Genomic DNA, 1,090,536 nt, shown 5'->3' on the forward strand with positions numbered 1-1,090,536 from the left:
TTTTTGGTGAGGAAGATTTGCCCTAAGCTAACATTTGCCAGTCTTCCTCTTTTTATTTTGCTTGAGGAAGATTAGCCCTGAGCTAACGTCTGTGCCAATCTTCCTCTATTTCACATGTGGGATGCCACCACAGCAGGTCTGATGAGCAGGATGTAGGTCTGCAACCAGATCCGAACCCTGGGCCACCAAAGCAGAGCGGGCAAACTTAACCACTACCCCACCAGACTGGGCACTAATTTGGAATTATTTTTACAGAATAAGGAAGTTACGTTTTTCAGTTCTTCTCCAGTTTAACCTCTAAAGATCGTAACTTGGTTCGGCTTGGCAACAGACAGATTAAGGAATAATTATAAAGACCGTATTAAGTGCTGGGCTAGAGAAGCTCCAGGTTTTTTGGAGGCTGCGGCAGGAGAGCCCCTTGGCCCACTGCAGCTCCCCAAGGGCAGGAGCCAAGCCTCGTTTTTCCTAGCTGTCCTTGTAGCTGAACCAAGCTAAGACGCCCGCTCCTTCAGTGCAGGCCACAGGCGGGCGCGGGGCGTGCAGGTGCGGGGCTCCTACCCGGTCCTCCTGCAGCCCGAGGGTGGGACGAATCTATTTTCTGTTTTGTATGAGGAAATAGAGCCCCACATGGTGTAAGTGACTTGCCCAAGACCGCGCAAGCGGAGAATGGCAAAAGTTTTAATTAACATTCATTCACTCATTATACGTAAAACGTTGGCTGGAAGGCTTTGCATGCTTTTTCTCATTTAATCCTCCTGACAATTCTGTGAAGCAGGTACCCTTATTTCCTCCATTTCACATATGAGGAAACTGAGGTAAAGTAAGAGATTTTGCAAGCTCATCTAGCTATGAAGTAGCCAAGTCTGGACATGCTCTCAGTGGATGGTGGGTGACCTTGGGATAACAGCCTGATCCTGGGCTGCCCGAAGCAGGAAGGACGGGTGCACACCCACCTGGGCGAGCTGCGCGCACAGTCGACCTGGGGCTGGAAGCGCCCTGGGGGGCGGAGCCTTTGGCTCGCGGTTCCCTCTAGCCATCCCCGAACGAGAAGGTCCCGCCCCCAGCCAAGGAGAGGGCAGGGATTGGCTCTCCCGAGGCCGATTGACGGCGCAGGGCGCGAGTGGGGGCCGCGGCGGAGGCGGGGCCGCGAGCAGGAAGTGGGAGTGGAGGCGCTCGAGGCGGGCTGGCGCCGGGCTGTGGCCGCCACTTTGCCGAGTCGCCGTTGCCACCGGGGAGATGGAGGGGCCGGGGCTGGGCTCGCAGGTGAGTGCGGCCGGGAGCGCGCAAGCGGCCGTGGGGAGAGCGAGAGCGTGGGGGTGAGGCAGCTCCCGGAGGGGCCTCCGCGGGCAGAGGGGCCTGGGCCGGGGAGGGGAATCCTGGAAACATCGAGAATGATCCCGGGATTCTCTCCGAGGCGACCGGGATGGAAAGGCGAGGACAGCACCACGGGCCCTGCAGCCTCCACCCGCGGGCGGGGCGCCCCGTGCCTGGCAGGGACGCGTGGGGTCCGGGGGAGGAGGGCGGCCCTTCCTGGGAGAGGTGTCAGGTGACACACCTGAGTAGGACCAGCCCGTCTTGACCTTGGCCTGCAATCTGGGAGGTTCTGTTGATTTCTTTTCAGCTCAGGCGCCTGGGCTCTGGCCTCCGCCCCGCCGAGCCCTGTTTTAGTCTTGTTCCCACATCCTTGCTTACTCCTTGAAAGGGTTGAGGCTGTTTAGGCTGGAGAAAGCGGGTGGAAAGGGAGGTACGCCTTAGCGATCTGCAAAATCCCGAAGGAGTCTATTGTGTGGAGGGTCTTAGCAGAAGCCAGGTGTAGTTCCAGAGAACAAAACGGGCCAGTGCGAGAAGTTACAGGGGTACACGTTAGCTCCAAGAGAAAAGGAATTTTGTCCTTTTTGCTTATGGCCTTTTCCCAATGCCTAGAGTACTGACTGGCTTATTGTAGCTGTTCCCCTTATGTTTGTTGAATAAATGAAGAATATCCAGGTTCAGCCAACATTTATTGGGTGCTTAGCGTATGCCAGATGCTTTTGTCTGCATTATTTTATTCCAGAATTGAAGCATCCTTGGGAAAGTGATGTTATCCTCATTTACAGATGAGAAAACGGAAGCTGTCTCCAGATGGAGCCAGTTAGGTAGATTTTCTCTTCCTAGTGGGACTCAGGCAGGTTGAGATGATTGGATTAGCTGGCCTCTAAAACAAGCCTTTCCGATCTTGAGAGTGTTTCTCACACTCCCCCTTTCCCTTCCTTCTTTCAGCAGTCACCCGTGTGGGCAAGTTGTCAGGTGTTCTCTTTAGGTGCTCCTGCATTTTGACAGGAAAAAAATGTTTTGCAAGCAGACTGGATTTTATGAAAGGGTGTAGAATCTTCACACGGAAACTATGTCTCATTTTCTTTCTCAGAGAGTCTCAAGGAAAAGTTGGTGGGAGTGATTATCTTAATTACTGCTACTCATTTACAAAAGCCTTCAAGAGTTTAAAGTGCACTTCCTCCTGCTGTAAGGAAGACAGCTCTGCCCCAGTTCCAAGACAGGAGGGAGAGGATGATTCAGCGGTTGGAATTAACAGGGCAAAGTAGAGAGATCACTGTTGTTGTTAATAATAATTGCTGTTAAATTTTTCAGTAATAATGTAAAGATCTTACCTGTATATGGTCCTCTGCAGTTTGCAAAATACTTCCACATTCTTGATCCTCACTGTGACCGTGTAAGGTGGGGAAGGATTATTATTCCAGTTTAGAGATTAGAACTGAGGCTCAAAAATTGGAGTCATTTGTTAAAGGTCAAAATAGCTACTAAGTGACAGAGCCAAGACTTCATTCGTTATTGTTCTAGGCGCTGGAGATACATCAGTGAACAGAACAGACAAAAACATTCCTGTGCTGGGTGAGCTTGGTTCTCATTCCAGCTTCAGTGTTGATGGATTCTTGCCGGAAATTGCCCTTACCATCTGTCCCCCAGTTTCCTCTCTGACTGCATTTTTTACTACTTTCTTGCTTGCTCAATCAGCCCCAGCCATGCTGGCCTCGAGGCTGTGTAACTTACCATTTGCTCCGTCTGGAATCCTCTTTTCTTACAGACCCACAGGGCTTATTCCCCTTTAAGGTCTTGACAGATGTCACCGCAGTGTGGCAGGCCACTAGCAGCCACATTCCCTACCTCACCTTCTTCCTTGCTTTATATTTCTCCTCAGCGTTAAATACCATTTAACAAACTTCTTTGTCTTGTTGGTTGTCTCCTTCCCTCCATTGAGCATGGGTGCTATGAGGGCGGCGGTTTTATCTGTAGTGTGCCCTACTGTGTGCCTAGTATCTAGGACCGTGCCCAGCACTGGTGGGTACTCTGTAAATAATTGTCCAATGAATGAACTTGGAAACTTAACTCTGGTACTTCTGTTAATGTCATGAAAAATCTTAATGACTGCCTGTCAGATCTGCCTGTTGCTTTTTGTTTTATTTACTAACCTGACAGGGTAGTGATCCTCATCAGAGTTTGAGTACGGTTTTCTAGATCTTGGTTTTCTCTTAAATTAATGTCCACTGTCACTTCAATAGTACCTACTTACTATTTAGAAAAATAATTTGATTTTTGATGTCTCCATGTGAGAAATATCCTAGTTATCCGTTAACTATGTTCCAGTTATCGCTGTGTAACAGACCACCGCCAGTCATAGTGGTATCAGCCAGCCATCGTCACGCTCGTGGACTGCGCATCGGGAATTTGGATAGGGCACAGCAGGATGGTTTGTTTCTCTCCGCTGTGTCCGGAGCCTCTGCTAGAAAGACTCGTAAGCTGGGGTGACTCGATGGCTGGGCCTGGTATCATCTGGCGGTGTCTTCACTCACGTATCTGGCAGTTGATACTGACTTTCAGCAGGAACACCTATGTGTGGCCTGGGCCTCTGCACAGCATGGTGGCTGGGTTCCACGAGTGAGCATCTCAAGAGACAGAAAGAGGAAGCTTTCTAAGGCCTGGGTCTGCAAACTGGTGGAGCATCACTTCTGCGGTCTTATGTTAGTGAATCAGTCACAGAGCTCAGCTTGGAGAGGAAGGGGCATAGACTCTCTCCTCTTGCTGGAGAAGTAACAAAGAATTTGGGGGCTTTGTTGTAAAAATCACCACAGATATATCCATATCTCTCTTATAATTTTCATAATATCTTATTCTGCTCTTTTTCCCCCAGTGGAGGAGAGTGTTCAGCTAGCAACATGTCTCTTTCTTAGTATCCCTTTTCCCCCCCTTTTTGGGATTTTGTCTATTGTGTTCACTGCCACATCCCTGTGTCTAGAACAGTGCCTGGCACATAGTATACATTCAGTAAATATCTGATGAGTGAATGAATGGAGTATAGCAGGAATCAGGTCATATGCATCTTTTATCCCTAATTACCTGGTGATTGGTACACAGTAGGTGTTCTTTACATTTCCCTGAATGAATTATCAATGAAGACTCTTATGAGTTTGCTGGTTCATGAGGATTTGCGTAGTCTATTCTCTTACCTTCACAGTGTAGGCAGCTGTGTAGCAGTTAAGCTTGCACTGCCATAAAGGATGTTTATGTGGTGAAGTCTCTGCCAGTGCACATGTCAGTAATGACCGTGGTGACAGCCCCTCTTAGAACCGAACAACGTGGACTTGGAGGGAATTTTATAGCTCTGTTGACCTGCTCCTTTCATCTTACAAATGTGGGAACTGAAGCCAAAAGTAGGGTGGATGAGTAGCCACCATCGTGCCAGTGCCATGAAACCTGAGACTTTGGCCTTGTTCTCAAGGAGTTTACATTCCAGCATGGTAAAAATGAAACAACTAGAGAACACTTAAAGAAATTTTTTTGATAGCTAGAAAGTAGTTTCTAAGAAGGAATTGGTATCATGACATAAACTTTGCTTTAATCTTTGTGGTGGGAATAGGTTATTTTCCTTAACCGTTTTTATGTGACTCTCTCCAAAGTTGACCTCCCCCCGCAGGTCCTCCTCTCCCCTGTGGCTCTTCTGGTAGGATGTGGGGAGGCAGCGGCGTCTGGAGTGAAGGAGGTCACTTGCGGCTGTGGTCTGTGAGCGTTTTGATCACTCACTGCTCCGTAAATCAGTTTTGAGCTTGCACCTCTTGAATAAAACCCCACTACAATGTGAACAGTAGGATCCAAAATTTTCGTTTTTGTAACCTGTTGTGTATTGTGAGATGAGTAGAATGACGAGTGGAGCCTGACCAGGAACTCTTGGCTCCGGCTGCCCCATCAGGTCATCCCGGGCTGCCCCACTTGTCGCAGTTGATCCCTCTAACTTAATGTGTTAATGTGTTGTGTGGTTGGCTGGGTCTTAAGAAGTTCAGCTCCCCTCTATTTGATGTACGTGAGGGCCGGGGACAGAGCCAATCAGCATATTCATATTGTTGTGGGGCGTGTTATTGTAAGATTTGACAGTATGTTTCTAAATCATATTCCTTCATTAATAGCTCAATGTATACTCGTGGTAAGGCTTTGAATTAAAGATAGTAGAGATAAATCTGCCTCAAATCAGCATTTTTGAAGATTTTGAATTTTTTTTGCGGGAGGCTGGGTTTTTGTTGGGTCAGATTAGATTGTCTTTGTTTTCACTTGGTGTGACTAATGAAGAGCGCCTGCTGTGAATGAGGTGTCAGCTCTGCCATTTTCTTGTTTGCTGGTACTTATGCTCTTATTATCATCTCCATTCAGGCTTCTGTGTAGGAATCAGTTTAAGCTACTTGCTCATTTTGGAAGGGGTAACTTGGCTAAAATTTGATACTGTAACTTGAAAATTACGTAACCTGATGTCTACCGTAATATGCCGAAGGTCGCACCGTCAGCCCCTCTGGGTTGTGGCACTTTTCCTCCCCCTCCAGGCTGCCTTGTAAACAGACTGTAAGGAGTGACCTGCTTGACTTACAGATCAAGTGAGGCCGCCACTGCTAAAAATTAGTAACATGTAAAGAGCCAAATTTGTAAATTTTTGTGGTTTTCCCTTTTTTTTTAAAAAAAGATAAAAGTCATTATAATAGAAGCTTTAACATTTTTTCCCATTATCTAATGGGTCACTGCATGTGTGGCCTTGAGTGCACTTGCCGCACTTTGGAGACCATTGACTTTGAAAACAGGCTTTGAGTTTACATAATCATATTTAGGTTTTACTCTGATCTGGAATTAGGCAAAAAACGAGGATGTGAACAGAAGGTACCTCCTGTTCTCTAGTCTTTACTGCCCATTTTTGACATTTAAGCACATACTGCCTTCCATTATCCCTTTAGTCTATCTCTGACTTATCTGCCCTGTTAGACTTCACCTCCTGGAGGATAGACACCCATGTCTTCTGTGACCGTAACATAATGCTTTGTACATCATAAATACACAGTAATTAATTGCTGAATAAATAAATGCTCCTAATTGTGGATGTTCTTTACACTGAATCGTGTGATCCTCCTCAACTTTGTACATGAAAAATAAGGCTGATGTCCTTAGGGCATTACGAGAAGCAGCAAATTTATGTCTGTAGAATGACTCAATTTTCTGTGATGAAAAATCCGTATATAAATAAAGAGTTGATCTCCCTAACATACAAATGGAGACAGATACACATCAACTAGAAAAACAGTAGACTATGAAAAGGTACTCCACAAAAGAGAAAATATGAGAGCCAATAAACATGAAACAAAAAAACTCTCAGATTCCTTACAACTAGGGGCATGCAAATGAAAAACAAGATGCCACTTTTTAGCCATCAGATTGGCAAGATTGTAAAAAGATTGATAACATTCAGTTCTGAGGAGGTTTGTAGGGAAAAAGAATGCTTACATACTTGCCGTTGGGGGTGTGAATCGGGGAACAGTAATTGGTCAGTATCTATTTATGTTTAAAATGTATTTTTTTTTTGACCCAGCAGTCCTACTTTGGGGAATCAATGCTATAGAACATACAGAATGTTAATTATAGGGTTATTTATAGAAGCAAAGGTTGAAATCAACCTGCATCTCTGACGAGAGGGAAATGGTTGAATACATTATGCTAGATCTGTACAGTAGAAGGATAGCCCGCTATTGCTGACCTGCAGGGCTCTACGTGATGTGTTGTTAGGTGAGACAAGCAAGTTGACAAATAATTACATAATGTGTGTTTTGTCAAATACAGAAGAAGAAAATGATAAAAACTTATATGTGTATACTGTATGCGTGTGTATACATAATGAGGAAGAATACACCAAACTGTTAATAGCATCTCAGGTGGTGCAGGATTAGAGGGGAAAGAGTCCAGATTGTTAACCCTTTATTCACTTCTGTATGACTAGATCTTTAAAATGAATATGAATCATTTTATAATTTTAAAATTCCAGTAAAAAATTAAGTTTAATTAAAAAGTAGACTAATTTCTATCCATCTTAGCTGTACTTTTTGTTACCTCTGCTATTTTTTGACACTCCAGAAATTCTGAGTATAGTTCAACTCTTTCCTTAAACTCTTGTCTTCCTCTAATTGGATATGATTATAATTATTGTGACGTGATGAAAACAATCCTAATGTTCTTATTTATGTTTTAATCTGCCTGTCTTTCTTTTTAGCTCTGTGAGAGTGTAAGTGTGTGTAAAATAAGTGTCAAGTAGTGAGGTTGATTTACCAGGTAAATCAGAACTTACCTGTTCAGAAGAGCGTCTGCAGTTCTGGGTAAGATGGAGTAAGCACACTCCACCCTGTGTGTTCCACTGCGTATGCTGGGCAGAATGCAAGTGGGAGTTCTTTAAGGATTCTGGAAAGTAAATAGTAGTGGGTGGATTGGGGAGGAAGACCAGAATTCAAAAAACCACTGAACCAGGAGCAGAATTCCCCTGTAATGCATCTGGGTTGTTCCCTGCCCTCTCCCCAGGCCTGGAGGAGAGCGTCAGTGCAGACAGAGAACACTCCAGGAGTGCTGCTTCAGGCTCAGGGAGCAGGATGGAGGTGCCAGCACAGGCACCTGGACTGTGAGAGAGAGCTTCCTGTCTTGACAGAGGACTTCTGGTCCCAAGAGAGTAGTTCTTAGAAGTGACACCAAAAGGATGATTCATGAAAGAAAATAACTGATAAATTGCATTTCCTCCAAATTAAAAACTTTTGCTTTGTGAAAGAGGCTTTTAAGAAATGGGAAGGTAAGCTACAGATTGGGAGCAAATATTTGCAAACCACATATCTGACAAAGGATTTGTATCTAGAATATATAATATAAAAAACTCTTAAAACTTAGTAAGAAAACAACCCAGTTAAAAAATGGGTAAAAGACTTGGACACCACAGAAGATACACAGATGGCACATAAGCACATGAGAAGATGATCAGTCTCTGTAGCCATTAGGAATATACAAATTAAGACATGGTGCGATCATACTATGCATTTACTATACTGACAATACCAAGAGCTGGTGAGGATGCAGAGCATTGGAACTCTCATAAGTTGCATGTCTCAACGCAAAGTAGTACAGCCCCTCTGGAAAATAGTTTGGCAATTTCTTATAAATTTAACATATACTTACCTTATGGTCAAGTAGCAATTCTGATTCCAATTACAGTGTGGGGAGGAGTTTTTCCCACATCACCAAGCTATTCTCCAACACCAGCTACCTGGAGATAGCGTCAGATTCCACAGGGTAAAGGCTCAGTCCCACGAGACTGCCCTCCGCTTCAGACACCAGTCTCGAGTCCCCGTTGTCACCTGTACTTCCGACCTTTTTGTTGTTAATGCTCTCAAGTCGATTCCGACTCCTAGCGACCATATGTACAGCAGAGCGAAACCCTCCTGGTCTTTTTGTGCCATCCTCTCCCTCCCAGCACTGTATCAGACAATGCTCCGCTGCTATTCATGGCCAGTTTTCATGGCCAGTTTTTTTGGAAGTGGTTGGCCGGGTCCTTCTTCCTAGTCTGTCATGGTCTGGAAGCTCTGCTGGAACCTGTCCACCGTGGGTGACCCTGCTGGTATGTGAAATACCCGGGGCATAGCTTTCAGCATCACAGCGACATGCAGCCCCCACAGCGTGGCAATGGACAGACAGGTGATGAGATTCTCTGGGAAATGAACCCAGCCCGTGAGCGCTGAATCTTAACCCGTAGATCACCATGCCTCTGACCTACTAGCTATAAATCAGAGGTTCCCATGACCCTCTCGTTGGGTTCCATTAATTTACTAGAGCAGTTCATGGAACTCAGGAAACCAGTTTACTCACTAATATTACCAGTCTGTTTAAAAGGTTCTAACTCAGGAACAGCCAGATGAAGAGATGCCTAGGGCAAAGTATGGGGGAAGGGCGCGGAGCTTTCATGGTCTCCCCGAGCATACTTCCCTTCCCAAATCTCCACGTATTCACCAGTCTGGAAGCTCTTTGAACGCTGTCTTTTGGGTTTGTGTGGAGGCTCCATTACATGGGCATGATTGATGAAATCATTGGCCATTGATGACTGATTCAACCTCCAGCCCTCTCCGCTCCCCGGAGGTCAGGGGGCTGGGACTGAAAGTTCCAATCCTCTAGTCAAGTGGTCGGTTCTCCTGGCAACCAGCCCCTATCCTTATGTGCTTTCCAAGTCTCGTCATTAACATAACGAGACACTTTTATGACTCTCATCTCTTGGGAAATTCCAACCGTTTTAGGAGCTGTGTGTATGAAACAGTCAAGACTAAATATGTATTTCTTGTAAATCACAATGACACATCACGCAGTCTCACTCTTAAAGAAGCGAAAATGTGTTCACACGAAAGCTTGTACATGAATGTTTATGGCAGCTCTATTTGTAATTGCCAAAAGCTGGAAACAGCCCACATGGATTGTTTGAATGGATAAACTGAAACGTTCATATAATGGAATACTATACAGCAGGGAAGGAACTGTTAATAACCTGCAACAACTTGGATGAATCTCAGAAGCTTATGATGAGTGAAAGAAGCCAGTCTTAGAAGATTATATGCTGTATAATTCCATTATATGACTTTATGGGAAAGATAAAACTAGAGAGGAAGAACATGTCAGTGGTTGCCTGGTGATGGGGTGGAGGTAGGGTGTGACTGCACAGGAATATCCCAAGGGAGCGTTTTGAGGTGGTGTAGCTGTTCTGTATCCTGATCGTGGTGGTGGTGGTGTGACTCTACGAATGTGTTAAAATTCATGCAACTATAAACCAAAAAAGCAATTTTCCTGTATGTTAACTTTTTTGAAAAAGGCGTTTGCCCCTTCACAGTAACCCATTGAGGGGATATGAACTTATTTCAGTAAAACTATAATTTCTTAAACCTTTTTTGGAACTCCTGGAGAGTTGACTTAGGCACATGATTTCAAATATCTTCAATTTCCTATTCTTAATGTTTTCATCCTTTGAGGATGATTTTTCTTCCCAACAGTGAAAAGTTGTTCAGAGAGACAGGTCTGGTGAATGAGGTGTATGAATGCTACTCGTTTATTTTTAAATCCATTTTAATAGCTTGTGTCTTTAGAGGTATTTGTGCGCTTCATCTAGGTTGTTGAATTTGGACGTGAAGATGTTCACAATATTCCCGTATTATCCTTTTCATGTTTGTAGAATCTTGTAGTGATGTCACCTTTTAAAAATCTATTTGTCATTGACATCTTTTTTCTTATCAGTCTGACTAGAGGTTTATCGACTTTATTTGTTTATTTATTTATTTTTATTTTTTTATTTTTTTTAAAGATTTTATTTTTTTCCTTTTTCTCCCCAAAGCCCCCCGGTACATAGTTGTATATTCTTCATTGTGGGTCCTTCCAGTTGTGGCATGTGGGACGCTGCCTCAGCGTGGTTTGATGAGCAGTGCCATGTCCGCACCCAGGATCCGAACCAACGAAACACTGGGCCGCCTGCAGCAGAGTGCGCAGACTTAACCACTTGGCCACGGGGCCAGCCCCTTATTTATTTTTTTAAAGATTTTATTTTTTCCTTTTTCTCCCCAAAGCCCCCCGGTACATAGTTGTATATTCTTCGTTGTGGGTCCTTCTAGCTGTGGCATGTGGGACGCCGCCTCAGCGTGGTTCGATGAGCAGTGCCATGTCCACGCCCAGGACTCGAACCAATGAAACACTGGGCTGCCTGCAGCAGAGCGCGTGAACTTAACCATTCGGCCACGGGGCCAGCCCCTGATTTATTCTTTCCGAATAACCAGCTTTTGGTTTCAGTGATTTTCTGCATTGTTTTCCTTTTTATATTTCATGGATTTCTTCTGTCTTTATTGTTTCCTTCATTCTATGTACTGTGGGTTTAATTTTCTTTCTCTAGATTCTTAGGGTGAAAGCTTAGATCATTTGTTTTAAACTCTTCTTTTTTCCTATTATAAGCATTTAAAGCTAAAACTTGACTCTCAACACTGCTTGGGCTGCGTCCTACACATTTTGTTACATGATGTTTTCATTTTCATTCAGTTCAAAGTATTTTCTAACTTTTCTTTGTTTTCTTCTGTGACCTGTGGGTTATTTAGAAATGTGTTGTTTAGTTTCCAAATATTTCAGAATTTTCCATGTATCCTTTGGTTATTGATTTCTAATTTAATTCCATTGTGGTCAGAGAACATGCTTTGTGTGAGTTCAGTCAACTTAAACTTGTTGAGACTTGTTTTATGGCTCAACATGTCGTCTGTCTTGGTGAGTATTCCATATACACATGAAAAGAGTATTCTCCTATTGTTGGGTAGAGTTTTATGAAAATGTCAGTTGGATCAAGTTGGTGAATAGTGTTCTTGAAGTCTTCCCTATCCTTTTCTGATTCCTCTCCTTTTCCCTATTCAGTATGGTTTTCTGTTTACTCATTTTATCAGTTACTGAAAGAAAGTTGAAATAGCCAACTATAAATGTGAATCTTTCTATTTTTTTCTCAGTTCCATCAGTTCTTGCTTCATGAATTTTAAAGTTCCTTTTGGGCGCAAACACATTTAAGATCAGTATGTCTTCTTGATGAATTGCCTCTTTAATATTATGAAATGTTCCTCTTCTTCTCTGCAAGTATTTCTTGTGCTGATGGCTACTTTTATATTCACATAGCCACTACGTTCCTTATGCTTATTGCTTTTGCATAGCATACGCTTTTCTGTCCTTTTACTTTTAACCCATGTATGTTTTTATATTTAAAGTGGATTTCTTGTGGACAGCATATAGTTGTAGTTTTTGAAAATCCAATCTAACAATCTCTGTCTTTCATTTGTTTTTTATGTTATTTTTTGAATATTTGCATTTAGCATAATAATCAGTTTGGTTAGGTGTAAATATATCATCTTGGATATTTTCCTTTTTCTTCTCTGTTCATTTTTTTTTCTACTTTTCCTGTCTTTTAAAAAAATATTGAGTATCTTTTAAGTATTTTATTTTATCTCTGCTATTGGCTTATCACTTACACGTACCTCTTTACCTTATTTATTTAGAAGTTGCTCTGGGGATAACGTTATCCACTTTTTATTTTATCTCTGCTATTGGCTTATCACTTACACGTACCTCTTTACCTTATTTATTTAGAAGTTGCTCTGGGGATAACGTTATCCACTTTAACTTATCACTGGCTACCTGCAAATACTGTTATAGCGTCTCTTAAACAGTGTAGCTCCAAGAAATTAATAAATGAGGAAAAGTCTGTTATGTTTACCCATGTAGTTCTGGCCTCTTTATTCCTTTGTACTGATTCAGATTTCCATCTGTTATTATTTTCCTTTAGCCTGAAGAAATTCTTTTCTCATTTCTTGTAGTATAAGTCTGCTGGCAATTTTCCCAGCTTTTGTTTGTCTGAAAAAGTTTATATTTCACCCCCTTTTTTCAAGAACATTTTTGCTGGTGTTTCCATATTTACAGTTTTTTTCTTTCGGCTCCTTAAAACTGTTGTGCTTTTGGCTTCCGGCTTGTGCTCACTGATGAGAAGTCTGAGTTCATTTGTGTCTTTGTTGTTTTGAATAATGTTTCTTTTTCCTTATGCTGCTTTTAAGATTATCTCTTTTTTTTGTTTTTTAGTGATTTGGTTATGATATGCCTTGGTGTAAGATTTTGAGGTTTATCCTGCTTGGGTTTGTTGAGCTGTAATTTTCACCAAATTTGGAAGATTTGGGGCTATTGTTTATTCAGATATTAAAAAATATTTCCTCCTCTCCTGGGACTCCAGTTATACATATTTAACAACTTGATTCATTAGAGGGTATCCTTAGGGTGTGTCTGCCACAACCCCCCAAAGCAGAGGCCTGCTGACCTTCCTACTGTGTCAGTAGCCATGACCTTCCACCTACTGCAAGTAACAAGTCCATTTGTGCCTTCGCAGATGACCTTTGTTTTATGACAAAATATGTAATTTGGAATTTTCTAATATTAAGCAGCTAATTCTAGTGACAGAATTAAGATGAAAATCTTCCCTAGGATACACACCTCTAATACTCAAAAAAAATTCTAATTAATAATATAGATATTGTTGATAGTAGCAGATGCTTCATTGTGTAATTGAATGAGACATTAATTCTCTTACTATGCCTGGTCAAATTCTCTTGCTCTTCAGTGCAGGAATCACAGCCATGGCCCCCACCTGCCAGGATTCGGTCGACATGGAGTCTGTGCACATGAAAACAAAGATCTTGCCAAGGCGAGAGAAGCTCTTCCTCTTCTAGAGGACTCTAGTAACTGTGACATTGTAAAGGCTACTCAGTAAGTCTTCCCATGCACTGTTTTATGCTCGTGTTCTGCTGAATTGTGATAAAGTGCGTGCAGTGCACCTGAGCTGTTTGTTACCAGGCTCTCCCACTAGGTTGGGAGCAGCTTCTTTGCAAAAGCCTGTCTTTTTCGTCTTTGTAGCCCCAGTGCTTTTGCACAGTTCATGTCTTGTGTTAGGTGCCCAATAAATGTTGAGTGAATGAATGATTTAAAATAACATTAAAACTGGACTCTGAGTTTGAAACACAAATCTGAGTCTTTTAAAATGTACTACAACCTAAATATGTAGATGGGGTGGAAAAATATCACCTCACACATTTATGGATCATCTAAACATTTATGTACTTATTGAGTACTTTCTATCTACCTGTTGTACTGGGTGCATTAGAAACAAGGCAGTGAAGTAGAAATAGGTTTTCTGACCACTTGAAACTTATGGTGGTTTGTTTTGCTTGCACTAAAAATGGAAGTATGTTTTGAAAGTTTTTCCTAAAGATCTCCATATGTGAGTATTTGCATTAAGTTATTTCTAACCTTTTCATCCTCATGGATCTGGTTGATTATCAACATCCACCCCACTTTTTGCCATTGAACATATTTTAAAATATATTGCCTATCGGATTACATTAATTAGTAATCCATTTTCTTAGTAAGCAAGTATAAATCTGCCCATCACATCTTCTAATCAGAATGAAAGGAACTAATGGTACCACACTAACTCGATGTAATTTCTGTCAAAAGCAAAGATGTTTACTGATTAATTAGCCTGTTTGGCCTTAATGTAGACTAATGTGTTATTAGGTTAGTTAAAAAATAATTGACAATTATTTGAGTATTCTAATTAGTAGTTTATCTGAACTCCAGAGGTCCTGGGAACCGCTGCTTTGGCTGATGTTATTTGACATTGTTTGTATTATTATATGTATGTGAAGAGGAGAGTGTTCTTAAGGTAAATTTTGCTTTAATTAGAATGGAAACATTTAAATGTTTCTCTGCTACCCGTAAAGCTCTCTTACGATAAATGTGAGAAATTAGGCTGCATTTGCAGGGAGTCTCAGTAAAAACTCACATTTTTATATCTTTGCTAACATTTCCTTTAGGTCTTTGACTGACTCAAGTGGTTGTGGAAATATGTTTACATAGTATTTGGGAAGGGCAAAAGAGAGCTAGGATGTGTGTGTATGTTTCCTAAACCACCAAAAATTCTAATTAGTGTCTACTCTTATTATATTTCTCAAATAAAGGCAATTTCTTTTCCAGTAAAATGTTGAAGTTGACATTTAAAAGATGGAGGATATACATATATGTATCATAATCAACAATTCGTTCTTTTTAATATTTTCACTTAGGGTTGTCAAACAGATAGCTCTAACTTTTAAAAATGCCATAAGTGGGGCTGGCCCGGTGATATAGTGGTTAAGTTCACATGCTCTGCTTTGGTGTCCTGGGGTTTGTGGGTTCAGATCCCAGGTGCAGACCTGCACACTGCTCGTCAAGCCATGCTGTGGCAGCGTCCCACATACAAAATAGAGGAAGACTGGCACAGATGTTAGCTCAGGGCTAATCTTCCTCACCAAAAAAATAAAAAATAAATTAAAAATGCCGTCAAGACGGACAGACACACAGGCACATGCACATTTTGGTGAGGCAGAGATTATTTAATTTACCAGTGTGGGAAACAGAGGCAGCTCTGCCATTTGGTTTGATTTTGACCCTTGAGGGCCTATTGAAACTTGCACGTCCCTCTAAATAGAAATAACTTTCAAAGAAAGTGCTAAGTGGTCTGTTGGACTTGAGTTTCTATTGAAAAGGAACGTTGCTAATAAATGATTTTAAAAAGTATTGTAGCATTAAAAAGAGGTATTTCTCTCCTGTTTTTCACTCTGATAGTCAGTCAGTAAATCACTCCCTTAAAGAACTCTCGTGTCCGTCCTTCCTTGTCCATTCCTGTTGCCGCTCTTGAGACTCGTCTGTGTTTCTTGCAGGAGCCTCTAAACTGGTCTGTCAGTCTCTGCCTCACTCTCTTCTCATTAGCTTCCGTTCTGCCGCTAAATATGATCTTTCTTAGAACTCAAAGTCTGAGTATTTTTGTCTTTAAAACCCTCAGTGGTTTCCCTTGAACCATAGATAAAGTCTAAACTTGGCAGCACGGCGTGGAAGGCCCGTGGGTCTGCCTGCGGCTTCTGCCTCATCTCTTGCCGTACCTCTCTTCTGCTTTATGCCCCTGCCGTGTTAAGTTGCTCATGTTTCCCTGAACATCCATGCCGTTTCACATCTCTTGATTTTTACGCATGCTGTTCCCTCTGCCTAAAATGCTCTCCCTTCAGCCTGGAAAACATAGCTCGTATGTTATACTTCATCTCCTTTAGGAAGGGCTCGTCACTCCTTCCCTTGCAGTACCTGTACCTCGTCCATATTTTAGTGTGGAATTTATCCCATTCCAAGTTTGCTTTCAGTTATCGTGAGGTCATTGCATGGGCTTAGTTTGCTTCGGGGATAAGACTGTAAGTTAGGAACTGACACCGTGTATTCCTGGCACGTAGTGGAAAATCAACTGAAATTTATTGAAGGAGGGCAGATGTGACTGTTAAATTTTATTTGAGAAAGTCATGTTCCACTCCAGTTGGCTCTGACCAGTTGGTAAACCAGGTGTACTGTTGTTGTTTGGCTTTACGATAGGTCCTGTTTGTCTATATCTTTGTTAATTATTGTATTCCTGTGTTGGTTGAAAGACAGTTTGGATAAAGACATGGTAAAGCAGGAAATTTTGATATTTGAAATTATTTTAATGGTATCAATTATGCCTCTTTTTCCCCCCTTATTCAAGATACGGGATTTTTGAACGATGTAAAGAGTTGGTAGAAGCGGGATATGATGTCAGGCAACCAGACAAAGAAAATGTGTCACTTCTTCATTGGGCTGCTATTAACAACAGGCTGGATCTCGTAAAGTAAGATGGGATATATGTGGTTATTTAAGTGTGTATTTATAGTTCTAAACCTCTCCTTCATTTGTCTTTTTCTTCAAGTGCAAGTATGAATGTTGAACCATCTGTAATCCTTTATTGTTAATGTACACCTGAAACCGTGCCACACACATCGGTTGTCATAGCGTTGAAAATGACCTTGGAAACTCATTGGCCCAAAAAGGAAAATTAAAGATAAAGCCACAGGGGCCCATTATAAAGATAAAGTTTAGGAAATGAAAGTGAACATTTTTTGGAAAGGAAAAGCATGACGTAAACTTTCACAGGATGGAAGAGAAAGTTTCATGTAGTTTGGAAAGAAACATTGAAATATTTTACATTGTGATAATGCCAGGAGGACTAGATGAGTAGGGAAATAATTCAGCCTTTTTGTTTTAAAACTAACTATGGAATACATTTCTAAGTAGGCATGTACTAGATTGTACAGAATATTTCCCCATCGTAAAGCACTACTGCCTACCCATTGTTTTTGTTTGTTTCTTTGTTTTATACCTTAGCATATAATATATATGTGTGTATCTGAATGTGTATATATTTTGTATTATACATATTTAAAATCCTCGGTTTAAGAAAATAAAAATATACTAAAGTTTAAAATATCCTAACACATTTTACTCACAGGCAAAACTCCTTTTCTGTGGAAATAAACTGGCATATTGTTTAAACAGAATATGATATATGAAGCACAACTTGGAAATAATGAGACTAATTCCTGTAAACCACAGAAGAAAATAAATCTCTTTACCTCATAGATTCATTTTATACGGTGCATCACATCTGTGCTCCCAAAATAGAGAGCAAAACACGAAATGTCTAACTTTTCTGAAAGGATTTTGAATTAATTTTTTACTACTTACTTTTAGAATTCATTCCCACATGGTAATTCTAATTTTAAACTGTTAACAGTGGCATGATTTGACCTTTCTTCTTGCAAGTTAAATAGAATATTTGTGTGTTATCTACACCTGTTGAACACAAACCGTTTCGAGAACGCTGTGGTTAGAACATGGGCAGTGGTTGTCGTGAGTGTGGTATCTGAGTTACCGAATACCCCTGACAGCAGGTCTAATTACTTACACGCTAAGAATTGTTTCATATGTTTGACACTGTGGTGTGAATCTTTCTGTAGATTTGAAGGTTATTGTTATCATTTCTGTTTTCCAACACATTTGTTCCTAAGAAAAATTAATGTCTTTCTCAGTATGGATTTCGAGTTTTAGGTCTTATTCTTGTCTATGTCTGCTTTTAACAGGTTTTATATTTCAAAAGGCGCCGTGGTGGATCAGCTGGGTGGAGACTTAAATTCAACTCCTCTTCACTGGGCTGTCAGGTAAAGGTTTCTTTAGAACTGAAATTGCTGTTCACAATCAGAAGTGACTTGAGTTCGTTTTCTGAACATTATCGACCAACACTTTCCAACAGAATTTTCTGCAATTATGGAAATATTCCCTTCTGTGCTGTCCAATATGGTAGCCACTAGTCACATGTGAAATGTGCATTCTGAAGTGCGGCTGGTCCAACTAAGGAATTGAATTTTTAATTTTACTTCATTTTAACCAGTTTAAATTTAAATAGCCATGTGTGTCTAGCGGCCACCACATTGGAAATTGCAGTTGTAGATAATTTGAAAGGCTTTCTTTTCCTTTTTTCCCTTAATTCAAAAAAAATGACAGTTTGAAGAGTTTCCAGAGTTGTTTTTTGTGTTCAGTTTAGGGCTCCACTATAACGCTCAAACTCACATATGTGTGTTATACTTTCTTTTTTATAATCAGATAAATATCGTTTATATTTGGCCCCATGGATAAAAGTGATAGTTCGGTGAACTGTAAACTCAGCCAGTTCTTTTCTCTGGTGGGTACTAACCATCTGCAGCTGAGGTTAATGAGTACTTTTTCGTCTTCTATTTTATCTCTACTCTCTGTGGTTAGTGGGGTTGACAGGAACCTGAAACTGAAGTGAAGGATTGTTCATTTAAGGCAAGGAATTGAATCTTTTCTCCGTAGCCAAGAGTTTTGAAGAATCTAGGGCAAATTCATCCCCTTTGAGCTACTGAGGTAACAGTGCTTTACATGGAAAATGAACCATATTCAGTATAAAAATAGGTAGTTCCTAGGAATAATCTTCTCACGGCATACCTGCAGTCTATAAATATGCTACTTTCGCATATCTGACTCATGATTATTTTTTGTTTTTAAAATAGCAGCAGTGAAGTCTGAGTGGTTTCAGAGTTTTCAGTTTTAGCATTAGTCATGCTGGGGGTGCACCATAAGGTTTCAGCGAGATTGGGAGGTTGACTGTATCACCTGCACTCAGGGACTGCCCAGAGAGTTCTAAGTTTGGAGCATCTCAGTAAAAGTTGTGTAGACAATCTTCTAGTGGTTTACAAATTTCACTGTTAGGAAATATTCCTTATATCTAATCAAAATCCCTCATGTGTTAGGGATATCAGTTTCTCCTGGACGTTTTTCTTTTTCTGCATGCTACAGAATACAGTATAATGTTTATCCTCTGTTTACAGACAAGGGCATTTACCTATGGTCATATTATTACTACAGTATGGCGCAGACCCCACTCTCATTGATGGAGAGGGATTCAGCTGCATCCACCTGGCAGTATTATTTCAGCACATGCCCATCATAGCATATCTCATCTCTAAAGGACAGGTATGTTTTGAAATCCATCTTCAACTCCAGCTATGGTAAATCTGAGGAGATTGGGAAGGGTGTTAGTCGTAGTCTGTCCTCATTTTTAAAGTATATCCAGATATTCAAGTGTTAGCCTCAGTAAGTCTAGCTATTGAATACTGCTTTTCCAACTTCCTTGGAGCAAAAAAGACAGGTCGTTTAGCTCAGTAACATATAATAGATGTTTCTGAAACTTGTAAGCCTGTAATAGTTTTCCTTATGATCCTAGTAATTTGCAGGGTTTTTTAAAAATGTGACTTCACAGCCCGTATTTTTCTTCTGGTTGGAGGTAGAAAGAGTAGTCAGATTGCTAAATTAACCCATCACTTGCTTTCATTATTTGAGTCCAAATGGGGAACCAATTTGAATGTATGCTTCTTATTGTTCTCTAAAGTAATTCCATGAAAAATGACTTGCCTTAAGAGGCATCCATTTATGACACAGGTTAAATTACGGGTTATTGGCAGTGGGAGTTTCACTGCCTGGGATGTGCTTTCTGATAGCAGAGTAGTTTATGTATCAGCAGACTCGCCTGTAACACGTGTGGACACATGTTTGCACAAATGCTGTTGGAATGATTGTACTCTCTTTAAATAAGCACTTTCTCTCACACTTAGCCAACTGAGGTAGAATAATTATAACCTCCTGGGTCTCCTTTTGGAAAGATTTATGGGGCGGAGTCCTTTCTGCTGTTCTTTGGGCTCCTTCCCAAGGCCATAGGAGTCTTTAGTAATTGAAGCTCGCTCTTTGGGTTGTACACCTTAGTGTACACCTCAAACCTGGACCCATTTTATTAAAAGGAGCATATCCTCGTGGAGATATGATTTCCTTTCTTTTTCTATATTCTAGAAAATAGAATTTTTCATGTTATAATATTTGAAAGATGATATGATAAGTCCAAAAATACAATGAGTTGTCTCAAAAGATAAAGAGTTTACCATTATGGAAGAGTTTAAGTAGAGACCGAGTGACTGTAAGATATCAATATGAATTAATGTGTCAGTTAGGGTCTGAGCTAGATGACTGCTAAGGTCTCTACAGTTTTAGTTAATGGTCATTATCAGTGTTTTTCTCTTTCCCTTAGCTCTCTTCCATTCACATCATCAACGCTTTAAATCATATATTCAGATTTTCCCTTTAAAAATATTTTGTAGAAATCAGTGAATTTTTACCCTATGGATGCGAAGCAGAACATTTTGTTATTCAAATGATCTTTGAACACTTCTTGTGGTCACAATGGTTCTGTTGAATGTATTAAAGAGATACTTCTGTTAAGAGAGGATAGAGAATTTTAACTGTGTTCACAGTTGTGCTGGTATATTCTTTTTGAACAGAGTGTGAATATGACAGATTTAAATGGGCAGACACCTCTAATGTTAGCGGCTCACAAAGTACTTGGGTGAGTTTAATTGAATTGCCTCATTCTGATTCTTGTTTCTGACGGTTTCTTTTCCATGGATATAATTTTAAGTATCTCAGTCTATGTGAGATGACACTGCATTCTAAAGAAGAAAATAGGATTTTCCACCCTGTGACTGTGATATGAACTTTTAATGTACTTGTAGTTATAAAAGCACCATTGAAGTAAATTTTCTGTTTTCTGATAGCTTTAGGGGAAAGTTTGAAAGCTACTAATAAGAAAAAATTTCCTTAGAGGACAGATAGAGATTCCATAGCATGTACTTGTTAACATGACTTACATTTCTTAGTTTACATTTTAAAAAATGGCTACATGTTTAAATGTCCTCATAATTTGAAATCTAGCTGATAAATCTGGTTTCTGGAAAACAGTAAATTTTGGTTCTCTGACGTTATTGACTGGTCTGAAAATATTAATGTAACTGATCTATAAAAAGAGGCTGTTTATATGTTCACATCAGGTACTTACATATTTAAGTTTTTCTGTGTATTTATTTTATAAACACGTGATTAATGACGCCATATGGTCCACCATCTAGTCTTCTGTTCAAACGCGTGCTCCAGGTTTCCCTTTACAGGTTGTCTCCAGGGCTGTACTTAATTTCTGATTCCGCTTTCGCTTAGGACTCTTCTCCAGCGAACTGAGTTAATTCTAATGCCATTTCCTCTTTGTTCGTGGAGTGGTGGGGCTGGGGTAGAATTTTGTTAAACATTTATCATCTTCACTGATAACTCTGAAGTCAGATCCAGTGTTTAAAGATCTTGATAGAATAAGTAAAGTAGGATATTGTTTTGTTAAAAGAGTCTCTTGAGTAGTCATGAAGGTAGGGAAAGTGTTGGTGGTAAAGTAAAAGTATTTGATTGAATTCTGTCTTCCAGTCCAATTCTAGGATGCACAAATATTTTAGGATGTTATTAACACCTGACTTATTTAATAATTGGTTAGAAGGAGGAAATGAAGTTAGTTTTTAGTTTATCTCCTCACATATAATGTTGTACATTTAGTCTTTAAATAGATAAATAACATGTCATTTAATATTGGCCAAAGTTAAACTTACATTTTAAAAAAATGTTAGCCAATAGAAGAACAAGATGAAAGTAAAAAGTTTGGAAAACAAAAACTACTATTCCACCATTATGTTGATGTTAAAATAATCATCTATAGAACAGACTGTCACTTTTCTTTTTTTTTTTTTTTGGTTTCTCCTCTTAGCACAAGGAATAAAAGTCTACGCAAAGAAGTTTCTTGGTTGTTCAGAATACGTAATGATTGGTTAACTGATACATTAGCTTAAAAGAGTCATCATTTGCATTTATCCTTCAAATCATCGTCTCTGTTAATGCCCCTTGGTATTTTGTTGTTTTGAGACAGGCCAGAACCAACTGGATTTCTTTTAAAGTTTAATCCTTCTCTCAGCGTGGTCGATAAAATACACCAAAACACTCCGCTCCACTGGGCCGTTGCAGCAGGCAACGTGAATGCAGTCGATAAACTTTTGGAAGCTGGTTCTAGCCTGGATGTCCGAAATGTTAAGGTATGACCGGGTATTGATCTCCTTTGTTATGTCTTCAGTTAGAAGATGGGGGAATTAACAGAAAGATAAGCAATACATGTCTTCGGTTACCACAGGGTGGATATGAACAATAATAGCTGGCTACCCTCGGAATAAATGTGTTGAGTCTATGATTTTGGTGAGTTTGTATCAAATGTTTAACACTGACAATAGAATGGAAATATAATTGAACTTTTTCTTCTTTCTTTTTTTTTTAAAGGGAGAAACACCTCTTGATATGGCTTTACAAAACAAAAATCGGCTCATTATCCACATGCTAAAAACGGAAGCCAAAATGAGAGCCAACAAAAATTTCAGACTTTGGAGGTGGCTGCAGAAATGCGAGGTATTTTCATATGGGGCCTGTTCTTTGGGCTATAGGAGCTTTTTGTTTGTTTATTTTGTCCTTTAAGGCATCGGGGAAACCAAGAGGTTGGCTTCGTACTGCATTACGTCTGCTGATTGTGTCTTTTCCATGCATCCCACGACCTACAGTTGGACATTTCGCACTTTCATTGGCAATTTATTGTTGGTCCTCAGCCACACGGCTCTAAAACTACATGTTGCTTTGTGAATATCATGGCATACCTCCTCGTTTGTTTAGTGAATGAATTGAAACACAAATGGTTTAGATTCTTGGAGAAGCAAAAAGAAAAATACTTTGTTGCAAGGAATTTGATGAAAGCTTTTCTTAAAGAGCTTGTTCCTTACTGATTTTTTTTTCAATAAGAAAATACATTCAGAATGTTTTGTTAGAATCAGGAGGAGTTAGACTTTCAAGGCGACAGTGTTGCAAACTTCAGGCATATGATGTCACTTCATAAAATAAAAAACATTTGGAATTTGAGAGATGAAACCCACATTTTACTCAGTTTTTAACTTGGTCTTCTGAGTGGTATTCTTCTATACTTAAAAGTGAACTGAGCGATAGAAAAAGTTAGGAAGTTTAGCCTGTTCTCATGAATGGCTAACAAAATCTAAGTCGTAATAGTGAATATAATTCAAATTGTTAAAATGGGCTATTGAATTGATTCCACTATTTTTAGTGTTTTCAGATATGATGGATAGTATCATCTTATCTAAAAATAGTTAGTAATTGTACTTTCAGAATGATTCTGAATTAACAGGCGCCAGATTTCCATGCAGAGGGTCATCATGGGTACTCCACCTGTTTTAAATTTAGGTATGTGGAGGGAGAGAGGAGGAGGCAACAGTTTCTTGGCAGAGTGCCCCAGGGTTTTGTCCTTGGACCTCTTTTCTGTCTATTCATTCCCTTGGTGATTTCATGCACTTCCATGGCTTTAAATGCCATCTTTATGTTGACAACTCCCAAATTTATCTCTAATTCAGACCTTTCCACACTTGGATATCCAATTACCTACTTGACTTACGGTCAGTGTCCTATAGGCATCTCCAACATAACAGATCCAAATCTGCCCTCCTGCTCTTCTCCGCCCCCTCCCCAACTATTCTATCCACAGCCTTCTCCATCTCAGTGGATGGCAGCTCCAGCTTTCCTGTCATCTTTGCCTTTTCTTTGTCGTGCCATGTATCTAGTCCATCAGAAAAACGTATTGGTTAGTTCTGCCCTCAGTTTATATCCAGAGTCCGCCTCCTGCTCACCACACCCCCAACGGCATTTTGGTCCAGCCACAATGTCTTTCATGTGGATTGCTGCGGTTGTCTGACTTCTCCCTGCCCTGACTCACCTCTAGTCGGCTGTCAACACAGCAGCCACATGAATCTTTTAAAATGTAAGTCAGAGCCTGTCTGTCATCTGCTCAAAACCGACAGCGTCTCCCCCTTTCTCTCGGAATAAAAGCCAAAGTCCTTACAATGGCTTACAAGGTCCTGTGTGATCCAGCTTTTTATATACCATAAAATTCACTTAGTAGGTCTGTCTGTCTGTCTTCCCCTGTGAGAATTGAAGCTCCATGGGAGAAGACCTTCAATTCGCTGATGTTGTCCAAGTGCCTGAACAGTGCCTAGCATGTAGCATGCACTGGAGTGTTTGTTGAATGAGTAGTGTGACTCATCTGTAAGAGTGTTGTATCTGGGATTAAAATTTTGAGATCCATATTCTTATTTCTGTTCTGAGATTATGTTGCTTATAGATTCTAAATTTACTTTTTTAAAAAAAATCTAAACTTTCTTAGTTTATGTTATGCAATTAAAATTGGAAGCATTTTAAAAGTTTGATATCATTTGAAATTATCCATCCTCAGAGTATGGCTTAGGGAAGTAAAAATTTTCTCCCTTTGCTGTTGCAAAAGCCCTGCTTTACTTCCAATGTCATGTGCATTCCGGTTAAGAGACCGCACAAATGTGGGGCCTGGCTTCAGTGCAGACACTTCACGCTTTTGGTTAACTTTTCCAGAAAAAGCCTGAATTAGTAGCATCCTGAGGACCTGTTTCCATCTTTGGCCTCCATGTGACATTTGACACCAAGTACTACCCCCTTCCTGAAACTCGTCCCAGGCTTCACTGGAAACCTTTTCCTGGTTCTCATCCTACCTCTCTGGTCACACTGGTCACTCTTTCTTAGTTACCTTTGGGGACTTAGCTTTTTTGCCCGTAAGTGTTTGTGTTACCCAAGGTTCTGCCCCTTTCTCCCTGCACACAGTCCTTGGGATGTTGTTCGTTCGTGGCTTTACCACCTATATATGGACTAATACTAAGTTTTCTCATGAGTGGTAGAGCTGGTTTTCTGACTGCCTCCTGGGTCTCTCCTAGATGTCCATAGGCATCGAAAATTCCACATGCCCTAAACCAGACTCATCTGAATTTCTGCAAACGTGTTCCTCCTAACTTTCTTTATTAGACCCTGGCACCAGCTGGTGCCCAGGCTGAAACTCTTGTGCTTTTCTCATTAAGTCTTGGGTGTATTGATTTTTGTGTGGTCCCTTTGTCTTGCTTTTATGCTTTCTGACATATAGTACTGTTTGAAAGAAATTATTTTTTAAAATGTTATCTATCGTTAGCACTTTTCTAAAAGACCACCGTTTCTTGGAGGGCAGGAAAGCAAAACAAATATGTTTAAGCAACATTTTATAAAATGTAAGGCTTTTAAGAGATTGTTTCTAAGATTTGTTAATTTCTCAAGCTTCAAATGTATCAGCAATTTTGAAGAAAAACTCTTGTGTTGTGCTTTTGTATTAATTGTTTTTCTATAGTTAGAGGTAGTTCTTGTATTACACTAATTATTATTAGGTACTTAAGAGGTAAAATCCATACAGTTCTAACCTCTGACTCTCTCGATAGCTCTTCCTGCTGCTGCTGGTCTGTGTGATGACCATGTGGGCTGTTGGATACATACTGGACTTCAATTCAGACTCTTGGCTTTTGAAAGGATGTCTTCTGGTAGCATTGTTTTTTCTGACATCTTTGTTTCCAAGGTGTGTATATTAGACTTTGCAAGGCTGGTTATTGTATTTCCAATTTGATTGCTTATTTTTACTGTTGATTAGCTGGAATCACAGATTTTTATTGAGCTATGAATGTTACTTACCACATGGAAACGTGCTCAGCGTTGGTGGGAGAGGGCCTTTGGTGGCGTATGACTTGGCTTAAAGCAAATTGGTCAACCCAGTAATTTGACTGAATTGACAATTGGTGGAAAATAAATATTTAGCTCACTTTTTGAATTGTTACTTATGGTGGATAATGGGAAGATTTTTGTAACTGTTTTGCATCCTGAAGCATTTTTACCCATTTTTCAGAAATTTTGCTTTTTCCTTTACTAAATCTAAATGCATTTTTAGCTAGTTATTTTTGATCAATGATTTTTAGATGAAACAACCTAATTAAATCATAGGAAGTTATGAAATAGTAATTTTGGTATAGTTCTCTTTTTAGGAAAACATTTATCCGTGATTATATGTAGTCACAGGCTAAGAGTTAGATTGCCTGTTCAAGTCAAAGCTTTACCACGTCACAGTGTAACCTTGAACAAGTTGCTTTACCTGTCTGTGCCTCAATGTCTTCATCTATAAAGTAATTTATAATTGTGACAGTGTCTGCCTCATCGTTCATACATATCCAGTGGTTAGAACCATGGCTGACACACAGTGCTCAGTAATCATGTCACACCCCAGTCTCTTCTTCTCATTTCCCTTTCTCAGTAAAATGGCATCCAGTTCCTCATGTGAGTAATGAGTGTCATCCTTGGATTACTGTCATCCATGCTTCTTCCCTTCTGTTCACTTCCCACGTCTAGCCCTTCCTGCTTTCCCTCCAGGTGGTCTGCTCTCTCCATCTCCTTACCTGGCCCCTAGACCCCAGACCCTGGCCCAGCCTCCTCCCTGGCGTCCTGGCTTCAGCACTTGTCCCGCTGTAATTCATCCCCAATTGTACCAGGGTGGTCTCTTAAAAGGCAGATCAGTCTCTGTCGTTTCTGCCTGCTTAAAGGCCCCCTCCATGGGCTTTTCCTTATACTCAGAATAAAATCCCAGCTCCCTGCTTATGAGGTGGATGTAATTCATTCTCTCCCCTCCGGCTTCGTGGTTTTCCTCTCTTTCCCTCACCGCTCTCCAGCCTTCTTTCTGTTTCTGGAACACACTACCCTCACTCACTCCGCCGGGGCTCGGCTCTTGCCTGTGTCCCCGTGTGCAGGGTCTGATACACATCCTTGTGGTCTGGTGGCAGCGCTCAGGCCTCAGTCCCAGTGCCGCCTCCTTAGTGAGGCCGTTCCGGTGAACTCAGTGGCATCACCCCGCTCTGCTTTCTTCGTGGCACAGTGCCGCTGCGTCCTGGAGTGCGAGGCCCGGACGAGCAGGACGCTGTCCCTCCCGGTGAACATTTTCATCCACTGAATGGAAGAAGAAGGTGGTGGTGATGATCCAGAGAACAGGATCTCGAAGGAAATGCAGCGTTGCTCCTTCAGGCTGTGATCATGTGTGTTTCTGTGCTCTTCTTTCGCCTGCCAGCGATTTCTGGAATGCACTGCTTTTGTCATAAGAAAAAACAGAGTATTAGAGGAATCTTACCACTTGGTCACTCAAAGCAGGACAGTTGGCTGGAAATGATTTAGAATTTAAGACTAGAGTAAAAGCTCAAATTTCTGAAAAATAGCAAAATGCCTGAAGTTGTCACTATGCAGAAAACTTGTAACTTAGAGATATTCATTCATTTTCCACTAATTGGATTGACTCAGTCTCCAAATAAATTTCAGGCCAAATCACCAGGAATCATAATCATCACTTTTTTGGAGTTTTTTCCTAGAGAGAAAGCAAAGGCTGGCAATATCTACCCACCTAGGGTAGGGGCATTTGAGATTTTTTTGATTTAGTAGAAACCCACGTTATAAAAAATTGATATGAAATTGTTTCTGATGACTGAGTCGAGGGCTTCCTCCTGCTAGGCTTGGTGCACGGTCACATTCAGACGGGAGACAAATGCATATGGCAGTTTCGTTCACACTGCTTTTGAGTCTCCCACACTCCTCGAGAGTCCCAGTTTCATGGGGGTAAGCAGCTGCAAACTTCTACAGTTGTTAGGCTCCAGGGCGATTGCTTATTGACCCAGGCGCTATGTGACGCCCATCAGAAGGAGACGGGTCTGGGTAGCAGGCTCTTAGAAATAGGTGGTTCGCTGCTGCCTTCCGTCAGACCCATTTCCACTGCAGCGTCTCAGCCAGGTCGTGCCCTGGAGAAGGCGTGGGCTTCTTTTGGCCTCTTCTGGCAGCATATTGGGTGCCTGAAGTTTGGGATCTTTAGTTCTTCTCAGATATTACTTGAGCTTAATTATCCTTATGATCTTGATAGCTTTTTTAAACCCTTTTCATATCCATCATCAACCATTGTTTTTCCCTGGTATAAATTTTAAAATAGATCCAAATAAACTATATTCATGTGTAGATTTACTATATTGTTTAATGTAAAAGACAGGTTTTTTTCTTTTGAAGGTACAATGTTAAGCATTTGAATAAGTTATATGTGGACTTCCAAGTTGCTTGTTACCCAAGCGAGGTGGTTACTGTTCTGATGACAGTGCCACCTGTAGCCTTAATGCATCTCTTTAGGTAGAGTGTCTGCTTCTCAAGCTGGTGGGAGAGCAAGGTGCATCTGTGTGTTTCAGAAACAGATGGCCCGCCTCTGCAGGAGAGCTTGTTAAATGTGCAGGTGAATCTCTAAGGATTAGAGTCTCTGCATTTTGGAGTTTTGGAGATATGATGTGCCAGAAAAAGAAATACAAATAGGATATATCTCAACAGAAATAAAAATGGTTCATCAAAAATGTAAACTTATATAAAGGAATGAAGTGATGTGGAAGTTAGTTATAAGAACTAGAACCTTCACTTCTTGAGAATCTGTGCTTTAGTTTTCTGTGTGTGAAGTGGGCACGTAACTGTTACCACGTGGAAAGTGCACGCTGTTGTAGTTATTTAAGGGAATTTAGAACTAAAGTTCTAAATATGAATCATGTTTGTTTTTTACTAATATCTTACATTTATCCTTTTTTCTTTCAGGTTCTTGGTTGGATATAAGAGCCTTGTTTACTTTCCAACAGTCTTTCTGCTAAGTTCCATTTTTTGGATATTTGTGACTTGGTTCATCTTCTTCCTTCCTGATATCCTTCAAGCTTAAATTTAGGTGCATATCGTATCTCATTTTGCCTTAAAAACTACTAATGCGGGGCTGGCCCCGTGGCTGAGTGGTTAAGTTCGCGCGCTCCGCTGCAGGTGGCCCAGTGTTTCATTGGTTCGAATCCTGGGCGCGGACATGGCGCTACTCATCAAACCACGCTGAGGCACCATCCCACATGCCACAACTAGAAGGACCCACAACGAAGAATATACAACTATGTACCGGGGGGGTTTGGGGAGAAAAAGGAAAAAATTAAATCTTTAAAAAAAAGAAAAAAAAACATCTACTAATGCCATTGTTAGAAATTTAGATATGAGAAGAGATCCAGGCAATGCAACTCATGTTTGAGTTTAATGATTCTGGTTCATTTAATGATTCTGGTTGAAGATATTTAGTGTTAAAAATCTTCTTGATTCTAGAGATAATCTCGGAGCTCACTATGGAAACAGTCCGTGTCAAGTATTTATCGCTCATAGGAAGGAAACAGCAGGATGAGTTATTGTCTTACTTGGACTTGTGGAAGTTTGTTGTATCGCCTTGAGATTCCCTTCAAGGTCGGATAGTCCTTTTCACATGGTCAGCAGTTATAGATGGTTCATAAATCTTCTGGGTACCAGATGGGCTGTGTGACGGGGATGTTGGGGAAATGTGTCCTCCTCAGCAATGGTCAATGCAGTGTTACTAACCACGGCAGTGGTTCTCAATCCACAGTAAAGAGAAATTTACATTGCCACCCAAAACATATGTGAAAAAGGTTTCATAAAACAATACTCCTGCTATGTGCTTTACTCTGGTGTTTTGTTATTTACCCTATTCTAGTTCCTTGTTTAAAGATGCTGGTCACAGCCCATTTAATTCTTCGTGGCCTGCTAATGGATGCAGCCCATGGTTTTTATTTTTTTAAAAACAGCTCATCTAAGGCATGGGTTTATCACTTGAGGAGCAGGGCCCAGGCCAAGTCCAGCTTAGGGGTGTGTTTTGCTCTTAGGGTTGGTCAAGTCCAGGCACCCGGAAGTGGGGAGAGGAGGTACATCTTGGTTTATCCTATTTATAGCTCCCATTAGGAGGGAGGCATTGTCTCTGATTTTCCATCTTCCCTCCTCTTCCCAGGCTCCCTTCACCCCTTGCAAGCACCCTCGGAAGCCATCATAGCCTTGCCTTCCTTACTGAGTAGGAGAAGAAGGAATGTGGTGGAGAGAAGGGGACCTTTAAGCACATTCCTTTAACTTCTATATTATTTCTCTTTCTGATAATGGCTTTTTTGAAAAGAAAGAATAGTGTTTATGGGAGAGAGAACACACTCAATTCAAGCATATTTTTTCATAAGAATAAATGTAAAGTGAGAGAGGCATGTGAGTTATGAGAGTACATACATCTACCTTCATTATAGCACGTTTTTACTTTAATGATCCTTTTTAATTCTGAGCATTATCTTGCATATTTTTCTGATTTCTTTATCTAAATGAGGTCATTTGATTTTTTTAAAGAGTTTACTACATTTAACCTTTGTCTCCTAATTACTGATTTGGGAGCAGATTTTTAAGCACTAGTCTTATTACCACCAGTTAATGAAGGCTTAGATGATATCATTATGTGATATAAAAATATTTTAATTTATAAGTGACCATGAGTGCATAAAATAACAGTACAGTAAAAACCAAAATCCCTTGTAAGAGTCCGAAGGCTGGTGAATTCTAGGGTAATGACATGATGCTGAGAAGGGGTGGCTGCTGTTTTTGTTTACCAACCCACGTGGCTGTGGAGTAAATGCAGATTTTATTTATTTATTTATTTATTTATTTTTCATGAGGAGGTTTGGCCCTGAGCTAACATCTGTTGCCAGTCTTCCTCTGTTTTATGGGGGATGCTGCCACAGTGTGGCTTGACAAGCGGTGCTAGCTCCACGCCCAGGATCTGAACCAGCAAACCCCACACCACCAAAGTGGAGCGTGTAAACTTAACCACTATGTGACTGGGCTGGCCCCAACTGTTTTTATTTTTTATTTTTTTACTGAGGAAGATTTGCTCTGAGCTAACTTCTGCTGCCAGTCTTCTCTTTTTATCTGTGAGCCACTGCCACAGCCTCCACTGACAGATGAGAGGTATAGATCTGTGCCTGGGAACCAGACCTGGGCTGCTGAAGTGGAGCATGCCGAACTTAACCACTAGGCTGCTGGGGCTGTCCCAGTCCAGTTTTTAGATGGTGTTCCTTGGTGAATTTTTAAAATTTGAACAACTCACAGTATTTCCAATTTTGCGCAAAAGGTGAGATCGTTTTTATATTGAATTATTTCAAATTTGCAGAATCAATACTAACTAAAGTGTAACTCCACTGTAGTTTGAAAACCTCAGTTACAGAACTTAGTATTCAGTTGAATTTAACTATAAACTGTTCGATATTTGTGAAGATGCCATTATATTAGAAGAACTGATTTCTGTAGCTAGACAGAATCTTGAGATGCTGGAGTTGACAGGTGAGATAGTTAACTCACATAAAGCCATTTGGCCCAGGCACCCGTGGGTCTGCTGCTGGCAAGGACATTGTCGGTCAGTAGATGGCACACTTTGCCGTCAGATCAGTGTTTTCCACAGCGAATGTGAATGCTGTTTGAAGTGCGCTGGCTGTGGACTGAGGTGCTGCCCTGTAAAGACCCATCCTGAGTATTTAGACTAGTCTTGTCTCGGTGCCAAGGTCTGGTTCCCAGGTGTCTGGGTGGCATGGGACCCCGCAGCCACCTTGTCCGTCACGGGAAGAGGTTCTGGGGCCCTGTGGAAAGAGTATGGTCTTTGGAGTTAGAATGAGTTCGAGTTTTGGCTCTTTTTCTTACTGGTTATGGACCGTTGGGAGTTATTTAATTTCACCATCTCAGTTTTCCTGCAAATTGGGGGTAAAAGTACCAAGCTCATGCGGTGGCTGCAAGGCTTACTACGCTGTGATGTCTCTAAGGTGCTGACCACTGTTCTCAACTGCATAATCGGCATTCTGTAAATAATACGTATTGTTATTACTAATTACTCTTGTGCCTGAATCTGTGTGGAAGGCTGCATGTTGAAGTTCACGTTAAGGACAACTGGGGTTTAGCTTCTCAATCAGTTTCTTTTGCTGCATTGTTTATATTCAGCAGGTAATGTGTTTGGCATTCGTGAGGTGGGATTGAGTGAAAGAGACAGGACTTTACTGATGATTTTGGAGGTAAGATTAAGACTCAGGGAAGAAATGGTGAGCCTCTGAATGTGTCATCTGTGATTCTGACTAGCGAACCCAGTTAAATTTAAGAGGGATGAATACATGCAAAGTCCTGTTTCAGAGAATCCACGTGTACACGTACATGTTGTGGTGAGAATGACGGAGCTTCAGGTCAAGTGAAAAAGAACAGGAACTTTGAAGGCTCGGTCTGGGTAGTGACGCAGCTGTCAAGGAAGCCAGTGTGCTCTCCAGTAGCAGGATGAGGATCTGAGTGTCCAAGCAGAGGACGTCACTGTCGTCTGCACTGTGAGAACACGCCTGAAGTGTGTTTGCTCTCTTTTCAATGCTGTTCTTTTAAAAGAGAGTGACAAATGGGAGCACGAACCGAGGGCCATGACCAGGCAACTGTGGAATAAGCAACAGTGTTGTCGCTTACCCTGGAGATGGGAGCACTGCCTTTTAATTTCAAGTGTTTGGAAGTCTATCATTTGGAAGCCAATGCATTGATGGAACGGGCCCTCCGTGAAAGTTGATTGCACAGGTGAGGAATAAGCTTCTGTCGGGTGGACATGAAGGACAGCTGCAGTGCAGATCCACGGGGGAGAGCCCAAGGCTCTGCAGAACCCAAACCAGTTAGTCCAGATTACAGAAAGGCAAATTCTAGCTCCCTGTGGAGACTTTTCAACTGCCAAAGGGTCACAAGCCAGCTGGGGAGGTTGATGTGTCTGTAAATAGCCATCGTCTCAGGTCTGAGTGCCATAGAGTAAGCTTTCTTAGGTCCAGAGAAGGGAGGGAGTCCTCTGTAGGGATCAGGAAAGACCTGCCAGGGGAGGGGGAATCCAAGTGAGTTCTGGGAGGTGGGTAGGACTTGGGCCTCCTGAAAGTGTCATTGTGAAGTAGATGGTGAAGTGGGGAGCGTTTGGGGTCAGTGAACCACACGAGGCAAGGCATGTTTGCTTTTACGCGAGGGGACGTAGTGGAATTCCCTTCCCTTGGAGGGAGAGTCCAGCGATCCTCCTGGGACTGGTTTTGAAGGTTATTCAGAGCAGGAGCCCAACGTCCAGTCAGCGCAGTGCGCGGCATCATCACGTGATTCAGCCTGACATTAGTGTGAGAATGTGTCGTGTGTGCGGATCAGGATTTTATGGGGGAAAATATGATACAGTTCTTTAACAAAAGGTCTTGACCTATGTACTCCTTAATAGTGTTCTTCCTAATTCATTCTAACTAAGCTTTATTCATCAAAATTCAGTTTCACACAGCTTTTCTGGACCCCGTCTGTTTCTTAAAGCCAGGCCCATCTGCAGATAAACTGAGTAACTAAACCAACAAGATTTGTTGCCGTCTACCTGAACCAGATGGGGTTGTGCTGGTTTTCGTGAGATGGAGCAGTGCTCCTCAAACTGTAATGTGCGTGTGGATCCCCTAGGGATCTTGTTAAATTCCAGAGTCTGGTTCTGCAGGTCTGGAGTGAGGTCTTTCTGACAGGGTCCCAGGGAAAGCCATTGCTGTGGGTCCATGGACCACACTTTGGAGAGCAAGGGTTTAGCATCTAATTCATGGCCACCTTTTCCACTCTTAAGTTTGGCAGAAGACATCTTGGCAACACCTTGCAAATTAACATGTCAATGATGACTTGAGCTGGGCGGGGAGAACGGGTTTACTCCTGGTGGTTGGTTTGTTCCTGCACGTTCATTTCTCTTTCTCTGGAGCATATTTTTACTTTTCATACAAAGAATTTGTAGCACTTCAAAAGCATTTCAAAGTGGGTAATGTTTATCCTTGAAACACTTATCTTCATTTATCCATAATGTCTGCTTTCCCAATTAGCGTTTGATTTATAATCACTTTGCAGGGAGAACCGTTTCTTTTGTTTGTTTCTAAATTGACTCTTCCTAATACAGTTACAAGGATTAGTTACTAAACTTTCCGGTAGGAAATTTTTGCAAGCATTTATCTAATATTAGGGAAATATTTTTAGTTGGAATCTCTGAACTGAGTGGCTTGTGTCTTTAAATGATTTTGTTAAAATGACCAGAAATAATTTTTTTAGAAGGTCACAGGAGAGCCACGGTTACACCATTAGAGATTAATTTATTTGGATCTTAAATGTTTTTCAGTCTTCGGGATGTTTGTTCTTCATATATTGCAACTATTGCTATCAATATTTCATATGACTTTCAACTAGTGAGGAGGAATTAATTATTGGTCAACTATGAGCAAGTTGCGGTAGGGTTAGAACGTAGGATAGGGCCAGGGATGTGAGTACGTAAGGGAAGGTGAGGCTAGGACGCAGAGGAGGGAGAGTCTTAGGCGCCAGTGATGAAACTTGCTTACATGAAATTATGCTGTAATTATGTAATTATTATGTATGTAATTATTATGTATAGTGTATTATGTATGTATTATGTATGTAATTACTCTTAGTGGGAGTCGGATCCGTTCCTTAACTTGGCTTTGACATCTAGCAGGCACCCCTTTCTATTTCGCTTTCATCCTCAGTATAGGAGCCTTCCTCTACTTTTTCTACAAGACTTGGGCAACCGATCCAGGCTTCACTAAGGCTTCTGAAGAAGAGAGGAAAACGGTGAGCCTTCTTTGTGATGTGACTGGTGGTGTTTGTGGGAGGGTATGTGAGCTTCAGCGTTCAGAGGGTCCTAGCAACGCTGGTTTCTGTCATGGCTGCATCTCTAGTGCCTGGCGCCTAATAGATGCCGCGTAAACGTGGAATGATTACGTCAGCAAAGGAGAGTTCTCCACTCATATTTTTCCGTTTATTTTATGAAAGTTTTAAGAAATATTTTTATTTTCTTTTAAAGTAATACCCCACCAAGACTTGGTCAGATGTAATTTCTGCTAGCAGACCGGACCTCCTGCTTCTTTATAGTAACTCTCAGATGATTGTTTAGCTTAAAACCGCCCGCCCCCCATTGAACACAGGGAGGGTGACTGAGGATCAGATGCCCCTTGTCCTCCTCAGATGTGGGTTGTCAGATATGTGGCGTGTCTTCCATTGCTCATGAATATTTAGCAGCTGGGGGGAGTCGTTGTCTTTGTTACCTAACGCCAGTGTTCCTGAAAGAGCCCTTGTGCTTACAACTGTCAGTTCTGATGTGTACTGGTGGTTTTTGTTTCTTTCTTATGAGTGTATGTGTGTGTATGTATTTTTCTCCAGATTATAACTGGGAAATGATTGCCATTCATGGAGACAAGAGGGGGTGTAACTTTTATGCATTCTCATTTATTGGCTATGGTTGAAAGTGCAGCCTTGAAAAGTCACATTATTTGTAGTGCAGAATGATTTGGTGGCAAGTCTTCCAAATTGCTTTTCTAGCTGCCTCAGTTGGAGAGACAGCTGTGAGCATGGTCCCTAACCGGGCAGCATGCGCTCCCCAGGAAAGCATAAATGCGAGGTCAAACTTCCTGTCTTTCAGAACATCATCACCCTCGCGGAGACGGGCTGTCTGGACTTCAGAACATTTTGTACATCATGTCTTGTGAGTGAGTCTTTTCTTTATGATTTTTTTCCCATAGTTCAAGCAAATTCTTGGTTACATTGCTCGTGTAAGCACTTGTCAAACCTTCCTGGTATATTTATACACCTTTGTTTTCACCAGCTTCTCATTTTGCATTACTGCCAGAGCAATTTTCTGCCTTGGACATATGGGAGGCATGATGTTTGTAATCTGTTGCAGTAGCCTGTGGTTCAATCTGTGTGTTTTGTTTGCTTTTTCCGGCCACGAGGGGCGTGTTAACACTAACTGGGAGTCAGAGGCTTGTGATGACCATAGAAGCCACTGAGTGAAACCTCGCATTTTGTAATTGAGGAATCATGGCCTAAAGGGAAGAAGTGACTTTCTCCAAGTTATTGGCAGACCAGAAATGTGACTCGGGTTTCCTTTCTCTTATTCCAGTGCTCATTCTGCTGTCTGGTACTCTCATTTCCCCTTAGTCAGTGTCAGGAGGCTCTGAATTCAAATCCCCTTTAGTGATGGCCTAATTAAAATAGACGTATGGAAGGAAGTGTTCCTAAGGCATTCCAGAACCTCCGTGTGAATTGATGATCTATTTAGGATTATTTGTGCTGTTGTCTTTACGATTTGGGAATAAAATTTTGCTTGTGATTTGTTACCACTTTGAAACCCTGATTTTTGCTTAGGCATCTCTTAATTGCCCACTTAGGTAAGGAAGCCGTTGAGGTCACTCCATTGCCATGTGTGCAACTCCTGTGTGGCTCGATATGATCAACACTGCCTGTGGACGGGACGGTGCGTAGGTGAGAGACTGACTTTTTCAGTTACCACTGTGAAGTAACACTTATTTCATTATGTGTGAGACTCATGAGAAAAGTGGAAGAGTATCTGAGGGGTCCATTTTTTAGCTCTTCCTTGTCAGAGAATCATCTCTGTGGTCTAACACTTTTGGCAAACTGTCGATGTTGATGATAAATGTCGTTTGTATGATATATTGTATAGCATTGTCAGACACTTTCGTATGTAGTATCCTGTTTGATCATCAGAGCACACCTATGAGGCTGCTATTATTATCTCCATTTTAGAGTTAAAAAAAATATGCAAGGTAAGATTACTTGCTTGAGGTCACTTTAGTGGTATTAGTCTTCTACTCCAAATACCGTGCTCTGACCACGTTTTGTGGCTTGTTCTGTTGTTCTCCTTCTCCGCTTGCCTCCTTCCAAGCTCACGTAGGAGCTGGAACCAGAGGCAGCGGAGGTCTGGGAATTGCCTTCCACCTGGGGCATGTTCCTTCTCCCGATCCCTCTGAGCTGTCACGGTAAACGGCAGGGATTTGTTAGGAGGGACTTTGGAGGAACCATGGTCACTGGAGAGGCTGTGCTTTCCTAATCTTGATGAGCAGAAGGCTGCCTCAGCGCAGGCAGGTTTCCTGGGTGCCTTTTGATGTTCTCTACTCTTCTTAGAGAACAGGCAAAGAGAGAATTGCTGGGCTCCCAAGCTTTGTGGATGCCATCCCACCGTAAAGATGAGATGATTGGCATCGTTACAGGCAGCTTTGAATGGCAGTGGAAAAACAATAGCGATGAGTCCAAATATTTTCCTCACACTGCATTTAACGTAGAGTTTTCACGTGCATCACCCTGTTTGGTGGCCACAGGCCCATGAAGTAGACAAAAGGGATATTACCCCCCTATTACAAGTGGGAGCACTGGATCAGAGAAGTTAAACAAAGTACTTGTATTCACACGAATGTCGTTCATGCACCTCGGGCTCCTGACTCTAGGAGGTGCTCCTCTCTCTGCTGGGCTTTGTGGCCTCAGGAGAAGGTGGGAGCGTGGCGGTACCTGAGGAGCTTTTGTGTCATTAACATCGAAACGCTCTGACTCCAGCATCCAGAGGGCAGCGCACACAGCAGTGGGGCTTGGTTGCTGGGTGCTTCACCCCTTCCTCGCTGGTGTAGACCTTTCTCGGGCTGCAGTGTGCCCCTCTTTGGCTGTGTCCAATCTCCTGCAATGTAGCTATTTAGTGCTGGCCCTCGGATTTGTTGTCTCTGTTCCCCTGATCAGGGCAAGACTTGCTGTCCAGAAGTGGTACTTACATAAACTCATTACAGGAAGGAAGGATGAGACAGGTGTGATTTGCCCAAAATCCTGCCCGCTTCCCTCCCTCCCACACAATAAGGGCCAACCTAGAGCTGTGTGTGCTTATTAAGCTTTGTGCTATTCAAAAAAGTGTCTTTTAGGTAAGTAATGAATTAAGGTTAGTTCGGTTAACGTGGACAGTTGACCACGACATATCAGAGCTCTTTGGTTTTGCTTTAATGGTATTTAAAAGCAAAGCAACAGGTTCTCTCTTTTTCACTTTGCTGAAGGCTTTTGACAGGAAAGTGATTAATAAGGTCTTGAGCTGGCAGATCGTTGGAAGAAAGTTTTAAATATGTTGTTCTTCTTTTTGATGTAGGTTTTGGCAACCATCACTATTACGTATTCTTCTTACTTTTCCTTTCCGTCGTGTGTGACTGGATGATGTATGAGTCTTTCATCTGTAAGTATACATTTTTCCTACAGCAAGCTCATGCCCCCACCTACAGTTTACCCTGTAAACTCTCGTATATCACATTCTGGCTGGGTGCCTGTAAGCCCTACCCTTACTACACACGAAGCAGATGCCTCTAAAACTCTCCCAGCGTTGGGAAGCTGCCGGAAATGCTAGAAGAGGGTAATCGTCAGTACTTTGGAAGAGACTGTACTCTAAGGTGACCTCGATAAATTTGAGAAGTGGTCAAAAAGACAAATTCAGTTAAGGCAAGTGCAGATTGACCCCCCCAGTGAAGTGAGGAAAAAATCAACTGTTCGAGTACAAAGCAAGGGAATTGGTAAGTAAATAAAACGGGAAAAGAAAGGTTGAGTGGAGAGGTTGGGGGAGAGGGGAGGTCATCACAGTAGTTGAGGAACAAAACCCTGAAAGCACATGCCATTTGATAAATATCAAATCACAACTTAGAACTGCTGGGAAAACTGTCCCAGTCATTGAAAGGGTGGAAAGAATAACTTGGAAGAAAACATTAGGTTACTTATTCTGCATCCCTGAGAGAGGAAAATCGCTCTTCAGTAGCAGTGTAAAGGGCGTCTGGAGGCCTCCCGTGTCACATCCAGCTGTTCCAAGGGGATTGACTAAGAAGAACAGAGTTTAAATTGAAGCGAGAAGGATTTAGGTTAGCTCTTGGGGCCGGCCCAGTGGTGTAGTGGTTAAGTTCACGTGTTCCACTTTGGCGGCCCGGGGTTCACCGGTTTGGATACTGGGTGCAAACCTATGCACCACTTATCAAACCGTGCTGTGGCGGCATGCCACATACAAAATAGAGGAAGATGGGCACAGATGTTAGCTCAGGGCCAATCTTCCTCAAAAAAAAAAGAAGGATTTTGGTTAGCTCTTTTTTTTTTTGAGGAAGCTAACACCTGCCACCAACCCTCCTCTTTTTGCTGAGCAAGACTGGCCCTGAGCTAACATCCGTGCCCATCTTCCTCTACTTTCTACATGGGACGCCTGCCACAGCATGGCTTGCCAAGTGGTTCGAAGCTCCGCACCCAGGATCTGAACTAGCAAACCGCAGGCCGCCGGAGCAGAATGTGTGCACTTAACCGCTGCGCCACCGGCCCACCCGTTGGTTAGTGCTTAGGAATTGCATGACTTTGCTTTTCAAACCTTGGAATAGGTTACCTAATTGGAAAAACTTAGAGTGCTTGTAGTTTGTTTATTTTGACTTTAATTGTTTCTGTTTGTTACTTACTTATGTGAAGGCTTTAGGAGAATTTGGCTCCGGAGGCGGAGGCTTCACTGCTGATCTGTTTCCATCCACCCTCCTGTTATGTTGGTGCTCAAGTCTTGGATTTTGCCAGTAGAGTACTAAATATTAGTTTGTTCTTGAGCTAAAATCTGGAATGGTTCAGGAAGATGTTGGAAAGTTGTTTTCCTACGTTTCTTTCTTTTTCCCTTAGTGTCCCAAGCCACCTCTGCACCCCCCATCCCCACTCCCTCCCACCGCCCTCTCTCTGGCTTTCTTTAGTTTAAATTTTTAGTTTTTGAAAGATAATTCCTGGGCTGGCCCGGTGGTGCAGTGGTTAGGTGCACATGTTCCACTTCAGCGGCCTGGGGTTCGCCGGTTCAGATCCCAGGTGTGGACATGGCACTGCTTGGCAAGCCATGCTGTGGTAGGCATCCCACGTATAAAGTGGAGGAAGATGGGCATGGATGTTAGCTCAGGGCCAGTCTTGCTCACCAAAAAGAGGAGGATTGGCAGCAGATGTTAACTCAGGGCTAATCTTCCTCAAAAAATAAAAAAAGAAAGATAATTCCTCCTACGCTGTTCCCCAGCCTCTCAGTCCCCCTCCCTAGAATCCAGTATTCTAAGTGTTTTTTGTTTGGGGTTTCATTTTTAGAGATTGTCAGTTAATCTCTGTGTGAGATGGTCTGTTTTTGCCCTGCCGTAGGTGTGGAGAGGGCCTGGTTACCTTGTCAGGCCTTTCCCACTTGACGCCTTGGTCGTCGGGTCACTAGGGAATGCTTTTGTAGCTCCACGTGACGGTCACCATCTCAAATGGATCTCATAGTCAGAACGTTGTGATGCCTGATCCCAGTTCTTGTCAAAGGTCATCAGTAATCCTGAGCACTGGGACTTAAAAACCTCTTAGATTATGTCCTGTGGTGTAAGAAATAAAAGATTTTTGACAGTGCTTCCTTCTGTTGAAAGAGCTGCCCTTTTAAGGTCTGACAGTAAAGTATATTCCTGGAAAACCTCTTTAAGCTGGCTCATGGTCCAACTTGTCCCTTGGACTGGATCCTAAGGGAAAAGAGCCAGATTCTACACCACTCTTGTCTCTCCCTCACTAAAAATAGTCCCCTTTGTTTGGTGTCTATGTCCAGCATAAGACTGTACTGATAAGGACAGAAGGAATTTTCCGTCACGTTCCGTCTTTCCAGGTTGCTGTCTTAGTGCAGGCTTTGGTTCTTCCCTCCTCTCTGTCTTTATTCTCCGGCTCTGATCCAATTTTCATGTTATGTTTTGTTTCTTAGGAGCAGTCCCACCTTACATTCACTTACAACTCTGTAGGCTAGCTGAACATATTTTGTTACTTTTATCCTGTTTATATTCTGACAGCATTTCTCTGCACTGAATGAAGACATCTTGTCATTTATCATTTCACAGAACAAATGAACTTGTGCTCCATTTTTCTAATGAGACCTCGCTGTCATCCCGCTTCTTTGTTTACCATTGACGCTGCCATTACTAGAGCCCTGCTCTCTGCCCTCTCCTGTGTGTGATCCAGTGGCAGCTGCTTCTGGCTCTGCGCGGCCTCCATGCGTTTCCTCTTTTGGGGGTCTGTTTGCAGAGTGGTCAGTAGGTAACTAAGAAAGTGTCAGCATCCTACAGATTACCAGGAGAAGGATTTTGGATCACTGAGGAAGAACTTTGTAACTGTCAGAGCTCTCTAAAGATGAAAATGATTGACTTGGAGCCATACAAGTTCCCGGCCGTTAGCCAATGACTACTTGATAAGAAAGTAATATTAGTACATATTAAAGTGTTATATTGCATAAGATAATGTACATGGCCATTTGCAGCCATATTTGGATATTAAATCTGAAATCAGTCCTATGAAAACTTCAGTTTGAGGTCCTGCTGTGTTATTAGGAACCTGACCAGAAGAGAGCAGTAGAAATCCGTAAGCTGAGACGAAGGAGCCATCCTTTCCCTCTCAGCGCTGTCTTCTCTGCCTGCTGCTGGAAATTATGTTCTTTTTTTGTTGTGTCAGGTACATGGGATGCATCTTTCTTTGCTGTCCTAATGAGGAGCTCTAAAGAGAGAGTAATTCGCCTTAGCTTGTTACCTTGATTGTTACTCTGTGATGATTGCTCTTAGAATGCTTCTGGCATATAGTCATGAAAGATGGTTGGGGATCAAATGAGACTCAAAGAGGGAAGAAAAGAATAGATTTCAGCACTGAAATGGACAGACGGTCGGATAGTAAAGTCATGGACTCATTTCCTGTCTCAGGAACTCTAAAGTGCTGCTTTGGGAAAATGTGTAAAACTACTCGTCAAGTTGTCAGAGGCATTTATGAAACCTCAAGGTGCAAATCTACAGAGTTCTCATTTCAAAAATAATTAGCCCTTTGTGAACGGTCAGGATGCCTATAGAAGTCATTGGCTTTACACAGGCTTGAAGATCTCTTCTCTGTTTTGGCTGCTTCCTGCCTGTATTCTCCTTGCTGCTGCTCTCAGCTGCATGGGGTAGGGGTCAGTATCGTGAAGGCCATAGAGAAGTTCTCTCTTTTAATTGGCGTATAAATAGAGGTTCCTGGGGAGAAACTGAGCTGTGACTATATGGATCTTGCTCTCCTTTTCTTGGAGGTGTCCATCTCATGTTCTCTCACCTGGCCTTTCTCCCTCCACCGGGTGGAGTATGGTGCCAGTGCAGAAGCACCCCCAGTGACTGCATGCTGTTAGGTTCCATTGGTATCTGGGTGTGTGTAGGATTTCCTGTGCCCACAGCGATGGCCTGTTGATCTGAACCTTTAATAAGAGTTTATATTCAGTTCTGTAATAATAGACCTGTATCTTGCTATAACGTGGACAATATAGAGATTTTTCTAGGACAAATATTTATTAAATATAATCATTCTCAGTTGTCGAGTCTTTGAACAGTTCTGGCCAGTGCATTTTATGCTGAAAATGCTAATTTTAGTGATGGTTTTATGGACCTTTTTTGCTTTTATTCCTTCACTGCTGACTGCAGATGCAGTGTTATCCTAGTCTTAACTAACAGTGAGGTGCCATTTTTCATCTTTGTTAGTTGAGCTGGCATTTGGAAGATAAAATCTTAAAGTTGAGTTCTGATCTGTGCCATCAGGTCTTGCTTCCTCTTTTCCCTAAATAGAACTGCCGTGGTTTTATCTTCTTGAAGAGTGATCACTAGCTTGTTGCCTTTTTAAATAATGGGTTCCTTTTTTGTGAATTCACAGATTGGTCAGATCATTGTGCCACGACCTTCAGAGAAGATGGACTGTGGACCTACCTCAATCAGATTGTGGCCTGTTCCCCTTGGGTTTTATCTGTCTTCATGCTAGCGACTTTCCATTTCTCATGGTCAACATTTTTATTATTAAATCAACTCTTTCAGGTATTTATTTCACTTATAGTGCCTTTGAATAAAATTTCCAATAACCTGTAGTGAGATAGAAAGGCTTGAATTTCAATTCAGAAGACTTAGATTCTAGTTCTGCCTCTGTCACTTACTCTTCGGGTCCAGGCATGTCATTTGACTCTTGAATTTCAGTTTCCTTGTCTGTAAAGTGGGGATAATAATGCCTGTCTACTGTCACAGGGTGGCTTAAAGGTTAGAATAATAAATTGTTAGTGTTGGCCCTAGAAGTTACATAATCTGGCCTCTTTCTTTTACAGAGGTACAGAGAGGTGAATTGGAATTGCTCAAGGTCACCCACTGAGTGGCAAAGTCAGGACTGGAAACTTAGATCTTCTGATAGTCCCATTCAAGAACTTTTTCCATGATACAGTTAAATTATATGGTGTGTGAACATGTGGTATAAACTGTAAAGCTTTGTGCAAATGTGAAGTGATGGTTTTCCCTCACTTTTTCCAGCCGTGTTTGTTATCCTTGTTATTATGCAGTTCTTAAGTAGATGGAAGTGAGGAAAAATGAAAGACACATCGCTAATGAATGGACATGGTAATTTCACTTCCAGAGAAGGTCATGGCCATTAGAAAGTTGAAGCTCCAGGGTAGTAGTCACCTTCAGCTTTCTGTGAAGCTCCAGTCCCTTCATGCCTGCCTGCCTTCCCCTGTGAGTGGAACCTGATTCTCACTGTGGCCATGGCCTGCCCTCATGGAGTGGACACAGCCATGAGCAGTCTGAGCCACTTATTGCAAGACCTCAGATAATTAGAGCATTATTCAACAAAAGCAAGATGTAGTCCCCTTTTATGGAGAAGTAACCAATTCTACAATGATAATAATAAAGAGAACAAAATACTAAGGAAGGGAAGTAAGCTAATAGTACTGACTGAACTGAGGTTTCTGAACATTTATCCTAATTCCCTTCCCTCTGGTATCTACAGACTCAGGCAGTAAGAGTGGATATTAGCATCGGTCATTATTGATGTTAATTACCGTCATGTGTAATACTTAACATTTATATATGCTTTACATATTCCAGAGCACTTTCCCATCTATTTCCTCACAAACATTTGAGGTGTAGACAGTGCTAAAGTGGTGTCTCCATTTTATGGGTGAGAAAGCTAACCCTAAGAGCTGTGAGTGCCTTGCTTATGGCCATGGGGCTGGTAAGAGGGGCAGTCAGGGGTAGAACCTAAGGTTCGAGACATCAGTGCTAAAGCTCTTTCTTGTTTTCTGGACTCTTAGAACAAATACAAGTATATGAGACTATAATACCCTTAATTTTTAAAAGAAGGGTTAATATGTTTGTCTATACTTTCTAAGGCAGGAAAGTGGACTCAAAGTTTTGGATAGTGTTCAATTCAAGAATTCAGAGCAAAGTTGTTTTCTTAATAAACAGAACAACCCAGTTACTTGAAGCCTTTCATTTCCTGAGGGCTGTGGCGAGTCATGGTTTGACTGCAGCGCGCCAGCCTGAGCGGGTGACTGCTGGTTGGGACCCTGGGCTCCATGGTCACGCTGAGCGAGCTGTCAGGCCCCGTTCTGCCACTTTCTGAGCCGTGTGGCCTTGGACAGTTAGTTCCCCTCTGTGAGCCTCTGCGCTGGGTACTTTAGATGTATTCTCGGATCCTTAAACGATCTGATGAAGATGTGGTCGTCTCTGTTTGCAGATAAGGAACTTGAGGTTTGAGTTGTTTTGAGGATTAAATGAGATAACTCAGCGAATAGTAGTGGTTTCAATAATTTGGGAGTTTTTAAGTAACCTTCCCAAAATTTATGGATTTAAATGTTTTTCACTTTAGAGTAACTTTTTTGTCAGAGATACTAAGAAGCGTATACGAGTTGAGATAATTGCACTAATACTGACCTTACGTTGTTTTATTTATCTAAAAATTGCATGCTGAATGTGTTGGGAACCTAAATATGGCTGTAAGCCGTGGCTTGAATTACTAAAGCGATTATTTCACGACTGTCAGTGCACGGTGTTTTCTTGAAGGTTAATATAAAAATCAGACAATCAAAAACAAATAAAATAGCCTAGCTACCAGATTTACATAGGAGAGTCTGGTTCATCGCTGCTGAGTCTTTGCGCTCACCGGCGATCCGTGGCTGGAAGGCGTGGTGGACTGTCTGGGGGGAGGACCGAGTGTTTGCCCACGTCCTGAGATGCAGTGCTAAGAGTGGTGGAGCCTCCGTGTAGTGGTAGTTTTCACATACCTTCCAACCTTTTCCAGATTGCTTTTCTGGGCCTGACCTCGCATGAGAGAACCAGCCTGCTGAAGCAGAGCAGGCATATGAAGCAGACGTTGTCGCTCAGGAGGACCCCATACAAGTGAGTGAGATCCATCCTGGCCGCTGAGTCCTGTGGAAGGTGCTAGCCTGGCCATTGGTTTCCCTACCTAGTGCCACTGCCCACGGCCCTTCTTTTGTCCTCTAACTTGTTATCTGCTGGAGTTGAGTCTCTTCTTTCTTGGAAGCCTCAGTGACAGGAGGTAAGTGGTAAGGTCATGAGCCCCAAGGTAGTGAGAATTTGGGATTTAGTCTCCTGGACTCAGCACAAAAAATAAGTGACTTTGAAGTTTTGCCAAGATGGGGAATCTCTCCACTCAAGCCACATGGTCACAAGATTGCATGTTGCTGGCAGGAAGCCACTGAGAGATAATTAAGCATGTGGCTGAGAAAGCCAGCCACAAGGCTCTCTGTAGAAAGCGTTAGATTGTGAGCTTTGCCAAGATTTTCAACCTGGCTTTCTATTATCAGAATTCTTTGGGTTTAATTTGCCACCTGTGTCAGGGAGAAGCTGGTTTTTCAGGTTTGGGGTATGTTCTCCCCAGAGCATTGGTTATATAAAACCTGTCCCCAGTTGAAGATGAGAGTGTTTATAGGAAGGCCTTCATCTTGGGATGTGAATGATCAGGCTTTGAAGCCTGTCTCCCTGTCACCTGCATCGGGGTCTTGGAGGCCGGCAGGGCTGCAGAGGTGACCCGGAGCCTGCCGGGGACTGGAATGCTCACCGCGTATCTCGTGAGCAGTCTATTTTAGAGCACACTCGTGGTACAAGATGAAACTGTTAGGCTGTTAGACAAGGAAATCAGAGCCTGGGATGTGACTACTGTGTGTGTTTAGAGAGGAGAGAAACTGGCTTAATTGGGAAGAGATGGCTAAAGTGCTGGAGAGTGGAGTCGTGTTAAGCTTGTGATGATCGTTTCAGACAGGCAGTGATAATAAAGTCCCTTTCTCAGTGGTTTAAGCAGAGGAATAATATCTCCTCCACTGAAGTCTGGGAGCTTTTGTGATAGAGGTGGAATTTTAAGCTGAGCCTTGAAAGTCGTGGTGAGGCATGATGGAGATGGAAGGAAGGGCACTCCAGGCCCTGGAGAAGAGTCTGGAGGAACTACTGGGAAAGCCTGAGAGCCACTGTGAATCTAAAAATCCAAAATCCTGCCCAAACCAAAGATTTGGCTTGTTTGTCCTCCCCTCAGTACCTTGTACTCACTCGCTAGTGCGGGAGCTGGGCCCCCTGAACCCCAGCACGTCTCTGCACTTCCACCCGTCCATCCCGTGTGGTCAGCCCGCGTCCTAGGGGCTGCCTTCTGAGTAGCCAGGTCCTCTCCTGACCACTCTCAGTAAACAGCAGCAGCGCACGAGCATCCTCACCCACAGACATGTTTATGTGGGGGGTTGGGTTAGGTGCTGGAAAGACAGTGCATATGCGTAAAAATAAACCTTCCTCGTAACTGGACTTGATTCTAGTATTTGGGCATTTAATGGAGAAGAAATAATGCTGATGACTATTGTAGTCAGAATTCTCCAAGAGGAAGTAGATGTTGACCTGGGCCTTAGAACTGCTAGGACTTAAAAGGATAAGGGGGTTAGCTGAGGTTAGTGTAGGTTCCAGGGTGGAGGAACGGCCTGTGCAGTTGTGACCCTGGGAAAAGAAAAGCCAGAGTAGCTGTAGCAGGAAGTTTGTAAAGAAGAGTTTGGGGAGCCAGCACCTGGAGAGTGTAGGGCCTTTAATACAAAGATGAGGAGTTTGGATTTGAGCCTCTGGGCGGAGAAGTGTCTGTAAAGGGTTTCGCTTGGGAGGTGAGGGGCTCTGAACGTATCAGGGCTTTTGGAGGACCAGATTGTCTCCAAAATGTAAGATGAAGTAGAAGGAATTGAGACGGGGACATCCTCTGGAGAGCTCCTTAGCAGGTTTAGAAAAACCCCGTCTTGTTGATTGTAGTTTTTCTGGCTTGTCTGGCCTTTGAGAGAATCAAAGTCAGAATTAGAGCAGTGGGAACGGAAGGAAAGAAACTTAGTGGTGGCAGTGACCACTGCAGTGAGCGAGTGACCCAGAATGAGCTTAGTAAGTTGCTGGGTGGAAGCCAGGGAATCTCTAAATAGGGATTCAGGTCCAGAAATGGGACTCAGCTTCAGTTTTAGGTCCCATAAACCCAAGGAACTGTCTGATTCACCTCTGCATTCCTGCGGGATCTCCGAATGAAGCTGTGCATTGTAAGTTCTCAGTGAATGTGGTTGGGTGAGTGACTGTCGAGAGCCCACAGGAAGTGTTGTAAGACGTGTCCTCTTCCCTTCTTGGCAGCCTTGGGTTCACACAGAACCTCGCAGATTTCTTCCAGTGTGGCTGCTTCGGCCTGGTCAAGCCCTGCGCGGTAGATTGGACGTCTCAGTACACCATGGTCTTGCACCCAGCGAAGGAGAAGGTTCTTCGCTCAGTGTGAAGAAAAGAAGCCCAAAGTCTCACTCGGATTTGTTTCTGTTTCTGTTGCTGCCCTGGAGTCTGCAAGCGAGATGAAGCCGGAGATTCTCCGGAGACCCGTGGGGTACGGTGGTCTGTAAGCCGTTGGTGAGAGCAGTTCTCAGTAAGGGCATTACGCTTGTTTAGGTTTAGCAAGACGGACCGTTCCTGAACAATCTCCAGACATCTGAAACAGCTTTTATATTTTTCACAAGAAAATGCAAGTTACTTTTTTTGCAGATAATATTCACCAATTATGGGTAAAATGTGGTATTTTCAGATATTTTATTGGCTGTTTCAAGAGTGCTATTCTATAAACTTGTAATTTTTGATAAATTATTTGTCTTTGTTTTATCTATAAATATGTAAAAAAATATTTAAATAGATGTACCTGTTTTGCTTTCACACTTAATAAATTTTTTTTTTTGTTTTTTGTAGTTGAGGCTTAATTTCTGACACTTAACGCTTCTAGAATCTTAAATTGAGAAAAGGTATGTATAGGACATAAAGAAACTGATTCACAATTCCAGGAATGAGTTGAGATCACTGTTGACACCAATAAGCAAGATTTAATTTAGTTTTCCATCTTACTTAGAAAATGGAACATGGGAAGATGTAAAAGATGCATTACTATTTTTACTCAGTACCTTCACAATACTAGACTGCTGTGATTGTGATTGCTAATTTCCCTTGTTCTGAAGGAAGTGCTGAGTCAACTTGAACTCTTGGTATTGTGTATATCTGCTCTTGGGCTTGGCTCCTTCCTGCTGGTAAACCCTTCCTTCGCTTCCACTGCTCTTGGGGTAAAAGCTGAAGTTCTCGTCAGGACCTGCAAGGTGCTGAGTGCTATAAGCTGACTCTCTTTACCGTTCTTACCACGAACCACACTTTGTACTCTGCCCACAAGGACCTTTCTGTTCCTCGAGGATCCCTGCTCCCTTCTTCCGCAGAGCCTTTGCGCGTTAGGAAACTAAAGCCTAAAGAAGGTTGTATCTTCTCCAAGGTCACGTAGATACTAAGTGGGAGCCACCCTAGAGTCCCAGGCTCCTAGAATACTGCCTGACACGGAGTCAATAAATATTTGAATTGAGTGATGGGTTTTTAAGCAGGACATGATGTGATCAGAATTGTGGTTGAAGACTGATTCTCATTTGGGGACAGAAGGACTTTTTCAAGCTGTGTCCTCTCTCCTTTCCTTTCTCACCAACCAAGTAAATATCCTCAAATTGTGATCATAGACCATTTACATGAGAACCACGAGGGGGCAGGGAGGGGCCTCACTTGTTTAAAATTCAACTTCCCCCCTCCTCGCACCCTCAGAACCACGGTATTCCAGCACTTCTGGTTAATATGTACCATGGAAAGCATGTTTCTTTTGTTTTTAAATTATTCCACAAATGTTTATTGAGCACCATGCTAGGTCTTGCAGGTCATAAAACATTTAATTGGGTATATTGATCATGGAGCTTGTAATCTAGAGGGGAAGCTAAGATAAAAGAAACTACAGTGTAATGTGCAAAATATTAAAAGCCATAAGAGGGGTACAAATAAAATACTGTTAGAGTTTGGTGGGTGGGGAGAGCCTCAGTGAATGTGATCAGGCAGGTGTCTGTGGACGATAGGGCTTTAGAAAGGGTCCTTCGGGGTGCTCAGCTTGGAAATACGGAGTTGGAAGTGAAAGGCATTCTCCAGGAGAGAACTTGGCAAGAAAAGACAGTGGGACAGTAAAGTATGGTCAGAAGGGTGACCACCTGGGTGTCTGGGATGTTCGAAGTGGGGAGCTTGGTCAGTAAGTTGGAGAGGTGGATCAGGGCTGGCTCACCAGGCGCCCTGAATGTCAGCTCAGGAGCTCCTTCCGTGCTCTCCTGACAGGAGAAGTCCTGGGAAAGGTGGGTGCGGTCAGTACTTCCAAGCCCGCTCCCCTCCCCCGTTCACCCACTGTGTCAGCGCTCACCCCATGCTCCCTGACCCTGCTCTTGGTGAGCGCACCATCGTCCTTGTTGCTGAGTTCAGGGGTCAGCTCCGAGCCTCTCTTACAGAACCCACCAGGCCAGCAGCATGGGGAACTGGTCACTCCCGTGGCCTCCAGGGGGCAGCACTCCAGAGCTCCCTCCTCGTCTCCCTGGCCGCTCCTGGTCACCTCCAGTCTCCTTGCTGCTTTTCCTCCCCTGTCATTTAATGTCAGGATACGCCTAGTCCTTGGGTCTCCTCGCTGTTTATCTAAACTCACTTCCTCTGCCTTGGTAATCGCATCCAGTCCCACGGTGGCTTAGACCATCATTCACCGAACGCCCCAGATTTTAACCCCAGCTCAGACTTCTTCCTCAAACTCCAGACGGGGTACTTGACACCCACTCAAACATCTAATGGAGTTTTAAACTTACCGCGTCCAAAATTGAAACTGAACTTCTGATTTCCACCCTACCCCACTCACACAGATAAATAAGCTATATAGTACATCAGAAGGTGGTAAGGCCACGGGAAAAAATGTAGAGTAGGGTAAAGAGGAGGCACGTAGGGCTGGCCCAGTGGCACAGTGGTTAAGTGCGTACATTCCGCTTCGGCAGCCCAGGGTTCACCTGTTCGGATCCCAGGTGTGGACGTGGCACCGCTTGTCAAGCCATGCTGTGGCAGGCGTCCCACATGTAAAATAGAGGAAGATGGGCATGGATGTTAGCTCAGGGCCAGTCTCCCTCAGCAAAAACAGGAGGATTGGCAGAAATGTTAGCTCAGGGCTAATCTTCCTCAAAAAAAAAGTCTTGTGCAAGAGCAGGATGTTACAACCTTCACAACGTCGCTGAGGGTAGGCCTCATGGAGGAGCTGACACGGGAAAGCAGGCTTGAAGGAGAGGCACTTGACCCTGTGTGTTTCTGGGGTTAGAGTGCACTGGCAGAAAGCAGGCAGGGCAAGGCCTGAGGCAGAAGCACGCCAGGCAGGCGTGTGGGAGCACGGGGACGCAGGGGCGGCAGATCCTGTAGGCCCTGCCCCTGGTGACAGGAGGAGCCATCGGAGGGTTGAGGATCACTCGGGCTGCTTACCGCCGGGAGAGGGTGGACCAAGCAAGGCTGTAGTAATCCAGCCGGAGGTGATGGCTCACTGGGGACTATAGCAGGGATGGTGGCTAGAAAGATTCAATTCTGCATATATTTTGAATTAACAGCCAGTGGTAGAGAAATGTGCCAGATCTGCCCTTCCCTCCTGTGTGTGTGTTCTGGGGCTGGGATTCTGAAACTACCGTCTCCTTGACAGCCGACTTGCCATGAGTCCTGCCAGTAGACTGGAAGGAGGAGGGGAGGAGGGACCCGCTCCATCCTCCTGGCCGGCTGTTGCTCTCACTGGTGTTTAAACGATGGCCTGCCACCCTGACACTGACAGTGCAGTCAATGTCTAGATTTCTCCCAAAGCAGCTCCATCGTGTCCCCTTAGAAGCACCAGGAGTAACCAGGCAGGACTCTCTCCTCCGAGGTCTGGCTCCTGGGCGACCCCTCCTCGAGGCGTCTACGTTAGGATGCCGGGTGTCTTCTCTCGGCTTCCGCGGCCCCAGGGGTGATGGCTGCCTCCTGCAGTTATTTCTATAAGTCAGTGTGTTCCTCTTTACTTTTTCAAAAATATTAGCACTGGTTTAGTCAATTCCCTCTATTATTTTCTATTTAAAAAATTCGTGTGGTTTCTGTTTTTTGACTGGACCCCGACAGATACAGAATGTTAGAGATAAGCTTTTAGTAGTGGTCTAGGCAAGAAGTAATGAAGGCACGGAGAGATCCAGCAGGCCCGGATCACTGACCGGATGGAGCGGGGTCAGGGGGAGTCAGGGATGACTTTGAAGTGCTGAGCTTCAAATACTTCAGTTTTTTTTCCAGTGGTTGAGTGGGTGGTGACGCTCTTATGAGAAGTAAGGAAAACGGCGTGGAGAGACTAGGCGATGAGTTTGCTGGTTGGGCCCTACTGTTTGAGGAACTTGCAGGTGATCCAGTGGAAAAGTCTAGAAGACAGGTGGAAAGAGGCCGGGGTGTGGATGAAAGTCATCTGCACAGATGGATGAGATTGTCACAGGGGAGAGTTGGAAAATGAAAAAGGCAGTTGCCTTCCTCAAATGGGAAGATTGCTTCTAAAAAGAGACCAAATGACAACCGACGCAAAACGAAAAAAAAGCGTGAGAGAGAGAAGGGCGGGAACACGACCTTATGGAATGTGGATTTAGGGGGCTGGAGAAGGAGGAGGGGCCCCGGAGGAGGCTGGAGGAGAGGATGCTCAGGACAGGACAGTGTCGTAGAATTCAAGGAGAAGAGATCATTTCAAAGGGGAGGGAGGCCGTGGTCAGGAGCTAAGCAGAGGCTGAGCAGAACAACTGAGGAAAGACCAGAGAGTTTGATTAGGAACTGGGGTGGGTGTGGGCAGGAGGGGACGCTTAAGCCAGATGCTGAGACACTAAGGACTCTGGAATCCAGTCTTACAGTCTGGCTTGGAAAGGAGGGGGAGGAAGCAGTGGCTTGGGGTGAATACAAGGTGTTCTGGTCTTGTTTCCTCTTAAAGCCAAGGCGAACACAATTGTGTTCGTGGGGCCATGAGGATGTGGCTGTTACGCCATCTCTCCAGGACTTCATTCCTTTCCCCAAATGCCTCTATAATCACATTAGAGACAGAACATTTGAATCACTCACAGCTATTGGGCAAAATCCTGACGGTACTCCCTGTGACTTCAGCGGGCTGGATGGACACTGAACATTGAATATCTTGGATGTGGCACATCCAGTATCTCAGGTGTGCATTAGTCAAGGGAGTTAATGCAATAATAAACGTCCCCCCAAATCCCAGCGGCTTCAGCACAGCATAAGACTTATTTCTCCCTCTTGTCACCGTCCATTTAGATGTCAGCAGGTGTTCTTCTATGCAGGGACCCAAGCTCCTTCCCAACCTGTGGCTCCATCATTTCCTAGGGCCTCAGTGTCCGCTGGACCTTCTACATCCACAGATGTGGATAGAGAGAATAGAGACTCTGCTGGAGGTCTTGGAGGCCAGGCCTCCATTAGCCAACTCGGTCACGTGTCTCAGTCACTGGTAGGGAAGCGTGGGACGTGTAGGAACAGTGTGCCCGGGAAGCAGAGGAGAAACCACAGTAATGGTCTGTCTTTGTTTTGTTTTGTTTTTTCATTTCCAAGCCCCTTCACTCCAGTGCATAATAATCTCTTCTTTTGAATTCTAGCAGAGCTTGCATGCAGTCCGGCCTTCACTCTCTCCCCTTCACTCACTCGATGAATGTTCACTAACTGCCTGCTGTTTGCAGAGCGCTGTGTCTACAAATGTGTCCCATTCTAACAAGAGGGCAGATTGGAATTCACAATTTCATTGCGATGAGGCAAGTGCCAGGTTAGTCCTACACGGGCTGTGGGAACACAGAGGTGGATGGATTCTGCCCAGGTAGTTCAGGAAAGGTTTTGCAGAGGAGATGGCATTTGACCAGTGACTTGATTAGTAGGGGCTTACCAGGCTAAGGAGTCGGGTTAGGGGTTGAAGATGGAGGCGGTTCCATCATCCAGACATTCCAAGTGAAAAGAATAGCACTAGCAAAGGCATGATGGGGGAGGGCTCTCGGCGTATTTGGAAAGCTTCCAGTCCACGTATAGCTGGAGCTCATGTGGAAGAGATTGTCCAAAGCCAAGTTGAAGGGGTAAGTCCAAGGCCAATTCGTGAAAGTCCTTAGATGACATAGTGTTATGGGCTGAATCGTGTCCTCTCTCTCCCAAAATCCATATGTTGAAGTCCTGACCCCCAGGGCTCAGAATGAGACTGCGACTGGAGGTAGGGTCTTCACAGAGATAACTAAATTAAAATGAGGTCGTTCTGGTGGGCCCTAATCCAACATGACTGATGACCTTGTAAGAAGAGGACATTAGGACACAGACACACATGTGGGGAAGGCCACGTGAAGACACAGGGAGAAGGCGCCCACCTACAAGCTGCGGAGGGAGGTCTCGGGAGAAACCAACCCTTCCAACGCCTTAATCTCAGACGTCTAGCCTCCGGCATTGCGAAAACATCATTTCTGTGGATTAAGCCACCTGCTCCTCGGTGCTCTGTTATGGAAGCCCTCACTGACTGATACAGATACGCTAGCACGGGAACGGAGGGGATGCCTTCCAGGGCATTTTGGAGTCAGAAGCAGGGAGGTTTGGGGAGTGAGGCACGGAGGGGTGAGGGAGAGGGCAAGGCCAAGGACACGGAGGTTTTTAGCTTCAGTCTCCTGGGTGGATGGATGGTGGGGCGAGTCACTGTGAGATGCAGTAGGGGAGAAGTTGCCCTGTCTGTAGTCATGTCACATGTGTGTCCTACCCTTCGTCAAGCCTGGAAGTCCTAGTGGAGGGACTTCCTAGCAAAGGGCCGAGGTGGTACATTGCCTTCAAAGTCAGTGCAGTTAAAGGGGTCTTGCTTTAGTTAATTCCCTTGATGACTGGTGGTATTCCTTGTTCAATGGCTGATGACGGGATCTCATATTGTTCTAGTAAGAAGTTTACAAACTAAAAACACATTGTCCTCTGCTTCCTTCCCCAGAGAATGTACAATGTACAATATTTCCATCCTCAGGCTGTTTTGCTGGAACTGAGTGGCTGAACTACCCCAGCGATTGTCTCTGGACAAGCAAACCTACTCCTACATTCTCTCCTTGAAAGTGGAGTGGGACACAACCTCTGCCAGCGATTTTATTTTCTGAACCATTCTATTAATGCCAATAAAATAGAAGAAATGATCAAATATAATTGCATTTTGAACATCAAAAAATTAATAAGTAGATAAATAAGAAATAAAGTCAGTACAGGGCCTTGTCTGAGATGGCACATGAGCAGCCCTGAGTAATGCTCATTTTCAAGAAAGCCTTCTTGGTGCGTGGAGCATAGAAAAACCCATGGTTTTGTCTAGTTTCATAACTTTTATGAATAGATTTTCATTTGCTTCCATACCCCGAACAACTCAGAATTGCATGGCAGTGGGAGAAATGCTGTGGTTGTTACAAGCAGAAGCCCAAGAAAGCACGAGCTCCAGCCGCCGGGAACTGCTGAGGAGGCAGAGCAGACATTTTTAATTGGCTGCATTTCACTCGTGAGCCCGGCAATTTGATGGAGGAGAAGTTTTAAGAAAATTGCTAAACCCTAGGGAATTGTCCCAGAATAAAAGAAAATCATCCTCACGTCGTTTATAACGCAGAAGCAAACTCCACATTTTGTTGCCATTTCTGAGTTTTCACGAAATGGGTAATATTGCAAAGCTTGTGATGGGACAAAAAGATCGACTCCTCAGCAGTTTTATTGGTTCTGATTTTCCTTTTAGGATTTGCGATCGTCTTGTCTGCCTGCTCCGGGCCGCTGCGTTCTCCGTTAGCAGTAATAACCCGAGAAGCACGGCTGACGGATTCTGAAGGCTGCTCTCCTTGGCTCTGCCTTCCCTCCACCTCCTCCCGTGGTGGACACCAAAATTCTCACAGCCTTTGCAGCTGGTGGTTCAGACTACCTCTCAATTTTTGGAAAACTTCCCTCTATTTGAAATAAAAGACCCAGAGACGGACAAGGTGTGGCTAAAACATTTATTGAGGGCCACTCCTACCCCAGGGATTGTAAATAATCAAGCGTTTGTTACAGATTCGACGTCTAATAATTTTCTTCCAAGGTCTCTTCTAACTTTGGGTCAAGAGTGGTCACTTCTGAAGAGAGATGCTGTCCGCCTACTGGGGAGAGGACGTCTGGGGGAGCGTCTCCGTCGGGCAGGGGTAGGGCGAAGGCTTAGGCTGATGAGAGCTGAGAGGTGGTGCCCATTCACTCTTTCTTCTCCACCTGGTGTGTAAGGCCTCCAAACCCAATCCCTGTAGGGCCAAAGTTTTTGGCGTAGCAAACTGTGAATGAGAAGGGGATGGGGGAGAGGCAAGCTGGTTAGCACCGTTGTTTCAGTCCCTTCTGTCTGGGCACGGGCCTCCCCTGTGAGAGGCAGCCTTGGATAAACGCATTCATAAGTTAACTTTTAAGTAAATGGAACTAGGTTTGTTTTCGATCTGCTAGTAAAAAGCGTCGATGCTTCCTTGCACTGCACTGTGTTCAGAGGTGTTTTCTCATTTGAGTCGATGTGATCCGGCCCCCGACTGCCTGCCAGCCTCGTCCCCTCCTTCCTGGGCCTCCCCACCCCACTCCCGGAATGAACCAGGATGCCCGCGTCGGTGCCTTCACGCTCACTGCTGCCTGTTCCTGGAATGGCCCCTCCCAAACTCACAGTCTCCTTCAAGACGCCCAGGAGGCTTGTCTCCTGAGGAGCCGTCCCTCACACCCCAAGCTGATCCCTTGCCTCTCTGTACGCTGCTGCGTTGTGTATGGTCCTCTTCTAGAGCTTTCCTCACTTGGAAATGCTATTATTTATCTGGGTGTTGATCTCCCTGCTGGCTGCAGCAACACTTTAGAGCTTTATGGCCTATGAATGCTGAGGACCCTCTCCTGCCAGGAGAAGGCAACCCCTGTCAGATCGTGCGTCAGTTCCCATCCTGTCTCATAGGGCGGAAGCTTGGCAACCTTCAGTGTTGCTCAGCGATGTCCTCTCTCTTGCTCCTCTCCCACCATTCCCCTCCCCCCACTCCCACACACACACCTGCAGATGTTGAGACACCCCACTGAGAACAGACCAGGCCTAGGAGAGAACAGGCCCACTGCCATGGCCCTAATGCGTCCCTTCCTTGTGAGGCGTCAGGAAGGAGCTAAGCTCTGCTGTGTCTCCACGAGACAAAGGGATCATGGAGGCAGCTGCGGGCAGAGCTGTGAGGACCAGAAGGAATACCCACCTGTCAGTTCTGTCCCTGTGACCACTAAGCGATGTGCGACACCAGAAACAGAAAGGTCAGGAAGGAAGGAGGGAAAGAGGAAGGAAGGAGGGAAGGAGGGAGGGAGGGAGGGAGGAAGATAGACAGTCTTGATAAACGCAAGAGAGGCCAAGCCAATCCCTCCTCCCCAGTCACCCTCTCTGCCACTCAGGTGGACAGAAGGTGTTTGGGTTTCGGAAGAGCATGTGAGGCTGTTTGTCCAGGCCTGAGGCCTTTTCCATGGCCAGAGTCAGGACACTGCTTCCCCCTCGTCCTCTCTGCCCCCCGGCACCCAGCTGCCCTGAACCACTGGGCATCCGCAAGCATCGGGTGCCCACAGATGGACAGGCCCCGAGTGGGGTCAGGCAGGGGGTTTCTTTCCCTTGTAGGGTTTTGTGCTCCATCCTGAGAGCCCAAAACCCGCTCGGGCTCAGCAGTCAGGCCTCCCGGTAGACAAGGCTCTCGGCATGGACACGACGTCCCCTCCCAGGGACCCTCCGCGGGAAGACCTCTCAGGAGAGTCTCCAGAACCGCTCACCTTTGCAATAAAGTTCCCCATCTTTGTCAGTGACGTTGGTGGACTCTAGACTCTTCCCACAGATGGCGCAGCGAAAGCAGGTCTTGTGCCAAGGCTGAGGGGCAGGGGAGGGCAGGAGAGTTACATGTTTAACGGAGTGGGCAGCATTTTCTATTTCCACGTGAAGTCCCCCGACCAGCAGCACCTAAGGGAGTGCCAGTGTCCTAACCAGTCACGTATCTCATCGGGCCTGGATTAGGCTTAGAGAAAATGAGACGCTATGGACTTGACCGTCAATTCTCAGAACCCCTAAAAACAAATTGATCAAGGTGACTTCCATATGTATTCCCTCAAAACAGACTAAATAGAAAAGGACTTCCCCTTTCTAGAAGATGGAGGAACAAACTGGAGAGAGGAGGGCTTGCAGTGGAGCCAGTGGGTAAGGTTTACATTGAATATAAAGTGAAAGAAGAAAAAAGTGAAGAAAGGGGCCATCATGCAGGTAACTCCACCTCCTTCCCACCCTGTGCATTTCCGGCGGAAGACAGCTGCACGGCCTGGACCACCTGCCAGGCACAGCCCAGGGCTTCTCATGACCAGACTTTGAATGGCCAGGCTTGGGGTGGACGCCGCCCTCATATTTGAAGTCAGACACTCTGGGTGGCCTCCTCCCCATTTAGGATAAACAGGATCGTCTTCCTTCGTCAGGCCCACGTCCCGTGGGGACTGCCCTGGCTTCAGGCCTGAAACTGGAGCTTGCAGAGCGAGTGTGCGTCTCTCTCAGACATCTGATGACTCTCTGGTTGCCAGCACATTCGGGAGCGAGGATGCTTCCCGCTGCTGGGAGATGTGTGCTCTGTCCCTCACGGGTGGTGCCAGCAGCAGACTGAGTTATGCAGGGGTGACAGGTCCCAGGCTGACACCTTTCTGGAAGGATCGTGGACGCTGAGGGCAGGGGGCCTGTGTACCTTTGTGTCTCAGAGCCTCTTAGCTGGTGCCTTCCATCCAGTGGGCTAATGCCTGCGGCATCGAATCGCACCAGTTCCTTTCCAAGGGAACTGCAGGGGGAGTCACAGCCCAGGAATGTGGGTGAGGGACCTAAAGTGTTTCCTGGGAGCTAAGGAGGATGAAGGGTCTGGCCCCACCCATCCACAGTTCCTCCTTTCTTCTCCTCTTCTTCCTAACTGATCGGGGAGACGAGCAAATCCCGTTGGCTTGTGTGGAAGTCCTTACCTTGCCACCGCCCATCACCTTCTCAGCAGCATAGACTGACTTTCCGCATCGAGGGCACTTCTCCGACTCTCCAAACTTCGCAGTGAACTTGGAAGGGTTGCTGGTGGTGGCTGAGCGTGCCGGTTTGGGGGACCTGGTGGAGAAAGAGAAATGAATGAAACCTAGAGACCTCTGTTGGCAAACAGTACTAGCTGTGTGCCCTTAGTGAGTTACTGAACTTCTCTGTGCTTCAGACTCCTCATCTGGAAAGTGGGGACAATCATGGTGCCTTCCTCACTGTTGAGAGGGTTCAGTGAGGTGAGGTGACTGAAGCCCTTAGAACAGTGCCTGCCTGGCGTGTGGCAAGGACAGATAAACGTTAGCGGTAATTGCTGTAAGTCTGTCCTTTCTGTTGTAAGGCACCGAGCAGGTGTTCCAGGTACATTAGCCTATACTACTGTCATTGTTGTTGCCAGCTTGTTATTGCTGCTGTGACTGTTTAGGTTTCTACCATCTTGAAGCCCACTGGTCTACTTTCCGAAGTGAGTGGTGAAAATATTATAGGGCAAGATGGGGTCTTGACAGTTGATACTAAGTAAACCATTGTCCAATGAGCTGATGTATTTCTTGTCAAAATTCATGTTGTCATCCTGCATCCAAAGGTCACCTGTCCCCATGTGAGCAATGACCAAGACAGAGGCACAGTAATAACCAGTGTTCCCATATCTTTTGGTGTTTCCTTGTACACTTATCGCTCTAGTCTCACCATAACCCCTAAAGTAGGCAGAGCTAGCTGGAGGAGAGCAAGGATCAGGGGGTAGCTGCCCAGGGTCGGGCAGCTCATAACTGGTGGAGCTGGGATGGAACCCGGGTCTCCAGGCTTCTTCCTCTGGGTGCGGCATCACCAGACAGCCCTCGCGGAGAGGCGTGAGCTTTGAGTGAGGAGAAGCAGAGAACGCAGCTGGCAGCATCTTTCTTCTTGAAGCAGAGTATCTCGTTGGGATTGAGTAATGAGAAAAAGTAAAACAAGCCATCACACATCCCTGTGCTTTTCCAGGCTCTGCCATGGTTACTCGCTCTGGAAGGGACCAGATGACTCTTTGGATGGTCTAATGCTCTCTGGGGAGGCCATCCGTGGGACCCTGCCTCAATTGGGCTGTGCCTCCCTGCCCAGTCCCACCGCAGAGCTGGGCCCAGGTACCAGCTGGCCAGACAGCAGCTGTAGGCTAGTGGCTGGCGGCCTATACTCAGTTCAGGGCTGGAGGTCAGTATGATCGTCAAGACTGGTAGACCAGACTGGTAGACAGAGATGGCACAGCATGGTACCCCAGCTTTTCTGGGATGTTGTTGGGGCGACCCTCAGCACTGTACTAGCAACAAGCAGCCCGGGAGACCCAGAGAGCAGTCACAACTGATTGCTTACCCCTGAGGTCCAGCGCATCCCCGCAGACACACTCCCCCTGCCATGCAGACATTAGTCATCTTACAACCCAAGGGAAGAAATCTTTTAGTGACAAGCGCACAGAGAATGGCCATTCTTCCCTGCCATATTTAGGTGATTTACACAGAAGCGCTCAAAGGGGAAGAAAAGAGACCCATGTAGTTTTGCAAAGGTCAAACAATGGAACATCTGTACTTTCTGGGTCTTCTCTTGACATGCAAACCAAGAGCCATGGTGTAAAAGTAATTGCCCTTTAGAAAGGCAGATAATTTAAAGAGAGTCTTCAGAGAGATGACACATTGTTAAAACTTGGTCAGACTGGGTATTCCTATTGTTGGCAAGTCAACAATAGAGTTCATTCTCCCACTTCCAGAACACGTTGCTATGGGAACAGAATGAACTGTCCTGACAACGGGCTGGCAGAAGCGGGCAGTAACTCACTGTTGGAACTGGAGGCCCAGGTGTTCGCCTGTGTCGGTGCTGAGGCAGCCGGCGCCTTGTCCATAGCCGATCCCCTTGGGGCCGTACCTGCGCCCATAGCAGACCTTACAGTAGATCTCCGACTCGTGGGCTGCCACCGTGGTGCTGTCGAGAGCCTTTCTGCAGGCCACTGCCGAGGAAGGAGGGTCAGGAGGGTGGGGTTGAGGTTCCTCCCCCAATCCCTGTACCCCTAATGCCATGCAGGGGCCAGGAGACCCAGCACGAGGGCCCCTCCGGCCAAGAACACAGCTTTGATTCCTGAGCAGAGCAGTTCTGATTTCACAGGTGAGGATGTTGGGGCACAGAGAAGGGAAGTAATGTGCTCGGTGGTACCCAGCTAGAAAGAGGTAGACGGCCAGCATTGGAACGAGTGTGTGGTCTCACACCAGCTAGGAATATCATCCCTGAATGGGAACATCCTGAATTCCTGAGCATCTCACCCCAAATGGCATGGGGGAAGTGTACGTGAGTGAGAGGAACTTACTTTCTTAATCGTATTAGAATCAAGATTGAGCAGTTTCTCTCCTTGGTATGGCATTTGAAGAGCCCTGTGATTTCAAGGAGGCCATTACCACTCAGGCTAATTTTGATCCAGTTCTGGAAGCAGGGGACAGGCTGAGGGAGGCAGACCTGCCTCATCAATCCTTATCTTGTACCTGCTCGAGCCCCCTGGTGACTGTGTATTACCTCATGTAAACTGTCTCGCATGATGGAAAGTCCCGCATGAAGGCAAGCCCCTATTGTTCCAAAGAGAAGATTCATAGAAAGATTTTTTTTTTGCCAATTTAAAAAAAATAAACTTTTAAAGACATAAATGAAAGTGTTAAATACCTACTTATACTATTTAATTTAATAATATGTCAATAATATATTGATTTGGAGATGTTACTTTTTCTAATCTCACGCAAATTCAGGAAACAATTGTTTTCAAATTCCTTCTCTTCCTCCTCGGCATCAGCCTCTCCCTCATCACTGAGGGTCTTTCTCAGGCAGCCGACCCAGCTCTCCGGAGCAGCTCATCTCTGCTCTGTCTTTCTCGCTAGAGAGGAAGCCGTTTGTACCTGAGCAGGAAGATGAGCAGGAGGCTGTCACCTGGAGACCATATCTCAACAAGAAGCTCCTATCAGCATAACCTTAGGGCAGCTTCAAAAAATACATAGGATTTCCACCACTTAATAACTTGTTGTACTGCTTTGTAACAATGATCCTTAAAGGTTGTTTATGGTGATACTCAGCACTTATAATAGTGAGGTCATCCCCTGGGACAATAACATAATAATACATATGCATTCCATTTATTTGCCTCCTTTTTTTTTTGACCGGTTCAATCAAGTGACCTCCATAAGCAATCCAGCCCTGAATGAGGTGTTTCAGGCTAATACGCCTTCTTCAAATGGTATCTTGTTAAAAACTGATTGAGTATGGGAGTGGGAGAAGAAGATAAGGTTGTAGATGAGGTCGACCTGGCCGGGGGTTGGGGATTGGCGGTTGTGTAGCTGGGGAGATGGGCTCACAGGAGTTTATTAAACTCTGTATTGTGTCAACGTTGTGTGTGTTAAACATTCTCTCTTAAAAAAATGTTAAATAAAGTAATTGAGAGAAGGTTCTGTAGCAGGAGAGACTTTATAAGGCTTTGAATGCAGGGTAAACCCTTTTTATGAAGAAATATTTTGGGGGAAAAATGCTTATATTTGAGCATATAAGGTATATATCCATTTCTGCCCTTCTCGTTGCTGTCAGCTGCCAATCTCCAGAACAACTTCTCGAATCTTCATTGGTATTCTAGATTCTGAGTTCCTTGAGGGCAAAACTGTTTTATCTTAATATCCCCAGAACAGAGCACAGGGCCTGGCCAAGAGTTAGTTTTCTGACAACACCTGTTGAATGAATGAATGAGTGAACAAATGCACACATGCGTGCGTGAATGAAGATCAGTGACTTGGCCACGACTGTACAACAGTAAGTTGCAGAGCCAGGACTGGCCTCAGATCCTTGACTCCTACTCCAGTGCTCATTCCCATCGCTCCAGGACTGCCTATGTCCTGTCTTGTCCTGGCCAATTCTACAGCCGCTCCCTGGCTTCTGACCAACTTTCACACTCGGGCACAGAAGGCTGTGCTGTCTGATACCACAGCCGCTCGCCCTCCACATGATGTGCTCCGAGTGCGAAACGCGCACCAGACTTCAAACACTTAGTACAAACAAAAGAGGATGTAAAACATCCCATTAATAATTCGTATATTGATTACACTTTGAAATTATAATTTTTGGATATATTGGGTTAAATAAAATCTTTGAAAATTAACAACCTATTTCCTTGTACCTTTTTAAAACTACGGTTACTAGAAAATTGATTACATTCGTGGCTTGTGTTACATTTCTTTTGGATAGTGTTGATAGCGAGGATGAAGATTTGTCTAGAAGTCGGGAGAACACTGGGCAGGAGACGAGCTAAGGTAGTGCCTCTCTGAACCCTGTTCCAGCACAGGGTGGCCTGTGGACAGGCAAGTCTTGTGATAATAACCCAGAAAAGTGAGCTCTTCTCCAAGATCCTTCTGTCCACCACTATAGGAACTCACCCTGTTCAGATTCCCCTCCCACTTGTGAGTTCTAAGGAAAATGTCAAAGGGTGAACCACCAAATGCTTGAATCCCTTCCAGCAAGGCTCCACCGAACAGGGCATCTTCCCGCTACCTGGGAAAGACAAGACCCCGCTTGCCATTGAAAGCTGCCCTTCCATTTCCCGTTCCCGCACAGATCTCAGAGTTGATCAAAGGAGAATAGAGGCCCAGAAGGCTGATTCCAGATCAAGAACCCCAGTTTTCTTCTTGTAACAACCTGTGTGGTAGGTATAACCATCTCCATTTTATAGATGGGGAAATTGAGGCTTGATGGCAAAATGACTTGCCCAAGGTCATGCAGTTGGTACATGGCAGAGCCCAGACTCAAACCCCAGTCAATTTTACTCCAATTCCACTGTTCTTTCCAATATTTGTCACCCTCACTCTTTTTGAAAGAACACTGGCTGTTTTTGGACAAAAGCCAGAAGGTTATGGAAACAACTGTCTTGGGCAGTCACTTCTGGATAATTGTAATAACAATGAATCTGATGGATATGTACGATGACTTGAAAATAACTATCCATCATTAAAACCCAAAGTAAATCAGCCAACCCAACCACTCAGAGCAGTATTTCCCCGTTTGAAGCGAAGTACGTTTGCTGTGGGAGGTAAGAGATCACGGAAACTCCTGTAGCAGGTAAAACATTACTATTTCTGGCAGCTTGAGGATGGAGTGTCTTCCTTCCCTGACAGGTGGAGCCCAACCCTTGAGGTTCTGTTTGAAACAGTTTGGGGCCATGTGACGCCTTGCAGCCACTGGGCTGCGGCACGGGCGTGGGGTGAGGGCCTACGTGGGGAGGGATCTGCCAAATGCCCAGTAAAGCAAGCCCTGAAGCCAGACCCCCTGGAGGGAAGCAAAGAATGTAGGTGGCAGAAAAGGACTGTTCCCCCAAAACAGAACTCGCTGCTAGGAAACTCCAGAAGGCAGTTGTGCCCAGGAGACTGGCCTGGGAGCCTGAAGGTACGGGTTCTCCTCCCAGCTCTGCTGCAGATGCTTGCGACCCGGGCGTAGAGGTGGGGAACGGCTGTGCAAAGTCCCGTGACTCAGACAAAGCCTGACTCCCAGGCGGACCACGGGGTCTTGAAGTTCCCCCAGTGTTAACATTTGTGAATCTGTGTCTGGTGGGTGATGGTAAAGATTCTCTTTCTTAAGTCACTGGTGCCCAGGCCCCTAAACCCTTCCCTTTCCAACTATTACAAAATTGGCACGTGTTGCCCCCTGCCTGACACAAGTTCTTTCTTGGGAAAGACCAGTTGCAGCTGGTTCACTGTCAGCTGGCCAATGGGAACAACACAAAGAGCCAGATCCATCCTGGCTGCAGATAAGTGATGGCTTCCTTTCTCTGCCAAGTCACACTTTGTAAATGTCGCCACTGGGTCAAGGTTTTCACCACTGAGAGCCGTGGCAGGCCAGATGGTTCTGACTTCAACCTGCAGGGACATGGCCTATGAGCTGGGCAAGTGGTTGGAGACAGAGTGTTCAGGGGGCGCCATCTCTCCCTTAGGTGGGGACCCAAAGCAATATTTCTAACACGTAGCTGAGGCTACTGGTCCCTGGATCATACTTTGAGAACCACTGATGCCCAGTCTCTGTGGCTAAATGTGAACTTGGAAACGCCCTCTGGAGGCCGAGGGGCCCTCATGCTGTTCACCCAACTCACTGCAGTGGAAACACGTCTTGTGGAAGCTCCTTCCATTGCACTGGATTTCTTCTGCGTGGTAGACGGTCTTCTCACACGCTCCGCATTTCGCTCCTCCGCCCCAGTTTGGCATCTTGAAGACTCTCTGACCGAGGTCAAGTCTAACAGGATATAAAGCAAATACCCTAAATTTAGGGGGCCTCAGGAGTAACCAATCCCCAAGAACAGTGGTCTGAAGACCATGATCCAGCCCCGGTGTTTTTGGTGGGTCATTCATTCATTCAGCAAATAATTACTGTGTGCCTGTCACTGAATCAGCTCAGATACTCAGAAGGCTCAGAGGAAGTCACTTTGCTACTTTGAGACTCAATTTCCTCTTCTGTTAAATTTCAACAGCATCTGCTCCTGTGTACCTCACAGGGTTCTTGAAAGGAATGGATGAGCTAATTTTGTGTATACAAAATTATACACAAATATTAAGTATTATTATTTTTTCCATCTAAGGTTTTAAAAATTATTCCACCAGAAGTGGGACTAGCCTCTGAAAATGGTACTATCTTCTTATCTAGCTCAGTGCTTCTTGCATCACCTCGGGTCTAACTACACATACAGATTCTGCTTTGGTAGATGTGGGGAGAAGACAGGCTCCAGGCCGTGCTGATGCTGCTCGCCATGGACCACCCTTCAGGTAGCAAAGCCTTAGCTAACCGTGCTGCGAAAAATACGTGATATGTGACTAGGCCCAGGCAGTGAGCCATATTGGCACCACACTAGATCGGTGGTCTAGAAACCTGCCTTCTGCATTCAGGGCTCCCCACAACCTGCTGTGTGCATCGAGGGGAGCTGCATGGCTTCTCTTCACGTCTGTTCCCCACCTGTCCTATGAAGAGAGTCACTCTCTTCCTTGCTGCTTCACAGTTTGTTCAGAGAACCAAAGGACACAGTGTGCAGGAAGGTACGTGACAGAGCTCACAGTGTCAGGTGTGACCACAGGAGCCAGGTGACAATGCAAGGTGTCCTCCTACATCTTCCAGCACATTCTGCTGCAAGGAGCTGCTGATCCTGGGGCCATCATTGTCTCCTTGTTAGAGAATTATGTTTAAGAGATACTAGACAGGGAGGGGCATCAGAAAAAATAATTTTCTCTTTCTTTCTGTGTCTGCGTATGTAAGCATGACTCCAGTTTTCGGCTTCCCCAGAGCAGAACTGACATAAGCCATCAATAATCAGTGAAATTTCTGAAATCCTGCCAGCCCCAGGGGGGTCTGAATTTTCACTGGGATCCTTCGGTTTCTAAGAAGCCTGGTGTGTCATCTTGTCATTGACGCCAAGCACTATCGGGCCATTCCAAGTGGCTGCTCCTGACCTTCTCTTTCCCTTCTGGGAAGACAGTCACCTTCTTATAATAGTTAGCGATTAACACTAAGCCCTCCTGGGTCAACTGGTCCGGATTGTGTCTCCCAGCCTCAAAACAAAGACAGCTTTTGCTAAGAAACAGAAGGTAAATAGCAAACAGACGGCAGAATCTGATACTAGGACCAAAGGGAACGTCTCTATCTAAACGTCCCTGCAGAGAACTTTCCCACCACCAGAAACAGTGTGAGTTTAACCAGGAACATCCTATCCTTCCTCTCATAGAAGCAGGCTCTTCTCTTTGTGCAGTAAAATTTTAGAAAATAAACTTTTAACTTTTTTTGAAAAAAGAAACATTTAGTGCCTCTATTTCTGTAGTTCAGGTTGTTTAATACAGAGGAAAGAGTAAGGGATTTTGAATTAAGAAGCTTGCGATCAAGCCTGCATTCATTTATTCATTCATTCATTCACTCACCATGCATTTACCACCTACCTATCTTGTGTCAAGCCCTACACTAGGCACTTGGTGAGGGATAAAAGGAAGGAACACCTATAAAAATGGGTACTTGGTATCCCTGTGGTTTGAGAAGCCCACATTCTAATGAGTAAGATAGGCAGGAAGCAGAACCCTCTGCCCCAGAGGAGAGCCGTGTGAGACGTGCCATGCGTGCCGTGCGTGCAAACTCCAAGGAGGAAATGGCCGCCCGAGCTTAGATTGCGGACGAAAGCAGTGAGCTGTGGGAGCTTCACAGCAGACGTCACATCAACATGGGGTTTTGAAGGGTTAGTAAGAGTTCACCAGCTAGAGAAAAGGGGGAAGGGCATTTCAGGAAGAGAAAAGAGCACACAGAAAGGCATGGAGGCCTTACTATCCCCAAAAGAGCCCAAATTGTTCATATTTTACTCCACTTCCATTTTTAGTACTTTTAGAGTTGGAACAGATTTTTAAGATTGACCAACCCCCTCATTTACAAATAAGATGAGGCATAAAAAGTAAATATTCGGTGTATTTCCCTAGCCAACTTCTTTTTCTAAGCTCCATCCTGCTCTGATTAAAGATGATACATTCTCTAGAAAAGAGTAGAATCATATCATTTTACTCATGTTCATTTTGATCCTGAGCTTCAACACAATATAATATCGAGGAGAAATGTTCTTCGAATCCGGGAATGTGACAGTGACACTTGCGAAATTAATGATGTAGAAATTTTCAATGAAAACAACCTTAGGTCAAATTTCTCATTTCAAATTTTCAGCAGAGACTTCGTTGGCATGTCCTGCAAATTAAAGAGAGAGAGATGTGCCTCTTGGGGGGGGGTGTGTGTGTGTGTGTGTGTGTTTTCAGTAATTACCTACATATGATACCTTTCAAAGTGAGGATATGATTACAGATAATACCTTCTTCACACGGTAATGGATCCCAGCACAGGTTGTTTTTAAGTGATCATAAATATCTGACATACATTTATCAGGACTTAAAACCCAAAATAGAAATCCGTAGGCATTCTATCAAACAGGTGCTCAGTCCCGTTTCTAAAGATGGAAATGTAGCTATGGAGGCTAAGCACAGAAGACATCTCTGATTTCTTCTTCCATTGCTCAAAGGCCCGAAAGGCAGAGGGCGTTGTAAGGCATCCTGAATTGGAAGACACAGGTTCTAATCTTGACCTCGTGAACTTGAACTTGGGTGGAAAATGGTGATAATATTATCTCCTGCACGTTCCTCACAGGACTATTGTGAGGATCACGGAAATATGATGGGATTTAAAGCAGCATTGAGAAGATATTCAAAGACAAGGCATTGTTCCCTACTTTATTTCAGGTTATCCCAATAGCACCAATCTGCTCATTAAGCTTTCAATCGCTGTGATTTGAAAGCACAGTGAGGTCCTGGCTTGCGTGCATAACCTTTTCAGCCTCCTGCATTGCTTTGGAATTCCTCTGTCTCAACACTCCCCTGGCCAGGCCCAGACTGTGAGCTTATGCTGGCAAGATACCAAGGGATGGGCCAGTTGTTTATCAGTGTTGCCTGGCACAGGCAAGGGTCACCGAAGGTAGGACACCAAATATAGGCTTGCCCGTCACTCGGCCCCAGTTGTCACCTGGGTCACAATCTCCATCTGGCCACCTGGCACTACTCCCTGGGCCGGTCCTGGAGGTGGCTGTGTTGTTGCAGATGAAGTTGTGGGTCAGAACAGAAATGGGGGACAGTGTGGGATCTATGAGGATGAGACAAAATGCAGGGCCCTGCCACGTCAGCTAGGGAGAGGGTGGACTCCAGACTTTTGGATCCAGTGATCCCAGATCCCAGTGAGAGACTACCCATGTGGATTTCTTAACAAATAATGCTGTGGAAGGATCATGCTGTGAATGTGCTATAGTCGGGGCTGGGAAGAGCACTGGCTCAGACCCGGGACCCAGAGTTCTAGTTCCATCTTACCTCTTCAAAGCTGTGAGATCTGGGGAAAGCACTCAAGCTCTCTGAACTTCAGTATCCTCTCTCTAAAATGGGCATAACAGCCCCATTTCTTTCACTATTGCTGGGAAACTGCGGCAGTTTAAGCACGTTGAGTCACCTTGTAAACCGTAGCGTGTTAGGCAATGTAAGAGCTAATTAGTTCTGCAATAACTCTAAGTTGACAATCTCAATCTGGAGTTTCAAAGCATAACCGTATGTGTATCTTGGGCACATTCTTCTTAATCTAACACCCATTCTGACTTTCTTTCTTATTAAACTACCATCTGTGGAGCTGAAGGTGCTATCTTAGGAGAAGAGTGCATGGGGTAGGTGAAAAGGGCACTCAGTGACCCAGTTGCTTCCTTGTGGGGTCGGTTAAAGAACCTCGGTGGGAACCTTAGGCCATGAGTTTGAGCAGAGAGTTCAAGCGACAATGCCCTTTTTAGCTTAGTGTTGGTTCATTTGGTCATCCTAGCAGATGCCTGATTCCACATAATGAGTTAAATTGTCTACACTGGCTGAGGCAAAGGTTTTGGATCATAGGAACACATATCTGGAATCTAAGTGATCATCATAATCATTACTAACATCATAATGTTATTATGGAAGCTCAAGCGTCTGGAGCCCAGCTCCTGGGCCAGCACTGTGGCGTGTCATTTAATCTTCACCACGACCCTTCACATAGGTTACAAAATTTACTGGAGAGATGGCGAAATGGAGTCTTAGGGAATTTACAGTGCCCAAGGATAGGTGGCTAGCATATGCCACAGGCTCGATTGAAACTTACATCTCTCTGACTCTGAAGCCGAGTTCTTATATTAACGTTAGCTATTGATCCTGCCCTGCGCTTCAGTTGCTTTAGGTACACTATCTGTAATGTGCACAACAGCCCTGAAGAGTAAATTTTGTTACCCCCATTTTGCAGATGAGAAATCTGAGGCTCAGAGAACTTAAGTGACTTGTCTGAGGTCACATGGCTGGTAAGAGGCAGAGCTGCAATTCAAACCCCAGATAAGCTGGCTCTATATCCCACGTCCCTGCTTACGGCACACTGGAGAGGGGACAAGGGTCAGCACCCCCACTCAGCAAATGTCCTAGTTGGTGGGAATAGAGATCATTGATCTCCTGTCTCTCCACGGGACAGAGAGGGTACTCGTGGGTGAGAGAAACAGGGAGACCGAACTCAGTTCAGCAAAATAAAGGGCTCCTCAGGCAGGGCAAGGGCTCCCCGAGGGCTGGAGGGTTCTCTCTCACTGTTGGTTTCAGCTCTGCCAAGGAGGGATGTCCAAGTGGCTGCAATGGAGTGAAGCCCCTTCAAGGGTCCTTCAAGCCCTGAGACGGATTCCCGGATCTGAACGCTGACTGGAGCCTCGCCTTGCAGAAACGCTGCCGAGTGGCACCCCTTCTCAAACATGTCTCTGCTCTATTCTCTTAATCCAGGTTAAAGAGAGGATGGAGCAGAGTGAGGGGCACAGGCTTTGGAGAGAACCAGGCCAGGGTTCAGAAAACACAATCTGTGGGACTCTTGGTGAATTGCTCAAAATCTTGGAGCCCAGTGTCCTCGCGCTTGCAAAGACAGGGTGAGAAGGCTTGTCTCAGAAAGTTGTTTTCAGGTTAAATGAGATAATAATAGCTATTATTAGACAATTATTACTAGATGATACACAGCAGGTGTGTAACGATTTTAGTTGCTTTTATCACAACTTTTATTGCTAACTTTTTTTTTTAGGAAGATTAGCCCTGAGCTAACTACTGCCAATCCTCCTCTTTTTGCCAAGGAAGACTGGCCCTGAGCTAACATCCATGCCCATCTTCCTCTAGCCCATATTCCTCTATTTTTTTATACATGGGACGCCTGCCACAGCATGGCGTGCCAAGTGGTGCCATGTCCGCACCCAGGATCCGAACCAGCGAACCCAGGGCCGCTGAGAAGCAGAACGTGCGCACTTAACCGCTGCGCCACCGGGCTGGCCCCTGCTATTGTTATTTTATCTCTGGTTTTTAAATCCATTTTCTTAAAACAAGCAAATCTCTCCGTTTCTTCTCTGCAGCCCTTCTGATTCAGATTGTGAACCAGCTCTGTTCCTCAGCCTTTCAGAGCATGCTGCACCCAGAACAAACACAGCCAGGCCAGGGGGAGTTGGCCCCTTCTGGGGATCAGGGTGCCCCGTGGCAGGGACGGCAGGCCAGGCAAGGTCCTAAGCCTGTGCCCTGGGACAGCCACTTCCTGGCTTTGGCAGTGCTGATGCCTAACACCAGCTGATCTCCCTGGTGATCTGGGCTTTGAAGGGAATCAGCGAGCCCAAGCAGTCTCTGTGGCCCAGGGAGACCACACCCTTCAGCCCCCGTGTAGGACACTCAAGGTCAGTGGCTTCCTCCTACGCTTCTGGACAGTGAGACGAAGTCCCCCACACAAAGTTCTTTCCACGACGCCTGGGAAGCATCCGGTGCTTATTCCCAGCACAGAAACAAACCCAAGTGTTAGCTCTCATCCCTTTCAAATAGAGACACGGTAGACACACCTGCCTGTTAAGCTAAGGCTCTCACACGTGGGTCATGTTACATCTTTTCTGAAATTATCTCCAAGTGTGTCTGCCTTTTACTCCTAGAAACTCACTTTGTTCTCTTTTGCCCTTTATAATTTCTTTTTAAAGACCGTGTTGCACCCCAGTTTACATCCGGGCTCTCCACTTTCTAGCCACGTTGACTCTGAGTAATTGCTTTGTTGCCTTGAACTTTCATTTCTTCCTCTGAGAATGACTTCTCGCAGGACCTTTCGTGATGGTTAAATAAGCTAATATTATTCTGTGACTGCACAGATCACAGACCGTGATCAACCCTTTCCCACCATGAGGTCCACTCGGAGGCTCAGAAAAGGCTTCCATCCTCCACGGCCCAGGAGACAGTCCCGTCTCCCTTCCTGCTTTTCTTCACTGCGATGAAGAACTGTAGTTTTTCACATTTGAAGGCATCACATGTCTCTTTGGTTGTGACGCCCAACCCTGGATACAGTATTTTGAGAAACCTGAGCAGCACGCTTATAACTGGACGTCCGCCTGCCTCGGGAGTTGGAGTTTATGTATTATATTCCTAGTCTGTGTCCTTCCTCCTGTGAAACAAATTCATCACCTTCTAACTCCTGGCCAGCTTGTGGCCCACTCTGACCTCTGGATTTCCATCACCACACTAGAGCCGAGCAGGGAAGTCTCCTGTGGCTCATAATGTTGGGCTCTGTGCCGTCGCTCAAATGCCTTGTGCATTTGTGTTTTCCTACTATGGTTCTTTCCTATACTTTAGCTCATTCATGTGATTCTAACACATCCCTTTGGCTGAGTGGCTTTACTTTAATTTTACTATTCAGAAAATGGAAACTCAGAGAAGTTGTGTGATGTTCAGAGCTGCAATTTGAACTGCTTCTATGACCGAAGCTCTTTGTTTTTTTCTATTTCCTCCTTCAGGTTGCCAGGATTTCTGAATTTGTATTCTACCAAGATTCTTTCTCCACTTCTTCCAAGAGGGTCGTGGCAATTTGCCTGTTGAATGATCCTGCTCACTCTTGCCTTCTCCCTCTCTCCCTCCCTCCCCTCCTCCTCTTGTGGGCTGCAGAGCACCTGTCTGCCAGGCCAGAGAGGGCACCAGGCCCTAGGGGTCAGCTGCACTCCCTGCCGACAGCCGAGGCTTATGTTAACGATGGAGTTGTTTAGAAAGGAACCAAAGCCAAGTCAGAAGCATCCGTCGCTTTTTCTGGGTCATATAGCAATTTTACATACATTGGGGTGAATTGGAAGTACCCAGTATTGAGATTCAGTCCCCAAAGTAAACTGAGGGCACAGGCTCTCCCACACTCCCTCCCTTCTTGCTGTTCATGCCCACCCTTCCGCGTCAGTTCTGCCTCTGCCTCCCCTGGCCCCACCAGAAGACGGCCCATACAAGCTCATTAAATTGCGTTGAACTGTGCTGCAGAGAGACAGGCTTCCTCAGACCTGTCACTGCCTGCTTCCTGGGGGAATTCCAGCCCCAGCTCAGGGACGCGAACAGAGACTAGCGGCGGCGCTGGCGTTCGTCTCCAGGCAGCATCTCTGCTCAGACCACTGCTTAAAACCACTTCTCGTTCTCAGTCACACCCCTGCCTGTCATTCACCGGGATGTTAAAAAAAAAATCCTTGCCTGAAATTGAGAGGACACACTGGGAATCACCCCTCACCCCGGGCCCCAAATCATCTTCCCATTCAATAGAGCCTTAAATGGGTTGTCAAGGTAGCAATGTCTTTTCTGGGTCCTATGTTGATTAATTTTAAATTACTAAAAGCAAGCCTGTTGCTGAACATCCTTGGGATGTAAAATCTATTTTAAACCAACAAATTTCGTTGAGTATTTGCTATGTGCAAGACAGGATGTGGTGAATTATAGAAATCTCAAGTCATTCACCCATACCTTTTGAATAGCACAATTCTTTCAATTCTGAGCATTGGAAAGCTGGCTTCTGCTGCATTCTGTCTATTACAACCACTTTAGAACCCTGCGGTACTTTACAGTTTAGAAAAATGTGCCTACATCCATTCTGATCTTTGCAGAGGAGATCAAGACCCCGAGGGCATGAACTTTGTGAAAGTCATACATCCGTTCATCATGCGATTCTAACACTAGAATGCTGGTCTTCTAACTGAGACGATAGGAAACGTTATTCCACCATGAAAATAGTTTTAGACCAAAAATCATCCCTTATTCATTTCTCTGTCTGTGAGGTTCCCTTGAGCCCCCAAACCTTTTAGCGATTTTCTGAACAACTGCTAGGTCCATATCAGAATGGAGCATAACTTGAGCCTCTTCACAGAACCAGACTGGATGCTGGTGTTTGGGACGTGAAACACACCCTCACTCTCTGGGACCTTTCCTGGTCCCAACCAGCCAGCAAGCCAGCCCACCCCCAGCCGAGTGCCTACTTCACTCCACTTACCTGCTTGTGTGGTCTCTGTCCGCTCAACTGAGTAAGGGGGGCTCTCGTGCTCTTTAAATATATGGAGGCTGTCACCAGCCTTGGCCTGGAGGGAAGGGCGGGAGGGAGGCGAGGGGAGAGGGTGAATGAGACATGAGTAACACAACTGCTATCAGAGGCTGAAAATAGCCCGTGACCACAGCCCTCAGTTTTGTTCCCCCCACACCAGCTGTGAGGCCCTTGGAGAACAATATTGTTTGGGTTCTGTTTTAATTGCCAATCGCCTATGGCACCAGGGGATCAATGGGTGGAATGTAAATTTCCAATCAAGTGGTTGTAATGGAAACACGAGCAAAGACGGATTTTTATCTAAAATCATTTTTCCAGGCTCCTACTCCCCTGACCTTCCTGGAAATCAATGCAAGGTACCTGCAAATGAATCATGAACCATATCTGGCAGCCCTCTGGAACTCCGAGACACAGGTCACTATGCTTGTGAAGAGAACTCAGAGCTAAAAATAAGAACGATGGATGTCTGAAATGATACTTACATAATCTCTTCAAAGAAGCTCAGGGGTAGAAAAGGTCAGCTGATCATCAAGCTCCTGTCACTTCATGGCCCACCATCCCGTGAAGAAAAGTTCTCTCTCAATAGTTTTGAGTTACTTTGTTCACCATCTTTTCCTACTTAAGAATTTAACATGGCGGTGTGTCATATTTATGAGAGGTTTTGATAAGTCTCAGTGGACCCACATTTTCTTAGGAGGTCTGATTTCTCTTCGCCTGGTATGCACATATTTTGGCTTTGATCAAGCATCAGGACTCATCCGAATCATAGAATTTGATCGCTGACGAGAAGCTCAGAGATTTAATAGACTAATTCTTCATGTTAGAGCTGAGGGCACTGAGACATCTAACTTGCTCAAGGCCAGAAACGAGTCATTGGCAGGTTCCAGATTGAAATGCAGGTCATTTGTCTCTCAGGTGATGGCACTTTTCACTAGTGTTGAGCTGAATGTTAAGGTGTATAAGATCCAGCCCTTCAAATCAGCCATATTAACCCTTGAGTTACATGCCCACAAAGCAACTGGTTGAGTGATGCAATACTTCATTGGAAAGAAGGTTGTGGTAATTTCACAAATATGAACACACCGCAACCTCATATGAGATATTCTTGGTCTCTGTTTTCATGCCAAAGGGTGTTCATCGTAGAAATGGGGAAATGGTGAGTCCTCTGGAATGTTAAAGATAGAAGAGACTTTAGAAGTCTTCCAGGAGAACAACTTTTAAAATTTTGTGGGTTTTTTTAGAATGATAATACTTTTTTCTACAGATAATCTCAAATGGAGCATGAATATGTAAAGCAGATAAACGAGGGAGTCACTGCTTGAGGTAAATAGGTGGTTTACAGTCCCACTCTCATAGCCTTTCTCTGAATCCCCAAAGAGCTTCTAAAATACTTCTTCGGGACAAAATTTAAAAGCCACAAATGCAGCCCACCCCTTTCATTTTGTAGGTTCAGATATTAAGGTCCAAAGAAGGGATTTGACTTGCTCACGGGAAATGCAATGTTTGTAGTAGAATTATTTTGAGTCAGAAAATCTGGGTTTGACTCTAACGTTTCTGACCCTTAAAAACATGTTTTCTAATTACACAGGCAAGGCAGGAATGCATTTTCATTGTGAAAGACTAAACAATAAGGATGCATTTAGGGTAAAACGTGAAAGTTCCCTCCACAATCCTACTCTGCTTCCCAGGGTTAATAATGGACAGTATTTTGTGTTTTACCTAACTTTGGTAATCTTTTAAAAGGGGATTTTAGCCCATTCACATTTATGGTGATTTTGGATACATATGGACTTGTGCCTTTCATCTTGTTTTATTTTTATAATGTTTCTTTTTTCTTTTCTGGCCTTTTATTGGATTTAACAGTTTTATTTGTGCCATGTTTTTCTCTTAAGACACAATAGATACGCATTTTTGTTGACGTCTAGATTTAATTGGTAGCCATATTCTGTTTCTTCCATGAGATGAGAAACTTATAAGAACCTCAGCATACTTTCACCGTCACCACCTCGCTCTCTTCCTTCACCTTGACCTTGCAGTTACACACCTGCCTACCGTCTCTGATGTGGAGATCATCTGGGGTTTCAGTTCCAGGTTGTAATTAGTTTTGTTCATTATGCGTCAGTAGTTATTTAAACCTAATTATAAATTTTACTCCTTTCTTCATTTGACTACTGTTTCTTGCATATTTTTTGTATCTTACGTTTTAAATTCTGTGTGTGTATGTGTGTGCGGTAGAATGTGTTCTTGATGAATTCATTGAGAGAGTCTATTATAAATGAACTAAATTCTCACATAATTGAATAGTTCTTTGTATTATTTTGCTAGACCAGCAGTAACAAATGCCACACATTGGGTGGTTTAAACAACAGAAATTTATTTTCTCACAATTCTGGAGGCTAGAAGTCCAAGATCACGATGTCAGCAGGGTTGGTTTCTTCTGAGGCCTCTCTCCGTGTCTCGTGGATGGCCATCTTCTCCACGTGTTTCCATATGGTCTTCCCCTCTGTGTGCCTGTGTCCTAATGTCCTCTTCTTGTAGGGACACCAGTCACGTTGGATTAGGGCCCATTCAGATGACCTCATTTTACTTTCAAAGGTCCTATATTCAAATACAGTCGCATTCTGAGGTCCTGGGGGTTAGGACTTCAAAACATAAACAGGGAGAGACACAATTCGCCCCGTATCAGTCTTAATGTTGCCTTACACTTGAATGTTAGTTCAGCAATCTCTAAAGTTGTGCTGTCCATACAGCAGCCAATAGTCATATGTAGGTATTTAAATTGAAACAATTTAAAATTAAATGAAATTAAAAATTCAGTTCCTCGGTCACAGGAGCTACATTCCAAGTGTTTAATACGCACGTGTGGCTAGTGCCTGTGTATTGAACAACACAGATACAGCATGTGTCCGTCAGAGCAGAAGTTCTATTGGTCAACACTGTTCTAGAGCTTCTCCACCTGAAAAATGAAGCAGATCTCTTTTGGATTCTGTGAAGAATACACAATATGAAGCATGTGTTGGGCACACAGCAGGCTGCTCAATCAATCCTAGCTGAAGAGTGAGTCAACAGTAAGTGAACGGTGGTATTAGGACTGGAACCCCCTGTTCCTGCTCCTTTCTTCCACCAGAATGACCATAAGTGAGTAAGACATTGCGAAAAGATAGGACACGAAGAAGACGAGGCAAGGGAGTGAGGTGGGACAATGAAGGCAATCTGAAATACATATCTTAAAACTACCTTTATACCCCAAAACTGAGTAAATATTATTCTATTTAATCCTCTCAATAACTTTGTAAAGACGGCATTATTATACTCATTGACTGAATGAGCACTGAAATAAATGCTGCTCATGAAAGCTAAGCAGGCCCCCCGAGGCCACACAGTTGAGTCAGCGGTGTGTCAGTGGCAATGTTAGGACTACACTGTACTGCGTCCTCTTCTTGGTTCCCCTGGAATGACTAAAAACTAGAAAGTCATTGGGAAACACAGATCCCCAAGGGGACAGGAAATTCAAACCCAGATCGAACTCTGAAACCCTTCTACGACAGTGGTTCCCAAATTTGTTTGATCATGGTCCCCTCAGTAAAAGCAATGCGTACACACACGTATGTATATAAACTATAAACATATTCTTGTAACATTACATGCATTATGAAACGTAGTCAAAACTAGGCACTAAAAAAGATAAAAATAAATATAATAAAAGTTCTAATTCTTTTTCTCATTCCCCAGTATTGTTTCACATGTTGCCTAGGGTGCTGCCCACCTTCCACTTTGAAAACCATCGCTCTAAACCACACCATGCGAAGAGGGAATGCACTGCAGAAGAACTTACAGCCCTGGGAATCTCAGCTTCCATCTGCGCATCCTAGCCACTCTGAAAAGAACATAATTGGACCATAATGTATTCAATGTCAGCCACATTCTTGGAGTAACGAGGCCTTTTCACTATTTCTATGCACCACTGGTCTGACATTTGTCATTGGCTCTTATTTCAAAGAGAGAATTAATTTAAAACTACCATTCCGAGCTTGCTCCTGGCCATGTATTCCGTCCATGAAAGACAGAGAAATGGGCAAAGCAACACTTAAATGCATCAAGATGGTTCTTTTTTCCCAGGAGATAAAAAGCGAATACTGTCATCGTCACTGAAATGAAGTGAGATTTGGTGAAACAAATAGTTGATTTACTTGCATCATCCAGATTTTTTATTGGTCTCCTTGTTTTTATGGCCATTCATCACTGGCTGATTATAGTGATGAAGTGTTCCTTACATAGTGGTCTTCCGGTTAAAAGCACTGCCATGTGTGTGAGCCTCCCTGGGATGTGATCTCTCTCCTCTCTGTCTCTCTCTCAAGCAGTGGGAGGGTATAGGTGTTTAGTCCCCTTTTTCCAAATGAAGAACCTGGCTGAGGAGGTTAGATCACACAGCTAGTAAATGGTCAAGTCAGGACTTGAACCAGGTTCTCTGCTCCAGAGTCAACGCTCTGAGGGAAATTTTAACTGATCTGGTCAGCATTATGTAGTCGGGAGAGAGGACACTGCAGGTCTGAGAGCCACTGCAGGTCTGAGCACCTCCACAGCCAAAGCACCAACTCAATCTCATCTTGTACTGAGAGGCTGGCAGGGCTTTACATCAGTGGTCCCTCGGGTTGCACAGAGGCTGTTCCTACATCTGCTATTCAGCCGATACGAAGCCTCTAGGAGAAGCCCGAAGCAGCACAAGCGCCTGACGTGGGAATCACAGGGCCGGCAAATTGACAAACGGGAATCAACTCACAGAGGGTCAGAAGTGGACCAGTGACTTGTATTCTCAGGAGATATTTCCATGGGTTGAATAGAGTCCACGACTGCTCACCTGTGTCGACAACAGACACTTAAAGAATTCTCTGGAATCCATCCCTTCTTCTTAACCCTGCTCCTCTTATTGCCCTCGCTCAGATGTCCTGCCTAGCCGTTTTCAGAGGCCTCCCTCTCAGTTTTCCCCACCTCTCCTCCACATCTCACACTGCGACCAGAGTTGTCTTTCCAAATACAGATTCGAGGACGGCGCCCTTCAGCTGGAAGACCGCTGTTAGCGCCCCGTTACTAGGAGATTATGTTAAAGGTTTTTGACGTGGCATTCAAGTTTCTTCATCTTGCCCCAAATCAACTTTCCAACTTTTTCTCCCACCACCCACTTTCCATTATCCTATCTGTCAGCCTCTCCAGTCTAATCGCTGGTCTCCAAAAATAGCCAGCCGTCTCATGCCTCCCTGCTTTGCTCATGCTCCATCCTCTGCCTGGAATGTTCCCCGCCTCCTTAACCTGCCCTCTCTGGCGGAATCTTCCTCATCCTTCCCTCAGCCGGTCAAACGCTGCCTCTTCAGCACCGGCCTCCACACTCACCCCATTCCAGGTGGGATGCGCCACTCTCTGCAGCCAGCCCCCAAAACACTCCCTTCACACTTCTCAGCACAGGGTACTTCAGCTGGGTGTTCACACGTCGTTTGGGCTCCTTCGATGATGAACTCCTTAGGGGAATAGAGAGCATCTTATTCATCTTTGTGTCCTCAGTGGTGGCACCTAGCAGGCATTTGAAAATTTTGGGTTACATTTATTCATAAAACTGAGTGGGTTTGAGAGGTCTTGGAAGAGCTCAGTTCCTACCAGATCTGAGATAAGCAGTAAGAGAGAAAGAACAAAATTACTTATTTAAGTGTATAGGCACTCCATGTGAAATGTTGACATAAGGATTGGGCACATTTTTAGAACAGTTGGAAGACTTTTATTGGCTTTTCCAAAAAGTTCACACTGTGCCTAAAGTGGAAATAGCACCAGGTTGGAATGGACAGATATGGGTTTCCGGTCTTAGCTTTCCTATTAACCTAGCTGTGTGCCCTTTTGTGTTATTTTTTAAGGTGTGCTTTTTGGTAAGGAAGATTGGCCCTGAGCTAACATCTGCTGCTGATCTCTCTTTGTTTTCTCTCTCCAAAGCCCCAGTGCATAGTTGTATACCCTAGTTCTAAGTGATTCTAGCTCTTCTATGTGGGACGCCACCACAACATGGCCTGACGAGTGGTGTGTATGTCCACATCCAGGATCTGAACCTACAAACGCCAGGCCACTGAAGCAGAGGGTGTCAACTTAACCTTTACCCAGCTGGCCAGCCCCAAGCTGTGTGCCCTTTGATAAATCAGTTCCCCACTCTGATTTTTTTGTTTACAAATATTCATGCTGGACAAAATGACTTTTAAGGTGTCTTCTAATTCTATGATTTGATGATTCTTATTTTCTAGTTAGGAAGACTATGTATTTTCCTTTGAGTGTGATGGCCCTTTGGTCACAATAGAAGATATTCTACATTGTCATAAGAACGCCTTTGTCCTACTGTGGCCCCATTACATAAAATTTGGGTGTGAGAAAGGCTACAAGATATTTTATGAAGTAAAAGTTCCTGATATAGGGAAAAAACGAAAGAAAAACTAACAAAAAACTCCTTACTGCCTGGACATCAGAGCTCCACCCCCTTAAAGTTGAAAGGCCACATGTGAGGCTAAGGAAGAGACCTCAGGAAGATGAGTTGATCTGCTGGGTTCATAAAGACGGAAGAGAGAATGAGCGGTCAGTTCACACCTGAAGATAGTTTGGAGAGGACGGAGAAGATGCTCGGCTGTTGAGTTTCAACCTCAGGCCTGTAGGGAATTCTACATTCCCTGCATTCTACAGATTAACACAGGTACAAAGAGAGTGAAACTCCTCCAGGTGGTGAGTGCAGCTGTGTTGCTGGCTCCTACTAGATACCGCAACAATTTCCCTTTGCATAAGAAGAAACCTGAAAACCCCACAGTGTGCTGAAATGCTATTCTACCTGTTTTTTTTTTTTTTTTAACAATAGACTTTATTTTTTAGAGCCGTGTTAGGTTCACAGCAAAATTAAGCAGAAGGTACAGAGTTCCCGTATACCCCTTCTAAGCCCCTCCGCCCATATCCCTCGACAGCCCCCCCAGTATTAACATCCGGTACATTTGTTACAATCAATGAACCTACACTGACACATCATTATCACCCAAAGTCCATGGGATTCACTCTGGTGTTTTACCTTCTATAGGTTTTGACATGTCTGTAATGACGTGTATCCACCAACATAGTATCATACAGAATAGTTTCACTGCCCTAAAAAATCCTCTGTGCTTGCCATGTTCATCCCTCCTCTCCTGAATCTCTGGAAACCACTGATCTTTTTAGGGTCTCCATAGTCTTGCCTTTTCCAGAATGTCATAGAGTTGGAATCATACAGTGTGCAGCCTTTTTAGACTGGCTTCTTTCACTTAGTAATATGCATTGAAGGTTCCTCCATGTCTTTTCGTGGCTTAATAGCTCATTTCTTTTTAGTGCTGGAATGGAATAATAATATTCCATTGTCTGGATGGACCACAGTTTATTTATCCACTCACCTACTGAAGGACGTCTTGGTTGCGTCCAAGTGTTGGCAATCAGGAATAAAGCTGCTGTAAACATCTGGGTGCAGGTCTTTGTGTGGACGTAACTCTTCAACTCCTTTGGGTAGACATCAAGGAGTGTGATTACTGGATTGTATGGATTAGTTTTGTAAGAAACTGCCAAACTGTCTTCTGAAGTGGCTGTGCCATTTTGTTTTCCCACCAGCAGCGAAGGAGAGTGGGGTCACTGTTCTGGATTTTGGCCATTCTAATAGGTATGTAACGGTATCTCCTTTAAATTTGCACTTCCTAATTACATATGATGTTGAGCATCTTTTCATTTGTTTATTTGCCATCTGTATATCTTCTTTGGTGAGGTGTCTGTTCAGGTCTTCTGCTCATTTTTTAATCAGGTTGCTCACTTCTTTATTGTTGAGTTTTAAGAGTTCTTTGTATATTTTATATAACAGTCCTTTATCAGATATGTCTTTTGCAAATATTTTCTCCCAGTCTATGGCTCGTCTTCTCACTGTCTTTTCAGTATCTTTTGCAGAGCTGTTCTCACTTTTAATAGACCTATTCAAGCAAAATTCTACTTTTAAATTGCTTTAGCAGAAATCCTACTTATCCAGAAATTTCTTCCTAGCCTATAGAAATAAATGTTATTTTATCTGTATTTCCTCCACTTACCAATTAATAGAAATGAAAGTTAGAAAAATGATCTGTGGTCAATTTGTGTGTGTGAGGAAGATTGGCTCTGAGCTAACATCTGTGCCAATCTTTCTCTATTTTGTATGTGGGACACCTCCACAGCATGGCTTGATGAGCAGTGTGTAGGTCTGCACCCGGGATCCGAACCTACGAACCCTGGGCCCCTGAACTGGAGTGAGTGAACTTAACCACCATACCACTGGGCTGGCCCCTGTGGTCAATTTAAGTTGTTACTTGCAATGTGTGTTTCAAATATCCATTGAGGGGATGTCTTGGGGTTGGCAGACTTCAACCCAATTTCTTAAACCTACTTTTACTGCATCTGAAGTCGTAGGCCAAGGGGTTTCAACTAACATTCCATAAACCCACAGGAGATAAAATTTATTTCTCCTTGAGTACATATAGTGTTATAGCAATGTCTGTCCACCGGAATGTGAACTAAGTAGATAGTGAGATGCTTCGTGAGTGAGGAACAGTTTCCTGAGAAGATTAGCTGAAACCTAAGAATGGTTTCCTGTTTCCTGGAAGATGAGAGGAATTTCCCTCATGAGCATTCGAGAAAAAGTGGTCAGGGCAACAAGGAGCTCTAGTCACAGGATGACATAGTGCTGGAGGAAGTCCAAGTATACGGTGTGACAACTGCAGATCTTTTTATAGATGTGGATCCTTTTATAGATGCTGAGAGATGGTGCTGGTGATTGTGTTATAGTTATTGTTGACTTTGGTGATATTTCAAGTCTATGAATTCCTTCTAGTGAGTCGTCCCCAAATGCTAGAATTTGAAAGTGCTCCAAGAACTCTTAGAGACTATAGAACCAGTACAATTAGACCACAAAACTCGATGATCATGAGACCCTGTAATATTTTCAGTCTGCAAAGAAAGATTTCATTATGCGTTCTCTGCTGGATGTATGAAGGCAGAAATCACGGGACCAATTTCAATTAAACATTTTTTTCCCTTATAGATCTGATGCTAATTAAAAATTAAATATCATGTTCTATTCTGGAGATTGGGAAGAAACGTTCACAATAAAGATCATGTTCTGGGGAGTGATGAATCTTAAAAACATGCCCTGTGAGGAACAGCCCAAGGAACCAGACACGTTTTACTCAGAGAAGAATTGATAATGGTGGGAATATGAAAACGTATAGCCAATCTCCAATTATCTGAGGAACTTTCATATATATAACGAGGGAGAAAATTGGTTCCAAGCAAGGGGAAAATCTAGGACCACTGAGGGTGGACAGTGCAGCTAGGCTGATATTGTTTCAGTGTATAAGACAATCTTTGAGCTATCCAATAACTTAGTGCATCCTTTTTCACTTTGTGACAATGAAAGAAAATTAAAGAATTTTTACAGCCCACTATGGAAAAGTATAGTTCAATGACGCCTATGTGCTTGAGGGCTGAGACGTTTAGTATCCTGGCAACGTGTAACCCATTCACAGCACAGTGATTGGGAAGCTGTACAATAATAGGATCAGTGGTCTCTGAAAAGAGTAAATTCTTCATCACAGGAAACCTTCAAGTAGAGCCTGGAAACAACCTGGATGGAGGTGTTGTCATGGTAATTTTTAAAAATTACTTTTAAGTTTATGTACTTTTTATTGTATAGTTTTTTGAGTTCTAACAAATGCATAGATTCACATAATGACTACGACCAAGATACTGACCAATTCCACCACCCTCCAAAAATTCTTTTCTATTGCCGCTTTATAGTCAGACCCACTCCCATCTCTAACCTCTGGCAACCACTGATCTGTTCTCTATCCACATGGTTTTGCCTTTTCCAGAATGTCACGTAAATGGAAGAACACAGCATACAGCCTTTGAATCAGATTCCTTTCACTTAGCATAGTGCATTTGTGATTCATCCCTGTTGTTGACTCTACCGTGGTTTGTTTCTCTTTATTGCTGAGTAGTAAGTATTCCATTGTTTGGCTCTACCACGGTGTCCCATCCGTTCACCAGTTGGAGAATATTTGGGGGACTTCTGGTCTCCAGTCCAGTATGTAAGGAGCTTGAAGTTGTCACTCCGTCCAGCTGGACAAACTGCTGCCCCCCAAATTGGAGAGACAGACAGGTGGATACAAAGAATCACAATTTATGGGAGCAGAAACCCACAAGTAGAAATCTCCATGGGAACCAATACCAGGGTTCTTTTACCCTGTACATTATGTCTGGTTTTCAACAGAAAATTACAAGGCATTCTAATAGACAGAAAAACAGAGTTTGAAGAGATGGAGCAAGGATCTGAATCACAGTTAGATATAGCAAAAATGTTGGAATTGCCAGTCCAGGAATTTGAAACAACTATGATTAATATACTAAAAGATTTAATGGAGAAAGTAGACATTATGCAGGAACAGATGGGTAATGTAAGGAGAGAGATGGAAATTCTAAGAAAGAATCCAGAAGAAATGCTAGAAATCAAAGATGCTGTAGTAGAAATGAAGAATGCTTTTGATGGGCTCATTAGTAGGCTGGACACAGCTGAGGAAAGAATCAGTGAGCTTGAGGATATGTCAACAGAGATTTCCAAAACTGAAAAGTGAAGAGAAAAAACACTGAAAAAAAAATGGAACATAATATCCAAGAACTGTGGGTCAACTACAAAAGGTGTTACATATGTGTAATGAGAACACCAGAAAGAGAGAAAAGAATAGAGGAAATATTTGAAGTGATAATGATGGAGAATTTTCCACAATTAATGTCAGACAGCAAATCACAGATCCAGGAAGCTCAGAGAACACCAAGCAGGGTAAACGCCAGGAACATGTGGGGTATTTCCAGTATGGGCTGAATACGAATAAATATGCGGCAAGCATTACTATACAGGTTTTTGGATATAACTCTTCATTTTTTGAGGGTAAATACCTCAGAGTGGAATTTCTGGATCATATGGTAAGTTCTTGTTTAACTTTATAAGAAACTGCCACCTTGTTTTCCCAAATGTCTGTACCACTTTGCATTTCTGTCAGCAATGAATGAAATTTCCAGTTGCTCTGTGTCCTCATCAGCATTTGGTATGGTCGATTTTTTGTTTTAAAAATTTTAGTTGTTCTAATAGGTATATAGTGGTATTCTAATGTGGTTTAAATTTGCATTTCCTTAACTAATAATGGTGTTGAGAATCTTTTCATGTGTTGTCATATATCTTCTTTAGTTAACTGACTGTTCAAATATTTTGCCCATTTAAAAAATTGGATTTTTTTTAATTGTTGAGTTTTGAAAGTTTTTTTATATATTCTGAACATAAGTGCTTCATCAGATATGCGATTTGCAAATATTTTTGCCCAGACTGGTTTTTAAATTTTTTAAAACATATTTCAGCCTTTTGTGAGTATAACTTTTTCATTTTGATGGAATCCAGTATAATAGTTTATCGTTCATGGATCACACTTTCGAGGTTGTACCCGAGAACTTTTTGCTTAACTCAACGTAACAAAGATTTTCTCCTTTATGATTGACTGGTTTACATTTTCTATTTAGGCATATAATCTATGTTTTTATTTCTGTATAAGGTGTGAGGTGCATGTTGAGGTTCACTTTTTTATGTGTTTTGGTGTTCAATTGTTCTAGCACTACTTGCTGAAACGACCATCCTTTCTCCACTGAAGTTCCTTTATATTCATGTCAAAAAACGCAATTGCACATGTTTTGCGTGGGTCTGTTCCCAGACTCTCTATTCTGTTCTATTGACTCAGGGTCCTACTAAAATCTCTGGAGAATGCTAACTTTTGTTTGTGCTATTGAGCGCATCCTATGAATCTCTTTTTATTTCTGGAACTGTATTTTTTTTATTAAGGTTATAAAAGTTAACATCCTTGTGAAATTACAGTTGTACATCATTATTAGTCATGTTGTAGGTACACCACTTCACCCCTAGTGCCCTCCCCCCACCCCCCTTTCCCCTGGCAACCACCGATCAGTTCTCTTTGTCCATATGTTAACTACCACCTGTGAGTGGAGTCATACAGAGTTCGTCTTTCTCTGTCCGGCTTATTTCACTCAACATAATAGCCTCAAGGTCTATCCATGTTGTTGTGAATGGGACGACTGGAACTGTATTTTTAAGGTCTAAAATTTCGACTTTGCTCCCTTTCATAGTTTCTATTTTTCTAGTGAGAACATTTACATTTCTGTTCACTTCAGGCGTGTTCACTTTTACTTCATGGAGCCTGGTTATAGTAGTCACTTGAAACTCTTTATAATTCCAACGTCTGGGTCCTCTTGGGTTTGGCATGTGTTGATTGTCTTTTCCTTTGAGAATTGGGCAGATTTTTCTCTTTTCTTTCTTTTCTTTTTTGTGAGTCAAATAATTTTGAATTGTATTCTGGAATTTTGAATATTATGATGTGAGACCCTGGGTCCTCTTAAAATCCTCAAGAGAATGTTAATTTTTATTTGTTTGCTTGTTTATTTTAGCAGGTAGCCTAGCTGGTTAGGTCCATACCTCGAGTTGTGTCTTACCTTCTGAGAGTGGTGGTTCCCACGTCAGTTCAGTTTTCAAATGCTTTGCTGTCCTGTGCGTGTCCTTTCAACACATCACGGTTCAGGTGTTAACCTGTTACTCGGGCAGCGATTTATAGAATAGTTTGGTACTCAAAGCCTTTTCTATGCTTCTTTGGGTCTGTTTTGTGCATGCATAACCTAGAGGCAAGCCTGAGACTAGTAGTAGTTCATACACAGAATTGAGGGATTTTCTGCTCCAGGTTTCTCATCCTCAGCATTTCACAGGCACTCTCTGGCTCCTAGTGGTCCCTTTTCCCAGCTCTCTGGCTAGAAAGCCATTGTTTCACTCAGAGTTTTAGCCCACGCACTTTCACACCATTCTGAGCACCTGCGGTGATTTCAGGGCAATGTGAAGAGAAAGAGAGAGAGGAAAATAGTAGGAATGCTTCCCACACGATTTGGACCACTGAGACTCCTTCTGCCAATTCTTGTAAACCAAGAGGTGCTTGTCTCAGAGTTTTTGGTGCTCATGCCGCTGATGCTGCCACAGTGACGGTGAAGCTTCAGGACTAGGGCTGGCATGGAGGACTGGGAGAAAAAAAAGAACAAAAATAGAAAAATGAAAGGGATTCCCCTCATGCTCTTCAGCTTCAGCGGCTGCGTTTTGTCATCCTCTGGCTAGAATGGGGGTTTCTTTCATATTTTTTGCTGTTTATACCTGTAACACAGTTCGAGGACTCAGTCCACCCTTGGATCAAAGCCAAGAGATAAAGAAGGAGAGGAAAGCCCTGTAAACTCGCTGCCATACCAGTCATTCTTCAGGTTCTGACTTCCGCTCTCAATCTGCTTGCTGTCATGTACTTTTCAGAGTCCTCAGGGATTTGCTTTTGTATTCTGTCTGGAGGTTTTAGTTATAATCCATGGGAGAGATAGGCTACCTTCATTGCACCAGGAGTTCTGTAATGACAATTTAAATACTGGATGACTGCGATGATTCTCCCACACTGTGATCCTTCAAACCCAGCAACAAATCTGAATTACCTGGGAAACTTTAAAAAACATAGATGCCAGAGCCCTGCTCTAGCCCCATCTCTGAGGATGGAGACCCGAGAATCTGTAGCAGATGCATCTGCCTTTCTGATATAGCCAACCTGGCACTGGTTTGGGGGCACAAAGTTGGAGCCCAAGCTGGAGGTTTGGGAACACCTGGATGAGATGATCTCCAAGGTCCTTTCCAGCCCTGACAACTTCGGGCTCTATAGAATCCAGAATATCCCATTAGTAAAGCCCCTTTTTAAGTGAGATGCCAGTTTACTCACTTCCCTCAAATTATCACCCGGAGCTCTAGATCACATGGATCATCTCAAATAATGTCACAGAGCAGACAAACAATATAGAACTGATAGGCAAAGTCAAGATGTTAAAACCAACAGTAGAACGAATGGACCCCCAACCTGTAAGATTAGTTTCTCGGAAATTACAACTTTTTGCAATAATAGCAGCTATAAATTGTAAATCTGCTCTGTGTGGTGATAGCCAGGAGGAATACCACGTATGCTCAAGTCGGAGGATTAGTGGTTTCATTAAGAGCCTCCTTTCCTCCGTTCTCACGTATTTGATGAAATTCTTTTGGCTGAGCACGGTTTCTGCTTATGTGCTAGGAATCGGCAGTGAGTTTAAGTATGCATTTCATAAAAAGTTATTTCTAAGGGACCTCAGAAATCACTTCCTCGAGCTCACTTCTATAATGAAAGAAGAGGAAACCAGCCCCGAGAGGTTAAGTACCTTTTTTAGGGGGTTAGAGCTGGGACCAGAAGCCAGACTTTGGCTCCTAGGTCAAGCATTTTCTATCTGACTGAGCTGAGTCAAGTGAGATCTTGGATGCAGTCTCCTGGCATCGAAACCGAGCTGGGTCAGACAGCTGCAGTGGGCGTGGCTGAGTTCCATGCAATGCATTTGTAAAGGACACTTTGACCTAAAATGTTTCAGCTCCTGGATTTGTGGTTATGAAAACAGTGGCAACCAAAATGACCCACAGCTGGTAAAGCGCCAACTTGCTGGCACATCCTATTCTCTGGGCCCTGGGAAGTAGACAGCCCCTGGCCGCCACTAGAACTTCTCTCACCCCATTTCCTCTTAAAATTGTCACAGTGTACCATAGAATCAGGGTCTAATCAGGGAAACAGAACCACGATGAGTTATGAAGTAAAGGTTTTAGACCTTGCACAGTTGTGGGAGGAGCTGGGGAAGCGAGGGGGAGTCGGAGGGTCAGGGCAGTTGCCCACCAGTCCACCTGAGGAGCAGGCAGTCCTCTTTTGGCCAACTCAAAAGCACAATCATAACATGGAAGAGTCTTGAGAAATGTTCTGGCTTAGGCAACGTGATCCAGTACAAATCATTACAGGTAGAGAGCCTGAAATAGAAACAGCTGTCACGCCTTGGGAGCAAAGCTCCTGAAGCTCTGTTCTCATTTGTCAGGAACAATCTGGAATCAGCCTATTTCCCCACAGTCTGAGCACGTGTGACGGCTGTAGTGTCATGATGGAGCTCTGGAGCGTGGTGGTCTGGAATTAGTGCAGGCTTTGTCGCCGGGCAGATCTGCATGCAGGTGCTGGGAGTGCACACTTGCTGTGTGGTTGGGACGTGATTCTTATGCTTCCTGAAATTAGCTTCCTCATTCGTAAAATGGGGCCAATAGTAAGCAACCAACAGTATGGTTTGGAAGTAGGTGTAACAGTAGATGCTCAATAAAAATTATTCTTTTTTTCCTCTAGTTCCACCCTTTCCCTAGTACGTCTAGGACATGTCCTGTTTCTCAGAATATCTCCGTGTAGAAATGCCGTTATTGTCTCAGAGTGGATTTCGATAATGAGTATAGGTATACAATTTATACTCGGCATTCCTGGCATTCCACCATGATGGAATTCAGCATTCTATACAGATTCCTGCGTCAACAAGTTTGGATTTGTGTGGGCAGTGAGAAAGACCAGTGACTGGCAAGGGAAACGCCTGCGGTGAAGCTCATGGCTTTTACCCCACAGGAGAGAATTCAGGAGTTAGAAGTCTATTGACTTGGAATGGTTTATAAAAGGAGTGCGGTGGACGTCAGTTCCCCTGGAAGCCTTCAGTTTTCCTGTTAGAGGAGATTAATCACGAGGGTAGAAAGAAGAGGCAAGTCAAAGCTGATATCAAAGTTGGAGACAGAGAACCACAGAAACAGAACTTGGAAAGCATAGTATTCTGGAACCACTCATTTTAGGAAAATATAGACCTACACATTCAATGGCCTCTGAGGGCATCACTGTATCATAAGTGGCCTAAACTCTTTGGTTGTTGAATTTGAATTTCACAAAACAATAGTGCTTATGAGTTTCTAAAACATGAAGAAAGAGTTAATTATAGTCAAAATATTCTATTTATGAATCTTGGGAGTGGTACTACCATTTTAGAAATGTTTTAATCAATAGTAACTGAAATAAAATTGTTTTCGCTAAGGATAAACTTCTAGAAGATTCGCACACACGGGATCTTTTCTTGTCCAAAGCAGGATAATAAGCATTGTTTTAAACAACCCGTGCTAAGCATATGGTAAAAACTGAATAAATTCTTTTAAAATAGAATTCAGTATACATGGGGCAAATCAGACTCGGTGCCTAACTCATGGGTTATGGAAAATTCTCTTGAAGCCTTTCAAAAGTGCAGTTAACTACTTGACTGTTGGAGGACGCTGATAACATATTCCCCACCTATATTTTTCTACAAAATGTTGACAATCATGAGAAGTCCTCATTTATTTACTGATTTGATCGAGCAAGTAATTGACCTGAAGGCACTCAAATAGGACATTGAGATGTAAGCCACTTCTTTAAAAGTTGATTCAAAGTTTGATACTTTTTTTTCAACCTAGAATAATAACACTTTTCCTTCCAGCTTATCTTATATTTGAGGCCCTCAAGATTTGAAAACTACCAGTCAGTGATAAATACTGTAAATAATCTGCAGTCAACCCGCACTCTTCTCTATAATTAAGAGGATTGCTCAGACGGCTTATCTGCTTAAGTTCTGAAAATCTCTTTATCCTTTATCTGCAAGAACCCTAATCACTTGAAAAGGACAAAGCTGAGGGAACTTGTTTCAAAGCCAGGTTTAAAAATTTTTTTTTGCGTCAAATTCTGTTGCTCTAATTTCCTGGGTTCCTTTCATCTCTTCCTTCAATTATTTCGTTTTCAGGTATTTTGAATGGCAGTTTGCAGTCACTTGAATATAGGTGAGTTGCTTGCATTTTCTGGTGAGATAAGCATTCCTTAAGGCCTTTTCTAGTCACTCTTTGGCTGGATTTCACCGGCGCAGGGAACAGAGAAATAGCTGGTCTGGGAGTTGGGAAACCTCGCCTCTGGTTTCCCTCTGTGACTTGGTAAGAGCCCTTTGGTTACCAGGCACAGAGTGATTGACAACTTTAAGCAAAGGAAACTTACTGGAAGGATAGCAAAGGCCCACAGAATCAGCGGATGGCTAAAACTCAGGCTTGCACAAGGGCGGGGGCCATTGCCTTTCCAAAGGTTGGGAAACAGGAACCCCAGCTACAGTCTTGCATCGGGAACAGAATAGTGAGAAGGCCACCGCGAGGATGAAACGGGACATCACATTCCAGGGCGGTTGGCCTAGTCTGGATGACAAGCCCACTCTTGCTAGGTATGGGTGGGGCCCCCAGTTACAGTCCGCTGGGCTCCATGCAGTAATTCCTTAGGAAATCAGCAGGCAGTTCGGGAAAAGAAATTGCACGCTGTGCAGACAGCTTTGTCTATGACTGAGCTACTGCTTGCATCTTTAAAGCTGCTTCCAGCTTTAAAACTGAGTGGACAGTGCTTCTCATGAAAGCCTTTGGGGTTACTGCAGCCCTGTGATGATTGCTTCTATGAATGCCTATAAAACCAATGAACAATAAGACAAACTGGGAGAAGACGTTTATGAGTGCTAGTGGGTCATTAGCTATCTATTGCTGTATGGCAATGGTTGTATTAGTTATCTATCATCGCATAACAGTATTTCCACATACCAGCACCTTACAACAAAACAAATTTATTATCTCACAGTTGCTATGGGTCAGGAGTCCAGAAATGGCTTAGCTGGGTTCTCTGCTTAGGGTCTCATAAGGCTGCAATCAAGGTGTCAGTTAGGGCTGTGGTCTCTCATCTGAGGCCTGAATGGGGAAAGATCCGCTTGCCAGCTCCCTCAGGTTGTTGGCAGAATTCAGTTCCTCGTAGCTATAGGTAGGACTGAGGATCTCAGTTTCTTGTTGGTTGTTGGCTGCGGGCCGCCTTCAGCTCCAAGCGGCTGCCCACAGTTCCTTGCTGTGTTGGGTTCCTCAATATAGCCACTTGGATTCAAAGCCAGCAAGGAAGAGAGACCCCAGCAAGATGAGTACTATCATTTTATGTAACGTAAGCACATAATCATGTATACATGATCACCCCTGCTGCCCATCACCTGTACTGTATCCTATTGGTTAGAAGGAAGTCATAGGTCCCACCCACACTCAAGTGGAGGGGATCACACAAGGGCGCGAACACCAGGAGGTGGGGGTTAGGGGACAACCTTACGAATCTGTCAGAGGGGCAGAAATGAGTGGGACAGTCCCCAGAGCTGTCTCGAAATCTAACAGACCTCACTCTTTCTGTGCATCTGGCTTCCCCAAACCTCAGCCCTGGAGAGCGGCTTCATGTGGAGAACTGACAAGGGAGCCAGAACAAAACCTTGGCCTCCAGTCTCTCGAGCTCAGCTACAGGGGCGGGGAAGGGATATAGAGCTTCATCTCCTCAGAGCTACTGTGACTCTGTCTGGGTTGGTGTTTCTCACAGTTGTCAGAGTCCACTTCAATCTACTGGTCTATATCTTCTGTCTACACTTACCATTTGGCAACTTACCTTCTCTTTATTGAATGGAAATGCTTTCTTCATTTATTCATGTGCACATACTGCCTTCCTCAACTGTACTATTATAAGCACTTTAAAGGCAGGAGCCTTTTCCTACATCAGGAACCACTCATGCGTCCTCCAAGTGGGATAAGAGCAAAGGCAGAGGTACGTGGGAAGCAATAGCTTATACTGGTTCTCCAGTGGTGTGGAGGAAGAGGGGGTCTCCAGGTCAATGTGAAAATCTGCCCTCTCTTAGCTGTACTTGGTTGTGCAAAGAAAACACAAAAGCGACGACCTTACAAATGCTCAGATTACCCTGAAACAATGTGCTTGGTTCCTACTAGGGCTGCCAGGCCTGCATCTGGAGGCACATGGGTAATGGATAAAGAGGGCCAGTAGACGTGGGTTGAGGCCCTGCACACCGGAGCAGTTGACTCTGGATTTATCACTCTAATCTCTGTGAGCCTCAGTGACCTCCTAGTTCTGGCTCGCAGAGAGAATGCCTTTAACAGGCACAGCACAGTGCCTGGCGCATAGCAGACATGTAGGAAATAGACATTATGAGGATCCCATACGACCCTGACCAGTGAGGGCACATGTCAATTCTCAAGTTGCAATTCATCCCACAACAAGGGGGCCAGGAGACGCACACTTAACACATTGTAGCTCGTTCCTACTCTTGGAGCTCAGGGGGGTTGTGTGGCAGTTCCGAGTGTGGAGGAAACTGGAATGCCCCCTGCTGCTGTCCCATCCCCGGAGCCTGGCCACTCAGAAGTGTGGGAAGAGGACTGTGGCTGCAGGCCCTCCTCTGTGGACAGCAGGAGGCCTGGGGTCGATGCTGGCCGTGCTGGGGAGGGGAGGGAGCACCCACCTCCCGCCTTCCACTCCTAATCACCCAGGGGCACCCAGGGAGAGCACATGAGACTCAGTTGTGTGTCCTTGGCCCAGCAGCAGCCTCTCCAAAGCCATTTTGCTTCTGAAAGTGGAGCCATACAGAGGATGAAAAGGGGAAAAGAATGTGGGAACAGCTTATAAACTTTGCATATCTGAGGGAACTCAGGACTTCTTACCAAGAATTTGCCCCTGAGGTTAGATAAATTTTCATTTTCTCCCAACAGTGCCTTGACTGGCCAAATGAAAATGCGAAATACATTTTAGAAAAGTTTTAATTTGAACAACTTATGATTAAAAATACATTTTATAAATAATTTTTCCATAGACCTGATTGAGGATCGCTGCTAACTTTACAAAAAGACATATTGTAACAACAACAGATTAAAGAAATTACAAAAAATATAGCTATTGCCTTCTCACTTAAAAATATAACATTGTATGTCACAGCATCTTCTTTGTGCAAAGTTTAAGACAATGCTGCGTTAGGCATGTCACATATTCACTCAAGGAGATGTAAACTTTAACACAGTTACTTTGCATAATAGCATAGGCACAGTTGAAATAATGAACCCTTTCCTCCCAGAAGTTACTACACCTTAGTCCAACATTTTACTTTCATTTTGCAGGACTGATGGCTGAACTTAGCTTAATACAAATATATATATATATATATGCGTGTATATATATATAAGTACGAAAATAAGTGTTTGGTTTGAAATTAAGTAAACTCCCAACGTATCTACAGTATTTTCAGAGAACGTGTTCTCCAAATCTGTCTGAGTACATCTTCTCCATTAAACAACGTTTTAGAAAAGTGAACGAAGCCCAGTCTGTCCATTAATGGGCATCCTCCGTTGAGACTTCCAGTTTTCGCTGAGGGACAAAGAGTGTTCCAACAGAGGTTTTACTAGCACCATCGGAATCCGTGCAGGCTGAGCCTGTTGGCTTTGTTGGTCCACCTGGGGTTCGGAAGAAACTTTCCACCACTAATTGTGACCCTTTGGGTGTCACAGGAACAGGCTGAGTGGAAAGAAAAGAACGGAAGAAAGAAGTCAAACCCACATAGATAGGCTTGCCCCGGCAGTCTTAGAAGATTGGACCAGGCACACGGCGGGAGCCTCGCTCGCCTTGAAATCGGCTAGGCAAGCCTGGGTGAGTTTTACATTCTCAATTATTTTTGTTAAGGCGAGAAAAAAACCCCACGATGACCCGACAATAAGGACTCCTTGGGCCCTCTTCCTGGGTTTGGGAAGACGGCAAGCCTTCAACCTCCTCACTCTTCCATCCCTTCCCAAGTAGAAAAGCGGAAGTAAGCTCCCCTGAGAGTGATACTTGGACTTGATGACCTAAGGAAAAACATGAATTGAACGGAAACACTCTCACCTGTTGTGCCCCTGTCACAGCAACTGATTGTCCATTCGGTTGGTTGTGGCCTGGCACTGGCGAGTCGTACCGGGTGGCCCGTCCTTGCTGAGTGCCCGTGCTGTCTGGGGCGACACTAACAGCCTCTATTCTTGGAGACACGGGAACGGTCCCAGGCCCGGGGCTGGCGGACACCTGCACACCGGGGGGGATGAGTCCCAAGTGCTGCAGGGTTAAGTTGACAATGGCTGAGCTTGGGTTCTGGACGGGAATGGCGTGGCTCGAAGTGAGAGCCGTGCTGCTCCCGACAGGGACAGCTGCCACGGGAGTTGGCGAGACCATTAGCTTGAAAGACGTCACAGGGAAAGAGGGAAAATTAACACCAGTGAGTTCGGATGATGTCACTGGAATAACACCTGGAAAGAAAAGCGGCAAAATATCTTAAAAGCACAGGCATTTGTCCGAGAAGCTCGAAAGGCTAAAGTGAACTCGAGAGTGACCCACGTTGGAAGGGTTGTTTTCCACGCACTCACCTGCGATTGGGGAGCTGTAGATCCTGTGGTTTGGGGAAACTGTACCTGAGTTTTCCGTACTAGACAAAATGGACTCTGCCCCGAGGGATGGGCACTGGGCGAGAGGGATTAGGTATCCTGATGGGAACAAGGTCTAGAAAGCAAGGAGGAAGGGCTTATTTTACACACAAATACAGAAAGAAAGATGATCGTGCGCCTCGGCCGGGACTAATATCCCCTGGTGGTGGTTTGTCCCATTAGACCAAAGCCCCCAACGGGATGGGCCATGGGTGGGCCTTACCCCTCCCTCCCATTCCAACACTTCTCCTGAATAACACCAACCATGTGTGTCTGAAATGCCATGCATGGTCTTAGGAAGCGTCCTAAAGCTGGCACTGATCTGCTTAGGGGTAGGACTCACCAGCACGCCCCCCCCCCTCGACACCCCGACACTGCCATCCTATCTCCTACTCTCAGACTTCTCGCTATGACGGGGTGCTGTCAGGACCAGGTTCAATGCAGCTGGACACCACAATGGCACTGCCCTGTCTTTATCTGACTGTTCTTGAATTATGTAGAACGGTGTTTCCCAAAAAAGTATCCTGAGGGACCCTAGTTCCATGGATGCAAAGAGGCTCTACTTGAATCACGGTCAAACGTGTGTGGGAAATGCAGAATTAAACCAAGGAAAATGGTGTCTTTACTGGGGAATTTCTGAGGGACTTTCACGAGGGTATGCATTGTAAATCGCCAGGGGGGCATCAGCATGTCGCATTTCCCAAGCTACTTGGTAACTAAATTTTTAGTCGTGTTGGTATTCAAGGAAAACATTTTAACAAATGTTGATTTAGAGAAGGGGGTTGCCAAACCATGGGCCAAAATCCACCTCCGGGCTGTTTCTGTAAACAAAATTGTACCGGAACACAGCCACGCCCGTTCACTTATGTAGCGTCTAGCTGCTTTTTAATCTTTGTACAATGGCAGAGTTGAAGAGAGCCCATATGGCCCGCAAAGGCAAAAATAATCCAGTTCTTCACAGAAAATGTTTGCTGACCCTCGATTTAGAACAAAGGAATTAGACAACTAAAGATTTTTTTCTAGTACTTTAGGTTCTAATGATACCAAAGAGAACACTCTTATAATATACAAATGAAAGGGCAGGGCACCAGAGTTCAAAAACTGCAGATAAAAAAGAGAATTAATTAACTCACGTTAGAGACCCAACCGTCACAGAGAACAGTTTTAGGCAATAAAGTTATATTCCAAACAGAAATGGCCAGAACGTTCGGTAGTGTGTGTCCCCCGTGGCTGCGGGATCGCTGTACTTCACCAAACAGAGACAGCCTGCAGGGGTGGCTGTGCTGCCTGGGAAGTCGGCCTCAGCCTTACACGGGCAGGACTGAAAAAAGCTAAAAGCAACTCTTGTAAAGCAGGGGCCCCTCCTCTTATCTTCCTCCAGATCTTTCTTCTCGTCATTGTCAAAACAACCGTCTACACTTCGATCTAGCTGTTAACAGGCACCATCTTTTCCTTGGGAACCAGTGAATTCAGAATCCACAATGTACCACAAACTTTTAATTTTGTTTTTTAGACGCTTGGTACTGTTCAATGCCTTTACCAGTAGGTTCCTTGAAAGCTGCAGGAATAGAGAATTTTTAAGGGGTGAATTCAGGCATTTTACAAACAGCTGCTCTTTGCTGTTTTTAATCATACTCTTGTGGTAAAAGCTTTTCTGGCTGCTGGTTAAACTCTTTAAAATCTTCAGTAAAATCTGTAGTACTCATAATTATTTTTCAATTTCCTACAAACTACATTCATCACAAAGTCTTTCAACCTATAATGCCAATTCCTTTTATCTAAAAATTAGAACTATTAAATTAGCAAGATGAAGGAATCTGACATATTTTGACTCGCATGTCATCTCATCTGGCCGACAGTGGCCTCTTCCTCCCTCTGCCTATCACAGCATCCTGTTTTGTTTTCACTATAGGTCTTATCATTCAGTACCTGATACCTTTGTGTTTATTTGTGTACTGTCTTCTCTCCACCCCCAGAAGTGTAGATTCTTAGTAAATGTTTGTTGAATGAGTTAACACATGCTCTCTTACTTTCTTGGTTCTGCTCGGTCAGTGCTAAAAAGAAATCGTCAAAATGAAGTTGTAGAGATGAAAAAAGAAGCAAGGGGACGTGGAAAACCTATCCGCTGGAAACCCTAACCCTGAACAGCTGAGCGAGCAACAGGAGACCATTATCAAATCATACCCATTCGCCCAGAGATTAAGGACCTCCCAGAATATCGAATCAAGCTCGAGCCTTGTGATTTTCCCCCAGCATGTATATTAAATGCCAAATGATACTATGCTTAGATAATAGATGTTTTGAACGGTTACCATGAGGCCATCCTCAGGGAATATTTGACAAACTCTAAAGCCTCCTTAATAATAGTTACAGATAATATCCTTCAGCTTATTCGGTGCCTTAAAAGGATCAAAAACCCCTTTATGTAGATGGTCATGTAATAACCTCACAAAAGCTGTAACATGGCCCTGGGGCAGGTCCTCAAAAGCAACTGGCACCAAGGGCAGGTGCCAGGTTTGATTTGATCCAGAGCATGGTGCTTTATACCCAGTGGAGGATATGGAAAAACTGTGGAACAAATTCTCTATGGATGTGGAAAACAAGATGTAGAGAAGTAACATAACTGCACAGCGGGGACAAAATGAGAGATTAACTTCTGCTTCCACAGTTAGTGGTATTTATTTGGTAATAACGCCGTTCCTACGTTAACTGTCCTAAGGGAGGAAAATGAGATCATGTATGTAAACATGCCTAATGCTTCTGATGTCCAGTAGGTGGGTGGCATCCGGTAGATGCTAATTTCTTCCTGAACTAAACTCCACCCAGGAAACAAATTATCTAGAACATCAAAATCCTTAGAAACCAATGCATCAAATATACCTACAATTTGCCAAGGTCAGTTCGATTTTTCTATTTACACAAAATAGAAAGTTTGGTTTAAATCTTAGGTTAGAAAGTAAAAACATGGGAAGCAATTTATCTTGGAGGCAACAGATGCCAGTTACATGACATCAAACAAACATTAGGTAATGACTCAGAAAGCAGGAGTTACAGGAACCCTATGCATCCATCCGTTCGTTTGGGGTTACGTCTACTTGTAAATTATTTAAGACTTTCACGACAGGTGTTTGCATTCCAGCATGTGACAGAGAAATGGACTTACGGACAACCACCCACAGTGCTTTTAAAGAAGCAAATAATCCCTTCCTCCAAAGGTTAAAAATGTCCCCGCCACCATCGCAGCCAGGGGATTAGTTGTCTGGGGCCTTGTTTGGACTGTGGATACTAAGGAACAGTTCCTCATTTCCTGAGAGGCTGCTCTTTGCTCTGCTAAATGTCACAAGCCACCAAATTCTCCTCTAATCAATTGGGGACTTTCCAAAGCTGTGCACAGTTTAAGGCTGTACTTACCGCAGAGACGTTTTCAAGTCCTTTTAGGTCTTCTTTAAATTTCTTTTTGGAAGCACTGTCCTCGAACACGCTTGCCCTCTTGGAGCCTCTTTCTCTAGCAGGCTCCCTGTCTCGGTTCTTTGTACCTTGTCTCTCTGGCACTGGCAGCAAGCTTCCAGGTCTGGTGGAGGCACTGGGCTTTGCGGTATCCTTGGCTGCCTTCTCGGTGGTGGCATCTGCAGGGTCTTTTGATCTTGTAGCTTTAGAGGAGGGAGTGGAGCAGACTGTCGGGCTTAGACCCTGGGGTGGCGTCATGCTTTGGGCATGGGCAGGCTGCAAGTAGATGGCATAGGGTGGGCCCGAAGGGGCCTGAGGTAGGATCACGGGCACCGCCGATGACAGTGGGCTGGGGAGCAGGGGGACCACCCCCAGGGACTGGGTGAGGGATGATGCCATCAGTTCCAGCTCAGCATTCACTGGGGTGTCCAGAGGGGCCACTGGTTTGCAAGGCCCAGATCTTGCCAGTTGTACTTTCACTTTGTTTCTAGGTTCACTAAAAGACAAGATTTAAAACATGATACCACGGAAACACATTTTCTCTAAAATTGTTCTAGCACTTGAGATTTCCCCAAATTGAAGCCACGCTTTTATGAAACTAGCAGGTAGTTTCTGTAATGATTGCATATGAGTTATAGAAAGATTATCTCACTGGTTTCCAAGGCTAGTGCCTCTTCTTACATAAAGTCAGCAAGCCTAATGAGGCAAGGTCAGAGGAATGCGTCCTGCCACTAAGGAGCATTGCAACCTACCTTGATTGCTCTTCTAACTGCATTTTGCAAATAGCTGTGGGGTCAGCCATTTTACTTTGGAAGGGTGCAGAATTCTGAGAACTCTCAGCTGGTAAAAAAGAAGGGGGGGGGTGGTTAAAGCAAAAATGAATCATACAGATGAAACATCACTAAGTCAAAAGAACAGAAACCATGCACCACCCCTCAAAATCACACAGCTATTAAATGACAAACCCCACAAATTACTTCTTATCCTTTAATTCATGTGTAAGTTAGGCTTCAAGAGGTTTGGGGATATGGATATTGAAACAATTCTCTAACAAGTCCCGTAGGGATCAAGTAAGTGGAAAAAGTCGGATAAAAAGGAATTCTTGGGGCCGGCTCAGTGGCACAGCGGTTAAGTTCGCACATTCTGCTTCTCGGTGGCCCGGGGTTCACCGGTTCGGATCCCGGGTGTGGACATGGCACCGCTTGGCAAAGCCATGCTGTGGTAGGCGTCCCACATATGAAAAAAAAAAAAGTAGAGGAAGATGGGTGTGGATGTTAGCTCAGGGCCAGTCTTCCTCAGCAAAAAGAGGATTGGTGGCAGTTAGCTCAGGGCTAACCTTCCTCAAAAAAAGAGGAATTCTTCTGAGTAGACCCCTGATATGATTGAAAACATACCTTTGTTGGTCTTGACAGGGCTGCTGGGAGCAGAGTTTATCTTTCTCCGATCACTTTCTATGCTCTTTACCAGTTTGATAAGAGATTGGTGTCGAGTAAAGTTTGGTTTCCCACAGGTGGAAAAGAGGTTTTTGGCACAGTTCTCTTTTGAGGACCGCCTCACTTCCAGATCAGAGGAGGTGAAAGTAATGACTGGGCTGCAGCCTGCAGTAGAAAGGGGCAGTGTGTTAAGTGCAGTTCTAAGATGGTTTTAGGAATGGAAGTGGTCACAGTTACAGAGGACCGACTAAGTGCCTGACACTGTTTTAAGGGCTTTACATACAAAATCTTGTTTATCATATTGAATGAATTGTGAGGTAGTATTTCACACCTTAACATCTCTGAAACTACTGTCTCTGATAACCAGTGGTGTGCCATAGTGTAATTCTAAGTGGTTTTTCTTTCTGATATATAAAAAATCATGCATCTTAAAATCAGTGGAGCCTTAATCTGATGAAATATGGTGACTCTCACTGCTACGGACTGAATGTTTGTGTCTCCCCCAAAATTCATATGTTGCAACCTAATGCCCAAAGTGATATCTCAGGAGGTGGGGTCTTACAGAAGTGCTTAGGTCATAAGGGCCGAGCCCTTATGAACGGGATTAGTGTTCGTATAAAAGAGACCCCACGGAGCTCCTAGTCCCCTTCCACCATGTGAGGTTACAACAAAAAGATGGCTGTCTAGAAAATGGGCCCTCACCAGACACGGAATCTGCTGGCACCTTGATCATGGACTTCTCCACCTCCAGATCTGTGAGAAAGAAATGTCTGATGTTTATAAGCTGCCCAGTCTATGGTGTTCTGTTACAGCACTTTGAACGGACTAAGACACTCTCAAGTCCACCAGGTAGGCACTTCTTAAGAAATGCACCCCCATCTCAGAGACATTAACCAATTGACTCAAGGTCTCTCAGCTGGTAGACTGTGGGCCTGGGACAGGAACCCAGCCAGTCGGGCCCTAGAGTCTGCACTGTGAATCCCTGTGCCAAAGGACCTCCCTCTGAGGTCATATCCCAAATCACAACCACCTCACAAAGGCGCCATGGTGGGAGGGTGGGCAGGAAAGGGAATGGAGAGTATCGCCAAATGTGCATTAATTCCAAATAGTGAAGCAAAGAACGAAAGGCAACAAGTACATACCACTGGGATTGGGGCTGATTTCTGGGCCTATCCACTTAAAAGCTGGTTTTCGGCCTCTTTCCTCCGTCACGTGAACTTTCTTAATAAGGTCCAGGCTTCTCAGAACATTAGCTATATCATACAACCTCCTAATTTTCGCTGGGGAGAAAGAAAGCATATACACCGCTTAATGGAATAATGAAAGATCAGAGGACTTCGCTTCAAAAGGACTTCATGTATATTGAAGAAGCTATCCTAACCATCAATGTCAGACAGAGAAACGTGGCTCTTCTTCAGCTATTCCAGTGATACTGCTTTAATTAAGACAAAAAATAGTTTTAAATATTGAAAAGACTCAGTTACTGCTGGTCCTGAATTTTGAAAGGACAAAAGCACATGTTGAAAAAAGAAAAATGACTTAATGAGATCACCCAGTAGAGAACTACGTCACAGATTTTTAAATAAAAAGTCACCGTTGCTGGGCATCTTCTAATGGGGATTCAGAAGAATTGTATGAATGAAAGAAATAAAGCATCGCTTCCCTGCTTGTGATAGTTTATAACAATAAGGTTACTTAATATCATAAGCATGGAAAATTCCAGGATCCATCAAAATTTATAAATTTTTATATTGTTCTTGTGTAATATGCAATGCATCAATTTGTTAATTCTTCAAATCTTACATATCTTAAAAAGTTTTGTTACAAAAAGTCTGCCTTTACTTCCAGCTTGATAGTACAAAATAACACATCAAGCCCCTTCTTCACAGAAACCTCATGCCAGAAGTTTCTGAATTACCTGGGGATGTAGCAAATTACACATATGCAGTTCCTGGAATAGCTTCTAAGGCTCTGAGCAACCAGCGAAACAGAGAGCTGAACCCTGGTGACTCTGAAAAAGCAGGCAGCCCACCAGTAGCATCAGGACGTGTGGATTCTGAAGTTGCACATCTCCGGATCCAATTACAGCATTATTGCCCCTACTGTCTCCTTAATTTTGTCTTTATAGAGACACTTTCAACGTGGGGATGTCTGAATATACCTTCATGGGACTCGTACAGCTTCACAGGCATGGGGAGGAGTCTGTGTGGCAGCTCCCAGACGTTCCTCACAGCCTCTGCTGTTGCTGGGGGGTGGTTCTTCCTCACCACACAGCCAGGTCCCTCAAGTGACCCGTGTTCAGGCTGGCCTCTGGCCCTACTGGGAGGTTTGTTAACGCTCTCAGGAGAGATGGGCGTGCAGCAGGCCCCTCCCCATCTGCTGAGCACTTCCGTCCACACCCTTTCTCTATTCCTCTTTGTGGGGGTTCCTGCAGAGTCTGTTACGGAGGCGGGGGCAGAGTCTGCATTAGGAACCCAGTCAATGGTCCCTTCCAACTTAGAGCAGGCAGTCTGGCTAAAACCGCTCTTTCAGAATGGCAAACCAACTGTGCTGCAGGTCGCTTCTGGGCATAATTTTAGAAGTTGTTTATACCATTACATCTGAGAGTCAGTGGAAAGAGCGGAGACCTGGGTTCCAGGCCCACTTTCCAATTACTGCTCATTTAGCATTCAGGCACCCGGGTCGATCCGCGTAAAATGTGGGCAATGTTACAGCATCAAATGAGGTAACTTTTGAGGAACTGTTTCTAAGCCAAAGTGTCAGACAAATAGGAGAAGTTATATACATATCTTTGAGTTCTATAAGTCAGCAAAAGCAGTACTATCATGGCTTCTGGGGGAGCAGTGAAGACAAAAGCATAATTACAGATGATCTGTTTATATAGTGAATGGACTTGGAAATCAGTTTGTAACTGATTTTCTTCTTTGCGCATAGGTCCAAAAGTCCATGGCAGTCATGACACTTACTTTTAAACTTGCTTTTATTCAAATCTTCCACGTGGTCCTCCCCATTTAAAATCTTGGCAGCAATTTCTAGGCTTACTATCTGAGGCGTTGACACCAAAAACAGCATCACGAATTTCTGGCTCATCACTCTTAAAGACTTCTCTTTGCGGCTGTTTACAGAAGCTTTGGAGAAGGATGAGGATTAGAGAATTAAAATTCATGAAGGGACATGCGACTTCTAAAGTAACAAGGCTAAAAATACCACAAAGTGATCATACGGTTGACAACTGCAGCGTTTTAACGTGACAGGCAGCTGTAGCTTTAGAGCAGCGTTCCCTGAGGACCCTTTTCTTTAGACCCACGAGGAGGGCCAGGCAGCCTGTGCTTTTCAAGGCCATCTCTCACCTGCCCGAAATTCCATTCCGGGGAGTTCGACAAAACACACGTCTGGTTGTCCATTTTGGTCGGTGTCGTCTTTGACGATATGATCCTCTATACTGCAACCCTTAGTAAAGTCAAACTCTTGTTCGTATTCTTTCTTTTTGATCATCATAATCTGCTTGGCGTACCTGTTCTTCTCCGCGGTGCTCTTCAAAGCCTGCAGGGTTTGGTTGAGATTATGTCGCCCGTGCCAAGTGTACCTGTTTTTGGCGAGGCGGCTCACCATGTGTAAACTCTCTAGGACGTTCACGATGTCGTAAATGCGTCGACGCTCCACCTCTACAAAGAACGAGCGATTGTACGTTACGACAGGATCAGGTTTTGTCATACGTGCAGAACAGAATGTTTTATTATGCTATATATGCTGGGTGCTATAGCTTTCTTTACGTTCGACAAAAGAGTGTGAAGATGAGAAGGACAAGTCCCTGCTCTCAAAGGGGACAAACAAGGTTAATATGAATCAGAAAGGGGACATTTATGGAGGGCCTACTACGTGTCATACAGCTTTTGGAAATTTTTACCCTTAACTTGTGAAGTAGGTATTATTATCCACACTTTAATGATGGGGAAATAGAGACTCAGGCTGGCTGAGGAGCTCATCCTGAGGCACAGAGCCAGTAAGTGGCAAGGCCAAGTCTTTAATACTTTAAATCCCACACTTTACAACTGTTTCTTATATTAGTCCCCAACACACACACACACACACACACACACACACACACACACACACACACAGCTGTCATATGATAGGGACAAGGTGCTGAGATTTCTTGCTGTTCCTGGACCCTGCCAGATATGCCCTTGCCTGAAGGCCTTTGTCCTGGGCTGTCCCTTCTGTCTGGAATCCCTCTCCCGCGTGCTCACAGCCTTCTGCCTCGATTCTTTCAAGTCCTTGTCACCGAGTCACTGAGGCCGGACCTGACCACTTAATTTAAAATTGGAAAGCACGCCCCCAGCACTCCTGACCCCCTTGCGCCCTGGTCTACATCTTTTTCCACAGCACTTGTTACCTTCTAACATACATTATCATCACCGTCTGCATATTATCGATTGCCCCCATTAGAATGCAGGTTCCCTGAGAGCAGCGATTTGGTTCTTTTTGTTCAGGATGCTATCCCAAGCTGTTACATTTCCTGGCACCCAGTAGGTGATCAATAGATACCTGCTCAACTAAAGGGTACATCCCACATGGCTACAATGCAGTGTATGTGAATAGATGAATCTAAATGGCATGTTCTTAAAATGTAAAACAAAGTTGATGTTTATATACAAGTATTAGAAAGGCAAAACTTTCTTCATGCCTGGTGGTTATATATTAAAACAGCCTGCATATCTCATCATCGTTTCAGATTATGATATTTTCATGACCCCGAAGGTACCCCCAATTTGCTACAGATCCTTTTTTTTAGCTATAACTAGATTTGAGTCTATGATGTTAGGAGTAAAAGGGGGCAAGGGGACGTAGTAACTTTTGCCAAACAAAACACTCAGCAAACACTGGTCCTCAGAATAGCGCTGAGCTGCAGGGAGCGTCTGTGCCCTGCTCCCACGCACAGAAGGCGATTTTCACCATAAACGGGTCGAAACTATTCTGCAGCCTGGCTCTTCAATGAGAAACAAGATGAGCTGCAGAGTTGTAGCTGTTTATGAAACAAGTCATCAAACAATGTTGCCTTGCTTTAAAGCTTCAGAGCTTTTGAAACGCAGTCAGAAACAATCTCCATGGTGACGTTTTGCTTCTAAGACTCACTGGAATTGGAAACTATATGCCTTTATTCTTAAATTAACGGGGCTTTAGAGAGTTATAACTTCCCTGTGGCCTTATCTGTCTCATTACAAACACTGGCCAGACGAGCGTGGGTCTGAAGGAGTGTCTATAAAGTTCCTTTAATTAGCAACGGTTTTGGGGAGCTCTGTGCATACTTACTAAGGTCCCCGGCCACTTCGTCGAGACAAATGTCATTATTCAGAGCAAGGTTGGGATACTCCGGATAGCGCTCTAAGAACTTAACACACAACAATCCTAAACTTTTCTCCTTTCGACTCGGTTGGGATTTCTCATATTCGTCTCCAGATAAGTGTTCCTACAAAGGAAGCGGTGAATAACGGCTTATTCTGAAATAAAGTTTGACAGATTTATTCAGGGCACCTGCAGTCGATAAGTGATACATATACACGTACTTTGCATTAATAGCTGCAAAATTTGGGGGCTGGGGGGAAGGTGGGGAGCCAGTATAAACTGTTTGGAAGATCTGAAAGGGAAGCCTGAACTGAAAACAAGCCAAAGGTTCAGAGTTCTCAGGGCTATGTTTGATGGGGTCCAAACCTTTCCGGCGCTCTGAAGGAGGCTGGTAAGTCTGTGGGTGGCGATGATTTATATTGCCGGCACTTCCCCAAAAGCTTCCAGCCGCCCCACAACCCCAATCTCCACCGGCTCCTCTGCGAACCTACGTGTAAAGAATCTTTGGCCTCAGGTAATTCATTTCTGTTGTCAAACAACCCCCTTTTCTCGTCTCTGCTGCGGATCTCAGGGCTCGCGGCACTGATGAGCATTTTCAGGTTGGCTGTTGGCGTCCAGGGTTCTCCATGGGCGATTTCCTTGGGCTTGGTGGGCGTGGTTAAAGGGCCGAAGTCCGGCTGGCTCTCCGGCAACGGTAAATTCACTGCCGTGGATGCTTTCAGAGGTGTTTTCATCAGTCCCCTTTTATGTGGCTCAAAAAAGAGATTTTCCTGGTTTAAAACAAGTAAATCATTAAATCCATTGTAAAACAGGATTTCTCAGATAGCTTTCGACTCTAGAAATTGGACAATAAATAGAATATTGCTAAGGAAAAAAATGCCTCATCAGGTTGTGGAGTTGTTTAAATTAGTAACTGTATTCTCGTGAGCACTTGGCACTTATTGTCCATTCGAATAGCTAAACTGCCCATTTTTAATTTTGCAGCAAAGCACAGACATAAATTTTTTCATGCTCTGTTCCAAGAATTTAAAAAAAAAATCTTTAAGAGATAATTTTTAACATTTTATTTTGAAATAATTTTAGATTGGAGAAGAGTTGCAAAGAGAGTATAGAGAGTCCCCAAATGCTGTCACTCAGCTTCCCCTAACAGGTCTGACAATTTTAAGTGATCCCTATCTCCTAGGAGCGACTTTTATTCATGACGCTATAATAAGTAACTCCATAGCAGAAACCATGTCCCATCCATCTGTGTATCCAGCTAGCACAATGGGTGCATGCAGTGGTGCTCAATAAACCAGCACTGACATGGGAGAGTCAGAGAGCCAAGGAGACAAGGGTGAGGGCTAACATAAGGTCAGACTTGTTGGCAAAGTCCAGCAGGGAGAAAATCCAGAGTGCCTAAGAGCAGGATTTCTGACCAGAAAAGTCTATGCCTTGACTATCTAAGCCCTTCGCTTTACAGATGGAGAAAACGGAGCCCAGAGAAGCAAAATTTGTTACCCAAGATGACGAAGCTAGTTCCCGAAAGAGGCGGGGCTGCCACCGAGACAGAAGAGGGTAAATGAGCAATTCGTAAATAAGACTCACGCGGATTATGTTTCTTCTACTTTTAGACACTGGGGACTTCCTTCTTCCTATCTGTATCTATTTTAAAGAAAATGCTTGGAATGGCAATAAGTGAAAGAATAGAGAGACTCACTAATTCCTCAATGATTTTAGGAACAAAGATTAATGGGACTATTTTATATGTCTATGACTCCTTAGGATTTATCAAGTGCTTTTCCATTTGTATTTTCACCAAATCCTGTAGCCCCATCTGCAGAAGAGGATACCCAGGCTAAGATGAGGTCGCACAGGACTTGAACCCAAACTTCCTCAGTCCAGCTACGGTGCCCTTACATGGAAGTCAGTGTGATGGAGCCAATGGGGACCCTCCTGGGCATGTGCATCTGAGAGTACTGAGCCAAAAATGGGACTATTCTAAAAGCTGCTGTCCTTTGCCTCAGACTATCAGAAACAACAGCAATTTTCCTATTTGACTAATATCTAAAACTTATAGGAAATTTGCATGTATCATTTTTTTTAACCTATCAGTAGTTGGACACTAATCAAGATACTCCTACTGACAATTCTTCTGTAATTTTACAAAATATTTATCTCGCAAACAGCGTTTGTGCCCCCCATAGTTAAAGAAGCTGGTGCTTTTGTAGAAAATTATCTTAAAAAGAAATCCAATCTCAAATCACATCAAACGCTCTTTCTGAATTCCTGCTGTTCAAGAATTCTCAGAAATATTGTAATGCAACTAATTAGTAGTATTCTTAAAAGCACCTTTTCTCTCTGCTTATCTCTTTGAGACTTCCACCAAATCATTAAAAACTAGAAAGGTTACTTTAACTCTGGGCAACTCTGCCCCTCTTCAAAAATTAAATTTCCCTTCCTTCTGGGTTTTTACAGAGGCTCCCTAAAAACAGAAGCAGCATTAAAAAGATAACAGATGTTGAAACTTATGGGGTTAAATCAGGATGATATTGCATTTATCACTGCAAGGATGAATACTGAAGTTAAAAAGGTACCTTTTCGTCCTCCATTCTGTAAATTTCTCATACATTTAGAGTTTCTTTAAAAATGAAAAATCTGGAGTTCTTCCCAATATTCGGATGGTTCAAGTAGTCCAATCAATTCTATTAAAAAGTTTAATATCTTTAAAGAAAAAAGGAAATGGAAAAAGTTAAAGAAAAATAAAAGCAGGAGAGCTATTGAAAATTCCTAGAGGGACACCACAGGCTACTGAAACAAAGACTAACAAATACTGACAAACTAAACGTACGTTTTATTCCCTGACCAGAGATAGCCCCGCTGGGCAGAGGACTCTATCAAAGGCCAGTAAATTCCTCCAGGAAACCGATCCGCCGTCATGAGACTTCAAGCAAACCACAGAATTTCCAGTGACAGCCCTCTTCCACCTTGAGAGAGGGCAGGCCATTCTGCGGACCCCACCAAAGGGACTGTAGCAAGGCACGAGCACCCACCTGTTCACAGATCAGGGCTCGGGACTATGCGCCTGAGCCCAGGTTCCGGCCGGGCAGACACCACCCCAAGTATCTGGATAAAAGTCTGCATCTGGATGCCTGAATTTCTCCCCTGACACACGTGCATAGGCTCAGCAGTAAAGTTTTGGGAAATAGCTTGATAGGAAACTTCCAACTTCAGTCCTTAAGCTTCAAAGGTAATCTGGACATTTAAAGAGCGCCTTATGATTAAGTTTTCTTTTTTTGAAGACTTCCTTAAAGATGCAAAGCGCTATGTATTGGCTGTTCGGGTGGTCAGTTCATGCCACGATGTCGGACCCCTCCAGGAAGGCTGCATTTCCCTTGTAAGGCAAACAGGTACCGCCGCCCTGCCGCCGCCAGCTCCGCGCCGGGCGCTCTTCCCCCTTAGCCCGGCCAACTGCCCCTCCCCCCGGGCCGAGTGCGCGCGCCGCCTGCCAGGCAGTTCCGGACAGCATCCTCGCGGTTTCCAGGGCAACGAGCCTCGACCAATCAGAGAGCAGGCCGCCGGCCTGCGATTGGTTGGCGGCGCCAGGGGCGGGTCCGGACCGTCCGCCTTCGATTTAAAAATTTGGCGCGGAAAGCCGGACCGTGGCCGGCGCCGCCCCTTAGCTGCGCGGGGCTTGAGCGCGGGCAAAGCCGCGCCCGGAACCACGACATCCCCGCCCCACCCCCTCGCTCGCCCCCTCCCTTCTGCGCGGGAGCTCAGCTCCTCCCTCCACGGCCCCCGGCGGAGCGAGAGGCGGGAAACGGCCGCCGCCGCCGCCGCCCTCCCGAGCCCTCTCCCGGTGCCGAGCCGGCCAGGCACCGCATCCCCTTGCGTCCCGCTGACCTGTCAGTCCACCTCACGGTTGGAGCCTGCGGGAGCTGAGCGGGGACTCCTCGGCACCCCTTCCCCGCTCAGGCCCGGGAGCCCGCGTGTCGGGCCGTCAGTCGGTCCCTATGCCGCGCCGAGGTGGGTGCCGGAGGGGAACGCCTGGACCGGGACTGGCGGGCCGGCGGGCGGGCAGAGGGAGCGTGGCCGTCCAGGAGCAGTCAAGCCCCCGATTTGAAATTAACCCGCTCCCGGCGCGAGCCGATCCCGCGGGCTGGGAGGGCCGCTCCCCTCCCCCACGCCCGCTCTTCCCGGCCCCGGAACCCGCGCACCAATCCGAGCCACCGGACCGGAGCCGTCGGCGAATCAGGGTTCAGGCGCCGCCCTCCGGTCCCGCCCCCAAGGCAGAGTTGGGGGAAAGTTCAGCAATTTTCTTTTCCTTTTTTTTTTTTTGCAAACACCCCCTCCCCTCCTCAAAGTTGGGGAATGAAGTTTGGTTCGCCCGGGACGCGCAGGCTGGACGCCGGCGCCCTGCGATCCCCAACCTGGGGCCGTCTTTTCCCTTGGCCGGCCCCAGATCCACTCACCTGCCCTTCGAACCCCAGCCGGGACACTTTCCCCTTCCATCCGTGGCCTGCATTACTGTGCCGCCCACCGTCTGCTCCAGGGCTTCTAGAAATCGGTGTGTGGAGGGAGAATCTTGGCCAACTGGTGCCCAAACTCGATGGGCGCGGGGTCTTGGCCGAGACGTGAGAACTCAGGTGTGGGAGCAGCAGGCGTAAGGTTGAAAACTCGCCAAGCCTGTTTCGGGCGTCCGCCCGTCTTCTCTCTCCTGGTCTCCCACCCGCTCCTCCCTATCCCCTCCCTGTGGTCTTCCCTCGCTTTCCCCTCTTTTTCCGGTTTCCGAGCCTCGGCAGCTTCAGCATGGAATATTGTAGAGTTCTAATTTAATAGTAGGATTGGGAGGCGCTCTAGCCCAGCGCCCTCGTTTTGCAGACGGGGAAACCGAGGCCGGGGCTGATCGTTGGTGCCCGCGTTGGCTTGCTCCGCGGTTCTCTGCCTTAGAGCATTTCTCCTTTTCTGAGGACCTGTGCTGGGCTTGCGGGACCGCATGTATTGCCCAACCGCGCCTAGACCGGGGCGCCCATCTCTCGACTGTTTGGTCTGAGCTGTTCCCCCTGTTTTGTAATCTCGCGTCTCTAAACCTCCAGCAGGGCCCAGGGCCGCGATCCCCCGGTCCCGTCTGGTACTTATGTGTCAGTGAATCACGCAGTGCTGACTTGCAGCGCGGGACATTCTTAGACTCCCGCATGCGATGTCAGGGCGGGGATGCTGAGATACTGAAGCCAGAACCTCCGTGCGGCTGCGACAGGCTGTAGCGCCCGGGGGTCCGGGTGGCGAGCAGTGGCTCTTCCCACCCCCCCCTCCCCCCGCCCCCCGCCCCCAGCAGAACGCACGTAGAGTAGTGGCCCCGAACGGTTAGCGCCATGGTGTCCCAGTATACCCCTCGCTGCCAGCCGGGACGCGGGCCCTGCCCCTCTTCGGGCAAGTGTTGCCCAAGAAAGCGCTTCGACCTGAAAGCCGGCCTTCTGCGCGGCGCCGCCACCCGTAGCTCTCAGAGATAAAATATAAAGCGAGGGTCACCGGGGAGGGCCCCACCTCCCGCCCCCGACAGCACTGAGCAGCTGGTTCTTACTGAGCCCTGGGACACCTTTTCTGGAGCAAGGTGTGGTTATAAATGCATCAACATAAGGGTGGGCAGTTGGTGCTCTGCTTTAGCCACTATCTGTTTCATAGTTTGTTGCCACCACCGGCCCCCGTCCCCGCCCCCGCCCCGCGTTTGTAGGAGTGCTGCCTATTCAGCTCTGCCCAACCTACCTTGAGTTTTTGCAGCTCAGGAGTCCTCTTTAAAGGGACTCTTTCCAGAAGCAGCCAGTCCGATGCCACCGTGTTCACTCTGCGGTGACATGCGTTCACATCTGTGTTCTACAAAGCCATTCATGCCCCAGGTAGTGCCAGGTACCTGTAAGGCAAATAATGCAAGGAGCAGCCACCTCGGGTGACACTGCACAGATGGCATCTCGTTTAATACTCAGCGCAGGTGTTAACCAGAAGGTGGAGCAGAGCATTTTTAAGTAACAAACCCCAGGTCTCAGGGTGGGCGGTGGGGCTGGGACTTGAAGCTGAGTCTGTTTCCTCGTGAGGGCTTTCCGCTGAAAGCATGTTCTGCACTGTGCTGGTGCCCATCTTTACTCCCTTCATAGGATAGTTGTGCCCCACTTTACAGAGAAGAAAACTGAGGCACAGAAAGGTTTAAGTGATGGCCAAGTTAGCGATAGAGTCGGGATTATAATCTAGGTGTACCCGCTCCCAGTTCATACATCCCATCCCACTGCCTTTGAAAGTTCCTGTGAAACGGAGTTGGTGACACCTTAGACCAGCCCTTAACCGTCTAACCCCTCCCCCACCAGAACAAAACCTAGAAAAAGTGGGATGTGTAATTCTTATTTTAATGCCAATTGTCCTATTTTATTGAAGCATGTGAAATTATAATCCGACTCACTGACTCTGATGGAAAGTGGCGCTATTAGCAGTGAAATGGTGTAGTTTTGAAGTCTTAACAACCCTTTCGTGTAAAGTAATGAAAAAAGGAAGCCAGCTGAAGTGATCCTACTCAACACAGCCTAGTGTCCATTTGAAATTCAGCAGAAGTGTAAAGGGAAGGTATGAGAGTATGGAAAACTCGTGTTTACTGCACAGCCAAGAAGGAAGGATGAGGGGACTCGTTTGAAATCTTTTTCTATTTTCCCATCAAACATGGTTTCTAGTGATTGGTTACATAATCCAAGGGAATATTCGTGTGTTCGTTTCTGGTCTTTTGCTCATTGTGCTGTGTGATCTCTGTCTCTGGAGTTAGACCAGTTTTTCGGCTCTATGCTGCCCCCCTTATGACTTACACAACTTGGAGGGCGAGATGTTGGCGAACAGGTTCAGCACTAAGCCACGAAAAAAGATATGGGAGGCAGGGGAAAGACGGGCACCGTCTGAGGTATACATCAAAGGTAACATTCAGGATTTCCGAATCTCGTCCTTTTCATCATCCCCAGAGCCTCCCACAGCGGGCGTGGAAAGCGCAGGCCCTTCCCCCACTGACGGGGGCAGGCCCAGGGGCTAAGGAAGGCGTTGCTGTGGCTGGTGGGCTCCTAGACCTTTTCCTCTTGCTCTCTCACCACCCCCATCTCCCGCGTGTGTCTCTCACCAGCTCTACTTCCTGACCCGGTGGGGCAATGCGGGATTGTACTATTTCTGCAGCACGTGTAGGCACAGCCACCACAAAACAGCTGTCTAGAGCTTTAAATGGCACAAATCTCCCTGTGCTGGGTTGGAGGGCAGCTGTTCGTTCACAATCAGCTCTCAGCTCTCCCCGGTCCTTTAAAGTTGGCTACTCTGCCTGAAAATGAATCGTGCTCGCTCCAATGTGGGCAGGGTTTAAAGAGGGCGGATATGACAAGGGACACAGGAGGTGGGAGAGCCCGGAGCTGGCTTGTGCTGATGTGGAGCTCGACTGGGTCAGAGACTGCGACAGTGGTAGCCGGGCTGTGTGAAGTCCCCAACAACTCTCCTGTGACTTCCTGTATGAAACTCTGCTCAGCTGATGAGCCTGGATGCATATTTGCAGCCCCGGACTCAGCTGCAGCAGCAAGATTTGCTGCTATTTATCGAGCCATTACTGCATCTAAATTTTCAAAATGCTTGGCAATGATAGAACACAAAATACTGAGGACCTTTCGTAGAATTAGTCTGAGTTCTGTCCTCATTGTATTACTGTGTCATCTGATCTTAAAATTGCCATAGAGCTGAGGATCATGTAGTCTTAGGGCTTATCTGTGGATTGGAAGAACCCATCTTTCCAGGTTCCAGAACTTTAGAAAAGTATATATAGAGATTCCTGGGCATGGGGGCAGGAATTTATTACGTGGAAAAGTCCCAGTCAATGCAAGAATCCCCAACCTCCCCTTTGCTAGAAGCTAGAAGTCTGGTGACGGCTATCTGTGCCGACCCACTTCAGGCAGATTCCTCATGTCCATCCTGGTCGTAACCGTGTGTGTGCATCTCTGTTACAGACACCCCACCCCCACCACTGTGAGCTCCTGGAGAGCCGGAGAGGGCCTTCCTTCTCTTTCTCCCCAGTGCCCAGCTGGGTACCTGGCCCAGAATGGGGGCTTGATAAATGATTGAATAAGGTCCTAGTGTTGTGTGTCATCTCGTCAAGCCCAGAAGATAGCTTATCTTTTAATCTTTTTATCTTCAGGGCCAAGTTCAATGCCTGGCACATACTTGGTGCTCAATAATGTTAGAAAAAAAATGAGCTTGTAATTACCAGCTCTTTAAAAGCTTCTTTACTGTAGCTGAGTACTGTTTCCACATCCTGCCCATGGCTTCTGCTTCCCGTATTCATTCACTCTAACGTAGATTCCTGAATGTCTACTGCCCTGAATGAGGTGCTTCGTGCACACAGGTGAGTGAAAGAGGAAAGTCGTTGCCCTTTGGGAAGTCGGTCAAGCAGCAGAACAGTGTCTGGCACAAAGTGGTAACTGCTGGGAGTATTATTACTGTTGTCGAATTATTTTTTTCCTACAAATGTGACCTTTCTCTGCAGCTCTTTGATTTAGCAAACATGTCTTTTTTCTGTGTCCTACCTCTATAGTACTTTTCTTTTAGTTTTCTGTAGGTATTTTTCTTCCCTGGAACCCAAGTTCTGTGCATTCCTTTCAGCCTACATGCGTGGGTCACTTGCCCTGAGCCTGGGAACTGTGCTGGGCACCAGCTACAGGACACAGTGGCTGCCCTTGGATCACGGCGACAAAGCCCGCCTTTCGCTCACCACCCTTCCTTCTCCCCCTCTCTTTTTCTTTCCCAGGGACATGGCCTTCATTTGGTCTGATTTTCTGAGTCTCTCAAACTGCTGCTGCAGGGTCCCTGGAGACAGCTCGTTTCTCCTGGAAGAATCGCCAAAGTCAGCTTCAGCAGGTTGGTTAAACCTCTCCAGCTCTCTGTTGTCTTAGATTCAGGAGCTGGGGAGACAGAACAGGCCTCTGACCGGTTAAGTTGGGCTGGGGCCTCTCCCCCATAGGGTTACAGGTGGGCGGTCACCAGAGGCGCTTCTGCCTCTCACAGGTTTCTGTGAACTCCTTTGCACTTGTGAATTCCCCTTAAAGCCCCGGTTTTCAGGGTCTGATTTGAGCTAATATTCCCCACGAGACGCAGATACGTTATGGTGGCGTTTAGCTGCCCACTGCACTGCTTCATCTCACAGTAAGAGATGAATAGGATGTACAGAATTAATTTTGTTGACAAAATACTTAGGATCTTCCAAAAGCAGTAGATAGCTCTCCTCTCAGCTTTAATTGGAAATGCTCAGTAAAAGCTCCCAGGATTTTTCAGTATGGCAGTTGGTTGGAGTAATTGTATTTGAATCTGCCCACAAAACAGAGAGTTCTACATATGCTGTTTATAGAGCTAAACTTTCTTACAAATTCAATCTTTGCAATTAAAATTTATAATTGTTTTAAAATTAGTTTGAATAATATGAAAGGACATTACTTTTTTATTAAAGAAAGGAAAGATGTTTGTTAACCAAACTTTTTGGATGCTGGTCATCTCGGCATCATTGTGATGATAATGTCCTATCTGTGTCATATCATAGATGGTTGCTTCTTAGCGAAACTCAGGGTCGGGAGAATGGAGAGGCAGCTTCTAGTCAGTCATCTTCTTTGAGAGAGGATGGAATGTGGATAAAAGTTAGGACTTTGGAGTGGAATAGACCTTGGTTCAAAGCCCACCTCATCGTTACAGCTGTGTGACCTTAGGCAAATTACTTAACTTCTCTGAGCCTCACTTTCCCCTCCTCACTAAAATGGGGATCAAAATTCCCACCTTGAGGTGTCGTTGTGAGGATTAGATGAAAAAAATGGATGTAAAGTGCTTAGCACAACGTTAAGCGTATGATGGAAAGTACTCAGTAATAGTTATTATTATATATTATTATAACCCAAACAAATGTAGACAAATCAATATTCATTTTGCTTTTATTTTTTTCTGGTTTTAATCACTCTGGGGAAAGAGAGTCCCAGTAACCAGGTTGTTTGGACAGGAAATGGTTCCTCCTGACCACCTGAGTCTGTGTCGTCTGCCCCTTGCACCTCTGCCGGCCCCTGCTGCAGGTGCCCCCGTGGCCACGCTCAGCTGTCGGGGGATGTCCAATGTCTTTGGAAAACTTACAACTAGAGGCGTGTTTTATTTTTTTTCTTTTAGGACTTAATTTATAGAAATGCTTGAGAAAGATCCATTAAGAGGAAAAATACTCTAAGATAACATACTCTTATCTCTTAGTAGAATTAGTAAGTGCATCGTAATTTAAGGCTTCCCGTCTGGTTTATCGGCTTTATTAGTACATTTCGACCTTCCGGCTCTTTGCTCTCCTGTCTCTCTGCTCGCAGCTCACAAACGTCTTCATTGCTCTGAGCACAGCGCTAGGCATAGAATTGGATTCAGCTGATACTTGCCACCTGGCTTAGAGAACAAGGACTCCAGCTCCAGCCCCAGCTGCGGCACCTGCTAGTTCTGTGACCTAGGGTAAGCCACTTACCTCTTTGAGCCTCAATTTTCTCCTCTGTGAAAGGGGCTGGTAACATCTGTGATAAAAATACTTCATTGATGGTGTGGGACCGACCGAGGCAACATAGGCAAAAAAACAATGTTTGAAAACATTAATTGCTATTGGGTTATAAGGAAATAGTCTTATTAATATGATCAAATCTCTTGCTAGCTTGTTGATTTCCTCAGTAGGAGCTGTCATGTGCTGTGTGATCTTAGACAAGTCGCTCAACTGCTCTGAGCTGCAGTTGTTTCCTCAGTGATATGGGGAGAGCAGACTTAATTACTAAATCTCTCAACATCGTATGATTCTGTGCTGACACTGAGCTTCCCTTGGAAATTGGAAAAAGCACAGGCTTTGAAGTCTGACAGAGTGGGGTCAATACCTCGCTTCACAGCTTGCTGCCTTTTTGTCTTTCTGGACCCTTAAAAGTTTGTCTCGCAGGGTTCCAGGTATTTTTGAAAACTAACCACAGTCCTGCTGAAGGGCAATTTTGCCTGCAATGAGACGCCAGCTGTGAGCAGAGCTCTGCAGGACAGAAAATGGGTCAGGCCAAGGTTCGGGTCTATAATTTTCAAACTCCAGTGGCCCATGTGATAGAACCAGTTTGCTTTTGCGTGTTGAATTTTCATTGACTGAATAACAGTGCTCCAAGAGCTGGGATGGCCTTTTGGTCCCCTTGCTGTGGGTTGTGCGCTCTCCAGGTGCAGCTCAAGCACTGCAGACAGGCCCCTCGGCCCCCGGCCCAGGGTATGCCACTGGGTCAACAGGGCTTTGAAGTCCACACACTGGCTGACGGATCAGCAGCCCCTGGGGTCATCTCCACAAGCTTTGTCACTGAAAATTAGGAAAGGCACACAGAAGCTGGCATTGCCCGAGAGGTGAGAGGAGGAAAATGATGGCGTCTTTGATGAAAACAGTGGAGAAATTCACCCAAATTCACAGTCTGACTCCATCAGCAGGATGTGGGATTGTTGCTCCCTACTCTCCCTCCTTGTGGCTCAAAATCCATGCAGTGAGCTGGTTTATCTTTCACCTGAGCCGATGTGTGCCAACCAGTGCTTCTGTGGGGATCGAGCCGGTGAGAGGATGCTGGTGATGCTGGTGCTCTGCAAGGTCCAGAAGGAGCTTCTGATTCACCAAACATGCGTAGGCCACGTTCAAGAGCATTTTAGTGCTGAGTGTTACTTATTTCTTTTTCCGTATTCTCTCTTTGGGGCACTGGTTTTCCTGTCTTCAGCATTTACGGAGAGCGCCCTCTGGGACAGGCGCTTAACGTGATTGTCACATTGTCTCACTTAATCTCCACGGCATCCCTGAGGAGGATGGTGTATTGTCCCTGTGCTGCACATGAGGAAAGCTCTGGGAGGTTAGACCTGGCTGAGGGGAACACAGCTGGAGGCAGCGGAGTGGGGGCCCCTCGCTGTCTGACCCTCCAGCTCGTGTTCAGAACTCCTGCTGGTAGAGCTTTGTTCGGATAAGGTGCTGGGTAAGTAGGAATCAGGATATTTGGTGGACTAGCAGGCCTCCTTTCCTGTCCTTGCTCCTCAAGTTCAAAGCCTTACAGTCACCTCCTCTTCCCCTTTATCCTTGTTCTGCACATCCTCTTGGGTACAGAGTCCTGTCAATTTGTCCTTCCCAGTGTCCCTTGCATTTCTTTTTCTTCTTACCCTCATGACTGCACACTTGGGTTCTTGCAGTAGCCTCCCAGTCTTTCCCTTTTCCATCCTCTCTGCTCACCCTGCCAGATTCATCTTCCTATAACACTGCTTTGTCCTATAATGTTGCTTTTAAAACATCCCAGGGGCTCTCTGTGGCTCACAGGATAAAGTCAGTACCCAGGGCCTAACATCGAGACCCTCCCCTTGCAGCCAGGATTGACCTCAATGCTGCCTAGAATGCCACACGTCTTTCCAGCCAGCCTCCCCTCTGTTAAGATCTCATCCCGGCCCAGCTGATGCGGCCTGTCTTCCGTGAAGCTTCCTCTCCCTGGCTGGCAGGGCTGACGCCCCCCTGAGCATTTTGTAACATTTAAACAGCCCAGCTCACTTACTGCTTCACTGCACTGATGGAGGTGCCGTGTCCTCTCTAATCCCAGCGTGAGGATGGAGCCCATGGGTGTGTCACGGTCCTTAGCTGTGCCTCGCACATGGGACCCTTGCCTGGTTGAAACAGGGAAAACCAGATAGTGAGAAATCAGTCACTTATTTTTACTATGTGCCAGACAGTGTCTTAATCCTTTTATAGGTAATAATTCCCTTAATCCTTGCAACTGTCTGAAGAGGTAGGAGATGTTATGGTCCCCGTGACAGAGATGAGGAAACCAGCGCACAGCTGGCTGAACTAACTTGTCAGAGAATGAGTGATGGACCCAGGGTTCAGATCCAAGCAGTCTGCCTCCAGGACCAGGCTCTCACTGTGGCTGCCTCTCCGGGACTCCTGCCTCTTCTCCGTGGAAGGTCCCGCAAGCTGACAGGTGTACTCTCATAAGAGCTATCCCGTGGGCTTAGAGACTTATCATCTGTGGCACGTTCAGGAGGGTCTGGGAATAAATAGGATGCAGCAATTCTTTAAGCCATTACAAGAAGCCTTGCCCACCTCGGCAATGTGCGTTGGGCTAATTGGTGAGCTAATGTAACTGGCTCCAAGTGCTGGGGTTCCCGGGTGACAGGTGCTATGTAAAAACAAAGCACATTTTCTGTGTCCTGTGTGACAGGGTGACTTCATTCCCCAGTAGTCAGACTCTGGGCGTGGGACTCCTGAACACTCCGCTTTTGGCGTGAGATGATTACGCAGTTAATAATCCTAATTGGCCTAGTGCACGTGCCCTATGTTTATCACCCCCATCTCATAATTAATTTTTTAATTTTCCCTAACTTTGCAACTCAATCTGTGCACCAGAGCGACTGCAAACCCATATTTATCTAATTTAGCAAACATTTGCATGTGCTGCAATTAGGCTCACTTGTTGTGTGAGCAGCGTCCTTTGCTAATTGCGTAATTCCTTTTGCATTTAATTGTCAGACAGCGTCCTTCACTTTTTTGTGTCTATGTGGTTTGCTGCTTGTGGAATCTCAGGCTGAGGCGCCTGCAATCAGAGAACTAAAGACATTCTGGAGCTGGGAGGAGCAGCCTTCCTTGCCTGCAGAGGTGAAGAAACAGAGGCCCAAGAAAGCAGAGGGCCTCGCCTATCCAGACAGCTCATTACTGAGTTCCTGCAAAAGTGGAGGGGTGAATACATGTGCAAAGAATATGTCCCGAACCACCCCAGTGTAGACATTCCATGAGTAATTCAAACCGGTCTTGACAATTAGCGTGGAGCTTGAGTCTGGACAAGATTAGGCTGGGCCTGAGAAAAATCAGGTTAGGGGCAAGGAAGACTTGGGATGTTCTGAAGTTATAACCCTTAGCAATTGTTTTCCAGCTGTGGGCCGCCTGTTGCCAGCAGATGCTTCATTATAAGGAAGGCTGGCAAAACTCTTTTCCCTTCCTTTTGTCTCTTTTTGTAAAATTTTTTATTCCTCTATAAAGCTAGGTTAGAAGAGGGTGGAGGGTTCATCCAGGATTTGGGGATTAGCATGGAAAGAATCAGAATATTAGAGCTGAGTGAGAACTCAAAGATCTTCTGGTCTATCAGCTGATTTGACAACGAAGCCCCCAGGGCCATATCTAGAGTCACAGAGTCAGTTGGTCGCAGCTCTGCGACTCGAGTCTGTGTCTCCTTGCCCTCATTCCAGGTCTCTCACTACAGTGCTCTGCTAACGGGGAGACCAAGAGGACAGGTGGCCCTGACTCCTCGCCCGTTCCCTCCCTTGGTACTGTTACGTAGTGCCTGGGAGAAATAAGCCGGGGCTGCAGGGATGCAGAGGCTCAGACCTTGATCTTGGCCTGGAGGAAAGGGCTGGGGAAGGGATCCACCACGTGGGGAAGGCACCTGCACCCCATGGTGGAGACTGTGAGCTCAGAAAGGATTTAAGAGAAGGCAGCGGAGCCTATTACAGTCCTGGCCCAGAGGAGGGGCTCTACGACATTTGCAGAGTGAACGTGTGTGCTGGCAAGGGGATGGGGGTGAGGCGATGAGGACAGAGGGCTAAGAGCTGGCTGGCCTTTGCCCCCTGCAGTTTCTTTGCTGGGAAGGCAGAGGAAGCCAGGAGAGGCCCATCAGAATGGACTTCACCACTTCATCGGCCCAGGTCGCGATGCGGAAGCACCGAGAATCATCGGAGCTGGAAAGTATAGTCCAGTGGTGTGCTAGGAAAGAAGGGGAGAAGGCCTTTTGGCCTCTGCCACGTCTCTTGACTTGGACACCTTCCCACTGCTGCTGACAGCAATCAGACACCTGCTCCCTGAGCCCATGGCAGCCAGCATGCCTCTTCTACAGCACTCGCCACCCTCTCTCAGGTATGCCCTCTGTCTCCTGGCTCCTAACATAGTCCCTAGGGAATAGTAGGTACTCAGTAACTGCATAGTGAATGAATGGATGCATGAATTGCACACTGTTGAAATGTGTGCCTGTCATCCGGTCAGCGCAGGGAGAACATACGCAATGACCAAGGTAGGGCTGGAAGCTTTTTTTTTTTAAGGAAGATCAGTCCTGAGCTAACATCTGCCAATCCTCCTTTTTTGCTGAGGAAGACTAGCCCTGAGCTAACATCTGTGCCCATCTTCCCCTGCTTTATATGTGGGACACCTGCCACAGCATGGCTTGATGAGCTGTGCCATGTCCGCGCCCGGGATCCAAACCGGCGGATCCCGGGCCGCCAAAGGGGAATGTGCGCACTTAACCGCTGCGCCACCAGGCCGGCCCCTGGGAACATTTTAACAGCCTATGTAGATGGGCCAGAGCAATGAGATTGAATTTACCTAGTGCAAAATAACACAAAGTCTACCTCTAGTTTCAAAAAACCGGTTGCCCAAACAAACAGTGGATGATACTTGAAAGGGTACAGTCCATATTCAAAAAAGCCAGTAGGGGATGGGTCTTAGTGGGCCACAAGCTAATGTGAAATAAGATTGTGACAGAGATGCTAAGATGGGACCGCATTTCCTAAGTAGAAGCTGGGTCGAGATCGATGCATTGGAGCCTCCCTGTAGGTTTTGGGCTCGCTCAGGTCACATCTGGGGCGTGATGTTCATTTGGTCTAGGACTTCAGTTTACAAAGCGTTTTCCCAGGCACCATCTTGTTGCACTGTCCCAACGAGATGGTTTACGTACCGGCAAGGGCAAGCCGACTTGCTCAAGGTCCCCTAGCTGGCGGGTGGCAGAGCCCAGCTTTCTGCCCCCTTGTCCATACTCTTTCCGCTTCATCGTGCCGCGTTATGCAGACCAGAGCTCCTGCTGTGCAGCATCTAAAAGCAAGACCGGCACGATGCTTGTCAAGCGCTGTCAACAGGGGACACGCTCAGATGGGCACCTCGCCATCAGGCAGCCCGACAGTGATGGCTCAGAAACCATGTTTCCTAACGCAGGAGGGCTGTGACGGGCCAAGTCACACCCGCAGCACAGTGACACTGCCTGTTTCAAAACTGACAGCGAGCGTGGAACGTCACCTCACCTCTGAGTGAGCCCAGGAAGCGACAACTCTCCGTGGCCAGGAATCTCAGCTCCTCAGATTCCGTGGAAAGGAGTAGCGAGCTGGTCCTAAAGGAGGAAGAGGAAATGGAAACGAGCTAAACTGTCAGCTGCCTAGTGAGTGTCTGGCTCAAGACTCCTCACGTTTGCTTGATCTCCTGTTTTTAACGCAGTACCTTTCTCTGCAGCCTCTCTGCTCACCCTGGTCACCATTTGACTCCTCCGCCCCCTGGCGTTGGGTTGTTATCATAATCCTTCACATCCATCTGGCTTCCCTCAACGGTTATCTTATTCACTCTCCTAAAAAAAAAAAAATCCTGTGAGGAAAGAAGAAAACTGCACAACTCACTTTTGTGTGGAGTCTAAAAAAGTCGAATACAGAGAAGCAGAGAGCAGGCTGGTGGTTGCCAGGGCAGGGAGGTGGGGGAGTGGAGAGATGAGGTCAAAGGGGGCGGAAGTGTGGTTATGTAGGGTGACTTAAGTCTAGAGAGCTAGTGTCCAGCCCGATGGCTGTGGTTAATAATACTGTATAGTTACTGGAAATATGCGAAGAGTAGAATTCAAGAGCTTTCATCACAAAAAATGACTATATGAGGAGATAGCATGTTAGCTCAAATAATAATCATTTCACTATGTTTATGTGTATCAAATCATCATTTTTATCAAAAGCGAGAGAAGAGAAAACAAAAAAAATGCAAAAAAAGCCTGTGAGATGGGAAGGGCAGAGATTATTCTCTCATTTCACAATGACGCACAAGACTGCCCTTCCGTCCTTTTGTCCATCCATCCGTCCATCATCCATCATCCATCCATCTATCCATCCTTTCATTCATTCATTCATTCAAAAAATATTTATTAAACTACTCCTGTGTGCTAGCAACTTTGTAATGCTCTAGGGGAGCAAAGATGTCTGGGAAGCTCTTGAGAGAGATATCAACGCATGGAAGAAAAAGAGGGAGCCTATTTTGGGTTTACAAGCGGGAAGTCCATGCTGTCAGAGGAAGGGGTGGTGGATGTCATTGCAGACCACGGCCAGCAGGTGGCACTCCGGGTCCCACGAAGCCCAAGAGCCCTTCCAGCCTTCCAGGCCCAGCTTTCATTTCGTATTCATTACGGTACTTAAAATCAAATTCTAAGTCATATCATTGAAAGGCTGCATTCAATTTGATTTTAATTCAATTTATTTGCCGTTAATTGTTCCGTGCACTTCTAAAAATGGTCAAATTAAATCTGGTCGTATCAGGGCTTTCTGGGTAAGAGAAAGACGTCCAGGGAACTCAGACTCCTGCATAAACTAGCACCTCCAGTGAGTGGTTCTAGGTCCCGGTTCCGTTCTTAGGAAATGCTCGTGAAAAGGTAATGCTATTGGGAAAAGATCCGGAAGGACATCCTCTAAGATGTTAATTGTGGTATCTCCCAGTGGTGGGACTACCAATTTTTTTTTCTTTTAAATACTGTGTGTACTTTATTTATTTTTTAGAATGAACAGGTATTAATTTTCATGCTTGTCTTCCGTTTTTCATTGAATAAAACCTACAAATGGAAAAATACAAATCTTAAATGAACAGCTTGGATTCATATATTTATACACATGCAGAATCTTCACTCAGATCAAGATCCACATTACCAAGACCCCAAAATCTCCCTCGAGTCCCTTCCCAGGATCCTCCACCCCCCCGCAGGAGCCACTCCATCACCATGGCTTAGTTTTGCCTGCTTTTGAACTTCATATAAATGGAATCATACAGGATGTCCTCTTTTGTGTCTGGACTCTTGTTCAATAATATTCTTTAAGTTGATGTGTATAAATACACAAAAACTCACCAATCTGTTCTGTTGCTGTGTTTACGTAAGTGGAAGTCTATTCTTTTTCATTGGTGTGTAGTATTCCATTGTGTGACTATATATTGCAGGTATGTATTTTTATGATCAGAAAAAAATTTACTAAAAATGATTAAATATAGATATGGAAACTGCTTCCTTGCTGGAGGCCAAGGAGACATTTCAACTGCAAGGTAATCCTCAGAGTACATGGGCATGACAGCCAGGTAGGAATCTGCTTAGGCACAGGAGCCCAGGGTCTGTAAGAGAATGAGGATTAGCTAATTGTCGGTCAGCAGGTTAGGCTAGTTCTGGCTCTCCAACTGGCAGGTCACTTACATCGCTTGTTCTCACTGAGCCTCAATTTCCTCATCTGCAAAATGCGTAGCAGTACCAGAGTTAGAGGAAAAAAAGAAAAGAGAGAAAAAAAATAGAACATCTAGTTAAATTTGAATTTCAGATAACAATGAATAATTTCTTAGTAGAAGTATGTCCTGAGTATTGCCTGGGACCTACTTATCCTCAAGAGTTACTCATTGTTTATTAGCAATTCAGATGTAGCTGTATTTTACCTGGCAAACCCCAAAACAGGTATAGTGATCATCCCTGCTTACGAGATAACAATTGTTTGTGAGGAAGTGTTCATAGGCAGAAAAGCACGTGCAGATGAAAGAATCTGGAGAGGGCCAGAAAGGCAGAGGAGGACCCCTGGGTTCAGAATTGAGCCCTGTGAGCCCCAGCAGGATGGGGACCTTGCCTCCCTCGCCCGTCACTGCAACCCCAGTGCCCAGTGTGATGAGTGACTCTGAGAAGGAGACACGTAAATATCACCTGTTGAACGACTGAATGGATTAGATTTCCAGCTCCTGCACTTACTAGATTTTGGCTTTAAGTAAGCTGTTTGATTAATCTGGGTTTCTGTTTTCTTCGGCATTCATTCAACAAATCCTTCAGGGAGCCTAACTCTGTGCTGGGGAGAGACGCATGAACTGGGGAGGTTTCTGCCCTCCTGGAGTTTGTCACAAAGAGGGGGGAGAGAAAGTAAACAAGTAAACAAATGGATGAAAAGACAGCTTCTGACAGTGATGAGTGCTGTGATGGAAAGACTTAGGGTGTGGTACTGGAGAGGGTCAGAGGTGCTGTTTGCATAGGGGTTGGGGAGGCCACTCTCAGGAAGTGATGTTGAGTAGAGACCCCAAGGCTGACAAGGAGCTGACCCGGTGAAGAGCCCAGGGGAAGGGCATTCCGGGCAGAGGGAAAAGCAGGTTTTCTTATCCAAAAATTAGGGGCGAGAAAACCCACCTCTCACCTCCCAGAGCTGTAGAGGGTAAAAGGAAGGAAAGCTGATTTGTGACATTTTCTAGTTCCCTGCAGGTAGAAGGGCTTACGAGCTCTCCTCCTGGAGCCTCACCACCGGGCCCCAGACCACCTGGGGCTCTGGAACGTTCCGTTCTTTTGGTGCAGAGCTGCGCAGGGTGCATCTGGACTGAACTGTTTCCACCAGCTGTGGCGAGAGAAGGACAAACACTGACAGTGTTTAAAAACTGATGTTGCTGTGACATCCAAGCACATATGGTGTTTTATCATTTTTTTCCCATTTCACTTTTCTATTGTCAGTCTGTGATGGACCAAGAAAAAATAAAAACCAACCAGTCCTTCATCACAGATGGTTCGAGAAGCATCAGTATGGTAGCTATGGAGTCAGAAAAGCTGGGCTTTATGGCAGCTCCATCTCTTGCTAGCTGGTTGACCGTAATTAAATTGCATCATCTCTCTGTGCCTTGGTGCCTTCACCTATGAAATGGGCATAACAGTGCCCACCTGTGACGGCTGTGGGATGTCAGTGAGGGAACATGGATAAAGCACCCAGGGCGGTGAGTGTTGCAAAAGCGTTGATTCTCATTATTACTACTGCTGGTATCCGACATGACTCATTCATTCGATCGACAAATATTTACTGAGAGCCTGGTATGTGCTAGCTCTTCTAGGAATGGGGGATTAAAAAAAGTGATAAAAATCCCCTCCTCTTAGTTTGTGTGGGGAGAGATGATGAATGAACAAGTAAAACAAGTGGTAAGTCCGATGGTGATTTCTGTGGTGGAGAAAAATAAAGCAGTGATTCTGTGGCTCAGATGCATCTTTTTCTCCTGAAACAGGACCAGTTCCAAAGGCGCTTGTGAAATCGGTTCTAGATTGTGTCACCTGTCCCTTTCAACGGGGGTGAGCTTTTTAGGGTCTTCATATAGACACAGTTGGTCCGCATTTTTCTTGGATCCTGTATTTGCAAATTCACCGACTTGCTGACACTTACTTGTGGCCTCCAGATCACGGCTTCTGCGATCAGCCGCTGACCTGCGCAGAGCGGGGACACGTGAGGTGCCCGTCACGCTTGTTCCCAGCTGAATCGGAACAAGGCCAGCTCTGCCTTCTTGTTTCAGCTACTCTGTGAACAAGTGTCCTCTTCGAAGTCGACTCAGGGCCATGCTTTTTGCATTTTGGTCCTTTTTGTTGGTGATTTTGCTGCTTAAAACAGCCCCCAAGCATTGTGCTGAAGCGCTGTCCAGTGTTTCTAAGCACAAGGAGGCTGCGATGTGCCTTACAGAGGAAATATGTTTGATAAACTTCTTTCAGGCCTGGATTATAGTCCCGTTGACTATGGGTTCAATGTTAATGAACCAACAATATACAGTATATTAAATAAAGTGTCTTTAAATAGAAACGCATGCAAAACAAGGTATGTATTGATCAGCTGACAACAATGTTGTGAGCAGAGGCTCCCAGTGTGTGCTTCTCCCAGGATCAGTGGTTCAGAATTCGTAATTCAGTGTTCACGGTGACTTCATGAAACTTAACTACTCGGGATAACAAGAATCGATCGTAGTCAGCCACAGTGTTTTCCAGAGAAGTACGGTCAGTGTGCACGGTTACTAGCAGGGTGTAAGAATGCCTGTTTTCGTTCCATTTCTGCCAACATTAGATATTATCATTTAAGAAAATTTTTTTTAATTTGATAGGTGAAGAGAGTATCTAATCTAACTTGTGTTTTTTGACTCGTGGCAAGGTTGAAGGTTTCTCCTAGTTTGTTAATGTCCTTTGTGACTGTCCATCACATTTCAGGACAAATTTCCTTGAGTCCTTTGTGAGAGGAAGAAAGGATGGAAGTGCTTCCGGGTTGTCCCGATTGCAGGAAGACAGCACCAGGCTGCATGTGGCGAATTATTTTATCACAGCATTTTCTTCAGGTCCCCGGCAACCACAATTAGACTGAGTCGCAGGCGTGTACAAGCATGGTGCCAGGCTGCCCTGGGGGACACAGCCAGCTCTGTCTGACACCAGTGCTTCTGCTCGTAGTGGTCAGAGAAGAGCCTTCTGGTCGGATGGCCTCGGTTCAGAAAGAAATACCATCAGCTGGGAGATCACTGGCTGGGAGATCTTGGGTCAGTTTCTTAACCCGTGCCTCAGTTTCCTCATCTGTAATGATGGAGACGATACTAGTAATACTTTACCTCATAGAATTGATAAACAGATTAAATGAGTTAGTGCAGGAAAATTGCTTAGAACAAAGCCCAACACGCTGTAAGAGCTGCACACGTGGCTGTTGTTGTTAAGCACCACGAGCCGTGGGGAGCACACAGTCCTCGTCCTGGAGAATGTTGCTGAGGAGACAAGACGTGCCCCTGTGGGGTGATGCTGGTGGGCGTGGGTGAGTAGAAAGCGCTGGAAGAGGCGTCGGGATTCAGGTCCTGCTCTCCACTGGCTGATTTCTTGGTCTGAAATCACCTCACCTCTCGGGACCTCAGGGCCTTTGCTGTAAAAAATACAGACAAACGACTCACGTTTCCAGTGCGTTCTCACAGCTCCTATTCAATCTGCACAGCAGTCGTGTGACACCAGCCTCAAGGTTCCCCTTTTACCCACGAGGACCTTGCAGCTGAGAGGCCCAGGTGACTGGCCTCTAGTGAGAGGAAGACCTTTCAGCTGCCCACGGTGCCCTTCCCGCCACAGCACCGCTGTCTCCGGTGTAAGATGTGGGGTTTGGAGGGCTGTTGGGTCCTGCCAGCCAGGGGCCAGTGACCGTCTAAAGAACGAGGTGGGGTGAGGGGACCTCATTTGCTTAGCAGGCTGGTTCTCGCTTGGTGAAATCTGCAAGTTCATCGATGCTTCCCCTCCTCTCAGCGTCCCACCTCTCTCGGTGTCCGCTGAACAAGTGACTTTTGGCCACTCTCTCTGCACCGACTTGTTTTCTGCCTGCCTCCGTGAGCAGAACCATCGCCTGCTATCCTCGTCCCTCCTTTTTGCTCCTCTCTGCATCTTTCTCGAAGCTGCAGTAAATGAGTCTTCTCAGGAGTCGTTCTGTGCTTTGAATGGTTAGGCAAGTCCTGACTTTTTGTCTGCAGCCATCTGGGCGACAACATCTGTGCCGGCTGCCCCCCCAACCCAGCCTTGCTCCCTCCTTCACCTCCTGCTCTCACCCTGTGCAAATTGAGCTCACAGTGGCTCACACGTCCTCATGGTGCAATCCATACCCCTTGGCAAGGTCAGACACTACTTTGCTATTTGACACTTGCGAACCAAATGCCCTGATTATCTTTCTGGCTCAGTCCTAGGTGGTAAGTGTGGTATTAAGGTTTAGTCTTTTTGTTTCCCCTCCAAGTCACGGCCGCTGCATTGTCACAGGCTTCCTATCCTAATCCCATAGAGTCAGAAATGAACTTGATTTGCTCATGTCGCTACTGTTCCAAGTGGCAGTTGTACACAAATGGCCTTCTCAGCTCTGAGGCTGTCACCTGAGCCTGTCCCAGGGCCTTGGCTTGTCACGGGAGGAAGGATTATGTGCGGTGTCAACAGTCCTTTTTTTGCTCCATTTTTCTCATTGATTAACGCTCTTGCCCCACAGCTGGTGGCAGCCTCCTCTGCCGCCAATTTCCAGGCAAATTTAGTGCACAAACTGAGTATGTGTGGGAGTGGGGTGGAGGGGGTACCTGGACCCTTCTAAAAAATGCAGCCACTTGGAAAGCCTCAGCTGCGTCCCTCTGTTTCTTGTCAGGTAACTTCCTTCTTTGCAAACACTCTGTCCACTGCCTGCTCCGAGCTGGCCACAGGACTGCCCTACCTCCATCAGTGGAAGCTCTCTCCTCCATCCTTTCTAACTTGCTTGCTCTTCATGATCACTTAGAACGTGCCGTGGCTCTTTGACTGGAACTCCTCCTTCCTGTCCCTCGTTTAATGAACATGTGCCGTTTATTGTTCTAGGTCCTGGGGACGTAGCAGTGAGCAAGACGAGTTCCTGCCCCATGGGGCTGATGTTCTCGTGGCCTGTGTGTGTGTGTGTGTGTGCACACTTGTATAGAAAGTGACAGTCTGCTAGTAAATAAGTAAAAATCAGAATGCTGCTAAGTGTCATTTAGCTAATGAACTGCTACTCATCTTCTGAGGTCCAGACCAGGGGCCACCTCCTCCATGAAGACTTCCCTGGCCTGCACTGCTGCCTCAAGTCTTTGTCCTTGTCCCGTTCTGTGTATAGGCCTTGACAATAGCTGTTGACCTGCTACACTGTAATTTCCTTCTCTATAGGCTCATTTCTCACCTGACCATGAGCTTCTTGAGATCAGAGGCTAAGTCTTATCTTCATTTTCCCAGCGTTAGGGAGGGGGCCTGGCACAGTAGATGTTTAATAAATGTTGGTTGAATGAATGAATGAGTGAATGAATGAAGCAGTGGGTGGATGCTCCCTGTGTGTTTGGGTAAGTGGTTCTGCCAGCTCATTCTCTTAGTGGTTACAGCCAGATGTGAGTGCCATCCGTCAAGTGGACACTGACTTACAACATCTGAAAATCACAGTGTGATGATTGTCACTTGCTCAGCCACACCCAGTTACAAAAGGCCAGGGAACCCCAAATGGAACAGACCCTAAGCCCAAACTAGGGCCAACCATCCTGCTTAGAACCTAAACTTAACCCCAGCATCTGCCGTCTATTGGAATTTCCCACCAAATTACAGTTGTCTCCCTGTGCCCCGCCCTACAAGCCACATCTCACTTGGTAAACGAGTTACAATGGAATCACACCTATGTTTCATTCCAGAACAAAGTGAAGAGTTTGAAAATATTTTCAACCCTGCTTAAGCCAAGGCTTCATTTCCTTGGCATGCTGCCCTCCTGAGAGTCTGGTTCTAAATGGTTATATAAACAACGCCTCGTTTGACAAATCATTACAGCCACAGAGGTGGGCAGGACCATGACCTTGTTTTGAGAGGGAAACCTGACGCCAACCACCCTTGCCCCAAGGCCGAGGGTGGGGTCACCAGTGATGCTGCTTAGCTCCTCGTCCTGTTGCTTCCAGGACACACTGGAGCCACTATCTCCCTCAGTCCCCACCATGGCCTTGAGCTGGGCACACTAAGGATATTATCCCCATTTTAGCGATGAAGAAATGGAGGCCAAAAGAGGTTAAATGGCTTGCCCAAGTTCACATACACACTTATCCAGGTGGTAGAGACAGGGCTCAGACTTGATTTTGGGGGGTTCCAAGTCAACTTCTCTTATCTCTGTGACTCAGCTACACCCTCTGAGCGATGGCCAGCTGGGCACCACGAGCAGTGCTGATCACTGGCATTCACAGAATCTGGTTCCCCAAACAATTCCATCTTCCCCAAGTGAATTTGTACTCTGAGCTAAAGAAAACCGTTCACCTGGTCCAGTGGGGGACCATTGCTTCCTGTGCCATCAGTTCCCTGCTTTTCCTCCCTTCCACCGTCAACACAAGAAAACCCCGGGTTTTATGCACAGAGCCTGACACCGGGGCAGGGGGCGAGGGGTGGGAGAAACGCCGTCTATGAGATGCTGCGGCTGCAGAGGTGTGGTTAACGCCGTCATCCTGGAATCCCTCTCTGGCAGGGGCCCACGCAGCCATGCTGGCACCCAGCCCTGCACCTGTAGTCGCTGCTGGCGTTCCCTCAAGGGCCCCCGGGGACCAGGGACAGGGGAGAGTTGTCCACTGCTCCAGCGGGAGATTGGACATGCCTCCAGAGGGTTGTCTTTTGAGAAAGCAGAGAGCAAAGAAAGCCGTGAACTGGGGTGTTGCCAGCCCGAGTGGATGCGTCCGTCACCCACAGGGGAGGAGGCAAGGGAGCCATCGAAGTCCCAGGCTGCTGGCAGCTGAATTGCCTGGAAGCCCTCACAGTGTGTGTGGCTGAGGGGCACTCCCATGGGCTGTAAGGAGGGTCAGAGAGGGGGAAAGGCTGTCTGCCCCCAAGCTCCTCCCCGGGAAGCCTGTAGATCCCTGGAAACGACAGACAATCACAGTGCCATGGGGCGGGAAAGGCCATTAGCACGTCCCCTCCAGATGTCCCTGCGTGTCCCCTGGTGCGAGATGATCCTAGCAGTCACATGGAGAAATACTGAGTGTTAAATTTATGCATTTTAATGTGTCTCTTCTATTTATGGCAAGTCATATAGGTTTTCAATTGATAGCCATGATATGAAGCTTTTTTAAGAAAAGAAATTGACATAAAAAAGTGAATTGGCTTAAAGAAAAATATTAAGAGAAGTAGCATCCTGTAACAGTTGAGAGAATGAAGTCTGAAGCCAGATGGCCTGCACTGGTTCCCAGTTCGGCCCCTGATGGCTGTGGGCCGAGAGGCGAGTACCTCCGTGCTGCAGTTTCCTTAGTGTAAATCGAGCCACTTCGTAAGGCTGCGTAGACGGTGAAGTGGGCCAATGCCTATAACACACTTAGACCATTTCCCAGCTCACACTAGGCGCTGTGTGAGTAACTGTGAAGTAGAATCAAGTGGATTGAAGATGGAAGGGGTGGACAGGGCAAGTCACAAGGATGTGCCAGGACAACTGAAGGTCGCAAGAAAGGTTGGCTTCTGCAGCCTTTCCTGTGAGCACGGGGAGCCCCGAGCCCCAGAGAGCAGAAGGCTGTGTCGGAAGTGCTACAGTGGCCCGGCCCGGTGGAGCCAGGATGGGACCCCTGCTCACCTGGCTTGCTGTCTGCTGCCCGCCGCAGGGGTGGCCACTTCTATGGGGAAAGGCCGTTTGTCCCATAGGCCGCTCCACAAACTGGCAAACAGAGTCCTCAAGGGAGGTGATGCAGACGTTTCCTCAGAGGAGTCCTAGCCACCTTGAGCCCTCAGATGGATGCAGCCCCGGCACCCCCCCACCGTAACTCCCTGAGTGATGGTAAACTGACTGCAGCTGGAAAGCCATACTATTTGAGGAAGCTCCCCATAGGCTGGGGCTGGGGCGGGCTCATTCGCTAATGGAGCCTTCTGGCCTAGCACACAGGCTGGCACAGAGAAGCCTCTAGAGGAATGTTTGATGACTGACTGACTGACTGACTGACTGACCGAATGAATGAATGAATGAATAAAGAAATGACTCTCCACCATCCCCCCGCATGGATCAGCTGATCAGCTGAGCAGAGGGCAGGGGCGTGATCAAGGGCCCGCTTGACTGTGTGTGTGTGTGCGTCTGTGGGTGAAGCTGTTGGGATACGAGTCTCAGGGGGTCCCAGCACAGTGCCGGCTGTGTCAGACACGGAGCTGTGCCCTACGCGTCATACGTGTTCCCCGGGACCTTTGAAATCTCAAAGGTCAGCATTTCCCGGAGTGCTGAGACACAGTGAGGGCAGGGGAGTCTGAAGGAGGGAGCGGGGATGAGACAGCCCCGGGGCCAGGACAGGAACGGCAGGAAGGATGGTGTTTACTGAGGCATTTAGCTGCCAGGGCCAGAGCCTACAGGCATGCTCAGCGTTGGTGATTACAATCAGCTTGGCATGAGCAGTTGGCAGGGCACAGTACTCTACAGTTTACCTGAGGCAGGCACAATGGGGGATCCTCACCACCACATGAGGTCAGCAGAGCAGTTATTATAGTTGTCACTGAAAGACAAAGACAGCCCAGAGAGGTTAAATAACTTATGTGAGGCCACACAGCTATTAAATGGCAAAGCTGGACTAGGTTCCTCTGATCCCACGTCTGGTACTGCCTCTACCAAACCAGGCTGCCTTCTGGTTGTCTTCATCTGAGGAACGGCATGTGACGGCAGTCGCCCGTGCTCAGGATTGTTTTTTGATGGGTCAGTGACCAAATAAGTAGTGGGAATGAGAGACCTTGGTGGGGGGGGCGGGATGTAGGAAGGGTGTTGGGGGGGCCAGAGGGTCCAGGAGGAAGAAGAGGCTGGAAGGAATTCTCTGAAGACAGGCTACCTATTTCATGACTATGCAGTTGGCCAGGCCAGGCCTCGGCTTGAGCCTCCCCTTGCTTTTGATTTATCAGAAAATTTCTTATTTAGTTCTTTAAATACTCAGAATAGATCCAGAGTCCTCACAATTCTCTTCTAGATGCCACGTGAGCCAGCTGCCCCTTATCCTCTCTCCCGCCACTCTCCAGCCCCTCCAGGACTTGCTACATTGGCATTTTTGCCATGTCTAAAACATTGCAGCTAGTGTGGGCCTCAGGGCCTTTGCACTTGCTGTTCCTGTGGCATGAAATACCTTTCTCTCAGGCGTTGAGCCATGCTCTTCAAATGTCACCTCCTCAGAGAGGCCCTCTCTGCCACCTTACCCCTTGTCCTGTTTTGTTTTTCTTCATCACACTGGTCACTCCCTGGCATTATATTGTAGATGTATTTGTTTCTGTCTACTAGAAATTAAGCATCCTGGGGCAGGGAGTTCCGCCTGCTTTTCATTGCTGTCCACTCAGTGCTCTGCCTGTTGGATGAATTCCTGCATTTTGAAGCTTTCCCTCTGCGGCTTCTAGGTGTGCCCTGTTCTCAGGAGAGGGGGTCCTGGCCGAGCTCGCTGGCGCCCACGACGCGTCAGGACTGGCACTTTATTAGGTTCACTGGGTCCTTGGAGAGACGAGGCACGTTTGGCAAGAAGCAGCCCCAGCCCCAGAAACCTCTGTGCAAGCTGCTGTGTCCCGGTGTGGAGGCAGAGCCCAGCTGGGCGGGGGCTGGGGGGAGCAGCTTGAGGCTGGTGTGGACCCACTGGCCAGAGCAGGTGGGGTGGGCGGGCCAGGAGAGGTCAGGGCTGAGACAGGCTGGTGTCTGGATCCGGACAGCAGGGCTCGGAGAGCAGGTTGGGGCTTGGGGGTGGCCCGAGGGGAAGTAGGCCACGAGGAGACAATGGGAAGGGGTCCTTGCTGTGCGTTTGGGGGAGCTGAGTGGCCAGCATGTCTGGGACGATAATGGGGCACTGGTGCACATATCTCCCTGTTGGCATCAATAACTTAGGGCTTCCCGGCTGGCCCTGGCTGAGCCTGAAAGGTCCATTTCCTGGCAGGAACAATGACAACAACACTATTGAAATATGTGAAGAAACTTCTTGTCTGTTATAACAACCATGTGCAGTACATTCATTCACTCAGTCAACACACGCTATCTGATCCCTTGCTAAGAACTAGGCATTGTAGTTGTTGCCTTAGTCACATACAGCAAACGTCTACATCTATAGGGGTAATACTTTTCGCCTAAATGGGTTAATTATTTACTAAAATACATCAATTGTTTTATCATCAGTGCTAAGAATAGAGCTCGCATAGTTAGATGCTCAATATTTTTGAGTTGCTGCATTAATACATAGGTTAATCAGTTTCACCATTTAATAAACAAGGAAGCAGCCCAGAAAACTCAGATGTGGAGGTCTGACCCCAGGATGGCCTCGCCCTGGAGGCCAAAGGGCCCTGGTCCAAAGCACAGGTTCTAAGACTTTGGGGTTTCACACTGGTACATTTCTTAGCTAAAAATGCCAAAAAACATTAGAGGGAAGAGATCAAAAGTTGGCAGCCTTTCATATTTCCAAGAAAGGAGATGGAGAAAGATGTCCTTATTTCACAAAGGCACATTTTTAACCCTTCAACTGGATGAAAGAAAATCCCAAAATTTTGAAAAAATTTGGGTACATTTTGACTCTGGAAAAGCCACTACATTGTTCTTTATTTTTCTCATTTCACTGAGGATTGGTGAAAACGCCGCCGTCATCACTGGAGGGGCAGGCTGGGGCTCAGATGGGAATCTGGGCGTCCCAGCCTGGAAGAACCAGCCGCCCAAGTTCTTGCGTCTCTTTTTCTCTCCAGGTCTTCTCTCGATGTCTCCCTCACTTCCCTCTTTCCTGCAGGTACACAGAGGCGCATTTCAAAGAGACGCGTGCCACGCACCAGAATGGGATCTCAGACTGAGAAGAAAGGCATTTCTCCTGTTTCAAGCACGGAGTCCCTAACTCTGCGAGGACAGGGGGAGCATCTTCCCACCTCCCCACCGACCCTCTTTATTACGCTCTCAGTATTCATTTATGAGTCCTATTAATCACATGCAATAACCGTCCCCATTATTAAGTGATAGAGACGCACATTCCCTCAGCCAAACAGAATAATTATTTACTAAAGTGAATTAACATATAGAAAAGCCTCAGTTCTATGAAACTTGGCATAATGAGTTTATCAGGCTTACAAGAAGCCCAGACAGGCTTTTTTTCGGTGAAATAAATACACTGATTACGGCAAAGCTCATCCACGCTGGCATCGTGCCATTTGCTATTTCTTTAATAAACACAGCTCGAACTGTGTATCTGTTTTTGATATAATTTATGGAAGCTCCGCTTCGCAATTAACAGTCCTGGTGGGTGGGGGCGGGGAGAACATGTCCTCACCAGCCTCCTCCAGCAGGTCCCCAAAGTTGCTCATTTGGGGCCATATTTGTGATTTAATAGGCCTGCCAATCAGTGGGCCTGGCGCTTGGATCTGATCTGTGTTGACAATATACTTGTCATTCGGAAAAGCATCTCTGAGGCCTCAGCCTCGGCAGGGAGGGCAGCCAGTAGAGGGGAGACAATTATGCAAATTTAAACTCTCTGGAGCCCCTGCCTCGGCCTGGCGAGAGGATAGAGGTCTGCCTTCCATCCCTTTCTCTAGCAGCAATAGGTTCTCTTGCCACTGTCTTCCAGAGGGATTCCTAAGTTATTTAAGCATCTTGAAAACGGCTTCATGAGCACATGGTTGGAAAACTGGATTTATGGGTAATTTGGCCTGGAAACTCAAGTTTTCGTGGCACCCACGAAATCACTCAATCTACTAAATTTATCTTTAAGAGTGACAATGTCAGATGTTCGCCAAGGGGCCTTCAGATCGTTGATTCATTCATCTGACAAGCAGGTATTCTCCCGCGCGGTACTGGGAGCTCATAGAGCTTATGGTTTACCTCGTTCATCCATCTAAAAACATATACTGAACATCCGCCATGTGTCAGGCACCGGGGTGGGGAGGAGGACAAGGCAGGTGAGGTTCCTGCTGTCCTGGAGCTTGCCCTTGGGAGGGTGGGTGAAGGTGTGTGACAGCCATGACTCCTGTAGCCACAGCCTTGTGTGGTTCCCAACTCTTGAGTGTGGGCTGGACCTAATGACTCACTTCCGAGAAATAGAATACAGCCAAAGTGTTGGAACGCCGCTTCTGATTAGGTCACAAAAGACAGTGCCTTCCCTGCTTGCTCTCCCCCTTGCCCTCTGGCTCTCTCTGATGAAGCAAGCCTCCGTGCTGTGAGATGCGCCATGGAGAGACCTCCTGGACAGGGAACTGAGGGCAGCCTCTGACTCACGGCTCCTGAGCAGCCGAGGCCTCAGTCCCAGCCCGGAGGGACTGAATCCTGTCAACGACCACATGAGCAGGCCAGGAAGCCGGTCCTCCCAGTCTGGGCTTGAGGGGACTGCAGCCCTGGCCCATGCCTTGATGGCAGCCTCTGAGACGAAGCCAGAGGACCCAGCGAGCTGCCCTGGGATCGCTGACCCACGGAAACCAGGAGATAGTAAATGATGCTTTAAGTCACTAAGTTTGGGGACAATTTGTTATGCAGTCATAGGTGATAATATGGGAAGGAGGTTATAAACTGATAAATGAAGAAGGAAATAGCTGGTGATAAGGCAGGGCTGAGCATTCACAAAGGGTGACCCCCTGAAGAGCGGCAGGGTGGGTGGGGTCGCGGGGTGGGACGGGCCCTGAAGGTCCAGGGCCCCAGGTGAGGCTTCTGTGTGCTCTGCATGTCCTTTCCAAGGGGCATCCAGCCTTGGTCAAATCCCCCCAGTGACGGGGCATTCACGTCTTCCCAGTTACTCTGTCCCATCTTTGGGTGGGAAAAGTATTTGCTGCTGGCTGAAATCTGCATGCCTGTCCTGGTTCTTCTCTTCGAAGCTCCGTGCCTGCTCTGGCCCTTAGAACCCCTCTCTCCTGCACAACTGTGCAGCCGTTCCCTGACGCCCTCTGGTTCTCTGAGCTGGCTCTCCTGTCCTTCCCCGACTCCCGGCTTCGTCTGTTCTGATATTGCTTCAGCCTTTATGATTTGACTGCCTTTCAGACTACCCTTCCTCTACCCCTTGGGTCTCTCTTCACAGTCTCTGCTTGCTCCTGTGGTCTTGGTGTCCCTGTAGCTTGAGTTAGAAATTCTGCAGCCCTGGGGTTGGTTGACGGCCCCCAGATGCATCTTGGCAGGCCTCTCACTCACACAGCAAGCCTTTCTGTTAGCTGAAAGCAGCTCATCTCCTGGCTGAACGTGCCTGGCTCCTTGGCACTCCCCTCTCCCCGGGGATGTCCTTCCCTCCTCCACCAGCCTCAATTATCACCCTGCAGACAGCTCCCTAGAGGACGGCTCCTGTCTAGCCAGCTACCGGCTGGACATTTTCCTGTGACAATCCTTCCAGCCTCTCGAGCTCAGCAGGCCTCCCTTCCTGTCCTCCAGCCACGTCATCCGCTGTGCACTCTCACAGGCTCCGGCCCCTTCCCGGCACCATCCCCTCTCCTCCGCTGCCTGATGGGCCAGAGTCTCCTGCGTTTTCTGGTGTCTCAGGCTCTAAACTCAGGGACATCCTGGGCTCATTCTCTTTCCTCCTCCTTCCATACCAGATCTGTTCTCTAGTCTGCTGATTTTTTCTTCCCAGCAGCTCTTTCCTCTGCCCCTTCCTTCTGCCACCCTTGTGGCCCAGGCCGCGTCAGCTCACCCCTGGACTATGACAATCCCTGTCCCCCGAGAATGTATTACATGGGACAGTGCTGGGCACTGGGAGGGCAGTAATGGGCAAAGCAGACCTGGCATCAGTCCTTACGGAACTTACAGGTTAGCTTGTTCATCCATCATCCATTCGAATATTTACTGAGCACCTACCATGTAGACTTTTTCTGGTTGACCCGGATTCCTAATAGTTGGGGGTAAGTTCTTTTCGGTTTAGTTGTACCAAGGGGAGCAGTTTCCAATAAGTAGCTTGACAATTGCTTTGATAATCGGTAGCAGTAAACGAGAAAGACTGTCAGAAAAGTCAGGCACGCTTTCATCCTCCACCCCAAAAACCATGGTTCTGAGTGTTTCGGGGCTGGAGCCTTATCTACGACTGACTGACTACCAGAAGCCGCTTGGTGACATCCCAGGAACAGCCAGGACTGGGGAAGCCCCCGTAGGGCCTGCCTCTACTTTCTTCAGATAGTACGAGTTCTCTTATCCCAGCCTGTCTTCTTCCCGTCACCTGTAGCTGATCCGCCCGCATCATCCCAGGGAGCCTGGCCACTGGGGATGGGGGTGTCCTGGCTGCTGAGTGGCAGCTGAGACACGCAGGCAGCATCAGAGAGGTCTGTGTCTAGACAGCTACCTGCGGGCTCTCAGGGGAGGACTCCAGGCCGGAAGGAGGCAGGGAGGCAGTGGGGAATGACCTAGTGCAGCTGCAGCCTGCAGCTGGGTGTATGCTGGCCACGTAGGCCAAGGAAGGTAACAGCGTATCAGGGTTAAGAATCTGCAGATTTTAGGGATCCCAGAGCCTTTCCCACTACTTAGTGGTGTCCTTGGGTTCGGGATGAATTTCTTGGAGTAGCTTGTATTCCCTCATCTTAAACAGGACCAGTGGTACCTACCTCAGAGGACTGGTGGAGGTTTATGTGAGATAACGTGATGAAGCGCCTGGCACGGAAGGCCAAGACATGGTAGCTACTCTTTACTATTATGGTTGGGCTACTGTTGAGGTTGGGGTCGGGCAGAAAGAACCAGAAGATGGGAAGGATCCAGAGTCCGCAGAGAGAGTTTAAGTTCAAGCTGGGGAATCCAAGATCCTTCTGCAAATACAAAGAGCAGGGCGCAGCGATGAAAGTGGGAGAAGGCTCAGGTCAGGAGTGAGTGGGAGGTCAGAGATGTGGGGAGGCCCTCGGCAGTTGCCAGGAATTTTTCTGGATTCTCAGCAGCTGCCTTTATTGGCTATTTGCTGAGGAGGTCAGACGGAGGGGACAGAAAGTGGGGCATCTAAATTGGAGCATCTGAATGGCTCGTCCCCTGGCTCGGGCCAGAATTGTTTCCAGAGCAAAGCAGAAGCTCCAGATGACGGTCAAGCAGTCCTTAGACGAGAGACTGCAGAGCCATGGGGGCAGGGAGCCAGGTAGGCCTGTCCAGACCTGGTCCGCAGAGTGAGTGCCTCCAGAAAGATAGCTTCTGGGCCCACCTGGAAGCCCTGCACCCCCTCTCCTCCTGTGCAGACTGTTCAAGACTGTGCTCATCTCACCTCTTTCAAGGATGTTTGTCTGACGACTCCAGCCCTAGGCAGGACACCTCTGCCCAGACTGCTCACGGCCCTTTCTCTCCATTCCTGCAGTCCTTGCCTAGCTGCCTTAAATGCACAGCGGCATTCATTCCTCAAAGCATCCATGGGAGGTAGATGTTATCCCCATTTTATAGAGAGGAAAAGCGAGGCTCAGACAGCTTAAGGAACTTTGCCAGCATCCCTCAACTAGGAAATGGCAGGGCTGGGATTTAGAAATCTAGCTAGGTCTGCCTGGCTCTAAAAACCCAAGAGACTAAGACGTTCCTGTTACCATAACTGAGTAACAAATTTCTCCAAAATGTAGTGGCATAAGCCAGCCATTTATTTGGTTCACATAGAAATTCAGAGAAGGCCGGCTGGAAGGGCTGTTTCCGCTCCACGGTGTTCAGCGCCTCAGCTGGCAGACTCGAAGCCTGGAGGCTGCAGTGCCTGGAGGCTCGTTCAGCCCGTGGCTGCTGGCTGAGGCCGACTGGGGGTTGGGTCCTCAGCTCTTCTCCATGTGGGCCTCTCTGTGAGCTCTCTCTGTGTGGACGAGTTTGGGCTTCCTCACAGCATAGTGGCACTGCCTCCTGCAAGCCACAAGTGACTATCCAGAAAACACAGAAGCAAGCAGAAGTCATCTGTTGGTTTTTGTGACCTAGCCTGGGAAGATGGGCAGCGTCAGCTCTGTTGTGTCCTGCTTATCAAGGCCGTCACAAACGCCCATCGGGACCTTAAGACAGGGGACACAGACGGCACACTTTGGTGGAGCGGCAAGGTTTGAAAGGAAACCTATGACCAGAAATGTTGCTGTGGCTGGCTACTTTTGTAAAATACAGTCTGTCCCATGAAGGAACCTGGAGGAACACATCTGTGAGCGGCTGAGCTCATGAGAGCCAACCTTGTCCTAATCTCTGTAACACTTGGGGACCCAGCACGTGGACACACAGTCAGTCGTTGAATTAAATGAATAAGTATAGAAAATACAAGTCAAGCTGTTCTGAGCATTTTATGATTATCCTTCCAATTTCCATTTACTGCTTTCTCTTTTGCCTTTGCAGGCGAAATGTGTCATTTCGTGGTCGTTTTGCTTGAGGGTTTGTTGCTTTCATCAGAGATTCAACAGGACGCATTTCATTGTGGGCACCTGCTTCACGCCTTGCCTGAGCGTCTGGGGGAAAGCGTTGGAAAGCCCCCAGTGCGCGTCCTCAAACTTCCATCAGAGCCTGCGGCTCTTAGGACAACATTGCCCTTTGGCTTTGCCCAGCCATGCCTCAAGCCTGGTTTTTTTGGGTTTTTTTTCTCCTTGGGTTTTCCGTGGACCGTGCATGGAGGTGACAGGGGCCTCTGAAATTGTAGTCTTTAAGCTTGTCATCGGACTAGTTTATGGCTGGAATCACACAGGGAGAGTAGGGGTGAGACCCTGGGGGGTGAGACCCCGGGTGGTGATCTTTTGCTGGTATGTGTGTCTTTTGCTTGCTTGCCTTTCTTCCTCCCTTCCTCCTTCCTTCCTTCCCTATTCCCTCCCGCCTTTCCTTCTTTCCTTCCTTCCTTCCTTCCTTCCTTCCTTCTTTCCTTCCTTCCTTCCTCCTTCACAGCAGCTATGGCCTATTAACCCAGTAGGCACAGCCCTGGCGGCTTCTGAGGAAACGATTGGGGAACCAGGCTGACGACTGGGGCCCAGACCACGGTGCCTTTTCCGTGTTCACAGAGCGTCCAGGATGGCTCTAAATCATTCAAGGGCCACATCTAGACAGCCGTGAGGTTCAGCAGAGCTGGGAAATCTATGGTTCTCTAGAAAAAGTAAACTAGAATTTAAAAATTTTAAAATCATCAGAAAGAGTAGGCTCATTATAAAGAAATTAAAAAATACAGATAATCAAAAGAAGAAAACAAATACTCAAAAAACGCCACAAACCAACCTTGGTCATACTTCCAGCAACTTTTCTCTGTACGTATATATACACACAGGTACCAAATATTTTGAAGAAAATAAACACGTTTTATATCTTTCAAACTGGTAAAACACCCCCACCCCCATATTTCCACCTATAAACATTCCCCCTTGACGCCCACTTTGATGAGTGATTATTTGTTTTATGGGTGTACCATGATTTATTTGACCATTTCCTATTTTAGGACATTTAGATTTCTTTCTCCCGTTGTAACTGACAGTGTGATGAACATCTCCTATTGTTTCTTCAGTATATATTTCCGAAAATATATTTAATTGAAGATATTTCAAAACAGCTTTTGAAAAAGCTGAAGAAACTGTCTTCTGAAAGTTTATACCGTCCTGTGTCGCTTAATGACCGGGATTCGTTCTGAGCAATGATCGTCAGGTGATTTTGCCGTTGTGTGAACATCACAGAGTGTCCCTCCCAAACCTGGATGGCAGCCTACTGCACATCCAGTTTATATGGTACTGTCGTATACAGGGTCCATCGTCGACTGAAGCATCGTTATGCTTAATGTAACTTGAATGTGATTTATATAATCGCAGCAGTGTTTGGGGATGCTAAGAAATCATCATCAACACCCAGTGATTTCAATGCGACAAGCATGATAAAGCTGTTACAGACGTCATCGCAATTAATCTCTCCACTGACCTGATGAGAGCGTATTACTATCCCCATTTTATAGATGGGAAAAATGAGGACCAAAGGGACTAAGTAACTTGCTCAAGGGGTATACAGCCAGGAAATGGCAGAGCTGGGATTCACGCTCAGCTCAGACGGATCCCAAAGCCCATGCTCCCGTCCTCACGCTGCCCCGCCTCCCACTTGCATATTCATAAAACCTCTCTTCTCAGAAGCACCTGAGTTTTTCCGACTCCCGAGCTAAGTGTTCTTGCTCCCTTTGGCTGCTGTTTTCGTGGGCTGAAGAGGCTCTGAATGACTAACAACAGTTTTTGATTAATTAGATTTTTGTTGCCAAGGAATTAATTTGGTCCTCCCCGCGCCCCCGCCCCTCCCTTCTTGCTCCAAGAGCACACAAGAAAATGATTTTAGCAGCGGGAATAATTACAGAAAGTGTGGTGTTAACTCGAACGGAATGCAAATATTTTCGCTTTTGTATTGTTCTCCGGGACCGCCAGAGAGGAAAGAAGAGGGTGAAGTTAGCCTCAATCCGCAGGAGGAGAGGGCAGCCCTGGAGCTGGGGACCTCACGTCCCTCGCTTCTGTGCGTGCCCCTCTGAGGACCTGAAAGAGGAGCAGTCTCGGGATTGAGCCCGGATTATAGCGGGAGGGCCGGGACCCACCGGAACCATTGGGCAGCGTCACGCAGAAGAGAAAGGCCCAGCAAAGGCACAGGTGAAGTCAAGGCCGTCCTTATTCTGGCGCTTGCCTTGCCTCCTTGTAGTAATTTCTCTCTGACGTGCACACGTACACCTCAGCCCCATCGCAGGTTCACACCGGTGGGTTTAAACTCGGAAGGCTGGGGGAGATGCTGGTGAAAAGGCTGGAGAGGGAGTGGCTGTGCAGGGGGCCTCTCTCACCCCGGTGGTCCAGGTTGGCAGGGAGAGGACTCCAGCATTCGTCCCCGTTACCGGCCTTGTCTTATGCTTTCTTGATTTACTCCATTGTGCTTGGACACCTCTGAGTTGCTTCCTAGGAAAGGATTCAAGAAGACAAATTGTTTTCATTTTTGCGAGTCTCAACATTGCATTATTCTGCTCTCATCACAATTGATAGCTTGGACGTAAGATTCTGGGCTGAGAACTAGTATCTTGAAGGCATTTCTGCTACCACACTGCTGCTCAAAGTGTGGTCCAGGGACCGCTGCCAGTCTGCAAACTATGTCATCCATCTGTGATGAGAGAAGTACAGAAATTGAGAGAAAGCATTTAAACACTTTTATACTAATTTGACTGTGTCATTTTTTCTATTGAAATTGATAATAAAATTTGAGGGGCTTTTAATTTGTATGTCTTTTTTGAATTTTATTTTTCGAAGTAATTCCTTTTTAGTCTATTTTATGAAGGCAGCAGTCAGTAACAGGTTGAAAACAAAGTAAAGCCCTTCACTGCATATTTGAGAAGTGCTGCTCTAGGATACAGTGTTGTCCTAGAGAAGTCCTTTGTCAGTCCGATCTTGCTATGTTGTAAGTAACCTATTTTTCTTTTTAAAGCTTTTTGGATTTTTCTTTTTATCCTTAGGATTCAGAATTTTGCTATGAGATGTCTTAGTGAGGGCCTTTTGTTATTCATTGTGCTGGGCCCACAATGGGTCCTTCAACCTTAAGACTCATTAATTCATTCATTCATCCATTCATCCATCTTAATTTCTTCCCTTGCTTTTTCCTCTGTTTTCTTTTTCTGGAATTCTCATTAGTTGGATATTGGACCTTCTGCTTCGTGTGTTGAATCTTTTATTTTGTTCCCATATTTTCAGTCTCTTTTTCTTTTTCTTTTCTTCTAAGATTCTTCTACTTTCCCTTCCAACTCTTTCATTTATTTACACATGCTATCCTTTGTTATTTGTGTCTGCTATCATATTTTTAATTTCAAAAGCTCTTATTATTTGATTACATCTCTTTCGTAATACTCTCTTCTTGTTTTTTCTATGCAATATCAGATTTTTTGGGGGAAACTAACTAGATACAGGTACTTTTTCTTTTTTTTCCTTTCGCTCCTTGCTTCCTGCCTTGTCTCTCTTTCCTTCAGCTTCCTTTTTTCTGTTGATTGAGTTTAGCGTCTCTTCAAGTTGATGACTCATCAAAGATCTCGGTTGTCCATGCCTATCCAATGATGAGGCATTGAGAAGCTGATGGACAGCTCTGTGTATGAGCATTGTTGTAGGAGTTTGTCAATTGGCAGACTTCACTCTTGGGTGATTAGGGGGAGGCTGGTACTGGGAGGAAACCCAAATTATCAGCGTGTGAAAGTCTTTCCTTTGGGACTGTTCAGATTCTCCAGAGAGGAGTTTCCTGATCTTCTCCGTGGGGAGGGTAGGGATGGGGAGGGCGGTGTGCATATCTAGATGTTGGGATTCTGCATAGCTGCTGGGAGACAAGGCCTAGGGGTGCCAGGGTTCAGACACATGGTCTGCAGCTCTTCTTGCCCCTGACCTTCTCCAGGGACGTTTCAGTCAGCTCTTGGGTTTCTCCAAGGTTCTGTGGGGCAAACTGGCAATCTTTTCCCCTAAGCCTCCTCTGCACACATTTTAGTTTGTGCCTCTCTCTTCCCTGCTACATCATTCATCACTCTTCCAACAACTTTTCCTCTTCCAAGAATTTATTGAAATTTCTTATCCACTGATGTCCCCTTTCCCACTCTTTTTGCCTAGGAGGGAAAGGAGATAAATGTATGTGATCAATTGATTGTTTTTAACTAGAAGTCTATATCCTGTTCTTTTTGAGTTAACTTGTGCATGACTGAATATGTATTCACACTCAGTTTCTTTTCATTGGCTTCAACCCATTTTGCACTCTGTCATGTGATACATAGATTGATAGTCATACCTTCCATGTCTTCCTCCAACTGGTTGGTAAGAATGTTGAACAAGATGGGATCAAGGAGAGAGCCTAGGGGCATATTCGTAAAGACCTCCACTGATGGAGACAGATACTGTGTCTGTCTTGTTCACTGTTCTAGCCCCTATAGGCACAAGAACTTAGTTGTTGTATGATAAACGTTTGTTGAATATAACCGTCAGATCAAAGAGAGAAATGAGGGTGATCCTGTGAGATTTGCTCCTAGAAACCCATGCTGGTTGTAGTGCTCACTGCTTCCCTTTTGCTCAGGAAATGTTATTATTTAATTATCCCTTTACTGGAGTTTTCTAGGGACTGATATTCAATTCGTGGGTTGTGGCTTTTGGAATATGCCTCTTCACCCCTTCTGAAAAGAAGAACATTGCCTTTATCTGGCTCCTCTCCTGATCTCACAGTTCCCAGGACGTTATAACACTGGTGCCGGAGATGCCTCTCTAGCCTGGGTTCATTGGTGTGGTTGTGGTCCATCCATCTCATTTAAAATAGGTTAAGACTGTCTTATTCGTTCTCTTTACCTTGTGTTTCAACATCTTCCTAAACATGTATATTCTACGCTTTCTAGTTTGAAGATTATTGTTGTTGATGGAGCTAAAGGGGTTAAGTAGATTTTGCTTGCTTGCTTTTTTTTTTTTCATTTGTGAACACGGTCCTGAAGCACTCAGCCAGTTGCTTCCTTATTCTTCTTCATCTGAACATTGATTTTAAGAAAGGAGGATGCCGAGAAGCCACTTGATCAGGTGCCTAAAATCTTACTACTGCATGAATTTATTTTACTTGAATCTGTCTTCTATTGGCTCCAGTGAAAACAGGTGTGTTTTCCTTGGTAGGGGAGCCTGTTGCATCGCAGCGTTTTCAGAGCACCTCCAGGACTGGCCGCACCTGATGGACGCAGGCGACCTGAGGAAGGTCCAGAGCCCGGGAGTGTCCAAGTGAGTAAATGAATGAGAACAACTTTGCTAACTTTATAGTTCTCCTGTGGGTAATCCTTGCCTACTACAGATACACCCTGAGGATCTTCAGTCTGTACTCTAGACACACGGGTCTAATCTGGCCCACCACCTGTTTTTATAAATAAAGTTTTATTGGAACACAGCCACGCTCATTCCTTTCCATATTATCCATGACTGCTTTCACCCTACAACAGCAGAGTTGAGTAGTTGAGACAGAGACTATATGGCCCTTTACAGAAAAGTTTGTCAGCTGCTGCTCTAAAAGGAAGATTCTCTGGATTATGTCAGACCTTCCTTTCACGTGAGTTGATGCCATGACGGCAAGCGGCTTTGTTGTTTCCCAGCTCAGAGCCCTCTTTCATGCGAGTGTCTTCAGATGTGGAACTAAATCTTCCTGTTCATGAAATTGTTGGCCTTAGCAATCTGCTTAATTCAGGTGGAAAACTACTTTGACCTGAATTATTCAGAGAACAGAGATCAATGTATTTTGTCTAATTGTTAATTATCAGGATGCCACGTGGTATGAGCCACTCTGTTCATCTGTCTTTTTATCAAGAGGAAGGTTTTAGCATGTGCCTTGGTGGCATGAAAGATAGACTTTGACTGTAAGATTTTATTATTTTTATTATTTCCCTTTGCTTAGATCTCTATAAGAATCATGATGTTTCCTAGGCAACACATGGCTGGGGGAAATTGGAGAGAATACTCTCGATGCAAAAGGATAACATCACAGCTACCACAACAATGCTATCCAGCACACAGATGTCGGGTGTTCAGAGGGACCGAGTCATCTCGATTAGAATCTAAGCGGCCTGAGTTTCACAGTGGAATAGCCATGCTCATGTCCAGTAAATTTGCAAACCCTCCTATCGTGCAGTGGAGAAGGGAAAATGCTTGAAACAACGCATGGGACTTGGCTCCTGGGCTCAGCCGGGTGTGGGGATGATTGTCAGGGAGCATTTCGTTACCTTGCCAGGATGCAGTAGATGCTTTTGAATCTCTTTTCTATTGTACACATCTATTGGGAACACAAGTTTCTTTTTCTTTTCCACCCATAGTTTTAGGAAGCTTTTCAAATTGCCAGACCGTTTCTCCTGAAATGTCACTCATTTCTTTAAAAAAATCTTAAAATATTTATTACAAAAAGAACATGTTTATTGTAGAAGAACCAGAACATACAGTTATGTAAAAATAAAGAAGCAAAAAAATCAAACTACCGCTCTGAGATAACCATTGTTAATATTTTATTATGAACCCTTCCAGACGACCCCTTATGGACTAATATAAAAAATACACATATATTTTATAAATATATAAAACAAACGTGGCAAAATGCTATGCACACTAGTCTGTAACCTGCTTTCTTTTTAACTGAATAGTATGTCATGAAAATTTTTACTCTCTGCTGGAGTCAGAATAGTGCGGTGTCGACATCATGTGCTCTGAAGGCTGTTTACTTTGTTTCACATATTGACTCTATCAATTACCAGCTGTATCACCTTGGGCAAGTTGTATAACCTCTCTGGTGCCTCAATTTCCTCATCTGTAAAATGGACATGAAAATGATGGGATCTACTTCATTAGGTTGTTGTTAGGATTAAATAGTTAATTCAAAAAAGCCCATAACACAGTGCCCAACACACGGGAACCTCTCATTAAGTGTTGGCTACGATTATCTTCCCATGTCAATACATGTATTTCTACACCATAATTTTGTCTGCACATTATACTGTTGTGCTGCTATGTGAGCGCTGTCTTCTGCTTGCCCTTTGGTTTTGCGGTTGTGTGTGTGCTTCGGTGCTGTGCGTGCTTTAGTGCCGTGTTTTTATACCCCGTGGAGCTGGAGTTGTACCACGCTTCTGAGCAGAGAGCGCTGAGGAACCTGTGAGCCCCTTGCTGGTGGAGCTCCTGACAGTGCCAGTGGAAGGGAGAGAAGGAGGGGGAAGGAGAAGGTTGTGGCGCCCAGCAGATAAGAGGTGATGCAGGACTACACGTGAGCTTTGAGGTGTCAGAACATCGCAAGCAAGCTCCTTAACCTCTGTAAACCTTCATTTCCACATCTGTAGATTTCAAATTCTCTTGGTTCTACCTTCCGGGGTTCTTGTGAGTGCTGAATTAGGTCATTGATGAAGAGTTTAGCACTTGCCTGGTACCTGCCACCCTCTCAGTAAATATTAGACGCTGTTGTTAGAAATGGGGAGCTCCTATCAAACATGATGCATTCATCTTCAGAGGTCCTGCTTACATCCACATACTCCCACATACCTGTACATTCACACAGTCTATCTATGGACTAGTCATTCGAGAAATTACAAATTTATGTCTTTTCTTCCTTCTGTTTCTGTTGTTTGCTAGTATGTCTCAATTTCATACCTACTTTTTATAGTTGGCTTTGTGGTGCTAAGGCTGGGGCTCTGCAAACCCTTGTCTCCTTTGCCAGCTGGATCCACCTTAGGCTCTGCCAGTAGGGGTGCCAACTGGAGACTGGAGGCAGGAGGAGGGAAGAGGGCTGCTGCTTCCAGTTTCTTCCAGTTCCTGCCAGCATCACCCCAGCTTACAGTGGCAGTGGCATTTGATTTCAACACAGCAGCCGACGCTGGTTTCCGGTTTTTTCTCACACTCTCAAAACCAGTCTCATTGTCCCTCCTCGGAGATCCCAGCCCGGCCAGTTGGCATGCCTTCCTTGGAGGTCTGGGTTCTGTCTCTGCGGGCCTTCTTTATGCTTCTAGGTCCACGCAGCAGTGTCCTCCAGCCACAGTGGCTTCCTGTGGTCCTCTCCGTGAAACGTCAGTCTTCCGTTTCTGCTTTCTCAGTTCTCTGATTCCTGGTGAACAATTCTCCACCCCCCACCGCAGTTTTATTGAGATATAATTGACATATCACATTGCATGAGTCTAAGGTGGACAACGTAATGATCTGACATACGTATGCATTACAAAATGATGACCACAATGTTGTGCACAATTCTTTATATCACGGTTCTCTGTTAAAATTACTCACATGGTTTCTGTTTCCCGATTGGACCCTGTCCAAACCCACACGTAAACTTCACTTTCCCTAAACGATCAGTTGACAAGGACACATGATTTTCCGAGCGAATGTGTCAACGTTGCTCTGGACGGAGGATGCTGGGAGTCTGGCCTTTCTCCTGATGCCCTGTGCAGACTCCGCAGAAGCACCTGGGCCAGCAGACCACCTGGCCCGGGTGCTCTGGGCCGTGGCAGGCGTGACTGTGCTTTGTGGTCCACGGCTGCCCCCAGGGGGTTGGGGGCAGGCGGGGCTAGGGCTTCAGTGTGAGTGCCCACATTCAGGAAGCACAATAATCCTATAAGACAGGCCGAGAGGAGAAGGGAGAGGAGAGGAGGAGAGTCTGGTAGAGAAAGGAGAGCTGGGGTGACTATTAGAGTCGAAAAGAAAGCTTCTGTGGAGGAGGAATCGATGGCGGAAGGAAACTGGTCACCAGGGGCTGACAGAGGCTGGGGTGGGGAGAGGCAGGGAACCAGGAAGACTATTAGTCCTGTGGAGGACAGTGTCAGCCCTGCATTTATTTACACACAATAGAAAGGCCTGCACAATAGGCTGGTCAACACCACTTTCCTGCTTCATTGGTTTCCAAAAGGACTCGCTGCTCTCCTGCTGAGAGATTATTTCCAGGAGCCTGTTTCAGGTCACTCACCATCGCCTCCTCCTCAGGGCTCCGTATAGTCTGTCTTCCTGTCTGTCTGTCTCTGTCTCTGTCTCTGTCTCTCTCTCTCTCTCACACACACACACACACACACACACACACACACACTTCTTTCTTCACAGGGAGCACTGGAAATCCCCTGGCCTCAGATGGGACACCCCTCCCCCGTCCCCAGCCCCCAGCAGTGGTCCTGCCCAGAGTAGATCCCACCAGTGGGCTTCAAGAGAGCAGCGGATGAGGCAGCCATTGCCCTCTGACCCTTGGCTGCCTGGATCCATACGTGACCGTGATGCCTTTATCGAGTTCAAACTGCTGGCGGTGCTGCTGATGGGGGAAGGCAGAAGGGCTCTGGAGGGGGGAGCTGGGCGGCCGCCAGGCCTGGTGCTCTGTGGAGGGTTTTATGAGTCAAAGCAGAGAAGCTCCTGCCCTTGGCTTGGAAATTAACTCTTGGCTAAAAAATAAAATATACTCTTTACTTCTTGGGAGAAGATTCAACAGGAAGCACAAAGCATCCAGTGCCTCCAGGAAGATTTTTTTAAATAAACTTTTTATTTTGGAATAGTTTCCATTTTACAGAACAGTTGCAAAGATAGCACGGAGCTCTCCCTTCCTCTCTCCCGGTTTGCCCTGTGAACATTGCTCATCCCCACGGTACAGTCATCAAAACCAAGGCACCAACATCGGCAGGTCACTGTTGTCAACCAAACTTCAGTCTGTATTCAGAGTTCATGAGTTTTGCACTCGCGTCCTTTTTCTGTCCCAGAATCCCATCCAGGATGCCATACTGTGTTCAGTCATTGTGTCTCTTTAGTCTCCTCTGGTCTGTGACCATTCTCAGTCTTTCCTGGTATTTGGGGACCTTGACAGTGTTGAGGAGTACTGGTATTTAAAAGAACGTCCCTCAGTTTGGGCTTGTCTGATGTTTTTCTCACGCTTAGCCTGGGGCTGTGGGTTTTGAGGAGGAAGACCACCGAGGTGAAGCGTCCCTCTCATCACCTCCTTTAACCCTTCCTCCTCCAAATCCCCTTGCGCTCTTGTTCTCAATTCTTTGCCCATCTCCTGTCATTGGCAGCAACTGGTCTGCTTTTCTTTGCCTGTGCTTTGCCTTCTCCGGTATGTCGTATATATTGAATCATACAGTATGTAGCTTTTACCTTTTAGTTTTAAAAGCAGAACTAGTGAGGTATAATTGACATACACGGCACATAATTAAAGTACACAATTTGATCAGTTTTGACATATGTATACATTTGTGATATCATCACCACACTCAAGATAGAGCACATAGCCATCACCATAACAGCATCCTCATGCCCCTCACGATCCTTCCCTTTCGTCACTTGGCCCCAACCTCCTCTCCCACTGCTCTGGGCACACCCTGGGGTCTCCTCACTTGTACCTGGTGCTCATTCCCACTCTTGAGTTCTCCTCCCCAAAAGCTACCCTGAAAGCTTTTGGTCTATCCAAATCCTGCCCATCTTTCTGGTGTCTCCTTTAACCCCCCAAATGCTTCACGGGACCTTTAAAATAATCCTTTGAGAATAATTCAGCCCCCACTTGCCACTTCCTTCTCTGATCCTAACATACTTACATACAGCCTCTCAATGTATTCTTTATTCACTTGGTCAACGATGTTTGCATGTGTCTGTCCTAGGTGAGGTGGCCCAGTGGTTGGCAGCATGGTCTCTGGGGATGGATACTTGGGTTCATATATGTAACCTTAGGCGTCTATTTAACCTCTCTATGCCTCATCTTCCTTATCTGTAAGATAAGACAGTACCTACCACAAAGGGTTGTTGTGGGGAGTAATTGGGATTTTCCACATAAAGCACTTGGGAAAGAATCTTGTCATACAGTAAGCACTTAATAAATGTCAATCCTCATCATCAGCATCACTATTGTTGAAACCTCTTTAAAGGCAAAAGCTACAGCTCTTATTACACTTATACGACCTTGGTGCCCAGCACAGTGGTAGGCATGTGGAAGGAGCTCGGAGAGTTGCTGGATTTTTGACCCAGGGACCACTTTGGTGAGTCGAAAGTTCCTGTAACCGCTTACCTTACTACCTGCTTGCTTGTGTTCTGCTGTTAGATAAAACAAAAACAAAACATACCAGACTCCTAAACCAAAAAGCTACAATGCTTTTGTCTGGGTGAATACAGCCGTGACATGTCTATTTCCATGGTTTAGAATATCACCGGTGGAAATCTACAGTGGAAAATTGAGTACAACACTTTCATTGCAGGATTCGTTTTGGTCGTATTTGGATCTGCCACTGGCTTAGGGGCCAGCAGCTGAACCCCACACGGTGAAGAGCCCGCAGTTGGCACAGAAGGCAGGAGAGGATTCAGACATTTAGTGAGCGTCTACTTCAGTGGTGTGCTAGAGCGGGTTTGATTGTTCGATTTTTGGGAATTTTGCAAGCTATTTATTAAACGCAGCCATTATAAAAACTTAAATTATATAGGCTAACAACTAAATAAATTATATTAAAAATGAAGATAATACTCAGTTGTACTCATGTTGAGTATGAATACTCAACTAATTATTTTACCACAATCTATGCTCCTGAGGGTATTTGCATTTATGGCTCCTGTGTGGTGAAAATACCATATAATGGTGTGCAATTTCCCATCTCTTTCCATCCGTGTTCAGTGATGTCACACTAGTAGCTTCAAATTGGCCATGGTAGGAGTATTTACACCACAGATATTGGCAAGCGCTTCAAATTAGGGCTTTTCATCCCCAGAGAGTTGGTTGTTACACATTTACCAGCACACCACTAATACTGCATACCAGGTGTGACGGTTGACCGTTTTCCTCTCCCGCTGCCCTATGTTGTCTGTGTAGTAGCTTCTGCGTTCTTCCTTACTCCTATCTTTGGCTTGTATTGATTAATCATAGCCATTCCAGCTTTTCATTATGTGCTCCTGTTAAAGACTATGTCATGCTCTTTGTTTTGTGTCTGTAATTTTGGAGAGAGGGGATCTAATTGGTCCAGCTCATTTTTTATGCAAGGCAGTATAAGTTAGTAGCTGGCCTATGGTTCACCTGGCTTTTGGCCAAATGCTTGTATCTGGCCACTATTGGCCAGGAAGGAAGGCAGGGTCACAGAGTACAGATTTTGTCCTAGCACATAAGGGATATAGAGATGAATTAGCTAAAGTGAAATAAAACAGATAGAGAAATACAAATACTGCATGGTATCATTTGTATGTGAAATCTAAAAAAAAAGTCCAACTCATAGAAGCAGAGAGTAGAAAAGTGGGTGCCAGGGGTTAGGGGGTGCTGGAAATAGGGAGAAGTCGGTAAAGGGTACACACTTTCAGTTATAAGATGAATAAGGGCTGAGGATCTAACGTAAACCATATAGAGTTGATAACACTGTATTATGCAACTGAAATTTGCTAAGAGAGTAGAACTTAAATGTTTTCACCAAAAAAAAAAAAAAAAGCGAGGTGATGGATGTGTTAGTTAACTAGATGGTGGGAATGCTTTCACAATGTATGCGAGTATCAAATCACCATGATGTACACTTCAAATAGCTTACAATTTTATATATCATTTATACTTCAATAAAGGTGAAAAAAAAGATGAATTATCTATTACCAGAATGACTAAAACCAAAACAACCGACAAAGTTTGGTGAGGATTTGGTGCATTGTTCCAAACTTCACACATTGCAGGAATACAGAAAAATTTGTGCAACTACTTAGAAAACTATTCAGCTGGTCATATATATGCCGTGTGACCCAGAAGTTCTACTCCTGTAAATATCCCACAGAAATGAGTGATTTGTCTCTGTGGCAGGCCCTGTACCAGGATCTTCCTAGCAGCACTCATTCTAATAGTTCCATGCACTCTCCCTGGGGTCTATCCCCGATAAAATGGACACACAAGTTGTGGTAATTTTGTACAACAGAAAAGAAAGAGTTAGTGCTACACGCAATAGCGTGGATACATCTCAAAAACATGCTGTGTGAGAGGCTACAGTCAATGGAGTATTTACTATATGATTTCATTTATACGATATTCAAGAACAGGGAAAACTTATCTACAGTAAAAGAAGTTGGAATAGTAGCTGCTCTTATGGGCAAGTATTGACTGGGAAGTGACAGGGAGAGCCTTCTGAGGTGCTGGAAATGCTTTATCTCTTGATTGGGTGGTGGCTACCCAGATGTAAATGTTAGTAAACTGTCTTTGAAATATATGCTTAAGATATGGGCACTTTACTGTATGTAAGTTAAAACTCAAAAGTGAATAAAAAGAGAAAAAAGAAGAATGAGGTATGATCATTGCCCCCAAGAAGTTCATAGCTCACCAGTAGTGGTTAGGGAGTGACTGACATTGAAAACACAGAAGCACAGTTGAGAAAGGTAAGTGCTAATTAAATCATGTATAAAGTGCCATGGGACCTCAAAGGAAGGGGCAACTGATTCTGCTGGGAGAAAAGAAAGGAAGGAATTCACATATAGTATCTAGTATGTGCCAGGTGCTTTAAGTGTTGCCTCGTTTAATCCTGCATGCTCTTCCCCTACTATAATTTTCAAGAGAGGAAAGTTTCAAATGGGCTTTTGAGTGATACATGGGTATTCAACACAAAGTAATGAAAATAATTACGTCAGGATGGTGGGACCACTTATGATAAAACCCTTTTGTAATGGCATACGAGTTTCCAGAGGCTATTGTAACAAATTAACACAAACTTGGTAACTTAATGCAACAGAAGTTTATTCCCTAACAATTTTGGAGGCCAGAAGTCTGAAATCTGGCAGGTTCTTGAGAGAATCCGTTCCTTGCCTCTTCCAACTTCTGGTAGCTGGCCTGGTGTTCCTGGGCTTGTGGCCTCATCATTCCGATCTCTGCCTTCGTTGTCACATTGCCTTCTCCTCTGTGCGTCTCTTTTGTAAGGACACCTGTGATGGCATTTAGGGCACCCCCAGATAATCTAGGACTGTCTCCTCATCTCAAGATCCTTAATTTAGTCTCACCTGCAAAGACTCTTTTTCCAAACAAGGCAACACTCACAGGTCCCAGGGATATGATGTAGAAGTTGGCCTACCACAAATAGTTTAACTGAATTCATAATATACACAGTTTATTAAAAATGAATAAGTGAGTGTTTGCCACACCCAGGGGAAGGGAAGGCAGTGTATAGAGGAGAACCCTGGAATGTGCTCCATGAGGATTATATTTACCGTATACTGTCCCCTGACTCCAAACCGCTTGGTTGGAGGAGTGTGTGCATTCATGCACATGTACACACGTGCACACACACGTGCAACTTTTGTTTCAGCTACACTTTGGTCTAGCCCGGGCTCTTGTGGAGATCTGGAGCCACCTAGAGCTCATCATTCACAGATCACGACGTGCTTCTCCCAGAGGAAAACATTTTGAACTTTCTTGTGTACCCTGAGCCTTTTTTAGCTGCAATCGCTTTTCTTTAAACAAAAGCACGTTGTGTATAACTGATGAAGAGCTAAAGCCTGGAGCCCCACTTCTCCTTGATGTCCTTGGTCTGTTCTTCAAAGGGCCCACTTGAAAATTATTAGTGTCTCAGATCAGGATTGGCGAACTTTTCCAGTAATGAGCCAGATAGTAAATATTTAGGGCTTTCCAGTTCATATGGTCTCTGTTGCAACTAATCAGCCCTGCCATTATAACCCAAAAGCAGCTGTAAACAATACGAAAACAAATGGTGTGGCTGAGAGCCAATCAAACTTTATTTATGGACACTGAACTTTGAGTTTCATGTAATTTTCACATCATGGCATGTTATTTGTCTTTTGATTTTTTTCCAAGTATTTAAAGACGTAAAAACTATTCTTAGTGCCCAGGCTGTTCAAAAACAGGCAATGGGCTGGACTTAGCCTGCAGGCTGTGGTTTGCCAGTCCCTGTCTTGGATAATAGCATTTGACTTGTGGAAGTTTTCTTAAGATTTAAAAATCCCACAACACCAGCATTAGAAAGGGCTGCAGAGGCTGCTAGTCCTTAATTCCCACCATAATATCCAATTGCCATCCCGTGTCTCCCTGAGTTGTCATCCTGTGTCTTCCTGAACTCCTGCAGCTGCAGAGAGCACCACCTCCTGGGCCAGCTCATTCTGCCCCCAAGACAGCGCTGATTGCTAGAGTTCTTCTCTATGCGGAGCGGCACCTGACTCCAGTGAAAGCATCCACAGGATACAGTTGGAACTGTGGAGCACGATATTAACACATCAGGTTAATTTCATGCTCTGCTTGTCTTGGGCTGATATTAACGAGAATTAAATTTTGTGCTAATCAGCCTCAGTGTTCAGCATGCACGACACAAATTTGTGATTTCTGGCAAGTGTGGCTAAATCATATTTATGCAATGTGTGCGGTGCCTGAATAACAGGGAAATACCGTTACCAACAATTAAACTCCCAGGTTGACAGATGTCACCATAAGAAGATGTAGCTGAATGCAAGTGGAGACTCTTCTTAGTAAGTTGCACGTGGAAAGGAAACAAACCAGGGAGCCACAGTTAATTTTCAATTTCCTCCTTTCCTTTGGATGGTTAGTATTGACGTCTGACCAATGCAAATGGTTTTACTCCGTGCCCTGTTCTCTCCCCCCACCACCCTTTTCTGGGCATTGAAAAGTAAAGTTTTTAGAGACCAGCAAGAAGGAAGGTTTTCTTCTTTCCTGGATGTCATGGAAAGGGGTCTTTTGAACACCTGAAAAGCATTCTTGTCAGTTGCAGCTGGCTTATTGGGGGAGCGCTATTGGGAACTTAAGGGGGCGGACTCCTATCCCCCTGCTGAGCTGGAAAAAGGAGCGGATGAGTGAAACTAGTCTGCTCCAAGAGTGTCTTCCCTCTGTGGGGGAGAGATGCTTGCCTGAGCCTGTGGCCAGGGCATCTGGCCTTTTATCTGTGCTTTCTCTGTGATGAGTTGGTCACTAGCAGAGGTGCTGTGTGGATCCTGTCTCATAGGTCTTATTTCCTGGAGAAGGTAAGAGGCGCTAAGCCCACTGGCTCCTGGTGGATATCTCTCCACAGTCCCTGTCCTTCATCTTCATCCTCGAGGAAGCATCAGGGGAATCGAAAGTCCTTAGGGTCTTGGGTAAACGTTTCCTAGAAGAGCCACAGAGTATGCTCAGAGGCAGGCTCTTCAGGAGCAGCCGGCACAACTTTCCATCTAAAGAGGAGTATGTACTCCGGGTTACTAAGCTGCAGGATCAGCGCTGGGCCAGTCGGGGGGCGGGCAGGGTTAGGGAGGTGCAGGTGAGGCTTACATATCTCCTGTCGGAAGGCTCACCGGGACGACAGGCAGGGCTTTCAGAACAGCACGTCACGTGATACTGGAAGGTGCTGCTCTTCCAAATCAGACCCCACAGAGTAGTCCTGGAGGCTGCCTCTGTGCCAGGCGTGATCGCTTGAGCTGCTGGATGGTGAGGAGGACCAGGAGGTCCTGGGGTGACAGGGCCAGTGGCCAAGGCAGTAGGAGGGGGAGGAGAAGTGGGGACCTCCAGGACCTCAGGACACAGGCTCTTTAACCAACCAGTATTGAGTATAATTCACTCTTTGCACAGCCAGGATGGCCTCACCTGTGTGAGCTGGCTGGCTCCTGCCCTGGCCCTGGGCCCGCCCACAGGAAGAGGTAGTGAGGACCCCCAAGTGGTAAAGCAAAGCCTGGTTTCCCCTTATGTCAAAGCCTCAGATCCCAGGGGCACCTGAGCCATCAGCACCCAAAGCAGCCGAGGATGGCACGGCAGGACTGGCTTTGGGACTGATGTCTAAATATTGCCAGATTTTGTTTGTTTGTTAATTTTGTTTTTTAACTGCTTGGAGTTGTCCTTCTATCATCATCATCTCCACAGAAGGTGTAACCCTGCGGGCGAGGTGGGCAACTGACTCTTCAGGCTCTGAGCCAACAGGGGGCAGCAGAGAGCAGGGAAGAGCCGGTCTGGCTTGGGCAGCTGTAGACCCAGGGAAACGCTTCCAATCTTCCCCCTGGAAAGTGAATCTTTGTGGACTCCCAGTGTTGAGTCCACAATTGTCGTCCACACAGTGGTGTCGTCCACACAGTGGTGTTGTCCAAGGGTACAGCAAGAACGGCCAGAGGTAAGAGACTTTCTGTGGGGTTCAGGTGAAGAAAAGCCTTTGTTGGATGCCAAGCTGCTCTGAGAATAGGAAGGAGGAGAAAGAATAAGAGTGAGAGTTCCCATTGCCCCAGCCCCTGTAAGGTGCCAGGCCCCCTGTGAAAGCTCTTTCTTTTCATTCTCTCAAACACTACTCGAGGTAGGTGAACCTCTAGTTTACAGATGAGAAAACAGGGGCCCAGAGTGGTTAACTAACTTGCCCAAGATCACAGGACTAAGGAGGGGCTGAGCTAAAATTGAGGCTCTCGTCTGCTCACACGTCCATGTTATGAAGCCCTTCCAGGAAGGAGGCAGGAACTTGTACTCGGTGTTAGGATGTCCTGGGGGAGTTCTGTGGGCCTAAGAGAAGGCAAACGGGCCTCCTGGCACAGCTCCTTCTCTCCTGATGGTTGCGGATGACACACCATATTTAGCCAACTCATTGGCTCATGGTTCTGTGGACCATCCCAGGCAGGGCCAGGGTCCCAGCTGGACTACTTTGAGGGTGCCCCTGAATGAGGGTGATGGATGTAAAATCTCTCAGTGAGGTGGTGTTCCCATGGAGCCGGTGGGTGGGCATGTCTACCCAGGGAAGCCCTCCAGCTGGGTGAGGGGGCAGAGTGCCAGCTCGCAGACAGGCCCAAGGAAGTACTTGGCCTGGGCCAGCCATCTCTTTGAACCCTTTTTATACCTGTGCCCCATTTGAGGTTCTTATTTGCTCTCTTGTGCCCTTCATCTTGGACATCCATTTATTCTATACTCAGTGGCCTAAATAATTCATCTGCTAGGTATAGACCAGAGCCATGGCAAAGGGCAGCCCCAGAAAAGGACAGGAAGGGAGAGTGCAGAAACTTGTATGGACCTTTCCAGTGCTTGTCATGGAAGTCATCATTTAACTGCCACCCTGGGAGGTGGTTAGTCATACTGGATGCCAGGGGCAGAGCAAGGGTCAGAATCCCCCTCACCCATATGCTCCCCTGGACCCAAAGATCAAGCCTGGCCTCACTTAGGGGAGCATATTCAAGCATATTTGAAACTTTCAGGAGGGGCTTGGGGGCATTGGAACCAGGGGCATCTTGCCGTCGGTACTGCCCCCAGTTTAAGAAGCCGCACCGACTAATGTCTGACACCTCGTGTTTTTCCTTACTTCTGTGATTACTGTCTGCCTCTCCCTCCAGAATAGGAGCCTGACGAGAGCAGGGACTTTCATGTTTTGGTCACTGCTAGTTATTTAGTGCCTGGAACAGCACCTGGCACATTTGTAGAATGAGTCAATTAATTCATAATGCCAGGAACTCAGATCTAATTTTATTTAACATTATAGAGGGAACATTTTTCAATGTTAATAAATATTCCTTAAAAGCACCATTTTAAATGGCTGGATAATAATCTCCATTGTGGACATCTAAGCACGTGTTGACTGTTCCTGTGGTTTTGGACACTGAAGGATTCCACAGGATGCGATTCTGCATTTAACCGGCCACGACGGGGCCAGGCTCTGCTCTGTTGTGTGGCTTCGTGGCTCCTTCTTCCCGGCTGGATGCACAGAGGGGAATGTCTAGGGGCCCATGGAGGGTTCCTGTCACTGCCCTCTCAGCCTGGGCAGAGCACTGTGGCACCTCTTGTCACATTTCTGGGTGAGCAGCTGGTCTGGGCTCTGTGTCCCAAGGAGAAGGTACCCCAGGGTAAGCAGAATGGAGACTGGCCTCTGTTCTCATGGTGTCCACCTGTGTGGCCTTCGGCAGGGGATCTTCCCTTTGTCCATGTCCTCCTCTGTGAGATGCTGGGTAGGTTTCTCTTGTCCACCTCCCAAGGCTTTCCTGGGAGCAAATGAGAAAGCTGTATGTGAAAACGCTTTAAAAAGTGCTCGGAAATCTGTCACCCCATCCTCTTTCACCTCCAGTTCCTATTCCAGAACAGTCCTTTACAACACAGAGAATTAAGTGCTGAAGTCGGAAACATTTTAGATCAGCCTCAAAGGATGCAGGAACTGTGGGGCCAGCTTCTATGTAAAAGGCATTTTTGAGTTTGTTTGGTGAGGTATGACCCAAAAAGAGCACGGGGACCGACCCCCAGCAGGGACTCCTGCCCGTGGATCTCTGCTCAAGCTGTTCCCTCAGTCTGGAGGGCCCTTCCCTCCATATCTGCCTGTGGAAGACTAGCTGCCTTCAGGACCCACCTTCCAAGAAGCTTTTCTGGGACCCTCCTCCAGTGGGAATTAACCTTGTTCTCCGGCGCTGCACATGGCTTGTGCCATTCACCACTGACAGCTTTGCTTTGGGGCTCTTGTCGTCTTAGAGCCGTGCAGCTGCTTTCTTCAATATTTGGATTGCCTAGACAGTGGTTGTCAGCCCTGACTGCACATGAGACTCACGTGGGGAGCTCTAGACTCATCTGGCCCCGTGGAAACCAGCATCAGTGTTGTTTACAAGCTCCCCAGGTGATGCTAATGTGCAGCCTGGAGTGAGAGCCATGGACCGAGACCTCTTCCCACTTCCTCCATGGAATTTTTCTTGCAGTCTGTTCTTGCAACCCACAGGCCCCCTTCCCTCACAACCCCAAAGGAAAGATGAGTTTCCATTAAGACAAGACCTTAGCTTTAACTTGATGTCTTAAGCAGATGGTGGCAGACCTAATTCACAGTGTCAGCGGGGTCCTGAATTTCTATTCCAGCCCTTACGGCCAACTGGCAGCCTGGACCTGAGTGAGTGACAGATGTCTCCTGAGCAGGACAGACAGGTAAGCATATGTCCACAAGCTGCCCAGAGAACCAAGATGGATCTTGCATCTAAAGGGTGTGTGGCCCCTCTTTGCTGTTGAGCCCTGTAAGATGGAGCTATTTAGTTGCTGCTGCTCTAGGGTCAGCGAGAAGCTTCTCTCTGGAATTTAGGGCCATTGGGTCACTTCAGATCAACAGCAAAGAAATCTTCCAGCTTCCACAACAAATAAGCATCTGTGTGTCTGCTGCGGGTTATAGATTAAGCTGGCTCCGTCCTGGGTCCTTAGCAAAGAAGACACAGAACTTGGATGGGTAGTTCTTCGAGAACATTATTCCCTGGTTATGACCTTCCATGACTTCCTACCACTTGGGCCTAAACCCTGCTTGAGCCTGGCACTCAAGGCCTCCTACCAGTAGAACCTCAGCTTCCCTTGTCTAGACCTAAAATAATCGAGATCTCCTAGTCTAACTCCTCAGTCATTTAGAGCTGGTCAACAGCTCCAGGTACCCAGGGGCCCCACCTGGCACTAATGGACCTGCCTCTGAAGTTCTCAGCTTCCTCCGAAATGTCCCCAAGCTGACTGGAGCAGTGTGCCTTTCTTAGCTGATCTTCCCGGCAGTTCCGGGTTGGGGCTGGCAGAAGCGTCCTCAGGCCTCTGGCCCCTGTGGTCCAGGCTGGCTGAGGCCGGTTGTTCCAGCGCTGGCTCTCCCTACATCCTCCTTAGGCCTCTGAGCAAGCAGTGGTCCATGTGGGTAGCATGGTTTTCCTCCTGTGAGGGCCTTCTCACCCAGCCGTGATGGGGTCTTATGCATGCATTTTCTTACTAACATGCTGCTTGCCTTCTCTGTCCCTTGGCCTCGAATTCACCTTAATTTACAAGGTTAAATAGGGCTTTCAGGGGTTTTAATTTTAATTTTTTAGTGTTTTGGCCTTTTCCAGATTATCATCTCTTGATTACTAGGGCACTTAGCAACTTGACACTTCATTCAATTTGCAACTCTACTATCGGTTGAACAGGTATTGTAGTCCCATTACAGACAGGGACACTGAGGCAAGAAGTCCCTTTTCTGTGTCATCCTGATGGTTAAATGATATGATGTGTACTAACGTGTGATAGATGGGCGCTAACTGGATGGTAACTTTTTATCGTTGTTGTGGTTTTTATTCTTGCAAAGACTTCGCAGATTCCTTGAGGATAGGAATTATGTCTTGTACTCATTGCCCAACTGCAAGCCACCCACTCCTGGCATTTTGGAACCGATCCGTAAATCACTGGGGGCTCATCCTAAATGTGCTTTACACCAGGCAAAGCCTGCCGGAGGGGATGCTGGAGAAAATGGTCATGTGGAACCTTCCAGCTGGTCCGACTGGTCATTGTGTCTGCTCCAAGAAAGTGTGAAAGCGTCACTTCCTGGTAAGTGGCCTTCCTTTGTGAGGAGCATAACTCATCTTTTCTCAGTCCCAGGGGCACAAGCAGACCTGGTGAGAGACTGCGTTGCTGCACTGTGACTGTGGTCCCAGGAGGGGAGGAGCCAAAGTCCCAGCCAGGGTGCCCCCCCCCCCACCCCACCGCCTCCCACGCAGTATCCTGCTGTGGCCTTTGCACAGACCCTGGGTTATGTGGCATATACTCTGGCCAGGCTAGAAGCTGGGACATCTTGGCCAACTTCTGAGCTTGAGCCCAAACCTGGGAGGCCCTTCCTCCATGGAGCACAAAGGTGAGACCTGTGGCCAGTGGCACTGACTCCTCACCGGCACCAGGACCAGACTTCCTATCTGTGCACTCTAGACTCCAAAACAGGGCTCTCTTGGGTCCCATCTCCCTTGTCCACTTCTCTCAAGCAGACGGCCCTGGGAAGACTCTATATGTACCTACTCCCCGTGAACCCTACGCCCCTGCATGGGATGTCCTTCCTGCTCCTCTCTGAGCCAAACCCAACCCCCTTCCCAGTTCTTTCCATCAACTCTCTCTCAGGCTTGGCAGCTGTGGACCAGTCTGTAGGGAAATGTCTGTAGGGCAAGGGTGAATTTGGGGCCAAACTTCCTGCTCAGGATCATGGACTTTGGCGACAGACACACCTGGGATCAAGAGCCAGTTCTTCCATTCACTGACCAAGTGACCTTAGGCAGGAATTCCTCTTTTCTAGCCCAAGTTTTATCTGTAAAATGGGGGTAATAGCAGTCTCACAGGATTGTGGAGAGAATTAAGAGATGCCAAATGTAAATAAAGTCTTGGGCCCGTAGCCAGCCCTTAGTAAGTGGAAAGCATTTTAATGCCAAGTCATTGGCTCATTGGTACTTCTGAGTGTCTGTGTGCCCAGGCCTCCGGCTGCTCAGGACTCCCCAGGATGCAGGGGTGTCACTGGCACCCTGGCTCTCCTGGCACCACTCCATGGAAGTACGTGGGGATTGTGGTGTGATGCTCAGCCAGGAGGCTGCACTCTGCACGCCCATTTCAGGGAGGCTGGGAAGGGAGGCAGTGTGGGTTTAGAAGTCAGGCAGACCTGGCTTCCCATGCCGTGCCAGTGTCTAACCTCAGTCCCCTGTAAACGCCGGTTGGATGTTGCGTGAGCCTCGGTCCCCTGATCTATGAAATGGGTGCTGGTGTGGACACCGAATGAGTGAGCTGGTAGAACACCTAGTGATTAGGAGCCCAGCCAGGTTCTAGAGCCAGGCTGCCTGGGTTCAGATCCCCCCTCTGCCACTTTCTAGCTCTGCAGTTTTGAACAAGCTGCATCATCTCTTGGTTTGAGTTACTCTAATGAAAAGTAGGGATAATAATATCTATCTCCTAATGCTGCCAAATATGTTTTCATACGTAAAATACAACATTGTTTGGCAATAGTTTAACACTCAACAAATCCTGGCTCCTCTCCTGCGATGGTGGAGCACCCAGTACTGTGCCTGGCGTGTATGAGGTTACTCAGTAATGAAGTGATGGTGCCTGAGATTCCACCATTAGGAATTTTTGATCTCCTGGAGTCTGACAATAATGTGGAACTACCCTAATTTGGAGATAATAATACCCTGGTGTTATTCAATTCAGTTGCACACTAGTTGGCTATTCTGTGCCAGGTGCCCTGCTTGAGCATTCTCACCAGTGACATGAACTTGACTGAGTGTAGCCCCTGCCTTGGGCTCACAGTTTAGTGGGGACTCATTTGTGGGTGCATTTGTTCACTTCCACATTGGAGCCTACCACGAGCTTGAGAGAATGAAGCCATGGAGGCACGGGGGAACCGGCAGAGAGGTTTTCCTTTGGGATGATGTTTGACCTGAGCCTTGAAGTCTGGACCAGAGATGATCGAGTCTGGGCAGGAGGTGAGTCACAGTGGGTGTGGAACACAGCGTCAACACTGGAACAAAAGCCTGCAGGCTTAGACGTGCGTGTCTTTCATGCAGTTGTCATTTACCAAGTCATCGCCACGTGCCACCACCGTGCTGGGTACTAGACCCTGAAGGGCCATAGGGCCCGTGTCTGCTCTCCAGAGGCTCACAGTCTGGTGGGGGTGCACCCAGCTGTCCAGGCTGGAAGGCTGTGCATCTCTCAACAGTCTTCCTGCTCCCTCCCAAGCCCGTCAATCGCCAAATGAGTCAGATGGGTTGTTCAGTGTTGACTGGCCCACGATCACCAAGGGTGAGGATGGGGCTGCCAGTGAAATTCAGGGTAAGCATGAGGTGTGGGAGGTGGGGAGTAAGGGTGTCATCGTGCAGAAAGAGGGATCAAATCAGAGGATTTAAGGGTTTGTGCCGGCCTCACACGTTGCAGCTGACCACAGCCCTCATCTCCTGGCTGCACAAGGTGTGACCACTATTGTTGTGGGGGGAGTTGGTAGGGGTCGCTGATGCCATCATAGGCCCGGAGGGAGTCATCTGCCCGCTAGTCTGCACTCAGCCTGTGGACCCAACAGACAGGCCCACCTCCCAACCCACCCCTTCAAACAACACGCCTGGCTTTGGAGAGCAATATGAGCAGTGATCTCTACGGTAGCTAACAAAATCCACGTTGGCCACCAGTCCCAACCATCCTGGGTCTTCATTTAGAATGAGGAAAAGACAAAGAGTGAGTCAGAACTACAGGGAGGACCAGCAGCTCAACGGAGGGCCATCAGGCAGGGCATTCAGAGCAAATATTTCCGACCCCAATAGAATTAATGTAGGAAACAGAAAAAAAAATTAAATGTCTAATATTCTCAGAGGTACTTTAAAAGTTGCTGAATCAATAAAGTAAGAGGAGGCTGACCAAAAAAATAGAGGAAATCGGACAGCAGAAAAGAATTCTAAGAAAAAAATAAAAGAAAGAAAATCAACAGTAACTAGTAGAAGGGGCTATAGCTGAGAAAGAGATTAGTGAATTAAAAGACAATCGAGAGGAATTTTCCAGAATGCAGAGCACAAAGATAAAGAGATGGAATTTATAGGGATAAATGATAGGAAACATAGAAAATAGAGCTGGCAGGTCCAAGGTCCGCAAGATGAAAGTCCTGAGGTAGAGAACAGAGCAAATAAAGAAGAAACAATAATCAGGGAAACAGAAAAAATAAGTCCTCCTAATAGAAGAAACACATGAATCCGAATTAAAAAGATCAATTTTATCAAGGCATAAACCCATATACATCTGAAATTTTGGAATTCTAACCAAGATAAAGACCATACGATCTTTTAAACAGGAAAAGTAAACCAGCTACAAGGGAGGGAGGGTCAGACCAGTCTTGGATTTCTCCTCTGCAACACTTGATGCTTGAACATGAATGAGTGGAAAAGATGGAGACCCTCTCTATAACCACTCCAGTGATCATTGTCATGTGAAGACATAAGAAAGAAAGGTACAAGACAGGCTCAGAAAGCATCCGACCCACATAACCTTTAAAAAACAACTTCTTAAGGAAGCTCTTCAGCCAACTAGAAAAAGAATTAGCACAAGACACTCAACAGAGAGGAGGACAAGTGTAGTGAACCAGTGATGAGCACTGGCACCCAGAGAGCACAGCTAAGGTCTCACGCAGCCGCTGAGAGCTGGCTGTGGGGGAGACAGGCCGGGCCTCAGATGATGGCTCTTGTCTGTTTGTGGTTGGAGATGTTTGGTCCCTGTGATGATGATTGGAGAGTCAGACAGCAGCTAGACCCTGACCTCTTCTTGAGGTACCCAGAAATGGGAATGAGTATCAAAGCACAACCTTATCAATATTTGTGCAAGTGCTCAGCACAGACAGGCAGGCAGGGCCTTCTGGCAAAAGCTGAATTGTGTGTGTGTGTGTGTGTGTGTGTGTGTGTGTGTGTATTGAGAGGGAGAGAGATCTGTGGATTAGATTCCATGCGAATTGTTTTGCAAGTGCAGAAATGATAGAGGAAAGCCGTGCTCAGATTTTCCTGAGGTCAGGAAACCCCAGTTGGAGGTGGGAAACAGCAGAGAGAGCTCTGTAAATAGCTATTGACCTTTAAAGAAGAGTAACTGCATCAAAAAATTGCCCACTGAGGATTCTGGGCTCCAGCCCCTCAGTTCGCCAGTTTAGTCCGTCTGGTGGTAACAGAGCTGACGAGGCAGTGGGCAGAGCTGGGATTCATGGGCACAGGGGGCCGAGGCGTCCCGTTGCTCTGCATTCCCCTCCTTTCACTCTGCCCTAATGTGCTGGCCTTAGCAGCCACGCCCAGGGGCAGCCAGGGCTGTCCTCACCAGGAGGACCCTGGACTCGCCTTTGTGAGGCTGCTCGCCTGAAATCTACTCCTGCTCCTTTCTGTCCTCTGGGACCGGGGGGCAGTGCAGCCTCTGAAATGAGTCATAGCTGAGGGTTCTTCTTTTGTCACTTTGGCCTCTGTTATCTTTTACTGGAATGATTTGACATCTCTTCAGCACCTCCAAAATAGAGTCACCAAACCTCAAATTTCCCGTTTTCTTTTCCAGTCCCAGAGGTTCTGCAGGACAGGGTAACACCTCTAAAGCGAGGAAGTAGACTGGGTTGGCAGAGAGCTTAATGACCTGTCTCAGATATGCCTACAAATTCTGTTACTTTCTGCCATGTATCTTTTTAATAAGCCACCAAATTCCTGAGAATCCGTAATTTTCCATATCGTGTTTTTCTGACATTCAAGAGAACTGGCCCCAAATGGCTACATGTGATTGTGAACGGAGACACATCAATTCTATACAGGATGTCAGCAAGTCAAATGCAGAAAAGCATGAAAAGCACAACACACCGTGACAGAGGAAGGTTTTGTTCCAGGAAAGGTGAGATGGCTCAGCATTAGCAAAGCTGCTAATGAATTCATTTTACTAACAGGTTAAAGGAGAAAAACCACATGACTTTCTCCACGAGTGCTGAAATGCAGTTCAGAAAGTGTAACATCTTTTTCTAATGAAAACTTTTAGTAAGTTCTGAAGAGGAGGAAAGTTTTAAAGCAGAAAGAGTATAAGAAGCGAGCCGCAAACGTCACATTTAATGGTACAATGATGGAAGCCTCTTCAGTGAAGACAAGGGCAGCGTAAGCATCCTGCCTCTCCTGGGCTTAGTCACGATGCACTGGAGTCCTAGCCAAAGCAGTGCGATAGGAGAAAGAAAGGAGAGGAACAAATATTGGAGGAAAAGAGACAAAAGTGTAATTATTTGAACATGGTAAGATTGTACGGTTAGACTAAGAAGATTGCGTAAAGAAGTTTTAGTCGAGGTGCTTGATACAAGAGAAATACACAAAACAACAGTAACCTTCGTATCTATTTCTAGTATTTAGTTGGGCAACGCAATGGGGAAAAGGTTCTCATACATAACAACATCTATGAAATACGTAGGAATGATCATGGCTGGAAAATTTCAAGACCAGTGTGAAGAAAATCATAAACCTTATGTATCCAAGAGAAGAGTTGAATAAATGGCAAAACACACCATTTTTCTGTACAGAAAGTCTCAACATTATAAAGATAATAATTCTCAAATTTGTGCGTAACTTTAACCTAATGCAAAGAACCCAGTGGGATATTTTTGGTGAAATCAGATAATTTTATTCTAGAACGTATCTGGAAGAATAAATATGAAAGAACAGCTGAGAAACTTTGAGAAAAAAAGCACAATGTGGGAGCGCTTATATTACCAAATACTAATGCAAACTGTGAAGCTCCAGTGGTTCCAACAGCAGGATACTGGTGTAGGAGGAGCTACACCAGTGGAGCGGAATAGTGCATACACAGGAATTTAGCGCATAATAGTAGCGGCATTCTAAATCAGTGGGGACAACAAGAGGTAATTTAAATATTATTATGATAATGAACTCTTCACTTAGGAAAAAAAATCAAAACAGAACCTGAAGGAAGTATTAGATAATATTTTTTATAATCTTGGTATAGAGGAAGCTTTTCTTAAAATATTTCAAAGCCCCTTAAATGATACAAAAGGCTGACAGATTTGACTAGATAAAAATTTTGAATGTCTGTGTATCAAAAGACACCACAAACAAAGGTAGAAGATGAGTGACAGATCGCAAGAAAAATATTTGCAACTTGTGTAACAGATAGGATTTCTATCCAGGATGTAAAAGATGCTACCCACCAATTAGAAAAGTGCTAACAGCCTGAGAGAAAATGGCCAAAAGGCATTGGATCAGGTAAGGACATCCTTGCCGATGTAACAGATAAACCCCCAAATCTCACGTGAAACCCAAAACGCTTCTTCACGGTTCCCTGGCAGCTCTCCTCCGAGCGGTGATTCAGGGATGCAGCGGGTTATACACGTACAGCTCAAGGTCACAGGCTCCACTCGTGATAAGTCAAGGTCTTTGCTCTCAATGGTGCTTTTATTTCAGTAGGGGGAGATAGATTAAAGAAAAAACAAGTACATAAACTTAAAAAGCAAGATACTTTCAAAGAGTGGCAGGTGCTGAAGGGAGAGAACCCCAAGGTGATCAGTGAAGGGCTCTGTGAGGAGGTGAGATTAAGTGGTGACATTTATGAAGACTAGGAGCCACCCATGTGAGACTCTGGGGGAAAGCGCTTCAGGCACAGGAACTCCAAGAACAAGGGCTCTGAGGTGGGACCGAGCCTGGTTTGCCTGAGTTGCACAAAGGACGGTTTGGAGCCGTGAGCGAGGAGAAAGGGGTATTATCACAAATGGGGACGGCCACATTATGTAGGGCCTTACAGACAAAGTAAAGAAGCTGGGTCTTTATCCCACATGCAACGAGAAACTGAGATGTCCTGGTTTCTGTAGTATCTGCACGATGATGCCACTTGACTCTTTCCATAGAAAAATAGAGAAAAAACCAGAAGCAATGCAGACAGACTTTGAAAATACTCTCTGAAGGCCTTTTTGAACCCATCCGTCTTCTCCACTTCCTCTTTAGGCTGAGCTTTGCTGACTAAAGTCATTTTACAAGATTTCAGGGGAGTGGAGTGTGTAAATGTTATGCGGAATGAATTACAGGTCTGTAGATGTTCATTTCAATAGGAATAGATTCTGTTAGCGAAGTTCACTTTATGGAGCAGCCAAAAATGATTTATCCTATGCTGGCTTCTTAAGAAACATTTCAAATCCCGTGAACTGTAAGGGACCGTTGAGTTAGGAGATGTCCATTTTGGTGACTAGGGGGTCTAGCTGTGGTTTTGGAACGTGCCTTTGATCTGTCATTAAACTGTAAACCAGACCATTCAATAGAGCTCCCAACACGGGGCCTGGCCACAGCCCGCACTCAGTGCCGATGAGGGGCTGCCAGTGTCACTTGTCAGAGTTGTCTCCCTGGCGTGGCTTGCACGTGCTCCAGGAGGGTGGGGCTGCATCCCGACACCTACAGCAAAGCTTGGCCATGGTGGCGCTCAGTCAGTGTCTCTGAATGACAGAGTGCGTGGATGATGAGATTTGCTAGACTTTAGCCACATTTTCGCACAAAGTGGACCATCCATCCACCTGGGACCCTTGGTTTGACATTTCTTTGGAAAAGTGGACCAAGGATAAGGACTGTTGACATGGCGCACAGGTGCCAGATCTGCACTGCCCACACCTCCAACCTCATCTCCGGCCTCTAGCCACACCCTTCTCCACTCCCCACCCCCAGGGCTGGGGTTACTGGTGGCTTCTGCTGGGCCTCCTCCTCAAGGCTTTTGCAAGTGCTGGTCCTCTGCGTGGAAAGGCCTCGCCTGTACCCCACTCTTGCCTCACTGATTGGTCTTCTTAACTCCTGCTTATCCTTCAGGCCCCAGCTCAGACGTCGCTTCTTCTAGGAAGTTGCTCTAACTGTCCTCTCTCCCCTCACTGCTGCATCAGTATTTCCTGCATTTTCGTGCATTCTTGTGTACTGTTTTTCATGGCACTTATCAAAGATTGTGACATTATTTTGTAATTATTTTGAGACAGTATTGTGTTGTGATTAAGAGCAGGGTTGAATCCCGGCTGGGCTCAAATATCAGCTCTGCTGTCTACTCCACCTTTCTACATCCACTTCCTCACCTGTAGAAAGAGGCTGGTAATGGTGTCCACTTCTAGGGTAGAAGTTTAATTGTGAGAATTAAACAACCCAGTAAATGTCGATGGCAGTTAGAGTCAGCTGCAGCTATTTATGAATGTGCGTCTCCTCCACTGCGTCTTAACCTCCACGAGGAGAGGGGCAGAGTCTGCAGTTTACCTGCCATGTGTCCCCGATGCTTTGCTGTATCTGGTGGGCTCTCAATGAGAGGCCTGGTGCAAAGGGTGCAGGAAGCCCACATGACTGAGACGCCTCCACCTTGGTCTGTCCAAGTGTCTGTCACTGCTAACGTCACTAAGCCGTGAGGTTGGCCAGAGACTGCTGGGAAAGGAGACTTTCAAAGTCACCAGGGCATCCACTGTGGGACAAGCTCTGAACACTATCCAGCAGGTCCTCACAGCCTGGTAATGTTCTCAAAGAACTACAAGTGGCTCTAATGAAACGTGTTAAAATAGGGCTGTGGTTTTCAAACTCGAGTGTGCTTCAGACTGAGCTGTAGGATTGATGGGAACACCGACTGCCAGGCCAGCCCCAGCTTCTGATTCAGTAGCATGTCTAGAGTTGGCATTTCTTACAAGTCCCAGGTACAGCTGGCCCTGCTGGTCTCGGGACGACAGTCTGAGCATGGCTGAAACGGAGGCATGCTTTCTACGTGGCGGGATGGAGGGGTGATTGAATTCACCACTGAGAGAGTTGTCACCCTGGCAGTGACATTTGAACCGGGCCTTGAAGGATGAGCAGGCTGTTGCCGGATGGGGAAGGGGGTTCCGTGAGCAAAGATGAGGAGACATGAGAGAGCGTGTCTGGTCAATGACCCGTGGGGAAAGGGCTGGAGGCTATGGGGGTGGCTACATTGCAGGGTTCCTGCTCAGTCATCCCTTGTTCTTGGTCAGCATAGGCAGAGGCAGCCTGGGGCGAAGATGGACCCAGGAGAGGACAGGATAGGCAGGAAGGGCTTAAGCTCTCCAGCTGTGGAGTTAGGCAGACCTGGACTTGAATTTGACCTCACCACTTACCACCTGTGGACCTGTCAACAGGTAGTTGACAGACTTTCTCAGCCTCAGTCTCCTCATCTGTAAAATGGGACCACTGGTAGTAGTAACTGCTTCATAGAGCTTTTGTGGATGAAATGAGCGGATGGATGTGAGGTGCCTGGCTTCATGTTGGGCCCTGGAGGATACTCAGGAGTGGGAGCTGTCAGCAGGTCAGTTGAATGCAGAAGAGGCAGTTCTGGAGACCACACTGCAGCTGTCTATGCAGCTGCCTCCCTCACCAGGCTGGGTCCCTCTGGGCACAGTCTGTGACACTTCGTCTGGGTCCTCCCAGCCGGAGCAGAGCCAGAGCTGGAGGGAGCCCAGATGCTCAGGAAGTATGACTCGGGCAGGGACCTCTGCTTCTGTGCAGAAGTCTGGTGGTCTGCGGGCCAGCAGACATGAGGAGGAGGAGCAGGATGGGGCAGGCAGACAAGCTGGAGGTGGCCTCTGCCCGTGCCCCAGCACGACCTCAGCAGACGGCCCAGCCCCAGGTGGCTGGAGGCCCAAGCTCAGCTTCAGGCCGCAGGGACCCCTCTTTCACTGGACTCTGAAATGAAGAGGGCTTGCCTGGGTGCCGTCATCAGAGCCTCTCCAGACCGAAAACGCTGTGGGCTGGATGCTCGTGACCCATGGTCCTCAGAAAGCATCTGTCACACGACAAGCACGGTCCTTGGAGTCAGAGGTTTGGGTCCTAGTCTCTCCCTCCTTCACACCCTGTGACCTTGGGCAGGTGGCTTAACTTCTCTGGGCCTCCAGCCTCATCTGTTACATAAAGATGATGATGTCTTCTCTCTTTGAAGGGAGAGGGCTGGGTCACATGCTCCCTTTAGGTGAGAGGACCAGCCCTGGAGAAGTGGGCTTAAGAAGAAAGGAGATCCACTTTCCACCTTTCCTTCCTTCCTCTCTTTTTCCCTCCTGCTGCCGCTATTTATTGGCTAGAGAGTGTGCTTGGTGCAGAGGACACAGCGGTGAGCAGGTCAGACGGTGTCCTGCACTCATAGAGCTTAACCGGGTGGGACTAGAGGTCGGGAGAGCTGGACCAGGTCAAAAAGCCATTCGATATTCAAGGAGATCATAGGCAATTATACCAGGAATTTCAAATGGAAGATCTCTGGTCCTTCAGCAGTGGCTCCAAAAACCAGTCCATGAGTCTACAGGATTATAGGCAGCCTCGGCCCAGGCGCACTGCCGCCTCAGGACACAGCGTTCCCTCGAAGATGCGAGTAGAGACTCCCTCACTCATTTATTTATTCCACAGCTATTTACTGAGTGCCCGCCGTGTGCCAGGCACGGTTCCAGGCCCTGGTGATGCAGGATGCTCCAGTAGACAAAGCAAAGGCCTGCCTTCCTTAAGTTTGCATCCTGTGTGGGAACACAGCACATAAATACGATACAGTTCTTCAGGTGGTGATAGGAAGAGAATAAAGCGGGTGGGGGATGGGACCGCATCTTCCCTTCCTCCCGCCCCTCCCACGGCGGGCAGTCCGCCTCAAGGAACACTTCTCCACGGCGAGGGGCTGATTGCTCTCGGTGATTTGGGGATGAAGAAGGGGGAAAATGAGGCCCTGCTCTTCCTCCTTTCCCTTCTGCTGGGCAGAGCCTGCTCACAGCAAGTACCAGCCCGCTCTACGCCTCCAGCCTTATCTCTGTGGTGCTCCCACTGCCTGGTCCAGCAGAGCAGGGCTGGGTGGGTCCGTCTGCCTGGTCTGTAGGTTGGTACCCAGAAGCTCACTTGCCCATGGATATAAGTCTCATTTTCTAATGTCAGTTCTTTTGGAAATAAAGGTGACATTTTGCTCTCCCATCTCCCTTGTCTTTGTTTCTTATTTCGCTATTGGATCACGACTGGTGTGGGGTGAAGGGTACTGTTTAGTGGCCCCTCAAACTCCCCAGAGAAGAGTTAAAGAGTGATAGGAGATGCTATTTTAAATAAGAGAGGTGAGGAAGACCTCTCTGATGAAGCGACATTTTAGTAGGAAGAAGTGAGAGAAAAAGCCACGTTGAAGAGCATTCCAGGGAGAGAGAATGGCTTCTGCAAAGGTCCTGAGGCAGGCGTTTGCTTGGAGTGTGTGTGTGTGTGTGGAACAGCAAGGAAGCCAGTGTGGCTGCAGCATAGTGAAATAGAAGAGACATTTCTTAAGGATTCCTGGCTTTGTGCCTCAAACAGGTATTTGTCTGGATTGGATAAAACCAGCAGCTAAAGGACCTAGGACAGCTCAAATAACAAATAAACACTTTACCCTGGAACCCACAGGCTATTGTTCTGAGCAACCTGTAAATCTCTTCCCTCCTTGCTCAGTGCCAGGACTTCCCTCTGAGAGCCAAGAGCTGGAGCGATGTGCCAGGGACCAGCCTGGATGATGCGCGGTCTCTTGGGAGAGATGGCTGGAAGGCAAGATTCACAAGACAGAAAACAGAGGTGACCCTGAAGTTGAAAGGCTTGAACCTAGCTGGGTGATGGATTACCCCGAGACTGCCCTGATTTTGTTCTCTAATTACGGTGTTTATTTGGTGCGTCATATTGGGCCTGAAACCCTTAATACCAGCCGGTGCTGTTCATTGTTACAATGTCCTAATTAAGCTTTGATTTATATGCTAATTTTATTCCAAGTGTGTTCGAAAGGGGGAAAGTTATTAGACTTTATTTTGAGATTACATTTTAATCCTGGGGTCTGCCAGGCGAGCACCGTGTTTATTCTGTTGGCTTTTGTTTCCAGGATGTTGGTGGCAATTGCGCTGATTTCCTCGGAGGGGAAAGATGATGAAGTGGGGAGGCGCTGTTTAGAGTCGGTGGGGCTTCTGCTAATTGGAATTACGGACCCTCTTGCCTTTGGCTTGACAGCTTTGCGATGAGGCTTGCTTGGACAGCCCAGCCGGTTAGGATGGGCAGCGAGGCCGTGCTGTGGGGATGGCACAGGATGGCAAACATTTGAAAGGAAGTCCAATACATGAGGAAGCGATTGGATTTTGGAATGTGAGTGGAAATTGGGCTCTACCACATGAGTCCATGAAATCTGCAAGGATCATGCAAAGACTCTGGTAAGGGGAGCGGCTGGTCTTTGCTACAGAAAGAAAGTGGGGTATGTGTGTGTGTGTGTGTGTGTGTGTGTGTGTGTGTGTGTGTGTGTGTGTCTGTATTTTCATTACCATTTATCCTAAGTAGACATCACTTGAATTTTTGTTCAAGGATTAAGAAGTCTTGCCGTGAACCAAAGGCCTATTTCTCTCTAGACCTTAGGGGATTCACGCGGCCTCATAAACATCCTGAAATAATGTGTCAAATTGTGTACGTATCTGGACGCGTGAGTTTTTCTGGGGAAGGGTCCAAAGTTTTCACTGAATTTTCAGAAGGGGTCCTGACACTCCAAAATGTTAAGAATCACAGGATTGGGAAGCATTAGGCTTGGATCTGGCATTTAATTTCCTAAGAATGGCTGTGTGGCTGGAGAAAACCAGTTACCCAGTGGCTCCTTTCTCCTGCCCATCCAAATTCTATCTGCCTGGTCCAGGGGGTGCCTGGCGGGGAGAGCCACAGGGGCACGTTGAACTGGGGGAGATGTGTCCCCAAGCTTGTCTCTGCCTGAGTGGTGTGGGCAAGGACCAGACTTTTTGTCTGAGTGACCGGAAAGTCCTTTTTGTCTCAACCCCTGGGGAAAGAGTTGCTTATAAAAGAGATGAGCACCTCTGAGGGAACGCCCTGTTATTCAAAACCCACTGTAACCTGGAGCTTGTGTGCTTCCCAGGTCACTTCAGTAAACGGTCCTCCACTGGGTCCTCAGGTTTTCTGATCGGGTTGTATGATTTTTCATCCCCTTCTCTGCGCCCCCACCCCTCCAGCCAACAGTGAGTGTAGGAAAGGTTTAACAGGAGCATATTCGTTTCACATTCTTCCATTGTGACTAGTGCAGTGTCTTCAGCTCAGTAGCTATTGCATTTGACATCTATAGTTTATTCTAAAAAATTTAACTTAGGGATTCTGATTGCAAAATAATTGTAACAGCTGACATTGATCGAGCACTTATGTGCTGAGCATTCTACCAGCCCTATCTCACTTGCTACTCCTAACAGCCCGCTCCGGTAGGTCCTGTTACCATCCCCGTTCTGTGGATGGTGGGACTGAGGCTCACAGAGGTTGAAGGCTATTTTGAGGTCACATGTCTAGTACGTAGTTAGCTGGGATCAAACCTGGGGCTGCCAGGCTCCCAGTCTATGTCAGGACCACTAGGCTGAACTGTCTCCTACTGGGCTGCGTTACTTAAGTGTTTCCTTTTCAAGATCTCCTGCAGAGACCATCCACCCACCCCTCTGGGATGAGGACTTAGAGTATGGCTCAGCCCCTCCCACCCAGGATTCTATCTTTCAAGGGCGTGCCGAGCACTGGTTTGCAGGAGAGCAGGGCCCTGCCTCTAACCTTGGCAAGGAGGTGACCCCCAAATGGGAAAAACTGCCCTCATTTTCTTGGGGTGCCTTGGCTCTGCACCCCTGCTCAGCCTGTGAAATCTAAGCCTTCCATCTGACCTAGTTAATTATGACGGGGCCTCAGGAAGCTCCTAACACTTGCTTCTGATGCTTGTATCTTAGCACCTCTGCTGTTCTGTGCAGCTTCCCTATATTTTGAACTTTACGCCTCGGGTTCTGTCAGCTTTTCCACTTAGCTCAAATACCCCTGTGCACTTGTCGCTGCTCCAGAGGAAGAATATTTACCATTTTCCAAAGATGTTGACCCTGGGACAGAGGAGACGTCTGCTTTATTAAGGCTCCCAGGTGACCCTTAACAGTTTTCTTTGAAAACATATCCTTTTGAAACGGATAACATGGATGCTAAAAAGGTCACGTATCATCCTCTTCCCACTTCATCATATGGAACTGTTTTTCCTATTCCTTTCCCTGCCTTTGTCCACATTAATATGAATTTTACTCTGTCATGTGACGGCTTACACCCATTTTATGCTGATATCTAATGTAGTGTGCAGGAATTCCACAAGCTACGTATTCAGGTGTGCAAAGATGGTCATTTTATTTTTTCTGTCACCTAATCTCTATTTTGAGCTCCATTTACACCTGATGGCAAAAACAAAGAAGCAAACCAAAAAATCCCACCTAATTTAATCAATTCCACAGTAATCATCATAAGGTTTCCTAGGTCTCTTTCGGGTAAATGCAGTTGATTTGGGATGTGCTGCCTCTCTCCTTCCCTGTGGGCTGGTGATTAATCCCCAGGGGCCACACACACACAGCATCAGGACCTCATTTGGGGGTCGAGGGGCATCTAATCCTGATTGGCTAAAGTCCAGTTAGGAAGCAGAAACCAACGTCACACAGGAAATTGGATACAGTGATTAAGGAGGAGATGAGAAGCCAAACAGAGGAAGCCACTATCACCATTAGGGTTGGGGGGACACAGTGAGATGGTGGTGTTACAGAGCCCAGAAGCCAGGACCCTCTGGCCAGAGCCATGGCAGAGGCTGCCTGGCTGGAGCTATGGGACTGCATAGGAGGAGCCATTGGGCAGGAGCTGGAATCAAAGCAGACGACAACCAGAGGAGGTGGAGCTTCTCAGGGGGCCGGCAGAGAGAGAGGGAGAAATACCCTGCCCTCTCTCCTGCTCCTACACCTCAGCCCTCCCTCAGAGCCTCTCATTGGTCAAACCCGTTGGCAAAGGAGCCTGGGAGATGTAGTTCCCTGTGATGGAGAGCAGAGATGGGGTACTCTGAGCCTGGGGGAGTGCATCTGAGAATAAACAGGTGAATGGCCCAGCCTGACACCATCTGGCCAACGTTGGCATCTGCTGAGGAAGAGCCAAGCCCTCACTGATCTTTGATGGCTGACATCCATTCATGCTGGCCTCCACCGAGATGTCCCTGGGCCAGCTGAGGCCTCTGCTCATTGCTTTACAGACTCTTTACTTCCTTGCTCCCCCCGAGACCCTGTCAGATCCATCGGACCCCCTCTCAACCCTGGTGCACCCCTCTTGGAGGTAATGGCAAATTTTGGATAATTCATCATGCCCTGGGTATGGGTGGGGGAGGGGTCACAGGAGACTCAAGGGATCACCCCAGGCTTCCTCTGTCTACCACTGTCCTGCCACCATCCCTACTCCACTGCCACCATGCTGGGGCAGGGGGGTGGGGACAGTTTCCCTGAGTTTCCCTAAGAAAGCGAGGCATGGGTCTCCTTGCCTCTCAGTCCTGTTTGTAAAAATTACTGCCTCTCCTTCCAGGGCTCAGCCTTGGGGGTGGAAGGAGGAGAGGGAGGTGTGGCTGAGGGCACAGGACTTCCCGCTCAGAGTACCCACCCACACCCAGCACGCTCACGTCCCTGTCAAGTCTCCAAGGAATTGTAAGGAAAAAAATAAGACTTTCGCTAACACCTCAAAATTTTACTTGGCCGCCTTTGTATGGATACATATTAAAAGCACCTTCACTCGCCATTCCCTTTTCGGGCATTTAGATGATTTTCAGTATTTTGCCACTGATCAGATGATGGGTGTGTTTAAGAAGGTGGCAGAAGACACCCACCTGACCCTGTGCCTTTACCCGCTGCTGACGCCCTCTGCCCCTGAGAGCCAGCACAAAGAGGGACTTGGGGCACCGGAGCCCTGTTCACGGCAAAAAGGTGAGCCTTTGCTCCTCGGCTTCCATCTTGTGCTCGCTCTCCCTCCCCCTGGGCTGGCTTTGTGTCGCCTTCACCCTAGATCCTGGCTGGAGGTGTGGCATCTTCTTTCCACGCTGGGCCTTGCACCACACTCTCTTGGGTTCTCGCCCTCTGCTCGCACCACCCTTGCCGTCCTGGGTTACTTCCTCAGAGAGAGGAAGGACAGATGAGGTGGGCCTTAAATCCTAAGGCTCATGTTCCAACACCAAGCTACAAATGATATCTCCAAAGTTCATTTTTAAAATTATGTTTGCTTGCAAAGTCATTTAAAAAGGAATATCTGATCACTTTAGAAGACACGGAAAATGCGGAAAAACCAAAGGAAAAAATTAGTTACCCCAGATTCTACCACTCAAAGATAACCACCACAAATCCCATCAGGGAAAGGACATTGCCGATCTTGTTCCTTCCTGTAACCCCAGGACCCAGGCATGTAGTAAGTTCTCAGAAAATATTGCTAAATTAAGTGATACCCTTTCTCTTAACCTTTTCCATCCATTTTGTACAAATGGAATCATACTCCGCTAATTGGTTTGTGAGCTACTTTTTTGGCATTGCAATATATCATTAACATTTTCGTAAATAAATAAATATCCTTCTACGTTATTTTAATAGTAGTATGATATTTAGTTGTAAAAGCAGACCATAACTAATTAACCAGTTCCTTAATGTTGTATATTTAGGGAATTTTTAAAAAAACTTTTTACTCTTCCAAACAACTTTTCAGGCTTGTACAGATATGGTTGCACGTTTGTCCACCCAAAGCGCATGTGCACACATTTTTTAGGTTTTTGACGCATCCTGCCTTCTAGGAGTTGTGCACGTTTCTAGCACGATGAATTGCACTAGAATGCACATTCCATGAAGCAGGGATTTGCCCATTTACCTACCACCCCACACTTACTCTAGCCTGGATCAATGCCCAGCACCAAGCAGATTCTTAATAAAGATTTGTTGAATTTGTTTCCCTATGCCCTCAATAATAGAGTTCACTACTACTTAAAAAATCTGTTTTTCAGTCTAATGGCAAAAAAAATCCACCCCAGTTCCCACATTTAAAAATCATAAACTCATCCCGCCTTCTATGCCCAAATGCTTAGTGAGCCCACCGGAGTAGCACCTAAATATTTGAAAACTCTTCTCAGACCTGAAGCTAATCAGACGTAAGCTCTCAGGGAGCCAGAGTCTCTGCACTGAGAGGTTCTCCGAGCTCAGGCTGCTATGCCGGCGCCTGCCTGCACGGCACACACAGCCGAGCGCCCTGTTCCAGGGGATTTCTGCAGGTGAAGGCGGCGACGGGATTCATGGCAGCAGCCCTCACACTGATGGACTTCTCTGTGAAGGGTACATCTTTGGGTTTTTCACACAAAGCTGACTGACCGACCCAGAGAGAAGAATTTTTGATTTTCTTTGAGGATCTGGAACATGCAGGCCTCCATCACGCCACCCCAGGGGAGAAGACAAAGGCACAGAGTGGTGGTGACATCACCAGACTTCAAAGACGCCTGGAAGGAGGACTGGTGTGGGGCTGGGCCCTGGGGGTGCAGGGGTACAGCGCTGTGTGTGTGTGTGTGTGTGTGCATGTGTGTGCACGTGTTGCACGCGTGTGTGTGTGAGCACTAGTCAGGAGGCAGCCAGGAACCCATCCAAAGAATCCAAGTGGGGCTTTTCTTCCGTGTGTCCTTGCTCAGCCCGCTGGCGTTGAGTAGTTAGACCCCTGGACACACTGTGAGATGAAAGGAATTTGCATGCATTTCCAGGCCACTTTCATCTGATGCCACAGGACAAAAAAACCCTAATGGGGTCCCCTTTCCATGGAGAAACAGGACTCTGGAAATGCAAATCCTCCCAACATGCTATGCAAAGTGGCCGAGCCAGGGGCCCCACACCTGCCTTCCCGGGGAAGGTCGTGGTCCACACACAGGAAGCTGGGATGGGCGGGCCTCGTCGTCAAAGCACAAAGCCTTCCCTTTGAAGAATAAGAGAAACAAAATGTCACTGGAGAGTTACACCCAAGAACAAACACTATCAGATAGGGAGTAACTGTGAAACTTTCACTCGAAATCCGGGAGGACACGCCATTCTCTTTTAGATGGTAGAGTTGATCTAGATTTGGATGTAGTGGGAATCTCCCCACGTTCTCTTGCTGACGTGCCTGCACATTTCTGCCGCGGCTGGAGTCCGCATCCTCACCCTCTCTCGCGGGCATTGCTGCAGCCGCCTCTGTCTCCTGTCCGCAGTCTTCCCTGCTCTGGGCCACTCTTCACGCTGGTCATCAGAAACAGCTTTCTTAACAGCCTGTTGAACCGCATGACTCCTCCTTCTGCCTAGAGTCCTCAGCGGCTCCTGTGGTTTTGAGCATAGCGCTTGAGCCTGCCTGTGTCCACACCACTGGCTGGTCCCTGCTCCTCATGTCCAGGCCTTTGGAAGTGGGGTTTTCTGTCTGGGCCCCCCAGATCTCTTCTTCCTCTAACTGGTTCTTGCTCTTTGCTCCCAAAGAATCTCACTCAATTTATCAGCCCACCTTTCCCACGGCTTCATAATGATTGTTTTACAAACGACACCCGTGAAACAGATAGGAGAGATGTTCATAACTGTGTTTTAGATGAGAAACTGGAGGCTCAAAGAAGTTACAGTTCTTTGCCCAGATCTCAGAACTAGTAAATGGAGGATCTGGAGCTTAAACCAGGCAGGGCAACGTTTCCTCTTGGCTTCACTAGATAGAGTATTATCACGGGCCGCAGCAGTGACAGCAGCAGCAGCTTCAGCAATATCTCCAATTTTTTTCAACATCCATGTTCAAGATCCCTTCTCAGCAACGTCTGATCTAGAGCTTAGAAAATATTTCAACAGCGGTTAAGATCGGGCTTTCTATGGCTAGATGATTTGCGTTTGAACCCCAACTCCACTCCTTACCAGCTGTGTGACCTTGGAAAAGTTACTTAACCTCTCCGTGCCTGTTTTCTTTTCTGCAAAGTGGGGATAATAATTGTACCTAATGTTTCATGGGACAGTTGTGAGGATGGAATGAGTTATTATACAGAAATTAGAACAGTGCCTAGGACAATAGGGGATATGGAGGCGCTCGCTAACATCACCCCTGGGCCTGCTAATTGTTGCCTGCAGTACACACCGCCTTCCAAGAGAGACTGACCCAGCACAGGCCCTGCTGCTTCGGCGGCCCACTCTCCCCAACCTGCCCCAGGGGTTGCACCTGATCAAGAGCGAGGAGACCCCCCACAGGCTGGCCTGCATGAGGACACGAGCTGGAACAAGCAGAGCCTCCTTCTGGCACTGGAACCAGGCCCACCCTCTTAGCAGTGGAAACTGAGGCTGCAGGGAGCCCCGGGCCTGGGTGAGAGAGCAGGCGAACTGAAGTCCGAGGGAACTCACTGTGTAGACAGACGAATCTCGCTGGGGAGAGACGGGGTGGAGCAGATGTTCCAAGAAAAGCTTAAATTGCAGGAGAGATGCGGAGAGATGCAGAGATAGTGGGTGGCTCCCAAAGCTGCTGAGGCTCCTGCTGCTTTCCTGCCCCCTGGATGCCTCCTTTCCAAATATATTCTAAATCTGTCCTCCTCTCTCCATCTCCACTCTAAGCCACCATCATGTCTTGCCTGATGACTTCAGTGGCCTTCTAATTGGTCTTCCTGCTTCCTCTCTTACTCCCTTCAATCCAGTCTCGATGATGCAGCCAAGCAAACTTCTGGAAACTTACTCTCTTAAAACCTTCCCAGGGCTTCCCGTTGCATTTAGAGCAAAATTCTCTGGCATAGTCTCCTATCACTCTCCTCGTCATTCGCACTCTCTAGCCACACTGGTTTCTTGAATGCATCAAACTCATCGTGGCCTCAGGGCCTTTGCACTTGCTGTTTGCTCTGTCTGTGAGGTTCTTCCCCCAGACGTTCACTTGGCTGGTTCCTTCAGGTCTAATCTGATTTGTCACCTCCTCAGAGAGGCCTTCCCTGGTCATCCTATGAAATGCTGCTCTCCCCAGCCTCAGTCACTGTTTATCACATCATCCTGTTTTACTTCCTTTGTGGCAGTCAACCCAATTTAAAATTATCCAGATTATTTATTTGTTTTTCTGTTTAATGACTGGCTCCACTGCTGGAATATCAATTCCTCCAGGGAAGGAAAGCTATCTGTCATGTTCACTGTGGTATTTCCAGTAGGGAAGACAGGACGTGCATGGCACGTAGGAGGCACTCAATGAATATTCGTTGGATTTGCTTTAAAATTTTAGTTTCAACTCCATTTCCGGTACAGATATGCCCCCTCTTTCTCAAGATAGCTTGGAAACCAAAAGAGCCTACTAAAATGAACTTCTAGTTTGTATCTTGTTGCAGCTTTCCTAGAATGTTCCACTCTCTACATTTGACTCCTCCGCAGCCCAACCGATGTGTTTGTGCCGCCCGCGGGCGTTGCTCAGCAGCTCTGTTTTTATAGCATCCTCCCATGCTTGCAGAAGTGCCAGCCACTCGGGAACCAGAGCCGGTCCACGCCCTGCCTCCCGCCCTCACCCACTGACAACACCTCCCTCCCCACCTCTGTCTATTTCAGACAATGTGGCATTGTCTCCACTCATTACCAGGCGGGTAGACAGGCTCCTTCCATCTACTCCAGCCACTCAGGCGTGGTGGTGCCGAGTGAAGGATGATGAGGGGAGAGTTTGAGGAGAGCCTGCAGGGGGGCAGGAGGGAGAGAGAACCAGAACATCACAGTCCATCCACCTCTCCCTCCCCGCTGCCCTCACCACAACCACTCTGCAGATGAGGACGCTGGAGTGACTTCCATGAAACCACTCTGCAGGGAAGTCGCAGAAGGGTGGCAGCACAAGACGAGACTGCAGGCTGCCCAGAAATGGGAGCAGGGTGGGCGGGGGCGATGACTTTTCTCTCCATGCGAACCTCTAACTTTACTGTTGTCCGGCACTTATTTTCTTCAGGAGTAAAACTTCAGCTGCTTCCAAAAGATCCAGAATGAGAGTCATATTTAATAGGATCACATCAAATTGATTGTTTTCAAAAGTATGCAATAGATTCATCAATTCTTCATGCTGTACCACCCTGAGCATAGGGTCTGCGTCTAGCTTACTCTCCACGGTATCTCCAGATGCTGGCAAAATTCTTGGAATGAATTTCTTGAATGAATGAACCCTGAGTCCCTACTTTGAGAACTTAATATATGCCCAGATCTATGCAAAGTGTTAAGAGGAATAAAAACCCAAGAAATAGATATTGCCTATTCTCTCCTCATCTTTTGATTTGGTTGTAAAAGATCTGCCAGTAACAAGCTTTGTGATCCAAGGCAAGTTACTCAACCCCTCTGAGCCTGTTTCCTCCTTCAGGAAGCAAGGATGATACCTACTTCACAGAGCTATGGTGGGGCTTGAAGGAAGTCAACTGTTTAAAGCAACTGGCACCACTTAGAGTTGCTCGATAAATTGTAATTAATAGTTCTGTCGGCGTAAAATATTGGCTGTCCAGAATCCGAGTCCTTTTTGACAACCGAACTTTCTTAGTATCCCTGGGTTTGTCCATCAGATTCCATTTCGCCAATTTCTATGAAAAGCTTTCTAGGCACTAAACTCTTACCAGACCTTTGCTGAAGTCAGAGTCAGCGTGATGAGGGGTCCACGCGGTTTAATGAATGGATGCCATGTGTAAGATTGATTGCCCATTCGCTAAATGGTCCCAGATTGCCCAGGCCGCTTGCTTTGTTCTCCGTCGGTTTATCAGCCTCCTCTCGGGCTCACAGATTGTCCTCTCTTCCTTCTTACACTGGTCAGTTTGCCAGCTGTAGGAGTCAGTGCCTTCCTCTGGTTTGCTGCGGGCCCCATTAAAAGTGTGGGTAAACCAAGGGCATACAGGCTGTGAATGAGGACTGGAGAGGTGACATCCCCTATTACAAACCTTCTTGTCATTTCTTTGGACTGCTCAGAGATCTCCTGATTCTTCGTGTGTTCTCATTGATGAGATCATCCTGCACGGACATGAAAGTTCTTGGCACACGTAGGCACTCCATAAAATTTATCAACTAAGTGAATGAAGGAGCAGAAAACATAATCATATGGATATAATATACCATAAGCTTGAGGGGTCTGTGTGGAGGGGAAGGATGAGATGAGGGAGTATAGAGAGAGGTTAGGTTTGCATGTTGGAAGAGACCATTGAGCTAAGTCTTAAAAGAAAGGAAATATGGTGGCTGAGGGTAAGCTGGTACCATGCAGGGGTACAGAAAAGAGCAGGAGTGGCACTCACCTGTCCCTGCTGTCTCCAGAGGCTCGATTCCTCAGAGGGATGTGAACGCTCTGCTTCAAGTGCACTGACCTCCTTTTTGCTCCATTAGCACACTAAGCTTGTGGTTTCACCATCTGCCTCAGGGCCTTTGCACTAGCAGCTGCCTCTGCCTGGAATGTTCTTCCTCTTGATCCTTACATGGATTATCCTTCTTATCTTTCAGATCTCAATTTAAGTTTCTTCTCCTCAAAGAAGTCACCTACAACTACCCAGTTGAAGGTAGCCACCTAGCCATTCTCAATAACACCATCGTATTTGTATTCTCTGCTAAGTTCTCATTATTCTTTCAAATTATCTTGACTGAATGTTTGTTTACATTCCATCTTTATCCACCATCACCATGAGAGCGGGACCTTTCCTACCTTGTTCATTGCTATACCTCAGCATGTTTATTAGCAATAAAATTTGTTGCAGGATTGAGTGAGCTATCTGGGAATGAATGACTGATCAGGAGACAAACGTGAAAAGAGATGCTTATGGTTTGGTGTGGCAAATGCTATGAGAAAGTGGAATACAAAATGTTATGGATTCCAGAGAAGGGAGCAACCAGTTTTGACAAGGACTTTCGGGGAAAATTCTGCGACTTGGGTCCCTAAAGACAATGAAAGGTCACCAATCCAAAGGATGAGGAGGAAGGGGCATTCTCCATCTTCTTTCCCGTGCTGCTGGCCAGCTGGATCTGTGTTCAACTCAGAGACAGCTAACGACACGAGAGAAGAACATTTTCGTGCATAAGATGCCACCTCTTTGCTGTCTGGCACCTGTAAGACAGTGTCTGGGCTGAATCCACCAGGCCTGGCCTGCTCGCCAGAGGCCCAAGACCAGAGACTTTTTCCTCAAGTCTCCTTGAGTTTGGATGAAAGATTTCCCTTAATTTATAGACAAAAAGAACATGCTTTAATTTCCTAAAGTGCTTCACAGCACACTTCCTTCAGGGATTCTGCATCTCTGAAAGAGGCGACAGGGACACTCTGGGTCTGAAGAGAGAAAGCGGAGGTGCAGCGCACTGGTCTCAGGAGTCAGACGCTAAATTAGGTCAGGGCCTTTGCATGTCTCCCTTTTGCCATGTACTGCAAGTGTCTGCCGTTGCCTTCAAAGGTCCCTTCCTATCTGCCACTGCTGACTGACCCCTGACCTGACCCAAAGGGTGATGACCAGCCAGGTTCTTGCCTGAGAATTTGAACTAAGTTCCAGAGGCTGCCAGTAACTGTGTTGGGTATTTGCGCTGAGAGATGCTGAGACAGACACTTGGACTGGCAGTCATGTTGGGCCACCAGGAAGGGGAGTAAGCAGCAAAGGAGACAGGAGGAGGTGCAGTCCCTTCCAGAAGGCATGGAGGGAGGAGCTATTGTTCTGGTACCCGGGAGCCCTGGTTATACTCTCATTCCTGGTTTTCTAGGGCCGGTGAAAGGCCAATAACCCTTTCTTTGCGTGATAGGACAGATTTAGGGATAAGACCCTAAATGGGTGATTGGATATGATTTTTAAAAATTTGTGCATCCTTAATTGAGGGAAAATTCTTCTTGCAGAGGCAGTACGTGGTAAGGCCTTTGTTCCTGCAACTCTCAATTGGGATGCCAGTGTGCGTGTGTATGTGTGTGTGTGTGTGTGTGTGTATGAGAGTGAGAGAGAGAGAGAGAGAGGGAGGGATCAGAATCTCCACAGAGCAGACACTGTCCTTTTGGATCCTAGTGCAGAGGTGGGGATTGGGGCAGAGGGCACAGTGGCAGGAGAGAAAGGGAGCTGTTTTAGAAAAATGTTCCCCAGGATGCCCATGTCTATTAGGTGAAAGGTGGTTGTATAGAGGGGTGCATCAAAACCACCTGTGAAAATAAGCCAACACTCACCTGGACGAGACTTGGGGAAACACACACACACACACACACACCAACAACTTGTAGGCTCATGGTCAGTCTAAAATCCAGCCCCCTGGTTGTTTCCTCTCTTTGGATTTGCCTGGCAAATCCTCATGGTTCTGGAAAGAGGCTGTCTTAGAGTTCTGCAGAGAAACAGAACAAATAGGATATGTATCTATCTATTCATATCTATCTATCTATCTATCATCTATCAACTATGTAGAGAGAGTGAGAGATTTATTTGAAGAAATTGGCTCATGTGACTGTGAGGGCAGGCCGGCAGGCTGGAGGCCCAGGGAAGAGCTGATGTTGCAGCTCGGGTCCAAAAGTAGTGTGGAGGCCGAATTCCTTCCTTCTCAGGGGACCTCAGTCTTTTCTCCTGAGGCCTTTGAGTAACTGGAGGAGGCCCACCTACATCTACTTTACTCCAAGTCTACTGATTTAAATGTTAATCACCTCTAAAAAAAACCACTTTCACAGCAACATCTAGAGTGGTATTTGATCAAAAACTGGGTAGCATAGGCTAGCCCAGTTGACACATAAAGTTAAATTGGGTCTGATGTAAAAGCCGTTCTCCTCCGCAAGGTACACGATCACTTACAAAGCCTGCGCTCACCCATGATTACGTCTGATCCTCAGGACAGCTCTGCCAGGAGGACCATCAGCTTCCCTCCTTTACAGCTGAGGAAGCGTAGGTTCGGAGATAAGATCAGATAGCGATAAATGGCAGAGAAGGGACTCCAGCCCCGCTGTCCGACTCTGGTCTGCGTTCCTCTAACTGCATCACACTCCCACAGCTGGAGAATGAGTTACCCCCATCATCCCTCTGCTCCTCCTCCTTGCCCAGCCTGAGAGACTTGCAGGAGTTGGCTAAGGAAGTGGCGTGGTTTCATTTTTCAGTTCTGTCTTGTGACCAGCCTCAGTGGGCCCCTCTGGGGCAGCCCCAGGAGTGTAACGTAGGTGTGCGTGTTTGAGTGAGCTCGGCCGGCACAGGTGCCCTTTGCCCCCAGCCGCACTTCCCTCACAGCTGCCTTCTTGCAGCTGGGCCCTGTGCTCTCAGTCAGAGGAGGCTCCGGCCCACTTCCTACCGCCAGACCTGGGGAGCGGTGGCTGGAGCTGCCACAGATCCGGCTGGGTACTGTGTGGGCCTCACCCATCCCTTCTGCTCTGATGGAACGCCATCAGATGAGCGCACCCCCCTTCCTGAGCTGGAATCTCCTCCCACCCCTCATACAGGGCCCCAGCAGCAGGACCGGCCTTCTGTTCCAGCCTATGTCCTGAGCTCCTGTTCTGATGAGTGGCTGGGCCCACATGGTCCTCTCGGGGTGGTGTAGCAAGACCTGCCCGTGGCTGTGGACAGACCCTGCAGCCTGGTGGCATCTGTGGCCTTTGGAAAGGCCAGGCCACCTTCTTTCCAGGACCAATAGGACTCCTTGCCTTCTCACCTTGGACCCTCAGCGATGGATCAAGTTTTGATTGGAGGATGAAATAAGAGGGAAAGAAGAGGTCTTCAGATCCAGGAGTGTCCACCCTGGTGCTTTTCCAGACATGTCTGTCTCCCCTTTTGCTCCATGTTTTGGGACCAGACTTCAGCTTAGGAGGTGAGAGGATTTTCGTTTTCACAAGTTCAGGTCCTATTTGCAGATAGCACAGGCATCCTAGGATTCATCTCCCCTGGGCCCTTATGTACTAGCCTACCACATGAAAGAGGGGCGGAGGGACAGAGCTGAGCACAAGTTCTCCAGTTTCAAAATGGCCCTGGGGGGAGAGGGAAGATGAAGGAAGAATTTTCCGAAGAAGGGTCACCCGGAGGATAAGACGTGTTTCCTTCTAGTTTCTGAAGGCCTGACTGTCAGGTGGCCGAGGAGGCCTTGTTCTGCATGTCCAGGAGAGCAGAAACGGGTCTCGGCCTGGAGGCAGGTCAGTTTCTCGCTGGGAGGAACTTGCTTCCAGTGCGGGCTGTACAAGAGGGAAGGCGCTAAGCACTGCCTTGGGAGACTGCGAGCCCGCAGCGAGAGCGGTGCTCCCCGGCTGGACAGCTCCACGATGGGAACCTGTCCAAAGGATTGCCGGCTTTGGGGAAGGCTGAGCTAGGTGCTCTGAGTTCTTCCGACTCAGGTTCTCCAGCCATGTGGATCTTCCTTGAAGCGTCAGATACGCCTGCCCTGCAAAAGAAGGGCGCCGGCGGGAGGGACCAGATGCCTCTCTCTGCCCCCCGGAGGCCCACCTTCGACTAGCAGCGGCTCCGGAGAGACCCCTATCTCCCTCTCCAGTCCTCCAGCCTGGGAAAGGGCTCCGGACCCTGGAAGCGGACCGGGATGACGCGGTAGCCCATTGGCTGCGAGGCGCCATGTGAACGGTGCTGGTTGGTTGGCGGGAGGGAGGAGGAGGCGGTTTCCCGGGTAACGGGAGGGCAAGGAGCGGCGGCGGCGGCGGCTGAGGAGCGCGGGCCGGAGCGCCGTGCGAGACCGGCTGGAGGCGGCGGCCCGGCGAAGCCGCGTGCGCGCAGGTAGGAGCCCTCCGCGCCACCGCCCCGGGGTCGGCCTGGGCTGGGCTGCACGGCGCCGGGCCCGGCCGGGGGAAAGTTTGCCGCGCAATGGGACGAGCAGGGAGGAGAGGACTTGGGGATGCTCTGGGCCGGGCTCGGGGGCCGGGCAGGGTGGGGACTGCCGGCGGGGAGAGGGCTGGTCCCGCACGGAGCGGCGCGCGGGCCACACCTCGCCTCCGGGACCCTGGCGGAAGGCCGGGGCCTCGTTAGCCCCGCGTCCGCAGCGCAGAGACCCGCGCACGCCGAGGCCGGCGGGCCCTTGTTCAGAGATGCGCTGGGAAAGTCTTCCCCAGCAGATGCGGCTGGGGCGCGCGGCGCGGGGCTCCGAGGCGGTTCTGCGAGCTGTGGGGCGCACTTTCCCGGGCCTCCGGCTACGCTGCACACGCCCCCATCCAGAGCGGGTGTGTGCCCCTCCGGGTGTGCGTGCCCGAGGCTGGGTGTATCTCCTTGTGTGTGTTCTTGTGTTTCTGGATGTCTTCTGTTTGTGTGTGTCTGTGCATCCCCCCTCTGCGTGGTTGTGTCTCTGGGTGTATCCTCACGTCCGGGTCCCTCTGTTTGCTGTTGGCGTGGGTGTCTGTGAACGCCCTCTCCGGGTGCTTGTGTTTGAGTATTGCTGTTTGTGGATCCTTCTGTCGGCGACTCTGTGTATTTTGGGGTTTTGTGGGTGTCTCTCTATGTGCTTCTCTGTGTATCTATGAGCGTATGTGTGTGTGTGTTTTGTTTGTGCCTCTGTTTTCTAGCCACCTCTGTCTCTGAATGTAGGTCTCGTACCTGTCTGCGTGTGTCCCTCTTGGGGTGGATGTGCATCCTCGTGGGATCTGAGCTTCTGTAGGTATCTGGGTGTGTGTGTGTGTGTGTGTGCCTCTAAGTCTGCGTGTGTGTATGTCTGGATCTCTACTACGTAGTGTCTACTACGCCTGTGTCAGTCTGCGTCTGAGTCTCTTCACTGTGTCCATATCCGTGTGTGTGTGTGTGTGTGTGTAGGTGGCTCCCAGCCGGGGCCACCAGGCCGGGCCTCGCGTCTCCCGGGCGTTCTCTCTCCCACGCTCCGTAGCCACGGGCGGGCGGGGCGGGGAGGGGCGCCCGAGCGCCGGGGGCCGCGGCGCTTCCCGGGTGTGCGCTCCGCTGAGCCGGCTCCTTTCTTGCCAGCAAAGGGACCCCGGCGGCGGCAGCGGCAGCCCGCGCCGCCCAGCTGGGGCCCTAGTGACTTATTTTTGTGTGTGATCCTTTCTTTTCTTCAGAGCAGAGGCGGGAGCAGGCTCCGCTCGTTCGCCGTGCGCAAATAAAGGCGCCGGGGTTGGCGGCTGGGTCAGCCCTCCCCCGGCGGCTCAGCAGAAGTGGCCAGCTCGGCGGGCTCCCTTTGGCAGCAAAAAGAACCCCCAAATAAAAACCCAGCCCGGAAGTCACGATGCCTCTTGGCTCTCTTTCTTACATCTTACGTAACTTATTTATTGATTGATTAATGAAAGGCTAGGTTTCCAAGAAGCTCCGGCGTTTCCCCTATAGGCACCAAAGACTAATTAAAGATGCTGTGTTGGCGATGAGTGTTAATTAGTCCATTCGAAAGGGGGATGCACCCGTGTAGCAGAAGCTTAACTCCAGTTATAAGATGAAACAGGTCAGGCTTCCCTTTCCCCCGTCCCCACCATCCAGTTTAAAACCAGTTTCCCCAGTCTTGGAGTCACCTGGGGGCAGGAGCAGCTAGAGAGAGGGAGGGAAGTGAGGAGAACACCAAAGGGGCTTTGCCCAATTTTGAAAACTTTGGATAATTTAAGAAGGATGTTTCTCCGAAGCATATAAAGTGGGCTCATGATTCCAACACCCAGGCCGGAGGAAGGAGGACATCCCACCTTGGAAGGCCTGGCCTGTGCCTTTTCTGGCACCTGCAATCCCACATTGGCGTTTGCCAGGCAATGGGGTTTTATTGCAGGAAGGGACCTCAGTGGGCCTCTGGGAAGGATGTGCCTACATCTGAGACTGGACCCTTTCCTGGTTCCCCATGTCCTGGGCTGTGCCCCCAAATTGGTCTTTAAATTTGTTTTCCCTGGGAATTGTCCAGAAGGCAGGAAGGATTTGGGCAGATGTAGGGTGAGAAGGGAAGCCTTTTGGAGACTGTGTTTGGACCAGGCAGGAGGAAGCCCTGGCGGTGGGTTTGGGATATCTACGCTTCTGGAGTTGACCGAGAAGCTGGAGCTTGCCCACATGCCCCCCCCTCCCCGCCATCCTATGGTGCAGTCTGGCCCGGCCCTCTCCTCGCTCCCCTTCCCTCGAAGCTGCTGCTGGCCTGCTTATTGCACCCAGAGGAAAGCTGCTGACATGTTGCTGCATTTAAGGACCAGTCCAGCAAACGTGTTGACTTCTCAACAACCCAGTTCAATGTTCTCTTAGTCCTGCCTTTCAGCTCTTCTTTATTCAAGTTTGTTTAAACTTGCTGAGATTCCTCTGGGCCGTGAGAAACCAGCACTCTTACTTCAGGGCTTGCTCTCATCAAGTCCGCCCTGCCCTCTCAGGAAGCGGATTGGATGTGGCAGCTAGCTGGTAGCATCATCCTTGTTTCGTCCCTTTCCCAGGTACCTCCCACCCCCACCCCCCCACCCCCGCCCTGGCTCTAGCAGGAGGACAGCAACAGCCCCAAAACTGGTGGAGACTGACTCACAGGAAGAAACAAAAGGCTCGCAGGAGGTGTTGGACATCCTCCCACTCCCCACGGGTGGGGAAGTATTTCTGTGGTGGGAGCGTCTGTCTCCATGTGCACTTGGGGTGTGTGCACCGGCTGGCGTGATGGGATGTGACAGAGTGTCGCCGGGGAGGAAGCTGGGCCTGGTGCAGAGTGCAGGGCTGTTCTTAGAGACAGAGAGATCCCAGAGCTGCAAAGGAAGCGGCCCGTCTGGAGAAGGCCCTTCCAAGTGGGAGACCCTTTTGGCACCTGGCTTTTTCCTTTTATTATTATTCATGAGGGGAGCCAGGAGCTGTAAAAACTGTGGACTCTGGACTCCAGCTGCTTGTGAAAAGCCAAATAACAGGGATCCTGCCAGAGAGGCACGGTTATGAGCAAGGACCCTGAAGTCAGACCTGGGTTCCAATTCTAGCCCAACCACTGCATAGCTGTGTGACTTGATCTCTTTGTCTTCAGTTGTCTCATCTCTAAGTAAGAATCCCTAACTGAAGCAAGACAACTGGCACAGTGCAAGTTCTTGATAGAGACTAGTTGAACAAATGAATGTGCAAAGCAGCAGACAGCACCTGGCGAATAGCAAGCATTCAGTGAGTGTTAGCCGTTGTTATCTTTTGGTCACCTGCTCTGTGTCACTAGGTGATCTTGATCTTGCCACTCTTATGTGCTATCATTATTTCCCCTTTATACATGAGAACACTGAGGCTCAGAGAGGTTAAGTTATTGGCTCAAGGTCACACAGTAAGTTTAGTTGCAGTGTTGAGGTTCGCACTGCTCTGTCTGATCCTCTAGTTTGAAGTCTCAGTTTAGATTCAGAAAAGGGTAATTCTTGGAGCCAGTTGGCCAGAGTTTATTTGCATGGAGATATGGAGCTAGAAAGAATGGATCTGAGAGGTTTCCCTTTTGCCAGAGATCCCTTTAAGGGGCTGTGGAGATGGGGCTGGTGGGCAACCAGAGGGCTCAGCTACTTCCTGGGCCAGCAGAGGGCTTCACTGATGCCCCCTCTTGTGCCAGCCACCCTGGGGTGTACTAGATGCGCCTCTTCTGCTCTCATCCATTCTTGGCAAATTCAGAACATTGGTGAGTTGGCAGCTCACTTGCAGGAGTAAGTCTGCCCTGGTGCAGCGTCTCATGTGGTGCGGGACAAGCCTCCAGCCTTTCTGCAGCTTCTCTCCCGGGGGAAGCCCTTCTCCCCTTCCCCCTCACAAGCCCTTTGTGCCTGAGTCTCTCGTCCGCCTTTTAACCTGCTTTGGCTCCGAGCCTTGCGGAAGCCTTTTGTGATAGGGGATGGCTTCGGCCTCGTTCCGGAGTAGCCACCGGTCAGGACAGCTGCAAGGGAGGGTCTGAGGGCTTCTGTCTACTGCCCGCTGTGGCCGGATCTGGCCACAGCCCTCCCGGAGGCTGGCGCGGCCTGAATTGTGGGATGGCTAGTGCGTTGATTAGAAACGCTGGCACGAAACTAGTGCCTTTTAGTAAAGGGCTGTTTTCCGCTTTTCCTTTCTTTCCTGGTGGTGCTGGTGCTATGTATGGGACGAGGCATTCCTAATTATTTATTGGGACATCTTCATGGGGATTCTCAAATCTGTCCCCAGCTCTCGGAGGCATTCATGGAAGGGTACACTCATGGGAAATGTTTTCCTTGGTATCAAGGTCCCTCCTCACTCCTCCCTCTCTGTCCCTCCAAGCGTCTGTGACGTCAGCCGGGAGGTGACTGGGTGCCTGCAGGTTCCAAGGCAGGGAAGGCAGCTCCGTGGCACAGTCGCGTCTCCGCCCTCAGAGGATCTAGGCAGCGCTTTTTCACCTCCCCGGCGGACCCTGGTGTCTCCCCTGCCACACGCTGCCTCCGCAGCTGTAACTGGGGGGAAAATGTGGATGCCTTTCTGCTTCACAGACCGTGGCTTCCCTATCTCATCACACCTGGGGGCCTTATTGCCATGATGCTGATGACGCCCCCCACATAGGTTTGAACGAGAGCTCGTTCCCGGCTCTCGTGTGCTTACTGCAAGAACGGGGGCCTCTGTGTGTCTCATGGGGGAACCCCTGAGGCCCCCCGGTTGCTTGCCCATGGATGTGCTCAGGGTACTGAGAGGCTTGGAGGAAGGTTGCTGGCTGCTGCCTGGTCTGGGCTGCAGATGCTGGGCAAGACCGCTCAAACCTGTACTTCTCCACAGAAGACAAATCTGACCGTGAACGTTTTCTCCTCAGGTATGGGTCTTACCCCGTGAAGGAAGACGACAGCCTGGGAGGGGAGCAGGCTCTGCGATGAACAGTTGCGAGAACTGTGAGGGGCGGCCTCGCGAGCAGCGTTTACGGTGATTTATGGGAGTCAGGGGCTGGCGGAGAGGGATGTGGATGCTATCAGCTTGGTGGATTAAATGCCCATTTACATTGTTATTGACACATAAATTATCTGTGCCAAGGAGACAGCGAGGGGAAGGATTTCTGGGGCAGTAATGTGGCATGTGCCCCAGGATATGGACTCGTCTTTGCCCAGATCTGTCCTCTGGGCTCTCAGGAAGCCAGCCTTGGAACTGAAGTAAAGCCCCGAGTCCCGCTCTCAGGATGCCGGCAGCAGCTGCCCTCACGGCCAAGGCAGCGATGGAGAGTGGAATTCCCGAGCGGATTTTAAGAAGTCAGGAAGACCTCTGAAGAGGTAGCGTGCATTTCCTCAGTGGGCGGGAGCTGTGTTCGGCGGCGTGCATGCATCCCTTTGGCCTGGGTTATTTTCTTCCTCTGTGGATTTGGAAGCATCACTGAAGGAGAGAGGGGATTTTCTTCCTGGGAAATGGAATCGGCTTCTGAGTCCAGCCAACAGCAGAAGAGAAAGGTGGTTAGCCACGGACTGGAAGATCAAAAGCGGGTGAGTGCAGAACTTGGTCGCTTGGCTGATGGTGCTGGAATTGCTGAGCATGACTCAGAGAACCCAGGTGGTCGTCAGAATGTTGTTGTCATCGATTGTACTCACTCGCTGTCCTTCTGGTTAAGAAGGCAAGGTGTTGGCTTGTGATTTGCTGGGTCCTGGGGCTGGGCTTGAAGCCTTGACTTGTTGGTGCGCCACGGGAGAGGGAAAGAAGGGAAAAAATTCAATCCTGGAGCCAGAAAGGCAAGGATTTATAAGCTCAGGGAGTTAACAAAAAGCGCTGGTGTTCTCTGAGTCAAATACGAGCTGATTTTTTGCGAAGCCGGTTTGGGATTCACAAGCTCTTAGCACCTTTTGGAGACGGCGCTCCTGACAGTGGTGGTTTTGTTTGAGTTATTTTCTGTGTGGTCTGCTGGCTCTTGTGTTTATGGATCAAAAACATATCCCACTCCACTCTTTGGCCCTGTCTGTGAGAATGTCACAGCCATTTAAAAAGGCCCGTTGAGTGTAGGTCATTGGCTGTCATCGGTCTGAGAGTTGCCGTCACCCAGGATCTGTACTTACCAGTTAAAGTTCAGCTTGTCTTTAAAAGCTAGACACATTTGGGAGTAGCATCGAGTGGCTGCTCATCTGGGAAGAAAGTTGAAGCAGTGTCTCCTCGCTGCCCTCCCCGGCCCGGGGGAATTGCTAGCACCAGGAGGTGGTAAGGGGTAAATATAGCTCGAGCAGAGCCAGAGTCTGTGTTAATCTGAAATGATTTCTGATAATTCCTTTGAAATGTTGTGGATGGTAGAAAAACTTCTGTCCTCTCAGTGTGGGGTGGAGGGTCCCCTCTCCTCCTGAGTCTCAAATATCCTCTCTCCCCGGTGTGAAATACACGTGGAGGTGGAAACTAGCCTTATAACTCTTCCCTATAATTTTCGATGGCTTTTGTGTGTGTGAAAAAAGGATTTTGTATGGGGTTTGCTCTGACTTTCAAAGGATAAAAATAAATGGAAACAAACTGCATTTTACAAATGTAGATACTGGCTCCATTTCTTAAAAAAAATTTCCACTCCCGCAGCTGCATGCCCTATAATGCAGAGAGAATGCTGCTCTCTTAGGTGCCTGCATAAGGGGCACTTGTCCTGTGTTGTTTGATTTTTTCGGTGTATAACCTACGAGACCTGTCTGCTCTCATTTCTACAGGAGCTTTCTGAGAGGTAGAGGAAAATTGGTAATTGTTTTGAGCAGAACCCAGGATTGACTCTGCATTTTACTAAACGTTAGCCACGTTTGGTATCCAGACACTTAGTGGAGGAACATTTGGGACCTCTGACACTGTAGGCGATTTTAATTGGGCTGGTACTCGGAGATGATATGCGATGATGACGGCCTCTCTCTCTGGCTAGGAGTAGATGTCTGTATTTCCCATCTGTTCCTGGCTCTGGCTGTGTTGGGTCCACATGGACTACGGAGCCTCTGGAAGTAGAATATAACCCCAGCAAGGCTCTGCGGCAGCTGGGGTAGCATCAATTGGTCATGCTCAGCTGACATTCATTTTAACTTGAACTCTAGCCGTCATGGCAATTATTAAATTTATAATGATATATGTAAGATCCATTTTAATGACTCTCCATGCTTGAGTGAGCCCTCACTCGTGCTGGCAAAGTAAGGCGTCGTTGAGTATTACATTTCATCTCCTACTGAATTTTCCAGGCACTGGTTGAAACTTTGCTTGGGAGCGATTGGGTTGCTTTTCCTGATCTGCGTCGTGATCGAGTTCCATATTGCTTGAGCACAGTTTCTGGGCTTCTAGAAATACCGCTACTGCTGTGGCTTCTGTTGGCGGCGGCAGCTTCTGTTGGTGTGTCCGTGTGTGTGTTTGTGCGTAAACACGCACCCCATTTGCGTCAAGTGTGAAGATAAACATGCCTGCCAGCACGCAGCCTGGAATGCCTTGTCCGTGGAGCTGAAAGGCGACTCGACAGTGTTTTGGCTCAGATATCGCGGGTGAGCTGAAAACTCCTCTTCAGGGGGGGATTGGCTGGAAATCCAACAAAGGCGCAGTCGAGGCATCTGCTGGGGAGCTAGGGAGGCTCCCAGCATGCCTACGTTACCAAGCGTTCCCTGGCACGGATCCTATGGCACTGCTGTCAGTGTGTGTGTGTGTGTTATTCAATTGACAATTGTGGGATAAGCTGGGGAGACAAGGCAGAGGGAGAGTGGCTGCCTTCAATTTTGCTCCATTTCCTACTGTCCTGAGCAGCAGAGGCCACTTTGTCTAGGGGCAAATGGGTTTCATGCGCCTTGTCGTGACTTGGTCCCTGTGTGGGGTTTCGTGGAGATGAAGGCTCTAGTTCAGGGCGCCTCTGGGATTCGGATCTTTGGAGGTATTTGCCTGTGCTTTCTGCAGTGAAGAGTGCCATGAGCTGGGTTCAAAGGCCAACGGTGCTGTGTGATAGCTGTGCAACCCTGAGAAATCTACTTAACCTCTCTGATCTTTAGATTCTACAGTTTTAACAGAGGACAATAGCATTTAATTACAGGGCAGTTGTTGAAAATAAATGAAATAAAGCTGGTAAGGAATTTGGCACTTGGTGATTGTTTAGGAAATGTTCTGTATGTGCTCTGGGCAGTTTCAATGTGAGATTCCTTTTTTTTCTTTTGTTCTTAGAGGGCTGATGTGATTTTGTTTTCGATCATTAAAAAAAGTGCTCAAGTAATATCTACTCATTGCACATTCAAACATTACAGAAGGATGCAGAGTGTAATTCCTCTTTTCTCTGATTCTAGCCAGCAGTGACTGCTGATAACAGTTTGGCATATATCTTTCCTGACTATTTTTGGTTTGCATTTCTTAATAAAGTAAAATCACACTCTATATTTTTAAGAAACTTGCTTTTTCACTTAATATAGTGTGGATATCTGTCTGAGTCATTACGTACGCACCTATTCACGCCTTTTAACGACTGAATAGAGTTCTTTTACAGAATGGGCCAAATTTTTTAAAACTAATTCCTTATAGATGTACATTTAGCATGTTTCCAGGTTTTTGTTTTTGCTTTGTGATTTTTTTTTTTTTTTGTATTACAAAATTCTTTTATTCATCTACTCAACAAGTATTTAGGAAGTGTCTTCCACGTGCCGAGCACCATTCTGGAATCTAGGTATAAACCAGACAGACAAGGGCTCTTCTTTCCTGAAGCTTACATTTTAGACCAGCACTGTCCCACAAAGCTTTCTGCAGTGACGGAAATGTCCTATTCGTGTCCTGTACACATTGGTAGCCGCTAGCTTCACAGAGCCACAGAGCACTTGAAATGTGGCTAGTGTGACCGAGGACCTTAATTTTAGATCTTATTTCGTTTTAATGAATTTAAACTTAAATAGACACATGTGCCTAGTGGCTACCGCATTGGAGAGTGCCTCTCTGAACAGCAAATGACAGGAATTAACGACATCATCTATTTGCAAACAATGGCCTGTGCTCTAAAGAAAATAAATAGGGCATAGTGGTGTAATGCACGAGGGAGGGGTGCATTTCATATTTATAATTGTTTTTAATTAATTTCCTTTTTAATTGAGGCATAACTTACATCCAGTGAAGTGCATGCTTCTTAGGTTCACAGCTGGAAGAATTTTTATACCTCTGATACACCTGTGCAGCCGCCACACAGATTGAGATGTAGACCATTTCTTGCCCCCAAAGGGTGAGTTTTCACTGGTGAAGGGGATGCCTCCCTGAGGAAGTGTCTTTTCCGCGGAGACCTCAGTGATGAGCAGTGGCCGGTCATGGGAAGATGGGTTGGCTGGCTTCAGGCATGGACGTGCCCACTCTCTCCCTGCAGCAGGGGTGGGTGCCATTCAGAGCTCCTCCTGTGGTGACTTATCTTGGTGCCACTTACAGACAGCGGCTCCCTGTGCCTCCCTATGGCTTGTCAACTTCAAATTCTGTGCTGAAGTCAGGAAAAATCCAGAGAGGCAGGGGCTGCAAACTGCCACGGAGAGAAATTCAGCGAGGTAAGTTCTGCTCAGTGCCTTAAGAACCTACTTAACTAGTAGGGATGGGAGAAGTAAAATCTCCCTGACAGACGCCTATTGATCAGTCAAGGGAATGACTTTCTGATTGATTTTTCTCTACTCCTCCTTAGAAGTTTGTCCTTCACAGATGGGCTTTCCCGCAGAGGATGAACACTGTAAAATAAGAATTGTTCAGGGTCTTTTAAGATATCTGATGACTGAGTGGTGACAGAGATGGTTTAGTCTGAATATTCTCCTGCCTGTCAGCTTCTCGGCATGAAAGCCTCCTGGAGACCGTTTTTAAAATGACTGTGGAGACGGTGAACACGGGTTAGTATAACTAAGCTCCCCCGGGTTGGCTGGACTGCTCTGGATTGCCAAATCCTGCCCTGCAGGGGGGACTGTGTTATCATACTTGCCCCAGCAGCCTCTCCTCTTCGTTTTTATTAAAGGCATCCCCACTACCCTGTCACCTGTGGTTGCAGCTCAGAATCACTTGACCTTCTCCCCCGCCCCTCCAGTCCACTAGCTTTTCATCCACTCGTCAGCCCACCTGCTCCTGCAGCACGGTGGATCTGGCAGCTGTCTCTTCCTTCTACTCTCACTGCCACTACCCTGGTTTCAGGTCCAGGAATTCTTGCCTGGCTGATGGCACAGCCTCCGGGCTGGCTGTCTTGTTTCTGCTTCTCCTGTAGTCCATCCTCCACTCCTGGCCAAATTACCCTTCCTGGAGTCCAGCTGTCATCGTCCTATTCCGTGATTTCCCACTGTGTCCTCAGAAGACGCCCTCCCCAGCCCCGGCACTTGACGCCATGTCCAACTTCTAGGGTGTAATGGGTGAGAGGTTGACTCTCGCTGGAGTCTTGTAGGCCTCAGCTTCAAACCTGGGAGAGTTCTGTTACTCCCTGAGCTGCTCCCCTGGGGCGTTTATGCCTGGGTGGTAAGGTGCTCAGCGCTGTGACTGCACATGGTAGATACTCAGTAAGTGGGAATTGCCGTGACTATCACAGCCTCCCAGTCTCTCTTACCCAGATCTTCTCTTCTCACCAAACTCTGCTGTTCCGTGAACAACCCTCACCTCGGCCCCGCCTCTGAGCTTTGCTTATGCATCGTGTCCACCTGGAAGGCCCCTCCTCGAGCCCCCCATCCCTCCTCCATGAAGAATGAACCCTCCTCGTGTCTCTGTAGGACAGCTGGGGTAGCACTTCACCACGTTCTCCTGTGGCCAGATGTTCTCCCACGGGTCACACCCCTGAACCAGATTGTTGGCTCACTGAGGAAGGAACAGGTCTCGTCCGTCTCTTCCTCCCCTGGCACACAGCAGGTCCCAATAAGTATTGGTTGAATGAATGAATGTGACTTGTTGCTTTGAGACTGCTTTTTCCCTGTGCTCCTGAAGCTGAGCTTCCAAAATGAGTGGTTTAGTAGATTATTCACTCTCATATAAGAAGAGGAAGAAATAGGATTCAAGGAGATGGCTAGGAGCTCTCTGCACTGATGGAAACGTTTGAGTAAGGGAGGCTGGAGTGGGTCTGGTGCGTGGAATAGAAAGAAGGGGCGTAGTGAAGCAATGTTTTGAAGGAAGAGGCAGGAGGACGTGGGTTAGTGAATGGACCCAGATGACACAGAGGGATGAACCTAAGATGCAGCTGATCTTCGGCACAGTGGTGGCTGGAGGGGACTGGCAGCCCTTTGGACAGAGTGACGAGCAACAGCGACACCACACCTTCTCGTGGTGGAAGTCATCTCTCACGGGTCTGCAGCAGTGGGAGCAGGGCACTTGTCATTTCTTTCCAGACAAAGAGGAAAAACAAGGCACGTATATTTTAAGGTAGTTTTTCCAAACATGTGGCTAGATTTAGTGAATTTTTCAGAAAGGACTAAGAAATTAGGTTAATAGGCTGAGGATGGGAAATGTAACTAACATATTGAACAACTGCTATGTGCTAGAGAGTGCATAAGCACCGCTTCGATTTCGTCTCATTGAGATCTCCCCCACGCCCTTGATGTAGATATTACTAACCCATTTTACAGGTGCAAAAGCTGTGGTTAGGGACTTCAAGCTTCCACAACTTACTTTGTCTGCTAGACTCCAGCACCTCATTGGTTTTCACTTCGCCATTGGGATCATATCTCTAAGTTTTTAAAACTAGATTTTATTTTTAAAATTGTCTTTTCCAACTTCCTATCAGTTGTGTATGTGTGTATGCTTGGACACATGTGCACGTACATGCTCCGTAGCGGGATTGGGCCATATAACATTTTACAGGTGTCGTTCATCCGGGAACTATGGCCGTATCATTCTTCAAATCAGAGCCACAGGCCACCACCCTCCCTGAGGCCGGTCACAGGCCCTGGTGAGGTGAGGCTGCTGTGGAGGCGTTCTCCTCCACCCTGTGGTGGAGCTCTGAAGTGCTGCCGCTGTGGGTAGGGCCCTGGACGGATGGATGCTCACATGACAGGTGAGCCTGCAGCTCCAGCCCCCGCTCCCCAAGCTCTTTCCAGATGAGCTGAAATGCCTGCTCTCCAGCCTGAATCGTGCTGCTGCTGCTGCGCCTTTGGAGCCGGAGGTAGTTGCTGTTACAAGTTGATCTGCCTCCTGACAGCTCTCTGCCTGGATGGCCCACCTGTCTTCCTGGCGTGAGTGGAGGGGGTGTTAACCAAACGCTCAGGGGATGGACACTGAGGACCTACCACAGCACATTTCACGTGTCACTGAAGGAGGATGGAAAGAGACTGCAGCCAGATGCAACTCAATTCAGTACGTTTGGAGCCCCTGCTCAGGTGTAGGGGGAGAGAGGATAGCAAAGGGGTCTGGCCAATGCCCTGCCTTCATTTCAATGCAGAGAATGTGAGACAGTGCAAGGTGAGTCTTGTTCATTCATTCATCCCACGTTTATTTATTGAGTACCTACTGTATGCCAGCCAGCCACAGCATGAGGCACTGGGGTCATAATGATGAACTTAGATACTGTCCCCGATCTCTTGGCACTTTCAGTGTCTTGGAGGAGTCTGTGACGGTGACGGTAGGGAGGTGTGTGTCTGGTTTGGAGAGGTCGGGGGCTGAGGGGCTTCCATGGAGGAGGAGGAACTTCAGCTCTACCTGTAAGGACGGAGTGAGAAGCACCCTGCGGGGAGGACTAAATGAGCAGCTCACAGGGGGACTGACTGTGTCTCCCTGCCCCAAATTCATATGTGAAGCCCTGACCCGAGTGTGACTGTGTTTTGGGATAGGGCCTTCAAGGACATAATTAAGGTCAAACGAGGTCATAAAGGTGGGGCCCAATCCAATGTGGCTGGTGTCCTTATAAGGAGAGGAAGAAACACCAGGGATGCGTGTGCACAGAGGAAGTGCCGTGTGAGGGCACAGCAAGAAGGTGGAGGAGAGAGGCCTCAGGAGAAACCAGTGCTGCAGGCATCTTGGTCCTGGACGTCCAGCCTTCCATGCTGTCTTGAAGCCACCCAGTCCGTGATATTTTGTTATGGTGGCCCTAGCAGACTGATACAGTGGTGGACAGTGAGAGAGAGAGTTGGCGTAAGGCATTTCACCTGCCATGCCCAGACTGTAAACTCCCAGAGAGCGGACGCGAGGTCAGTTCCCCAGCATCCGATGCACTGCCTGGTGCTGGTCGGTGTTTGTAAATATTTGTTGAGTGAGCAAATGCATGAATGAAAAGGATGAGGAAGGAGAATGGAGAGACTGGACCACCCACGTGAACAGTGGGATTTTATCCTGTAGGCAGTGACACCACTGCAGGTTCGGAATTAGGGGATGCCCTGAAAGTGGAGCTTGGGAAGATTTTAGAATAAACTGAGGTGGCTAGGAAGGGGTGAGGGTAGCAGTGTAGGAGACCACAGCAGTGATGTGGGCATTTGGTAACAAGCTTCTACTCCAGGGCCAGGACAAAGGGAAGGCAAAAATGAGCAGAGATACAAGGGAATAGAATTTGGCCAGCAAGTGGATGTGGTTGCCTCGGGTCCCAGGTGGCATGAGTCCCAGGAGTCCCCACAGTTTGGAGCCCCCCTTTGTGTGTCTGGTAGAATGGTGACTGATAGCCCGGGGGCGCTTTGGGTCATGACCGTCTACTGTACCCTGACTCACCATGGTCTCCTGCACAGTCATAACAGAGCAGGTGACGCCCTCTCCATTTGGTGGATCAGGTCCATGAGGCATGGACAGGTGAAGTGACCCGCCCAAGGTCACACAACTTGTTAATGTCAGTTAACAGGGGTGAAGATCTCTAGCCCTCTTCTCCTCCTGTTTGGGGTCACTTTCCAGAACATCTGCCTTCCTCAGTCAACAGAAGTGAATGCTGATGTTTTGTTATTTTAGCTTAATTTCCAATGGGAAAGAAGACTTGGCATGTTTTGGGCCCCACTTTAAAGATACTGGAGAAGTTAGGTTATTTTTGGTCCTAAAGGTGCTAGAAGTTGAATTCAGGTACCCCTTGGGGGCCTCTCCCATTTATTTGAAAGATATGTATAAATGCCATGAGGACAGCTTGGAACAGAAGTAAAATGAGTTTTCTTTGGCCTTCCAGTTCTATCCAAGACTGGCTTCCAGGTGCCATATTGCCAAGTCCTCGGCACAGAGGAGGGCTGAGATTGAATCATAAGAAGTAGTCAACAGCGCCAGCTGTCCGGCTGACGTCCTGTGTAGGCATCCGGGGTTGGCCTGTTTGTTAGAGCCTTTTTACTTACCTGATCTCTTTAGACTTCACTTTTTCCTGTTGGTCTGTACCGTTTCATCATTCATTCCTTTCTTAAACACTCTAAAGTATGGTCTTAAACTGGAGAGAAAAAGAGTGACAATGTCACTTAGGTTGTTTGGTATTTGCTAATAACACAACTTGGGAACTTTATTACATTGGATAACTTATTTGTCTTTTCTGGCCTCTGCTTCTTCATCTTGAACTTGGATGATCATAGTCAAACGTTTGGTGAGGACCGTGAGATATAAGGCACTTGGAGCATTTAACACAGTACTTAGCACACAATTAACGATTAAAATGGTATCTACCATAATTCTTATCATTTGTTTCCCGTTCCTCATTTGGCAAAATCCTTTGAGTGGAATATTTGGGGAATAAACTATGGGCGGGGGAGATGGGTGACTACCGCCAGTTCATCTGAGTTTACCTTTCTGGGAAAGTGAAGGCTTGATAAAATTACTTCTAACATAAACTTTCATTACTGCACATCTTCCTGAAAGAAAGTCTGCTTTTCTGCTTTAGAAGAACAGAAGCTGAAAAAAACCCAAATCTTCCTTGGTGAGGCGATCCTGTGGGAACCACCTTGACCTCATCATCCCACACATGGAATTACAGTTTACAGGGCTCTGGCGAGCAGGGATGGGGCTAAACCTTTTGTGTGATTTTAAAACATCCCCCTGCAAGTTGCATTTTTGCTTGAATATGTTTTATGAATTTTGTTCGTTACACTTTGTGGCACCCCCTAACACCTCAGCACCAGGAAAACCGAATCTGGTTACCTAGAGGTGAGCTCCAATTAACCAAGGTTTTCCAAATCCACCCCAGGTGACTTTGCTCCTGAAGCTTAGATCAGATTCTTCCATGCCTGTGGTTTGGATCAAAATAATGACATCTCTGTCTCCCATCATTAGAGCATTAATTTTTCATCCTCCTTCTCTTTGGGATAATTAGAAAGAGAAGGACTTGGGGGATGGGAAGAGAAACGGGAGGAGATGCGGATGGCAGAGCAGGAGTGAATGATTTTACAGCCCAGCCTCTTCTGAGGAGAGGGAGCCTTGGAAGACTTGCATCTGCATTCGCAGTTCACGTGGGAGGAGGCGGAGGCAAGGATTGGGATCGGGGCAGGTGGCCGATGGAGCCAGATCAGGGTGGTTCCTGATGTGGGAACTGGGGGTCGTTTGGGGAATAAGCCAGAGCTGTGTAACTGTGTGTTTGAGAGGAAGGCAGAGAAATACGCTTGGGTCACATGGGGATGTCTCCCTTGGCTAAGCTCAGTAAGCAGAGACAAGGTCACTCAAAGCCTCGTCCGTTTCCATGCTCCCTTGAGCCTCTGGGCCACAGTGGGACTTCAGGGACAGGAGTCAACATCTTGATGATAACCAGCAGGATCCCACGTCTCTCATCTCTTGTGACACTGTCACAGAGGTGGCAGTCTAGACCCCTGGGAGCAACGTGGTGCCTTTATGTTCAAAATCCAGGTTTCTGCTAACTTCTTAGGTAGGTGAGTGAGGTTCTCTCAGTCCCGCCCCCTCAAAGGGTGGATTGTAGATGAAAGGCTCCCTCGAGTGTGTGATTCGAAGTTTAAGTTAAAATATTTCTCTTTTTTCACTGATATAATTAAAAAATACAATAAGCAAAAAATCCTTAAGGACATGGGAAATCTTCATGAAAGCTAAAATGTAGAACAAAGAATTGTAGTTCTTACCTCTTGGCGTCTCGCTTGTGTAAGTCTGCATTTAATCAATTCAAGTCTCTTCTTCGCTAGCTGTTCCGTTTCTTGTTTATTTCTATATTCCTAACACATATTACATTGTTTGGCACGTAGTAGATGGCCAGTACATATTTGTTGAATGAATGAATGAGAGTCAACATTTTGAATTAGCAGGGGTGAACGGGAGAGATAGGCCCGTCCTCTGACTCCGACTCAGTGACATAGAACAGTAACATCTTAGAAAGGAGCGGGTTTTAGTTGTCTTCTATTTTGTGATGGGAAAAAGGCTGTGTGGGAGGACTGCTTAGAGGTGAATGTCCTGCATTTGTGCATCTTTATACGTGTGGGGTTTCTTAACTGCAAAGACTCAGTTTTATTATTATGAATCTATTATTTCCCAACCCCCTGGCAGAGATGTGCCTTTTTCCTTTGGGTTTCCACGGGTCCATGGTGACGGATGACCTGGAAGGTCACTTCATTATGTCTGCATGAGCTGATTATTTAGAGGTGAGATTAGAGGCGAAAACAGTGGCTCAGATGTACCCAAACGGAGATGTACTGAATAAATCAGCACAAAATATGCCCTTACACGTTGCAGCATAATGGGACAAATTATGAGAGCAAATAACGAGGAGTCAAGAGGGAGAAATGTCCTATCGCAGCCCATGGAATGTTCTGAAATGCAGACGAATGATCTAGCCATTGATTAGAAATGCCTGGGCTCACCTGGGCCCTTCTTACCCAGAAGAGGAGGTGCCTGGGGTTAGGTTTATGGTGTTATTCTTCCAGGTGATTCTTGCGGGGAAATGGGTTGACATTCAAGAGAAACAGCTTTGTGCAAAGAAGTGCTGATTAAGGTTGGTCCCTTGAGTGTCAGCCAAGGTGGTTTGCTATCAAACCATCCAGTACAACCAAATGACCTCCTTGACAGAAAGTGCCACCATTGCACCCATGCCCCTTGTTGTGGTTTAGATTATTTGACAAATAGTCCTTCCACCTCTGCCCACACCCCCGTGAGAGGAGGGCACTTTCCCGCTCCACTGATGTCAGACGTGGCCCGTGACCTGCTTGACCGGTGGAATGTGGGTAAAAGTTCAGTGTGCCAGTTCCAACCCCAGGCCTTAAGAAGCATAATTTGTCTTTCCTTGCTCTTGGGGGGCTGCTCATTTCCACCATGAGGAGAACGTGTCCTAGCCAGCTGCCACCATTCCATCCTGGGCCTCAGAAACACATGGGACAGACCCAAAGCAGAGCTGCCCTAGCAAACGTGCAGACTGTGAGGGAGAAATAAAAACTTATTTTTGTATGCCCCTGATTTTTTGGGGGTTGTTTGTTATGCAGCAAAAGCTGACTAACACACCCTGGAAGCATGTGGGCCTTCACTGGGCAAAGCGTGTTTGTCACGCGTGCTGGTTAACATTTACCTTGTAATACGATCGACACAAAGTAATTTGAGGCAGGGTTTCTCAAAGTTTGGTTCTGGAGCATTTGCCTCAGAATTACCTGAAAAAGCAGCCCTGATCCAGACCCAGTGAGTTAGAATATTTGGGTGCAGGTCCAGGAAGCTGCATTTGAAATATGCATTCCAGCGATTCTAATGTACGCTGAGGTCTGAGAATTACTGTCACAATGGACTAAAACCTGTGACCACCTCCACTGACACCAAAATCAGGGGCTGCAGGAGTGGGTGGAGGAGAAGGGTTGTGTTAATTGCAAAGAGTTTCGCTTAAGTTCCCCTAGGGAAAAAAGGAGGTTATTTACTGTTGTTGTTGTTGTTAATAGAAAGGACACGTGTGCATAGGAACCTCAAGAAATTTCGAGAATCAGACTCCAGGAAGGGCAGGAAATAAGGCGACTCCAGGGCCTGGCCGCTCGTTCCTCCTTGGCTGTCCTGTCGTTGCCCTGCCTCTCCCAGTGCACCAGTTCCTTTCTCTTCTTCTTGACACCTTTCCTCCGCTGCTGTTCATAGTTTCTTTCTCTTCCCTTTTAACTTCAAGGCTGACCCTCATCACCTCCATCCACCATCACCACCTGCCTCTTTCAATATCACTCCCACTGAGAACTTCCCTCCGTGTTTCTTAGCTCAGAATCACGAGGCAGTCTGGTTGGCGTGTCTCACCTTGTGGAGCTTAGAGCAAGTCAGGAGGTAGACCAGCCTCTGGACTGACCACTCTGGGGTTAGGGGTCAGTTCTTGGGCTAATCAGTTATGGCTAGGGTAGGGCAGGGTCACATGGTATAACCTAGCTTTGGAGGGTAGGTTACTCCAGGGGGAGGCAGGGAGGCATTCGTGGGCAGGCAGTGATTGATGTCTCTACCCTCTTGGGTAGAATTTGATGGAAAGAGGAGACTGGAGAGGAGGAGCCCCTCTCTGGGGTGGACGGCAGGGGACTGATGGAACCAGCTGTTGAATGTTTGTCTTTCTCACTGGACAGTCCCTGCCTTTGCAAAACTCACAGCCCAGTGGAGCAACCAAGCATTAAATGAATAATGAAACAAATATCTATTTAGGTTCCACAAATTGACAAATGGAATATACCGGGAACGACGGAGCTTTCAGCGGTGGGAAACAGGAAGCCAAATGGTAAGGTAGAAAGAGCTTGGCAATTAGAATGATTGGGGTTTCAACCCTCCCTCAGAATGTACTGGCTTTTTGATCTTGGGAAAGTTTCTCATCATCTCTGAGCCTTGTCTGTAAAAGGTGGATGCTAACAGTTTCTACCTCGCAGGGTTATATTAAATGACGTAATGTGTAAAGTTCTTAGCACGGCTCCTGGTGTATTGCATAGCTGCTGACCAGAAGTGGATTCTCCTTTATCTGTTTCTGAGCTCAGGCTAAGCCATGAGAGGTTGCACTTTGTTACTGAAGTCTGAGTGGGTCTACTCTGGGACCGCCATCCCTGTCTATGGAAGTCTGAGGAAAAGTCACACTTTGGAGAAGACTTGGCTTCCAATCCCCGTTCATCACCTGGAGTGATGGCTACCACTGGGAGGGTCTTGTCTTGCCTTGGGCCCCAGTTCCTGCTGGGCTGGTGTGAGATCCTTTGACTCCTTGGTCTATCCTCTTGCTGGTATATTTGGTATGTGGGTCACTTTAGGGGGGAACCCTCTGCTTAGAAGGCAGGGCAAAGTTCCCAGCTGTAAAGTGTCTGCCCCTTGGCTGCCGTCCATGATCCTGAGGCATTAAGCCAAGCCCAGGGAGCCAGCTCACTGGGATGGAGAGCAGGGGCGCTTGAAAACATGAGTGCCGGATGTGTGCGCTCTCTTCTCTTGTGGCCGTCAATCACTGGCAGGGCCTGGATGGGACTGCAAAGAGGGAAACGGCAAATAAGAGTTTGCATTACTAGAACAACATGAAGCCCTTTGCCTACGCTAATTGAAAAAATTCTAATTTCTGCCCACATCCCTGGAGTATTTTCCCATTTGGATTCCTTTGGAGTCTCCAAATCTTACTGTCAACGCAGTGAGAAGGCAGAAAGGATTCGCCCGCTGGAGCTGAGTTGTGAGGAGAACCCCTGGGCCCCCAGAACGGCGCCCAAAGAGATCCCGGATCTCAACCGGATTAAGGAGGATGCGTTCGAGGTGCCGGGGAAGGGCGTGAGTGAGGGCAGTGCAGGTGGGATGGTGGGAGCGGGCTGGAGAGGTGGAGATGGACTGGCAACTGCTGAGGCCCTGTGGTGCCCTCGGTTCATGATCACCTTTAATCCTTTCTTCAACAACATGTGGGAGGTAGGGCTCTTGTTCCCACTTTACAGACAGGGAGGTAAGGGCTCAGAGCGGCTGGGTAACTTTCCCATGGTTCCAACAGCTGGAGGCAGGAGACCTGGGCCTTGACGCCGGCTCTGTGTGGTTCCAGTGCCTGTGCCCCTTTCCGTCACATACCGCCATCAGACGTTAATACGCCACTGACCCGATTTCTGCCCTGTTATGATTACTCCATATCTGTCTTTAAATTGACTCACTTAAAAAAATTTCACCTTGTCGCAAGGATAATATCAGTGACATCCTGGATTTGATGTGCTGCTCATTCCTCTTTTTAATACCCACTAAAATAAGATCATAGGTATGAAATTTTTGAAAAGTTCATCAATGTACTGCCTAAAATATGTTGTCCACCACCAGGCGTACACAGACCTCAATTTGGGAAGCACTGCCCTGTACATCAGCAGCAGGATAGCAACGACAATAATAACATCTGCCAATTATTGAACACTCACCACATGCCCAGCACTGCCCGAAGCATCATAGAGGGTAGAACAGACCTGGGTTTGAGACTCAGATCTGCCACTTCTTTGACGTGTGACCTCCAGCAACTTACCTTCTTCGGGCTTCAGTGTCCTCTTCTGTAAAATGGGGATAATAGTAGTCTCTACCTCTAGAGTTGTTTTGAGACTTTGACAAGTTAATAACACTTAAAAAAGTGCCTTGCACATATTAAGTGCTATGCAAATATTAGCTATCATTCATTCATTCAATCATCCAATCATTTGACAATTAATTAATGTTCGAGCATGTTCTGTATACAAGACGCTAATCTATGGTCTTCTCAACAATCTGATGACGTGGCTATTATTATTATCAACCACGTTTTAGAGATGAGAAAACTGAGGTTGAGCCATTTCCTCCAAGGTTCCCCAGCTCATACATGATGAAACTGAAATTCAAACCCAGGGGTGTCTGAAGCTCTACCACTCTGAGCTGTTTCTACCCGCAGCACACTTCTGACACCAAATGTGTGGGGTTTTTTCCCCATACCAACCAATTCTCTGATATCAGCTGGGTGTCCTACATTCAATTCAATTCTGACATGATCTACCTGAAGTTAGTGTCAGATCCCACAAGTTAAGGGCTCAGTCCCACAAGACTGCTTCCTTTTCAGGTGCCAGTCGCAAGTGCAGACCACTCGTACTTCTGACCAACTGGCTGTAAATCAGGGGTTCCCACAACCCCCTCCTTGGGTTCCATAATTTGCTACAATGGCTCACAGAATCTCAGGAAAACAGTTTACTTACTATTCCTGGTTTATTATAAAGGACGCAATAGTCAAATGGAAGAGATGCGTAGGGCAAGTTGTGTGGAAAGGGGTGTGGGCCTTCCACGCCCTCTCTGTGTGTGCCAGACTCCCAGCGCCTCAGTGTCTTCACCCAGAGCTCCCTGGACTTCATCATTTAGGGTTTTTTATGGAGGTTCTGTTACACAGGCATGCTTGATTAAATCGTGGCCGTTGGAGACTAACTCAGTCTCCAGCCCCTCTTCTCCCTGGAGCTTAGATGGGAGTGGACTGAGGGTTCCAACTCTGTAATCACAGGGCTGGTTCCTCTGGCAACCGGCCCCCAGCCAGGACTTATCTGGGAGCCCACCAAGAGTCAGCTCATTAGCACCAACTCGGGTATACCCAAACACTCCTCTCACCCCTGCACTCAGGAAATTCCAAGGGTTCTAGAAGCTCTGTGCCAGGAACCTGGATGAAGATCAATTATATATTGCTTGTTATGTTGAAATGTCAGAGAAGCCGTAGCTGGTTCTCTTATCCACTCTGCCATTACTGCCTTCCAGGGAAGGAAGCCCCACTTCCTGAGGGAGGGGTGCCTCCCTACTTCTTTCTCAGACACGTGGCCAGACTTCATCCTCCTTGCCTGGTTTTCGGAAAGCAGCCAGTGTCACCCTGTCTGTCCCTGTCTTCCAACTTTGCTTCTAGTTATGCGTGAGTGGGTCTTCAGCTCCTGTTAGCCTGTTGTGGCATCATTATTGTATCTCCTGCAGTGTTCACCCAGAGCCCCGGAGATCCTGCACACAGTGGGAAGTCCATGTGTGTTAGAATGCAGGACTATAAGGGGGCACAGTGGTCTGGAACGGGGAGAAGCCACCAGGGCAGTGACAACAGCAGTATTCATACACAGATGTCTTGTTTTGCAAAGTGCAGGAGTTAAGGACCTGTTTTCCATCATATAAAATACTGGTTTGCTTTACTGAAGATGTCATCGTGGGGTTCCTTTACATAGAGAACTTTAGAAAATTGTGATCTCTTGTTACTTTTCATGACTTTGTTCACTATGCAAAGCTAGGTTTACCCACACAGCACTTTGACTTTTGTTTTTTCTACCTTCCATAGGAAGATCTCTGGGCAAAATTTTATCATTACAAGCAACTGAGGTTCCTTTCGAGGGAGAAAAATTCACATCTCTCTTTTGGGAAGAATGAACTAGAAACGATCCCACATGAGGTACTTTTCCAGATGTGTTTAGAGCCAAGTTCCATGGGTCTGGGTGACAGAGTGTGTGGAGACAGGAGCCTGCGTTTGGACCGCCACGGACAGGACTGGCGCTCCTCGTGGAAACACCTGGCGTCTGTCCACCTTCACCCTTTTCCCCACCCCCAGCCACTCTTCAAGATCCAGCTCGCATTTCTATCCACTTGAAACCTTCCCTACCTCGTCTCTCTTGTTCTTTCTTCTCTGACTGTTTTCAACCCTATTTTTCCTACCTGACGCATTATTTCATCAAATCACGTGTGGGTTAAGGCATGAGCTGTGGAGTCAAACAATGAAAACCTGGCTTTGTGACCTTCAGAAAGTCACTTCACCTCTCTGTGCCTCAGCTTCCTTCTTTGTTCAATGGGAAAACAAACAGTAGCTGCTGTATCCTGGGCTTCTTATGAGGATCAAATGAGATAATACAAGCACCTAGCAAGTACCCTGTGGACAGTAACTCTCCCGTAAATGCCGACCAGAGCAGTGACGGTGGTAATAAGGGGAGGTGGTCTTTCCAATTAGAGTGTGGGATGCTAGAGGGCAGAGGCTGAGTCTGGATGGGTGTCCATCCTGCAGACTCCATCACAGCGCTAAATTGTGGCAGCTCCATGAATACCCACTGCATTTAAAGAGGTGTCAAATCCGGTGCTTTCTCTTCTGTCTGCCTTATTAGAATGGCATTTAAATAAGTGTAGTGTTTGGCTGGTACTTAGACCCATTTTAGAGAGCGCATGGGTCAGTGATTAACTGAAGGGTTTATTCTTCAGTGTTTGTCTTCCTAGAGTTAAGAGCACCCCCCCAAAACCTTATGCTTTTAAGATCCAGCTCTTGGCCAGCTAATGAGCACAAGTCCAAAGGGAGAGTCACCCTTGCTCTTTTAGTGTGACGTGAAAGCAGGTCTGATTCTAGAAGCAGCCAGAGAGGAAGCATTAGGAACAGCTCTGAGGATGGGGAAGTCCTGTGGGAGATGTCAATAACCAAAATTATCTCTCATTTCAGCAGCCACTAAAAAGAGCCCCACCTGGCCCCTTCCCCTGGGGGGTGACCTCTCTCCTGTGAGGCATGATGGGCCCAGCAGGGGTGATGAGGGAGCAGTCATTAGGGGTCGGGTTACCAGTGAGCATGACGTCAGGGCCGCTCCCTAAGAGGCCCAGGGTGGGCTGCTGGAGAGGCAGCAGCTGCACCGATGACCGGGCGGCCTCCATGGAGCCCTTCTGGGTCTGAAGCTCTGAGTGGGTGGAGGAAGGGCTGTACACGGCCCTCCCTCGCTTGGAGCGGGGCCAGGGCCGCTCTTGCTGCTCTGTCCTCCCAACAGGCTTGCATTTCTTCGGCTTTCCCCTGGAGGCTGGTCTGCAGAGGAAGGGGGCCAAGAGCCTCTAGGTGGGCAAGGATAGGGTGGCGTAAAGGCTCAGGTCCTGGGATGGGCCTGCCAGAGCTCCCAGCGGGGGATGAGAGGCAGAGGAGTATCCTGGGAAGAGCTGGATCTGGAATCAAACAGACCCTGGATGAAGTCCTGGGTCCAGCCCTTACAGTGGGACCATATGCAAACTGCTTCTCCTCTCCGAGCCTGTTTCCTTGTCTGTCAGATGAGGAACACTTTCGCGGATTTTTTTTTGGAGAAGAGAGCACTGAGACCGTCTGGTGCATAGTGAGAGCTCAATGCCTGGCTGCTCCTTGCTACCTCCTGTCCCCCGTCCTCTCCTCCCCAAGTATGGAACAGACAACTAGCTAGAGTCCAGTAGCCGTGGTTTAGTAGCTGCTAGACTGTTCCAACAAAGTCGTGTCAGCTCTTCACCTTTTGCTTGGGGCACTGCTACAGCGGGGTTCTTAGGTCTGGGGGCATTCTCCCTTTGACATTTGGGTCTTTAATCCATAGTTATCATTGTGTGGACAAGGACACTGAGGCCCAGAGTTGTCACACCCAGAGTGGTAGACCCAGGATTAGACCCTCAGTGCAGGTGGCACAGCACCGTTTGTAGTTTCCTGACTCCTCAGGATCTTCTCACAGCCTATGAGCATTTGCACGTGCTGTTCCCTCTGCCAAGAACAACCACGCCACTGTTTTTGTGACCGTGCTGAGCAGGTTGTCCTCCTTGAAGATTCAGATCTAGGGTCACCTCCTCCGAGATGCCTTCCTTGACCACTACCCCCTGGCTGGTTGGGGACCCCTCCTATGTGCTTCCAGGGCCCCTGGAGCTGATCTCTGTGGTGGACGTCCCACACTGTATTCTGGACAGCTGTTCCCCTGTCTGGCTCCCCTGCCTGACAACGAGCTTTTCAAGGATTTAGGCTAAGTTTTACTCAGTTTTGTATTTCTGGTCTCATGTTTGGCACATTGTAGGTGCTCCACGAACTGTTCATCCAATGAATGAATGAATGAATGAATGAAGAATGAATGAATGAACAAATAGCACAGCTATCAGGTGATGCTCATGGTAGTAGCTTGTCTAGAAAGGTTCCCACCGGCTTGGTTAAACAAGGTGGCAGAGCCCCAGCCCATCTGTTCTCGGAGACTTGTCTGCCCACCTCTGTGACAGTCTCGTTCCCAGTGGCCCAGAGTGCAGCTTCCCGCTGCCTGAGCTGTGTGTCCATCCCACAGGCCCTGAGGACTCGGAACACTCCCACAGTGAGCCCCGAGAAGCCGATGCTGGGGTCTTTATTTAAGACAGCCCCTGCAGCTTTCTTCTGGCCCTGTCCTTGGCGGACGTCCTTATAGGGACTGAGTTCCCAGCAGACGCACTAATGGAGACATCATTGTACTGTGCTCCAGAGCTTAGTGTAAATAACCCCAGTGTGCATTCGTTCATTCACTCACTCATGCATTCGTTCAACGTGTTCCTCCTTCCATTAGGGCACATAATCACCAAGTGACTGTATATGACCTTATCACCCACACAGCTCCGGTGTCACTCACAGCAGGCAATTAGATTTCTCCCAAAGGCCAGATTTGGGGGTCAGGAGGGCAGGCTGATGGATCGTTGACAAGTACTCTGATGTCAGCTTTAAAATACGCAGTAGAATCCTGAAGTCCCACCCCGCATCCCCCAGTATGCTCGCATCCCCAGCGTCCAGCAACAGGTTTGAAGACACACCTGCTCTCGTTCTTTCCCCAAGGCAGGGAACAGCCGGCTGGACCCTCAGTCGCTGCGGGCTTGGAAGCCCTGAGAGTGGCGGCTGAGCTGGTTTTGTTCCCCTCAAGACCCTCACGAGCAGGCTCCCTCCTGACCGCCCTGTCCATCTCTGGGCAAAGTCGAGAAGACCGGCGGGACGCTGAATGGGGCCACGCTCCCCGTAACCACCTCAGCAGGAGTGTGAGAAACGACCTGGGCTGTGCGAGGCCTGGCAGAGTCAGTCCCTTCCTGTGAACTGCAAGAAGGTGTTCTGGTTTCTCACCTGCATGACGAGGCTGGGAATCCCAGTCCTCTCTCCCTCCTGACGTTGTTGTGAGGATTAAATGAGGCTGTGTTTGTGAAAATGAAAAGGATACTAACAGCTAGTGTTCCTTGGGTACTTATTACAACCAGACACTGTTACAGTTTCCGTTTTATAAATGAAGGACCCGAGGTTCAGAGAAGTTAAGTGCGTCACTCAAAGTCACACAGCAAATAAGTGATAGAGCATGGATTTGTTGTCTGTGTGACCCCCAAGCCTAAGCTTTTAATTGCTCTACCATACACTGTTTCAGGTTTTAGCTGTGTGACATTGGATGAGCCATTTCCCTCTCTGGTCTTCAGTGATACCATCTGAAAATGTGAGAGTTGGCCTGGATTAATGCGTAGGTCCCTTTCAGCTCCAAATTGCTGACTGTACCCTAACAAAGGACGCATACACGCACCACCCTTCAACTCTTGCTTCCTCCAGTGTGTCTGCTTTGAGCGTGGAAGGACTCGAGCGTTTGCAGAGTCTAGCTGAGTAAGTGTGCGAGAGGAGCAGGCAGATCGTAAGGCACATCTAAATAGCAGAGACGAGCCTTCCTAAGTGGGAAATGGATGTTGTAATACAAAGGCAGTTAGCAGGGTCCTTGGAGGTTTCAGCAGGATGTAATTATGGTTCTTTAAAAAAGGCTCACATATGTTTTTGAGCAAACTTAACAGATGCCCGGATGTCGTGTCTGTATTCTTTAGGGAGTCTGGGATGACTAATTTTCTACAGCAAGTTTGCGTAGCACATTGGAACGACCCATTGCAAATCAATTCCTAGGGTGCACCTCAATGAAAACTTTCATTGATGATTCAGATTAATAATCTAAAAACCCTTATAAAATGACCACAGCTTCGTTTCTGCCTGGTCTACTCTGTGTTTGACAAACTGGGTGGATGCTCCTCTTTGTAGTCATAAATGTGATTCCCTTTACAAAGAAGTCCGCGGCCACGCCTGTTTACCGGGATTGAGGGTTTTAATGCTGTGTGGTTCGTTTCTGGTGCAACCTCCTTTGCAAACTTCTGTGACTTGCTCAGAGGTTTTCTTTGAGCTGTGTGCCCTAGGGAGATCTTCTGGATGGTTCACTACCATTTTATTGTAGAATTAAATGCACATTGATTCCAAAGAATCAATGCCCAGTTAAGGCAGTGTGGGGGCTATTTCTGTACCCCAGCACACTTTATCTGGAAAAGTCTCCTGGAAACCTGTGTCCTCCTGAGGCTGTTGAGAATATCGAGCGGCCACGTCAGGAGATCGAAAGATAGCAAGCCTAGTTTCCTTGGTGGGCACCTTGACATCTCTTTTCTTGCTGGAAAACCAGTCTGATGTATCTCCTATCAAATATTCTGCACTGCGTGACACTTGTTCCCACGGCCTGGTTGCAGGCTTCAAGGTCCACTTCTCTGTCCTGGCTGCCTTGGAGCCAAGCAGTATTCCTAATAATAATAAACAGTTGAAGACAGTTAAAGATGGAAGCCTTGCACATGTCTGGTTTGGCCAGAATGTCAGCCTTTCAGTTGCCTCCAACTATCATAGCCCTCCATAATTTCATAGCCATCGATCCCTCTCCTCCCCAACACGCTCCCTTATTGGCCTGTTGCCCACGTCCCGTAATTGTTCCAGTCACCCCGTGACCTTGCCTTTGCTGAGCCTGATTGATAATGTGCTCGCCACATTTCCCTGTTGCATCAAATACCAATTTGGCCCGACTGGGTAAAAGAATGGCTAATGGAAATGGTTAAGGCTTCTTATTAGACCGGCCTTTTCATTGAGCCGGCCTTGGGAGATGGGGGAAGAGAGGAAGCTGCACTGTAAGATTTTGCTCAACAGGTTTTCTCCAACTCCTCAGCAGAGTCTGACTCTAAGTACCCGGATGCAGCTCTTGTGCAGGAGAGGGCGTGTCATCTGATAGCAGGTGACCGAGCAGTCAAGGCTGCCTATGACACAGCTTTGCGGCAGGTGTTTGCCCACTCTCAAATGTTGCTGTGAAATATTTTTGACCAAGAGGAGAGTAATTCCAACATGGAGGAGAATGTTTATTTAGGAAGGGAGTAAGAAGGAGAATAGTCCTCTTTGCTCTGAAACTTTCTTTTTTTTTTTTTTTTTTGAGGAAGATTAGCCCTGAGTTAACTACTGCCAGTCCTCGTCTTTTTGCTGAGGAAGCCTGGCCCTGAGCTAACATCCGTGCCCATCTTCCTCTACTTTATATGTGGGATGCCTACCACAGCATGGCATGCCAAGTGGTGCCACGTCCACACCTGGGATCCGAACCGGCTAACCCTGGGCCGCTGAGAAGCGGAGCATGTGAACTTAACCGCTGCACCACCGTGCTGGCCCCTGAAACTTTCTTTGTGTCCTGAAGTGGCCTGGGAATGCGCTAAGTCAGAGATGGAGCTGGGGAGCCACAGGGCAGAACATGGCGCCCGTGCTGGCTGGCTCCCCAACTGTGTACAGATACCTCATTTGCAGTTGCTTCAAAGGCCAGGCTTGCTGACAGTTAATGTTAAGGGGACATGAGCCAGGAGATGTGGCTTCCAAGCTGTGTAACAGCAGGCAGCTGGGCTCTCCAACTCCAAGTTTTGGGAAGATTCCACGACTTCCTGGGAAGAAGCATTTCCTTAAGATGCCTGTAGCCTCACAGAACGTCAGAGGTGGCCGTCCCTTGAGAACATCTAGTCCAAGCCCCCATTTTACAGATGGGGAAACTGGGGGTCTCAGATAGCAAGTTGTCCTCTATAATTTTGGCCATCAATCGAAAAGAATTGCAGAAAAGTGGGGGCAACCACCTTAACCAAGTTTTATTGAGCACTTATTATGTACTATTCTGTATTATACTGTACTTATTAAGAATTCTACATGCATTATTTCATGCGATCTTCAGAGAAAGCCCATCAGGTGGGTACCGTTTATCTCCATTTTACCAATGGGGCAATGCAGTTTCCAGAGGATGCGCAACTTTCAGAAGAACCAGCATGCGAATCCTTCCCATCTGCGGCCAGTCCGCATCCGAATCACGGTGCTTTTCCACCTGCCCACTGAGGCTACTTTAACTTCCCTCATTTTACAGGTGAGGGCACCTGTAACGCAAAAAGAGGAGCAGCTGGCCTAAGGCCACTCAAATAATTAGTGGAAAATATTGCTATTGCTACTGAAAGTAGCTAACATTTATTGAGCTCTTACTGTATACCAGAGATTGCTCTGTGTGCTTTTCATTCTCGTATTTAATTTTTACCACAATCCTAGAAGAACGTTGGTACCATTAGGTGAGGTAACCAAGGGCTGGGGAGGTTGAGAGTAACTTATTCAGTGATTCATAATTAGTAAGTCAGGATTTAAGTGGAAGCTCCAAAATTGACTGTCCTAATTCGACTTAGTGAGGCCCAATGTCTCGCAATTCCGTATACACATCCGTTTTCATATCTCATTTAATCCTCCTGGTGACCCCTAAGGCAAGGAATTGGGAAACCTGGAGATAATTCTAGCTCTGCTACTAAATGCATCTTATGCTCTCAGGTGAGCCATTCTCCCTCTGAGTGCCTCAGTTTCCTTATTTGTAAAAGAGTTGTAGCATCCTTATTTATGCCACAGGATCTTGTGAGACAGTAAATGTGCCTGTGCTTCCCTAGCTGAAAAGGGCCGAATAGGGGATTATTCTGGTTCTTTCCATCAGCTCCCTTTATTCTTTGAGGTCTGGAGGCTTTCTCTGTTGCTCCATCCCTTCAGATCGCCACCAGAGGGTCCACGTTTGTTGTGAGTTAGATGACAGCTGGGTTTGTATTTGGTTCGGATGGAGCGTGGCCTGGGTATTAAATGGCTGTCAGCGAGGCCTCCTTTCTAGCTGGCTCAGACGGACGATGGGGCTGGGCTCCTTCCAGATGTCTGGGGACACCTGCAGAGCGGAGCCGTGGGGCCTCCAACACTCAGTCCCCGTTCCTTTGTGCTTGAAGGATAGCACTTAGAAGATACTGGCTCCAACCTGAGGCAGGCTGAACTCTGCTTCAAAATCCTGCCCCGCTTCTGTGAGGCGGGAGAAAGGCCAGGGCCCAGAGGTTTTGGTAACAAATAACGCTGAGAAATGGTGCGGAATCCAGGTGTCAGGACCTCCTGGCCTCATCAGCAGTGTGTTCTAATCATTTCACAGCATTTGGCCATTTGGGCTGTTGGCGTTTCTAGGAAAATTCATTTTAATCTTAACCAGTCTTATTGTGTTCTTTTTTATCCAGATAGGGAATACTGTTTCTTTCTCCGGTCTACACTCATTTCTTCCTTATTTTAAATCCCGCAGTACTTAACCCTCTCTGAAACCCAGGGGAGGAAAATGACCTTTGAGAGCTGCCTCTTTGCGGGTCCCTGTGCTAAAGCTTGTACACATGTTACCCCATATCATTCCTGCAAAGACAGGCCGCTCTCTCCTTGTGGGGCTCACTCTCTCATAATGATGGTCTCGCTTTTTCAGTCTCCTTTGCTGGCTCCCCTGAAGGTCAAGTGCCTGGGCTCTGTCATAGTCCCTTTCTCTCTTCTCTAGGGCTTTGTAGGTGATTTTATCCAGACCTTGGGCTTTACCGTCTGTCTCTGTGCTGATAACCCAAGTGTATGTCTCCAGATCCAGCTGTGCACCTGTGCCCCCCTGGAAGTCTAACAGGACGTCTGGCCTCTGCTGGCCTTCCCGCCCTCTCCTTCCAATCCCCCCTTTAGGCACAATGACCTCCCTGCTGTTCACCGAACCTGTCAGTGTATTCCCATCTCAGGGTCTTCACACCCACTGTTCCCTGTGCCTAGGGAACGGTTCCCCCCGCTAATTTCAGGGCTGCCTCACTCTTCATCCAGGGCACCTCCTCTGAACGGTCTGCTCGGACCACATCATCTGAGCCAAGCCCTCCGCAGGGCCCACCTTGCGCACTCTCTGCCCTTGTCCTGCCTTTTTTTCCTTGGTCATAGCACTTACCATACCCGAAATGACACTGCATGCTTATTTATATTCTTGTATGTGGACGTCCCTCCCCCTTGATGTAAACTCCACAAAGGCAAACCCACTGTCATGGTCACGGCTGGAGCTCCAGCACCGGGAACATGGTGGCACATGGCCTCGGCCCAATGAGGGCTTATAAATTGTTGGATTAAAGAATAACAGGAGAGAAAGGTACCGTTCCCCCAGTTTTATCCGTGGGGAAATGGAGGCTGAAAGCTGCTGTATGCCCCGCACCACCAGCCATTTTTCCACTCAGAAAAGGTGTAGTAGTTTTAACCAAGATCACTGCATGAAAACAATGCATTCAGTTATTTTGATAATAATTTATAACAAGGCTAGATCTTCCTTGGCTGTCCAGATAGCAAAACTCAGTATGTGCCTGTCATAGCAATCCTGATGATGCATATTATGACCATAATTTACACGTGTGACTAGGCTGGGTTTTTTCCTTCAAAAACACTTGCTTTTCTGACTTCACACTGTTGTCATCCTGTGGTCTTGTTATTATTGTGTGTGCGGGAACTCGGCACCTATAACTCTGTCAGCTCCAGGAGATGACTGTCTGTCTAGGAATCTAAATACCTGATGCATCTGAAGAAAGTTTTAGAAGGTTTGCAGAGAATGCTCTCTTTTAGAAGTTGCTCCTCGCTGTCCTCCCTGGAGGATGGTTTGTGGTGCTGGTGTGGGTGGAGGGGTGAGCTGCCATTGGCTGGGGGTCCCGGGGCCCGGCAGTGCCCTCTCTGGTGACACGCAGTTGGGAGACCCTCAGTCACTCGAGTGCTTTGGCAAAAGCCAGTTGTTTGAACATTTATGTCCAGTTATGCGAGTATACTTTCCATTTCCATTTCTTCAGCTGTGTGATAGGAAGAAACCCCAGGAGAATCCAGCCAGAAGCTGTTGACCTGGATCAACGCCTTTTTTTAAAAAAAAAAAATCCTTTCTCCTCTTGATTTAAGAAGCCTAAACTCTGGAAATATCATGAATCTGGGACAGTTCAGGACCTGGACATTCAGGGTACAAAACCCTCCCCCCATGGTGTTGCCCAGCTGTTTGGCCCACCTGGCGGTTTGGCGCCCAACACGTGGCTCAGTTGCCCTGCAAGCCTTTTTCTTCTCTTTGGATTGGCGACTGCCTCTGTCTCTTTATAAGGACCTTGTCCCGCCCCCCTCTGATTGGCAGCCCTGTAGGCACACGAAGACCGACCTTGATTGCATCTGTGCCTTCTGGTTGGATGCTGCGTCCCACAAAGAGGCGTTCCCATCTGGCTCGCCCAGCCTCCAGGTCAGGATTAGGACCCCGGTGTCCTCCATTCTGGCCCCATTGAAAGCTCCTCCTGGACAACGACAGTTTCTTATACTCATATGTTCCTTCTAGATTTCAGCTCAGGACTGGCCACCTATAGCCACTCAGTAGAGACTCATTTGCCCAACTTCTTGGTTTATGGCAGCCAGCTGCTCTCTCTGAGATCCCCTCAGACTTTGCAGAGTCATGGTTCCATACCTCCGGGTAGACCGCTCCTTCCATAGGCATGGCGGGAGACCTCTGCAGGGACACTGTGCCCCACTGCAGTCGCTCCTAATCAGACGTGTCTCAGTTCATCCCGGAGGAGGGCGGGGCACAGACTGGGAGACAAGTGACCGCTCTTGGAGAAGCAGGGTGATGCGTTCGTGCTCCTTTCCTTCCATTCCAGCAAAATTCTTCTGGGGTGTTCTTTTCCTGGTGATTGAATTTCACTGTCTCCCTCCTCCCCGCAAGCTCAGCTCTTGCTCCACGTTGCTCTGAATTTACTACTCTCCAGGCCTCTCTGTCCTATTAAATTAGATATTACAAATATCCATCAGCCGATGCTGTTCAGGGGGTACAGTTTCCAGTCTGTGCATGAACTGCTGGATGCCGTGGCTTGGATGGACCTGAATTTGTCTACAGAGCTACACGAAAGCCTTGTGTTTTCATCAGTCCGGGTGTCCAGGTCCTGTCACTCTACCTAGTAAAACACTCAACTCCCCGGGAAGGGCTCCGGGAAAGTATCCGTGTTATGATCTCTTGGCGGGCCTGTAGCTCTTTATGTTTTATCTTCTCGTGGTGATGGTGGGGGGCGGGGGGTGTGTGTGTGTGCATTTATGATCATTTTATTAGCCTTTCCTCAAAGATTCATTTTTATTAAAAACACAAATATCACTATAAATATCTTGGGAGGGAGGTTGAAAGGGATTTGGGGAGACACTAGGCAAAAGGATTGGCTGCCCAAAGGTTTACCCTCTTGCTTAAATGAGTGACTACAATATGCTCGAGGGCTTTTTCTCACAGGTAGCCTTGCTCAGTTCCCTTTCAGGTAGGGAGTGACAGCTGAGCGCACTGGCTTAAAGCCAAACGTGTCACAGGGGAAAAGGCAAGTTTATGGGGGTTGTTTTAAGAAAAATCTTGTGTTTAGAAAAATCATGTTCTACTTTGGCAGTTATTTCCTACTCAAATTTTTTTCTGTTTGTGCATGTCTGGTTATGTGGGCCAATAATTCCCGTGTTGTTTAAGCTGAGTTAAAGTGGATTTCCTTTTCCTTGCTGCCCGAAGTATCCTAATTGGTAAATAGAGGTAACATGTGCAGGAGACTTGGCAGTTTGCAAAGCTCCCGCACATCAGTGGTCACATTTAAATCTCACGACAGCCTTGAGGTGAGTACGCTTAGATTCCTCCCCTCGGGAGAGAGGACCGAGGCCATGAGGGGGTGGGAGACGCATCCAAGCTCCTAGTTCTAATAGGTGGTGGAGCAGGACTCGAACCCAAGTCCTTTCTTCTATTTCAGGCTCCTCCTACAATCTCACACTGTCTCTCAAAGAAATAGGTTTGTTCATTTATCCATCTATCTATCTGTCCAAAACTATTCACTGAGAACCTGCTGGATATCAGATACTGTCTGGAACGCCCAGTTTGGCAGAGAAGACAGTGAGTGCGTGGGGAGTTACAGTAAAGAGCGACAAGGGCTCAGGCATCAGCACTGGGGCTCTGGAAAAACAAAGGAGGGACACCTGGCCTGGGGCAGTAGTCAGGGAAAGCTTCCTGGAGGAAGTGATGCTAAAGGTGAGTTTTTTCCCTGGGTGGCACCACTTTTCTACCCACCCCTTAGAGAACTCTTAGTTGAGCTCTTTTGTCAAGAAAGTAGTGAGGTGGAGCTAGTTCAAGAAGGAAGGGCATTCCTAGCGATCAGGAGGCCTGGAGAAGGCTGTGAGCGGGTAGTGTGGGGAAAGCGCCCCAGACAGGAGTCAGAAGATCTGGGTCTGGCCCTGGGCAAACGCTGTCTTTCTTCCAGGACTTGCTTTCTCATCAATGATACAAAGGGATTGGATCTTAGAAGTTCTGATCACACTGTCCCAAGCAGGCAACAAGAACAGGGCAGATAGGAATGTCATCGGGGAGCTTGGGAGGGTGCTGCCCCGTCCCTTCTCATAGCCTCCTGCCTTTGCTCCAGCTCTTCCTGCTGCCTGGAAGGCTTTTGCCCATCTTGTCCATCCATTAACATGTAACTCACTGCTTGCTCTGTTCTTCCTGTGTCCAGGCAGATGTAGGGCTCTTCTCGGCTCCCACAGAGCCCTGGGCCGTAACATGCTTGTCCCACTCAGCATGTTTGGATATTCGCATGCCTGACTGTCCCTTGGCTGTGCACTCCTTGAGGGGGGGCTGCAACCTTGCATCTCCACGTTCCTAGCACACAGCATCGTGCCTGGTGTATGCGTGTGTCAAAGAACGATGGCGGACTGCGGACTTGGTTTGATCATAGGTCTTCAAATTGGAAGAAGTGCCAAAAATGACTTGGGTATCAGAATAAGTGCTTCCATGCCCATTATGCAGACAAGACTCTCAAGGCTCCGGGAGCTTAAAAGGATTATGGGAAGGACACGCCAGGTCTCCTGCTTTCCAGGACGACGGTTCTGCCCTTCCACCAAGACTCCAGCTTTCACTTTCATTTCATCCCTTCGGGAAAACGGAAGAGGGATTTTCGCTGGTGTGAGCTGAAGGAGACGGGAGTCGAGGTAGAACAGCTTGAGGAGAGGAGAGACGTGAGGCGTGTGAAGCTTCATTTGGGTAACAGCCTTTGGAATAGATTAAGACGGTGAGGCTGGGAGGAGGCAGGTGGAAGATCGGAGGAGGCAGCATTTGACAAGGCGGAGCTGTCTGCGGCCTGAACAAACAGTTCATCTCTGGGGAGAGAGGAGAAGGGCTGCGCAGAGCGGGTGTGCGAGACAAGCTCCATGTGCAGTGAAGTGACTCGTGCCGCAAACACATCTCTGCCCTCCGCCTGGGCTGTCACAGCCCGGCCCCCCTCACGTGTCATTTATCTTTCGGCTTCCAAGCTGCAACCGACTCTTCCAGGCCATCTGAAGACAGAGGCTGGGCTTCTTAGGGGGGCGGGGCGGTGCCTGCTTCATTTTCGGGTCCCGTCTTCATCGCTTTGGGATGTAGTTTTGGTCTTCTTTGTTCTTCTACCCTGAGTTTCTTCCTTGGCGACGTGCCTCTGGCTCGTTGGGCCCCGATGCATCCTGCCGTGCTGCTGCCTGTCAGAACCTGACGAGAGGCACCTTATCAGTTCCTTGGCAGGCGCGGGTGGCGGCCGCGTACACGCACTGAGTCTCAGATAGACGCTGCTCCGCTGGCTCCCGCTCGTGGAGGCGCGCACCTTTGATGGAGGGCCCCGCCTCACTACTTGCTATGATAGGGCTGCTGGTGATAAAAGTGTCTCATGCCCATTGGCTTTGGAAACGGCAGACGGAGAGCTGGGTGGGGGTGGGGCAGGGAGTCACTCGGGGAGGGCACACTCCCTTTTGTACAAGCCGACTTTGTCTCTGCCAGAGCCTTTAGTTGTCCAGCCCAGGACAGGTTTGAGCCACCTTTGACTGTATTTTTACTCTAAAGGACACATGATCAAACACATCCCCGGTGCTGCTGGGGGCGTTGTGGCAGGCTGTCGGCCAGACCAGCCTCTGAGCTCCTTGAGGGCAGGGCTGTCATTGCATTTTTCTGGTTCCCCAGCCCAGGCTGCATGCCAGGCATGTGTACCTGGAGGCCTGCGGGCCTGAGTTGCAGCCCTGGCGTCAGCCCTTGTTAGTTGTGTGGTCTTGGGAAAATTACTCCAGCTCTCCTGAGCCCCTTCCCCAGCATGTGGGGGGCTTGGAGCAGAGGTGTCTTCTGGAGATGCTGATGCCAGAGCTGAATCTGGAAGGAGAAGGGGGCAGGGCTGTCTGGGGGACTGTTGGTGGGCACGTGAGGTTGGCTTCACAGACCCATGTAGCTGGTGGTGAGAGTGGCTGGGAACTTGCAGTGTGGGTCAGGCTCAGGCAGGCTAGATGGAGCGGGGAGGGAGGACACTGAGGTCCTGGTGACTGGGGGGAGAAGCTGAGGGGGTCGGAGAGAGACTTGTTTGGAGAGTAAAAGGAAGCCCTATTACCTGCGAGGAAGAGGGAGCAGTGGGCTGCGATGCTATGAAGCCATGACCGTGGGAGGGAAAATTCCAAGTGAGATGTGGGAGAAATTCACGCCCAGACTTCACACTTGATTCTCTAGAAAAAGTCCACCTCCTCTCCAGTTCCCTGTTGCCTCCTGAAGCAGACTCCCAAGGGGAAAGGGCAGAGGTGGGAGGACAAGAGAGGATGCCGACCACCTTAGACCCCATCACCTGCTGGGCTCGGCCACCTCCACTGCCCCGACTCTCTCCCCCAGCATCGCTCTGAGCCTGCCATGCCTCTGGGGAGCTGAGCGGAGCCCCAGGCATGCTTCTCAGAGGCTTTTTCTCTGTCTCGCTGCAGACTGCCTGCTTTGCCCGGCATTCCTCCAGACGCCCCCATCCTTCTTCTCGCTGCTGTGCCGTCTGCATGCACATCTGGTCACAGCCGCTCTGCTCACCTGCCCGCAGTGCCTTCCCAGGAAGCACTTCCTACGTCCACCAGCACCAGAGATCTAACAAAGCTCTTCCAAATCACCAGCAGACCATTTCGAAAAACAGATGTAATTAATATCTTGGATAGCTATAGTGTCTATAATTGTAGACTTATATAATAAAGTTACATAATTAATATCTTGTACCACAGTTTCTGGAGGGACCAATCCTGCCAGGATGGTGTTTATCTTCCAAGCTCTCCCACAAAGCATCTCTTTTGTCTAACCTTCCTCATCCCCTGGCTGTTGTCTTACTTGCCATTAACCATGGAAGTGGAATCTTTTTCTGCAGACAAACAAAACTAATAAATAATAGAGTACATCTTCTCTCTACCCTGGCACCGATCTGGTTGGCCTTAATGAGATTTGAACACAGCACAGCGATGTTGATATCTGTCAAGCTTGCGACAGTGGAGTTCTCTCCATATTGGATTTCCTTGGGCTGTGATGCTCCCTTGCATTAGATATGTCATCCCTGTCGCTCTGAAGTCTGGAAGGCACTGGCTGGAAACTGTGCTGGTCTGGGAAAATCATGGCGTGCTTGAACACTCTCTGGAATTTCCATGTTCTCTGATCTGACGGCCCCTCAGGAAGTGGAGTGCTTCTGGGTACGTTACCATGAGGCATGTGGGTGTGGAGGAAGGAAGGGCTCCCGTCTCCAGGGATCCTCCGTGACGTCCTCCGTGACAGCAGGCTGACAGGAAGTGTCAGAGCCTTCAATTTCATGGCAAAGCGTTGGTGGTCAATGCACTCGGAGCATTATAAATGGCTGATGTGCCAGGGGATGCTCAGGGAGGAGGGTGTACCCACTGTCTGCATGGTGGAAGCACTTGTAGTGGGTTTTCTGCGTAATATTATAAATACAAATCCAATCATGTCACTTGCCTGCTTATGATCCTCCATAGACTCCTTGTCACCTTTGCAAAATAGTCAAGCTCCTTAGCTTGGAAAGAGCTCCTTGACCAGGGTGACCAACTATGTCACTTTGCCCGGGACTGGGGGTGGATTCCTGGGGTGTGGGACTTTCAGTGCCAGAACTGCAAGATCAGGGTGAACTGGGCTGCTGAATTGGTTACCCTATAACCATGATCCAGGCCCGCCCCCTCCGCGGCCCCAGCTCCGCCCCTCTCGGCCTGGAGTAATAAGCTCTAGTGCTTCTCCACGGATTGTAATGGTTTCCTGCTGTTTCTTGCCTCTGCTGGTACCCGACCCTGGCTCCCTGTCTTTGCCTGATTCCCTGCATCCTTTCAGGCTCAGCGAGGTATCACCTCACCTCGGAAGCCTTTGTTGACCCCCCAAGGTGGGGGAGTTCCTCTCCTCCGTGCTTACCCACATCATCACAGTCATCCCCGTGCCCTTTCATTGTCTATGTCCGCGTCTCTCCTCCACTGACTGGGAGCTTTGTGAAGGCAGGAATATGACCTACTGGACTTTGTATTCCTGGCACCTAGCACAGTGACATATTCAATTTAAAGATTTATTTAATTATTTGAATGTTGATATGAATGAATGAATGAAAGGTCGATGATAAAATATGGTCCAGGGGCTGGCCCGGTGGCACAGCGCTTAAGTTCACACGTTCTGCTCCGGCGGCACAGGGTTCGCCAGTTCGGATCCCGGGTGCAGACATGGCACCGCTTGGCATGCCATGCTGTGGTAGGCGTCCCACATATAAAGTAGAGGAAGATGGGCACAGATGTTAGCTCAGGGCCAGGCTTCATCAGCAAAAAGAGGAGGACTGGCAGTAGTAGCTCAGGGCTAATCTTCCTCAAAAAAAAAAAAAATATATATATATATATATATATATATATATATATATATATGGTCCAGGTGCTGGTGGCCTTTGAAAGCTTGTGTGTCTGTGTTCTGTTAACAAGCACATGGAGCAGCTCATGAAAGACAAGGAGACCCTAGGGGTGAGCACGGGGAGTATGGTGATAGCTTAAGGCCACCAAACTTCCTGCCCGGGGAAAAGGAGGCTGGAGATGAGGAGGGTGTATGGGATGAGGGCGGTGGCAGGCTGGGGTTCTGAAGCAAGCCTGTGTCCTGGGAGCTGGGATGGGGAGAGGGACAGGACCACTTGGGTATAAGCAAACCAAATATAGTGTCAGGGCAAATGCAGTGTCATTGGTCGTTTGGCTCTTTGGTGCCAAAGAGATATTCTTGACTAAGATACCTACACAGATAAGGGCTGCGGTCCAGGGAGAGAGAGATAGGAGATCCAGGAAGGTGACCAGGACACAGGACTCACGAAGTTCCTTGTAGAGAGGCCCTGCCTGGGCTTCTGAGGGCAGAGAGGAGCTGTGGTGGCACCAAGCAGGATCTGCTGGAATCAGGGCTGGTATGGGCACTGTGTCCTATGCCAGCCTGCTGAGTGGGGGCTGGGACTCGTCGGCAGGCTGCTCAGCGAGCCCATCGCCCCCTGGCCCCTGGTGGGCACTCCGCTTGAAAGAGAAGTCCCCTGGGCTTCCAAGGAGGCTGCCTTGTGCCCTGGAATCTCTGTCTGCGGGATGAATGTTTCAGAAAGCCAGCTGGGAGAGGCAGCGCCTTTTCAATCCAAGCAGAATAGAGCCTGAGGGGGAAGGGCATGGTGTCCCCGGGAGTGGAATAATGTGTTTGCGACACCATGTTCCCGTGTACAATGGGACGGGAGGTGAGTGAAGGACGGCTTTGGTTACAGAATTCTGTTCCTCTTGACCCGTACTGAATGAGAGTCTGGAATTGTCCCCAGTGACCTTCGACAGCAGCACAGGGTGAGGCGACGGTGCCGACCTTGATGAACTGGGACATGTGGGGGGGTCTGGCAGTGCCTGCTGTTCATGGAGCAGCTCACTCTGGCCAGAGGCTGGGCTGTACTTTCCGTAAATGACTTTGCGTTCTGGCAACGGCAAGGAATTATCTCTCCCGCTTGACAGAGGAGGAAACTGTGGCCCAAAAAAGTCTGATAACTTCCTAGCACTCTGCCTGATGCCTGGCACACCATCCTCCCAGTAGTGGCTGTAATTTAGGTAAGGTTTGCCCTGTGCCAGGCGTTGCCCTAGGGCTTTTATAGGTGCAGCACATTTAATCCTTCCAACCACCTCTGATACAGGTTCCGTTATTAGCCCCATTTTACAAATGAGGAAACGGAAGCACAGAGAGATTAAGGAGCTTGCCCAAGGTCACACAGCTGGTAGGTGACAGAGCCAGAATTTGAAGCTAGGTAGTCTGACTCCACAGTTTGAGCACTTAACTGTATACAATACACCTCGTATACAGACAGCACTCAAAACTGTAAGCTGCTGATGCTCTGATTGCCCCCAAAGGCACACAGCTTGTGAGGGCAGAGCTGGGATTGAGCACAGGATGCCCGGCGCTAAGATTTCTGCACTGGATGTCTGTACCAGGCGGAGTGAGGGGTTCGTGGAGTTTCCTAGTTAACCGAGGGTTAGTAGGAAAACCCAGCTGCCTTCAACCCCTTGACAGACCCGCCAGAGCTCTCTAGGGGGTGTGTTTCCTCCTCCTGGGCTCACAGCCCCACTGCGTTTCTCTGCTTTCTTTGCGGTTGAGTGCGGCCGCGTCAATTCTAGCCACAGAATACTACCAGAAGGGGTGTGCACCACTTCCAGGCTCACCCCCACCCCCAAAATAATCCTCCTATCCACGATCCTGGAGGACATAAAAGAGGGTGCAGGTGGAAGGAGCCTCGGTACCTGATGATTATATGGAGCAAGGCCATCCCTGCCCCCGTGGGCTGTGATGTGAGCAAGAGACTGTCCCTACTGGGTTAAGTCACTGAGATATTGATATTGTTGTATTTGTCAGCTCCCTCCGCCCCAGTAACACAGAGCCTTTTTAAAAAGCCCTTGCAAAGTGCCTCAGTCCACTTCTCCCCGGCAGTAAACAGAGGCTGAGAGAGGAGTTTGGGAACAGCGCAGGCTTTAGGGTCAGTGACATCTGAGTTCCGGTCCAGCTTCCACTTAGCAGCCTTGTGCCTCAGCCTCACGGGGCCGCAGGGGCCTCCTCTGTGAAATCGAGGCAGTACCCCCTGTGCTGGGTCGTTTCCTGGAGTGAGAGGTGATGCGCCTACTGCCCCAGCACTGCATCGCCTGCATGCCTGCTCAGTAGATGCTGAAGGTTTCCCTTTTCATGAGAGAGCCGTTGTCCAATATGTGTCAAAACTTAAAGCGTTTGCATGGCTGTCAACTCAGCAATTCCACTTCCAGGAATTTATTCTAAGAAAATAATCTTGGATGCTCAAAGATTTAGCTATTAAAATGTTTATTCTAGTGTTGTATTTAAGTGAAAAATTGGAAACAAGCTAAATTTTCAGCAGTAGGAAATTGGCTAAATAAACCGTGGTGCATCTCTTCAATTGAGAACCATCCAGCCAGTAAACGTTGTGTAATAGAAGACCATGAAATGATGTGAAAAGTATTCACAGTAAAAAAATGGGAAAAGGAGATTATGAAACAGTATGCATCCCATGAACCTATTAAAAATAAAAGTAAAACCATATATGTATATGTGTGTGTGTACACACACACAGAAGAAAAAGACTAAAAGGATATACCCTAAAATATTCAAATGTTTATCTCTGGGGAGTGGGGTTTGTGAATTTTTTCTCTTCTTTGCTTATCTGCATTTTCTAGATTTTCCATCGTAAATAGGCATTATTTAGATAAAGAGCAAAAGCTAAGTTATAAAAACTCTTTATTGCCTGCATTAGCCGTGACACTGAACATCCCTTATCAGCTTATGTGGATGTTGACTCACACAGTGTGAGAGACAAAGGCAGATGTGAACTGACACAGGGTATCTCTGGAAATATCTGGTATAGAGTTGCGTTGCTGTCCTTTGTGGTTTAGTCGGGGGCTGGTCGTTGGGTGTTTAACATGGTGGGGATTATTTGCACGGAGACATGTGCACGTGGCCCTCTCCGCTCCTCCCTTGCCCGCAGAAGTGCTGCTGCTGCGAATCCTGTCCTCGGCAGGACGTGTGTCCCATGACACTGTCCGGGTGCCCAGTGATGTGAGCTTCTCCGGACAGACTGAGGACCAGAAGACGACAGCTGAAGACTTCCAGCCTTCATAGAGCAAGGCGTCCAGCAGGGGAGCATTTGGGGGAGCAGCCGTCTCCGGGCTGGTCTGCTCACCATGGGGCTTTCTCAGCCCTGGGCTGGGGACCTAATGGATGTGCGTGAGTTTGTTCCAAGCTTGTCAAAAACATGCTTTTGCAAGAATAAGTGAGCCACAGACTGGGAGAGAATATTCACAATGCACACGTCTGACAAAGGACTCCCATCCAGAATCTATAAAGATGTCCTATAAATTGACAATAAAAAGACAATTCAATAAAAAACAGGCAAAAGACTTGAACAAGCGCTTTACAAAAGAAGGTATAGGAATAGCTAATAAGCCGATACAAAGGAGTTCCACTTCATTAGTAATCAGGAAAATGCAATCTAAAGCCACAATGAAATAGCATTTCCTATCCGTTAGAATGGCTAAAATTTAAAAAAGTCTGATAATTCTCAAAGTTGGTAAGGATGCGGTGCAACTGGGGATCTCAGTTCATCGCTGTTATGGAATGAGTTTAAATTTCTGTTCATGTTAAATTCTGTTCAAAATGGCTTGATTTATGTGGTAAAATAGTTTCTGGACAAATATGTTTATTCATTTGTGTGCTTATCCAACAATTATGAATTTAGAGTTCATGATGGATAAAATAAAGTTCATGCCTTCAAGGAGTATGTGGACGGTTTGCAAAACGAAGCTTTGTCAAGTCAGCCACTGTATAGCTAGCGTTATTTACTATGTTTTCTTGATTCTCAGACACATGCATTATTTTACAGCCAATTTCAAAATAAATCTGACAACTGAAAAAAAATGTGTTTTTGCACCAAAAATAAGAGTCTCGAGGTGCCTTTGTCTGCATGTCATTTTTCACACTTGGGCCTGGATCCAACAGGAAAGAGAGAATTTTCATCCTCTTTGCTTTTGCCTCTGCGTTTAAGTTCTTTGAAAAGAAACACATGGGAAAGCATAGTATTAATAATAATCTCGTTCCATTTATTGAAACTCTTTTTACTCAATCTCTTGAAACATAGCTGCATTTTGGTCTCTCAATATAAGAAAATTATCTAAATTAACATAGTCTTAAGCCATAAGTTGGCATGGCTTTGTTTACTTGCCAAAAGGCATGAATGTAAGGCAAAGGTTACATTCATTCCACAAATACTTTTGGTGCCCGGCACTGAACTGGGCACTGTGGGGTGGCACAGAAGGATCAGCTCTGATGTGAGAAACTGGTTTCATTTTATGATGAGAAGAGTTCTGGGTTTAAAGTTAGGGGACTGGATTGGACTATGACCCTGTGATGTCTTATCTATGTGATCTGGGGCAAGTCACTTTAATTTTCTGAGCCTTTGTTTTCTCCTGGGTAGAATGGGTACGATAATACCTATCTCATATGGTTGGTTTCATGGATTATGTACAAAAACATCCTGGCATGTAGGGGCTGGCCCCGTGGCCGAGTGGTTAAGTTCGCGCGCTCCGCTGCAGGCGTCCCAGTGTTTCATTGGTTCGAATCCTGGGCGCGGACATGGCACTGCTCGTCAGACCACGCTGAGGCAGCGTCCCACATACCACAACTAGAAGAACCCACAACGAGAAATATACAACTATGTACTGGGGGGCTTTGGGGAGAAAAAGGAAAAAATAAAAAAATCTTTAAAAAAAAAAAAAAAAAACATCCTGGCATGTGATGGGTGCTCAATGAATGCCTATTGACCCTGAGTCTCAATGGAGACACAAGGTGTGCTTGAACAGGTTCTCAGAGACAACATGACGACAGTAGGGAGCGTGTGTTATCAAGTTATCAAGATTGGGATGGCACAGCTTTTAGAATAACTTCCATCCAAGGATTTTTCTGCAGTTTTCAGTGAGCCATTGTATAACATCGGGAATGTGTCTGTGACTTTGACCTTGGTTTGGTAGTGAGAAAATGTGACTTGGCCAAACGAAAGTGAGTGAGTATTATAGTTTGGGGCTTCTTGGAGATATTGTTGGAGATATTATCTCCATGACTCCAAAGGGCAGCAGGTGAAGGGTAAGAAAAGTGATGGCAGGGGCATCATGTTTCGAAATAATTTCCTGGAAAAGAATCAGGAATGAGAAGGGCTGGGGGTAAAAATAGAGAAAGAAAAATCGAGAAAGGAAGGTGAGTGGAGGCCACTCATCCAGTGGGACAGTAAGGTTTCCTTTTGGATGAAGTGTGGGCAAAGGTGTGTGAAGGGTGGTGGGAGAAGGGTCCCAAGGCCACACACATGGTTAGTGCCTGATCCAGGATGAGAAACTCACACTTCGTCACCCAAATATCCTTTACTGTCCCATTGCAAACTTTCTCAATGATACCACTTTGTCAGTCTCTTATTTACTGAGTGCGCGCACACACACACACAGGCACGTGTACTTGCACACACAAGTTGGCAAGCCCTGTCTGGGGGGAAAAATGGCTGGTTCATCAGTTCATGTTTCTAATTTGAAATCTTTATTTGGTTTGATGTGTTTTAAACGTTTGTGATCTGGGTCAGCCAGGTGCTCTGGGACGTGGTGGCTAAAGGAGGAGTAGCAATGGGAAGGTGCTGGCTGGGTGCCCGAGAGCTTTTGTGAGCTGAGATTTACGGCTGAGCGAGAGCTCTAGACTGCGTGAGGAAAGGGAGGTGGTCAGGGTGGAAAGGCAGGTCCAGAAGGAGCTGCCTGTGGAAAGGCCTGGGTGCTGAGCAGCGTGGCGTGTTTAAGAAGTTACCTATGGCTGAGGCTGGCCTGTGGACTGGGAGGCAGATGTGGAGGAGAGGAGCTGCCGAGCCTCACGCATCTTTTCCTCACGGGCCCTTTTCCTTCTCTTCCCAGTTTTGCCAACTAAGTGGAGCAGAAGAGTCCTTTCTTGCCCTGGTGAAGTGGCAGGGAGGGGTTGAGTGGTTGATGGAGGCTGTGAGGTGGCAGGAAGCTCTGGGTCCTTGGCAGCCCAGGGAAGGCCTGACCTTCGGGCAACTTGGCCCAGAGAGCCCGGGACGCTGAGACTAGAGGACAGAAGCCTTTCTAATGTTAGGAGATGGTTGAAACCGGTTCAGAGGAACGACTGTGGAGAAGTCATTTATTTTCTTTAAATCTTGCTCTTTGCCGTCATTTGATTTAAATAGAATTCTTTAATATTCAAGCCTAATTTAAGAAATTCTTAGAAAAAAAGCTTAGTGGAGAGGAAAATCCTGCTGACGTGGCTCGCTTTGATGACACCCGGCCTCAGGCGTCCACTGGGTTCCTCAGCCTCTTCACCACAAGTGCGTGCCCAGCCGCAGGGGCAGCGGCTGGGAGCTTGTCAGAAATGCAGAATGCCAGGGCCCTCCCCAGACCTACTGAATCGAAAGCTGCATTTTCACAGGAGCCTCAGGTGACCCCAATGCACACGATAGATGTGTAAAAAATAAAGAAATGACGATGATAGAAGGCATAACCAGCTCCCTAGCAGGTGAAAACTTGAACACTCAGAACCAGACACTTCGGACTTCGAGATGGAGGGGAACAGGGCTAAGTAATTTTAGAAACAATGTGTAAATCTCTGCGCTGCTTAGAATACTCCAAAAAGCAGCAGATTATAAATTGCATGGTGGAGTTTGTCAGGATGAAGGGACGTTGCGCCTTGCAACGCACGTTGCTCGTCTCTGACAGGCCTTGCCGGAGCCTCGCTTTCTCCAGCTCTTGCGAATCCCACCAGATCAGCTCTCCGTCCCGTGTCCCGAGTCTGGCTTCCCCGAGGTCGAGCCTCGTTGGAGATGTTGAAAGTTGGCCTGCCCATTCTCTTTCTCTCTCTGAAGATTTTAATTGCTAGGTATTAAAAACACCCATGTAATGTATATTCCATCTGAGAGTCCGGTTTTCTAAACTTCCTGTAATGCAATCTGCACGGAAAGATTGGACTATGGATGAGTGGGGGTTGCGCTGCTGGGAGGAAGGCTGAGGGGGCGTGGCTGGTGGGGGTAGATTTGGATTGATTTTGGTGGATTTGGAGAATAGCTGCCTTCCTAGTGACTTATCACGAAACAAATGTTAGTAGTGTGGGCACACTGGGCCAAAAAAATCTATGAAATCTTATGATTCTCTCCTTGGTATCACCCCTAAAATTCACAGTCACCATAGTTTACTGACTATGTGCCCCAGACTTTACATACATTATGTTGCCTGCAACAACCCCAGAAGGCAGGTGGCGTTGTGCCCATTTACAGGTAAGGAAGCTGAGGTTCAGAAAGGTTAAATGCTTGTCTAAGGCCACAACACCAGCTGTGAAGCTGGGGTTCGAATCCAGGTCCCTTTAACTCCAGAGCTGTACTCTCTTGATGGCGCCCTCAGCTGTCCGCTAGGAGCCAGGCTCTTTTTGGGCATGACCTTCTGGTTTGTAGCCATGGAACCCACCAGCCTCTTTCTTCAGTTGCTGGAAGCAAATCTCATAAACGTGGTCATCTGTGAGAAGAAGAGGGTGAGGAGTGACCTGGCCTGCTGTCTGGTGGCAGTCAATTCCACCAACATCAGATAAACAGCTACATGCACAGGCAGGGCTCTCGGCCCTTACTCTTACGGCGCTGGCCATAAACACATTCACTGCTCGCCTGCACCTGCTAGGTGGGATGTTGACAGCACAGTGTGCTTTTACAAAGTGTCTTGTGTTCGAGGCTGCGCAACATATCAGAAAGGGCACAGAATTTGAACTCAAAATGCCTGGATTGGAATCTTGTTCTCCCACCCACCAGATTTGTGATGCTAAGCAGATCCTTTTTCCCCTCTGAGTCTTGGGTTCCTCATCTGGGCCTTGAAGATCAAGGACAGCCATCTCATAGAGCTGTTGCAAGGGTTAAATGCTATAATGTATGTGAACGGGCCAGTGCAGTGCCTGGCACACAGTCGTTGCTTTAAAGATGCTTATGGAACTCTGAGTCTTTGGTGCTTTACTATTTTCAAAGCTTGCTCTGTCCAACATCTCACCCATGCTTCTGTGGCATAGACAGGTTGGCCTAGGCCTCTTGAACTCCCCTGTAGGCCACCTTCCAAGCCCACAGGGCTGAGCTCCAAGCAGTGAGGGACTGGGTGTGTTCCTATGTCACCTCTCAACTGTGAGCTCGTCAGACCAGGAGGACTGCGGCCTAGGGTGAGAGATGGAACCGCCATCCTTTATTCAGTGGCCCAGGCTGCTCTGTGACCCTGGCTGGCCACATGTGAAACTTTTATCCTTTGGCCAGCATTTCGTAATCGGCACCATTTGTACAAACATTCCAAGAAACAATTGTTTGTACAGGCTCATAAATTTGTGGGACAGTTTACATATGGAGCCCAATTAAATGATGACCTTCTGGCGCTCAGGACCCATTCCAGGCCCTTCCCTGTGGTCATGATTTTCTGGGCCTGAGGCTGTGATGGTCCTGCTTTGGCCCTCTTGACTCTTTCCCCAACCCCTCTCTGGGGCCTTTCATGATAGATAGTCCTCAACCCACAGTTTTCTCTCTTGAGTCTTCCCAAGCAAGAGCTCCTCAGGCCCCTGCCTCAGCCTTCTGTCTTTGGTGGATAACTCCCAGATCTGCCCCAATGCCTAACCCTGCTTCCTGCTTGCAGAATAATAATCAGTATGAATTCTGTCCTTCTGCACACATTCCCTGAGCTCCCACTATGGCTATCGCTGGGGATTCAGGGTGAACAAGATAGATGAAGCCCTGGACAGGAGGAACAAACAAGTAAAACAAAGAAATAACTCATAAAATTCCAGGTAGACAGAGAATGAATCGTCAAACCAAATGGTCAGGAAGTGGAGAAACTGGGCTGTTGGTTTGTCGCATAACTGAGAGCTAGTGAGCACCATCTCTGGTGGGCCGGCTCTGAGGAGAGGTAAGTAGGCTAAGAGGTCAGTGGGGAGGGCTGGGAAATGGTGAGGGAAGGCTCCTCTGGGGACGGGACCACCGAACAGACCCTGCATACTGAGAAAGAGCTGGAAGATCCTGGCAAAAGGAAGCAAGACATACAAGAGGCTCTGAGGTGGGAGCAAGCGAGCATGGTGTTTTAGGAAGGGCCACTATTTATTGTGTGTTAATATATGCCAGGCAGTCTGCGTGGTTCTTACAGGCAGTGTCTTCACGGATGCTCTGAGGAGAGTGATGACAGTGTTCCTCCCAACTACTCAAGATCAAAGAGCAACTCTGGGCTCGTTCCCCTTTTTAAGGATGAGGAAGCTGAGACGTGGGAGGCTGAGTAACTTGTCCAGGGCGTCTGGACCATGGAGGTGGTGGATCGGGCACTTCACCAGGCTCGCCGGACCCCAGGACCTCTGTCCTCTAGTGCTCATGGCACCACACCGCCTCCTTTCCACCCCACTCTGTCATTCTGATTAAACCTCACCTCTTGCCTTTCCTACACTCGCTTCCAAGGAGGCACCCTCCCGTGCCTTAGGCGTCAGAGCCCCTCCAAGCCTGCTCTGGCTTGTCCCCACCTTGCCCCCAGCACCTGGCCAGGTCTTTCTCAGTATTTCCCCTCTGTCCCTTCCCAGCTGCCGTTTCATCTGTCCCCAGAGCCTCAGGCTGGTTTCTACCTGTTTTGTCTGCTCACCTCTCGCAGAATTGTCCTCATCTGTGACTTCCTCACCACCCTGGAGTGAAGCCGTCAGTGAATTTTGATGCTCTGAATTTCAAAAGAGATCAGGTATTTTAAACCTTATCAGTGATATTAAGAATGACCCCTTGAATTTGAGGAGGACACTGCAGTGAACAAGACATTCACTGTTGATGTGCGGCCTGAAGAGAGTCCTGTGCCTGTAAATAGCAGAAGCAGTGGGGGATGATTTTGAATTTGGGTGTTGCTGATGGCATTGCAGTAAGAGAGGAATGGGGATTTTAATGCCTATGGGTGGGGTGTGGGGCAGAGGGGGAGGAGCAAGCTCTGGCGAGGACGCGGGTTTGACACTGTGCGGGGGAACAAATACTGGAGTTCAGTCTCAGCTAACTGTAACTTTTCTGTTGTATCTATTCTATGCATCTACTAATAATGAGGGACAAATACTCAGCACAGTGCTGTGCACCTGGAAGATGCTAATACAGCGTTACTTCCCTCCCCACGTCCTGGTCCCACCCCCAGCAGCTCCATGCCCAGCAGGTTGACCAGGTCTCCTGAATATGGGTTTACTTTCAAGTTGCTCTGCCGGAGAAAATGATATTTAAGTGAAGCTAAAAAAATAAATAATGATGACAAGTGATAGTAGAGGAGGGAATACAGTAAACTCTTGACCAGAATGCCTGGGGAATGAAGAGTCTGGATTAGTGTTTTCCAGACTCTCTCTGTTTAAGCCTTTGAGTTGATGGTGGAGAATCAGGCTAGGAAGGTAGTGTAGGGTATGGCTGAGGGCATAAGCTTTGCCAGCTGGGTTCCAAGTCCTGGCTGTGCCAATTCCTAGCCGTGTGGAGCAGGTAATTTAATCTCTCCAAGCCTCAATTTTCTCATCTGTAAAATGGATGTAATAATAATTTCTTCCAGGAATCTCCTGCTATATAACAAACCATCTCAACACAAGGACTTAAAGCAATGACAACATTTGTCTTGCTCACAAATCTATAATTTGGGCAGGGGTCAGTGGGCGTGGTTTCCTTTGCTCTGTTCAGGATCGACGCGGGTGGCTGGAAGCTGGGATCAGCTGAAGTTTCACCCACCCACTCACTTATCGGGCAGTTGATGCTGGTAGCCAGCGGGGGTCTAGCTGGGCTGCATGTGGCCTCTCCATGTAGCTTGGGCTTCATCATCGCCTGGTGGCTGGATCCAAGGGGCAGAATCCTGAGAGATGGTGCGCGCGCCGGGTGGAAGATGTATTGCCTTGTCTCAGAGTTCACTCAGTACCGCTTGCTCCCTTTCGTTCAGTAGAAGTGAGTCTAGAAGGCTGGCCGTAGAAAGGGGAGGGAGATTAGACTCCACCTTTTGCTGGGAGGAGTGGAAAATAATTTGCAGCCCTACGTAAAACCACCACCTAGTTCCTCCCCCGTCAGGGCCGTGGTGAGGACTGAATGTGATCTGGCAGTAACCAGGTGCTTGCCTGGCACAAAGGTAGAACCACGACAGCCTGGTGAAGTGTATCATCTTTCTAGTTTGCAGTTGAAGACCTGAGGCCCTGAGAGGTTCAGTGACTTGCCCGGATTCCCAGCGAGCGCCAGAGCAGGGATTGTACTGTTGCGTGCGGGACTCCACGTGGCTCCTCCAGAGATGAGCGATGGCACTGGCCTCACCGGGCATTGTTTGCACGTGGTGCCTTTGTGACATATGCTGGGCCAGTAGTTACAGGAGAATGGTCTGTGAATTGGGTACTCTAACCTCAGCAGTGTGAGGTCATCCTTCCCCATCTCCCAGAATGTCCATCCTTCTTTCCTCTTTGAAAAGGTAGCTGGGGGTTGATTAGGTGGGACGGTAATATTTGCTGTGCCCTGTGCATCCTGCTGTGGGATTGATGCAGCGAAACAGTCAGTTCCATCTTTCCCAGGTTGTCGTCCAGAAGGCCTTGGATATCATATTCAGACAGGCCTGTATGTCATATTCCCCCACCGCGCCCGGTCCCCAGGTACCTTGGGAGGCATCTGAAATCTGCTGGCTCGCCCTGGAAGCTTCTGTTCCCCACATCAACCCTTAACTAGACTGGGCTGATCTGTGGCTTTAAAACACTTCCATCCTGCTCCACTCGCTGCGCTCCGTTGGTGTAGAGAGGGAGGTGTGGATCCCTTTGTCTGTTTACAGGGCTTGTAAAATAGGAGCTATATCTGTAGCATGAAATTATATGTGTCAATAAGGTAGAATGTTTTTTGGAAAAAGAAAACCTGACAAAACGTGTTTTAATTTTGCAGTGGGGATCATATCAGCTGTCAAATTAAAATCTGTTCCTCCTCCTCGAAATGAAAAGTCCCTTTTGTAGATAAAAACCTGAGGAAGCAGCCGATGTAATTGGACCGCCACCTCCAGGCTTTTTAATTTGAGTTTCCCTTCTTATTCTCCTTCCTGTGTGTCAGGTTATTTGTCTTTCCCAGGACCAATTTGCTGGCTTAAAATTTGAAATGTTCTGAATTCAGAGCTATTTTGCTCCATATTATTATTTCTGTTTTAAAGAGAATTGATAACCTAAAGGGTTTTTCTTTTTAAAGTCAAATCCCACTTGTGAAGTGTGAAACTCCCGGAGACCATTGTGTCGGCAACGCCTCCTTCCGCTCGGACTGAGCGGCCCCGAGCTTTTCTGGAGGCAGCCGTGTTGCGGATCTGCTTTATGGGGGGGTGGGGGGCAGGGGGCCCGGCAGAGTGAAGCAGGAGGTCGAAGGTCACATCTGAGGTCTCCTGGAGGCTGAACTCCAGACCAGCCAGTGACTGTGTCACAGCCAGGGAAGTAGCAGGGTCCTCTTAGCATTCTGCGGGCTTTGCACAATGGCACCTCAGGATTTTACTGCTTGGGGATAACTTTGGGTGCTGGGAAAGAAGCTATTTTCCATTTTCTTTCTATTTTCCTTTAAGCTGTAGATATTGCTTTTCTAATGGGAAAGAAAACCTCTGATTTAAACACAGAACCGCAACCCCCAAAGAATTCCTGTTTAGAGTGACTGTTTCCAGGCTCGTTGGGCGCTCACTCATCCGTTCCTTTAGCCAGTATTTTCTGAGGCACCTACTATGTTCCAGGCACATGCTAAGTAGCCATGGCCCTTGTCCACACGGAGCTTAGAACCTGTGGGATGACAGCAGGAGTCACAGGGGCTCAGAGAAATGGAACATCCAGACAGCACGTGGTGCCACTGGACGGTAGGAAGGAGAGTCCACCCAGGAGGAAGGTATGACAAGGCTTCCCGAGCTGAAGTCTGCAGACGGAGTAGGAGTTAGCTGATGAAAGAGGAGGGAAGAGTGTTCCAGGCAGAGGGAACAGCATGGGCAAAAGCCCAGCGTCAAGGGGAAGTGAAGGCATGAGGGCCTGAAAGAGGCTCGGGGAGGCTGGGATGGAGCCGTTGAACTAGGCAGTAGGAGAGGCAGCAGGGCCTGCTCCGCCCAGGGCTGCAGACCCCATGCAGGAAGGTCGTCTTTGTCTGAGAACAGTAGTAGGGGGCCTGAGGCCACCTGCACTGCATGTGGATGGAGCAGCATGTAAGCCTGTAAGGGCAAAAATGCAGGAAGCTGCTAAGTCCTGCTCGTCGGAGGCCGACCTTTGCCAGCCTGTAAAACAGGAAAAGAAGCTGGTTCTGTTGACATGGGGGTGTGAACAGCTGTCCTGTCTTTGGGTTCACACAGGATCTTGAAGTCTGCAGCTGCTGCGCTTTGGGATCAGCGGGGAGGAGCGAGGCTGTGTTTCCATGCACACACCTGTGCGTGAGTGTGTGCCCGTGTGTATGTCTGTGTAGACGTGAGGCCATGTCTGCACCCGAGTGGGCGTGTTCCTGGTCGTCGGCATGCAGACATTCCTGGGAGAGGAGAGGAAGCCCCCGCCAGATAGACCGACCCTCTGCTCCCTTGGACAGCCGCCCGTCATTTGTTTGGTGCACATTCATTCAGTGAGGGCCCCCTCTGTGCCAGGACCCTGGGACGGGAAGAGGATTCTTACTTCTGACAAAGCCACCGCAGGCAGGGTCCAGTCTGTGGAGGATGTCCAGACAGGGTTCAGGCCGCCTCTTGGCAGGGATGGCTGCCTCCAGCTCCCCTTTGCTCGGCAGCAGGTGCATCTGCCCAGGACCTGCCCCGGGAGGCCCCATCTTTGCAGGAGTGGAGGAGCCCCTGACTGGCTGCACAGGGGCTGGACCCTGAAGCTCTGCTGACAGACCCCTGTGCTGGGGTCGGAGAGGGGGCGCTGAGGCCCCTGCAGATCTCATTTAGAGGAAAACCCAGCACACCCACCGCTTTGGTTTTTATTTCAGCCTCTGTCCTGATGCTGTCTCCCTTCCCACCTCTCTCTTTTTGGTTCCTGTTCCTGTTTGCACCCCTCCTCCACCCCTTCACCCCCAAAGTGCTCCTGTAACAGAACTCAGTCTCGTTTCCCACCCTGTCGCAGCCCCGCCACACTGACCCAGATTCACGGTTCCCCACAGTGCTGTAAGTTGGGAGAGTTTTGAGTTGACCTCAGGCAGGAATTGAGAGTGTCCTCATCTGTGTGATGGGTAAAAATACTCACGTCCTGGAGTTCTGCGAGGATTATCTGGGATAATGCCCTGCCTGGCATGTTCCTAATAAATCCCTAACACAGTCATGCGTCTCTTAATGACGGGGATACGTTCTAAGAAATGCGTCACTGGGTGATTTTTCGTTGTGTGACCCCCATAGCATGCACCTGCACAAACCCAGGTGGTACAGCCTACTAAACACTGAGGCCATAAGGTACTAATCTTATGGGACCACCATTGTATATGTGGTCTGTCGTTGACTGAAACGTCGTTGTACAGCGCATGACTGTAAACAATGTGGTTATTATGAAGGACCAATCTCGGCAGCCTAGTACAGGAGAAAGAGAGTGCTTTCCAGTCAGTAGAACAACTGGTATTTATTAAGCACCTTCTTCTACTTCTAGCTAACATTCAAGCACTTTCTATGAGCTGGGCACTGGATGGAGCAGCCCTGGGACACAACAGAAGTGCGATAACATAGAGGCAGGACTCAAACCCATGCCATAGCCCAACAGTGGGGCCTGTGGCACACATGAGACCAGGACTCAGCCCCAGAGGCGTCTGTGTTAGGTTGGTGTGTCATGTATCACCACCAAGGTGCAACCTCTGAGGTTGCGTTTTCACTGCGTCTTCTGTGAAGACACACGCATTATTCAGAACACTTGGTCGGTGTTGCTCTGCTCCCGTCCAGGGCTCACCCACGGGGAGAGCTGTGAGGCCTGCAGGGTCTCCAGAGGAGGCTGGTGTTCCTTTCTTCCCAGGGCAACTCACCTGCGGGGGCTGCACTGCGCTTTCCGCCAGCACACCCCTTCTGCTGTTCACCGAGGAGAAGAATTGGGCTAATGTTAGGTTGAGGGTGGCCTGTGGGGCCTGCATTTCGTGTTTGGAGTGGGATCCAAACTCTCATGTGGCAATGAATGCTGTGTGATGCTACGCTCATTTCGACTCCAGCGGAGCTCTCCGTGAGAGCAGAATCTTCTCTTTGGAAAAGAATTCAAATCGTCCGAGCAGATCGTCCTCCGCTGATGGTTGGGCTGCTGCACCTGGACATGGGGACACTGGAGTCTCTTAAAGCGGGGCTCCTGTGTCTTCACTGGAAGCTGCCTCCTGTTTCTGTGGGGAACATGGAGGGGTGAGGGAGTGAGGAGTGTGTTTGTCCCCTGTGCTTCTCTGTGGCTCGGGCCCCTGGTGAAGTGTGTGAGGGATGGGTGGCCCTGACTACGTCCTTCAGATACCGCTGATGGAACCAGTGATGGTTGGCATGGCAACGAGAAGTTTCAGAGGACTGTGGGCACTATTCCTAGATACTTAAAAGTCCCCATAAAAAGGAAAGCAGACGTGTTTGGGTTGCCCAAAGGGCTGAACTAGGGCTATGGGTGGGCAGGTGTCTGTTCAATTGAAGGAGGAACTCTGACCACCAGAGCTATTGAAAAGGGGACAGAAGCTTCCGGACGTAATGATCTGTCTTGGTCCTGGAGGTACACGAGTCAAGACTGGGTGACCAGCTGGCAAGGCTCTTGTAGAGACAGTTGACTTCTCTGAGGGGGGTGTGTGTGTGTGTGTCTGTGTCTGTGTGTGTAGGGGTACTGCACTCCTGTCTGCCTCCTGAGAGGGGGCTGTGGACTACTGACCCCTCACGTGCCAAACTGTCACAGTGGTTACCTCTCATGTGTGTTTGGGGGTGGGTGGGGGAACACACTGTCTCACATTTTATTGTTACTTATGCGTGTTTAGTTTGAATTCGTTGCAACAAGCATGTATTGATTTTATAATAAAAATAGATTAAAATTGCACCTTGAATCAAAATTGCCTCTGAATTCTATGTCACTGAAGAAGGATCAGTGGACTGTAGGTCAGGAGGTCTGGGGTCCAGCCTCAACCCAGCTGGTCCCTCTCCATGTCACTGGGGAAGATACGTTTCCCCTCTGGGCCTCAGTTCTCTCATCTGTAAAATGGGGGGACTGGACTGTGTATGCTAAGCATGAGCTTGTACAGCTCTGATGGTCAGGCTGGGCTGCAGTATGGGGGGCGGGGAGGAAGAAAAGGAGGAAGGGCAATATCAGCGTCTCTCTGTGGTGGGGCAGGGCTAGTGATGGCAAAGGGAAGCATGTCCTTGGACAGCATCCACTTTGTCGATGCTGTTCTATTCCTGACTCTTCTTGGCAGCCTCCGTCTGAGGGGTGTGTGGGAGGTGCTGACTGCATTCTTGGTGTCCCAGCAGCTCTGTGATGCCTAGAGGGCTGGCTTTTGGAGAAGCAAGCCTGGGAGATGGCACTGCTGGCGTCCCCTTCTGTTGGCCTGTCTCTGTCTCTTTAATCACAGCTGGCTTTCCCGTCACCATGCTTCTGCCACCATGTGATGCTGGCCTTACTTACGCTTTGGCTAGTCGTTCCTCTGAGCCCCGTCTGTGCTCCACTCACCCCTCTGCTCTCCCATCCCTGAACCTCCAACCTGAGCCTCCATTCTCCAACCTTCTGGGGGTCCTTCCCTAGCTTGCCGAAACCCAGGCTTCCTCCTGACTCTCAGTTCTGCCCAGCCCCTTAATTTCAGCTAGACCCACAGTTCGGGATTAAGAGGCACCCTGCTGGTGTCAGCACATGAAACTCCCGCTCCTAGGCAGAAGCCGCCTTGGCCCTGTGGCCCCGCCTGCCGGGGAGGAGATGGACCTTCTCCTTTGGCCGCAGCCGTGCTCATAGTTGGTGGGTGAGAGGCGCTTTTGGACACAGCCTCAGCCCCTGGCAAACACCTTTCCTGAACCCCGGGTCACCGTTGCTTAAGTCACAGCTGGATGCTGGCTTCAGAGCAGTTGATTTCTCCCAGGGCTTTCATAATCCTGTGCTTCGGTTTGCCTGTTGGCCCTTTTGTAATGTATCAGCCTCATAAAATGGTCACTTTCGGTTAAAAGATCTTATGACTGCAAAAAGAGATGTTGAATCACACTTTCAAGGTCGCTGGTGAAATGTGATCTTTGAGACTCCTTGGCCCTGGTCCAGGGCATGGGGAAGTGGATATTAAGAAGATAAATTAGAAGTCAAAACACAGTTCTGTTTTCCCCTGTGTCTTAGGCTGAGTGTCTGTGATGAATTTTGCAAGAAAAAAAATGAGAGCTCCCTCTCCCTCCACCACACTCCCGCTACCTTCAGAAGTCGGATTCCGACCTGGAGAGGCGGTCAGCGGCTCTTTACTTCAGCCCTGACGTCCCCAGAATGGTAATTTCTCTGGGTGCTAACACAGGCGGCTTCCTTCTCTCCTACAAGTCTTGGAGGTTGGATTACCCCTCGGCCCAGGTATTTTTCAGTTCCGTGCGGTTCAGCAGATCCTTGTTGATGGGCTTTCTCTGTGCCAGGCACAGTATGTGTGGACGGGGTCACAGAGGAATGTGACAAGGCTCCTGCCCTCGGAGCCTCCAAGCCTCCAGGGGGAGATGGACAGATGTGGTCGAGCCCCCTTCTGCTCTCAGTGTGCTGCTGGATTAAGATGGCAGACCCTGTGCTCAGCACTTTGTGTGCATTCTCTCATCCACCCTAAGCTGCAGGTGCTTTGATCAACTCCATTTATGGTGGAGAAACTGAGGCGTAGAGAGGTTAAAATGTCCAGGGCCAGTGGTGGAGCTGAGCCTGGAACCAGGTCCATCTGACTCGAAAGTCGGCTAGCTCCTTTCCCCATACATGGTACCGCCCCTCTCGGCACAGAGAAGCCCCAGGTCCAGTGGTCAGGATTTAGAGAAGCGTCTATCAAATTTGCACAGCCAACCCCCTTGAATGCCATTTCCATTTTAATAGAACATGCCATGAATGGTTCTCAGTAGCAGGTTAACGTTCTCGAATGACAGATTCCTGCGACCAGATCTGGAAGATCAGTCTGCATTGAGACAGCGTTCTGAGATTGGGGCGAGAAGGCACCGTGCTGTTATCCAACTGGTGCGTTTAGAGAAAATCGGGGTGGGTGCTGGGGTGAGTCCAGTGGCAGCTGTGAATTCAGATAAAGTCAGCCATCTGGAGGATGGGGAGGTATCCCAAAGAGCTGCCTTTCCCATATCCCTACCCTAGCCTCCCATTCCTTTGTTTTTCTTCCCATTATCCCTGCACTAAACACAGATGCCCACATCTGGCAGTTGGTACCCAGGCTGACTTGCTCTTTGTTGGACTGGGGTGATTGAGTTTTCCCTCAGGGAGAGTGGCAGAGCAGTGGGGAGAAGAGGTCATTTCTTCCCCCATTAGCCACCAACTAAATCTTTAGCCCTCTAGGGCTGTGTCTCATGGGGCATATGTGCCCAAAAGACCCACCATGGCAGCATTTCACCTCTTTGCAAAGATAGCTCTGTGGATGAGAGCTCTGTCATGAAACTGGAGATTCCTCAGGGCACATATCTGACTATTTAAAGACAGCTCCAGGGAAGATGCCTGACCCTTTTCGCTCATCGCTGGAGGAACATACAGGATGGACGGGGTACTCTGGGCCAGACTGGTGGACAAAACCAGACTAGTCCTGTCCTGATGGAGCTTACACTCTAGTGAGGAGAGGGGATAATCAAAATAATGAAAATAAAGTGAGTAAAACATATAACATGTCAGATGGTTATCAGCACAGTGAACAAAAATTCAGTCAGATACAAAGAATAGAAATATGGCGATGGGCTCCTGGTGGTGTTACTCAGGCCAGTCAGGGAGGGCCTCATGGATGTGGTCTCATTTCCGCAGAGTCCCGACTTGACGGCAAGAGGCAAGAAGGTGTCTGGAGATGAGAGAACAGCAAACGTAAAGGCCTTCCGATGAGGATGTGTTTGGCCTTTTTTGAGGATGAACAGGGAGCCGGGGTGGCTGGAGTTGACTACGAGCCAGGGGAGTGGAGTGGGTGCTTGGGGCCTTGTGGGCGACCAGGACGACTTTGGTTTTTACACTGAGGGAAATGAAAACCCAGTAGAGGGTTCTGAGCAGATGAAAGGCAACATACAGCTTACTTTGTAAAGGATTCACTCGGGCTGCTGTGTGCACAGTGGCTGGAAGGGGCGTGAGGACCGAAGGAGGAGGGCAATTTGAGGTGATGGCAGGAATCCCCGGGCGACATAAGGGCGACTTGAACTGTGGCTGTAGCTGTGGAGGCAGAGAGAAGTGGATATATTTTGAGTGTACAACGAACAATATTTGCTGACCATTAGTTCTGGATTATGAGAGAAGGTGAAGAGTTAAGGAAGACTCCACAGTTTTCGGCCTGAGCCAGTGGAAACTTGCAGTTGCTATTTAACGAATCCAAGAAGGCGGTGGAAGAACCAGGTGTGGGGAGAAGAAGATACGGAGATTGGGCTTTGGCATCTAAGGGTGAGATGCCTATTAGACCCCTGAGTGGAGGTCTGAGGTAGGCGTTGGGTAGGAGCGTGAGGTTCAGAGAAGTCTGGTCCTGATATATACATTTGGAAGCCATCAGAGTGTAAATGGCATTTAAAACTGTGACACTGGGAATAAATATCGATGGAAGGAGATCCGAGGAGTGATCTCTGGGGCACTCACTCCAACATTAAGCTGTCCTGAAGATGAAGAGCATCAGCGAAGGAGAAAGAACGAATAGCCAGTGACGTAGGAAGAAGATCAAGAGATGTGTCCCAGTGTGATTGACTTTAGAAAAATACAGTTCCTTGCCATTCTCTGCTCCTTCTATCCTTTTCCAGCCTTGACTTTGAGCTTCGCCTGCAGAGGTAACAGCGTCTAGGGCTCGGCTTAAGACCACACCACAGCAGATTCAGACATGCAGGGTTCTGGTCCCATCCAGTGTTCTGAGTGGGTTTCTAGGGGCACCCGTCGGCCTTTTGGCCGGGAGGAACCAGGACTATGCTCCAGTTGGCAAGCAGCCTTAGACCAGTCCGGTTGTTAAGATGGACAGAGTTTGCTCATGAACGGAAGGAAGGGCTGAGATTGGTTAACTTTTGAATTGCAAAGCAAGAACGTGTGGACATCTTTCAGTTTTAAATCTGAATTGGAGGTCTGATCTTGGCATAAAGAGAGAACCTGGTGATGTTTCTGGGGAGTAATTATGGAACCACTTCTTCAGCGGCTGCTGGCTACTAGAAACGGAACTGCTGTGGCTTCAACAGAAAATATCAGAAGGAGGAGACCATTGTTTTGCCTTAGATCAGGATGCAGCCCGGTGTCTTGGAAAGAACGAGAGACGTGATCTTGATTCAAATTCCAGATCTGCCCCTAGTTAGTTGTCTGTCTGACTGTAGGCCAGTTGCTTAAGAAATCTGGGTGTCAGTTTTTTTATCGGTAAAATGGGCACAATTTCTCCTTACCTGCAGAGACAGTGTGGAGATTTAATGTGCAACAATATCTCGGCCATTGTAGGGCTTAGTTAGGTGTGGTTGGTTTTATTTGCTTTTCTCTTGTGGGGAACAGGTGGGACTTCTTAGGAAGGTAGAACAGTTGCCTCCAGCTCTCTGAGAAGGGTCCTCTCCCACAGGGAACTTTTAATGTATTTGGAGACATGAGGCTGCTTAGGTGAGAGCGTGTTTAAGAGCCCTGTGGAGTGAGAGGGCAGAGGGAAGGCCTCGAGATGACCTGTGGTCGGGGCTGAGCCCAGAGGGATGGAAGAGTGTGGATGGGTGACTTGGAGAAGGGCGGGGTCTCTGTGTAGAGTTCTGACTTGTCAAGAGGTGAGAGAGTTAAGTGAAAATCTGGTTAACTTTGAACTTGTTCATTCATTCAACAGAAAATCGGCAGCACCTATGCTAGAGAAACAAGAGAAGAAGCTCTTGTCTTCAAGCACTGCCATCCTGCGGGGGGTTTGAGCTGTAATAGACATTCACCATATGGCGTGCTGAGTTCCCTGGTGGGCTGGGCAAGAGAGGCCTCTTACAGTGAAGACAAACCTTACAAGCCAGGGTTTAACTCAGGAAGAGCTTCGGAGACTCTGATAGACTGAGTCAGAAAGAGTCACAAGGAAGAGGGAGATGAGTTATCTTCATGAAGGGCATGGAGATCTCCTTGTCATGTTCCAGATGGAGCCTCTGGTGAAGGGCTTGGCTGGCTCCTAGGTTCTATCTGGGTGATAAGGAAACAATGCCTTGGCTTTCCCATCTGTTCCAGTGGGTATCTTCCTTCAATCTCCTGGAGTCACAGTGGTCTCTCTTACCAGTCAGCTTGCATGTTGTCCAGGGTCGTGCAAGGGAAACAACAGCATTTGAGGCCAGGTGGACGGGGTTTGAATCTCAGCAATAGCCCTGGCTAACTGTGGCTTTAGGGAAGTCAGTAACCTGCGTAAGTCCATTTCCCCAAATGCAGAATGGGAGAATGGTCCCTAACCCACAGGTCACTGGAGGATGAGGCTGTCACTGGCTTATAGAGTGCCTTTCTGAGAGTTAGAATTAGAAAAGGTACCCCTTCCTCAAGACGCTTTACCGTTATCTTCTGGCCTATGATGTGAATGGTGCCCCTATGGTTACGTAGGATACACATTATCCATTCCATAAATGATAGCTGCCTCTCTTATAATAATGATTATCACCTTGATGGGAAATAGCTCCAAGCAGACCTTTTGGTGGGTTAGTCGGATCAGCCTGATGCTTGGTTAATCAGATTTCATCACAGAAGGACTATTCTCCTCTGACCAGCTAATGTATAATTGTGACAACAGGCAGGGTGGCCAGGAGCTGTGTCTTCTTATTAGAGCTTCTTTAGCACTCAGTGTCAAAAGCTGAAGGTCATCAAAATGTTGGCCATCCCTAAATTATTGTGCTGCCAAAATAACTCCTTCCACAGAGCAGACTGTCTCCAGCCATTGGAGATCAAAATAGAGCCTAATGGATTTAGGAAGCAATCAATGCTTCTAAAGACATTTGTGGGTTGTAGCCCATAAAATATTAATTCTCTCTGTTTGTCTTTAAGAATATATTTTATATGTTAATGCATTATTGAAAGGTGCTTGTAATGTTAAGTGACTTAAGACCCAAGCATTGAATGGCCGAATTTATTTTTCTTTGGGATATAAATGTAAAATATAAAGACAAAACCAAATCCCATTGACCATGCTGGCAGCCAGGGGTTGACAGCCATGGAATCAAATGGTGCCCCTGTATGATGAAGTTGTTTTATTCCCGTTTTGATGGGCAAATAAATAACTTATGTATGGCATTTCCCACCTAATAAAATGTTGCACTGTCAGATTTACTGGGCACTTTGATGAAATCACAACTGTGCAGCTCAGCTGTATTTGGCCTCCATGACATTAGGGACGGGGAGGGTTGTGTCTGGATTTTCAACGTACAGGACGACGCAGGTGAAGGAGGAGTGATCGCAAATCAAAGGAAGCAAGAGCGATCCGGAGGGTGCCAGCAAAACTGGTTACGACCGACTCAGAATTCACCTTCCAGACAGAAAGGATTGTAGACGTTTGGGTTCCTCTGAGAGTGGGCATGATATACTTGCTATGGAAGTACACAAGGTATGTTTCTTGGTATATTTCATGGAACACTATATTCTAGAAGGAATGACTTAGTGCACTTTTTAGGGGGCCACAGATCACTCTGAAAATTTAAACTACGGTGCCACACTTAAGAGTCGTGGTCACATTCACATGCACACAAAATTCTCGTGATTCCCGAGGGTCCTTCACCTGCTACATGAGACTGTCGGGCTCTGATCTGGTCCAGCAGTCTTGTTTTTCACTCCAGAATGCCAAAGCCCAAAGAGGTGGCAGCCCCACCCCCGGGTCACACAGTCCCCATACCTCATCCCAATACCGCTCCTCTAGAGGGCAGGAGAAGATGGTAACTAGGCTCGGAGGGGTGCAGACTCTGGAGCAAGACTGCCTCGGTTCATATCCCAGGTTTACTACTTATTAGTGGTTTGACCTTGAGCAGATTATTTATCTTTCTGTGCTTAAAATTTCCCCGTGTCAAATGAAGATGACAACAGACCCACCGCACAGACTTATTGTGAGTGTTAAATGGACAGACACACTCACAGCTTGGCACTTGAAACACGGTAAGGACTTTATCAGTATTGGTTTCTGTCGTTGTGTGTTAGGATCAAGGTCCCTGCAATATGCTTTCATAGCTCTTCATGTGTTTCCTTTTCAGTCTGGTTTTCCCCCCTTAGTTATGTCTGTAACGTAATTTATATAACTTTGAAGTTATCTTTTTGTTTGCTTGTTTAGTTTTGGTCTGTTTGAGTGTAAATAGATACTGGTTCATCTCCAATACCTAGTGTGTGCTCATGTGATTAAGTAGTACGTGTCTTCCTCCTCGACAGAAGCTCCGCGAGAGCATCGCTGGCTGTGGTCATCTCCATCCTCAGCCTGCACCTGGTGTGTTGCAGCTTCTCAGTGAGTGTGTGGACTGCATGACGGATGCTTATATGGAGACAGGAGAGAGTGAGAATGACAGAGGGAGCATCGGGCGAAGAGAGAAAAGCATGTTATTTAAGGTCCCACATTTATGCCACTCCCCCATTCTCTCGTTATTAAGGCAGTGGTGGGGGTGGTGGTTCAGAGCCCAGACTCCAGGGCTGGCTTCAGACCCCACTTCAGCCACTTACATTCTGTGAATTTAGGGCAACTTATCTAACCTCTCTGTGCCTCTGTTTACCTATCTGAAATATGGGGTTATGTTAGCACCTACCTTATAGGATTGTTGAAAGGATGGTGAGTTAATCTCCGCAAAGTGCTTAGAACAGTGACAGGCAAATAGTAAACGCTCAATAGGTGTCAGTTATAATTATCATATATTTGCTAATTCAGCAAACGTTTGTGGAGTATTTACTGTCTGCCAGGCCCTTGCTGGGAGCTCCCTGGGGAGCTCAGCACGTCCTGGGGGAGAGAGAAGCACATTGGCAATTATGTTCTGGTGCAGGAGAAGAAGCTGGCCTGGGGTCCAGTGCTGGGACCCTCACCAGGCCTGGGTCCAAGGCACAGGGCCATGGAAGTTCCCAAAGAAGGGGGTGTTCAAGAAAAGCTGGGGTTAGCCTGGTAACAGCAATGGCAGGAAGGGCATTGTAAGAGGAGCAGCATGGTCGAAGGTAGGGAGGCACGCAGCAGCATGCTCTGTTTTGGGAGCAGCAAGCAGATGTGGATGCCATTCATCCATCTAGTTCCTGCTATCGCTGTTCCCTGAGCACCAGCAGTGTGCATGGTAGGCCTTTTCTGGGCACTGAGGATAGTGCAGAGAACAAAATGCACGAAGTCCTGGTGTCATGAAGCTTCTATCCTAGCGTGAGGCGCTCAGGGGTCCCCTAGGTGAGGGCGAGAGTGGCCCGAACTTGGCAGGGGGAACAGAGCTGACTGCACCATGTCTGTCTCCTTCACTGCTAGCACGTCGCCCCCCCCACCTCCCACCCACACTATGGGCCTCGCTGGGAATAAGCATTGCCTCCCGAATTGAATTGTGGGTGGGAAAGACCAGAATTCAGTTTCCTAAGCCCATGAGGCCAAGTGTGAGAAAGCAACTCCCAGCTTCCTGGGGATGCTTTCGTAGATGCAGTTTCTGTGGCTGCAAGCCTTGGTTTAGAACAGTGAGACGTTTTTATATTATATACTGCATTGCAAATCAGATTATTTCTTAAAAAATTAATGGCATCTGTCATTTAAAAAAATTTGAATGCATCTTCAGCTTTGCTCTTGGAAAACACTAACTCTTAATTTTTATGCTAAATCGAGTGATCACAACCCAAGAGCTCAGCAAGCTTGCACTTCAAACATTTACTCCGTGATTTATTTCCTTCCAGTGAATTCATGATTAAATTTTAAATCCACACTCCTATTCATCAGGGAATCACTGAACAGAGGGTAAAACGACTTTTTTCTTCTTTTGTTAAGTTTTAATTTGGAAGTGCTGTCTGTCTGGTCTTCAAAATCGCATCGCTGAGCGTCTGCCTACCCTCCTCCCTCCGCCCTGCCCACTGGGAGCTCCAGCGACACTGGACGGTGGACAGGAGCGTGGACCAAGGACAGAGGCAGAAGGCAGCTGACTTGGCCATCCTAGATGTTTTGTCCCTTGTCTCTGGAAGATAGGAGTCGGTATGAACTGTTCTAGAAGAACCCAGAATCCTGATGCCTCTGAGCGTTCGTGAATAAGAGAAGTACTCATTGACATGTAGCTGAAGTTGCTGGTTTTAGATCACCGGGTCCCCCCAAACAAATAGGGAAGCAGATGTTTGGGAGGTGCCTGCCAGGATATTGATAGTTTTTCACCCAAATTCTGACATTCGACTGACTCCCTCCCCTTTCCCTTTCCCACCTGGGTCTCCGGCCCCCTCTCCGTGATAAATGATCCCTTCCTTTCTGTAGTGTTTGCGTCTGTTCTCCACTGATTTCTTCCTGCAGGCGGGGCTGCATTTCCCCATCTGCGAGGGAGTGATGTGAGGGCTATCAAAAGGTTTGTTTGTCCTGAAAACCCTTCCCTTTGCATACAGCCAGCAAGTCACCGCTGACCGCCCCACATGCACATGGGTGCTTGAAAACACTACCCTGTTGAGAGACAGCTTGACACGGTGGAGGAAGCCACAATGGAGATTCAGACAGGCCTGGGTTCCTCTAGGAGCTAGGAACTCTGCCACTTCCTAGCTGTGACATCAGATGAGTTATTAAATCCTTCCAGGCCTCAGTTTTCTCATCTGTAAAATGGGCTTGAGAGAACTTGCTTTGTAATGTCTGTGTACATGCCCAGCACAGAGTAGGGGCATCAGAGAACAGTGACTATTCTCATTTTCTCTATTTTTGTTAGGTCTTTGAGTGAAAGTATTGGGTCTCCAAAAAGAGCCCTGTAAGAATGCAAAAAGTTGAGGCTGGCTCCATGACATAGTAAAGTTTGGTATGATCCACTTTGGTGGCCCTAGTTTGTGGGTTTGGATCCCAGGTGTAGATATACTCCATTCGTCAGCCCTGCTGTGGCAGTGACCCACATACAAAATAGAGGGAGATTGGCATAGATGTTAGCTTAGGGTGAATCTTCCTCACCAAAAAAAAAAAAAAAAAGTTATCTAGGAGAGATGCTATATGACATTGTCCTCACCTGTAATTACCCTGGTATGGATTGCTTATTAGATAAACAAGACAGGACCACTGGGACAGAGTGGGAGAAGGATGGCATTAGGGGGTGGGGTGGGTGTGGAAATTAATTCTGGGTACAAAGAAACAAATACCAGGAAAGAGCTGCTCGGTGCCTGGTGAGGAAGGCACAGGTGGGACACGTTTTGCCAGCTTCTGGCGGTGCCCAAGCTGGCTTGGCTTCTGTGTTCTCCCTTCGCAGCTGGGGGAAGCTTGGGCCACCTGGCCACCCTCTGGGCTTGGCGGAGCACACGATTTGCACTCATCAGATTTGGATCTGAGTTTGGGCACCCACTGGCTAGGTGAGCTTGGATAGTGACTCTATTTGTTGGTTTCCTCATCTGCTCAGTGAGAGGCCTATCTTCTAGGGTGGGGGAAGATTAAATGGTATAAATGGGGAAGCACTCCAAAGAATGACAAGGTGCTGAGCAAGCCATGGTGGCGATTGTTTTCTAGAAGAGGAAAAGGGAAGACAGAGACACAGGTCAGTGCCCTAAAGGCACAGAATGGACAGAACCAAGGCCACAGTTCTCTCTCCTCCAGGCTGGCTTGCTCAGATTCTTCCGGATATTTCTCCGGGGTCCCCCTGGAACTATCCATTCCCTTGGGATGGGCTCATTTCACCGGAGTCCCCACGCAGCCTTCTTTTTTTGCAATTAGCTGAGCTTATTTTTCTCTTGATCTCTACTGTCACCGCTGCTTTGTAGAGGATTTGGGCCTCACTGCCTGATCACACTATGGCCAAGAGGCTCTGATTTGTTCCTGGCCTTTAAAACACACCTGTAAGAGCAGCAGCATGTGCTCATGACTGTTTAGGAAATTCCTTGGAATCTTCTCTTTCCCCGTCTGCTCCTGATTCTTGGGCACCCTCTCTCATCTCTCTGGCCCCAAACTTCTGCTTCACACACCAGATTCCATATCCACCTCTGCTCCCCTGTTTTCGGGTAACTTCCAAGCTCCCTCCTAGGGATTTTGTTGCTGGCGTCCTGTATGGTTTTCAACTTTGTTACCTCATTTGGTCTCTGTCTCCCTGTGCCAGATGGAGGCTCGTCTGGATGGGATGGGGAGCAGATGGGAGTTCTGACCTTCCCTTGGCAGGGCTTGTGGCCCACTTAGGACTGCTGCCTCCTGCTGGTGTGAAGGGTCTTCCTCTGCATATTTATTCATTCATTTTATAGACATTTTTGAGCATCTACTTTGCACCAGGCATGGTGCAGGGCACTGGAAATACCACAAACAAGGCAGACTCTACCCCAGTGGAGCTTAGTCTAGAGACAAGTAATGAGGCCTCAACAGTACAGCTGCACAAGGCTGTGCTGTGCGAGACCGACGAGGGCACTGAATCTCAATTTAGTGGTGGTCAGGAAAGACTTCCTGGAAGAAGCCAAGCTCAGCTGAGACATAAAGGATGACTAGGAGTTAGCCAGATGAAGGAGTGGAGAAAAGAGGGAGGCGGGTTGGAGGACGGCGTGTGCAGAGGCCTGCAGGCGTGTGAATGAATGAAGTGTGGCAGGAGTGTGGAATAGGACGGGGGAGTGTGGGAGACGAGTTAAGTGACGTAAGCAGGGTCCAGGACAAGGAAGTTTTGTAAGCGTGCGAAGGAGTTTGGGCTCTCTCCTGTGGACAATGGGGAGCCATGGGATGGCAGTAAACATCGGATTTGCATTCTGGAGAGATCCCTGTGCCTTCTGTGTGGAGGATGGAGCCAGCGCCGAGGCTGTGGTGGTGACAGATGACTTCTGCCCTTGAAGCTTGTGCTCTTCAGAGAACACCCCAGACACCCATGGCCCCCATGCGCTCCGCCTTCCAACTTGCCACTTGAAAACGAAATCGCAGCCTTCCTTCCCTTCCGCACTGGTGTTCAGTGTGCCCCGAGCTTTGTCTGATCCTCACTGCTGGCTTCGTGCCACTCCCTTTCCCCGGCTGGGGCCTGATAATGCGTGTCCTCCTTTGTTTCATTGTTCAAATATGTGTCTGCGATGTGGTTGGGACTGATAAGTAAAGAAAATTGTGTAGCTTAACAGCAGACATTTCATGACCTCAGGAGTCCCCCAAGATGTGCGCTCCCAGCAAATTGTCGGCAAGCCCATTTATCACCGTGCTGACCTGGGACTTGGTGCACATTTCCCTATGAAAACAGCCCAGCGCCGTCAGTTCCCATCTGCCCGATGCCACTGTAATGAAGCGAGCTTTAACTAACCCTGGTACCCACTGAGCGGCCCCATCACAAATGGCTTTCGGGATGCAGACACCTGCATGCAGAATGCATCATCTTCCTAATGGTGGATTCATGTGGAAATCCAATACACCCTTGAAGCTTTATTTATTTTTGGTTTAGGTAATTGGATAGCGTTAATTATTTATATTTCATGTTGCAAGCGGGCAAGGAAAGGGCAGGAAGGGGGGAGGGTGGGAGAGGGACAGCTGACTAATTGAGACCATGGCAAGCGGCTAAAATACTGTGAACCTTGATTAAGTATGGGTCATTGTGTGCAATAACTCCAAATAATTTCTGCTACTAATATTTTAGGTGGTTTCCCAGAAACTCTTTGGTGACTCCATCAGGCAAAATGACAATTCGTCACTGTTTGGGAAGTCTCTTGGCCATCCAGTTCCTGCTACCCCAAAACTCATTACACTCCATCCTTGTGACCTTAGTGATCAGAGCAAACTGCAAACTTTTATTGGACTGAGCGCTACCCATGTCACACTCATCTGAACCTCATGACAACCCTGTGAATTATCTGTTTAATTGTTATCCCCCTTTTACAGGTGAGGAAACCGAGGCTCAAAGAGATGGAGTATCTTGCACAAGGTCACAGCTAGTGAATGACAGAGCTGCGGTTTGAACCTGGGCCGGGCTGACTCAGACTCTGCAGCCTCTTTTTTCCTGAGGATGTGAATGCTCCACATTGAAGACAGGCACCCCCGGGACCCGGAGTCCCACTGGGGTTTCAGTTGCCTGGTAGGATCAGGACAGGGAAGCTCAGAGAGCTCCGTCCTTTATACTTGGCTTTCTTTATGAGTTGTGAAGCTAAAGGTTACTCTGTTAATTAAATGGGGGAAGATAGGGGCTGTTGGAGGATCGGTGGCAAAAAGACTCCAATTAAACCTTTAATGAGTGTATTAAGCCATGTAAATCACACGCCTTTTTTTCCCCTTTGGGAACCTCCAGTTCCCTCGGCGAGCAAATTGTCGGCGCACCCCACATCGGCTGGGGCCTCCGGGAAGCGAGGAAGATGGTGGGTTGATTCTGCGAGTGCAAAAAGCTGAATGATGCCTGCGGGGTTTAAAAAGAGAAAGTAAGGAAGAGTCCCCTCTTCAAGTGCTAGTGTTTTACCAAACGTGACTTCCGGATTCAACAAGGAGACTAACGGAGGCCTTGCCTTTCCTGATCTTTCACTAACAGGCTTTGGTTTTCTCTGAAACTTTGAAGGGCTCCCATCACCCCTAAGCTCTCAGCTGTGTTCTGGGTGGTCTGGAAGCTCTCCCTGTTTCCCCAACACCTGGGTTTAAATAGCCCTGGGCTGCCTAGAGGGTCTTGGCAGGTTGAAAGGGGAAGAAGTGATGGTGTTCAGGGCTCCTCATCTGTAAATGGGATGGTGGAGGCCAGGAGCCCTGTGGGTCCGAGACTCTGATCTATGTGACCATTCATTCGTTCATTCAGCAAGTCTTCACAGAGCTCCTATCATGCTCCCGGCTCCACGCCCCACAATTTACCTTTGCTGTTTAGTTTGCTCAAACGCCCTTGGAGGTGGATGTCATTACCCCACCCCCATTCTAAAGACGAAGAAACTGAGACTCAGAGAGGGTAGTTACTTACTCAAAGTCACACACATAATCTGTTGCAGAGCTGGAATTTGAACCCAAGTCTAGTTGACTCTGAAGCTTGGGATCTTCTTCGACCTGGAGTTCGAGAGAAACGACTGAACATTCTAGGCTGGGCCGGGGCTCAGGATTCAGTGGGGAGGGGTGTGAGCCCTGGGGCCGGGCTGGGGGCAGAAGCTTCTCTGGCAGACTCTCCAGAGCTGCTGGGCACAGGAGACCGGCCCCACAAAGAGTGCCCAGGAGGTCCACAGCACCTCTGTGCCCCAGCATCCTCTGTGGGGCTGCTTCTCTACCTCCCCACCCATCTCCTGCCCGGTCAGGGGGTGCAGACAGAAGGGGCACCGTCCTGAGTGCAGGGACCTTCCCAGAGCTACGGAACAGTCAGGGGCGGCCTTGGCTACATCGTAAAGGTGGCAAATGTTGTCTCAGACAATTCCTGCACCCCCTCATCTGGGCCCTTTCCTCCCTTTCATCTGCTCATATGCAACCTCATCCTAACTCTCTGCTGGTCGCTGTCGGATCTCTGCCTGATTTATGCATTCAAGGCATGCTTAAATAAGGCTAAGTGTGCTGGGCACTGTTCTCTAAGCACTTTACCAACGCTAATTGGTTTAATCTCTGTAACAACTCCGCTAGGTAGATATTCTTATCCCTGCTTTATGAATAAGGAAGCTGAGGCCTGGAGAGGCTCACTCACTTCTCCACGGCCACCCAGTGAGGACGCGGCTAAGCTGGGATTTGAACCCGGAGGATCCGGCTCCAGCCTCTGTACTCCTGACCACCACCTTGTGCTGACGTTTCTGGTAACTCCCTGGTGGGGTATTTTCATTTCAAAGAAAATTTAAAAAAAAAACCCACTTTCAGACATAAATAGTGAAGGTTTGATGGGGGTACTGCCATGCAGTAGGGTTGACGTTTCGGGGCGCAGGCTCCATGTGCCATTCTTCACAGCATACTTCGGACAGGGTGGGGAGAGCAGACCTCACTTAGGGCCAGGCTTCCTTGACACAAGAAGAGCTCTTTCCTTTAATTCATCATAAAACAGACATTTCCTGAGCACCTAGTGTATACTAGGCACTGTGCTGGGGGGTGAGGACTTAAGCGGAGAGAACTCTTCACTTAGGAGTGAGTTAAGAGAGTGTGGGGGACAGAGAATGGGACACGGTGTGATGAGGGTTGGGGTGGGGGGTCAGCAGAGCTTGTGGATAAGAGAACAAGCTTTGGCACCTTTCTTACCTGGGTTCAATCTAGCTCTACCATGGACCAACTGAGCCTGAGTTTCCTCATCTGTATAGTTGAGAATGGCATTATTTTGTTATTTAGCTCTCAGTTTTCTTTTAAACCTGGCCCAGCTCTCAGTAAATGAGAGTTGAAATGGTGCTGCTGCTGCTGAAAGGCATGGATGCTGATGGAACGTTATGATTTTCCAAAGAGAGGAGAGAGTGGAAGGCCAGATTTCTAGACAGGAGTGGGTATTCTTAAGTGCCATGGCAAAGGGTGAGACGAGGTGCCTTAGCACTGGCAAACTCCATTTAGTAGTTGTCCCAGGAGGCCATAAATGTCCAGTTGGCTAGTCCTAAATTCCCCCTACATAACTGAGGTGAATTCCACCTGTCCAAAGAGGACCTGGCTGTCCTCCTTGTCACCTGCCATAGTCAGAGTCATAGCTCACTCTTTTGTTGAGGGCTGTTGGTCTTTTGCACCAAATTGCTCTTTAGAAACACAAGTCCTCTGTCATTTGACCAGTTGCCCTTCATTACCAGACCGACCTCTCTCCATTCTTCCAGACCCAGGGCGATGTCTCCTTTCTGGAGAAGCTGTCCCTGCCTGGCTTGAGCAGAGTGAGTCTAGCACAGCATGTCATCCCTGCAGCTCTGCAGTAGCGCTATGATTGTCAGAGTATACGTGTAACCCTAATAAGACTAGGGAAGCACATGGTCCAGTTTTGGAGCATTGTTGTATCCAAAGATTAACAATCAAAATTAAAATTTAAAAGCAACTAAATTCAAATGAAGAAGTAACCAAAATCCACTATTTACACATCCTAGAGACACTAAAGATGCTCATCACGATCTATCACTATCCTTGGCAAAAGTCCCTTTTCTCTCCTCTCCAATGTCTTTACGTCCCACAGCTCCTCTGAACCCCTCTCCGTGCCCCAAATCCCAACTCTCACTACACATAACGTGCAAGGGTTTTCTATCTATTTCCTCCCTCTGTATTTTCTCTATTCCTTTCATATGTCTATGGACTTGGCCCCTCTCCTAGCAAGTAAGAATCTTTTCTGTTTAAGAGAGGGAAGGGGGAAGACCAAGATGGCAGTGAGGAGTTTCCTCAGCAGGTGGAGGTAAATATAAACGCCAGAACAGTTAAAAGTCAACAAATTCTGGTCCTGGCACTCACCGTCTCCCCTCCTCCTGATTGTGAGACCCTCACAGGCCCTGGAGATTCATCCCTGTATCCAGGGTTTCCAGAGGTAATGGGGGAGGCGAAGGGCAGGCAGGCGTAAACGTTTGTCTGCTTTTGAGCCCCTATTCTCAAGGCTCTGTTTGAGTTCCGGGATCAATGGTTTTGGCAATGAAGGGAATCAAGGACACGTGCACAGAGCAACGATGTCAAATCTTCCTTCAGCTAGTCTGAGGCACCAGGGAGCCGTGTTGGTGGCGCCAGAGGGAACATTCCCACACCTACTGAAGTCTCCATCCCGCACCTGGTTCTCTTTCATTTTCCCCTGGTCAATTAGCACAGCAGGTCTCAACCTGGGTGTGTAGCAGAGTCACCTGGAGGGCTTGTTCAGGCGCCACCCCCAGAGTTTCTGATTCATTAGGGCTGAGTGAGGCCTGGGAATCTGAATTTTCCCAAGTTCCCAGATGCTGCTGCTGTTGCTCTGGGGCACCCTTTGAAAACCACTGCATTCACAGCAGAAAGTCCTCTGTTCTGGACCCCGCTGTCTACTAATTTGAACTCCTGAAGCAATTGAAAGCCACTGGGCTATAGGACGTCTAAAGGCCCTTCTAGTAACCGGAGTACATTTTCTACCACATGCCATCAATAATATTTCCTCCCCTTTCCCACAAGTCTTTAGGGTCTTTCTCCTTCATTATAAGACCCCAGAGACGTGGAGGACCAGGAGCTATTTTGTATGTGTGTGGCTGGGGTGTTTTTCTTCTGTCTCCTGTAAATCTCTTCTGGCTTTCCTCCTTCCCGTTGTGTCCTATTTATTATTTATCAAGAGGCTCTTAGCTCAATCCCAAGGTGCCCTGAGAGTGGACTAAGGGGTGGGGAGTGGGGAGACTGTTCCTTTCCATCTGGCTAAGAAGAGGACCAGAGATGGGACCTATTCTAGAGCACAGCTATGCTGCTGGGTCTGCCCTGCTTGGCACGTCCTCATTTTGTGAAGCATCTTCACAACTGGGATCTCATTTTTTGGTACAGCATGAGACAGGAAGGGCAGGTATTACTATCAGGAATGTAAAGATGAAGAAATTGAGACTCAGAGAGGTGAAATCATCTCCTCAAGGTCGTGTAGCTTGTGACTGTAGACTAGAGTTTGGAAATGAACCAAAGTATCTGTTCCAAAACCTTCTTCTGACTTTCTGACACTGAGCTCCATGCTTGCAATCAATCAGTCTATCAATCAATCAATCAGTCTGTCACTCAATCAACCTCTCAATCAACCAATGTTTATTGAGAACATCCTATCTGGGAGCTGCATGTTAGGAGATGAGGTTCAGCGATGGAGAAACCCTATACAGTGCCTGCTTTCAGGGAGGCTACAGTCTAGGAGGGAGGCTAGGCATGAGAGAAGAATTACCAATGAGACAAGCATTCCCAAAGAGGGATGGGCAGGTGCTGTGAGGCTTACACTACAGGATTACCCCGCACTCTGGGCTCAGATAAGGGTTCACTGAGGAAGTGTTCACCAGGCTGAAGCTCTTATTCAAGGATGAACAGGGTTGATTTAGGAGATGAGGGAAGGGAAAAGGCATTCCAAGTAGATGTTACTATGTAACATCTGCTGGTAGGGAAGAATAGGGACATCCTTAGGGAACTGAAAGACCTGTGGGTCTGGAGTGAAATCAGCCTAGTGTGGAAGCGACTGAGATGAGGCTGGACAGGGAGGCAGCAGCCAGTCATGGAGGGTCTTGCAGACCATCCAAAGGACTCAGAGCATTTTCCTAAGGGCTGTTCAAAGCCAGTGGAGGGTTTGTGGCAGCGGGGTGATGTGATCAGTTTTCCATCTGTTATGCGGCTACAGGTCAGAGCAGAGGCAGGGAGACCAGTAAGGAGGCTGTTGTGGGAGTCCAGATGGGAGGAGGATGGTGGGCTGGCCTCAGGCGGTGGCAGTAAGGAGGGTGGGCGGCGGATGGATTCCAGAGGTAGATGGTTGGTATGACTTGGTCTTAATGGTGTTTGGGAGGTAAGGAGGAGGAGGAGGTAAGGTAACACCCAGGCACTGGGTGCACCTAATAGGAACTCAGAGAGTGTTTATGGACCAGAATGCGTCTAATGGCACACAATCCTTGAATGCTGGGAGCCAAGCCCTGGAGGTGTGGTGTCAATGTTCTGGGGGGCTGGCGCTGTCTTGGAGTTTGCAGTAACTTCCCCCTTCTTCCATGGTCCCTGCCTGAACTCTATTCTGTTCATCTTTGTTGTTGAAATGCTGTCTGTCTATTATTTGCTTTTTATAAAACCTGTAGTTTTCCTGCCATCTCTAGAGAAAAAGCACTGCAGGTGAGCCTCATCAAAACCACTGCGCAGAAATCTATCATGAGATAATTAGAAAACTCAGGACACATGTCTGAGATGGAAGGCGCTCATGAATAAGGTTCTCCGGGGAATGTGGGCAGAACTTGTTTCCCAGCTCTTTGCACCCATCAGGACAGCTGAGAAAGGAGGCTGGTGCAATAGTCGCCTGCTCCTCGCTTTCTGCACTTTGGTTGGTATGAGGAAGGGACCATGGCAGGCGAAGCTCCAAGACCTGGTTCTTAGACTAATGAGAAGAAATGATAGAAATGAACATTCCAAATTCTTTTTCAGAACTCTCGGGGATTAATAGTTCATTCATCAAGTATATCTTAGCAATGCCTTGTACCAGGCTTCGTAATAGATGATTTGGGAATGACAGAGGTGAGGTATGGCCCTTGCCTTCTAGTCACTGAGAGTCTGGACAGATGTGTGTAGGATGCGACACCTGCCTGGATTGAGAGTTTCTGCAGAGCAGGGATCATTTCTGGTTCATTCTGTAGCCCCAGAAGCTAGTATGGGGACTGAGAGTAGGTGTTCAATAAATGCCTGTTGAATGAAAGGATGGAAGGATGGTCGAATGGATGGATAGATAGATAGATGGCGTATTGGTTCGATGCATGGATGAATGGATGCTTGGATGCTCTTTGGGTGCAAGAAATCCTGAATGATAAAATGTGTCTGTAGAGCACATTTTGTCATTCCAGTGACCAAGCTGTAACCCTTATTTACTCTTAGTCTTGCTGAGTCTCTGTCATCTCCAACCACTCAGTATTCACAAAGATTCTGCTTCATTTGGCATTTGAGTCACCAGATGAGCTTGGCTCAGTTTCCTCTTAGGATTGAGAAGGATCTTCCACTTGTTTATACACTTAATGAATAAACCGCCTATACATTTAGGAACAAATAAGTCCACTGTGTTTAAACTGGGAGGAACATCAGAGGTCATGCAGTTCAACACCTTCTTCTTAGAAATGGGGAATAAGTGAGTTGAGTCAGTGTAAGCTCAGTGGAAGACCATTGGACTGGAATCAGAAGAAGATGGGCCTGAATTTTGTCTCTGCTACTCACCTGGCAAGTTATGTAAGCTCTTGAGAATAATTCCTTCCTCGTCCACCTTCATCGGTTTGTTGTGGGGGTCAGATGAATGAGTGAGGGCTTGAGTAGAGACTTTGCACAGCCCAGTGGCAGTTCTTTCCTAAAATCATCGAGTTAGTGGCTGGACAGCAAACACTGAGGCTCATCTTCCATCAGGGTCTAGGATCATCCGCTACAGCACCTGCTTCTTAGAAATGACATCAGCCTGCAGGCTTGTTCTACAGTTTGGACAAAACCAAAATATGGGTGATTTGTAAACCCACCCAAATGACTGAAATTAAAAATATAAAAAAATGCCAGGTCTTGGCAAGCATGTAGAGCAACCAAAATGCTCACAGACTGCTGGGGGGAGTAGAAATTGGTGCAATCCCTTTTGAAAACTGTCAGTGTCACTAAACCTGAATGTGTACATATAGCATGACTGAGCTATTCTGCTCCTATACATGCACCCGAGAGAAATGAAGGCAAAGTCATGGGCTAGAATGTTCATGGCAAGGTTATTCATAATGTCCCAAAACTAAGCATTATGCAGATACCAATTAAGAGTAGAATGAATAAATTGTAGAATATTTATCTATTGGACTATTATGCACCAATGAGAATGAACAAACTGAAGCTACACACAATAATATGGACGAATCTTGCACACATAGTGTTGAACAAAAGAAGCCAGACACAAGACTACCTAGGTGTGATTCCATTTATATAAAGTTCAAAATAGGCAAAACCAATCCCTGATATTGGGAATTAGGGCAGTGTTCACCCTTGGGGCAAGGTAGTGGCTAGAAAGGAGCACAAGAGGGCTTCTAGGAGGAGGCCGATATCTTATCTCTTTATCTGGGTGCTGATTACATAGGTGTGTTTGGATATTGAAAATTCATCGAGCTGTTCACTTGTGTTTGTGCGTTTTTCTGTATTATGTTGTGTTTCAATGAAAAGCTAAGCTAACAAGCACCACAAAACAAAATTTGAGTGATCTTCATGGTGTGTGGTAGGGTGCTTGTGGAGCCTGCCCCCTATCCCCTCTGCCATAATTAGACCCCTGAGGATGCTCTGCCCCTGAAGGCATGGCCAGCTGCTCTCCCTGTCCTCAGCCGTGGGAAGCCAGGCCTTGGCTTGGATGCACGGCTGCTGGTGGAAGGGCTCGTCACCCGCTGGGACTCTGCCCGTTTCCTGCTCTCTACCTCTTCCCGCTCACCCGTCTCCTGCCCCAGGCCCTCCAGCCCTGTCTGGCTGTATCCCAGCTGGAAACCATGCTCTGGGTTCTCAGAGATCAACTTCTGCCTCCTTTGTTCGCCTTATGCCGTCCAGCTTCCCATCACACACACAGCTGCTTCCATGCCAGCCCGGCATCCATCATGGAGGACCAGACCACTTGGATGAGAGATGATGTAAGTCCAAGTTACACACCCACACACACACATCCACGCAGGGGGACGGGCAGAGACTCCCAGAGCGAGAACTGAAGGGAAGCTCAGAGGTCGTGGAGCTGCGCATATCTCCCAAGCAAACCTCGCTTGCCTCCGATGGGGTGCTCCTAGGTGTTGCCTGGATGACAGTTTATAATTTAATTATCAATCTATTTTGTTGTGTATTAGGACAGAATATAGTCAGTGCATTAAATCCTTGACTTCATGTATGTTATTGCTTAGGATCATGTTAAATTTTTAAAATCTACTTGATTTAAAGACAAACATTAAGTATTAGTATATGTGATATCAGGATATGGCAGAAAATCATGAGGTGGAAGTTTGGGAGACACTAATCCAGCTCCCTCAGTTCACAATGGGGAAACTGAGGCCTGAGATGGGGGGAGGAACAGCATAATGATCCTGACTCCAAACGTTGATACCACATGAAGTGCCTTAGGAGAGAGTTTTTCTTAAGAGAGAGATTTGGCCCAGCATGGGAGGTTGACATTATGGCCATCATCCCGTACCACAAATGAGGGAGCGGAGTCCCTGAGGGGGCAATGGCGAGAACATAGGCTTCAAAGCCAGAGCCACCTGGAGTCACATCCCAGCTCCCCATTTTCTTCCTGTGTGATGCCATACAGGCCACATAACCTCTCTGAGCTGCAGGTTTCTTATCTGTAATGAAAGACCTTATACCCACATCACAGGATTGTTATAAGGACTGAAAGAGATGATCAAGCCCCAGGCCCATGGTTGGACAGTCTCTGTCCCCAGAGAGAGGAGGGGACTTGCATAAGGTAGTGGACAGGGTTAGGGCCAGACCTGGAACACAGGGCTCTTCACTCCCAATCCGTTCTCTTTCCTCTGAGGAGTCATCTCCCCTCATCCTGGTTCTGCAATCCTTGCTCCAGGGGCACAGTGCCAGGTGGGAGAAGAGCAGCGACATGCTTTACCCTGACCTCTGCTGGGCTGGCCTGACTTTTGATGGCGAGGGCACCAGTGATTTTAAGAGGCCTTCGTGAGTGAGCCTGTGGAACAGTGGGCTGGGTCTGGCCAGCCACATGGGCTGCCAGCCAGAGAGGGAGGCCCCCACTGCCCTGGAGAGCAATTAGGGGCCACTGCAACAGGAAGAAATGCCCCTGTGATGCCAACCCCAACAGAGGGTGGCCATCCGTGCGGGGTTCTGGGATGGATGGGCGCTGGAGAGCCCCATTCCCATCCAACAGGAAACCATTCACATGGCCTTTCTGGGACTAAGTGCAAAGGAGGGGCCTGCCTGGCATTTCATACATGCCCGGGAACTGCAGGTGCGGAGACCAGCAGGGTCCCCACGGCAGCAATTATGCAGAAGATTAAATAGGAAAGATCTGGCCTCGTAGGAATTACCCAGATAGTCACAGTGTTTGCGAGCATCTTCCCTTCTCACTCCCCTCTCTCTCTCTCTTCTTCTGCCTGTTCTTTTTCTCCTTCCCTCCCCTCTCCTGTCCTTCACTGATTCATTTCTTCAATAGGCAGAGCAGCACACCAGGGGCTTGGAGGCAGGGGACCTGTGTTTGAATCCTGGTCTCCCCTTTTAATATCAGGTTGACCCGTTTGAAAGGGCTATTGTTGTAAGTGGAAAATGGTTGGAACCAGGGCAAGTTACTTGACCCTTCCGAGCCTCAGTTTCCCCATCTGTAATTTCCATTATTTCCAAAGGTTGTAATGTTTACATTATAATTTACGCAGGGTATTTGGCTCAGTGCCTGACACAGAGTGAATCCTCTTTTGTATGTTTTTAAGGGGGGAACGTAGGCAATTTCATATGGTTTATTATTTGTGCAGCCTCAGCGAAGTCGCCACCCCAAATCTCTCTGAGCTTTTGTATCCTTCACTGTAAAACAGAGACGGTGTCTGCCTCAAGAGGGTCAGGTCGTTTAGAGTAGATGGTCTGATGTGTGTAAAGTCCTGGTGGTCAGCACCCAACCACTGGGGCCTATTCTTTTCCATCCTTCCGTTCATTTGTTCTACAGCCATTTCTCGGCTAACGACTGTGTGCCGTGCTCTGTGCGAGGTCCCAGGAACACAGAGGTGAATGAGATGTGACTCTTACCTTCGCGAATTTACTGTCCAGTAGACTTGACAGGCAAGAAGCTTGTGGATATTTGATGTGGTGGGGAAATAAATGAAGCTACTGAATTGCTGGACTGAATCTTTGGGTTTTGTCTTAAGAGGGAAGAGCATTTATTCAGCATCTACTCTGTGCCAGGTGCAACGTGCACGTTGCCTTATTTGGCTCTTGACACAATCCCATAAGGTAGGTGTTACATGGGGATTACGTCAGAGGTGGACGTTGCTTGCTAATGACTGTCTAACTCCAGTGTTCATTATCTTTTTACTTTGCCTGACTACCCCCAGGGAGCAGAGGTTGGGGGGCAGAAGTGACGGGGACCCGAGAGGTAGGTGTCAGCTTGACCTGACTTGCCATGGGTTTCCTTCCTCTGAGTTACTCCTGTGTCTGCCGAGCTGTCTGGGACCAGGGGAGACTTCTGACAGCTTTCTCCGTCTTGCTGGAGATGGGCCATTTGTGGTTCGGAAATAACTGGGCACTTCCCTAGGGGCCGAAGCTTGAGCTGAGAATCGTAAAATAGCATCAAGTCCATTTATATCTACCTCCCCTCCCCAAAGATGACATGTTAATGGAGGACCCATAAAGCCACGGAGCCCCCATTTCCTGTGAAAAGGGGATGATCCAAAATGGAGTTGTATGCTGCACGGTGACAAACTAATGCTCTTAGAATTTTAGCTGTTCATTGTATGAGCTGCTTTGGCAGGGACATTAGACATGCAGAATTTTGAGCTCTGGCCTTATTCAATTTTTAATTAATTTTTGTGTAATAAGCTATAAGCACATTAATATAAATGAGATACTTTCTGCAGTGTGCTAATACACAGCTTTAAGGAGCCATGGGTATTGTTTTCCCCTTTATTTGTGTTGAACAAAGACTACTGGTTCTCTAAGTATTATTTTCTGATTCTTGGGAGGTGGGGCTGTAGGAGAGGAATTAAATTTTCCCAGCAGGCTTGGGCTGAAATGTTGCCACAGACATTTATTTGAGAGTGATGAGAAGAGCACTGTGTGTGGCACTCGTCAAAGATTTGACTTCAGAAATTAAAGATTCTTCTGCACTCTAAGAAGTGGTCAAAGGTGGAGGGGGTCCATAACTAAATAAGCTTAGAATTTGGGATGGGATTATTCCAGTGCTTTTATAAGAAGATCTAATCAAGAATTTCAAAATAAAAATATTTAAAGTATTTAGGTTAAACTGGAGTAATTTTGCTGTGTCCAGATATTATGGGATTTCATTCTTTCATCCATCTGTTCAGTCCTTCAGTCATCCTGCAGTGATTTGAGCACCTACTATGCACAAGGCATTCTGCTAGGCATTGTCAGGTACGCAAATATGGAATTCAGCCTGTGTCTAGGAGACTACAGTTCGGTATGGAATATTCCGACGTAACGCAAAATGATAAGCATCATCATAGAGGTGCAAATTCATGTTAGAATAGTTCAGTGAAGAGATTATTCATAGAAGAGAGATTAAGGAGATGACTTTTGAACTGGACCTTTAAGGATACACAGAATTTAGGCACATGCAGAAGAAAGAAAAAACTGTTCTTGGAGAAGGGAACAGCCAATCCATATCCGAGAAGACTGGGGCTAGATCACCAGATCCAAGGAAAATAACAACATGCCTTAGAACGGACATGCCTATAATGATGCTCTTCCCTTCCTCAAGAATGCCTTTTCCTTCTTCCAGCTGGATAGGTCCTCTGAGCCCAGCTAGTCTCTCTTTCCTTCCATCCAAGGTCAGCCTGTGCTAATTCAACCGGCTTGTCTTACAAGTAAGGAAGTGGAGAGCCAAAGGATTGGAAGGACTTGTAGCCAGTTGGTTACAGTCTTGACTAGAACTGGATATCCTGTGGTTTAGTCTTCTGTGCATTTTGTGTGGTTCTGACCCATTATGTTACAGAGTAGTGGCCACGAAACAGGCCTCCAGCAATGGGAAGTTTCAGTGCCACTTCCATTAACTGCTAAACTTGGGAACAGGGATGGTTCTGGAGAATGGAGGCTCATCCAGAAAACCCTTTTGGTTTCAACCCTTGTTAGTTCTGAGTTCTTTTTCATATTCTGGTAGATAGAGTATAAGACTTATATCAAATCCTTTTCCTGGTGATTGAGGATATTAAAGGACCCCAGGCCTGTAATGCTGAATATCAGTTCTAATGGCTCTTCATTGTTGAGTCAAGCCCAAGATACCTGCTAAAATTTACTGTCCAAAGCCCCAAGGCAAGACGGTTTTCTTATCTTTTGTCTTTTTGTTTGGATGACAGAGGGAAAGAGGGACCGAGATAGCTTTTGAGTTACTGAGGGCTCTGATATGGCAAGGTTTGAAAAACTGAAGTTGCTGTATTTCAGAGAAATGCGCTATTTTGACAACTCCAGCTCAGCGATTCTGAGCAACGGTGAAAGGAAACATGAGTTTGGGGAGACTCTGGGAATGTGGTTTTCTGCAAAATCTGACAGCTTCCTGCCCACCCTCTCCGTTTCTCAGTGGTTTTAATCAGTGTTCAGAGCATCCCACAAAAGCAATTTGCATCACAGCTCTAGAAATAGAGTTGTTTCTTCCCCAAAGAAGGACTCAGATGGGTCGCAAGGGAGCTTTCTGGAATGAAGAGGTGCGGCTGGCGGTCTCCAAAGGAGCTGAGCTTTCCCAGCCCGTTGAATGGCTTTCTTCCCCATCACTCTTCTCTGGGAATTTTTGCCATCACAACCCGATACTCCATGAAGGACCCATGAAGAAATAAATCAGGGATGCTCCTTGGTTACAGAAAAAATATTGGCCTTTCACTCTAATCCCTGGTTTCCAAAGATATCCTCTTGCCAAGGATAACAACGTCTACCCAGAAGTGGTTCCATTAACGAGGAGGGACAGGTCAGCAAGAATCCTACTGTCTCTCATGGCGAACTTGCCAAGAGAGGACTCTGATTTGGGGAACGGGGAGGGGGAAACCAAATAGGTCGTAACCAGTGAGAACCTCTTCTCAGTCTCAGCACAAAGTCTTAGTGTTTTCTATTCTCTAATGAATTGATTGACTCTTCCCCCAACTGCTCTATCAGCAGGAAATTCGTGTTGCTCTCGAGGTCCTGTCTGACTCCCCACCTCCATCACATTGTCCGGGAACCTGATGGTTTATGCAGTTCAGAGTCTGTCGTGCTTTCTCTTCTCATCAGAGGAAGCAATGGCATTCGAGGGGCTCACCACTGCTATTTCCCTTACTCAGAGCAGCCACCTAAGACTGGTCTTGGCACATCTTCCCTGGAGAAGAGGATTAAAGAAAAGCACAGATTATACCCCTCACATGGCACGCTGCGACAGTGTGACTGAGACATCTCAGCAGCTCACCAGGACACCGTTAGCTTCCAGTTTCCTTTCACTCGTTCAACCAAAATGACCCATAGCAAAATAAGCTGCTCCACCACCCAGACACAAGCCATGGCTCCTTTGTTCCGCCCCTGCACATAACTGTCAAAGAAGGTCAAGTCACACGGCTGCTCTGAGTCTGTTTCCTCCCCTACTGAAAGAGGACGGCAATGCTGTGGGGAAGAAATGCCATAATGCTCCTGGAGCTCTACGGGGCTCCTGGCGTGAAGCTGCATGTGGCTCCTGGTGTGCGAGGAGCTTGCGATGGGGCTAGACTTTCTCCTTCTCTCTGCTGCTCCTGCCCTTCTTTCTTTTAGGAAGAAATAGAAGAGCACGTGCAGCTGGGATACTGAGGAATCCCTTTTAGTTTTAGTCAGAGCCTCTGCCTAATTATAGGAGAGCAGCATGTTAGATGTCAAATGGGATCCAGACAAAGTTCTTGTTTCCATCTTTGGAATCCAGGTACGAAAATCCCAACGGAGTCTAGTCATTCGGACGCATGATTAAAAGTCGATGGTTTCTGGACTGTGGCACAAAACGGTTGTTGTTGCTGTTGAATTTTCTGGAGGAGGATTGCAATGTCCTACAGCCCTGCCAACAGTGTGTATGATCAAGGTTTCGGATATCTGCTGTTCCCACGCATGAAAAATGGCATCTCAATCTAATTTAACGTGCTTTTTTTTTTTTTAAACTATGAGTGGTGCTGAACATTTTTTCTATATTTAAAAGCCACTTGTATTGTGTTATCTGTGAACTGTCAGTTTATATCATTCGCATATTTCTTATTGGGTTGTTGATCTTTTACTTATTGATTTCTGAAAGTCTTTATATATTAGAGAGGTTATAGCTGTGTAATATGAGTTGCAATTTTTCCCTGTTTGTTGTTTGTCTTTTTGACTTTGTTTACGGTGTTTTTAATTTTTATGTAGTCAAATTTATCAATCTTTCCTTTACAACTTCTGGATCCTAGGTCCAAATTAGAAAAGCCTTTTATTATCTAGAGGTTATAAAAGAATTCGCCAATGATTTCTTCTTCTACTATAATAGTTTCCTTTTTTTATATTTAAATTTTTGAGATCTTCCAAGATTTTAATAAAACCCAGAGGTCAGATTTTTTGTTAAATATTCCAATTTTTAAGTTTGGCAACTAATTCAAATAACATTCACACACATTTTATTGGCCTAACAAAACACACACATGGACTAGATTTGGTCCATGGGCCTCTGATTTACAATCTCTGGTTTGAGACTAGACCATTGTCCTGCTTGGAAATGTCAAATAATTGGGCAACCATAAGTGTGTTATTTGTAAAACGCATCTTCCTTCCCACAGTCTCTTTCCCAGCATTTCCCAGTTTGTCTTGAAGCCTCTGTCCTCTTTCTACCAGTGCCTTTGGCCTAGAAGGGGTTGTGTAGTGGCCAGGCCTTCGGTGCTGAGCTCAGATATACTGAAAGTTTTTCCAGCTGCAAATAGGGGCTGATCCGATTAGCCATCCCTGGAAATTGTCTCTGACACGTTCAAGCCCCTTACTGCCTTGGCTACGTTTAATTGGTTTTACACCCAAAGAGGTGAGTGCTTGTCCCTGATCTTACCTACATGGACACTGAGTTCACATCTGGATTACCTGATTTTAAAAAAACACGGCTCGCATCCTTCTCTAAGTGCTTTGAGGTCACTGGGGGAGGGGTGATGCTCCGTGTGAAGTTTCACACCCCAGCTGGCAGCTGAGCCTTGAGCTCTATTCGCTTTGCTGTGCTCAGGGAAGTCCTGTGTCTTACAGGCATCTTTCCTCTCTGCCTCTGACAGTCATCTTCCTGTTGTAAAAATTTATAAGCAGACGATTAGGGTGGAAAAGCAATGCTGATGGGCATGACTGTCAGATTACGAAACGAGCAGAGATGTGCAAACTAATTGTTGGCAAACTCTTCTCCGTGTGACTCTTTCTTCATCTGTATCAAGGAAGCTCTTGCCTGAGAACCTTGACTTGTGTGCAGTGTAGTAGGTACTTGGAGGCAAAGTAAGCTGAGAGAGGACTCTCTGCCAGTCTGCTTACAGAGCTGGGGAACTCAGAATTGGATGCCCATAAAAGAGAAAGGTCTTTTGGGAGATGGGCGCAGGGGAAAATCCTGAGTGGATCTCCATCCTTCTCCATCCGTTGCACAAGCCCATGAGCCCCTCTGTGAAGCCTTTCTAGAATCCCCCAGGCACACTCAGAATCTTCTGCCTCCCTCGTGGGGTTGGAGTTCAACGAGTACAGAGACGGTGGTTTCCAGGTCCATATCCAGCTCCATCTACAGTTCCTGGCACAGGATTGGTACTTGGTGAAGGTTTGCTGAATGAATGAAAATTTGTGCCAATGCATCCATTTATCTGGCGGCTCCTGGCGCTGCCAAGAGGGCCAGGCCTCTGGTCACTTCTCAATCAAGCAGTCACCAGACCTTCACTGTTGATTACGGGCGTGCCCCAGGGCTTATAGATAAAAGGCTGGGGTGGGGGTCAGAAGATTTGGGTCCCAATTTTAACTCTGCCATTAAGCCACTGGGTGACCTCAGGCAGCTGGACCCCAGCCTCCCTGAACCTCAACTTCGTCGTATGTAATGTGAGTAGGCTGGACTGTGGCTGTCCACAGGCTCTTCAGCTCTGCTGTTCTAGAAGTCTGCTGGTTCCGAGTTTCTAGGGAGAGACCCCTACTCAGCGATGCAGACATTGGCTGGCACCCCCAAGAGCCAGACACTATATGTTGGCATATAAAGTGCTTTCATTCTAATTGTTGGCACACGTGCTTTCATTTTAATTCTCATAATACCTCTAGGAGGTGAGTATTGTTGTCTCCATTTAACAGACAAGCAGCCTAAGGCTCAGGAAGATCAAGTTCTGTGACTACGCAACCCGTTTCTCCAGCGGCCTGACCTCAGGAGGGTTCCATCAGAAAAGCACATTGCCTCTCTCTCGCCAGTGCTGTCAATCTCACTTCCCTGTCGCTTAGTGACACTCATAGTCTCTAGTCCCTTCCAGCCACTAAAAAGATGAAGCCTCATCTTGAGTTATTAGAACATCTGGTCCAATCGAACTCGAAAACTTTAATTGGACTTTCAATTGAAAACTTCATCCCTTCCTTTATCAGCTCCAACCTGGTCTGGAACTCAGGAAGCAACCGTGGGGAAGGAGGGGCACCCTCTGTCCTTTCGTTGTCCTTGCTCCACCTCTCACTCGCCTCCCTCCCTCTCTCTTCCAGTTCTGGCTCCTCAGGGTTTTTCAGGGGAGGAGGGATGGGGCAGAGGCCTCTCCCTGTAGCCGATGCTCTTGGCACTTCTGGCCTGCCTATCTGGTTACCTTTGTCAGGGCAGGTTCTCAAAGTGGGCTCTCTCACAGAGTGGCCTGTGTGTCCTCGGAGCCCATCTGCACTGCCCCATCCTGGACTGTGCCAACAGGTGACCCACCCCCCCCAGCTGACCCCTCTCCCCTTGCCCTGCCATCACGGCAGCTTCAGCCCATGGGCATTTGACATACTCTTTCAAACTCCTGGAGGCCCATCAAGTTCCCGAGAACTTCCTCACTTCTGTCTGCCCCGTTAACGCCAGGGAATTGTTTTTACAAATTTCTGGAACTCAGCGCACATCAGTTAGGGAGGTGAGAAGCTGGTCCCCCCTCCTGCATGGATCCCCAGTCTCTGCATGGTTCTTCTGGGGCCCCTCAGTTGGCCAAGGAGGAAGAGGGTGGAAACCACCACTGCCCTTCTCCCCCGTCCCGTTCCTCCACGTGTGTCCTCAGGGAGCTCTGTTCAGAGAGCTCCGGCCTCTTACACAGCCTGAACGGGAGGGGGTTGCAGAACCAAATTTGCCGTCTTTCAGTAGATGCTGCTGGGATGCTGTGTCAGGAAGATCATGGGCCACTTGTCACCCATTATCTTTAGCTTGAAGCTTTAGCCAAGAGTCGGACACAACAGAAAAGCCCCTCTGTAGCCTGTTAAATCTTTACAGTGCATGGCTGCCTTATTTTAGCTTTATTGAAGGCAACATAGAAATGCAGGTTGAGGGGCATCTCATCTCCTGCCTGGAAACTGCCAACAGCCAGTCTCACCCGCTGTCCCTCGGCTCTGGTGGTCTGATGGTGCCAGGAATAAGCAGCTCATCCCTTCAAGGCGTGCTGGACTGGGCCTGTTAAAGCCCAAAGAGGGACATGGCACAGCGGGCTGTTGCTTCCGGGAGCAAGGAGGCCAGCAGTCATGTTTCCAGTGCTTTGCCGAGTTTAATGACTGCTGGAGCAGCAACAGCATCCCCACCGGCTTCTATTTGCCCCGGGAGGAGGCTCGGAGGATTGTGCGAGCCCTGCATCCTGATGCACTGAAAAATGAGACCAACCACTGAGCACGGAAGCCCGAGAGAGGTCTGCCCTCCACGGTTTGCAAATTTCATTTTTTGTTTCAGGAACCATTGTTCCAATAAACCCTTACCTGGAATTCAGTTGTGTTAAACAATTTTTCTGCCCAAAGTGGTGCTGGGGGTGGGTGCTGACTCCAACCTGCTTGTTCTGCTTCCTTTCTTCACGGTTCTCACAGGGCTCTGAGGAACCTGTGGCACTTACAGGCCGGAGACAAAAAGCTCGGCGTCAGAAGACAGAATTCGGATTAAGAGAACTTCCAGGGCTGGGACCTTGAGCAGAATCTACCAAGAGGAAGCGTAAGAGGCAAAGATTTACACACCTGGGGCAGGGTGGAGAGTGGCAGCGGCTTAGCAGCAGCTGGAGAAGCACAACTCTGGGATTCTGCCACAACTGGAGGCTTAGGGTGGAACGTGGCTGTCAAAAGTGCTGATGAGCTGGATTCGTGAATGTGGTTCAGGACAGGGCAAGCCAGAATGGGCCATCTTGCTAAAGACGCTTCCGGAGTTCCTTCCGTGCAAATCGTCACTCCCGAACCCCATGGCCCACCCTCTCATCTTTGTCGATGGGTCAGAGGAGGGTATTTGAGCTAGTCTCTAGGTGGCCAACACTGATAGGGCCACCTTCTGCTAGATCTTTGCACGACTGGGTTGATGGTGATTAAGTGAAAATATCAAGTTCTCTCCCTGTGGAAGTTCTGAATTTAAGTCATTGAGAATATTATGGGAAAAGACCATGAACTGCGCCCTCACAGAGGGTGCAGGACAGAGAGGCCAAGAGGCCTCGTGGACTGAAGAGGTGTTAGCGGGGAGTAAGCAGATGCTGAGAGACGTGGAAGGCACGGCAAGGCAGTTGGCGGGCGGAATCAGGACCCAGCAAGCGAGCCAGCGAGGTGTCGCTGCAGGGAGAGCTGCCTTCGTTCCTGAGGACCCCACAGTTTTCACAGTAGGTTCTGGGTGTAGTCCATCCCAGGGTTTCTGTGAGGCCCAAGTTCCTGCTTCCTTGTCTTTGTTTTTGCCTTCCCCGTGAGGAGAACCGCTGCTCTCCTCTGAGATGACTGTATTTCATCAGACGGGCCCAGCTCTCCCGGAACCGTAACGTCCTGAACACACTGGATGTTGACCCCATTCCTCCCCATGTTGCTCACACTTGTGGCCAGCTCCTGGCACTTCAGTTTCCACAGGCCACTGATGTTCTGAGGAAGGGTCCTAGAGAGTATGCTGTAAGGAGAGGAGAGGACGTGGGACAGAGATAGAAAAAGATGAGAGTTCGGCCTTCGATTCTGTCTTCTGCTGCCTGAAGGGTCAATCTGTGGTGATGGGATTGCATCTGGAGGGAGGGACTCTCGAGGGCAGATATGGGACTGAAGAATGGAAGTTTCGTGGTGGCTTTCTCAGCTTTCCAAGTGCAGCACCTTTCAACACTAGAGTGTGCTACTTCATCAAGTGGTGAGCTCCCCATCGAAAAGGGTGAGCAAACACAGGTTGGATGCTCCATCTGGAATGCTCCAGGGGAAATTTTTGCATTTGATTGGGTAACAACAAGGCAGAGTCCAAGAGTCCCCATAAGCCTGAGCTACCTGGATTCTTTATTCCTGTGCTTTTTCACAGAAAATGGAGGTCTGGCCCTGCTGACCTGCCTAAAGGGAGGGAATGGAACTTGTTGACTGTTGCTTTTAAAAACTGCATTTGGAAGCAGGCAAAACCAAATCTATTTTCAGAGCAGCAAATGCCAGCACAATTTATATCAAAACTCCCATCTGCTCAACTGAAAGGCCGTGGTGTGGACCAAGCCTTCTGTGAGCTGGCAATATGCTTGTTTGTTGAAGGATGTTAGCTCCACAGGGACGGCCCGATTAGACCCCTGAATCTAGTTGGGGCCTGTATATGAACTCCCTGAGGTTGTGACTGCCATTGGCACATTGTATTTCCCCCTGACTCAAAGGCAGATCACCGCTTTCCAAAATATCTCCAATCCAGCTGAAATATTTAAGCTAGCACATGCACAAATAAAATCTGCATTAGAAAAGAGCTCTCAAAAAATATGAATAGGTTAAAGTAAGTAGTGCTACCTGCTATAACAGATAAACCTTAAAATCTCAGTGACTTATCACAGTAAAGGTTTGTTTCTCACTCGTGCCGTGGTTTCCAATGGAGCAGCAGGGAGCTCTGCTCCATGTGAACATTCAAGGACCCAGGCTTCTTCCATCTCAGGGCTCTCCCATCACGTACATCACCCAGGGCCTGCTAGAAGCTTCCATGCATGTAGCTACTGTTGACCTCATTGACCCCTCTCCTCAGAGTAATTCACTAGATCTTTAGCATCTTGCCAATAGGCAAAAGAAAAGAAAGCATAAAATATTATGTGGGATGTTTAGGTTTTGGTCAATTTGCCCACACTCCATTGGTGCCAACTAATCACATGGCCTCCCTTGGATGCAAGGGGACTGATAAATATGCCAAAGAAGATAGGATAGCATGGATATTGGTGAACAGCAGTCTGTCTCATAAGAAACAGAAGATATGACTTTCCACATGTGTCAAGAGATGGATACTACAAAATTATTGGTGAAATTGGAGCCAGGCATCTGATTTTATGCATAGTAGGTGATCAGTAGCTGTTGATGATATGGACGTTAAAGACAGTAAGGCTTCTTGGTCCCTGAAGGGGGAAGTGGCATTGGGGGTCATTTCTGTGCAATTTGGTTATGGAGAAATGAAGCATTTTTCAGAGAAGAATTAATATGTCAGAATGGCCAATGCTTTATTGTTGATAATGAGTAAAAGAAGAATTAGGAACTTGGAGGGGGCGAAGGGAAGTGAGGAGTTTTGCAGTGCAGCCTTGAGAAGAAGAAAGGAGCGAGTTCCCACCAGGAGCATGGAATCCAGAACCGAGGGGGCAGCTCTTCCTGGGCTCTACGCAAAGTTACATGGTTGGATCCATTGTGGTTTGCCCCCATGGTTGCAGCATATTTCTTCTGTGGCTCCTTTAGAAGGCAAGTGCTGTTCTAACAGGTCCTGGGGTATTTTCCTATCTTGTACAATCAAATTATTCTAGACTGGAAGGTGGGAGCCAATCCCTTGGCTTGTTATGAATGAGCCTTCAAATATCAAAAAGATGTTCATCGACCTTATACATGGAAATATCAATCATCATTTGAATCTCATACTTTATGGCCAAAAGAAGCACAGGAAAGAAGCAAAAGGCTTGGGGGATTTTTGCCAGGGTTCTTTACGGAAAAGTCAAAAGGGTTCTTCATGTTCCCCAAATCTGTCTCGACTTGTCACGTTGGTCGCCAGTTCTCCTAAATCTCGATGGCACCAGTCTGTCGGTGGTGGAAGAGGTAGGTGAGAGTACAGAAGGAGCAGCAGGGTGTTCTAGGTCATGTGATCTGCCCTGAAGGAGACAGCGACCACTCATGAGATGAGGCTACCACCATCATCAACTCCCATTGAACTGGAACGTCCAAGGTTTATAAGTTTCCGGTTACTTGAGGCTAACCAGAAAAATCTTTTGTTTCCAATTCTTGCAAACTCGTCAATAACCCAAACTCTACTTTTTGCCCCAAACACATGTGGTAAATACAATAGAATCTTTGCTTGATGACTGAGGATTTCACAGTGCCCAGGGGTTATACTTCTAAATATGTGTCCTGTCGGGATCGGCCCTGGACACAAACGATGCTCGTGCAGAATTGGCGTTAGACCATTCCACACTCTGCCTCTCCCCTCTCTTTTCCATCCCTTCCCTCTCTCCTCTCGTCTCTCTCTGCACTCTCATTTTCCAGCCAAATTAACTCTTGGAAATAGTGGGGCCATATAGGAGCACAGTCCTTTATACTTTGGAGTGAATCCCTTCTGAAGGCAGGTAATCTCACAAATGGGTCATACACCGAATGTCTGTGAGCTGTTGTGTTTCATCAAATCTCAAATGCCGTTGATGGTAAAATTCTCTGTGATTTTATGTACCACTGAGAAAAAAGTGACTGCCAATTAAACTGGGACATGATGCATTCTCATCACTGAGAATTTGTCTGCCTATTTAGAGTTCTCTTACACTTAATTAGACATAGCTTCCTGTCCTGTCACTCTTGTGCATGTGTAAAACAGACGTGGGCAAAGTAAATTAAGTAAGGTATTCCTAAAATGTCTCCACTTAGGGCCTGAGATTTCTGAATCACTTTCGAGTCATCCGTATGTGTTTTCCCACATATCACTTCCTGTCAATGCCAACATAAGCGTGGTGATTTCGTGTTTCTGAAATGAATTCTTTTTTTTTTGAGGAAGATTAGCCCTGAGCTAAGATCTGCCACCAATCCTCCTCCTTTTGCTGAGGAAGACTGACCCTGAGCTAACATGTGTGCCCATCTTCCTCTATTTTATTTTATTTTATTTTTGAGGAAGATTAGCCCTGAGCTAACATCTACTGCCAATCCTCCTCTTTTTTGCTGAGGAAGACTGGCCCTGAGCTAACATCCGTGCCCATCTTCCTCTATTTTATATGTGGGACGCCTACCACAGCATGGCTTGACAGGCAGTGAGTAGGTCCACACCAGAGATCTGAACGTGTGAACTTAATCGCTGTACCACCAAGCCAGCCACTGAAATGAATTCTTAAGAGAATGAAATCCATTGGTGCTCAACCCTTCAGCAGCCTTGCCCATTACATAGAGTGAGCCTACTTTTGACTCCTATTTCACGTGGCTTCTGATTCACCACCGCCCCATCTGTTGTCCTGTAACCATTTGATTCTTGGGGTTAAAAGAGTACTTTGCTGCAGCATTGTGCCCTAATATGCACCACGTGCCCTTCATGGGTTATCTCGTGGACCCCTAGGAGCTGGGTACTATCGTTACCCCATTTTACAGATGAGGAACCTGAGGCTTCCAAAGGTTAAGTAAAGCATCTGGGACACGTAAGTGGTGGGTCAGGTTTGAGCCTTGTTTGCCGGCCTGATTGTATGCTCCACGCTGTGTTGGTATTGTTGACATTATTGCCCACTCTCCCCATGGTCATCCCAGCCATGATGTGGAGGAAGCCAGGGGTTACGTCTCGATTCGTACAGACCTGAACTCAAATCCTGTCTCCAGCCCTTACCAGCGATGTGATCCTGGGGAAATTATTCCATTTTTCTGAGTCTGTTTTCCCGACTATAAAAGTGCTAGTGATGATACTGACCTCCCAGAGAGGTTGTGAGGTTAGGATGGGGTAATCTGTGTAACGGGCCCAACATGGTGCTGTGTTTACCTCCTGCCCCGCACATGTGCTCATTCACGTCTTTGACCCTTAATCATTCACACAATACATGATCAAGAAATATATTCTTATGAATGAACACTGTGATGGATGTAATTTCCTAGGTAACTGAGGGTTAATTAGAAATCCTCTTTTGCTCCAACCCTTGTTAAAAATCTTTATAAAATGTCAGAATCCATTTTCTTACACGCGGTGAGCGTGATTTAAGATTTGATTCATTCTGAACATCAGTCCCCATTACCCAGGCCTGCAGGTATAGCTAAGAATGATGTAGGATATTGAGAATAATATGGAAATTGGTTACAAAAATTAATTCCAAATGAGAACTTTTTAAAGAAGTAATTTACCTTTTTGCTCAGACCTTAAGCAAAATGCCTATGTGTTTGAAGTTATGCAATTGAAGGCACAATATTAGACACATCCTGCCTTTATGTGCAATTGCCACTCAAGTATTTGTACAATCAGTCATTCAAAAAAATTCCATTCAGAGCCTACTATGTGCCAGACAAGAGGCTGGTGTACAAGACAGATAGACGTGGCTGCTGTCTGCATGAAGCTGCTGTCTGGTGGGGAAGATAGACGGTTGATCGGGAAGTCCTGTGAGCCCTGGGAAGCCATGGTGGGAATTCCTGCCTAGTCTGGGCTTGATGACTGGTGAGGGTGAAGGTAGGTGGTGACGGTCAGGACATGGAAGGAATTCTGGAAGAAGTGATGCTTAAGCCAAGAGCTGCAGGATGAGTTGGAGTTGGACAAAGGGAAAGGTTTTCCATGTAAGAGACACAGCCTGTGCAAAAGCACACCTAGTGTTGTCCAAGGTCCTGGGGTCACTATGGTTGGAACAGAGAGTGGGGATCCCAGGGGAATTGGGGGAGGGTGAAAGGGGAAGGGCCAGGTCATGCCCTGACTGATTGTCTAAGGGAGATTCATGCAGCTCCAGTCATTCTTTCTTTCATTGGCCATTTATTTGGTACCAGGCATGCTGGAAGCGTCGTGTGTGTTAAGCACTGGGTGTGCACGATAAACAGGTAATGGCCATGGGCCTCAGGGTTCACACAGTCAGTGGAGAAGATAGCTCTGTTGGTGTAGTCAGCATGGTAGTGAGTGAGAGACGGGCACAGATCACAAAAGTGGGAGCAGTAGCTCAGCTGGGGAGGTTAAAGGATCAGGAATGGCTCTGCAGAGGATGGGACACATGCACTGTGCCTTGTGCCTGGTCCATGCCTGTCTTGTTGACAGCTGGACCCTGAGTGCCCAGTGCACACATCTCCTGGCGTCAAGTGGGCATTCCGTGAGTATTTGGTAATTGACTGAATGACTGGATGAATGGGGAAATGGTTTAACCCTTCCCACTCAACAGCAATTCAAGTTATTTTCTTTAGTCTGTTTGCATACACATCTGGAAAACACCTCTGCCCCATTGCAGCTCAGGCCACACAGTGTTCTGGAAAGCAGTACAAAGAGAATGCAACTTGACCTTGCTGCCACCAAGCTTGCAGTGGAATGAAGAAGGCAGGCATTCAATAACTAACCACACAAATAATTATGTAGTTAAAGTGGTGACACGCGATACAAAGAAGATGTCTGGGGTGATGTAAGAGCACATAAAGGGAGCCCAGGAAGGCTTAGAAATGGCTGTGTGCACAGGTTCGGAAGGGGCAAAGGAGGGGGAATAATGTCACAGGCAGAGGCAGGAGCAGATGCAAAGGCCACGAGACAAGGAGGAGCAGGGTGGGTTCAAGGACACGACAGGAGGCCAGCGTGGCTGGACTCCGGGGAGAGTGGCTGCAGATGGGGCTGGAGCTCTGGCAGCGGGCAGGGGGCAGGGCTCTCATGTGAGGTCTCCCAGCCACGTTAGAGAGCTTGATCTTTGGGCCAGGAGAACTGGGAGCCATTGAAAGGTTTCAAACGAGAGAGACGTAATCAGTCACACTGGCTGCTGTGTGGCCAGCGGATTAGAGGGCAGCAGGAAGGGACGCTGAAACACACACACACAGCCTCCAACAGGCTGACAATGCCTTGTCTACAGACAGCTGTAGGTGCACAAAACTGAGCTGTGATCAAGAGAGGACTCCATCTCCACATCATTTCTTCCTGGTCTTTCTGAAATGACCCAGCCCTCAGCCTGTATTAAAGGGACACCGGAAAGAGGGCTGCTATTTATTTATTTTTTTAACCAATTTTGTGAAAAAACAGACACGGTGCTTCTCCGGCGGGTGTCATTCTCAGGGAGAGGCTGTGGGTCACGGCAGATGACGTGTTTTTATCAGAGCTCGTTTTCTCCCTTGGTTTCTGGGGGACGCCGGGGCGGGGGTGCTGAAGTCTGGCAGCAGAGGAATCCACCGTGTCAGCCGCTGGCTTGAAAGCCAGCATGAGCACGTGTCAGCTTGGTCTGGGGGCTCCCCTCGGACACTGAACCTGGTCCTTATCTCATTTTTCCCATTAATAATGAGCTGTCAAATCACATCGCTCATGCCATTTGCAGAGATAGCGCTGTGCTGCCTAATTGTGGCCGCCCTGGTGCGCCATCATCTTAATTCTCCTCCTAATGGCTTGGCAGGGGGAGCGGGTGGCTGGGAACTACTGGCTTAGACCTGCCTCTTCTCGCAAGAAATCGCCAGTTTCAGACACAGGGACCATCACTGCTGAAAGTGAGTGAGCTCTGAGGGCGAGGGCACCGGGGAGGGGAAGAGGGCAGACGTCCCCATCTGTGCTGGCCCTCCTCCCCAGGTCCCCAGAGAGCCTCTCAGGAATGCTAATGGGTTGAGAAAAGGGGGCTGGCGTGGGCGGCTGGGCCTCGTCGCACTCGCGTCCTGAGCATTTCCAGCCAGCCCCCTAGCTCCTCTCTGGGTTTTGCGGGCCGCACGGGCGAGCTGCTGACTTCTTGGGCTTAGGCCAACTGATAAGCAAGGATAATGATGTCTGTGGGTTTGGAATCCCTCAAAACCAAAGGTGAAATGATTCACCCCAGAGGAGGGCTTTTTCCAAAGCCATGACTCTCATGCCAGTGCCAGGCGTGGCTAGAAAGGAGGTGCATTTCTCAAACATGGGGAGAGACACGACTGTTCCCTGCTCTTGCTGGGGGAGTCCAGGCATTGAAGGCCTGGCCAGAATTAGGGTTGGGGCAGGGGTGGCCTGCAGAGATGTTGGGAGATGATGGCATCATAGCAAGGGCCCAGAGCCCTGTTCCCTCCCAGCCACCAACTGGCTGTGTGAACTTAGACAAGATGCCCTTTCGTTGCGTTGGGCCTAGAGTCTCGTCTTTAAAATGAGTGTGACAATGGGTCATATCAAGGGGATCACCCTGTCAGCCACCACCTTCAGGTGTGAGGCTCGTTCCCTCGAGCGGAGAAGCTGCCCAGGAGGATGGCCCTGTGTTCCTGATGTTTTGGTGTTGGCTGCCCCTTCCATTGTGGGGAAAAGGTGGTCCCTTATGGGGTGAGATCTGAGATGCATTCCTGCCCAGAGAGGTCTCCCTGTCTCCCCCTCAAAGTGCCTAAAATGCCCGTATTTGCATCTAATTTGAGAGGGAAGTCAGGCAATGTGGCTGAAAGAGCATGAGCTTTGGTGGCGAGACACGAGCCCTGGGCAGTTTCCAGAATGCTCACACCACCTCCCTCTTTCTGAAGGCACTGCCGCCGCCTAGTCCTGTGGCTACCTACAGCAGCGCCCTTGCTGGACAGTTCGAGCTGAAGTGCTGGGCCAGCACAGCCTCTGGTGGCCTCTGCATGGTGGCCCCGATCCTCGTTGCATTGCTCTTGACTTTGAGAAGTGGATGGAAGGCCATGTGGAGGGCTATGGTTTCTGGCTCCTTAGTGCCCACTGGGGCTGAATGATACAGGGTAGAAGTACAGGGAGTCAACTCTCTGCAGACTGAGATGAATGGGAAGGAAGAAACGTGGGTGGGGATGGGCAAATGCTTCCCCCTCTTTCTCCCTACCAGGGACCACTCTGAGGCACCTTTCTGTTGGAGAAAGCCCCATGCACTGAGCAAACGCACCTGCCACGTGAGCTGCTGTGTGTTGCAGCAGCTGGTGGTGAGGCAGTGGCCCCCCAGCACGGTGAGCCCTCTCATCGCTTCCTCCGCCCCCCCCCCCTTTGCCTCACTCTCACTGCCCTGCGATTGCACTTCCCGAAGAGTGTCTGCACTGGAGTTCCCGCTGAAGCTCTGCTTTAGGACCCAGACTAAGACAAGTGGTTTGGCGTTTGGATATGCCACTCATGAGCTGTGGGACCGTGTGAAAATTCTTCACATCTCCTAAAATGTTAGTTTTCTTCACTTTAAAATGGGGATAATAAGATCTGTCTTTTAGAGTGTGAAAAGTAGACGTAACATAGATAAGGTACTTAGCATAGAGCCAGGTGTATATGCATGGTGAGCGCTCAGTCAAGGATAACTCCTTTTATTGCCATCTTTATTATTGCTGCTGTTATTGTTTGTGGCAGAAATGGCTAGATGTCCACCCAAGATTAGTGCGTCCCCTCCACAGCGAAGAGTTATTGCTCAGAAGGCCTGCCCGGCCACGGACTTCCTTCCTCAGCCTTCCTCACATCTAGGGAAAGCCATGAGCCTGAGTTCCGGCCGATGGAGTGTGGGTTGAAGTGATGGAATGCCCTCATCCAGGCCTGGCTCATAAAATGTTCTTGCTGCAGTTTAACCATGTGCTGAAGACAGCAGGGTATCCATCAGCCAGGAGCCCTGGATGGCTGCAGAGAGGAGACCCCCGCTCACCAGCCCCTCCTCTCATACCACCCTCAGACTGTTTATGAACTAGACATGAATTCCTTTTGTGTTGAGCCACGAAGATTGGGGATTTTATCTGTTATAACAGCTAGTGTTGCCTTACTAATTACATTGGTATTGCTGCTGTTGCTATAATTTATTATTATTCAGAGTAAGACCTTCTCTAGAAGGCCCTTTTAAGGCTTTTCTAGTGGTTAAGCATGCTTGGATTAGAATGAATTCGTTAGAACGCTTGGATGTGGATTCCAGCTCCATCACTTTACTAGCTGTGTGACTTCTGTGCTAAATTATTTTAACCATAAAATGGGTCATATGGCTATTATGAGAACTGGGCAGGGAAACCTAAATAAAGAAAAGGACAATGTCTGGCACACAATGAGTTCAATAAAAGTTAACTACCACCACCACCATCTCTACTATCACCACCATCATCTTCATCATTATCACCATCACCACTACTTGTCAGTGGAGGATGGGGCACTGACTGAATGGGAGGCGGAACTGTGGTCTGGGATGAAAAAGATTCAGAACATGGTGCACAGGTTTGAGAAAAGGCAGTCGAGTAGCAAGAAGACGAGGTGATGTGGTTCTGAAGACAGATTGGGCCCACCTCACAACTTGGTGCAGGGCAGGCTAAAGTCTTCTGGAAGATGGTGTCAGTCCTCCTGGCTAACAGGCATCTTCTGAGAGCCTGCTGTGGACAGCGCACTGCCCTGGGCGCTGTGGGAGATGCAGCAAAGAAGAGAAAGAGGATGAGAGAGGACCCGAGCTCTGAGGATGCACCAGGCCTGGGACTGGGCATCATAACTTGTTAAACCTTCCCCACAAACCTCATGAAGATGCTACGATGCCCATTTTACAGATGAGGAAGCTGATACACGGGACTCGATGGAACTTGCCCAGAATCACACAGTAAATTGTGGAGCTGAGAGTTGAATCCTCACTGGGTAGAGACTCTGTTGTCTCTTGAGCCACATCCATTCACCGAGGCTAATTCAGCAGAATTTCAAGCTGTAGCTGGGAAAAGGCAAGGAGCACCAGTAGATGGGTACTTGTCCTGTCTTTACCACTAGCTGACCTTCTGGCTTTTGCTAGGCACTTTATTGTCTCTGATGCTTTTTTTTTTTTTAATGAAAGGGAAAGGGGAATGGAGGGAAGCTGCATGTGCCAGTACCATACTGGATTCTTTCAATAGAACAACCAACTCATATAATCTTTCCAACAGTTTACAAGATGGGTGATGTTAAAGAGAGATTGTCACTTGTCCCAAATCTCTGGCATATCCAACTTCCTGGGTGTGTGTCAACAATGTTTTTGTGGCATAAAATTCCAAGTCATTGTGCCCCACCATGCTGGGCATCTTCAAGGCTTCTCCCAGCTCTTAATTTACTCAGTCTCATTTCTGTAAAATTTCTTCAGGAAGTAATGCAAGGAAAATGGCAACTTGAATATCTAGCTCTGTATCCATCTACCCTCTTTCCCAGCCTAAGATGATGGAAGTGGAGCCAAGTAGCCCCATTTGAAGCAGAGGATCAGGATCTCACTTCTCCTGGCTTGGAGCCCCTCTCTTCCTCCTGTCCTCTCACCCCCCAATCATAGATGTTGGCTCCTAGCTTCCTCTATTTTTTAAAGATGGGGAGGATCAATTTAAATGCTAATTTTGCATCCTTTCCTCCCAGTTCTTCTACTGTGTCTTCTGTGTCATTAACCAAGGCCCACCCAGCACAGAGAGCAGGGCCAGAGGTTTGTTTGGGTTTAACTGAAAGTTGACACAACTCAGGGTATATCGACTTCCATGGGCAGCTCTCTGGAGAATGGAGTTTTGGGACAAGTGGAGGGAGTCTTCTGCCTTGTAATGAGCTGCTTGCAGCCTGCCGGGTAAGAATCGGGAGTTAGGGATTGCTTTAGGGGATTTGATAACAAGCTTGAGGACCGCATCTCAGACAGAGCCATCATTCATGCAATCTGCTGAACTGCTCAAGGCTCTTCGGTGCAGGGGAGTCAGAGAGAGCGCCAAGTTATTGGAAGGGTGGGTGCCCCTTGGACTATGTCCACACACATCTGCACTCTGCAGGTCCCACGACTCCCAGACCTAGATATGTGAGGACGACTGTGTAGAACAGATGTTGGTGTATCCTGGACCTGGTGAAGAGGGAGAGCCCGCGTAAGCCTGGCCCCTCCAGTGCCGTAACAGTCCTTCAGGTGTGTGTCATTCAATTTCTCTCCAAGGAGAAGGAATCAACAAGGAGAAGGAAGAACACGGCATGAGCCAGTGAGGTTATGGTGCTGCCAGTTGGGCCAGAAGGGAGTCCTGTGTATTCCCTTCCCAGAACCTGGATGATTTTGCACCCTCTCATATGATTTGGATACTGAGACCCACCATTCCCCAGAAGGCCTGTGGTAAAAGAGGGTTATCTCCCTTCTAGTCCTGACCTGAAGGCCTATCCCAAGGGGCGAAATAGTCAGAAGCAAGGCACCGGCAGTCTCTCTCTAGCTTGCCTCTGGCTTCCCTGAAACTGAGTGGGATGGCTCTTTTTAAGGCTTGACTGACCGATTCTCCATCAGACTGTCCCATGGACCCAAACAACCACTGACCATTGACCTTGCTTCGTGGTTTTCAAAACAGTTCCACTCACCCTCATTCGAGCAGCCTTTGTGGGGTGGAGCTTCAGAGCCCGGCCTCTGGGGTCTAAGAGCGAAGGTTCCAGTCCAAGCTCTGCCCCTTCCTGGCTGAGACACTGGCACAAAAGTGCTTAACTTCAGTGTCCTGGCCTGTAAAGTAGAGCCAGTAATTCCTACCTCTCGGAGGGTAGGGGAGGATGGAATGAGAGGAAGCATTTCCTGCACTAAGCTCAGGGTCTAGCATTTGGTTAGCTGCTATTATTATCATTATTAATAATTCTTACAATGCTATGAGCTATGTGGTAATAATCTATGAATTAATAGATGAAATATTAAGCATCCTTGACTTAGAATATATGTTTGCCTCATGGACAGATACCATATTTCCTTTCATTTATTAGAGTAAGTCACAGAAGGTCGATTTCTGGACCAACTGGCAACTTGGGTCAATTTGCAAAATGTCCCAGAAAGAGTGCTTTTTCTGTCTTCCTCATCCTTGATGTCCCATGAGCTGGTCTTCCTTATCCTTGATGTCCCGTGAACTCGTCCTTCTGCTGGATTCTTACAGTGAGACATGGGAGGTGAGGCACAGTTCAGAACACATGAACCATCCCACCCTCCTTCTTTCTCCTCTGACCAAACATCCCTGCATCCTGGTTCAGCCTGAGCTGCTGCCCATCGCAAATGGTGAAAAATGGTTAAAGGCAGTGAGTATGGCCTGGTGCTACTTCAGCGCCCTCAGCAGGCCTGGCTGTCTCATTGCATGGTTTGGGGTATAAGCAGTACCCTTGGAGGTGGCAGCCATCTCCCTCCCCCATCCCAAATCCATTTTATACTGGGATCTTGGTGCGTGCTTATCCTGGAGGAGGCCATTTGCTATTTAGTTAGGCATTTTGTTTCGTGGGACATTCTGTTGGGGAATTTGTTTTGTTTTGTACTCTGGACTATGAGTATTATGTGAACTTGAGTAAGTTGCCTAACCTCTGTGATCCTCAGTTTCCTCATCTGTAAAATGAGACAACAATCCTTACTTCACATTGTAAGTGTTAAATGCAATAATGAGGGTAGGGTGTGCTGCATATGCCCTAGCATGTAGTAAGCACTCAGTAGACACCATCTGTTTTCTGTTTTGTTCACATAGTGATTAGTTGTATAAATAAAGCCTCTTTGGCAGTGAAATTACGGTCTGTGGAGGAGGGAGAGAGGGGAGCCAGAGAGTCAATCTGTTCTTTGAGAGTGATGACTAAGGAAATAGAGCTGTTTAGAGTGTGGTTATTTATTTGTAAAATAAACCACCCAGGATTGTACATGGTGTGGGATTATTTTTTTTCAAACTGTGAAATGCAATTTGTATAACATGATCTATGGATTACTAAATTTACTTAGCCTCGAGCAAGCCTGAAATTGAGTGATTATTTTCAGTTCTCCTCACCCCCTCCTTCCCAGCTCCAGACCCTGGGTCTGATCAGTCATCCTGGATTTGCACCCCCACCGTGTGGGGAGCTGGACCCCACCAGGTGGGCGCTGCGCTGATCAAGGACATGGGACCAGTGTTGTGGTGTAAGTGGAGTGGGGGCTCTTGAAACACTCCCCAATAGAGCCTTCCAAGGAATGTGGGGGCCTGATTTAAAATGCGGGAGTTGAGTAGTTAACAGCCACAGGCAGCATGCATTGGTACCAATCCCACAGGGAGGGCTGTGAGCTCAAGGAAGGCATCACACTGACGCTGCCTCCATCTTCCCACGCAGGGCCTGTCAGCTCCCAGGGCCCATCTCCCTGCTCTTGACGGAGGGCAGAGGGGCAATGGAGGTGGAGTGTGTGGGGGTGGGTGGGGACACCGGGTGGGTGCTTTTGTAGATCCCTTATTATTACAGGCTGTGTCCACATCTGCCTCCCCGCCAGGCTCTGCTCCTTGGGCCATGGCAGTGCCTTCTCTGCCCCAGTGCCTGGCCTAGGGTCCTGGCCCAGCGAGTCAGTGGTCATGCTAAGAAAAACAGTTGTGGGCTGCTGTGACCCCTCTTGCTTCTGCAGTCTTCTCTGGAGGCCTGCCCTCAGCCCTGAAGATTCGTGGCTTCACTGTTATGGTGAGAAGTAACCAGGCCTCCGGAGCAGAGGGCAGCAAGGAGCCTTACTTGCTTTTCTGGGGAAAGGCAGGACAGGAAGCGGAGCTGACCTGAGAATCATGTCATTTTCAATTTACCACTGGGACCTCACAAAAAGGGTAGCTGCCTGAGCGTTTGGAATCAGGGAGAAAAGGCCTTGATAACGACAGGGAGGGTCTGGCCAGGGGATTTAGAAGTCTGTTTACTGCCCTATGGGAGCTGGAGGGGTGGATGGCTGCGTGCTGTGTAGAATTCCCCTTCTGAGGCACATCGGGAGTCACCCGGCAGCTAATTTCCCTGCACAGCTTATGAAGACTTGACTCCCTGATGGCAAAGGGTCACTTGTAATCAGCAGCATTCAGAGCTGCAATGTCACCTAATTTCCTTCCCATTTCACTGCCCTCTTTATCAGTGTCTGGAGATCGGCTCCTCTGAGTCGTGGAGCATGGGAGGAAAACCATTTGGTAGCAAGAAAATGGCTTGGTCCATCAGCGTCTGGCCAGAGCCGGCCCAGGCAAATCGCTGGTTCTGAGCCCTGAAGTAATTTGTTCTGTCTTGTAGCATAAACGACAAAAAACTTTCCTAATCCATTAATGGCTTATTCAAAGCAGCACATAATTCAGAACCTTTGCTATTTCCCAGCTGACAAAAATGCCCTATTAATAAAAATATCAGAAACTGGCACATTCGTAGTCTCGTTTTGACTTCGGAATTAAAGTCTGTCTCTTGAGTTCTGCGTTAACCAGCTTTGCCTGCATAAGCCGGGCAGCTTTGTCCTTCACAGTGAAACCGCGTGCTCCCTTGGCTTGCTCAGTGTGAGGTGAGGCGGGGCTGGGCATGTACAGTTTCCACCAAGTGGCATCGATTCTCTTCTCTCAAGAATATGGTCATGGGTGTGATGGGCCTGTGCTTCATGCACCCAACGCTTCCCAGTCTAGGCTGGCTGAGCACCAACTGGGGTACCAACTGGTGGATGATTATCTGGGCCTGCCTGGGGCAGGGGGCAGGGGTGGAGGTCCATAGCAATTTCTGAATAAGGTAGGGACTTATGATCAGAGAGGGTGGAATAACTTGGAGGCTTCTGATATGAGAGGCCCTTGTGAGTAACCACACGGTAGGGTCTTCTCCAATTACCTCCCAGAAGAGAGAGGGAGAGGGAGCTGTAGCTGCCCCTGGTGGACTCCAGCCTGAGCCTGGACGAAGGTGACAGGGCAGAAGGACCTGGCTCTGTCCACCCCTTGTTCATGTGTGCAGCCCTCCCTCTCCCTCTTGTTCCGGAACTGAGCCCCAAGGCTGCTGTGTGTTGTCTCTGCCTCCTCTCCTTTCCCTGCCCCTCCCCCGTTCTTTTCTTTTATGCCTCACAGATATTCCTAGAGACCTCCTTGCACCCCCCAAGCAGCACAGAACCTGTGACACCACAGAAAGGGAAGATATCCCCTCTGATGGAGTCATTGACCACCTGCACCTCTCCCCAAATGATACACATTCTCTCCTTTTCCCTCCCCCTCCCTTCATCCCTTCCTTCCTCCCAAGAGGTATTTATTGAGCACCTGCTATTGGCCGGCTCTGGGCTCAGCTCTGAGCACACAGTGTGAAGCTCAGGGTCTGGAGGGGGAGAGAGATAAGACAGCCAGTGTGCAAAGACTAAACTACTTCCAGGTGACTTGAGGGCTGCGCAGGAGAAGCTGGGATGCTGGAAGAGCAGTTCACGGTGAGACTGGGCTGGGCATCCGAGAGGCTTCCCTGCCCCGAGGATGTCTGCGCTGAGACTGAGGATAGGCTGCAGTTTCCTAGCAGGAAGGAAGGGGAGAGGGAGAGAGTTCTAGAGGAGGGAACAGCCTCACAGCTTGTTCAGAGTCCCTGAGGCAGGAAGGAGTTAAGTAAATTCAGGGACCTGGAGGTGGAAGAGGCTGGCTGGAGCCTGGAGGTTGAGAAAGGAGCAGCAGCTGCTGAAGTGGGCAAGGAGCGGAGCAGCAGGACCCTGCAGGCCAGACCGAGGGCGGGGCGAGGGCGCCATCGAGGAGGTTGAGTAAGGGAGCACCTTGCCAATGTACCCCCATAACTGGGGCAGCAGCTGTCCCCGCCTCACTGCACGGTTCGCATCACCCTCCATGTGCAATGTCTGTTTGGTCTGTTCCCTTAGGTTAAAAAGAGAAAGTGTGTGTGTGTGAGTGTCTGTGTGTGGAGCCAAAGATTCCCTTCTCTTCATTTCCTTTCTATCATTTTCCTCTAAGTGGACAGCCCTCCAAAAATCAGTCCTAAACTAGAGGCAAATTTAAGGAAATCCTTTTTGGAAACTCATCTAAGACTCTAACTAGTTACTGAGCACCTGCCCTGCTCCAGGTGCTGAGCTGGTCCCTGAGATATGAAGAAACAGCTCATGGGTTGGGGAAGTGGCCACAAACGAATGGCCATAATGAAAGGCCCGTGCCCTCCCTGTCTTCCTAAAATGCTCTCCTCTCCCCTTGGTCAGGTTCCTTCCTTGGCCACCCCTCCACCGTCTGGATGAGAAATCCTCCACTTTCTTCCAACATCCTGTATTTCCACTTTCACCACAACAGTAAGATAGCAAACAATAAGAAAGCAAAAAGATAAGTCGTGGTTACACATGTAAGATCCTTTCATGTGGGTTATTAACTCAATGGTTAGTACAACCTGATAATAAAGACACTTCTTATCCCCATTTTACACACGTCGAAACTGAGGCACAGAGAAGTTAAGTAGTTTGATCAGTATCACATAAGCCCAAATCTCCTGGCTGATAAGTGCCAGAGCTGGGGTTTGATCTCAGGCAGCCTGACTCTGGAGGCTGGGGTCATAACTGTGACAGTGCACTCCCCGTTTCCAACTGTGTACGGCTGTGAATTCCCCTCTATGTTTTAACAGCAGACACTGTGTCTCTTTTGTTCCCTCCAGATCCCAGGTGCTCAGCACTGTGCCGACACATCATGGGTGTTCCAGATAAACACGTGGAGACTGGCCGATTGCAGATATAGACAGAGTAAAATCCAGGGCAACAGATGTGGGGCCCGAGGATGGAGAGGCCTCTTGGGATTGGAGGCTGCTCGGAAGCAGCGCATGTCCTTAAGGAGGGCTGTGGTCCAGAGACAACAAAAAGTTCTGTTGGCCAGTGAGGGTTAGATCAGCTCTAGAAATGTGTTTGGAGGCTCCCTGGCCGTGCTAACACGTGGAGTGGAGATCTCCCCAGTGGAGATCTCTCCTCTGCAGACTCCCGTGGGCTGCCTGGATCAGCCTGGAATGGGTGTCATCTCTGAGAAAACCTGTGGCTCATCCAAGTGGCCGGGGAACTCCTCACGCTGATCCCACCAGCCAGGCCCAGCAGTGAGCAGGGCTGGCCTCTCTGCTGACCAGCATGGCTCAGTCCAGAAGGCACCTCCCTCTCCAGTCTGGCCCCACGTGCCCTCCCCAGAGCACCATGAGGGCCCCAGCTCCCCGTGGGACTTGTCACAGCCCGGGCTGCTCTGAAGAACTCAGCGATGCTTCCTCCCCTTCCTGCCATGCTGATTTGTGCTAAAACACCCTGCCGTCATTTGACACCTCTCTTAACTGTGCAGATTGATTTGAGGGGCTCCCAGATTGATTGTCGTGTCTTTGGCTGAGACACCCCTGGGCCACCAGCCCCTTCTGGTTTCTGCTGCTCCTGTACCCGCAGGGGCTCTGAGGGCATCAGACGTGGCCGGGAGCAGAGGCTAGGCCTCTCTGCCCAGTCCTCAGGGCCCCGCAGCTCTCTCCTCTCCTGAAATCCTTCCACACCTCAATCTAAACCCTTCACTGATAAACCTTTATCCTTTTAAATGACTCCTTTAAGGTTTTGTCTCCTGCTCAAGGCCAGAGTCAACCCTTTAGAAACCCGAGGAGAGAGCCCATGCGGAGCCATCCATCCGCCTTCCTGTCACTATTGTGCCTTAATTGAACCCCTTTATGCAGAGAGAGGCTATTACGATCATTTTTCGTTATTAATTGCCCATCCATTTATGTCTCTGAGCAGCCTTCTTCGGCAATTTTGGACACCGTTCTCTGCCAACACCTAAGATGCAGATTCTTCTCCTGGAGAGATGCTGGCTCCAGCGAAACAGGGGGCGCTGGACTGGGGTTCCGCGGCTTCAAGTCAGCACTCCCGGCCTCGGAGGCAGCACCACTCTGAGCTCTGAGAGGGCGAGGGCTGGGGTCAGACGCAGGGCCAGGAGGGGGGTGCCTGGAGAAGCTGGAGGAGGGGCCGTGACTCCCGAAGGTTCAGCTTCAGCTCCATGGGGATTGACTTGGGATGACACTGGGGCCAGGGGGTGTCTGCAGAGGGAAAGTGGTCCACCTGGCCTCCCAGGGTGGGGGCCAATGCCAGCTGCAAACAGCTGCCCAAGGCTGGCCGAGAAAGTAGTCTCAGGGAGCTTCGAGGACACAGCCTCTGGGTGGCTCCTATTTAAGGAGGACGGACAGCTCCTTCAGGCCCGTCGCCCTCCGGTGGAGGTTGTCAAGGATAGCTGTCATTCACTGTGTGCTAGGCCTTGTGTCTAGGGCTTTCCGTGGACTATCCTAGACTGGGGCATCCCTGAGGGCAGGGGTCCTGTTCTTTGTTCATTCCTCGTATGCTTATTGACTGCTCACCATCGGCCAGCGCAGTGCTGAGCTGGTGGGCCAAACAGAGCCAGCCCTTCTCTGGTGGAGCCTACAGGAGAAGGGGCGGTGACAGTGATGGGAACAGACCAGGACTGTGATCACGAATTAACAGGCCAGTGTAACGGAAAACAATAAAGGAGGCAGAGGGCCAAGGATAACATTTCTGAGGAAGTGGCAATTAACACGGGAAGGAGCCAGCCAGGGGAGAGTTGGGATATTCCAGACAGAGGGTACAGCATATGCAAAGGTCCTGAAATGGGACAAACCTTGGTGTCTTCAAGGAACAAAATAAAGGGCCGATGGCTAAAGCAGCAGTTCTCAAAGTGGGTCTCTAGACCAGTAGTGTCAGCATCACCTGAGAACAGGGCAAGTTCTCAGGCCCTCCCCACACCTGCTGAATCACAGGCCCTGGGGTGGGGGCCCAGCAAGCCCTCCCAGTGGTTCTGGTGCGTGTTAGTCAGAGAACCCCTGGGCTCGAGCACAGTGAGCAGTGTGTGGGATTACCTGACATCAGCTGTAGAGCCAGGGAGGGCCTGGGAAGGTGGGAAGAGGGTTCAGATTTTAAGTGCCATTGGAAGGCACTGAAGGATGCTCAGCACTTGGGTGACATGATCTGATGTGTAATTTTAGAATACTTCTGGCTGCTATGTGGAGAAGTGATGGATGGGGGCCGACAATGGAAGATGGAAGCCCAGTCAGGAGGCTGTTTCCGGTATCCCCAGTACCTAGAACCGCAAGTGGTGCCTAGTAGATGTTCAGTAAAGATTTATTGAAGGAATGATCACATTTTAGCATCCTGTAAATTTCATTCATAGCATTTGGCACATATGAATTTAAGTGAATTGTGCATAATCATTGGTATGTCCCTCTTACTCTGCTATGATTTCTACAAGGCAGGAACCAGTGCCAGGCAAATGCCTGCCGCTTAGGTCCTCAAGGAGTATTTGTTGAATGAATAATTGAATGTAATCATAGCATCTCTATGAATGGGTAGTTTTTTTTGATGAGGAAGATTGGCCCTGAGCTAATATCCATTGCCAATCTTCCTCTTTTTGCTTGAGGAAGATTGTCCCTGAGCTAACATCTGTGCCACTCTTCCTCTATTTTATACGTGGGACACCACCACAGCATGGCTTGATGAGTGGTGTGTGGGTCTGCATGCAGGATCTGAACCCATGAACCCCAGGCCACCAAAGTAGAGCCCATGAACCTAACCACTGCGCCACTGGGCTGGCCCTGAATGGGCACTATTATTATTCCTCTTTTAGGGGGGATGAAACGTGACAGAGGTAAGTCGTCTTCCTCCCAGAGCTAGCAAGTGTAGGACCCAGAATCAGAACCAGAGCTCTTCAGGACAATGTTAATGCCTCCCTTCTTTGTCCTTTTACCTTTGTGCTATTTAAGGAAAGTCACCAGTAGAAGTCAGGGTAATGTCTGTGCTGGCGAAACGGTCCTCCCAGATTGGTTCCCAGCCGGGAACAATGCGCCAGAACCCAGGACATCAAAAGGCCGGGGTACTTGGGGGCCTGCTGGGTTGCCATGGAGTTTGGCCTATAGAAGGCAGAGGCACCCTCCCCGGCTGGGCTGGGGCCTGAGCGCATATTCATGGTGGGCCAGCCCTGTGGAGGTGGAGGGAGGAGGCGGAGCCAGGCTTTGGGGACCTGGAGGTGAGGTGGTGTTATCCAAGCAACCCAGACTGCTCCCATCAGTGCCTCCCAACCAGGGGAGGACCCAGCTCTGGAAAACATACACAGGGGGCCAGCCCGGTGGCGCAGTGGTTAAGTGCGCATGCTCCACTTTGGCAGCTCTGGGTTCACCGGTTTGGATCCCAGGTGTAGACATGGACCTCTTGGCAAGCCACTCTGTGGCAGGCGTCCCACGTATAAAGTGGAGGAAGATGGGCACAGATGTTAGCTCAGGGCCAGTCTTCCTCAGCAAAAAGAGGAGGATTGGCAGCAGATGTCAGCTCAGGGCTAATCTTCCTCAAAAAAAAAAAAAAAATACTCAGAAGGCTCTGCTTTTATAGTTAGAAAGAGGAGAGTAAAAGAAGGTGCATTTAAAGGACACCTGTGTATCCCAGGTGTTGCTGGGATTGTCCCTAACGTGATCCGCAGGTCATAACAGCCATTTAAGGGCACCTACCACGTGCCAGGTGCCAAGAGAGATCCACAGGCACTATCTCACTGAATCCTCAAACACCTTTATAATAATAACAGTGATTATTAATAAGTCACATCTGTCATGTGGACCATCCCTATATAAAGTGGCTGTTATGCAGATGGAATAGCTGAGGCTTGCAGAGCCAATAGAAAGCATGCCCACCCTCCCCGGTAGAAGTGTCAGAGATGGGACTTGAACCCCGGTCTGTCTGACTGCAGAGCTCATGGCCCACCCCACCCCCGTCTCCCCTGGGAGCAGTCTCCCGGGGACGGCGTGATTGTCCCTCCCCGGGACTGGACTCTGCTTCACAGGTGCCCTCTCCTGTTATGCAAGGGACGGGGCTGTGGGGGCGGCGGGTCAGAGAGGAGCTCAAAGCCCTTGGAGCAGAAGTCCCTACCCTCCCGTCCTCTGGCACGCCCCTTCTCTTGCTGCGATGGAGGCAGGGGAGGGGTCAGATGACTTACCAGTTCCTTTCATTTATTCGAAAATATTTACCGAGCTTCTGCTCTGAACTAGGCCCTGTTCAAGGCCATGGGGACGGAGAGGTGCATGAAACAGACAACACTTCTACCCTCATAGAGTTTATATTCTAATGCAGGAAGAAAAACTGTAAAGAAAATTTAAATAAGACGGAGGAGAAGAAAACAAGGCGACCACCAACGTCACTGCACGGGGAACCGATAAACGCTGTCAAGAAACCAAAATAAAGTGATGTGATAGGAAAAGCAGGGTGGGGTGGGTAGCCTGGTTCAGATTGGGTGGTCCGGAGATGCATCTCTAGGAAGCTTTCTTGGAGGCGAGAAGGAGCCAGTCTTGTGAGGCCCTGGGGCCTGGCGTGCCAGGCAGAGGGAAGAGCGGGTGCGGATGCTCTGAGGCAGGATGGGCTTGGCACGCAGGAGGGAGAGAACGGCGGGCAGTGCCACTGGAAGGGTGAGGCGGGAGGCGGGCAGAGCCAGCTCCCCACCGACCCTGTTGGCTGTGGTTAGGAGTTTAGGTTTCATTTTAATTAGGATGGGAGGCCTTGTGGGAGATTTAAGCAGGAAATGACACCCTCTGATTTGCATTTTTAAAAGGTCACTTGGGCTGCCACATGAAGGATGAATTGCAGGGGGTGGGAGAGAGGGGGAGCAGAAAGCCGGTCATCCATGCAGGAGATGCTGGAGATGTTGGCCTGGGGTGCACCAGGCGATGCAGAGGAAAGCAGACAGACTTCATAAGAGTTCGAGGGCAGGACTGTCCTAGGCACAGGGGAGAATAAGGATGTGTGAGGTGAAGTCCCTGCCCTGAAGGATCTTACAGCCTGGCTGCAAGAAATAATTAGAGAGATCCCACAAGAAGTAATTAGAGAGAATTGGAGAGAATGAAACACAGGAGTGCGGTGCGGGGGCACGGAATGGTCTGCGGGGGCACGAGGAGGCAGGCAAGGGAAGGAGGTGGGTCTTCCCTTGCAGGCCCACTTGCCCCGTCTCTGCCTCTTTCCTGGCGCCGCAGCCTCCATCTGGTTCCTCGTCCCTCTGATGGTTTGGTGGCAGGCTTGCCCACGTGTGCCAGGCGTCGGGCTCTTGCCCAGTCTGCAAGCCCAGCCAGATGAGAGCAGCTGGGAGGCGGCAGCTTTGTGGGCAGAGGAGGCCCTAAAGTGCCCCTTGGGTCTGGTGCCCATCGCTGCTCTCCAAGGAGTGGCTCATGCCCTGTCCTGAAACGTGTGGACCAGAGGTCACCCAGTGACAGCCACACTGCAGCTGGGAGCAGGCAGTGCCTGTGCTGGGGGCAGGGCAGATGCAAAGATGGCCAGCCCCCGTGGCTGCTCCCGAGCCCCTTCTCACAGGAGTCTAGTCTGAATGGAGAGGAGGAAGTATCAGACGAGGGACCCTCCACTTGTGCACAGAAGTCACCAAAGCCCTCGGGTATCTAAAGCCACACATCTGTGTGAAATACATAAAGCCCAGCCCTGCACGAGCCCCTGAAACCTGCTGAGGAACATCCCACGGCTCCCTGTTCCTGCAGATGAACACTGATAACAGCCACTACTTAGACTGCACCTCCTATGGACCAGGCACTAAGGGCTTTATCTTCGTTAACTTATTTAATCCTTGCAGTGATCCTTCAGGTAGAATCTATGATCACCACCGTGTTAAAGATCAGGAAACCAGGCAGGAGAGGTTAAGATGTCCCAGGTCCCCAGCTGGTAAGAGGAGCAGCTAGGAAGAGGCGGAGTCAGGGCTTGAACCCGGGAAGTCTGGCTCCTGAGCCCGTGTGTTTAAGCAGCTCTACACACAGTCAGTGAAGAGTGGAGCCCAGACTCCTCTGCTGGCGTGTGGCGCTCCCGGTCCATCACGCACCTTTCCCGTCACACATCCCGTCTCTGAGAGGCAGTCTTCCACAGCAGTTAGGAGTTCAAACGTTGAGGCGGGTGAGTGTGGATTCAAATCCCGATCTGCCGTCCGCTAGCTTTGTGGTGGGGGCTCACTCAGGCAGAGTGGTGTGAGCAACAGCAGGAAGGCTCCAGTGTCTGTGTACAGGTGATGCCACACGGCGCTGGGGTGGGGGAGGGGAGGTGATGGGAGATGAGCCTGGAAAGGTAGGCTGGGTCCTCTTGCTCAGGTCTTCAAGGTCCCTCAGGAGACTGAATTTCACCCGACAGGCGGGGAAGAGCTGCATCACTTGTAGCTGCCAGTTGTAAGTTGTAAGAAAGTCCAACCCAAACTAGCTTAGGCACAAAGGGAATGTATTGGCTTGTGTCATTGGGCTGTCCAGGGATGATGAAGGAGTTTCAGGCCAGGCTAGATCCGGGGCTGACACACCGTGTCATTAAGAGCTTGTGTTTGCATCTCTCCTCTCCAGGAGCTGCATTCTCAGCGACAGTCTCCCGTGTGGTGGCAAGGAGGCCGTCCACAGCCCTGCACTTAAAATCCCCAAGAACAAGGAGTGTTTTTGCCCGAGCCCAGTCCTGGGGTTGATCCTGAGTGGATGGCATTGGCTTGGCTCAGGTTACTTGCCCATACCTGACCCAGTCACTGTGGCCAGAGAGGTGCGGTGCTCTGACTGGCCAGGCCTGGACACAGGCTCACCCCAGGTAGACTGAGTGGAGGACAGCCAACTCTGTTACCAGGGCAAGGGCAGATGACGGCAGCAAATGTGGCAGATGTCTCCTTAGAGCCGTGTTCAAGCAAAGGAGTGGTGTAATGCAGTAATATTTTAGAAAGAATGCTTTGGTGGTGGTGTGGCGGATGGAGCGGGCCAGGGAGACGAGCGGAGGGTCTGCTTGTGCTGGAAAAGCAGCGTTGGGTGCAAACACTAGACTGTTCAGGTCAAGACTGAGGCAAGCCTGAAGCCAGGCTGAGGGATTTAGGCTTTATTTTCTAGGCACTTGGGAGCCATAGAATGTTTTTGAGCAAGAGAGTGGTATAGCCTGAGTTTTGCTTTAGGACAGTTAATACCACAGTAACCTGTAGAGTGGATTGGAAGTGGGGAAAAGCCCTTCCAAGATTCTGATCAGCATGGTGTAGTGGAGAAAGCAAGAGGTTAGACTCGGAGAAAGCAGAGTTACAGTCTGGCTCTTCCACGTTTAAATTGTGTGACCCTGGGCAAGATGCCTAACCTTTGTTTATGTCAGTTTGCTCATCTGGAAAGTGGGATAATAATCTTGATCTGAAGGGGACATTATGATTTAGAAAATCTCTATAAAGCACCTAGCATGGTGTCTTGGACATCGTCAGTGCACAACAATTACTAGTTTCTTTTCTTTTTCCTGCCTTGTCCTGTGATCCAGGGACCAACTCAGCTGAAGAGTCTGAGAGAGCCGGTGCTGGCCTGTAAAGAACGCGGGCTCGGGCTTTGAAGCCAGAGATCTGGGTTAAACCTAACTTCCCTGGTTAACAGCTCTGTGACCTCGGACAACCTCTCTGAGCCTCCTTCCTCATCTGAACAATCTCATTTACAATCCTACTTTACCCAACAAATAAAGCTCTGGATGTTTCTTGGCTGGCACACAGTGGGCAACCCCCAAATAGTCATTATTACAAATCATTAAAAAAAATTTCTGGGAGGGGTGTATCAAAGAGGACCTTTGTAGATAGGTGAATATCTCACCTGGCAGTCCTGGAGGAGAGGTTCCACCTCGCTTGATGGCGGGGTCCCTTACGCCCCTCGTTTCCTTCCACTGCCGTAGAGGGAGTTGAGACTGAGGGCATGCTTCTGCTGGGATCCGTCATTTCAGGTCCTCAGAATTAAACGCAGGTTGCTCTTCCAGGAGGGGACGATCAGCACAGCAGCGGCTTCCGTCTGCAGAGTTCAGGGGCTGCAGCTATAATTTGTAACCAGCGCCTTCCCATTTGGCTCCTTCGCAGCCATCTGGTCCCCTTAGTGGAGATCTGTTTTGTTGGCAACTACAGTGCTGCGTAAATGCCACCGGAAAGTTGAAATTTACCCGTCAGAGCTCTGGGTACCACGGAGATTCCCTTCTCAGTCCCCACAGAACGATTGTCTCCAACCCCCCTCCCCTCTCGCTGGTCCTGTGCCAACACTCCTCTGTGAGGGTTTTATAGCGCTCTGATTATTTTATTGCCAAGAATCAGAGTAATTATAACTTTCAGAGAGATTTCCTAGGAAATGATGAACTTGGGTTTATGCATAAGCACATTCGAAAGCAGAGGTTTGGGACTTGTGCATTTTATGTGGCTTCAGACATTAACATGAGTTTCATTTCACTTAAAATACTTAAGTTTCTACCTGCCACATAATTTGCTAATAATCACGATGACGATGGGAGCTCCCACTCGCTGAGGACTGCTGCGCTGCAGGCGGCGTGCTAGGTATTTATAAACGTCTCTTCCCATAAGCCCAGCTCGGAAGGGACAGCTTAGATCACTGTTTCTTTGCAAACCATAGTTTGTGATCCATTCATCGGTCATGTAATCAATCGAATGGGTTGACTCTAGCATTTAAAAAATGAAATAGGATGATATGATATGGAATGGAATATCAAGTATCAGAGAGCATTGCGGGAGGCCAGGCGAAGGTTTCATGAAACTTGTGTCTCCGTTATGGACATAGTGTGTGCGAGTACTAGGTAATGAAAAATAAATTCTTACTGTGGAACTTGGTGACAAAGTTTGAAGGTCGTTGGCCTAATTCAGTGGTTCCCAAGCTTTTGTGAGCATCCGAGTCACCTGGAGGGCGTGTTGAAGCTGGGCATGCCAGACCCTATCCCCCGAGCTTCTGATTCAGTAGGGCTGCGTGGGGCCTAAAACTTTACTAGCAAGCTTCCAGTGCTGCTGATGCTGCTGGTCCCAAAGCACGTCTGAAACCCACTGGCCTAATTATCCCCATCTCACAGGTGAGGAACCTGAGATTCGGAGAAAGTACACCCACAGGCCACAGCTGGTACAGTGAAGAGCTAGGATTCAGACCCAACCTGTCTGACCCCAAAACTGTAAACTGTGCTATCTGCTATCCTTGTTTTGGTTTTGGAAATAATCTGTCTTCCATGAGTGGGTCTGGCAAGAATTCCCCTCCATATATTTTGTGTGTGTTTTGGTAGTTTTCTCTCCAAGTCCCCTATAAATTGCATGAGAGAGAAGAAACATTGGCACTTGCAAGCCCGACCCCGTTACTGTTTAGATGAAGACCCAACCTCCAGATCGGGGGGGGGGGGTGACCTGAAGATCGCATCACTCTGGAGTAGCCCAGGCTGGACAAGGGGCAGGCGGTGTCCTTAGCCTCCCTCAGCCTTTGTGAGCCCGCCCGCCTCCTGTCGACGCCTTCGTGCCTGGATCTTAGCTGGAGTCTTGACACTGCGTGGCTTGGTTTCATGAAGACCCAAGGCCAGGAGAAAGCCCCACTGTCCAGGAATGTTCCCTCTATCAACTGTTTCCGGAAGAGTGCTAGTAGAGGCCAAACTTTGGCACTTCCTAGGCTGGGACATTGCATATAGTGTTCAGAGGATACTTGTTTTCCTCTTTGTGTGGCTCAGTTGAAAGGGCCATAGCAATGGGATTAGAGAGAACTGAGTCAAATCCTGGGTCGGTTGCTATGTGATCCTGGGCCTTCTACCTAACTTTCTCCAGGTCTTGATTTGTCATCTTTTGTGTGGGACTAGAAATACCCATAACCTCATAGGAATTTGTTGAAGATTAAATAACGTGTAAACACTGAGTATGGCACTTGGGACTTACCGAGCCTCCATAAATAGTAGAGAGTACCGTCTTCGTTCTTCCGCTCACAAATCTTGGTTGAGCACCTGCTTTGTTTTGGGCATTGCGTTATGTATTCCAAAGCTGCAGAGCCGTCTCTGGCCCTGCCCCTGCCTCTGTGAGCTCACAGTCTATGCTACACTGGCACGCCAGCCTCCGCTCTCTGATCCCGTGCCCGGGGCAGACACGGTTGATTGATCGTTGTATCGTTTCACACGGAGCTCAATGTTCAGTGTTAGCATCCTCCTCCATGCGGCAGTTCAGGCAGTGCTGCCCAGCAGATGCGGTGGGCATAAACCACGCACTTCTCTGCTTTTCCTGGATTAGTGAGTGAGGCCCAGAAATGGACAGTTCCTGTGATGTGTGTAAATGCCACGGAGGGGAAAACAGAGGTTCCCCCCCAGGAGCTGGATGAGGGTCGCTTGATTCCCTGGGGAGAACATGATATGTAAGGCTTCCAGAAAGAGCTGAGTCTGGAAGGACAAATAGGAGTTAATTAGGTTGAAAGGAGGGGTGGTGATCAGGGAGAAGGGAGAAGAGCAGACATGCACAGTACGTACATACATACAAGGCAGACAGACAGACAGATAGCTCTCTGTCTCTATCTCTATGTTCTGGAAGCAAGAGGGAGCAAGGAGCATTTGGGGAGCTGTAAGGAGGACAGAGAGTGGGAAGGGGTGCTGTTGGGATTGCAGCACTAAGGAGAAGGCTCCCGGCCATCTGAAGTCAGGGGACTATCAGTGTGGCCCTGGGAGCGGGCGGGTGAGTGTCCCCAACTCCCCGTGCAGGAGCTGAGAGGCCGCTGCCATGCTGCACCCGGAGAGAAAGCTGAACTGCTGCGGATTAACCTGGAGAAAGGAAGCCAACAGGCGAGAAATGTTCCTCCTCTGTGAAAACCCTTGAATCCGGCGAAAAGATTTAAGGGATGGTGGAGGCATTTCTCCATTTTATTCCGTAGTAATCCGGGTCCCTCAGGATCAGGTGCAGAACCTGATTAGTGCTGGGCCAGAGCAGCCCAGAGCACCCGTTTCCATCACGAGCTGACTGCAGGCTACACTCTAATGGGATTGTTTGTTAAAAACAGCCGTCACTGCTTTAGAAGAATGTGCTTGCTGAGCCCAGCTCTGTGGCTACTGTGAGGGATGGGGGCCCAGAAAAAGTATTTAAGGCCCCACTCTTGGGGGTGATCGGCTTTGAATTTCAGCTGCAGAAACTTCTGGTTAATAAGCTTTTGAGTTGAGGGAATAGAAAGGAAGTGGAAGTGGCTACAGGGAAATATCCCGCTGGTTAGAGCAGAATGATGCTCAGAGGCAGCCGGCCCCTGTGAGAGGGTCTGGCATTCAGATGCTCCCCGCTGGGCAACCTTGAGCACACCCTCCCCGTCTCTGGGCCTCTGTTTTCTCATCTGCAGAATGGAGGAGTTGGAATCACGCTACTGAACTTCTTCCACTTGGGATGCTCCTTGTTTAGACGGCAATCCCCTGGGAAATTTGGTTCATGGGGAGTTTGATCGGCACAGTTGCCAGGCTCTGTCTGTTCTCATGTGTCAGAGGGCTGCGTCTTGCTAACACGCCTTACCTGGGTAAACTGTTGGATGCAAAAAAGTTAGGCATTGCTGGCAGGTCCCCACTTGGATGAGGGCTGTGTTCCCACAGTTGGCTTTTAGGTCTCTTGTGTCAAACTCAGAATGCACTTTCCAGGGAATATTTCATTTGGAGGGAAATTCCTCAGCCAATTCATGAAAACCCTGTTTAGTCCTTAATGGAACTAAAGTACTATCAGTTTTGTGGGACTCAGCTGATAATGGTACTATGTTTATAGAGTGGCCCCGAGTTGGGCTCTCTCACGAGCTGGCCTGGAATAGTATGGTTTGATGGGGCTCCTATGGAATCATCCTATTTCTTTGGCTTGGGTTGGGATAGCATTGATTTTGATGGACTGTGTCGGAATGAAACTATTTTGCAGGGAAACCTGGGAAGCCATCCGTGGAATGGCATTTTCCACTTTCCTTAGGGTCAGAGGACACTGAGAGTGTCTTTTCTCCTGCAGTTTTATCAGCCGTCGATGGGAAGGGTTAGTGCTCCTGGTTGCCCAACAAAGGGGAGCCCCCTGCCAGAGGGAGGACTGCCCTGCCGTGGGAGCCACAGGCAAGCCAACATTTCGACATCAAGATTAGTCTCTATCTACAAGTAGGGTAGAATCAAAGATTTTAATTTTTCCTTAATTAAAGAGCTTTTTTCTATTAAATAACCATTCTCTCTCCAAAAAAATTTCACTATTTTAATTGTTATTAAATAAATCAAATATAATTAACCACCTCAAAAAAAGCCTCTAAAAGATTAGGTTCATAACGAAAGACCAAGACGGAAACGCTGGGCTTTTTGAGTGTTGGAAAGATGTAGAAAGGGGAACTGGAGAGAAAGTCCCCTGATTAGGGCTTTTGGAAAAGTAACTGAGCCAAGTTTGTAGCTGACCGTAAGAGGGTAAGATGATACGGCATAAGACATATTCCTTTTTGGCTGGACCGTGGGCCAGCCACAGTGTAGACTTACCATCTCATTGACCCTCTAACCCCCCTGCACAGCAGGGACATTACAGCCGGGAAGACTGAGATTTAGTTCACCAGTGATGGAGCTGCCGCTCGCACCCAGGAGTCCATTCCTTTGCTCTTTCTAATACCTTAGGAGTAGACGTGGTCTTTGTTCTGAGGGGTGAACCCAGAGGTAATCAGCAGCAATGAAATTAAACAGTTAAAGCTCTAGGTGGGAGAGCCCCAACTGGTCCCTATAACGTGTGTTGCTCTCTGGAGAGACACAGGGGTCCAGAAATACATGCGCATGCGAGGTTCCTTTCATAGCAGTTCCCAGGAGAGCTCCTGTAGTTGCATTTCTTGTTTCCATGAGAGAGTGATGATGATGATACTATTGGTGCTGTGTGTGTTTGGTATTTTATTTCAATTTTTATGGCGACATGCCAGATGGGAAGACAGGCAGTGTTTATGAAAGCCCTGTGGCTGTGGGGAGATGGGCCACAGTAATGGGTTAGATGTTGCATTTTGTCTGTATTGGTGGGATCTCTCCTCTTGTGACCTCACCATGGAAAATGCATTTGCACCTGTCCACAATCCGTTGTTTCTTCCACAAAATGCCCGTACTTGGCTGCCCTGAGAGGTGGCTGGCGGTGGCCCTCTTGGAAGGAATCATCTCCAGTTCAAGGGATGAATGGGCTTGCCCACAGTTCCTCCTAGCTTTTGTTTCAGAGAGTCTGGGAACAAGGTGAGAGGTGTGCAGGTGCCGAGCCAGCTGCTGCTCAGAGCAGACGAACCTTTCTTGGAAATAGTCCCAGACGATGAATTGCTCGTGTGGTGCAGAGAGATGCACCAGAAAATTGTCCATCTACTGTGCCCGCTCTTTGACTCTTGAATGTACTGACACTGGCTGCTTCTACTGCTCCAGGAATGAGCGCAGGAAGGATCTGAATGAGCCATGGGCGGAGCCCAGCGGAGTCAGTTGGGGGCGGGGAAGTGAGGTGTCCGGACATTTCACTGGGCAGACAGGGCACCCCCCCTGCAGCTTCCCCTCCAGTTATAAAACTGCTATCCCTAATTCTTACAGAAAGCTTGGAGAATACAGAAAGTTACAAAGAAGAAGAGAAATTCACTTCTAGTCTTACTACTCAAAAGAAAAGGATATTTTTATGTATCTCCTGTAAATCTGAAAATGTCCTTCTCTCTCACCTTCCTAGTCCTAATCTTTCTTTTCTTCTTTCTCTCTTTTCCTTTTTCTTTCTTTCTTTTTCTTTTTCCCTTCCTTCCTTCCCTCCTTCCTTCATTGGGATCATATTGCATCTACAATTTTGTAGCTTGATTTTTTTCATTTCACGTTATAGCATTCACATTTTCCCAGAATATTGCATTTTCTTCAGACTTAACATTTTTAATATGCCAGGTATAATACTTAATTTTTTAGAAGAACCCTAATTTATCTAGTCAATAAGATGTAATATTCTATGAGTATACCATAATTTAACTAATCCATCACCTATTGTCAGACATTTAGGCTGTTTTCAGTTTTTTCAAAATAATAAATGCTATTTTAATAAACATCTTTGAACATAAATCTCGGTTGGAATTTCTGATCATTTCCTTAGGGAAGATTTCTAAAAGCGGGCAAACACTGTGAAGTTAATCAAAACAAAAAACAGCTAGTGCTGTCTGGGGCTGACGCTTTCCAGGAGGTTTATACCGATTTCCATTTCCATTGGTGGCAAAAGAGCTTGTTTCATCGCATGCTGGATGGACAGATTTTCCTTGAGAAGCAGCATAGAATTTGGAGTAGGTTAAGGGGAGAGACCTGATGTCCAAAAACATCCGGGAAACAGCTTGCTTCTCATGAGGATCTGTGGATCTCTCGGATCTGCGGGGAGTCAGAATGGCCGCTTGCCGCCACGGTCAGCGTGCTGTCAGTGGGTGGGGCAGTCTCAGGGTGGATGAACGTGCACTGGGTGAGCTGGGGCTCCCTGCCCTTGGCTCTGGGCAGAGCAGGACACCACCTGACCTGGTCCTGGCCTGACAGAACTTTCAGTCTAATGATGGAGGCCAGGCTCGGCGTGAACTGAGGCGGGGCCACAGAGGAGGGCATGGAGAAAGCGCCACGTGACCGTGCACTGTGTGCGCAAGCCTGGGAACTGAGAGAAGGGAGAGGCTGCGTGGGCCAGAGCCGATGGGGAAGCCTTCCGAGGGGAGGAGGGCCGTGAAGTGAAGGAGACTGGGGGTGGGCTGAGGGGTGAATGGGAGGGGCTTAGCAGGTTCTCAGTCTCTTCCACAGACAGGCCGTAGGCTCCGTGGTTGACCACAGAGATGCTGGAGCCAGACATTCCATTCCCAGCTCTGCTGCTCACTCTGTGTGATCTTGGGTGAGTTAGTTAACTCCTCTGAGCCTGCTGAGTTTTCTTATCTGTAAAAATACAAAAAAAAAAAAAATGCCTAGGGTTGTATATTAGTGTCCTAGGACTGCTGCAACAGAGTGTCCCTAACTGCATGACTTAAAACAATAGGAATTTCTTGTCTCACACTTCTGGAGACTCGAAGTTCAAAATCAAGGTGTTGGCAGGGCCACACTCCCTCCGAATCCTCTGAAGAAGGACCCTTTCTTGCCTCCTCCAGTTTCTCGGAGTCCCAGGCCTTCCTTGGCTGTGACAGCGTAACTCCGATTTCTGCCTCCGCCTTCTCCCTGTGCGTCTCTGTCTTCACATGGCCTTCTCCTCTCTTCGTCTCCCTCTTTTTCTCATAAGGATCCGGCTCTGTTCTAATATGACCTCATCCTAACTGATACATCTGCAGTGACCCTGTTGTCAAAGAAGGTCGCATTCTGAGATACTAGGGCTTAGGACTTCAACATATCTTTTTTGGGGGACACAACTCAACCCATAACAGGTTAGTTAGGAGGATTAAATTAAAGGAAAACTCGTAGTCCAGTGCCAGGCTGTAGAAATCTCAACAACTGAAAGCTGTTATTGTTATTGCTATGTGGCTAGGCCCTTCTCTGCTGTCATTCATTTTGAGGTAGCTATTTGTCCCCCGTTTTTTTGAAGAGGAGATTGAGGTACAAAGAGGTTATGTGAAATACAGATTGCATAATGGTTAAGCGCAGAGATTTTGGAGACAAAGAGCTGAGATTTGAGTTCCCACATTCTATGTCTGTGACCTTGGATCTGTATAACAGAGATACCCAAACTTCACTCATGGGGCTCTCACACATCCTCATGAGGACTGAATGAGATAATCTGTGTAACGCTCCCAGCACGGTACCTGGCATATGGAAAGTACGCAAAAACTTGTAGTCATTTTGCTCAAGTGTCAGAGCTGGGAGCAAAACCCAGACAAGTACAAGATCCAGTCCCCACTCTCTCCAGGGAAGCCACAGCCTCCCAAGATTGGGGCTGCTCCCCTGCCTTCAGTTATGGCCCCTAGAACGCCCATGTGTGAATGTGAGTCAAGAATGAGCTGAGGCAGGTCCTGGAGTGAGGCAGGAGTGGTGGGGAAGCCATCTCTTCAGGCTATGATCCACAGCCTTTGACTTTGACTCCATAGAGTGGAGTGGAGAATAGCGGGGGGCTTAGAAGACTGGCTCCTGGCTTCCAGAGGATCGAGTGTTCCCTCCCCTGCTGGACTGGGCAGCAAAGACCCACCTCTTCTCGGGCCCAGCTCCACCGACCCTGCTAATAAAGCCATCTGGTCAACCAGAGCCATTTCCCCAGTGCTCAGTGGCACTGGTTCTTGTGTCCTCTCATCCCAGCATCTCACCATGGCCTCGCCTCATCTCACCAGCTGCACTGTCACCTGCTTGCAGGATCCTGGCAGGCTTTTCCCCAGCAAATTTGGCAGGAGTTGGAAAGGGCAGGAGAAAAGAAGGAAGAAAACCATTGAAGTCCAAGTTCCTTTCCTGATCTGGCTCCATTTGTCCTGGCTGTCCTGCATTTTCTACCTGCTCTGTATTTTCTCACTGAACTCCTTTCAGTTATATTTTTTTCCTGCTGTATTGAATTTTTCCAAGTAGGCGGCTCTGGCCAGCTGTGCTAAAGCCCTGTGAGAGGCTCTCGCTTTGATTCTCTGTCTTCTTAGAAGGAGGCAAGAATGCAAAACAGGCAGCCCCTGTGCCGTGTCTGCCACTTCTGCCTCTTTATGAACACTAAGGAAGTGGGGTTGCCACATGACCTGGATATAGCTTGACACTGAGCTGCCGCTGGCCAGAGGGTCAGCCCAGGCCATGCGAGGCAGCCCTTATGTGGCTCATGCGAGTTTGTTTCTGCAAAGCTCCCGGATCCCTTGGGCCTGCAGTAGGGGTGCAAGACCCAGAAGAGCCAGTGAGTCAGTGCGGGCTGAGCCGTGGGGCTTCAGAGAGCTGTTGGCTGCCCTGACAACTCACTGGAGGTGTCTGGACCTCCCCTAGATAGCCTCCAGGAGCTTTGGAAGGACTTCAGGAACGTTCCTGTGCTGTGAACTCCCTGGAACCTCATAGGCCTAGATGAGGGTCCTGGTGGGAAGCAGGCGGCACGCTGGGAAGGAGTGACTGGAGAGGGCTTCATCAAGGCACTGTTTACAAAGGCCTGGCGGGGCTGGGGCACCAACCGGAACTAGCAGAACCTGGAGCCGCTCCAACCCCTCGCCTGAGAGTTGAGGGGAGAGAGCTGTCGCCTTGGCCTAGCAGGAGAAGAATGAGAAAGCCTGGCAGCGGGGAAGCTGGGGAATAATTCCTCATCTCTCCTCCCTCCCTCCTCCTGTCAGTCACTGCCTCTCATTGCCCTGAAGGGCAAGGGAGCCTGGCCGAAGCAGTCTGCACTCAGCCTCCTGGGCCACAGGGCCAGGTGGGGAAGTGTGGAGGATGGATCTGGGCGGGGCAAAAGGAGGAACTCAGCCCCCATCCCCCAATTCTCTGCTTTTCATGAAGGTCCTCTGCACCGGTGGGCGTTGAAGTTTGCCTTCTGTGTCCCTCCCCATCTCCCTTTCCTGGGTGACTTTCCTAGCACCATGCCTACATCCCCATCTTACCAGTGCCCTTTCGAACACTGCACTAAGGGAGAGTTGGGCTCCATGGAAAGTGCTCACACCGAGGAGTCAGCTGCTTCCCTTGGACAAGTTACCTAACCTTTCCAAGTCTCCATGTACTCATCTGTGGCCTGGAGATCGTAATACCCACCACTGCAGGTGGCTGGGACGAGAAAACGTTTATAATGCCCTTAGTCAGTGCCTGGCACGTGGCCAACGCCCAACAAGTAGCAGTAATAATAATAAACAATAGTGGGTCTGGCCCAGAGGTGTAGTGGTTAAGTTTGTGCACTCTGCTTTGGCGGCCTGGGGTTCACGGGTTTGGATCCTGATCCTGGGTGTGGACCTACATACTGCCCATCAAGCCATGCTGTGGCAGCATCCCACATACAAAATAGAGGAAGACCGGCACAGATGTCAGCTTAGTGACAATCTTCCTCACACACACACACACACACACAAAATAATAATAATAATAATAATGATAATAATAATGATAATAATGATAAACAGCAACAACCATTTCTTGAGCACTTACTCTGTGTCGGGCTTATGTTATTCACTTTAGGACCGTCTGTGGGTTTAGTTCTCCCTGGTGGAGGAGGCACCACACATTTTCCCGCCACAATTTTACCTACGTGAGCCCTGAAGGATAGAGAGATGAGCAGCTGTCCATAGTCACGCTGAGAATTTTGTTTTTTTGAGGAAGATTAGCCCTGAGCTAACTGCTGCCCGTCCTCCTCTTTTTGCTGAGGAAGACTGGCCCTGTGCCCATCTGTGCCCATCTTCCTCTACTTTATATGTGGGACGCCTACCACAGCATGGCTTGCCAAGCAGTGCCATGTCCACACCCGGGATCCGAACCAGCGAACCCCGGGCCGCCAAAGCGGAACGTGCGCACTTAACCACTGCGCCACCGGGCCGGCCCCGACCCAGGACTGTTCTTATAACTACCATCCTCCGCTACTTCTCAACAGTGGTCACATCACCATCCTCACCCTCACTGGATAGTCACCCGCGGTTTTCAACCAGCAAAGAGTAAGCTTGAAGAGGGCACTGCTTAGCCCGGTAGATGAATCTGGCAGGATTGCAGCCCCTGCTGCGCCTGGCTGGGGCTGCCCTGGCACCCCGCTGGCTTCCAGAGCCACTAGAACCTTCTCTGCCACTGCCAGCCTCACTCTGCTCCTCTTCCCATAGACGCTGCCCTCACATCCTCCCTCCCACAGGTGCCTTCTCCGACCACCGGTTGGACCTGCCAGATTCCGGAGGATGCCAGATCTGTTGAAATAAGAAACGGAGGTCGGGGTGAAGAGTGCTCTGTTTTTCAATTAGTTATGGATTTCTCCCCTCTTCCTAGATCTTGGTCCTGTCCCTGGCATCTGTGTGGTATTGAGCAAGTCTCTTTTCATCTCTGGGACTCAGTTTGTCCGTCTGTAGAATGGGGAGATCAGACTACGTTCCCTGCATCCCTTTCAGCTCCAACATCCTATAGCTGGCTGAGAGTATAGAGAGGAACTGGGGTGGGGAGGCCAGAGGGGCAACGGATAAGCACGTAGATGCCAAAGCCAGGCGGCTGGTTCACATCCCAGCTCCAACTTTGACCTGCTGTGTGACCTTTATTAATTGTTTAACTACTCAGTGCCTCAGTTTCCTCCTCTGTAAAGTGGGGAAAATTAGAGTATGTACCTTCTAGAGTTGTCCTGAGAATTCAATAGTTGATATACGTAAAGTGCTTAGAATAATAGCTAACGGAGATGTGACATGTAAAATGAGCCATTAGTATCTTCAGGAGTAACACTGCTGTTATTATTGAGCCTGGAGCCACACGGGGCTGGTGTGGAGCCTCAGTCCGTCAGCCCAAGCAAATTCACTAATCGCTTTGGGTCCAGATTTCCTCATCTGGAGTCAGACTCGGGTCTCACAGGTTGTCAGGAAGATTAAACAGGATGTTGTCTGTAAGTGCCTATCCCATAATAGGCCCTCAGAAAGCGTGGCTGCCTTCCTGCCTTGATGCTCTTTCTCCAAGGCCCGTGCTTCCTGGCGGTTTCAGGCAGTGCTGTTAAGAGACCCGGTGATGCCTGCTGGGAAGATGAAGCGCTGCCTGATGTTTCAGTGGGAAAACCATCATTTATTCAGCAGAGGTGGCCGGGCCTGGTGCTGCCCGCCCTCTGCTTTGGGAGCCCAGCAGCCCAGCTGGGCGGCTCATGACTAAGTGGAGGCTTCGGGGTCTGGGTGAAGAACCCACCCTTGGTGCTGCAGGCCAGTGGGCCCCATTTTCCAGATGAGAAGGCAGAGGACCCATGGGAATGTTCCCAGGACCCCCGACAGAGCAGCCAAGCTGGGACTGGAGCCAAGGTCTCCGAGTTTACAGTGCTGGCTCAGACCCAGATCTGCTCCTTTGCTCCTGACTTTCCCAGCTGTGTTTTTTGAGGTCAGAGCCAGCTGAAGCCAGGAGCTAATGTAGCTTAGTGGGGTCTATTTGGGTTTCTTTCCTGCCAAGTTAGGCTTGCTTTGTTCCGTGAATCTGACAGAATCCTTAACCGCTGCTAGAATCCTTGCAAATAGGTCAGAAATGGGCTCAGTGCAGTCATTTCCATGAAACAGACGTGCGCATCCTCTGCAGGGCGACGGGGGCGGGGGGGGGGGGCGGTGCGGGAGGGCAGCAGCTGGCGCGGGCCTGGGCGAAGCCGGGAGGCCAGCTGGGACCATAGCTATCAAACTTATTTAGAAGTGCGTGCCCGATGCCTGGTGCAGGAGTCAATATATACTTTCCGCTGTTTTTCAGAGAAACTTTGAATAAAATTGATGTAAAGAGCCCTCAAGTTAACTTTCCTCCCCTGCCAAGTCGGAAGTGATCCCTTCATGGCTGGACCTGCAAGTCGCTCAGGTTTCTGCCGGGTCCTGTGGTCAGAACCTCGGCACGTGCACTCAGCTGTGCGGGACCCGGGAGCCGGAGCTGCTCTTCTGGAAAGGGGTGCAGTGGGTGTGGAGCTGCATGGCCCGGGTCCCCAGTTCAGGGCTGACATACCCGTCCCCAGCTGCTGGGAATGTTGGCTACACAGTTGTGTCTGTCTCTGCTCATTGCCCAGAGCTACAGGGGACCCTTTTGCCCAAGATTACAGCCCCTTCCAGAAGGAGGCCATTTTTGCCAATAATAGGATTAAAAGTCCTGGTCCCCTTGCCTCAATTTGGGACAACTCTGGAGGGCCATTCCAGCTCCAGAGGTCCTGTGGGGTCCACTGGGGCCTGGTTGCAAGGGCCCCGCAGGCCTGTCGTGCCCTCAGTTCCTCACGGTGGCCCTCCCAGGTGAACCTTCTGCCTGTGACCCTCTACGCCAGAGGTGGTTCCTGGGCCCAGACTGAGAAATCTGGACTCCAGCACAGGAGAGGTGGAGGGACGCCGGGAACAAGCAGCCCTGTCACCTGTGCACTCCCATCTCTCACACGGGCTCTGGAAAAGCACTTGCAAGTGTGCCCCGGGGGCAGCGCAGGGCCAGCTCTACAGTGAGCGCGGTATGTGAGAGCGAAAGCCGTGAACATGTGAAAGAGCCGTGGTGTGACTCTACATGGAGCATGCTAAGAAGACAGAAAGTTCTAGATTTGCTGCTTTCCGTATTTTCCAAGAGTTCATTGAGTGTAAAAAGTAAGTTGTGGGAAGATACATACAATATGATTACCATTTGATTAAAAAGTGACAAATACTACATAAATGTGTAGGCGTAAAAATATATAGTCTAGAAATACTTAGACAAACAGTGGCAGGCGACTGTGGAGGCTGCTGGCAGCATTGCCCTTGGAGAAGGGAGGAGAGACTGGGGATGTGTGAGTGGAGGGAGCCGTGAGGAGGCGAGAAGGGTCATCTTGGGAGCTTTAAGCCTTAGCTGCAATGTTTTGTAAAAGGAATATATTAGAATACATTGTGGATTCTTTGTTCAGTTAGAAATTTATATTAAAAAAGAAAAACAGAAATCCAGTCCCGTTCACAGGAATCACAATCAAAGTCGTCTCCTGAGGACAGATGAGAAAAGCTGGCTTCGCTTTCCAGAGAGAACCCTTTATTGTCATTTCAAGAGGGTTGCAGGCCTCAGGCAATCACTCTACCTCGCTAAGCCTCAGTTTCCCCATCTGTGAAAGAACAGTCATAAAACCCATCTCATATGTTGCAAAGCTGAATAAGGTCAGACTTAAGGACCTGTTAGCCCAGTGCCTGGTGGGCTGTGAAAAAGTGGTGGGTGGACTTCAAGAAAGGAGACAACGGTGCTTCTGGAGAAAACAGCCTGGCAGTCCTTGACCCGGGTCAAGCTGGTCAAATGAGCAACCGTCTGGCTTAGCTGGACTGGCCAGTGGCCAGCAGCTTAGAAAATCTTCAGCTGGGCCCGGGGTCAGCAGCCACAGGGCAAGGGAGGGCTCCACTCCTGGTCACAGCCTGCATCTGTGGGAGCCGAGACGGACCGTTCCAGAATGTTCCAGGTGTTCTGGGACTGGGTCTCTGTTTGTGGGATATGAGCAGCAGCTTGTGTAGCTGCCGAGGATGTTTTGTGTTGTGTCAAAGGGTTTGGGTGGTTTTTCTGTCCTCTTCTTTCTCAGGACGAGGTGGACAAAGGCTCCCTTTCAGTGAGGCCCAGCAGAGCAGAAAGGCTCTGAGATCATGAAATGCAAATTCCGGCTGCTTTTGAACTGCGATGAAGGCGGAGCTGCTGAATTAAATTAACATGGCCCATAAATACAGAGGTTACGAAATGGGAAACTCAGCGTTCAGAGGCTTTGTCCAGAGGGAAAAGAATCACAGACAACAGTCTACTTTGTTTGGATCATAGGCGGGCTGATATCCCATCAGCCCAAACCTGACAATATTTATGTTGAAAACTGCTGTTTGCCCAGCACTGTTGTCCCAATTTCTCTCTCTGTGGGGAATCTCACAGAGCAAAGCCAGCCGGGCAAGGGAGCCCCCTGCCTCCTGCTGACCCGCCTGGTTCTGCCCACGACTGTCAGAAGGTGCCTGGCCATCGGTGGAGAGGAATGGGCAGGGGGGAAGGAAGGATCCAGCACAGACAAATTAGGGACCCACAGACAAAATTCAGCCTGCAGAAAAAATAGCTTTTCAGGAGCTGTACCAAACAAATGTATCTATCCTGCTTCTCTTGAGAAATCAAAATAGCAATGACATTGACCTGCACATTCACATGGCAGTAATCACAGGAGCCCCTTTAGCCAGAGCACTCCTGTTAGCCCCAGTCCCCACCACTCCCTTTTGCTCCTCAACCCTGAGGCTGAATGTCAGGTGCCATTAAAAGCATATCACTCTTGTGCTATTGATTATCTTATAGTCAAAAAATATTTCTTATTTCTCCAAACCCATGACATATGAAACTGTAGGGTAATGTGAGCTACATCATCCAGAGGCTTTTTTCTTAGAGCCAGCCTGCTTTCCTACTGTGTCACAACACTGGGCTATGGCTGAAACCTCCAGGCCTAGGCATTGGTCTCAGCTCTGCACCAGCCGATAATAGGCAACCAACCCCTCTACCCCCACTGTGGTCCCAGTGTCCTCATATGTAAAAAGAAAGAGCTTGATCTCCCAAACTGTGTTCCAGGTGACATTAGCTCTGTGGGACATGAATAGGGTTCCATGACCAATATACCGGGAAGCACTACGTTAGTCAAAGTTAAGTCAGTCCCCAGATGCAGCCTCTCCAGAGCCCTCGATACATGGACATGCATCTGCTTCCCAAATGGATTTACCAGGAAAGACTATTTCATGGAGCGTCTTGGGTGCTAGAGTTCTCTGGCTTAGATTGTGGGAAGTGAATGATGATGGCCAGGTTCCCGCCCTAGGGTGAAGGCTCAGCACCCAGGTTCGGCACCCCCCGTCCTCAGCCTGGATCAGGGCATCTTCCCAGCCTCAGCAGGCCCAGTTGCCACCTTGCTGTGTAGCTTCCTTCTGTCCTTCCCTCTCCAGGCCCCCCTTGAGTGTCAGGGGAGGCCTGAAGGCAAAGAATTATTATACCTTCCAACATATGGCATTCCCAGTTTGGGGGTCCTTTGCCCCCAAACTGGGTCACAGGAGAGTGAATGTGGCCAGTCTTGGGTCAAGCAAAGTGATCTTTTTGGATAAGGATATCAAAACCCTTATCATGGTGAGTCAGGCCATCAGACAGCCCTCAATCCGTGTTGGTAGATCAACACCAATGAGGGTATTGCTAAGAAAAAGCTGCAGACCCTGTCACACCTGTCATGATTAGGGCCCTTCGGTGTCAGACTCTTCTGTTTTCTGTCTCCTGTGATGTTCATCACTTGCATTACACCAAAAATTCCTAGACAGCAGGGAGCTGTACCAAAATAATCATTTTATTTGCCTTATTTATTATATCTTACGCCTTCAACCAGTTAATCAAGAAGGATTTATTGAGTGGAGTTGCTGCCCCCTGAGGTCTGGGCTCCTACCTTAGAGCCCTAAGTCACAAATGCCCAGTGTGGGCAGAGGAAAGCTGCAGACTTTGCAGTCAGATGGAGCTGGAACTAGACCGTCTACATGGCCTTGGTCACGTCTCTTCTCTCTCAGCCTCAGTTTTCTCATCTGTAAATTGGGGACCATCCTGGGAAACTCACAGCTTTCATGAGGATTCCCAGCACAGAGCCTGGCACCTAGCCGGCTACAGGAAGTCACTGTCATTGAGAGGCCTGAAGGCTTCCTAGGGACTGCCTTCCACGTGCATCACCTCCTGTGGTTCTCATGGCCACTCCCTGAGCTGGGGAAGGCTGGGATCGAGGCCATCTGCATTTTACAAATGAGGAAACAGAAGCTCAGAGAGGTTGAGGGCCTTGCCTGAGGTTTCTCAGCCAAGAGGAGGGGAGCGAGGATTTAAAGTTTGGGCCTTGGGTGCTACACCCTGGGTGGCATCCAGCACAGCTCCAGATCCCACGTGACAGTGCTTTGCCGAATGCGAACACCATTCAGTACAAAGGCTAATGTGTTGCTATCATGACAAATTCAGCAGTTATTGCTACAAGCAAGGAGCTTTCCTAGAAAGAAGACGTCCTAGGGCCCTCAAAGAGCCCTCATGAGGATAATAAATTCTGTCCGCTAAAAACAGTCTATCAGGTAGAACTTGGTCAAGATCAAGTAGAGGAAGTGTGTGACTGTCGGGGGAGAGACGGTGGGCACAGGAGCAAGAGCTTGCTCTGGAAGGTGCGATGAAGGTGGGGTGCACCCCACGGGAGGGGAGGGCGGAGAATCTGCAGGAGCAAAGCTCCACATCCACCAAGCACCGGGGTGTCTGGCTCGTTCGGGGTGAGCGGCCAGGCAGGCCCGGAGCCAGGCACCTGCAAGAATTGCTGATGGAGGGCGTCCAATGGGAGAGAAGGGAGAGCAGGGGCTGGAGGTGTGCGGGAGACGACGGCAGAGTGACAGACAGAGCGGCCAGTGCGGAGTTCACTGCAGAGGAGACGGCGAGGACCGAGCAGACCAAAGAGGAAGAAAAAGGACGGGGCTTATTAGCTAATTAATTCATCAAATACTCCAATCAGTCAACAAAAGTTTATTGAGAGCCTACTGTGTGCCGGGCTTAGTACTTGCTTCTGCAAGTTCATTGTACAACCAGAAGAGAGGGCTCAATCTAAGCCCAGACCAACCAAGATGAGAGCAGTGGTCTTTCCTGCCACCGGCGCCCCTGTGCTGTGCACACATGGATGCACACACCCGAGCATGCACACATTCATGCATGCGCGTGCACACACACATGCACACACATACGCTTCTCATCCCCATCTCCTGTTCCTGCTGGGCTCCCGTAAACTGACCAGGCATCCCTCCTCTGTCCCGTGGCAAGGCCCCTTTGCTCGTCAGGTCCGAAATTCTGATGCAAACACATGGCTGCTTTGGAAACAAGGCTTTCCCCATAATGAGATCATTACAGAGGAGGCTTTGCCAGGCGTCTGAGGAACTGTTTCTCATTCTATGGACAGGTGCACATCTTTAGCACCGTTCCCAGCTTCCGGAGGTCTCTCCTGATGCTGATGGTCTGGACTGAGCCTACAGAGGTGGGTAGATATTCCCACCAGGTGGCCCCAGCCGGCTGGATGGGGCTGAGAATGGAGGGCAGCTGTGAGTTGAGCCGCAGTTCATTTGGTGGCCCGGTCACTGTGTCGGGTATAATTAACTGAGCTGAAAGGAAGCTAAAGAAACTTCTCTGACAGGGAGGTCAGAGAGGATGAACTCTGATGGGAAATTAATGATGAGAGTCTGAGAACTCCACAAGGGCACTTTGCCACCACTGCTCTGGCGGCTGACTGCGGCCAGTCTCCTGCTCTCCTCACCTCCTGACGGAATGCAGCACCCAAAGGACCTTTTTGGAGATTGTTTCTTCTGGGTATTTCAAAGAACACTCCATTGCTGGACAACAATATTAATAATAATAACTAGACTGTCATCAACAACGTAAACAGTTATTGAGTTCTTATGTGACAGTTGCTGTGTCAGGTGCTTTATGTATATTCTTTCAATAAACTGTCCCGTTGACCACCCCCCTGGCCCTCTTATGTGCCAGGAGCTGTAACAGAGCTGAAGTCATTTACTGAAAGATTCCGAATCACTACCTGGCAGAACCGGGATTCAGACCTAACCTCTTCCCTGCTCCCTGCTTTGTTATCTGACCTTTTAGTACGTCTTGAATAGAAAAGAAGCCTGGGGCTGGGCTGGTTCATGGTCTAAGGCAAAGACTGGCAAACTACGGCCCACCAGCTGTATGTTTAAATAAAGTTTTATTGGAACACAGCCGTGCCTTTTTGTTTGCATATTGTCTGTGGCTGCTTTCACACTGTAACAGCAGAGTTGAGTAGTTGCAGCAGACTGTATGGTCCCCTGAGCCTAAAATGTCTACTCTCTGACCCTGGACAGAAAAAGTTTGCCAACTCTGATCTAAGGAAACCCAGGGTGAAACGAAACTAGAGGTTTCTTTGCTGCATGACTTCTCAGAGCCTTTAACCTGCGAATGTGCATTGTGAAGATCCAAAAGAAGGTTGCACTATGCAGCATATCTTTACATATTGCACTGGAGCACGCCCTTTTTGAGGCATCCCTGAGGTGAGCTTTGGGGAACGCTGCTGGGGTCTCACGCCACTCATTGGTCAAGGAGAAGACAGGCTCAGAGAGGAAAAGTGATTGGTCCAAGGGCACGCGGCTCTCATACGGCTGTGCTGGGCCTTGATTCTGATTCCAGGAGCTTCCCAAGGCAGGACTGTACCCTTCACCCTCTGCCAGCTTCAGTGTGAGTGATCGGTGTGGTTCCAGGAGCTCCTTCTCCTGAGGGGGCCATCAGTAGCAGTGGCCAGAGCAGCCTTTTCTCCGTTCCATTGCCCATTTATGATGGTGTCCTACAACCCTGTCTTTATGGGGCCTGTTTGTTCTTTAAGCCCAAGAAGAGAAGGAAAAATCGTCATCCTAATAATGAATGTCAGTTTTAATCAGCATCATCTGACATTATGAGAATTGAATTTCTACCTTTCCCTGCATACATTACATGTGGGGCTTTATCTCCTCGTGCAGAATTGATTTGCCATAATTCTCTCCTTTGGCCCTTGTCATGTAAATCATGGCATTTCTCCCCCATTGACTGCTGGAAGCATAATCTGCAGAAGCAGATTAGAGGTGAGAATCCAGCCTCCCGACCAGCTGCCGCTGCTTTATCTGTCTGTCTTCCTTTTCGTGCTCACACTTTCCCTCCCTAGCTTCCCTCTTTGGGGCCGCTTGCTGGCGGATAGTGCCTTCTGCAGCTGGAGCCCGGGCAAGAGGGATAGGGGATGATAGTGTGGGGGCCAAGCAGGTGGCCTTCCTGCAAATCTAGAGACCTCAGCCACATGATCTCCAGCTCCTGCAGTGCAGACTGGTGACTGCTGGGGGGTTTGTAGCGATAGACCTTAGGGCCGTTTGCAGTTCTGGGTCTTGTACTGAATCAAGTCATCAATATCCTCAAGAGTGCTACACTCCAAATACTCCCCAAGGGGCCCTGGGGAATCTCCAGCTCCTGGCATCTGTTCTGGATGGATAAGGATGGAGGTGGCTTCTGGCTGGTAGAAGAGCCAAGAGCTGGATGGGGACCTGCCCCAGGGCTGGGCCCGTGAACTGTGGCTTGAACATCGACCCCAGGGCTCCATGGGAAGAAGGAAGGTCTTGGGAGAGCTGCCTCTGACACATAGGCTGAGTCAGTCCGTGAGACCCCCAGAGTGGACATTTACATCACTGCTCTGTAAAGCCCTTAAGCCTCACTTCTGTCTTGGAACTATTTCATGCTAAATATCTGAGCAGTGGTTAAGAGATGGGGTTCTGGAGGCAGAAAGACCTAGGTTCAAGTTCTGGCTTTTCCACTTATTAATTGGGTGATCTTGGGCAAATTACTTAACCCCTCTAAACCTCTGCTTTACCATCTATAAAATGGGGGTAGTAGTAATAGCAATAGCTATGTCCACGAGGTTGTTTGGAAGATCAAGTGAAACAATCCTTGTGACACATCTTGAACAGCACCCGGCGTGCAGTAAATGGTCAATGCATAGAGGCTGCTCTTCTTATTGTTAAATTCTCATTCTACACCAGCTGTGTCTGGAGACGTCCCTTGTGATAAAGTGTGTTGGTCCAGCAGGTGTACCAACGTGCTCAAAGGCCATCGAATGTCTACTCTGTGTCTCAAGAGTGGCCCACAAAGGTGGGGAGGAGCAAGAAGGAATCTACCCCTTACTGAACACTTCCTGGACACCAGGCACTTAAACAGTAAATGGTCAATGACAGGTGGCTTTCCTGATATCACTCATAGCGTGCCTTAGTGTTACTGACAAAGACAGAATCCTGGGCAGATAAACAGGACGTCTGGCTCAGGTGGGAAATTCTTAATGCTCTTCATAGAGAAAGAGAAAAAGAAAGAAAAGTACAAATTACACTTGTAATTTTAAATTTATTGTACATTTCTTGAAAGTCTGCTATGTGCAAGCACTGTGCCCAGAACTTTACAGTTATTGCAATCTAGTTATATTTCACAATAGCCCAAAAAGGCAGGTGCCATTAGTATTCCCATTCTACAGATAGTGAAGCTAAAGGCCATCCACGTAGTCACTGGGAAGAGGAGGATGTCAGCTCCAGAATCAGGTCTGAGATGAATTTCCCCCGCGGGCCCTCTGCTGCTCCTGTGGCTGGCCTCCAACTCCTGTCTTGAGCCTCTAAGAGTGAGAATGTTTGCTGAACTAGTCCCCTGTCACCTGGGCTCTCTCCATCAAAACTCAACTGTCCTGGACCAAAGGGAGCTTTCCTCAGGACCCCAGGGTTCTCATTGCCTGTGGAGTGAGAAGGCAGTTTTCCAGGAGCCAGGCCACGGCTCAAGCAATGCTTGAGGATACGTGTGAACTCACTGTCGGTGGAGGTAGTGTGTGGACGGTGATGCCTGGGAAGGTCAGGCCTTAGAGAAGTTGGTGTGAGCCACTCTGATCGCTCAGCACTGCCCTCCCCAGCAGCTTTTGCAAGTCAGGGCCATTGGCATGGGCCAAGCAAGGTCCCAAGAAGCTAAGAAGTCAGCCTGCGCTGGCCAGGTGGGCAGTGACACGCAGGAGAATCCATGTCAGGACCACTGAGCAATGCCCAGAATACCTTAGTGCTGTTCGTCACGGGGGTAAATGGGTGTGCTCTTTAAGGCAGGGGTGATAAACTTGAGCCTTTCCCTAAGTGTGCTGGGAGACTCTGCAGTCACATGTGCACACGTGTGTGCATGTGGGTGTGGGCCTTGGGGAGGGCGGTGCAGGGGCAGCAGCAAACGTTCGCCCCCCTGCCCCGCCTTGCTGTGGTGCACCATTGCCTGGCCCCACACCCCGTCCTCCTATAAAAGCCAGCTTCCATTTATTGAGTCCAGCTCACTAAGTGCCAGGCGTCCTGCAAGCTCGCTAGCCTGCCCTCTGTGCAATCAGATCCTCAACCCCCTGTTGTAGGTAAGCGAGTGCTCTGATCCTACTTCATTTTCAGAAGACAAGACGGAGGCAGAGAGAGGCCAAGGAGCTGCTCCAGGAAGTGGCAGAGCCAGAATTCAAACCAGTCTGTTGATTCTGAAGTCCCACCCAACTGTTTACTCAGCAAGTCTTATCCACCGGGTCCCACCCCTGTGGGGTGTCACAGACCATTGTGAAGTGGGCTGCAAGCAGCTTGTTGCCCTGCCTCCTCTGTCTCGTGTGTCTGGCTATGCTGGGCTCCCTCTCCTCCATGCCCTGCATGACCTTGACCTTGGATCTGTGACTGGTCTTACACACACACACTCACGCTCAGAGAATGAGTATATTAATGAAAGCCTGGCTCTTCCTTTTGCACTGTGCTGCCTCCTGCTTCGAGAGGTTGGCGGTACTTTGGGGTCAGTTACCTCTGCAGCATCCTCAGATGCTGGTTCCACCACTTCTTCAACCCCTCTGATGACGGGGAGGTCACTGCCGGTTCCACGATTACAAAGCCCTGGCTGCTGGAAAGCATCTCTCTAGGGAGCCTCACAGTCCCCTGGAAACTCCTGCCCTTGGAGAACAGCTCGGCCAACTGGGGTTTTCTGCCTAGAGGAAGGAACACTTTAGCCCTTGACCCTGAGAGGCCTTTGCCTGGACCCTGAGGTCTGTCCTCCTAGACCTTGGGCTGTGATTGCTCCCCGTTCCCAGGGCTGGACCCCTTTGGGGAAAGTTCCAGCTTCAGGTGTTCTTTCTTTCCCAGAGGGAGGCGGCAATAGGCTTTGTCCACCCTGACGCCAGCCCCTCCCTTGTCAGCCTGCCAGCCCCTGAGCCATCAGCCCTCCAGCCCACACCCTCTCCAGCCCCACAGCTGCCAGGCATGGAAAGGGCTGATGGCTGGGCCAGCAGGTGTGAGGGAAACCTCCCCATGTGCAGTCTCGGCAGCTGGCATGGGCCCGGCTTTCATCTGCCTGCCCTCCTGCCCACACTCCGGCCCCAGCCAGCACCCACCCGGACAGGGCTGGGAGAGGACTTCCATGTGGGCTGATGGGAGAGCTGTGCCCCCAAGGCCAGGAAAAGTCGTGTTTCTTGCGATGCCTTCAGTTCTCCCTGTGCACTAGAGGCTCAGGCTGTGGACTCAGTTGCTCAGGTCCCCACTTTGGCCTTGCCCTAGAGCTTATCACCAGCAACTCCCCTGGACCCCCTCTGGAACTTAGCAAGGTGCAAAGGACAAGCCCAGGCCTGGGAGTCCAGAGACCCAGGCTCCTCACTTTGCTGTAAACTTGCTGTGTGACCTTAGGCAAGTCACTTCCCCTCCCTGAGTGCCGGTCTCCACATCCACAAACGACATGTACGGGTTTCTGGAGGGGTCTTGAGGTCAGGCGATAAACAAGACTCTTTCTGCCCTGACTTTTCATCCCCAGAACCCTCTGACTCGAGATTTCTCCTGGGTTTCAAGTCCAAGTGGGAGGTGAGAAGATGAGAGAGCTGTCTCGACCCTCCCTCCTAGCCTGGGACCAGACTCCCAGGAAGTTACCAGTGGACACGGCTTGATTTGAGAGACGTTGAAAGGCCCATCTACCCCAAAGACCTTCTCTGCCCCTGTTAATTCAATAACTTCCGTCACTCCTTTGGGGACACTTGGTCTCCAGAAGTCACCTTTGAATACTTAATATGGCCCCTGGGAAGTGAATCGAGCAAACTCATTCTCACTCATTAACTCCCATTAGGTTGAATTTGCTTCCCATGGAGCAGATTGCAGGAGCACACAAATAGAATCTATCAAGGATTTTGAAAAAAGAAAGAGGGGAAGAAATAGCGTGGGCAGGCCAGGGATGGCTGCAAATGTTAGGGCACAGGGTGTCCAGGGGTGGGGCGCCATGGCGTGGGGATGCCCTGGCACAGACATAGCCTGTTTCCCGTCTATGCAATGGCACGCTCGGTGATGCTGCACTGTGTAGGGCAGGCCTGAGCCAGGCTGCAGGGCCGGGGAAAGGAGGCTACACAGGAGCGACTGACCACGAGAGCCCCTCCACCACATGCCTGCAGCCTGACCCAGCTGGGGAAGCTTGGCACTGCCTTTACAGCCCAGCTCTCTGAGACGGGTGAGCTTTGCAGCCCTCCAGGAGTGCGGTACAGCAGAAGCATCTCCCCACAGTAGCTCTGCCCAACAGGCACAAAGTACCCTTCCTGAGGTTTGCCCAGTGTCTCCTCCAGGGTCCAGGCCAAGCCAGGCAAGCGTGGGTGGCGTCACAGCAACTGTGGGTGGAGTTGAGGGTGGCTGCCAAGGAGCAGGGAGGGTTTAGATGCATCCTCGTCTCTCCCCCTGGGAGCCTGTGCCTCAGAAGCCACTGGCTATTAGCCTCCCCCATCAGTCTCCCCATCTTTCTAATTCTTCTGTCTCAGGCGCCCTCTCCACCTTTCATCCTTCAAGAGTCAGCTTGGGCATCATCTTCTCTCTGAAGCTCCCTCTGAGTGAGTGAATGAAGGAATAAATGTGCATAGTCCCTCAGACTTAGAATCATCCTCAGTCTATCTGAGTACTTTCTAGGATCTTTGAGTCAATGTCCTGCAGCCCTAAAGAGCTCCCCAAAGCCCCAGAGGATGCCCAGGGAAAGTTGCAACCAATTAGGTGTTATCTCCCAGACTTGAGAGGATGATCAGGATCAGGGTGGACCCATCCACCCTAGCCAGGGGACGCTGGGCTTCCAGAGCAAAGGATAGGACTCAGGCACACTCCCTGGCAAGTCCTTTCCCTCTGTAAGCCTTTTTATCTGGAAGATGCCTCGAGGGCATGAAGACCCCTTTGAGCTGGTCTGCTCCCTGAGCCTGGATCTGGAAGCAGAGAGAGGCTGACTCAGTGGTTTTAGAATGCAAAGATGTGTCACTTGCTAGGTCACCGGGAGAGATGCTGTTGATTCAGTACTGAAAGGCATTCCTGTTTAAAATCTTCCTCCCAAGGCTTCACAAAAGGGAAGTGGAGCTGGTGCTCCGTGATAGGCAGCTTCTGACCGGTTCCCAATGATCCCTGCTTCCTGCTGTGATCCCCGCCCCTAGTGACTTGCTTCCAGCAAATAGAATATGGGATGTCACTTCCACATTAGGTTACAAAAGACTGACTTCCGTCTTGCTGGACTCTTTCTCCACTGCCTTCTCAGCTTGCTTGCTTTGACAAAGCAAACTGCTGTGTTGGAGAGACCCATGTGGCAAGAACTGAGGGTGGCCTGTGGCCAGTGACCAGTGGGAAACTAAGACCGTTGGTCCGACAGGCTGCAAGGAACTGAATCCTGCCAGCAACCGTGTGGGTGAGCTTGGAAGCAGATCCTTCCTGCTTCTGCCTCGACGTGTCTCAGCCCAGCCAGCACCTTGAGGGGAGCCTGTGAGAGACCCCAAAGCTGAGGATTCAGATAAACTGTGCCTGGATTACTGACCCATGGAAATTGCTGTTTTAAGCCACTGATTTTTGGGATAATTTGTTACACAGCAATAGATAGCTAATGCACGCTTCCAGGGTGTTGGGGAGCCATGGATGGAAGCCCTAAAAACCAGAGATACCCTAAAAATTAGGAAGCACCTCTTCCAACATCAGAGAAGCAGGGGAGCGTCGTATGGCATCCCTGAGTGCTCTCAGACGTGGCACAGCCCCTCTCCCTGCCTCAGTTTCTCTCTAAGGGGGTTGGGTTAGCACAACAACTTCGGCGAATCACAACTTCAAGACTTCAGGGACCACTGCCTTCCTCCACCTTAGTAATCTTTCTTTCTGTGTCTACTGATGGAAGATACAAAATAACAAAAAGCTACTGTAAGTACAGCAACGCTGTAACCAACTTTCTTAACCACAGTAGCATTTCCGTACATTTGAGAATTTGTCATCCCTTTTACTGACTCAATCTGTATGTGTTGCTGGCAGAGAATATCTGCGGATCGAGAGTGTTCTCAGTGAGAACAACTCAGGCAGGCCATTTTGGATCCTGCAAATACACAGGGGACAAAGTAAAGGCTAGGGCGGGGAGGCTGGGGTCAGACGGCCTTGGGTTCACATCCCAGGTCTGTTCCTTCCCAGCTGGGTACCTTCAGAGGTTTGTTTCACAAATTCTCAGCTTCTTCACCTCTGAAGTGGGGATCGTAACACCCCACAGTGTTGTTATAAGAATTAAATTAGATAATACACAGACGGCACTTAGCAGCTGGTTAGTGTGCGATAGTGGTACCTAATAATAACTCTAATAAACATTCATCTGTGCATCATTGTTGACATACTAATGTACAAAGCTGCCATTTATTGAGTGTTTCTATGTGCAGGACAGGGGGCCCAACTCTTGGTGCAGTATTTCAGATGCCAACCGACAGAACTTCCAGTCTGGAGGGTGGCCCTGCCTGTCCTCACCTCTCTGGGGTAAAGCAGGCAGTCTGCTCCCCCAGGATGCTTTGGTCACCTGGATAGGTCACCCTTTCAGAGGACGTTGGGCTGTCTGCTCTCAGGAGTCTGTCATGCAGTCAGTGAGTCCTGGGCCCAGACTCCAGCATCTCTTCTGCTCTCCAAGGGTCTGGTTCTCCCTGGGCAGGGCAGGTGGGGTCCAGAAGGCTCCCCTGCCCCAGCAGGAGAGGTGGTGAGACTGTCTCAGCTGAGGGAGGGTCCCTGGGACTGTGAAAACCCACAGCCCCCATCCCTTCCCCAGAGACCACACCTGAGTTGAAGGCCCCACTGTGAATACTCCAAACCCTGAGATTCAGCAGTGGAGTCTCAAGCCCTTATGGGGGGTGAGGGGCAGGGAAGGAGGAGAGTGTCCTGTAGTCTGAGAATCGTGGTGCCTTTCTCCCTCTGCGGTCAGTTCTAACAGCACGTTCCTATAAAAGGAAAGGAACCCTCTACGTATGACATGGAAAAGGCAGAGGTTCTGGTTCCAGACAGAGTCCTCACTCACAGGCTGACGTGAGCAACTTGCATCACCTCCCTACATTCAGTCTTCATCCGTGAAGTGGGGGTCACAGGCCCTCCTTGCAGGCACAGCAGCGGGCTGGCCGTCAGGAGTTAAAATGAGACGCAGAGACTGAGGTGTTCAGCACCTGACAGAGTCACCTGGGCTTGATTCTGAGCTCACTCCTGTGACATCCGAGATGACAGACGTATGAGAACTGTCGGGTGGAGCGTTGCGGTGTACTATGTATTGAATAAATGTGAACTCTCATGATTGTAATGTTTCCTATGAAGACAGCTTTTCTTCCCCCAAATCGTGCCTGACTTCCAGGCCCAAGATTTTCCCACTACCTCATAAGAGGGACACGGCCACGGGATCCACAGGGAGGCTGGAACATATCTTCTTTTTTCTTCCACAGTCCCAGCACGCCAATATTAAGCTGGGCATGTATTTCCACCCTGCTAAACACCATACTTCCCAGTTTCCCTTATAGCTGAATGTGGACATGTTACTAAGTTTACTAAGTTATGTAGCAGCAGATGTTTAAAGAGAGGAGCCACACTTTTCATTATTACTTCCTTCATCCTCTGCCTGGAATTTGGATGTGATGATTGTAGCTCTTGCAGCCATCTTGGACTATGAGGATAAAAACTGTACTCTAGGGAAGGAAGAGGATAAACTGGAAGGAGCCTGACTACCTTATGTGTCGATATATAAAGTCCGTCTACCTCCAGACTTCCTCCTGTAACGATCAAACTCTGTCTCATTCAAACCACTGCTATTTTGACTTTGTTATATTTAGCAAAACCTCGTCCCAGTGAATACAGATAGAAAGGCTCACCTTTCCAATGTATTGTCTTCTAGGAATTTATCCAAAGGGTATAATCAGACAATGCTGACAGTCATGTGGACAAATATATTCAATATAATTTTTAAATTATTCTTGCAAACTCGTGGATTGCACCTACATTTCCACTCACAGAGGAGAGGTTAGGTGTGCCATGGAACATAATGGAACAGTGGTTGGAGGTTCAGGCTGGAGAGTGATCCAGGGTGACAGCCAGCAACCTGCTCTCCACCCCTCCCCGTCTGTTCGCCCCTCCCCCATTCTCCTTCTCCTCCAATGGGGACTGTCCTGGAGTCAAAGGTATCTGTACCAGCATCACTCCTACTAACACAATAAAGGTGATCAAAGGGTATGTTAGTGGAAGTTAAAAAGTACCTTACACACGCATTTGTGCAGCATGATCCCGTAAGTGTGTATGGATCTGCAGAATAGTAGGAGGGAAACACGCCAGCAGCGTTTACCTCCAAGACATGGATTTTAGTGATCTTTCTTCTTTAAGCCTCTCTATAATGTCTACATTACAGCCGTGGACATGAAATATTGTCATAATTTACAATTATGCATGACTTGTTATTTCCCTGTTCTGAAAAAGCTGGGCATCCCTGAGCTATCGCAAGCCCTGGAGGGGCTGGTTCCCTAGGGAGCTTGTGAGCAGGAAGCCCCCCGCTGCTGACTCATCTGCCTTGGGCCAGATGGAGCCTTCGGGGTGGGGCCGGTGGCAGGGGGGCTTGGAGCTACCAGGGAGAACTGCTCCCTTCACCATCGTCCCTCCTGCGCATTCCCTTCCCGCATCTCTGACCTGGAGGGAGGGCCCCGGGACCTGAGGAATGCCAGGCCGAGACTGAAGTTCAATTCTCTATTCTCTGTGAGGAAGAAAAATTATTGTGCCTCCAAAAAAGAAAGAAAGAAAGAAAGACATCAGCCCCGTAGCTGCATATGCTTAGTTAATGTGCTATGTATTTTGCAAATCCTCTTAGCAGGGAATCGTTTCATCTCCCCTCTGGCTGGGTCTGCAGCTGGGGTGCTGACAGACACTGGCCCGGCCCCTGCACACCAGGCTGGGCTCCACAGAGCAGGGCTCTCTGGGACACAGGCCCTGGCAGATGCAGCTGACCCGGGTGCTGTGGTGTGTAAGCCCTGGCTTTGTCCTAAGGACAGAAGATACAGCAGCTGACGGAGGAGAGAGGAGCGCAGCGGAGGGGCCGAGCTAGGTGACCGGGGCAGGAGCACCCACCACCTTCCTGTTACAAACAGTTGTTCGTTTAACTGTCCAGGGACTTGGTCAGGACCTCTTGGCTTCTCTGTGGTCTTGGCCCCCAGGTGACCACAGTTTGGCCCATAGATTCTTATTCTTCCTAGGCCCCAAACCTTTCTTCTTTGAGCTGAATATGTGCTCTTTGCTAAGCGATGTTGATGTGTCATTTAATGCTCATGCCTCCCTGTAAAGCCGTCCCCACTTTACAGATGAGGAGAGTAAGGCTCAGAGAGTTCATAGCACCCAGATCCTTAGCAGCTGAGCCGGGTTCGAACCTAGGTGTGCCTGGTTGCAAAGCTAGTGCTCTCAATGTAGAAGTTCTGGACTCAGCTCACACATCAGAGGTGCTCGTGGAGCTTGCCAGAGGAGATGTTTTGCAGGTGATTCTGAGGTCCACCCCGGTTGAAAACCATTGGATGCCCCAGAATCCTGAGCATCTGCCCTGCCCTGCCCGGCCTGGCCTACTCCTTGCTCGGGAGCAGGGTCCTGGGCAGAGCGTGAGAGCCCGTGTGGCTGTGTCTGTGGGGGACGTGACTCAGCTGGTCTTTGGGGCCCCACCACCCTCTTTCCCATCCTCCTCTGCCCACTGCTGGGTGACCTCCTGCAGACCCCAGCTGACCCCTGGGCTGTTGTGGTGCCAAGGGTCCTCACCAGGACCACTCACCCCATTCTTCCCTCTGCCCCTGCTGGGCCTCATCCTGTCCGTCAGAGGAGAGTCACGGGAACAGGTCAGGGGCCACCTGTCAGGAAAACTTGTGCCTACTCGGGACAGGTAGGTCTCCAGGGCACCTGTGCCTAACTCTGCGGCTGGACAGGTGGGAGGGGGTGCTTGTCAGCCCCGGAGGTCACAGCACGAACTCGCTGTCTGCTCAGCCTGTGGCAGCAGAGTCCCCTTGGGAAAGCTGCTTTCTCTGCATCTGTTCTTAGCTCACCTTGGCTGTTTCCCTGTTTCCATTCAGCAAGTGAGCAGCAGGCACGTCATTAGGGCCGCTGGGAGTGAAGCAGCGTCCAGAGGCAGGGGCTCCGATGGAACGACAGGCTATCTATCGACAGAGCACCGTGCTGTGCTGTGTTTCCTGCTGCGAGAGCCCGGAGGGCCCAGGATCAAGACTGGCACAGGGAAAGCTCCCTGGAGGAGGGGACACTGGCTGGTGACATACAGCTGGTTAAATATATTGAATAACACCTCTAGGCTGCAGCACATACTGGAGTACTTAAACACGAACAAGCTGTCATTCATTTATTCATTCAGCAAGCATTTACTGAGGAAGGAGCCATCTTCCAGGAACTGTTCTGGGCACAGCTGTACCTCTGTCCTCATGAAGCCTTAAATGCATGGATGGGAGACAATGAACAAACACACAATGTATGTTTGTATATGTATGTATGTATATAGTGTGTGTGTGTGTGTGTGTGTGTGTGTGTGTGTGTGATGGGTGATAAGACTTACAGAGAAAAAAATAAACCTGGGAAGGGAACAGGCAGTGCTGGGGGAGGGGAAGCGGCAGCTGTGGCCATCAGGGCTTCTCTGATAAGGTGATGCTTCAGCAGAGGTGAGGGAAGGCCAGTGAGACGCAGAGGGGAGGAGAGAGGACAGAGCGTGGAGGGGGCAGGTGTACTGTTGGATTTAGAGATTACGTTGTCCCTCCTCTCATCTAACACAGTGGATACAGCTGAGACCCAAAGAGAGTGGAATACAATATTTAGGAATAGAAAAGCTGAAAAGAGGGAATTTCTCTACAAACTAGGGGTAGAGAGAGACTAAGGGCTATGGCACTGGGTAAAAAGTAGAGTCCCTATGTGGTGGTTTTTTCCAAATAAAATATTGACACATTCCTGGGATTTTTCTGATTTTAAAAAAAGCCTTCAAAAGGTTGAAAAATTCTTGTTATGTGGTTAGTTATCTGTTGCTGTGTAATAAATTACCCCAAATTTAGTGGCTTCAAACTATAAACATTTATTATCTCACAGCTTCCGAGGGTCGGGAATCGGGGAGTGGCTTAGCCGGGTGGCTCTGGCTCAGGGCCTCTCAAGAGGTTGCAGTGAAGATGTCAGCCAGGGCTGCATGTGTCTGAAGGCTGGACCGGGGCTGGAGGATCCTCTCTGAGATGCTTCACTCTCCTGGCCGGCGTGTTGGTGCCAATAGTTGGAGACGTCCTCAGTTCCTTGTCAGGAGCTCCAGAGGGCTGCTTGAGTGTCCTGATCACGTAGCAGTTGACTTCCCCCAAAGCAAGTGACTCAAGAAAGAGCAAGCCAGAAGCCCCAATGTATTTTATGATCTAGCCCGAGAAGCCACACAATGTCAGGTCTGGGCATCCTGCTTGTTACGCAGGTCAGCCCTGGTCCGTGTGGGAGAAGGCTACGTGAGGGCTTGAATACCCTAAGGCAAGGATCACTGGGTGCCATCTTGGAGACTGGCTACCAGAATAGGCAACTAATGAAAATCTATTTTTAAATGACATGAAATTAGCATTATGCCAGGAAACTTGCGATAGGTGATCACTAAGAAAACCAGTCTTCTTGATTATTTTTGCTTAAGGCCAGGTCGGCTCCCAATAACAAAGGAAGGGGCCCAGGCTTTGAGTTCATGCAGACCTGGGGCTGACTCAGAATTTCACTGGTTGTGCTTGGATGCATTAGTTAATCCCCCTGTGCCTCAGATCCCTTGTCTGTAATGTAGAGAGTGATAATAGCCATCTCCCTGGTTGCTCTTAGCACTGGCGGTGAACGGTACCCATCCCAGTGAGTCACGGAGCTGAATCCTGGTATTCCCAGATATTGGCTATTTGAGAAAGTTTCTTCGCTTCTCTGTGCCTCTCTTTCTGCTTCTATAAAATGTCAGTAATAATAGTCTCTGCCTCATGGGGTTAAATGAGGATTGAATGAGTTAATTTTTTTTTTTAAGAGATTTTTTTTTTTTAAAGATTTTATTTTTTCCTTTTTCTCCCCAACGCCCCCCGGTACATAGTTGTGTATTCTTCGTTGTGGGTTCTTCTAGCTGTGGCATGTGGGACACTGCCTCAGCGTGGTCCGATGAGCAGTACCATTTCTGCGCCCAGGATTCCAACCAACGAACCACTGGGCCGCCTGCAGCGGAGCGCGCGAACTTAACCACTCGGCCACGGGGCCAGCCCCTGAATGAGTTAATTTTTATAAAGAGCTTAGCACTGTGTCTGGCACATTCTAAGTGCTAAATAAGCATCTGTGAATTGAAACATAGTCTTGGGATATAGTAGGTGTTTAATAATGGGTAGCTGTCTCCCCTCCATCCAGGCTTTTGCCCCATGACAGAGACTGAAGGCTCCAGAACACGCAGGAAGCAATGCTTCATTCCCTGGTGATTGGGACCCTCCCTGGAGGGTCTCATGTGTTGGCCCTTCCTTGGCTTTTCACAGCCTCAGATTACCAGGCTCCCTTCCTATTTTTAAATTCTGCCCTTACTTTGCCACAGTTGGTTGAACAGCTGCAGCCCCTGGCCCCAGGGTCCGCGTGGCTCTGAGCATTTGGGAGTCATTAATCACGGGTGGGAGTGAATGAATTTCCCTAACCAAACGGTGAGCCAGCCACCTGAACTTGTGACCCGAAAGCCACAGAGAGAAGATGAGGCTCCCTTTCACAATGTGTCCGTTAGCCCAGTTCTGAGCTCCAAACATCGGTTAGCAGAAAGTGCTCCACATGGCCCCTTCTGCTCACGGGCCGTGTTGAGTTGGGGGTTGCCGGGTTTGGAGCAGTGAGCAACCAGAAGGGCTTAGAGCGGCCGAGTCTAAGAACAGGCGCCAGCGTCCATGGCTTGCTTATTCTGAGACAGATACTATCAGAGCTCATTTAGTGCCCACAATTGTCCTAAGGTCATTTTATCATTGTCCTGATCTTACAGGTAAGGAAACTGAGGCACTGAGAGGTTAAGACATTTGTGCGAGAACACGCAGTTGGGAAGCCATAGAGCGCAGGCTCTGAGCATGCTGTCTGCTGCCCTGAAGGCTCCAGGCTCTCCGGGCTGTCCCCAGGCACCGTGTGGCCCCTCCAGAGAGAGGACCACAGGTCCAGGCAGTGCCCAGTTCTTGTTAGACGCCAGCCCTCTCTTGGCTGGGGTCGAATCGCCGTGCTTCTCCTGCCTCAGCGTCCTCATCGACAAAACCAGGTCCCTGGAAGTCCTCCCAGCTCCCAGTGGGGAGGGCACAGGCTTTGGGAAATGGGCAGACTCAGGTCTGAACCCTGGCTTCTTTGGCCAGGTCTCCTAAGTAACCTCTCTGAGCCTCAGTGTCCCTTTCTGTGAAGAGAGGACGATTAAGCCAACTCCAGAGACTGCAATTAGAACTAAGTGAGAAAATACGCACATTGTGTTGACATACAGAAGGTACTCAATAAATGCTGTCTCCTGTTCCCACCCACCCCCACAAACATCCTGGAACTTTACTTAATTTAGAAAAATCACAAATCCTTTCATTTATTACACATTTATTCCTACCTCTTTATTTCCATGTTTATCCTGTTACATTCATTCCTTGATCCATCCGCCTGCCCAGCCATCCTCCTATCCATCCATACGTTCATTCACTCAAATATTTGTTGAGCTGCTACTGTGTGCTGTGTTCCAAAGATGGAAGGCTAAGGTCCCTGTTCTCGCATAGCTCATAATCTGAGTTCCGCATATACGGTTGAGTGTCACGTCACAGTCGGATGTACAAAGCTTCGCTCAGCCAAGTTTAATTCACTAGGTTGACAGCTCTGTTATTAAAGTGGCTTTTCCCCAAGGTTTTTCCTCACTTAGTAGCAAAGTACTATGGTTAAACCATTAGTTTAACCTCTCATCATGTTCAAATCTGTTTTGTTGAAATAAATCCACAGTCAACGTTCGTCTGTAGCCCATTCATTTCATGTGAGCCATGCAGCTCAGCCAGCCTGCTCAGCCCACCTCTGGGCTGTGTCAGTTCTCAGAGGGCAGAGCCAGCACCCCAGGCAGGCACAGCTGCCTTCGCCACCTGCGTAGGGCGATTTCTCCAGGAGTGGTCCCCTCATCTAATTGGCCTAAACGGTGAGCAATTAATGACGCGGAACCTCTTCGAAGGCACTATAAATAAAAGGCCGGGAACCCAAGATTGAAGTGAACCAGAGGTTACAGTAATGATGATGAATTGTTCCTCCTAGAGGGTTTTTGTTGTTGCAGTTTTTTTAAAGGAGCTGGTTAGCATCTTTCAACCGTGAGGACCCCACACCGGGGTAAAGGTGGAAGAGGGCAGGGGTTCTGTTTGCAGTTGGTGATGTGTGATAGATGCTGGGAGAGAAGGGTTAGGAGTCATTTCTGAGGAGATGTGGGCTGGTGCTTCAGTATCTGTGGACCCCTGAAGGCATGCTTTCCCCAGTGGAGCAGCATGAATCTAGGCTTTTGGAATGAGATGTAGCTCGGTGTCTTGAACTTGGGCCTGTAGACAGCTTGACGTTGCTCGGCCTTCGTTTCCCTGTCCGTTCAATAGCGCTGAGCACAGTGCGCGCCTCTCAGGGCTATTGTGTGGAGTAAATGAGAGAACGCAATGTTCACGCTGTGTCTCCAGTGGTGGCCTGGGCCTGGCACGTCGTAGGAGTGCATCAAAGGCTGTTCTTTTGCCCTGTAAACGTGCATCTTCGACATTCTATTAGAATGCAAGTTCCCAGCATTACGTAGGTTATGTTTATCTCTGTGTCCTCCAGATGAGTTTCTGGCTTACAATAGGTGCTTAATAAATCTCAGATAAAGATGACCCTGTTTTCTTTGCTCTTCTTCTGTGTGGTAGATCAACTGTATCAATTCTTCATACACACACACACACACACACACACACACGCTGTATCCATGCCCTTTGCTATGTGTCTTTGTATTTCCTTTCACTAAAGAACCAGTTACTTGGTCCTAAGGCTGGACACACGACATGCATTGGCCAACGGGATGTTAGAGGTGACACATGCAGAGGCGTGAAAAGGCCTTGGCACATCTCCACTCTTGCTCTTGCTTCTCTTCCATTGCCATGAGAAGATGCTCACACTAGCCTGGTGGAGGGTGAGAAGCATGAAGAGAAGAGCTGGGTCATTCAACAGCCATCTGAGCACGAGTCGTGAGCATGAGCTGAGTCAGCACTGCCCAGCTGAGCCGAGCCTAAATCACAGACCCACAGACTCGTGAATGAAAGAAATGCTTATTGTTTTCAGCAACAGACTATTGGAGTGCTTTGTCACGTAGCATTATTGTGGGACTGAACAGCTGATACGCCCCTCCCTGATTCTTATCTGGGATGGATCTTAAAAAGTGGCCAGGAGAAAAGATGAAGCACTTCTTGTCATTTTTTCTGCCTTTTATCACCTCTGGAAAATACTTGGTCAGGTGGAAGCTGGCATTAATTGCTTAAATGATTTTAAACATTGTGAATTGGAGAGTTCCAGACATCCCTGTTGCACAGTATAGTCAGCTGGAATAATAATATTAATGATATTAAAATCTTACCTCCGTAATGCATCCTAAGACTTACAAAACTTTCAGATGCTTTGTCTAAATTGCTCTGATTCCCTCGGGAACATGATTTCTGATGGACGAGGTGACTCAGGCAGGGTCACACAGCTAGTGAGTGGTAGCGAGAGCTTTTGATACAAGGTGTGTTTGTTTCTATGACTGTGACAACAAATTAACACAAACTGAGTGGCTAAAACAGCACACATTTATTATTTCACCATTCTGTATGGTAGAAGTCAGACAGGATCTCAAAATCAAGGTTTTGGGAGGGCTGTGTTTTTTTCTGGAGGCTGGAGGAACAAATCTGTTTTCTTGACATTTCTGGCCTCTGGAGGCTGCCCATGTTCCTTGGGTCATGGCCCCTTCCTCCATCTTCAAAGCTGGCCATGTTGCATCTCCCTGACCGTTCATTTGTAGTCCTATCTCCCTGACTGACTGCAGTCAGGAAAGTTCTCCAGTCTTACGGATTCGCGCGATTAGGTTGGGCTCGCCTCAATAATCCAGGATCCTCTCCCCATGTCAAGGTCTTTCACCTTAATCACAGTTGCAAAGTCCCTTTTGCATGTGAAGCAATGTATTTACAGGTTCCAGTGACTAGGACGCGGGCATCTTTGCAGGTCCACTATTTTGCCTGCCATACAAAGGGTTGTCTACATTTCCAGTAATTTAGCTCATCAGGATTAGGCAGGCTACTGAGCCCCCTCCCTTCCTTCTTTCTTTTTTCTGGACCGTGGTGCAGTAGCTATAGTCCCACAACTCCACTGGTTGTAAACTCTCAGTATTTGGCCAAGCAGAGAGAAATGCTAAATGTCCTCTCCAAAACAGATCTCGAGGCAGAGTTGCGTTTGAGTACTTTGAGTCCAAGATATTTTATATTCCGGTAAAATCCTTTATTGTTAGCTACAGACGTGTTTCTGATTAAAATAGTCCAAAGGGCGTGTTCCTTTAGCATACGTTGCTTACTCATCTCTCTTGGTGTAGAGACCAGATCTTGTAGGAGAAATGGATTTATTTTATGGCGAGGCAGCAGCAGCAGAAATTGCTTCATGCAGATGAAGCTTGGCAGTGTGACTTCATGAATAAGAGATGAACTGGCGCCTCCTCTCCCCACAGGCGATACTGCGCACGGGGAAATTAATTGTGGCATTCGTTGGGTGGCCTCCACTTCTCTGTCAGAGTTTCAGGCAGACACAAAGATGCTTCCCTTCACCCAACTGGATATAAAGCATTTATGTTCTTTATAGCTTGGCTCCACGTTGTAAGTGAACAATTGGTGGGTCTCAAGTCTCCTGGAAGCTTCTGGAGACCTTTCAGGACTTAAGAACTCATGGTGGAAGCCAGTATAGCACTGAGCCAGCGGCCATGGGTTCAAATCATCTCTGAGTTGCCCTAAGACGCCCTGGCTCTTTTGAATGACAGTGAGCCTCGGTGGTTAAGTGCGTGCTCTGGAGCCAAAATATCTGATTCAAATCCTTGCTCTGCTCCTCTCCAGCTACATGACCTTTGGCAAGTGGCCCAGTCATTCTGTGCCTCAGTCTCCCTACCTATAGATTAAAGATTATGATAGCACTTACCTCCTAGGGTTGTTGTGAGGATTAAGTAAGTAAATTGGCGTAAAGCACTTTGAATAGAGCCAAAGAACTCTATCGACACCAGGCTATGGAAGTCCCAGTTAATGTCACTTTAGCTAAAATTAAAATGAATGGTGAGAGCTCTTTGCTGCTGGTAGTTATAGGTTTTCACAGTGACATCAAGATGAGGAGGAAAAATAGGACTAAGAATGAGAAGTGTTGAGTTCCAGCCCCACTTGGTGGTGCCCAGCTGTCTAGATAATTCCTTTACCTCGCTCTCCCTCTGTTTCCTCGTTGTTGGATGGGGTAATGATTGTTCCAGTTATACCTTACTGCACAACAAATCACCCAAAAATTTCGTAGCTTCAAATAACAACCATTTTATTATAACTTACAATTTTATAGGTCAGGAATTGGGGCAGGGCTCAGCTGAGCAGTTCTCCTGTTCCACATGGCATTGTGTGAACTAAGGTCACTCATGGAATTCAACCAGTGATGAGCTGGTCTGGAGGGTACAAGATGGTGTCACTCACAGGTGTGGTGCCTTGGCGGGAGGGCTGACCTGAAGGCCGGGCTCAGCCGGGACTGTTGGCTGGAGCATCTACATGTGGCTGCATCAGCATGATGGCTTCCGGGTTTGAAGTCCAATGCTCCCAGAGACAGTGTTCCAAATGACAGGGAATGGGAGCAGTCAGCTTCCTAAGGCCTGGCCCTGAAACTGGCACTGTGTCGCTTCTGCCATAGTTTGTTGGTCAAAGTAGATATAGAGCCTCCCCGGATTCAAGGGGATGGGGCATAGACTTCCCCGCTGGACGGGAGGAGTGTCAAGGAACCTTCAGTCCTATTACTCTGCCATGACCCTGGTCTTGTGATCATGATGTGTGGACACAAAGTACTGTGTAAATATGGCACTTGCTAAAGTGAGTTATGTGTTGTCTTTTTCAACAATCTCTTCTAGGCTCATGATGGTGATATACATATAGGAGCCTTCAAGGCTTCGATCCTGCTACGTTATAGAAATCTGGAGCTCCCAGCCTGCCAAAGGTTCAAGCCTGATGGAGGAAGCAAATTAAATATTTTGTTCCTGTCAGAGCTATATGAAAAGGAATGTGCTGCCTTTGGGAGGGAGGGAGTTTCCTGTCACTAGAGATATTCAGGTCCAAGTTGAATGAGCACTCCTTAAAGATTTTCAGAGCAGCCCAGTGTGAAAGCTGGAGCTGTGCTCTCTGTGAGGGATGCTTTCGTGATGAGAATTTAGGAGTCTTTGATTTCTGGGGGAGGCCTCGAGGTTTTGTTTCCTCAGTCTAAGATGCTGGGGCTGAGGACAGTTTGGAGTGACTAACAGAGCTTTATGAGCAAACCCGGTGGGACCTGGGGCTGAAGCAAAACCTGCCCCTACAGGTAGTCCCACCGCGAACACAGAAGATGGGGAAAGGGAGTCAGCCTCGTGAGCAGACACCGCGGAGGGGTCTGTGCTGAGCATGTAGTAACACGATCTCCTTAGATCCTCCCACTGCCTTGAAAGATGGTATTATTTTTCTGATTTCTCAGGTGAGGAAACTGAGGTACAGAGAGGTTAAACTACTTCCCATGGTCCAAAGACAGAAAGTGATGGAGTTCAAAGGTCAAACCCAGGTGTATTGGGCTCCAAAACTCAGCCTCTCCCCACTTCTGCATTCTGGCTCCCCCTCTGTGGGAAGACACTGTGCTAGCGGGGCTTTGGCTGCAAATGACAGAAACTCAATGAGACCAGGATTAGGTAACGGGGCGCCTTTAATGGAAGGTACTGGATGAGTACAGAGCACTAACCCCAGGAGGAGCAGAAGAGCAGCTGAGCTTCAGGAGACAGAAGGCTCCCCGTGGGGACGCCAGGAGGGCTAGCTCTTAGCTCCTGCCACGGCCTCTCTCTGCGTGTTGGTAGAATTCCTCTCTCATGCTACAGATTGACTTTGTCCAGATGGCAGGAAGCACGGCCACTGAGCACTCCCAAGATTTCTTACTTAGAGCTGTAGACACCGCGGGTGTGGGTTTGGGGCAGTGTGTGTAAAGAGAAGCAGAGACTGAGTCACTTAGGCCCAAGTTTAAAACCCCAAGGAAGGAGGAATTCATTGGTTTAACTCGGATAAGGTGTCCCCACGGGCCCAATTAACCATGGCTCTGGGTGGGATGGGAGGGTCCCTGTAAGACTAGGATGGGGTGGGCAGAGGGAGGAGGAGGACTGGTGCTGGTCAGAAGGCTGTAAATGACCACCAGGTCTTGCCAGTGGGGGCCGTCCCTGCAGCTGTGGGAGACGGAAGAACCACACGTCACATCTCATTCCCAAGTTCGGCTCATGGAAGCTCCGCCATACTCTGGGCTGAGTGGGAAGGCAGTTTTCCTAGATGTGTCTTAGACCAGCTTCTCTAGAAAACAGAGCCTGAGGCAAAAGTTGGGTTTGGATGTTTCATTTGGGGAGTGCAAACCCAGGGCAGCAAAGGCAAGATGAAAGGGAAATCAGGCAAAGAATGGTGTGAAGTGGTGCCAAATGGGGTGTTACCTTGATGCCATTATTTCACGAAGAGCCGTGGAGAAGCACAGCCGGTCCTTCGCAGGGTCTCCTGGCCTGCTGCACGGGCCTTCTCCGGGTGGGCAGCACGGGGAGATGGTCGTGGAGCTGCGGTAGAGAGAGGAAGCAGAGGGGATGATGTACTCGGCTCCCTCGCAACCCCTGTTCCCATTGGTCAGTTTGCCCAGTGGGGAGTTAGCTCTTCTTCACTGATGTGTCCCCCCTCCCGTCTGCAGCCTCCCACGATGTCAGTTCCCTCCCCAGCCTGGCCAGAGTCTCATCCGAGTGCGGATGACGTCACGGGAGCCAGACACTCTGAGCATGAGACTGGGAATGGTCGTTGCTCCCACAGATGGCAGAGCCACCTGGGCCCAGGCCAGACATGGCAGCAACCTTTGAGAGAGGCCTTTGGGAAAGGTCAGAAGATTTGTGATCCACGTACTGTGTGACCTTGGGAAAGTCACTGAATCTCTGAGCCTCAGTGTCCTCAACTGTGAAACGGGGCTGGTAATACATACACACCTTTTGGATCAGAAATAATGTCAGTCTCGGCTGAGTATGGTGGCTGGCACCTAACAGGCACCGCATCCCAAGCAACCGTGATTTGTAGGGTTATGAGTGACTCAGTTCTGGTGGCATTGTCCTGGCTGCATTCCCTGGGGGAAGACTATTGAGTTTTTTTAAAAAACTCTGGAGCTAGAGTGTTGGGTGGGTTGGCATATCTGAGAAGGAGGCGAAAAGAGGGAGAAAATGCCATCCCAGAAAGAAATGCACTATGTGCCTGTCCATCGCTCGCTCCTCACACAGGACCTGCTGTGTAGTTTGTGGGGCTCGCGGCAGAATGGACGTGTGGGGCCCCTTGTTCAAAGACTGTTAGGGACTTCAAGATGGTGTCAGCAGACTACTAAACCAAGCGCAGGGCCCTGTGAGGGCAGGGCCCCTGCTGCTCTACAGGTCACGCACCCACAACACCAGCCCTGTCCCCATGCATCCAGGCTGCCTGCGTGAAGCCTGTGCTGCTGTGGCCAGAGCTTGGCAATGTTCCCTTTTCCCTAGCAACCTCTCTCCCTGCCTGTGCCTGGCTCGGTGGGGTCTTAGAAACAGCCAGGAGTGGGAGGGATTCAGGAGCTGATCAAAAACACCTCCACCTGAGCCCCGACAGTGTCATCAGCCCTCAGTGTGTAACATAGTGACTAAGGGCAAATACAGAATATATAAGTATATATAAATTTTTTCTGTTGACACCATCCTGTGTACTTATAGGAGTGTTGCCATGGTGATTGGCAGGGCCAGCTGTTGTTTCATTTCCCCCAAAGAATTGTATGGTAATCATCGTCCCCTGGAGAGCTCTCCTGGGGCAAGGAATGATATTAAAAATCTGCAAATCGATGAACAGGTAGTGTATAGCACCCCACGCTCATTAGTCGTAATTAACAGGATATTACAGAGCTTTGTGGAGAAGTGGCTAACTTGGGAAAGAAATGTGGAGAGTGAACTGCTTTGGGGGCCTGGCTTTGGATCCTCACTGTCCCTTAATAGCTGTGTCACTTAATTCCTCTGAGCCTCAGTTTCCTCATTTAGAAAATGGGGATCATTATACCAAGCTTGTGGGAGCATTCAAAATAAAGGATATGAAATACTTAGCTGGGTTTCTGGAACATTGTAGACGTGTACCATGTGGTTGCTGTGATGATGATATTAATGAAATAATCATAATCATAATCATAATCATCCTGCTACTTATTGCGGTCTTCCACCTATGTGTCCCGATGTTTACGTGCGTTATCTCATTTAATTTCTATAACAACTCTATCAAGTGAATTAGTCGTTCTCCTCATTTTGTAGACGAGGACACAGAGAGGTTAAGAGATCTGCCTGAGGTCACACAGCTGGTAAAGGACAACCTCAGGATTCAAACCCGGGCAGTCTGACTCCAGAGCCCGTTCTTAACCATCATACACAGTGCCCCTGGGGTGAGGATAGATAATGACATGAGGTCTAAATAACTGCTGAGAGACGTGCAGTCTTCTAGATTTCGGGCTGGTTCTGGAAGATTGGCCCTTGATGAAATAAGGAGCACGTTTCCTTCCTCAGCAAAGGCAGTGGTGGGGCAGGAGTGGGGGTGGGGAGATTTACCAGGCACCTGCTGAGGGGGCTGCTCTGTGGACCAGCCTTGCTCAGCCCCAGGGGTCACAGGGCTCTTCCTGGGACTATCCCACTGCTTCCTCTCGAGCTGCAGTTCCACCTCGCCTGGGCTGATCCAGGGGTCAGCATCAGAGTCAGGATCAATAGACTGACTCCATGACTCCCCCTCCAATGGTCCTTCCTCCCCAGGGCTCTAGGGCTGCTGACCTTTGTCCTCCCCCAAACTAAACAAAAACAAACAAGCGTACAAGCACAGAAGCAGCCCCTTGGACTTCTCCCTAATCCTATCTGGTTCCTCAAATATGGCAGGTAGCTTCTCTCCCCAGGGCCTTTGCACATGTTGCTCTCCCTGCCAGGGCTGCTTTTCCCACCCCTCATTCCCAGCGCTACTCACTGCTGGACGAATTCCTAATCATCCTTCCTATGTGAGAGCAGATGTTCCTCAAGGGGAGCCTTCCTTCAGGTCTTCGGGGAAAACTACCCCCTCCCCAGGCTCCAGAAAGTCCCCCTGTGACACACTCCTCCGCCACCTGTCTGCCTTTTGTATCACTTATCAGAATTTTAATGAAATAATTAGGAGTGTAATGATATGTTTAAGATCTCTCTCTCAATAACTGTTTTATTCACTACTGTATCCCTGAGTGCTCATAACAGCGGCTGACTCGGAAGTGGCTGCATCAACGGATGAATGAATAAAACCCCCCGACGGCCCACCCGCAGTCTGCACTGGAGGGAAAGCTTGCCCCGGGGAGGTGGAGCTTCATGGCTTTCCCAGCTCCCTGGGGATTTGGGAGGGTGACTGCAGTCCTGCTAAGTGTTCAGGAGACAGCAAACAAAACAAAATCCGGACACAACAGGGCTGTGTGGGGAGGAAGGGACCACAGTAAACCTACTAAGCTTGTCCTGAAAGTCAGGGCCTGTGTCTCTCATTTAGTCCTGGAAACCCCTGCGATGGAGGGGAAGTGATTCGCATTTGACAAACAGGGAAACAAAAGAGAGAAAGAACCAAGCTTTAATTAAGGCAAGTTCATCCTTGCTCTGGACCCAGTGCCCTCTTCTGCAAAATGAGGGTGGGATGGGGGCAGGGACAGCCCTTCAGATCCTTTTAAGCTTGGTCCTTCTCTGACTGAGGTGTGGCCCACCGTTCTTCAGCCGTGTGTGTGCAAAGACACAAAATCATCTGGGACAGGAACACTGTCGCTAGCGTGAGTGCAGGGACTTCAGGCTCTCAAAGGAGCACCCAGCCTTGGATCCCAGAGTTTGGACAGGAGTGTCCATGTGCTCTGTACCCTGGACAGGCTGGAATGTCTTGTCAGCTTTTACACCATGCCATCAGAAGGGCTTTCCTTCAAGTGGGCTGGGAAAAGCAGCCCTGACAGGGAGAGCAACATGTGCAAAGGCCCTGGGGAGAGAAGCTACCTGCCGTATTTGAGGAACCAGATAGGATTAGGGAGAAGTCCAAGGGGCTGCTTCTGTGCTTGTACGCTTGTTTGTTTTTGTTTAGTTTGGGGAGGACAAAGGTCAGCAGCCCCAGAGCCCTGGGGAGGAAGGACCATTGGAGGGGGAGTCAAGGAGTCAGTCTATTGATCCTGACTCTGATGCTGACCCCTGGATCAGCCCAGGCTAGGGATGAGATGCAAAGGCATTTAAGAGTCGGCTAAATTGAGCTTGTCTTCCCAGCACTGACAGTTGGGGTATTTATTCAACCCAGGATCACAGGATGCTTTTCCCAGCTTTTTCCAGCTGAGGCGTGGTAAATGAGAATAAATAAATCAGCGGAGGAAAGATGGGAAGATAATCAGTTGCCCCACCTTCTCTTGCTGGTTCTTTGGATTTCATCAATGTTTACCCCCTTAAGACACACATTTGCTGCCCTTAGAACTCTAAGAAAGAAAGGGAATTTTGTCCTGATGGGCTGGGCAGTTGAGCCCCTGACATTGCTGAAATTGCTTTAATCTTGCCCAAAACATCCAGCCGGAAAGAAATGCTATGAGCTGAACATTGCAGGCTGGGCCCCAGCCCTGAGCATGGGTCTGGGGCTGCTTCTCCTTCTGGGTGTCCTTGCTCTGGGCGTCAGCATTTTCCAGGAGGGACTAGCGAATGGTTCCAGGTCTCTGATTTTCGCGGGAGCAAACAGACCGTTAGATGGGATTGGAAAGCCAGCGGCTACCTTACAAGTTGGAGAAATACCAGTAGGACTTTTAAAATGGAAAACAGAGACAGAGAGGGTATACAGGGGACCATGTGAGAGGAAGATGCCCACAGCCGTTGTGGATCTGTGAGGGGGTGAGGATGACCTTTTGAGGAAGTGATCATAGCAAATTCTTCTGTGGCTCCACGTGAACTCATTGACCCTCACAGTTACACTCAATTTGGTGCTATTTTTGTGTCTATTTTAAACATGAGGAAACCGAGGCACAGAGGGGTGGTGGCACCTGGCCTTAAACCTAGGTGGGATCCAGTGCCCTCCATGGATATGCTCTGCCCCGTCTCTGATAACAGCAATAATAATTACGGCTGTGATAATACTCAAGCGGTGGCTACGATAGTTGTTGACCAGTAACGCGGCTCGGCTAAGACCTCATCGCAGGTAATCTGGCACATGCCTCACGAGGTCATGACTGTTCTTATCCCGAGTTGTACAGGTGAGCAAACAGGTAGGAGGAGGTTACGTGGGCTGCCAGAGGTGACAGGACAGAGCCAGCCCTTGAGGCCAGTGCCATCCCAGTCCAAAGATCCAAGTCCAGGCTCATGGTCCTCGCTTTGTGTGGCAGCCTGCCCAGTGAGGACCCATCATGCTGTTGTTGCCTTACTGGGAGCCCTGGGAAGTGGTCAGCTCTTCTTTTCCTGGCTTCTCAGGGCAGCATCTCTTGAGTTATCCTTGGCAGCTACATAATAGAGAATATTGTTGGGGCGGGAAGACCAGCTCCTTGCCTTGGTGCATAAACTCAAAGAGAGCTGGGACCGTGCTCTCTTTATTTGCGTGTGGCTCTATGATGTACAATGTATGTGTTCACACGCCCATCTTGTTTGACCCACACCGCAAGGCTGTGAGGGAGACATTTATTAAGCTCGGTTTGTGGCTGAGGAACGGGTCCGGGAGGTTGAAGTGACTTGTCGGGTTTGCACAGCCAGCAAATGGCAGAGCCTCTCGCTGCTCCTGAATTTCCTGACTCCAAGTCTGTGGGTCTTGTCGGGCTACTGTTGTCCTCGGGGGGAACAGCCAGGGCACCTGGCAACTAACAGAGAAGAAGCTCGGATGGCGGAGCCCTTGAGGGTTTGGACCAGGTTTTGGCTCCTCACCCTCGGCACAGGCAGTCCCGCCCCGCGCCACGGCCGCCGCTGGCAGACCAGCCCAGGATGCTTAGACTGGGCCCGCAGGGCGCTTAAAGGTGAGGAAGGTATGATCCCACTTAAATGAAATGTCCAGAATAGGCAAGTATAGAGACAGAAAGAAGATTCATGGTTGCCTAGGATGAGCGGAAAGGGAGAGAGTGCTAATGGGGATATTTTTTGTGTATAAACAATTTTTACCGAGATATTTCAGCTCCTTTTTTATCAGGTTAGTCAGTTTATAAAGAGGTTAACAATTCCTGTTCCTCACAGGCCTCATTGACGAAAGTCTCGCTATTCATTCTCTTCTTATTGGTCATTTTCTGTAAAGCAGGCCAAATTTCTTATGACACCGTACTGTTTTCTCTCATTTTTAATTCATGTTCTCTTCTGAAATACACAAATGCCCCCAGAGTTACTGGAACACCCGAGAAGGCGACAGCGAAGCTGAGGGCCGGGCGGCCAAGAGGGGTGCCACGCTCAGCCTCTTCACAGAAATGGATTCGGGATTTGGGAGGGGGAGGGGGGGTGAAATTGATTGTGGCGATGGTTGCGCCACTCTGTGAATACGCTAAAAACCGTTGAGTTGTATACGTTAAATAGGTGAATTGTATGAGAATGTTCAATCAATAGAGCTGCTTTATCTGCTTTATAAAACAAACAGTGCGGAAGGCATGTGGGGGCATGGACGGTGGCTGGCGGGGTGGGGTGGGGGGCAGGTGGTGTGTGCGTGAGAAGCTCCAGGCTGGGAGTGCGAGATTCTCATGCAGGCTTTCTGGGCCATAAAGCCTCTGGAAGCAGATGCTGTCGACTTCTCACCGAGCAACACTGGCTGTTTCTCTGCCGGTGTCCACCACCCTTCTGTTCAGTTCTGGGAGGGATGCTGGAGGGAAGGGCCAGGATGAGAACAGCTGCCCCGTCAGCCAGGTCCCAGTGCCCTGGTGACAACTCCGCTGGGCCTGTGCCACCGTGGGGGCCCCGGAGAGCTCTGCAGCCCCCTCGCACCCTCTGCAGCAGGCCCTGCCATCTGGCGTGGACACCAGCCTCTCTCTTCTGACCGAGGGCACTTTCCACATCAAGCCCAGACTGAAAAACAAAGCTCTATCCGAAAGATGCATTTGCCAAATTGGAATGGACGTGGCCAGTAACAACACATGCTGGGGTCTGATGGCCAGAATTCCACACTCTGTTCTCCGGGGCCCCCCCTAATGCCTTTGGTACCCCAGCCCAGTCTTCGATGTTGCTGTGCCTGGACAGATTCCGAGGGAAATAGACAGACTCTGTTTCCCTTCCCATCAGGAAACCACCCTGTTCCCTGGGGAGCTCTCCACCCAGGAGGTCCCGTTGGGACCCTGAGGTGCCTTTCCCGAGGGAAGGAGGTGGGGTTGTCTGGTCAATGCTGAGAGCTGGGGGCCTCAGGGAGGGGGTGGGTGGCAGTTGCCGACTCCTCTGACTGTCTCCAAGGAAAGCAGACTCTTTCATTCGCTGTAACTGAGACCTCCAGCTGGCAGCTTCCTTTCTTGGGCAGCCGCTGAGCCCAGAGGCTGGGCCTTAATCACAGATGAGGCTGGAACCTGTTCTCTGGGAGAGCAGCCTGAGGAGGGTGGGGAGGATGGGGAGAGGTATGGAGGTGCCAACTGCCAAGAGTCTGCGTGGAGGGAGGGGGAGAGAAGGAGAAAGACAGACTTCAGCCCTGATGGGAGGCTAAAATCACAAGCACGTGCGGTGCATTCACATTGTGTTTTAAGTTCTTAGCATGAAAGCTCGTGCATGAGAATGGGGCGAAATGGCTAATTTGAATTTCTGGATAACTCAGAGTTAGGCAGGCACTATTTTACTGTTTCCAGCTTTGCAGGAAAAAAGTTTGGAAATTCCCTGGTCTCCTTCTCCTTGTCAGTCCTGGAGATGCTTTCCAGCAGCGTGCCTCTGCACCGATGTCCCACATGTCCCTTCACAGGTGTGCCACCAAATTTTGGTCAGACCCACAAGTGAAGCTGATTTTTGCAATGACAGAATATGCGTGCTGTTTACACTGGTTTGGGTGATGCTGCGAAGCGGGGCATGCAACCTGCAGTGGATAAGAAAGAAGTAAAAAGTTAATTCTTATGATTGACCTGAAAGATTGAGAACTTTGCTTCAAAAATACTTAGGAGAGCTCAGAAAGGGTAAGAAATAGCTCTAGTCACGCGGCGACCCAGGCTGGGGTCAGGGGCGGGGTGGGGGGCTGCCAGCCCCGCGTGACTTCCGTGGATGCTCTTATAGACCCTGCGTGCTAGTGCGAGAAGCTGGCACTTTCATAGAAAGGGTGAGACTTGGTCCTGCTGCTGTGTTGGTGACGTGATTATCGCTGAGTTGTTTCATGGTGTTTCACGTCTTTTTATCCCTTCGAGCGTGTCATCCACAGTTTTTGTATTTGAAGGGGTGTTATTCTCAACCAGAAAAAGTTGAAACCCACTGGTGTCGAAGAGCATGTGAATATGTAATGACCTAGTCATCGCCGTGGCTGTTTGCATGGAAAACTGTACAGCGTGGGCCGCGTCCCCGATCAAGGGCTGCTGGCTGCAGAGCGGTGGCACCCTGGGGTGGCTGCCATGCTCCTGTCACTGGGCAGCAGCCACAGGGCGTCTCCATGGAGGGGCTGGATGGGTCACAGGCCAGTGCACAGTGATGCTTGACACGTGCTATACATCCTGGCCCTCTCTGACGCTCTCACTATTTTTCTTTCGTGGTCAACTGTTGTGAGTTGAATTGCATCCCCCAAAAAGATATGTTGAAGTCCTAACTCCCAAGACCCCAGAATGCAACTCAGCTTGAAACTAGGGCCACTGCAGGTGTAATTAGTTAAGACAAAGACATATGGGAATAGGATGGGCCCTTAGTCCAGTAGGACTGGTGTCTTTGTAGGAAGACGAGAGACACGCAGGAAGGAGAACGAACGCCATGTGACAATGGAGGCAGAGATGGGAGGGATGTGCCTGCAAGTCAGGGAGTGCCAAGGCTTGCTGGCCACCACCAGGAGCTGGAGGAGGCAAGGAAGGATTCCACGCAGGGTCCCAGAGGGAGCATGGCCCAGAGGGCACCTTGATTTTGGATTTCTAGCCTCCAGAACCGTGAGACAATAAATGTTACAATTTTCAAGTCACTCAGTTTATGGTACTCTGTTACAGCGGCCCTGGAATATGAGTACACCAGCTTCCACTGCGCCCCCACCATTCCAGCCTGACCTATATTTTTTCTTTAAAAATGCTAAGACCTGCACCACAGTTAGCATGCAGGCTGCAGGCCTGGGGGCCATTCTGTCTCCTCAAGATGCTTTTGCCTCTCTGCGCTCCAGTTTATACTGTGTCCTGTTGGGTGCCTACAGCAGGAAAGTCTTAATTTGCCCATTTTCGAGCTCAGGGCTGGGACCGTTGTCCTTAGAACTAGAACAGCAATTCAGTTCACTCGGAGTCTAACTTACACTCTCTCGTCAGATCCTCTCGACAATGCTTCAGCACTGCTGGTCTTCTGCCCTTCTTTTCACACGTTAGGTGAAAACATTTGTCAACTCCCAGCCCGGTTCGCCCCCTCAGGCCACAGGAGGCCCTCAGTACGTCCCCCCACAGCCCGGAAGAGCCCACCTGCTCCTCATCTCAGAGACCAGCACACTACGCTGTTTGTCCCTGATATTTGATTTGGAGGCATGTTTGATGTTTAACCCTAGGAGATGCTCTCTAAATCAATTCCACATCTACTGCCGGGAGGGAATCACAGGAGAGGGTTCTGGGCGGGAGGTCAGGCTGCCAGGCGAGCTCCCACCTCCCGGGCCGTCCCCGGGCTCCAAGCTCTCGGAAAGCCTGTCCCGGGGCAGCTGCTCCTTTTAGGAGGCGATGCTTTGGACTCCTGAGTCCCCCAGAGGAGGGCCCGCGGCCCAGGCTGGTGCTGGGCTGAGCCGAGGCTGGGAGGAGAAGTGCTGGGGCCTGCGTGCCGTTTCACTCTGCTCGTCCACCGTCCGGTTTAGATGGTGCGTGCTGACCGGGGCGATGGGAAACCCGGGTTCTCCACTCCCAGCTAAACTCAGGACTTTGTAAAAGAAGAAAAGAGTAGCCGTGAAGAGCATGGACTTTGGGGTTTGAACACCAGCTCTGAATGTGACCAGCCATATGATTCTGGGCAGGTCCGACAGCTTCTGTAGGATGGTATGGAGTGGGAGAGGGGGCATGCCTGACCTGGGACAGCTGGTCTGAAGACAAATATTATCGTTTTTATTTCTTATAGATTGACCCTGAGCTAACATCTGTTGCCAATCTTCCTCCTTTTTTTCCCCTCTTCTCCCCAAAGCCCCCAAGTACACAGTTGTGTATTCTAGTTGTAGGTCCTTCTGGTTGTGGCATGTGGGACGCCACCTCAGCATGGCCTGATGAGCGGTGCCATGTCTGCGCCCAGGATCCAAACTGGTAAAACCCTGGGCCACCGAAGTGGAGCGCCTGAACTTAACCACTCGGCCACGGGGCTGGCCCCTGTTACTGTTTTTATAAAGCACGTTGTGTGGTATCTGGCACACAGGAGTACATGGAAGCAGGCAGGATTGTTCTGGGCAACTCCCCATACATCCCTGGGCCTCTCTTTCTTTATCTGTGAAATGGGAGCTCACAGGACTTGGAGCTCACACGTTCTCTGTCACAGAGGGAACTTGCGGCCTCTCCCTCCGTCTTCATCAACCACGCATTGTCTCTGCTTCTGTCTTTTTTCCCCATCATTTTATTTTTTTAAGTAGCAATTTTTTCTATTTTGAAATTTCTTTTTTAATTTTAGAAAATATAAACAAACATAGAAAAAGAAACTTTAAATCCCCATAATTTTGGAACCCAGACAGCATTTTCGAATATAACTTTTCAGTTTCCATGTATGCTTATTTTTTTACCTTTCAATTTCATGTGCAATTTCCAAGGCAATTATTGATTATTCTTCAGCATCATGTTAAATAGCTGTTCAACAATCTAGAGTATGGAATTCTTGAAAATTATTCTATAAAAGGTATATGGTTGTACACTAAATTAATTTCCAGTTCCCCCTTGGTACAAATGACAGCGTGTGTTAGGAGCTCATCGCAGTAATTCAGGGAGCAGTGCTGGAGACTCAGGCCAGTGGCAGCAAGCGAGTGGCAGAGGTGGTGGGACCGGGATATGCTGTGAAGGTGGAGCCAGCAGGATTGGCTAACTGATGGACGAGGCATGTGAGGAAAAAAGAATCAGGAATGATTCCAAGGGTTTCAGCCTAAGCAACTAGAGGGATTGGCTTGCCATTGACTGAGAGAGAGGGCTATACATGGAGCAGGTTTGGAAAAGAATAGTAGGCATTTGGTTTTAAAACATTAAGTTGGCGATTTCTTTTAGGCATCCAAGTGGAGATGTCAAATAGGCAGCAGGATATGTGTGTATGGAATTCTGGGAAGATGTCCTGGCTGGAGATACAAGGTAGGATGTTATCAGTGTGTGTCCATGGATGTAAAGACTTGAGATCCTATGACATCTCTAAGGGACCCCAGCTCTGTAAAGGGGCTGCGGAACTCAGAATAGCTGCCGCCATATCAGTGGGCTACTTTTGTCTTTTTGTCACAGGGAAAAGGTGACACATGCCCTTCTTTCTCCTAAGCCATAGGTGCGGTATCACAGTTTGAGCCTCACAACTCCAAATGAACTTCAGCCTTCACCAACAACTCCCCCCAAATCCAGAATTGCTACCCTTGCGAACAGCACCTTGGGCAGAAAACCACACAAGCCTTCCCCAGCTGTGGATGAAAGAGGCCAAGTTGGGAACTCTTTTGAGGCTGATTCTTTTCAGTCTACAGGTGTGTGCTAATTTGCACACCTGGGTTACTCTTTCTCCACCACAGCTCATCCCTATGTTGAAAGTAAAATGAGCTACGTCTACTTTCACCATTTTGTTTTCCTTTAGCTGATATCGTGGGGCAGGGGGCAGAAGGAGGGGGGAAGACCGTGGAATCCACTTGCAATTCTGGCTGGCTCCATTCTGGTCCCTCTGACATCCGGTCACAACCTCTGCAGGGAGAGAGCAGGAGAAATGGGGAGTGAAATAAAGCCAAATGGCTCCCTGCTGGCCTGGTGTTTTCATCCAGATGAGGATCTGAGGCTCAGAGAGGGTTGGCAACAGACCAAGGTCACCGCCTACAGTGCCCCAAGCATACCTGTTAACCCGGGGTTTAGTGGATAAATGCTGGGAGTTTCAGTGGACAAAGAAGAAAGCTACGATGACAGATGCAGTTGTCACCAAAGTTTAAACGGTGAAATTTCAAGTGGGTTTTTGCAGAAGAGAATGGGTTTGGGTTGGTGAGAAAATGGCACAAACAATCATGCTAATTCCCTCCCTCCGCCCCCACAGTCCACTCTCTCTGGCGCCCCTGGCTGTTACGTGGCCATTTCAGAGCTGCATCTTGCAGAAACTCACAGCCACCCTGGAGCCTGGAGGGGTTCCACGTGAGAGCGTGCCCTGGCCCCGGGGCTCCTCTGTGAGGTCTCTTCCCTAATTCAAGGCTTTCTGGTTCTGATCCTGAGCACTCACATGTGCTTGGGCAAATCACCAAATGTTTTGAAGTCTCAGTGTCTTCATCTTTTCAATGGGGATAATGACACCTCGTTGCAGAATTGTTGAGAGGATGAAGTGCCCACAAATTGCCCGTCAGTGTCAGTATCACGCATTCCAGACTCACATCTGTCTTGCCTGCCAACAAGTGGCTGAGTTATTTTTAGCCCTGCAAGGCGGAGGTGGTTGAGCACCAAAGGCCTGGGAATCATTCCAGAATTCCAGGTCAAGCCCACAGAGGTGGGTGAGGCTCTTGACCAGGCTTATCCAGATGTTGCACCAGGAACCAGTGACACACCAAACAGCCAGAGGAGGTGGCTAAAAGAGTGGTTCTCAACCCGGGTTCTGTGGCCCCACCCTGGTTCACTGAGGATCAGACCTGGAGGAGAATGTCCTTCAGCAAATAGTTCCTCGGAGGAAATGAGGCGAACTGCGGGAACACCAAGGGGCAGGTGATTCCACAAACCCCCGCAGGGCCTCTCCAGGAGATGCCGGGCCTTCCCTGGGGATGCTGAGGCTGGATGTGCTTTTGATAATTCAGCTGCAGCACAAACCTGCTAATTAGGGTTGTGTTTATTTTTTGCTCCATAAAGCAGATTTGATGAACTGAGCAGGATGGAAGCATTTTGAAGGAATAGCTCTTTCTCCCCGGCTAGGACTTTCTTTAGCTCTTCTCTTTGGGCCTGAGGGCCCTGACGTCCTTTCTTGGCTGGACCAAGGGAGGCAGAGGTGTCTGCCAGGGCACTCGGAGCTGGGCCCTCCCCCACGCTCAGGCAGCCTCCGGCCTCAGACCGCGGGAAGTATGTGGCAGCTTCTAATCCTCTTGCGTGTGATGCCCCCGTAAACCAGCGTGCGTGGGCGCCTCACCAGTCTGTGGCCCAGAAGCCGACGCTGGCCCATTTTCAGGCAAGTATGGCCATCTACAGATGAATCAGAAAATGCTGCTGACATCTAGAAAAGCATTGAAGGACTTTCCAGTGTAGACGGGAGGAAGTCATGGGATGCTGCTCCATGGCAAAACCCTCCCTATGGCCCACGGGGCCCCCAGTCGTCCCTGCCCCACCTGTCTGGACCCTTCCTGATCCTCACACCTCACTGTGCTCCAGCCCCGTGGCCTGCTCTCCATTCCCATGACAGCTCATTCCTGCCCCAGGGTCTTTGCAGATGTTGTTCCCTCCTCTTCTCTCCTTCCTCCTTTCTGCTCCTTTGGGGCCCCTCCCCTACTCCACCCTGTCTTTGGAGACTCTAAGCACAGGCCTCTTTCTGAGAACATGAGCTTCCCAATAACATCAAAGACAGTCTGGATTTCGGGGAGGAAGAGCAGGGGAACCCAGCCGTGTGTCTCCAGGAGTCTCTGGGTACCAGGCACTCTGCTGGCTTCTGTCCTGATCTGGCACGTACAGGAGGCACAGGTGTGGGCCTTGGGAGAGCAGAGGCCTCTGCCGGCTGCCACTGACATTTCATGACTCATCTGCTAATTGTGGCAAATGGGCATTTCACAGCTCCCCGGGCCCTCATTGTGAGCTGTGGCTGTGCTTTGATGGAGGCGGGAGGGAGGCCAGCCTGGGAATCCCTTCAAGGGGCCCATGTGCCTGCCCAGCTGGTTCACTGGCCCTTGGAAGCCTGAGTCTGGGTCCTCCAACCATTTGGTGATGAGGCAGGAGGGGTGTGGGCCTGGGGACCCACAGACTCCAAGCTGAACCCTGCTTCTCCCCACATCCTAGCAAAGTCCTCAGCTTGGATCATTCACATTGGGTGGTCAGTGGTGACCGCTGGGCTCAGAAGAGTGGCTGAATCACATGCTACTGCTGGCTGACCCTCTGAGAGGAGCGTGTGAGGGCCAAGAGCAGAGACAGGACTTCCTTCTGGAGAACCATGGGCCCAGAGGGCAGTCCACAGCTCCTGAGTGGCCGTGGGGAGGCAGCAGTGAGCCAGAGCAGCAGGGACTAGGGCCCTGAAAAGCACGGGCTCTGGAGACTGACAGGCTGGAGCTGGCTGACTTTAGGTGAGAGCTCGTTTAGTCTCTGAGTCTCGGTTTCCTTTCCTGTAACATGGGAGAGTAACACTCGTCTCTCTGGGTTGTGGGGGAGAGGAAGTTAGGTAATGTGTGTAACTGCTTAGCAATAAAGGATGGCTTCCAAGAGCCTCGCATCAGGGAGGGAGAAGATGCTCATGCCCTGCCCAGCTCACAGTTCTGTTCTTGGCTTCTCTTACACGTTAGTGGGTCTATTTGAGGAGCCCCATCCTCTCTGCAGCTCTGTGACAATACCCATTAATCAGAGCTGTCATCAGCGAGCACTTTTTGAAGGCCAGAGGCTTAAACATCATATCTCTGATCTTTACAACCACCATGCAAGTAGGTCCTTCAAGATCCATTTTCCAGATGAGCATGCAAGAATCAGGGCAGATAAGTAACTGCCTGAGGTCACTCGGGGAATGCAAACCCAGGAGTGTCCCCTGGCCTGGCTTGGGACCAGAGATCAGCTGGTTCCTTCCTTTCTCTTTGGCCACTACCATTTGGTCCCTTTTCTGAAGAGCTCTGGCCAACCATCATCTCTCCCACCCCTGCTCTGAGAGCTCGAATGCGGCAGGGGTTAAAACCGGGGTTTTGGAGTTTAGACAGACGGGAGTCCAGGTGCAGCCAGCCGCCTACTAGCTGCGTGGCTGGGACATATCATTTGCCCCTTTGGGCCACATTTCTCTATTTGTAAAGGGAAGATGAGGTCTCCTTCACAGCCAGGTCACGAGGGAGTAGAAGGGCTCAAGGATGTGCAGTGCCAGAGAGATCCAGTTCCCTCTCACCTTCCTCAGGGGCAGCTACGCAGCTCAGAACCCCCACAGAACTTCCTTCTGCAGACCAGCGAGAGGATGAGGAAGGCTGGACCGGAAGCCACAGCAGGCCCCTCGCAAAGGCCTCCTGTCCCTCAGCCATCTCCACTCCCATCACTGGAGGAGGGGACCCACAGCCTCATCCTTTTTAATAAAGAGAGGAGTGGTCCAGAGAGTGCCTGTTTCTATGGTTACGGGAGCGTGGCCTCCAGAGCCTTCTGATTTGGTGATAAATGGCTGCGCGATGCTGCCTCACACCTTCAAGAGGCTCACAGAGTCAGCAGTAAGGGGCCAGCCGTGGAGACCCCAGCCTGCTCCCCTTCCTCACTAGCGGGGGGTATCCAGGCCCCCCAACCCCAGCAGGAGCCCACGAGGCCCTTCTCAGCCTCCTTGTGGCAGATGCCCAGCGTTTAGACAGTCACTCTGACCCCCCACTGGCACCACGTGGCCAGCATTTGCAGGCCTTGAAAGGGCCTCTCTTCATTGTGACACAATTTTCCTGTGCGGGAGGAAACTCATGAAACTTCTGAAGGGAGTTGCTGTGTTGTTCTGGAGGAGAGGAGAAAATGATCTAAGCTGTCATTTCATGTCTGTGCTTAAAACCTTTCACTGCGGTTCCCTGTGTTGACAAGACCACATGCCTGAGCTGGCGCTCAGAGTTCTCCAGGTGCTGGCCCCAACCTACCCCCGGGGTTTTACTAAGAGTTATTCTTGTTATTGGGAATAACGATGACTGTTGCTTAAAATCATCATCCATGTCTGAGGACTCACAAGGCGCGAGGCCATGTCCTAAGCACTCTACTTGCATTGTCTCACTGAATTCTAGTGACACCCACAAGAAGGAGGTGTGAGGTCCCCAAGTTCCAGGGAGGAAACTGAGGCCCAGAGAGGGTGAGTCACTGGTCCATGAGCTGTTGGACTCCACAGCTGCAGCCTGGGTCTCTCTGGAGGCCATCCCCCTACACGCAAGGCTCCAGTCTCCTCCCCCACACGCTCTCTTCTGCTCTCTTATGGCCTCCTATGTGTCCTCCACACGTCCCCCCACGCTTGCGCACACTGTCCCCTCTACCAGGAAGGCCTTGGGAAGCAGCCTGCTGTAATGGGTAGGGCACAGGCTTCGGAGTCAGGCACACCAGGGATCAGAATTCTGGCTCTGCCACTTCCCAGCCGCCAAACTACTTAAGCTCCCTGGGCCTCACCTGGAAAATGGGAGGATGGCGTGGCCTCATTGATTTGATGAGTTGACACATGCGAAGCATCTGGCTGGTGACACTGCTCCCCTGTCCAGGTTCTGCCTGCAGTGGGAGGCCCAGCTCTGGCTTCCTCGCCATCGAGACCTTCTCTGACTAACTCAGCTGCTGACATTTCTCCTTCTGAACCACTTTGTGCCACCACCTGCATCCCTTGCTCGTGTCCCTTGAGGGCAGGGCCCACATTGACCTAGTGCCCTCCCTTGCACAGTGCAGGAGCTTGGGCAAGGTTTGTGGAGTAATTGCTCTTCACCATCTGCACCCTATCTGCCTCCCCAGCTCCTCACTCTGCACCCCCAGCGTCTCCACTTTCACTCCCCCATCACACACCCGGGCCCTACCCCACTCCCTGTGCTTCCTCAGACGTTGGTGATCTCTTTGACTTCCTAGACCCTCTGTAACGCCCTCCTCTGTTCTTTCCCTGGGTAACTTCTGCTCCTCCTTTAAGATTTGGCTCAGGCATTCTCTCCTCCGGGAAGTCTTCCCTGATACCCCAGCCTGGTCAGATAAGCTCTCCTCTATGTTCCCGAGCCCCTAGGGTGACCTCTCTCCTAGCACTTGTCACAGTGTATGTGCTGTATTTGCTAAGCTGTGATCCCCTGGGGACAGGGACCGTGTCACTGTCATCTCTGGAGCCCTGGCATTGGACAGAGTGTCACCATAAAGCCAGTAGTTGCTGAGTGGGTAGATGGATAGATGGAAGAATGAGCACCTGGCTGAAAAATTCTCAACACTTGCTATGTGGACTATCTGCCGAGTGGGTTATGCATGGTCTGTGCCTGCGATGTGACTGGGCCACCCTTACCTTTGCATCCTGGAGCCCGCGCCAGGCTGTAAAGGGACAGGACCCAGTGCTTCAGAGCTGCGTCTCAATCTGCATGTGCATTTCGTGCCTCCAATTCAAACCTCGCTCGTTAGCACGGCAATTAACAGCAGTGCCTTATGACAGATGGCCGGCTGCGTTCTGAACCCCTGGGTCCACAGCCGGCTTGGCGTGGGGCGGACACGTCTGGCGAGGTTGATGTTTTCATTGCCCTATTAAGTTGGAGCTCCTGAGGCTGCTGGCTGTGGAGATGGTGCACTGACATAGCACTGGGGTGGTGGGTGCTGGGCATAAAAGGGCTGGCCCTTGCAAAGGGAGGGAGGGTGTCCTGCCTCCATTCTCACCTGGGATTTTCGGGTTTTTTTAAAGATCTGAATTTCATGTTGGGAAACCCAGGGCACCACTCCCAAATTTTCTTAAGCCACTTAAACTCCAGGGACTTCTCCAGGACACGGTGTCCTTTTCCTATGAATTCCTTAGAAGTTCTGGGGTTTCTACAATGATTATTTGGAATTGCAATGTCCAGGTCCCTGAACCTCAGCAAAGAGACACTCAAGTTCAGGTTCAGTGCTGTGTGAGACCAGTGTTGTAGAAACACAATTAGATTTAAGCCAATTTGCAGAGACTTTTTTTATTCCTGTTAATCTCTGGTTTGAACTGGCTCCCAGGTTATTACCCCGTGAATGATATCCATATTTCACCATAAAAGAAATGTCAACCTGCATTCAAATGGCTGTCTGGGTCATCACTTCAAGCCAGAGGACAGCATCCTAAGCCAGAGAGGATTTCACAGAACTGGAGTCCATCAGAGCCAGAAAGGACCTTCTTGTCCAACCCCCACCATTGACAGATGGGGAAGCTGGAGCCCAGAGTGGTGCATGATTTTCCCGAGGACACACAGCAAGCCGGTGGCCCAGCTAGAGCCTCTTCCGACACCATGTTTCAGATCATCGGAAACGTTCAGCCTTTGCCGTGTGCCCACCCCAAACTCTCCGGCAGAAATTCTGTAAGTGGTATGGGATAGTTTCCTTCACGGCCTAACCCCAGTTCCACCTGAGTGAAATGGAGGAAGCTGAGGTCAGGCTGGGGAAGCCTGTGGTCTGTTGTCAGTCACGTGGAAACCACACGTCTTGTTCTGAGAGGTGTTGACAAGGAGCCTCGCTGGAGAAGGACTTTAACTGAGGTTGTGAAGCCCCCGTGATAGGAGACCTCTGCGACGTGGGCACTTCTCTTGGATGGGGGGCTGCGGGCAGAACTGGGGGCACAGCCTCTTCCCGCTAAGTGCTGGCAGGAGAAACACACATGGCGTCCTGTAATGGCCTGTCCCCATCCTGCATTTCTTACCCCGTGGACAAGGCCTCCTTCCTGCCCTCTCTTTGTTTTGGGGGGTCTCACCATTGTCCCTCACTGATATGTAATCCCAGCTGTCTATCTGATGATGGCTGAGGGTGCTGTGAGGAGGAGCCTTGGTCCAGAAAAGCCAGTCTTCCCGCTTATGGGCAGCTGGTCAGCAGGGAGACAGGAGAGGACACCCTGGGACAAATGTCCAAGAGCTAAAGTCCAGGTCTTGGTGACCTGAGTGCTGGTCCACCTCCCTGTCAGGAGAGGCCAAGGTTTAGGTGGCCATTGTAAACCGTTGGCCCAGAAGAAAGGTTCATTCTCTCAGCGTCACCCTGGGCATGTCCATAGCCCTATTCCCATGTTGTCACCAGGGCAGCCTGTCCTTTCTGTCTTTTTATTTTTACTCATCCCAGGCCCCTACAGTGGAAGGCGGGTTCAGGCATCCATTCCCCTCTGATGATACAAACACACGATCAAAACTTATCCAGTCTCAGGGATATTTTCTTCTTGCGAGACAGTTTTCCTGAAACAAAGATAATACGAGGAAATTCTAATGGGAAAAATGTTCCTCCTAGATCCCATAACCTTATCGTGCTGGTTTTCCCCTCCTGTCTTTGCATGGGCATAGATTTTACACATGATTCTAAGCTTAGTCTAAATTTTGAGGTATTTTTAAAATTCAGAATGTTCATTTAACATGCTCTATTAGGGCTCAGAATAAGCCTTTGTGGAGCAAAGAGACCCTGAAACCAGTATTTTAAACAAACATTCTTCCTTTTTCATGCGAGAGTCCAGAGACCATTTCTACCTCTGCAGCTGTTCCTATTAGCGTTGTTACTGTCACCGTGCCGTCTGATCCCACCACTGCTGCCACGGTTACTAGCTGACGGGCCCTGAGTATGACTATGCACCAGGTAATGTGCTCTGTGCCTCAGATGGCATCATTCCTTCTAATTGGACATTATCCTTAGGACAATTACTGCACCCACTTTACAGAGGAGGAAAAGTCATTCTCCCAAGGTCCCTGGGCCCACAGAGCCAGGGTTTGACTTCAGATGCTCTGCCGCACGGTCACGGAGACTGTACGGCCGGAGGTGGGATCCAGGTTGGGGTAACCTGGCCAAATGTTCCACGCTGGGTAGGATAAAATGAGATCTGGAGTCTCCAGCTGGAAACAAGCAAGGAAGATGCCTGGGATGCTGGGGGAGGACTTGAGGCTGGCTCTGCCCACCGGTTTAAGGGACCAGGGGAAGATGGGGATATTAGTCAGGGCTCCCGATTACGAGAAACAGGAAGCGCGCCTGCGGCAGTGGGAAATGAGCTCGCCGACAGGACTAGGGGAGCTCTCGGACTTGCCGAGAAGACGGGAGGTCGAGGCTTCAGAACAGCAGGCAGGAGGGGAGCTGGGGCGACCAGGACCCAGCTGGGTGCCCACCAAAACTGAGCCTTAGAACTGGTTTGCCAAGGATGCCATGGCGGCCCCTACCACATCGGCTTGCACGGCTGCCTCCCACCGGCAGCCTGGCCACATGCCCCTGGACACAGGACATGGCTTCTGCTGCCTCTGCGACCCCAGCCGGAGGCTCCTCCTGGTTCCTGATTCCTGTGTAATCAAGCACAACTCTGGGGAGCACAGAACAACTGCATCTTTGTCTCTCAATGAAGTTTTTCTCCTGTCCCCAAATGAAAACTCAGAGGCCCTGTGACTTTGCCACTCACTGTTAGCAATATTTTATGTCACCTGAAGTCACAAAACACAGTCTCCGTTCTAGGACTGGAGCACCCAGTCCTGTGTATCAGCTCCCCCTCTGTGTCTGATTTAAACATCCATCTGCTCCAGGACCCAGGCCGGCTTCAGGGCCAGCCTTGTCTCGGGAGCAGGAAGGGTCGGGCTGGTCTCTCTTTCCGTTCCTCCTCGCCCTGGTTCACTGACCATAAGCTCCAGGACGGGCAAGGAGGAGGAGAAGGTAGGAGAGGAGAGTGCTTACTCAGCTGCTGAGCTGTAAATCGGCTCTGTGCTCCTTGGTGGGGCAGGCACTGAAGCCAGCGCTTAGCGGAGCTCTTGCACACTTTCTCAGAGACGCCCATATTGCTGGGGGCTCTCCCCTGCAGGTCCCCTGACCCAGCTGATTGCACTTGATCCTAAGGTCACCACGGGGTTGGCAGCCCCATAGGAAGCCTGAAGCTTTCTTTCTGCTGAGTCCTATCTCTTCCCTGGGCCAGCTCTCTCTTCATAGGGAACCCACATCTGGAAAATGCTAATTTGTACCCACACAGCCTAGGAATAAGGCAGCAGCAGCTCTTCTTTGTGCCAAATGGTCCCCTATGGCCAACATTCCTATGGAGTCCCAGGTCCCTGAGCTTCCTGCTGGGGAGGGAGGGTGCAGTTTTTCTCCAGGGAACAGCCTCTCCCTGTCTCTCTCTCTCCCAACAGCCATGCTCCCTGCTTTTAACCTGCTCAGGCTGTAGCAGCACCAGCCCAAGACGCCTCCAGTCTCCAGTGCACATGCTTCAGGCTCTCCAGCTCATTGAAACCACTTTCTCTAGGCTTGGGGTGGTAGCCCCACGGCCACACACTCCGCCCCCCCCCCGCCGTGCATCTCTCTCCCAATCCAGCACGCTCTTGAATTTATCAGACACTGACCATGAACTTCTGCCTTTTGGTCTCTCATTGCACTTTGCAAAGTATATGACATCTTCTTGTCTGTCTTAGTGTCTTAGCTGAAATGTGCTCTTACCCCGGCTCCTGAGTCGCGGTCTGGGGTGGTCCCTTCTGAGTCGGGGAGCCCTTCTCCCACCAGAACTCCCACCGTGGGGAAGTCAACAGGCTCCCCTGAGTCTCCCCTGAGGGGAGAGGGGGCTGCGGATGCCAAGCAGTCCTGTCCCCAGAGACAACCCCCTTTCTCCCTCCAATCCTGGGAGTCAGGCTGCACTTGTTTCTCCTAACGAACAGTGGGGGCGCGGGGAGGGCGTTCTCCAGGAGCCTCGTTAAAGCACATGCGTGCCTGCTCTGTGGTCCGGCAGCAGGCAGGCAGGCATGCGGGACTAATAACTTCTGCATCAGGGAAACATCCGCACACTCTTCCTGCCTCTCCCCCTGCCAGCTGCACCTTTCTAACCTCTACAGGGCCAGGGAGGGGCAGAGGGGAACAAAAAAGCAATCGCAGCAAAAGAAAAGAGGTGGTTTGGAGGAAGACCTTTGCATAAGCCCCTGGAAATGAGTCCTGGTGGGCTCTGGGCAGTTGTTGTCTTCTCACGACCTCCTGGTCTCTGCATGTCCCCCTCCCGGACAAATTTGTAACAATAATGAGTATTTTGCTGGTTGGGGGGGGACACTGCTGTGTGGGCTGTGTACAGGATGAATCTTTTTTCTCCTCCTCTTCTGAGACTGCAGATGACTGTATTTTTCATCTGCACTGTCTAACTTCCAGACACCTGGAGCTCCATCACCCACCCCCAAGCCGGGGATCAATCTGGCAGGTGTGCAGAGGCACTGGGGAGGAGCCTGCCATCTCCCCTCCAGAAGGAAGCCTGCTGCCTTAACCTTTAGGCTGCCAAGTGGAGAGGCTGTGAAACAGTGGTCCTCAGGGGTTTGGATTTCACAGAGCAACAAATTGTTTAAGAATGGGCAGAAACATACTTGCCAAGTGAGGACACTGAAGAAAAAAGGAGCCTAAAAAAGGAACGTCTCCTAGCCCCATCATTTTGTTAAAGAAAGGACATTTTAGCACACACACACTAAGTAGGAAGGAAGCTGATCTCAAAATAAAATGACAGCCCTGTAAATTAAATGCATTTAGATTTTTGTGCGAAAACTCCCAGCATTGTTCTTCCTTTTCTCATTTTGTTGGCAACTCATAGAAACTCCACTGCAGCCTCTCCCTTGGATGAGAGCTTGGAAAGTACAAGCTGAAGTCACTGAATTGGTCGCAAGGTTAAGAAGCGGTCGCAGATACAAACAGCTACAGCTCCCCGCGTGTATGGATGTCAACATTTAACACACGGGTGTGGATTGGGCACTGGGTTTGTGTGGGATACACACTGCTCCCTGACCTCAAGGGAGTGTGTACTTGAGTGAAAGATATGGAAATGTCACCTCCTCAGAGAGGCCCTCCTGGACCACCCCATCCAAAGCGGCAGCTGAGACCCCTCATCCCCAGTAATTCTCTAACACATCACTTTTTTCTTTTTCTTCAGAGCCCTTACCTTGACAGAAATTACCTTATTTCTGTCTTCGAGTCTCTCTTTGTGCCCATCTCCCCTCTCTAGAACGTAAGCCCCAGGGGCTCAGGAACCTTTTCTGTCTCAGTCACCACCGGGGCTTGGCAGAGGCACAGGGTCTCCCCGGGGCGGGTGGGGTGGGGTGGGATCCTGGGGCTGGGGAGCGAGTAGGATGCAGCACCCAGGGGTCCTGGCCTCCTCACACAGTACACAGCCTCTTGACATCACTCAGTGTCTGGTAAGGAGATCAGAGGACACCCTGCTGTGCACGGGGTTCTGCCTTCCGAATTACTGGAGCTCCAGTTAGGAAAATAAGTTAGAGTGGAACAACAGTGTTTCTTTAGAGAAGGAAAAAAAAAAAAATCTGCTTTCCGCCATTTACCTCCTTCACTGAGAGCGTAGAGGTTGCTGGAAGCACATGCAGAGTATTTAGAAGGGAAAACTCAAAGGCTCCCCATCGCCCCGCCCTCCGTGGAAATCAGTGGGCCCAGCAGGGCCCGCTGGTGGCAGCAGGAGATCACCGTTCCCTCCCCAGGTCACCCTGGAAAGGGCGGGGAGGTTGCAGGCAGGATCAGAGCCAGGTATTAGCATCTGGTCCCCTCGGCAAGGAGGCGGGAGTGGAGACGGGCCGGGCACGGGGTCGCTGTTCCCCAGGACATCGCTGTGGTCACAGAGAAGCAGCTGCCGGCTCCTTCCCCGGCGTGTAGCTGCAGGAAGGCAGCGCCCCGGGCTCAGGACCAGGGGGAGGGCGCTCTGCGTCGGTGGGGAAGCCGGTTAGGCGGTAATCAGTTGTAAAGTTGCATTTAATGTCAGTTAAGAATTACTTAGAATTTACCGTGCGCTGTGTGCGTGCGGCAGAAATGCTCGTACCGATCGCACGCACTAGAGCTGGTCATTACCTCCTCTTCATGCGTGAGAACACTGCACCTCAGGGGGCTTCGATGATTTGCCCAGGGTCACGCTGCCGGTGTCTGACATGGCGAGGACCCCACTCAGTCCGCCCGCCCCCGGTGCACGCGCACCGCTGCGCTGGTGCTCTGAGCTCCCCGCCCGCCGAAATGTGCCGCGGTGTGATCAGCCCCGGAGCTCGGTGGCTCCCTCTAGAGGTGGGAGTGTCAGCGGTAATAATCGTGATGAAGTACAACGACAGAGCCGCTGCTCAGCGCTGCCATCCTGCAGATACTTTACTCCCATTAACTCATTTAATCCTCACGTCAGCCCTGAGAGGTGCCTATCGTTGTTCCCATTACGCAGATGAGAGACAGACTCCGAGAGTTTAAACGAACCTCACACAGCCTCGGAGCGGTAGATCAGAAATTGAAACCAGGTTTGTCTGACTTCCCTGCTCCCTCGAAAGCATCATCCTGTGGGAAATAATTCATTCAACAAACATTTATGGAGCACCTAGTGTCTGCCAGGCGCTGTTCTAGAAGGTGGGGATCAGGCACTTGACAAGGGAGACAAAACCCCTGCCTTCATGGGGCTCATTCTGGTGGAGGAAACAGATGGTGAATGTGGAAAGAAATAAATGCATATCATTTCAGCTAATTATAAGTTACTTAAAAAATCAGACAGAGTAATGAGGCAGGGAGTGACTGTGGCGGGGAGCTGGGAGACCAGGAGGCCTGTGGTGAAGACAGTAATGGTCCAGGAGAGACAAGGAGGCTTGGGATGAGGATGGAGGTGGTGGGTTAGGGGGAGGTGGTCGGAGTCAGGATTTATTTCCGAGTGGATCAGCATGATTTGTGGGTAGCTTGGATGTAGATTGGGAGAGAAAGGGAGGGGTCAAGGATGACTCCAAGATTTTGGCTGAATGACTGGAAGGTGCAATTTCAGTTGCTGACATGGGGGAGCTGTGGGGAGTTCAATTTTGTTATTTGCGTTTGAGGTGTTTATTCCCCATCTGAAGGGAGAGGTTGAAAAGCCATTGCGATTGATGAGTCTGGGATTTAAGCGGTCTCCTGTGGTAAATAGGCACCATGTTTCATCAAATCTAAGATGCCCATTATTTTATGTACTATAAGAAAAAACCCTGCCAGGTAAACTAGGACACGGCCCCACTTCCGAGACAGTAAACTGTGTGTCTTAGAATCAATGGGATATAGTCAGTTTGGGAGTTTCCGGTGTATAGATGGTGATAACGGTGGGGAGAGTTGGTGAATTCACCAAGAGAGTGATAGAGGAGAGAGAGGAAAAAATGCAAGTGTGAAGCCTGAGCTGGAGGACTGCAGAGTTTCCAGCGTGGACACTCACGGGCCAGCTCCAGCCCAGATGCAAACTCAGGCACTTAAGCTCTTCTTCAGAGGCAGATGCCATCATGGTGCCTCTTTCTGGGGCTTCGGTCTGAGGATGCAGAGCTTGGTGTCATCTGGCCAATGTTGTGACACGCGACATCACCTGGCAATGGCTACGTGGTGTTGTCCAGAAGGACCGAATCTTTGAGCTCACCTGGGTTCCAACCTGGCCTCCGTTTCCTCATCAGTAGCATGTGCATAGATTGTCTGCTCCCCCTTCCTCAAACCCAGAAAACAAGCCAGTCTCCTCTTTTCCTGAGCGTCAGTTTCTCCCTCTATAAAATGAGGATGTTGGGCAGAGTGATGCTGAGCTCTCTTCCAGTTCAGGCATTATGTTGACAATAGTACTAGCTGCAGCACTTGGAGCATCTACTAGGAGATTTATATAATCATTAATCATCAGAAAGAACCATTCAAGGTAAGTATTATTAGTCCCATTTCACAGATGAGGCAACTGAGATCAGGAAGGGGGCAGGCCACCCACAGTGGTGGAGGCAGGCTGCACCTGGCTCCTTAAGGAGATTCCCCCGTGCTTCCCTGCTGGGATTGACGTGTGGTTCTCAAACCAAACTTCGTAGCCTCGTGGCCAGAGCCCAAGGGCAGCCCCTTCTCGTAATACGACAAGGGAACATCAGAGGGTATTGCCCCACATAAACGGGGAATGCAACTTGTCTCAGGGACTCCCATGCTCTCATGGAAATGGAGTGAGTCCTGGAGAGGGAGGCAACTGATGTTGGGTATAGAGGTGACTCAGACCCAATCCTGTGGACTCAGAGTCCAGTGCTCTCTTAGACCACATTTTTGCAAGTCAAGGGCTGGTGTCCACACAGAATGGTGCTGAATGGGATTCCCTTGGTCAGGGAGGGGCTGGCGAAAGCTACTCAGTCTTCTCTGTTGTCCTGAGGTTTCCTGAGCAGGAGGTGGGAGGGGAAACATGGATATGAATGATAGGGCAAAGCTGGCTATTGGCCTAGGCCCAGTCCTGGAGCTGACCAGAGTCAGTTGCTGTCAGCGTTTCAACCAGGATTTTAGTGTAAATCTCGGTGCTAGGGGACTGTCTCATGCATTTTAGGATGTTTACCAGCATCCTCGGTCTCTACCAACTAGATGCCAGTAGCATCCCCCACCCCCAGTTGAGACAACCAAAAATATCTCCAGGCATCGTCCAGTGTTCCCTAAGGGGCAAAATTGCACCTGCCCCCTCCCCAGGGCTGAGAACCATTGGTGTAAACAATTTCCTCCCCCTCCTAAGGAGGTCAGCAGCTGGCTGCTTCCCCACATGTCCTGAGAACTGCCTTGCTGAGAACTCTCCCTGTGGTGTCTGCCTGCAGGGCTGGGTGAGAGCTGGACCCCACTGTAACCAGGTTCTCCCCACCTCCTGGAACCATCTCCTCCTGAAAACTTCTCTAGGACACACACTTTCTCTCAATCCTCTCTGTCCCGCCTGGGCACCTTCTTATGCTCAGGCATGCCAAATGTGTTCCCACCTCAGGACATTTGCACTTGCCATCCCCCCTGCTGATGTGTCTCCTTCTCGTCATTCAGGTCTCTGTTCATGTGGCACAGTCTCATGGGCCTTCCCTGATTATCATTCCAGTTACTCCTTATTGCATCTCTCTGCTTGAGTTCCTGCAGAACATTTCCCACTAGCGGATGTCATCTTGTTCATTTATTGTTTGCTTCTTGCTTTCCTCCTCCACTAGGTTGCCAGCTCCCCAGAGGAGGGACCTAATCTAGTCTGCACCCTCCTGTATGCACAGAGTCGGCTGCAGGGCAGGGCTAAAGGGTGGGGGGATGATTTTGGCGAACACTTGTTGGGCATCTGCTCTGTGCAGGCCCTGTGCTGGGGGCTGTGAATGCCAAGGTGACTAGCTCAGTCCCTGCCTCCTGGGGGCTCGGTGCCTCGTGGAGGGAGAGCGATGAAGGAGGTGAGAACAGGGAAGATGAAGCACGGAGAGGGAGCAGGCAGCCTGCCCGGCCAGTGAGGAGAGATTTCTAGGAGATGGTTAAAGAAGGGCAGTGAAGAGATCTACAGAGTCCCATGGAGATGCCCAGGGGACAGGAAGGAGCTTGGCACTGCAGGGGACCCCGGCAGTGTCTGAAGCAGTGGGGATGAGGGTGTGGAGGTGATGAGGCCAACTCTGAGAGGCCTGCAGTCCCTCAGGGGACCTCCCACAGCATCCTGCAAAGTGGCCATGGGGGGCGTGCGGGCTCACGGTTAAGAACAAGGCTTTGCAGTGCATTTCAGATCTTGGTTCAAATCCTCACTCTGACTCTTCTGAAGTGTGTGCCTGGCCCCGAAATTTCATGTCCCTTGAGCTCAGTGTTGTCACTTTTGCAGTGGGGTTGACAGTTGTCATTTTGGGTTGTCGTGAATGTAAAAGGAATGCTTAGCACAGTGCCTGGCACATGGTAAGGACGCCGTAAACCATTGCTACTCTGTTGGTGTGGTGACCACTGAGCCACTGGAGGGTCTCCAGACAAATGAGGCATGTGACAGGTTAGCATCAAGCGGGAGCACCCAGGCACTCATGTGGAGGGTGGCTTGGGTGGCCCCGGGAAAGCAGGTGAGACAGGAACCGGGACAATGGTGGAGGCTGCTGGATGGGAAAGGAGGCAGAGGAGGGGGCGGGGTCCTAGGATCGGAGCTTTGACTGTGGCAAACTGCAGTGCAGGAGATGTGGCCATGCTCTGCCCCTTGAAGGAAGGGTGCGGAGGGTAGCCGGGGAGCCCCCACGCCTGACAGGCAATGGAGAGCTCGATGAGGGCCAGGCGGGACTCCGGCTCAGCCCGCCCTGGGTTCACTCATTGCTCCCAGCCCCTGGAAGATGCAGCTGCTTGCGCATTTCACACAGCCACGTGGTGGAGGGGGGGGTGGCTTGCCATTTGTATGGTGATATACTTTTAATTAAAATGGTAGTCATTTGAGCATTCCTTAAAGTTTTACTTTGGGAATTTGCCTTCTTGCTGGCTCTGCCCTAATTAGCATTCTCTTTATCCCTTATTAATAAATTATACCTCCGCAGTTTCATCTTCCTCCTTTGATCACAGAGTCCTGTCATTCCTGAGCTGAACGCCATTCCCTATTGGCATTTAGGGTGCAGCAGTCCCAAACCAGGAGTTTGAGAGTTAGGGTTCTCAACTCCCAACGACACGGGGATCCATCTTCCTGCTGTCTGGCTGAGCCCCAGGCGAGCACATGACAGACATGCCTCCTGAGTACCTTGGGGCACACCTTTTGTGGAAGTACCTAGAATCAGGCAGACGGGCCCCAGGCAGAGGCCACAGAAATATTAGGACCCAGGACCATAATAGGAAAACAGATGCAGAAATCCAATGGGCTGGCTCACAGGCTTCAAGTGCAGGCTCAGAAAGGTTAAGGGAGTTGATTAGGGTCAAAATCTAAGTAGTTGAAGGTTAGGGAATTAATAGGGACTAACATTACTAATACCTACTATGTGCCCAGTCCTGCATTGGGTGCTTTATGTTCATGATCCCTGTTAATATTCCAAGCCACCTAATGAGATGTAGGCACTTTTGTCTCCCGTCTCCAAAAGAGAAAACCAAGTCTTAGCGAAATTAGCCAACTTCTCTAAAGCTACCCAACCAGCAAGGGGCTGGCTGGCCTCTAGGTCAAGGTCTGTCCAGCTTCAAAGAACTCTGTCTGGGACCGCACTGTGCTGGCTGGATTAGAACCAAGGTCTCCTGGCTTGAACCCTACTGACTTTATTTTGAGGCCCCATCTGGAGGGTGCATTAGACCCTTGCTACTCAAAGTGTGGTCCAGGGGCCAGAAGCATCAGCTCACTTGGGTCCATGTGACAAAGGCGGAATCTCAGACCCTAGCACATACATATGAATCAGAATCTGCATTTTTTTTTTTTTCTCTGAAGCTTGGCTCTGAACTAACATCTTTTGCCAATCTTTTTTCTTCTTCTTTTTCTACCTAACTCCCCCAGTACATACTTGCATATTCTAGCTGTAGGTCTTTATGGTTGTGCTATGTGGGATGCCGCCTCAGCATGGCTTGATGAGCAGTGCTAGGTCCACGCCCAGGATCCAAACCTGCAAAACCCTGGGCCACTGAAGTGGAGTGCGCAAACTTAACCACTTGGCCACGGGGCTGGCCCCAGAATCTGCATTTTGACAAGATCCCCAGGATGTGTCAGTACCCATTGAAGTTTGGGAAACAGTACAGATTCAGTATTTGTTCAGTGCCTACTATTCACCTTCACAAGCTTTCCAAGGTCAATGTTATTCCTACTGAACCACTCTGGAAAAGTTTAGTGACTGGTCCCAGGTCTTATACCCAACTAGTGTCAGAATCCAGATGTAGTCCCTAGCCTTGGCCCTGACCTGAAGTTCTAGGAGCTGAGGTATAAGGTTATCCCATATTCCCAGGTTGGTGTCCTTGGACTTCAGGAAAATGATAATGGGGATTGGCAGCCATTTTTCGCATTCCCAGAAGCCCGTCTGATGTCTTCTACTTCATCCTAGTCAGGCTATAAGAGACATGAACTTGGGCACAAACACCTTTGCTTTTGGCAAGAGTTATAGTAGGCCCGCACAGCTACTGGTTATTTCCTGGAGTTTGGATTGGCAATCATATACACCCTTGATTAATAAAAAATGGAGACATTAATTAATTATCTTTCAAAAATTCAGCTTGTTTAGGAGACAATGCTTTTCAAATTGTGAGGTCCGTAGTGGGAAGGAGATTATAAAAGGGTCCCTGTGAGTTTAGGAACAACTCCTTAATACTGTTGCCAGAGGGAGGGTTGGGGGTGGGCGAAATGGGTCAAAAGGTACACACTTCCAGTTACAAAATAAATCAGTCCTGGGGATGGAATGCAGAGCATGGTGACTACAGTTAACAATGCTGTATTGTATATTTGAAAGTTGCTAAGAGAGTAGATCTTAAAAGTTCTCATTGTAAGAAAAAAGATTGTAACTATGTATGATGATGGATATTAACTAACCTTATTGTGGTAATCATTTTGCAATATATACATATATCACTTTATTATGTTGTACACCTTAAATTTACACAATGTTATATGTCAATTATATCTCAATAAAGCTGGAAAACAATAAAAATAAATTAAATTAAAAATTTCCCAAGTAGAAAAAAAGGGAAGCCAGTGAAACTGCCAATGAATGCTGATGGAGGTACTGCCATGTGCAGTATTGTGTTCAATGTTTATCAACCCTATAATAATAGCAACAATAACAATAACCAGTAATAATGATGGTGATAGCAGCTGGCCCCTCGGTGCTAGGGTGTGTTTTCAGCCAACTTTGTGATCTCATGAGGAGGGTCTGTTGACATCTCTCCTGTTTTACAGCGGAGGGAAGCAGGACTCAGGGAGGTGGAGTAACTTGCCCAAGGCATCCCGCCTGATAAGTGATGGGGCCTGGATTCAAACCCACGTCTCCCAAGACCCTTTCGGTCCCCAGTGCCTGTCCCTCCTGCTGTTGCGTTCTCTCTGCCATACCATTGCGGCTGGCAGTCGGCTTCACTGCTTCAGTGATGGGGCTTTAGAAGTGGCCATCCGTCAGCAGCCACCAAGTGGACTTTGTCTTTCCCTCCTGCTCTTAAGTGAATTCTGGGTGTGGTCACCTTTGCTATCTATTTCCAGACTGACTTTCCCTAGTTCTGGACACAAGCTCACAGGTACATCCAATCTAGTCCAAATGCCTTTGATAAGTCAAACAGATCTGGGTTCAGGTCCTGACTCTGCCACTTTCTGTGTAAGCTCATATCTATGAAATGGAAATAATGATGTCCCCTGCTCCTTAGGGTGTCGGGAGGATTGAGAGCTGAAATACATGTGAAGGGATTGGCCTGGAGGTCACATTTGGCAGGGAAAGCACCTGAGTCCCAGAGGAACAAACAACTTGCCCAGGTTACAAAGCTGCTGAGAGAAGGAGGAGGGGCCGGAACCCAGGCCTGGTCCCCACCTCACTGCTCTTTCTGCAACACCTGTGCTCTTCAGTAGGTTTGTTGAGAAAGCGCCACACAGAAAGTGACTGGGACCAGTAGAGTCTCCAGTTTTCTCTTTGTTCCCACCCCTTTAAATATCATTGACATCAGAAGGGCCATGGCGAGGTCTCATAACCCAGCCAAGATGTGACATGTCTAGAGTGGACTGGCCCAGATGGCTATCATCCATCCTTCAGCTTAACTGTGACGTCTGCTGAGAGGCCTCCTCTGACCAAGCAATCTGTGGAAGCTCGCTGCTCACATCCTAGTACCTCCTCTGTTTTATTTTCGAAATTATAGTTCTTATTTTTTAATGTTTTCATGTCATAGTCTATGTAAGTTTGTGTTTTATTTGTGTGTCTTTTTTTTAATCGAACTTTTTATTTTGAAATAATTGTAGATTCACATGCTGCCGTAAGAAATAATACACCAAGATCCTATGTACCCTTTATCCAGTTCCCCCCACTGGTAACATCTTGCAAAACTATCGCGTAATATCACAGCCAAGATATTGACATTGTGTCTCTTAAAAAAAAAGAATTCTTTCCACTAGAAATTAGGGGTTGCTAAATCAGTGACTGTCTTGTTCAACACAGTATTCCCAACATCTGGAACAGTGGCTGGCACATAGTAGGTGCTTAATAAACATTTGCTAAATATATGAATACAAAATATAATGCAAGAGTCTTGTGTCATTTTTTACCCCTTTCCTTTCCCCTCAATCTCTGAGTGGCTCTGTGATGCCCAGGCAGCCCTTTACTGTGCAAAGTCGTAAGTTTCTCCAAGTTCTGTGTACTCAGTCTCATTAAGATCAGGTAGAGCAATGGTCTTCAAACTGGGGGTACGTGAAGACTTTCCTGGGGGCACATATGCATGAATAGTTTGAAGGGAATCAACTTCCAAATCCATACCCTGTTTTCTACTCTTTTCCAAAATCGATCTGTCTGAGAAGGAGGTCTCCCCGAGAAAACTTCGTAGGTGCTCTTCTCCCACTTAATAACAAGCAGACCTCTCCCTTATCCCAAATCTTACTAGGATGTTTTCCCCTGGGTTTCAAATCCTCTGATGTGTCAAACAAAGGGATAAACTGAAACATTAGTGTGGAGTGAGCCACCTGTAATGATTTGACTAAGAAACCTGAAGCGCACAGAGCTTCCGGCCTTTCGCTGGTTGTATGTGTTCCTGGTACAGGTGAAGCTGGCACTGGAAATACAGTCTTTGGGCTGTGTCGGGGTGCTCTGAGTCCAGAACAGACAATGCAGTGTAGGGTTGGTGATGCTAACCTTCTCGAGGTACTTAGAGTGTTCTTCAGGACTACTGTTTTTTTCAAACTATATTGGTAAAACCCAGGGATAAAATTTGTATGTGATCTCTTTCTGATTTGATGTGCTTTATTCTGTTAAGGTAGTTCAAACGTTTTTTTTTTTTAAATCACATCATGAAGTATTTATTCCAATTATACCTAATCCTAATTTAATTTCGTCTTATAAAACGTCTACTATTTCCTACTTCCTATTAACACAGAGCAAACTCATGTACACGCACGGGGACAACTTTTAGATAATTAGTTTAACAACGTGCACATGTTTTCTCAAGATTGTTTTGGGGGGATGAGAGCAAGAAGATTGAAGACTACTGAGACAGCATAGCCATCGGAAAGCCATGATCAGCTGCCATTTTGACTCAAGATCTAACGTCCCGGGCATGTTGAAGCCTTTTCTTTGCATCCCGAATTTGATGCAATCAGTCTACTCCCCGAAAAGTTATCACGAAGCAGCCAGGCTCCAAAGGCGCAGGGTTGAATAGTTCTCCTGAAAGAGGCCTCACTGTGTTCAGCTGATACGGAACGAATGGTTGCACCGAGATAGGTCGCCGAGGGGGACCCTCTGCTCCCCCATCCCTTATCCAAGCCTGGGATCTGTTTCTCTCCCGATAGGAGCTCATAATCCCATCAGCGCCAATGGGAGTTATGTGCCTCCTTTGCTGGAGACAATAGGCCAGTTGAGAGGGACGATTGTTCCCAGCAACTGAGGGGGTAAACACGATTGGCTATTCCCAGCCACCATCCATGAAGGGCCCAGCTGAGCCCCCAAAGCCTCTTCTTTGTTAGGCTGCAGTGCTGGAGGACTCAGCCTGCCTTCTTCTCCTTCAGTGGCTGCCATCCCCCACCCCCAGTGCAGCTGGTCCCTGGGGATTCTCCCCACATCCCCACCAAGGCTGGAGGCTGCCTCAGCGTCTCCCCTCCTTGCTCCTCACTCTTTCTAAAGACAAGCCCAAGAACCCTTCTCTATTTCATTCTTCAATAGAATCATAACAGTATCAAGAATAAGAATTGTAACCATTTACTGAGCACTTACTATTTCCCCAGGCTCGAAGCCTTTATATGCAGTTGTGCATTTAGCTACAAGTCCTCATGGCAACTCTGCAGGGTAAATGTAATCATCCCCATTAAGTAAGGCAAAACAGAGCCTCAAGGAAGTCCCAATCTGGTAAATTGCAGAACCCACATTCAAACCCCCAGGGCTGTTAACAGTCTCCAAACCCCATGCTCCCAGTTATGCTAGCGTTTCCCAAAGTGTGTTTCCCTCAAGACACTCTGAGACAAAGCTTGGAAAATGCTGTACAATATACCTGCTCCCCAGCCCCAATCCCTTTCTTGAAGATTCCCAATGCACTTAGTTTATTAAAAGCTCTGGCAAGTCCTGCAGGAAAGAAACTTAACTTGCTTAACTCAGTATTTCCCAAGTATTTGTCCTTTTTTTTGCACAGAACAGATTATACTTGTTAAATGCTAGTTTATGTTATAACGATGGACGGGGAGGCTAGTTAGAGGAAGGTATTGATGTGACTGGCTCTTGTACTCACGGCCCCTCAAGCCAATAGTGGAGGCAGAGCCGGAGACCATTGCTTTGGCTTTGGGGTGGCTGACAAGGGTGACATAGCCAAGTTTTCTTTTAGGACCCTGGCAGCAACACAAAGCTGCATCTTCCAGCAGCTACTATCCCACTTTTTATACCAAAAATGTCACCTGCTTTTCCACAGTGGGGGAAAAAGACAAATTGTTCCAGAATGCAGGGAAAGAGAGGTAGGAGCTGAAATTCAGGGGGCAAGAGTTTTAATATAGATGCAAGCTTGGGGTCCTGTGGTCCCTCTTTGGGACTGGCAGCCCGTGGCGGAGTCCCCCTGTGAATCGGGCTGTCCCTGGGGCTCTCTACAGCAGCGAGCTGAGGCCAGGACTCCTCTGCTGTGCCTGTGGGCTCCACCCCCACATGGGCGATGTACTCACAGCTGAGACCTCTCATCTCTTTGTCCCACTGAAGGAAAGGGACACAGCCTCGGGCATCAGGCAGAGCATGAGACCCAGGCTGATGTGGGACATGCCAAAATGACATGTCATGGGGATTTGTGGGCCTCACTGGAGCCATTTCCTCCAGGGGGCCATTTTATTTAGTTCCAATTGGACCCCGTGATTGGTCTCAGCCCTGGGCCACCTGGTGTCTTGGCTCCATATGGCAACAGCTAGGAAGATGCCATTTTTCAATTGAAATATGCTTCTGCCTTACTGTGGATCAGTCTGTAACTGCCTTTGGCTGGAAAGGAGCTTTGATTTTTAAAACTAAGCCAGGAAGTAATTTCTCCACTTCTGTTTTGTTGGACTGAGGGGTCAGTGTCTGCTCTCTTAATTCCAACTGAGAGTCACAGCATGGGAGTGATGGGGGGTCTTGGAGGTCAGCAAGGCCCGCCATTGACCTGGGATGCGAATCCCTCCCACCCACCCCTGACAGACAGTCTTTTAGCCTCTGGCTGAGCACCACTACAGACAGGGAGCTCACTCCCTCACTGTGCAGACCTGTCCTCTGTCGGCCAACTCTTGCTAAGTTTGACCCCATATGGAGCTAATAATAGGCACCCCTTAAGGAGCACACCAGCTGCCAGCCTCTCTGCTAGGCATTTTATATGCATGTCTTGCTCAGTCTTCATAATAACCCTCTAAGATAGATGCTCTTGCTATCCCCATTTTGCAGAATGAGTAAAACAAGTCACGGAGGGTTAAGGAACTTGTTCAGGTCCCACAGGCAGGAAGTGATGGAGCTGGAAGGACCGCTCCCGAGCACGGCTCTCGAGCACTTTGCTCTCTCGCCTTGGGTAGGAATAGCTAACATCCAAGGAGCGTTTACCAGGTGTTCCTTATACACCAGCTCACTTCCTTGTGACCAGCTGTGAAGGAGTTCGTAGAATGCCCATTTTAGAGATGAGGACCCAAGTGCCCAGAGGCTGCGTGGTTCAGCAGAGCTGTGACTCTAATCAAGGTCTTTTTGACCCAAAGCGCACGCTTCGTCAAAGCTGCGGTGCTGCTGTTCTGTAGGGGAAGAAACTGAGACTAGGGAAGTTCAGGGGTTTGTCCAAGGTCTCACACTAGGAGTGGCCGAGTGGAGGTCGGCCTGCCTCGGACTCCAAGCTCGTCCGCTGTCTGCTGCTTACCACCAGCCCTGCCCCTTCCTGGTGCCTCTCCTGCCACCTGGGTCCCAGAGCACAAGGCAGGCCGCCCACTGGGGCGGACCCTCCTCCCTGCCTCCCTAGTAGCTTCAATAAGCTTTCCACGTGGTGGTCAGGCCTGAGTCTAAGCACTGAAGGCTGAGAACCACCCAACGAGAGAGCTTGTGGTCTCTTCCAAATGCTGAGCGTCTAAGAATTCCTTCGTCCATCCTTGGTCACCTTCAGAAGAGGGTCGTGGAAAGCAATGTAAGATAGAAAGTCAGAAGGACCTGGGTTCAAATCCCAGCTCTGCCATTTCCTCCCCATGTGAGTTAAAGCCAATTGACTGGCGTCCCGGAGGCTCAGTGTCCTGGTCTGCAGAATGGAGATAAAAATGACTGCCTTGTGTGCGAGTCAATCCACTTTTGGAAGTGTGGGCTTCCTCCTGGAAGTGCTTCCTAATGTGTCTCTGAAGTTCCAGGAACCGTGACTTGAGCTATTGATGACGTGTGATGCCGGCCACCGTGACAGCAGTCACTGCTATGGTGATAACACGTCATTGTGCCTCTCATGTTTACTTGCACACTCCCACATCGATTACTTTTCCTTTATCCTCACGACAAACCCCACCTAATCCCATGGATGTGGTCTCTCCAACTTGTCCTCCTCTCTTGAGAAAGGTTCAGCATGGTGGAGGAGTTAAAACCCACGGGCTCTGGGGTCAGGTGGTTTGCCATTTGGGGCTGTGCCATCTTATATGGGTTAGTTAATCTCTCTGAGCCTGGCTTCCTCATCTATAAGGAGGGAGGGCAAATCCCCACCTCCCCACCATGGGGCCATTCCGGTTCAAGGAGATGCTCACGGCAGGTGTGCAAATGTTGTTCCTCTGTCTCGTCCTCGCCCTCTCTGTGCTCACTTTGGCCAACTGAGGCTGACCTCCTAGCTGCCCCAGATGCTATTTGTCACCTCCTCTTCGTCTCGCATTTCCAGGCCCGTGCTCCCAGTTGGAGCTGGAGGATAGTCTATCAGGTATTATACTGGACACAAGTGTACCTCATAGCCTTATGAAAAGCATTGTTCCCGTGTAAACCACTCCCTCTGCCCTTCCAGGCCAAAGCTCATGAAGGTATTTAGCACCGTGATATGGTTTGCACTGTATTCGTTCATTCAAATCATAGTTATGGAACATCCTGAGGGTGTGTAATTGTGCCTGGCACATAGTAAGTACTCAATAAATGTTTGATTGATGAATAAGTGATGGAATGAATGAATGAGTGGAGCCGTGATCCTTCAAGGTATCAGGGACGTGCACAGAGCTGGCGGCCACCTAACCTGAGTGATTGAAGGGGCGTGAGAAGTCAGGTGAACCCTCAGACTCTAACTCGAGTTCTTTCCACCGTGCATCTCTCCAGCACAAGCAGAATGGGATCTGTGAGATAAGCCAGCCACAGGTTTCAGAGGTGACAATATAGACAGAGGCCACCCTAAAGGCCAGATTCAGATATCTCATCCCCAAGGTGCCCTGGTTCCTGTGCCCTGGTCAGGCAGAGTCTGAAACCCAGCATGCTGAGTGGCAGTCAAGGCCCGAGCTGGGTTCTGCCTCCCTGGCGTCCCCGTCCTCCACCTGGGAGCTTGACGGAGGCAGGGTGGGGGGCCATGTCTCACTCTGGGGCGTTGGTCTATGTTGATGGCTCGGCCTTGGGGAGAAAATCCACTCTTGAAAAGACGCAGGGTTTACTGTGCAGCCTCTTCCCAGTTCCTCGAACCCTGGCGGCTTCCCTGGCACCTCGTCCTCCTGGAGACAGTGAGCGGAAAGCATGGCAGTTCGAGGGGGAGGTGGGGATGCAGTGGAATGAGCCCCGCCTTTGGAGCCAGGCAGAGTGGAGCGAGCCTGGCTCTGCCTCTCACCAGCTCTAAGACCACAGGCCAATCTTCCACACTCTCCCTCAGCCTAAACCCTTGCAAGTGACATAAAGCAAGGGGCTGGGAATGGGGATCCTAACACTGGCCTTGTGGACAGTTGTAGGACGGCTCAGGTCCACATGTGTAGAGCTAGAGCCTCCAGCACATGCTCAGACTGCAGTAAATGGTAGACTCGCCCCCTCTCTACCCGCTTGCAGCCCAGGAGGCAGTAAAACCAATCTGGGGTTGAGTGATCGCCCTGTTCCAAGACCCTTTCCCTCCCAGGAAGCTGCTCTGAGCCTGTGGCTCTCATCCCTCTACTCTTTCGTTTCTTGTGAGCCTACAACGTGTCAAAGCCCTCCATGCCATGTGCGCACTGATCACTGGGAGCTCACAGGAGGGGCAAGCCACTGCCTGGATCCTGCTGGCAGCTGCTCCCAGGTTTCCCACGGTGGGCGGTGTGTGTCTCCGCCTGGCCTCCAGGGAGCTGGGCTTGGGCACGGCGGCCAACGGAACTGTTCCCTCCGCATGGGCTCCATCCTCGTCTCTTTCCCTCGGTGCCTCTTCTTTGTATAAAGACTGACATTTGGGTGTGGCCTCCAGGGACAGATTCCCTTCCGGTGGGACATGTGTACCACCAGCATGAGGATGGTCAGAAGAAGAAGGGCCTGGCTGGTGGGGTCGCCTTCGAAGTGGAGGGTCTGCCCTGAGGCCTCACTCACCTGCGGGGCTGGCACTGAGCCCCGGGGGTCTGTTCCTCGGCAGATAATTCCTCGTGCAATGAACAGACCAGAGAAGTATAGCAGAGGTACCCCCCTTTTTTTTTCCTGAGGAAACTAAGCATTTAGGGGGAAAAAGATCTAATAGTTTTGACCTCTTTTAGGCAGAAAGACCTCTTTTGTTGTTTGTCTTCAAATAAAATTTTACGCAGTAGATAAATCTTGATTGTCACTGAAAACAGAGCTGCTCCAAGTGGTTGGCGGGACGCTGAGGAAGTTTCCATCAGGTTTCCAGGGAACCCTAGAATTCCATGGATCTCCGCTTTAAAACCAAGGAAACATTCTCCAGGAAACCACACCAAACTGCGTTCAAGCAGGCAGGGGAAACACATAGAAGTTTTCTTGCAAAGAACTCTCATCCCCATTTGGTCTTGATTTGGAGTCTCTAACCAGGCCTGATTGGTTTCTGATGAGCAGATGACGGGAGAGGCCGGACCCCCAGCTCACAGACTGCCTCCCCTTTCAAGCCTGGCTGTTTTGTAACTGAGGCCATGCTGGGGGCACCACTGACCGGTGGGGGTCCAGCTGCTGTGACTAATGGAGGCCCTGTGGTGGGCTCTGCGGGGGGCCCTGGGCGTGGGGCCTGGATGGCAACAGCGGAGCTGCTGGGGGCAGGTAGGAAGACAGCCTGGCAGCTGGGCCATGGAGCCGGCTGGACTGCCTCTTCTCAGAATCCCCAGTGCTCCCAAGCCACCTGCAGCGTGGGGGACTTCATGGAGAATGGGGGGCTGTGTACAGAAGGAGGGGCTGGTTCCCATGGTTACCACTCTCTGTTGTCCCAACTCCAGTGCTAGTCACCCTGGGCTTTTGGGAGGTGTTTTCTATTATTTAAATTGCCTTGGGGAATGTAGAAAAGATGGTATTTCCCAGGTTTCGAGTTCTCGCTCTCTTGTTAAAGTTTCCCTAACGTAAATGAAAACATTTTAGACTCTTTCTTCTCCACTTCCCTCCTTGAGATGGGAATATACATCCCCAGTCCATGTCACTTTCTATACATTTCCCCATCTATACAATGAGGGGCCTCTAGGAAACTTCCAGCCATACAACTTCCGGCTCATGCTTAGATCGGGGTCTGAGAGAAGACCCGTTGAAGCTTAGGTCACAGATAACACCTGGATTCTAGAAGCTCAGCTGTAGACTTTGTACCTCCCTTCTGAATAGCAGGCAAAAAACCAGGGGTGGGTGCAGAGGGACTGTTTCGCATGTGCTGTCACAGGGGTCCCGGACATTGACATGGGGGGGTCCCTGTGCACCCACCCCCGACAGGGGCCTCCCCAGCCCTGCATGTGGGCACTGCTTCTGCCCGGAGGTTAATGATGCTACCGGGACTTTGGGGGCCAACTCTGCGGGTTGGAGAGCAGTCGTTAATTAAGGAAGTGGGGCTGCGGAGCCATCTACAGAGCCGAGCGGAGGCCAGGAGCAGGCCCAGCAGATGGAGAGCTTGAAAAATGCTGGAAACACTTGAGCTCCTCTCACCTCCCCCCAAAGGCAACGCCAAACAAAGCGGTACTTCACCATGAAACACGAAACCACTGGCACTGACAGAGCTTCTTTCTGGTTTCTCTAATTGCAAACTCTGGATACGTCATTGAAACTGGTTTTTTTCCCCTTTTTCCCTTCTCCCATCACTGCTTTTTCCAGCCCCCTTGGTTGCAGGTGCCTGAAGCGTGTTCTTGCTCTCACACTAGGCGGTCAGAGGAGGCCGCTGGCTTCGGGCTGTGGTTTCCGAATCCTCTCTCTCTTCTTTCGGCCTCCCTAGTTTTTCTTTTGCCTTCCCTTTCCTTGGGGCCTTTACTAAGGATGCAGTGGGGGCTGAGAGGCTGGGGGAGAAGGAGGACCTCACCCTGCACATCCTCCTTAGCTCCAAGGCTTGCCCTCCTTCCTTTTGGAGTAGTCAAAATAATAATAATTTAACAGTAATAATAATAAAGAGCCTGAGAGCTCACCTTCACCACAGGGAATGCACTGGCCTTTTGAGACATTTCTGGAGTCCAATCCCCTGATGATTAAAACGAAGCAATTGAGTCTGCTAGTAAGATTCCAGTGTCTGCAACTTGGTGGGCCTACAAGAAATGCTCAAAGGAGGGATAAAGCTGAAGTCAATATGAGCATCGCCTGTGATTTACAAGTGGAGAAGCCCAGCCTCTGGGAGGTGGGGAAACTGCTGCAAATCACCCAGATGCCGAGGCCGGGGTCGAGTTCACGCCCAGGGAGCCTCGCTCTGGGCCGCCTTCCTCCTCCCTGAGTGTCCGTTCGTGGGGTGAGGTTAGTCATGATGGATGCTGTGGACAATTTCACGGCTGTTGTTGATGGCTATCCCCAGAGAGCAGCTCACACATGAACCAAAAGGAAAGAAACTTCTAGAAGGGGCATAACGACAGAGTGAAATCCTGCAGCAGCGAAGATATGTGTAATCACATGGGAATGAGATGACAGACGAGGGATCGCAGGCACGACCATCCGCCCCCCACAGCAGGCGGGCCTTGTCTCAGTGACACAGCCTCCCACATCCTAGGAGGCAGGCCTGTTCTGGTCTCCATCTTGTGGATGCAGGAGCCGAGGCAGAGAGATGTCAGGTCCCTTGCCCACGCTGACAGCGGGAGAAGAGGGCTTCAGGAGCCCCTATGTCTAGGTCTGCAATCTACCCTAAAGAGTGTGCCCTTCACAATATCCTGCCAACCACGTGCAGTAGGAAATCTCAGAACATTCTAAAGGTGAGTGTTTCCGTACGTAGGCTCCTCGAGGAGAAGATCATCTGTAGTAAGTGGAGGTGCTGAGCCCTGTGGAGCCTCTTTTCTAGCTGAGCCGGTCACAGACTGAAAGACAGCCTGCGTCTCACTCCAGTGGCTGTTCCCCGGCGCAAGGAGGGCCACGGAGACCAGCTGCACCCCCAAGCAGGGGAGCATCTCAGCCTTTGGGACCCCGTCATTCTCTTCCTTCTGAATGTGACAGGGTTTTAAAAGGGACATTTCTTATTGTCTTGGGGTTTTGGCTGAGGCTCCCGAGCTGAGGCCGAGTGTCCACACTTTCTCAAGCCAGGGGCTGGGCCGTCCTCCTCGGACTGGCCAAGAGTGAGCAAGACCAGTCCCAGGGCCCCTGCTCGCAGGCTGAATAAAGGAAGCCTGGGGGTGGGTAAGAAGGGAGAGCCTTCTGGAACCACCAGAGAGAACGAGGCTGCCTTCATGAAGGTGTCTTATTCCCAGCTGGCTGTCTGCTGGTCCTCGTGGACTCCTCGTGCCCCCTCCTTCACCTCGTGTTATCTCTTAGGATTAAAGGACAAGTGTCCCCAAGAGTTTGGGGGTTCACCTGATGAAGAGAGACACTGCTGGAAGGAGACGTCCCTGACCACAGAGCAAGGACGGCACGTACCTTGAGAGAGTGACCTTCTAGGAATGGTGTGGCAAGTGGACAGCGAATGGTGACCAGGCTGAGCCGTGTTGAAAGGACCCCACCCAAGGGCTGCCTGATGGGGAGAGGGGACTCTAGCTGCAGAATTCCGTGGGAGGGCCTGGCTGGAGGGCAGGCTCTGAGGAGGAGGAGTGAGGGTCACCCCACAGGGCCTCCCCGAGCCATGAGGGATACAATGTGGAGGCCCCAGTGGGCAGAACCCAAACTGCCCTCCTGAGCATCAGGTCATCTGTCCACCAAGGGCACCATGGCCTATCAGGTCAGATCTGCCCTTTCCCCAGACCCTCCCACCCCCGGCCCACAGCTCTAGAGAGCCAGAAACTGGGGAGCCGGTGGAGGGGAGACAGAGCGAGAAAGCAGACAGCGCCCCCCTCCTCCCCCTCTGCTGTCTGCGGCCCATAGCTCGCTTCTGGGCTGGGGAGAGGACAGCAAAGGGCTGGGAGGGAGAGCCACGTTTCTGTTTAGATTGCACTGGGCTTTGAATTACCTGAACCCCAGATTGTTCTCCGGGCCGAAGGCAACCAGGAAGCCCCAGGCCCTGCTGGAGACGCCATGTGGGGACGAGGAAGGGAAACTCGGCAGGTCACCAGCTGACGGAAGAGGAGAACAAAGCTGGTCCTGGTGCTCGTTAATAAACTGGCCACACAAAGGAAACAAGGGCTGAGAAACTCCACATTTCCTTCCAGAGCCCCTTGATGCCCCTCTCTTCTCATAAGGAAAGAAAAGGGAAAGAGGATGCACACTTATTAAGCACTTAGTGTATGCCAGCACTGTGCTAGAACCCTCGTACCTAAAATGTCCCTAACCCTCCCAATAATCTCACGAGTTTGGGATTAACAATGTCTATTTCATAGATGAGGAAACTGAGTCCCACAGAGGTCAAGGGACATGGCCAAGGGCAGGTGTGCGTGGGATCTGAGCCGAGGTTAGAGCCCCCTCAACTGTGAGCTGCACAGGCAGGGCTGGGGGTGCTCCCTCCTCCGTCCTCAGGGCCTCGCACCTACCAGGCACTCAGTAAATCTTTGCTTCAGGAAGGACCATGGGGCTCGTCCCTCCCCACTCGGCCCTCCAGCTCCCTCGGGAGCTGATACCAACCCACTCCGGTCACTGTCTGTCCGCAGCTTCTGCAAGACCGTGTGTAGTTAGCAGGCTGATTTGTAATTATGATCAAGCTCCAGACAGTACGCTCCGCAAGGGTATGGACCACGTGTTGTCTTCCACAGGGACTTCTTTAAGTCACCCCATGAGGAGGGGGTGGGAGGCCAGGCTGAGCCTCAGAGAGGTCACCCTCCTTCTAAGTGACATATCCTGATGCTGAATCGTGAGCCCAGGTGGCAGCTCCTGGCATGACCCCGCGGGGCACCCCTCCCTCCCGGCTCCCAGCCCGCCAGGTGTGCGCGTCTCCGCTTCCCCCGCTTTATGCTGCAGAACATTGGAACCGGCAACCGACCACGTGGTTCAGAATAGTAGCTGAAGCAGATGTCTTGTCAAAACAGAATAAGAAACTGTGAAGAAATAGTCTGTGAAGCCCAGCCACGTCCTGCTTCCTCTCATTTCTGGGGTAAAATAGCAGTGGGGGAAAAAAATGTTTTTTAGTTCTGTCAGAATAGTGCATTTCACTTGTGAAGCAGGCTTGACTTCTAGAATTGTCAGATTCGTTCTCCTTCCCTTTCCTCAACCTTTCCTTCCTCTTTTCTCTGCCTCCCCACCACCCTGCTCTCCTCCCTCCCTCCCTCCCTCCTCTCTCTCTCTCCTCCTTCCCTCTCCTCTGCTTTGGAGAGGACGTTAGCTGCCTGACTCTGCAGCCCTGGGTGCGGGGGCTTCTGAGGCCTGCACATTCCCCTTCCCTTTGTCTGAGGAGCAGAGGGGAGGCTGGTGAATTATTGATGAGGGCCTGCACTCCAAGAGGCCCTGCGCTGAGCCTGGGGTGCCTGAGCCCCTGGAGAAAGGAGAGTGTCAGTGTGGGAGCCTGTGGGGTGCCCAGGGCAGGGATGTGGGGGAGCCCTCACGGCCTGTGTTTCCCTCTTTGCCACGCCCGGGGCCGGGGTGGCTGGGATCCACACACACAGATGGAGCCAGGAGAGGGGAGGTGGGTGTGAGGCATCTGTGGGCACTCACAGTTTACAGCTCAGAGGCTCAGCCTCCTCACTAGGCCCCACTTCTGCTTCTCTGAATCAATTCCCGGAAACCCAGGGGCAGCCATCACAGGTCCCAGCCGGGCTGCAGCGCTCAGGAGCATGCCCTCACCGCTCCCTCCTTCCCCGCCAGAGCAGGGAGAATCTCCCCAGCCCAATCCCGTTTGGGTCCAAGAACACAGGCCATGCAACGACATTAAGTGGAACCGCTTTGTGGCATGGAGGATGGGCAGAACCATAAATTATTCAGGCTCACGGATATTATAGGCATTTTGGAGAGAAAGTGAAAAAAAAGATCCTTTCTGAGCTGCATGTGACAGACCTGAGCCTCGTTCAGTGGCCAACACGCTGCGAGGGCGTCGGCTCAGCTTTCTCTGAGGGCTGTTTCCTGGGCAGCAGGTCCCTCCGTGGAAGAATTCGCCTACTCCTTTCACACTGACCTTGCATTGTGAAGGTGTGCACAAGTGTGTGTGTGTCTGTGTGTGAGAGAGATCCACTCAAGACAGTGAAATCAGCGTGTAAGCAGAAATTCCTCTCCTTGTCCACTGCGTCCCTGGAGGGAGACAGTGGGCCGCTTTGGGCAGGAAAATGTCATCTGATGAGGGGAGGCTGTCCCCATCCCTCAAGAGAGCCCTGTCAGAGGGACTCTGAGGGGCGGCATTTCACTGCGTGGTCCTGGCTCCAGCCCAGGAGGCCCCGCAGCCAAAGCCTTTTTCTAGAAAAGCCCGAAAACCTTTGCTGTGTCCTAGAATCTGAGATACAGGAATTCCCCACTGGACTCTGGGACCCTCACTCGTTGATCTCACTGTCTTGAGCAGGACTGTCAGCTGGGGGGATGGGCGGGACGCGAGGGTTCTGCTCCAGGCTTTGCCAAAATTCCGTGTGGAAGGAGGAAGAGAGATGTAGGGGCCCCACCCGCTTCCCTCCATCCTCCCTCCTGGTGCCTTCCACCCAGGGCTCAGGGCCTTCAGTACACACAAATGCAGACACAGCATGCACGTGCGCACACACACACACACACACACACGCATGCGCAGTCTGTCTGTCTCTTCCCCCTCCAAGCCCCCCAGAGTGAATGAGGGAAGACATTGGCCACCAGACGGTCAAATGCCCAGGAAACGGTGAGCTGGGCTGCAGGTGGCCTCAGTCTGGTTTGAATTTCCACCTCCGGGCTGGCTTGTTTGTAACAAACGGATGTGTTTAGCAGAGGAGCGCATTCAAATATGCTTTGGCATTGCAAATTGAATCCAGCCCTGGCTGCTGCGGAGCCGCGAGTCTGCCTGGTCCATTTCGGGAGAGACATGCCACAGCTGCTGGGCTCCGGGGAAGGAGAGGTTCGGGGCAGGACCTGGCTCTCTGTGCGAGCAGGGGAGGTCATGAGACAGGGGAGGCCTGCATGGGTGGCAAACCCTCCTGGGTGTTGAGCGGAGCGGGGCTGCCCTCTGCTGGCGAGTCTGGGCTAAGTCACGGCCTGGACGGCGCGATGCTCAGGCGAGGCTGGCAGGCTGAAAGGGCTTGCCCCCAGCAGGAAGGGAGGTGACTTCTGTCCCCCTGGCCATGAGAGAAGGGGGCAGAGCATTTGATCTAATTTCATACTGAAAAGCTGTGAGAATTCTCTTTGTTTGGAAATACAGTGCTCTACGCCCAGGGGGAAATGTGGGAGAAGGGTGCCCGGAGGGAAGTGTGGCAGGGTTCGGGCCTTCTAAGGGCCTGGCAGGGCTACAAAATCTACATATGGGCTTTTAGTTTAGTCAGAAAACAACTCTGACAAGTTATATTTTAGAATTTTAATTTTAAAGATGGAGAAAGTATGGCTCAGAGAAGTAAATAAACTGTCCTGAAGCCACACAGCTAGCCAGCAGCAGACCCAGGATTGACTTTGGGCTGTCTGAGGCCAATGCCCACACTAGGATCGCCTTCCCGGGTAGGTTTCTCTCTGGATGTCAGAGTGAGGGCAGTGGGGATGCCTAACCCTTTGGGGGAGACACCAGGCCTCGGGGCCCCGCTTCTCCCACTAATGGAATAAACCTCTGTCTCGCTAAAGGGTTACCTTGAACCCAAAGCCGGTGGGCGGCAGCCTTGGCTGGATACACTCCTCGTCCTGGGTCGTCAGCCTGGTTTGAATTCTGGCTCTAATGTTCGTAGGCCGTGTGACTTCCAAGTTTCTCGTCCTCTGGGATTGTTTCCTCATCTGCAAAATGAGGGCGTCGGTGAGGATTAGGGTTGGGCGTTGATGTTTTAACCAGCAAGGATCCTTTTTTAAAAATGGTTTTCTACCTCATGGACGCCAGGTTTTGAAAAGAACCTTATCTACGAACGTACATGGTAATAATTAATTCTTTCTCCATTTTCGATTGGACAATGAGATGTAACCATCTTAAGTTGGGTTCCCTGAGAGACAGATTCTGAAATGCTTCTGCAGGAAGTTGGGTTGCGCTCTGGCAAGCCAGCCATAAGGAAGTGACGGGGAAAACAGGGCGGGCGGAGCGGCAGAGGGAGAGGTTGGGCTGCACGCATTCACAGCACACGCCTCAGCCCGTCCCCGGGCAGCGCTGAGCAGAGTGGCTGCAGGTTTGTCTCCACTGGGTGAGGGGCCGGGCCTGTGCACCCCTACATCCACGAGGCAGGGCCACCACCTTGGGCGAGGTGAGTCCCTGAAGCTCATGCACTTCCAGGGGAGGGGCTGAGCTGTGAACAGCAGCCCACACTCTGGAGCTGGGGGTGTGAGGGCCTCTGTGCTGAAAGGGGACGTGGGCAGTGCCCCACAGCATCCTCTATGATAACTGTGTGGCCCTAGAGAGCAATAGACGCAACGACCTTCAACCTGCAGAAGATGTACGTGGAAGGCCTTATTGAGGGTACGTGTTAATTTTTATCAGATGATTTCGAAGTAGAACTTGCTCATGAGCCCACTTTTGCCTTCCTAGCTCCGAGAGGCCCAGGGACTCCAGGCTGAAGATGCAATCCCTCCTTTCTAGCATTCTCTGAGGGCATGACTCTTATATCCTAGAAGCCCCGAGGAGATGCCACCACCAGGGAGCCATGATGGATTCCTCTGGTGAGCCCACTTCTGTTCCAATGGCACCTTCGGGAGAACGCACCTTCCTCTGGGCTGCCAGCCCCAGTTGGAGCTCAGGGCGTGGGAGGAGAGGCTGACCAGATGCAGCCCTGCTTATCTCCTGGGTGGGGCGCCCCCGAGCAAGGCACAGTCCGCACAGCCGTCCATGGTGGCCCTGTCCTCCCGTTTGTCTTTTCCTCCTCAGCCTCCCTTTTCCTCCTTTTTGAAGACTTCTCTCCTCTCCCTCCCTCCTAATTGCCAGTGCATTCACCTCCCAGGAGCCAGAGAGGGTGTCCTAGCTTTGAGAAGGTTCACTCTGCCACTGCTAGGAATCTCACCTAAGAAAATCATCTAAGATATGGACCATCCTTTATGCAAGAAGATGCTCACCCCAACGTCGTTTATAAAAGTGACAGCTTCAAACCATTCTAAATGGCAAAGCATACGGGAATGGTGAATCATGGTGCATCAACAAAAATGGACTATTACACCACCATTAAAAATTATGTGTGCAAGAAATATCATGAAAACATGTTTATGGTTAATTAACAACGCAGACTACAAAATTATATTCCACAACCCGATCGCAACAGTATGAAATAAGTAAACGATTAAAGACCAGGAGGGGATAGCAGGCAGGGGCTCAACCCTTTTTGTGAAATAAAACCCCGTCAGGCTGCTTGGTGAGCCTGTGGACCCCTTCTCAGTATGTTTTTAAATGCCTAAAATATAAAACATAGAATTTCAAAGGAAACCACTGATATTGAAATATGGATATCAAAATATTAAAGCAAATTTGCAAGAGAGTAGTGTGTGGGCTTCTTTTGAACGCCTTGACTGAGAAGATCCAGCGGGAGGTTGAATAACCGTGACACCTGGAGGAGTGATAAAGGCAAGTAGTTTTTCAGAACACCTGCAAAAACCTAAGCGTGGTATGAAAATGTCTGAGATTCTGGCAGTGACAGAGTCGCTCGTACAGCTAAGACCGCTGAGATCTGCTGTCTGTTCACAGTGGATACAAATGCTGCATTTTCGCTGGAGCCTGACAAAAGGGGGATGTCTTGTTCCCGTCAAGTTCATGTGCTGTCTGAGTGGGTCCTCCAGGGTGTTCATGGACCCTGATTTTAAAGTCCCTGCATGGGAGGCTTGCTTCTTTCCTTCCTTCCTTAATTTTCTTTCTTTCGATTTCCGAGTTTTATATAATAGACATGCATTACTTCTATAAGGTCAAATAATCCAGAACCTTAAAATTAAGTAAGCAAATGGACAAAGAAAATTTGATTCAGGCTTCCGTGATCACTTGAGTTCTCAGGTGCCATATCATCTACTCCTCATGTCATTCTGTGAGGGAGATGCTATTAGCATAGCGATTTTGCACATGACGACATTGAGGCCAAGAGAGGTGAAGAGACTTGTCCAAGGTCACCCAGCCAGTAAATGATGGAGTCAGAATTTGAGCCCGGATCTGTCTTTGCAAGAACACAGTCTAACCTGTTAGACCCCATTGATCCTCACAGCCTACGGCTGATGACGACAGTGTTGAATGTTGTGCTTGTATGTTTGATTGATCGTGGGCGCTGTGCAGTAATCTCAGCGTGAATGTTTCGCTTGCTGGAGTACAGCTGCCTTTGATTAATGCTGTCTGTGCAATTGTTGGCCAACTGACGGTACCCTGGCCCCGAATGGGAGAACCGAGGGTTCCTGGGAGCTGCAGGTGTGCTGATGGCCTGAGCAGGGACCTTCTCTTTTTCCCGATTTTAAGGTTCTGGATTATTTGACCTTACAGAAGTAATGCATGTCTATTATATAAAACTCGGAAATCGAAAGAAAGAAAATTAAGGAAGGAAGGAAAGAAGCAAGCCTCCCACGCAGGGACTTTAAAATCAGGGTCCATGAACACCCTGGAGGACCCACTCAGAGGGCACATGAACTTGACAGGAACAAGAGCCCTATCTGTTCTCCTGTGGGAGCCTTGAGGCACCTGAACGTGAACTTCCAGGAGAACACTCTTCTCTGGGCCTTGACATGGCATGCCCTGGCTAAAGTGGGGCCCAAACAGAGCAGAAGGGCTGCAGGTCCAGTCGGGAAGCATGGGGTGGTGGTCAAGAGGGTTCCTGAAGGTGTGACAGATTTCCAAAGTGCCCTGGTGCTGCCTAGGGGTGTGTCCTGGCCCATAGGAGAGGGCTTGGACAGTCAATGGCCACTGGAGGGCAGCATCGAGTCAGGAGCGCCCGGGAGCTTCTGGGTCCGGTCGCTCTAGGGGGAGGCTGTGTGGTGCCTCCTCTCAAAGGAGAGGATGCCCCTGCACGACCCTGATGAGGAGGGGCAATCTCTGTAATAACTATGAGAGGTACATCCTTTTACAAAGGGGCACTGTAACTCGGTGCTTACAAACGTGGACCCTGGTGTCAACCTTCAATGTATCTAAATCCAGCTCTGCCGTCTATTGGGGGTGTGACTTTGGGCCAGTTATTTAAGCTTTCCATGCCTCAGTTTCTCCGCGGGCTTGATATGAAGATTAAATGAATTAAGTCATATTAGGCACTGTTTCAGTTGCTGCAAACAGACCACCCCAAACAACGACTATCGATTTGCTCCCGGTTCTGCAGCGCAGGGAGGGCTCCGTGGTGCAGCTCTCCTCCTGTGATGTGGGCGGGGCAGTTGAGACAGTGCTGCACGACCCCCGAGGGCTTCCTCAGATGTCTGGCCCTCGGCTGGGGGCTGGCCGAATGCTTTCACGAGGCGGCTCGAGACTCCAAGAGAACAGCGCGAGAGCTCCCAGCCTCGTAAGGCCTGGGCTGGAGCTGGCGCAGGGCTACCTCCACGGCATCCTAGGAGGCCAACCCCAGATTCAAGCGGAAGAGAAAGACACTCCACTTCTTGATGGGAGTGGTGACTCGCACTACAGCGCTGGGAGGAACTATTGGTGGTCCTCTTTGCAAACATCCCACCACAGGTGTCTGGCACAGAGGAAACTCACTATAAAGGGTAGCTACCATCCCGGCTGGGCAGACTAGGGCTGAGAGACACGACAGAGACTTTCCCGAGATCACGCAGCTGGGGAGGGCAGAGCTGGAATTTCAACCCAGGTCTTTCAGAATCCAAAGCACATTCACTTATGACATCATCATAAGCTGTGTGCCCTTCGCCACGTCATTTAACCCCTCTGAGCCCTGTTTCCTCCTACGATGTCAATGGAGATAGTAAAGGCAATCACCTCTTAGAATTACTGTGCAGACTAAATAAGGAAATGCCCAAGAAAGCGTCTTTAACCTATGAAGCATTATGGGAGCATGAATTATTTTGAGATATTAATTTGAACATCATTCATTCAGAATTTGTCTCCTGCTGGCAGGATCTGGATTCGTGTCTCCCTTCTTTGACACTAGCCGTGAAAGAAGGGTGGCTGAGGGTAGATGACAGGAGGGGGGCGTATCGTGCCTAACGCACAAGCAGCAGCCGTTTTTGAGTCTTTGGGAAGCAGCCATTGATGTGAATGTTAACGACGAGACCCTCTTCTCTGCTCAGTAAGGAAACTCCAGGAACCTCTTTATGCGAGAGGTGAATCTGGAGACAGGGAGCCTCTTTCTTTCGAAGCCTCTGGCCCGCTCCCCTCCCCAGGGCCATCTGGGTTTGTGCTGTCTCCTCTGGTGTGTCTCCGGAGCCCCCTTTGCAGTAAAGCCTGCTGTGCCCTGAGTCCTTCCGCCCTCTGGAGAGCAGACAGACAGACAGCCTCCAGCCCTGCCCGTTGTACCTGGGGGCTCCACTTCCAGACCAGCCTCTCCATAGCCATTCCCCTCACGTGCCTGCTCTGCTCTAGCTGCAGGGACCAGAAGCTGTGCTTTTATTAAATTTGATCCCCATCAAAATTGCATTTGGTGGTTTTCCAAGTTATGACTTCCTAATTAGCTCTTTGTTGAAGCCGTTTTTCATTGCTTCGCTTAGAATCACTAGTAACATACCCCTCATTTTCTCCCTGATTTGGCCTCCTTTGCTTAGTTCCCCACTTCACAACAACAACAAAAAGAGCGACAATGTGCTTCCTGAGACATCTGAGAACTAATCATGAGCTTTAGAATAACCCTGAGACCCCCAGGTTGTCAGCTCTGCAGACGCCTCCTGCAGCAAACCCACCTCTCCTCGGGCTGGGGGGAGCTAGGAGTGTGGGCTTTGGAGTCGAACTTTCTGGATTCAAACCTTGGCCCTGCTCTTTGCCAGCTGTGTGATCTCGGGCAAGCTCCTTGGGTTCTCTGAGCCTTGGCATCTTCATCTTTGCAATGAGAAAGATGAGTACGTGCTTCTCAACTCTGCTGTGAAGGTCCATGTGGCCATGCCTGTGAGGTCCTGCCGTGGGGGGTGCCTCAGCAACACCAACAGCTGCAGTTAGGTTCTGAGGATAAAGAGAGATGCTGAGAAAGAAAGAAAGTGTATGGAAATCTCTACGGGGCCATGCACATATTTGTTTTCATTACTATGGAGAATGCTTAGCTGTGCAGTCTTGGGTTAGCCACTGTCTTTCTGGACATCTGAGTTAGATAATGATCGCAAACCCAGGCGCCTTCAGGAGCCAGGGATGTACCAGAAATGAGTAAAGTGGACCCAACAGAAGAAATGTTATGTTAATAGGTATTGCAGTTTAAAAAAAAAGTGCTTTGCGGGAAAGGGTTCAAAGTTGAATCAGTTTGAGAAACTCTGGCTTGAACAAAGTTGAGCCGGTCTCATCATGCAGGACTCCTCAGAGCCTTTGAAATGTCCACCCACACCATGAATTTCTAAGAGAAGGAGAGCAGAGGTGTGTAGAGTTTTCCGAACTTCTCTGACCACAGACCCCTTTTTCCACTAAGACTAGCGCTCACTGAATGCGCCTGGCAAATTCTCAGATCGGTGATCTTAACCATCGCTTCCAAGGCTGAAAGTCTGCCTTCAGTTCTGCTTGGATCTCTTCAATTAGAAAGAGGAATTTCTGATAGATGCTAAAAGAAAGAAAGTGTGGGTTTTTTCCCTTTAGTTGTTGATTTTCACCCAAATTACAACTAATTCTACTCATATGACAGTTCAGCTCGGCGTGGTCCACTGTGGGTGGAACAGGTCTGCATGTGGACACCCTTTCCCAGGCTGCATGTTCATGGAGACGGTAGTAGGGGAGACAAGTGGGCCCAGGGAAGAGGCAGTGCTGGAGCCCATCTGTTCGTTAGTGAAAACCAGGAAATGGTGTGGACCAAGTTTGCTGGGACCCCGTTGGCCTGACATGCACGAGGTTCAGAAGGTTACCGGAGGCTGGCCCTGCTTTCATCAGCTCTGATGACTTGAATGACTCTCTCCCCTTCAGGGAAGGGAAGGTCACCATCAGGGAGCATTCTGCGGGCACCTCCTATCACCAGGCATCCACAGTTACTGAATCATCTTCATCAACCAGTTTAATTTAGATCTATGTTGGGGAGTCCCTGAGATGTCAGTTGAATTGCCATCAACCCCAAATTCCACAGTCTATGGAGAGCGAAAGCCCTTCCTGAGGTTTCTGCTTCTAACAACTCTTGGGCTCTGTGTTCCTTGAAGGGGACCTCTGCCCTGCACCCGCTTTGAGCCCCCTCGAGTCTCAGAGAGGTTAAGCTACTTGGCCTGTATCCCACAGCCATGGGTCTGGCTGAGGCAGGTTTGGCACTAAGACCTGCCTGACCAGAGATCCCGCTCCACTGCCCCAGGCTCCACCACTGGGTGGAATGGGGGGCTCCTGGGGATGTCAGCTGAGACCTCTGACATGTCCACTCCAGTCTTCCTTGCCCTTCTGTCCTCACCCTGGTCGGGGACCACCCTATGCAGAGATGTGGGCATGCAGCCTCCAAAGGAGATGCTTTCATCTTCATTTCATTTCATTTTCCAACCATCTCCCTGACAGTGGTAATATGATACCCATTTTACAGATATCCTTATAGAGGTTAAAAATAACAAAAACCACCACCACAGCTGACATTATGGAGATTTGACTGTGTGCCAAGTATTATCTATATTATTTCATGTAACTTCACAAATGCCTTTATAGGAAATACAGCGCCTCCTTGTGGGGAGACCTATCATGACAGCCACCAAGTTATAATACCCAACCCCCAACCCTTTGGAGCCAAAGCCCCTCTTCGATGGTGGCAAGCCCTGTTGACAATCAGAGTGGCCCCTGGGGCCTCCCCACAGCTTTCAGGACATCTCTGGGGCCCCAACTGTCCTTTAGAACAAGACAAAACCACCCTCTTTGAGACATGGGCTGGGTCTTCACTTAGCCTCTTTGATCCTTGCTGAGTTATTTTTTTTCTTTTTCAATTCTAAGTTTTGGGGGTCCTGGAGCTTGGGTGGGGCTTGGGCACTACATCAGCAACAGGAGAGAATTCTAAGATGTTTGACTCAGGATTAAGTAACCAGCAGGCCAGGGCTGCTGCTTAATCAAGTTGCCACTGGGAGCCCACCCTATGCTTCGGTGGTGGGAGGGTGGGGTGTCAAGGAATCTCTGGCCATGTGCGTAATCCTATGAGTTTGCTCTGGATCCTGAAATAACAGCATCCTCAAACCCGCAGGAGGCCCTGCTAAGATGCCTTACCTACCTGGGGAAGGTATTAACAGCATTAAGAGCAAAGCCTAATTAACTTAACATCCGGACCCGGCAGAAAGCAGAAACGGAGACACTGGACAGTGGGGTTTGAGTGCTGTGAGAACTGGCCAGGAGCCAAAAGAGATACAAAGGATTGGAGTATGGGCACATAGAGTTTTCAAAATGTAGAGAAGATCGCAAATTTTCTCATTGCTTAGATGGATAACCCAAGACCAGGAGAAGAAGTGACTTTTCTAAGACCACTCAATTGTCAGGACAGTGTCCCACCAGCTCTCTGTCACTCCCCAGTCTGTCCCCTTATGTGCAGCTCTGGTGGGTGCCCAGCTCGGGGCCAGGACTGTGGGGTCAGAGCCCCATCACGGTCTGGGCAGATTTGACGGATAAACCTGAGGCTGATGGTGGAATTCAGTCATTATCCCCTCTTGACACACGGGGACCTTTACAGACCAGAGTCCGTCTTCCTGCCTGTAACAACCGAAAATTAAAATGGCCACCTTGGTTGGAATTTGAGCCCTGGGCTGGGGATGCAGCCTGTGTCCTGCAGGGTATCCTGAAGTAGGATGCATGTTCCAGCTCCTCAGAATGTGCGTGTTGAAATCAGATTCCTGGGCCTTACCCAAGACCCACTGAATCCAGATCTGCGGGGATGAGGCCCTGGAACTTGCATTTCAACATGCACACCAGGTGAGACCCACGTACCCTAAAGTCACAGGCCCTGCAGTCCGGCTGCCCTGGGTTCAAACCCGGCTCTGCCAGTTACCAAATGATTCTCCTCAGCACACCTGCGCTTTGGGTTCCTCAGGTAACAGGGGGAGAACGATAACAGGAAGGACCTTGCAGGGAGAGTGTGAAGGGAGTAAGGTTGGTAAACGGCTCGGCACCTTGCAAGCGCTTCTTAAATATTAGCAGTCCCTGTTGTCAGCTGTCCGCAACCTGCATGGCAGCCCTGGGGCCCCAGGAGCCAGTCCTGCCCACTGCCTCACCCTTCCCTCAGGGTGGTGTGGGTGTAAGAAATCTGGCTCCCAGCTCGGGGCAGGGGTCTTGGTGGGTGCAGAGACAATGGCCACCTGCAGGGGGAGGCATCCGCACACCTTTCGGAGCACATCCCCGCTGTGATCCTTGAGGGAGGGGGGCTCTCTGCTGCGAATGGGTTGAGGCTAGGATCAGCGTCTGTTCTGGAATCTTCCTCCCACCCTGGAGAGGAATATCTGGGATGTTCACAAGACAGGGTGCTGCTTTTCCTCTTCGTTGCTCGAAAAGTGAGAACCTGAGCTGGCTTGCTGCTGCTCTCTCCCCTGGGGCCTCAGAAAGGGCCTCATTAGCGTTGCTTTGATTCTCGCCACCCATCTGGCCTTGGCAGGCCTTCTGCGCTGTGCTGGCGGCTGCACCGCTCTCAGGAGACTGGGCAGAGCTGAGATCCAGGCCTTGTGCTCTTTTTCTATCTGAAGGAGCAGACCTGGGGGTGGGGTGCTCACCAGACTTAGCACACGTTCTTCACCTCGGATGGGGGCTGAGGGGTGGGGTGAGGGGCATGCACAGACCTGCCCTCTGATCCCGAGCGGAGGCAATGCCCTGGCTGTCATTCCCTATGAATCAAGAGATGGGAAAGCCAACCCCATTGCTTGAGCACCTGCTGTGTGCTATTCTGCACCTCATGAGCATTCTACAGAGATGGAACCTGAGGCTCAGAGAGGTCAGGTGATCTGCCCAGAGCTACACAGCTAGTGAGCAAAGATAATAATGCCACGTACCACCAACTGAGAGCCTAGTACATTGCGGGCTTGATGGCGGTCCCCTCACGTGTGCTCAATCCTACAACAACCAAATCTGTAAACCCCAGTGTCTGGCCCTAAAGCCCATGCCTTTCCCTTGACTCCACAATGACTCAAAATCCTTCAATAGATTCTCTCCTATTTCCCCCATCTTTCAAATTATTAAAATTCCGATTTGTCCCACAATTAAAGTCCCCTCTTCCCCCTTCATCCAAGAGGCTCTGGTGAGAGCTGCAATAGTGGCTTAAACATATTCCACTTTTAGATTTGCTTGTGATTCCCAGGCTTAAAAGCACCGGTTCCTTGCTCAGCTCTGCTCCTGGAAGACCCGAATCAGAACAGCGTGCAGAGGGGCAGCCCTCGTCCCCAGCAAGGTCTGCTCCCTTGTCCTCCCTCACGTGGCTCTCTGGCAGAGGCTCAAACCAGATTTATTTTCCTACGGTGATAAATTGACAACCCTCCTTTTTCGCACAGTAGTTAATGCCAGTAAAATCACTGCCTCTGACTACTCTCTCCTCTGAACACACCATTCAAATAAACCGTGTCTGTGTGCAAACCCGGACGCCCTCATGTGTACCCAGCGAGATGGGCTTTTCAAAGCTGCTGTCGTGCAGTATACACAACACCGTGAAGACATTTTGGTTTTCCTCCCGGCTGTCTCTCCGTCTACTGACAAAACACCAGGTGCGGCCTGATGTCTAATGGCAGCTGGAGGAAGAGAACTTGTGACTTCGTGTTTCTCCTCCTGGAGCGCTGGGCTTGCTCCGGTTGACACTGGTGAATTCTGATGGAGGTGGTCCGTGGATGCTACTTCGAGATATCCTGCAGGTCACGAGGCTGCATCCCCACCTAAAGGCCAATCAAGGGGATCCTTTTAATTGACAGTTGTTACAGGCAGGAAAATGGGCCGTAAAGCTCGCTCTGAATCAAAAGGGGGTCAGTCTGAATTCCACCGTCAGCCTCAAGTTTACTCATAAACTCGAGGAGTTCTGTGAACTCAGTGATGAGATTCTTCCTGTCATTTGGGCAGCTGCTCGTGTGCCTGAGACACAGGGAGCCCAGGCAGCTTGTGACAAGTGGTACTGCTTGGGGACTCAGGTATTTCAGAGCTGCTGGCCAAGTGGGAAGTTCCTATGGTTGAGAGGACAAGGAGCAGGAGGAAGAGAACCACATTTATTGAGCACCAGACGTTATCCCGGGCTCACTGCATCCTCACATCCATCGTGAAGATATTGTATAGGCTCCGTCTACAGCTAGGATCCAGGGAAACGGAGCCTGGAGAGGTGTAGGAACTGGTCCATGGTCACCCAAATAGCACAGGAAGGTTCTGGGAGCAACTCCAGGTGGCTCTAACTCAAATCCATGCATTTGCACCCTTGTCTGTGAGAATTTCCAGGATCACGGGCCATCTTTACGTGTTTTACAGAAAGGGGTCTACACTGCCTGTGGCTGTCATTGTTGCAGGCAGTGAGAACACCATCCTGGCGAGGGACATCTACATCAGACCAGAGACTGGACGACGGAAGGTCATTTCCGTAATATTTATCCCTGCAGAGTAAATATTTCTGTCTCCGTCATGGTCCAGAGTTTCCCTGCTGACAGCTTCGTAGATGCTTCTTTCTCTCCTCTCTTGAACTTCTGGCCATCGCTGCAGACAGGACGGCCAGGCACCACTGGTTCTTTTCACTTTTAACTCTGAACTTCTTTCAGCCAAAGGAAGAAAGGCCTGTGAGTGAGGACCAGGGCGAGGCCTGGAGGCCGGGGCTGAGGAGGGGAGGCATCGGGGGTCCTAGATGGTGATGATCGTGGGGATGCCTCACCCACCAGAGACCAAAGCAGGGGCTTTCCGCGTGGTTTTGGACCAAGGGATCAGGTTCCCTGAAGTCACCTTCCAGACTTATTTCTAGAATGTTCTCACATCCCTTCCTTCCTCTCTTTTCTCACCAGCACCTCTCTGAGAGGTTGAATAACTTGCCCAAGGTCAGGCAGCTAGCAAGTTCTGGCTTTCTGCCTGCCCCCTTCATGGGCTTCCTCACTGCTCTGTGGTTGTGTGGCCCCCTGTGAGCTGGGGGGACCCACTCACAGTCATGCTCAGCTTAAAGGCCTCCTCTTTGAGGAGTCTCCCATGACTGATGCCCCCTCGCCCACACACACAGCCAGCCTGCCCCCCGCCTCCTGCCTGGTTAGGGGCTCCCTGCACCCCCATCCTGACCCTGACCACACTGCAGTGTGACTTCTTATTTCATCTTCTGATGAAATTCCCCGGCAGCTGATGCAGCCCGACTTGTAGCAGGTACTCAGCAAACACTGGGTGGATGAAGGTGTGGGTGAGCCAGTGAGGGAATAAATGAGTGCCTGTGCCCACGGGCCTCTGTATTCCCTGGGCCTGGCATGCCCTCCTTCACGCTTCAGCACACATCACAGCCACGTTCTTCCTTTGAGCATCACTTCTCTGAAGCCCAGGATGCCACTAGGTCTGCCTTTGGGGCTCAGAGGTCTCTGGGCTCAGCCAAGGAGCGTGTTGGTAGAAATGTGCTCCAGTGAACCCCAAGAGAAGCTCAGGACATGGGCCATGGGGCCGTGGAGTGGGCGGGAAGGCAGAGAGGGGACTGGAGGAGAATCCGGAGCAGGCCGAGTGGGATGGAGGCGTGGGTGCGTCCAGGGCCGAGTTCTAGACTGTGTTTGTGGCTCCTGGGCGCCCGGGTTGCAGAGTGGATCTTCAAAGTTGCGATAGCCCACTGACTCGGGAGTCCGGAGCATAACAGGAACTTTTACTGAACACTGTATGTCAGATCCTGCTAAGCACTTCTCATCCTTGATCTCATTTGCTCCCCGCTGGGCCTGGCCCCTGTTCCTGTGTCACCTGATGAGGGAACAGAGGAGCAGAGAAGGTCAGGGGTACCTGGGGCAGAGCCATGTCTCAGAACCCCAGTCTGTGCCGTGGCAATCAGCCTCCCCCTGTGACATGGCCTCCCCACCCCAGCCACACCCCGGGAATGCACAGGAGAGGTCCCTCTTCAATTCCTGTCTAAGTGCATCTGATTAGGAGAATTGCAGTGGAGCAAGTCATTAACTTTCATTTCAGACGCTCTGCCTGGGGTCCCCTGTGTGTCTTCTATTCGACAGGCTGTGCTGGGGGACAGCAAGGCCCCGGTGCACCTGACACACGCTATGCGCATGCTGAGTCAGGCGGCCCTGGGCTCTGCCACTCAGAGAAGTCCCAGGGTTTCAACTTCTACATGGTCGTGAAAGTAATGGTTCTCCCTGGGTAATGGAATTCTGGGTGACTTTTCTTCTTTTTTGGGTGCTTTTAAAATTTATAAGAGTGAAGTATTCATAATCAAAGAAAAACCTCTTGACTAATAAATGAAAATAAGCAAATACACCTGCAAGATGCCCAGGAGCTGTGGTACCTCCCTGCCCTGCTCAGGCATTTCTCTTAGCCTGGAATGCTCTCCCCTTCTGTGGGATAAGAAGAAAGAGATTTGCTCCTGCTCCCTGCTTCCTGGCACAAAGCTCCTAAAACCCTTGGAATTTCCTGAGTGACTGAAGTGTCTTTTGTTATTCGTAGAGACCCTTTTGACCACACCTGAGTTTATGGTAGTGAGGTGACTTATAGCGGGGTCCCTAGATGGCCTCAGAATGGGGCTGGTCAGCAGAAAGACCTTGTCGTTACCGGGTTGGGACTTTCAGCTCCTCTCCCTGATCTCTGACGAGGGGAAGTGGGGGCTGCAGACTGAGCTCCATGAAAACTCGTGAACGACAAGATTTGATGAGCTTCTGGGTTGCTGAATGTGTCCACGTGCCTGGAAGGTGGTGCACCCCAGTCCCATGGGGACAGAAGCTCCTGTGCTCGGGCCCCTTCCGGACCTTGCCCTAAATGCCTCTTCATCTGGCTGTTCATGTGTCTCCTGTATAATATCCCTTATAATAAACTGGCAAACACAAGTCAATGTTTCTTGGAGTTCTGTGAGCTGCTCTAGCAAATTAATCAAACCTGAAGAGGGGGTTGTGGGAGCCTCCAATTTACGGGCAGGAGGGCAGAAGCACAGGTGACAACCTGGACTTGCGATTGCCATCTGCAGCGGGGGCTGTCTTGTGGGATGGAGCCCTTACCCTGTGGGATCCGATGCTCTCTGATGTGATCTCTGCTGCTGCCTCCAGGTAGCTAGTGTCAGAAGTGAGTTAAAGTTGTAGGACAGGCAGTGTCCTCTGAGAATTGGACGATTCCTTCTCCACGCGTTCACATCTTGCCCGTTTTGCAGGGCCCCGCTCAGGTGCTCCCGCTTCAGATCCCTTCCCACGCCAAATAAACCTCTCCTTTGACTCCTTGTCTGTCGTCTGTCTTGCCCACTAGTATGGAAGCTCCATGACGGCTTATCCCCAGGATCTAAAGGAGTGTTGGGCACATAGGAAAAGCCCATAAACATTTTTTAGGTGAATCAGTGGATATTGTCACATCCAATTCCGACTATCCATCTGCATCTCTCCTGGGGCCCCTCTGCATCACACGGAGGCAGCTGTTTCTCCGTCTCCTCCACCGGCCTGTAGCCAGGGACGCACTTATTTCGGGGGCCCCACAGCACAGAGCTTGGCACAGGATAGGCCTCAGTGAACAACCGTTTGTTGCGAACTTGAAGCAAGGAGCCAGGCTTGCCTTACCCTAGGATGCACACGGCCTCATCTCCTCCCTTCTCTGGGGAACGAGCTAGGTCATCAGGAACCAATTGCAATGCCATGCTTCCTAGGGAGAGAGAATCGCCCCTCACCGGCCCCAGGAAAGGGAGTTATCAAATGAAATGGCTCAAAGAAGTTGACCCGCTATGCCAGATGTGCTGCTTTATAGGGAAGGAAAATTCAAAACACAGCAACAAGATCTACTCAGAGCCAAACTGTGAGACGTCAAGATGCCTTTCCCTTTGGATTCAGCCTGGCGGCTGCTCTCACCTAAGCCTTCCTCCCAGGCTGTGGAATGACTCCTGGTGGATAGCACGTAGATATCTGCATCCCTTTGTTGCTTCCCTTTCAGCTTGTGGGCCGGCATTTTGTTTGTGAAACATCTGTATTGTTGAAGATGGGGGATAATGGGCAACAGGATTCTGGATCTGTAGAGGCTGAATGAGATGGATCCTGGGCTCCATGGTTGAAGACACGGGTTCAAACCTTACCTCTGCTCTGCCCTGGCTGTGTGTCCTTGGGCAGGTGACCTAACATCCTATCCCAATTTCCTCATTTCTAAGATGGGGATGAGGATGGTGACGATGGTGTCTACCTCAGAGGGGTCAGGGAGATTAAATGTAAAACATTTAGCACAAAGCTCTTAGGATAAAACCCAGGGGTAAATTTCCACCACGTTGGATTTGGCAATGGATCGTTAGACATGAGGCCAAAAGCATAAGCAATAAAGAAAAAATAGATAAATTGGTCTTTATCAAAGTTGAAGACTTTTGTACATCAAAGGATAACCTACCGAATGGGAGGAAATGTTTGCAAATCTTATATCTGACAAAGGTCTAATATGCAAGAATATATAAAGAGCTTCAGCAGAATACATCAAGAGCTCAACAGTCGGAAGATAAATAACCCAATTAAAAAGTGGGCAAAGGACTTGAATAGACATTTCTCCAAAGAAGATATAGAAACCATCAAGAAGCACATGAAAAGATACTCAGCATCATTAGTCATTAGGGAAATGCAAATCAAAACCACAATAAGATACCGTTCACACACACTGGCATGGCTGTATTTTAAAAATGGAAGATAGCAAGTGTTATTGAGGATGTGAAGAAATTGGAACCCTCATATATTTCTGGGGGAGGGGGAACATAAAATTGTGCACTGCCATCGAAAACAGTTTGACAGTTTCTCAAAAAGCTGATCATAGAATTACCATACCATCCAGCAATTTCATGCCCAAAAGAGCTGAAAACAAGTGTTTGAAAGAACACTTGTACATAGATGTTCATAGCATCGCTATTTACAATAGTCAAAAGGTACCAACAACCCCATATCCAACAACCAGTGAGTAAGCAAGATGTGTTATATCCATATGATGGAATATTATTCAGCCATAAAAAAGAATGGAGTACTGGTATATGCTACAACACGGATGAACCTTGAAATCATGCTAAATGAAAGAAGCCAGACACAAGGGGTCACATATTGTATGATTCCATTTATATGAAATATCCAGAATAGACGAATCCGTGGGAGACAGGAAGTGGATTAATGGTTGCTAGAAGTTGGAGGAGGGGAGAATGGGGAGTGACTCCTTAATGGGTATGAGGTTTCCTTTTGGGATGACAAAACTGTCTCGGAACTGGATAGAAGAGACGGTTGCACAATATTGTGAATGTACTAATGTCACTGAATTGCACACTTTAAAATGGTTAGTTTTATGTTATGTGAAGTTTACCTTCATTTAACAAAACATACAGTGCAGAGAAGGCTGTCAGTAAATGGTGCCTTTGTTATCACTGATTATTAATGTGTCCTCTTCCCACTTTCCCCAAATCGGCTTTCCCCAAAGATGAGGAAACTGAGGCACAGAGAGATTAAGCGTTTTAACCAAACTGGCAGAGCTCGTAAGTGGAAGAGCTGGGTCCAAATGCAGAGGCCCTGGCTCTGGCACTGACGCGCTGACCCCCACGCTAACGACCCCCAAACCTGGAGGTGATTGTTGTTATTCTCAAGAAGGGATTGCCCTGGGCTGTCCGAGCTGTCCTGCTCTCCCCCCTCCCAGGCCACGCTGCTGTCCCTAAGTGAACACTGCAGAGCTGCTGTTTAATCTTTTGTCTCTGCAAAGATCCCAATTTTGGGTCATCCCTTTGATGTAGTCGTTCATCTGCAACCTTTTTTTTTTTTTTAAGATTTTATATCTTTGACAAAAGATATGACAAAGTGGGAATAGTAATGGTGTACATCAAAGCTTCCAGAACTGTGTCTGGCACATGGTAGGGGCTTAATAAATGACAGTGATTATATTATAATTCCTATTGCTGATATTAATTAGTATAATCACCTGGGGGAACCTAGCTTAACATGCTGAAGCTTGCCAAGGAGAACTTCCCAGAAACAGCAAACCACCAAACCAACGGTGGACAACAGCGTTCCTTTGAAACACTGGCCACAAATTGCATTTTTACAAAATCTAATTTCCTTGTTGACTTCTTGTTTGGGAAAAGTTTGGTCTTTGAAATCTAGTGAGGTCTCTGCCTCAGCGTGTGAGCTCGGGAGGCACTGCCCTGCTTTCTGGGCAAGTGTTTGCTGTTTGCTCCGCCTGAGGTCATCCGGGCTCCAGACATCCACAGGGCTGCCTCCATCACTTCCTTCCCTTCCCTTCTCAGAAGTCACCTTCTCAGGGAGCCCGACCCTGGGCCCCTCTCCCACAGTCCAGCGCCCCCTGCTCCCTCCCCTTCCTATCCCCCCTCTCCTCTTTACTTCTCCCTTCTTAGCACATGACCAGATACACCTAGTCATTTATTCCCTCACGTTGTTGACTGTCCCCTCCTGGAAGGGAAGGGCTTTGGGGTTGGGGATTTTGACCATTTTGTTCATTGCTTTTTCTCCGATGCCCAGAGCACGCCAGGCACAGAGCGCGAGCCCCAAGAATATTTGTTGTACATGTGAGTATACAGGTGGGAAGCGGGTTCTGAATTTAGAACTCACCTGATACAGGTGTGCTCAGCAGAGAAAACCGGTCTTTTCTGGGCCCGCCTTGGGCACTGCTTGACGTTTATCATTTTATCTTCACGATGCCCTTGCGGATAAGAACGTTGGGGCTCAGAGAGATTAAAACACTTACCTGCCACACAGTTTATGGGTGACAGAGCCTGAGACCATGCCCTCCCTGCTGAACAGAAAGCGACGGCTTTGCCCTCCCCTGCCCCCAGCTTGTGGAGCAGGCCCCCTGGGTGGTTTCTGAGCTGGATGCTCCACAGGGCCAGAAGGCCCGTCCCCCCTCACCTGCCTGTGTGTGTAGGCGGCTCTTGGCATGAGCACTGAGTCAGGCGGCCCAGCAGCTTTCAGCGCTCGGAGGTGGCAGGCTAATTAACAGCTCCAGGAGCAGCCTGTGGATGCACTGGGGGTTGTTGGAACAGTCTGCTGAGAGCCACGGCCTGGAACAGAGCTCCCCACCCCCCTCCCGGGGAGAGCGGGTACAGGGTGGGGCCAAGACAGCCAGCATCAGAGGGTGAAGGGGGTTTTCTGTCAAAGGAAGATACTAGACAAGAGTTACAAAGACTGGAGTTCTGCTCCTGGCTCTGCCACGAACTAGTTGTGTGAAACTGAGTAAGTTTACTGAGGCCCCTGCTTGCAGAACCTCAGCATTGATCGGTGCGTGCCTTCCAAACTTGTTGGGTATGGTCCATGAGACCAGAGAGGCAACATGCTCACCCAGGTGCAAAATAAATGTGAGCTATTTCACGTTTATTCATTCTGAGCTACGGTCTCCTCATCTGTCAAATGAGAAGTTTCATTCCGTCGACACAGGCCTGGCACACAGTAGGGGCTGAATAAGCTTAGTCCCCTCCGTCTTCCCCTTCCCTCCTGTCAGCATCAAGTTCCAGGCCCCTGTGGTCCCTGGGGATGCAGCGCTCCCGGCCCTGCCCTGGAGGGTGTCTGTGGACTCATAGTTAATGAGCCTTCCTCCCAGGGCAGGAGGGCTGGGGCTGGGGCGGGCGTTTGGGAACTATTGTGTTAGAAGTCCCTCCCTCCCTTCCATCCTTATCTCCCTTTCATCCTCCTCTCCCTTGATCCCCTTCCCTCCTTCCTTCCTTCTTCCTATCCAATTCATTTTCAGTGAGTACCTACTAAGAGTCAGGCACTGTGAATACAGCTGTGAGCAAGACAAGATCCCTGCTATCACAGAGCTTAAGTCTAGTTGGAGTCGAGTGGGGAGAAAGAAAAAAGCAAGTACACAAGAATATAAAATAAGCACAATGAAAAGAGAAAACAGATTCATATAATGGGAGGTGATGGAGGGAGGTTGTAAAGCTACTTTAAATGGGGAGCCAAGAAGACCATCACTAAGAAAGCAATATTTGAACTAAGATGTGAAAGATCAGGATAGGTCAACCATGCTCAGCATCGGGAGAAGGGGTTTCAGGCTGCAGGAAATCACGTGCAAAGGCCCTGAGGTGGGATGAAGCTTAAGTAGAGCCCCTGCACTTTTTAGTGTGAACAGTGGATCTCCAAATGCAGCCAGAGCTCTGCTCCTCCAGCCCAGGCAAGGCAAGCTGGCTTCATCTTCAAGGGTTGGCTGCACTTAAGATCCTGGGTGCTCGCAGGATGTCCTTTCTGCTGTTAATTTGCTGCAAGTGGCAGAGGTTAATCGTGTCCACGTTCCTCAGGGTGCATGCCAAAGCCGGCCCTTCTCACAGATGCTGGTTTAAATTAGAGGGCTTGTTTGCTGAAGACTAGATTTGGCAGTGGTTCATTCCAAACTGGTCCTATTTCTGAGCACTCCTGATTGGCCGGCAAAAGCACGCTAGGCTAGGCTGGCATCGAGCACAGGTGGGAGATGCCTGGTCCTGCCAGTCCAGTGAGAGGCGAGTCAGAGCCCACCAGCCTTGCGCCCAGACCTGTCTGGTCTCCCTGCTGTAGCCAGAATGCCAAGCAGACCCGCCGGTCTCCCATCTCAGGTGCTCCACGCTGGGCCCTGCCTTGCTCTCGACTCCTCTCTCCTGCATTCGCTCCTGCCTAACCCCGTGTCTTTGCCTGCCTTGCCCTCTGTCCCCACGGGGGAGGTTCCATTCCTCCTTACGGGCTCTGCTCAAATTCTGCCTCCTCGACAAGGCCTCCTCAGACACCCCCTGGGGGAATTCTCCTCTCCTTCCTCCTCCTCCTGGTTTCTCTTAAGCTTTTTCAGGCACTGGTCATAGTGTACGTGGTGCTGAGGAGACTGGCTTCCAAGCACAGCGTGAGCTTCTTGAGGATGGGGTCCAGGTCGTGCATCTTTGCAGCCCCAGGGCCCAGCACAGGCTTGCATATCCTTCATTCAGTCGTCCACTAAGCAAATGTTTGCAGAGGGTCCACTCTCTTCCAGCTCTGCGGGAGGCTAAGGGGAAACAGCTGTGGGCAAGACCTGTTCCTGCTCTTAAGTTGCTCCTGGCCTCGTCCAGGGGACAGGCCATGAGGAGACCAGTGTAACACAGAGGACTGAGCCCAGTGGGGTGCACACTCTAATGAGGGGTGCCCCATTGAGGCTGGGGTGGTCCAGAAAGGCTTCTCAGAGGAAGAGACAACTAAGACACATAGACTGAGGACACTGAGGCTCGGCGGAGTGAAACAACTGGCCAAGACCTCACATCCAGCACGCGGCAGAGCGAGCGCTCAAGTCTGGGTCTGCGTCTGTGCCCTGTGCACACGGTCGTTTGTGGAGTGGATTCCCCTCCATCTACACACCCCCAAGTCGACACACTCCTTTCCGCTCCTGCCTCACAGAGCCAAGAGGAAAAGGATCAGACCCACCTGGCCAGAGCCTGGGCGGCCTTCCCACATTCTACGGAATCCTCTCTTTTGAAGCTACGTCAGGCTTTTGCAGACTCACCAAGTCTGTGGAGTCACGGAGACCGCCAGCTGAAGCCGAGGCCAGTGAGCAGACTGGGTATCAGAGCGCAGCTTTCTTCTTACTCGTGGTGGCTTTTTTCCCTATTTCAAAAATAATGCATACTAATTGTAGAAAATTGGGGGAGAAAATACAAATCATCCGTAATTCTACTACCCAGAATTAACCATTCTTAACATGTTGGTTTATTGAGGTAGCTATTTTGGGATATTATTTAGAAATTGCTGCAATGCATAATTACTGCTTATTAATTTATACAAATACGTGAATAGGATTAACTTGCATATATTTAGCTTGTTGTAAAGACTTGCGCACTCTAGTGCCTGGAAATCTCAAAGAAAGAGAGGAGGGGGGAAGGACTAGCTTTTATTGAGAACCTACTACATGCCTGGCTGTAATTGACACTCCTCATATTGATAATGCAAGAACCAAACTTATGTGATAAAACAAATATTGTCTCATTTATCCTAATGATGACCCATCAGATGAGCATCAGATTGTTCTTATTTCCATTTTACAGGTAAAACAACAACAAAAAACGAGGCAGGAACAGTATATCCTACAGCCAAGAGCACAGAGCTGGGATGCAGTGGGCCTGGGGGTGAACTCCTGATCTGTGTTGTGGTTCCCACGGCCCTATCAGAGGCCTCAGGGGGGCACACCTGTTGCTCTTGGAGACGGCCAAGTGTAGACGGCTCATGGCTCGTCCGCTGGGCGCTCCTATCATTTCTTTATCAAGTCCTCCAATGGGCCCAACCTGGACCAGACACTGAGGGGACTCATAGGAGCAGGTCTGTCCCTGTTCTCAGGAGGCTCCTCTGGTCACTGCAAGACCTCAACCCTCAGAGGAGGGAAAAGATTGCAGAGGATCAGCTAAGAGCTGTGGCAGTTGCTGCATTTGAAGGAAAGAAATAGGGTCTGAGATTCCGGAGTCCCCAGGAGATGCCCGCCTGGCTGCCTGCCGTAAGGCCCCCCAGAGCAGACCCCGTGTCATGATTACAGCAGCCCAAGGCCAGCCCCTCGGTTTGTGGGGCTCAGAAGCTGACTCACACCAACCGCCTCCTGGAGACCAGTTGATCCTCCGGTCACAAAGGCATTGATTTGCAGCGTGCTGCAGGCTGGATCCTCCAGGTCGAGATGAGACTAGAGGGTCAGTGGATTCCCAGGGAGTAACACCTTGCAAAGAAAAGGGCAGAAAGTGAGTTTGTGCAGAGGGAGCCATCAGATTGTGATGCAGAATGGATAAAGCCTCTGCCAGCCCAGGAAAGAGCAAGGGCCCGAGCAGGGACTGCCATCAGAGGGTCCTGTGTGGGACAAAGATGTCTGGGTCCTTGTTCCACTGCCTTGCTCAGGCATTGGCTGGGGCGCCCTGAGAAAAGCCTTCCTGAAGGCCTACCACGCTCCTTGCAGCTGGGCGCCAGGTCCTTTTCTGAAGGAGCAGGTGAGCCTTGCATCCCTGTGTCTGTCACACAGGGGAAATATAACTGCTGCAGGGTCTGCAAAGCTCACGTGGTTTCCTTGTTGAATTCATGTCCCATAGAACAGCCATGTGGAGAGCCAAATATGACCGTAAGTCTACTGGCTTAGCATGCAGTCGAGCACAGAGGCTGTAAAATGCAAATTCTTAGTGGCATCAGGCCAAAGCAGCCTGACAAAGGGACCAGCTGACTGCTCTTACTGTCGGCTTCTCCTGTCACCTGTATGAGTCTGCTGGGGCTGCCATAACAAACCCCAGAGACTGGGAGGCTGAAACAACAGAAATGGATTCTCTCACAGTTCTGGAGGCTGGAGTGCAGGATGAAGGTGCCGGCAGTGTTGGTTTCCTCTGAGGCCTTGGTCCTTGGCTTGCAGATGGCCGCCATCTTGCTGCCTCTTCACCTGGTGCCCCTGGGGTCTGTCCGTGTGTCCTAATTTCCTCTTCTTATAGGGACATCCATCAGATTGGCGTAGGGCCCAACCGAAAGTCCTCATTTTAACTTAATTATCTCTGTAAAGACTCTATCTCCAAATACAGTCACATGCCGAGAGTTAGGAGTTCAGTGTATGAATTTTGAGGGGACATAATTCAGCCCATAAGAACACCCAGCCCCTCTTCAGATTGACTCGGACACAAGTCTTGCCTTGATGGGTCTGTCCTGCCTCTATGGGGCAGGCACAGTTCACGTGGGGTAGACTTTACAGAGACAGCTGGTCACAAAGGACCTTGGATGTCACACTAAGAAAGTTGCATTTTCTCCTGAAAACCAGGGGGAACTCTTGGCGGGCAGTGGCATGATCAGATGTGAATTTTTGAAAGATCACTCTGCCTGTCACTTGGCGAATGGACTGAAGGAGGCAGGACGGGAAGGAGGAAGGCTCATTGTGAGGAGATAACTGTGCTCGTCCGGAGAAGAGATGGTGAGGCCTCAGCTGGGATGGTCACCATGGGAAGAAAGGATGGCTTTCAGAACCTTTGAACACACACCTTCCACAGTTTGGGGGCAAATGCGAAGGCCAAGGAGGGCAGAATTCAGGTGTCCAACACGCTCAGCAAAGAACAGAGCCTAGGTTGCAGGAATCACCCTTTTAACATCAGAATACTTCCTCCAGATGAAATCTTGAATGGGAGATCCATGTATAAATGGATTACAAATGGAGGTGTTTTGGCAAATGTCACGATAGTGGTCCGCGATCTCTGCCCACTGGGATGCCCCATTATCTCCCATGCCCAGGGTTCCTCTCCCTCCACTCCTACCTCTATTTGGGGCAGACATTAGCTGGTACACACTGGTATAACCATACCTCTAACCCAGTTGGTGAATACCCACCGCACTGAGCTCTCTCTGTGGCCCCCACCTAAGAACCTCCAACCATCCAGCCTTGTCATGACTCCCTAGACCTCCCAACAGTCCAGCAACCAACAGGGAAGGTCCTGCCACAGGGAGGGGCTCTAGGACCCTGTTATCCAGAGCTGTGGCCAACATCTGTTGAGTGTCTGGTCCCTTACCAGACCAATTACTAAATGTGTTGAATATCACCAGTCCGTGTGTGTAGCACACCAGCCATTCCCAACTATGGACATTTTCCTCACAAACACCCTGCTGTTTATTCCTTCTTGTGGCAATGCCTTCCTCTCTTCACTGCTTGGCTAGCTCCTGCACATCCTTCAAGACTCAGCTCATGTCACCTCCTCCTTGAGGCCTTCCCTGCTGCTCCCACGGCAGCGTTCATGGTTCCCTCTTAAACCTAACTCTGCTGTGGTCCTTTTTGTGCTGGATGACGTGTATCTGTTTACTGGCCTGTCTTCTCCACCAGGCTGTGTGTTTCAAAAGGGCAGACTGAAGCTTTCTACCATTCCCTCTTCGGTGTGCAGCACAGGGTAGGCACACAGAGTTGGAGGAATGTCTCTGTGGCCCAGGAAAAGTGTCTGGGGCCACTCAATTCAGCTGTTTCAGGGCGAGCAGTGCTGGCTCTGTATTTTTAAGAGGGGCTCTCCCATCTCTGCTGCGTTCCCCAGGGAGGTAAAGCGTCTTAGAGCAGGGCTTCATCTTCCTCATCCGGGTATCTGGGTTCCCAGGACAGTGCCCGACACAGAGAGTGCCCTCAGCCACTGTTTGTAAAAGCCCTAGTGACCTGCATGATGCCGCCTTCGGGACTAGCAGGCAGGGGTTGTCACCCACAGCCCTGTGACGTGGGGCTCACACTATCTTCAGTTATCACATAAAGAAATGGATGCTCGCAGAGGTTAAGTCGCTTGTTCAAGGTCACTGTGTTCCAAGTGTCAGAGCTGGAACTTGACCTCCAAAAGCCAGCTCTTGGTTAGCCTCTGCCCGCCCTCCCCTTGTTTCCCTCATGGGGCTGCTTTCAGACGCCCGACCTCGGATCCCTCCTACGTGGAGGAGCTTGCCGGCTCGCGCTCCCGCACTGCCTTGAGGCCACATGAGATAGCACAGGACTGGGGCTGCAGACCCACAGGGGAGATTGGCCATTTGGAGCCAGCCATCCTTGTGGCCATCTTGGCCTCTGGGCTCTGTCCCAGCTACTGCTGGAAGCCCTGGACTGTCACAGTCGGCCCCCTGCTCCCTCTGTGCCCTTCGCCACCTATCTTTTTCACAGCTCTATTTCCCCTCTTGTCAACAGATGTCTCAACAAAATGTTTTCCGTCATTGCTGGCTATTTTTATCCCCTTATCAGAGTTATTTCCTTTGGTAAATAGCTTCCTGGCACGGGGTGGGCAGCCTAGCACAGGCGCCAGCAAGCACCGCGGGGCAGGACTCGTGGGGGGGGTGGGCATCCGGGGAGAGGGAAGAAGCTAGCGGCTCGGGCCCGGCTCTGCCTTTGGGGACCGCTTTCTGCTCTGATGGCAGCGGTCGTGGCAGCAGCGGCAAGATCTTCATTCATTCCCCACTTCAATCTGTTAAAACCGTTCTTTGAGAAGGTAGCGTGTGCCGAGGGCCTTGAGAGCAGACAATCAGCAACAGCCGCCCAAAATAGCCTCGAAATCAGCAGCATTTTGTTCTGCTCAGGCTTTTCATGCCTGCGAGGGGAGGAAAAAAAGGATCCAGAGCGTTTTCCGCGTCCAAACACACATCTATTTTACAATAAGACAAACGACTCGTATTCCTGCTATTAAATCCAGCAGCGTCCCCTCCCCACCAACCACCCCTTCTCCCAAGGCCTCGCCAACATTTCCTTTTGTGGCTGCAAGAGAAGAAAAGAGCAGCTCCTGCCGTCTCCTGCGCCGCGCGCCTCTGCCTCTGCCTGCGAGCTTGGCTTTTACAAGCTGGGGTTTGAGTCAATTAACGCGGCACGTGCTGCTGCAGCTGCTGGAGGGGCTTTCCAAAAGGTGTCGTGAGAGCCGGGCCCCACTGGAGAGGCAGGAGCCAGCACTCTGCTCCAGGAAGCCTCTGGCCCAGTCAGAGGTTAAGCCAGGCCTTTGCAGAGACCCTGGGCTCTCTGAGTGCCTCCCGTTGTCACTGCGCCTCCAGTAGGGTTGCACAGGACCTGCCTCAACTTCCGGAGAAGATTCCCAGATGGCCAGGGAGACAGCGTGTGCTGGGGGAGGGCAGGAGGCCTGACCTCCGGTCCTAGCTCTGCCCTGACTCATGGGAGTACCTTGTCCAATCTGCCATCTTTGCTGAGACCAGTTCCTGGGGGAATAAACTCTCAGAGCCCCGTGACACCTCTCCTTTATAGCCCTTACACAATGGGAATTGAACACTTCCTGGTGGAAGATCTCAACCCTCTGGATCACAGGGCTGCATACTTAGGCCCAGGGATCAAACCTGGCCCTCTCCGTTCATGTGCGTATCATCTGTGGCTGCTTTCACACTGCAATGGCAGAGTTGAGTAGTTTCAGAGATTGGATGGACCCCAAAGCCTAAAATATTCATGCTCTGGCTCTTTACAGGAAGAGTTTGCCAACCCCTGGTCCAGATGCAAAGTCCCATGAGAGCAGAAACGTTGTCCCCTCTGAGAGGCTTAGGGACACTCTCTAGATCACTCAGCTGGTAAGTGGCCTAAAAGTAAGTGTGGGTGTGGAAGCCACAACATCCTCAGTGTGTCAGGACTGTCAGGGACGCTATCAATTAACTGTGCACAACTAGAGTTGGAATTTGACACAAAAGGACTCCCTCCCAAGAATCAAAGCCAAACAACACGTAGGTGGGTGAGCTCAGCGTCTAGCAGAGTGTTTCTGAGCGAGGACTCTGTTCAGGCAGGCTCTCCACGGCTTCCCGGCCACGTGGCCTCAGGAAAGCTCTTCACCTCTCTGAGCCTCAGTTCTAAATTGGGTAGAATAATACTGATTTTGCAGGACTGTTATAAGGATGTAGCATGATGATCTAAGTAAAACACTAGCACAGTGCCTGGAAAATATTGGGGCTCTCTGCAGGCCTGCCTCCCCTCACTGGTCAATCTAGCCCCCACTGGGAAATGACATGCCCTCCCTTAGGTTCCATCTGAATGTCTTTCCCAACAGAGCTGACATGGCTGGGCAGGGAGAGAGTGAGAGCCCCTGGGCCCAGGAGTGGCAACAGAATGTAGAAGTTGAAGTATTGAGTTCAAATCTTGACCCTGCTACTCACTGAGCCATATAACCTTGAGCATGTTGGTTGACTTCTGCCAGCCTCACTTTCCTATCTGGAAAATGGAAGGAAATAGACCCTTTCCTGTAGGGCAGCAATAAAGATTAAATGCAATTATGTGTGCTCTGTATTTAGCACAGGATCTGGCATTCAGGAATAGTAAATAGTAAGCACTCAGTAAATGTCAGTTGCGACTCCCCTCCAAGATGAGCTGGTTAAGTACATTCTAGCTTTTCCTGAGTTCTCACAGTAACGGTTGGCCTTGCGTGTCTCTACGGCCCTCATGAACTGCACCTTGGGGGGTGAGAGGCTCTGAGAAGTCCTCTGTCCTGTCCCACTGAAGTGGAAAGTTCTAGAAAAGCCAGAGGCCCGGCACACCAAGCTAGCCCAACTACACTCCTGGCATGGGGACTAAACAGTGACTTTGAAAATGTGTGTTTTCCTGGATAAAACCTCTAATTGGACAATTGCAGGTCTTCTGGCTTTATATAGACTTTATGACTTTGAAAGCTCTTAAGCTGGGGCGAGGGAAAATTTATGAATGGGATTTCTTTATTTCTGTAGCACTCTGACTCATGCTGTTAACCCAGCCTGGGGGCTGGGCTCCCGTTACTTGCTAATTTCTCTTTGCCAGGTGGTCCTTACTCCCTCACTGAGCCACAGCTAGCGGGTACTGAAACCCAGACAAAGGGATTCTGGCTGCTTAAAACGTTGTCCTGGACCCAGACTGATTTCCCAGGCAAACAAATATAGTGCCTGGGAATTTCTCAGAGAAGCTTTACAGTTTTCTCCCAAATTTTGAAAGCTTATTTCACCGAGTTTTTATGTACCCCTCATAACCTGAGTTAAAAGCATCTGGCTTAGAGGTATGGCTAATTCCTGGCTGATGAACATTTCCTTTGGGTACCCACATCCAAGAGCAGTTTGAAGTCAGCAATGGAGCTACAAAGACGGGTCTGGACCAGTGTAGCAATGCAACTGACTTCACTTAAATGTTGTGTTAGTTAGGGTAACGTAAGCTTCGCTGACAAAAAGATCCCCAAATGGATAAAGGCTCAAACACAATAAAAATTTATGTCTGGTCCCCATAATAGTCCAAGGCTGACATTTCTGGTCCATGGGTGGCCCTCTTCCACCCAGTGAGTTAGGAACCCAGGCTCCTTCCATCCTATGGCTTCACCTTCCTCTCTAGAGCCTCGAAGTAACCTGCATCTAGCCAATGGAAGGTGAAAAAGAATGTAGAGAAGCCCCACCTGCTTCTTAAAAGCCTCGGCCCAGAAGTGACTCTCACCTCTTCTCACACTCGGCCAGTGGGGTCACATGGCCACACCTAGATGTGGGCAGGGCTGGGAATTGTAGCCATTGCTGGAAAACCCCTTCACATGGACAGCCACATACTATGGAAGGGAGAACATGAATTTTAGTGGACAATTAGTAATGTTTCCTACAGAAAGGGAAATGTACCAAAACTGAGGCCATAATGGATTAAATACAGAAAGGATGCCATTGGGTCTAGCACCTGGGCCACCACGAGGGCTATCATTATCTTTGCGTGTGAATCCCCTTCCCTTAGAGCAGTGCCAAGCAGCAACGAGACGCTCAGAAAAGGTTTGTGAAAGGAATGAATGAATGAGTATCCTACCAGTGCTATTGCTTTGTTCCTCTCTTGGGCCACCTAATAGATAAGCCAGATTCCTGGTCATCTGCTCCAGGCCATATTGAGGGTGCGCCTGTTGGGCCCAGATTCCAAGGGTTTGTCAAATGTTCCCCACGAAAGAGTCCAGACACTTTTAGTTACTTATGCAATTTATAAATTACTTCTATTAAAGAAAGTAAAAATTATATAAATTTGGGACTACCCAAAACAACCTAGTGTATGGATGTTGTACCCAAAGATCCACAGGATTTCAGATCAGAAGGTCCCTTCGAGGACGTGTAGGCCTACAACTGCGAATATGACCCAGCTCACAAGCCCGCCCACTTGACAAAGGCTTCCTGGCATTGGATTCTGCAGGAAAGCGTGCTGTGATGGATTAGGGACGTGTGCCTTAGGCGAGGGAAGGACAACGGTAAGCCAAGTCCCATGTTCTTGAGGGATCGTGTCAAGTCTGAGATCCCCGTATGTTATACAAGAGGGTGAGGCTCTGAGAGGAGAAGTGGTGGGCAACTGCCACTGGAGATTTTGGTTGGAAGGTCTAGAAAGGAGGCAATTGGAGCCAGGAGCTAAATAGATGGGGACAGCGAAGGGTAGACCAATCAGAAGAGGGTATGCTGGAAAATTCTCTTGGAAATTCAAGAGAGCTAAGGCCTAGGGACTGGTCAGCTATTGTGGCTACTTCTGTGAGAGAAAGGAGGAGGCAGGGCATGGAGTGTGGCGTGGTTTGGAATTGCTTCCTGCTGAGCTTGGCCAAGCTTAGAGCTTGGGCGAAATTTTGTCCCCCCCCAAATTTGTATGTTCAAGTCCTAACTCCCAATACCTCAGAATGTGACTGTATTTGGAGAAAGGGTCTTTAAAGAGGTGATTAAGTTAAAATGAGGTCATTGGAGTGGGCCCTAATCCTATATGCCAGGTGTCCTTATAAGAGATGCGGACACAGACATGCGCAGAGGGAAGACCATGTGAAGACACAGAGAGAAGACGACCATCGACAAGCCAAGCAAAGAGGCCACGGAAGAAACTAACCCTACTGACACCTCCATCTCGGACTTCCAGCCTCCAGAGCTGTGAGAAAATAAATTTCTGTTGTTTATGCCACCCAGTCAGTTGTTCTTTGTTATGGCAGCACTAGAAAGCCAGCACCAGGGAAATGAAGTCTGCGTTCTTGCCCATGTTTCTCTGCAGGGCATGTGCCGTGAAGCGGTTGCATGAACTCACTGGGCAGTGGGGAAATGGCTTGAGGCTTGATACCCTGGCCTGTCGGATGCCCTGGAGCCCAGAGCCCCACAGGCCTCTCGTGGCGACTGGGGCGCCAAGGGCAACCATGAGCACCGTGACTTGCCACCATCTGGCCTCTCCTCTGTGCCACCCTGTGCTGGCCCACGGGGGTTCTAGAGACATACAGGTCATGGCCCCCAGCCCAGGTGAGCTCAGCCTGGAGGGAGACAGAGAAGTCTTGTGTTTCCTGGATCCTAAGACAACATCGATTACAAAACAGTTTATTGATTTGATAACAGCAATTCAGGAGCAAGAAATACTCTTACATTAATCAGAAGCATGGATTGTAAGAACCATCCTGGTTTCAGTGAAGTAAAAATGGGACCATCTGCTTGTCCTTGAGTCAAGCAAGTGGAGCGGATCACTGGTCAGAGCACCGGCGGTGTGTGCTGGGACAGGGAGCGTGCTGGCGAGAGTGTGGTTGGTTCTGCCTCGGGAGGGAGGTCAGAGCCCTAGAGAGGGGACATCTGAGGAAGAGTATGCCACACTAGCAAGGCAAGAAGGGCATTCTCAGCAGAGGGAGCAGCATGGCAAAGGAACAGGGTGGATACATATCTGCAATAGCAAGAGACAATGGAGGGGAAAAAATGGAAGTGAGGCTGCACAGACAGACAAGTGCAGACCGTGAAGGGTCTGGAATGCCATGCCGGAAGTCCTCCCCTTCCTCTGGAGCAGAGGGTGGGAAATGAGGCTACAGGCCAAGAGAGAGCCCCAGCCCCACTCAGGACAGGGCCCCCCCAGCAGATCGGCCGTCACAGTTCCATCTCCTTCAGCCGCTCTGGGCTGGGGAGCACAGATGCTTGGTAACCAAGGGACGGTCTACATAAAGCCACTTGTGAGTTGTCCTGGAAGGTACACTGAAGGATGGAGAGGGAGGGAGGGAAGGGGCAAGTCTTTGCCTCTCTCTGGGCCTTACCTTCCTCAGAATCTGTAGTAGACAGCTGTGCGGGCTCACGTGCTGGCTGCGTGAGTCCTCAGCCGGGCTCCATCACTTACGCTTTGTGTGCTTTGGTCCAATGACCTATCCTCTGGGCCTGTTTTCTCCTATGTAGTGGAATAATAATAATACCCACCTTTTAAAGTTGCCATGAGGATTAAATGAGATAATGCCTGTAACACGCTTTTAACAGTGTCTCACACGTGTGAAACACTCAAAATCAGCTATTGTAAAGATGATGATGATGACGATGATGATGGTGGTGTTGGAGTAGCTTAGTGGATTTTAAACCTTAAATTATGGAACCTTTCTTCCACTGTATTTGGAGCTTCGATGTGTAAGAAAGGTCACAGTGAGCTCTTCTGGTTGAAGCGGGAAGAGACCCTGAGCCCTGGGCCTCAGCATCCGCCTTCCCCAGGGCAGTCTCCACCCACCTGGGCACGTCTGTGGAACCCTCTGGCTCCAGCCAGCCCAGGTGGAAAGCAATTGTCCCAGGGCATCTCTGAATTCCCTCTCAGCTGCTCCCTTCAGTCCAATTCTTCCTTCCGAAGCCTGAGTGTACATCTGGAAAAGGTGCCCTGGACAGCTCAAAATCCATTTTCCAAAGCATCTACTGAGCCCGGCCCGGGGGACAGCCTGGTAAAGGCAAATCAAAGTGGACGTGGAGAGGTGAGGGGGTTATTTGAGCCACAATCCTGACTGCAAAGACCCACAGATAATCAAATGCCACCTCCACGTTTTTTTAAGTCAGTAAACGTTTAGTTAAGGAATTGTACATGTTGTGATTCATTCCACTGCCCATCAGAGTCACCTTCGTTCCTCCAAAGCTTGAGTCAAGACTGCTCATCAAGAGAGGCCTTTTGGAAGACCCCGTGCTTAATCCACAGTTGTCCTGTCAGTCAGCCTTGTCACAATTTTCTCAGTTGAGCCTCTTTTATGTCCACTTGAATAAGGACATACTGATGACGTACTACAAGATGTCTCCCCCCTAGAGTCTTTTCAGATAATTCACTTTAGGGCTGTAGAAGTTGAATTGCAGAAAATACATTGCTTTTTTGGCTTATGACCTAAAACGTATTATTCCTTAATACATTTCTATATTGTGCTTGTCTTACATCCAATTTTCGCTCATGACCTTGGCAAAAAGTGTTACAGAGCTCACCGTCACCACTGCCATGCATTTACTGTGGTGGGAGCATCACCTGTGTCTCTGTTTAGCGCCATTAGCAATTTCTGGACACCGCGATCAATGGCGCCCATTCTCATGGAGAAGGAGGCTTCACCTCTACATTTCTTAAGACAAGTTGCACAGAAGTGACCATCTCCACCAGTCACAGTCCAGGGTAGTTTCTCATCCCTTTGCCTCTGCACAGTCGGCACCGCCATCGCCCGGTGGGCGCACTGTGGCTGTCTCTTCCCATGAAGGGCCTCTGGTCCCTAGCACAGGGACTGCGTTTAGCAGGTGCCCGATGAATTGGTATTGGATCAGTCAAGTGGAATTGAATATGGACAGCTCTATGTGCCCACTCCAAGCTGGGGTCAACGACGAGCCAGAGACTCCTAGCTCCTGGCCACACAGAGGCTATCGTCGGGGAGGGAAGATAACGAGAACCGAGGTGATACAGCTCGTGACTGACGGTTGGAAGATAAACTTCCAAAGCCCACAAAGGGCAGGGGTTTGCCTTCAGGATCTGCTGGGGCTGGGCATCGGGAGGACCCTGGACAACTCTGTCTTGAGTCCTGAGATGGAAGGGCTCCTTGCTTCCTGGGACCCCAGAACCCGCGGGCTCTGCCTGGCTTTTGCAGCATAAACAGAAGGCTGGCCCTTCTTGTGCGGTTTTAACTGCACAAACAGTTTAGACACTGGTCTTCCGGCTCCCACGGCAGACTCCAATTTGGAGGCCACAGTGAGCAAAGGCTGGGGGAACAAGCCCGGTCCCCAGCCTCTCCTCAGGGGCTGCCTCTGCTTTTCCTTGTGTCTGCATCTGCCTCTGGTCACTATAGCACTCTGGCAGCTGCTTTGGCCTCCCTGGGTTTGTCATTGCTCTCCAAGCTCTGCTACCCCTTGACAATCAGGTTCCCTCTGCCTGGAATGCCCTTTCCTGCACCACTACCCCATGCATACCTATGGACCTCCTACTTGTTCTTCAAAGAATCCCAAATGTCGCCTCTTCCAGGAAGCCTTCCTAAATCTCTTCAGTTGGAATTTTTTACTCCTCCTTCTCCTGCCCTCCCATAGAACTTATACAGCATTTATGGTATTCTGCTTGGGTTTGAGTTATAGCTCTTACTTACCTTATTGCCCTTCCCTCTTACTTACCCTCAATGACGCAAAGATTTTTATCTTACTGGTCTTCGTACTTGCATGTATGTGAGAAGACCGTGGATTTGAGCTTCAGTTCCTAGGTCTTTCTGGATATGTGAACTTAGACAAGTTATCTGCTATGTCAGAGTCTTAGTATTTCAGTCTGTAAAATGGGGGTAAAAAAAACTTTTCTCGCAAGCTTATCGTGAGCATTGAATAAGATGATTTGTATGAAGTAATAATGGAAATGAGATAATAATAATGAGAGCTAATGTTGATTAAGTGGCCACTTAGGCACGGATCTAAACTCTTAACAAGCTCATTTAAAATATTTTTTTAATTTTTAAATAATTATAGATTTGCAGGAAGTTGCAAAACACTACAGAGAGATCCCTTGTGCCTTTCACCCAGTTCTCTCCAATGGTTCCATCTTCCGTAATTACACAACAGTATCAAAACCAGGAAACTGACATTGGAATGAGGATGCGTGAGGATAGTTCTGTGTCCACTTGTGTAGATTTGTGTAACGACCACAATCAAGACACAGACCTAGTGTCTCTCCGCAAAGATCTTCCTTATGCCACGCCTTACGGTAACACCCACCCTTCTCCTTCTACCATCCTTAACTCTTGGCAACCATTAGTATATCTTCCATTTGCATCATTTCATCATTTCAACAATGTTGTCTAAATAGAATGACACAGCATATGACCTTTCAGGATTGGCTCTTTCTCACTCAGCATGATCTATCCACGTTGTGCATATCAATAGTTCATTCCTTTGATGTTGCTGAGTAATAGACCGTGGCGTGGATGTATCACAGTTTAACCATCGAAGGACATCTGGGCTGTTTCCAGTTCTGGGCTATTACAAATAAAGCTGCTAAAACATTCACATATGATTGTGTGGGAACATAAGTCTTCATTTCTCTGGGATAAATGCTCCAGAGTGCAATTGTTTGGCTGATGTGGTAAGTGTATGTTTGGGTTTTTAAGAAAGAGTCAGCTGTTTCCCAGAGTGGCTGTGCCATTTACAGTCCCACCAGCGATGTGTGAGTGATTCGGTTGCTCCACATCTTCACCAGCATTTGGTGTTATTTCAGCCGTTCTAATAGGTGTGTGGTGACATCTCATCATGGTCTTCTTCTGTATTTCCCTAATAGCCAGTATTGTGGGATATCTTTTCACGTGCTTGCTTGCCATCTGTATAGCCTCTTTGGTAAAGTGGCTCTTCATATCATTTGTGCATTTTCTCATTGGATTGTTTGGCTTTTGAATGTGGAGTTTTGAGAGTATATGAGTCCTTTGTCAGATATGTGGTTTGCACAATTAGCTCATTTAATCCTCAGAACAACCCATGAAGCAGATACTGAGATTATTCCATTTACTAATGAGGAAGTGGAGGCACTGAGAGGTTAGCGCTGTGCCTGGCACACGGCAGATGGGCAGTGAATAACCACGGTGAACTTTCTACAGATGGAGCTCGGACCACAGGCACGTACAGCTCATGGTGCTTTGGTGGGAATGGCGGGGCTGCTGGAGACAAGGATGGGCAGGTGAACGTTGAAGCCAGCAGTGAGTGGAGGGACTCAGTATCCGGTCAGCGGCCCCATTTAACAGGCTGAGAAGCTGAGGCACGAGCGCTAGAACAGACTTCTCTCCGTCTGGAAGTCCCAGTAAGCCTGCTAAAATTGCCTTCTTTTCACCCGCATCTGACCTCTCTCCCATACCGCAGGTTTGCTGAACAGCCGGCCAGGCTCCTCTGCGCGGATTTTTCTTTGAGGGAAGGGGTTTCGCCCATGCCTGCCCTTCGCAGGGTGCTGGGAGGCAGCCTGGGAAGCACGGAGCCAAGAGTCGGAATGCTGGATGCTGGTCCCAGCCTGGCAGCGAATAGCATGGGAATTGAGTGCTTTAGTTTCCTGAATGGTCCATCTCCGCCTCTGTCAAATGGGAGTAACGGTGGTAGCTAACTGGCAGGATGCTTGTGTGGATTCGGCGGAGTGCAGAGGGTGACCACAGGGCTTGGGTACCACACATAGGTTCAGAATGGGGTCCCCTCCTTCTACTTACGTAACTGTGAGCAGGGTGCTTAGCTCTCCTAGGCCTGTTTCCTTATCTGGAAAATGGGGACCATCACAGTTCCTCTTATAGGGTTGGAGTGAAGATTAAATGAGATGATGCGTATAAAGCATTTGCACAGATCCCATCTCAAGATGAACATGACTCACAAACTAACACTTGTGGAGCACTTCCTTCGTGCCAGAATCTGCTTAAGTTGAGTTCATCCACAATAAGATTAGGCATCAAGACAAGGATATAGGTACAAGAGGTTTATTGGTGGGGGGGATCCCAGGAAGCGGAGAGAGAAAGGGGTAGGGAGATGGGGAAGGTCGTGGCTTCTGTGGGCGAGTGGGGCTCAGTCCCGCTGGGCGCCCTCTGAGAGAGGGTGGGGACGTGCCTCGGAATCCTTGCCTGTGGGGTGAGGAGGCTGTGGGGTTTATCCAGCATCTTCTCCCAGTCCTCAGAGGCTGAAGGTCACTCCGGAGGCATAAATTCTACCAGACTTTTACCTGCCCCGCGCTTAGACTAAGCTTATTCCCATGGCTTGAGATCACCTTTGAGACAGACAGACTCAGGATGCCGTTGGTGGATATAGGGAACCTGAACTGTCTCCAAGGGAACAGAGGTGAGAGCTGGCAGCCTTTGCCACGCTGCTGTAAGCACTGAAATTACTAACTCACTCAATCCCCACAGCAACTCTATGAAATGGGCACGGTTTCTATCCCCCTTACAGCCCCACTCTCAAACTCTCACATACGCACATTAAAGAAATGAAACTTCCGCAAGACGATGCTTATCCTTGCTCTGTGCAGTGCGCTCCGAAATTTTCTTTCTTTTTTATCATGTTATTTTTAAAATGCTATTCGTCACCCACTAAACTGTTTTCGTAACCCAGCAATGGGCTGCAATCCACAGCTTTGGAAAAGATGGTGCCCTAATATTCTGTTTAATAGGACAATGTTGAGGACGGTGATGATGTCATAGGCCTGGCATTGGGCCTGGTACCCAGAAGGTACCCAGAGAACATTGGTTTCCTTGCTTGCCCTTCTTGGCAAACAAGAGCCCATGAGCAGCTGCCTCCCAGGTTGCAGACAGAGCCCTGGGCTGGCCCCAACACGTCTCCTACTCTGACCCAGACCTGCTCCGGTGGGCTCTGCTCAGCCTCCTCCTTAGGGATGGGCACCATCTTGGATTGTGACCTTCAAGTCACCAGCTCCCCAGAAGCCAGCCCCTCCTTGGGAGGCAAGGTTATGCCCTGTCCTCACGACGCTGTCACTTCCTTCCCCCGAGTCTTTCTGAGTGAGGATTGTTCCCCTAATCAGGATGGAGACGCAGCTCATTACAAGCTGGTGAGGCAACGGCGCTGTGCTGCAGGCCCGAGACAGGCTGTCTGGGAGCTTGGCCAGCCTCCCGCTGCCCCGGACACCAGGGCAGTAGCTTCAGAATGGAGCCAGCCTGCTGGGTTTGTTTGCCCCCTTCCCAAGGGGACACAGGCAGACAGACACTCTGCTGAGACTCCCGCTGTTGCACAAACTCTGCCATGCTCAGACGATGAGTTCCATCCAACGCTCAGTACTGCTTCCGAGGGCATCTAAACAGCATCTCTAATAATAACTGGCCTTTACTGAGTGTTTACTGTGCACCCGGCCCTGTGCTGAAGGCTTGACATGCAAACGTGCTGTGTAGTCTTTATAGCAGACCTGCTACACAGGCCTGATTGTCCCCACTCTAGATGCAGAAACTGAGGCATCGAAGGTTTGGGTAACTTGACAAGCTCACCTGGCAGCTAGAAAGTGGCCGTAGCCAGCTGTCCCCACGGATCCCACACCTGTCTCACTTTGTCATGTTGACTGCAAGAACGTGACCCAGGCGCCCCCTTCCTTCTGGGTTCCGACCCCGGCTTCACTCTGTGCAGCGGCCAGGTGAGTGCCCACAAGTGACTTCACCTCTCTGAGCCAAGCGGCCTCATCTATAACGGGGTTCCTCATGGCACCTCCTTCCTAAGGCTGTTAGGAGGAGTAAACGAAATAATGTTTATAAATGCGTCTCCCAGAGTTCCTGATGCCTTAGAGGTGCTCAATAAATCTACTTATAAAAGAGTCGATTCAGCTTTTCCCCCACCGACTTGACAGTACCCTGCAGCCATTTCCCACGGGCTTGATGTCCCCATCCTGAGGGGGACGGCCGTCGATCTAGAAACCTCCACAGGCTCCTGGGCTTCTCCCTGGTGCCTTGTCTCGCCCCCTGCCCGGCCACACCGGCTTCCCCCAGCGGGAATCTCTGGGGACTAACGTCTCTCGGAGGGCTGTGCAGAAGCCGTTTACGTCCTCCAACAGCAGACCCCCTGCTAGGACGAGGGTGGCGGGCGGCGGTGGCCGCGGAGCCCCGTGTGGACAGCCTCGTTAGCTGTGGTTTAATTACTGCCTGCAGTTTAGGTTTTTAATAATGCTGAGTCCCAATTAGCTGCTTGTTACTTCAGAAATAATTACTGATAGCAGCCCTTTGTCTTTGTTTTAATTCCAGCTTCGTTCCCAAGCTCCAGGAGTCTAGATGAAAAGTTGGGGTTCTGGGGTGCATGAGGAAGGTTGGCACAGAACCGTGGGTCTAGCTGGGGTGCGTGTGTCTGTCTGAGATGAGTGGAGGCGTGACAACGGCCATTTCTCACCCCTGAAGACACCTCTGCAGAGACAAGCCCGGGGCCCTTATCTCTAGTGAAGGATGGAGACGGGCGGGGTTCTGCCATCAGGGGCAAGTGGGTGTGAGACCTGCCACCCGCGCACAGACCGACCACAGAGCAGCTGGCTCCCCGTTGTGAACTGTGCCTGGGACACGCCCCTCTGCTGCCCCAGGGGGCCAGGCCTCTGTCACTGACCACGGCACTGACCACGGCAGCGACAGGCACAACCAGATGGCAGAGCTGCTATGCGGTGTGAGGAGGGGGTGCCGTCTCCCCTGTGAGGACAGAGCCCCCCTCTCCACCACACTTCTGATCTGCAGTCTAACAGGGTCTTTCTACCACACCCAAGAGAGCTTGGGGACGTCAGACGGACCTCAGAGTTCTCCCTGCGCTGTGGCCCACAAAGCGAGTGGCGTCTGCGCTCTGACGGAGCTGCGCACAGGTAAGGTCATCCACGACTTTGTTCCGGGCACCGCAGTCTCCTCCTTCAGGGGATTCTTTGGCCTGACTTGCTTTCAGGCTGCTTTGCCTTTTTAACTTTTATTCTATTGCACCTGGGAGAGTATCGTAGTGGCGAGGAGCTGTTGTCTGTTGAAGCCACGTTGTGATTACAGCTGACAGGTGTTGGGGACTTATTCTAGGCCAGACGCTTTTCCAGGGGCTTCAGGTGTATTTGCTCATTCACTTATCACAGACAACTCTCTGGAGTAAGTACGATTATTATCATCAGGCCTGATTTGCAGATGAGGAAACTGAGGGACATAGAAAGATTCAGTGATAGGTCCAAGGTCACCTAGCTTCTAAGGGGCAGAGCTGGGGGGTTCCTTCCCAGGCAGCTTGGCCCCACAGCCAAGCTTTGACTCTTCGGTAATCCTGCCTCTTATTGGAGGAACTTGAACCATTGGCAACTGGGTCAGCTCTGAATAACATATTCTTTCATGGCCAGGTTTTTTGTTTTCTTTTTTTCAAATCTTGTGTGATTTTTTTCATTCCGACTGTGTTCTCACCCTCCAGGGTGGCTCCAGCCAGATGCCCTCTGTTCTCAGTCTTTCTGCAGCTTCAGTGATGAATGAAATGTGCAGGGAAACTTTGGGACCCGGCCCAGGGGCTGTGACCCAGCCCACCCTCGTTCGGAGGTGACAAAGCCCTCTTCCCCATCATGCTGGCCAGCTCTCAGCCCTATTCAAGAGCCAGTCCGTCTTCTCCCCTGACCAACTCATCAAGGGAAGATGAGCCAGTAATTTGCTTTTTTCCACCATGTTCTTTGGTCTCTTTCCCCCTGAGAATGCTTTCCAATGAAATTGCAAAGTGTTTGGCTGGAGGAACCTGCTGAAAATTCATGGTTCTTTGTGTTTTCTGTCTTGCCTCCTGTTCATTTATTCTGTCGGCCCAAACCACGATGCTGGCGGATTGTTGATAATCTGGGCTCTTCTGTGTTTGGAAGTTCATTTGGAAAATCGTGTCCACAAGGCAGAAATGCTCCGCTTCATCCCGGACACAAAGGGGCCCTTTGAAGGTGCAAAAGGTTTGGGATTAAGTAACCAAACAAGCGTGGCCTTTGAAGAGAGGCGTGCGGGAGGCTGGGGAGAAAAAGAAAACTGCCTCGTAAAGCTGGACCTCGGTGTACTTGGACAAGGGAGCTTCTTCGAGTTTGTTCTATGCTCAGGTCCCAGAGTTTGAAGGGATGCCCCTGTCGTCTACTCCAGAGGTGTGGGGGCTCTTGCCAAAACCCTTTGATGGCCAATCTTTTTGAAGCGTCAGGTGAAACGTGGGCTCGGGGGCTATCCTAGCTGAGAACCAGCATGAGGGAGACCTGGCCCATGTTCCCTGTTCTTGGGACCTTCCCTTCTGTTGGAGGGCTTGTGGAGGTCCCCCTCTCTCCAGCTCTTCCTCTGGCAGTATCTGTGCAGAACAGTCTCAAGCCTTGACCGGCAAGATCTCTTCTTTTCCTCTCTCTCCAAACTGACTTGCATCCCTGCCTTAGTGTGGGTCGTCCAAAGCAGACCCCGAGGGAGGACCGTGATGACACTCAATTATGTGGGAAGCAATTCCAGGAAGCATTAGGAGGGAGTGGGGAGTGAGACAGAGAAAGGAGAGAGCTGTTGTGGGAAGCTGGGGCTCGGTCCTGTTGGGGACCCTCTGAAGGGCTGTGTGGGGCACGCCTCAGAACTGTTCCACTGATGGGGTGTTTATCCACCAACCCCCATCCTCCTTGGCTGAGGGGTGCTCCTGGGATGTGAGCAGCCCAGCACTTCTGGACCTGCCCTGTTTGCTGGTCAAATGTCTCTCTCAGAGAGAGAATGCCCCCAGGCAGAGGGCCACTGTCACTGTGTTGGGTGACCTCTAGGCCAGGCCAATGGCAATGCCTGGTATCTGTCAACAGCATCTGCTAAAGCAAACAAATGCTCTAACGTTGTGAGCATCAGACAGTAGAATAACAATGGCCAGTTTACCTCTAACCTCTAACCAGTCATGTACATGTGCGTTAATCTTATTGGTTCCCCAAAACCTTGGCGCCGGGGCTGCTGTCATTATCTACCAGTTTAGCGTTACAGCTGAGAACGAGCTTCTGGAGCCAGAATAACTGGGTTCCCATCCCGTCTCTTCTCCTGAGCAGTTGTGTGACTCAGCCAGGTTACTTAGCCTCTTTGAGCCTCGGTTTCTGTACCTGCAAAATGGGAGTAACAATAGTACCTATTTGATAGCTCGTTTTGAGAGTCAAATAGTCGCTCCATATAAACGCGCTTACGACAGTGCCTGGAGTACATGGGGGTTCCATAAACACGGCCGCCGTTGTCATTCTGCAGACGAGAAAGCCGAAGCTCAGGGAGGCTGTCACGAGCCGAAGGTCGTGTAGCCCCCCAGCGGTGGATGCAAGATCTCAGCTCGGGCTTTCCGCAGCAATAGTCACCATTTTTCCACTATACCACGTGACTGTGTAATCACTAATACGTGAGGAAGCACTTTACAAACTGTAAAGTGCTCCTCAAATGCTTTGGTCATGTATAGCACATAACCTGTCCTGGTCCTTGTAATGGCAGACGCAAGTCTTGTTCTCTTAAGAGCTCCAGTCTGGTTTCTGAATTCTGCTCTCTGTCGTTGCTGTATAGCTGGCACTGGGCACCGTACCTTGTCGGACGTCAGCTCGGTGGATGAGTTACCAAAGGCCCAGGACGGGCCCCACTGACACCTCCCACCTGGAACTTCCGCTCAGGTCAGGCCCTGTCTCTACCATGGGCCCAAGTGCTGCCTGTCTGTCCTCTGCACTCAGAAGTCCTCCCTGCCCCCACTGCCCTCTGCCAACTCCAGTGAGCACTGTCACCTGCACCACGGCCTCTACAGTTTCTCCTTTCCCTCCCACCTCAGCCCTCCCTGGCCGCCCCGGGCTCAGAGCTGCCCTCTACTTGCTCCCACCCCCGTCCCGGCGAGTGCTGCACGCATCACATGCTTCTTGTATGTTGCTGCCATGGTGTGGTGAGAGCGGGCTCCCACCCTGGCAGGAAGGTCCTCGCGGGCAGAGCTGAGTGGTGTTCCTTCCTTTATTCATCTGTTTATCCACTACACCAGACACTGCACGCCATTGGGTAGTTAACTGGGAAATCAGGACACACAGAACAAGATGGGTCCATGTCTGGAGAGACTGGCATGCAAACATGGCTGACAGTGATGATGACTCTGGTGGGGACATGCAGCCAAGGGCACCTGGAAACTGGAGCCCTGTCTCCCCACGTGGTGGAGTCAGGGAAGGCTTTCATAGAAGTGACACTGGAGCTCAGCTGCCAGCTTAGTGTTGATTGGGTTGCAAGGAAAAGCAGGCTTCTCAAGGAAAAGTCCAGTCAAGGAAAAATGGGAGGGGCTGGAGATTGGAGGAATGCAAGGGGATCTTGGGAGCAAAGAGCAGGACCTTCCCCGTGGGAGCAGGAGAGCAGGAGAGTCCTCAGGCCCTGGTCTCCTTTGTTGTCAGTGTTGCCCACCTCCTCTCCCTACGCTTCCTTCCCCACAATACCCCATGGCCCAGCTCTGAGACTAGATGACCTCCCCCACCAATGCCCGTGACCTCTGGTACAGCTCCAATACCTGTGACCCCGCCAATGCCCCATGACCTCTGGTACAGCTCCACTACCTGTGACCCCACCAATGCCCCTGACCTCTGGTACAGCTCCAATACCTGTGACGCTCTGAGGGCCCAGCCTGGGCCAGGTGTTCCTCCTGGTCCAGCCAGCTTTGGCCAGGGAAGCAGGGCCACCTGCTACACAAAGGCCCCCTCTACCGGCAGCAGGGCTGGGAAGGGAGGGCTGCATGTCTACAACAGTTTGGGAGGGGAGTCTGTTAGTTTCCTGTGGCTCCCATGACAAATTACCACAACCTTGGTGGCTTAAATCAACAGAAATATATTCTCTCATAGTTCTGGTGCCCCTCCAAGGCTTGGGGGAGTGGGGGGGCAGGGGGCGTCTGTTCCTCGCCTCTTCCCGCTTCTGGAGGCTCAGGCATTCCTTGGCTTGTGGCTGCACCACTCGGTCTTCACAGGCCTTCTCCTCTGTGTCTTCTTCCTTCTCTTATGAGGACCCTTGTCATGGGATTTAGGACTCACCCTAATCCACGATGATATTATCTTGAGATCTGTAACTTAATTACATCTGCAAAGACCCTTCTTCCAAATAAAGTCCACGTTCACAGGTTCTGGATGGACGTGCCATCCTGGAGGCACCACTCAACCCCCTACAAGGAGCATCTGACAGGTGGAGAAGGGAAGGGAGGGCGCACTGAGCTGAAGGAAGAGCATGAGCAGAAGAGCGTTGCTCAGGAACAATGACAGAGTACCACTCCATGAGCACAGGGTTTGCTGATGGCAGCAGAGGGCCTGAGGGTAGGTGGGCCCAGACTACAAGGGCCTTCTCTGCTGAACAGTAGCTTTGTCCTGTGGGCAGCGAGGGGGCTGCTGGTGGTTCTTGACAAGCGAGGGGACGTCATAAAATGTGCGTTGTAGGCAGATCGTCCTGCTACAGCGCGGAGCAGTAGGAAAGGGAGATGGGAACGGAGGGAGGGAGACAGTCATCAAATAAATAGTTATAAAGCACCTACTACATGCCGGGCATGTTTCTAGAGACTAGGAGTACAGCAATGGAGTAAAGGGACTAAGACGCTACATGTTAGGGCTCACATCTAAAGGGAGGAGAGAAAAAAGAGTAAAGAAACAAAGATTGATCATATTAACTGGCAATAAGGGCTAAAAAGGAAAATAAAGCAGCAAAAGGTGCATAGCAAGTGATGGAAGGTTTGTATACAGGTGGTTCATGAAAGGCCTCTCTAACGAGGTGACATCTGAGCAAAGTCTGAAGAAGTGAAGGAGGGAGCCACGAGATTTCTGAGGGAACGGTGTTCCAGGTGGAGGGAATGGCAAGTCCAAAGGCCCTGAGGCAGGAGCCTTCTTGGCACGTTCAAGGAACAGCAAAGAAGAGAGCGTGGCTGGGGGCCAGTGAGCAAGGGAAGAGAAGTAGATGAGATAGCATCAGAGAGGAATTGGGGCCAGACCACATAGGACCCTGTAGGCCCGGGCAAACCTTGGTGCTTACCTTGAGTGAGATGAGGAGTCTTTGAAGGGTTTCAAGCAGAGAAACATAATCCGACGTAAGTGTTTTAAAAGGACTCCTCTGGAGGCTGTGTGAGGGAGAGTAAAAGACGGCTACTGGCACAGTCGGGATGCAGGAAGCCACGGGAGTGAGGTGTCAGTGGTGGGGTGGGGAGAAGTGACTGGATTCTGAATATATTTTAAATGTAGAGTTGATGAAATGTGCAAATGGATTGCCTGCGGAGTTTAACAGAGAAAGAGGAGTCACAAACGTCTCCAGGTTTGGGGCCTGAGCCGCTGGAAGAATGGGGTTGGCATGCACTGAGTTGGGTCAGCGTGCAGGAGCTGGTGTGGGGTGGGTGGGGTCTGAACACCTCACACGCACGCATTGAAGGTCGAGGCAGGCAGCCGGTGAGGTGGGCCCTGGGATGGCCTATTCCCAGGCGAGGAGCCCCAGGTCCTGAGAGGTCCGTGAACTTACCCGAGGCCTCCAGGTGGCAAGCTGCAAAGCTGGGACTGAGCACAGACACGTTGCTGCCGGCTGCATGGAGCTGCCGCTGGATTTTGAGAGTTCCAGGGGAGGGGCGGGACACGGGCTATGTATTTAGGGAAAAAGCCCCAGAGTAGATGCTGGCATGGCCCCACGCGGCCTTCCCCAGCCCTCAAACCCATCTAGATCTTCCCGCCTTCGGGAGGAACCCGTAGCCTCTGGCCCAGCCCCTCACAGGCCTTCTCCAGGGAAGGGAAGGAGCACTTCTCCACGCTGATGGGGAGTGTATTTACCATTTCCTCTCGCTCTGTTTGTGAAATGCCGGCCTTGTTTTTATCTACTTAAAAAAATACACCACGGGAAAAAAATGACTCGGTGGAAATGTTTAAGTTTCCGGGCCCCAAACCATTTCTAAATATTATTTTTAAAAAAGAAAAAATCATGAAGAGCAGCCTCGGCTCTGTAGCTGAGCAGGCTCGTGACAGACGGAGCATGAGGACGGGAGGGGGCGCCCCGCCCAGGGAGCCTGCCTGGCAGCGTCCGCTGCCACCACCGCCTCCTCTGCGGCATTTGTTTGCCTGGAAAGGATTCATCTTGGGGGCTGCTTTTTACTAAGGGCTCCTAGCGAGGACCCTGCAAAATGGGTCCTCTCTTTTCTTAGCTTCATCGGATTTCAGATTTGGAAGGCCGTGGGATGCAAGGCCCCAGGCCCAGGCTGGGTGTTCTCCCCCAGGGCCCTGGTCATGTGCAGCCCCATGCCACCTGCTGCTCATCTTGGCGTCTGCTAGGAGAGAGACCTGGCCAACTATCCCAGAACATCCTGGGGCTGCGGAATCACACCAGTGCAGGTTAATGGGACTAGCGAGAGGGCTGCACTCAGGGCTGGTTCTGAATTGTCTAATTTTATCTGTCTGAGTTCCGTGTAAGCACTTGGAATTATTCAGAGCCGGTTCAGCAGATCTCTCGGAGGGGCTAGCTTATGGCAGAGCTGGGAATAATTCGTGTCTGGATTCTGGGCAGCACGAGCCAAGCTCCTTTGTTTGGCTGTGAAGATCCTGCACGGGCTAAGCCTGCTGCTTCACTTCTTATTTCAAAACGTATCGGACATCAGATGCTATGACGAGCCAGGTAATCCGCTGGATGCTTTCCCCGTTGTTGCTTTATTTAATCCTCACTCTGACCCTGAAGTCTAAATGTTATAATCCCCACTTAGAGATGAGGAAACTGAGGCTCAGAGAGGTCAGCTTGCCCACGTGTCAGAGCTGATGAGGGTCAGAGCCTGGACTCGGTGTCCAGTGCTCCTCTCTGCCTCTCTCCCTTATCTGCCCTCCCCGCCCCCCACCACTCCCAGCTGCTCCAGCTGAGCTCTGCTCCTCCCGACTCCGGTCTTTCTCCCAGGGCTGCTCCAGGCAGGCACTTGGTGTCACTCAGGTCCAAATCTCCAAGCCCTGCCCTAGACCCCATTCATTCGCCAGGAGAGCATGCAGGAGAAACCTGAAAGGCCACGAGGAATCGAGAAGGCTCTAAATGACCTCTGGCAAGAGATACAGCACCAGACATCATGGAAGTCGAGAGAAAGTTGCCCTGCAAGTCCCTGCTCTTGTTTCTGTATTGTCCTTTATTCTCTGCTCTCTCGGCCTACTGCAGTCGGAAAGGTGGGCCAGCAGCACGGCCTTCCTGAGCTCTTGATGGAAATGCAGAGTCTCAGGCCCCACTCCAGATCCGCTCAACCCGAATCTGCATTTTCGCAAGCTCTCCTAGCCTCAGAGCATGCGCACTGAAGTGTGAGGTGTGCTGCTCTAGCTGGGGGTCCCAGGCCGGGAAGGGAGCAAGGAGCTTGCCCACAGCTGTGCTCCCTCCTGCCCCCACCCACCCCCCCACCCCCCAGGGTTTGTGTCCCTCTGGTCTGGTGAGGACCTAGTGGAGAATAGTCCCCACCATTTGGTAGGTGACCCCAGCCTCACAGTTGGCCCCTCAGCTTCTGCTCAGACATGCCCCTGGGGGTGAGTGTGCTCTCCAATGCAGACTTCTTTCCCAGCTCCCCCCTTGTCTGCCCTTAGAACAGGGAGCCCTCTTGGCCCCAAGCAGAGACAGGTTGACTCATCCTTACTCTCCCGTCCCAGCCCAGCTAGGCGTGGGGACCAGCTCTGCTCCCTGTGCCAGCAGGAGCGCTGGGCAAGGCAGGCCCACCTGGTGAGCAGGAGAGGTGCTGCCTTTCTGAGCAGAGCTAGGGCGGCTGTCCTTTGAGGTTGCAGCCGAAAGATGGCTGGTTCTGCATTTAAAAGTATCAGGCTACTACTTGAGCAGATACCGCCAGCCTTCTGCCCCTGCAGCAGGATTGTACTTGCCCCAGAAGAAGGCGTGAACAGGTCCTTCTCCCTGCAGGCTGACCTCCCCACCCACAGCGCCGCTCTTTTCCTTATCAGCCTCGGAGCCTCTAATGAATGGGTACGGCCCGGCTGAGAGCTGCGCGGTGCGAGGAGAGAGGAAACAGGTCTGCTGAGCAGGATTCAAGATGGAACTCAGATTACAGGCTTCTTAGTCACAGTGTGGAAGAGAAGCTTGTGCATAAAGGGAACCAAGGAGAAAGATAGTTCATGCCTTTTAGAAGCCTGTCAGCAGAGATTTCTCTAACAAGAAAACTGACTGCAGAACCCTAGTCTTATTTCTTTATTATCCTTTATGTTTATGCTTGATCAGGAAGCTAAATACAAGAGCTACCATGTATTGAGGGCTCACTTCTCTCCAGGGACTGTGCTGTGCACACAAGAGCATTCTTTCATGGTCTCCCCAGAACCACCCCGTTCTCCCATTTTACAGATGAGGAAAAGAACAGTGACAAACCCAGAGACCGCAGTCAGTGGGAGCCAGGATTCCAGCCCAGCTTTCTGCACCTTGCTTCACTGCCCTGACCTGCTACACACCAGCAGAGCGAATGGGCCATTTCAGGTCTTTGCAGAGCTCCATTTATCAAATAAAAGATTTGGGGTCCTCCTAGTAGAACTCATTTTAGCTAAAAATATGGTTGCTTTTGTACACGGAAGAATGCTATTGGGACCACGGCCTCTTTCCCTGGGCCCCCGCTCTCCTCCTCTCGTCGGCCCTGGTGTCCTCTCTTGCACAGAACCCAGGATGCCAGCTGAAGACCAGCAGATGTCACTGTGAAAGAAAGCACAAGAGAAGCAAAGCCAACCACCTTGTAGTGCTGGCTAGCGCGTGAACACAGTCATGACCTTGATGCTTGTCAGAGGCAGGGGTGTGCTGGCCGAGTCCACAGGGGCAGGCGGGCCTGTCTCCACACAAGGGTCCAATTGAGAGGAGGGTGTCCGCTTATTTTGAAGAAACCTGTCCCACGTGAACCATGATCTGGGGAGAAAAGACATCCGTATGCCATATGGGCAAGTCCCATCTCACACACACACACTCTCACACACTTACTCCGGCAAAATCTGGTTGTACTGACACTAGGAAATATAAACTCTCCTGTGAGAAAGAGGCTTTCCTTCTCTTGCTTCTGAAGCTGGCTCTGTTCACTTCCTATTCCCGTAGTAACAAATTACCATTAACTGTGTGGCTTAAAACAACACAAATTTATTATTCTCTAGAGGTCAGAGTCTAAATCAAGATGTCAGCAGGTCTTCTGCAGGCCGTAGGGGAGACTCCGTTTTGTCGTCTTTTCCACTTTCTGGAGGCCTCCCGCATTCCACGTCTTATGGCCCCCAGCCAGCCATCAGCCCTGTCATTTGACCTCTGTTTTCATTGTCACATTTTCTTCTCCTTTCTGCCTCCCTCTTCCATCTTTAAGGGCCCTGGTGATTTCATGGGGTCCACCTGGATAATCCAGGATCCTCTCCCTGTTGTAAGATCCTTAACTGAACCACATCTGCAAAATTCCTTTCGTCGTGCAAGCTACACATCCACAGGTTCCCGGAGTTAGGTCGTGGGCGTATCTAGAGGGCCGTTATTCTGCCGACCACGCCAGCATAGGCCCCTGTAAAGGCAGATTACGCATGTGATTTATTAATTAATTAATAAGATTTAGGCATATTTTAATCATTTACATTACTACCCAAAAAACAGTAATTAATTCCAAATACAAAAATTGGAACAGAAGTTGAAGTTGAAAGTTGACAAAAGGGAAGGGAGGGGAGGGAGAAAAAGAGAAGGCAGAATAGATCAAGGACAAGGGTATAGACACCCAAGTTAAGGAGAACTTGCAGAGCAGAGGAAGCTGGTGGGTGGAATACGAAGGGAGGATGGAGGGAAGGAAAGGTGTTGCAAATGGAGGGAACAGCATGGGTGAAGGTCTAAGGCAAGAAAGGAGCCAGGAACAGCTCATTCCTCCTGGTGCTGTAGGGTGGTCTCCCTCAGGAGACCTGAGCTCTTGGAGGCAGAGACCGGGTCTTCGTTTCTTTGCACCCCCGAGGGCTGAGCAGAGGACCTGATCCCTGGAAGCCTCACCCAGCCATCACGGGCGGCAGGGTGGGCTGGGGGGTGGGGGTGGGGGGGTTGTTACCATTCAATGTCTAGGCTTGGTTGAACAATTGAGTCTTGGCTGTGTGAGCCTCTATGTTCTCGAAGGTTCTATTCCCGTTGTACCCTCAAAGCCTGAGAGGCCTGGAGAAGGCGCCACTCAGGCTGTCCACCGGCGCTCCAACGCAAAGGTTTAAACTTGGTCTAAGTCATGGGTAACTTAAACCCACCAGCAGTGGCAGCTCCCCCTTGCTGAGCTCTTAGCCTGCATCCCCCCAGCGGTCTTGCAGGCCAGGAACTGATATGATCCCCGTTTTACAGGGAGAACGCTGAAGCTGGGGCTGCCCCCGATCAGGTCTGAGAGTTGCTTCTTGCAGGTCTGCAATCCCTTGGCCTAAGAAAGGCAGTCCTTCATTTGACAGCAGTCACATCCCCAGGGACGTGAGTGGGGTAACAGGGAACGTCGAACTCTCAGTTTGGGGGTTTTGCCAGGGGGCTCATTTCAATTCCTGAAGTAAATCCACTCTTGATTCCGTCTGCATTAGTTCAATTCAATCGTTGTTTAACTTCGTGAGTCAACTTTATTCCAACAAGGATTTGTGGAAGCTTAAAATATATAAGCTAATACAAGGTAATAACCTCTACGTAGACAAGGAAGTCAGAATAAAGAGGAAAATAAAGAGAGGGGAAATCAGATATATCCAAGGCAATCGGCTCATGCGTGCCACATTTTTGTATTTGGAATTAATTACTGTTTTTTGGGTAGTAATGTAAATGATTAAAATATGCCTATGGATGGATGTGGCCTACGGTTGTGCCTCTGAGCTTTCTATGAAATGAACTTCCTTCAAAGTCTCAGAAATCTCTTATCGATTTATACTATGTACATAACATAAACAACCTCTCACAGGTGAAACGCCTGATAGCTTGGAGAGCTTTGTCACAGCCTGCCCACATCCAGTTCTCACACTGCCTTCAGTCTTAGGGGGAAAGCCCAAAGGTCAAACAGAATATGAGCATTTATTCTTTGTAGTTCCAGCAGATGGATGGATGGATACATGGATGGATGGATGGATTTTGGATGGATGGACAGATGTATGATGAATGAATGGATTTTGGATGGATGGATGACAGATGGATAGATAGGCAGATGGATTTGGATGGATGGATGGATTTGAATGGATGGATGGATGATGGATGGATGGGTGGATGGATGGCTGGATTTTCAATGGATGAATGGCTGCAGTGGCAAGAGCCTGGGCCGACCTGCCTACATGCCTGGACACTGGGCGCCTCCTTGTCTCCCTCTGGACTCAGGCCAGCCCCTTCCCAGATCAGAGGGACCCTGCTGGCAAAGTTCCACAACTGGCTGGGATCCACCCACTGTCTGAGCTGAGGATATGGATGGAATGGGAGGCTTTAGGAAAAGAGATTGTGTTTTTAATCTTGCTATTTTATTATTGTTCTGATATGCGTTTCTGTTTCCTTTCTCCGCCCCCACTCCTGCATCAGACAGGCCTTAGGTGTGGGTGGATCTCCCGGGAAGTGCTGCCCTTGACCTTCCAGGCTGGGAGGGTCCTGTTGTTTGTAGGTGGTGGGGAGCCAGCATCCCTGCCCTACCCAGGATGTAGTAAGGATGTCTGGATGAGGTGGAGGGGATCTGAGCCTGGCCCCACAGCTCATGCTCCCCAGGACTTGGAGGGGCGCTCTCCCAGCCCAGGTTTCGCTGGGTCTAAAACAACTTGTCGTGGTGGATAAGAGTCAAGTTGCCCGTTGGAATCTCTGCTGTTGACTAGCTGTGTGACCTTCGGCAAGTTAGTGAGCTTCCTCATGCCTCAGTTTCATCAATAATGTTGCTTACCTCAAAGGTTTGTAATGAGGATTAAATGAGTTAATTCGTGTGAAGTGGTTAACACGGTGCCTGGCCCACTGCAAGCAACTCAGTAAACATAACATCAGACGGGTCAACCCACGATTGCCTCGCCCACCTCTTAGATTTGCCGTAAAGCTCAAATGAGTCATTCATTCATTCATTCATTCATGCAATAATTATGGAGCGCACTTTCTATAGGCCCAGCCTGGTACGAAGCGAGCCTGAAGGGGGCCCTGCCTTCAGAGGCCCTTTGGTGAGAGGGCTTTGCAAACTGCAGCGTTGCACAGACGGGACGGAGGGTTGTGGTCTCACCTGTGTTTGAGCCTTCGTAACAGAGATGCTTAAAACGTGACCAGCAGCACAACCTTCTTTAAAAGGCGTTTGCGCAGAACCCCAGGTGATAAAGCAAATAAAGTTGGGGTAGCTGTGGCTGGGTGGGTGGGACGTGTAGCAGGGGCTGGGCCCTGCTGGGCTGTTGTCTCCACTGCAGCCTCAGCCCCCTGAAGCCTGTAAGGCACCTCCCAGAAACCCCTTGGCTGCTCAGAACATGGATGAAACCCTCAGTCTTGGAGGGCGCTTGTGTCTTTCTTTTGGCTTCCCACCTCTCTCTCTCTCTTTTTAATTAATAAACTTTATTTTTTAGAGCAACTTTATGTTCACAGCCAAAGGAGGGGAAAGTACAGAGTTCCCATGTACCCCTGTGTCCTCACACACACACAGCCTTCCCTGTCATCCACATCCTACACACAGTGGGACATTTGTGACCATCAGTGCATCCACGTGGACACAACATTATCACCCAGAGTCCATCGTTTACCTTAGGGTTCACTCTTGGCACCCACTCTCTTAAATGCACATCCCATCGGCGTGGTGGGTGCATGTCTGGATGCTGTTGGCACAGGCCCCCCGCTCTGGGGCCACATGGCAGGGCTCATGCTGGGCAGAGGTGCCTGCTCCAGCTGCGGCTCCCCGTTCTCCTCGGAGCCTCCGTCTAGAATTTCCCCAGCACCTTCTACGCGAGGGACGGTCAAGGTCTCCAGGCCACAATGAGGACCATAATCAGGACTTCCCCCGATCTCTGTGTGCCCTCTGCTTTCTGGAACTTTTCCTGAAAGACCCCTCTGGCCACCATAAAATTTTTATTTTTAACATTCAGCATGGTCCTCTCCTTTATGACCTTTGGCCCACCTCCTGAACCGTTCCTTTGCGCTCAAAATAATGTCCAAGAGAGAAACTTGATGGAGTGACCAGATGGCTGCACGCCCCGAACTGAGGAAAGCTCAGAATGGGTAACTTACATCCATCGCCTCAGAGGCTGGGATCACTGGTGCCCATCTGACTGTTCTGGCTGAGTTCCCTCAACAATAAATATATACTACACACACACACACAGACACACGCAGTTTTTCAGCACTTAAATGGATTTACGTGCATATTCAAACTCCACTGGGGGAAGCTTGCTTAACTCCTCTCTGCCTCTGCTTCCTCATCTGTAAAATGGGCATCATAGTCGTACCTTCTCCTATTGCGTTGTGAAAGTCAAATAAGATAATATACGTAAAGTGCTTAGGACCACGTCTGGCACTGAGGGAACAGTCAATAAATGTCCATTGCTGTTTCTGCACTTCTTGTTATTAAAAATGCATTCCGTACATCTATTATAGAAAACAGTTCTGAGACAAACAGTGGATCAGCTATAAAAGGGGCCGTGTGGAAGGATCCATGTCTCTGTGACCTGTGGTCTGTGAGCTAAATCCTAACAGCGTCTGGGGCCTGAGTGCTATGACGTGCCAGGCTCTGCGTGTCAAGTATTATTTCCCTGAATCTTAGCAAGGCAGCCTTTAGGGTAGGCTGCGTTTTGTTTTTCCTTTCAGGAAACTGAAGCCATCAGCCCATCAGCTGGAGGCTCCAGCTGCCTCTGGATCAGCTGTTGGGGGCCCTGCCCCCTGCGCAGCCCCCACCCCAAGCCTGTCAGCGCAGCGCCCGCCTCTCCGCCCCGTCTCCTCCAAGCTGTCTGTTTCCATGAACCCGCTTTATCTGACAGCCCACACACAGCTACTCGGCTCAGGGGCATCTCTCCAGCCTGCAAAATTTTTACAAGCAGCACACATTGGAAACATTGGCAGGGTTTTTTCCCTGTATTTTCCAAAATACAGCTCTGCACACCATGTATGTGTCCGCATTTAGGCCTACGTGTGCCTGTCCATGTCCAGAAGTCCAAGGCACGTGGCATCGGGGTACATGTGTGTGTCTATTGCAGTGTGGGCCCACCTGCTTTATCAGTATTCGAAGAGAACCTTTTCTGCCTTTGGCCTGTGTGTGTGCATGTGCGTGTGTGTGTGCGTGTGCGTGTGCATGTGTGTGTGGTATTGTACACCTCTGAGCTGGTGGGCCTCCTGCAGGCAGTGTCCTCCCCGTGCATGTGTGTTTGTAATCCTGGGAGCGTGCCCACCTCTCTCCCAAGGGTGTCCACAGACGAGTGTAGACGAGCCTTCACTTCTGGTGTTGAGACTCTCTCAGGACACTGGCGGGAGGAGTGGGGGGAGCCGGCAGAGGCAATGTTTAGTCTGGGAGGCAGGCAGGCAGCCGGAGCCTCCCTGCGGAACCCCGGGGGGGCAAGCTGGACCCAGGCTGCTCCTAGTGCCCCAGAGGGTGGGGAGGCCGGGGCTGTCCCAGCACGCCTGGCCCCGGGGCGCAGGATGCCCCTGCCCGGGCAGCACGGGCCTCTGGACGGCGCCTCTGGCCCGAGCGCTGAGCCGGCTGGCGGCCAGCCTCAGCCCCACGGAGACAGCTTCCTTATTTTTCTTGCTTTCCTCTTCTTTGTTTCTTTTTTGCGCTGAACTGAAGCTGGGTGAGCAGAGAGGCCTGTAGAAAGCGCAGGCAGCTCTGGGGTCAGGCAGACCTCAGACTGAATCCTGGCTCTGTCATATGCTGATCATCACATATTGAGACAGGGCCAGTCACTAACCCTCTGAGCCTCAGGCTCCTCATCTGTAAGATGGGTGCCACACATTACACGACAGGCCTGTTCGGGAGCCTAAGCGACAAAGTCTGTGTAAAGCACCTGATAGGTTATCAGTCCCCTTTTTGTTGCCCTTGGCTCTGAGGAATTCTCTGGGTAACAGCTTTATGGCTGGACCAGCAGGGAGATGCCATGAATTTCCAGGAAAAGAGCTATTTGTTTTTGGTGAGCTGGCTGAGGGGAAGAGAGAAGGGCTTAGCTTTGCCAATGCCTTCTTTTAGCTTGTTGTAACTGGAGTTTAAACGCTCATGTTCAGTTTCGTGGGTGCCAGGGGGGCATGTGGGGAGGATGGTGGCAGTGAGGAGGGGCAGCCGGGAGTTACGCAGAGAGCGTACTCCCGCCTCCCCAGCAGGAGCGAGGTTTGCGAGCGGCCGCCAGCCCCGCGTGCATCAAGATAGTGACAGGCTGGTGATGGGGGCAGCCGTCCACCTGCTGCTCTGCTGGACGACGCTGACACTGTCAGGTGCTGTGCTAGGCAGTGTGGATTCCACACTACACTAGACATACATAGGCCTTACCCTCAAGGAACTTCCACTCTGGTGGGTGGAGATACAAAATAAATATAGGAACCAAGAAAATCCGTATTAGCTAATTTCCAGAACAGCAGGTGCTATGAGAAAGGTTAAATATGGTAGCTGTGATCAAGAGTGAGTGGTGAGATGTGGGGTGCCACTTAGATAAGGTGGACCTGGGAAAGCTGCTAGGGGAAGACAGCTTTGATCCAGACCTGAATGATAAAAAGATGGCAAAACAAAGATCTGGGTCAGTGGGCAGAGGGGGGTTGGGGAGGACCTTCTAAAGCCCTCCTCTTCTTCAGAGTCCAAGTCCCTCCACGATCACACTTGCTCCTCTATTACTCTCCCGGGCCCCTCTGCTCTGGCCATGCTGGCACACATCCACTGCAGGGCCTTTGCACATGCTGTTTGTTCTACCTGGAGCACTCTTCCTGTGGGTATCCACATGGCTAACTCCCTCCCTCCTTCAAGTCTTGCCTAAAGATCACCTTCTTAATGGGCTCCAGAGTCTTCCTTACCCCATGGTATTTCTCCTCTGAGTCATCATCTTCTAATATACTCTGTAATTTACTTGTTTACTGTTTATTGTCTTCCTCTCCCTCCTAGATGATAAGACCGAAAGGGGCAGGTATTTGTGTCTGGTTTTCTTCTTTGATGTAAACAAGTACCTAGAGTGGTGCCTGGAACGTAGTAGATATTTAATAAATATTTGTTGGATTGATGGATATATGGATGGATGGGTGGATGGATGAGTGGATGGGTGGATGAGTGGGTGGGTGGGCCTCTGCTGACTCAAGTTTCATCGTCACCATCAAAAGCAATGGGTACAGTCTCTACCGTGGGCCTGGCCCTAGCTAAGCTGTGGTGATGGGGAGCCCCAGATTCGACATGGAGATGGGGACAGACAAAGAAAAATCAGCTAAAAAATCCACCATCAGGTTGGGGAGAACGGGACTCCAAAGGGAGTTACAGGGTTGCCCTCTGAGGACCATGAAGGGAGAGAGTCAGGGGTGGGACAGGGACCGAGATGAGTGGGGTGAGAAGGGGGATGGCCTCTCTGGAGCTGGAGGAGAGAGACCTGTCTTGGCTGGAGCTGAAGGGTTGGGGTGGCAGGAGGAGGGCAGAGAGATCCACGCACACATGTGCGGACACATTCTCCTAACGTGGCCTCAGGTGTCTGTCTACAGAAGCAAGTGACAGTCCCACAGACCGGAGTTCATTTCCTGCCTCTGCTCCTTAATCCGGATGTATTCTTGGGTGAGTTACTTAACAGTTCTGTGCCCAGGCTAAATAGGCCCTACCTCCCAGGAGAATTGTGGGGCTGAAATGAGATAATTTAACTATTAAAAACATTAGGATTTGGAGTCAGGCCTAATTTCAAATTCTGGTTCCAACTTTCATGAGCTATGTGTCCTTGGGAAAGTGACTTAACCTCTCTGATCCTCAGTTTTCCTGATTGTAAAATGGGAATAATATCAACCTTATAGTATCGTTATGGAGATGAAATGAAACAATAAATGGAAAGCTTAATATGTGCCACATGTGACATGAAAGGGCTCAGCATGTGGCCTGGCACATAGTAGGCCCTCAGGTGCTAAGGGGGTGTTTGGAGAAGATGAGGCTGGCTGAGGTGTGTGGGATCAGTTCGGGTCCTGCTGTGCTGGGCCAGCATTCAGTCAGCTTGGGGACCATGCCGGCCGTGGGAGTGGACAGTTTTCCGTGGTGAAGGTCCCTGACCACAGGCCACAAGCACTGCAATTCTGACCTCACGGGGACCAGCAAAGGGGAGCGTGCCGAGGCCAGTGTGCCCTGGACCCGTACACGAGGCCTTCTCCCAAAGGGGGCTTGATCACAGTTGTGTCCAAGGTGCCCCCTGTCTCCAGGGCTTCCTAGAGGATAGCCCAGAGCAGAAGGAAGCCTGGGAAGAGAGCGGGTCCCTCCTGGCCTCAGTCTCCCTGTCTGTGCACTGGGGGTGACGGCCAGATGGGAGGTGCGAGTCCTGTCTTCAGGGTGAGAATTGGGCTCCAGAGTCGGGGAACCTGGGTCCTGCTCCACCACTGCCTGTGCCACCCCGGACCAGTCCTTGACGTGAGCCTCAGTTTCCTCGTCTGCCAACACAAGACAATGGTAATCTGAGCAACGGAGGCCCCAGGGAGGCTCGAAAGAGTTCCCGCGTGTGCCGTGCAGGGCGGACGCCCCATGACTGATGTTGCTGGAGTCGGCCCGGGGAGGATCTCCTGGTGCTGACACTCTTGGAGCCGGAGTGTCTCCCTCCCACTCTGCCCCTGGGGTTTGGCTCCCGGGATGCTCTCTGTCCTGGTCAGGAAGCGCCTCACAGCCCGCGGGGGCCGAGTTGGCCCGTCAGGCGGGAGGGCAGCCAGTGGACGTTATGTTCCTTCCCAGGAATGGGAAAGGGGGAATGTTCCTGGGCGAGAAGCAGGGCTCTGGGGCGAGCGCACCCGGCAACGTCTGCTCCCCCGGCCTGGCCTGCCCGGAGCCTCCTGTCCTGCGCTGGGCCCCGCTGGGAGGAGGATGTGTTCCACAGGTGGCCAGGCCTGCCCCGGACACAGGGTGTATAGGCTCACACGTTCATAAATACCCCACAGCCTGACCACACACCGTGACACACACTCGCTCACTCACGAGCATTCTCAGAAGCTCATTCACACATCCGCACCCACATGGCCACATGCTCATCTCTATTCACTGGCACACGAGTAACCCACAGGTCCTGAAGTCCACGCCCCATATACATGCACTCACCCCCACACACAGGATGTTCGATCTTTCCCGTACACTTACCCACACTCACAACACACGCAGATTACCTGCACAATCTCACAGGTGTTGACACTCATGGACACACTTATGTAAATATGCATACCATAAACAAGCACACATGTATAATTATACTCACATACCCGGGTCCACCAATGTCCTCTAGCCTCCAGCCTCTGGCAGCATCCGCTCCTCTACTCTGCAAATCAGACAGCGCGTGCCCGGTCCCCCCTCGTCAGAGAAGCACCCTGTCCCCAGTACTCCCAAGGTGTTCTCCTGCTCCGCCCCAGGGCGTCCATCTGCCTGACCTTGCTCTGAGCACCTGAGACGACAGCCCTCTCTCCTGCACCCATCTTCGTTCCAAAATGCCACTGACACAAGGTTCTTGTGGCCACCAGGCTTTTGCTGAAAATGTAGGAGTGGGCAGAAAACAGCTCTGTGTTCCCAGAAACGGAGTGGCCATCCCATCTCCATACAGTTCACCTCCCACTCTGTTTCGGGGTCCGTCTTCGTTTCCTCGTCACACCCCCCTTTCCACCATTTCAGAGCCCTTCCCCCAGCTCTCCTACAGCCCTCACCGTCGCGCCGCCAGGGCGCCCAGGGAACAGAGCCCACAAGCCATTTTAGGCAGAGCAATGTAGCCCTCTCTCTTGTTTCTCCGTCCCCTTCCAGACCAGGGGCCAAAGAGGCCCAGCAAGGCGTGTTCCTAGACTAAAGATCATAATAATGCTAATAATACAGCTGTGTCAGAAAAACTCCCCAGGTTAACTGTGCCTTCTCCTAAAAGGCAGAAGTAGCTCAAACAGTGTTTGATGTTGATGGTATTTTCGTCTTACCTACACTCACACACACACACACTCACACACACACACTCTCACACTCACACTCACACACACAGAGCCTTGGAGAGTTAATTTCCTGTTACCTGCTCTCCTCCTCTTCCCCCTTCCATCTTCAGGACAGTTGCTGGAAAGGAAGAGGCTGAGCCCCAGAGAAATCCCAGGATGGCAGGGTGGGGACCAACCCTGATAGGAACGGGGCAGGGAAGAGACTGAAGCGGGCTCAGTTGAGGAGGCCAGGTGTGCTCACCAGCTCCTGCCCTGCCCCTCCCACCTCTTGGCCTGGCTCTCCACGCCCCCCAGGTGTGGTCCCATCAACTCTCCTGACGCCGCTGCTCCAGATGCACCCTCCCAAGGCCTTTGCCCGTCCGTGCACAATGACCCCTTCCTACCCTGTGCTCCTCTCGGGCTGTCGTTGTCACTTTCACTAAAGTTTTCTCCACCCTCTGGTTTGTGGGGCAGCCCTGGGGGCCCCTGTGTCTCCCAAACTCTATTGTGAGCTTCTGAGGAATGAGGCCCGTGTTCCCCAAACTTGGTCCCCAACATACCTGCACAGCTGGGCACAGAGAGCGCTCAATAAATTCCATGTCTTTGTCTTCATCCCTCTGTGTCTCTATAGAATCACTGTCTATGTCGTCCGTATCTATATCTAGCCACATGGCAGTTTAGAGCAGGGCAGGCTGCCGGCCCAGGCAAGAATCCCGGACCCAAACGGCAGGAAGCCTGATTTCTGGTTCTGCCTCTATCACTTACCGGCTTTTTGACACTGGACAGATCATTGAGCTTCTCCAGATCTGGTTATTCATGTGCAAGATGAAGGAGCTGAACACAGACAGTGGTTTTCAAACTGGATTCCAAGGAACCCTAGGGTTCCAGGAAGATGTAATGGCAAGAGCAAGAAAAGAAGGCGGCTGATGGGCGGGCCCCCGGTTGGGCTAGGGCAGCTCCTCCTTGCTCTGTCTTATCTACCATCGCTCGACACAAGGTTGCATTTAAACAAAGGGTCCTGTTGCTAAAAAAAGAGAGTTTGTGAAACACTGGCCTAGATGCTGCCTGAAGGCCTTTCCAGCTTTGACAAGCCAGGATTTGTCATCTATTTCACCCCATAAAATGCCCATGTAAGGCAGAAAGCAAAAACAATTCTTTCTCTAGGGATTTAGGGCTATCTTTCCTTCTGTTCCTAGAGTCGCTGACCACCTCTCACCTCCCACCAAGACTGGGGTACTCACGTAAGCTCCTTCCCCTCCACTTCCTCATCCAGCAAATGAGGACTCTCAGCACTTTGCTCTTGGGGTTTTAAGGAGAGCCTTGCATTCAAGGAGTGGTGGATGCAACACCCCAGCACAGAGCATGGCACCTGGGAGGTGCCCTCTGAGTATGGCTTTGGTCCCGGGCGTCCCAGGAGACAGCTGCCTCCCCGGCGTCATGCCTGGCTCGTGGCTGGGGTTTGCAAGCCGAGGGTGAAGATTGCCCCGTGATTAGAAGCCAGTGTGCTGTGAGACATCTAATTAGCTATCGTCTTCCCAGGAGACAGCTCAGTTGTGTAATTTTTATTTCCATATTTTACACTCCCTCTGTCAGCAGGAGCGAGCTGGGCCAATCTTTTACCAGCTTCTCTGTTTGTTTGCATTCCAGCTGTGCCGACGGCCCTCTTCTCATCTTTCCACCGTTCCCACCCACCAGGGAACATGCCTGCTGGCGGGCAGCGTAGGGGTGCAGGGAATGGCTTTTACATCTTGCTTCAAAGACCTGTCTCCAAGACCAGCACTCTGGGAGCAGCTGCGTTGTCTGGCTTGGGGGGTCAGTGACTGCATACCCCAGCTAACCATCTGTTTGCAGAGAAGATGTGGCGTGGTGCAAAGGACACTAGGTTTAGCATCAAACAGGACCCACCTTTTTCCAGCCATTTCATACACGTCTCTGAGCCTCACCTTCCTTATCAGTTAAATCTGGACCCTAATACGTTGCATCACGAGGCTGTTGCAGGGCTCCGTCCTTCAACACCTATTGACTGAGCTCCCCCAGATGAAATAATGTTCGTGGTAGAGCTTTGCAAACTGAAAGTTCTGTCTAGATAGGAGTTATTCTCACAGTTGCAGTCTGTCCCTGATTATTCAAGGAGCTTTTATCGAGTCTAGATGATCCAGACTCATTATTATGAGACTATTAGACTGGCCTGGCCTCTTCCCACCTGCTGGTGCCTGGTTTGTGGTTTTCACCATGGCTGTTCAAAGAGGCCGGTTCCTGGGGGCAAGCCCAGGAAGGAGAGATTCCGTCTGAAGCTATTAGTGATGGCAGTCGCTTCTCTCCCATCGGGATATGCATTCAACCTCTCTCTCACTTAGAAAACCAAGTGCTCAGCACTGGGCTAGAAACCATGGATGCTACAAAAGCAGCCTAAGCCCAGGTCCCTGACTTGCACACTCTCCATCTAATCAGAAGGGTGAGGATCCACACAGCATCTGGCAAGCACGATTTTTATGAGCAAGGTCCTTTGCTAAGTGTATGCTTCTCATCCAAACCCTTTCAGTGGATATTATTAGTCCCACTTCACAGCTGAGGAAACTGAGACCCAGAGAGTTGGTCACTTGTCCAAGGCCATGCAGCTAGTAAGCGGTGCAGCCGGATGTAGCAGCCTCCCTTTGACATTGTCCTAAGATCGTCTGCCCTGTGTCCGCCTCCTCCTCCAGACCCTGAGCTCCTGGGGGGCAGGAGCTACATCTGTTCATCACAGGGCCTGGCAGAGGCGTCTCTTAAGATGCTGGCCACTAGATAGCTCATTCTGGGCCCCAAACTCCTCCCAGCTCTTCCCACCAACCTCCCTCCTAGTCACATCCCAGAAGGACTTCTGTCTTCCGGATCTCCCTGCCAGCAGTTCAGAGGCCTCTGCTCAACTGCCAGGTTGTTGAGGCAAGCGAAGACTTGACCAGGGCCTGGGGCTCCTGGCTGAGCTCCTGAATCTGTCTGCCCAGACAGAGGGGGAGGTCCCTGGCGTCAGGACCCTGGGCCCTTACCTGCCAGCAGGGCTGGGGGCTGCTCAGGCCGCCAAGAGGCCGTGCCGCTGGCAGCTGCCCATGGAGACGGAGCCCAGGAGGCCTGGTCAGTGGCTGCCTGGGGTTGAGAAATGTGCTGGCTCCAGTCTGGCTCCTCCATCTGAGGAATCAGGGGAACCTGACCCAGCAGCCAGGGTTTGTTTCCCCAGCGTCTGGGGCAGCCGTGCAAATCAGGCCGCCTGACAGAGTCGGCCGGAGTAAAGCAGCCTGATCCTGCACTCTCCGCCCTGGCTCTGTTCACAGACCACTACCAGGGGAAGCATCTGGGTGTTCTGCTCGCACCAGGACTGATGTATGGGCCTCCTATCTGTGCGAGGTCTAGGCCTTGGGGGTCACAGACAAACCAGGCATGTCTGGCTTCAGCTTCATCCCCTGAGATGCATTGGGAGGAGCCCACACTCAGAAGACAGACAGGCCCCTTTTGGATTCCGGCTCTGCCACTTAACAGCTGTGTGGCCTTGGGCAAGTCATTTAACTTCTCTGAGCCTGCTTCTTTATTTGTCCACTGGGAATAATAGGGATACCTTACAGGGTTGTTGTAAGGATAGACTCACTGAAATAATATATTTCAATTGCCTGGCACATAGTAGATGCTTCATAAATGAACGTTCCTTTCTCCTTTCTCTCCACGCCAAGGTCTAACGTGATTTTGGCCTCTCACCCGCGTCCACAGCACAGAAAACGCAGGGCTCTGGCTTCTACACTGACCACTGGCCAGCAAGACAGCTGCGTGGGTTTCCCTACAGCCTGGGCCACTCCACCTGGTTGTCCCCACATTGTCCTCAGCACACACATGGGAGGGAGGTGGCGTTGTGTCGATGCATAGGTTACTATCAAGGAGCAGCTCATTTGCAAATTGTGTATGAACGTACTCTATTTATTCATTCAATCAAAAAATATTTACTCAACTTCTACTCTGGGAAAGGCCCTACTCTGGACCCCAGGAGTGCAGTCCCTGCCCAGAGTCTAGATAGAGAAGATGGAGAGTGAAGAGAAAATTAAAATTCCATGCGCTGGGTACATTCATAGAAGAAAAGTACAGAATTCTGGACACTTCAGAGATGAGGCTCCTAACTTGGTCTGGAGAACCAAGGTGGGCTTCCCAGAAGAGGTGATGCCAGAGTACTGAAAGATGATAAGGTATTTTCTAGGCAGAAAATAAAGAGAAAGATGTTGTAGGGAGGGAGCGCACACACACCAAGGCCTACTGGCTAAGAGAACATGCTCATGTATTAGTTAGAATTCACTAACTGCCATCACAGATGTTCCCAAAGTGTCAGGGGTTTCACACAACAAAAGGATGTTTCTTGCTCATGCAATGGTCCAGCACTGGTGTTCCCAGTTGGATGTTCTAGGTGGCTCTCTTCCATGTGGTGATTCAGGGACCCAGGTGCCTTCCATCTATGACTCTGCCATCCTTTAGAGTCTCAGAATCTGTCCTTTCCAGCCATGTCCCTGGAGGAAAATGCGATGGCTTTTGGTGAGTACATAGCAGCATCTCCATCAATCTGTGTGAAGAATTTCTAAGAGTTGGGGAAAGTTGAAACAAAGCTATGTGACGAAGTAGCCCGGGAGGTGGTTGTCCTGGTGGGCAAGACCAGGGTGTGCGGGTAACATAAGGCAAGCTAAGGATTTTGGACTTTATCCTGAAAGTAGTGCAGAATTCTGATTCCATCAGAAATTTTTACGCAAGAAAGTGACATAATCAGATTTGCATTTTAGACCAATTCCTCCAGCTGCAGTGTGGAGGGTAGACTGGAGGCAGAGAGACTGAGTGCAGTGGAACCAGTTGGAGGAATGTTCTAGTAATCCAGTCCGGGTTACCTTAAGGATAGGGGCGGGGGGGTTGGAAGGAGGAGGGATGGAAAATTGTCCTAAGAGGCAGGCTGGGTCGTTGACTGCGTTCTGCATTGCAGTGAAGCCTCAGATAGCTTTTGGATCCATGTCTAGTTCAATGGCTAATTGAACCTCAAGCTGATGAAATTATAGTCAATACGGAGCAGCTTATTTGAATGCTCTGTTTCCACAAGGCTGAATCTCATCTCTCAGGGACCTGGTCAATAGATTTGGTCAGCACTGTTGCTAGCTTTTGGAGAAATCAGAGACGTTTGTGCTGCTCTATGAACATCTGTGTCCTTCTCTCTGAATTATATTCTGTTCTCCATGTCTGTTTCTCAATACCTCTGTCTCCCCTTGGAGAAGCACGGACTTGCCCCTGAGCATCAGAGGGAAGATGGAAATTTCCTTGCCCTTGGAAAGGGGCTCTGAGTGTGTGCCTCTCTATGCTCACCATCTTCCAGAACGCCCAACCTGTAACTCAGGGCAGATCACCCAGGAAGGGGACCTGCTGGCCATGGATCTTGAGCCCAGGAGGCTGCTGGCTTGCTTCACGCTGGGAGAGAAAAGAGATTCAAGTGCCCATAGCAGTTCTTTTCTTGGAGTCTTAGGTAGTGAGTTCTGCAATCTTTCAGTCTTCTTTGACTTACTCTGAAGATGGTGGAACTTCAGGCTACCTCACACCTGCCAGGTTAATGTATCAGACGTGGTCAGTCCAGATCCACTTGGTACAGACCCACACCTCATGAAACATGGTCATGAGTTTCCTCTTAGAAGAAGAGTACTGGAAGTTGAAAATATTCAACTGGGCCAGACGTGGTCCAATTCTAATGCTTCTGTGAAGCAACTGGTAAAATTATCTCTGGGTTTTTTTTTTCTACTCCATCCAAGAGTTGGGGTTTGGCCTCCTGGTGACATAAACGGCCATGAGCTTCTACCCGACCTGATTTATGGTCTCTGTGCCCCCTGGCTACTGGCCTTGCCTCCACCTTCATTGTCTGCATGGCTCTCTTCAGTCCAGTTTACCTCTGTGCTCGTGAACCCCTGACCCCTTCCCCCTCCCAGCCCATCCCGCCAGTGGTGACACACTCAGAGTGATCTGGGATCCTTCATAACTAGTGGGGGTTTTATCTCTTAGTTACCAGGTGCCTTCTTAGAATAGACTAGTAAATTGGCTTTTATTTCAAATACAGATTTCTGACTAAGTAAGCAAAGCTATCGTTTATTGAAAACTTACTATGTGCTAAAGATTTTACACACATTATCTTCTTAAATCTGCACAATAATCCTGAGAGGTACCTGTTGTTACCCCAATTGTAATGGACATTTGTAGGACTGTCTGCCTCAAACCCCCTTTGCTAGGAATCCCTTCCCCAAATCCTCTAGGTTTCAGCAGAAGCTACTAGATTTCCATGTGACTCCATGCCATGGGCCATGTGAGTGGTCCCGGGGTGAGACCTGACCAAGGCCGGGCCAGTCATGCCTTTCCCTGGGGGGTTTGCTACTGGGACTGAGAGAACGAGATCAGTTTCTCTCTTAGTGTCTGAACAGAAGCATGTAAAACCCAGAGACTTTCACAGCCGTGCTTTCCACCACATGAACCACAAAAGCAAGTTTCAGGCTTGAGAAAGCAGACCTTTCTGGAAGCAATAACGTGGGGGAATAAGATGGCTGTGAGGGAGTAAGATCAGAGTTGGAAGCCTCCCTTTGCCCACGAGTAGCAGTGTGGTTTAGACCAATGATACAATACACATCATCTAGCTCTTATTGAGTCCTTACTGTGTCCCAGGCCCTGTGCCCGGTGCTTTATGTTAGGCTGATACACTTTACGCGTTTGTCCTCACAAACGTAAGGCAGTTTCCATTATCATCCCTGCTTCTTACCTGTGAGGACACTAAGGCCCAAACATCCACAGTGGCTGGGTGCATCTCTGAGCTTATTAACTTGCTCATCTGGAAGTCGATAGCATATCAGCCATTGTGCAGAAAAGAGCCAGCACAGCAAGCCAAGACTGCTGTCCTTAGAAAGGCCTGCTGGCAAGGTTAGCCCTCGTCTGGTGAATTTCTGGAGGATTCCCACCATTCCCCGATAGGGATGGCTAACCGTGCCTAAAATGTTTGTGCAGACAATGTGGCTTTAGCTTGAGGACCGCTGACACAGCTCTACTTTCAGTTTGTTGTAGGAAGTGGAGGATGGAGCAGGTTCACTGCTTGGAAGAGGGTTTGGTCACTGGGAGCACCTGTGACGTGGTGAGACCAGCTGTGAGTGGCCCCACAGCCTGCACAGCCCCGTGGGGAGGCCCGGGGAGCCCCTCCACCACCACCACCCTTACTATTTTTAACCCTCCAACAATTGCACTAGGGCTGGCATCCTATGCAAAATGGCAAAATATTTCTAGATATTTTATCAACAAAGGAAGTATTTATTTCGAGAGGTTTTCCAGTTTTTAATAAGCTTGTGCGTGGGGAGGACACTTTCCATGGCTGTATTTTTAGGATGGTTCTCTGGGAAACTGACTGCCCCAGGCCCGCTGACGTGGAGGTGGCAAAATGAAACCCAGCGCCGATGGAGGCCTTAGTCTGTCTCTTCGTTCCTTCAACGGCAGGGGAAATGGTGGCTCAGAGGAAAGCGATTTCCTGGGTGTCTCACAGGAGTCCGGTGCAGAGTGAGGGCTGGCTCCAGGCCTGGGCACAGGGCTCTCCCACTGCCACCTGTCCCAGTGGAACCAGATGACCCCACACTGACTGGCCTCGCGTGTGATCAGGGAGGCAATGTGGGAAGTGGGAAGAACGTGCAGAAAGGGCCCAATCGTTGGCATCTCCATCTAGGAGCTGGCAACAAGGTGTGAGCGTTCAGTTCCATCTAAGGCCTGGTTGGCAGCCAAGCAATGGCTTATTTGAATTCATTAGGGCCATGCAGCAGAGTGAAGGCAATGAACAGCCTCCTGCTCACTCGTCCAGATCAGTGTGTACGTCAATGAAGCCAGTCTGCAAGTGCCGATAAAGAAAGACAGAACCCATTAAATGGGGAACTGAACTCAAAAACACCATTTGGGCTTTAAAACATTTGTATGGTTCGGGGCAAAGTGGGACTTGGGACTTAAGTTACCCCGTAACAAATCCCATCTCATAACTCAGTCATCTGGAATGGCATTTCCTAAAGCAGAGCTATAAATAGTAGATGTTCGTGGAAGAAAGCTTGCTTTGGTCAAGAAGTCTGAGCAATGTCCTAGTCAACCAAGATGAATGGGTATCTTTATTGCAGGACCTCTCAGAGCCTGCCCATGCGCATTGTGAAACTCTGAGAAGACTGTAGTGTAGTGTGTACCCACGTACACGTATATATCATAGGAGTATCTGTAATGGATGTGTGTATATATATATAAATGCATATACTATGTATAATACTATGTATTCTAGTACAGAGCGCTGACCAGACTTATTCACTTGAGGGTCCCTTTTCCCATGAAGTACCTTGTGGGGCCACCATTTCAGGGCCTACTTTGGGAAACACAGCTCTGGATGGTGCTGTCCATCCCCAAGGCCTCAGAGAACATTATAGGACAAAAAGCTAGCTCTACGAGGAGAGGAATAAGGCTGAAGGGACAGGACTTGCCAGCCCAGTTTTCTCGGCCAAGTGGTTGGGTTGTGAGCTAAGAGATGTAAGTGTTGGGCTCAAGAAAGATGACATCTTGGCTTCTGGGCCTCTGGGGATTCTCCAGACCTGGAGGTGTTGAAGTCCGAGACGCACATCCAGGTGCTGCGCTTGTGAAGGACATTGTTGCACTGATGTCAAGCCAGGGGTGGCCCTAAGCAACTGTAGACAGCAGGGATATTTGGCCTGGAGAAAAGATGACCCAGGACGCCATTAGCACTGTCCACACGTCTCCAAAGTCCCCCGTGTGGAAGGGGCTTGCCATTTCCTCATGAATCCAAGGGAGGAACGCAACCAGGACCGGGGGTGGGGGTTTTGGAGAGGCAAGTTCAGCACCACCCGAGGGAGAGCCATCGCTGTGTCCATCGGGCCATAGGCAGGCTGGCCCTGTAGCTGGTCAGCTCACCATCCCGTGGAAGCAGGGGCTGATGACCTCCTGGTGGTGGCAGGGGGTAAACTTAAACTCTGGATGAGAAGTGGTTTCGAAGGTCCCTCCTAGCTCTGGGATTGTTGACTCTAGGTAGTTTGACTTGGTAATATGGACCGACGACCACGTTCTCCAATTCCCTTCCTTTTATGTCTAATCTGTCAGCAAGCCCGTCACTTCTACCTACAAATGAATTGCAAGTCCACCCACTTGTCTCTGCCTGCACTGCACGAGCCTAGTCCTCATGACCGTCACACCTGCCCGGAGTAGCTGGTCTTTCTGCTTCCGCTCTTGCCCTCTTTCAACCCTTCTCCACAGCAGTCAGTGAGTTAAGACTCTTGCGAGAAGGGCTGACTCCTCACCGTGACCCACAAGGCGCCCCCTGAGCCGGCCCCAGCTCGCTGGCCAGTCTCACCTCCTCCCCCCGCTCTTTTACTCACGATGCTGTTGGGCCTCCCTCAGACACCTTCCAGCCTTGGCACTTGCTGTTCCTCCTGTCTGAAACACGGCTCCCCCTGCTCTGCACGTGGCTGGCTCCCTCTCATCCTTCAGGTTCTGGCCCAGATGTCACCTTCTCTAAGGGACTCCTGTGGTCCCCCTAGCTAGGTTGACACAGCCTTCCGTCCCCATGGCCTCTGCTTACTCTCTCTGTCTTTCACGGCACTTCGTCTATTTCCTTCCTAGCACTCATAACAACTTGAAGTATGGTTTTTATTTACTTAAACCTCATCCGTCTCCCCATCCCTCACCCATCCCTCCCATTTCCGTCTAAATGTGAGCTCCTAGGAGCAGTGACTTTGTCCTCTTCATGCTGTATTCCCAGCTAGACGGTACTTGGCAAATGGTAGGTACTACAAAATGTTAGTTGAAGAAATGAAGTAACCAGTGAGCACTTTTTATGTCTGTTGGGAACAAAAGGGGTGGCAGGGCCAGGGGTTCTCTCGTTAGAACACCCCTGGTGAACGATGTAAGCCGAGAGGAGCCGTGCTGGAGCTCCCTCTGTCTCCACTTGCCCACAGTGGGCTGTGCCCACGGTGACTTCCCCGTCTCCACCCGCCCTTCGAGTCTCAGCCAGCCCCGCCCAGGAACGCTCCCGGGAGTGGCCGAGGTCTGAGGGAGCTCTGCAGCGTTTCATCAGCCCTGCACAGAGACGAAGCCCTTCGCTAAGTGTGAGAATTGCGCAGCGCCGTGTTAGGCAATCCTCTTCCCGCAGGACTTCTTTAGCAGAGATTCTTGTCTTTCCGGGGCTGCTGGGAGCAGACTTCCGTCTGGAGATGGGGACTGAGACAAGCTAGGGACCGAGGTGACCTCAGGAGTTCCTCGCTGATCCTGATGGCTGATTCCTGTCAGACCTGGAGTCCCACTGCCGGGTCCTGCCCGTCTCCCCATCATGCACTTCCACTTCCTCCTCTCCACCTGGGCTCCGGATGCGCCCGGGCGCTGCGCACTGAGTCGACGGCTTTGATTAAGCAGCTTTGATCTCTGTTGAGCATCTCCGAATAATATCTTTGCTCTCAGCATCTGTGCCAATTCCCGAAATAGTTTAGCCCAGCCGAGCAGGAGGGGGGCTGGATTGCAAAGTGTATTATATGAGAGATTTAAAAAGAAAAGGCAGCTGCGAACAGTCAGGGGTGTATGTGTGTGTGTGCGCGTGCGTGTGTGAATGCCGCCACCCAAGGCCCCTGGGAAATGATTACCCTGCTATCATTGTGCACCAACCCTGTGGTCACCGCGGCTGCCTGCTGTGAGAGAGGGGCCATCAGCCCCTTGAATCAGGTGGCAGTGCTGTAGCAGAAAGAAGAACATCAAAGGCCTTTGCTTATATTTACTTGTCTTTTGTTTGTTTTCAGTAAGACATTTGGAGGCTGTGGGCCAGGGTGCGTTCTGCATGGCTGTCCACCTGGCGTGGGCCTCGGGTGTGTACGCGGATGGGGCGTCACTGTGTTTCTGAGGTACTGATCCTATGTGCTTGGCACGTGTGCCACAGGACGGAGGGGTCAGTGCCTCTAAGGAGGCGTGTTATATTCGGGCACAGGCTTACCGTAAAGTTGGTATTTAACCACCTCCACGTAGTTACACATGTAAGTGTCCAGGTGTCTTGGGTTGGAAAGTAGGTCCCCTGTGCTGTGCCCTGTGTTGGCTCCACATGTGCTCTCCCATTGCAAGGACAAGCATGCTGATGCCTAGGGGGGTGTGCACACATATCCATGCATTGGTGTGTCGGGGTGGGGCACATACACACGTACATGTGCATGGCTGTCTTTCTGTGGGCTGGGTTCTCTTGGAGGGGATGGTGCCTGCACACAGCAGAGGGATGCATGTGTGGATACATTTGGATGGGGTGACCTCCAGCAATGGACGCTGGGGAAAGTGTTTGATGTCAGGACACTTTGAACTGTAAGTCATTATTTTCTCCCCTTTGGTGCCCGTGCCCTGGGAGCCTTGTCCTTGTCTGAGGCCTCTCTGCATTCACAAGGGGAAGAAGAACATCTTTCTTTGGGAGCCTTTGGTGCTCCACAGGAAGCCTTCCTTGGGGTTGGGCGTTGCTGCAAGAAGCCTGAGTGCCCAGGGTGGCCACAGGCTGGTGGCTGTGAATTTCCGCATCTCATATGGTCCCTTGTGGTGCAGGCCTTTGCAATGAAGCTGAGGGAAGTGGGGGCTGGGAGGCAGGATGGGCTCTAAGATTCTTCTGAAGTAGCCACTCATGTGGGCTCCTTTGCTCAGAGGATCCCGCAGCTGCGGGTCATGGGGAAGCTGTGGAAGCCAGGCCCTTGCTGGAACCAGCAGAATAAAGGCCTGGGGAGAAGCAATCTGTAGCTAGGACCATTAAGTGCTCTGAGCCTAGAGGAAGAGGTCCAGAGCTGGCTGGGGCGTGGACCTTAGCTTGGCGGGTTTGAAGCTAAGGGGAAAGTAGGAAGCAGAGGTGGGATCTAAAAAGATCCCAAATCAGGACAGATGGCCATCAGGCCAGGGCAGACTATGATCAGAGCATTGCGAGATAAACCGGTTTCTGGCATTACGTTGGCCCAGGGGAGCCCTGGACTGGCGGTCGCCTCTGCTGTTTCTCTGTCGTGGCTGCCTGGAGCACAGTATTGAGAAGAACCCTCAGGCCAAGTACTTGCTTACAAGGCAAGATGATGGATGTATTAGTTCTTCTGTTGCTGCTGTAACAAATTACAGAAACTTGGTGGCTTAGAACGTCGCGAATTTATTCTCTTCCAAGGCTGGAGGTCAGAAGTTCCACAGGGGTCTCACGTACGGGGCTGAAATCGAGGTGTCGGCAGGGCCGCGTGCTCCTGGAGGCTCCAGGGGAGAATCCGCTCCTTGCCCTTTTCAGATTCAGATTCCAGAGGCTGATGGAACTCCCGGGTGTGTGGCGCCTTCCTCCGTCTTCAAAGCCGTCTCACGCTGCACCGACTCTCCTGCTCCCTCTTACACTCGTAAGGACCTTTGCCATTATGTCGGACCCACCCAGATCATCCAGCGTCATCTCCCTATCTCAAGATCCTTAAACTAATCACCTCTGCAAAGTCCCCTTTGCCGTGACACAGAGCATCTTTAGATTTCAGAGATGAAGCTGTGGACACCTTTGGGGGGCATAATTCTGCCCCCCACAGTAGACGTAGAGTATGTCTGCCATGGGCCTGGTAGGAAGGGCAGGTATTTAGCATCCCTAGTCTGGTGCTCACTACAGGAAGAGTTAGATAAGGGACAGGAGCAGGCTGGGGAAGGATGAGAAGAGAAGGGGACTAAAATTTATTGAGCCTTCTGTGGGCCAGGCACTTGTTATATGATTCAGTGCATGTCTGATTTCATTATCACCACATCTCTTTGACTGGCTGAAAAGATAACTAGTCGTTTACAGTGGAGAAAACTGAAGCCCAGAGAGGTTAGGGGACTCCTCCAAAGTCACCCAGCTTGTAAATGACAAGGTGGACATTCAAAACCAAGTCCGCCTCTGAAGCGACACTACAGCCGAGGCAGAGAAAGGGGCAGCTTTTGCCGTGGCTGTGATGTCCTTTAAAGCTGAATTGGCTGCCAGGGGCTGTGGTGCTGTGCTGGGTCGATGACGGTGCCTGACACAGAGCTTTCCTCTGGAGCAGTGCCCGCCTTGCACATCATCCCCCGGCTTTGTCACTGGGGTTGAGTGAGAGGCCAGGCCTGGGGCTTCGGCCTCATCAGCAGAAATGCTAATGGCCTCCCTGGCGAATGTCAGAAAGTGCACACCCAGCGTCTCTGAGGGTGACTCCACGAGAACGTGGTTTGCGTTCCAATTGTCTTCGTCACCGACCTTGAGGGGCTGCAGAGTGACGCCGGCGGAGGGGAAATGAAGGTGTGGGGTGGGAGCTGTTTCTCTGAATACAAATATTCAGATCGACACATCGGCACCATTTGAAATGGGGCAGAGGGCCTGGCAGGCCGGCTCCTTCCTGCTTTTTGTCTTTTGTGCAGATGATGTTGGGCAGCCACACGTGGCAGGCAACCCTGTGGATTTATGGCCACATCTGAGTGGAGGCCCTGAGGTGGTGGGTGCCACATGCCCCAGACTGCTGGAGGGCAAAAGGCAGAAGGGGAGTGGGCTCAGAAGAGCCAGAATGAAGGGTCTGGGGAGCTTCCTAGGGTGGGGTCATGTTGGAGTATATTTTAAGGTGAACGTGTTGGCCAGAAACAACTGCTAAAAGACACGTACTTGGAAGGAATCATACAAAATTTTCAAATAGCAGCTATGCTCTGGGCACTATGCTGGGTGCTTTATATATAAAATCCTTTGTCCTATTAACAACCTATGAGGTGTGTGTTAGCGATTTCCCCAACTTATAGATCTGGAACGTGAGGCCCAGAGAGATTAAGGGACTTGCACAAACTCACACAGCTTGAATGTGGCAGAACCAGGACTTGAACTCAAGTCTAACTTATTCTAGAGCCCGTGTCTCCTCAAGCACTGCAGGAGGACACTAGCCCTCTCGGCCCCCAGCCTCCAGAATTCCTGTAGGATCTGCTGCAGGCAGGGGACAGGGGGGTCAGGAAATTCTAGCCCCTCCTACACCAAGCAGAGGTAGGGTAAGAGATGGCACTTTCCCTCTGGGTCTCTGGCTTGAGCTGCTATGGCTTGCCATCCTCGGGTCTGTGGTCAGAATTGCCCAGATACATTTCCCTAGGCAAGCTGCCCTCAGCACATGGAAAACCACAGCCCTGGTGAGGACGAGGCTGAGCACACACACACCTGCACACGTGTGTGTCTGTCCACTGTTGTGGATCTCACGGGCTGATGGGCTCCCAGCAGACAGGGAGAGCTGGCACCATACCTCAGTGGATGCCACCGTGGAAGAGTGCCCATCAGCCTTCAGGTCAGACCTGGGGCCAAAGCTGCCCTTTGCTCCCTGGAATGTCCTTGCAGCCCTGATCCCCCCAGGCCCGGAAATTCGGAAACCTAATTGCGATACAAAATGAGCATCTGCTGGACGGTTGGTATGTGCCCCTGTACCACCAGCAGCACCAGCACCATCCTCCAACACTGTCATCCTTACAACTGGGTGGGCAGCACCACCTTCTTCTACAGACGAGGAAACCGAGGCTCAGGGAGGTAAAGTGACTGGTGAAGCTTCTGCAGCAAGCAAGTGGCCGCGCCAGCAGTTGCATCCCGACGTCCCAGTTCTCGAGCCTGGCCACCTGCCCGCTCCTTGCTGTCTCTGTGGCCCGTCACTCGTAGGTGGTGAGCCCTGGTCACTGATGGACGTGGGGTGGGAGCAGAGTCAGGCCTTCTGACTCGCCCTTTCCTGGGACTGAAGTGGGGAGGAGGTGGGCCCTGGGCGGCTGTGGCTCATTCCTCTGACTGCGCCTGCTTCAGGGAAGGCTCGCAAGCTGCCAGTCACTGAGCATCTGTTATGTGCCCAGCTCATGCTAGGACGTTTGCATCAATCCTCCCCTCCAACTGCCACGAGTTGGACGGTGTTGGTCTCATTTTACAGACAGATGAGAACCCTGAGGGGCTCAGCCGTGTAAGAGCTTCCTTGCGCACATGTGGGGCAGGGTCCCTCCGTGAGGGGCAGTGGTGTCCTGGAGCTGGCTAGGACCTGTGCACAGGAGCCAGTTGTTAATTTTTCAGGAATTTTGTGAGCTGCTTGTTAAAGGCAGTCATTATTAAAAATTAAATTATATAACCTGACAATGAAATGCATCGTATTAAAAAATGAAAGTAATAAATACTCAGAACTCATCACTTCTTAATTACTTTCCTACTCCCTACGCTCTTGAAGTCGTTGAGGTCTGTTGCTTCTGTACGATGGAAATACTATTTAAAATACCGCATACTGGTTTGCTGTGCACCTGTCTTCCCGATGCCACATTCAATGATGCCATAGCGGTGGCTTGAAATCCATGAGAGGACTATTTACACCACGGAAATTGGCCAACACGCTGAATCAGGGCTCGTTTTTTTTTCGTGGGGAGCCAGCTGTTCAACATTTACCTGCACACCCCTGCCTGATAGGCCTCAGCTGTGTCATGTTGCAGGCTGGGCCCAACATTCCAGAGGAAGTGGCCCGGTCCCCATGAGGATGGCTCTTTGCTCGGCTGGGTGCTAGCTTTGGTCCCACTGTCGCTGCTGTTGGAGCCAAGCTGTGCCAGGTGGGCTGACTCCTGGAGAGTGGTTGATGACGGGGACCCCTAAGAGATTACAGGGTGTGCTCTTTCCATCCTGCCCTGGCCAGCCTTCAGAAGGACAAAGGTATGTCAACCGTCCTTCGAAAATCATGCCCTGGTGCGTACAACTCAACACTTGTACGATTATTAACTAAGTGTAGAGAAATCAGAGAATATAGGTAAGTCAAAAGGAAATAAAAATCACCCAAATTTCCACCACCTAGATATAATCACTCTTAACAATTTGGTGCATTTCCTATCTGATATCTTTTTATGCATTTTGTGAGCACTTTTAAAGGCTACTATTACACATAATGTTTTACTAACTGGCTTTTTTTTTCATTCAACGTTATATTGTAAAGCATCTCTCCATGTTAATTTTTGCGGCATCTGTTTTAGTGGCTGTGTAGTATTCTATTGTACAGACTTATGATATCTACTGTTTTAGGGCATTTAGATTAATTCCATTTTTCTCTAGTATAAACTGTTCTGGGAGGAACATTCTTGTTGCTAAATCCTTGTATATCTCCTCGGGATAAATTCTCTAGGGTAAGATTGCTGTGTTAAAGAATGTCATTTAATTTGAGATTGAACCAAGAGGTCGAAGGGCCTTTAGAAATGAGACTGTCACTCCTGTTTTTAAAATGGTCTGGACAGAATATCTTATAAAGAACACTTACAACTTGATAAGAAGATAAACAATCTAATTAAAAACTGGACAAAATATTTGAACAGACACTTGACTAAATGAGATGTATAAATGGCAAATAAGCATAGAAAAAGACACTGAACGTCACTGATAATCAGGAAAACGCAAAATAGGAGCACAGTGAAATACCGCTACACACCCATTTGATGCTAAAACACAAGTGTGACGACCGCCAAGTGTTGGCAAGCATGTGAAGCAAGTGGAACTTTCTTCTATTGCTGGTGAGAATGGGAAATGATGCCACTGCTTTAGAAAATAGTTTCGCAGTTCTTATAAAGTTGAACATACATTTACCATATGCTATGGGTTGAATTGTGTCTCCCCAAAAGGATACGTTGAAGTGCTAGCCCCCGATAGCTGTGAATGTGGCCTTATTTGGAAATGGGGTCCTTGCAAATGCAATCAAGTTAAGATGAGGTCGTTAGGCTGGGCCCCAAGGCAATATGACTGATGTCCTTAGAAGAGGAGAGAAATGGAGACACAGACACAGAGGAGAGAAGGCTGTGTGATGACAGAGGCAGAGGGAAGACAGCCAGGTGAAAGTAGACGCAGGACTGGAGTGATGCTGCCACAAGCCAGGGCCCCGGGGCTGGGGCTCCAGAAGCTGGAAGAGGCAGGAAAGAATCCTGCACTGGAGCCTCCAGAGGGAGCACGGCCCCGCCCACACCTGGACTTGGCATTTCCAACCCACCCGTTGTGAGGCAATAAGCCTCTATTGATTTAAGCCACCCAGCTGGTGGCACTTTGTGTGGCTAGGAAACTAATACACCCATGGGACCCAGAACTTCCCTGCCTAGGTGTTTAACCAAGAGAAATGAAAGCGTGGAGTTACACAAAAGACTTGTTTACATAGGCTGCTGGCAGTTCTGTTCATAATAGCCCTAAATTAGAACAACCCAAATGTCCCACAACAAGTCACTGAATAGCTGTGTTTGGCACCGTCACACAATAGAGCGCTACCCAGTAACGAGGAGGAAGGAACTGCTCATACAAGCACTAACGTGAATGAGTCTCAAAAACATGATGCTGAGTGATAGAAGCCAAACAAAAGACCACAAACAGAATAGTTCTAGCCACATGAAATGCTAGAAAAGACAAATTTAATCTTTAGTGACCAAAAGCAGAAAGTGGAGGCTTTGGGCTCATGGAAGTGTCTAATCTTGAATTGGGCTGGTGGCTGCAGAGTGTCACGTTTATAAAAACTCCTTGAACTGCGTACTTAAAATGGGAGCGTTTTATTCTACGTAAATTATTTCTCGATAAAGTTGGCCCAAAGAGGGAGAGCTGTTTGCCCAGGGTCACGTGGTTCTGACGGCCAAGATGGAACCGGACTCCCATCATCTGAGTCTTAGCTCAAGACAGCTCTTGGGAGAAAAAAAACCATCCCTCCAGGTTTGCTGTGCAAAGCCATTAGGTTTGCTGTACAGACCCTCTTGACACACTTGAAGAGCCTTTCCCTGGAAGGCATTTTTCACAGCTCATCTCCAGGGAGGATGTCTTTTCTCAAGGGTCCTGTAAGAGCACAGAGATTAAGCAAGAGCTTGACTAAAGCGTTTTCAACCTGCCAGACCTCATCGGGGAGGAGAAGCCCAGGGGCACTTCCTTCTGCGACAGAGGGCTCTGTGATGCATAGTGGGACACACCGTGTGGCATATCCACAGGCCTTGCTCAGTGGACTGACCTTCACCGCACACCCTGACAGGCCACTGTGACTGCAGAGGTGACCACACACCCTTGAGCTCCCACTCATGAGAGTGCCTTTGCGAGGCGGTGCTGCCTAGAGGGCAAGAACCCTCGAAAGAGGGTGTCACCCATGCCTGCTGGGCCTCAGTTTCCTCATCTGTAAAGGGAGCACATGATCCTCACTTTGAAATTTCACTGTGAGAAATAAGTGAGATAACGTGTGTGAATCACTTAGCACTGTGTGGCACGACATAAAAGCTCAGTGCATGGGAACGGGTGTTATCATTTGAATTATTATTTCCAATCCTGCTTCATTTAAGAGGCTGCGGATGATCCAAGTGAAAAATTGAGGTGGGTGGACCAGCTGGTCATCTGCTTTAGCCTTCACAGCAAAGACAAGGCAGACGGCAGCCTTGACAGACGGCATCTGTTTCTAAAAACCATTTCTGGCAAGATGAGTCACAAAGCGTAATAGGATATTCTCTCCTTCTGACCTGGAAGAATGCTTGTCAGTTAGGCCAGGGCCCTGAGGACCCTGAGCGCCAGGGTCAGGAGTCTGCACTGTGTTCTGTGTATTGTATTGTAATGGAGGACCACAGAATGTCCTGGAGCAAGGAGGGACAAGCTGAAGATGAATCTAGAATATTCACCAATAAAATGAAGCCTATTAGAAAAAAATGCCACAAGTGCCCCTTTGACCCCAGCTAACAGAAGGCTTCATCCAGTGTCTGCACCAGCTGGGGGCTCTGGGAGGGCAAGCTAGGAGGGATCTTGGCTTACCACCAGCACCCTTGGGACCAGCTTCCTCCCGGGCTGCTCTGGCCTGAGGCGGGCATGGCTGAGCCGCAGGGTGGATTCTGGCGGCACCCCGGGTCGAGGCAGCTCAGTCCAGTGCCTCCGCAGAGGTGCTGATGAAGCAGGCCGAGGATTAGCAGTGAGGGACATGTGTCTGGACGTTTCTCTGAATCAACCGTGATAGGCAGTGAGAAAACAAGGCTTCCCCCAGCCCCGGAGCATCCTTGATTGGATGGGCTTGGGTTTGTGGACAGAGTATTATTGGGTTTTCCCTCCTTTCTATTTTTTTCTTTTTCTCCTTTAACTTCCCAAGTCGTACATGTATAGAGGATCGATAGCATAGTACTATACGTGGTAGAAAGCAATAGCGTGCCTTCGACCTCCAGGCTGCCCTGAATGCCCTTCCCCCTCCCCGGAGGAGTCGCAGTTAACAGCTTGGTGCACAGCACGTGCATTCACATGCATACATCTCCATATACGACTACAGAGCTTTTTCAGCATAAATGGAACCATCCCATACATAGCATTCTCCGCTTTGCTTTTTCACTTGGCAGCTTTCCATGGCAGCACATACAAATTCACTTCTTTCTTTCTAATGGATGCAAATTATTCCATACTTTGCATGGACTATAATTTCTTTAGCTCCCTCTTGATGGGTATTGAGGTCGTTCCCACCTTTTTTGAGACTACAGTGCATTGGTTTTTATTTGCAAACCTCCAGGGAAGGCAGAAGGTGGCCCAGCATTGAACCCTGGCTCTGGACGGGCAGCTTCTCAGTCACCGTGCTTTCTCTGAGCTCCGCTTAGGGGCCCCCTTGTCTCAGCCTCTCCTGCCCTCGGCCTTAATAACATGTGACACTTGGCACAAGAACCACAGGGCCATGGAGGAGCTCCACTCTATCTCTGATGCGCTGTGTTTCTTTAAGTGCTCTTGTTAATGTTTCATGATGGATGGCGGTGAAACCTGGGAAATGTACCAGCCTGGATTCTTAAAGTATCTGCTCACACTAACTTAATGTATTCATTTATTCAGTGTGACAGTTAAGGGAAAAAATAAAGTACTGTGAATGCAGAGACAAGCTCCAGAGGGAGGTAAAGGAGGACAAGAGGAAGGGAACTAACATTTCTTAGGCCCCTACTAAGCACTAGGCATTTTACATTTGTGTACTACCGAATGCTCCCCGCGTACCCGGGATGTTGCTGTTAATATCCTCATTTTGCAGATGAGAAAACTGAGGGGAAGCCATTTGCCCAAAGACATGCAGACAGGCAGAGCTGGGATTCAAACCCAGACGTGCCTGGCATCAAAACCTCGCGCTTTTTACATTCAATTCGGCCGCCCGGGTTGGAAGACATTAGAGATGATGAGGCATGATAATAATAGGTAACATTTATTAGGCGCTTACTGTGTACAGGCACCCTTCTAGGCTCATCATGCAATGAACACGTTTATAATCATGTGACATAGCCAACCACTGTTACCCCCCCTTTTACAGACAAGGAACTCAAGCCTTAGAGAGCTTACGAAACTGGCCCTAGCTGGCAGAGCTGGGCCTGGACCCGGAGCAGGCTGATGCCAGATCCCCAGGAGCAGGGAGCCACTCTGCTTTCCTGCTTTTCGCCTGGATGGCCTGATAGGATAGAACTCAGGGGTGCTGCTAAGATCAGACAGCAGCCACGCACTCCTCTGGGCCCCTGGTTGGAGAAGGAAGATTGCCCAGCTGCTCCCCTGGTTTCCAGGGAGTCAGGTGTCTAATGGGGGAGCAGGGGATCATCGCCGGGGCATTTGCCTTAGGAAGACTTTTCCATGCAGGAGCTCAGCAGTGTCAGCTGGCCTTGCTGCCCTGTGGTTATCTAACATCACAGCTTCGAGCCAAGTTTCCCTCTAGATAGCAAACAGAAATGACAAAATGCAGAGCGCTGAGTGACAGTGCGTGGGGACCTCCATTTGCAGGGACAACGGCTGCCAGAAGCTCTCCAGGGTCAATTCTCAGCAGCGAAGGCCCATCCCCAGTCTTGCAAGGGACTCCGTCTCACTTGCTCTCGTGGCACGTCATGCTGTCCTGGACGCCTCAGCTCAGCATTCATCTGGCGGAGGGACCAGCAAATGCAGAGCCCCTGAGCCTGGAAGCAGGCGGCTTGGTGTGTTTGAGGAACAGAAAGAGGCCCAAGGTCACACAGCCAATAATTGGCAGAAGCAGGAATGGAACCCAGGCTGTCTGACTCCAGAGTTTAGGCTTTTAGCCACTCCTCTATCGTGAGCACTTCACATGCAGAAACTCATCCAATTGTCGTGACAACCGTATCAGCTCCACTTTACGGATGAGGAAAGTGAGTCTTAGGAGGCGATGTGACTTATTCAAGGTCACAAGGCTGGAAGCAGAGGAGCTGGATTACAGACATCAAAGTCCAAACTTTGAACCACCAGCCATGGCACCAGATCCATGCACCTGGTCAAAAGTGGAGCCGGCAAGGAGGGTGTTTCATGCCGAGGCCTTTGAGAGTAGAAGTGAAACTCCTTGAATCCTCTTACTCAGGATGAGACAGGCTCCAGACCTGGAGGAGCCCAGCGCTGTGCGGGAACAGGCTCTTGCTGGCTCACAAGAGCTAACTGCACACATTTCTTCCCAACTCTGCACTCACTGATGCCACATTGCTTGCTCACAATTAGCTACAATGGGAGCGTTTGCACCATGGAAATCAGCAAGTGCTACAAATCCGGATTCTTTTTCTCCCAGGCAGCCGATGGACCAGTACACCACTGATTAGACTTGAGCTCACATTTAGAATCCGGTGTGCTCCGCTGGGGCCAGAGGAAGGTTGTGGAGTCAGGAAACCGGGGACATCTCTCCACGGGTCCTGGGGGAGACTGAAATCAGCAGAAATATTCTACAGACACATACTTAGCAGCTCAAGTGTGCTCTGTGATCATAACATTGGGCCCTGGAAATACACCGGGGATTTCAGTAGACATGTCCCTGACTCTGTGAAGCTTATGGTCTAGTGGGGAAGATGGATAATAAAAAGAAACATAGCTGTACCATTTCAAGTTGTGATGTTATACAGGAAACAGAGGAGAATCTAGTTGTTTGAGGAGTCAAGGAAGGCAACTGTGAAGAGCGGACATTGAAACGAGAACCCTCTGGGACGAAAAGGAGGCAGCGAGACCCAGGAAGATGGAAGAATGTGTGTGAAGGCCAAGGGCTGGGAAGAAGCTTGGCGAATGTCGGAGTCCAGGTCTGGTGGAGTGGATGGTGGGCAAGGGAGGAAGGAAGTGTAAGATACAGCCAGAAGGTGTCAGGCCCGCTGGGCCATGGGAAGGGGTTGGTGCAAGGCGAGCTATTGGAGGAGGGTTTTAAGTGGGAGTTGGCCGGGGTTGGGGCGGGGCACGCGGTGACCTGCTCCCATTTCTGGATATTGAAAGATGACTTTGGCTCATGTATGGAAAGTGGCCTGGGAGGAGAGTGCTCATAGCAGAAGCAGGGACACCTCTTAAGAGGAAATTTCAGGAAGGCAGGCAAGTGATGAGGTAGCTGTACTGCACGGGGACACATCTGAGATATATCTAGGAGTCAGAATCAACAGGATGAGCTGATGGGTTGATATGGGCTTTAAGGCAAGAGAGAGGGTGGAATCCAGGATGATGCCCTAGTGAGAGCTCAGTGTCCTGGAGACATTGAAGACGAGCGGCCGAAACAGACTTCCTGAGTTCAAATCCTGACCCTACTACTTCGTGGCAGTGTAGCCCTGGGCAAGTGACTCCATCTCTGAGGGCCTCAGTTTCCCCATCAATAAGAGGGAGTGTCCTTGCTTCACAGGGCTGCTGTGAGGTTTCAATGAGTTATTCTGTATAAAGTGCCTAGTATAATACCTGAACGTCATGAGCACTATACAAAAAAAGAACTATTTTATTATCATTGTTATTAATCTATTGATCATTTCTCTGCCTCCCTTTGAGAGATTGAGGCTTTCAAGGGGAACAACTCTTGTTTTGAAAGAAAATGATCTGCAGAGGAATACCGCAGACGTCCCTCTTTTCTCTGTGCCCATGTTCACTCCCCCACAGGAGTTTGGCAGGCGAAGCTGTTCAAAGTAAACACCGGCTCAGGGCCCCAGAAAATATCAGGTTAGGCAGCATGGCCAAGGACAGACGAACGCCGCTGCTGGATAGGAGGAAGCGGGCTGGCTTTACACTGACCTCACCAGGCCACTGTGTCCCAGGGACTGCCCGAGCAGGGCGGGACCTCCCCGGCAGGTGGGGCCTCGCTCTGTGAGCCCATCACCTGTGCTGTCTGGTCCCTTTTCTGGTGTGGCTTGGGATGAGTTACCACTGTCACTCCCCACTTCTGGGTCTGGACATTATGATTCATAGGCTCCTGAGCTTGACATCCAGGCAGCAACAAGAGGTGGGGTCAGGAGGAAAGCAAGGGGGCTGTGGGAGACAGTAGTGGGAGGGATGTCAGGAGCCACTGGAGGTCTGCAGGGCCCTGGGGAGGAGGGGACGCAAGTGCATGGTGGGGAGGCGGCAGATCCTGACCGGAAGCAGAGAAAACCCACCACCTCCAGCCCAGGACACTCTGACTCAGGGTTTTTCAACCCTTCTGACCCCATGTGCCACCAGCGTGGGAGAGTTGCACAAGGTATATTATAAAAGTAATAAGTAACTCTGTTGGCTTTCTAAATATAAAACTTCAATATTGAACATAATTTCTAAACCACATATGTCTGTCCCTCTAAGATTCTGCTCTGAGTATCAGGGTGGCATAACCCCAGGAGAGAATGGAGGCTTGCCCTTCTAATTATAGGAGTAGTAATAATAACAGCCTTTTTCTGTGCGAACGCTCCAACAATTGAGGGAAATGGAGTTTTTGTGCAGCGTCACTCTTTTTGATTTAAGTGGTAAAGCGTGCATACATACCATGGAATTTGCCATTTCAACCATTTTTAAGTGTACAGTTCAGTGGCGTTTAGTACATTCATATTGTTGTGCAACCATCGCCACCATCCATCTCCAGGACTTTTTCATTTTCCCAAACGGACACTCCTAATAAACTTTCTACCCCCATCCCCCACCCCCAGCCCCTGGCAACCACCATTCTACTTTCTGTCTCTGAATTTGAGTACCCTGGGTATCTCACGTAAATGCACTCAAACAGTGTTTGTCCAGTTGTGCCTGGCTTATTTCACTTAGCACAATATCTTCAAAGTTCATCCAATGCTGTAGCATGTGTCAGAATTTCATTCCTTTTTAAGGCTGAATAATATTCCCTTGTGTGGCTAGACCACATTTTGTTTATCCACTCATCCATCGATGAACACTTGGGTCGCTTCCATGGTCTGGTTGTTGTTACAGTGTCACTCTTGCTGCTGGCCTTGATGAGGTGACTCAAAATCAAAAATAGCATAATAATAAGAGACTTGGGTATCTTCTAGTTGTATGGTGTTTTTAACCTGTTAGAGGGCTTTTGAAACTAAGGTGTGAAGGTAAGAACAGGAGTTTGAAAGCCAGATAGGCCTGGATTGTAATCCTAGCTTTGTCCCTTCACTAATTGTGTGATTTGGGGCACGTCCCTTAAACATGCTGTGTCTCAGTATGTGTCTTGTGTATGAAGGAGTGAGGACATTATGCCCAGTGTGGACAGTTATGATGACCGTAAATAAGAAAACAAGCGTGAAAATCTTGAGCAGAGTCCTACACTTGTACTTAATGGATTTCATTGTTAATTTCATGTTACTTCATTTTATCTGTCCAACTCAAAGGAGAATCTTGGGTTAGGTAGGACATGTGACATTTGTCTCATTTAATGGATAAGGAGACTAAGGCACTCAATTAATTAATGGTAAAGGTCAGATTGGAACCCAGGTCTCCTGTCTTTCAGGTGAGGCATGATCAGGGAGCAAATCACATTTAATTGACGTGCCAACCCAGTCAATTGCCAGTGGCTGCCTGGAGTGCAGTAGAAGAGTGCTGACTTGATTAGTGATGTCTGCCATGGGTGTGGGAATGGGAAGTAGGGGCACAGCAGCCACATGTCTGCTCCCTCTGGCCTAGATTATAGTTTATAGCATCTTTTAAATTATTGTTTTTAAAAAACTTTTATTGAGAAGACCTCTGCTGTGTGTGTTTTTCAAATGTTTGTTGCAAAGATAATAGAAAAATATGACTGAATAATCTTAGATTTCTAGTTTGCCTACCATCCAAGACCAGAAGTTTGTTGTTCAAAGTGGTTGAGAACAATATTATGATTGGCAGCTCATCCCAGACCAGAAGGTGGCTTGCTGTGGTCAGAGTCACTCTGGATTTCCGAGTAAAGCAGCAGCCTTCCCAAGAAGGCCTCACTGTCTGCCAGCAGTTGGACTGCTTCAAGGATGGCCTGAAGAGCCAGGCAGTGGGATCACCTGATAGGAAACTGTTTGGCAAGCTCCACAACATGCAAGATTGGATCCCTGTGTCCTTGAAGAGAGAATGGCGATTGTTACTTCTACCTGCCTTTCAACCTTTCAGACTCCAAGGGGGGCCTCACGCCCCTGTCTGTCTTCCCATTCCTGCTCACCACCATGTGCCAGGCCACTGGAGGAATGGCTGTGTGGCCCTGCACGGCTGGTGCCCCAAAGGTACCAGCAGACCTGCCCTCCAGCCTTCTTTCCATGTAACCACCTCCTTATGGTGAAGCTCTGCCCACGGCTCAGGGATTCCTGTAGCAGCATATGGCTTCCTCCAGCCGCACCCACCTACGTCACCCGTGCCTGACACACTCAGAGCCAAGGTCCAGTGGTAAGTGGACTGCACCTTTTACCTGCCTTCCCTGGCCTGGGGTGCCCTCCTCTTACTGTGCTACCGCCTGACTTCCAGTACATGGGACCTGATGCCAGCTAGGGCCTCTTGATGCAGAGCATTGCTTAACAACTAGCACGAGCCCCCCATCCCAGGCCCTGTGGAGGTCCAAAGCTCTCCCCAGTTTCAGTGAATTCTTGGTTGGGGTTGTGGTAAGAGAGCCATTTGTACAGTCCCCTTGGGTCCCACACTCTTGCCTCCTTAATTTAATGGTAATTTTCCCATTCCGCCCACCTTGACTCTGCATAGTATTGTCTGGGTTGGAAACCCAATCTCTTTCACGCAGGCAATGTGTGTGGGTATAGAGTACACTAAAGGTTTGCTGGTGAGACAAAGAGGGGTATTTCAGAAATGCGTGTAATTTCATATTGAATATTAGATACTGTGTGTGTGATAAATAAAGATAACAAGAGCTGGTGTTTCTGGCTTACTTATTAGATGGTAGCTATTAGGCTAACAACTGCATACACGTTATCTGATTTGATTGTCCCCATGGCCCTATGAATTAGACACTATTGTTATGTCCAATTTATAAACAGAACTGAGGCTTAGAGAGGGTAAGATACTTATTGGAAGCTACACAGCTGGAAAGTAGTAGAGCTGACTTGAGCTCAGGCAGTCTGGCTCCAGAGCCCGCCGTCCACACCGCTCCTGTAACCCTACCTCCCACCCTGACTGGTTTGGGCTTTTCAACATCTGCTTCACCACATAGCTCCCCAGCCCCACACCATCCTAGTAACGTATTCTCTTTTCTTCCCTCTCTCATTTCTTATCCTCATCTCCTTCCTTCCAGATAAGCACGGAAACTCCAATATTTTCTCCCTCTATTATTAAGAATGATTCAAGTCTCCCCAGCCCTTTGCTCCTAACCTCCTCTTGCATCTCAGATTCCATCGAAGTTCTCAGCAGAACAAAAGGCCCTGCGTATAATAACATCCACACACCTTTGATCGTAGGCGTATGGACTCATCTTATAATATGCATGTTTTCTCCTATAGGGCAGGAATGACAGGTGTGTGGCATGTGGCTGCCACTCCCCGCTCCCATACCTATGGCAGACACCACTAATTAATGACAGGACTCCTTCCTGCAGGGCCCAGACACGGCTTCAGCATCCACAGCAGAGCTCCAGAAAGCCACTGCCAACTGGTCTGGTCTGTTGGATGAAATGAAACCTCCTTCCTTCCCTCCCACGGGTAGGGCTATGACTGTACAGGAAGGGGACCAGACCGTCCTTCAAGGGGGAGGGCGAACCCGATCCCAGTCACTGGAGGGGACCAGAGTTGGAAGCTGGGCCTTCACCCAGCCCTTGACTCCTTCTCCGGGCCCCACTCTTGTAGCCTAGACTCTTGGTTGAAGGCTCTTTTGAGTGAAAGGAGAAAGTTGACCCTTTGTCACATGGATGCAGATCCCACAGCTGGCATGGAGGCAGCTACTGGGGACCCCAAACTGAAGACAAATCAGATTTTCCAGGTTCTTGGCACTGTGTGTGCTTCCCCGCTGCTACCCTGAGCCTGCAGTAGCCACATTGCATTCCCCAACCTGGTTATGACTGGTCTGAAGATGTTCATGGAGAGGTTGTGAGTCCAAGCTTAATTTAGAGCCATTTCGAGAATGGCTCCCCCAAGCCAATAGGATGGTTACAAGGTTGACCAGAGGAAACGAGTCTCCCAGAACAGGAGGAATGAGTGCCATCCTTAGAGCTTCGGGCAAACTATGAAAAGGAGTCAGTTATAGAACTCTGAATCTCAGTAGAAACTGGGAGCCAGATACCACCCAAATCTCGAGCCTCAGCCTGCTTGAGTGTGAGCCAGTAGCTACCTCTCAAGGAGAATGTTGAGCTGCACCTGCCCAAAGAAGGAGGGGGAATGGGTGCACATTTATTGAGCATCTACTACATGTGTACAATGTGCAAGAAGTATTTATATCCATTCTCACGTTCAAGCCTCAGAGCAGTTGTATGAAGGATTGTTTATCTCCACCTCAAAGAAGAAAAACCTAGAACACAGAGAAATTAAGAAACTTGATCAAGCCACCCAGCTGATGAGTATCCAAACTGGAATTGAGACTTAAGTGTTATGAAATTTGAACGGCAAGGAGCTCGTCACCTGAGAGGCTGAGCTAAAGGGCTGAGCACAGAGAAAGCCATCACGGGGACCAGCACCAAGTTAGGATAACAGAAACGACCACCTGCGAGAGGCACACCTGCGCCCGCTCCAGAGACAGCAGCTCGCACCCGGTGGCTCCTGGAGCTCTCAGGGCTGCAGATGACCAGCGGGGGGCCTCTTTTCCTCCCCAGCTCACTGTTACCCAGCACTCCTTCCGGGTCTCTGGAGCGGATGCTGGTTCTGAGCTGAGAAGCAGATGGGGTGTGGTCCGGGGGGCGGGGGCTGCCTGCCATCCCTCCTCTCGGCTTCCTCACCATGACGGCTCCAGGCAGGAAGATCAACCCAGGAAGCGCCTGTGGCTTGTTCTGTCTGAGGAACTGGCTCTTCTGTAAAATGGAGATGTTGATACTTCGCTGGAAAGGTTGTTGCTCGTATCAAAATCAATACATATGAAAACCTTAAGAGATTACAGACACTGGATCACCATTACTATTACTATCCCTCGATTTCTGATTTATAAGATGTAGCTTTAAGGACAAACATATCTCAAACTTCTCACCATCCAAAGTATTTATGATCTTCTCTTGGAAGAGCAGAAAAACATGATAGAATCGACTTAATAAGGAAACATTTGACAGTGTTCTTATCACTCTTCTTATAAAGAACTTTTTAAATCAACCAGAGCATAAGCTGTGAATATGATATTTATGATCAATTACAACCATAATTGAAGATGCTTTCGTTCCAGGATTATGAACCACAACGTAGCTTCAAAGAATGAACTATCATCATCGTCACCATCATTACCCCATCGCCATCGTCATCGCAACCTTCTAGCTCAGGCAATTGGACCCTTCACATTGCTGTTCTCAAATCTACCACATGCCTACCAGGGAGGCATTGTAAGTCCCCTTCTGCAAATAAAATGAAACTGAGCTTCCGGGAGGTTAAAGAACTGTACAAGTTCAAATGGCAAAGTTTCAGGGCCAGAATTTGAACCCGGCTCTCTCTGATTTTAAAGTCACATGCTTTGTCCACTACATCAGCTGGCTTCCAATATTTCACATGATTTTTTTCACTGATTCCACCAGCAGGGACTCTGATTCACTCGGTCTGGGGTGCGGCCCAACACATAGAATGGAAGCCAGATTCCCGTCCATCAGTATCTGGGTTGGTGTGGAAAGGCCACATTAAGCCTTTGCAGAAACCAGCTGTCACTCCTGGTGTCGGCAGGGTCCCCACCTGGCTAAGAGTTCTTTGCGGTGCCTCCTCCATCAGCCTGGATGCAGCAGAGAATAACCACCACTCAGCGTCACTACTGTCAGGGGAGACTTGGGGTGGTGGCCTCCCACGTGCGTGGCCTGCACCCTGAATGTTTGCTTTTCCCCTGTAGGCATCTTGTAGAGCTTGTGGCCTCCTGATACGGATTCGGTGGGCACTGACGGCCAGGTCTGAGATGGCGCGTCTCTCCCAGCCTTCGCCTCCACCTCCCTGTCCTGCTCTTTGTTTCTAGGCTATGCCATGCTCCTTTCCACCTCTAGACCTCCCCACATACTGACCTGGAATGCTGAGCTCGCTCACCCCACCCCTCTACCTCCATCTCCACCCAGCATAATGGGACTCCACCCTGGCGTCTCACGTTAGAATCATTTGAGGAGGTTAAAAAAAAAAAGAATGATGTTGAGACCTCACCCTGGACCAATGGAATCAGAATTTCTGGGGGTGAGGCCCTTCACTAGTATTTTTATATCATTCTCCAGGTCATTTTTACATGCAATCAGCATTGAAAACTGCTGCTTTTAGCTATTCTTCACTTGATTAAAGGGTCACTTACTCTAGAAAGCCTTCCCCAGCCTACCTCCCACCTCACCTCAACTCTCCCGCCCCCAGACTAGACTCAGCCGCCTGCTGTCTGTTCCCATTGTCAGTCCCCCAAGAAACTGTTAGCTCGTGGGCATACCGACTGGCTGCTGTGCTCACTGGCCCGGCCTCAGAGCCGGCGCCTTGCACATAGGACCCACCCATTCTGATTTGATGGCTGATAGAATGAGACCAAACAGATATTCCGAAGTTCCACAATTACTCATGGATGGCTGCTCTGTGCCAGGCCCTGTGCTGGGCTCTGGGGATTCAGAGCTCACTAAGATGTGGCCCTTGACCTTGAGATGCTCACAGTGAGGGAGGGAAGACAGACGTGTGAACAAATACTTACAAGGTGGCATCTGACTAGGGGCACAGGTGGAAGGTTGACAACTTCTTCAGGCCTGAGGACACCGGGCCAATACCTGCAAGTGTGCTGTGGGGGCACCAGGAGGTGGGGAAAGACAGAAAAGATAAGGAGGCAGCTCTGTTGGTGGGTTGGAGGGCCCAGGGCTGGGATTAGGGGGCAGGGAGCGGCCCCATCCTGGATCCCCTGTGCCCAGCATGGGTCCTAGGACATGCTAGCTGCTTGTTAGGAGCTTGCTGAGTTAATCGATGAATAAATGACTGATTGGGGAGGATCAATGCCTGGTCTCTGTGGAACGGAAGCACTCACAGGGCAAGTACCAATGTGTGTTTTATAGATTTCTTTGCCATGAGATTAACCAAAAGCACACAGTTTGTAAAGCAGTGACTGATGGGCTTCAGGCCCAAAGCAGTGTCACAGTTAAGAGAACACAGTTCAGAAGCCAAAAGGAATTTCAACATAACTCAGGTCCTTTATGTGTATTTCTCAAACACCGTGAAAGGGACTTAAAATCCACTGTCACGCATCTCAGGGTGTCTGTTTCTTGGCGCTCCATCCACTGTCCTTAGACCTCTCGGCTCCCTTGGAGCCTGTCCTAGCCAAAGCCTCCCAAATCCCCCAGCCCAGGCCCTCAGGCCCACTGAACGTCTGTCCTCCCATCCTCCCTGGTCCAAGGGGACACCTCCAGGGAGGAGAGAGGACAGAGGACGGGGGGAATCTGAGCAGGCAGAGTAGGAAGGAAATGTTCTAGAATGTATAAAAGAGAACGTTTTTTATCATATGTAAATAAGATCTGCCCGTCCCATAGGAAATGTTATTTCCATCAACTGCCATAAAAGTAACCTCGGGTTCTACAGCCCGGTGACAATCTCATCATCTCTGTGCAGGGTGGGACCCCTCTCTTTGTCCCTCCTCACTCAGGCCCTTTGCTGACCCCTGTTTCGAGGCTGGGTTGAGGAGGGGTCACTGAGCCACCCTGCTCTGCTGCCCAAGCGGTGGCTACCCAGAATCCACGCTCTTTCCCATCAACTCATCTGCTCATGGAGTCAGAGGCGAGACGGCTGGCTCCTGGCTCTCTCCCCAGGGGCATTAAATGGGCTTGAGTTGAGGCAGAACGCTTGTAACTGGAAAGAATGTCTGTTTCATTCTTATCAGGTGACTCCCTCTACACTGCAGGCCTATGGGAAACTGTTCAGAAACCTTGGGTTTTTAATCTATTGTCCATCCTTTTGGGGTACCAGTAAAATGAAGGGCGACCAGATGAAGAAGTGGAGGGATGGACAAGTGACCACTGCACATGGCAGTTAGAGAGGTGGATGGCTCTAGCAGGTGCATCAGCTGCAAAGAGATGGTGCAGCCAGCGGCTAAGATTTACTGACCTATTCCTTAATGTCAGAAGCTGTACTGGGCCTTTCTGTATAAAAGGTCATTTAATTGCACAAGACATCTGCAAGGTAGGCTCCATTGCCCATTCCCCACAGGCTCCAGAAGTATCAGACGCCTGCATTCACCGTCATCAATTTGATCTCATCAGCTCCATTTCATCTCACTTTCCTTTTCCTAAGCCCCAGATGACCTTTCTCATTCCTTTCTTCCTCCCTTCACTCATTCATTTAAAAGGTCTCCACCACTTACTTGCTGCACAGCCTTAGGCAAGACACTTACCCTCTCTGGACCTCAAGGTTAACATCTATAAAATGTGGATGACAATAGCACTTCTCTCATCGTCTTGGTAGAATGAATTAGTATATGGACAGCACAGTGCCTGGTGCTCTGTATACATGCTAACAATCTAGAGCACCTACTAAGTGCCAGGCATTGGGCGCATTGCAGCTCACAGCTTTCCTCTTCTTCCTCCACTGGTGACATCCTGCCTGTGATGTGGCTCAGTGCTGTGAGCAGGGACTTTGAGCCAGAGGCACCTACTGAGTGGTTGGAGCTTGGTTAGAAGGGCCTACCCTATCCTCTTCCCTTTTCTCTTGGTACATTCCAGCCCATCCAACTCCCTCTTATGGCTGGGAGCCCACGACTGAACCCTGCTTGCCCGTGATGGCCCACAGTGGGTGGGACTCCTCCTCTCCATCCTCGGTGATGCCCAGTGGGTCAGATGTGGAATCCCACTTGGCATCCGGATTTCCAGTTTCTCTAAAATGCGAATCTAATCATACCATATCCTGTATATGGCCACCGATGCACTCAGGAAAAGCCCTAATGCTTTCAGCTCGCCACAGAGTCCCCGGGGATCCAGCTCCTGGCCACACAAGTCAGGGCTCCAGGCCCTCCTCATTGTGCCCACCTTGCTCTCTCTGGCCCAGCCTCTCTGAGGCTCAGTCCCTCGAAGATGCACGCACACTGTGCCTGGCCTCTGCTCGCACGTGTGTTCCCTCTGCCTGGGACGCTCCCCCCCACACCTCCATACTCACCTCCAGGAACTTCCCCTGACCATTACATCTGTTCTTAGGCCTCAGCTCCTCAGCAAACCTCAATCCCTGAGGTCTGGGTGCACTGCCTCCTCACCTAACCCTGAGCCCCCAGGGCAGTCCCAGCCTTGCTGGATTCCCTGTGAGCTCCAGAAGGAAGGGCATGGGCCTGTCGTCCTCAGTGTGGTGTCCCCAGAGTCTCTGCTGGGTCTCTATACAGTGTGAGCTCAGAAAGTGCCCGAGGACTGAGGCGCCTGCCTGTGCCACGCGCAGGGAGCTCTCAGGGAGGTGACAATGTGCTCTCCAGGAGGTGACAGTGTGCTCTCAGGGAGGGGACAGTGTGCTCTCTCCTGTCACACCCCAGGGAGGAGGCTGAGCCGCCCGAGCCTCACACCAAGGGCACCCGCCATCCTCAGGGGCCGACCTGCAGAACGGGGCTGCTGACCAAGCATCTCTCTGACGCAGCGGCAGAGGAGGAGAGGAGGCGGCCCTAATTGCCTGGTCCCTCTGCACCCAACGAGAGGTTCAGCCTTTGAAGCTGCAGCTGGGCCACGCAGGGGGCAGGCACAGCCAGTGAGGTGATGCCTTAGCTGTGGGCACCTCCGAGTTCACAGGAAATTATTAATACAGAAATAACAACCACGGAGCACTTTATGTGGATAAATAATGACACCCTGTCTTCCCCGACAGGCTGGCCTAAGCACTTTGCAGCCTCAGTCCGGTTCATCCGGCCCCCTAGGAATGCCAGCGCAGCTGATGGAGGAGCCCTGCTTCCTCCCACCCCCACCCCACCCCACCTGGCGGGGCCAGCCCCATCGGCCCCTCTCCGAAAGCCCCTGCTGTGCTGCATCTGGGTTCTCCATCTAGTTACACCTGCTCCTTAGCTCCAAATGGGCAGAGGGGGGCCGGGGCTTGGGTTGCGAGGCATTTTGAAGCTGCATCCATGTCCATATAAAGGAGGGTGGTGACTGATTAGTGCTGTTTGCTCTGCATCTCTGGGCTAGATCTCGTGATTTGCCTCATTTTGGACAATTTGCTCTTGTCCTTGTCTCACCAACAACTTGCACGTGCTTTAAAAACTCCTTACGCGTAACGAACACTTGCCAGCACACAGGTGTGTGCGCACACATTCACGTGTCTAGCCCTCCACTATTGATGGCATGATTCGGTATGGCCTTCTTTATACAAGGCCTCTTATCTCATTTCGTTTTTATGTGCTATCCTTCAGCTGGGAATATCTCTTATTTCTGGTGGCTTTGAAAGTCCTACTCACCCTTTGAAATTAGCTCCCACAGCAAAATCTCCTCTCTCTAACCAGCCCCTGCTCCCACCACATGCTGGCATTATTCACTCTCTCTCTGCTCCTTAGGGCTCCCGTCTTCTCCTGCAGCCAGATGCGCTCCTGGGGGTCACAGTGGACCCCACTCATCCCAGTAGTTCTACTGGCCCCCAAGACTTAGTTTCCGCTGTTTAGAGCAGGGGTTGGCAAACTTTCTCTTTAAAGGGCCGCATGGTAAATATTTTAGGCTTTGCAGGGCCACATATGGTCTCTGTCACATCTTCTCATTTTTTGGTTTGTTTGTTTACAACCCTTTAAAAATGTAAAAATCATTCTTAGCTCAGCGGCCGTACAAAAAGAGGCCAAAGGCTGGACTTGGCCTGCAGGCCACAGTTTGCCAACTCCTGATCTAGGTAAACAACCCTTCAGAGGCTCCTGCTGTGCACTTAGTTTGAATCTACGTGTGGGAAATACGAAGATGTACGAAGCACAGTCCGTGCTCATAGGGACGCCCTGTCTGGAGGGACGGAGGGTCATAAATAAGCCATTTCAATAGAGCAACGGGTGTCACATGAGGACTGTGGGAAGGCACACTTCCTGGGGATGATTTTTGACCTGAGCTTGAACATCTAGGCATGAGATGCAAAAGAGGAGGAATGAGACCAAGGCAGAGGGAACAGCAGGGCGAGGGCATGGAGGGGTGAACCAGCATTGCATGTCCCGGGAACAAGTGGAGGGTACTTAGTGAGGGACCTGGCACACAGTAAGCACTCAGCTTCTGTCGCAGTCCCCAGCCCAATGCAAGTGCTGAGTCAGCGCTCACGAGATATTCGGGATTTGTTTGTTGTTTAACTTCCTCTCAGCGTTTTTCATTCTCATAAAGGCACAGAGCCTGAGTCTACACCCCACCCTTAGTGGTGAGGCAGGTCCACTCGGGTACCAGTGCTGGTCCAAGTGGCACTGCTGTTGGCACTTATTTCCTTGACCTGGGTTTCCATTCCTGGCTCTGACACTAAGTGATCTTAGTAAGTTATTCCAAGTCTCCAAATGTTAACTTTCTACCCATAAAGTGGCCATAATGATGAGACCTGCCTCGTGGAGGTGTTTTCGGGAGTCAGTGACCCCCTGGCAAGTGTCCCACAAATGGTGACCAGCAAGATTTCTTTCCCGTCTGCTGGGCCCGAGGGATGGAAGGCAGGAAGGACACACTGAGGGGTATTGGCACAGATACAGTGGCCGAGGGAGGGCATGGGGAAGGAACCTAAGAGAAGTGGAGAGCTGGCACATCCCCCACCGTCCAGCTGGGGCTCGGGATAGGCCTTTGGGCCTGCAGGGTGCCCTCCATCTAAGAGCCAGTGTGTCAGGGGCCAGGGGACCATGCAGCTCCCGGCCAGCAGCTTATGGCACCTGCCAAGCAAGAGGATTGATATCTTAGACAGGCAGACAGAGGGACCGCAGAGAGTTCCCGTGGTCCAGAACATAGATTTGTCAGTGTTTGTATATCAGTTTATTTGCTCCTGGCCTTTCTCCAGAAGGAATTTGAGACAGGTGGCAACAAATAACATGCATACAATATAGTTGGTGGAAAGAGAAAGTCAGAAACAACCATAGCCCAAGAGCTGGCTTAAGCACTGAACTTGGCTCTGAACCTTCTAGCAGCCTAGGCATAAGCAGAGGGAGAGAAAGAGAAAGAAAAAGAGCGCCCTTATCCTGGGAGGCGTTTCCACACAGCAACCCTCTGAAGACAAATGTTGTTACCTCCGTTTACAGGACCAGGAAGTTAGAGAGGCTACATTGTGTCTTATAGATATATTCCCATAGGCCTGTGTTTACTGCGTTGATACTATGTGGCTGGCACTGTGCTAGATGCCTTCCTTGCAGAATTTCAATTCTTCTAACAATTCCCAGAAATAGATCCTATCATTATCCTCTTTTAACAGAGGAGGAAACCAACAAAGATCAGAGAGGTGAGGTTGTTTCCCCAAGGTTGTACAGCTAGGAAGTTCCCAAGTCAAGATTCAACCCAGAGGAGCTTGATTTCAAACCTCTTCTCTGCCCACCCTGGTGACCCCACTTCTCTGAGAACAGGTGCCTTGGCACTAAATTCTATAACAAATTTCTCACATAGTCTTTTTTTAAAAAAAACAATTTATTTACATAGAGTCTTAAGTGGGGAGAGAAGGGGATGTTGAGTGACACAATAGTCAGTTTTACAGGAATCCCAGAAACAGGATGGAGGGGTGAAAGTTTTGTGCATTGTCTTTTGGTTTTGATTAAACAGCACGTGCCCCGAAGCCCTTGGCCTGCATCTTTCTCCTCCTGGGATTGTTACCTTCCTCCCGTGATGGGCTAAGCCTGAGCACAGCAGTGAGTGGCGGCTGCCAGGGCTCAGGGGCAGGGCCGGCATCCTTTGACGCCAGGGTGAGCAACGGCTGTTAGAGGCAGCGTACTGGGATGATCTGGGTTCACCAGCCCCCCTTCTCTTCCCCTTCTTGGGGCTGTGCTTTTATGACACTTCAGTTTGCTGCTTTTTGGGCCCAGGCACCTCCTCCGAGCTGAGCCGGCCTTTTATGGCCATGCAGCTAATTAAGCAACAGCAGCGCAGGGCACTTGGAGAGCAGCTCTGGTCGTCGTCAGGTCTGGGCTGCGCAGCCAAGCGCCTCCGGCCAGGATGCAGAAGGCGCTCTTGGCTGAGCATCAAGTTGGTCCTTAGCAGCCCTCTCTCCTGCTGGTCCCCGGCTCACTTTCTCTGTTCCCTCTCATCAGGAACACCGGAAGCCATTTCTTCCCTGAGCTACCTAGGAACCTTCCAACACTGACCTGAGGATGCCCGTGCTCTAAACGTATTTCCATTTCTGCCCCAGGGGATTTTTGTACAAGAGGGATGTGAGGACAAGCTCTCAGAAGGAGCATGTGCATAGTCTTCCTTCCCCAGGAGACAGCTCTTCTGGGCGCCAGGCTTTGGCCCCGAGGGCCACTTTCGACAGGCAGGAGTGGCTGCAGCTCCAAGCCAGCAATTTTTCTCAATGGGAGCTTGCAAGCCAGCAACCCTCAAGGCTGAATTCTCCAGGAGAGAGACGGTGCATTCCTCTGCTCCCTCCTCCCAGCCTTGGAATGGGGAGTTTGTTCTCCAGAAGGCCAGGCTTACCTTCTCTAAGGACAAGGTCGGGGCAGGCCTGAAAAGGCATCTCCCCGGACACGGGGTGTCAGCGGGAGTTTCTGTGAATGAGGTCACCCGGAGAGCAGGTTTTCCAGAGCCTTGGCTTTCCGGGTATTTCTTCACTTCACCTGGAACATCAGGCTTTTCCCGCCTCGGCCTCCACCCCCAGCCCCACTGCCCTCCTTCAGACATCCCGGCTTCCTTCCTGGCTTCTTGTTCAGCCTGTAAAATGTGCTCCCTGCCCACAGTAAGATGCAGCAGCTGCCATGAGGGGAGAGAGCCAGCCTGCGTAGGTTCAAATCTGGTGTAGAATCGTGCCGAGCCTCAGTTTCCTCATCTGTGAAATGGGGGAATAGCTGGGCCGCCTTGTGGAGTTTGGGTGGAGATAGAAGTAGGGCATCCACACAAAGAGCTCAGCAGAGTGCCCGGCTGGCAGGAAGAGCCCCAGTCAAGAGGCAGCTCTTCCTCTATTCGTGGCTTCTAATCTGTCCCTCACGGGCCTCCGGAGACCCCTGTCACATCCCATACACGCACGGCAGCAGGAGACCTCCAGGATGCTTAGTGTAGCATAAAAGGCCCACACCACTGGGCCCCAGCCCTCCTTTCCATTTCATCTCTCTTCCTGCCCCCTCCTCTGCCCCCAACTCTATGCCACGCATACACACTTGAAAGTCTAATCATGTCTTCCCAAATGCCCCGATATCTTTGGAGGTGTCATTCCTTCCCCCTAGTCTGCCCTCTCCCACTTCTTGCTTGATGAACTCCTGCTTGTCTTCTGAGGCTTAATTTAAATGCCCTCTTCTCAGAGAAGTCTTCCCTGCCCACCGTTACATCATGCAGGCATGCGCACACTCATACACACTGCCTGTGGGGAGTGGCTCCCCCTCTCTGGACACCCCCTGCACACCCCCCCTTTGGAGTCATCAGTTTATAGGTGAACCACAGGGTGTATCTTTTCTGTCTCCTTCACAGCGGGGAGCTCCCGGAGAGCAGGGGCCATGTCGTCTTCCTGTCTTCCTCCTGGCACAGAGCAGGAATTTGGTAAAGATCTGTGGGACTAATGCGTGCAGCGCCGGCCCCACTGAGGCATGCGTGCAGGAAGTTGCCACCCCCCAGTCAATCAGGTCCGCTGTGCACAGTCCTGTGGGTTGTGGAATGTACCACCTGCATGGCCATTGCCAGGGTCCCTCCGCTAAGTTAGCCCTAAAGTTGCCCAAGTGCTCCTTGAGTTAACTGATGTTTGCACAGCCATTCATAATTTACAAGTTCATTTCACAAACAGTACTGTTAATAATGGCAACAATAGCAAGAATGCCAACACTGACTGAGTGCTTTCTCTGTGCCATGCATTTGACATGTACGATTTCACTTAATCCACACCACAACCTGCGAGGCAGATCTGATTGTTACACCCATTGTACAGACATGGGAACTGAGGCTCAGACTGAGAGTGGGGAGAGTGGACCTTGTCCTCAGACCTTTGGATACCAAATCCTCTGCTCCTTCCATCCACCCTGAGAACCTGGTGCTGGCGCATCAGAAGAATGAGGGTCCTTGTTCCTCACCTCGCTAATGTCTGATTGAGCTCCTTCCCTGAATCTTCCCTCCTCTGTCCCACTCCCTGCTCTAGGGCCTGGCCTCATAAGAATAATCTGAATTGCAGGATATCCTTGAATCCCACTGCGTATATTAAAAAAGAAGTAGACACTGAAGTATGACAATCTTGGGTTCAAAATTGGCTCTGCCGCCTTCCAGCTGTGTGTCTGTGAGCAGGTGTCCTAGCCTCTCTGTGCTTCCATATTTTCATTTGCAAAATGGAGGTAATACTGCCAAGCCTAGTGGTTTGCTGTGAGGATTTAGAACCTGTCTCAATGCCTGGCTTATAATAAATATTGACATAAATGTTTTCCCTCTTACCTCTCCCTGAAAAGAACAACAGAAATCTTTAAAAAAAAAAAAATTTTCTTTTAGAAAGCAATTTCTACGGCATTATGCTCAAGGAAACCATAGCAACCAGTTTCCTGCAGCTTGGTTTCCGGCCTTCCCCGGCTGTACAATAGTGCTGGGACGCAGCCTTTGTTATCCCGGTACCCCAGGGAAGATGTGGAAATCACGGGCTCTGGGGGCGGAGGCATCTGCAGGGTGGAATGGCCTGGGCTGAGGGTGATGTCAGTGCATTGGCACCTCAGCTCCCAGTCAACTGAGGCTGTCCCGGTCCTGCACCTCCGTGGTCAGGCCACAAGGATGCCGGGGTTTCCCACTGGCGAGTCAATTCATCTTCTAAGGCTGCCTCGTTGTGGGTCAAGCCAGAGCAGCTGGCTCCCTTTTTTATGGGGATAAAAGCAACATTTGGTTGGGTCTGGAGAGCTTCCTGACTCTCTTTAGATCTTTAAGACGTTTCCTAGGACATAAAGGCCACAGGCGTCCCCTGTGATCCTGTGAGTGTGTGTCTGCGCATTAACCACGCCAGGGGGGAGGGCAATGCCTCTGCAGGGCAGAATAAAGGCTGCCAGCCACAAGAAGGTCTGAAGTTGGCCCCATAGAGCAGGAAGCTCCACGTCCGTACTGGCTCCCAAGGCACGCTGCAGTCTGGTCCGGTCCCCGGTGACACCGTGCCCAACCTGCCCCACCACCTTGCACCCTGCAGAGGAGTTGCCCCTGGCTGCCTGGTGGAATCACAAGTGAATCATGGTGTCTGGTGGTGGAGTGATTTCCAGGCAAGCCATGAGGGCAGGAGCAACCTGGCTGCATCACAGTGTGTGGCTGAGCACTGGCCCAGGCCACGCACACAGGTTGCAGGGCTCCCAGGTGGAGTGGAGAAGGGTGGCGGGTGCAGGGCAACATCTGGGGCTGCCCGGGGTGCCTGGGCGCCTCCCCAGCAAACCCAGCGCCTCCCCAGCCCCGAGGCTCCCACTGCGCACGCGGTCAGGCCTCAGCAGCTGATGCTTCCCCTTCAGTTTACCAAGAAGGAGACACGGCCAGGGATGAACAGAGCCGGCCCAGTGTCACACAGCCCACCCAGTATAGAATTATGGCATTTTAGAGACAGAATGGCTCTTAAAAATCATCCGTGCTAATCTTCACAGTTGAGAGATGAGGACTGAGCTTCAGGGCAGGAAAGGAGCTCCTCAGCGTCACAGCACAGAGAAGACCCACAGGTGCTGACTGCATGCATGTGATGGGTCTCCGCATGGGCAGCAAATCTGGCCTGCCACCTGTTTTTGTAAATAAAGTTTTATTGAAACACAGCCATGGCCATTCATTTACATATTGTCCCAGTTGTGTCCCTGCTGCGGTGGGTTGAGTAGTCGCAGCAGAGGCCATGTGGCCTGCAAAACCTCAACTTTCCTCTCTGGTCCCTTACAGAAAAAGTGTGCTCACCCCTGGTCTAACTCACTGAGGTTTTTCCAAAGGCCTGGAACCTGCGGGCCACACTCCCAGTATCCTCCTCTGAGGAGGAGAAAAGAATCCATCCCCATTGTCAGGTTGGGGGCCTGCCAGAGACCCTGCTCCACAGGCAGAGCCTGTGCCCCAGGAATAGAGGGAGGGTACGCTGACCAAAAGAAAGCCTCCTTCACAGGGGAGTTGAGAGGCACAACTCACGCTTAAGAATGTGCAAAACAATAAAGGTAAGATAACAATAGCTAATGTGGGTGATTGTGTGCTGGTTCTGGTTCTGTTAGAAGGTCTTTTCCTTGTAGGGTTAAACCCTCAGGCAACCTGCTGAGACAGGTACAACTAGCATTCCACTTTGCACTGGGCGCTTGAAGCCTGGAGAGTTTCAGTAACTTGCAAACCTAGCAAGTGGGGGAACCAGGGTATCAACCCAGGCCGACTTGCTCTGGAGCCCGCACCTTCCTCTGCGTCAGGATCTGGATGAAGGGAGGCAAAGGGGATGAAGGGGCGTTTCTGGCCTGGATTAGGAGAGGTCAAGCCCTGACCCTGTCACTTCCCTCTTCATCCTTTTGTCAAAAATTTGGTGACCACCTGTTGAGCAAGAGTCACGATGGAGCTGTGCTAGGTTCTGTGAATCAGAAGGAGAGAGGAGGAGGAGAGAGCGAAAGGTCAGGCGTGGAGCATCTGAGGAGCCAGGGATGCGGAGAGAAGAGATTAACTGGTACCCACGGTAGAGATCGGCAGTGTCGAAAGAGAAGCGCTGGCAGGATGCCAGGGAATGCAAGCTGCATCGTCTTCCGGGATATCACATAGCCCTTCAAGGGTTCAGGAGCAGGGCTCAGGTGCCACCGCCCGCACCGGCCAGGCAGGTGACATAAACAGAGCAGATCTCACTGGTGTAAGACAGCAAGGAGGAGAGGCGGGGCCTGCGGACACCCGGCTCATACGTTCCCCAGCACTGGGGGTTCAGACGCAGCATTTTCCAGCACCTCCACGAGCCAGACAAAACTCTCTCAGGACGATAAGTTGTGACCTCTGTGTTATGCCAACTAACACTTATTGACGTGGAAAGATTCCACGATATACCGTTAAATGTAAAAGGCAGGTTACAAAACAGATGAACGTTTTTTAATGTATATGTCTGTACACATAGAAATACGCAGAGGAAGAGCTGGAAGGAATTACTCCAAAATTTCAACAGGATTTGGGGGCGGGGGGCTATTATTTTGCTTCTCTGGTTTTTTCTTCATTTTTTCCCCTTTTTTGTATAATAAACTTAGGTTACTTGCCTAAGTTTTTGTTTTTGAGAGTTTAGAAGAGTGATTATTCTATAATCTTCCCCAATCCAACATCTCCTGACAATCCTTACTCTTTAGGATTCAACTCAAACATCACCTCCTCCAGGGGCCTCCCCTGGTTCCTAGAGTGGGTCTGCCCCCACCCTACCCCATCAGAGCCCCTCTTTGGTGGGGATTATGGTCCAGTTACCTGTGCACACCTGGTTCCCTGCTGAAATGGGCACTAGCTAGGAGCTTCTGGAGGCGGGGGCGGGGGACCACATCTAATCCATGTTTGTATTTCTAGCACCTGCCATGGAACTTACCACATAGTACGTGCTCCATAAATATGTGAGGAATGAGGGACTGAGTTTAGAGCTGAAGGTGGAAGGAAAGGCCCCATGGAGGAGAGGCAGGCACGGTGGGCCCAAGGCGGGGGGCTGAGCACCTGGAGCAAGGGACAAGGACATTCCAGGAAGTAGAGAGCACGAGGGGTGCCTGGGTGTGGTGGATCACTCCATTTGGCCGGAGTGTGGGGTGTTGTAATGAGCACAGAGAGAAATCAGGTTGGAGAAGATGGGGGGGCTCTCAATAGGAGCTGGAATGTCAGATGGGAGTTTGGATGTTGTTCCAGGGAGCGGGGCAGGCCTGGACCCTCACTTACAGAAGCCCCTCTGTCCTGGTGAGTCATGCCTTTCCTCTCCCAGCCCCCTCGCCGGAGCTTTCTCCTGCCCTTTTGGCACTGAAAGCAGTGCTGGCTTCTGTCCTGAGCAGCGTGACCTGCTGCCCATGAGTCAGGGGCTCGGCCATTCCCAAGTGACTAAGCTGTCGTTTCCCGCCAGCTTCCCGTAACTGCCTAAGTAAAGACTCAGTCTGAATCACCGTTTATTGTTTTTAGGGTTTTTTTCCCTACCCTCCAGTTTTTAAATATCTACCACCGCAGCCAGGCCGTGGAGCTGAATGAATACTCAGGAACCGGTGGGCACACCCACACACACGAGAGGACACAGAGCCCCATTCTGTTTAGGAAAGCCAGGCGGCTGTGGCTGTGGAGCCAGACAAGCATGTCTTCCGATCCTGCTTCTGTCCCTGCCTGCTGTGCTCCCTTGGGCAAGTCACTTCACCTCTCTGAGCCTCGGTTTTCTAATCTGTAAAATGGGGATAATAATGCCCATTTCAGAGGGTTGTTGTGAGGATCAGAGGTGAATCTGTACAGAACTGGCCCATGGCGGGCATTCTAGGAAGGGTGATTATTATTGTAAAGTGTGGCTCCTCTGCTCGGGCGTGAGCTCAGGCAGGAGAAAGGTGTGGGTCTCACGCCTTCTGCCTACCTGTCATTTCAGAAAGGCAGAATAATGGGCTTCCAGAAAATCACACTTTTAGGAGTTTATTTCAGGCTGCTGCTGAATCATTTAGTTCTATTATTAATAGCCAACATTTACTGAGCACTTACTACCTAAGCCTTGTGCACTAAGAAATTAATTTAATCATCATAAGCCCATTTGGGGTGGGTCTCATCCTTATCCCCATTTACAGATAGAGAAACTGAGGCACTTTCTAGAAACGTTAAGTAACTGGCTAGAAAAGGTGGAGCCAGGGTTCGACGACAATGTCAGGCACGGCAGCGAGGGTCTCCCAGGGACACTGCTGGCCTGGCTGTCCTTCCCTTTATGCTTTGCCCTGACTGCGTCATCGTGAACCAATGACAGCGTGGCAGGCACTGAAGTCAGCGTCTTCGACTTCCAGTTGCGTTTTCACTCCACTGATAAACGATAGGTTGGACCATCCTCGTTTTACAGATGAGCGAAGTGAGGTTTTGGGTGGTGAGGAGACATCTGAAGGCGGCCGGCAGCAGAGGCAGCGTTGGAGCCCAAGCGCCTGCTCTCCGAGTCTGGGGTGCTTCCACCCCTCCATGTGCGGTGACTGACTGAGCTGGGAGCAGGTCGGCTTGGTGGTCTGGAGGTTCATTGACTGATTATTTGGCACTATGGCCCCCTGGTCTGTCTCACTCCTCCCGAGCAGCAGACCAGTCAGACGGGCTCTGGCACCAGACCCCCCCTGGGAAGAGCCCCTTGGTCCTTCAGGCCAACCGCCTGTGGCTCGGAGAGGACCTGGCCAGCCCATGGCAAGTGAAGGCTTGGGACCCAGGAAGTCCCTTTGCACAGCACGTGTCCACAGTGTCCACAGCCTTCACCAATGCCTGGTGGCCGTTTCCTCCGGACCAGATCACCAGGAAGCCGCCTCGGGATCTTCCCGAGACCACTGGCTCCTCTGAGCAGGATTCCTGTGGGGATGGAATGTGTCGGGTGGCTGACCGCCTCAGGAGGCTGCCTGGTGGCTTCACAGGGGATTTAGGACGCCTCCCCCTGACGGAATAAACCAAGGAGGGAGTTAGATGTCCAGATGGTGGAGAGAGCTTGTGTGGACCATGGGACCCTGATCGAGCTCCTCAGGGACGGGCAAGCCGTGGAGCGGACTTCACCCTGCAGGGCCCTGGGGCTGCTGACCCAGCGTACGGTGTACTCACCATGGTACACCCTACACATGACACTTGTCACTTATCTACATGGCGCAGTGGGAGACTTGCGAGGGAAGAAAGGAAGGTGGAGAGAGGGGCTAATGGTAATATGCTCATTGTAATTGCTTCCGTGTGCTAAGCACCGGGCGAACCCTTTTACATACGTGCATCACCTCCTACCATCCAGTTGTCACCCCCACTGCTCAGATAGGAATCCTGAGCCTTGGAGAGGTTAGGAAAGTGCCCAGAAGGAAATATGTACCGAGCACTGAAAACACGCCCAGCACGGTGTGAAGTGCTTTCTATTAATCCCTGTGGGAACCCTGCCCATTTTTCAGATGAAAACCCTGAGGTTCAGAGAAATGAAGTTTTGCACAAGGTCGCACATCTAGGAGGAGGGAAGACTACACTCAAACCTAAATTTGTCCTTGGATCGTCAACTATGCCACGCTCGCTTCGCCTGGAAGTCAGAAGACCTATGTTTTAGTCCCTGCTTCGCCTCTGTATCTAAAATGAGGTGTTGGATTAAAGGCTCCTTTAAGCTCCTTGTAGTGCTAATATTCTGTGATTCTCTGCAGGAGCGAAAGTGCCCTGGAGTCTGGGAAACCATCAGCGGCCTTGCTCTGGGGCCTTCCAAGCCTGTCGAGTGGGGAAGGCTCGGGAGGAAGGACGGGTTTGCGTTTCCTCCATGCAGAGTGTCCTGGGGCGGACAGCGTCATGGCAGCAGCGTGGGAATGCAGGTCCAGTGATGTTTTCCTAAAAGAAAAAAGGGCGAGTGGGGTCGCCTCCCTCTCTAGCCGCTTGCCTCCCAGCAAGGGCTAAACTTTTCTGGGCTGCAGTTTGGTGCAGAGAGAAACATGTGATGCTGAGCTCAGCCGAGTCCTCTGTGCTGCCGTTCCTCATTGATTTCTCAGCCGGATGGCTGAGCCCATAGAACAGGCCTGAGGGCAGGAACATCAGACGGGGTGCAGACGTGCCCTGGAGAGCATCTGGGTGGAGGTGGCTCGGTGGGTCTCCTCTGCCCCGGCCACCGTGGAGCACAGCTGTTTGGGGACCCTGGGAAGGCCGGGCTTTGAGGCAGGCGTGGGGTGAGCTGGCTGTGCCCCTTCCTGGCTGGGTAAGTCACTCAGCCCCTGGGGTCGCAATCTCTACTCCACAAACCAGCACAAGTGCAGGGCCTCATCGCACAGGTCCCCAGGGAGGTGAGAAAAATAAGGATATTCGATTGGGCCTTTAACCATATAAGTTTAGCAAGTTTAAAAGACTGACATTTATTCTGATTGATTGTCTGCTACATTTTTGACATTAAAATACCCTTTCTTTTACCAAAAAGCAATAGTGAATGTGGATGTAGAAATTTTGAGGGGTTCTGTGTGTGTGTATGTGTGTGAGGAAGATTGTCACTGAGATAACATCTGTGCCAATCTTCCTTATTTTACGTGGGACGCCCCCACAGCGTGGCGTGATGAGCAGTGCTAGGTCCATGTCCGGGGTCTGAACCTGTAAAACCCAGGCTGCTAAAGTGCAGCAGGTGAACTTAACCACTACGCCACTGGGCCAGCCCCGATTTTGAGTTTTTTAAATTTCTTTACTTAGGAAAATTAAAGTTAGCAACCTATGTATACTCCCTCACTTTTCTTTTAACTTGCTCATTTGTGAACTTTAAAAATTGGAAATCACTGACATATCTTCTCCAAATATTAGTTTCTTCATCTCCAAAGTGGGGATAATAATTAGTTCTATTTCCCTTGAAGGGTAATTGTGGTCGAGAAGTAACGTAATATATAATCTGTATGTCACTGAACTCGGTTTAAATGGAATTACACTTCCTTTTCATGCCAAGTATTACAGCCCTGCCACTACATCCCCCCTTCATTTCTGAGGGCTTTCCCCAGGCATTGGCTCCAGAGAGAGCCCTGGGTGTTCTTCTGTGCTGTATCCCTCTTGTCCCCCCACCACAGTCTGGGTTATCAATGCCCCGAGGTCACCACCACTGGCTCTGAGACCCCAGAGGCCATGGGGAAGTGCTCTCCTGAATCCAGGGTCAGTCTTGCTCTCACCTCTCACCAGAGGGGCCGGTGCTCAGATATGCCCTGGAGCATTGCCTAGATGTTGATTATCACCCAAACTTGCAGCTTCTTTGAGCTGCTGCTGCTTCCGCATGGGGAACTGCGGCAGTGAGGTGCCGCCCGGCTCCTGGACGGCTTCCGTGTAGCCAAGGGCAGCTCACCGAGACCAGGGCTACTCAGGGCCTCTCCACACCGTGGGTCCAGAGCAACTCCCAAGGGCACCAGAGTGAGGAGGACATGTCTCCCTCCTTCAGCCCAGAGGGACCTCCAGTTTCCAGCACCCTCCAGGATGATCAAATATGGCAGCATCCACTCCCTTTGAGGGAAGAGCCTCTCCTATGTAGCAGGGCTGGTCTTGTCCCGATGGCCTAAAGAGCCACTGGTGAGGTCATTGTAACCCCTGACACATGGCAGGTGTTAGCGAGTCTGAATTCCCTACCCCAAGTCCTTCACCCATAAGAGCCCAGCCTCAGGCAGGCCTGGGACCTGGAAACCTCCCTCTCAGGAAAAGCCAAGATTCCACCTGTGGTTGATGTGGGGTTGGGGAGGGATGGGCACAAAGCCCAAATGCTGACCCCAGTCCTGACCTCAGAAGAGGCCCCAGCTATGATGCTCTCCTGGCCCCTCCCTCCACAGCAGCCCCAGCACCTTCCTTCCAGAAGGCCCAGTGGCCTCTCAGCTTGGCACATTGAGATGACCCGTCCTGCCCTCTCTGTTCAGAAGCTCTGCCATGTGGCTGCAAATCACCTTAGTTTCCAGCCTAGTGGGAGTTTTCCTCTCATTTCAAAGGTTCATGACATCCTCTGTCGGTGGGGACCAGTTGAGGAAGAAGACTCAGAGCTCCCAGACCCCAGCAGTGAGGGTGGAGGGAAGCAGGCTTCGACCGCCTGCTGGAGTTGGGCTGTGGTCACACGCCTTCCAGGCCGTCCTGGAGCAGGTCTGCAGCTGTGGCCAGGCTAGGGGGCCAGCTCTGCAGGCTCTGAGATCCTGGGAAGGAAGAGGAGACAGGAAGGATGGAGGGAAGGGGAGCAGATCCAGGGGCCCCATAAGAGGCCATGCACTTAAATTCCTTCATTCTGCAAAGATGGACTTAGGGCCTCTAGACATGAGACATGTTCTTGCCCGTTAAGAACCTACCGGTCTATTGGGAGTTGACAGGCTTTCCCACAGACTAGTGAGATGGTCGTGCAAGGCAGGGGGCCTCGGCCTGGAGACTCGGGAACCACACTGAGCTCTGCCTCTAAGTTGCTGAGTGACCTTGGGTAAGTCCCTGACCCTCTCCCGTCCTCAGTTGCCCCATTTGTCAAATGAAGATGTGTCAGTCCCTGAGGGCCCCTGCTGCTCTGGCCAGAACTATGGGTGGCTTCAGGAGCCCCGCCCCTCGCTGCACCGTTGGTGCCTTGGACCTGGCCTAACTCTCAGGGCTCTGGGGTTTTCTAAAAGGCAAATCGCATCATGTCATTTCCCAACTTAAAACCCTTCTCACGACCCGTAGGATGAAGTCCAGAACTCCCAGCACAACTCAAGACGTCTTGCAGGCTCACCCTGGCTCTCTGCACTCCAGCAACACCAGCCCCTTTATTCTCTAATTCTTCATGCACCTCCCCTCCCCAATGCCGGGCCCCAGTGCCTTCCCGCAGGTTCTTCTCTGCCCTCCTCACTTCTCTTAGGTGACCCTGTGACATGTTCCCCTCGCTTCTCCTTTGAATAACCCATCTCTTGTCAACACCGTCCTTCAACACCTCCCTGCCCGCTCCCTCCCAGATGGTGCGCTCAGGAAGGCAGGCTCCCTCCTGTTCCCCATGCTGTCCCAGCACCTGGCCTGGCCAGGAGGCAGGCACTCGTGTTTACTGGACCAGAGTAAACGCGTGCAGCTTCCACTTCGCTTCGTCTGGAGGGTGGCTCACAGCAGAGCACTCCCATCATGGGGCTCGCCCTCCGGCTCTCCCCGACCAGACCTGGGGACTCTGAGAACTCACCTGTCAGCAAAACTGCACCATCACGGGCCCCCTGTCTTAAAGCTGCATGCCAGGCAATGGAAACCACACTACCTACACCAGTTGCATGTGCAGCATGGTCCTGCCCAGGGCCCCAGTGTGGGCAAAAGGCAGCATGCTGGTCTGTGTCATTGTCACATCCTGGCTCGGTGACCTTCAACAAGGTGCTCCCTTCTCTGGTCTTGGTTCCTCATGTAAAGTGAGGGGTTGCACTGATTATAACGTCTACTCTCTGATGGGTACTTACGTCTTTGCCAGGCCGTGGGCTAAACCCTTTGTATGTGGTCCAGGCAATGCCCACAGCAACCCTATGGGGCGGGCACTGTTATTAGCCACATTTTACAGATGGGGAACCCGAAGATTAGAAAGTTTATGTAATTTTCCCAAGGTCACACGGCTAGAAAGGGGCAGAGCTAGGGTTTGAACACAGGTTTGTCTGACTCAAGATGCTCAGCTCTTAACCACTTCGCCCCTCCTCTAAGGACCTCGTGCCTCCTTATTGCAGGAGTGTGAGTCTGCACGGAGCCTGAGAAGGGGCAGCACGAGATTTAAGACCAACCTGCTCTCCCTGGAAGCAGGGGGACGGGGCGGGCCTTCAGCCCCGCGTCTTTGAAACATCGGCAGCCCCAGTAGCCCCACGGCAGCTCTCAGCCGCAGGAACACTGAGAACCAGAAAAGAGCTAAAAGATTTCTTATCCAGATAGCAGGTCTCCAGGTACAGCCTTCCCTCTCAGCTGTGACCAGGTCCTGTGCTTGTTTCAAATTTGAATTTTCATTGAAGTATTACATGCATTCGGAGAAGAGCGCGTTACACATATTCAGCTGTAAGAATCAACTCAAAGTGAACACACTCATGTAACCCCAACCCGGGGCGAGCCAGGCTCCCCAGCACGCCCCCTTCCAATCAGTGTCTGCCAGGCCCTGTGTGTTTTGATCTGAGAATGTTCCCCAGAGCTTTGGAGAAAGGCTGGAATAAGAAGTTAATTTCCACATTATCTTTTCATCTCCAGGGAAATTGGAAGTCTGCAGGAAGGAGGGGGAGGATGGGGGGGAATTCAACACAAGATCTACTGAACCCTCAGATGTGGCAAATGGCTGCAGGCTCCAGGGGAAAAGGAAGAGTGACTTGGTGTTCTTGACCCAGATGGTGTGCATGCATGGGTTTTGTCTGAGTGGAGCAGGACCCTGTTGGTGGGGCAGAAGCGCCGGGACACTGTGGGATCACAGAGGATGCGTGCCATGCCCCACCTGCAGGGTTAGGTCAGGCCAGGGGAGGTGACCTGGAGCCTCTGTCCCTGGCCTGCCTCCCATCCTCCACAGATGACGGTGCTGCAGGCTCAGCGCTCCAGGTGTGCCTGCTGGGGGACCTGCCCTCCGGTTTCTTCGTGGATGGGATGAAATGGCGGATGGGGACCCCACAGCCTCCTCCCATTTGGGGAGGGTCTCCCCCAGAGTTGGCCTGTTGTCAAGCTCAAGATTCTCTGCACGAGGGGCAAAGAATCGCTTCTAGGGCCTTGAGGTGCATGATCGTGAAGCCCCCTATGGCTCTTGCATGGGGGTTATTGGCCTTATATTTGCTGTGCATGGAGGAACAGAAGCCTCAGTGGAGGGGGTAGACCAACGCTTCTGCCAGCCCAAACCCTGAGCCAGACCTGATCTGTGGATTCTTCGCTCCAGAAAACACCTTGGAAACAGTGGGTGTGAGCAATTTTCTGTCCGCCCTCCCACTGTCACCGCGCGAGAGGCTGTTGTAACGTCATGTTTCTCAGATGACACTGGAGAGCCAGGAGGTACCGAAAACCGCAGGGTGAACGTGTGGCGAGCATCTTCCTGCACATCAATTTTACTTTAAATTTTGAGAAAAAAATATATAAGCAGTTTTTCTCTTTAAAAGGATATATTATTAAGTAGAATGACAAAATTCCTCTGCCCTTTTGAGACTTCAAAGGAAAGTTTGCTGTCAAGAAGCTTTGGGTGGTCCCTTTACACTGTGAACCTGTCACCCGGGTCCAGGCATCAGCTCCCCTCTGCTGTGGGGGTACTTCTGTGGACAAGTCTGAGTGATAGCGCCCAGAGAAGGGATCGCTACATATTATACAAGAAAGGGATGTAGTTATTACCAGGGTTTATCGCTGAGAAGACAGGTGGGCTATGAGTAAGGGTACTTCACCCCCTACTTAGCCTGGGCCGATCGCAGTGTGTGCCTGTTGTCTAGGCATCATTATTCACAGGATCCCCTTCCACTGCCAAAACAGCCCAAGGCAGGTGAGAAATCGTATGGTCATTCTAGCTGTGAAAGCCCACGAGATGAGGGAAGCAGATTCCCTGGCTGGAAGTAACTCAGCCAAGGGAGAGCCTTGTGTGACCCCACAAGGAGCTCCTGGCGACTTTGGGAATCTATGAGGAGGGAGCATCCTGATGTGGCCACTCTCAGTGGTCCATTCTTGGCCCCCGTTGTCAAGGCAAACTTGCTGTGGACAAAGGTCATGTGACAATGCCAGGACAGAGTAGAGGAGGTCAGGCTGAGCCAGCCTTGGCCGGTCCCTGGAGCAGCCAGACAGGGATAGTCTATGGGAAGAATGCAAATTATAGCCAGGGAGGTTGGCATGCCAAAGCTGAAATAATGTGTCAGTTCCAAGGGATAAGTACAAAGACATCATCAGGAGATGAGGCAAGAAGCCTTGGAACCAGGAATGAGAGGAAAAGTTTGGGAAGAGGAGTGCAAGGTGGTGGAGGTGAGGGACGTTGGGAATAGAGCTCAGGGCAGAGGCTGTGACAACATTGGTGGCTGAGGGCTGGCACAAGAGTGGATACAGCCTGGCTGGGGAGGAGCCCTCGGCCGGGCAGGACGAGCCCTCCCCAAATTGCCTTCACATCCAGCCAACCAAACTGCCTTTTGACTTCTGGCTTTGGTGGCCTTGCTATGATTACCTTCCAAGCAGTTATTTTTACAGAAAAATGTATTCATGAGAGAAGAGAGGGATCTTAAAAAAGAAAAGGGCTTATTTTAGCATTCACCCTTTTCAGATTATTTCCTTGGGGACAAATTAATCAGCCCACCCCGTCCATTGAAACCAGCCTCGCCAGAGTGTGCATGTCCTGGGTATTGATGTCAGTGCAACAAATGGACAGACCATCTTTCCCACGAGACTTCGGTCATGTGGATGCTGAGCTGAAACAGAGACATAGTTATGGCCGCCAGATGCATGATATTGACCATCATGTGAGACTCAAACCAGTGCTACAGAAAGAAGCCTGGGGTTGGCCTTGTGCGTTGACTTGATTCACTTGTATCTACTTTAATACTTTCCTCTCCTATTTCTGCCACCTCACAGTCTCAGGCTGGTCCTCTAGGCTGCTCCTCTCCTCACCTGTCATGACCACATGGCCCAAGTCTGGGGTCTTGAGTCAGCAGTCAACACACTCGTATTAAGTGCTTCCTCCCTGGATGGAGTGAGAATCTGGCACCCTGGCTGCTGTGTGCAGGGCCCCTTATCCACAGTTACGGCTGGGAGGCTCAGGAGACAAGTCACAAGGGAGATGTCCTCTGGGGTTTTCATGTCAGCAGCATCAGGGAAAATTTTGGAGCTTGGAAACCAAGAGCAAACAGGCCTCCCTGGCAGATGGAAGGCTGAACGCATGTGTGAGAAGTTTGCGAGCAGCCTGGAGGGAGCTGATTGTTCTGGTTAAGAATGAAGCGTTGGGCTGACCTGGAATAAAATCCACACTCGACCACTTACCAGCTGTATGATCTTGGGCAACTTAATTAGCCTCTCTCTTCTTTAATTGCCTCGTATGTAAAAAAAGTTACAGTGAGCCCTACCCCTTAGGGTTACTGTAAGTGTTAAAAAAAAGAACATGCGTGAAGCATTTAGAATCTGTCCCAGCACTGTAGCAAAAATATTAATTCATTAAAATACAGTAGTCCCCCTTTGTCTGCAGGGGATACATTCCAAGGCCCCCAGTTGACGCCTGAACCCGTGGATAGTACTCAACCCTATACATACTATGGTTTTTTCCTATACATACATACCTATGATGAGGTTTAGTTTATAAATAGGCACAGTGAGAGATGAACAACAGTAACTAATAGTAAAATAGAACAATCATAACAATACACTGTAATAAAAGTTACGCTAGATCTTAGCAACCTCAGCTCATGATTTCTTGTCTTTCCGTGGAGCACACGTCTGTTTGGACTTGCCGCGTTTCGAGTGCAAGGTGGCCGCATGTGACTGACTAGCACCCACAGGGCAGTGCTAGGCGCCCACTCTGTGGATGCCAGCCCCACCCCGACGCTCCACACCAGCCCGATGTGACCATCTTCTTGGGTCTTCCTCCGGCTTTTCCCACCTTGGCAGGCCTACCTAGCCCACTCGTGCACCCTCGTCATGGGTGAGTACCGTCTGCTCCAGCCTTAAGCCCTGAGGAACAGCAGCCCTGACTCCCACTCAGCCCCCGCTCCTTGTGGATACAGTAACCTAGGTAGGGACAAAGATAAAGAAGGCCAAAGGCCACCTTCCCCATTTCTAGGTAACACTGGGTTTATATGGGCTGAAAGACCTCTGTCTGGCCCTATGGTGTCGGAATAGACAATTAAATGCCTTGTGACAGCCTGTGTGTTCTGTTCTCGATTAGAGTGGGGCTGAGAAGACTCCCCCCATGGCTCAGGCCCTGCCACCGTCTGGCCTGGTGGTTTGAAGGGTTTTGTGTGGGGCCAACCAGGACGGCGAGAGACACAGGCCATGATTCCATGGCGGAGTGCCAGTGTGACATCTGTAGGCCCTCTGTGACTTCAGGTGTGGCTCTTCTCCTGCCAAAGAGACGTCAATGGGATCATCCCACAGCTCTGGCTGTGCTCTCAGCCTCCCTGGGAGAAATCCCCACACCGGCCCAGGGCCTCACTGTGGGGATTTCAGGTCTTGTTGGAACCAGAATGAAAGCTACAAGCTCGTTCCCCAATCTGTGCCTTGCAGGTGACTCACCAGGCACTTCTGTTCACATCGACGCCGTGGAAACCCAGGTCTGAGAAGTTGGTCATTTGGCTCCTCAACCAAATATTTGCTTTTGTCTGAGAAAGCTCATAGCTTGGTGCTACCTAATGCTAAACACATAATTATCTGGAAACATCTAAATACGCTGTGTTCTATAGCCAAAACATCCACAAAGCGAGGTTCTTGGCAATGGTATTTTCTGGTAAAGCAGAAACTGCTTCTTGTTTCACTCCTTATTTTTGCAAATCCTTCTAAACTAGGAATGAGCTTTTCCTGCCTTAGTAAGTTGAATATAATGAGTGAAATCAAATTTTATGTGATCCGCAGGCATCTTTGCGTATTGACAGTATAGGCAATTCTATTTCATTCATTCAATCAACAAATAGGTATTGAGCACCTGTCGTGTGCTAGGCGTTGTTCTAGGCTATTGAGACGCATCAGAAAAAATCTCTGCTCTGAGGGAGCTTATATTCAGGTGTGTGTTTGTGTGTTGTGGTGAGGGGAGTGACAGGAATGGACAATAAATGAGCAAATAACGTGTAAATTATACCAGGTAGGAAGTATTCTCTATGCCGTGTACACTTGATGGGCTCCATACCCAGGTCACAGGGCAGCCAGGGCTTCCAGACAGTGGGCTGCCCCCATCCCCATCCCCACCCCGGCCAGGACAGGTTTTGCTACCTGCGCAAGACCTTCTCTCCCAGCTCAGGAGCTCCAGTTTACCTATGGCTGGGACTTGCCAATTAAGCAGGTCATCGGTGCCTGCCTGCCCATATTTTCCAAGTCATTTTCTCTTTTTCACTTCTCTGCCACCAGCCCATCTCTGTCTGAGCCCTCGGTTTCCTGCGTGTTTGGGACCATGACTGTGCGTGACTTTCACCCTCCACGGGGTCCCCTTGTGATGGGAGGGGAGGGGATGCTGTGTTTGCTGTGAGATAGTAGACAGATTGTTTGTACTGCAAACTTTTCCCATTGTCAGGAGGCTGGGGCAGTGATAGCTGGAGGAAATATAAACAACAATTTTCCAAGCACTTTTTATGTCTCTGTCAGCCGGGAGTGCCACGCTGACATGAACACAGGATTCATTTGTTCAGTGTTTGAAGCTGAGAGGTGCTGTCAATACGCCATGGCCCTTCAAAGGGTTGGTTCACAACACAGCCTGCTTGAAGAGGCCACCAAAGTCATCTTTTCAGGAAAATTAAACAAAAATATATTTACAAAACATCGCCCCTGGGGGAAGTTGAAAACGTTTTTCCTATTTACGAGCTGGTCCTTTCCCACCTGACAAATGTTGATTGCTTTCCCCCACCCTCACCTCTGCCCTTCCTCCTGTTTTAGGTGGGGCCCCAGTTCACGTGGCCTTCTAGGGAAATAACAAGGGCTTCTGTGTCCAGCCCCAACCCAGTAAAGCCCAAACACCAGCAACCAGGGGGACGTCTGAGGCCAGCGCTATTCTAGGATGGATGCTGAGCTGGGAACCCACCAGGACAGCTAGGGTCTTCATCAGAAAAATGTTCCCCCCGTAGCTGGTGGGGGCAAGTTAGGAGAGTGGACTATAAAATATCAATATGATCCATACGAAATGACCATTTTTTAGCTAAAAATGGTCATTACTGGCAATTTCATCCGATTCCATCTAAAAATCAACAACAGCTATCATTTACTGATGACTACCTGTGTGTCAGGCATTGACTCAGCACTTTCCATGAATCATGTTGCTTAATCCTCACAGTAACCCAGCAGAGTGTTGTCTTAGGTTGGGTTCCCCAGAAGTGGAATCTAAGGATTGGTGATTTATTAACAAAGTCCTCCTGGGACAAACCAGTGTGGCAGACGGGAAGCAGGTCTGGGCCAGGGATGAAGCCAAGCAAGGATGTGTGATTTGGGGCAAAGTCTCAGCCTCAGCCTGTGGGGAGTTCTGGAGCTTCAGTTACACCTCAGGGTTTGTGCCACCTCAAGACGAGCAAGCTGGGCTTTCACATGCACACAGTCCCTCCCTGGCCGGGCTGCTACCCCTGGAGTGAGCTCCGCACGTGCAGCTCTCTGCATGCCTGGTGAGAGGCTCCAAGAGTCCAGAGGCAGGCCTCTGAGCAAGGTGACAGGTGCCGGCCCTTAGAAGCAAAGCACCTGATGGTACCTAATGGAAATGGTAACAGGGTCTATGGGCCTTGGCAGAGCATCATCTGAGTCCTGGAGGTAGGTGCTACTTTGATCACTATTTTGCGCATAAAGCAACTGAGATTCAGAAAAGTAACTCAGCTCTGGTCACAAACGAGTAGGGCCAGAACTTTTATCCTGGTCTGGCCACTAAGTTATCCTCTCAGTGTCACTCCCAATGTCCTTGGTCACTGGGGTCAAGCTGGCAGTGCCTGGCTCCCCTTTTCCTTAGAATGTGGTTTTAGACCCTCTTTGGCTCACGCAGATGGATTGGGGGGCCCACCCCAGTGACCCCAGCCACAGTTTGTCTAAGTCCATTCAGCAGGAAGCTGGACTCTGCCACAGCAGCTCTCCTTTGTTCCTTTATAGGTTGGAAAAGGGGCCTTTCCTGCCCCCTGCTCTGTGAGATCTGCTCACAAGTTCCTCCACGGCCCCTGGAGCCTGTCCTCCCACTCAAGAGTCCCCAGGCACAGGCAGGTATGACCTGCTGCTCTCCATGGCCATGGCCAACAGCAAAGCACCACCCAGTGACACTGCCTGAGAAGGCTGTCGTTGCTTTGATCATGAGCTCACTCCCAGCTGGGCCGGGCCAAGGGACACATGGACCCCAGGACAGCTGGTGAGGGGATCCCCTCCAGCTTCTGCCTCCTCGCTCCCTCCTCTGGGACAGGTGCAGTCACTTGCCCTTATTTGGCAGCCAAGGTGGCCTTCCTGAGGGAGCTGGTTCAGAGCTCTCCAGCCCAGGACGAGCCACAGTGGGAAGGATACAGACTCCGGAGACAGGATCGCAGTTCACAGCTCAGTTCAGCCACGTGCTAACTGAAATGGCTATTTAACTTCTTTGTACTCTAATTCTGTCATCTATAAACAGGAAATGACAATTCTGTACGCTGCAAAGTTTACAAGAGATGTTATCTGTGAGTGCCTAGCACAGAGTGGGCATTTGAGAAATGTTTGGTCCCCGCCTTTTTTCCAGGCTTTGCTGGCATTGCTTCCTGTCACGTTGCCTGTCTTAACTTTGGGTCACTGTGTGCATTTTAATACAGCCTGGCTGTGCAGGTTGACTGGGTACAAGGTGCAAACTAGAGAAACGTGTCCTTTATTGTCATGTGTTTCGAAAGGTTTTAGCCCTTCTGGGTTACCATCTGAGTTCTGTCAAAGCCCACAGGATGGCCTGCTTTCTTTTCCATCGATCTTTAATGCAAAGCCAGCATCTGGCCGTCCTCATTGAATTCTATTATACTCCATATGCTAATAGCTCCTCAGATGAGGCCCTCTTGGATGGCATACCACAAGAGAAAAAGCAAAATGCTACATGACACTGAGATGCTGGGTCACGCCCCCTCCAACCTTATCCCCCATACATAGAAATGCTGTCCTAGTTTTCAGCAGCCTAATTGAACATCAACCACATCAGAAAAAAACCCGGCTTGCCACCCACTCCATTGTGCTAAGAATAACTTCCATCCCAGCAGCAGAGCTGGTCAGGATCACTTCCCAGCGTCTCCATCTGGAATTACGTGTGAGGATTCAGACAGTGCATTTGTTCATTTCGAGTGTGAAGCTGGCATGGGCCCTGAAACTCGGAAGCTGCACAAAAACACCGAGAAACCCAGAGTAAACATGCCAACCCTGAACTACCCCGAAACCTGTCTCCCGTTGAAAATCTCCTTCCCCTTTGTGGATTGCATGGATCTCGTTTGCTCTGCTCTTCCCAGCATATCCAGGAGTCGGTTTTAAACGCTGACTCTTTGCTCAGTTTGGCGCAGCATCTCATAGTGGAGTCCTCAGCCAGCAGGACCCCCTGATGACCGGGATCACGGTTTACTGATTTCAGGCTGAAATCCGGATTTCATCGTGATTGGAGGTTTGGCTTGGGGGAAAGGATTGTTTAATCTACCAAATAAATACAATCATCCATTCATTCAAAATCCACGTCCAGAATGCCACCTGTGTGCCAGGCCCTGTGCCACCTAGCCCCCGAGGCCTCGAGGCACCCCCTCTGGGAGAAGACAGTCTGATATCAGAGATTCCCAACCCTGCTGCACAGCAGAATCATCCAGAAGCTTTTCAAAGTGCTCTGTACATGTATTTTCTTCTTTAATCTTCACAGTAATCCTACAAAATAGATACTGCTATTGTACTCACTTTAAAGATGGGGAAACTGAGGCATGGGTTGATTGAGTCACTTGCCCAAGGTTACACAGCACCGCAAAAATAGAATACCACCGCAGGCGGTCCACCTTCAGAGAGCTGCGCTTACCTCTGAACTGTCCTGCCTCTTGGCCCGTGGAAGCATGGGAGGGGGTGGCATCTGGAAATGGCTGGAGCCTGTGGCAAAAAGCCAGGGAGAGGAAGCTGGAGAGGTGGGCAAGGGCAGGGCAGGGGAGGGAGGGCCCTGGGTGCCCGGACTGGAAGACTGGATTTTGTCCAGTAGATGATGGGACTAGCTCCCACCTGTGCCAACTAGAGGACGACGGCAGCTGCTGGGGGGCTGGGGATACATTTCCACATGACAAAAAGTAGGCCAGTGTCTCTGGAAGAGAGGGCTGAGGTGCAGTCACTCTGTGATGGCGATCGGCTCTGACAGGAGCTCTGTGCTGAGCGGGGAGGAATGTGAGAAGGGCCCCCTGGTCCTTTTCCCTACTGAACTCTTGCTTCGACATGTTATCAGGACCTCCGGGGTCATCCCCAGAGCAGCTGGCTCTGTGCCTGCCTTCTCTGGAAGCCACACTGCCTACCCAGAGCCGGTGCCCGCTCCGGTCATAAGGCCCCAGAACCTTCTCATCACAGAGCTCAGGGCTGAGCTGATGGGGCGGCCATGGAAGAGCAGGAAACCAGGTCCCTGCCCATTAGCTAAGCCAGGAGAGAGGCTCTGCCCTCAGGGACAGCAGGCTGTAATAGTTACACACGGGAGCCTGGGTTCAAATCCCAGCCCCACCACTTACTATGTGGTTTTGGGCAAGTCCTTCAACCTCTATAAAGATCGGTTTTCTCATCTGTAAAATGGGGGTGGGCGTTCCTTCCTTGCAGGTTTGTTTTCAGAATTGGAGATTTTATTCATAAGATGCCTGGTAAATGTGTCTACAGCCTTCAACAGATAGCAGCTTGGATTGTACCTAATTACCTGCTGTTACTGTATCAGAAGACTCTATGGGCCCAGTGAGCCCAGGTCGAGAGCCACTGAACCCCCTTATTTTGCCCCTGAGAAAACCGAGTTCTGAAAGGGATCAGGGTCCCTTGGAATTTGAACCACAGAACCAGGAGTAGGGGGTACCTGTGAGAGGCCCCATGGCTCCCACCATGGAGCAGGGGTGAGAAGTTCAACTCCACTTGGCCATGAACACCCACAGCCTCTGCTCCGACTTCCTCCCTCCATGATGGCATGGAAACAAACCTTTTTGGAAGGGTTGTGCGGACGAATAAGCTGTCATTCCAAAGTGCTGAAAAGTACTCCACAGGTGCCAAATCATGACTCTCCATGGATTTCAACACCTCGGTTGGCATGCCATCCTGCCAGATGCAAGCTGCATGAGGACAGTGCATGTGTGTGTGTGCGCATGCGTGCATGCATGCATGCGTGTGTGCATGTATGTGTGTGTGTGTAGGGGGTAAGGAAAGGGAGGAGGAGAGAGAAGAACACAAGGAAGATTCCAGGTTTTCTGGAGACTATTTCCACACCTGAAGTCCAGTACAGTGTGGCTAACCCCCCTGCCCTGTGATGAAGACAGAGCGCTCTCTTCCTCCCCAGGTCCTCGGCATCCTACTTTCAGCCACCTGCTGGGGGAAGGTGTGAGCAAGGCAGCTGCCCAGGCCCCCGCTCTGTGGCCCACAGTGAGTTGGTGCCATGTTGCTGAGGGGCAATGATTTGCCCGACCTTCAGCAAACAAGAAGCAGAGTCAGGGATTCAGTCCCAGGGTGCTGATGTCAAACAGCGTGTTGTGGTGTGGAAAAAGTGTGTAATCTGGAATCAGACAATTTGGGATTTGAATTCCAGTTCTATTGCTTTCCAGCTGTGTGACCTTGGGAAAATTACTACTTTATCTAACTGTGCCTCAGTTTCTTCATCTGTAAAAGGGACAAAATATGACTTCCAAGCATTATTTAGAGACATTAAATGAGATTAAGACTCTGGCGCATAACTGGTTCATTCCTACCCCAAACCCTGCTACCCTCCCAGTGCTTTCTGACCTGGATTACCATGGCGCCTGGGCTGATCCCGATGTGTTGGCTTTAATTGTGGAGCTGGAAGAGTCAGAAAGACACAAATATGGAGAGGCCGTCTCTGAGAGCAAAGCCTGTCTCCCAAGAAGAGCCATTTCCCTGGAGATGATGGCCTCAGACGTCTCAGGAGTTTGGGTTGAAAGCAGCCAGTGGTGGTGGTGGGGAAGCCTGCACTCCATACCCGTGCAGAAGATGGTGCAGGGCCCTCAGTAGATGTCTTGGAGGAAACAGACATGCTCACAGCCTGCTCTTTCCCTCTCTACAAACGAGTTAGGCAGGAGGCCAGGTGAGGAGTGGGCAGATGTGGGCTGGGCTGCAATGAGAGATGCTGGACCTCTCTGGGCCTCTCTTCGCCTGCCGAGTGCAAGGAAAGTGCTGCAGAGAGGTTACCGCTCTCTAGCTTCTTCTCCCTGCCTGGTCCATTCTGGATGCCCCAGTTTTGGGGATACAGATTCCTTGCCCAGGATGCTGGATGGTGCCCAGGAGCCCCTCTCAGAGAGACAGGGGTCCCTTGGGCTCATAGCCTCAGGTTCTGGGCTTTCACTCAATGTCTTAGCGATGGAGATTTCTACTCACTCAGATATGTCCACAACAAGGGGCCACATGGTGACTCCAGGGTAGGCGGGAAAGGAACTGTGGCTTGAACACTTCCTGTGTGCCAGGAAAAGTGATAATCCTCATGGTGGAGCAGTGACCATGGATCAATCACTTCTTAGTGCTTTACACATACTAATTCGTTTAACCCTTCCAGCAACCCTGTGAGGGAGGGACTTTATGAGCTCCATTTTACGGATGAGAAACCTGAGGCACAGAGAGGTTAAGTAACCTGTCCAAGGTCACACCGCTAGTAAGTGGCAGAACTCAAACCCACACAAACTCATGTAGTCAAACTCCGAAGTCTTCCTCCTTTTTGCCACCATATCCTCCTTTACTGCCTCTCATTTAATTTCCCCCCAAAGTCCCAGGAGGTAGGTCTTACTAATGACATAGGTGAGGAAATTGAGGCCCAGAGAGGTTAAGTGACTAGGACGAGACCACACAACCAGTTAAGCGTCTATACACATCTATGGGACTCTTTCCACTTCACTAAGGGGCTTCCAGAGGAGCAACTGAGACCTTGGCATTGTCTCTGACCCCATGGGTAAGAGGGAGGAGAATGCAGGGGGATGCAGCTCTTTGCTCGCTGCCCAGACCTCCCTAAACACGCGGGCAGGCAGGCACCAAAGACCCGCCTAGCCTGGTTACCCTGTTTGCCTCTCAGCCCTCACCCCAACATCCCCCAAACATCGCCCCTACTTCACCCCAAACATCGTTTCTCCAGAGAAGCCTTGGCCTCAGCCGTCAAAGGGATCCAGGCTCTTTATCTGCTAACATAGCACTCGCCTCACTTCGTAATTATGCATTCACTGATGTGATTATGTAATTATTGTTCATTTCCCTGATTACCTTGAAAGCTCCATGAGAAAAGAACTTTAGTTCTTACTAACATTATTATATCACCAGCGATTAGCATGTTGTCTGGCATTTGATAGCAGTAAAATATTACGTAAATGAATGAATGAATGAGCATAGCACCTACAAGGTTGTAGGCTCACCACAGGCCCTCTGCCTCCATTGTCTCGAATCCTCTCAACAACCCTGTGAAGTAGTTACCATCGTGCCCAATTTACTAATGAACAAAAGAGGGGTCAGGGGAGGGAAGGGACCATTGCTCGGCCAGTCAATCCGAGGTGAAGTCAGGATTCACACCCAGGTCCGCCTGGCTCCAGCCCCGGTGTTCTCTCTTCTCTCCCCTCAGGAAGGAACCTGGAAACCATGGGGAGCGATGGGGGCTCTGCCCAAGTTCATCCTCTGGGGAAAACAGAAGAAAACAGGGTTGTGGGGACCAGACAGGATTGAAAGTCAAGACTAAAGCATCAGAGGCAAAGAAAGAACTGAAATGGTCATGGAGGAGATTGCAGAAAACTGTCTTTGATAACTCAGCAGGAAGTCAGCCTTGCAGGCCAGCTGCTTTCCAAGACTGGATCCTCCTCCAGCTCAACCCTTCATGGTCCCTCCTTGGGAAGGAGAAAACCCGAACAAGCAGATGATTCTGAATGGGAGTTCATTCAACATCTCAAAGCTCGAAAAGATGGTCTTCGTGGAAACGAGGAAGCCAGGATGAGGACGATGATGGTCTTCACGCCGCCTTAGGGAGACTACCTTTATTAGATTCCTATTTGATGCATGTCCAGTCTGCCCTGAGGAGAGAATTCTGATAAATTTATCAGTGAGTATCTAAAATTCTTGCTCAATCTGGAGCTTCAAGAAAGTCGCCAGACAATTTTTTAAAAAAAAATGCTTTAGCGGTGTCTTGCCCTGTTTGTAAGAACAATAGCTTTCTAAGCCAAAAAATAAAAGAAAACCCCTGTATATTTTGTTCAAGCTCTGAGGTTTTATTTGCCTTGGGTTTGCAGAGCGAGGGGAAATCAACACAGCTGTTTATGTTTAGTGACTTCGAATGATCTCAGGGCACGAAGGATCCTCATGGGTGTCTGTTTTGTTGACAGTTTTTAGACCAGCTTTGAGCTCAGCCAAGGAGCAGTGTGAACCAGAATTCCCTCTGACACACGGCCAGCAGGGTTCACGTCAGGCATTCTGGGGCCCGCTTTCTTCTCCATCTTCTCTCCTTCTGCAGGATGAGGACTCTGTCTTCAGGCCAGCACCACTGGCTCAAGAGGCAGCTCGGCAGATCAGTCAGGAAAGAACTGACTTCCTCGTCCCCCTGCTCAGGGGTGGTCTTGGCACTTCTGCAGAGAGCGACTCCGTTTAGGAGCTGCTTCCCTGGAAGGAAGGGAAAATAGGCCAGGTCTCTGGAGTGTCGTTCCTGGTTGTCTTAGGAGAGAAGCCTGCTTGTCAGTGACTTTGTTATATATACACATACCTCCCTTTAACTAAAACTGGATTTTAACCTTTGATAGGTAACAACGCTTTGGTTGGTTGTTTGGGGGAGGGGCTCATCTCTCCTGCCTGAAAAGGCAGAGGACAGCACTGGATACAAGCTAACTTCCATGTCACCAACATTTGGCACACGGCTTGGTTCATTATAGGGCTTAATAAGTGTTTCCAGAATAAATAAAAGGTTAAAACAAGTAAAGATATTTATTTGAAAAATACAGAAAATTCCATGGAAAAGTAAAACCACCCACAATTCCAACCCTTTAAAAGAATGATGTAAAATAAGAAGAAATGACCAGTCCCCTAGCTTGCCTCTCAGAAATAACTGCTGTTAACAACTGGAGGTGATTCTTTCCCTCCTTTTCCTTCCCCTTATAAACATATTTATTTATACGTATGTAAACACACGTAAATATATTAGCAAATTTTAATAGTAGCCAAACATATATGTAAATAACAAGATAAATACGTCCACTAAGGATACATTTTAAATAAAGAAAAAAGAATCACAAAATGCATACCAAAGGGCTAAGTGATTTTCTTTGTTACCCGCTGTTGAGATTTTTCACACCAGCACACCCTTTTATGGGCACAGAGCTTCGAGAGTTAACTCTGCTCCAGGCAGAGAGCCTGCGCCTCTGGGAGCCCTGAACCCTGAGCATCACCCGCCTTTCCCCTGGATCAGACGTTGGCCAGGAGCGCCTGTCCCAGCGGATGCTCACCAGGCTCCGTGCCTGGGGCAGAGTCAGAGGGTAGGCATGAAGGCTCGCAGGATGATAGCGGTAACCAAAAGAGGAAATGCAGGGGCGGGCGCGGCAGGAGCATCGCAGGCAGTGCCTGGAGGCCGGCGCTGAGCAGGGCCAGGCTGCTCGGTGCAATGGCAGCGCTGACTCGGAGGCAGCATTGGGGCAATTACCTGGCTGTGTCTGGGCTGCAGGGGCAGCTAGACTGGCTCAGCGTGTCTCTCAAGAAAGAAAATCCTGCTCAGAAAGTAATAGAAGGCCTGGGTTTTTCCAGATTGGCTTTTCACTTGATTGAAATGATCCAGGTTTTTGCCTCAGTAATCTCACTCTAAGTGTTGAGAGAGCAAAGCTTTAGTAGCATTTCTTGAAGCGGTGCTTTTCCATGTGCTTGCCTTGCCGGGAGAGCTTTACTAACATACAAATGCCTGGGCCCCACCCCCGGAGAGTCTGATCTGATTGGCCCAGGGTGGGGCCTGGCAGCCTCAGTGTATTAATTCAGCAGGTGACCTTAAGGGACAGCCATGGCTTCGAAGCCCAGTGTGAGGACCAGCGGGTTCAGAGTCACTCGAGTGCTTGTTTAAAATGCAGCCTCACAGATCCAGAATCTAGGTCTGTTGGGGAGGTGCTCAGGGATCTGTTCCTTTAACAAGCACCCCTGGTGATTCTTAGGCTTCTTGTTTAAGGACCACCGGTCCAGTCGTCTTGGCCTCCCAGTGGACACCAGCCAGCAGCTCTGTCTCAGAGCCTGAGCATCATGCAGACAGGCCCCATAACTGCTTGGCGCTCATTCCTCGCCTCATTGTTAAGACCACTATCATTCACAACCTGGGTGGTCACCCACCTTTCCACCTGCCTCCTCGACTGTAAAATGGAGCAATTGTGCCACCAGGCAGGAGTGCCCTGGGGAGTCACTGCAATGGTGTGGAGAAGGCAAATCTTGACAGGATGTTAGTATTATCGTTTCTACCGTTATTGTCACGATGACCATTCCTTTGATAGTATACTGGCTCACGTGCAGGGTCCAGGCTCTGGAGTTCAGTGCCTGAGTTCAAATCCTGCTTTTCCACTTCATTACCTGTGGTCTTAGGCAAGATACTGAACTGTCTCTGGTCCTCAGTTTTCTCATCTGTAAAATGAAAATGACAGTACCCATCCACCTCATGAGATTGTCGTGAGAATTAAAGATAAGGTATGTACAATGGTTACCATAGTCCCTGGCACATACTAAGAATAACTTCATAAATTATAATTTTTATCAGCATCATCATTGTTATGGGTCAACTCTGGTTGTCTGGGAAGAACGCAAAATACAAAACAAGGAATATAATTTTTTAAAAAGATCAGTTTGAAACTCAACTAGACCTCTCCATTGACAATATTTGTTCCTTCATCTGTAATAGTGAAACAGTGGGCAGAGAATTAAAAATAACAAGCAAACAGAAAGGCTTGCAGGCAGGATCCAGCCTCAAATCTGGACGTGTTCAGCTCCATCCCCTTCCCCTTTACTTCCTGCAGGCATGGTTCTACATGGTCCTCACCCCAAAATACAGGAAGAGCTTCAGGAAGCCCCAAGTACTGACTCGATTGTAGCCAATGGGATGGACTGGAGAATCCAGAAGTTTTTATTTTCCTCCCATCCTAATTCGCCTCTTTGCCCACACATACAATCTTGATATTCACCTTTCATTTACATTTTTCCTGGTCCTATCTCTTGATCAAGAGACCTTATTATTATTTGACAGTCCTATTGCACATCAAATGGGAAGGCCACAATCTCCCAGAGATCACCATTGCGCATATCAATCTGCATACAGACCCACTGGAAGAAGCGAGGGGGGGTCAGGGTGAGCAGACTTTCTAAAGAGCTGTCTGTCCTAAGGGTCTTACCTTGACTTCTCTGCAGTCTGAGATGGGTAGGCTCTCAATTCAGCTGCTACCAATATGTGGGCATTTGTGCCATCTCTGAGATATGTATCATCAGTTGCCAACCCATGTCATAGAAAATTAAGGTAAAGTGTGTTTTTGAAAATAAGCCAGTGTGATTCTTTTTCACTCCCACATAAACTCATAAATGTTTTGCTTTTTAAGAGTCTCATGCCCCACCAACTCAGCTAGCCGGGCGACCACTGTTTGGCTTTTTCTATTTTCCAGAGATTTGCAACATGCCCTTTCATTGTTTATAATCTCGGGTCTCCAAGAGGCTGTTGACTTTACCCCCAGATCCCTCCATTTTTGGTGATGGACTGGGCTTTGGATGTGTCAGCCTCCTCACAGGACCGTCTTCTTGGGAGGCCAGACGCAGCCGGGGGTCTTTAACTCAGATGAAGGATGGGTTGATGGGGCTGGTCACTTGCAGGTCAGCTCTGAAGCCTAACTCACACTCAGCTAATCACCGGTGGCTGATGTTGAGGATCCAAACGAGATGCAGCTGGTGCACCCTGATCCGAGGAGGATGGCTCTTATAGCCGGGGAATGGTCTGAATTCTCAGGATGATTCAGGGGTCCTGAGAGCTGTGGTGACAAGTTTCAAACTGGCCCATCACTGATGTGGGGGATCTTGAAAGTTAGAGGCAGACAGAAGAAAAAGAGAGAAGGGTTGTCAAAGTTGGGATTCAAAATGGTGGGCTGCCCATAGTGCATGGAATAAAAAGAATAACACTTTTTTAAAAACCTGGATAGAGTGTTCTTTCCAAAGCAGTTTGCCATTCTCTGAACTAGTGACTTCTTTAGCCACCAATGCTTGCCAAAATATTAATTCAAAATGACTTCTCTCAGGTTAACATAGCATTCATATGGAACAAGTAACTTTATAGGACATTTTATAATTTGAGAGGATCTTATTTAAGGAAGAATCTTGCAATTATTTCTTTTGCCCCAGGGAAAAAAATAGCTTTTTCCCACCTTGTCTGGTTATGAAGATAAATTATTTTGCTTTAAATAAGGAAAATAAGGGTGTATAGGAAAGATATAAAGGGAGATGAAAAATGTTCCAGGAAAGAGCAAATAAAATTATTAAAGGGATGAGACGGCAGGGGAAGAAATTTGAAAATAGATTGAAAGATTCACTTGTCTTCCATCAAAAAAGATGAGAAATTATCAGACTTGAGTTTTATAAATCACACAGGGTTAAGGTGAATGCTCATATGTTTACCAAATCCTTGAGTATTAGGAAGAGGTACTTTAAAAAAAAAAAAAAGGAATGCACTGTTTTTATATTAGTACACATTTGAGGGTCTCAGAACCCAAAAAATGGCCTTGGCCACAAATGTGATTTAAATGGGAGACCAAAGATGGCAAATACATAGCATGTATGTGACTATTTCTATTTCTGCACCCATGACAGACATTATTAGTTGATCAGGCTGCTGTTTCCAACTAACCTTGACAGACGCACCCTCAGAATTCTTTTCAGCATAGTGAAAGAAAGTCACTTAACTACAGCTCGCCCTTGACATGACACCCTTTTGCTACCAGTGGTTAAACCTTACTACTCAAAGTATGACCTCCAGACCACCAGCATGGGCATCACGTGGGAGCTTATTCCAAAAGCATAATCTCAGCCCCATTCTAGACCTACTGAAATCACAACCTGTGTTTAGCAAGATCTCCAGTAATTCTTATGTATATTAAGGTTTAAGAAGCCCCGCAGGAGCACTGAATGCCTGATTTATTCATTAGAGGGGAAGTTCTCAAATTTTAGTATGCATCAGAATCACTGGGTTAAATACTTGTAAAACCTAGATTGCGCCCATTCAGGGCTTTTGATTTAGTAGGTCTGGGGTGGGGGTTTTCAAACAAGTTTCCAGGTGCTGCAGCTGCTGCTGGTCCGGGGACCATACTTTGAGAACCACTGCATTAGGGCCATGGAATTACCTTGGAATATCTCCCTGACCCCTAAAATCGAAGACTGCAATATCTTTCCATAACTCTTGGTACCTCTGTCAGAACCAGAATTCTGGGTAGGAGAGTCCTAAGGTTTAACATAGTGTAACATCTCTTACTACCTTACGTTCCTGAATCTGAAAGCCTCTCCTCCTTGAGAACTGCTGCTAGCATCATTCACTCATTTGTTCAGTAACAATTTCTGCAGCTATCTGTCCACAACATTATACTCAAAGCTGAGAGAATCTAATGAAAAGTTAAGGTGCAGTTCCTAACTTCAAAAGGCTTACTCCCTAAGAAGAAAATGAACATGAAACGATAATAACAAGGTGGCATCAGATGGCAAAGGGCTGGTGCCAAGTAAGGGCCATAAACTACATGTGATCTAATTTCAGCCAGAGGGAGCATACCTGAAATTACCTACAAGTCTGTATTCCAGCCCAGCTAGAGTAGAAAGTCGCTACATAGAAAGGGTGGAAGATAAGGTGGGAGAGGGAGCAGGCCAGGGTAAGACAACACCTTCTTATTTCTCAGTGCTGCTTTGAGAGGTTGTTTTAAAACTTTGAAGTTGCCTTTGGTCTGGATAATGATAAATCAATGCTATCAGCATTGTACATCAGGCTATAGGGTGGACGTACAGTGAAAACCTGAGTCTCAGAGACAGAGAGACAAATAGCTTATGAACAGAGATGGCTAGGGAGAAAAGTAGCAGTAATTTAATAATAGGGATAATAATACACAGCTTCTCTTGGACTCTTACACTGCCAGGTACTTGTGCTAAATGACTGTCAGAACTATCTCATTTAATCCAAACAGCACAGTATATATATGCAGTCAAATCTCCTCCTTACTCCAAGTGAAAACCCAAGCTTTGTAAGGATGCATGTAAGGTTAAAGAATTTGCCTAATTTAAATCCAGGCAGTTCTGGATAGGGTGCTCCTCATCCATGAATCCGAGGACCCTGGCCTGCCTGGATCATCCCTTCCAATTCTCGAATACTTTGAGTCAGCGAGGAACCCAAAAAGCAGCTGAGACGAGGGGAGAAATCCTTGGGTGAATTAAAGTCGAGGAACCGGTGGGTCCAGCGTGCCCGAGGCGCGGCCAGCGAGGGGCTCCCACGTGAAACGCGGCCAGGTTTGGCCTGAGCCTGTGGGGTCAGGGGGCCTCTCCAGCTTCCTCCGACCATTGGAATCAAGAGTCTGGTAGGTTCCAAGGAGGAGCCTTCTAGGGCGGGAGTCTTCCCTGGGTATTGTATTGGCCTATAAATACTTCAAATAGTTAAGTGAAACGTGCCGCCTTTGAAAGCTGGAGAGGAAGCTACTGAGGGGCCCCCGGCCCCCCGGAAGGGCAGGCAGGAAAGAGGAGAAATGGCTGGCGCGCCCTCCGCCAGGGAGACAGGACCGGCCCTGCCCTGCCCAGGCCAGATGGGGGGCCGCGGGCGCGGCTCCGGAAGACTCGAACCGTTAAGGTGACCAAGCAATTTAAAAAAAGGAAACAAACTTCCCCCGAGCCGGGCCCGCGAGGCCCCAGGGCGGGCGTTTGCGTTCGAAAGAGCATTTTTCAAAAGCAGATTTGGGGGCCGGGGCGCGGGCCGCCGGGAGCGCGCGGCCGGAGCAGCGCCGCAGAGCGGCCGCCAGCCCGCTTTGTACTCGCGCCCGAGCGCGGCCCCAGAGTTTCGGCCGCGGCCCGGGAGTTGAGGCCACGCCCCCTTTGCAGTGCGAGCCGCGGCCGCTGATTGGCGCGCCGCGGACCAATGGGCGCGCCGGGGCGGCCCGGGCTGTCAGCGCGCGCCGCAGCCGCGCCGGCCGCAGCCTGTCCTCCCCCGCGCCGAGCCCCGCAGCCAGCGCAGCCTTCCCGGGAAGCGCGGCGGCCGCTAGCGAGCGCAGCCCTGCCCAGCCCGCCCGCGGCGCGGCCCAGCGCCCGCGCCCCGCGGCCACAGCCTTGCGGCGCTGTAGCGCACGGAGCATGTGCACATCCGCAGGCGCTAAGGTGCTATCTGTCCGGGGGGCTTCTGGGCGGCGGTGACCGACTGTCACGCCTAGAGAGACCTTTCGGGGGCTCTCGCCGCGCCTCTGCGTCGCGAGTGACACTGCGGTGCTGGTGATCGGGGCGGCAGCTGCCTCTCGGTAGAGGCGTCTTGGGCTCTGTGCGCCCTCTCTCTCCTTCCTCCGTCGCTCGCTCCTTCGCTCCCCTCGCTGCTCGCTCCTTCCCTCGCCGGCTCACACCCACAGCCTCCCGCAGCGGGAGGCGTGCGTCCCTGCCGCTCCTCTTCCAAAGGGGCCTCCTCACTTCGGAGATGCAGTGACAAGTTAATATGGGCTTCCAAACCTCGGGTTCCCAGGAGGAGAATCTCAAGAGGCAAAAGCTCCTGAGCGCCCGGAGGCCTTGAACAGGCCGCCCAGGAGGGGCGTGAGACCCGATTGCAGCATCTGTCCAGGTGGGACCAGCTGAGCGCCGCGACCAGTCTTCCGCCCCATCCCGACGCCCCAAAGGCGCGCTCGCCGGATTGCTCCGAGCTCCCCGACTCGGGGATTTCTTCTTTTTTTTCCTCCGCTGGTGGTGGGCGCCTCGCGGGCCAAGGCCCGGCGCCTGCTCTGCTGCCCGCGCTGCCTTTAGCGGTCGCCTCCGCCGCCGCTGCCAGGGACGTGCTGGGAAAGCCGAAGCCCCGGGAGAAGATGCCGGCCATCCTGGTCGCCTCCAAAATGAAGTCGGGACTGCCCAAACCCGTGCACAGCGCCGCGCCCATCCTGCACGTGCCCCCAGCCCGGGCCGGCCCCCAGCCCTGCTACCTCAAGTTGGGAAGCAAGGTGGAGGTGAGCAAGACCGCCTACCCTAGCCAGATCCCGCTGAAATCGCAGGGGCTGCAGGAGCCGGCGGGGGAGGGGCTCCCGCTGCGGAAGAGCGGCTCAGTGGAAAACGGGTTGGATACCCAGGTGAGAGGCGCTGGGTGCCGGGGCACTGTTCTGGGGGGATGGGTGCATACTTTTTTTGGGGAAGGGTGGCATGGCTGGATGAGGGAAAGGGATACCTTGTGGCTGGAGGAGGGAAACGTTCTACTTAGGTCGGCGGACTGGGGGATGCGCGAGGAGAGTGGGCTGGCCGGTGGGTGTGGCCCGGGTGCCTGAGGTTTGCCTTAAGGAGCTCTTGGAGAACCCGGATGCCCTCACGCCTGCGGCTTCCTTCTGGGGGACACACACAAAAAAACGTGTGCAGCACTGGAAATGTCAGGTCCTCCGTGTTGAGGGGTTGGCCCGAAGAAGGCAGTGTCTAATGCAGCGGCTGACTGTCTGTCAGTTCTGCAGAGATTCTGTCCCTGCCAAGGAATGGTCCGAGGCCTCGTTGGGCTCAAGGCCCCCTGGCCTGACTGCAAGATCCAGGAAAAGGGGGCTGGAGGTGGCAGCGAACCTGCTCCCCTGGCTGGGAGATGCCTGCCCCTGCCCCATTGCTGGGGCTGACAGGATTCCGGGCACGGCGCTCGGACTGCGGTAGGAGTGCCCGGTGCACCAGCTGAGACGGGCAGCTGGAGACGCCTAGCGTCTTGGCTGGCTGTTGCGGTGGGGTTGGGGTGGCTGCCTCAGAATGGCGGCCCGAAGCTAAGCCCCTCCTTCCTGGGTAGTAGATCCTGGTGCTGGTAGCCTGGGTGACTAGGGGTGAGGGGTGGCTTGAAAAGAAGTGGTGACCCTACCTTTCCAGAGAGAGCCTGCATCCCGCAATTGGCTGGGTGACAGACCCTGGCCCTGCAATCTCTTTTAAGGAAACCAGCAAAGGCCAATCAGGTTCTCTTGGCCCCTTGCCCTCCCTGCTGCTTTTTTTTCCCCTCTTCTGGTAGGAGGGAGCAGGGGCATGCTGGATTTTCTTGGCAGTCAGTTGGCAGGGACTTTTGGGGACAGGCGGACCTGGCGGATGTGACTGTCCTGGTCAGGAGAGGCGGGAAGCAGAGGGGGCGGTGGTTTGGGGCTGGTGTCAGAGAAGTGGCAACAGACCAGCTGACCTTTTTGGCAATTGATTCTCGGCTGACACTGTCTCCACCTTCTCCTGGAGCTTTCGCTGATCAGAGGCTAGAACTCAACACATTCCTAGCCTTTCTGATGGAGGAACTGGAGCTGGAAGCTAATTGTAAGCAGACTTTTGGAACTCTGGGCTGGAGAAGGCCCTTCAAGCAGATTAAGCTGCCACACCAGGCTGATAAGCTTGCCCCTTGCTGCTGCACTTGCTAAACATTTTGGGAAGCTGACAGGTTTGAGTGATGGCGTGTGGGAGGAAGGCAAGATTTCCCCAGTGCTCCCTGGCCTGTCTCTGCTAGGGTTTGTGCTCTGCTCTCTTTTTCTGCTGTTAGCCAAAAGGTTTGTCCGGTGGGCTCTGACGTGGGAATGAGCTCGGGGTACACTCCTCTGAGAGTCTTCCCTTTATCCTTGGAGGTGGGGCTCCTGAGGAGTGGTGGGTGGTGTGTGGGAGGCCAGAGCAGTGACACGGGATGTGACACACACCCTCGGGGCTGATGAGGAGGACTGGAGGAATGAGAGGGAAGGTGGACACTGGGATTGTTCCTCTCCAGGCAGCTGTTCTGCCTTTGCTCATATGACCCTTCATTTAACAAACATTGTCGGAGGACTTGCAGTGGGCAGGCGCTGGAAAGGTGATTCATCACCCTCCTTGCTGGAAAAATATCCTCCAGCTGCGGGGGGTGGGGGGGAGGTCTCATTCCCTCAAGCTTCTCCTCCCTCGCCTTTGGCCCACAGTTCCCAGAATACCCCCATTCCACCTGCCCCACCCCCATGAGGATGCTTTGGATGGACAGCTCAGGAAATGGGCCCCTTCCCGGTGGCTATCCTGCTTCTCACCAGCCTGCCCTTTCCTATCTATGTCCAGGCTTCCTGGGGGCTCTTCTCTGTGGCAGGTGGCACATCCTTGTTCTCACTGCCCCACCCTGGCAGCAAAGTGACCTTGGCAAAGGGGGTTTCCCTTCTTTGGACAGAGCTCCCTCCCACTCCGCCTCACGCGGTGCCCATTCTTCCAGGAAAGTCTCTCCATAACGGCTTGATGACTGTGTCTGGCTCGACATCTGGTAGTCCCCAATCCAAAACCTGGTATTTATCACTAGAAGATACTCAGGAAATGATGAATTAAATGGCAAATGATATCCTGGGACCTCTGACTGCCCTTTTATTCCTGGGGTTTTGGCAGAAGGCTGGGTTGTACCACTGCCAGTAGCACAGGTTTTAAAGTCAGGTGGATATCCATGGTGTCCTGTCTCTGCCACGGGCTAGCTGGGTGACCCAGTCCATTAACTTCTCTGGGCTTTTGTTCCCATCTGTAAAAATGGGCATAAACAACCACACAAATTGTGAGGATTAAGAAAAATAACATATGTGAAGTGTTTTAGCCAAGTTTTTGGCCAATAAGGAACACTTAATAAAATTAACGATTTATATTGCTAACCTGAGAGATAGGGTGTGTTGAGCCTAGATCTAATAGTCGCTAAGTGAGAAAAGACATAACTTACATTCTTGAGCCCTGGAGAGGATATCATCTGGTTCTCAAGGATTTACAGAGCATCTATCATGTGCCTAGTGCTGTACCAGGCACGGTGGGACGATGAGGGAAGGGCATGAGTACCTGATGTGCTAGTCTCTTTACGTATGATCTGATTTCACGCTCACAGTAACACTTAAAGCAGATATGACATTTTCTATAACATAATATAATAATGGCAAACCATTACATAGTACTTCCCATGTGCCAGAAATTGTTCTAAAGACATTACATAAAATACCTGGTTTGATTCTTACAACAGTCCAATGAGATAAGTGTTATTTTCGTTTTACGCATGAGGAAACTGAGGCAAAGACCAGGTTAGTAGCCTTGTGAGTAGCAGAAGTAGAATGAGAACTTAGACAGCCTGGCTGTGGCCTCCATGTCCTTAAGTACGATGCCGTACGGAGATAACCACAGGCTTCCTGATCACTGGCAGGCCCTGATTTAGAAGACCACTTGCTCTAACCAATGGGCTAAAAGAGTAAGTGAGACTCAGCAAGGTAGCGGAACTTGCTCCAGGTTGTCCTGCTCCACTGTGGCAGAGCAGGGAGTCTGGCTCACGTGGGTCTGGTTCAAGGCTGCTGGTCTTCCCACTCTTCTGCCCCTCTCTATCATGCTCTGGCAGATGCACAGGGTGAAGAAGACATGGCCTGGGCCTTGGGGATTTTATAGTCTAGCTAGGAGGCATAACTGATGTACCGAGGGCAACAGGGCACAACACAGAGAAGGCTGAGAGGTGTGCTTGGGGCTCAAAGGAAGGGAAGGGCCACGATGCCTAGACAAGTCCAGAGGGCCTCGTGAAGGAGGCAGGAGGTAGCTGGGCTTCAGATATGGGCAGGAATGGCTGGGTGGGGAGGGGAGGAGGTGAGATGGGCATGATGGGGAAGGATGAGGAGAATGGCTGCGCAGTGGTGCAGAGCTGGGGGAAGCTGCACCTTCGTGCAACAGGTAATCACTCTGTGTCTGGCATCTTCCTTTTAAGAGGCAATGATGAGAAAAGAACAAAGGCTTCTCACAGGTGAAGGATCGGATTTGCATGTGGCTTCCTGGTGGATAGTAATTCTGAGCGTGCGGGCTGATTATGAGAAGCTGGGGAGATAGTGTGCATAAGAGACCGGGTTCATAACAGACCCTTGGGAGATGATGGTGATTATTATCATTAGCTTGGGGTTCAGAATTTTCACCGTGGTACTTACACGGGAAAGGAGGCTATTCTCAGGGCTGCTTTTATTATGTAGCAGCTCTCTTCTGCCAGTGACTCCCCGGTCTCCCCAAACCTGCTCTCCATCTCCATCACGTGTGAAAAGACCTAACGTAACCAGCAGATAGCTCTTAGGTGCGGCCCCACCGTCTCCTCCCCAAGCCCTTCACCTTGAATCTCTCCCAGAAACCTACAGCTGGGGCTCGACCCCCGGTGCGGGGAACTGCGCTCTGCTGCAGAACATCCTCCCGAATTCCCTTCCTGGTCCTAGGTGCCTGGGCCTTCCCCCAAGAACGAACATTTATAGCATCTGCTCTGTTAACATGGTGTATAAATTATGACCATGTGCAAAGAATTGTTTTAGAGACGTGCTCTGTGTTGGTTCAGAAACCCTCTGCGGCCGACCTTCAGATAAGGAATGCTCGTGAGCTCTTTGAGGAGAGATTAGCCTATTTTTAAGAAGCAGTTGCAGGAAAAAAAATTATATATCTAGTACTTTGATATTTCCTGGTTGTAGGAGCCTGGTGTTCAACTTGCAACTCGTTTCTTTAAAGGAGTAATTAGAAGTGATTGAAATCCTCCATGGGTGTTTTAGATGTTTAAAAAGAAAGCGCAGGCGAGGCTCCTGGGAAGAGAGCGCAGCTCCAAGCTGACAACCTGTTGCAACTTTGCCCCATGGTGTTTTGATTAGAATCCTTGCTCCATCATCAAAGTTGATTATGGATTTGATTAGTGCATTTTTCTGCTATTGTGTTATTCCCTTTCTTCTCTTGCTCAGTTCTTGGAGGGGAATGTGTAGCATGGTTATCTGCCAACATGCAAGAATGTTTATAGTTCACATGTCATTGCTCATTCCATGGGTTCATCTTCTGAAGACACTTTAAGGGTGGACTGGTGGCTTATTTAGGGTATCATTACGTGTGTCTACATGTATATGAATACATATACTGCTGGATGTGCGTATATACACACAGACACACACACATACAAGTGTATACACATGGAACAGCTTAAAGTAATGAGCACATGTAAGCAGACACACATCAGAGGCCAGGCTGGAGGAATTACAGCCAACTTCCCGCTTTCAGAATAGCTGGATCTGCTTCCCACCTCTCACACTCTCTTCCTCTGTGACCAAGATTGAAGCACCCAGTCTTGGTGTCCCATTTTATTTACTTGTAGGACATAAGAGATGTAACTTTGAGAGAGGTGTTTTAATTAGGCCTTCGTGAAGCTTCTGAAGCCAGTCTGAAAAAGCCAAACCACCCAGTGAGATTTTGGCTTAAGGTCAGAGATCTTATTTCTTGGAACCAGCCTCAGTAGCCAGAAGGGAGCATTTGTGGAGCATGTGCTATGTGCCAGGTAGTCTGAGGTGCTCTTTATGTGTGTGTGTATGTATATGTGTAATTTAATTCGAGACACAAGAAACTAGGTAAAATGTAAGATGATCTTTTGGAAGCAGTTTTACACGGCTCATTGAGAGACAGAACTGGGTTCGAATCTAGGCTTTGGGCAGGTGACTTAAGATCTCTAAGTGTCAGTGTCTTCATCAATGAAGCAGAGATGGTGATGCGTATAGGTTGGCTGTGAGGATTTGGTGAGATAACACAGGTGGGTTGCTGAGCACAGTGCCTGGCACGTAATAAGCAAGGAATACGTGGTCTTCCCTATTTTTTATTACCCAAGGTCTGAGCCAAGTTTGGAAACCAGATCTGCCTCATTCCAAGCTCACATTCTTTCCACCCTACCTCTCTGCCTCCCAGGTGCACAGTTGGTTACATGGAAGGACAGACGGTTTGCACTGCGAAAGCAGAGAGGAGAGCAGGGCTTTGCTTAGATGAACGGGGAGCAAGAGTAAATTAAGAACAATATCCCCTCAATGAGTCATATCCAGACTTGTGAAATGAAACCTCCACATTTTGGTCCCAGGCACGCCGTCTCTGCAGCACTAACCAAGTCAGGGATCTGCCGCAAACCAAGCTTATGGGAAGCCTCCTTTGTACACGCAGTCTGAGCCAGCACTGCAGAGGTGGCTGAGTGGAGCTGCCAGTCTGATGGCTCTGCCCAGGACCAAGAATGGAACGGTCCCATTGATCGAGCTTCTGAATGGCTCTTCATTGTTCTGAGGGCAGAAGGAAAGCCCTCTTTCCTCGCGGCTGGCATCGTTGTGGTGGGAGCTGGACCTTGTGATCAGTTTTGGTCATTAAGGTGCCCCAAGCCATGGCCAGCTGCCCAATGGTGTTTTACTAATGGCCACAGGGCCGATTTCAATGGTGACTCTGTCTCTTGGTCACATTGTTGAAGGAGGTGGACAGTGCGTTCCTAGAATGTCTTGGGCAGAACGGGCCATGTGATTTGGGGAACAAAACGGGGTCAGGCTTTTGTGCTTGAGTCCACACAAGACAATGGTGAGTGACACAAAAGTTTTCACAGGAACCCCAAGTCGCCCACACACAACCCAAAGAATGACTCATGACTTGGTGTTCCCTTTCCCAAGGAAAACAGGCCCTCCCTTGTGTTTTACAAACAATGGCCGCACAGCCTCAGAATATTTTGTCTCTCTTTTCAAGTGAAACCGTAATACCTTCAGTGAATTTGGGGCTGCTCCAACACCTGCCCCTCCCCCTCGCCTGGTAGGAGAGAAGATAGGGTAGAAATGGGGGCATGGTCAAGATAATTATGAGCCTACCTCCCAGGGTTCTTTCAGGGCCTTTGAACAAAATCAGTTACTCATGGCAGTGTGACACAATAAAAATAATTATAACAATGTTTGCTGACACTGATTGCACATAGCCTCTGTAGCAGCAAAATGCATAGCACCAGACATGCATCGTTCCATTTAATCCTGCCAACATCCCGTGAGGTGGATGCTGCTTCCTGAAGAGAAATGGAAATGACAGCTCTGGGAGTCAGCAACTTTGCTTCTAGTTCTGTCTCTTTTGACACTTTGCGGCATGACCTTCCACAAGTCACATTGTCTTTCGAGCTTCACTTCATCTGTCAAAGGGAGAGAATAACACTTGCTCTACCTTTTTTGAAGAGTTATTGTGGAGCTTAATAGAGGCAATTGTTATGAATGAGACACTGGTTTAAGCATTTTACATCCTAAATACTTTTTAATGAAACCAAGGCAGAGAGAGGTTAAGCTACTTTTCCAAGTAGCCCAGCTGGTGAGTGGCAGACCCAGAATTTGAACCCCAGAGTCAAGGTTCTTAAATAGCAAGTGTGAAAGCACTTTGAAAAAAATATCTGAAAAGGTGTGGTTAATACTGAATCAAAGTAAATTGCTTTAAAGTTTCCTTTGGCTTGGTACATATGTCATTTGGTTACTCCCCTCTGCCCCAGAGTTTGGAAATATTGGAAAGAGCCTTTCAATATTAAATAAATATTAGTTGCTTCATAAGACCAAGTACCCCTCTCTGGGACATGTAAAATTCCAAGTGCCCTGAGGGCTCAAGGTCCACTAAGTGCCATCACCGAGTGTAACAGGCAGGGCTGGGTCTGGACAGAGGAAATGGAGAATTTGATCAGAATCATTTGTTGGCGTGAGGAAGCAATCAGATAAATTCAGACTACGGATCATTCTTTAAGACAACAGGTCTGGGATCTTCAAAACTGACAATGTCATGAAAGACAAAAAATTTAAAAAGGCAGACGGAGGACTGTTCTAGAAAAGGAGACCGAAGAGCTATGACAACCAAATCTGATGAGAGGCCCTCGCCTGGATCCTGGATGAGCAAAACTGTAAATGCTGGAAAGGTCGTTCTGGAGGCAACTGGAGATATTTGAATGCAGATGGTATATTAGATATTATGAGTCTATCGATGTTAATGGTATTAGAGTTATGTAAGAAAATGTCCTTTTCCTTGGAGATACATGCTGAAATATTTAGGGGTGAAGTATGCTGATGTTAGCATCTGACTCACATGATTCAGGGAAAAGAAGAAAACAAATGTCATAAAATGTTAACAACTGGTGAATCTAGGTGAGGATACATGTGCAATTCTTCCCACTTTTCTGTGTTTGAACGTTGTCCTAATAAGATTTTGGGAAACAAAACCAAGCCCTGGCTGAAGGATACAGTTAGCAGTCGCCTTGACGTCTGTGGTGTGCCCAGGAGAACATGAATGAAATAGGAGTGTGTGTGTGTGCGCTCACGTACTGTAAATTGCCTGGCTGAGTTTGTTTCACTAGGTTTAGGATCTGGACTCCTTATCTCCTTTCAGATGTAGTGTGAGAATCTTGTTTAACTCTTATTCTTTCTTAAGACTGGTTGCTGACGTTTTATGGAAATCATAAGATCCGGTTTGATTTGATAATCTCTTGTAAAAATCTAAGATATTTCCAAGGTTGAAAATATAAAAGAAATTTTTAAAATGAAGACATTTTCTAAAAATATTAAAACTCTTGGTTGGGTCCTACTTGTCCTGCATTGAGAAGGTAAGGAATATGAGTGGAGGAAAGCTCCTTTCTCTGCTTCAACCCTCTTTCTCTCCCCACTACTCAGGCCTCCTTTGCCTGGCTAAAGCTTCCCCACCCTTTACCCATTCAAGTTCAGACTTGCATCACCTCCTCCAAGAAGCCTTCCGCCACCACCATGTCTGGGTGCAATGTCTCTCCTATGTGCTCCATAACCTGCTCTGGAGGCCCCACAACTTGGACTGTGATAGCTTATTGAGCCAGAGCATGGCTTCCGTGAGGTCAGGGATGTGTCTCTTGATCTCTGATGGTGCAGGGTCAACGCATAGTAGGTTCTTCGTTAACATTTACAGAAGAGAAAAAGGAAGGGAGAGGGAAGATAAAAGAAAGAATTGAAAAACAGGGGTCAGTGGAGATTGAGCGCCAGCTGTGTTCAGGAAGCTGGGGCTAAGCCATGTGGATCCTGCGGCACTCCCTCTTGGTCTGTGACCTGGGAAGATCACGTGATGGTGGGTGGCCAAGTGCAGGAGGCACAGAGTGGGCAGCCTGAACGCTGGCTGAGGTCAGGGTCAAAGCTCTCCAACCCCAGGTCTTAGGAAATGTTTACAATGTCCAAACTGGCTGCTCCAGTGGAAGAAGATCTGTCAGGATGTGATAATGGCGGCTCAGTAGACTGGAAGGGTTGAGGGGAGAGAACACCATGGGCTTTCGAGGGCTTTGGCAGATTCCCCATCAGCAGCGCCGCCGCTGGCGGCGGCGGCGGCGGCACTAGCTTTGGAAGGGGATCGTGGGAAGGGTTCTGAAGGGTGTTAATTGGTTAAGAACAGGGCAGGGTTGAGAGTCCTAGAATGGGACAAGCCTTCCAGGAATATTGATTACAGCAACCGTTTCTATGCCGTTTCTATTCAACATCTCATTTAATCCTCACCTTAACTTTCTGAGCCGATGTTGTTGATCCTCTTTTACCCATAAGGAGAACATCGAGGAGTCAGGGAGGAGACTGGCCAGTGGCAGGACTCGAACCTGGGTGTTTCTGGTTCCCAAATCTGTGCTCTTAACCGTTGCCTTCTGCAGTAATTGGAGGCGGCCTGTGTCCCATCCTGAGATGCTGCTTAGACCACCAAACCTTCAGACCCCTTCTTCTTGGAGCCTGCTCCCCGTTTCCCTGGCCGTGGTCTCCTCCCTCTCCTTTTTGTGGGGCCTCCTGTATCCGTCCCAGCCCGTCACCGGAAGCTCCACTTGGGTAGAATGAGGAGCCCGTTGCTTTTGCCCCCATCCTGCTGTAATCTGGGCATGATCTTCTCCCACTGCTGTGGCTGCTGTCCCCAGGTCACCCTGTGGTGCCTGGCCTGGCGGGGCCCATGTGCCTAACAGCTGGCAGGACCTCTTTCCCGTCCTCCTGCCACAGGCTGCTCGGCTGCGGCTCTGCAGACAGCCCTCATTTCATGCTGATTTGCTTTGATTCTTTTCAGACCTGGGAGTGACGCATGTTTACGTCAAGATGTGTGGGTCACAAGTGTCCCAGAGCTGTCAGACCTTCCGGTGTGCAGACTTTGGCTGTTAACTGTCTCTGGATCGTTGAAGGCAAGCCCTGGAGCGAAAAGCACCATTCGGGTGACAAAACCAGATTTAGAATAACCAGGCTCACTTGGGATGTCTGCTGAGCGATCTGTGCCTCTAAGGACTCGAGACTCGAGCCAGTGTAGACTGTGTGGGCCATCGAGTCCGACAGCTCCATAATCCAGGTGGGGAGACCATGACACAGAGCGGGTGCAACTTGCCCATGGTCACCCAGCTCCGAGGACAGAGCAAAAACTGGAACCCAGGCCCCCCGACTCCTGGCCCAGTGTTCTTTCCGCCTCACTCATGGTGATCAGATGTTGGGCCTCATGGTTTAAAAGATTAGAACCAGCCCTAAGCTCCCTTCTTTTCCCCTCCTTCTAGCAAGTAGTTACGATAAGTATTCTTAATTCCTTCATTTAGAAAGCTTTTGCATTTGGCTCAATGAATCAGAAAACCAGGACCTCTTTGTGGGTGGTACAATTGTGGCAAGAGACCACCATTGAACACTTCCCGTGGGCCAGACACTTTACACAGATCATCTCATTTAAGCCTCAGAACGATGTGATAAGACTGGTGGCATCTCATCCATTTCATGTGAGGCTCCGAGGCGGTCAGTAATTTGACCAACACCACGTGGAGTCGGTACTAGAACTCTCTCACTTCACATCTGTGCTCTATCTACCAGCCTCTTAGACGCCCCGAGTTACAAGTCAGAGAGACCCGCGTTAAGATCCTACCTCTCCATTTATTTTCCAGGTGTCTAACTTCCCCAGTGCTGGGGGGGCCAGGGACACGGGAGGCACTCCATAAATAGTGGTTGAATTGCAGCTTGGACAAGTCGTTCCCACCAAGCCTCCGTTTCCCCAGGGACAGTGTAGCAGTTCAGTGGGTCATGTGGATTAAAGCAATTAGTGAGTGTAGAATGCCTGGTGTGGGCTGGTTCCCATCACTCTGTTTCCTGAGCCCTTACTCTGTGCTGGGTGCTCTTTTTTTTTTTTTTTAACTTTTTATTAAGATTATGATAGTTGACAGCCTGTGAAATTTCAGTTGTACATTATTGCTAGTCATGTTGTAGGTGCACCACTTCCCCCTTTGTGCCCTCCCCCCACCCCCCCTTTCACCTGGTAACCACCAATCAGTTCTCTTTGTCTATATGTTTAACTTCCACCTATGAGTAGAGTCATACAGAGTTCGTCTTTCTCTGTCTGGCTTATTTCACTTAACATAATACCCTCAAGGTCCATCCATGTTGTTGTAACTGGGACGATTTTATCCTTTTTTATGGCTGAGTAGTATTCCATTGTATATATATACCACATATTCTTTATCCAATCATCAGTTGCTGGGCACTTAGGTTGCTTCCACATCTTGGCTGTTGCAAATAATGCTGCGATGAACATAGGGGTGCATGGGACTTTTGGAGTTGCTGACTTCAAACTCTTTGGATAGATACCCAGTAGTGGGATGGCTGGGTCATATAGTATTTCTGTTTTTAGTTTTTTGAGAAATCTCCATACTGTTTTCCATAGTGGCTGCACCAGGTTGCATTCCCACCAACACTGTATGAGGGTTCCTTTTTCTCCACAACCTCTCCAACATTTGTCACTTTTTGTTTTGGTTATTTTTGCCATTCTAACAAGTATAAGGTGATGTCTTAGTGTAGTTTTGATTTGCACTTCCCTGATGATTAGTGGTGAGGAGCATCTTTTCATGTGTCTATTGGCCATCCGTATATCTTCTTTGGAGAAATGTCTGTTCATGTCCCCTGCCCATTTTTTGATCAGGTTGTTTGATTTTTTGTTGTTGAGCTGTGTGAGTTCTTTATATATTATGGAGATTAACACTTTGTCGGATATATAACTTGTAAATATTTTTTCCCAACTAGTGGGTTGTTTTTTTGTTTCAATCCTGTTTGCCCTTGCCTTGAAGAAGCTCTTTAGTCTGATGAAGTCCCATTTGTTTACTCTTTCTGTTGTTTCCCTCATCTGAGGAGATATGGTGTCTGAAAAGATCCTTTTGATACTGATGTCAAAGAGTGTACTCCCTATATTTTCTTCTAGAAGACTTATTGTTTCAGGTCTAATCTTTAGGTCTTTGATCCATTTTGAGTTTATTTTTGTGAATGGTGAAAAAGAATGGTCAATTTTCATTCTTTTACATGTGGCTGTCCAGTTTTCCCTGTGCTGGGCACTCTTTTAAGCATTTGCTATGGATTTTCCCACTTAATCCTCACAAAAGCAGTAACCTCTGAGGAGGGCACTTTGGTTATCATCTCCATTTGACAGGTGAAACAAGGCACGGAAGGCATAAGCAGTTGCCCAAGGTCACCTCCTGTAGCCCAAGGTCACCGCCTGGAAGTGGAGGAGCCAGGCTGGAAACTCAGCCGGCAGAGCCTGCCTCCTGACCCACTGGTGGTCCTCACTCGGTGCCCATTCTAACTCCACCCAAATCTAGTTGAGGGTGGGAGGAGGGGCAGTTACACCCGAGGACACAGAGAAAACGACTTGTTTCAGCTTCTCCAGAGTGAGAGATAGTCCAGCCCCACTGAGACTTGCCGTCTCCAGCAGCCTGGGGCTCTGGTCTTTAAAGGGGGCCGCCTCTCTAGTGGGAAAAGGCTGGCTGCTTAGTCCTGGGCAGCACTCCCACGCTGGAGATGGTCACCAAGAATCTGTGACGCGCAACTGCCTGGGGGCCTGTGTGCCTTTCCCCTCTAATCCTTGCTTCTCTCTCAGTTGGAATCATTCTTTCTCTGGGTCGCAGAGTAGAAACCAAGACAAATTTGACTTCGTCTCTAGAAATGTTTACCTGGCTAAAAATATGCCGGCTTTGTTATATTTTTAGCCACATTTAGATTTGAAGTATATGAATTGCCCACACCCATGTATTAGGCATGAACTGTTGGTACATTTTGTAACAGGAAGCTGCTGGTTTTCCATTCCAAAGAACTGGAATTCGGTCAGAAATTTGTCATTTGCAAATGCCAACTCTTGCCACATTCCCTTGCTGTTTTTAAGAGCGTCTCGTCACCTGGATTCAGATGGAGCACGCCGTGGGTGCGGCCAGGCTGGCCAGGCTGCCTTGGAGTCTCCAGGCCTAGTGCCTCCCGAGCGACCTCAGCCTGGCTCTCCCCGGGCCCACGCCATCTGCAGGGTGTTGCCTTTGGATTCGGGTATGGGCAGACAGGGCGCTTATTTTAGAACTGGAAGGAGAGGAGATGTATCAATAAAAAAGAGCAGGGAAGGAAAAATCCATTCAGTGGTTTTAAAATATCTCTCCCTTAACAGGACGGATTATTTTTGTTTCTTAAAAACAACTGGTAATTTGCTCCTCGAAACAGAGTTGGAAAGAGAGATGTCTGTGATTGTAAAAAAAGGGGGACTGTAAAGGTAGGTTTCACCACCCTGGCCCATTCACACAGGACAGGTCATTTCCCCCAACCTCCAAAGGCTTTCCTGCTCCTGACTGGCAGATCTGACCTTAGATCTCTATCACAAAGACCCTGTTTTCTTACCCTTTATTTTATAGATGAGGAAGCCGAGCCTCAGGACCTTTGCACTTCCTGTTCCTTCTGCCTGGAATGTCTTCCTCACATATTGACACGGCTCACTCTCTTACCTGCAGTCTCTGCTCAGGTGTCCCTTCTTTATCAAAGACACCTATTCTGACCACCCTATATAAAATAGCAATTCACCCTTAATATCTCCTTACCTTTATTTATTTTTCTCCAGAATCAGAGCTGTCTTCTCCTGACATGTTATATGCAGTTTATTACGTCTTCTGTTAGACTTTCAGCTCCAGGAGACCACTGGCTTTACCAGTCTTGTTCACAGCTGTACCGCTGGCACTTGGGACAGTGTCCAGCATGTAGTAGGTGCTTACTCAGTATCTAGTGAGTAAACGACAGGAATTGTGCAAGGGTTTAGGCAGAACTGGGCCCAGCACCCAGGCCCAACTCCTGGTCCAGGGCTCTTAGCTACACTGTTTCTCCAGATCCTAAGAAGTCTACAGTGTGTCCTTTAAGAGGCTAATGGGTCAAAGTGTCGTCCCATTGCCAGTTTTGCTTCTTTGGTGGGGCTCTTAGTGCAAAGGGTGGGTGAGTGTCTTAGCGCAGAGGCCAGTGTCTTAACGCAAAGATGCGCTGGGAAAAGGTAACATTTTTGCTGGGGTTGTGGAATTCTTGCTCTCTGAGCAGACTCTTAGTTTGTGTGACTTTAGGGCTGGCTCTGAGATGCCCACAGTGGACTGTGAGGTGAGAATTGGGCTTGCCAACAGTCGCTGGTTCCATTTTGTCTCCAGTCTCTCTTTTCCTCCCTCCCTCCTTTTCCGTCCTCTTCCTCTTCCTTTCTTTCTCCTGGTCGCTTTTTGTGCTTTAAGCCCTTGTGAATAAAAGAATGGTCCGCGGACCATCAGAAATGGCATCACATCGAAACTCATTAGAAGTGCAGAACCTGGGGCCTGGCCCCCACCTTCTGCATCAGGGTTTGCAGTTTAACAAGACCCCCAGGTAATTCATAGGCCAATTAAAACTTGAGAAGCAGAGGAGCGTCTACGCCGTCACCCCCTCAGAAGCGGTGCTTAAGAGAAACCCCCTTCCTGTGAAGTGCTCAGTCGCCACCTCTGTCTGGAGGCCTCCGCCCCCAGCCTCTGAGATGCCTAGGCTGTGACTGGGATGATGGGATGGACAGGGCACCCCTAGAAGAGAGTGTCATAAAAGAGACTTCTAGCCTCTGTGGCCACTCTGTTTCTTGCATCTTTCTGTCTTTATGCCCCTGTGCACTGGGGCTTGTAACTGATGTTTGGTCAGCATGAGGGGGAGGCTGCCATCCATGTGGTCACTGCAGAAGGAAGGGGGATCTAGTCCTTAACCTGGGAGCTCAGGATCAGAGGACCTCAGCTCTCCACTCTGCTGGGCGTGCTCCGGGCTGGTCCAGAGGGCATCTTGCAGGAGCTGGAGGCAGTTCCATGCCAGCCCTTGATTTCACAGATGGCTGGGAAATCCTCTCTAGCCCCTTCAGCAAAGGCAGGACAGCCATTCCCACAGTCCAAACAGAGCCCCACTCCCATGGTCCTTTGCCGTCTGGAAGTCTCCTTCCAATTCTCCTTGAATTGCAATTGGAAATTGCATTGCATGATTCCAGCACGTGGTTGTGAAGGAAGGAGCATGTATCCCGGAGCACAAAGGGGAGGGGCTGGCTAGAGCAGCGGTGCTGGGCTCCCCATCCCGCCTAGCGAAGCCGCCTCAATGGACAGGTGCTGTGCAAATGTACTCCGTCTGCCTGCTGAGGCAGTGCTTTCAATCCCGCTGCCGTTGTGTATTGATTTGGGGAAAGCCCATTGATAAGAGCAGAGCAGATTAAGTGAGCCCCTGAATCAGGCTGTTTGTGAAATTATTGTCTAAGGCTGCTGTTGGAGCTTTTTCGCCTTGTTCTGTGTAAGTCAGGGCTATTTAAAAGCTGCTCACGTGGTCACTGCTGCCATAGAAACCGCCTGTCCTGTGCACACCCCTGTCTCGGTTAGGCGTGGGCCACCGCAGGTGGAGGAAGAGGACTTGGTGGCCTCACTTGGGAGTCTGCAGGAGGAAGGCAGATGGTGGAGGGAGTCAGGGGAGCTCTCTGCCCCCTCCTTTGGCTCCCCTGGACTTGGCTCATTTAACTCCATCCAAGTCACCTGGAGGAAGGACCTCCTCAGCCACCCCAAGTCCAGACCTGGCCCTGAGTGGGGACACGGAAGCTGCCTTGTGACGGAAAGTTGATCAGTCTGATACTACAAGGTTGTTTGTGTGTGTGCATGGATGTGTGTGTGCATGGACGTGTGTGTGCGCATGGATGTGCATGTGCATGTGTGTCCAGATGCTCCTTGAGAGGCTGTGCAAATCCGTTTGACTGCTGGCAGCACCATACCATGTGAAGCGGTGTGGGAGGCTGAGGGAGCACTGTTCCTGGGGTTGAGAAGCCTGCGTCATCTTTCTAGATCCTACTTTAACAGGCTGCATGACCTGGGCACATGTCCATGCTTCCTTGCCAGGAGCCTATGGAGCTGTCAGAACAGTGCATGTGCCCAGACGTCTCCCTCACAGATGCAGGCCTGGGGCGAGGCTTCAGCGTCTGCGTCCTCAGGGCTCTGAGGGGACGACTGCTCTGGGGGAGATCTCCTGGATCGGAGACCAGCCCCCTCCGAGAAGTCAGGCTGGTGGGTGAGAGCAAGGGTCACAGCCACGAGACCAGGGCTTGCATTCTGGCCCTGAGGCCTTCCAGGAGCAGCCAAACTTGCCCTGCTTCCTCATCAGCTCCAGGGGCGTGACAGTGACGCCCCACAGGGCTGCTCTGAGCATTAAATGCCAAAAAGTGTCAGAAGCATGTGGCAAGTGCCTGGCACATGATGAGTTCCCCACAAATGTTAGGTCTTGGGCATGTGTGTGTGTTCTCTGCTGTACCCTAATACGGGGATGGAAGCCTCTCAAGTAAGTCCAAGGCAGAATGCAATCAAGATGTGAGATGGCAGTGCTCAATTATATTAGGGTAATTTGGCAATAAGGAAACCAATTAATTCATTCTTTCAGACAGTTATTCACAGGAAAGGGAGTGTGCAAAGAAAGGTCCTATGGGGGCAGAGAGAGACGCCCAGCATGCATCTCTTCCTCCACAACAGTGGGTCTTAAACTTCAGTGTGTGTCAGAATTACCTGAGGGGGCTTGTTAAATATGCAGAATCCTGGGCCCCAGCCTCCCAGACTTTGATTTTGCAGATCTGGGTCAGGCCCAAGAATGTGTATTTTTGACAAGTAGGACCAAGCGAATGTGCAGAAGATAGTCTGCAGCCCTTACTCTGACAAAGCCTGGGCTAGAGTGAAGGATCAAATTGGAGGATTGAGAGAGGGAGGGAGCGGGGTGAGTTGGGGCAGACGAGAATGGGGGCCGAGAGGAGGTGAGAGGCGCTGAGGTTTGGGTGAATGCAGCTGCGGAGAAGACAGCGCAGCGTGTCTGGGATCTGGGCTGATGAGCAGATGGTGGAGGGCTCTGCTGGACCGGAAGCCGTGGTTCTTGTCCCTGCTGCCAGGAGGTGGGATTGCCATGTGGGGTGGGCATCACACCAGGATGTCAGCCACTGGGAAGGGTGAATGGGGACTCCTGGTGACAGGTAAAGAACCCAGAGTACGTGTCCCTTCCTCCTCTGTTTAGGGCCCAAGCTGGCTGCCTTTGAGTTGCCTGACAGTGTCTGTGGAGTTCAGCATCTGTCTCTCAGTTTGCTCATTCAGAAATCAGGGCTTAGGAGCAACCTGGGGCAGGAGATCTGAAGTGTAAAGTAGATGTGGGCACTAGGGACCCCAGAGTGGAGGGCAGACGGATCCCCAGAGATGAGATGAGGAGTTGAGTATTGACTGCCTGCGCTTCTTATTATGGCTGTGTGAGCAGAGTGGAGGCTCAGCCTGAGTCCCAGGTCTGCAGGGGCCCGCTGTCCTCGATACAGCCGGAACCAAGGTAGCCCATGGCGGTGGCCTTTGGATCTCCTGGTCACAGGAGAGCACATTTTCTGGAGTCTTAAGTGGATCAGGAAGAGCTACAAATAAGAAGGGATAGGAGAGGTGGACATTTATTCAGTCCCTACTATGTGCCAGGCTACATGCCACAGACTTCCATGCTTTATCTCATTTGGCCTCCACCTTGCGAGGTAGAGATCATTGGTCTCGTTTTCCAGATGAAGAAAGAGAGGCACAGAGAAGTGAAGCAACTTGCCTAATCTCACACAGCTAGGACTCGGCAAAGCCTGGGGTTCAACACGTCTGTGTCGGACAGATCACCCCCAGTTCCTCAGTGAATGTGGGGGGCATTGCTGCTAAGTCCTCAGGTGCAGGCCCCTCGAAGGCCAGCTGGCCCGGGCAGGGCGGGGGCACAGTGTGGGCAGAGGGCCCTGAGTCCCGTGACGTGTGGGGCATTTCCGTGCCCTCTGTCAACAATCCAGCCTTCAGTGTTGCTGCCCTGGCTGCCGGCTGCTTTCCCCGCAGCCAGACCCCCACCCACACAGGCCAGGGCTGCGGCTGAGGGCACCCTGGAGGGGAGGAGGAAGTGCCCTCCAGAGGGGCCTGTCGCAGAGCCCCTGAATGGCCCCATTGAGGAGCTGGGTAGGATGACAATGGGCCTGTTGGGGCCCTCGTCGTCCGGCCACTGAGGTGAGAGGCCGGGGCTGGGCAGGCTGTGCTGGCTCTGAGGCCAGACGCTGACTTCCAGGGCTGGGAGCCAGCGCCTCTGACGTGCGCTGAAATGCCAGCTCTGCTTAATGGGGAGCAGCTGGGACGGGCTCCACATTCCTCCCCTGCCAGGAAGCCAGCGTGAACCCATTTCCCCAGGCCAGCCGGGCCCTCGCTCACCCCTTCCCGGCCAGGACCTACTTCTTGGACACTGGGGCCTATGGTTGGCTCTTTCTAGGGTCTCCCTGGTCCCCAGGGGCATTCCTTTTACTCCGTTTGGGGAAATAACACCTCCCTATCGATTTAGGGCACCCAAGGGTGGGGTTGCCAGATAGAATGCAGGGCGCCCAGTTAAATTTGCATTTCAGATAAAGGATAATTTTTTATTATGTTTAAGTATGCAACAAATGTTAATAAATGATAAAGCCTGAACCAAGGGATGGCTTCATTTGGTGTGTCAGGGACATACTTAGACTAAAGAATTATTGTCCATCTATCAGAAATTTAAATTTAACTGAGTGTCATCTGTTTCCAGTTGCTAAAACTGACAGCCCTAGCTAAAGGAGCCAGGGTGGGTGCATGTGTGGGGTCCCTAGGATTCAGCTGGGTTTCCCTTAAGGCCACCCAGGTGGGGCTGGGGAGGGGGCCTCTCCTGGGCCCGCTCTCCACCTCCTCCCTTCTTTGCGTGGAGTGTTGGATGCTACATCTCAGGTCTTACTCAAAGGCAGCCTCGTCCCATTGTGGTTACTCAGCCCCCCTCTTCCAGGAGCCACATCTCTCCCCCAGCTCCTCGATGGGAAGGGCAGCTCCGAGGTGTGTCCAGTTGGTGACTATCTACTGGACACCTGCATATCCTGCTGGGCTGAGCCCTGGCGATTTAGTGGTGAATGAGACGCATGTGGTCTCTGCCCCCCTGAGGAGCTTTCAGGTGGTAGGGGACACGTGCAGCTGAACAAAAGAGCAACCGTGATGCAGCAAACCATAAACACTGGGTTGGGGGGGAGTCCCAGAGGGGCCCTTTGAAATCCCAGGAGGGCATCTTGTGCGCACCTGCAGGGCCAGGCTGACACAAGAATAGGGGTTGTGGAGTCAGAGGATCCGAGTGGAAATCCTGGGCCACCTCGCAGGGCTGACTAGCTGTGTGGCCCTGGGCAGGTCATTGAACCTCTCTGAGCCTCAGTTTTCCTCATCTATAAAGTGGGGACAATATTCCTCACCTCTTGGGACCAGTGCAAGATTCCAAGTAAAATGATGACTGTGAACATGTCCTGCCAGCGTAGGGTTTAGCTGGAGCATGTGCACCCGTGTTGGGGAGTGGGGGTAGGAATTGAAGGAGAGGGGAAATACAGGGGGCCAGGAATGCTTGGGCCCCGTGCCTGCTCCATCCCCTCCACACTAACCCCCTCGGCACGCTGGGTCTCTGCCTCTAGTTACATCTCTGGGCGTCACTGTCAGTCTTCTATAGAATTCTTCTGTCTCGGATGAATAACAGTGACACCAGATGTTCATATAGTGTTTTGCTGTTTGCGAAGCATAATGATTCAGAGCACAGGCTGGGGATTCAGACAGGCCTGGGTTCAAGCTCCATCTCTACTGTGTGACCTCAGATAAGTACTTAACCTCTCTGTACCTGTGTTTCCTCCTCTGTAAAATGGATCCTCAGAGGCACGGCTGAGAGGATAAAGAGAGACCATTCACGTAAAGTGCTTAGCATGGAGCCTGGCATGTAGCAAGTGCCCAGAAAGTGGGCAGCTGTTAAGGGGGTCTTATTTGAATATCGTAGCAGCCTTGTGAGGTAGTAATTATCAGGTGGAGAATCAAGTTCAGAGAGGTTAGGTAACCAGCACAAAGAGGCACAGTGAAAACGGGTGGCTGTGGGAGAATATACCCCTGGCTCCTCAGGAGGCCTTTGGTCACCTTGTCTTCAGGGGATTCTACTTCTAGCTTTCAGCTGGACGCCTCCCTCGGGACAAGCTGATCTCAGGCCCCCTTGCCCGGTTGTGGTCTGGTCCAGATACCTGAGCGTCTCCCGGAGATCTTGGTGTGCCTGTCTGTGCCAAGCCCTGCCCTGCCTCCTGGGAGGCGGGGAGAAAGAGCATCCTTTAGGGACCTGAGGATGTATGGTCTCACAACATCCATTCTTCCTTTGCTGGGCTTGAAGTCTGACATGCAGGCGTTTTTCTGACCCTCTTACAGCTTTGTGTTAACGGGTGCCCACACAATTATGCTGTTGGCATGGATGCTGGTTTTATTGTCATGAGCACAAGGGCAGCTTTGAAAAGGGGGGCATTTCTGGGGAGAGGCTGGGGGTGGGCCTCTCCTAGGAGAAGGCAGACTTCTGCCAACCACGTCCCCCTCCTGTGGGAGCAGGTGGATTATAAATTGCTCCTTTAGGCGGTGCTCTGGTTTCTAATAGAATAATAGCCACTGACCCGTGATTGTTGCAGGGAGCTCACCTGTGCTGATCACTTGCTGTGTGCACAGCACTGTGACGGGGCTTCTTTCACAGCATCGTGTTAGGTCCCCCAGCTCCCCTCTGGGCTTGGGCCTGAGACCCATTTAGCAGATGAGTAAAATGAGCTGGAGAGGCTGGCTGATTCCATCTGGGTCTTGTGACTGGTAAATGGTGCTCCAGGTTTTGAGCTCAGGAGTGCTTGGCTCCGGAGCCCAGGCCTTGCTGTCACCCAGGTGCCCAGGTCTGCGTGTTTTAGGGCCTGTGCTCACCTTCACGGTTGCAGCTGAAGACATAAGACCCTCCACCGACCGCACAGTGGACACTGAGCCACCTAGCGCCATTAGTGCCCAATTTCAGAACAGAGGACTGAGGCTTGGTGGGGAGACGGGACAAGAGCTGGTTCCTGATCTCACCTTTTTCCTTAAAGGGGATGAGGGGTTTGGATACATGGAGGGAGGAAAGAGGGCTTTTCAAGGAAGAGCCACAAGGCGCAGAGGCGGGAATGAACGTGGCCATCGTGCAGTGAGGGGTGACAAGGAGGAGACCTGCTTTGATGGAGTGCATTCGGGAGGTGATGTTGCAAGGCAGGCTTGAGGCTCGAGAATGAGGGCCTTGGAGACCAGTCAGGAACGTTGGTCTTGATCCCAGAAAGTGGGGAGCCATGTTGGGATTCTGAGTGGGAGAAATCTGAAAATAGTGTGTCTGAAAATAGTGTGCAAGGGATTCATCTCAGGACGCCGAAAAGGGTGGAGACTGAGGCCTGAGCAGGGCCTGTTGGTGATCTTGGTACTATTATTGATGCTGGTGACGGTGACGATGGCCAGCATTTACTGAGTGCTTACTATGTGCTAGGTGCTATTCTAAGAATTGTACACATATTAACTTGTTTAACGATTGCAACAGTCTTCTAAGGCATGTATTTTATTAGTCCCATTTTACGGATGAGCAAACTGTGGCACAGAGAGGCAATCAGGGCCTGGAATAGGCGTGGGCATTGAGGCTGGAGAGGATCAAGTAGATCTAAGAGCCATTGAAGGAAGAGTGAACACAGGACTTGGTGCCCATGTTGAGGAAGGGGTGATGGAGGGGAGGCTCTGCGGTGACTCCAAGGTGTGCCATTGCTCTTTTAGAGGAGCCCATGTGCCGGTGGTAGTTATTGGCGAAGTTACCACCTGCCTGGCAAAGGCAAGGTAGCAATTTCCTAAATGCCTGTGTTAAAATGTAAATGAGATATTTGAAAGGAAGAATCTAATAACCCAGTGCCAGATGCAGACTCCTCGACACGAGTGAGATCGTCAGCTAAAGTTCGGGGAGGCTGGCTTAAGAGAAAGGTCCCTGATGGGTCCGTTTGGAGAAGGCTTGTGCCAGCATGTCCCTTCCGTTAGGGCACGTTCACTCAGAACGTGACCGCCCCTGTCTCCTTCTCTGGAACTCCGTGCCCTCCCACCCCTCTCACTCAGTCTGACCCAAAGCAGTTCATGCTCAAGGATTTATGGCCAACGCTGGGTTAGGTCCCTCCTTCTAGGTCACACGCTGGCATTTTAACAGACTTGCACAAGTTTGGCTAATGGAGGTAGGGGTGTGAGTAATCCCTGTGGGCTTGGCAGGGGCAGGAGAGGGTCACGCATCCACCCCCCAAAAAAATGTGCAATGAGAGAGCTGAAGCCTCTACCTGAGCCTGACACCAGCAGCCCTGAGAATGCAGAGGCCTTGGCCCTGGATCCTCGGGAAAGTCGTGCACCACACTCTCTCGTCCAGGCCTGCCCTGGAGGGCGGGGTCAGGCCGGCAGGTCTCCTCCAGGCTGGGAGTGTGGAAGGCAGCCCTCCGGCCTGACCTTGGTGGTATGTAGTCATCACAAGGATGGGCTCTCCCGTTGGCCAGGCCAGAGTTGGGTCCCGGCCTCAGGCTTACTTGCTGTGTGACCGCGGTTTTCTTGTTTGCAAAGTGGGGTTAACGATAGTAGCTTCCTCATAGCATTGAGAACAGGCCTGTGACATGCTTGCCTGGGACCTGGCACATGGTACGTGCTCACTAAATGGAAGCTGCAGCTGTTGTCCCAGGCCCACTCGGAACCCCTCCTGGAGGCCCAAGATTTCTCCATGGGCTTTGGGATGAAGCCCAGTACCTGGCCACTCAATGCCACTGGTTGCAGAGGGGTAGTGAGTCCAGCCCGGGCCCCTGCCCGCTCTCCCTGGCTCTCTGAGCCGACTGCATGTGTGGTACCAGCCTCACTGTTGCTCTGGGAGCAGCCCTCTCCCCTGGCATCCTAGGCAGGGCCTTGGAGAATTCCTTCCTAACCCCGCAGAAGTTTCCATCAGAGGTAATAATAGTTCTAGCCAATACTTACCCGCCGTCTACTATGTGCCAGGCACTGGGTTAATTAATTTCATCCTCATGACATTCCATAAACACTGTTATTGTCCTCTTTTTGCATGGGGGAAACAGGCACAGCAAGGCCAGGTCACTTGCTTTGCTTGGCCTTGTACAGCCATAATCAGAGACAGGACTCAAACCCCTAACCTCTAAGCCATTCTGAACAAAGGAGTTTGAAGCCATTCCTTCTGCATGATGCATGAAATTTTAATAACCTGCTGACAGCCCAGGAGGTTTGCTGTTTCTCTGAGCATAAGCTACCAGAGCCATCTGTTGGGTGCTTTTTTGAGGGAGCTGGTGTGACTTGTTTCAGGGTAAAATGCAGAGAAATAGCATCACTTTTTTCCCCATGGTAAAAATAACCTGCAGGGATGGGAAGAGCATAGAGAGATTGAAGGCTGACATTGTGGGAAGGAAGGAACTTGAGTGCTAGGGGCTGCCCACCTGGGTGCCATCTGCCCAATTCGGGGGCAGCCTCAGCCTAGCCCGCCAGCATCTGCCCAGCCACCAGCATCAGCCTTCAAAAACAGAGGATCTGCCCCAACAGCCTTTGACCCAAGGCAGCTCAAGAAGCAGAGAGAGGTCCGTGAGGGGTGGTGACCGTTCAAGACATACTGTCCATTCATGAGATGCAGCAGTGACCATATATCTCCCCTCCTCTATGTCAACCAACTCCAGACACCAGCTGGGCATGGCTTTTGATCATGCAACATGTTTGAAAAACTGAAAGTCTTTGGTGAGGTAGAGATTATGTTAATGTATGCAGTTTCCACTGCTGCTAGGATTAAAAATAGCTTCCTTTTTGGAAAACTGGAGCTACTCGCTGTCAGTCTGCCTTCTCAGCCACTTCTTTCTGGGTTCCAGGGCTGCTGGGGCTGGGCACAGGGCACAATGACGAGGACCTCCGTGGCTGTCCCAGGCTCGGGAGGTTTGCTGAAGCAGAGGGTAGAAAGACAAGAGCAGAGTCTTCATCGTCACATTTAATAGAACTTGATTGGCTGAGCTTCAGTGAGAACTCTTGTCCGCGTGAAACACTCTGGGAAACATTCTGGCTCTTTTTAGGGAGTCTCTGTGCTTTAGGCTTGGGTCTCCTGGGGCGCCTGGCATCTGTGCTAGGTATGTGCTGAGCATATATTCTGATTGATTTGGAAGTCAGCTTCAAATTCAATAACCATCATTTGTTGAATGCCTACCATGGGCTAAGAGGTTTTTCTTTTTTGGTAAGATTTCTCCTGTCTTCCTCATAATAAGATTACAAGGAAATTTCAATTATTATCCATTTCACAGAAAGGAAAACTGAGGGTTACTCTGTATCTCTGACTTGCTAAGGACCAGAGAGCTAATTGGTGGCAGAGCTGGGATCTGGACCAGGTGTCTAACTCGAAATCGCTTTGCCAGCCTGCCTTCTCCAGCCATCTGGAGTCGGACTGCAAAATGCAAGTAATTTGGAAAGATTTGGGGACCTTTAAACAACTATCGCAAAGCTCCTACACCAAAGTGCTGGCACTTTACTCCACCAGAGGGAGCAAGGAACTTGCCCGGTGTCACCCAGCCAGCAAGCAGCGGAGTCGGGATTCGAATTCAGATCTGCCGCCTCCAAAGCCCAGAGTCACAGAACGTGTTCTCCCTGCCTCTGCTGTTCCGGGTGTTGATTATGGCCGCCCTCCATCAGAGCTCATCAATATAACCATGCTGGTAGAGTCTTCCTTTAGAGACGGCACAGGCACAGCCTCTCCTGGGATATTTAGGTTCCCTGACAAATAAATATTCTTGAGGGACTCCTATCATCTAAAAAAGGTTTCACGATCCCATGAAAGAACTGGAACCCAGCCAGGAGGAGCCACTCTCTTGCTCTCCCGGAATTGAGGTCCAGCCGTGAAACCCAAGACACCACCACTCGGGTAATTTCTGGAGCTCCTTGGGGCATCTGGTTGACACCATGAGCAGGAGGAAGTTCAGAGGGGGCTCTGAAGGGACAACTGGGGACAGGAACCCCCGTGATTCCAGGTCAGGGCTAGGGGCTCCCTGGCTGGTGCCAGCCACTGGAGGGAGACTTAGAAAATTTCAAGGAAGCTACTCCAAAGCCCGATTTTAAGAGTGGTAGTGAGCACAGGGACAAGAAAATAGGAAGGAAAGAAAGGAAGAAGGGAAGGAGTCTATTAAACCCCTCCTGTGTGCCAGGATGGAGAGCGAGAGGGCAGTGCAGGGGGAACAGGACAGAATTCGTGCCTTCGTGGATCTTAGAGCCTGGGGGGGAAAACAGGCATGAATCACATCATTACAAGGAGAAGGGAAGGGGAAAGGAGGGAGGGAAGGGGCCCGTCTGTCAAAAGATAATTCCAGGGCCGGGTAACATGGTGGAAGGTGGTGTAACCTGGCAGTCATGACGACAGACTTTGGGGTCAAAGAGACTAGATTCAAGGACCATCCTTGCTCCTTCCTAGCTCTGTGCCTCTGTGCCAGGTACTGAAACTTCGAGCTCTTTCCTCCTCTGAAAAACGGGGATGAGAGCTCTTCCCTCCCGGGGTGCAATGAAATAGCACGGAAAGCACTCAGCGGGAAGTCTGACACGGGTGGTGCCCAGTGGGTGGTGGCTATTGCTAGTTAGATTCTGATTTCTCAGACCTAGGCAGACCCAAAGCAACTGCTGGGGAGGGCTGGGGCAAGTCGGCGCTCTGACAGCCGGTCAACAGCCGACACCTGACAGCGAAGGAACACGGGACTGAAAACCCACTGTCTTCGCAGCCCTTAGAGCAGTTACTGATGCTCATGATGCCTCTTGGGCCGTGAAGAACAGGTGAATTTGTTAGATGTACTCTGATTTTTGAGAAAGTGAGTGTGTATAATATAGAACTTCGTGGTGGGATTAAAGGGCTAAAATAAAAGTGTGGGTGCTTTGAACATCTAGCTTCAGTGATCTGCAAGGCCCATTTCTTGGGGAGGCCACGTTCCCCAGCTTGCTTGTGGGGAGACGGAGTCCTGCAGTCCTGTCTGCCTCTCTGAGGAGATTCTGCTGGAGGGGCCGCTGACACGTCTCTGGATGGGGGTCCCTCTGCCACCTCAGTGCTGGATGCTTTCCACGCCGTGTGGCCTGGGCCCAGGCGGAGCAGGGGCCTGTAGACATATGTCTGCTGAGGATCTGTCCGGAGCCTGCCAACCTTGCCGGGGCTGGATTTGCAGTTTTAGAGATGGAGATCTTGAGTGTGGGTGACAGATAAGCGAGAGGCACATCCAGGAGATGAGAAGACAACTCCATCTGCTTGGTTCCGGGGAAAGTATGAAGGCCAAGATAAGTGGATGGTGGCTTTGCCTAGTGGGGAGCTTGTGGGTGAGTGTCAAGGGTAGAGGCCATGGCTCCCGACCCCAGGCACAGTGGGGGAGGTTGGGAGACTGGGTTGTTTGTTAGGGGGCACCAGGGGACCAGTTCCTGTCTCCCCCTGTAGAGGAGGTCACAGCTTGCAGTGCGTGAGCTTGGCCACAGCTCTCTGAAGGTGTTGTAACTAATGCAACTGCAAGTCTTCTGCTGGGTGGCGTTTGGCCGCCTGCAGCAGGACAGAGCTGGAGGCTGGAGCCTAGGACATCCTGGGAGCTTGGCAAGTTGGGTTCTGTCCCCTGGGCCACACATGGGACCTGTTGGGAGAAGACACAGCAAATACCAGAAGGTGCAATGTAATTAGAAACACAGATCTTACCCTCTTCCCTTATAATCTGCCCATTTGGTCAGTAAAACTTAAAATCACTTATGGAACATGGATATATATTAGATGCTATGTTAGCTGCCTCTTCACGTATGTTTTCTAATTTAACCCTCCTTGCAACCCTGTGAGATAGATTCTCATTTTATTCCCATCTTAATGATGAGAAAATGGGTAAAGAGAGGGTGAGGTGTCACTTTCCAGCTATGTCACCCAGCCGGGAAATGACACAGCAGGAGTTCAAACTCAGGTCTGTCCCCCTTAGTTAGTACTTCAGAGGTCATACTGAGGACCCTGAATCCCTCTGTTTTGAGGGTCAGTGGCAAATTTTTAAGGTAAGAGTTGCAAGCTGATGGCCCTAGGGCTGAATTTTGTCCGTGGGTACATTTCTTTGTCTGGCACAGTGTTTTAAAAATTTTTTTTAGTGACTTTAGGTAGTCTTCTCTGTTTACCACAGTCCCCACCACTCCCAATTGTCTTACACCCAGCCAGCTGCTTGACTCCTTTAGGAAGCTGAGTTTATAATTCTTGGCTAAACCTTTCTTTTGCTTGAGTCAGTGATTGAGCCAGAGGGATTGACAGTGTCCTCAAGGGAAAGAAAGTCCTCTTTTTCCTCTTGAGAGAGAAGAAGAGCTGGCAGCTCCAGACTTGGCCAAGTGGGGCCAAGGAGCTTCTGAGGGCCTTGGGTTTTGCTTTTGTGCTCAGAATTCAGCTTTCGTGAATTGGAGTTTCATAGTGTATCTGAAAAGGACAATGGAGAGGGCAATGCATTCTCCAAAAGGAGCGTTCTCCCAGTTTACAGGGCTCCAAGCAGCAGACCCTGGAGGGCAGGTGTTCGGCCCTTGGGGAGAGGTCGTGTGCACTGTGCTCTTTTGGGGGTGCCTGCTGTGAGCAGAGTACGGTGTGCAGTGCTGGGGGATGACTGCCTGCAAGCATCCAGGGCAGTAACACACTTTCATGAAGAACGAATTCAAGGCGAACAGTGCTATTTGGTGGTGGGCCTTGAAGTTTGGAGGAGCTTGTTCAAAAGAAGTGGGGTAAGTGGCATTCCAGGTAGCAAAGACACGGGGGACACAGTCAGGGAAGGAGGTTGACTGATGTTCTGGAAGATGCAGAGGGAAGGAGCATGACGGGAGAGCCAAACCACAGACTGTGCGCACTGTGGTAGCCCAGTCAGTAATGGTAGGGTGCATTTATTGAGCACTGACTGTATATCCAGGTCATGTTATAAGCATGTCACATAGATTGTCCTCTGATCCTCCCCAAAAGCCCACAAGGTTTACACTATTATTATCATCACATTTGCAGGTGAGGAAACTGATGCAAAGAGCTGAGGGTCCCACTCAGGGTCACCAGGCAGTAACCAGGCTGTGTGCCCCAGAGCCGTTGCCCCTAACCTTTGTCCTGGGCTGCTTCCAGCTGCAGCAGCAGCCCCGGCATGGTGTACGTGAGACTGTGATGAGGGAGCAAGAGAGAGAGCGGTTGAGACCCTGTGGTGGCCCCACTGTCAAAGACTGGAATGGAGCCTTTCGTGGCATCATGGCCCTGTCCTCGGTGGCCTCAGCCTCTCTTTACAGGCTGCCTTCCCCCAGTCTCCCCCCCAAACCCCTATGTTCCTCACTTTTTTGGAAGAGTGTGAGCTTGGGAGTTGTATGGACTTAGGGTCAAATTCTGGTTTACCACTTCTACATCTGGTCACTTTGGCAAAGTTCCTTAACCTCTTTTAGCCTCAGTTTCCTCGTCTGTAAAATGGGGGTGATAATTGTACCTGCCTCCTAGGCTTCTTGTGAGAATCGAAGGAGGTAGGTGCAAGGCTCTTAACACAGGGTCTGGCACGGAGTCAGATCCCAGCAAACAGCTGCTGTGAGCACAGTATTCACTCCGCATGTGGTTACCACACAGGTCTGGGATGGGTGAGGGGTGGGGCGGTTCACCGTGAGGGCTCAGGGACCGCCTGCTACCCTCCACGTGAGGAGCTCCTGGCAGGACCTGGCGGCTGGCACTGGGTGCGTCCTTGCTCTCCAGGTGCCTGTGCAGACGGATGGGGCACTGGTGCCAGGGAGGTTACAGGAGCTGGTTCCCTCCCCTGGGGCCTGGCCTGGTGTCAGCCCTGCCTGTTTCCACAGTGGGAGCAGCCATCCTTCGGTCCTGGTGCTCCACAGTGGGAGCAGCCATCCTTCGGTCCTGGTGCCCCAGAAAGGCAGGGAGTCAAGAAGCCACGCCTGTCCTTGTCCAGACAAATCCCCATGTGGATTAGAAGCTCCAGCTCTGGAGCGTGGAACCCAGTGGGCGGCAGACAGGCTGGCCTGTCCACCTTGGCCGCGGCCCTGGGAAGCCGTGGCTGCTATTGCCACCTGCTGGCGTTTTGCAGCAACGCATGCCTGGGGACTTGTGCAACATCATGAAAGGCGACAGAGCTCGTAGCACCCTGGGATTTGAAGGTCCAATTCAACATGCTCACAGTACCCGAGCAAACTGAGGTCCAGAGCGGGGACACAGCAAGGTTTAGCAGAGAGAGCACGATGAGAGGAGTCGTGTGGCCTCAGTTCAAATTCCATTCCCCTAATTGGGATTTCGGACAAACGACTGAACTCCTGTGAGCCTGTTTCTTATCTAATGTGATGAAAATCCTCCACACCTACTCGTAAGGCCATGTGAGGCTCCCATGAAGGGCTTGATATACTGCAAAGGACTCTACATGAGTGAGAGCGGGTGGTTATGAGGTTGCCGCAGCAAGGCAAGGTCAGAGCTTTGAGCCTGTGAGTCAGGGGTCTGGCCCAGCATCCCCCCGCCTTCTTGGGAGGGGCCAGCGACCACCCAAGCCCAGCATGGAGACAGGAGTAGGAACAGATGTAGGTCCTCCCTCTTGGCTGGCCCAGGATATTTTCAGGGCGGGTGAAGTGCGCAGGTCTTTGACCCCGCCTGTGGGTCCCAGGCCCTTTCTCCCTCTGGGGTCTCGCCGTGACCTGCTCACCTGATGGTGGCTTCAGGTGGAAATTGCCTAGTGCCTGCAATTCTGGGCATGGGAGCTGGTGTCCAGGTTTCCCCCAAGAACAAAATTCTGGGTCGGAATGAGAGAGAAGACACAGCGCTCTAAGGTGAGGCCACAGAGAAGGGCTGGCCTCAGCCCTGAGCTGCCTCTCCAGCCCCAGGAATGTGATGGTTCTGAACCTGGACTCGAGGCATGAGCTTCTCCCCTCCTGCTGATGGACAAAGGGCCGGGTGTGCAGTGTTGGTCTGTCATCCTGACAGCTTCCTGCCTTCCTTCTAGAGCAACTGTCCAGACTGGTCCAGCCCAAGGAGCCTGGTATCTGCTTGCTCTGCCAGCAGGCCCGGGCCAGCCCCATCCTCAGGCCCTTCAGGTCTTCAGTTTGTGATGTGCTCCCTTGCCTGGAGCATTCCCTTCTCCCCCACTCACTTCAGAAACTCTTGACTTTATTGAGCACCTGATATGTGCTAGACATTGTGCTGGATGTTTTCAGAGACTGTCTCATTTCTTCCTCAGAGCAGTGCTTTCAGGGTGAGGTAAGTGCAAGACCTGTGGAAAGAGACTTGAAATGAAGGCCCATCCTAGGGGTGAGTCCCAGGCTTCACTGAGCAGAGGGGTGATCCCAATGATACACTTTGCCGGAGACCCACGCAAACGCTCCCCTGCCTGCCTCGCCCTGGGCCAGCCTTTGGCTCTCACTTCGTCCATCTCCCTGTACTAGACGCTTCTGGAATGTTCAATTCTGACACCACTCGTGTTGGGGCCCACATGGAGACAGTGAGCGAGAGCACAGGGTCGGGGTGCACGGGGCTTCTTCTGAGGCCACAATCTTCTTTTTTATGGTTTCAATTAGTACTTCTAATTTAAAAAGGAATATATGCAAAAAGTTAAAGAAAAGATTTAACAACATGGGTATAAAATGAATAGAAAATGTTCGTTTTTACCCCCCAGCCAACCTCGCTCCCACTCTCTCAGCCGTCGCCTCTATGAGCAGTTGCTTGTGGATCGTTTCAGAAATTTTTGTAGAAAAACAAGCGTATTCAAACATTCTCCTCCCCCGTTGGAATCTCCCCATACTCACCACCCTACAGAGGTCTTTGCCTCTGTGCCATCTCCTGACCCGGAGGTCAAATGCGCTCCCTGTAACTGCTTTATGACAATCTATTGTGTGCCCGTCGGCTCTGCACGGTTTATTGGCTGTTACCCTCCTGGAGGACATTTTGGCTGTTCTGGTGTTTTGCTGTCATGAACAACGTGTTCATTATACCTTTATCTTTGCACAGTTATACACAAAGGATGGTAAGGTGGATTCCTGAAAGCAGAATTGTGGGGTCAAAGTTCATACTTCTTAGATCTTGCTAAATATGGCCAAATGGCTCTCCGGAGAGTTTGTGTCAGGTGTTCTCCCACCCAGAGTGGGAGTGGAGAGTATCTCCACGTGGAAGGCGAGTCCAGTCGTCAGCTTGGACAATGGCTTAGAAGACACGATTCCAGAGGCCCCCAGGGACCGCTCCCTACCTGCCCGCTGCAGGAATCTCTCCTTCCAGCCTTCCCTGGTGTCTGGAATTCTCCCTCATTCCTGGAGCTGGGCATTATCTCTGGAAGACTCAGATGTCTAGGAACAGACATCAGTCCCAGAGTAACAAGTCTGGGCTCTGGGAAGAGTAACAAAGGAAGCCATTTGCATGCGTTAGCAGGGCGTATAGACTTGTCATGGCCGTGTCATGACTTTCATGGGCCCTTGGCACTTTTGCCTTTGTGGACCCCTTCTTCCATTTAAAAAAAAAGCGTATTAAAAAAATACATTTTATGACTCCATTGGTATAGGGCAAATATAATTCAGGCTAGATTTTATTTATTTTTCTCTTCTGATTAAAAAAAAAAATTAAAACGTTTCCATGGGCCCCTATAAGTATCCTGGGCCCTAAGCACTGTGCCTAGTGGGTGAGTTGACCCTGGACATAGTCCCCAGGTTAGCCCTCCACATGCCTGCCTCCCCACCTGTTTCCCTCACCCGGGCTTTTGACACTGGAAGAGTGTGAGATTCAGGCCATGCTGGGTCTAGCCGGTCATTACATAAAGCACGGGGCGACGTTTGGACCACGTCATGGCTGATGATCACTGACAGCAGCAGACACCTGCAGTTGCCAGTGTTTTCACCAACATGGCTATCTTAGAATATCCCACCCCTTTTACAGATTAGGAAGTGGAGACACTGGGACAGAGAAAAGAGAAACGACTTGTCCAAGACATACTACAGCTAGTAGGAAATAGAATCTTAGGCCCAAATGTAGGCTTGGCCCCCGTCATGGCCTCCCACGCGGCCAGCGCTGCCGGCCTGGTTCAACCCAGATATCAGGATCCATCTTTGTTCTTTGAACATCCTGGCGTGTGCGACTTTACCCGAGACAAGGCAGTGACAGTGCCACATCCCGACAGGCACACAGTGGAACGCCACATATTTGGGTAACATATGGGAGCCAATTGCAGCCCTGCTTCCCGAATCTCTCCCTAAGTAACTGACTTCAGTTCCTTTCAGTTTTTTTAAACTAGAGTAAAATTGATTGTCACACAGGCCTGGAATCTTATTTTAATGTAGAGCATGATTGGAAATTCAGATTTAGATTGCTCAGCATTAATTACCTCTCTGCTTCACAGTTTATTTATGGAGTGGATTTACTGTCATTAACTGGGAGGATGCTGGAAGGGCAGAGAAGAAGGGTTAATCAAAAGAAGGTGGATTTAATAAGTAGCCGTGGATAGCGAAATTAAAAATGGATTTATTTCTTTTTTATTTAAATTTTATCTGATTTCCACTTTCTTCTGATTCATCTAACGCCTTTGCCACATGCCCCCTTTTGTTTCCCTTTTAGCAATCCTGCTTCCAGTCCTTCCTGTTGCCCTATCCACAGTATCACCTTCTAGGATGCTTCCCACAAGCCGTGCTCCTGACTGAGAGGGACCACAAAATTAAGCTTCATAAAGCTAAGCACTCATCATGTCCCTCCTCTTTGAAAAAAGCCATCATGGTTATTATAATTATTGTCTACCTTTTATTGAACACTTATTATGTCATCACTCATATTATTTTACCTCCCAATAGTACTTTGGGGTGGGAATAATTATACCTAGTTTATAGATGTGAAACCTGAGGCTCAGAGAGGTTGAGTCAGTGGTTTGAGGTCACACGGCACAGACAGGACTCAAATGAATCACCTTCCATCGCACTGACTCTGCCATCCTCACATTGGACGACAGTCAGAAAGGGCTGAATAAAGTGCGCTCACTCATTAGCCGGGAGTGGGTGGTACCCCAGGGCAAGAGCTGAACCTCTGTACTCCGACCTTCTGGTGTCCAGGCTGCCCTTGGGGAGAGGCGCGTTGACTTTGTCCTCTTCCCGGCCTCCTCTGCTTCTCCCTGACTGTCTCCAGGCAGTGGTATTGATCTGGTTTCAAGTTATTTTGGTTTTTTAAAACTGAAAATCAAGCCGCGGTGGGGAGAGTGTTCACTTAAGGCTTTCCCTCAGCGCTTGCTTCCCTTCCAGGAAAGAGCCAGTGTTGCTTTGCCCCCCAACGGCGATTCCATCTGCAAACCGAGAACTCTCTGCCCAGGTGGAGAGCTGGGGAGGCCTGGAGGACTTGGCCAGGCCCCCTGCCCGCTGCCCCCAGGGCCCCACTGCCCGGGTGGTAGGGAGATTGTGCCCAGCCCAGGAAACCTGAGCGCACGGGCCGTTGAGCGTGCCATTGGTGGAGTACGCCGGCTTGTAATGAGGCCTTCTGCAGGCTTTGTGGGGAAGGCTCTGCTGTGGGAAGCGGGGAGCACTGGGCCTCAGGCAGGGCTGACCAGTGGAGTGGCAAAGCCAGGGAGATTGAATTTCCCGCAGAACTCAATCGCCTCCAAGTTGCGCTTGGTTCTCCCAACAGCTGACTGCGTGTGCCTTGGGGTCTTCACATCAGTCCAGGAGACAGCGAGGCGGACCTGTTTATCCACATTCTACAGATTAGGTACCCAAGGGTTGTAGAGTTCAGGTGAGGCAGCCTTAGCTATTGAGCATCCGTGAGAAAGATGCATCCGTGAGAAAGATGGTAAAGCACCAGAGACCTGGCCCACCACCTCCTGGGAGTCAGGGAGAGGGAGAAGTAAAGGTACCCAGACAGCTGGGAGAAACAGCTTCGGTGGGGTGTGAATCCCACCTCTGCTGCTTCCTACTCTGTAGCCTTTTCGGAGTCTGTTTCCTCACCTGGAAACTGGGTTTGATAACGCTTATGCCACGAGTCTCGGGGACCAGGACCACACCTGCCTTGTTGTCCACCTTATTCCAGGCACGCAGCATGGCGCCTGGCGCAGAGTAAGTGCAATACCTGTTAAATGAATGAAGGTTGTTGTGAGTATGGAATGTGAGGGTGTGGGTAAGATGCTCGGTTCGGGGTTCATGGGAAGCACTCGTGAATGGTGGCTGTCCTGTTCCCTGGAGGGCCGGGCACCTCTTCTGTGGAGAGGTGCAGGCTAAGGAGCAGTTGGCTCGAAGGAGAGCGAGGGCATCTCTCAGCCTGTTTCCAAGGCGGATCATGATGCTGAATGACAGGGATGTGAGGGGACACGATCAAGGATGTTGACAGGCAGAGCTGGGGTAGAATCTGACCAAACTCCAAGGCTGGTAACTGGCACAAGACAGGATTGACACCCAGAGATTCTAATGCTCAGCCAGTGTCATTTCTGCACCATTACGAGGTCTTCTGATACTCTTAAGTTTCCAAGGCGTTGTTTAAGCATTCGCCTTAAGATGCTCTTTGAATTTCAAATGGACTCTTATTTTTAGAAGCATCACACTGAGCATTTGACAATGATTGATTCATTTCTCAGTTTATTTTTAATAAGCTTAAAGGCTGTGGTTGATGATCTTTTATAGACAGTGTTAATGCAGCATTTATGGTTCCTGACTCCACAGGCCTGGAGCTCATTGTGCCGTCATTAGCATGATGAAACCGAGATGTGAGAGTAGGTGGGGGCGTCCCTGTCCAGGCTGGTCCTCACTCTGTAAGCGTCCACTTCCCCACTCCAGTCCCTGGCTGCTGTGACTCGGTTCCCAGTTTGACTAAAATGTCATTACCTTTTATTACGACTTTATCCTTTCCGTCATAAGCTGGTCGATTAGGAGCCGGAGGCAGCTCGTAATGAGGCTCACCTGTCAGAGTTCAGCTCGAGTCAGAATGAAGCGCCCTCCCGACTTCCCCTTTCATTTCCCTGGATGTCAAGACGTCCGAATTAAGCTCCTTACGGGAACAATATCTGACCCAAAAACGTTAGGACAGGGATTACTGAGATGGAAATTCAGTTAAGTTACCTACTTGTCATGACTTAGAAGAGCTGTGAGTTCTCGGGCTGCTTGTGGAGACGACTCATTGTGAGGAAAATTGAGTTCCAAACCATAATAGCCAGTGGAGGCAATTTCTGGGATCACGGTTTTCAGACTCGATATTCATTTGTGTCCCAGAGAAGAAGTCCAGGCTAGTCCAGAGAATTCACAGAGAAAAGTGCAAAGTCCACAAAATCGCCCATTGCTGCCTGTCGTCAGCCGGGAGGTCTGCCCGCCGTCTGTGGCTTTGAGGGAGCTGTGTCAGGCACTCTGTTCCTACTGAGGGGCCATGCGGGCCAGAGCCGGATGACACTTTGTTCTTGACTCCTGAAAATTACAGTCTGAGGTGCTTCAAAGGGATTCTAATGAGGAACTGGAGGCACAGAGAACGCGGCAGTGTGGATTCGGTTGTCAATTCCATGATGTTCGCGTCCTTGATTTCTCCAGCTAACGTCTCTCTCTCCTTGGCCGCTCCTGGGGAGGTTCATCTCCTAGGCGCTGATCAGTCCTGCCTTTGTTTTTTCCTGTGTGCCTCTGGTAAGCTCATCTTGCCCAAAGTGTTATCAGCACCTCCTTTCTGAATTCTTTCCTCTCTTTACGTTCAAGGTTTGGCAGAAACAGCCTCCCTGCTAAAATGTTTATTGAGGACATTTTCTGAAAACCTGTCCATCCTGAGCCTTCTCGTTTATACGAATCTTCTTTTTCTCTCACCCCTGCCATATGTCTCATTTCTTTTTTTCCAGATGTTTCTCTCTTGCTCCCCTTGGCCTTTCGAACAATCCTTTGGCCTTCGCCAGGAAAGAACTCACTCAGGCTTGCTGACCCAGACTCTGCACACTTTTGCCCCCTCTATCCAAGGGGCTTTAATGTCGGTGAGAATCTGGTGAATTCCTTCCCACCGTTATGGTGCCTTGGTAGCTGCAACCACTTACTCCCTCAGTGGTGCTTCCAGAACAATCCCCAAAGGAGGAAGCTGCAGAATGTCCAATCTGAAAGGGACTTTATAAATAGTTATAACGCTCACTTCAGACAGAGTTACTGAAGCCCAGAGAGGGAAAGCAACTCTCTCAAAGTCACACAGGAGGCAGAGACAGAGTCAGAACAGGGCCCCAGCCCTCCTGTTGGCCCTTTGCCGTCTCTCCTGTGAGAACTCATTTCTACGTACAAGGGCCGGATGGAATTCAACATCCATACTGAGTAGAATTGGAGCTCTCACTTATGGAGCCTTAACTATACGTCATGCATTATGCTAAGAGCGTTTTTTTTTTTTAATCAGGAGACTAAGATCAATTTGTCCACACTAGAGAGTGAAGAAATCATTTGGTCTAACAACCTTGTATTGCAGATGCGAAAACTGGGAGATTCAGTGAGTTATACAAAATACATCTTAGAAAGCCACAGAGCAGCAATCTCCTAGGCTTCGTCTGGAAAACTTTCCATCAAATCATAAACAGAAGAGGATATTCATGAATACCATCCTTCACACTCTTCTCTGGATCATTCCACATGGACCATCCTTCACAACGACTGCCTGGGGATGGTACCAATATTAAAAGTGGTCTACTTCTATAGAATTTTAGATCCCTTTCTATTTTTTGAGACCTTCACCTGATTTATTTTCAATAATTTAAAAAAGGATTTATGATTTCCGTTAATGATTTCAAGGACTCGTATGAGGATCTTATTCTTAGGAAAGTTTCGTGTGGTCAAAGCCAGGGTTGGAACGACAGTTCTTAGAGCCAGACCGCCCTGAGCCCAAATTCCTACCGTGCTATTTATCCCTGTGTGACCTTGGATGACTTATGTAACTTCTCAGAGAACCTCACCCAAATGTGAAGACAGTATTGGTCCCTAAGTGCTCTCTATGTATACCTCATCTCATTCTCACCAAGCACTCTAGAAGTGAAGTCCATTGCACAGATGAAGGAACTGAGGCAATGGTATGCAAGAGCTGGGGTACTGGCTCTCAAAGCCAGTTGTATGTGTCTCTTCCTAATTCTATGTTCAATGACGTCATGTTGCTAGCTGAAATTGGCCATGGTGGCAGTATTTACACCAGAAATGGCAAATGCTACAAATCAGGGCTTTTCTCCATCCCCTGCCCACCTCCCCTGGGAGATCCAGTTTACCAGCACTCCCCTGGGCTTCTTATGAGCTAAGCGGCTTGCCCAAGGGCACACAGCAGCGATGTGGCAGAGCTGGGACTTTTCCCCGGGGGTCTCTGACTTCAAAGCCTGAGCTCTCAACCATTACCCTCTACTGCTCATCAGCAAAGCCAAGTTTTCAATGTCTCATTCCCTCTTGGGCTGGAGGTGGTGGTAGGAGAGAGCAGCTTCATTGGGTCTGATCCATAGGGTAGTGGCACGGTGTGAGGGACCCATATCCAGAGGGACCACACCTGAGTGGACGGAGAGAGCCTCTCCAGGAGCATTTCCCAGATCTCACTCTGCTCTAACACCTTGCTGTTTTTAAAGTTTTCCAAGCACGCTTCCAACTCAGGGCCTTTGCTTTTGCTGTTCCTCCTCTCTTAAATGCTTTTCTACAGGTAAACGCAGAGCTTGCTCCTTCGCTTCCTTCTTCTCTGTGCTCTTCCTTGACCAACCCGTCTAAACTAGCACCTGTGCAGTCTCTATTCTTTAGTCTTTATTTATTTGCATACTGCTTACCACTGCCTGTCTTCAGAGCACATGTGCATTTGCTTTTTGTCTTTTTCTCCCAGTGAATGTAAGCTCCATGCAGTCTGAACCCGTGTCTTATTTGCCATCCTAGCTCCTGAGTACAGAATAGGGAGGGATGCTGTGGATAAATTAATGAGACTGTGCTGCTATCCTACTCCGCGTGCCACCTTTCTTAGACTTGCCTTAGGCGGTCAACTCTTGGCTCCGATACTCGCTTGTCAAGACAGAGGCTCTTCTGCTTGGCTCTCTCATCTCACGGGATCTTCGAAGTCTAAAACTGTCTTCTCTCCACCCTGGAGCTGCTTCTTTCATGTCCCTACCTTTCCCCCCAAATAGGCCAACAGTCACATCTGTCAATGCTGATTTGCTGACAAATAATTAATCAAACATTTTAAAAGGGAACCTTTGACTCCAAGAACTAATTACATTCCCATCTTGGAAGGTGGATGTGGCTGCGTCGTTTAAGAGGCTGGTTGGGGGTGACCTTTAGAGAAGTACACAGCGGGGATTCAGGTCCCAGGCAGCCAGGGGAGTGGCCACAGGGATCCCGGCTGGGCACCTGCTTGCCTATTCTGACCTGCAGGGTCATACTGAGGCTGGGTCCCTCATTTCCTGGGTAAAGCCTGGCAGTAAATACACAATTACTCACACACGTACACACACACACGCATATACACAGACGTTCCTTTCTTATTTCAAAAATCTCACGTGTTGATTGTAGAAAATTCAGAATATATGGACAGGGTGAAAGGGTAATTAAAAATTACTTGTACTCTCACCCTTGAGATAACAGTTGTGAATATTTTGGTCAATTTAATTTTAGTCTTTTTTCCTACTAATTAACATCTATGTATTTTCTGGCCTACTTTTTAAAAAACATAATACATCATGGACTTCTCCCCGTGTGATTAAATATGTTTATACACAGTTACTTTTATTAGCTGGAGAGTAGTTGTATGCAGGTAGCATAATTTATTTAACCCATTCCCATCTGCTGGACAGTTATGTTGTTTCCAACTCTATATTTTCACAGAGAAAACTGATGGAATTTCTCATTGATACATCTTGGGCAAATGTTGGTTATTCTCGTAGTCATTGACTTTAATTACTATAAATTCAAAGCTATGGACTGAATGTTTGTTTCTTTCCCCAAAGAATGTTCATGAAACCCTAATTCCCATTGTGATGGTATTAGGAGGTGGGGCCTTAGGGAGGTAATTAGGTTTAGATGAGGTCATGAGGTAGAGCCTCCATGATGGTGTTAGGGTCCTTATGAGGGGATGAAAGGACCAGAGCACTCTGTCTGCACCATGGGAGGGTACAGTGAACAGACGGGCATCAGTGAACCAGGCGGAGGGCCTCACCACCATGCTGGCACCCAGCCTCCAGAGCTGCAAGAAATAAATGTCTGTTATTTAAGCTATGAGTCTATGGTGTTCTGTTGTAGCAGCCACATCACTGAATCTTCCATATACACTTACTAGAATGGTGCCTATACGGCGACCATGATTTTACCTCTGGGCCTTTGCATATTCTGTTCCCTCTGCTTGGACAGCCCTTTCCACCTCTCCCTCAAGCTTCTTCACTTGATTATCATAGGTCCTTCCCCCCTCCAAGTCAGACATCTCCTTCCATTTTTAATATTTCTGAAATGACAATGAATCTAACAGCCAGTGCATGTATTTGTGGTGGTGGTGAGTCGTGGATTTGAAGAAAAATCATAATTCCTCTTCATCCTTTCAGGCTCAGTCCAGGCAGGAGTCCTGGGTTTAAGTTCCGCATCTGGGCTATCATAACCCTGTGGGCTCCTCTCGCATCGCACTACTCACCCTGCACTGCACTTGCCTGCTCGCTCGTCTCTGCCTGTGCGAGCACCTCCTTGAGAATAGCAAAAATGTATTTTTTTGTTCCTCCATCTCTAGCTCCCAGCAGCCCAGTAGCCTGTGCTCCAGGACAGGTGCCAAGGGCGGGGGTAGGAGGAGCTGGTCCTTGGTTGTCTCCTGTCCCCGCCACTGAGGAGGTAGATGGAGTTATTTCCTCGTTCCAGCCCCGTGGAGAGCTCCTTTGCAGTTGCAAGCGCTTCATGGTGGCACAGAGCACTTCCCCTGTCCCGCCCTGGCAGTTGATGCCCGTTGCGGCCGAGCTGGATATATGTATTTGCTCTGAGGGAGGGCGGGGAGAAAGCCTGGCAGGCCGAGGGTTTGGTAATTCCTGCCCACATGGCTATAGAGAGCCTCCAAGAAGCCACGTTACCAGCACAGCAATTGTTTTCACTGTGCACTCAAGAGGCAGGGGAGATGCTTGAATTTCAACCTTACAAAAGGGCTGCTGGAAGGATCACCTTTCCCTCTGTCCCTCTTGCCCAGCCCAGACACAATGACCGTGAAAACAGTGGGCCATTTGAGCCGCCCCCTCACCCCAACTTCTCCCCCTCCCCCACTCCCTTCTGGGTTTTCCTCTTTGTTCTGAGTTCAGCTTGTCTGCCTCAGCATGACTTTTTGTCTTGTTTTTTATTGATTAATTCTCACTCCAGAAAGAATACAGTACCTGTTACATGGGAGCACATCCTGCAGAAAGTTGGCAGTAGGGAAGATGTCCCTTTCTGGCTAGAAAGGTGGGTGAAGGCTTCCTGCAGGAGGCAGCTGGTTCTTGAATGATTTAAATAGATGAAGAAGTGGTAGAGGAAGGGAAGAAGTCATTCCAAGCTCAGCAAGAGTAAGGCGTGGTTAGGAAAGACTGAGGCTGAAGCAAACACTTGTTTATAACATTTATAAAGCACCTGCCATATGCCGGCCACTTGCATGTGTGGGTGAACCCGATGTTCCCCAAGTCCCTGGTTCTCCTGCTCATGTGTCTGTGTGGCTCTCCCCATTTTTACCCGTGTGACAGCCCTGGCTTCAAACTTGGTACCTCTTAAGGTTCAAACGACAAGAATCGATGGTCATAAAAATGTTGGTACCCAATTTTGACTTTACTGGGTATTTATCAGGGGGAGGGAGAATGAGCTTATCTTGTATACTTCCTTATCTTGTACACTGGTCTTGTACACTTGTGCACTGCCACAAACAACTGGAGATATCCATGAGACATTTCTATTTTCCCCCAAAGCTCTCCTTAGCCAGCCATGGTGTGGGGGGGCATTGCTCTCTACTTCCCTCACTCTCTGTTGGTGATGCTTTTTATCTTCTGGATTCTTCCCCTGAACTTTACATTCCTCGTCCTTTATCGGCCAACTCTTACCACCCACCTTACACTTTACAATCCATCATGTTAGCCAGCAGGGCCCCTCCATTTCTTGATCCTAGCCTTTGGGATCCACCCAGCTGGGAGTGGTTTATTTAGCTATATTTTCCAATCAAGTGCATGCCTTCCCCAGGAGAAACTAGTGGCTGATCGAGTCTCCCTCTTGTTACATGTATATTTTCTCATTCAACCACCTGCCACAGCTCTTATCTGCATTTTATTATAGATTAGACAACTGAAAATAAGAGAAGTGAATTGGTTTGCCCAAAGTTATATAGCAGCCAAAATGGCAGAGGTGAGACCTGAACTCTCACTTTTGTTTTTCGTGTCTAACGGCCACCTCCCATCCATGGAGCATGAGGAGGCTGATGTTAATGAGAGACAGGCTGGACATGTAGACTGGGACCTATATTGCTTTCCTACAGCTGCCGTAAGAAAATACATTTCAACTGGGTGGCTTAAAACCATAAAAATGTATTCTTTCCGAGTTCTGGAGGCCAGGAGGCTGGAATCAAGGTGTCAACAGAGCTGGTTCCTTCTGGGGCTCCGAGGGAGACTTCGCTTCATGCCTCTCTCCCAGCTTCTAGTGGTTGCTGGTAATTCTTGGCCTTCCTGGCCCGTAGACACATCCCTCCAATCTTCGCCCTCATTTTCACATGGTGTTCTCTCTGTGTGTCTCTGTGTCTTCAGTGGCCTTGTTATAAGGACACTAGTCATTGAATTTAGGGCCCATCCTAATCCGGTATGAGCTCATCTTAACTAAGTACAGCTGCAAAGACCCTATTTCCAGATAAGGTCACGTTCCCAGGTTGCAGGAGCACAGGAATTTTTGGTGAGATACCATTCAACCCGGAACAGGACGAGTTCATGAAGATCCTAGAAGGGAATGCCGAGAAATTGGACTGTGGGCAAGAGACCATCAGGAAGGGTTTTGAGGAGGAGGAGGATGACAGGAGCAACATAAAGCCCGCCACCACCCAGGCCTGACTGGGTCAGTGGGATTTCTTTCTCCCACGGGTCTTGCGCCTCCTTGCTTTATTAGGGAGCTAAGCAGGGTGGGCTTCCGCCGGCAGGGGAGAGCTTTCTGAGGGTGGCAGCCTTGTCTTCCTTTGGGAAACTGCGCTGGTCTCCGCTGTGCCTTGGGCTGATCAGTATGCCGCGTGAAACTATTTAAAGCCTGATGCATTAGTCACAACAAATCTGCTCCCGCTGGGAGTTGAAAAGACGGAACAGAGCGCCAGTTTCTTTCGGGTGAGCGCAGTTTTTTTCTGCCTCACATCGTTTGCTCCTGCCCCTTGGGTTCCTAGGACTTCGTGCACAGAGTTCCTTTCCTGAATTGCCCCTGGTGCAGGAAGAGCTGCCAGGGCTGGCCTGGCCACCTCTGAAAACCTTTCAGTCTGGGAGGGGCCGCCAGGTCGGGCTGATCCACGGGAAAGACCCCGACGTCCCGTGAACACACTGTGCCACTGGAAATGCTTGACAAAGGCCCGGGTGACCGCCTCAGCGCCCCGCTCTGCCCTACCCCAGCGAACGCCAGGCTATTTTGATGTTGCTTTGAAGCTAGGAAAGCACTAGGACTTGGGGCCTGCACTAGTGGCGGAAGCCACAGGCTCCATCTGCCTTTGTGGCTTTGCCAAACCCGTGACTGGCCGAGAAGGGAGCGGGCTTGGGAGAGACACAGTTGGCCTTGGTGAGCGTGCAGAGGCTTCTGCTTATTTGGAACAGAAACAGGCCAGTAGCACAGCAGGCTTTCTCCATCCTGGGCCTAGCATGAAGTCTTCAGATTCTGGGCCTGTCGCTTGGGCCAGGAAGCAGGCGTAGTGTGATGACAAGAAGAGTTTGAATTCCTGAGTCAATGGCTTTTCCTCCTCTGCTTCTGGTAGCTGTGGGATCTCTGGCAAGCTGCTTGACCTCTCTGAGCCTCTGTTTTTTCAGCTACAAAATAGAGTAATTCCTGGCACTCAAAGGGTTTCAGAGGCATGGACTGAGAGGATTTATGTCAAGTGCCTTGTGGCTGGATGGTGTGCAACAGGGGATACGATGGAAAGTTTGCAGCCCCGTGTCTGGTACACAGCGACGGCTTACATCTGTCGAGGGTCCAGTATATTCTAGACGTTGTTCTGAGTGCTTTTCATGGATTGTCATTTTAATCTGCACAAATGCCCCAAGAGTTCGTCCTTTCATTGCCTCAGTTTTCCAGCTGAGGCAACTGTGGCTCAGAGGAGTTCAGCGGTTTGCTGAAGGTCAAACAGCTAATTGGTTGGGAAGGCCAGAGTCAGACCCTGGAGCCTGTGGGCTGAACGCCCCCAGTCTGCCTACCTCCATCAAGGCAATAGCAATAATTTAAAAACTTCCAGTTCTCAGAACCTAGTCTTTGACAAACCCTGAAAATACGTTGTCTCTAGTCCTCATAGTAGTTTGTGATGTCAATATTATCACCCCCGCTTTATAAATGAGGGCATTTGAGATCACAGGCTTTTGTTCACGCGGTTTATCCGGCACCCACCCGTCTATTCGAGGACTGGGGACGCGCAGTGAGTGAGATGGGGGTTCCTGCCCTCATTGAACTTGTATTTAGTGCCGGGAGACAGGCGATGGGATACAGCAGCAAAATGCTTTCAAAGCGTGGTGAGGGCAATGAGGAAGATAAACCCAGGGGGTGGCAGAGGGACCGTCCTCCTCTCTGGGGGCGCTGCTGGGGCTGAGACTCAAATGGTGGCAGAGAGGCTGCTGTGTGTGTGCACGGAGGGGGCACCGCCGAGGTCTGTGAGGAGTGGAGAGGGGCCTGGGGTGCTGGAGCGGAGAGCTCGGGGAGCGAGAGGAAGCAGGTGCGGGTCAGGGGAGCAGGAGGCCGTGGTACAAAGTGGGGTGACTGTTGTAAGAGGCAGGGCAGGGACACGTTCCCACTGACCCCGATTCCTGGTGTGAGTGGGCTGCTGTGTCATCGGCTGTGTGTCCAGTGAGGGATGATGGCCACGGAAGGACCCAGGCCGGGTAGGGCAGGCTGGTGGGCAACCTCCTTGGTGGGTGGGCTCTGGCTCGGGCTTGGAGTCTGGGGAACCCTCTCCCCTTCTGCTGCAGGGCACACAGTCAGCAGAGCTGGGGGCCTGGAGGTTCTTTCCATACCCACACGGGCTGGTTATCACACTCTGATGCTTCCAGGGGTTGGCCCAGCTGGTAATCGCCCCGTGAATGGACCCAGCCAGCTGCCAAAGTGAGAGCCAAGGTCTCCCCAGAGAGGGAGAGCAGCTTCTCCTGCCCACCGTCCCACGGGCCCCAGGAGACTGTTGATCGCGATTAATGACTCCCTCTGGGGATTTTGTAGGAAACCCACTGTCTCCAGGGAATTGCTGATGGATGTCCTAAGAGCCGAATAAGATGTTTTTCCCTCCTGGGGGAAGAAGATGCTTTTGTGCAGCTGATCAGAATGAAACCATAGAACTTGGGGCCTGGAAGACACTTGAGAGACAATCTTGTCCAACGCTAGCTCACAGGAAGAGACTAAGGCTCGGGCGTCATGTTAAGTCAGGGTTATGAGAAATGGTCGGTGGAGGTCTTTCTGGGGAAGAAGACAAAAGCCAAACCAATACGCTTTTCCTGAGTTGGTAAACAGAGTAACTGATGGAAGAGGGGCGGCTGCAGAGTGGGCTTCTGGTGTCGGAGAAGCGGTTGGTCCCCACATCTGGTACTTACTAGTCATGTGATCTTGGGCAAGTTCCTTAATGTCTCTGATTCCTCAGCTTCCTGATTTATAAAATACGGATACCCACCTAATCGGAGTTTTATGTGAACTGAATAAAATAACACATGTGAAGTGCTCGCCACATAGTGAGTATTCAGTAAGCGATTGCTGCTCTTTCCATTTGGGGGTGAGATGCAGAAGACACGGATGAGCAGTGATATAGAGCAGATGAAAATGCTCAGTGACGGCAAGGCAGTCCACAAAGGGCGCTGCTGTTGTCTTGAGCGCAGGCCTCCATCACATCCCTCAAAGCTGATTTTTATTAATCCCCCCCAAAGTTATTTGCCTCTATTTCCTGAAAGGTAATTTTTTTTTTTTTTTAAGATTTTATTTTTTCCTTTTTCTCCCCAAAGCCCCCCGGTACATAGTTGTGTATTCTTCGTTGTGGGTTCCTCTAGTTGTGGCATGTGGGACGCTGCCTCAGCGTGGTCTGACGAGCAGTGCCATGTCCGCGCCCAGGATTCGAACCGACGAAACACTGGGCCGCCTGCAGCGGAGCGCGCAAACTTAACCACTCGGCCACGGGGCCAGCCCCCTGAAAGGTAATTTTTAAGAAAAAAAAAATAGTCCCCATTAAATGAATTCCAGCATATGAATTAGAGTTTTAGAACAGAGTTTTGTCTATATTTCATTTCCTGAGCTCCCCCAGCACATCTGCCAATGTGTGAGGCTGGGCATTGCTTCTCTGGGAGGCAGGCTGGAGAAAGAGGCATCCAGCCTAACCCAGCTGTTCCAGGGCCCCGTCCTTGGTCCATCTCAACTCAACCCCAGGGCCGTACAGTAGATTTGGAAGATGGTAGTTCATCTAATCCCACCAGCAGCATATATGGTTTCAGTCGAAACCATCATTGGATGGTGCTGTCTGTAATTAGTCACTCCCTTCCTGGCTTCGGGGGGAGACTGCAGGCCCGTGGAAGGATCTGAAGACCCATGCACAGCAGCCACTGACTCACAGCTTTGAGAGTGACCATCCACTGGTGACTCAGCATTGACACATGCTTTCCGTGGGCTCTGCAGGGGCCTGGCTGGGCCTCACCACCTCCTGTTTCTTTCCCCTCTGCAGAACGCAGCTCCCATCTTCATGTTATGAAAACAGCATCTTTTCACAAAATAAAATTAGAAGAGTAAGAGGGAAGAATCTAGAGCCCTTTCCAAGAAGGAATTTAGCTGAGAGAACCAAATCCTGTCCAATATCCTGGATTAAAAAGAACCAGTCATGAACTACAAATGCAGTTGACTTTGGCCCTGAGATCTATGGGGGAAACTAGAAAAAAAAAAAACAGTAATGAATCAGCAGCACAAGCAGGGTTTGCTCGTGAGCTCTTCCAGCCCTGGGCATGAATAAGGAGTTCTGTCTCGAGATCCTATCGAGTTTGCTTTGTGCCCCAAGGTGTGGAGTTTGGAAAAAATACCCGTGCTGATGGTTCTTCTGCTTTGGGGAATAAAGAAAAGGAAACCCTCGTGGGAATGCTGTTTCTTGGAAAACCGTTCCTCACCGGAGCGCTGTGTTCAGATGGAGGCCCGGAGTGAGTCTGAACGGCTGGTGGAGGGTCTGAGCACCGCGGCTGCTCAGTCTGTGCCGAGGCCCGGAGCCCAGGCTGCTGAGGATGTCCAGACTGCTGGAGGCGAGGGCAGTCGGGGCAGCCCTGGGTCTGTCATTTATCCATTCCTCTTTTTATTGATCAGCTGCTGTGTACCAGGCACTGAGAAACAAGAATAGCGAGGATTTTGTTGTCCTGGAATTGACCTTCTTGTGGGGAGATGCAGACGAAGCACGAGTCAGCAGTTGCATTCATAAGTGTGTTTCAGAGCGGCAAGTGCTGTGAAGAAAGTAAAGTGGGGAGAGGTGTACAAGGATGGGTGGGGGCGACGTTAGACGAGGGGTCCTGGGAAGGATGCTCCCAGGAAGCAGCTTTAGAATGAAGCACCAACCACGTGAAGAACAGGGGCAGCCTGATCCAGGCAGGGGGACCGCGTGGGGACAGCCGCAGCTCCCACAGTGAGCGCCACAAGGACCAGTGTCCCTGGAGCCTCGTGAATTGGTGGCTGTTTCCAGCTTTACACCGGGTGTGCTATAACCTCAACTGGAGGCCACTCAAACAGCCGTCTCCTGGGGACGGGGCAGGAAGGGGTATCCAGAACTCTGGGGACAAGCAGAAATGATCGATGAGAGGACTAAGCCTCCTGTCCTCCTCGCCTCCACATCTAAGCCCTCATCAAGCTCTGTTGGTTCAGGCTCCCTGTTTTCTTTAGGTGAGTCCACTTTTCTTCATGTCCCTCACCTCCACCGTGGTCCAAACTCCAGCGTCTCTCCCCATGTCTACTGAAGAAGCCTCTGAACCAGATTCCCCACGTACAATCCTGCCCTTCTCCAGTCCACTCTCCACACTGTGGTCAGAATTATGTTTTAAAACCTCAGATCTGATCACGTCACACACATACCTCCTCAGTACTTTTCCATGACTCCTCGTAGCAAGCTAAGGACCCCAATCCCTACAGTGACGTACAACCCCTATCTGCAGATCCCTAGCCTCATTTCTAGGCATTTGTGGCTTCACTTTCCATGCTCTGGCTACACAGGCTTTGGTCCAGTTCCTCTAATATACCGTACAAGTTCTGGCCTCAGGGCCTTTGCACAAGCCCCAATGGTTCCTGATCTGCTTTCCTTGGCCTCAGCAACTTCTACTCAGGTCCCAGGATAGTTATTACTTCTGCAGGGTCGTCTTCCTCATTCTTTGACACTACAGGACTGCGTAGGGTCTTTTAGTTCCATGTTCCTAATAGCACTTTGTATTTTTTTCCATACCTCTCAGCACCCTTGTTTTACTTGTGCTATCTCCATCCTGCACTAGTCCCTAAACTCCAGGAGGGCAGGAGCCATGACTGTCTTGTTCATTACCATGTCCTCAGCACTTGGAAAGCATCTGGAGCACAGTGGACACTCGATATGTATTTGTTGAAGCGGTGAAGGAATGAATGCTCACAGAGAGCTTGATTCTGAAATGTTCCACTTGAATGTGCTGCTTGCTTTCAGCAAAATGAAATAACAGGAGACTGTCTGTATTTTCTGTTCCATTTCTCTACCCTATAGAGATGGTGATTGATATCTGGAGTTCAAGAATAAGCATAGCGAGCAGGAATTCTGGCAGATGAACAACCTGCTTAGGAAGTCTGTTCTTGCCTTCGACTATCAGAACAGTGTTATTTTCTTTGGCTCAAAGGAATCGAAGACTGTGTGTACTCAGGGAAACGGTGTAGACCCACGGTGTGGAGTCGGGGCCAGGGGTGAGACTCAAATAATAATCAAGTGAAAGAGGGTTGTGTGAAACCTGGTGGGGGACATCGGCTTTCTCAGCAGCTGAGGAATTGGAACATTCCCCCTTGTGTCAATGTGGAAGTGAATGAATTAAGCTCCGTTTTATGCCTTGCCTGGAAAAATACCAATGCTGCACTCGCATCGTTTCTGAAAGCTAACCCCAGATGCCACTCAGTCTCAGCTCTATGAGAGGCCGCTACAGGGAGAAGGCGTCAACAGTCACAGACTATGGGAAATAGCACTGAAGTGCAAAAAGGTTAGAGCTGTGGATTTTTACCTTTTTGACGTTACATACCCCTTTGAAAATCTAACAGAAGCAGTGGCCCTTCCTCCCCTCCATGCCTTCCCCGTCTGCAATTTATCCATATAACATCCTCCCATCCACGGGGACCCCTCGAGGGCCACAGCCTCAGGTTAAAAATTCCAGTTAGCAGGTCTGATTGGAAATTGAGCACAAATAAGCTAATAAGAGATGACAAGGAAGCACAAATTAGACAATGTTCGCACTGAAGAATAAACTAGAAGTGCGCTGTAAGTAGATTTTTCTCTTCCCAAAGTTCTTCAATTTTTAGAACAAGTCAGTTGGCACAGGGCGACCATGCGCATCTGAGTGGAATAAGGCAGACGTCCAGTCTCCCAGGGGAAGCCACTCGGAGCATCTCCTGGATCTGGCCACCCACCGTGATCTAGCCTCTAAAATGTCAGCGCCAGGACTGTGGTCCATCATGGTCACCACTGGTCCCCAGCATCTAGCTCAGGGCTTGCCACTCCAGGTGCTCCATTAATATTTGTTGAGTGAATGAATGAATCAATTAGTCCATCCTGGGTGGCCCCCAGTTCACTCTGTCTTCTTCTCTTTAATTTTGTTCTGAATTTATCAGATTTGTCAGTTTTGATTTATTTGTTCAAGAAATATTCATTGAGCGCCTCCTCGCCTTCAGATGGACCATCATTGTTCTCCAGGCGCAGAGCGACATGAGATTGAAGAGCTCCTGCTTGGGGTCATCGCCCCTGGCTCACAGTGTCAGCTCTGCTGCTTGGGGGTGAGCAAAGCCTCAGTTTCCTTAACTGTAAAGTGGGGTGTGAGAATTCAGTAAGGTCAGGCAGCTAAAGCACTGAGCACACTTCTGGACGCTCAGCTGCGTGTTCTTTGAAGAACTATCAGCCGTGTTAGGGTTACTTAGCTCCTCTGCCATACAGTTCATTGGTTCCTTTGGGGCCCTCTTCACTTGCTGAGCCCACAATTCTGAACCCCAGAAACTAATTGTTGCTGTCCACACAGCAGGTAAAGTGTAGCCTTTAAAAAAATTCTAGAATGTTTCACCATGGCTATATTCAAGGGTTGGGAGCATTATTAATTTCTCCCCTTTCTATTTTTCTGTATTTCTAATTTTAATTAATAAGCAGGTATTTAATAATTTAAAAAGTACTGAATAAGAAGAAGTATTGTAATAAAAATGTGTTTATTCTGGGCTAGCCCGGTGGTGTAGTGGTTAATTTCGCATGCTCTGCTTTGGCGGCCCAGGGTTCACAGGTTTGGATCCCGGGTGCAGACCTACACACCACTTATCAAGCCATGCTGTGGCGGTGTCCCATGTATAGAGTGGAGGAAGATGGGCACCAATGTTAGCTCAGGGCCAATCTTCCTCACCCAAAAAAAATAAAAGTGTTTATTCAATTTTACTAAATTCAGAGGTGGAAAACCAGGACATTTTATTGTCTCTGATCTGTAGAATAAATTCCAGACAGTGGGAAAACTCAATTTGTCCACTATATTGCCCAAATAAAAATACCCAACAGAAGCACCAAGAAAGGACGGTGCCTTTTTGAGTAAACATGGATGTGGTGTTGAGTTTAGGAGATGTAGGGTTCAGAACTTGACTCCTGGTTGGCCGCTCGGCTCTACTTCCATCCGACTCCATATGGAACTTTGCGAAAACTGCTCAGCCTCCTTAAGCTTCAATTTTCTCATCAGTAAAATGGGAGAGACAAATGGAGAAACGTTTCCTTATAGATCGTTGTGAGAATGAATATCCAATACTTCACACGTAAGAGTAAGTCTTCAAAAGGTTCTTTTCTTCGAATAGCATCAGCAACATCATTCTGTACATTGTGTGTGTACATTTTGCATGTATGTGGATGTAAATGTGTATGTGTATGTGTATATGTATGTGAATGTATGTGTACGCATGTACATGAATGTGTACATGTATGTGCATGTGAATGTGTTTATACGTGTCTCCACTTTGATGTCCACTCATCATCTCAAACTGATCATGGCCAAACCAGAACTTCTGGTTTCTCACAACCCCGTCACCAACCGCTTCTTGAGATGTCTTCTGCATGTCAGTAAATGACACCAACGTTCACTTGGTCGTTGAAGCTAAAATCCTGAGTTGTCCTTTACTCCTCTCTTTCCCGCACATCCCATATTCAGTTTGACAACTCAACCCATATGTCTCAAAATCAGTCCTTCTCACACAGCCACTGCCGCCATCCCAGACAGAGCTGGTGTTCATCCATCCTTTAACTCCTGTGTGAGTGTGACAGCTCCACCACCACGTGGTGCCACTCTGGACCCTACAGCCACTTTCCCACAGTGGAGCCAGAGTGACCCCGACGAGTATATCCCTCGCATGCTGCTTCCTCGCTCAGAACCCCCCTCTGCCATGGCTCCCTATAAGACTGGAAATAAAACTCAGACGGGTTCCTGTCCTCAGATCTCTATGTTAGGGATAAGCAAACTTCTGTAAAGGGCCAGATAGTGACGACTTTCGGTTTTGTGGGGCATGTAGGAGTCTGTCACATCGTCATCATCTTCCCTTCATCGTCTTCATCTCTGTCTTCATCTCCATCTCCTCCTCCTTCCAATCCTTTACAAATGTCATAACTCTTCTTAGCCTGTGGGCCAGAGTTTGCCGACCCTTGTGCCACACCAGCTGGCCTTGACCCTTTTCTCCCGCCCATCCCCCCTCACCCTCGGTCCTGCTCACTCTGCTCTAGCCTCAGTGGTGATCTTACTGTCCTTGAGCACACTGACCACGTTCTGCTCGGGGCCTGTGCACGCCTGACCCCTCGACCCCTAACACTGTCCCCTCAGGTCTGCTGCGTGGCTCACTTCCTTCCTTTGTTCAAGTCTCTGCGTGCAGGTGCCTCCTTGGAGAAGCCTCTCGGAGCAGCCCCTCTGGGGCGCTCCCCCCCTCCCGCCCAGGCACACTGTCCCTCAGCAGCCCTACTTCCTTTGTGGTACTTGGTGTACATTTCCTTGTTGGTCGGTTCTGCCACTGTAGAATGTAAGCATCTTGACCCGCAGCGTCTGTGTTGTTTGGCATGGTCCTCCCCAACACCCAGAATAGAACTTGACACTCAGTGGTCCTTCAGAAACTATTTGTTAGATAAATTAATAAATGTTAGAACACTTCTGCCTTGTAGCTAGCTTCCGATCCCTGGGCCTATACTATTCGTTTGCGCCAGGCGGCCCTCTTTGAAATCCTCAGCCCTGTTGGCTATGTCTAGCAAAGAGGATCGTGAAGGCGCCAGGCTGTGTTCTGGTGACAGCGAGGCCTGTGAGAACCCAGTTCCTTGTGCTGTCAGGGTCTGAAGGATGATCCAAGTGTGAACGTGGGGGAGGAGAGCAGCGGGGGGAGGAGGGCGAGCCGAGCCAGGCTTTGAAGGAGAGGAACTGTCCAGCTCTCAGGAAGCTGATGTCATTGGAGCATCTCTGGACGATAAGTGCTGAACGGAGCCAATGCCTGCCGTCCCTGGAGGAGAGAGAGAAGCATCTCTTGGAGCCAGAGGAAGAGCACTAAGATAAAGTGTCCTTCCCAGGAACATACTGCCAGGGCAGCCTGCAAACCAGTTAGTGCAGATGTGGAAGGGCTGGCGCTTATCAGGCCTAGGAGGGGCATGGTGGGAAAATCTGATAGGTCTGGAGCCACTGAATAGAACATGGCAACTCCTAGCCTCAGGCACAAATCTCCTGGAATCCCCTTTTAGGGGCTCCTCTGGATTGGCAAGCTAGAGGGGTGCACTGGGAGCAGCCAGGTATACGCTCCTCCCATCCTGTCTTGCTCCAGTCCGGGAACCTCAGGAGAAATGGGCTTGGCTCTGGTCACTGTGAAAGGGAGGCTGGGTCCTTCCTGGGGTCACTGTGGAGGACTCCAGGAGGACTTGGTACCATGTACCCTGGGGTTCTGGCTCAGGATCAGATGACGAGCCTTAGATTGGGCAGTGAGCCTGGCTGTAAACTGACTCGTACACCAGGCAGGGACTGGACCAACCCTGGCCCAGGAGCCAGGTCAGGGAGTGAAAAGATACGGGAATCTCTTCCTTGGATGCTCTTTGGGATAGAAACTGGAGGATGCAGGACAGGGGAGCCTGTACACTGTCCAGATTGGGGAATTTCGTGTGTAAGATCATGAGTCTAGCTCTTGACTTTAGAAAATAAGACAGCTGGATAACATGAGGGAAAATGCATTGATAGTACAAATCAAACTGTCTATCACAGCCAGGCCTCAGGAGCCCAGGTCAGGGTGTTGGATGGTCTGGGATCTGATGACGGGTGTGCCCTGTGACCTTTGACCACTCACTTGACCTTTCTGGGCTTCAGTGTTTTCACCTCTATAACGCTAATGGTAAATCTTGACATTGTGATCTCTTGAGTTATTAGGATCAAGCAAGAGAATAAATAAAGTCTTTGTAAAGTTAAAAAGGCTCTACTCATGTACAGCTTGATCCCTTATCAAGTTGAATAAAACAGTAATACCAATAGTAGCAATAAACATCTGGTGAGCACTGACCCTGTTCCAGGCACCGGCCCAGAGTTCATGTGTGTGTCTCACGTGGTCCTCATGGCAACCTCGAGAGAGGCACTGTGATAATCCCATGAGCAGATGAGCTCGGAGAGCACAAAGAAGTGCAGTCACTTGCTCCAGGTCACACAGCTAGCCAGGGTGGCCCGGAATCTGAATTCAAGTAGTTTGTATCTGGAGGATGCTCTGGGACTCGAGGGCCTGTGGCCCAGATCTCCAGGCTCCCAGCCCAGCCTCCCCGGGCTTCCTCGGGGAAGGTAACCAGCAGTGTGTCCAGTGAAAACAAACCCATCACTATCTCTTCCCTGCAGACGGTTCCATCCCTGCCAGCTGCAGAGAGGCTGTGGGGCCTTGACACGGCCTCATGTTTACCAACTCCAAGAGCCAAGGGTTCCAACAGGGATGGCGGCTCCCGCCGACCCTGGGAAACAGGGAGAGGTGCCAGGGAGCAGGGGCTCCTCCAGGTGATGGGGAACAGGCGTGTGTGGTGGGACTTCCCCGTCCAGGATGGGCCTCCCTCATTGCACGTTGAGTGGGTCTTGGAAAAACATTTCCTTGAGAAAGCAGAGGCAGGGAGGCAATCTCTGAAGGGCAGGCGGTTGTTTCCCACGTCCTCATCAGGAAGAAGAGGAGGAAAAGCCGTCAGCGCTCCCTGCCTGCAGCCCCTCCTTCATCAGGACAGCACGGCCGGCCGCCCAGGGCTGTCTGCCTGGCTTGCCCTAATATCGTTCCCTCAAGTGGAGTTTGATGAGCTTGGCCAACAGAAAGAGGCAGGTCAGGGCTTCTGGGCACCCCTCTCTGAGACTACCCCAGAAGCCTTTTCAGAGGGACCAGGATGATGAAAGGACATGAGAGCACAGAGAAGAGGAGTTACTGAAGGAACCATGGCCTTCATCCTGGGCAGGAGGAGACCCAGGAAGCCTGAAGGGCTGCTCTGAGGTGGGCTGGTTCAGCGAGGCCTCCATCGGGTGGAGGAAGGACTGGCAGGGATAGTGAAAGGAAACACGCAGAAATCTCACAGTGTAACAGGCAGAGGCTTCCAGAAGGAAAAAGGACTGCCCTGGGGGCAGTGAGCTCTCCATCACTGCAGGGGTTCAAGCAGAGGCAGGAGGCCCCCTTGGCTGGGGCCTTGCTGAGGGGAGGCATACGCCCTGGAGGATCGCTAAGGCCAGCACAGCCCTGAGAGCCTGTGGGCGTGTGAAGAAGGAGGGTGGGAAATGAGGTGGAATGGAGTGGAATCAGCATGTTCAGTGCAGGCCAGGGCTGTGCTGGCCTTTGCCCGCCCCCACGCTGGGCCTTGGGTCTCTGTCCCTGTTCAGTCTTGGCCCTAGTGCCCTGGAACCACCACACCTTGCTATTACTTCCTTCCCAGGATGACTACTAGCCCCCACCCTGCCCTTCCGTGCTCTGCTTGTTGCTGGGTCACGCTGCTGGATAATGGGCCAGATGAGCTATCTGGGGCTGGCTGTGTTACCTTTCTCAGGTAACACGATGCCACAACCTGAGTACGAAGCCCTTGCTCCTAGAGCAGGGGTCCTCAGCCTTTAGTGGGCATCGGAATGAGCTGCAGAGACACAGACTGCTGGGTCCCGCCAGAGTTTCTCATTGGGTAAGTCTGGGGTGGTGTCCGAGAGTTTGAATATCTAACAAGTTCCCAGGTATTGGCAATGCTGTTGGTCTGCGGATCACACTTTGAAAAACACTGCTCTAAAAGACCTATAAGGCTTATAACCTTAGGTCCAAGGCTATGGATTCAGACAAACCTGTGTAGGAATCCTTGCTACATCATTATGAGCTGTGTGATGATTCGCAATTTACCTGATGCCTCTGTGCTTCCATTATCTGTTCTGCTAAATGGTAATAGTACCAGTTTCAAAGTGTTATTGTGAGGATTAAAGATGGTGATTTATACAAACAGCTTGGACAGCGTCTGGGACTGCTAAGTATGCAAATAATAAATGTTAGCAGTTTTTATTATCAGAATAAAATGATGGGTATTTCAGACATCCCGTGTCCACCTCCATAGGAGAGTGGTTTCAGAGCAGACTAGGGTGCACATTCTCTTCCACTTGTGCCCCATGCGTAGGGCCAGTCCCATTGGTAATCCTTACCCATCTGCTCTGTGCTGGAAAGATGGGGATTCGTAATTAGTAGGGCCATCCTTCAATTCTTGGTTTTGTGTTGGGCCAGCCGCACGTTGTGAGTGACTGGCTGTGGGGGTGACTGCAGGAGCCTGCCTGATGGGAACCAGACTGTGTGTAGGTCACAAGGAGCGGGGTCATCTAAGGTCTCATCGCATTTCTGTTGGAGCCCCAGGGCCCCTCTGTCTTGTCTCTCATCTCCTGTGGTCCCTGGACTGATAGTTATAATGACTTAACCTGAAGGATGGGTTAAGTCTTCTGCAGCAGAGTCTCCAAATTAAGTGAGAAACTCTAGGGGTGACTTCAGATGGCCTCAGACTCTCTGAACGTTGCTGAGGATGGGGACCCTCTGGGAAAACACGTGCCGGGTTCTGCCTCGTAGGAGACGTATCCTGAGGTGAGCTCCTTGGAGTAGTAGCTTGAGAAATGCTCCACCCAAAGGGTTCTGTGGTCAAATAAATTTGGGAAGTGCCCCACTTCCGATTTCCTGCTGGGAGCTCCGGGACGCTCCCTTGTACGTTTAAGCTTCCCGGAAGTCCTGCAGTTAAGACACATACGTAAGGTTGTTGAAGATGCTGAACTTTGTTTCCCATCCCTTCATTTTGGGAAACTAGCTCTAGGAATTCACAGTTTTCCAGGCGCCTTCATATGTAGTGTCCCACCTGAGTTTCAAAACAACCCTGAGAGGTAAGTGATCGTACCCATTGTACAGAAGAGGCGCTGAGGCGTGGAGAGGTTTATAACTTGCCCCTGGTGACAAAGCTATTTAAACACTGTCTATGATTGCGTGACCCGAGAAACAATTTAGTTATAGTAGCAGCGATCATTAAAACCAAAACAAACAAAAAAACTAGCAAAAAAAAAAAAAGCCCTACTAAATGGGAATGGCACCTGTTTGTCAAACCCTTTCCGTGGAGCACATCTACATTATTTATTGATCTCAGGCTCACATTAGGGGTATGATGTCACCACACAGAGAGGTGGAACGGCACAGGTTCAGAATGTGGATTCTGTAGCTAAACGGAGTTCAAATCCAGGTGATGTCTGTGACTGTGGGCAGGGGATTTAAGCTTTCTGTACCTCTTTTCCCTTCTGTAAAATGTCACTTTCAAGCCTATATCCTAAGGTTACTACGATGATCCCATGAGATATTACATGCAACTTCTCAGAATGGTACTTAGCACGTAGAGGATTTATTTATGAAAGTATTAGTTATTGTTGCTGCAGTGGTTTTTGTTAATAGTATTATGTAAACTCTACTTGTCTTGAGAACCCATGGAGAGGTATTTAGATAGGAGCCAATAGGTCTAAGACCTAGCTTGGCCCTCTCATTAAGCAGCTGTGCAACTTTGGACAGCTCACTTAACCTCTCTGCGCTTCAGTGTCCTCCTCAGAAAATATGCCATCCAGCTTACAGTTCACAGAATGGTTCTAAGAATAACCACCTGGGTCACTGATGGGAAAGTGCTTTGATAAACATAAAACCAGGTCATCGTGAATTCTTGAGGTCCTCGACTACAGCATTTCCAGGGAGGAAGCTGTGGAAAGGGGCTGGCTCCGGAGAACCTGTCTACGAGGTCTGCTCTAGGAGCTGAGAATGCACAGCAGGGCCGAGGCCGTCTGCTCAATGGCAGCAGTAATTATGACCAGAGTAATTTCAGGGGCCTGCATGGAAGCCAAAGGCGAGTCATTAGCAGTACGGGGAGTTTTCCTTTGCTAAACAATGGCATCCTCGTTCTGGGATTTCCCAGGTTGTCCTCTGTTGACTCAGCATCTCAGACATCTGTTTCCCCTCATCTTGTGCCCCGTGTCCCCAACCCTCCCCACAGTGGCACTCATCACAGGCACCCTCTCCTGGGCTGGGGGAAGGAGGAGCCCTCCGAGTGGAGTGTGTACACTGCTGGGTGTGTGCATGTGTGCGTGCACGTGCGTGCGTGTACAAGCAATCTTCCGTGACATCAGGATGTCCAACAAAAGTGGAATCTGTTTACCTACCGCTTTTGTTCTAAAGGAAAAGTCTCCCTCAGGGAATAATTTTTAGCCCACTTCGAGGGTATTTGTGTTCCTTTAATCACTCAATCGTGTAACTTTTCGGTGAAAAGCGACAGCAGCCTCCACAGCACAAGTTTCTTAGGGAGGCGCTCCGTTCCTCAACGGTTCCTGGGAAGCGTAGCCCACAGCCCCTTGGGAAAGCGGCTGCCTCTGAAATGGCTAACCTTAACCCCGGCATGACGAAAGCCAAACCACACCCCCTCTCCCCAACTGAACCACAACCGCCCGAAACAAAACAAACCAGCGCAACCCAGGGAGGGCTGGAGGGCAGCTCCCTCCCAAGCTCTTCTCTGAATCATTCAGACACAAAACCAGAACAGAGGACAAAAATTAGAAACCACTGAACTTTTCTAAGTGCTTCGACAATAGCTAGCTATATTCCTGCGCCCACAGTTCTGTGGCAGAATTTTTTTTAACTTTTTTTTTTTTTTTGCCTTAACCAGTGTGATTTCACCTTACGTGAACCCCTAGCCTAAGCCACTTCCAAAAAACGTCTGCAGGTCCCCACATCCTGACCCCTCCCTGGGTCAGAGCCCACGGTGCAGCTCCTGGAAGGGCCGGAGTTGGAGGGGGGGAGGGCGGGATGGCAGCATGGAGGCCCTTCAAAGCAGGGTCAGAGGTCGCCCAAAGATTGCACAATTTCAACCCTTATCTGCCTCATTGAGGGGGTGGGAGGTTGAGGAGGCTGGAGGTGGAGCCCTTAGGCCTGGGATGTTGAATAGAGCAAATAAATACCAGGGGCACCTGGCAACCCCGGGACTCGAGGGAAGCGTGGCGGCCTCCGGGATGTGTCCTGGATTGCTTGGGGCCTGTCTGGCTGCTTTGTCTAAGTCAAAAACCTCTCACCCCGGAGCTGTAGTTATTCTTTAATTCTTCATGCATTCATCCTGAAACTTCTTTCTTAGCCTAAACTCCTGTTTGGCAGTGTTTGGGGGCTATAGAGAGAAATAAGACGCAATCCTCCCTGGCCAAAAGCTCTTCCGTCTAGTGATATTTAAAAGGAAATGTCAACTCTCCAGACTGCCAACAAACAAGTGAATCTGTAGCCCATGGAGGTCACCGCGGACTCGATTTCTTCCTGAGGCTGCCCAAGGTGCCATCTTGCCCAGCGTTGCCAGCCTCCCGATTTGGCTGGGTTTGTTTTCAACACATTTTACACACTACAGTGGAAGAAGCTCTATACAGGGGACCCCGGTTCTTCTGGAAAAGTGTGGGGGGTAGAGGGGGCCTGGATGACCTTTAAGCCCCCTACAGTCTTGACATTCTTAATATATTAATTCTGTTTAATAATGCCAGTGATAAGCCCAGCACTATTTTGGGTGTACAAAGGTGGATAAGATGGAGCACTTGTTCCTAAGCATTTTATTATCCAGTGGTAATAATATTAATATCAGTAACACCCATAACAGCAAATGAGATGTGCCCACCCCAACTACAAGAGGAGATGGGCTATTAGAAAGGCAGTCTGGAAGAGAGAAACGAAGTCCTGGGGGCCACAGTGGAGGGTATAAGTAGCTCCAACCGGTGGAGGGATCTCAGAGAAGTTCACCAACAAAGTTAATTTTGCTCTGGGTCCGGAAAGATCAACATGATATCATTTGGCAGAGAACGGGAGGAAAAGCACTTCCATGCTGAGGGCACAGCCTAGGCAAAGGCATGGAGGGTGACTGTGCACGGCCTAGTCCAGGATAGTGAGCCACCCACAGGGACACTGGGAGGGGCCATGGGAGACAGTGCTCCACCCAGAATTCTCTGCCACCACCTGACCCTCCTCACTGGAAGGAAGAAAGTGAATTGCCTGGAGACCCAGAAAGTGACAAATTAAACCCTATTCAGGGAACACATGAAAGGCAGTGGCATTTAGTATATGCACTGAGGAGATGCCTTTACATAATTCTTTATCTCTAGAGAAAAAAAGGGGGTGGAGGGTGGGAGAGAAATTCTTGGCTAGCCCAGCCCAGCCCAGCCCAACCCTTTCCGGGGGCATATTCATTCATTTGTGGGCTTGTCAGTGTGACATTGCATCTGCCCTCCTGAAAGTCATACATCTTACTTTCAAACCCTCCGGTCGCCTTGGACCCCCTGCAGACCCTGGTGTTCCTGGGCTGACCTTTTGGCAGGGGGCTCACTCTGCTCCGAGGCTGGGGGAGGGAAGATGGCACCTCCTGTGCTCAGGCCCCGGTGTTGCTGGCTTTTGACAAGACTCCTCCAGGAAGTCTTCTCCAGGAAGGATTTTAGCGCTTTTCTTACATTTGACTCTCAAGTCCTGAAAAGCCTGCCAACCGTGTCCTTCCACGAGCCTTTTATTTCAACTTTGATGCATCTTCCTCCAGATCCAAGATCTGGGTGGGAAGGAGACTTCGAGTCAGTCTTAACGCCACCTGCAAAACTGTCTGCTCACAGGTTGTCTTCATTATCCCAGGGACAGCATTTCTGGGATTTCGTTTCCTGTATGGAGCACGACAGTAACATGGACACTGCAGACAGGGCAGGCGGAGCGGCCTGAGCCATGCCCCAGTTTGGCAGCTGCTGAGCTGGTTAAACAGAGCCGATCGCTCTCCCCCTCTGAGCCTTTATCTGCAAAATGGGGAAAATGACCTATCTTAGCATTGCTGTAAGTGATGAGCAAATGAAAGGTGCCCTGTTCCATGCTTAATAAATAGCTGCTAATATGGCTAGGATTTTCATTTGACAGATGATGCTAAACACTTCTATGGAATTTTACTATTCCAGCCAAGGTATCTGGGGAAAAAATAATGTCAAGCTCTCCAGCTTGTTCCCTCCCTCTGGGTGGCACACTGCTTCTGGTCTTCCCTCTGCCATCCTCGTACCATGTAGAGGCTGACATCCCCCACCATCAGCCTCCCGCGTGGGTGGAAAGGCTTCAGCCCACATTTGGCGCAGTCTAGAAGAGCCCATTTTGTCCGACGTTCCCCTGGCCGGCCCCCACAGTGTCTGCACTTTTCCCCATTAGTCACTGCTTTGGCTGAAAGAGTGGAAGACCCCTGTTAAACTGAAATACGTTATCTGGGAAACACATTAAGCCATTAACATCTGGACACAAATTAGTTTGTCAGACGGGCCGGGCTGCAGAATTTAGGAGTGAGGAGGAACTTTTCAGATCGTCAGTCCACGGCCGAGGGGAGAGGTCCGTGGATGAGCAGGTCTTTGGGGTGTCAGGCCTCAGACCCTGCTTTCTGGCCCAAGTCTCCCCCCTCTTCATTCAGGAGATATTTATCACGTGCCTCCTGTAGCTGAGCAAGTGCTGAAAATTCAGAGGAGTAGAGGAGCAGAGCAGACAGACATGGGAATAAGCAAGTGCTGAGTGATGTGGGACAGACCTCTCGGATGCTGGGGATGGAAAGGTCTGGAAGAGAGGACACTGCCAGCAAAGGGCAGATCCAACCTCTGGGGGTCAGCATCACCAGGGGTTGCTCAGTACTAGGACCTAGGACCCTCCCTTGTGGCTACCATGAGAGTACAAGAGAGGTCACACTCCTGGAGCCGGGCTAAGCCAGGGCTGGGGAGTGTCACTGCCTGCAAGGCTCAGGCTGAATTGTCATGCCGAGGGGATGGATCAGGAGGCCATGAGCTGAAAAAGAGGCCAACAGCTGGAAGGAGCCAGACCACACTTCAGGGCAGAGCTTCACAAGCATTGTTCCCACCAGCCTTGGCCCATGTGCTCAACACAGGCTGATCTCTTTCCCTTAATTCACATCAAAGGCCTTGGTGGAAGATGACAGAAATGGGAGGAAGGAGGAGAAAGGCGCCAGAAGAGGCAGTGTGGCGGAGGGGAAATCGCTCTGCAAGGTGTGGGAGGTTGGAAGGAGCCACTTCTGTCTCTGCAAACCTGCAGGGTCCTGACACCTGCCTGGGGAAACTCACACCCTTACCCCTCGGGGCCGCCCACTGCATCAGTGGACCACTGGGGACATCAGTCCTCTTCCATACACCTCCCCTTATTCAGGTTGTCCTTCTCCACCCCCTGCACGAGTCCAGCAGCCTCTAAACTGGTGTGCCTCCCTCCTCCAGCCTCCACCTTTTCAAAGCCGTCTTCTTGCTGTTACTAAGACGTCCACCTAAAACAGGAACTCGGTCAAATCACTCCCCTGGTTCATAAGAATTAAAGGTAGAATCCCCTTTGCAGGGACCCAGCTTGCCCCAGCCTAGCAAGTCACCCATTTCCTGCCCCTTGATCTCCACCCTCTGACCACACGGAACCGGCTCTGCCTTGTCACACCTCTCCGCCCTTGCACGCGCTCTTCCACCTGCCTGGGATGCGTCCCTTTTGTCCAGCCTACCTTTATCCTTCCAGATGCAGGTCAGTGTCTCCTCTGTGGAGCTCTTCCAAGTTTCCCAGTCTTGTTCACAGCTTTTTTCTTTATGGCCCAGCTGTACACGGCACAGCCCTCTTTTGTAGCACCTGTCACATTACCTTGCACCTGTTAGGGTACGTGTCCATCTTCTACTAGACTGTGTGTGTACATGGTAGGGGCACACACGCACACATCAGAGAGGGACTCCTCTCTGACCTCAATACCCAGCACAGAGCCGGGTAAAGGCATTGCTGTAGATGCTCAAGGAGCGTTTGCTAAATGAGCTAGCACACCTGTGGCTAGCACACCTGCGTGAGGTTTTTTTTTTTTTTTTTGAGGAAGATCAGCCCTGAGCTAACTGCTGCCAATCCTCCCCTTTTTGCTGAGGAAGACCGGCCCTCAGCTAACATCCATGCCCATCTTCCTCTACTTTTTTATATGTGGGACGCCTACCACAGCATGGCATGCCAAGTGGTGCCATGTCTGCATCCGGGATCCATACCGGGGAACCCTGGGCCGCCAAGAAGCAGAACGTGCGAACTTAACTGCTGTGCCACCAGGCCAGCCCCCTGTGTGAGGTTTGAAAGGCAAGGCCGCAGGATTTCTTCCCTCTCTAGCCCTCCCCCTCCCCCATTCCTCTTGGCACCATGAATGGTATTTTCCATCTTTGACCTGCAAAGATTTTGATGGGGAACTAATTGCTCATCCAGTGACTTCCTGGAGATGTGCAGTTTTTAATGTTTTGGGTATCCTAGAGAATGTGATAAGCTGGTAGATCTTTCCCCCCAAAATGCACAAACACCCTGTCTCAGCATTTTCACACAGCCGGGAGGCTTCTGGCCTCCACATCCTCCCACCCAGCTCCAAGGACTCCTGGCTTAAAGCAGCTGCTGCAGAGAGCTCGTGTTTTCTTCTCCTGGCCAATAAGATTCTGTCAGTTTTATTTTCAGGAAAAAAAAGTTATTTTAGAATCTGTTTTCCAAATACATAAGATAACTTAATATGGAATATGGTTTTTCAAATGACATATGCTGTTCCCTCTCTGTTCCCCTAGGATGTTCCCTTCCCTCGAGGCAGCAAATATTGGTGCCTGTGTTTCATTCTCCAGAAGTAAGTGTGGAGGTGTACGTAAAAGGGTCACTCAGTCTAGGGCAGGGCCCCAGGCAGGATGTAGGATGTGCTGCCTGGGTCTGGCTCAGTCCCAGATAGAGAAGAAGCTGTGAGAACTTAGAGTAGGACATTGTCAACAGACTTGCATTCTTTCATTTGGGAAACATTTTCTGAGTTCCCACTGTGTGCCACACACTGTTCCAGGCACTTGGGGACACCGTGGAGGGACAAAACAGACAAGGTTCCTGCTTTCGTGGAGTTTATAGCCTAATGGGATGAGGCAAAAAAATAAACAAGAATACAAGTTAGCTAAGGTCACACAGTGAGCAGAAAAAGGGAGGAATGGGATAGAAGAGTGTGGGAAGAAGGTCACTAGGTTAAAAGTCAAAAGTCCTTCTGAGGAGGTCACATTAAAATGAGACCATGGGCTGGTCTGGGTGGAACGGTGATCCAGGGAAAGGGACTGTCAGGTGCAAAGGTCCTGGGGTGGGAAGGATTTCCATGTGCCTGAGGATAAGAAAGAAGCTAGAGTGCTGGAGCACAGTAGGCAGGGGAGACGGTAGGAGATGAAGTTGTAGGCCAGAGAAAAGAGTTGGGATTTTTCAACCATGAAGACAAACCAAATCCTGAAAGGTTTAGGTAGGGCAACATTTTGATCTAATTGACATGTTTTAAAGATTTTTTAAAAATTAGGACTCATTTTATCACCTCTCCTCATTTTGAACAGTTTTGACTACTGAAGTGAATGTGTAATAAGGCAGTTCTGTGAGTTGTCATCGTCCTAGCTCTCTATCAGCAGTGGGGAGCCAGAATTTCCATCCCAAGATGTCAGTGCAGCCCAAATATGATGCAAGCCCCGAGGTCTGGGTGGCCAGTGCCATCTTGCCTTGGGGAGCCGAAGGAATCCTGAGACTTTTCAGGATTCTGAAGGTCCCCTGGAGGGTCACTGCTAGATTAAGGGGATGCTGGACCCAGGCCAAGGGTTGGGCAGGAAGGTGATCAGGTGCCCAGCCCCCAAACTCTCAGAGGAAGGCACAGGATGAAGGGGGCAGGCCCCAAGAGAGAGCCTGTGGCAGGCGGGGGAGGCAGAAAAGGAAACAAAGCGCACACAGCCTCTTGCCCTATCTGCCTGCTCCTCCCTTGAGGGTCACGGGTGTCCTTTCTGTGTTGGCAGCAGCCAGGTGTGTTTGAAAACACTTGAGCCCGGTCCTTCACGTAGCAGGAAATAAATGTTGCTAGGGGAGCGGCGTGTGGGGTGGGGTGGGGTGCAGGTGGAGGTGGAGGCGATGTGCATCCATCCCACAGTCACTAATCCCAGCTGTTGGGGGCGGGGGCCCCAGTGGCTACCGCCAGACAACTTGGGTGAGTTCGTGCAGAAAGAAAAGACATGCAAAAAGACGGAGCTGAGCACGCGTGGGGAGAGGCGCGGGCTGTGTCTGGGCTAAGGACCGAGAGGACCCGGGGAGCCACAGACTGCGCTCCGGCAGCCCCCCCATCACACCCCTCCATCACTATCTAAGGCTGCCCTGCCTCCCCGAAAGAGTTAAGTACCTCCCCCTCCGGCCATCGCTGCCCCTTCCCTCCCCCCTGCCCACCCCGCGATGGCGAACCGGCCCATTGAAGCGCCGGGGGCCCCGCGGGGCGGCCCGCGGGCCGGCGAGGGGCGGGGAGCCTGCCGCCCGGACCCCCCCGCCGCGGCCCCAGCGGCCTGCGCGCTGCGAGGCGCGGGCGCTCGGACGCAGGGGGAGTTGTTTGATTTGGCGGAGGCGGGGACGCCGGCGGGGAGCGAGCGAGCGAGCGGGGCACGAGAGCCGGACTCCTGGTCGGGTCCCCGCGCGCGCACCGGCGGCCCGGGCCGGGGGCGGAGGAGAGGCGGCCGCGGGCGCCCGGGATGCCCGAGGGGCCGGGCCGAGACGACGACTCGGGACGGGACGGCCGGACCTGCCGGGCGCGCGGGCAGGTGCTTCGGCCCCCTCCCCTTTTCTCTCCCCGCTCCCTCCTCGCCCTGAAGTAAGATGAGCGTGATGCTGTGGCGCTGGGAACAGAATAACACCACCATGAAGCTGGTAAGAGGGCACTGCACACCTCAGTCTCCCGGCGCTGCTCTACTTTTTACCCCCCACCCCACCCCCATCCTCATCAGGAATTGTCTCCGGTGATGGAAAGCCCCTGAAATGCATTCCGTACTTGGTATTTCCCTTATTGTTTGGAAGATAGATTTCAGGGTTTTTTTTTAAGCAGGAAAGTCAATGTGTGTATGTGTGTGTGAGCGATTGAAGGGGGGTGGGAATACGCTGCGTTATCCCCCGGCCCCTTCCACCTCCGAATTCCCGGGGCTCTCTTGGGGCGCCCTCGCTGGGGATCGTCTCGAGCGAGCAGGTCTGCGCTCTCCCGGCGGGTCCGGTCGGCGTGGTCCGCACCCCCCCTGCCCCCCCCATTGTGTTTTGATAGGGTGGGATGAACGCTGCTGTTAATCTCTGTTGCGGTTTGGCTTGTTTGCGGAAAAAAGCGTCAGCCCAGCTTGAGTACGCACCGAGTCTTGCTCTCCCGCCTCTCACAATGGCTTAGTTTTCTTTCAAGCTCGCAAGAACCATCTAGGCTGCAGGTACTTTTTCCCTCCTCCGTTTTCAAAAATAACCGCCCATCACTCCTGGGAGGGCTGAGGAGAGCGCCGTTTTCCTCTCTGCCGCAGGAAGCCTGAGTTGCTTCCACATCCCAGGAAAATGTGGTCGCAAGGCTCCTCCCCGGGTTTTGCTTTTCTGATTTGTCTTTTATCTGATGGTTTCAGCTGGCGAGGACCCTAATTCCCCATCGAAGTCAGCCAGCTGTGGCCAAGTCGCTTACCCCTTTGGGTGTCAGTTTCCTCCTCGGTAAAATGGGGCAAGTTCTCACCTTGTAGTGCTGGTGGGAGAATAAGAAACCATATATATAGATTTCCTGGCACATAATAAGGACTCAATAAGGAATAGTTATTATTAATAAACTGGAATTCTTACTGGGATGAGTTCTTGAAAGATGCTACCAAAAAAAAAAAAATCGCAGCAGCTGCATGGGATACTAAGATGCTAAATCAACCTAAGCTGGTTCTTTATATAATGAACTTATTTGTTGGAAAAATGGCACCTTGCTTTTCATACTTCTTGTGTTATGTTTGGCCTGTCTAACTTTAAGCTACTTTTTTACAACGTCGTTTAATGTGCTGTAACATTAGCAGACGTTATGCACCTTTGCTGCACTATGTCAGGACTCCAGTTCCCTAATCCTTTCCTGGAATCTTTCTCCAGCCAGACTTGTGGGAGAGCCCAGAGTTTCACGCATTTTCTCTCTAAGCTACACCTGAGATGCCACTCCAAGATGCAGCAGAGGAAAGTTGGGCCTTGGTCTGGACTGGATAGTGTCCGGCTGCCAGACCTAAATGCTTTTAAGAAAGAAAGAACAATTATTTGCCAGGCAGGGAAAACATGGAGCATCCCTGGGGATGGTGTCCAGAGCTTGGTGGCAGGTGGCCATGGCAAAAGCTGGGATGGCTTCCCTGCTCCAGGATACTGCCCTTTTGGCTTCTGGAGGGAGCATTCCCCAACGTGGGTCAAAGGTCAGCTTTTATTGGGTCTGTCTGGATCTTTAGACCCAGTCGCACTTTTCAAGTTAACTGTGAGGACCACCCAAGGTAGTTGAGGTCCACTGGAGTATCCCCCACCAGGTGGGGGAGGGGCTGGAGGCGCTCAGACAACCTGGAAGCGCTGGGGGAGGCAGCACTTTCTGTCCTCGTGCACCCAATCCTCCCAGACCCCAGGCAGGAAAGGGTGATGGCTGCCTTGACATTCAGAGAGCCTCTGCTATCCTCAAGGATGGGCCTCAGCTTCTCTGCCGAATCCTACAAACCACCGAGACATCGTTAGTTGACACATTGTTAGTTTGCTTGTTGTTTCACCTTTTCCTGATTGACTGATTGATGGTTGGTGGTGGTGCACTTTCTCTGTGCAGAACCCAGTTGTGGTGGGAGGCTGCACTTGTAGTGAAAGGCTTTGCTCTCAGGTGATTCTTGGTTTCAAGTCCAGCCTTGGTGCTTACTAATCTCCAAATCAATTTTCCTCCTTCCCCAGGTTGTGAAAGAATGAAATGAGAACATAGGAACAGGACCCAGCACAGAGTCTGAAACATGGTGTCTATTAAATGGGAACAACTCTTGTTATTTTTCTTTTCTTTAAAGGTGGATAAGACACAGTCTCTGCCCCCACTCTCCCTTGTGCTGCTGGATGAGTGGTTTATTCTCCTAATAAGCTGGGGGAAAGCAAACCTTTCTTACCTTTGAATCATTCGCGGCCCTCAGTAGGAAGGAGCTCTCTGGGAACATCTTGGAGGTCAATTGTGTGTGAATAACCATCCCAGAATGGGCCTGGGGCCAGAGGTGGGCGCCTGAACTTTTATCACTGATGCAGTTCAATAAACATGAAGTCACTTAACCCACAGCTTGAAAATTCACTGTTCTGATTGAAGACTGGAACCAAAGGTTTTGCTTCGTGTTCTATTTTAAGGCTAATTGAATCAAAATAAGGCCAAGAGTAATTAGAGGCAAAACTTGCATCTTTACGTGTTATCTCTGCAGGGGAATGTCAGAAATGCACCTGCCCACCTAGGGTAGAAGGCAGGAGCTGGTAAATCCTGCTTCTATCCAAATCCCATCCGGCAGGGTCATGGGGCCTTTGATGAAAGTGACAGAAAGCAGCTGCTCAGGCCAAATGCCCACTGGAGAGGGCTAAGCTTGGGGCACAGCCCAGAGTGTGATGTGGGTGGTTCTCACATCCTCATCACCCCCCAGTTCCCTTTTTTTAGATTCTTTCATCCTGGGCAGGGTAAGGAGAAGCAATGAGGCCACTTCTGGAGCGCTTTTGTCCCCTGAAGAGTGGCAGAGCCAAAGAATAGGGGGCGAAAAGGCACGGAGAGAGGCCACCCTTGCAGCCCGTCCTTGGGCACAGAGCCAGGCGCTCCAGCCAGAGGGACCTGCAGTCAGAGCTCTGTTCAGGAGCTACCGGCCCCGTGACCTGGGGCCAGGTGCACAGCCTCTTCCAGCCTTGGTTTCCCCATCTGTAAACGGGTACCACAGCGCCTCACAGAGTTACTGTGAGAATTAGGGAAAAGTGTACATCAAGCTCTGAGCTCAGGGTCCAGCGATTAGTTGACAGGCATCGAATGGTCGCTCTGTGCTTACAAGATGGTCCAGTAGTGTGTGTGTGTCTCTGTGCGTGGAGAAAAGACTCAACAGTAATGTTTCCAATGTTAAGTGGTCAGTTCTGGGAGGAGATTACCACGGATTGTTTTCTGGTGTTTTTTTTTTGGTCCATAATTTTCCTTATATTCCAAATTTTGTCAGTGATCGTACATTACATTTATCATCAAGGAAAGATAAAACATATTGCTGTTAAGATAATCATATCAGTAGCTAGCATGTATTGGCCTTTACTTTGAGCTTTATTCCATTTCATCCTTGCCATAACTCTATGAAGTAGAAACTTATTATCCCCATTACTCAGATGAAGAAATTAAGACTCAGAGAGTGAAGTGACTTGCTTAAGATTCCGGAGCTAGTAACTGTAGACTCTCTACTTTGTCTGATGGCAAAGGTGTGCTCTGAACCTTTTTCTTAAGAAAAGCCTGGTGCCTCCTGGAGCAGCACGCCTTCTGTGAGCTAGATGTGGATGAGTGTGTGACATACAGGCTGTGCTCGTCGCCAGTGTTTCTCTCTGTGAGTTGCTACCCCCTCTTGTCCCCTTTGATCAGAGAGATGCTGTGAGTGAGGCGGAGGGGAAAAGGAACACAGTGAGTGGGGCTGGCTCGGGTCATCGCCCTTCAGTGTCCTAGAAGACACTTACGGTGCCCTTCCTCAGAATGAAGGAGAAAGTGGCTCTGAATGGAAAATAATTGAGAATAATGATGATGAGGGAATGGGCCTCTGACCTTTGACCTTTCCCCAGAGCGGCATTGGTCAAAGACCCCCTGGGCCTGTCCACAGCCAGGCTAACAAGCAGATTAAAAGAGGTCAGTGGGTTAAAGGGCCCATCTGCCTTTCTGCAGTTAGATTCCTCCCTGCCAGAGGTGAGGATGCTATGGGTGCTGCAGAGCTCCTGAGCTCCCGGGTTCTCTGTTTAAAATACATTGGTTCCTTGGCTCTCCATTGCCTTTCTGTGCACAGACTACTTATCCTCTTAACGACTTCTGCTGTTTTCTGAAAAGCTTGTTGACCACTCACCTGAAGGTGCACCCCTCTCATGCTGGAAAACATCAGTAGTTTCCACTCTCAAGGATTTCTAGGGCTTTCTCCTGCTTTCCACTAATTGTAACTGGCATAGATTTTACTATCTCCAAGTATCTGCATGATCGATTTACAATCATGTTCATTTTTTGTTAATTCCAAAAATCTCAAGGGCAAGAACTTCCATCCTCTCTTGGAGAAACCAGGTTGAAATACACAGGAATGTTTTCACATGTATTTGTCCTATGGGTAATGATATACTTTTCAGAGTTGAAACCGAAGCAGGTAAGGAAGGCTTTGACTCTGGTTAATTACTGGGAAAATAAAGACTCGAATATCAGGAAGGAGGAAAGAAAAACTCTGAAATTAGTGACTTCCTTCGGATGACATTCTGAGGAACACATTTTCCTCCATTTTTGTGTTAATATGTATAGAGAGTTATAATTGGTCCCTGTAAGGTAACCTGGCAGTGCTCACGTTACTTAAGCAACTGTTTTTGTGTGGAGCCAGCAAAAAGGAATTTCTTTATGGTTTTGTTTCTGGCTTCTGTCATACAATGCCAACCACCCAGAAGGTATGTGATTCAGCTTTTCTTCAGGGCCTCTAGGCCTCCAGAATGTGTGGACCAGCCTGCCATCATCCATCCAGCTCCGAGCATAGGGATCCTGGCTGGGTGACACAGGGGCTCTTCCCAAGGGTTGTTCTTTTTGACTCAGATGTTGCAGATATGCTGGCTCTGCTGTCATAGGAGTAGCAGCCAGGGAGTTGGAGAGGCCGTGAAAGAGCCGGACCTGAGCCACCACTGAGAATGGGCAATAGGGTGAGGGGTTAGAATGAGTTGAAAGATATCATTTAAACAGGGTAACAAGGAGGTGTGACAGAGATATTTGGGAAGGCTGAGAGGTAGGAAAGGCTTGTCCTTGCCACCAAAGGTGCTAACTACTTCTGGTCAGAGGACTGTGGTGTGGGACAGAGGTGAGCACCTGCATTATATGTTATCTTTGTCAGAGTGAGAGAAGGGCTGTATGCTCACAGGGAACATGCTAGGACCCGAAGCACAAACAAATTATGGGAAGGGAGGTGCTTTAAACAGGGATTTACCAGCTCAAGTACGTGCCCTGGGCGTGAGGTGCCTGCAGAGGGTCCTGGTGAGCCTTGGTCCCCAGTTGTAGCTCCTGCCAACTTCTCTGGCGTTGTTACTGTGTGAAGTTTCAGGAATCGAGACTGTAGACTAAGTCATTTCTGGTCAGAAACCTTTTGTGGAATCCTGTTTCCTAGGGGATGAAGTCCGATTCCTCCAGGCATTCAAGGCCCTCCAGATGACAGCCGCGTTTTAAGTCTTACTCTGCAGGCTTCCACACACAAGCTGTTCGTTCCGGTCAGCGTGGTCAGCCCTGTGAGTTTCCGCTTTTGCTGCTCCCTGGGCCTAAATGCTTCTTCCACCTGCCCATATACCATCCCATCTTCCAAAGCTCGGATCAAGTCCCCTTTCCTCTAAGAAGCTCTGCCTGACCACACCGCCTCCTGAGATCTCTGACAGGCAGTAGTGCCAGCCTGCCTTTGACCCCACGTTGCCTTAAATCCTGAGCTGCTTGTGTCTGTGCTGTGTCTCTGGTCCCAGACTTAGAGTAGTGACTAGGAGCATAGACGGTCAGCCTCAGTTCCCTCCCAGCTCTGCCACCAACTCTCTGTGTGCCCTTAGGAGAGTGTTACTCCATCTCTCTGAGGCTCAGTTTCTTCATCTGTAAAATCACGGTGATAACTCTTCCACATTTGGGCTTGTTGGGGTTGTTTGATAAAATATGGTGTCTTTGGAGGAGCCCCCAGTACGTAGTAAATGCTCATTAAATGTTAGCTATTGTCACCATGATGATGATGCATTCAGTCACTCCACAGATCTTTATGAAACGTTTACTACATGCTGGGGCATACACTAGTAAACAAAAAGAACTTTTTGCCTGTATATTTTAGTGAAGGAAACATGATAAGCAAAATATATATTGCTTTTTTATGGTGATGAATGCTATGGAGAAGAATATAGCGGGTAAGAAGGCTAGGGAGTCTGGGAGTGGTCGCTCTTTAATGTGGGGTGGTTAAGGAGGGCTTCATCGCAAATGGGTGTGTAATAATCATAATTTTCATTATTGTCACTCCTCAGGGAGGCATTATAAGTAGGTGACTGTATAATTTATTATCCAAGCCAGGACACTCCTGAGAGCGAAGGGGGTGCTTTTCGTAACTGCACTGGGATACGGGTGTCGGCCAGTCCCGTCCTGGGCGGGTGAGATGCTTTCATGCTTACACTTGGCTTTTCCATGTAGAGAGATTGGCTACAGCAGAGTCTGGTGTCAGACAGCCCTGAGTTATTCAGATCCTGGGTTCTGCCACCTTCCAGCCGTGAGATCTTGGGCGAATCATTTAGTCTCTTTGCACCTCAGTTCCCTCATCTGTTATGCATCCCTAGTAGGGATTTTCTGAGAATTCAGTGAGATAATGCAAGTAAAGCATTCAATGCAGGACCTGATACCTCATAAGCAGTCAATAAAAATTCGTTACCATCATCCTCATCAGAGCAAGGTTAGAAATTGTTCTTTTTCTTATCTCTCGCTGTGCCTGGGCAGGGGTTAAGGATATGCAAGGTGGAGTAATTAATATTAGGGTTGGAAATGTAGCTGAGCAGTGGACTTGGAATGAGCTGGCTTGATCTGCCAAGTAGTTGCTCTTCCATCCATACTTATAGAATGTAGGAATCACGCAGTGTTTGAACGCTGGACTCAATGGTTGGATGGGGGACGTCATGCCAGGGCAGCCACAGGAAGATTTGGATGGTAGAGTCCAGGAATAACAATCTTGGAATGTTAGTTCAGGAAGGGTCCCCATGCCTAGTGGCCCCCAACAATCCATTTCACAATGGCGGAAGCAGGGACCTAGAGAGATGAAATGACTTGCCCAAGGCCTCATGGCCTGTGACCAGTTTTAATGCATCTGCCATTACTCCTCCTGCAAAGATTACGAAGAGCAAGAAGAGAACACTTAGAATTCCACCTGGAAAAGCCATGTTTCTTTGGAAACGGACCGCAGATGACGTAATCCTGCCGTATCCCATTACCCGGGACTTGGCTAATCTTTGTACAAAACTTGTTTTGGTGAAACTTGAGCCTGGAGAAGCCAACTAAAGTATATTACTTTCTCACTGTTGAATGCCTCCTAGACTTGGGCTCACATTTAATCTAAAGAGTAAGGTGATATTTCCTGAGATAGCAGTGAGTTCATGTTTTGAAATTAAATGAACTGAGTTTATTGCCTTGGTTGGCTTGCTTCTTTTAGGTGCTAACTGCAGTAGTAAATGTTCTCTCCACGGAGTAACGTCTGGCTGCTGTGTGGGGAGGAGTGGAGAGCTATAGACACCATAGTTTTCAGTACTTAGTAGCTGTCTCATTGCCTCTCTTGTCAGGCCTATTCCAGATTGATCTATATTTTGGTTTAAGGGGGCCCTTACCTGAATAAATAAATTTCTGACCCAGGACAGTTTGGGGACAACTAGGTTTGTTTTACATTATGTTTCCTGGGTACATGCTGCGTGCTGTCTGCCCTCTCTTGTTCCCAGGATGCTTATTACTCAGTGAAGAATGGCTGCACACCTACCTCACATAATTAAGGAGGAGAAAAATTCTATTCATGGACCTTGTTGGACAGCAGGTTGGTCAAAAAAGAAAAAGAACGTGTATGTAATCAGATAGTGCTAGGAATTTGGAGTTTGGGGCATTGTTCTTTTCACGTGATTCCTGGAAGCGTTCTGTACTGTAAGATTGTGGAGACTGGTATACAGCTGAAGTAGACTTCTTCAAGGGGACAGCTGGAGTCTCAAGGCCATAGATGGTGCAGTTCCAAGATGTTTCAGCTGCTAAGCCCTATTGATCATGTCTCCACGGTAGCCATGTGGATAAAGAACCCCCTTTCCCGTGTCACCTCTTACTTTTGGCTTACCTTGCCTCTCTGAAGACACCTGCTGCAGGATAAACCCTGGGAGGGCAGCGGTCCAGTCTCCCTCATGTTCCCCAGACCCAATGCAGCACCTGGCACACGCCGCATGTTCAATTAATGGGGCCACTAGAAAGTCACCATTCTGACTTTTCAACATAATGCAGAGTGGAGTCACACGAAGTGTGGGGTTGTTTGTGGTAAGGTTAATGAAATGACTGGAGTGAATCCAAGCTGCAGCTGGCAGGGGTTCCTGTGTCTCTGTGGGTTCAGATTAGTCTTGGTCCAGGCTAGTCTTCAGTTCCTGCCCAGTAGAATCCCTCCAGATTCGTTGTTAGTTGAGGGTTTTGGGATTCTGTAGCTGCTTGGGGTGGCCAAGACACTGGTAGTTATTCCAGGAGTTTTCCAGTGTGACGGCTTCTGGGTGCTTCCCAAGGCAGATTGAGCCGGGAATACGAGGGATGTGAAGATCACCTCACACCTCCCAAGGGGGTGGTCATTTCCCCATCTCGCCTCCCATCCCCTCTACCCTTCTTCACACACACGCAAGATAAGACCTTTACCTACCCTCTGGAGAATGGGGCTCTGGACTGAGGTTGGGAACAAACTACCAGGCCCTATATATTGGAATTCAAGTTATCTTGAAGCCCAGTTCTCTCTGGGTTTTCCTTCGTGTCCCAGGCTGGGAGTTGATGGGTTCTGGGGCTCAGCTCACTGAGGCAGAGTTCGTTCCCCTCGTGCTCTATGTGAGGCGTAGCTGTGCTTTGAGAGCAGAGGGGTGGGAGTCTGATGAAGACCTTTTTCTTCTGATGTTTAGTGTCACATTAGGAAGAAGAGAAGCTGCAGCCCGTGTGGCCAGTCCCTCTGAATTTCCGTGGCCTCAGGCTGTCAGTTCAGTAGTGTTTTTATAGTTGCTCCAGGTTGTGAACATTTTGTGTGTCCCAGCTGCTGTGTTCCATTCTGGGTAATGCAAAGATGATGGAGATGTCATAGCTTCCTCCCTGGGTTTGTATTTTGGCGGGACTCTGTAGATACAGTAAGCAAGGGCTGAGGCAATGGTGGGGAAAGGCATTCTTTGGGTAGGAGTGCTGTCGTGGAGGTGAGGTGGCAGGGCCAGCCAGCTGATTGTCAGTGGCCAGCAGAGAAGACGGAGTTTAAAGATTCCTGAGGCTTTTAGCCTGGGACACCTGGACTATAGCACTGTCACTGAGAGAAATCAGTGTCAGGAGGAGGAGCAGGGTGGAGAGAGGGGAACGAGACATGACGGCTTGGTTTGGTAGTGCCATATTGGAGGTTATAGGTATCACTTTTCAAGTTTTATTGAATACATATCTAAACTGTGGCCAAAACTATGCAGGGGGATGTGAACGCAGCATAAGTCAAGACTGTGCCCTCATCCCTCCTCCCTTCCTAGGCACAGAGACAAGTGGCCTTTATTAGCCTAGTAATAAAACTTTTTGGTAAGTACCTTTTAACTTCTCAAATCCAGGACTTCTGACGAGTTGTGAAGAACATGACTTAGGCCTGAGTCCAAAGGAAGACTTCCTGCCTTCTCTCCCAGGAATTGGCCGTAGGGTGGACCTAACATGACTGACCACCTGGACTCCAAGGCTGAGACTAAATAGAGAGAGAAAGAGGGCCAGAGGTGCCTGTGTCCCAGAAGTAAAGGAAACGGCACAGAGCCCAATTCCTGCCTTTAAACACAGTCATCCCACCCGCCAGTAAACTGGGGCCCCTTGGAATACTGATCTCTGCCAGGTCAGATTAGACACATCTCCTGTGGTTGTGGAGAAGGCAGGCCAGTAATACTGATGGTGCTTCCTTCTTTTGGGAATCTAAGTGGGATCTTGGATAAAGGGAGAAGGGCAGAATTTCTATTCATCCTCACCATGCTTTCCTGCCATTAGACTCTTAACAGGCCAGCCGGGGAGGCCAGACTAACACGGGGGAAGATGCTTCGACAAATTATCCGGCAAGAACCGTGTGCCAGCCACTCGCATGCATGGGAAAACTTTGTGCTGGCAAGCTGTGGTCTGAAGCAGGACCTAGTAATCATCCAGAGACTGTAGATTAAGTGCTGTAGGAGATCAGAGGGAGGCAGCCTGTAGAGCGCATTGATTTTAGAAATAAAAAGAACTTGGCCCAAATCATTGCGGCCTTGGGCAAGTTACTTAAACTCATCTGAGCTTTGGTCTTTTTGTTTTTTTTGTTTTTTGAATTTTATTGAGGTCACATTGGTTTATAACAGCATGTACATTTCAGGTGTGCATCATTATATTTCGACTTCTGTATAGATTGCATTGTGTTCACCACCAAAAGTCTAGTCTGTCCGTCACCATACATATGTTGAGCTTTGGTTTCTGTGTCTGGAAGATTGGTGGAGTCTTTTCCTCCCAGGGATGTCAGAAGTCTTAAAGAGATATGTGTGTGACAACATGGTGGCATACCTAGAGAGGTGCCAGCACACAGCAGGGGCTGGAAAAATCAGACTCCTCTGAATTCAGACACAGCAAAGATGGGTCTCCTTAGGGAAGCCTTGACATCCTAGGACTTGGAGCTGGCCTTGAAGGATAGGTAGAATTTGGGGTGGGAGAAAGGAAAGGATGTGAATAGGGTGAATGGTAAGTGTAAAGACTCCCATTCTCTTGATTCTAGAAATTTCTTTCATAAGTTAGCTAGCAGGAGAGAGGATTCTGAGTAGGACCACTGGCTTCTCCCAGCCCAGAGAGAGAGGACTTACCCTCTGCTCCTCGAAGGAGCCTGCGTGCCAGTCCCACTTTCTACTTTCTCCATTCTGAGCAGTATGGTTCCAAGGACAATTTCACATGAATATTTCAAATTTAATATGTGCCAGATGTGGTGCTGGGTAACCCCTCAAACTGTCATCCCTCCTCACTCTTCCCACATCTGTGAGCCAGACTTCTTAACCTTGGCGCTATTGACACTTGAGGCCAGGTAAGTGTGTGTTGTTGGGGCTGTCTTGTGCATTGTAGGATGTTTAGCAGCATCCCTGGCTTCTACTACTGTAGAATGTTTAGGAGCAACCCCCAGTCATGACAATCAATGACATTCAACGATGTCTCCGTAAATTTCCAGATGTCCCCTAGGGGGCAGAATCACCGCTGACTGACAAGCACTGCAGTAAATGGTCCTGCCCTTTACCAGCTGCTCAGGTCAGAGCTTGAGGCGTCATCCTAGGTTCTTCCTCTTTCTACACTCCTTCAGTCCAATGGGAAGTTGCTCTGTTTGAACCTCCCCAGGAGATCTAAAATCCCACCACTTCTCTTTCTCACAGACAGGACACCATCCTCTTTTGCTCAGAGAACCACAGTAGTCTCCTAACTAGACTCTGTAGTTTCACTGTTGTCCGCTTCCCCTCCATTCTCCATACAGCACCAGGTGGTGTCAACATAGAAATGGCACCGCTTCACTCTCCTGCTTCGAGTACATTGCAGTGGCTTTGCCTTGCACAAAGAGTAGAATCAAGCTCCTCGCCGTGGCTTGAAGACCCTGAACCATCGACTCTCATCTGTACCTCCTTCAGTTGCTCACCAGGCTCCGGGTGTACCATCCTGCCCTGAACGCAACAAGTTCCCACCTGGGGAAGTTTGCCTGTGGGAACCCCTTGACCTGATGCTCTTCCCCCCACTTTTTTGCATGACTGGCTCTTTCTCATCCTTTAGGACTCAACCTAAATGAGGCTCCTTCCTAGAGACCTTCCCTATCCCATGTATCTCCCGTAGCTCTCCCCTTCAGAATCTCAGTCTCTTGTTTTTTCCTTCATAACACCGATCACAGTTAGTGACAGGCCATCTCCTTCATCAGATTGCTGGCCTCTGTGAAGGCAAGAATCATGCTGGGTTGCTTTTAACCCTGTCTCCACTATCAGGCACAAGAGAGATGCTCGATAAATTTGTGTTGACTAAGTAAATCAATTAATCTTATCATCCTTCTTGAGGAAGAGAGGTGCCGTGACTCTAGTTTAAAATTGGTCATCGCAGGGGGCTGGCCCCGTGGCCGAGTGGTTAAGTTCGTGCACTCCACTACGGTGGCCCAGGGTTTCGCTGGTTTGGATCCTGGGCGTGGACATGGCACCGCTCATCAGGCCACGTTGAGGCAGTGTCCCACATGCCACAACTAGAAGGACCCACAACTAAAATATACAACTATGTACTGGGGGAATTTGGGGAGAAAAAGCAGAAAGGAAAAAAAAAAGAAAGAAAAAAAGATTGGCAACAGTTGTTAGCTCAGGTGCCAATCTTTAAAAAAAAAAATAGTCATTGCAGACCTCCGGAATTAGACTTCCAATAAAATAACCAATATAGCAATTTTCTTCTTTGAACCTCTCAGGACTATTAGCACACTGCCTAAGAAAGAGTAGCCTTCTTGTGTAGTAAGAATTTATGTAATAAATATTATATGAGTGCCTAATGATTAAAATAAACAGATTTTAAGCAAGCAGTTGAAATCCCAAGATGATTCTCTGACCTTCTCAAACCTTAAAGGGAAAGTTTGATCCTCCCCGCCCTCCGCCTGGCCCCACATCTAAGACATTGATGCTATTTTCGGCTATTATTATTATATAGTTTTTAGAAGTAACTGGAATGTACAAATGGCATACTGCCTGGCCCATAGTAGATGTTTAATACATTTTTGTTGACTTGAATTGAATCGAGGCACTTAAGAAAAAAGAAAATTAGGCAGGTTGCTGTCCAGGGACGTGTACTCAGGTCTCACCTTCGAAATGAATTAGTAAGTCAATAGGTCTTAATTAGAGACAGACGAATTTCATATCCTCTGAGACTGTACTGTTCAATGGGAGAGACAAAGACTTTGGAGAACAGGATAGTATATAATTATACTAAACAGCATGGTACCGTTTTGGGTATCTTCTGAGTTGCTTTGAATTAGTATTAGGGCTTTTTTCCCTCTTTCTGGACCAGATTCAGCTGTAAGAAGCATGGAGAAGTAATGAAGATTCCTCACATTCTCAGACTGCTTTCTGGGAATCCTGCAAAGTCCCGACTTCTTCTCTGATTACTCTTCTCATGGCTGAGTTCAAGAGCATTTTGCAAACCCGGACTTTGAATCTGGGAAAATGCTTTATGACCATTTTTATGACCTCAAAGCAACCCTCTAAGGCAAGTTATTTCCCTGTCTTTGCCAAAGGGGGAAAACCAAGGGCCTGGTAACTTGCCCAGGATCTCCCGGCCTCAGATGCTCACTCGTGGGCGGCTCTCATGCCCCCGGCCACATGCTGTCTCTCCTTCCGTTAGACGTGCCTCGGCTGCACTGGGAAGGGCCTGTCAGCAACCTCAGCCCACTTTTCCATGGACTTCATAGTCTTCCTCAGGAAGGAGGAAGGCCCATTTCAGAGAACCATATACTGTTAGAGCTGTAAGTTTTCAGTGCAAAGTTCTAGTCCAAACCAATCCTTTTATAGTTGGGCCAACTGAAATCCGGAGAGGGAAAGTGATTTGCTTCAGGGCACAGCCCAAGTTCTCCTGACTCCCAGCCCAGTGCATTTTTTATTCCAACACAGTTGTCTCTTATTAGAAAAGCGTCCTCAGCACCCATGAGGCTTCATTTCTTAGAGGCAGGATAGCACAGTGAGCAGAGCAAGGGCTTTTTGGGGTTTCTTTGAGAGGTGGTTAGGGCAATGGTTACAAGGCCTCTGGGGCCAGCCTGCCTCGGTTCCCGTTCCAGGCCAGCTGTTCACTGTGTGACCTTGCTTAACGTGTCTGGGCCTCAGTTACTCTCATCTGTGATGTGGGGATAATCATAGCACCTCCCGTGTGGGGTGTGCTGAGGATTAAATGGGTTAATATGTGTAAAGATCTCAGAGCCGTACCTGGCACAGCATCAGGACTGTGTAAATGTTGCTCTCCTTATCATTGTGTGAATCCCAACTGTTGCTCACTGGCTGTGTGACCTTGGGCAAGTTATTTGATACCGCTGAGCCTCTGATTCCTCCTCTGTAGGAATAATTCTGGCCTAGCAGGATTGTTGAATAGATTAGAGATCATGCATCGGAGCATCTGCCTGTCAGGAGGTGCCGAGTCAATGGGCGGATCCCTACTGCCTCCAAAGGTGTGAGAACGTTGTGTTTGTGAGTCAGTGAGCACAGCATCTGCCACCAGGTTGGTGTTTAAATTGTTTCTTTCTCTTACTCTTGGCAAAGGGGAGGACAATAAGGCCTGGATCTGCTACCAGCTTCAATGGTGCTCATGTAAAAAGAATATGACTTGTATTTTTTATTAGTTACCATTTGTTGAGTATGGGCTAGGTGGCCGGCACTGTTCTGTGCCTTTCTGTGCATTATCTCCTGTAATCTGCACTATAGCCCTGTGACATAAGTGCTGTTAGTATCCCCATTGTATAGATAAGGAAACTAAGTCTCAAAGATAACGTACTCCAAGTCACAAGGTTCGTGGGAGGGGGAACCACACTATTGAACCCAAATCAATCTGGCTTGAAAATCTGTGTTCTTAACTACATGCTGCTGGGAACCGTGTCAGGACCTGGTTGCAGATGAGTCCTGCAGGGGTTGACATCACTCACCAAGGACACCAGAGGAGGATGGAGCACCCTCCCGGGTTAACCATTACCACCTCACCAGCTGCCAGATGACAAGAGGGCAAGGTGAAGGAACTGCATCCTGGGACTCTTCCCCTCGCCCTCCGGCCCCGTTACGGCACACACCAGTCTGCTTCAGCCCGTGAGCGCGCCAAGCCCGCCAGGTTCCCCTCCCGGCCCAGGTGCGGAGCAGACACTGGCGTGGCTGGTCTCCAGGCCTGGCGCTGGGCAGGAAGAAGCAGGGCCTGAGAGCTATTCAAAGGAGCATCTTAATCTGCAGAGGAGAGAGACCCCATCCCATTGCTGTAGCACACGTTAGCAGAGTTGGGGTGCCATAGAGTTCTTCCCTTAGTAAGAGTTCCCAAGTGAGGACATCTGTGACTGGTCACCTTTCTTAAGTGAGGTAAGAGCTCTGGGCAAGCTGAGTGGTCGGGTTGGAGCCCCGCGCTGTAACCATCCAGGAGCAGGCACTCAGTCCCCCTAGAGGAGAGCCTGGCTGGGGCTGAGGGCAGCTGTAAGGTGTGGAAAGCACATGGGGCTCGGGATGGACTCATTCGGATTTCAGCCCTGCTATGCACCAGTTACACGGGTCTGGGGCCCGTTTACTCCCCTCTAGTATGGAGGTGGCCATTCCTTCCCATCTAAGAGGACTTCTAGTGGGGTTATATGGCGAACCATGTGAGCAGAGGTGCAAACACAGCACTGAGCCCCAAGGAGATGCTTCTCAAAGGTTCACTACCTTCGGCCCTCTCTGCTGGGCAGCCCTTCCCACGTTGGGGAAGGACAGCCTTGGGCATGCGGGCATGGAGTGCCTTTCTTCACATGCACGGCTGATTTATACACCTAAGTGGGAGTGGGAGGTGATTCAGTTCGGAAACTGAAGGGAGAAGCTCCCTTCCCGCCTGTCTCCCTGACAAATACACTTTAGGTCCAGGTCACAGCCTCTAGGAACTCCTGTGCCAGCGACACTCCTGCCTGGCCTAGCTCCCTCGGCCTCTCACTGTAAGTTCTTCTGGAAGTCAGAGGCCTCACTGCTGGGGATTTGGTTCTCGGCAGTGGAGAGCACGGCCGCCTCTAGGTGCGAAGCTCAGCGCTGTGGTCTGCTGCAGGGGAGAGCGCTCCTTGTCAAGAAGCGCCGTTTCTGGACCACTGGAGACCCACATTCTCAGCGTCCGCCATGCACAGCAGGCTTCCAGAGGGCGGCAGAAAACCTCTTCTGCTCTTTGAGGAAGCTGGGAAGCAAAGGCCTTCTCCGCGAACTTGCCAGCCCTTGGGGAGCTCAGCCTGTGCTGGGGTGTGGGCTCTGGGTTATGTCTCCCTTTGGGACATCTCTGCTCTATTCGGGCCTTCCGGCTTCATTAATCAGTACCCTTAATACCCTTATCTCAGCATGCCTTCTGGGTTTACTGAAGCATCATGCCAGTGCACATTCTTCCGTGGAAGTTACAGTTCGTTCTGGGGGAGGTTTCGGGCTCTTAACTTTGATACTGCAGAGTAAGGGTGGGCGCGGGCTGTGGGGGAGGCGGGGCAGGGCAGGCAGGGAGCTCCTGACCGCGGGTTTTGAGGTTGCCGCTTTTCCGTAATAAGGCTGGAGGTGCTGCTCGGAGCTTGTCCCCGTGCGTACTGTAAGTAACAACAATTGCTCGTTGTTAGATTTGAAGATGTTTGTTGCCCATCTCTGCTCTGGAACCAGTGGCTGTGTCTATAATTACTTTCGCTTTTATGATGATCGAGTTTAGAAAAGCCAGTCAAAGCAGGTAAAATTCCAGCCAAGTTATAAAGTACTCATTCAGGAAGCTTCTGTGCAGTGCCGAAGTGTATCCAGTCTCTTTCAGTTGCTTTTCTTCACTTCCTTCAGTTTCCATTACCATCACCTGGCCCGAGCTCCTTGCACCTGGGCTGTTCCAGTAGCCGAGAGGCTGGGCTCCCTGCTTCCACTCCTGACCCCACCATCCCCCCATTCTTCCCACAGTTGGCCAGAGGGGTCTTTTGAGAACTGAGATCATGTTGCTCCCTGGTTAAACCTTCCTGCGGCACGTAGAATAAAATCGACACATACCCCATCACGGCTTGGGGGGGGTGGGTTTCCCGTGTCACCTGGCCTCCTGACATCGTCCTCTTCGAGGGGAGGCATGGGGACTCCTTTCTGTTCTCTGAGAAGCAATTTCAGGCTCCTTGCCACCTCTGAGCCTTTGTCTTGGCTGTTCCCTTGCCCAGAATTTTCTTACCTGGCTCTTCACATGATGCTTCCTTCTCATTTTATCCTCAGAGAAGCTCCCCTGAGCCCCCAACCATTGAGGTGTCCCTTCATCACCACCTCATGTCACTCTCTTTCCTTCCCTCATAACACATCACAGACACCGAAATGGTCTTGTTTATAAACGAATTAACTTGTTTATCATCCATCTCACCCAACTTGTGGGGAAGTTTCCTGACTTCAGGGACACTTCTGCTTTTCTGCGGAATTCCTGGCACCTAGCACAGTATCTGGTCCAAAGGCAGGGTCCGATTATTATTTGTTGAATGAATGACCAAACGTACCAGCAAATACTTCAGCAGGGTCCTTGGAAAAGGATCACCTGTACTTGGGGTTGTCAGGAGGCTTTCTTCTCACCTCACCTGAGCCAGCAATGCATCCTCCTTCCCCAGTCTGTTAGGATCCTATGCCAGTTGGTTGTATTGATTGTCATCTTTCTCACATTGCATTTATTGCATCCCCTTTAAGCTCTGAGTCTTGTGGATGGGCTTTGTAGCTGCTGAAGAACCCAACTCAGTTGCCTTACACAGCAGGTATGACTCCACTCCACAAAAAACATGGAAGCCAGTGTGTTAATGACAATGAATATGATATCCTTTTCGCCAGACTTTCTCCCTTATCAAACATATTCTAGGATGTGCTTTGTGACGTCTCTGCTAAAATTGACCATGGTAGGTCCACAGGGAATTTGGCCTCATCCTGCACTGTTAGTGGTGGGTTACTTCCTCGGCCTTGATCCCAACTTCTCTCTTATGCCCTCTTATGCTGGGTCTTGGGGCATCTTAGGTGCCAGTAGCATTTTGATGAGGTGGCTGGAGATAAAATTAACCAGCTCCTTTTCCTGTCTTAATTGTGAATCTGCATCCTGGGGTTACCTGAGCTCTGCAGCCATAGCTCTGTGGCTGAGGGAGTCAGCCACAGACTAGTGCCACTTTTATTTGGTGCCAGCTGTATGCCAACCTGGCTATTATTTCCTAACTTCTTGGCTAGTTCCTCAGAGGAAAGCTAGTGCATTTGCCTCCCCCTGAGGGCACCTGGAGTGTAGGCACTTGACCTTTTGTGGCTGCACCCTCTCCAGGTTCAGTGGGGGGAGTCTCCCTTCCATCCTGTCATATCTGGTTGGAAGAGGAGAAGCCCATGACTCTCAGAATTGCCCAGAAACTCTTATTCCCTCCCTCTACACAGATAGGAAGCGAGGTAGGTATTCATTCTAGCTTCAGTATCATTTATGTTCATGAATATTCACAAGGACCCAAAATAAATAAGTATTTTTGAGAAGGCTATATCTAGATACTAACATTTTCCCAGTTAACATTTGTTTATTTGAATAATTTATTGCAAACCTTTCTCCTCCTCCAACTCTAGGATTATGCATATCAAAAACTGCGTTTAGGTAAATAAATTCAACTGAAGACAATCATTGACATTCAACATGTAATTGAGAAGATGTAACTGCCCCTTTCCGTCCCCCTCAGCACCCTATGGAGTAAGCAGGCACGTTCACCGGCTTCCTCTCCCAGGCCCAGGGGTGAAGCAAACGAGGTTGAGTAAGCTGCCCAGGGCTTCAGTCTTCAAAGCCTGTTGAAATTCCTGACTCCATCCAACAGTCTTCCTTAGAACCAAGTTATTCCCAAGAGCCCAAGAATTCAAGTGGGACAGAATGTTATTTAAAATGAATTGTGAACATTCTCGGAGCCACGTCAAACTATCCTGATAAGCCAAGAGATTAGATTTGAAATTCTCCAGAAAATATATTTGTAAGAGTTAAGTCAGTATTGCCCAAGCTTAGTGATTCTTATACCACATTCATATTTTTGCCATATTTGTATATCACTTGGATTGCTTATTTATTTACTAGCTTCCTTCAAGTTGGCTACTTAATTTGAAGAAATTTATTTAGAGAGGAAACCATATATTCCAACTATAAATGCAAAAGTGGTATCATTGGGCTTAGTAGAAAGCAATCATAAAAATAAATACATAGCTATTAAGATGTTCATGTGTGTGCAGTGTAAAATCTTACAAAGCATACCACCAGTGGTTCGTGTGCCACACCTTGTGGAACACAGATTAATAAAGGAAATGTAACTCATCTTGACCAGAGAAAAAGGAAGACAGCCCAGGGAAAGGAATCGGAACTATCAAAGCTCACAGAATGGCCAGAAAGTTTGAGGCTAACACTTAATGCTGAGTTTGCCACCTCGTAGTGTGGTGAAAATTTGTTTCAGTGACACATCTGCTTTTGTCACCCAGGTTTGCTCTGGGACAAATGTTGGCAGTTGTTTCTTTTCCCAGCGTCCGATTTTGTAGGTCTTTTGGAGCTTCAAGCCCTCCTTGGTCATGGGCACTGTTGGGTAATACACACTCTCATCTGTCAATTCCACGGACCATATTGGCTTTGAGAGGTGCTGTGGGAAGGTGCCTGTTGAGGTTGAGCCAGCTCCAAGGATGAAAATAAATCTGGATCCCTGATGGACTCATGTAGTGAGACGCTCCTAAAACCAGGGTAGGTGCTACATTGCATAGAGATAATGTGATACATGGTTACAGAGCTTGAGAAGCTGAAGAGCAAATTTGGAACTTAATCACTTGGATTTAATCCAGCAATAGGAACTGTTCTAGGTAGCTCAAGCAGGAAGGGATTTAATACAGGGAATTGGTAACGTATAAAATTGCTGGAAGGACAGAAGTTTGGAGAGTGCACTTGGACTCTTGGTTTCAAGGCCAAACCACCAGAGCTGAGATCTAGAGGGCCTGCTATGTTAGAGCTGTTATACTACCCTGCTGCCCCCACCCCCCACCACGTCTCTGACTCCCATGAAGCTGATGACCAGATGCTGAAACCTGAAGTCTGGCTTCCACAATCACTCCCATCTGTTGGAATTTGCTGGCCAGCCCCCTCTGCCTCAATCCTGCCCTCCAGATCTCATGCAGGTGCGATTTATTGGCTAAACTTAAGTCACACCTAGAGCCTCAGCTGCAAGGGAGTACAGGCTATGCTTCCAGGCTCCGCAATATGGAGGAGGAGGAGAACATAGGAGGGGGAAGAAATGGATGCTGTGTGCCGACAGACAACATAACCACGGGGAGATAAAGCAGATAACTAACCACAGTAAGAGTGCAAATTCCAGCTACATGGTAACAAGCAGTGAGTTCCAGCAAAGCCACAGGAAGGAGAGAACAGTATTGGCTTGATCTGGCCCTTGCGGAATTCTGGTCAGGGTGTGTCGGGGGATGTGATAGAGAGGTCCTTGGTCAGGGAAAGTCAGAGATGGAGCAGTGCAATACTACAATCTATCTCCTGGCATGAAGGCCTAAAAACCTCCAATCTCCTTTTTCTTGACCTCTTACTAGGTTTCATGCATTATACTGAAAACATTTTATATGCGGTATCTCAGTTCTTCCTCGGAATGTTATTTCTCCTCATTTTAGCCTTAGCCTAAGTGACCCCCCAAAGTCACACAGCTATTAGGCAGCTGAACCACGATGCTAAAGTCAGGTTAGCCCGACATTAAGGCCAGCATGCCCAGTCACTAAGCCACACTGCCTCTCCGTGGAGGGCAGGGAGGGTGGAGTTGAGACTGGGGCCAGGTTATGATGAGCTGGAATGCTAGGCTGAGGATTCTGAACTTGATCTGAAGTGATGAGAGAGGTCACTGGAGGTTTGAGAGCAGGAGAGTGACATGATGGAGGTGTGCAGGTGGATCCAGCAGGAGACGGGGGGCTTGATTGGCGTGAGGAAGGGCCAGAGGCAGAGAGCAGCTAGGAGACAGAGGAGTGGGTGAGATTTTGTTCCTTCAGGCTCCCGGCCCTGACCCCCCACCAGCGTCTTCAATGGTTTTTCAAAGAGGATGAACTCTTTCCCTAGCAGTTCCTGAATCCCAGGTGATTTCCACCTTTCAGTTCGGGCAGGGAAGCAGATTCCTTCTGAAAAGCATTTTTCCTTCATTCGCTGATGGTTTTGATATTAGACTGTGGCCAACGGTCAACGTTCCCACACAAATCATTCTCTTTCTTTTTTGTACAACTTTTTAGTGCAGTGACAATGACATTGATGATTTATCTTCTGCCTGAGCTGCTCCAGTCATGATAGTCATTTGGAGCGGGCCACCCTCTGTGGACATGGACGGTGAGACGTGATGGTTCGGGTTACAAGGAGCTAGTTCTAGGACAGTGGATGAATTTTTGAATGAGAAATACCTGGTTTGAATCCCTAGTCTGCTTCTTTGTGTTTGGAACGTACTGGACTTGGGCAGCATACGCAGCTTCCCTGAGCACAGTCTCCTGCTCTACAGGGTACGGGTCACGATGCTGACCTCACCAGCTTGTCGGAAGGACTCACCAGAGTCATGTGTGTGAAGCATTCATCATGGCAGGCCTGCATATGGTAGGAGTTCTGGAAATATCTGTTACCTTCCCTTTTCAGCTCTTGGGAGCTGTGGGCAGTGGTTCCCACCGGCTAGTGTCAACCTGGTCCTAATCATTTAGCTCTAGGGCTTTTCTCTCCTAGTGGCCCTGGTCTGATCCCCTCCGTCTGGTCCCTGGGAGAGGCCTCAGGGTAGACAGACATATTCCAGAGCCACACAGGAGAAGGGCCAGTGAGCCAACCCTGGATCCTGGTTGCCTCCCAGTGAATAAAAGCCCTCACCAAACGCCAGTGGATGGTGTTTGAGTTCCTCCAGCAGATGCGGCGCACCCACTGGGTCCATTGAAGATGTCTCGTCTTTTCCGTCGCAGATGAAGTGCACTCCATTCTCTGTCAAGCGAAACCCTCTGATGTGAGCTCCTTGACAACTCCTACTTCTCTGCCAGTGCAGAGAGCTTTTATAATTCTCCAAGCATCTGGCCCGTCTTATCCAGATGACATTTGGAATTTTAATCTTCTGGTTATGGGTTTTCATAAATCTGGTTTGAAATCGTCATTGCCAATCTCCTCTGCTGTGGGAAAATGGCTTTAAAAAGATGTGGGGAGAGGATGATCTGTGCATGTGTGAGGATGACTAGAAAGTACACGGGCATTGTTGGAAGGAAGGCTGTGCATGGGGAGCTCGTGCTTGTTTCTGGCTGTGGACCAAGCACTGCTTCAGTGTAACTGTACTTTGGCAGCCCGAGTGGGGCTTTGGGGTCCAGAACTCGCACGGTGCCAAGCATTGTGTTGGCTGCTTTACGTGGGTCATCTCATAGCTCCCTTCACGTGGTACCCATTGTACAGATAGAGGAAACTGAGGTTCAGACATGTTAAGTAATTTGCCTGATGTTACCAAGTGATTGGTGGCGCGGGTATTTAAGGCTTGGTTTAACTGACTTCAAAGCCTGTAGCTTTTCCAATACACTTGACTGCCCCCTATTGATTTTTGGAGGCAAAAATCCCCACATCCAGAGATCTGAGATACTGGGACTGCCCTGGCTGGTGTTCGCTGAACCCCTACAGCACTCATCTCCTCCGGGGGTTAAGGAAAAGCACAGACTGGGCCCCGAAAGACTTTGCCAAGGTCTCGGGAGTGGGGTCTTGATCTAGAGGGCCATGGGATGATATTGAAGGTTTTTGCAGGCGATTGGCATGGATCGACTTCAGCAGTTATGGAAGGTCCACTCTGTGGCAGATGTGCAGTCCTTGTCCTTTTCTGATTGGTTGATTGGAAGCATTCTTATGCCCATGTGAACTCTCAGAGACCCTACTGTTATACCTTCGAGGGCCCTAGGCCCCCAGATGGGAACTACTAGTAGAGATCTTTTTTTCATTTCTCCCCAAAGCCCCAGTGCATGGTTGTGTATCTAGTTGTAGGTCCTTCTAGTTCTTCTCTGTAGGCGCGGCCACAGCATGGCTACTGACAGATGGGTGGTATGGTCCCATGACCAGGAAATGATCCTGGGTGGCTGAAGTGGTGAGAATGCCAAACTTTAACCACTAGGCCATCAGCGCTGGCTCAAGATCATTTTTATAGGATTTAGAAAGGTGAGGAAGAAGAAAGAGGGCCTCCTGGGTTACAGCTCTTCAGTGAATCAATTCTGTAAATGCTCATAGTGTTGCGACCCTTCACTGAAACTTTGCTAAGAAGCAATGAGCCCAGGCGAGTAAAGCCAACCTCCCGGTGGGTCTCAGCATTGGGAGGCAGGGTGTGGTTTGGAATCAGCTGCCCTGTGCAACAAACCTGGTATCTCCCAAGACTGGTCAGCTTGGGTGGTGGGCTGTAGCTGCCAGGACATATGCTGTACTAGCATTGGGGAGAGGGGACACTGGGGCATCTCCTGGAGCTCCAGAAGGTCTGTTGCCTGCCTCTGCCACGACAGTCCAGCATTTGCTGCTTTCCTGGCAGAGCATCTGCAAACTGTTCAGGGCATAGAGCCCCATACACATCTGTACCACCAGCAAGAAGAGAGCCGAGCTGTGAGTGCCGTTCAGAACCCTTCCTTGTCTCATTCCATTTATATTGGTGAGGGCACCAGAGCCCTCAGAGGCTCTACTTTGTGTGGGCTCCAGTGACTTTCAGCAGTCCGGAGGAGCCTGGAACGCACTCCTTTTCAGGGAAGTAATTTTCTTTCTTTTTTTTGGCTGAGGAAGATTAGCCCTGAGCTAACATCTGTGCCAATCTTTCTCCACTTTATATGTGGGTTGCCGGCACAGCACGGCTGATGAGTGGTGTAGGTCCACACCTGGGATCTGAACCTGAGAACCTCGGCTGCTGAAGCAGAGCACGCCACACACTGTGCCACAGGGCTGGCCCCTTAGGGGAGTAATTTGATGGAGAAATTAAGTGCCTCACCCCTGGGTTTCAGCCCAGGGCCTCAAACTTGGACAGAAGAGTGTTATCTTGGCTGTTTCTCAGAGGCCAAGGGAGCCCCTCATCTTTTACCAAATTTACAGACTTTGATCAATGCAAGTGTGACATTAGTGATGGTTTTACAGTGCCCCACCCCAAGCACCCTCTCCATTGCCCCTGCTGCACCTCTGGCCTCCCCACGGCTACACCAAAGTTCCCTCCTGGCAGGAAGTGTGCTGTCCTCGCTGGCAGGGCTGTACAGAGAGTGTCACTGGCCCACTTCTGACAAGCCTGGGTTTTGGTGGGTCCTTTGACCATTCCAGCACTTGGGGGTGGCCCATCAGCCTCACAAAGGGAAATAGAGGACCCCATTTGACACCCCTTCCTAGGCACATGTGTAGGGTTAGATGTTCTCAGGTCTGCAGGGTTTAAGGACCAAGGAAAATTTCCATTCTCCCCATCATCTCAAATGTAAGTGAATTTTTCCCGTTTCTGGGTTAGATACCCTGAGACCTGCTCAGTAAATCCCTCTCCTGACCAAATTGTTTTACTTGGAAATTCTAGGCCCTGAACTGATCTTAAACCAGGTTATCCTGAGGTGTAAGCTTAGTGCGATTCTAGCTTGGTAGCTTGGAGATTCCTTGTCTTGTGAGAGAGAAGGAAGGAAAATAGATGTGTGTGTGTGTGTGTGTGCATATAGAGGCATTTATGTGTACTTGTGTGCATGTGTATATGTGCATGTGTGTGTGTATGGGGCGTGTATGTGTGTGCATGTGTATATGTGTATGTGCATGGGTATATAGGTGCATTTGTGTGTGTGTAGGTACATGTGTATGTGTGTATAGGCGCTTTGTGTATAGGTGCATTTCTGTGTTTGTTTGCATACATTATAGGTGCATGTGTATGCATGCACATATAGGTGCATTTGTGTGTGTGGTTGCATTCATATATAGGTGCATTTCTGTGTATGCGTGCGTTTGTGTGTGTGTACTTTGGAACCTTTTTGTGCTTTCATTGCACTGTGATTAAAACATGAGGGTGTGGTTAGCAGACCTGAACACCTGGGATCCCAGCCCGCTCTCTAGCCTTGGGCAATTTATTTAAGCACCCAGCTTCAGAGAATTTCCCCGTCCTGGACAAAGCAGAGGCCAAATGAACATTAGGGTCTTACCTCAGGACCCAAATGTGTCCTTTAATTAGTGTCTGATAAGTTTCTTCAGGGGGTTATTCGAACGGAGAATTTCAGAAGCACAAAAGAGAACTTTATTTTTTTAGGGAGGTTTTGTTTTTTAACCCCTGAAGTAACCTTATGGTTTATTTTTCTTGTCTGATTGCAATCTCCCAAGTTGTTGACAGTTCGCCTTTGAAATGAGTCAGCTTTGATCAGGGATGTGGGAGCCAGACAGGTCATTTGTACTGTCTGTGACAGTCCAACCAGTTTGGCAACAGCAGGGTGCCGTCCTGGTGTGGGGAGTGGAAGACGGTGGACCCAGGGTCAGCCTGTGATCAGGCAGCCTGCTCCCTGGCTCCCCAGTGGACTGGCTCCTTTTCCTCCCGCACCCTTTGGGTCTCCCATAGTGCAGCTCCCTTTGCAGCCTTGGGCTGTGGCTCGTGCTGCCACCCTCCGGCTCCTCTTCCTTTGCTGTGTCTCCTCTAGGCCCAACGTTCCCCTGGTTGTTAAGTGATAAACAGTTTGTCTTCACTGCCTCCCCCTTTCCTTTCCCTCTTGCCTCTTTAAGGCTTCCTTCTCCCCAGGCAGAGTGCTGCCACGGCTGTTTGGCATCTGCGTCCTCCCAGCGGAGGAAGGCCGTTTGAAGCTCCATTGGTGGAAGTGTGATGTCCGGCTCATGGACGTCCGTAGCCCTGTGTCCCCTGAACGGGGCTGACCACATCCAGGACCACTTTAGGGAGATGTGGCTGAGCTGGAATATGCCCTCCAGGCATGGTGACAAGGAGGGCAGCCTCTGGAGTGAGTCTGCCTGAGGCCGAAGGCCGACACTGTCGCTTAACTAACTCTGTGACCTTGGGCAATTTACGTCACCTGTGAGCTTCGAATTCTTCAAAATGTAAAACGAGCAGAATAACAGTCCTGAATTGTTGTTGATTATTGAGGATTCAGTTAGAAGTGCTTACAAAGCACACAGTATGGTGTGTGGCACGGCACTAGTTCAATTTAGCAGAAGGAGGAGCTTTCTAAGGTAGGCTTAGGGCCGTCTTCACCCCCCGGAGTTTAAACTTGGTGTGGGGCTTGAATAAGGTGTTCGTGCATCGAGGAGGAGTGAGACTAGGCAGGAGGGCTTCCAGGCCCAAGATGGTCAGATTCGGGGTTCCGGTAGACCCTGTGCTGCTTGTTTTTCAGGAAAGGTCACCTGCCACGCTCCCTACATATACAGCGGCTTTTACTGTGTGGTTGCTGAGGCCTCCCCCTGACCACCTGTGGTCTGTGGATGGGCCTCTTGACATATCCTTTAAATGAGACCGTGTTGATGCTCTTAATTTTGGCCTGGATGCATGCTTAATTCAAGATACTTGAGGCAATCAGGCCACGTTGTGCTGGCATGGGCACTAGAGTCCGATGTCAGTGCTTATTGGTCCTGGGGAATGGGGACAAGACGGAGTCAGCGGGGGTGGGCAGCTTGCAGGACTTCTGCTCTCTCACACTAAGAAGCCCACTAGGAAAGCCTGCATTGCACAAATTCGGAATATGTCTTTACTTGCGAGAAGCCATCCGCGTAACTGGAGAACGCCGACACAGGTGAGCAGCCCCAGCCTCTGTTTGTTATAAACAAATCATTTTGACCACAGAGAAAGGCTTGCTTTCTACTCCTCTCCAGGTTTGTCATGTCCTTGTGCAAAGACCGCTGTGTGTTCCAGGCTGGGGTTTATTTTCACCAGCGATACAGATGTTTCTGCTCTTGTGTAAGATTTCATTAAAGCTCAGCCAGCAGTTTACTATGGCAGGAGACTGCCAAGGTTAATATTTCTGTAATACATTCCCTTCTGTTCGTTCTTGGCACCAAAAAACTCCCAGGTGGGCACAGTGTGCTGGTGCCATGTATCAGAACCATACAGCGGAGTTGCCAGTGCCTCTGTTTAACTCAGACGGAGCTTCTGATTGCACAGAGTCTATCAGCTTGGCCTTGGGAGCCAAGCCGGGGGGCGTTTCTTCTGGCGAGTGTCAGCTCACCCTTTAGTGTCTCTCTCTAGCTGCAGAGGCTGCCATAGCTACTCAGTTTGGGATGGGCAGAGGACAAGAGAGCATTTGGCAGTGTGAAATGCTACATCCTTCCAAGTTACCTGCTGAAATGGTGGGAGCCTAGCTTCATGATGAGGACAGACGTGGGTTCAAATCCTGTGTGGCTTAGGTGAGTCTCTTCCTCCTCCAGAGTGTCAGTTGGGTAGGAACCCCTGTCTCATAAGATGGTGTGAGGATTAATTGAGATGCTGTGCATAATCGATTGAGAGAAAGCAGAGGGTCCTGGCACAGGAAAGTGCTTGTTAGAGGGAACTGTCGGATGACTGCTCGGGAGCTCACCAGTGGTGGAGGGTAACCTACAGGCCAAGGGAGCCCCTTGCTCTTCTCCCTGGTGTTGCGATAAACTGTATCTCAGAACCGGTTCTCCTACCTGCCAGCACGGGAACCAAGTTAAAAAGAACAGCAGCCTGACTTGTTTGACCTGTGTTTCCTCTGCCTCACCCCATCTGTGGCTTGTGGAATTGGGAAATGGTCAAACACACCTGGGCCTTGTCTAGGAACATAGGCGAGAGTAAAGAGAGGAGCTTGAAGGCAGGGGAGTAAGATGCTACAATGGGATCTGTGGCCAGTGTGCTTACTGACTGTGAGCACTGACTTTCTGAGTTCAGATCAGCTCATTGGGTCCGAGCGGGATGAGCCAGACCTCGTGCTGTTTGTTGTGCGTGTTTTCTTCATGTCTCTGCTGATTTGTAGGGTCACCCGGTTGAAAGTATATAATGTTCATGCTAGCTTTATAAGACTCCACTGAAGAAGGGAATATAGAAAAATTACTTATTTTCAATTATGGTTTCACCAAACCTGGGTCTGGTTACCTAGGATTCTTTTCATCAGCACTCTGCAAACTATGCCTCTCACGCCACAGTACAGCGACATTTGTGATTCCTAATCTTGAGTCTTGCAAGATATCCAAGTGCTTTGTGAATCATCAACAAAAGGCAGTCTTGTTTATTCCATGTGAAATGCAAGGTAGATTTTATTCCAATCTTGAGATGTCACCTATCTGTGGTCAAATCTGTGAATGGTGTTGGGAGAGGAGTGTTCTGTTAATCAGAATATTGTGATAACCTGGACATTCTATTCCCTGGATACACTGGATGACAAATGGCATAGTGGATAATGTGTTCCCTGCTGGTTTCATTGTGATCCATCAGGTCCATCCATTTTTCCTTCTGTCCTTCCTTCAGTCCTTCCTTTCTTCTTTCTTTTGTTCCTTCCTTCCTTCCTTCCTTCCTTCTATCCATCCATCCATCCATCTAAGAAACACTGATTGGCACTTGGAGTTAGCACTAAACTTGCAAGGGAATCTGAAGATGCAGATCACAGATTCTGCCCTCAGAGCCCTTAAATGTGAAATAGGAGTCACGACACCTAAGTACCTGCATGAAAAGTCCAAGGAAAATTTGGGGGGACAGAGTGGTATTTGAATCAACTGCTCTTTGAGAAGTATACAAGATCCCGGTTTGTGAAGACTGCATTCCCACTACAGGAGTAAAGGCGCAGAGTCTAGAAAGAGGTGGTTCTCTCTGAGGAATCACCAGGAGTTGCATTGGGCTAAAGTGAAGGGCAGGAATGGGAAATCGGGGTCACCTGCTTTGGGAGCAGTTCTTAAAAGTCAAGGATTTGGGACTTGATTCTGTAGACACTAGAGAAGCCTTTCAAGGCAGATCTGGCCAAGGGAAGACTTTCTGGCCCTTGCTTGAACCTAGACGCATGCTAATACATTCTGAGAGGTCTTCCACTTTTTATTTTTATTTTATTTTGTGAGGCAGATTGGCCCTGAGCTAACATCTGTTGCTAATCATCCTCTTTTTGCTTGAGGAAGATTGTCACTGAGCTAACATCTGTGCCAATTTTCCTCTATTTTATATGGGATGACACCACAGTGTGGCTTAACAGGTGGTGCTAGGTCCACGCCCAGGGTCTGAACCTGCGAACCCCGGGCCGCTGAAGCCGAGCGTGTGAACTTCACCACCACGCCACTGGGCTGGCCCTGGTCTTCCACTTTTTAAAGATTAGGTGTCATTTGAGAGGTGGGGCAGTCTCATTGACAGTGGTGGCTGATTCAGCAGCAGCAGGCGTATGTAGCACCACCTGCATTTCCTCCTTTCATGGCTTCTTTCTTTTCAGACTTCTCCTTGCTTTTCAGTTTTTCTCACTTTTATTGACAGTTTTCCCGCTGTCCGCAGATGTTCCTGTAAGACCTGCTCTCCAGCCTCACCTCTCAGCCCTCTAGGAATTTGGGAGTTTGGTGGAGAGGGTTCAGCTTTTATGACCTCTTCTATCTTTGGAATCTGTCCCTTGGCTATAAATAAGGCCGTTGCTTAGTGCCAGTATTGACGGTATTTGCAGCTGTCCTCTGGGAGATGGACTCAGACGAATAACCCATTTTCAAGAGGACGTGGCCATTAGGTGACAGCTATTTATGGTTCCTATTGACCAGGGCCAAACCTGAACTGTCAGTGACATTAAAATTTCATGTGCCATGAAGCCACCTCTCCTTATCAGGCTGTCTCTTTCCATTTGTTTGAAATATCTAACCATGTTGATCTAGGTTCTTCAAGAAGAGAAGCGACAAAATCTTGAGGGACTCCTGTGTTCTGGCTGCTGGGATTTTCCCTAGGGTACCTTTCATGCCCCAGCATCCCTCTAAACCAGGGCATTCACATTTCCATTTCACAGAAGAGAACGCTGAGGGTCAAAAGGCTGAATGGCTTGCCCAGAGTCACCAGGTCAGTTGGTAAGTGACAGAGCCAGAATTCAAACTGACTTCTGCCTGGAATCAAAGCCTGGGTAATTTCCATGAAACCATGCGTGTCTGATTTCTGAACTTGGAATGTCACTACAGAGGGTTTTATTTATTTATTTTGTCCCGTGATAGTTCAGGCACTCAGAGTTAAGTAGTTGATTGAACATGCGATTTTTAAAAGCTTGTTCATGCTGAATTTGCCTTAGTAGCCACAGTGTTCCGTCTTTATAGAGTTTCTTTCCCATACTCTTATATGAAAATAAACAAAGCCCTAAAATGTCAGGCAAGATCCCTTCTGGCTTTATCATGTAATGTATTCTGTGGATGGCTGAATTTTCCAGTGAACTTCTCATTGCAAAGTATTCCTGTCCTGAATTCTGTTTCTCCATCAAAGGGATGTTCTATGGTACGTGATAACTGTTTCTTAGTGGCCTTGACGTTGAAGTTCTGTGTAGGAAGTTATCCTACACCACTAACCTCCGCTGTCATCAGATCCCTTTCATCTCAAGGACCTGCATTTCTTCACCTTAAACTGTGGAGCATGGTTGGGCCTGGAGCCAGGGGATGAACGTCTTGATCTCTACATTAATGTTGATTCTTAGAATGAAGAAGCTGCAGTGGGTACGAACCTGGTCTTTGAAAGCAGAAGACGTGGGTCAGATGTCAGCCTTGCTTCTTGTTAATGGCTGGGCCTCAGGCAAGTAGCGTCTCTGAGTCTCAGTTCTCTTATCTTTAAAATGAAGATTCGAAGATTCGTTTCTGGAGAACAGATTTGAACATTCTCATACCGTTTTTGTATGCTACCGAATGTGAATACTTTGATAGATTAGAAACTTTCCTTTGTAGGACAAACTCAGTAACCATGCTGCCTCACTCACTGTAAAAGAGACATTTTTCTAAATAATTTTCTAAATAATTAAGAAGCAACTTGAGTGTTGATGAAATGCTCCTCCTTCCTCCTTTCAGAGATAATTATCCATATATCTATATGTCGAGCATGATCTGATCGTTCTCAGCCCTGCCTGGGCATCAGAATCTTCTAGAAAACTTTGAAAAGAAAGGCAGATGTTTGGGTAATTCAAACCTACTGAATCATACTCTTTGAGGGTAGGGCATGGGCATCTGTGTTTTTAAAAGGCGACTCTAGCGCAACTAGAACTCAGACTGCTCACGCAACCAGCCTATCGGGTAAGAGTGATGTGTGGATTGTGGACAAAACCCACTGAGTTTTCTTCTTGCCATGGGATGAAGGCTCTGGCAGTCTGTGGCCTTTCTGCTCATTCACTGACAGACCCACGGTCACAATAATTTGCAAAGACAGTCTCAACTGAGAATTAGGATACCCCCCCTCCAAAACTCACCAAGGCTCCAAGCCTGAATTCTGGTCAGCTAAAACTCCAGCCAAATTAGCAGCCTTCTTTGAAACTTCATTTGCTGGTGGACAGCTTAGGGGGAGAGTAAAAGCAGTCAGCCTTCCTCCACCCCGGGGGGCTACGCAGAGGAGAAAGATGCTTACTCGGAGGGTGGCTTCCTAAGCTGGTTTCCCGCTCTGTTGAAAGCCGTGTCTTTCTTTCATGGGGCACTTCAGCAGCCCCTTCGTGGGACCCCAGATGAACCCCAGTGTGCACTCTCTCCAAGGAGACATTCAAATCCCTTGCCCAGCAATGGAGGCTGCAGGGGAATCCCAGCCTGTAACGGTCTTCACCACTTGGTGACTCCACCACTGAAACCATCAGCTGTGCCTTCTCTCTCTCCCTCTAGAGTCTCAGGGCAGGAGTCAGATCTCAGACCACAGCATCCCTAATGGTAGGAATATTCATCTTAGTCTCCCAGTGACCCCACCAAAGCACTAGTCCCCCAGGTTTGAGTGGGTGGGTAGAGGATGTGCTCACAGCACAGTGTTTTCCAATGGTGCCCTCCCTTCAAAAATCCTCTCTACACTTTCATCTCTTTTTGTATCCTCCATCTGATGGAGCAGGAAGTCTTGCAACTGGCTCTGTGATATTCCTTTGAAATCCTACATTTTGCACATTTGTCCTGTGCCGGCTTTGGTGCCTCTGTTTAAGCCCAGACTTAGAAGCAGCCCACTCTGTCAGGCTGAGTTACTTGCATGGTGGCCAACGGCTTGGGCTGTCAGGTCAAGCAGGCTTAGTTCTGAGACCTTAAGCAAGTGTTTTAGCCTCTCTGAACTTCAGATTCCCCGGGAGTAAAATGGGACTAGTCTTGGAAACTGACTCTAAGATTGTGAGGATTAAACGTGACAAGTGCATATGAAGGGCTTAGTGCCTGACACCTAGAGGTGCTCCGTGGCACCCATTGTCCATTTCAGTTCAGCTAAAACTCCAGCCATTTTAGTAGTCTTCTTTGAAACTTCATTTGCTGGTGGACAGCCAGCTGGAGGGGGCTGTGTCACTGTCATCGCTGGCTGCTCCAGAGAGATGCACTCCTCTGGCACAGCCATTTCCTTGACTAGAAGCCGCCAGGGGAAGGTCTCATCGAGAACCGCTCACAAAAGCAGGGTCACCAGAGCTAACTGGATGAAGTAAGTTATCAGGCAGTGGAGAATGCGGTTAGATTTGCATCTGCGAAGCAGACGGCCAGGACAAGAGGATTAAATTAGTTTTATTATGTTTGGGGGAATTAATTTGTCACTTTTTTTTTCTTTTGTTTTTAAAAAAAGAGAGAGATGTGATTTTGTTACCTCTGGCAAAAGTGATTTGTAGAAAGAGTTTATCCTTCTAATGGAAAACAAGGGGAGTGGTAGGACCTTGAAAAACCCTTGTCTTCTAATTGTCTATTATTAGTCGCTACAATTATGGAGAACGTGACCAGGAGAACAGAAATGCTGCCACCTGTTGCTGGTAAAAGCTGGCTTATATTTCCAATCATATGGAGGATTTGTTTTTTTCCCCTTAAAAATCTTCAGTCCATGGGCCATTGGTATTGAATTCATTTTGGAGACATTTTTACTCTGTGCAGTTCTTAGGATCTGGCGTTTTCTAACTTACATCATTAATTACAGTGTCTCACTTCACTTTTGATCTGGTTAACTCGAGGGAACTTCAGGCATTTTGATTCCTTCTTTGACAGGTGAGGAAGAATCAAATGCAGAAGCTTTGAGAACAAATGGGATCTTTTCAGGTAGGGCTCAGGTTGTTGACTGGGACGTTCCCAACACTTATTCTTTGGGCACAAATAGTTCTTTCATGGCCCTTTTGAAAGGATCAAAGCAAGACCTGGAGTTTTGAATGGCTTCTTTTTTGTTAAATCCTTTTATCCCTAACAGTTACTAATGAGCATTCTAGGAAATTCACTCCTGCCCGAAGAGCTTCTTGTACCTAGTAACTAGGGTATAAACTTTATGCCTATACCCATGTATGTTGCGTGCGTGTGAGTGTGTGTGTGCAAGTGAATGATGTTTCTGAAATTTTGTGATTTTCAAATCTAACTTCAGCCAAGGCATTCTGCCCTTGGAATGGCTATATCCATATGCTATCCATGGGTGTTTAAGAGTTCGGTTTTCAAACCTAGCTGCACACGATAGTCATTTGTGGAGCTCTTTAAAAAATTTTTTTAACAAAGTTTTTATTTTAGAATGGATTTAAATTTACAGAAAAGTTGTGAAGACAGTACAGAGGGTTCCCATATACCCTGCACCCAGTTTCCCCTATTGTTAACTTATATTACTGTGGTACATTTGTCGCAATTAATGAACCAATATTAAAACGTCATCATGAACTAGAGTCCATACGTCATTCAGATTTTCTTGGTTTTTTATCTGACGTCCTTTATCTGTTCCAGGATCCCATCTAGAACACCATATTACATTTAGTCATTCTGTCTCTTTAGATTCCTCTTGGCTGTGACAGTTTCTCAAGCTTTCATTGTTTTTGATGACCTTGACAGTTTTGAGGAGTACTGATCAGGTATTTTGTAGAATGTACCCCCTCCCCCGAATTGAGATTTGCCTGATGCTTTTCTCATAATTAAACTGGGGTTGTGGGTTTTGGAGAGGAAGATCACAGAAGTAAAGTGCCATTTTCATCACTTCATATCAGGGCTCCATGCTCTCAACACGACTTATCAATGTTGATGTTGACCCTGACCATCTGGATGAGGTACTGTCAGGTTTCTCCTCTGTAAAGTTAATCCCCACCCCCTTCCATACTGTTCTCTGTGCAGCCCACACTCAAGGAGTAGCAATTCATGTTCCACTTCCTTGAGAAGAGAATATCTACATAAATTACTTGGAATTCTTTTTGCATGGGAGATTTTTCTATTGTCCCCATTTATTTATTTATTCAGTCATTTATTTGTGTCAGTATGGACTCATGGATATTTGTTTCATACTTTGGGTTTTATCCAATGCTTCTGTCTTGCCCAAATTGTTCCAGCTTTGGCCATTGGGAGCTCTTCCAGTTAGTTCCTGTGTCCCTTTGACGTACCCCGTCAATGTGCCTTGGTGCAGGGCCACATCCATACTTTCTGGCACTATAATATGCTCCAGGCCCATCTTGAATATTTCTTGTCCCAGTCCAAGAATCAGCATTTCTTCAAGGAGCCCTGCTTCCTTATATTGGTGAATGGTATTAGAAACCAAGATAAAGGCACTGGGTGTGTTTGTTGCTACTGGGGTGTCATTGTTTTTAGACCTTTTCAGTTGACAGAACAAGGAAATAAATGTGTGTATACTAACCCCTGTCTATACACATGTCTATAAATGTTATATCTGGATTAGGCTAAATGTTAGTTTACACTGATACGCTATATAGATTAGTATATTGTTTATACTGATTAACTATACTATCATTTGGTTTATAAACTTAGCTTACAATTTATATGTAGTTTTCAACTCTAATCAGTTACCACGTGGATCATTCTAGCATTCTGCCATTGCTCATCTGTAACCTCCCACGCCAACAGTTAGAAACCCCTGTGAAACTTATTAAACACACTTGTGCCTTGGCTCCATGCCCAGGTGGAGTTAGATGCCCACCTGGGACCTGGGACTCTGTATTTTAATAAGCTCCAGACAGGTCGCATTCTCTCATTATAGTTTCTCTCTATGCCATGTCCTCATCTTCGTAGCATTTGCCACAATTGCCCTCTGACATCTTTTTATAATATCTTTATTTGATATCCTTATTTGATTAGTATGTGTCACTCCCTCAAGACGATAAGCTCCATGTCCATTTTGCTCATCATTCTATCCCCCGTAAGGGTGCATAGCAGGCACTCAATAAATATTTGTTGAATGGATTAATGAAATTATATACAGCAATAACAAGGAGGAGGAAAAATTAAATACGATTTCTTGAACCCTCCCTACAGGCCAAATGCCTCTCTAGATGCTTTCAAAATATGGTCCAGTTCACAGCTTTGAGTCAGGTCTGGCTGACATCAGAATCCACACCCTTTGTGTTATAGAGTTCCTACTGGAGGAAGCCCCTTGTTTCCTGCTTTGCGTGTTGCTGGAGCCCCCGCTGGCCTGGATGCAGCTGTGTGGGTGGCCCAGGAGGAGGCCAGAAGGGGAGAATGGCAGCACCTACTTAGAGTCTCACCAAGGCCCCGTTAGGAAATTGACTCCAATTTGGTTTGGGGACGGGGGTGTTTTTTTTTTTCCTGCCTTTTCATGCTCACAATGAAGGTGACATTGATTTACAATTCAGTGGGTCGGAGCAGGGAAGAGAGGCTTCTCTGGGTGGAAAAGATCAATTAAATGATTATCCCAGCTGCCACACGCTAATGCCTTTCTTACTGAATTTCAGAATCAGGAAGCAGAAGGCCACCGCATTTAGCCTTTTACAGGAAATCTAATTGCCAGCTTTGCGATGCCAAGTTTTATTAGATTGGGAAGAGTCGATCTGAGCGGCTGGCAGTTTTAGGCACTGCAGAAAGCTTCCCACTGACCACCTGGGATCCTGAATGACCTCTCCCTCTGCCTTTGGGGGTGCTTTTGCTGAAATTTTATGACTGTAGCACTTCAGTGCTTTAGATCTCTCTGGGATTTGTATATGGGTCCTAAGGGGCAGGGATTTAAAAGCTTGGCAAGCAGTTAAAAAATATTTATTGGATTCCTACTAAGTGCTCGGAACCGGCTCGTGCCTGGGGATTCTCGCTGGGAGCAGAACCACGGATTTCTGTTGGTTAGAGTTCTGTACCTGGAATGCTCTCCCTCTAGATCAGTGGCTCCCGAATAGTAGCGTGCATGAGTCCCCTGGAGAGCTGCTCAAACCCAGAGTGCCGGGCCCACCCTCAGTGTCTGATTCAGCAGCTCCGGGGTGGGGCCTGGGAATCTGCATTTCTAACTCGTTCCCAGGTGATGCTGAGGCTGCTGGTTTGGGAGAACCACTGCCCTGAGTCTTTGCATGGTTGTCCCCTTCTTATCATTAGGTCTCCATTTCACTGTCATCTTCTCAGAGTGGCCACTCTTGATTTCCCTACCATAGTCTCCCTCCACCCCTCACCATTCATTCTCTGTTGCATTCTCTTCATAGCATTTATCATTCTCTGATACTAGCTTAGCTTGCTCCTGAGTTTATTGCCATTTTGCCTCTCTCTCCCACCCTTCATCCTCAGTAGAATAGAGCCGCATGAGGGCACTTTCTAATTCGTGTTGACTCCTCTGAGCCAAGAAGAGTACCTGCCACAGAGTACGTGCTGGATAAATACTGGAGTGATGAAATAATTACCAGCATAGTGAGGGTTATGAAGGAGAGGCCTAGGATGCGTGGGAGGGTGACAGGTTGACCTCAGGTGGGGCAGACACATTGCACTGCGTCCTACACCAGCAGTTTCTGGGCGTGGCCTTAATGCCTGTTTCAGACCCGGCCCAGCAGCGTTTTGCCTGCAGGGTTACAGGCTGTGGGATCTGTTTGAAGATCACAGGAGGCACTCTGGATTTGTTTAATCTTTCCACTGCCTTTCCATGGTCCTGTCCGCACTGAAAAAAGGCAATCTCAAGAGCAGAACAGAATTTTGTGGGGCAGGCTGCCCTTGCTCAGACTGGCTCTGTAAGCTGTCAGGTCCCAGTCGCTGAGCTTGGCAGGAAGCGGAGCCTGAAACAGGCTGCTTCTAATGACCTTCCTCCTGATGTCTGCACTCACCCGCTTCCGGAAATCCGGAATCCTCGGCCCTCTGCGTGCTCAACTGGCCTTTTCAGAGCCTCTGCAAAGCGGAATGAAGGCTCGCTCTCTGCCTTTGCAGGAGTGGGATTTCAGGGTGGAAACGTACAGATTTCCCCTTCCTCAGCCTTTTAGAGAAACAGAAGGGCGGACGCTGTTGTTCCTGCCTTTGACAGAGAGAATGTCGGGCAAGCGACGAGGCACGTGTGGGCACCACACAACTAACAGCGCAGACAGAGGTTGTCAAAACCCCACTACAGAAGATGAAAGCTCGTGGTGTTTCTGCTCCTGTGCAGCCTCAGCAAAACCACTCGGTTCCAGTGAAGTTTGTGCAGCCGCTCGGCCGAGGGCTTCCTTGCCCAGCCTTCACCAAGCGTGGGCCGGGGAGCCTTCCCCCAGGCTCCTTTTCTTGGGGCCGCCAAAGGAACCGTGATTTATTTCCCTCAAGTGTGTCATGCAAATATCAGCGCGGAGAGTCATATTATTTTGGAGGGCGAAGAGGATCTGGTGGGGGAGCTGGAGGTGGAAGAATTGCAGCCGCCTGGAGTCAGGGCTGAGGGCCAGAGGGCCGCCCCGCGGGTTGGGGTAACATAAGCTGCCGCTATTCAGGAGGTGGCCCGTGTAAGAAAATCTGACCACAGCGGGAGCGTGACTTCAGCTAAAATTAACCTTCGAGGCTTTGCGTGCCTCCACAGTGCTTTGAACTGGACACCCCGGGAGGGCCGGCCGCCGACCGCCGGACCGCGGCCGTGGGCCCAGCCATGCCTATAAGCATCAACTTGTGGGTTCCCGCCCGTGGCCAAAGCCGGGATTCCTGCGACCATTATAAAGTGGTAAGCGACCTGGAGAGACGCTGGCCGGGTCTCTGGGGAGAAATGATGCCATTTGTCTGAATTGGGCTTGTGTTTAGAGAGGGTTCCAGTTGATTTTCTGTGCTGGGTGAGACCACGAGGGCTCTGAGCATGTCTTTCATCTGTGGGAATGCTTCCCTGAGCTAACTGACCCCCTCATTGTTGCTTTTTGGTTCCTGTGTCCTCACGGGGTGAGGACCCAGTGGTGTATTTTTAGAGCAGGTAGAGAGGATCTGTCTGGAAGTTGTTGATGGCCTGAAAAAATTACAGTCATGTAAACCAAAGGCAACAATCAGGAGGGTCGTGGTGCCAACAGGTGTGGTGGAGCCCATCTGTTTTCTCAATTGTGGCTGCAGCAGGTGCACCTGGGGAGAGCAGCGGACCTCTGCTAAGGGTTTGAGGAGCTGCATGGGAGTGCGCAAGAGCTTCACTACAGAAAGGATGTGGGTGGGAGCGGTGATTCCCATCCTGTGAGGCCCAGGAAGGCACCACTGACCTCCCCCACCGCTGGCCGGGGCGGCCTGCACGGGACCTTCAAGCTGGAAGACAGCTGCCTCTGCGGCCTCCGCTTACTGTGGGGAATCTGGCAGGGAGTTTGCAACACAGAGTGCAACGGCGAGATGCTCCTGTTGTCCTTTGTGCCTCCTTAGCCTTCAGTGGTTCCTGTAACCCTGGGGCGGAGGGCAGCGCTGATGCTGGGGCAGAGTGGTCACTTGGATGTGGTTTGCTTAGCCTGCAAAAAACGATGTAGTTTGTCCTCCTCCCAAAACTTCTCCCTGCCCCTCCCCATAACCCAACTTCCTGGGCAACGTGAGCCTCGCGAGGCTTAGTGGGGCTTCCTTTCCAGGGAAGCGTGTGATTCTCTTATTTGCTTAATGATTACTGTGTGCGACTCACCTTGGAATGATCCACTGTAAAATGTTTAAGCCCCTAAACCAGTTGCTGAGGTGAGTGGCTCTTCTCTGTTGCCCTTGTCTGCAAGGATATGAATGGCGTTGGGATGAATGAGGTAGGAAAAAGCTCCCAGGAAGGTAGCTTTTGATGCAGGTTTGAGGCCGTTTCCCACGTGAGCCGCTCTCCTGAGCCCTCTGAATGTTTCACGTCCTCCCGTGTTCCTCCATCCTCCGGGCGCCTTGTCTCATTAAAGGCGGGGGTGCTGCCAGGATATTGGACACTGATGTCTTTTCCTTTAGATGTTAACACCACCCCGGCTAAGCACGATTAATGGGGATGTCTTTGGGTTATTATTATTTTTTAGCTCCGGGATCCAGGCTTACTGCCCTGTGGAAGGGATTTCTTTTGAGGTAGGATGTTAAAAATACACATTTCAGTAGGAGGAAGCTATGGTATGTGATTCTGAGCTCCGATGAACACATCTCACACGCTGTGCGGGGATTTCCATCTCCTGCTGAGCCTGGATGGATAGACACAGAGTTCAAATTCCTGTTGTCCCAGCAAGAGAAGACTTCCTCCGATTTCATCCTAGATGTCCTCCCTGTCATGTCGTGGCCATCCGATGGGCTGGCCTGGCCTGGTTTTTGTAACTGCTGTGTGACACCTAGATGGCGGACTGAGGTTGCAGTGGTGGATGGAGGGCTGCAGTTCTGTTGCTAATCTGTGTGCCCTTGAGCTCTCCCTTTTCTCATCTGTGAAATGGGGAGAATGCAGCTGCCTCCCCTCTCCCCAGGATTGTGACAAGGCTCCGATCAGATCGTGTCTATGAAAGAGCTTCATAAGTTGTGCGCAGTGCACATGGGAGGCAGAGGCTGCGCAGTACGACTTTGTTCTTCTTGAGATGACTCAACCGGACCTTTCTTCCAGGACTTTGTAGAATAAATAGTATCTTTATATAGATCGTTCTTTTGTGCTCTGGGCCAGGTTGTCCCCCGGGGAGGGGAGACGCCCCTCCTTTCCTGGGTGCCAGCTTGGTATCTGGTAGTCTTCCTAGTAAAAGCCTATTATAATAATACAAACTCAAAAAACCCGAGATGCCCCGGGCCTGAGAGCTCTGACGTCTGGGTTGGAGAGGGGCCCGGGCACAACGGCCACTTCCACTGAGGCACCATCTGTTGGCTGTGGAGTTGCTGAGAAGGAATGAGGCTCCTAAATGGGGAAGGAGCAGCACAGCGTTTCCTAGTGCCGTGCCAGCCTTTGCTGGGAACTGCCTGCCCTCCAGAGATTTTTAAAGCCTTTGCCACACAACTTTCCCACAAGTGGCACAGCAGGGTCTTTGCCAGGCCCTCTGTACTCTGCCCAGCGGGCTGTAGCTCTCTGGCCATTTATGAGGCTATCAGACCTCAGGTCCCCCTGGGCCCAAGGACTTTGAGCACCTGGACCTTCCTTAATGAGCATTGTTACCCTTCCTTGAGTACCTATGTGCGCATGCTCACAAGTGCTTCACATTTTTTCTCATTAATCCTTAATATGAGTTTATGCACTAGGTACTACTAATATCTCCATTTTGTAGATGAAGAAACTGAGCTTGCGGAGTTTGGGTGACTTGCTTGGATCTGTATACCTTAAGAGGTGAAGCCTGGCTTTAATCCCAGACCTGACTTCACACTTGTAACCACTACACAACCTTTTCTCCTTGTCACTAACATACAGTTCAGGGAAGTCGTGGAACTTAGCCCTTATGTACCACCCCTAAACCTGCTTGAAAGTGGCAGAGAACAAGGAGACGTATGATGCGGGGTCGGTGAGCCGAGGAGTCGAAAGAAAGATTTCTTAGACTCTCAAGATCTGGCAGTAGTGCTCTTTTATTTAGAGAATAGTGTGGAATAGCATGGGGAGAGGACCCATGGGCAGTCAGAGCTTCTGCTGCCCCCGCTGGCATGGGGACAGGGCCCATGGGCAGGCAGAGCAGCTGCTGCTGCCCCCACTGGCATGGGGACAGGACCCATGGGCAGGCAGAGCTGGTGCGTGGGGACAGGACCCACGGGCGGTCAGAGCTCCTGCTGCTGCCGCTTCTGCTGCCCCCGCTGGCATGGGGACAGGACCCATGGGCAGGCAGAGCTGGTGCTGCTGCTTCTGCATGGGGACAGGACCCATGGGCAGTCAGAGCTCCTGCTGCTGCCCTGAGTTGAGGGTTAGGGCTAATTTTATAAGGCATGGGTACGTGACTTATTTTTACTGGAAAAAAAGAAAAGATGATGTAAAAAGTCATTAAATGATTTCAGTGCAGATGGGGTCTGGTTATTGTGCGATTATATAACTTTAGATACGAATCTGGCCATATAGATTGGCATGCAGGTGAGGATGCCCCAGGCTTCTCTCCCTGGGGCAGTCCTAATTCATACCATAAAAAAAGTCCACTGGGTCATATAGTTTGGCATGTAGGCCAGGTCACCTTGGGCTTCTCTAGCTGGGGCAGCCTTAATCCACGTCAACGTGCTCCTCCACTTACCTTCCAGGGCCCCTGAGCTATTTCACCTCCCTCCGTCTCCAGGTGAACCCAGAGCAGTACCCCAGCACCTCGCACTTGCCCTGCCTGCAGTCCTAGCCCCTGGTGCAGGAAAGGACCGCCACGCCCCCACTCTTGGGGTTCTCTCTGGATCTGCCTCTCCCGGATCCATCAGGCTGCTGGTAATCTTCTCCAGAGAGCTGACCCAGGGGAGATACTTAAACTGCTATCCACTCCTCAGGTTTCCTGGGTGAGCAGCTTCGTCGGATAGTCACCAAGAGCATGCAGTTTGTTTTGGGTGTTGTGAATTTTAATAAGCAATGCATGGCTTACATACATTCACCTGCAGTGATATGAATGGCCCTAAAAACTCCAAACCAAAACCAAAAATCCTTTTACCATTAAAAAAAAGCCATCTCAAACTTGCCAGAGTGATCGCATTTCCTCCCGTCAGTCTCCGGGCTTTAAGCTTTGATGACTGCATTGGAAATGTCAGCGTTAATTGGGCACAGTGACTCACCTGGCCATCCCTGCCAGAGCTGCGTACCTGGGACCTGGCAAGCCCTGATGGAATGGAAGGAGGGCCAGGTGAGTTTTGGTCACCTGGGTCCAAAGGCAGGGACTGGCCCACTGCCAGTTGGGACACCTCAGTGGGTGCTGGAGTTGGAGTGGGGGCATGGAGACACCGGTCAGCTTGAGGACCATAAACGTTTGGGAGACAAATGCCAAAACCCAGGAGGCTTGTGCAGGGAGGAGGCAGCCAAGAGGGCCCCCAGCCAGCATTCCTTGAGCAAGTGCCGTATGACAAGTACCCTGCTAGGTGCTGCAAAAGGGATGCAGCCAGCTCACCGTCTACCCACTTGGCCCTGTGGATAAACCTCTCTGAACCGGGAGTAACCCAGCTGCGGCTCCTTCTCACTCTCCTGTCCCTTCACCCACTGGGAAGCACTCGGACTTGGCACCTCTTGGCATTCCTAAGGGGAGTTCCACTTGCCCTAGAAAGCACCAGTAAGAATATAGACTTTATTGAGGATTTCAAAGTGGAGAGTTCAGACCCTGTACAACTTCAGTAAATGCCCTGTGATTTGTCTGTAGGACTTCTCCCCCCCTCCCACCCACACAGTCTCCCTGCTTCTCAGTTTTCAGCTCCAGACCGCATCTCTTTCTCTCCCTGAATTCTCTCTTTCTCATGCAGAGCATTTCCGCTAAGTCTCCACTCCCCTAAATTTGCATACTCATTCTTCGTTACAGAGAAACCTGGGTGGGTCGGGGTGGCGGATAAGTAGTAATTTTTTTTCCTGTTGCACCTGTGTGCACCCAGTAGCGTTTAACAAGTGGCTGTCCAAGGAAAAAAGCCTGTTAGGTAGCTCGCGCTTGTAGATTTCCCTGTTAAATCATCCTCCTGAGGCCGATTTCCATCTACCGAGGAGACGTCTCTGAACACAGCTGGAAGGAGTTGTGCAGAAGGACACCATTCTATGCTATTTCCCTCGTGTGGGTCTAGTAGATGAAATAACCTCAGGAGCATAACCAATAGTAAAATGTACTAAAATAATTAGGAAGTGCTGAGTTTTGAGTATTTATTACCACTTTTAAAATTTTTAACTTTAAGTTTATGTAATTCAATTTTTAAAAAATATACTTGTATTTATACACAGTTCTAGAAAGCCCAAAGGATTCTGTAATGACATAAAGCAGGTCAGTGTTAGCCTTGCAACAGCAAGATGGATTATAAAGGGTTGCGAGGATGTTCTTGGGGCTGGTAGAAATGTTTACCATGATTGTAAAGATGGTTTCATGGGTGTATATAGGTCAGAACTCATCAAGTTGTACGTTTTAAGTATATGCAGGTCATTATATGCAGATTAAATCTCAAAATTGGAAAAGGAATTTTAAATTAATTTTAAATATTTTATTCCTTAGAATATTCAGTTTTCTAAGTTCGGCTTTATCATACAAAAGAGCTACAGTTTTGTTTGGTTCATTTTTTATTGTGGACACATGAGTGACTTGCCTGTACATTTATTTTTAGGTGCATAGAATGCTGTATATTTTGATTTGGGGATAACATAAAGTAATTTAGTTTCACTTGTTCTCACTTACTTCAACTGTGAATTTAGAGTTGTGCCAGATCACCAAAGGTTCTTCTGCCACTGAAGTTCTGTAATCGTGACTGTGATTAAATTGGTCTTCTGGGATCAGAATCACCTCCTAAGAGGACGCTGTAGAGAGCTCAGGGATGTCTAATCATGGAGATCGTGTTAATCCCTTCAGAGAGTATTTTGCATAATTTTAGACCAGTCTGGTAATGCAGAATTGGACAACTAGAAAACTACTGCCCAAAGACAAAAACCCAGTCTTTGATACTTTATTCTTTTGATGCAGTTGCGAATGGGATTGTTTTCTTAATTTCTCTTTCTAATATTTCCTTATAAATAATGGCTGTGTTTAACAACTGGCGTGTAAGTTTCCTGAAAGTTTATCAACTCTCGGGAGCCAGTGCTTGCCTGCTGTGTGCGTGTATGCATGTGTATTTTTTTAAATAGCATGTTAATGTCTGCTGTCAGGTGGGTCCTGCTCCTGTGCTGCTGGAAATCGTCTCGCAGCACAGTGTTACCTACCAGGGCCTGTTCTGTGCCCTGTCCTGTGACTGGTCTAAAAGATGCATGGAACATCATCGTGATTTCATGGACTGTATCATCTAGGCAGTGAAGGGGAACAGATTCATTCATCTATCCGTCTGTCCATCCAGCTCCTCATTTAATCATTCGTCTGTCTTTTCTTCTACCCACCCATCCATACATCCGTCCATCTGAACATTCACCTGTCTGTCCCTCTTTCCTTGCCTCTGTCTGTCCATCTGTTCTCCTTCCATCCATTCACCTGCCGGTAAGTAAGCGCTTGTTTATTGGGCCCCGATACTGAGTCAGACATTGTGCTAGTGTTTCACAGATGTGTAAAACTTGTACTCTGCTCTGGAGAAACTCTTAATTGAGAGAGATTTGAATAGGTGGGGATAATAGCCGTGATAAAGGCATGTGCAAAGTCCTTTGGAGCCGAGAAGAAAGAACAAATAATTCTGTGTTGGGAAGGAGAGAGTGGGTTGGGAATGGCTTTACAACGATTGACACTTTGCCTTAGGTTTTAAGACACCGAGTAGGTGTCTGCCAGGTGGTGGGGTAGAGTTGGCCGTGGTGGCAGAGGGGACAGCGCGGGCAAAGGCACAGGAGCCTGGGAACCCGTGCCACAGGGTTGTTTAATTGTAGTGGGCTTGGGTTTCAGAGAAGGGAGTGAAGCTGGCAGTCAGGGTTGGTTTCTAGGAGAAGGGGACATCCTGCTGGGTGGAGGGGATGAGGAAGGACATGCCAGACCAGAAAACCCACCAGGAGTGACCGAAGGTTAATGAGGCACAGAGCCCACGTGTGGGTGGTGGACCCAAGGAATTTGTGGGTTGGGGACGTGGAGACAAGGCAGGAAAGGAAACTAGCATTGAAAGGCCTATGTGCCTTTCACCTATGAAACCTTTCATAGTTGGTTTCAACTAAGAAAACTTTCACAATGAAACCACCTATGTGCCAGGCCCTGTGTTAAGTACTTTACAGACATTTTTATTTAGTCATCACAGCAGACATACATAATAGTCCTCGCAGTAGCTAATAGATTATCCCATTTTACAGATGTGGAAACTGAGGCTCAGCGAATGATGGTTTTCCCAAGATCTCAAAGCCTTAGCATACTCTGCGCTCAAACATATGCAGGTCCTTTCAGTCTAATGTCTCACTGTGTCCACCCAGCAATCCTGTGAAGAGGAAACTGAGACTCAGAGAGGTTAAGCAATCTACCAGAGGTTACCCCGGACACCAGGGTCTTGGCTGGGCATAGTGGGGCTGAAAGTTCTGGGGACCTGTGCCTAGGAGGCTAAGCCGAGGCGTTTGGGCTGGTTGGGAGTGGCCGAGAGGCATGACTGCTGGCACCCTCTGCCTGCAGAGGAGGGGGGCGGTGGATTTGGAGGACCAGATGGAGGCTGATACGCAAAAGGTCAGTTTATGACCAGACCAGAGAGAGGCCTGCCCAGGGTGTCACCAGCCCCAGGCGTAGCCACTCTGCTGGGCAGCTCGGAAAATCTCTTGGGGATTTTGGGATGTTTGCTGTCAAAGAGTGTGCTCAGCAGCTATCCTGGGCCTGCTGGGAATGGCCTCATTCCCCCACGGCTGTGGAGGCAGCACCTGGAAGAACATGTGGGTTAGTCAGTACCTAATGAACACAGGAAGGGAGAGAGGATGCTTGAGAAATTCTGAGTGGGCTCTGACATTTGGTTTTCCTGGAGCCGCTGAACATCGTGGTTAGAAGGTGTTCAGATCTCGCGTCGGCTGGAGTGGGTGAGAGGTGGTCCTGCTGAGCGGACCTGATTTTATTCTGAAGCATCCAGTAACCATTCCAGTCTTCATCCCTACCTGGCCTCATTTGATTTTCTGACCTTTGTGGGAGCTGCGGGCCAGGCCACCTGGGTGAAATGGAGTGTCACCTTTGAGTAGCTGTGTAGCCCCATGCACATTTCTTAACCTTTTAGGGCCTCTGTTTTCCAGTATGCAAAATGGGGGTGATCATTTATTTGATAGGTATTTAGTGACCTATCTGCCAGGGACTGTACTAGATGTTTGGGGAAATTTGGTGAATAAGGTCAGAATTCCTGATCTCCCAGAGCTGTCACTCCCGTAGGGAGAGACTGTAGATGAGATCACAGGTCAAAAACATGTGGCACACAATAGGGCCTCAACAGAAGCACATGCTCCCTCGCGTGTGCGTAGGTGGTGGCGATCGAGTGAGGACTGCATGGGAAAGTACTCTGTGGCTGTGATGTGCCGTGCAGAGCGTCACCTGTCTCGGGATCATGGGGGTGGAGGGAGGGAGCGCCTCATGAAAGTGGGGTAACCACAGTGTGGAGTAAGCAGGTAACTACATGCTCATCCAGCACGTTCGCCAGCCCGGCTTGTTTTTCTAAAGCACAATTTCAAAACCTCGAGTTGCTGTGCACACCCACCTGCGGCTTGTCCGTGCTCCTGACAGACAATGCCCCCATTGTGTGGCCGTGGGGCCATTCCCAGGCTGGCCTTGCCCCACTTCAGACTGCAGGAACTGGGGAGCTTTACTCCGGAGCATTTCCCCATTCAGACCCAGCCCTGCAGTGGTGACTGATGGTATATTGGCATTTTTATTTTTGCTCTAGTGACACTGTTGTAAAATTATGTTTGCTTTGTGCTTTGGTGACATGGGAAAGTGTCAGCTTCCCTCTTGGATCTGTAGTCCTGAGTGACAAGTGGCCAGCGCTGCTCCTGGGGGCAGGAGAGGGTGACACTGTGATGCTGTTGTGCAGTGAGTGTTGCTCTCTCTCGCTGCTTTTCCTGCACTGCCCTGGCATGTGACCTTCTGTGGCGAGTGGTTCTTGTGTGGACCCCTCAGGAGCAAAGAAGCATCATTAGGAGCCAGAGTCACTGCTTTCAAACCCTGCCTACTTGTCATGTGACACTGGAAAAGTCTGTACATCTCAGAGCCTCGATTTCTTCATCCGTGAAATGGGAGAAGTAGTACCTTGCTCTCAGGTGAGTTGGGAACTCAGAGTCCCTCGTTTGCAAAGTCCTCATGTGTCGTCTTCATGGTAATTGTAACCAGAGCAACATACAGTGCTCATCTGTGCAGCAAATGGGCCCGGCCGTGGTAGATTAGCTCATTTCAATCTCACGATCACCCAAATAGGTAGCTGGTCTGTTTTACAGATGAGGAAACTGAGGCTCAGATAGTTTAAGTAACTTGCCTGGGAAAACTCTGCCAGGAAGAGGTTGAAGCATATGTGGAACCTAAGCTTCTGACTCTAGAAGGCGTTCCCTTTATCAGGTCACCAGAGACATCAGCCAGTGGTGGTCATTATCCTACAGAAGACCCCAGCAAGAGCAGAACCCAGCCCAGGCAGGGGCTCAGGCACTGTTTGCTTAATGTACCAAGACTGCGTGCGGCTCTAAGCACCTTATCTTCACTTGATATTCAGAGGTAAAGCACGAGTGAGGATGGCACCAGGATGTGGTGCAAGATGGAAACCCAGATGAGCGGTAAGCCCTGCCCCTCTCTCTAGCCGCGTGGTAGGTGTGTATGTGTGTGTATCCCTCTGAAATAAGGTTCTACATGTGGGTAGGTAACAGCGTGTGTGTTTGGTGGCTGTGCAGGACAGTAGGTTCCTGTAGGTAAAAAGGGAGAAAACCAGCAGTGGGCTCCTCCCCTGCTCCTGCTACTGTTTTCTGGGTCCAGACAGAAAATGGGATAATGGTATAAATGAGTTCACGTTAACCATGTTATAAAACGTGTGTTGAGAGTGAGGGCCGGCAGGACTGTTCTGCGTGTGCTCACGTGGGAATAGAGACCCCAGTCCCATCTCTGTGCTCTGGAGCCCAGCTTTCCAGCAGCCTTACCTGGCTGGAGACCAGCCGGGAGCCACAAAGCTTTCCCCACTGAGCCTCGGAGCAGCTCAAAGACTTGCCACAAAATCCTTCCACTCACAGACTGTCAAGGCTCTGCTTGGACAATACTTTCTCTCTCTCTTTTTTTTTTTTTTTTTTAAAGATTGGCACCTGAGCTAACATCTGTTGCCAGTCTTTTTTTTTTTCCCTTCTTTTTCTCCCCAAAGCCCCCCAGTATGTAGTTGTATATTCTAGTTGTGAGTGGCTCTGGTTCTGCTATGTGAGATGCCGCCTCAGCATGGCTTGATGAGCAGTGCCATGTCCATGCCCAGGATCCGAACTGGTGAAACCCTGGGCCACCCAAGTGGAGGTGTGAACTTAACCACTCGGCCACGCCCCCCCCCCAACAGTACTTTCTCTTGATTTACACTCAATTAAAAAGGACGCTGGGGAATTTTAAGAAAGGCCCAGCAACTCAGCAGGCCGTAAGGGCATCCTTGTATACATCAAAACACTATTATGCATAGTGATGTCCCTGGATCATCAAGAAAAAGCTAAAGGGTTAATTAGAAAAGCAGGGATCATGATAATCCATTTGGGAAGGACTCCCACTGGAGTAGTTAAAAAAGTGTGGCTCTCAGAAGTGTGAACTCTCAGCTACCTACAATGACAAAGGACCAAGTGCTTATTAATTTGCATATTAACAACCACGATTATTTAATACTGTGTGCCAGACACTGTGTTACTGCTTACATACGTGCTCTAATTTTGTCCATAAAACAGCCCTGTATTCCCTTTATCAGTTCACCGTAGACATTTGGCCAATGGTAGTTGTTCTACACAAAACTACAGCAAGAGCAAAACACCAGTGAGGGATGCTGACAGGCAGCGTGGGGTGTGCCTCACCAAGGGCTACCCGGCTGGTAAGAGGCAGAGCCAGATCTCAACCCTGGTTCACACCAGCCCCTGATGCTGCAGAAACACTGCTCTTGTGATTATTGAAATTATTGTGATTAATGAAAAACCACAAATGACTGGAGTAACGCATCGGGAGGTGGTAGAGATGGAGATGGAAGGAGAGTCATTGCCCTCCAGGGTGGGCATGTGGTGAGTACCGAGGACACTGGGCAGAACTGGACTCTTCTGGGAAACCAGGGAGCAGAGCCAGTGTTTGTCTCAGCCCCTGCTATGCTGTGTGGTCTTGAGCAAAGGATAGGCTTCTCTGTGCTTCACCTCTTTCTCCAGTGTATAGGGCTGGGGACACAGTTTCACCTGTTGGAACATTTGTTTCCAGGTGGTGGGTTTTAATCAAGGCAGAGGTCTGCGTTGAAGGAAGATGTGTTAGATGGAGAGAGGGGAAGTGGGAAAAAGCCACCAGCTAATTTTGGGCCTCTCACCCCACCCCATGCAGTTAAAAGGTTATGTGAACATGTGGCTACACCTGTGGGGTGAGTACCACGCTCCTTGCAGATGCTGGCGATGCAGAAGCGACTGTCTTACCAGCTTTGCCCTTGGTAACAAATGGTGCAGTTTGATTTTCTTAGAATTGTGAATAATTGAATAATCATTCTTTGAGGTATTCAGAAATACCACGTGCTGGGTGAACACCCCATACTATTGCTGCAATGTCATTTTTGTCCTTTAGAACAATCGGAGCTAAACCATTTAACCACACACCGCTCAGTCATGGAAATGATATTGTGACGTGTCAAAGTCTAAAGACAAACCTCTTGAACTGAGGCCCAACAGCAGCATTCCCATTATAGCTAATCGACTGGAAACCACCTCGGATGCTAATGACTGGTTTGCTTTAATCTCCACGCTGGCATTTCCTTCTGAGGGGTACATTTGACTCTCTTTCTCCTGGAACCGTGATCCTAACGCTGTTGATCTCAATCCATCAGGCGGACTGGCATATTGGTCTGGATTTCTGGTTTGGTAGTTGTGGCACCAATTTTGGGGGCCGTTTTGTGGAATTTTTCTTGGGTTCCTTACTTAGAGTACCCCCACCCCTTCATGGAGGGCTAACTGCAGGATAAACTTAGCAACAGTATTGTCCCCGTTGGTTTAACACAGTGCAATTATTGCTGGTTTTCTTGTTACAACTAATAATCAGGTTCTTCAACTGATCTGTCACAATTTTCCCTCTTTGATTTCAGCCTGGGTGATGTGGAATGATGTGGAGTTATAAACAGACAAATGGCGCACTCCTTGAAATGCTGTCAGGGCTAATAAGTGAATCAAAACGAGTTCATTCTTCACCTGTCGCTGCCTTCCTTCCTTCCGCCTTTATCTCTTCAAGCCTTTGACAGCAGCTCTTCTGCCTCACGGAGCGCCTCTGGAGCATGGAAGGTGGGGGTGGGGGAGAGGTGAACTCTGAGATGGAGGGACCAGAGTGGGACAGACTCCATCTTGGACACTCGAGTGGAATGATTCTAGAGCCTTTCTCTAGATCCTTTCTCTAGAATGATTTGATGCTTTGGAGTGAGGGGTGAGGATGATGGTTTTGTCCTTTCTTACCCTGTGGTTCTTTGTCTGGTCTGTGTCTACTGAAAGTTCACAGATGCCCTCCTGGGGTCAAACCAGGATCAAGGATCAGTGGGCTCCAGAGTAAAAGCAACAGCAGCCCAAAGTCTCCAGAATGCTGGGGGAGAAGAGGCTCTGGAGAAATTGACTCTGGCTGCCCGAGGTTTAGACAGGAAGCCCTGCACGCTTTAGCCCTTGCGTAACATCTTTTAGACACACCCTGCTCCATTGTTGCTGAGTTGCCAAACCGAGTGGAGTCTGTCTCTGATGACTGAGGGTGTTGTGAGTTTATTGGAGGGATGGTTTTCATTGCGTGAGCTACCAAAACTGCAAGTGAGGGAGATGGGACTGAGTTACGTCAATGCTTAGCATGGCCCATGAGAACTGGTTTTTAAAATAAATCTAGATGTTTTCTTGTGATTCACTTCCTCGAAAAGTTGAGGGCTGGGGACAGGGGAGGGGAGGGGAAGCTCCAGGTAATTAATGATTCTTGTTGGATGCATCCTGATTAATGAGGTTGAGCCATGGAGTGATTTATTTCCCCCCTTCTTTTCAATCAATAAAGAGATCTGAGATCCTGGTCTGACGATTCGCTGAGAGCCCACATTATTTAAGTCTCAAACGTAATCACTTCCCGAGGATTTGCCCCCTTTCTCTCTGTTCAGCTCAACCTGGCAGCCACTTCTAGACCTCCAGCCATGTGCTCCCCACTGTGAGGCGCTACTAGGCAGCGGAGCTGGGCGAGATGCGGTCCCTGCCGGAATCTGGTGGTGAGGTCGAGCAGGTGCTGTCGCTTTGCAAGTTCTCTACAGTCTGCATCGTGTGGAGCTCAGGATGCACTCAGGAAATTGAGGGCCCGGCACTGGAACTGAGCCTTGCAGAGGAGCCCCAGATGGAGGCCCTCAGGCAGACGGGGTGGCGTGAGTTCAGAGACGGAGAAGTGCGAGCTATGTCCAGTTCTCCTGAGGGTCATCATAATTATTGCTACTGGGCACTTGCTAGCTGTTGGCATATTATCTCAGGCAGTCCCTGTAGCACAGACAGACAATTTTTTCTGTAAAGAGCTGGATAGTAAATATTTGAGGCTTTGTGGGCAGCTCCTGAACTCTGGTGTCGTGGTGTGAAAGCAGCCGTAGACAACAAATGGGTGTGGCTGTGTTCCAGGAGGATTTTGTTTGCGAAAACGGGTGGTCGACTGGCTTTGGCCCAGATCACAGTTGACCAGTCCCTGCCTTATAATATGTTTGGTATAATCCCCATGATATGGAGGATGATACTGAGATACAGAAAGGTTCACAGAAATTCACTTGCCCTGGGCCGAGGGCCAACTTGAGTCGGTCGGTCCCAAAGCCTGTGCTCTTGACTCCCACATAGACGCACTGCCTTCCTGCAAGGGCGGCACACAGTCTGCAGAAGAGGGGTGGGTGATACCACTGCCTTGGATCGCAGTGTGAAAAGGCCGCCTTTAACTCAGCGGGGAGCCACGGACGAGTTTTTGAGTAGATGACAGGATTAGAGCTGTGCTCTGGCAAGATTAAATTGGCAGTGCTGTATCAGTAGGTTAAAGGTGAGAGAAGAAGAGCTATGGTTTTAAACAGCTTGGGGTAGAGGTTCACTTCTTTGGCAGAGCCATTTCTGCCCACTATAGAACTTTAAAATTTTCCCTGGTACCTCAGGTACCTGTGTGGCCTCACCATGGCTCCACACTGTGTGTGTGTGTGTACGTGTGTACTTGTTGAAAGAAGTTTGCCTAACCTTGGTTTCCTGCTGAATTGTGCCAGTGCAGAGAGGGCTGGTTTTAGAGAGAGCACATCTGTGTTAAAGGACCCTCAACCCCCTAGGAAGGGAACAAGTGGACGTCCCAGCGTCACTTCCACTCAGCAGCATCCTTGTCCATGACCCCTTCTCACCTCAGCTGATGGTCTTGGGCCAGATGGCTGTAAGCTTTGGATTGTTTTCGTCGTCCTTCAGACGTAGCTGGTGGCATCCCTCCCGTGCTGGAGAGAGCATTGTGGGTATATCTCCTGGTTGGGGAAGGAAGCCTCCCTCTCTGGACCAGCCTGGCCCTTTTCTGGCCTGCTTTTCTTTGACAGTCTTCCACAGTTTGTGATTCCAGGTGGGCGATGCTCCAGACTCTTAAAATCATACCTTGGGAAGGAGAAGAGGAGTGAGTCCCTGAGTTATTTCAGTCCTGGAGCTTCAGGGTAGAGGCTGTGGCTGGTTTTGTTATGGGTCATTTTATAATGCTGATAGACAAATATCTAATTATGACTTTTGTTTACTGAACACTTAGCCTGTGCCAGATTCTGTGTCCTTTATGTATATGAGCTCATTTCATCTTCATAATAGCCTGACAATGGAGGTATTATTATCCCCGTCTTGTAAATGAGGACACCCAGGCCAAAGGGCACAGAGGTCATTGCAGCGCGTCAGCTAAGATTTAAAGCAAGCCTGTGGACTCCGAAGCCCTGCTCTTTCCCGCCCCACCGCCTCTGCTTCCTGAGCCCCTGTGTGTGTCGGGCCAGGGGCTTCTGTATGGTACCTCACTGAGTCTTCACAACCACCTTCTGAGTAGGCCTTGTCGTGGCCATTTTACAGCTGAATAATCTGAAGGTCAGAAAAGTTGAGAGACTTGCAAGGGCGCTCAGACGGCAATGGCTGGAACTAGGTTGGGGATTTTTACTTTTTGTGAGGAAGACTGTCACTGAGCTAACATCTATGCCAATCCTCCTCTATTTTATGTGGGACACCGACACAGTGTGGCTTGACAAGCGGTGCTAGGTCTGTGCCCGGGATCTGTACCCGTGAACCCCAGGCCGCTGAAGTGGAGCGCACAAACTTAACTGCTGTGCCACCAGGGCTGTCCCCTATTTTTAATTTTTTAAAAATTCTTTCAATGAGAACATAACTGAATAGAGGAGTGAGTGTACAGCCAGGATGTCATGGAGCAGTGAATGATGTGAATATCATTTATATTTGTATTCAGAGAAGCAGCGTTTTAGAATGTCTAAGGATTCTAGAGTTGGTCAGCTTGGGTTCTAATCCGGGCTCTGCCACTTGCCTATGACCTTGGACAAGTTACTTCTGGACACTTGAATTTTCTCCTCAGAAATGTAGACACAATAATAGTGTCTGCCTCATAGAATGAAGATTAAATGAGTTAACATGTGTGAAGTGTTTCTACCAGCGCCTGGCTTGTAGTTGGCACTATCTGTGTTATTTATTAAGCTCCTGCTCTGCAGAAGGCACTTTTTTTCACATATGTTGTATCACTCAATCCTCATAAAAACTGACAAGTACATGGTGTTGAGCCCATTTTACAGATGAGAAGACTTAACCTCAGAGAGGTTAAGGAGCTCACTTGGGGTCATACAGCCATCCGTCCGCAAATACGTATTGAGAACTTCTAATGTGCCTTGTGCTATTGTAGGAACTTAGGACACATGGTTGAACAAAACAGACCTAGATGCCTACCCTGGGGAGCCTCCAGAACTGGGACCGAACCTAGGTCTGCTGCTTTTCCTTTTTTTCTCCTTCCCTCTTTCCCTCTTGTCACTGATCATTTAATGAAATTATTTCAGACTGGCCATGATAATGACCAGGATGGCGCTCCACTCCCTTGGCTTTCTCAGTGCTTACAGAATTGAAAATGGGCTTGCTCTACTAGGGTTCCGATCTCTGACAACTTGGGAGTCATGGGGAAGGAAAGTGAAGTGGGTTTAAGGATTGGATACCGTGGTCTGAAGTGTGAAATAGAACCATACTGGGGTATGCCTCTTCTCTTTGGGGTCTCTGCAATGGTAGACCAAGCTTCAAGGTGGGGGGTAGTGGACAAGGGTTGTCTGTTCTCAGCGCTTGATGAAGTAGAAAGTGCACCTCTGCCTTGGCCCTTCTTGGGATCAGGCCCTCATGGTCCCAGATGGAGTAGCCAGAGGTGCTGCCTCCCTAGAAAGACCCAGCTTTGCAAGTCCAGGCCCTGGAGCACCGGTCCTCATTCCAGGAGCCTTGAGGGGCAGCATCCCCTTCTGTGAGATTACTCCGAGCATGGTGTTCAGAAGAACAGGATGGAGGGTGAGAGCTGGGGTGAGGGCAGGGCTGCTGCCACTCTGTGAGTCACGTGAGATCCCAGAGCGGGCTACTGATGGAGATACAATGATTGCCTTCATCATTTTGCTGGAGACAGCATGTGGGTTAGCATGTGAACTGTTGCTACTATTATAGGGCCCAGTGGAGGTGGGATAGTTCTCTTTTTGAGAAGTCATTTGTTCATGTCACTCTGGGGGAAAAAAAAAGGTGCTGATCAAGAGGTTTGGCCTACATGCGCCCCCACGAAGTCACAAATCCATGCAGGGGACTTAGCGCTCCACCGATGGGGAGGTTTTCAATTTTGTTTGTTTTTGGCTGATGTCAGTTAGGGGGAAAGTTCTCAGGCGAAAGTTTTCTGGTGCTTGTTGGCCTGTTGGGAAGAAAATACTCTTTTGTGCTGGTGATTCTGTGACCGCGAAGAGCAGATCTCTGTGCCCCCTGAGGGGGTCTGCTCTCCTGATCCCATGGGTGACCTGCCTCTGCCTTTCAGGGTGCTCTCACACCAGTGCTGTGTTTAAATATGTTGGAATTTGCTGTTTTTTGTTCACAGAATCCCAACAGTGAAAATGATGCTGGGCTTTTCAATTGAACCGATTAAATGTGAGATTACTGTGAGGCCATCAATAACTCCACTCACACGGGCCTAATTGGAGGGCTCTGTGTTTTCCTACTTGGCTTCTTTACAAGGGACCCAGGTTCCTGAGAACTCGGCTGACTCAATAGCCCTCCTTACCCTGAAATGGCCCATTAAAAGATGCCTGTTGGGTGGTAACCTCCCCATACGTTTTCTCAATAAAGAGATGGGAAGGGGCGGGGTGGAGGGAGTGGGGGGTACTCCTGCTTTTGGGGCCGCAGCCTCTCAAAGCAAAGCCGTCTGGAGCAGACTGTTTAGTTCCGTGTCCCCTGTCCCATTCAGGCCTCGGCGTGTTTTGAAGCTTTCTTTAGCTTTTCCCTGAGCCTTGACGGCAGATCTCTCAATAGGCAAAGGCCGGGCGATGGTTAGCTGAATGCCCCGTGGGCACAATGCACTGAATTTTAATGGCGCTGGCAGGGCGGTGGCTGCGCGCTGGCCCCAGCAGCTGCCTCAGACTCAGAGATGGGGTTCCTCAAGTCGCCTGTTTGCTTTTTTTGCAGATCTATACGGACTGGGCCAATCATTATCTCGCCAAATCGGGCCACAAGCGTCTCATCAAGGACCTCCAGCAAGATGTGGCGGACGGCGTCCTGCTGGCCCAAATTATCCAGGTTGTGGGTAAGAGCAGGTTTATGCTGGGGGTTGAGGAGTTACAGTGGAGACCAGCAGGGGTCGAGCTGGGCGAGGGGATGGAACTCTGAAATCTCTGAGAACAACGCCGTGTTTCCATCACGTGTGTTGAGAATTTATTTGCCTTAGTTTTGTGCTGGAGGGTGTGGATGCCAGCTCACTTTTCCTGATAAAGTCGCCTGCACGGCAGTCTCCTTAATATCCGCTAAGAAGAAAGACCCTGTGGCTGGCGCTCAGCGGAGGGGCCCTCTGCCCCCCGCTATACTTCTTGCTCTCTCATTTCCCCCCTCTGATACTCTTTTTGTAGATTATTCTGGAAATATTTCAATAAAAAAGAAAAAAGCAACATGGGGCTGGGCTGAGTCCTGCCAACTCTAATTGGCTCTGTGAAATCAAACTCACACTCCAGAGAGGGCTGAGTCTGGTTTTCATACTGGAGGCGGGAGCTGAGCGGCGGGATTTCTAATGCCTTGGCCGTGTGCTGGGGGAGAGGGTTCGCCGGGAAGGCACGTGGGCGGAGGCTGGGCACAGCATCGCCCTGGGCCTTAAGGGAGGTGCCCCAGTGGGCCTGCCTCAGAACTCAGAGCAGACTGAGGAGGCGGGAGGTCAATTAGACGGCATTAGGCTGATCGTTGCCGCTGGCAGCCTTGGCAGCTGACTCACGACAAGAGAGAAGGCACTAGGAAAGGACAGAAGCCCCAGCCCCTTGGGCGTGTGTTGTTGTGGAAAAGTTACTTATCCTTCAAGTATGAGAAGCGGCCCTTTGTAATTGTGGGTCTGCTCATATTGGTGGGGACTTTACCTGAAAACACAGGCCAGTTGGCCTTACCTGCAGCTTTGGGACTGTCACTGCCACTCAGAGAAAGAAGCTTTCCTGCTGTCCTAAGATTGATTTCTTAAGGCGAGCGTCCGTTGGTCCTCTTTCTCTTTCTCTCATTTTCCCTTCCCTCCCTGTCTTAGTTTCCTCTTGATGTATAACAAATTGTGACAAACTTAGTGGCCTAAAATAACGTATGTTAACGGTCTCAGTTTCTGTGCATCAGGAATCACGCACGGCTTAGCTGGGTGCCTCTGTAAGGCTGCAGTCAAGGTGTTGACCAGGGTCGAGTTCTCATCTGGAGGCCTGACTGGGAAGGGAGTCAGGCTCACTCGGACTGTTGGCAGAATTCATTTCCTTGTAGTGATATGAGTGGGTCCTGATTTCTCACTGACTGTTGGCTGGAGGCCACCTCAACTCTTAGAAGGCCCTCTCAGCTCCTTGCCACATAGGTTTCCCAACATGGCTACTTCAATTGATTTCTTCAGTGCCAGCAAGGGAGAAAGTTTGTAGACCAAGCCTACTAGCAAGACAGAATCTTATATAACATAATTATGGGCGTGACATCCCACCACCTTTGCCATGTTCTCTTGGCTAGAAGCAAGTCCTATGTCCTGCCACACTAAATGGGGGGGAAGTACAAGGGCTTGAATTTAAGCAGGAGGCTCCTGGGGGGTCACCTTGAAGTCTGTCCAGCACACTTCTCTTTTTCCTTTTCCTCCTTCTCCCCCTACTCTTCATCATTGCTCATACCAAGCTCTTTTAAAAATTTCTCTTATTTAATTTCCTCAACATCCCTATGAAGTAGGTGGTATTCTCCCCATTTTACAGATGCGTAAACTGAGGCCCAATGAGTTTCAGTAGCCCAGTATCCCATGACTAGTCTGCAAGGGGATTCTAACCTGGGTTGGCCTGCTTCTAAAGCTTCTGTTCTTTGCCCCAATACATTATACCCCTTCTCAATGCAGAGATGCGGAACCCAGTACAAGGCTGTATCTTCCTTCACTTCGGTTCAGGAACCATTTATTGAGTACCAACTGTGTGCCAGCAGTGTGCTCCTTGCTGAGAATAAAGAGACAAATGTGCAAGGAGGAGTAGCATCTTCTTGGCAAGGTCTTCCTGGAGGAGGTGATGTACACCTGAGCTGGGTTTTGACCACATCAGGCACATGGGCCTACTCTGGCTGAGTCTTGGGGCTAAGCAGAGTGTTTCCACTGGGAACTGTCTCATCTTTCGTCACAGGGAGTAGGAGAGAGTAAGACAGGATGGTTCCGAGAGGCCTTGCTCTCATCCCAGCTCCATCCCTCCCAACTGTGGGACCTTCAAAGAGTCCTCTGCTGCCTCTGTTTCCCCATCTTTAACATGGACACAGCCATGTCTGCTTTGTCTGATCCTGTGGCAGTCTTATGAAATGCAAGGTAGGTATCAGATATGTTTGGAAACTGTGAAGTGTTCCTGCATAGCACTTGGTAGCAACTGCCTAGAAAGGTATGTGTAGAAAGACGATGAGACCTTGGTATCAGTGTTAGAATGTGTCATGATAGATTAGTTATGTCTGTCATGGGCCTGGAAGAGGTGAATGGTAGCATGCATGTCATGAACTTACTAAACACAGTGCTATAGAAATAGAAGCTAGCACAGTTTTGATCGTTGCTCAGGAGGATACTTCTCTGAATCTATTCAGATGACATGAAGCTCCCTAGACAGTGACCCCTCTGGGCCTGAGCTACTGGACCCTAAGTTCAGAGGCTCAAGTTAATACCAGTGACCGAGGCTGTGCCTTAAGCCACCAAGTTGCTTTCCCTCACCCTTCCAGGAGAGGCTCACTCTGCCAGGGATTCCCTAACTGAGGCCAGATATCAGTACATGCATCTCTACCATTGGCTGTGCCGGACTCACACCCTCTGCTCTGGGTGTGGAGAACGGAGACCCAGAAGATGGGGAGCTGAGAAGGCAGCTAGACATAGGAGTCTCCTGCGTGACTTCTTCCCTAGATCGTCTGTCAGCCGGCCCAGAGCATTTAATCTCAGAGTGTCTTGTGAACAGAGATTTCTTAGGGAGGGAGGGGGAGCAGCATTTTCTGACCAGGATGCTGGACTATTCCTCAGTTGTACTCTTTACATCTGAAGTCCATGCTTTCCTCCACACATGTGCATTGAAAAATGTGGAAAGCTATGTTTGTATGTGTACATGTATTTCATATATACGTGTGTGTATGTGTGTGTGTATATATATGTCTATGGGTTTATCCCTCTCTCTGTTTATCTGCCTATCTAAAATTTTCCGAGAATTGGAGTCCTGGTGACTCCATTTGGTTCTGGACAGAATTCTAGTGGCTGCAGTTCTCTTGGGCTGGTGAGACATACTGCCCATGCTCTGATACCTTTCTCAGCTCCCCCAGACAGCTGGAGGGACCCTCCTCTATCGTTCCACTGGCTGCTGTGTTGGGCCTGGGTCTGAGTCATCTTCCTTTCTGGGTTCCCAGCACTTAGCATGGTGCCTGGCATGCAGTGATGTTTCAGAAGAGTCGAGAGGATTAGGGATGAGAATTTTGTGCACGGCAGCCCCTGCTTCTGTAAGCCTGGGTTGGATTGTTTCCAACAGGGGGCCCAGGTGTTTCCCCTTCTCAGCATTTAGGATTCTTCTGAACATTCCTCTAAACTGTGTGTCACACCCTCCTTCTTTGCAGGATTCTCTGCTGAGCTCTCAACTGTTAGGTTTGGAAGGGACTTTTAAAAGCCCCAACCTGATGCATGAGTTGCTTCTATGAAAAGCAGTTAGCAGACTCTTAAATACTTCTTGTGATGGGCAGCTTACTGCCTCCTTAGGCAGCTAGTTCTGATGATGGGGAGTTGGAATCCTTCAAAAGTTCTTCTTTCACTACGTGAAAATCTGCCTCCCTTGGTGGTGTCTCCCTACAAGTACTAGATCTGCCCTCTAGGGCTACAAAGAACAATCTAATCAGAGACAATCAGAGCATCAAAACAATTGAGGACAGTTGTGGATTGTAACCATGGAATAAAACAGGTATCTATAAGTCTCTACTGATAAATAAATAGGTATATCTATGGAAGAGAAGAGAGGGCTCAGGGTACAGGAGAACAGTGACAAATAACATGTTGAGGGAGCAACCGTGATGATAAAGATGGCTTAAGGCAAGAATCAGAGATGTGTCAAGATGGCAGCACAGGTGGACTCTGAGCTCACCTTCTCCCATGGACACAACAAATTTACAACTACTCTGGGAACAGTTATCCAAGAGAGAACTGAAAACTGGATAAAAAGAACCCCTGGAACAAGGGACAGTCCTGACTCAGGTGGAAGAGCCAGAAATTCCTTTCGGGTGAGAAAAAAGCCAGCTTCACAAGCCGTGGAGCCTCATGGTGGGCCAGGAGCAATCCTAAGGTATGCGGCCTTCCCTGGAGGAGCCAGGAGATCTGAGCGAGGGAGCATTGCTGCTATAAGCATCCTTTGGACTCAGCACAACTGAGACGAGTGTCATAATATCTGACTTTGCTGGCTACTAACAACGACTGGGAATATGCCCAGAAAAGCTATTGGACATAAGGGGAAAAAAGCTGGTGCTTAACGAGCCCACACGCAATTTCACCTGTTTTGGAAGGCAACCTAAAATCACCAGCAAGAAAGGTGCACAGTCCTTTGGTGAAAAGAGACTCACTTCATAGGCTCTGAGTGGGTGCATCTTGGTGAGAGGTGAGACCTCTCTAGAGACTGAGACATTGGCAGCAGCCATTGTGGTGACCTGGTACAGGTGTGCTGACACAGACACTGGCAGATGCCATTGGAGTTCTTCTCCTGGGCTGTGAGCCCAGGGTCTGCCCCATGCACTAGAGCACTGATTTAATCCAGTTGAGCCAAGGCTGGCAGCCTGCCCTAGGGACTGGCCTCACTCAACAGCAAGCCTTCAGGCAACTTGTGGGCCCACATAGGCTGGGTGCCTGGATCCTCTGCAGCTAGATGACTGGGTTAGTCTCTGTGGGGCAGGGTGTGCATGAGGAGTGGGTAGAATGTGGAGGGCATTGGTGGGATGTGTGGGGCCTCTGCAGTGGGGCGACTCAGTCCGCTACAGGAGATTGGGGTGCATGCATGGGACAGGACTTTTTTGATGGTGTGTGGCCCTGTGGGCCATGGGGCTTGTCAGCTGCAGCAGACTTGTGCTTCTCAAACAGCAACATAGGGGATTGGCCCCACCTTCTAAAGCCTGAAACAATTAGATGCTCCTGTGTCTGAGACCAGCCCCACTCAGCTGCAATCCTGAGAGAGCTGACAAGAGTCTTGCAGTCTGGAGGCCCACAGCAATTGTAAGTCCCTGAGCCTAGCAACCAGCCACACTGGGGGCCTACTCACTGAACAGAAAAACTACAACAGGGCTGTGCTATTAGCCCTTGCAGCCAACTGTGCTGGGGCTTCCCACACCTGTAAAGTGACTGAGGGGTCCATAGCAGCCACATGCAGCTGAGAATTACAACCAGCCAGCCAGGGGGACAGCATAGCCTCCCTGGGTACCTGCAGCAAGAGCAACCCTGCCACAGCAGAAGGACAAATGTAGCCCACACAGGGGTCACTCCTGGAACATTTGGAACTGGTGATGAGAGGGAAGCACACTGCTGGGCCTCATAACGTATCTCTTACATAAGGCCACCTCTCCAAGATCAGGAGACGTAGCTGACCCACCAAATACTTAGATATAAGCACAGAGAAACAGGCAAGATGGGGAGGCAAAGGAATACATTGTAAGTAAGGGAACAGAATAAAACCCCCCCAAAAGAATTAAGTGAAGCAAAAATAAACAATCTCTCTGGCAAAGAGTTCAAACAAAAAGTCATAAGGGTTCTCAGTGATTTTTGGAGAAGACTGGATGAACTCAGTGAGGATGTAAACACAGAATTGGAAAATATAAAAAAGAACTAATCAGAAATGAAGAATACAATACTGGAAATGAAAAATTCACTAGAGGGACTCAGTAGCGGAGTAGATGATACAGAAGAACAGATCAGTGAGCTGGAAAAAAAACTAGGGGAAATCACCCAAGCTGAACAGATAAAAGAGAAAAGAATTAAAAAGAACAAGAATAGTCTAAAGGAACTCTGGGATAACATCAAGCATACTGATATCTGTGTTATAGATGTCTCAGAAGGAGAAGAGAGACAAAGGGGCAGAGAATCTATTTGAAGAATTAATAGCTGAAAACTTTCCTAGCCTAAGGAAGAAAACAGATATCCAGGTACAGGAAGCAGAGGGAGCACCAAACAAGATAAACCCAAAGAGGCCTACACCAAGATACATTGTAATGAAAATGTCAAGAATTAAAGAGAGCATCCTAAAAGCTGCAAGAGAAAGGTAACAAGTTGCATACAAAGGAAACCCCACAAGGCTATCAGCTGACTTCTCAGCAGAAACCTTACAGGCTAGAAGGGAGTGGCATGATATATATAAAGCGCTGAAAGGAAAAAACCTACAGCCAAGAATACTCTACCTGGCAAGGTTATCACTCAGAATGGAAGGAGAGATAAAGAGCTTCCCAGACAATCAAAAATTAAGGGAGTTTATCACTAAGAAACTAGTTTTACAAGAAATGCTAAAGGGACTTATTTAAGTGGGAAAGAGAAGACCAAAAGTAGGAATAAGAAAATTATCAAAAAAAAAGCAATAAAAGTCACTGGTTAAGGCAAAAATACAGTAAAGTTAGCAGATCAGCCACCTATGAAGATAATATGAAGGTCAAAAGACAAAAGTACTAAAATTATCTGTTTCCATGATAAGAGGGTAATAGAGGCACACACAAAAGGTTAGATATGATATCAAAACATAAATTGTGGGAGGAGCGGAGTTAAAGAATAGAACTTTTAGAAAGAGGTCAAACTAAAGAGGACATCAACTTACTATAGATTGCTATATACATAGGCTATTATATATATATCATATTATATATGATATGTAATCACAAACCAGAAAGTTATAATAAGTACACAAAAAATTAAGAGAAAGGAACCCAAACATAATACTAAAGAATGCCCTCAAACCACAAGGGAAGAGAACAAGAGAAGAAGAAAGGAACAGAGAAGAACTACTAAAACCCCCAGAAAAAAAGTGACAAAATGGCAATAAGCACATACCTACCAATAGCTACTTTAGATGTCAGTGGACTAAATGCTCCAATCAAAAGGCGTAGGGTGGTCAATTGAATAAATAAACAAGACCCATATATATGCTTCACACAAGAGACACACTTCAAACCTAAGGACACTCACAAACTGAAAGTGAAAGGATGGAAAAAGATACTCCATGCAAATGGCAAAGAAAAGAAAGCTGGGGTAACAATACTTATATCAGACAAAATAGACTTTAAAACAAAAACCGTAATAAGAGACAAAGAAGGGCACTACGTAATGATAAAGAGAACAATCCAACAAGAGGATATAACACTTGTAAATATCTATGCACCACACATAGGAGTAACCTAAACATATAAAGCAATTATTAACAGACATGAAAGGAGAAATAGACAGTAACACAATAATAGTAGGGGACTTTGAATATTCCACATACACCAGTGGATAGATCATCCAAACAGAAGATCTATAAGGAAACATTGGCCTTAAATGACACATTAGACCAGATGGACTTAGTAGATATATACAGAACATTCCATCGAGAAACTGCAGAATACACATTCTTTTCAAATGCCCATGGAACATTCTCCAGGATTGCTTACATAATAGGCCACAAAACAAGTCTCAATAAATTTAAGAAGATCGAAATAATGCCATGCATCTTTTCTGACCACAAAGGTATGAAACTAGAAGTCAAGTAAAGGAAGAAAATCAGAAAAGCCACAAATTTGTGGAGATTAAACAAAATGCTACTGAACAACGATTGGGTCGATGAAGAAATCAAAGGAGAAATCAAAAAATACCTGGAGACAAATGAAAATGAAAATACGATGTGCCAAAATTTATGGGATACAGCAAAAGCAGTTCTAAGAAGGAAGCTTATAGCAATACAGAGCTACCTCAACAAACAAGAAAAATCCCAAATAAACACTCTAACAGTGCACCTAAAGGAACTGGAAGAAGAAGCACAAAGACCAAAATCAGTAGAAGGAAGGAAATTATAAAAATCAGAGCAGAAATAAATGAGACTAAAAAAAAAAACAGAAAAAAATCAATGAAACCAAGAGCTGGTTCTTTGAAAAGATAAAAAAATTGACTGGGGGCTGGCCCCATGGCTGAGTGGTTAAGTTCACGTGCTCTGCTCCTGCAGCCCCGGGTTCTGCCAGTTCGGATCCTGAGCACAGACATGGCACCACTCATGAGGCCGTGTTGAGGCGGCATCCCACATGTCACAACTAGAAGGATCCACAACTGAAATATGCAGCTATGTACTAGGAGGATTTGGGGAGAAAAGGCAAGAAAAAAAAATTGACAAAACTTTAGCTAGACTCACCAAGAAAAAAAGGGAACGCTCAAATAAATAAAATCAGAAATGGAAGAAATTAGAACGGACATCTCGGAAATACAAAAGATTATAAGAGAATACTACGAAAAGCTATATGCCAACAAATTGGATAATCTAGAAGAAATGGACAAATACTTAGAATCATACAACCTTCCAAAACTGAATCAAGAAGAAATAGAGAATTTGAGTAGACCAATCACCAGGAAGGAGATCAACACAGTAATCAAAAACCTTCTAAAAAATAAAAGTCCAAGACCAGATGTCTTTCCTGGTGAATTCTACCAAACATTCAAAGAAGACTTAATGATGTCATCTACACAGGAATTGAAATATAATGACATACACTTGAAATTTATATGTTATAAACCAGTGTTACCTCAGTAAAAAAAAAGAGAAGAATCATCAGTGGCTGCTGCATTTCAAAGTTTGAGGAGGACCAGACTATTTGCATGGTCTTCAAGTGTCTCTCCACTGATGGCTTGTTAGTTGCAAGGGGAAATACAGTAACCACACATGGGAGAAGCCCGACACCTTGACCAGGTGATCAAAACTACATCAGTGGTAAGGGATGTCATGTGCTTCCTGATGTGATACCCGGAGAACACAGCATCACTTATGTTGAACACCAGTCAGGGATCGAAAGCCTGAAACTAATCATGAGGAATCTCAGGCAAAACCGATTGGGGGAACATTCTATGAAAAAAAAACAAAAAAAACAAAAAACCAAAAAACTGGCCTGTATTGTTCCAAAACATCAGTGCTGTGAAAGACAGAGGCTGAGAAATTGTTCCAGAATAAAGGCGACTAAAGAGAAATGAGTAAATGCACTGTGTGACCCTGGACTGGGGAATAAAATGCTATAAAGGACCTTTTTGTTTTAATTGGCAGAATTGGAATTATATCAATGGTAAACTTTCTGTATTTCATAATTGTATTTTTAGATAGTATCCTTGTTCTTTGGAAATACAAAGTATAAGGGATGAAGGACATAGTCTATGTAGCCTACATTAAAATGATTTAAAAAAAAAATGTGTTCCTATGCAGCGAAAGGCGGGGGAGAAGATGGGAATGGATGAAAGAATGTGGGAATTCCCTGTGCTAGTCCATAACTTTTCTGTAAGTTTGAAGTTATTTCAAAATGAAAAGTTAGAAAACACATCTAAATGAAGGCCCATCAAAACTTCCAGGCAGGGAGATTGTCTCTTGTGAGGGACACCTCTTTCTAGGCCCAGGGGGAGTAGAGAGCATGAAGATTAAGGACCAGCGGTGCTAGGAGACCTGACCCACGATGGGAGATCCAGGAAAGGTTCCTCGAGGAATTTACCTGTCAGCCAAGACCTCAAACTTGGCGTTGGTCAGGTGGGGTTAGCTAGGTGAAGCGGTCAGGGAGAGTGTTCCTGGTGGAGGAAGTAGGGTGCAGAAAGTCTGGAGAGTGGAGCCAGAGGGCCAACAATGTGAAATAAGGCAGGGCTACCAAGTACAGGCCGGGGAGTCCGGGCTTTAGCCTGAGAACAAGGCCAGTGGTTGAAGAGCTGATTTTCAGGTTGGGGAGGGACATGATCAGATGTGTGGCTTGAAGAAAACCTTAAATGCTTTTCACACACACTGCTTCTAAGTCTTCATCTGGCCCAGCTAGATCCTAGGATCGATGGATTGATCCTGGGAGCTGAGCTTCCTAGATAGTGGGATTGTCTGGGGCCCGTGCTTTTCCATCGTTGCCTTCACCCTGTTAGGCAGAGAGGGACTTTCTGCTGCTGCCTTTCAGTGCCCTTGCTTTAGAGACTGAGGGTCAGGTCTCTGTGTTCAACCTCTTATTAGTGTGATTATCTTCCTGAGTCATGAGCTGCCCGAAGCTGGCAGTTGCCTGCCAGCCCATCACGGTGCCATCACCGTGAGTTATTAGAGAGGTTTACGAGGCCAGGATAAACAGCATGAATCAAGAGGGAGAGACAGGCCTGCCTCCTCCCGCTTACATTGCTGTCACTCAGTGAGGGTGCCAGTGGGGGCTGGAGTCAGGGAAGGAGGGAGGGGGTGAGGGAGAGGGCGAAGGAGGGAAACAGCATGGACAAGAGAGCATTGGAAGGAGGAGGAGGTGAAGACGGATGGGAAAAGATGTCCCAGTAGAGGTGAAGAGAGCTGAGAGCAGCTTATTTGCCTCCACCATTTGGGCTGCCTCTGAGTACAACCAGGAAATTCAGACAACACATAGGACTGTACCTTCTTTCCATTGATGACCTATTGTGATCGCGTGGCCTTGGGTGAGTCATCTGCCTTTCTGGGCAGCTGGTTTCTCTCTCCTCCCATTGGCAGGGCTGCGAACTGCCCTGTGCACATGCAGAGATGCCACACATAGATGCATGGGCTGTTGACATGCTCTGAACCCTTCAGAGATGATCTTTTAAAAAGTAATGAGCTTGATGCTGCTGCTCTTATATAAAAAGTGCACTGATGCCTTCCCGTCACTAACTTGTCACCTTGTGTGCAGACAGGTTACTGCATTAGTGGGCTAAAGAACATTCCAGAATAAATAAATTACTACTGGCACTTAGGGATGCCAGTTTTAATCGCAGTTGAGGACTTTGAGGACAAATACCTTTGCTTCTTTGGTTATCTGTTTGGGGGCTGGAGCCAGAGACCCCCTACCCCGAGTTAATAAATTCAGCTCTGCAGACCAAGCTCTTCTCCTTAGCAGCAGAACCAGAGCTGCTAGGATTGCTCTAAGTATTTATGACAACCATAGAAACTCTTGAGAATTTAAGTAAAGAAGTATTATCATTACATGAAATTGGAAATGAGGAGGTCCGAGACTTGTTTTGCATTTTTTTTAAGTATTTACTTTGAGTTTGGGCTTGGTCATTTGATTGATCTCTTCCCATGTATTCTTTAGAGTGTCAGAAATAGGTGCGCCCCAGTGGTTTATTTTGAATGTTGTAAAATGCAGCGTTAGGCTTCGTGGAGCCATGATAATTTGAATTCAGGGGACACCTGACTGTGGTTTAGGTGACAGATCATGAAAAGGAATTAGAGGAATAATTGGGACAAGCCCTTTGGTTCCGTTTATCTAGATAGCATGTGAGGGATCTTTAAAATAATTTCTTACGATCATAGCTATTCATCCTTCACTTTAATGAGCGCTAATGACCTAATGCTGAACTGAGTATTGATCAGAATCCAATGACTTATGCTTCTAGCCATCATAAGTGTCCAATTGGCAGATACCTTGAGCGGCCTTGATACTCAAAAGCCACATATTTTTTCCAGCATTCGATATCAAAATCCAAGGTCAGAGTGCGTGCCTGCCATAATTTCCCACGTATGAAGGAGTGCCAGTTGTCAAGGATTGTCCTTTTTTCCATCTTCAGTGTGTACATCTATATTTACAAGTGAAAGGACAGCTGCTTCAAAATAGGCAGTAAAACTTGGATTCTCAGAAATGTTCGGAATACTCATTCCTTAGTTCTGCTCTACAAATATTTATTGAGTGGCTGCTGTGTGTCAGGCACTGTCCTAAGCGCTGGGGTTACAGTGGGAAATAAAGCAGATGAAAACCCGTGTTCTTGGGGCGTTTACGTGCTAGTGATATGTTCTGGCTAATTGTATTTTCTGGTAACTGGGGAACAAGTATCCACGTGTCATCCCATTAAATGCCTGTCCTAGTTCTTAAGAGTTAAGAAAACTCAATTGGACCCTTACGATTGAGATCTTCCCAGATGGGTCATAAGCCTGAATGTCTGTTACTTTTGCAAATTCTAAAGAAGATGTAGATTGGGCTGAATGTACACTGATCAGGCTGTCTCACGGTAATTAGATGTTAAAACGGTTTCTTGCCACAGTCTTGCTTTCTTATTTTCCACTCCTCAAGGTAGAAACACTGGAGAGAAAATAAACCCAACTGAGGGAATATGAGCTAAATTTAGGTTGAGGTGTTCTAATATCCTAGAGGTATGGGACACTTTAATTCTGTTATCCTTTTCAGATAGTTTTTAATGTCTTTTCTCTTCATGAAACTTCAAGGCATCATATTCATTAAAATCTGATGTGATGTATTTTTTTGGAATTCAGTATTGCCAGCTTGCAGTGAGCCCTAAGGATACAAATGAGGAAAACAAGATCTCCCCATCTGCCACTCTCACAGCATAGCTAGGGGAGGCAAGAGAAGGAGGAGTTCCACATGGGGTGATTAAGAGCAGAGATAGGTCCTGGATGCTGAGAGAACCGAGAGACCTGAGGAGGCCTCGTCCTTCTAGGGGTGGGGCATGGGTTGGGGGAGGAAGCTTATAAAGGCTTCACAGAGGACGCAAATCCTTAGTTCTTTACTGTGGAGTCCTAGCTGAGTTTCTGGGCTTAACTCAGATGGAGACATCAAAAAGGAAATTTTTATTTTATATATTTTACATAGATGATAAGAATATATATTGTTGAGTTAATAATAGCTGCCATTTACAGAACACTTACTGTGTGCTAGGCACTGTACTAAATAAGCATTTTACTGGCGCCACATAATCTTATTCTCCCAGCTCCTCCTGTGAAGTAGGTAATATTAGCTCCATTTTATAGATGAGGAAACTGTAGCCCAGAGAGGTTAAGGGGCATGGCTAAGATCACACAGTTGAGAGGCCGTGCAGCTGGGATTCATGCTGGGGTGTCTTTGCCTCCAGAGCCAGTGCCATACCCTCTACATATACTCCCTTTTTGTGGGGCTCCAGTCGCAAATTCAGCCCTTCCGCAGATGCCTTGGGGTGCATCGTGCAAGGATCCCTTCATACTTCACCACGGGGAGCCGGGCCTTTCTTCCCTGGTAATGATATTTGATTTTCAGTTAATTCAGTGCAACCTCTTTCTTTGACTTCTCTAAGTAGCTAGGTGCTATTGTGACTTCAAGAATGTGTTCCAGATCTAATTTGGACTTGCTGTGTGGCCTTGGATGAGCCAATTTTAAGTCTCCCTTGTTTTCTCTCTTTGCCATCGCTTTGGGAATAGGATTATTAGTAATCCTACTAGTATCAAGCAGTGTATTTCTGGCTAAAGATGGGGTGAGATGCTGTCTTCTGTGGTGCTTGTCAACCAGGAGCTGAGTTGAGGCTGGACTGATGCACTCTGAACCACCCCATCTTTTGTGGGGAGGTTGCAGTTGCCTAAGAGCCTGAAGTGCAATCACAGCTCAGTGCCTTTCCCAGTCTCCAGACATTTCCACGATGCCCCGTCACTCTAAGACTGTCATCAGTGCAGTTGTCTCTGCTTCAGATGACGATGACCTTGCCCCAGCTGTCCCTGGAGGACGGTGGCTTGATGAGTAAGTCCTGAAGCTTGCTAGATGCAGCTCGGTATTTCACATGCCTGCGTTGGCTGGAAAAACCCCAGCATGGGCCTTAGGACTTGGTTGGCCTCCAGGGTCTTGAACATCACTACTCAAAGTGTCTGTGGTGATTATTTATTTTTCTGACTTGTGTTTTCTTTTTCAGCAAATGAAAAGATTGAAGACATCAATGGCTGTCCGAAGAACAGATCGCAAATGGTAAGTGGTACACGGGGTAGGGAGTGTTTGTGTTATGTTAGTAAGCCCTGCCTCTAAATGATATTGACCATCTTGAAAACATTCACACCACCAGCTTTACTCTAGGGGATTATATTAATAAACTAACAGCCATTTCCAAGTATCCGTGGTCTGCTTCTCTGACATTTGTTGGCATTTACTGAAAAATGGTTGTGATTTTTATGTAGATCGTGAGACAGTGAAAATGAAATATTGTCCTTGCTCTTGGAAACAAATGATGCAGAACTGGTGCAAATACACACTTGTTTAGAACTCGGGCTGTTCTGACTCGCTTTGCTTTCTCAAAGACCCACAGCAGTTTCTGTTTGTGCACAGTGCTGGGCCACAGAGGAGGGATGGTCTCTTACTGCTCAGGAACTGGAGCGTGTGGTCTGAGTGCCTATAAAGGTTGGGATGATGTGAAATGAGAACTGTGACAGGAAACGTGAAACGTATGATCATATGCATTCCCAACATCACCTTGACAAGTGGTCTCTCTGGTGTGATACGCTTACGCTCTGATATTATAGCTTAAAAAAAAAAAACCCAAAACAAACTTTTAAAAATCTAATCTTGTTGCATGTCCTGCACATAAATTTTGAATTAAAATTCACCATCACTGTTGAGTTCAGAAAACATTAGATTGTGATGCCCTAGGTACTTAGCTTTTCCCCTCAAAGCGCTTTTTAATACACAAAGAATTTCTTTTTTAAAGATTGGCACCTGAGCTAACAACTGTTGCGAATCTTTTTTTTTCCTGCTTTTTCTCCCCAAATCCCCCCGGTACATAGTTGTATATCTTAGTTGCACGTCCTTCTAGTTTGTCATGTGGGACTCTGCCTCAACGTGGCCTGATGAGCCATGCCATGTCCACGCCCAGGATCCGAACCAGAGAAACCCTGGGCTGCCACAGCGGAGCACGCAGACTTAACTGCTTGGCCATGGGGCCGGCCGCAACACAAAAAATTCTCAGAATCTGTTAAGGTGATGCTAATACCTGTTTAAAATATGAAGGTGGCAACTTAAGGACAACTTTTTTTTCTGGATATTAATTTGCTTCCAGAAATCTAAAAAAAGACATAATTTGTTTTTCTAACCTCACCCACTCCCTTTGAGAAAGCACAATTTGGTAGCCTCATTCCAGAATACACCAGAGTGATTGGCATGCCTCCGGTTAGCTATTTAATTTTCTGAATTGTTTGTTATCCCAATGAGTTGGACAGAGACCCTTTTCAGGCAACTTCTTTTTGTACACGGAAAGTTTTTTATTATAAAGAGGAGTGAGTGTGTGTGTTCGGTGGGGGGGGAATCATTTTCCAGTTTATATTCTGAGACAAGTTTCTCTTTTTCGGTTGTTCCATTGGAGATTGTCTCCTTTTTGTTTGATCCAGAGAGCGACCCCTCCTTACACAGCAAAGTCCCCATGCAGACATCTCACGGCGGCTTCGCCTTTTGGAAAAGCTTGGCAGCTATTTCTGCTAGAGCTACCGCAGCTGTCTAGTGTATTAATAATTGAGAAAATTTGGAAGAGAGAAGACTTGATTTTAGTGCAAGCATTTTACACATGCAGTCATATCTTCACATGGAAGAGATGCAGGATTTCCCCTGGGATGGACATTGATGAATTTGCCCCAGCCCGTTCTAATGCATATGTAGAGCTGACATTTAAGGCACTGAACCTTTTATTCTATTTGGTGCATTCATGTTTCCTTTGCCTTCTGTTGGAGGCGTTGTTGTTAAAGTCCACTTTCAAGCTTATGAAATAATATTGTCACCTCGGATTCTTCTATGCGAATTTAGTACCGTATGCAAATATGTTATTTATAAATGCTACCATAGCACCAATGTAATTTTTGTGGTTTCTCCATAACTCTTTCAGCTGTGGAAGTATTGGGTTTTTTTTTGTTTTTTTGTTTTTTTAAAAAGACACTTCTTTTTTTTTAAGATTTTTTATTTTTTTCCTTTTTCTCCCCAAAGCCCCCCAGTACATAGATGTATATTCTTGGTTGTGGGTCCTTCTAGTTGTGGCATGTGGGATGCTGCCTCAGCGTGGTTTGATGAGCAGTACCATGTCCGCGCCCAGGATTCGAACCAACGAAACACTGGGCCGCCTGCAGCGGAGCGCGAGAACTTAACCACTCGGCCACGGGGCCAGCCCCAGGAAGTATTGTTTTTTTCATGGACTATGTTTTTTTTAGAACTCAGGAATATAAAATCCTATAATTGTCTGTGATAATTAGTTCCAGCTTGGAGGCAAGGAGGCAGACATGGTCTGGTGGTAAACATAGTAGAGAATAGTTCAGCATACAGGACGTGGGTCCAGGAAAATGTAAGAACCTCTACCGCAGTCATTCCATTTGTAGGAAATGAGAAAGATGATGATAAGGACAACAGGGCCATTGTCCTTTCCTCTACATCACAAAACAATGACAAATCCGTAAGGCAGAACTTCCCTAGGGGACACAGGAAGTGCTTCTTACAGGCGAGCATGTGTGTTCTGGCTAGTAAGACACCTGTGTGTGTGTGTGTGTGTGTGTGTGTGCGCGCGCGCGCGCGCACACACATATACAAAGTTAAAGCATTTCTACCCATCAGAAGCATAATTTGGGAATATGGCATAGCGAATGAGCCACCATGTCGAGATTCCTAGAAGTTTAAACTCCCAGTTAGGCTTTACTTAAGGTGGCCGATGATAAAGACGTGTTGTTGTTGTTTGCTGAACATTGCCTGTTTTGGGGAGACAAGAGGGGACGGTATATGGAGAGCCCCGTGTTGACAGAAGGAAGGTGACACACAATGAGGTGAGACCTTGAAGAGTGCACCTTTTGGGAGGGTAGCTGACTCCCTTGAAAACCATCAGCATAGAGTCAGTGTGCTCACTCCCTCAGTAACCAGAGCATCTTCAGGGGCCTTTCATAAAGGAGACAAAAGCAACCTTGTTTCAGAGCAGGAGGAATGGGTGCTGTTCCAATTTTCAAGGGGCAAATTCGTTTAGTCAACTGATTGGTGGGTAGGAACATAAGCTTTGAGTTTGTGCGTAGGAGGCCTCTCTCCCATCCCGTCACTTGTGCTCCTCCTCCTGACCCCCTAGGCTGCCCTGGATTTCTGTTCTCTAACTCCTGCACTCCAGGCTCTGCTTCAAGTCCTTCTCTCTTCCCAGAGGATGGGGAAGTGAAATCAGACACCTGTGGCATACGGACTAGAGAATTCCAGGAACATTGATGCACAAACATTGCGGGCGTGGCATTGCATACTTGTAGGTATCAATCAGCATACATTCACAGACAGCCAGCTAATGCCAGGCACAGTGCAAGGCCAAGGGAATACACAGGTGAAGAAGATGTGCTCCCTGCCCGCAAGGGACTCAGTGATGAGTGGGCAGGAGACCAGAGAACAAATAGAACAACAGAACAGAGCAGCTGCTCCCACAGACATCTGCATGCACAGTGGGGACCCATTCCACCCTGGCACAAGGGGACGTTTAAGAATAACTTTTAAGGGGTGGGTCTTGAAAGTCAAGAGGGTTCACCACAGGGGAATGGTGGGTGGAAGAGGATTTCCATTTCTGGAGACTCTGTTGACCTGAGGATGTCACGGGCCTGCAGAGGGAGAGTTTGCAACATTTGTTCCTTGATCTACCGAAGTGCCATAAGCTGTGTCTGCTGAGACTCTTCTGGCCTCCCTGCTATGTCAGCCCTTTGCCCTGTTGTGTCTGAGGGGAGGGATGGGGCATGGAAGAGCCCAGAGCACAACAGACCCCATAGGCACAGCTGTCTTTTCAGACCTGGGACAAGTCTTTATTCATCGTCACTACACATGTCTCATCTTGTAGAGCAACCCCCATTGGATCCCGGAGCAAAGTGTTCTAAAGGAAAATACCCACGGTCATCAGCTCCCATGGAGGGAAGTTCAGCCCTGAGATCTGGGAAATGAAATGCCACCTGGTGGGAAATGGCAGCTAATGTTTTTAACATCTGCACTAACGTGTGCTTTAAGGTCTATGAGCACTTCTGCTCCCATGAGTGCATTTGAGCCTCCTGACCCTGCTGGGGATCTGCAGGACACTCCCCTCTTGCCTGGGAAGGGACTGAGGCGCTGGGTAGTGGAGGACTGTCCCCAGGGAGAGGCAGATCCCAAACCATCAGCATCTCCCATAACCCTCTCATAGAGGCCTGTGTGATATGGGACTGTGCTGGGGTCCAAAGGCAGAGACAGATGGCAGTGACTCCCCTTTCCCCAGCATGCCTGGCCTCAGCTTGGGTTTAAGGAGTCCTTTGCCCTGTATCACTCTGACCTAGATATATTTGGGGTCAAATCCTTGGAGATGGAGCTGTAGAAACAACACTCCCTGCCCCACCCCCAGTCCATCCATTTGGCCCTTGAATAAGTTGGTGTGTGTGCGTCAGAGCGGGTTAAAGTGTTCCATCTGTTTAGCATTGCCATGGCGACCTGGGGGCATCTTTCTGGCTTTCAAGTGGTGTGTTCTGCGGAGTTCTGCGTTGCTTTGGAAGGAGAGACGTTGCTTGGAGTGCGGCCAGCAGGTGCCGGGGCTGCGCCCCCTCACTCCTTGAACCCGCTGTCCTCCAAGACCCAAGACACGGGCTCGCTTGGGAGCCCAGGAATGGCTGCCGCACGGGGTGGCTTTCTTTTTTATCTGTCACTGTTTTAAGCGGCTTGGCTTTCTGTTGTTGGTTAGGAGAGGTGCGGAGTTAGGGAGGCCTGCTGGCCCTTCGGCAGGGAGCGCAGGCCTGATCTCCCCTGGGGCTGGGCTGGCTGCTCGCAGGCCTGGGGGCATCTGGGGCCTCCTCCTCCCAGGGAGTCCTCTGCCTTCTTCCCTTAGTGCGGCCAGACAGAGGGCCAGCCTGGGCTGGGGACCCAGACAGGCCAAGTTGGAGTGTCTTGTCCTCTGTCTGTGGCCTTGAGCTGGTGATTTAACCTTTGGAAGCCTCCACTTCCTGTTCTGTGAAGTGGCATTGGTGATAGTACAAACCTCATAAAGTTTCTGTGAGGACCGGTGAGGCGTTCAAGGCGATAATTGGTAATAGTAATTAAAATGATAAGAGAACTGAAGCCTGTGGTGTGTTTGCCTTGTGCCCAGCGCCCTTCCAAGTGCTTCACAAGTCCCTCTTGGCTCCTCCTTGAAGGTGGGTGAGCTTATCCCCGTGTTCCCAGCATGTGGTCGGCACTCGAGACACAGCAGTTTCTATGGTGACGATAGAAACAGTTAACGGTTGTTCATGTGCCTGGGGACATGGAACCCTTTGGAAATCCCAGAAAAGCTACGAGTCCTCTCCTCCTCAGATGGCACGTACTCCAGAATGTTGCATATAGTCTGAGCAGGTCCTGGAGCCCAGAGGCTGGCCCCCGTGCGCCCTGGGGCTCCACAGACCCCGGCTCAGTGCCCCTGCTGCTTAGGGCACAGCTCTGCTCCTCACCGTGTCCTTTCAGGGCCCCCTGTGGAAAATGCCAGCACCTGGGTTCTCAAGACAATAGGAGCTTGCACTTAGACACAGAGAAGGACAGGGCAGTGGTTTCAAACTTCTGTTCCACAAGCAGAGCTCCTCTTCTTCCCCAGATAAAGTCTGACCTGGGACCCCCCATGAGGAAGCCATAACCCCTGAGTTGTGGCTCTAAGTAGGAGTGGGCAGCCCAGAGCAGAGCCACCTGAGCCGCTCCGTCTCGCCTGCCCCTCCCCCGCCCACTGGCGCAGCCACCCCTGCTGTCCAGGTTCAGAGGCCAGCACCTGGGAGGACAGTGTGATGAGGCCTAGGCACTCGTACTGGGCATCAGCTTCCCTCTCTGCACCTGCGTCTAGCCCTCCCTCCTGTGGTCCAGCCCTCCCTCCTGGGTCCAGCCCTCCCTCCTGGGTCCAGCCCTCCCTCCTGTGGTCCAGCCCTCCCTCCTGGGTCCAGCCCTCGCTCCTGGGTCCAGCCCTCGCTCCTGTGGTCCAGCCCTTCCTCCTGTGGTCCAGCCCTCCCTCCTGTGGTCCAGCCCTCCCTCCTGGGTCCAGCCCTCGCTCCTGTGGTCCAGCCCTCCCTCCTGTGGTCCAGCCCTCCCTCCTGGGTCCAGCCCTCCCTCCTGGGTCCAGCCTTCCCTCCTGTGGTCCTCCAAAGTCTCCTCTATGAAGAGAGCTCATCAGACTAGGTCTTCCTTTTCACCTGTGACCTCTGGAGGTTGCAAAGCATCATGGCTAAGAGCTGGCTCTGAAGGCTGACTGCTGGTGACCCAGGGCTGTTCTTAGTCTCTTGGGGGACCAGCTTCTATAACAGGGATGGCAATAGTACCTGCCTCACAGGTGGTTTTACAGCTTACATGAGTGAGTCTGTATGAAGTGCCAGCACACTGCTGGGCACAGAGGGCCACTCAGTAGATGTTAGCTTTTCATATGATGTTGATTTTTCAAGATAACTAGGTGTTTTTAAAGAAACAGACATGTTTCAAGAATGGCCAGCCCCACCTTTGGGTGGGGAGTTGGTTAGTGCAGCCCTGGATAATCCACGTGGCCTCTCAGCGCTTCCACTTCCCTCCTGGAAAATGGAGAATGACAGCCCATCACGGGCCTATTGTGAGGTTTCAGAGAGAGAATTTACCTTCACAGAGCACTCACAGTGCATGTGTGAAGAGCTTTCCCTAATTATTATGGTTCCTCCTCAAAACAGCCCTATGAAGTCGGTGCAATTATTGTTTCCATTTTGCACACTAAGACTGAAGCTTGAAAAGGTCATTTTTTGCCCCAGATTACTCATCTAGCAGGCAGAAGTGATGTTCGAACCCAAGTCTGTCTGTCTAGGTTAAGAGCCTGTGACAGTGTTCACTTCCGGGACAGAGAAGGGGTGTGACAAAAATAGTCTCCACCTCAGTAATCCTGTTCTCCATAGTTTTCATTTGTAGATGCAGCAGAATCAGCTGGGAGTTCGTGAGAAGGGAGGAGATTGAGTATTTCTGGAATGGGCCTGAGTTGACCTGTTCATGGGAACTCAAGAGCTAAAAAAGGAGCAGTGAAAGGCAGCCTCACGGGATGGCCGCGAAGAGGCCTGGCGCCAGGTACCCCTGATGGCCTTCTCCACAGAGCTTCCTGGGCCAGGGAAGGCCATTTGCAACAAGATCAGGTTTCCAGGCCTCGTGACCTTGAGCCCTCCCAACAGCTGCCAGAAAGCCGGCCACATGCCTGGGGAGTGTCTGAGTTCCTTGGGCAGCTGAGTTGCCTCTTTCCTGGGCCCCTGGGCCTATTTTTACACAGCCTTAAGGACACACATGTTACAGAACCAAGAAGGAATGAAGAGAAGTCCATGGGCCACCTAGAATTTAAAGTGGAAAGAGTCCGGGGCCAAGATGGGCAGAAAGCATCCAGTGTCACTGCTTAGGTTTTGGCCAGGAATCTTTTTCAAAGATGGCGGCAACCTCCACATCTATCTCTACCTCTTTGGTTGTGCCTCTGTTTAAAACCATCATTGGCTCCCTGTTCGCCTCTCCATACCCTTGAGCATACAGTAGAAGGGTTTTCACAATCTGGTTGTCGTCATCTCCTGCCACTTGACCACTCATACTTTATACCCCAGACATATGGGGACTTGGGAGGGCATGTGTGCTCATGTCTGTGTGCTTCAATGCATGCTGTCCAGTCAACAGGGAAGACCTGATGATTATCCCATCTGGGTAGTGTGGCCTTTAATCTCCAGGTCAATTGTTACCTCAAGTAGTTGAGATAATTCAGTGCCTGTTGTCTTTTGTGCCCAGGTGTCCTCTCCCTGCATTTCTACTAACATACTTTCCTGTGGTTGTCTGTTGAACTGTTTTCTTGAAGCAGATGTCATGTCTTTCACCTGCATATCCTAAGCACCCATCACTTCAATAACTGGCATATAGTAGTTGTTTAATAAATGGTAGATGGGTGGACAGATGAATGGAAAGACCAAGGAGGGAGCTGGCCTGGCCTTGTCCATGTGGCTAGAGGATTGTACCGTTATTCTCATATTATCTACAGCTGAGCAGTGATTTGAGCACTGGGTGTTAACTTGGAAGTTCCTTATTGGATTTAAGAAATGTATATTCTAGATCACTAAATCACTATTCTAGAAGAATCTTTCCTTCTCCATTACTTTTTTCCTTGCTTTATCCAGAGGACTTAAATAGGACACGGCAGTTAATTTTTAGTTTATTGAGTTCTTTCGTGTTGCTTTAGGTAAGCATTTTTAGGCATCCTTATAACTACCAGATATTATTAACATAGTTAATAAGAATGATAATAAGGCACTGTTCTAACCGCTCTACATATTTTAACTCATTTTCATAACAACCCTGTGGAATGAGCAGCGTATTCTGTTCGTTCCATTTGAGGGTCTGGAGAACTTAGACCCAGGTCCCATTTGCCGCGCTCTGCCGGGGGCCGAATGTGAGTTATGGCAGAGAACCTCGCATCCCCCTTCCCTGCATTCTGTTGAGCCTAGGGTTGTGGCTTTTGTCCCTGATTCTGTCAGTGTCTTTATATAATAATAATAGCAAACACTTATCATGTATACTTATAGCTGGGCAATGTTTCAAACATTTTATCTGCATTAACTGATTTTATCTTCATGAAACCCTGTGAGAGCAGTTACCTTTATTATTCCCATTTCACAGCTAAGGAAGCTAAGACAGAGAGAGGTTTAGTAACTTGCCTGAGGTCACACAGCTAATAAGTGACAAGCTGGGGTTGGAACCCTGGAAGCCTGGCTCTAGCATCCATTCTCTTAACTGTTAAGCTGTGTCTACATATAAAGAAACGGACTGAAGAAGGAAAAAAGACTGGCTGTGACATGGAGGTACACAAATTACACTTGTAATGCCAGCCCCTCAAGTAGGTAAGGGCAGAGCCTCGTGGGGAGACACTCCATCCTGGGAAGGAGATTTGGGATGGAGAAGCAGCAGCATGGACTCCAGAATCGGGCAGCCCTGGGGCTCTCACACTGGGCGTGTGTGCTTGGCAAGTCACTGCATCGGGGTCTTCTCCCTCATCTGTAAAAAGGGGATGTTAACGGAAGCTGCCTCCTCCGGCTGTTGCAGGGGATGAATGAGGGATGGCAAAGCACCTCGCATCATCCTGGCTCACGAAGACAGCACATTAGATGGCTGTTCCTTCCCAGCTCACAGGTCACATATATCCTAACTACTGACTTGTGCAGTCAAAGGTTTTTTCACACTCATGATGTAGGCACCCAGTGTGATAGGCTGAACAATGGGCCCCCAAAGATGTCCATGTACCATTCCTAGGAGCCTTTGAATATGTTATCTTACATGACAAGAGGGACTTTGCAAATGTGATTAACATTTGCATTTTGAGATAGAAAGATTATCCTGGATTATCCGTGGGTCCTATGTGATCACAAGGCTCCTTCTGAGAGGGAGGCAGGAAGGTGAGAGAGGAGGTGTGGCCATGGAAGCAGGTCAGAGAAGAGACCGAGAATGAGACTGGAAGATGCTATTCCCCTGGCGTCTGATGGAAGAAGGGGCTGTGAACCAAGGAATGCAGGTGGCCTCTAGAAGCTAGAAAGACAAGGCGACAGATTCTCCCCTGGAGACTCTGGAATGGATGTAGCCTGCTGACTCCTTCCCTTTAGCCCACCCAGACTGACTTTCCTCTGGAACTGGGAGAGAATAAATTTATGTTGTTTGAAGCCACTAAATTTTTGGTAATTTGTTACAGCAGCAAAAGGAAACTAATACGCTCTGGGATTCAAACAAAATAACTCTCACTGAATTAGACAGTCAGCTATCTGGGTTTCTAACAGGGGCTCATTTTGCTGCTATGAGCCCCTTGGTTTCCGAGTGTTCTAGAAGTTGCCTCCGTGGTTAAGTCACTTCAAAATGGAATTTCCACATCTGTAAGTCGGAAGCAGGTGATTGTAGGGAAGGGTGGGGGGGAGAGAGGCCCATGTTCAGTTTCCAGCCTGTGCCCCTACTGTGGGCCCCCTAAGATGCTGAGCTGTCCTGGGAGTAGCAGATGCCATTTCATCCACTAATTAGAGGTGAGTACCGGGTCTTCCTGACCTCTTTGATGTGAATATAAGCTCCCGAGTAGGTGCTGTGTCCCCCAACTAATGTGTATTTGTCTTGTAATTAGTGTCATTTAAACACATTTTAAGATATTTATCATATTTTATAGGCTATTTAATAACATCAAAGCTCCTGGTATAACCTGTTTATCATCTCTTTTAGTTCAATAAAAATTGCCATCTTGCCAGCACCTGGCATGGTGCTAGGCACATTGGAAATGCTCAGCTGATGTGTCTTAGATGAATGAGCTAAACAATTAGTGGTCCACCATCCAGGAACTTCCCGGGGTTGGGGGAGGAATGTGACACATCAAATTGTAATGTGTCATATACACTGTACTTTTAAAAGCTGTAAAGAAACTTGAGTCATCCCAAGCCAAGAAATTCTCTAAAATCCAATCTCTTGCAATTTTATATTTTAACTTAGTTATAAAGGTGTATGGAAAAGACACCAAAATAACAGATTATTTTCATTAATAAGGGAAGCCGTGTTTGGTTTGGCACAGCCTGCTACAGCAGTGTGCGTGAGAATCGCCTGGAGAGCTTGTTCAAACAAATTTCTGGGCCCACCCCCAGGGTCTCTGATTCACTAAGTCTGGGGAGGAGCTGGAGAATTTGCATTTTTAACAAGCTCTCGGGTGATGCTGTTGCTGTTGGTCTGGTGACCGCACTTTGCCAACGTCCTCTTAGAGCCAAGTAGAAAAATCAGTTTGGGGATATGCCTGGGCAAACATGCATTTAAACATGTATTAGTTTGCAAAGTTGTTGAAAATTTTTTAAATTAACAATATCTCTAAAGGGTTTGTTTAAATTTCGCTAAATATTTTGAATGAGCCAATCAGTTTGCGTTTTGGGAAAGGTTAGGAAGCTTCTCTTGTCTGAGAACTATGGTGAATTCTACACTGAGAGGATCTGAGCTGTGCGCGTGGCCGTGGTCGTGGAATTGGCCAGCGCCTTCTCTACCCGCCCAGCTCACTCCATCTCTATGGCCCTTCATTTCCTCCATTGAAAAATTGAAGTGATAATCCTTTAGTACGTCGTACTTAACTGCCTGTGTCCCACCAGGTGGTCGCTTCTTGGCGGGCGGTGTTGCATCTGCCCATGTGCCCTGGGAGATGCTCAGGGATTCTTCCTGAAGAAATTCCCATCACACCTGCCTCGGACTGAGGCATTGTGAGTGGTGACATGGTGCTCAGTGAAGTTAAAGAACTTAGCAAATGTGAGGATAGGCGAAGGGAGAATAGCTACACATCTTGAGCCGAAAGAGAAATTGGATGGTGATTTATAACCATGTAGACTGTGGTTTGTATAAAAGCCATCTGCGCCTCGAGCTTGGATCCACCTCTCTGCATATGTCTTCATGGGGTTCTCATGTTTCAGCCATGCATCAAAGGGCTGTTTTCTGTATGTGTATGTGTGTGTGTGTGTGTTTTATTTTTCCATGTAACAACTTAGCAGGGAATTTCTGTTTGCACTTTCAGGCATGGTTAGCCTATGGCATCTGCATGCTGGGAACTGGTCAGTAGAAGAATGCCAGGGTGCTCGCTTAGTCAAACGGTAGAGAATGGTGGCCACAAGCTGAGTTCAGGTCCCTTTTAAAACCAACCCCAAAACCGAGTAGATACCAATAGTTAGGTGAAAATCAACTCATAAAAATTGATCCTCCAGCTTTTTTTTTAAAAAAAAAAAGATCTGAAGGGGCTGGCCCCGTGGCCGAGTGGTTAAGTTCGCGCGCTCCGCTGCAGGCGGCCCAGTGTTTCGTTGATTCGAATCCTGGGCGCGGACATGGCACTGCTCATCAAACCACGCTGAGGCAGCATCCCACATACCACAACTAGAAGGACCCACAACGAAGAATATACAACTATGTACCGGGGGGCTTTGGGGAGAAAAAGGAAAAAATTTAAAAAATCTAAAAAAAAAAAAAAAAAAAAAGATCTGAAAACCTGGCCATACTGGGTTGGCCCTCTCCAGGCAAAAATTGGCTAAAACTGGGTAGCAGCTGCCCCTTGAGGTCGGTGCAGGCTGCATTTGCCACACTCCTCACCATTCCCTAGTGTATTATTCCCAGCCTCTGTTACTCATTTGTTACCTGCCTCAGGTTTTTGACCCCCAGACAATATCATGACCTCTCTCAGGAATCTTAAGCACTGGCAGATGGTGTTTTGAAAGATCCCTGTTTTAGGAGTATTTTGATTTCAAATAACGCCTGTAAATGTTGATATTGTCTTAAATAATTTCTGCTCCTGAAGACTTAAAACACCGTAAAAGAACATAAATATTTTCCACAAAACGTGTCCAAAAGGATGTGGGAGAAGTCACTCCTCCCTCTGTGAAGTGTCCTTTGTCCTTGTGATGTAAAGGCGAGATTTGGTTTGGATGGACTGTTTACTGGTCTTGTCACATGGCCAAAGTCCTCGAGAGGGAAAGTGACCAATAGAGAGGTCAGGAGCAGTGGCAAAGCCCTGGCTGTTTCGTTGTTCCTGTTCCCTGTTTGTCGAGGGCTTCATAGCTTTAAAACACTTTCCACTAAGTGTTCAAGTTTCAACTCTGCCATTTCATAACTGCGATTTTAGGAAAGCACTTAAAACAATCTGTGCCTCCATTTCCCCATTTGGAAGGTGCTAATATCTACCATATCTAGTGGTGAAAATTAACGGAACTAATAATGTATGGAGAAGAATTTAGCCTAGTGCTTTGTGTTTTCTAAGATTGCAAATATTAGTTTCTTGTGAGGCCTCTATAATGCTTTCAAGAAAGGGCTAATTATCCCCATTTTACTGAAAGGAAAACTGAGGCTCAGGGAAATTAAGTACCTTAGCCAAAGATAGCCAAGAAGCCCTGAGAAATCCACAGTTCCCTAGACTCCACCTCTGGTCCTGTGACATCCTTAATTTTCCTTTCCCCCTTTAAAACGCCCTCTTAGTAATGACCTCGATCACAATGCAGATCACAGCACTTTGACAGGTTGGCTTTTCCTGTTGAGTAATTTGATGGGCGAGAGGGGTTCCCACATTGGTGTGAACACGGTGGCAGCCATGTAGACTTGGATGGGGTGGCAGAACTCGACCAAAATCTCATCTTTCTCACACTTTCCCCTGAAGGGACAGGAAGGCAACAGGAGAAGGGCATGCAGCCTGGGTCTCCTTCACTGTTGTGACGGATAACTCGTTACCTTTCATGAAAGGGAGGTCTTGAGATGAATCAACTTGGAATTAAAGCCTTCCCTGGGCTCCCATCTGCTTCTCTAAGGGGATGCTGCAGAGGAGACCCTAACTAAAGCGAAGGGCCTTTTGGGGTTAGCCTGCGGGTGGGGTGTTTCTTTTGACTTGCTCTCTTCCTCTCTATTGCATCACCCATCTTGTGAGGCTCCTTTGAGAGAGACTTGCCGAGATTTTATTCTGAGTTTCAGAATTTACTGATGCTTTGTTTGTAAGTGGCTATAAAGTGCTCTATTTTTATGATCATCCAGGAGTTTAATTTTAGCCCTTAGGGGGAGGGTGTCTTCCTGTTACCTTGACCTGTAGGTAGAACCATATGAAATGGCCAATAGTTAACTATTTTTTTACCTACGAAAATTACAGTTTTATCTGGTTCAGTGGAACACTTGGCAAGGATGGAAATAGCAACAGAGATTAGCATTATATGACAAGTTAAAAATTGTCACTGTTTCTTCACAAGTGTATTGGATATCTTGTAGCCTTGGAAAGCTCAAGGATATCCTGTAATAGAGACCTTCCTTGTCTGGTTTGTTTTTCCTCTTCCAGTGAATGTGGACCATGCCTCTGACATTCTGGCCATGGCGGTAATGTAAGCAGAATTGAGAATTATTTTAATTATTAATAATATTCTTAATTATTTTGAATCTTGTATAGTTTCTGATTGGTTGGCATATAGGTTATTGCTTTGATCACAGATTTTAGAATTTGAAGCTATGGGCCAAATCTAGTTTCTTGGTGTAAAGTATTTTGTGTACTACTTGCAGAATCTCCTAAATTATGTTTTAATGATCACCAGTGGTCTAGAATTCATGCTCAGCTCTTTAGCCATACCTACAAACAGCTTTTGAAATAAAAAGATTGAAGTAATGTATGTGGAAGGCCCTGGGGTTATGCCTGGCATAAAATAATTACCCTCTAATTGCTAGCAGCATCTGGAATTGGAGTGGAGAGAGAGGGCAATTTTTGAATTACGCCTCCTGCAGAAATGAACACTACAGGGTGAGATTTACAGGCAGAGGTGACAGAGCAGTCGCCGTCATTGCAGCCATCACCCCTATGAGAGAGCAGTCATGCAGGATTCTGAATTGACTATTAAAAGCATTCAGACTTACCTGCTGGCTTTTCTTCCCTGGTAACTGATGCTGCCAGGACTCATCTTGCCCTTACAGACCTGCTATCTTTACTGCAAGGTTGAAATCCATGAATTGACTACTCATGAGCAACCCAGAAGAACCACAAGCTACAGACATCAGCAAATGGGCTGAGCCACAAAACTGAATTACACAGGCTGGTGTGAGGGAGCTGGTCACCAAGCCGGTGAGCGAGTCCAGTCGTCAGCCTTCATCTACAGATTGTCCCATTCATCTGTTCCTTTATATGTATTGTTTTTTGGTGAACGGATATGTTCTAGTGGTATTTCTAAAGCTGAGGATTTGCTGTACTCTTTTTTTTTTTTTGAGGAAGATTAGCTCTGAGCTAACTACTGCCAATCCTCCTCTTTTTACTGAGGGAGACTGGCCCTAAGCTAACATCCATGCCCGTTCTTCCTCTAGTTTATATGTGGGACGCCTACCACAGCATGGCTTTCCCAAGCGGTGCCATGTCTGCACCCGGGATCTGAACCAGCAAACCCCGGGCTGCTGAGAAGCGGAACGTGCAAACAACTGCTGCACCACCGGGCCGGCCCCTGTACTCTTGGGGTGTCTCGAGGATCAGCTGTTCTATTTTGCATTTATAGTCTGCCCCTTGAGGACTTTGTGGTGGCTTGTGCATTTAAGCTTGTAAATATGGCAAAGTTACCAAGCGAACCCAGACCTTCTGAGAAGAGCGTAGTCAGTCAGTGCAGGCTTTTGAGTAGGTGAGTTGCTGGGTGTAAGTTTGCCCTTCTCACAGTTGTGACCTTTGTTTAGGGGGGTGATATTGCTTAAAGTCTGCTCTTGGCCAGGAGGCTGTCTGCTCCGTGAGGGAAGGACCACACCGTCTTGACACCACTGTTTCCCCTTGCCCTTCTCCTAGAGCAGGGCCTGCAAGGGAGTAAATACTCAGTCATTATTTTTCAAAGGAATGAATGAGGCTACCAAGTTCTAGTTAGTGTCTGGGTGAAATTCTCCAGCAAAAGTCCACAGTGCCACTCCTCTCTTTGGCTCAAGAGGCAGCCATGTGTTTGGGGTCCAGAAGTCAGGGTTTTCATGTTAAAGTTGGCATCTGAGTTTATATCCTTCTCTGTAGGTAAAGCTAAAGTTTTCTGCAAAAAAAAAAAAAAATTGTTCTTCTTAATGAAACTATTTAAGATCTTAGGGTTTCCCGTGTAACTTAGTAGAGGAAACTTTGACTAGAAAGCTTTTTGGACAGAAAGCCCTAATTCTGATAGGGTCAAAATGAATTCCAGCTGCAAGGAACCCATTCATAGAAAGGCTGTACTACCGTCCTATAATTTAGCAAGTCTCAGAGTGTCACAACTCCAAAAGGATCTTTCACTTCCAGAAGATGCTAGTGATGGCTAATATTCTGCCATTTTGGAATTGAATGAAGAAAGAGCCTTTTTACACCTCTGACTATGTAAAGTTCCAGACCCTCGACATGTCAGCCCGTCTACTCCTCATTAACACTATGGGAGAGTTGTCAGCATTCCTATCTATGTTACAGATGACGAGCTTGCAGCTCGCAGCAGTTAATCATTTTCCTAGTGTCTTTGGGTCATCTGCAAGGGAACCAGAATCTAGTGTCGAGTCCAAAGTCCGTATTCTTGCAACAGATACTGTTACATGGCAATTGTGTTGGAAACAAGTGCTACTGGGAGAGGGAACATGGGAAGCCTGTAGCTGTCCCTTCTGCCTTGGTGTGGATGAGTTAATCAGCATCTTTTCAGGAGACAGGCTACTGAAAGGCAGACACGACCTCAGGTGAGGGAAAAGGCCTGAGTCTGGAGAGCTGGGTGTGAGAGGAAAGCCAGAGCAGGAAAGGGGAGGCGGCCCAGATGACCTCATCTCATTCTCTGCTTTGCCGGGGGCAACCCCAGAGCCAGCTTGGGCATGGCGTGGCCTGAGAACTGTTGCCAGGGATGTTAATGTCCAAAATGACCACACAGTAACAAAAACTGCCAGGTATCGGGCACTTACTAATCACCACACATATGTCCTCTCATGTAGTGACAGCCACCACCCTGTGTAGGGGGGTGTTAAAATATAGGCCCATTTTACAGATCCAGCCACTGAGGCAAGTTGCTGAAGATCATAATTGAGTAAATGGCAGAATCAGGATTTGAACCTAGATTTGTCTGACCCCCAAAGCCTGAGTTGTGTCTTCTAAATACCACCCCATGGCCCTATTCATTACTGTTTACCATTTGTGTCCAGCTCCTTGCTTGGAGGCCTCCACTTGGAGCAGTCCCTTTTGGGGCTGCCAGGAGGTTAGGGAGCGTTACCTAAAGTTGTAGCAGGAGAAATGACCTTCGGAATGTCTCCACACTGAGTGAACGCACAGAGGCGTCCGTTGGGCCTCTCTGACAATGCAGATCCCAGCAGTTTCCCCTTGTAGTGACTGCCATCTCTAACACGGATGCTCTGCGGAGCTCAGCTGTAAGGGTTGATGATGGGAGACTCCAGAGGAAGGACTGACTTCTACAACTTTTCGCTACAACTCCCAGGTTCCTCTCTCGTTTCAAAAGAAAGATTCAGAAGTCAGAAAATAATAGGAAAATGAAATATTCTAGGCATTTGGAAGCAGGGTAGAAAAAGATAGTTACTAGAGGAATTTGAGATTCTTCTTTCAATTTTTTTTCTCCTCTAGTTTTTTTGTTTCCATATGGACTTACCCATTTGCTGTAACAGCCGAGAGCCTGCTCTAAACTTTTTTAAAGAGAATTCTTGAGAACATCTTGGAAAGCTGAAGTTATAAATACTATCGAAGATAAGGTGGCTAACAGTGCCAAATTCAAGGAGGGAGCTGGGCAAGGCATTAAAGCAGCAAGAGAAACAGACTGGCAGAGACACTCAAGTCTCATCCAGCCCCTGAGCCCCACATTCTTAAGCTTTCTGTTTCAAAGCCACCAAGAGAGCCAAGGCTGACCGGCTGGAAGGCACTTGAAGGGCCGAAGCTGGAACACAGGGTATGGAGCCCCTTGTGCTACTGGACAAAGATGGCTTTAAGCATCAGCCAAGTAAGCAGCACCCCATGGGGCTTACAAGGGAAGATGCTCCCAAATATTTCCCCATGTAGGAGAATTTGAAGGGCCACCATAAATTTCCTTCATTTTGGGGGTCCCCTTCTAAAATTAAAACTTGCAGTCACGCACCACATGGGGGTGTTTTGGTTGATGACAGACCCCATATATGATGGTGGTCCCGTTAGATTAGTACCACGTGGCCTAGGTGTGTGGTAGGCTGTACCATCTAGGTTTGCGTAAGTACCCTCTGACGTTCGCACAACGACGAAATTGCTCAACGATCATTTCTCAGAACATATCAGAACGTTATTAAGTGACACGTGACTGGGTAGCGTCCTGGCCCCGCCAGCCCTGTCCTGTGGTGTTGTACATCTCCAGGACCACGCTGTGGCGCACGAGCCATGTGATCATACGAAGATGTGGGGCCCCAACACTGCCATAGGTGGACAAAAAATGAAGCTGGGCAAAGCACACATCAGGTTGTGGCCCCTAGAAATGCAGAGGAAAGAGACAGACAACACTGACGAGACAGGCGTTTTAGAAGAGTGTTTCTCCAAAGTTCATTTTGTGTTTTGGTTTGGTTTCATGGTTGGATGTCTTTTTTTTTTTCCTCCTCTATTTTTATTTTTGGAAAGGGGCGGAGGAAGGAGTGTCAGAAGAGCACAGAGGCCTGTTAGATGTGAAGCAGACATTCCTAGTACATGTGACCACAGATGCTGATATTCCCTGCCCCTCCCTCCCTGTGTCTGTGTGGATCCCGGAAGTCATTGGAACCCCACCTTGAGGACACTGCGGAGCCATCTCTGACACAAAATAGTGCGTCCTCGAGCTTTCGCCTTGGAACCTCTTGGCCTGGCTGCTGTTGCCATGGCAACGGGCGCCCTGACAAGGCATCCCTGAGAACCTGAAGGACCCCTGCCTTCCCTCCGCCCCCTACCTCCACGTCAGCTCCTGAACGTGGCCCCGTGTGGCCCAGCCTTTGCTCCTGCTCATTGCTCTTCTTCTTTGCTCGCTGGCCTCCAGGCCTTTCGACTTTCTTTTGGTTCCCAGAATGTGGTATGCTGCATCCTGCACGGACGCTTTCAAGCCTTAGGTTCACTAGGCTTGGTGTGTTTTCCTCCCCGCACTTGGTGCCCAGCTAACTCCTTAGGTCTCGGCTCAAATTCCCCCTCCATCCCTCAGTCAGCAAACATTCCTGTGTACGTACAGTGGGCTCCATGCTCTTCTGGGTGCTTGGGGGCTACGTCACTGGATAGTGGACAGAACAGACCAAAAGGCCTGTCTCTGTGGACCTAAGTGCTGTCTCTTCCTTAAACTTGATGCCCGCCCCCTCAGCCTAGATCAGGTCTTCTAGTATGTGACAGACGTCATCATGTACTTATTTATGCATTATTTTCCCTTACAGTAGCCTGTAGATTCTACGAGATCAGAGATTACTCACGGCTGTGTATCCAGTACCAGTACGTTCATTGCCTGACACCCAATAGGTGCTCAGTAAATATGGGTGAAGGGATGGATAAATGAATGGATGAATGATTATTTTTGTTGGCAAGTAGCAATATCAGGTGTTAGGGTCACACCCTTCCAGAAAGAAGTTGCTTGAGCTGATGGATGAGACTCACGAAGGAGCTACACTGCGCTTTTAAAATTACCAGAACTTGCCAGTTCTTCCTCAGTCTTGTCTGCGGTCCTGTCTCCCATTGCCGAGGCCTTAGGCATTTCATGATTTTAAGCAAATGGCTGTGACCATACCTGACTTTAATGCAGCAGTTGTTTACCTTCCCTCCTGGTTTCCTCTCCCAGGATGGAGATCTCCAAGGGGCCTGGAGAGGAATTCTTAACTCCTAAAAACTAGCACACCATTTACCCAGTGTGCCCGGAGCCCCATCTTCCCCTGGGCTGCGGGAGCACCCATAGAGATGGGCTTCGTTTGCGTTAGTCATTTTCGTGCGCTTTGCACTCAGCTACACTGGTAGTCAGAGAAAAATAATGCCATGACAACTGCCACAACAGATGGTATTTGATCAGTCTCTAAGCTACGGAGGAGACGCAGAGCAGTGCTTCCGAGCTTCGCATATCTTACGTTATCATGACACCCAGTCCAGCCTCAATCATGATTGAAATGTGAAGTTCTCCTTTTGCCTCGTAGCCCTCCCTTCCCTTTCCGGTTGTTTGGCATTTGCTTTGATTTCCCTCGCTCTCGGGCTGTCCAGGGTGGAGATACGCTTCTGGGTGTGGGAGACAAAGGCTACATACAACATACATAACTAGTCCATGGAAGTTGCCCTGCAAGTCTGAAGTTCAGTTGAGAAACTGTTCAGCTTTGGGGTGGAGATCTCTGCGGAGACTGGGAGAAAGGCTTTATTGCACCTTTGTTGGGCATGTGGGGACCGCACAGGGTGGAGGCCACATACGGCCCCAAACAAATGAAGCCTGGGGAAGTGCATATCGGTCTCAGTCTGTCCTCTTACTCCGCCCCCTCCTTCATCCAGCACTTTTCCTGCTCCCAGGATCTCCAAGCCTCCTTGTGGTGCCTCTTCTGGGCTTCTCACCTCCATCACAGCTAAGACTTGCAAACTCCAGGAACTTGATCCCAGAGCTCTTGGACCTGTTTCTATGGCAACAACTACATCAGCCTTCTCCCCTAGTGGCACTCCCACCCCATCAGCAACACTGGAATGTGAGACTTTGCACAGACTTTTTCAGCTAATTTTGGAAAGTAGTTTATATTGGCTGTTATGTGTTAATGAATAACTTCGGTCATATTTACATACTTTGCTAGTTAAGAGTCTTTTCCAACGCTCTGCCTCCCAACTTTAACTGGATCCTCATCTTGCACTACGATTCTGGATCACACATGAGCCATGAGCCTCGTTAAAGAGGCACAAGGGGCATGGGGACACCCTTGTGCTGTAAGGCATGCTGGCGTCCTGCCACCAGCTGTTCCCCTCGTGGGATGCGGTGGGAGTTTGCAGTTTCAACAGTGTGTGAGGATGGATTGTTTACCTGTGTAGTATTTGGAAGAAAACCTTAAGGTGAATTTTAATCACAAGGGAGCCTGGATCAAAGCACCATTCTCCCCTTCTGATCTCCTTCCAAGAGAAGCCGGGAGGTTGGAATCCACGTCTGACCCCGTTCTGCTTCCCAGCCCTGCTCTCTTCCTGGGGTGCAGATGAAAAGAGCGTGGGTCTCTGCCGCCTTGTCAGGAGTGATTTTTAGCCTTAATGGAACATTATTAAAGAGTGGATTTGAAACTTGAGGAATGTTTTTTGAACTCCTTCTGTGAGCGGAGAATTTGTAGTAAAGGGAGAAAATTCAAGGGGCTCGATGGGCTCCTGAGTCGTCTTAAATGATAAGCCATGTTCTTCGTTTCAGCATTTTCTGGGAGTGTCATCCAGATGTTGCTCCCTGTTTTGTCTCCTCTTGAGGAGAAAGCATTCTTAGTGCCCTTAGGCCTCCTGTCTCCATCTAATGAAGGGAGATCCTAATGCTCCTCTCGTTTCTGTGCCGCGATTCTCCCTGAAATGGGTGGGAATCAGGGACTGTGTGTAGAATGGCTCTGTGGCCCCTGAAGAGGAGGATTATGTAGATGTGGGCTCCCGGACAGGGAGGTCTTGGGACTGACACCGTCAAAAGAATTGAGTACGGTGCCTGGCACAGAGCAGACATCCACACAGTTAGGTTCATTCAATAAATAATTAAAGGAATCATGGAACTCAGGTTTCTCAACCTTGGCACTGTTGACGTCTTGGATAATTCTCTGTTGTGGGGACTGTCCTGTGTGTTGTAGGATGTTTAGCAGCATCCTTGGCCTCTACCCCCTAGAAACCAGTAGCAGTGCCCTCACCCCCGGGGTGTGACAACTAAAATGTTGCCAGAGATTGCCAGATGTCCCCTGGATGGCAAAATCCTTGCCCCTTCTCTCCTGCCCTCTCTTGCCCAGTGGAGAACTACTGATCTAAATTAAGAAATCAGTTGAAAGAATGCTAGGGCTTTAAAAAATCAACAGGAGGAAGAACTATTCTCAGTAACCTATATATAATTATTCATTCCTTTAATAGAATTTAACGTTAAAAGAAAGCCCAGTAGATGGCTGAATTGAAATGTACCAAGGCTAGCCTTGCAAGAAGAAATTACTATGTTCTTTAAATGATGCTCTGTGCATTGAATGCTCCATGAATGTGACAAGTAAATGTACTGTATGCTCCTTGGGAGGAAATTTCTGTAGAATTACAATATTGTGTAGGGCGGTGCTTTTCTTGAATATGTTGGTGGGTGTCTTTTTATTCCATGTCATACCATTGCACTACTGTTGAAAAAACTTACCCTACCTATGTCAGCCCACCCACGTGACACTTGCCAGGATAAATATCAAGTGTGCTATTTTTTATTTTGTGTTAACAGATTCAGGGGTGGTCAGTTTTTTTCTCATTTCCTCTGGGGACTTAATTGCCAAAGCCTCGCTTATCAGCCATGTGCACGATATTATATTAAAGAAGTCGGGTAGGATTATAGAAAGAGACAAGGGGTAGAAGAGGAATTTTATAATTTTATTATAATTTGAATACTGGTGCCTCTTTGTTGGGGCAACAGATCCTTCTGAGTGGTTTTGGTATATGACACTATGTACAATAGAAAGAGGGACGCATAGTTATTTTCTCAAAAGCAGGTTTTGTGATAGGGTGAAATAGCATTTCAAGATATAACTTTTATTGCACTTACATATAGAAGCAGGTTGCTCCAACACACCTTCCACAAGGCCCTCCCAGCCATTCTCTTCCTCCTTCCCCCTCCCCCCGCCAAGATGGTCGCACCTGGTTGTCACTGTCAGTCATCCTGGGACTGGAAAGAAGAAAAGAGAGTTAAGACCAATCTCATTTTTCCTCCTTCTTTATAGGGAATCATTTTCTGCGATGGTGGCAGGCATAACCCATAGCATCAGCATTTATTTGGTTTGCAGGAAATTGCATTCTGCTCTTTTTCCTAGAGATGAAAAAATGCCTCCCAGATGAGAACCCTTGAAGGTGGGCTGGAGGCTGAGAAAGAGACGGGAACCTAGGCTAAAAAATGCAAGGATGAAGTAACCTTAAGCTCAGGGTTGAGTGGATTCTTCTAAAATGGGTGCAGTTTGGGGCCGGCCCTGTGGCCGAGTAGTTGGATTCATGCTCCACTTTGCTGGCCCAGGGTTTTGCAGGTTCGAGTCCTGGGTGCGGACATGGCACGGCTCATCGGGCCATGCTGAGGTGGCGTCTCACATGCCATGGCTGGAAGGACCCAAAACTAAAAAATGCACAACTATGTACTGGGGGACTTTGGGGAGAAAAAAGGAAAAATAAAATCTTTTAAAAAAATAAATAAAATAATAAAATAAAATAAAATGAGTGCTGTTTTGTTCCGGCATCCCCAAACTTAATTTAAAGCCTTTGGAAGATGCAAAAACTGAGAGTAGAGATGAAACGCAGGATGGCTGGGGAGGGTGGACATGAACTTCAAGACTTCGAGCCAGACTGCTCAAATTAGAGCTCTTAAATTGTAGATGCTTCACTCTCTTTGGCTATGAAGGAGCCATCAGGAGCTTGCTCGGGGAAGGGGAGGGAGAATGGTCCCGTGGACACTGTGAAAGATGGTGTTTCATTGGTTCAGAATCAACCCCATAGGTTAAGCACTGGTTTGAGTTCGAAAGAATGTCAACCGAGCCTGGGAAGTCAGGAAGAAGGTGGTTGTGCAGGTGAGGGGATCTCTATCATGAAATGCAAATTGTGTGAAAGTCAAAGATCCCTGTGCCAGGTCAAAAGGAGTTTCTTTTATTTAGAGTCACCATTGACATAATCAAGCCAGAACATTTTCCTGTAGCCCAAAGAATAATTAGCCCTGACATCAGAAGTCAAATGAGACCTTCGGGAATGACCTAATTGTTCTTCTGTGAGAGCTGGACATTGGTTGGCCCTTGGCCGTGTTATCAGCCCTGCAAACCTGGGAGTCTCCTGGACTCTGGTGGTGAGTCCTTTCTTGCCACAGAAAACAGAAAGGACAGAGGGCATCCGTGAGGTCACAGCCCTCTCTGGGCATCTGCAATGCCTGCCATCCTGAGAATTTTTGAGCGAACACTACCCAGATGCCAGCTGAAACTCCCATTCACTGTCTCTCCATTTGACTACCTGCCTCCTTGGTGGCTGGAAATTTCTCCTAGCTGCTAGTAGATGGGCGGGTCTACTAACCTCGTCCCCCACCCCCATTTTTCTAGCAACTGCTCAAGTTTTCAGGATTGCACTGATGACGGTGATCAGCATATGGAGTCCAATTCCCCCCTGGTTATTTTTGGCAGCCATGAGCCATCCAAGGCTGCAACTTTTCGTGCTGTGTGGTTGGGATATTAGATAACCTTTTCCTGTGCAAGTACAGACAAAGGCAAGTCCTGACGTGCATCATCCATCCATTCGTCCGTCCGTTGTTTATTTCCTCCAGTTTTTCCTCATTAAGAACCTTAGCGAATGCTCATGAACCCTCTCTCTGACATAGCCCTTTGTTCCTAATAACAAATGACTCTGGAGGAGGCTGAACATTTATTGAGTGTATATTGTTGTGTTTTTTTTTTCCCCTAGATTGAAAACATAGATGCCTGCTTGAATTTCCTGGCAGCTAAGGGCATAAACATCCAAGGGCTGTCTGCAGAAGGTGAGTCCGAGTGCCTGTCGGGAGGCAGCCTTTCCATCAGCGGAAATGCCCACCTGTTGCTTATTGATGACGTTGATACAGCGAAGCTGAGGGGTGCTGGTGGCTCTGCTGGTTTTGTTTTCCTTCTGGTTTTGAGGCAGCGCGATGCTTGTCTAGGCTTGAGGATGTCAACTTTTTGACAACTTACAGAATCACTCCAAGATTGCAGATTTAACCATGCCGGTCGTGTCTGCGAGACAGCGAGAGAGGAGTGGAGACAGGGCTGCTTCTCTGAAGGGCTTGCTCAAACAATGCCAGTTTGATTCACCTGACGAGCGGTTCAGTTAATTATCAAGCTGGGCCTTATCTCTGGGAGGGAGAACACTTAACCACAGAACATATTTAAACTGTACAGTTCCCAGGGAAAAATGCCCAATCCTTATCTCTTCCTTTTATTAGAAGAAGCAGCACTTTTCCCAGCTCAAAAAAAAAAAAAACCCACGTTATTTATTAATGAGATGCTCCATTTTGACATCCTGATTAGTTTTTAATTAACTCCAATTTGGTGGCTAATTAGCACATCAGTGTTTCCTGGTGGTTCACTGTTCAGTTAGGTATTGGTCTGGAGTAAGGCTGGTGCGAATTCTCAGCCTCCTCGGGCAAAGTCTCGCCCTGGAAACGTCCGCGCTCTCCCTTGTTTGTAAATACAAGCAGCTGCCAGCTCAAAAGCTGCCATGGGCCCCGGCGTTCTCCCAAACTCATTAGGCTGCACCTGCCTCCGGTTTTCCCAGAACAGGTAAAGCAGTTTGGGCTTCAGATGACACCACCTTTCCCTCACAAGGCTGCTTTTTGAAAAGATGCCTGTTAGCATGGACTCCGGTGGTCCGGGTGGGGAGGCAGGGAGCAGGGTGGAAGGAAGCGGCCCAGCGGAGCAGGTGAGTTTGCAGACGTGATCCCTTTGGGCCTGGGGCCTGCCTTCACTCTGCTCTGTGGGGAGAACTTGGTCTTTCTGAACTGTAATCTCTTCAGGTATTGGGGGTGCGTCGCCACTGTTGGTGCCTCATGGGGGTGTCATGTCTCTGAATGGGGCTGTTGAGATTTCCCGAGTGCAAACTATCCCAGTTCAGGCACAGGCACACCGCTTCCAGAGGGCTCTAATGCACCGTCAGGTGGGCAGCCCTAATGCAGGCACACTGCTTCCAGAGTGCTCTAATGCACCATCAGGTGGGCAGCCTAATGCAGGCACACCGCTTCCAGAGGGCTCTAATGCACCGTCAGGTGGGCAGCCTAATGCAGGCACACTGCTTCCAGAGAGCTCTAATGCACCATCAGGTGGGCAGCCTAATGCAGGCACACTGCTTCCAGAGGGCTCTAATGCACCGTCAGGTGGGCAGCCTAATGCAGGCACACTGCTTCCAGAGGGCTCTAATGCACCATCAGGTGGGCAGCCTAATGCAGGCACACTGCTTCCAGAGGGCTCTAATGCACCGTCAGGTGGGCAGCCTAATGCAGGCACACTGCTTCCAGAGGGCTCTAATGCACTGTCAGGTGGGCAGCCTAATGCAGATAAACAAGTCCCCACTGTGTTTCTAAGGCTTTTGTCTGCATCAGCTCCAGCTCTCACAACTGAAGTTGTAATTTATAATTGGCTGAGTTTACAGATGAAGAAACTTTGGCTTAAAGAGGTTGTGAGTGACATCCCAAGGCCTGTAGCTAGTGAGTGGCAGAGCCAGGGTCTGAACCCAGGTCAGTATGATTTCAGAGCTCACGGTCATGGTGTCCTTGGGAAAGCAGATCGATAAGATTTAGGCATGCCACGTACAGGAGAAAGAAGTCGGAAAAGATTTAGAACTCTCTTTGTTAGCTGGAATGTCTCAGAAGAGGTTGTGTGGCCCATGGAGGCACATCATGCAAAGAGGCAGCCCTCGTCAGTGTTGGGCTGTGTCCCTTGTGAGTCTGAGTATAGAAGAGCATCCTGTAACCAGTGTGTTAGGTATCAGTCACTGGGGTACAGTAACAGCCCCATCTTTCCTGCTGAGTCGAGACTCACTTGATGATATCTTGGCCACAATAATACAGAACTCTTTAGTCCTCTTCAGTTATTAGAACAGTTTTATTCAATACTTATGACTCAGTCTTATTCATTTTTAAACTTCAATTTCAGGCTCTACTCAAAAGCTCATTTCCCCCTGGCCCCAGTGCAAGTGGCTTTGGAAGGTTGGTGGGGGCTGGGGGCGTGATGGCTTGACTTCCTTTCCCTTCCCTCCTTCCTGTGCCCGAGCCTCCAGAATCGGGGCAGCAGAGAGGAAACAGGATTCTGCCGAGGCAAAGTTGCTGTCCTCCTCTTGGTAGCCGTAATTGCCACTGTCCCCGGGTGGGAGTGTCCTGCTGACCAGGGACTCGCTCCCATGGCCTTGCTGGTCTTTTGTGAGATTTGACCAGCTCCTCCAGCTCGCTCTCAGCTGGTCACATTCAAAGCCCATCCCCCTGATTCAGGTTCTTTGTCCCCACACTAAGGTGGCCAGGTGGTCCTGATAAGGCTGTGGACCTCATTCTCATCATCCCTCCACTATCCCCCATAGAACCAGCAAGAAGGTGTGGGCTTCATCTTCCACCTGTGGCAGGTAGAATGGGCCTCCTGCCACCTGGAAGTCCCCCACCATATCCCTCTCCAGCTCTTTCTCCTCCCTACCCCCGACTTAGGGGGCCAAGGAGCATATCTGCTAAGCAGATGTCCACCTGGGGACTAGGATGCCAGCACCCCCACTTGACGTGATTCTCTTAGAACCTCCTCTTCTTTGACTTAAAGGGGTGCAAGGCCCCCACCTTCTAGCTCCTTGGAGAGGGGAGGAAATAGCCTGTCTCTGTGGTCATCAAGCGTGATCACTCTCCCCCACGCTCAGTGACCTTCTCTCATCTAGATCTTCTTACCTAGATTTTTTTGGGGCAATGGGGGATGACGATGGTGGTGTTTGGTGGCAAGACTGATTCTGGACTAATGCAGTCTTGTGGGCACGTGACTGGCCCTAGTTGTTTTGTCCACAACTTGAACTTTTAAAGCAAGGGTCCTTAGAGCCTTTTGTCCTCAGATGGGCCTTATTCACAATTTAAGGGATACGGGAAATATCTCAACTGACATACTGTTAAATTATAGGAATAGAAACCATTTATTGGGAACCCACCACGTGTCAGTCACTGAAATAAGTGCTGTGCACATTTTATATCTTATTTAATCCCCTCTGCAATCTTATGAGGTCGGTATTTGGGTTGTCCCCATCATATAGATGAGGAAACCAAGGCCCAAGGAGATTAAGTTACATGTGGGTCCGGGGAGGCCCACGAGGTCAGCAGTGGCTAAGCTGCCACATCAGCTGACTTGAAAGCTTGGTGTCTTGCGTCGTTCACCGCCACTCACGCTTCTAACCACCTGCACCACTACTGGAAAAGCATTATGGTGGTTAAAGAAATAATGTAGGTTTAATGCTTTCTGTTTTCCCTTTGAAGACGGTTGAGTGCCTGAGGCTCCTCCTCTGATGAGAAAACATCAGCGGTTGGAAAGCCCCACTGTCCGCCTCCACCCTCTCCCCGTGACTACAGCTGGGTTTGGAACCCGGGCGGGTGGATGCACCTGTCCTGAAGCATTGCAGCAGCCTGGGCCCTGCCCCAACCTGCCTGCTAGAGAGCCACAGACACCCTTTGTTCCCGGGCTGAGGCTGCAGGCCCAGGTGAGCCCCGTGGAGACGATGCTGGTTTGGGGCACTTCCCCTGGATGAGGCCTGCCCACCCCCTCGGGGTTCCCCAAGGCCGGACCCATCCAGTTGCTCTCGGAGGCTTGTCAGAGTCACGTAAGCTGAATCACCCCCTACCCCGGGTGATTTTCGAGATCCCTTCAGCCCCTCCCCAACACTCCACCTGTCACAACCATCTGTAAACCTGTCCCTGTGAGGAAGGATGGCCCTTATCCCTGGTTCTGAGAACATCTGGCTCTGAGCCCATTCTCCTGTAAGGGGGAAGCCAGGGTCCGGGGTAAGCTGTGTTCTATTTAGTTCAGCAAACATGCCCTGGGCACGTCCTCTACGCCAGGCACAGTGCTTGGCACCGAGAGTCACGTCAGTCCTCCAAAACTAGCCTTAATTCCAATACTACAAGAGCTGTGCTAGTTGTATGTGCAGGACCCAGTGGTGCCCAAAGAAAGACAGCACTCAGCTCTGCCTGCGGCAGCCAGGGGAGCGTCACGGAGGCAGTGACATTTCTCCTGGGTTTTACGGGATGAATAGGCATTCAACAGACAGAAGAGGAAGGGGGAGGGAAATCCCGACAGAAGAGGGGGCATGGGAACATGATGGGGCAGAGGACTAGCTCTGTATGGAGACTGGAGAAACAGAGGCAGGAAGATCCGTTTAGGTGCCTCTGGGAAGGCGTGTGTGCTTTTCAAGTGAAATTGGTTGCTGATTTGATGGACTCACACCTGGGTTCACTCCCCTGATGCCCAGAGACCTAGATGCTGAGCTTGCCCCCCTCGTACCCTGCCCCAGGAAGCAGGCGGTCTTTCCAGAGCAGTAGGGTAGACGTGGCAGGTGGGTCGTTTCCATTTTCTCCTGCCCACATCGCCTGGGTTTGGCAGTGAATGGGACCATTTCTGCCCCCCACCAGAGGGGGCTGTGGGCTCTGCTCCCACCCCTCAAGCCATTTCCCCTCTGGGGAGCCTCATTGCCAGACTTGGAGAGTGGTTCACAGAAGGGCTGGAAACTGATGTGGTGAATGTAGGTCGTGTAGACGGGCCACCTGGAAGAATAATGCACAGAATCCACAGTTCTCAATCCGAGTCACAGGCGACCTTACCCCGTTGCTTAAGGGAACTCAATAGGCATTCTGTGACTCTGTGGTCCCTTTGGCTCCAAATTCCTTCTTCCTTACAAAGCAAGTGTCTTCGTATTGGGTTGTTCCAGTGCCTGTGCCATTGTAAATGAGCCCTGAGGTTTCTTTTAAATAACGTTGAAAGAAAGTAGCTCTTCTATCTGTCCTACCCTGTGCCCAGCCTTTCCTGCAACATCTGTGAAGATTAGCACCACTGGTGGGACCAGATCACTGAGAGCCCACGGTCCTTAGGAATCGAGGCGAGGCTGAATTCTGCTGGAAATTGGAATCTGGCCTGTGTAGTTGTTCTGCAGTTTGCTTGGGGTGGCCGCCAGAACAGGAAGGAGAACAGGGTGCCCGCGCTGGGTTAGACCCCGGCTAGCTAGTGTCTCCTTGGGCAAATCAGTTCTCTTGAACTCTACGCTTTTTTTCTTCTCTGGAAATCAAGAGGGTGAGGACAGCTGATCAGATACGAAATGATAGTCTTTTTCCAAAGCCTGGGGAAATGTCACGAAGGAGACATTTTTGTGGGCTGATGGAGTTTGTTTTTCAACTGCTTTTGGAGCTGGCTTACCAGGCCTCATGGAACACAGACAAATGCCGTGTGGAAATATGGGAAGAGCACAATTCTAGCTGTTTTGGATACTGTCTGTTATAGACCACCCATGGCATAAACTGTGGCTTCCAACCCCAGTCAGAGCATCCAACACTCTTGAAGTGTGGTGTTCTTAAAAGAAAATTAAATTGTCCAAATGTCCACCAACTGGTGAATGGATAAAAAAAAGTGGCATATCCCTGTCTTGGGATATTACTCAGCAATATAGAGAAACGAATTAGTAATAAATGTACTAACGTGGATGAACCTTAAAGACACTATGCTAAGCAAAAGAAACTAGATTCAAAAGACTGCATTTTGCATGATTCCATTTATATGAAATGTCCAGAATCGGCAAATCTGTAGAAATAGAAAGCAGATTAGAGGTAGTTTGGGAATTGACTGCAGATGAGCCTGAGGAAATTCTCAGGGTGATGGAAATATTCTAAACCTAGAATTTACCAAAAATCATTGTACACTTAATGTGGAGGCGAATTATAACTCAATAAAGCTGTTTAAAAAAAAAAAAAACCAGAAAGGGGCCAGCCCGGTGGCGCAGCGGTTAGGTGCGCACGTTCCGCTTCTCAGCTGCCCAGGGTTCGCTGGTTCGGATCCTGGGTGTGGACATGGCACCGCTTGTCAAGCCATGCTGTGGCAGGCAGCCCACATATAAAGCGGAGGAAGATGGGCATGGATGTTAGCTCAGGGCCAGTCTTCTTCAGCAAAAAGAGGAGGATTGGCAGCAGATGTTAGCTCAGGGCTAATCTTCCTCAAAAAAAAAAAAAAAAAAAAACCAGAAAGATCACCATTGAGTTTTCTCTCGTGTGAGATTATTCAGGATTGGTTTCCTTCTGGGTGCCAGTGACCAGCGTGGAGAAAATAAGCAGGAAGAATGTGCAGCTCCTTAGGCTTCCTTTAGATGACGAGCCATGTAGTGAGTTCGGAGGAGCCTGCCAGAAGAGTGACCATATTTTCCGAACCAAAAATGCAAGTACAGAGTCAGGCTGTGTCCGAGGCGCTCTGTACTCATCTTCTCATTTATCTGCACGGACTTCTCCTGACAGCCCCGTGGGAAAGGTACAGCAGGGCATACACCCATTTTAAAGAAGGACACGGAGGCTTAGAGAGGTTGAATCTTGTGAAAACCCAAAGTCTGTCAATGATGGACTGCAGAGATTCAAACCCAGATCTTTCTGGCTCCAAAAACCAGTGATCTTTACAGGAAAAATGCTGCCTCCTAATTTGTGGGAACACTGTGCTCTTTGACAACAAGTAAAAGAATGTTTTAGGGGATAATGCTCAGTTACGAACAAGAAAGGACTTAATGAGCCCAGCAGGTAGAGGATATGACACCTGGGGCTCCAATTGTCCGCCCTGGCTGGGCTGCTAGGCTGTAGGGGGCTGACGTGGACAGGCCTGCTTTTTGCAGTGGACAATCCCCGAGCCCCTGGATATGCTGAATTGTGAGTTCCTCCCTTCCTTGTTTTTCTTGCGTGGTTTAAAAAATTGTATTATGGAATGTGTCAGATATGTTGTCATGTGTCAAGTGGTTGATACATTCCGTAATAAAGGAATACTTACAGAAGAAGAATAAAGAATATTTGTGTGCCCGCCAGCTAGCTTAATAAATAAAACATTATCTGGTGTGCTTTTAAATCCGCCACACACGATGGGTGTCCAGGAAGCCAAGTTACAGTGTTGGGACATGGGGCTTTGAGCTGGACAAACCTAGATTCACATCCCAGCTCCTGCATTCCTGACCTTGGAGGGGTCATAAACCCTTTCTGAGCCACTACAGGGGAACTCCTATTCCCTTCCCAGGTTGTGGGATTGAATGGGATCGTGCGTGTGAAGAGCTTGACCTGATACGGGCTCATTAGTGGCAGCTCTTGTTGTTATAAACAAGTCGTGTATAACCTGAAAACAATTATAAAAGGCGCTAAGAATAACTCGGACAGCTTTCATCTATCCTTGTGATTAGCTCTACTTTCTCCCTCCAGTGAATTTGATTTTGAGGGGACCTTAACAGGTGCTCACTTGCATGTCAGCTCTTGATGCCTCGTCCTGATTCTGTCCCTAATTCCCATCACTCTCCAGCTGGGGAGCACGGGTGTGTCACTTCACCCTCTCTTTTCCCACGAGTAAGATGAGGTGCCCATTGACCCCTCATGCCTGAGCCTCCCATTCTGTGACCCTGACGTGCTTGTAAGAACATTTCAAAGCACAAGCAGAACAAGCCGCAGGGCTGCACTCTCCTTTGGTTTCCTTAGGATGGAGAAGGAAGCGGAACTGAGGGTGAAACTGAGCTTGGGGGGCGGGGGAGTGATGGGCAGGTTGGCCACCACCTTGGAGCTTTCTCTGCTCCCTGCACTGCACATGGGGGTCCATAAGCATCCTTCTTTGTCCAGGTCTGTCCGGGCTTACACTTGTTGTCCTGGCGTCGTTAAAAGCTCCCCCCTTTCACTCTCAAAACTATCATGGTTTGCATGATAAATTATAAGATCACCATAGTAAAAGCCATCATTTTTAAGGCACAAAGCTGGAGCTATATGGGAACCTCGTTTAGGATTCTGGGGCGACAGTTGTCATACAGTAACCAAGACCAGTGAAGGACTTCACTGTTTACACTGGGCCTTCACGTGTGCGCTTATTTGATCTGCAAAGCAAACTTGTGTGATGGGGCAAACTGTGCCAATATTGCCATTGAGGCCCAGAGAGATTAAGCGACTTCCCCAGGGATGCACAGCTCCTAAGTGGTAGAGTACAGGCTGGAAGTCATGCCTTAGGTTTTCCAACAGCTGTCCTGTCTGTTTTGTCCCACAGGCAGAACCTGCTGGCTCGCAAAGGAGAGAGTGAAGGCTGGATTCTAATAGTTTGTATTGTCAGTTTCCTTAGCACCTGGAGAGGGGGGGCTCCAGCAGGAAGTCATTCAGCCTGGCCTAAGCAGCAGTCACACCCAGGAAGCTGGCAGGCTTGCAGGGGTCGTCTTGTTTCTGAAAGGACCCCATTCATACCTTCTGCCCCTTACTGGTCCTTGGAGGAAACTCATTCCTTTATCAGGAGCCTCTTCCCCAGCCTGGAGCTGACCTGAAGGTGTGCGTTACTCACACAGGGGGCTTCCCTTCCTCTGACACCACCCCCTCTAGCCCACTTGCCGATTCAGAAACAGAAATGCAGCCTAGGGTGGAAGCAGGGCAGAGGGAGCCCCTGAGGTTCCTTCCTCTCCGTCCCTCATGCTGGGTGGCCCCACTGCTTCGCTCTCAGGGTCAGTTTAGACCTTGGCCGTCAGCATCTGGTGTCAAAAGAACTTTAGAAAGGAGGCATTGCCGGAGGGATTGCCCCCTTGTGGTCCGTAGCCCCTGCCTGTGAGTAAATATTTCATTCCTGCTCTGCAGCTCTTTATGCATGCCTTGAGGCAGATGCATTTTAACATCTGAAAAGTTCCATCTGGGATAAAAATTTTCTTATCCCCGCTCTGCTCTAACTTCTTTTAATATGGGAGAACTTTTGTGTGAGTAATTCTTCAAGGAAGCAAGTGCTATAGCCTGTCTCCACACCCGTCCGGAGTTAAAGTTCGTTATTCAGTGGCCAAGCCAGACACAGAGCCACCTGTTTGAGAGAAGGCTGACTGGGTAAAGCGGGGCAGGGATCCTGGTGGAGCGGGACAGCGCCCTTTGGCACACTCAGGGTGGCTTGAAGCATGGAACACGGACTTGGCAGAGCCACGTGGGGCCCAGCGAGTTTCTCTGCCTGGAGAACAAGCACAGGCTTGCTCGGGACTCCTTTTCGGTTGTGTCCTTCCTGAGAATTTCCTCCTGGCACTTGCCAGCCCTCCAGTTGCAACTTGCCATCGTGTATCCGCTCTAATCCCCAGTGGGGAGAAGAAGCTAATTTCTTTGTGGTTTGGGCCTGATTTTAATTGACTGTGATACCAATTAAGCGTTCAGGAAATCTGTCATATCCTAGAGGGATTAAACTCGTGTGAGGGCTGAAGCAGCCCGTTGCACGGGAGCCAGAAAGGGCTCCCCAGAAGAGACGACTCTTAACAAGCATCTCTTTCCTGTCTTGCAGAGATCAGGAATGGAAACCTCAAGGCCATTCTAGGCCTCTTCTTCAGCCTCTCCCGATACAAGCAGCAGCAGCAGCAGCCCCAGAAGCCGCAGCTCTCCTCGCCGCTGCCACCTGCCGCGGCCCCGGCGGCCGGGGCCCCCTCCCAGTGCCAGGCTGGCACTCCTCAGCAACAGGTGCCAGCCACTCCCCAAGCCCCGTGCCAGCCTCACCAGCCAGCGCCACATCAGCAATCAAAAGCACAAGCTGAAATGCAGTCCAGGTGGGGGCTCCTTGCCAAACGAGAATTCTGTTTTTCCGGGGTCCTCCTCCATGTCCTCCAAATTCTAGCCTATAGCCAGCGTGTTTTTCATGGGAGCTTCTTCAGTGCTGAGAACCACTGGTAGTTAGTGGGGAGGTAGCAAGACCTTGAAATGGATGTAATGAGGCCTCCTGTGCCTGGTGGGGATGTGTACTTTCATAGGTCAGAATCGCCAGCAGCCAAAGCTAATTAGCTGCCCCTGCCTTAACTCTGCACACACACTCTTAGGCAATAAACAGTCCCTAAGATAGACCTTCGAACTTATTTTGCATGTTTGCCTGTAAGCTGGGTGTTCAGTGTTATATGTGCAAGTAATTTTACTCAGTGGAAGCAACACTTCTACTCCAGCAGGTGCCTCTGCTTTGCCAGAGGAGAAATATCGCGAGCACAGAAGAAGGATGGCAAGTGGCTCTTAGCAGGAAAAGAGGCAGCCACCTTCCCCCAGAGGGGGAGCATCCCCTGATGCGAGAAGTTTCCATAAAATGTGACTGGGTTTTGTTGACCTTAGAGAGTCGGTAGTGGTGTCTTCTGCTTTGCAGGACTAGGGCCTGGGTTTTGGTGGTGGTCCCGGAGGGACCCATGCTTGCCAGTGGGACTCGCCATAGAGTGACGTACGAGCAGAACGCCAGGGCAGTTACCGTCTAATGTGTCACCACGGGAATGGCTGCATTCCTCTACAACTCTGCAGAAGATCGCCTTGTAAAACTTTCATTTTAGTGGCAGAAAAAAGGATTAGGAACGAGAAAGTTTTGACTCAGTAACGATCTGGAGAAAAGTCCATAGTAATTGTTTTTTTTTTTTTTTTAAGCTATAAACCTTTAGCCGTCAAACCTAAATGTCACTGATCAAATTGGATTGCTTGATTTCATTTCATCTGTGCTAAAGAGTAATGGCTTTTTCTTTCCAGTCCCCCAAAGCCCCAGCGTTAATAATCGTAGGATTTCTCACAGCCCTTCCTACCCTTCCTCACCCACTGAAGTTGGGCAAAGCACAAAGCGGGTCAGACAAAGCGTCTGCCTTATAGACGGTTACAGCTTTTTTTTTTTCCCCATGAGAAGTGCTATTTCCCGACTGTGACGGTGTTAAAACCAGCAGTGGTGATGTGATGTAAATCAGATCCCCTAATTAATTATCTAATTATATCCAGTTCACACTATGGAAATTTGTGGGCTAGCAGAGATTCCTGGACTAGCAAAGAGGAATAGACAGCCGGGCAGCGGCCTCTGCGCCCTCGCCCTGCCCTGAAGAAGCCCCTGAGAGGGAGCCATTCTTTGCGCAGAGGTTCCCTGGTGGAGCTGGACAACTGAACGGTCAGGACGTCATTTCCCACGGTGCATTGTGCGGAGTGTGTGTTCCCTGGGTAGTGACTTGCAGGGGGCGGCTCTCTGGGGGAAGCACTGGGAAACAATCTTGGTTAGGTTGTTAGAACTATTCTTGCAGTTCTGCTCGGATCCTCGAATGTGCGTTCATTTCTTTAGTTAGTGTTTGAATGCCTTCTGTGTGCCAGGCACCGTTCTGGGCCCTTGGGGGTCAAGAGTGAATGAGATAGCCAAGGCGCCTGCTCTCTACATTCTACTAGAGGAGGCAGGCAAATAAACAGGGAAGAGAAATATCAGATAGTTGGTATTATAATAAGATGATGGGACTCAGAGGGATTGGGTTGATAATTCAGGTTGGGTTGATAAGAAGGTCTCTCTGAGGACATGACACCAAAGTGGAGATAGGAATGACGAGGAGCTAGCCATGCAAAGCTCAAGTGTGGAATAGATCAGGCAGAGGAGCAGCTGGTGCAAAGGCCCTGTGGTGGGAGTAAGCTTGGCACACTGGAGTTGCAGAAAGGAGGTTAGTGTAGTCTGGAGCTCAGTGAATGAAGGGAGATGGGAAGTGAGAAGGTAGCCTGTAAGCAAAGAGGGCTGCCACCATTTATGTGGAAGACAGTGTGACCAGTGGCCCCTGGAGTTGTGCAGTGCTGTGGCCTTGAGGACAGGTCACAGAGTGCTGACTAACCTGGGCAAAGAGTTTGTGTTTCATTCTAAAGGTGAAAGGAAGCCACTGGAGAATCCTAAGCAGGAGGGAGACTTGATTTGATTTACAGTTTTTTAAGAAATCACCTTTGCTCCTATGTGCAAAATAAGCCTGTGGAGGAGCAAGAATAGAGGGAAAGACCGCAGCGAAGAGGCTTTCGTGGTCCTCTAGATGGTAGTGGCTTGGATCAAGGTGCTGGGGGAGACGTGGAGATGGAGCAATTCAGGATATTTTGGAGGAAGAGCCGACAGGACTGCGGGTGGTTGGACTCTCCGGAGTGAGGGAGAGAGGAGTCCCAGAGGAAGCCTACAGTTCTGGCTTGAGCAGTTAGGTCCGTGGTGGTGGAGAGGAGGAAGCCTGCGAGAGGGACGCGTGTGACTGTACATCTTCAGACGGGGGCCTAGAAAGCATTCCTCACACTTGGCCACAGAAATCTTCTTGTTATGTACTGCATCTCACTGCACAGTGTTCCCAGGGACACGTGTTGAGAAACCTTGGGCTGTGTCACTGAGTGTGCTAGCCTCAGGCATCCACTTCCACGGTAGGCGTTTGTCTTCTGGAAAGAACCAGATGCTCCAGTGAGGACACCCATCTCCCAGTAAGAAAAAAACATCCTACGATTAATCAACACTTTTCCTAAACACGAGCCACACTCATCTAAGCCTTGATGTTCACTTACTGCAGAGAGGCTCCTGCCGCGGCGGCCCCCGCCCCTGCAAGGTGGGGACACGGACTTGGCTCTGGAGTTGCTGTGTGTCCTCACTCATCCTTTATCTCGCCCAGAGCGGGTTACTTCTGCAGATGACTGGTTTCATCCGCTGTATATTGATACTTCTAATTTTCCTTCCGGAGGAAAACCTTATTCTGAAGTTCTGGGGATAGCCCATGCTAACACTCGGGCTATAAATTTAAGAATAATAAAATCGCATCACTGGCCCAGCTCCATTGTATTTCTACCCCTAAATTCTGACTTTGATAACCAAAGTCCCGAGGGTAATGGTTGGACCCTGGTCATCAATGTGAAATGTTGATGCAAGCCCCAGTTGCCAGGTTTGGTTTAATCCCGTTAGAACTCTGCCGGATACGAACAGGCCTAAATGCTGTACCTCTGGAGATAGTTAATACTAAGACTTGGCAACTTTCCCCTGGTGTGTGTTAATAAAGGAGCGGTGGAGGCTGGCCAGGGGAAGTTGAGACCTCGGCCTGAGGAAGCAGAGCAACTCTTCCCCGACGGCCGAGTGGAGACTCACTTTTATCCTTTACTTCAGCTTTTCTCATGAATTGACGTCATGCCCAAGAACTTGGTCCACATCAAATTCCTCACCAGTCTCGAGTCCAGGAGAGGAGCATAGTCCCTAAGACCTGCTTCCTTTTCCCTCTGTGTCTACCTTACGTATTATCAACATTCAGACAGCTGTTTAGGGAAAATCCAGAAAATCGCTTTATTCTTTTCCTCCATTCTCTTCTCTCTTCCTCCACCTCCTAAGTCCAGTGACACCGACTTTGTATTTCCCATCTCAGATCCTTTTATAAACATGATATGGGAAGTGTGGCTGCAAGAAAGAGAAATATTTCTATCTTTCACAAGGCAGTAAATAAGTTTAACTTTTTCTTTTAAGCCCAACCATGATTTTTCATATTTCCAAATTTGTGTCCAAAGTCCATAACTTAGCAAATTCAGAAGACTTCAAATGATCATTTCTATACTTATTGAGATAAAAAATTCCCAAGACCAGCAAAACTTGCAATTATCCTACACCCTTGTTTGGGGGCAACTTTATGGGACATTCATGAAAAGCACCCTGGTAAAACAAGCCTGTGAAATGGAAGCATCTAAATACTTTAGAAAGGTCTAAAGTTTGCTTGTCAGAGTCCCCTTGCTTCAGCATCTTACTGTGGGAACAAGGCCCTATAGTGACTGATAGCAGAGAAGATATTTGGAGTTAAAAAAAGAAAACCACGGAAGTCCTTAGACAGCCTTGATAGCAAGTTCTTCACATTGGAAATTTATCAAATCAGAAAAGTTAGACCTAGAAGGAAAGCTGCATGTTGTGGGAAAAGTGGGCAGAGGGAAAGCCGGGAGCACCCCCATTGTGACATACTCCTATTACGTATTTGTGTGTCTAATGTATCTTCTCTCTCCTCACTCATCCACTTTTTTCTTTCCTGTCATGCAGTGCATCATCCAAGGACTCATCTCAAAGCAAAATCATCCGCTTCACTCTGGGTCAGAAAAAGATCTCTAGGTTAGACTTTCTCTGTGTCCTACAAGGCATGGTTTCCACCCAACCCACTGTTCCCTTTGTTCTGGCTGCTTCCTTTTGGTGCCCCTCCCAATTTCATGTTTGCAGTTCGAGAAAACCAAACATGCTTTGGCTAATGATCCAATGTTGGAGAGTTTTGAGAGTGGCTGTGGGGTTGTTGAGGGAGCGTGTGTGTGTGTGTGTGTGAGAGAGAGTGTGTGAGTGAGGTTGAAGTGTACATAGTGTTTCTGCATTTCATTGATTCTGACTTTGCTTGCTTGGTCATCAAAACCTGTTCTGATTTAGGAAGAGGTGAGTGTCGAGGTGGTCTTTGTGATGTTTGGCTCCCTGCTCTGTCCTGGCCCTGATCCTACCTCACCTGCATCTCGTGTATGTGTGTTGTGCTTTTTGTTGTTGTTGTTAAAATTACTAATGTGGGATTGGTTTTCTCTTGAGTTATAAAGACCTGAAGCATGAATCTAATTGGCCAGAGGAGACAAAGCAGCAAGGCGGCTGTCTCTCATTTTCGCTTCTGGATGCCCTTGGGTACCACGACCTCAGTTCTCTGAAAGTAGAAATTAGGCTTGCTCGCAAACTGCTACTCTTGACTTAGAGTTTGGCATCCACTGAATCCTGTGAGGACCCATTCCAGGGTATAGGAAAAAGCCAGGTACATCGTTGTATCTACTGTTATTTTTAAGGTCTCGACAGCTAACATTTCTTGAATACTTATTATGCACCAGTTTGAATGCATCATCTAATTTAATCCTCTCATCAGTCTTCATGCCGTAGGTCATGTTAATATCCACATTTTGCAGATGGAGAAACTAGAATTTAGGAAGTTTGGTGAGTTACCCATGGTCACACAGCAAGTGGAAAAACTGGGGTTTGAGCCCAGAACCCTCACTTTACCCACTGTGTTACATTTCTCCTCTCCCCCTCCTTGTGGAATTCTGGTATTTTTGTGGTCATTGAGGCTGTTCTTTAAAATCTTATGTTTTAACCATTGCTCTTGGCCTTCTGCCTCTCATTGCCCCTGAAGCATCCGAACAGACCTTGATGTTGGGGTGAATCTCCTCCTCATTCTGACTGGTATTTAGTTTTCACTGAGTTCTTACCTAAAACTAAAGGGGTGCTCACACTTCATTTCTCTCTGCATCTGCCTGATACCCCACTCTTAGGCTCTAGCTGCCTTTTCTAACCGGAGTGATGTTTCTAAAAAGCTTACACATGGGGAGCCCCAACTCAAGATCTGCCTGGCTCAGGGAGGAGCCCAGGGCAGTTGCTTCTCTGTAGAACATGTCACCGTATCACCCAGACTTGGCTCCGGGGACCCATGTTCGTCACTGCGTCTCCTGGCCGTGTGTCTTAGTTAGCTCAGGCTGCTGTAATGAGTCCCCATAGGCTGGGTGACTTAGGCAGCCGAAGGTTATTTCTCACAGTTCTAGAGGCTGGGAAGCTGGAGTCAGGGTGCTGCATGTTCGGGTTCTGGTGAGAGCTCCTTGCCTGGTTTCCACATGGCCGTGGTCTTGCTGTGTCCTCATTTGTTGGAAAATAGAGAGAAAGCAAGCTCTCTCCCATCTTTTACAAGACACAGATCCCGTCACAAGGGCTCCACCTTTATGACCTAATCACCTCCCAAAGGCCCATCTCCAGACACCATCATGTTGGAGGTTAGGGTTACAACATATGAATTTGGGGGGACACACAAACATGCAGTCCATAGCACTCTGCTAGAGAGTGACTGCTTTCCCTAAGGAAGGAATGAGACCTAAGTCAGAGCAGACACCCACTGCAGTGGCAAACTGAGTTCCAGTTTTTCTGGGTGTCATGCAAATGTCCACACCTCGGAAAGGAAGGGAGAGGGGTGAGCTTGGAGGAAACCTGAAATCTAGTGTTTGTTCCCACGATGTGCTCAGTTCTGGAAGATAAAGAAAACAGGAGCTGGCTGGGAAAATAGCTAATTGGAAGCACATGCCCATCCGTGAATGCTTTGTTATCAGTCCCAGATGATGGAAGGAAGCCGCAGCTGGGAGGCCATGGGGCGAGAGGAAGAACTGAAGGATGAGGGCGTGTCTGCCCTGCCCCGAGGGCGGACTGGGCGCAGGGCTTCCAGTTGACCAGAAGCCAAGGTCTGGCTTTCCTTCAGGGTCGCATCCCTCACCTAGAATTTCTTTTGGGTGCCTTTTGTCTCTAATGAAGCCAATAAAAGGATGTTCTTAGTTTCTTTTCTTTTTTTTTTTTTTTGAGGACGATTAGCCCTGTGCTAACTACTGCTAATCCTCCTCTTTTTGCTGAGGAAGACTGGCCCTGAGCTAACATCCATGCCCAGCTTCCTCTACTTTATACGTGAGATGCCTACCACATCATGGCTTTTGCCAAGCGGTGCCATGTCCGCACCTGGGATCTGAACTGGCGAACCCCAGACTGCCAAGAAGCCGAACATGCGAACTTAACCGCTGCACCACCAGGCCGGCCGCTGAACACACATTTTTTGATCAATAATTATGTGCCTATTACTCCTCCTTGCTTCCTTTACCCCACTTCTCCACCCCCGGCCTCGAGCACAATCCTGAGGAACATTTTAGCTGAGCAGGCACCACTAGGTGTAGCAGTAAAGTTTGGTTGCCAAAATAAATAGCCCTGCCGCCTCTGGCTGAGTAGGACACCTCTCCCAGAGCTCTGGAAATTTGTCTCTTGTTCAAGGGCAAACATTGATTGAACACCTGCTGGAGCCAAACCCCTTGATAGGCACCAGGGATACTGAGCAGGCTGGGAAGCCTCACCCTTGAATCTGGATGCGGCAGGGGGATTATGGAGGGAACTGGTACGGGGGTGAAGGATTTCCATGAATTTCTGCCACTGACCACTCTTAGTGCCCCCTAGCCTTCCTGGGGAGCCCCAGCTGTTTAGGCTTATTATACCTGCAGGAGGCTGAGAAGCATAGTGGCTAAGAGTATAGCTTCGCAGTCAAACCTAGTGAAAGCCTGTCTTCACCACTTACTGGGTTACCTGGGCAGATTATTTCATCTCCATGAGTCTGCCTTTCCTTGTTGGTAAAATGGGGTAGTTCTGTCTCACTCACAATGTCATGTGGATTAAAAGCAGTCACTTCAATCCTTTAATATGTGGCATGTAATCAGTGCACCACGATAGCAGATATGGCCATGCTGGTGTTTTGATCTGGGGCAGGTAAGGCAACCAGCCGCCTCCACCAAGTCCCGAAGTTGATCTCTGCATGACCATCTCGTAGAGAGGAATCAGTGGTCCTCTGCCCAGCTGCAGAGAAGCAGATACCTTGGAGATAAGAGATTTAGCATTTAATCATCGTGTCTGGCAAAAAGCATCTCCGATTATGACCCCGCCCCCCGAGGTCCTAAGCATGTGCACACAAGCTGACATCCTTCCTAGGAGGCCGCCTCTACTCCCGGCCTTTGAAGTGGTTTTGGGAGGAGGCACCGCTTCCTTCCCATCAGCACGTACCACGTGTGGAGCTCGGATGCGCTTGCAGGTTATGTGCCAGGAACAACAGCTTGGCTGCCCTGCCTGCTCGGCTCTGCACATGTGGAGAAATTGACCACGGCTCTTTGTTACACCACTGTCCTTAAATGTAATTTTTTTTAAAAAGCAACATGTATCTATTTCAAAGAACCCATCTGTGTCCTCTGTCATTTTGTAACTGTGTCTGGACATGGAATGATCATGGGAAGTGGACTTCCTCTTGCTAAGGAGCTATTGGAACCTTCTGGTACTATAAATGATGCTTGTGTCAATGACACAGGGCTGACTTGCCATGCTGCCCTCTCGCTGCTTTTCTTCGGCGAGGCAGGTACCACGGGCAGCATCTGTTGTGGTACCTGCAGCTGTTCCACGTGAGCAAGTCCCAGCTCTTCAGCAAAGAGAGATTCTAAAGTACGGACAGCAGCTGCTTCCAGGCTGCGGCTTGATAGTTCTGGTGAGGCACATGATGTTAACAATAATGACCTTCAAAATGTTAGCCAGAGGCCTAGCGTCTGTGTCACTAAACTAGAAGACACTCTGCTTTTCAACTTTAGCTCCGCCCCCAGCCTCCCTACTTAATGTCTCATTACTGGAGGGTAGGACAAAGTCTAAGATTGCTACTGTGGCACACAAGGTCTTCCTCCCGTGGCTCTGCCTGCTTCTCTAACCTCATTTCCTGCCACTGCTCCCCCAAGCCCAGCACATGCCGGCCCTTCCTCTCCTCTGTATGACACTCTGCTCCCTGCCTTCTTGCCCTCTACTCACATCCAGATGCCACATCTTACCCTGGGGTCACTTTTATCTGGAACCTTCCCTGACCATCCCACCAACCTCTGAGGTCATCATTTCCCTTCCTTGAATTACTTCTGACCTTTGCGTATTCTTTTATCAATATGTGTACAATTTTGATGTCAGCTGGGGTCCGTCAGCCCCTAAGATCTAGATAAGATTGAACTAGAACCCTGTGTTGGTCTGTTTGGGCTGCCATTAAAAAACCCCACAGATTGGGTGGCTTATAAACAATGGAAACTTACTGCTCACAGTTCTAGATGCTGGGAGTCCAGGATTGGGGTGGCGGCTTGGTCAGGTTCTGCTGAAGGTCCTCTGCCAGGTTGCATGCTGCTGACTTCTCACTGTGTCCTCACATGGTGGACGCTGGTGAGCTAGCTCTGTGGATCCTCTTTGGTAAGGGCGTTCATTTCATTCATGAAGGTTCTGCATCATGACCTAATCACCTCCCCACGGCCCCACCTCCTAAATAATACCACCACATTGAGCATTAGGATTTGACCGTACGAATCTGGGGTGAGGGGGTACACACAAACACAAACAGCAAATCCCTTCATCCCTTTGCAGAAAGTCCAGTGCCTACCCCATGACTCCTCAGGTAACTTAGATCCTTATGGTCACTTTTGGCTTTGAAATCCTGTACGTACAGTTTAGTCTCAATTAATTCAGTTTATGGATTGAGTCACCATCCCAAGGGGTGTTTCGGTTCCCTCATGGGAGATCTAAACCAAGCGTTTTTCCTTACTTCTCACTCACCACACATTCATTCATGGTCCTTGTATGTGAGGTAGACTTTGCTGAAAATTTCAGAGGGACAGAGGAGCCTTACTTGGGGGCAAGGAAATGTCCAACCCCGTTCACCACAGAACTCAAATTTTAAAACACACTGTTGACATAGATTCCCTCTGAAACTTGGAAGAAGTTACTTGGTCTCCATCTAGTTTTCCCCTTTGGTCAAGTTAAAGGAGCTGCCCTCACTAGAGTGGAATGGTGATGGTGGTGGAGGATGATGTGAGTTGGCTTGAGCTCCGTGGTGGCTTTTGATGGCTGGGCATATGCCAACCATCCTTGACTTGCCATGTCATCTGCCCTTGAGGCCTTTAAGAACCCCTTCTCCGTGTCTCAGAAAACTTGGCACAACGCTGCAGCCGTTTGAAGGATATGCCACTCCCATCAAAGGAGCACATCTAGGTCCTGACTCCATGAAGAGAACCTGACGATGATCACCCATAGGAAACCCAGAGCTGCCCTAGTTAATCCAAGATCAGGAGTGCTTCACTCTGGGGAGGGGGCCCACAGCTGGCTCAGAGGTACCCCAAGTGTAAGGTCTCAGTCACAGGTACTTGAATGAAGCAATTTCTCTTCTGGAATGTTCCTGAGGGAGATGACAAGTCCTGTCTGCCAAAGCCTGTCTTGCCTCTTTGAAAATGTTGATTTCAGACTCTTGTATGTTGATTTTTGTCCAGCTCTCTTCTGATACTCTGACCCAGCTCTGTTTCCTTCCTTATTTGTCTGATTCTTTTTTGTACCATAGCATGTTTTATGATAACGCCCAATTCCTTTATGGATCTATGGTCAGCAGAGAAGATGGGAAGGGGAACCAACAGGCGTTGACCTTAAGTCCCATTCGAATTTAAAACTGTCCCACTGAGTACTTTATTATTTTAAAGTTACAGACAGAGAAGATGAATCTCAGATCGTAAGACTAGTGCAATATCACGTGTAGGGAAAAAGCCCGTATTCTATCCATTATCCCACACTGCCTCACAGAGGCCCAGACTGCCTACCTAATTCAAGGTGGTGCCCATCCCATCCAATACTTTGATTTCTTGCCCTATAAAGGCCCCTAAAAATCTGGTCCGGTCCCAGGTCAGGGCAGTGGGGCCTCTCTAGCAACTCTGAAAAGAAGGCATCTTTTCCCTCCTCGTTGCTTTTTGTCTCCTGCTCTTTGCCACTTCCCCATTGAAGCAGACTACCGTGACCTGTGTTACCCTGCACCACTTCATGCTGTTGCTGTGACATCATCTTGGAACAAGTCCATAATCCTTTTCTAGTCCTATCTGTGAGCGTAAAGACTCCTGTGGAGTGGAGTCCACTCGGAAGGAGCTCCACATCTACACCTGCAGCAGCTCTGCCGTCGGCTGTGGGGACTCAGATACCCCTGCCTTGGAGGACTTGCAGGATGCTGTTTGCATTGGAAGCAGAGCCGAGAGAAACCAAGATCCTGCTGGACCTCCTCGATCGGTTGTGCTGGCGTTTCTGGTCCCCAAATACAGGCACTGGCACTGCTATTTTGCACCCCGCTCTGTGCCTATCCTCGTGGGGGTGAATACCTTCTCCAGACAAGATGGGATAAATGAACAGAGTGGGGCAGATGCTCCTAGAGCAGTGGGAAGTGATGCCTTCCCTCCGCTGCTTGGTGGGGAAGGAGCTCACCCCCTTCCTTCTCTCCTAGCTCCCAGTGAGGGCATCGGGCCAGCTTCTTCTTAACTGTATAAATTTTACAGTCCTCTCACACCAGCTCATGTTCTCTGTTTACTCTACAACCATCTTTCTTGCTCGGCCAACGAGAAAAAGTTTAAAGTGATTGCTTTCTTACATCTAAAATGCTTCCAGACTACAGACTTCTTTGGTGCTCACAGATTTGCGTGGAAAGAGAAGGCTGAAAGCTTTATGAGTTGAAAATTCAGGCTTATCACTAGATCTAATGCTAGTCGGCTGAGGTTCCAGTGGCTTTTAAACACAGCTAAGTGGGTTTTAGCGGAAAGATACAACTGAATATTTCATCACTTATTCATCTTTCGACTTTAGTGATTGGAAACCGCCTGTTTAGTAGTCCCTGAACCAAAATTCTGATTTGGGGGAATCTTACCCTTAACTCTGGGGAATGGGCCATAATGTCTTTAGATCTGTGACCAAGAAGTCTGCTGACTTTATTTCCCAAACTGCCCAAAATGAGGTGTTTTATTTAAAGGGAAAGTGAGTGTGTGTTTGTCTTCAGGCTAATAGATTCCTTCTGCCTTTACAGAAAGAAAGTATGAGTTTATTCATCTCCCATGCAGAGAGGCTGGGCTGCAGCCTCAAAGTAATGAAGTCATGCCTGTGGAGACAGGTTGTCAGGTGTCGAAGGAAAATGTATGTCTGAACAAGTGTTTCCATCCAGACAATAAGTTTTCCTTGCAGATGTGTTGGATTCTGAGTGGTAGCACTTCCCTTTCTGACCATTGTAAATTATGTCTTTTTCTCGATGCTCACATCCCCAGATTATGGTAAAAACCATTTTCGATACCTACCAGAAGAGATGCACACGCAAGGTAAACAGTTTAGAGTCTTAACAGGCCTTTATGTTCCACACTTGATGGAATTAGAGACGACATGGTTTGGCCCTACTGGAAAGTAAAATTGCTCATCCAAGAGAAAAAGGAAGATGAGCTTTGTGTTTTTAATCAGCAAACATATTTTCTCTCTTTGCTCAAAGGGAAACTGCTCCGGCTTTGCTGTTGGACTTTACTGGGGTCATCATGAGCCTCGATGTTTGTGGTGGTTCCACTAAATCCCTTGATGGGCAAGCCTCCACAGCCCCGGCGTCCTGAATGGTTTCTTTTACCTCCTGCATGGTCGCAGTTCCTTCTTCTGAGATCCTGCTGCTCTCCTGAGACTGAAGCCGGTACTCTATTGCTTTTTGCATTTTAGACTTCCAGGTCCTACCGCGAGGGTATCCGCTGCGGGCAGTGAGGCCAAAACACGCGGAGGGCCAGCCACCGCTAACCACCGACGCAGCCAGAGCTTTAACAACTATGACAAGTCCAAGCCAGTCACCTCCCAGCCCCCACCGCCACCTCCAAGCAGCCACGAGAAAGGTGAGTCACCTTCTTGAAGGTCCTTTTTGGCATCTTCCTTTATAGCATATCCGGCTTCTTTGGGTGAGCTTGGCCGGGGCGGGGGTGGGGTTGCAGATAGAGTGGTGGAAATGGGTCACAAGGACATCCTTGGCCAGCAGGCACTTTGTTACTAGAGGCATTAATAAAGTGGGGGAAATGTTATATTCCTAGTTGCCAGCAGGAGCAACTGTATTTGTGTGGGGCCCAGGAGACACCTGGCTACACATAGAAACAATATAGTATTTGCAACTTGAAAATAAAGTTTCATAGAACGTGCTCTATACAGTAGGTGGTTTTCCAGAAATGCAAGCTGCCTGGGGCATGTGTTTTGTGAGCTGATAAGGTTTTGCCCATAAGAAGTGATGTGAGGGGAGTTAGGAGCAAGAGGGTTTTCACCCTTTGAAAAAGTCAGAAATGTGGGTTGGCGAAATGAATATCTTGGCTACATATAAGGAGTAGGCAACATTGCTCTTGGTGTTCTGATAATGTAACTTTTACCAAAAAAGGATATGACTTTTTACTAGACATAGGACTGAGCTTTTAGGATGGGGAGAGGGTGAGCAGCCCTGTGGGGGCTCTGCTCTGAAGAGAGGGAAACAAGCCTTTGCTTGCTGCAGTTTGTGTCTCAGGAGACGTTGGAGAGACAGAGGCAGCTTAGAAGGTTCCTCCGTAAGAGGCAGAGCCTCCTTCATTCCTCTGCCGCCAAGAGGTCTGGACCTCTCTCGGGGACATGCCGGGGCTCTTGGGAGCATTTCCTCCCTGGTAGTGTGGAGGCGTCCTAGGACTTGGCCTGGATGTGCTCCTCTGCTCCCCTGAGGCCCAGAAGAGCTGCCTCCTGCTCCCTAAAGTGCTTCAGGAGACTGGGCACCCCTGCCCACACTGTGAATGAAATCAGCACCCCCCTCCCAACCCCTCTAGCCCAGAATGACTTGGTTCCATAGAACTGGGCTTCCCCCACCCCCATCCCTACTCCCACCTAGAATATTGGAGAAATTATGAAGGAAATTTATGTAGGGCTGACATACATATAGCAGAAGGCTTCCCAGACAAGGCAGTGGGAACTCTGCAACTAGCCCCGAACCTATAACCAGGATGTCTCAACCAGGCAAGACTGTGCTCCAGCGCTTGGCTTTGGCCTCAAGCAAACCATTTTCTCTTATTCTCTTCCCCCCTCCCTTCCCTCGCCTCCTTTCCTTTTCTTCACTTACCCAAGTGTGTTCTTTTAAAAAGTGTGTTCTTTTAAAAAGTGTTTAAACTACAAAAATAACGTACGCTTGTAAAATGGTACAAGTATATATCAAATAAAAGTTCTCGCTTACATGCTCCCTTGAGGATACCAACATAAACCCTTCCATGCATATCCTTCCAGAACTTTCACAATACATTTATATATGTACATAATATATGGAAGGGTTTTTGTTTTTTATATAAATAAAAAGAGCTGAATTTTATTGCGTACCTACCCTGTGCCTCATTGAATCCCTCCAAACAAGCTGTGCTGTTTTCCTCGTTTTCCGATGCATGAAACTAAGGCAGAGAGAGTCTAAGTACTGGCCGAGGTCAGACCAGAGATAGTGAAAGCTGGAGCTGGAACTGGACCCAAGCTCTTTGGTTCCAGAACCACGATGCATACCATGCTTTTCCTGGGAGAGGAAGAGAAATGCTCAGTGCCTTGCCCGTTGATGGCTGGTTAGAGATGTGCGGGTTGAACACGAGGGACAGTTGGGGAGATGTTGGAGAAAGCCTGTGCAGGGGCTTCTGTTGAGCCAGCCATGGTCATTTGGGGAGAAGCTGTCATGAAAAAGTCTGAAGGATGGATGTGAGACCAATGTCCCAAAGATGGAGAAAATAAAGAAAAAGTTCTTCGTGGATGGAACAGTTGTGGGAGGATGCAGGGTTGGTGACTGGAACAGTGTCCTAGTGCCTACCACAGACGCAGGGACACTCAGGCAGCCCAGCCAGGCGATGGCCACCAGTGCTGGGACAGCCACCAACCTTCCTCTCTCCCAGGCAGGTGTTTCCGTGTGTGCACTGAGCAGTCAGAGAGCCAGGAGGCCTCTTAAAGGCCTGGGTGTGAATTCTCATGAGGCATTACTTGAGGGTAAGACTTTGGTATCAAAAGAAAGAGGTCGTGCTTATTTATCAATCATGCATTATTTGGCAGGGACTTTGATTTTTGCTGTCTTGATCTTCACAGATTCTGTGATGTAAATATTATTGACCCAGTTTTACAGATAAAGGAGAGGAGGCTGATTGCCCTCCCTGGTAATGGAGCACTGGAATTCATAAGCAGGCTCGGCTCCAGGATTTGAACTCTGGCTCTGTACTGGCCCCCAGGAAGTCTGCTGGGAAACTGTGACACCCACAAGATCCCCCACAGATTTGGAATGATAAAAATAACCAACGGTGGTTCCAGGCATGTCTGTCATCCCTCTGCTGTCCTGGGGAGCTGGAGCAAAGCAGGCTTGGAGCAGGCCTGCATATGTTTTATGCTGAAACTTTTCCACCATCCTGAGGGAAAGGGGCTGTGCGATTTTACCTTTGGAGACGTTCGTCTCCTCCTCTTTTCCTCAGGGTCCTTGTGTTTTCCTTTGAGTCTGACCTTGTTTGCAGCTTATGAGGAAGCCAGCTTACATGCAAAATGTAGTCTTTGTGGGGAATGGAAATAACCACCTGGCCTGCGTGAGACGCCACAGGTACATGGGTGCATGAGATACCGTCCTTAACCCAGAGAAGTCTTGGCGAGAGATGCTCGTGAGCAGATTCATTGTGGTTTAGTACGGCTGGTGCTGTGGTTGAGGTCTGGACCCCTTTCAGATGCGGTCACTCCATGATGGACGTCATCGCCTCACTGGTCCTTCCTCGAAGCTTTCTTGTGAGCGAGTCAGGCCCTGAGGATGTTGTGTTCTGGGAGTTCACTCTCGGGTAAACCAAGTTGTGGGCTTTCATATGTGACCCATTGACCTAGGAATCGATCTAATCACATCGATCAGTTAAAGGAGAAATTGATTATTCTGTCGAGAAATGACAAAAATATTTCAACACCTAGTCCCCATTTTTAAAAAAGACTAAGAGGAATAAAAGGAAGTTGTAACAGGCAACTTTTCAAAATCCCCAGAGTGCTTGTTACTTTGTGGCGAAATACTAAAGGATTCCTCTTAAAATCACATCCAAAGAAGCCAGTCCCCTTTTGCCATCATCACTGAATTTGGGTTTGATTATACTGAATTATCAACTGAGATGTAAAACAAAAGAAAAGTAGTAGATAATACCTCATAGCCAGAAAAAACCTGGGGACTCGCACAAAATTCCTTAGCTCTTTCCATAGGTGACCAAGTCCACAGCTGGGAAATAAAAACCAGAAGTGTTCCTGTACAGCGACGTAACCCACTAGACCCAGAGCTCAGAGTTGGCCTGTGACGTTTGAAGGGACGTCTGCGGATCCTTAGTCTTTAAGAGCACCTGTAGTTGTTCATCGTGTCGTTGTTGTTGTCTTGGTTAGGTCTGCCTTTGGATTGATTCATTGTCTCACTCCTGCAAGCGACAGCTGGGGACAGCCTTGCTTGGCCTGCGGACGTGTGAGCAGGTCCCGCTGTGAAACGTCTGTTGAGGGGTGGCTGGGGTGCATGGTGGCTCCTCGCTTCCTCTTTGGGCTCAGAGTGGCTTGAGGGCTCCAGACAGAATCACAGATCTTCAGGACGGAGGAAACAGCTATCTTTCTCAACATTTGTGACATTATCTGTTTTCTCTTCCTTTTATCCCCTCGCTGACATCCCCTCAACCTCTGAATGGGTTGACACTGCCAGAAATCAATACGCTTTTTATGTATTTGGTCCGTCATGCAAATCTGAAACCCTCAGTATTCCTAAACTGACTTCTGTGGCTGTGGAAGATGTTCTCTTCTGAATAACATGGTTTTCTTCATTTTATAGAAGGCACATCTTTATTATATCTTCATTATAAAAATCATCATGTAAACAATAGTCAAACCACACAAATTTATTGAAAGAAAAAGAATGCTCCATAATCCCACCTCCCAGAAATAGCCACTGTTTGGCCACTTAGTTTATATTCTTCTGCATTTTCTTTATGCATGTACTACCGTGTTTAGATAGACAAGTTTTTTCGAATGTTTATTATTTGCCAAGTCCTATTCCAATGCTTGATAGGTAATAGTTTGTTTAATTCTTACAGGAGCTATATGCACACTCTGTCACACACACACACACACACACATATATTAGACTTTTAAAATCTTATAAATCAAAAAATCATGAACAGCCTTTTTATGACTCATTGTCTCTTCATAATAGTTATATAGTACTCCATTGTATGAATTTATCTTAATATTTTTAACCACTTTCACTTAGATTGCTTCTAATTTTTTGGCATTAATAGTACTGGGATTGACCTCCTTGTGTGTCTTTTTTGCATGTATACAGCCATTTCAGGGGAACCACTGCATTAAAAGGTACGCACATTTACAGTTGTTTTAACTTTGCCAAATTTTGCTTCCAAAAGGTTATAACTATTTATGCTACCATCCACAGTGTGTGAGAGGGCTGCTTTCCCTGTACACCTGACACCACTTTTATTTTCATTCTCTTAGGCAAAAAATACTCTGTCTTTGAAATGAGGCAAATTATTTTGAGAAGTTGAAATAACAAGATCATTTGCTAGAAACTGGTCCTTTTAACTGACACTTTGCTGTGAGGTGCAACCAGTGACCTTGGCATAGTACGAAAGCACTTGTGTCTGAGGTCATGTTCTCTACTGGCTAATGTGACCTCTCTCAAGACACTTACCCTCTCCAGGCCTCAGTTTCCCCTTCTGCAAGGTGAGTCTGAGGTCCTCCATCACTAAGCCACTGTGAGTGTGAGTGGATTCTACAGCTTTCACTGGCCATTTGGCCTTGTCTGATGTGGTCCCCATCAGCCCTTTCTGGTGGGTTCCTTCCTCTGGTCTTCATTCTCTGGGTCACTTTCTTCCTCTTTGTTTGTTCCTGCCTGTCTTGGGCAGAAGAGAAGAGCCAGACATGGCTGGAGACAGAATTTTACAGCCTTCAGCACTATACCACATCTGAGTAACATTGAGGCCATTGATTTAGAATCTCTATAAACTTGTCACTTCATGGTTGGTGAAGCAAGTTTTTTATCTGATTTAGAGATGGGGGATATAGCCGTGAAGAAGTTGCCCATGTCCTGCCATGAACCAGGATTCTGACATAAAATTACAATTTAGCCTAGATGGAATTAATTCACTGGTCCAAGGCATGCAGAAAAGCACATGGTTGGGGTGCCTCTGTTTCATGTTGTCTCTTTCCTTTGTCAGTTTCGTCACCATGGATGTCCAGCATTGGGCTCATTGTAGTGACAGGACTGGGACGCAAACTCTGCTTCCAGGGGCCCACGGCCTCGGGGGAGGGGCGCTGCTCATATGTCCCGTCAGAGAGAGATGCTCAGAGTTGTGAGGAAGAAGGTGAGCTTAGCCAGAAGGCTTGGGGAGGGCTTAGAGAAGTGATATCATTTGTGATGACTTCCATCCTCGACTTTTGCTGAGAGGAAAGGGAGGGGAGGCTGGGAAGGAGGGAGTTATTGGACTCTTCTGGTCCAGGTGTTAATCTGAGAGGACCTCTGCTGGGTCACTGTGTTCATAAACTCATGTCCTGTGGCGAGGAAACTTCTGCAAGATCATTTCAGTGGTCCGTCGGGCTCCTCTGGTCGTCAGGAGACCCTGCCATTCCAGAGCTGGAACCCTGGGCCGGGGAGAGCTTGGGTGCCCACTGGTGCTCACAGGTGATAATCGTCTCTGTTTGGGAACCAGCTGTGAAGTCGCCATGACCCTCCAGCCAGAGGCCATAATTGTCTGAGGGCTGAAGAAGCCAGCTTAGAGGTTAGAACCAGGGGGCACCGTTGAATTTAAAGAAGTCTCTGGGGATGGTCTGGAAATGGAACTCAGTAAACCGTTAGACCAGCCATGGAGGCAAGGCAGGCAGGATGAAATAGAAGCTACCAAAGTTAGGGACCTCACATGGCACTGGATGGGGGAAAAAAAGGCTGGCATGTGTTTGAGAAGTTGCACCAGTCTCTTGGGCGAGAATACAGTTATCCCAGGAGGAAAGGTTTGGAATGAAAGAGAAAGTGCTTACCTTGAAAGCAGACTATGGAGTCTGGGTTCTGGCTGCCCCTTCCCAGGAGTGTGGCTTTGGGTAAGTGCAACGCTCACCAGGGCATCTGCTCAGAAGACCATCATCGACCACACGTGGCAAATTCTACTCAGTAGGAGGTAGGCAGGAATCACAGGTTGCTGGCAGGGCTGTGCAGGTGTTTCTCTTCCGTGGGAGTGGTCCTTGCAGCAGTGTAGACAGCAGCCCACACAGCCATCCAGGTGCTATTGCTGCCCACCCCCACCCCCCCCCCCCCCCCCCCCGCCTCAGATGGAAGGTCAGGTGTGTGGGTACAAGACTCGCCTAGGGCAGGTGCAGGAGTCACTCTACCTTAAAAGCCACATGCTCCACGGGAGCTAGTATCTCTTACGACAGCACCATATGCATAACTTCTAGGGTTCCCACAAAGATTGGGCCCAATCAGTAGAGTCATAGCACTCAGAGAAGACAAAAATATGCTTCATTTATCGCTCTTGCCAGTCCAGATGTGGTTGGACTATCAAGGGTCATTTTTACCATGAGCGATGTTGCTTAGTAACATAGCTGACATTCTATCTGTATCAAGTTTCCAGGGGAACAGAGTTACAAGGTTAACCCAAGATCAAATTCTCATGCAGAAGAGGAAGAGATTTTGTTAATCCTTTTCCAACAGCAAGTCACCTCACCTCTCAGAGATCCAGTTGATTTATCTGTGAAGTGGCAACAGGCTGCTCCAACCCTCGTGAAGGGAGAAAGTGAAATGTGAAGCATTCTTTCCAATTTCTTGTGTAGCCCAATTCAGATTTTCGTTCCTGTTCTCTTCTTTTGGTTGTAGATATTTCTGTGAAGGGTAAGATTTATTATCATTTCTTGATCTGGAGATTATTGACATCATGAGTTTGGTTTGCATGGCGTGAAAAAATTGCCAAGTTCTGACCTTCTGAAACACTGGGTAGCCGGCTGCTTGCTGTCGGTCAGTGGTGCCCCTTCCCGAGTGGACAGGTGGAGGTTATGGCTCCTGCAAGAAAGGCAGGTTTCATTGTTCTAGTTTGCATTTCACACCATAGTTTTTCTTTTTATTCTAAACAAATTATTGACATTGTCTAATTGAATAGTTGAAAAGTCCAAAAACATGTGGCACCTCTCTCCAAAATAATGCCTAAACAGTAACATTTTTCCACTCTGACATAGTATATGCAAATTGCCCAGGTGTGATCGGAGGGGGAACTGGTCCAACATGGTAGCTCTCTGTTAAGTCGGAAGCACACAGCTTCAGTCCCATGATCTGGCGAGATGGTAAATTCAAGACTCTGGACCGTTGTTTCTCAAGGTAGGTGTAATGGGCCCTCTACACGAGCATCCTTTGAGGTAACTGCTGAAAACTCAAATCAGAGGCTTTACAAACCTAGTCCTTCTAATTCAGATTTCTGAGTGAGAGCCCAGAAGTCTCCACATTACACTCTTGTTATTCTTATGGCACTGGAGTTCGAGACCCTCTCTCCTGGGGGGACTTCTTGGTCATCTTTGAAAGGACATGCTGCCTGCTGATTGCCTTTCAATTCTCAGCAACTACTTTATGGGGAATGGAGATAATGTGGTAAGACACTCAGACTAGAAGCTGCCATATAGCAAGAATTCAAGTGGGAGCCATTTAAATCTGCATATGCATTTTGTCGTGTACGTGTTTAAATGTACTCTCAGAGCCTGCCATGTACATGGGTAGACTCACCTGCTCACACAGGTCTTTGTATCTTCTTTTGGTTTTGTGCTATTGCCTTACTAATCTTTAGTAAAGTTCTTATTTTAATTTTTTTTAAAAGATTATTCAATGCTACCTTGTTTCCACTGAGCTGAGAGAAAATAAGGAAAAGGGTTTTGCTCCCATCCTTACGCTGGAACTATAAAAAATGGAGTGTCCCTTTGGGGTCTAGAGGTGATGGCAGAGGGAGTACAAGATAAGGAGGGCTCTGATGGGGAGTCAGCTCACCCTTTCCCTGATGGGAGAACCTTCTCTGGCTGTCTCTCTGCTCCGCACTTGAAGGCCTTGGCGTTGGGTGATGAGTCTGAGAGCACGGTCCTGTTCAGAGGAAGGTGGGCTCTGGCAAAGCTGGGAGAGAGGAGGCTGAGTGATGCTCCCGCCTTCCCATTCTCCATCCTCCTTTTGTCCTTAACCTCCAGCCTTAAACCAAAGTCAGACACGAAGGGGAAAGAAAATGGTGTCTGCTGTAGTCCCTGCGACCGCCTTTGGGAGCCATTTTCTTGATCTACTGTGTAATTCAAAGGAGCCTTCAGAGGGGGGAGGCGTGTCAATGCCTCCGATATGTGTGAATCTAGTCACCTTGAATGCTAACGCCTTCCTTTGCACAGAGAACAAGAAGGGTATGACCGTGTTTGCTTTTCTCTAAATAGGGATGTGTCTCAAAGCCACTGTGTGAGCTTGTGGTTTTGCTATGAATCTTTTCTCCAAAATACAGCAAACTTGGCTTTTTGTAACAGGAGGAATGAGAGGGGAAAAAGAGAAAGTGAATCATTTAGGAAGGTGAAATATCTATTGGATTAGTCTTGCGTCAGGAATAGAAAACGGCTAGTTGATGTTCATCTGATCTTCAGGTGATAAATCTCAGCATTTCTTTCGCTTGCCTCTCTATGTGGAAAGCATCACATTCACATGAATTCAATTTAATTTCAAGGCTCATTGGTGGAGGAAAGTATTCACATTTCTGGGTGCTTTCCTGGCCATTTTTATCCAGGTGTCACCTGCAGTCAGGGCTTAGTTTCATCATTTATTTAAACATTCTTTTTTAAAAAATATTTTTCTTCTCCAAGGCAGGTAGTTGACAATATTCATTAGCATGAGAAGATAAATAGGTTTTGGGATAAATGAAATTAACTTTTCAATGAGCACGAATGGCCCATATTCACAGTGCCGAGTACGCAAACAGAATGCTGGTCAGAACAAGGGAGAGCTTCTGCACGATGACATTGACGGCTCATGCGGCTGCAGCGATGCAATGAGGATTTCTCGGGCCTCGTACACAGCTGCCTCTCTGTGCTGAGGACACAGCAGCCTCAGGCTTAAAGGAACCAGATAAAATGCCTATTTCTTTCTTGCCTTCGTGATTCTGTCGGTAGGTGCATTTCATTAGAATACAAACACATAATCCGTGTGCCAGGGAACTGGCTTCTGCAGAGGAGGCCGTCAGATGAGGGGTCACATTGAGAATGTTCGTCTCCAAGGTGTAATGGTCACCACGTATCTACGTTGCGATGCACGGGCCATCTGCAGGTGTCATGCCTTGGGGATAGACGGTTATGCTGCACAGCGGTTTGTGCCAGGGCACTGTGGGCACAGTTCACATTCTTAGTGTCCTCGGGGCTCCTGCCGTGATCCCTCAGTGGCAGCCATGCCGGTTCATGTGATTGGCAAAGCTCCTTGAACTTTGGGGACATTCCACACATACTGGCTGCTGGTGGAAATTGGGGGCCTGCCCTGCTTCTCTCGTAAAAGCAGTTAAAGAAGTCCTCTCAACACCTCATGCTCCCTTTGCCTTTTTCACAGTGGGAGCATCACAGCATTTTTATGAAATATGAAAAGGGTTGGGAATCAGTGAACTATAATAACTCACCTTGAGTAAAGCAAAGTTTAAAAAAAAAAAAAAAAGTCCCCTGGCTCAGGACAGTGAGTCTCTGCTGCCGCCTACGGGCCAGGCATTGCATTGTGTCTCCAAGCAGAGCCTTGGTTTCCAGCCTGGCATTCTGCAGGCGCTCTGCTTGGGAGGATAATGACTTCAGACTGTCTAAATGTTTTCTTCCACACAGGGCCTACCCACATTTGTTTCCTCAATTTGGAAGAATGTATGTGGACTGAAGAAAACCCACATTGTGTTGTGGACGCGATCAGGTTCACACGGCATAGAGAGGAACTGACAGCAGGCCTGAGCTAAAATCGGTCTTCACAAGGCCATCTACCCCCTCTCCAGCCAGCGGCCAGCTGGTGGACTCAAGAATCAGGTTTAGCCTAAGGATAAGGATCTTTGAAGGCACTAGTTGATTTTTGCTGCACGAAAAGTTATGCTGGATTTGGCTCTGTTTTTAAGCAGCAGATAATTCCAACCAGACTGTACAGTGTGGGGTAAATGAGTCTGTCCCTTCACATTATGCCTTCCTGTACGGGGAACACAATCTCTCATCTATTCGGCACGTTATCAGTGCCTTCCAGGTCTCAGGAATCATGCTAGTCACTAAATATTTAAATGCGGAAAGCAGATAGCGATCCTTGCCCTTATGGAATGTATAGTCTGGTGGGAGAGAAAGAGATTAAACAAAACACGAATCATCTCATTCCATTTGGTGATGACTGCTCTTCAGGAGAAGAGTAGGTGCTAGGAGGGAGGACCCTCATTCTGTGGACTCGGCAGAACCTCACCTCGTCTGCGTGAGACCCGGAGACGGGGTCTGTAGGGTCTGCTTTGCTCAGAATACCCCTTCTCCCAACCAGCGGTTAGAAACAAAGGATGTTTTAGAAAACAGTTTTGTGGAGAGAAGCCAATTTCCTTTTAGAAATGAAGGTCTGTGTCTTGGGCCAGCTTTTTTTCTCTCTCTCTGGTCACAGGGAGTAGTAGAACTAAGGAGTTACAAAAAGGGCACACTTTGGCTCCATTTAAGAAGAACTATCTTCTCCCAGTTGAACAAGCTGTCTTGGGAGTTAGGGCATCCCCTGACCCCGGAGGAACAGAAACAGGCTAGACCACCAGCCACTAAGGTTACAGAGGCGCGGTTTCTTATATTGGCAGGCAGGTTGGCAGAGATGCTAAGATCCCTCACGAATGTGGGATTTGATGATCCCAGGCAAAGGGTGGAGTCGGTGTGATTTTAGTGGGTCCTGGAAAGGCCTGGTAACAGCACGTACCCCCACCGTTCACTGGAGATCTCAGAGCCCTCCCTCGAATGGGCTCCTCTGAAGGTATTCGTTCATTCCGGGAATGTGCTTCCTTCTCGACGGTGCTGCTCACGCTCCAGGGTTCATTTCTGTACTGAACCAAAGCTGCGTTTCCTGCAGGGAACGGCCTGGGTACAGTCTGTGATGACTTCTCCCCTCCCTTCACGCACTTGGGGAAGATTTCTCCTTAGCTTGAGGTAAGTTGTCGTGAAGTTGCCAAGCTCAGGCTCTGAGGCCATCAGAGAGGCCACAGGCAAGGATCCCTGCCACGCAGAAGTCACAGCTGCCGAGTGGGAGGTTATTCATGGCTGGTTTCAAGCGTTTAGCACTTGGATTCATTCTTCTGCCTTCTCCTGAGGAGAGCCGGATGTGACTATCCTCAGGCCGTCGTCTATGCAGAATTATTTTTTAAAATCAGTTTCACACATGTGCTGTAGGGGGCAGCATTCATTGGGGAAAAGTTTGTAGAGGAGAAACCTTTTGGGCCCTATTTGTAAAGATTTATCTGCACAGAGACTCATTCTGTCCTGTTCGTGTATGAATGGGGCTCTGGCTCTGGAGTAAGGAACCTCCTTGGGGAACCAGGATTACCTGGGTCATATTAAATTCACCTGGTTCCGAGTCATGCCTGTGAGGACCTGTGAGGGAGAATGACTTTTCCTCATAGGACGTATGTTCCAGGTGAGGATTCTAACCCGCGTCACCTGACTCCAAGCTTTTGCTCTTAGCCAAGTTCTGAGCCATTTGGGTCTTGAACCTTCCAATCGGAAACAGTGATTATTTCTCCAGGACTGTCTTCAAACCTATTACTGCCTAAGAGATAGTAAATAATAGTGAAACTTGTGGGAAAGAACCTTTTTCTGGCCCCTCCAGCCTTGATAAGGTTGGGGAAGCAGGTTCTGACTTGTTGACTCCTGTCTCCCCAGGCCCCAAAATTATAGTTTCTAATAATAGCCATGTATTGTTTCTCACGAGCTGACAGGTGGACGGGACAGCTCTGTGATGGGTGCCAGGCTCGGGTGATCTCCAGTGAGCTTGCTTATGTGTCTGAGGTGCTCTGGAGGGTTGCCTGAATGCTGGTTGGTCTGTACTGGCTTCAGCTGAGACAACTCAGCTTTCTCTCCCTGGTCTTTGATCCTCCAGCACGCTAGTCCAGACTGTTCTCATGGCGATGCCCAGTTCTGAGACAGAGGGTTAGTGTGCGAGGCCCTTGGAGGCCTAAGATCTGAGAAGGGACATCAGTTCTCTGCTTCATCCTGTTGGCCACAGCAAGTCACATGACCTGCCCAGGTGCATGAGGGTGTGAAACGTATTCTGCCTGTTGAGAAAGACGCTACAAAGTCAACATCATGAAGAATACGTGATAGAGAGAGGAGTGGGGACTTAGAGCTGTTTGCCGTCCACCGGTATGTCAGTTGGACCCAATAAATATGTATTGATGGATTGATTTCACTTGTCATGGTCATAGTCTATTTTCACTGCATTCACGTGAAAATGAGAATACTCTGAGCTCATAAAATGTTAGCTGAGACACACTTGTAGTTTCCTGCAAGTGTCGGGGCGTGTAGCTCTGAGAACTCTCAGTGGGGAGAGTGGCTGAAGGATCCTTGGTTACTCCAGTCCCACAGAAGCTGTATCTCTGAGTAGCAGACACAAGCCATTCCTTGAGGGGACACAAGCCCCCCTTGCTTTATGAGGCCCCTCTTGGCCAAAGTAGGAGCTCCCTGCGACAGTCGCACCCTGCAAAAGAGGTCTGGCTCTCCTGAAGCCTGTTCTTAGGCCTCTGGGATCCTTGGTCTCAGAGACTCAGGCTCCTCTGCTTTCTCTTTTCTGTAGCAACAGACACGAATTGTTGTGTCATGAAGATGGTCTGAATGCCAGACTGGGACACCAGGGTCTGGTCCCAGCAATTGCGCTTGATGGCCTGGTGACTTTGACGAATTGTTTACCATCTCTGAACTTCCAATTCCTTGTCTTTAAAATGGAAATAAGAATAGCACAAACTTCATGAAGTTCTTATGAGGACATCACAATAGCAGATGGGGCAACAGATGTTAGCTCAGGGCCTATCTTCCTCACCAAAATAATTAAATAAATAAAATAAAATAAATAAAAATTCAGTTCCTCCTTCTCACTAGCCACATTTCAAGTGCTTAATAGCCACATGTAGCTAGTGGCTATCATAGACTGATGATGAAGTGAAACACTTGGAAGAAGCACCCTGAGTTATGTGTATAAAGTTTGTTGACTGCGTGATTCATGAGTCAGAAATGACTGCAAAGGGCAGAGTAAGCCTAGCGGCTGAGCTGAGCAGCCCAGAGAGCCGCTCGCTGCTCCTGGTTTGTTGCCTCAGGTCAGAAGTCTGAAGCACCCCGTAACCACCTCTTCTCGCTTAGCTTCATCTCTTGTGCATAAACCATGGGAACGGATGCTTTTGAAAACCAAGGGAATGAGAAACACAGTGACCTTCACAAAAAGAATAACTTATGAGCAAATGAACCCTTGTCATAGTCTGGTAAATATCCACCTGGTTATCTTTTGCTCCTGGTATCTTAGCAATGTAACCTATTGATTCTTCAAGCCCCCCACTGCCACTCATTGAGGGAGGGGGAATTCAAGACAACAGTATTGATTTAGACAAGCAAACATATCGGAAGACGCATTTGTTAGGTTGCCTTTTTTTTTTTTTTAAATAAGTTGGCTACTGAAGTAGAAAAAAGATATATCTTTCAGCAGAGTTTTAAACAAAAGGATGTGAGCCAACATAGTTATACTCCTAAAACAACTTTAAAAGGTCGTGATTGATGATTTTTGCAGTGTTGTGGAACAAAGGACCCTTTGATTAGTAAAGGGTTTTTTTCTGGATGTGGTTCTGTTTTTCCTTTGTTTGTCCGTCATCCTTCAGTCTGGGTTCTCTGATCATCTTGATGTATCTAAACCCCAAATTTGAAATAACCTGCCGCCCCGCTCCTGGGAGCTGATGACTGGAGCATCTTCGGACAAGAAAGACATTGCAGCTAAACTAATAAAGGGCCCAAGGAGAGGGGTGGAGTGCCAGCCGACCCTGGGTGTGGCAGCCTCTGGGCTCCCTTCTGCTGAGCGTGCCAGGATGCATGGCTCTGGCCTTGGGGTGTTGGTCCGCCTTCGTGGTCACGTCTTGGCAACCGAAGTCGCCGCCACTGGCCGGAAACTGATCCGGCCTGTTCAGTCTCATTAACGAGCCCCTCAGATCACCTTCTGGCATGACATGCCTCAGAAACCATCAAACGCTGAGGTGGAGGCTGGTTCCTTGAAGTGCTTCCAGGGGCTTTGGCTTGTCTGCCTTTTGGACAAGTTTAACTAAACAGAGAGCCTTTCAGGTCCGGGGAAGGGGCACTGAGATTAACACGGAGGAGGGGGCGGGACGGCTGGGAGGAGAGAGTTGGTTTTTCCCAGCCCTCCCTCCTGCCCTCCCTCCCTCTACGTCCTCTCTGTTCCTCGCTCTCATCTCCATCTGCTAAGGTCCCTTCCCAACAACAGGCGGAGTAGTCGTTTCTCAGAGAGCCGGTCTGTAGTTGATCAGCAAATGCCTCATACCCTCCGGGTGAACGCTGTCCCATAGGCTCTCTATGGTGACGGTAATATTCTATATCTGCGCTATGACAGCCACTAGCTACTTGTGGTCATTAAGCCCTTGAAATGTGGCTGGTGAGAATAAGGAACTGAAGTTTTACTTTTTTGATTTTTTAAATTTTTTTGGTGAGGAAGATTGGCCCTGAGCTAACCTCTGTTGCCAATCTTCCTAAGCACTGTGCCACCCGGCTGCCCCAGGAGTGAATTTTTAATGTGTTCAATTTTAATTGATTTAAATGGCCACGTGTGGGCGGTGGCTGCAGTATCTAACAGCACATCTCTGGATGACAATTCAGTGATCAACCAGAAGTTCTGCCACTGAAGTCTGACGTTGGAAAATGGTTTCCTAGTCACAGAAGACTGTGTGTTGTATGATTCCATTTATATGAAATATACAGAGTAGGCAAATCCATAGAGACAGAAAGTAGGCTAGTGATGCCAGGGCTGGGGTCATGGGGTGGGTAGAGGGACATGGGGAGTGACTGCTAATGGCTACAGAGTTTCTTTTTGCTGTAATAAAATGTTTAAAATAGGGTGTGGATGCCAGCCTGGTGGCACCATGGTTAAGTTTGTGAGCTCCACTTCAGTGGCCTGGGGTTTGCAGGTTTGGATCTCAGGTGCAGACCTGCACGTCGCTCATCAAGCCATGCTATGGCAGCATCCTTCATACAAAACGTTAGCTCAGTGATAATCTTCCTCAAGCAAAAAAAAAAGAGAAAGATTGGGAACAGATGTTAGCTCAGGGCCAATCTTCCTTACCAAAAAAAAAAAAATAGTAGGTTGTGGTGATGGTTGCACAACTTCATGAATATACTGAAAACCATTGAATCATATACTTTAAATGGGTGAATGTTACAGTACATGAATTATATCTTAATAAAGTGGTTTAAAAAATGATTTGCTGTCATGCCATATTCAAGTAGACATCCTGACTCTAATTCTGCTCCTACCTAATAGTGTTCCTGGTTAAGCACCTCCCCCTCCCGGGGCCTCAGTTTCCCTTTGATAAAATGAGCGTATTGCCTTAGCCTCCAGGGTAGCAAAGAAGAGAATTTCTGGTCCTCCTCTCCCTCTATCTATTTAACTTTAATTCAGTTCAGGTGGAATGGTCCCTGGGCTAGAGAAGACGCCCCCTTTTTCTGCAAACCCAATTTCAGAAGCTGCCCCAGTTCCAGGAGGGCCCCAGGTGGTAAACAGAGCTTTGAGGCAGGTAACACCGCCCTGCTCTGTCCATCCCCTCCAGAACCACGGTGTGGAGAGCCTTCGTGCCGGCCTCCGAATTTGAAGTAACGGCTGAGATATTATCTTTTGCCTTTGATGCAGATAAAAAAATCAGGTTGTAACTTTGAGTTGTCAGTTGATCTAATGTGCAGAAACAGCTCTCCATACCCTCAGCAAGCAGATTCCCGGGGTGCGAGGAGGAGATTTCTGGCTGTAAAGCGTCCTGTAGTTTTTCGTGGTTTGTGGTTAGGAGATTCTGTGGAATCTCCGGGAAGTACGTTCCTTCAGGAGCAGGCTTGAGCGAGTCTTTTTCTTCTCCTGCTTCTCATATGGGCTTTTGGAAAACGAAGGCCTGTCAAGGGGTCACAAAGCAATGGCATTAGAGGAGGTAATTATTACCACCATCTTCCTCTTCCTCCTCTTCATCACTATCATAAAGCCTTACGTGTGTGTCAACAAGCAGACGTTATAAATGCCTGCCTTATAAATAACTTTAGGGCTTGCTTTTAATGTAGGTGAGGTGATGGGCTGTGAACAAAAGTGACAGTTTGCCACTAGTAGTGGAGATAGGGTAGTGGTAGCCGCGGGTTGTTGAGGTAGTCTTATGTGCCCAGAAGTGTTTTGCATGCATAGCCTCATTTAATCCCTCACACTACTACCAGGGCTATCTGTAGTATCTTCCCCATTTTACAGATAGGGAAACTGAGGCTCAAAGGGATTAAATAAAGTTGCCTACGTCATGCAGCTGGCAAGGGCCAGAGTTGAGATTGGCGCTAGGATTTGCATGATTCTAAAGCTGGTATTTTGCTTTTAACCATCACACTATCGTACAAGCCAGCTTTGACTAAATTCACTAATCCTTGAGCCCCTTTTGTGTGTGAGGTACTTTACAAATTACGGGAGATGTAGCTGTAACCAAAACCAGCAAATGCCAGATGAGAGGTGAATTAACTACGCAGAAGAAGGAAAGAGTGTTCTAGACAGAGGGAACAGCATGCCCAAAGATTAGGTGGGAGTGAGGGCTGGCAGGATCAAGGAAATGCAAGCTGGGGGCGTGGATGTGTCTGTCTGAAGCAGGTGAAATGCCTTTCTCAATTTTACCCAGCAAATCAGTGTAGACTGAGTTCTGTGAGGGCAGGGAGTGTGCTGTCATGTTCAACAAATCCTTGTTGAAGGAACAGATGGTGGCCAAAATGGAATTAGAACCCAGGTTTCCTGACTCTGTTTATGTTCTGCCTACTCACTCACTCTGAGAACTCTCGGACAATTCCAAATTGGCCTTGGATGGTGGATGACTGTGATGCTGTGATTTATAGTAAGAAATATATCTTTGGTCTTCATTCCATTCCTGGCACAGAGCTTCTAAAACCCTTGGAACTTCCTAAGTGATGACAGTGAGAAAGATGTCTTTTGTTCTGTTAATGAGGTGAGTGTTGGAAAGCACCTAAGGATGGGGCTGGTTGCCAGTGGAGACAATCATGTGATTAGAGGGTTGGAACTTTCAGTCCCATGCCCCTGACCTCCGGGGGGAGATGGGCTGGAGGTTGAATCAGTTGCCGATGGCCAATGATTTAATCAATCGTGCCTAGGTAGTGAATCCTCCATAAAAACCCAAAAGGACAGGGTTTGGAGAGCTTCCAGCGTGGTGAACACGTGGAGATTCCCCGTATCTTGCCCTATGCATCTCTTTCGTCTGGCCGTTCCTGAGTTATATCTTTTTATAATAAACCAATATCCAGTAAGTAAAATGTTTCTCTGAGTTCTGTGAGCTACTCCAGCAAATAATGGCACTCAAGGCGGGGATCACTGGAGCCTCTAGTAAGTGGCCAGTCAGAAGCACAAGTGACCATCTGGGCTTATGACGCTAGTGTCTGAAGTGGGGGGTGGGGGACAGTCTTGTGGGACTGAGCCCTTAACCTGTAGGATCTGATGCTGTCTCTGGATTGATAGTGTCAGAATTGAGTTGAATTGTAGGACACCCAACTGGTGTCCGGAAATTGCTTGGATGTGTGGGGAAACCCCCTACACACATGTGTTGGAATTGGTACTAGAATCCTTTTAATGACTTAGTATGCCCACAAAGACAAGTCAGGGCAGAAATCAGTTTCCATAGCACTGTGGAGTGAGAAACCCCAGCCTGGCCACAAAGCTGCAGCAAGGGTGGATGGTGTGCAAAGGTCTGCCCAAGGAGCTTCGTTGACTTGGTCAGCTTACAGTAAAAGGGGAGGCACATTGTGAGCCAGTGGCTGGTTTATTTGTGGATGCAAGAAACCTGACAGTGTTCTGTGATGGTGAAGTCCTGAGCCAGCTAAATCCCAGTGAGTTTCAAGGTCTCTTAACAAAGAGCAGCTCTGCCTTGTGCGCACACGTGATGACTTCGCAGCCATTGTGGAGGTTCTCATGGGTTAGATGGCAGGTTACAGAGCTTTCATCATTGAACCTCTGCTGCATTAGATCTCAACTGACTAACTTCTTTCGGTGCTTCTAATTTTTAAGCAAAATGTCTATGTGTGGTGGTAATTTTTAAACTTTATCTCATTAAATAAAAGATTAGTGAACTGTCAAGAGCAAGATGACCTAGGGCCAGTGCTTTTGAAATAGAAAAATGTGGAGATGGAATTTATATCTGGACTCAAGGACTTGTTTGCCTTTTTACTTGCAGAAAAAGTGCCAAAAAGTGATTCTTCTGCATTTCTGTATCTCTTGAGAAAGGCTGCTTTGCTTTCAAACACCCGCAGCTTTGAGCAGATGTTTATAGTCCACTTAAACACATTTGGACTTTAATGTCTGTGCTACTGGTTACTAAAATGGTAAATAAATGAAACAGAAACCAATATTAAATGTAATATTTTAGAATGCCTTACCCCCCATCCACCCCAGAGACTGGTCACCACTGATCTTTGTGTCCCCATCAGCTGGCACAGAATAGACATTCATTAAATGAGTGAATGCATCCTTTGGAGTCCATTTCAAATGCCCATCTTGATGTAGACTGCCTCACTGGTTTAACTGGAAATCCTCGCCCATGGGAATGTGGCCCTGTGGGTATGGTCTCTTCCCAACCCTGGAACGAGTTTCCTAGGGACCCAGACTGTGTCTTCCTTCTCTGAGCATCGGGCACCCCCCCTCCAGGGAACATGGCCCTGTGCATTGGCTCACCTGGCATGTTTGCCTCCAGACTGATATCCATGAGCTGGAAACACTGGCAACACAGAGAAGAATCAGATTAAACAGACACTTTCAGTGCATACTTTTACTCAAGGCAGAGACGGGGCATGTAATCTGAGTTGTCCGAGGGAGCTTGTGCATTCCTGCCTGCTATTTTAAGACTCTCCTCCTCAACTGATATCCTTCAGGTTTATTTGGTTTAACTGCTGCTCTGGAAGTTGGCTTGTTTCTGTGCATCAGAGTTGTCATGAAAGCAACTCCTCCAGGATTCCGGCTGGACAGCTGCAGAATAGCTGGCATTTTTCTTTCCTTCCTTCTGTATTGACAGCAGGTTTGAATCATCCTACCCTGTTTTCTGTAACATAACCAGGCCAGAAATCATTTGAGAAACATTTAGGGTGCCTAATTTGATCTTCTTTTCAATGAGAGGGAGGTATTGCCTGGTACATTGGTATTTTCGTGTTTGGAGGTTTATTAAGAACATGAAAGGACCTCCCTCTTTTGCCCCTGCTGTTTCCTGCTGCTCCTTTCTCGGTCAGGAACATCCCATCGGCCCGCCGCTTCCACCTACATCCTTGGAAATTCTTGGAGCAGTCTGTCCGCTCATTCCTTTGCTGCGGGTCACTCCAGCTGGGTCTCTTCCTGTCGGTTGGGTCTCTGGCTGACTTTCGTAAGCTCATACCAATCCCTGGGAGAGCTCTTCCCCTTCCTACAGAGAGAGTCAGAAGTTCCCCAAATGGTAAGCTAGTACACAAAATGCGAAAGCTTAGCCAGAGCTGTCAGTGTGTGCCCCCGCCTGCCTTTCCCTGCAAGAGGAAGTTGGGGGCACAAAGGAGAGGGAGGCAGGCAGCCTCAGCCCTAAGTCCAGATCTGCTGCTAATGAGCAGTCAGCACACACTCTGGGCCTCGGTGTCCTCTTCAGAAGGGGCGTCCCACTGCCTGACCTCAGAGCTTCCTTTCCGCCGTAGTGTCTGTTGACCACATGGCAGCTCCCTGATGGATGGTGCCCACTTCTACCCGTCTCCTACCTCTTTGCCTTCCCTGCCCTCCTGTAGGTATGGCCTAGTCTCCAAAAGCTAACATAACTCTGGATGAAACTACTTTTTGTCAAAGCCGAAACAAGGACTTAATCTATGGAAACTGCCCTTAACCTAGATTCTAGCCGGGGTCTCCCTGAGCGTGGGATACACTGAGCCGGCTTGTACCAGCTCATGAGAGCCAATTAAAAATTTTTAAGAATTTTTCAAGATGGTCGATGTCATGTTGGTAGCTTGAAACCTTACATGGTGGGGTTATTTACACCACAGAAATCAGCAAACTGTAGATCAGAACTTTTTCTTCAGAGACTCAGTTGTTAGACATTTACCAACCTACCAGTGGGATTCAAATGAAATTGATCCACCAGTTCGTGGGTGGAAGAGGACCCAGTGTCCTTTCTAATCTTTCTGGAAGTGTTTTATTTGGTTATTTTGTTTTGTTGGGGTGAGGGTGGGGTTACATTGCTCTTGGTCAGTATTCATTCCTAGTTCCTGTTTTGCTGAAAAGACTTGAGCTTGTGGACCATGTGTCTTACCGTCCTATGTGCAGTCTCTCTCTCTTACCCCTGGAACTGCCCAACTCGTTCTCTCCTCAAAAGTTATCTAAGACTCTGGGCATAGTAGGTTTTTCCTGAAAGTTTCCGGCCAGGGAGGGGTTCCAGGGTTGCAATACAAGCAGCTTAAAATTGAATATTGGAAGTTCCTATTCTTTCTATTTTTTTAAAGATTTTTTTTTGGGGGGGTGATGAAGATTCACTCTGAGCTAACATCTGTTGCCCATCTTCCCCTTTTTACTTGAGGAGGATCAGCCCTGAGCTAATATCTGTGCCAGTCTTCCTCTGTTTTGTATGTGGGACGCCACCACAGCACGGCTGATGAGCAGTGTGTGGGTCTGCGCCTGAGATCTGAACCTGCGAACCTGGGCTGCCGAAGAAGAACATGCAAACCTCACCACTATACCACGGGGCCCGTCCCTGGGTGTTCCTGTTCTTAAGGTCTCTCAGCTTCCCTGCCACTGGGAGTTTCGCAGTGGCCACATTCTGTTTTGTTTTTGAGATCCCAGCTTCCTACTCTATTGTTCAGTTGTCCTGCCCCTCTCCCGCCCTTTCTTATGCAGACCAGTTTATCTCTGTTTTCTTGTCTCCTTCCAGACCAGGGCCTCAGACCCTCATCTTCCACACTCAGAGTGGCCTGTATCTAAGGTATTTCCTCAACAGAGGAAGCGTCTTAGAAGAGCTCTGGTACTGGCTGATAAAATCATATTTTTTTCCCCATTCCTCCGTCTTCAAGGCTTGGTAGCTGACTACCTCCAGTTAATTCATTTTAACTCAAAGATGGTGGGCAGCTTTGTGGCACCAATCTGGAGCATTCACTTATGCATATTGACTGACTGTTGACTTTATACCAGCCATTATGGTTTCAAGGGGCTAAGTTCATCATGGAGTCCATCAGGAGCCTAGTTTTTTGATGGGCGGTGGGGAATCCCCGTGAAGTTAATCTGATTTTCATAAAGAAGAAGATGACTTTTGTTGAGAAAGTGGAAATTGTAGTCAAGCGAACCTCTAGCACATGGACCTTGGAACACCTAAGTACCATTTCTCCTCTGCCTTAGACCATTTGGTGGGTGTGGACTCAACTCCACGGCCTGCCAAACCCCCATGAGCTGGTCTGGTCCGCCTGCCCACTTGAAGCTTCTGCCACATGGACTCGTTGGCAGTTGCGTGCAGAGCTGTGTTCTATCATATATCCAGCCTTTGTCAGTGCTGCCCTCTGTCTGAAATGCTTTCTGCTCTCCTCATTCCTCTTTCCTGCTTCCCACCATTTCTAATTCATCTGTTCTGTTTCGCGTTAGACTTTGTTTCCTCTAGAAAGCCTTTCCTGACCCCAGGCCCTGAGTTTGAACCCCTTCTTTGAGTTCACACAGCACCCTGCCCTCATTCTCTGGTCGTCCACGCTGTGCACTGTGGTTATCTTGTCCGTCCTTCATCAGCAGGCAAGCTCCTTGAGATCAGGAATGGGGCCTTATTCTCTTCTCTCCCCACTACCATCACAGCATGTGGTGTGATGGTGTATAGAGACTTTAGATACATATTTGTTGGTGGAATGAATAAATGAATGAGTGAATGAACTTTGGAGCAATGATTTACAGGTCAGACACTGGAGCCAGCAGATGTGTACCTGTCATTTGACGTTGGACCAGCTACTTAATCTTTCCAAGCCTCAGTTTTCTCATCTGTAAAGTAGGAATGTAGCAATGTCTACTACTTAGGGTTATTGTGAGGAGTAAATTAGGGAGTGCAAGTAAAGTACTTAGCACAGTGCCTTTTACACAGTATATGCTCAATAAATTATTGTACTGTTATTAAAGAGCAAATGATAGGGAAATAACCTGATATTTTGGTATATGTACTAAAAAAGCAGTAACTTAACTGGAAGACAAATTATCCTCTTCCTAAACAGCCTCTGAAGCCGTATCTGTGATTTTTAGTGATGGATGTGAATGTTCAGAAATGCAGCCTGAAGCCTCACACAGTTAGACCCAGGTATACTAAGGAGGAGAAATGGAATAACATACTTTTGAGAAAAAACAAACTAATTTGCATTAAAACAAAGTTGTTGTTGTTGTTGTTGTTAACTGGCTTAACCAGAAAATACAGTTAGCTAGAGTATCTCTTGCAGTTCTTTAAAGCATTTCTAATTAGCATCTTTGTTCCTAACCAGTGATGTTTATCTAACCCTCATGCATGCATTCATCCACTTAACCCAGCAACATTTGTCCTGTTTCAGGTACTGGAGATAAAAAGATGAATGAAACACAGCTCTTGTCTTCAAAGAACTAATATTCTAGAACAAGGGTTGGTAAACATTCTTTTAAATGGCCAGATGGTAAATATTTGGGGCTTTGCGGGCCATAAGGTTTCTGTTGCAACTACTCAATTCTACCACTGTAGTGAGAAAGCAGCTATTGACAATTTGAAATGAACGACCATGACTGTGTTCCAATAAAACTTTATTTACAAAAATAGGTGGTGGGCTGGATTTGGCCTTCAGGCCCTGGTTTGCTGACGTCTGTCCTAGAGGAGGAGATATGCACTTAGAGTGAGCTCAGTCTGTACCAGGCTAGTAGTAAGCACAAAGGGCTAAGACCTATGAAAGGTAGAGATGAGAAGAGGATGAGTTGGGCTTTGACCCTCACAGGGAGAAATGGGTTAGGGAACTGGGGGGCTATGCGAGGGGTAGGAGAAAAAACTGAGGCCAGGAGGAGGAGAGGCATGGCTGGCCCTTGATGCGGAAATAGGCGATGCTGATGGAATAGAGATCAGCTGTGCTGGACCTGCCCAGCCAGGCTAGATGCCTGCAAACACCTTCCCGTTCTTGGGAGATCTCACTGAACCATCTGGAAGCCACCTCAGGATTTCTGCGAATTCCCGTGGACCGCATCCCCCAGCTGCTCTCTGTGAATGTTGTCTCCGTTCCACCCCAATGCCCTCAATAGAGGAGCCTCCGTCCTTGCTGGTTTCCAAGAGATATCCACTCCCAGCGAGCACGTCCTGTTTTAGTAACTTTTGAGACAGCGTATTGTGGTGTCACAGGGAGGGAAATGGTGCCTGTCACAAGTGCCCCAGCTTCCCTGTCCCACCCACTTCTTTTCCCTCTGTTCGATGTAACCAAGCACTTCTTTGTCATATCTTCTGCAAGACAGTTGCCCCCATTCAGGTTGCCCTAGGGCTTCAGCTTCTGGTTCAAGTGGCTTATCAAGGAATTCTCCTACCAGGGACGACTCTGTCATGCTAACAGAAATTCTGGTGCTCTCGTTACCCTAACACACAGTCGCTCCCCAGAAATATTCTGCTACCTTCTTCTCCTCCCACAGCCCCTACACCCCCAGCTTTAGTCCCACAGGTCTATTAATTTTTACGAAAGAGAATGAGGCTGAGGCAGCAAGCATAGCCTCTGTGTTGGACAGACCTCTACCTGAACCTCACCTTTGCGTGTACTAGCTGTGTGATCCCAGGCCAGTGACTCTCCCTCCCTGAGCCTGAGTTTACTGTTCTGTAAAATAGGCTTGATACTGCCCTCCTCAGGGAGTGGCTGTGAAGATTCAGGAAGAGAACTTGGCTGTCAAGCTTAGTCCTAGTGGGTGTGGGACTAATACTAGCTGTCTTTTCCTGCCTTCATTTCCTCCTCGAAGTCCCAAACTGGGAGTATAAAATTGCATTTTGGTCTCTGTCACGAATTTTCATCTTTGTTATTGAGATGCGTGTCTCTTGAAGGAGGAAGTTTAGTCATTTGCCTTGAACACGTGGCATCTGCATTGACGGCTGGGCATGACTAGATCAGCAGTCAGTTTGATATTATTTGAAACCATCAACTTTGCTTTTGGCTTAACCAAGTTCGGGAAAGAATGAAAGTGTTGAGTCTGCACGCCTGGGAGGTGACTCGTAAGGATTCTTCACTGTGGAAATAAATTCAGGACGTGCGCTGAGTGAAGAGTGTGTGTGTGCCAGGCGAGCGGGGAAGAACGACATGCTGAGTTAGACATCCCATTTTTCATTAAGCCTGGATGCAGTGGATGTGCCCTAGAGTTCCTGGTTGTGATTAGTATCACGATTGCATTTAGCTGACCAGATTTTGCCCTGATCGAGTAGAGAAGCTACATAGTTTCTCCTTCTGAATTTAATTTCAGTCGCTAGGTTTGGGTGTCTGGACACTTCATTTCCTTTTGATTCTTTGCAAAGAATTAAGTTCTGGACGTTCTATGCAGGGATGGTCAAACAGCTTGAATGACTTCTTTGGCTCCCATGTGCTCCCAGACCGATTAGATAACCCACCTTGGGATCCACAGCCCATAAACATTCCCTGTCACAAGGGTTTCATGCTTTGTCGTTACTTCTGCTTTCTGGTGTCTCACCACGAGACTTAGAACCCCTTAAAGGGATACGCCATAGATTCATTGCTGTGCCTCCAGCCCCTCGGAAAATACCCGGAACACAAGAAGTGTCCAGAATGTTGGAGGGACGGGATACGATAGGATGATGGCCGAGCAAACACTAAATGTTGTGGTGGTTTAACGGATTCCAAGGAGAAACATCACGGAATAACTGTGAGCCCCAGTCGTAGCCCTGGTTACTGTACCTCCAGAATTCATTATTCAGGATGACAAAGATCGCCTGGCACAACATTTTATAAGCTTTGGCACATGTAAGTGTGCATTGAAACCTGCAGGCTGGTTCGTGAGCAAGCCTGGTTTCCACGTTAGATCTCCCGGCCCCGCACACGCGTGAGAAGCTCCTCGAATCTCTCTTCACCGTCTTTCATGTGAATCCTTTGAGTCCTGGAGAAACAGAGCAGATGTGGCCAGGATGGCCTGAGTCATCACGGCCGACGGTGAGAGCCGCGTTCACTGGGCTGCCTCCAGCGAGCCTGGGGAGGTGGACGAGGCGCAAGGGCCAATGCCTGCCCTGCATCGGGCACTGGGTCAGAGAGGGACAAGGGGCAGCGCTTGCTTGCCAGTGATCCGCAGTCAGCCTGGGCGAGGCCATGGGGGCCTACTTACAAACTGTGGGTACTTTAGAACGCACAGGGCCTCAGCGAGGGCAATTCTCCTTTTCTCTATAGAGTCGGGTCTGAGGGGGCTTTTGGGCTGTGCCCTGGTCCCACTCTGCTTATGGAAGACAACAATTCCACCGATATTTGGTACAGCTGTCCTTCCCTTTAAGAAAGCCCAATATTAGTAGGGGAGTGAAAACCAGTCTGCGTACAGAGCTTTCTGCAGGATGCTCTCCCATTACTGTTGCTTTGTTCTTCACGGCAAAGAAAGCTTTGGTCACCATCGCCATGTAGTGGAGGGCCTGGATTAAGAGCATGGACTTCAGTGCTCAGATTCCTGCACTGCTGCTTCCTGACCTGCCCTCGGGCGAGTAGCTAACCTCTGAGCTGCATGAATCCACTTCTTAACATGCGTACATGTGAATTAATGAAATCATGAATAAAATGCGTTCATTAAAGTATTTAAAGCACTTAGGACAGTCCCTGGCACCTGGTTGGCACTCAGTAAATGGTAGTTATTGGTGTTAGTTTAATTTTCATTTATGAATAAACTGGAGCTCAGCTAGACTAAATAACTAGGGCAAGGTTACCAAGCTATTAAGTTGGGCTTGAACGCATCCTCGAAGTTCTCTGGTTGCACACTCCTAAGGGGGGTGTGAACGGCACAGAGCAGGGTGAGACAGTTACCTTGGCATTCTTCCCACCACATCATGATTGTCTTGTGTTTAAAGATGTCTTACCTTACAGAAGAGTTACTAGGATTCATCCAGATGAATGCTCCATTTACAAAAACTCAATCTACCCCCAACTTGTCACAGCCAGGCCTGTTACATAAAACAAAACAGACACCTGGAGGAAATTGCTTCCTGATTTGGGTGAGTGAAGCCGGTGAGCAGTCTCTGGGGGCATTTCCTACCTCAGTGTATTTCGGGGTTTTTTTCCAGAAGAAAAACTTTTTTTTTCCATTAAGAAGACACTGTCAGGTGAAAAGGCTCAGAAATCTGGTCGAGCTGTGTGTGGATCAAGGACGGCCAGGAGCCCTGAAATTATTTGATCTATCCGATACCAAGTGTATGCATACTTGGCAGAATCAAGATAAATGACTGCTTTTTTTCCTTCTTTTCCTGCACATTTGGCATAATACAATCATAGATAGTGAATAATAGTCCAATTCAGCTCTCAGTTTCTGCGTTGATTCCCCCGGAGAAATACAATAAGCTGGTTCTTTGGTTGGCTTCTGATTTTGATTGGCAGAAAAAGTAACAGCAGAAAGATTGCATTTTGCCAGCATCCTAAATTTTGAAGAACAAAAACCATACTTAAATTGTTACTCAACTGTTTGACGTTCCCATTTTTGAAAAGAGCCTCTTGGAGGGAAAAATTCTCTTATTCCTCGGGGAAGGAGCTAAAGGTCAGAGAATTTTGCTGTAGAGTATCTGAAAGCTGTTGACAGAAGACTTGATGAAAATACTCTCTTGTACCAAGAGAGGGGCATGCGCTTTGAGAGTCCCGTTTCTTGTCTCTTCTCAAGGCGGGTAGACTAGGAGGGCAGCTAAAGTGTGTGGACTTGAAAGAAAGTTGCCTGGCACTAATCTGTTGGATCTTGGGAACCTAGTAAAGCTCTGTGCCTCAGTTTCATCATTGGTGAAACAGAATCCTCCTTCTTCTTCTTCTTCTTCTTTTTTGCTGAGGAAGATTAGCCCTGAGCTAACATCTGTGCCAGTCTTCCTCTGTTTTGTATGTGGGATGCCTGCCACAGCATGGCTGCTGCAGAGTGGTGTAGGTCTGCGTCCGGGAACTGAACCCAGGCTGCTGAAGCAAAGCCTGCTGAACTTAACCATTAGGCCACAGGGCCAGCCCCAGATGTTATTGTTATTAATATATGATTATTAATGTTGCCAAAGGGTTATTTTGCGTGGAAAACTTTTGTCAAATAAAATCTCAGGTGTGCAGAGAACTCCTCTGGTGGAAGTGGAGCAGGGAACACGGAAGAACGCGTTGGCTCAAATCCCCTTTCCCACATTTGCTATGAACCCTCCCCCCACCAACCCCAGTGCTGCAAGGGGTCCTGGCTCCCACCACTGCATGCTTTAGTTCAGAGTAGGCCTGAGTCCTGGGCCTGCCCTGACAGGTGCTGTTTTCACCCTTTTTTAATTCTCGGTGTCCATGGGCAGAAAAAATCAAAAAGCGGAAAGCCGCCTTGGTGATAAGAGTTCTTTCTTCCACTTTGCTTTCTCGCAGCTCCTCTCTCCTCCAGGCCGAATGTCTCACTCATCTCGGCCACTCCTCATGGAGAGTGGTTTAGGGTCATCCCCAGATTCTGGTCCTTTTTCTGGGCAAGCTACAATTTCTTGGTGTTTTCTAGTAAGACTCGAATTCTTTCATACCTGGTTCTCCACTTCAACATGGACGACAGTGAACGCCAATTGTGTGGGTCCATCCCCAGAGATTCTGAATTGGTAGGTGTGGGGTTAGGGCGAGCAAAGCTACCTTGCTTGACAAGCTCCAGAGTCCCAAGTTCAGTAACAGCTGTGCCATTTACTGGCTGCGAGACCTTGGAGAAGTCATCACCCGCCCGAGCCCCTGTTCCCTTTTTGGGAAATGAGTGACTTAAAGTAGTGGGTCTCTAAGAACCCTTTCCAGGTTTCCAAAATTCTAAAGGTTTCTCCGTTCCAGCTGTGGTCTGGGCTGTGCACAGCAGGGCAAGAGCCTCCCCTCCTTTGTTCTGCATGTCATTCCTGTCTTAATGCAGGCCAAGATCCCATCAGTTTTCATGGCCATGTGTCCCAGGTCTGAGCCTAAGCGTTCATAGGAATCTTTTTCGGCATACCCGCTGCGCAGCCCTGAATCCCACTTCCTGTTCGCATGTAGGTTTATACTGGTGCTTTTGAAATAAAAGGGAACAGATGGACATTAAGGATGCTCAATACTCACAATGTGTATCATGAAAGCATTTTGCAGTCTGCCAGATTATAACTTCACAGGGGAAAACAAGGGGCATCTTCTTCCTTCTCCCTTACATAGCTCTCCTGCTTAGTGACTGGTACCTGTTGGACAGCCATCTTGTCTGTCTTACCTTATTTGGCTTGTGTGCCCGTTTTCTGCTCCCTCTGTTAGGGCAGTGTTTACCAAAATGCGTCCCACGGTGGGCTGTTTCCATAAGCTATCCCATAAAATCAGTTCTATGGCCAAAATACGTTTAAGAATCACACTAATCCCATTATCATTTTGGATATTCCCAGTACAGGTAAGCATATTAAATGCTCTGAGAAGTCATGCAGGCAAGAAAACTGACTACTATTTAGCCCTCCGTTTTCCAAAGTTACCTGACCCTGGAACCCCTTCTCTCTGTTACTGCCTGTTTGTATTATTCAGTGGAAAGCATTTTGGTCTAACACTGCATTGGAGCCTCCTGTTTTGGGGTGTCCATCCTTTGCCCCAAGAGAAAGCAGGAAGATTGGGCTGGTATCTTAGAGGAGCAGGCCTGGCAGAATTTCTTAACAAACTCTTAGAAGGGTGTATTTACAATAGTGACAGCCATTGCACTCTGCCAAAGAGCTTTAGCTGTGGACAGTGACCTCCTGCAAGAATGAGGGTGCCCCCTGGAAAGTGTTTATACTCTCTCTCTGAAACTTCATACGCCCTTGAAAAAAGGGCGGAGGGGATCCATGGCCACTTTGGTACTTTCTCACAGCCATATATGGTACAAGATAGAGAAATGGCTTGACCAATTGAAACAAAAGCTTTCTCCTGAAACATATTGCTTGAGATTTTAAACAAATAAGTTCAAGAGGAGGAAGGAGATATTTTGAGGCTGATATGCCTTCGAGAAATGAAAGATAAAGAATAGGAACACTTTTGGTTTTTAAAGTGTCTTCCTTCCAGTGTCAGCAGTCAAATGATTTGTCTCCTTATCCAGCCGAGGGGAAGATTTGGAAAATATGTGTAGGAGATCTTTTGATCTAAAGGGATGTGGGAGGGAGAGAGATTTGAAGAACTTTTTCTCTTTTTAAGGTGTTATCCAAGGTCAAATGTCAGCCCAACTGTATACTGATATTTCCAGCAAGTTAACCTTTGTTTAGGTTTTCCAGGTCTTTATGACATTAAGTGAGATTTGAAAATATATCTTGTAAAACTGGAGAAAATGGAATGAAACTATGTAGGAAAATGGTATTTCCATATTTTCTTTAACTGGTTTTTAGCTACCAGCAGAGAAACAAATGACCTCATTGCCCATGGTTTCACTTGGTTTTATCCAAAATAAGCCACTGAAGAAAAAGAATTATTACCTTGTCATATATTAAAAAGAAGCAGCTGTGATTGCTCCAGCTGTTGAGGGCTGCTGCTTCCGCCTCCCCTGGGGTGGAAAAGTCACTGAGGAAAACTGGGGACTTTGTGGCTCCTGCGGGACAGAGATGACTTTAGTCTATTAGGGTGATGCACTTTTGCATTCTGCACATTTTGGGGGCTCACTCCATCACGAGATGGAGTGTTTGTACATGACCTTTTCAGTGACCCAGTACAGCAAAATTTCCACCATTCATAGAAGAAAAAGCATTAAAAGCATCACCAAGGTTTCTAGTCTTTTGAGTTCGCTTATCTTTAGAGAGAGCTGGCATGGTTAGCCAAGAGGGGAAAGCCAGGCAACCTGATCTTAATTTTGAGTCATGTGGAGGGGTCCAATGTGAGTAATAGTTTTTATTTGTTTATTGAGTTTTCCGGGAATCATTTTTGGCACCTAGTAGTGCATCAGCCATTCTTATAAGTAAGCTGAGTATAACTGCTAACCACAGCACAGGGCAGCAGGTAGTGGGGACCCCAGAGAAGTCCCAACAGAGCCTTATGGCTCTTTAGATGGAAAGAGAGGGCCTCTGGTTTGGGGGTTCTGGAGGTTTCCTAGAGGGAATGGCATGGGAGGTAGACTGGGGGCTAAGGTCCAGTGTGGATGGGAGGCAGTGAGGGATCCAGTCAGAGGAACGTGCCAAACCAGAGAGTCAGTGATGGCCAGTTTGGGAGGGAAGAAGCAAGTGGTATAACTTGCTAGCCTGCTAGAGTTTGCTGAAAAGGATCACTATTGCTTCGAAGCAGAAGTTGCTTTTTTCAAGCTAGAATAAAATAGTACAAAGAAAGTAATACTCAAAACTATATAATTTCATGTGATTCATTAACCATCAAACTAACAGAGAAACTTTTTTTATATAGATTTAACAAACATTTATTGAGCCCTAAGTGTGTGCCAGGCCCTATGCTAAGCACTGGAAATAAATAGTGAACCCCTCACCTGTTTAGGGCGTGGGGTCAGAATTCCGTTACTTGCAGCTGAATGCAGTCCTTTTGTAAAATTGGGATAATATATGCATAATACAATATTTACCATTTTAGGCATTTAAAAATGTACAGTTCTGTGACATGAACTACATTCACATTGTTATGCAACCATCATCATCCATCTCCATCACTTTTCATCTTCCTCACCTGAAATTCTATACCCATTAAACATGAACTCCCCATTTCCTCCTCTTCTCCCCAGCCCCTGACAACCGCCATTCTACTTTCTGTCACTGTGAATTTGACTACTCTAGATACCTCTAATGAGTGGAATCATACAATATTTGTCCTTTTATGACTGGCTCATTTCTCTTAGCGTAATGTCTTCAAGGTTCATCCATGTTGTAGCATCTGTCAGAATGTCCTTCCTTTTGAAGGGTGAATTAATATTCCATTGTATGCATATACCACATTTAGTTCATCCATTCGTTTATCCAAACAATAGCCATTGTTTATCCATCCATTGATGGACACTTGGGTTGTTTCCACCTTTGGCTATTGTGAGTTACGCTGCTATGAACATGGGTATACAAATATCCGTGCAAGTCCCTGCTTTCACTTCTTTCACTGCTTTTGGGTATTTACCTGGAAGTGGAATTGCTGGATCATATTCTGTTTAATTTTTTGAGGAACTGGCATTCCATTTTCCACAATGGCTGCACCACCTTACATTTCCACAGTAGCGCACAAGGGTTCCATTCCAGTTTCTGCACATCCTCACAAACACTTATTTTCTGTTTTGTTTTGTTCTGTTTTGTTTTAGTAATAACCCTCCTAATGAGTGTGAAGTGGTATCTCATTGTGGTTTTGATTTGCATTCCCTAGTGATTAGTGAAGCTGAACATCTTTCCATGTGCGTATTGGCCATTTGTGTAACTTCTTTGGAGAAATGTTTATTCAAGTTCTTTGCCCAGTTTTTAATTAGGTTGTTGTATTGTTGTTGAGTAAAGGAGTTCTTTATATATTCTGAATATCAATTCCTTATCACATATATGATTTACAAGTAGTTTCTCCCATTCTGTAGGTTGTTTTTTCACTCCTTTGATAGTGTCCTTTGCACAAAAGTTTTTGATTTTGATGAAGTCCAACTTTTCTACTTTTTGGATTTTTTGCCTGTGCTTTTGGTGTCATATCCAAGAAATCATTGCCAAATCCAGTGTGATGAAGCTTTTGCTCTGGGTTTTCTTCTAAAAGTTTTCTAGTTTGAGCTCTTATGTTTAGATCTTTGGTCCATTTTGAGTTAACTTTTTTATATGGTATAAGGTAAGAATCCATCTCCATTTTTTTGCATGTAGATACCCAGTTTTCCCAGCACCATTTGTTGAAAGGACCATCCTTACCCCATTGAATAGTTTTGCAAATCCTTTGACCATATATGCAAAGGTTTATTTCTGGGTTCTGTAGTGAAGTCCACTGGCCCATATGTCAGTCTTAATGCCGGTACCACACTGACTTGATTACCATAGCTTTCTAGTAAGTTTTGAAATCAGGAAGTATGAGACCTCCAATTTTGTCCTTTTTCAAGATTGTTTTGGTTATTCGGAGTCCCTTGAGATTCCATATGAATTTTATGATGGATTTTTCTATTTCTGCAAAAAAACCATCGCTAGGGTTTTGATAGGGATTGCATTAACAGAGCAACTTTCTAAAAACATTTGTTTATATGAGTCGTCATCCTTATTCTAACTTGGATCTCCTGGGATCCTGTAGAATTGTAGACACAAGAAGATTCTTAGAGCATTTGTGAGCACAGCCCAGCTCGCTCTCCCCCCATGCCCTCTCACTCTCCTTTGTGGTTCTCATGCCTCCTTCTCCCTCTTTCCATACCTCCAAGGATCCTCTCCGGGAGGGTGTTGGAGAGAAGACTAGGTTTAAGCCCATGCCCTTAATGTTAGACACTGATCACAACAGTGCGGAGAAGGCTCCTCCAGCCAGGCTCAAGGAATGCTGCAGAACCACTGATGGATGGAGTGAGGTTCACGTGGCCAGCAGGGCTGTAGAGAAATGACCTGAGCAACTCTGAAGACAAGCTCCAGCCTGTGTGCTTGGAGTCCACGCGCTGTAAAAAGAAATAAAAACTGGTTTCAATTATCCTAACAAATTTGAGTGCACAAGATTGACAACTTGACAAATTATAGGAAATTGCCAACATTTTCCCAGGTCCGATTATCAGGCCTTTTCATGAAGACCCTGGAGAGGATTTAGGTGGGAAACTTCCCCAGGGCAGGTTTGAAGTCACAGTAGCGGTGACAGGGGCTGAGATCAGCCAGCCTGGAACACACTCCCTGAGTGCCTGCTGGCATCGGGACCAGACCACCAACGTTTCCCTAACCAAGAGACTGGGACAGAAGGGACCTGTGGCCAGTGTTGGCCTTCCTGGAGGGAAAGAGGAAGAAATGCTTATTTATCTGCCTTAGACAGTATTTTCATTTAGAAAGTATTTTGGTTACTGTCAGGGAAGGTTAAGGCTGGTTGCCAGAAAAACCAAACTTTTCCCTCCCCACTGGAGGATTAATGCTCTCCCTAAACCCTTAAAAAAAAAAAAAAAAAAAAAAAGCCCTTTCTCTTCTTCAAAGGCATCCTGTCTGCAATGTTTCAAATGAGACTTTTTCCTCCTTGCCATGGTTTGTCGGTTGGTGGTGGTTGAGTCTTGTAAGCTGATCTTTGAGAACTGTGATGCTCAGTCTGGGGACATAGAATCTGTTCAGGGGCCCTGATCAGCATTTTAAAAAACGGACTTGAGTCAAATGTATCAGAGCTTATTGCACCTATAAATATATACAATTATATATCTAATTATATGTTTTACAATATAAAATGCATATATTGCATTTTTCAGTTTTATGTATGGATATTTGAATGTTAATTGAGTGTGACATAATGTGTCATTCTTACTGTGTTTAGTAGTCAAAAACTTGCTAAAGCTATTATTTTTTCAATTATATTTTGCTAAACAAGGCCTGGTCATATTGCCAGATCTGTTCATTCTCAGCAACATGTCATGCTGAAAAAATACACATGAATAAAGTTCTAAAAAGTAGCCATTTCACGTTAGTTTGGAACCTGGTCCTTATGTGGGCTTTCTGATTTGATTTCTATCTGGTTGATTACATTTTCCAAAAGAATAGATTTCATGTAAAGCAAGTATTTCTAAAATACTTATTATATGTTTTATATGTAAAATAAGTATTTCTTGATTTAATGCAACAGTGTTTCCACAACTCAGTCTTTCACAGACTTTCTGCGTGATTTTTGCCAAATCTGTGAACCAGATTTAATTTTTTTTTGTTTTTATTTATTTTATGTTTTCCTTAAATCAACTCAAATTTTAATCTACATTTAATATCCACGAAACTGTTAATTTATATATGGACTAGTTATCTGTTCTAATATGCAATAAAATAAACATACAACTTTTAAACTATAAAAATGTCATCCCTGTGCCATCGACAATAATCTCACCGACTTCGATGGCATTGTTGGAGGAATACAGATGTTCGGAACATTCTTGATGCTTTTCTCCTTTCTCCCTCTTAGATTCCTTTGCTCTAACAAAGGTCCATATGCAGGAGAAAAGAAACGAGGGCTGTTAGTTATTAGGGCAAGAAGTGCTCTTAATTTTAAAGAACTCACCCCCACACCCCCAGCAACGTGCACAATTGCACACTTATTTTCCTAGAATATTAGCATTTCTGAGTTCACTGGTGACTCATTCAAGGTTGACTACAGCTTGACTCAGCCAGGTTTTCTCCTGCCTTTATTAGTAAACATCTTAAGAGAACGGTGGAGGGGGACTGCTTGAAGATAAAGAAACACCTGTTAGTCACAGCCCAAAGTAAGGACAGAACTTAGTGAGTGAGAGCTGTGTTCTTGGCCCAGCCTCATAGGGTCTCTCAGAGACTCACTGAGATTTGAATGGAAACGGCTGAAAGGACTCTAGAGAAAGAGCTAATCCTCTTTCTTACAAATAGGGCGACTGAGGCCCAGAGAGGCAAACGGCATATCTTGGTGACAGAGCCTGAGGCTTGGCCTGCCCATCCACACCCCTTCTGCATTTATCTGACCATCTCAGAAGCCTTGTAAGGAAAGTCTCTTGCTAGGAATCACAGAACCCTGGCATTAGAAATGGCTGCTTCCCAAAGAAAAAGGAGCAGCCCGAATATCCGCTTCAGCCAGGGTCACTGGTGTGACACCTTAGAAAGGACAGAAACGTGTCAAGTTGACCTGAACAAGACCACTCATGACTTGGAGCCCCCTTCACTATTAAGGGGATTTCTGGCCATGGTGTAAGCACAAAGGATTGACGATCTGATCCTCAGATGCCCTGTCCCCAACTCAGGAAAGTTCTGTTCTAAAAACCAAATTCAGAATCATCTCCAAGTGCTGGAATGAGTAGCCTTGAAATGTCCCCATGATTTCACAACCAGGGAGGCCCTGTAGTGAAATGCCAAGTAGAAATTCTGAAGCTCTGAGTCCCTGTCCTGGTTTTTTTCCTGGAGTTTAGGCTGAAAAGTTTTAAGAAAACCCTAAGGACTAATCGCAAATCTTGTGTCTCTGTTGCCTTAAATGTGACTTGCAAAAGTCAAAACTGCCAACCAACAATTCAGAAACTGTGTACTGAGTATTTCCTATGTGCTGACAGCTTTGGGACACAGAGATGAATCGAGGAGTGTGTGTCTGTCCTGGAGGAACTCACAGACCTATGGAATAACCAACCAACCCATAGCAGAAGCATGGCGTGACAACCAACTCAAGGGTCACCTCTTCCATGAAGGCTCCCCAGATGGGAGAATCAGTAACGCCTAATCCTTGGGTCTCGTGGTGCCTCATACAGCCCTCCACAGTCCTCTGCGTGATCCTGTGCTCTGTTTTGAGGTCTGTCGCCCCTTTGGACAGTGAGTTCCTAGAGGGCAGGACCTGCATTTTGTTCATCTCTGTGTTCCCAGTGCCTGGTGTAAGGCAGTGGCCCTCCAGAATCTTTCTCCGGGGAGGTATGGACAATGTCCTAGGAAAACAGAAAGTTGGGAAAACGTCATATGATGCAAACAGACAGTCCATTCAGCTTGAGGGCCTCAGATAGTGTAACAGAGGAGAAGGCACTTGAGCTTGGGTTTAAGACAAGTAGGAGGTGCTGGCCCCGTGGCACAGCAGTTAAGTTCACACGTTCTGCTTTAGTGGCCCAGGCTCCCCCCCGGTGTGGACCTATGCACTGCTTGGCAAGCCATGCTGTGGTAGACATCCCACATATAAAGTAGAGGAAGATGGACACGGATGTTAGCTCAGGGCCAGTCTTCCTCAGCAAAAAGAGGAGGATTGGTGGCAGACACTAGCTCAGGGCTAATCTTCCTCAAAAAAAAATTTTTAAAAGACAATTAGGAATTTCTGGGAGCCATTTGGCACAGCCTGAGCAGTGACAGTGTGCGTGTCCGTCCTGCCTGCATTGTGTGGACCCCTTCCATGCACCTGCACCTTTTATCTGAAGGAGACACGTCTTCAGTGAGTCTGTGCATTTCGCTTATGACAAGCCCGGTGTCTGTTTAACTCTGAGTCCACATTAGCTGGTTAGTTGTTGGTTAATTTCCAGCTGTGTATATTAATGTTAAAAATACTCAGAAATGCTAGGGAGGGGCATTTCTTGTCAGAACCATTTCAAGCAAGCTTTGTAGGAGTTCGAAGGAATGAGTGGGAGCAGAGGGTTGTGTTGATCCATGTTCTCATGCTTAGTGGGGAATATGCCCAAAACTTTTCTAGGAAAGAGGGGTGTCCCTCTGAACATGATGTCATAGCTCCTGTAAGGATGTTGTTGCAAACTGGTCCCCCAACCCCCCTTTTCTTTAGCACTTACTTTCTAACAAATGGTGAAATTAATCAGCTCCTTACTGTCTGTTCCTCCCTGCTGGACCGTCAGCTCCATGAAGGCAGAGATCTTTGTTTTGTCAAGTGCCTAGAACCACGTCTGGCATGTGCTAGGTGCTCACCGAATGAATGGATATTATGGGAATGAATATACTGAATGCATGAATGAATGACTACTTCTGCCCCAGATCAGAGCCCAAGTAACAGGGAAGGCCGTTGTCCTAAGAGAAGGGGGACTCGGGACTGGAGGGTCAGCAGTATTCCACCCAGAGCCTCCTGTCCCGCGGCCGCTGTGGATGTCATGAACATACCCTCGCAATAGAAATGCCTGAAAAGCACCCTCATCATTCAAAGGCCTGTTGTTTAAATGTATTCTTCTTCAAAGGAGGTACCCGTGGTGCAGGCCCAGGGGCACTGTGTCAGGAGGCCTGGGTTCAAATCCCAGATATGTCCACATCTAGCTGTGAGATTGAGGGTCAGTCATCAGCCCTCTCTTTGCCTCAGTTTCCTCACTGGTAAACCGAGTATAGTCAGCCCCTCTTCACGACGTGCCTGGCACTGCACCTCCTGACACCCAGGGGGCCATCCGTGGGCAGCATCAGGGTGAGGAGACCCTCTGAAAGGCAGGTGGAGTGGGCGAGTGGGTTGCAGGAGCCTGTTTCCAAGCTCTCCGCAGGAAGAGCTCCAACAACACCCGGCCAGTTTCCTTAGGGAGGGCTGTGCAGCAGCCCCCTCCAGCCCAAATCCCCAGTAAGTCAGGAAGATGTATGTGTTTTAAAACATTGGGAGGTCTGCTTTGGATCACCCTGGCTCTGCGGCTTCCCCGAGCCGTTGAGGGTGAAGGGAGGCAGTCCCGCTGCCGGGAGCTCTCTGCACGGCGCTCGTGTCCCACACAGCGGCTGCCTTCACTCCGCCTGGGCGGCCGTTGACGTTTAAATCATAAAAAGCCGCTCTATATACAGTTTACTCTGTTGCTAGAAGGCAGCGGAACATAGGTATTAAAGAAAAAAAAAAAAAAGGCAGAAGAAGCAGCCGTTAATCCCGCCAGGCTTCTGGGCACTGGAGCAGTTGCGGATGACAAAAGTTAATTAGAAACATGAGCAGTTTAACCGAAAACACTTGTGACAATTGGAAGGGCAGCCTCTTCAGTTGGAGGATTCTTCCTAGGGTGTCGTTGTGGGAGAAAGTGGCTGCCTCTAGGTAAGTCGTGGCATCGTGACTTTGCAGATGGGGACGTGCTCTCTGGGGGCTGAAGGGCTGCCTCCTGTCTGTCACGAGCACCGGGTGGGCTCGGGGCGTGGGTGGGGGCGTGTGCCTCCCCTGCCGCTCTCTCTGGCAGCTGCCCTGCCATGGGATCGCGCTGCACAGTTCTGGCACTGCCTGAAGCAGGGAGCTGCCGATTGCATCTCTGTGATCTGGGCCTCCTGGGTGGCTAGCAGAACTCCAGTTTGGAACCCACTCTTCCCAGAATAGCTCTGGTTCTAGTTTGGACATATTTTGAGGCTTTTCTGAGAAAGGAGTCTGGCTGGGGAAACACTCCTGAGCGCCAGGGGAAAGGCTTGACTTTCAGATAACCTGCGTGTTTTCCTGCCTACAGTGAAGCCACGTGCACAGTTTACACTCTTAAGCTGAGAAGTCTATTTTAAGTCCAGCCTGAATCATGTTTGTAACTCTTTAAAAGTGCCAACACAGAAAAACTTCTATGCTTTGATAGCGTGTAGCAAGTTCTGTGGGTAATTATTCTTCTGTAAAGATTATATATGGTCTCTCTTCTCTATTTTGTTGTCTCTTTTCTTTTAACGTCTCTTTAATGTTTCTTAAAGTTGGATAATGCTCAATTGTTTGGCATAACTGGGAAATGGGGTTGTGGGTTGAATAACTCAAAACAATAGATATTTCCTACATCTTTCTTACACCACCATGGTGGCAGTGTGAACTTTTGTTTGTTTTTCCATAAATTTACGTGCTTAGTTGTGCTTCATGCCTGTTGATGTTAAGATCAGTGTGCATTTGCACAGCACACCCCAAAACGTGATTGGGGTAGGGGGGATGTGAACTGTGCGTGATAGAGAGCAGGAGGAAGTCAAGGTAGAATTTAAAATTGAACCACAGAGAATGCACCAAGCGGGTGATGGAGCTGTATGGCGTTCCGGTTGGGAGTGACTGGCTGTGTGACCCCAGCCAACCCTCCTTTGTCTTCAGTGCAGGTCCACAGGTGTAACTCAGGTTCCCTTCTCTTCCCCTCTCTGCAGAGCCATCGGCAAGCCCAGCCTCCCCCCACCCCGGAATGAGCGAGCATGCACCTGCCTCTTCCGAGAGCGGCGGCCCCTCGGCTCCGGCTAACGTGGGCGCCGCCTCAGCCATCCCCCAGCCTGGCGCCGCCTGCAAGCCTTGGCGCAGCAAGTCGGTCAGCGTGAAGCACAGTGCCACGGCCGCCGTGCTCTCGGTCAAGCAGCCCGTGCCCGAGGCCCCCAGGCCCAGCCCCGAAGCCATGAAGCCAGCCCCCAACAGTCAGAAGTCCATGCTGGAAAAGCTAAAACTTTTCAACAGCAAAGGGGCTTCCAAGGCGGGTGAGGGCCCGGGCTCCCGGGACACGAGCTGTGAGCGGCTCGAGATGCTGCCCAGCTTTGAAGAGAGTGAAGAGATGGAGGCGGCGGGTCGCCCGCTCGCTGCGGCGGGGCCTGCCTCCAACAGTCCCAAGATTGCGCTCAAGGGCATCGCCCAGAGAACGTTCAGCCGGGCGCTGACCACCAAGAAGAGTTCCCCGAAAGGCAATGAGAAGGAAAAGGAGAAACAGCAGCGGGAGAAGGAAAAGGAGAAAAGCAAGGACCTCGCCAAGAGAGCCTCTGTGACTGAGAGGGTGGACCTCAAAGAGGGGCCGAAGGAAGACCCCATTGGGGCGGCCGTGACCGAGATGCCAAAAAAGTCCTCCAAGATCGCCAGCTTCATCCCCAAAGGGGGGAAGCTCAGCAGTGCCAAGAAGGAGGCCACGGCCCCTCCCCACAGTGGAATACCAAAACCAGGGATGAAGAGCGTGCCCGCGAAGTCCCCAAGTGCCCCCGCCCCTCCCAAGGAGGGGGAGCGGAGCCGGGGTGGGAAGCCGAGCTCGGGGCTCCCCCAGCAGAAGCCCCAGCTGGACGGCAGACACTCCAGTTCCTCCTCCAGCCTGGCGTCCTCGGAAGGAAAAGGCCCAGGCGGGACCACCCTGAACCACAGCATCAGCAGCCAGACTGTCAGTGGGTCCGTTGGGACCACCCAGACCACAGGAAGCAATACTGTCAGTGTCCAGCTACCTCAGCCCCAGCAGCAATACAACCACCCCAACACTGCCACAGTCGCGCCTTTCCTGTACAGGTAGGACCGGCCACCCGCCTGCCGTTTCTGGGCTGTTGGGCACAGGAGCCTTCCTGGTGGATTCTAGGTCTTTGAGGGCGGGCTCAGGGCTGCCCTCCAGGAATGTTTACGCAAACAGCTAAGGTACCATGGAATAAGCTCCTGTCAGAGGTGCATGCAGTGTACTAGAGGGAATGGTTAATACAGTGTGGCGTGAGGGAGGTCGGAGAAAGCTCAAGAGGACGTAAATGTGAGCTGACCCTGGGATAAGTAGGATTCCAGGGGCACGTGGGGGCCCGGGGGTGTTTGGGAAACAGCCGCATCTGCAGGAGCAGATGCGTGAAGGGTGGTTTGGTATCACTCAGCTAGCTCCAGCATCAGTCCCAACACATCTGAATGTACTGTAAAAATGGAAGACGCAAAGACCGCTTTGCTGCATGACCGAGGCTGCTTCTCTCAGAGGCATGCATCTTGAGCTTCCAGAGCCTCGCAGTTTCTTACCGTGTCACACGTATAAAGTATCTTCCCAGTCCCTGCTGTGTGCTGGGAGTTTCTGGGGGGAGGGTGGGTGAGAGAGAAGAGTAGTGGTAAGGACGGATCAGCTCTAGAAGAACGAAAGAACTGAGGCTGTATCGAGGACAAGTCTGGGTGTTTGTGGCTGACTCCATCCTTCTGTCTATTACCGGTCCCTCGGTCTCTGTCTCTGATGACACATCCACAGGACCATGGAGCCCGTGTGGAGCCAGGTGCTGCTTGCTCTGTGGGGTTCTGGCCTGTGAGGGGTGCTCAGCCTGCACCGCCCACCTTTTGCAGAAAGGAGGACCCTGGCTCCAGGTGCTACTTGTTGCATGAGGATAAGTCCTCTCCAGGCAGGTGGAAGCTCCCCGAGCACTGCTCCTGAGGGGGTCCCAGAGCTTTGCTCACAGTAGTCAGCTTGGTCGTGTGCTGGACACGTGTGGTGCGTTTGGCCACACTGCACAGTTGAATGACAACTGATAGCTCTACGTAGCAAGAGGGGCCTAAGACTGAATGTGGTAGTCCGGGCACTCATTTTACACCTCTTACCCTAAGTCCCTACACATGTGCAATTGTGTACACGCACTCGTACAACCCTGGGTGTGGACATACGTTGACAGTCACATGTAAGTATGGACGCAAGTACACATTCAGATTTAACATGCAGACGCCCATATGCACATACACTTATAGGCCTGCTCGTATGCACAGGCTCATCCCCAGACTCTCAGCTTCTGCTTATGTTGTTCCCCAAACAATTAGCTATCCCCCCACTCCCTGCCTGAGTTGTGTTCTAGTGGGTTCTGTTACCATTCCTGCCAGGAGCTGGTGGAAAGTCTGGCATGAGGGATTTCAGAGTAATGCCCACCAGGTCCAACCTGTGAAGAAAGGTCCCTTCTCCCTTTTCCTCTGCTCACCCTCCCCTTTCAGTGAGGGTCACACCCAAACTTTTTAATTGAAAGACAGTCATCTTTTTATTAAATCAAGTCATCAGCTCAGCTCACAGTCCTGAGAATAGAGCCAAGGCTTGGAAGTGACTCAGTGCCAGCTGCGTGCAGGGCGTCTAATGCAGTTGTTTGAAGCGTGGAGGCACCCAATTGCTCCCCGTGAAGTTCTCATCATTCCAAGAACATTAATAGTCTTGCGGTAATGCATATTCAAATGACTCTTCACAGATTCTTGATTTGCATTTTCAAAATTAAAATATATGACAGTCTTTGATCAATCCCACTCCTTCCTCCCTTGTTTTTTGGCTGTAACCATTTGAAAGATTGTAAAATATTTAATCCCTGTTTTTAAAAAAAAAAAAAAAAAAGTCAAGTTTTTCCGTGAGAGGAAAATTTCTTAATGATAAAGAGCAAATGTCTGACTAATAGGAGGAGGGAGACAGCCGCCAAGCTGCATTTTAACGTTAATGCTCACCTGGTGTGATGTCCTCCTGGACCCTCCCTCTGAAGTGCCTTCCTCTTTAGGTGAGCCAGGGGAGAGCCTGGAAAGGGGAGCACTGGGATAGGAGTCAGGACCGCTAGGCTCTGTCTTTATTAGCTGGTGACTCCCTGCGTGGTCCGGGACCTGGCTACAGGAACAGCTGGTGAGCATGCACTAGGTGTGTGCAGAGACTCAGCTAAGGGCTGTTCATGCCTTCGTTCATTTAGTCATTCTTGAAGAAGAAGAAGAAGATTAGCCCTGAGCTAACATCTGCCAATCCTCCTCTTTTTGCTGAGGAAAGCTGGCCCTGAGCTAACATCCATGCCCATCTTCCTCTACTTTATATGTGGGACGCCTACCACAGCATGGCTTGCCAAGTGGTGCCACGTCTGCACCCGGGATCCAAACCAGCGAACCCTGGGCACCGAAGCAGAACACGTGCACTTAACTGCTGTGCCACCCGGCCGGCCCCTAGCTATCTTTTTTATCCCCATTCTGTAGGTGAGCAAACAGTCTTAATTAAATAACTTGCTCTAAGTCACAGAGCTAATAGCTAGAAGAGCAGTGTTGAAACCCAAGTCTATCTCACTAGAGGGACCGAGCTGTTAACCATGAAACAGTCTTGACTCTAAATCTCTGCCTCTCTCTGAGCCTTATTATCTTCATCTGTGAAGTGAGGAGGTTGGACTAGATTAGAGGGTTTAAAAAAATGGTTTAGACTCCCTCTGTGCTCTAAAATTGATGGCTCACTGTATGTAACTTACAATGCTCCCCCCTGAGTCTCTCCATGTTAGCGATGTTACCAAGAGACAAAAGGAAGGTAAATCATTTTTTTAAATCACGCAGAATGAATTCTATTTATGGGTTCAGAAGTAACACTGAGCACCTCTATCTCTACACGTTACTGAGTGCTTTTGTGTCGTATCATATGTGATTTCTGTAGCAGCAAGGGGAGGTCGCTGTTGTCGTCCCCTACTATACGGAAGAGGGCCCTGAGGGTCACAGAGGTGAAGCAGCTAACGCAGATGTGCACAGCTGTCAATCAAGTTCTGGGCTCCAGACCTGCAGCCGGCTTGGTGTTCAGACTCCACCTCTAATGTTCCTTCCAGGACCCAGCATCTTTCTAGACTTAAAAATTTCTCACCTATCTGTTCACCTTGCCTTGACTGAGTGCCTGCTTGGCGTGTGAATTTGAACGGACCGTGTTCTTATGTGCACACGTCCAAAGAGCCAGTCTTTGCCTTTAGAGGTCTGTCTCATTGAGGGAAGATTTATTAACTAGGTCGTATTATAATAAACAGGCATTGGAAAATAAGGAGAGTGCTGTGGAAGCACACCAGAGGTGGGGCGGTCAGCTGGCGGACTGGGAGAAGGCTTCCAGGCCAAGGTAGCATGGGAACTGTGTCTTACAGGCAGAATAGGAATAAATAAAGGAAGAAGAGAGAAGGGCCTTTAGGCAGAGGTCTAGTAACTACAAAGACGTTTCTGCTAAGAACATAGTATGATCTGGGAGTGGAGAGAAGCTACATGTGAGTGGAACGCAGGTAGGGCTGTGTATACAGGGCAGGAGTGGAGGAGATGGGGCTGGAAAGGAAGGAAGGTAGAATCCCATAATGTAGGGCCTCTTCTACCACAGTGAAGACTTTAGACCTTATTCTGTGGGCAGGGGGAACCATTGAAGCCCTTTAATCAGAAGGTCAAAGAGATCAGTGGAGGATGGTGTGGGGGGTGGACCAGACCTAGGAACAGCCTAGAGCAGAGATCATGGATTCAGATGCCTAATTGAGCCCCAAAACGAGATACAAATGAGTAGCTCAGGATGCGTGGGACTGTGGCAGAGGAAACTCCTCCTCTCTAGAGGGAGCAGCCACCACTTAACACCAGCAGGTGGCACCCTGCAAGAACGTGAGCTCAGTCTTTCTAGACTTTCTCATTTTTCTGAAAGTAAAGAAAAGAGAAAGAGAGAGAGCAGGAATCCAGATATTTCTTGTGAAATCTCCAAATTTTTAAATGCTGAAACTGATTCAAAAGCTTTAAAATACTCCACAGACCAATGAGAATGAATCTGTGGGCTGGTCCCCACACCTAGCTGCCATTCCCACCCTCCAGGCTGGAGGCAGCGTACTTGGAGGGCCTTGGCAGAGATGGTGAGAGTGTGGATTCCGGCCAGGGCATGGAGAGGAGCACTGGGAGGATGAAAAGCCTTTGTGGGTAGAGATTACAGGAATTAGAAACTGATGGCTGCAGTAGGAGGGCAAAGCGGGGAAGAATGGATGGATGACGAGGTTTATCAGTACATCCCCCACATTTAAGACAACACACATTCTTGGCAAATGCTTTCTTAGAGAGTGCAATCTGGTTGAATGAGCTCAGGATGCTAATGAATTAATAATGTTACACCCAGGGTTCTGCATCTGAGTGTAATTATGTATTTGCATGCCGTGCCTAAGTGAGCAGAAGTAGTTGAGGCAAGAACCCATTGCATGAAGCAGTTGCCTTGATTTGCTTGACAAATAAGAGCATGGAGAAGGTTTGGGGAAGTACAGATTTCAGTCAAGTGTTGAAAGAATGATCAATGGGACCTTTCATGTCAGAAGATCTGAGCTCTGAATCAGAGACCCAGAGGGCAGACACACCTGCTTGGCACCCACTCCTGACTAGTTTTACAGTCATCTTTTTCAGAGAGCCGTGTCAGGGAGGTTGGCGGGAGCCGTGGGGGCTGTCAATGGAGTCATCTTTATGCTTGACTTGCTGGCATTGCTGGTTACTTAGAATTGTGCTCTTTGGCATAGGTTAAATGATCCAAACCACCCAGTCCTCTCCAGCATTGTTCTGGCTGGACCCAGCTCCCTGCTGGGGAGTCAGAGAAGCACTCCCCAGTGAGGGATTGCAGACCCTCCGTTTGGGCAATGAATATTTCATCTTTTACACTTCGATGGCTCTGTCTGTTTCTAGGACATTGCTTCACGTGCGCCGATGAATTATTTAGCATCAGTCTGCTGGTCTGCTCTTTTCTGAAGCTTCTTGCTGAAGGAGGTGGTGGTGGGTGCTGTGGTCAGACCACAGTGGTCCGGATGTGGTAGGTGCTGCTCGTGATACGCTGTCTGTTTGGTTTGTGTGAAGGTCCCAGACAGACACCGAAGGGAATGTGACTGCCGAGTCCAGCTCAGCGGGTGTGAGCATGGAGCCCAGCCACTACACCAAGAGTGGACAGCCTGCTCTGGAAGAACTCACCGGTGAGTATGGAGCCCAGAAGTTCCGTGTCTACTGGTGACGAGGCCTCCTGTGCAACCGCCTGCTGGAAGGCACCGACCCAGCTTGATTTGCAGATGTTTTACTGTTGCATTGATTGATGAGCTAAACCAACTTATTTTCCCTTTTTTCTTACGATTTTCCTTCTTCTCTTTCTTCCCTGTTTTTTTCTCACACACAATCTACTCCCCAGAATTGTAAATGGGTCTCTTACCTGTTGGCAAACCCTGTTTTAAGATAAATTCCATTTTGTTCATGTAGAGGCTCTGGGCCACCCTGACACTTCACTTTGAATCTCTTGTTTACTCTTCAGATAAGTTGCTTTCCAACAAGAGGTGGAACTCTAAAATATTGACTTTTTTATGTCCTGTATGGAAGCACTGATTGAAAATGTGTTCTTAACATCCTCCATTAATTGGGAAGATTATAGCATGCTTCTTTTACCAAAAACAAACAAAATCTAAATTTTAAGTATAACCTACATAATGGTGACTGAAGGGGGCATGGTATAAAAACATAACATCCACAGTTGTCATATAGTTAATTCCACAAATATTCACCTATTAATGTTATCCTGTCACGTTCTTAATTTAAAGAACGAAAGCTGGCATCTGAGTTAGAATGCCTCCTGCAGTGCATTCTGAGTTAGCACCTTCTCTATCTCTTTTCCCCATTCCCCATTGCTGTGCCCTGCCTTCCAGCAACTTCTAATCAGGGAGGCAAGTGGTAAACCACATATTTAGCAGTGGCTGCATTATTCTTCTCATATCTTACCACTTCCAGAGTTGGGTTAAAAATTGAATTTGTGTTTAAAATCCATTTATTAGACTCAATATCCATGACCACACCATTTTAATGGCCACGTTACAGTTGTGGAATTGGTCTGCAGCCCTACGATCAAATCTTACCCATCTCCCTATTAGCTCTGAGTATTAATTTCAGAGCATCTGAGTGATTTAACTATTTCCTTCTGGTTCTGCTGGCTGGCACAGCACCGGGGCAGAGAGGTTCCAAGCCATTTGTAAGTGATCCATCTTGCACTCGTTCAGGGCCCCACATTTGGGATTGATTTTATGTTTCCTTCTCGCCAAGGTTTGTAGCTCTTTGCATGTGAGGACATGATAGCACAGGAAACAGGCCAGCTTTGAGGAGAAGGATGTGGAGTTCAGGTGACTGCTCAGGTCTCCACGCACATTCCAGGTCGTGTTCTTATGTGCACACATCAAAAGAGCGGGGCCGGTGCTTCAGAGCCCGCCGAGTATCAGATGTGTGTCCTCCGGAGGAGTGTGGATTTGTGTCCGACACTGAGGCTCAGCAAAATGCACGTTTGAAAAGCACAGGCAGCAGCCAGAGAACATTCCGCCTAACACTGAACTTCAGAGTGACAGATTGCAGCCTATGATCTTTCACTAGTTTTTCTTTTTCTCCCGTGTCTCTTCTGCATCAGGACTCTAAGCGAGTCAGAGCCCAGAAAGCCTGGGATGCTGTCCGCTGGTTTGGGGGAACAGACTGCAGTCAGTTGTGCCTGATCAAGCACTCGGTGGTATTAAGTCAAGTGGTGTTGGTTGCTAATGAAGACTTCTCAATTGGGATGACTTGTCGGGACGTTCAAGCAGTAGAAACCACATGTGTGATTGTACTGTCAATTATTTTATGGAGAGACTACACAGTAGCACGAGGTTGAATTTAACTTGTCTGCAGCCAACCCCTTGAAATGACAATGAATGGTGGGTGTATTTAGAAATGGACATTGGTGAGACTGTCTGATCAGTTCCTTAGTTTTTCCCCTTGCTTATGCAAATTAGGTGGATTTTCCCATGGTGCTTTGCCACTTACAAGGCATTACAGTGGAGACGGTGCAGTTTGGAGTGTAGAGTTAGAGGGAACCACATGCTCCTGTTTATTATCTGGGCCATGAATCCCTTCTGTCCTTCACTGGCGTATCGTCTTTCAGTCTCTGCTGGAATATTTCTTATGACAGGAAGGCTATTCCTTTGTAAGGCAGCTCTTCCATGTTTTGTTGGCTTTAACTGGTAACGAAGTTCTTTATTCTTACATATCTAGTCACTGGATATAATCCAGCCTCCTGAAGCCCACAGATAATTTCCATTCTTTTCCATGTGGCAGCATGTCCGTTAGCCTCCCTTAGCCTCCCTCTTTCAAGTGAAAATCCCAGGGTCTTTCTTGTTTCTTTTGTAACACCCTGACATCTCCACGCCCAGCCCTGTTGGGTCAGGATAAGGTGTTCTCTTCATCATGACCGGTGGTGGCTCGAGGGAGGGCTGCCCTTGGCCAAAGGCAAGAGAGCCGCAGGTAGCCACGGGAGCGCTTACTCAATTCTCACCAACTCAGCATCTGAGCTGAGAGGGCCCTGCTGTGTCCGTCGGAGCATGGTTGTGATTTTATTTTGTTCAGCTGTGAGTTGGTGGGAAACTCTTACACTCAGTCCATCCTCCAAGGAAGCAAACTTGACAGTTTAGAACATAATCACCTAAGCAAGGCAGGTGCATTACTGGCTGCATTTCTACATTGGAATCTGGTGTATGTAGGACTCTGCGGGGAGCAAACGTCCCCAGCGGGACCCCAGGACGCTGGAATTCAGCAAGCCTTCACTTCCTGCCAGGTGTATCACGTGTCCTTCCATCTGATCCTCCTCCCAGCCCTCTGAGGGGAAGGTTTATCCCCATTTTACAGATGAAGTTCAGAGAGGATACGTGACCCATCCCAGGTCAACTGGCTAATGAGTGACAATGCCACGATGCAAACTTCTATTTGCCGGCATGCAAAATCCATGCTTTTCCTTCAACCCTGTGCAGACTAGATGTCTTTTGAATGATAAATATTTCTTGGGCACCTATAAAAATGTGTGTGTGGCGGGGGGGAGTGTTAGCAAAAGTGAAGGTGAGATACCATCCCATCTCAGAGATCTCTGAAATTCTAAAGGAGGGTTAACAGGTAAATACGTCATTAATAGAGACATGGGTAAAGAAATATAATTATTATACAGCTTGTGTGTGATTTAGTTAACGAAGGTAATTTGAAAACTTGTGCCTAGACCCAGTTTCCTATAAACATTCACTACAGGTCCTAGAGCTGTCAAAGGTCGGTGCCTTTTGGGCAGCCTGACACAGATGAAATGTGGCCAAACTGGCAATAAAAGATATTTAATTGATGGCGCAAGAGATAGATGTGATTACGTTCCTCCAAGGCCACTAAGGGGAGGTAAAGTAGACATTCATCACTGCTTTCAGTTAAAAACACATACGTACCTGTATGTGTTTTAAAGAATTGGGTGGGAAATGCAAGTTTGACCACATTTCAGATAAGAGAAAAATGCCTTCCAAATTTCTTTTGGTTGAAAAGAGGGGTAAAATTGAAAACACTTGCATTTTCAAGGATGGCTTTGCTATAGCCAGTTTCCTCCATAAAATGACGTATCTATTGTTCAATCCGGCCCCCAGCTCCTACGCACCAGCATGCCGAGAACAACCTAAGGAAATTATCTGTCTCAGAAGGAAAGTGAATCTATGACGTTTCTTAGCTGCCTGTTTTCCTATTAATGACAGTTGCTGCAAGTTCTCCTTAGTGTCCAATGTAAGTTTTACTTGCTGTTGCCCATGTGTACTATGTTCTGTATGGAGATTTCTTTAAAATTGTTGCTCAACACTCGAAATAGTCACACGCTTTTAAAGACCCTTGATTATGGTTCTTCGGTCTTCTCAGCCCTCCCTGAAATGGCTCTGAGAGAAAGATGTTTGATTCCTTTAATCGTTACTGTGGTTTGTGCTCTTTTCTTCCTCCCTGGGCAAGCCCGTCAAAACAGAATAGCTGGGGAATGCTAGGCGAGGCTGCTCTGAGAGGGCACATGGCTTTCCTGGCTTGGTGTGGCCTGGTTCTCCTGGGACGTCTGCCGGCTTGACCTCTGCTGAGCCAGATTTTGTGGAAAATCTTGGCCAGGGAATGGAAGTCCCTTGTTCCACAAAGAGAAACCCTGAATCTTGGTGGTGGCTCTTGCTCTGGAGCACCAGCTGGCAGGAGCCGAGTGCTGTGGTGGGCGCTGTGCTCAGCACCTCCAGGCCCCGCCCACTGAGTCCCTGTGGCTGCTGGCATCTTTGAGGTCTGGACTGTCACTGTCCTCGTTTTAGGACTCTGGACTCTGGAGGATGGAGAGGGTCAGCACCTTCCCCAGGGTCACACAGCCAGTGAGTAAAGGAGCCAGAATCTGAGATGACATGATAAATCTAACAAGGACGAACCTCTCTATAGAAATGTTTGATTATTAGGTACACATCTTTTAGCCACTGCAAGTTCCATTTGTAAAGCAGGGCTGGTCAAGGGCAGCGTATATCACCAGTGGATGAGAGAACAGAATGCCTCACCCACTTTTCCGTGGGCAGAAAATGATTCCTGGGAAGTGGTCAGCCCGTACGTGTGTGTCTCTGTTGGAAACAGTGTGAACTGTGCTTACGTCTCTGATTAGGCGCTTTGCTTCTCCACAGGCTGGACTTCACTGGTGTCAGGAGGGACCTGGGGGGAGAAGACAGCCTTACTCTCCTTTGGGCATCCATCCATCCATCCATTCCTTCCTTCATGCTCAGATCCTTTGTAAGCACCCACAGGGTTCCAGGTGCTGAGCATGGAACATGGTTGTGGTCATGGACGTGATTACTCCGCCCATGAAGCTCACGATCCGTCTGAGAATTAAGATAATCGTAACCCTTGACTTTCCAGGGGAAGATCCTGAGGCTCGGCGCCTGCGGACAGTGAAGAACATCGCTGATCTGCGGCAGAACCTGGAGGAGACCATGTCCAGTTTGCGGGGAACTCAGGTTACGCACAGGTACCTCCAGTGTGGATTTCTCCACTGAGCTAGCTAGTCGCTTGATTTTCACATGGCTTCTCTTGGGTTCGTTCATGCCTCTAGGCAAGTGATTTGGTTAGTAATGGAATAAATAACACTAATCCTCAAATGTGCTGGAATTCACAAAGAATGCCATACAGCGTACAGAAGAAAAGTGTCAGGAGCAAAAATTAGTATTAGGTAGATTCCTCCCAAAAGCAGAAGGTTGCTAGATCCACTCAACAGAGGATCCTGCAGTCCAGCTCCACTGAAATTTCATTTTACGTGTATTTTCCAAAACTCTGTTGTGCCGTTGAAACAAGCAGGTGAACTGTATTTGACCTGTGCGATAAAGTGAATAACTTGAATTCCTACCCGGTCTTCTGATACACAACACTCTGTAATGCTGTTAGTCATGCACGTGCATAAAACACGTAAGGAAAAATTTGTAAGAACTTGTGAGCATGTTTAAACCGTGATTTAGTTGGATGAAATCTAGGATTACATTGGAAGCATTTGTCGGGTTGTTTCCATTGTTGAGTGAGAAGTTGAAGGGGATGCGGCCCTGGTGTTCCCATCACGATCGGGGCAGAAGCACGTTTTACATTTCTGTCTTGCTGTGGTAGTTGAGGCCAAGTTCTGGTTGCACCACTGAGCTCCCAGGAGTCTGCCTTGCTTCTCCAGTTTCCGTCTCTGTGATAAATGAATATGGCAAGGAGACTGCAGGGCTTTCCTGCTGCCAGTGGTCTTGGCAAATCAAGGTTAACCTCCGTGGGTTCTATGTTGAATAAGACCGGGCCCAAACCTCAGGGGTCCCCAATAAGAGGAAAGTAAGGCTGCCTGCAGGGGAGGAGGGAGACAGAAACAGTTGAGGCACCAAATTGTTTCTTCCAGAGCAGAGTAAACTTGGGAGTGTGATGTGGGGCTCCCCAAACCTTTAGATATTTGATGGCATGGAGCCAGAGGCTGGACCCTGTGACCCTGTGATGGGTGATGAAACATCCCCGTTTCCACCATCATCACTGAAACGGCCTCCGTGTGGGTTACAGCAGTCTGGTGGATTTCTCAGCTTGGATGAGGGTGGTCATGATGACATTACCTTCTTCAGGCTTCTTCCGCAGGCAGAACCCTTGCTCTCTGCTCAGTTAGGAACCCGCAGTGCAGCTGTGCGGAGGTACACTGGTCACCTTCGCCCGGCCGCACACCTGCAGGGCCGGGAAGACAGTGGACTGCAGAAGAGTCTTTCTGTTGGCCGGGGGAGTGCTCAGTCTCCTGGCAGATTCAGCCTCTGTAACTTGATTTGTTATGGATCTCAAGCCTAGGCATTTACCACTCTCTTCCAGCCTTTTGCACCCATTCAGTTGTCATTGTGGACAAATGTGGGAGAAGCAAAAGTGTGAGGGAAGTGGACCCTTCAGAGTTAGAAAATCAAGGCTCTCCCCACCTGCTTAGTCTGGAGGGAGCTGAAGCTGTGAAATGTGATGTTAGGAGCTCCAGAGTGGACGGTGCCTCCTGCTGTTCCAAAGGAAAGCTGGGACGCAGCCTGCCAGCACGAATGGGCGGGTGGGGACCTTGCTGCCTCATTGTTGTCAGGTCAGCATTTTCTCCTTCCTTCCCTGGGTTGGAAAGAAGATTCCAGTGTTAAGATTGCTTACTTAAAGTAGTCAGTAGTGGGTATCTTGCACAATGTTTTAGGGGAGGAAGTCTCCGCTGGGCTTCTCAGAATGTTACATAGTTGTGCAGCTTCGTCTTTTCATTTTTAACAGAGGAAATACACTGGGTGGAACATTGGTGCCTATCATTTGATACTATTTTGTATGTGGGAAATACTTAAAGAATATGTACACTGCAACAAATACTAGGCACGTTAGGGTCTAACCCAAGGCTGGCCTTGTGTTTCTAGCACGTTGGAAACCACATTCGACACCAACGTCACCACGGAGATAAGCGGGCGCAGCATCCTCAGCTTGACAGGCAGGCCCACTCCTCTCTCCTGGAGACTTGGCCAGTGCAGCCCTCGGCTCCAAGCAGGGGATGCCCCCTCTATGGGCAACGGGTACCCGCCTCGAGCCAACGCCAGCCGGTTCATCAGCACCGAGTCAGGCCGCTATGTGTACTCTGCCCCTCTGAGGAGGCAGCTGGCCTCTAGAGGCAGCAGCGTCTGCCACGTGGACGTCTCGGACAAGGCAGGAGATGAGCTGGACCTGGAAGGCATCAGCATGGACGCCCCCGGCTACATGAGCGATGGGGACGTTCTGAGCAAGAACATCCGGACGGATGACATCACAAGCGGGTGAGTCCCTGGGGCGCCTCTCTCTTCACTGCGTGGAGCAGGCTGGGCCCTGGGTTCTCTTTGCAGGCGTTTAAGTCCTCTGGGGGAGATCGAACTGCCTCCTTCACTTTCTGCTGTCCGCATCAAGGACCGTGCGTGGAGGGGAACCTTCTGGGCTGAGAGTCGCAAGACCTAGACTGCAGTCCAGTTTTGGCAGGAACTCGCTGGGTGGTTCCAGCAAGGCTCCACAGGCAGCCAGAATGACACTTGACAATAAGCCATATTGTGTCCTTTAAACCAAACCTTGCACTTAGGATGGAACCCTGCCTCCTTGGCATGATTTCCTCGTTGCATGGGATCCAGCCCTTACCTCATCATTCTCTACCCTCCTCACTTCCCTGCTGCAGCTGTTCATTCTAAGGTCTCATCAAGCTTTTTCCTACCTCAGGGCCTTTGCACTCGCTGCTTCTTGGCCTAGATTTTGTTCCCTAGATCTTCGCTTGGCTGCTTCCCTCTGGCTGCTCACCTGGAACCTCTGTGGAGGGCCCCTCCTTGACAATTCAGTTGAAGTGGTTTATGCGGCCTGCCCCATGCCTTGTCCTCTCCATCACCCCGCCTTATGCTCCTTTGAAAGCTTATCACTATTGGAAATTGTCCTGATGATGAGTTTATATTTTATTGTCTCGCTGCCCACCCCTGCTTGCAGCAATAAGCACTGTGAAGCAGGCACATTGGCTTGTTCACCGCCGAATTCCCCATGCATTGTACATATAGGAGCTTATAGATATTGCTGAATTAATGAACACATGGATTGATGGATGAAGGAACAAACCCAGTCTCCCTGTTTCTCCGTTTGTGCACACATGGTATTCAGGGGGATGACCCAAAGATGTCTAAGCGGGGCCATGACCGTGTGGAGCACAAGACTTGGCTTTCTGTTTCTGGCTCGACTCCCAGAGCCCTGTGTAAACTGCTGGTGCATCTCTTTATCCCATTTGCCTGAGTCGCCTTCATCTGTTAACTGACTTGCCCAGAAGTTCTACCATTCTAGCAGTCAAAATTACAGAGGATAAAAATTGGGCGTAATAATCATGCCACTCATTTCTATGAACATAGTGATCCAGAAGCCCACGAGTGGGTCAATATTTTCATAATTTTAATAATAGCTAATTCTCCCACTCTGTGCTAGGTGCTTGATGTATGTTATCTTATTCTGTCTTCACAGCAACCTTGGAGGGAGGTGATGACATAATCCCCATTTTACAGATGAGTAAACTGAGGCTCAGGAAGGCTGAATAACTTGCCCAAGGCCCCATAGCTTGAGGAGGCAGAGCCCAGGGCCAGGGGCTCCGGAGCCCTCTTCCTTAAGCACTGTACTGAACCATCTTGCCCAACGTTTTGTTGCTGCATTGAAACAGCACAACTCCTGGGGTTTATTTTAAAATTAATTTACTTCTGCTTAGTTCTAGCTGTCTGACTAGAAATGTTCTTTTATTTAATTAAAAGCCTAGACGTGGAGGTGCTTTGGTTTTCTGCCTGTTACTTTTAGAACCATCCTGTACTGAAATCTTAGAAGACAGGAGTCACCAAACCCTTACAATATCCGGAATGCCTGGGAAAGTTAATGGAATGATAAATACACTAAATGGTCCAGTTAATTTAGACCATCATTTTCTGTTTCTAATTTTCCGTAAACATGGCAAGCAGTAACATACACCTACTACTAAAATTGCATGTAATTTAGTCTTTTTATTGTTATTCAGAAGACTTGGAGTATCTAGTATGCCCTCAAGGCTATCATTATCAATTCCCACTGTAATATAGCACCAAAATAATTCTTGGCTAGTCTGAGATTTTTGTGTCCTGTAGTAGTTTAATTTACTGTGGGATCAGGCTTTTAATCTTCAGTAGATGGTGGGCGGTGCCTTCCTCTGGATGTAGTGTTGACAGCGTCCACAAGGTGGAGACATTGGCATGCTCTAACCTGAACTTAGCGATGTCCCGTGAGAAGTTTCTAGTTTCTTTAGCCACTCAAACCGGAGCCTTTACCCTTGCTAAAAAGCACAGATGTTTACATTTCAGTTCCTGCTTTGAGAAGCTTACATTTTTAGCAAGTGAGAGAGCGTTTACAGCAAGTGTAGATAAAAGTGGGGAAATGTAAGCAAACCACCCAATTAGTGAAATGGGAGAGCTCTGGTCTGGTTTTTCTTCCCGTATTCCGTTGAATGTAGAAATTTACCTTCCGTGTGAAGAGAGGTAGCCCAAATGGCGTTTGGTACTCCTTCTAGTTGTAAGGTTCTAGAACACTCGCTGAGCAGGACTCTGCTCCATGGAAACCCAAGTAAGCTGCTACTCTGAGGCCAAGGCATCAGATGCCTCTGCGTGACTTCAGGGCGAGTTGTTTAATGTCCTTATACTCATTTCTTCTTCCTCTTATAAACTTGACCAGGCTGGGGATGCTGAAGGACTGGTCATTTAGTCTGTGCTGCAGAATCTGCTACGTAAGTTGTGTTTCTGAGGGAGTTGGTGCAGTGGAAAGGAAACAGCAGAGACAGCAGACAGAGAGAGCGTAAGCCTGCTGTGCCGCCCGGGAGCTCTGTGACGTTAGGCACATCATTAACTTCCCTGAGCCTTGAAGCACGACAATTAAAATGCTTTGTAACCTTCTACGCTGAGGTTTCTCTTTGAGGTTGTGTCGGATGAGCGGCAGCTGTCTGGTAAAGACATGCGGTTTCGGACAGGGTCTAGATGTCTGATCCACCGCAAACATCCAGGCACCTGGAGACAATGAAATGATTCGAGTTTTTATCCAGATGTTTGGCTTAGCGGGAGCAGCCTGATGCGTGAGTAATATATAAATCTGTACAGAGGCTCTTCGAGGAAAGTGCTTGTAAAAGTTTACAGCAAGTTTATTTAGAAAGCCTAATATGGAAGTAAATTCTGGTTTCTGAAAACCTCTGATCTTTGTTTTTAAAATGGCGCTGTACCTCTGTGGCATAGCAGCTGTTTTCTGATGTCTACAGTTCATGTCTTCACTGAGTGTATAGCACATGCACCTGTGTGTATCACTCAGGTCTCCCTGAAGTGGGGCTGAAAGTGATTCTTTCCATGGAGTTTAGCCAAGAACCTAATGGCACATGCCTTGTCTGTGTGTGTGTGTGTGAAACCCTTCTATCATACTTACTGTGTGCCAAGTACATCCAAGTTGTCACCCGACCTCACCACTTCCTCTTGTTGATAAGTTGGGCTCTGGCTATAGTTAGTAGAGAAGAAATTAAAACAACAGATGAAGATGTCTCTGTAAGTTTTGATCTGTGGAGACAATCCATCCACTCGTCTTCTAAAAATTCGGAGTGCCATGTGGCATAGAGTAAAATTAAAGGGAGAGACTTTCCATCCATATGTTTGGGAAGATGATTTTTTTCTTTTCAAAGGAGGCAGTGAGTCATATAATCTTCCGAAGTATGAATATACATTTCTTCCTGGAAAAAGAATGACCATTTATATGTATAAATTTAATATCAGAAATTTCTCTAAGAACCTTTGGTGGCTTCCCGTTGCCTGTGGGACAGATCTCAACTTCTTAACTGAACAAGCGATGCTCCTTATGGGCCCTCCCTGCGTTAGCCCAGACCCACCCCCCACCCCATTGCTCTAGGCTACCTGCCATTTATTACCTAAGGCTGTTTCCTGCGCTTGCAACGCTCTGTGCCTCAGGACATGCTGTTTTCTCCCTGGAATTCCTTTCCCCTCTAGCCCATCTGACTGATCCTAAAAAAAAAAAGAACACCTCCTCCGTGATGCCCTTCCAGATTCCCCTAGTCAAGGTTAGCTCTCTTTTGTGTGTTTCTCATGAGCTTGGTTCACACCCAACCTTGTTTGTGAGCCTTTCACTTTGCATGGGAAGTGTTTCAGAGAGGCTGGATGGTGTCGAGCAAAGAGTATGGTCTCAAGAGGCAAACAGATTTGAGATTTAATCCTGGCTCTGCCAAAGGAGTTAGAAATGGAGCTTGAAAAGCACTGGCAAAGCCTGGGATGCTTAAGAAATGTCATGTACAGGGTGTGTGTGTGTGTGTGTCGTTTCTCCACCAAACTTGGGGCTCCTAGAGGGTGTCCAGTACCCATTATTTTTCTAAGCTCAGAGACTCAAACAAGCAGGTGTTTCATGAATGTTTTGTGAATGGCGTATTCTCCATGCCTGCCCTCACAGGGCCTTAGACTTACAGAACTTGCTGCCACCAGCTGTGAAACTCAGTGATTCTACTTGCAGAGCACGGAGACAATCTCCTTGCCCGTGGTGTCTTTTTGATGCGATGCATAGCTCCATCTAGTGGCCAAGGTGGGATGCGATGCTGATTGCTTTTAACTCTGAGTCATTGTGTCAGTTTAAGGCTCTGGCTGGTGCTGTTTGGGGCTGAGGAAGAGGAGATGTAGCAGTTGGCTGGTCTTTCCCATGTGGGCTGCGCAGTAGTCCAGTGTGGGAGAGGAAGCCGGCTTGTGAGCCAGCTGGTCTTCAGTGTTGCTTTCTGAGGGCTTCCCCTGTTGGGTGGCAGGGGTTGCTCCATCGGCAGACACACTGTGTGCACAGGTGCCTGCTGGAAGACCCGCCTCCTCAGCAGCTGAGGAACCCCTCCCTGCTGATGAACTTATAGCTCCGTAACTGTGTCGGGCATGCCGTAGTCAGCTCGTGCTGCTGTAGGAAAGCACCACAGACCCGGAGGCTTCAGCAGCGAACGTTCATTTCTCACAGCTCTGGAGGCTGCACATCCAAGGTCAAGGTGCCAGCGTGATTGGGTTCTGGCGAGGGCCCCTTCCTGACTTGCCATCCGCATCCTCACATGGCCCAGAGAAGAGGCTCTGGTGTGTCTGTCTCTTAGGAGGGCACTAATCTCATCACAGGGGCCCAGCCTTCATGATCTCATCAAGCCGTGCTCCCTCACAGCATCACACTGGGGTTAGGGTGTTAACATATGAATGGGGGGCGGGGCACGAACATTTAATCCACCATGGGGTGTGCTATGCTTCCAAGCATCATTTGCATGTGCCATACCCTGAGCTTAGATTGCCTTTCCCATCATAGCCTGCCTGATCACCTCCTCTCTGAAGCCTTCCCTGATTCTATCCAAGCAGGGGTGCTGTCTCTTCTCTGTTCTCTCATGGTATTTGACGTATCCGTAATAACACTACATCAGAATTATTACAAATATATATGTATGTGTGTATATATATATATATAATCAACGCATCCAGGTAAAATGCTTTATTAACTGCTTCAGTGTGCTAATTATGAGGAAGAGGTGGGGCTTGGTACAAGCTCTGAGAGGTCAAGGTCAAGTCGGTCTTAGATGCTCTCATCTCTTCATTGGCTGGCAGTGCCAGTTCCATAGTAAGGAGTCAATAAATGCTCAGTGAACAAATGCTACGCTGACCTTCGGCAAAGCAAGTGCAGTCACGTGCCTCTGAATGAAGATGTGCCTCAGATGGAAGCCACTTGAGCTTGAGCCCCCAGGGGTGTGGTCTCCCCTCTCCTCCACCCTGTCTCCTACTGTCTGATTATTCCAGACCTTTGACCGCTTCCATCCCAGTGAGCTTGAGTTGACAGTACAGGAAGAAAGAGACAGCTCAGGCCCTAGGGCTGGAGCGGGAAGGGGTGGAGGTACCCCTGTTCTTCTCTTCCTCCCTCCCTTGGCCATCGTGGGACAAGTTCGGGAGGTGTTGCTCACTAAGTCAGCCTAGAACGCAGCAGGCAGCAGCACTGCAAGTCAAAAAGGCAGCGTTGATAGCGTGAAAGGCTCTTTCTTATCTGTCAAGTGTTTCTCATGGTCCTTCCAGGCCAGACCTGAAGCGACCTTGACAGGCTGTTGTTCCTGGCAAACTGATAGGAGAGGAAGCCAAAATACTCCTTACAGCCAGAACGCACCCTGGAGCTGGAGCCAAGGTAAATGATTTTAGGGGAGACCGCCCTGAGAGGCAGCGGTCAGGGCAGGTTCCAGCAGGGCGCGGCAGGCACCTGGGATTCGCAAAGCGTAGGCTCTTGTTTCTACGGGTTGATCCCTCTGAAATGATCTTGGCTTGGGGGGCTTGGGAAGTCCGGGTTGCTGGTCAGCCACTGGGCGAGGCTCAGGGGGGTCAGGAAGGTTGAACCATCATGGAAAGGTAAGGACTCACCTCTCTAGGCAGACACATCTTCAGGACCTTGAACAAGTCCCTTGCCCCTAATGCACTGCTCTCCTCTTAAAACACACACACACGCACACGCACGCGCACACGCACACACGCACACACACACACACGCACACACGCACACGCACTTACTTAAGGAATACAATGGAGCTCCAGCATGAGGCCACAGGCCCAGAGTAGCCCCATGGGTTGTTTCCTTGCTGACAGGTCTTAATGGTTATGAGTTCACAGAAACCGTAAGTACTTTCCCTGTCTGACATTTTCCTTGATGTTAAGTATCCCAGGCAAATACAATGACCCTGTTTTCATAAGCAGCTCTCTGGGTGGAGTAAGCGAGCACAGAGCTGTGCCTGGGGCAGGATTAATTTCTCCGAGTGTTGCAGAACGAGTGACAGCCTCCCCGCGTGGTTGTGATGTCATCTGACACGGGCCCTTTGGCTGATGGATGCCTCTGGCTGCCAATATCAGTTGTCCCTGACGGCTGGGGAGACATCAGTTGTACACTCCCTCTTCCATCCACAGGGGACCCACTTGATTTACCGAGTGTGGGGAAGCCGTCAGCCCTTATCAGCAGCTGGGTAGGCAGTCTTATCAGAGGAGAAAGAACAATTGAGCTAACAGCATGCTGAAAGAGCGGAATGCTCCAGCGTTCCCAGGCCCACTCTCGCCACTGTTGGTGACGACGGATTTAGCAGATGGACACCCAGGGTTAAAAAAAGAGTTACTGGAGAACAGCCCCGTGGAGAACAGAAGTGTGGTCCAACTTTGATGCGGGCAGTCCAGCCTGCCACTCATGACTAACAACAAACATTGGCCTAGTGATTTGTGGGGAAGAGAGAAAAAAGGGGATGTCTTGTCTAACCAGGAAACTGGGCTTAGGCCCTGACTTCTTGGGAATTTCCTAGCTTGCTTTGAGATTTGAATCCCTTCCCACCTCCCCCCAGCATCCTGCGGGGAAGTAAAGCGGGGAGGGAACAAAAGTGGGTGCTTTGGGAGAAGAAAGTGATACCTCCCAGATGGGGTTGCTCCTTGCCCGCCCGTCCGCCCTCCCACCCTTAGTGACATCAAAGCTTTCCAAAGCATGGCTCTCCTGGGTTGGAATCTGGAAACCTTTCCTTTGGCCTGCCTTCTAGAGAGGTTCCAGGCAAAAGGCAGTAAAATCCCATTTAAAGAGTGTTTATTGAGTTTGCTGTGTGCTAGAGACTGTGCTAAAGGCACTGAGGCCAAGGGAAATGAACAAGACGCAGTGCCCTAGATCCTAATACCATGGAGGAAGCCCAGGGTACAGGGAAGTAGGTGGGTCAGTGTAAGAGTGGTGGGCTGTGGAGACCCGGGGAACCAGTGGATCGTGTGGGGACAATTAATGGGAAATAAAGAGCCTACTGTGAGATAGAGCAGTGGGAAGAGTGTGAGCTATGGAGTCCGACCTGGATTCCGGGGCTGGCTCCAGCTTTCTTAGCTGTGTGTTTTGGAGCGAGCTATTTAATTTCCCCGTGCCCATCTCACAGGGTTGTCGTGTGGCTTCAGTGAAATTGTGCATGCACAGAACACTCAGCAGGTGGTCACTACCATAGTGTCCACTGGCAGCGGCAGCTGCAGCATCTTCAGGACATGTGGCTTTGAAGGATAAGGAGTGGCCAGGCAGACCAAGGTCAAGAGCAAGGGCATGAAGACATATGGGTATGGGGTGTGTTTTTATGAGAATGGGGCCTGGGACCAGTTGGAGATTCAAGACAGGAGGAAGGTGGACTCAGGTCAGAAGCTGTTAGAGTCCAGAGAGCAGTGGCGTGGCTCTGGGTGAGGCCGAGGCCTTGGGAACAGACGTGCAGAGGGGTTAGTAGAGGGACTTTCCGCATTAAACTCAGCCTGACATTGGGGCCAGTTGGACAAAGGGCCTGAAGGTGCCAGAGAGACAAGGACGACTCGCAGGTTCCAGCCTGTGCTGAGACTGGCTGGGAAATAGTTGACATTTGTCCTCAGCACCCTCCGTCCCTTTCCAGCTCTCCCCTGTGCCTGTCATCATGCACCCAGTGCCCTCGGTTTGTCTCAGGCCTCCCCCAGCCCCAGACCAGGGCCAGCTGAAGATCTTAGCAGAGGATGGGGTAGCCTATAGAATGTAGTGCCTGGGCTTTGGGAAAACCCCAACCACGCAGCCTTCCAGTTCTTGCCCTGGAGAAGCCCAGGGCCCAGTGGGCGAGCTGGCCCTGGGCAGAAACACCCAGTCCTCACACAAGGCAGGTGGTGATGAATGTCAGCATTGAAAGGCAAAACATGGGGGCTCAGAGGTGGATCTGAGAGCAGGGCAGGCCTGTGGGGGCCTTTTATGTTCTCCGTTATCCTTCTGGGAAGCCAGCTTTCCCTATCCGCAAATAAGAATAATAACCCCCAGAGCTGCAGTGATGATGGAATGAGATAACACAGGCGAAGTGCTGGTGGTACAGTGCCTGGGGCCTCGCACATCCTTCCAAATCATCCTCATAATAACGATGCTGTTGCCAAGATTAAATGGGATATGATGTACGTGTAATACGCGCTTCAGTGCCCAGGGCAAAGTTCAACTACTCAGGGTGTTTCATTCCCTTCCACCCTTACTCGTCACCAAGACCCTGTGAGACATCTCCTGACAGTCAGTGGGGTTTGCAGTGAGACCTTGACTGATATTCATGTGGGAAATATGAATACCCCTAAACCCTACAGCCACTGTGCTGGGTTTGAGAACCCTGCTGTGATGCATCAGGCAGAGCAAGGCGCTCCTTCCTTTCCTGCCCGCCGTCTGGGCTGTCTGCCATCTTCTTGGAACAGACTTTGCCTTCCCAGGACTCTTCACCAGTGAGCAATGTCAACAAAACACGGGGCAGTGTTTGTGCGGTACTCAGACTAGCCCAGGTGCTTAACCCAGGGAACTTCCACCTCAGGTCCATTAATCAGCACTACAGAGGGACTCCGTGTTTTAATTATTTCAAGTTGACAGATATCTCACAGGTGTCCTCCGTCCCAGGCCTGTGGCAGCACTCAAGGTCTGACTGACAAGAGGAGGCAGGCAGTGACTTGTTCTCAGGGTTGAACCATTTGGTACTCCTTATTTTGGGCTCACTTTTGGTCATTATAGGTCCTCATCAGGGTAAGCCTGGAATCCATGAGCTCACACTTACCAAGGGGTACTTACACATCCAGGAGAGGTATATTCCAACTCTAGCTCTCCGTGGGTGGCAGGGAGCAGGGACTAACGTGGATTGTACCCTTTCTGTGTGCTGGGTACCTTACGTAACCCCCAGACTCTGGCTTTAGCACCTTGCTGTGGCTGGGCATTCTGTCCTGCATCAGGACCACCCTCTTTGCTGGAGTGCGCTAGTCTGCAGGCTTGTTTTGCTCTCCTCGGTGCTTTGCAAATGTGTCATGAATGGAGAGAACTGAGCTGTCACAGAGAGACTCTAAGGTCCCTCATTTTTCCTGTTAAGCTTTCCTATAGCTCTCATCTAGAAAACCTAGTCCATATTTTTTTTTATCTTAAGCATATAGATCACTGAAAATACCCTTCCCAGTTATTGTTCGAGGGTCAGCATCTACAAAGTGGCTCAACAGATTTATGATGGCAAGGTTGGAGCCAACCAAGTTCGAGTTGAGGTGAATAGGAAAAGAAACATTTGGATGAGGTTGAGAGTATTTTGGCCCTGAGACAGTAAGCGCATGTTGAAAGACTCAGAAAAACGGGCCACATGTGCCTGTACTCAGATCAAGATAAGAAACTTAAGTTTTGTCGGGAACTCATGTTCCTCTCATCATGCTGCTCTGGAGGGCACGGGATAATGGAGGAAACTTTATACTTGGAGTCAGACGACCTGGCTTCCTGTTCCTGGCTTGCCAGCTGTGTGGCCTTGGGGAAATTGCTTCCTTTTCTGAATTTGTTCCCCATCTGTCAAATGGAAGCCTACCTCTTAGGTGTGTGGTGAGAAAGAAGGGAGATGGTGTTTAGAAGTGCTTGGCACGGAGAACATCGTAGTTGCCTTTGGCCTCTCGGAGTTATCGCGTCTGCTTGCCTTCCTAGTCGTTTATCCTACTTAGAAGGCTCACAGAGATGATGTCGTGCTGTTTCTTTTCCTTGAGCACGATGACTGGATATCTGCTCTCTGGGTTGGAGGTGGTCTGTGTACAAGTCAGCCTTCTCCAGAGGCAGAGCTGTTGTTGCCCAGGCAGCCAGGGGGTGGAGCTGCCTCTTCCTTAGAGATCATCAGTCTCTTTCCTCTTAAGGTCTTCAGCTGATTGGATAAGGTGCGCCCGCATTAAGCAGAATAATCTGCTTCCCTCAAAGTCTTCCCATTTAAATGTTAATCTCCTCTGAAAAGTACCTTCATGGCAACATCTAGACTAGTGTTTACGCAAATATCTGCTGTCATGGCCTAGCCAATTGACACACAAAATTAGCCATTGTAGTCTGTAAGTAGGCCTTGCGGTAGATCAGTGGGAATGAGTCGTCTCAGGCACACACAGCTCACCTGTGGCCCAGAGTCAACGAGCAACACAGCAGCTTGTAGGAACATCGGCGAGGTCTCAAGGTCTCGCGTCCCACCTGAGATATGACCGCACATCAAGCATCTGTGCAGGCATTGGAAGAATTATTCCATCCTTTCCAGAATCCTCAGGGGTCTGGTTGGAAATCTCCCTGAGAAGTGGAGTTTTGACCTTTGCTCTCAGTCCCAAAATCACTACAGAGTGAGACAGACACCCTGCCATGGACACCTTAGAGGGCTGACGATTTTTGAGACCCAAAAGTGAAATGAGATTCTGAGTCTAAAGAGAGGCCCAAGTGTGTCTTCAGGGCCTCCTAGCTATAAATCGAGCGCACATGCACTTCATGACCCTGGGACAAGCGGGAGACGGGTCTGTGGCACTCTCTCCTCTATCGTCAGAGTCCGTGCCCCAGTTCCCAGAGCTTTGTGCTTGTAATTGCCCAGTCATCTGTTTCGAAATGAGGAATCTCACATACTTGAGCAGTGAAGTTGAAAGGGTGAAGTCAGCTCAAGTTGTCAGAAACATAGGACAGACTCAGCCTGGTGTTGGCTCTGCAGAGAAGGGCGCAGCAGACCAGCGGTGCCTGCTGACAGGGGTCTTTCTGCCTGTCCTGCAGCAGGGGTACCATAGTTCCTAACAGCCAAACCACATTTGAGTCTCTGTTATGTGCTAGGCACTGTGTTGAGCTGTTTCCATATATCGTCTCACTTTCTCTTTACATGACTTCTTTGCAATCGAGGCTGTTTTTCCATTCCCTTTTTACAGTTGAGGTTAAGTTACTCGAAGCTCAGAGAGGTTAAGTTACTTGACCAGGTCACATGGTAGTAACTGCCAGAACTCATGTTCAACAGGGCTGAATGGAAAGCTTGTGGTCCCCAGGACTCTGCAGTATGGCTTTCCACCGTAGCTCGATGCCATGCTCTGATAGATGGCAGGCGAGACCAAAAAGGAGGAGTGGGCACCCTCTGGACACTGGAAGCCCTGGATACCCCGTGCCATTTTAGGGCACAATAAGAGAGAGCTGGAAGCTGGTGTTTGGAGCGTGGGGCTCCGAAGGCTGAGTTGTCCAGGACCTTGAACCTGCTTGGAGAATGCTTGTGCAAGGACCCTGGAGGCTGGCAGGGGCCAAGGCAGCTACTTTTCTTTGCCTCGAAAGCAGTATTACGTGTTTCATTTCAATTCAGTGTCATAGGTCTTTACTGTAGTGTTAGAAACGCTTGTGTCAACATCCCCAGGCGCTTGTGCGGAAAGCGAATGGGGCAAACTGGTCTGTGTGTGTTGGAAATGAAACCCGGCGAGGTGGCTGGAGGTGGGCGGTTCGGATCCCGAGCCAGCTCTGTGGTGATTTTCTGACGCACTCACCGCAGTGTGGTTTCTGTTGTGAAATCTTGTGAAAGGGGGCATTTTAGTCGCCTCTGGTTTCCAGCCTTCACAGATGTGATCCCTGGATTTCTCTGAGGAAAGTGTTCTCGTGGCCCCCCCCCACCCATTGCGAACCCAAACAAAACCCACAATTACAAGCTCAGCACCACGCGGAGACCTCAGAACCATGCACGGCAAGTGAGCGCTTTACTAATCAAGTGACTTGGGGCTTCCTCTGTGGGAGTTGTTAATTAAAACCACTCAACCATTGAGTTGGGAGAGAAGGCGGGAGGCAAAGGTGGAGGACACCTAACAGACTGGCTCTCCTCCCTCCTTTGCAGGCTGGTGTAGCTATTTTAGTAGTTGACGTGGACTCTACGGTTGAATAAACCCTTCCGGTGCGTGAGATTCCTTGGGAACAGTTTTCATTTAATGCCCTGTGGCCAGGCTCTCCAGGTACAAAGAACCTGCCTTGCCTCTGACCAAGTATGCGTAATAGTTAATAATAATGGTCACTGTGATCATATTAATAATAGTGGCTGCTATTTATTGAGCACCGCTCAATGCCGGGCACTGTGTGCAGCTCTTTATTTACATTCTGTCTTTCATCCTCACTTTAATCCACACGGTCTCTTCCCATTCTCCTGATGAGGACACAGGGACTTGGAGAGCGTGAGTATCTTGCCCAGGGTTGCGGAGCTGGTGAGTTAGGGAGCCTGGACTCGAACGCCAACAGCCTAACTTCAGAGCCTGGGCACTGTGTCTCAGGGTGTCACTGAGGCCGTGTTAACACGTCCACAGTCTGACTCCTCTTCCTCCCTGCAAACCTTTTTCTCCTCTTTTGTTTCCACATCCATTTCTCTTCCACAGTCGGAACCTAGAAAGAATCTCAGACTCCTTCTGCTTCTGGAACGCCAGTCGCTAAGTTTGATGGATTCTGTCCCTTCAGCATCTTCGCCATGGTTCTCTCTAGTCTCGCCGCTCCTGCTTCTCCCCCAGATGATTACATTCATCCCTTCATTGCTTTCCTTGCCTCTGCTCTCAATGCCCATCCCACAAATCCATCTTAGACTTTGGTAAGAAAAATCTTTCTGGAATATAAATCTGGTTACATTATCACCTGCTTGTCCTTCCTCGGTGGCTCCCCATTGCCTGCTGGGTGAACTCTGTGTTTTAGTTTCTGTGACTATAAAACAAGTGACTACAAAATCTAGCTGCTTGAAGCCACCATTTTATTATGCTCATGGGGACTCTGCATCTGGAATTGGGACAAGGTACAGTGGAGATGGCTTGTCTCTGCTCCACCACATCTGGAGCCTCAGCTGGGAAGCCTCCAGAGCTGGAGCTGGCTTGACAGCTGGGGTCCAAGTCATTCCAAAGCTTGTTCACTCATGCGACTGACACTTGGGCTGGGGTGACGTAAAGGTTAGGACGTCCACACCTCTCCAGGTGGCTTGGCTCCCTCGCCACATGGAGGCCTTATGGTCGGCAGATTTCTCACCTGGGAACTCCCGCCCCAAGACAAGTGTTATAGTGGGCAAAGCGAAGCCGCTTGTGTCCCCTTTCATCATCTAGCCTTGGAAGTCACAGAGCATTGCTTTTACCCTACTGCATTGGTCAAAGTAGTCACAGCCCTCCAGATTCAGAGGAGGGAACGTGGACCCCACCTCTTAGTGGGAGGGCGACAAGGTCACCTTGAAGAAGAGCATGTGGGATGGGAGATGTTGTCATGGTCATCTTTGAAAAATACAGTCTGCCACATCCCACCCCCTGTCCTCGCAGCATGACGTACAAGGCCCTCCGGGTCCTGCCGCTGGAGCATAAGCCCTGTGAGGCACAGACCTTGTCTGTCTTACCACAGCTCTCCTGTGCCTGGCACATAGTAGGCCCTCCTTTACATTCTGAGAGCTAATGAGTGATTTTCCCGCCTGGCCTCATTTCTTTTCATCTCCTCCAGCCCCTCACTGCCCGCTCCCTCCCTTTTTGCATCCTGGTCCTGCCACTCTGGACCACTGACCTTATCTTTCATATGGATACCATGCTCTTACACCTCTGTGCCTTTACACATGTCTGTGCTCTCTGTCTGTAAACCCCTCCCCACTCCATTGCTGCCCACCTGCCACAGTCCTGTTCGAGTCTGCTGAAGCTAAGAAGCCTTCCCGGGCAGCCCCAGCAGATACTGAGCCTCCCTCCTCTGGATCCCCAAACACCTAGGAATGCCTCCCAGGTGGCTTCGGCTCCTTCTGCCGTTGTCTGTCTGCATAACCGTCCGTCTTCTAGAGCAGGATGTCCTCACACAGAGGGATTGTGAAGTCTTACTCCTGCATTTCTACTGCTTCTGCCAGACCTGCTGGATATGCTCAGCGGTGTGTGTGGAGTGACAGGAGAGAGCAAGGGGGTCGTGGGAATGGTGCTGCTGCTGTTAACGGTAACCATGGCAGCCAGCGTTTGTTGAGGACTTTTCACGTGACAGGTGCTTTCCAGGTATCATCTCATTGAATTCTTAGAGAAATAACATTGTTGTGCCAGTTTTACAGATGTGGAAATTGAGGGTGAGAGACATCCCTTGTCCAAGGGCACACGGCAACTAGAGGGCGCAGCCACTTTCTGGAAGCTCGGACTCAGCAGTCCAGATCCAAGCCTCTTCCCTTTTGGTGCTGCCACCTGCTGGGTTTTACGCTCTGAGACCCAAAGATTTTTCTAGGTTTTAGAGAGCTCTGTAAATCCTAACCTTCAACTGGCTTAATAGAGTAATAATGTGGGAAGCAACAGCCTGTCTGCTCGCTCAGGAGACAATGTCTGTTTTGTTCTTGTGCCCGGTTTTAAGGGATGTAGAGTCAGGCAGAGGCTTGTTTAAGGGGGATAACAGGGGAGGCAAAGGGTCCAAAACGTAATAGAAATGTTTGTGGAAACGAGATCTGCTTGGCCTGGAAAATACGTCGGAGAGCAGGAGGTTCCAGAGGACCAAACTTTGACCGTCAGCGGGAGTTAGACGGCATTCTTCATTTCCTAAACACCAAGGTGACTGTGAATCAATTGAAGGAAAATGTGCTGAAAATTAGATCTGTCAAAAAGTGCGCTGGGGGGCCAGCCCGGTGGCGTAGTGGTTAAATTTGCATACTCTGCTTTGGCAACCCAGGATCTGCCTGTTCGGATCCTGGGCACAGACCTACACACACCACTCATGATGTCCTGCTGTGGTGGTGTCCCACATAGAAGAACTAGAAGGACTTAAAAGTAGGATATACAACTATGTGCTGGGGCTTTGGGGAGGGAAAAAATAAAGGAAGAAAACTGGCAACAGATGTTAGCTCAGGGCCAATCTTCCTCACCAAAAAAAAAGCATACCTAAAAAACAAAAAACAGAAAACTATACTCCCAACACACGTGATTTCATTAAAAAACAAAAAAAGGGCTGGACTCCTTTGCAAGGACATGAGCCTTGTGTACCTGAGGGTAATCAAGCAGGATCTGGAAAACTGTGTCTGTGTGGTGCAGAAGGGATTCCTGCTTGAGGTGAGAAGCTGGGAAAGAGGATCTGTAAAAGTTCTTCCAGGTAGGATGGAGGGTGCCCAGGGTCCCCTGGGCGCACTGAGGTTCTGTTACAGATGGAGCAGAGCTGGGCGTTGTGTCCACAGGAGGGCTCTTGGACAGCCAGGTTTCCACAGGTCATGCCAGCCTGGGGGTGGTAGCCGGGCACCAAGGTAGTTTCTTCTGAAAATGTTCTCACCCGCACCCCTTCTAATAAACGCAAAACTTGTGCGTATCTTCTCCCGCTGGCCTGGAAGGTACAGGAGTCTGGAGGCAGAGCGGACTGTGGCTGTCCAGAGTCACTGTAAGCTCAGGGTCTGCATGCCAGCCAAGATGTTAGTGAAAGTTACGCTCTATAGGTTGTATGAAGAAAACAATAGATGTTTAAAGCGTAAAAATGTCCTAATATTGAGTACGCTCACTCTGACTATGCAGGGTCTAGGGGATTCAGCCTGGCCCAGCGCCGTTTGAATGACCACTTCAGCTGATCTGTCTCCCACTCTTGTGAAAGTGGAAGCATCTGAATAAGTTGAAGAGTGAGAAAAGAAGTCAGAGACCCTGTTCTTTTGTCTGTGCCACACCAGACAGCTGTTATGACTACGTTCCCACTGCACTGGTGGGAGGTAATTTGAGCATCCTGTAGGCAGCCAGCTTTTGCTTGATCCCTGCGCTGGAGGTCACCGGCCTGTGTTTCAGCTCCCTCTTAGCCTGCCCTGCTTGCCGGAGCCTTCCAGTTGCAGCTGGGGCCCCCCTGCCACTCCCAGTACATGACACCCTGTGCAGCTCCTTCTCTGGCCATTTACCTGGGTGCTGGGCCCCTTGGCTTCTGGGTGCTTGTATCCAAGTTACTGCGAGAGCTCCGCAGCCACCTTGCTAGGGAGAGACATACTCGTCAGCACAACTTGTGCTGCACCTGTCCCTCTGTCCCTCTTGTGGACATGCCTGTGGCACCGTCCAGGCCCGTACATGCGGAGATTCTAGGGGGGAACACAGTTTTTGCCTTTCAAACAGTTTTGCCTTCACTTGTTACTCCTTTTTAAAGAATCCTGGACAATGGGGAATTTAGCCATGGGCAACAGCCTGCCTTCAGCTCAGGTCCAGGATGCCACAGAGTGTGGCGCTGACATTGTTGCCTATGCGGTGGACTGCTCAAGCCGTGCTGTCCCTTGAACGGGACCTGTGGCTCTTCCCTCCAAGCTTCTCTTACCAGTGTCCACTGCCTGGGAGGCCCTCGTCTTCCCGGAAGTCTTCCTTGGAGCCTTTAGATAACAGAACCTTCTATTAATAGTATTTGACTCATTTCTAAATAGATGCAAGGATGTCTCAATTCTTCTTGTATTCCCCAAATGTTTAACACATACCTTATACATAAAAGCAATTTAATTCTTGGTTGTTATTCGTCCTTTCATTCAGTCCCCCGAGAACGTTTCTTAGACCCTTATCTCAAGCGTTCCAGGCACAGTACTAGGACTCAGGGATGCTGAAGCAAAAATGCTGGTCCTAAAATAATAACACTGCTCCTACCTTTGTTGAACCTGTTGGGTGAGAGGCTGGAGCACAGGGAGATAGATAAGTAAACAGTCATAATAAAATGTAAAAGAAAGGAGCCTAGCTTCAGTTTTATATAAAAGACAGATTTATTGAACACAATAAATTTATTGAACACAAAAACGTATTAAAATGAACATATCAGTGGCTACTCCCTAGTTGTGTTTCCTCGGGCAAATCACTTAAACTCTCTGGGTCTCAGTTGTGCATCTGAAAAGTCATTAGACCAAATAATCTATGAAATCTCACTCCGCCGCCCCCATCTAATATTCTGCAGTTCCGTGAGCCTGCGTATGATTGATGTTTTTCTTAATGCTCAGTTGCATTCAAGGTGCGGTTTTAGAGGTACAGTCTCTTCAGTCTGGTGTCCTAAGAGGGAGGTTGGGGAGAGGATCTTAAAAGGCAGCATGTGGTTCACCGCTGGCGTACTAGACGCAGCAGAGCGCGGCGGAGTGAGGACCCGCACGTCAGCGTGGCAGTCAGCGTGGAGTTTCAGCCACTGAGGAACACATCACATCATCTGCATTTTGGAGTTGTGCCGTGTTGGACCCACAGGCACGTGCTTTTTCCAGCCTTAGTGGAAAAGAGCGTGTTTCTGCGGCTCACCTGCAAGGGACCGGGCCTGACTTGGGGTGTGTCCAGCTGGAGGCTGGGCTGGTTCTTCTCTCTTCCAGTGGCCCTTGGTTTGCATAAGATGCCTTTCCACTTTAGGATTTTGTTTCATTTTTTAAGATTTTAAGAATTTCTACCATGGCCTATTTTACCAGGATTATGCAGGGTAGGTTTTTGGGGGATGGGGAAAGGACCCCAAAGAGGCAGCCGTGAGACCCACCTCTCGTGTCTCAGGGCACAGACAGACCCCGTCTGTGCTCTCTCCGCCACAGCCTGTTCCCTCCTTGTGGATATATCCTCTGCCACTTTTGTGGATGCACAGCACATTTTTGGACAGTCTCCCTTGATATGGAGGCGGGGACTTCAGTCGTTCCAAATCTGAGATCTCCAGAAGCAAAGTGGCTGGTTCTTATCGTCGTGTATTTTAACCGAGTATTTTTTCAAACTTGTTTTTTAATCTCATCCCCCTTTCCACTTCACATAAAGACATCACACTCTGGATGGGGGGAAGTGTAGTGAGGGTGAGAACAGTGTGACTTTTGAGAATTACTGTATCTTTAGTAATTCAACCAACCAAAATTTTGTCAAATTTTATCTATCGAACACATTATAAAAACACTGGGCCTCTTTGTTTGTTTGTTTAAAAAGGCAAATTTATAACATCGAACATGCTTTTTCAAACTCCTGCCCCACGCCAGAGATGGGCCCACTCCCTGAGAACCAGCATTCCAGGCTGCCTGGGGCCCATTGGTGAAGGTGACCCAGTGCACGTGAGCACCTGGGAACGTGAACAGGGTCAGGCATCTGTGTGTTGGCTGTCGTGTCTACTGGTCTTGCTGGATTTAGTGGCAGGCAATTTGAGCATCCCGCAGTCACCCAATTTTGGCTTAATCCCTGTGCTTGAAGGCCAGAGGCCTATAGATGTTTTTCTTTGTGTTGGTAATACATTTATCGGATCCCACTTAGAATGGGTGCCTAGAATAATGATTTTGTTCATGGAAATGTTACCTAGGAGAGATTCAGCATCTAAGACCACACAGGGAATTCATTGTACATTTTTGATCCTTTGTGGTAGCGCATGTGTGTTGTTGAACTGTCTAATTTCCTTGCTCCAACCCAAGGCTGCCTGGCAGACACTTTCTCATTCTTCAAGATGCCACTCGAGGGTTCCTTCCTCTAAGCCATCTCTTCTGGGCCCTCTCCTGCCCTGGCCCTTGCTGAGCCCCATGCAGACATCTACATGTCTGTTTCCCTCACCTGGCCATGAAGCCTCTCAGGGTCAAGTACTGAGTCCGAGTCTTGTATCCCCAAGCACCCAGGCCAGTGCCTGCCTCACGGTAGGGGCTGCATAAATGGTTATTGAACGAACGACACCACCTCAAAACATGGACCACCTCTATGGCTCTGGTGCAGCCCTTCCTGCACACTGCCCAGCTGCTTCCAGAAATCTTTGCTGAGGTCAGGTGCCGCTCCCAAGGCCTGCTTTGTGCCCAGGTCTGTGGAAGGGGTTGTCTCCCAGTTACAAGTTCATCCCGTTCTCACTCCAGCTGTTCTTAGCTCACCTTGACCTTTCTCTCAGCTGCTGCCCAGAGAAGACAAGGGGAGACTCGCACAAACCTAAACCAGAGCACCAGCTGGCTTCTCCCCGGTTTGATAGTGACCATGGTTATTACCTAAGGGTGTGACACTAGAAGAGAAAGAGACCCCGGGTGTCTGGTTCCCACCCCTAGTGGGGTCTTGTCATCTTCGGGAGGGAACACGCAATCCTGAACACATCCGTTCCGCTGACCTGATGTGAAAAGTGAGCTTGTTTTGTGGAGCAGTTTGGGCGTGGGGACCCGTGTCAGAAGTCCCAGGCACAATGAGGGGTGGCAGCATCTGGAGATAGGCAGTGTGTCTTAGCATCTGGAGTGTCTGGGAGGAAGGGTTCTCCTGACAAAGTGGAAGGCTTTTCCAAGGTAAATGCGTCTCGTTATGACGCCCCTGCTGGGCCACCACACATTGCCCTCAGCGCCCTGGCACTGCCCACTCATGTCCCCTCTCGGTCCAGGCTTCCACGGTTGACTGTTCTGAGGCTGGTGGGCCTTTAAGTCCGAGACCATGAGTTCACTGATATTTTAGAAGAAGCTTGGCGTTCTAACAACTCTTATCAAGCCTGTTCAGGCTTGTTAAGAACAGTGATCAGGCACTATTAATGTGCACATTGTCCCCTTAATGGGGGGCCAAGACTAGTTATTATGAGGATTTGAAATTTAAAGTACTGTTACACTGTAGTCACGTTATGGTGCCTCTTTAACTCTTAGGGAAAGTGAAGCCAGTCCAGCTCACAGGTCTTCCATCCAGGTCTCAGGATTTAAGGCGGCGTTTCTCCCTGCAAGTAAATTACTTACATGTTTTAAAAATGCAGGTTTGGGGGAAGGGGTGAATAGGAGGAGGACAGGGCATTTTTAGGGCAGTAAAACTGTATCTGTATGATACTTTGATGGTGGATACTGTAGGGGAGGAGGACATTTCCTCTCCCCAAATGTGGGTTCGTCTGGCCGGAGAACGAATTAAATTCACATGAGACAGAATAGCAAGAGAAGATTAAACAAAACTTTATGAGGAACCATGTCCCGGGGCCTTTCTTCCCGAAGGAAGAAAGGGCACCGAAGAAGTGGGGTGCACACAGTTGTTATATACCCCCAAACAGGGTGTTTCACATGTGATTGAAATGTCCCTTTTACAACAGTCATGAGGCCACTCTGTCAGCACAGCGCTTGATGGAGGCAGATAGTTCTGCTGTCTCAGTGAGTGCCGCAGGGTGGCAGGTGTGTTGCCTCGGGCTGGGGGGGGCGGGGTCACAGATGAGCGCTGCAATGGGTTCCCAGCCCAAAGAAAGATGCTTAATCTTTAAGGAGACACCAACGTTGGGAGGGGGAGGGAAGTCAGTTATAGGAAGTTACCAGAGAAGCACAATAAAATGCAGATTTAAGTCCTTGCCTTTGGTATTGATTAAGTAAGAGTTTTTAGAGAGAAGGTCATCACCTTTCTTCTTCCTGGTACAGAGAGGGAGGCACCTTTTACAGATAGAGATTTACCTTACAAACGTAAATGTGTCCTAACAAAGGGCAAGTTCCATTCCTCAGAGCCTCCTTGCCTGTCCCAGTTTATCAAAAGCAATGAGCCTCAAATAATCCTGATGCCAAAGAGACATATCTTGGGGTGGCCAATTTCAGGTCCCCACAATACATAACTTTATGCTTAGTTTATCAGAACCCCTAGAGCTACACAACACAGAGTGAACCCTAATGTAAACTGTGGACTCGGATTAATAATAATGTATCAATTTGTTAGTGCCATCCAGTCGATTCCAACTCCTAGCGCCCCTGTATACTGCAGAGCAGAACCCTGCTGGTCTTTTTGCACCATCCTCTCACCTTCCCACACTGTGTCAGACGGTGCTTCGCTACTATTCGTAGGGTTTTCATGGCCAATTTTCTTGGAAGGAGGTGGCCAGGTCCTTCTTCCTAGTCTGTCTAGTCTGGAAGCTCTGCTGAAACCTGTCCACCATGGGTGACCCTGCTGGTATGTGAAATACCGGGGGCATAGCTTTCAGCATCACAGCAACATGCAGCCACCACAGTGTGACAAACAACAGACAGGTGGTGTGGTTCCCTGACCAGGAGATGAGCCCAGGCCGCAGCGGTAAGTATGCCACATCTTAACCACTAGACCACCAGGGCCGGGTAATATATCAATATTATTAACAATATTATTAATAATAATTAATAATGGTAGTTATCAAATAATTAGTAGTATCTAATAATAATAATGTATCAATATTGGTTCATCAGTTGTAACAAAGGTGTAATGCAAGGTGTTAATAAAAGGGGAAACTGGTGGCTGGGGAGAGGGGTATATGGGAACTCTGCTTTCTGGGCAATTTCTCCATAAACCTCAAAATGCTCAAAAAAAGGGTCTATTTAAAAATTCAGGGGTTTGGGCCCCACTAATGACATTCTGCATCTATGAAGCTGGTGCCTTGGAATCTGCATTTTTTTCTCAGGTTCCCCAGATGAGTCAGGTTTGAGAATTCCTGGACATCAGTCGATCTTCTCTCACCATCTGTTTCATTCCAAGAAGGAGCTTAAGGGGGCTCTGTCTAGAGCACTGTCTCCTGTGTGTTAGAGTGTGTTTCATCTTTCAGTAGGTGGACAAAAAGCTTCCTGCTAATGCTAGAAATAGTTGCTGCAATACCACACTGACAGTTGAACCACAATAAAGAGAATTCAGGCCAGACCAGATTCCAGACATGGGGACTATCAAGTTTCCAAAACGTGCGGCCTTTCTTCAGAAGGGTGCCTTGCCAGCTCCCGTTTGAAACCAGCGTAGTTATGGATTATAATGAAAATTTTACGTCTGTGTATTTATTTCAATAGCAGTGATAATCCACTATTGTTATAATCCTTGGCTCTCCGTGTGACTAAGTGTGTATTTTGTTAGCCAAATTCTGGATTTTTTAAATTAAAATACTTGTGGCATTTATATGTATATAGATCCTAAAGTAAGCTAAACCAAAATGCTCTGGAAATCGATGCTACACGGAATTTCGTTGAACTTGTGAGAATTCGCATTGCATCTTGCAAAAGACACGAGGACCTCGGCAGTGTGCTTCATCACCACACAGGAAGTTTCCCAGTGGATCAACCACTCCTCTGCTAGGAGTTTGGTGAGGGCAAGCCCAAACCCAAAGCAGTGGCAAGATGGAGTGTGTATGCTTGAAATTCAGAGTGACATGAGAGCTACAGCAATGCCACGTGCCGCTTCGGAGTCAGTGTATAGCAACACAAGCAGAAGCCCTGCTGTGTGGAATCTGTTCCAGAGTACGAGGAAGGGACCAACGCAGCCAGGGTCCACCTCTGCCCCGACTCAGCCATGGGGCGCTCACATGGGGCCTGCGAGGGGGCCCTGGGAGCCGACTCACACAGGATGCACATTTTGCACATACGTGAGATGAGGTCCATAGCTTTCGCCTGTTTTTCAAAGGGATCCACAAGCTAAGAAGAATTTCCAATTTAGACAGTCATCTCTAAACTGGTTTTGGTTGTGTAAAAAACAACTTAGTCCTCCATTAGACGTTATATTTGTGTTTTAAACATAAGTATGCCACGTTACTGAAATATTGTTGTACACTATAAAACCTCCACAAAACTTGGGAATCAAAAGGGACATGATAAGAAATATAAACAGAAGCCCTTTAGTTTTCACCCCCACGGGTCATCTTATGTCCCCCTCGGCACAGACCGCTGCCCGAGACCAGTGCTTCCCTTTCTTTAATGTGCGCTAGAGCCTCCTGGGGACCTTGCTGAGCCTCAGAGGCTGATCCAGGAGGTCTGGGGTAACGTAGTTCTGAAAGTTGCCAGGTGATGATGCTGAAGCTGCTAGTCCATCGCCCATATTTTGAGTGGCAGGTAGAGGGCGAGGCATGTGCCGAGTTTTGTTGCAGTGACCCCGCGGTGTGCCGTCTGTTCTCTTCAAGCAGCTTTGCAGCACCTAGCTTTAGGAAATGGAGTCTGTGGCACCAGTTTCCCCCAGGGAGGCTTAAAGGGGGCCCCTGGGACCCTTTGACTTCTCCTTTACTCAGGCCTGCCTTTTCCTGCTGCTGCCTCTGTCCCCATGGCCTGCTGGAGCTGAGCTCTTGTCTGACTAGCTTAGCAACGTCTTTGTAGTGCTCCCCAGGGAGGCGTCTCTGGTGACTAGGCTAGCCAGAGGAGGCTCCAGACCTGAGCCCTCTTCACTTCTGCAGCAGCCTTGACTTCCTGCCACACCAGAATCAGAGAACCAAGCCGGGTTTTCCCAGGCTTCTGGCTCGCTTCACAGCCAGGACTCGGTGAAATGCAGAACGGCCAGGGAAAAGGCTGGTACCCCTGGAGCGGTTGGTGACTCATGGCCATTGAAGCAACTTTCCTGCATTGATGTCTGTTTGTCATGGTCGTGCTCTGAGCCAAGGCGGCTCATGGTGCGGCCTCAGGTGGCTGCTCCTGAGGGAAATAAGGGAAGACTTTGCTAGAGATGAAAATTGAACTCCCACGTCCTCCTCAAAAGAGCAAGATGCCAGCTTGGTGATGTCCTGAGGAGCCGGTGGTCCTAGTCCATGGTGGGCAACGGTGCTGAGAGCTGCCCCTGCCCTGTGTCCAGCAGAAGGTAGGAGCCTGGTGGGGTTCTCTGGGTCACATCTCCCCTCTGCAAGCAGAGTCATTGGAGGAGTTCCCCAAAAGACATGAAAACCAAAGAAATGTTTCCTGATTATTTGTGTTGTCTAGTCCGGGTTATCTACACTTAAACTCCTTTTATTACGGGGAAACCTAACTCAGAAAGACATTCTCACCTTAGTCTTTCTCTCCAAAGCCTGCTGTTGGTTTTGTCTCACTATGGGTCTATTTGGGCTGACCCACCAGGGAGAAGCAGCAGCCCGTGTTCTTTGTTTGGAACTCACCTTTATTTAATTTTAAAATATTAAGGATCTGCTGTGAGTTAGGGAATGAGACCACTCTGATACGTCCCTGCACTTGTCACTGGACGTGCAGGTGGGGGTGGGGTGGTAAATGAAACAGACCATATTTGCCTCAGCTTTTGTGCCTAAAAACTCTGAGGGAAAAGTGGTTTCCAAGTGTTTCCTTAGTAAAATTTTAAGTGTTTGCCTAAATTTTAGGGCTGCAGTTTTATAATTAGCACTGAAAAATTAAATCCTGTTTTTTCCAAACACATTTTCCCATTTCAGATTTCTTCTTAAGTCAAATGCAGGGGCTTGTTTTCTCTCATTAAGATCGCCTTTCTTCAAAAGGATTCAGACAGCGTTGTTAGACTAGCCTGTGGGTTTGTCCTTCTGTGACCCAGAGTGAAGTTTATTCATCTGACTTCTAAGAGGCCCTCAACTACGGGGATCCTTTACAGGTTTGACCAGAAATTCAGTTTACATCCTAATAAACTGGAGATCAAATGTCATGCCCTGTGTCATGGGGTAGACGAGCACTGGGAGAACATAAGTTCTTGAGAGACACACGTTAGTGAAACTCACAACTCCAAGAGCTTTTCATCAGCCCACGTCATTGTTTTTAACAGAGCATGTGTTGACATACATGTTCATAGTTTTATATTGATATTGGCAAGGAATGTTTTTATGTATATAATCCTTTTATTCCATTTTTCTTTGCTGTGTTCACATTTAAACCAAAAGTGTGTCCAAAAACTATAGACAGGTTGAGATGTCTTTGAAGAAGAGGAATCGCCTAGACTTGAATTTTTTTTTTTTTTCTGTTTGTACTGCTTTCATGTCTTGCTTTTGAGGGTTTTTGTTTGTTTGTTTGTTTATGTTGGTGCTCTATTAGAAATGCACCTAACTGGGTCAGGTCAGTACATACGACTTTCACTTCCTGTCACCTCTCGCCTCCCCCAGTTCTTGACAGAAGATGGTTTCTTTTGAGTTTAGTTGAAAGTCAGTTTGTGTTACTTATACAGCCATGTTGAACTGTGAATCTGAGAATGAGGAGCCAGGCTTCCTCCTTCAGAAGGTGACTCACAAAGCCAGTTTCTCTTGTTCCACATCGTTGCCTCATTACAGTTAAAGAAGGAGAAGAACTCCATTGACTAAATGTTGGACTCAGAATCCGGCGTATTTGTTCGAACAGGTCCTATTAGATGCCAGAGCTTTTTCACAGCTGGTGTCAGTTACATAGGCTGTACCTATTTTGTTGAGAAAGTTCCTTGTAATAGGCATATTGCCCTCACAGGCCTCTCTTGGCTGGAGGCATGGTGAGGTCTACCCTACAAGTCTGGTCATTCCCCGAAGGTCTGGGATGACTCAGATTGGATTCAGACAAATGGTGCGTCCTGAAAAATCTATAGAAGGAAATATCAGTGAGAAGGTGCTTACCACAAATGGAGTATTGAGTGACAGAAGTATTGACAAGTCAGCGTTCTCTTTGAAACAGAACCCAGAGCCCATTACTCATTCGCTTGGTACTGCCGTCGCTCCCCTGGCTTGTAGACAAGTGTGTCAACCCTACCGGGCATGCAAGCCCTTCCTGACTGTGCCCCAGGCCCCGTGCAGTCCAGCTCCTGTCTTTGTACTGATGCTCCAGCAACAGTGAACTACTTACCCTTCTTGTAACTTACCCTCCTCTCATTTCTCTCTGCTTTTGTACACATTATCCATGTGCCTGGATGGATCCTCCTCCTTTCACTGGCAGACTCCTATGCACCCTTCAAGAGCCAGGTTAAATGGCCCTCCTCTGTGACTCCTTCCCCTGTGTGCTCAGAGCCTGTCATACATCCATCTGTAATACTGCTCTTCGTGTTTTTGTGGAGTCATCTGTTCGATGTCTGTGTCCCTTGTAGATGTTAAGCTCTGCCAGGGCAGGGACGAGGTCTTTTCATCTCTGTAACTGCAGCCTGGCACAGGGCCTGGTGTGTGATATTTGTGGAAAGGAAATGGAAGAAGGAAATGCAGAGTCACTGCTCTGTGATACGGGCCGGCGCTGCTGCTGATAGTAACAGCTGCTGATAAATTACGTGCCCCAGGTGTGCTGGCCCTGGGCTTTGTCCGCACAGTCTCATTTAACCCAGCACAGACATGTGAGGTTAATCTGGAGGGTCACCTGTCTTGCAGGTGAGGAAACTGAGACTCAAAGGAAACTACACTAAAAAGTGACAAAGCTGGGATTTGAACCATCCTACCTGCATTGTGGTCTTGACCTCAGTTTCATTTTCCTCATCTGAAAAAGATAGTAATATACTTGATAAGATCCTTTTGAAGAGGAAACATCATGACTTATGTGACAGCCTTGGTACAGTGCCCAGCTAGCATCAGAAACCATGAGGTATTAATAATGACACAGACAGGGTCCCTCAGCTGGCAAGGGGCAGAGGAGACTTTGAACCCAGGTCTCTCTGACAACAGAGCTGTGTTCCTAACCCTGCTGCTCATGGGCCACTCCAGGGCCCCAGTCTTGAAAAGAAAGAAAAACACCTCACAGACCCCCTGTTTCTTTAGCAAAGGCTCCCACTCTCTCCCTCCAGGGGCTCTGGGGAAGCTGCGGAAGGTGGAGGTGGAGGTGGAGCCTCCTCCACCTGTCAGTGCAGAACTTGGGAGGATAATGTGCACATTGTTCAGTTGTTTGGCAGCTTACTCAGGACCCCACCAAGCGAACATTAGGATGTCACCAGCACCTCATTAGGCTCCAGCACTAATTATTTATTGCCCCAAAGACAAGGAAAGTGTGGCCCCGGTGCTCAGGGATTCAGTCCCTCGATCAGCTGGTTCCTTTCCTTGCGACTTCAGGCAGGTCACCGCATCTCCATCCAGCATGAGCCTCTGATACCGCTCCCAAAAATGGGGCTCAGCCATCAGTGCCTGCCTCCCAGAGCCTCCGGATCTTGGCGCTTTGAGAACGCAAGCCTTTTAACCCTCTGGTCAAGGGCTGGTGTTTGAGATCAGCACACCAGTGACTGCTTCCTCTGTAAATTGTGCTTTCTAAGGGATTAACTTGATTAAGGCAGTCTGTATTAATGTATTCAGTAGCCAATTCATATACAAATTTGGGTTGAACAAAAAAATGTATGTTTTTCATTGAGACTAGAAGAGTTATTAAAATATATATGGAGCTTTTTGTAAAGCAGACTATTGTAATTGGTAGATAATGACTTAGAAATAAATATTTTGAATTAGAGTTTTGAGTGTGAGGCTGGTTCTAGTGACAGCTCTCTCCAGTGCTGTTCTCTCTCCCCTAAAGATGACATTCAACAGAATTTGTTTTGAAGAATATTATAAAAAATATATGATTGAATACATGTTTACAAATCTCTGAAAGAAGATGGAAATTCCCCATTTTCCTAACCACTCATCCCTACTCCCTCCCTCTCTCTCTCTCTCTCTCTCACACACACAGAGTAAATGAAATAGATCTGCAAAGAAACTGGATCATTGTCAGATAAGTTGCATTCCATCCCTGGCTGTCAGTTCCTGGTGCGTTTGAGAAGGCAGAGCACCCTGATTTATCATTGCCCTTCCCCTCTCCCTAAACAGAATCAGAATTCCCAGCAGCAGTCGACAAGCCATGTTAGCACATTCAATCCATCTCTCCAGGGCCCTCTCACCTTTATTGGTTGTCATTTTTCGACAAAACCACATTCCACATGGGGGTCACCAGGCTGTGGGCTGCAGCCCATGTCAGCATTCCATCTCTGACATGCTTATCAGGCTCTGCTCGCCGGCCTTCACAGAAAGCCAGGGCTGTGTATGTGTGGGCCTCGTCTACATGCCTGGGTGTGTGTAATTGCCCAACTGTGTGTGTTGTTTCACCAGCAATAAAAATCCAGCAGGGAAATGAATGCTAAAATTAGTTTGTTTGTCCTTTGACAAGATCTCCCCAGTTGAAAAATTTCTGTTTATCTATATGACTGGGCAGACTTTGCCAAATCAAAATTAACTGCCTTGCTTAATAGTGGAACAGATTGTGTTTTGAAGAGTTTCCACTGAATTCTCCTTGAAAGGACATTTGATCTAGAAACTCCAGCAAAGTCTGGCAAAGTTACTGCATTTGGTGTAGGTGATTTTTTTCTCCTTGTGCTAGTTGTAGGATGCACACGTGTAGCCCACCGCTGGACCCTGGCTCACTACATCTGTTGGATGGGAGGATGGATGAATGGGTGGTGGGTTGGCAGATGGTTTAATTTGCCTTGCCACGGGTCTTAGATGTCAAGTCTGCTGATGCTTAAGAGGAAGGAAAACTTGTAATTTGTATTGTCATCCCAAAAAGTTTTTGCTAAACTCCACCCTATGACTGTGTCTTTGGCTTCGTTCACGGAACAAAAACAATATTTAACAAGCACTTAGTATGTGTTAGGCACATGGGATATAGATTTGAACAAAATAAGAATAGTCCTCGCCTTCAAGGAGCTTACTGTAAAGAATGGGAGACGAGCATTAAAAAGTAATTATGCAAATAATAACTATAGCTGTAATCACTGTATTTGTTTTTCTGGTTTTTTTAGTTGAAATACTATTCATATACCATGAAATCCACCATTTTAAAGTGTAAAATTCAGTGGTTTTTAGTATATTCACAGAGTGCTTTTTTGTTTTTAAAATGATGTGGTTGAGTGAAACATTCAGTCTGTTCTGCTGTTTTCTTGGCACAGCCTCAAACAGTTGGTCTGACTGACTCCAGCAGACTTCCCATTACTTGGCTGTGCATCCATCTGTGATCATTAATGTCATAACTAGGGGGTGGGGGACCTCAGAGAAGTTCAGTTCAGAATGGTCTCCTGGAAGCTGCCCTAAGGGGACGTTCGTCTGACCAATATGAAAGCTCCTTCTCACCCAAGATGGCTCCAGCGAGAGCTTCCTTCTCTGCCACTAACTTGAACTTACTGGTTCTGGGCGACCGCCACAGCATCTTTTTTTAATCAGTAAAAATGCTTTGAATGTGAAATAAAAATTGGGGTACAAAATTGCATGTATTTTGTAATACATAAAAAAATAGCAAAATGTTACATAATACATTAAAATAGAAATATGTTATTGGAGGAAAGAATAGACTAAAACTGGCCAAATGAAATTGTGGTTAAGATAATAAGATAACATTATGAGTGACTTTTTTTTCATTTGCTGGATGGAAGCATTAGTTTCTTCATCTTTTTTTTTTTTTAAGATTGGTACCTGAGCTAACATCTGTTGCCAATCTTCTTTTCTTTCTTTCTTTCTTCTTCTTCTCCCCAAAACCCCCCATACATAGTTGCGTATTCCACTTGTGGGTGCCTCTGGTTGTGCTGTGTGGGATGCCGCCTTAGCATGGCCTGATGAGCGGTGCCATGTCCACACCCAGGATCTGAACTGGTGAAACCCTGGGCCGCCAAAGCTGAGCACACAACCTTAACCACTCGGCCATGAGACCAGCCCCGATTCTTTATCTGTTTGAGTTTGGTTTTTTTTCCCACAGCATCTTATAATTCCATTTTCTTAAGAGTATACCCCAAGAAGGTCCCAAAGAAGTCAAGGAAACTCAAGGATTGGGAACCCTCAGGATCTACGCTGTAGATTCTAAAGCTCAAATACCAGATGCAGTGAAACATTCCTTGATGTAGCTCAGCTGACTGTTGCAGGAAAATAACCACTCACTGGTCTTCTTACTCCATGTTCGTGACTTGAAATGTAAGACACTTGCATTTTCAGATACCTGACAGGTCTCTCTGTTGGGGCCCATGGGGGAAGAGAGGTATCCGAGTTCCCTGCCCCAGTTTTGCTTTGCCTTCCTGTTCTCTGAAGATGGGAGTAAGGACACGAGTGGTCTCCTTTATGGGGTATTTTGAAGGAGCCATGGTAGATGAGATGAAGCTGCTTTGAGCCTGAACTACCTCCTGCTGGTGGCTAAGCTCTCAGAAACCACTCTGGTTGGTGGACAGTCAGCCATCTATCCTGAGAGTTCCAGAAGTTTCTCCTCCCCTGGACAAAACTGATTACATCGGAAAATCGCTTTGTGGCGTCACCAAGAGATCTGAAAAAGAGTAAATTAGTGTTACTCAGGGAGTTTTCTGACAACCCCCTTAAAGACATGAGTATTGAAGGTGAAATTCACCGTTGTGGGTACTTGAAGATGATGACAGCCCGAATCATGTCTTCCTTCTATAGGGTCTTATACAAATTGCAGAGCACTTTCATATTCCTAGTCTCACTGATTCTCTTGTGCACCTTGTGATGTGGAAAGACTGTGATATTTCCGTAGTGTAGATGGAAAAACCCAGGGCTGGAGAAGCTACTTGTGCGTGATAACGAAGGTGGCTCTTCTATCCTCTGTATTTTCTTTCCACCTCTCTTAAAAGCTTGCCTACTCCCTCCACTGTTCTGTAATATTTTTCCCTATGATTTTCTAATGACTTGTCAGTTCCATTCACATTGCTTAGGTGAGACACCTGCTCGTGTACTGGCTGACATTAAAAAGAATGTCATGAGTACATCTGACAGTTAATTTTATTCACTAGTTCCCTTCTGCTTCATAGATTCCTGTGAGTTTGGGTTAATTAAGCCGAGTTCTATTTTTGCTAGCAAGCTGGTGATTCTTTGGGTTGAATCAGCGACTGAGCTACCCCTGGGCTGTGATCAGTGACGGAGCCTCGGGAAAGCCTCCGTTCCTACCTCTCAGAGCACGTAATGGCCACGCGGGGCGTCTGGCTGTGAACGACAAGACTGCATGCGACTTGCTTTCGGCCACACATGTGCATCGTGCTCTTCTCCTTTTAAAGGTACATGACCGATGGTGGACTTGGCCTCTACACCCGCCGCCTGAACCGGCTCCCAGATGGGATGGCTGTGGTGCGGGAGACCCTGCAAAGAAATACCTCCCTGGGCCTCGGAGACGCTGACAGGTAAGCTCCCTCCGCTTGGGGTTGGCCGGGTGCAAAGGTCATCCCAGCGTGGCCTGAGGGTTGAGGGTGGTGATGTGGAGAGCGGTGGGCACTGCTTTAGCCAGGCCGAGGTTGGGAGGCCTGGAAGCGGTGCCCCGTTAGGAGCCGGCACAGCAGGCAGGGGTGCTGCTCAAGAGTTCTGGAGTCCTGCTTCTGCTTAGGGGGGTGCTTCTGACAGCAGGACGAGGGAGTTCAGGCGTGGGTGGTTTCTGTTGTTGTTTTGACTGTTGCTGCTACATCTTCATCAGTTCAGCAGGCCCCAGGGAGCTGCTCTGCTTCCCGTTAGCCGGCTTTCTAGGTACTGCACCTTGGTACAGAGTCCCTGGGGATGCACGGAAGGGAGCTCTCCTGGCCTTGCCTGAGCAGGCTTCACCGTAGCCGCCTGCTGCCTGGCAATAGGAGGCAGGGCTGAAGGAGGTAGGTTTACATGGCACATGCTGAGCAGTTGACATTATACTCACAGGTCTTCACTGCTGCCACCATCAGAGACAGAGAAAGTTTCAGAAAACACTACAATAAAGAGAGAGGATTACTTGGCCTCCAGGTTTCTAGTCCTTACTCTGACACACACTGCTTCTATGACCATGAGCAATCGATTAAAAGGGGCTTGGACGGTATGATTTCCAAGGTCCCTTCCAGCTCTGAAGTGCCGTATTTCTAGATGCCAATACCCTTTAATGATCTGACTGTTGAAGGATTTTTCTGCATACTTGACCTCTTGCTACATCTGGCTTGATGAGACGTGGAATTAGATGGGAGTGGTCTGAAATCACTACACTTTTTGGGTGCTAAGCCTTATGTGTCAGAAAGCCAAATATTTGTAGCCCAAGTCCAGCTTCTTGCTGTCCTCTTCGCAGGACATACTCTTCACAAAGAGCTAAGTGACTTCTGTAGTTCTCTGGCTTCAGAGAAACAGGGCAGGATGCTAAAGAGACAGACCCTGAGGTTACCCCGGGAAGTGGAATTTGCCAAAGAGGAATCTTCACCTTCTCTCAGGGAAGCTGGGACGCTCGGGCTGGTAAAGAGCAATGAACTCATTGTCAGGAACTTGGGATCCGGCCCAGGCTCTGCCACTGACTTGAATACATCCTTCTCAGAGTCCAGGGCGGTGATTTATGCCAGAAGTGACAAAAGGCTTGCCACTACAGTGCCAGCTCAAGTCAGCTTTTTTCCTGTAATTAATTTTTTTTAAAGTATTGGTTTGAAAGTTCCATAGAAAGATGAACCATTTGAGAACTGCTCTTTCTAAGGCTAAAACTCTAACTAAAATCTCTAAAGCAGATATTATCAGGAGAAAAAAAAATCAGTGGTCGTAACACCCCACTGGAGATTTCACAATTTATCAAATTATTTTGCTCATTTGGCTTCTGCTGTAAACATGTAGTTGGTTAGTAAATCTACTAGCATAAAATGCAGAACTGACAAGGTACATTTCCCCATGTAGCCAAAGAAAAATCTGCGCTCGGCAGTTTAATTTAACGCTTCCTTGCAGGGTTAATGGAATTATTATAGATCACAGCTGAGCTTGTTTCTGCTTTTGGAGGGGGAGGGTTTGGGTGGGAGCTGGAAAGATGGATAGCATTTGTGTTGTTCCAGTTCAGCCTCTATGGTGGGAACAAATGGAGGGCAGTGTCTTCTGGTTCTCCCCAGACAAAAATGCTCACTTGTGACTATTTAAGACTGAATGGATAGCTAACAGGCTTTTAAAGAAAGAATTCAGGTGGCTTTTGAAAAAAATATAGGATTTAATAATGCTTATAAATTTCCTATTTTATATAAGTTTTGACTTGTAGGCAGTGAGATATTTTGCATTGTTCTGGAATATGTTAAATTTCTTCCATCTCCGAAGTTATTGTAAACAGACCATACTAATGCTTCATCTTTGGCTAAGTTGAAACGGCAGTAGATTTGTTTCTATAAGTTCTTCTTGTAAATCTCTTCCAAAAACTATATTCTGGATGAGTGTTTCCCAAAGTGGGAGGCTAACATTAGTAGTATAGGAAATAATTTTAGATGGTAGACAGCAAAATATTTCTTTTCAAAAATTACATTTTTATTTTAAAAAACTTATTACTAGCACATCAAACCCGTGATTTTACAATATTGCTGAGGGTAAGGATAGTGTAGGCTTGAGACAATTTAATGTGACATATCAAGGAAGAATATCACAGATGGTGTGCAGGTAAGTTAAAAGAAAATGATAATATACAAATGGCTACAGGTTAGGTAATCCTGTTCTTGTCCCTGTAATTGAAAATATGTTCTTTAAATAATTTAAATTAGACAAGTGAAAAAATGCCAAGAACCCAGCACCTTTCCAGAATTCTTCCTTTTTAACCTAAAAAGAGAAGGTGGCAGAGCTATTTCCAGAAAGTTCTCTTTTTATTTTATTTTTTTTTTGAGTAAGATTAGCCCTGAGCTAACTACTGCCAATCCTCCTCTTTTTGCTGAGGAAGACTGGCCCTGAGCTAACATCTATGCCCATCTTCCCCTACTTTCTATGTGGGACGCCTACCACAGCATGGCTTGCCAAGCGGTGCCATGTCCACACCCGGGATCCGAACGGGCGAACCCTGGGCCGCTGAAGCATAAAGTGCGCACTTAACCACTGCGCCACCAGGCCGGCCCCTCCAGGAAGTTCTTTATAAAAAGATGGCCGTCCTTAAGGACTCACACACAAAGAGCATACTACCTGGGTTCCACACAGGAAGCGGAAAAGTACTGAGAGGTGAGACCCAGTCAGACCTCAGCCAAGGGAAGCCGGCGTCAGAAGGGCATGTGGCCTCCCCATGCGAGCAGAGGGTCATTACCTCCCAGGGCAGCTGGGAGAGCAGCTCTTCGGGGGTAGGGCCTAAAGGATGCTGACCTACCAGACCTTGGCTGTTCGCGACAGGACGTGGCTGGGGTATCTTCAGAGTTATTAAAAGTAACTGATAGGAATGTGTACCTTCAGAGCCTGGGAGATAGGGACCCTGTCAGTTTGTGCGTCTCGTGTGTCACCAGCCGGCTTCTCAGAATAATAAATGACGATAGTAAATTCAAGATGCCGAGGCTGCCCTTGATCTCTTGTCACTCTCCAGGGTTGCCACCCCTGGCTCCAGCTTTTCCCTGATAGTCATCAGTGGCTACTTCCAGCAAACTAGAGCCAGCCGGCTGAGAAGGGAGGATCAAAAGGGACAAATGGAGGTGGCTTCTTACAAGTCATAGGCCCCAGATAACAGACAAATAGAGCTTTGGCATGGACTTCTCTGAACTGGCAGCCTGGGAGGGAGAAGCACTATGACAAGAAGGGCCAAGAGCCTGGGCTCACAGACAGTCATGTGGTTTGTGGAGGTCCTACAGTTCCTCCGTGCACTGCTGTCCCCTCAGAACCCATCGAAAGTTCTTGAATTCCAGTGAGTTGAGTGCTTTCAAACGCTTAAAGCTCAGCTCTGGGAAAGTTTCTGCTCCCAAGTCTCTCTCTTTTTTTTTTTGGCTTGAGGAAGATTTGCCCTAACAGCTAACATCTGTGCCATTCTTCCTCTCTTTTGTATCTTTTGTATATGGGTTGCTGCCACAGCATGGCCGCTGACAAATGGTGTGGGTCCACGCTCAGGAACCAAACTCAGGCTAGCAAAGCAGAGCACACCGAACTTAAAAACTAGGCTGTGAGGCCAGCCCCTTCAGTCCCTTTCTTTGTCCCTGCAAAGCATCGCTGTGCTCACAGCCCCTCCGTCGTCCCCCTCTGCTTTAGCACGAAGTGGCCAGCAGTTGAGTGCTTCTCCTGCGCGGCATCCTGGGTCCTGAGTCAGTGAGAGCGCGAGGAGGACAGAAGGCAGGTGCGCTGCGCACGTCATCAGGAGGAGGGCTTCAGAATTACTTGTCAACTTCCCTAAACCATTGGAACTCTTGTGGAACTCCAGTGGCTTTTATTAATTTAGGTAGCGATAAAAATAGCAAAAAACGAATGCCTTGTGGTGAGGCGTCAGCCTGAGACTTGAACAAAGTGAAAATCGCGCTCTGACGTCATGCCGAGAAAACAAGCAGGAAGGAGACGCTGTTTCTCTCCTCGTCTCAAGGTTTTCGTTGCCCTCCCAGCTCCAACTGGCTTAGGTGTTGAGACAGCACTTTCAGTTTAGATTCTGAGTCACTGCACACGCTCCACTGTCTGCATTTGGGGCCCTGACCTCGGTGCTCAGAGCCGTCCTAGTTTCAGCTTGAATTGGGAGTCCCACGGGGTGAGGGCGTAACTATGCAACCTGGTATTTGACCAGCCTGCCAAGCCTGCCTTCCTTCCTCGCCGGGAGTGTCACAAGATCTCCGAGAGCCCGGGGCACTGCTTGGCTTTGTGATTTGTGTGGAACAAGGTGGCCTCCTGGCACCACGCAGTGCATTCACAGATTCAGGCCCGACCTGAAGAGAGGAGTTTAATCCAGGCCAGAGGTCCCCAGCCAGCAAATGGAATTGGTAGGAGCCCTTGCCCGGTGCGAGGTCCCCAGCCCAGTTATTTCTTAGGCATAGCCCCTGCTGGGATATGCACATGAGAGGGAGCACAAATGGAAATGACTCTTCCCTTAGCACCCCCTTCCAAGCCTGTGGTAGGCAGAATAATGGCCCCCCAAAGATGTCCATGACCTAATTCCCAGAACCTATGGATATGTTATGCTATGTGGCCAGTAGAAATCAAGGTTGCTTATCAGCTGACCTTTAGATGGAGAGAAAACCCTGGATTATCCAGGTGGGCCCAGTGTGATCACAGGGTCCTCACAGGTGGAGGAGGCAGGCAGGAGAGGAGGGCACAGTGATGAGATGGGACAGGGACCCCACCTGCCCTTGCTGGCTTTGAAGTTGGAGGAAGGGATGCAGCCAAGGAAGGGGGCAGCCTCTAAAAAGGGGAAAAGGTCGGGGAACAGACGCCCTCCTAGACTTCCAGAAAGGAATGTAGCAGTGCCCACGGTTTCAGCCCATGAGACCCAAGTCAGACTTGTGCCTCGCAGAACTGTAAGACAGGACATTCTGGTGAGTTTTACCCACCACGTTTATGGTAATTTGTTATGGCAGCGATTGAAAACTAATACAAACCCTTATCAGAAAGTAATAAAGACAATCATAGTTGCCATTTCCTGACGGATTGCTATATACCAGGAACTGTGCCAGGCACCTTATAGACATTGTCATTTACCGCTAATCCTGACCCTTGAGGGAGATGTTATCCTAGTTTCATGGACTTGAACAGTGGTGCACAGAGAAGGTCAGTAAATGGGCTGAAGGTTACACACACCAAACACGTGTCCAAGCTGGGAGTGAGACCTAGGCCTGCCAGACGCCTCCCACACCCCATGCTCTAACCACCTAACACACTGCCTGCTTAGGGAGCCCTCCTACGGAGATTCTTCATTCCCTAGCTCTTATCCCATCATTGATCTCAAGCCTCGAGGAGAAGGCCCTTTCTTATTCAAAGCTGGGCTGGTTTACTCCTTGGCCTCCTTGTCAAGGGGGGAGGAGCTGGGGAGATGCTTGTTTGTGAATTCTGACAGTGCTGCAAACTTGTGCTGTTAGCTGCGGGAGGAGGCCACGATTTCAAGATCCCGGCCAGGGCTCGTGCTTCGCTTTAGTGGTCCAGGAAATCCAGGGCCCCCAGAATCTGCAGAGATCCTGCACCCATTTGAAAAATTCTCTTTCCTGGTTCTGGCTAACCACTCTGTGGTCCCTGAGGCATTGCTGGGGTTTCTGTTCCCAGAGTCTGGGGTCTGCAGGCCTCCATGGCTGGGCCGTGGTTGAGGAGGACCCCCCAGAAATCCCTGCCTCCCCTCACTGTCTCCCTCTGTGTCTGTTGTGGACTGTGAGCTCCTAATCTCACCGTCGCCAAGGAAGGTAAGGAGGAGTTCCCTCCATGTGGTGGGATGAGAGAATGTGGATCTGTACCACCCAACATCAGAGCCACCAGCGAAACATGGCCATGGAAACATAAGATCAACATATGTTAAAAGCTCCATTCCCTCGTCACCCTAGCCATATTTCCAGTGCTCCCAGGTCCCATGTGGTTCATGCTTCCCCATCGGATGGTGCAGAAAACATTTCCATCACTGCAGAAAGGTCCTCAGAACAGCGCTCATAGAGACAGCTCCGTTGTATTTCAGAAGGCAGCTGTGGAAGAGAGAGAACACGTGGGGTTTGCTGTAGGGAGACCCTGGTGCTGGTCCTCACGCTCTCGGGCCAGTTGCTCAACTCCCCGAGTTCGGGGTTTTGTCTCTAAAATGAGGACGGTGTTCACATGCATCTTTCGGGACCACTGTGAGGCACACACGAGGTGCAGGGGGGGAAAGGGGTTTGTAAAAACCAAACAAGGAGGAACACTCGGGTTATTCCGCGGTCCTGCGAGCTGTGCAGGGCAATCTGGGCTCCACCCCTCTGCAGCTCCCTTTTCTTTATATTTAATTAACTAATTGGTAATTAAGCCCTCTTCTTTTTATAATGGCTTAGAATAACTACATATAATAAAAGAACAATTGTGGATTAAAGGAATGAAGCATTAGGACAGGGGGGAAATGTAAGTTAGAATATGACATGTAGAAAATGGGGAAGATTGAGAATACACATGCACTAACCATAAGGTCCTACATGGTTGCATGTTTGAGCAGTAATTCAGCATTGAGCTCTCTACTGGCCTAAGTGAAAATGCACTTTGCCTTGCTTTCCCCTCCCTTCCTGACTTCTCCCCTGTGCTTTTGTCTTCATCTTTCCTTGTGTGGGTCAGTCAGTCGATGTCTCTCTCTCTCCTTCTTGCCTCTCCTGACTACCTTACAACTGCCTATTATACCCACTGGTGCCCCTGAGCGTTTTCTCAGTCCTGCCTTCAAGGTTGTACTCACTTTCTTGGACAAGACGATGCCTCTAGCTCGGTACCCAACAACGGTGATCTCTCGTTTCCTTTGCACCCTTTCCACTTTCTTCTCCTGCTTGCATATAGGGAGGGAAACAAAGGAGGAGAGAGGGAAAGTCTCTTTCATTTTCAAGCTCTTAAAAGGAGCCTTGGAGGCAAATCTCTATTTCCGTGGTAACAGGGTAATAATTATTGCATTGGCCTTTCCCAGGGGCCTCTTTTCTGCTGGTACCACTGGCTTCCTTTTTAAGTAAGAGCTGCTGCTTGTGGAATGCATTGGTGGGCAGGGGCCACCTGTGCTGAGCAGGGGGGTGCTGACAGGAAGCAAGCCATCTGCACCTTAAGCCACAAAGGAATTCTCCCAGAGGCAGTAAAGAGAAGAGAAAGAATAGTCTGCGGAGTATCACTTCTCGTGCAGGCGGTGTTTTCACTTAAAAAAAAGAGAAAAAGGCAATAAGTGGCCCCATGAGACTCTCCCACTCCCTGATGTCACCTAACTTCATAACTTTGTTCCAGGTTATAGTGTGTGTGTGTGTGTGTGTGTGTGTGTGTTGGGGAGCAAGGAGCACAATCTCCCCCAAAGTACATTTTCCAAAAGTGGTTCGTTTTCAGTAGTTGTTTAAAGGTAATTTGTAGACTTGATGGTGGTTCAAAGTATGGATGAGAAGACGTTTAGCAACATGAAAGCAAGAATGAGAGGCCAAAGAGAAAAGGCAAAGGGGCACCTTATTCTGAGCTTACTCCCCCAGCAACCCAAAGCATAGGCCCAACCCCAGCTCAGAATCTGACTACACCTGCGCCCTGCGACAGGCAATAAACACCATCATGTGCTTTAATCCAGGTACCTGGGCAAGTCTTTGCATTGGCCAGGAGAGGATAGTTTGTGCTGTGTAACAAACAACTCCAAAAACCCTGCCCTCACTCTGGCCATTGCAGCTCAGTGGGAGGCATGTTGTCCATCCCTGTCACTTTAGGACCCAGCGTGCTAGAGGGACTACAGTTAAAAGCATTGACAATCCCCATGACAAAGAGAAAGAGCATGGTGAGCCACACACTGTCTCTTAAAGCTTCAGCTCGGAAGTGGCCCATGTAACTTCCACTCATCATTGGCCAAAGCAGGTCACATGGCTGCACTTAATTCAAAGGAGAAGAGAAGTACAATTCTACCACGTGCCCGAGAGAACAGAAAATAGATGGCGAACTGCACTGGTGACTCTCATTGTTTTATTACATCCAAGTCACAGCCTGAGCTTAATGCCACCCCCTCCCCATTGTTTAACCAACTCTGTATCATGCAGTTCATGACATATTTACTACATAGCTATCAGATGCCGGGCAGTGTGCCACCCAGTCTGACCGACGGCCTCTAGCATTTCGTCCGGGTGGGAGAAAGTGAGTGAGTGGATGAGGAACTCGAAGACTGAATTGGTTAAGGAATTTTAACCAGTGCTATGGGTCAGTTGTAGTTCTGCAAAGTATTTGGACTGTGTTTTGATATGTGACAGCTTACAGAAGATGCTGATGTTTGTTTAATGTTGCCTGAGTGCCTACTATGTGCCAGGTCCCGGGGATCCAAAGATGAGTAGGACATAGTCCCTGCTCCCAAGAAGCTTGCAATTAGACACAGGGGAGAGAGCCTAAATAAGCCGTGCTGTAGAGCCTGTCACCGCTTGCTGTGGAAGGAGGAAGGGCCGGGAATACCCTTGTGGGCGGCATGTCATCCCATATTGGGAACTTGCAGTCCTTGTAATAAAGTGCAGGAGGTTTCTTTTCCTGTCGGGGACGATTTGAAAAACCCTTTAGAAACATTACCCAAGTGTCAAAATGGGCCCGCTTATCTCATCTTCTGTTTGGGATTTTCTTTTTGCTTCCTTTAATATCTTTTGTCACTTTGAAGAGCAGCCTAGCCGTGATTTCTGTCACTGAAATGTAAGATGTGATTGAAATAAGCCCGGTGTATAAGGCCACCCTTACACTGGCCTGTGGAAGTGTCCCTGGTTACAGTGTAACCTTTAGCTTGGTCACGCTGGACAGCTGTGCCAGCCTGGAGTTTTCTTCAGTTACCTGGCGTGTAAATGTGTTGCCCATCGCTGCCTCTCCTAAGCCAGTTCAGGTCGAACAGAAGCTTACAGTGCAAGGCCGGCTGAAGGAGACCTTCAGAACCACCAGTTGCAGCCCTCTCACTCTGCCAGTGAGGAAGTTGAAGCCCAGGGTGATCGTTGGTGGCGCGATGACCACTCCGTCCTCCAGGCTTCAGAGGGCAGGGTCATCTCAGTGTGAGTTTGGAAAGCACGAACTCTGAGTAACTCTGATGAAAACATGCGTTCTCTCTTTGGCGATGATTATGCATGCGGTCTATGCAGTCGGGGGAGGCGTGCACTAGGAGCCAGGAAACCCGGGCCTGCACCACGTTCTGCCACTGTTGAACACCTTGGGCAAGATGCTGCCCCCCACACCTCCCGCTTCTTCATGTGTGTGGTCAGACCTGCTGATGTTTGAGGTCCTGCAGCTCCTGTGAGTCAGTGTTCTTGTTTGTCACTTGAAGGGCAGAGCTAACAGAATGACTCAGGAGTGTAGCTCATCCGTGCAGCGCAGGGGCCCATGAACTTTCCGTCTCATAGTGGTGATGACGAATGTCGTCGTGTGATGGTGTCTCAGGAGTGCGATTCTCGCGCAAGGCCCCTGGTGTGCACAGATGCAGCGGGCCGAGGGGCCCCATCTTCTGCACGCGGCAGACCTCTTCCAGAGGAGAGCGAGCCTTGAGGTCTGCCCTCCCTGTGCTGCAGAGCGAGGCCTGCTGTTGTTGCTGAGGGCAGAGACGGGATAATGCCCAGGGCTGGGAGACCAGAATGCAATCCTCCGAAAGGGAAGCAGGGCAGACAGAGCTGCGATCGAGAGCAGTGGGCCCTGTACCTTTCTGATACTTTGGGGAAGATCTATCCTGTATTGCAATGGGTTTTGCTCAAACTTGGAGCTTCACCAGAATTATTTTAGGAGTTGAAGCTCATGGGATTGTAGTCTTATTTTCATCCAGATAAAATTCCAAGTGACTCATAAGCAGTGAATTGTATTTATTTTGGTGGGGGTTTTGACTCGGGGTTTAATCAGACTTGGATGTGCGTTATTGCCTAAATCAGCACTAACAGTGGGCGCTGCCTGTGCGGAGGTGGGGGTCAGCCTCGGGAACGGGCCAAGTTGGGGGGCTTGGAGGGACTTGTGTGCTGTGGGTTTTCATGCAGTTGGCAGGCTTTGCATGGTGCACCCGAGTCCTGGAGGGCAAAACAGCACTTGGAGTGGGTTTATACAAGGAGACCATGACTTGTCCAGATAAGAGAACAGGCTCCAAACGGTGACATTCCTTCCCCAAAGCCAAAGTGCTGTAAGGGGCAACGATAGAATTTGAATTCACATGTCTCTGGGCACAAAACCTTTGCTTTCGATTATTGTGCTTGCCTCCCTCTTTGTTCAAAGCCTTGGTTGCCGTCTCTGCTGAAGGTGAACCTCACTTGGAGCTATGTGAGTAATCGGTGAGCATCTCCTTAGAGCCGTGCACCACCTGAGGTGCTGGCCAAGGTGACAGCATCTGGGCCACTGATCTTGAGGGCAGTCCCCTTCCTGGGTCTCATTTTCCCCCTCTGGAAAGCTTAGCAAAAGGAAAGCCCAGGAGCGCAGCCTCGGCTCAGACCAGGCTCTCTGTTGCTAACGGAACTCCATCTCTTACTTAGGAGGACTTTAGGGATCCTCGAAGCTGTGGGTGTAATAGCTTCGTCTTAAGAACATTTAACTACGTCAGTACCAGAATCTCCAACAAAGGCTTCAGAGTGGCCTTTGTCATCTTGATCACACCGGTGGCCTTCAGGCTCTGCCTCCACCAGGGTCTGTCTTCTCCGGCGAGTGGCCCTTGCTCCAGACCCCTGTGGCTTTTCCGTGTCTCAGTACTACAGGAAGAGGAGGCTGGCTTTGTCTGCTCCGGCTGCAGCCCCCTTGTTTTCCCTTGTCCGCTGTGTGCTTTGATTTATCTCCCTCATTAATTCCTGGTGCTCAGGACTGTAAAATTGCCTGAAATGAGATCTGAAGAGAGACTCTGACATTTTGAGGGATGTTGCGAGATAGTGGGGAGGAGATTAAATAGGGACTGAGGGAAATGAAGTAGTTGCATGGCTCAGTGGGCTCAAACCCCCCACTCAAGGATTTCTATCGCCGCCCTGCCCTTTAGCATACCCTGAGATTTGGAGAGAGGAGCTCACAACCCTAGTTTCCAGTGGCAAAATGAAGCTTAAAAAAAAATCCTCCTAGAAGGCGAGTGCAGGAGCCACTTTGGGTGCCCTACAGTCAGCCAGAAGCTGGCTTCACTGGCTGCGTACCATGGGAAGATGAGGGCAGATCTCCAGGTACCCTCTGCCTTGTGCTGTAGGAGTTCTCGTTGGGAGAAGGGGTCCATTTGTCCATTGCCAGTGTGGGAACAGCTCAGGACAACTCTGACTACACCAGAGATGGAGGTCCCTGGAGAGGTTGCCTAGACTCCTCCACAGGACTCTCGGCGGTTTGCAATCTGTGGTCCTAGTCTCTGAGTCTCATTGTCAGCAACAACTCTCATTTCTTGAGCATCTGCTGTGTTCCAAGTATTCTCCTAGATGCTTTGCATATTCACTTTAACCTCCCCACGGCCCCAGGAAGACAGGAGTTATTCCCGATTCCCAGATGAGGAGTCCTGGGTCAGTGAATCTAGGTGACTTGCCCAGGGCCACATAGTCAGTGAGTGGCAGAGCTCGAATTCCAACCCAGGTCTGTCTGACTCCAAAGCCAGTATTCTCTCCAGGCTGTCATACTGCCTGTCTCTAGAAGGAGAGGGTGTGCCAGTGATGGTGAGTCCATGGACCCAGCTATCTCGGATTAATCAGGAATAACCTCCTGGCCTCCCTTACCTAAGTAACCCCTACTCATGCTCCAGGACTGGCTCCAGCCCTCCTTCCCTGAGAAGCCATCCTGCCCTCTCCTCTTCTCCCCTAACCCCAGAGAGGATCCTGTGGGGACCTCATCCACCCCAGGTCTCCTGGTAACCTGTGCTTTGCCCTCTGGTAGCACTTAATGTGCCTTTGGAATCATCCTCTCCTAGGTGTGGTCTCCCCAGTGAGACTAAGAGGGAGGAACCAGAACAATATCCTGCTCTTCTGGGCTCCCAGGCTTTGCACAGAGCCTGGTATATAGAGCAATAGATTTTTATTATACATTTGATTAATGAATGAATGTTATCCTAAGAATGATGAATAAGATCTACTGAATATTTAGGTTCCCTCTCCCTTTTCCATCCAGTCTATTGGCAAGTCTTGGGCATAGTCCCTCCAAATGATCTCTCAAATCTCTTTGCTTCTCTCTCTCTCACCTAATGTACAAAATATTTAAAACAGATGTGATGTGTGCACCAACCAACCAGAACAGGGCACTGACTAATCAGAACAGGGCACCAACCAATCAGAACAGGGCATTAACCAATCAGAACAGGGCGCCAACCAACCAGAACAGGGCGCCGACCAACCAGAACAGGGCATTAACCAACCAGAACAGGGCACCAACCAATCAGAACAGGGCATTAACCAATCAGAACAGGGCACTGACCAACCAGAACAGGGCATTAACCAATCAGAACAGGGCACTGACCAATCAGAACAGGGCATTGACCAATCAGAATAGGGCATCAGCAGCCGCAAGCAGAAATCAACCCTGGCTGACACAAATCAGCCCTGGTGCTGTGGTTTATGGTGAACCATCCCACTCAGTCCTCATCTAATCCTCAAAATAAGTTAACTGTGTCCCCAGTCTGCCTTCAAAAAGTGGGTTTGTGGGTGTCCAGGAGCTTCTCATGCGGGAGACTGAATGGTTTGACCCAGCCCACTACCTTTTTTGGAAAAATGATTTCAAACCTATGACACCCTGACAGGTTCAGACTCCAGCTTTGCCGCTTCCCAGCTACGTGACAGAGGTCAGTTAACTTAACCATCCTGAGCCCTGTATCCTCATCTGTAAATTAAAAGTAATGAGCCCACTTCATAGAGCTGCCATGGAGAGTAAGTGGGAGGAGTGAGGGACAGCGTTAGCCCAGGGCCCAGGCCCAGTTCATCGACTGAATGCCCTCAGTCGATGGCAGCGAGTTATTGAGTAAAGGACTAGAATGCCATTGCACAGAGGAGGAAAACGAGGCACAGAAAGGTTCAGGTGCCTAAATTGGGGAACCAGGGTGTAAGGATGTGTCCTTCCAGCTCCCTGTCCAGCGCTGTGGCCACTGGCCTGCATCGCCTCCATGCCACAGCATACCCTCGTCTTTGTGATTCTGCTCTGGGTGGTGGTGAGGGGGGTGGGGGTGGTGTCTCCCTCAGCTCTTGCCCCCCAGGCAAAAGCCAGAGCCATCCACACACTTCACGTCCTGGCAGGAGGTCCCGCTCTTTGGAACCAGCAGACTAACCACCGTATAACAACGTCAGAGGTGCAAACCTGTTAAAATCCCCAGCAAAGGTCTTGAAACAGAACTTGAAAGGGTTTATGACCCTGTGGATTTGAACTTCTCTCTGAGCCAAGCTATAATTCCAGCTCTGCTTTTGGAAGTAAAGATCAGAGCCATAATTTGAGGAGGACCACAGAACACACACTGATTATGTTTCAAGACACAAGCTGTGGGATGAAGCTGCCGTGGGAGGGCCTGGGCTGCTGACTGGGCAGGGGGCGTGGAGGTGGGTAAGGCAGGGTGTCTAGCTGAGGCAATTAAACGTCCTTGCTTCTCAGTTTAAAGAAAAGCCTCCCAGAGGGCTGTGCTCTTAACGATCTGGAATAAAGGCGTAGAGAGCAGAGCCAGCCAGCTGCTGAAGCTAATTCAGGCCCTGGCCTTGAGCGTTCCTGCAGGAAGTCTGTAGGGGAGTCCCTCTGTCCACAAGCGGCACTTGTCATGCTAATGACCCAGCCACTCTGGTGCCACCGGGGTTAGCTCCCAGATTTCAGATTTGAGCTCCTTTGGAGCGGGAGAGCTGGGACTCTTTCCATCCCTCATTCAGCTACTTCATGGCGTGTTCTCATGTGCTGCAGTCCTGGCACAGTCCCTCTGCTCTCGCCACCATGTCCCGTTACCGCATACCTCATCCCCAGCACAGCCACCGTGACCTTCCCCAGATACAGATCTGACCGTGTGCATCACTCGCCTGTGGCCCCACATTACAGACCGGATAAAAGTGGAGACCTCTAAAGTGGCCCACCCAGCCTCGCACCTGCTGCCGCGCCGGCCTCAGCTCCCACTGCACTACCTGCCCCACTAAACTCTTCACTGTCTTCAGCACACGCCACGGTGTTCCAAATCTCTGTGCCTCTGCCCCTGGAATGCCCTCTCCTGACTTCTCTTTGCCAGGCTAACACATACCTCTTTCAGCATTCAGCTCCCACGTCTCCTTGAGAGCGTCTCAGACTTAATAAGCTTCCTTCCTTGGAGTTCCCTGTAACTTTAACAAAATCTTGACTTTTTTTTCTACTTTCCCTCTACCAGGCTCGAAGACAGGGATTATCTTATCTGTCATCAGGTTTCCAGGACCTATAATACAGTGTCAGGCACACAGTAGGTGCCCAGTCCACTCTTGTTGACTGGACTCCCATTTTTGCTGATGAGACATGTCTCCCCAGCAGGAGGTCTTGGCTGTTTCGCTGTGGTCACAGTTCTTTTTCTCACTCTCAGTACTATTCAGCCCTTAGCAGGGTGGGTGGCACAGAGTAGGTCTTCAATGAAGATCAGACACAAGCCTGACTGAGAGGACAAGGGGGTGGCTGTGTTAGCGCTGTGGGGACAAGGGATCTGGAGTGGAGCCTTCCTCAAAGACACTGAAGCCCTCTCCATCATCTCAGAGACTGGGTCGTAAGCAGCTGAGGCAAAGGGCAGTGCAGGCAGGGGAATGTCGATGCCTTCCGGTTCAGAGGTCAAAACGAGAGTGCTATAGCATAGAACCAAAAGGGAAGTCTGCCTGGAGGAGGGACCTTTCAAGTGGACCTCGGAAAACAAGGGAGATTTAGAAGAGTGAGGAGAGGAAAGAGCGGTCCAGGTTTCGCAGGGAGGAAAATGGGATGGAGGGAAGGAAGAAAGCCTGGGCATTTCGTTCTCTGGGAAAGAAGTCTCGTCTCTGAGGACGGATGGTGGGTGTTCCAGGCTGGCAGGTGCTTCTCTCTGATACTTAATGCCCTACCTCCAGCAGCCATGTCCCACTGTGCCCTTCTGAAGCCACCTCCCCCAGCTCCCGGCAGTGTCGGGTCATCCCTGTGTCCTTGGAGAGAAGCCTTCTGAAAACAGACATGAATCGACTGAGGCAAATAGCTCACTTATTTGTAGATGCCTCGGGGCTCACAATATTAGAATTGGCCACCTCCTAGTGATTAAACACTACACAAACACCCAGCTACCAGGGTGTCTGCCATAAACAGGCTGTAAACCAGAGGGGGTGGCAGCTGTCCCACCAACTGGAAGCAAGCAAGGCTTGGAGAAATGCTTTCTGTCCTTAGCAACGAGCCGTCCAGCAGAGGACCAGAGAACAGACCCAGACCTTTACTGCAACCAGGAGGGAGGTCAGGGAGGGGAGAGGTAGGGCTCTGAGGTCACCCAGAGTGGAAAATAATAAGTCCCGCCCTCTCCTCCCCTCCCCTGTGCTCGGTGCTCTAAATATGCTGCGTGTTACTGTGCTGCTCAACCTGGTGAGTTCGACATTGCGGATGGGGAGATAGAGCTAGTAACTCATGGGGCTGGATTCAAATGAGGTCTGTACTGATGTTCCATTTCACCTGCATACCCACCTAGCAGGGGAAAACTACCACTGCCACCCTCCAGTTAGAGGATGCAACTGACTGGGAGAGGCTAGGTCATTTGTCTGGAGTCACACAGCAAGCAGGGCTAGAACCCCGGTTGTCTGACCCTCCAACACAAGCCCTTTCTGTTATGTCAAATGACTACACTCTGCCCCCAGCCACTCCCAGGGGTCAAGTGACTCACAGGGCCAGGTGTGAGACCTTGCCTCTCCTATTCCATCTGTACCTTCTTCCACCATCTCTAAGGTGGCTCCACTTGAGTCTAACGTGGGAAAGAATGGCAGCTGCTTCTGCCTGTCGCCGCATTGCTGGGAAGGGTGAGGGGTTCGCATGCACCTGCTGCACATACTCTTCCTAGTGGTGTGGAAGGGCCAGACCAGGGCTGTGGGCAGGAAACAGACCCTCATGAGCCTCTGGGAGCCAGGAATGAGAACACAGCCCTCGCTTGTCACCAGCCATCTTGAATTAGGATCCACTGCTCCCATTCTTCAGTGAGAAAAACAACCATTCCATTAATTGGATTTGGATTTCTAGCTTCTGCTTTTGTCATATTGTTAATAATAATAATATCTAGTGGCTACTAGAGAGCATGGAAGGCTTATGTGGAATCAGGAAATTTGAGAAGAAAACATCTAGAATTCCATCCAGTCTGAGGGAGCCTCCAACCTTGCTTGCTGGTGACCCCCTGGGGCCCCTGAAAAGTGGTCCTCAAGCACCAGGGCTCTTTGAACCCCAGGGGTAGAGACACATTGAGGCCATCCAGAGGCTCACCTGGGGTTCCCAGCAGCAGTTGTCCCTGCTTTCTCCTCCATAGCACCTCAAAAGGCTTAATTTGTCCCTCTGTGTGTCAAAGGGTGAGGCTGCCAGGCTAAAATGTTCTTAAGAGGAACCTTGAGTTCCAGAATCCATGTTTCTAGTGTAATCCACCCCTTCTTTGTGCTTCGGTCTCCCTACTGTGGGATGGGCATGTAAAGCCCTGCTCTCTCCTCTCCCATGGAGCTCGCCGCTCCCCTAGGAGCCTGGCAGCACTGCAAACGCACGGCTGTGGCCAGAGAGCCCGGCCCGCCTTGCCGCCACTGGGGAAATGACCACCCGTGCGAATGGAGCATAAAGCAATGGGCCCAAAGGCTGGGCGGTGTTGGTGTTCTGATCAGGTTACAGTTAATTCTCTCAGAACCTTCTTCCATGAGAGCCACATCCTTGCTAGTCTCGTAAATTCCCTCTCGCTGCCAGTGCCTGAGTGTAACTTAGCGGTGGTGCTGAAAGAAGATAGCCTCTCAGTCGGCTGGGTTACTTTTCAAGTTACGAGCATTAGCCCCCCGTCCTGGCCTGCACTGGCCGCAGCTCTTGTTCCAGACGCCAGCACGTGGGCTTTGGGGAGTGGGGGTTTCTCATCTGCCTTTCTTTTATTCTCATGCTTTTTTTGTTGCAAGACCTTAAACCTGAGGCAATATAACACGGTTAACAGCAGAGGCTCTGGAATAGCCTCTTACCCAGATAATGTGGCTAGGGTGGCCAAATCGCAGCTCAGCCACTTACTAACCAAGTGACTTCGAGTAAGTGAATGCAGAGAATGAGAGGCCCTTCTTGGTGGCGTTGGAGGCCCCCCTGCGATATTGCCAATAAATGATGGCTGTTGTGCCGAAGGAAGATTCGGCTCCAAGGCAGGGTGGAAACAGAGTGTCTCCCAGTCATTCCCACTAGACCACGAACTTTCTGACCATAGAAACCCTCTCTGTCTGTCTTAACACCTTCATAGCCAGGGCCCAGGAAGCAGCTGTCACATACTAGATGCTCAATAAATGTCTGTGAATGATTTCAATCCCAAGTGGTTCTGCTTATTTTTATCATTTTTTAAAGACAACAGGGGGAAGTGGTTCCCATCTGGAAGGAGGGGTTTTCAGTAAGGAGAAGAAGGCAGAGAAAGGAAACTGACATTTCTGAGATCTTGCCGTGTGCCCAGCCGTGGGCTCAATGCAGCAAGGATTTCAGCTTATTTCATCCCCATTTCATCCCGACTCCTTCCTGCACTGTTGGTGCGGCCTTTATTTCTCACATCAGGAAACTAGAAGGGGGCTCAGAGAAGTGAACTTGGCTGAGGTCGGACAGCTGGAGAAGCTTGAGTAATAACCATCGTAGCAGCAACAGTAATAATAGTAGTCGTGGCAGCCACTAACGTTTATGTGGTACTTACTATGAGCCAAGCCCTTTACCAGCATTTCCTCCTTTAGTCCTCCTGACAGCCCAGTGAGGTGTCCTCATTCTACAGAGGAGAGGACTGAGGGATGAAGAGGTTAAATAATTTGCACATAGTTGGAGCTGGTCTCCAAAGATCATTTGCCTCTAGTCCCCCAGAAAGCCTCACAAGGACTTTGTAGGAGTGAGCTTTCTGAAGCAGAAGAATGAGGTCATTAAGTAAAATAGTGGCATGTCCTTTCCTAGGAGTCTTTAATTAAAATGAGACTTGCTGCCCATAAGCCCAGGCTGTGTGAAAAGAGTTCTTCCTGGAGTAGCACAAGGATGAGAGAACCCGTGAGCACCCCGGGGCCCAGCCTCATCGCTCCACATTGACTGGCTTGGCAGTATTATTTTCACTGAAGAAACTGATCTGCCCTTCACTGGAGTGAAATGACAGGTTAGAAAAGGCTCTCAACGTCTAAATTTAACCAGCAGAGCATATTCATGGTCACCAGGAAAAGATAGGTTTGACAGGTTGGCCGGAGGACAAAAGCCAGTCCTTGAAGAAATCAGTCCCCTTTGAAAGGTAGGTCATTTATCTCCATGGAGCCTGGAGTGTGAGCCTGTCCATCAGCAGCTGCCACAGCAGCACAGAGTTGTGGGAACCAGGAGACAGAACTGCCGCCTTGCTTGGGCCTCTTCTGTGGCTGTGTCCCGAGATCAGCCAGCGTCAGAATGGCTGCCTACTGCCTGCTACACCCAGCCCCACACTTTGGGTCCTTTGTCTTATGGACAAAATACTTTCTGTCCACAAAATGGGAGAAGAGCATCCTTATGCTCCCCGCTTTGTGCAAGTCTTGTGAGATGGGTCAGTGCGGAGCCCTGTCTTATGGGGGCAGGGGAGCGGAGCCCGAATGTTTAGAACCCTCAGCCTGTGTGTTTTAGGCTCAGGAAACTCGCTCTGCTTTCCCATCACTTGGCCTCCTTATTTAAATTTGTATTGGCCTTTTTAATGTTCTTTCCTAGTGAATTTTCTTTTTCACTAGAATGTATGTGTCCGTCTTCATCTATATCTGCGTCTTTTCTCTCTCATCTTTTTTGTCCTCTTCTCAGCTACTTCTTGAGGCCCCTAAACTTCCAGAGCTTTCCCTGCCCCCTGACAGCCAACTGAGGTTTCAGGGACACAAGCAAGAGCACACCTGCAGTTGGCGCCTTCACCCTGACCCTTTGGCCTCTGCTTTAACAAAGACAGAGGCTCAAATGAAGACTATTCACACCACGGCTATGTCCATGCTCTGGGAAAGAAGTTACCCAATGTGGGGGATGACTGAATTTAGCCTTGTGGATTTCTTTTTCGGCTACTTGTGTCTTTGATCCACTTGGCAGTTGAAAATTGAAGTTCCTTAGATCTTTTTTTTTTCCCCTGGTTATTTTGCTAGAGAAACCGTTTGCACAGAGCGGTACGTGTACCTGCACATGCTTAATTTCGCTGGCATCTGATAAATGTTTTGAAATGGATAATGCTGGAAGCACTCCTCGTTACCTTGAGTGCTTTGCATAAATAGAGTTGATTTTCTCCTTGGCTGCTGTGATGTCACTGCTGTTTTAAATGGATGGAATCACTCTAACAGGCTTTCCTGCTCTTCACTTCCATCCCGTCCAGCTATGTCTTCCGTTCCTTCCTGGCGTGTTTACTGACAAATGAGGCTTCTTGTCCCCACATGGCTGCACACTTGGCTGTGAGGCCTCCCTGACTTTGGGCTGGGAATTCGGGGCCCCTGTTCTGTAATGGAGAAAGGTGGGGGTAAAGCAAAAGCATGGGGTGGGGTTTGGAGGTCTGAGGTCTCACCTTGGATCTGCCACTCAACTCTGTGACCTCCTGCAGGGTTCTGCCTCTCCACCTGAGCTTACCCATAAAAAGAGGGAACTGAGCCAAATGGCCTCTAAGTTTCTTTCCAGATCTGAACTTCTAGGGTCACCTCGGTTTACCAGATGGCCAACTCTGTATAAGATTTGGGATTTGATTATTAAAAATGATTTGCATGGAGGTGGGTGCTTGTTGAACTCAGTGGTATCTGAACCGAGACTCTGGAACCTGTGACAGATGAGCTGGAGGAGGTGGTGTGACTCGGAGCTTCACATGGGGTGGACATAGTCATTTAAAAAATGCCGAGTTTGTCAAAGAAATTAGATAAAATGCAAGCAATGGAGAGAGGATTTCTGAACTAGGAAACAGAGCTGGGTAATTTTCCTTTGGTATGTCCGTATCCCAGCTTCCCACGGCTCCTCCAGAAGCAGTGAATGTGTCTGAGCTCCCCAATGCCCCTCAGGATAAAGTTCAAACTCTCTTGATGGGCTTACTATGAGACCTGACCCCCGTTATTTCTGACCCCCATTATTTTCTTCCTCTCTCTATAACCACACTGAACTACTTGCCATTCCCTGAAAACTGTCCTCTCACTTGCTTCATAGCCTTTGCAGGAGCTGTTCCCTCTACCTGTACCTACAATGCTCGCTCCCCCCTTACCCCATCCCACCCACAGCTCGGCTCTTATCCTTCAGAGCTCACAGTAAATGTCACCTCCTCCAAGAAGCTTCCCTAACCACCCCAACCCCCAAGACCAGATTGGGTGATCCTCCTATTTGCTTCCATAGTATCCTGAACTTTTCCTTCTTGTAGCACCAAACACATCATATTATAAATGTCTGCTACTCGCCTGTCACCTCATCTATACTCTAAGCGTCTTGAGGGCAAGGACCTGTCCTATCCATCGTATCCTCGTTATCCAGGCTGAATGAGGAAACTGCTCACATGGGCAACCAGCCCCAGTTCTTGCAGCTCAGCTTGTTCGAGGAGCCAGAATTTACTGCCAAGTCTGCCTTTCTCCAGACCCCACCCCTTTTCCACTCTAAGACTTCTCACCTTGACCCCATCTTCTCCTAATTGCAAAAAAAGTCTTCTCTCTTGAGACACCTTCTCTGATCTCAGAAGAAGCAGTGGGAAAAAATGGAGTTTGTGTCTCTGACATTTCATTTAGAGCCTCATTTACAAGCCTGTCTGCCCTGCATGAGACTGACGGGGGGGGGGGGGGGGGGGGGGGGCAGCGCGGGGCCTGCCGAGCCGATGGGGCTCAGTGACAGGGAGCCTCCTTCTTTTCTCCCCAGAGTCTGCTGCAGCCTTCCCTTCCCAGATGCATTAGTGAGATAAGTGTATCAGGCTCTTTTTTTTTTTTTTAATTTGTGAATTATGAAATCCAAACACACATTGTGCCTCTTGGATTCCAGCAGCTTTAAATATCCTTGGATTCTGTAGAAAGGGACCCAAGTCTATAATATGCGGACAGCTGCGGCTCTTATCAGAATGCAGGCATGCCTCTCATTACTGTTAATTGCAGTTCTAGCACTGGGGGATCTGGGCCCAAACCTCCTAGTTCTGTGACTAGGAACCTATTGCACGGCGTTGGCTGCATAGGATACGTTACAGTGTCTTCCAGGCAGCTGCTCTTTAGGTAAATTAATACCTGGGGGTCTTTTTCCTTCTTTAGGAAACTTTGAGTACTGTAACAGGCTTTCATTTAAGGCTGTGCAAGGCTTATTTCACCAGATTGCTATTTGGAGGTTCTAACAAAACACCTTTATGAATAGCGACCGTAATACCCTTAATCCGGTAAACTTCCTGACATTTTAAACTAAGTGGATTGCTACAAATAAAATGAGGCTTTCCTGTCTGTCTGCTCTCCTCCTCTCCCCAGCCCTGCCAGGGCATCTTCAGGACCACGGTGCTAGGCTGCAAATGCTTTCTTGCTGTTAGGGTACCGAACTAGAAAAGACCCGGAAACACCATGCAGTTTCTCCAGACTCTGGGTTTTGTAATTACCTGGCCTGACTCACAGGTTTTTAAAAAACAAGTTTTGGTGAGGTTTCTGTTTCTCATTAAAGCTTAGGATTTAAAGAAATTAAATGTGATTTTCCTCCTTATTAAAGAAAAAAACCAACATATGTTTTATTATGGAAAAATAGAAAATACAGATAAGCACACAGCAGGGGAAAAAGTAAAAGGTTGTAATATCGTGATACCCAGCAAGATCCACTGTTAGCACCATGGGGCCTTCCAGACTTTTCCCTATTCATGTGAGCACTTATACGTTGTGTTTTTAGAAAGATCAACGAGTTCTTGAGCACTTGCTATGAGCCAGGCACTGTTCTAAGCTCTTTACATGTATTGATTCATTAAATTTTTACAGTAACTCCAGGAGTAAGGACCCATTATCCAGATCATAAGACTGAGGTGTGCATTGCTTAAGCAACATGTCCAAAGTCAGGCAATTAGAAGTGGCAGAGCCAGAAAGCGTGACTCTGTAGTTCTTAATTTTAACTGCTACACTATTCAGCCTCTAAAAGATGAGAAGTGTTTTGTAATCTACTTTTGTAATGTGACACTACAGCATGGACATCGTTTTATATCAAGATGCATCAACATCCTTTTTTTTTTTTTTTTAAAGATTTTATTTTTTTTTCCTTTTTCTCCCCAAAGCCCCCCAGTACATAGTTGTATATTCTTCGTTGTGGGTCCTTCTAGTTGTGGCATTTGGGACGCCGCCTCAGCGTGGTTTGATGAGCAGTGGCATGTCCGCGCCCAGGATTCGAACCAACGAAACACTGGGCCTCCTGCAGTGGAGCGCGCGAACTTAACCACTCGGCCACGGGGCCAGCCCCACATCAACATCCTTTTTAATGGCCACACAGTTTTCTGTTCTGTGGATGAGCTACGGTTTGGTTAACTCTTGCCCTACAGATGGATGTTCAGGGTGTTCCACTCCTTCTGTTCTTATAAACGACAATGCAAAGACCATTCTTGGAGCTAAATGTATGCACAGTAGCGTGGGCTGCCAAGAAAGCCCGTGTTCTATATTTTCCTTCTAATTCTGGCATTTGTGTGTACAGATGACGCTCTTGAGGCTCTGTAGAAGAACATAGTCTCCAGTCTGTTCGGGCTACTGGGGATGGGGCTGCCCTGAACCATTCACACACTTTTCGTCTCCATACTCCATTGTTCCGCGTACCACGTTTGGGAGAAGGTTGGCTGAAGAATGGAGTTGCTGTGTAGGTCCAGCTAGCTGCCTGCAGCTGAGCCTGCACATTTAGTGTCAGTTTGCATTGCGCTCTGAAATGAATGAGAGTTCTTATCTTTCTTTGTGAAGTTAAATGAAAGTATGGAACTGGCACTGCCTTGACATTACCTACCATGGAGTCACTCACTGGAGGAAGGGAAGAAAAAAGGCCCTGTGGGTAAAGGTGGTTGTCAATGCACTGCTAATGCTCGACTGGTGAAGTGCCTATTGGTGAGGTCAAGAAAATCGTGCCCCCTGTGCCAAGTACCAGGCTGAAGGAAGAATTCAGAGGTGGTGAAGGAGGCTTCCATCAAGGGCCCTGCTTAGTGGGGTCTTACCAGCAGCGTGGCCTTGGGCAAGTTACTTAACCCACTGCTTCTTAATATCCTCAGGTATATTGGGGATGGTAACACCTACGTCACAGCGGACGGTAATACCTACTACACAGGAAATGTCAGAAGGATTAACTAAGACCAGAGAATCGAGCACAGTAACCACCATGATAAGAACTCAATAAAAGTGAGAGCTTAAAAAAATCCCAAGAAGGACACTGACTTGTGACTCGGGCGGACTGGTTCTTTAGCGCTTGTGAGCTCTGTGACCTTGAGCAGCTCACCTAACCTCTTGGAATTGCAGATCATCTGCGAGTTGGGGATAAATATAATCTATTTTCCTGGAGTATTGTGAGTTTTGATATCGGCGGGGTACGTCCCCACACACAGTTGGCCTTCAGTACCCGCAGCGAAATTTGTAAGCACTTACTCTGCCACTCATTATGCTTTAGTTCTCTTCCCCCATTCAGAACGGTTTTCTCTTGGAGACTAATGGTCAGGTGGAAGGAGTTTAATTCTTAACCAGTCTGTGACTTTTCAGCGAGCCTCCCCACTAGGCAAATACCTAGAATGAGTCAGGCTCTTGGCCAAACTAACTTTTTTTTTTCCTTTTGACTTAGACAAGATTATGGTTTAGAGATTGTGGAAGATTTTGTGAACCTATTTTATAGTGACTGTAAACTCAGAAGGGGAATAATGAAATCCCAAAGCTAGGGTACAGAACAGGTTTTCTTACGAGACCGCTACCTCAAGGGGTTGTCGGCAGGGTTCTGTGGAGGGGGTCTCTACAGCGCTCATCCAGAACCTGACACCTAGAGAGTCTACAGTAAAGCCAGGGGCTGGCCCCAGCAGGGGACAGATGGAGCACGAGTCAAATCACAAGACAAAGGAATTTTCCTTTGAAAAGGGATTTCAGTAGGAGATGTAAGGGTGTAGACTTACAAAATGTTCCTGCCTGGAGGGGTCTTAGAGACCCTCTGGGGTGGCATTCAGCTCCCTGAACAGACAAGCCATCTGAGACAGTGTCCTCTCCCCCGCGCTGCAGCGCGCCTTCAAGTGTGAGAGCTGCGTGACCTGGGCCAGCGCGAGAACTTCAGCTGCTTGAGGCGAAGTGAGACCAGACACCCCTAACCGTTGGCTTAACTCAGTCTGCTCCAGGCTGCCCCTGATAAGCACCTGCTTGCTTCCTCTCTGATCCCCGCCCCCACCCCCTCCCTCATTATCTCACCCTGCAGTGGACACACTCAAGGATGTCCTCACAGCTGCAGCCACATTAGAAATGCCAGAAAGCGGCTCTGGCCGCTTTTTTTTCATTACCCATCCATCTTAATAGAGATAACAGTGCAGCTGCAAAAATAAATATTCAAACTCTCAGAATTCTCCCTACATATCCACAACACCATTATAAAAATACTTCTTATAGCCAGTGGTATTATTTTTAGTTTCCTTTAATTTTTTTAAAAGACCAAATCACCACGTGAGTTCACCTCTTTGAGTTTTCTTGGTAGTTACTTGTAAATACGCAGTCTTGTTAACATGACCAAAGACGCAGCAAAGCCCAGCTCTGAATTGTTCCCTGAAACGCCTGCCGGACCAAATTCCTAATCCACTGCCACTTCTCACCGGCTGTGGGGACAATGACAAAGGAATTTTGTGGCTGCTGTTGTTAGCCAAGGGTCTTGGGATGGGGTTTTATGGGATAATCTAGATTTTACTATGTAGAAACCTACATCTAGGCACAAATTTTAAATTTTCCACCAAATTGTCAGCTTTCCGCCTAGCACAGCATTCCTGGGCACGGAATTTTCTGACTTTATGGACAGTAATCTTCCCTTCTCCCCTATAAGATGTGCTCACACCTTTCTCTTCTTTTCTTTCATGGCATGTATCCTGCTTTGCGAGTAAATGTTTTTTTGAGGAAGATTAGCCCTGAGCTAACATCTGCTGCCAATCCTCCTCTTTTTGCTGAGGAAGACTGGCCCTGAGCTAACATCCATGCCCGTCTTCCTCTACTTTTTATGTGGGATGCCTACCACAGCATGGCTTGACAAGCGGTGCCATGTCCTCACCCGGGATCTGAACCGGCGAACCCCGGGCCACCGAAGCAGAACGTGCGCACTTAACTGCTGTGCCACCGTGATGGCCAGCTCAATTAAATATATTTATTTTCGATTTGACTGCCTGACACTCCCACACATACCAGACTATAAGCTTCATGAGGGGAGAGAGAGACCTTTTCTCTTTTGTATCCCACAAGCACCATGCCTGGCACATGCTAGTCAACACCTGGCTAATATTTTAAAGAGAACAGTCACTGGAAATACAGAAGAATCCATTATATCATGCAATTTGGTGAAAGGGTGTATCTAAATTAGACCAAGCCCAAAAGTGTTAGAATCAGCTAAAGGACTCTGAGATAACGGTAATGGCTCTGGCCGCTAAATGTCTTAGTGTCGTCCATTAGCATAGTGACCTGAAAGTGTTCACTACCCTAAACACTGTGGTGTCATGGAATCCAGGATTTGGCATCTGAAGTCATGGGCTTCAACCTGACGCTTAGCAGTTGTATGACAATGAGCAAGTCATCTAAATTCTCTGTGTTCCAGTTTGTTTTCCTGTAACGTAAGGATAGTAATACACATTAGCACAGTTCTGAGAATTAGATGAGATTTATAGGCAGTGAAATCTATAAATCTGAATTATTGTTATCAATAAAAATAATTTTGGCCTCACACGTCCTTTGTTTGGAAGTGCTGCCATTTTGGAGCTGGTTTGTAGTCAACTGGCACCCTGTTAGAAAAGGCACCTCTGATGTTGCTGCATTGAGGACGGAAAGTCTGGGTTCGAGGTTTTCTGCGGAAGATGCTGGCACCTGCGGTCGTGTTCTCCAGCCTGCTCTGTCCAAGGTTTTGTTAACAAGCCTCGGGTTTCAGATTTAGAATGGGAGGGGAGTAAACACGGATAAGAGATTGGATGCTCTGCCTGATGAATGAAGCCTTTTGTTTAAGGATGGAGGAGTGTGTGTGTGCTTTCACGTGCGAGTACCCACCGTGTGGGCTGCAGACAATCCTAGGAATTAACCAGTTGAAGGTAACAGAAACTGCAGCTCCGCAAGATAAGACACTGAAGCTGAAACACAGCTTATTGTGTCTTTAGAATAAGATTAGAAGACAGTATCGCCTCCTTTCTGGAAAAGGAGGGCAGGATCCACAGTCTGTGTAAATGTGAAGAATAAACCGGGCCCAAGACCAGTGGAGCAGATTCTGCATGAGCCCCTCGACAGGAAAGGGGGATTTCTCACGTTTCCTGTAGGTCCTGAGCCCCAGAAAAGAACTGAGGAAACGGGGAAAGAAGGCAGGAGATGCAGGGTCACCCTGACTGGATCCCCAAAGCTCTTTGTTGACGCCTCTCTGCATCCCTTGTTACTGAAGGATTTGGAGTTCTCCAGAGGATGACTTTCTTTCCCGTTAACCTCCCCCTCACCCCAGCCTCCAAGTGTGGGAGCCACCTTCAGTTCCTCAGACACACAGCTCTTCACTCCCTCCGGCCTTTGCACTTGACGTCCCCTCCACCTGGAACACGCCTGGCTTCCTTCCTTCCATGGCTGGCTGGATCCCTCTCATCTTTCACATCTTAGCCTAAGTGTTGCTTCCTGAGATGCCCTTCTTGACCGCTCTCTCAAAAGGAAGTGTCTCCCATGACTCTCTTTCTCAGCACTGTTTATTTCCTTCATCACTTTTACGTAACATCCAGAATGATCTTCCTTGTTCGGCTCCTCTGAGGAACCAGCTCCACCAGGTCTGGGGCGCTTTCTTTTACTCATCCTTATGTTCCCAGTGTCCAGTCTGTTGTCTGGTGCAGCCTAGGCACTAAGCGGCTATTTTTAAATATTGTTGATTTTCCACCCCAAAGATGCGTAGTTTCTTTTAATTTTTGTTAAAAAAACACAAACTCCCAAGTGTTAACTGCCGTACTTTGAAGACTTTGCTAAAGACTGCTGGAGTGTTTCTGCCCTTCCCACCGCCTACTACAGACCACACTGCGTAAAATTCCACGGCAGCAATGTGATGCTCCTCATTTTCACAGATCTTTAAATCCCTTTTCTTCCCATTCTTGTTCATCCAGGAGAGCCTTCCTTCCTTCTTTTCCCTCTTTGTTCTGTTATTAGCCAGTCAGAAGAAAGCGACCTCGATGAGGGTCAGACTGGCTCCCAAATTAAGAAAACAAAGAATCATAGTATCAAAGTGAAACTAGATCTTGTATGAAGTCAATGCCATAAAATTCAGAAGCAGCTGCCCTTACCCTCGGGTTTCTGGATAGGCTTCGGGAGGTCGGTGAATCCCCTGAAACTGTGTACAAAATGTCTGTACAGTCATGCTCGCTTAATGACAGGGATAAGTTCTGAGAAATGCATCGTTAGGCAATTTCGTCACTGTGTGAACATCATAGAGTGTGCCTACACAAACCTAGAGCCTACTGCACACCTAGGCTATTGGGTACTAATCTTATGGGACCACCATCGTCATTGACCGAAACATTGTTATGCAGCACATGACTATATACATTTTTCTACAGGGAGACAGACCTGCATTTCTATGAGGTTCTCAAATGGAAATGGATCTCTGACCAAATAAAAAATTAAGAACCATTGAGCTAAAGTCCTTGAAAGCACCAAAAGTCCCCAGGAGACTACACAGAACATTCAGTTCCCTGTTTTATCCTCCTATAACGAGTTGGTCCAGGACCACATCAGCGGTGCCCTAGGCACTGGAGGAGATCACTCAGAACGAAAGCAGACAGCACTCCTGTCCTCAAGGACCTTGCTGGTTTTTTTTAATGGAAAATGCAAACAATAAACACCACCCCCCCCTCCATGATCTAAAAAAGATAATGTGCTGACTGGTAAGTTCCATGAAGAAGATCATGTGGTGGAAAATTACTAGGCCAGAGTCTAGGGAGACATCCCTGAGGAGGTGACATTCCAACCAAGACCTGAACCATGGGAAGGAGGCAGCCATGGGAGACGTGGGGAAGAACCTTTCAGGTAGAAGTAGCCACAGCATAGAGCCTGTGAAGTGGGAGGAGACCTGGTGCCTTCGAGGGCCCACGAGAACCCTGTATTTGACCATGATGAGGGACAGGGCGGAGTGGCAGAGGGAGTGGGCAGGAGCCGGATCTCTTCTATGCCAAGGGAACAAATGTAGATTTTATTCTAAGTTCCTGGGCAGCTATTGGAGGGTCTTAGGCAGAAAGGTAACCTGATCTGAGGTCCACTTGAGAAAGATCACTGTCATCGATGTGTGGTGGATCCAGCAGGCAAGAGGAAGGCCGAGTGTTGGAGGAGAGAGATGATAACCAAGGTTATCTTACTGTAGATGGTGAGTGGTGATCAGGTCAAGGTGTGTTGGGGAGGTATAGCCAAAAGGACTTGGTGATGGATTATAAAGGAGGAAGTAAAGAAAGATAGTCATGCGTTGACTGAGATGGCGAGGACTTTGGGAGTAGGGGTGCAGACACACTGAAAGTTGGAAGCAGTAGTTTTATATCAGGTGCATGAGATTTGAGATGTGTTGAGTACTCACAGGGGGCCAGGCTAGAGCAACAAAGTTCAGAGTTGTCCATACATATCTAGTATTTGAAGGCATGGATGAGACCACCTAGGAAAAGACTAGGTAGAGAAGAGAAGGGAACTAGGGACAGAAACCTAGAGGTCTGGAGAGGAGAGGAGGATGAGCAAAGGCCACTCAGAGGCACAGCCAGTGAAGGGGAGAAACCAGCTGCAGATGATGGACACCAAGAAGAGACCCATTCAGGAAGCAAGAAGCTGGGGGTGCTGGATGCTGTTGAAAACTCAGAGTAAGCCTAGAGAATTGACCATTGGCTTTGGCAAGAAATAAGCCACTGATGTTCTCAGGAGAAACAGAAAGTGGTTTCAGTGGAGTAGCGGGGACACAAGTCTGCCTGGTGAGTGGGAGAGAGTGGGCCATAGGTGTTGGAGTGCAGACAGCTGCGTTGAGGTGTTTTGCTCTCACATGGAGCACAGACTAGCATGTCATGGAGGAGAATAGGGGCATGGGTCAGAGCAGATTTTGTTGTATTTCATGAGATGGCTGATACATTTCTCAGTAAAGACGGAGAAACGGATGATATTGGAGGGGAGGAAGTAAAGTGTCTTCATGAGTCTTGTTTTAATAAAGTGCTTGTTATTATAAGTGAACATCTTTTTAGGTTCATTTCAGTGGTTTCTGTTTCTTTAATTACATACTCTATTTCCAAGAATAAGGTTTTCTTCTACTCTTTGATACCTAGGTAGACTTTCTCAGCTACTTTTTGGTTAAAAAAAGAATGACTCAAAGTTAACCTGGGAACCTTAACATCATTGATAAGATTGTTTTTATGGAGAAAACTGTTCTGAGTTCTAGAAGGTCTTTGGAATTTGGCCTGTTTAGAAATCAGGTTGAGAAACGACAGGGCAAGACGGGCTCTTTGAAAAGCACCAAAGGGCATCTGCCTACCTGGAGCGGGTTGACCTACCTTCCTTTTTTCTCTCCTGCTGTTGCTGGGTCTCTTAGCCTCGCTGATTGTTATCTCTCCTAGCGTTGAAAAGCCCTAGCTACATTCAAACCTGTAACTGCAAAGAATTCAGATTTTCCTATTAAAGACAGGATTCTTACTTTTAACCACAGAAAGCGACTGAGAGACCCTTAAAGCAGACTGTCTTGTGCAATAAACTCACCCTTGTAAAAATTGTGCACAATCCAAATGATATATTTAGTGTTGTAGGAGATTTACACGAACTTTTATACAAGGAGAAACTTCCTTTATTCACCCTCTGGTGCATCTTGTACCGGAGTAAAAACCAAGATGCTTACAGTGACTTGCCAGGCTCCCCTCAGGCACCCTCCTCCCTCCCTCCCTGTACCCCTTGTCCCTCTGACCTGACCTCCTCTAGGCTCTCTTTGTTTCGCTGCTCACTCTGCTCCAGCCTTACTGGGCTCTGGGTTCTTGGAATGAACGTGCAAGTTATATCCTGTCTCAGGACCTTTGCACTGACTCTCTTGGAAGGCTCTTACTCCCAGAGATCCACATAATCAGCTCCCACACTTCCTTCGGGTCTATAGTAATAATCATCCCCTCAGCAGACTTTCCCTAGCTCCCCTTGACAAGTCACGTCTTCTTCCCTACATTACTTTTTCTCCTTAGCATTTATCACTAACATACTGTATGATTTACATTTGTCTCATTTATTTTATAGGTCTAGCACTAAATGCAAGTTCAAGTAGAGTATGGAAATTTTTGTCTGTTTTGTTGACTACTGACTGTATCTTAGCACTTAGAACTGTGATTAACAGGTGCTCAGTAAGTATCAGTTAGTTGAATGAATGAATAAATGAATGGATAGACATCCCTTAGTTTATCTTGGCAGTTAATCTGGCTTTTTACGTTAAAAACAAAGAACAACTCTAGCAACATTGGAATTTTTTAAAATGTATATATTTGTACGTCTGTGTTTATGTATATGTCTCCATATACATAGTCACCATCCCATTCCACCCAAATTAACCCAGAGGTCAGCCAGATTTTCAAACAAGTCATGACGTAAGGTTAAATTCAGTCCAGGGACAGCGTAGAAGGGAAGACAAATGGCTTAGAGCAGCTTTGTCAGCCAGAGCTTGGGTCCATCCTGACTCTTGTCTCTCAATAAATCTGGACTAACCACCCACCCCCCCAAATGCACCCCTCCCGGGCCCTGGCCTCGCATCCCGCTCCCCTTGCAGATGCTGGCGGGGGAGGGCCTGAGGGGTGAGATGTGAATGATTAACGTCTGTTGGGACCCCTTCAAGATTAGAATCTCTGCTCCTGGACACGTTTGCATTGCATTCACCTGGGAAGCCCCCTAGACCCTCGCTTCCTCCCCAGCTGACCTTTTATACTCTCTCTCGGTGGGGGAGGAATGGCTCTTCATTCCCCTTTGAAAGGCTTCTGTTTGCTGAGCAAATGCTGACCACACAGAGACCCTGCTTGGAGCCAGTTATTGCTTCCTTCCTAACCTCCCTCCCCACCCAACACACACAACACCCTACTCCCCCTTCCTGCTGGAGAGGCGGCCCAGGCCAGAGGGAGAGCCTTACTCAAGGAAAGTCTTTGAAAGCTGCCAGGAGCCAACTGGTAGAATTTTTGGAGAGGGAGTAGGGGGTTTGGAGAGCATCTTAGTCCTAATTCATTTTGAAATAAAAGCTTGTGGCTATAACATAATTTTGCTTTTGAATTCTCAGTAGTAAAACAGTTGTTCATTGTTAGAAGCATCTGTTTACAAGGTTCCTTCTGAACTCCTTGATTGCAGGCTTTAAGAGGGATTAGTGGTGCAACCCCTTCCCATCCCAGTGCTGGGGCTCTCACGTCCCACCTCCCCTCCCAGATGCTGTACCGTAATGTTTAGAGTAGCCATACACAGACGGAGAGTCTTTAACAATAATAATAATAGGTAGCATGAGGAATTAATGCATATTTTCGTTGGCATTGCATCAAAATTGACATCACCGGAAACAATGTATGTCATTATTAACTGTACAAATAGATGTCTTTTCTCCTTTTGGGCTCAGAAGTTCTCTGGGCTAAATTGCAGTCAAGCGCTTTGCAGTCAGTAGTCCATGGAAAGAGCTAAGAAGTGTTACTGTCAATGCTTTTTGTGTCATGATTAAAAGCAGCCCTTTGGGCTTAAAAGACTTCCTCCAGCATTTTAGCACAGTTCGTGGGAATTCAAAATATTTTTTCACATTTAGCTTTTACTCACCTTGCCCTGCTCTTACAGACTCCCCTGGGACCATGGCGAGGGCCCTCCCGCTCGGAGCTTTACGGTAACGGCTGCAGAGTTTGCTGTTAGCTTTTGCTTTGCTGAAACTTTTCACAGCTGACTTGATACTGGCACTCAGGCCTGACCTCTCGCTCCCTCAGCACTTCAGGGGTTAATTTTGTTGGCGGATCGGATTTCTTTCCCTGGCAGGGGGATGGCGATCCCTCTCCAGCGGGTCCTTTAGTCAAAGAGTTGTCGGGTGGGCGCCTGGGATTCCCTGGTCCGGCGTGGGCTGGCTCCGGCTCAGCTCTGGCTCCCTGCGGCTGACGAGTTGCCATCATGAGATCCATTCAGCTTCTTTGTCCGCTTTCTCTAAAGACCACGATGTAGTGAAATGCTCTGGCCTAGGAACCTGACAAGGTAGGACGATTTCCTAAAATTTCTGGGGCCTGGGGCAGGGTGTGGTGCGGGTGCTGCCTTGTTCCTTGGATGGTACTGGAAAGCCGGGCAGAGCAGCCAGAGGTGCAGCTGCCACAATCTCGGTGGGCTCTGTGCTAGGGGAGTTGCTGGTCGGGAAATTCAGCATCTTCCTCCCTCCTACCTTCATCCCCTTTGGTTCTAACCTTGCTAGTGTCAGAGGAAGCTGGAGCGTTACCCAATGTCCTCGGTCACCTGGACGTTGAGGAAATGCCAGTATTTTCCAGACCATCTTATCAAATTAGGCTGCTGAGCCTGAAATACTGAGTATTGATCACCCAACTGTCTTAGGTTCTTCTTGCAGGTTTTTAGGGGGAAACTGTGCTGTTTTGGGGGAGGAGGAGCTGGAGAGAGGCAGTGTGGGCTCCAGGCAAGGGCTGCTTAGTGGTTCAGAGGGCTCTGATTAAAATGACTTGCAGTTGGAGGTTTCGTTTGGAATCTAAGAAGCCGGGTGAACTTGCGGTTGTGTTTCCTAATACTGCAAATTACCGGGTGGGTTTTTTTCTGGAAACTAGGCTCCAGGAGAGATGGCATGGGAGATGCAAGTATGAGTACTTTTCTTGTTTGTTAGGGCTGCTATCCAGCTGCCCAAAGAGGAGCGTTTCTATTTTTAAGCCAGACAAGGGGAAGAGAAAACAGTGTTCATTACCACCTACCACTTGCCAAGCATCTAACAGACATTGTCTCATTTAGTTTTCGTTGCAAAGCAGTAATATTCTTCGCAATTTTGAGGCGAGGCAGTGGGAGCTGAGAGAGGTTAAGTAACTTGGTCAAGGTCACACAGCTAATAGGAAGCAAAGCTGGGATTGGAACCCACGTCCACCCCACCACTCCACCTTCCTTGTTGACCTTGGCAGATGGCTCGAGACGGTTTCATCTGTGAGTTTAAATGTGTGCGCCGCTGGATGAAGGGCACTTCTTGTTGTGGAGGACTCACGAGAGTGCCTGGGCTTCTCAGATTCTGCTTGTTTCTGGGAGAGAGGCGCCGAGCATTAAGAAGCACCTCTGCTTTGGCAGCAGGACGTGCCTGGGAGTTCTCTGATCTCTGTGAGGCGTCTGGGCAGGTGGATGGATCTGTGACTGGATTTGTGCTTGTCCCTGGCTCAGGGGGCAGGAGCTCAAGTGACAGTCACATCTGGGCAGGTGGAGGGCCTTGGAGCTGGCCTGGGGCGGCTGGGCCCTGGCCCTGGACTCTGGGCCTGCCTCTGAGAAGCTGGATTTATTGAGTCCTGGAGGGAGAGGTTGCACACCCTGTGTGTTCATGCTGACCCATGCTTGGTTCTAGCTGCTCACAGGTGTGCTGCGGGTGGCTCATTAGCCAGGGCTGAGTGGCTCCTTGGTTGCAAAACTGATTTTGAGTGGTTGTTTCTTGACCTGAGTTCGCTTCCCCATTACCCCAGAAAGGGTAGCTTTAGGGCCGGCCCCTGACAGGCTGCAGAGTGAGGCCGGCTTGGTTTGTGGGGACAGCCCTCTCTCTGCTGCCCTGAGGCAGTTGTTCTGTTTTGTGCATTCAGGTTCCCAGACCCCTAGGATGTATTGGGAGGTAAATGTGACGGGATGGCGTTGAGGAGGGACTTCGCATCCCCTCTACCTCGTGGACCTACGGCAGCCAGCCGGTGCCCTGGCTGGGATTTGCTGCCTCCTCCTCCCACTTTTCTTTAACTACTTGGAGGTGTTTTAAGAATAATTTGGTTGCATTAAAAAGTGTCCTGAGCTTTTTGGATAACAGGTGGGAATTCTGAGTTCTTAGGTGACTGTGAGCTCCATAGAAGCCTCTTCCCTCTGCTTAGGTTGAATTAATGTGTAAGAAGAGCTTGGGGGGCTGGCTCGGTGGTGCAGCGGTTAAGTGCGCATGTTCTTCTTTGGCGGCCTGGGGTTTGCCGGTTCGGATCCCAGGTGCGGACATAGCATCGCCATGCTGTGGCAGGCGTCCCACATAGAAAGTAGAGGAAGATGAGCACGGATGTTAGCTCAGGTCCAGCCTGCTGCAGCAAAAAGGAGGATTGGCAGCAGATGTTAGCTCAGAGCTAATCTTCCTCAAAAAAAGAAAAAAAAGAGCTTGGGATTTAGAATCTGTCAGATCTGTGTTCAAATCCAGCTCCGTTTATTTGCTCCAGCACCTTGGGTGGGTCACCTGGTCTCTGTAAGCCTTAGATGCCACATCTGTGAAAAGGGAACGTTAATAGTCTGTGCCTTCCTGAGTGATGGGGAGGAGTGTGTGGGATGATGTATGTAAGTGCTTAGCAAGGTGCCAGGAGCCCCCTGGTACAACTTGTCCTCTTGTAGGGGTCAGTGTTCCCTGTTATTTCCATCAGCCGTATGTAATATGCTGAATTCTGTTGATGTTTAGGGTCCAGGTGTCTTCTGGTAAACAGAACACCAGGATGGGCTTGTTGAGGTCTTTGGCAAAAGCCGGCTGGCAGTGGACCAAATGTCAGCAGCCCTCTCTGGAGGAGCCTTGGAGGAGAGAGGGCTTTGTGTAGCTGAGGTCAGCAGACACGCTGGTGCCGATTGTGAAAATGAGGGTATGAGGCATCCGCAGGGAGCCCCGGAGCCCCTGAGGGGTTTCTAACCCGACCAAGCCCTGGAGCCAAAGGGAGGAATTTCACGCCTGCTCAGAGGACCACCTACTTGTTGGAGGAATGAGTTACCAAAACGGGACAAAGGTGCTGTGGGGTGAAACTCAACCCCCGGGCCTTCTGAGGCAGCTAAATCCCCCTGGAGCCCTCTTTATGGGTTCGCGTTTCCCTCTCTCCACCCTGAGTGATTGGCCTTGCACCTGGCACCGTCTGTAGAAGCTGCCTCTCCCCTGGGACACTGTCCCTTGATGGCAGCAGGAAGAAGCACGTTCTTGCACTAAAACTTTATCATCTATTTCACAGCGTGGGCCTGCATCTCCTTCCTGCAGTCCCGGCAGGTCCCCTGCATCCTGGACGGCAGCTGACATGAGCTGGTTGTGTCCTGTGTGCCTGGAGAGCCGGTGTGGTCTGTACCGAGGGCTTATGAGGACTCGTGTTCTTAGCACTGCATTACACAGGAAGTACCTGGGTCTCCTGGAGGTGAAGGTGCTCTGACCAAGTGAAGGGCACGGCGGGGCGTCAATCACAGGTCTCTCTTACTTTTTTCTCCAGAGCTTGTGCTGCCTCCATCTGGAGCCTTCGGGGCTTAGTGGTGCTCTGGCCCACTGCTAGAGGAGATGAAATTTGCTGGGGTTAGTGTCTGACTCTGCCCTTGCCTTCATTCCAGCTCAAGTTCTAGGACATTTTGCTCCAGAACTAGAAATCATGTAGGCTGATCCCAGAGGTGAAACCTGGGGAGAGGTGGCTTGCTTGTGGCTTTTTTCGAGTAACTGTATCTTTTTTTGGTGTGGAAACCTTTGACGTACTTGTCATACACATGAGAGGTATTCATTAAATTGCCTCAAATTAATAAACAAACGAGGTGGTTGAACACTCTTGGATTTGTGTTTGAATCCTAGCTTCAATGCTTCTTAGTTATATAAGCTTTAGGCCTTTCTAAGCCTCAATTGTCTTATGTCTAGAATGGGTATAGTACTAGTATATCCCATGGTACCCAGGGGAAAATTTAAGTAACAGGGCCTGGCGCATAAGTAAGCCATCAATAAGTGTTGTAATTATAGAGTTGTGAGGATTAAATGAACTAATGCATGCAATGTAATTAGCACAGGGTCTGGGACAACTTTAAATTTCAGTTACAGTTGATAGACGGTGAAACATAGGATTCTGCAGGAGCCCTGCTGCGTTCTTTGAAGGTGGGTTTTCTCCATAGGCCCCTGCAGTGCTTAGAGGAGATGATGCTGTCTAGCAAACCTCCTGGGGAGGAAATAGTTAACATACCTGTGTGGTGGGAAAGGTAGGTAGCCAGGCCATTCTCTTCCCCAGGAGTTCCTACCAGGCCTACGGTTGGGCTTGCTCACTCATCCACACCAAAGGATTTCATTCCGCCTGGGCCCAGGGGTTTCACAGGAACAATTGCCTTGAACAATAGCCAGAAAACAAGTTCCACCAGTCTGAGCTTTTGCAACTGAATACAGCTGTCTGGTGGGGGCACAGGGCCTGTGAGTGGGCTCTGCTGTGATTCTGCAGAGAGCTGGAAAAGCGAGCACATGAGGCCTGGACACAACCCTTGCTGGCTCTGCCGTGTGGGTTTAGTCACCAGGAGAGAGAGGCAGAGAGCGGGGCAGGGCCGGCCCAGACTGAAACAGAGGACCGTGAGGGCCTTCTGGAAGTAAACCCGGTCTTTGGGGCTTGTGAGGGGTCAGGATCCATTGCTTTATGAAGCTTGCTTTTCAGAACCAGAGTTAATAGCTCTTCATCTGGCTAACGTGCTGTGGCTTATTCGTGAGCAGAGAACCAGTGTATATCTGCAATGCGGTTTTTTTACAACGTTATTTAGCATGTCTTTCCCCTGAATAAACAACGTTATCTCACAGGGAGTCCATTTGAAAAGTGTAATGACCTTCTGGATCCTTCAGTAACTCCTTTCTCAGAGTCAGTCTTTTGCTGAAAGCCAAGATTCCTCATGCCTGGGCGTGTAAATCCTGGTGGAAAAATCTGTTTAATCATCCCTCCAACCTTGGGATTCTGTTTTGCCTTTTTGCTTCGTGGGAGATGAACTTGTAAATATACTTATGTGTTAATTCAGAACCATCGCAGATTCCTGCTCCATCTAGATACTGCCAGGAAGAGCTCTCTATTAACAATTGACCAAATTCGAGGGCCTGGTGAAAGCGGGTTTCCCGCCTCACTTCTGTGGAATGTTCCCTCCCCACAGCAGTGAGGAAAACACAGTGTGAGAAGCTGGAATAATTTATGATTCTTTCACCTGCAGGTAGCCTGTGTTTGGGCTGTTAACACTGTGCTCTAAGCCCGCCAAGTGGCATTTGAATTCCTGACACAGGGATGTCAGCATCTCTTGTAAGACTCTGAAACTGGATCTCCTGGTTTTCTGGGCCTTTTCATTTCTGGATGGATTTTCTGGTCATTCTCAGAGAGGCTTTTGTCTTCACGTCTGTGTTTCTCCACGAGGTAGTAGAGAAAGAATCGAGGCCTCGAGAGCCTTGCTTCTGGCTAAAATGCATTGTCTTGACCAAGGTGGGTCTCTCCGTGATACCCTTGGCTGCCATCAGCAGATGGAGGTGCTGTTGTGATTAGGCTGGTTAGCAGACGGATTTTGAAGCCGATCTGTATGTACTCATGCTGAAGAGCTGCGAGGCTTCATGGAGTCCTTAGACCCTGGCTTGAATCCTCTCCTTCTGATGAGCTCTGGGCCCTAAGCCTTCATTTCATCCAGTGGAAAAGGAGAGCGGAATAATGTGTGTAATGTGGCCCGTACAGTGCCTGGCATTTGGTAAACAGGGTCAACAGTGGCTATAAGTATTAAGTAAGGTTGCATCCTGTGCTTTGTGGATAAATAGCATGGTCTAAGGCAGACTCTCTCTTGTGGATCGGGTTGGAATGCCTCTATAAGAAGGTTTGCAAACTCAAATTGCAGGGCCGAGCAGGTAGCATATATGAGCGAAAAGGCTGAGATGGTGATTGTGTCAAAGGGAGAGCACATCTCTCTAAAGAGGGCAGTTATTATCTCCTATGCGTAAGATATTGGCACCAATTCCAAATACTTCAAAGACTTTGTGTGGGCTTTAAAAAAAATAATCTGAGGGGTGAAATCAGCAACGAGGAAGCCCAGAGACTAGAAAGTGCGCTTGCCTGTTTGGCAGCTGTTACTGAATGGGAGGAGATGCTCTTCAGTTTGCCCACTTGGCTTTATCCCAACTGCTCTGAGCCTAAACTCACAGGATGTCAGTGAGAAAGCGACCTTTGGCATGGCTCCGTCCAGCTCCCTCATCCAGGAGACTGGGGCCGAGAGAGGAAGTGACATGTCTGAACTCTAACAGAAAGCAGTCCTGGGGAAGACTGAGGCCAGGGCCTGGCTCTCCTGGCTCCTTGCCTTTGCCGCTTCCGTGCACTGAAGGAGAGAGAGCGGCACAGCAGAGTGCATTGGTGGCCCTGGGTCTTGGCACGTGGCAGACTATTGCCTTGTGCTGGCTCTTGGCTGGTGGACATATTGAAGGCTGTAGAAATATCTCGAACCAGTGCAGTTTCCACTTGGTACCCTATTTTACATTTTCATTTGTGTCTGAGCTATATGTTCTATTGGTCACTTCCACTGGCTTTTCTGTCAAGGGTAGGGACAACTCTGAGTCATCGCTGTAACCCCACTGCCTTGCACCCAGAGGGCACAGGCTGACTGGATGCCTGGCACGTAGAGGGCAGTGGGTGACTGGATGAGATGAACATCTGAGTTCAGGGCCTCAGCTTAGGATCCAAAAATATTGAGTTTAGAAGTCTTGAAGTCAAATAGTAAATATTTGATGAAATTCCTTCCACCCACCCATTGGCTAAAAGCAGGTGAAAGTCGTTTTCAAATCTGATCACCTGTCTCCAGTTGTGCCATTATCTGATTAGATCGATAGAGGACATGTCACTGAGTAGAGAAAAAGGTACCTGGCTGTGATCTGGTTAGGAAATGATGCTTTTGTGTTGATGGTTCTGAGGAATCAATGGAAGCATCTTCTTTCCATTTCTCTAGATGTCTCAGCCAAAGGATTCATAGGGCGTAGCCATGAAAGTACTGTCTTGAAATGCAAAAACATTTAAAAAAAAACAATCACAGGGAAGCCAGCCAAGCTCTCTGTCCCACATCCCTTCTAGTTTCCTGTCATAGAACCTGAGGCAGGGGAAGAGGCTGCTTCTGCTTGTCTCCCAAGGCTGTTGAGACAATGCTGTTTTCACTACAATTTTTGCAATAGTTTGGAGTAGCTTTGGGGGTCTTACGATGTAGAGTGAAGGTGAGCCGGAGTGGGGAAAACTGGGGAAGGGAGAAGATGCTCTCTTGGGTTCATTTATTCTTCTGGCCATTCATGTAAAAATCATTCATTCATTCACAAAATGAAATCTGCTTTAATATTTTCCCAGATGTCGGAGGAGTGCTTTTGTGCCCCAAAAGAACTTCTCAGAGTTAATTAGGTTTTCCTATTCAATTATTGAAGTGTTAATTTTTAAACCTAGGTTTTCTTACAAATCTCATCTATAAATCAAGTATTTTTGTATAAATTAAGATCATTTCCATTTGTTATTTGATGAGTACTTTATTAATTCAGACTTAACAAGTTGAATTTAACTAAACAATCAGTACTGTTTGCAAACTTGGGTAAAGAAGTATCCTTAAATATTTTAGGCTGCATTAATAAATTTCACATACCTGGTTTCCTTGGGCTCTTCTAATATCTGACAGGGCAGACTTACCAGCCCAACAAGCAAAAGCTTTCTAAGCACTTAACAACTCTTGCAAATCAAATAAAGTTACAAATGTCATAAATTAGGTTATCTTAAACACTCCAATTGTTTTCATAGTCTGAATCCAATTCTTAAATCTTTCGTCTTTAAAATCTCAAGCCAGAAGTAAGTGCTCAGTTAAAATAGAAATCACAAGACTGTGTTCGGATTCTCTAATATGTCGTATATTCTTTTCAATATTAGAAATATACAGAGATTATCCCAGTGACCACAGAACTTTCATCCTCAACTCAAGTATTAATATTACGACTTACTTCATCATCTCCTTTCATCTTTTTAAACCTTTCCCAGGATTTAAAGGCATTTACTCCCAACTAAGGGGAGTAGGTTTATCTCTCTGGTGGGCTCAGGACCATCATATAGTTCATTTCACTCAGATTCAAGACCAGGACACAGGAATGACCAATCAGTATTCCAGAATGATTGTTCCAGAGCCACTGTACTTCTTTCTGCTGTATCATCAGGGTCCCTTGAGCCTCTCAGCTGGAATTTTGTTTCACCACACAGTAAACACACATTCTCTGGGTTTCTTTCAAGTTCCAGTCGTAATCAGGTTTCGTAACCTCTTTCAGCACTTACCGCCTGATTTGGGTCAATGGACGTCTGTACCCCATCCCAGGTTGTACCTAATTTCCTTTGCCACTTGATTGGATTCAACTAATGTCCTTGCTGCCTGAATGAATTCTGTGTGCTTTCCACATTTTTCCTGTCTGACTTGCAGCCACCTGTCTGGAGTCATTTTACAAACCAATTGTGATTCTCCGTTAGTTAGCACAAGTATACCAAGTGACAAAAACCTAATAAGCAAACTAGATTTGAGCAAAAGAAAGGAATTTCTCAGTTCTCCCGGTTGGGCCCCCCAGGGGTGCCTCGAGGTTCCATGTGCATTTCTTCCTGAGTTGTGTTTCCTTCTTTGCCCTGTCTCCTGTGTGGTCAGACAAGTTTGGGGAGGGCTATTTTAGGCAAAATTAAAGAGATCATTCAAGCACGTCAGAATTGTTAAGAAGTTCGCAGATGACGTGAATCTCTGAGGGATAGAAGAGCGTGTTAGGGCAGCCTTGTTGTCGCAGAGCATCTCATGGAACCAGTTTTCCTTAGAATACATCTTGGAACTCACTGGCCTTGATCTTGGCGGCTCATGACCATTTACACCCTGAATCTGGGGAAAAGGACAAGTTGAAACTAAGTGATTTTATATGCAGGTAGACTTGTCGATGTCCCAAAAGATCTAGACGTGAAGGAGACGTGGTGGTTTGCCACATGCAGGGATGGCTTTGGTTTGGAGCACACAGATGGTTCTGGGGGACACCGAGGCCATTCTTGCTCAGCATGGGTTTCCTCGTGTCACTGCCCCTTCATCCTCCTTATCAGTTTTCCCACCCTGCTCCTCTGTGGGGTTGATCACTGGTTTCTCCCTCCTGGGCCGGCTTGGTTACAAGGCCTTCCTATAAACTCAGGGTGGCCCCACGATGCTCCTGGCGCCCGTGTGGGAAGAATCGCATGTGTGGTAAGTGCCACATGCCCCTCTGGAGCAATATCTTGGTGTTGAAAGGCCACAGGGGAACAGTGATACAATTTCAAAGCCAAAGGTCTGGGGTCTGGATTTGTGGGCATCTGTTCTGACTTCCCTCCTTCCTCCTGCCGGCCACACTCCTCTCCTGTCGGCCCTCTGTCGTCTTCGTTGGATTATAGGAAATTTTAGATACATTAAATTCCTAACCCCGGAGAGCAGATGCAATTAAAGACTCATGGGATTTTCCTTTAATGGCGAGGGCAGATTTCAGGCCTTTTCCATCTGTTAGGTCATGCTTTCCCCAGCAGAGCCTTACGTGGTTGCCAGCCTAGGTGGGATCATCTACCTGTCACCCCTAAGGAAACTGAGGCACGGAAGTTGTCACTTGTCAAAGAATGAAGTGGGAGGGAGCTGGGCTCAGAATCCACCACAGGTGGTTAGTTTGCATCAGAACTTGGCCCATCTCCTCTGCATGTGAGTTCGGTCAGGAGGCGTTTAGTAAACACATACTGTGTGCCTGGAAGTGGAGTGGATGCAAAGTGAGGGGACATTGCTGCAACACTGCCCTGCAGGTGGGGTTGGGGCGAGAGGTGGGCTGAGGGGTCAGGTAGCGTCTCACTCACAGCCCTGCCATACATTTGCAGTGACCTTGGACGACAGTTCTCACAGCCTCAGCCTCCTCACAAAGGAGCAAGGCCACCCGTGAGTGAATATGGGAGATGGGGAGAAAGTGCGCAGGCACTGGGTAGCTGGCAGGTGCTTAGCGAGAGGCCGTTGGTGTGAAAGACAGTGTGATTCAGGCCGGAGGGAGCACCTGTTCGACACTTCTGCATTTGAAACCTGATTCTAACATTGACGGAACAACACTGGTCAAGATGCTTGTTCCTTGAGCCTGGATTTCTTCATCTGTCAGAGGGGGAGGATAATAGGTACCCAGCAGGTGTGATATGCGGATTGGAGAAATGTCTATTTCAAGCACGATGCCTGACACATGATATGCACTTGGTGGCTGTCACTAAGCAGGTCCCTGCATATATTCGGAAGGTAGGACAGACCTTCCTAGAGAGAATAGCTAGAAAACTGTGTAAGAGCCTATGGAAGCGAATGCAGATGCACGAGACTGTGTGAGAGTTCAGAGGAGGGTGGCCTGGAGCATTTGGAGAAGGCCGGAAGGAGAAGTTGGAGGTCGATGGAGGCCGGGCCAGAAGGTGGAAACGGAGCAGTGAAGTTTACTGAGCCCCTGCAGCCGTGGGCCCCTCTGGACCCTGGTGAATTCATCCACAGTAAACCCCTTTCTGAGCCCTCACACTTCCCGCTTTTATCGTCCCTGCTTGGGACCCGCCTTCCTACTTTGCCCTGCGTGCGCGGGACCCTCCGGGTGGGCTTCTGGGAGCCAGACTGGCACGCTGATGGGAAAGCTGATGAGCACAGGTTTTCACTGAGCTCAGCAGAGCTCAGGCAGGCGTCTTACAGGCTGTGGGGTGAACTAGAACTTCTTTGGGTTGTTTGAGGGGAGTGGTACTCAGCCCCCCAGTGTTGCTGAGGCATCAGGCTGCCGCTCGGCAGGCCTTTCAGGAGGGCTTCATGGTGGAGGGATGTGGTTACATCAGTGCTCCGTTATCAGGCAGGTCTGGTGGGAGATGCTGCCCTGCCGCCCCCGCTGTCTGACATTCAGCTGGCTGTGCCTGGCCTCCCGAGCCTCAGCCTCCTCCTGGGGAAGTGGGCCGTGTCGTGTTCCCGTGTGCACTGAACGTGGATGCAATGGAAAGCCGTCTGGTGTCACATAAAGAAGGTGGCTCTGGAGTCAGTGGCTGGATCCGGCTCCTGCGCCACCTCTTGCTGTGTGGTCTCCTGCAAGGCATCTTACCTTCCAAAGCCTCAGTTTCTCCATGTGTACAATAGAGAAACAGTAATACTTACCTTTTTCCAGTGTTAATGATGGAAGCTTACTTTATAGCCTGCTTGACTTCTCACTCCCATGAATTTAAATCAGCAAGTATTTATTAAGTACCTGCTATGTACTTGCAACCAAACAAATGAGAACATGCAGCAGGCTCAATGGGTAGTGGGGGCAGGGACACTGCAGAGAGAGGGACCAGGGAACGCCTTCCTGAGGAGATGACTCTTCAGATGAGGAGGAGGCAGAGACAAGTGTCCAGGAAGGGAGACAACAAGTGCAAAGCCATGAACACAAGAGCCCTGTTGGCTTAGAAGGAACAGAAGCCCATGTGAGCAGAGCCAGTGAGTGATGGAGAGGCTGGCGCGAGGCAGGACTGGAGGGGGAGCCGGGATCAGAGGGTCTTGAGGGCCAAAGGAGTTTGGGTTTAAGTCCCCGAGAAGCGACTGGAGGGCATCAAGCAGTGGGGCAGCGGGGTCCAATTTGTGTTTCGGAAGGATCCTTCTAGCTGCTGTGGGGAGGATGCATTGTTAGGGAGCAGAAGTGGAACACGGGGCTCAGCTGGCCTGTTGGCTGTAACCTAGGTAGAGTTGACGGCCACTCGAATTGCAAGGGCAGCAGGAGACGTAGAGAGTTGTCCCCATTGGGATGCTTTTGACAAGTAGAGGTGGCGGACCAGGTGGTGGGTTAAATGTCTTGGTGGCACTGGGAGGTGGGAGATGCTAAGGAGGAAGAGGGCTCATCGCTTGGAGATTTAACTTGAGCACGGGGGGTGGTCTCAGTGGGTCTGAGGGTTGGGAAATGGACTCTATTTTAGGTGCATCCTGGGATATTGTTGGACTTCGAGCTATTCATAGAGTTGACAGTTTTCTGCCACTTTCCTTCCCTTGGCGCTGCGGTCCAGGAGTGGAGTCCAGAGAATCTGAACGTCAGCTGTTCTTCCCACTCCGACCCCGAGGGAGGTGCCACTGTTGACTCTTTCTCTGCATGGCTCTTGGCGCTAGTCTCCAAAACCACTGTTCCTACTCTGCCGCTAGGCCTGGGAAGTAGCCATTGGCTTCTACAGAGTTCCCGAGACGATGTTGAGGATGGGGTAGTGAGTGGGTGGCGTCTTTAGCCACCTCTGCTCAGAGATGCACCTGCCCTTTGGGGGAAGGTGCGTATCAGCCACCTCACCCAGCTGCCAGTCCAGAATGGCACAGGTGGATGGTCCCCTTGAAGGTAAGTGACGTTAGAGGCAAAAGAACTTTCTCTGGGGCTTCATGACCCAAGGATCCTTCGGGGAAAGGACTCGTTTGTCTGTGTTGTCAGCCTGAGCTGGCACAGCATGCGGTTCGGGTGCTCAGGATGTGTTTGTCTTGACAGCTGGGATGACAGCAGCTCCGTCAGCAGTGGGATCAGCGACACCATAGACAACCTCAGCACTGATGACATCAACACCAGCTCCTCCATCAGCTCCTATGCCAATACACCTGCCTCCTCTCGCAAAAACCTGGACGTGCAGGTAAGGAACAGGGTCCCTCCCAGGCTCCTCCAAAGGCCCCTGCCAGCAGGGGCCCTCGGGCTTGTGGGTCAAGGGGGCCATTTGGAGTGAGCAGAATCCCCAGGTCTGTGAGACAAGGCCCGACCTCCTGCTTGCCGCCTGCGCTCTCATCTCCCGACTGTGGCCTCTGCTTGCAGGGAAACGGGGTCAGGCAGCGGGGCCTGGAAACTGGAGTGGGGGGACCTCGCCCACTCTCACTGGGGTGGCCCTGGTAAAATGTTTCCTTCCTGGACCTCAGGTTTATAATCTGCTTGAAAAAAAAAAAAAAAGAATTTCGGACTCAATTGTCTGTCTTTAGCCTGGAGTATGTGTCCCCTCTTAGCCACAGTGACACCCCTGTCCACAGCACGTGTCTGATCCCTGGGAGGGATGGGATGAAAACAAAGATGGAGAACGCTGGACAGAAAGACCAGAGGTTGGGGACTGTTTATCTGTAGGTCACAGCTCCCGCCAATGTGTTTTATTTGGTCCACAGTATTACTCTTTTAAACTGGGTTCCATGTCAAATTTTTAAAATACATTATTTTACATGAAAATGAGCTTCTGGTTTCTCCTGAAAAATCAAAAGATGTTGCCTCCTCGAGGCTACTTTCTCCACGTGTCAGCCCCCTTCGGACAGGGACCCAGGCCCCCGTGTGCCACAGCTGCCCCCTTAAAAATCCCTGTTTGGCCTGAGGCCCCTGAGCTTTCCAGCCCTACTTTACACTCTCAGATTGTGTGTTTCGGATATGGTGCGGCCTCATCTTTGCTTCCAAAGCTGTTCCGTGGGGGCGTGATCACTTGCCCTCACAGCCTTCCTTAGTGGTCTGGGGTTCTAGTAAGTGGTTGGTTCTGGTAAGCCCATTTCTTAGTGGAAAACCGAGGTGTCGTCCTCACAGCTGGTCCCCAAGTTGGGACTGATGGGCGTGATGACTGCTCAGCCATGGTGTCAGCACTGGCATGTGTGGGCTGGGATGTTTTCAGGATGGGTCCCTCTCACCTATGGGGCTGCTGCCTTGGATGAACCCACATGAAGGTCTGATGGGGACAGAGTCTCCCAGAGGGACCTCTGGAGGGCAGAACTGACACTGCCCCCTTCTCTCCCTCCCTCCCTTCCACATCCGCTTCCTTTCGCAGCTGTTTCTCACTTTCTACAGACAGGAGCTGCTCTGGAAATCTCTTTGCTCTCAGAGGTGTCTTTTCTTGGAGGACAGGCCTAAATAAAGGACATGTCAGAGTGGGAGTGAGTCTGTCCCACGGAAGTGTGAACATGGCCTGATGAAATATCAGAGGTGTTGCCGCTGGGATTGCCTGTGACTTCTTGAGTTTTCATTTTAGTCAGAACTTCTAATTATTGTTGGGAAGTGAGGGTGGGTGGTGGTGGTGGTGGTGAAGAAAAAAAGTTACCCAAATGAAGCGGACACAAAGAATTTGAGGGTGCTGATAATGTTCTGTATCTTGATCTGAGTGGTAGTTAAGTAAGTAAGTTAATTTTATAAAATTTATTCAAGCTACCTACTGAAGATTGTGTATTTAGTATATGAATGGTATACCTCAATTAAAAAGTTGATTAATAAAAACCCAAGGCCATGCTGCCTGAGAGCGATCACCGTTTCATCAGTGACCAGGCACGAGTTAGAAACACCAGCCGGCTTGGGTCTCTGCCACCTACCACTGGCCAAATGTCGCCATATCCACCAGTTTCCTTTCCTATGGACACTTTTTTTTTTATCTGAGACATTCTAATTTCAAAGTAACAACCACCAAGCTTCTAGACTGTCCTTAGACACCGAGGTGGGGAACCTGGAGGGAGAGACAGAAAGAGAGAGATCAATAAACCAACAGGTGTCTCTTGTTTGCTTGTGAGCTAGGAAGAGCCTTGCCCCTAAGATGCACGTTGAGCCGACAGCGTGCTGTGGGAGTGATCTCCTTGTCTTTGCTTCCTTCCTGCAAAGCTGGAGTTGGAGTCTGTTTCCCACCCTGCTATAGAGTAACATCTGGGATTTACAAATGACTTCCTGTCTGATGCACTTGGATTTGGTTAATGCCAGGGCCCCCTCATCTTTGACCAGCTCTTTGCTTCATCTCGCAAATGTCACATCAGACAAGGCTCAAGAATATTACACAAACATGTCTTTTGATCAAGGTCAGAAAGTTAATTTCAAAGGATGTAAAGGGTTTAGTACTCATTGGATTGTTTTCTGCTACAAAACTACCTGAGTTTAAAATATTTAAATAAAAACTAGGCAAGCAGGTCTTGGAATAAAATAAATGCAGACTTGCACCAATAGTTACTGAGATTCCTACTGAGATGATTTCTTTGGCATCCCTTTGTTCCTGTCTGGGAGCATCTCCAAATATTTGAACAGCGTAAGTCGCAGCCTCCTCCCCCTCCCCTGTACCACCTGGCAGAACGCTAAAGGAAGTTACTCCTCTCTGAGCAGCGTCAGGCAACGGGAGGATGTGCGCAGCCGTCCTGCCCTGGGGCTCATTCCACTTTCCATCACATGCTGGTTTCTCCTGGATGACGGGCAGCACGCAGTGTCCTGAGTACACACAGACAGGCAGGAAGAAGGGGCTCAGCATGTGCACCAGAAAAACAGGTTGAGGACAGGCTTCCTGCCTAGGGTTTCATATTTGAAAAGCCTCCATGGAACAGCTAAGGGAGCTACGTCTAAGAAACCGGGGAGTTATTGCCTGGACCGCCAAGGAGCAGCCACATTTAGCTGGTTGAAGAGAAAGCGGGGGTAACAGAGGAGCAATCCTTGGCAGATGGAAGACCCTGTGTGTCTGAGTGACTTGCCCAAGGAAGTTGAGGAGCCCTGAGGGTGCCCTCGACGGGCACACGTGCCCAGAAACCCATCATCGGGCCTCTGTGCTCATGGCTCCTCTGCATGCTGGGCAGAGAATCTCCCTGCTTGAGGTCTGAGAGCTCTTGACCCGCTTTCCCCAGGAGAGCTGGTGGACCTGGTTGGGCAGCCACACTAGGCTGCCATGTTGGGTAGAAGGACTTTGAAGTCAGAGCCTAGCTCCTCACTCTGTGACATCCTTGGATAAGCTAATCATCCTCTCCAAGCCTCTGCCTCCTCGTCCGTAAAGTAGCAGTAAATGGCCCTATCTTGAAGGGTGACATGGAAATACTCCATCTGAACACTCTCTCTCGGTGTCTGATTCCCAGTGGTTGCTCAGAAGTTACCTTCTTTCTGTCTCAGTTTCCTCTGGATTCGCTGTCCCTCTGCCTCCCTCCTCCATTCACATCAGGAATGAAAAGTTGACTGTGTTCCGCATATATTTTGTTTGTAGTTTCAGAGCAGCTCATCGTGTATTTTGCAGCATTTCATATGTAAGACAGTGTACTGATGGCAGAGGACTTTAACAAATACATCTCTCTCCCCCACATGTTCATCTATCCGTGCGTGTCCTTGGTCATTCAGTATTTCCTCTCAGTTCCATGGAAGTTTCCATTCCAGATGCCGAGATGCAAAGAAACACATGTCAAGGTTCCTCTTATGTTCACCTCCTGTGAAATTTTTAATAAAGTATACAGGGAGGAAAAGAAAATTCCATGTGAGTTTACTTTTTGCTACTCAAGGAAATAAAGTTGTGAATTCTCTGGCAAGGATTCCTGTCCTGTGTGGCCTTGAGTGAGCCTGGAGCTCCCTAGATCTTCTCTGGGTGTTGGTCTGGACATAGGGATGGCATTTGGCTGGGGGCGAGGAGGGGCGCCTTTCTGTCCACCTGCTGGGGGATATTGCTCGTGATTTTAGGCAACTTATTTTCCTCTTCACACCTGTGCTTTCCTGGTCTCTAAACTATGGATAATAGTACAAATTCAGAGCCTAGATGAGCTGATAAGGTACGTATAGGGACACGGTGCCTGGCGAGAAAAATGGCAGGTGCTGATGCTGATACTGTTAATTATTTCTGTTATTACTGGCTCCAACTTCAACCACTTCAGCCTCTTGATCTTCAGGGGATATGGGCATGAAGAGGACAGTGTCCCCTGCTTCTAGAGGCTTGTGGCCCGATAGCAGGAAGGACAAGTACCCTGTTCACCCTAATGCAAGAGGAAGTGGCATAAATGTTGAAGTGCTGGGGATTTTCAGAGGTGTTTGAGTTCCTCCACATCAAGCTCATTGAGTCCACCACCAGCTCTCTAAGGCACTCATCTATCATCATCCCATTTTATACACAAGGTTGTAATCTCAGAGAAGTAAGGCGCCTCCACCAGGATCACACACAGCAAGGAGTGGCAGTACCTGGTTCTTGAACTGAAGTCAAACTCTACACTGTGCTCTTCCACCACATCATGCCACACAGCCCCCTCCTCACTCCTTGGGCCCCTCCTTAGACCCACCCTCTCACACTCCCTTCTGTGGTCCTTGAAGAACCTGGGCCCTCGGGGGTGAACTGCCCCTCTGCATACTTCCCGCCTTCCTTCTTGGATGTTGCCTGAGTACGTGGTTTGCAGGTAGGGGCAGCAGGAAAGTCCTTCTAGACGGAGGTGCCATGTGAGATGGGAACCACTGACAAGGGCATGGAGAGCGAAGGGGAGGGGACGGCTCTGTGTGCATCCCCATGTGGCTGTCCTGCTGCCCTGCTCTTGTAGGCTCTGGGGACACACAGGCTGGGACCTCTTCATCTTCGATTCCTAGTGGTGCTACCACTTGCTCTGGCTCATAGCTCAGGAAACGTTGGCTAGGGAGATGTGAACTCGAAGCCAGTAGAGTGTCCCAGGGTGGGTGTCTTGCTGTGCAGAGCGAGCTGGGAAGGCTACCACCCTGGACCAAGTCGTGGGGGTCTGATGGTTAGGTGGTTGTTCTGTCTTGGGGGGAAGGGCGGTTCAAGCCACAGTCCTGGACCAGGGCCCTATGTGCTCTCTCTGCCATTGGTGGAATCAGAGTTTTGGGGGCCCCCAGCCAGCCAGTGTGGAAGGAGAATCTGCTGGGTGTAGGTATTGTGTTCGGTGCTGCTGGGCATGCAGAAGTGTCTCATGTCCTCAGACTTCTTCTCCAGGAAGGCGGCGTGGCAGAGTGGTTAAAACGTGGGCTCTGTTGGACTCCCGGGAATCCTTGCATCTCCGCTTCCTTGCTGTGTGACCTTGGGCACTTTTCTTTTCCTCTCTGCCTCAGTTGTCTCATGAATGTTGAGAATACGAACTGGGTTTTGGTGAGGATTAAATTAAATGATCCCTGTAAAGCACTTTAGCCCAGCACCCAGCATATAGTAAGTGCTCAATAAATCTGCTTGTTACTTCTGCTGTTAGCACCGCTACAGTTTGACTGGGGGAAATAAGGAATAGGACCCTTAAAAGAATAACTAATGCAGTAACCCAGGATGAGATATACTTCTCGGAGTGGATTAGAAAGTGTTGGGATGTACCTGAACATGAGGTCCGGAAGGTTAATGATTTGTATTTGTTGTGGTATTCCCAGTGCCCATAAGCTTGCCTGGCACATAGTGGCAAATATTTGTTGGATGAATGTTTCCAAAGCCAAGCTCTTTCCTGATTCAGGGCCTTTGCACATGCTCTTCCCTAAACTCATCTCTTAGTGTCTTCTCATTCTATCGGGCACTTCTTCAGAATGGCCCTACCTGACACGCTCCCACACCTCCATCATCATCATCTAAATTACATCAGTGCCTGTGTTTCCCTCAGACTCCTTGTCCTTTTCTTTATAACTTTCTTCATAATTCACAATTGCACATGTATTTGTATTTATTTATCCAACCTCTGCCTCTTTCACGGGATCGTAAATTCCATGATGGTGGGAACCAGTCCGACCCGCAGATTCTCAGACCCTCCATGGTACCTGGCAGAAGGCAGGCATGAGTCAGTCTGGTTGAAGGAACATCCTGGGAGGGTTTGGAGGAAGGGACCGCCAGGCTGGGGTGGCTGTGCAGGGGGTGGGTGACTTGAGTGTCCGTCCTTCTGTGACACTGAGGTGAGGCAGTGCTGCTCACCTGCTAACCCTCATGAGCAGATGATGGCCGGGATTGGGGGCACCGTTTTGTTAAAGTGTGCTGTAGCCCCAAGGCTGTGTTCATTTGTTCACTCACTTACTCATCAAGCCTTGGCTGCGCTCCTGTCTGTGCCCAGAGGTAGGAAGGCCTCTGTCTGTTTCCCTCACCACAGCTGAATGAGGAGCTTCGAGGCGTGTTCGAAACTCCGAAACTCCCTAGCCTGGTGGGGACTCAGCATGTGTGTGCAGTATGACTGAACAAGTGAAGGCACCGGAAGGTGGCTGTCATGGATGAGTGGACTTCATAGTGGGTGGGGACGGGGGGGTGGTGTGCTTGTGATGGACAAGATTGAACTTGACCTGCTTGCCCCGTTTGGCCAGTGTGCTCGGCGCAGGAAGGCATTCGTCCTCTTGGACGACAGGCATTAGGCCAGACTCCTGCCAGGTGTCCTTTCGGTTTCCTACCTGGCTGCGGTTGCGCACTCCTGCTAGTTAAGCAGAGCAGACAGGGGACTTGGGTCTCGCATAGCCGCCCTAACTGTTGCTGACCTCCACCCCCAATCCCTGTGCTGCTGCTGCCTGCTGGGATCTCCTCGGACTGGCCCTGGCCCCTGGGGAGGCCCCCGAAGCATTCTGCTTAGCTTTCTGCCTTTTCACTGCAGCAAATCATTAACATCACACTTCTGTCCCCTCCTGGGTTCCAGGCCAGCAGGTCAGGGCTCTTCCAAAGAAAGCTGGCTAATTATATCCCTTGTCTGAACAAAATCCCACAAGCAGAGCAAAGGGGTGGTGTATAAATGGAGCTGGGGCGGGAGGAGTCGCCGTTGGCTTTTGGCACCGCGGGGAAGTAGCTTCAGGGTTTGTCTCCTCAGCCCCTCTCCCAAATTCGAGTGGAACTAGCAGCCGCCCTGCTCCCTTACGGACTCGCTCAGTGTGTTAGACTGTGGCGCCGTGCTGGATCCAGAGATCTCGCTGCCAGTGCAGCGAGAGGGAGCCGGCAGAACAAAGAGAAGGGAGGCTGGAAGCCGGATGGGGATCAGACCGCCCGAGTTGGGGAGGCTTGCCACCAAGAGCAGAGAGTTGGTGGCTGGACTCTCCCACGTCTCTGTCTGCTGGTGGGTCTCCTCCCAGAGGCTCTTTCCCCCATTGCCCCTGGTCCCTGTTACCCTCTCCCTCACTCCCTTCTAGGACCGAACTATAATCTTTGCTTTCCTTGAACGAAAAACATCAGGCTTTCTGACAAGATAACCAGAGTACAAAGGCCCAGACATTTCAAAGTGCTTATCTCTTGTTTTTCTCTTAACTCTTCCATCGCATCAGCATTTTTGCTCTGGGGTGAGGGGTTCCCCAGCCTGGATCTGGGAAGGACTAATTCAGAGAGTCTCGTCCGCAGACCGACGCCGAGAAGCACTCGCAGGTGGAGAGAAATTCCCTGTGGTCTGGCGATGATGTCAAGAAGTCAGACGGAGGGTCAGACAGCGGCGTAAAGATGGAGCCAGGGTCCAAGTGGAGGCGGAACCCCTCGGACGTGTCCGACGAGTCCGACAAGAGCACGTCCGGCAAGAAGAACCCCATCATCTCGCAGACAGGCTCGTGGCGGCGCGGCATGACGGCTCAGGTGGGCATCACCGTGCCCAGGACGAAGGCGGCTGCCCCGGCAGGCACGCTGAAGGCCCCAGGAACCGGTGAGTGCGAGGAGGCGGGCGCCGTCTGCCATCCACAGCTGCCCATTTGAAAACGAAAACCTTAATCACTCTAGCAAGGACTTGACATGGTTTTTCAGTCCCCATAAATGCTCGGGTATTTCTTCTTAGGGTTTAGTCTCTGCTAATAACCAGCTTTCAGAAAGGTTCCCATCCCTACCCTTTTCCAAGTGGAAATAGGTAAGCGTATGAGCCTCTTAAACTCTGAAGACGGTTCAGCTGCTGAAGCGTATTGAATTAGTATAACCACGTGCTGGGTGAGAGCTCACACCCCGGGCAGGCCGTTCCAGGGCATGTGTCTACGAGCTGTCGGGGTGTTGGGTTGATGTTGTCTGTGATTTAGGGATGTGTGTAAACAAGTTTTTGCAGGAAGGCAGGGGAACCTCCTGGAAATGTAAGGGGATGGCTCTTTAATGCACAGAGGGAGAAAGGTCAGTCAAGGGCAGGCTCCCTTTCCCAGGTATATCAGTGACAGGCTGGCTCTGCTTTATTCTGGGTCAATTTAGACTGCTTTGCAAGTAAGTAAAATCATCGACATCTAAAAGCCTCACGGTGACAGTAGTAGACGAGATTATCTTTATAAAAAGCTCTTTCCTTCTGCCTCCCGAGGGTACGCCTTTCCCCAAGGAGAAAGCGAGCCCGTTCTTCCAAGGAGGAGAGAATTTTAAACAGACGGAGCTGGCTGGCTTCTTGGTTTGCAGGCTAACCCTGCTGATTTCTCTTAGGAAAAACGGACGATGCGAAGGTGTCTGAGAAAGGCAGGCTGTCTCCCAAAGCCTCTCAGGTGAAGCGCTCCCCATCAGACGCAGGCCGCAGCAGTGGTGACGAGTCCAAAAAGCCCCTCGCCAGCAGCTCCAGGACGCCCGCTGCCAATGCCAACAGCTTTGGGTTCAAGAAGCAGAGTGGCTCAGCCGCCGGTCTGGCCATGATCACAGCCAGCGGGGCCACCGTCACCAGCAGGTCAGCCACGCTGGGCAAAATCCCAAAGTCGTCTGCGCTTGTCGGTCGGTCTGCTGGTCGGAAGACGAGCATGGATGCGGCTCAGAATCAGGACGATGGGTACCTGTCTCTCAGCTCCCGGACAAACTTGCAGTACCGGAGTTTGCCAAGGCCCAGTAAGTCCACCAGCCGGAATGGGGCTGGAAACAGGTCTAGCACCAGCAGCATAGATTCCAACATCAGCAGCAAGTCAGCAGGCCTGCCGGTGCCCAAGCTGAGGGAGCCTTCCAAGACGGCCCTGGGCAGCTCTCTGCCGGGTCTGGTCAACCAGACAGATAAGGAGAAAGGCATCTCATCGGACAACGAGAGTGTGGCTTCCTGTAACTCAGTGAAGGTGACGCCGGCAGCCCAGCCTGTGTCCAGTGCAGCTCAGGGCACTCTCCAGCCAGGGGCCAAGTACCCTGATGTGGCATCTCCCACACTTCGCAGGTAAGTGGGTAGTGGCACTGAGCAGAAGTGAAGTACGTGGCATGGCATCCTAGATTAATAAATTCCTGATTCTTAATTAAAGCAGCCTCTGCTTTTCTCCACTTTGGTCCTAGGGTAAAACTGTTATCCTGCTGGCAATTTTCTTGTCGGTGATTATTTTCCCTTGTTGGGATGAAAATCATAAGCCTCTGGAATCAGTCGTCCTGGGTTCAAGTCCTGGGTCCACCTTAGTTAGCCACCATGTAAGCTTTAACAATGCTACCTCCACTTCCTCATCTGTAAGCTGGGCGTGATGGGGACACCCCCCCTGAGAGTTCTCGTGGAGACTAGTCCATGCGGGCAAGTCTGCCCATAGTGAGTACTCCATAAAAGTTAGCTACCCTGCGAGATGAGAGCTTCACGCCCCCTGAGATCTGGGTGGGTAGCCCAGGGGAAGCAGACACATGTTTTTTTCTTGTCTTGCTAACTCTATGGCTGAGATTCTTCATCATTATGCCAGACAGTGATCTTGGCTAGATCCTTTTCTCAAATAGTCCAATATCCCCTATGTACCGTTTTTTACTGCATACTTAATTCTAAATTAGTCTCTGAAATTTTAACTTCCTTCAAAAAAAATACCTCTTAGAGCAGGAAACTGATTTCCTATGACCTTAAAAAGGCATTTTCCCTGAGTGGAAATTTTTACATGAAAATATTATTATTTGCTGGTTTTTCAACATGGTGTCTTTTAAATGGATACAACTATTGCCTGTTCCTCTTATCTCATCATGATATCCACGGGACTGTCCTCACACTGCAGCTGCCTAGGACAAAGCTCGTCCTACCTTCTCAGGAGATTTCTTGTCAGAGGGAAGAGTAAGTCCCAGGAATAGAAAATGAGGCGGTGAAAAAAGAAAAATTATGTGCACATGTACATATTTGGGGATGAATCGGAATGTTTGAAAAGACTTCAGAAGAAGCATTCCACATGCAAGGTGTAATGAAGCCGCTCACTGTTCTTTGTCTAGACTTGATTATTAGAATTTCAGTAATGATTATTTTCTCAGGGGGAGGTCCTATTGGGCTGCTCTTTGTTGTTTTAACAGATCGCCTTGTAAATGAAAATTTTCTCTGCTTCTTGCCTCAAGTATTCTATGTAATATTCGCTTTTTGGTATTATAGATTTCCTTTCGTAACTACAAAGGCATTTTACGAGACCCTTAGGCTAGTGGAATAGAAGACTTGAAAATGCACGCAGCTTCTTCAGCTCTGCATTGAGCGCCTTTCAGCCTGTTCCTGGTGATTACGTTTCTCCTAAAACGTGAAGGTGTTCTCAATTCTCTCGTCGTGCATTAGTATGGAGAAGAGAAATCTTAGGTGAAGCGTGATAGCTGTTTTCAGACGATCTGAAGGACTACCAGACAAAAGACTGGGCTTTTTCTGTGTAGTTACTCATAGCAGGATTAGGAGCAAGGAGCACAAGTCAGAAGGAGGTGGGTCCGATTTTGGTTTTCTAACAGTTGGAAGTGCTTGGCGATGGAGTGAGTTACCCTTCGAAGCAGTGAGGCCTCTGTCACTGGAAGTTTGTAAATATTCTGAAGCCGAGATTCTGCACTAGGATATTTCACTCTCTGATTGTCATCAGGCAGAAAGTGTTTCTCATCTGTCACCAGACATTGTAGTAAGGGTTGATGATGTGTTTGTTTGTCTGTTCTTACAATAATTGAGATTTGTAAGGACCGTTTGGAGAGGACAGAGATCAAACACCACCTCGAGTAGCGGGGTGAAAGGCACCCTGCCATCATAATAGGCAGTGGTTTCGTCACTTTCCAGAGGGACCTGTTCCAAGGGGTTGTAGTGGGTAGAAGAAAGCCCTCGCGTTCCTAGAGCTTGTACCACCCCCCGACTTTAAGACAATTCTGCCGTTCTACCAGCGGCCCCTGTGCCAATGGGAGGGGGTCATGTTTGTGCCATTCCTATATTCTGACATTGGTGGTCACGAGCAGTGGGGAGATGACAGGGAGTGGCATTTCTCTGTATCTGCCACCGAGACACAGTTCACACCCAATGTGTCTGGTCTAACATCTTGTGAAGCCAGCAAGGATTCTGTGCACATGATTGGGTAGTGCCAGCCCCCTGGCCCTCGAGGGCACATCTTTCAGGCTGGGCTTTCCCTTGAGTATAAGTCCCTGAAGATACTTTTCTCAGGCCCCATCCAGATCTAGACTCATGTTCTTGATTCTACATGTTGTGCTTTGAGATCAAAGAAAGCAAATGCCTTCGAGTTGAACTGTCATCAGCTGAGTGCCTGCTTTGTGCCTGGGGTCATGCATACAAAGATGATGAAGACAGCTCTTTTCCATCTAGGTGTTTCCTGGGCCAAGGCAGTTTTCTAGTTACTCTCTTTATGGGAAGAAAGGGAAGCAAGATCTGGGCCAGTGTGGATAGACCTGTAGAAAATTGTCCCCCGTCCCTGTTTGTCTCAGAGCCAGGGTCTCAGCTGCAGCCTAGAACTTGAAGCTAGAGCCTGTGCTGCACCAGCATCCAGGCCCACTGTATGGCAGCCTTTCCCAATGGAGGGCCTGTAGCCGCTTCTGTAGGAGTGGCTGTGCCTCCCTCCCCAGGGGCTCTCCCACTCCTGAACCCGTGCCCCACCTCCTTGAACAGCCCAGTGCCCCCAACTCCGGGTGTCCAACCTGCACAACCCTTTGTCTCTTCACAGACTCTTTGGTGGGAAGCCTACCAAGCAAGTGCCCATTGCCACAGCTGAAAACATGAAAAATTCAGTCGTTATCTCCAATCCTCATGCCACCTTGACCCAGCAAGGTAACTTGGAGTCCCCCTCCGGCAGCGGTGTCCTGAGCAGTGGCAGCAGCAGTCCTCTCTACAGTAAGAACGCGGATATCAACCAGTCTCCTCTAGCCTCCAGCCCCAGCTCAGCCCACTCAGGCCCCTCCAACAGCCTCACCTGGGGCACCAACGCCAGCAGCTCCTCAGCAGTGAGCAAGGACGGCCTGGGCTTCCAGTCCGTCAGCAGCCTCCACACCAGCTGTGAGTCCATTGACATCTCCCTCAGCAGTGGAGGGGGCCTGAGCCACAACTCCTCCACCGGCCTCCTCGCCTCCTCTAAGGATGACTCCCTGACTCCCTTTGTCAGAACCAACAGTGTGAAGACCGCATTGTCGGAAAGGTTGGTGCTCTGCATTTGGCTGCCTGTGTATCTCTCAGGAAGCCACGCTGCCAGGAGTCAGAATATTGTGTTAGGAATCCCAAGTGTTAATTCACCTTTGCCTGGGAGATTTCTCTTTCTGATCACTACTGTCTTTGCATGGGGAAGCCAGTTTGGGGTGGAATTAAGCTCCACTCTGTTTCCTGTTATCTTTTTCACTGTGGTTGTTCTCAGTGCTGGGGGCTGCCGGAAGCCTCTTGGGGGTATAGTCAATGCTTCCATTTTAAATGGCGTTCTGCCTTTGAAATCCTTCCATTTTGTTCTGTTTGTTCATCAGCTGCTTCTTTCGCTTCCACTGGTTATTGTGCAGGCAGAGTAGGGCTGGCTGCAGCCATGGACTGTGTGGTAGCATGTGCTCGATTTGGTGGTCATCATGGCAAACCACCCCCACTGAAGGGCTGCGGCCAGAGTGATAGGAAATCAAAGACCAACAGCGTCCTTAGCTCTGGATTTCACTGCAGGAGGGATGAATACAATTTCTGCACGTAGGGAAGAAAGCCTCGGGATGAGAAAAATGTTCTAATCATTATATATAACAATCCCCATCCCCCCTTTCTTCCAATCTAATGTGCCTTCTCTTGTTTTCTACCTGCCTGGACTTCTAGCCCTCTCTCTTCCCCTGCCGCTAGCCCTAAGTTCTGCAGAAGTACTCTGCCCAGGAAACAGGACAGGTAATGCCATTGTAGGCCGCGGACCCCACCAAGCCCCCGGGTTCCTCTGCCCGTCTGTGTCAAGCCAGATGTTGTGTGTGAGGCTGTTGGCCTGAGGCTTCCACTTGTGTTCGTGGCTCTGGTGTACCTTGTGACCCCCAGACATGCCAGTGAGGGTCTATTCCGCCGTCCGCTAAAGCCCTGGGAGAGGTGGCACAGGCTGACACCCACTTCCCAGCTTGGGAAGGAATCTCAAACCCCGCCACTTGACCTGGGGTGGCGTGGGGCGGCGGCGGGAGCTCTCACTTGCATCTCGGCCTTCCTGTGGCATGCTTCTGCTTCCCACCCTTCCCACCCCCGCCTCCCTGTCCAAGACCAGAAATGACCTACCACCCACCGTGCAGCTTGGCCCTCACCTCCATCTCCCCACCCCCACCCCCCACGCAGCTGGCTCTGCTCCCTTCCCTGTCAGAGTCCTTTGCTGCAGTTGGCTGGTTCTGTCCTGCAGGCTGCTGTTCTGTGTGCCCATTTCCTGTGATGATGAGGAGAGAGAATATGGGGAGTGTTTAGACTTTACAGAGACGCTTGTTTGCCCCCAGCTGCCTATGGGTGGGCCTCAGAGATGGATATTGACCTTAAATTTGTCAGGGAGCCATGGCTTGGCCAAACGTAACAAGCAGATGTTGCTTCATGCTAGAAAAAAAAAAAATTAATGAAAACGCTCTTCACCCCATCAACAGCAAAAACTCTTGACTCACAGACCAAGCCTTTAAACCCTTGTTCTTTGGAGATCTGAATGTCGTGACTGTGTCAGGCAGCAAGTTGTAACAAGCCCCAACCCGGACCAGGGCTCCGCTCCTAGCGACACGCCCACCAACGGCCGCAGAAAGGGAGAGGGACCTGGAATTCACTTCGTTACAGATGAATTCCAAATATGCAGACTGCCTGCCTCTTGAAACCCTCCGGCAAGTCCCTTCTGTCACTTGAAGTCATCGCCAGTGGCATGGGGGGGTGGGCCAGAGTCAGGGTGCAGGGAAGCTGGCATCTCCCTCTCTGATACGCAGTGGTGGTGCAGAGATGGGCGACTGGGCAGCAGAAGGCACGGGCTCTGCTTCGAGGTGGGGCAGGCTGAGTTTTGCTTTGAACTCGTGGAAAAGGAGGAACAATTGGGATTGAGTGGTTCAGGCCCCCCGGCGACTCCGGACACAGTGTGCACTGGTGTCCGGGCAGGCCGAGGACTGGGTTTCTTTTGTTTCCGTGGGCGTGGGTGTGTTGCATGCACTGCTGGATGAGGGAGCACTCCCGGTGCGGTGTCTCTGCCTCCAGGTCTCTCCGGCCTCCTCCGCCTCTCCCCGCCCACATTGTCTGCCTTCCCTGTACGGCTCGGAAGTTCTCACTGTTGTTTTGACTTTCCTACAGTGACCCGCACCTTGATAGGAATACTTTGCCTAAGAAAGGACTCAGGTATCTGTGTTTCCTCCTTGCATCCGTGCCCTCTAGTGTGGCTTTGGGGCTTGGCTGTGTGAGTCTCTCATGGCTGGGGGATCGGGCTGGGCTGGGGTCCCCGCTTTGGCCACCACAGCAGGACCCTTTGGACGACGGCTCCCCTCGCCCCCTCTCCTTCTCATCTCTCCATTTGTTGGCTTATTTGCTTGAGCAGAGGCTGTGCTTCTTCAGGCTTGATGTGGTGAAACCATCTCATGAAAAGCATTCCTGGGCGAGCCCCGAGAGCGGTTACTGCTCCTGCCAAGGCCAGTGGGTTAATCGCTGAGCACTTCACCGTGACCATTCTGTTCATGGGCTGTCTTCCAAGCAAAAGGACATGACTTGTAGCATGTTGATTTGTTAGCCAGGGCAAGATCAAAGGAGGAGGGAAATATTTCCCCCCAATTTGAAAATATTTAACTTTTCAGCCCATAGAAAATTACTAAAGACAGTCGCTTTGTACTTGTCTAAATATTCAGGTAAAATCAGCTCAGTTTTCAGTGCCCGCAAGACACAAGTGTGATCACTTTTTGGTGAAAAGAAAGAAAAGAGTACAAGGAAGGAATGCCCTTTCGTTCATTGCAAGTCACGGCCTGGGCTCATTTTTGGTGCTAGTCCTGGTAAAACAAGATGCTACAAGTCGCCATTGCTCACATCATCTCCTTCACTTTGCCGCCCAGAGGAACTTCCGTTCTGATGCCTGCCCCATGGTCTCAGTGTCTGACGGTTGCAGCTGTCATTTCTCCTGCTCTCTAAACACCTCCCTCTTTACAGCATCGGCTTCACCCTGCACTGAGCATTAAGTGCTTTTGCAAAAAATGGAACTTGGAATGAAATGTTTCATTGCTGTCATGTGTGTCTGTAGTTAATAACCTGCAGCTCTTAAGGCTGAGAGCATTTTGAACAGTGCCGTGAGGTGGGTATCAATGCTCCCTTTCAACAGGAGCTCCGAGTGAAAGCCAATTCTAAGAATCGAAGAATAAAAGTATTGAAAACCCCCCCAACAGATGTCCTGTGGGAAGAAGTTCAGCACTGTGGCCTGAGAAGGGGGAGCTGGCAAGGCCTTTTGTACCTAGCAGTTTTCATCCTGCCTAGGAAGGCTGCTTGTCTGCAACCATGCTAGATGCTGAAGTGATGGCCACTCTTAATATGAGTTTGAAAGTGATGTCCCACTGTTGCCCCAAGAAGAAGCTAAGCTCTTTAAATAGGAACATTTCAAAATGCTGTATATATTTCTGGAACAGGTCTGTCCTATCAAAATTATGTAGCTCTGACTATTTAAAATTGGTTTTTAAAAGAATTCAGAATAGGGTTATGTGACAGGCTGCTTTTAGGCTATTGATGGGATCTAGAAAGTTCATATCCATCATCTAGAGTAAAGACATTGAGAAAGAAACATTTTTAGGTTCCCTCGCACCCTGACTCTCCCTTTGCAGCTCCCTCCCTCCATACACACACGTATCCAATACCAACACCCCAATAACTCCTGTTTTTAAGCCAAAGGAATCCCACTATTTAGTTAATCAGTAGTCACCCCTCGGTAATCTGTTTATAAGTCCAAGGGGGGCACTGGCCCAATGGCGCAGCGGTTAAGTTCGCACATTCTGCTTCTCGGTGGCCCGGGGTTCACTGGTTCGGATCCCGGGTGCAGACATGGCACCACTTGGCACGCCATGCTGTGGTAGATGACCCATATATAAAAGTAGAGGAAGATGGACACGGATGTTAGCTCAGGGCCAGCCTTCCTCAGCAAAAAAGAGGAGGACTGGCAGTAGTTAGCTCAGAGCTAATCTTCCTCAAAAAAAAAAGTCCAAGGGTACTCTGGCCACTTGGGCACTTGAGAAATTTGAGATGCTGCCGGTGGGCATAATGAGAAAAGCATGGATTTTGGAATCAGACAAATATGGATTGAAATCTCAGCATGTGACCCAAGGCGGCCCTCACTTTCCCTGAATCTAAAACGGGAATATTAGTGTCTGCGTGGCCGGGTGGATCCGAGGCTTCAGCGAGATAATGTCTATGAAGGCACCTAGCTCCTTGGAGACGTTCGATAAATCTCTACCAAATACGTTTCAGAAAATGACGAAGTGGGCCACGTGACTTCTGAAGACCCCTCCCCTGTGTGAACCCCAAAGATTTGGGTTCCTTTTGTGAAGACTCATTTATGCCAAACGGCAGCCACCGCCATAAGCATCAGTGTCCTCCTGCCTTCCTCTACATGTCTGCTTCTGATACGCCATGCTTCATGGCCACTCCTTTTTGCTGCCGAATGCAGAAGCCGTGAGTTATCTGTAAAACGTCCTCAACACCCTAACAGCAGCTTGTTTCTGTGCTTCGGTCCTGTCACGGTGGGGGCTTTGACATGACGCTGTCATGAATCAACATGTTACAGCTACGCCCAGGGCCGGCTCTTTTCACCATTTACCAATCTTGCTCCCTTTATGTATTCCCTCCAAACTGAAAGGAATTACAATTTTCCCCAAAGGCAGCCAAGTAGCAAAAAAGGTTTTGAGAAACTTCATAAGTTTCGAGATGTCTAGTGATCTGATTTTTTTAACGTCATCTGTGGATATGCATATTTTTTCTCTATGTTTATCATCAGCGCCACGGAGTTCCTTTTCATAAGCGTTGTTCGTAGTTCATCCCAGCTTGATTTCCGTCTGTCCAGGTATGCCCCCACCTCCCAGCTTCGCACACAAGATGACGCAAAAGAATGGTTACGGTCCCACTCCGCGGGAGGCCTGCAGGACACCGCCGCCAACTCCCCCTTTTCCTCTGGCTCCAGTGTAACTTCCCCCTCCGGAACGAGATTCAACTTTTCCCAGCTTGGTGAGTAGCCACTCGTCACTAGCTGTGATGATCAGCTCCCCAGGCAGAGGTACTCTGTATTTTGAAAGAGACATGTGGTCTTATCACTCTCAGTATCTGACCAGCCCTCAGCAATGTGGTTTGATTACCGGAGATTAATAGCAAAAGAAATAGAGAAAATAGAAATGTGTTTGGTACTCTAATCAGTAGTTTTCTGTACACGGTTGATATAGGTGGGGTTGTAGCAAAGAGCAAACCCTCCCATTCTTGAGGCGAGGCTCTTCTAGTTCTAAGACCCCTGAAGAAGTAGGTTTCACAGCAGATTCCTTGTTTGGTCATCCTCAGGGCTTTATTAAGCTGGAAATAAAAATCAGGTTAGGATTGAACAAGTATTCTTGGAAATGCCTGCTGCTGACCTAATGCTGTGCCTGGCACAGTGGGGAAAGGAAAAGACTTTGTAACACGGCCCCTGCTGACATGTCAATGGAGTGTTTTCAAGAGACAAACACGCCCACACAGACTCATAAATAGGGTGAAAGGAACCATCCAAAGCTTTATAGGAAACCGTGTAAAGACTGGTATGATCAGATAGCAAGTACTGTATACAGTTAGAAAAAGGGGCGATCAGTCTTGGCTGGAATGACTGGGGAAGGTCACGTGAAGGTGGCAGGATGAGAGCTGAGCCGTGGAGCACTGGTGGGCGGCAGAGTCCTTCCAATCTCGTCTCTCTCATTAGAGAGGCAACCTTTTTTTGGCCGAGGTAGACGTGCCCCCTTCGTGTTGAAGCTCTTTAGGCGCCATTATGAAATGTTCCCCATCTCAGGCAATGAGCCCTGTGTTCATATTGTTCTTTCCCAGCCGTAACTCTTTGAGGCAAGAGTTTCTTGTCATGTACAAATGCTTCCCATCTGATCAAAAGCCCAGTTGGACTATTTTGGGCTTTGGGCTTTAGGGAGAATTGTTCCAGATGAGCCCAGGGAGTAATTAGCTCATGCCTGGAAGGTGACACGAGCTTGTCTGAACGTGCCAAGTTGGAAAGCTGAGGCCCAGAGCCTTGCTTTGGAACTGACCCACCTTTCCTCCCTTATTTTTAGCTCTAAGCGTGTTAACTCAAATGCTGATGTGACTACCTTTTAGAAAATAGACAAGGGAGAGAAGTTGGCAGGGATGGATACGGCTGATGATAATGCCGTCTCCTCTGCGTCCCCATCCAGGATTTGAACAGACATGAATTTCTAACCTTTTGATTCCATTCCTTTCATTCCAGCGAGTCCCACCACTGTCACTCAGATGAGCTTGTCCAACCCGACCATGCTGAGAACCCACAGCCTCTCCAATGCCGATGGGCAGTATGACCCGTACACCGACAGCCGCTTCCGCAATAGCTCCATGTCCCTGGATGAGAAGAGCAGAACCATGAGCCGCTCAGGCTCGTTCCGGGACGGGTTTGAAGAAGGTAAGCAGGGAGACACACCATTGCCAGGTTTCGCGGTGTGGTTAATGTTCCTCTGTGCCGAGTTCCCCTCGTTGACCTGAGAGCCACCTGTCCACCTGTAAGTGCTTCCAACTCTCCCACTTACCCTGGGGTCGGGCTGGGGAGCTCTGAATAGTAGGGTCTGACTCTTTAACCTCACAGGACTTTAGGGAAGAGGCTGCCCGTAAAACCCTGGTGAACATAGGGCTGACCAAGTTCCGCTCTAAGCTTTTCTCTCACAGACTTGGGCCATAGCTATTGGCCTGTGCCCCCGTCGTGATGTTCAGCCCCCTGCTCACCATCCTGGCACAGTGAGTTACTACAGAGTTCATTTTTCTGGGCTGATGCACTCCTATGGCTTTGGGGAGCTGTGGACAGCCCTCCTCTCGGCTCCACTCCAGAATTTTCTATTTCTTTACTCAAGCATTAGGTTTTTAAGTTTACTGTATTTAGTTATGACCTTTTCCTTCTTTGCTTGCTAATCATGAATATTTTGGGTTGGATCTTTATGTTTTGTTCATTTTAATCAGAATTTTGGGAGAAAAATACTGTGGGCAACTTTGTCAGCCATCTTCCTAACTCGGTTCATTTCTCTTGCCCTTTGTTCCTTCACTCAAGGTGTGAGTTAGGGGAGCAAGCAGTCAAAATGCTATGGAGGGACATCCCCCCCCACCAGAAGCTCCCAAAGATGGGCTGGTAGCACACTGGAGCCGGTGAAGTTAGGCTACCAGGGTTGAAATTCCAGCTCTACCGCTTCTTAGGCATATGACCTTGGGCCATTGCTTCACCTTTCTGTGCCTCTGTTTTTTTACCAATAAAATGGGAGTAATAATAGTAGCCAGCTCATGAAATTATTAGAATTAAATGAGATAATATATAAATGTTATATAAATATATGTAAATGTTAACCCAATAATGTTATTACATGTCGCAGTCTGTGGACTCAGCTTCAGCATTAGTGTCCTGGCAGGTAGAAGTCCCCAACCAGAGGATGGGGACTCTTGGTGAAGTGGAGCCTGGGCTAAGGGCAGTGTCTCTATTTGTGCTTTTTTTTTTTTTTGCCAGCCACAGGACAGAATGTGGGAGGGGATCGTAGGGGCTTCCCTCTGCTCCCGGTTCCTCCCTGTGAGACTGGGGAAATATGCCCAGCATCCTCTGGGTAGAAAAGAGCAAATAAATTTGTGATTGATAAGGAAGTCCCGAAACAGTCAAGAGGGAGAGAAATGCAGGATAGAGGCTTCTGCTTACCCCGTGTTCTTTTTTGCAGAAGTTTTAGTTGAGTTACAGAGCAGCTGCCCCTAGTTAATCTGCCTAGTGACTTCGTTCTCTCCGCCCTGATTTATGTATCGTTTGCATCCAGTGACATCCAGTGAGCAGACGCAAGTCCGTAAATCCATATATGGGAACCTGCTGGACAGAGGATGGAGGAGGGGTGGCGCCTGAGTTACTGAGAGGCTTTTGCTGGACTGAAGAGCTAGGAAATAGCGCTGTAACCACTCAGAGCAGGAGTAGTGCAGGCTGTGTCGACCCTAAGATGAAGGAGTAGGCCTTTTTGTCTTGCTCTTTTTTCCCGTCCGAGTGCTAGCCAAGTATGGCCACGGAGCGTTTCCGAGCCTCCTGGTGACAACTCGCATATGGAGTGTGTCTTGTGCCCTATTCATCTTGCCTGTCATGTGTGTACCTGAGTGAACCACATTCAGCACTGAAACTTGTCCAGACAAGCACACTTTGCCTCGTAAAGGTGCGGGACCGTCACAGCAGCAGCAGCAGATAGCTTTTATTTACTCCATCTGGAGTCAAGCTGTCAGGCAGCACAGTGTGGAATATCCAGGGCGTCCCGTGACATTGATAAGAAGGGCTTGCCCGCGAGCAATGTCTAGACTTCTGTAAACCTGATGATTCATGAGGATGGGGAACTGAAGTGCAGAGGTAGTAATCAAATTTGGGGCGAAGTTGTAGGGACTGCTGTCGATACTCTTATGAACACGTGACATTTTCATCTCTTGGGAAATTTGGCATCAGATTGATTTTATTTTTTCCAAGGGTATTGTGTTACGCAAGCAAAATAGGGCTTGTGCAATTAGGAGTTTGCAATACCATTGGGTGAAGACTTTTTTTTTTCCTTTTCAATTTATAAACTCCCAGCATTGCAGAAACAGCTGGGGAAAAAATTCATATTCCATGTTTGGACCAAATAGAACCTCCTTGTAAGAGTCAGGTAGGTATATCATATGCCAGAAAGCAGGATAGAAACTTGGGAAGTGGGGCCAGCCAGGTGGCATAGTGGTTAGGTTTGCGCACTCTGCTTCGGCGGCCCAGGGTTCGTGGGTTTGGATACTTGGCGTGGACATGGCACCACTCATCAAGGCAAGCTGTGGTGGCATCCCACATATAAAATAGAGGAAGCTTGGCACAGATGTTAGCTTAGGGCTGGTCTTCCTCACCAAAAAGAAAAAGAGAAGAAATTTAGGAAGAATTAGAACAAGTACCTGTGTGAGGTTTTTGTTGGATTTAATTAGCACTTTCTATTTTGAAGGAAGCAGGAGTCATAAATATGTAGATTAGGTACAGGCATGGCCCAGATGCAACCTTTCAAAGTTATTTCAGGTAAATTAATTTCCATTAGGTGCATTATGCAATCTTAAAGTCAACTTTAATCACATACATGTAGGGAGATCCTTAAGGCATTTTTGAAATGGATGTCTTTGGAGGAAAACACATCCAGCGACTTTACCAATTATCCCTAAGAGCTGGTGTGAACTGAATCAGTTCATATGGCATCCACAGGAGCAGAGCAGCTTGTTAATAAGTAAATCTTGTGTTGCAGCTCCCTTGTGTTTCTGGCCCCTGAGTTAGACTTGTGATCACATCCTGGCACTCCCTCTGTGAGCACTGTGACTGGGTAAGGGGCTTGACCCTGCTCAGCCTATTTCCTATCCACTAAAATGTGGAAAATAATTGTCCCTGCTTCAAAGGATGAAGTGCAGATAAGGTGCGATAAATCCTGGAAAGCATTTAGCAAAATGACTTTTAAAGGGGTTTGTAGTAAGTATTTGATCAATGGTAGCTGTTGTGATAATTGTCTTATTTTGTTTTGTCCTTCTCCCCAAGGGCCGTTTCATCCCCATTTTGTTTGTGGTAAAATTGGGGCAGACGAAGTGACTTGGGATTTGATGCACCAGGACTGGGTCCAGAGCCCTAGATTCTCAGCCCTCTGTCTGTGCACTCAGTCCTTCCTTGCTCACAGCTGGGCTTTCTTACCTGTCTGAGGCGAAGCCTGCTCCCTCATCCACGTGTTCTCTGTGTTCGGTTCTGCTTCCTTTGCTGGTTCAGAGGGCGATCCGTTAGCATCTCATTCTCACTGGCTGTGGAGGCCCCCTGTGGTGGAGTGAGAACCGCAGTGCAATGCCTGGATTCACGTTCTCCTCCTGCTCCTGCCCAGCTGTGTGTGCCTGGCCACGTCACTTAGCCTCTCTGGGCCTTAATTTACTCTTTCGTTGATTAGGGTAGAAAGTCCTGCCCTGTCTGGGCAAATTACATACAAATTCTCTGTGGTGATGAGGATCGCTTCAAACAGTGTTATAAATGAGAAAGCGCTTTGAGTTTTGAAGCTGAACATGTGTATGAGATGCCCAAGTGTGACAGCAGAGGTGCCGGGTGGCTTTATTGGCTGGAATATGCCCCGTTGTTTCATTCTGCCTGGTGATTTCACCCTGTGCTCTAGGTAGGGGTGAAATCAGGTTCTTCTCAAATATGCATTTTTTGCTGCTTTGGTCCCAGTTTATACCTGTGTGTAGATTCAGTGAGCGGCTTAGAAAACCATTCTAAAAGATACCAAAAGGCTTTAAAAAAAAAAAAAAAAAAACCCTCAGAAACCAGTAAACCACATCACTCAAGGGCAAAGCAATCTCCAGACTCCTGGTCAGCAGATCCTGTTCCTGAATGCTGTGTGACCTTAAGCAGGTCATTTGACCTCTCTGGGTTTCGGATTGCTCAATGGCAGAGATGGCCTAGACATTCTTGTGGTTCCTTGTACCTTCCACATTTGGAGGAACAGGTATAGGGAGGAAAATACATAGCATGCTTTCGCTGCTCTGGCGTTGCGAGTCCCATATACATTTTGTTGTCCAGAAGTATCCAGGCCGCATAACCCAGGCTCTGACTTGGCTCAGTTCACTTGAAGGAGAGCCAGCTGTAAGGGTTCAGGCAAGCCACATTCAGCTTAGGGTTGACTCTGGAAATCAAGGAATCTTTCTTTGGCCCACAGCCTTGCTGTTGCTGTTTACCAAGTGAGAGGCGTTAATTACAGAGAAAAATAATTGCCTTCACCCAAAGCCGGCCAGATGTGCTCTTCCCTGCTGAAGCCCCAACTTACACTGAGATATTGCTGAGGGCAGTGTCAGTTAGTCTATGGGAATGAGAGAGAGAAAGAGAAGAGGAAGAACTTGCATCTTCCAGCAGCCGTAGGCCCTGGAGCAGCCGTGCAGGCCCCTGGGCTGGGGTCTGGCAGGGCAGTGTGATTGAAGGGGGCTGCCTGTTACCCACATCTCCCCCGCCAACTTGGCCTCCAATATAATCTCCCCACTCCTGTCTGCGTCATAGGGCTGTCTCTGTTACCCCTTGGGAACAGCAGGCCACTAGGTAGGGGCATGAGAGGCCTCTGTTAATGTGTGGACATCTTGACACTGAAAGCTATTATTGGCTGTTAACACCTTAAACTGATTTATGGGGCACCAGCCAGATGAGTCCTGGATGGAGGAAGAACAGAGGGAAAGCGCTGGAACCCCGCGCATTGCTAAGGAAGGTAGATGTGAGAGATGGTGCAGGGCCGGCCTCAGGGCAACAGGTGCCAGCTGAGAGAGGAGAGGGCAGGTGGGGCAAGCCAAGAGCTGTGTGGGCTCAGAGAAGGAAGGAAGCCCGTCTGGTGGCAGTCAGAGAAATGAGGAAAGGCTCCAGGGAGAAGACAGCGAGCTGACCTGATGTTCGCACAGGCAGAGATTAGAAGCATCCTAAACAACGGGAGCTGTGTGGGCAGAGGCTCTGGGGGGAAGTACCATCCGGGGCATGCTTGAGAGCCAAGTGCAGGGATCAGAGTGTGATGGGAACTCATAAAGGAAGAACGGGGCAGTCAGGAGCTTCACTGGCAAGACAGTGTGGAGGCATCTGCGTGCCAGGCTGAGCTGCTCGTCAGACACCTCATGGGCAGGTAGCTTCTGCCGACTGCGGATCTGAGTTGAGTTCGCTTCTTGGGTGGTAGGTGAACGCCGTTGAATACAGTGGAAAGTGGGCCTCCCACTGTCAGACCCCAGGCGATGGCGTGGTGGGAGGGGAGGCATTCCACGCGTGGTCAGGAAAGCTGTGCCCAGGGCAAAGGCCTGCGCTGTCCCCACAGGCACGTTCCTGTCTTTCAAACGGATACTGAGAAAATGTCACTCAAGAATCTCATTCCCAAAAAGAGAAGTCAATCAGAATACCTAGTCCTAGAAAAGACCACGCTTTGAAATTCCTTGAAACCAAATCATGAAATGTCTCCACTGGCTGGGGGCAGGAGGGGGTGCTAAGAGGATGGGTCTAAGTCAAAAAGTACCCATCACACACAGAAAGGAGGACACCGCTTGCTTGTCACTTTGTAGACGGGATAGAAATCGAATGAAAGAATCTATATTCCAGCCAGTGGAAATGTTTTCTAAACAAATGTCCTACTGTGTGGACATCTAGAATGAATTTACCATGTCCAGCAGCCTCCTATGTTCAAAATAATCAGCTCGGCTTTTTGCATAAACAAGTGACAGATGCTAGCAGGGTATAAAATACATATGCAACACAGTTTCAACCCGAAAGGAACACAGTTGGGAACAGAATGGAATAAGATCTGCTGGGCGGCACCAGGTTGCCTCTGGGCAGTAGAATGATGAGTCACGCAGGTTATGGCAATGAGTGTGCTTCTCAACACTTAGCTGCACTTGAAAATTCTTATTCAGTAATCAGGTATTATTTTGAAAGTCAGGGGGGGAAATTATTTAGAAGGTTGTAGAAAAAAATGTGGTCTAGAAAGGTGGCTCCCTGAGCAAATTAGTCCTTCTTTGACACTGACATATCACCAGACCAGGAAGGGTTGGATCAAGGTGCGATTAAGTTGCTGCGAGCCTGGCTGTGTCCTATAATGCTGATGCTTTCCTCTCCTCCCCCTTTTTGGCTCCAAAGCAGCTAACCATGCAGTTCACCTTTCCTCTCTTTTTTGTGTTGCTTTCAGTTCACGGATCCTCGCTCTCCTTGGTTTCCAGCACGTCGTCAATTTACTCCACAGTGAGTATGCGTCAGTGCCGTGTGGCTATGATCACACGAGCTGGGGTTTCTTTATCCAGTGTGTCAATGATAAAATATAAGCATTTCTCTTAGAGAGAGTACATCCATCATAAGGGGATCAATTGATTAGGGAACAAGATTTGAAATTCACAAACAGCTATTGATTATAACGTATCAACCAATAAATCAGGAACTGGCAGCTTTGTTAAAGTGGCATTGTGCTTTGGGTGGTCACTGGTTAGAATGTGTGGGAATCCTTGGCCACCTGCTAGTAGATTTGGAAAAGAAAGGCCTTGAACAATGTATTAATCTTCTCTCGGCCTCATTTTATCTGTAAAGTAGAAAGAATAGTAGTCCTTGCCTTATGGAATCGTAATGAGATTAAATGTTATAAAGACTACTTTTGGCTCAGTATAAATTCGTGGAGGACAGGACTTTTTTTGTTTGTATCCTAGGGCCTCGCCCATAGTAGGTGTTGTGAGAGGCCTACTGGACGAAAGCCAGATGTGAGCACACATGGTACCCGGTTTGTGCAGTGGGGCTTACCTTTTGTAGCTATATGCATAACTATTTCTCTTAACTTTAATTTGGGAATTCCTATAGAAAAAACATCATTTTGTTAATTGGGAATTGGAAATTCTTTAGTTCTTAATTCCATGGAGACACATGTTTTAATAATTCAGTTTTGGGTAATGGCAGGTTGCTGGGCTCTATAGCAGGACCATCTGTATACAGCCCCTTGTAAGTAGAAGGTCATCCGGGCACCAAGGTAAAGAGACCGGGGACTGACGTTCTTTCTTAGGCCCGTGACGAGCAGACTTCAGCGATTGCTGACATGGTCTGATCTGAAGAACCTAGAAAAGCTGCTCCTACCCACCTCATTCTGCCAATTCCAAAATAACTCTTCCCTCAGCAGTTATCTTGTCTGAAATTTCATCACAGAGTCCTGGCCGTCATTGTAAAGGCTTTAAATATGGTCACCTTGGGGAGGGGTTATTTAAGCTGTTATCTACTAAGAACGCATAGAGATGACCTTCTAACTGCCAGCTGATGCACACACTAAGTCCCTTCTTCTGGAAGGAAACCCTGTGATGTGGGTACCCGAGGTGGTACTTCAAACCTAGATTCACATCTTGGACAGCGTTGACTGGAACTGAGTATGTGCCAGGCTCTGGGCTAAGCCCTGAGGACGTGGTTGTGGTGGAGAGAAGGGGGCCTGCTGTTGACAGGAAGGCAGAGGCACCAGAGGGCACAAGGGACACGGGGCGCTAGTTCACAGGGTTGGTGCAAAGCAGCCGTAGCGACACCTCAGTGCCTGAGCCCGTGTCTTCCCAGTGGGTTCCCTGTCATCTCACAGGGGGTGAGCCCTCTCAGAAGAGTGGAAAATGGGGACTGACCTGCATCTGCCAGCCTTAGAGGGAAAGAGTGGGAGCTTGTCCACCTGTGACAGGTCAGGTGCCGGAAACCATCACATGCCGTTCCCGGCTGCACCTCCTCACGCCAACCACTGAAAGTTCTTGCAAAGGCCTCTCTTCTAATAGCTCTTGTTCTGGGTGTGTGGACACAAAGCTGGTATTTTCATGAAATTTGAAATTGTCCTTTCTGAGTTGATATAAATTCACATATTACCAAAGACCTAATAATAATGATTTTTAATTCCATGTTTTTTGGAATAACAAGAGACCTAAAGCCTCATGTTAGTTTTTTTCTCACTATATGACTTTGGACAAATCACCTCGTTATTCCAGGTGTCTCTCAGTTTTGCCCTTGGTGTTGGGGAGCTAGGCAAGGTGGTCTCTGAGCCCCCCACCACCTCTGACATTCCACCAGGCATGGAGTCAAAACTTCCCATTTACTGGCCTTTACATGAGCCTTCTATGAGAATATAGGTCACTTTTGCAGACTTTAAAAAAAATATAGTCTAACATTTGAAGATTTTCATGCTAGAGTAGTCTGCTAATTCCAGTGAAAACTGCAGGTCTGGCCAGACTCTGCTCCCACCAAGCCCTGATGTGTGGTTCCTTGTCTATTCTTAGTGACATGGCGAGGATGAAACTCTGAAATGAAGGCTCAGGCACCCTTGTAAATGTTAAGGTGAACAAGTTCTCATTTGTTGTCTATAAAGAGATCTTTGGATTCTCTTAAGTTGCCACCAACCCAGACCAAGAGTCTGTTTAATAGCTGAGTGTTTTATCGGCTCTTGTTGGATGCTGCTGATAACAGGTTTCCCCCCTGAAATCTCTGTAATTCTTGGATATTCAAGAATGCTCATTCTGGCTGAAATTTGCCTGTAATTTTAATTGCAAAGGAAAGACAAGGCAACACGATGCTAAGCGGGGAGAAGCCGCTGCTGCCTACCGTTGGAGTAGAGCGACTCTAAGAGGCCACCTCTGGGATCAGACTCGCTTTCGTGGGTAGGAGGGAGCACAGCTGAGTTCCCAGGGGAACTGCAAAGAGTAGGGAGGCCCAGAGCTTCACTTAGGGTTTCCAGATGTCCGGAAGAGCAGTGGCAGCTGGGGGGGCGAGGCACAAAACACAGGATTCCTCCAGGCTGCTGTTGAGAACAAGGGCCCAGCCCAGAGACAGGCGGGCACAGTGGCAGGCAGTGTGGAGGCCTGGTGAGGGGGTGTTGAGTAGGCCTGTTGGTAGAAGTGTGTAGATATGGGGCTGGACCGACAGGGAGGGCTCAGCCTGCTCAGGGGCCTCCACGAGCCCCCCAACTGTCAGATGGCTGTGACATTCTCACCATCGACTTCTCTCCTTGGGGTCAGACTCAGAAGACAGGGGCCTTATTTCTAGAAAGCCGCCATGAGAATGTGACTATAGTGGAAGAGCAGGAGAAGGGGCTGGTTAAGATCGGAGACCCTGGAGCCAGACTAGCTTGGATCCAATGCCAGCTCCTCCACTTACCTGCTGTGACCTTGAGCAAATGATTTCACCTCCTGTGCCCCAGCTGCCTCATCTGCAAAACAGAGGGCGATAATATTAGTACCTGTTATGAGGATTAAATGAACAACGGAAGTAAAGTGCTTGGAGCAGTCTCTGGCTCGTGGTCAGCCTCCAATAAATGCTGCTTATTGCTACCAGAATCTCAACAGCAGGAAGTGAGGGACTGGCTCATGTTCACAGCTGTATCCTAGGTTCTTAAAACAGTGCCTGGGACAGAGTAGGAGATCAATAAATGTTTCATAGGTGGTGGTAGTAGGGATGGATGGATATTATCAGAGAGGGAAGAATAAGCCCTGAGGACATCTCCCAACCTTCTCCTGGAAGTGTTCCTTCGATAAGGAGATTGTGCAGCTGTGTGACTTTAGGCAAGACTCCTTCCTAACCTCTATGAGCCTTAGAAGGAATGCAAACCTACAGTATGGAGTTTGTGCGAGGATTAAATGATTTGGCCCCAACGTACCTAAAATTTAGTTGCAGCTGTTGAAGCCAGCCTGAAGGGGGGGGCCCCTCTAGGGCAGGATCAGGAGTTAGGGCAGTGGGGAGCAGGGGGTGAAGGGAGATCAAACTGGCGCAGCCACCCACCTGCCCCCGCTGATGGGTATAGGGCCTGTGGGGTCTGGTAAATCATACTCCTCCGCATTCTAAACTAATAGAGAAGTAGACACCAGAGTCAGATGCTAATTTTAACAAATAATGGGTTTCTCACTAGCAAAATTGGACTAGGACACACACCGAGGACCCATGGACAGAACAGTGGCCTTCCTGACTTGCACTCAGTGCTCCGCCCGAGCTGTGTGAGTGGCTGGTGCAGAGCAGGGCAGTAACGCTTCCAACATTTCCAAGCATGGGGGCCGGGGGCTTCTTTTATGGGCCCCCATGGGAACCCAAAGAGAGAGAGAGAAAGGTTCCCCTGCAGCAGGTTCCCCCATCGCATGTGGGTTCCCCTACGGGAGGAGGGAGGTGGTCTTGTAGTCTCTGGCTGCAGCTAGCTGTGTCACCACAGACACAGGGCACAGCATGGAAGGCTCTGCCACTAAGAGGGCCCACAGGCTTTGCCGTTCATCCCCAGGGTTCTAGGTAAGCGGGGGACTCGAGGGGAGCCAGCAGGAAGGTGAAGGTCACTTTCATCCTCATAATCTGGGGTTCACCAGGGGGGCCAACAGGGGCTCCCAGCTGCCCTCGCTCTGGAGGCCTTCCTGTCCTGCTGCAGAGCCCGAGGGAGATGCGAGGGAGGCTAAAATGGGGCAGGACGAACCTAGGAGCAGCCCTCCCCGCCCCCACAGAGCTGCCAGGTTAATGCAGAATGCCCAGTTAAATTTGAAGTTCAGATGAACCACCAATACATTTTTAGTACAAGTATGTCCCCAATATGGCACGGGGTGTACTTAAACTAAAAAAGTTCAAATTTTCCTGGGTGTCCTTACCTTAACTGGGTGTATTCTTTTTTTTTTTTTTTTTTTTTTGAGGAAGATTATCCCTGAGCTAACATCTGCTGCCAATCCTCCTCTTTTTGCTGAGGAAGACTGGCCCTGAGCTAATATCTGTGCCCATCTTCCTCTACTTTATAAGTGGGACACCTGCCACAGCATGGCTTGCCAAGTGGTGCCATGTCCGCACCTGGGATCCGAACCGGCGAACCCCGGCCACTAAAGCGGAATGTGCGCGCTTAACTGCTGCGCCACGGGGCCACCCCGATGGGTGTATTCTTATTTGCTAAATCTGGCAGCCCTGCCCTGGCTCTTAGCCTTCCCATCACGTCTCCTGAGCCCGTTACCCTTCAGCCGTCTCCACACGGGAGCAGGGGCTCCTCACAACCAAAGGAGCTGGGGTGGTGTTCTAGCTCTTCCTAGTTTCTTAAAATAACGCTGTGTGCATTTGGCCTCTCTGATTGGCCAAATTAATTGAACCCGTTTATCCAGAAAAATACACCAGGAAAGAAACTGATAAATCTTCGGTCGGGCCGTAAGTGTCCAGATGTGGCGTTCCCCGCAGGCTGGGCTGTGCTGTTCTTTGTTCCTCAACTGGTCTGATTTCCCTTGTGTTCTCTTTACAGCCAGAAGAAAAATGCCAGTCAGAGGTAAGGAACAGGGTGCCGGTGGGTGTTCCTCTTTCCCTAATATCAGTTACTTCGTCCAGTTCAACCTGGAGATGGACTCCCAAAGCAAGTAACTGGGTCCCTTGTCGTCTTTAGATTCGCAAACTCCGGCGGGAGCTGGATGCCTCTCAGGAAAAGGTTTCAGCTTTGACCACCCAACTGACGGCAAATGTGAGTGCAGGCGCAGGGCAGCAGCCGAGGGGAGGGGAGGCGGCCCTGCTACCTTCTGAGCATCGAGGCCTCCTGCCCTGAGCCCCGTAGAAGCTGTGCCATGTAGGAAAACAGACGCGGGCTTGAGTCTCGTGGGTGTGAAGGTCGGCCCTATACTTGGGACAAATTCTTGGACGTCTGAGCCTGCATTTACTCATCTGTTCACTGGGGGATGCTGGTACTTAGCTCTCAGGGTTCTCATGTGCCCAGCACCTGGAATGCATGAAGTATTCAGAAATGTTGATTTCCCTTCCCTTCTTCTTTATGAAAGTTTTCATCTCAAGGGGAAAAAAAAGGAAAAAAAAAAAGAGAAAAGAAATGTAAGGCTCTGCAATAAATAGCTGACTGCTCTGTAATCATAATATACACAATGACGTGTTCAGGAGGCCTTGCCAACCGGCATTCAATTCAGCAACTGTGTAAGTGCCAACTCCGCCCCGGGCACTGCAAGGTCAGCAGGCAGGCGAGCACAGTCACTGTCATCTTCGTGTCCTTTCTCTGGTACAGCAGAGACAAAACAATTTTGCTCCAACATGATAACCATTAAGATAGAGATACAGGGAGGTGGTTGCAGAACGTATAGGAGGAGACCCTAATTCAGTCTTGGTGGGAGGGGGGAGGTCAGGAAAGGCTTCCTGGAGCAGGTGATGTCTGATGGATGCTGAGTAGGAGAGAGCAGCGTTCTAACCAATGAGAATAATTTGTGCAGAAGTCCAAGGTGAAGATCTTGGTGCACTTGGAAACTCTGAGTAGCTCAGTGTAATTAGAATCTATGGCTTGGATGTAGCAGGGAGGCAGGAGTGGAGGGGAGAAGGAAGTCGGGAAGGAGGAGACATCAAACAAAGGCAGGGGTCAGGTCACCTCACGGAGGCGGAGCGTTTGGGCCTCCTGCTGAAGTCAGTGGAGCCCATGAGTGCGCCTGCAGCAGAGCAGCGAGGCGGTGAGCTCACTCCTTAGAAAGCTTCCTGCCTGTGGGGTGGCTATAGGGTCGGAGGAGGCACAGCCCAGCCCGAGACCACAGCTGCAGTGTGTGAACCCGGCAGAAGGCAGCCTGCCTGACCCCCGCATGCTGTTAACGTGAAAAGCGGCTTCCAGCCCTTGGCTTCCTTGGCCCAAGAAGCTGAGTCAATACCCCGAATTAATATTTACCTGGAGCTTTTGCTTGGGGAATTCCCAGCCTGAGCCTGAGTCTGCTGAAGGAAACCATTTCTCTTTAAAGTCTGCACATGGTGCGCCTGGTGCAGCGCTCGGCCTCAATTTTGAGTTCAGTAATCCGTAACTGCTCTCGCTATTGTTCGTTCTCCTGAGCTCCCTCACATTTCTGGAAATCTTTGATTTCTTTCAGAACCCTGACAACATAAGCCACTGTGTGTTATAATCCTTCTTTATCTTTCCCACTGTCAGTAACACTCTCAAAAGAATGTCAGAAATTGATCTGACATCTGAATTTCGAGGCTTAGATCCTATTCAAAAAAACAGCAGAGAGGCTGGTCCAATGGTGTAGTGGTTAAGTTTGCACACTCTGCTTTGGCGGCCCAGGGTTCATGGGTTCAGATCCCAGCCATGGACCTCCCCACAGCTCATCAAGCCATGCTGTGGCGGCATCCTACATATGAAATACAGGAGCGCTGGCACAGGTGTTAGCTTAGAGACCATCTTCCTCAAGCAAAAAGAGGAAGATTGGCAACAGATGTTAGCTCAGGGCCAATCTTCCTCACCAAAAAAAAAAAAAGAGAGAGAGAGCAATTTTACTGTGGGTAGACTTTTCATCTGGGGAACCAGATGCATACATTTAAGTCTAGAACTGACCCCAGCCCCAGTGAGCCAGGGTCTCCTGGTATAATCCAAAGCTGTGAGGTTTGACAGCAACCGCCCTCCCGGATTGTTTGGAGCTTCTCTCCTAGTTCTGAATTACAGCTGTTAATTGCTGCCCCTTACTAATCAAAAAATAGTAAGTAATTTACTTACTAGTGAACTTGAGTTAATTCCTCCTGTGACCTTACGTTGCCCCAAGGGACCTTACATTGGGCCATTTGGAAGTCTGCTGTCTGTTCCGGAAGAGTCAGAGTGAGATCCTTTACATTCTTATTGTTATTCCAAAAGTGTATTTTGTTCCTCACGAAAGCCATTGAACCCAGTATTGTTTTCAAGTAAATATTTAGTCTTACCACACCTCACCGGCAGTGCTAACGTGTTTTATTGTCTGCCATCTTTCTCGTGGGCCAAGCCGTGTTTATTTTCCTAGAACAAACTACTCAAAGCCACCTTCTCTGGTGTTTTTATACCACTCGTGTTTGTTTTCCCTGGGAACGTGAGAATGGTGCTTGACAAGAAGGCGGTTGTGTGGCTGCGAACCAGGCTCGGAACGGCCCCTCGGCCCGTATTTTTATAGTTCACTCATGACCCGAGGTCAGTCTTTTCACTCGGCAGCAACTGTGATCCCTGGTTCTTCAGAGCAAATGTGGTTTCTTCCTGAGCTTGCAAAACACTCCCAAACAGCCGTCTTCATGGGCTCAGGATTTCGTTTTTGCTTTGAATTGAATAGAAAATATGAATGCCCACAAATAGAATCGTGGGTGGCAATCAAATGCAGAAGGGGAATAAATGGAAACATAATCATTTAAACCTTGGAAATGCGAAGGTGGCAGTCCTTGCTTTAGAGGTCCACGTCCTGACCTGTTTCCCTCATCCACTACGTGATGTGAATTGATTGGCTTTGGTTTTGCCACATTCTCCAGGGCAAACTAAAGCATAACTCTTTATTTTACAGTGCAAAGACATTTTCTCAATTTTTAATCAAGAGAGGGCATGTGATCAGAAAGAAACTAGCTAGTCCACTTGAATTTCTCTTCCAAGTGGTCCGTCTCCGGGCCAATTCCTAGGGCTGTTGAGAAAGGACTCCACAGTCGGTCCAAGAGGTATCCTGTCCTCAACTGTCCCTGTTGGATGAAGCTAGTCAGAGAGGCCTCTGCCTCACTCCTCAGATCGCTCCTCCTCCAACTGAAATGTCCGCTGACCTTCCTGATCTTCCACATAGCTCAAGGTCACAGCTCCTCTTCCACCCAGTTCTTGTCCCGCTTTTATTCTTTACTGCGTGCATCCTCGTCTTTTCCTCTAGAATTTTACAGCATGATTGAATCTCCCTTCTCACCTCTTCCAAGATTCCCAAGTGTCCCGCTGGCCCTTCTCATTCCTCCGGTAGCTCGCTGGGTCTCCACCCACCGTCTCCCAGAGACCTTTTTTGATCTCTCTACACCTGTGTTCTCATGATGTCCTTTGTCACTTTCTCATTGCCAGACCTCTTCCTTTCCCCGCAGTGTCCATTCATTCCTGTGTTTTGCAATTCCCTAACAGTTTATAGGCTATTTCCACCTATATTATTTCATTTGATGCTCACAGTGACCCTGGGAGGAAAATAGTTATTGCTCCCATTTTATTGATGAAGAACCTGAGGCCGATAGAATTAGATGACTTGTCCAATCTTTATTCTTGTTTTTAACAATATTATCAGGATCCTCTGTCAACCAACCGGTCTTTGACCTGCTGCCCTGTGGAGGAAAGGAGAGGCCTTAATGTTGGGATGCAGAGTTGTGTCTTGCCCTTGAAGAGGATTGCAGAGAAAGGGGCAGACAGGAAAACATCACGTTTCTCAGTTCTAAGATTCTTTTTTTTTTTTTTTCAGATTTTTGTTATTTCTGAAAATTGGATGCATATTTTCATTATAATTGGCAGCGTTTTTAAAAATGTCTTAGTAATATATAAAATAATGGTGCGTCTGATGTTGTGTTCTAACAGAGGTATATAAAAGTGTAGGGAAACCCAGGGGGAAGTCATAACTCCATGGGGACACTGGGGCAGGCTTCTCCGAGGAGGGAGCAGATGGCCTTTCAATGGCTTTTTATTAACTAGGATTATAACAAGCAAAATATGCCAACCACTTTGTTCATTCATTCTGCAAACACGCTCAATATGAGCCTCTGCTGTGAGCTTGGCACTTGGCGGTCCTGCAGTGTGGTAGAGACAGGCATACATCAGCAGTCACAAGGGCACGTGCATGCTTGACCGTGATGCCACAAAGCACGCATCAGTGTCCAGTTGAGCGTGAATGTGAGGAAACCAACCCAGTCTGGGCAGGTCACAAAGGCGTGAGCTGAGATCTCTTAAGAAGGATGTGGAAAAATTAGTTAGGGAGGCAGCTGGGGGAAGAACATATATGAAGGGCCTGGGTAGGAAGAAGCCCCGGGTATTTGAGGACGTGAGAGACTAAAGAACCCGCTTCCCAAAGGTTGGTGGGGAGTGGGCTCAAGAGGCTGCAGAAGTACCTGGGCTGACTCACGTGGCCCCAAGAGGATTTCAGTCCTTAAGACCAGCACCCTTAGGCACCCTTGCCTGGCGAGGTCATGACCTGAGGCTGTGTCTTTCCCCTCCAGGCTCACCTTGTGGCAGCCTTTGAACAGAGTCTTGGAAACATGACCATCAGGCTCCAGAGCTTGACCATGACTGCTGAGCAGAAGGTAAAGCAGAAAGGATGCTCTTTTCCTCCCTGCTTGGCATTAGCAACAAACCTAAAGATTTTATTCTCTTTCATTCCAGATAGTTATCTAGATTTTATTGTGCTTTCTGAACTGTTGGAATTGAATCGTAAAGAGTAGGGCTGTTGAGTGAAAATATGACCTCGATGGGGTGCTGGTAACCACATCAGCAACAGATCCCATTGCCATATGCCCACCGCTTTCCTGTGCTCACGATGCCCTTTGAAAATTGATGCCTCTTCATGTTTGAGGCAAAGATTCTGTGAAACTCCTTCATTCCTGACCTTCCTCTGTTGAAGCTAAGTTGCACTTTAGCTGAACTCTGTGCAGAAAGATTTTGGGATGACCAATATTTTTTTTTCTGTTCCTTAGGATTCAGAACTGAATGAGTTAAGGAAAACCATTGAGCTGCTGAAGAAACAGAACGCAGCTGCCCAGGCTGCCATTAATGGAGTAATTAACACCCCGGAGCTCAGCTGCAAAGGTAAAGGAAGAGAAACCACCTTCAGACCAGCAACCTGCCTGCCTGCCCTTAGGACCCTGCCTTGACAACGTGCGAGGTGACCTCCCTGCCAGAGGGTGGGGGTCCGTGTCAGCCAGGCTGGGAAGCAAACACGTTGCCAGCTACTTCTGGCTTCCATCCTCTTCTCTCATGTATCTCAAAAATGGAAGAAAACATATTTCTATTGGCAAAGTGACAGAGTGTTTCCCAGCCCTTAACTTCACTCGTGCTTTGATACTTACATATTGATGTGGGATAAACTGAAATGAGTTTGTCTCTTATTTGTCCAGGAAAATATTTAGGAGTAAATTGATTTGCCCTTGTGTATCTTACTTCAAGAGAGAGAGGAGGTAGGCGTGAGGATGAGTTACCTCCTGCACCAATGATGTTAACAGTAACGATAGAAGCACTAATGGTAGCTGACACTTACAGAGCACTCACTGTGTCCTCAGCATGTTGCTCAGTGTTGTAATTAATTAATCATCTCTTTTTCTTTCCACGACACCCTGTGAGTGCAATACTGGCCCTCTCCGCGTTGTACTGATGGAAATACAGAGTTTCAGAGGAAAGAGTCACTTCCTAGGTCACAGAGTAGTGAGAAGCAGAAGTGGGACTAGAACCTGAGTCTGTCTGGCACTGAAGCTGGTGCTCCTAAAGACCAGGCTGCGGGTGTAGTTCTGTGCTCATGAGGAAAACTGTCTGCAAAGTTTATCTCAGGATCACTGCAGTGTTGTTTCTGGTATCACGGTTACTTCCGATATCGGGCTTCCTGAAAAAGTGGTGATAGAGTTGAAATGGGAAGGATTAGCAAGAGCTGGCCAGGCAACGCCGAGGGAAAAGAGCATGAGAGGGACTTGGCTTGTCCAGGGGGCCGAGAGCAGGCTAGTGCAGCAGGAATGTCGAGGGCAGAGGGCAAGTGGGGGGCTAAGAACAAGCGTGACTATTCCCACAATTCAAAAAAACATTTGAGTGCCTATCACAGCTCGAGAGAGCCGGTGTTGGGGCATTCTCTCTAAGCCTCCTCTGACTTCTGTTTTGTAAAGTGGAGAGAGAGAACCCTCATTGAATTGACCAAAGAGGACATAGCACCCATCTGCTCAAGGACCTTAAAGCCAGCGTTGGGGAACAGAAGGTGACGTGTAGTGGGGAATACCACTAGTCCTCGGGTGTGTGGATTTAGGTGTAAGGGTCATTCCCTGGACAAGGAATGGGCTCACGGCAGCAGCTGCTGACATCCTGCCTTGGCTCTCCAGGAAACGGTACCTCCCAGTCTGCAGACCTGCGCATCCGCAGACAGCACTCCTCCGATAGCGTCTCCAGCATCAACAGCGCCACCAGCCACTCCAGCGTGGGCAGCAACATCGAGAGTGATTCAAAGAAAAAGAAGAGAAAGAACTGGGTGAGTGAACATCCAAAGACTCTGGGCGCTGTCTAACAGAGTCAGCCTCAGAACCAGTGTCCCCCTGATACGGCCCAGTCCAGCTCCTAGTTTCAGAACACAGACCTTTGGGAGTAGATCCAAAGACGCGGCTTGTGGATAGATTTCTACCAAGTCAGTGTTGTGCTCAGCCAAGCATTAGGATTTATGAAATAACTACCAACTTGTAGTTTTTCTGTTTCATGAGACTTTATGTGAAGTAGTCATCTTTCGTTTCATATATGTGTCATTTCTTCCTCATCATATGTTGGCCACAAAGTTCCAGGTGCTAGAACAAAGTTACTTTTAAGTGGTTTCTTCTTAGTTCCAAAGTACTTTTTTGGAGTGTGTATTAGTGTGTGGTTATCCCATCGTTAACTAAAATTCTTACCTATCTATTTACACAATTGCCTCTGATAGCATTAAACCAACCTTCTCTTTGAAAATTTTTTGACCATGACCTGTAAATAAAAGTTTAATAATGTAGATATTAGTCCTTGGGGAATGGTTCTAAATTGGGAAGTGTTCCTCAAAGTGGTAAATTTATTAGACCCAGTCTCCAGTGCAGTGTTTCTCCATGTTTCCATAATCCCATTGAGCTACTGGATTTCTGTATATTGGCATCTTAAACAGATTTTCCCATTCTTCTGGAAAATTCCAGCCCCCTCTCCCCACCCAATTTTTGGTTCTGCTGTTGAGGCTGTGGAGTTCTGATTGACATTGCCACTCCCTGTCTTAAGTGCAGGGACATCCCAAGTTGATCTGAAGTTGGCCAGTGTTCAGAGGGCCCCATTTGTCAATGCTGACAGCATCGTGTTTTCACAGTAGCATCAATGTCTTCATTCATTCCATGCACTTCTCACTCATTTTGTGTATCTTGGATGGGTGGCGAGGTCTAGTGATGGCGCAGTTTTGGTTATTGATGACTTGCACTGGAGGCAGGCTAAAAGGACAGTTCAGTGTGATGCTCTCATCATTCTGATTAAATTTTTTCTTTAAATTACTAATGGCTTTTAGTCAACTCATTTGCTATGACTTAAACAAATAGAATTAACTCATGTTGCTGTCTCTAATATGCTGTTGATAAATATGGTCTGATTTGATTATCAAAGTGATGAGAGAAAATTATTTTCTGAGAAAAATCATGATTATCCATTTCTTCAAGAAATAAAACTTGTTTATTTTGCTTTAAGACAACTCGTGGTTATCAGTGCAATTGGGGAGGATGGATAATTGGCATCCTCAGATAATCCCAAAGCTTGATTATGTTGAATCTTTGTAATCTCCTCTTCCACCTGGCATTTTACCAGAGGTAGAGGCCAGGATTTAAGTTGATGGTTTGTGTGCCAAATCCTTCTGTTTCTATGACTATTTTCTGGAAATATGATCAGAAGTAGGAAATGGGAGGGAAGTGGGATCTAGATTCGCCCACAAGCTGAACGTGCAGTTTGCTATGGATAAAACGTTGATGGGAGAAAAATCCCATTAATTATTTCAGAGCGGCCCATTTTCTGAATTTTATCAATGGATAAGAAAACCTCCAGAATATGTCTTCAGAAGGAAAAAAAGACTTTTGAAAAAGGAAACTTCTTTTTAAAAGACCTTTTTTCAAGACAAAACTTTATTTTTCAGCCTAGAAAAATAGGTGGTTTTCACTGCTTTCAGAGAAGATGTTGTACTTTAATTCTTTATGGTCTCATTAGAATTTTCAGATCCATCTCATGGTCTGGGGAATTTGTGATATACCAGTTCCTTTTTCCCAATAGGATTAATAAATTTCTTAAAATTATCCATTTTTTTTTTTAGTACAAAGTGAGATGACTGATTCCCTGCTTGTGTTATATTATCTTATGTGTACCCCAGGACAGCAGGGACTCCTAAGCAGGTGTATTAAAGAGCTAGAGAGCTGTGTTGGGACCAGTGCAGCAGTGAAGCTACCCTTGCTGAGAATAGAAGACATGCCAATAATAATAATAATAATAAGGCACAGAGAGACGTCTGAGAAGAGGCAAGAAAAGAGAGAAGCATAGGAAGAGGGGGCAGTCATTTCAACCAGACAGAGAAGCTGGAAGAGCTCAGATTGCAGGAGACGTCCAGACTCATTATTCCTTTACTTTCACAATGGAGGAAGATGCCCCTAATGCTTTGCAAGATTGGTGATCCTACCAGAAACCTCCTTTGTGTGTGCTGTTTATTATTAGCCATGTCGTGTCTGAAAAGTCCGAAGCGTTCCCTGTCACTGGCTTTCTCTGTTAAAAATTTGTCTTTTTTCCTTCCCCTTCCCCATTTTTGCTTGCGTTTTCTCTGGCAGGTCAATGAGGTAAGCAAGACCAACGTTAATACCAGATACCAAGCTAACCCATCCATTGATATGACTAACCTCATCCGCATCCGTCACCGTGTCTGAGCATCCTGCTTTGTTGCTGTGTAACCTCATCCTCCCGACTTCCATCTGCTGAGCAGGCTCTGTCTTGCTGTTGGCATCTAGTCTTGAACCAAGAGTAGGCATGGAATGTTACCCACAGGGCCAGTCCTTTGAGCTGTCAGCACAGGATAACTCTTCTTCCCTTAATGCACTGATTCCAGAGAGCTGTTGGGAACTGTTTCATTGGGTGGGGGACAACCTCAGAATTAATTACACTTTTGTCTGCATGCCTCTGTTTTGCCAAGGCCTGAGCATGGGTTGCAGCCCTGCCAGGCTGACGGTCTTGCATGTTCAGTTGCGCAGCTCCTTCAAGCAAGCTTTCGGGAAGAAGAAGTCCCCCAAGTCAGCGTCCTCTCACTCAGACATCGAGGAGATGACAGATTCTTCTTTGCCGTCCTCGCCCAAGTTACCACACAACGGTTCCACGGGCTCCACCCCGCTGCTGAGGAACTCGCATTCCAACTCTCTGTGAGTCTGTCTGTCGGGTCCCCCTGGTCAGCCGGCATCTTGGGCCCCTAGAAACCCTCTCAGATTAGAATGGCTGGGAGTCCCGTTATGCTATACAGCTCCTTGGGATCCTTTCTGTCCTGCCTTCATAGGACCGGGCATGTTCTTTCAGGGTTTTAGGACTGGGGAGGTGGAACGAGAAAGGAAACTTAGGTTTCTGTTCTGGTGGCGTCAGCATGGATTAGAGCTGGCTGGCCTTGGGCAAGTTGCTTAACCTCTCTTTGTTTCCATTTCTTCATTTGTCAAAGTGGGATAATGGCTGTCTCCTCATCCTCTTCTAAGGACTGAACAAGATAAATGGATGTGAAAAAGCTGTAGCCGTCTTGCTGGGACAGGAAGACGGTGTTAGAAATGTTGGCAATTTTTGCTGGAATTCTGGTTCATTTGGGTGACAAGGCTTAGAGAGTTACGCTTTTCTTCTTTGATCAAAATTTGGTGTTGACTCCTTCTCTGAGGTCAGCACTCAGAAACTGGAAGTTTAAAAAATGGGGAGATTCGGTGTCTGTTCTCTTTACCCAAGGGTTCTCTGCTTCGTGAAATGATTCATCCCCGTGAACTCAAGTCGATTTGGGCAGAGCTCGTCAGGAGCACGGCTGGTTCTGTTGAGTGAGATGCACATTTGCTCACTTGGCGTTGATTTAAGTGCTGTTCCCCTTGGTGACTGATTCCATAAACAGGAGGCGTCGTCTGCTCTTGCCCAGCCGACCTCCGTGACTTCTGCTGAGTACCCACTGATCCTTGCTCCATCAGGGGCCTAGGGAGACAGTCCTGTGCCCCATCAAAAAACTTAAGGCCCAGACGCTAGAGGCAAGACAGGTCAGGAATGGCTTGGAATGGACAGGTGAGGATCCAGGCGTCAGCTCAGAAGGGGCCACGGCCGGCTCCCTGCAGCAGTGCAAAGGTTGCTCCTGCCCCACAGGGCTGAATTCCATTAGCGACCTTGGTTTGCCAGGCCACGGGTGAAAGAAGAACGGAGCTCAAGTCGTCTGCAAGGACAGTTATCAGCAAAATGAAACAGTGCCTGGGAGAGGAGGGCCACTGTGCCTGGGGTCCGAATAGCCTCTGAGCTAGGGCAAGACAAGGGAGCAGTGCTGGCAGACACCTCAGTTTCCTGTGTGGTGCAAATGGGATTAATTACATCTGTTTCACTGGATTCTTGTAAGGGCCGGGTCAGACGCTGTGCGCGAAGGGCCTCCTTCTGCCTGTCCCGTCCTCCTTCGGTCTCAGGAGCTGTAGAGCTGTCCTAAGTCCTCTTACCTGGCCTGCCCTCCTGCTGAAGACGGCAGCCTGTACAAGGGTCCAAGGCCGGCTCACCAGATGGGTGCGGGAAGTGTGAGCAAGAGCATTGGCCAGGTCTCTGCAGCCCACCAGCTTCCCAGACCACGTGGAAGACAGAAGTGGAAGAGAGGGAGCAGAGAGAGGGCCTGACTCAAGCAACCCTGCTCACCGGCGAAGCACGGCCCTTTCGGGATCTCCCTTTGCTTAATTAGATGAGCAGGTCTTCTCCTCTTGGGGAGCACCCCAGTAAGAGGGGCCACGGGGACGTGTGCTTTGTTACGGACGAGGGTAAACCCTGAGCAGAGGAGGGAGAGGCGCGCTGAGGCCTGGATGGCAGTGCCGCCCAGCGCCGTGTGTTCTGGCGTGACGACCGCGAGTATGAGTCTGTCTGACCGGCAGGGTGCCGAAGGGGCAAAGAAAGCACAAGTCGCCTGTGACTCCCATGGGCCATGATCCCAGAGCATCCCAGTCCAGCTGCTTCCTGACCAGGGATAAAGGAGCTCCTTGTCTCTTCTTTATTTATTGATGTTAACATTTTATGTAACAACTTGTGTGTGCAGGGCACTGCCCTAAATGTTCTGAAGAGACCAAAGAGGACGTTAAGCAGAGTCCCACCCCTGGGGATCAGGGACGTGACACGGTACAGCTCACTTTGCCTCTGAGCTGCTGCTCTGTGCCTGGCTCTGTTCCTGGCCCCAGTTATGAAATGCACAAGACACATCAGGTTCCTGCTCTGGCAGACCCCATATACTGGGGGGAGATGGACATTAGACAAATAAATATGAATTAACTAGAAAAATTGGATGATGCTAAGGGTTAAGACTGGGAAGTCAAATAGTGTGTTGGGGTACAGGGTACCTTGGCAGCACCTTTGGATGAGGTGGCCAGGACAGGCCCCTCCGAGGAGGGGACATTTCAGCTGAGATCCTCATGACGGGAGGAGCCACAGGTCAGTTCTGGTCAGCAACACTAGCTGCTGCGACAAACTCGGTCCCAAAGCTCGGCGGCTTTACTTATGACTGTTCTTCTGTGGTTCACTCCAAACCTGACACAGATGTTCCTCGTCTGCAGGTGGCCTGCCGTGTGGTGATACAGGCTCTGTCTGTGGGCCGGCCTTTCCACGGGGCCTGAGTCCTCTGCTGGGGGCTCTGTGTCCCCCGCAGGTGGGGAGTGGACAGAGCACAGAGGATCCTGCAGGAGGGCCAGGCCCGGAAGAGATACATGTCACCTCTTCCCACAGTCCACTGAGCAGGACTTGGGGCCACACCACCTGCAAGGGGAAAAATGAAATCCATGCACCTGGGAGGGAAAGGAAATGGGCCAGGGTGACCACGTAGCGGCCTCTGCCACCCCAATCTCACAAGGAGCAGGGCAGCCTTCTTGACCCAAGAAATGGGTAGCACAAGGAACCTCGAGTGGAAACGGGCCTGTTGGGTCTGAGAAAGAGGGGGATGGCCAGCGTGGCTACCGCTTGATGGGCAAAGTGGCCAGAAATGGGGCCAAAGAGGTGGGCAGAGCCTAGAACACGTGAGCTTTGAAGTCACAGTGAATCTGCATCTGATTTCACGTGTGATGGGTAGAGGTTGGAGAGTTGTAAGCAAGAATGTGAGATCGTCTGAATTGGTGTTTCACAAAGATCGGTCTGTTCTATGGTTAAGGCGTGTAGGGGAGCATGAAGGGAGGGAGATCACGTCAGTGTCCCCCTTTTCACCCAACTCCAGCCCCCTTGCTGTTCTTGGAACATTCCAGTTGCATTCCCCACCTCTAGGCCTTTGCTCTTTCTGTGTCCTCTGCCTGGTACCCTTTTCCCCCACATACTCTCACTTCCTCAGGTCTCCACCTGTGTGTCTTGCATAAAATCACCACCCCCCCACCAGCCAGCACTCCCTGTCATCCCCTCGGCCTTGTTTTATTTTTCACCATTGCAAATATCACCACCTGTCATGTAGGTTTTCTTTGGTTATTTCTTCTTTGTCCCCTAGCCCCACACCACCAGCCAAAAATCTAGAGCATAAGCTCCATGGAGGTAGGACTCTGTTGGTCTTGCACATATTCACACGTTAGCTGGAGTGGATGAATGGCTGCTGCTGGAGGGATTTCAGATATATTCTAGAGGGAAAGTTGACAGCACGTGGTGACGTGGAGTTAGGGAAAGAAAAGAAGAATCCGTGAATATTCCTAGACTTGCAGCTTGAGTACCTGTGTATGTGGAGCCGTCGTTCCTGGGATGGGGGCAGATACAGATGGGGCCAGATGGGGTTCAGGAGCTCTGGTCAACCATGTTAAGTTTGAGATGGCCCAGAGACATCACCTGGAGATGCCAACCAGCCTGGGGGGCTTGGAGGTGTAGATTTGGGAGACATGGGCCCCTGGGTGATGTTGAAAACTGGGAAACTGGAGGGGTTTTCCGGGACGTTGATTGGGGGCAGAGGGGAAAAGACTGAGCTCTGGGTTCTTTGAAGACAAGTGGAGCAACCAGTGAGGTGTGGGAGGAAAGCCAGGAGTCTAGAGAAGAAACTCTGTGAAGGCAGGACTAGTAACTGGGCCGGATGCTGCTGAGCAGCCAAGTGAGATGAGGAGAGAATGGCGATGATGCACACAGCTACACAGGACTCTCAGAAACATGGGGAGAACTCTCCCTCCAAACTACTTTCCCCATGGGGATGGGGCGGGGCGGACTCTTGGCTCGCCAGCTCTTTTCAGACATTCCGCAGCGTCCGTGCACACTGGAGATGTTTGTTTTTGGTCTAGCTTTCCAAAGGGTGGGCAGAGAGCAAATGCTCCTTTCCAACCTTGAAGGGTTTGCAAGAATGTGCAAATCTAGATGTGAGAGGCAGTTCAAAGAAGAAACCAAAGACAGAGGAGTCAGGGCTCAGAAAAGTCCCTGCCCTGTGGGCGAATGGAATTGTGGTGTGGGAAGGCAGCGTTTCCCACACTCGAGGCGTTTAAAATTAGAGATGCCACCAGCCCTGCCTTCCGGACAAGACAGCGGGAGTATGCCACAGTAACCTGTTAGGGACCGAGTAGGGAAAAAGAGACGTCAGTATGTGCCCCGTGCAGTGGCCCAGCACGTCTTGAGCGCCCACTGGAGATCGTTCAGGAGCCTGGGCTCTGGAGCTAAGGAGACCTGCCAGGTTTGATCCTGACTCTGTCATTTTTAATGGGCATGTTAATCTCTCTCCGCCTTTGCCTCCCCATTTTTAAAATAGAGATAATTCTAGTACCTCTTCATGGAGTTAGTGGTGCATGGAGTAGATGAAATAATATGCTGCAGATGCCTAGCACAGTTGTTCATGTAGTCGGTGAGCGCTGGCAGAGTCTGTTCCATGGTCAGACACTAGAAATGATGCAGAGAAGACCCTGGTCCTAGAAGGGCCAGCAGCCACGCAGGGGGTAGCCTGTTAACTACAACCAAGTTCTCGGTGATGTACCAGAAGTCTGGTGTGGGATGGAACCAAGGGTGAAGGCTCTGTCCTGGGCAGGAGGGAGAGGGACTGACTCTTACTTGGGCCACTGCAGACGAGCTGTTTCAACAGCATCTCCGTGTTGTAGTGCATCCCTCCCGTGTGGCCTCGCAGTTGTGTGTTTCTGAGAACTGGCCACTTTGGGGGAGCACAGGAGGGCCTCGCACTCTTGATCCAGTTCCTCCTGACACAAGCTTGCTTCATTTTGGTTTGCTTCCCTTTGTAAAGTTATTGCGGCCAAGCTTCGCAAAGTAACCCAGGTGATGTTTTCCATAAAGTAGGTGCTGAGGAAATATTGTCTCTCTTGCTGAGAAACCTTTCTGGGGAAAAGGTGCAGACCCTGTAAGGAGGCTGGAACATACTGCCTTGCCATGGAACACCCGACAGAGCGGACTGACAGTGTGGACCGAGGCCCACTGTTGTCTGCCATGGATTGGAGCCGGCGGGATCTGTCCAGGGCATGGTTTGGCTAAGACCAGAGTGTCACAGTGGAATTTTGTTCAGACTTTACACTCCATTTAAACCAGGAAACCATAGTTCTCTCTCAAGAAAGAACCAGTTTTTGCAAGCTCCCCCTGCAAACCTCCCTCGCCAAAAAAAAAAAAAAAAAAAAAGTGACTATATAGTTAGACCTCACAGACCCCAGGCTATGCCAAGCACAGGGAGCTCGGGGCCAGGGGGAGGATCTGGACTCTAAAGACATTTCTGTCTCTCTACGCCTTTTAGTCCCAAAGCCGGTGGCCTCAGTTTCTCATAGGTATGAAATGGGAACAATTATAGTATTTTTCAGGAGTCCATTGGAGATTTCAGAAGATTTTGAAGCAGAGAAGCTCCCTTGGCTGCTGGCAGCTCCTAAAAAGAGGAGGCAGTTTTCCTCTCTTTGTATCTTTCAAATTAAAACAGTTCAGGTGCAGGTCAAGAAAACAGCAGCAAAAAGATTTGGCTGTTCAGGTGTTAAATTTTTCTTCTAGTCCTTTCTGCCCCCAAAATACAATTACATCTCTTTTAACAATTATAAATGGTTTTCCTTTGGCAGTTAACGGTTCCGCGCCCTCAGCCAGTTTCACGGTCAGGTTTTGCTTGGCCTCACGTCCGGGACTTGGGTCGTGGACAGCAGGCTCACGTGATTGTTCTGCAGAGACCACAGGCTCACCATGTCTTTCAGAGATAATCGGCTTCAGCTTTGCACTTTTGTGAACGTGGGATTTTTTTCATTTTCTTTTTTCTATCTTCAGTCCAAGAAATGTCGAAGCTTTCTATTCTGGATCACCCCTCCTGCCAGATCCTATGATCTTTGAAACCAACAGAACTTCTAGCAGACTGCTGTTTCTAACCCTGCAATTCATCCTGGGTTTTATGATCTTGCACTTTGTGCTAACTTGCCAGGTGTCTGAAGAGTGAACCTAACTAATCAAATAAGGAGCCCAGCCTAGAAGGACCACCTCATAAGAAAGAGGGCCTCACCTGGGTGCCATGCTCACAGGGTCTGGCGTACAGCTGGGAAGGGAAGACAACTAGCCACAATGTTGTAGTTGTCAGATGAAAGTTTGGCTTCCACGTCATGCTATCCTCTCTGTCTCTAGCTGCCTGAGATGTTTCTCTTCCATGCCATGAGCTTCTTAAGCAGTGTTGGGGGGGGGGGGGCAATGGAATAATGTTCCTCTCTCTAGACACTTTCAGAAGAGTGGGTTTCAGAGTTTGTTTCTGTGACCAGAAACAGACTAACTCCTTCCACACGTATCTTTAGGTAACTTTTCCTTTTTGGCAAATAAAAATCACCACTCATCTGTTTGACCCTGGACTGTCTGCTCTTTGAAACAGATAGTTGACCTCGTTTCTCTGAGTGGGTTTAGATCTCAAGGGGTTGTGGTGTTGTTATAGGGGCCAGGCTGTGTACACATTGCAGGGGGTTCAAACCCCCAAGGTCACTGCACCCTTTTGCCAGCTCCTGTTTATCCTTAGATTATTAGAATTTTGCTGAAAGCTGCACCAAAGCCATTGTCATTCTCAGAGCTCTGCAGAGAAAGAGTAAAGAGAAGCAGTAAAATCTGTAAATTTCAGGTGCTCTTGGTATTGTCACCTCCAGGAAGTACTGGGCAGCTGGTTATCCAAGGTCACTGCTGCACAAATCTGATGATGGACACGGCCCAGCGGTCACTGTAGGACTGAAAGGAGATGAACTTGGAGCTGCTTTCATCAGTAACGTTCCTCTTTCCCTAGGATTTCAGAGTGCATGGATAGTGAAGCCGAGACGGTCATGCAGCTCCGAAACGAGCTGAGGGACAAGGAGATGAAGCTGACAGACATCCGCCTGGAAGCCCTCAGCTCTGCACACCAGCTGGACCAGCTCCGGGAGGCCATGAACAGGATGCAGGTGAGAGCCCAGGAGCAGGAACTGAGCCCAGGCTGTCTGGAAGGGGCGTCAGGAGGCTGCCCTCCGCCACGCCCCAAGGGCTGCATCAGAACCTGGTGGCAGCCCTCTGCTTTCTGAGCCTCTCTCTCTTTTCAGGTTTTCCCATTCATTGCTCCAAGACCAGTGTTTTGAAAGCGTAAGAGCACCATCTCCTCCTTCGCACAAGGCTTTCAGTGGCTCTGCCTTGGCCTCTTGCGTGTGCTGCAGTCTCGTCACCTGGCCTTCAAGGCCTTCTGCAGCATCTTTTCAGTCTTAATCCACCGCCCACACCCCCCAACTCCACCTTCCAGACTCGACTCGCGAGCCAGAGGGAGCCACTGACTGCTCCCTTTGTGTGCCCCTGGAATTTCTGTCGTATATCCCTCCTCCACGGGCTGTTCTGCACATCCAACTGGCCCCTTTCCTCCAGGCTCAGCCCAATGCGTCTTCCTCTGCAAAGCTTTTCCAAGTCCTCCATCTGGAAGAATATTCCTATAGGGTTGTTCTTACTGCCCCTCACCTTCTGCCACGGATTGAGGGTATTTGGGTCTGCTGGCTATTCTTTTTTGCTTTCTTTCTCTGGATATAGCATCAGTGTTTTGCACACGGCAGGTTTTTCCTAAATATTCCTAGAATGAAAGACCCCTGTGAGCTCTGTCGTGTGGGGCCTCAAAGAGAACAGCATTTCCCAAAGCAGGCTCCATGGAACACTCATTCCATACTCATTCCATGAGAGGCTCTGTGAGAGGAGAGCTCCTCGTTCAAAGATGTCTGAGAAATGCCACACACAGTGCGCCCCTCCGACATCCACAATGCACGGCAGCTCATTAAAGGCTCTGAGCACTCCCGCAGTAAAGAACCCTGTCAAACCCAGAGCTTCCCAAACCTCTTAAATTATAAGACACTTTTTCACTTAATGCTCAGGCAGCAGACTGGGAAATATTCTGAGGTCTTTCCAAAGACCAGTTCTCTGAAAGGGTGGACGCTTCCTTCCAGACGGGTCTTGTGTATACCGCAGAGGCCGCAAACGCTGCCGAATCTCTGTGATGGTGGGACTCCCTCTGCCTCGCCTAGGATACCCGCTTGATCCCTGCAGGGAACTTTCACATCCCTCCTCCAGGAAAGGTTTGTCGGCATCACATCCACCTAGTAAGGGGGCGTCTCCCTTACTCTTCGCAGAGTGAAATAGAGAAGCTGAAAGCGGAGAATGACCGGCTGAAGTCGGAGTCTCAAGGCAGTGGCTGCAGCCGGGCACCCTCCCAGGTGTCCCTCTCTGCCTCCCCGAGGCAGTCCATGGGCCTCTCCCAGCACAGCCTCAACCTCACAGAGTCGACCAGCCTGGGTGAGTCCATCACAGGGCTGGGGCAGGTCAGGGCCCTCGTCTGGCACTTCGCGCTGCAAGCGAGAGCCCCGAGACAAGCAGACAAACAGACCAAATGCAGAGGCAACAGGCGTGTGTGCACTTGGGGTGTGCGAGTGTGTCTGCGTGTGCGTCTGCTACCAACATGAGCCCAGCCGTTAGACTGCTGTCATGCTTTGCTCCAGCGCCCCAAATTCTCCAAGCCATGAGCTTGGATTCCCCTCACCCACCACGCTGAGTTCTGTTTGATCCATTTCAAGAGGCTGACCTGCAAGCTGAATGCTGCCAACCAACCCCGTAGTGGCAGATCCCTACTGGGGCGATGGCTTGGTCCATGACCTTCCTGCCTTTGGGATGGACTCCAGGCGGGCACAGTCATTAGCAAACGTGATCCAGGTTTTCTTTGTGAGCATACTGAGGCTGGCGCTTTGATTTCTTATCCATGATGCTGCTGTTTGCTCTCGTTTTGGTTGAGTCTCCCTTGCACTTCCATCTAGCAAGGTGCATCGTCAGCCCGCTGGCTCCTTGGTTGGTCCACCGTTGGTTTCTGTGGTTGCACTCGCCATTCTGCCCTCTCCCCTTCCCCACCCCACTTCCCCCGCACCCCGACACCTGGTTTGTCCCGCTGCTGTGCCAGTGAGCAGCGGGGGTGTCAGGAAGCCGGCTTTGCTGTCCCCTGTGCCTAAGGCTGTTGATGTTTTCCATTCGCAGACATGTTGCTGGATGACACTGGTGAATGCTCGGCTCGGAAGGAAGGAGGCAGGCATGTTAAGATAGTTGTCAGCTTTCAGGAGGAAATGAAGTGGAAGGAGGTTAGTTGGATCCTTTCCCTGCTCGGCCTGTCCCCTCCCCAGCTAGAACTGCCTAGCGTAGTGATTTCATCGTCAGACCGAACCACCTCAGCGCCTCAGGTGGTCTGGTCATACTACTAACGCTTTCCTGACTAACCGTCACCCCCAGGAGCATTTTGACACAATCGAAGTGAGCAAACTGCCCTCCACCCCACCCCCCGCTCGGAAAGTCTGATAAGGGGTACTAAAGTGGCCCCACGTTGCACTGTCATGTAACCGTCTAAACACTAATGTCAGTCAGAAATGGCTTTTCTGAATTTAATATATTCCCAAAGCACTTCAAAGGCCGCTAAGCACATTTAGCGAGGAAGATACAGAAATAAACTGACCAAGAGCACCAGTTTTATCCAGTCGTCAGAGGCTGCCAACGAAGGAGATGCTGAGAGATGGAGGAGGCCAAGCCCGGGGTCACATAGGGGTCTACAATTGAAGCGGGGGGTGGGGAGGAGCATCCTGATTCCTCAAGGCTGGGGACCCGAGTTACCTGATGGTTTCTTCGTCTACCAGAGGCTAGAGGCCGTATCCCCACCAGAGACTACTTTGGGGTCGAGGTGGGGGTTGACAATTAAGGTTGATTTTTAGTTGTTGATTAAATCCAAATGATGCTGTGAATGACCATCTGTCAGAGAAGTGAGACTCAAGACCTCATGAGTCACTATTTCAAGTCCCCTTGAGCTTTTTATTTATTTCTCAATATTCTCGCCGACATGCTGTTGTAGTCTTGGGCAGCTAGGGATCCCGTGGTGCCCACCAAAACACAGCATCTGCAGCTGTTCTTTTCTCTGCCGGGGGTTCCCACTCTGTGGGTGGCTCTCTAGTCTCCCTGGAGGGGGCAGGCCCAGAATTTTGGAGCTGCCAGGGGTTTTAGCATCATCTAGCCTAGAAGGGTCCAAAAAATAGCTCTGTTTTTAGAGCTTTGCTAGTAGAGTGATGGACTATCAAAGGGGAAATCCATTCCTAGAACATTCTCATAATTAATGTCAGTGATCCCTGTGAATGCGTTTTATCTAGTGATCATCAGCACAAACAGATAGATCTTACATTTTTACAAAAGTCTGTGAGTCACTTTCAAAAATTGTATTTTACTGGATCACCACAGCAGCCAGATGAGCTTGGTTGACCAGATGTTATCATTTCCATTTCACAATTGAGAGACCCAAGACCCAAACATCGCTTACCTAAGGCTACAGGGCAGGTGATGCGGCCAGATCAGCTCACTGCACGACTGGTGCTCTTCTTGCTGCTGATGTTGCTTACCTGCCAGAGACACCCCTCCTCACCCCACCCCCACTCTCCTAATTCTGTATCCTTAGCAGCATGTCAGATATTAAAAACCCATCAGAATGGAATGTTCTATTAGCTTTTCTTTAATCAGTGTGATCAGTTAACCCTCACTATGCAGAGCCCTGTGGGCAGAGGAGTAGAAAAACATTATTTTTTGTGAACTTCCTGGAGTTTCACTAGTTTTCTGAATTAAGCATGTTTTAACTTTTAATTAAACAAAAAGCAACAAACAAGAAACAAAAAGGAAGAAAAAATTTAAAACATTTTTTTATCCTTGAAAGAGTTTAAGGTCTAGCAAGGACATAAACTTGATATTCAAACAAGACAGAAGCACCTAAAAAATTAGCAAGTACAGAATATATCATTATGTAAGTTGTGTACAGATCTACTGAAGCAGTGTGAGCTCTGAGCCTGGTGGTTAATCATTGAAGGCTGCCTGGAAGAGGTGAGTTTGTAAGGTTTGGAAAGGGAAAGATGGCAGACGGGAGAGGGGAGAGCATTCCAGGCAAGGGTTGTGTGATCTACGCACTATATGAGGTACACACTGAGTAGAAGGTTCTAGATTCCAGAGAAGAGGCCCTCTCTTCCTGATCCACAGCTTGCTGTGTTAGCGGTAGAGCAGAGAAAGGCTTTAAAACTGTTGCATTCAATCTAAGTGATACCTGGTGTTAAGACGACAGGACTTTAATTCCCCCCTCAAACCATTGGTGGAGTTCTAGGACATTCTGAGTCCTTCTAAACTGTCATAAAAGATCCACTTGTTTTTCACCTGCATACATTTCCTTACCCTTAGGATTCCAGACCACACCTCTTTCTTATTGGCTGCATTGGAGTTAGTGGCAAGACGAAGTGGGATGTGCTCGATGGGGTGGTTAGACGGCTTTTCAAAGTAAGTGTTTCAAGAAGATGGCTACGGCAATACACCCGAAGGGGGGCCTGGACTTGGGGAGGGAGAGGGCGGTTTGAGTCCTGAACTGGACCACTTCTCAGGCGTTTGCCCACATCCTTATGTTGCCGGGACTCTTCCCCCAGCCCTCAAGGGAACAGAAGGAAGATGGTAAGTACAGACTGGTGATTGGCCAGTCTGTTCCCATCTGCCCTTGGCAGTGGTTGGCCAGCCAGCGAGAGTCATTGCCCCAGCCTTGATCATTTATTTCAGCCTCTCACTGTGACCTGCTAATGTCCAGATTCTCCCTTCGCCTCAGAATGTGTTTATTGAATATGCTTTGGAATGTGTGCTCTGTGGCTGGGGCTAAGAAATCAGAATTCCATCCTTGATTGTGGGGGGATTTGATCCAATTTGCCTGACATCCTTGCTAACACTGCAGAGTCTGTGATTTGTGCTACAAATGACATTAATAATCTGATCAGGGGCTGGCCCAGTGGCTTAGTGGTTAAGTTTGGTGTGCTCCACTTCAGCGGCCTGGGATTCATGGGTTCGGATCCCAGACGTGGACCTGTACCACTCATCAAGCCATGCTGTGGCGGCGACACACATACGAAAAGTAGAGGAAGATTGGCACAGGTGTTAGCTAAGGGTGAATCTTCCTCACCAAAAAAATTAAAATAATCTGATTAATGGCCAGTGTCAAGGATGTTGGCATAGTTATTTTTCTAGTTGTTCTAATGACATCATTGGAGTGAATGTTCCCACAGGAAAAATAACTTAGAGGTACCGAGTTGAACCTGAAACACAAGGTGGTTTGAAAGAAGCTTTTGGTACATTTTTTTTCTATTGACCTGAAGTCAGTCAATAACCATCAGTGTTCATTAATCATATCCCTGGAGTAGTAATAGCCCAAATTTTTTGTGCTAGAGACCATGCTAAGCTCTTTTCTTACATCACCCCAGTTTATTTCCAGGCCTATGAGGAAGATCCTGTTATTTTCCCATTTAAAGGTGAGGAAAGTGAGGCTCAGGTTGGGTCACTTGCCTACAGTCATGGATCTAGAACTGGACCATATTGGTCTAGTTGAGCTGGTCTGACTTCAAAACCTGGTTTGACTAGTACACTTTAGTCTCTTTCTAACATCTAGACTCAGGTGGCTTCACACAGAGAAAATTCTGTTCTTTGACCAAAGATCTGTCACCATCTTGACAGGCCCATCTGTAGAAATGTGACTAGGCAAGAGATGTGAATGGCTCAGGACAGACCAGTCCTGCCGCCCAGGCCAAAACCTCACGTTTGCTGATGGGCAGTCAGCGTCCTAGGCTCAGAAAGACAATAGTTTGGGCTGAAAAGAGCCTGTGGGGCATCACAGGTGAGGCAATGAGACCATTAAAGGTAGAAGCTTGTTATGGGTCTCCACCTCAGTCATTATCCAGCCACCTCAGAGCCCACAGACTTTCGTCCCAAGTTCACTGACCTTAGACCTGTGGGTCATTCACCTAGGAGGGAACACTTTCCAAGTTAAACATACGTTTCCTGTTGAAAGATCAAGAGGTGCTTTTTTCTGGCAGCTCTAGATTTTGCTCCCTTTGTCATCAGTATGGTCTTTGAGCCAAAAGAAGGGGCTAGTGGAGAGATCTCTTGTCAGAATTACTTCTTTTCTTTTTTTTTTTTTTTTGAGGAAGATTAGCCCTGAGCTAACATCTGCTGCCAATCCTCCTCTTTTTGCTGAGGAAGACTGGCCCTGAGCTAGCATCTGTGCCCATCTTCCTCTACTTTATATGTGGGACGCCTGCCACTGCATGGCTTGACAAGCAGTGGGTAGGTCTGCACCCGGGATCCAAACCATCAAACCCCCCAGGCTGCTGAAGCGGAACATGCAAACATAACTGCTGCACCACCGGGCTGGCCCCCAGAATTACTTCTTCATGAATTCTCCGGCAGCATTCACAGACCCGATATCTTCAGGACTTCAGTCGAACTTAGAAAAAGCAGCCTAACTTTCCATGCTGGGTTCATCCAGACTAAACGTTCACAGTCTTATTAGGGTTCCCCTCCTGGCTAACCAAATAAATCTGTATTTTAAGAGGGCTGTGATGCTCGGGCATCATCCCCATAGGAAGTCAGCTCTTCTTCCCCTCGTTCCACAGCTCAATTTCAACTCAGGCGTCAGCTGGGAAGGAAGAGAAGATGATCGTAAATCACCCAATGAAAACATGAGTCATGGGCAGATTTTTGGCCACATCTTTGATGGGGTCTTGCTTTTATTTTTTCCAGGAATACATCATTCACGTCGACCCGGTGAGTCAGCTCGGGCTGAACTCCGACAGCGTCCTGGGCTACAGCATTGGGGAGATCCGGCGCAGCACCGCCTCTGAGACCCCTGAGCTGCTTCCCTGTGGCTACCTGGTTGGAGAGAACACCACCATCTCTGTGACCGTCAAAGGTAACCCGGCGCTTACAGAGGCGGGAGCTCCCAGAAATGGCGGTCTCTGTTTGGGGACTTGGCATAGGAAGCCGTGGCCACGGTTTTGTTTGTGCATATGGTTGTGGATTGTTTGTTTTCCCTTGCACCAGTTATTCTTATCTAAGCAAGCTGAACAGTCTTTAGCTTTTGCAACCACCGTCGGAAACAAATAATTTTAGTTGATTGCTAAAATTATATAACAGCAGGTCCCATTAACCTTATGACTCTGAGATGATGGAATCTTAATAACCCTGTCGACATGGGGCTCTACCAGTACCAGTGAACTCTTCTTGCCAGGAGGCCTTGGACATGCTCCCATTCCACAGCGGGGAAAACCACGATTTGCTGTGGGTTTGGAGGAGTTCGATGAAGCCGCTGAGGCCCCTGCCCACGCACGAGGCTGCAGGAGCTTCCATTGCCTCATTGCCCAGAGTTAAACCCCAGGCCACAGTGTGTCCCATGGAGCTCTAGGCCCACAAAGTATATTGTGGGGGGAAAAAAGTTTCATGGCCAAATAAGTCTGGGAAACTGCATCATGATCCCCATTTGGGTTTGGGGGCAGGATGACAGAAGTGTACTGGTGTGCTAACGGCTCTGACCTTTGCTGTTGTAACTCCTGCCATTAAAAAGGCTGTTTAATCCAGTCTGACACAAATGTATTTGCCTGCAAACCCCCTTTTCCTGTATTTTCTGAACCACCTGAAGGACGGACTAATAAACACTGTGCTGGGCTCGCCCTTCCCGTCGTCCCGTTTCCCCTGGAGGCACTGGTCTTGACTGTGGTTTACAGTGCCGTTTGGGGCTTTTTGGATGCAGATTTTGTTTCCTGGTTGGTAGGTTTTCCAGAAGCACCACTACGTTCCTCATCAGTAGGAATCGAGGCCTCGTGGTGGGCATCCGTTACTGCTCGAGCCTCACACATAGCTTTATCCTGCTGGCAAGTGCAATTCCATGGTTGTGGCCTCGGGCTGCAAGTGACAGAAACCTACTCAAAACAAGCGTTAGCGAAAAAGGAGGTGTAAAGGCTCACGTACCTGGAAGATCCAGGAAGACGCTCCAAACCCAGCTGACTCCAGGCGCTCCACCCGTGCCATCAGGACCAGGCCCATCAGCCTTGCTCAGCACTGCTTGCTTGTCCTTGAGCTCTCTGCACATGGCTGATGAAGGGGCCCTGGTAGCCCTCAGCCGTCTTTCCAGCTTAGGAACCTACAAGAAAGAGAATATCTTTCTGGAAAAGTGCGACAGAGAATTCTTAGAGGTGATTCTGGCCCACCGCAAGTCAAATGCTCATCGCTGAATCAGTCATTGGGACCAGGAAGAGGCTTTGGCCCAGCCTGGTCACAAGCCTACCCAGGGGGTGGGTGAAGGTGCTGGGTCAGCCCCACTGGAGCCACCTGGAATGAGCTGCCCGTAAGAAAGAATTTTCCTACGAGGGGGAGGAGGAAGGGGTACCAGGCACATTGAAACGACTCTCTACTCCGAGAAGCCTTTGAGGAGGGCCTTATACATCATTGACTCAGACTGCATTGCCTCCACGCTGGCAAGCGTGCCTTGTCACTTACAGGTGGGCATCACAAGCACCGAGGGGTACAAGGAGTGCCCTGTCGCTGAGACCACCCCAGCCCTCTGTGGAAACAGGGACGAGATTATCTGCCTCTGCTGGAGCAGGCCACCCCATCACGGAGCCTCATCTGCTGCTCTCTCAGCACATGGCGTTGTTTTACCATCTCAAGGGATCAGCGTGGGTTTATTTTTAAGTGATACCTAACTCTTCTCTTGTCCTATAGGGCTTGGAACTTAGGCTTTCAAGGCACTAAAACCACTCAAGATTCTGAGCGGAAAGAGATCCGCGAGCTGCAGATGATTCACTTCAGTGGTCCTGGGGGATGGGGTGTGACCACGTGCTCCGAAGTGAGGTCGTCCGCAAATCAGTCACTCCAGGGGGTCTTATGGCAAAAGACAGAAATGGCAACAGATATGCAGAGAGAGGTGCTTTAGTGTTTGCCCTGGTGCTGCTATTAAGTTAGACGTGAGACCCAGTGCTCCATGCTTTGCATCACGGTTTGAGCTGTGTAGGCCGTATCGAGCCCAGTAGAGGAAGGTCTCAGGCCTGTGTCCGGAAGAAAAGTCATTTGAGAACCTTCATCATGGTCATTCTGGAACAGTCACTGCATTTAGGAGCTATTCTTGCTTGGGGTGTGGGAGGGGCGGATCAGAAACAAGCATATAAATGCATTAGGTGGGTCTGTTTGCAGAAAATAATTATATGGAAGAAAGATGTTCTTATAAAACAGAATGAACACTCTCCAATTTATTTTTTACCTACCTGTACTGGTTTTCTTGAGATGAGTTTTTAACAGAGTTACCTTAGGTTCTGGACGTGTAACCCTGGATGGCTCTTTTCTGGGGAATGCTATCAAGAAAACAGCTCTTTGAAAGCCCACAGCCGTGACAGTGAAGTTGGTCCGGGCGAGAAGGGGGAAGGTGTTTCCTCGATATTGTTGAGGCTCCAAGTCTAACAGTACTCACATCCCAAATCAGATGGCCTCACCTTGCGTTCTTCCTCTCTCTAAAGATAAAGTGTTGATACCTTCATGGTACATCTGAGAGTGGGCAGCCGGGGCACCTGGAAGGTTCACCTTTGGTTTGAGCGAACACCATCTAAGGTGACTCCAGACAGAAAGCCGGCACCCAGAGTCTTAGGGATTCAGCAGAGGACAGACAAGGCCCGAGGGCCCAGATGGGAGAGGTGAATCAGAGTCTGGGAGAGCCAGCCAAGCCGGGGGCCAGAGCACATGGTGCTGATGCGTGGGAGCAGCGGCAGTTTGCTCTCAGCCTCCGGTGCACCTGGTGGGCAGGGGTCCCAGGTCGGCAGGCTCCGAGGAAAGGGTGGCCTCCGGTTTTGGCTGTCCTAGTCAGGCACAGATGGCTCCCCTTTCCACGGGCTTCCAACGCCCCCATCTCTCTGACACAGGGCTCGCGGAAAACAGCCTGGACGCGCTGGTGTTCGAGTCCCTGATCCCCAAGCCCATCCTGCAGCGCTACGTGTCCCTGCTGGTGGAGCACCGGCGCATCATCCTGTCCGGCCCCAGCGGCACCGGGAAGACCTACCTGGCCAACCGGCTGTCGGAGTACCTGGTGCTTCGGGAGGGCCGGGAGCTGACGGACGGGGTCATCGCCACCTTCAACGTGGACCACAAGTCCAGCAAGGTGAGGAGGCCACTGGGCAGCTGCTGCCTTTCGGAACTGTTGATGCCGCCACCGCCCTGATGGGAAAGCAGCATTTCCCACATGCTCTCCGCTGGTGTCTTTAAAAGCCCAGCGAAGGAGCTCAGGAAGGGCATAGCAGAAAGGACAGCTTTGACCCAAAGCTGCCTGGCAAGAAGTTCCATCTGTAAGTCAATCTAGTCCATTTCTTGCCTCCCCCCATGAGCTGGGCATGATGCTCAGTGCTAGGAGTTCCTTAGGATCACCTCAGATGTGCCATTTCAATTTACCAAGAATTTTTCATGAGCCTGCTGGATGCTATTGTTTTTCCAAAATGAAACCTCCTTTTGTGAGAAATAATAATAATAACAGCAGCTTGCATTTATAGACTGCTTGCCCTGTGAGCAGCAAATCGGCCGCCTCACAGCTCTACCTCCAAGAGAGTCGTTGCCACTATCCCATTTTACAGAGGGGGAGACTGAGACTTGAGGCAAATGGTCCTGTGCCATGGGCCAGAGCTCCAATCTAAGTCTTGGACTCCAGAGCCTGCCAGTGGGCTCGATCGTGCTTCACAGGGAGTGATGGAAAGTTTGGACAGTCTGACCTAGTCCCGGCCGAGGGTTGTGAAGTGTTTCCTCAGACCTGTGTGCTGTTCACGCGGTGGGAGTTGATGGATGACCTGCTCTGGCTGGCCCTGCGCAGTCACGGTGGATTGCAATGACTCCTCCCCCTTCAGAATCACCTGGTGTGTTTGAAGATGCTGATTCCCATTCCCTGATGATCTAGTTCAACAGGTTGGGGGGTGGGGAGCAGGAGTCTGTGTCATTCACTAGGTCCCCAAGTGACTGGTGTAGGGGCGGGACTAGAGAGAAGCGGTCAGAGCCTCTGGGTGAGGAAGCTAAGGGAGGCTCCCTCTCTTCTGGGACCAGGGAGAGAAGGACTCCAGGTGAGATTCCAGCCCCTGCTCACTCTCCTGGTCGGTCCCCCTTGTGCAGAGCACAGCTCCTCCACCGCACCCCGCAGGCCTGAGGAAGGGAGGCAGGCTCCCGGGCTCAGAAGCCACGAGTCCTGTCCTTGTCAGGTGTCCGAGGCCAAGAACCCACAATGGAAAGGAGTTAAAAGAAGGAGAAATTACTAGAAGTTGGGCATTTTCTATGCTAGCAAGTCACATTTTGACTTACTGGGAGGCCCGGGTGTGTGTGTTCGTAGGAAGCGGAGGAAAGGTTGCCCTCTGAGCAACCAGCCTGGCGTGCAGGACAGTCTGGTGTGGCGAGGAACATGTGCTGGGGCAGGCGGCACATCTGGGTCCAGCCCCACTGCTCACCCTCTGTGCCATCTCAGGCCACTCACCTGAGTTTGTGCCTCAGCTTCCCCACCTGTGAAATGGAGGTGGTCACAGTACCCACCACAGAGGGTCACTGTGGGCTGCAGAGGTTCGTCTGCATAAGGCCCTCAGAGTGTGCGTGGGCTGAGCCATGCTGGTTGCGTGACAATGAGATCATCGGGCAGTCATTCTGGGTTCCCTGGCCAGCCCTTAACTCACCGTTTCAGCCTGTCCCCGATTGCACCATTATTCTTCTTCTTCCTTTCCTGACACGCATCCATAACCCAGCCACCCTGGGCTGCATTCTGGCTCCAGCCAATCCCCACCTGTTCTTCACAGTTAAATTCAAAGCTTACCCTTCCAACCAGACCCTGCGAGGCCCCTCGTGCATGTCGACCCCTCTCCCCTGCACTGTTGGTTGCCGGCCGCCCAGCACTCATCAGCTGTGCTTGTATGTGTGTTTGTGTGTGTGTGTTGGTGGGGGGAGGTCCTTTGCTATGTTAATTCATCCCGAGCTGCCATGTAAACTGCTCTCAGGCACATGCTCTGGAAGTCCAGAGATGTATAAGGTGCCTGCCCAGGGAGCCTATTGGGAGGTTGGCATAATAAGAAATATCAAGAAAAGTGACAGCACTTGTAGAGAAGTGGCACAGCAGGGATATAGAACCGTGCCTACTGTGCTCTTGCCCAGGCTGAAGGTTTTCTATTATCCAGTGAATGCCAGGAAGCAGGACCCAGGCCTTCTGACCCCTGCCCACCTCGCATCTCCTGAGACCCAAACTGATGCCCTGTAGCAGGTGGTCACTCAGCACGTGTTCCCCACATGGCCTCCGGAACGGCCTTTCCTCCTACGTTGGCGGCTCAGCATGTTCATCTTCATCGGGGTGCGTTCACTCGCTTGTTCTTCCCTTGGCCCCACAGGAATTGCGCCAGTACCTGTCCAACCTCGCCGACCAGTGCACCAGCGAGAACAACGCTGTGGACGTGCCCCTTGTCATCATCCTGGACAACCTGCATCACGTCGGCTCCCTGGGCGAGGTCTTCAACGGGCTGCTCAACTGCAAGGACCACAAATGGTAAGGGCAGACTCTGGACCCCCTGGCCCCGGGAGAACGGCTGCTATGGGACCAGTGCTTCGTGGGGAGCTGTGCACACCCATGGCAGGGTCGGCATCAGCGGGGGCAGGCAGCCGGCGTCTGCCCGGCCACACAGACTCCCCGGGCGTCTGTGAGCGCCTTCTCGAGCGTAGCTGAGACTCACAGTGTCTCTTCCCTCATTTCCCCACAGCCCGTACATCATCGGCACGATGAACCAGGCTACCTCGTCCACTCCCAACCTGCAGCTTCATCACAACTTCAGGTGAGGGGTCACTTGTTGGCGCCTGTTATATCCCAGGCATTGTGCTGAGCTTTTTTCCCAGCTTAGCTCATTTAATTCTCACAACAGCCTCAAGTAGGTAAACGTATCGTTCTCAGCTTACAAATGGGAGACTGAGGCTGGGAGAATTAAGTGACTCTTGTGAGGTCACACAGCCGGTCACTGGCAGAGCTGAGACTTGAACCCAGGTTTCTGAGTCCTGGGGAGGCAGTGTCGAGGAGGCAGCCTTGGGCAGGGCCTGGAGGCTCGCTTGCCTGCCCTGCTCATCACCAATGGCGCATTTCTCTGTTCCAAGTGAACCCCAGCCATGAAAGCTCTTGCTTATGAACCTCCCCATGAGGCTGGTTCTCCGGGCCTCTGCGCTCCAGCTGCTGTGAGCCCTCTGGGCCAGCATGGGGCCGGGGCTGTCCCACTGCTGGGTGTGGGAAAGACTGTGCAACACTGTCTTGCTAAGTTGTGTGGCCACTTGCCTGGCCATCACTAAATGCCCTTTGCTCTGCCCTGATTCCCGGCTGACTCCTCCACTCCTCCTCTCCCGCCTGGGCCCTTAGATGAGGGTGAGAAGCCATTTCCTGGGGTGGGATCCCCTGTCGTTTTCACTGGCCACTCTGCAGGCACCTCTGAGGGAGAGCTACTGAAAGTGGACCTGAATTGTAATTATCAGGGAAATGTCAACTCCTCCAGGCCACTGGGATCATGCAGGCTACATCGTGCTATCTCTGCATGCATGCTGTCCCAGCCTTGTCCATGCCTTCTCCTGAATATCCCTCAAGTCCTCCTTTCTCCTCCTTCGTCCTTGTTCACTGCCACATCACCTCCCAGCACACTGCTGCAATCATTTTCTCACCACTCTGCCTGCCTGCAGCTTGGCCCGCATGCAGGCCATCCTCTGTGCCGGTGGCAGCCAGCGTGAGTATTCTAGAATTCAGCTATGACCGTAACACCTTCATGCTTCCAGTCCTTCAGTGGCCTCCAGAATGAAATCCAGGCTCCTTGGGTTGGCAGGTCAAGTCTAAACTCTGGTTACACTGACGCTCTGGCGGTTTCCCCAAACACTCCACGCTATTTCTCCTGCCTGCTCAATTGCTGCCAATTGCTCTGCACCCACCCACCCCCCATCCCCCACAGCCCCTGCTCCTGCCTTTCCTTATGTGGCTGCTCCATCGCTCCCCTCTAGTCTCAGCTCAGACGTCCCCTCCTCTGAGGAGCCTTCCCCAACTGCCCAGGCTTTGTCATGTCTCATTTCTCTGCTTGCTGGTTCTTCCACTAGACTCTGAGGTCTTGGGGACCAGAGACTGTGTCTTAGTTCTTGTTAGAGCTCTGTGGCCCAGTACAGGGCCTGGCGCAAGCACAAGAGGCAGTTAGCCCAGTGGTTAGAGCTCAGGCTCTGGAGCTGGACTATCTTGGTTCTAAGCTCTTCTGTTAACTGGCTGTTTGATCTTGGACAAGTTACATAACCTGTCTGTGCCTCAGTGCTTCTATCTGTAAAATGGGGGTGGCGATTATATTTATGTCACAGGGTTGCCATGAGGAATCAGGAGTTAATGTCTGTGCAGTGTTCAGAATAGTGTTGGCACATGGTGAGTCCAGCTTTAGGATTAGCATACATACCTTCCAGTTCCCGTCTGCTTTGATTTGAGAGGTTGCCCACCATTTTCATCCCCGTCATCATCGTTGAAAAGCATTCCCGGCTTCCTCCAGGTGGGTGCTCTGTGCCAACCACACGGAGCCTGTGAAGGGTTTCCTTGGCCGGTTCCTGAGGCGGAAGCTCATGGAAACAGAGATCAGTGGGCGGGTGCGCAATGTGGAGCTGGTAAAAATCATCGACTGGATTCCCAAGGTCTGGCATCACCTCAACCGCTTCCTGGAGGCACACAGCTCCTCGGACGTCACCATAGGTAGGTGGGAGGCCAGGTGGCAGCTGGCAGGCAGGTGGGGCGGGAGGCAGAGGGGGGATGCTGCTCCTGGAGCTCTGGCCTCCTCGGATCACTCTCCTCAGGGTCCTGACCAGGACAGCACTTTGCAGGCACAAGTCAGCTTGTTGCTGCACTGTCCATACGGATAGAGAAGGAGTCAGGGGGATGGCCCAAGAGAGGCCCCAGACCGCCAGTCACTCAGTTCGGGGGCTGTGTCTCTGCCCTTCTCCCCTGCCTGGTGCACTGGTGCTGGTCAGCAGCAGAGAGTTGTGGCTGGCCCGGGCTGACGCAGAAACTGCCAGCTCAGTGAGGAGCCCCCATCCCAAGGCTCCCCCAGGTGAAAACAACTCTGCCAGATTGGCTCTGCTTTCAAAATAAAATCTGATCAACATGGCTGAAGCTTTGGGTTCAGAGGAAAATGGGTCACTGATCACCCCACCCTCCTGGCGTCCTCATTTTAGTTTGAGCTTCTGTTCCTGTCCTTGTGCAGACGCACATACATGTTTTATGAGTTCAGTCATGATGTGCACACAGGATGTGCTGTTCTTTCTCATCTCGTGTTGTCTCGTGAGCATTCTATGTGGATGCTTGTTTTTTATAATTCTTTTTAAAGACTGCAAGGTAATCAAATCATCATTTCCTTAACCATCTCTGTTCTTTCCGACATTGAGTGTGCTTCCGTTTTCAGGATTCATGATACTGCAACGAGCCCCTTTCTCCATAAAGCCTCTCCTCTCTTTTGGGTGATTTCCTGGAGGAGAGATGTCCCGGGTGGTGTTAGGTAGCCCAGGCGTCCTGCTTTGTGTCCTCCACTCGCAGCTGGTATTCCTCCTGTTGCTTAGAAAATCCAGGGGCCCTGCTGTGAGGGATGCAGACTGGCTTCTCCTGACCCCCCATTTCGGCTCTGACTGACTTTCACTGTGGTCCCCAGGCCCCCGGCTCTTCCTGTCGTGCCCCATCGATGTGGATGGCTCCAGGGTGTGGTTCACTGACTTGTGGAACTACTCCATCATCCCCTATCTCCTGGAAGCCGTCAGAGAAGGACTCCAGGTGAGGAGCACACTGACCACTGGCCTCCTCAAAGTTGGGGGGATGGTTGGGGCTGGCCTGGTAGCACAGCAGTTAAGCTCACATGCTCTTGCTTTGGCAGCCCAGGGTTTGCTGGTTCGGATCCTGGGCACGGACTTACACATGCTCATCAAGCCATGCTGTGGCAGGCGTCCCACATATAGAACAGAGGAAGATGGGCGCAGCTGTTAGCTCAGGGCTAATCTTCCTCAGCAAAGAGAGGAGGGTTGGTGGTGGATGTTAGCTCAAGGCTAATCTTCCTCAAAAAAACAAAATGTTGGGAGGACTGTTTTGGTGACCAGATGAGTTGTCTTTATCTCCTCCTTCAGAAATCTGCCTGAAATGGGGTGACAGCCTCTCACCTGTGAGGCCATCACTCTAGCACAGTGTAGGACATGGTTGGCTGCAAATCCTGGCTTGGCCACTGTTGGCTGTGTGACCCCAGACAAGTCATTTAGCCTGTCTGTGCCAAAGTGCCCTCATTGGTAGAAGAGATTAATAATAATACTCTGCCACAGAGTTGTTGCAAGGGTTAAACATAATCAGAAGTGCTCGGCATAGTGAGCGCATAAGAAATGGAAGTGTACTGGGGCGGATCACTTCACAGTTTGCAAAATATTCTCATGTCTGCTATTTGGTTCAAGCCTTGCCTCAGTCCTGGCACCTGGACAGAGACTTTTTTTTTTGTCTCTATCTTTCAAAAGAGGAAAATTGAGGCTCAAAGAGAATATATGACTTGCCCAAGGTCATAAAAGTGAATCTTGAGGCATCTGGGATGTGAGTCCAGCCTCTGGCTCCACTTCCAAGTCTGAGCCCTGGGGCCGTGGCACTCACCACCTGCCACCAGGCCCCTCACGGGTGACCCTGGGGCCCCTGAGGCTTAGGTCCCTCCTGCCGCGCAGCAGCTGGAAAGTACAACTCTTCCCTTCTCATCCAGCCCAGAGTAACCAAGCCAGGGGCTTAGCGGTAAATAGGGTCTTGCGGTGGTTTTACTGTTGAGCCTGGAGCAGCCTGAGCAGTGCATGGACTCCCAGCACCCACACTGATCAGCAGACGTTGTGCACGGTTGAACATCCAGAAGCCAGTCTAGCAGCCAGCTGTCCGAGAGCTGCTTTGTCTCCTCGGACCCGCGCAAGGGAAGATGCGAGATGCTGTTGTAGGCCTGTGGAGGGTGGGAGAGGGCACGCCCACGTGTACATGTGTGATAGTGCCCATTAATGGCTTTGGTCGGTGTTTGTCGTTTCTGTCCATTTGGCTGAGCCTGGTGAATACTTGGCTGCTTTGTACCATGTTGCAGCACTGATGGTCTGCAGAGGCGGTCGGACCAAGGACTTGACAAGGAAGGTGTTGTACCTCTTACAACTGGTGTTTCATTGAACTGGAGCATGTAGGCTGCAAATTCAAGCCACCATGTGGAAACATAAGTGTATTGTGAGGGCAGAGCACGTAGCAAGAAATGAGGCAGTCCCTTGACCAGCCCCAAATCATTAGTTGGCAGTGTCTGAAGATCATTAATCGATGGGAGCATTTCCATTCTCTCTAGTGAATGTGGCTTTCAGAAAAAAAAACTCAGAAAGGTTTCAGATCTCAGCAGTGGAATCTCCCTCGGTAGATGAATTTCCTCGCCTGGGTAAATTGACCATAATTTAGTCTTTTAGCAAATGGATTTCTTAGTACCGCAAACCCCAACAGCCACCCAGTCGTTCCTATTTTCTCAGGCCAATGGTAGCATCTCTCCCTGCTGGATTGTTGCAGTCTGTTTCCTTGCAGAAGCTGCGCCCCTCTGTTCTCCATCAGTGGCTTCCCAGGACTGTGGAATACCCAGCACCCCGGGGAAACTCATGCTGCTCAAAAGCAGCCGAAGGAATTGCGGGTGGAAGAGGCGCACTGTTTCCTCATCATTCTGCCTTGCCTCTGCAGTCTCCCACGTGCTTCTTTGCTCCAAATATATCTTCTGGTGAAGGACAGGGAGGAACAGGAGAGTATGCGTGGAAAGACTCACGGGCTCCTTTGAATAAGGGTTTCCCCTGCCCAAGGAGGCACTCTGGGGAGGGGAAGACTGTCTGTGCTCCAGCCTCAAGCTACACGTCAGCAGGCGCATGGGTCCTCACCAAGGATGGACAGCGCTGGCATCCTAAACTTCACAAGGGCCTGTGGGCATGGCTCTGAAAGGGGGTCTGAACCCCGCTTCACGTCCTGTAGAGGTTGCTGATGGAGTTCATTGTGAAGGAGCTTCTTTCCCACAAGAGCGAGGCCACAGTTTGAAAAGACTTGAGGATGGCTGTGGAACAGCCCCTCTGGGGCAGGGGACAGGGACGTGCCCCAGTCTCATGAGACGTACCAGTTCCGTGTGAGGCAGGAACAGGCATTGCTTCCTGGTGCTGCCAGGTCTTTTAAGGCTAATTTTTCAAGAGCACGGGAGCCGCCAGGGGAGGCAGCCAGAGTTAGCATTTTACTAGGTTGCTTAAAAGTGAGCCCCCCAGTCTCAAATCTGTGACCTCATCGTCCTGATGAGCCCAGGAGGCCCCAGAGAATCTGCTGATTCATGAGGAAAGCTGGTGTGTTCTTCGTGCCTCTGGTTTTGAAGGGAAGTTTGCTGACTTTTATTGGGGGCCTGCTCCTCACCAGCGCCGTGCGGGGGGCCTGACACGCATTGTCGCGTTCAGTTCTGATAGCTCGGTGTGCACCTGGTGGACGAAGGGACCAAGGCTCACAGGAGGTTTGACCCCTCCCAAGTTCACTCAGCGGGGTGTGATGAGCTGGCGTCGGTGCCCCGGTCTAGCTGACTCCTCAGTTACTTCTGTGAATCTCAGGCTGTCCTGAGGACCCCATGTCTCCACCTAGAAGCCTCAGGTGGCTCAGGGAACCAACACTTGTCTTTCATATAGTGGACTTCTACATAGGATTTCAGTTGACAAGATGATTCCTGTATTTAAGATCCTCTGCTCTCCTTCCTCTTACTTTGAGTCCATGCCTACTGTGTGCTGGGCCCTGTGCAGGGTCATTTACTCCTTGCCTGACCCCGTGAGGTGAGTGGTGTGGCCATGAGGGGAGCACGCTGCGGTTCAGAGCAGGCAAGCCCTTGGCCAAGGTTCTAAGCTGAGAAGAGGCGGAGCCCGCAGAATGGCCTCTGATGGGGCTGCCTGTGGGGGTGGGCAACACAGAGACCCTGCTGCCATCAGCCCTCAGAGGTGCATCCTTGCCTTAAGGAAGCGTGGCATTGCCCCCTAGTGGGTACCAGATACCTTTGCAAGTTTTGAGTCTTCCCAGTAAGATTAGAGGGGGTACGTGTGTATATAAGGACCTTGATGCCTCCATGTGTGACATACATGTGCATCCTGCAGAGTCTGAAGCCTCACAGTGGCCCAGGTTTTGGTTTCCAGTGTCTTGGCCCCGTGTTCCTGATCCAGTGGTCATACCAGGCTCCTCCTGGCTGGCTGGCTGGCTGGCTGGCTGGCTGGCTGGCTTGCTGGCTGGCTGCCCGCCTGCCCGCCTGCCCGCCTGCCCAGAGCTGCCTCACGGCTCTGCAGTGGGGCCAGGGAGCTTTGTGATGTTTCCTTTGCTCACCACAGTCCTTACCCAGCCTCTCATCACCTGCACTTGAATGTGTCCGGCAGCAAGCGGGAGGCTCGTAAAAGTACTTTCTGTTCTCGCAGGTGATATTGGCATGTGCCTGGTGTACGTTTGTCTTATGACTCAGTCCCCAGGCCTGTTCCCCTCAGAGCTGCTGTTGTAAACAGTTGCCAAAGTGTCTCAAGTCTGCAGCGGAACTCGGAAGGCTCCTGTCCCCCTGGTGGACAGATTACCCCACCTACTCTGAGACCCTGGGCGAGTCTCCCCTCCCTAGGCCTCAGGTTCCCCATCTGTAGTCTGACGTTTCAACTAGAAGCCCGTTTTATCAAGCTGGCTTCTGTGGAGCCCCAAAGTTCCTCAAACTACTCAGTGGTGGGGTCTGGAGAGAAGAGCAAATATCTGGAAACCCCTGGGCCAGCTTCTCTCCAAGGACTTGATGAGCTCTGAGTTCCGGCCTCGGTTATTCTGCAGCCCTGAGCATCCCCTCCTCCAGGTGGAGGATGGAGACAGAAGCAGTAGCTGTCAGAAATGAGGGCTCAGTTCAGCCTCACATGCATGAGGTCTGGCTTGGGATAGGCAGCTCCATTCCGTCAGGAATTCCCTTGGAGGGAGAAGCTTCTCAAAGTTGCAGGAATGTTTCTAATCTGGAACAGGCCTCTTCAGTTCTAAGTGTCCCCACATGCTTGTGTTCCCCTCCTCCCTGGCACGTACCTACACATGATCCCTTCCTGCTCAGACTGTGACATGCCTTCAGAATGCCAGACTGCATTCTCCGACCTGAGACTCACCGCCGCCCCAGGTTGGGGAAGATTTAGTAACAGACAGAGGCAGAGCGCTAGACAGGAGGGGTGCTGGTGTCTGAGAAAGCGATGAGGTCATGGGAGGCTGTGTACGTCTTGAGTGGAGGGGAGGCAGCCTCAGTGGAGGGAGTTGGGTGGGCCCATCTGCAGAGTGGGCAGGGGGGCAGCTTCCCTGATGAAAGTCTATGTAGCTTAGGCAGTCATGAGACCGCTGGAGGGGACAGCAAAGCCAGCCTGGGTTGACGTGTCCTCGTCTGGAGGGCAGCCTGGTCTGCGTCTCCCTGCTCCAGTTCCGGCTGAGTCCTGTGGCTCTTGCTGGTACCGGGTGGTTCAGAGCAGACTCAGGAGGGGGAGAGAGGAAAGGTCAGACAAGGAAATTGGGGTCCTAGTGTGAATCCAGCTCTGCTCTCATTCTAGTTCCAATCCAGCTCTTTTCCCACTGGCTCTTCTCTTTAGGTCCTAACTTTCCCATCTGGTAGATGAAAGGGCTGGGATAGGTGACCCCACTTCCTTTGAGCTGAGGCAGCCTGTGACTTGGAAAGACGTGGTTTCATCAGTTGTTGCTCAGCCCTGTTCTACATCAGCATCTTGCCCTCACTCCCTCCTCAGCTGCAGGAGTCCCAGGAGGGCAGAGGGAGCTGACAGACAGACAGTCGGTGGGCCAGATGTCATTTTACTGTAGAAGCCCCCTGCAGCCACTGTGGTTCAGGAGTTTTTGGTCTTGGTACCCCATGGTCCCCGGTGGAGGGGGTGCCTCCCAGAGCCACAGCCGGCACTGCCCTTGGGTCATGTCTCGGCCTGGCTGTGAGCACTTCCCACCACACATGCTCAGACCCCAGCGGGGTGTGGGATTCCAGTTCTACCTCGTCTCGTCCCTGCGCCTATCTTCTCTTCTGAGAAACTCGGGGAGCAATGCTTCTCGGAATCACTGCTTCTCACGTCCCCGGCGCACAGTGAGCTGTCAGGTGTGGCAGCAGTGGCGGCGTTAGAGGGGAAAGAGAGAGAGACTCTGCCCCGCCACGTAATGCGCAGAGCCTCGCCATGGGGAGTGGGGCAGCCTGGGTTTTCATTCTTTAAAGAACGTGCGTATTTCTAGAACTTGCCAGTAAGATTCACTAAAATCATTTTATCATTACATATTTAAGGCTTAAGAAAAGGAGCTTGGAGGCCTGGCACTGGTCTTATCAAATTAAGTGATAAAATAGTTTTCTGTTTTAAGAGCAAATTACTTATTAAGGGCAATTTTGAGAAATACGTGAGGGAGGAGAAGCACTCCCCACATGTAACCTCTGGTAACAATTTGCCGTTTTAAGTAACCAGTGCTTCTAGAGAGGGGCTCTGAGAGTCAGACCCGCGTCAAGAAATGGGGTTTTGTGGGACTAGGACCATTCGTGATGCCCAGCACCCGATCTGTGTGCTGTGGGCGGGAGCACCCGGTGGGATACTAGAGTCCGCTCGTGTGAGCTGATAGTCAGCACCTCTTCCCAACTCGGCATCCGTGACGTCATGGGGATAGTTTCCAATCGGCCCTGGTGGGAGTAGTTACACCGCAGGAACTGGCAAATGCTTCAAATCAGGGGTTGTGTGTCGAGCTGGATCAGCAAGGCTCAGAGTTCAGGGTGACACAGTGAGTCAGTGGCAGAGCTGAGGTGGGAACCTAGGTCAGCCTGACTCCAGAGCCGGAGTCCTGACCCTCAGCTCATGCTGCCCTCCGTCTTGGCACATCAGGCTGTGTGTGCCTTGGATGACTTCTTTCCCAGCATGGGGTTCTGGAAGTGAAATGACTCTGTCGGGGGACTCGTAATGCTGGGTTTGGGGAGTTTTTCAGAAGGCTGCAAAATCAGGGCTGCAGTAGAGGTCTCAGCCCACTTTCTGAGTATTCTTGCTCTTCCTGTTTTCAGCTCTATGGGAGGCGGGCCCCCTGGGAGGATCCCGCCAAGTGGGTGATGGACACCTACCCTTGGGCAGCCAGCCCACAGCAGCACGAGTGGCCTCCCCTGCTGCAGCTCCGGCCTGAGGATGTCGGCTTTGATGGCTACTCCATGCCTCGGGAAGGGTCAACGAGCAAGCAGATGCCCCCCAGCGATGCTGAAGGAGACCCGCTGGTGAGTTCTCAGCTCCCAGAGCAGTTCAGCATTCATTAAGCGCCTACTGTATAGTGATGCAAGGCACGCTGGAAATAGGGAGGTGACTGAGCCCTGGCCTTGCTTTGGAAGGCTGGACCCATCACATGCTTGGGGACTTTTTTACCAATATATTCTCCCATGGTTCTAGTTTTTCACTAAAGCCTTTAAACCCTCTGAAATTTGTCGTAGTATAAGGGAAAGGTTAGGAATTTTATTTTTTCCCCTATGTGTCCCCACACCTATTGTCCCTACACCCCTCTTTGCCCTCTGATCTGGGTGCCACCTTGATCAGGTGCTGTCCTGGTCCACTGAGCTCTCCACTAGCAACAGAGCAGAAACAGAGCTTGCTAAGGAGCAGACACCCACGCCAAATGACCAGGGCACAGGCCAGGGAGGCTCGAGAGCACGAGGGACTCACGGAGGCCAGGGCGACCTGAACGTGGGTCCCACGGCCAGCGAGATGAGTCTCTCATGCTGCCTGAGCTTCCTGGTCACTCCGCTGTTGCTAAAGCAGCAAAGGCCCTTTCGGGGGGACCTGGGCCAGTGACGCTAACACTGCAGTCATAGAACTGCCAACATGAGGCCCGTTCATAGTCATACCGCAAAATTAGACCTAATCAATCACGGCCCTGTAAGAGAGGGCGGAAGCACGTAGACCAGAACCTCCCGTGGTTAATGGACCATTATCGTGCCTTAAGTTTAGGCCTGAGCTCCCTTGGCAACTAAAGCAAAAGGAAAAACACAGCAGAGAATATTACTTGCATTACCTAATGAAAGAACATCTTCATAAGAGATGCAGCAGGATTCACTGACAACTGATTTGCTGTCCTAGCCCTAGTGACTCATTGATTTGCTAGATGAAAAATAATAATAATAGGTGCTCTGGGCTGTCTGCCATCCTCCTGGCTGGTGCGCTGGAGCTGGGTCCTATTGGGGCTTTTTGAACAGAAGCTATTTTTAAATGCATTTGTTGTTTGTGTTCCTCTGCACAACCTGATTTGCAGCGTCTACAGCAGCAGTTTTACAGAGGAAAGGATTAAACTGTAAAAAGCCATTTCTAACACTAACCGTGGCTAAAAGCCAAAGTCATGGGGTGCAGGCTCATGAGGTCTTAACTTACATCAAAATAGAATTTAGGATATCCAGAGGAGGAATGGCCAGCTCATCCCCAGACACTCTCTTCTTAACCAGGAATATTTGAGTCACTCAATAAACACAGAAGGCGTTTAGATAAGACCTGGGGTTCTCGGAACAGTTACATAGGATTCTCCTTCCAACCCCAGGCCCCCAGAAAGAAGCGAGCTGTGCCAGCCCCACAAACCCTACTTACCAAGTTAGCTATTTGGTGTTTCTCCTGAGTCCCCTTCTCTCAGGCCAGGGCCACAGGTCTCTGTTGTAATAGCTCTCTCGTTTGCTAGTCTGTCCCCATCATGGGACTGAGAGCTCCAAGAGGACAGGACCTACTTGTTTTTGTTCCAGATTGTGTAGTATGGGCACACTGGGAATGTTTGATGAGTGAGTAAATAATCCTGGCTGTCAAGGATTTTCCATTGTACTTCAGCCCCACCTCTTCCCCAGGTACAGCTGTGCAGATGGGCAGCCGCTGATGGTGCCTCTGTGGCCTGGCTCCCGCAGGGAGACTCTGCTGGGCATCCTGAGGGGCAGCTGGCCAGGGCGCAGCCGGATTTCACACCCAGCTGCACCATGTCTTAGCCTTAGCTCACAAAGACCCTATCTTCCTAGCTTACTTACCAGATAAAATATAAAATACTTATACAACTTAAAGTTATAAATAAAATAAAAGTAGCTTTTAGTTTCCCATCTCCACTTTGAAAAAATGACTAATGGACCGTAGACCAGGGAAGAATCAAGGGCACCATCTTCAGACTCTTTTCATTACATCAGATGATGAGGATGATGATAGCAGATCACCTCTATTGAGCACTTTCTCTGTGCCCGGCCCTGTTCTGAGGGCCTGATACACATCCTGTCATTCTGTTCTTACTTCATCCCTAAGAGATGTTCTTCATCCCTCTGCTGCTGTTCTCTCTCCATCCTGTAGATGGAGAGCTGGCGGCTCAGATAGGTTAGGTAATTTGCCCAAAGGTTCCTGAATTGGAATCCACGAGGCCTCTCTGGGGCTCTGCTTATAGCTGTGCTGCCGTTCCCCTCCTTGGGAAGGTTTGACAGGAGCTGGAGCCCAGGGGCTCCAGGCTGCCCTCTGGCCAGAGCTGGGTTTGCTTGATGCTCATCGAAAGGGGAGCATGCGCTTCGGATGTCAGCCGTGCTGATGCATGGGTTCCAGGAGCGGGGACACCCACCTAGCACCTTAACCCAGGCTGAGGGCATGCTTGAGGAAGGTGTGCCCCTCCCAGATAAAAATAAATACCATATTGGTAGAGGAATTTCTATGCTGTTTTCAGCGCTCTGCATATATTGACTCAATCCACACAGAATGTAGCAAAAATACGATTATCATTCATATGTGACCCGTGAGGAAACTGAGGCACGAAAAGGTTAAGTAACTTGTCCAAAGTCATGCAGCTAGTAAGTGATGGAGCCAGGATTTGAGCCCTGGAAGCCTAGCCCAGAGTCCATGCTGTGGTCCACTGCCCCACAGCAGGGCCACAGTCCCAGGTGAGCCTCCAGGAGGCAGAGATGGGCGGCTGGCGGGACTGAACGCTGCTCATCCTGTCCACTCTTTCCCCAGATGAACATGCTGATGAGGCTGCAGGAGGCAGCCAACTACTCCAGCCCCCAGAGCTACGACAGCGACTCCAACAGCAACAGCCATCACGACGACATCCTGGACTCGTCCCTGGAGTCTACGCTGTGACAGGGGCCCGGCCGTGGAGCCGGCCCACCTCCTCCCCTCCTCACCCGGCTCCACCTCGATCCTCTGCACCATCCTGAAGATGCCCTCCTGAGCCAGCCCCCGGCCGCAGCCTGAAAGCTGCAAGGGACCCCAAGACCCCTCGTCCTGCAGCCTTGACCTAGGTGCAGCATCCCGGGCCAGCCGCTCTGGACCACGTCCTTCCACAGTGAGAACTGCACTATCGTCTGTTTTGTTTTCGTTGTTGTTTTGCCTTGTTGCTGTGACCTCCCTAAGACACTGAAGATACTTCTCGGGAAAGGATCATCACCACTGAAACAAAAAGAATTAAAAAAAAAGACCCCACCTGAAACTTGGAACCAAGCAGTATCCTGTCATGAGCTGCCCAGAGACAGAAGGGGCTGGAGTGCAGGTGGAAACGTAGACAGCACGGCTTCCCCTCAGAACAGACCCTCCAGACCAGCTCTGCCGCCAGCACGCCCACTTCCACACCAACCCGCCTGTCCACCCAGCCGGCCACAGACTGAACTGGTGCTAGCTAGGACACTTGCTTTGGTCACTCAACAAACCACAGAGCTACAGTGCAGGGAAACCTTAGGAAAAAGCAAATCGTGCTCTCTGTTCTGTTTTTAAATGGTGCTCTCCTTGCCCGAGAGGTATTTTGCCTGTTCCAGTCCAACCACACCTTTCAGATCCGTCAGCCTCCGATGAACCCACGAGAGTTAGTGTGGGGTCGTGCGAATGTGTGCGAGCGGATGTGGCTGCCATGCAGAATGGCCTGTGTCTGTTTCCTTCTTAGAGACAAGTGAATCAGGTTTCCTTTCTGACAACACTGTGTGCCGTGAGAATTGGTCTGCTCTGGAGAACTGATCACCCCTTTGAAAATGAGGTTGAGTTTCTCCCTTTCGGACTGTTTGATTTTGAAGATCCTTCTCCTTCCCCTCTTGGTCGGAATCGATCCTTTGGTGAAAGTGAGAACCACAGGAGTGGAGTTTCGGTTTGGTCCTGCTGAGTTTGGGTTTTCAGTTGTCCACCCTCACAGTTCTGCACGCTCACCTCCTCCCCCTGGGGTTGGGGGTGGTTGCGTCCGTAACGTGGACCAGGACCCCATCCCCAACACGCGGGTAAGCCCACCTTGCCTTTCCTTCTCGTCCTCGAGGCTTCAGAACGTGCGTCGACACCTCGAGCGCCAGCCCCAACCTCAGCCGGGGTGGGGAGGTCACCTCGTGAAACATTTGCACTTTCCTCAGAACCAACGGGACGCAATTCAACACGGGGGGGCAGCCGCTCCCTTCCAGAAGCCCCAGCCCTGGCCTCTGTCCGGACGAGCCTTGCCTGACCTCTTTGGTGCTGACCTTCCCAAAGCGATGCCTTACTGGTTTTGTACTAACCGTGTCCATTTATGAGTGTCGTGCCTGCCTGGGGTCCGTTTTTTTGTTTCCCCCTCAGAGCAAACAGGGCTAAGAAGTCATCTACTCCTTAGAAGAACTCAAGTCGCTGTGACTTTTCTCATCCAGTAGACTCGTTTGTGTGGATGCGTGACTATGGGAAAAAAAAAAAAGATCCATTTTTTAGGTTCTTATCAGCCTGCAGCTAACACCCTGACTGGACAACGATCTGTCTTGTGCAGGAAAAGGCAGAAGTTCCTACAAGTCTACGTAACATTGCTGAGACATGCCTGCTCGTGTGTGTCTTCAACATGCTGGTTATTTTCTTTACAGGGTGTGGTAAATCTTTGAGTTGTTTGTTTCTGTCTTATAAAGAGAATCTTTATTGGACCCCAGTGGGGGTGTCTCTGTTAACGATCAGGGTTTTTATTGCATCTTTTACATTTCTATTTCTGAAGATCCATCTCTCTGCATTTTTTTCTTACTTTCTTCCCACAAGAGCTTGACCTGAAACTGCTCACATTACGTTGGATGACACCGTTTTCTTCCTGGAAAGGAAAAGGGGAATGTGTCCCGCTAGCTGGGGAATGGAAAACCTCTCGTCCTGTCTCTGCTTTAATCTCAGTGGACTCAACCCCCTGCCGAGCCTTCCTTAGTCATCTGGGTGTGTGAGTGTGGCTTGTTCTGTTCTGTTTTTCATAACGTTTTTGATCCATATATTTAGCCTGTGACCACGGGCCACACCCTGAGCCTTCTGGTAAACCTGAAGAGTGGTCCTTCTCAATTTATCTCCCAGCGATGACCTTACACGCTCATACTGTGAATTTGGGAGGAGGTAAAATTGACTTCTCCTCTTGGGCAGTTTTCCCAGCCACCTGGTGAGTAGACACCTGCAGTATTGTTCACAACTTTTTTTTTTTTACGACACCCTCTCTTCACTTTCTCTTCTCCCCTCTCCCACAGACTTCCCTCCCACTGGGTCCAGGGCAGAACCGAGACCTCTGTCCCTGGTGCTGCCCGACTGGCGACCGGTGACTTTAAGTAGTGTAACCCTTGTACGATTCACAGCTCGGTGTCCTTCCTACAGTTTCGGGAAGCAGGGTTGTCTGACATGCACATTTCTTATTTTGGTCCTCTTCTACTTCAGTGTCACTCACCTTTGACAAAGTGACTTTCTACTCATTTAGGGCTCTGTCCGAAATGCTTCCATTTTGCCTTTTTTTACATTTAGGCGAATTTTGAAATATATGAAATTCTATGCAACATTTATGTTGAGTTACCAATGGAAGCCAAAAGTTTTCTTCCCAAACTGCCAAGAATTATACGGGCCATAAATGAGATGGGGGTACCGTTTAATTTAAGGGGGGGCGGGGTAGGGGTGGGACAGGAACAAGAACAAGATTTGCCTAGACCTTTGTGGTATCTTGGGGATGTTTTTTATTTTACTGTTGATGCTTAAATTTCAAAATTCTGTGTATTCAAATTTGATCGTGGCGAATCTACTTCAAAAGAAAAAAATAATCTGACTTTGTGGATACTAAATGGAAGGTTTGCTGTTTTGAGCTAGTTGTTTCCAGTGGAGCAGTTTATGAAATATGTTCTATAAGATGTACATTTTTTCATTGTAACATAGAAATTGTAAATAATTGATTAAAGTGCTGCATTTTGATGAATTTTTTCTAGCCATTTTTAAAGAGAAAACTAGGAATTGAGTATTTTGTGTACGGTATGTTTCCATCTTCCCTCCCTGCCTTTGGCCCTCCCCCCACCACCTTCTGCCTTCCGCCCCCCTCCCTACCTTCCTCCCTCCCCCACCTCCCCACACCCCCCCCCCAGCCTTCCTCCCCTCCCCCTCCTTCTTCCTCCCTCCCACCCTCCTTCCCTATTTAATTTTCATTTGTCCTGAGGTTTTTGGATTTGCCAACGATCTGCTGGAGATCATGCCCCACGTCATAGAGAATAAAGCTGATGATTGTACCAGTCTTAAATTATTCATGATTCAATAAAATTTATGCTTATTTATTCAGATTGGCGGTTTGGCTTTTCTGTGCTGGAGCGAGTCCCCGTTGGAGTTCCATTTCATGCCAAGAGGAAGTCATTCTTATTTGGATGCAGCAAACCTAGGGAGAATGCAAAACATTTGCAAACCTGTCATTGCCACTATGTCACCAACATCCCACCTCTTCTGTTTCTCATCTAAGTTATTGCTGCTCACATGGAGCTTGTTAGAAACGCAGAACTCCAGGCTCCTCTCGAACTCTAGGAATCACTGAGGATCTTGTGGAAATGCAGATTCTGATTTAGCAGGTCCAGGGCAGGGCCTGACACTCTCAGTTTGTAACAGGCTCCCTGCCGATGCCAGTGCTCTGGGCCCAAGACCACACAGAGTAGCAAGCCGTGTCAGCATCCGGCCGGCACCCTTGTCGACCTCTTGGCATAAGGAAGATTTTTTTTTTAACCTATTGAGTACATACCAATTGCCACATGCTTTCCCAAATGCTCCAGTATAATCTGCAAATGACCCTGAGGAGGTAAGTATTCTTACTCCCATTTCACAAGTGAAAAAAACAGGCTCAGAGAAAACAACTTGACAAGGATCCTAGAAGAGGTGAGGGAGGTGGAGTGACATGAAGTGTCCAGCTTATTGTGGTGCACAACAGTGGCCCAGCCCGGGGAGATGAGGCATCCCGATGCATAGCACAGGCAGTTTTTAACGCCTGTCAACAAACGAAGAGGAGATAGTCCAAATGTTTTGACAACTCACGTGACATATTCTACCCCCTTGCTATACAGAGTATTCTGATGTTATCTAGGAAATATGACCAGCATGGGTAAAGGGCATGATGGGCTAGGTGGCTTTTTATTTTAAATGTTTATTTTTTTATTTATGCTTGGGGGGGGTGGTGAGGAAGATTGGCCCTGAGCCAACATCTGTTGCCAATCATCCTCTTTTTTTTTCCCTCCCCAAAGCCCCAGTACATAGTTGTAAATCCTAGTTGTAAGTCATTCCAGTTCTATGTGGGATGCCACCACAGCATGGCTGATGAGCGGTGTGTAGGTCCATGCCCAGGATCCGAACTGGTGAACCCCGGGCCACTGAATCAGAGCACATGAACTTAACCACTCGGCCACGGGACTGCCTCTGACTTTTTAAAAGAAGGAAGGAAGGCAGGGAGCTGTGCATTTAAGTACTTACTAGGTGCCAGACACTGTACCAAGAATTTCACTTTGTCCTGATCACAGCACTTCTCAGAGGTGGGTATGATCATCTCCATTTTACAGGGAGAACATGGAGCCTGAGCAGTAAGTAACTTACTGTAAAGTAGAAATGGAGTTGCACTTTATCTGGTTCTAAAGCCCACATCCTTCTGTCACTTGATGCTACAGGGACCCTAGGATGGACTTTGAGGGGAGGATCACACATCCCTTCTGTATTAGTTATTTGCTGCTGTGTAACAAACTACTCCCCAAATCTAGCAGCCTAACGCAACAAACATTTTCTCTTTGTTTGTGTGTTTGAGGAGTCCAGGTGTGGCCTACCTGGGCCATCTGCCTCGGGATTTCTTACAGCACTGCAATCAACACATCTTAAATATTTACAAGGAATATTTAAAGCAAGAACTATGGAAAGCATCATATTTAATGGTAAAATCTTGAATATTTTCCCTTTCAGATTAGAAGACAAAGATGCCTCCTGTCACCACTTAGCATCATAGTAGAGACTTTAGTGCAGAGAAGAGACCTAACTCATGAGGATGGGAAAGGAAGAAATTAGACTGTCTTTATTCACAGATAACATAATGTACTTAGGGAATCCAAAAGAATTCACAGGTTATTAGAAATAAGTTGAATAAATTTGCTGGATATGAAATCAGTACTCAAAAATCAACATCCGTATGCAGCCAAAAGTTTAAAAAATTTAAAAATATCAATTTAAAAGCATCAAAAATATCAAATGCCTAGGCATAAATGCAATGTAAGATGTGTAAAACCTCTACACAGAAATCTATGAAACATTATTGAGAGAAATTAGAGAAGACCCAAAGAAATGGATGTATTCTGTTTATGTATTAGAAGACTCAATATTGTAAGGATATCACTTCATCCAAAATGGACTATAGGTTTGATGTAATCCCACTCAAAAAGCCCAACATGGTTTTTACGGGATTGACAAGATGATTTGAAACTGGATATTGAAATGCAAAGGGTGCAGCACAACCAGTGAGGAAGAAGAGGAAGAGAGGGATTTCTCTACCAGACCCCAAGACGGATAGTAAAGGTCATTAATGAAGACTGTGGTATCAGTGCCACCACCGACAAAGAGTTCATGAAGACAGAATAGGACAGACTTTCCCAAAATAAACCCAACGCACGCTTGCCTTAATACATGGAATGATGAATATGTTGTTTCAGACCAAAGGACCTATTTTATGGAGGAGCGAACGTGACAAAGGACAGACTACCATGGGGTCCACTGCTTCCTTCTATAGAGCTGGAGGTCAGACTGTCCTCTCAGAGGCTGAATTAAGGCAGCAGCTTGGGACAGACTCTGTGTGTTGGAGCACAGTTCTCATTTTCAACCGCCAGCCATTATTTGCTGCTGGGTGCCCCACGGCCAGAATACAGAGGTGTGGGGACCGAGGAGTGGAAGCAGGAGCCACCCGCAGCGACCCACCTTGGGAATTCTCTGCTTCCTGTTCCTGCAACTCCAGGCTCTGCGGAATTCGAGGGGCTGGTCCCTGGCGTGGGGAGGTGGGAGGAGGGCTTCTTCTCTTCTCCCATGGACTTTAGATCTCCACCTGCTCCCTGGTCACTTGGGACTGTCCCCGCTGGCAGCGACAGGAGTTACTCTGCTGGTGGGGTAATCACCGTGATTGTGCTGAGGAGCTAGGGCTGCATAACGGGAGCGGTGAGAAGTATGTCTGGAACGTGGAGAGCTCTCAGCGTCACCTCTTGGCAGTGCCGTGCCTGGCGATAACTGTGAATGGGCATTTGCAGCCACCACAGCCCGACGAGGCCAAGGTAAACCGTTGCTCAGATCCTTCAGGAAGGAAGGTCTGGGTCATCCAGACCTTTGGAAGTGCTGGCTGAGGGTGAGAGGGACCCGGAACGGAAGACTGAGACAGGAGGTGCTGAATCTCAATTACGGCCCTAGGACTAGCTGTAGCAGTGGAGACGGTAGCTTGATCCACCAACCCTCCCATTCTGGGTCTCTCTTTAGAGATTGCCACCAGCCACCACCTTGGAGCATGGACAACAGAGTGGACTCAGTGCGCTGAGTGAGTGGTCTCAGCACTGCAAGGCGTGGGCTCCAGCAGACACCACTGATGCCTCAGTCCACACCCTGACTTCACCGAGCCTGCAGGGGGCAACTGGTGTGCTGACAGCTTCCCACCGCAAGCACCCAGGTCTCTTCTCTCTGAGAACTTTCTCCAAGAGCAGAGCAGCCCACCAAGGACTCAGTGCCCCCATAGACCCTACAACCAATGCAGGACAGGAGCTGGGGGACGAGTGCCCAGCTTTCTATCCTTCTGTGGGACAAGTGTGGGGCACATCCTACAGGGCTCCTTAGGGGGTCCCCAATGGGACTGAGCCCCAGTTGCCCACAGTGGCAATTAAGGACCCTTTATTGGCTTTCTCCCTTCCTCGTCACACTTTGTCTACTCCCTCCCTCAGAGCTGGCATGAGGATGAGGGCCCTACGGCCCAGCCCCGAGAGGGACTCTGCCTTAAGTTTTGTACCCCAGAAGCCTCACTCACCTCACCCTGGTCCCAGCTCTACCCTCAGTTGCGCTTCCTGACAGCACAGCACAAATCAGCTGTCTGCACCCAGGTCCTTTCCCAGGATCTGATCAGACAGCTCAGCAATTCCACTCCTGATTGTTGTAAGGGGTTGAACCGTGTCCCCTAAAACATTATGTTGAAGTCCTAACTCCCAGTACCTCAGAATATGACGTTGTTTAGAAATAAGGTCCTTGCAGGTGCAATGAATGAAGATGAGGTCACATTGGAGTGGGGTAGGCCCTTAATCCAACATGACCGGGGTCCTTGTAAGAAGATAATGCAAAGACTTGAGGGAAGAACGCCACGTGCGGATGGAGGCAGAGAGAGGGCTGTGTGGCAGCAAGCTGAGGCCACCAAGGACTCGTCGCCTCCACCAGGAGCTTCTAGGAAGAGGCAAGAAGGGATTCTGCCCAGAATCTCCGAGGGAGCACAGCCCTGCCGACACCTCCGTGTCAGACTTCGAGCCTCCAGAACTACGAGAGAATAAATTTCTGCTGTTTGAAGTCGCCTAGTTTGTGGTCCTTAGTGATGGCAGCCCTGAGAAACAAACGCGATTATGTAATGAGCAGAAATGCGTACACATACACACACACCAAGAAATACATGCACAGTAGCCAAGACACGGAAACCATCCAAGTGCCCATCATCAACTGAGGATTGGATAAAGAAGATGTGTATATACACAATAGAAGACTACTCAGCCAGAAAAAAGACAAATTCATCCTATTTGCAAAAACATGGAAGGACCTGAAGGGAATTATGCTAAGCAAAATAAGCTGGACTGAGAAAGACACACACTATGTGACTTCACTCATATGTGGAAGACAAACAAACACATGGACAAAGACAACAGTTCAGTGGTTACCAGGGGGGTGAGGGGTGGGCACAGGGGGTGAAGGGGAGCACTTATGTGGTGACGGTCAAGAAATAATGTACATCTGAAATCTCACATTGATGTAAACTATTATGACCTCAATTAAAAAAAAGTTAGAAGAAAAAAAAGGAAATTAAAAAAAAGAAATCTGTACACAAAATGTCCACAATAATCACAGTGTTCATTATAACAAAACCTGGAAACATTCCACACATCCACTGACAGTCAAATGACAAACGAAACTGTGGCATGTCAATGTCAGACAGCAGTGAAAATGTTTGTGGGTGGACATTGGGTGAATGTCGAGTGAAAGCAGCCAGAGACAAAAGGATCCAAATGTGTGGTCCCATTTCTGTGAAGTCCACGCTGCTGTTAGGGGTGGGTGCACGCCTGAGTCGTAAAACTATAAAGCAATGTGCTGGGCAGGGGCCGTGATCGGGACAGGTAGGTTTGGAGGCTGGCAGTGTCCTGTTTCTTGACATGAGTGACGATTACACAAGCAGCTGCTCGTATCTTTGTTTTGTGCGCGTTTTTCTGTGTTATACTTCACAATAAGGTGTTTAAACAATGAACGCTACCCCAGGCTGCCCGCCCAGTCACCATTCCCCATGATGGTGCAGGGCAGCTGAGAATGCTGCTCTCGAGAGGGAGGACATTGAGGCTTTGACCCCCATCCCATCACTAGCTTGAGGTTTGAATTCTCAGGAATTGCTTTCCAAATCCATAAATCGAGGACACTGTTGCACCCACCTTGACACTGCTGTGTGAGCCTGGACAGGCTGACCCACTGCCCCACGCCTCCACCCCTCTGGAGTGAACTGAGGCTAACCGCTCCTGTCTTGCAGGACTCGGGGAGGCAAAGCATCCGGAGTGTGCCGATGCCGTGAAGTACTCCCTTGATCTTCCTCGTCCTCCCAGTTTTGACTTCCCTGGCCGTGCAATCTCTGTAGAGTGTCAGAGGCTGGAGCTGCCAGGCCTCAGAGGATGGAATTGGGTCCAGAAGGGGAGGAGACAGAGAGGTGCATCTGGGCCCCAGACAAGGGGAAATGTCCTGAGGGTCACAAATAGGGAATAGGCTGCTTTTTAAGATAGTGAGCACCCAGTCGCCGTGGGAGTCCAAGCAAAGGCTGGAGGACCCCCTGACACAGTAGCAGCAGAGGGATCCCTGCCCTGATTGGCAGGTGAGTCCAGGTGGTCTCTGGAGCTCTGCTCTGCAGGTGGGACTGCTTCAGGCAGGGCAGAGTGGAAAGAGCAATGGGGTCTGGCTGCCACCCCAGCTGCCTAGCTCGGAGAAGTCTCATCTGCCCTCAGGGCCGTGGTTGTCCCACCTGTCTGATGAAAGGACTGGATGAGCTCAGTGGTACCCTAATGTGGCCGATCACCACAAGCCCAGGAAGAGCAGTAGAAACACCCTGCAGCCTCTTCTTAGCACAGGGAACCTGAATGTGCTAGGGACCGCCCGCCTCTCCCAGCTCCTGCAGGCCAGGCTGCAATCATGGGCAGCCCAGTATACCTCACACTGGCCACGAGGGGGCAGCAAAGCCCAAGCAATGCCAATCCTCCATCATGCTGGACTCACCTGTCTTGGCAAAATTCTCTCCCTTTAATTTAGGTAAAGTATTAAAAAAAAAGAATTAGGGGGCCAGCCCCAGTGGCCTAGTGGTCAAGTTCAGCATACTCCGCTTTCGCAGCCCAGGTTCAGTTCCCAGGTATGGACCTGCATCACTCATCTGTCAGTGGCCACACTGCGACTGTGGCTCTCATACAAAATAGGGAAAGATTGGCATCAGATGTCAACTCAGGGTGAATCTTCCTCAGCAAAAAAAAAAACCAAAAACAAAACAATTGGGCATGACCCTTAGAAGACTGAGTGTAGTATTTTCCCCTCTGCCGCATGCTTGGAGGACAAAGCTGCATTCCTTATACAGGGACTAGGAGAAGGAATTAATGTGTGGCAGGCATCTTCTTCAGCCACGTAATTTGCCTTCATGGATTCCTGTGATGTGCATAACAGTCGTGGGAGGTTGATGTCACCCTCACTCTATAGAATGACTGGTTAAGGGACTTGCTCACTAATCAGGGACAGAGGAAGGATTTGAACCCAGAGCCTGCCAGATTCCAAAGCTTGGAGTCTTCCTCCTACACCGCACCCTCCGCCTGCAGCTACCGAAGCACTCACATCCCTAACCTCGTTTTCAGTCCACCTGGGCCCTGCAGCTTAGGCTCAGAGGCATTATTGCCCTTAGAGGAGGAAACTCAGGCTCAGAGACGGGCAGAAAATCGTCCCAGAACACACCTGAGCTGATGGTGCCGCCAGAACAGGAACCCAGGTGTCCTGGCTTCCGTTCCTGGACAACTAGGGAGGCAGCTGGCCGCACAGGCTCTGGAGTCGTGCGGAACGGGTTCTAATCCCAGCTCCGCTGTTTGCAAGCTGTGACTCCCTGAACCTCCGTTTACTGATCTGTAACATGAACGCGAAATAGCCACCTGTGATAGATGCTGTAAGTGTCCTTCTCAGCACCCTTCATCTGCTTCTTCCTAACTAAACCCAGATGTTGAGCCGATATCTACCCTTCCCCCACAGGGCCGTGTGACTCGAGGGGGCTGACCCCGCCCCAGGTCCAGGGCGGACCCGATGGTCTCATGTAAGACCCAGTCCATTTCCCAAGGCTTTTCGTCATGGATATACGATGTAGTTCTCGGGAAAGTCTTCGGGCTGGGAGCGACTTCTGGGACAGTTTCTCATCTGCTAATAGATCCTCAGCGGAGAAACGCTTCCTCTTCCTCTGACTGTTGTCGCGTCCGGAGGTGACCTGGACCAGGTGCTGTCATCTTGCATTCAGCCCGGGGATGAAGCAGCACAGAGTGGGAGCGGAGCAGAGGTGGAACCAGAACCCTGCTCGTGTCGTGGAGCCACGGACTTCTCCTGGCAAGAACCTACCCTCCTTGGGACGGCCAGTGACAGGAGGTAATGCACGAAGCCCACCCATCAAGCTCTCTGTGACCAGCCGTTGGGACGAGCCTGGCGGATGGATCCGCTGCCTGAGGGAGGCGCCCCCTTGCTGCCGCGGCGCCGGGGAACTGCTCAGCGCAGCGCCCCCAGCGGCCACCGCTGGACCAGTGCAAGCTGCGCCTCCCGCTCTTTGGCTGCTCGCGGGCTCTGCAGCCAGGGGCTCGGACGCTCTGTGCGGGGCGGAGTGCTGGCTAGGATCCCACGCCTGGCAGCCGCCCTGCCTGGGCTTAAATCCCAGGTCTGACCCTGGATGTGTGACCTTGGGCAAGTCGCATAACATTCTCTGCCTCTGTTTCCCCACCAGTAAAATGGAGATGATAATAACAGAACCAACTTCTTAGGGTTATCACAAGTCTTAAATGAGTGAAGATGGGAAGCTCTGACAACAGTGTGTGGCACATTATAAGCTCTCAACAAATGTTGGCTGCCATCATTATCATACCTGTTTTTAAAAGGTTGCCAAGATCTTGCCAGGCTGGAATTTATTTTGGCCGCCTGCCTAGTCAGGATCAATGTAGTTACTTGTGATGAGTGCCACTAGGGGACCTGGGTTCCAGTTCAGACACTGCCGTGAACTTGCTGCGTGATCTTTAGGGAAACATTTGCATCTCTGGGCTCAGGATGGTCAGGTGTGTAACAAAGGCAACAAGATCTCTTTAACTGCTCGCCTCTTCCATTGTTCCCTTGGCTTGTCTTTGGTCTGTACCCTGACGTGAGCCCTGGGCCTGCCTCCCGCACCAGGGCAATGGAGGAGCTGGGCAGGTGTCTGTGGGTTGGAACCCTTCCTCGCTCTCCCGTCTGGCAGATGCCCAAGGAAGTCCTGGGTCCACAGTGAGGAGCACTTTGATGCTCTGCTCCCGCCATCTTGAATTCTTCATAAACTTTGAACAAGGAGCCCTGCGTTTTCATTCTGCACTGAGCCCTGCACATTAAGTAGTGGGTCCTGGTTTAGATTCGTGAGCCTGAGGCTGTGACCATTCCCCGAGCTGCGGGGTGGGGATGATCACAGCCACATCCAGAACCATAGCAAGCGAGAGAGGGAGAGAGCTGGCTCACCAAAGGAAAATCGAAGTGCTGTTACCAAACAGAGGGAATGGCTGCCATCTGCACAGAATTGGACAGATGTCCATACAGATATGGAAATGGGGCAGTTCCGCGTATTTGGGGGAACCCTAAACTGTTCAGTCTGAGCTCTTTCTTACGTTAGACACCCCATGGTATGTGTGGTGTGTGGAAAGCGTCACACAACTGTAATTATAGTACTCAACCCGGCTGCGCTCCTTGGGTACTAGGCACTGGGCTAAGCTTTTAGTGTGCACGATCTGACTTTGCCCTCACAGGGACCCCATGACAGGAGTACCATTAACCCTGCTTCATGACAGGGAGACTCAAGCAAGCGTCTCTTCTGCCTGTAGCGGGAGAATCAGCTAAGGAGTGCCGCCCGTGGTGGAGTGAGACATTCCCCCGTGTTTGCCCAGCAATCCCGTGCCCCCATCGCAGTCCCCATCACTCTGCTGCAATGGCCTGCTCCCGTCTCCTCCACGGAGACCAAGCCAGAGGCCGATAATCCCACAATGTGCAGCTAGTGCCTGGAACAGAACTGGGCGCCTGGCAGTAAATGCGATAGGGACAGAGAATAAAGAAAAGCAGAAGGCAGCTCAGAAGTTTAAAGGACTCGATGTCAGGCAGTGAAACGAGGAGGAAGTTCGGTGGAAGGAAGGCCAATGCGGAGAAGTTCAGAGGGTCAACTCCACAGGTGCGCGTGGAAGATAAAATTCTGTCAGCAAGGATGGAAAACTATCCTACAAATGAATAGCAACAGAAGCAAGCAGACCTAACTGTGTATCAGACTCGTAACAGAACTTTGTATAATTGAAAGGAATTTAGTTTTAGTGAAATATAATCTTGTATTGACTTTGTAGCCGTGCTGATGGTGGTGGGATTGACGTAGTGATTCCAATACTATTTGTGAGTAGTGTGGGTTAAAGCAAACATATTGTTTGGGATAACAATAATTCATCCACGCTATGCGAGAAGGTAGATAAAATGCGGAGTGGGCGACAAAAGGGAGAACACTGTGCTGCTGTATTAAATTGAAAATTATTAGCATGACACCTCTCTCTCTCTTTCTTTCCTCCTCTCTCTCCCTCTCCCTTGAAAGGGCATAGAAGCAATGATATTATAGTACAAATAAGCACACGTAGCAGCCAGATTTTGATTTCTAAATGCCATTCCCCACTAAAAAAAATAAACCTGGGCTTCCTGGGGAAGTGGCTGATTCCAGGCATGGGGCAGAAAAATTTCCAGGTAAGCCTGGAGCATCTGGTGGTGCCAGAAAGCACGGAAGTGCTCGGGGACTGTCGGAGACACACTGAGGGACACGGGAGCCAGCTCAGAGGGGCTCCCATTGGCTAAGTCGGAGATAAATGAGTATCAGAAAGAATAATGGTGGTGATGCATCATAACGTAACAGACGAAAACAAAAGTCTGTGGGGGCACGGCGATAACAAAGGCGAAGGGTGCCACTGTTCAGAGGCACACTGCTCTGCCACAGCCCTTTCTCCTGCCAGGCTGGCATAAAGAGGACCATCTGAACGAAGCTGGGGAGGCGAAGGGGTTCTACACACATCATATTTGGAGTAGAGACTGCAGTGTGAGAGAGGAGGCGTTGCTAAACAAGAATGTATTTATCTTCCTTATTGTGGGTTAGACCAGGTCTCAAAAGCCAGTGGCTTAAAGTCCTGCTACGACCCACAGAGATTTTCACTCACCAATTTTTTTAAACTGGGGAATTGTACTTAGATTCCAGATTTCCAGCTTCTCTTAAAGACCAGGCAGTCTGACCAACATTCCCACAGGGAAACAGTCAGCGAGGGCAAGCAGCAGTCACTCTGTTCAGTGGCCCTGCAGCCTTCAGCTCACCAGAGTCCCCTCCAGTCCCGGCCCCTTCACTGCGTCATGCCACCTGCCTGGCCCCCGAAGGCATTAGCATTTATGACGACTAGTTTAAACTGTACCACCTCTGAGAATCAGCATCTGTCGTGAGGAGACAGGTGTGTGTGTGTGTGTGCGTGTGTGTGTGTTTAAAAAAAAGACTGAATGTTTATGTTCCCCGCGAAAAATCATATGTTGATACCTAATCTCTCCCATGTGATGGTATTAGGAGGTGGGGTCTTTGAGAGGTGATTAGGCTCCACCCTCATGAATGGGATTAGTGTCCGTATAAAGGGGGTACCTCCCACCCCGAGAGCTCCCTTACTCCTTCCTCCATGTGATGACATGGTGGGAAGACAGCCATCTGCATCTGAGGAAGCGGGGCTTGCCAGACACTGACTCTGCCAGCACCTTGGTCTGGGCCTTCCAGCCTCCAGAACTGTGGGAAATAAATTTCTGTTCTTTACAAGCCGCCCAGTTGACGGCATTTTTGTTACAGCAGCCTGAACGGACCACGGTCTGCCCTGGCCTGCCCTTTCATTCCACTTCCTCTTCTTCTATTAAATTTTTTGGCATTGAGAAATGTTTCAATATATTAAAATAAAGTTTAAAGGACATAATAATAACTTTTGTTGTTACCACTTAGAATTTACAAATGTTAACACTGTCATATTTCCTTCCGATTAAAAAGGGACAAAATTCACCTGCCCTTCACTCTCTCCACGCAGCCCCATTTCCCTTCATCCTTCTTCCGAGGCAGGAATTGGGTACGTGTGCTGTCTCTGTTCTTAAACTTCTACCAAACCTATGTGTAGTGACAACAAGATATATTTTCCTAATTTTTGAAAGTTCTGTGTTTCATGTTTAGATTTTTGGGTTTTCAATTCATTGGGGGTGAATTTTTGCACATACTGTGAGCTCAGGGTCAAAAGCATACGCAATTTTGGAGAACCAGTTGTCCCAAGATCCTTTCTTGAAGGGCGTGTCTTCTCGCCACTGATCTGAAACGCCCTCTCCATCCAATAGCAAGGTTTCGTGCACACTCAGCTCTGTTTCTGGGGCATTTATTCTTCAATTCATTTCCTTTTGCCTTATACTCCCATTTCTCAAGTAAGACTGTCTTCTCAGGATCCCTGATGATTTTGGTCTACTCAAGTAGTTTCTAGTCTCATCTCTGTTGCCTTTCTAGAAATTTCAGGAGAACTGGCATCCCCCTGTTCCTTGAAACATCTCTCTTCTTTGGCTCTATGACAACATCCCCTCCTGGTCTTCCTCCTACCTCCAGGGCTGTCTCCTTTCTGGTGCCTTCTACTCTACCCACTCCTGGCACAAGCTCCTCCCCCTCCTCCAACCCTACTTTGGCTTTTAAAAAAAACAGTGCACAAATAATATATGAACATGTTCCCAAAGCAGACGAACGAAGCAAAACATAACCTCAGAAGGAACATGACATGTCTTTTCATCACTGCTTCCACACAGAGGCCCTGTAGACAGCTGGCTGGGGTCAGAGAGTGGAGTGGCCGCACTATCCATTCTCTCCTTCACCTTCTGGAGTCAAACCTCCCAGAAGTTAGGTTCCGTTTCCAGCCCCTGCAGCTCTGTGCGTGCGGTTCTGTGACTGAGTTCTGGCTCTCGGTGGAGAAGCGGAGTTGGTGTGTACAACTGCAGGGATGTTCCCTCAAAGGAAAGGACAGGGCCTTCTCCGTCTCTTCTCCTTCCCGCTGTTTCATACCCAGAGCCAGAGCAGCCACCTGGACCCTCCAATAGATGGGGGCTTTTCCACAGCAAGCAACTCTGAGACCAGCTGGGTATCCTACAATCGAACTCAATTCTGACAGTGTCTCCATAGAGAGAGCGTCAGATCCCATAGGTTAAGGGCTCAGTCCCACAAGACAGCCCCCACTGCAGATGCCAATCGCAAGTCTGCGTTGTCACCTGTGCTTATGACCTACTAACCATAAATCAGAGGTTCCCACAACCCCGTCTTTGGGTTGGACCTATTTGCTAGAGCAGCTCATAGAACTCGGTAAACCAGTTCTCAGTAATCTACTCAGTAGATTACCATTTTATTATAAAAGGATCGAACTCAGCAACAGCCAGAGGAAGAGACACATAAGGCAAGGTATGGGGAGAGGGCACAGACCTTCCACGTCCTCTCTGAGTGCCACTCTCCCCAAATCGCCACGTGTTCACCAACCCAGAAGCTCTTCGAACCCCTTCCTTTTGGGTTTGTATGGAGGCTCCATTACGTGGGCATGGTTGATGAAATCACTGGCCTTCGATGATAGATTCAACCTCCAGCCCCTCTCCGCTCCCCGGAGGTCAGGGGGGTGGGACTGAAAGTTCCAACCCTCTAGTCACATGATCGGTTCCCCTGGCAACCAGCCCCATCCTTAGGAGTTTTTCAAAGGTTATTAACATAAACTCCGTGTGGTTGGAAGGGGTTTGTTATGAATATCAAGACACTTTTATCACTCTTGTCACTTACAAAATTCTAAGGGTTTTAGGAGCTCTGTGCCCAGAACAGGGAGGAAGACCAAAAATATATTTCTTGTTATAAATCATAGTATCACAGATCTCAAAGTGGGAGCTGTCTATTGAGGAAGACAGAGAAAGGTGGAGAAGGCCTGAGATGCTGAGGTTTTTGGAGCCACCCCTCCGACCTTATACTTGTATCCAGCAGGGAAATGTGCATATTTTTGTAAACTGTTGTGGATTGGGATTTTCTCTCACTTATACCCAAAATGTATCTAACTAACTCAAGCTGTATATCCTTTAGGATCTTTATTAACAAATACATCTTTCTTTCCCATGAATGAATCCATATGTGGTTCTGTGGCTGGCTTTTTTACTGAGCAATACATTCCTCCCTTTCTATCACCTCCCACATTTAATTCATTCCCACAACCTGTTGATTCTCCTTTAATCCCTCAGCCCCTCTTGCCCCTCACCGCCACTCCCCTAGGCCAAGCCACCATAGTTTCTAACGAGTGCCAGCTGACCATTCTGCTCCCACTCCTACCTTTAGATAGAACCAGTTCATTCTTCAATCCATTCTTCATCCAATATTCAGGATGATTTAAAAAAAAAAAAAAAAAAACCATGCTTAAAACTCTTCTGTGCTTTCCTATCCTACAAAGAATGAAATATAAGCCCCTTAAGAGGCCTACAAAGTTCTGAGGGATTCGCTCTTTGCCCATTTCTCCAACTCCTCTTTGATCCAGGCTATCACTCTCTCTAACCACATCGCGTCTCTTAGTTCCTTTCAAGCATTTCCACCTCATCACACTCTTTGCAGACTCTGTAATAGGCAGCCTGGAACATCCTTTCCACAATCAGTGCCCCACTGGCTCCTTCTGGTATCTGCTAAAGCACTACCTCCTTGAGGAGGCTTTCCCTGGCTCACTTTGCACCCTACTGATTTCCCTTATGGCCCTTATCACAGTTTGTAATTATAGATGCCTCACATCATTGACTTGGTTATTCTCTTCCGCTCCTGTTGGACTGTAAGCTCCCTGAGACCAAGGGCCCTGTTTATTTCGGGTATCACTCCATCCTTGGGAACAACCAGAGATCCAGACAGAGAAGGCACTCAGTCCATGCTTGTTAAATGAAAGAGCCCTGACTTAGAGCTCAGAAGGCTTGGTTCGAGGAGCAGCTTCACTGCTTACCGGCTGTGCCACTTTGGGGAAATCAGTCAACCTTTCTGAGCCTATGTGGAACATAGGGAAAATGAAGCCTGCCCTGATTATCTCACGGGGTTGTGAAAATCAAACAGAAATGTCAAACTCTGAACAAATGTGAGGGGTTAATTTGCTATTGAGACAAGGAAAACTTAAGTGAGAACTTAGTATAAGAACCTACTTTCTCAAATTCTTGTACATAAAATAGGCCTCTGTGAACTACGCTATCCAAGGCTTTGTCAATAATTAATAACTGTTTTCGCCTGGTCATTTCCCCCTATAACTATAGCTTTAAAAGGGGAGTTTTCTTGGAATATAAACTTTAGCACCGCTTACTTCATCAACCCCAGTAAATGACCCTTTTACTTGAGAACGAGGAGTTTAGTGACAGCTGCTGGTTGAAATGAGACCATTTGCTAAGAACAATAAAAACTCAGCTCTCCCACCCCTTTGTCTGCTTGGCTAAGTTTGTTGGTGACTGCTGGGGTCTGGATGTACAGACAAGGTTACTCATGTGTCAGGGGTGTCTTTTCACATTGGGGTGCCTATGTGGTGTCAATAATCCTCTTTTATCACAGTCTAAACCTGGTCCTAAAACAAGATGTTTGTGCCAGCAAGAGTTCCAGGAGGCCTTACCCTGATGGGAGGGGGGGGGGTGTATGTGGGGAGGGGGGTGTTGCTGTGGGGGAGTAAGGAAGAGTGGGTTAAATAAGAGAACCATCAGCCCCTCGGAGTTTGGGCAAGAGGTGGCGGGGCATACCTTCGTGGCTTTGGATTACCAAAGAATGAATTGAAACTTGACTTTTTCTTTTAATAAGCACCTTATTCTAGTAGTATTTTTGTCATTTAAACTATAAAGAATGTGTGTGGTGTTTCCTCCATAGCAACACTTCTATGCAAACACATTTGGATTTCTTTAAATAAACCTTTTATTTTGGGATAATTTTAGATTGACAGAAAAACTGCAAAGGTAGTCCACAGAGTTCCTGTGGGCTCATGGTTCAGCTTCCCTCCTGTTAACGTCTCTCCTGACCTGGTACATTTGTCACAATTATTAAACCCGTATTGATACACTGGTATTAACTAATGTCATTTCTTTCTTCAGATTGCCTTAGTTTTTACCTAATATCCTTTTTCTGTTCCAGGATCTTATCTGGGAAACTACGTTTCATTTAATTGAGCTTGTTTTGCATCAGCATCAAAAAGTCATTTTTTTCCTTTTAAATTAAAACCATCAACTTAAAATCAAGGAAATGTTTTTCTTTTTGGAGAGTGTCAAACTGTAGAGTGACGTAGGTCTTTGCCGAGAAAACCCTTCCTGTTGTTAATTAGTACTGTCTTTTTCCAAATTCAGATTCGGATTGTGTGCCTTCAACTGAAGACTGAAGGCACCTTTTAAAAGAAAGAGGGTAAATCTCTACCAAGAGGGCTGCTTGGAGAGACTGAAGTTGGTAGTGGGGTGGCGGGAGGGGTGGAGGTTTGGGTTCTACGGTGCCTCTTCCCTTAGTGGAAAGACACTGTGCTCAATCTTGGCCACCTGGGTAATGGGGGCAAGTTACCCAGCTTTAGTTTCCCACTCTGTCACATACTTCCAGGCAGGGGTGTAGTAAAGGTTAGACGCAAAGTGAATGAAGGCTTTAGCATTCTGCTCAGCACGCTAGGACCCGGTAGCCATTATGGTTATTCTTTTATATTTAAAGGAAGGGAGAGAGAAGTACTTTGGAAACATTTTCTTCTCCACTTGTTTCAACTTTTTGCCTGTGAGTGAAAACGTCTTACAACATCACTGTCCACAAACACGTTCCAGAAACAGTCTCCCCTCTGCTCTTTCTTGTGCGTCTTTCTTGAAAGAATATGGCATATGGTTTTCTCTTCCTACACCCTAAAATCATACCATCCTTCAAGGCTTTGGGCAGATTTCTCCACAAAGCCTTCCCAGATGCTCTCAGGGCTGGGAAAGGGGGTAACCAGAAGAGCTCGGAATCTGATCCCTCATCTGTAAAATGGGATTAAAAACAGTATAGTGCGGATTAAAGGAAATAATGTATATAAAATGCTAATCATCGCATCTAGCACATAGTACATTCCTCAAAAAAAAAAAAAAAAGCTTGTCTTTGAGATGGTGGCAGTGAGAGCGGAAAGAAGAGCAGAAACTCTATTAAGGAAAGAGGCAGCTGGGGCTGAAGACAGACCCCTGAGGACCATCAATCGGGGAGGGAAATACAGAGATTGGAGAGTCCAAGGATGAGGCTGAGACAGGTCCGGGGGCCGAAGAGACGTTCAGCAGGAGCCAGAGGGGAACAGAAGGGCAAGAGACTTTCTAGGGTATGTGTAGGGGAAAGGACAGAGCTGGTCATGTTCAAATGCTGGCAGGAAGTTGCCAGTGAGAAAGATGGGCTGCAGATGGATAGAGAAGGGATCGCTGAGGGGAGGAGAGCTGGGTGAGGAGGGGGTGACAGAGGACGTGTGCAAAGCAGGGGTGTGGCTGCAGCTAAATTTCTAAGTTGGGGGGGGTACTTGGCCTGATGGTGCCCTCCCATTTCTCCCCTCATAAAGCACTTAATTGTTTACATAAGTGGTTCTCAAAATGTGATCTGGGGACCCCTGGGAGCCCTCAAGGCCCTTCCATAATTGCACAGTGGGGTTTTCCAGAGGCTGCATGTGTGATGGCGTCTCCTTCTGACAGCTGATGGAATATGCGTTTGACCTTTCTTGTGTTTCCTGGAATTTTCTATGGTAGTGCATTTAAATTTATGTTCACTTTTAGTGATTAACTCACGTTTTTCTCGTACTTCTACTGTGCTCTTACTTGCTCTCTTCAATGGTACCTGCTAGAACATCTGTAACCTCGTTGTCATCCAATAAATCATTATTTTCAAATTCCCAAGTTTTCCTTGAGTCTATGCAGAAACCAAAGAAGTAAGTACAGATTATTGTCTTGTTTAGCAATAATATTTTTAAAATTGTTCAAAATGTTCTGTACTGCAAGATTTTACTGCCATTGTTTGAGAATTTTATATTTTATTTTAAAGTAAAAGAAAATGTATTTGTCATATATTTGTCTTATATTTAAGGATAAATTGTTGGCTTTTGAAAGGGAGACTAGAAAACTCACTTTCTCAACCCATAGCTGCACTGTCTACTTGTAAAGATGCTAAAACAGATGAAGGGATGTATCAGAGAGTTCTTGACTCGTGGAAGGGAGGATGATACCCCCTCCAAAACAAAAACAAAAACAAAAACTGGGTGAAACTATAAATAAGAAAGAAAATACTTCAAAAGTTACTTTTCCCTCAGCTTTATTGATGTTAGCAATCTCCCTTATTGTCTTACACAACAAACTTTTTGGATAGTATTATGTTCCAACTAAATTGTACCATCACTTTCAGACCAATGATTCAGAGTTTAAGGAAAGGAACTGAATTGAATTTTTAATACATAGACATGATGTACTCTTTAAAAACTAAAAATTGGTACAACCTTTCAGACTGAAATGAAAAGGCCACTAAAGCGTCTTACAGGGTAAGTTGGCATGTTGCATTCACTAAGGAGGTACCCTCAATAGCTGAGAGACTAATTAGAACCCTGTGCAGCTGACCTTGCCAAACGCCTGCCGGATGAAAAGTCAGTAAAAGAAATCACAACAGCGCCACTCCCCTACGATAGAGTAACTTCTCAGAGACTGAGTTAATAAATCATCTGCAGAATTGCACTTTTGTTTTGAAAATGGACAAAACTACAGAAATGCCTGGACTTCCTATTCTGCTTGTATTTGTTTAGTATTCATGACAACTAGTCATCAAAGAAGTTACATGAACGCTTGACAAGGAACATAAGTGTTGCTGAAATATTTAATGTGTTGGATGCCTTTTTGAATCTCATGTTTTATTCTGGAACAACTGTGTTGACATTTGTATTGATAGCGCAGAAGCAATTGTCAGTAAGACTGCTGACACCTTAGCACGAGTCAAAGCAATATCCTAGTGGTCACCGCATTCTCTACTGCCTCCCCCCGCAGACAGCCGGTGTCACTGAAGAATGTGCTTGAGGAGGCAGTAAAAATTATTAATGCTATTGAACTTCAACCCTTAAGTATTTAATATTTAACTCAATATTTGCACGATGAAATGAGAAGTGTGCATGAAGCACTTCTGCTCCATATGGAAGCATGATGACTATTTCAAGGAAAAGCACTTGTGCAATTGTTCATATTAGCCACATTTTTCATGGAACCCCATTTTTACTTGAAAGAATGACTGGCAGACAAACAGGTTTCAGACTTGGGTATCTCACAGACATTTCTCGAAAATGAATGAAGTGAGTCTTTCACTTGAAGAAAAATTGGTATCATTTATCTCAATAAGAAAATGTGAGTTTTCAAATAAAAATTTAAATTTTGGAAAACTTGTATCTGCCACCATGAGCTTGACAGCTTCTCAATACTTAAAGACTTTTATGATGAGATGGGGGGTGATATTAACAAATGTGTTGTTTGATAATTTATGAAAAGTGCCAACAGTTAGAATATTTGCATAACTCAGTGAAGCAGCATTTTCCAAACAACCAATGCGTGATGTTAAAAAATCATACATGGGTAAAATATCCATTCAAAATGCAAGACAGGGGGCCTGCCCAGTGGTGTAGTGGTGAAGTTCACACACTCTGCTTTGGCAGCCCAGGGTTTGAGGGTTCAGATTGTGGGCATGGACCTACACATTGCTCATCAAGGCACGCTTGGGGGCGTCCCACATACAAAATAGAGGACGATTGGCACAGATGTTAGCTCAGGACCCATCTTCCTCACCCCCTCCAAAAAAATGCAAGACGGACTAGTAAGCTTTAATGTAACAGAGTTGAAAAGTTCATTGATAGGATTTTAGATTCCAAATTGCAACTAACCTTTTAAAAACTACCACTTGTCAAGTTTTGCTGTTGTATCAAAGAATAGCCACAATCATCAAAGAAACTATACAAATACTCCTCCTTTTCCAAGGCATATCTGTATGAAACCAGATTTTCTTCACATCACAACAGGTTGCAGAAACAGATAAGAGAATCCAGCTGTCTTCCATTAAGCCAGTCATTAAAGAGCTTTGCAGAACTGTAAAGCGATGCCACTCTTCTCTCTAATTTTTTTGTTTCATAATATATATTTCACAAAACATGGTATTTATGTGGATACATAACGAAATTATTTTAAAGGAAGTAATGAATAAATATTTAAAATTTTTCTCAGTCTTAATTTCTTATATAGAAAATATATATAGATAAAACCCACAGAAACAAAAGACCTTTCAGACAGTCAATGATTTTTTAAGAGTGTAAAGGGGTTTTACTCAACAGTTTGGGGATCATTGGTTTCGCCCACAGGGAGCAGGGCTGGTGGCACAGTGGGAGATTTAGGAGCATAAGGAAGATTTTAAAAAGCCATTGAGTTTTTTTCCTTATAACTTCAGAATATTAAAGAACATAAAGTTCTACCAGAGAGTTTCTATAGGTTGGTTTGGGTAAATGGTTTTTTACCAGCTTAGCCAAGGGAGCAGGATGGCATGTCAGAGTTAGATGAACCCACACTTGAATTCTGGCTGCGGTAACCACAGGGAAATCACCAAAATTCCTACCCTCAGTTTTTGGATCTGAAGAGATAATAATATCTTAGATGAGTTACTGTGAGGATAAAACTTCATGTAAATCATTGCCTCTTAAAATGTGTTCTGTGGACCGACAGGGGGTTAGCAATGCTGAAAGCCCAGAGCTCTGAATCATGATCTGCATTTTGATGAGATTCCCAGGTGACCTTATGCACAGCAAAGCTTGAGAAGCACTCCCGTAAGACGCCTTGCAGAATGCTTGCCTGTCGCATAATAGGTGCTCAATAAAAACTCTCTTTCTGTTCCAAAATTTGTTTATTATTCTTCAGCTTATAGATGCAACTATTTCATCCTCTTCTACTAAAGGAATTGGTTTGATTTTTTTTTTTAAAGATTTTATTTTTTTCCTTTTTCTCCCCAAAGCCCCCCGGTACATAGTTGTGCATTCTTCGTTGTGGGTTCTTCTAGTTGTGGCATGTGGGACGCTGCCTCAGCGTGGTCTGATGAGCAGTGCCATGTCCGCGCCCAGGATTCGAACCAACGAAACACTGGGCCGCCTGCAGCAGAGCGCGCGAACTTAACCACTCAGCCACGGGGCCAGCCCCGGAATTGGTTTGATTTTTAAAAACACATCTGACCAGTTAATTTAGTTTCTTTTTCTTTATTGTCAGCCTAAGTAATCCTTCAACTCATTTGAAAGATTTGTAACTTCTAGACCTCTGGTCTACACTCTAGACCTGTTAATTTGTTTACTCACTCAGCACACATCAAGCACCCAATATGTGTGAGGGACTATGATGACACTAGGGAAACAGAATGCAAAACTGAGGTGGTCCTCATCCTTGTGACGCTGGGCTAAAAGAGACACTAAAATGAGCCAAAATGTGGCATTTGTAGTTCTCAAGAAGTAAGACTTTGTCGATATAGGGGAGTAGCATACACTTTTTTAAAATCTCCAGAGTTTTTTTCCTTTCTGGGGTTTTTCTAAACTTTTATTAATGTAGAAAAACCTTACTTACACCATATAATGCTTCTTGCTTTGAATGCTACCTTGTCTTTTGATAGTATTGCTGACCTCAAATTTTTTTACTCACCTGCCAAAATTTTGACCATTGCTGGATTAATTCTTCTAACACGTGAGTTACTTTTCCAATTTACTTCAAAAAAATTTTTAATTAAGTTTAGAAAAACACACAACGTGCCATCTTAACCATTTTTAATTTGCAGTGCAGTCGTAACTATATTCACATTGTTGTGAACAAATCTCTAGAACTTTTTCATCTTGTAAAACTGAAACTCTGTTCCCACTGAACAACTCCCTGTCACCCCCTCACTCCAGCCCTTGGCTGCCAAAATTCTTTCTGGTTCTATGAGTTTGACTCTGTTAGATACCTCATATAAGTGGAATCACAGAGCGCTTGGTTTTTTATCGCTATCTTAGTTCACTTAGCATAATGTCCTCAAGGTTCATTCACGTTGAGCATGTGACAGGGTTCTTTTCTTTTTAAGGCTGAATAATATTCCATTGTGTGAAAACCATCTTTTCTTTATCCGTTCATCCATCGGGGGACATTTGGGTTGCGGAAGCTATTGTGCATAATGTGGAGGATGTGACTGTGAATACCTCTTGGCTATCGTGAAAATGCTGCAATGACGGCAGGTGTGCCTCCAGGGTCCTCTGACTCCAGACGTAGACACTTATCTGTCCCCGTGCCTGAAAATAGTTCCTGACTGCACAGCAGAACTGCAGGCTAGAGCCGGCAGGGAGGGAAAGGGGGCCACTTCTGGTCAGATCCCATCTCTGGCTGTTCCGGGTGCAGCAGAGGGAAGGAGAAAATAGCCTGAATCACTCAGAGCAGAGAGTTTCCTGTCTGAACAGAAGGCACTAACTTGAACTGAAGGCCAACCACATGCAGGACACCAGGCTAGGCACTTTGGTGTGTGAGGGAGGATATGCGGGAGGTTTCTTCAATTAAGATAATTATGACAATAAAGATAAATTTTTTCAAATTCCCATGATTATGTATAAACAGGAACGAAAACAGTGACCACCAACATCATGAATGGGCCCAGCAGGGGAGGATATCAGATCCTTAGCATGGACGGGGCTTGTGTTAGTGGAAAAGAGTTAGTTGGGAATGGAATATATTCAAATTTCAAATATAATACAAAGTACTGAAATTTAAGCTTAATGAAGAAATGTGGGTCTGTGTGGCTGATGCAGCAGAGGTCATCTCTGAAAGGACACAAGAGCCCCGGGCAGGGTCCTAACTGACGCTCCTCCCTCCCTAGGTTTCCGGCTAAACAAACCACTTCTGCTGAAAGCTGGTCTTTAAAGAACTGTAGTTTCACCTGGGGGCCCCAGAGTCTGTATCTGGGCTCCCAAGTCGCACCTGTAGATGACATTCCTAAGAAAATCAGTTCATACACAAAAGTCAAGACCAACTTTGAGCTTCCCTGGGGACTAGGAACATGCCTTCCAGGAGGCAAAGGAAACCATTGCAAACTGGAACCGTTTACCCTGACTTCCACTGCTTTCTTTAAGTCTATCATCTCAGTCCTTAGAGAAGGGAAGGAATACTGCAGACTCAAGTTGTTGGTACCACTTTCCTGGAGGTACTGTTTTTGTTACCACAGCAAACATGGTTATTTCGTGGTCCAGGGAAGCAGAAAAAGCATTGGCCCGACGGTGTGAGATGGGTTCTAGTTCCAGTTTGGCCACCAACTAGCTGGGTGGCTTCAGACAGGTGCCTTCCATCCTGGGATATGAGCTTACCTTCTGTAAGTTCCAGCAGCACTGGCATGAGCACAGCTCCAGCCCTTCCAGCTCTAACGTTCTGCGAGTGAACGGTATCATTTGACCACTGCATCCATTCTACCTTTTATTTGGCCTTTGTTCATTTGATACATATATACATATATAAAAATCTGTACATGGTAAAAATACAAAATAAGTATGTCTTTATAAGTTATGCAAATAAAAAGCTAGCTTTTTAAAGTTTAAAAATCATTGCAAAAAAAAGGAGAGGGAAATCTAGTCAGTCCTTTATAGTCATTCACAATAACCTTGGTATAAAATATCCATACAACACATGTGTACAAAATAGTGTACAGTTCATAAGAGCTGTGCAAAGACAGCAAAGTTCAGTAAGGAAAAAAATCAAAGAGGCTTGTGGGTCTGTCTCTGTTCGCATCACACCCAGTGCTCAGGAGCTTTCCAGCTCGATGAAACTACCCCAGAAAGAACGAAAGGGCACAAGGTGGAGTGCTTGGTGCATATACGATGGGTGCAGAAACTATACAGAAAAAGCTTTAGAACACACATACAGAAATAGATACTGACTCTTCCTCCCATTCAGAGAACTCACTTCTTTGCCCAGAAAACATTTGGAATATGACAGAAAAGACTCAGTATTTATGTTCTGCCTGAGACCAGAAGGCACAGAGAGATATTTTTCCTTTTCTGAAGTTCTTGAGCTTTCTAAGGGCACTGCTCTGGGAGGACTGGGTTACCGCGGCTGGAGGAGATGGGAGGCCCTTGCTACCCACGACAGGGAACCAGAGGGATCCAGGACGTGAGCGGTCTTGGAGTTCACGCTTGATGGTTTGACTCCTAGCTCTCCTCCATAAAAAGGTTTCCTTCCTTAGAGGGTTGTGGCTGCTTGAGACCAGCGGGGCCTGGTTCACCGCTAACCCCAGGCTGTGGGCGTGGAGACCCCCCGCTGTGCTTACATTAGCTTGCAAGAAACAAGACTAACTCGGGTGAAACAGTTGCGGCTGGGACCAAGACCTAAATTTAACTTAGGTGGACAGGGCTGTTGGCAGGTGGTGTGGGGGAAAGAAATGTCATTTTGGGCAATGCAAGGGGCTGTGCACCCTTGACGAGGCGACAGTTCGACAGTGGGCAGCGGCGGCGTCTGGGCAGCGGGGACTGAGTGAACGCGCAGACTGGATCCCACCTCTTCAATTTCAAAGCACTTAGCTACAGCACCCGGGGTGCGGGAGGCTTCTAGGACACGGTGATCTCCTCCTCCTCGCCCTCCTCGTCCTCCTCGGAGTCGGAGAAGTCCGAAGGTTTGCCGGGGCTGCTCGAGTGCGCGGGCGAGGGGGACAGCGGCCCTTCGAGCCGCGGGTCCTGCAGGTGCCGAGGGTCCGGGGACGCGCGATAGGCCATGCGGGGGCGGGGGCTGCCCCGGCCCTCGTCCTCCTCCTCGTCGTCCCCTGGGCCCTTCTGGCCCACGTCGCTGAGGTCCGGGTGTGGATTGAGTTTGGTGGGAAGGGTCTGCTCGCGGCAGCCCCCGCTAGACAGTAGCTCCCGCTCCTTGGAGTTCCGCCACTTCATGCGTCGGTTCTGGAACCAGATTTTCACCTGCGGCGGAGGGAGAGAGCGAGCAGGGCAGAAGCCGAGGTTAGCGCGGACCCTCCCCGCAAGGCCCGGGGAGGGGAGCCGGCAGGACCACGGGGCTGGGAAGGAGGCTCTCTCCTGTTTCCCCTCCTTGCCCGCTCCCCACCCCCTGAAGTGACTTCAGATGGGTCACCCCACCCTCACCCCCAGCTCCGCTCCTCGCACACTTGCCCCATCCCCCCATCCTCCCGCACCTGGCCCAGATGGGCGCGGGTGGCGGGCGCTGAGCCGGTTGTCCTGAGGAGCCTCGAGGAAGCTTGCTAGTACATTCACTCCCTCTCTAGGCCTGCCTTTCCCCATCTGCACAATGGGACCTAGGCGGTTTCAGAGAATTCTCCGGATTGTAGGATGCGTGGGGGAGGGGTGAACCGTGGGGGAGGGGCTGGGGGGAACTGCCCTCACCTGTGAGTCTTTCAAGCCCAACTTGGCCGCCAGCTTCTTGCGGTCCGGCTTGCTGATGTATTTCTGCTTCTGGAACATCTTCTCCAGCGCCTTGCGCTGCACGTCGGAGAACACGGCTCGACGCAGCATGCCCCGGCGAGGCTTGCCGCGGGCGGCCAGCGGCCAGGAGAAGGTCCCGGGGATGGGCACGACGCTCGAGGACGCTGCGGGGGCGGGGGGTAGCGAGTGAGGGGGCGGTGGCGTCCTCCCCGCCGCCGCGGCCGCCCTCGGTTTTTCTCTCTGATCCCTTCATCTCTTTAAAGCTCTCCTTTTTCTCCCCCTGGAGAATAGGCCACGAACCTACAAACCTGCGAGACTGAAAGGCGCTTTCCGCCCAAATAACTTTCCCTTTCAACCGTGCAGACCCGGATTAGGTAAAACCACCGACACTCAGAAAACAGCCCCCACAATAGGCGGTTTCGTTTTTTGCGTTCAGCGGTCTCTGGGAAACAAACCTGCGTGCATTAGCTAAAATAGCAACAGAAAATATACGTTAAAAAAATGAAAATATCCAACTGAGGCCACTGGGTTCCCCCTTAAGCTTTTATCACCTTAGTGGCTTTGCATTCTTCAGATGAAAATGAGGTGCTTTACTGGTTTGGTAGGGAGGAGAAAATCCGCTTTGGATTTTTTTTTTTTGAAAAATCCAATTAGTATTCATCTTTTTTATATTAATCTTTCCTCCCCTCCCCCACAAAACGTAAAGAATTCGGCCCGAATACATGAAAAGTGGCAGCTAATTAGCACATTGACCGCTTCCCAATGGGTATTGGCATGATAAAAAGGGGGAAGAGTTTCGCTTTAAGGGAGGGGGAAAAAAAACCCAAAAAGAAACAGAGACTCTAATGAAGCGTGAATGGTAATTGTGTAGTAATGAACTAACAGAAAAAGACTGAGGACAAGCAGCGAAAGCCATATATTACTGGAACAAAAGAGATTTACACTTTCAAACTAAACACAACTGCAGGCTAAGACCATTGGGAGAATACTGATGGCAGAGGCTTCTCCTCCCCGAGTCGTTTTCATTAAATGGACATGAAAAGCTATTTATAAAGCTCGGGTTGTTTTTGTTAGAGCATTGAGATGAGGGAGAAAGGAAGCAAATTCCATTATCAGCAGCAGCATGAATGGTGGAGGTGGTGGGGACGGTTGGTGAATTCTCTCCTCCTTTCAAAAATCAATTGCTGGTTTCTTTCGCTGATATTTGGGAGTGCGCTCAGTGGTTTTACCCATCCCCCACCGACCATGCCCAGTCTCTCTTCTCTTTATGGGGTCTCCTCTGTCTCCTTCTGAGTCTTGATCAGTTGCAGAATTTTTGAGTCATAGTTTGAGTCACCACTGGGATTCCAGGATGAAAACCTCGTGGAACCTGTTTAAGGTGCTTCTCTTTTAGACTGGACCAATTACGGGCTTCCCTCCGACTTCTTATTTCACAAGCTCTACGGTCCTTGAAAAGTAATGGCCGTGGGGGGGGGGGGGGGGCGGGAGGGGGATGGCAAGCGAAGAAGTTGGGAAATCAGGTTGCAAATCGAAGGTTGGGGTTGTGGGAGGATCTAGTCTCCCTCCCCCTGGGCGACTCCAGGCGTCCCACACAAGAGGGCACCCCATGTGGTCTTGTGAAAAGCCCGAAGCCCTGAATGAGTCTTAAAGAGAAATTAGCCCCGGCTGGTAGGTGTCTCTTGTGGGCTTGGAGGGACGAGGGCCGGTCTGTGTGTGGTTGCCCGGAGGAGCTGACCAATTGGTCATGGTGCTGAAACCTTTGTGGGGAATCGTGGCCAAGTGCACTGACACTGTGGGAAAACGGCGTAGTGAAGGGATGCCAACAGCTCCTCGCCGGCAAGGGAACCGCCTCAAATTGGGACCATGACAATTCCTGCTAATTTGTAGAGCAGGGAATTGGTGCAAAGTGTCAAGCAGTCACTGCTTGTGCTAAATAGGGCATCAAATTGGCGCGACGGATTCTTGAATGTTGTACGCCTCGCAACCTCTGAACCAGAGCATAACCTCGAGGGTGGACGGAGAAATATGGCTTTGGGGCAGGGAGCGATGGGCTGGGACGGGGGCGCCGCCCAGCCTCGTGAAAGGAATGGGGACGAGACCTACCTGGGAAATAAGAAGATCTGATGAAAGGCTGGAAGGAGCCTTCAAAGTAGGGAAAGGCGAAGGTCTTGGGAGGGCCGCTCTGGAGCAAGGCGGGGGATGCTTCTGGGAGAGGGAGAGAGGGAGGGAGGAGAAGAGGGAGGGAGACAGAAAGGGAATTTGATTACGGACTTGATTATTGTTCAGCACATTGAATACATGATATGATTAACCCTTCGGCTGGTTTCAAAGGCATCTTCCTCAATGTATTGAGAGTAAAATAAATGTTTTCCTAACATTGTCTCGTCTGTAGAAATCCTTCCTCCCCCCCCCCCCCCAAAATAATCCTCAGAGTCGCCTCCACTCGCCAGTCTTATCCTAGGCGCTAACGAGATAGGTAGGACTGAGGCGGCGAATGAAAGAATTGTAGATCCATAATACTAGTTAAGCTAGTTAACTATATTGTCTTGAGTTTTAAAAACCGGCTCCCAGAAGGTGGAGGGCAGAAACCCAGACGCCCGGGGTCGCGCGCTCAGCTTCGCCGCGCCAGGGAACCGTGGGCTCTCTCGGACTGCAGGTGCTCAAGTTCATCCTGAAGGTGGGGCGAACCTGGGGGCTTTTCTTCCCCGGAATCGGCTGGACCTAAGTCTCACCTGCGCGGCGTGGTGCCTCGGGGTCGTGCGTAAGGGCGTGCGCCGATGTGTGCGTGGGTACCCGCTGCATACAGGAAACTGAAGCCAGAAGGACTCCGCACCTGGACCGGCCCTCAGCATTTTGCGCTTACTTACCGGTTCTGGGCGCCGATGAGAGGATGGCGTTTACCCCAAACTTCAAGAACGTGGGCTCGCTGGCAGGGGAGACGGCTGTCTGCGGAGAGCCGCCCCGCCGGGTGCCCGGACGGGGGGAGCCCAGGTCCGAGGCCCCTGTGTCGGTGAGAGCCGCGGGGGCCCCGTGCCTAGGGGGCGACATGCTGCCGGTGGGTACGCTGCGGGGCAGGTAGGCGGGGGGCCGGCTGATGCGGATCAGATCCTCCACGAGAAAGCTCGAGTGGCCAGAGAATGCCGACTGCAGGGACTGGGGCAGCGTTAAGGTGGGAGTGGGGCGTAGGAGGCTGGAGTACCCGGCGGGGGGCGCGAGGAGGCCAGGGAACATCATGTTAGGAGCGGGGCGGTCGGAATAACCCTTCTTCCAGCGGACGGAGGGTAAACGCCTCGCTTCCCGCCCCTCCCGCCCCCGCGGCGCCCTCTCTCTTGGGTTTAGCAAGCGTCTCCAAGTGACGGTCCCACTTGGGCGTCTGCGAGTCCTCCGTGGTCCTCCCGTCGAGGTGATGGTTTTATAGTGGCCCGCCCGTTAAAGCGCTTTGAAAAGTGACAGCTCTGACAATGAAGTTCGACAAAGTTCTCCACTCGAGCTTCATTCGCCGGAGGCTCTGGGCGCTCTGATTGGCGCAGGGGTGCAATTTATGACTGGATTAGTCTTCATAAGCATGGCCCGCACAATGGGCCAGCGACAAAGGCTGGCGCGCATCAATTCTGCATATCGACCGCCTCTTTGCAATACAGTTTCACCCGCAAAGCTCTCGCCAAGAGTTTTTGTTCCGAAGCAACACCCGGGCTAATTAAATGGCTATTTAGAAGTTTCAGATGACATCTTGCCCCATAGAAAAGGAGTTATTTAAAGAACGCACTAAATTTATTTGCAGCTCCCCTGCTGAGCCTGGAAAATAAATCAATAAATATTCATAGAAATTCATCTTCAAGCAATCAGTGAAATAACGCCCCCCCTTGGTGGGGAGGGTAATGGAAAATTTCAAGTCAGTGAACGTGAAAATATACTCCCTCTTCAGTCTCTAGCCCTATAGTTACTCCAGCTGAGGCATAAAGCAGATGTGAGGGGTGGGTTAAATTAATGTGTGTTGGGGGGTGGGGAGAAGTGCCATTCTAACAAGCTAGGGAGACTTGGAGACTGATGCTTTGGGGCTATCGGATGTGCGTCCGGCGGAGTAGGGGAAAGTCTTGACTTGAGTGATTTCATGCCGGGAAATGATTGTCTGAGAGTCGGTGGACACCTGAACAGTCAAATGAGTCTCCTGCCAATTTCCAGCAACTTGGAAAACGATTTTCAGCGACGTTTTCCTAGAAGCGTAACCAAGGAGCGCTCCGCAGCTCTTCTGAGGGAGGGGCGGAGCGGAGCATCTCACCCGGGGAAGGTGGCGGAATTCCGCTTGCAAAGGGCTTACCCCTGCGGACGCTGCCTCGGACAAGGAGACCTGAACTCTGAGAGTGCAACGCTGGCTCTTTTCCAACCTCTAGGAACCCTCGGCAGTTTCAGTTGAAACTCGCAGCCTGAACTTTTAAAGTCATAGCGGCGAAGGTTGGGATTCGTCCTGAGAGAGCCCTACCCACGGTGGGGCGCTAACTTGGCCAAGCTGTCGCAACTTCTTAATTAACTGCAACGCGTACAGAGGGGTGAAGACAGAGCGAAGGACGAAGTGCCCGAGAATGTTGGTCCACATCAGGAAAGCCTATCCTTAATTTGGGGCCTCAGACGAGAATCTTTCTCCATACAGTCCTTGGCTTTCCTCTGGGTTGGGGCTGGGGTGGCGCTGAGCCTTGATTCTCCCGTTTCTCTGCTCGGCGAGATAACAGATGTGTTAAATGTCCCATTCATTTCTTTAGTGTGGCTGAACCTCCCCAAAGAGAAGTGTGCAGCCCCGCCAGGCCGCCCTGATCCTATTAACCATGAACTAACTGTCACCTTCAGCTGGTTTTCCTTTTTGCTTTTTAACACAAAGCTTTCTCAAAAATCTTATTAACCAGCTTTATTTCTCTCGATGGTTTTGTTCAGGGCGTTTTGTGTTGGTGATCTCCATGTCGCTGCTTTAACCATTCAGTAAAAGTGCATCTGCGATTTATATCACATTAAACCAGAAACGGAGCCGCTAACACTCCCTTGATTCAAATTAAAAAGTTATTTAGGGCCAGGCTCTGGAGCTGAATTCACGCTTGAAGATGACGCAGGTATGGAGTTTCTGAGCCCAAGACTGCTTACGGACGCATCCTGGGCGGCAGGCGGTGGAACACCGCTAAGGAAAGGAACGACTTTTGAATAAGTGGCTATTTAAATATGGGAAAGGCATTGCTCCAGTTAATTGGGGAACCCTGAAAACTGAAGAGGGAGACCTGTGAAGAACTTCAAAAGTTCCTCTTTTTGAAGTTTTGCAATAAAATGGGGGAGAAAAGTCTAAACCATGGATCTGAACACTTGTACTTTAACCTTGCCACAATACAAAAGTTTTCCATAGCAACCACCCCCTCCCTAGGGGCAGCTGCTTTCTGGAAGCAGGAGGACCAGCTCTGGTTTTTGCATTCTCTCCTTCCTTCTCTTCTCTTCTCTTTTTTCCTCCTCCACCTCTTCCATCTCCTTCTTCTGTTTCACCTCCTCTTGCATCTCCTCCTTCTCCTCCACCTCTTCCATCTCCTCCTCCTCCATCTCCCCCCTCCCCACCTCCTCTTTATCTCTTCCTCCTCCTTCTCCTCCACTCTGTTCCTCCCTCTCTCCCTGCCCGGAGCAGTTGCCAGTGCCCAGAAGGAGAGCGGCCACCACTACAGGTTTCCTCAGCGAGGAAGCCCTTGCCCAGTCTTCTGGAAGATGAGAATGGAGCTCATGTTTGCAGGGTTTTGTTTTGGGGGTCAGTAAGGACTCAGAGCCAGCCTGGGGCTTTCCTAGCGCCCCCTCCCTTCCATAGCCCTCCTCTCCTGCTGGGGCATTTCCCTGGGTGTAGTTTCTAGTTATTATCTGCCCATTGACACGCTCCATAACACCCCTCCTACAGGCACACCGGCCATTCTGCCTCACTATAGACTAACTGCTGCTAACTTCTCTTCTTTAAAAAGGGGCCTTGACATTTTCTGGAAGGTAGGTCAACCCCTTGCTGCGATCCACGTGGACCCCGCTTCCAACAGTCGGTCTGCATAACCTCCTAAAGAATTCCTAAGGCGCCAAAGAGGAAAAACGAGGGCGGGTACGAGGGCTGGCCGCCCGTGAAAAGGCAAAATAAATGCTAAGGAAGCAAGAAATCGGACGAAAGGATCTAACTTGAAGCAATCTTCTTGAACGCGTCTTTTCAGACTCTGCGATAGCCTGAGGGGCTGGCGGCGCGGCGGCCGCAGCTAAGACCTGTGACTAATGCCGTTTGACCTGAGCCCGTGGGGTTCTGTGCGTCCTGCCATTCATTGTAATGTCGTTATCTTCAAGTTTATTTCGGAGAAGTCACCCGCGTTCTCTATCCCAGAGCTGGGCTTTCTGTCTATTTCTCTTTCAAGGGAAAAGAGAATCGGAGGCCCCGGTTGGGGTTAAGATCCCTGCCTGCGCCGCGGGCGCGACTGCTCGCTAGGGGAGGCCGGGGCTCTCGGGACCTACGAGGCCTTTCTGGGACGGCAGGAAGGGCTCTCGGAACCCGCTCTAGAAGTTTCTTTCCCCCGGGGCGGTGGAGAGCGGGCGGGTCCCAGCCCCACGCGCCGCGCTCTCGCCGTTGCGCGCCCCCTCCAGTGTGGGCAGAGCCCGAAGCGCACCGGCGAGCGCAGGCCGCCGAGAGAGGCGAAGGACGCTGCAAACCCCGCCTTTCGAAAAGATAACGAGCGTAAATTTAGGAAGATTGTGACCCCGGGGTCTCACTTTGCAAGAGTTTGAGCCCCCAGACCTCGGCGCTCGCGGCTGGAGCCGCCAACAGAGAGCGCTCTGCAAGTTGAGCAAGACGCCGAGGGGTGGGGACGGGAAAAAGCGCCCGCCGCCTGGCTTTTACGGTCTCAGGAAAACACAGGAAGCCGACAGGCTAGGCAAAGGAGGAAGGCGGCGAGGCTCGGGCTGAAACAGCTTTCCTGCGCCCCAGCCCTCCAGGCAAGACGCTCTATTAAGACACCTCTAAGGGGTTCACCTTCAGAATAGGCCACGAGGAGCTACCGGCCGCCCCAGCCCTTTCTAGCGGCTCCCCCACCCCTCGTTCCTTTCACACTCACTCCCCCCTTTTTCCTTGAAAATCCTTCTATTGTGCCAATCAAGCAGATGGTTTGCAGGAAATATAGCTTGGCCTCGCTGACCGAAACTAATTTTAACTAGCTTTCCAAGCCTGAAACGTTTGTTTTGCTCTTACAAAATAGCCCCCAAAACAGCTGGCAAGGGTGAATTAAACCCATTAAAGACACATTTATAAGAAATTATATTCGCATAGATTGCCTGAACCCCCTTGTGCAGCCTAAGAGGGGAGATGAGCGCATTTAAATGAAAATGTCGCCGAACGCTCCCCTCCTTAACGTAGCCTGAGTGTCTCAAAACATTTTACTAAATAGATTAACTTGACTATTGTTTTGCGTCACATTTATCAGCTTCATTAAGTGAATAGCTGAACAAATATATTACGCATGCATGAAAAGCTCTTTTTGGAGGAGCCTCATTGTATCCTCAGCCCTGACAGGTGGTTAACTGTGTGTTGTGTTTTTTTGTGGGTTTTTTGTGTTTTCTTTTTTTTCTTTTTTTTTCACCCGAAGAAAGAGGATCTCTGTAGAGCAGCGCGGCTCGCAGTGCCGGCCTGGAGGGAGTTGAACGGGCTGCTTGGACCCTGCGGCCCAGCGATGTTAACACCGTAAGGTGTCGGCAGAGGAGATCTGAGCTCTTTCAAAATAACCAAAATCAAATTGTGCAGAGCGGGACCTCGAGTGCTTTTTCTCTCCATAGCTCCATCCCCCCCCCCCCCCCTTGTCTGAGAAGTTAATTTTATATTGCTTCTTTTCAAAGTAGATGTTTCCCCCTCACTCTCCTTAAAAATAAATTGCCTCTGCTTTTCCTCCTTAACCGGCTCTCCGCAGACCGCGGGGTTAAAGATGCTTTTAACTCACATTTGGATCCGTTTCACTTTACTGTGTGTCTTTAGGTAAGGTCCTTGTCTCCTGGGCCTCAGTGTCCCTGTGTGTAAAACGAGAGATCGTCCTAGAGAGCTCTCTAAGGGCCCTTTCAGATCTGACTTCTAAGGTTTGAAAACTCCCAGCTCTTTGTCGCCCCACAGCGGGCCCCAGCGACAGGCACCCCCTCCCCCCCCCCCCCCCACGACCCGAAAGACCGCGTTTCCGGGTGCCAGGGGCGCACCCTGAGGGGCAGGACGGAGCGTGGAGTGAGTCGGAGCTTCAGGACAGATCGCCGGGCCCGGAGGACCGCGCGCGCGGCGTCTGCCCTCCAGGTTTCGCGGTCCACTGGGTGCGGAGAGCAGAGCCCTGGGACGGCCGGGCCCTCACGTGCAGCCCAGCATCCTCCTTGCGCGCGGCTCCTCTTCCGTCCTGGTCCCGTCCAGGTCCTGGGGCTGGCCTCCAGGTGTAAATCAGGAGGCAATACTCCCCAGCTCACTCCCCTGGTCCTGGCCTCGCCTTTCTGCCGCCTTAATTATGGTTGTGGCCCCATAATGAACCCCTTCCTGGCCGCCTGCCTCCTCCCCCCCTCCGTCACTACCCCCCACAGCTTTTTTCCCGTTCCCTTCGCCCCGAGCTGCAACTGTTGATTTCCTGTACAGAGTCTTTCTGGATAAAGAGGTTGGACGAAGGAGAAGTTGGGTGCTGGGCGCTGGGTGGGAAAGGATACACGATCTTTCTCTGGGCCTGAAAAGGCCTCTTTTGCCTACGGCAGGAGGGAGAAGAGAGAAGATGAAATCTATTCTGCCTTCTTTGACGTCCCCAAGGACTCAGGGATGGGGAGCAGATGCCTCTTAGAGAGGCTGGTTTTGTGTTCGGGTAGCAGTGGCCCCTGGGGTGCGTGGGTAGTTGACGTCTAGTGAGTTGGGTGGCAGATCCCGGAGAAAGGCAGGCGCCCGCCCTGCCACACACACGCACTTCGAGAACAGGTCTCTGCGAAGCCTCGTCTTGTTCACGTTGATTGGGTGTGAGAAGTCGGTGCTGCGATGTTTATACCAACCTTTCAAGCGCTTGTTGTTTTTATATTAAAACTTAATTTTGTCTGACGTATGAGAGCCGGCAAGGGGAAACGATGTTTGCCTAAGGACAGACTCTCTTCTCTAAACCAGAATCTTGCTTCACCTTCTCCTTTATCTTTCTTTCTTTTTTTAGTGTTAAAAAACCAGATGGTGTGGGGCTGGCCCCGTGGCTGAGTGGTTAAGTTCGTGCGCTCCGCTGCAGGCCGCCCAGGGTTTCGTTGGTTCGAATCCAGGGTGCGGACATGGCACTGCTCATCAAACCACGCTGAGGCAGCGTCCCACATGCCACAACTAGAAGGACCCACAACAAAATATACAACTATGTACCGGGGGGCTTTGGGGAGAAAAAGGAAAAAAAAAAAAAAAACAAAAAACAACCAGATGGTGTGTTTTAAAGCATAGAAGGAAGAGGAGTCATTGTAGGTCTAGGGTCAGTTCCTAGGAGAAGGGGGGGGAACATACTTGTCTGTAAACATCTCGAACATTCTTCAGCTCATTTTTTTCTCTGTTTGAAATTTCATAAAGAGGTATTTGGGACAAAGAGGTATTTCTCTAATCCAGACACCCACGGGAGGATTAGATGTAAGACTACTAGTTCTTTATAAAGTAGTGAAAATTAGTTTTAAGAATTATTTTTCTTCCAACAGGTAAGGAGTCTTGATTTGGTCAGAGGAAGGGTCTATCAGATAGGGAGGCTGTTTTGAGCCATGAGTGAATACTTGAGAGGGAAGTACTCTGAAGCGCGAGCGCCTCTAACTTGCTGGTTTGTTTGCCTGAGGCCGAGGTGCTCAGAGGTTGTGGCAGAAAGAGGAAAGGAAACGTCCTTGTGCCTGCTCTGCTTCTCTCTTAGGCAGTGCAGGGAAGGGGGAGGGAGGCACAAGAGAATGTGACGTTCCTCTTACACTGGGAAGGGATCGAGGGGATAGCCTCATCTTAGGGTGTTACCTAAACTGCGCAAAGGCCTTGGACCAGCTGCCAGCTGCCGGCTGCAGGAGGCAAATGAGAACATTCCCTTGTCTGCTCATCCTCATCCACTATCACCTTCCCGTTTTCCTGCGGAGAGAAAGAGAGATGGTCACCAGGCAGAAACACCTTCCATCTCCTTCCTGCCAACTTACTCTCCTTTCTGGTCACATCCCCACTGAGTCAGGTCCTCCTGCCTCCTTGGGGACAATATTAGTTATTTATTCTCTGTTTGCCCTTCCAAATCTTCTTCCTATCCCTACTCCCCTTGATTTTTGCCCCAAGAGGCTGGCCTCAAGGGAATGCATTGACCTCAGGATACCTTGCTGGCTGCTTTCTTCTAGTTGGGTTCAGTCAGTGGGAGGCAATGGGCAGGAGGAGAGAAAGGTTGGGGTATTCATTCCTCCCATTCCCTTTTTGCTTTGCTGCATTTCTGTGACTTTCTGCAGCCTCAGCTGCCAAGCTCACTGGGCTCTGGCAGTGTTGTCTGGCCAACCTCCTGCAGTTTCAGGGCTAGGGACATAAAGGGACATATTGGCTTCCCATTCTTGCTAGTCTTTGGGTGCTTAAACATCCTTTATTTATTCCCTTACCCCTGCCCACACTTTTGTAAGTGGTCTTTTCATTGGAAATATTTGCTGCTGAACTCCTGACTGATACAGGGAACTTGTTTTCATTGTTCTCAGTCTCTGGCTTCAATATTCCCTTCACCACAGGTTCTTTCAAACTGTGCTCATTTTCAAGAGAACCCTCTGTTGGCCTTATGTCCGTCTCTAACTGAATCTTCTTACAGATTTCCTCTAATTTTTGTGAGGCCTGAGACAAGACTATAGATGGAAGCCTGTGGCCCACCCTACTTCACTTCCCATCCTGACTCCATCCTCCATCCCCAAGGGCCATGCATCCAAGAGTGTGGACACCTGGTCCACATGTCGGCGATCCATGCACACCCCCGCCCTCCAAACAGCCATCCCTGCTCCATGCCTCAGGTTTAGGGATGAGCACACTAGTGGCACGGTCCACCCTTGGGGAGAGAGACATAGGAAGAGGCTTGTGTACTCTTTGAAACAGGCCTGGTTCCATTTGGGCAACGAATTCCAGAGCCAAAAAGGGAGTGTATAGGCTCCAGGTGAGCATGTCCCCTTGGCCGTGTGGACGTGGGTGGAGCTGGAGGGGAGCTAGACGGGGCCCCTGTCTAGAGTTCAGGGCCCAGGCTGGTTCCTTGTTTGTCCAAGTCTAAGCATGGTTCTTCTTTCACAACCAAACTTTGGGAAAGCAGCATCTACCCTTGCTCTCTCCTAGTCTTGCCACCTCCTTGACCTTTCTCAACCTGCTGCTATCACATTGCACTGAAATGGCTCTTGTCAGTGTCACGGATGCTGTCCCTGTTGGCATAGTCAGTGGACTTCTCTTATCATACTTGGCCTGACTACAGCGTTGGTCACTGTGGGCTTCCTCCTTCTTGGCTTCATGGTTTTCTTTTTCCTTCTCAGACCGCTCCTTCCTGCTCTCTTCACAAACTCTCTTTTCTGTTTTTCCCTTCATGGTCATGTTATTCTGGGCTCTGACTATAGCTCTTCTCCCATACAGTTATTGAAATTCTACCTATTCTTTATTCTATTTCTGATGACCTACTTGCACTTCCCCAAATATGCCCTGCTCTCTCAAACCCCAGTGCCTTTGTACATTCTGATCCTTCTGGACTCTCTTCATCTGGCTAACCTCTATTTGTTGGGAAAGATTTAGTTTAAGCCTCACCTCCTCTGTGACCTTTCTCTGCAGTGTACCCTTAGGTCTATGTCCCTTGGATATTTTCTTGTAGTACCTAACACTTGCCTGTATCATTGCATATATTACCCTATATTTAGACTTGCCAGGTAAAATACTGGATACACAGTTACATCTGAATTTCAAACAAACAAGCATTATTTTTAGTATAAGTATGTCGCAAATATTGCATGGGATATACTCACACTAAAAAATTATTCATTGTTTCCCAGAAATTCATATTTAACTGCATAGTCTGTATTTTTATTTGCTAAATCTAGCAGCTGTTCCTATTGGAGCAATTTACCTGTTTGTTTCCCCGGTGGACCATGGACTGGTTGTGGGGAGGCACTGTTGTGTCTTTGTCCCCATGCCTGGCACGTGGCAGGCGTTCAGAGAATGTGAGGAATCCTTCAAGTTCGGGGAACACTCTTCTGCCTCATCTGAATGGGCCTTTCCTGGGTTAAAGTTCAGTGTGTTTAGGTCACTGGTCTCTCTTCTAACCTCTTCTAAAGTCTCGTCGTTATTAACTCTCCATTTTATACTATTTGGTTCTCTCGATGGTAACCAGATGACAAAGTGCCCAGATTTTGTCAAAAGACTGTCTAATCTTCATTTGTATCCCCTAGGCCAGTCCTCTTTGCTGACTTGAATGATTAGGTGATGACTTCTGTTGGTATTGTTGGCCATTAGTGGATATTACAAGCGAATAGGCTTGTATTTAGTCGACTAAATACTGCTTAACAGAGAGTCAAGTTCCATAGCCAGGGAACCAAGCTCGAAGTAACATATCTCTACTTACTCCTGGTCTCACAGCATTAAATGAAGTCAATGTTTAAATTTTACAGTGTGATTAATGAACGTGTTGGCAGATCCCCACCCAACGCTCACTTACGGTCTTAGACAGAAACTATGTGTGTAAATATATATGTTAATGAACTTATCACTAAGAGGAATTATGTGACCCAGAAAGCAAAAGGTTGCTGCTCTGAAAACTGGTGCTGGCCAAAGAATGGGGTTCCAGCCAATCTTTAGGTCTTAGGTACTGAGTCAGCTGACATGAGACAGAAGGCCAACCCAGGGTGTGGGGTATCGGAATTGGTTAACTCTGGCGAAGAGGAAGGCAAGGAAAGTGGGACACTCAGAGAAGATGCAGATGTCCATCTTATTACCAGGGAAAAAGAGTGTAAAACTAGAGCTACACTGTCCAGTTCAGTAGCCACTAGCCATGTGGGACTATTCAAATGCAAACTAGATAAATAAATAAAATGCACATCATTTAAATGAAAATAGAAATTAAATAAAATGTAAAAATGTAAGTAACATTTAATATCTAATTCCTCAGTCACCATAGCCACAATTCAAGACTCAATAGCCACATGTGACTAGTGGCTACCATATTGGATGGCACAGATATAGAACATTTCCATCATTGCAGGAGGTCTTTTGACAGCGTTGACTAGAGCTCCTGAATATGAGAAACTCATGCCAAGAAGCTGAGGCTGTTGGCCTGGGGCAGTTGAAACCTGGAGGGATATGACTGCCGCGTTCAAGTATGCGAAGGGCTGCCAAGAGAAAGACAATAAGTAGTGAGGTCTATGTTACTAGAAGGAACCAAAGAGAGGCAACTAGAGATTTTAAAACATAAATCAAGTCTTAGCGCCCCATCCTCTCCTTCAATCAATAAATATGTATTGAGGTCCCACCATGTGCCAGCAGACACTGCTCCAGGTCTGGGGACACTGGAGAGAATAAGTCAGACATAGCTTATGCCATCCCACATCTTCCCATTCCACTTGGGGTGACGTAGGAACAGCCCCTGCCCAGTTACTTAACCTTTCTCTTCCTTAGTTTTTTCAACTGCCTCATCCAAAATGGCTATAATAATACTCACCCTAAAATTTGACTGCAAAAAATGTATATTGCCCAGAACAGTGACTGGCCTACATTTATACGTAAGAAAACTAGTACCCTTTCCTTTAGGAAACTAAATATCTTATTCCTATACCTGATTTTCTTTTAAATGTCAGTGAAGGACATATAAAACAATATCAATGACAACAGCCTTATGAAATAGCTATCATTAGTATCCTCACTTACCTAGAAGATGCGGAAACTTAGAGAAATTTAATAACTATGGTAGCTTTGTACTATGTCACCCTGGCTAGGCTTAACCCCATTTTTAAGAATTCATTTCTTACATCATTCCAGTTAGGGTGGGCCGCAATAGAGTCTGGAGAGATTCAGAGGGTGGAAGGAAAGCAGTAACCATTTTGTAGCTGATCAGCTGGCTCACCCCATTGGTGTGGGGCAGCAGCTGGCCCTGTAGATGCTCCACCGTCCCCAGCGCCTCTGACCTCTGCGCCAGGTATGTGTGTTTACCTCCCTGAAGAAGGGCCTTGGCTTTTGCAGGACGTCCACACCAACAAGGTCAGAGGCAGCAGGGACTGACGCGGGTTTCAGTCTGTTCTTGTGGGGTTCCAGCTTGTGTTTGTGGGTTCTAGGATGCTCTTGATGCATATGTGAGATAGGTGTGAAATATACACATATATAGATGGTCCCCGACTCACGTGGTTTGACTTAGAAGTTTTCAACTTTATGATGATGCAAAAGTGATGTGCATTCAGTGGAAACTGTGCTTTGAATTTTGATCTTTTCCCAGGCTAATGTCTCCAGACACTGCCAAATGTCTCCGTGGGGGCCCAGATTACCCCTGGTTGAGGACCACTGGGCTGGCGGAAGGCAGGCCCTCCATTTGGAGCAATTCTTGTTCTGGGTAGGCAGGTGATCTGGGAAGAGACTGAAGAACAAAAAGACAAAGGCTCCAGAGGGGAACTTAGGGAGCGTGAGGTCTATCAGGACCTCCTGGAAGCCTTTGTCGCAAGAAGGTACAACAGTGAGGGTGACTGGAGGCAGAGCGCCCGAGGTTCATGAACCAAGGTTCCTAGGTTTTTCCTATTAAGGGGTGGGACTGAGTAGGGCTGAGTGTACGGGAGAAGATTCCTGTGGCCCCAAATTGTAGGCAAAGGAAGGCTGTGGAGTGAGGATTTTAATGGCACTGCTCATCCTGACTGCTCTCGAGAGCCTGCCACCGTGGACACGCCCAGCAATCAGTAGTTGCTGAATGAGCGTTTGTTGAACGAATGGTGAACAACCAGGCCAAGGAAGGGAATAAAGCGATGGCACTTATTTCTGAGTAAAAATATGGTATAAAACAACATTCCACTAAACCTGCGCCTGGAAGATGCTGAGCAGCAAATTTTAGATGTTTGGGCAAACGCACCAGTGTTAGGATGAAAGCAAAAGAGAGTGTCGCCTTTAGTGACAATTCATTACTGAAACCTAAAGTGTTGGCTCAGTGCCTCTTCCGCTTTTAAGTGGAAGTCCACTTTATAGGAAAACAGAGATATTCTCCTCTGGCATGACAGAAAGAAGGTTGCCTAAAAAAAAAATGAGTGGTATTTGGCAAAACTATAACTTTCCCTGTAGCTGGCTGAGTGACTGTTCGCGAGCTTCAATTCTTACTACTTATTTTGCTTTCTCTTATGTCTAAAAAGTGAATAGCTTCTTAATATACATGTTTAGTCAAAGGATGTTTCAAAGGGTTTCTCAGATTCCGAGCCTGTGGTTACAGGGGGCATTCCTGCCTCCGCCGGCTCAGAGAGACAAGCCCTATCTATGGGGTCACTGTCCTCTATTCAGATAGTGCAAAGGGAGGCACAGAAATATTTAAATTAATGAACAGCAATGCTAACAGTCATACCAAGAGCCCCAGTTTATCATCCTATGTAACTTCTGCCCCTTTCTCAAAAAACCAAGCACCACAATGGCTCTGTGTTGCTTTTTAAAAATAAAGCTTCCATTGTTTTCTTCCTCTCTCATCTTCAGCGCAGAGCTGTTCGCAAATCCATATTTTTTTTCTGCCACCATTCAAGACATTTTTGGCATCGGTTATGTCCAATAAGTGGCATAAAACATGAAGGGAGCGGGGACTGCTGTGCTTGCCGCTATTCACATGTTGCCTGTTAATCTAATTACCAAGGTGGGGGCTCCAGAAACCGAGCTGCCCACATAGAAAAGCCTTTCCCCCACCTGGTGAGTTGTTTAGCCAAGCCTTTTAAATGGGCAGAGTTTGATGGGGGGTGGGGGGGCGTGTGGGGAGAGAAGTGAGTCTTTTTTTTTTTTTTAAGTTTCTATGCAGAGCAATGGGAAGAATTTAGTGGTTGTCAACATGAGTTTAGTACAAAGGTATGGTTTAAAATGTACGTTCAGGTCACGCCAGCCCAGGGAAACCTGTGCCGCTATTTGTTTTTTGTGTGCTTTAAAAAGAGTTCATAAGACATAAGGGAGGGAGATGAAGCGGAGGGGGAGAGCGTCCCAAGGGGACGGCGTCCACTGAAGGGTGGGTATTTCAGGGGTGTTATTCCAGAGGGTCTTAGTGACTGACTGTGAAAGGGCAGCTTTGAATGAACAGCCCCAGCCAGGCTTGATTTTCAACTGTTTTTTAGTCCTTGATTCCTACAAAAAAATAAAATACCTTGTCGAATAGAGCCCATTGAGTGAGGATGATGGGTGAAGAGTGGGGAACGAGGTGGCAGCGTGGGTGCTTGTTTATCAAGGAGGAGTTGTCTGTTGTTCCTGGAGCCGGTGAAAGGAAAGACGCCAGAATCTGATGGCTGGGGTAGCGTTGATGTGAGGTACGGGGTAATCGGATTGAAAGGGAGCCATAGTATTTATGTCAGTTCACATCTCGTCAAAGGAATAATATGAGGTGCTACCTAGCTGAGGCTTTGGCCTAGGGGTTCAGTTAGCGAGCATCCAGGCCTCATTGGATTCCAATATAAATTAATTCTCACAGGAGCATTGCCTGATTAATCTATTTGCATAATAGTAGAAAAACTGCAGAGTGGTTACTTTTTTTTTCTTCTGTAGGGATTTGGACAAGAAAAGGTTTAAATTCATTTGAAAGAAGGGTGTGTGAGAAGTCAGAGCGGCAGAGCCCCCTCTGGGGCTCCCGGAGCCGTTTTCTGGAGAGAGAAGGGTTGGAGTCGAGGCAAGGTCCCGTTCACTCAAGAAGTTTAACTCTTCCGGGGAAAAACCCCCTTTTTCAAGGCCCTTTCCTGGCACCTGCAGCAGGGGGTTTAGCTCTGGGCTCAGACGGTGAATCAGGTTCAGAGGACAGAGCATCCCCGCACGTGAAATATCCCCCTTGGTTCAGGTTTTGGTCAAAGAACATTAGAGTTTCAGAAAATATATAGAAAGGTTCAGTTCCAACTGACTCAGGTTGACTGGTGCTTCAGAAGAGAATTTCGAGTCTATTTGCCATTCCATAGAGAAACAAAGGGAGCTGGTTTATAAAACTCATGCCGTTCGTGACCTATTTGACTCAGTACCTGCTTAGCACAGCCTGGTTCAGTGTGTGATGGCGGGTGTGCCGATGGGATCAGTGTTATCATTTTAAGAAACCACGTTATAGAAGCAGAACGGAAGAAAAGGGGCTAAGGATTCGTGAGTCTCAGATTTTCAATATCAAAGTTGTTTTTCCTGCAGACATTTCAAAGCAGAAGTTTTAAATATTGTTATAAACGTTCCTTAGCAAATACAGCTTTCATTACTTCCAACCTGTGCTCAAGAATAAAGAGCTTTCTTTTCATAGTGCTATAGACACTGTCTTTCGTACTTCTTACTCATTCTTATTACTTTTATCCCTTCATCATCCATTGTTGGCATAAATAAAGCCCAAAGCCATTCAGATGAAGCTGCCATGTTGGTTCAAATTTCTACAAGTTCCAGATGGAGATATTTTAAAACCAAGAGCAGGGCAAATCCTATTTTCGAATTGATTCTGTGGTTAATTCCAAATTTTATCATGAAAACTTCCTGCTATAAAAGAAATGCCTATGGTAGATGCTCAGCAAACGTAGCTGTCACTTTCCCTTCACTTGGATACATCCAGGATGACGATCAGAAAATGCCCTCGTTACTTAGAAACATCAAGGAACAAGAGCTTAATAGAGCAGAGAGGGAAAAGCCTGTGCTGTCCAATTCGGCTGTTTTACCGGTGCCACCCAGCCTAGGACCCCCTTTCTTTGGAATCTGTATTCCCTCATCTCCTGTTAACAAGGGTGTGCCTCCAGCAGCTTTTTTTTTTTCCCTTAAGACTATTATTTTAGAGAAGTTTTAGGTTTATAACAAAATTGAGAAGAAAGTTCAGAGATGTGCTCCCACGCGTGCATAGCATCCCCCATTATCAACATCACTCACCAGAGTGGTACATTTCTTAGCAATGTACCAATGGTACATTTTTATATCTCATTGACACATCACAATCACCCAACGTCCATAGTTGACCTTAGGGTTCACTCCTGGTGTTGCACATTCTATGGGTTTGGACAAATGCGTCAAGGCATATATCCATCATCAAAATATAGAGAGAGTATTTTCACTGCCCTGAAAATCCTCTGTGTTCTGCCTGTCTGTCTCTCTCCCTCACCCGCCCCCAGGCACCCACAGATCTAATTATTCTCTCCATAGTTTTGCCTTTTCCGGAATGTTATAGCTGGAATCACACAGACTGGCTTCTTTCACTCAGTAGTATGCATTTAAGTTTCCTCCATGTCTATTCACAGCTTGATAGCTCATTTCTTTTTAACACTGAATAATATTCCATTGTCTGTATGTACCACAGTTTATTTATCAATTTACCTCTTAAGGGACGTCTTAGTTGTTTCCAAGTTTTGGCAATTATGAATAAATACTCGTGTGTTCTCACCAGTTGCATTTTAGTGGGAAGCCATTATGACGGGGGGGCCAAAATGATTGTGGTGCTCACATTGTGAAACAGATCAGATAAGAAGCCATCAGGGGGAATAGGGCGCGGCCCTTGGGAGCAGCAGCAGCAGCAGCAGCGTGAGGAGAATGGAGGGTAGCTCATCCCACAGCTGCTCACGGGCAGACATGGACCTCGGTCTCCAGGCACGGAACCCGGGACACTCTAGTTTTGCTCTGGTTGGGTCTGAGCTGTGACAGTGCACTCAGTCCTGTGACAGGCACTGAACAAAGTGGAGGGGTTCTGAGGACAGCATGGAGCCTCGAGGAAGGAAATCAGGCTCGTTTCACCTGACCCCAAGCAAGTGGAACTGGGGCCAATCGAGAGACACTTGTTTGGCTGGATCCAAATAAGACTTTTCTAATAGTTCACGCTCCAATCCACTCAGCCTCCATCTGGAGTTACAGTAGGGGCCCGCGTCCCCTCCCTGTTCACTAGGCTCCAGCTCCCTGGGTCTTTCGGTTCCTGGAACCGGCCAAGCTATTCTGTGCTTCAGGGCCTACACACAGGTTGTTCTCAACCCTGGGTCATTCCTACCCATCCTTGAAATCGAGCTTAAAGACAGAGAATCTTCAGGCTTTCCTCTCCAAATGCATCTGCAAATCTGATCCTTTCTCACCATCCCCACCACTACCCGCTGGTCCCCACCGCTGCGTCTCTCGCCTGTTTTACTGTAATAGTCCCTCTGCTTCTAACCTGGGACAACAGTCTGCTCAACACTGAAGCCAGAGGGACGCTTTTAAAATGCAAGTCAGATCATGTCATTTCTCTGCTCAAAACCCTCCAGAGCTTCCTGTCTCTGAAGAAAAGCCAAAGTCCTCACAAAGGCCCACGGGCCCTCCACCACCTGGGCCCGTCTCCCCCACCGCCCCATTATGCCTCAGACTGCACCTCCTATTACTCTCCCTGCTCCAGACATACTGGCCTCCCTGTGGCTCTTTGAACTTGGCAGGTGGATCTTCATCCTAGTGCCTTTGCCTGGCTGTTCCCGCTGTCTGAAATGCTCACCTTCCGATACTCACATGGCTCACCCCTCACCTCCCTCAGGTCTATGTTCCAATCTCACCTTCTTAGTGAATCTCTCCCTGAGCTCTCTATTTAAAGGGGAGCTCCCCCACCCCCTGCCGGAATCCCCAGGGTAGAGGCTGGGAAATGGCTTGACGCATTCAGGGGCTTGTGACGGTGCTGGTGTGGCTGGAGCCCAGGGCTGAGCTTGTGGGAGGCAGACAATCACTTTGGATAAGTTGGCTACTGTCAAGTTGTGGAATGTGTTCAAAGCCGGACCAAACAGTGTGGACTTCAGCCCATAGGAAGCTAAGAACCTTTGGAAACATTCAGGTGAGGAAAGTCTTAATGAAATAACTGTTTGGGGCAAGTTAATTAGTCAGTGGGGAATAAACCAGGCAAATGGGATGTCTTCTGATAAAGACTGGAGCTAAGTCCAGGGTCCTGTGAAAAGCTCTTTTAGAGCTTCTATGCCACTTAAATCCATTTAAATTCACTATGAGCAAGTTGGGTATATGTTACCTAAAAACTGCTCTCGGGCATATAAAGAAAAAGACGAGGCCTCTCCTTTACAGAGATTGCAATACAGCAAGGATTCTGAAGAATGAGGAGTCCTGGCTTGGTGACAGTGTTTTCCATGTCAGGGAAACATTCTCCTGGGGTCTCCGAGCCTCCCTTCGTGCTGGGCACTGCCATTACCTTAACTGCACATACACCACCTGAGTGTGGTCCTGGGCCTCGTACCAAAGAAGAAAATCTTCAATGGCTGTTGTTTCTAAAGTAAAATTATTATTTTTTGCTATTCATAGTTCTTATAGGTGAATTTGGGTCTGCAGGCCAGCCCTTCAGGGACCAACTGATTACTTATTTCCTCCAGACTCACAGTTTCCTCTGACCCGGATCCTGCCTCCACCAGACCAAGGGTGAGTCGTGGCTCCAGCCATTCTTTGAACTCCCCGTGACCCTGGGCTGTCACTGAACCCTTGCCCTCCGACTTTATCATCCATAGAGTAGGGAAGTTAGTATCATTTCTACCTTTCTCAAAGGGATATTGTTGGGGAGAAGTCAGTTAGTGGATTTTTAAAGGACTTAAAAGAGTATATGTGAATATTAGTTGTCATTGGTATGACATCACTACCCCACAGCAACTACTAAAAGAGAGCTGGTACTCCCTGCTACTACTGTTTTCGACATTCTTATTCTCTAGGTGTCTTTCTGCTTCTTTTTCCTTTTACAACTAGAACTGAAAAGCTGAGAAATATCAGACCATGCCAACATCCCTGGCAGCCAAGTTTGTTTTCTTTCAGAGAAAGAGTCCTCTGCTCTCAGTTTGCTCTCAGTTGGTCCTCTAGAGCTTATCGCCTTGTGCACAAGTCACCCGCATGGGACGGCCAGGCGAACCACTACGTGTTAACTAACCCAGCGGTTCTCAACTGGGGGTGGTTTTCCCCTCCAGGGGACATTTGGCAATGTCTGGAGACATTCTTAGTTGTCCCAAATTTGTAGGGAGGAGGCCCAGGAGAATGGTACTGGCATCTAGCAGTAGAGGCTGGGGATGCTGCTATTCAATGCGCAGGACAGCCCCTCAGAGGCTGGCCCCCAATGTCAACAGTGCCGAAGGTGAGAAACTCTGAACTAACCCAACAACTTTCATTGTCTTCTGTTTATTTTAGGCAGATTTGCCCTTTTTAATTTTTTTTTTTTTGGTTGAGGAATAATTTATACATAGTGAAATGCACAGATCTTAAGTGTTACGGCTTGATCATTTCTGGCAAATGCAAACATCCATGTAACCCAGATTCCTATGAAGACATGGACCATTTCCATCACCCTTAAAAAGTTCTCTTGTGCCCCTTCCCAGTCAGTTCCCATCCCACCCACAAAGGTAATCACTGTGGGTTTTTTTCACTATAGATTATTATGTCCATTGTTTTTAAATAGTAAAGATGTCATATCTGGGGCATGGTAGGTGATAGGGTTAGATCAGAGATGATTAGACCCCAGGGACCAGGGAGGTGGGCTACAAGAATGGCGCTTGAGAAATACAAAGGACAAGTTCTATGTAAAGAGCAGGCGAGCAGTTGGCTGGCGTCAGAGAGATCTTGCGGCAGACAGTGACCGAGATGCCGTCAGGTGGGCAGAGGAGAAATAAGGGAGAGCGGGGCTCTGCCATGGACCTGCAGGCGGAGGGGCTGGGCCAGGGCTGTTGGCAGACCCAGGCAGAACCAGGCTGTGTGGACAGCAGCACATGTTGAGAACTTGGTTAGGGGGAACGTATTCATTTCCTAGGGCTGCCCTAACAGATGACCACGAACTTGGTGGTTTAAAATAACAGAAATGTATTCTCTCACAGTTCTGGGGGCCAGAAATCCAGACTCAAGGCGTTGGAGGGCTACACTTCTTCTGGAGGCTGTGTGGGGAAGATAAGTCCTTTTCCTCCTCTTGTGTCTGGTGGCTGTCAGCGTTCCTTGGCTTCCTTGGCTTGTGGTCCCATTCCTCCAGTCTCTGCCTCTGTCTTAACATTGCCTCCTCCTCTTCTGCCTGCTCTCCTCTGTGTGTCTTTTATAAGGACACTTGGCACTGGATTTAGGGCCCACCTGCATAATCCCAGGATGATCTCGCCACAAGAATCTTAATTACACCCACAAAGACTCTTTTACCAAATAAAGTAACATTCACAGGTTCCAAGGATTTCATGTGGATATCTTGGGGGAGGGTATTTTTCAGCTTACCACAGGGAGCCAAGTTGAGAGAGAAGTTTCCAGAACTGGGCTGTGAAGTCAAGAGGGGTCCAATGCAGGGTGGGCTGAAGGCCAAGCTGACAGTCCACCAATCTCCTTTTATCTCTGGTCTAAGGCTGGAAATAGTTCCAGGGAAGGGAAGACATTAACGTTCATTGAGCATAATCTAATACCAGCTCAACAATGAACAATATTTGCGCTCTTGTAGTGGAGTAACTGTAATGGTGATTACACCAAAAACAGGCGTCTGATCACTGGAGGAGAAGGAGGGGGGAGCATGGTGCCAGAGGGGCAAAGCTTCACTGTCCATCACAGAGTCCACAGAGGATGTCTAACGTATGCAAACCGGTGAGTAGACCCAGAAGCAAACTATTTAGAAATATGGAGGCAAATACCAGAAGAAATTGCTAAAAAATCTATGAAATTTTTCTATCTGGGGTGTCGGAGGAGGGGAATCAACACGAAGGGAGGGGACTGAGGGGTATTCTTATAAGTTTGCAGTAGCATCGAACATTTAAAATTGTGTGCATGTACTACTTTGATATAAATAAAAGTGAACAAAAATTGGTAAAATAGAAGGAAGAGAGGGAGGAAGAGGCAGAAAGCAAGAGGGAGGGAGAGGGATGGAGAGAGGCTGAGTTGAGTTTTCTTTACTCTGCCAGCCTGGAGGAAAAGAGGATAGATAAATTAGAATAAACAAGGTTGCAGAAAAAACAGGCTCAGGGGAAGACAAGGACAGGAAAGAGACTTTGATCATTCACGAACTGGATAATCAGACTTTGAGTTATATGAATTAGATGTTCCAGAAAGAAGTCTGTGTACCCAACAGAAAACAAGGAACCAATATACTCTTTAATGCTGAAACCAGAGCATCTGGAGTCAATCAGGAATTCAGAGTACCTCTTTTCATAGGACCTCTTAAGATTGAATTGTTCTGAAGATACTTACATCTTGAAAATTTAGTGTTTTTTTCATTCCTAACTTTTATAATAATTTTCTTAAGTAATAAGTATAGCAAAGTATAAATGAACTTCCAGATTAAGTGTATTTCAACTTTTTAAAGACTTGGTAGTCCATCCAAGATTTTTCCAAATGCTTCTAGAACTTTCCAGAGTCTACAGATAAAAATGTAAATAAGGGGGCCAGCCTGGTGGGGCAGCAGTTAAGTTCACACGTTCCGCTTCGGCGGCCCAGGTTCATGGTTCAGATCCCGGGTGCGTAGCTAATCAAGCCAAGCTATGGCAGGCGTCCCACATATAAAGTAGATGAAGATGGGCATGGATGTTAGCTCAGGGCCAGTCTTCTTCAGCAAAAAGAGGAGGATTGGCGGCCGATGTTAGCTCAGGGCTAATCTTCCTTAAAAATAAACGTAAATAAGACCTCAACATTGCCCTTGAGAAGTTCACAGTCTCCAGGCGATTTTTAAAATATTTTGTTGAGTTAGGCCACAGGGAGTATTATATTTTTCTAGATTCTATTTGGCTTTCCAAGGCAACCCATTTTGTATTTTTTAAAAAGTTAACATTCCTAATTAACACTACATTTGTTATATTGGCCTCTATTTTTATTTCATCAATAATGTTGCATGCATTTTCCAGACCTTTCCCTAAAAGTACGTATTTAATTTCCAGGAAGGATTTCCTGAATCATTTTGGTTATAAATATTCCTGAATTTTATTTAGAAGTATTGACTTACTACTTTTTAATTTTCAGCTTTTATTTGCCCACCCCCAGTTATTCTGCTGAGTGTCATCACAGTTGTGATATAAGAAAGGCTATTTCCTTAAGGTCTCTTCTAAAAATTTCCTGTCCTTTACTTTTTAACCTGCCTTAGATTTTCTGTAGAATAATGGAACCATTTCATATAGTCACTCCCCTGAAAATTTCCCTTGCACGTGGTAGGTAATAAATATCTGACTGAACAAATTTAGGATTGATGTCTGTCCTTCTTTGAGGTCATAACAGGAGCTAGTCATTTTGAACATCGGTAGGATTTTAGCATAATTTGACGGGAAACCTGCTCCTCAGTGCCCTCCCTCAGTCCAGCACCAATTCTTTGAGCCGCCATTTGAGCTACTTCTGAATTGTTTGCCGAATGGTGGGTTTAGAGAAACCTTCCCCCTGGAATCCAGTCTCCTGGGTTTTTTCGCTATTATCTCCAATGATTGAATCAGATCCAGAGAACCTCAAACTGGCCTTCTTTGAAGTTAAAGACTTTTGACTCCACCCAAGCTTAGGATGTCAAGTGAGAGTAACAACCATTACTAAGTCAGTAATAGGGTTAAAGAAAGAAAAAGGAAGAAAAGAAGGGCATACAGAAGGTAAACTATAATTTAGACTATATCAAGTTTTAGATTCATGAATATATAACTGAACCAACCTGAATAGCCCTAGTCCTCTAAAAAATTTTCCTACTTCCATGGAAGTCGCTATAAATCTAGAAATTTTAGTACTTGAATTTCATCCATTTAACAAAGTTGGACTGAATTGTATGAAAATGTTTGGTCTGCCTTATCTACCATAGTTTGATGATGCTACATAATGAGATAGAAACATGGAAAATATGGTTTAAATTAATCTGGGAAAATATGTGAACAAATGCTCCCCCTGCCCCCCCATTCTAGACTATCATTCTCTCTTTCCTGTGCTGGCCCGACAGCCTCTACGTGGTTTCTCCCCATCCTCTCTGACCCAGACCAAACCCTTCTCCATTCTTCCTTAGACAGAGGGATCTTTTGAAAATGCAGATCTGCTTTTTGCACTTTTCTGTTTAAAAACTCTCAATAGCTTCACATTGAATTTAGGATGAAATCCAAATGCTGTTACCTGGCCTGTAAATTTTCACGTGTTTTTTTGTTCCTGGCAACTTCTCCAGCCTCAACTTTCATCTTCCCCCACACTCTTGCTGCGTGGCGTATAATCTAGGAGCTTCAGTTCTTCCCAAAAAGCATGGGAGGCATTTTCTCCCCATACGGCTGTTATATATGCTGCTCTCTTTGCCTGGGACACTCCACCCCGCCCCCTCCCTGTCACATCAGATCTCAGCATTGGATGCTTAAACACCATTTCCTGCAGGAAATGTTCCCTAACCACACTGGCCAGAAAAATTAGCTCCTATGGCATCTGGCATTTCTCCTTTATAACGCATTCCTCATGTAAACCTGCAACCGCATTGAATGCCTTCCTCCCAGGTTCTAGCTCCACGAGGGCAGTGACGATGTCTATCTTGGTTTTCACTTTATCCCAAGTGCCTGATGTATCATGGTAGAATAAATGGATGGACGGCTGTTCTGGCCACAAGTATAGATGTTAGAACCATGAATACAATACTTCAGTTCTCATTTCCATCCCCATGGGAAATAATTCTTTTTTATGACATCAAATTTGTTTTTCCCATTGTAAATATTTACTCATTCGTTTGTAACCAGATGAAGGGTTGTTTGAACGTAATCACAGAAATGGCTCGTGATCACAGGCTGTCTCCGAAAAAGCAGGGGCCGTAGAGCTCCGATTTTTAGATCCTTTTGCACAGGACTGGGTGGTATACGGCTCTCCAGGTCGTCTTGCCTCACTCTTGCCCTCATGAGTTTTCCCCTCAATTTTCACAGTGGTCTTACCCCAGTCTGGGCTGCTACACATGCGACTTATAATTCACAATTAGAAGATCTGGTGAATAGTATGTTGATTGATTGATTAGACAGCTGCCACACAGGTTAGTTTGGAAATAGGAAATTTTTTATGCTGGTAACAACAAGACTATAATTATAACATCCTCAGGGTACTTTCGGTTATAAGCAGCAACTTAACCATTGCATTAGATCTGTTTATGCACTTACCTTTTTAAAAAAATTGTTCACAATAGTTTACTGGAACGCTGTGACAGTTACGTATAACCTACAATTGGCACTTAAACATGGTAGGAAATTCAGACTTACACCCAGAAAAGGTGGGCGACTATGGTGTGAAACATGTTGCTTCCCAGACAGAAGCACATCCCTGGGTGCTCTTAGAGTCGAGGTCCTTTTCACAATGAAAGAATCACTAAGGTGAAAAATTCGGTGAGGGTTTTCCCCCAAAGAGGATTTCTTTTTCTGACTGCCTTCTTATTTCCAGCCTCCTTGCATGTCAGTGGCTGTTTTGATGGTTTCTGAGTTAAGAATCATTTCACCAAGTTTTATCCCAGATGAGAAATTTGTCGTGAGGTTATAATCCTTAGGAGGGATTGGAAATTCCCGGTGTAGCTCATTAATTGTAGCTGTTTCAGATGAAAACAGTCACGGTCTTGTTGCCAGAAGAGAGACTGAGTTACTGCGAAACTCAGAGCCGTTTGCTGAGCTGGAGCGAGGAAGTGGGTGTCTTTTCTTTTTAACTCTGTCATGCTGTATGGGAGGCCTTGGGTGAGCAAGGCTAATCTTGTCATTTGAGTTGGGTTTTTTGATTATGAACAAACATACAGGAAAAAAATTATGGAGATCATGGTTTAATCATTCTATTACTTGACACCACAATAAAACAGACTCGATAATTGTGAATTGGAATACTTTTTACATAGCGCCCATCTTTCTCCTAGTGTCGGAGGACCTGGGAATGTGTCTTTCGCTAAAAAGAGAGAGAAAGAAATTTTACTTCCGAGTTGCCAGTAGCCTAAACAGCTGCCCGCAGAGAAACCAGGCTATTTTCTTTCAAAAGCCTAAAAGAGTTCTAACCGCTGGGCGAGAGAGCCAGAGGGCTGCTGGGAAGCATGCTCTGCAATGGACATTTTTCTCTCTGCAAACATTCCTTTCTGACCACACATCTCAGCCCTGACAGTCTCTCTGCCCGGAATTCTGCCAGCCTACCCTTCTCGCCCTACTGGTTCCTCTATAAAAACAGCAAAGAATACCATCCCTGCACAGGGGGCACAACTGAGCTGATTATTTTAGATTTGGTGCAATTAATTTTTAATAAATTAGACAGAAAGTAATTGAGTAGAATTTCCCCCATTTCACAGATGGGCAAATTGAGGCTTTGAAAAGGTCCTGCTTTCTCATTTTCACACCAAAAGAGTGTCTTAACTCAGAGTCCAGGAAGGCTCCTTGTTCTTAGCTCAGCACCTGGGCATCTGCCTCGTGGGATTTGATGCGAGGGAGTCTGCACAATTCGCTGTCGGGCTGGAATAATCAGCTGAGTAACAGACACGTATTCAGCACCTGCTGAGGCTCCACACGTTGGTACTACACAGAGACTAATCGTGGAGCACACACAGCCCTTCAGAGCCTGTCACCTGAGTGGGGAGGCGTGGCACCCTACCCTCTATCATAGTCTGTTGGAGACGGCAGGAAGGTAGCTCTCTGCCTAATGCAATCCAGACAATCGTCTGGGATAGAAATAGCTCTCAGTGGGTGCTCAGAAGCCCTAAGTTCAAGGCCTGACTCGGCAGCTGTTGGCTCATGCCTGGCAAGGCTCTGCATGGTTTTTCGCCCGTCCACCCCTCTGGCTGCATGTCAAAGCAAGCCCATTCTACTCTCTACAATCCGCTATATTCCCTTCCCTTCACCACAGGGCCTTTGCACCAGCTTCTCCCTCTGCCTGGAGTGCTCTCCTACACCACCCCCTTCCCCAGCCTCTATCTCACTCCTGCTCATTCTTCAGGTGTCATTTAAAATCTCATTTCCTTAGGGAAGCCTTCCCTGACCTCCAACCTACATGATGTCTCCATCATAGTGTTGATCACCATGGTAAGCCATTTATTTTACGATTATCTGGTTATTTTTCTTCTCCACTAGATGAGGCAGAGATCATGTCTGTTTTGTTTACTGTTATTTCCCTCTGAGCACGTTGCCTGACAGAAAGTAGATGTTTAACACATATTCACTGAGTGAATGAACAAAAGCTGTTACTTCTATGCCCTGAGCCTCAGTTTCCTCTGTGATAGGGATCATCGATCCTACCTCTCATGCTTGTTATAGGTGTGGAAGGAGATCCTGCGCTTGAAAGTATCTTGGAATGTGCCTGTGTTTCGTAGACGTCAATAGATACTGAACAAAGAGAGTTTAATGATAATAGCACTTCTTACCTCTGTGAAACAGCACTTAAGAGGGAGCCCTGAGTGTTAGCAACACCATTCATACGACGCTTTATGCTTAATAAAGCTGCTTCCTATACGCAAAGTGTATTTTCCAAAGATGGCTCATGTCTTATCCCACGTGGTCCCCTTACAATGTCACTGATGCTTCTCCTGTGGAGAGGTTGGGTCTATGTTCCCTCCTCTTGAATCCCCATGGGACCTGTGGCTGCTGTGACCAAGGGAAAATGGCAGAAGTGATGCTCTGTGACTTCTGAGGCTAGGTCACAAGAATGATACAGCTTGGGCCTGGCACTGTGCGTGTCTTGGGCACTGGCCCTTTAACCTGCTACCGTGTCGTGAGGAAGCGGAGACACTCAGCCTGTAGCCAGCATCGCCTGCCAGACATCTGAGTGCCTGAGCCTTCTGAGACTCCCGTCCCAGCAAGTGAGTGCCCCAGCTGATGCCAAGTGGAACAGAGACGAGCTGTCCTCACTGAGCCCTGTCGGGGCTGCAGATTGATGAACAAGATAAATGTTGTGGTTTTAAGCCTCTATGTTTTGGAGTCATTGTTATGCAGTGATAGATAACCAGATCACGTGGTCATCTCAGACCCTGCTGCTCTATGCAGTAAACAGAGTGGCTATTACCATTTATTCCCATTTTTGAGATGCGGGAGCTGAAGCTCACAGGGGTTAAGTGACATCCCCAAGGTCACATGGCTGGAACATGGTAAAGCCCAAGCCTCCAGATTTCTGGGATTTGTCTTCCCAGTACCCCAAAGGTCCTGGCTCTCCTTACGTGGGAGAGTAGTTTTTATGAGTCACCATACACATGTGCCCCTTTACCTTTTTCGCTCTCCCCCCCACTATTTAACTGGGCCTGGGAGGCTTGGGGCTCCCTTCTCTTAGAGCTGGGGCTCTTTCAGATTTTCAAGTGTCCTGATCACACACCCCAGACAGGAAAGAGAAAACTGGAGAAAATTATAGCCTTGGATGGCACTTAATTTTTCAAGGCGCTAGCCATCCCTTGTGCCCCGAAACTTCTACACGGAGGCTTGGCAGATGTCATTCACACACACACCAGAGGGACGGAGAAGGGGTCAGAGAGATAAAGAAGCCGCTTGGAGGTGGATTCACGCTCTTGACCCCAGACACGGATAAAATTTTTCAAAAGATTTAGCCGCCAGCCCCCTTTCCCACACACAAACTTGGTTCAGGATTTTCCATCACAAGGAACCAAGTAGAAAGTCAGCTGCCATGGTGACATCAGCTTTGATTACTTTCGACTAGAGTAAGTGGATGGCAGAGATCAAGCACAGCAATGGTGCAGAATAAATGCTCAATGGGGGCAGGTGTGTTTCACAGGCTCCTTGTGGTTGCAGGATAAAATCTAAATGCCTCGGCACTGAGCATGCACAGAGCTCTTTGTGGGGTGCGGTCCTCTCCCTGCTTAGCCTTGTCTTCTGACACACGCTCCTTGCACATCATACTCCAGCAACAGTACGAGCGCTCTCCCTTACCCCTCTGGGCTTCCTGTGTGCTGGCATGCCTCCTCTCTGCTGCCCTGCTTGATAAATTTCTCTTCCTTCCCGTCTTGAGAGCTATCTTCTTTGAGTGCCTTCCTTGATTCTTCCAAGCCAATTCAAAGAGTCAAGTCTTGCATTGAAGCAATTTTATTTTCCATTCTAACTGGACACACTAAAATCCAAGCTGGAGATCTTCCCCCCTTCAAATATTTTCATTTCCCAGTCCTAAACGCTATGCCTACTGCAGAGAAGGCACTCAGAAGAAGACTTATTGAATGAGCAAATTATCTCATTTGATCCTTATGACCACCTTATAAAGTGGGTACCTTTATATCCCATTTTACAGATGGTAAAACTGAGCTCAGTAAGTTTACGGGACTTAGGTTACCGTGGCTAAGAAGTGGAGCCAGGTGTCAAATCCAGGAATGTCTACTGGCCTTGCTCTTTCCACCATGCTGCAGCTGTGGCTGCCTCTGCATTCAGCCAAGGTTGCATTAACAGCTGGAAAGCAATAGGAAAACCCTTCGTAGACCAAAGCCACCCGGAGCTCTCTGCACTGCTCCCGGGGAAGTCCCCCACCTGCCATGTGAGCCAGCACAGCTGAGAATGCGCCTTTCAAATGGGCTGTATGATTAAGGGTGCAATGCCCTTTGTCCCTCAAGTGATTACTTTTTTTTAGTAGAGACAGTTTCCTGATCATATAGTCTCTTATTTCCATGCCCCAAACTCTCTAGAACAGCCTTAGGACTTGGCCACACCTGGTTCTCATCAAGGTTTTAATGTTCATATTGACCCCCCGTCTCCCCTTCCAGATTAACCTGAGTTTGAAGTTTCGATTCATTTCATTCTGCATTGATGTGGATTCTGAACGCTCTGCTTCTTTGAAACAAGCCCTCCTGGGTCTGTCGGTTATGTGGCCGCAGAGGAAATGATCTTCTGCCACACAGCTATAGAGAGCCGGGCAGCAGAAGTAAATTAACCTACCACTTCCACAAAGGGATATGCTGAGAATTGCCAACAATATTTATGTGGGCATTGTGCTCCCAGATACACTTGGATGGCAGTGAATTGTCAGTTACTATGACAAAATGACTGAAGAAATCAATCTGCCAAGTATGAATAGCTCTCAATGGGCTTCAAGGTTCTCAGGTTAAGGGACCCGCAAAGCGGACAGAGGTTGGGTCCCATATCGATATGACCTCCATTGGACAGCATGTAAATTAGCTAGAATGTGGGCAAAGAGGTCTGTTCCCCCTGCCCACCCCATCCCCCACCAAGAAGGGCATTTTCCAATATTCACATGGAAATGAAAGACCATTTTAAAAGGCCTGGAAGTCTAACCATGTTAATGACATTTAAATCAGACTTTTTCTCCAGAAGAAACTTGAAGGCCTTTCTAAAACCCCTCCCTGCCCAATTCCAGAGAGGAGGCGAGAATTTCACCTTTTCTTATGACCTCTTCTTTCTCTCCTCTCCCCAGCTAAGTCATATTGGATTGCACAAAAAGTACTATACTGTGGATAAACCAAATATGAGCCTCTCTGTCTCATATATATATGAGAATATATAGGGGGATATATGTATAGTCCCCTTCCCATAAGAATTGATTTCTCGGGGGCCAGCCCAGTGGTGCAGTGGTTAAGTTCGCATGTTCCACTTTGGAGGCCTGAGGTTCACTGGTTCGGATCCTGGGTGCAGATCTGCGCACCACTTGTTAAGCCATGCTGTGGCAGGCATCCCACATATAAAGTAGAGGAAGATGGGCACGGATGTTAGCTCAGGGCTAGTCTTTCTCAAAAAAAAAAAAAAAAGAATTGATTTTTCAGATTCCTCTCTATTGGACTCTAGGCCGTCCCTGGGTCCCCTCCATTTTGGAGAGAGTGCTGTTTAAAGAAAAGCTTTTTTGTAGGTGAGTACTGGGTAAGTCCCCATTCTAACGAAAAGAAAGATACAGCCATTCATTCAGAACACGTGAATGATTTGAAAAGACCTGGCTTCTGGAGCAAGATTTGGGAGGAATAAAATGTTTCAAGCCATAGGCTATATGACTTCATTTCTATTTTCATTGCTGATTTGTGCTGTGATTTGGGGATGACTCATATAAATCTTTTATACATAAACAACCCGTAAAATCACACGTTGGGAAAATTCGATATTCTTTAAAGGCAAAAGATCATTAAAGTAATTGTGACCCGAAAAAAAAATTCATTTTTCTTTACAAAATGCCAGATTTGGTTCCATTTGTTTCCAACTAGGCCTCCTTTGAGCTCTTTGAATGATGCCTCCTACCTTTAAAATAAGCCAAGAGAAATGCCAAAACAAGACAGCTGGCAGGGGCACTGCAGGAGGAGTCAGAGAGCCTGCTCAAATATGAGGATGATGAAGCTGGGCTGAACTCCGGTTCCATCACCTGTTAAATGGAGAAGGTTACAGCTGTGTCATAGCTAATGACACTGAGAACTCAGAGACGTCAAGTCAGTCATCTTTGCATTTATTAAAAGATACGAATTCTCCTGTGGAAAGTTATTTTGAAGGACAAAAGAAAACACTCTAAATGATTACACACTGTATAATTCAGTACTGAGTATCGTATTAGGGTTTTAGAAGCTGGAGACTTGAGTTAGAGGTTGAAGGAACCAAGAAAGGCATAATGAAAGATGCGTCATTTGGTCTGGGCCTTGAAAAACGCGTCCAAATGTAGTCTTTTGTTGGTGTTTTTTTCTTTTTTTTTAAAGATTGTCACCTGAGCTAACAACTGTTGCTAATCTTTTTTTTTTCCTGCTTTTTTCTCCCCAAATCCCCCCAGTATATAGTTGTATATTTTAGTTGTGGGTCCTTCTGGTTGTGGCATGTGGGACCCCGCCTCACTGTGGCCTGATGAGTGGTGGCATGTCCACGCCCAGGATCCGAACCAGTGAAACCCTGGGCCGCCAAAGCGGAGCGGGTGAACTTAACCACTCGGCCACAGGGCCGGCCCCACGTTGTTGTTGTTTTTAACTGGGGCAACATTGGTTTATAACATTATATAAATTTCAGGTGTACATCATTATAATTTTCCTTCTGTCTGGACTGCATCGTGTTCACCCCCGGAAGTCTAGCTGCCGTCTGTCACCATACAAGTGTCCTCCGTTACCCTTTTCACACTCTTCCCACTCTCCTTCCCCCTGGGAGCCACCAATCTGTTCTCGGGATCGATGTGTTTGTTTGTTTGTTGTTGTTTTATCTTCCACGTAAGTGAAATCATACAGTATTTGGCTTTCTCCATCTGACTTATCTCACTTAGCATAATATCCTCAAGATCCAGCCATGTTATTGCAAACGGCAAGATTTCATCTTTTTTTACGGGTAGGTGGTATTCCAGCGTATCACATTTTCTTTATCCATTCATCCATTGATGGGCACTTAGGTTGTTTCCAAGTCTTGGCTAGTGTAAACACAAACGTAGTTTTATGCAGTTATTTAATACTCTTAATATCTAAAGGGCTCTGTAAGATCAAGACAAGCATACCAATAGCAAAACAGGCATAAGGCATAAAAGATAATTCATAAAACACAAAAATATCAAGAAAAGTCAAAATATTCAATCTAATAGTGAAAGAACTTCAAATAACAACATGCTTTCCCCTCTCCATTCAGTTGGTAGAAATTTTAAAACATACATATATATATATATCTAATTATCCAGCAGTGAAAAAATTGTTTTTGTATCTTGCTCCTGGAAGGATAAATGAATACAACCATTCGGAAGATAATATGGCAATAGGTATCATGATCCTGAAAAGTGTTGTTTAATTTTGGTGAAATAATCAGAGATGCTCATAAAGATACAATATATTTGTACAACATGGAGCTACTTATAGTGGCAAAAAATAGAATTACTAGACGCCCAACTATAAGGAATTGGCTTAATAAATTACGCTATATAATACTAAGAAGAATGTTTTCAGTGACTTTTTAATGGCATGGGAAAATGTATCTGGCATCATAATACGTAATTAAAAAGCCAGATTAAAAATTATGTATAATAAGATATTAATTCTATTTAAAATGTACCTATACATAGGTAGATACACATGTATATTACAAAGAGAAAATGGTGACTATCTCTGAGTGATAGGACGATAGATGATTTTTCTTTTAGATTTCATAATTAGTCTATATTTTCTAAGTTTTCTATGTGAACAATAAGTGGTATTTGTTCCTTTGCATATTTGGCAGTTTTCCACTTATTCTTAATCTAATAGAGAAGTACTGATGTGATTGTTTTGCTTTGTAGGAAGTCAATCCCATTTCCTTGGATGTCTCCATCTTTGTTGTTATCATCCCACTGAGCCAACAATTTATTCTTGCTATTCTAGAATCTTACCCAAATGCATATTCCCCATTGAGTTAAGAGGCACACATCCTCTTGTCGGATCGACTTTCTGCAATGTACATCTTTTGGCCAGATCACCTATTTTGCAAGACTATGGAAGAGACAGTCAAGAACTGTGCTTAATTAAGAACGCGGACTCTAATCTAATTTCCTGGGTTCTATGAAACCTTAGGCGAGGCACTTAACCTGTACCAAATATCTTTTGGGGGTGGTGGAAAGTAAAAGATGCTTAATAAATATTTATGGACTTATTGAAATGAATGATGCTATAACAGACAACAGGAAGAGACAGAGCCCTTAATACCTACTTCTATATATACTCCTCTCTATGAACATTTAAAATGTACCTTCCTGCTCTTGCGTAGAGAGGCAGCATAGCATTTTAGAAAGAGTAGGCTTGAATCAGAATTTCAGCCCCATCAAATAGTTGCTGTCCTCCTGTGCAAGAAACTTAAACTTTCCAAACTCACTTTACTCATCTGTAAAAATGGGGATTGCAATACCTACCATAGAGGGTTCTTGCGATGATTACCTGTATAATAGCTCTAGTCCATAAATACTACCCTACACTTCCACCCCCAAAGCCGTATTTCTCCCTCCCCAAGGGAAATGAAGTGTAAGTTTCCAGGCACTTCGTCCCTAACTGCAGAAGTGAGGACTCTAGGGTTCCTGGTAGCTCCTGCAGTGTCTTCTATGGGGCTTGGTTAACCCACTCCTAATGACAAACTCCCTCCTCACCAGCAAAGTTACAGTGACTGATGCTACATACAAAGAGTTCCCTTCTATTCATTCATTTCCAGCCTTCTTTTTCTGCTGTTACACTTAAATATTTCCCTCTTGCTCTCCATTTGAACTTAATCTACAGAATCAGCTGCTTTTAACACTAAGCTTCCTTGTCACTGAGAATGTTTCTCTTTTTCTCTACAGTTCTGGGAAAACTAAGCAAACATTCTTTTTAGGGAAATGATTATTTGGTAAGTGGTTATAACTTTATCCTAAATGTGGTCATAGTCTTTTTCTTTCTCGTGTCTTCCTAAAAAAGGAGTAAAACTAAATAAGCCCTCTTTCAATGAACTTGACATTGGCGATTATGAATGGCTTCAGAAATAAGCCCCGATGCCGTATGAGCCAAACGATTTTGAGCCCACCCCATGTGACGTCTAATGTTTACAGCTTTTAAGAATATGAGGGATCTGGTTTGGGAGGTGATTATAAGAAAGCCAGATCATTGCAGCAAAAGAAAGTAAGAAAGAAACCAATGGTATTGAATCCTAAAAGTCTGCCAGGCAAGAAGCCAGGGTAGGAGCTATCCAGTTCAGAAAAGGGTTCGACTCCTTTTGAACCTTTATACCCTCTAATCCTTAAAACAGGTTTGCTCTCTTGTTCAAATTCACTAAAGATCCAAAACAGCTGGGTACAATCTGGAATAATATAGGGTTACTGTTAACATGTTTAAATTGAGATCAAATCTTAATCTTTTTCTTTTTCTTTTCTTTTCTTTTCTGTTTATTTGCTTCAAAGGTTTTCAGGAGCAGTGATGTGAGTTATTCTGCATGTGCTTGATAGATACTAGGCTTTCTGAGAGGCAGGATGCCTGCTGACTCTGTGAGCATGAAAAGACCACTCTGAGCGGGGTTTTCAGATTCGGTTAGTCTGAAAGCAGTGACTCATGTGGGTCATTATTCCCACAAAGGCAAAAGCCTTGTCTAACTGGACGAGTGGCTAGCTCAACAGGCGGTTGATACCAGGTTGTCTCTTTGCTTTAAGAAGCAGAGAAAACATTTAGGTGAGAAATATTATTCTAGTTTGTAACAAGGTTCACAAATTAATTTTCAAATTGCTGCGTTCTGAAGGAGAGTTTAGTGTTAGAAGATAAAAGCTCAGATATACCATATCCTATAAGTTTGTTCCTCTTCCATCTCGGCTTAACTGAAATTGATAAGCAATTGCATTGCTTTTTTCCAATTTCCCCTTCTCTAAAATTTCTGGAGAAAGCATCAAAATCAAATGAAAATGTTCCCTCAAAGAGCCACATTAAATTGAGTTGTGTAAAAGATACATTACTGATAATTCAGCTAAAATGTAGGGTAATTAACTTTGATTATCTTATTTCCTCTTTAGGAAGATGTAAATTTGACACACGATTACTTAGTGGAGGAGTTAAAAATAGTTTTATCTTCTCTGAGTGATTTTTCTTCACTGCTCAAAAAATAGCCCTAGGTTTTATATCTCATCATTTTTCCCAGCAAGAAAGGGTGTCAAGTTTCTTTAAAAACATGTCTGATTTTAAGTTCCAAGACACAGTTGGACAAATGACATTTAGACTCCCTTCTTTTCTTGTTTACAAAAAAGAAATGCCACCCAACCTATTCAGTTTGTATTCGGTTCTGGAGAATTGTTAATTTGAGTATATTAGGAATATAGCCACCCTTGTGATGAGAAGGCTATGCCTGGTTTTCAAAGAAATCCAGTTTAAGAAAAATCAGACATACAAAACAAATTAATAAGAGAGTGTCTATTCCCATTAGAAAAGTCTTTACTTTACAGAATAATGTGCACTAGCGTTCCTTTAAATGCAACAATCTTGTGCATTTGAAATATGATTTTGTAGAAAAAGATTTTTTCAGAAGTGTGTACTTATTAGTGTTTAAATCAGTACTTAAATTTTACCTCATTAGTCTAATTATCCAAATAATTATGGTTTTTAAAAAAAGATGTGCTTTCACTTGAACTCCTGAGAAATTGAGAAATAATGTTATTTGCGGCACATTAAAGAGAACTCAGAGACGCTTGAATGAAGCTGTGCGTAGATTTGGTTCTTAAAGTTGAACTTGCAGTTAGAATGCAGATCAGCAGAAGCTGGTCAGCATTATCAATTTCCTCCTGCTCTCATTTTGGAAGTATGTATGTTATGTGTGTGTGTATTTGCTGTAAAAAGTTCGCTAAAATTTCACAGCCGAAAAATGATCAAAGGAGCATTTTCTACTACCTGTTATCCAGTAAGTGGCAAATGAAAAGAAACGAATCTTAAAGTCGTTCTAAGTGCCTTTTATTTTACAAATACAAGCCATTCAACATAGATATATGTAATAATTCTAAATGCTATTTGGCCTTTGTTTACCTCCGCCCTACCGCTTTCTCATCGCTGTTTCTTCAAACGTCTGAATTTGGGACATCTTTTAAAACTATGCCCCCGCCTCTCCCTGTCCTGAAGACTACACACACTCGAAGTCGCGCACACCAAAAAGAATTGGTCACCGAGAGAAAGGGCGGCAACAGATTTTAAAAAGAAAAATAAGTCACAGGCAATTTTGCCATAGACAGTGGCAACGTATCTACCAGCCTGTCTATGACCCTCAATAAACATGTTCAGAAATGGTGAAAAGGCTAGCGAAGCAGACTGTCAAACAAGAGACAGAAACGGGGCGGGGGGCGGGGGGCGGGGGTCTGATGACCCGCAGCGGCTGCTTTAGAACCGGCTGGGCCGCCCCGGGCCGCAGCCCGCGCAGAAAGCTGCGCGCGCCCTTAGGACCTTTTGAACTCTGGCCGCTCGACAAAAACACCCTTTTGAAAAGGTGGCATTCACTGGGCTGACAGAATTAAGCAACACCAAATTAAGGCGCTAATAAAAAGCGCGTTGGGCTCAGAACTGCGCCTCTGGTTTTAATCCCGGCGTTTTGGATTAATATCAGGTGCTAATTTCGAACATTTAGGGCAGCTCTTCGGAGGATATAAAGAAGGGAACGGCATAATTATTAAACTTTTTCTTTTATGCTAGAAGAGCTGGGGGTGGGGGTGCGTTTCTTGTTAGGAGCACTCTGGTAGCATTAATTACGTGCAAAAGGAGTAAATTTGAAGGCAAACACCGAAACATCGCTCGGCCTTCCTCCAGGTCCTCTTGGGAACGGCGGGTCTGCGCGGGAGAAGGGAGGAGCGCTTTGCACGCAAAGGCGTTTTGCACCGGGAGGCCAGACCCCGCTCCCGGTGTGGCCCCAAGTCCGCGCCCAAAGGTAGGCACGTACAGGCAGCCAAATCTGCTTCTCCGCAATTAACCGGGGTCTTGTGAAGATTCCCCGTCCGAGGTTCCGCCCAGAGGATGACTGGGAGAGGGCTGAACGTGGAGTAGAGTTGTTCTTTTTCCTTCCTTTGAGCGCAGCCTGAAGGCAGAGGGCCTGATTAGGCCTCCTGGTGTGCGGCTTGGTGCGTTTCAGACCAGCGGCCTGGCTGGGAAGTCGTCCACCCTTGTCGCACTCCCAGCCCAGACTCCTCGGTTTGGAGAGCCATGGGGCCCACGGCGTGATCACTCCCGTCCCATTAGGTCCATCGGTGGAGAAACCTGAGCCGGGCGTCTGCAGTGCCGCGGGCACCGTCTGCCCCCGCGCGCCCCTGGGGTTGCGGCTGCTGCGCCGTGGGCTCGGGCCGGTCGGCCCTTCTTATGCCCGCACAAAGGCTTGGAGGTGCGTTGCTTTCTTTGGCGTAAAGCCCTCGCCGGGTCGGAGTGAAATCTCCGCTGTTTTCAGGAGCATTGCAACACAAAAGGTTTAAGGGGGGAAATTGTTAAAAGGAAGCCCTTTCTCTTTAAGCTGAATGCAGTGGGGAGATTAAAACTTTCATTGGAGGTTTTGCCGTATTCATGGTGGTGGGGCCGTGAATAGGACGGAGTCAAAGCCCCCAGCGCTGTGTGTGCCCTTTTATCTCGGGCACATCTTCAGACGCAGGTTGTTTTGCACTTGAAAGAGGGGAGAGAGGGGAATGTGGGATTTTGACAGCTGATATTGGCCTCTGAACTCTTGATGGGGATTTTCTAATTAACCCCAAGTACCCGTCAGGTGGCCAACACGGAATGATTTCTGTCAGAGAGGGCAAAAATTTCACATTCTGATCAAATGGCTGGGGAGAGTTTTTAACACTGAGAGTAAGGAAATGTAGGAACAGTCTCTGCACACGAAATTTGATAACCAGATGGAGCAGGTTGTGTTGGGAGAGGCAGCCGTCAGGACGTCAGTCACAGCGGCTGTGTAAGTACAGACATCGCCAGCCTCCGTAAATGTGGTCCAGAGGAAATGACTCCGTGTGCTTTTGGAAGCTAAATCAGCTCAGAAATTTGGATGGAGAGCTCAAACTTGTAGTTTTCCTGTTATGTCTGGACCTGGAGATTCCCATTTGTTTGCTAGGTCTTAATTTAGTTCAAACCTAAGACTCTTTGCCAAGACCCTAACATGCCACGCATGTGCTAAAATCAATTCCATGTGGTTTTAGTGAAGGCACCTCCAGTCTGAAAGATGGTAGAAATAGTCTATCAGACTTTGTAAATGAAGAGAGAACTGCCGATTCATGGGCTCCATAGCAAAACTGGGTGGATGGTTTTAGAACAAGTCCCAAGAAGAAGTAATAAGTTTGGATGATGAACTTCCAAATTCTGGGGTCTTGGGGATTCAGGTCCAGTGTATTTGGGATTGAGGTCCCTGGAAAGTCTGTTTACACAGGGCCCCAGGCAGGTGATTCTTCTGACTGGGCCAAGCTCTAGAGCAGTGCTTCCTAGGCTCCTCTGTTGAAAACAAGACTAGGAGTGCTTGTTTAAAAAAACACAAACAAATTCTGGGCATCTTCATACTGAAAATTCCAGCGTATAGTTCAGAAAGTGTGTATTTTTAACAAGCTTCTCAGAGGGCTCCTAAGGCTTCCAGATCTCCGGGTTCTTCTCCTATGCCACTGGCTGCTGCCTCTCAGTCCCCTTTACAGGTTCCTGGACATCTCCCTGGCCTTAAGGGTTGAGAGAGCGGCACAGCCCGCCTCCAGCCCTGTTCTCTTTCTCAACTGACTTCCATGATTTCGTCTAGCCTTGTGGCTTTCTCATAGCCTCCCAAAGGTGTACCCTGAGCTCTAGACTTAGATCTACCTAATTGCTTGCCTGGTATCTCCCCTTGGCCTTGACCTTTGGCCTAGAATATTCTCCCCCCAGGTATCAGAGAGAAGACCAGTGTGGCTGGAGTATTACATGCAAGGGAGGGGGGGCAGTAGAAATGAGAGGATGGCAAAGACAAGATCATTAGAGCCCTTTAGGCCGTAGGAAGGAGTCTAGGTTTTATTTGAAGGGCCATTGGAAGGTTTTGAGTAGGGAGCTGGGGAGACATACCATGATCTAATTAGGGTCTTACAAGGACGCACCGGCTGCCGTGTGGAGAAGGAAGTGCAGAAGGGCAAGAAATGCAGGAAATGGGGGCCCAGGCAGGAGTCTTTTGCCATCGTCCAGGCAAGAGATGATGGTCCAAGTGGAAGCACTGGAGATGGAAAGAAGTGGGCAGAAAGGGGATGATTTTGAAAGTAGCCACACTGGGGTGGCTGAAGGATTGGATTTAGAATGTATGAGGAAAAAAGAGAAATTGGATTTAGGCTTAGTAATTTCGATGGTGGTACGTTCATTGAAAGAGGTAGAAGGCAGTGCTTCTGGACTTTTCTCATGTTATGACACATATAAAAATGATGACATTTGTAAGATACAGTGAGTAAACTAGAGGGCATTTGCAGTGTCTATATGAGGCTTGGTGAAATTATTCATTCTATATTCTTCATATATTATGTAATTGTGATAAGAAAAATAAAATACAAAGTGTTTGGAAGATATATCAAATATGTTTTAAAAACACCTCTCAAATAAAATCTCCTAAAAAATTTAAGGAGGAACTTGCTTCAGAACATTGCTTGGGAACAGTGAACAGCATTTCTTCAGTGAACATGACTTTTTATTTATTTATTTATTTATTTTTTGAGGAAGATTAGCCCTGAGCTAATTGCTGCCAATCCTCCTCTTTTTGCTGAGGAAGACTGGCCCTGAGCTAAGATCCGTGCCCATCTTCCTCTACCTTATATGTGGGACGCCTGCCACAGCATGGCTTGCCAACCAGTGTCATGTGCGCACTCGGGATCCAAACCAGTGAACCCTGGCCCACCAAGTCGGAACGTGTGAACTTAACCACTGTGCCACTGGGCTGGCCCCATGACTTTTTATTTTGTATAATTTTTTTTTTTTTGGCGGATGAGGAAGATTGGCCCTGAGCTAACATCCATTGCCAATCTTCCTCTTTTTGCTTGAGGAAGATTGTCCCTGAGCTAACAGCTGTGCCAGTCTTTGTCTATTTTGTTTGTGGGATGCTACCACAGCATGGCTTGATAAGCACTGTATAGGTCCGCTCCTGGGATCCAAACCTGTGAACTCTGGACCAGCAAAGCAGAGTGAGCAAACTTAACCGCTATGCCACTGGGCTGGCCCATGACTTTTTTTTAATATCACATTTTAAACATGAAGTAGCTACTCACAATTCTGATCAGGGCTGTTTAATGATAAGCTCTTCAAATTCCTGAAAACTTTTTTTTTCACACAGGAGAAAAAATTAGAAATATTTTCCAGCTATTCAAAAATTTCAAGAGCTGCAATTAAACATAAGGACTTTTAATGTTGAAATCTCAGGTAATATTTCGAATGGATTTCAAATCCAATTGAATATTTCCATTTATTTATTTGTTCATTCAACAAACATTTATTGAGGCTTACTAAGTGCCAGGAACCGTTCTGGGCCCCTAAATGCCAAGTATTTCAAAATAATGTTGAAGCTCTAAATGGCAAAATCTGCTTGCCTGCCACTAGCTCTTCTGTCACAATGTATCGTCTGATATATGTGAAGGGAGAGGGTAGAAGCCACCGCCTTGAGCCACTTCTGCGTGGCCTATCCCTTTGGCCTGTGGTCTGTGCTCCTCGGGTGCCCGGAAGGCCTCCAGCTGCTCTGTGGAGGCTCTGCAGGTGTCTGCCAAAGGAGAGATTCTTGGCCGGGCTCAATTCATCAGGCGCATCAGTGAGGGCCCAACATGGCTCATTTTGTTTGCTGATTTTGGGGTCCATGAGACTGCTGGGCATGGCATCTGGCCCTTCTCGGTGGTGCTGCTTTCACAGGATGCTTGGGTAGCTGGGGTGGGGCCCAGGGCCTCCGAACGCCCCAGAATCCAACTGGCCACACTCACAACCTGACGTCTCATGACACACAGGGGTGTTACAACACTTTGGGTGACTCAACCCATTCTAGTCAGTGAGCAGAACTGTTGTGGACAGAATTGTGTCTCCCCTCACCCCCAAATTCATATCTGAAGCCCTAACCCCCAATGCGACTATGTATGGATATGCGAGGTAATTAAGGTTCAATGAAGTCATAAGAGTGGGGCCCTCATCCAATATGACTGGTAAGGAGAGAGAGAGAGAGAGAGACCGGGATGCGCACGTGCAGAGGAAAGACCATGTGAAGACACAGTGAGAGGGCCGCCATCTGCAAGCCAAGAAGAGAGAACTTCGGAGAAACCAAACCTGCTGACGCCTTGATCTTGGACTTCCAGCCTCTAGAACTGTGAAAAATAAATTCCTGTTGTTGAAGCCCCCCATTCTGCAGTATTTTGTTACAGCGGCCCAAGCAGACTAATACAGAAACGGAGCCAAATGAAGCAGTTTTCAACCTTGGCTCCCCATTGGGACCACCCAAGGAGATTTAGGCAATGCTAATGCCTGGGTTCTACCCTCAGAAATTCCGCTTCGATTGGCCTGGTGTGTAGCCTGCGTATCAGGACGTTTGAGAAGTTCCACAGGGGAACCTAATGTTCAGTCAAGGCAAGAACCACTGAGGTTATGGGTAGAAGTTCCAAGGAAACATATTTAACTCTACTGGAAAACAAAGCTAAAAACCTTTCGTTTTGGGTCTGCTTAATGAAACAGTGAGACCCCCATCGCTGAAAGTATTCAAGCAGAGGTTGGAAATAGTGCTAGGGCTTTCTGGGAGGGGTTGGACCAGCTCACCAGAGTACCGTTCCTACTGGCGCATCCACCCCGTCACCCCTCAAACGTCCGTCCTCATCTTCACCTGACCCCATGCGTTGTGGAAGTTTACCAGAGCACCCAGGATTGATCTCTCTGTGTGGTTTCTGATCCCCACCACTCATTCTCTGTGGCCTTCCAGGTCCTCGCCATCAAATGAAGGGGTTAAACTTGATGTATTCTAAGGGTCTTTTCAGATCTCAGATTTCCTAATTTTAATCAAGTAAAAATATAGCTTCCTGACTGTAACAGGAGATGAGAATTAAGTTAGCAACTTCAAGCCATATCGAGTTCCTCTCCAAGAGAAAGGCAGATCTAGTCAATGAGCTATGCTTATTTCTACACAAATTGAATTAGTGGAAAATGAAAGGGTCACCTGCTGGAGCTGTCCCCGTGGCCCTGACAGATAAATGCTTTCTTAGAATGACTGCTTGGGAAAGCTTAAATTTGTCATGGGCACACCTGTCAGCCTCGTTCGTCATTTTTTGTGCTAGATGCTTATTCTCCTGTAAGTCAGCACAGAGGGAGAGGCGGTGCTGGGCATTCAGACGGTCTCTGTGTGCCCCTAACCCGTGCTGGACCCCGTGGACTCTTGGGGAAGGTGCGACTGCAGAGGCCATCCTGCTGAATCGCAGGCCCTTGCTTGAAGTTTGCCTGCCTGTGTGCTTTCTCCCCTTGGCGTGGATCTGGGGACTCAGCCTGCTCTGTGACTCTGCGTGCTGCTCCCACCTCTCCCCTGTGGGATTCTCCCCTTGCTGAGTGCAACTAGAGAGTGGGGTGCCCCTGCTCTGCGGCCCCTTTATGCCGCATCTGAAACTATCTGGCACACTCTGGCTTTGGATGGTTTATGACTGATGGTGTGGGGAACAGGCAGGAAGCAACAGAAGGAGTCAACCCGAGGATGTTACAGTGATTTTAGGCCCTACAGAATTGTAGTCAAAGCCCCTGGCCTACTTTTCTTGCTCCTTTCTGATTTGGAAACTACAAACCTATCATGATAATGGACATCATCAAATTCTCCCTACTCCCTGTGTACATGTGTGTTTACATGTATATGTACATGTATATATATATGTATATATAACTATATATGTGTACATTTATAATTTATTTAAAGAATTGGCTCTCACGATTGTGGAGGCTGGCAAATCTGAAATCTGCAGGGAAGGCTGGCAGGCTGAAAACTCAGGCTGGAGTTAATGCTGTAATCTTGAGGCAGAATTCCTTCTTCTTCAGAAAAGCTCCATTTTTGCTCTTAGGGCCTTCAACTAATTGGATGAAACCCACCCGCATTCTCGAGGGTAGTCCTGAATTAAGGCCAACTGATTATAGATTTTAACCACATCTACAAATCACCTTCACAGCAACACCTGGATTAGGGTTTGATTAAATAATTGAGTGCTGTAACCTAGCTAAATTGACATGTAAAGCTGACTGGCACAGACAGTAAGAGGCCAGCAACCTCTGGGCCACTAAGTCCAAAGAATAATTTCTTTCCAGTGAGCATGTTAATATTTTATCTCATTTGACTTCCCAGCAGCACTAAGCCCCTCTGAGCACACTCTCCTTCTGAAAGCAGTCTCTCCTCTTGGCTTCCCCGGTAGAACGTGCCTGCTTTTCCTCCACTCTCTGACGGCTCCTTCTCTCTCTCCTGTCCTGGCTCATCCTCCCCCACCAAGTCCTGGCCTTCCGTTAGGTTCTTAGCCCCCTTCTCTTCCTAGACTATTCTCTCCCCTAAGTGAGGCCGCGTCTATGCCACGGTTTCAGTTTCACAAATGACTCTCCAGGATGAACGTGCAGCACAAAGAACCCTTCTGAGCTCCAGTCGTGTATGTCCAACAGCCTGCTAGCGTCTCCATTTAGATGTCTTCATGCTGTCTCAGAGTCAGCATTTCTAAGTTTGATCCCGTGCATCCTCACTTCCCCTGCCCTTAAAACAACAACAACAGCGTCAGCGAACACTGATTTGGTCTTCCCCCGGTGTCTTTGTTTTCTCTGGGTGAATGGTATGCTATCCATCAAACTGCACAGTGTGGAAATTTAGGAGCCCTCCTTCACATCCCTGCTCCCCATCATCATCTCTTAAAATGCTCTCAAATCACTGACTTCTCTACATCTCTTTATAAGTATTCCTTAAACGTATACTTCTCATAGGCGTATAACTCAAAGAAGTTTCACAAACTGGACCCACCCATGCAACCAACATCCAGATCAAGAAACAGAGCATTACCAGCTTCCAGAAGCTCCCTCAGGCCCCATTCTGATCACTAACCTCCCCTTCAAGGTTAAGCACTAGTTATGAAATGGTATCGTTCAGTATGAACTCTTTTGTGTCTCAGTGCGGTGGAAAAAAAATCTGAGCACGTCACTCTGTTGTTTAAAACTTTTTCGTTGCTCCCTATTGCTCGTAAAATAAAGACTGAATTTCTTAGCATTACCTACAGGACTGAATGAGCTGCTCCTACCCCCAGGCCCCTCTGACCGCAAGGCTGCTCCTCTTACCACACTGCCCCTCTTTCCTTCTCTGATTCTGTCACCTTGCTCTTCTTTCAAATACCCAAATGTGTGTGACCTTTCTTGTCACCAGGACTTTACACATGCTGTTCCTTCTACTTGGAATGCTTTTCCTGCCCCCATCTCCTCACCTGGGCTGGTTCCTACTCATTCAGTCCCTCTCTTATAAGTTCTCATAGCACTTTTCCTTTCCAGCCCCTATCAAGGTGCATTTGTATAATTCGTTGATAAAAGTCATTTTCCCTGCCAGCCTGTAACCCCAGTGAGAGGTGGCAGTGATGGCCTGGGCTCATGGGGGCCCAAATGGGGAAGACCACAGGATGAGGTGGACAGAGCCTGCCCCGGGGACGGACGCTGCTGCCGCTGGATTTGCCTGGCCCAGCTGAGCATGGTTGTTTCTCATCCCCTGATTTTACTATCTGGGGAAGGGATTGCCTTGCTCTTTTATTTATTTTTTAATTACAGAAGTAATAATCTCTGTAGAAACATTCAATCATGGAATTATATAGAGGGTTAAAAAAAGTGAAATTCACTTTCTACTCCAATCTTAAATCTCTTATTGCCCCAAAAGTAGCCACTGCCGGGAATGCGGTGTGCGTCCTCCCAGACTTTTTTCTATGCGTCCACAACGTGTGGCTAGATAGAGATTTGTTTGTCTTCAATTAAGTGGGGCGTACTATACTAAGTGTTCTGCAGCTGTTATTTTTCATCCGGGGTTTTTAATATCTTTCCGTGTCAGTGCCTATAGATCTAGAGAGGCTCTCAAACAATTGCCACTTGACTAATTTAGATAAACCACTGCTTTCCGTGGTCTCTCGTAAACATACAGACCCCTGCTCCAGGCCCCTCCAACACTCTTGGCTGGTGGCCACTCTGTAACACACCTGTGTGTCTGCCCTCATTGGTCGAGTTGTATGCTTGCCGAGAGTGAGTTGTCTGATCCCAAACCCGTTTATTCCAGTCGTTCTTGCTACTGTAGTGATATAATTTAATTAAATATGAGGTAAATCAACAAAATTTATTTGCAGAATGAAAGAGAGCTGTCGTTTCTCTAAAAACTAAGTTTGATGCCTTGGGACTAAGCTCAAAGCTGACCACTAAAACAAATTGCTATCCAAGTAAAGAAAACCGGGGATTTGGGGAAAAATAATAAAAATCTAAAAGATTTTGTGCTTGGATTACTTCCCAAGTGCCTTTAAGTTCTCCTTACACTTAAAAAAAGCGAAGCTGGAAATTGTCAGTGATGCCTTATGGGTGTGGTTTGTGTAAGAAGGACGATTCAGAACACCGGTGGGAAGACGCGTCTTCAAAGACAAGCATGGGCCCCATTGCAGGAGACTGACTGGTGTCCATACACGTGTTTTAGATTAAAATAACATGCTTCAGGTAAGTGTGTGGTATTCGCATGATCCTCCGCCTTAAGTGCACTTTGAATTAGCTGACTAACTACCAGTCCTGGCTGCAGGAGCTTCCACTGTACGATAGGATGGGATGGGGTAGGATATCGTTCCACACCACACCACACCACACCGTACTATAACATGCATATCATACCACACCACACTACACCATACTATAACATGCATACCATACCATACCATGCCACACTACACCATACTATAACATGCATACCATATCATACCAAACCACACAATACTATAACATGCATACCATATACCACACCATACCACACTATACTATAACATGCATACCATATCATACCACACCACACCACACCATACTATAACATGCATACCATATACCACACCATACCACACTATAACATGCATACCATATCATACCACACCACACCACACCACACCACACCACACCATACTATAACATGCATACCAACCACACCACACTATACTATAACATGCATACCATATCATACCACACACCACACTGTACTGTAACATGAATACCATGTCATACCACACCACACCACACCACACTATAACATGCATACTATATCATACCACACCACACCACACCATACTATGATGTGCATATCACACCATACTATAACATGCATACCATATCATACCATACCATACCACACCATAGTACAATATGCATACCACATCATACCATATCATATCATACCATATTATAACATGCATACCATATCATACCATACATATCATACCAGGCCATATCATACCATACATACCATACCGTACATAGCATACCATGCTATAATATACTCTATCATATTAGAATATACTATTTATGTTGTTACCTCTTTTTTCAAACTAGATAGTAAGAGCCACAGTGTCAGAACATCACATGACTTTTTAAGGTCATTTAGTGACTTTCTTTCTCTCTCTCTCCCTCCCCCTCTCGAGATGGGCACTGTGGCAAGCATATATGTTTACACACTATTTTATAATAGATGGCATTGTTCCCATTTTAGAAGTGAGTAAACTGAGGCTTACATAACTTACATAACATGCTTCCTAGTGGCAAGGCTGAGGTTCCAATCCAGGCCTGCCTGATTGCACGTCTGTGTGGTTCCCTGCGGCCCTACTGCTGCCACGGTCCTTGATTTCAAGACGCTGAACTCCTCCTGCTCAGACTAGATCAGAGATTCTCAAAATGTGACCTCGAAACCCTGGGGGCTTCCAAGAGTTTTTCAGGGGTTCAAAGTTATTTTCATAATAATACTAAGATGCTGTTTGATTTGTTCACTCTTGTTCTCTCACAAATGTATGGTGGAGCTTTCCAGAAGCTATATGACATGTGATATCACCACAGATTCAATGCAGACGTAGCTATGAAAATCCAGCTGTCTTCTATTAAGCCAGACATTAAAAGAGATGTGCAGAAATGCAAAACAATGTTACTCTTCTCCTTAATTTTTTGTTTTTGAAATATAGTTATTTTTACCCAAATCTGTTAACAAGTTATAGTTTTTCAGAATATCGAATTAATAAATATTTTTAAAATTTCTCAATTTTAGTTTCTAATAGAGTAATAACGGACAGATATAATGCAGATAAACAAAATCTCTTTTTGTTCTCAATAATTTTTAAGATTGTAGAGGGATCCTGAAGCCAAAAGTGGGAAGGTATATGTGGGCATCTAGGTACTAAACGATGGGCGGGATCCAGCCATGATAGTAGACCACAGAACCCAGAGGCCATGGAGTCAGATGTGGGATAATGCAGGAGAGAGATCAATGTTAAGAAAGTCCAGCTGATTTTGCCATCATTTGCCTATTTCTGTTATAGGGCCAAGATCCTAAAAGGCTGTATGCCTCGCTGGGGAGGTGGGTCTTTATCCTACAATCACTGGGAAGCCAATGGATGATTTTAAGTTGGAGTGACACAAACAGAAGCTTAAACCAGGGCAGATGTTAAAGATGTTGGAAATTGGGGTGGTTGAAGAACGAAGAGAGGAAGAACTGCCCGCAGACTTCTGGCTTGGAAACCAGGAATCAGAAGGGTGAAGGGACTTGCCTGTGGTCACACAGCTTGTCAATGGCGGAGCATCTGTGCTAAGTGTCCCTAAGCTCCTGCGCTTTCCACTCGACTCTATAAGGTGTTTCTCGTCCTCCTTGCATGGTCTCCTTCCCTCTAAACCTCAACCAAGGAAAGACAAGAGAGAAGTGGGCACGCTCTTTACGACTCTATGCCCTCCCTGTCAAGGGTGCACCACTGGGATTCAAAAAAACATTTCTTCAAGCAAAACTCATTGGTAGGGCTCCTTAATCAATTATGATGGTGCTGCTGTGTGATGTTTCGATTGTACAGGCGTAAATGGAGCCTAATGAGGCTGGTAATAGGGCATGATGGGCAGCAGGGTCATGTTGGAGGGAGAAGCAGTTGGCAGGGGCTGAGCTGGGCTGGGCTGTCTCCAATGGCCCCGGCGAGAGTGAGTGTTACTGGCTTGCAGGGCTGACAGGTTCTGGCTGGTTACCACCCCCAGCCCACGCTGTAAGAAGAAGGCAGTCACCGTGGTTCTGATGGATGCTGGAGCCTGTGATAAGAAGTCTAATCAATCTTGCTGACACTTCTTGTTTCAGCTGCTGCTGTGACAAATTGTTTCTTTGCTGAAGTTCAGCCCAAGTATCAGTATCGTGTGTGTGTGTGTGTGTGTGTGTGTGTGTGTGTCTTGGAGGGTTGGGGCTGAGTTAAGGAAGCATGCTAAATTTTAGGAAGCCATAGAGTGTGCGGTGGAGGTCATGAGAGAAGCTAGTTTTCAGTTGATCTTAGGTTATTCTTCTCATTTAATTTTAAATCCAGAATGAGGAAAGTGGTTTGCAATCACAGTCTGTGAACATTTCTACTTTCTGTTTTGGTATGTTTTGGTATCAAATGACTAGATGAAAAATTAAAAGTTCCTTTATTGACTTAGTGTGTATAACTTAAATCCCTTCTCTGGGAGCCTAGGGGTGCTGACACGTCTGTGAAATATTCCCGTCCAAGGCAGGAGGGTTTCCACTGGGAAAGGATTTGGTAGCAGAAACCTAATTCCCTTGTCAGTGGAAATCGGTAAAATCCATTGGTCTTGCTCTCTGCAGGTGTCCTGGATGGACCCTCAACTTTCTATCAGTGACTTTGCATTTCATGTAGAGCTGCACACATTTGAGGATTGGAGGAAAATTCTAGGGGAAAGAATTGTGCAACAATGACAGGTGATCCCAAAGTCTCTTAGGGTCTTTTGAGTCACAACATTCTATGTATTATATTTTAGTATATTTTAAACTATTTACTGGATAATTTCATCAAAATGTCCCACAAGCATCTTAAAGTCAGTGTGTGATAATCTTGTTATTTTCTGGCCCAAACCTGCTCCATTTGTACTCTCTACACTCGTGACTAGAACCATGAAGCTCGTGGTTGTCCAAGCCAGATCCCAAAGGACATCCTAGACTCTTCTCTCTCCTTCATACCCTACCCTGAGGGTAAACATGTAACTTATCCTCAAATCAGGACACTTCTGTAAGTGCAAGGGCACTGTCAATAATTAAGCCAGGACAACAGATGTAAACTGAAATTGTCTTGGGCAAACAGGGACCTCTGGTCTCCAAATCATCTCCATTCTCCTCCTTAAACATCACTCAATTTCAGTCCCCTTGGCCACTGCTTTGGTTCAGACCTCCACCAGCCCCGACCTGGACTCCTAACTGGGCTCCCTGTTTCCAGGCCTGGCCTCCTCCAATCCATCCACCATCCCAAACCAGGACACTCTCTGGCTTCAATCTCCTTAGTGGCTCTGTGGACCAGAGGATGAAGACCAGACTCCTAAGCCTAGAACACAAGGCCCTCCTTGATGGCGTCTTCCCTTTCCAGCATCCTTCCCACCCATTTCTTCTCTACACACACTTCACTAGCTTTTCTGACCTGATTGCCATGCCTGACACAATCCACAGTGCACGTGCTCACACCCTGCCCTCTCTGTCAGCATCTCCCTTCTCTCTGAGGCCACCTTCTTACCTGCTCCCTATCATCCTGCCTCATCACTCCGGACTCTTCCCAGTGAATCCTTTGGTCATTTATTTCATTTTTTCACTGTCTTTTTTGGCTGGTAAATGCCAGTTCAGATTGTCAATGTCTTTTTTTCAAAGTGACATTGACATGTCCACTTGCTTAACATGACCTTCTTGACCTTCTCACTTGATGGGCATAGCAATGGATAGCCATCATTTATCCATGTGACTTTTTGACCAAAAATTTGTGCTTTTTTGGCATTTTTAAGGTTTCAAGTGAGAGCAACTCAATCTGAATAAACTTAAGCAAAATGGGTGTTTAGTATGTGGATTCTGCTGTGTCGAGTAGATGCCAAGGACAGGGCTGCAGCAGGACCTCAGAACACCTGGAACCAGGCATGAGAATGCCATCAGGATGCGCTCTGTCTCTTGAATTTACTGCCCATATGCACATCTGCTTTATTTATCTCTCTGCCAATTTATTGTCCCTGTTTTTCTGGGCCACATGATGAAAAACAGTCATCGATAGCCCCTGAGTTTTATGGTGCAATTTTATCTACCTGAGAGGGATTGAGTGACTCTTTCTCAATCCCAGTTCCAAAAGCCAAAACTGAGGAGAGGCTCAGAGTTTCCATGGGAGCCAGCTGTAGTCTCTTGGACCCGTCAGGGGGTGTCACGTAAGAGTGTACAGCTTCTGCAGGAATCATATAGATGCAGAGCAGGAGGGGAGAGTCGCCTAATTCACTCTCACCAAGGATTCACACTGTCCAATGTGTAGGCACACTGTGCTGGTCACTGAGATACAGGCGTGAACAAGCAGACCTGCTCTGTTGGGGCTTACAGTATAATGAGGGAGATAAACTATTAACTAAGAGCCAAGTAAACACTACAATTGTGAAGTCCATAAGGGGTATAAATAGGGTCAAAGAAAGCTGCTCTGAAGAAGCGACATTTAAAATACAAATTGAAGGCGACAGTGAATGAGCCCTTGCAAAAGCTGAGGAAAGGCCATCCGGGCTCCTATGGGATGAGGAGAGGGCAAGTGCAAAGGCTCTGAGTTGGGGAAAGGATAGGCTATCTGAAATCAGAAACAAGCCCTCTGCAGATAGTAGAGAGCGATGAGGATGGAAGGGTTCTGAGATGACACTGGGCAGGAACTGCGGAGGCTTGCAGGCCATGGTAATGATGCTCCGCAACTGGAAGTCATTGAAAGATTTTGAGAGGAGTCAACACCAACTGATCCAGGGGCTATGCCGGAGGCATGAATGGGAGAGACGGATGCCAGTGCTGGGAACCTGGGAGCTTTTGGCACTGGATGATTTGAACTAGAGTGATGCTAGTGGAAATCCCGTGGGAATTACTTGAGTATGAAGAGCGAAGGAAAGGGATGAATTGACAATGTCACCTGGAATTTGGCTTGAACAACTGGATGGAGAGTGGTGGTGTCACTTACTGAAAAGCCTGGAAGGAGGCCCAGGCTGGGGTGGATCGGGGGAAATCAATAGGCCCATTTAGAGGATTAATTTTGAGATATCTGAGCGACATCCAAGTAGAGTTGTCAAGCAGCCACTCCAATATATTAACGTGGAGCTGATGAGAGAGATCTAGACAGAAATTTGGACGTGCATACGTAGATCAGTATTTCAAGTGGTGGCTTATGTAGTATTCTTAACCCCCAAAGTGGATCTTTTTTTAACATTCCCTCCTTTATACAACAAAATATTTTTTGTATACAATCATGTAATAATTGGCAATTTTCAAATGTTCTTGATAAGTTCTTTAGTTTTAAAATTAAAAATTAGCTATTAAAAGAAATACATTTTCATTTTAAAGATATTCAAATTTAAGAAAATATTTAAGTATAAACTATATTTTACACTTACCAACAAAAATATTACATCTTGTAGTTCACACTGAGTTTCGCTGTTTTAAATTTTGGAGACAAAAACTCCAAATGTTCACATAGAATAACAAGATTGAAATAACTCGAGTATGGTTTTTGTCATTTTCACAATCACTGTGCTGTCATTATTTATCTTGAATCTACTACCTAAGCACAGGAAGATATAGTACTACAGGGCAAGAGACATATACTATACCTGATATGACACTGGACAATTTCAGACTATTACTAACCTCTCTTAAAACGAATGCATAATGCTGAGTCTGCGTGTGTCCTGTGGGAGAAGGAAACGGCTGACCGCATAAATGGGCGTTTTCCAAATTAACTTCCATGTAGAATACAATGCTTATTAGACAATAAGTAATAAAAAATGTGCTAATTTGAAGCTTACGTATTTTTATTAAAACTTTTATTTAAAAGTTTAGAACTTAAATCAATAAAAGATCCACCTCGCTTGGAAGGAGCATTTTATGACTGTCCAGACTTGGTGATAATAAAAATCAGACCCCTATATAGTTGGTCTTGTTGTTTTAAAAATCTTGACAGACCATGCTCTGCCTTATTGCCTGGAGCAGGGATGGACAGCTCCCGCTCCCCTGACGTTGGTACTCCTCTGATCTGAAGCCATGGGAGTGGCTGAGATAACCTGGGAAGAAAGTACAGCTGGAGAAAAGGGACAAGGGCCAACCTTGAGGCATTCTTATATGCAGGGAGTTAGGGAAAAAAAGATTAGCCAGCAAAGGAGACACAGAAGGAACAGCCAGTGAAGTAGGAGGAAAATCAGGAGTCTAGTTTCACAGAAGCAAAGGGAGAAATATGTTTCAAGGAGAGTGCGGTTGGTGGGGTCCAGTGCTCCTAAGAGATCATATAAGATGATGACTAAAAAATAAAATGGCCTTTGAATTCTGCAGCCCAGATCTGATGACTTTGACAAGGTTAGTTTCGGTGGAGTGGTGGGAAGTGGAAGGCAGATGACGTAGGCTGAAAAGTGTTTGCGAGATGAACAGGGAGGGACAGTGCGTCTAGACAACTGGTTTGAAAAGTTTTGCTCTAAAGAGGAACAGAAAAATGAAGCATACATTAGCAGAGAATTTGGATCAAAGAATGTTTGAGGTGGCACGTGCTTGTATCATAATGGGAAAGATTTAACAGAGAGGAAGATTCGGATGACGCAAGAGACGGAGGGGATGACTAAGGGATGCAGTCTGGGAGAAGGTGAGAAGGGAACGAATCTGCAACAGTGCTTCTTAAACAATGATCCTCAGATGATGTTGGTGCTGCTGGTCCGTGGACCACTTTTTGAGTATCAAGGATCTAGGGCAGCAGGAAAATTGCATTTGATAAAAAATTAGGGAAAACTTTGTTGCAATTGCCTGAATACAAATTTTAAAATTCTGTAAGACAAAAATACCGTAAACTTGGTCAAAGGCTAAATATGAAAGAAAATATTTGCAATTTATGTGACAAATGGTTAATTATATTCCTGTTGAGTGCACGAACCTATAATAAAAAGAAAACATGATAATAAATGGACAAAAGGTATGAACAAGTAATTCACAAATGGAGAGCTCAATAAACAAACAAAAAATATTTTACCTCCCTAGTAATCAGGAAAATTAAAATAACAGTGAGATATATTACCCTACTTATCAGGTTGGCAAAATGTGAAAAACTGACAATTCTACAGGTCAATCAACATGAACTCCTGAACACAGCTGGTAGGAGTAATTTGGTAATATTTAATACAGTTGAAGATGCTCAGACACTAAAATATAGAAAGTGAAATACAGAAAGACATATAAAATATAGAAATATGCCACTTCTAGGCATGTACACTAGAGAAATTCTTATATATATTGCATAAAATATGCACAAAAATATTAATTAAAGTATTGTTTATATTAGAGAAAATGACAAGCAACTTAAACGTCCATCAACAGGAGAATGAATACTTCCAGCTTTGTTCTTTTTTCTCTGGATTGCTTTGACTATTCAGGGTCTTTTGTCATTCCATATAAATTTTAGGATTCTTTGTTCCATTTCCATTAAAATGTTGGAACTTTGGTAGGAATTGCATGAATCTGTAGATTGCTTCAGGAAGTATGGATATTTTAACTATGTTAATTCTTCTGATGGACTATCTTTCTATTTCTTTGTGTCTTCTTTGATTTCTTTCAATGATGTTCTATCGTTTTCAGCGTACGGGTCTTTCACTTCCTAATTTATTCCTAGGTATTTTATTCTTTTTGTTGTGATTGTAAATGGGATTGTATTCTTGACTTCTCTTTCTGCTAGTTCATCTTTAGTATATAGAAACGCAACTGATTTTTGTATGTTGATTTTGTACCCTGCAACTTTACCGTGTTTGTTTATTATTTCTAATAGTTTTTGGTTTTCTATATGTAAATGATGTCATCTGCAAATAGTGACAGTTTTACTTCTTCCTTTCCCATTTGTATTCCTTTTGTTTCTTTTTCTAGCCTAATTGCTCTGGCTAAAGCTGTCAGTACCATGTTGGATAAGAGTGGTGAGAGTGGGCACCCTTGTCTTGCTTCTGTTCTCAGAGGGATGGCTTTCAGTTTAATACTGTTGAGTATGATGTTAGCTGTGGGTTTGTCATATATGGCCCTTATTATGTTGAGGTACTTTCCTTCTGTCCTATTTTATTCAGAGTTTTTATCATAAATGGATGTTGTATCTTGTTGAATGCTTTCTCTGCATCTATTGAGATGATCATGCGATTTTTATTCTTCGTTGTGTTAATGTGGTGTGTCATGTTGATTGATTTGCGTTCCCTGATTTAAAAATATACTACAAAACTATAGTAATCAAACCAGCATGGTACTGGCAGAAAAACAGACACACAGATCAAAGGAACAGAATTGAAAGCCAAGTAAAAAACCCCACAGATCTATGGACAGCTAATTTTCAACAAAGGAGCCAAGAACATACAATGGAGAAAGGAAAGTCCCTTCAATAAATGGTGTTGGGAAAACTGGACAGCCACATTCAAAAGAATGAAAGGGGACCATTATCTTGCACCATACACAAAAATCAACTCAAAAAGGATTAAAGACTTGAATGTAAGATGTGAAACCATAGAACTCCTAGAAGAAAGCATAGGCAGTACAGTCTTTGACATTGGTCTTAGCAGTATCTTTTTGAATATCATGTCTCCTCAGGCAAGGGAAACAAAAGAAAAAATAAACAAATAGGCCTATATCAAACTGAAAAGCTTCTGCACAGCAAAGGAAACCATCAAAAAAAAAAAAAAAAAAAGGAAAGACAACCTAAATATTTGGAAAAGATATGTTCAAATCATATATCTGACAAGGGGTTAGTATCCAAAATATATAAAGAACTCGTACAACTCAACAATGAAAAAACCCAAACAACCTGATGAAAAAATGGACAGAGTATCTGAACAGACATTTTTCCAAAGAAAATGTGCAGATGGCTAACAGGCACATGAAAAGATGTTCAACATCACTAATTATTAGGGAAATGCAAATCAAAACCACAATGAGGTATCACATCACACCTATCAGAATGACGTTATTAAAGAGACAAGAAATAACAAGTGTTGGAGAGGATGTGGAGAAAAGAGAACCCTCATACACTACTAGTGGGAATGTAAACTGGTGCAGACACTATGGAAACAGTATGGAGATTCTTCAAAAAATTAAAAAGTAAAAATACCATATGATCCAGCTATTCTACTTCTGAGTATTTATCCAAAGAACACAAACACACTAATTTGAAAAGATATACGCACCCTTATGTTCATCATAGCATTATTCACCATAGCCAAGACTTGGAAACAACCTAAGTGCCCATCAAGGGATGAATGGATAAAGATGTGAGATATATATAGATATATATAAAATGGAACACTACTCAGCCATAAAAAAGATGAATCTTGCCATTTGTGACAGCATGGATGAACCTTGAGGTTATTATGCTAAGTGAAATATGTCAGACGGAGAAAGACAAATACTGTATATTTCACCCATGTGGAAGATAAAAACAACAACAACAACAACAAACAAACACATAGGTACAGAGAATAGATTGGTGGTTACCAGAGGGGAAGGGGGAAGGGGGATAGTGAAAGGGGTAATAGGGCACATGTATATGGTGACGGATGGCAATTAGACTTTGGGTGGTGAACACGATGTAGTCTACACAGAAATTGAAATATAATGATGTACACCTGAAGTTTATATAATATTATAAACCAATGTGACCTCAAAAATTAATTAAATAAAAACCATTTAAAAATAGGAGAATGGAAACATACATCTGGTGCAGGTCACACGATTGAAAACTATTTAACCCTGAAAATTAGTAAACTAGAGTGTTGTGTTTCAACACAGAAAAACCTTTTTAAAATGTTGAGTGAAAAATGTGCAGATTTATAGGTACAATATGATAGCAATTTATATAAAGTTTAAAACTTGTAAGACAAAGCTGTGTGTTGTTTATGAATACACACACAAGAAGAAGTATAAAATATTCATGGGAATGATAAATGAAAAAAAAAATTCCAGTTAGTGGTTACTTCAGAGGAGGAGGGGGAGAGAGATGCATGATGGGAAGGATGCGATCAGGGAGGGACGCACAGGCACAATTGCATCAGTAACGTTTTATTTCTCTGAAAGAAATATACAGCAAACGTCACCACCATTTTAGGATCTCATAGAGCTGAACGGTGGTTACAGGACTGTGTCATCTGATTCTCTGTATTTTTCTATATGTGTGTTTGAAATGTGTCATAAAAAATAACTTTCAAGAAAAGGCATAAATGAAATTAAGTTCTAAGCACCTGAAAATGAACAGAAGTTCTTTCCAGAATTATCACAAAAAATCTTCGTTGGAATCAAGGCTCCAGCCTAAACGTTTCTACGATTGCCTGAATCTCGCAGTACTACGTACAAGAATGGGATTGGCGTGGGGTGGGGGTTTAGAATCCCAACCACGTATGTTTGGTGGGAGGGAATGGTGGGGGCAGTAGACAGTGAAGAAGGCCTTGGAGACAAGGTTTCTCACAGGTCACCTGCTATCCCAGTGACTCTGAATATCCACGTAGTCATCCTCTTCTAACAACACTTGCTTTTCTAGGCACTTTTATCTAAGAAATGAAAAGTCATTTCTGATTTAATACTGTTGATTTCCTCTTTGTCGTTGTTTTCCTAGCAATGACATTATTATTATTTTTTATTTTATTGACATCATCATAGTTTATAACATTGTGAAATTTCACTTGTACACTGTTATTTGTCTGTCACCATATACATGTGCCCCTTCACCCCTTATGCCTAGCCCCAACCCCCTTCCCTTCTGGTAACTGCTAATCTGTTCTCTTTGCCATGCGTTAATCTTCCACACATGAGTGAAATCGTACGGTGTTTGTCTTTCCCTGGCAACGACATTATTTTTGTGTTACATTGCCATGGTATAGTTGTTTCTTCAACCTTATGGATAGTAGACTCATTCATTAACTTGGGAACCTAACCTAACATTTGTCACCTTAGGAATATGTATCCCGAGAGTCAAACAATGGAGTACCAGTGCACTTTGGGATCTAATCTGTTTATAAATTGGGGGCAATCCATTTCTAATTAGAAAATTATAGTGGGCTTCCATTCTCCCCCATGGTAATGTTATTTTTCAGGTCTTCCCATCCAGAGATGGACTCTATTTCCCCACCCTTTGACTCTGGACTGCCCTTATGTCTTATTTTCCTGCCAAGAGAGTGTGGTAAAGAGACCGTGGGCCAGTTCTCAGCCTAGACCTCAAGAGGCCTTGATTGCTTCTACTCTTTCTCTCGGAACTTTGCCATTGCCACAAAAATGAACTTGGACTAGCCTGTTGGAGGATGAGCCAGCATGTGGAAGCAGAGCAAAGTCATGCCAGCCCAAGCCGTCCTAGACCAGTCAACCCGCAGTCGACACACCAGCTGACCATGTGAGGAGGCCCAGCTAAGATCAGCCACTTCTCATCCAGATCGGCATAACTCGTGAGAATTAATAAATGGGTGTTGTTTAAGCCACAGAGTTTTGGGTTGACTTGTTAAACAGCAGAAACTAACTGGTGCACTTACGTAGCCTTGAACCTTGGGAGATGACACTTAAGATGGAAGCTGAGTACTCTATGATTAGGTACGACAATACTTTTTTCAGTTGCTTGAGACTTCAATATAGCCTATGCCAGAAATGCAGTCCTCTGATCTTTGAGTTGTGCCTGTTCTTAGCTCATAAAGAAGTGATTTTTAAATGTATTCTGCTGAAAAGCATTCATGGGAAAGGGCCAGGTTAATTTTACTTAGATTCTTTAACTCTGACTTTCTTCATACCCGTCACATGACCGTCTCGAATCTTAATGTCATGGCAACATAATCACATTCTTTTGCTCATTAAGTAGAAGGATATGATTTCAATTTGGCTGCTTCTTTGAGAGCAGAAAATTGCCGAAATGATCCTAATGAAATGCTCACTGACTTACAGGCCCTCAAAAATATCTCAATTATTTGTCATTCTCTTTTTCCCTTTGACCTTTTTCCACAAGCATCTGCTTGGCATATCATACAAAGGGATGTTTTCCAGTAGAAGGGGAAGAAAATGTTCACGTGTTTCAAAAAGCTGCCACTGGGATCCTGACACAGGCAAAGACTTTTTCTCTCATCACCATATTATTTCCCTGAACAGACTGTAATTTCATCAATTTTCCATGCTTGTGGTCATGAATGCTTGGCATTACCATATCTTAACGTTAACAAAAAAGGAATTTCATGGCTTCAGTTTTCATTTGAAGACAAAGAAGGCATGAAGACCTCATCAGAAATATGGTGTGTCTCATGTTGGTCGCACATGCCTCTGAGTGTAGCTTTCCTTTGCTTTCTCTTTGCTCTGTGTGGACGCCAGTGGCAGCCGTTACTCCTCACCCTCCATGTGCCCCACATCCACCCCCTTGCCCAGTCCCCTCAGGTAAAAGGGAGGTCAAAATCTTTTCCAAAGCTAGTTTTTGTGATACCTACCATGTTGGTACTTAAAAAGTCTGGATTCTTCTATCCAAAGAACTTGAAAGCAGCAATTCCAAAAGTCCCATGCACTCCTATGTTCATCGCAGCATTATTTACAATAGCCAAGACGTGGAATCAACTGATGATTGGATAAAGAAGATATGGTATATATATACAATGGAATACTACTCAGCCATAAAAAAGATAAAATTGTCCCATTTACAACAATGGATGGACCTCGAAGGTATTATGTTAAGTGAAATAAGCCAGATAGAGAAAGACGAACTCTGTATGACTCCACTCATAGGTGGAAGAGACAAAGGGAATTGATTGGTGGTTGCCAGGGGAAAGGAGGGCTGGGGGGAGGGCACGAAGGGTGAAGTGGTGCACCCACAACATGACTAACAATAATGTACAACTGAAATTTCACAAGGTTGTAAACTATCATAATCTTAATGAAAAGTTAAAAAAAAAAAAAGTCTGGACTCTTCTCTCTTTCCTTCCGGAATCAAAGTAGAAGTGATTTATGGGGAAACATATGTAGCACTTATAAGAATGGATTTATTTCCCTTTGCATTTCCTTGACTACTCACGAGGCTTTGAAATAATATAAATGCACTTTTTCTTTCAAAATTTGTAATTGTAAATTATGATAGAACCTACTAACTGTTGAAAGAACTCTCACGCGGGGAAGTTCGTTACTACTTGAAGTTGTTTCTCACTCTCCTGCTTACTAGCTGTGTGACTTTGGGCAAGTTGTGTAGCTCTTCTGTGCCTCTGTTTTCTCACGTGTAAAATGATAACATAACAACTACTTCACAAGATTGGTATGAGGCTCAATTTTGCTAACACCTGTAAAACGCTTAGATCAGGGCTTGGCACACGTAGACATTCAATAAATCTTCATTGTGATTCCTAACTTTTATTTAAAAATTATTTATACATATTTTTAGGATTGTACTCTCCCTCATAAAAGCTTTCTCGTGACTTCTTACATGAATGTGATGTTTAACGACTTATAAAGGGGTTTTGTATTTGGTTCTCATAGCCCCATGGGTGTGGACAGAACAGAGATGATCTTACCCATTTTACAGATGAGGAAAAAAAATTAAACAGGATAATCATCTGACCCAGCAATTCCACTCCTAGGTCTGTACCCAGAAAAACTGAGATTCAGGCAGATATTTGTACAACAATGTTCCCAGCGACATTATTCACAATAGCCAAAAGATGGAAACAACCCAAGTACCCATGGATGCTTGAATAGATAAATAAAATGTGGTATATACAGACAATGGAATAAAAAGGAAGGAAATTCTGATGCATGCTACAGCATGGGTGAACTTTGAAGACATTATGCTAATGAAAGAAGACAGACACAAAGGACACATATCATTTCCACTTATATGAGGTGCCTGAGATGGTCAAATTCACACAGAAAGAAAGTCAATTAGTGGTTGCCAGAGGCTGGGGAGAGGGGAGAATTGAGAATTGTTGTCTGTTGGGTACAGAGTGTATAGCTGGGGAGGCTGAAGGAGTTCCAGAGGCGGATAGCGGTGATGCTGCTCAACGATAGGAATGTACTTCATGTCCCTGAACTGTGTGCTTAAAATTGGTTAAAATGGTAATTTTCATGTTATATATATTTTATCGCAATAAAAAAGTGGAGGTTTCTACACATATCATAAGTATGAATAATAAAAATACTCAGAAAAAATAGATGTCCTCCTATTTTATTGTATTTTAATTGTATCATTTAGAGAGCAGAAAGCAGGTCTTTGAGGGCATTAGGGTTTTCAAAATCACTTTATTTTAAAACTAACAGGCTCGTTAAAAATTTGAGAAATAGAGAAGGGCATAAAGTGGAAATAAAAGCCCCCTCCCCTCTCTGATGCTCTGCAGAGTAATCACTGACTTGCTTTGCTCTGTCTCCGCTCTCTCTGGGTGTATAGAAACTGTATATGTGTGTATATGGAGAGAGAGAGAGAAAGGGTCTACTGTTTAAAAAACATCTGAGATCAATGGCACTATTCAACAACTTTCATTGTTCACTCAGTATTATATATCCTTAAATTCGGAAATATTTGTCTACCTTATTCTTTTTCATAGCTGTATAGTGTTCAGTAACTTTTTTCTTCTTTTCCTCCCTTTCCCTTTTATTTTAAGAAAACCTTTAACTTTATTGAGTTGTAATTTAGATGTAATAAAACACACCCATTTTAAATCTTCAGTTCATTGAGTTTTGCCAAATATGTAACCATCCTGCCATAGAACAGTTCCATCCCCTCCAGAAAGTTCCACGTGGGTCGCCAAGTCAATTTCCCCACCTCATCCCATCCCCCTCCAAGCAACCACTGATCCAGTTTCTGTGACTATGGACTCAGGTTGCCTGTTCTAGATTGTCATGTGATGAATCACACAATACGTACTCTTTTTTGTGGCTGACTGCTTTTGCTTGGCATATTGTTTTTGAGACTTATCTGTGTTCCTTTTTATGGTTGTATAGTATTCTATGATATGAATATACCACAGTGTGTTTATCCATTTACCTGATGATAACATCATTCAGGTTTTGACAACAACATTTGGTTTGTTTCCACTCTGGGGATATTGTGAATGAAGCTGCTATGAACATTCAGATGTAAGTTTCTTTTTTTCTGGACGTATGTTTTCGTTTCTCTTGAGTAAACATCTAAGAGTGGAATCATTGTATTATATGTCGAGTGTATGTTCAACTTTATAAGATACTGCCAAATTGTTTCCCAAATGGTTCCACCACCCATCACGTATGAGAATAGTGGTTGTTCTCTGTTCTCATCAGGACTTGGGAGCTGATTTGCTTTTAATTTGCATTTCCCTGGCTACTAAATAATATTGAGCAACTTTTCTTGTGCTTATTGTGTGGCCATATACATATATATGTATGTATATGTATATTTACGTGTTTTGTTCTCTTGTGAAGTGGCCGTTCAGATTTTTTACCCATTTTTAAAATGGCTTGTCTTCTTATTGTTGAGTTGTAAGTGTTCTTTGTGTTTGTTCTGGACGCAAGTCCTTTGTTAGATCTGTGTATTGTGAATTTTTTTTTTCCTAGTATGGGGCTTGACTTCTTTTTCTTTTTTTCTTTTTTTTTAAAGATTTTATTTTTTCCTTTTTCTCCCCAAAGCCCCCCAGTACATAGTTGTATATTCTTCGTTGTGGGTCCTTCTAGTTGTGGCATGTGGGACGCCGCCTCAGCGTGGCTTGATGAGCAGTGCCATGTCCGCACCCAGGATTCGAACCAACGAAACACTGGGCCGCTTGCAGCGGAGCGCGCGAACTTAACCACTCGGCCACCGGGCCAGCCCCTTGACTTCTTTTTCTTAACAATGTTTCTTGAAAATTAGAGTTTTGAATTTTGATGAAATCCAATTGGTCAACATTTTTCTCTTATGCTAGTACTTTTGTATTGTGTCTAAGAAATATTTGCCTATCACAAGAAGGTGAAGATTTTCTTCCAGGTTTCTCCTAGACATTTTATAGTTTTAGTTTTTACGTTTAGGTCTATGTTCCGTTTTGAGTTTATTTTGTGTAGGTGAGAGGTAGAGGTTAAGATTCATTTTCTCCCCTGGGGATATCTAGTTTTTCCAGCACATTAACCCTTAGCTGAAATGACTTCCTTTCTTTCTCCACTGAATTATATTATTGGTACCTTTTTCAAAAATCAGTTGAACACACACACACAGACACGCTCATGCACACGTACTCTCTTTTCTCTTTCATTTGTCTTTATGTCTATCCTTACTATAATAGCACACTGTCTTGATTCCTGTAATTTTATAATGAGTCTTAAAATTAGGTATTAAAAGCCCTCCAAATTGGTTCGTTTTCAAAATTGTTTTGGCTATTCTAGTTATTTTGTATTTCCACACAAGTTTTAGAATTGGCTTTTCAGCTTCTTTAAAAAAAAAAATAGCTGCTTAGATTTTCATGTGTATTGCTTTGACTACATAGATCAATTTATGGAAAATGTACATTTTATTAATTGTGAGTACTCCAGTCCATGAATGTTTGGATCTTCTTTAATTTTTACCAGAACCAGTTTTTTTTTATTTTTACCATACTGATCCTAACTATATTTTATTAAACATATCCCTAGGTATTTCATATTTTTTATGCTTTTGTAAGTGATTTTAATAATACAGATTTAATTTAATAATTTAATAATACAGTCATTAATAATGAATTTAATAATACAGTCATTTTTTTCTTTCCATTCAACATTTAAAAAATGTCATTCCATTATCTTTTGGCATGCATTGTTTATATCGAGAAATCAATGATTAGTCTTATCTTCATTCCTCTATATGTATTGTCTTTTTTCCTCTCTGACTGCTTTTAAGATAGTCTCTTTATCATTGTTTTTCAGCAATTTGATTAAGATATGCCTTGATGTGTGTTTTGTGTTTATTCTTCTTGGAATTCATTATGTCTTACGGATCTGCAGATTGATGTTTTTCATTAAATCTGCAAAATTTCCAGCTATAATTCAGCAAATTTTCTCCTCGCCCACCACCCCATCTCCTTTCCTTCTGGGAGTGCAAGTATCACTTGACATTGTTCACTGAGGCACAGTTGAGTTTCTAAGCCTTTTCTCTCTATTGCTCTAGTTTGGGTAATTTATCACGCCATGTTAAAATCACTAATATTTTCTTCTACAGTAGCTAATCTTCTATCAAGCTCATCCACTGAATTTTCCGTTTCAGAAATTATATATTTAAGATCTAGAGTTTTCTTTTATTTCCATTTTATAGTTTCCATCTGTCTTCTCATTATATTTGTGTTTTCCTCTAAATCCTTGAAGATATTTATGATAGGTATTTTAAGGTCTTTTTCTACTTCTTCCATCATTTATCTTATTGCTGGGTCTATTCTAATGATTTATTTTTCTACAGATTGTGGGTCATATTTTCCTGATTCTTCATAGGCTAGTAAATTTTTTTTTAAAGATTTTATTTTTTCCTTTTTCTCCCCAAAGCCCCCCAGTACATAGTTGTATATTCTTCGTTGTGGGTCCTTCTAGTTGTGGCATGTGGGACGCCGCCTCAGTGTGGCTTGATGAGCAGTGCCATGTCCGCGCCCAGGATTCGAACCAACGAAACACTGGGCCGCTTGCAGCGGAGCGCGCGAACTTAACCACTCAGCCACGGGGCCAGCCCCCATAGGCTAGTAATTTTTAAATTATATTCTGGACATTGTGGATGCTAAATCTTTGAAAGTCTGATTCTTGTGGTCTTTCTTTAAAACGTTAAATTTTATTCTTACAGGTAGTTAATTTTCTGGAAGATTAGGTTTATTCTGTAAAAGCTTTTTCAACAAAGGCTTTATTAGTGTGAGACAAGGAAAACCTTTACCCTTAGGCTAATTTGACCCTACTTTTAAGGTCTGATCCTTCTGGAGTCTCTATTAAATATCCTTGATATTGTGTCAGGTCTCAGCACTCTGGAGAACTCAGATATCTCCCAGCCCTGTGCAAGCTCCTGTAGCTGTTGAACTAATAGCGCTCCAGCAGTTGTTCTTTGCCTGGACTGTGGAGTCTTGTCCTATGCGTGTCAAAGACTCATTGGCCCCCATGCAGATTTATAGAACTCATTCACCATGTAACGTTCTTCTTTCCAGTACTTTCCCCTACAAATTCTGGTTGTCTCAGTCTCTCTGAAATCTGACCTCTGTCTCTGTTCAGTGAGACTACTGTGCTCTGTCTGGATTCTCCATATCTGCACTGAGGTTTGGAAAATGCCTATGGAAGGAAATCTGGGCAATCATAGTGCTTACCTCACTGTCCTGAGCTGACTGTTGTCCAGTATGTGTAAATAGTTGGTTCATCTATTTTGTCCAGTTTTCATGGTAATTTATGATAAGAAGGTTAGTCCAATATTCTCCTTCTGTTTTTTAATTTCAAAGAAGGTAGGAAATTTTCTTTACCCCCATGATTTATTGGTAGGATGGCTGTATAATTTATTGTCCAAACCTGGACCATTTTGAGAGTAAAAGAGAGTGTTCTTAATAATTACACGGGTACAAGAGGGTCATATTCTGTTGTAGGTGTCACAGGCTCCTGAGATTCTGAGCACAGATATAGCAAACATCCTGAAAAATGCCTGCTGTTGAATGAGCTCAATTAGCTTCTGGGTGCATAACAGAAATTTGGGGCCAACATATTTATTAGGGGAACAAATGTCCACCACATTTCTTTGATTTAATTCTCCAAAGAATCTGAAAGCTTTCGATAATTTTATTATTTTGGGAAGATCTTATTTTTCCTACTAAATTTCAAAAAGTTTGGATCTTAGAAGAGATCCAAAGTTACAGACTGAGTGAAATGCCAATCAGGTGATATTATGTTCAATTTTTCACATATAAAATTCAGGATTGCCCCTACAACAGCCCCAAATGACATGGAGACAGACAAAAATCTTTTGATGGTGCAGTTCTTAGTGGCACAGTGAAAAGAATGGATTTATCTTTTAGAACTGGGCTTTGCCACGTATTTGAAATAAGGCCTTCAGCCAGTTATCAGCTTCAAAGGCTTCATCTGTAAATACCTACCTATTGGTTTCCTGTGAATTAATTACATAATATTTGCAAAATACATAGGCATTCAAATAAATTAGCTATTACTGTTTATAAATTGAGCATGTAATCCACCGTAGGCACTCTGTTCATAGCTATTGTTAATGTTATTTTATTCTTAGATACCACGTAAATTATAGTTCATGTTAATTTAATCAATAGTAACAATAGTAATAAACCAAAGAAACACAGACTGTAAACTCCAAGTGTGCAGCCACCATGCCCATCTTATTTCCCACAGTCAGGGCCTGGCGCACGCCATAAATGAACTGAAATAGGAACTTATGATTTAACGACAATGTTGCTGACAATAATGCGTTTTCAGAGCTTTCCCTGCTGCAGCGCACTTTCACGTCCTGGATCTCGTTTGATCCTCAGAAGCACGCGTGGGATAGGAAAGGCCAGGTGTCTTCATTCATGCCCATTTTGCAATGGAGGACAAGAGGAGCCGACAGGGCCTCTTAACCGAGAAACAGAAGGGGTGCGGGGGAACCGGTAGGGGTTATGGGAGGAGGCTGCTGTTCCTTTTTCCTGATCCCCCACGGGCCTGAGGGTGCATTCAGAAGAGGGGCAGCAGGTGATTCACTTGGGCACTGCCCCGAGAAGGCCCGATCTCATGAGCCCTGGAAGAAGAACCAGGCTCCCTGGACACGCAGGTGCTCCCACAGAGGCTATGTAATAAGGAGAAGGGACTATATTTAAAACACTCATTTCCTCTGGAAAAAAAATATGTTTTTTCCTGATTTATAGGTGAAGGCAAACAAAAAGCTTTAGGGTAGTGGGTCTGAGTACACCAAGCAGAGCAGGCTGTTAACCATATTAAAAAACCACACGTATCAAGTGCTTACTACATACCAGGCTGATGTTAAACGTGTGACTTGCATTATTTCATTTAACCCTTAAAACAACCCAGTGAGTGGGAACTATCCCTGTTCCTTGTTTACAATGAGGAAACTGAGGCTCAGAGGGGATGAGGGGGATGACATCACATGGGTCCTGTAACTATTAAGAGTAGGAGTCAGGGGGTGTCCGTCTGTACAATTATTTGTGCAAATACCAGGAGGTTGTCCTTGCCGCGTCCTACTTCCCAGGGAGGACATTCCCTGTGCGGCATGAATGTTAAGCCACAAGAGAAAGGAGAATGAGGAAGATGCTGTAGGTGGCCTTTCTTCCTCGAGAGAAGCACTGGCTTAGGTGCTGTGCTACCATAGGCACAATTGCTTGACCTCTCTGGATATTGATTTCTTAATATGCCAAATGAGAGGACTGGGTTAGATGAGTCCTTCTGAAGATTATTTTCTGTGTTTCAATATTCTCATCTTTCCATAAAGTCAGATCCTAAAAACTTCTTAAGACTTCCTGCTTCGAAACTCTTATGTTACCTGCCACCAGGGGGCTCCATGCAGGAAAAATGAGCGAGGTTTTCATTTGGCACCTAAAATCCCGCTATGATTTTTCTGTTAAAACTCCCAGGAAAGCCTGAGGCTTTCCTCAGTCTTATAAGCACAGCTTCTGTGGAGTGACTCTCGAGTATTTGTTGGTCGTGAGGAGAAGGAAGCTGGATGATGAAGTGGAGGACCGATCAAGAGGCTGGGGTCTGAGTGCTCGGCTCTCTCCCAGGGGGCTGTGAGGTCTGATGCAAAGCCCCACACCCTCTCTGGGCTTCTGCAGCTCTTTCTATAAAACAAAAATAATGGGATTATTGGGGAAAATGAAATAAAATGTTTAAAAGCACCTTGAAAAGTATAAAAATGCTGTATAAACATGGTGGTTAAGAAATGCCCCTATGAAAACAAAGCAAAATTTTTTTACTCCCTGGTACGTTGTCCCTTTTAATAAAGTCTCCCGCAAACCCTCACCCCAAATGGTTATTTATTACCAAGGGCCTCTGAATGTGTCTCCCTTGCCCGCTGTGGGTGGGAGGCGACTTTTCTCCTGGTTAGCACACTTCTGGACACAGCGGCTGCTCATGGGTTGCGTGGCAGTGGTGTACCATGGGTGGGCCTGAGGTGTATCCGAATTCTTGCTGTGATGGAGAATTACGTACACCCTGAGGAATGGTTCTTATCCACTTAGTTTCTGGCATTCGACACGCACCAGAGATCTTGCACCTCACTCTGGGGAAAACGGGGAATTTGGTCTCACTCCCTCGGCCAGGGTCTGCCACAGTTCCTGGATGACCTGCATGTGCCTTGGTGGCACCTCTTACTGCCTTTCCAATTAGCAAGACATGGCAGTCTTAACGTTTAGAAACACGTAACTCACAAATATGCTTTCAGCACTTTCTAGCCCAAGAAGACAAGCCTCTACATTTTTGCTGTCCTGAAATATATTCTGCTGAGATTGTGTTTTCTTCTCTTCTAGGTTGCCCCACACACATTAACTTTCTCCAACATCTTTAGCATCAGACTATTCCTGGGATCCGAAAACTCCAGTGGTTTCCTACTTTCCGTAGAGTTAAGTCAAACTCCCCTGGTCCCACGATGTCACCCCATCTCCCTCGCAGCCCACACTGCTCCTGCATAGGTGGACTGCACTTCCGGTCAATCTGCAGTTGTCTCTGACTTCTGCACATGCTCCGTGCTTTCCCACCTCCAGTCCTTCCCATTGCCGCCTGCCTAGGGCCAAGTCCTGCCCCTTCTTCCGCGCATAGTTTAAATGCCATCCTCTTTATGGAGTGATTTCTTGTACTTTCTGCTTTGTGCTCTAGGGAGCTATGACTTTCTTCCTCTGGTGTCTGATTTATCTTTGTATTTGCACAATATCAGCTCATGATAGACCCCCTGTAAATATTTGTTAGGCAATGGGAATGAATGGGAATTTAATCTAAGGGGTCTTTAGGGAGTATTCCATTGGAGTACATATTTATCCAAAATTAAAGGTTCCCTTTTCATCGGAAGTGGCTGTTTGTGGCTATTCTACTGTCCTTTTCCTTGGCTGACCCTTTACTGAGGTCTGCACCTGCTCTTGCGAATTTTTTGCTTTTTTCCACATTAAATTTATGGCTTATACCAAGCCTGCTTGTTTAGATTTTTTTTTTTTCTGTTCCCACTGTTCTCACGTCCCTTTACAATGTATGCAATTACATGAGCCGCCTTTGAAAGCAAGATTAGATTTTAAATCTTGTGATTAGCCTTTCACATTGCGAGATTGCCGGCTCCACGTTTCTTGTGTAGTTCTCTTGTTTTGCTGGGGACTGATTTCTCTATTTCAGCTCTTCTGTTTTGTGTTATTTTGCAACTCGATTCTTGGCTGTATACGTCCAGCTTGGGAGAATTTCTTGCCTTGCTACATTTATAGAATGACTCTTCAGCACACAATCAAATAAATCTATAAGTGCTGGAAAACAGCCTACATAAATCTCTCAGTGAAGAACATTGAGGTGGCTGCCAAAATCGCAATGGTTTTTTTTATTTTGACATTTTGAACAAATCATAGAAGGGGAAGTTTTGAAAATTTACTGAAAATACCAATTACATACATTCATGCATGGAAAATTTTCCTGAATGGAAAATGACTTAGTTTTCAATTGGAATTTTAAATTGGAAGTCTTTTTGAACCCATAAATGCTGAGTTTTTGGTCTATATTTGTTGAATTCTTGTTTTTATCCAATTTTTTAATTAAAAAAAAGAAACTATTTTGAGCCTAGAAGAATATTTTAACTTTTTAAAATTCAGTAGAAAAGTATTTTGCCAGTAGCTCAACAAAAATGGTAAAAGTGTGTATTTTTAAAAGTACACACAATACATTCCTTCAGGAAATAACTAATGTCTGGCCTGATAAGTAAACAAGATCTTTTAGGTTTGAAAGTATTTTTCTTAAGATAATTGGGTAACTTCCAATAATTCTTGATTTCCTGGCGGTTAAAATGAAACTAACATGAATAAATAATCAGTATTTAGATCCATAAAAGAGATTCATTTATAGTAATTGGTTACAGACAACATCCTAGGCATGAAATTAATTCCGGCCTGATCTGAAAACCCTGATAGTGTTAAAATGGATGCTTAATATGTTATTAGTTAATGATATTTCATCTGAGGACCTTATCAAGTTGCACACGGCAAAGCTCTTGTCATTATTTTTTACTCTCCCAAAGTGACACTTTAATGAAATGTGTCAGCACACCAGTGTTAGGATACGTTTCATTAATGCCCAGCACTTTTGTTCTATGCTTTACACATGGAAACAGATTTAAGTATTAAGTGCCTCTAATGTCTGCAGCCGGGGAATCCTTTCCGAATTTGTAACAGTGACCAGAACAGACCGCATTACACTCTCCAAATGGTGCGGTTTTGCATTTGAATGTCTGAATTATCCCGGTTTCTTAGAGACGACCACAACACCAACATCTTAAATCCTCAAAATACTGTCCGCTTCATTGAATGCTCGTGATCTAAGCATATGTGTAATTATTCTGTAATTCTCCCCAAAATGTGATTCCTTGGAAATGCATACTAGGTTTCCCCTATTGTAAACCCAATGACTATTTCTTTGTGGCCACTTCTTTAAATACGGTAACAAGCAAGTCTGTGTGTCTGGGTGAACCGCCTTGGTAATGAGGATTTCTTCCCAAGCTGTCCTTGGGACACCCATCAGGGAAATACGCCCCGCATTTGTTTAAGGGGAGAGACCGTGCTCACAAAAAGACCATTTAAGATGGTATACATTACAACTAGAGGATTTCTTGCCAGAAACAGGTCTAATGTCACCCACAATGGCCTTAGAAATAGTCTTAGATGGTAAGTTAGAATTTGCAAATGTTACCAGAGGCAGCTGTGGTAATCCACGGCTGCATATAGATTTTAGAGAAGAATAGAATCCGTGCCCCTGAAAACAGCTTTGGATGTGGTCAACCGTGGAAAATTAAAACATACACTTTAAAAACTGACAGCTGGAAAGAAAGGTGAAGTCGAAGGGAAGCTTAGGGTTATATTTTAACCTCAGTTTTTCTTTTAAAGTTTTGCACATTCTTTAGGAAAACTCTTCACTGGCGACTTTCCCAGGGAACCGCCTCAGTGTGCAGTGATTTTCAACTGTAAGTGAGATCCTGGGTGTGCAAGTCCTTTGCAAATGGTTAATGCCCCCATCCAGCATTGCTGGGCTGTTGTTATTACAGCCCTCATTAACTCCGCGTGAGTCGTTTCACTTGGCCTTTTGGTTTAGCAGAGTGCAGTGGGTTTGCGGGTGTTTACTGGTAAATACAAACGACCGTGGAGTGGGGGGAGAGGAAAGTCGGCTTGCAGGGTCAGAGTTACACTGTGAATAATTTGATAATCACTCCGGAGCAGGTGTCCGCATTCGTCGTTCTTCGTCTTGGCGTCATTTTGCAAATCGCTTGCCTTTTACAGCCCATGCTGCCCCCACAGCACCATTTGCAGTGGTAGCTTTGAAAATGATTTCAGCGTCACGTGAGCTGGGAGGTTAGCTGTGTACTAGTCCATCTCATTTACTTGTTGATTCTCGGTGAGCGTCTTTTCAGAAATTTAGAATCTGGGAGAAAATATTGTGACTGAGTGGGAAAATCAGTCTTATTGATCGTTTAAAAGAATGTTAAAGTTCGGATGGAGGAAAATCCATTTGAATATTTTCCAAAACATGCAAGCAAAAAGTCAAGACGTTGGCAACTTTTGTAGTTCAGAGAGCGTAGCAGCTGCCGGGGAGCTGGCAACCCTGCTCTGGGAGACCCGTCCTGCAGGGCCCTGAGTGAGCTGGGCTCACTTTGCTCTCCACTGGTGTCTAGAAAAGACCAATTTTATGTTGGAAAGTGAATTTAGAAACTTAAAAGAAATAAAACAAATAACCGAAGAACCCAGGACCCACGCTGTTGCTTAGAAATTTGGATCTCTCCCCAAGAGAAGACTGATGTGTGTAAATAAACAAAGCACATCTGAATTCTTCACGTCTTTTTATGTCTATTTTTTTAACTACTGCATCGTTTATCTGGACATTATTTATTCTCCAATCTAAAGAGAAAACAAACTTGAAAAGGCTCCTGAGACATCAAAATCGATAACCCTCTTGATACTCACTCACTCTGTGCCTATTTACTCGTACATTACAAATACTTCTAACAAGCATGGTGTCTGCTTCCCCAGCACATAACAGATTATAAGCAGCAGAGCAGATGGGGAACAAATGAGCACAGGATCTCAGACATAGTGGGGGCAGCAAGAAATAATAGCTGACAGCTTGATTGTGAAGGGGGAGACAGAAAATCCATAAGAGGAAAGATAAGACTATGAAAGCTTAGCAGTGTGGAGCCATTGAGCGCTTTACAATTACCGGTTGTCCCCCTGTATTACAGCAGAGAATAAAAACGGGTGCTCATAATTATGACTTCCAGTCATCAAGAAGAGATTGTGTTGTTAAATGTGCCTGTCTTTCCAAAGGTAGATTTAGAATGATTTCCACTGAAATTGGCTAAAATTAAGATAAAAATCTTTGTGCTTAAAAAATGGGCCTTTGGTAGTTTGGAAGTTTGTTTTTATGTGGAGGTTATTTCTGTCTCCATAATGCCAAATATGAGGAATTTAGTAAAAATTCCTGAGGCTTTGAGTTTTGGCATAGCCAAATGTTCTTAGTCAAATTGAATTTTCTAAGTATAATTCTTTCTATAGTGAGGCAGCTGGTAGCAGTGGGGAAAAACACTAAAATGAGAACCAGAAGATTGCCCTGGTCCCCGTTCTACCCCGACAGGCCAGGTGCATGGGGAAGTCAGTGAACTTTCTGGGGCTTGGTTTTCTCACCTGTTCAATGGGATTCTCAAACCCTGTCCAGCTTGACAAACTCAGATTTTTTTTGAAACAGTAGCTCAATAGATTATAGGCGATTCTCTGTGCTTGATGCAAAGCTGAACCACACAGCTACCTTCCCCCTGTGGGGATGAGAGGGACCAACCTCGAAGTCTGTGTCACCAGTGTCTTGTTACAGAGTGTGAAAATGACTCTAAAAGGGCTCGGAGCCTAAAATGTTAATGAGCTTTATCTCTTCGTGGTCAGAATATAGGAGATTCTATTTTCTTCTTCATGTTCTTCTTGTATTTCCAACATTTCTAAAACAAATATGCATGACTTTTTACAAGGAAAAAAATCAATAAAAGCTATTTTAAAAATATAGACACAAAAGAGAAAAACTTGAGGCTTGAGGCCTTGCAAATGCTTCGAGAAGCTCAGCCGTAAAGGCAGAGCATGTTTGAAATAGCAGAGGATGATGTCCCATCCTGGACGTAGAACACCCACTTTGAGAGACGCCTCTGCAACGATTATCTGTGCCACATCCAGACCTCTCAAAATCGGGCAATTTTTCAGACTTGGGAGTAAAGGTAGCATCTAGCAAACCAGAGGAATATGGCATTAAAAGAAAAATCCCGTAACAGACAACTGCTTGCAACCCTGGGCTCCCAGCTGCCCTCTGCTTCTGGATCATTATCATGGCAGAGCTCCTCCTTGCCAGGATCAATTCGTTGTGACTTGTCAAATGCTGACTGATAAGGAAGGAGTGTTTTTCTAGACTCTGAGGCTCTCTGGTCCTTGCCCGGGGATCATTTCCTTGGACAACTGTAAGAAAATCTGCAGCCTACCGGAAGCCCGTCTAAAAAGTTTTGCAGAATTAGAAAAGAATCCAGAAGGCTGAGGAAGCTCTGAATGTTCAGTGTCCCAGGAAACTGGCCGCCCGGACGCTGCCAGCACCTTGGGAACAAGTGGACTGTAGCTCAGGAAAATGGGCCTGGCCTGGACAGCCCCAACCTGGCAACAGCTTGTGGGGAGTAAATCCTCTCACTGAAGGTTTTGCTTAATCTGAATGAATTCAATTTCAAAATCTGCCCTTGATCTAAGCCCCTTAAGCTTTTGTGGGGGACTAAGGGCCTTCAGGGTCAATGCCAATAACAAAAGGTAGGAAAAGCCACCTTTGCTCGGCTCTCACTGCTGCATTCTATGAATGTTAGCTTGCTGCAGAAAAGGTTTCCTTTCAACGCAGTCATCCTCGGAGAGCCTCCTCCCTGTTTATTGTGAAGACGACATTCAGCGCTCTCCTTTTAGATGGTCAACATGTTTGGTAGAAGGAACGCCGGACGAACCCTCAGGAAGCCCGGGTTACAACCTGAAAGTGCCCCTTCCAGCAGTGGCACCTTGGCCACGCAGCTGGCTGCCCTGGACTTCAGTGTTATGTACTCAGTAGAGCCAGGAGGTTGGGCTAGCCATGGTTTTCTTCTATCTGTGCTCTTTGCAACGCTTGTCCTTAGAAGTGCTTTCCTAGGGGTGGGATGAGTGTCATCGAACAAGCTTGGTGAACACTGACGACCACATCCCTACTTAGAGAGTCAGCGTCCAACAGCATTTCAAAGGCTCTGAAAAGTCCTGTAGTAGAGAAACTTTTTCAAGTATTTTCAACCCAGTATTTCCCAAACTTCCTTACTAAACCACAAAGCCCCTTCTATCTGGTAATTCCTACTGTGAAACCAGAGTCCCACTCTGACAACGACGTAGGTGGTCCTGTGTCTGGTCTACATTTTAGCAGTTACATGACTATAGATGTAGAGGGCGTGATCCAGATCTTTTTCATTGCCGATGGCTTAAGATTGGGAGATATAATTTATTCATTGGTCTGGGGAATTACGATGCCAAACTACTCAGCAGTTGTGTTAGTTTCCTGCGGCTGCTGTAACAAACTACTACAAATTCAGTGGCTTAAAACAACAGGAACATATTTTCTCATAGGTGTTGTATTGGTATCGTGCAGCCACCTGTACCCGTGCAGTGTGCTGCAGTTATTACCCACGTTCCTGTGCGTAAGGTAAGGCCCCTTGCCACAGGCTATAACAACAGTGTTACATAGCAGTGAATTGAGTATGAATTCAATCAGATCAAGATATGAGTCCCAGACCTATCACGTACAATCTATGTAACCTTACGCGACTTATTTAACCTTCGAAGCCTCAATTTCCTCATCTGTAAAATGGAGATAACAATAGTAACCACCTCCTAGCGGGTTGTTGTGAGGATTAAATGAGATGAGGCCTGTAAAGAGCTTAGCACAATGCCTGCCTACTAGTAAATGCTTACTCCGTCTTGGCTCTTATGGTCATGATTATATTATGGGGTGAGAGTGTGTGCTATGAGGCCCCCAAAGGAACAGGAGCAAGTGATAGTGGTCTGGAACCACGGCACGTGCGAATGACTGTCCCTGGGCACAAGGGATCTGTCCTCAAATGTGGATGTCATGAAGCATCCTCATGAGGAAGAGCAAGCAGGCTGGTTCTGTGTGGCGGGGGCTGACTCAGAGCCCATCTGTAGAAGGGGCAGGATCGGGGAGAGATTTCTGCTCAGCAGGAGTGTCTGAGTCTGCCAGCTATGGATTAGGTTGTTTCAGGAAGTGGGTTTCCCATCACAGAAAGGGTTCAAGCAGGCCTGGGGCCTCTGATTGCAGGAGTGACGTGGAGTCCATTGCTCAGCTCAGAATGAGCTTCTTCGAGAACATCCCAAGACTGGGTTCTATATCTGCTCTTGCTTTGGCATCTATTCTCAAGGGTCTTACGTCAAAAAGGTGGCGTTTTTGCTAATGTCCTGATATTAGCTAGGCTTGTCATTGTTTTTTTCTCAAGAGATAGAAATCCAACTTAAACTGGATTAAGAAAAAATTTAAAAAGGAAATAACTAGTTTACTGGCCCTAACTGAAAAATTTAGGGAAATGCTATCTTCGGGCCTTGGTGGACACAGGATTTAAACACTGCCCTTAGGGTTCATCTCTTTCTCTCCTGCTCTCTATGTGGATTCTGTTCTTAGGCGGGCTTTCCTCTCACAGTGGAAAGATTATTGCCGGCGACACCAGGCTTTCACTTCTCCGCAATCCAACCAAGTTCCAAAATATCTTGGAGTTGATTTTCAAGGTTGTCAGGCGTCCTGTAGCAGAGAAATTTTTCCAAAAGTGGCAATCCAGTGTTGAGCTCTAGTTGGCCAGGTTTAGGTCACATGCCCATCCCTGAACCAAGCCCTGTGACGAAGGCTTTGAAATGCTGTGATTGACCAGCCCGGGTCGCATGCTCATCCCTGAGGCCCCCTGGCTTAATAGTGAGGGCAGTGGGGTTTCCTAAGCGCAGTCAAGGAGCTTTCCCAGAAGGTGTGGGAAGGAATAATAGACAAGTAAAAGCAATAAATGCCACTAGGGCTGTGTTAGGGACCTGGTGACAAATAGTGAGTAGAGTCTTTCCTCCACCTGGCTGATCGCTGGTCTGCTATTCTGGCTGGCTCCCTGCCTCCTAGACAGAGTCTAGGTGGAGAGAAGCTGATATTCATTCCGATACCACCCTTAACATGCACTGGGCCTGGCCTTCTCCTGTGGCCTATGAATCCTAGAGCTCCTGAGTGTATTATGTTTATGTAACCTGGGACAATCATGAGAGTGAAAGAGGATGCTGTGAACAGTTATGCTGGGACAACAAGCATAAGCCAGGGCTGTCCTGGAAACTCTAGGACCTGTAATTATCCTATTGTGAGCCAACCCAACGCAATTCCACTCAAATCTACCAGTTGACAGAACCCTTACTGTGCTGTCTCTGGGGCAACGAAGTGAAAAGATAGCAATTTGGGACGTCCTGGTGTTTGTTCCAGCCATAGAAGCTCTACCCTTCCTCTCCCCTTCCCCAGCTCATCAAACCCTGTTCACTGGCGGAGGTGTACTGGTCTATCATGTTCCTCAGCATGAGAATGAAAAGCCTCTGTGTTGACCCTCTCAGAGGCTGCTCTTTCACTGGAATATCAGAGCCTGGCTCAGCCTAAGGAATTCACAGCATGAGTGAGTAGATGGGTGTGATGAGTTGGAGACAGAGTCCCTCCCTGGCCCTTGAGACTGCATCCCAGTTTTCCCAACACCATTTATTGAAGAGACTCTCCTTTCCCCATTGAGTGTTCTTGGCTCCCTTCTCAAATGTTAGTTGACCATATACATGTGGGTTTGTTTCCGGGCTCTCTCTTCTGTTCCATTGGTCTGTGTATCTGTTTTTGTGCCAGTACCATACTGTTTTGATTACTACAGTTTTGCAATAAGCTGGAAATCAGGGAATATGATGCTTCCAGCTTTGTTCTTCTGTCTCAAGATTGCTCTGGCTATTTGAGATCTTCTGTGATTCCATACAAATTTTAGGATTGTTTTTTCTATTTTTGTGAAAAATGCCATTGGAATTTTGATAGGGATTGCATTGAATTTATAGATCACTGGGTAGTATGGACATTTTAACAATATTAATGCCTCCAATCCATGAACATGGGATTTTTTTCCATTTATTTGTGTCTTCTTCAATTTCTTCCATCAAAGTCTTATAGTTTTCAGTGCACAGATATCTTACCTCCTTGGCTCAATTAATTCATATGTATTTTATTTTGGGGGATGCAATTGTAAATGGAATTTTTTTCTTAATTTCTTTTTTGATTAGTTTGTTGTGAGTGCAAGTTTGCATCTTGCTTTGTTTTTACTCCTTACTTTCCAGTATGAGCATTTTCTCAGTCATTAAATATTTTTCCAAAGCACCATTTTGAATGGCTACATAGCATCTCAGTGATGGCTGGATCATGATTCACTCGTGAACATTGGATTGGTTTTAATACGGGGCTTTATAAACAGTGCTTTGATGAACATCCTTATGCAAAAACAGGATACATAATTTGACTTAGAAGTAAAATTTGTTCTTAGAAGTAAAATTATTGTGCCAAAAGTTATGAATGTTTTAAAAGCTTTTGATTCACACGTCTACGGTTCCCTTCCATTTTTCTCCATAGGTGTCCGAAACAGTAATTTATTAGATGGCACTTTATTCACAATAGTGGTACAGAGGAGGACCAACTTCTGAGCAGCAGCAGTAGTGTAATAATTATAATAAAGATAATAATAACAGCATCGGTACAATGTTGCAGTTTAGAAAGTGCTTATCTCCTCGCTTACCTCCTTTTGTACTTAAGACTTATTTCCTTTTGTACTCAAGCATCATACAGATGTAAAAACTAAAACTTGAGAAGATTAAATGATTTGTCCAAGATCACACCACTCAGCAGAAGTCTTATATGTCCTTTCAACCCTACCAAGAGGGCTAGAGAGAAAAACGAAGAGGAGGTGGGGAAATGGAAAGGCAGATGCCATGAATGTAACGAAAAGAACTTTGGAGATTGGAAATATGGTCTCAAAGGAGAGTGGCACATTTTGTGAATAGATCAATAAAAAACTTTTGGAGCTAGAAGTATAAATTTAAATTTGAGCAACATTTCACAAACGGTAGTCCCTTACGCTCCTAAACCTCAGAAATTCTTTCCTGAATTACCCTGATAAGTTTGTAACCTTGTGGACCCCCAATTGTGTACGGTTGGAAGTAATATTCTAGGCTGGAGGTGATTTTATCAGAGAGGAAAGGTTGTGTAGAACTTGTTTGAGATGAATGTTAGAGCCAGAGGGGCTTTTAGAAGAGACCATCTTCTGTCTCCCTCATACAACCTAAGTCTCAGAGAGGAGAAGTAATTGACGCAAGGTCACACAGAGATTCAACGTCAGGGTTGAGGCCAGACCTGAGAGATGCCATGTAGATCTGGACAGAATACAGAAAAGAAACTAGGTTAAAATAAAGCAAAGCGATTTTTTTTTTAAAGTTCTGGATCAAAGGAAGTCTTAATTCATTTAGCATAATATGAGTATTCCTATTGTGTTACATCCCAATGCAGTTTCAATTTACACATAATGCAAGGAAATGTCGTGTAAATCACTCAGATAAGCTTTCCTGTTTTCTTTGTTCATTTTGTTATACTTGATTTTTTTTACTTTTAGCTAAGTAATGTAGTTAAGAGGATCATGTGAGTCGTACAAATAAGAAAGCAGAATCAGGCGGTACAAGGCATCTTAGTAAAGTGTAAGTAAATCAGACCAATTGTTTCTGAGCCCGGTTGATTCTCAAAATCCTTTGAAGGACTTTGTGAATATACAGATTCCCGGAGCCCCACCCCACAGACTCTGATTCAGCAGGTCTGATGAACCTGGCTACTTCCTTCCAAACTTGCTTAAAAAAATAAAACGAGTATGCAAGCATTTTCAAGTTTAACTGAAAATTTTCAATTTTATCCTTGAAAATAAGTTAGTGAATTCTCAAGAAGCCTTAAGATAACACAGAATGATTTTTTTGAAATGTCAAAGTCAAGTGACCATTCCTGCTTAGAAATTAATTTGGGGAGGTAAACTTCTAAATGTCTGTTCAAAATGACCCTATACTTAGAAATGTCTGAGAAATTAAGTGAAGGAGGCAGTAATAGTCGATAAATGGATTTTCTGTTGTGTAAATGTTTATACAGATGTTGTAAGTGAGACTTTTTCAAAAAACCCAGAGGCTGCTGACAGCGGACAACTTTGCATATGTGTGTTAACAGGAGAATGTGCTGTGTTTCAAATGAATGGGGAAGCGGGGCTAAATGACTTTCAGATTAGCTGGAACAGATGGAAGGGTCACAGTTGAACGACTTGACACACTAGCATAAAGGCAACGCTGAAGTGGAGTTCATTGCCTCTGACAGATACTGTCAATCAACCCGGGCACTCTCTCAGTTAACCGACAGCCTGGACCTTTAAAGATTTAAAAAAGAATTTTTTAAAAAAGTATTTTGAAGCAAGAACTGGAGTTTAGCTGTTTGTTTTGTTTTGTTTTTTAGGAATGAACTCCATCCCAGACTGACTAAGATTTTAAAAACAAAACAATAGGTTATAGACATCTTGGGAATTAATATGAGATAAACTTGGCATTAGGGGCTTTCAGTAACAGATCATTCTGTAAAAATTTAGTCCACATGATGGCTTTTGAGGGTCCTATCATCATACTAGTTAGAACACAGTGCAGAATACCAGAAGGAAATGCAAGGTTTTTTTTAAAAAACTATTCAACTTGAATTTCGATCAGCTGTTGTCATAACGATATGTACAAGCAAGTATAAAATGTACTATATTTAGTTATTTTTTTCTAGGTCTGACTTTGTAATTTGGTATGTGTTAAACTTTTGCATGTGGCCCAAATAGTAAAAAACAATTAACCCAATTCTCTTCCCTTATAAGCTACTCCTCAAGAATAAGAGGGCCTTAGGGAGGTAGCTTTGCCCTCTCAGGCCACTAGAGGACCCTTGAAGAGTCTAAAGACCCTTCCACACCACCAATCCCAGGTGGGCTCCCTGCAGAAGGCTACTATTTTCTTTCCTGCCTCGACACAGCTGACGAGTCCAAATTAACACATTGGTTGCTGTGTGCTTCTATGCATGTTGCTAGGTCAGAGGCTGGAAAGTTCAGAAAGGGGGTTGCTATTTGCACTTGTCCATCAGGGAGGGACTGTGATTTTGGTCATGGCTTACTGTGGACCCTAATAGTTCATCTGAGAGTGCCCATGGGTAGCAGAGAGAAGCCGCCAATTATTAGAAATGTAGGGAATCTTGTAGAGTATGAGTCATGACTAAGTGGTTAACCTTACAGCTTGATCTCCTTCCTTGAGGTTAGCATGCATTTGAAATAGTGGCTTGAAAAACAGATTGATCATTGGAGCATCTTGCTGATGGTATTTCTATGGCTATAACGGCATTTCATATCCTAAAGGCATTTTCATAGGAACATGGACTGTAGCCCAAACCTTCAAAGGGTGGAAAGCAATCTGCTTAACACTGTGCTTACCCATAGCATAGCATCACCATTTCCTCCCCAACAATGTCCCAACTTAGAAAACCTGTTTCTCTCACAGTCTGTAACCAGAGCCCAAAGAACTGTGCAACTCCAGCCTGGTCACAGCTGCTTAGACCGAGGTGGACACGCAGCCCAAGATTTGCCATGTAGAATCTCCTTTTCTCATTGTTTGTTCCCTGCCTTCCCATCTTCAATCTTCCTTCTCCTTGTCCAATTTTCATAGGTCCCTGCTAAGGAATAACTATGTATTAATGAGTGGCAATGGTTTAATATGGTATTTGTGTCACTTATCTATTCCCAAGGGGAGAAAAAAACCCCATGCTTAGTGGCTTAAAACAACAATGATCATTTGTTTTCCTGAAGAATCCGCTCTTAGGACAGGACTTAGTAGGGACAGCTCCATCTATACCTCAGGTGGCATCAGCAAGGTCAACTTAACTTGGGACTGGAAGGCCCACTTTCAAAATGCCTCGTTCATTTGGGTGGCAAGTTGATGCTGGTTGTCAGCTGGGGCTTTCAGTTCTCGTCTACATGGGCATCTCCACTAGCTGCTTGGTCTTCCGTACAGCATGGTGTTGGGTTCCAAGAGCAAGTGTCCCAAGACAACAAGACACTTCTATGACCTAGCCTTGGAAGTCATATAGTGTCATTTCCACCGTGCTATATTGGTCAAAGCATCACAAAGACCCACCCAGTTTCAATGAGAGAGGACATAGATTCCACCTCTTAAACTGAGAAACAACAAGGTTCCAGAAGAGTACATAGTAAGGGAGAGATTACCATATCCCTCTTTAGAAAATACAATCTGCCATAGTATCTCACCTAGATAAATACGCATCTAATCCAGGCCCCGTATTAATCAGAGCTCATCCAAGAAACAGAAGGCCACCCAAACCAATGAACATTAAAGGGAGATTATCATAAAGAGGCAAGGAAATCTTATGGTAACAAAATATAGGAAATACAGTTCAGCCTCATAGGAACTGGAAATTGATCAGACTGCTGTCTCCCCATCTCCTTTTCCTTCAGGAGCCTCATGGTGTCTGACACTGCTTCTCTCCGAGCATTTGGTTCAACCTCCCACAGGCTGTGTTGTCAACATTCATGTGGTCAGAAATGGCTGCCCAGTGTAGACTCCACATAACTTTTTCATACAAGGGCCCACAACTCTCTAATGTCTCTGTGTCTCCTGGTCAACATATATAAATGACTCAGCTTAATCTACGGATTGTAGCCCTGGGTCAGATGTCCAGCCCTATTCCCATCTGCTGTGGCAAGGGAAAGATGTCACTCTACGTGCACGTGACCTCCCAGCAGGGGATAGAAGGAGACGTTGCCAAAGAAAGAAATGTGGGGTGAGGTGTTCAGAGTCAGGGAATGAAGTCGCGAAGGATGTCAGATCACTATCTTTTTGTGAGGATTAAATAGTTTAGCGTAAGTAAGGTTTTTAAGGCAGATCTTAGCACGAAGAGAATGATGAGAAATATTTGGTATCTTTAGTTTTTATTAGGCAGGCACCAAAAACATTTCCATTCCACTATCTTTCCCCAAAGACTAAATAATGTATGTGTTTTAGACACCCTGATTGGACACTACATGCAATATTTTGAGGCAAAATTAAACTTAGAATCAATGCTGAATAATTCTCATGAAAAAGTTTAATATGAACACTGAAAACAATTGCAAAAGTAACCTAGAAATAAAAGAATTAGTAAAATCATGCTATCTCCCTTGTCTGGAGTGTGTTCAAGGTATAAAAAATAATAATGAAATAAATAGGATAGTTTGTATTGATAAGTTTAATTCACAAGAAAGAGTTAATAGAACTTTTCTGGGTCAACTAAGGAAGTATCAAAAACATATAAAGCCAAAATTGTTTGAAATATAAAGAGAAATTGACAAAGACAAAATTATTGTGAAAGAATTGAAGTTTTTATAACATTATCTTTTATAAGATTATCACTTTCTGATATCAAATAGACAAAAAGGAAGATTTGCAGAATCTAAATAGAAAAATGTATATAAGAAACCTTTTAAAGCATCCACAGATCATATAACACATTGAAAATACAGAAGTGTCACCTATTTTTTGGCGGGACCATGACTGGACAGGAGATGACAGGTGATATGGTCCTAGTGGAGGGTGAGAAATTGCATGATTTTTAAGAAAGTGGGTAATTGATAATCTGCATGGAAGGACTCGCCAAAGAATGAAGGGGCAATAATATAGGAGAGAGAGAAAGAACAAGGTCCTGATCTTAGAGAAATCGGCAAGCAGGCGATCAAGGATGGAGATGAAAAGATTGGTCTTAAAACGGGAAAATAGACATCTTCCTCTTAGATGAGAGGTTTTTTTGGTGAGAGTGCAGCCAATAGAGATGAGGTGGAGGTGTATAGAGAAAAGTTTGAGGGATTTCAGACCCAGTAGACAATATTGTTAGTGAAATAGGTTAAGTCAGGTTGGCGAGAATAGGGTGGATTGTGTAATTGTGTCATAAGCTTGAGGAAGCGTCGTAAAAGCCTGGGCTGTGCGAGGTAAGTAAGCAGGGGCACCTGGATTTCTGCAGGACTCAGTCTGCTGTTTATTGCCTTCATTGCATTCTAAAGTTTGTTGGCTATGCTTCACTCATTTAAGAAAACTTCTCTACATAGATTTTTTCCCCTTTTTTTTAACCAATGGATCCTGTTTTATAGATGCAATACTTCTGGAGTTTATTGACAGTACAATTTGGAGATGTTTCTATAGTTCTCCTTTGTTTCTTAGGGCTATGTATCTTCTCATACCTCCTATTGGCCTTTTCTTTTGAATTGCTGAATTTTTAATTATTTTATTGAGATCATACTGGTTTATGACATTGTGTAATTTCAGGTGTACATTATTATTTTTTTTTAAAGATTTTATTTTTCCTTTTTCTGCCAAAGCCCCCCAGTACATAGCTGTGTATTTTTAGTTGTGGGTCCTTCTAGTTGTGGCATGTGGGATGCCACCTCAGCGTGGCTTGATGAGCGGTGCCATGTCCGCACCCAGGATTCGAACCGGTGAAACCCTAGGCCACTGAAGCAGAACACTCGAACTTAACCACTCGGTCACAGGGCCGGCCCCCAGGTGTACATTATCATGTATCAGTTTCTGTATGGACTACATTATGCTCACCACCAGTACTCCAGTGTTTATCTGTCACTATACATATGTGCCCCTTTACCCCTTTTACTCACCCCCCCTTCCCCTCTGGTAACCTCTAATCTGTTGTCTTTATCCCTGTGTTTGTTTATCTTCCACATATGAGTGAAATCGTATGATATTTGTCTTTCTCTGTCTGTCTTATTTCACTTAACATAATACCCTCAAGGTCCATCCATGTTGCTGCAAATGGGATAATTTTGTCTTTTTTATAGCTGAGTAGTACTCCACTGTATATAAATACCACATCTTCCTTATCCAGCCATCCGTCAATAAGCACTTGGGTTGCTTCCATGTCTTGGCTATTGTGAACAATGCTACAGTGAACATAGGGGTGCATAAATCTCTTTGAATTGTTGATTTCAAGTTCTTTGGATAGATACCCAGTAGTGGGATAACTGGGTCATATGGTATTTCTATTTTTAATTTGTTGAGAAATCTCCACACTGTTTTCCATAGTGGCTGCACCAGTTTGCATTCCCACCAGCAGTGTATGAGGGTTCGGTTTTCTCCACATCCTCTCCAACATTTGTTATTTTTTGTCTTCATAATAATAGCCGTTCTGACAGGTGTGAGACAATATCTCATTGTTGTTTTGATTTCATTTCCCTAATAATTAGTGATGTTGAACATCTTTTCATGTGCCTGTTGGCCATCTGTATATCTTCTCTGGAGAAATGTCTGTTCATATCCTCTGCTCATTTTTTGATTGGGTTGTTTGTTTTTTTGTTGTTGAGTTTGTGAGTTCTTTATGTATTTTGTAAATTAACCCCTTGTCAGATATATGATTTGCAAATATTTTCTCCCAGTTGGTGGGTTGTCTTTTTGCTTTGTTCATGGTTTCCTTTGCTGTCCAGCTTTTTAGTCTGATGTAGTCCCATTTCTTTTTTCTTTTTCTTTTTTTTCCTTGCTTGAGTCGACATGATATTCAAAAAGATGCTTCTAACACTGATGTCAAAAAGCATACTGCTTATGTTTTCTTCTAGGAGTTTTATGGTTTCAGATCTTATGTTCAAGTCTTTAATCCATTTTGAGTTAATTTTTGTGTATGGTGTGAGATAATGGTTGACTTTCATTCTTTTGCATGTGACTGTCAAGTTTTCCCAACACTATTTATTGAAGAGACTTTCCTTTCTCCACTGTATTTTCTTGGCTCCTTTGTCAAAGATTAGCTGTCCATAAATGTGTGGTCTTATTTCCAGGTTTTCAGTTCTGTTCCATTGATCTGTGTGTCTGTTTTTGTACCATTACCATGATATTTTCATTACTGTAGCTTTGTAGTATATTTTGAAGTCAGAGATGATGATGTCTCCAGCTTTGTTCTTTTTTTCTCAGGATTGCTTTGGATATTTGGGGTCTTTTCTTGTTCCATATAAATTTTAGGATTCTTTGTTCTATTTCCGTGAAGAATGTCATTGGGATTCTGATTGGGATTTCATTGAATTTGTAGATCGCTTTAGGTAATATGGACATTTTTCATATTATGGAAAATAATGTGTTTATTCTTCCAATCCATGAGCATGGAATATCTTTCCATTTCTTTATGTCTTCCTCAGTTTCTTTCAATAATTTCTTATAGTTTTCAGTGTATAGGTCTTTCAGCTCCCTGGTTAAATTTAGTCCCAGATATTTTATTCTTTTTGTTGTAATTGTATATGGGATTGTATCTTTGACTTCTCTTTCTGCTAGTTCGTTGTTAGCATGTAGAAATGCAACTGATATTTGTGGGTTGATTTTGTATCCTGCAACTTTGCTGTAGTTGTTGATTATTTCTAAAAGTTTTCTGGTGGATTCTTCAGGGTTTTCTATATATAGAATCATATCGTCCGCAAGAGTTTTACTTCTTCCTTTCCAATTTGGATACCTTTTATTTCTTTTTCTTTCCTGATTACTCTGGCCAAAATCTCCAGTACTATGTTGAATAGAAGTGGTGAGAGTGAACATTCTTGTTTTGTTCCTATTCTCAGAAGGATGGCTTTCACTTTTGCACCATTAAGTATGATATTGGCTGTGGGTTTGTCATATATGGCCTTTATTATGTTGAGGTAATTTCCTTCCATGTCCATTTTATCCAGGATTTTTTATCATAAATGGATATTGGAGCTTGTCAAAGGCTTTCTCTGCATCTATTGAGATGATCGTGTGATTTTAATTCCTCATTTTGCAAATGTGGTGTATCACATTGATTGATTTGTGGATGTTGAACCATCCCTGCATTCCTGGTATAAACCCCACTTGGTCATGGTGTATGATCCTTTTAATGTATTGCTGTATTCGATTTGCCAGTATTTTATTGAGGATTTTTGTGTCTATGTTCATCAGCAATATTGGCCTGTAATTTTCCTTCTTTGTGTTTTCCTTGTCTGGTTTTGGTATCAGGATAATGTTGGATTCATAGAATGAGTTAGGATGTGTTCCATCTTCTTCGGTTTTTCAGAATAGTTTGAGAAGGATAAGTATTAACTCTTCTTTGAATGTTTGGTAGAATTCTCCAGTGAAGCCCTCTGGTCCTGGGCTTTTGTTTTTTGGGAGGTTTTTGATTGCTGTTTCTATCTCTTAGCTTGTGACTGGTCTATTCAGATTCTCTATTTCTTCTTGAGTCAGTTTTGGGAGGTTGTATGAGTCTAAGAATTTATCCATTTCTTCTAGGTTATCCAATCTGTGGCCATATAGTTTTTCATAGTTTTCTCATATAATCCTTTTTATTTCTGTGATATAAATTGTAATGTCTCCTCTTTCCTTTCTAATCTTATTTATTTGAGTCTTCTCTCTTCTTTTCTTAGTGAGTCTGGCTAAGGGCTTGTCAATTTTCTTTATCTTCTCAAAGAAGCAGCTTTTAGTTTCATTGATCCTTTCTATTGTTTTGTTTCATCTCTATTTCATTTATTTCTGCTCTAATTTTTATTTCCCCCCTTCTGCTGACTTTGCGCTTTGTTTGTTCTTCTTTTCCTAATTCTGTTAGGTCTATTTTAAGATTATTTGTTTGAGATTTTTCTCATTTGTTGAGGTAGGCCTGTATTGCTATAAATTTCCCTCTTAGCAGCACTTTTGCTGCATCTCATAAGAGTTGGTATGTTGTGTTTTCATTTTCATTTGTCTCCAGGTATTTTTTGATATCTCCTTTGATTTCTTCATTGATCCTATGGTTGTTCAGTAGCATATTGTTTAGTTTCCACATATTTGTGACTTTCCCAGCTTTTTTCTTGTAGTTGATTTCTAGTTTCACAGCATTGTGGTCAGAAAAGATGCTTGATATGATTTCAGTCTTCTTAAATTTATTGAGGCTTGCCTTGTTTCCCAATATATGGTCTATCTTTGAGAATGTTCCATGTGCACTTGAGAATAATGTGTATTCTGCTGTTTGGGGATAGAATGTTCTCTATATATCTATTAAGTCTATCTGGTCTAATGTTTCATGTAAGGCCACTATTTCCTTGTTAACTTTTTCTGTCTGGATGATCTGTCCATTGATGTAAGTGGGGTGTCGAGGTCCCCTTCTATTATTGTGTTGCTGTCAATTTCTCCCTTTAGATCTGTTAGTAATTGCTTTTTGTACTTTGGTGCTCCTGTGTTAGGTGCATATATATTCATAAGTGTTATTTCCTCTTGGTGGAATGTCCCTTTTATCATTATATACTTCCCCTCTTTGTCTCTCATTGTCTTTTTTACCTTGAAGTCTTCTTTGTCTGATATAAGTATGGCAATGCCTGCTTTCTTTTGCTTGCCATTTGCTTGGAGTATCATCTTTCTTCACTCTGAGCCTGTGTCTGTCTTTAGAGCTGAGATGTGTTTCCTGAAGGCAGCATCTTGTTGGGTCTTGTTTTTTAATCCATCCAGCCACTCTGTGTCTTTTGATTGGAGAATTCAATCCGTTTACATTTAGAGTGATTATTGATATATGCAGGCTTAATACTGCCATTTTATCTCTTGCTTTCCAGTTGTTCTATATTTCCATTGTTTCTTGTCTCTTGTCTCTCTGATTGCCATTTCATTTTGGTGATTTACTGTGATGGTTTTCTCAGTTTCCTCTTTATTCATGATTTTTGACTCTGCTCTGATTTTTTGTTTAGTGGTTACTATGAGGTTTGTAGAAAAGCTCTCATAGATGAGATAGTCCGCTTTCTGATAGCCTTTTATCTCCATGAGCCTGAGCAGGTTCCATCCTTAACCTCTTTCCCTTCTGAGTTATTGTCACAAATTATTCTTTCTTGTGTTGTGAGTTTGTGACTGAATTGAAGTTTTTATAATTATTTTTGATGTTTTCCTTCCCTTTATCTTTTATGTTATTAAGTATTTGCTAACCTCTTCTCATAGAGAGCTGCAATTTTCTGATTTTATCTGTCTACTTATCTCCCTGCTCAAGACTTTGTAAACCTTTGCCTTTTTGTTTCAGGTAGAAGGAGGGCTTCCTTTATCATTTCTTATAAGGGAGGTCTAGTGGGGATGAACTTCCTCAGCTTCTGTTTATCTGGAAAAGCTTTTATGTCTCCATAGTATCTGAAGGATAGTTTTGCCAGATAGAGTATTCTTGGCTGAAAGTTTTGTCTTTCAGTATTTTGAATATATACTTCCATTCTCTCCTAGGCTGTAAGGTTTCTGCTGAGAAATCTACTGAAAGCCTGATATGGATTCCTTTGCAGGTTATTTTCTTCTGCCTTGCTGCCCTTAATATTTTTTGTTTGTTATTGACTTTTGCCAGTTTTACTGTTATGTGCCTTGGAGAAGGTCTTTTTGCATTGAAGTAATTGGGAATTCTATTGGCTTCATGTACTTGTAAGTCTGGCTCTTCCCCAGGTGTGGGAAGTTCTCAGCTATTATTTCTTTGAACAAGCTCTCTGCTCCTTTCTCCTGCTGGAATACCTATAATCCTTATATTGATTTCCTAATTGAGTTGGATATTTCTTAAAGAATTTCTCATTAAAAAAAAATCTTAGTTTTCTCTCCTCCTCTACTTGAAGCATTTCTATATTTGTCGTCTAATTCACTAATTCTGTCCTTCATAACATCAGCCCTATTTTATATGGTTTCTAGATTATTTTTATCTCATTGTGTTCTACATATCCAGAATTTCCATTTGGTTTTTTTTAGAGTTTCAATCTCTTTGGTGAAGCATTCTTTCTGCTCATTAATTTTATTCCTGAGCTCATTGAATTATCTTGCTGAGTTTTCTTGTAACTCATTGAGTTTCTTTATGACAACTATTTTGAATTCTCTGTCATTTAGATTGTAAATTTCTGTGACTTCAGGATTGGTTTCTGGAGACTTGTCATTTTCCTTCTGCTCTGAAGTGTTACTGTAGTTCTTCATGGTGTTTGATGAATCGATCCTTTGCTGACACATTTGTGGTACTATCCCGTTGCAGATTCCACCTGCCACCACTTGAGGGGAGCAGCAGCTGTGTTTTCTGATGCCCCCCATCTGCTGGAAGTTGTGCAGGTAGGGCTGCTCTGCATTTTCCTGGGCTGGCTACAGCTGCTTTGCAGATTGCACCCATGTGGGCACGGCCTCTGTGCTGGGTGGAGGGGTTGCAATTGTGTGGGCAGGCCACTGCACTCAGCAGGGGACCAGCTGAGCTGATGTACTGGGCAGAAAGGGTGCCTATGCGGAGGCTGAGCCACCACTCGGTGGGTCCCACGGGCCACTGTGCTCTGCAGGCAGGGTGCTTTCTGAGTGGTTGGGGCACCTTCTCGGCTGTACTGCACTCAGTGAGTGGGTGCCTTCATGGGGGCTGAGCTGCTGCCACATGGTGTAGAGCATTCCCACCAGTGGGGCTGCCATGGCATGGTGGGCACCCCAATGGCTGAGCTACAACTCCTAAAGCATTCACACACAGGCCAGGCTGCCCTCGCCTCCTCTTACGGTTGCGCCAGCTGCTGTGTGAGGATCTGTGACCTGGCTTGCTGCCACCAGGGAGAGAGAGAGGTGTGCTCACCTAGTTTCACTGCCTCCCAAGGATCCAGTCCACCACCTTCAGATGCATGGCTGCCTGGACCTCTCAGACATCCTTTTGTGCTATGCAGGGAATCCTCTGCTGATTAATGAATGTCAGTTTCATTGGAACTTAAAGGGGAGAGACAAAGGGAACAGCTCACTATGCCATGATGCTGACGTCGCTCCTCAAATTGCTGACTATGTCTGTGTATTCAGGAAATTCTCTCCTTTTGCTCATCCTTACATTGGAAAGTCTATTTTATTTGTCCAGTGTTGAGGTTTCTGTGATAGGTTATGTATGACCTTTGTATAACTTCAAACTCAGATGAAGGGGCAAGTGCACACTTCAGATTTATTATAGTGGTACTTTTTGAATCAGTTAGAATTAGGATTGACTGTATCAGGAATATGAAATAACAGCATTTTAAATGAAATAGAAATTTCTTTATGTCTTCAGTAAAAATCTGGAGATAATTTAGGGCTGGTAAGGCTGCTCTCTCCAAGTCCTCAGGAATGCAGACTCCTTCTAGCTTTGGCACATAAGATAGAGTTCCAGCTTTTACATCCACATTCCAGGTAGCTTGATGGAGGAAAAGGGAAAGAAGAGACTAAGGTTTATGGAAGCTGCCACATGATACTTCTACTTACATTCCATTGGCCAGACCTTAGTCACATGACTGAATCCTACCTGCAAGGAAGGCTGGGAAATGTCCTTTTTCTTCTGAGCAACCATGTGCCCCACTAAACATTTCACTACGTAGGAAGAGGATAAGAACAGCTATGATGGGTGACCCTATGGTATCTGTCACTCTTTCACTGATCAGAGATACCTTCATCTCCTGGGGTAGAAGGAAGCAGCCACCAGAGGTGTCAAAGCAGGGATATTTACTTTTATGTGTGAATTGCTTTTTCTTGAGTGTAGTTGTCTGCATTAACCTCACTCATGCTCCTCTCTAATTTGCAGGACAGCTCTTGCTCTTCCTTTGGCAGGTCTTCTGTGTGTTTTGATGGACCATCCATCCATGTCAGGTATGGTCTGTTGCAACGTGATCCCAGTTCCTTTTGGATTATAGCACTCTGCCCTTCTACATGCTTTAGGAAGCTTGAAATCTGTCTGTTCACTGATTTCCCTCAAGAAATGCTGTAAGGTAGGGATTGTTTTCTGGGTTCCATTGGGGTTTCTTCCATTTACAACTCAGGCAGTCTTCTTTTCCATGTGGCATATTAGTAGTCCCTCCAGAAATATGGTACTGCTTGTGCTGTAATCTGCAGAAATTCCTGAAAATTGCTGGCATGTCAGTGGCACTGTTCCCTAGTTTCCAGTGATAAAATGGATTTTTCTCTATAATGGTTGATATGGAGAAATTACCTTTGATAATTTTAGTAGAAATTTTATTGGAAGGACATTAAGCATAAGGCTTATTATCACCATCATCAATCAGAATCCGTTCTTTGTCTTTCTTATAGTGTCATAGATTGTAACTTGGCATATCCCTTCCATGACTAGGCTACATGCAAAGTTGAGATATTAATATGCATAAGAATTTTAATATATTGGAATCACTTTATCCAGGAACCTCCAGAAGAGATAAACACTGCTGTGCTTAGAGCAGTTTGGACAACTAGAATAATAAATCCACTCAACTAACCTTCAGCGAAGGGAAATTTTTGTAAGGATGCACATAAACTCACTCTAGAACCGGAAAACCACCTGTACTGCAGGTAACTACTCTCTTGGCCTCTCTCTGCTGGGCCACATGGTTTCTCATAATGCTGCTGCTGCTTCTGTCCATGTCTGATCCAGTCTCCTAGCTTTCTAGCAGCTGGCTTCCTCCTAGCTTCAGTGCGCCCCTGGTCCCAAGTGGATACCAAAGTCCCAGGTCTGCCTTGAGCTCTTTCTGCTCAGCTCTAGCAGCTATTGTCTTATTCTTTACACATTCCCAAAAGAAGAATCTAATTGGCCTAGCTCAATTTTTCAAGCAGACTTTTTAAGCATAAATCATAGGTCACTGGACAGGCTTCTCTTAAGTCCAAGGCCACCCCAGTTCACATCAGCTGAGGTGTAGAGCAGTGTGAGAAGCATGTGGTACAGAACATGGCTGTTTAGAGCAGCAGGGGCTGGAGCTCTTGCTGAACTTGTCTGCAGTTGGCTCTGCCCTGGGTGTCATTAGGACTGCTCCACATTCACTGACTCCCTTAGCCAACCAGAATCAGTGCCAACCTCCTTATCAAGCATTCAGGGCTTCATATTCTTAAATGTGCCCACTTGTCAATCACGCCTCCCACGTTCACCCTCTTTGCCAGTCTGACTGAACTATTTGCCCCCAAACCCACCATAGACGTTCCTGCCTCCAGGCCTTTGCTTGTGCTGTGCCCACTTTGCCTTCCCTCCTGCAATCCTTCAAAGGCCAAATGAAGTTGCTCTTTCTTTATATCAATGACAGCTACTATTTGCTGAGTGTCTACCATGAACCAGGTATTCTCCAAGATACTTTACATATATAATGCCATTTAGGGGCCAGCCCCGTGGCCGAGTGGTTAAGTTCACTTGCTCCACTTTGGTGGCCCAGGGTTTCACTGGTTCGGATCCTGGGTGCGGACATGGCACCGCTCATCAGGTCATGTTGAGGCAGCGTCCCATATAGCACAACCAGAGGCACTCACAACTAGAATATACAACTATGTACCAGGGGGCTTTGGGGAGAAGAAGAAGGAGGAGGAGGAGGAGAAAAAGAAAAAGATTGGAGACAGATGTTAGCGCAGGTGCCAATCTTTAAAAAAAAAATTTCATTTAATCCACTTTACTTATCTTTCAAAATAGGTATCATTTCTCCCATGCTACAGGTGGGCAAAGGAGGCTTGGAAAAGTTAAATTGCTTACCCAAATTCACATAGGGAGTAAGTGTCAAAGTTGGGATTCTGAACCCAGGGCCTGTCTGACTTCAAAGTCTATATGCTTTCTTACACCATGCTTAATTATGAAGCATTTCCTGGTGACTTAAACCCATTGTTTACTTGCCTTCCTTTGAATAATACTTAATGTCTATTCTGAACAACTGATTTGACATTTAATAGATGATTCCTCATAATACTGATTGCCCTTTGGCGTGTAAACTTTCCCTCTGAGCTAGACTCTAAGCCAGTGGTTCTCAATGGGGGTGGCATGGCTCCTAGGAGGCATTTTGTAAATTTATGTGTGGGGACTGGTTATCACATTGATTGGGGAGGACCATTGTCACTTACTGTGCAGGGAATCATCCCACAACCCACAATGCTTTGTGATGTTCCACTAGACATCCAAGGTTAAAAACTTGTTTGTAATTATCTAAAGTTAGGTCTCAAACCTAACTTTGTATTACGTACAGACACCAAGTAATCTTTGCACAGTTTTAACATACAGAGAATTGTCCAGGGATGCAATGACCATTGTTAAAAAATAAAAAAGGGCAATTATACTTTGTTTACTTGCCTTTACCCGAGAGTTTTTCACCACTTCAGAAAATTACATCCACTGATGGCAGCACTACTTGTGGTATTTGAATCTCCAACAAAATACAGTTGTCAGTCAGCTTTATAGCTATTGCATTTACAATGATTCTATATGGAGACGAAAACTTCTGACCTCTCATAACTACTAGTGTAAGTTTCCTCAAGCATTTACATATTGAAATACATGCTGTTTTACTACAAACTCTTTTCCTTTTATTCCTCTTATATTACTGATGGGGCATCACATTGCTTTTTGTGAAATTATATGTGTAGGTAGGTTCTATCACGTGTGATAATATCTAGAGATGATTTCAATATAGTGAGGGGGATGTTGACACTATGTGTTGGGAGAGGAGAAGACTGAGAAGCAGGGCTCGAGCCCCGGGAGGGCAGGGACCAAGTCTCACGCTGGGTTGACTTCCCAGAACTCCTGGTGGAGCTCTATGTCCTTTGGAAACAGGGAAGCATTTGTGGAATCTAACCAAGGGCAGGAAGATGGCTCCAAACGAGCCCGCTAACTGCTAAGGCTGTGGGTAAGAAAGGTCCCTAACTCTCAGAGTTCATGCCTCTTTGACAATTGGATGGACACATGCTAAGACTCCTATTCTTGAACGTGCCCCTCGATCCCACACTTCTGAGCTTTGACTGTTTCTCTCTCTGGAAGCTCGTTTCCTCCCCCTGCCAATCTGCATGAGGACCAATCCAAGTCTATCTTTTAAGGCACAAGTCAAGAGTATTTTCCTGATCCTATCCTCTCCCCTCCCCACTCTTCCAAACTGAACTAATCTCTCTTTCGGACTCTCACAGTATTTTATCTGTACCTCTTTTGTGGCACAGTGGATTTTTTAAAAAACTTTGTCTTAGAGTTCTTTATATATAGTCTCATTATCCCACCCAGACAGTGAATTCTTGGCCATGGGGATCTGTTCCTGACTCACTTCTCTATCCCCACATAGAGCATGGGACCAGGCACAGAGTAGATGTTCAATAAAGAGTTGCTGCATGAATAAGTGAATTGCTGAAAAGCAGTCCTTTATGAAGCTGGGAGGAAAGATGGTTCAGAGGAATGGATTCTTTACGGTGGGTTAGAATGGGCCAGAATTTCTCTTGAACAGCTTTTCCTAGAACTTTGCCTCAAGGAGCCTTGTGCTAATCCTAAAGGGGGAACACCTGGAATGGTACACAAATGCATTTATTCCTGTTCAGAGAAACAATGTTAATGTGCTCAGCGGGGCAGCCTCCTCTCTAACCTCCAGCCCACTGATTTTTTTTTTTTAAGATTTTATTTATTTATTTTTTCCTTTTTTCTCCCCAAAGCCCCCCAGTACATACTTGTACATTCTTCGTTGTGGGTCCTTCTAGTTGTGGCACGTGGGATGCTGCCTCAGCGTGGTTTGATGAGCAGTGCCATGTCCGTGCCCAGGATTCAAACCAAAGAAACACTGGGCCGCCTGCAGCCGAGCACACGAATTTAACCACTCGGCCACGGGGCCAGCCCAGCCCACTGATTTTTGAAGATCCATACACCAGTCAGCGTGTTGATCAAATCGCTTGTGGTTTCACCAAGGAAGTATGGCTCATGCCTGATATTTCAAAACTGAGACCTCAGAGATGGGTCTCCTTGAAGTTTGTGTATTTTATCAATGATGGGCCAATGAACATCCTGGGTGGATAGGGCTGCCCCTACTTTTTGATTCGTTTTTGTTGCGGAAAGGACCTCCTGATGTTTCTGGAAGAGGAGGGCAAAGCGTTCACTTTGTTTATTTCATACAATGAAATAAAAGGTGAGCAAGAAGTACAGAATAAAGAGAACAATAAAAAAAACTTTCGTATAATTTCCCTCCTAAGCATTCTCTTGCCTTGATGACCTTAACACAGTCCTTTGAGGTCTGGGGATTTTCACTCGCATTATTTGGATGAGGAAATATAACAAAACGTGTCTACCTAAACATTTGAAGGAGTTGGGTTATAAGTATTAAGGAGGAAATAGTATCTCCTTTTCTGAGAAGCCGGTTTAGAAAGATCTGAATGGCAGGTGGGTAAATGTCCTTCAGAAGCCAAGCACTGGCCTGAAAGGGCTCCTAAGAGTCTGATAAATCAGAAGAATAACATAAGAAAAACAGAGTAATAGTATAGTAATAAAATCTACCTTTTATTGAACTCTGTCTCCTACTGGGCCCCATGCTAAATGCTTTACATACATGGTCTATTCTAACCTTTGAAAGAAAAGAGCCTGTGAGGTCGGGTATCATTAGCCCTATTTTATAGGCGAGAAGACTGTGGCTCAGAGATGCAGGCACTCGCTCAAACCCCCGTGAGTTAGCAAGCAGAAGAGCTTAGATTCAACTCCAGCTTGGTGCAGCTCTAACGCCCATGCTCTTCTAGGACGTTCTGAAGACAATCACGTCCCTGGAGTCTCTTTGCCCTGTAGGGACGCCCTTCTTTTACAAAACCAAAAGAGACACGGCTCAGGCAGCAAACAGAGGCTTTTTTCCTTCACAGGAAAAAAAAGTCTCCTGCACCCCAGATCAATAAACCCACAAGAAGAGCAGGAGGAAGGCCAGGGCCTCTGAGTCCGCCTTCACCTGCGGAAGAAAGCGCAGAGATTCCTCCTGGGGACCTTGGGCCCTGTTTTTTCTCTTGTTTTGGAAAGAGGCTTGTCTGTCAAGCTTTGATTCAGAACAGGAGTGCATTCAGAGGCATCCTCTGGCGAGGCTGGGAAGCTGCTCACATCCCCGGAAAATTCAGTGGGAGAAAAAGTTTATGGAAGCGAGTAGGAGTTTATTCAACAGTGTCTGAGGCCTTTCAGAAGCATGAGTGAGTGTCTATAAAGGGGCAGTCAAGCATAGGCTGGGAATTATCTCTGTTGGGTGCCTACCTGTGACAGGCCCTCAAGAGCTGCTAAGAGGCTCATTCAGTGCCCACGGGACAATGGCCAGTGGGGACAAACAATTCGAAGGAGTCTATCATTCTGGTGGTGTTATCTTTAGTACTGAATAAAACCGGAGTTCCCCCTTTCTGCCTCCTAGTCAGCACTATTTTTAGGAGCCAGTGGTACTTTTCAACTCTCTTTCACTATTTTCAACAGGTTCACAAGGGCACGAAGTGCAGTATATAAAAAGAGGATAATGACTTGACTCGAGCGCAGGAAAAGGCCCAATGAACAGCGCAGCCAAGCTTGCCAGGACTAGAATAGATGAAAGTTTGGAGAAGAGTCAAGAAGAAATGGCTTTGTCTGCCTGGAGAAACTGCCCATTTTAGATACAGTACTTCTGCGATGCTAAAGCAGACTTTCTGAAGTCCAAAGTTTAGAGGAGAAAGAGTGAACTTTGAAGAGTAAAGAGTGAGAAGCTGGAATTATGCTAGGTGGCTCCTTGGCTGAGCTGTTCACAGTTGTCTCTTGTGGGCTGTTACTACATGGATGCTGAAGCATTAGCTTTCTTCGCGGGGCTGTATCCATGGTGTGTGAGCTGTGCAGCCACACAGGATCCCAGACTCAGAAGGGCCTGCCCTTGGTTTAATGCTCTGCCGTAGCCCTCTTGAAATTCTTAATAATTTTTGAACAAGGGACTCCACATTCTCATTCTGCACTGGGGTCAGCAAATTATGCAGCTCGTCCTGGATTAGAGAGTCAAAGGACTGTCACATCACGCAGTCCCAGACACCGGGCCTTTGCTGTGTCAGAATGATATGACGAATTAAAAATATAAATTATATTATATAAACCCGCAAATTGTGTAGCCAGTCCTGTTTTTCGTTTTAGCTTGTGTTTTCATTCCCTGTGTTGTTCCTGTTATAGGGAGAGAATTGCTGCTGGATTTTTTATTTTTTTCATGCATGCTATTTAAAAATTTTCCCAAGGAGGCAGCGTCTTTGTCCAAAACTGTGTCTGTGTTTTCTGATTAATTCTGTGCTTCATATTCCACAATGGATCCCTCATTCACGATTCCCTTCTGTGATTCCATGGCCAGAGGCTCAGGAGGAAATGAGGTCCTTATTGGTCTCTAGGGGGAGCTGGATTCATTTTGGGGAGCCGTTTTCTTGGTCTGCTGGGTATGGAGAGGGACAAAAGAGAAGTCAGCCTTCTTGTCGCTCAGAGGACAAAGATCATACTGCCTGCTATTTCTAAGCCCATACACAGCCCCAAAGTTGGTGACGGCCAGAGTAAGACGACATTCACGCAAGTAGGGGAGAAACTAAATTTAACACTGTGGGGCAGTGTCTCCCACATCAAACTCAGAGTGGGGCCAGGGGCACACCCCGGACAATGCCCTGCTCAAAATAAAGATTATGTATTAATGACGTTTAACTCCACTGACTTTGCATCTGAGGGTTGAAGAGAGATATTGCTCCAACTATGTTATGTAAACTTTCCACCCTTCAAAAATTTTCCAATTCTAAGAGGAAGTTATTGTGAATATTAATAATAATAACAACAGACATAGGAAACACCGAGATAACGATCACAGATGTGGCTTCAAATCTTGATTCCTGCATTTCTAACTGTGACCCTGGGTAATTTCCTAACCTCCGTGATCCATGGTTGCTTCATCTCAAAAAGATGGAGGTGATAAGGGCCGTCCTGCACCCCAAGGCTTTCATGAGTCTCAGACTTGGCTAACGAGTGTCTTAAACTGCTTGAAAGTGGAGAACTTTGTCATAAATGGTTAAAGGCAATTCTCAGGATTCCAGACTCCATTATTGGACACAGAGTCCTTCCCACCTCTGCCCCCTCCCCCTATTCTTCCTTCTTAAGCTTCTCAGTCTTACCGTGCTCACGGAGTGTATCGGGGCCCCACATCTGGACCGTCCAGGCCGCCTGCAGGAGCCGGAACCTCTGTGGAGGGAGGGTCCTGGGGGCCCCACTCCCAGCCTCAACACCCAGTCATCTTCGTGGGGTGACCATCCCGATGGCCATCGTTCCCTAGCCACCGGGGTGTTACCTCACAGATGGAGGACCCGGTCTGTGGGAAAGAAGAGACCATGACTTATCGGAACATATGGTTTCTTAATTCAAGTTAAAATGTCTGAACCCTGTTGCATCTGGTGCCATTTTAGTTTGTTAAAAATGCCACACAAGGCTGTGACTAAAGGGGAAGAAATGGAGAAAAATACAGTTATTACACACTCAAGAGCCGGGTTTTGCGGCTCATTACCCAGTGGCCTCCGTGACTAATTAGGTTTTGTCACTGTTGCTGGGTCATTATGCCTTAATTTTTTTGCATAGTTATTCAGCCGTCACTTGAGAAAAAATGAAGTAGAGAAATACCCTTCTCTGTCTCTCCTCCTCTGAATCACTCAGGCTAAAAAACTCTCCGGGCAGAGTGTACCCGAAACTGATGAAATGATCATTTTGCCACAAAGGGACAAAGAAGTGTTAGTGGATTAAAGAGGCGCTTCTTTATCTGATGGCAAAGACCTCATTGAGGAGTGGAGGGCACGATTCAGTGGGGAAGATCATTAACTTTGAAGTCAGTCATCCAAAGATAATGTTTGTCCCTTTGCTGCCTTTGTTGCCCAACTGGCCTTAGCAACCTCTATTTTTTAACTCATCCTTGAAAAACTGGGGGAAAATGCATAATAAAATAAAGGGCTTAGGTCTCCTACAGGCCGGAGGCCTAGGTTAATTTTTGCTGGCAGCAGAGGAAATTGAAGACACCATGGTATTAGCACAGGGGGGCTTGTGTTGGGTCCAGGATAGTAAAAGGACCCATGGTGAGAGGGGAGACATTGGTGTCAATCATGGGGTGGGACACCACAATGGCTGGTAATTGGCGTGGGTCCACCTTCTACGTCTGTCCTGCTGAGCCCGCAGCCCCCAGCCCACTCTTGAGCCCCACTGCTAACAAGTAAACAATTTATCAGGGTTAGGTCTCCTGCGGGTTGCCCCATCACACGCTCCATTCAGCCCCGGTACCCCCCCAACCCCCGTGCCAGCCCCACCACACACACAAAAATTTACGTACACCATGCAATTTGGGGCAGACGCACCATGTAACAACAAATTTACAACAGGCCTACCATGAAAATGGCTGTGTCAATATAGCTGCAAACTGGGGTGGCAGAGCAGCTGTGTCAGGCTAGAACTGGTGGCCCCCAGAGGATGTCAGGGGGAGAGGGTCACAGGCATTGGATCATATCGGAGCTAATTATGACCCCTGCGTTTTTGACACAGTAACTCACACAGATGTTCACTAGAATCAATCAATGTCTTATAAGTAGCCTAGCCATTTTCATGTCATTCTTGGGATTTGTTTATTCTGAGCTTCATTTTTTTAATGAGTCGTGGCTCTTCAAGAACCGAAGTACAGGGCTTGGGGCCTGCAATGAGGATTTGGATGGAGTCGGCTGTTGTATACACAACGGGACACTAGCCTATTCGTCAACCCCAGCTCTGTCTCCTCCGCCAGCTGTGTGACTTTGCTCAGGTCACCAGTTCCTCACCTGATGGGCGCATTTTGCAGATTGCATAAGGTTTTTTGGAGCTATGTGTCCTCTGTATAAAGAGGGAGGTAACTTTCCTTGAGCATCTCCTCCATGCGGTGCTTCCCCTCATTTAATCCCACGACAACTGCAGGAAGGAAATGTCATCTACCTTTCACAGATCAGGCAAGTGAGGCTTCAAAAAGGAAAGGGCGTAGGAGGTACCACAAATGGAATGGGAGCCAGGGCTGTCTGACTAAAGTGGGTTCTGTTTCCCTGCTGTTTTGCTAGGAACCAGGTGCTCTCGGGGAATTTTAAATGCACACGCTCATGTTCAGATTGAAAAAACACAATTCTGCCTCCCAGAAAATATTTCTTTGGACGGTTGGGGTCAGGAGAGACATTCCTTTGACATGGGCAGATCTGGTCAATACAAGGCTTTTTTGTTTGTTTGTTTATCAATTTCAAATATCCTGTCATTGACTTTCACTGTGAGATTTTTATCCAATCCACACTGCCCTCAATTACTAGACACATTATTTCATGTGCCACCAAGAAACACAAATTCCTGCCATTTATAATTTTAGTGTATTATTAATTAGGACTTTGACTATTTAGGAGATATTAAAATGTAGAAAATTGTGCATTTTAGATTGCACAAAAAAGTCAGCTTCCTGACTTCCTGTACGTATCAGGAGGAATGTAGTCTTTCTCTCCTGTTGAAAGGCAAACTGAGGCATATTAAAAAATTCCAGAGTTTATTTGAGCAAAAGTCCATTTGAATCAGGCAGTGACAAACTTGAAGTGGTTAGGACGGCTCCACCAACAGGAGCTGGGGGAAAGCCCTTCACAGAGAAGAGGTGGAAGCAAGGTGAGGAAATTATTTGATTGGTTCAGCTTAAAGTCTAGTTGGATTTTCTGATTGGTTGTCCTTAGGTTTCAGTTTCATAAGCTTGAGACCTTTACAGGGTTGGGTTTTGGTTTGCTTATGTAGGCCACCATGGCATTAGAGCCACCTCAGGCTAATGGCCTCCTCGTTTAATTAACTTAACACTCGTTTCCACCCCGGTGGCACTGTCTTAGAGCTCCCTTGTGCCTGTGTGATAGTCATGTGGTGTCATTTCATGGATATGGCATAGGACTACCCAACAGCAGGTTGCCATGGCCTGCAAAGAACCGTGTCTGGGAAAAGACCCTCCACTAGGCAAAGTAAGACACTAAGAGGATGGATGCAGATATAGACACTTCGAAGTACAGTTCACCAGGCTGAACACAGAGCAATTTTATAGCTTTCTTAAAATAAAAAAAGGGCATTGTTAATGTTAAAAGATATGGAAAAGCAAAAAGAAGTTTTTAGAAATTGCCATAATTCTTCCATTCAGAGATGCTAAAAGTTAACATTCTGGACTTCTTCCCTTTGTTTTTTTCCAATGCATAATTTTTTTTTCTTAATGATATAAACTGCTTCCACTTTATTAAATTTTCTTCTATAGATAACTTTTTTCATTTTTTGATTATGGACAATTTCAAACATATACAAATATAGAGAAACTGGCATAATGAACTCCAATAGTATAATAAAGAGTATAATGGATGAATACTATAATGAATTAACATATCCTTCTGCCCTGTGTATTTCTTGTGAATTGGCATGTATATCTTGAAGTGTGGGCCAGCAGCATCAACACCTAGGAACTTGTTATAAATGCAAATTCTTGGGCCCCATCCAGACCTTTGAATCAGAGACTTTGGTTGAGGGTCCCAGCAATCTGTGTTGTAGCAAGCCCATCTGGTGATTTGAATGCACACTAGAGCATGGGAGCCACAGAGCTAGAGGCGTGGTCAGACTGGGGATTGATTTTCTGGCATGACTGCTCCGCAGGAGGTGCCATGTACTTCCATCAGGAGGCACATGGTGTCTGCGTGTCTTTGTCTTGTGGTGGTTCTAACCGTCAATGGTCATCCCTACATCAAGGCTTCTCATCCTCAGCGCTATTGAAATGTTGAGTCAGGTGACTCTCTGTGGTGGGGACTGTCCTGTGCATTGTCATATGTGTAGCTGCATCCCTGGCCTCTACTCTCTCATTGCTATAAGCACCCCTTCCCCAAGTGTGACAACCAAAATTGTCTTCAGACCTTGCCAAACGTCCCCTGAGGGGCAAGATCGTTCCATTTGAGAACCACTGAGCTAGACTCAGGATTTCCTTTGGGGTTGCAAAATACTGATATTCTAAATATATCACTCAGTCTTCATTTATTAGCTGGTGTGCTTTTACAAAGACAAATGTCCCCTCAGCAGCTAATGACTTAGGGTGAGGGCCAATAAGTTCCACGAGGAAGGCAGGATCAATGCTTAATTTTTGTCCTTTATTTACCAGTTCTTAAAATAGTGAATTCGTTCTCTAGGACTTTCCAAAGATCACAAATGAAGTTTCATTTTGGAGTCTTTTGATTATCACCTTGAGTTATGAATGTAACCATATTTAATGTGTTCACCCCTTGATGTTATTATTCTCGTTGATATTCAGATTGTCCCAGCTTTGGTCAGTAGAAGACTCTTCAAGTTGGCCTAATTTAAATGGCTGTAGACAACGTAATGATGTGTTTGAAAGGCAAGGCAAGTAGTGTTTGCAAGTCAGATCAGCAGTAGTAATATCAGGGAAGACTGGCCCCAGGTGACACATTGTGACATATTCCTTCTTTTATTCATTCGTTCCTTCAGCAAATACACCTTGAACCCCATCTCCCTGCCAAGCCCGGTGCTAAACACTGAGAATGTGATGCTGAAGAAGAGAATGCTCTCTTCTTTCATAGGTAGAGTGACCAGGTAATTTCCTCGTTGAGCCAGGGCCCTTTAAGAGTGTAATAATTACACTGGGTCAATAGGCATAAACTGGGACTGTCTTGGGCAAACTTACGGAGATTATACTCTCCTGGCCAGACCCCAGCTGCTGGGCTGTGTTTCAAGAGCAGAACTCAAACCCCAGGTTTGGTCTGACTGTTGAGGAGGATCCTCATCCAGGCAGCCAAGTTGCTGGTCCAGTTACCAAGCTCCAGGGAAGAAGACAGAAGCCAAGTTATCAAAACCTCACCAGCCCAAGGTCAGCCCAAGCCCAGACAAGCAGGAACAGAGATGATGCTCAAACCCCAAAGTTTAGACTAAGCTCCCTTTGATTCAGAATTTGAAGGTCAGAATTTATCCTGCAGACTGGGGCAAAATTAAAGCCAGAGATAGGCACTAAATGACCACAGTGGTGAGTCTGCGAGGGCCTGATGGATTGCGTGCTGTCTTCTACCCCTTCTCGAAGGCAAGTTTTTCAGGGTCTTTGGACCTCTTCCCCTTTGCTAAAGGCTTCAAAATATAGGCCTCGGTGGATTCTTATCCCTTGTTCATACGAGGATGGGGAGGGACCCTAACTACTTTAGCCCATCCCTATATCTTGAATGCCCCTCACTTCAGCAATGAGAGCCCATTTTCTGACATTTATACTATTTAACAGGCTACTAGTTTCACTAATAACATCCCCTTTTTGACACCCAGTATACCAATTTACAATGAGTGAGTTATTGATCAAGAATGACTTGGCCTCCTCTGGAGAGTATCTTTTCTGAAATAGCATCAGCTGACCGGTCCTGGATAGTGTGTTCTTGACAACATGTGAGCAGACTACTCCTAGAGTTAACAGTTGAAGCCCATCCATACTCTCATATGGTTACACTGAAGTATTTTAAAGCACTACAGACATTTGTAACCCCTATACTGCTGACCACTATACTGAGCTGTCAAGAAGAAAAGTCCCAGGATCATAGAAGCAGAGAGGCGAGAGTCTTTCCCTAGCAGTTTTATATGCTAGCCTCTCATTTCACCTCTCAGAACCTCAGTTTCCTCATCTAAAATGGGGAAACTAACACAAATATAGCCAAAGCTAACACAATACAAGATTGTTGTGAGTTCAAGTGAAATCTAAATTGTCATCCTCTCATTATGTTTCTGTCTACTGACCTGTCCCCAGATTCTTGGAATCAATTATTTAAGTTAACTTGATGATTGATAAATCCTAAAAGTGAGAAATAAGTTGAGTCTCCAATTCAGACTCTCTATGATAACCTGCATGTGGTAAAAAATGAAATTTAGCCAGTACAGGACTAAACATCCCTATATTTCAAACATCCTGAAGTGTTCCTGATTTTTTTCAGATTTCATGTGAAGGTTGAATAGGTCTGGTCTGAGCTTTGGTTTGGAAATTAAGCCCTACTAATTAACATTTGCCTAATCCCCCCTGTGGATCCAGGGTTGTGTTCTCAAAAAAGGGAAAACCAGCTGATTATTAGGGCTTTGATATGAGATTCTAGACATCCAGAGCTGTCCCCCTATTTCAGAGTCTTTGGTGGTGAGAGACCAAGCGCTTGGGAGATTAACTTAATGTTTCAATACCACATTCTATCCTTTGTTGTGCAAAAGAGAAGATTCTGACTCTTTTTCCAAGAATGGAAACCTCTTTCCTCTCTGCAGGAACGCACATAACCAAGATTGCCTCTTATTGCATTACCTTTATCAATTTTTCTTTGGACAGTCTCCCTTTTGCAATTAAAAAAAAATAAAACGAGGTCCTATTGAAATCAACATTTCCTTTTTATGCAGTTTTCTGCCTGCTCTGTGGATCCATTTCCTCATCTGTCAAAATAGACAAAATGGTTCCCCACGCAACTGACCCACAGAAATTCTAAGGACTCAGTATTTGAAGTAAGCCAGCTTTGGAAAAGGAAGTCTAAAGTATGCAAGCCACTATTTGTAGAGCATATGTGAAGTTTTCATCCATAAATTTGTATTTTTATGTGTTTATTCAGCAAATGTGTATTGAATGCCTTCTATCTGCCAGGTACAAATGCGAATAAAATAGTCCCCGCCCTTAATGAGCGCCCAGTATGCTGGATACAGACTCTTCTCTGCACGCCCCCCCACCTTTTTTTTTTTTTTTTTATCACTTTTTAATCCTTCGTGAGTCTCAGCAGTGTCTGCTCAACGGTGACATGAGCCCAGACTGTGTCGCCGGGTCTCAAGATCGAAGGAGTAGAGACTGGCTTAAGCTGCCCAGTGATTACTGACTATGAGAGAAACAATTGGCGAACATTGCTGATTCTATTCATTCCCCGATGAATGGTTGAAAAGTAAACCATTTAAGTTATTTCAATGCTTCAAATTTTTGTGAAACAAGGATGGTATAAATTCATACACAGGTTTTTCAGCTTAATTCAACTCATAGTTACTGCGATTCTCCAAGCTCTCGAGTACCGGCCCTGGCACGGCTCCACCATCGTCTTCTTTCACAAGGCAGTGGGCAGTAGACATCGAATGGGCTGGTTAATTCACGCCCAAGCGCCTGATGTCCCGCCGACAAAATCCTAATCGCATGCATTTGGAAGGCACTGTGCATATTTGATTTCCTATTAGCAATATATCTGGGCTATTCGATTTTGGTCTTTGATTCAGGTAAACCAAATAAAAACAAAACAACACAACAAAAATAAAGGAAAGGATGTTGTGATTCAGAAATTGCAGCTGTGCCCTGTAAGCCACTCTGCCCCGGAATGCTGTTGCCAATAGGATGCTGATGATATCTTCGATCATTATCTGGCTTCCAGTGTTGCGAAGTTGCCGCCTCTGGGCCTCTGTTTCGTATGTAACTGATGTCTAAAATCTTCCTATTGTGAAAATATATGGTTCTATTTCTGTGCAGTCACCAAGTACAAATGAAGAACTACTCTATTGTGGAATTGTCATTTCTAAAGGAAACGTCTGAAGTGGCTGTTAATACTTACTCCAGAGTCTGATATGTAAGGGGCTAATTTCTTCTCCCGGAGGCAATGGCTGTAGGAGAGGGCATGAGGTTTGGAGTCAGCGTGTCCTCATCGTCTAATATCTGCGGGACCTAGGAAAATGGTTTCTCCACGAGTTCTCAGTCTCCCCATCTAAAAGGGGTAATAAAATGTGGAACTTACAGAGTTTGTGTGAGGATCAAGAGAGATGATGTATGCTATTGTAATGTGTAAGGAGCAATCCAAACGTTGATTGCACTTAACACCTTATTTCTAGTTAGTGACCTTCATTACGCTCTCTGGTGCTAGTTGCCACATTATATCACCTCGGGTACTTGCGGCAAATTGATGTTATTGTCACAGGATTAAAGCTTGAGTTCTTGTTTTTTCTGCTCCCTCTTATAGCTCTGCAAGTGCCTAGACCGTCCCAGATTCCGTAAGCTTGCCTGGAGCTCTTTCCATGGCTAAGAGTTGCAGTCCCTCTTGCAATCGCATCCGAGGGACATCTGCTCAGAGAAGCCAGTCAATATCGTGGAAAAGTTCAAAGAATGCAGACCATTAGTAGTGTCAGCTTTACAACCGGGAGGTAATGGCATTAAAGGGAATGGTCATAATACCCAACAATAGTGACCTCATTAACCAGTGATTTATCATGATGAAAAGACCTGTTTAACCTTTGGTCTCCACAAGCTTTCTCCTTTTAACAAAAAGGTCTATTATTTCAAGTTGTCAGGAGATAATTTGTGAGTTGTTAAAGGACAGGTTCAATTACTCTTAAGACAATTATATGGAAACTGTATTCACTGCAAGGTGCCTACACAACAATTTTTGTTTTCCTTGGTCACTTTTCTGGGAACAAACAGAAAACACAGGAGTTCGATGACTTTTGCCATAAGAATCAGTTGCCATTGTACCTTCTTATGGCCCTGCTGTAGATGTCTGATTACAAATTGGCTTTCTTTGAAACCAGTGTAAGGGAGACTTGAGTTAAATGGGTTCATTGGCATTTAAGGCGCCATGTCAAGCTCCTCTGTCAATTCCATGTAACATTTATGGAGGGACTAGTGTGCTATCAACCAGGTTGGACCCTGTAGGGAGATACAATGGATAAGGCTGGGCTCTGCCTTCCAGAAGCTCAGAGACTTCTGGGGGGATGTTCTCTCAGCTTCTATCCTTCAGAGTCCTTCTAATGGTTCATGACATGATCGCGCCCCTGCAGGTCTCCGCTGGTTGGGTCTGGCAATGGCTGGGGGGCTCTCATGCTAAGGAAACTGATCAGGACAATATCAGAGAAATAGGAAAAAAGAGATTAAAAAAGGTGCTTGTTGGGGGTTGTGCAGATTGCTTGAAATTATTGACTCTGCCGGGTGGATTTTGTCCCTGTGGTCCAAACCGAGGAAAGAGAAAAACTATAACATCTGTGCCACTCCAAATCTGGGCCTCTTTAGAACAGAAACTGTCAGTTGTGACAAATTGAGCCCAATTGTAGGGAGGCTTTTGTGAGGTAAACAAATGTCCATCAGGGTCTCAAACGACCACCAAACTCAGTTCACTTGCGCCCTCTCTCTAATTTACGCCCGGGAGCCCTGAGGTGAGAGACCCCGCTACTGGATAGGCTGACCACAGTAAATAACACCAACTGAGCGACTTTTAACTGAAGATGTTCGGAAAAAGCTCAACTTTCAGAACGTGGCGGCAGGCATTTCAACCGCTCGCTCGCATTGTTCTGTCCTAGATGCAGAGCCGGAAGAGAGGTTGGAAATGGATCATCCTTGATGAGACTTGTATTCAGGGGTAAACCGGAACCCCAGCTTTTGGTTGTAGGTCAACATTTTTGATGCTGTCTTTAAAAAAACACGTTACTTGCTATTCGTGTTGTCCAAATATCTTGCATATTGTTTTGAATTCTTGTTCTTAAAGACTAATTTCAAATTTTTATGGTAGTATTTACTTGGAAAACACTATTACTCACTACCTGGTTTTAGTTGCTTTCAAAATTTTTTATTTTTGTTTTAAAAGATTATCTTCTTCAGAAACCTAGTAAGTTATTTCTGGTTTTATTAGGAGGGAAAGAATAAATAATATCCAATTTTACCTTAACAAATATTTCTACCTGCTTGTATCATTACATGGATTTCCTTAATAGAAAATTAAATAGACTTTAAATCTAGGGTCTTGAAAGACCTCAACATCTAAGTAATTAAGCAAAATATTAGTGAAAAGAGAGGAAGGCTAATAGAACTCATTCTTAAACTGCCATGCTTAATTTAATCAGTTTATTTTTGAGCTCTGTATACCCGCTACACCTAAGGAAGAAAACTCATTTGAATGTTTCCAGATAATTCTGGATCTTCCTGGCTTTGGCATCGTCATTTTGAAGCGCACTCCTTACTGTAAGATAAGCTATAAATCCTTTGAGGGCACACACTCTACCTCTTTCTTCTTCCCTATTACAGAGCTGGGCAGGGGCCCAGTAGAGAGTCGGTATCTGTAACCGTTGAAGGCAAGTATCCCGAACTGGCAAAAAGGACGAGAGTCAGGAGACTTCTCTGAGCATTGACCCTGGCAAACACCCTGAGCGCTGTTTGTAGAATATTTCATCATCCCTGAAAGTTCTCTTGTGCCTTCTTGTAATGAAACCTTTCTCACTACCCCCAGTCCCTGCCAATCACTGATCTAATTTCTGATACTACGATTATTCCTTTTCCAATATGACATCTAAATGGAGCCATATGTGACGTAGTCATTTGTCTCTGGCTTCTTTCATTTAACGTAATCCTTTTAAGATTCAGCTGTGTTGTTGCATGCATCCATAATTAATTACTTTTCATTGCTCAGTGGTGTCCCATTTGTATGGGATATAGTACAATTGTTTTATCCACTCACCAGATGAATGGACATCTAGGTAGTCTCTAGTTTGGGTCAATTATGGATAAAATTGCTGTAAACATTTGTATACAAGTCTTTGTGTGGACACGTATTTTCATATCTCTGGAGTAAATATCTGGGATTGCTGAGTCTTATGACAATTGTATATTTAACTTTATAAGAAACTGCCAAAGTTTTCCACAGTATCTTCCTATTTTGCCTTCCCGCCAGCAATATATGGGGGTTCATTGCTCATCAGCACTTTGTATTGTCATTAAAAAATTTTTTTCAGCCATTTTAATAGGTTAGAAGTAGTATATCATTGTGGTTTTAATTTGTATTTCTTTAAATAACCAATGAAATTAAGCATCTTCACATGTGTTTATTTGTCACTTCAGTCTCGTTTTGGTGAAATATCAGTTCAATATTTTTGAATTTATTCCAATTTAATTCCATTTTTTCCAATTTAAATATTTATTCATCGCATATGCCAGATACTGTGTTACATATTGAAGATGAATTACCCTGAAGAACATCATGGTCTACTGGAGACAGATATTTAACCAAAAAGTTAGAATACAATACGATAAGAACATAACTTATCTTGACATACAGAATCACATACCTGTGAAGATTATTATTACTGTTACTCTGCAACATAAGAATGACACAGGCAGGATAAACAATATAAAACCAACTGGGTCATTTTTAAACGAAATTTTTCACTTTAGAAAATTTAGGTAATACAGATAAAAATAAAATAAAAATCACTGTTCATATGTTGGCCCATATACTTCCACTCTTTTTTCTATATAGATATTTTTTGTTAATTTACCAAATGAGATCACACTATACCTGCTTTTCTGCTCGAATATCTTTCTATGGTATTAAATATTCTTCTGCAGCATCGTTTTAATGGCTGCAAAGGATGCAATTGTACAATCGAGTGTGCATTCATAAACTTTTAAAACCAATCTCCTATTATAAGATCTTTCAGCTCTTTGCAAGTTTCCATAATTACAAACAGTGCTCTAATGAAAATCCTTGCAAATTGCAATGTTTTCTTCTAGGTAAATTCCTTGCAGGGAAATTGCTGGGTCAAAAGATATAAATATTTCTGAGGTTTTGGTGGGTGTTATCAAATTCTTTCCCAGTAAAGTTGTATAAATTCATATTTACCATCAGCGTAAGAAAAATGAACACTGGGGGACAATATCTTTAAAATTTTATGCAATTCCAACTTCAAGTTGAATTTATTTGATTACTAGTGAGGTTGATCACTTTTTCTTTTTCTTTTTTTTGCGGAAGATTAGCCCTGAGCTAACATCTGCTGCCAACCTCCTCTTTTTGCTGAGTAAGACTGGCCCTGAGCTAACATCCGTGCCCATCTTCCTCTACTTTATATGTGGGATGCCTACCACAGCATGGCTTGACAAGTGGTGCAATGTCCACACCCGGGATCCGAACTGGCGAACCCTGGGCCACCGAAGCAGAACGTGTGCACTTAACCGCTGTGCCACCAGGCCGGCCCCCTCACTTCTTCTTGTTTGTATTTTCTATTTCTATGAATTCTATTATGATTTCCTCATTCTGTTCTTGGGCTGTATTTCTAGATAATTATTTGTCTCATTAATTTCTAAGAACTTGTTTTTCTTTTGGTGAAAGAAACATGTTGCAAATGTCTTTTCTTTTGTCATTTGCCTCTTGTAATGATATTTATAGTTTTTTTCTCATTAAAAAGTTTTAACTGTATGTATTTTAATTTTCAACCTTTCCTTATAGATCTGCATGAGAAGTCAACCGTGTAAAGTCCTTTCTACTCTATGGCTATTTGAATATTTACCTTTTACGTTTAAATAGTGAATGCATTTGGAATATATTCGGACATATCATAAGGAGTTAAGATTTAACTTTTTTTCCCAAATGATGAGCCAGTTGTCCTGGCTCCACTTTATTGAATAGTGGACCTTAGACCATTTCCTCTCTATTTTGAAACGTCACCTTTATTGCATATTAAATACGTTATATACTTAGGTATGTTTCTGAACTTTCAGTTCTGTTCCAAAAAGATTTCTTGCTTTTCCTGAAAATGAAAGTCCGCAGTGCTACACTGATGTAATTACTCTAGTTTTATATGTTTGACTATCTAATATCTAGCATAACAAACACTGTACCCTTCACACAGATTATAATACTTTTTCAGAATGTTCTAGACTGTTCTCAGACCTTCATATTCTGGATGTACTTAAAATTAAATTTGAATTTTAAAATATCCAGCTGGAATTGTTATTGAAATTTCATTATATTTAATCTGAGATTAATCTGAGAAGAATTTGCATCTTTCTAACAATCAGCCTTATCATTCTATTTCTCACCATTTATTCAAGTTTTCATTTATGTCTTTCAGTAAAGTTTTGTACTTATTTTTAATAGGTTCTGCATGTTTTGGTTTATCCAAGGTATTTTTTGTTGTTCTTATTTACTATTAGCACCTGTTTTCCATTGTATTTTCCAGCTGGTTGCTACTTTTTTGTAGCATTCTACTCATAGATTTTTGTTAAAAGATAGGCAAATATTCTACTTAGTGCCAATAGTATTTTTGATTGTAGTAATAAGAAACATAACATAAAATTTACTATCGTAGCCAGTTTTACATGTACAGTACAGCAATGTTAACTAAACGCACGTTGTTGTACAATAGATCTCTAGAACTTTTTCATCTTCCAAAACTGCAACTCTGTATCCGTTGAGGGAATTCCCCTCAAACCTTCCCCCTCGCCCCCAGCCCCAGGCAACCACATTGTGCTTTCTCCTTCTGTGACTTTGACTACTTTAGATATCTCATATAAGCGGAATCAGGCAGTATTTATCTTTTTGTAACTGGCTTATTTTGCTCAGTACAATGATCTCAAGCTTCATCTATGTTGTAGCCTATGACAGGGTTTCCTTGAGTTTATTTTCTTTGGACAAGTATATAATCTGTAAAAAATTATAACTTTATTTCTACTTTTCTGACTTTTTATTTCATTTCTGCTTCTGGTATTTCATTATTTAGAAGGGTTTCAGCTGATAATTTCACATAATTCTTCATAATCTTATATTTTAGTTGCATATGAGGTTACATTATTACTTTTTTGTTTACTGAGGGTTTTTAAAAAAATCAAGAGTAGATTTTTTTTTTTTTTTTTAATTGGCCCTGGGCCTGCCCAGTGGTGCAGTGGTTAAGTTCGAGCGTTCTGCTTTGGCGGCCTGGGGTTTGCCAGTTCGGATCCCAGGTGCGGACATGGCACCACTTGGCAAGCCATGCTGTGGTAGGCATCCCACGTATAAAGTAAAGGAAGATGCGCACGGATGTTAGCTCAGCGCCAGTCTTCCTCAGCAAAAAGAGGAGGATTGGCAGCAGATGTTAGCTCAGGGTTAATCGTCCTCAAAAAAAAAATAAATAAATAAAATAAAATTGGCCCTGAGCTAACATCAGTTACCAATCTTTCTCTTTCCTTCTTTTTCTCCCCAAGCCCCCCAGTACCTAGGTGTATATTCTACTTGTAGATTCTTCTAGTTCTGCTATGTGGGACGCTGCTTCAGCGTGGCTTGATGAGCGTTGCTGAGTCCACGCCCAGGATCTGAAGTGGTGAAACCCTGGGCTGCCAAAGCGGAGCACACGAACCTAACCACCCAGCCATGGGGCGGCCCCAAGAATAGATGTTAATAGATTACGTTATGTTGAAACATTTTTTAAATTTTTGAATAAACTCTATTGGCTATAGTGCATTATTATTTTAAAATATTGCTCAAATAGGCTTGCTAATATTTCATATGATATGTTTACATCTATAATCACAATCCTGGAGTTTTCTTTAATTGCTATCTTTGTTAAGGTCTGCTGTCAGTTTTGGGCTATTCTTAGGGAACACTGGGCAACTTCATGTTTTCCTGTTCTCTGGAACAGTTGAAACGCATAAGCATAGCTGTTGCTTAAGAGGTGAACTTAACTCATCTATAGATTGATTTCATTCCAAAGCTTTTATAGGAGACGTCAACTATAATACTTTTCAAAAATAAATCAGGTTTGTTGAGGTATAATTTACATAGAGTAAAATTTGTTCTCTTCAGATCTACAGTTCAAAGTGTTTTGCTATATATGCGGTCATGTAACCACCAACCAATCAAGATATAATATTCCAATTATCCCCCCAAAATTACCTCCTGCTAGCCCCTGGAAACTCTGATCCTGTAGGTTTGCCTTTTTAAAAATGTCATGTAAATGGAACTGTACAGCATATAGCCTTTCGTGTCTGAGTTTCTTGACTTAGCATGAGGCTTTTGAGATTCCCCCATGTTGTTCCGTGAATCAGTAATTATTTCTTTTCATTGTTGAGTGATATTCCGTTGTATGGATGTAACAAAATTTGTTTATCCATTCACCAGTTGACGAATATTTTGGTTACTTCTAGTTTTTTTTTTTTTAAAGATTGACACCTGAGTTAACATCTGTTACCAATCTTCTTTCCCTTTTTTTTTTCTTCTTCTTATCCCCAAAGCCCCACGGTACATAGTTGTATATTCTAGTTGTGGGTGCCTCTGGCTGTGCTGTGTGGGACACCGCCTCAACATGGCGTGATGAGCAGAGCCATGTCCACTCCCAGGATGTGAACTGGTGAAACCCTGGGCGCCGAAGCGGAGGTGCGAACTTAACCACTAGGCCATGGGGCTGGCCCCTACTTCCAGTTTTTAGTGATTATAAATTAAGTTGCTATAAACAGTTATGTACAGGTTTTGTGTATATATATATATATATATATCTTCATTCCTCTTGGGTAAATAGCTAGGAGTGGAATTGCTGGGTCATGTGGTAAGTACATTTTTAACTTTATAAGACACTGTTAAGTTGTTTTCCAAAGTGACTGTACTGTTGTGCGTTTTCACCGGCAATGTGTGAGAGTTCCACCTGCTCCCCGTCCTCATGAGCACTTGTTATCGTCAGTTTTGTTTTCTTTTAGGCATTCTAATAAGTGGCATCTCATTGTGGTTTAAATTTTCATTTCCCTAGTGACTAATGATGTTAGCATATTTGCAGGTATTTATTGGCCATCCAAATCCATTCTTTGGTCATATGTCTGTCCAAATTTTTCACCAACTAAAAAATTTTCTTATTACTGAGTTATAAAGAGTTCTTTAGACATTCTGGATATAAGGCCTTTATCAAAAACACTTTTTTGCAAGTATTTTACCCAAGTCTGTAGTTTGATTTTTGATTTTCTTAATAATGTCTTTTAAAGAACAAATGTTACATTTTTATTAAGTCCGTTTTATCAGTTTTTTCTTTTATGGCTCATAGTTTTTGTGTCTTAAGAAATATTTGCTTAATATGAGATCACAAAGATTTTCTCTCATGTTTTATCCTTGGAATTTTAGAGTTTTAGGCTTTACGGTTAAGTCTGTGGCCATTTTATGTTAACTTTTGTATATGTTGTGAATAAGAATTGAGATTTTATTTTATTTTGATTTTTTTGGCATGTTGATATTCCACTTTTTCAGCACCATTTGCTGAAAAGACTACACTTTGTCCATTGAATTACCTGGACACTTTTCTCAAAAATCAATTGGCTATGTATCTGTGGGCCTGTCTCTGGACCCTCTATTGTATTCAATTGATCTGTATGTTTATATTTACTCCAATACTTCACTGTCTGTATTGTTGTAGGATCATAGTAAGTCTTGAAATCAGTTGATATTCCACTTTTTCAAAGTCGTTTTGGCTATTTCAGGTGCTTAATTTTCCATATTGATTTTAGAATAAGCTTTCAATTTTTAATTTATACAAAATATCCTACCAGGATTTTGATTGAGATTGACTTAAATCTATAGATCAATTTGAGGAGAGCTGACATCTTCCCAATATTGAGCCTTGTAATCCACATATGGTATATCTATTCATTTCAATATTTAATTTCTCTCAGTGTTTTATAGTCTCAAGCATACAAATCTTGCATGTATTGTTTAGATCTATTGATAAGTATTTGTTTTTTGATGCTATTGTAAATGGCATTTAAGAAATTTAATTTCTGATTGTTCATTGCTAGCATATAGAAATACAATTGATTTTTGTATATTGACTTGTATATTGCAACCTTGCTAAACTCACTTATTACTTCTAGTAGCATTTTTTAAAATAGATTCTCTGGGATTTTCTACTTAGATGATCATGTTGTCTGCAAATAAAGACAGTTTTATTTCTTCTTTTCCAGTTTGCCTTTTATTTCTTTTTCTTGCATTGTTTCACTGGTTGCAATCTCCAGTACAATGTTGCATAAGAGTAGTGAGAGCAAAGATCCTTGGCTTCTTCTTGATTTTAGTTAGCAGAGCATTCAGTTTCTTACCACTAAGTGTAGTGTTAGCTATAGGTTTTTCATAGACAGGTTTTAAAAAGCTGAGGAGGTGCCCTCCTATTCCTAGCTTGCTGAAAATGTTATTGTGAACCAACGTTGGATTTTGTTAAATGCTTTTTTTGCATCTATTGTTATGACCATAGGGCATTTTGTTTTCAGTCCATGGACTTGATTGATTAACTTTCAAATGTTAAATCAACCTTGCATTTTTGAGATGAACTCTATTTGATCGTGATGTATAATCTTTTATAAATTGGTGGGTTGAATTTGATAAAACTTTGTTACGGATTTTGTATTAGTATTCTTGGAGGATATTAGCTTGTCGTTTCCTTTTCCTACAATGTCCTCTTCTGGGTTTGCTATCAGGGTAACGCTGGCCTCATAAAATGACTTAGGAAATGTTTTCTCCTCTTCTATTTTATTTACGAGTTTGTATAAAATTGGCATATTTCTTTCTTAAATGTTTGGTAGAATTTACCAGTGAACCCATCTCGGCCGGAAGTATTATTTGTGGGAAAGTTCTTGATAATAAGTTCAATTGCTTTAATAAATAAAGGACAGTTCAGATCATCTATTTCTTCTTGAGTACTTTGCATCTTTCAAGGAATTTGTTCATTTCGCCCAACTATCAAAGTCATTGGCATAAAGAAGTTTACATCACTATCTTACTATCCTTTTAATTTCTATAGGGTCTATACTGATGTCCTCTCTTTTATTCCTAATATTAGCAATTTGTGTCTTACCTCTTTTTTTTCTTAATCAACATGGCTTGAAGTTTATCAATTTTATTGATCTTTTCAAAGAACCACTTTTAACTTTATTGATTTTTCTCTATTATTTTGTTTTTAATTTTACTGATTTCTGCTATCTTTATTGTGTCCTTCCTTTTCCTTGATTTAGCTTTAATTTGATCTTCTTTTTTTAGTTTCATAAGATGGAATCTTAGATTATTGATTAAAGGACTTGTTTTTCAATATAAACATTTAGTGCTATACATTTTCCTCTTGCCTCCACCAATGTTTAGAGTTTTAATGTGAAAAAGAGCTTGCTTCATGCTTATTAATTTATCTAGTCTAGGTTGGGTTCACAGATTTCTAAATGCTTAGTGACAACATCCACATTACTTAGCATGGATTAGTCATAAACATTGTGGTCAGCAGGTCACATATGAGTATCTCTGCTTTAGAAGATGGGACCAGGGTTCTAACCCAGTTTTGCTCACTGCATGGATGAAGAGGTGAGGGCTGCAAGGAGAATATTGTATCTGTGGCCTCTAGGCCAGCCAACCAGAAAGGCAGAGGGACAGGCCTCATGGAAACAGCAGCCTTTAACATCCCACACCACCCAGGAGAGTGAAGTAGCTTCAAGAAGTCAGACTCTAGCCTTGCCCCAACTTAGGGAGGAGTGAGCGGGAGGAAGTGCTAGCAGTGCCATTCTAATACCTAAAAGGAAGTAGAAATTCCCATTCTTCAGACTTATATAAGTAAGGAGAAAAAGAGACAATGGTCCTATTCTATCTGTCACCTCCCCATTACTGTCCACTTCCCCAGCTCACACACCTTAGAGATAAACTCCATTGAATACAGTTTCCTAACTAAGCTCACAGTGCTTGAGTGAAAGGCCTAAACGCAACCAGCCCGTTAGCATTAACAAGAGAGAATGAAAGGTTTCCTGACTTTTAGTCTATGCACTCTTCCCACAATGGTAAATGTAATCATTTTTTTCCTTGCCTGTTAGCTTATAACCAAAGTATAAGAGTGTATGTGTGTGTGTATGTATATATAGAGAGATGTAGATTTTAATTACTTAATGGTTTTGATTAATCAACTTCTACTTAATAGAGATAAACGTCACATCAAAGATTTCTGTTTCAATAAACAGGAATTTTGGTACGCCATATTGTTAGTAGTGAGTTATGTCAAAGTCTCGTAACTTTGGAGGCTAGCTCTGTCTCACTCAAAACTCTGTTGTCTTTTCGCTTTGTCTCATTTCTTCTCACACGTGAGTACAAGCCCTAAATCATAAAAGCACTTGGCTTTTGAGTCCCAAAGGCACAATTTTCTCGGTTGTACAACACTTGTCCCCAGAGTACTGACTCCAGGATACAGGGCTCTAACAAACTGCCCTTATTTTCACTTTACAAGAGGAATGAAGGCTTCGTGGAGTAGAGGCTCTGTTTGAAGCTGAAACTAATGTTGAGAGCAGTTGCTCCTCTTACTAAGTCACCCCGAGAGCAAGGAGTCAGCCTGCTCTCTCTCTCCTCCCAGCCAGCCTCCCACCCCAGCCCACACCCCGTTTACCAAAGCAAAGGAGCATGCATCTATCTGCATAGTCATTAAAATGCACCAAGTCTCGGAACTGGCTTTCTCTCCCCCCTTTCTACTGCCTGACAAAGGCTTTGTGACAAAAGACCTTCTTCCTGGTTTGTAAAACAGTTGTGTAAAACTCGGACTGTAAAGTCACAGTTGACTGCTTTAATGTGGAACAGCTGGGAGGGTGTAGACGCGCTGGCAGGTTGAGACAGGGCCTGGGAATGGTCCCCTATTCTGCGAAGGGTCGACTTAGTCACACCACCTGCTGCCCCTATTATTTCAAGAGCAAACCAGTCATGACAGCCTCAACAGACGGACACACGGCACCAGACGGTGCAAGGGAAGTTAAGAAAAGATAAATTAAGTGATCAATAAAGATAAGCGACCTACTCAGCAGTAAATGGTGCTGACAGACCAGACAAAACATGAAGCAAACGGGCGTTTGATGACGTGGGTCTGCGGAGCTTAGCACCAACCTTCATAGCATTGACATTTTGGAGACCACTGGGACATTGGCCATGGGTTTTCCTGGCCGGGCTCACTTGAGTTGAACGTGGTTGCCTTGATCTTTCCATTGTACGTGTAGAAGGGTTCGGGGCCCAGTTAGGAAGTGTAGTAAGCCACATACGTGGAGGAGGTCACTCCTGGCATTGACCCAGGCCAAACTGGACAGTGCATATGAGTGAAATCTGAGGTTAAGGTCCACAAAGCGGCCTCTTTCTTTTGATTTATTTGTTGAACGTCCATCCATTTATTCATTCTATCTAATCTTTAATGAGCATCTCTTACGGACTAGGCACAGGGATGGAGATATGGTGGTCGTAGTAGTGATGATGGCGCAAAATTATAGTCATTTCCTAGAGGATATTACAGACTAATAAAGGAGTCAGCCCACCCCACTCCCAACATCCCTCCCCCGAAACTAGTTTAGATATAACCTCGTAAGTACTATAGTGGCTGTATGTACAACACACTAGAGAGTGACTATGTCTGCTTGAAGGAATCAAGAATGTTTTTACAGAGGAGGCTAAGAGGGAGAAAGTTCAAGGAAAGACATTTCTGGCAGAATAAACAGCACAAAAAAGCACAGATGTGGTAAATTTGGCCTTCCTTCCAAGTTCTGGATCTGGGGAGTTCTCAAAGCCACAGGCTACCAAGGGTGAGTAACTTAAACAGTATAGTCTCATTAATGTGAATGAGAGTATATAGTGGTGGAGAATGAAAATTCAAATTAATTTTTTGAGATAAAATTGAGTACTTCCAAGAAAATTTGGAGCTTTTCCGTAAGGCTGCTTCAGGTTTTGTCCCCAGCTATTCCTAGAGTTTGTGCTTATTCTTCTCTGCCATCCGTAGAAAGATTTGAGACTTGTGTGCGATGAGGTGTTCAGTTTGGTGTAACTGGAAAATGAGGTGTATGGAAGGAGAGATTGGGATGGGCCAGAGAAGAGAGCAAGAAGAAGGCTGGTCAGAGAGGGTGTGACCACAGTGGGAAGGGTCGTGATGCCCCTATTTAGATAGAGTTTTCCAATGTACAAAGTACTTTCACAGAATTATTGCATTTGACCTTCACCGTGACTCCATCAATGACTTTGAAATGGGGATAGCGTGAGCCCATCTGTGGCATTTGTTCTTTAATATTTGAATTTAAAGCGCTCTGACTACATTAAGAAGAATAGACTTGACGGGAAGAAGAGAGAGAGAGACTATAACTGCTGAGTGCTGCAATGTGCCAAGCACTTGAACGTTCATTATCTTACCTAGGTTTGGCTGCAGGAGACAGAAAAGTCAAAGAGAGATTAGTTTAAACAGGTGGATTATTTTTAATCATTCATAAGAGATGTTCAGAGGTAGTCATTACAGGGCTGGTATAGGGGCCTCATTGTCTCAGAATTTAGGCTCCTTCAACTCTCTGTTCAACGGTCCCCAGGAGCCAAGTAGTTTGTTGAGCTCCAGCCATGATATCTTCATTCCAAGACATAAGAAAAGTTAAAGAAGGGCCATGAAACTCCTAATTATATCTCATTGGCCAAAATTCAGTCATGAGGCCACAGCTAGCTGCAAAGGAAGCTGGGAAATGTAGTCTTCTAACTAGGCAGCAATACACCCAGATGAAAAGGAAGAGAATGGATCCCAGGGTCAAGAACTAGGAGTTTGCCACAGAATTATTATCTAGGTGAGGAAGAAGTTCAGAGAAGGTAAATGATTTGTCCCAAGTCACAAAACTAGAAAACCGTAGAGCCCAGGTTCAGTCTTGCTTCTTCCTGAAACTGAATCTGATGCTACTCCTATTACAGTGCTCCACCTGGCCGTGTGGGGTATGGGGGTGGGGTGGGAAGCAGGGGTAGGGAATGATGAACTTACAGCTGAAAAGATGAGAGTACACTGAACAGCATAATACAGATGAGAATTGATGGCAAAATAATCTTATACCATATATTTGATAGTAGTAATAAATTACTATTTCTTGAACCTTAACCACATACAAACCTTTATTCCACCTTAGCTCATGAATTCTCCCAACTTGGGAGACAGTTATCATTAGTTCTTATTTACAGAGGAGGAGACTCAGACTCAGAGGGTTAAATAACATGCCCAAGTGTGTCTCTCTCTTAGTGTTCTATTTTTATGCCACACGCTCTCTCAATATCTCCTTAGAAAATAATGAATTTTGATTTATAGGTTTTTATTTATCTACAGTTTTTCTGAACTATTACCATTGTTAAGTCAGAGCTGGAAGGAAACTAGTCCTCGCTATTCAATTTCCTTTTCACTACTAGTAGTGAGGGCACTGAAGCATAGGAATGCAACAGCAGCAGCAATGACAATGACAATAATGCTGGTCTCAGTGTACTGAGTGCCTCAGGGCAGGTGAGGTTTCAGCCTTGTCTCCCAAGGCCAGGCCCACCTCCACTCACCTTCTTCCACAACCCTTGTCAGGGAAGAAGAGATGCTAATTTGGGCAGGCCCGGTGGTGCAGCGGTTAAGTTCGCAAGTTCCGCTTCGGCAGCCTGGGGTTCACTGGTTCAGACCACGGGTGTGGACATACACACTGCTTATCAAGCCATGCTGTGGCAGGCGTTCCACATATAAAATAGAGGAAGATGGGCATGGATGTTAGCTCAGGGCCAATCTTCCTCAGCAAAAAGAGGAGGACTGGCAGCTAATGTTAGCTCAGGGCTAATCTTCCTCAAAAAAAAAAAAATCTGAATAACAAGAATCTGAAACATTGAATGGGCCACTAGTTGTCAACAGATAGGGTGACTGTATTAAAAAGTCCCTGCGATCTCCTCCTACCTCTGTGTGGTGAGCAGACAGGGCCAGCACGTCAAGGTGGGCCCAATTATCTCTCGTCCTCTTTCTCTTCCTCGCACATCCCCCCTCCTCCTCCTTCGGCTGCTTCTTCCTCTCTTTCTCTCTTTTTCCAAACCTGGTGAACTTTTTCCCCCTCTTTTCTTTGACCTCCTTACCCTGTGAATTCACCAGAGGGTAGATGATTCTAAGATTGAAATTCAGGAGGAGAGTGTGAAGGCTCTGCCCAGTCCTCAAGCTGAAACCATGTGCTCCCCCACAGCTTTTCCAGAACTCAGGACAAGGCTGTGCAAGCTGCTAACACCCAAATGGGACCTTGATTTCCACTCTACTTTTGTTCCTCCTGTGTTTAGCTCCCTCAAAAGGAAGGAGATTGCAGGGCAGGATTCAGGCATGCCTGGGTTCCTCGTTCTCCCACATTCAATTCATCCTTCACCCAAAGAAGGATTTTCCGTGTGCCAGGCACTGTGCTCAGACATTACGAGCAGGACCTCACACAGTCTGCACAACTGTCAGCTAAGGCTGCTCTTCTTACTGATGAGGACCCAAGAGTCACAGAGCAGGACTTGCCCAGTGCGCAGCAGTGCCGCCAGGATCAAAGTCCATTTCTGTGTGGCTCCAACCCTGCTCCTCCTGATGGCTTCTGTTGGTCCCTTCCAATGTGCAGAAGGAGCCACATGTGCCAACCTAACCTTGACTGGGAGCTCTGGCAATCCTAAATTAAGTGGTGGATCCCGGTTTTCCTAAGGCTGTTCCAGTGGTCACCATCCTAGTCTTTGACTAATGCTTTGCATCTGTGAGCTGATTCCAAGCCAAGCCGGCTGTGAACTGATCCCTTTTATGAACAGGCTCTATGACTCTAGTCCTGAGAAGGCCGTGGCACATTAGTTTTGCCATATCTGCTTAATAGACGTACCACATCCCGAAATGGTCTCAGCAAACACCCGGAAGTGTTCTGACAGGGTGTGGAGTGCAACAGCGCTAGCCATCCTATGCTTCATTGGGCTGTTCTGCCTTCATCTGGTCAAGTTTTTCTTAGCGATTTCTGGAGATCTTTTTCCTCCCCACATGGCAATCACTGATTCAAGTAAGAGAGACATTGGGAGCATGATGGAAAAACCTATAGCAGAGTGGCTGAAGACACGGTCCTGCTCCAGGCTCTTCTCCATACTAGCTGTGCGCCTCTCTGATGCTTAACTCCTCTGCACACCAGTGCCTTCAGCTGCTCAGTAGGGATGGCAAAATACTGCTGAGCTCCAGTGAGTTAATAATGTGCAGGAGTGTGTTGTGAAATAACCAAACAAATGTCATCTTTTGGGTAACATTTTCAACACTAGAGTGTGAGCTTTTTGAGAAAAGAGACCATGTCTTATTCACTTTAGTGTACCTGCAACCAAAGAGAATAACACCTACCCTACTGGCTTCTTACAAGAATTAAATGAAATACTCTATGTAAAGTACCCAGCAGGGAGCCTACATAAATAGGTGGTAAATTAATATGAAATCTTTCCCACCCACCCTCTCTGTTTTATGTCCCCAAATCTTAGTACACATAAAACATTAATAAATACTGAGACAGGCAGGATAAGATACAGGACAATAATAGCATAGTCACTAATACTTGTATTGTGCAGACTCTGTACCAGGCTTCTAAGTGCTTTATGTATACGCACCCACTTAATCCTCATAACTACCCTTTGGGGAGGGTCCTGTGATTACCCTTGTTTTACTGATGAGGAAGGCATCACGGCTAACACTTAGCAAAACTAAGGTTTGAACACAGACTGGCTGGCTCCAGAGTTAAGAGCCTAGACCACAGACGTGTGTTCAATTGAAAATGGCCACAAATTCTCTATAGCTCCACCCATTGAAAGGCAGAGTCTGTTTTCCCTCCGGTGGAGCCTGGGCTGACCTTGTGACTTGGTTTGGTCAATAGAATGCAGGGAAGTGTGAGTTCTGAGCCTAGACCTCAGTAAGCCATGCAGCTTCTGCTCACCCTCTCCTGAGAGGCAGCCGCCAACCGAACAAGTCTGCATTAGCCTCCTTAAGGACGATGTGGAGGGAGGGCCAGCTGTCCAACCATCCCAGCTCAGGCCCACGTCTGTCAGTGAGGCCGTTCTGGACCGTCCTGCCCTAGCCACACCAGCCGAGACCAGCATAACCTCCCAGCCAAACCACAGAATCATGAGAAATAATAAAATGGCTGTTGTTTTAAACCACGAGGTTTGGAGTGGTTTGCTTTATAGCAAGAGATCAGAGCAGGAAGCTGACCTGCTTCGAGCTGTGTGTCCTGGGGCAGGCTGCTTAGGTTTGCTGAGCCTCAGCTTCCTTATCTATAGACGAGAAAATCATTGCCACTCCACAAGATCCCGCATGTTGGGCGCCTGCCATATGGTAAGTAGGTGCTCAGAAAATGTTAAACTCCTTCCCCGTGAAGAAGGTAGTGTGCAGACAAGCCTGAGAGAAATGCAAAAAGGCCAGAAGATCAACTTGTAGATCAGGATTACAAAAGTTTAAGAACATGATGGGTCACAAATGCTTGGAACAGGTAAGGGGGTACATTGAAGTTCTGCTAAGAGGGCATGTACATGCTGGTCGATGGCTGGATTGGAGGACCTTTAAGGTTCATTCTACTCTTGAGATTCAAGGAATCTCTGGCTCCGAAAATCGTTGTACGAGCCAGGACCAAAGCTTCTCCTACTGTCTTTTCCTCACTATCTTTCTAACCACACTTCTCTGGATGTCCCCTGGCAATGCCGGGTTGGGGCTGAAATCTTGCAGGCTTTGTTGGGTAAGCCTCTTTCTAACTATAACTTAGACCCAGCAGAGAGCAGGAGCTCAAAAACGTCAGCTGAATTGAGCATCAAGCGCAGGGCATCCAATTGCTTTCACCAACGACGTTACCAGGAGTGGAAAAAATAATTAAAATAATAAAGGCAGAGGGAGATAGAATTGGAAAAGTTTCCTTTTTCTGATTGATATAACACACAGAAATGTGCCCACAGGATGGTTAGTGTGTGGTGTTTTATTTATTTGTCGGTTTTTCTGGGTGGCTTGCTTGGTTTTTTGTTTGTTTTGTTTTTAAAGCTTTGATTTTACTGTGGGAAGCCTTTTATAATGACTGGTATTGCTGTGTCTGTCTATGGCCTATGGGGGACTCATTGGAATCCCCTAATCTCTCTAAATAATTTCACTAAAAACCCTGCAAATGACCTAGCTCGGACACTCTGACCTGCATTTGGTGGAGGCTTTTGTTTATCCCTTCATTAAAGACATTTAAAAACATAACCCCAACTGAAATGGCATATTTCAGCAAGTGATAAAGCTACTTGCACGGTAAGTCTCATATCAGAATTTTGGGATGGGGCGGGGGTGCGGGCTGTGACTTTTAAGAAGGAAATCTGAAAATATAAAATATAAACCTTCACAGAATCTGAGTTGAAATATTCCCCTATACTTCTCCGCTGTCTTTAAGGAAGAAAAATAAAATTCCCAAACCTGTATTTTTTTCCCCTGTATTCTCTGGCTTCAAGCTCTGGCCCGTGACCAGTCCACCTCGCCCTTCTCCGCTGTTCCCTGGTGTTAGTCTTCATCTCCCGGCTTTGCGAGCCCCAGCACTGCTGATGAATAAACATCGTTCTGCCTGTGGCGCCCCAGCCACTTTGGAGACAAAGTTCAGCTTCAAAGTTTTCAAAATTGCTCGGTCCGGTTTTTTCACGACTTTAGTGAGACCGCGTTGTGGGGGTGAGGGGCGAGACAATGGCGCACCTCTTACGTCGTCAAGCACAAGGAGCTCTGCCTCCAGCTGTACAAACAGCACAGGAAATGGATTTTTTTCTTCTTGTTACTTTTCCTCTATTAAAATTATGCGAACCCGGCAAATACCACAATTGCTTTCTTAAGTCTCTGAAATGTCTAGCCATTCATTTCGCACGTAAGGAGCCTGCGGTGCGTTTGATGCTGAGGATTGTTAATCCCAAACGTGGAGAACTAATAAAATAATCAAAAAAGGGCCACAGAAGTGTTGATAAATTTCAATTATCTCTCGCTCTCTCTCCCAGGATAGGACCAGGCGGGCGGGATGGGGCTGCCTTCAAGTAGTACTTGAGTCGGGCTGCATTTTCTCCTCCCGGGGCCCTAGTCGCCAACGTCTCTGCTTTTGTGGCGAAATCGCCTTAGCAGGGCTGGTGTTTGGAGGTGCTCGGGGCTGAGCAGACAAAGCAGCCCGCTTCACAAAGGCGAGGAAGCCAAAGGAAGCAAAATGGAATCTCTAGCACCCTGCTCCTGAGTAAACACACAAAACTAATGGGTCTGCCGTTTCTCCTCCCATCCAATTACTGGGCTCCAGTGGAGAGAATATGGCAACATCAGCTCACACAAATTCTAACACTCTTAATCCCTTCCATACATATAAACCTCACATCCACCCGCATGACTTCATTACCCAAACCACCCAGGCAGGCAGTGTGAAGGAATGGGCCCACCAGCTGCAGAAAACTGCCTTCTTCAAGTTTTAATCAGCTAATGAGGGATATGCAAATGAAAAGCTTATGGGATTATGGCTTGTCCGACAGCAGTCAGTCCTGGTGATAGAGGACTAATACAGGTGTTAGAAAACGGGTTATTAGGCCTGGCCTAATTTAGGCCTATTCACGCTGTGCTTGCCCTCTTGGCCTAACCATTTGTCCTCAGACTGGGGGCCCAGCAGGAGCCATCTTTAGGCCTGTGGTAGGTCTGACACGAACCCTTCGCTAGAGATATGAAGTTAATAAATCCGGCCGTCGGGTGTGCAGGCATGCACAGCAACAGCAGAGTGGCCTCTGGCAGAGGCTCTTCTCCCGCAGGGGAAGGGCCTGAGAAGCTGCTGTGCAGCAGTGCGAGGGGGCTTTAGTCAACGTGCTTCGCCACTCTCTTCTGCCTTTCCAGGCTCCGTCAGGCCAGCACCATCTGGGAGTCGCTCCTAGCCCATCTTTTTTGTTTTTTCTTGTGGCCCGAGGCAATAACTGGGGTGTCCTCCCACAGAGGATGAGCCCTATCCGGCCTGTCTGGGGGACGTGCAGCTGAGGAGAGGTGTCAGAGGCTGACCGGCTTCAACTGGGCAGTTTCCTTAGCGAGGTCACTGCCAGACAGGGCCCGCTTCCCAGCTCTGTCTGCCCAAAGCCTGATGCGGAGCCACGCTCCTTCTCCGCAATTCTGAAATCCCCAGGGCTCAGAAAACCAAAGGGTTCTTTTTCATAATTCATTTGGCACCAAAGCCTGGTGTGAACTCATGTGAGGCTTCTTATAAGCTTTATGTCCCACGGAGCCGCTGCTGAGGACACTGCTGAGGGTTTTATGTAATATGTGCTATATGTTCCATATTATCATTCTCAAATTTTTTATAAAAATCTGAATCCTGAAACATATGTGCCCCAAGGGTTTCAGAAAAGGAGTCATGGAACTGAATAATCGGTTAACCCAGAGGCAATCAAGCATCAGGAGAATATCTCACCAAAAAATTAGTTTATGAACCTCTGCCAAAAGGAGGAAGCATTGCCCAGTGACTAGAATACTGGTAAACTATACAAGTTAATCCCTTTATAGTCATCAAGATACCAAAAAAGCAAAATAGAACCAGAACTTAAAAGGTAAGCATAGAGTATGTTCGAACAGACAAACGATAACCATAGCTAATATTCATAAAATATTTTATGTGCTAGGCTTTGCAAACACCATGTCATCTGTCACACACAAAACCTTTGAAGCAGGTGCTATTATGATTCCCATTTTACAAATGGAGAGACTGAGACTCAGTGATGGCATCCCGAAGTCTTGCAATATCCTGAGAGAGAGTCCGTCCAGGCTCAGGCAGAACGTGGCCACTTCTAACCGGCTCACCATCGAACTCTCTGCTCTTGGTCCGGAATCCTTTCCTCTGTGCCTTGGATGACGCAGCAGAAACCTGGCCCAAGTGTTACTGCAGCTTCTGTGCTAAAAGTCCTGTTGCCTCACTATTTCCTCCAGCAGTCAATCGATTGCTTTCCTTTTCTTTTCATTACTCTCACTTTCCTTAGAAGACGTCATTTCAATTTTACCACCTTGTGGAGCTTTCCCCTCCCTTCCTTTCTCATTATCATTGAGATTAGAACTCCAGGGGTAACTTATCCTCACGTCTCTAATAGCAACTAGTACAAGGCTTGAAACATGGAATTCATTCACAAAATATTTAATGAACATCTACTCTATGCCAGATTCTAGGAAGACAGGCAGCGTGGATGAAGAAAAAGATGAGGTTGAACAGTAACATTTATTGAGCATTTACTGTTCTCATTAATAGACATGTACTAATCTGTTTAATTCTCCCAAAACTCCCTGGAAGGAAGAGCTAATGTGCTCTCTACTCTGCTCGTAAAGCCCAGAGGCTAAATGAATTGCCCCAGGCCTACAGTTAGCATGTAGCAAAACTGAGATTAGAACTCAGGCAATTTAGCACCAAAGGACCTGTGTGGAACTATTTTGCCTTCTTGCCACTCCACAAGAAATAGTCTCTTGAGATGCTCTCAGACTGGTGGGGCAAACTGACCTGGAGAATAATTACAGTTCACTACAACCAGCATTAGAAAGTTAAATAGTGAGGACACGATGAAGGAGAGATTGCCTGGGCCTGGACCGCCTGGGAAGATCGCCTGCAGGAGGCAGAGTCCACAAATTGACTTAGTCACTTACTCTTGTGTATTTAGCAAATTTTCATTGCATATCTGTTTGTGGCAGGCAAAAGGCAAGATGCTGACTCACAAACAAGTGGGGACTAGACGGTGGTATGTTGGTGGGTATTTAACAACCAGCTCTCCAGAAAAGAAAAACCGCTGATTTGTAACGTCTGCTGATTTCTGTGGAGTAGACGTTCCTACCCTGGGTGATATCAAGCACCCAAAGTGAGCGGGGGCAAGGGACAACTTGTGGAGCCACAGAGCAGGCAGGAGCCTTGTTGGCCTCGCTCAGAGTTTGTATTTATTTTGTGGGCATGCCAGAGCCCCGAAAGGCTTTAAGCAGGGTCAGGATCTGATCTGATCTGCAATGTGGAAAGATTACTGTGGGCTCTGGGGTCTGCACCGTATTTATCCAGGGGCCAAAGGCTGATGAGTGAGAACCCAGCACCAGGATTTCTGCTCAGCTGGCCCTGTGCTTTAAAACTTTAGAATTTGACAGCCGGCTTGTTCCAGGCCTCACCATTCCATTTTGTCTTACACCCCTCCCCCCCCATTTATGCTGGCTTCCTAGTCCTTATGATGCTGTGAACTTGAGAACACTGCCAAACGGGGAGAGGGTGAGGCCCTCCCCAGGGGAGCACCCTCTCAACTGGGCAAAACTGGAGACTTCCTGGTGCCTCTGTGAGGGTCCACTTTGGCCTAAGGGCCTTTGAAAGGCATGTGATCTTTGGCACAAGGAAAATAAGGTTTTGTGTAATGAGCAAAATAAGGCTTGAAAAATTTTAGATCTAATTTTTAGATTTCTCTGATTTTCTTTTATTGAAAATGGACTGTTACATGTTATGATTTGATTTTGTATAAAGTTCTCTTCTAGAAAACAGCAAATTTACAGGCCCATTATCGTAAGGGGTATCTCTTATCCTCCTGTGGGCAATCTTACAATAAGTTGGACTTTTAAAAATTGTGACTGTAATTTATTTTCCAAGGAATATTGTGACATAATAAAAAGCCTAAAAAGAAAAAGAGGGAGAAAAAAAATCACCTCCAATCCCCTCTCCACACTGTTTTTATTATTTTTCCATGGTCTCTCTCACTGTTGGCCCACAAGCATACATAATTATTACACAGTTGTTACTGTAGCCTGGAAACAATTTTCTATTCTACCCTTACTTTTCATTAAAGCAAGGAGAAAAGTGGACATAGCTGAGTTCCAGCTGAGTGCTAGAGATTGCTAGATGCCATAAATACTTTATCTAAATAATTTTTAAAATTGCCTAATAAAGTGGATATTATTCAGAATTTTACATGGCGGTTAAGTGACATAATGAAAGGTTAGACTAATATTAATCTGTTATCAAGTTAACCCAGCTTACGAACGACAGAGGAAGGATTCAGACCGGGTCTCTCTGGCTATAAACCCCCTTCCTCTTTTCACCACGTGTTCCCCATGTGTTTCATTGTTTCCATTGCTATAGCTTGTGTTGGCTTCAGTATAATCTAGTAGATCACAAACTGCCTGAAGGCAGGAACTGGGTCTTCCTTGTCTTGAGCCCCTTTAGCGTTTAGCACAGTGTCCGCCCAGTCACAGGTATCCAACAAATATTTGTTGAATAAATACAACCCCAGCACCCACCCTTTCCCCAAACTCCTGAAGAGCTCAGGGCTCATGAGGACCTCCTCCTGGGTTTCCTCCCTCTTTCTCCTTGCTTACAAGGGATGACAGCATTTTATCAAGCTTCTATTCTATGCTGGGGCCTGGGCTAGCTACAGGGAAACAAAGACCAAAAGCCGCTGCAAGGAGGCAGGAGCACCCTGGGAAGGAAGTGCTCCGTGGAGGCCTGTGGACCTGGAGCAAGGGAATGGCTGGGAGGAGCAGCTAATCCCCCCAGGGCTGTGGGATCCTCTGGGACAGCTTTCCAGGAGAGATGGCTTTGTCCAGTCTACAGATAGCACCTAAACCTCAGCTAGCCATCTTTTGAATACGTCCTCTTGGTCACAAGAGGCCTTAGATGAGAAGGATTTCACGGAACTAAGGATTGGGGTCTCAGGCTCATCATTGCTATTGTGGCATTTTGTTTTATCTTGCACAGAAGGTGCATGACTCATGTTTTTGTTTTCTGTATACTGTATCATTTAAACACATTAAGGCATCTTGCTATCTGAAGGAATTCTATTTGTAATTCCTTCTATAAATTGAATAATTGCCCCTGCCACTACCCCTCCCCCCAGCGCCAATTTCCCTTTTATCCATACCCTTAATTTCCTAAATTTTGTAGTTTATAGAGTTTAGAGTTAGTTTCATGTACAGTAGCTTAGCTTTGGTTTTTAAATTCTTCTGCCCTGTCATTGCAAAATCAAGGTAAATTTTTACTTGATTGGTGCCAGTTTCATATGGATTTCCTAATGCGATCCTTTGCATTCTATCTATGCCAACATCTTCAGGATTTGGAAAGGTGATATGAGAGTTCTGGTCCTAGATAAAATTGACCAGGGGCCTTTTCAGAGTAGATTGTACAAATGTCTAAAGAAATGCCTTTTCTCTCCCTTCAAAATGCCATTTCCCAGGTCCGTGACCTCCTTGCTATAGAATTCCATCTTTGGATAACAATGTAGCCAAAGCCAGTGCTTCAAGTATTTTGGAGGATAACTGAAAAAAAATTTTCTGGCCCTGGAGTGTGTGGGGTAACGGGGTGGTGGCTGCTGTCCAATTATACTTCTTTCCTCAAACTCTAAAATTGTCTCCTTCTTCCTGCCCTTGCCCCAAGCCTAGATTTCACTGGAGAATTTGTTGCCCTAAAAGTAAAAAAAGATATTCGAAGTATCTAGATGCCGGAGTACCAGGCAGCCATATGTACTTCTTGGTGGTTCTGCGTGGTCTCAGTTGGAAGAGTAATCCTAAATGAAAGTTATCAAGCAAGGAGTCTTACAATAGATGTTGGTTCTCAGGAACAAAAGAAGCTTCAGTGTTTTATTTCTGTAATGGTCTTCCTGAAATAGGGGGGAAATTTTCAACCTTTTTGGTTCCCTTGGAGAAGAGAGGACTCAACTGAATTTCTTGAATTCTTCCACACAAAAGTCTTTTTTTGTTCCCTAAATACTTTTGCTGTTGGAAATAAAGAACTCAGCAGACTAAGTCCTTTAGCAAATGTTCTAAACACCTCATTTGGGCCAACACCTTGTCCTGGGATTGGTCTGTTAACCTTTCACCCTTTACCCAGCCTGCCATGGGACAGTGATCCTCTTAGAACCCTCCCCTGGCAAGGCCACAACACGGGATGCTTAAGTCTATTTGACCTGGGGATTTGGGGAGGCAGCTTTTCCACACCGCATTGTTCACCGTCGCCATTTGTTTTCTATAGTTCCTCCCAATTAGCCAGCCAGGGCTTTGAAAACACATGTGATCTCTCTCGATGCCTTGTAGGCAATCCCTCTGTTCTGAGCGGGAGAAGCAAGAGCAGACTCATGACACTTTATATGATGTCATCATGCTTCCATATTCAGACATTGTCCACAAAGAAATAGGTGTCCCACATGTTACAACATATGTGAATAATAAAAACGGACATTTGTGACACCCTTTAGAATTTACAAACTATTTTCTATGTCTAAGTTCCTTAGTTCCTTATACAAACGTGTGGAGCAGGTGGCAATTATAAATGCTCATTTTACAGAGGAGCAAACTGAAGTTGAAGGAAGTAAAGGACATTTTCAAAGATAATTAGAACTGATCCGTTGCCTATTTCCATTTGTTTTTTTCATCTGAATAATAAGCTTTTAAAATTTAAATTATTGGCTTTTTCACTTGATTAGTTAATTTTTATTAATAAACAACAACTAACCAAAGAAAGTAAGACTCACCATGAGTCTACTGTTCTCACAGTATGGGATTGGCAAGAGCATAGAAAAATAAAAGAAAAATAAAGTGTTGGAGCCAAATAGAAAATCTAAGAAAAGATCAAGTACATTTGAGAACTTAAAAAATATGAGATGTGGCATTCTATTTCAGTAAAAATAGATGGTTCATTTTATAAATGGTATAGGTTATCCTCCTAGAAGAAACAGATTCCTTAACTTACATCTTATGTAAAAATTACAGATGGATTGCATATTTAAATATTTTAAAATAAAGTTGAAAATTTAGAAAAATATTTGTAGAAAACTGTTACGTGGGAGACCTTCCTAATGAAAGGAAGCCCAAAAGCCATGAAGGAAAAGAGATGTCTGTTAATATGGCAAGATACACCATGACAAAATCAAAAACCAAGTGATAGCCTGGAAAAAAGTATGAAATATATGGCAAATAAAAACTTAAGATTTCTACTACACTAAATGCTTCTACAAATTTTAAAAGGCAAACTTTAGAATTGGGCAAATAATTTAAATTTTTTAAATTTAAAAAAAGTAAATTGGGAAATTCACACAAGAGAAAACCCAGAAGTCCTAAAACACAAGAAAAAAGGCTTAGCCTCGGTAGTCAGGGAGATGACAAAAATAGTAACAATGATGTGCCATTTTGACCCATCAAATTGGCAAAACATAAAAAGAGCAATACCGTTGTGAATTGGAGAAGATGCTAGAAAACTGGCATTCTCATAAATTAATAGGATGTGGGAATTTGTCAATTACTACAACCTTTTTGGAAAGTAATCTGGCAATATATATTAAAATGTACTTCGTTTTAATGTATTAAACTTCCATTTGGCCTAGCAATCCTACTTTAGAAAAAGGCATTCCACAGAAATAAAAATATCAATAATAAGGTTCTAAATTTAAGGGTGCTTGTTACAGCGATGCTTACAGTCGTAAAAACAAAGACAAAATAAAACTGGAAGTATTCATTGGCAGTGGTGTATGGTAAATGGTAAAATCAATGAGTGTACTCTAGAATATTTTTCAGCCTCTAAACAAACTAAGCTATATCTTTATCTCTTAACCCAGATGGAACATGATGTATGTATTAAATGAAAAAAAATAGATGAATCTAGTACAATACCTTTTTACTTCTGTAAACTTTACAAATGTGTGTGTGCGTGTGTTGTGAACTTACCTAAGCCATGTTAGACATGTACCGCTCGGAGGGTCACACTGATAGATAATATTAACCTCTGAAGTTTTAGGTTGGCGAAGTTAGCTGCTCACCTACAATCTCACTGCTGGGTTATAATAAAAGCAAGTCTCTGACAATGCTGCTGCATGTCTGAACACTTATTAGCAAACAAGCACAAACCGGTCACATCACCAGTTCTGGAAGCTCAGGTAAGTCCAGCTCTGTCCTTTAGTTGCTTTACTCACTGTCTTCCTGACAAGTTCCCTTGAGCCAGATGAGACAGAACTGCAGAGGCAAGATTCTACTTCCTTTATGGTCTATATCAGGCCATCAGAAATCCCCCAAAACAAACTGGACCAGTACCCTTTAGGATCAAGCCTCAGCCACCCTCCCTAAGCGAGCAGGCTAGAGAACCGCTTGAGTCTTAAATCCTGTCCATGTGAAGAAGCGCAGCGTCTTTAGAAGAGTTTAGATAAACTGGACCTGATTGAATAGCACCAGTTTCCCCAGTGAGAGCCCACTTTTAACGTCTATCAGACTAACAAGCCACTTATTTCACCTATGAAAAACCCATTTCTGCCATTCATTCTACAAATCAGCAAAGTGTCCTCATGTCGATCAAAGATGAAGATTGCTTATGCGGTTATGGCAGCCACGTCTGGATCAGGGCTGCTCACTGGTCTTGGCTTGTGACTTAAACAACTAACACACACGTAATATCACGCTGTCTGGGTCCGAGCAGTATAGTACAAATTACCTACATCGTAACAGTAAAATAGGGAGGAAGAGGAAGATTCTACACGAAAGCAATTCATATTGGTTGGATAGAAGTGGAGTGAGAATGGAGATGAAGAGAATATTAACTTATCCTTTACGGACCTTTATACTATTTCACATGACACAACACATTCCTATTATCTTTGTGCTTTAAAAATCTTAGACACACATTTTAAAAGAGGCACTAACTTCACAAAAGCAGAAGCAGGACTGCCTTTGCCCCTGCTCTTCTTCCTACCCGGAACATCTCCCCGCTTTCAAACTGCCAGTGATCTCCCCTTCCTCCAGTTCTCAGTGCAGACCCTACGTCCTTTGGGAAGCCTCCTCTAACTGCTCCAGAGTCACGTGCTTGTTCTTCACGCTCCTAGCACCCTAAGCACTTCCTAGCAGAACACTCATACCAGTTCCTACTGTCTATTTTTCCTGTTCGATTATACATTTTATCAGAGCAGGAACTTGGTCTTATTCAATGCTGTATTTCCTAACACCATGCCTAGCAATAGTAGGCGCTTGACAAATATGGGCTGAATTCATGAGTTAATGCATGGATGGATGATGGACGGATGGATGGATAGATGAGTGAATGTTGAGATACAGCATTTAAGGTTTTTGTGGGACTTTTGCCTTCACAATGCTTATGAAATAGGCCCATTAAGATTTCAAACGTTCCTGCTCCACCAGTTTCTTAACACTGTTTCATGAGAGAATGTATGGGGTACCAGGATAACTTTCCGCACAATCATCTGCAATCCATAAGGTGGGAATACAAATCTATTCCTATAATCTAAGTTGTCAGATATCATGGAGGAGTGGAAATTATACTACCCCCAACCTATGAGTCCTGGACACACCATTCATTTAATGTGGAATTTTGGAAGAGACATTTAACCACTCACTCTGAGTTTCAATTTCATCATCTTGTAAAATGGAATAAAAATCGCCACTTTCAAAGATTTATAGGGGGGCCAGCCCCATGGCCGAGTGGTTAAGTTTGCGCGCTCTGCTTTGGTGGCCCAAGGTTTTGCTGGCTTGGATCCTGGGCATGGACATGGCACCACTCATCAGGCCATGCTGAGGTGGTGTCCCATATAGCACAACCAGAAGGACTCACAACTAGAATATAAAACTATGTGCTAAGGGACTTTGTGAGAAGAAGAAGAAAAAAAAAGTGAAGATTGGCAACACATGTTAGCTCAGGTACCAATCTTTAAAAAAAAAAGATTTCTAGGGAGATCAAATGAAATAATATACGTGAAAATACTCTGTTAACTATAAAGTGCGAGAGACATATTTTCAATTATAATGAAGGTAGGATGAAGTCTCACATTTCCTTTTGGAGCATCAAGTTTTATTTAGGTGCATTTAATCATTGGGGCATCTCAGAAGGGAAGAATTATAGAATAATAAAATATTAGAGTCTGAAGGGATCACAAAATCTAGTCCACCCTCCCCATTTTGTAGCTAGGAAAACTGAGGTCCAGAGAAATTTTGTGGCTTTACTCAGGCCACAGAGCAAGTCGATTCAACTGAGATCACCATATCCAAAGGATCGTCTTAGCATCTTTTTCCAACTCACTTTTTTGTGCCGCAAAAAGAAACTCACTTCAGGCAGAATTTGCCTTGCTTTGACAGAAAGACATCCTCTTAATCCCAAGCACAACACAAAGACCTCTTTGAGGATTTTACTCATGTGCTGAGCAGTGCATTCAATTATTGCAATGACGAGTGCAAATTTCCCTGAAAAAAGTCAATCATCTGTTGGCCAATTTATAACCAATCTTACTGCACAGTCTTCATGAGCTTGTGCAAGTCTTGTGCAACCCCAGTGAAATAAATATTAACAACAACGAAGAAAACCCACAGAAACTGTAAAGTCTGACACAATGGAAAGAAAGACTGTGAACCACACGCCCTGCCTTCCCAGTGATTTTGTGTTTGAGGGGATTGTTTTGGGAAAAGAGCTTGGGGTTTTGTTTTTCGTATGGTGACAATAATGATCCCTCGCCTTTCCGAAGGCCTTCAGAGTTTTCAAAGCGAGATCACGCACATTCTCACTTTGATCCTCACAATAGCCCTGTGACGGAGGCATGCAATTTTCTAAGAAAATCCACTCATGTTTTTCAACGGATCTTCTCTTTTGTTTCAGGCATATTGCAACTCAAGGAGCTACAAGTCTCAAGTGTGAAGAGTCGGAATAATTCAGAAAGACGAACATAATGGTTGAGTTTTTCTAAAGGAGCTGTGTGTGTGTGTGTATTTATGTGCATGATAAAAAAATAATAACAGAAAATGTGGGAGTGGAATGGTGGAGAATAAGAATTCCAGGAGCCTATAGAACAGAATGCCCACAGCAATTGGATTTACTGTTTCAAATTTTCTATTTATATGCTTCTCTTAAGATAAGGCTGAAGACTTTTTATCTCCAATTTGGGGGAATTTTTAAGTTTGTCATGGCAGTGGCAGTTGTGGTTGGATCATCTCTTTAGTAGCCAACCTCACCAGCTAGGTGACAGCAAAATATGGGACAATATAGTAGGTGGGGTGATCACGGACTCTGGAGTCTGACTACTTGAGTTCAAATCCCAGATCCAACACTTACTAGTAGTGTTATAATGTTGGGGGAGTCACTAGACCTCTCTGCCTAGTTTCCTCTTCTGAAAAAGCAGTTATAATAGCCCCTACTTCATAGGCTTATTGTGAAAATTGAATGAGTTAGTATATATGAAGTGTTCAGAACAGTGTTTGATGGAAAGTACCATGTGTGTTTGCTATCATCATCACCATTATCATTTCTGAATCTATGTTCCAGCCTCTCTTTTCACTAGGTATTAGAGTGCTAGGTATGTGTCTTATGATGCACAAGGCTTCATAGTTTGGGATCAATATTCGGGGAACCTTTTGACACAATAAGTTGTAGTGAAAGTATTTTGCAACTCATTTTGGAATTATTTCACACAAGGATTAAGAGTCCCAGCTCAAGTCGGACTATGTGCACAGAATCACTCCTCTACTACTTGCCAGCTGTGTGATCGTGGGCAAGTTATTTCATCTTCCTGGATGTTGGTCTAATAATGGCACCTGCCTCGTTGGGTTGTTCTGAGGCTCAAATGGGGTCATGTATGCAGAGTGCTTACCAAAAGGGCTGCCACAGAGTTGTGGAATTACCATTAGGCAGCATAGGAGGACAAGGAGGAAGAAAAGTACACTTGCACTTAGAAACTGAACTTCTATTTTTTAAAAGAAGGAATAAAAGAATAGCTAAAATGTAATGGGGACTTACGATTTGTGCCGAGTCTTATACTAAGCTCTATATGTTCATTATATCATTTAATTACATCGTTATAATAATGTTATATATCATATACATAGTAATATATTATTGATACATATCATCTCTGGGATATTTTTCTCATCTTTCATTCTTTTTTTTGAGGAAGATTAGCCCTGAGCTAACATCTGCTGCCAATCCTCCTCTTTTTTGCTGAGGAAGACTGGCCCTGAGCTAACATCCATACTCATCTTCCTCCACTTTATATGTGGGACGCCTAGCACAGCATGGCTTGCCAAGTGGTGCCATGTCCACACCCGGGATCTGAACCAGTGAACCCCGGGCCACCAAAGTGGAACATGTGAACTTAACCGCTGCGTCACCAGGCCAGCCCCTCATCTTTCATTCTATGACACAAATTTGAGATCACTTTTTTCCTCTGTCTTTTTCTCTAGCCAATCACTGTCAGCAGGCCTGGACTTATGACATTTTAGTAAGAATGCTAGAAAAGTGAGAAGTGTGTCAGCTTCTTCAACAGTTCTCATCAAGACATCAAAGGCTCCATCCCACCATCCTCTGAAAGGAAGGACATTATGCATCGTCCTTCCAAAATCAGCCATGTGTTTACTTGGCATCCTTCCCTCCTTCACTGGTTGAGTGGAAAAAATACACACGGGGAATGAAAATATAGAAGGGTTTCTCATTTTAGGTGGTAATATATCTTGGACTGAATTCTTGAGAAGTTTCTGAGTTATAATCTCTAGTCCCCTTTGAGAGCCAAAACTGACTTAAGTAGATACACTGCCAGCCTGGAAAGTAATTTGCTTGTTTGAAAGCACTGATCTTCTTTTTGCTCCAAAGCACACCCTGGGTTGTATATAGGCCTGTTATGGGTGATATGTGTATTTAATTTAATAATTAGATATGAAAAATTTGACATAGGCTTCATGCTTCATTTTCACAAGCAAAGTAATTTAGATAATGCAGGCATTTTTTGGTTGAAAATTTCTAGGTCAGCACTGTAATGATAGAAATGTTTCCTTTCTGTAGTGTCCTGTATGGCTGTCACTAGCCACGTGTGGCTATTGAGCACTTGAAATGTGGCTAGTGCAAACGAGGTATTGGATTTTGTTTATTTTAAACTTAAATTTGAATGGCACCATGGCTGCTTCTTGGAAGGTCTGACCACTGAGAGGAGCTGAGAGCAGTGAAAGGGTCTGGAAGAAGTCAAACACTTGAGCTGTAGCAATAGCAGACAGCGATGTGGTGCCCGGATCCTGGCTTCTAAATACCATTCTCTACTAAAAGGAGCCGGAGCTCCTCTGAGAAGTGACTGACTCAAGGGCTGGGGCAAGGAGAGTGTAAGATGAGCCTGGAACGTCTGGTTGAATCAGAAACCAAGGATGTGTTCCAAGAATAATGGAGACGTGTTAAAAAGACACGGCAGAGTTCTGGTTTCGGTCAAGATGGAATAATCATGCTACACCTATTGCTCCTGCTGACTACAACCAAAAACCCTGGACAGATTGTGTGAGGCAACTTTCAGAGGACTCGGGGAGGGGACAGGAGCAGGGGACTGGGTAGTTGAGGGACAACCCCTCGGTGAACCTCTTGGGTTGCTTCTCTTTTTCTCTCCTAGACATCGTGTCTCGGGCCCTAGGGCAGCCTGGAACCTACAACTACAAGTGGGTACAGACAGAAAAGGCCTTGAGATGCGCCCACACTTTCCAGCCAGAGGACTTGGCAGGGAGAATCCTGTGAGACAGAGGTCTTTTACCTTTCCCGGGCCCCCTCCAGAGGAGAGCCAGCGAGGAATAACAGACTTCCTCCCCCATTGGTGGCAGCAGCAGTGGTGGAGGTGGCCCCTGTAGGTGAAGCTCTTGGCATTCTCCCCACCGCATACCAGGTGAGCTCCAGCAGTGAAGAGGCATCCCCCCCACCAACATAGGCGTGGTGGAGGTGCCCACTGCAGGGTGAGCCCTCCTAAGTTTCCAACATCCACCAGGTGAGCACCATCAACAAAGGGCCTCACTGAGATCCTCCTGTGGCCGACAACACAAGATGGTTATATCTACCTGAGTTGGGAAAGCGGACTCCTTTCTCAACCATATAGATCATACAAACAAAAGAATGAGACAGAACACAGTATAGAAAATAATAATGAGATCTGGGTATAACCATGGAACAGGGAAGCCTGACCCTGCCCGTTCCTCCCAAACACCCACCGCTGTGGACTCCCTATCTGGCTCTGTGTAGACAGCCATCCACTGGGATGCAGCCCGGAGGCAAGAGAGGGTCAACGGTTTCCCACCTCAGGCCATTACTTTGCTTAGCAGAGGCCAAGGTGGCACCTAGTGATCAGAGTGGGAAATAGAGTGGCAAGACTGTTGCTAAGAGACAGAAACCACAGGAGTGGTGTGTACGTTCAAGGATCATGAACAATTTCCAGCTTTGGACCTTAGTCCACCGTCACTAACAGCATGCTAAGAGACTAGCAGCCTGCTGCGGTTTTAAGGGTTGTTGTTGCCAGAGAGGTGCCAAGCTTGCAAAATAATGGCTTGAAATTGATCAGCTTCTTTCGCAATCCCTGGATGCCAGAACTCAAACCCAACAGGAGAAACTGCTAAAGCTGTATAGCCTCCAGAGTAGGAATTTTCCTAGAATATACCTCCTGGAGTGGCCACGAAGGCAAAGGACAGTAGGGTTTCTGTCATTTGCAACCTAAAAAGCCTTTACTAATACAAAGAGAACTTTGGTTCTCTCTTTTCCTGGCTAGGCTGTCTCATGATGCCTTGTATATATACTCCTCCCACATCTTCCCAGCCCCAAGGTCCACTCCAAGGGTCATCCTTCCAGGTTCATCCCAGTCCTGAGAGTAGAAATGAAAGCAGAGTCGGAGAGACCATGTTCCCTTAGGACCCAGCTGACATCTTGATGTTCCAAGCCCGGCCTGGCACCTTTCTGTCATTCTAAGAAATACCCCAGCTTTGATAAACGTCATCACTATTGATTGCAACTTCTTTATTATCTGTTAAAATGAGAATCTGAACTACACGAGTATTCAAGTTTTTTCCAGATTCCTCTGAGGCATGGGGCTCAGGCATCTCCTTAACTAAAGGGCACCCTATTTATGGAGTCCTGGCATATGACTGGGTCCCTCTAATTCCCCGGCACAGTGCCAAGCTTGTAGTAGGTTTCTTAGTGACTACTCCGGTGGTTACTAATCTGGGGCAAAGCCAACACAGCCAACCCTTTCTCCATATGGGTTCATTTTGCCTTACTCTTCTTGCCTTGGGCTGTTGTAGTCTTTTGATGAAGGTCTTAAATTAACAAGCTCGTTTTGCATCTAGAACTAAGACAACCCTTCCTGTTCTCCTCATTCCAAATGAGGACAATTTCACCCCTATCACTCTAAGATCCCTCGCCCCCAAAAGCTCAGATACCAATTAGCCTCCACCGGAGATTAATAAACAATACAATAATGACAGATAAAAAGACTAATTCTTTGGCCGAGAGAATCACTTTAATTGATTTAATCCTGGCTGAATGATCAGCTGTGCTCTGGCCTGCTCACCAGCAGGGCCCATTTATCCCAGTCTGTCCCTTCCTCGAAAGCCAGGGTGCGCGGGGAGCTGGCACTTAAGCAACAATGAGAACCAGATTGTACTGTCAGGCTTCATTAAAGGTCATCATTAGTATTCCAATTTGAAGACGGCGGCTCTAGCTCAACCTTTTACCAATTCTTCCCCAGTGCATTGTGAAGTTTGGTTCAGCTGTGAAACGTAAAAACTCTCCCTGGGCTCCCAGTGTCCAGGATGGGTATCATTTGGTGCCTGTCGCTCTGCAGCTTAAAGGGCAAATCCCGAGGGAAGTGACGGTCCCGGGACTCGTTTTTGAAAATCAAGTCATGTGCAACTGTCTGGGATCTGGACATTTCAAGGAATGGAACTTTCTAGGACTCAGCCATAGCAATCAGAAACAAGATGGCTTTGTCGTCTTCCCCAGGACCCTATTCCAACTGTTCTCTTGCAAAAGAGCAGAAAAAGATTTTTTAGTGGAACCAGAACTGGTGACCAACGGGAATCACCATCCCAGTTGGAAATTGCTCTGGGCCAAAGGCTCAGCAGAGGGGCAGGAAGCCACTGGGTTGGCCGTTAAAGCCTGCAGCCCTCAGAGCACCATCTCTGGGCTCCGGGAAGACAATTTCCAGCCTGCTCACTTTACACGGGATATGCAATTGTGATTTTCTTTCCCTGCAAACTGCCAATTTTTAACTACTTTCCCTCTGCTGAAACAATTTTCACGTTTAGGTGATTGTGTGCACAAGAGTAAAATTATGCATGCTTTTTACCCTTTTTCCTAGTAAGCAGAGTGACAGTTTAGTCTCTGCCTGTTGGCGGAATTAGGATATCTCTACGATTGCTGCTCTGTCACCCTTCTTTTCCGACTTATTCCTCTCAGGGTTTTTCAGCCACTTATATGGTAGTTATTCATTTGACTCTTTCAAGATGCTTGTCTCACACCTCATTTGGCGCCGGGCCATGATCTTCCTTTTTAGAACTAGTGTCTCTTTTGCGCTGGATTCGAATCTCCAAATGAATGTGCCCCTGGGAGCGATCTCTATTCTTTCCTTCCCTCCACCCCTCCTTTCTTTCCTTCCTCCTTCCTTCTCTCTCTCTCCACTCTCCCTCTCTGTCTCCCTCCTCCCCTCCTTTCTTCGTCCACTTGGTTCTTATTCAGGTTGGTAAACAATGTCTCAGAAAGATAAAGTGAAAATTGGGAAATAAGTGGAAAAGTCTGTGCACCAGCCACACTTGTCAATAGACACCTCATGCCCAGAGTGGTATGTTACTTATGATGAGGTCTCACCGGGGACATATTAACAAAATCAGGGAGAAAACTAATTTTTAAATAACTGTGCTTGTCCATGAGCCAGATTAAGCCAGAGTCTACTTTGGTGCAGTTGTTTCTGTTTCTGCTTGAGTGTTTTCTGAAGATGTATATTCTGAATGATCCAGGGTTAACCATAAGGATGAAGTCTTAACGCAACATTCACAGATCCGTCTGGTGACTCCACTCAGTCCTTGCCAGCTCAGCCCATGTCAGTGTCTCCTCGTGGCTTTCTCTGGCTCCTTCCTCCCCAGTTAGAAGCAATAGCAGCCCCGTCCGTGCCCTGGGGCTCTGCAAGTCCCTCTTGGCTGGTAGGCATTTTAACACGTCGTTCCGGCTGCTTGTTTACTTGTCTGTGAGTTCCCTACAGGTAAGGGTGGGTTGTTGTTTGTCTTTTAATCCTTGGATGCCTAGCACACGCCTGGCACAGAAAGAACATTCGGTAAAGATTGACTCACAGAAATTATCATCACCGCATGACCCTTGGCCCTCAGTCCACTGGGTCGTAAGTTCCACGAGGACACAGAGGGGTCCCTCTTGTTCACTGGTGTATCCTCAGCACCTACCAGGGCCTGGGGATACAGTAAATGACCAAATAATCAAAAACTCGTTTTGGAGTGCCTTCCTCATCCCGCAGGCTCCATCCTCCCGGAACCTGAAGCAGGGATCGTATTTTAAGTCCCTCATCCCTGATCTGTAGCAGTACCGATAATAATGGAAATCCCCGATATTTGCGTGACACTCTACAGTTCACAGCCTGGCCTATAACCCATCCCGGTGGATCTATGGTACCATTGCCTCTCAGAAGGACGGAGTGCACAAAAAGGATGATGATCTCTTGGAGCTGCTGCTTTGCTAGACCTATCAATCAGTTGACAAGTACCTGCCACCTGAGAGATAGCAGGTGCATGAATATTTACTGAATGAACAAATTAATGAAGTATTTACTGAGATTGGACTGACTATACAGCTCTGTGTTATGGGCCTTGGGAAACGTGTTTTTAAAAAGTATAAGATAATAGATCTTTGCAAAATAGGCTGAGGCAGCCCTCAGCAACCCTGGTTGTGTCCTGCCCTTCTGCCCAATGGGGCCCTACTGCTTCCATCCACCTGGACATCTGTGCTCTCTGTGGTTACAAGTCCTACTAGTCAAGTGGAGAACAGGTCCAATAAGTCATTCACACTTTAGTGTAAATTAGTGCCAAAGCTCCCACCATAGGTTGAATTCTTCTCCTCAAGTGCCAAGGATAGGGTCGAGCACTTAGTAGGCAGTCTATAAATTTGCAGAATTTGATCGAAATAGGAGTGGAGGAAGAGGACCCAAAGGAGGGTATTATCAACGGAAGGATTTGCCATACATAACGCGGCAGGGCCTGCTTGGCTCCACCTAAATTCTAAACAGCTACCCTTCCTTCACCTAACCCTTACAAGACCCCGAGAATTCTGCAGAACCATAAGAGATAAATGCTCTTTGGTAAAACAGTTGGGTTTGAGAGTGGTTGATTATGCTGCTTCATTGCAGTAATAGATGACGAACGCAGTGTTGCACAGGTGTCTCAAGGACTTGTCTGGGGGGGTAGGGAGGGTGTGGATGAAGTGGGGGAAGCTGAGCAGGTGGCACAGGTCTGAGCCCCATTCAACCAGAGCAGTGGTATTTTTACCTACTTTACATATCAGGCTTTTTTTTTTTTTTTAAAGATTGGCACCTGAGCTAACATCTGTTGCCAATCTTCTTTTTTTCCCCTTCTTCTCCCCAAAGCCCCCCAGTACCTAGTTGTATATTCTAGTTGTAGGTCCTTCTGGTTCTGCTATGTGGGATGCCGCCTCAGCATGGCTTGATGAGCGGTGCTACGTCCGCACCCAGGATCTGAACCGGTGAAACCCTGGGCCGCCCAGAGCAGGAACTTAACCGCTTGGCTGTGGGGCCGGCCCCCATGCCAGCCTTTGAAGAAGGGCATCAGAAGCAAAGACATTTTCAAACCAGTGTGCTACCTGCTTTCTAATGATTTTTACAGATTCGAGTTTCTAGGATTCTATGAAAACTCCCAAGTTCTGATTTTAAGTCTCACTGGAAATAAATGTGAATCCAGAAATAAATACTACAGGGAAGTACAGACATCCCTACCCACCAGACCTTTCCTGAACTACTCAACAGAGGCCCTGCGCGTCATATAAGTGAGAGGAATGGGAGTTTGGAACTTCAGTGGCTCCTTCCTGGTCCTCAAGGATGGTGCTGTCTGGCTGCCCACATCAGGCTGCCTTGCAGACCCAGGGAGGTCTTTTCCAGATGGCAGGCTCAGTTTTCCTTGGAAAATGCTTTAGTGCAGAATGCCCTGGAGAGGGCATTTGGCATTATTTGGCTGCCCAGAATCTAGTCTCACTACTTTTTTTTCAGTGACTTTAGTGACATATAATTGAGATACAAAAAACCTGTCCGTTTAATGTATATAATTGGACGAGCTTCGACATATGTGTACACCATGATGCCATCTATCACCACAATCAAAGCAAAAAACATATCCTTCACCTTCTAAAGTTTCCTTGCATCCCCCTTTTTTTGTGGTAAGAATGTTCAATGTGAGATGTACCTTCTTAAATTTTTAAGTGAACAATACCGTGTTAACATAGGCACAATGTTGCACAGATCTCTAGAATTTGGTCATCTTGCATAACTGAAACTTTATACCCGCAGAATAACTCCCCATTTCCAGCTCCTGGCGACCACCATTCTACTCTCTGCTTTTGTAAGTTTGGCTCTAAGTTTCACTATTCACATAAGTGGAATCCTAAGGCATTTGTCTTTCTGAGATTAGCTTATTTCACTTCGTATAATGCCTTCCAGGTTTATTCATATTGTTCCAAATGGTAGTCTTCCTTCTTTTTCAGGCCGCATAATATTCCATTGTATGTATATAGCACATCTTCTTTATCCGTTCATCTGTTGATGGACATGTGGGTTGTTTCCATGTCTCAGCTGTTGGGAATATGCTGCAGTGAACATGGGAGTGCAGATAGCGCTCAGATCCTGATTTCAATTCCTTTGGATATATACTCAGAAGTGAGATTGCTGGATGACACGGTAGTTCTACTTTTCATTTTTTGAGGAACCTTCATACTGTTTTCCATAGGAGCTACACCACTGCGCATTCCCACCAACAGTGAACAAAGATTCCAATTTCTCCACATCCTCGCTGACACTTATCTTTTGATTTTTTGATAATAGACATCCTAACTGGTGTACAGTGAGATCTCATTGTGGTTTTGGTTTGCATTTCCCTGATGATTAGTGATGCCGAGCGCATTTTCATGGACCTGGTGGCTGTTCATATGTCTTCACTGGAGAAATTTTTGCCCATGTCTTAATCACGTTATTTGGTTTTTTGCTACTGAACTATAGGTAGTCCCACTTATTTCCTTTCTGGACACTTCCCTTTCATGTGCAGTCTTGGTAGGAGGTAGTAGCTAGCTCTTATCCCAGAAGCTTAAACTGCCAGATTTCACTCTGCCTCCATGTGCAACAGAACAGACGTGTGACTTTCATCTGGTCAGTCAGAGACCTTCTCCCGGGACTTTAAACCTTGAGCAAGTAGCGCAAAGGTTTGGGAGAGTTGGAAGTCATCTGCACTGCAGAGCAGACTTTGGACTAGATTATTGGTGTGGCCGGGCCCATGCTCTGGTTCCTGCTGCTTAACCTTCCAGATCTCATGCTTCCTTCACTGTCTCCAGAACTGGCCCCTCAGCCTCCTGTCAATCAGTGAGCACCTAAGATCTCTCTAATGAACCCCTTTTTTCCCTAATACAGCAAGAGTCTGCTTTTGTTCCTGCAACAAAAAATCTTAATAATACCCTCTGCAAGTTCACTTTCCATCTGCGTCTCCCTCTACAGATTTCTCTGTGAAGACAACGGTGTGTGTGTCAAATGTCTGAAGGGAAGGACCCACGCAAAAGCGACCTGGGCTAAACACCATGTGTATAGAGTCTCAGACCTCAGTTTCCCCCTGAGTGCCTTGGGAATGAGAATAAATGGACTCGTGCTTTACCAAGTAGTGAGCTGAAGCCCCATAATCATTACAGGCTGCAACTGGGAAATCTGGAACGTGCTATGTCCTTTCCACCTTCCTCTTTCAGGGCTATCCAATGGCTCCCAAGCTTTAGTGTGCCTAAGAGTTACCTAGAATATTGTTAAAACAGAAGATTCCTGGCCACCCTCTAGCCCCTCTAACCCAAGGTTCCAGTTCAGTAGGAGATTCTGACAAGGGTGGTCTCAGGACCATGCACTGAAAAACACTGCAAGCCAGCCTGCAGATGAAGACATTACACAAAGAAGGGGAAATTAGAGAAATTCAGAGAGAAACAAAAGCAGAGTCCTAATTAAGCCTTGCCTGAAGCTTGATCCACCTATGGATTTAAGAAAGAGAATACATCCCTTGTGTTATTTAAGCCAAAATTTCAAAAACACAATTTTCTGTTACTTAACAACTGAAAGCATCCTGACTAATACAAAAATACTTTCCTCTCATCCATCGTGTGACTGGATAATTGCAACGACCCCATGAAGAATGGTTTGGTTTGATTCCTATTTTATACACGATGACGCCAGTTAAAAAAACTGGAATCTTTGCTTAAATCAAGCATAATTTAGATCCAGATCCGTGGGGGTAGGTCTGTTGAGTATAGTGACTCTCTATTAGGGAAAATAGGATTTTTGCCCCCTTCTGACTGGATTCATGTTCCCCTACCTTCCTGAAGTTTTTCTGAAAACTGGGCCCACACTGGTACTCGTTATGTGGCTCCCAGTTACAAAGAGATTCAGCACTGCAGACAGAATTTAATTGTTCTTAAATAGTTAAATGTTTCAATATTTCTCCTTTTTTCTTCAACTCTACTGGGAGCTCCTCAAAGGAAAAGACCACATCTTAAATCCTCACATTCCCCTAGAAGAAAGATGCTCCATCAATAATTGCTAATTATTGGTTGACTGAATTAAAACAAAAGGACAAGTAAACCTAAGGGTAGAGTAAACTGTGGTTTCTTCCTATGTGTAACTGAGTTCTGGTAGTTTCTGACACATAGTTTGTCCGAATAAATTTTTGCCGAATGAATGAATGAATGAATATCAATTGAGCCTTTCTATTACAATGAGACTCCACACCCGTGACACTGAAGAACAGGGCTTTCCAGCGAAACACCGAAAAACAAACAACAGGTTAATATAGTGTCTCATCTTGTCTTCAAAGAACAATGTTTTGAAATTGACAGCAATTTGAAGGCTTCCACTGGATGTTCTCAACATCAGTGCCAGCAGCACCAACCATGAGATATTTATAAGCCACCTTCCTATAACTTAAGATCAATGTTTCTGCCTTGTTGTATAGACAAAACAGAGCAAGAGCTGCAATACACTCAGTGAAAGTTCCAGCATACTCAGACCACAGGCTGTGGCCCATGTGGCAAAAGAATAAAAATTAAGGAATCTAACCACCGCTAAAAATCAAAGATGGAGATTCTAAATTTTGTAATATGTACCTACCATGTTTAATAATATTAATTAGTACACAATCTCATGTGTTGCTTAGGTCATGAAAGTTCAAAAATCTGCCCTTAATTTGCATTTCAACATGACATGGTAGAGTAGAAAGCAATTGTGTTAGACTAGAACACTTGATTCCATATCTGGCCCCAACATTCACATGGTATGGACCTTAAGAAGGTCAAGAACCTATCTGAATCTTCTTTCCTCTTCTGTAAAATGGAGATGACATTAAAACCCACTCCAATGAGTCACTGTGAGTGTCCAGTTATGCAATACAGGGTGCAAAAGTACTTGATATATTAAATATGTCATTTAGGATGATTTGGGTTGCAAGAACAGAAAATCAATTTCAAAGTAGCTTAAATACAGAGAGAAGGTATTGGCTTTCATAACTGAGAAGCCCTGGGATGGGTTAGGCTCCACCTCTTTTCTCTACACACCTCTGTTCTGCTCTTCTGTGTGGGTGTATTTATCATCGGCTTGGCTTCATTCTTAGTCTCAAGGTGGCTGCCAGCAGTACGCTAGGCTGTGGACTTTCTCATTCACATCCTGGGAAGAAAGATGCTTCCCATATTCTCCAAATAAAAGTTTTAAGTTTTTCTGTGATTCACCACTCCTGAATAATGACAGAGGTCAGGATTATCCAGATTGGCCTAGAGCAATCAGGGCCAACCCCAAGACCAAAGGATGAGGTCAATACCACCCAGAGTACATAGATGCTGGACAATGAGTGATATTTTCCCAAAGGAACATTAGAAATGGAAAAAAAAGAAAAAGGAAATAAATGGCACAGATCTCCACACCATGTATAAACGGCACAGCTTTATATTCTGATGGATGTTAGTTTTGTAGCTCAGTTTGGGATACATCTATGTATTTAACCTATTTTACAGTTTTGCTTTCAGATATTTAAGCAGTTTAATTCATGATATTACCTTCCTTACTTTTTGTCGCCACCTCTCAAATTTCTGAGATTACTCCCATGATGAGAGCCACATTACACATTTGGTTTGTAATACACGGAAGAGCTTAGAAAACTGCAAAGCATTTTGAAAATGGTAGATACTTTCTTTGCTACTTTGCTTGTCAATATGGTCCTTTGACTTTGGGGATGCTAACTAGCATGAAAGGATCGTGGGGTTCTCTGGATAGCCAAGTTCCGTGGAAACTAGATTTATTCATGAAGGATAAGCCTTATAGGTTCCAAGAAAAAACTCCTCAGCCAGCCCTTATACACAATCTAGCCTCAGGCTTTCCTGAAACACGTGGCTCATTGGCTCTTAGTATAATAGCACTAGTCATTTTTGTAACAGCTTAATTTGTAATGATTTACAGTTCACAAGCTGCTTGAAAAGAGCCTGAGAGCAATGGATGGATGTTGAAATTTTGTAGATTTTAGGCCTAGGGGTCAGAACCCTGAGTAGTGGTATGTCTAATGTAGACTGAAAATAATCAGAAATAAAATTCCTAGTAGCATAATTGTTTAAGATCTAAACCCTAGGGGCTAGCCCCATGGCTGAGTGGTTAGGTTCGCATGCTCCACTTCGGTGGCCCGGGTTTGCTGGTTCAGATCCTGGGCGTAGACCTGTGCTCCACTCATCAGGCCATGGTGTGGCGGCATCCCACGTAGAGGAAACAGAATGACCTATGACTAGGATATATACAGCTGTGCACTGGGTCTTTGAGGAGGGAAAAATTAAAAAGAGGAAGATTGGGAACAGAAGTTAGCTTATGGCCAATCTTCCTCACCAAAAAGCGTACCTTAAAAAAAAAAAGATCTAAACCCTAAATCTTTATTTCTTTCTAACCTTCCTAAATATCATAAGGCTCAAGCTAAAAGTCTGCAGTTTTGTAATTATTGCCTCTTTGCACATACCTCAGTTCATTTGAGGCTCACAATCTTCTTTGACATAGGTAAGGATTATTAACTTTTCTTTACAGAAGAGGAAACTGAGCCCCAGAAAGGATAAAGGAGTTGCCCAAGGTCAAGTAGGAAGTGTCAAGTCCAGGTATTTTGGTTCCAAGTTCAATGCTCTTTCCACAACAGCATGGCGTATATACATTTGGAAATTTATGGAGACCACTACAAAAATATCAGATTCACTTTGGGCTCTAGGAAAGGACTTAGCCATCTGTGTTAGTAAGCGCTTAGAATCAGTTAGTAAGATAGGACTAGAATCTTCATCTTTGGGGAGTTTTACAAGGTCAGAAGAGTCTCCAGCTTAATCCAAACAGAAGCTGCAGGGACAGCCAAATGACTTAAAGGCTCCTCCAACTCTTAAAGGCTGGAATTCTAGGATCTATATTTCAAGGGTGGATCATCATTGCAAGAGCTTCGATTACATCGTCAAGAATGACGTACCCATGAAAGCATCTGTTTCTGACAATTAGCGGGTTTTACTAACAGTTAGGTCCACTTTTGAACCATGACCACAGAAGGAGCTAATGGTCTCTGGCAGTCCATGGTATCCAACCAAATGAATTCATGTTGGCCTGTGGACAGGGTGTAATCTCCTCCATGCAGACCCAAAGGAAAGGGCCATCCAATTTTAAATTGAGGAATTTGGTTTGCCTGATGAAGTCATTCACGTGACCACTAACCAGTTATCCGGTTGATAATCAATCATTCCTCTCTTTGAATTAGAGTAGGTTTGATTTCAATCACTGGCTAGTTTTCCTACAAAGAGCACATTTTTGTTTTTTGCTGTATAGTCCTATATATATAGTCCTTGCAACTCAGAGACTTGAAGCATGGATTTCACTACAAAAGTACAATACATTGAAGACAGTAATTTTGATAACCATTTTTGTAGCGTATTAGAAAACTGAATGATTTTGTAATAAGCAGAGCTAATTAAAGTAGATGCTTTTGAAATTACAGGGAAAGATGGTGAGTCATCTCCAATATGACACGGATATATGGGATTACTTTTTGTTGTATTAGCATAACAAAACTATTGCCAAAATTACATTATCTTCAAATAAATGCTTGCATTTTAGATGTTTTTTCTTAATAAGCATGGGCAATTATTTTAACACAACTAGCACGTTTATTTAAAAATTTAATTACTACGTTTTCATTTCATTTCATTCATTAACAGTTAGCTGGATTTATACCAAAAAGGACTTAAGGCAGAATGCTATATTTTAATTAAAAAGTAATATTTTTAAAATGCGTATACATAGAGTATTTCAGATGAACAAAAGAAACAAAATACTAGCAGCTAACTTTCCTCTTTTTTGTTGTTTATATACAATTTAGGAATCAATGCAGGTCTTTCCACTTTTCGATTCCCAAATGAATTCTTGATTCAGATTGAATTTGTCCATGCCATTAGTGGTGGTAGAAATCTTTCTGAACCTGCAGAATATTTACTGCTATCAAATGTTAAATTCTCACATGATAATTTCCAGGGGACCGGGGATCTTTAGTGACTCCTTCCAGTCTTTTGTGCTCCTTTCTTCAAACTCTCACCAGCCAACACTTACTTGCTGAGGGATTTATCTGTAGCACAGTGATTTATTACGACTGACATCATGGCGGGATGACTGTTGGATGCCCAGGTGAATTCTTTTCATCAATTAAGCCTTGGCAATCTTGTCAATTGGAAAAATAAAGACAACCATTACTATCATTACTATTGTTATTGGATCAAGTATTGGGATTTGACAAGAAAAATGGGATTACGAATTCTTGGCTTGCTGGGTTCTACTCATAAGCCTTTCACATCATCTTAACACATAATAGGACATTTTTATCTGCTGTGGCTCTGCGGGAGCTCTAATGTCTGTGTTCGAATGGGTTATAGTATACTGATCTCCCTACTCATTAAGCGGTTTTTCAGCATGAGAATGAATGTGGCAGGGCCAAACTAATTATACTTTTCACCCATGACAAGGATGAAAACGAACTGTCTGCTCTTGTCATCAGATGGTATATTACTCGTCTTGTTGGAAATGGTAAGTATTATGAAAATAAAATATGACAGTAATAATCGTTCTCAGGCTGCAGCTATTATGCCTAAGGCGCTTCACATGCCTCGTCTCATTGAATCCTCCCAAGAACCCTGTGTCCCAAGACATCCGTTTTATAGAAGGTTTGTACCCTTTTACCATCCTTGACCGTTCCCCTACCTCAGCCCCTGACAAGCACCATTCCACTCCGTTTCTATGAGTTTCGCTTTTTTCCTTTCCTTCTTGTCGTGATTTGAGATTTCCAGCAGTGAGAGCTGATATTCAGCTCCGCACTGCCCCCTTGTGCCTGCCACCGAGTTTACAGCATCAAGGCCATTAAAATCCCTCTGGCCACCACTCCCGCCTCCCCCGCCCCAGTCTTGCCTCTTCCACTTCAACAGTTGAGTTCTCCCGCTAGTTTTCAATTTAAATTGAGGTTTTAGAAGGCTCTTAGCAGATAATGGTGTCTTTGTCCACGCTGGAATCCTGAATGCTTCCTCTTCTGCACTCAGTATTTCCTCCCCGTTCTTTGCTCTCTCTTAATAGTAAATTGCATAAAAGTAGTAAAAAGACCCAAAAGTAGCCAGTTTCCAAGAGCTCAAATGTTTGAAAGGGAAACTGCAATATTTATTGAGCTGAGAAGTTGACTGTGTTCTGGTAATTCGTTTTTACAATTACTCAATTTTGAATTCCCAGTTATAAATAACTAATCAATGTTAATCAGATCTCCTGAGAGGAAACATGTTTGACAAATGTCCAAACTGATGAAAAACCCAACTCAAAGGCCTCCTCACAATGACTTCAGCAGGAAAAAGAAAAGAAACTCTGAGAAATTCTTTAAAATGACAAAAATGCTAAAATAGGTAAAAAGACTCTCTCCCCAAAGTAACCCAAAATAACCAATTTCTGTACAACCAATAACTAAGAAAATTAAGGTTTTTTGTCACCAAACTATCACTTTGACCAAATTGTCCTCTGAACCAACTTAATTTTCAACCAAATTGCTTTCTTCCAAATCATATTTGGCTAAATTGCTTCCAATTTGCAGTCGGCCAAACCCTGTCCTACCCACACAAGCCAATCAATATAAGAAATTCGGTCACCAAAATGAGATTTTAAGGGGCCAGCTGGTGGCATAGTGGTTAAGTTAGCACACTCTGCTTCAGCGGCCTGGGGTTCGCCAGTTCAGATCCCAAGTGCAGACCTACATACTGCTTATCAGTGTTGCCGCCCCTGACACAGGAAGGGTTAGTAATCACTGGAAAAAGCTTGCCAACAAACTGTGACCCAGAGGTGAGAAGGCCAGTTAGCCAATGACGGGCAAGACCTCCAGGGGGGGCAACCTAAGACAGGCATCGGCTACCCGGGGGCACAGATGGAGAAACAATATCGATATCAGGAGCAGGAGGGACCGTTGCCTAAGCGACCTTGCCTGCTCCGAGATAAAAATATACGAGCATAGCAATAACATAATATCAAAACAGACGCCGAGGGAGGGCTCCTTGAGAAATCACTAAGAATTCTTGGCATTCACTAATTACTTCATCCAGAACACCTGTGTATGTCTAGCAGATGTAAGCTATGTATATATTGAAACGCTGGTTACAATAAACTCAGAGTGGCCATCAGCCCTCTCTGCATCTATCTTGGTGTGTACATTGGATCGCGACACCGACATATGGTGATCCCGACGTGATCCAAGATCGGCACCACGCCGTGATAACGATGGGCCAACAATTGACGACCCAGCAGAAATTATACTTTAAGACACTTCAGCAGCTGCTGAAGGAGATTTCAGTTTCGGTTTCTCCCGCCGAGTTACAGAAGCTGTTGCTGGCAATATCTACACATTGCCCCTGGTTCCCTGAGGATGGCACCTTGGACACTGAGTTGTGGGAAAGGGCTGGCAAGGCACTAAAGTCTTGCTTTGAGCACGGCCTTTTAAAGGATGTACATATCTTAACGACTTGGGGAACAGTACGTACTGCGCTCTTCCCTTTGTCAGATCTATTGGATGAGGAAAAATCTGCCTCTTCACCCGAGCACCCTTCAGGCAAAGCTGAGGAGGCGCCGCCACCGACTCCTCCACCTTGCTGGCCACCAAGAGACTCTTAAAAAGGCCGTTAGTAAGTCTCAGACAAATTTTGAACAAACGTCCTCAGACGATGACGATTTACCATTCTCCCCTCCTTTAGAGAGGCGTTTCGCCTTCAAGAACCCTCCTGTCTTGCCTACTGCTCCTCCTTGTACTCCACCCGCCCCGTATGTTGATTCCAGGCAGTATAGTGTGGTTCATAATTGCCTTCGGGAAGGATTAAATCGTGGAGATCCTGATGTTTTTTCCTGTGCCTTCCCCGTAATGGTCAATCATGGGTGAAGAGAACATGAATCCTTTCCTTTTGGGGTGTTTAAGGAGCTGAAAAAGAGCATTAGAGAGAATGGAGTGCAGTCACCTTTCACTGTCGGGATGATAGAGACACTGGGAGCCAGTTATCGTATGCTACCCTGTGATTGGCTTTTGCTCTCAAAGACTCTTTTGTCACATGCTGAATATACTCTTTTCAGGTCTGAGTATAACGAGATATCTGTATCCCGATCTATGGATAATCTATCTTTAAACCCCCCTCTCCCAATCATCGCGACATGTTACAGGGCGTCGGGCCAATATGCGACACCTCAAGCACAGGCTGAGGCAAATGGAATGTTGCATAGACAATGTTCAGAGGTGGCATTAGCAGCCTGGAAGGCAATTCCCCCTTCAGGGGCAGACAGAGCCGCCAATTCCTTTGTGAATGTCGACAAGGGCCAAACGAGCCATTCATAGAAATTATTGACCGTCTCCAGCAGGCAATTGAGAGACAAATAGCTCATCCTGAAGCAGCTCAAATTAGCCTGTTGAAAATAGCCTTTGAAAATGCTAATGCTGATTGCAAGTCTGCTATGTCTCACATTAAAGGGCGAACTCACACCTTAGGGGATATGCTGCGAGCCTGTCAGGAAGTAGGAACTCATAGTCATGTGGCCAAAGTAATGGCAGCAGCGTTTTCCCAGCTGCCCGAAGGTGCTTTTGATAATGCCTGTTTTAAGTGCGGAAAACCTGAACATCGTGCAAAACAATGCAAGTCCAGTCCAAAAGATATCCCTGGTAAAGGGGGGCCAGCCGCTAATAAGAAGCCACCTTCTAAACCATGTCCTCGGTGCCGAAGGGGATTCCGTTGGGCGAATCAATGTCGCTCTAAAACTGATGTAGATGGTAATCTGGTCAACCGTGAGTTTGCGTCGGGAAACTCGGGAAACTCGAAATGGGGCACACTCCCCAGTGCCCCAAAAAACCAAGTTTGGGGAGCTCTCAATCAGCAGGCCGACTCTATGTGAATGATTTAGTGGCGGCCTCGTCAGGAAGTGCCAGAGTGTCTCTCATGGCTTCAGAAACAGTCGTCATAGATTGTGCTGACAAAACCTTTCTTGTTCCTACCAATGTATGGGGACCTTTACAATCAGGATATTTTGGGTTATTAATGGGACGCTCTAGTTCAGCTTTGAAGGGCTTAAACATCATTCCAGGGGTAATTGATGCTGACTATCAAGGTGAAATAAAAATCATGGTCCGTTCATCTAGTTATTATGTGATAGAAGCTTTTACGAGGATAGCTCAGTTGATGTTAATACCTTACTTGTCCCCTGCTCACGCCTCCACTGCCAAGAGGGGGGCCAGCGGCTTCGGCCACACTGGCAACGGTGCTTTCTGGATACAGCCATTAACATTAAATCGGCCCATTCTTACAGTATACATACAGGAGATTCCCTTTGAAGGGCTCCTGGATACTGGGGCCGATAAAACCATTATAGCCTCGCCCACTTGGCCTCCCCATTGGCCGAAAAGACAAACCTCTGCATCTGTACAAGGTGTAGGGGGACTTATGACGCCTGAGGTAAGTGATCACGTACTCAAGGTCAGAGGACCTAAAAACAGAATTGCCCTAATTACACCCTACGTTCTGCCAATTCCATACTCCCTATGGGGGCGAGATTTGCTTTGTCAATGGAAACTATCTCTAAACGTTAAGCTTTTTTCCTAGGGGCCACTGATGTTATTAACATTCCTCCCATACCTATTCATTGGAAAACTACCATGCCTGTATGGATAGATCAGTGGCCCCTTCCAAAAGAAAAATTACAGGCTTTAAAGATGCTAGTACAGGAGCAACTAAAATTGGGCCATATTGAACCCTCAGTTAGTCCCTGGAACACCCCAGTATTTGTGATAAAAAAGAAATCTGGAAAGTGGAGATTACTCCAGGACTTGAGGGCAATTAATGCTGTCATGCAACCTATGGGGGCTTTACAGAAGGGATTGCCAAACCCTTCTTTAATACCTGAGAATTGTCAAAGTGTTGTTATTGACATTAAAGACTGTTTCTTTCCTCTACCTTTGTGTGCCGCTGATAGGGAAAAGCTCGCATTGACTGTCCCAGTTTATAACAAACAAGAGGTCCCCCAGAGATATCAGTGGAAGGTCTTGCCTCAGGGCATGAAAAACAGTCCTACCATATGCCAACAATTGGTAGGAGATGTGTTATTAACTTTTTGAAGCAAATACCCTACTATACAACTTTACCATTATATGGATGATATTTTATTAGCAGCGCCAACTAAAAATTTATCATTAATGGCATACCAACAATTAATTGAATTGCTAAAAGGCAAAGGCCTGCTTGTGGCGCAAGATAAGGTACAGTTTACCTCCCCGTGGCAATTTCTAGGATTGATGATTGATAGACACCTGGTAAAGCCGTGCATTCCCTCTATTTCCATACCCAATACTTTGACATTAGTTACATTGCAACAGCTTTTAGGAAATATCAGTTGGATGCGTCCTTTTCTTGGCATCCCGACACATTCTCTGAGTCACTTGTTTTCCTTGCTACGTGGTGACTCTTTCCCCTCTTCTATGCGCACTCCTACCCCTGAGGCAAAACAAGAACCAAGCCTAGTAAACAAGGCTTTAACCTCCCAATTTTTAAATCGCTTTGATCCAGAAATTCCTTTACGCCTGTATGTGATAAACACACCTAAGAGTCCTACTGGTATCGTCTTTCAAAAAGCGGGCAAGGTTATAAAATGCTTGGAGTGGATATACTTGCCCCACACACCAGCTAAGGCACTCTATACACATTTTGATGGAGTAGCGGAGGTTATTCAGAGGGGACGTTTACGGTGTTTACAATTGCGAGGTGCTGACCCTCAGACCATTTTTTTACCTTGCACATCTTCTCAATTTGATCATGTTATGATGATCAGTTCACAAATACAAATGGCTTTGCAATCTTATGTGGGTGAGATTTCTTTTAAATCCCTGTCCCATCCACTCTTTCGTTTTTGTACACAAACTCCACTTACCTTCTCCTCGGTTATCTCTTCCCAACCTATTCCTGATGCCTTAACCGTGTTCACTCACGGCTCTGGAAAAACTGGAAAAGCCGGTATAGCTTGGTTTGCTAATAATGACTGGCAGACCAAAGTCTCTCAAGGACATTCAACTACTCAAATTGCAGAACTGGCAGCTGTATATCTAGCCCTGTGCGCCTTTCCTTCTGTTCCTTTGAATATTCTTACGGATTCTGCTTATGTAGCTAATGCTGTCCCGCTTTTGCCCTCCGTTTTAAACTTTCATCAAACCACACAAGATATTTTCACTCATTTTCTGAAAATCAAGCAATTATTGTCCCAGCGTACTCACTCCTGCTTTATTGCACACATACGCTCTCACACTCCTCTTCCTGGTCCTTTATCTCAAGGGAATGCTATTGTTGATTCTGTTGTAGCCAATGTTTCACTCCTGCGTTTACAGCTGCACGTTCGTTTCACGCCTTACATCATTGCAATGCTCCAGCACTGCGCTCGTGCTTTCACTTAACAAAATGACACGCTGCACAAATAATTGCTGGTTGCCCAGCCTGTCAACAATCTTCCCTAGCTACCTCTCCCTTCGCTGCTGATGGGGTTAACCCTCGTGGACTATACAGCAATGACCTTTGGCAAACGGACACAACAATATTTCCGCCTTTTGGACGTTTCAGGTATATTATCGCTTCTGTTGACACTCACTCTCGATTTCTTTTCGCATTGGCACATACAAAAAATACCGCTAAACAAGTCATTCGTCATTGGCTTGCTATATTTGCTTTCGTGGGGTCTCCTACATGCATTAAAACTGATAATGGTCCCGAGTTCTCAGCGCGAATTATCCGCCAATTTTGTGCAAATTGGAATATTATCCATAAAACTGGCATCCCCTATAATTCTACGGGACAAGCTATTATTGAGCAATGTCATAGAACGCTAAAGGCTGCTTTACAAAAAATGAAAGGGGGAAATGAGTATTATAAGAATGATCCGCAAGGTATTCTCAATCTCGCCTTATTTACTTTAAATTTTTTGAATCTAGCGGAGGATGGCACATCAGCTGCAGAAGGATATATGGGTCAAACTCAGAACCATATGGCCCAACAAAGGCCAGCATTACACACATCTGTTTTGACACAAAATCTTGGCAAAGTGTGGATTAAACGTCCTTATACGGATATCTGGGAGGGCCCTTTTATGGTTAAGTGTTGGAAGAGAGGGGCTTTTTGTGTTTTGACAGATAAACGTTGAGTGGATTCCGTCAAAACATGCACGGCCTGCTCTGAAATGACCAGAAAATGGACAAACGGATAAGTAAATCAGTTTTTTTCTTTTTTCTCTTTTCTTCTCTAATGCATGTTGAGGTGATTTCAGAGAATGAAAATCTCACATATTGGGCCTTTATTCCTAATCCTCCTCTCTTTACTCCAGTTACTTGGTGGCATGCCGATCCCCCTTTGTCCTCTAACGATTCTGATTGGACAGGAGGAACCTGGGTACCCCCACAACAACATACAGGCCTGCACCAAAAGGGAGAAGAACCTCTGGTGATGTATGCTAACGATTTACCTTTTTGTATGGTTTATCAAAACAAAAGCACAACATGTGTCACCTTTCAGGAACAAATGTATTTGTATTACCAACCTAAGAAAGGACAACAGGCAGCCAATCTGACATACATTACTGCTATATCAACATCTTACGAAGACAAAAGTAATGTCACACAAGTTCCTTCCATCCCAATTTGCCGTCCAAAAACTGATTGGCGTTACAAACATTACTCAGTACAGTGGTCCCCTTGCCGTACAGCATATCCAAGGTGGGGCAACATCTTTGGGGCCAACGTGCTGGATTGGGGACCTCATGGACATCTTTTGAGTGACAGTTATACTTGGGCCTTCAACAGATCAAGTCAGAAACCTATAACATGGAGCAAACACGGCCTATATGGACCCCTTTTACAACTATCTCACAATGAGACAGTGTGCAGCCCACTTCACAAAGGAATATGGAGAATTGGGTTGCCTTTATATCACGATTGTCCCATGGTAAATATGAGAATGCAAGTGGCAATTATTCATTGACTCTGATTCAAAATGTTTCTGATACCGTTATGATCTGTACCATGCATCCTTATGTGTTATTATGGGGAAAAAAATGTCCCCACTATTGAAGAATCTTCTAGTATGTATGTAATTAATATTTCTCCCCCATATTGGTATTCTGATTGTTTAACACATTATAATGTAACCTCATTGAATGTGACCTATGTAATGGTGTTAAAAAGAAGAGCACATATTTGGTTACCTGTTTGTCTAAATCGGACATGGTCCGAAGAGCATGCTCTACATATCCTCCTTGGGTCCATGAGAAAATTATGCCCTAAGCGGTTTATGGCTACACTAATCGCGTTCATTGTGTCCGCGGTGATTATCATTGCATCAGCTGCTACAGCTACTACTGCCTTGGTTAACAGTGTTCAAACAGCCCATAAGGTGGAGTCCGTCTTGGTAAATGTCACTCAGGAATTACAGACACAGGTGGATATTGATAAAGGGCTAATGTCACGATTGCAGGCATTAGAGGCAGCAGTAGAGTGGCTGGGAGAGCAGCAAAATGCATTAGATATGCATATGAAATTAAAATGTGACTGGCAATTTACCATGCAATGCGTTACCCCCCTACCGTATAATAGCTCGCTGACATCTTGGCAAGAAATAAAAAACATTTACAGGGGGCATTTAGTACCTCCCTGGCCAATGACATCACTGGGCTACAAGCTCGGTTAGAGAGGCAGTTACAAGAAGTACATAAGGTGTTCTCTCAACAAATATTTCAAGACATTGAGAATGGGTTACACTGGCTAGAGCCCTCCAATTGGTTCTCGGGCCTCAATTTATGCATATTTGTTAATGCTGGTGTGATTTTGATATTATCCATGTTAATAGTTTATGTTTTACATCTGCTGTGCTCCCTGAAAAAACAACAAAGTCAACAAGAGCAAGCATTGGTTATGATGGGCCTTCTGGCCTCAGCACAACATGACGCCTTCCTTGCTTTAAAAAACAAAAAGCAGGGAAATGTAGCTGCCCCTGACACAGGAAGGGTTAATAATCACTGGAAAAAGCTTGCCAACAAACTGTGACCCGGAGGTGAGAAGGCCGGTTAGCCAATGACGGGTAAGACCTCCAGGGGGAGGCAACCGAAGACAGGCATCGGCCGCCCGGGGGCACAGATGGAGAAATGATACCGATAGCAGGAGCAGGAGGGACTGTTGCCCAAGAGACCTTGCCTGCTCCGAGATAAAAATATACGAGCACAGCAATAACATGATAATATCAAAACAGACGCCGAGGGAGGGCTCCTTGAGAAATCACTAAGAATTCTTGGCATTTGCTAATTATTTCATCCAGAACACCTATGTATGTCTAACAGATGTAAGCTATGTATATATTGAAACGCTGGTTACAATAAACTCAGAGTGGCCATCAGCCCTCTCCGCATCTATCCTGGTGTGTACATTGCATCGTGACACTGACAATCAAGCCATGCTGTGGCTGCATCCCACATACGAAATAGAGGAAGATTGACACAGATGTTAGCTCAGGGACGATCTCCCTCACAAAAAGAAAGAAAAAAAAAGAGATTTTATAAACTATTTTACCCAGGAATGTTATGAATTCAATTTATGTCTTTCCTTATATATCTTGCTTGGTTTTCCAGTCTTTTTATTACCATATAATTTGATCCTCACAAAAAACTGGGAGATTATTTCTATTTTACACCTGAGGAAATGGAGGCTCAGTGAGGCTAAAGGATTTGTCCAGGGCCACATGGCTGGGAAGGGGCAACGCTAGGATGAGACCCCAGATGTTCTAGGCTCCATGCTGGGGCCAATCCCATCACAACAGTGCCGGGAATGTAGACCCCATCTCGTCCTTAGGGATGGAGACTAGAGTGGAGTTTGGAAACATTCACACTCAGTTTCCACGTACTAACCAGGCACTCATACGATCCTGCTCTGGAATCTGAGGGAATGACTCATGTTAAAGGTAGAGTTGATGTGTTTATCAGTCAACACACACACGTGTGTGTGTGTGTGTGTGTGCGTGTGTGTGTGTGTGTGTATTTAGCTCCTACAGTGTGACAATGTGGAAGAAACAAACGAATAAAAAAGGATTTTTGACCCATGTTATCAAGTGTGCAATGTTCTCAAGTGTGCTGCTCTCTAAGTTGTACAAAGTGGTCAAGGAAAGCTAAACCCATGTTTGTTCATTCATTCATTCAGCAAATATTTATTTAGCTCCTACACTGTGTAAAGCTTTGTCCTAGGTGTCAGGGAAATAACAGTGAGCAAAACAAAGTCCCACCTTCATGGGATGTTCATTCTAGAAGGCAGTTAGCAAATAGGACAGCATAGTAGGTCATTGGGGGATAAACTTAGTGGCTCTGATTATAGTGACACTGGCCAATACTCAGGAAGGAGAAGGAGAAGTCAGTGTAGGTTCGAGTGGTGTGGATACGTGCCACTGTCACCTGGAGCCACAAATGATAGAGGTCATCCTTTTTTTTTTTTCCTTAGGAAGATTAGCCCTGAGCTAACATCTGCTGCCAATCCTCCTCTTTTTGCTGAGGAAGACTGGCCCTGAGCTAACACCCGTACCCATCTTCCTTTACTTTATACGTGGGATGCCTACCACAGCATGGTGTGCCAAGCGGTGCCATGTCCATACCTGGGATCCGAACTGGCGAACCCTGGGCCGCCGAAGTGGAATGTGCGAACTTAACCACTACACCACTGGGCCGGCCCGAGGTCATACTTTTTAAACGTGTTATGCCAGGGAGTATTTGTATCCTTTCTGGGAATATCAGTTTTATAGTAAGAGTAAGACTAGAAATGGATTCAGATCTTGAGTCTTTCATTTATCAGTTGTGTGATCTTTGATGAGTCGTGTGGTGATTTCTACTCTGTTTCCTCATCTGTAAAATGGGAATAACATTAGTACCTATCTCACCTCTGCCTCATAGACCTATCACGAAGATTGAAAGATAAGACAGGTAAGATATGGAAAGCACTGAGCACAGTAACTGACACAAATTAAGAAATAAATCGATATAGCTGCTGTACCAGTCAGGATTCTTTTAGTTGCAAATGATGGAAACAAAGAATCTACTGGCCTGCATAATTACGTTAAAAAATGCCTTGGGACCCAACCTCTCAATCTATGATTTCAGCTGGACTCCCAAGGATGGGCAGTGTCTGAATGAGAATTAGACTCTGAGCCCTTAAATGTGACACGGCTCCACGCACTCTGCACGGATTATCTCATTTAATCTTCTCCGCACTCAGTGAAGTAGGTGCTATAATCATCCCATTTTACAAACGAGGGGACTAGGGCACCAGGAGGTTAATGCCAGAAAGTGGAAGAACTGAGAATCAAGCCCAGCCATCTTACTCCAAAGCCTTTGTGCTTAACCATTACCCAGACTTTCTCCGAGGACAATAATGAGGGAAAAGGCGAAGAGGATAATGAGAGTTGCAAAGAAAAAAAATAAAGCATTATGAAAATTTTGACTTTTGATGTTACCCATGGGTTCAATGGAAAATTGTAGGTTCATTTATCTCTGTACCCACAGCACCTAACACAGCACCTAACACACACCCAGGCAGACAGAAAGCAACTAATAGGCGTTTGACAAATGAATGAATTCATCACTAACAGTCTCCTTTACCTCTGCATCTCCAACATGGTCACTTATTTCAGCTTTTCACTTGTGAACAACCCACGTTGCCCCAGAGTGTTAGCCAATAAACTTATGCTCATAGTCATTTCACTTTTAAAAATCAAGAGCACTAATAGCAAGCATCCTTCTATATAAAGATCAGAAGGATAATTTCTAACACTGAGTGGTTCCAGGAAAACAAACATTTCCACCTTCTCTGGCGCCCTCTGGTGCTTCGAGGCCGAAACTTATCAAGAGTGCCGATGCTTCCGGAAGTTGAGAGATGTGAAACTGAATCTGGATTTACTTTCTACATTGTACACACACAGAACATACACACAGACACAAACACACAGTCTCTTACGGATTAAACTCTGTTTTCCCTCTCTGCATGTTACTTCAATCAGTGCTTGCATGGGTTTCTCTAGTTCTGCTGGGCTGTAATTTACCTTAGTTTGAATTTCCTTCAGGTCCTCTTCCTAGAGACTCACACGACCTGTAGAATGTGTGTCCGTGCTTTCTGGAAGGGTCACGAGTGTTATCTGGCACCACTGCCCTCACTGACCTCTCTCCCTCTTTTCCTCAGGCCATGGCTCTGAATGCCTGGAGCAGTTACAGGGCAGGAAGCTCTTCCCAGAAGAAGAAAGCTCACCTTCTGTTCTCACTTTTCCTTTCCTTAAAGGGGCCCTCGAAGCCTGCTGCTCCTTCAATGCCTTGCAGAGCTAGTTGCTTGTTCACTAGAGAAGTAGGCCTTTTAGCTTTTCCAGTCCCCCTGGTCGCCATCAGACTCTCTCACGTGACCACAGGAAACAGACCACAGGAAACAGACAGGGAGGGGGGGGGCGGGGGGGGCGGGGAAGTGCAGGTGGCAGATCCCACGCTGTCTGGAATCAGCAGCCCTGTCCCAGCAGCTGGATAAACAGGCTCAGATTCGCAGTTGGGCTGAAGTTGCAAACTGCATTGTATTTCCATGAAACTGAATAACTAGTGATAATGTTTAAATTATTGATCATAATGGCCGACTTTTAGTGCTTAGTGGGTACTAAATACATTGCTGAGTGCTTTCCCTGCAGCGTCTCACTTAATTTCCACGAGTCCCCAGTGAAGTAAGTAATGTCACAATCCTCATTTTCCAGATTAGGAAACGGGTTTAGAGAGGTTACATGCTTTATGGGACACTGTAGCTTTGAGAGAGTCTGTTTGGTATAGTTGTTTGAGCCAGAAGACTGCAGTCCCAATGCTGGCTCTACCACTTTCTAACTGGGTGACTTGTGCTGAGCTGCTTAACCTCTCTGTGCCTCAGTTTGCTTATCTGTAATAACAATAATTCATGCTTCATAAGGATGCTGTGGGTACTAAATGAGTCAATACATACAAAGTGATTAATGGTATTTGGCATATATTAAGTGCTATATGAGTACTTGGAAAAAAAGAAGGAGGGGTGAGGGGCCAGCCTGGTGGCATAGCGGTTCAGTTCGTGTGTTCCACTTCAGCAGCCTGGGGTTCGCAGGTTCAGATCCCAGTCGTGGACCTAGCACCACTCGTCAAGCCACACTACGGCAGCATCCCACATAAAATAGAGGAAGATTGGCATGGATGTTAGGTCAGCGACAGTCTTCCTCAAGCAAAAAGAAGAAGATAGGCAACAGATGTTAGCTCAGGGCCAATCTTCCTCACACACAAAAATCAGAGACATGGAGCCCAGGTCGCTTCAGGCCACTCTATGATCTCCCTGAGGTATAGACTATGTTTGGTCTCCTCATGGATGTTGTTAGGAAATGGCTCCCACTAACACATCCTGCCATGGTGAATTTCTCTTTGTGCAGCAGAATCATCTGAGAAGGTTTAAAAACTATGGATCCTGATTCATTTAATCTAGGGCAAGGCCCAGGCATCTTTATTTTTCCAAAGCTTCAAGAGATGCCCATGTGTAGTCAGAACTGTGAGTCACTGCCATAGAACTTAGATGTTTACAAAGCTCTTTCCCATAATAGGATAATATTTACTCAGTGCTCACTATGTGCTAGATGTAAGTGCTTTATTGGGATCATCTCATTTAACCTTCCAACAAAAACTCCATGAGTTAGGTCATTATTATCATTCACACTTTATGCATGGGAAAACCAAGGAATAGAAAGGAACTTGCCCAAACTCACTTAGCTAGCCCGTGGCAGAGCCAGGATTTCAGATCAGGCGGACGGAGGTCATGGCCTGGACACTCAACTACCAGCCTATACTGCTTTCGATATGGTGTCTAATTTGAACTTTGCCATAAATCTGTGCAGTAAGCTTGTTTTGCCATTACCCCCAATATATAGATGAGGAGACTAAAACTGAGGACTTGACCAAATGTACACAGCTAGTCAATGTACAAGCTGGGGCTTATACCTGGCGCTTATAACTTAAAATTCTGTGCACTTTCCATATTGTTGCAGAGAACTTCAAATAACCAAGGATGATAGCTATTATATAAGGTCTTTCATATGCATTGTCTTCTCTTGTTTGCTGCAGTGAATGCTTTGGTCCATGCCTTCATCTCATAGGTTATTCTGGCAAGAGCTTCAACCAAAAGCCCTCTTTCTGTCTTTATCACCTCTCTGCACACTGCTTCCAGCTTCATCATCATACAGGAAATGAAGAGCTCAACAAGCAATTCTTTTGCTTAAAATCTGACTAACATTTGTACTGTGTGCTATCCTATGCATAGTGGGTTGAATGGTGGTCCCCAAAAGATACATCCATAGCCTAACCCCTGGAGCCTGTAAATGTGTCCTTATTTGGAAAAAGGGTCTTTACAAACCCCTAATTAAGACTCTCCAGATAAGATCATCTTGGATTATCTGGGTGGGCCCTAATTCCAATGACAGTGACTTTATTAGAGAAAAAAGAGAAGATACATACACACAGAGGAGAAGACCATGGGAAGACAGAGGCAGAGATTGGAGTTCTGTGGCCAAGCCTAGGAAAGAAAGGCTGGAGCCACCAGAAGCTGGAAGAAGGGAGTAAAGATTCTCTCCCAGAGCCTCTGGGGGAGCATGGCCCTGCCCACAGTTAATTGCAGACTCCAGAACCGTGAGAAAATGCATTTCTGTTGTTGTAAGCGACCCAGTAGGTAGTAATTTGCGTTGGTAGCCCTAGGACAATAGCACATCATTGCATCACCTCTTCTTGACTTTCAGGGCTCATGACATCCATGGCTTCCCTGCTCGTCCAGCCCTGTCTCGAATAAACCCTGTCCCCATGTGGCGCTCCTTCACTGTCTTCTGCATGGGACCCTCAGGCCCTCTCTGTGCCTTCCCTCCTGTTGCCTCCTCTTTGTTGGAAAGAAGACATGCTATCTAACAGAATCCTCCCTCAGAAGGGAATGTCTTCTGAGGTGGGGTGACAAGGGGAAGGAGATGGGCTCTGCAAGGATGTGGGGTGGGGGCAGAGCACCCTTGGCAGGGACTCCCTTGACCTATTTTCTTCCCTTTTTTACCTTTCTTGTGTTTCCTCCATCAAAGAGCATGTCTGAGCCTCGCTACCTGCACAAGTCACGCCTTATCCTTGGACATCATCTGCAAAGAAAGAATGTTGACAAGTTGATCTCTTGCAGTCCTTCTGGATCTCATTTATAAGGTATAGAGAAATCTATCTATGCAAAATATTTTCTTGAGCACCTACTAAGTACTAAACACTGCCCCAAGAGCTGGGGCTATCACGGTGAGATAGATGTGCCTCACCTCCCAGGGTAGAGTCTTTCTGGGGTGATGACTATTGTGCTTATCTACCTGGACTTGTCCACGGTCACACAGCTAGTAAGTGGCTGGCCAGGATTGAAATCTACTTCTATCTGACTTCAAAATTCATGCTTTCCACCAGATCAGGTATATCGGTCAGAGTCCTGGCAGGAAATGATAGTGTGTTCAAATAACTGAGGAGAGTTTAATAAGAGATTTACGAGGGTGTGGGCAAGGTTAAGGAAACCCAGCAAGGGATGGGCTGTGTCCCAGTGCCAGCAGCAGGAGGGAGGTATTGCCACACCTGGCTCTGAAGAGGTGAGGCGAGGAAGGGGTTGCTGGAACCTGGGGAGAGTACCTGTAGCTGTAAGGGACGGCTGCCAGCGGGAGCTGTGCCCTTTGGCGGAGGGGAACCCACAGGAACCCTGTAGGGAGGGAGGTGGGGGAGTGAAGTGCCTACTCTCACACTCCTCCCCCTTTCCATCTCCTGCGGTGCCTGCTGTTGGCCAAATCCAACCGGAAGCCAGGGGACAAGGGACAGCACACCAGTGTTCCCCAAACTTTACACCTTCAAATACCACCTCCATGAATTTGTCACGTCCCATGTGTACTATACACTCACCTGTACTTACTATTTAAAAAAAGGTTTTTAATAAATTTGAAAATTTTCCTCACTTTTACACACTTTATTAAATATGTTAATACTAATAAGTACTAATAAATGTGTTAATAGCAATTAAGGTAATATGCTACTACCTTAAATTGAAGAAAACCATTAAAAATACAATGAAAAGAAATCAAGTTTACAAAATTTTAAAAATTAAGATTAATAATTATATATTGACAAGAAATTTTCACACATTTAGCTATATGGGGGAACTATTCAAGTTCAAAACTGATTCAGCTTGAACTAAAAGTCCTGACTTATGGCCATACGTACATTGTACATCTACTTACCCGTTAAAGTAAAGAACTCACTCTCTTGAGAGAAGAATGCTGCTTCCCCTCCAATGCCCCATTGGTAACACCCAGGCTAGGCCCTTTCATGACATCAGGGTCATGTTGACCTGCTAATTTGCAACTGAATATCTCTTTGAAATTTTGATGAAAATGCATTCTGGATGTATTTAATGTATCTTCTTTGTTCTAAAAAGATATAAGTCTGTACTGAAACCCATGCTTCTCCAGAACGCCTTCTAAGGCCTTCCTGGTTTATAATCCTCACTCAGGCTCCTAATACTTACCCCAATTTTGATTCATAGGCTAGTTATGGATTATTTGTGTGGACAATATGATAATTTATAAGGTCCTGTATAGTCTGGCCCCTAACGGCCTCTCCACTGTCCTCTCCCCCACCCCTGACCCATGCTTTCATCCCTCTGTTTTAGCCATCTTGGTTTTTTGGTCCCTCAAAACCAGCCATACTCCCACCCACCACAGTGCCTTTGCATAGGTTATTCCCTCAACGTAGATCAGTGAGAGAACACACTAAAAAATGTTAGGGAATCTGGATAATACAACAAATATAGGATAATCAGTTAAAAACAAGAGGAACTATGTTTTCCTGAAGAAGATTCTAGAATTGCAGTGGAATCACAAAGTATTTTGTCATCCAGGTTCTTGTCCTGGCACCAAAGTTTAACTCTATAATCTTAGATCAAATACTTACCAGATATGTGATTCAGTTTCTCCAACTATAAAATGAAAAAATATTAGCATGGAGGCAGGAAACACGTGGGCACATATGCCAGCACCTCTCCACTCCCACAACTTTCAGAAAGGGAAAAAAATTACTGTCAAGAACATGACAGGGGCCGGCTCCGTGGCCGAGTGGTTAAGTTCGTGCGCTCGGCTTTGGCGGCCCAGGGTTTGGCTGGTTCGGATCCTGGGCACGGACATGGCACTGCTCATCAGGCCATGCTGAGGCAGCATCCCACATGCCACAACTAGAAGGACGCACAACTAAAATATACAACTATGTACTGGGGGACTTGGGGAGAAAAAGCAGGAAAAAAAAAGATTGGCAACTGTTGTTAGCTCAGGTGCCAATCTTTAAAAAAAAAAGAACATGACAGATATACTAAATCTGTTGAATGCGATTCACGGTTGTATTGTTCTGTGACGGGAATATGGCAAAATTTTCTTCCAAACACACACCACTACCAAATCCAAACTCTCTGTGCCCAGCTAGATATCTTAGTCTTGCTACATTTATTTATGGCTGTCCTGTGCACACGCATTATCCAGCATACATATTTACAAATAAATGGGATAATAAATGGGGAGGAAGTATGGCCACTTTAGATACCATTTAACATCCATTCTTCTTTGTTTTTATAGGAGTGACTTCTGCTCTCCTTGGGGCATTACCTCCTCACCTACACTTAGGTGTGTGGGAAGAGTTGGCCCGACCCAGGTTTCATTCCGTGGGCCACATGACGGCCAGGAGACACAGCTGGGGACTTTTGCTTACAATTGTGCCCTTTTCTGCTGGACTTGAATCTGGGAGGATGCATTTGATACCTTGAATAATCCACTCTCTCCATTTCTACCCCTTGCTCTATGCCTTAAAGAAAACTGCGCAATCTAAGGTCCTCTGGGTTCCAGGGGAAATCAGTCCATGTGGGGAATCAGCAGCAGATCAGAGGGAGGGAGAAGAGTGAGGCTGGGGTATTCTTCCCCGACTCCTCCCCTGGGGGGCTGTTGCAAACTGGCTGCATTTCTCTACTGAAGATCCTAGTTCCTGTGAGACAGCCCTCTCTAAGTTTTGGTAACCTATCCCCTCCCCGCCCTTTGCTCTCTAAACATCATCCATTTACTCCACTTTCCTCAGATTACCCACTTTGGGTGCTGTCTCTTTCGTACCTTTGACCCTGACTGAAACAGAGGGTGAAGGGCTGGACCTGCACAGCCCTTGTCATCTCGTGGCGTCCCAGAGTAAGATCGACAAGAAGGAGAGCAGAGCCAAGGGAGGCAGAGGGACAGAGTCCTAGCCCCCTTGGCTGACCACCTGACTCCGCCTATGCCCTAGGCTGTTACACACACTGATTTTTCAGTCTTGTGAACAAGTATATATATATATATTTTTTGCTCAAAACATTTTGAGTTGATGTTTCAATTGCTTGAAACAGAATAAGTCTTTTTTTCTTTTTAATTAAAGAAACATTTATTGAGTGCATCCTATATGCCAGGCACATGCTAAGTACAAGGGTTAAAATAGTGCAGTCATTCTCAAAGTGTGGTCCCTGGAGCAGCTGCATCAGCAGTATCTGGTGTATTAGCTACCTATGGCTGCCTAACAAATCACCCCAAAACTTAGTGCCTAAAACAACAATAACCATTTATGATCCCTCATGGTTTCTGTAGGCTCTGGCATAGGGTCTATCATGAAGAAGGAGTCAAAATATTGGCTGGGGCTGCACTCATCTGAAGGCTTGACATCCCCCAGAGAATCTGCTTCCAAGGTGCCTCATTCACATGGCTGGCAAGTTGGTGTTGGTCAGAAAGAGTCTTAATCAGGGGCCAGCCAGGTGGCGCAGCAAAGTGTGCACGTTCCACTTCTTGGCGGCCTGGGGTTTGCCGGTTTGGATCCCGGGTGCGGACGTAGCACCGCTTGGCAAACGCCATGCTGTGGTAGGCATCCCACGTATAAAGTAGAGGAAGATGGGCGTGAATGTTAGCTCAGGGCCAGTCTTCCTCAGCAAAAAGAGGAGGATTGACAGTAGTTAGCTCAGGGCTACTCTTCCTCCAAAAAAAAAAAAAAAAGAGTCTTAATTAAGGTGTAGCTAAAAATGCAGCTCTAAAGTGAAGATTGTGGATCCCTGATCCTAAAGACCCTAAATTTGACCTAATTACAGAACTCTTCCCATTCCCATCTCCATGAGGTCCGATCCTATTTTCAGGTTTCTCTGAGATTCTGTCTCCCTTACATATTATGTGCATCCTTAACAGTATTCACCATCTTTACTCAAGTTAGCATGAGGGGCCTTGGAGCAAAATGAACGTAATAAAACAGTTCCCATTTTACAGAAGAGCAAATGGAGGCCAAGATAAACGAAGGGACTTCATCTAAGTCACAGGTACCATCAAACCTGGACTTGGCAGCACGTCTTCCATGCTACCCAGCTTCCTTGTGTTTATTTTCCCTCTTTCCCTCATGCTTTTCCCTTCCTGTTTGCCCTGAATTTTTGTGGCCCTATTGACTTAGTAGCCTAGTAAGTGTCACATTATCTCAGAGCTTTGCTGCCAGCCAACTGTCAGAGAAGAGAAGCCATGGGTTTGTCTTTCTCTGAGTTCCATCTCTTGTCTGCTCACTCATTTGGCATTTAGCACGTGCTATCCTATGAAAGTTTCGGGCATGTTTGATAATGTTAACGTGTGCTTTTATTGAGCTCCCCAAGTATTCATGACTTGCCTTCTCAGGTGAGAGTAAATTTATCTGGTATCTGATTCATCCTGGAAAAATCTATAGTGCCTAGCACAGTATTTGGCTCACATTAGATAATCAGTAAGTACCCATTAACAAGATTGACTAAAAGGAGCTTACATTCAGCAAAATGCTGGCTAAGCTTCTATAACAAAATTACAGTGGCTCCACCAGGACAGAAGTTTACTTCCCGACCACTGCCTGGCGGCGGGCAGGCAGTCCAGGATGGGAGGGTGGCTCTGTTCTGTGAAGTCATCCAGGACGCAGGTTCCAACTTCTTGCTCTGCCATCCTCTAGGTGTTTTCTCCTCATGGTCAGAGCTAGCTCCCTAGTACCGCATTCACGTTCTGGCCTAAGGAAAGGAGGAAAGGGAAAGTGAAGGGAAAACAAGTAGCTTCCTTATTAAAATGTGATTCAAATATGCACATATTATCTCTGCTTGCAGCTCATTGGCTAAAACATTGTCCCATGGTCACATCAGCTTGCAAGTGGTGCTGAGAAATCTAGAACCGAAATGGACAGCCATGTGGTCTGATAAAACTCAGGTCATTGCTGCTAAAAGAAAGACAAGGAGCCGTTTGACCATCTAACATTCACTGTAATGACTAAAAATAAAAAGATTAATGATACCAAGTGAGTGGGAGAATAAAATGGTACATCCACCTTAGCAAACTCTGTGGTCATTCCTTTTCTAGGTATTTACCTAAGAGTAATGAAAACATATGTCAGCAGAAGGACTGGTACAAGAATGTTCATAGCAGCCTTATTCATAGTAGCCCAAAACAGGAGACAAACCAAAGGTCCATCACAGGAGAATGATCAATCAGATCAGGGATAGTCATACAATGCAACGCTGCTCAGTGGTAAAAAGAATCAAACTCCTGATACACAAAACAACCAGGGTTGACTTACCCATTTGGCACAGTAGGCACAGTGCCAGGCCCACAAAGATATTTTAATTTCTTTTAAAATCAGAAGGAAAAAAATGGACTTTTAGGTTGAAGAAAATGTTTGATTATGTAATATGGATATATTTGTCTTTAAAGTAACACAGTTATAAGATATAATTTTTAACTTTATTTTCTAGGAAGGAAGGGGCCCAAGAAGTCCCTGGGGCCCACGAAGGTCATAAGGCAGCCCTACAGACAATAGGGATGAATCTTAAAAAAATCATGTTGAGCAAAAAAACTTGAGACACAAAAAGAGTACATGCTGTATGATTCTATTTAATGAAGTTCTGTAACAGCAAAACTAATCTACATTGATAGACACTAGAAAGTGGTTGCCTCTGGGTTGGGGAGCGATCGCCTGGAAGGAGGAAGGAAGGTTCTTTCTGGGATGACAGAAATGTTCTGTCTCTTGCTTTAGCTGGTGGTTATCTAAATCATGGAACTGAATCTTTAGGATCTGTGCATTTTTTTTTAAAGATTTTATTTTTCCTTTTTCTCCCAATGCCCCAGGTACATAGTTGTGTATTTTTAGTTGTGGGTCCTTCTAGTTGTGGCATGTGGGATGCCACCTCAGCATGGCTTGAAGAGTGGTGCCATGTCCATGCCCAGGATTCGAAGCGGCGAAACCCTGGGCCACCGAAGCAGAGCGTGCGAACTTAACCACTTGGCCGTGGGGCCGGCCCCGGATCTGTGCATTTTATTGTATATTAATTATGCCACAATTTTAAAAAAAGAAAGAAGGGGACGGTGGACATGAGTACAATTGATCATCTCTGCAACAAATTTGATGATTGAATTCTTGAGACAGTGTTAGCTGACAAGATTTTAAACTGCATTTTAGTAGAAAAGCTTTAGAAACTCAAAGGGAAGAGACCAAGCACCGTAACAGGCCAGTGGAGGGGTTGGGGACCACTCTGGGCTCTATCAGTCAAGGGTTTTGACTGCAAGCAACAGAGAGTAACTCTGGTTAGCTTAAGCAGAAAATGCAATTATTGGAAGAATAACAGGAAGTATAATGAACAGGTTCCGACAACAGGCAGGAATTAAAGGAGGAAAAACACAGCAACCATCACACCATCAGGTCACTGGCAGATCATAGGATGCCACTATCCAATACCTCTGCCCCACCCTATCTCAGGCTTCCACTGCATCTTTTTATTACTCTCTTAAAAGAGAAAAACCTGGATGGGAGTGTCTGATTGGCTGACCCTAGGTCTCCCTACGTGTAATAATTCCCAAGGAGATGGGAGAAGGAACATATGATTCACTT

The 1,090,536-nt window shown here is 47.9% G+C and overlaps 5 protein-coding genes, 9 long non-coding RNA genes and 2 other non-coding genes across 45 annotated transcripts; 6 read left to right on the forward strand and 10 right to left on the reverse strand.

The window, feature by feature from the left end:
* The first annotated feature begins 1,122 nt into the window (after positions 1–1,122).
* On the forward strand, positions 1,123–47,908 carry ZDHHC13 (zinc finger DHHC-type palmitoyltransferase 13). 2 transcript variants are annotated; one of them, NM_001433662.1, is made up of 17 exons: positions 1,123–1,263; positions 13,496–13,641; positions 16,475–16,597; positions 17,886–17,963; positions 19,152–19,296; positions 20,652–20,716; positions 22,109–22,271; positions 22,510–22,635; positions 25,551–25,684; positions 28,756–28,856; positions 34,523–34,647; positions 35,495–35,557; positions 36,243–36,336; positions 37,994–38,077; positions 42,556–42,713; positions 44,962–45,059; positions 47,316–47,908. In NM_001433662.1, the coding sequence occupies exons 1-17, from the start codon at positions 1,237–1,239 to the stop codon at positions 47,452–47,454; spliced, it is 1,869 nt and encodes a 622-aa protein (NP_001420591.1). In that variant the 5' UTR covers positions 1,123–1,236; the 3' UTR covers positions 47,455–47,908. The 2 variants fall into 2 exon arrangements, with proteins under 2 accessions (NP_001420591.1, XP_070128324.1); XM_070272223.1 differs by having other exon boundaries at positions 1,131–1,263; positions 13,501–13,641.
* A 7,126-nt stretch (positions 47,909–55,034) lies between these two features.
* On the reverse strand, positions 55,035–73,481 carry CSRP3 (cysteine and glycine rich protein 3). Its single transcript, XM_023634760.2, has 7 exons — positions 73,390–73,481; positions 72,982–73,066; positions 64,235–64,374; positions 59,914–60,082; positions 58,053–58,185; positions 56,841–56,934; positions 55,035–55,354 (listed from the first exon to the last, which is right to left on the reverse strand). Exons 3-7 carry the CDS (start codon positions 64,344–64,346, stop codon positions 55,278–55,280), a joined length of 585 nt encoding a protein of 194 aa, XP_023490528.1. The 5' UTR covers positions 64,347–64,374; positions 72,982–73,066; positions 73,390–73,481; the 3' UTR covers positions 55,035–55,277.
* LOC138925230 (uncharacterized) lies at positions 59,904–77,207 on the forward strand. The gene is made up of 2 exons (XR_011441177.1): positions 59,904–60,237; positions 76,762–77,207. It is a non-coding gene; the product is annotated as an uncharacterized lncRNA (long non-coding RNA).
* On the reverse strand, positions 75,384–78,021 carry LOC111771873 (uncharacterized). Of its 2 annotated transcripts, XR_011441175.1 has the most exons (4): positions 77,888–78,021; positions 76,865–76,906; positions 75,890–76,015; positions 75,384–75,627 (listed from the first exon to the last, which is right to left on the reverse strand). It is a non-coding gene; the product is annotated as an uncharacterized lncRNA (long non-coding RNA). The 2 variants fall into 2 exon arrangements; XR_011441176.1 differs by lacking the exon at positions 76,865–76,906 and having other exon boundaries at positions 75,387–75,627; positions 77,810–77,943.
* A 14,659-nt stretch (positions 78,022–92,680) lies between these two features.
* E2F8 (E2F transcription factor 8) lies at positions 92,681–108,779 on the reverse strand. 5 transcript variants are annotated; one of them, XM_014741867.3, is made up of 14 exons: positions 108,487–108,779; positions 107,181–107,307; positions 105,096–105,374; positions 104,572–104,728; positions 102,609–102,923; positions 102,225–102,386; positions 100,401–100,538; positions 99,961–100,011; positions 99,220–99,423; positions 98,578–98,665; positions 97,790–98,321; positions 94,322–94,454; positions 93,810–94,204; positions 92,681–93,446 (listed from the first exon to the last, which is right to left on the reverse strand). In XM_014741867.3, the coding sequence occupies exons 2-14, from the start codon at positions 107,193–107,195 to the stop codon at positions 93,264–93,266; spliced, it is 2,652 nt and encodes an 883-aa protein (XP_014597353.1). In that variant the 5' UTR covers positions 107,196–107,307; positions 108,487–108,779; the 3' UTR covers positions 92,681–93,263. The 5 variants fall into 5 exon arrangements, with proteins under 5 accessions (XP_014597353.1, XP_023490523.1, XP_023490524.1 ...); XM_023634755.2 differs by lacking the exon at positions 108,487–108,779 and adding an exon at positions 107,637–108,079; XM_023634756.2 differs by lacking the exon at positions 108,487–108,779 and adding an exon at positions 107,435–108,039.
* LOC102150989 (uncharacterized) lies at positions 106,047–107,868 on the forward strand. Its single transcript, XR_002805767.2, has 2 exons — positions 106,047–106,161; positions 107,453–107,868. It is a non-coding gene; the product is annotated as an uncharacterized lncRNA (long non-coding RNA).
* On the forward strand, positions 108,344–134,089 carry LOC111771870 (uncharacterized). Of its 3 annotated transcripts, none has more exons than XR_002805762.2 (5): positions 108,344–108,609; positions 113,390–113,499; positions 114,969–115,104; positions 119,248–119,527; positions 123,884–124,186. It is a non-coding gene; the product is annotated as an uncharacterized lncRNA (long non-coding RNA). The 3 variants fall into 3 exon arrangements; XR_011441178.1 differs by lacking the exon at positions 123,884–124,186 and adding an exon at positions 120,660–121,046; XR_002805649.2 differs by lacking the exons at positions 119,248–119,527; positions 123,884–124,186 and adding an exon at positions 133,643–134,089 and having other exon boundaries at positions 108,350–108,609.
* A 52,621-nt stretch (positions 134,090–186,710) lies between these two features.
* Positions 186,711–893,132, forward strand: NAV2 (neuron navigator 2). 21 transcript variants are annotated; one of them, XM_070274944.1, is made up of 40 exons: positions 186,711–186,819; positions 191,738–192,392; positions 628,982–629,099; positions 642,870–642,922; positions 666,960–667,032; positions 676,535–676,793; positions 681,035–681,103; positions 689,084–689,250; positions 728,380–729,481; positions 734,528–734,640; positions 739,388–739,496; positions 741,400–741,789; positions 772,795–772,917; positions 817,691–817,829; positions 825,204–825,495; positions 826,239–826,941; positions 829,643–830,110; positions 830,755–830,820; positions 832,219–832,263; positions 834,953–835,113; positions 836,360–836,548; positions 842,820–842,872; positions 847,875–847,898; positions 848,013–848,087; positions 852,557–852,640; positions 853,031–853,142; positions 854,414–854,559; positions 857,298–857,470; positions 864,472–864,625; positions 865,823–865,985; positions 866,715–866,815; positions 868,932–869,027; positions 871,305–871,473; positions 874,469–874,704; positions 876,947–877,101; positions 877,313–877,384; positions 879,104–879,300; positions 880,250–880,368; positions 886,661–886,864; positions 889,596–893,132. In XM_070274944.1, exons 2-40 carry the CDS (start codon positions 192,318–192,320, stop codon positions 889,719–889,721), a joined length of 7,173 nt encoding a protein of 2,390 aa, XP_070131045.1. In that variant the 5' UTR covers positions 186,711–186,819; positions 191,738–192,317; the 3' UTR covers positions 889,722–893,132. The 21 variants fall into 21 exon arrangements, 20 of the variants coding, with proteins under 20 accessions (XP_070131045.1, XP_070131046.1, XP_070131048.1 ...); XM_070274945.1 differs by lacking the exon at positions 681,035–681,103; XM_023646535.2 differs by lacking the exons at positions 186,711–186,819; positions 191,738–192,392 and adding an exon at positions 508,181–509,334.
* On the reverse strand, positions 230,887–236,644 carry LOC138925053 (uncharacterized). The gene is made up of 4 exons (XR_011440712.1): positions 236,475–236,644; positions 236,106–236,321; positions 235,004–235,075; positions 230,887–232,876 (listed from the first exon to the last, which is right to left on the reverse strand). It is a non-coding gene; the product is annotated as an uncharacterized lncRNA (long non-coding RNA).
* Positions 413,923–414,057, reverse strand: LOC111774518 (small nucleolar RNA SNORA1). The gene has a single exon (XR_002809515.1). It is a non-coding gene; the product is annotated as a small nucleolar RNA SNORA1 (small nucleolar RNA).
* On the reverse strand, positions 501,961–510,125 carry LOC138925232 (uncharacterized). Its single transcript, XR_011441181.1, has 3 exons — positions 510,087–510,125; positions 504,406–505,074; positions 501,961–503,644 (listed from the first exon to the last, which is right to left on the reverse strand). It is a non-coding gene; the product is annotated as an uncharacterized lncRNA (long non-coding RNA).
* Positions 893,095–896,008, reverse strand: LOC138925231 (uncharacterized). Its single transcript, XR_011441180.1, has 2 exons — positions 895,782–896,008; positions 893,095–893,226 (listed from the first exon to the last, which is right to left on the reverse strand). It is a non-coding gene; the product is annotated as an uncharacterized lncRNA (long non-coding RNA).
* Positions 896,009–915,840: 19,832 nt separating this feature from the next.
* On the reverse strand, positions 915,841–921,076 carry DBX1 (developing brain homeobox 1). Its single transcript, XM_001501842.7, has 4 exons — positions 920,698–921,076; positions 919,934–920,035; positions 917,792–917,994; positions 915,841–917,353 (listed from the first exon to the last, which is right to left on the reverse strand). The coding sequence occupies exons 1-4, from the start codon at positions 921,062–921,064 to the stop codon at positions 916,994–916,996; spliced, it is 1,032 nt and encodes a 343-aa protein (XP_001501892.3). The 5' UTR covers positions 921,065–921,076; the 3' UTR covers positions 915,841–916,993.
* An 8,667-nt stretch (positions 921,077–929,743) lies between these two features.
* On the reverse strand, positions 929,744–929,865 carry MIR1302C-5 (microRNA mir-1302c-5). The gene is given in 1 exon segment (NR_032863.1): positions 929,744–929,865. It is a non-coding gene; the product is annotated as a microRNA mir-1302c-5 (primary transcript).
* Positions 929,866–1,013,510: 83,645 nt separating this feature from the next.
* LOC111774377 (uncharacterized) lies at positions 1,013,511–1,081,000 on the reverse strand. 2 transcript variants are annotated; one of them, XR_002809375.2, is made up of 3 exons: positions 1,080,621–1,081,000; positions 1,016,536–1,016,729; positions 1,013,511–1,015,814 (listed from the first exon to the last, which is right to left on the reverse strand). It is a non-coding gene; the product is annotated as an uncharacterized lncRNA (long non-coding RNA). The 2 variants fall into 2 exon arrangements; XR_002809376.2 differs by having other exon boundaries at positions 1,013,511–1,015,811; positions 1,080,621–1,080,981.
* Positions 1,074,595–1,077,954, forward strand: LOC138925233 (uncharacterized). The gene is made up of 3 exons (XR_011441182.1): positions 1,074,595–1,075,121; positions 1,075,688–1,075,761; positions 1,075,879–1,077,954. It is a non-coding gene; the product is annotated as an uncharacterized lncRNA (long non-coding RNA).
* Positions 1,081,001–1,090,536: the final 9,536 nt, after the last annotated feature.

The sequence above is a fragment of the Equus caballus genome, chromosome 7, assembly GCF_041296265.1.
Source record: "Equus caballus isolate H_3958 breed thoroughbred chromosome 7, TB-T2T, whole genome shotgun sequence".
Taxonomy (NCBI): Eukaryota; Metazoa; Chordata; class Mammalia; order Perissodactyla; family Equidae; genus Equus; species Equus caballus.

Excerpts from the sequence above, each read along its gene's own strand:
- E2F8 (XM_014741867.3), bottom strand. Across the intron at positions 104,729-105,095 it reads AGGCCAAAGATTCTTTACAC|GAACACTTATCTGGAGACGA; the intron begins GTAGGTTCGCAG and ends CTTCCTTTGTAG. Across the intron at positions 100,539-102,224 it reads GAATAAAAGCAAGTTTAAAA|CGAAAATTAGGAGGTTGTAT; the intron begins GTAAGTGTCATG and ends CTTTCTCCCCAG.
- ZDHHC13 (NM_001433662.1), top strand. The coding sequence starts at position 1,237 with ATGGAGGGGCCGGGGCTGGGCTCGCAG. Across the intron at positions 13,642-16,474 it reads GACATTGTAAAGGCTACTCA|ATACGGGATTTTTGAACGAT; the intron begins GTAAGTCTTCCC and ends CCCTTATTCAAG. Across the intron at positions 38,078-42,555 it reads GATGTATGAGTCTTTCATCT|ATTGGTCAGATCATTGTGCC; the intron begins GTAAGTATACAT and ends GTGAATTCACAG.
- CSRP3 (XM_023634760.2), bottom strand. The coding sequence starts at position 64,346 with ATGCCAAACTGGGGCGGAGGAGCGAAATGCGGAGCGTGTGAGAAGACC. Across the intron at positions 58,186-59,913 it reads CTGGGCCTCCAGTTCCAACA|GTCCCCCAAACCGGCACGCT; the intron begins GTGAGTTACTGC and ends TTTCTCCACCAG. Across the intron at positions 56,935-58,052 it reads AGGTGATGGGCGGTGGCAAG|CCTTGGCACAAGACCTGCTT; the intron begins GTAAGGACTTCC and ends CCTGCCCCTCAG.
- DBX1 (XM_001501842.7), bottom strand. The coding sequence starts at position 921,064 with ATGATGTTCCCTGGCCTCCTCGCGCCCCCCGCCGGGTACTCCAGCCTC. Across the intron at positions 920,036-920,697 it reads CTCATCGGCGCCCAGAACCG|AAGCATCCCCCGCCTTGCTC; the intron begins GTAAGTAAGCGC and ends TCCCTCTCCCAG. Across the intron at positions 917,354-917,791 it reads TGGGCTTGAAAGACTCACAG|GTGAAAATCTGGTTCCAGAA; the intron begins GTGAGGGCAGTT and ends CCTCCGCCGCAG.
- NAV2 (XM_023646535.2), top strand. The coding sequence starts at position 509,077 with ATGCCGGCCATCCTGGTCGCCTCCAAAATGAAGTCGGGACTGCCCAAA. Across the intron at positions 642,923-666,959 it reads CGAAGAACAGATCGCAAATG|ATTGAAAACATAGATGCCTG; the intron begins GTAAGTGGTACA and ends TTTTTCCCCTAG. Across the intron at positions 676,794-681,034 it reads CAAGCTGAAATGCAGTCCAG|TGCATCATCCAAGGACTCAT; the intron begins GTGGGGGCTCCT and ends CCTGTCATGCAG.